Below are 1105042 nucleotides of genomic sequence, written 5' to 3'. Positions count from 1 at the left end.
CTACAATATTGCTTGCTACAGGGTAATGCTCAGCTGTCTTCCATCACCTGAACCTGACACTCTAGATGCATGCCAGCTATGACTGTAGCATAAGGTAATTAGTGACATCTAATGGCTGCACTGCCATTCAGGATTTTAGAAGAAAAAGTGATTTGCTCTGACGTTTGTGGCTCCTATACTTGCTGCTTTGTATAAACAGGTGAGCAGCGAGTGTTTGTACACCACAGAAATGGCCTGCTGGCTTTGGTCTTTCATGAAATCGCTTTCATACCTTGTGTTGGTGCTGTCAGATCTCAGCTTCTCAATCTTAAGTAACCTTAAAAGGAGATGCAAGGCAAGAAGTGGACAGCAAACTTAAGGAGTGTATGTGGATAGTGCCAATTTTATTGAAGACAGTTCCCTCTGAGACTATAGGCCTAGCTACTCAGAAGGCTGAGGCAGGAGGATGCATGAGCCCAGGAGTTTGAGGCTGCAGTGAGCTATGGTCACACCACTGCATTCCAGTCTGGCAACAGAGTAAGACTCTGTCTCTAAAAAACAAACACAAACACAAAAACAAAACAAAACAACCAAAAGCAGGCTAGAGGATGCTAAATGAGACTTTCCTAAATCTCCATTTTGGCTGAGACCCAAAGCTGTGGACAAAAATTGGCAAATATTTCCCTATGTTGCAGATTTGCTGCTGATCCATGAATGATTTGCTAAGGAGTAGCCCAAAGCTCCTCTACCACAGGAGGCAAGAGTGATGGAGAAAATATCAGAAAGTGCAAGCTTCTTGAAAGGGGCTGGAGTGCCTTGGGTCTGCAAGCTAAGTGAGGGGATACTTTAAAAGACTCAGGGTTTGACATGTGTCTGTCCCCTGGAGTTTGGAGAGCACAAGATTTGGGGTACCTGGTTCTCCCCTGAAACAGTCTAAAGGAAAGGGATTGAGCTGCCTAATTACACAGCCAAGAGAGCCATCTGGGTGAGAACATGGCGAGAGTGCACACCCTGGAAGGTGTGTCAGCCTGAAAGGGCCTCCTGGGAAGATCAGAAGGAGCCTTGGAGAGCATACCATTAGAGCCGGGGTGGTCAGGTACAGACTGGGTTCCCTCCATCTGAGAGTGGTGCACTGGGCAGTTTCCAGTTGGAAAGAGTTCTAAGAACTCACCAAAACAGGGGGCTCTGAGGCAAAGGACATGGAATCAACCTAGGTGCCAATCGATGGTGGATTAGATTTTTTAAATGTGGTACATCTACACCATGGAATACTATGCAGCCATAAAAAATGAAACCATGTATTCTGCAGCAACGTGGATGCAGCTGGAGGCCATTATCCTAAAGTGAATTGATGCAGGAATAGGAAACCAAATATTGCATGTTCTTACTTCTAAGTGGGAGCTAAACATTGAATACACATAGACATAACGATGGGAACAATAGACACTGGGGACTACCAGAGTGTGGAGGGAAGGAAGGGGTATGTGTGGAAAAACTACTTACTGGGCACTATGCTCACTACCTAGGTGCAATATGCTCATGTAACAAAACCTGCACATGTACCCCCTGAATCCAAAAAGAGAAAAAAGGTGCTCTGGGAGAAAGAGTCAGCCTTTCGGCACATGTCACTCAGACCTGGCCCCACATTATGACATTACTAGCCACAGAAATAAGACTTTGCCCTTTTTCTCTGGTTTCTACCCCCTTAACCTTTCCCAGAGCCTACATGGGCTATAAACAGCAGCATGGCTGAATAGGAACAAAGGGAGCAGAAGACAGAAAGAAGGGAGTAAGAAGAAACCACTATCATCACCCCAGTATACACACACTCTTTACCACAGGCTTCTAAGCCTGGGGAAGGACTGAGCTGGGCCAAGCAGGATAGAGCTTGGTAATTTTTAAGCTGAAAAAACTTCTAAAATAATACAGATCCCCAACTTTCAATGGTTCAACTTATTTTCCTACTTTACAATGGGCTTATCAGGGTTATTAAATGTGTTTTCAACTTGTGATATTTTTTACCTATGTGAGTTTATTGAGACATAACCCCATAAGTAGAGGAGCATCTGTACTTGGAAGTGAGATACTGTTTTAAATAGTTACGAGCGACTGAGGGTAAAACAAAACAAAACACGGGTTATTCCCAAGCTAATAACCTGAAACAGAGAAGGAATCAACATAATACATTCACAGCCCTTTCAATAAGCTGGTTACAACTGGCTGAGCTCGTTAGGGAAGGAAACACCAAGGGAAGTTCCCTAGAAGTTCTGAGAGGGCAAAGCAGTCTGAATTCTGTGTAACTCTATCCTCATTCATATCACATTTTGGGTGGCTTGGGGGAATTTGAGATAGGATATTTAAAGATGAGCTTAGTGGCTGACTTCAACCAAAGAGCAGCCCTGTTTGTAAAAAGCCAGTCAGAGCTCACTAGAGAATAGTAACTGCAACTAGTCTTTCCTTCCTCTCTCAAGGCCAGGCTCTCTAAAAGCAGTATTTTTCTAACGATTTTTTTTTTTTGGAGATGGAGTCTTGCTCTGTCACCCAGGCTGGATGGAGTGCAGTGGCATGGTCTCGGCTTACTGCAACCTCTGCCTCCAGGGTTCAAGTGATTCTCCCATTTAAGCCTCCCGAGTGGCTGGGACTACAGGCACATGCCACCACACCTGGCTAATTTTTGTATTTTTAGTAGAGATGGGGTTTCACCATGTTGGCCAGCCTGGTCTCGACCTCCTGACCTCCAGTGACCCACCCGGCTCCACCTTCCGAAGTGCTGGGATTACAGGTGTGAGCAAGTGTTCCCGGACAAATCTTTTTATTTTTTTTTACTACAACCCACATCAAGAAATACATTTTACATCATGATCCAGTAAATACACTCTCATTTGAAACAGAAACTTCAGCCCAGTATGGTGAAACCCTGTCTCTACTAAAAATACCAAAAAAAATATTAGCTGGGTGTAGTGGCGCACGCCTGTAGTCCCAGCTACTCAGGAGGCTGAGGCAGGTGAATCACTTGAACCCGGGAGGCAGAGGTTGCAGTGAGCTGAGTTCACGCCACTGCATTCCAGCCTGGGTGACAGAGCAAGCCTCTGTCTCACTCAAAACAAAAGAAAAAAAGAAAAAATACCCTGCTAGGTATACCAGCTATTTTCTATTACATTCCTTTTTTTTTTAATGCAGGTCTAATGGGCCTAGAATCACAGTTTGAAAAACAGGTGTATATTTCCCTCAGTATCAGTGTGGGCAGATGGGTAGTGGTGGGGCCATTGACTAGCAGCAACAGCGATACTGCATACTGATTCCAACATCCCAGATGATGCTTCTAGAGAATTCTAACATTCCTCCTGCTCTTGACCATTCTACATCTGAATTAGGGTTATCCAGAGAAAGAGAACCAATAGGATGTATGTATACACATATATATGTGTGCACATATATATGTATATACATACTATATATACACATATACTATATATACTATATACTATATATACATACTATATATACTATACATACTATATACTATATATACATACTATATATACTATACATTATATATACTATATATAAACACTATATATATACATATAATCGTGTGTGTGCATGAATGTGTATATATTATATATATATTATACATATATGTAGAGAGAGAGAGAGAAAGAGAGAGTTATAAGAAATTGCTCACACAATTATAAAGGCTTACAAGTCCCAAGATCTGCAGGGTAAATTGGCAAGCTGGAGACCCAGGAGAGCTAAAGGTATAATTCCAGTCTGAATCCAAAGGCCTAAGACTTAGGAGAGCTGATGGTTTAGGTCCAGTCTGAAGGCCAGCAGGCTCCAGACCAACAGCTGATGTTTCCATTTGTGTCTGAAGGCAAGAAAAGGCTGATGTTCCAATTTGAAGCCAGTCAGGCAGGAGGAATTCTCTTACCTGGGGAAAGGTCAGCCTTTTTATTCTACTCATGTCTTCAAATGATTGGAGGAGGCCCACCCACATTAGGGAGGACTATCTGTTTTACTTAGTCTTCTGATTCAAATGTTTATCTCATCCAAAAATACCTTCAGAGAAACCCCAGAATAATGAACTATCTGAGGCTGGGCACAGTGGCTCATGCCTATAATCCCAGCACTTTTGTAGGCTGAGGTGGTAGAATTTCTGGAGCTTATGAGTTTGAGACAAGTTCAGGCAACACAGTGAGACCTTGTCTCTACAAAATAATTTTAAAAATTAGCTGAGCTTGGTGGCTTGAGCCTGTTGTCCCAGCTACTGGGGAGGTTGAAGTGGGAGGATCACTTGAGCCCAGGAGTCTGAGGCTTCATAGAACTAGGATAGTGCCACCACACTCCAGCCTGTATGACAGAGTGAGATCCCATCTCTAAAAAAATTTAAAATATTTTTTAAAAAAGAAAGAAATACTTGGGCCCCCTGTGGCCTAGTCAATTTGACACACAAAATTAGACATTGCTATACCCCTATCACCCTAAATAAGGCACCAATCTTAGATCCTATTAGATCCAATTTAGTTTTGACTTCAGTAGCAGTGAAATAAGAACCAAAACAGAAATAAAACTTCAGGAACTCTGTAAATGCCTCTATGAAGAGTGTAAGGTGTATTTCAAAGCATAGTTCCAATATCAAAAATTGTCTTGCATGTTCTCATCAGCAGGTCAGTTTGAGAAAGCACGAACAAAGTTATAGTAGTTAATCTTGCCTTCTCCATGAGAGCACATCCTGATTAACTGTGGAGAGAGCAAAGAGAATAGGTGAGACAGATCTGCAGGGCTTCCGTCAGCTCAACTGCAGAGTGCATTTATACATAATGATCCCCAGCCTTTGTAAATCAGTTCAGAATTTTTGTATCCTCAAGTTGATTCTGAAATGATCCTGTGAACCTGGCAGGTAGGACAGACATTATCCCCATCTTACACTTAATGAAACCAAAACTGGATGGAGTAAATGACCTTCCCTGTTGAAGGCCGAAAGAATGAGGGTCATGATCAACTCAGTATACCACTGGAGGCTATATGAGTAAACAGTAAACTGTTTCTCATGAAAGCAGGATGTTGGCAAACTGACGAACTGCGTCTGCTGCCCAGAAGGAATGCTGAAGGCAGTCACGACCCAGGCACAAGTGTTTCTTGTGATTAGACACATCTGAAGCCTGTTAGCAATAATGTGAACCTGTGATCAATTAATCCCTGCTCTTTCTACCCAATAAATATGAAGGGCTGTAGAGGCTCGGGCGGTTGCCTTTGCTCACTAGAAGCAGGCAGCTCTCTTCTTTCCCTTCCTTTAAAATAGTTACTTTTGTTTTAAGTTTTCATTTCTGCTTCCATCCTCCTTCGTTAACTCTCGTAATGATGGTCTCAAGTAGTAACAGTAGTAATTGTCGTAGAGACGTCTCAAGTAACCGTGGCAGTCTGCCACACTTCCGAAGATTTCAGAACTAACATCCATATTTATAAAAGCACTTTTAGTTGTTTTTATATTCAAATAAAAGACTGTCCACTCAGCTCATGAGGAGTAAGACTTTTTAAATAGCAGGCTGTTGCTACCACAGCCTAACGGAAGGGTCTGGTTATGCCACTGCTCAACCTGTGTCCCTTGAAACTCAACTGTGACTGGTAACAGACTGATTTTCTGTGGTTATTTTTATAAGACATGTGCAAATATGTCCCACCCCCACTTCCCTGCTCCACTTGCCAATGACTGCCATCCCTCTCTCCCATGTCAGTTCCCACATCAGACAGTATGAAGAATTTGAATATCAAAAGTTGGGCATGCTGTCAACCTAAATTTGGGGAGCTAAGTGTGTGTTTGGTCCACATGAACAAATACTCTTCTATCTGCCCTCCTACTCACTCCCTGCTAATGTTTCTGTCTATGAAAAATCCTCATCTCCAACCTAGTCACTAGCCCTAAACCAAACCCTTTCCTAAATGACTCTTAAATTCTGAACACCTGTTTTGGCTAAAAGATCTTTAAAAAGGCCTACAGAACCTCAATATTTTTAATCAGTAAGAATGTCTCAACGATCATAAGCCACAGTCCTTGGCATTTCTCAGGGGGACTTTGTTCTGACTTGCAAGGGAACCCTGGCTTAAGGGTTTATAATGAAGAAAAGGCATGAAAGTCCCCCTTCAACTCACTTATGAAAATTCAAGGAAGAAAACTTCCATGCCCTTTCTCCATCAGCTGCTGGCCATGCTACCACTACTGACAGATGCCACAGCCCTCCCGCAGTGGTCACGCCTTCGTCCATGCTAACCCTACTGATGGGCCAGTGTAGGTATCAGCTGTGAAGGGTATCAAAGGCTGCCAACCAGTCTGCTCAATCAACTTATCTTTGAGTCTCCCCTTGCTAGCTGTCCCTCCTGGATCGTCTCTGTTGCCCTTCTTCAGCCCTGACATGTTGGTCTACTAACCACTCTGTGTTGTCCAGCCCCAGGCCCACTTAAAGAGATGCCCTGCAACAGCAATTAGAAAAGGATGCAAATGCTAGAATCAACAGGCAATACCTAATCAGGACAGAATAGTAGATCTGATCTGAACATCCTAAATCTGGCCCAGTTGTAGTGAAATACACATACAATTGCCTTTAGGAAAGAATGATCAGTGCTTAGCCTCTGCAATCGACTCATAAGAGTAATTCATACTGACCTCCTTAACCAAGGAGTCATCCACTGGGACGTTAAGCGATTCACAGATTTTAAAGAACATGTCTCTGTCCACATATCCTGAAGCTTCCTTGTCATAAATTTGAAATGCCTCATGAATGTTGTCTTTGCATGAGTGATCTTTCAGTTGCTTCTGAATTGTGTCTATTAATGCTTCCAATTCCTGCACGCCTGGATCCTTTTCAGTTTGCTTGCTGTAGAGAAAGGAAGGAAATGACTGCACATGGTATTTATTCTTGATCAATCTCATCTCAGTGACCAAAGTTCTTACTTGATGAAATCAGGGAAGCTTCTAATCACAGCTTTGAGATTGAGCTGACCAATAACTGAACACTTGCCCACAGGCCGATAGCTGACCTCCACATCAGGAAGGCCTGACTGGGGGCAGTTTTTGAATTTCCTCCCTTCTTGCTCAGCCTCCTTTCCTGCCATCTGTTAATCACTGCACCACAAGGAGGCAAATCTAATACCACCACCATGCCAAATTTGGTATCTGTGGGAATCACATCATTGTCTCTTACTACTGTTGCAGATTGTTTCCTCATCTACAACTAAATGCCTGAGTGATATATAGAGAGAGAGATGATATAGATATAAATAGATAGATAGAGATCTGTAGCCAAGAATCAACCTTTTATAGTTTTAATATTATTCCCTCTCCAATTCACACTGAATTTTGTGAAAGGTTATCTATGGAAGCTAAGAGATTGCTCTGTGAGGTAGAGTGAGAAGTTTGAGCTTAGCATTTACTGAAATTAAGAGAGAATAGTAACACAGGGTGTTGGGAAGAGAGAGGTCTAACCCTTCAAAAAACAACCACAATAAGTAGAGGCTCAATTTTTATTTCCTCTGAACATGAAGGTACAGTTATAAAATTAAAAATTTTAGAGCTGAAAGATTCCCTCATATTTCATCTTCATAAATCCTTTTAGAACAAAATGGGCCAAATAAACTCAGTAAGCATTCTTCCCTCTTTCAGTGATGAGAAAACACACTTGAAGACCTGAGTGACTGATCCCAGATCCCATGTCAGCGGCAAGACTAGCACTCACATCCCACTCCAGTTCCAACATATTCTCTCAATTATGCCCAGTCACCTCTCACTGAATTCTTCTCCTCCCATAACTTGAAAACTATCAATCTACCATTGCTTTTCTGTATTTATTTTTCTTGAGTATAATATTTTAAAAGTTCACTGTTGCAAATAGCCTCTTTTTAACTTATTTCCCTCTTTTACCTGCTGGCAAGTCTTGCTGGGGAAGGTATAAAGTGGAATAACCTTTCAGGAAAAATTTGGAAACATGAAGCAAAAGTCCAGCAAATAATCTCAAATAATTTATCCTAAGGAAATAATCATAGGTTGTATGCAAAGATACATCTATAAGATTGTTTTGAGATAGCCTAAATGTCCAAAAATAGGGAATTAAATAATTTACACTACAATAAAGCAACAGAATAATACTGTAGCCATTGATAATGCTGCAGAAAGAGTATAAAGATATTTTTAGTGAGAAACTCAAGACAAAAAGTATGTATACAGTGTTACCTTGTGTTATAAAAGTTGTGGGGGAATAAGAGCGCATACTTAAAGTTGCTTATATCATTTAAAGAAACTCTGAAAAGATATTCAAAAAAATCAACGAAAGAGGTAGTTACCTATGGGGAGTGGAGGGTAAGAAGTAGGGACATGAAAGATGGGGTAGGAGCAAAGCTTTTCCTTCGTCCCTTCATATCTGTGTCTTAAAATATTTCATTTCACAAGGGTTCATGATAGACTATCAAGTGAAAAAAACAAAATAGTATTACAGAATTTTCTACTTTATATGCATCTTTAAAAACAAAATATTAGAAGTAGTTATCTCTGAGTTATAAGATTTTCAAAAATTTTTGTTTATTTCCATTTGTATTACCTAGATTTTTATTCCCTAAATTTTCAAATTCTGGTCATGTGTTACTTTCGTAGTAAGCCAAGAACAATAAAAATCGTTGTAATAATCCCCAATATCTAAATGCTCTCTGGCATTATTAATTATAGAAGCAGAATATGTTTATCTGATGAATGTAATTCAAATCATATATACTAAATTATGAATGACCACCAGAGAGCTATTTTAGTCGCAGAAAGCAGTCAAACCTCAATCTTCCATGTGTTTCCAAGAACTAGAGCCACGAAACATATAAAGTTAAAATGTGATCATCCAATCATTTGGGGAAAGAGACATTAACTCTCCCTTTCCCAAAGAAGCCAGATTCCCATTCCCCTTTATACAGCAGGAAAAATACCCATGGCATCTGCTGCCTTTGAGCAAGATGGAGTAAATTCACAGATAGATGGCAACAGGTGGTACTGTTTAAGGAAGAGCTAGTTAAAGTTACAGCCCCTACTTTATTGCCAAAGCCCAAGTCAGGGCACATTCTGGAAAAGAGCTGCAAGTTACAGGCCAAGGTTTGCTCACATGGGTCAACAAGAAAACAGAGGGGCCAGCTGGTTATGCCCAACAGGGACTGCCAACTGAGAGGTGGCTAGAGGTCCTAACATGCTGGGTGAAGACTCCGTGCCAAGCCCTCCAATGACCTTCCTTAACTTCCATAAAAGTGAACGTGTTTTATAGAGTGGCTAATCTTCCAGAGGTAAGAGGGATGTCACAGTTTTCTGTGTGCTCTTAGAATATTTTGCTATGAGCATCCTGGCAAAGTCCTCCACTTAGAAAATGAGACAGATAAGCAAAAAGAAGGAATAAGGAAGAGCAGGTGTGCTAGAGAGATGAAAATGACAATGGCTTCATTTTTAGTTGTACAAAGTGGGAGATGCTGGTGGCTCAGATGGACAAAGACATGTTGAAAATAGATTCAGCAGAATGGAGAGCAATTCAGATACTGCAATGTCTAGAAAGTTTAGAGAAGACAAGTAAGAGGACCAAAAACAGGACCTTGAGAAATACCAACCTAGTAGACAGAAGTAGGAAAGACACACACAATAGGCTTTAAGAGAGGTAGGACTACCAGAAACTTTGAATTTCCAGAACTCAAGAGAGGATTTCAAAAGAGGGGTGATAAAGAGTAATCAATATTATATGTAGATCAGAAAAACTAAAGACTAGACCAAGGGGTCAGCAAACTATGACACCCAGGCCAAAGCCAACCTGTTGCCTATTTTTTATATATAAAATTTTACTGAAATACAGCCACTCCTATTCATTTATGTATTGTCTATGGCTGCTTTCACGCTGTAAGGGTAGAGTTGAGTAGTTATGCCAAAGAAGGTATGACCCACAAAGCCTAAACTATTTACTACCTGTCCCTTCACTAAAAAAAAAAAAAATTGCCGACCCTTGCTTTAGATTATGAGCTCCCTATTCTCTCATATAATTGCCTAAGCATTTAATATAAAATTTGGTATATGGTATAAACTCAAATATCTGTTGAATTAATGACTAAATGAGAAGAGTCCATTATACTTGGAAACAATCAATGACCTTCAAGAAAGCAATTTATGAAGCAGTCATTAAAAAAAGTCAAAAAGATTCTGGAGCAGTCAGGAGGGAAGTGGTTACAGACACAAAATAGAAGAATTAGATTTGAAGAAATAGGAGGAGTTACTTATCTCTGACAAAAGAAGGTAAAGAGAAGAAAAGTGATAGTAGAGAAACATTCTAAGATGAATGGTGAGAAAACTGATGAAGCCCACATTGGATCATTTGATCTCATCTTTGAAACCAATTACTTCCATTTCCTTAGAGAAAATGGAAAAGGAAATGAGAATATTTGGAAAATTCTCATGGGAAAAGTGGCTAGAAGTGAAAAAGAAAAGGATTAAAAAGATAATTGAGTAAGTGAGTAGGGTCCTCTTGAAGCTGAAGTGCACAAATGGGCATGTTAATGGAACAAGAATAATACATAGGAACAAGTGTGTGTATGTATCTATGCTATTCACACATGTGGATTTCCTGTGGAGGGTGGGTTAATAAGTGTGTGCATTTGCTGTCCTTAAGTCTGAGTTCAAAATACTGCAGTGGAGGACCCCAAACCCAAAGAGAATTTAAGAACTTGAAGATGAAGTTAATACTCAGTTACCTGTGCATTATTCTAATTTTCTGGCTCAGAGAAAGCAAATGGCCAACTCCAAATTTCATCATCTTAGAACTGACAATTGACATAAAAAGTACTGGTCTGACAAGTACTCATGATCCCCTTTCATGACTCTTCGCAATGAGTGGCAAAATATATTTGTAACTGCATTTCCTTAGAGCAGGATTCTTTATCAGATGGATGAGTCGGGAGCTAAATGCAGACTAGCTAAGAGGCACAGAAGATGCGACAGTGGATTTGTATCGTCTCCATGTGTTTTTCCTAACTCATCTCTCTGACCCATCACAAGAGAAGAAGGGCGGGGGTGAGGATCAAAATGAGGATGGCAATGGATCTCTTAACCCATGTCGTAGTCCATTTGTGTTGCTATGAAATAACTGAGGCTGGTAATTTATTAAAAAAAAAAAAAACCAGAGGCTTATTTGGCTCAGAGTTCTGCAGACTGTATAAGGAACATGGTACCAACATTTGCTTCTAGTGAAAATGTCAGGCTGCTTCCCTTCATGGTGGAAAGGGAAGGGGAGCAGACATGTGCAGAGAACACATGATAAGAGAAGAGGCAAGAGAGAGTAGGTGGTGCCAGGCTCTTTTCAACAACAGTTCTCATGGGAACTACAAGTGAGAACTCATTCCTATGAGAATGGCACCAAGCCATTTATGATGGATCTGCCCTCAGGATCCAGACACCTTCCATGAGGCCCATCTCCAACACTGGGGATCAGATTTCAACATAAGGCTTGGTGGGGCCAAACAACCATATCTAAAACCATAGCTTGGTGGGGCCAAACAAACCATATCCATATGGCAACCTAAAATTTGAATTTCTCCTTATTTTTATTGATATCATATTCTAAGAGTCACAGTGGTATCTTTTCCTCATTACTACATTTTTAAAAACTTAAATTGCTAAATTTAAAACAATTTTAAAGATGATTTAATTAGTGGTATGCTGAAGCAAGAAGCTTTCCAGTGTCTGCTGGTATTTGCATAAACAAGGGACAATTACAGAAAAAAACTTTCGGGAAGTACTTGAATTAAATATATGACTATGAATATGAAGTGGGCCTTTAATGCTGTCCAACCACCAAACTATGCTTCTCTAGTCCGTTCAGCCTCCCACTTTCCTGGACAGCTATCATATTTGTTTAAGTCCTGAGGCATTTTTTTTTAAAGATGTGTCCGTGAAATGAGACAATTTTTTTTTTTTTTACATTTTAACATCTCTGGAATTAACATGCATTTTCAATTAATGATATGGATTATATTTGGCAATTTTTTCTTTCTCAGTGGTAGCTAAAATACGCTGTTTTAAATTTTATTTTATATTCATTTTATTGATATTTATATATTCAATAAAATAGAGCATTTCATAACTTCTCCTCTCTCTTGAAACCTCCAACATCTCCCTCTATCCTCACTCTTTCTACTGCACTACTATCACGAAACAATCACAAGGGCCTCCCAATATCTACCCACCTACCAGAATCTGAACCCACATATGCTGCCTTTTGCCTGTTGCCCTAGATCAAGGTTTTAAAGAGTAATCCCAGGACCCGTGGAGGTTCCCAAGACCCTTCAGGGGTCTGTGAAGTCAAAATTATTCTTGTGATAATACTTAGTCATTATTTGTCTTTTTACTCTTTTTCCCACAAGTGCACAATGGAGTTTTCCAAAGGTCACACAACACAGGCTATCACAGCAGGCAGAATACAAAAGCACATGAAAATCCAGTCATCTTCTATTACTAAGTAAGTCAGACATTAAGAGGTTTGCAAAAATGTAAAGCAATATCACTCTTCTCACTAAATTTTTTTTGTTTGTAAAAATAGTTTTTTTCACAAAATTATGTTATTTGTGTTGACATGAAATGGGTTTATTGTTTTCAAAATAAATATTTGAAAATTTTTCAGATATAATTTCTAATATGCTAAATAGCAATAGATATAAACACATAAAAACTCTTTGGGGCCCTCAATAATTTTTAAGGGTATAAAGGTGTCTCGAGACCTGAAAGTTTGAGAAATACTGCCCTAGGTTAATGGTTGGTGCTTCTATCTGAAGCCAATTCCACCACTCATACTAAACCCCATCCTCTCACAAACTCCAGAAATTCTCCCCGCTCTCTCACACACTTATCAATGTTTTCCTCTCTATGGAATCATTCCCATTAACATACAAACATGCCATTTCTTCTATGTTAAAACAAAAGCGAAAACAAAATAAAACAAAACCTTCTCCTGACTTCACTTTCTCTGCTAGCTGCTGCCCCATTTCTCTGTTGTCCTTTGCACCAAACCTCCCCAAAAGAGTAGTCTCCACTCTGATCCAGAATTCCTCTCTCCCATTCTCTCTTAAATCTACTGCCATCAGGTTTTCCCCGTATTCCCATTCCACTGAAACTCCTCATTAAGGTCTCCAAGGTCCCCAATTCCCTTAATATTGCTAAATCCCTATTTGACATAATGAATCATTCTGAGGTAGGAAGTGGGACTCGACTCTGGAGGCTCGGCTCGGACACAGGACCAGATTGAGGACTAGCTAAAATAGGTCTGGGGCAGAGACGGCTTTTCATAAGACATGCCCACCAATGTGCCATATCAGTTTACCATTGCCATGACAACATCCGGAAGTAACCACCCCTTTCCACAGCAACGACGCAAACACCTGGAAGTTACCACCCTTTTCCTGGAAATTTCTGCATAATATGAGTACAGAACTGCCTTTGAGCTACAATTCTGGGCACAATGCCTATGGGGTATCCCTACTCTACAAGGAGCAGAACCTCAGCTGCTGCTGCACACTGTTGCTTAAAAACAGTTGCTGTTTAACAGCACCAGCTCTCCCTGGAATTCTTTCTTGGGAAAAGCCAATAATTCTCCCTGGTTGAGCCCTAATTTTGAAGCTCACCTGTCCTCCATCAAGTCTGTCTTCCTTGATATGAAGGCATTTCTCAGTTTGCACAGTTCCAAGACCCATGAATTTCGATTACCACCATTTAGTAAAATAACCCATTCCCCCAACAACATGGTTCAAATTTCAGTTAACACAGTTATTAACTATGAGTAATTGCATAAAGTACAAACTTATCTGTCAGGACTTTAGTCCACTAACTACAATGTAATTAAACAGATGCATATCACAATCAGTGACAATTACATCACTTCTTTCAAAGTCTGTTGGTGACTAGTCACTGTATATTTGTTTTATAGTTCACACAGACAGTAAAGTGTGTAGCTATGTTGTCTCCTTGTCTCTCAGTGATACACAAACTGTATTTTACAAAAACGGAAAATCAGAAGAAAGAATTGGTCAATAAGGATGAAAGTACAGCAAAGATGCAAGAAGTGAATTCAAGTCAAATATAAATGGAGTTATAGAAGAGAAAGCTGACTGTAGGAATGTCGACACAGCTGCCTTTCAAGAGACCCTGGATGTGCAGCCAGTGGAAACTGGTGAAGGCAAACCTATCAACATAAATGAGAAAAGTGGTTGTAATGAAAAGAATGAAGATATCCCAGATGCCTGTAAAATGCTTCACATTAAAAGAATGCTCAGAGATATTTCATTCTTATTAAAGGAAGTCTAAGACATATTTTATAACATTGAAAGCAAAAATCACAAAATGTTGGAAGTTGATCCAGTCTTAAACAGGAATATGACAATTCACCAAGGCATAGAACAGATGTTCAGTCTGCATCATAAGTTATACAATGAGAAGTAGGCAAGTGCTGCTCAAACCACTTTTGATAAAGTTTTTATAAAGAAATAAAACACTTTAATTCTTAATGTTATCAATGTTTTAAATTACAATGTGCTAAGTAAAAATTAGCTTTACTATTTTTTCATGTCCTTATACATTTATAACCATCAAAGTTTTTAATGTTGTGACAAATTTTTTTTTTTTTTTTTTTTTTTTTGAGACAGAGCCTTGCTCTGTCGCCCAGGCTGGAGTGTAGTGGCGCAATCTTGGCTCACTGCAACCTCTGCCTCCTGGGTTCAAGTGATTCTCCTGCCTCAGCCTCCTGAGTAGCTGGGATTACAGGTGTGCACCACCATGCCTAGCTAATTTTTTTGTATTTTTAGCAGAGACGGGGTTTCACCATGTTGGTCAGGCTGGTCTTGAACTCCTGACCTCAGGATCCACCCACCTCGGCCTCCCAAAGTGCTGGGATTACAGGCATGAGCCACTGCGCCTGGCAGTGACAAAAATTTTTAAAGGGCACAGAACAATTGTACATTTTCCCTTTGATTATTAAAATTGTTTTGCATGTTATTTTTTACAGTCCTATGCTACCCCTTCATTTGGCATCCAGGATACCGCATTTTCTTCCTGCTTTATTGGTTTTCCTTTTCAGTCTCCTTAACTGTAAGTGTTGGTGGACCCCAGAGCTTAGTTCTTAGAACCATTCTTTTCTTTAGCTACACTAACTCCTTTAGAGATTTCATCCAGGCCAGGAGCAATGGCTCATGCCTGTAATCCTAACAGTTTGGGAGGCCAAGGAGGTAGAATCACTTGAGCCCAGGAGTTCTGGGCAACAAACTGAGACCCCTGTCTCTACTGAAAATTTAAAAATTAGCTAGGAATAGTGGCGTGCACCTGTAGTTCCAGCTACTTGGGAAGCTGAAGTGGGAGGATCTCAGGAGTTTAAGGCTGCAGTGAGCTATTATTCCACTATTGGCACTGCATGCCAGCCTGGGTACAGAGCGAGATCCTGTCGAGACGGAGAGAGAGAGAGAGAGAGAGAGAGAGAGATCATGCAGTTTCACAGCCTAAAATATCACTATATGCCAACAACTCCCACATTTACATCGCCAGCCCAGACCTCTCACTCAAACTCCAGATTTACATATCCAACAGACTATATGCTCTCTACTTGGCTGTCTTAAACCTAATATATGATATATCCAGAACTGAAATCCCCACCCCAACCAACAAAGGATGCAACTGCTCTACCCACATCCCACATCTTCCCCATCTCAGGTGATCACAATTTCTTCCTCCAGTTGCTCACGCCAAACATCTTGGAGTCATCCTTAACTATTCTTTTCCCCTCACATCCCCTAGAAAATCTGTCTGAAGTCCAATTGGTGCTACCTTCAAAATATATCCAAATCAGACCACTTCTCCCCACCTCCACTGATACCACCATCCTGGGCCCAGACATCATCCTCTCTTGCCTGGAATACTGCAATAGTCTCTTAACTAATCTCTCTCCTAATCTATTTTCAACACAACAGCCAGGATAGTTCTTTTAAAATATATGTCAAATCTTGCAACTCCTCTATTCAGATGCCCCTGCTCCCAATGGCTCATTTCATTCGGAGAAAAAAGCCAGCACCTTTCCAAAGACCTATTAAGTCCTACACAATCTAGCCCATTGTTAATTTTCTAATTCCATCTCCTACTCCTCTTCCTCTCACTCACTCCATTTCAGCCACCCTCACTGGCCTACTTCTTCCCAATGTTCCTTGAGTACTTTAAGTAAAATATGCTAGTATTTAGGGCCTTTGCATGCACCATTTCCTCTTCCTGAAAAGCACTTCCTCCAGAAATCCACCCAGCTAACTCCCCTCAAGTGTTTGTTCAATGTCACCTCAAGGTATAACCACCTACCCTGACCTACCTTCACAACCTACTGCCACTCTCCAGAAACATTTATTACTCTTAATTTGCTCCAATTTTTACAGCATTCATCACCCAATATACTGTATAATTTATTTGTGTTATTGTCTATCTCCTGCTGCTTGGAAGATCAACTCAATGTGGGCAGCAACTTCTTGTCTATTTTGTTTACTGATAAAAGTCCAAGGGCCTGGTGATAGTCTCTGACACATAATAAGCATTTAATAATTATAGCTGACTCTTGAACAAGAATTTGCATTGCACAGGCCCACTGAAACCTGGATTTTCTTCTGCTTTGCCACCCTTGAGACAGCAAAACCAACACATCCTTCTTAGCCTACTCAACACGAAGATGAGGATGAAGACCTTTAAGATGATCCACTTACACTTAATGAATAGTAAATAATTTTCTCTTTCTTATGATTTTCTTAATTTTATTTTCTCTAGCTTACTGTATTGTAAGAATACAGGATGCAATACACACGACAGAAAATATGTGTTAATCAACTGTTTATGTTATCAGTAAGGCTTACAGTCAAAAGTAGGCTATTAGTAGTTAAGTTTTGGGGTGTCAAAAGTTATACATGAATTTTCAGCTGTGGAGGGAGGCTGGTAACCCTAACTCCCACACTGTTCAAGGGTCAACTGTATTTGCTAAATAAATGAAGTTGAAAAAGTTCTAAGTTACTAGTTATTACACTGACATAGGGAACCTTCTGTTTATATCTAATAATTCCCACCTGGTGAGAGAAATCGGAAAATCTAAAATGTGATTACTCATTTGTTTTCTCAAGAATTACTTCCTGAATATCTTGAGTGTGCCAAACCCTAGCAATCAAACACACACCTTTCTGATTCTGGAGCAGGTGCTTCTCGCTTTCGGACATGGTTCTGAATTGATGCGAGTGCTTCTGGTGAATACTGGGCAGCGTTGCTCTCCATGTATTTCAAAACATACTCGTCTGTATCAAGGATGATGAACCGGTGACCAAACACTGGAGAGAAGGTAGCAACACACTTAGCTTGGTGATGTTCTCTCATGCAATCAGGCGTAAAATAGTATTAACCCTCAATGATAAATTCACAGGTATGCATTTATGACAGAAACTAATGAGCTTTCTTTAAATGACATACTAATATGCAGTTGTTTGCTCAGTATTTACAAAACTTATTGTCGACATCTGTAGCCAACAAATGCAATCAACTTAGAGTTTAATTGATTAGGAAGGCGATTAACACATTATACCATATATACAAGGATAGTAGCTTTATCTCAGTTGCAATACAATCTAATTGCCTCTTATAAGGGTTAAATGAATTAAATTCCAATTAAGAACTCATTCAGGCAGCCAGTAGGAAATTCTGGACTGTGTTTAGACCTACCCTCAATCACAGCACCAATGAAGAAGTCACTGGGGCCATAGTAGATAGGGTTGTCCACTGTAGAGTATGGTTTAACAACTTTAGTCCTGCCAAGGTACTTGCCCCCAATGATACCAGAATTGCGAACAGGAGGCTCAAAGATACTGATCATGTCGGTAGCTAGAAAGTAAGAGAAGACAAATTTGCGGTCTTTGTCTTCTGGGATGGGGGATTCCTACAAAGGTGAAGAAAAGAGGATATTATGAAGGTTCATGGTCTATGCAGATGTGCAAACTTAAATGCCTATAGGGGCCAGGTATAGGATATAAATGAAGCAGTCTGGGTTCTTACAATATAAACAAACCATCTACGGGGAAACTCTGGTGCCTCTGGGAAGAACATGCCTCATCTAAGGGAGGCTTCCCAAGGGAGGCCGCACCAACTCAACTCAATTGTTGCCTTGTGAGAATGTAGGCCCAATGTTGCTAGATCTTTCAGTTTTTCAAAAGATAAAAATGTGGATTATTATTTTAAACCTCTGATTTTAAAGTACTGACTCCAACTCTTTTAAAGCACCATGAAGCCCAAACACAGTATACTAGAACATATATTTGGGCTACATTCTGACCACAGGCTGCTAGTTGAGACCTGTTGGCTGACATTATGTTCAACTTCATGAACACTAAGATGATTATGCAAGGTTTTATTTTTTAAGCAAATCAGTTTATATACATAATGTAAAAAATAAAATTCAAAAAGAAGGGATAAGAGTAATATAAAATCAAAGAATTGAAAGTGATTCTGAGAAACTACCTTGTAGACAAGACTTTTTATAAATCAAATTGCAGAGTGATCACACAACCCCTAAGGAAGAAATTCCAGTCCCAACAAACCTTAATACAGATTTGCTTATTCCTGACTAAAATCTGCTCATATTGTAACTGTAGCACATCTTCTCATTAAGACCATGGGATTGTTTGTGTAATAATTCCTCATCTATTAAAGAAGTCATTAGATTTTTCTCTTAGTGAAATAATTTTCTCATATCATTCCTTCATCTAATAGTCTCCAAATCATTTGGATTGTACACCCATGTAATAAAAATATAAATGTTAAATAAACCACCACAATATAGTTAATAAAAATCAAATCATATCACTCCTCTGCTCTCAAACCTTCAAAGAATTTCTATCACACTTAGAATAAAACACAAACTCCTAAGCAGGGGCATACCAGCGGGTTGGAGGGGACAATGGTAATGGTTTACTATGGCAGGAAAGAGTACTATAAAACTTAAAAAAAATTATTGTCTTTATTGGGAATGAGGTTTACATTTATAGAAAAGCATAAATATTACAGAGAATTCTCACTCCCCTCACCAAGGTTCTCCTAATGTTAACATCCTATATAGCCATTAGTACAATTATCTGAACCAGGAAAATAACAATAGTACAATATTAGTAAATAAACTATGGTCCTTATTCAAATTTCACCTGTTTCTCACAAATGCTCTTTTTGTTTCAGGATCCCATCCAGGATGCCACATTGCATTTAGTTATTTCTCTTTAGTCTCCTCCAATATGTGATAGATAGTTCCTCAATCTGCCCTTCTCTTTCATGACTTTGATGCTTTTGAAGACTACTCATCAATTATTTTCTTGAATGTTCCTCAGGCATCTCATTTTTGCATTTTTGGCAAAAGTATCCCAGAAAAGATATCATGTCTTTGGTGTATACCAGGGAGTTTATGATGTCAATATATCTTATTATGGATAACACTGACCTTGATCACTTGGTTAAGGTTTCTGCTGGATTTCTTCCCTTAAAGTTACCATATTTCCCTTTGCAATTACAAAACATCTTGGGGGAGATGTTTTGAGATTATGGGAATCCTGTTTCTCCTCAAAGGTTTTCCCACTAATTTTAGCAGCCATTGCTGGATCTTATCTGCAACCGTGATTACAGCAGTGTGTGCCTAATGATAATTTTTCTACTTCCCACTTTTCTTTTACATTAATTAACTGAAATTCTACTGTATGGAGGAGCCATCCCTTTGGGGATGAGTATCACTGATGTTGTTTAGAATTACAGGCACATGATAATAAGAAGAAACAGACCAATTTTTAGTTGATTTTATTTTTAAATTCTCTGCAGCTTGTTATCTATACTTTCTTGTTACCTGGACTGCTCCCATCAGCCTATTCCTCTGGCCTTGTTATACCACTGGTTGCAGAGCCCTGACTGGCCCCCGACCTGTCATTCCACCTTTTTGCCCTCCATTCACTGCACACTGTCTCGGTCTTACATGAAGCTCTCTCAGATATTCCCCTGGCTGGCTCCCTCAGCTATTCGTTTGGTTTCTGCTCTGCTACGACCTCCTCAGAGAGGCTTTCCCCATTCTGCTGATATAAATGAGCCCCTTCCCCATCATTCTCTGTCTCATTTTATTTTTTACAGCACATGTTACTACCTATCCTTATACGATGTATTTATTTGACTAGAATGTCAACTAGAATGTAAGCTCCATGAGAGCAAATATTTGTCTATCTTGTTCTCCACTGTACCTTTGGTATCTAGAACCATATCTAGCCCAGAGTAGTCCTTCAATATTTGTTGAATGAATTAATAATTAAACATATGTTCTTCTATATAAATATAGTTTGTGCATTAAAAGGCACATATAAAAATATCAGAGGCTATAAAATAAATGCACTCATAGTAAACAAAATAAACAGAGGCTGTAATATTTTCTTAACAAACACCACAGATGGTACTGTCTTGCGTATCTCTTAGAAGACATTCAGCTGCTTTGAAGATCACGGTTCAAATCATGTTTCTTATGTTCTTCCAAAGCTTTGCCAAGTTTCTCAGCCAGCACTCCACTCTCAGTCCCAGAGAGTTTACCAGCATATTTTTACTTAGGCACCAATAGTCTACTAGGATTTAGTATATGTTATTTTCCCAGAACACATCCAGTGTCTTTGTCTGACCTCCATGGGATTTAATTAATTTGTCTCTGATCATTTCTGTAGCATACTCCTTTCTTTTTGAATGTCCATATATTTTCTTTTGAAGTCCCCACCTCACTCGTAAACCTTTTCCCCTTATTGTCAAGCACCCTTTCTTCCTCAAGAACTTTTGTGATGAGTCTAATGAATACATTCTCTATTTCACCAAACAGGTCAGGGGAAAACATCTGAAAATTACCATGACCAGAATATCACTTCTTTTTTCCTGCCCACATAAAGATATCCACTATTTCTTTACTAATAGTTCTGTTGGCTTTCTTTTAAAATTTTTTACTGTGAGCAGTAACACAGAGAGAAAACTGCAAAAAAAAAAAACCCCAAAACAATAATAAAAATATCAAAATGCACAGCCGAAAGAATTTTAATAAAGTGAACACCCATATAACCACCATCCAGGTTGAGAAACAGAACGCTGACAGAACCTCCCAATCAATATTCTATCCTTCCCCCACCAAACAAGCCATTGCCTTGAATTGTATGGTTTTCTTTAGTTTTGCTACAAAGCAGACATCCATAAAGTTTTGTCTGCTTTTTAATCTTCATACAAATGAAATTACATAATATGTGTGCATTCTTTTGTGTCTGGATTTTTACATTCAAAATTATGTTTATGTGATTTAGCCATGTTGTTATTAGTAGCTGTAGTTCATTAATTTTCATTGAACAGAAATCAAATTATGACACAAATATACCATAACTTATCCAGTCTCTTGTAGGTAGACATTTAGGTCTATTTTTGCTATTATGAATTATGCTATTATAAACATTCTTATCTTTTGGTGTACATATATTGCACCCTTAGCACAATCTAGTAAATATATTATGCCAAACTGTTTTACAAAGTGGGTATACTCTCTTAGTAAAGAGTATGAGAGTTCCTATGGTTCCATATTCTCATCAACATATTAATGATTCTGATGGGTGGGTAGAGGCAACTCACTATGATTGTAATCTGCATTTCTTTAGTTACTAATGAAGCTAAGCAACTTCTCATATGTACATATTTTTAAAGACAGAGTCTCTGTTGCCCGGGCTGAAGTGCAGTGGCAGGATCATAGCTCACTGCAGCTTTGAACTCCTAGGTTCAAGTGATCCTCCCACTTTAGTGTCCCAGGTAGCTGGGACTATAGGCACATGCCACCAACCCCAATTAACTTATTTTTTTTATCTTTGTAGCGATAGGGTCCCATTATGTTACCCAGGCTGCCTTCAAGCGATCTTCCTGCCTCGGCCTCCCAAAGTGCTGGGAAAACAGGTGTGAGTCACTGCACCTGGCCCTTCTTATATGTTTAGTTGCCTCTTGGATATCCTCTTTTGTGAAATGCCTGTTCAAGTTTCTTGCTCATTTTTCTTAATGATTTCAGAGTGTTCTTTATATATTCTGAATATAAGATCTTGGTTGATTTCTGTATGAAACATCTGCTCCCACTTGAAGCTTGCCTTTTTTTACACTCTTAATGGTGTTTTTTGGAAGAACAGAAATTCTTCATCTTAATATAATCAAATTTATCCATTTTATTTAATTAATTAATTTATTTATTTATTTAGGAGACAGAGCCTCGCTCTGTCACCCAGGCTGAAGTGAAGTGGCTCAGTCTCAGCTCACTGCAACCTCCGCCCCCCAGACTCAAGTGATTCTCCTGCCTCAGCCTCCCAAGTAGCTGGGACTACAGGCATGCACTATCATGCCCAGCTAATTTTTTGTATTTTTAGTAGGGTCAGGGTTTCACCATGTTGGCCATCCTAGTCTCAAACTCCTGAGCTGGGGCAATCTGCCCACCTTGGTCTCCCAAAGTGCTGGGATTACAGGCATGAACCACTGCGCCCAGCCATTTATCCATTTTTAAAACATGACTGCTTTTTTGTATCCGACTAAATAAATCTTTCCCTACTATAATGTTAAGATTATTTATTGCTAAGAAGTTTTATTGTTTTACCTTTCACATTTAGATTTTCAATCTACCTAGACTTGATCTCCACTTTTGGAGTGAGATGGAGGTCAAATTTTCTTCTTTTTTGTTACATGAATATCTAATTGTTTGATATCACTGATTAGAAACATCTTCCTTTCCCAGCCCCTCTGCAGTGCTGTATTTGTCATATGTCTTTTCCTGGGCTGTCTTATCTGTTCCATTGGTTTGTCTATCCTTGCACCAATAACATGTTATTTTAATTACTGTGACTTTTAATACAGAGTGATATTTTTGTGAGCAAAATCCACTAATCTTGCTCTTCTCCAACAGTATCTTGGCTATTCCTGGTGCTTTGCCTCTCCACTTATAGAATCAATTTGTCTGTAAAAATAAAAACATTTTTGGATTTTTTGACTGTAATTACTTTTAAACCATAGATCAATTTGGGGAAAATATTTTTATAATACTGAATTTTCTAGCCAATGAACATGGTATATCCCTTCATTTATTTAGGTCTTCTTAATTTTCTCTCAATAATATTTTAGGTGTTACATATTTTTTGTATGTAACATATCTTTTGTATGTAACACCTAAAAGATATGTAACACCTAAAGTGTTTTTGTATGTAACACCTAAAAGATATGTAACACTTAGGTGTTACACATGTAACCTAGGTGTTACATATGTAACCTAGGTGTTACATATGTAACCTAGGTGTTACATATCTTTTGTATGTAAAAGATGTTACATATCTTTTGTATGTAAAAGATATTACATATCTCTTGTATGTAAAAGATATTACATATCTCTTGTACGATAAAGATACATCTTTTAGGTGTTACATATATTTTGTATGTAACACCTAAAATATTATACCAAGGAATTTAATTTATACCTAGGAATTTAATATTTTTGATGCTATAGTAAATGGTATTTTTTAACTTTATGTTTTCTTTGTTGCTATTTGTATATTGACTTCCCTAATGTAGAAGATAGATTCTTTATTTTCTATATATACAATTGTTCATTTTGGATAATGACAATTTTATTTTTTCCTCTTCAATCCATATACTTGTTTATTCGCTTCCTGTTTCACTGTTCCAGCTAGGACTTCCAGAACAGAACAATGTGGACCAGAAAGGGTGATAGCAGTCTTGCCTTGTTCCTAATCTCAGAAAGTACCCTTTCGACATTTCATCACTAAGTAAGTCGTTTGCAGTAGACTTTTCATACATAACCTTTAACAGATTAAGGAAACTCTCTTTTATTCTTTTTTTTTATTAAAAGTTTTGTTTTCTTTCATTTTTACTTTTTTAAACTATTATTTCAGGTTCAGGGGTATATGTGAGTTTTATTTTTAAATCATATTAGATTGATTTTAGCAAATGCTTTTCAAAATCTAACTTTTCTCTTTTATTCTGTTAATGTGATGATTTTTCAAAACTGAAATAAGACTTTTTTGGCTTATTTCTCATTCTTTGCTGAAATTCTCAATCTTATTCTTTATCTCCTTAAACATGGTAAACAAACGTTTAAAAAAATTTTTTTAAATTTTATTATTTATTTATTTATTTTATTTTATTTTTAGATGGAGTCTTGCTCTGTCGCCCAGGCTGGAGTACAGCGGTGCAATCTTGGCTCACTGCAACCTCCGCCTCCCGGGTTCAAGTGATTCTTGTATCTCAGCCTCCTGAGTACCTGGGATTACAGGTGCATGCCACCATGCCTGGCTAATTTTTGTATTTTTCTAGTAGACGCAGGGTTTCAGCATGTTGGCCAGGCTGGTCTCAAAATTCCTGACCTCAAGTGATCCGCCCTCCTTGGCCTCCCAAAGTGTTGGGATTACAGGTGTGAGCCACTGCTCCTGGCTTAAGTTTAAGTTTCATAGTGCCACTACCTGAAATCCCTATAAGTATATTCTATTGTCTCTTATTTCTGGTCACTTTTCTTTATGTTATCTTGTCTTGTTTCTGAACATTGTATTATTAATATTGTTTTTGTGAGTGCCACACATTGTATTTTTAAAATTGTAGAAATAAATTGAAGCTGAAAATGATGTCATCTGCAGAGAATTTGTTTGCTTCTGACAGTCACCTGGGGTTATTATAATCCAGGATCACCTTAATCTGATTTGTAAAACTGAGACAATCAGGGACTATGATAATTCAAAGCCAGACAATAGTCTCTTCAAAGATTAGCTACAGACAGACTTAAGCACAGAGGGTTTACCAGGAGCTTCTGCCTTTGACAGGCCCTAAATAGATTCCAATGTTTGTCCTCACAGGTGGGTCTTCTGGAATCAGCAAATACGCCTAGCGGAAAAATGAACCCAAATGTCAGGTTCACTTCTGTGGTTCTCAGTGTTCCCCTGGTTCTTGCTCTATGATTCTTCACATCTTGCTATTTGTTCCGCACCTTCAAGTGCTAACACACATACACATACACATACACATACGCATACACATACACACAAACACACACCTCAGCAAGAGTGCTGATCCAAATTATTTGGTCTATCATTGCTAGAAATAGAAGCCCTCTGTAAATGCTTTAACTTTTTGTGATATATCATGTTTGACCAGGTTACTTGTGAGTACAGAAGGCTGCAATCAAAAGAAATTTATCTTTTCTCCTCATTTAGCAATATCTAACACTATTCATAGCCATTTTTGTAATCAACTTTGTATTAATTTTTCCAGGTTTTTCATTATCAAAGGTAAGCTTACAATTTTGCAGTTTATAAACTCATAGGAGTTCCTTTCCCTTTTCTAATCCTAAGTATTATACTGGTTCTTCATCAAAAGAATACTGGGTTGAAAGCCAGAAGGCTGAGTTCTAGTCCTACCCCTGTCTAAGCAGCACTGGACCTGGGACAAGACAAATAGCCTTTCTGTTTCTTAAGTTTTGAAACATAAAATGGGTACAATATTGTATTGCCTTACTCATGGATAATGTATGCAGAAATAAATTCTTTTGCCTACTGAATGAAGGCAAAAGTTAATGAGTACCTACAAAGTCTAGAAAGACATGATTCCTGCCCTTAAGGAGTTATAGTTACCATATAATAATTCAACAAGCCGCTTGAATTTTAACAGTAACTGAAAGAATCTAGTACTACAAAACCTTTATTGGTCAGAATTCTTATGGAGAGTGTTCTAGTTGGCCTACATTTTGCTGTTTTGTTGTTTTCTTAAAAAAATTTTGTTTTTAGCCAGAACTCTCTTTTTATTTCAAGCTTTGTGCAATCGTTTTCTAAAATCTATTATTCAGCTGTCTTTAGCTTAGTTTTTATCTTTTCAAATACATGCATATAGTTTGAAAAGTCACCTGACACCTCCTACCGCCAGCTCCTAATTCCTATTCCCAGATATAACTTATTTCAACTTCCGCTATTTATGTCCATATTTCTAATAAAATGGTTAGGTTCCTATTCTACATTTTTTTTCCATTTTAAAGACCTTATACTTTGAATTTCTATCAGTAACTTCTCTCATACAATTCTGCTAATTAATGGGATATGCAGAATTTGAGTGTATGTCTATTTCTAACTCCATGCTCTTAACTATTAGTCACATAACCTCTCAAGATATCAGGCAAGATATCACAGATAAACGCAAAACTTACTAAGACATGGTCCCTAACCTCAAGGAAATCACAGTATACCAAAAAGCCACACAGATACACACATGGTTTGAATATTAAGCAATTTCATAGTTACTTAATAAAAGAGGCAAAAGGTCTGTCAACATTTGAGGTGTAAGAGTGAGAGATTAATGATCTTAAGAAAGATTCTTGGGAGAGATAGGATTTGATCTAGGTCTTAGTTCAGGGACACCATACTTAATACTATCCAACCTCCCTGAAGGCTGGGTACTAGATACAATGGTTGGTTGAGTCAACACATAACTCTGACAGCTGTTAATCTACAGCTTACAGACAAAATAAACAATTGTACACAGTACTGAGATAGAAGAGAATCTTTAGTACCTAAAAATTAGCCTCACCAGTACAGCCAAATAACGAAGCACCTTGTTATCATTCACCAGCATTTTAATAACATCTTTTTTTGGAGCTTTTGGAATGAGAGCAAAACAATTCTGAGCAGAATCTTCCACTAGTCCAAAACCGTTATAAGGAGGCAGCTCCTGGAGACATAGAGGAAGCAAGAAGTAAGGCAGATGCTACTTGTGTTAAGATTACATTAAAGGTAAATATAAGTTTAAAGAAAAAACTCTAGAAAATACTTATGCAAATATATTTTCTACATAAACAAATATAGTCAGAAAAAATAACATATCACTTATACCCTTCCTCTTTGTGGATTTTGCATCATGTTCACTGATCACAGAAGTAACTGATGATGCTCTAAAGTAACTCTCAGGGCTAGAGAGAAACTATTGCTGATGTCCACTGACCCCTTACTACAAAAGCAGGACCTAGTCCCACCCCAGTGAGGGTCCTGTGTAGCACACATTTTCTCTTGTATATACCTCCACAAAATCTTTTTATATATTATTTTCAGGCACTTTAACAAGTAAGTCCATATAGTCCCTAGTACCATCCATAACAGAGTATTTCTTTAACAACAAAGGACTATTAAATTTGTCCACGGCGTACTACTTGGAACACTGACCCCAAAATCACTTGCTGGGACTGTAGTTAATGTGATAATCATGGCTAGAATATGACTAGTGGATTTAGCAGATGGAAAATGACCTAATTTGCTTCAATTGCAAAACCACTACTCAGTGAATTTACAGGTTACTATGGACAGAGGAACCCTGAGCTGACGGCCTACATGCTAAGCATCTGAGTTTTCTCTGGAGGCTAGGCAGAAACTGCAAAGTGGTGGTATCTGAATTTGCTTTGCACTTGTACCAACAACACACAATGAGAGCATCCTGGCTGAGGGGCCAGTAGGGAGGTCACTGAGGGTTGAAGGATTTTGCAATAAGAAGGTAGCTATAAAGCCTCTGGGCCTTCTTCTCAAATTCCTATTGTATTTTAACAAACTTTACCTGTTTTTCCTGAATATACTCACTTCCCCTGCCTGGAATAAAGACCTTCCCTAAATATCAGTCCATATGCATGGTATCCTGGCATCTTGCTTCTCATACTTCAAGCTACTGCTTGGGTGGGTCCCGTTGTAAACTAGATGAACACTCATCTGACTATGGATATCATCACTCCTAGATACTCCTGCTCATATGATCCACTTACCAGAGTTTCTGTCTGGACATCTTCAACCAAGCTAGTAGTACATTTAGAACCCCAGAGTACCATAACCTTCAGATACTGCTTTCAGGGGCAGTCTCCATAGCAGATTAGCTCTCCTAGTTCTGGTTTCTTTCTTTTCCCTACCAGCAAGCCTCAAGATGGAGCCAGCCTGACAGAAAACACATCTGGCTAATGCATTTATGTTTACTTATTCCTGATCTAGCAGAGAAGCTTGACTTACAATCAAGCTTGGAATTGAATATATCCATTTCATATCCACTTCTATCCCTGCATTGGCTTGTCTCTAGCTTTATCCCTCTAGACTCTGCTACAAATTCCTATCCCTGGTTTCCATTTATGTTATTTAGGGTTAAAATGACTGAGGTATAATGACTAAAAAGCATTTGCTGATTGGTAATTGGCATTCTATTTATCTCTAACAAATTTCATGGACAGGTGGAATTTGTTTATTATAGAGCTATATATTATAGAGAAAGTATGGGAAAGAAACTGACCAAACACTATAATTAATGTGCCATACGTATAGATGTTTTATTATATAAAATTAGTTTTATTATACAAAGGGGCTGGGATAGAGCAAAATAACCAACCAAAATCTACAGTAGATCTTCAGTTCCCCTCTGCTCTTTATCCAGGGCTTCCCTCTCTTTTCTTTACTTCAAGATAGGTTAGGAGAAAAAAAAGATGATAGTAATAAGGATGGGGAACAGAGGTATTCTAAGACTCAAAAGCTTTCATTGGCTCAAAAGACAGATCAGGCCGGTGCGGTGGTTCATGCCTGTAATCCTAGCACTTTGGGAGGCCAAGGTGGGTGGATCACCTGAGGTAGGGAGTTCCAGACCAGCCTGGCCAACATGGTGAAACCCTGTCTGTACTGAAAATACAAAAATTAGCTGGGTGTGGTGGCACGACCTGTAGTCCCAGCTACTGGGGAGGCTGAGGCACAAGAATCGCTTGAACCTGGGAGGTGGACGTTGCAGTGAGCCAAGATTGCACCACTGCACTCCAGCCTAGGAGATAGAGCAAGACCCTGTCTAAAAAAAAAAAAAAAAAAAAAAAGGTCAAAGTCCCACCAAGAAAAAGGCATCACTATGTTGCAATCTCTCACTACTCTACCTCCTGGTTAGATAACCATCCTTATCTATAAACTGAAGTGGTAAAATAGTTTCCTTGATCAAAATCTAAATCTGTTCTCATGGTATTTTCCCCTGTGTACTGCATCAAATGCTGCCAAGAAACTTGGGGGCAGAGGGTTTATCATAATTCTTTTTCTTTTCACAATGCATATACACCAGGAGAGGGTTTATCATCATTCTTAATCAATGAACACATCACTGATAAAGAAATCTATCAGAAAAAACTGACAGCAAGAGGTACTATCACCCACACTTCCTTCCAGAAATTGTATTGCCTCTGGGAACTCACAGCATACTAAAATCCAAATCCTTCTTTGTAATCGTTTCTATAAAATATTATTTCTAAAAGTTTTGCCTAAGACATCACTTCCTTTTTGCAGAACACCTTCATAGCCAATTTTCTTCAGTCCAGTTCAAGAAACATATTATATACCTCCTATTTATTAGGCACTGTATTAGGTACTAGGAGAGAAAGATGAATAGGACATAGTCCTTGGCCTCAAGGGAGTTACAATCTAGTACAAAAGATTCACTAGCAGATAATTTAATATAATAGAGAAGTGCTAGTAGAGGGAGGCAGAGAATAGCCCAGGAATAGAGATGAAAGGCTTTTAGCCCTACATGGAGCTTTAGAAAAGACTTCTTGGGTAAGAAGCCTACGCTGGGTATTGGAGGATAAAAAAGAGCTGCGTGTAAGAACAACAGAAAAGTGGTTCAAGGAGGAAAAGCACAAGCAAAAGTTCCTGGGAGTAAAACAAGATGCTGTACTGGTAGAACCAGAGAACTCAGTACGACTGGAGGCCAACTGCAAGCAAGAGGAGCAGCCGCTGGAGGGGAAGGCAGGGCCCTGGCTGGAGGTACTCAATCATTCCATAATTTTATTCATGCCTTTCTTTTGAGGAGAAAGGGCCCAGTGATATTTTACACACATGTATGAATGGGTGTATTTTAATTGTCTTTTAATTGTATGAATGCATGTATTTTCATACATCCATTTCATGAATGGGTATCATTTATTTTGTCAATCTCCTCACACTTTATTTTTTTATAAATAATGCTACAATACACGTTCTTCCATATACATTTTTAGAGTTCCCAAAGTATATTTCCAGGTAAAAGATATGAGATATATCTATATCTATATGTCATAATATAAACTATATTATGTATGTGTCCTATCATATACATCCAATATCATATATTATAAACAATATGATTTATAATATATATAGATATAGATATATATTATATATTTTATATATATATATTTTGAGACAGACTCTCACTCATTCTGTTGCCCAGGCTGGAGTGCAATGGCATGATCTTGGCTCACTGCAACCTCCATCTCCCAGGTTCAAGTGATTCCCGTACCTCAGCCTCCCGAGTAGCTGGGATTACAGGTGTGCACCACCACACTCGGCTAATTTTTGTATTTTTAGTAGAGACAAGGTTTCACCACATTGGCCAGGCTGGTCTAGAACTCCTGATTTCAAGGGATCCGCCTGCCCTGGCCTCCCAAAGTGCTAGATTACAGGCATGAGCCACTGTGCCCGGCCAGAAAATATATATTTTATTTACTTATAAAAATAAAATGTCTATTTTATTTTTTTCAAAATAAAATAGACAACAAATTGCCTTTCAGAAAGTTTACCCTGATTGGCTTTCCTATAAACAGTATATGAAAATTCCCATTTCTTCATATAGGGCAAACACTGGATATTGTGAATCTTTTAAAATTGAACAGATCCAAAAACATCATTATTTTCATTCTATTTCATTGATTATCAGTTAGATTGAGGGTCTTTTCATAATTTGTTTGTCATTTGTATTTCTTCTTTTGTGAACTACTGTATTACATATACTTTGTCCATTATTTATCGAATATTTGCATAGAAGTCTTTTTTTCTTAAATTTCTACCTCAAAAAATTAGTTTTCTCACCACACTAAGAAGTACTATCTGATTACCTGTTTTACCGGAGGTAGTTCCTGCTTGCTCACATCAATACGTGGTAAATCAGTGATTCCAAACTTCTCTTTGTAATACCGTCGAGTAAATGGATCACAATCATAAATGAAGAAAGTTCTCCCAAGCATAGTGAGTGATTTCCCAACAATGAAGTCTTTAGCAGTATACCATTCCAACACTTCTTGGTCAGAGATTTCTAGCACACACTGAGGGAAGTTCTCTAATATAAGATGGTGTTAGAGAGAAAAGAAAAAGGAATGAGTGTGTCAAGAAAGACAACACACAACAGCCAGGCATTCTTGAGAACCTGAGGGAGTGCAGTCTTTTGCTCTGGTCAAGAGTCAGGGTCTCCCCTACATTCCCACTAGAACACTTGGCTGTGTATTTCCATCTGTTGATAGGACACATACATAATACAGTTTTTGAGAAGTCTCTCTCCCATATTCAACTCAAACTATCACTATAAATCACTAATTTTAGCAAATTAATGCTTAAAATAAATCACTACAGGAGGAAAGAACAAATGTCCTTCTATAAGTATAAAGTCTTAGGTCCAGGAAAGATCCAAGTCATTTAGCTCAAATTCCCACCCGTTTATCCATTCATCCAACAATTACTAGTGACCATCTATATCATGTACTAGGTGCACTGCTAAATACTGGGATTATGATAATTAACACTGTAGACACAATTCCTGACTTCATGGAGAAAATATTCTGTTTGGGGAGACAGACACTAAAAAATTATATAAATAATGGTTTCATTTCAGGTTGTAATCACTGCTATTAGGACAGGGGGCAGGGACAGTCAACGAGATGATGACAATAATCCATTCATGTGGGAATAAATAACTTCCAAATGTAGAATCAATCTTGCATTTGTGGAATAATTCCAGTCTTGTCTTACTGTTTCATGAGAACTAAGGATTAACTTGTTTAAGATTGATTACCTGCAGCCTGGCATCCAAGGAAATCTTAAGAGTCAATCAGTTCTAGCAGAGTGCCACATCTTATAGTTGTAACCACAAAGCTTTGGCACAGAACCCTGATGACAAGGGGGATGAAAAGTAGGCTGATGTTCTCCTAACTAGTAATTACTGGATTGAAAAACTGGAATAAGGCTAAGTTTCTGCTATAACAGGCATAAAAGTTTGAACTCCAGCCCTTGATCATGGCGAAGGAGGGCCTGGTATTTCCCTAATAATGCATCTTATTAATAACAGCTCTATACTCCAAAGGATCTGTCTCCCTATGTCTATTCCCAACCCTACTACCTCCCTTTGAGCTTCCCCAGGAAGTGATGGGCAATGGGGGACATAGCTTGTGATTATATGAACTTCCCTTAGTATACAATATTCCAGGAGATCTGGTATATATGTGTGTGCTGTCCAGCCATCTGCCTTTGTTTGCTCAACAGATTATTTTTTCATATAATGCTGGATCAGGTTTACTGATATCTTGTTTAGGATTTTTGCATATATCTTCTTAAGTGAGAATCACTGTAGTTTTTCTTTCTCATGGTGACTTTGGTTTCACTGGCCTTTTTAAATGAAAGAATTAAGAAGTTCTTCTCTCTAAAAGGGTTTGTGTTAAGCTTAGAATTACTTGTTCTTTAAATGTTTGTCAAAAATCATGTGTAAGATTATCTGGATCTGCTGGATTTTTTGTGGGAAATGTTTAAACTAAATCTATTTCTTTAATGGTTGAAGATATTTGGTTTTCTATTTCTTCATAAACAAGTTATAGTTTTTTAAAACTTTGCTCATTTTGGCCAGGCACAGTGGCTCACGCCTGTAATCTCAGCACTTTGGGAGGCCGAGGCGGGCAGATCAAAACCATGCTGGCTAACACGGTGAAACCCTGTCTCTACTAAAAATACAAAAAAAAAATTAGCTGGGCGTGGTGGCGGGCACCTGTAGTCCCAGCTACTCAGGAGGCTGAGGCGGGAGAATGGTGTGAACCCGGGAGGCGGAGCTTGCAGTGAGCAGAAATGAGGCCACTGCACTCCAGCCTGGGCAACAGAGTGAGACTCCGTCTCAAAGACAAAAACAAACAAAACAAAACAAACAAAAACAAAAAAACACAAACAAAACAAAAAAAAACTTTGCTCATTTTACCTAAGTTTTTAAATTTATTGGCATAAAGTTGTATTATTATTTTATTTTATGTTTAATGGCTATGGCACTTTAAAGAATGCTGTTTTTTTTTTTTTTTGAGACAGTCTTGCTCTGTTGCCCAACCTGGAGTGCATTGGCACGATCTCTGCTCACTGCAAACTCTACCTTCCGGGTTCAAGCAATTCTCCTGCCTCAGCCTCCCAAGTAGCTAGGACTACAGGCGTGTGTCACCATGCTGGGCTAATTTTTGCATTTTTAGTAGAAATGGAGTTTCACACCGCATTAGCCAGGCTGGTCTCGAACTCCTGAGCTCAAGTGATCTGCCTGCCTTGGCCTCCCAAAGTGCTGGGATTACAGGTGTGAGCCACCACGTCCAGCCACTTCTTTCATTTTTAATATTGTGTATATGTGCCTTCTTTTGTTTATCCCTTCATAAATCTTGTCTATAGTTTGTTACTTTATTAGTCCTTTCAAGGAGATGACTTTTGATTTGACAAATCTTCTCTGTTACCTTTGTTTTCAATTTCATTATTTTCAGGCTCTTATTTTATGATTTCCTTCTTTTAATTTCTTAATATTTTAATTTTTTAATTCTTTAGATTTCTAACTTTTTAAGAAATATGCCTAACTTGTCATCTTTCTTCTTTCTTAAGTAAGCATTTAAAGCGATATATTTATATTTTCCTCCAAGTACCTCTTTTTTTTTTTAGAGTTTTAAGAGTTTTTGCTACCATTCAGTTCTAGGTATTTTCTGACAATATATTTTTTGACTCATGGGTTATTTGAAAATACGTTTTTCAGTTTCCAAATACATGGTTGTTTTCATGTTATATTTCCAAAATTGACTTCTAACTTAATTTTGTTGAAAATTGGGTGTTGGGTAAGTATATATATATATTTATTAAATGAATAATAATATTATTCAAGTCTTATACATGTTTATTGGTTTGTCTTTTTGATCTAACAACTATTGAAAGAAATGTTTTAATGGCTCCCACTATTACAGTGTATTTTTCCAGTCTCATTGAATAATGGTGCTATAGATTTTTCTTATATTTTGAACCCATGTTATTACTGCATTCAAGTTTAGAATTATTATATTTTCCTAGTAAATAAAATATTCTTGCAATAGGTAATGATCCTCTTCATCTCAATCAAAGCTTTTTGCCCAAATGTCTATTTGTATTATACTAATATAGCTTCATCAGTTGTTTTATACCTCATCCGTTTCTTTTGCTATTTATTTGTCTTTTTAAAGATATTTGCCTATATCTTAAGTATGTTTTTAAAAACGCTTTTATATATTGTTCATGGGAGGGTAAATGAGTTCAACCACCATGGAAAGCAGTGTGGTGATTCCTCAAAGACCTAAAAACAGAACTACCCATTCGACCCAGCAATCACATTACTGGGTATATCCCCAAAGGAATATGAATCATTGTATCATAAAGAAATGCAAGTGTATGATCACTGCAGCACTATTCACAATAGCAAAGACACAGAATCAACCTAAATGCCCATCAATGACAGATTGAATAAAGAAAATGTGGTATATATACACCATGGAATACTATGCAGCCATAAAAAAGAATGAGATCATGTCCTGTGCAGGAACATGGTTCAGCTGAAAGCCATTATCTTTAGCAAACTAATGCAGGAACAGAAAATCAAGTACCACATTTCTCACTTATAAGTGGAAGCTAAATGATGAGAGCACATGGACACATGGGAGGGAACAATACACACTGGGGTCTATTGGAGGGTGAAGGGTGGCAAGAGGGAGAAGATCAGGAAAAATAACTGATGGGTGTTACGCTTAATACCTGGGAGACAAAATAATCTGTACAACAAACCTGCATGACACAAGTTCACTCATAAAACAAACCTGCACATGTACCCCTGAACTTAAAATAAAAGTTAAAAAAAAATTTTCAAAACTTGTTATATATTTAATCCTACCACCCTTTCCTATGCTATTACTGTAATACATTTCAGTTCTACTTTGATATTTTTAACTCCCACAAATTCAATATTGTTCTTTTAATTTGTAAGTTAATGATTATTTAGATTTATCCTACTTTGCTATTTTCTTTATTCACGACTTTTTGTATCTTAGACTTTACTTCTGCATTCATTTTCTTTCCACTTGAAGTATACTCTAGAATTTTCCCAGTAAGGGTCTGCTGTTAGTAAAATCTGTTTTGTTTGCCTGGAAATGTATTTCACCGTCTTCCTGAAAGACAGTTTCTCTAGACATTAAATTCTATTTTTTTCTCAGCACTCTGAAGATATTATTTTACTGTCTTCTGGTAATCACTGTTGCTACAGAAGTCAGTTGTCATTCTAACTTCCATCTGGTATGGGTTACCTTTTTCTTTGGAGCTGCTTTCATGATCTTTTTGAATCTAGTGTTCTTACATTTGTCTATGACATATCTAGATAGGAATGTATATTTTTACAACTTTACTGAGGTGTAATTGACTACAATAAGCTGCACATTTTTGGAGTATACAATTTTGATGTTGCTTGACATATGTATTTACCCATGAAACCATCATTACAATCAAAATAATAAACATCCAATCACATCCAAAAGTCTTCCCATGACCTTTTATAATCTAACTCTCCTCACCATCCTCATGCAATCACTGATCTATTTTGCTTATTTATATTGTATTTTCAATAATTTTACACCAATGGAATTATATGGCATGTATTTTTGTCTGAATTCATTCTCTTAGCATAGTTACTTTGAGATTCATTCATGTTGTTTCATACATCAATAATTGTTTTATTTTTTAGTAGTATTCCAAAGTACTGATATACAATAATTGTTTACTCACTAACTGTTGACAGACATTTGCATTCTTTCCAACTTTTGGCTATTATTAAAAAAGCTGTCATAAACATTCACATAAGTTTCTGTGTGGACATATGTTTTCCTTTCTCTTGGCAAATACCCAAGAAAAGAATGGCTGGTTTGTATGGTAGATATATGTGCAATTTTAACAAACAAACTGTCAGCTGGGCACGGTGGCTCATGCCTGTAATCTCAGCACTTTGGGAGGCCGAGGCGGGTGGATCACGAGGTCAGGAGATCGAGACCATCCTGGCTAACACGGTGAAACCCCGTCTCTACTAAAAATACAAAAAATTAGCCGGGTATAGTGGCGGGAGCCTGTAGTCCCAGCTACTTGGGAGGCTGAGGCAGGAGAATGGTGTGAACCCAGGAGGCAGAGCTTGCAGTGAGCCAAGACCACGCCACTGCACTCCAGCCTGGGCGACAAAGCGAGACTCCGTCTCAAACAAACAAACAAACAAACAAACAAAAAAACCTGTCACGCTATTTTTCAAAGTGGTTATTTCAGTTTACCTTCCACTAGCAGTGTGTGAAATTTTCAGCTGCTTCACATCCTTGTCAACACTTGGTATGGTATGGTCAGTTTTTTTAATTTTGGACGTGCTAGTGGGTATACAGTTGTATCTTACATGGTTTTAATTTGCATTTCTCTAATAAGTAACTATGGTAAATATCTTTTTGTGTGCTAACTTGTCATACATGCATGCTTTTGGTGAGGTATCTATTCTAATCCTTTACCTATTTTTTATTTGGGTTGTTTTACTAAGTTTTAAGAGCCACTTTATATATCCTATGACAAGTACCTTGTCAAATATGTTTTACAAATATTTTTCCCAATCTTTAGCTTTTCCTTTCACTTTCCTAACAGTGTCTTTTGAAAAGCAAAACTTTTATTATTTACGTATTTATTTTTAAATTTTAGACTCAGGGAGTACATGTACAGGTTGGTTGCACAGGTATATTGCATAATGCTGAAGTTTGAGCTATTGATTCTGTCACCCAAATAGTGAACACAGTACCTGATAGGTAGTTCTTCAACCCTTGTCCCTCTCCCTTACTTCTTCCTTTTGGAGTCCCCAGTGTCTATTGTTCCTGTCTTTGTGTCCATGTGTACCCAATGCTCTGTTTCTGTGTTAATTCACTTAGTATAATGGCCTCTACCTGCATCCATGTTGCTGCAAAGAATATGATTTTATTTTTTATGGCCATATAGTATTCCATGGTGTATATGTACCATTCACACATTTTCTTTATCCAATCCACCAGTGATGGGCACCTGGGTTGATTCCATGTCTTTGCTATTGTGAACAGTGCTGCAATAAACATGAATGCAAGTATCTTTTGTATAGAACAATTTATTTTCTTTCGGGTATATACCCAATAATGGGATTGGTGTAGTTCTATTTTTGGATAAATCTCCAAACTACTTTCCTCAGGGGCTGAACTAGTTCACGTTCCTGCCAACAGTGTATAAGCATTCCCTTTTCTCTGCAACCTTGCCAACATCTGTTATTTTTTGACTTATTAATAATAGCCATTCTGACTGGTATGATTGCATCCCTCTGATGATTAGTGATGTTGGGCATTTTTAAAATGTTTGTTGTCCATTTGTATGTTTTCTTTTGAGAAGTGTCTGTTCATGTCCTTTGCCTACTTTTCAATGGGGTTATTTGTTTTTTTCTTGTTGATTTAAGTTCCTTATAGATTCTGGATATTAGACATTTGTCAAATGCATTGTTTCAAATATTTTCTCCCATTCTGTAGGCCGTTTCCTCTGTTGATAGTTTCTTTTGCTATGCACAAGCTCTTTAGTTTAATTAGGTCCCAATTGTCAATTTTTGTTTTTATTACATTTGCTTTTTTTTTCCCCTGCTCTGAGACAGGGTCTCACTCTGTCGCCCAGGTCTATGATCCATTGGGGGTTAACTTTTATGTATGGTGAGGTAAGGGTTGAAGTTTATTTAATTATTTACTTTTGCATACGCTATTGAATTGTTCCAGCACCTTTTGTTAAAAAGACAATCATTTCTCCACCAAATTGCTTTTTTACCTTTGTCAAAAATCAAATGACCTCATATGTGTGCATCTATTTCTGGACAATTTGTTCTATTTCATTGATCTGTATGTTGATCTCATCAGATTGTAAAGTCTTAGAGATATGGGGCTTATAGTAGTTTCAGATCTCCATTGCCTAGCATAGTGTTTCCTTCATCTATAAGGATGTTCGATTAATATTATTTGAATGACTGAGTGAGCCAATAAAGATGCACAGAAAGTGAGGAAAAACATTCAACTTTCTGGAACACTAAAGGTCTAAGGGGTGTTTAAGATTCATCTAAACAGGCAAGGGCAAGATCAAACTATGAAAGCCAGTCTGAAGGATAACTAACATATTTAGACTTTCAGAACCTGGTTCCTTGGGTTCAAGAGCTGAGTAGAAAGCTTTTGTTAAGCCAAAAAATGTCCTGTTTTGACATTACCTGCCACCTATTGGTAATATGCAATTGCCCTTGACAAAGAAATAACTTTCAGAATTTCTGATATTTTAACTCCATCCATTATAAATGCATAATTTTGATTTATCTTAGCTACTTAAAAGGAGGCCCTGGTTGAGAGGACTTTTGAAAGTTACTCCCATAATTTCCTATTACTGTCTAATACAAACTCTCTGCCTAGCCACCATCTCTTGGGCGCCCCCAAACATGCATACTTGTTCCTAATTCCCAACCTTTGCTCTTGTTCTTCTTTCTAGTGTGCTTTTTGTTCTCTGCCATTCTAAATCTGAGTCTAATCCCAGCTCTTCCACAAAGACTTCTTTAGTTTTTCAGGCCCACACCTTTCTCCTTCTGACCTCGGTCTGCATGACTTAACTAATTACATAATCAGATAATCCGGTATACTCATGTTATTACTTAACAGCTTTGTGTATTTTATATGCCTTGTCTTCTCAATGACACTAGAAATGACTGAAAGATAGGATTCTAGGAATGGGAGTTACATTTTGTCCTCCATGGCATTTAGCATGTGAAATCGTTCCCATAGCAGATTATTTACCTCTTATTTAATTGAATTTAATAAAAATCACCCATTGGATAAATGCCTTTGAGAGTCAATTAGACATCATTCTTTTAACATTACCATTCTAGTTAAAGGAATTATGTAGCTGATGGGAACATAGCCTTTTCTGTACGTCATGACTGATACCTTTTTTTTCTTTTTTTGAGATGGAGTCTTGCTCTGTTGCCCAGGCTGGAGTGAAGTGGCGCAATCTCCGCTCACTGCAGCCTCTGTCTCCCGGCTTCAAGCAATTCTCCTGCCTCAGCCTCCTAAGTAGCTGGGACTACAGGCACCTGCCACCATGCCCAGGTAATTTTTGTATTTTTTAGTAGAGAGGGGGTTTCACCATGTTGGCCAGACTGGTCTCGAACTCCTGACTTCAGGTGATCCTCCCACCTTGGCCTCCCAAAGTGATGGGATTATAGGCTTTAGCCACAGCGACCAGCCTGTTTCCTACTTTTTAAAAGAACCCTATATATGTCACCAGGCTGCCTCTCCATGCAACTTTGATAAAAAATTTTTAATTGGGAAATTATAGAAGAGGATAATTATATATTAAGTTTTCAATATAGGTCACATTGATAAGGCAGAGACAAACCTGGAATCTGTCATTTAAAGGGATTTAGTTTCAGTGAGACTTTTCATGCCACCCTGAATATATTCCTATTCATTTTCTTTATCTATTGTAAATCTAATGTTTGTTAGCTCCTAACTGCATGGATTTCAGGCTTGTTTAAGCATTCTGAAAGGCCAAAATTAGTATATTAGTCCCATTGTCATTGAACTCTAAGACAGTTCTGTAGAGAACTGATTATAAGAATATGTATAGTAGGTAGAAGCCAAACTATGTTGAACTAGGGCACAGATCCAGTTGTTTCTACTTGAGAATACAAGCTGAATTAGCAGTTATTTTCATTTTTTAAAAAAAAATATATAATATAAACTTTCCTAATTCTAAAATGATGACAGTTTTCACTCCCTTTTATCCTTTTCCCCAATCTCATTCTCCTCTCCTCACATGCAATCATTCTAATGCAGCTATGTGACTGAATGTGTCCTATGTATACTATGTTTTGCATGTGTTATGGCATTATACATCTAATTTTATGTATTTTTTCCTACACAGCACTATGTTTTTAAGATCCATCCACTTGCTTTCTGTGTACATCTTGTTTACTGCTTCTAACTACTGTATATTAATCAAAATGTACCTTCACTACATTTTGCTTATCCATTCTCTCGATGGAAACCTCCAACTCCTTGCCCACAAATAATACTGCATTTTTCATAAAAAAGCACTGTGCAAGCGAAGCAATACGTACAGACACGTTGAATTTAGCCTCAGACTACACGTTTATTTATAACCTCTAATGTAGACAAACTTCTTGCTCAGTACCTTTTTCTTTTTTTTTTTTCTTTTTTTTTTTTTTTTTTTTTTTGAGATGGAATCTCACTCTGTCACCCAGGCTGGAGTGCAGTGGCGTGATCTTGGCTCACCGCAACCTCCACCTCCCGGGTTCAAACAATTCTCCTGCCTCAGCCTCCTGAGTAGCTGGGACTACAGGTGCACGCCACCAAGCCCAGCTAATTTTTTGTATTTTTAGTAGAGATGGGGTTTCACCATGTTAGCTAGAATGGTCTCGATCTCCTGACTTCATAATCCACCTGCCTTGGCCTCCCAAAGTGCTGGGATTACAGGCGTGAGCTACCGCGCCCGGCCCCAATACCTGAAATTTCTTATATCCTAATTCCCAAAAAATATAGTAAAAAGAAAAAAAAATCAATGAATACATTTACAGAATTCTATCAGCCACCCAAACATGAGAGCTGTCAGTCATTACATGTGACCAAGATGACATCATTCTAAGAGAAATGTAAAAACTACTAAGAAAATAGCTAAAGCAAGCCTACTCATCCCAGGAAACAGTGAACAGCAGGTATTTGCTGCCATTTTGTTGCACTGCCACTCTCAAACATGGTAGGTAACTTTTTTCTTTTTCTTGAGACAGGATCTCACTCTGTTGCCCAGGCTGGAGTGCAGCACCACAATCACAGCTCACCACAGCCTCGACCTCCCAGGCTCAGATGATCCTCCCACCTCAGCCTCCCAAGTAGCTGGGAATACAGGTATGCAGCACCAAGCACGGCTAATTTTTGTATTTTTTGCAAAGAGGGGGTTTCATCACGTTGCCCAGGCTGGTCTCAAACTCTTGGGCTCAAGCAGTCCACACGCCTCAGTCTCCCAAAGTGCTGGGATTACAGGAGTGAGCCATCATGCCCAGCCCATGCTAGGTAATTTTAAACTAGCAAAGAATGAGCTGGGTTTGACACAATGGACCTCACCTCTATGAGTCACAGACATGCCTTTTCCAATCTCAAGTTAAACCACATAGAAACTTCCTGTTTAGGAAGCAGTTGAAGTGAGAAGCAAAGTCAGGAAAGCATATAAAGAAAAGCTAAGCTTTCATTCATATCCTTGAATGAAAACAAGCCTGTTTGAAAAGTGCATTAAAAATCTAATATTAAATTGTTTCAGTTCAGAAACCTTGCTCTGCTGCACTTTAAATAAATCTCCCCCTGTTGTTTTGGTTTTGTTTCCTTGACCTGGATACCAGACTGTCTTGGGGGCATGCCTGGACCAAGGGGCAAGTAAAGGAGGAAAGCTGTGGGAAGCCATTTTCTGAGCATCTAGGCAAAAATAGCTAGAGGCTTCCAAGTATAAACAAATTTTGCATACTGATTAAGTAACTCCTTTAAGAACCTAAAAACATCCCAAGTAACAGAGAATAAACTGAATCAAACATACTTGCATTTTCCACCAAAACTTTGGGCATACGCTGGCGGTTCATTAGGAGTGGGAAAGGATCTCTCCCGTCATTCCGTTCGTGGACCTCTCGAATTTCCACTGTATCATCCATAAGATAGTAATGAATGATGTAGGTCCGACATTCACCATACATGCTGTCTGTATCATCCCAGATCGCATAGAATCGAAGGACCTTTGAAGAATCCAAAGTAGTGACTCAAGAATCTTAAAAGTAGGGAGTTCAGCTCGGTTACTTTGGCAATTATGTATCAATGATTGAAAGATTAGCTGGAAAGACTATGAAGTAATTTCAGATGGGGTAAATTGAAAAAAAAAGAAATATTCATCAAACATACTAAAACATCTGAAATTATGTACTATATGTCAGCAGCTGGAAAGAATTAAATAATAGGATTATAAGTTTGTGCCAAAAAAGAAGAGCTCACTTTGATCCAAAATATTAGTCAGTGAAAGAGAAGCTAAATTAAAAGAGCAATGAAGTTCTTTACATAGTGGTATATATATATTAATAAAGGTACATGTGAATATGGTTTATATATAATTAGTATAGAAAAAATTTTTACTTATTAACCAGTCTTTTTTTGGTCCCATCAACACATAACTTCTAGCAATAATATAAACAAAATCTTTTTTCTTTTTTTTTGGCTAGGCTTCTTCAAATCGTGGGAATAAACACAATCTTTAAATATAAAATAATAACAGATATATGACTGATATGAACAAAATCCTTAAAAGACCATGCCAGTGCTAGTTTACATTTTCTGAACTAAAAGGGGTTAAATGTCTAAAGAAAAGGAGCAGCAAAGAAGCACTGAGGGTGATCTCTTCCTTTTCTTTCTCCCTTTAGTACAGAAAGGGAAGGATTTAAATCTGCTTATACACATCAGCTCACAAGGGAGAGGATTAGAAAGGTTGGAACAGAGTTGGAAAAAGCTCAGAACATTCTGGACTCCAATATTAATGTAACATTTAACAAGGAAGCATCTGTAGTGGGGCTTCTGTAAAATTAAACATTTTAACATTAGAACCTACATATATGCATATTTTTGAAGTTTTCTAATAATTGATTTATGGTTTCGCAAAGGAGTCTATGAAATTAGCTCATTTTAAGGGAAAGAAATTGTCAATTGGAAACGTAAGGTGGGAAGCAGATGTAGCTCAGAAATTGTTTTGAGATTTAAATGTTTGGTGAGATTCACAAAACTACTCTGCAACTCCACAATCTTCTTTGGATCTCCATATGAAATGCAGGCATTCCTGTACCTGTAACCCTTGACAAAAGCAGAAAGACAGTACTGTGCCCAAACAGTTCAATTATAGCTGTAATGTTTCAAAACAGTTACCAATACAGCTACCCAAACCTTTTGCCAATAAACATAGGTCACATTTGGAAATAAGTAAGCCTACTGCGGTTCCTGTGTCACTTACCTGTTTGTCAAAGGTGAGAAATTGCTTGAGTTGATCAAAGTCTGATGGGGTGACATACTTACGAAGAGGCTGTTTTCGGAGTTCAGTGTAAGGATCAAGAGCCATCTTCTCTGGTGGATTTAATTCAATTCCTTGGCTTTCTAAAAATACCTAAATAATTGAAAGTTAACAATGTTCATCTTTCCTGGAGCTTTTTAGAGTAAGTTATAAACTGATGATATAAAAATAAGTGTATGGGCCAGGCACTGTGGCTCAGGCCTACAATCTCAGCATGGAAGGCTGAGGTAGGAGGACTCCTGAAATGCAGGAGTTCACAACCAGCCTGAGCAACATAGTGAGACCCTGTTTCTACAAAAACATTTAAAAGTTAGACTGGTTTGATGGCATTTGCCTGCAGTCCAGGCTACTCAGGAGGCTGAAGTGAGTGGCCTGCTTGAGCTCAGGAGGTCAAGGCTGCAGTGAGCCATGATCATGACACTGCACTCCAGCCTGCGTCACAGCAAGACCCTGCCTCAAATAAAGAAAAAAAGAAAGAAAAAGTATAATAATGATTTATATGCCATTGCTCAAGTTAAACATTAGTTTGCTGCTTGAGCACATGTAAGCTGTATTAAGTCTCCAACCGAGCCAACTCCATAATGCAGGTAATAATTGAGAGTTACCTGAAGTATTTTATATTGTTATATTGCTAGGTATTTGCTAAGCTAGTTGGGTGGCACGATGGCAAAATAACTGTTTTCAAATAATTTAAATCAATCAAATTTAGTTAGGTGCCTATAACAGAGTAAGTCTTAGGATTGCTTACTTTCATATATCTGGAACCTAACCATGGTTTCAAACAATATGTAATTCCTATGTGGAGGCAAGCTGCACAATGGCCAAGTTAGGCTGAAATCATATTCCCAATTTTCTAATTCACTTAAAACAAATACTGTATATGATTAAGTCCCTTCCCCTCACCAAAAAAGAAAAAAAAGAAAGCATACCCACTGGTTATATTAGACCAGAAAACATTTTAGCAAAATAGGAAAGACAAACCAAGTGCTCAAATTTCACCACACATTCCTGAAAGGGACAGTGAGAGAGCAAACAACTTGGAAAACATATTTCAGGATATTGTCCACAAAAACCTCCTCAACCTTGCTAGAGAGGCCAACAATCAAATTAAGGAAATACAAAGAATCCCTGCAAGATTCTATGCAAGGAGATCATCCCCAAGCCACATAATCATCAGATTTTCCAAGGTCAAAATGAAAGAAAGAATGTTAAAAGCAGCTACAGAGAAAGGGCAGGTCACGTACAAAGGGAACCCCATCAGGCTAACACTGGACTTCTCAGCTGAAACCCTATAAGCCAGAAGAGATTGGGGGCCTATATTCAACATTCTTAAAGAAGAAAAATCTTCAACCAAGAATTGCATATCTAGCCAAACTAAGCTTCTTAGCAAAGGAGAAATAAGATCCTTTTCAGATAAGCACATGCTGAGAGAGTTCACTACCACCAGACCTGCCTTACAAGAGATCTTAAAAGGAGCACTAAATATGGAAAGAAAAGGCCATTACCAGCCAATACAAAACACACTTAAGTACACAGACCAGTGACACTATAAAGCAACCACACAAACAAACCAGCATAATAACCAGCTAACAACACAATGACAGGATCAAATCTACACATATCAACACTAATCTTAAATATAAATGGGCTAAAGGCCCCATTTAAAAGGCACAGAGGCCAGGCATGGTGGCTCATGCCTGTAATCCCAGTACTTTGGGAGGCAGAGGTGGGTGGATCACTTGAGGTCAGGAGTTTAGGACCAGCCTGGCCAACATGGTGAAACCCCATCTCTGCTAAAAAATACAAAAATTAGCCAGGCATGGTGGTACACACCTGTAATCCCAGCTACTCGGGAGGCTGAGGCAGGAGAATCACTTGAGCCCGGGAGGCAGAGTTTGCAGTGAGCTGAGAGCACACCACTGCACGCCAACCTGGGTGACAAAGTGAGATTCTGTCTCAAAACAAACAAACAAACAAAAAAACCACAACGCAGAATAACAAGCTGGATAAAAAAGGAAGACCCAATGGTATGCTGTCTTCAAGAGACCTATCTCACATGCAGTGACACCCAAAGGCTCAAAATAAAGGGATAGAAGAAAATCTACCAAGCAGATGGAAAACAGAAAAAAGCAGGGGTTGCAGTCCTAATTTCAGACAAAACAGACTTTAAACCAACACAACAAAAAAACCTAACTATGCTAAATACATATGCACCCAATACAGGAACACCCAGATTCATAAAGCAAGTTCTTAGAGAACTACAATGAGACTTAGACTCCCACACAATAGCAGTGGGAGACTTTAACACTTCCCTGACAGTATTAAACAGATCATTGAGGCAGAAAATTAACAAAGATATTCAGTACCTAACTCAACATCGGACCAGATGGATCTGACCTACCTCTACAGAACTTTCCACCCAAAAACAACAGAGTATAAATTATTCTCATCACCACATGGCACATATTCTAAAATCAACCACATAATCAAACAGAAAACAATTATCAGGAAATGCAAAAGAACCAAAATCATAGCAAACACACTCCCAGACGACAGCATAATAAAAAGAGAAGTCAAAACTTAAAAAACCACTCAAAACCATGCAATTACATGGACATTAAACAACCTGCTCCTGCATGACTTTTGGGTAAATAATGAAATTAAGGCAGAAATCAAGAATTTCTTTGAAAGTAATGGAACAAAGATACAACATACCAGAATCTCTGGGACACAGCTAAGGCAGTATTAAGACAGAAATTTATAGCACTAAACGCCCATGTCAAAAAGTTACATCTCAAATTAACAACCTAATATCACAACTGAAAGAGCTAGAGAAGCAAGAGCAAATCAACCTCAAAGCTAGCAGAAGAAAAGGAATAACCAAAATCAGAGCTGAACTGAAGGAAATCAAGACACAAAAAACCATTCAAAAGATTAATGAATCCAGGAGTTGGTTTTTATTAAAAAGATAGGCCACTAGCTAGACTAATATAGAAGAGAGAAGATCTAAATAAACACAATTCGAAACAACAAAGGGGATGTTACCACTGACCCTACAGAATTATTAGCAACCATCAGAGAATATTATGAACACTTGTATGCATACACACTAGAAAACCTAGAAGAGATGGATAAATTCCTGGACACATACACTCTCCCAAGACTGAACTAGGAAGAAACTGATTCCCTGAACAGACCAATAACAAGCTCTGAGATTGAATTAGTAATCAATAGCCTATGAACCGAAAAAGGCCCAGGGCCAGAGGGATTCGCAGCTGAATTCTACCAGATACTCAAAGTTAAGAGCTGGTACTATTTTTTTTTTTTTTTTTTTTGAGATGGAGTCTTGCTTTGTCGCCCAGACTGGAATGCAGTGGCACAATCTCAGCTCATTGCAAGCTCTGCCTCCTGGGTTCACACCATTCTCCTGCCTCAGCCCCCCAAGTAGCTGGGACTACAGGCGCCTGCCACCATGCCTGGCTAATTTTTTGTATTTTTAGTAGAGACGGGGTTTCACTGTGTTAGCCAGGATGGTCTCAATCTCCTGACCTCATGATCCACCCGCCTCAGCCTCCCAAAGTGCTGGGATTACAGGCATGAGCCACCGTGCCTGGCCAAGAGCTGGTACTATTCTTACAGAAAATATTCCAAAAAGTTGAGGAGGAGGGATTCCTCCCTAACTCATTCTATGAGGCCAGCATCATTCTGATACCAAAACCTGGCAGAGACGCAACAGAAAAAGAAAACTTCAGGCCAATATATTTGATGAACATCAATGCAAATATCCCCAACAAAATATCTGCAAACTGAATCCAGAAGCACATCAAAAAGGTAATCCACCACAATCAAGTAGGCTTCATTTCCAGTATGCAAAGTTGGTTCAACATACACAAATCAATAAATGTGATTCATCACATAAACAAAACCAGAGAGAGAAACCACATAATTGTCTCAATAGCTATATAAAAGACTTTGGGTAAAATTCAATATCCCTTAATGAGAAAAACTCTCAATAAACTAGGTAGGAGAGGTTCCAAGATGGCCGAATAGGAACAGCTCCAGTCTGAAGCTCCTAGCGTGAGCGACGCAGAAGACGGGTGATTTCTGCATTTCCAACTGAGGTACTGGGTTCATCTCACTGGGGTTTGTCAGACAGTGGGTGCAGCCCATGGAGCAGGGCAGGGCATTGCCTCACCTGGGAAGCACAAGGGGTCGGGGAATTCCCTTTCCTAGCAAAGGGAAGCTGTGACAGACGGTATCTGGAAAATCAGCACACTCCCACCCTAATACTGCGCTTTATCAACGGCCTTAGGAAATGGCACACCAGGAGATTATATCCCGCACCTGGCTTGGAGGGTCCCATGCCCACAGAGCCTCTCTCACGGCTAACACAGCAGTCTGAGATTGAACTGCAAGGCGGCAGCAAGGCTGGGGGAGGGGCGTCCACCATTGCTGAGGCTTGAGTAGGTAAACAAAGTGGCTGGGAAGCTCGAACTGGGTGGAGCCCATGGCACCTCAAAGAGGCCTGCCTGCCTCTGTAGACTCCACCTCTGGGGGCAGGGCATAGCTGAACAAAAGGCAGCAGAAACTTCTGCAGACTTAAACGTCCCTGTCTGACAGCTTTGAAGAGAGTAGTGGTTCTCCCAGCACGGAGTTGGAGATCTGAGAACGGACAGACTGCCTCCTCAAGTGGGTCCCTGACCCCCGAGTAGCCTAACTGGGAGACATCTCCAAGTAGGGGCTGACTGACATCTCATACAGCCAGGTGCCCCTCTGAGCGAAGCTTCCAGAGGAAGGCTCAGGCAGCAACATCTGCTGTTCAGCAATATTCGCTGTTCTGCAGCCTCCGCTGGTGATACCCAGGCAAACAGGGTCTGAAGTGGACCTCCAGCAAACTCCAACAGATCTGCAGCTGAGGGTCCTGACTGTTAGAAGGAAAACTAACAAACAGAAAGGACATCCACACCAAAAACCCATCTGTACGTCACCATCATCAAAGACCAGAGGTAGATAAAACCACAAAGATGGGGAGAAACCAGAGCAGAAAAGCTGAAAATTCTAAAAATCAGAGTGCCTCTTCTCCTCCAAAGGAATGCAGCTCCTCGCCAGCAATGGAACAAAGCTGGATGGAGAATGACTTTGATGAGTTGACAGAAAAAGGCTTCAGACAATCAGTAATAACAAACTTCTCCAAGCTAAAGGAGGATGTTCGAATCCATCGCAAAGAAGCTAAAAACCTTGAAAAAAAGATTAGACGAATGGCTAACTAGAATAAACAGTGTAGAAAAGTCCTTACGTGACCTGATGGAGCTGAAAACCATGGCATGAGAACTACATGACGCATGCACAAGCTTCAGTAGCTGATTCGATCAAGTGGAAGAAAGAGTATCTATCAGTGATTGAAGATCAAATGAATGAAATGAAGTGAGAAGAGAAGTTTAGAGAAAAAAGAGTAAAAAGAAACCAACAAAGCCTCCAAGAAATATGCAACTATGTGAAAACACCAAATCTACGTCTGACTGGTGTACCTGAAAGTGATGGGGAGAATGGAACCAAGTTGGAAAACACTTTGCAGGATATTATCCAGGAGAACTCCCCCAACCTAGCGAGGCAGGCTAACATTCAAATTCAGGAAATACAGAGAACACCACAAAGATACTCCTCGAGAAGAGCAACTCCAAGGCACATAATTGTCAGATTCACCAAAGTTGAAATGAAGGAAAAAAATGTTAAGGGCAGCCAGAAAGAAAGGTCGAGTTACCCATAAAGGGAAGCCCATCAGACCAACAGCAGATCTCTTGGCAGAAACTCTACAAGCCAGAAGAGAGTGGGGGCCAATATTCAACATTCTTAAAGAAAAGAATTTTCAACCCAGAATTTCATATCCAGCCAAACTAAGCTTCATAAATGAAGGAGAAATAAAATCCATTATAGACAAACAAATGCTGAGAGATTTTGTCACCACCAGTCCTGCCCTACAAGAGCTCCTGAAGGAAACACTAAACATGGAAAGGAACAACCAGTACCAGCCACTGCAAAAACATGCCAAATTGTAAAACCCATCAATGCTAGGAAGAAACTGCATCAACTAATGAGCAAAATAACCATCTAACATCATAATGACAGGATCGAATTCACACATAACAATATTAACCTTAAATGTAAATGGGCTAAATGCTCCAAATAAAAGACACAGACTGGCAAATTGGATAAACACTCAAGACCCATCAGTGTGCTGTATTCAGGAGACCCATCTCACATGCAGAGACACACACAGGCTCAAAATAAAGGGATGGAAGAAAATCTACCAAGGAAATGGAAAACAAAAAAAAAGCAGGGGTTGCAATCCTAGTCTCTGATAAAACAGACTTTAAACCCACAAAGATCAAAAGAGACGAAGGCCGTTTCATAATGGTAAAGGGTTCAATTCAACAAGAAAAGCTAACTATCCTAAATATATATGCACCCAATACAGGAGCACCCAGATTCATAAAGCAAGTCCTTAGTGACCTACAGAGACTTAGACTCCCACACAATAATAATGGGAGACTTTAACACCCCACTGTCAACATTAGACAGATCAACGAGACAGAAAGTTAACAAGGATATCCAGGAATTTAACTCAACTCTGCACCAAGCGGACCTAATAGACATCTACAGACTCTCCATCCCAAATCAACAGAATATACATTCTTCTCAGCACCACATCACACTTATTCCAAAATTGACCACATAGTTGGAAGTAAAGCACTCCTCAGCAAATGTAAAAGAACAGAAATTATATAAAACTGTCTCTCAGACCACAGTGCAATCAAACTAGAACTCAGGATTAAGAAACTCACTCAAAACCGCTCAACTACATGGAAACTGAACAACCTGCTCCTGAATGACTACTGGGTACATAACGAAATGAAGGCAGAAATAAAGATGTTCTTTGAAACCAAGAAGAACAAAGACACAACATACCAGAATCTCTGGGACACATTTAAAGCAGTGTGTAGAAGGAAATTTATAGCACTAAATGCCCACAAAAGAAAGCAGGAAAGATCTAAAATTGACACCCTAACATCACAATTAAAAGAACCAGAGAAGCAAGAGCAAACACATTCAAAAGCTAGCAGAAGGCAAGAAATAACTAAGAACAGAGCAGAACTGAAGGAGATAGAGACACAAAACACCCTTCAAAAAATCAATGAATCCAGGAGCTGGTTTTTTGAAAAGATCAACAAAATTGACAGACCGCTAGCAAGACTAATAAAGAAGAAAAGAGAGAAGAATCAAATAGATGCAATAAAAAATGATATAGGGGATATCACCACCGATCCCACAGAAATACAGCCTACCATCAGAGAATAAAGACCTCTACACAAAAAAAAAAACAAAACTAGAAAATCTAGAGGAAATGGATAAATTCCTGGACACACACACCCTCCCAACACTAAACCAGGAAGAAGCTGAATCCCTGAATAGACCAATAACAGGTTCTGAAATTGAGGCAATAATTAATAGCCTACCAACCAAAAACAGTCCAGGACCAGACAGATTCACACCCAAATTCTACCAGAGGTAAAAAGAGGAGCTAGTACCATTCCATCTGAAACTATTCCAATCAACAGAAAAAGAGGGAATCCTCCCTAATTCATTTTATGAGGCCAACATCATCCTGATACCAAAGCCTGGCAGAGACACAACAAAAAAAGAGAATTTTAGACCAACATCCCTGATGAATATCGATGCAAAAATCCTCCATAAAATACTGGCAAACCGAATCCAGCAGCACATCAAAAAGCTTATCCACCACGATCAAGTGGGCTTCATCCCTGGGATGCAAGGCTGGTTCAACATACGCAAATCAATAAATGGAATCCGTCATATAAACAGAACCAAAGACAAAAACCATGTGATTATCTCAATAGATGCAGAAAAGGCCTTTGACAAAATCCAACAACACTTCATGCTAAAACCTCTCAATAAACTAGATATTGATGGGACATATCTCAAAATAATAAGAGCTATTTATGACAAACCCACAGCCAATATCATACTGAATACGCAAAAACTGGAAGAATTCCCTTTGAAAACTGGCACAAGACAGGGATGCCCTCTCTCACCACTCCTATTCAACAGAATGTTGGAAGTTCTGGCCAGGGCAATCAGGCAAGAGAAAGAAATAAAGGATTCAATTAGGAAAAGAAGAAGTCAAATTGTCCCTGTTTGCAGATGACATGATTGTATATTTAGAAAACCCTATCTTCTCAGCCCAAAATCTCCTTAAGCTGATAAGCAACTTCAGCAAAGTCTCAGGATACAAAATCAATGTGCAAAAATCACAAGCATTCCTATACACCAATAACAGACAAACAGAGAGCCAAATCATGAGTGAACTCCCATTCACAATTGCTTCAAAGAGAATAAAATACCTAGGAATGCAGCTTACAAGGGACGTGAAGGACCTCTTCAAGGAGAACTACAAACCACTGCTCAACGAAATAAAAGAGGACACAAACAAATGGAAGAACATTCCATGCTCATGGGTAGGAAGAATCAATATTGTGAAAATTGCCATACTGCCCAAGGTAATTTATAGATTCAATGCCATCCCCATCAAGCTACCAATGACTTTCTTCACAGAACTGGAAAAAACTACTTTAAAGTTCATATGGAACCAAAAAAGAGCCCACATTGCCAAGACAATCCTAAGCCAAATGAACAAAGCTGGAGACATCACGCTACCTGATTCAAACTATAGTACAAGGCTACAGTAACCAAAACAGCATGGTACTGGTACCAAAACAGAGATATAGACCAATGGAACAGAACAGAGCCCTCAGAAATAATACCACACATCTACAACCATCTGATCTTTGACAAACCTGACAAAAACAAGAAATAGGGAAAGGATTCCCTATTTAATAAATGGTGCTGGGAAAACTGGCTAGCCATATGTAGAAAGCTGAATCTGGATCACTTCCTTACACCTTATACAAAAATTAATTCAAGATGGATTAAAGACTTAAATGTTAGACCTAAAACCATAAAAACCCTAGAAGAAAACCTAGGCAATACCATTCAGGACATAGGCATGGGCAAGGACTTCATGACTAAAACACCAAAAGCAATGGCAACAAAAGCCAAAATTGACAAATGGGATCTAATTAAACTAAAGAGCTTCTGCATAGCAAAAGAAACTACCATCAAAGTGAACAGGCAACCTACAGGATGGGAGAAAATTTTTACAATCTACCCATCTGACAAAGGGCTAAGTTCCAGAATCTACAAAGAACTTAAACAAATTTACAAGAAAAAATCAAACAACCTCATCAAAAAGTGGGCGAAGGATATGAACAGACACTTCTCAAAAGAAGACATTTATGCAGCCAACAGACACATGAAAAAATGCTCATCATCACTGGCCATCAGAGAAATGCAAATCAAAACGACAATGATACCATCTCATGCCAGTTAGCATGGCGATCATTAAAAAGTCAGGAAACAACAGGTGCTGGAGAGATGTGGAGAAATAGGAATGCTTTTACACTGTTGGTGGGAGTGTAAACTAATTCAACCATTATGGAAGACAGTGTGGTGATTCCTCAAGGATCTAGAACTAGAAATACCATTTGACCCAGCCATCCCATTACTGGGCATATACCCAAAGGATTATAAATCATGCTGCTATAAAGTCACATGCACACGTATGTTTACTGCGACACTATTCACAACAGCAAAGACTTGGAACCAACGCAAATGTCCAACAATGATAGACTGGATTAAGAAAATGTGGCACATATACACCATGGAATACTATGCAGCCATAAAAAAGGATGAGTTCATGTCCTTTGTAGGGACATGGATGAAGCTGGAAACCATCATTCTGAGCAAACTATCACAAGGACAGAAAACCAAACACTGCATATTCTCACTCATAGGTGGGAATAGAACAATGAGAACACTTGGACACAGGGTGGGGAACATCACACACTGGGGCCTGTCGTAGGGTTGGGGGAGTGGGGAGGGATACCACTAGGAGATATACCTAATGTAAATGACGAGTTAACGGGTACAGCACACCAACATGGCATATGTATACATATGTAACAAACCTGCACGTCGTGCACATGTACCCCATAACTTAACGTATAATAATAAAATAAATAAATAAACTAGGTATTAAAGGAACACACCTCAAAATAACCAGAGCCAGCTATGAAAAACCCACAGCCAACATTATACTGAACAGGGAAAAGCTGGAAGCATTCCTCTTGAAAACTGACACAAGAAAAGGATGCCCTCTCTCACAACTTCTATCCAACACAATATTGGAAGTCTTGGCCAGAACAGTCAGTCAAGAGAAAGAAATGAAGGACATCCAAGTAGGAAGAGAGAAAGTCAAACTATCCCTGTTTGGAGACAACATGATTCTATATCTAGAAAACTCCAGAGCCTCGTCCCAAAAACTCCTTAAGTTAATAAACAACTTCAGCAAAATTTTAGGACACAAAATCAACATACAAAAATCACTAGCATTCCTATACACCAACAACAGCCAATCTGAGAGCAAAATCAGGAACACAATCCCATTTACAACTGTCACAAAAAGAATAAAATACCTAGGAATACAGCTAACCAGGGAGATGAAAGATCTCTACAATGAGAATTACAAAACACTGCTTAAGGAAATCAGAGATAACACAAGCAAATGAAAAAACATTACATGCTCATGGATACGAAAAATCAATATCTTTAAAGTCACCATACTGCCCAAAGCAATGTACAGATTCAATGCTATTCCTATCAAATTGCCAATGACACTCTTCACAGAACTAGAAAAAAATACTTTAAAATTCAGTGGTACCCAAAAAGAGCCTTAATAGTCAAGGCAATTCTAAGCAAAAGAACAAAGCTGGAGGCATCATGTTACCTGCCTTCAAACTATACTACAGGGCTACAGTAACCAAAACAGTATAGTACTGGTACAAAAACAGACACATAGACCAATGGAATAGAATAGGGAGCTCAGAAATAAGGCTGCACACCTATAATTATCTGATCTTCAACAAAGTTGACAAAAATAAGCAATGGGGAAAGGTGCTGGGATAACCTGCTAGCCATAAGCTAGCCATATATCTTACACCAGATATAAAAATCACCTCAAGATAGATAAAAGACTTAAATGTAAAACCCAAAACTATAAACACCCTGGAAGACAACCAAGGCAACACTATTCTAAATGTAGGAATGGGCAAAGATTTCATGACAAAGACACCAAAAGCAATCACAACAAAAGCAAAAATTGACAAATGGTATCTAATTAAACGTAAGAGCTTCCGCAGAGCAAAAGAAAGCATCAACAGAGTAAAAAGACAATGTAAAGAATGGGAAAGAAATATTTGCAAACTATGCATCTGACAAAGGTCCAATATGCACCATCTATAAGAAACTTTAATTTACAAGAAAAAAAGCAAAGAATCCCATTAAAAAGTGGGCAAAGGACATGAACAGACACTTCTCAAAAGAAGACATACACATGGCCAATAAGCATATGAAAAAAAAAGCTCAATATCACTATTATTAGAGAAATGCAAATCAAAACCACAATGAAATATCATCTCACACCAGTCAGAATGGCTATTATTAAAAAGTAAAAAATAACAGGTGCTGCCAAGGTTGTGGAGAAAAAGAAATGTTTATCCACTGTTGATGAGAGTATAAAGTAGTTCAACCATTGTAGAAAGCAGTGTGGTGATTCCTAAAAGACCTGAAAACAGAACTACCATTTGACCTAGGAATCTCATTATTGGGTATATCCCCAAATCATTCTGCCATAAAGACATATCCACAAGTATGTTCATCGCAGCACTATTCACAATAGCAAAGACATGGAATCAACCTGAATGCCCATCAATGGTAAACTGGAAAAAGAAAATGTGATACATATACACATACATATACATATACATGAAGGTGCCAGATTTTTTGCATTTTTGTGTTTCTTGTTGGTGATTTTGCTGTTTAAAGGGTCCCAATGCCTAGTGCTGAGATGCTATTTAGTGTTCCTAAGCACAAGAAGGCTGTAACACACCTCATGGAGAAATTGCATGTCTTAGATAAGCTTTGTTAAGACATGAGTTATAGTGCTGTTGGGTGTGAGTTTAATGTTAATGAATCAACCATATATATTAAATAAGGTGTCTTTAAACAGAAACATACATAAATCAAACTTATGTATTGATCAGTTGACAAAAATGTGGCCAGAGATTGGTGGGAACCTAACCCTGTATTTCCTCTAAGACCAGTGGTTCAGTATACACTAATTCAGTGTTTGTGGTGACTTTATAGTCCTAATTACTGTGAATAATGAGAACCGACTATAAATAGATTAGGTCAAATGCTCAGTGATTAACTTGCAAATGTTCAAATTGCCCATAAAAACACAACTGTAAAAATAATTGTTATGAAAACACAACTGTAAAAATAATTGTTAATACATTTATGTTTAGATAACATTTTATCATTTCTCACTGTTGGTACAATTGTGAAACTGCCTGTGATATATAAGACCTCAGATACCTAAAAAGCAAAGAGATAAAAATATGTTGGAACAGGAGAATATCTCAAAGATGGTCTAGCACCTCTACTTTTGAAGCTATTTTTCTCTATTGCTTTGGAATGGCACTGATGCCATGGCTCCTTTCTTTACTTCCTTCAGGCCTCTATTCATATGTCATCTTATCACTGAGGCATTCTCTGATCCGCCTCTATAAAGAGCCCCTCAACTTCCATTTCCTTTACTCAGCTTTATTTTCCTCCATTGCTGCTATCATCATCTGACATATAACCAATCTATTTATTTGCTATTGTTTATCTCCTCCAACAAGATTGGAACCTCTATAGGGGCAAGTCCTTACATCTGGCACCTAGAACAGTGCATGGAACAAAGCAGGCATGCAAATAAATATTTGTTAAACGAACTACTAAATGAAAACAATAATGGATTCATAGGAGCTCAGTGCATGGTAAAAATTAGTCACATATGGCACTAGGTATCCTGGAATAAGGACATAAAATACTTCAGAAACTATATCTTTGCTGCTAGAAATATTTTTTAACTAAGACAAATTTGGAATTGACTTCCTAATTCCTACACTTTGTAGTAAAGAAAGGCCATCTATATCCTCTATGCATGTAACTTTAAGAAAAGTTTCCTTTGTATTAAAAAATCCAAACTTACGAAATAAAGAAAGTAGAGGACTTTTTACATATAGAAGAGGTTTTTTCATTTAAAAATGGTTTTATTTCAGAAATTCTTTAGATGGTAAGCTTTCCTAGAATATAGCAAGTATCATTTACCAAAAATATATAAGCTACACAAAAAATTTTAGGCTCATATCTGCTAATAGAAGTAGTGCTATTTTCGTAAACTCACACTTAAGATAAAACGTTTAATCCCTCTTCCATAATTCTATCCCAGCAGGGGTGCTATTCCCCTACTCCCTGTTTGAACTGCCATTTTAACCTGGTTTCTTACCAAATTATTCAGCTATGATGAGAGTTTGATTTTGAGTGAATAAGTATTAATATCATTCTGAAAAAATTATGTTACTACTAGTGTTGGCACATATTAGCACATACGCACATGCAAATAACCTAGCCAACCATAATAATTCATGCAGGACCGATTACCAATGTCCTCCCCTTACCCTAATAAATGAAATGTATCCTTCTATAAATTATAATGATGCCTCAGACCCCACAACTCTCAAAAATATATGCTATACCTGTGTGAATTGGTCACAGTCAACAACGCGGAAAGTTTTGCCATAAATTGTGATGTTTATTCCTCGATTTAGGTCTTTCCAATGGTAATGGTCGCCCCGGTCATTCTTGGCTAGCCGCTGGCGTTTTATTAACTTGCCTTGAGGGATTCCAGAATTTTCTACAACAGGCTCTATGACAGACATGCTGTCATCTTCTAGATAATAGTAAATGTTCACTTGACGGATCCTATACTGTTCCTCAGTTGACATAGGAACATCTTCTTGGAAATAGGCATCAAATTTCAGTACCTGTAACATGCAAGGAAAGGAGAAATGGTGTACTATTAGCTTGTCATAGTCATCTGAAAAATATCAAGTACCTTCCTGAAAACAGAATCACACAGGGAGATTTTAACATTCATCACTCCTATCCTGTAAATCTTGATACTCTAAAACTACAGATACTGCAAACTATAGTCCATGGGACAAATCTAACCTGCCACCTGTTTTTTTTATTACCTGCAAGCTAAGAATGGGTTTTACATATTTAAATGGTTTAAAAAATTTTTAAAAATATTTCATAACACATGGAAATTATAAAAATTTAAATTTTCAATCCACAAATAATTATGTAAATAATTTACGCTTTTTTGTTAACAGCTGCTCTCCCATTACAAGGGAAGAGTTGAATAGTTGTGACAGAGACACACAGACTAAATTGTGTCCCCCTCATCCCCAAAATTCATATGTTGAACCCCTAACCCTCAATGTGACTATATTTGGAGACAGGATCCTTAGGAGGTAATTAAGGTTAAACGAGATCTTAAGGATAGAGGTATGCCACCTTTAAGTCTAATCCCATAGAACTGGTGGCCTTAGAAGAGAAGAAGAAGAGAAAGAGAGTTACTTCCCTCCCCTAACTCCTACATGTACACACCAAGGTAAGACCACATGAAGACATAGCAAGAAGACTGCTGTATGCAAGCCAGGAAGAGAGCCCTCACCAGAATTCAAACCAGCTGGCACCTTGATCTTGGACCTCCAACCTCCAGAACTGTGAGAAAATAAATTCTATTATTTAAGCAACTCAATCTGTGGTATTTTGTTGTGGCAGACTACACAGACTAAAACCACTGCAATGGCCAAAATATATGCTAACTGCCTCTTTACAGAAAAAGTTTGCTGATATATGCTTTAAATACTCACAATGTGTATAAACTATTTATTGCACATGTTCCTTGGTGAGAATACATCTTAAAGGACTTTACTAGCTTCACCTCCATGTCAAAAGTCCCTCCAAGAACTTCTGGGAAGAGTAAAAGTTCTTGGATAAGATTGCGATTTTTGGCTTCAAACTGAAAATGAAGGCTTAATTGCACTTCTTTAGAAGTGTAGTCCTTTGTAAATGTATATTAATTACATTCATTATTATAGACTTTATATGAATGACTTTCACATCATCAGTCCACTATAGAATCTTCGAAGGGTGTGTACATACCCTCATCATCAATCCGCTATAGAATCTCTAAAAGGTGGTAAATACCCTCATTGTGCTCAGGAACATATATATTACATTGAGCAAACCATTGGTCCTCTGGGGAGCATCATCATCAATGTGAAGTGAAAATGGTATCAATATATAGATTACACATTTAAAAAACATAAAACATGCCAGGTGCGGTGGCTTACGCCTGTAATCCCAGGACTCTGGGAGGCCGAGGCAGGCAGATCATCTGAGTTAAGGTGTTTGAGACCAGCCTGGCCAACATGGTGAAACCCCGTCTGTACTAAAAATACAAAAATTAGCCAGACTTGGTGGTGGGCAACTGTAATTCCACCTACTTGGGAGGCTGTGGTAGGAGAATCATTTGAACCCAGGAGGTGGAGGCTGCAGTGAGCTGAGTTAGCACCACTGCACTCCAGCGTGGGTGACAGAGTGAGACTCCATCTCACAAAAATAAAAAATAAAAAGCATAAAACAATATTATAAAAAGCATATGTTAACATGCTTTGGGATTTTTAAATTTCTGTTATTTTGTCTCTGTTTTTAATGTGTCTTTTCAAGGAGAGAAAGTATTAGAATGGGATTCTAAGCCGGCAAGATAGTCTACCCAAGCCTCTACTAGAATAAGAGGAACAAATCAAGAAGACCCTAAATGAAACACAAATGTGTCTTGATAAATGGAAAGATGAAATAATTCTATACACGGGCACTGTTGCTAAAAAAAAAAAAAAGGGTAGCGTAACTACTGTGGAAAAACAAGATAAAAACCAAGAGAACTGGCAAGTGCATACAAGTGCATAGGAGAAATGTGAATATAATGAAGGCCTTAAAACTCATAATAAAAAGATAAAATGGATAAGTGCAGTGGAATGTTTGAAGGAGAAAAATAACATGGTAAAAGCAAAGGACAGATAATGTTGAAGTAACATTTTAGATCAACTGCAAAGAACTGAAAGAGGGGACATGATCATAGTAATTCATATATAAAATGGACTGTATCTGAACCATATATTTATAAATACATAAAATGTTAAAGCTGAACTGATCAGCTAGCCCAACTCCACTTATTTTATAAAGGAGGAAACTGAGACCCAGGGTGGTAAGGTGGCTTGCCTGAGGCCACGTAAGGGGTTAGGGCCAGAACTGGAACTAAAATTCAGACTATTAACTCACAACCCAATATTCTCTCCACACATCTTGCTACTTCTCAGGTAACAAATGCTATCGTGGTTCCAAGAAGGAATCTGTGTGGGCTAAAGTGGTCAGAGAAAGCTTAACTAGGAGGAAACAAGAGACGTATTAGACTTGAAGAGTGAAAGATTTTAGATCAGCAGAGGATACAAGGGGGGCTTCTAAGCAGTGGTAATAACAGAAGCAGAGGAAGGAAACCCAGCAGCAGTATGCAGGCTATGATGGAGGAGGAAGTACTAGGCATGGCAATCAGACTGAAAGCCCCTTCAGTAGTCCAGGTCTGCAGTAATTAATTACCAGCAATGGAAAAGCAGAAGTCTGACTGGATTGACAGTAAGGAAGTGGGAAGGTGGAAGCAGATGAGGTGTTGAGGAAAACCCAGTTCTGGCGATACAGTAGTGATCCCATAGAAATGTAAACATAAGGAGAAGATAATTTGGGTATGGCAGATGGTGAGGTTGATTTTAGACACTGAATTTAAGTGACAGTACAAGTTGTATACTGCAGGGGGTAATTTATACTGCAGGACTGGGTTTAGGGGAAGAAGTAAATATTACAGAACATTCAAGGATAATGCAAACATTTTTGGCCAAGCAAATGAAAGAATAGAATTACTATCAAATTGATATGAAGAAGATTGCTGCAGAACAGATTTTGGAGGTAAGAAGACAAAATTGGGAGTTCAGTTTTAGATATGCTTAATTTGAGATATTTATTAGACATTCAAGAGGAGATGTCAAATAGGCATTTATGTGTACATATGTTTAGAGGACAACTTATCATCATAAAGAGGACATTTCAAGCCATGAACCTGGACAACTCACCAAAGGAGTGAGAAGAGAATCACAGAGAAGATAACCAAAGATCGAGTCTGTGGCCACAGCCACGTTCCCAAACCATCTGTTTTCTAAGATTGGTGGGCATGAAAATGCCTATGGCAACAGGAAGTTGGCCTCAGAATGGGAGGCAAGGAGATACATATATATATAACTATATATCTATAACTATATATATAACTATATATCTATAACTATATATAACTATATATCTATAACTATAACTATATATCTATAACTATATATAACTATATATATAACTCTATATATAACTCTATATATAACTATATATAACTATATATACAACTCTATATATAACTCTATATATAACTATATATAACTATAACTATATATAACTCTATATATAACTATATATATTACCATATATAACTATATATATCTATATATAACTATATATATAACTATATATATAACTATATATAACTATATATAACTATATATAACTATATATATAACTATATATATAACTATATATAACTAAATATAACTATATAAAACTATATATAAAACTATATATAACTATATATAACTATATATATAAAACTATATATATAAAACTGTATATAACTGTATATATAACTATATATGACTATATATAACTATATATAACTATATATGACTATATATAACTATATATGACTATATATATAACTATATATAACTATATATATGTAAGGTCTCAGGTAAAGAATATGCTAATCAAAAAGAATTACTTAATTGATTGTTAATTTTTAAAAGGCACTTATCTATTTATTAAGAACAGAATTAAGAGTTCTGTGCTCCTCCCACAAAGAATGAATGGAGTAGAAGAGTTAATGTAGAAAAGCTCTTTGGAAAGTTTCCCTGGAATCATGGCAGACGGAAGGCAGGACTAGATTGTAACTCCCACTCAGATGGGCAGAGCAGCGTGTGAAGGCTCGCACTGTGAACTTTTGCTCCAGGATGACTGCAGGAATAAATTAGGAAAGCAGAGAGAATCCACAGACCCTCTGAAGGAAGCAAATTGCTCCTGCAGGACCCGGGAGACATCCCAAATACTGTGAGTGCCCAAACTATGGAAGTGGGAAAGGTAGATCATCTGTCCCCGAACACACACCCCCACTGACGAACCTGAAAGTCTATATTACAGGAGAAGATTCTGACCTTACCTGGAGCTGGGTCAACTGAGAGAGCCGAGTGAAATACGGGGGTAGAGGAAGCAGCAGAAAAAGTCCTATGGTCTCGCTGGGGTCCCCTACCAAGCCATTTCTGCCTTGCTTCACAGGGGTACTTGGGGAGGGCAGCCAGAGGCACTGGGAAAAGGCCACAGGAAGAAGGGAACCTCTAGCTGAACTCTGTAACGATTTGAACCAATCGAGAAGTCTCCTGGCCAGAACTCGGGAGAGGGTGTGAATCCAGTGTACAGATTCCACAGGTTGGGGAAGAAGGAAAGCCCCACTTGCTTTCAAAGCTGGGAGGCAGGTAGCCTGGGGCAAGTTCTCAGCCCTGCTCACCCACTGCCTGGAAACAGACTTGGTGCTGTTGGAGAGGGGTGGGACAGTGGGAGTGAAATTGGACCTTTGGGTTGCATGGGAGCTGGGTGAGCTCTATGACTGCTGGCTTTCCCCCACTTCCCTGACAACCTGAAGTACACAGTAGAGGCAGCCATAATCTTCCTAGGAACACAACTCTGTTGACCTCAGACCCTCACCCCCATCCTCCACAGCAGCCACAGCAAGACCTGCCCAAGGACAGTCTGAGCTCAAACACACCTTGCCCTGCCTCAACCTAACGGTCCTTCCCTACCCACCCTGGTAACTGAAGACAAAGGGCATATACTCTTGGGAGTTCTAGGGGCCCACCCACTGCCTGTTCCCCCCCATACTACCACAGCTAATGCTATCTTGAAAACACAACCTCCTGGCAGGAGACCAACCAGCACAAAAATAGTACATTAAACAACCAAGGCTAAGGATCCTCACAGAGTCCGTTTCACCCCCCTGCCACCTCCACCGGAGCAGGTGCTGGTATCTATGGCTGAGAGACCCACAGACAGCTCACAGCACAGGACTCTGTGCAGACAACCCCCAGTACCAGCCTGGAGCCTGGTAGACTTGCTGGATGCCTAGATCCAGAAGAGAGATAACAATCACTACAGCTCGGCTCTCAGAAAGCCACATCCACAGGAAAAGGGAGAGAATGCTACATCAAAGGAACATCCCGTTGGACAAAAGAATCTGAACAACAGCCTTGAGCCCTAGACCTTCCCTCTGACAGAGTCTACCCAAATGAGAAGGAACCAGAAAACCAACTCTGGTAATATGACAAAACAAGGTTCTTTAATGCCCCCCAAAAATCACACTAGCTCACCAGCAATAGATTGAAACCAAGAAGAAATCCCTAATTTACCTAATAATTTAGAAGGTAAATTATTAGAAGCTAATCAGGGAGGCACCAGAGAAAGGCAAAGCCCAATTTAAGGAAATAAAAAAGATGATACAAGAAGTGAAGGGAATTTTTTTTCAATGAAATAGCATAAATAAAAAAACAATCAAAACTTAAGGAAACAATGGATGTGCTTATAGAAATGCAAACTGCTCTGGAAAGTCTCAGCAATAGAATCAAACAAGCAGAAGAAAGAAGTTCAGAGCTCAAAGACAAGGTTTTCTAATTAACCCAATCCAACAAAGACAAAGAAAAAAGAATAAGAAAATATGAACAAAGCCTCTAAAAAGTTTGGGATTATGTTAAATAACCAAACCTAAGAATAATCAGCATTCCTGAAGAAGAAAAATCTAAAAGTCTGGAAAACATATTTGGGGGAATAATCAAGGAAAACTTCTCTAGACATCCAAACACAAGAAGCTCAAAGAATACCTGGGAAATTCACTACAAAAAGATCATCACCTAGGCACACTTTCCTCAGGTTATTTAAAGTTAAGATGAAGGAAAGAATCTTAAGACCTGTGAGGCAAATGCACCAGGTAACCTATAAAGGAAAACCTATCAGATTAATAGCAGTTTCTCAGCAGAAACCCTACAAGCTAGAAGGGATTGGGGCACTATCTTCAGCCTCCTCAAACAAAAGAATTATCAGCCAAGAATTTTGTATTCAGTGAAACTAAGCTTCATAAATGAAGGAAAGATACAGTCTTTTTCAGAAAAACAAATTCTGAGAGAATTTGCCACTACCAAGCTAGCACTACAAGAACTGCTAAAAAGAGCTCTAAATCTTGAAACAAATCAAAACACATCAAAACAGAACCTCTTTAAGCATAAATCTCACAGGACCTATAAAACAAAAATACAATTAAAAACAAAAAACAAAAAATCCAGGTATACAGACAACAAATAGCACGATGAATGGAATGGTATCTCACATCTTAATACTAATGTTGAATGTAAATAGCCTAAATGCTCCAATTAAAAGATACAGAATCGCAGAATGGATAAGAATTCACCAACCATCTGCTGCCTTCAAGAGACTCACCTAATACATAAGGACTCATGTAAATTTAAGGTAAAGGAGTGGATAAAGAAATTCCATGCAAATGGACACCAAAAGCGAGCAGGAGTAGCTATTCTTGTATCAGACAAAACAAACTTTAAAGCAACAGCAATTAAAAAAGACAAAGGGACATTATATAATGATAAAAGGCCTGTCCAACAGGAAAACATCATAATCCTAAATATATATGCACCTAACACTTGAGCACGCAATTTATAAAACAATTACTAATAGACCTAAGAAGTGAGACAGACAGCAACATAATAATAGGGGGGGGACTTCAATACTCCACTGACAGCACTAGCCAGGCCAAGACAGAAAGTCAACAAAGAAACAATGGATTTAAACTATACCCTGGAACAAATGGACTTAATATATTTACAGAACATTCTACCCAACAACTGCAGAATATACATTCTATTCAACAGCACATGGAACTTTCTCCAAGACAGACAATATGATAGGCCACAAAATTAGCCTCAATAAATTTAAGAAAATTGAAATTATATCAAGCACTCTCTCAGACCATAGTGGAATAAAATTGGACGTCAACTCCAAAAGGAACCTTCAAAACCATGCCAATACATGGAAATTAAACAACCTGCTCCTAAATGAGCTTTGGGTCAAAAATAAAATCAAGATGGAAATTAAACAATTATTTGAACTGAATGACAATAATGACACAACCTATCAAAGCCTCTGGGATACAGCAAAGGCAGTGCTAAGAGAAAAGTTCAAACCCCAAAACGCCTACATCAAAAAGTCTGAAAGAGCACTAACAGACAATCTAAGGTCACACCTCAAGGAACTAGAAAAACAAGAACAAACCAAACCCAAACCCAGCAGAAGAAAGAAAATAACCAAGATCAAAGCAGAAACAAATGAAATTGAAACAAACAAACAAACAAACAAAAAAAGATAAATGAAACAAAAAGCTGGTTCTTTGAAAAGATAAATAAAATTGATAGACCATTAGCAAGATTAACCAAGAAAAGAAGAGAGAAAATCCAAATAAGCTCAATTAGAAACAAAATGGACGATATTACAACTGACACCACAGAAATACAAAAGGTCATTCAAGGCCACTACGAACACCTTTACGCACATAAACTAGAAAACCTAGAGTAGATAGATAAATTCCTGAAAGATAAAACCCTGCTAGCTTAATTCAGGTAGAATTAGATACCCTGAACAAACCAACAAGCAGCAAGACTGAAATAATTAAAAAATTACCAGCAGGAAAAAGTCCAGGACCAGACAGATTCACAGAAGAATTCTACCAGATATTCGAAGAAAAACTGGTACTACTGGCACTATTCTACAAGATAGAGAAAGAGGGAATCCTCCCTAAATCATTCTATGAAGGCAGTATCACCCTAATACCAAAACCAGGAAAGGACATAACCAAAAAATAAAACTATAGACCGACATCCCTGATGAACATAGATGCTAAAATCCTTAACAAAATACTAGCTAACCGAATTCAACAACATATGAAAAAGATAATCCACCACGATTAAGTGGGTTTCATACCAGGGATGCAGGGATGATTTAACATACGCAAGTCAATAAATGTGATACACCACATAAACAGAATTAAAAACAAAAATCACATGATCATCTCAATAGATGCAGAAAAAGCATTCAACAAAATCTAGCACCCCTTTCTGATTAAAATTCTCAGCAAAATTGATACAAGGGACATCCCTCAACGTAATAAAAGCCATCTATGACAGACCCACAGCCAACATAATGCTGAATGGGGAAAAGTTGAAAGCATTCCCTCTGAGAACTGGGACAAGATAAGGATGCCCACTCTCTCCACTCCTCTTCAGCACAGTACTAGAAGTCCTAGGCAGAGCAATCAGACAACAGAAAGAAATAAAGGTCATCCAAATAGGTAAAGAAGTCAAACTGTCACTGTTCACTGATGATATGATTGTTTACCTGGAAAATCCTAAAGACTCCTCCAGAAAGCTCCTAGAACTGATAAAAGAATTCAGCAAAGTTTCTGGATACAAAATTAATATACACATATCAGTAGCTCTTCTTTACACCAACAGCGACCAAGCTGAGAATCAAATCAAGAACTCAACCCCTTTTACAATAGCTGAAAAACAAACAAACAAACAAACAAAAACTTAGAAATATACCTAACCAAGGAGGTAAAAGACCTCTACAAGGAAAACTACAAAACACTGCTGAAAGAAATTCATAGATGACACAAATAATGGAACAAATAATGGAAACACATTCCATGCTGATGGGATGGGAATCAACATTGTCAAAATGACCATACTGCCAAAAGCAATCTACAAATTCAATGCAATTCCCATCAAAATACCACTATCATTCTTCACAGAATTAGAAAAAACAATTCTAAACTTCATATGGAACCAAAAAAGAGCCCGCATAGCCAAAGCAAGAATAAGCAAAAAGAATAAACCTGGAGGCATCACACTACCTGATTTCAAACTATACTATAAGGCCATAGTTACCAAAACAGCATGGTACTGGTATAAAAATAGGCACATAGACCAATGGAACAGAACAGAGGGCCCAGAAATAAAGCCAAATACTTACAGCCAACTGATCTTCGACAAAGCAAACAAAAACATAAAGTGAGGAAAGGACACCCTATTCAACAAATTGTGCTGGGATAATTGGCAAGTCACAAGTAGGAGAATAAAACTGGATCCTCATCTTTCACCTTATATAAAAATCAACTCAAGATGGATCAAGGACTTAAATCTAAGACCTGAAACTATAAAAATTCTAGAAAATAACATTGGAAAACCCCTTCTAGACATTGGCTTAGGCAAGGGTTTCATGACCAAGAACCCAAAAGCAAATGCAATAAAAACAAAGATAAATAGCTGGGACTTAATTAACCTAAAGAGCTTTTTCACGGCAAAAGGAACAGTCAGCAGAGTAAACAGACAACCCACAGAGTGGGAAAAAAATCTTCATAATCTATACATCTGACAAAAGATTAATATCCAGAATTCACAATGAACTCAAACAAATTAGCAAGGAAAAACAAAGAAGCCCATCAAAAAGTGGGCTAAGGACATGAATAGATAATTCTCAAAAGAAGATATACAAATGGCCAACAAACATATGAAAAAATGTTCAACATCACTAATGATCAGGGAAATGCAAATCAAAACCACAATGCGATATCATCTTACTCCTGCAAGAATGGGCATAATCAAAACATCATAAAATATTAGATGTTGGTGTGGATGCAATGAACTGGGAATTGCTGATGGGAATGTAAACTAGTACAACCTCTACGGAAAACAGTATGAAGATTCCTTAAAGAACTAAAAGTAGAACCACCATTTGATCCAGCAATCCCACTACTGGGTATCTACCCAGAGGAAAAGAAGTCATCATACAAAAAAGATACTTGCACATGCATGTTTATAGCAGCATAATTTGCAACTGCAAAAATGTGGAACCAACCCAAATACCCATCAATCAATAAGTGGATAAAGAAAATGTGATATATATGATGGAATACTATTCAGCCATAAAAAGGAATGAATTAATAGCATTCACAGTGACTTGGATGAGATTGGAGACTATTATTCTAAGTGAAGTAACTCAGGAATAGGAAACCAAATATTGTATGTTCTCACTCATAAGTGGTAGCTAAGGTATGAGGATGCAAAGGCATAAGAATGACACAATGGACTTTGGGGACTCAGGGGGAAAGGGTAGGAAGGGGGTGAGGGATAAAAGACTACAAATTGGGGGCACTGTATACTGCCTGGGTAATGGGTGCACCAAAATCTCACAAATCACCACTATAGAACTTACTCATGTAACCAAACACCACCTGTTCCCCAATAACCTACGGAAAAAAAAAATTGTTTTTAAAGTAGTGGGATAACATCAGCTTTCCCAGGTAGAATAAGAACTTGATCGTTACGTAGAAAAAAAAAGAAAAATTATATTTAAATACTGTGTTTAAAAATATACTTTTCATGGAATTTTATAGCAGGCTGGGCTCCTGGTTATCATGTATTCTAACCTTCTGAGTTTAAAGACGAGGAAATTAGAGATTGTGACTACAAGGTCACAATGTTAGCTGGTAGGAGACCCAGAATTAGAATCCAGGTCTCCTAACTCCCAGGAAGTGCTCAGAATGCCACAATAAACATAAAAATATTTGTATTTACTTCAAGATGAAGGGGGGAAATGCTGCATAAATATTTTCATATCACACACCATTATAAAAAGCCAAGTCACGTTTTTAATTTTACATTATTATAAGCGTATATGTTACATGTTTGGCTTGCCAATTTTCAGCAGTGACACAGACAAAAAATAAATTTTATTTGTTAATTATTCATGTCATTTTAGAACTAATATTTATTGAGCACTAAATATATAATAAACTATATAAGTCCTTACCTTCATAAAGTATACACTCAGGTGGGACAGATAAACACTAAACAAATCAGCAACACAAATTATAATATAGTGCTGCGAAGGGAAAAAAAAGAGAGGGAAGTGATATAGAAAAATGAGGAGGAACTGCCATAGTAGAGTGGCCAGGAAAAGCCTCACTGAAAGGAAAGATGGAGTCAGCCACTTAAGGATGGTGGGGAAGCTATTTCAGATAGGAGAAACGCCATGTACAAAAAGGCCCTGAATTGGAATTTTCAAATGCTGCCATTTCAAGGAAATCAGTAAAAATAAATCCAATGTATTGAAACATGATAGGTGAGAAAAAGGACCCAAGATGAGGCTGGGGAGAGAGCAGGGAGGGCCAGCTCCAGTAGGGCTGTGAGGAACCTGTAGAGTTGGATCTTTATAGATGATAGGGAAGCCATGGAAGTGTTTCAGTCAGTATGTGACATAATCTGATTTTCAAAAAATAAGCCTGGCTGCTCTGTGGAAAATAAATTTATGGTAATAGTGATGATGAAAATAAGTAAATGAATTAGTTACATATTTTAGAAGCAGAAACAATAGAACTTGCTAATAGATTAGATGTGGATTGTGAGGGGAAAGAAGAATGAAAGATGACTTTCAAGTCACAGTGAGGTGAATGGTGGTACATGTTTACTGTATTGGTGAAGAAAGCCTGATGGCATTTTCCCAGAAAAATGACATAATCAGAGCTGAACTCTAGAGAATAAACAAGGCAGCATACCTGTTATAAGGACTAGGAATGAGACTAAAACAACAGTTAGGTAGTCATTTGGCTTGTTTGAACTACGATAGTGGCAGAGGAAATGAAAGTGAGAGATATTTGACTTGGCAACTCATTAAGTGCGGAGGATAAAGGAGAGAAAAAGCCAAAGATGGCTCAGGTTTCAAGCTTGGATTACCTAGTGGAACCACACAGGGAAAGCAGATCTATGGGAAAAGGTGAGGGATAGAGATAGGTTAGAGACATACAGAACTTGAGGTACCAACAGTTCATCCAGGTGAAGATATCCCATGGGCCAGGGGGATACAGATCTGGCGTCTCAATGATGTCAGAGTTGGAACTAAATAGTGACATTGTCTGCAGTGAGGTGACAGTTGAAATCACGAAAGTGGGTGAGAGCTCAAGAAAATTATATAAAGAATGAGACAGAACCTTGAAAATACTTGTAAGTTAAGAATTGAAAAAAGGAAGGGAGGCTCAAGAATAAGCAACCACATAGAAAAAAGGAGGAAAATGAGAGTCATGGAGGCAAAAGAAGAGCGTGGTTTCAAGAAGGGAGGAATGGTCAACAGTGTCAGATGGCACAAACAGGCCAAAGACAATGCTGGCAAAGTAAACCTCTCTAGATCTGGTAAAAGGACAGCACTGGCTAACCTAGGAGAAAGTATTTTGGGGCTGTGGGTAGGGAGAAGTCAGATTGTAAGTGATTTGACAGTCAAGTGAGAAACAAAGTTCTCTTGCTTAAAGGAGTCACAAGGTATTATAGAAAGAGGACAGGATGATATGACTCTAGCTAGAGAAGCAGTCACTAGAGTGTCTGAAATAGAAATAATATGAAACTTGAAGATGAAAAAGATGAAAGAAGAACATCAGAAATAAAGAGCTGGACGTCAGTCTGGGAAACAGAATATAGTGGGTGATGCTGGAATTATATGGGAGCAAGGGGAAAAGATGAGGGCATTTGGAATAGATGTCCTTGTCTTTATTACCTAAGTGAGAAATGAAGTTATATTCTGTCTATGAGGAACAGTCCTAAGAATTTCCAAAATGTAGATAAATATGTTGGCTATTATGTGGACCTCCGGGTATTAGAGGTCCTTCATTTAAAATTAGAACCTTCATTTAATTCAGGGAAACCATAATTCCCTTATTATAAACAAACAAACTTAGTTTCAAAGTCATGCATTTAGCTTCTCTCTACCCCATTATCTATGCTAAGGCTCATTTATCTAGAAATTGTGATGATCCAAGTAAAATGAATTGGAAAATAAAAATAATATTTTTATGTGCACTATCCTTAAAGAAATGAATCATGATATTAAATAAGTACAAATTAAGTAACAACAATTAGTGTAAAATAACATAGAAGAACAAAAAATAGGAAGCCTATTTCCTACTCAAGCACAATTTCTCCTCTGAATTTTACTAATACTTTCTTACGACATATATCACTTTATCACCTTCTACTTTGTAACAGTTACTTACTATTCTTTTCAGTAAAAATTAAACATACCAGGATTCATATCTTGGTAATTATTTAGTGCCTATCCCACTTCTCTCTTGTATTTTCAGCCCTCTCCTTTCTCTGCTGATTTTGCAGTGCCTGTCAAAGCCACAAATAAACAAAAGAAACAGGCAAAAGGAAAAGATATATCCAATTATATAAATCATACTGTTTAGTGGATGTTTAGGTTCGGCCTATGAATGCATATGTGAATGTGTCCCTATAAATGAGTTAAGTGGGGAAGAGGAAATAATACGGATTCTAGTTGAGAGACTAAAATTGTTTAAAAATAAGTGATTATCAATGTAAATGGCATAGCTCCTCCCCAGCCTCTAGCTTACAACAGGTACTCAATAAAAGTTGGCTGGCTGGATGAAAATGTTATAGACATTTAACAGGAATAATAAAATAAAAATTAAGACAAGAAAAGAAACAGACTAAGAGTAAATTAAGAAAGCTAACTTATCAAAACTGATCAGTACTTCTCAGAACCAGTTACATATAAAGCTCATCTGGAAATTAGAATTGATGAGGGTTGGAATAACATAATTTTCTTAAAAATCTCGCCAGTGATTCTGCTACATGGTCAGGGCTAGGGCTACTTCACTTTAGTGAAAAGAGGAGGCTCATTGACAAGGAAAAACAAGAATGATGTGGTAATGTCAACAGATGGAAATGAGGAAACTCACATTGCAAAAACATAAAAATAAATGAGAAACAAACAAAAATGTTATACCACCCATTGGTTATGTAATATCAAACATTAAATGTTCCCTGAAAAACAAAAACTTATGGAGACTGCCTGCAGAAAACTGACAATAGATGGAGTCATTGTTTTCATAATGATATTCTGCATCTCATGAAGATTAGATATGTCACGATTACAGAATACAGTACCTTTAAAAAGTGGAAAACACATGGCCGATAAACATAGAATATAAATTCAAGAATTCAGAATTATAGCCAACTTTTCTTTAACTGCATTTGGAAAATAGTCTGGTGAAGTCTACAGGGAATTACTTTACTCCCTGTAATCAGCTTCCTGACTAAAGAAAGCCTCTTTTTAGCCTGAGTTCAGCTGTCCATGACTAAGGGTTAAGGCATCTGAACAATTTTCTCCTCAGAGCACTTTGGAAATTCTGTGGTTTACTGTTTTAAGTTTTCTGCAAGCAGTTGGCTCTCAGACCCTAATTCAAGGGGTACCCTAAAATTCCAGATGATACCTTTTTGTCAAAGGCCACATGCGCAGGAATAAAATCCGCAGGTGGGGCTTGTTTAGGTTGGCCATAAGTTAAGACTGGTGCCTTATTGGCCAACTCATCCAGCTCAGCCTGGGACAGCTGGTTGAACTGGAGCCGGTCTCCGCCTATCCCAACTGTTGGACGTCGAACAATTGCATAGCCATTCCTGTAGCCCAGCGTCTGGCTTCTATGGAAGGCTGTTTTCTGAAGAAGAAAAGAATGTGTCATTAATAACATTAGACAAATATTTGTTAGGTAAAAAAAAAACTAACTTTTAAAAATATAACTTAAATCTTTGCTTATAAGCATCACAAAACTTACATCAAGAAGCTTACCAACATTAAGGCTGGGCATGGTGGCTCATGCCTATAATCCCAGAACTCTGGGAGGCTGAAGAGGCAGAATCACTTCAGCTCAGGAGTTCGAGACCAGCCTGGGCAACAAGATCCTGTCTCTACAAAAACTAAAAAAAAAAAAAAAAAATTAGCTGGGTGTGGTGGCTTGTGCCTATTATAGTCCCAGCTACTTGGGAGGCTGAGGTGGAAGGATCACCTGAGCCTGGGAGGTCCAAGCTGCAATAAGCTATGATTGAACCACTGCACTCCAGCCTGGGCAACAGTGAGACTCTGTCTCAAAACAAAACAAAACAAAATAAAAGCTTACCTACATTAAAAGATTCTGTATTTTAAGTTAAAACACTTGAACAAGAACAAGGAGCGAAGTAGCCACCCGAGCTTAAAGTAAAATTTAAAGCTGTGCTCTGTAATGCCCAATTTAACTACCAATTCACCTTGCATGAGAGATTAAAAGAGTATCTCATCTATACTCTTAAGTTTTTCACTAGTCTTCTCATGTTTTTCATCTGATATCTGGTGGCCATAAAAACTGCAGAACCTAGAAGATATGGTTCTGTGAATTTTATTTTTACATGCAATGAATTTATTTTTACCTGTCCCTCTTGTCACAATGACAGTGATACATTCTTACAACTCTTTGGAAAGCAACTGGATGGTATATATTTAAAGTCTTGAACTCAATAATTCTACCCCGACCATTTATTTACGAATATGATCCAGAATTATGAAAAGTAACTATATGCCTGAAGCTGCCCATTACAATGGTAAATGTTGAAGACAATCTAAAAGACAATCACATGAAGACATGAGTAAATGATCGAAAACTCACTCAATGGATTATGGTGCTGTCATTAAAATATTGATTTTAAAGATCATGTGGCAACCTGGTGAAAATATTTATGATTTAATAAGCCTGAAAAAGCAACATATAAAATTATATGTGTACTGCAATTATAAGCATGGAAATATGTGCATGAAGAGACTGGTTTGGTCCTCTGTATTATACATTTCTAAATTATGTTGATTTTTTACAATGAACACATTTTTATTTAAAAGATTAAATAAAAAAGAGTAGAAAGGCAAATTAGAGGTTATGTTAATGGTTTCCTTTTTCTGTTGTGAGGATATTTTCAAAATTATATACATATAATATTCAAATATATAGATACAATTTAGGATTAATCATAAAAAATATTTTTATGAAAAAAACTTTCTACATCCTAATTGCTTTAGAGCCCAGCCTACCATCTTTCAAGATCTGTACTAACATGAAAGGTACAACAGAATAAACTTCTTTTGCTAAAAGGGTTACAAACTGTGGACATTTGTTTTTAAAGGTCATGTATTCAGAGTCACAAGTCAGTTGACAGGGACTGCTCCAGGTATATAGTAAACATGACATAGAACAAAATGCGCTGAGTTGAGATCCTCATTAGGTAATTTATGGAACTTCAAGCTCTTCTTCCACCACCAAAGACAGAAGCAACATCAGTGACTTCAGTTTATTTCTTTGTTTTAGACAAATGTCTCTACCATCATTCAGCCATAACTCACAGACACCCCAGGCAAGGCAATCTTGGCCCTTTCCACCCCTCTTGTCCATTATGGTTCACCTTCTGTGTGTCTTTTTTAAAAATCATTTTCCCACTCCCCTTTAAAAATTTTTTAACTTATCTGCATGTCTTTAGAATTACATTAATACATATTCAGTCCTTCACTGCTGAAGGTATACGGACGATGCTTTTCAAATTTCAAATAGGGAAAATTGGTTGACACTTGGCCAGTGTATTTAAAATCTGAAATATGTCCAATGCACAGTTCATTTTACTTGTAATACAGCAATATGTTTTTAGAGCTTTGCACTTCCATCCACACCTCTGTAATTCCCTGTATCAACTCAGCCCTGTCTACACTTACCAACACCAAAAGCTTAAGCTCATCCTGTATAGGGCAGGCAAATGCCTACAACATTTTCTAAATTACATAAAACTGAAAAGTCCACTGAAACTAAAAATCTATGATGTTGTGTCTTAATGCAGGGATAATTACAGAGATTGAGAATACAAATTCTCTCACCAAACTTTCAATTTCATTCTAAATTTATTCTTCCAAAGAAAATAAATTGACAAAATATTTTATCTTAACTTTGTGAAGCTGGAGAGGAAGGCAAGAGTTTAAAGTATTAAACTATATAAACATAAACTACTGTTAGCTCATCTGTGATGATCAGTCTACTGAATCTCATTATTGATTTTTCAGCACATACATTTCAGTAGCCCTGTTAGAATTAAAACAAATACAAATAATTTTAAGAGCTAAACTGTGGCAAGAGTTTAAAAAAAAAGAAGAATCCAAGCTGCTGCTGCTTTTTAAAAAATTTTGTCTAGAAAATGCAACTAAAAACACAAGGTTGGGGGAAGGAGCAAAACAAAATCTAAACAGGAATCTTTTTACAAAAACGTTAGAATAAAAAGAATAGGGCCGGGGAAGAATAAACAGCAACTAATCAATTCTTGAGGGAACTGGAAAGGAATATCTCTTACAAAGTAGGGAAAGATGGTTTGGGAGGAAGGTGAGCAAGTTTTGGGGAAAACCCGCAATGGAGAAAGAAAAGAATGGGGAGAGGATGGGACTAAATTGTGGAAAATGTAGAAGATGGAGAGAAAATAATGGGGTTGGATGCAAGCATAAAGAAGAAAGGAAAAAGACCTGGTGGAAAGAAGAGGAGCGGAATCGATATACATACAAAACAGGAAATGGAGCTGGGAGTGGGAGAAACTACCGGGTACAGGATTCAGAAGAGGAAGCAGGTGGGGCGGAATGACGGACCTGTGGGAATGAGGATGAAGGTGCATAGTGGTGGGGGGTTTTAAGGGTGGCGATGGACGGAGACAGGTTATGATGTGAGAGAATGGGCTAGGGAGAGGGCCCAGAGATGGGTTGGGAGTAGGGTGGGGGAAATAGTGATCTAAAGGGACAAGAGGCAGGGGCTTGGAGGAGCAGGGCCATAAGAAAGAACGCGGCTAACGGGATGAGAATGAAGGCGCCAACACACTGCCAAGATGGAGTGGGAAAAAACTAGAGAGGGATGAGGCGGAGGGCAAAGGATCGGAGAGAGAGGATGAGGCTGGTTAGGGAAGAACGGCAGAAGTTCGGCCCAGAATAAAGAACAGGGTCAGGACAGAAGACGTGTTTGGAGAGAAGACAGACTTGAGTGGAGGGGAATGGAGGTGCACTGAGCGGGGAAACCTCCTGAGCTGCTGGAAGGTGGGGACAGGTGGGAGTCTGGCAGATAACTTCTCACCGTAGAGTCCTTAAAGGACGTGCCCGGAAGAAAGGGCAGGCCATGAACGGGATTGGACACCATTGCAGCCGGTACCACCGCCGCCACCTAGGTCCTGCTTCGTCCTCTCCGGTTGCCCAGGCGACAAGCAGCGTTCGCTGGCACCTCCAGGCTCCATGGTAACGCTAAACATCCGGCACTCCCACGAGCGGAGGGCGGGGCCAGGAGGCGCAGGCGTCACAGGAGGTTTGTGCGTGCGCCGTCCGCGGGACTCCGCGTTCTCGCGGTAAGGGGGCCGCGGCCTTGGAGCGCGACTAGTGGGCGTGGTTGTGTCGGCCCCTCCCCTTCCGCTTCGCCCCGCCCAGCTCCCTGAGGATGAGACGTCGGAGCTGTTGGGTGGCGCGGGGAAAGGCGGGTGTAGTGAGGCGGTAGTTCTCGCTGTGAGATCCGGGGTCCGAGCAGGCCCTTAGATGAGTTGCAGAGAGGGACGTTCCTTCTCTCCTTCCTGGCGGACCTCACTGCGCCCCGCCAACGCTGTGAGCTCAGGCACTCTTCTCCCCGCTCTGCCCCATTTCACACAGAAGTGTAAATGGTCGGTCCGGTTGGCAGTGCTACTAAACTAGACCCATGCTTCTTGTAGGCAGGGGCCGAGGATTACCCATGATTGTGTTTCTGTTGCTCAGGGATGGTCAATGAACTAATGCAATCATCTCATCCTTAATTCTCCCACTGCCACATTGTATTTTTCCCCTTTTAACTCTTTTTTAAAATTAATCTTTCTTTCTTTCTCTCTTTTTTTCTTTCTTTTCTTTCTGTTTCCTTCCTTCCTTCCTTCTGTCCCTCCTTCCCTCTTTCCTTCCTTCCCCACTTCCCTCCTTCCGTAGAGATGGTGTCCCACTATATTGCCCAAGCTGGTCTCAAATTCCTGGGGTCAAACGATCCGCCCACCTCGCCTCCCAAAGTGCTGGGATTACAGGCGTGAGCCACCGCGCCCAGCTCTCTTTATTCTACCATCAGTTCCTTCGGTTAAACACCTTCGTTCTTGTAGGTAAAGCCTTGAATATGTGCTGCAGGGCAGGGTGCACTCTGACAGGTACTTCATTTTTGTTGACTGAACAGCTGGAGGTTGAAAGATGGTCACCTCAATCCCTCGTTTGTACCTGCAGCTGCAATGAAAAGATCAGTACCACTAGGAGAAACACAGCTCCTTCAAAGAGAAAGACTAAGTCTTGGGAAAGAAGCAGATAAGTCAGATGAAATATTGTCAGCATCATAGGTATAGCCTTTGATGCTTTTTACAAAACTTGCTTGAATTGTTTTTTCTTAAAAGAAACGTAATCCTATTCCTGAAACATTTTTGGGGGGGCGGGGAAGAAAGCTATCCATCATTGCTGAGGAGCTTAAAAATAAAAAGTAATCAAACCCCAGGTGCCGAGAGATTTGGATTCATTAGGTCTGACGTGGAGGCCAGGAATCTGATTTTTGTAACAGGCGTTTGTGACAAGCCAGTTTAGGAAGATGATAGAGTAATAAGCCAGACACAGAAAGTATATCTCAGTGTCACAGGTAGTTTACTGCCAATACAGACAGCAGCTTTACTTTTATTGCTGCTTGTCAAAGCAAATCCCCCTGTTGGGTTTCACTAATTTGTGTGATGCTCAGGAGGCCCAGGACATGAATGCATTAAATGGCACCTGAGGCAGTTATTGATGCCTGCTTACCATACCCTGCCCAGAGAGTTTCTTTTCTAACTCTTCTCCCCTTACTACGTCTGTTTCCTGTTCTTGTCCTTTTTTTAAACCTTTTTTTCTTTTTCTGCAAGTACATTACCTTAATGCAGCAGTTTAATACATTTTTTAAAAACTTCAATGAAGTTTTTTTGCCTTTGGTGCTTTTTACAAAACTTGCTTAAATTATCTTTTTAAAAAGAAATGTAATCATATTCCTAAAACATTGATTAGCATTGTAGAAGTTACTGAAAACTTTTAAAGTACCTGTCCATTGTATTATACCTTACACGCCAACCAAGAATGGATGCCAGTCACTGGAGGAATATGTCAAGATGGCAAGTTTGCTGTGTGCGGTGGCTCACGCCTGTAATCTCAGCATTTTGGGAGGCCGAGGCAGGTGGATCACCTGAGGTCAGAGGTTTGAGACCAGCCTGGACAACATAGTGAAACCCCACCTCTACTAAAAATACAAAATTAGCTGGGCGTGGGGGCACATGCCTGTAATCCCAGCTACTTGGGAGGCGGAGGCACGAGAATCGCTTGACCCCGGGAGGCAGAGGTTGCAGTGAGCCGAGATCGCGCCATTGCACTCCAGCCTGGGCAAAAGAGCAAAACTCTGTTTCAAAAAAAGAAAAAACAAAAAAGATGGCAAGTTTAACCTTTCAAAGATAAGGCACCTCTCCCACTTCTCTCCACCTCATTGACGCTGACTACCCAGAATCACTGGTTACTGTAATTTTTGCTGACTCTTCATGATAACCTTTAAACAGTTAGAAGTTCCATGATCCCTCCCTACCCACTCTCTTATTAAAATTAAATTTCATGGCATTAGGACACACTTTGAAGAGCCCTTCTTGACTAAGTGCATGGTTGCACTTGGATCTATATTCCTGGGTTGGGTAGGGAAGGAGCGTGTGGAGCTGGAAAGGCTGAGTCATGCCTAAGCCTATTGTCCATTATCGCATCTGTTTCTATTTGAGGAGTGCCCTCTGCTCACGCCTTTCTCTCCAGAAAAGCACACCAGTTAAATGGCTAAGGGGTGTGTTTTAACTACTTTCGGACCCCAGAAATGCATGAAGACAACTTCTGTTGGTCTGTGGCCTCCTAAAAATGCTATCATCTCTGAGGAGGGGAAGTCAGACGTACTGCCTCAGTGTTAAAAGGCACAGGGACAAATCTGTAAAGAAGTGGGGCGGGAGGAAAGGCAGGGCTTCAGAAAGGTACCTGGATCCTCAGAAGGTCTGCTATGATTAAGAGTTTGTATCCCAGTCGGGTGCAGTGGCTCATGCCTGTAACCCCAGCACTTTGGGAGGCCGAGGTGGGCAAATCACTTGAGGTCAGGATTTTGAGACCAGCCTGGTGAAACCTCGTCTCTACTAAAAATACAAAAATTAGCTGGACGTGGTGGCACATGCCTGTAGTCCCAGCTACTCAGGAGGCTGAGGCAGGAGAATCGCTTGAGCCGGGGAGGCAGAGGTTGCAGTGAACAGAGATCATGCCACTGCACTCCAGTCTACATGACCACTTAGCATGCATTGCACTTCAGTTTGTACCCACCATTTCCCACTTAGTGGAATATATAAAAGAGGGCAGGAAACTGACCATTCCTGGCAGCTAAAGTAGGAAATGCCGTGATTGAAAGGCCATTGCATAAAGCCTGACTCAGAAGACCACAGAAATATTGCATGATTTTAGCAGGTGTTCCAAAACTTGGGGAATGGAAAAAAATTGAAAGGTCAGACTGCCAGGAGCCAAGCCTGAAAGAGGGCCTTGTGGGCTGGGTAATGTTTTCCAGGCAATCCTGATGGGACAGGCCATAAGCAGTCAGCTAAAATAAACCTCTCCTCTTTCAGCATTTTGCCCAGAGCTGGCTTTACCCAGAATTTGTTTTCAAAACTGAGACATTCTCATTCTATAATACCTAAATTCACAGGACAAAAAATACCAGAGGGGTGTGTGTGCATGTGTCCTGGATTATTTCTGCAGTGATTTGGTGTTCTGCTTCCCTCTGCTGGATAAAAATGGTACAGCAAAATTTCTGGAAAAGAAAACAACCAATTACATACTGGCAGGTTTTGCAGGTACTTGGGGGTGTGGTGAGCATGTGAATATGGCCAGGGAGTGTCCCTCAGTCAGAGTGCTCTTTAGCATTCCTTTCCATCACTCCATGGCCTCTGAAATATTTTATATAAAAAGAGGGCCCAGTCATCCACTTCGATCTTTGCAAAGTATGGGAAAAGGAGAAACATCCAGTAATTAGATTTAGGATCCACAGGAGATCTTCATTTGACACAAAAATTACATCGTTTGGGTCTAGACTATTTTAGTCTTGGTGTGGGCTCCTGCCTGGGGTTTGGAAAAACCTGTATTTCTGCTGCTTTTTCCTCCAAAAAGTCAAACCTATTCAATAGCTTTAGCTGATTCCGTTGAAATTCTCTTTCCTTGTCAAAGCTGATCAAACATACTTCACAGGATATAAGCGTCATAAGAAGAGGATCTTCGTTTTTTCATTGCCATTTTCCTAACTCTCATCACAGTGCCTAGCACTACATAGATGCCCATTAAATAGTTGTAAAATGACTGACCTACTACAGTTAATGAATGAATGACTCAGAGGTCACCTGGGAAAGTATTTTTCAAACTGCTGCAGATTTCCTTTAGCAGTTCTTGAAATCAGCTTAATAGGTTGTGACCACAACGAGAATTATTTTTTAAAAAGAATAGAATAGAAATTATCTGGATGCATTCCATTTTGTTTGTAATAATAATTCAGTGAAAGTTTTTTCAAGATATATACATACATATACATTCATAGTGAGAGTATATCGTGATCACAGTCAAAATGTTTGAAAAGTAATTGACACAGTCCAGTTAGCTCATTTTACTAATGAGAAATCTCCAGACCAAAAGAGATCAAGGAACTATCAATTAATGACTGGTTCCCAATTGAGTATTTCTTACACTCCACCTCAATCCTCTGACATCTAGGAAAGACAGTCCTCATTTAGCTCAGGACAGATCACTGATCTTGGCATCCTGCTTGTAAGACATCTCTGGCATAATAAAGCTCTCAATAGTACGGAGAAAGAGAAGTGTGAGAATGTTGTGGTAGTAACATTGACTAGAGTTTTAGATTCCAAATGTAGACAAGAAGTGAATTCATTAATTCAGGTAAATGGCAACTTTGAAACAATGGGGAAATTGACAGCTTCTACTGAGCATCTCAAACCACTTTCCTTGTCCCCTTTCACATATGCAGCATGAAACAGAAAGTGGAACAGGTTAGGTCCTGAGAGCCACATTCCTGTCCTGTTAAGAATATTTGTGTGAGTTTGGACAATTTACCTACCCAAGTCTCCTGCTTTTCATCTCTAAAATGAAAAGCCAGGACCAGAGCTAATGATCATTAATTGTTTGAGGGTCATGGGATCATTTTTAAAATCTCGTAAAAGCTTTAGACTTTGGTTCCCTAAAATGCACACATGCACATGTACTTATAATTTCATGTAGTTCATGAAAGCTCCAGTGAGTCTAGAAATCACTTCATTGAGTTTTCCCCTCTCTAAAATCTATGGAATGAAAAGTCTACAATATAGTACCCCAAAGGCAGAATGATGTAGCGGTAAAGTGTGTGGACTGTAGGAAACTCTCCAGGACAAATGCTTGTTTGGCCAACAACTGAATTGGAAAGGAGTAAAAAGACTGAGGTAGAAAGGAAACCTATAAATCAAAAAGAGATTTAAGTAAAAAGTCAACCAATTGCAATGTGTGGGTCCTATTGGGATCCTGAGTTAAACTAAATACTCTGAAACAATTATGACATTTGTGAGACCATTGAGAATTCAAACACAGGATATTTGACGGTAAGGAATTGTTCTTCAGTTTTTTAGACATGATAATGATATTGTATTCTTGTGTAAAGAGTCTTCATCTTTTAAGGATACATAAAAAGCATGTATTGTAGAAAAAATTATATAACATCTATAAAATTCTAGATGTTATATAATATCTTATATAATATATAAGATAGTATATATTATATAATTATATAATGTCCAAAATAATATGGACAGAAGCAAGTGAGTAGGGATATAGATGAAACTAGATTCCCCATGATTTGATAATTGTGTATGTGATTACTTGAGAATTCATCATACAATTCTATCTACTTTTGTATAAGTTCAAGTTTTTTCATAATAAAAAAATAAAATATTATGGACTGCAGAGTCAGACTGCAGAGGTACAAATCCTACCACTTACCAGCTCTGTGACCCTGCAGAAGTTTCTTAACCTTTTAATAGCCATAAACAGGAATAATAATTGTTATTCCCAATTCACAAGTTGTTGTGAGCATTAAATGAGTTCATATATGTTAGCACTTACTGTAGTGCCTGGCACATAGTAAGCGCTCACTGACTATTTGCTATTACCATTGTCTGGGGGAGCATGGTGAAGGGACAGTTTGGTCAGTGACTGGGAATTGGAAAAACTATGGAAAATTAAAGACAGATTAAGGTAAAAAGAAAGGAGAAAAGAGGGGTGGGGAAATATGTTGGGCACTTTAGAGGATGCAACATGTAGAAGGGTTTGGTTTGTGTGACTTAAGTCTTTCTTTCGTTTTTACCCGTCCCCCACCTACCAACTCTGAATGAATATCACACACACACACACACACATACACACACACACACACACACACCCAGATCCTTTTAGAGGGTAGGAGGGCATCTAATCTCTTTTCAAGGTAGAGTTTATGAAAAGAGCACAACGGCTTTCTGGTGGGCCACAGAGGAGGCTAGATGGCTGGAGCTTTCAGCGGAGCCATGGTCTTTTCCCTATTTGTTTGGTTTACTATTTTTTTTTTATCACCACTAGAATGCGAGGCAGACAGTGAATATAAAACCTTTGCACCCAAAGATGAACATGCTTGCAGGTAGATGAGTTGGTTGTGAGTACCAAGAGTAGAGGCAAAGACCCAGGTGGGAAGTTGCCAAGGTGCAACCCTTGAGCACCTGCTTACACAGGGTAGACTCCGATGGGAAACACAGCCACACTGAAACTGGCTGTTCACAATGTTTTCTCTGTACTTAACTCCCTACCACAGAGGTTCTATTGTATTCACACACGTGATAAGCTTCCCATCTGTATCTCTGCTGAGATCTGCAAATCCCATTTCTCCCTTTAATAGGGTATACATGGGGGGGAAGGGAGGGGTCTTCGTGTCCCATTCTCTACCTGTGCTTGCTGAGTGGAGAGACCAAGAGCCACTGGTTAGGAAAAACTGTCAATTCCACAGGGAGGTAAAAACTTGAGGTTGGCCCTGGGAGGCTGTATTAAGTTTTCTAGGGTCATCATAACAAAGTACCACAAGCTGGGTGGCTTAAAACAGAATTTTTTTTCTGTCACAGTTCCAAAGGCTAGAAGTCTGAAATCAGGGTGCTGGCAAGGCTATTCTCTCTCTCTGCCTGCCCTGCCACCCTAACCCACACACCCCATCCCCCAGTTTCTGCTTATTACTAGCAATCCTTGGCACTCTTTAGCTTGCGATACATAACTCCCATCTCTGCCTACACTGTCACATGATGCTCTCCCGTGTGTGTCTCTGTGTCTTCACATGGCTGTCTTTCCTCTGTGTCTTCTCTTCTTCTTATACACACACCACTCATATTGAATTAAGAGATTGTCCAGTATGACCTCATCTTAACTGCCTACATGTACAACTACCCTGTCTCCAAATAAGGTCACTAATTGAGGTAGCAGGGTTTAGGACTTCAATATATCTAAGGGACACAAACACATAATAGATGGGAATCAAGAGGTAGAAAAAATGAGTAGGTAGACCAGTAGGGTTTCTTCTGTAGTCTGAGAACACTTGGGGACCATAGTGAGAAAGGGCAGTGCTGCCAGAATGTCTGGGTGGTGTGTGTGTGTACCAATGGAAGGTTCTTCCTGATGCCTGAGAGAGTCTGTGATCATGCAGACTGAATGTCAGGGAAGGAATGTGGAGGAAAGCAAGAAATCCCACATTTCCCAGGGAAGATGAACTACATCTTATTCTGTTGTGGGTGGAGAAAAATCCCTCCCAAAGACATAGAGCTCCTGTTCTGGTGAGAGACGTCTGGGAGCCCTTGGAGAGTGTGGATGAATTTGTGCAGAACTCACAACACCCTGCTCAGAGTGAAGTGATAGAAATAATGACTGTGGGCCAGGTATGGTGGCTCACGCCTGTAATCCCGGTACTTTGAGAGGCTGAGGGGGGCGAATCACCTAAGGGTGGGAGTTCAAGACCAGCCTGACCAACATGGAGAAACCTGGTCTCTACTAAAAATACAAAATTAGCTGGGTGTGGTGGCACATGCCTGAAATCCCAGCTACTAGGGAGGCTGAGGCAGGAGAATCGCTGAACCTGGGAGGTAGAGGTTGTGGTGAGCTGAAATTGCACCACTGGACTCCACTCTGGGCAACAAGAGCAAAACTCCATCTCAAAAAAAAAAAAAAGAAAAAGAAAAAGAAATAATGACTGTGTGATTACCACTAGCACTTTCGGAACACAAACTTTGTGCCGGGTACTGTGTGCAAAGGTATTTTTCCTGGAGTAAAATTAGTCAGATTCCAAGATAATTTGTTCTTGTTTAGAAAAGAAAAAACATTAGATGGAGATATTTTGCATGTTGCCATTGTTGTCTTTAAGAAATTGGTTTAGCCTGGAATCATGCTCAAATTTATTTTAATGAGGAATAAGATATATTAAAAGGTCCTAAAGATGAGAAAGTATTCACTAGAGTCATTTTATAAACATTAGAGAAGCATGCGAAAATAATTTGAAGTCAGTGGTTCCTAAAGTGAGTTTCTGTCCTTCAGATCCTTCAGGTCATTACAGAGGGCTTCTGAGATTGTAATGTGAGTAGCGCCATGTTGTATTCTAGCATAAAATACACTTAGGAATCTCAGCCTTGGTACCATTCGACAATAACAGTATAAGGACTTTTGCTTGGCTAAAGTGTCCAGAAATAAAATGAGAACTGCATCCTTAGGTTTACTTCATTTATCAGGGGTGGGGAGATGGAAATCTACATTACACTTCCCTCTTAATTTTAAACTTTTTAATGGTTCACACAAGTGACAATGTGAGAAGTTAGACAAAAGAATCTTCTACACTCTCTTAATTTTGGTGGCTAAGAATATAGACAATGGATTCAAAGGCCTGAGTGTCTGTGAGATTCCATTACTTAAGAGCCAGGTAGTTGTGGGCAAATTTAGTTTATGTCTCAGTTTCCTCATTTGCAAAATGGAGGCAGTATTAGTGCCTACCTCACAGGGCTACTATGAGGGTTAAATGAAAGAATCTAGGAAAACAGCTCAGCTCAGTTCTTGGCAAGTGGTGAGTACTAGATAATGTAAACTGTTATTATCCCCAATTTATAGGCTCTGCCCTAGACATGTCATTCCATTTCTGCCCAGAGGATTATCCAGAGTACAAACTAGTGTCCAAAGAATGAGAAAATATTCAAAGCCTATGTCGGAAGCAGAGGTCAACATTCTGGGCACTTTAAAAATGCTCTGGGAGGAATCTGGGAAGAATTCTGCAAGCATAAGAGTGTGGCCAGAGGAACACAGAGTTTGCTTGGCCCGACCTACACATGGAATAACTTGATGTCAATCTGGTTTTGTGCATATTGCAGGAAACAGAATTTGCTCTATTTTCTAAAGGCAAAGTAATGTGCAAGTAGTAATTAATCCATGTCAATAGACAGCTACCCTGAATTTCCTTGGACAGAATTCTTCCTCACATACCCCATTCCCAAAGTCACTGTAAAAGCAATTCTTCACAAGACCTATACAACCTGTCCTCATCTTCTGCTGTATTCTCCTTCTCTGTTCACACTGGCCTCCTAGCCATTCCTGGCATGCCCTGGGCTCAGAGCCCTTGCACTTCTTCCCTTTCCCTGGGTGATAAACAGAGCTGGCTCCATCACCTTTCTTGGTATTCTTCCCTGATCCTGTTTAAAATGGCACACTTACCCACTCCTCCAGTCTCTCTCTCTTCCTTGCTCTCTGTTTCTCCTTGGCACCATCACCTTCTAATATATAATTTATTGATTTGGTTCATTTTTTCTCCATAAGGGCAGGAATTTGTGTGTTTTATTCATTCCTGTATCCCAAGTGCCTAGAACAGAGCCTGGTACCTAGTAGTGGTCACCGTGGAAGGACTGGCAATGAATCCACATACTCACAGGTTCAACAGGCCAGTCCTTACCTCCAGTGAAGGTATTTCTAGCACAGTCCTCTCTGAGAGCTTGATTCAGGAGAAACATTCCATGCAATTCTTTCAACATGAGAGATAATGTATCATTGGCTTGGATTAATAAGCCAGTATCAGCCACAACAACATCAAATTACCTACATAATATATGTCAGAAGGGAGTGTAATGTCATTCTCAGTACTCCTGTAAACTGAGCCAGATGGTTGATTTTGTAACTTAGAGAATAAAATACTAAGCTGCTTAAAATTTCTAGTTTACAATATCTGTTTTTTCAGGAATCTTTACATGACACTGCTACACCTTTTATCATTGACAATATTTTGACATAAGCCTTATTTTTCTCTAACAGGGATTTTATTTTACTGATGGATCTAAGGATTATCTTTTCTTCCTACTTTTCTAGTTTCTTTAATAAGCATATATTGCTTTAAGAAATAATCAAAGACTTTTTTGTGCTTTCTAGTAAGTCTGCAAAACTCTTTCATATGGCAGAGAAACATTTTTAAAATCCCATGTTCAAGTTCATATCTCTTGTCAAAATCCCAGGGAAAGGTGATTGTTTAAAGAACTGACAATCCCATCAAAAGATAAAAGGGAGGATTTGAGATTTGGCAGGACTTTCTCATCCGAGGATCCAAACATATTCTCAGGAAACTGGAGAGTAGGACTTGACTTTATAATCCAGTCCCCAAGGGCCCATGGACAATGAACTTTGGGGTTCTGAGAAGCCTCTGTGATGCAATGAATGGTTTATTCTGCATCCAAGGATGTGGGTGGAGTGAAGTCACTTTAACTCAAAAAAGAAATGATGCAACCCTGGCTATGCATGAGATATTAGGATCAAAAGTTAAAAGATTATGTCAAAGTGTACATAATGCATAAAAGTGCTTCCTTTGCTGTAAAAAGCTCTGCAAGTATTTGGTGCTGATGTTTCTGATTAGCTGGACCGTGAATTTATCTGAAGGAAAAATGAGTTTAAACATTATAACTAGTTGTGTGGCTTCAAACCAGTCACTTGACCTTTCTAGTGTTTCCTAGTTCAATGGAGACCTGTTTGGCCTTACTTACCTCATACAGTTTAGAAGCTCATATTGATGTGGAAATGTTTTAGAAATCATAATGCACAATAAAATTTGAGCGTTATTCTGTAGCCTTCCATATGGTCCAGGCCTCCTGGAATCTAAAAATATAGTGAATACCTCTTCCAGTGAGAATCCTGTTATGTAAGAAAAGCCCTTACCATAGATAGATATGCTCCCAAAGTTAATATTTAAATGAATTATCTTTTTAATGCAATGATTTTCCTTCCATGTTAAATTACTTCTATAATAATTCCACAAAGGACATGGTTATTGTTTTAAGGAGGTAGCCAGAGTGCAGCATGCTGTTTTCAACTTACCAAGTTAGGAACCTGTACTCAGGTTGGAACCACACATCCTCTTCCTTGAAGGATGGGACTTTATGTACCTGGGAAGTCTCTACTGCTTGTGGAAATTTAGGGCTTCTCTCTGTGTCTGGATGGATCAAAGATCCCCAGGACTAAGTTAAAACAACTAGAGGGTAGTGAGAAGGTTTGGAGAAGTAGCAGGAGTAACGGGAAGTAGAGGCAGCTTTAAGGTGACTGCCTTGCTGCAGGGGAAGATGTTTCCAATCTCTGGAGGTAAAGGGGAGAGAAAGCTTAATTCTTATGAAGAAGTTCTGGCCCAAAGCAGGTCCCAGCCTCCTGGCCCTCAGGCTGTGATTGGAACCACGATCCAGGGAGAGGGACCCTCATGGCCCAAGGAAAAGATGCTGGTCCTCATTTAGCAGATGGTAGACTCTCTGCCCACAGAGTGTGTTTTTCCACACCATGGTGTCTCCAGAGCCAATGTGGTACCTTTCACCAATAGGTGCTCAATAAATTCTTGCTAAATTAGTAACTGAAGAGTGGTTAAACTAGTAACAGTAACGACAGAAGCATTTTCAAACTGCCTAGGGCCCCTGCTGGTGAAAAAAAGGGTTTGGGCAAGAGTGACAACCATAATTCGACCAGTGGAGCCTCTAGCCATAGAAATGCTGTTTTCTTAGTGATTGTGATAGTACTATAGCCTGAAGCTGCAGTTGCCTAGAGAATCACCTTTTACACAGCTCTTTCAATCTAACTTTGAAGGCTACATAATTAGTTGATAGACGCCACATTTCACAACATGTACACTGTAGTACCTGCTATAGTTAAATCATAGTATAATTCATAATTTTTACATTTATAAAATTGTAGCCAATGAATTAAAAATTTTGAAATCTTTTACACTATTATCTATGAAACTAGGATTTATTTAATTACATTGAAATCTTCAGAGAAATCAACTTCATAGCTTTTTGTGGGGAAGCAATTTGTTCTACTCACAAGTAGGTATTAGGGTGTGTGTATGGGGGATATATGTATGGGGGATAGGGTATGGAGATTTTTAAAAAGTTTTTATACTTTCCTGCTTCTTGGTAGAGGTAGTGTCCTGAGCTCCTTTTCCTAACAATGTTTGTATAAATAAAACCTTTTAGAGGGGGGTTCTTCAAGGTAGTCCTTGTAAGACCTTGTCAAAGAAACAAGGTAGCTGTTTCTTTAAACTGCTGACACTACAACAATGCATATACGAAATCACTTTAATGGTTATTCACATAAGTAGATTTATATAGATAGAAAATAGCTCCATTTTTTTTTTGCCAAGCAATCAAGCAAAACACAAGACCAATAGAATTAGTAGACAGAAGCCTTGGGGACAATGGCTGTGCCCTTTCTGAGTAAGACATAAATGCCATCTGGAGGATCCATTTGAAACTACAGTGCAGTAACCAAAGAACCTAATATTTTCAAGCATAAAGGTACTTTTTGTGAACAGGTGGGCAACACAGGTGGAATAACTACCTTCATTCTATGGACTTAAACTCCTATTTCTTTCTAGCTTCCAGTAGAAGACTCTTGAGAATATTGTTATTGAGTGAAGTACTTTCCGCTGAAATGGGAAATGAACCCCTAGAGTCTTACAAGTATTATTACTCATCAGTAAATACAGATCAGAAAGAATTAGGCAAGAGAGAAGCAGGCAAATGTGTCCCGTTTGCTGTGTCCTGCCATCTCCTCTCCCTACACTGCATTTCATTCATGAGAAGATGTAAATGACTGATAGTTTAGTTTTTTCAAAGGTATTTACATTTTCATAGGTTGAAAGTCTAAATTAAGAGACAGAGAGATAAAGTTAACTAGCAGAATTTCCAGTAGGTACGTTGGAGGGGCTATGGTGGAACGAGCCATCTCCTTTATAAAATTGTTGATTATTCCTTTTAAACTAGGTCTGTTTCTTACTGATACGCTAACTTTAACAAAAATGTTTTAAAAGGAGTAATTCCTCAAAAGTCTGAGTAGTTAAAAACATCTGCATTTCCTAGTTTCTAAGAAGATTCTGATATTCTGAGGGCATGTCATAGAGTCTCCTACCTCAATGCCTCTCAAATATCTCCTATTAAAAAACTGTTTCTAGGGCAGGCGTGGTGGCTAATGTCTGTAATCCCAACACTTTGGGAGGCTGAGGTGGGCAGATCACTTGAGTTCAGGAGTTCAAGACCAGCCTAAGCAACATGGCAAAACCCTGTCTCTACAAAAAAGGCAAAAATTAGCCAGGTGTGGTGGCATGCGCCTGTAGTACCAGGTACTTAGGAGGCTGAGGCGGGAGGATTGCTTGAGCTGGGGAGGTCGAGGCTTCAGTGAGCCGTGATCGCATCACTGCACTCCAGCCTGGGTGACAGAGTAAGACCCTGTCTCAGAAAAAGAGATTTAAAAAAAAAATTTCCAACCACTTCAGGGGCCAATACTTGTATAAATTAAAATTGTATGGCAATATCTTAATGCCTGTTCCTGTGCTCATCATGTTACAGGCCATTAACAATGTTCAGATTGGCACTGGTCTGTGCACCCATCTGATCACTGCTCTACCTCCGGTTCTCTCTTTTAAAAAATACGTGGATTTGAACTAAAGATCTCTGCCCACAATACCACCAATTATATTCAAGAGCTTGACTTACACCTTCTTCCCTTCTGCTCTCTTCCCTCCCTTCTCCTTCCAACTTTCAAAATAATACAGTCTTTGAATCCGTAATAAAGAAAACTTCAAACAATTTCTAGTCCCTATTTTAAATTGACCTTCTACTAACAACGTATTTGCACAATTCCCCCATCCTCCTGTTCAGTTCAACCCAGTTGAGTTTTGCTAATTTTATTTGCCATAAATTTGTCCTAGACACCAGAAGCTTGTATAAGACACTTGGGTAACACAGAAGTTCAGATATTTGAGGATTAACAGGAGAAATCCACCTAAGAAAACAATGTAGCTGACAAGACGCATGCTTTCTTGATATAAAGATTATTGGAAAACTTCAGTTGAATATGTTTGTTTGTGGCCCAAATACAGATTGAGAAAGTCTTTTGATTGATAAGCAATTCCAGCTTTCTGAAGTTTCTTTCATTCACTAGTTGAAGAGCAATATATATTTTTTCTTATCCCAATAACCCAGAATAGAAAATTCTACATGGGCATATATTAAGTAAAGTGTTCATACGTTTCCATTTATAAGGCACAAAACCCACAAATCTCACAGAAAGGAAGAAAACAAAAGATTTGAAGACAATAAAGTAAACTCAGAAAAGGTTCATCAAACTGGAGTTAAACCACGTCCCTTTTTAGTAACTAAGGGACCTCATACTGACAGGAATCATTGCCTCTGAAAAGAGGGCTTCTGAGCCCTTCTTTTGACACAGCCTCCTTCACTGGATTAGTGCAGAAGTCAATCCTCAGGGAGGGCTGCATGGCCAGAAAACATCAATCCCAAGCACCACCTATCCCATAGAAGCTTCTGGGCAGCAATGCTCCAAACAAACCAGGGTGCCTGGTTCACATGTTCTCACCCAAAGGAGCCTTCAGGGACCAATCCACAGTAAACACACATGCTTGCCTATCCCAGTACTTGAGTATTTTAAGGGTTCTGCTCTAAGCTGAGGCAGAACTGCCTGCCTGAGAACCCTGAACTGGGTTAGTTATGTGGGTCCTTTGTGGGGCAGCATCTATGTAGGAGGCTGGACTTTGGGTTCCTCTTGAAATAACGAGGTCCCTAGAAGGATCCTTAGAACCAACTAATCCTACCAAGAGCTTTTAAAACATGCTGGTCAAATATGGAGATTCCCTGTTGCAACCCCCAGATCTCCTGGTCTGTTAGGCAGCCCTGATAACTCTCAAGTAATCCTATAGTCCACCGATAAAAAATAGACGGGTCCCATGATACCATATTAGTATCTATGCTTATTGGCTGGGCCTCCTGATGGCTCTTGGCACTGTAATTTCTAGTACTGTTTAGATTAGTATTATATGAGAATAAGCTTCCTGAATGTCCACATGAATCCAAGCATTTCCTGGAAGTATGACTGCTTCCTAGTCCTTTATATTACCATGCAAGGTAGGGATGGGAGTGAACAGCACTTCAGAGAAAACTGCCAGGTAGACAGTTATCCTGAGAAAAGCGTTAGTATTATAGTTGTCGAGAAAGGAGGGACCAGAAATCAGATGAACTGAGTAATTCATTATGTCATCTTGAAGGCTTTTCCACTCTGGACAATTTGAAATCCAAATGAAATTGGGTCCTTGGGTCAATTTATTCCATTACCAAAGAACAGCATAGTAGGATAGCCATTCCAACAGGGTGAGGACCAGCCACCTACTTACTTTCCAGTCCAATTTTATTATCCATTCAGCTTTTAGGAATTGCCCCTGGAGGCCGTAGTCAGAATTTTGCTAAATTTTCAGGCATGAAGATGATTCTCCTTAATTCAATGTCTCATGAATCTTAGTCAAGATCCCTTCCCTTCCTGTGCCTTGTTAAGCTATGATCCAAAAGGAAAAGGAGTATTCCTTTTATTAACAACAAAACTCTTAAATCCTTTGGCTTTCAAACACTGCAGCTATAACATATCCTTGGATATATGTATTAATTTAAAAGCCAATCCCTTAAAAGTCAGCTTCTATTGTATCAAGTTTTCTCCAAATTATGAGGGGCTTCCTCCACACGTTGCCCCACTTGCCAGCCTCAGGAATCTTTCTTGGTCAGTCTGGCCTTGACTTTGTGCCTCAGAAGGGCTGCGGTGGCAGCACTGCAGGCAGCCAGGAAGAAGAAGGAGAGGCAGGCCATGTGGACAGACAGGGGTCCATGGCGCTGCAGGAAGATCTCCTGCCGCCCCTGGTAGTCCAGGAGGATGGCCTCCAGCTGGGAGAGCGTGCAGATGGACAGAAAGGCATGGAAGATCTGATGCCCATGGCCCACGATGTCACAGGAACCCGGGAAGTACTTCTCAGGCACCGGGCAGGAGAAGAAATAAGCGCTAACCAGGAAGAAGAGGATCTGGAGGGTGTGGTACCAGGCTGCTTGCTCCTGGCAGCCAGCCAGGTGACAGAGCGCCACACGGTGTGCCACAGGGCTGATGTCTAGGATAAAAGCCAGCCCTGCTGGCACCACTTGACAGATCTTCCTCATGACTGGATAAGGCCTCCGGTAACGATATTTGGCATAGCAACAGCCAGCACAAGATAACCAGCCACAGAAGGCAGCTGCTGGCAAGAAGAAAAGCCAGAACCGCTCATACCAGGCCTGGTCAGAGCTGTAGAAGAAATGAGCCAAAGCACTGCCATATTGGTAAACACTCACGCCAACATAGTCCACAAAGTAGAAGGTGTAGTGGGAGAGCTCTGACTTGGACTGCAGCAGGTGGGCCAGAAGGCTGCAGGTGAGGTAAGTGATTGACGACAGGATGAAGAGGAGCAGAGGCAGGGAGTGGGTAGACGCCCATGGCAAGGCCTCAGCCTCGGCAAAGGCCCAGAATCGCAAGAGGACGGCCAGGGCTGCCAGTAAATGGGTCCAGACGTTGACTACCTCGTTGTGTTTCTGAAAGAGGCTGAAGAAGTAGTAGCGCCACTCGTGCCCCGTGGGGCGGTAGCCGGTGCGGATGTAAGGCTCCCGGAAGAGCTGGGGCACATCCGTTTCCGGGACAGTGCAAGGCATCTTGGGAAGCCCATCCTCCAGGATCTTGGGCAGGCGGCGCAGCTGCTGCCCGCTGACCGACAGGGTGCTCAGGCGCTCCAAGATGGCGGTCGTCATGACCACGGCCCGCCTGCACTCCGTGCCGCGCCCTCAGGACAGGGGATGCAACCTGCAGAAAAGAAAGGAAAATTGACAAAGCCGCAGTGAGACACGAATGCAGCTAAGACGGACAAGGAACTATGGCTATTTTCTTTTGAGATGGGGTCTTATTCTGTCGCCCAGGCTAGAGTGCAGTGGCACGATCACAGCTCATTGCAACCTCTAATTCCTGGGCTCAAGTGATCCTCCAGAGTAGCTAGGACCATAGGTGCACACCAACTCGCCGAGATAATTTTTTGTTGCTGCTGTTGTTGTAGAGACAGGGGTGTCGCTATGTACAGCAGGCTGGGCCCAAACTCCTAGGCTCAAGCACTCCTCCCTCCTCAGCCTCCCCAGGTGTTGGGATTACAGGGGTGAGCCACCAGGCCGGCTAGGATCTGTGGTTATTTTAATGGAACGTGGCTTTCTGGTACAGTAGAGGAAGCCAGGAGCTGCAGACAGCTTCTTTGAGCCTCCTTTAATTCATCTGTAGAATAATGGAGTTGGACCAAGATCCCTTACTGTCCCAATATTCTTTTTTTTCTTTCTTTCTTTTTTTTTTTTGAGACAGAGTTTCACTCTTGTTGCCCAGGCTGGAATGCAATGGCACCATCTCTGCTCACCACAGCCTCCACCTCCCAGGTTCAAGCAATTCTCCTGCCTCAGCCTCCCAAGTAGCTGGGATTACAGGCATGTGCCACCATGCCTGGCTAATTTTGTATTTTTAGTAGAGATGGGGTTTCTCCATGTTGGTCAGGCTGGTCTGGAATGCCCGACCTCAGGTGATCCGCCCACCTCGGCCTCCCAAAGCTTTTTTTTTGAAACAGGGTCTTGCTCTGTTGCCCAGCTGGAATGCAATGGCGCAGTCTTGGTTCACTGCAACTTCCGTCTCCCGGGTTCAAGCAATTCTCCTGCCTCAGCCTCCCAAGTAGCTGGTATTACAGGCGTGCACCACCACGCCCAGCTAATTTTTGTAGTTTTAGTAGAGATGGGGTTTCACCATGTTGGCCAGGCTGGTCTCGAACTTCTAACCTCAAATGATCTTCCCGCCTCAGCCTCCAAAAGTGCTGGAATTACAGGCGTTAAGCCACCATGCCTAGCCTGTCCCAGTATTCTATGTTTACTACACTCAGTGTGAGGCAAAGTTACATCTTGTAAAATGGAAATGTTAGCTACCTTAACATAATTTAGTGATATCAATGACTTAATGATTATCAAGATTTAATTATATCTATAAGTAAGGTAACCTTTAAAGGATATGGGCTTTTCTCGATATTAAAATGTAATAATCAAACAGGCTTTAATAGCATGAAATATCATATTGAAGTATAAGAATTACAAATATTGATATAGCTAATTATAGACTGTATTTCTTTAGCACCTACCTAATCTTAAACTAACCACTAATTTCACTGGTACTTTGAAAATATGAGGTGAGCAACTGACTAAGCCTTATATTTAAGACAGGCAAATTGACTCATCAGTTAGGTTGGTAAAGAACAATGCACATTCTAGGATATCCTAACAGTTAAAATTAACATGTGACCTAAATTTAACATAAAATCTAATTGCAAAGACTGTTGTTCATTTTTTTAAAATTACGCTCTGAAAAGCAAGTAGTTTTAGATTTGCTTCTCTTGGGTAATTAAAACTGTACTCGGTGAATTTCAGGCTTCAGAAAGGCTTAACTTACACTTGTATTTCTCGGTGACAGAAGAATACAGCAATTATTTCATAAAATATTTCATAAATTTTTTTATGCTGCAAAATTTCATCTGAAGTTGCTAGGTAAAGAAACAGATTTTGATTATTTCTAGTTACCTTATGTAATTATGTTTCCCAAGCTTTTTTCTTCAGAAAAATTTAATATCTGATTTATCTAAATGGAGCACATATAGCAAGCGCATACAGCAAGTACTGGAGCAAGTACTGTTCAAGGTGCTTACTAATTTTAGCAAAGAAAATGTAATTCCTACTCATACGTCTCAATCAATATTGAAAGAGAAAAAATACCTAATCAGGTAAAAAAGTGTAGGGCATGAAAATTAATAAAATGTAAAGAAGTTCAGGGAGACCTGGAGTCAAGCTCCAGTTTTGCCACTTACTGGGGTGACCTTGGGCAAGTTATAGAATTCTCTCAGCCTCAGTTTCTTCATAATTCTATATATTATATGGGTTGTGTGATAGTTACATGAGAGGGTCTAAAAAATGAAGTGCTTAGCACTCTGCCCAGCCCAAGGTAAGTGCGTAGTAAATGTGAAGTATTGCTGTCATTTTTATTGCTATGAGCTGGGCTCTGTGCTAGGTACTAGGTACTAGGGATACAAAGACTGGTAAGATACACTTCCTGCCTTCAAAGAGATCAAAGTTTACTGGGGAGACAGACATGTAGGGGAATCAACACGAAAATGTGCAATAAGTGCTCCATTAGAGACAAACACTGGTTCACGGGGGTCTCAGCAAAAAACCAAAACAGGGAAAGGATGGGGGTATAGCCCTCTTGAAGTGACCCTGAACTGAATCTTGAAGGAAAAATCAGAATTCCTGAGAAAAGATAAAGGCGGAAGAGACTTCTAGGCAGAGAGCAAGGTCAAAGAACTTCTGCCAAGATATGGGCTTGGAAAGCCTGGAGTATCTGAGGTTATTGTAGTTTGCAGTTATGACGTTGGTGCCAGAGAGACCTGAGCTCACATCCTGAGCCCCACCATCAACAAGCTGCATGAATCCAGCCTGAGCTTTGTTATCTGTGGAGTAAATGACAGAGAAGCTGCCTTACAGGGCTGAAAATATGACATAATGCCTGTAAAGTGTTTAACAAAGTGCTTGGTTCCAAGTCTGCGTAACTACTTGCCATTAGTATGACCATCACTGATATGAGATGCAGGAATCATTCATGAGTTCGGGGCCTAATGTCCCCTCCATACCTTGAACTTATTTCTATGGCAGCCCCTGTAACCCTGTATTGAGGCATTCATTTAGCCAGCACCCATCAGACAGTGGTCTTCTACCAGGAATGGGCTATGAACTCAAGCTCAATGTAGGAATTAAAGACACCAAGAGAAGTGTATTAAGGATTACAGTCAGCCAGAAAGAGAAACACAGAAAGAGGGAGTGTGGGAGAGAGAAAGAAAATGCTAATTAGAATACCTGAATTCATTTGAAAACAAAAAGAAAAGAAAAAGCTAAGCGGTGCTTCTGCTATCAGCCAGCAGAGGGATCCGAGTGCCTGAGAGTTCAGTTCTGGATGGAAGTTTCTCCAACTGACCTTGGTGGACGAACTACAGGAATGGGCCTGGGATGTGGGATAACTTCTCAAGTTGTCCTGTTGCTGTTAGCAACATATAATCTGGGGGTGCTGGGCTTGTTGGAGTTCTGGGGAATTAAAGTGCTCTATTCTTTAGATATAGTCTTCTACCTCTTGTGAAGTAAAGAGCAAACCAGATGAAATTACCAGTCTGATTTTATGGCTGGGAGAAATCAAGGTGAGTCACTGGGTTTATAAAGCTATAGAAGAAGGAATCCTCAAAGATGCTCCCAGTATCTCTGTCTGCATGCTGTCTAAAATCAAGGCTATTTCTCTCATCTTTGGGAACCCAAACCAATCAGACGATTCCTGCATCCAGAGTTAAATAATATATAACCACACAATTCCTACTAATCTTCATATCCTTAAAATAGCATATCCATCACATCACAGGTTCTTATAAACTGACAACTCAACTGAATTTCTAAAGACTAAAACTTTGGGTTTTAGTAGTTTAGCGATTGGAAGAGAGCACAATTCAGACCTGGGAACTAACTGGCATCTGTCTGTTCTGAGGGAGAAAGGACGGAACATGATACTGCCTTATTATTGGTTTGCAGAAGACCATGACTGCAGAGCTCTGACAGTTCCTTCTAGTTCTCGTATCACCAGCCTCCCTCATGACTTTATGTTGACAAGTTATTTTCTGGAAATTATTTCTACTTCACTCTTAGAGAAAATAAACTAGAAAGAGATTTATAGAACTAAGAAGCAGAGAGGTACAAGTCCAAAAGGATATTAACTTTAACTTCAAAAGAAAAGGTGCACAAGGGGAAAGAAATTGGCAGAATCATCATTTCCCTTACAAATGAGATCTTTAAAATGCAGCCACAGAGATCTCAGGGTCTTCTTAATAACTCCACCCCCTGGAGTGTGTAACCCAATATCCACAAAGGAACCTGAGAGTCCAGGGATACAACCACCATGGCCTCTAACTCAGAATATGATTCCTTACCTCTCTCAGGAATGAGAGGGTTGCAAAGATCTGTCCTCTGAGGGTAAAAAGGGCTTAAATTTCCCAGCCAGGGGCAGTGGCTCATGCCTGTAATCCCAGCACTTTGGGAGGCTGAGGTGGGTGGACTGCTTGAGGTCAGGAGTTCGGGACCACCCTGACCAACATGTTGAAACACCATCTCTACTAAAAATACAAAAATTAGCTGGGCATGGTGGCCAGTGCCTGTAATCCTAGCTACTAGGGAGGCTGAGGCAGGATAATCACTTGAACCCAGGAGGAGGAGGTTGTAGTGAGCCGAGATCGTGCCACTGCACTCCAGCCTGGGTGACAAAGCGAGACTTCATCTCAAAAACAACAACAACAAAGGACTTACATTTCCCTTTGGTAGTGCAAGGTCATGAAGAATTCTAAGGTCAGGCGTGGTGGCTCACACCTGTAATCCCAGCACTTTGGGAGGCTGAGGTGGGCAGATCACCTGAGGTCAGGAGTTCGAGACTAGCCTGGCCAATATAGTGAAACCCCGTCTCTACTAAAAATACAAAAAATTAGCTGGGTGTGTTAGCAGGCTCCTGTAATCCCAACTACTCAGAAGGCTGAGGCAGGAGAATCACTTGAACCCGACAGGTGGAGGTTGCAGTGAGCCAAGATCACGCCATTGCACTCCAGCCTGGGCAACAAGAGCGAAACTCTGCCTCAAAAAAAAAAAAAAAAAAAAGAAAGAAAGAAAAGAAAAATTCTAAACTTGTGGTCAGAAAGAGGGTTTGGGTTGTTTTCTTTTTTTCCCCCTCTCTGTCATTTCCTTAGCAACCACCTCTTCTCCTGCCATGAAATTCTCCCTTTGAGAGCAGCTAACACAGCTACAAAAATGGTACCATGAGATATAATTCTTTTATCATCATTAACTTCAGAAACCACTGTCAAGTGGGGTCTGCCCCCCTCCCTCTTTGGCCTCACTTTCACCAAGCAGGTATGGGCAATGCTTCCATGATTCAAAGGACCAGCTGTAAAGTTTGAGCCCATTTTGGAGGAAACCACGTATTGTCATCATGATGTTGAAGCCTCCCAGCCTTCCCAGGTGGCTGCACTGAGTAAGAGCCCCTCCCTCACTTCTGGCCTCTGTTCCCACGCCCTCCTACCTAACCTGATGTGACTATCAGCCGACCAAGATTCTACCTTAGAACAATCTCCTTTGCACAGGGTTCACTCCAACTCCTGGACAGCTGAAATTTAAATCTTCCTCAAGAATTTTTATTAACTGGATAATCTCAAGTCTTGTAATTTTGATCAACCAGAAATCTTTTTCAGAGCAAGGATTATCTATTCAACACTATTCCAGGCTACAAAGGCCGCAGAGGAAGAATACAATAAGACCCGTTACCTCAAGAAGCTTAGAAGAGTCAAACTTCATGAATCAACAGCCAACACCACCAGATGACACACATAAACAAGTGTAAACTAGAGCGAAATACAAATAGATCTATAGAAGAGAACACACTCGGAGTATGCTGGGGCAGCGTTGGGGGAAAGTGGGCTTGTGTTAGCCCTAGAAGGCTGGATAGAGCTCAGACAAGTGAGAATTGGGGCATTCTAGCAAAGAGGCAAAATAAGAGCATAGGAATGGTATGACTTCCTGGTAGGTCTGTGAGCAAAGGGGCTACTGGGGAGTAATGAGGAAGGGAGTGGGCTAGGTGCAGTGGAATTAGTGAAAGTTTAGGTTTGATGTTACAGAGGAAATGGGAGTCATTTCTCTCCCCTGAAACTATTACCCTGTTTCAATGCTTATCTCCCCTGAGCTCTGCAAGGATTCCCAATGCTAACCAATGCCTCCTCTCTTGGCTTAAGTGACAATGACACTACCCTCTCTGGCCCCACCTTGGCTTTCTTCTCCCACCATCCCTGTCAATTGTGGTATCTGCCCCCTTTTCACCATCCACAGTGCCTATCAGACAGGTACTTCTCCCAGGCCCTTAGCTTCGGCCAGCACCTGTATCCGCTGATTTCCAAATTTGCCTCCAACCAGATCTTTCCTGAGGTTTGAATTCAAATATCCAACTGCTCTAGATGTGTCCAAAAGAATGTCCCCCATGGGCACTTCAAACTCATCTCCAGACATTTCCTTCAACCCAGACTTGACTCCTCCCCTACATCTAATCAGAATTGAGGTTTGCTGATTTTATCTCAACATTTCTGGAATCCATTTGCCCTTTCCATTTCTACTGCTCTCCCTTAATTTAGGCCTTCAAAATTAACTTATGTTAATGATGACAATAGCAGTCTCATAACTGACCTTTCGTCATCAATAATGGCTCTCCTAACTCACATCCCCAACCCTCACTTCATTCTCCTAATCACTTCAGGGCAACAGTTTAAAAATGGAAATCTGATTATCATTCCCTCAAAATTCTTCAACAGCTCACCATTGTTTGTTTACAATACAAATTCTAAGCCCTAATTATTCAAACAGATCCTTTCTCTGTTTTCCTTCTTATTCCAGCCTCCTCTCCCAGAGCCCATACCTCTAAGGCCACTTTGTTGGCCCAGATCTTAATACTCTTAATACTGAGAGTTCTTGACACTCTATCTCCCATGCATGCAAACTCAGTACCCTCAAGCCCAGCAACTCTGGCTCATTTTCAACACTCTTACCTAGAAGTTGGCTCCACTAGGAAGCTTTTCTTAACTCCCAGACTGGCTTAGGGCTCTCTCCAGCCTTCATTAGACTCTGGCCTTGCCTCTCCCGGTTTGCTTCGTTCATGGAGCTGGGTTTGTTTATTTACTCCACTTACTTTCCCATTAGCCACCAGCTCCTTTAAAGGCAGGGACTGTTAGGTGCAGAAGTCCCCATGTTGAAAATAATATCTGGCATATAGAAGACACCTTATAATTATTTACTGAATGAACAGTTCTTTAGGCCCAGGCTCATGGCACCAATTTCCTTCTCTTCTGCAAAGGTGAAGGAAAAAAGAAGTAATGGTTTGGGAGTCAGGAAGTCTGGCTATTAGTATTTGCTCTACTCAGGTGTGTGGCTATGCCTAAGACAATCAATTTACTCAGTGTCATTGTCCTCATAAAAAAGGGTGGGTGGGAGGAGGTGATTTCCTGTCTATCCACTTTTTAGGAAGAAAACAGAATGAATAATAACAAAATGGTCAGTAATGGAATAGTACTTTCAAGAGGCAAAACAGGCACATAAAGTCCTAGTAATATTTCAAATAAAGAGCCCACTGAAGCATATAACTTAGTAAAAATAAATCTATCCACACGTATTTTCTACCTTATAATTGATTTTAATGCAATTTTTTAAAATCAAAAAGGAATATTATTTGTTTTGTAACACTTCTGGGAATCGTCATAATACTGTCTCCCTGGGTCAAGTCTGGGCTGAAAGACATGTTTGAAAATGTTGAGTTTGAAGTGCCCATGGAGGACATTCATTTGGACACATCTAGAGCAGTGGGATATTTGAACTCCCCTATCTCCTTTAAGGATTTTTAATTAGAGTCAGATTATAATGGAATTGGAATTAAAAGTTCTATTTACTGAGTATATGTACCATGAATTCACTTAATGTTTATAAGAAAGTGTTAAAAAATGTTGAATAATGCGTTGCATTATATAGGGATCTAATCTTTTTTTTTTTTTTGAGACGAAGTCTCGCTGTGTCACCCAGGCTGGAGTGCAATAGCGTGATCTTGGCTCACTGCAACCTCCGCCTCCCAGGTTCAAGCAATTCTCCTGTCTCAGCCTCCCAAGTAGCTGGGACTAAACTACAGGTGCATGCCACTATGCCCAGCTAATTTTTTGAATTTTTAGTAGAGACAGGGTTTTACCATATTAGTCAGGCTGGTCTCAAACTCCTGACCTCAGGTGATCCACCCACCTCGGCCTCCCAAAGTGTTGGGATTACAGGCGTCAGTCACTGTGCCCGGCCAGGATCTAATCTTAAAGATTTATCCTAAAAGTGCCTTTCAAATTATTTTTTTTTAATGGAAAGAGAAAAATGGGGTAAAAATCCAAAGTTCATGGTTAAAAATTTGACATTTTAGCCAAAAATTGTGCATTTAGGTGTTCTTTTTAAAAGTAAATCACATAACTAAGCTAAATACAGATGTTTGTCAACATATGATGAGTTATAGCCCAGCAAACCCACTGTTAAGTTGAAAACGTCTTAAGTTGAAAATGCATTTAATGCACCTAATCTACTGAACCTAACCATTCTTAGCCTACCCTACCTTAAATGTGCTCAGAACACACACACATTAGCCTACAGGTGGGGAAGGTCATCTGGCAACAGAAGACACTGTAGGGTATTGGTTGTTTTGAGATCACATGGCTGACTGGGAGCTGCAGGTTACTGCTGCTGCCCAGAATTGCTAGAGTATTTCACCACGTATTACTAGCCTTGGAAAAAATCAAAACCCCAAATGCAAAGTATGGTTTCTATTGAATGTGTATCACTTTCACACCATCCTAAGTTGGGGATCATCTGTATTCTTAAGGTTTGGTTTTGTTTTCGTAGTTCTGACCGATGGAAACTACCTAAAATGCATTTCCTTTTCAGTAACTTTCAATAAAACAATGAAATGACACATTTTTGGTGATAGTTGTTATCCCCTGAAAACACAGTAAAAATACGTCAAGCACCCATAAGAGACCATTTAACTTTCAGAGAGGAACTGTATTGATAAGCAGAGCAGCACCTGGGCACGTCTCCTATCACCTGAGAAACAGGTGTAACCGTGTCTAACAAGTATGCCCACTGCACTCACTGCTCCTGGCCATCTCCTCCATCTGCTGGGTTCCCTCTCATTGGCCCCTGTCTGAATTTGAGTCCTTATTATCTCTCAGGAACCTCTAGGATACAGGAGGCCTTCCTGGTCCCTACCTGTGTGTCTCTTTAACTGTCCCCAAAGCATCTCCACTCTGCCACTTTGTGTTCCAGTTATTCTGCTATCCTCTCAGGACTTTGTGCTATGCATGCCTGGAATGCCCACACCACTGATGTCCACTGGCCAACTCCTACTCATGCTTCATGTCCCATCTCAGATGGCCCCTGTGAAGCCTTCCCCTCAGGTGCTCCTTCACCTAACTGCCACTGCACTTATAGTCCTTCATTATAGGACTTTCCTTACTGTATGCCTACATGGTTTGCATTATATGTCTCTCTGACCACTTAACTGCGAGATCCTTTGAGGGCTAAGAATATTTTTATCATTAGCACTGTGCCTATCACATCAATATTCCAAGAAATCACTGAATGAACGAATGAATGAATGAATGGAATGAAAGTATCCAAATCGACCAGGTACAGTGGCTCACACCTGTAATCCCAGCACTTTGGGAAGCTGAACGGGGAGGATAGCTTGAGCCCAGGAGTTCAAGACCAGCCTTGGCAACACAGCAAGGCTCTATCTCTAAAACAAATTTAAAAGTTAGCCAGGCGTGGTGGCGTACACCTGTAGTCCCAGTTACTCAGGATGCTGAGGTGGGAAGATCACTTGAGCCCAGGAGGTTGAGGCTACAGTGAGCCATGGTTATGCCACTGCACTCCAGCCTGGACAATAGAGCAAGACGCCGTCTCAAAAACAAAAAAAAAGAGAGAAAGTGTCAGAATAATAGTATCAAACACTTATATGATGTTTAGCACATACCAGACAGTGTTTTGGGTGCTTTGAAAATATTAACTTATTTAAACTTCCCAACAATACCTGACACCAGTACTATTATCATTCCCATTTCACAGATAAGGAAACAGAGTCACAGAGAGATTACATAACTTGTCCAAGGCTGCACAGTATGTGATAGATCCAGGAGGTAACTAAGCAGTTGACTCTGAAGTCTGCGTTCTTAACCACTATGCCTCAAAAAATGCCCTCTATGACTAAACCCCAATATTTTCTGATATACAGCTTCAAATATGCTGCTGCAATACTGCTTTGCTTCATTAACAAAGATAACTTGCAGTTGGCCTTACAAAAACAATCAATACTGCAAAGTTTCTCAGATCTTTGACACTGAGTTTACTTGTAAATCAGATTCCAATACTCCCTAAGAGAATAAAATGTGACTTCCACAAAATCTGAGTGGAATCTATCAAATAATCCAAATAGGTCTATTAGCCCAGATAAATATGATCATAAATCTGATAGGCCTCTTTCATATTAAAGAGACACATGGTTTGTTGTGGCTAGCTTTACAGAACTGGTGTAGTGAGACATTCCAATCATAAACCTGAGGTCATTTATCAGCCTACTGGTGGAAAGCACAATGACAATGAGATCACTAAATCTGCTATGCATATAGCAAGCTACCTAAAAAGCCTTTCCCAAATTAACAAAGTGGGGAATTAAAGAAAAGCTCCATATTTGGGAAACTGGCATTGTTTGGTACTGAAGACATTTTATCTGGATGACAAATAGAAGCACTCCAAAGCAATAGTGTTTCCTGACCTATTACAAGGATGCTATGTGAATCTACCACAAACTTGGAATAGCTGATTCCTTGCAAAGAACACTGGGCAAGAAATTAGAAGTCCCAATGTTTAGTTCTAGTTCTATCACTATGTGACACTTTTTTTTTTTTTTTTTTTGACATGGAGTCTCGCTCTGTCACCCAGGCTGGAATGCAGTGGCGTGATCTTGCCTCATTATAACCTCTGCCTCCTGGGTTCAAGCAATTCTCCCGCCTCAGCCTCCCGAGTAGTTGGGACTAAGGGCGCACACACTGCCACACCCAGCTAATTGTTTTTGTACTTTAGTAGAGACGGGGTTTCACCGTGTTGCCCAGGCTGGTCTTGAACTCCTGAGCTCAGGCAATCTGCCCGCCTAGGCCTCCCAAAGTGCTCTAGGTGATTTTTAAGCAAATTACTCAACCTCTCTATGCCTTGGTGCCCTTGTCCATAAGATGGACAAGCTATATAAGCTCTAACACTGTAAAATTCCGTAATTCATCTGGGCTATGTTTTGCTTTGTACTGAACGTCAAGCAGCATGCTGAAATCACCAACAAACAGATCCTGTGACATCACTTCATGTAACTGTGTGTGGGACTCACACAGATGGTAGGAAAGTGACCTGCTGTTTGTTGGATAGAGGACAAATGAGCAGCAATTCCTATCAAAGGCAAAAGAAATGCTTCCAGAATTCACAGAAGCCCAGCTTCACACATCACTGCGTAACTATAAATGGCTGCAAAGGAATAGCAGCCAAAATGACAACTTGGTGTCCATTTATAAGGACTGGAACTGTGCTTTAAGTAGCCTTTGAGCCAGAGGTGGAGTTGGAAACAGTCTCACATGCCTCAGTGTCTCCATAGTCATTAAGTGAGAGAACTCTGGGCTCACACTGATCTTTATAGCTACATCTTCCAAGGAGCATATCACTATTTGTAAAGTCATATTTGAAAGAATGGCACTACCAGTGCAATCCTGTTATTAGCAGAGATCATTTGAACATCGATTCAGATTCACCAATGGTCAGTGCATATTTCCCCCCTATATTTAACAAAACCTAACAAACAGAATCTCAACATCCAAAAATGGAGTATTTGATTGTGTAAATTAAGATAAATCTATACAATAGAATACTATGCACTTATTAAAATAACTAGCATATTTACATTTATTGTTATAAAAAGATACACATGATATGTGTGCTCCATTGGTTTTTCACTGTAGTCTCCACTGCACTTAGAAAAGTGACGGACTAGCACACTGTACATTCTCAAAAAAGATTTCTTGAATGAATAAACGAGTCAAAGACATGTAAAGGAAAAAACAAATTTAAAGTATGTGTTCCACCCAGCCCTATTTTTGTAATCATACAAACATGGTACAGATGAAGTATGGAAGTGCATATAATCAAAACAATACAGCTATTACCATGAAGGGATTGTGGGGAATTTTACTTTTCTTCTGGAAATACTATCATTATAGTACTTTTTAACAACAAACATTTACTACTTTTGTAATTGGAAAGCAAAAATTAGTACTACTCTGCAAATAGGAATATTTGACATAAATATGCAAAAATTGGTAAAACCTAAGTTGGTAAAATATTAAGACCCTCCCCAAGAAACACCCCAGCATTATAAAAGAATACATGCATACTTGCATTTTTCTGTGAGTTCAACTAGTTAGCATACCAAATTAATTATTACGAGTAACCTAACTATACTTGCCATAGGGTAAGCTATTGGTCATGGGGGGTTTAAAGGGAAAAAAATATGTAACATCTACTGTTATTGCAGCAAAGATGTTCTCTTAGATTGGAAAAGCCAGTATATACAATATTGTCAAAAGACTTTCCCCACAGCACACAAACTCAAACGGCATTAATAAGTGAGTCACTTCCTGACCATGTGGGTTTGTGGTATGGCTGAACCGTGCCTATAAAAAAAAAAAAGTAAGGTACACCTTCTTGCCACAGATGTGGCAGCAAGATGTGTCCTTCTGGGCTCGGTGACCTCTCCACTTATGAATCTTTTCCTCTGTGGTGCCCTATAATATTCCTAAGAGAAGAAAGAAAAGACAGCCTTAATTTGTTGCTGTGCCCTGGGAAAGATGAGCAGAGCATATTTCCTCTGAGTGCCTTTTTCTCTTTGTCTAACTAGAACCCTCTAGCTAGAATTTCTACCTGTTCTGTCACTTCCTATACTTTCCACATCTCAGCTAATCTCACTTGAGAAAGCACTGGTTTCAAAATGCATCATTACAGACACAGAGTGCACCTGCCACATGGAATAAATAGTATCTGTGTTTAATCTATCGAGTGGGAGAAGTCAGAGGAGCTGGGAACAATTTACTGGGAGAACACACTGAGCAGTCTCCAGGCAATCAACAGTTCAGGTGTGAGGATCATGTTCTTCTGAGGCTTCTTGTTTGAGTAAAGGTAAACTTTGCTGTCTGAAACTCCCACTAATTAAAGCCTAGGGACAGGTGTCTCCCTGGACTTTCTACATGAGTGTAACTATCGGCTTCGTTAGGGGTGGTTTGGCTTCAGTCAGGCAACCTCTCAACTAGATCTAGCTTCTCACCGGCAGGAAGCTTCATCACTGATCTGCAAACCAGCTGGGACCTGGGCCAGCTCGGGTGAACGTGAAGAGAGCTGCTCATTTCCACTGGCAGAAAATCAATCTTGGAAATGCCCTTTCCATAGCAGAAAATCAGATAACAAATCGAGCTAGGGTTTGGAGCACCATATAAAGAAAGCTGTGTTCCCCAGCAATTAAACATTAACTCTTCTGCAGTGACAACAGTACACTCTCCTGGTGGTTCTAAGACCCAGCATTTTTATTTGCTATAAAGAGTCAAGCAAGTCACTTTATTCTCCATTTCTCCTCAGATATCCCCAAGGCCTTAGTTCAATTCCAAATCACCACAAAGCCTTCTCCAGGCTGTCTTGATTCCTCCCCCACCCCCAACACTTATCTATCTATTCCACATATTTTGGTAAGTAGAACATCGGGCTTGCTCATTACTTCACTACTGTGTGTGTAGAGAGCCTTCTCTCTTCTGCTTATTGAATTGCAAGCCTCTGGAGACAGGAACACTGGCTTACCTATGCTTTATTTCTATCAGCAAACAGTCAGAGGAAAGATGCCCCCAGAATGTGTCAATAGATCATTGTTCAAAAACAAAGTGAAATGACTATCCTTTGCCTGCTTCTAAAGGTAAAAACCAGTGAGATCTAAGATTACGAAAATGTGGGTTTTCAAAAGAAAACACCATTTGAGTTGGATCTTATTTATTTTGTGTGGTTCATCCACTTGCTAGGTATCCGCACCACTATTTAAATTACTGGCTGAATTTCTAACCATCAGCTTGTTTTTGGTCTATCATCTCCAACCACTTGTCATTTTTATGACCAAGAATGCCTAAGCAAAGATTTAGGAAAAGGAGGGGCCAGGCAGAGAAACATAATGTAAAATAACACTGGAGCACTGTTAGAACTCATTTTTATTCTTGTTGCATACAAAAAGGCAGAACAGACTGTCCTGATTGCCTGAACAAGCCACACACTTGACATCGCCAATGTTATTGTAGCCTGCTGTGCCTGGCAAAACCCACTTCTCTCTCAAATTCAGGCTCAGATATAACCCCTCCCCTGTGAAGCTTAGCGACAGCCTGAAGTAGAACTCATCATGTCTTATTAAGCCCTCTTTGTCCATTCAGGGTGCTGTAAGGAAATATCATAGACTAGGTGGCTTATAAACAACAGAAATCTATTTTTCAGTTTCTAGAGGCTGCAAAAGTCCAAGATCAAGGCACCAGCAGATTTGGTGTCCAGTGAGGGCCCACTTCTGGTTCAAACATGACTGTCTTCTTGCTATGTCCTCACATAGCAGAAGAGGCAAGGGAGCTCTCCTGAGTTTCTTTTATAAAGGCAGTATTACCATTCATCTAGGCATTCATCTAGGTCAGTGGTCCCCAAACTTTTCAGCACCAGGGACCCATTTCATGGAAGACAATTTTTCCACGTACGGGGGCTGGGGGTTGAGGAGTATGGTTTCATGAAGATTCTAGCCCATTACATTTATTGCCTTTTTTTTTTTTTTTTTTCCTGACACAGGGTCTTGCTCTGTTGCCCAGGCTAGAATGCAGTGATGCCAACTCAGCTCACTGCAACCTCCACCTTCCAGGCTCAAGCCATTCTTGTGCCTCAGCCACCCAAGTAGCTGGGATTACCGGCATGCACCACCACGCCTGGCTGATTTTTATATTTTTAGTAGAGATGGGGTTTTGCCATGTTGGCCAGGCTGGTCTCAAACTCCTGACCTCAAGTGACCCGCCCACCTTGGCTTCCCAAAGTGCTGGGATTACAGGCATGAGCTACTGGATCCAGCCTATTTCTATTATTTTTACATTATAATATATAAGGAAATAATTATACAACTCACCATAATGTAGAATCAGTGGGAGCCCTCAGCTTGTTTTACTGCAACTAGACGGTCCCATCTGGGGTGATGGCAGACAGTAACAGATCATCAGGCATTAGATTTTCATAAAGAGAGTACAACCTAGATCCTTTGCATGTGCAGTTCACAATAGGGTTGGCACTCCTATGAAAATCTAATGCTGCTGCTGATCTGACAGGAGGAACTCAGGCAGTAAAGCCAGCAAAGCAGAGCGGCTGTAAATACTATGAAGCTTTGCTTACTCACCCACTGATCACCTCCTGCTGTGCAGCTCAATTCCTAACAGGTCACAGACGGGTACTGGAGGTTGGGGGATCCCTGATCTAGGTGATCACCTCCTAACAGCCCCACCTCCTAATATCCTTACATTAGGGGTTAGGATTTCAACATATTAATTTGGGGAGACACTTCAGTTTACAGCATCCTCTTAGCATTATGCTATAACTGGCTATACATGTGTCTTCCTTTATATTAAATTGTGAAATTCATTGGGTTGCATAAGGAAGTTATTCAAAATATTTTTTCAAAGATTTTAGCTTGTGTTACTTGATTGTGAGAATAACTGAGGTACAGTGAATTTAAGTGACCTATTCAAAGCCCTAAACCAAATCAGCAATAATGTATGGGCAGACCCCAATAATTCTGACCCCTGTGTCCCAAGAGTCCAGCCAACTGACTGTGTCTTTGTGAAAGAACGTCTATCAGCTGTGAATGAAAAGGAAGTATTAGATAAGAAGATAGTGCTTGTCCATCTCTGAGCTGCTGATGGACTAGGAATCCTGGCTCACTGTAGGGACCCAGGAGCACACTATCCAGAGCCTCCTCTCTCAAGACATCCCATCAGGGCTCTTTCCTAAGGGCACCCCTGAACACCCTGCTCCACTTCCCAGTGTGGCCTTTTCTGTAATTAGAAGTAGTAATTCATAATCAGTAGCAGAGAAGTGAGCCAAGATCATGCCACTGCACTGCAGCCTGGGTGACAGAGTGAGACTCCGTCTCAAAAAAAAAAAAAAAAGAAAGAAAAGAAAAGTCAATCTACTCAGTTCAGATCAGTAATTGTAAACTATCACACAACTACAGCTTTCATCTCCATGATATTACAATTACCTACCTACCTAACCTGTAGTATCTACAAAGGTTGTGATTATTTATCACTCAGAATTACTTCATTTTAAAAAATTTTCAACTTTTATTTTCTATTTAGGAGGTATATATGCAGGTTTGTTACAAGAGTATATTGCATGATGCTGAAGTTTGTGGTACGACTGAGTCCATCATCCAGGTAGTGAGCACAGTACCCAACAGGTAGTTTTTCAACCTTGCCCCGGTCCCTCCTTCTCCCTTGTAATCCCGTGTCTATTTTTCCCTTCTCTATGTCCATGTATACCCAATGTTTAGCTCTTACTTATAAGTAAAAACGTGGTATTTGGTTTTCTGTTTCTGCATTAATTCACTTAAGATAATGTTGCTGCAAATTGTGTTTTATAGCTCCATAGTATTCCATTATGTGTACATACCACAATTTCTTTATCCAATTCACTGCTGATGGGCACTGAGGTTGATTCCTAGGTTGATCTTTGCTATTTTTGAATAGTGCTGTGATGAACATATGAGTACGTGTGTCTTTTTGGTAGAACAATTTGTTTTCCTTTGAGTACATACCCAGTAATGTGGTTGCTAGGTCAAATGGTATTGTGTTTGGTTCTCTAAGAAACGTCCAAACTGCTTTCTACAGTGGCTGAAATTAATTTACATTCCCACCAACACTGTATAAACGTTCCCTTTCCTCTGCAGCCTCACCAACACCTGTTATTTTTTTACTTTAAATAATAGCCATTCTGACTGGTGTGAGATGGTATCTGATTGCAGTTTTGATTTGCATTTCTTTAATGATTAGTGATGTTGAGCATTTTTTCACGTTTTTGGCCACTTGTCTGTCTTCTTTTGAGAAGTGTCTGCTCATTTCCTTTGCCCACTTTTTAATTGAGTTGTTTTTTGCTTGGTGATTTAAAGTTCCTTATAGATGCTGGATATTAGACCTGTGCATAATGTGTGAATATTTTCTCCCATTCTGTAGGTTGTCTGTTTCCTCTGTTGAAAGTTTCTTTTTTGTTTTGAGACAGGGTCTCACTCTGTCACCTAGACTGGAGTGCAGTGGTGTGATCATGGCTCACTGTAGCCTCAACCTTTCCGGGCTCAGGTGATTCTCCCACTTCAGCCTCTCAAGTAGCTGGGACTACCAGCGCACACCACATGCCCAGCTAATTTTTTGTATTTTTTTGTAGAGAGGGGGTTTCACCATGTTGCCCAGGCTGGTCTCAAACTCCTGGGCTCAGGCAGTCTACCCACCTTGGCCCCCAAAGTGCTAGAATTCCAGACATACGCCATGGTGCATGGCCAATAGTTTTCCTTTTGCTTTGCAGAAGCTCTTTAGTTTAACTAGGTCTCACTTGTCAATTTTTTGTTTTTGTTGCAGATGCTTTTGAGGACTTAGTTATAAATCTTCCCCAAGGCCTATGTCGAGAAGGGTACTTCCTAGATTTTCTTGAAGGATGTTTATAGTTTGAGGTATTACATCGTATTAGTCTATTTTCATGCTGCTGACAAAGACATACCTGAGACTAGGTAATTTATAAAGTAAAGAGGTTTAACTGACTCACAGTTCCACATGGCTGGAGAGGCCTCACAATCATGGCAGAAGACGATGGAAGAGCAAAGGGATGTCTTATATGGCAGCCAGTAGAGAGAGAATGAGAACCAAGTGAAAGGGGTTTCTCCTAATAAAACCATGAGATCTTGTGAGACTTACTCACTACCATGAGAACAGCATGGGGGACACTGCCCCCATGATCCAATTATCTCCCACTGGGTCCCTCCCACAACACGTAGGCATTATAGGAGCTACAATTCAAGATGAGATTTGGGTGGGGACACAGCCAAACCATATCATACATTTAAGTCTTTAATCCATTGTGAGTTAATTTTTGTATATGGTGATAGGTAGGAGACCAGTTTCATTCTTCTGCATATGGTTGGCCAGTTTTCCCAGCACCATTTATTGAACAGGGTATCCTTTCCCCATTGTTTATTTTTGTCAACTTTATCAAAGATCAGTTGATTGTAGGTGTGCAGCTTTATTTCTGGGTTCTCTATTCCATTGGTCTGTGTGTCTTTTTTTGTACCAGTACCATGCTACTGTAGCCTTTTGGTTACTATAGCCTTGTAGTATTTTGAAGTTGGGTAATGTAATGCCTCTGGCTTTGTTCCTTTTGCTTAGGATTGCTTTCATTATTTAGGCTCTTTGTTTCCATATGAATTTCAGAATAGTATTTTTTTTCTAACAGAATTATTTTAGCTCCAAGATTTCAGGTTTGAAATTCTTCCTCCTTGATTACAACACTCCTAACTTCCACCTGTAATATTTCATCACACCTGCTAAAGATACTTTTTGGGTGTCTCATAACCTCTAGTCTCCCAACCCTTCTTCTCTCAGTGCACCCATTGCATTTGGACTCACTGCCATCCCAATACAAACCCAACCCAGTGCTAGCCATTTCACTCTGCCCTAACCGGCACTCCTCACCCTCCACCCGCCACATCTTTGCTAGGTCTGCCTGCCTGGCCCCACCTTGATTACACCTTTCATTTTTTCCCTCACCAGGTACTGTGTACTGCTATAGAAAGCCATAATACATTGTGAAACCATTATGCATTCCTTTTCACCTCAGCCATGACTTCACTACATATGTGTAGATGTCCCCATCAGCATCTTAAACATTGTGTTTAAAACCAAATTTCTCCTGATATGTATAGTTGTTATTGATGTAACCAATCTCCCAGGCATCAAGCCTTGAAATCAAGAGCGAAATTTGTCTCATTTCCCTCCTGCTTCCCTGAAACACCAGTCATCAAATCCACATTATCTGTATTATTTTTAATCACAGCAAATGCAAAACCTGTCCCTTTTTTTCACTTCCTCTGCAGACCCATATCCTGTTCCAGTTACACTAATGGTGATAACCTCCTGACTGATTTTGGATCATCCAATCTCTGGCCTCAGTTCCATCTTTTTTGATTTAGCTAAAGTTTAGCTCACATAACATGCCCCAAAGCCACCAGTGGGCCTTTCCTCTTTGCCAACTAAAGCTTACATTCCTGAGCCTGACCGTCAAAACCTTCCAGGACCTAGCCTTTATCTGCATCCGTAAGCATCAACCACTGCTTGATATCATGCAGAATAAAAGAGCAAATATAACATGTTACAGTACATCCAGTATATTAAGGATAAGTACTGTCATGGAATTCCTGGTTTCTAAAATAAAATGTATTTCTTGCCAAGGGTCATGTTAAAGTTTGAGAATCACTGTTCTATACCATTTGCTATTCCTAAACCTGAACTGTGACTTTCTCCTTCATTTTTATATTATGAAATATTTCAAGTACACAGAAGAGTGTAGAGAATAATGTAACATTTATCACATGTTAACATGATATTTACTTTAGATCTTAAAATAGATATGTACATAGTATATGTGTTTGTATGTGTATATAAATATATTAGTGTATCTATCTGTTTGTCCTCTTCTCTCTACAGCAGATACAATTACCTGGGCATAGTGGCTCACACCAATAATCCCAACACTTTGGGAGGCTGATCACTTGAACCCAGGAGTTTGAGACCAGCCTGGGCAACATAGGGAGATCCTGTTTCTACAAAAAAACTTTTAGAAAATTAGCTGAGCACGATAGTATGTGCCTGTGGCCCCAGCTAAGGGGGAGGACTGCTTGCTCCTGGGAGATTGAGGCTGCAGTGAGCCATGACAGTGACACCATATTCTAGCCTGGTGACAGAGTGAGGCCCTGTCTTTAAAAAAAAATGGATTCAACAGAAACGTAGCTTCCTATGTCTACCCATTCCCTTCGCACCCTCCCCACTGGCAGTCTCTATGCATTGTGGGTGGTTTTCATTCCCACTGTTTTCACATGAAAACATTATGAAATTATAGTTATATCTACATATAATGATATAATAAAACCACATGAAATTTATAAATAAGATTTTTTTGGATATTTTTAACCTTGATACAAATTTTGTACCTAACATTCTTCTTTCATTTAATCTATATTTGTGTTTTTCCACATTAGTTGCTATTCTCTAGTTGACTCATTTTCTTTGCTGACTACTTCCACTGTGTGAATATACCACAATTCTTTAGTTCATCCTCCTGTGGACGGACTTGGAGGTTGTTTCCAGTGATTTGCTCTGACACACTAGGCTGCAGTCTAGTCTTGCCCATGTCTTCCTGGATATGTATATGACTAGAAGGGGATTCCTTTATAGACTTTTGCCCAGGTTGTTCCCTTTACCTGGAATAGCTTCCTGTCAGAAAACCTTATCTGTCTCTGAAGGCACCTCTCACATGCCAATTCTTCCATGCCTTCCAACTCACCTGGTCAAAGCAATATCTTCTTCCATCCATTCTCCTGCATCCTCCAGTTTGTATCACTTAAATGATACTACCATATACAACGTTGTCCTGTAGTTATCTGAGTATTCCCAAGTAGGCCATAAGTTTCTTATGGGCAAGTATTGTGTCGTATGGTACCTCCCTGCTTAGACCCTAGCACAGATGTTTACCAGAGTGGCCCCTCAACAAACATCTGTTGAATCCACTAAACTCTCCTTTTGCTACCAGGTACTGCTATCATTATCTAATGATATATATCTTATGACAATAATATACACCTAATGGCTGCTACATTCTCATGTGTTATTATTTATGTATTTTCATGGGGCTCTCTAATGTATGTGGGAGAAACTAAATGTTTAGGGTATACCCTGAGCTCAACAACCAGCTGAGGCTAAATGCCCATAGAGAGCTGTGTATGCATAAAGGAAAATATTTCTCCTCCTTTCTTGTTAAATCACCCAAAATATTACATTTATGCCAGCAATTTTATAAGAATTGTGTTCAGAACTAAAAGAAATCAAACATTGGGTGGATAAGAATGTTAACAAAAATTGGAGTAGGGGGCAATTTCTGAGATTGGTGCTGTGCTTTTTTTCTTTTCTTTTGCGATAAGATCTCACCCAGGCTGGAGTGCAGTGGCACAATCATAGCTCACTGCAGCCTCAACCTCTGGGCTCAAGCTATTCTCCCACCTCAGCCTCCTGAGTAGTTGAGACTACAGGCACTTACCACCACACCTGACTAATTTTTGTACTTTTTGTAGAGCTGGGGTTTCACCATGTTGACCAGGCTGATCTTGAACTCCTGGGCTCAATCATTCCACCTACCTTGGCCTCCCAAAGTATAGGGCCTACAGGCCTGAGCCACCGCACCCAGCCATTGCTGTGCTTTTTAAATCCACCAATGCTTGTTGCCATTAGTGTAGAAAGGACTTAGAGAGAGAATCCATTTCCTCTTCCCCCACCTAGTTCCTGTCACCTTAGCAATTATTCTATAAATGTGGCCTGGCAAGAGAGTTACAAACAGCCATGTGTGTTCTGAGTGGCTGCTAGTGTGTAGCTTTGAATTCTTGACCAGAAGACAGGATTGGGGAAAAGCAAAGGTGCCTGTCCATCCATAGATATTAATTTCCCCACAAAGTTCAGTGGGAGGAGGAGGGTGGGGGAGATTTTTTCCTGTTCCAAAGTAGAGATTTATGCTCAGTATAATTCTTTTCATTAGACCTAGAAAAATGAGGTTAAGAAATTATATGTGAAAAAATCAGTTCAAGTATCCAAGGATGCAAACCTCTTTCAGTTTGTTCGTGAGTATAAAGTATTGGCTTAAATGATAGCAAGTTGATACCTGTTTATACCAGCCTCATAAATTTGTAATAAAACATGTCCAGGTCACAGGATTTTTATAAGCAGCTCACCATTCCATGCCATATGATCCATCAAATAAAGAATACATGAAATAAGGATTTTTAAGCCGCCCTCTTTAAGTTGACAGGAAGGTCAGTTGAAGCCTGGAAAATCCTAGTCTTAATGAAGGCGTTTAAAACTCATATTGAAAAATGTACGTTTTCTCAGCTCCCAAGGCACCACAACTTCTCAGGACAAACAACAACATGCAAATTTTGGAATAACTAAAGAAATCAAACCCTTGGTGTTTGTTTCTAGGTTATAGGTTGATTTTAGAAAAGGCCACATATAAGAATAACCATTTGTCCTTACTGTAACATAACCTCAAGTCTCAGATGACATCTGATTATAATCTGTGAAGTGCTACCTGACTGCCTGGATTGTTTTTCCAAATGAGCTGAAATATCCACGTCCACAGCTGCCCACCAATATGTACTTTAAAAGATATATACAGCTTGATTATTGACCGAGCATTGCCATACCACGAGTGGACCCTAGCAGATTTAGACACAGATTTTAATAGTAGCCAAGAGACAAACAACTCCTTCCAGTCTTTGCTCAAATCTCACCTCTTCAAGGAGGCTTCCCTACCACCCTATTGATTTAATATCGCATTTCTACTCTCCCTGGCATTCCACAACACCTAATTCTGCTCTACTTTTTGTTTGTTTTCCATAGTACTACTTATCACCTTGTGACTTAACATGTTATTTTCTTGCTCATACTTTAAAAAAAATCCAGGCCAGGTCGGGTGGCTCACGCCTGTAATCCCAGCACTTTGGGAGGCTAAGGCAGGTGGATCTCATGAGGTCAGGAGTTCAAGACCAGCCTGGCCAACATGGTGAAACCCCGTCTCTTAAAAATACAAAATAGCGGCCAGGCGCGGTGGCTCACGCCTGTAATCCCAGCACTTTGGGAGGCCGAGACGGGCGGATCACGAGGTCAGCAGATGGAGACCATCCTGGCTAACACGGTGAAACCCCATCTGTACTAAAAATACAAAAAAATTAGCCGGGTGCGGTGGCGGGCGCCTATAGTCCCAGCTACTTCGGAGGCTGAGGCAGGAGAACGGCGTGAACCCGGGAGGCGGAGCTTGCAGTGAGCCGAGATCGCGGCACTGCGCACCTGTAATCCCAGCTACCCGGGAGGCTGAGGCAGGAGAATCGCTTGAACCCAGGAGGCGGAGGTTGCAGTGAGTCGAGATAGCGCCACTGCACTCCAGCCTGGGCAACAAAGCGAGACTCTGTCTCAAAAAATAAAAGTAAAAATAAAGCAAAATACACATACCATAAAATTTACCATCTTACCATTTTAAGTGTACAGTTCAGTAGTGTTAAATCAATTCACAGTGTTGTGCAACCGATCTCCAGAACTCTTTTCATCTTGCAAAACTGAAACTCTGTACCCATTAAACAACTCCCCACTGCTCCCTCTTCCCAATCCCCTGGCAACCACCATTCTACTTTCTGTCTCTATGAATTCAGAGAACACTACTCTAGGTCTGTTATATAAGTGGAATCATACAGTGCTTTCCTTTTGTGACTGGCTTATTTTGCTTAGCATAATATCCCCAAGGGTCATCCATGTCATAGCATGTGCCAGAATTTCCTTTTTTTTTTTTTTTGATAAAGAGTCTTGCTTTGTCACTCAGGCTGGAGTGCAGTGGCACGATCTTGGCTCACTGCAATCTCTGCCTCCCGCGTGCAAGCAATTCTCCTGTCTCAGCTTCCCGAGTAGCTGGGACTACAGGCACCCACCACCATGCCTGGCTAATTTTTGTATTTTTAGTAGAGAGGGGGTTTTACCGTATCAGTTAGGCTGGTCTCGAACTCCTGACCTCAGGTGATCCACCCACCTCAGCCTCCCAAAGTGCTGGGATTACAGGTTTAAGCCACCATGCCTGGTCAATTTTCTTCCCTTTTTTTTTTAGACAGAGTCTTGCTCTGTCGCCCAGGCTGGAGTGCAGAGGCCCAATCTCAGCTCACTGCAACCTCCACCTCCCAGGTTCAAGTGATTCTCCTGCCTCAGCCTCCCCAGTAGCTGGGATTTCAGGCATGCACCACCATGCCCAGCTAATTTTTGTATTTTTAGTAGAGACGGGGTTTCATCATGTTGGTCAGGCTGGTCTTGAACTCCTGACCTCGACACCCACCTCGGCCTCCCAAAGTGCTGGGATTACAGGCCTGAGCCACCATGCCTGGCCAATTTTCTTCCTTTTTAAGGTTGAATAATATTCCACAAAATTTTGTAATATCTGGAATGGGGTATATTTGATGCCCACTTGATAGCTCTGCTTAGCTGTAACAAAGATACCTCAAATGAACACTACCAAAAAAGAATCAAGCTTCTTCCACTAACCCTACTTCTGTCCTGTGCTTCTTGTTCCTATCTCAGTAAATGGCTGCACCCAGGTGCTCAAGCCAGAAACCAGAGATACAGCATTTCTTCTTCACTGTTACTGTTCTTTATCCAGTTGCCAGTGATAATTACTAAAATGACTTACATATATTGAGCACTTACTCTCTACTACACATGGTTCTAAGGTCATTGCATGTGACTTAAATAAATAAAACATTTATTCCTCTCAACTCTATGAAATGGAATCTACTATTTTTAGCTATTGTACAGATGAGGAAACAGGTGAAGTCCCTTGCCCAAAATCCAGACAGGAAGTGGTGGAGCCAGAATCTGTGCCAGGTAGTCTGGCTCCAGAGCCCACGCCCTAAACTTTTATGCTATTCAGGAAATGCTTTCTGTTTCAACCTCGTTTATTGGAAATCATTCTACCAATGTATTAGTCCACTTTCCTAAATGTGTAAGTGAACATAATTTTGTCCAGGTCCTTTATCTCTTTCCATATGCAGTTTGGCTAATGGAGATACCAATGTGAAGAAGATAGGACTGTGTCTATGGTAAGCCTAGGAAGTTTTGGTTTCCCCTTTAAGTTTTGCTCTTAACCAAAACTAAGTTTTGTTAAGTTTCCCCTTTAAGTTTTGCTCTTAACCAAAACTAAGTTTCTCCTTTAAGTTTTGCTCTTAAACAAAACTTCCTAGGCTTTTGGGAAGTTGCTTCTTAAACAATTCCCAAGGATGTTCTCCCTGGGAAACTGCTCTTAAACAAAAGTCCTAATAGCATTTGATTTTCCTGTATTTTAATATTTTTTTCTCTGAAGTGGAATATGTCAGCAAGTCAGTTTACTTGAAGACTGTGATTAATCAAAGCTATAATGTAGCAGATACAGTTATTAATATCAACAAGGTACATCAATCATAAACACCATTAAAAAACTTAAAACTTTCCTTCTTTGAGGTTGCATTGATCTTGGAGGCAAAGTGGGCTGGAAAGCAGACAGCCCAAGCCTGAGTCCCATCAGATTAAATGAATCACATACTTACAATAAACCACAATCCTTCTGGTACCAGCAATGCCGTAAACTGAAAAGAATAACAAAGGCCAACTACTTAAGATTTCTGAATTAAGGTTGAAAAAAATGAATGCAATTACAAGCAGTAAGATGAATGCAGGTCGAGAAAGTGTCACTTTTGCATTTTAAGCTTATTCAGTGTCTAACAGCCAATATTGTATAAGTTTGCCATTGAGTTAACATTAAAATATGATGCATTTTAAAGCAAAAGTGTGCATTTTGAAGTCCCTAAGGTGCCTTTAGAAAACAGAGGATACAGTACCAGCAAGAAGCTATTTGGGCAAGTCCATAGATCACATGGGCTGGGAAGAGACAAGCACTCAATGTTACCAGAAATTCAAGGTCAGCACTTGTAGTTTCATTTCCATCACCCCAGCACTCCCTTTGACAAAGGATTATAGTATCTACTGAAAAGTTGCATTCATTCCCAACTTGCTATGTCAGCCTCACCCACCACTCATCCCTCCAGAGAATTCAATTACTTTCGCATTCCCAAATAACAAGCAAATGATGATTTGGGGGGCCTCTTTTTATATGACATCCAAAAAGATGCAGAAAATAAAGAACAGTAATCCAGAAGTGATTTCAGCTTAAGTATGATTTTTACATACGCATCACTAGATAAAAGTATACAATTAATGGGGTGGGGGTAAGTGCTAAATCTTATCTAATTTTTAGAAAATACTTTAAAAATACTTGGCTAATCTAATATTTTGTCTAACCTATATGGGTCTTCCTTCCTGCTTTTCCTCACCCCATACCCAATATTCAGTTGAGACTTCCAAAATGGAAAAGTATCTCTGCCTGTCCTTGCTCTGAAATCAGAGCATTCCAAAATGAGCCTCAGTTTGTCTTTTCCTTGCAAAAGAATGTACTGTTGATTAAAACAAGAGAAAACCACACCAGTGCATACACAGTCTGATCTTAACCACCCAGAAAGCAGCCTGGCATCCTCTGTCAAGCCTCTTAGAGACAAGCAGGCCTGGAGCAGCCCACACAGCTTCTGCCTGCATAGCCTACCAGCTCGCAATGATTTTGGTGACTACGGACTGGCCTAAGCCACTACTGTTGTCCAATACATTGTCTAAAATATGGTCATGAACACTTAAAACCTCGTCAAGGAAGTCTTGATGCTTCATAGGCATTATCTTAATACTCTCCAAATTTCTTCAAAAGTAAAGAGAATTACTACATGATAGCAAGTTAGTTATAACCAGGCACTAAGTTTTTTGCTTTCCCATCTCATTAAACTACACATAATCTAGATTCAGTTTAATACAACTGCTATACCAGAGTAGGAACTCCTGCAGGACAGCCTCTGGGTTTCAATTCCTTTTCTTTCCCTTCAGCACTGCATTAACATTTTTCTTCCTTAAGAATGATGTGATTTAGTCTTACTGACAAACCACTGAAGGATCTACTGTAAGTTGCAAAGGGAGAGTTGCAACTTCCAAATCTTCCATGAATCATCAGTGTTTAAAGCATCCCAGCCAGGCATGGTGGCTCATACCTGTAATCCTAGTGCTTTGGAAGGCCAAGGCAGTAGGATCACTTGAGCCCAGGAGCTCAAGACCAGCTTGGGCAACACAGACCCTGTCTCTATAAAAGAATACATAAATAAATAAATAAAAATTAGCCAGGAGTGGTGCCATGCACCTGTAGTCCCAAGTACTTGGGAGGCTGAGGAGGGAGGATCACTTGAGCCCAGGAGGGGAGGCTGTAGTAAGCTATGATCACACCATTGCACTCCAACCTAGGTGACAGAGTGAGACCCTGCATCTTTAAAAAAAAAAAAATTAATCAAAACAAATTTTCCTTTCTCATCTGTTTTCCAGAGAGGGTTTGGTATCTATGTGGTAATGTCAATGAATGAGGAGATCTGCTCCCTAGCTGTTAGGGACCTAATATGACCACAGGCTAAAAAGCTCACTGAATTTTAGTGCAGGAAGGGCTTTATAGACTACTTATTTAGGAGATGGCAAATAGATTTCACTTGTCATGCCAACCTCTATTGCTTGGTAATTGCTTCCTGAAATCATGTGTTGAGCGGCATTCCAGGCCTGGACTGGAGTTTAGAGGGCAAGGTGTTATGGATTTACAATGTCTGCCACAAGCTCTTGAGGGAGGTGGGGCTCAGGAGGGAACAGTGGCACAGAGCCATATATTTGCCACCCGAGCTGACTCTACTATAGACAACTAAGTGACTTGTCATCTACTGTTTTTCCCACTAAACGTTTTTAAAAAGTAGTGATCATATCAATAATAAAAAACTATTTCAAAATATTTGCAATAACATATCTTTAAATAAAATATATTTTCCCTGAAAATGTATTTCCCTCATTATCTCTAATAGAGATATTATATTAATATAATTATTATCTCTAATAATAATGAGGTCCTCCTTGGCATGTCCCATAGAGAGCCAAAGGTGGAATTTGTAGGCTTTTCTTCAATTGCATCCTGACAACTACCATCTTCTAGAACTCCATGAGTAAGATGGCTAAAAAAGAGCTAGCAAGTTCTCCAGTAGTTATATGGCTTCTGTGATGGGACAGGACAGGTAAGGGGGAAGAAAAGGAAACAGAGGTTTAAGAATCATGCAAATACCTACAGGCTCATACCTATAATCCCAGCACTTTATGAGGCCAAGGAACGAGAATCGCTTGAGCCCAGGAGTTCAAGACCAACCTGGGCACCAACATAGCAAGACCCTACAAAAAATTAGCTGGGCATGGTGGTATGTGACTGTAATCCTACCTAATAACAAGGCTGAGGCAAGAGGATCACTTGAGCCCAGGTGCTCAAGGTCACAGTGAGCTATGATTATACCACTGTACTACAGCCTGGGCAACAGAGTAAGACCCTGTCGAAAGAAGAAATGAAAGAAACGAAACGAAACGAAAAGAGGGAGGGAAGGAGGAGGAAAGGAGGAAAGAATCAAGTAAATATCAGTGCAGTGACCCCAATGACAAAGGAAACTATTAAGCAGGAAAGTCAATGTGATGTTTTGAAAGGAAAAATGGAGAACCAATTTCTTGAACTTGACTAGTGTATTAGCCCATTCTCGCACTACTATAAAGAAATACTGGACACTGGGTAATTTACAAAGCAAAGAGCTTTAATTGGCCACGGTTCTGCAGGCTGTACAGAAAGCATGATGCTGGCATCTGCCCACCTTCTGGGGAGGCCTCCAGAAGGTTACAATCATGGCAGAAGGCAAAGGGAGAGCAAGTACTTCACAATGCTGGAACAGGAGTAAGAGAGGGAGTGGGGAGGTGCCATATACTTTTAGACAACCAGATCCCATGAGAACCATCAGGATGACAACTTCAATGGGGATGATGTGAAGCCATGAGAAACTGCCCCCATGATGTAGTCACCAGGCCCCACCTCCAACACTGGGGATTACAACTGAACATGAGATTTGGGTGGAGACACAGATCTAAACCATATCAACTAGCAAAGCTATCTTGATCAATTAATCAAATTATTTATTTACTTGCTGTCTGCTCTGTTCTTAATGCTGTTATGGAACAAGTGGACACATCTGAGGCAAAAAAAAAAACCAAAAAAACAAAAAAAACAGATCCTTTTGTAGCCAGCTTATCCAATCTCTCCCTCTACCCTAAGGCAATCTTGGACACCCAGGCCAGGTCAGATCTCTGGAGAGGCAGAATCAGCCTCCCAGTACCTATTCAGTGTTGGCAGCCAACTGGCTCCCAGGTGAGGAGAACATTTCTGGCAGTAAAAGCAGTACACAGCAGGCAAGAGACCCTAAGAAAAGGCAAGGGAGAGGAGAGAGGCATGTGATTCCGGAGACAAATAAACACAATTAGCTGTGCTAGAAACAAACTGAAAAGACTCAGTGGGATGGCTGATTCCTTCCGCCAAGAGGAAACCAAAGGAGAATTCATTTAAAAGAAACCTTTTAGTTCCCTTGGCAGCTATGGCCCATTGACAGTCATCTTTTCTATTAAGTCCTTTTCATTGTGGATTTCTCCAAGATTTAAAACACTATCACAAGAAGGGTTTGACTGCTTTATCAGTTTTGCTGCCCTAATAGAATCCATTAATATTTCAGGCTGGTCCTTTCTTTCTTTCAGACAGGACTTTCACAGCTATTCTGTCCTTGTGCACCTAAATGAACCCAATTTGCAGCAATGGGAAAATGGTTGAATTTGTAGAAATCAACAGTCATGTCCACGGGAGTTTGTTAATCCCAGGATCCAATTCTGTAATGCAAGGATTAGCTACAACAGTGGGGTCTGGTAGCAACCATGTAGCATGGTGGTAAACAAGATGGGCTTTGGAGTTAGTCAACTTGGATTTGAATCCTGACTGTCAGTTACAAGTTGGGTGACCAGGGGCAAGTAATTTAAACTCCTTGTGTCTCAGAGCCTTCATCTGTCAAACAGGGATATAGTGATATCTAACGGTGTTATTGTGAAGTTTAAAGAATTATAATAAAAGGGTCCTTATCTTTTGGAAACACATTTTAGAATGTTCACAAATAATATGATGTCTGGGATTTGCTTCAAAATAATCTGAAGATATATATATATTTTATATATATATATATATATATATATAATATATATATATAAATATATATGGAGTTGGCCATGAGTTAATAATTACTGACATTGGTTGATGGGCACATGGGGATTTATTATACCATATTGTCTACCTCTGCCTGTTTGAAATTTCAATAATAGAAAGTTTAAGAGAGAGAGAGAAAGAAAGAGAGAGAGAAATACACGTAAAACTCTTAGCACACATGTGCTCATTAAATGTAATCTGTTGTAGATCAGAGGTTTTGAGGGCATTGTTTCCAGGTCATAGAGGCGCCAAGAGACCAGCCTGCCTCTCTAGAAACATGGGTGGGTTCTGGGGCCAACATGAGGGAGAACTCCAACACATGGAGAACTTCACTGTCACTCTAGATCATCCACTACTGCCCAACCTTTTCACTATCAGTAACAATAATAAGTTGATTATTATTGGTTCTCTATGCTTTGGAAGTTTACTAAATCTCACATCCTTCCAATATTCATTACCTAGATCGTTTACAGATAAACAGAATCACAGAGTTCTGAGTCAGCTTTAGTTGAGCTGGTGGTAGCTCCAAACTGAGCTACTGTCATTCCCAGCCAAAAGCTAAGCACTTCCAAGTTTTAATGGCTCGTGCAGCTGCTTGACAGACATGTTTATGTGGTTTCACAGGCATACAAAATAGTGAAAAAATGTTCAATGCACTCCATGCCTCCAATGGATTCAGGGAACTACTTACATCAATTCAGAGCCAGCCCCAGAAATTCCCAGCTTCTAGGATTTCTTAGATAGAGTGCTGAGCTGGACAGACAGGGAACTCCACCCTGGAGTAATGCCAAGCTAGATATGCACTCCAAGGAATCCCTTAATTAAACCAGCATTTCCAAACTTGATTCCATGCCCCCACACAAACAAGGAATCTGCCATCTTTGCTCTGACACTAACTTTAAGAGCCTTGCACTAGCCACTTCATCTCTGTTTCCTCATTTGTACTGGGACATCTCCCTCCTAAGGTTGTTGCAGGGACCAAAGGTAATGCAAGTAAAGTACATTGCACAATGCCTGGCACACAGTGATTGCTCAATACATGGTAGCTATTTTATGTCTTTGTATGCGTTTACGTATGCATGGATATATTATTACCTCCTTTGGAATTTGCTTAATATTTAGACCCAGTGGTTCTCCAGGCCATGAGATGTATCACAGCCACATAACTATAAAGAGTTTAATATTTTCTTTCTTTTTCATGTGACAAAATTTTGGTGCAGCTGTGTTCAATCTTCTTTTCCACAGAGATGGATGTATGGATCACTGTGTTATTGTCAACAGTACCTATGTGTCCTTTCCTATGCAATTCATGCTTCTTCTGTAAATGTCTTGTGACAATATATTTTAAACTTAAAAACATTTTATAGAAAGTAAAAAGGAGAAAAAAAGTGCTCCAATTCAAGTCTAGCAAGACCATTGTTATTACTATTATGAAATACTTGCTGAATGTCCACTGTATATATACTGTTGAGAGGGTCAATGGACAAGATGAGCATATAATAAAGCTGGAACTCCATTAGCAAAGACTTCGGTGGTCTTTGGCTTCTCTAGGGAAGCTAAGAGCGAGCTAATCTAAAATTTTACCCTTACCTTACCCTTACCTAAAACTGGCACTCTCTTTCCCCTTATCCTGATTTATTTTTCTTCATAGCATTTTTCACTACCTAAAATCATACATTTCCTGATTTACTTGTTTATTGTCTGTCTCCCCCAAGAGAATATATGTTGCATGAAGGCAGGGACCTTGTTCATCTCTGTATCTCCTGTACCTAGAACTCTGCCAACCAAGCATGTAGTAAAGTAAACCCTTGAAAAATATTTTTCAATGAATGATTTAATTTTTTTCCTTTCTGCAAACACCCAATTGCGAAAGGGAATCTAGATCTGAGGTCCTGCTCTATGTATTCCTTATGTAGCTGACCACTGCAATCCAATGCAGAAGATAGGGAGTAAACACACACACACACACATACATATGAAGTGGTGCTAAGTGATATGAAGAAAAATGAAGCCAAATAAAGTGATTTCCTCAGGGCCTTACATACCATATACTATTCTGATTTTTGCCTCTGTGCCATTGCAGAAGCTATGTTTCCCATCATAAATGTCCCCCTCTTTGGATATTATTCTTCTTTCAAGATCTCACTCAGGTTGTTTCCCCTGAATTATACTCAAACTATAAGAGCTCCCATTGACTTTACCCTGTCTTACACTGAGGGGTACTGCACCTACTACCAGTGCCTCAGAGTCCTACACACAATTATAAACATTCTAAAGTTTTCTCCTTCATGGAAAAAAAAAAGCAGACACTCCAAATGTATTAGGCTCCTTAAGCACAAAAAGACGTGCTTTACACTTCTCTTACATCTCTCAAGGAATCTAGCAGTGTTGGGTACTTATTAAGTGGCCAAAAATATCCCTATAAATGAACTGACAAATTTCCTATTTGAACCCCACCTCTGCGGCTCCGGCCTTATTTCATTTATGCCCCAACACCATCTATTGCCTTTTTCTCCCTCTCCCTCCCAAGTGTCCGAGTTAGACTGATTCTTGAGAGCTACAAAAATCTAAGATATTTACATCCCAGATGAGACAAAGACATTGTCTGAGACCCTCAGACCAGCAGCTTCTCAGAAGGTGGCAATAGTTCCAGAGATATAAGTCATAAACAAGTCATTATTCAGTATGTTTTAAAGAGGAAAAAAAAAAAAGCCATGCAATCCAAGAAATACCTTTAGCACTTCATGAATTAACACGAACCTCTTCATCAAACCAAGATTTGAGGAATCAGTTTCTACTTTCTTGAAATGCCACCTGGTTTTAATGACATTCTTGAACGTATCTGGGTAACATTTTAGCACTGCAGGCAATTGAGTATTAGCCCATGAAACTAATTCCACTTTCTAAAGTGCTCAGGGTCTCTGACAACTCAAGGGAATAATAGTAATGCCTTTATCTTGCTTAAGTGCAGGAATCAAAAAGCTAAGATGGGATTTCTGGAATGAATTCACCATGGAAAATATAAATTTTCTAATTTGAGAGCCATTAAACTCCATCACTGACTATATACTGTCTGCTCTTCCATATTTTATACAGATTTACCAAATTCTCTTTATAGGTTTCACCAACAAAACGTCATTTCTCCCAAAATTATGATCCATAGACATTATTCAACAGAGTATGTATATTTTATTTCCACCTTCGCCTGGTTTGGTAGCTCACCTCCAGTTTCCTGACTACGGATTTATTTTGAACCTTTTGGTATTCTCTTGGAGTCAAAAGAGCAGGTGTTAAGGACAGGGCAAATACAGAGCTTCACAATATTGTTGGAAAGTACCCAATTCTCTATTCTTTGAGAATAGAGATTTTTTTCTTCTTCTTTGCGCCTTTTAATCTTGGACCCAAAAAGGATAAATGTCACCACCTCTACTGTTAGCTGTGTCTCAAAATCAACAAAAAGCTCTTAAATCAATAACCCTTTCTCAAATTCTTACAGCCCTAGGAACTGAGGGTTGATTAAAGTCAGGAACCAGGTCACCCTGGAAAGAGAGGTGAACCAGCCTTGGGTCTTCCCTAGGTGTACTTGTCTTGAAATTTTGAAGTCACCTACCTCCATTGTATATTAACATTCATCATAATTATTATTTGCTCATTCAACAAATATTGCTCTGATATGGTATTGAATATTCTTCACATAGGAAAATATGAACAGTTTATTTGCCATCTAGATGGTTTGGAAGCCTATACCCTCCAAGACATTGAGAAAAGAAAAATCTTTCTCTCAGGAGAGAGAATGAGTGCCAAGCAATGAGAGAAGCCCCTTAAAAAACCATCAGATCTGGAGAGAATCCACTCACTATCACGAGAACAGCAGGGGGAAAACCGCCCCCATGATTCAATTATTTCCACCTGGTCCCGCCTTTGACACGTGGGGATTATTACAATTCAAGGTGAGATTTGGGTGGGGGACACAGAGCTAAGCCATATCACTCTTCATCTGTTTAAAAAAAAAAAAAAATCAGTCAGTATATTTGCTCTTTATGCCTTATGGGATGGTAGCAAAAGTCATATTTGAGAAGATATATAAAACCACTTTTAAAACTGTCCAGCAGATGTGCACATAGAAATAGTGAATGAGGTAAATTTATCAATATTAATTAAACACCTCTAAGGTTCTAAAACAATGTTTTTCAAACTTTGACCACAACCAATTAGAAGCCAGCATACACCCAAGACTAAACAAAAGTTTAATAACACGTTACTTAGATATTTTTAATTCCCTTTTCTTCTTTTTTCTTTTTTTAAATGCAAGTCATGCATTTCACAAGGCAGTGGTCCTTGACCCTCAACTCACACCCAAGAATTAAAAAAATTTGATACCCAGGTGCTACTCACCTTGACTCACAAACAATGGTCTGGGGTGGGGCCAGGGCATCAATATTCTTAGACAGCCCCAGGTGATTCTATCCTATAGCCAGGACTGAGAACCACAGTACCAATAGTTTCTAGATCACAGCTAAGAAAACACTGTTACTTATTTACATCCTTATCTGCTAAACATTCTCTGTGCCCAGAATTTGCTACACTTGCCCCTGTTTGCTGAAGATCTGCTTGTTACTGAGTTGATTACTCACTCATGTGGCTCGTGTGTGTGTGCGTGTGTGTGTGTGTGTGTGTGTGCACGTCCCAAGTAGTTGAGACTACAGGTACGTGCCACCACACCTGGCTAATTTTTGTATTTTTTGTAGGGATGGGGTCTTGCCATGTTGCCCAGGCTGGTCTTGAACTCCTGGGGCTCAAGCGATCTTCCCATCTCAGCTTCCCAAAGTGCTGGGATTACAGGCATGAACCACCATACCCGGCTAAAGAAAAGCAAAGGGAAGGGAAATGGCCAGACCACCTCACCTGCTCACACAGCAAACGAAACTCTCTGGTCATGTCTAGACAAGGGTCTGAGAAGAGCCTTCAGAAGCCTGGGAGATAAGTTCAATCAGAAGGCGCTTCCTGGCCTAGCTATCTCCCCCTTCCAAGTGTAGCCCACGTGGAACAGAAAGCTCCTCCATCCTCATCTTTCCTCTACACAAGTCTAGGGGACTGTCCTGTTTGCTTGGTTGATCTGCAGAGTACACTTAGCTGTCTGGCAGAACCTAGGCTAAAATGCAGAAGGTACCAGGGATGCTGGAGACCCTACATCTGTGCCCCTGCCCTATCCTTGGGCACACAAATGAAAACAGGAAACCTGAATTATTTCTGTACATAATAGGTTAAGAAACAAAAGCTGTGTCTGTTTAAAGCACAGTCTTTGGATTTTGACCTAGATCTACCAGTCATGATACTAAGAGTTGACACTTATTGCGATCCTTCTGTGTGCTAAGCATTTCATAAACACTCTAATTCACATCTCTTCAGATATGCATTAGGTGGATACTCAGATTAACTAACACACCCAAGGTGGCACAGTTAAGAAATGGTGGTGTCAGGGTGCTAATGCAGGTTTATTTTTACTCCAAATCCCATGCTCTAGCCAAGGGTTTCTCAGCACTACTGATGTTTTGAACCAGATAATTTGTTGTGCGGGGCTGTCCTGTGCATTATAGGATGGTTAGCAGCATCTCTGGAATCCACTCATTAGATGCCAGTAACATCCCTCCCCCTCCAGGTATGACAATCAAAAATGTCTCCAGACATCACCAAATTTCATCCTCTGGGGGAAAGAGGAGCAAATTCACCACCCCCTTCTCCCCATTAAGAATCACAGCTCCAGGATGGGCACAGTGGCTCACGCCTGTAATCCTAGCACTTTGGGAGGCCAAGACGGGCAGATCATGAGGTCAGGAGTTCAAGACCAGCCTGACCAACATGGTGGTCAAGAATTACAAAATTACAAAAATACAAAAATTAGCTGGGTGTGGTGGCACGTGCCTGCAATCCCAGCTACTCAGGAGGCTGAGGCAGGAGAATTGCTTGAACCCAGGAGATGGAGGTTGCAGTGAGCCGAGATCGCGCCATTGCACTCCAGCCTGAGTGACAGAGTGAGACTTCATCTCAAAAAAAAAAAAGAATCACGGCTCCAGTCTAAGCCACAATGTATATTGTTTCCTCGTCCTTTATAAGTACATAAACCGCTACTCAGAAGACAGAGCAAGAACCAAACACAACATTCCAGGAAAGTTTGGTATAGCAATAATACCACCCTATCCTGCAGATATACTTTGTAATTCACTAATTATAGCTATTTTCTCCTTTTATGGCCTCTGAGTGCATATTGGGATCTAATTTTGAAAGAGTTAATCCACCTCAAAAATATGAACACTATTGAGAGATTCACCTATTTACCCTTCTTTGAGAAATTGAAAGAAAAGATCATGTAGTAAAATGCATATTAATTCTTAGCTCCACAGGCCATTAGGAGAAGAAACTTTTGTTCCTGCATCATTGTAAGAGAGCACATGATGTGAACGAACTTCTGAAGGGCAGAGCCTGTGTCTCAAGCCTCTCCATCTCCAGCACTTGCTTGCCTAGAAGAGAGAATTCTCACTAAATGGTCAACATTTCATGAAACATTAACTATTTCATAGCAGCCCCTAATCATCTGATTAAAATTAAGATGAAACTTTCCCATCTTTCTAATATACGTACATATATATATTAAATAAAATTTATAAACTTGAAAAAAAACTAGTGTTGACATTTACAGAAGAGCTGAGATTTCAGTGCCAGGCTATTCTTCCCTATTGTTTAAAAAACACAGCAGAGCAAAACTCACATTTGGAATGAAGGGAATGTTTACCAGAATCGTCTCTTTCAATACGTGCCAAGAGAACTGTAGCTGTTTCGTTAGAATAATATTTTCATTGGATGAAGGGAAAAAAATTAGAGGAGAGGCTTTTAAACTTTTTTCTTTCAGATTTGCCTTACCACACCAAACGGTTATACCTAATATACAATCATAACAGAAATGCTCATTTAAAAAAAAAAAAATCTGAATTCAAAAGAAAGTAACTGAGAGCACTGACTCCACTTATTTGGAGTCTGTATTTCCTCGTTTCTGAATAAATAAAAAATAACTAATTGTGGTTGCTTTTCAGGTTACTCTTTAAAAACTCTTAAAAGACCAGGAGGGCAAAAACCAAAATGTTCTATTTGTAGTTAGTTGCAAAACCTAACTGAAGGGAATATCATTACCTGGGAAATGATAAATTTCCACATGGCTTCAAAGGAATTTTAACATAAGACTATCAATAAATAATATTCCTAACAAGTAGACTCTGTTGAGCACTCATGATGTGTCGGGCACCGAACTCAAGTGTTCTACAGGCATCAATGTTATTTCATCTTCATCACAGCCCCATGAGGTACATACTCATTAATATCTTCATTTTAAGAAAACTGAGGCCAAAAGAGATGAAACAACTTGCCCCAAACCACAGCTAGATCAAGATCCAAGCTGTGGCTGTATGAAGCTTTATGCTACACAACCTGAAAAAAAATGCGGATTTTAAAAAGAGATATGTTCAGTACATTTTTTACTGTGTGCCATGAAATCCCAAAGTTGAAATGAATTTTCAGAAATCATTCTCTTCCCTTTACTTCTGTGGATCCTTTCACATCAAAAACCAAGCACCAGGCATTACCTACAGCTGGGGCAAATGGCTTTCTGGGTACCTTTTTTTTTTTGGTGAGACAACAAGTCTTTTGTATTTTTGTTTTGCTTTCTGTAAAAATCCACAATGACAGAGACTGCCTAGTAACAAGTATCAGGAGGGGCAAAGAAAGGCTTACTTTTTCTAGCCCAATATGCCATAACAATAAAGTGACAGGACCAATTACTTTACATACATAACAGAGCATAAACACCAGAATGAAGGTTGTGCTTCAAAGTAGTTAAGTTTTTGAGGAGTTAAATGTTGTATTCAAAATTTCCACTGTGGAGATGATGGGAGCCCCTAACCCCAGTGTTGTTCAGGGACCAACTGTAATTCCTTCCAATCCTAAATACATACTCCATGCCATTACTAAATGCCCCTTTTAGAACTGCCGGTCCTTCAAGAGAATTTTCATTACTTTAACAAGCATACTTCTTATTGACAACCTCCATTCCCCACCTCGGAAGATCAAGTTGGCCCCGCACAGTGCCTGGCTGTTTCCCAGCTGAGGAAGGTTTGCCATCACTGAGGCAATCAGGAAATGTGTTGCAAACTCGGAAGGCAACTCCAAAGCAGGAGCTCCAAAATTATTCTCAGTAGTGACAGCATCACTAGAATTAGTACACAGCTTGCCAAGAGCAGGCTTTTGAAGGGGAGAAATACTGATTTGAATGTATAAATACTGGCATATTTATTTTAACATTTGGATAGAGAATTGGAAGCATCAGCAAGTGTTACGTCCAAGTGAATAAGTACACTGCTGCAGGAATGATAGTGCAGATTTTGATGCAAGGTCCTGACCACTCAATAAGGTATACACACACCCTTAATGGAAACATGCTTGTCCTGAAATGGTTCTTGTAAAATGAATAAATCGCTTTCTATCCTGTTAACTTGCATAATTATTAAAGATTTCCTTTTCATGAATTGAAAAACAGACCCAACAAATGCTAGTTGCCAAAATAATCCTTGTTTATCCAATGAAGCTCAAATCTCAGTGTGTGTCAGAAGATGGACCTATATGCACCAGAAGGAAATCTGGTGCACACACACACCCGCAAAAAAAAAACATATCTTTCAATGGATATATCCACTTAATAAGATTCCTCTACTCTGGGTCTTCCAGAATTGGTTGTTACGCCAAATAACTGAAATAATTACCATACATAATTAAAATACAAGATGGGTTAATGTAAGATAGTCAACATTTAACTAATAATTGAAGGACATGCACCCAAGGACAAAGAATAGAAATAAAAAACAAAAACAAAACCAAAGCCATACCTTGGTCCTTTGTTTTTAGATACACACTTGGATACTCATCCACTGAGGTCCTAAGCAGTCTGGCCCCCTTCCAGTTGACCTGGTCAAGGGTGCAGCAGCTCAGGGCTGGGTACACGCTGTGGATGACCTTAACAGGGCAGTCAAGGGCAGTCTACCTTCCATGCAGGCAACTCCTATTAACTTCAGTAATAGGAATCTTCACTGACAAGCAAATACTCCCAAACTGTACAATACTCTCATGTTTAACTCGACTGGAATGCAGTGCGTTTGTGGACATTGTTTGGTGTATGTACAGGTTGTGAATTTTCCTCGTTTTTACCCAGAAACAGCTTCTCAGAGTACTGGAACAAGTAGTACACATGGGTCTAAAAGTCACACATACAGTGTATTATATGAGTTATCCCTAAGGCGCACACACACAGGTAGGTATTACCTGTACATTTGAAATCTCACTCCATAACTAATTTTTTTAGCCCAGGCTCTTCTCATCGGGTTCCTGGACAAAATCATTTCTAACCCAGCTAAGAAATACGGAATGCAACTTAGGTCAAGAGTCAAGACAATGAGCCTGCCAAGGCCCCTGGACTTCCCGCTAGTCTGCCAGTGCCTGGAGCACCCACAGCTGCACAGGAAGCTGCGGGCCCCGGCTACCTCCAGGTCCCCGCACCGGGTCGGCGAGGTGCAGCAGCCCCCCAAACCCTGGCTCCGAATATTCCCCAAGCGCGCTGAGTGCGAGGTCCCCACCCGCCCCCGTCTGGGGATGCCCGGTCTTGCTCCCTAGACTAGATTCCCTCCCGAGTTGTATACGACCCTGTTCCACCGAGGGCGCTGCGTTCCCATAGCCTAGACAGACGTTCCCAACGTTCCAGCCCCACTAGCCACCTCCGACACCCCACCGCGGCGTTCCCATCCAGCCAAGCCCCAGCATCCGCCCATTAGCCAGCTGCCTGCGGTTCTCATCACAACTCGGCTCCTCGCGCCCACCCTTTCAGAGAAGCCCCCTCCATCTTTCCCGGGCGAAAGCACATGCCTAGACCCACCCTACTCTTTCCGGGGCTCCCCTACCTCGGGCTGCCCTTCCTCGGGCTCTCCCTACCGCCCCGGGCTTGCTCTCCTCCGCACTCCCCTCCCGGGTTCCGTTCCCCTCCGCCCTGCGGAGGGCGCCCCAAAAATGCGGACAGGGAGCCCCTCGTTCTGCCCTGAATCTCCCGCCCTCCGGGCTCAGCCTTCCCAACATCGCGGTCCCCACACCCCCGCCAGCTCTCCAGGCTCGGGCTCCATGACTCCCCAGCATCGTAGTCTTGGCCACCCCATTACAGCCGTTCAGAGCTCCAGGGCTCCCCAGCATCCCAACCCGTTGTCCCCCCTTCCGGGCTTGGATTCGGAGACTCAACATCGGGGCCCTAAACTCCGGCCCCTGGCCTCAGGTTCCCAACGCTGCGGCTCTGGACCTCCCCTCTGAGCTCGGGGTGCGAGGACTCCCCAACGCCGCGATCCTGACGTCCTCGCCTCCCAAGCTCGGGCCCCGGGGCTCCCCGACCTCGCGGTCCCGATACCCAACTCGACCCGTTCCGCGCCTCCCGCGGCGGGACTCACCGGCAGGGGCGGCGGCCGAGCCCGTGCGCGTAGCCCAGCCCGGCCCAGCCCGCGCTCCCGCCTCAGGGTCCCGGCCACGAGCTTCCCGCGGGCGGCTGTGACCGCGGCGGGCTCGGCTCGGGGGAGCGGCCGGGAGGAGGAGACCGCCGGGGGCGGGTGACGCCCGGCTCCGCCCCTTCCCGACCCAGGGGCGGGATGCGCAGACCCGCGCGCTCCGCTGCAGCCCGCGCCGCTGCCGCCGCTGCCGCCGCTGCGAGGAAGTTGACTGACGCCGCTTCCTTCCACCCAGGACGCAGACCCTCGCAGTCCCTGGTAGCTGCAAAAAAAACCGGAGAGTTTGAGACAGAGACGCCTAACCGCCCTCGTATTCTTTCCAAGAATTCACCTCCCAGGGGGCTATTTCCAAAGTCCCTCGGGAAGGGCGGAAAACAATAACAAACTTCATCTGCGCTGTCAAGACTGATATAAATCCTGGCCTTTCTCTCACCACTCTCGGGTGAACGTTCAGGGTCATGCCCATGATATAAATAATGTGATGACATACCACGGAGGCCCTTGCAGACACTTCCACACCCCTAAGATACACCCGCCCAAGACTCGCGCCTCTCCCATGACTGCATCACACAGACACATCTGACACTGCCCTGCAGAAGATCCCACTTCTACCCTGTGTCCTCAATCCACAGCCCTCGTAGGTCCCAGCAATAGCGACCCACACATACAATCTATTGGAGGCAGGGTGCGGGCGTGGGTTCCACCTCCCGACTTGCTCCTCACCCACAATGTTCTCGGTATTTTACCATGAGAAAAAGACAGTTAAGAAGTTGGATGATCAATTAAGAAATCAAGTTGGCTTTGCTTTTAAAAAGCCTTCTTCATTATCTGGAGAAAAGAGAAGGCCTGGGAAGATGGCCTGCTTACTGTAAGATTTTCTCAGACGGCCTAATTCTGGTCTGCTTACTGTAAGATTTTCTCAGGCCTAATTCTGGTCTGCTGGTTCCCAAAACTTCTCTTATACCACCGTGTTTCAGTGACATGTCACACAACATCTCACATTTGTACACTGTTTCTATTTTTCAAAACATTTAGCCGAGTGTGATGGTTCACACCTGTAATCCCACAGTTTGGGAAGCCAAAGTGGGCAGATTGCTTAAGCCCAGGAGTTCGATACCAGCCTGGGCAACAAGGTGAGACCCTGTCTCTGCAAAAAATACAAAAATTAGATGGGCGTGGTGGCACACGCCTGTAGTCCCAGCTACTTATTCTCAGGCAAACATCATGAAGCAAAGAAAGTAATCTTAGCAGGATTATTTCAGTTCCATAAATGAAGACATTTAGACTCTGAGCAGTTGCATGTCAGGTTTGAAGCTGAGTCAGAGCCAGGAAAGAGCCCAGGGGCCTGTCTTTAGAGCCACTGCTCTCCCCAGGGAATCACAGTCCAGCACTTACTTATAGGTGGATACTAGTGGAAATGTCACAGGAGGTCTTTGGCAGCTTTGCTCCCTCCATCTCTTCTTCACCCCAAAGATGTCAGGGAACTCTCCCTTATCCTCAAAAACCTGGGCTCTCCTTTATCCTCAAAAACCTATGATAGGCCAGAGGTCACAACTGTACAAGAGGGCTTATTGAGAGGGAGTGAAAACTCCTTCCACTTTGGGCCACTCTAGAAACAAAATTACAGGTTAGCACATCTAAAAGCCTATCCACAGCCTTCATCCAACTAACGTGAGCTGTCAGCCGGGAGCTGATGAGCCTCCGAAATGCATTGCTGATTATTTTTGCAGTGTTTTTCTCCCTAAGAGTTAGTCCATGTGGAATGTGAAGAAGCCTTAAAAGGAGACTAACAAGTCTTCTAATTCTTTCTCAATGGTAAATGTTCCTTTCTTCTTGCCCTTTATCCAAAAGGCAGATGTGAACGTGCATGTAAAGTGTAATGGGTGTCAGGCATCGTTATCTGTGCATGAGGCAGTTCTGTTTGCAAGTGACGCTGTCCAGAGCCACTAGATAAGAATGGTTGTTCTCATCCTTCATGCCTTTTAAAAAAACTACCCTGGTCTCACGCTAGCTTCTTTTATTTTCTACTGTGAGGTAATGGCCTACTTCCGTTTGGGCGTAAAAGTGATGTTTTGGTAACACTGAGAAAAGTCCTAGGGTGACCTGGCTATTTTTGAATTATAATAAAAGCCTGTTGGGTCCTTCATAAAAGACAGTTAGGATGGCCTTTGGTATATGGAAATTCACAGCCAACTTTCCTCTATGTAATAATCCCATCTGGCAACAAAATTTTGACCTGAGATTTTTCCAAAACCTGAAAACAGCCAAGATCTTGGATACTGCAGTATTTCCTCAATAAGGAGAATGCTAAACTGCGAATCCAATCAACACGTATCAGACCTAGTTCCCTTTCAGGTTGCCCTTGAAAGCCACAGACACAGGTAATATGCAAAATGATGAAAAAAATAGATAAGATTAAAGAGCTATTTTTGTCCAAATCTCTAATAAAATAATTTGATCTATTTTACGTTGGATACATACCACACTGACACTGTTTTTATAAACCCTCCACTTTGTGTTTACATAGTATCACTTTTCCAAGAAGCTCAAAGTATGTTTGATGACATCATATTACTCAACTTCATACACTTAAATGAAGTAGGAAAGGGGTAAAAACTGGTAGTCTTATTGTAACATGGAGAAATGGAAGTGTGAAATAGTTAAAACCACTTGCCTGGAACATTCTGGTATACATACTGGTTTATACTAAAAGTAGACCTATTTGTGAAAACTGCTACAGTGAAGAGTTATTTAAAAGCTCTACTATTTTTGTTTTCTTTTTACATCTTATGAAAGGACTGAGGACTATTAATTTCTTCACTATCTTGGCAGAGAAAAGGAGAGGCACTTTGCATAGTGGTTAAAAGTGTGGCCTTGGGAGTAAGAGCGTTCAGTAGGTAACTTAACTTTTCTTCTTCCTTCTTTTTTTTTTTTTTCTTTTTTGGAGACAGTCTCACTCTGTCGCCCAGGCTGGAGTGCAGTGGCATGATCTCGGCTCGCTGCAACCTTGGCCTCTCGGGTTTAAGTGATTCTCGTGCCTCAGCCTCTCAAGTGTCTGGAATTACAGGCACACACCGCCACACCCGGCTAATTTTTTGTATTTTTAGTAGAGATGCGGTTTTGCCATGTTGGTCCCAAAGTGCTGGGATTACAGGCATGAGGCACCATGCCTGGCCAGTAACTTAACTTTTCTATACTTCAGAATCCTTATCTCTAACACAAAAATAATTGTACCCACATATCATATAATGAAGGCCTGATTAAATGGGTGAAAAGACAATGACTTCATTTAAGTGGGTTTTTTTTTGAGACGGAGTTTCACTCTTGTTGCCCAGGTTGGAGTGTGATGGCGCAATCTCGGCTCACTACAACCTCCGCCTCCCGGGTTCAAGCAATTCTCCCTGCCTCAGCCTCCTGAGTAGCTGGGATTACAGGCGCCCACCACCACACCCTGCTATTTTTTTGTATTTTTAGTAGAGACGGGGTTTCGCCATGTTGGGCAGGCTGGTCTCGAACTCCTGACCTCAGGTGATCCGCCCTCTTCAGCCTCCCAGAGTGCTGGGATTACAGGTGTGAGCCACTGTGCCCAGCTTAGGTGGTTGTTTATGGGATCTTTGTTTCAATACTTTCTACTTGCAGCAAAGATATACTATCCCAGTGGACTACATAGGAAGAATTTGGGGAAACTTGAATGTCTGTATTTTTTTACCGTAAAGTCAAATCCATCATTCCTTGACATTCCATGATCAGATAGCCATCCATACTTAGTTTTTCTATTTAGATCCCCTGCCAAATGGCCAACTGGGAGAAGTAACCATGATACTAATTTCACATACAGGATGCTAAAGAACTGTGGTTGAGTCAGATTAAAAATAAAAATCATGATTTTCTTGTACTGTCTGTCTATTTTATCCATTTAATGGTGGAATGGTAGGGGCTCACTAAAGCTAATTTGATTTTCATTAGGAATTGCCCATGTCATTTTTTCCTTTTTGTTTACTTATAATAATAACAATTCAGGGAGCAAATAAATTAACCCATGTAGACAAAAAAGAGAAGATGTAGAAATTGCTCCTGGGCCCTCAGTAAGCCCTGGGCACATGTGAGGTTTTGAGGCCTTATATCTGATCTCTCATTCTCTAATGTAACTAGTTCCTAGTTGAAGAGTTTCAGATGGCAAGCTATAAGAATAAATGATAAAAGGACTGAGCATTATTTTAAAAGTCTTATCTAATTTATTTATTTTAAAAATTTTAATTGATACTAATAATGGTACATGTAAATTTATGACATATGCATACAATATGTAATGATCAAATCAGGGTATTTAGGGTACCCATCACCTCAAACATCTATCTTTTTAAAAACATTTTTAAATTAATTTTTTTATTTCAATGTACTTTTTATTTTTATTTTTTTGAGACAGGGTCTCACTCTGTCGCCCAGGCTGGAGTGCAGTGGCACGATCATAGCTCACTGCAGCCTCAACCTTCTGGGCTCAGGTGATCCCCCCACCTCAGCCTCTCAAGTAGCTGGGACTACAGGTGCACACCACCATGCCTGACTAATTTTTTGTATTTTTTTGTAGAGACCGGGTTTCACGATGTTGCCCAGGCTGGTCTCAAACTCCCAGGCTCAAGCGATCCTCCTGCTGTGGCCTCCCACAATGCTGGGATTATAGGCGTGAGCCACCATTATCACTTATTGGTGTTGGGAACACTTCAAATATTCTCTTCCAGCTGTTTTGAAATATATAATATATTGTTGTTCATTATAGTCACCCTTCTGTACTATTGAACACTGGAACTCACTCCTTCTACCTAACTGTATGTTTGTACTTATTAACCAACCTCTCTTCACTTCCCCCTCCCTTTCCAGACCCTGATAACCATCATTCTACTCCGTACCTCCATGAAATCAACTTTTTAAGTTCCCACACATGAATGAGATCATATGGTATTTGTCTCTCTGTGCCTGGTTTATTTTACTTAACATAATGACCTCCAGTTCCATCCCTGTTGGTGCAAAGGATTTCATTTTGTATGGCTGAATAGTATTAATAAAGTAATATGAATTCCTACAGTTCAACAACATTTGATGTGTGTAAGTGTTTGTTTTAACACCTGTTCCTAAACAAAACCCAGATTTAGGAAATACAGTGTGTAATTGGATCATGGTAATTTAACAGCAAATAAAAGTATAGATATCAAAACACAAGGCCTTTCCTTATTCTCCAGCAGAAATTTGCAACTAAAAAGCCTTAGGGTAAGTGGACTTGGTTTCCCTCCTCTTTAAAGGGTCTGACAATTTTGTTTTTTCTATCCACTTTGCTCCTGATTCTCAGTCATTTTATCCTGGGGGAGAGAGGGAGGTAGGCAATTCCTGAGCACTGGGAAAATCAGAAAGATTGAACTTCAGACTGATATCAGAAGTTTCGAGAAGTTAACATTTTTTTTTCTTTTCTTTTCTTTTTTTTTTTATTTTTTTGAGACAGGGTCTCACTCTGTCACCAGGCTGATGTGCAGTGGTGCGATCTCAGCTCACTACAACCTCCGCCTCCTAGGCTCAAACAATTCTCCTCCTTTGGCCTCCCAAGCAGCTGGGATTACAGACGCCCGTCACCACACCCAGCTAATTTTTGTATTTTTAGTAGAGATGGGGTTTCACCGTGTTGGCCAGGCTGGTCTTGAACTCCTGACCTCAAATGATCCACCCACCTCAGCCTCTCATAGTGCTGGGATTACAGGTGTGAGCCACTGTGCCCAACCAGAAGTAAACATTTTTTACTCTGCCCAACTTCAATTCAATCTGGACTGTGTTCTAAAAGAAGATTTTGGAGAGAAATTTCTCAGGCTTAGGACTAGAAAAGGAAAGCCATGTGAACTCACCCAGGATGAAAAACTGAGGCTTGAACCTCTGGACTTTGCCACACCCCAGCTGGTATACTGATAGCAGCCTGGAAGTGGACAACTCCCTATAGCTCATTTCAGTCTCTCACCTGTCATCTAAGTTAGGCTAATGAGCAAAGGCACAGACCCTCCTCTGTTGGACAGCTGGGGGTCAAAATCCCAGGAAGTGACAGAGTGTCCCTGTCCATAGCTCTTTAGTTGAAGCCTTTCTCAGGGATACTTAGCTCTCTCTTTCTTTAAATAGGATTTAAAATGGTGAAAACGGCAATCTTGGACAAGATGAGTAGCAATTGCATTATTCATGCTTGACTCTGCCTTGGTTTCAGGGTTTTAATGATCTAAAAAGAAAAAAAAATCAATGCAACAGTTGGTCAGTTTAATTCAGCTTGTGTTTACTGAGTCTGTTTTCACTACAGAGGAGTAAGTCAGGGGGCCAGAACTGGCTGCCCATGTGTCCATTTGGAAGGCTCCTCAGGATAGATGAGACCTGGGCTATATCCCAGCCCAGACCTCAGGGCAGGGCAGATAAATTGGGGTCCTTTCCAGTCCATATTTGCACCCCTGGGGACAAGGCACTGGATGTTGGGCCAAGTTTAAAGTTGTGGTTTTAGTCAAGGGTGACTTCTGGTCTGATGGGAAATAGCATCTTGAGTTGACCTCTCTTGTGATACTTTCATTTTGCAAATCTCTTTTTACTTCTTTGGCTCCTCCACTAGACTGTAAGCTCCTATGGAGAGAGGTTTGTATGCATGATAATCATTGTCCTACCCATATGACGTAGCAAATAGTATGTGTTCAAAATATATTTGTTAAATGTATGAACCAAATAATGTAAATTCTTGGCACATTGAGAATCCACTTAGTCCAGGAGTCCATCATCATTTACTATAGAACCCTTAGGGAAGGTTAGAATTACCTACAAATGTACCAGAAGAAGAAAACATGCCCCAGGGGTGGAAACAAGGAGGACAAGAAGAAGCAGTTAAGGAGAAGCATGTCTTCCAATCTGAGAGGAAGGGAGAGAGAAGGGAAAAGAATGAGCAGGGGTTAATTCTGGTCCCAGCAAGCAGTGCTACAGTAATGGACCGCTCAATTTTTTAAATTGTCAAATTGAATTAAACTGAAGTAAACTGGCCAGGCGTGGTGGCTCATGCCTGTAATCCCAGCACTTTGGGAGGCCGAGGCGGGTGGAGCACAAGGTCAGGAGTTCAAGACCAGCCTGACCAACATGGTGAAACCCCGTCTCTACTAAAAATACAAAAAATTAGCCTGGCGTGGTGGGGCATGCCTGTAATTCCAGCTCCTCAGGAGGCTGAGGCAGGAGAATCACTTGAACCCAGGAGGCAGATGTTGCAGCCAGCCGAGACTGCGCCACTGTACTCCAGCCTGAGCGACAGAGTAAGACTGTCTTAAAAAGCAAACAAAAAACTGAAGTAAACTGAGTTGCAAGAATTTGACATACTGAAGAAGTATCCTGAATAGTTCAAACTAAAGTAAAATTCTCCTTTGTTCTCCCTCTCAATTAAATTAAAATTCTCTGATTATCCTTCCCACTAGCCTGGGATCCTCCAGCCCTGAGGACATCCAGGAAGAACCCTGGAAGCTACTCTGAGTGTGAAAGCCAGCTTTATTGTGTCTTTCTCCCTGAACATTCCTGGTAGCCTCCAAAAATCATCTGACAGCCTGGGGGTTTTGACCAGAGCCTTCAAATCCTGGCAATGTCAAGGGGAAGTTCCAGCAGGAGGCTTACAAAGTAAGTATTCCCTGCAATAAGGTATGATGACTGAGGACTGACTAAATTAACTAGGGTCTATGCATGATGTGAAATACTGTGCAGTCTTCAAAAATCACATAGACTGTATGGTACAGAGAAATATGCAGTCTGTGGTTCTATGGTTTAGTAAAACAGAGCAGGTTATAGTGCAATGTGATCCAATTTTTTTTTTCTTTGAGACAGAGTCTCACTGTCGCACAGGCTGGAGTGCAGTGGCACGATCTCGGCTCACTGCAGTCTCCGCCTCTTGGGTTCAAGTGATTCTCCTGCCTCAGCCTCCTAAGCAGCTAGAATTACAAGAGTGTGCCACCATGCCCAGCTAACTTTTGTATTTTTAGTAGAAACAGGGTTTCACCATGTTAGCCAGGCTGTTCTTGAACTCCTGACCTCGGGTGATCTGCCTGCCTTGGCCTCCCATAGTGCTGGGATTGCAGGTGTGAGCCACCATGCCCAGCCAAGTGATCTTTTTTTTTTTTTATTTTTTATTTTTTCTTATTTTGCACTGCAGAAAAAGAAAAAAATAAAGAAAAGAGAAAGAAGCTGTACATTTATAATGACATTTCCAGGAGAACATTTAAAAAATAATTTCCAATATTTTCCAAATATTCTTTATAAAATAAATACATATGTAAATGGCTGTCGCTAATTGCTCAGTATGTACATACAATTCTAATGGGCTATAATTAGTTATAGATTATTATACAACAAAAATACAGTAAAGTTAATTAAAGCAATTGTGATGGTGATGTGTGGGGTGCTTTGTGAACACCCTGTGCTTCTGAGCTCATAACAACAACAAATATTTATTCTCTTTTAAATTAGATGTTAAAAGAGGTAACCTGCTACAGGCAACCAAAAACTGTCAGAGTCAGTTCATCATCTGTGGTACAGCAGGCGTGGGTGGCAGGGAGGTCAGTCTTGGCGTGCTCAGACTTCCAGGAACCTGAGATTCTTGGAGGGGACACTAAATGTAATAGGCAATGAGCCCCATTTTAACAGCCACTAATGGGTACATCTGGTCCTTTGACTAGCAGCGTTAGATCTGAGCAGTCTCCCTTCCACCTATGCTTCTCTTTAATGGTGCATTTGACATCTCTTGTCCCCTCTATTAAATCAGGACTGGAAAAGAATTGTGCCAGCGGATGCAATTCTATTGAGATTGAGTCCAGCAAACACTGCAGCAGGATGAGGCCTGACTGCTTTAAATCTCTCTCTCTTTCTCTTTGGACAAATCCAATTAGCCCTGATCCCTCCACATTTCTGACAAGGGGTCAGCAAATCGTTTAGGTCAGAAGGGAAGTACCTTATTACAATGCCATGAAGACACTAAATAAAATTTAGTCTGGGGACAAAGGGGACACATGGCTATTGCTCAGTACGCAATATTCTATTATTAATTATTTCATCCATTCAGAATATATTTATTGAAAGCCACCTAGGTGCTAAAAGCACTTTGCTAAGATCTCAGGACAAAGAAATGAACATGGTGCAACCTTCACTCTCTGATCTAGTGGTGAAGACATATTTAAAGAAATGATGACAATGCAGTGTTACAAGGGCTACAAGAAAGGTACACTACACACTATGAAAAAAACAGAAGAGGCGCACCTAGCTCTCTAGTTACCAAGCTTTTTAGTGTTGGGAGGGTCAGCAAAAGCTTAGGGTGAGTCATGAAGGCTGAGACTAATAAGCAGACAACAGGGGAGGAAAGCATTCAGGGCTGAGGAATAGCAGGTGCAAAAGCACAGAGGCACACAGCAGTATGACACTTACAGGAAAAAAATCATGGGTGCAACACCCACTTATACCCCTCAGCATGGAAGAGAGAGATATACAGTCCGTGACCAAATAGTTTGTTAGTCACTTCATCACACACATGGAGTATAAAAGAAAGTAAACACAGTCCTTTACTTTGAGTTCCCATGGCATGCTCTGACTCATATAAAATCCTCAGGGGAATAGATATTTAGGAGCAGCTCCCCTTCCTGTTTCACTCAACCTACCAGTTCCTCCAACTAGCACCAAGATTTAGTATCAACTTTCGCAGTGGCTGTGTGGTCAGCACCTTGTGTAAGCAAGGACAGGAGAGTCATCTCCCCTCTGGGCTCTCTGCTTCCTCTCTCCTTCCCCATTTCTTTGGCCCATTTAAATGTTTTCATTCCCTCCACTCCCAGCTCTGCCCAGTGTGTCGTTGTCCTCCTCCTCCTTCTCCTCCTCCTCCTTCTTCTTCTTTCTTCCTCTTCCTCCTCTTGCCATTCCCTTTCCCCTTCCTTCCCTTCTCTTCTCTCTCTCTCTCTCTTTTTTTTGTTTTGTTTAGAGATAGGATCTCTTTCTGTTGCCCAGGCTGGGGTGCAGTGGCACAATCACAGCTCACTACAGCCTTGAACTCCTGGGCTCAAGCAGTCCTCCTGCCTCAGCCTCCCGAGTAGCTAGGACTACAGGCACATACCAGCATATCTGGTTAACTTTTTGTACAAATGAGGTCACCATATGTTGCCCAGTCTGGGTTCAAACTCCTGGCCTCAAACAACCCTCTCACCTCAGCCTCCTAAAGTGCTGGAATTACAAGTGTGAACCACTGCTCCTGGCCTCTTCTTATGTTCAGTCTTAGGTACATTTTAAGTCACTCAATTTCATCCACTGCCACTACTGGACTGGGTCAGGAGATTCAAATCAAGTAGGTGCGGGGATAGAGCCCATGAACTGGCCTTAGGCTCAAATATCTGAAAAAGATCATCAGGCCTTTCATGTGGTCTAGTTTAGCCACCTGATAACTTATGATATTAAAAGAAAATCTGTCAACTTCTCTGCCTTAGAGAGCATTCTCAGCTTGGTGATGTGCAAACCATGGAGGCTGGGGAAGGTTAAAGAGAAAGAAAATCTATCCTACCAAATGGGAGGAACCATCGCAAGATATGAGACTGGAGAAGTAAGCAGGGCTCACATTTTGAAGGACTTTGCATATCCTGAGAAGGAACTTGAACTACACATTGATTTTCCACCAGAGCTGGGGAAGAAGGATAAACCCCCTTGATGTCCTCAAGCTCTATTGATGTGGACCTCTGCTCTGATGGGAGCAAGTTATAGCCCTCAGGTGCTGGGTTGCTTGCTATTGGAGATAAAAAATTATAAGCAGGGAATTCACATGAAGAGATATTTTGTTTTTGAAAAACCTTTCTGGCAGCAGTGTGGGAGGAGGATCTGAGACTTAGCAAGGCTCCAGGCATGAGAAACTGGGACAAGGACACTCGTTAGAAAGCAGTTGTAGGTGCGAGATGCTAAGAGCTTGAAGGAAGGCAAGGTTACTGTGGCTGAAGAGCAAACACCAGATCCAAGAGGTATTCATAATTAAAGGCAAAGTCAGTAGCATTTGGTGGCTAATTATAGGTAGGAAGCTGGATCCTATGCTGTGCATTCACATAGATTTCCGTATTTTCCATGTTGTAGTTTTTCATCTCACTATATTGGAATTTCTTATTAAAGCCTTCTCCATGACAGCTAAAACCATGTGAATCTTGTTCATGGCTATGCTCCCAGGACAAAGCACACTGCCTGGTAGATACAAGTCTTTTAAAAAGTTAGCTAAATGTATAAACAAACAAATGAATAAATGAGATGAAGAATTACCTGCACATAGAAGGACTAAGTGACTGGTGGTTAGGGAAATTACCAACTAACAGAGGAAGTAGAGGAGGAAAAGGAGATTTGATTCAAAAATTGCAGTTTCATTTTGGTCATGTTTTATTTGAGGTATCTATGGGGTCACCAGGGAAAACACTCAGCTGCAACTGAAGACTGGGGCGAGTTTTGGTCTGGTATGATAGATGAGGAGGTTGTTAGTGGACATTCATAGCATAGCGTAGGACAAGTACAGGTATAGAGGGTAAGAAAAGAGGACAAATGACAAAGAAGTTATTTCTTTTTTTTTTTTGAGACAGAGTCTCACTCTGTCGCCCAGGCTGGAGTGCAGTGGCGCGATCTCGGCTCACTGTAACCTCTGCCTCCCAGGTTCAAACGATTCTCCTGCCTCAGCCTCCCGAGTAGGTAGGACTACAGGCGTGTGCAGCCACGCCAGGCTAATTTTTTGTAGTTTTAGTAAAGATGGGGTTTCACCGTGTTAGCCAATATGGTCTCGATCTTCTGACCTTGTGATCCACCTACCTCAGCCTCCCAAAGTACTGGGATTACAGGTGTGAGCCACTGCGCCCAGCCCAAAGAAGTTATTTCTTTTTTTTTGAGATGGAGTTTTGCTCTTGTTGCCCAGGCTGGAGTGCAATGGCATGATCTTGGCTCACTGCAACCTCTGCCTCCTAGGTACAAGCGATTCTCCTGTCTCAGCCACCATGCCCAGCTATTATTATTTTTTTTTTTGGAAACAGAATTTCACTCTTGTTGCCCAGGTTGGAGTGCAATGGCACGATCTTGGCTCACTGCAACCTCTGCCTCTCAGGTTCAAGTGATTCTACCACCTCAGCCTCCCGAGTAGCTGTGATTACAGGCACGCGCCACCACACCCGGCTAATTTTGTATTTTCAGTAGAGACGGGGTTTCCCATGTTGGTTTCTATGGAGTTATAATTCACATACCATAAAATTCACCTGTCTTTTTTCTTTTTAGAGACAGAGTCTCACTTTGTCGCCCAGGCTGGAGTACAGTGGCACAATCATAGCTCACTGCAGCTTTGACATCTGGGGCTCAAGGGATCCTCCCATCTTAGCCTCATGAGTACCTAGAACTAGAGGTGCACACTACCACACCCAGCTAATTTGTTCACAGAGATGAAGTCTTGCTGTGTTAACCAGGCTGGTCTTAAACTCCTGTGTCAAGTGATCCTCCCACCTTGGCCTCCTAAAGTACTGGGATTACAGGCATGAGCCACCATGCCCAGCCAAAATTCACCATTTTTTAAGCGTCTAATCAAGTGGGTTTTGGTATAATTAGAAGGTTGTACAATGGTTATCATTATCTAATTCCAGAATGTTTTTGTCATCCTCAAAAGAAACCCCACATCCATTAGCAGTCACTCTGCATTCCCTGTTCCCCCTAGCTCCTGGGAACCACTATGTTTCTGTGTCTGTGAGTTTGCCTATTATGGATATTTCATACAAATGGAATCATATAATATGTGGCTTTTGTGTCTGTTTCCACTTAGCATAACGTTTTCAAGCTTCATCCGTTTTGTAGGATGCATCCGTACTTTATTCAGAAGACTGGTGTTTAACTTTTAGCAAAAGTTTTTGCATTCCCATCCTTGACTTAGAAGACTCTCCCAGACCTTTAGAGTACATCCTTCAAAATCCAAATGGAGGATTGTCTCTTTATTAATCCATAGAATTTGGAAAATCTTTATGCTGAAAGGAGCTGTAGAAAGCAACCTCAGCTGCTCCCTGAAGGCGTCCCTGACTAGCCACAGGAAACTTTTTTCTGACTCCTAGGACACTCGCTATGTAGGCTATACAATTAAATGCTTAGTTCTGTAAATGTTCACTGTGTCTGACTTCTCCAATCAGTGTGAAAACTGGGGGCAGAGTGTAAGAGTTATCTTATGCTGTATTTTTCCTTTATTATTTGCATAGCACACTATTGTATGGAACTCTTACCTATAATCAAATAAAAACCAAAATGGCACTTAATCCCTCTAATTGCTAAAAAGTTTCCAGGAACATTATTACTTCATTTTTTAAAAGGGTTGACTGTTTCTTTCTTATACTCTCTAATGTACTCTTGTATTCTTTCCTATACTCTTGGATTACTGCTCAATTCACAACAATTATTCTCCATTTTCTGAAAATTGGTCCTCTTTTTTCCTCATCCCAGGCTGATATTTAGCTAGAATGCCCTGGTCTGGCTCTGGAACCAGTGGATTGTTAATGGCTTGTGTCCATTCTCAATGGTTCTGCCCACACCATACCGATTGTTAAAACTGTCAATATCCCTCCTATGCCACCATCCACATAGTAATATCAATAGGATTCCAGCCTTGTCACAGTTAGACTGTCCAAGTAAGTGTACCTGACCCAAGCTTTGCCAATTAGATCCCCTTCAAGAGGAATTTGGATTAGGTTCATCCTTGCTATGTGATATTTTGAACAACAACAACAAAAAGTAAACTCAGGCGATGTTGGCAGCATGCTAACTGGAAGACCAAGTGAAACTTGTCTCAGCAGATGACAGAGATAAGAGAGTGAACTAGTTCTAAAGAGAAGAGCAGCTACAAGAGATGAATCTAAAGTCTTAGGGACATTCAAGCCCTGCTTCCATTCATTCTGGCAAGCTGGCTGTATCTCTGCCCTTGACTTCCATTACATGCCCACGTATCTTTATGTGTTGAGCTAATGTATTGAAGTACCCATATTCTTGTTTATTGGAGGCAAAGAACCAGAAAGGAGAAGAGCTATTTGTTTTATCCATTCTCCTTCACTGCCTCCTCTGACCATTTCACCAACTCCCAAACCCTTTCACCCAGACTAATGTTCCCCTGGTATGCATCTTTGTAGTTATAGCAGTTGTTAAATACTTTGAATAGTCTCCCTCCCCCTCCCCCTCCCCCTCCCCCTCTCCGTCTCCCTCCTTTCTTCGGTCTCTCTCTCCTTCTTTTTTTTTTTAAATTATACTTTAAGTTTTAGGGTACATGTGCACAATGTGCAGCTTAGTTACATACGTATACATGTGCCATGTTGGTGTGCTGCACCCATCAACTCATCATTTAACATTAGGTATATCTCCTAATGCAATCCCTTCCCCCTCCCCCCATCCCACAACAGGCCCGGGTGTGTGATATTCCCCTTCCTGCGTCCATATGTTCTCATTGTTCAATTCCCACCTATGAGTGAGAACATGCAGTGTTTGGGTTTTTGTCCTTGTGATAGTTTGCTGAGAATTATGGTTTCCAGCTTCATGCATGTCCCTAAAGAGGACATGAACTCATCATTTTTTATGGCTGCATAGTATTCCGTGGTGTATATGTGCCACATTTTCTTAATCCACTCTATCATTGTTGGACATTTGGGTTGGTTCCAAGTCTTTGCTATTGTGAATAGTGCCGCAATAAACATATGTGTGCGTGTGTCTTTATAGCAGCATGATTTATAATCCTTTGGGTATATACCCAGTAATGGGATGGGTGGGTCAAATGGTATTTCTAGTTCAAGATCCCTGAGGAATCACCACACTGACTTCCACAATGGTTGAACTAGTTTACAGTCCCACCAACAGTGTAAAAGTGTTCCTATTTCTCCACATCCTCTCCAGCACCTGTTGTTTCCTGACTTTTTAATGATTGCCATTGTAACTGGTGTGAGATGGTATCTCATTGTGGTTTTGATTTGCATTTCTCTGATGGCCAGTGATGATGAGGAAGACATTTATGCAGCCAACAGACACATGAAAAATCTCCTTCTTTTTTTGGTCTCCCTCTGTTGCCGAAGCTGGACTGTACTGCCGTGATCTGGGCTCGCTGCAACCTCCCTGCCTCAGGCTCCTGTGACTCTCCTGCCTCGGCCTGCCGAGTGCCTGGGATTGCAGGAGCGCCGCCACACCTGAATGGTTTTTGTATTTTTGGTGGAGACGGGGTTTCGCCGTGTTGACTGGGCTGGTCTCCAGCTCCTGGCCTCGAGTGATCTGCCTGCCTCGGCCTCCCGAGGTGCTGGGATTGCAGACGGAGTCTCGCTCACTCAATGCTCAATGGTGCTCAGGCTGGAGTGCAGTGGCGTGATCTTGGCTCGCTACAACCTCCACCTACCAGCCTCCTGCCTTGGCCTCTTAAAGTGCTAAGATTACAGCCTCTGCCCCGCCGCCACCCCGTCTAGGAAGTGAGGAGCGTCTCTGCCTGGCTGCCCATCGTCTGGGATGTGAGGAGCCCCGCTGCCCGGCCGCCCCATCTGGGAAGTGAGGAGCGCCTCTCTCCGGCTGCCATCCTGTATAGGAAGTGAGGAACGTCTCTGCCCGGCCGCCCATCGTCTGGGATGTGAGGAGCGCCTCTGCCCGGCTGCCCCGTCTGGGAATTGAGGAGCGCCTATGCCCAGTCGCCCAACGTCTGGGAAGTGAGGAGCGCCTCTGCCCGGCCGCCCCGTCTGGGAGGTGAGGAGTGCCTCTGCCCGGCCGCCACCCCTTCTGGGAGGAAGTGAGGAGCACCTATGCCCGGCTGCCCCGTCTGGGAGATGAGGAGCACCTCTCCCTGGCTGCCCTGTCTGGGAGGTGAGGAGCGCCTCTGCCTGGCCGCCACCCCATCTGGGAGGAAGTGAGGAGCGCCTCTGCCCGGCCGCCCCATCTGGGAGGTGAGGAGCGCCTCTGCCTGGCTGCCACCCCGTCCGGGAGGAAGTGAGGAGCGTCTCTGCCCGGCCGCCCCATCTGGGAAGTGAGGAGTGCCTCTGCCCGGCCACCCCCTCTGGGAAGTGAGGAGCGCCTCTGCCCGGCCGCCCCCTCTGGGAAGTGAGGAGCTCCTCTGCCCGGCCGCCCCGTCTGGGAGGTGAGGAGCGCCTCTGCCTGGCTGCCACCCCATCTGGGCGGTGAGGAGCGTCTCTGCCAGGCCGCCCCGTCTGGGAAGTGAGGAGCGCCTCTGCCCGGCCACCCTGTCTGGGAGGTGAGGAGCGCCTCTGCCCGGCCACCCTGTCTGGGAGGTGAGGAGCGCCTCTGCCCGGCCGCCCTGTCTGGGAGGTGTACCCAACAGCTCCAAAGAGACAGCGACCATAGGGAGCGGGCCATGATGACGATGGCGGTTTTGTTGAAAAGAAGGGGGGGAAGTGTGGGGAAAGGAAGGAGAGATCAGATTGTTGCTGTGTCTGTGTAGAAAGAGGTGGGCATAGGAGACTCCATTTTGTTCTGACTAGGAGAAATTCTTCTGCCTTGGGATGCTGTTGATCTATGGCCTTTCCCCCAGCCCTGTGCTCTCTGAAACATGTGCTGTGTCAACTCAGGGTTAAATGGATTAAGGGCGGTGCAAGATGTGCTTTGTTAAACAGATGCTTGAAGGCAGCATGCTCTTTAAGAGTCATCACCACTCCCTAATCTCAAGTACCCAGGGACACAAACACTGCGGAAGGCCGCAGGGACCTCTGCCTAGGAAAACCAGAGACCTTCGTTCATGTGTTTATCTCCTGACCTTCTCTCCACTATTATCCTATGACCCTGCCATATCCCCCTCTCCGAGAAACACCCAAGAATGATCAATAAATACTTCATAAATTAAAAAAAAAATACTTTGAATAGCATCCCTTCTCAACCCTTGACCCCTGCACCTGCACACACCCTACCCTACATGCTCCTCCCAGCACAATGAGATGGAAGAACAGAATTAGATCTTGTTTGAGCCAAAGAAAATTTACTAATGTCCCATTCCTTGCAAACTAGAGCTTCTAATAAACATCTCTTTTGATCTTTAGCTAGCTCGAGTTTCTGTTGCCAATAACCAAAAGAGTTAAAAGCATTCAGAATGCTTTTAATATAGGCATAAAGATTTTTAAAAATAGAGTCGGAAGAGATGTTAGAAGTCACTTTGTCATTTGACAGACGAGGAAACTGAGATCCAGAAAGCTAAAGAACCTGGTCTGATAGCACACAGATGTGCCTGAGTGAAGACTGAAGGGCTTCTTATATTCACTCTAGGGGCCTCTCCCTTCAATACTCCCTCCTTCTTAGTCTCATATCCCCAGCATCATGGAAATCTGGAAGATTCTTGCATTATTTAATGGCAAATATGAATTGGTGTTTGTGCTATTTACCCTGATTATTGTCTCTAGTAAGGAGGGTATAACCGCATTTTAGGGAGTGTGTGTGATTTTTTTGAATCAAATCTTGTTGAATTTTTAGGAGATTTTGACTGTGGCTGACAAGTGAGAATTTCTACATGCTGTGGCATAGTGGTTTAATTTGGTAATTGTTAAATAAAAACAACATTGAACTGGATAGGACACATTAGGAGGATTTTCTGCTGTTTGTTTTGTTATTACCAAGTCCTCTGACCATCTCTACTTAATAACCCCGCCTTAATGTGACATACCCAGCAACTATCTACTCTTTGTCTTATGGTTTCCACTGCCACTTACCCCATCCTCTGTCCTAGTCTAAACTTGGCAAAGGAAAAAGAAGAAACCTAGAATGTCTTGAGTCATCAAGGATGTATTGTATCACTGGTTGTGAAATGGTTCTTTCATGGCCGAGTCCCAAACAGGCTGCAGATAGCATGTGTCTTGCCCGGCACAGAAAATGTCTAATGTCTAGCCAGATGCTTTGAGCATGCCAAGGTGAAACATGATCACGGTCTGTAGGTACTCCCTATGTCTGCCAGGATAGAGTACCTCTCATCTAAAGGCCTATTCGAAAAACTCCAAACTGGATGAACTCAGGAAGTTTAATTGATCCTTCCCAGGTAAGAGCTCTGTATTTTGACCCAACCTGAATCACGACTTTCAGTGCACCTATAGATACATCATTTAAATCTTCTCTGTTTCAGTTTGTTTATGCAAAATATACTTTTGACTTCTGAGTTCCTGTTTTTCAGAATCTCATGGCTTTGTCTATGCTATATATTTTTCTTTTTCTTTTTTAAGACAGGGTCTTGCTTTGTTGCCCAGGCTGGAGTGCAGTGGCGCAATCATGGCTCATGGCACCCTCAACTTCCTGGGCTCGTGCTATCCCACCTCAGCCTCCTGAATAGCTGGGACTACAGGCACATGCCACCACACCCAACTAATTTTTGTTTTTTGTTTTTGTTTTTTTGTAGAGATGGGGTTTTGCCACATTTCCCAGGCTGGTCTCAAACTCCTGAGCTCAAGCAATCCACCTGCCTTGGCCTCCCAAAGTGCTGGGATTACAGGTATGAACCACTGTGCCCGGCCATATATTTTTCATTTGTCACCAAAATAATTATTTCTAGCTAAATAACCATTGTTTATTCCAGGCTGTGTACTTTTTTTTTTTTTTTTTTTTTTTTGAGATGGAGTCTCACCCTGTCGCCCAGGCTGGAGTGCAGTGGTGCAATCTCAGTTCACTGCAAGCTCTGCTTCCTTGATTCAAGTGATTCTCCTGCCTCAGCCTCCTAAGTAACTGGGACTACAGGTGCATGCCACCATGCCCGGCTAATTTGTTTTTTGTATTTTTAGTAGAGATGGCGTTTCACTGTGTTAGCCAAGATGGTCTCGATCTCCTGACCTCGTGATCCACCCACCTCAGCCACCCAAAGTGCTGGGATTACAGGTGTGAGCCACCGTGCCCAGCTGGCTGTATACTTCCTGAAGGCAAATACTATCAATTATTTTGTATACAGCCCAGAATGCTGCCAGGATAGCAGTATTTAAGAATCCATTAAGATCTTGCGTATAACTACTTCATTATCATACTTCAATTTAATTTGGCAAAACCATATTGACTGCCTTCTGGAGTACATATTTGTTTCTGCCTGGCACATTTTCCTTTAGAAACACACCCTCCCTCACACCACAGCACTGACAATCACATCCCCTGGCTTATGGGGAAGGAATAGACCCAGGCTGGCCAAGCACTGTTTCTTATCCCCTTGGCCACAGGGATGGGAATGTAACTCAAACTGGACCATTTGAACTGGACCACCAGGACTGGCAGGAATCATTAGTAAAGAGATAAACTTTTTTTCTGCTTTATCTGCTAAATGAGGAACACAGAAGCCCAATGCTGCCGTGGCATGCAGATCACCATTCTGAGAGACATTGAGAATTAAGCCATGGACCGAGTTCTGGCCCATGCGACATAAAGAGAATCTGCTGGTCATGGCTCTGGAAAAACATCTGTTAGTAAAGGAAACAGTCTATGGTCCCTTCTATTTTATCCTCCCTCCTGAATTGAATGCAAATGTTAAGGTTGGATTTGAAGCAGTTATCTTGAGACCATGAGGGAAAGACCAAGAGAATCACAGAATCACAGAGATGTTAGTCCTGATATCTTCAAGCTACCCAAACAATAACTAGCAATTACTTGCTGTAAACAAGGATTGGCAAACTGCAGCCCCCATGGCAAATCTGTTTATATGCCTCAGGGTGCACCTGAGCAGGCTAGCACTGGGAGCCAAGAGACTAAGCCAAGGCATCCTCTGCCCCTACTTTCCCTTCTGCTTCCAGCACTTGCCCCCAGGCCAGTAGGCAGGTATGCACTGCAGTGCCTAAGGGCCCAGCTGGTTGCCACCAACATATTGGGGACTCCATTGTTGACAGCTGTTGGGCACTGAGTGCTGGAATCTCACTCCAGGAGTTGGTGACCCTGCAAGCCACCTTGTCTCTGGTTAGCTGCCCAAATTGATGTGGCTGGGCTTGCCAGGAGTAGAGAAGGGTGCACAGGGCACTGGATGTTACCGGGGTGGAGAGTGAAACTAATCATGGGGGGTTGGCAATATTTATTACACACCTGGCTGGCCAGGCCCCTCCTTGGACTGATAAGCTGTTTCTTCCAAGACTGTCTGCAGCAGAAGGCAACTGGATGCAAAGCATGCCCACCTCAAGCAAATAGGACAGGGAGGATTTTATTTTCTGTTATATAAGTGCCTACACAACATCTTCAATTTTGCCGCTTAGTCTGCAAAGTATAAAATATTTACTCTCTGGATATAGAAAAGGTTGTCGACCCTTGCTCTAGGCAATACTTGTTATGGCAAAAGAAAAATCTCTTCTTTTCCCACCATCCCTCCCTCTTTCTCCTTCCTTCCTTCCTTCCTCTTTCTTTCTTCCTTTCTTCTTTTCTTCCTTTCTTCTGTCTTTCCTTTCTTTCTTCTTTTCTTTCTTTCCTGTATTAGGTTGTTCTTGCAATGCTATAAAAAAATACAGCCGGGCACAGTGGCTCACGTCTGTAATCCCAGCACTTTGGGAGGCCGAGGTGGGCGGATCACCTGAGGTCAGGAGTTCAAGACCAGCCTGGCTAACATGACGAAACCCTGTCTCTACTAAAAATTAAAAAATTAGCCGGGTGTGGTGGCGGGCACCTGTAATCCCAGTTACTCGGGAGGCTAAGGCAGGAGAATTGCTTGAACTCAGAAAGCGGAGGTTACAGTGAGCTGAGATTGCACCACTGCACTCCAGCCTGGGGAACAGAGCGAGGCTCTGTCTCAAAAAGAAGAAAAGAAAGAAATACTTGAGACTAGGTAATTTATAAAGAAAAGAGGTTTGATTGGCTCATGGTTTTGCAGGCTTTACTGGAAGCATGGTGCTAGCATCTGCTTGGCTTCCATGGAGGCCTCAGGAAGCTCACAATCATGGCAGAAAGGCAAAGGGGGAGCAAGCAGGTCACAGGACAGAGCAAGAGAGAGAGTGGTGGGGGGAAGGTACCACACACCTTTAAAAAACCAAATCTCACGAGAACTCACTGTCACAAAGAGAGCACCAAGCCATGAAGGATCCACCCCCATAATCAAAACACCTCCCACCAGGCCCCACCTCCAGCATTGGGGATTAAAACTCAACATGAGATTTGGTCAGGGACAAATATCCAAATGATATCAAATATTTTTGTCAACTTTTTCTGTGGTTTGTAGTCAAAAGCATTCCTAACTTATATTAATAAGTGAGACTTCAATAGCCAAAAATGCTTCAGGGAGAGAATTTTTGGCACAAAGCACAGCCTGAACAGGAGTACAGAAACAGGGAGCCTAAGGGCCATGTATGAGGAAAGCAAGACCTCTAGTGTGGCTTGAGAACAAGGTTACTAAGGCCAAGTAACTGAAAACATTTTTTAAAAATTGCGAGTCATAGGCCAGGTGTGGTGACTCATGCCTATAATCCCAGCACTTTGGAAGGCCGAGGCAGGCGGATCGCCTGAGGTCAGGAGTTTGAGACCAGCCTGGCCAACATGGCAAAACCCCATCTCTACTAAAAATACAAAAATTAGATGGGTGTGGTGGCAGGCACCTGTAATCCCAGCTACTTGGGAGACTGAGGCATGAGAATTGCTTGAACCTGGGAGGTGGAGGTTGCAGTGAGCTGAGATTGTCCCACTGCACTCCAGCCAGGGTGACAGAGTGAGACTTTGTCTCAAAAAACAACAACAAAAATGCAGGTCATGCCCATTCATTGGCCATAAAATCAATTTAGTGGGCTGTAACCAGCATTTGTTTAGTTTTGTTATCTACATGAATTTTTAATAGCTTTATTTATAATAGCACTGAGAGGTGACAGCGTGCTGGCAGTCCTCACAGCCCTCGCTCGCTCTCGGTGCCTCCTCTGCCTGGGCTACCATTTTGGCGGCACTTGAGGAGCCCTTTAGCCCACCACTGCACTGTGGAAGCCCCTTTCTGGGCTGGCCAAGGCTGGAGCCCACTCCCTCAACTTGCAGGGAGGTGTGGAGGGAGAGGTGGGAGCAGGAACCGGGGTTGCGGGCGGGGCTGGCGGGCCAGCTGGAGTTCCAGGTGGGCGTGAGCTCAGCAGCCCCGCACTTGGAGCAGCCGGCGGGCCCGGCGGGCCCTGCCGGCCCCGGGCAATGAGGGACTTAGCACCCGGGCCAGCGGCTGCGGAAGGTATACTGGGTCCCCCAGCAGTGCCAGCCCACCAGCGCTGCGCTCGATTTCTCGCCGGGCCTTAGCTGCCTTCCCGCGGGGCAGGCCTCGGGACTGCAGCCCACCATGCCTGAGCCTTCCCCCACCTCCGTGGGTTCCTGTGCAGCCCGAGCCTCCCCGACGAGCGCCGCCCCCTGCTCCACCGTGCCCAGTCCCATCGACCACCCAAGGGCTGAGGAGTGCGAGCCCACGGCGGGGGACTGGCAGGCAGCTCCACCTGCAGCCCTGGTGCGGGATCCACTAGGTGAAGCCAGCTGGGCCCCTGAGTCTGGTGAGGACGTGGAGAGTCTTTATATCTAGCCCAGGGGTTGTAAACGCACCAATCGGCACTCCGTATTTAGCTCAAGGTTTGTGAGTGCACCAATCGACACTCTGTATCTAGCTGCTCTGGTGGGGCCTTGGAGAACCTTTATGTCTAGCTCAGGGATTGTGAGTGCACCAATCGGCACTCTATATCTAGCTCAAGGTTTGTAAACACACCAATCAGTACCCTGTGTTTAGCTCAAGGTTTGTGAGTGCACCACTGGACACTCTGTATCTAGCTGCTCTGGTGGGGCCTTGGAGAACCTTTATGTCTAGCTCAGGGATTGTAAACACACCAGTCGGCACTCTGTATCTAGCTCAAGGTTTGTAAACACACCAATCAGCACCCTGTGTTTAGCTCAGGATTTGTGAATGCACCACTCGACACTCTGTATCTAGCTGCTCTGGTGGGGCCTTGGACAACCTGTGTCGAAGCTCTGTGTCTAATCTGATGACGATGTAGAGAACCTTTGTATCTAGCTCAAGGATTGTAAACGCACCAATCAGCGCCCTGTCAAAACAGGCCACTCGGCTCTACCAATCAGCAGGATGTGGGTGGGGCCAGATAAGAGAATAAAAGCAGGCTGCCTGAGCCAGAATTGGCAACCCGTTCGGGTCCCCTTCCACACTGTGGAAGCTTTGTTCTTTCACTCTTTGCAATAAATCTTGCTACTGCTTACTCTTTAGGTCCATGCTGCTCTTATGAGCTGTAACACTCACCGCGAAGATCTGCAGCTTCACTCCTGAGCCCAGCCAGACCACGAGCCCACCAGGAGGAACGAATAACTCCAGACGCACTGCCTTCAGAGCTGTAACACTCACCGCAAATGTCTGCAGCTTCACTCCTGAGCCAGCGAGACTACGAACCCACCAGAAGGAAGAAACTCCGAACACATCCGAACATCAGAAGGAACAAACTGCAGATGTGCCACCTTAAGAGGTGTAACACTCACCGCGAGGGTCCGCGGCTTCATTCTTGAAGTCAGTGAGACCAAGAACCCACCAATTCCGGACACAGCACCAAAGTGGAAACAACCCAAATGTCCTTCAACTGGGAAGCAGTTAAACTGTGTTACATCCATGTCATGGAGTACTACTCAGCAATAAAAAAGAATGAATCATTGATACAGGAAACAACTTGAATGGATCTCAAGGGAATCACGCTAAGCAATAACAACAACAAAAAAGACAATATTAAAAGGTTACTTACTAAATGGTCCATTTTCACAATATCATTGAAATAGCAAAATTATAAAAATGGAGAACAGATTAGTCCAATGGTCCCCAAACTTTTTTACACCAGAGACCGGTTTCATGGGAGACAATTTTTCCATGGATGGGGAGTAGGGGTATGGTTTCGAGATGAAACTGTTCCACCTCAGATCATCAGGCATTAGGTTCTCAGGAGGACCATGCAGCCTAGATCCCTAGCATGTGCAGTTCACAATAGGGTTCCACTCCTATGAGAATCATATGCAGTAGCTGATCTGACAGGAGGCGAAGCTCAGGCAGCAATGCTTGCTCACCTGCCACTCACCTCCTGCTGTGCAGCTTGGTATCAGAAAGTGGCCGGAGTTTGGGGACCCCCAGATTAGTAGATGCCAAAGGTTAGAGGAGGAGGAAGAGCAGGATGTGGCTGTGGTTTTAAAAGTGCAGCATGAGTAATCCCCAGGATGAAACTTTTCCATATCTGACTGTGGTGGTGGTCATACAATTCTACACCTGTGATAAACTATATAGAACTAAATGTGCATACACACACACACAACTGGGTGCATGTAAGACTGGTGAAATTTGAACAAGATGAGTGTATTGTATCAACTTCAACTTCCTGGTTGTAATATTGTACTATAGTTACGCAAGATGTTACATTGAGGGAAACTGGTGAAGGGTATGGGAGATTTCTCTGTAACATTTCTCACAATTGTGAGTCTACAAGTATCTCAAAATAAAAAGTTAAAAAATATATGAAACACAACATGGTGGCTGGAGGTTGGCAAGGTCTATGAGAAAAGGATACAAGATGTTACTGAAAGATAGAGGAATATGTTCATAACAGAGATTGGGAGTGCTGAGAATATCAATGTGCAGCAAGCCAACTCCTTTCAACTGAAACTTGTTATATCAACACTAATGCAAACTTCCTTTTTACTCACTTAATTCTATTTCAAGTGACTAAAGATCTGCTATATTTTAGGTAACTTGACAGAACATTTTCTACTGGCTTCCCTTGAATTAAATTTTAAAAAATGAGCTCTTCTTGGGGGAAACTTTGAATGTATAAACACTTTGATTTATATTGAAAATGCTACTTACTTCATTTCCTATTCGTATATGTAAACGACAAAAAAAGACTTTTCTTAAAATATTCAATATGTCACTAAACAACTGATTCTTAAAATTAAAGACAGAAATAGGCCAGGTGCGGTAATCCCAGCACTTTGGGAGGCCGAGGCAGGTGGATCACCTAAGGTCAGGAGTTGAAGACCAGCCTTGCCAACACAGTGAAACCCTTTCTCTACTAAAAATACAAAAATTAGCTGGGCATGGTGGTGCACACCTGTAATCTCAGCTACTCGGAAGGCTGAGGCAGGAGAATCGCTTGAACCCAGAAGGTGGAGGTTGCAGTGAGCCGAGATCACTGCACTCCAGCCTGGGCGAAAGAGCGAGACTCTTCTCAAAATAAATAAATAAATAAATAAAATTAAAGACAGAAAGAAAACCTTATTACTATCATGCATCTCAAGGTAAGGTAGGAGCTCTTAATATTTTTGTAACAATTGAATATAAAAGTTTAAAATGCATCGTGCCACTGCACTCCAGCCTGGGCGACAGAGCGAGACTCCATCACAAATAAAATAAAATAAAAGTTTAAAATGCTTGTATATACAATATTTCCTATTGTGAGTGATAGTCAAAAGTGAAACCTTTAAGAAACACTGTAATAGAAAATGTTGAAAAGGTAGGCTGGGGCTAGATTGTGAATGTCAGTCTGTGGAATTCTGGTTTCAAGCTGCCTTCCATGAGGAGCCCTGGGGGCTTTTCAGGAGGGAAATGGCTAACCATATACACAGAAACAATGGACTAAAGGGTGAGAGAGACAAACTAGTGGGCAGCAAATTATGTCAGTGGGCTGCAGGCTCTAGAGGGGCAGAAAAGAAAGTGTATTCTTGGGTTACTTTCAGTGCAACTGATAGAAATAGAGCGCAACCTCAGGTAAGCAAAAGAATGCATTTATTAGTTGACATAACTGGAAAGAATGTGAGGTAATTTAAAAGAACCAAACAAAATGAGCTTCAGGACACCGAAGCTTCAGTGACAGCATGGCAACTTATTACTGCTGTGTCTCTCCCTGTCTCCATGAGTTTGGCCTCATTAATTTCTGCACAGAGGCCCTGTGAATGTGGTAATAAAGACAGTGCCCATTAGTCTGAGATTCACTTCCTTCTCCAACTTAGCAAGCCTAAAGAACTTTGTCCAGAATCCAGATATCAATCAGCTCTGAGAGGCCCTGCTTTGGTGACATGCCCATTCCTTGCTCTGATTCTTTTACAAGGTTTCAGTTAGAGTGCTTTTGGCTGGGAGCTACTGATACCCATTTAAAAATGGCTTAAATAATGAGGATGATATAATATTTTACTTACAAGAAGTTATGAGGTTAATATAGTGACTCAGGCTAGGCGCAGTGGCTCATGCCTGCAATCCCAGCACTTTGGGAGGCCGAGGTGGGCAGATCACAAAGTCAGGAGATGGAAACCATCATGGTTAACATGGTGAAACCCCGTCTCTACTAAAAATACAAAAAATTAACCGGGTGTGGTGGCGGGTGCCTGTAGTCCCACATACTCAGGACACTGAGGCAGGAGAATGGCATGAACCCAGGAGGTAGAGCCTGCAGTGAGCCAAGATCGTGCCACTGCACTCCAGCCTGGGTACAGAGGGAGACTCCAACTCAAAAAAAAAAAAAAAAAAAACTAAAAAAGAGATCAAGACCATCCTGGCCAACATGGTCAAACCCCATCTTTACTAAAAATACAAAAATTAGCCAGGTGTGGTGGTGCGTGCCTATAATCCCAGCTACTCGTCAGGCTGAGGCAGGAGAATCGCTTGAACCCAGGAGGCAGAGGTTACAGCAAGCCAAGATTCCACCACTGCACTCCAGCCTGGCGACACAGCAAGACTCTGTCTATAAAAAAAAAATTATATATCTCTATATATGTATATATAGACTCAATAACTTCAGGGTCCCTGGTAGGCTTCTCTGCTGTTCTCTTAACTTTCCCTTCAAGGGCAAGATGGCTCCTGCATATCCCAGAATCATATCAAAGTCTAGGGCAGGAAGAAGCAAGTCCTTGACTTGCATCCATATTAAGGGTGAGGAAAGTGTCCCAGGAAATATCCTCGTAAATTTTATGGAATAGGATACACATGTTGGCATATCCTGTCGTTGGTGAGGCAAATTGGATAAAATATGGCTGGCTTGGACCAATTAATCCTATACCCCCTAGAGTTGGAGAGGTGCCCTCAAAGCACATGGGTTCCCAATATCTAAAACATAATTAGTATTTAACAGAAAGAACATAGAGTAAAATGGTCAGTATGTATGCAACTAACATATCTTCCAGGCAATGAGAATAGGACATTGTATTTATTTCCTATTGCTGCATAAAAATTTATCACTAACTTAGTGACTTAAAACAAGATGCGTTTCTTTTTTATTTTTTATTATCTTTATTTTTCTATATTTGGGGGCACAAGTGCAGGTTTCCTATATGCATATATTGAATAGTGGTGAAGTCTGGGCTTTTAGTGTACCCATCACCTGAATAATGCACATTGTAACCAATAGGTAATTTTTCTACCCAAGATGCATTTCTTATCTCACAGTTTCCATAAGTCAGGAGTACGGCTCCTGGCACAGCTTACCTGGATTTTCTGCAAGGCTGAAATCAAGGGGTTGGCCAATGCTGGGTTTTTACATGGAGGCTCAATTGCAAAAGATCTTATTCTAAGCTCACTGAGGTTGTTGACAGAATTTATTTCCTTGTAGCTGTAGAACTGAGGTCTGTGGATTCTTGCTGGCTATAGGCTTGAGGCTGTTTTCACCTCCTAGAAGCTGCCCACAGTTCCTTGTCAGGTGGGCTTTCCCCACATGGCTACGAATTTCATCAGAACAGCAATTAAAGTCTCCAGAGCAAGTCTCCTAGCAAGATGAATCTCATACAATGTAATGTAATTATGAACATGACATCGTCTCACCTTTGCCATAGTCTATTGCATAAAAAGAAGTTATAGTTTCTACCCACACTTAAGGAGAGAGGGTCACATGAAGGCATGAATGCCAGGAACTGGGGATCCTGTGGGGGTCACCGTAGCATCTATCTGCCGCATACACTATGAGTAGCCAGGCCTGGGTCATATACCCAGCTCAGTTACCAGAAGAAGAAAGATGAAAAAGCTTTCTGGGAAATTAAAAATATAATTCCTTCAGTTCACATAAAAATGGAAGAGACATTCTGAATATATAATTGCCGTGACTTGGCAGCCATTGAGTATGGTGTAGGGAAGGGAGGAAATAAAGATGACTCAGGGCCTCAAAGCCAGTCAGTGACTGGAAAGAGGACAATGCTATTATTGAATTTGAGGACTTAAACAGAACAAGAAGAGAAAGGAGAAAGATGGAGATTTATCTGAAGTTCTCATAGGAAATCCGCATGGAGTTGCCTACCTGGAGCTCAAGACAAGGCCTGAGACATAGATTGGGACCTAATCTACCTAGAAGTAGAGGAGATTTACAGCTATGGGAATGGATGACACATTTGTGTATGCAGCAATAGGTGACCATTTCCTCCTACGTGCCTGCTCAAAGCCTTTCAAATTGCCACTGAAACTCCTTAAGCTTACAAAGTCTTTCATGGTTTAGCTCTTGCTTACCTCTCTAGATTCTTGATTGACCTTCTCCCTAGAACACTATTACACTTCTTACAGGTCTCCAAAAATGACTTGTGCTATTTTCTCTAAGCCTTTGCTTACTATTTCTCACTGCATGAAACACTCTTCGCCCCTCCCCTTATCATTGCCTGGCCATGTATCTTTTGGGTCTCCATGTAGATTATATACTCTGGAAAGCCTTCCATGACACCAACTTAGATTGTCCCCTCTATGGGCTTTAAGAGCGTATGGTACAGCCCCTTTCTGTAGTTCCAATAGCACTGTATTGTCATTACCTACTTACTTTTCTCTTATGAAACTATAAGCTTCTTGAAGATAGGGATGGTGTCTAGCCACTTTCTTAGCACAGTCTTTAGTAAATGGAAGATGCTTAGTAAGCATTTGTTAAATGAATGAGGAGTGAGTGTTAACTTATTTCTCTCTCAGTTCAAACTCCTTTGCTTCTAAGTGTCAGAAAGCCCAATCCAAAGAGCTTAAGCAAAAAGAGGAATTCGCGGCTCATATAAGCAAAGAAGTCTAGAGGAGTCTCGTGCCCATCATTGAACCAATCGTTGTTCTTTCAGGAGAATGCAAGGCTCTGATTGGCCAAGCCTAGGTCACATGTCACCCCCATTTCAGCTGTCCCAAGACCACTCAGGCTGGGGGTGAGGGATGGTGCTGGAAGTGGGAAGGGGCGGGGTCTCCAAACTACAGTCCTGAACTTTCCCTGGAATTTTGGTGAGGGGATCCTGGGTAACCCTCAAAAACAAATTTCTATTAAGTAATGCCTACAATTCAGGGGGATAGGGATGACACAGATCCAGCAAAGAAATTCTAGGTTAAGCAGTCTGAGAAATGGGCAAAGAGCTAAGAATGTATAGTGTCATGCAAGGAAAGGTGACTAATCTTTGTTTAGCACTGACCATGTGACAGGAGCTTTTCACACGATATATCATTTAACCCTCACAATAGCTCTCAAATACATAGTTATTCCCAGTTAACAGAATCTTAGGGTAAACTGAGTCTCAGAGGGAATATGTAACTCACTTAGGCCACACAGTTCCTGGTGTCAAAAAAGGTTAGGGACTGCTTCATTAAAGGAACAAGGCTTTATTCATTTTTGTCTCCAGCCTAGGAAAGGGCCTTACTCATACTGTTCATCACTAAGTATTTGTTAAATTAATGAATGAATAATTAATTGTATGAGCAAAAGATGAAAAACTGTATCCCAGGAAGAAATGAAGGTAGAGAAAGAACAGTAGGGGTGGGTTAGATTCAAACATGTTTTTAGGGCAGGTGGAAAGAGGTTGAAAATGAAAGAAAATGTTGATGATGAAGCAATGTTCCCTGTGCGGTTCAAATTCTAGGAAAAAGTCTTAGATAAAATTTTCAATTTTTCTTCCCCTAGAGTGAGAGAGAGAGAGAAAAGTATGGCCTTGGGAGAGTCTGGGGTACAGGGAAGAAAACCAAAAGCATTCTTTTCAGCTTCCTCGGTCTTCACTGTGAAAAAGTAAAGGTTCTCATTTCTACAACTCTGTCGAGTATACGCAGACCTGATATTTTAATTCATGCCTCATCCTCACAGTGCCAAGCATAGAATAGATGCTAAAATAAATGTATAAACTCACTGGGTTGAATTGAATGAAATCAAATTATCTTTTAGAAAAATTTGAATGTAGCCTTCAGAAAGGGCAGCTACCTATAAGCCTAATTTGATGGCTTGCCAGGACTTTGGTAGGTGCTGTGGGAAGATGGAGGAAGGCAGTACAATGTGCCCATGTTATCTGTTCTACAGAATATCTTTGCTGGGCAAATACCTCCTTATCATTTTCCTTTTTCAATGCAAACTTCCACCCTACTTCTTCAGGACACCTGGGCTTGGGCAGTGATTACTAGGTTGACTGTTTGTAATAACAGGTCTGTCTTGAGAAATTATAGGCTGTGAGGTCTCAGAGGTTAGCAATCAGAAGAGATTTACTAAGCCTTCTCTGACCAGTTCCAGAGCTGTCCTTCTTAGCAGACTGACTCAGCCAGCAGTGCCACCTGTGAAACAGGTGGCAAGGCTGGTCACACTGCCTCTGTCCACATGCTCTTCTGTCCACTCCCTAAGGGTCCCTGACACCAGCTGAGAGAGTGAAGCCTTGGCCTGCTGGGGATGCCTCCAGCTGCAGAAGGCAGCCTGACCTTGAATTCAAGCAGGCTTTAAATTCTTTGCCTCACAGAATGAGGTAACAGAAAGATGGATGATTGCTGATTAGAACACTGTGACCTGAAAAAATTAAGTAATCCACAGTGAAAACTCATTCCCCTGTCTCTGTTTAGTCTCTGACAGGAATAAAGGATGGGATAAAGGGTGGGGTAGGGAATGGGGTGGTGGCATCAGGGGGCCCCCTTTGGCCACCAGCAGGTGCCTTTATTGATGTGTTCCCATGAGAAGGAACAAAGAAAAGGGGTTGGAATAAAAAAGAAGAAAATCCTGTCATTCATGGCATAGATGAGCCTGGAGGACATTATGTTAAGTGAAATACACCAAGCATCGAAAGACAAATGCCGCATGATCTCACTCATGTGGGAGATAAAATACATTTTTTGAGCCCATGGAAGTAGAGAGTAGAATTGTGAGTATCAGAGGCTAGGAAGGGTGGGTGAGGGAGGGGAGGAGGGTGAGAGTTCTGGTGCTTTGCAAATGTGGTTAACTATAATTTATTGTATATTCTCAAAAAGCTACAAGATGATTTTGAATGTTCACAACACAAAGAAATGGTAAGTGTTTGAAGTGATGATATGCTAATTACCCTGATTTGATCATTACTCATTGTATGCATGTATTAAAATAGTACTCCAGCCGGGGGCGGTGGCTCACGCCTGTAATCCCAGCACTTTGGGACGCTGAGGCAGGCTGATCGCAAGGTCAGGAGATTGAGACCATCCTGGCTAACATTGTGAAACCCGGTCTCTACTAAAAATGCAAAAAATTAGCTGGGCATGGTGATGTGTGCCTGTAGTCCCAGCTACTCAGGAGGCTGAGGCAGGAGAATCGCTTGAACCTGGGAAGCGGAGGTTGCAGTGAGCTGAGATGGCACCACTGCACTCCAGCCTGGGTGAAAGAGTGAGACTCCATCTCAAAAAAAAAAAAAAAAAAAAAAAGAAATAGCACTCCATATCCCATCAATTTGTACAATTATTACATGACAACTAAAAATAAAAGGAAAAAGCAAAGCAAAGAGGCTGGAGAGAAAGGAGTGTAATTCCACCCCTTTGTGGTAGTGGGGGTTCAGGAGGAGGCTGGGCTAGGCAGGGAAGCAAGGAACTCACTTGCCCAACTCCAGGGATTTCAGATCTTCCTGTTTGTACAAGCGGGTGGTTTATTTCTAAATAAGCTATTTTGGATTCTTTCTTTGCATAGAGTTTGTACATGTTTTCTGCAAAAGCCCAGGCAGAGGCCTCTGGGAGGGGAGTTTGGTGATGAAGTCAGCCAGAATGAGGCTTTTGATATATGGAACTTTTGCCTGATTTCAAGCAATGTATCTTCTGCTCCCTTTATACTTTCCACTTTCTCAGCTCCACCAGCCACATGGTTTTCTTTTTTATCCTACAAGTATACATGAATCAACTGCCTGTCTATGGCAGAGTGTCTATTATTCTAACAAGGGCCAGCCCCAGGAAAAACTGCAGCAGTTGAAGTTCAGCTTCTCCTCTTCCTCCCTACCCTACCAACTCTGTAGCACAATCTAGTTGTCAAGGAACCCAGAAAATTTGTGGTTTGAGGTGTGACCTTTCTCACAGTGTGTTTTCATCCTGATAGGCCTGTTACATTTTGCTTTCCTGTGCATTTTCTCATTTGGCCAGCAACCCTGTGAATAAAACACTAGTGAGCATTATCTCCCAAAAGGTATTTTGGACCACTTATGAAATTAACTGTCATCTTCTGAGAGCTTGCTACCTGCCAGTCGCTGTGCTGAATGCCTTACATACCTCAACTAATCATCATAATCACTGTGAAGCTGATACTCTTATCCCTAATTTCCAGAGGAGAAAGCTAGGTATACATAACTTGGCCAAGGTCACACAGCTAACTAGGGGCAAAATCAGAATTAAGGCCTGGGTCTGACCAAGTCCAAATCCTGTGCTCTTATCTCTTTCACCATTCTGCCTGTGCAGAAGGCAGGACAGGTAGTAGTATGCCTGTTTTCTTTGTCTTTTCTTTCTTTCTTTCTTTCTTTCTTTTTTTTTTTTTTTTGAAACAGGGTCTCACTCCATTGCCCTGGTTGGAGTGCAGTGGCTCAATCCTAGCTCACTGCAGCCTCGACCTCTTTAGCTCAAGCAATCCTCCCACCTCAGCCTTCTGAGTAGTGGGGACTACAGGTATACACCACCATACCCAGCTAATTTTTGTTTTTTTTTTTTTTAGAGATGGCGTCTTGCTATGTTGCCCAGGCTGGTCTCAAACTCCTGGGCTCAAGCAATTCCCCTACCTTGGCCTCCCAAAGTGCCGGAATTGCAGGTGTGAGCAGCTGCACCTAGCCATATGCCCATTTTCTAAATAACTTTTTCTCCTTTAAAATGGAAGTTCAGAGAACTATTTCACAGAACTCCCAGTGGCAGAGTTGGGGCTAGAGCCCCTTTAATGGATGATGACAGAAGAAAAATTCCTGCCTCCTGATTGGGCCACCATGTAGGCTTCTAGGCACAGTAATAGGAAATGTAAAAACCTTCCTGTACCTCTCACATCATATAGTCAGCATCTGACTCTTACTTCATAAATTGAGTCCAGGCGGGGCGTGGTGGCTCACTGCTGTAATCCCAGCACTTTGGGAGGCCAAGACGGGTGGATCACGAGGTCAGGAGATCAAGACCAGCCTGGCCAACATGGTGAAACACCATCTCTACTAAAAATACAAAAATTAGCCGGGCGTGGTGGCATGCACCTGTAATCCCAGCTACTCAGGAGGCTGAGGCACAGAATTGCTTGAACCCGGGAGGTGGAGGTTGCAGTGAGCCGCGATCACGCCACTGCACTCCAGCCTGGGCGACAGAGCGAGACCTGTCTCAAAAAAATTAAGTCCAAATAAAATGGAAGACTCTCCTCAACCACCTGCAATATGGCTTCCTCCCCTGCCACTCCATGAAATGGCTCCTCTCCACATCATCTGTGACCTCCTGGCTGAATCGTTTTTACTTCATATTTGTGTCTGTCTTGGCCTCTCTGCAGTGTTTCATTGCTTATTGAAACTCTCTCCTGCCTTGATTTTAGGGTAGCAGCCTGTCCTGGTTTTACTGCTACTTTTCTGGCTTCTTCTCAGCTTTTTCTCAAAGGCTCAGGTTTCGCTGACTACATTGGTCATGGTTCAGGTGCAGAAAGCATAGCCTGCCCTAGCTAGTTTAAGCCAAAAGGATTATTGCAAGGTATTAATTGGCTTACAGAATCAGTGGGAGAGCTGAAGAAGTGGATTTGAGGCTGAATTACTAGGAACAAAGTCACACTCAGAACTGAGTTGCCAGGGGAGTTGCTGCTTCTGCCACAGTTAGGGAGTGTCAGCTGAGCTAGCAAACTCACAACCTAGAGTTGCTGTGCTCCACACAAGCAGAATAGATGCTTCTTGCCCTGTCCGCCTTGTCCCCCAACAACTCATTCAGCTCTGAAATTGGAGTCTTATGTCAGTGTGTCTAATTGTCACAACCTAAGTCACATCCTTAGAAACCCTACCTGGGGAATTCGGAAAATGTAGTTTTTGGCTTTCCAATTCTGCAGTATGGGAAGGCATACTCAAAGGAGATTGAAATAGATATTGAGTCACTCGGTCAGTTAGGTTTTATTTTTTTTCCTGTTGCAATATACCAATAACAGATAATATTCACATGCATTACTCACTCCCTTGACTTAAATTCTGATGCAGTTTCCTAAAATTTAGCTGGAAAGTAAAGCATAGACCACAGACTACTCAGGGAAGGGGTATTATATTCATAAAAACATTTTATAAACAGGTAAGTAAAATATTCATTTAATGATATACCTGTCCTATGAATGTTTTCTTCCTTTCTACTTTTTCTCTTCTTTAAACTAAAAATGTAATTATTGGAAAAAATAAAGAGAAATTGGAAATAAATATAAAGTTATAAAGAAGCACTACAATACTTAAATCTCCATTGGTATTAGAGGTTATATAGCGTTCTTCTCTAAGAGCTAGGACAAAGACAAGCTGGAATGTGAGTTATATGTGCTATTTCCTCAGCTCTGGCATTAACACCATTCAAAATACTATTTAAAAGCAAGTAGCAGGCCTGGCATGGTGGCTCATGCCTGTAATCCCAGCATTTTAGGAGGCCGAGGCAGGTGGATCACCTGAGGTGGGGAGTTTGAGATCAGCCTGACCAACATGGAGAAACTTCGCCTCTACTAAAAATACAAAAAATTAGCCGGGCATGGTGGCACATGCCTGTAATCCCAGCTACTCAGGAGGCTGAGGCAGGAGAATCTCTTGAATCCGGGAGGCAGAGGTTGTGGTGAGCTGAGATCGCACCATTGCACTCCAGCCTGGGCAACAAGGGTGAAACTCCGTCTCAAAAAAAAAAAGCAAAAAACAGGTAGCTGAGAGTGCTGTTATTAAAGGCATAGCCTGGTACCTATTTTAATTTATGAAAAGGAAGTCATTCAAAATTTTAATTCTTTATAATTTTCCAATTTTAAATACAATGTATATAGAAACAATCCCCATGTATGGGTGTGATTACCACTGTACCTTGTCATTCTGCATGCAAATCTGATTACATCATGCCTTGCTAAATAGCTTTCAGAGGCTCCACACCCCATTGAGATAAAGAGTAAGTTCCTCCAACTAGCATTTCACACCCTGTGTGAAGTGGCCCTTGCTCCAGCTCCTGCCAAGTCTCCATATCCACACCATTCTAGCCGAAGCAAACCAATGACAAGCTTTCCAATGCACCGTGCTCTTTTCTGACTCTGGCTCTTTGAAAGTACTACTCCATCTAGAGAGATTATCTTTCTCCCACTCTTGCCTTCTGAGAACTCTAAGAATTCCCCCAAGATACAGTTTATGTGTCACTTTCTCCCAGAAGCTCTGCCTGCAATCACTCTCAGGCCATACCCAACTCCCAGGCTGAATTAGGTGCCCTCTCCACGCCACCCTCCTCCCCTCACCCTTAGCTTTCTCCAAGGCTCCCTCAGCACCTTCAGCCATAGCACACTATCGTTAACTGTCTATTTACATATTGGTTCTTCCCATTAACTGGTCTGATTTTTAAAGTTGGAGGTTGATTTTACATAAATGTATGACTCCAAAATAGTAGTGCCTAAACAAATATTTGTAAAATGAATGAGTAATCAGCAAATGAACAAATGATTGAACAAATGATTGAATGTTGGCTTCTCTAGTACACAATCTACATATGCTTTATGCAATTTATAAAGACTATTCACTTGCCAATACAGAAAAAAAAAATGATTTTGCATCCTATTGCAGGCATCTAAGTGTGTATTAGGTTAGCTAAAATTTTGGCCTCAAAGATCAGGTACAGTCGCTCAGGCCTGTAATCCTGGCACTTTGGGAGGCCAAAGTGGGCAGATCACTGAGGTCAGGAGTTTGAGACCAGCCTGGCCAACATGGTGAAATCCTGTCTCTACTAAAAAATACAAAAATTAGCCAGGAGTGGTGGTGCATGCTTGTAATCCCAGCTATTTGGGAGGCTGAGGCGGGAGGATCTCTTGAACCTGGGAGGCAGAGGTTGCAGTGAGCTTAGATCACGCCATTGCACTCCAGCCTGGGAGACAGAGCGAGATTCTGTCTCAAAAAATAAAAATAAATAAAATCTTGGCATCAGAATTTCAGGAACTGAGAGCTTGTTAGGCAAGAAGACTAAATAAGTAGTCTTTAACTGGAGCTTATCCAGTGGTCCATGAACTCCCTGAAATGATATGCAAAATTATATTTATGTGTTTGCATAAGCCTGCACCTCACATTCATGTGTTCTCCTTTATAGGGCAGGTCAACAAGGCTTCTTTGAAAGGAGGAGTGGGGCCTGGTGCGATGGCTCACGCCTGTAATGCCAGCACTATGGGAGGCCGAGGTGGGTGGATCACCTGAGGTCAGGAATTCAAGACCAGCCTGACCAACACAGAGAAACCCCATCTCTACTAAAAATACAAAATTAGCCAGGCGTGGTGGCACATGCCTGTATTCCCAGCTACTTGGGAGGCTGAGGCAGAAGAATCACTTGAACCCGGGAGGCAGAGGTTGCAGTGAGCCGAGATAGCGCCATTGGACTCTAGCCTGGGCAACAGAGCGAAACTCTGTCTCAAAAAAAAAAAAGAGAAAAGAAAAAAGAAAAGAAAGAAAGAGTGGAAGGCAGCCAGGTCTATTGCAGACAAAGCACCATGGAAACACTTTAATAGACAATGAGGAGACTGAGAATGGGGTGGGTGATCATAAGAATGAGATGGCAGCTGCAAAGAAGGGACAATTCAAACATTTTAATTTATTATTGGGTTCTCACCTGGTGAAGTGTGCCACAGTCAAATATAGCATTAAAAATATATTTACCAGTCCAAGTGTGACAGGATCAAACTTTACCCTCCCCCCACACTCCACTCTATTAAGGAGTCCGTGTTTGCCCTTTGTGTGATGTTTACTATAAGGGAAGGAGATTTGAAAAGTGCAGAGAAAGACAAATTTAACTTACAAAAATTTTCTGCATATATACTTGTAAAGGAAAGGAATACATTCAGAAGGTAGATGTAAGGGGCTTTTAGGGTTTGCCAGCAGTAGATAAGACAGATGTAGAGAGCAGCAGCTTGGATGGAGGGAACTCAGAAATGAGCTGTCCAAGTAGGACTTTTTAAAGTATATATTTTTTTTATTAAATGTGATAAAACTTCCTTTTCACCAGGCTTTCTAAAGACATAAATTATCTTTCAAGGTCTTGGGAGGCAGATTCGTGTGTCTGATTAGTGTGGGTTCCACATGGCAACAGGCCTCAAAGCAGATGCACACAGGCCTTGATTTATTTGTTGGGGTTACACAAGCTTCCCTGCCTGTTCTGCTGTGGGACAGCCTGGATAAAACTTCCTTTTCACCAGGCTTCATAAAGACATAAATTATCTTTCAAGGTCTTGGGAGGCAGATTCGTGTGTCTGATTGGTGTGGGTTCCACATGGCAACAGGCCTCAAAGCAGAAGCACACAGGCCTTGATTTATTTGTTGGGGTTACACAAGCTTCCCTGCCTGTTCTGCTATGGGACAGCCTGGAGTCCACACCCACACTAGCCTATTTTTGGTCTGGGTTGGGTAGCTTACGAGGAAGGTAAGAGGCCAATTGACCCCTTATCAGTAGTTTCATTAACCAAGCCACTCCCAGATTTTTATTTGTTTTGTGGGAGGTCTGGGTCATCAAGTGGGGAAACTTCCCCAGAACAAGCTACTAAGTCTCTGAACAAAGGAACACAAAAGGTGTTACCATTTTTTTCCTGAACAATTGGTGGGTTTTTTGTTTTTGTTTTTTTTTTTTGACAGAGTCTTGCTATTTTGCCCAGGCTGGAGTGCAGTGATGTGATTTCAGCCCACGGCACCCTCTGCCTCCTGGGTTCAAGTGATTCTTCTGCCTCAGCCTCCTGAGTAGCTGAGATTATAGCCATGTGCCACCATGCCTAAGGGAGGAGACCACCCCTCATATTGTCTTATGCCCAATTTCTGCCTCCCAAGAAAGAAGAAGTAAAAACTAAAAGGCAGAAATGAAATCCACAGGCCGACAGCCCGGTGCCGCACCCTGGGCCTGGTAGTTAAAGATAGACCCCTGACCTAATCGGTTATGTTATCTATAGATTACAGACATTGTATAGAAAAGCACTGAAATTCCTTGTCCTGTTCTATTCCGTTCTAATTACCAGAACATGCAGCCCCCAGTCAGGTACCCCCTGCTTGCTCAATCGATCACAACCCTCTCACGTGGATCCCCTTAGAGTTGTGAGCCCTTAAAAGGGACAGGAATTGCTCACTTGGGGAGCTCGGTTGTTGGAGACGTGAGTCTTGCCGAAGCTCCCAGCCTAATAAAGCCCTTCCTTCTTTAACTCGGTGTCTGAGGGGTTTTGTCTGTGGCTTGTCCTGCTACAGCCCGGCTAATTTTTGTATTTTTTTTTTTTAGTAGAAATGGGGTTTCACTATGTTGGCCAGGCTGGTCTTGAACTCCTGAACTCATGATCTGCCTGCTTCAGCCTCCCAAAGTGCTGGGATTACAGGCGTGAGCCACTGTGCCCGGCCACTAAGCCCTTTTTCTTGCAGTTATCCTCCTATGAAGATAGCAACTTTATCTAAGGTTCGTTCCCCCTCCCAGGGCAGGCTCCATTCAATGACTAGTCAATGTCCCCAACATGAGGACAACTCTTCAGGGTCATCCCATTTCCAGAGACCCATGTGGTGCAAGAAAGCAGGCACTGAAGCTGGTCATCCACCAACTGGCTGGAAAGAACGAAAAGAAAATCTAGGGACCCAATTCACTATGCCAAAAGAAAAAAACATTAAGCTGAAAGCTGAGTCATGGAAGAAACTGCCTTTCCTTTTGTTCCTAAGCAAATAACTACAAATACAAGGCTAAATATCGCCACAGGAGATATTTAAATAAAAGGCTAAATACCTCCACTCTATGTTCACCTTATATAAAGTGCCAATTTACTGAGCACAATATGAATACATCATTGACTATCCCCCTACCTACTCCTTTTCCCTTGCAACATGTGGATTACCATACCCTCCTTCTTTCCCCTCCAGCCCACTTTCCCTCTTTGAGTATTGAAGACCTCAAATTCATCTTTAGAGAAAGGCATTCTGTGTTCCTTTCTTCTGGGCATGTCCTTAACCTTGGCAAAATAAACTTCTAAATTGATGGAGCCATGCCTCAGATACTTTCTGGTTGACAGACCCATCACGGGTGGTTGGTAGAGCATGGATAAAGCCTTGCACACAGTAGCAGAATGATTGCTAACACTTTCTGGAAGGGCATACCTTTGGAAGGGAATGCACTGGCTGGGGCAATGGAACCAGTATTTGAGAGGCATGAGGAAATTCATAATTATAAGGACAGTAGGATCAGATGACTGTTGCTGAGGGCAAAGGATGTTCTGGAGAAAGACAAGAAAAGGCTGAGGGTGATTAACCCAGCAATTAAATCAGCTAAACATAAAAGTCAGAGGGCTTTCTTGTCAGTACAAGGAGACTCTCATCTCCTATAGCTGGAGAACAGACAAGGTTGAAGATCAGGCTAGGCACTGAAGCACAAAAGTAGCAAGCTTCCAAAAAAAAAGGTTAAATTCTCAGCAGCTAAAGGAGGAAAAGGACTATAGGAGCTGCAGGACCTGGTCAGTCTGCACCAGCAGAGCTGAAAGAGATTGAGGCAGGAGAATAGGGCCTAGAGACAGGGAACTTAAGGCCAATTTGTGCTGACTTCCTAAAACAGAAAATACCAAGGTCTGAGAGCAGGAAATCTAAGGCCAATTCATGCTGACTTCCCAAAGCTGGATCAAAAGGAAAACAACTGGGACTGAAGGCAGGCAACCTAAAGCCAATTAACACAAACTTCCTAAGGCTAAACCAAATGGGAAAAACTCCATAACCCCACTCCGAGTAACAAAGGATCAAAGGCTACTCTCCCTGCAACCCTCCCCCTTCCACCACATACCAGATGGAAAGGGACAGTGCCTTGGATTAGCTGCAGGCCCAGCACGGGCTGTCCCTTTTATCTTCATAGGGCCCCAATTCACCTCAGCCTTTCTTTCTTTTTGTTTTGTTTTTTGAGGCAGAGTCTCACTCTGTCTCCCAGGCTGGAGTACAGGGGTGCGATCTTGGCTCACTGCAACCTCCGCCTCCTGGGTTCAAGCGATTCTTCTGCCTCAGCCTCCTGAATAGCTGGGACTACAGGAGCACACCACCATGCCCGGCTAATTTTTGTATTTTTAGTAGAGACGGGGTTTTACCATGTCGGCCAGGCTGGTCTCGAACTCCTGACCTCGTGTTCCGTCCGCCTCAGCCTCCCAAAGTGCTGGGATTACAGGTGTGAGCCACCGTGCCTGGCCCACCTCAGCCTTTAATTAGCCACAGACCCAATCCTTCATCCAGGTAAGGGGTATCCGACAAGAACTTCAAATGGGGTACTTAAAGCCCAGAAAACTTTGTAACTGGGCCCTTGAGCTGCTTGCTTGAGCCCACTCCCACCCTGCGGAGTGTTTTCTTGCTTTAATAAATTCCAGCTGTCAGGGGCCAGGCACAGTGGCTCACACCTGTAATCCCAGCACTTTGAGGGGGTCAAGGCGGGAGGATCACCTGAGGTCAGGAGTTTGAGACCAGCTTGACCAACATGGTGAAACCCCATCTCTACTAAAGTTACAAACATTAGCTGGGGGTGGTGGCGGGCACCTGTAATCCCAGCTACTCAGAAGGCTGAGGCAGGAGAATCGCTTGAACTCGGAAGGTGGAGGTTGCAGTGAGCCAAGATTGTGCCATTGCACTCCAGCCTGGGTGATAGAGCAAGAAGGTCTCAAAAAAACAAACAAAAAACACACCAAGGACCTGGACAACTAGTAGTCAAGACCCTCCACTGTTAATAAGATGATTATGGGTTTAGATTCTGAGGTTATAAGATCAAGAGGAAGAGGCTGAGGGAGAGTTGATTGATATGGGACCATTTTTCTGGGATATAGGATTTAATATCCTGGCATGGACCCCAGTACACTGCTGGGATGGCTCTTTACATATTAGGAGAAAGTGATGCCCATGTTATAAGAAGTAAATATCAGAACATCTGTTGCAAACAGTGGAAAAAGGAATCAAATATCTCATAGAAAGGGGCATGTTTGAGTGGATTTGTTATGTAAGGCTGGAAAACCCACCAGATGATTATTTTCCATGGTGGGGTCCAGAGGACATTTCATTTACCAAAGCAATAAAGAAAGCTCTGATAAGAGGGACAATTCATCTTGACTGGAATCAACAAATATTATAGCTTTGCCTCTGTCTTTCCTGTTTACAAGGCCCCAGACAGCACCACTGTCCAAGGCTTACAGAGTGTTTGATCCACTGGGAGGAGATTCTACAAAAGATCAAACTGGAATAAAGGACACACTTTACAACCCATAAGATGTGACAGTGAGTACATGGGCATGGGACTCAATGGCTCTATCCATACTGTTACAGGTAGATAGGCATGAGCGGGGCAGGAGAGTGCTCTCCCCGCACCCACTAGAAATGTCGAGTGATGGCTCAGCAATTATCCCATTGCCTCTCTAAAAATGATAATTTGGAAGCACCAGGGAGAGGCCAATTCCTGAAGGTCCACACCTCTTAACATCAAAATGTTAATTGAATGCAGGCCCTAGGGAGAAGCAACTTCCTCGGCATGTGTTTTAAGAGACAAAAATGTTGACGTACGATCTTCCAGGTACACTCCACTGGAAAAGTGAAGAAAGCCTCAGATGGGCATGCATATAACTCCCTACACACACGGTGCCTGCTCAATTCCAAAGGGTAAGGAAAGTACCACACACGAGGAAAGCCCACCCTAAGGGAAGAGTTATGGGAAAGAGGTGAGCCTGTAAGTCCTGGGTTCAAGGTTAAAGACTCCCTTTTTTCTGTCTTCTTTTGCACCCTTTTCTTTCTTGGACATTCAGGTGTCCGGCTGAATCTCTTTCAAGAGAATTTTCCATTCTTTCCTGTTCCAAAGACTTTTACATAAACTTCCACTCCTGCTCTGAAACTTGCCTGGGTATTTTTTTCTGCTTTATGCCCCTCAGTCAAATTCTTTCTTCTGAAGAGGCACAGACTTAAGTTGCTGTGGACCGTATGGATTCACTGCCAGTAATTCATGGTAACTCAGATCTCTTCCATCGCTAACAACACTGCACCACATAGAGCAGTGGAATGGCTTGTAGAGGTGCAAATCAGAGGCCAGCTTGAAGGTGATACTTTACAATGTATATCCTTTTTTTTTTTTGAGACGGAGTTTCACTTTTTCACCCAGGCTGGAGTGAAGTGGCGTGATCTCTGCTCACTGCACCCTCCGCCCCCAGAGTTCAAGTGATTCTCTTGTCTCAGCCTCCCAAGTAGCTGGGATTGTATGTGCCCGCCATCACGCCCAGCTATTTTTTGTATTTTCAGTAGAGACGGGGTTTTGCCATGTTGGCCAGGCTGGTCTCAAACTCCCGACCTCAAGTGATCCACCTGCCTCAGCCTCTCAAAGTGCTGGGATTACAGGCGTGAGCCACCAGGCCCGACCCTTACAGTGTATATCCTAAAGCAACATCATCATATGGTGTGGTGTCCTAAATAGGTAGAACACACGGTTTTGAGAACCAAGCGGTAGGAGCAGGAGTGGCCCTGCTTACCCACACCGCCAGGGACCCACTTGGAGAATGTTTGCATCCTGTCCCTGCAAGTCTGGGCCCTGTGAGTTTAGAGATCTCCACTCCCGGGAAGAGGATGTTCCACCAGAGTACACAGTGAGAGTCCCATTCTATTTGAAGCATCGTCTGTTGCCGTGTTACTTTAGGTCCTTCCTGCCAAGAAATCAGCAGGTATGAAGAGGTAACTAGTTTTAATCTTCTGGAGGAGGTAGCCCTGTTGTTATAAAATGGGGAAAGGAAAGAATATTTCTGACCCCAGGTGATCTACTTGGTACTCCCTTGCAGCAGCCAGAGCCTGAGGAGGGCAAGGTGATCAGGAGCTTAGTCCCCTGAGGGACAAGTGTCTGGGTCATACCAGTCAGGAAAGCCACAGGGTGAGGGGACTCTATCATGGATAGAAGACGGAGATTGTGAATACAAGTATATCTTGTTTTATTGCACTTAGCAGATACTGTGTTTTTACAAATTGAGTGTTTGTGGCAACCCTGTGTCCAGCAAGTCTATCAGCTCCATTTTTCCAACAGCATGTACTCACTTCATGTCTGTGTCACATTTTGGTAATTCTTGCAATTTTTCAAACTTTTTCATTATCATTATATCTTTTGTGGTGATCTACGATCAGCAATCTTTGATGTTACTATTACAGTCATTTTGGGGTGCCATGAGCCATGTTCGTACAAGACGGTAAATTTAATTGGTAAATGCTGTATATGTTCTGACTGCTCTAATGACTGGCTGTTCCGCATCTCTCTTCCTCTGATTAGGCCTTCCTATTCTCTGAGACACAACAATATTGCAATTAGACCAATTAATAACCCTACAATGGCCTCTAAGTGTTCAAGTGAAAGGAAGATTTGCATGTCTCCCACTTTACAGCAAAAGCTAGAAATGATTAAGTTTAGTGAGTAAGACATATTTATAGCTGAGGTGGGCAGAAAGCTGGACCTTTTGCACTAAACAGCCAAGCTGGGAATGCAAAGGAAAAGTTGTTGAAGGAAATGAAAAGTTCTACTCTGGTGAACACATAAATAATAAGAAAGTGAAATAGCCTTATTGCTGGTATGGAAAAAGTTTGAGTGGTCTGGATAGAAGATCAAACCAACTACATTTCTTCAAGCCAAAGCCTCATCCAGAGGAAGACCCTAACTCTTTTTAATTCTGTGAAAACTGAGAGAGGTGAGGAAGCTTCAGGAGAAAAATTTTAAGCTAGCAGAGGTTGATGCATCAGGTTTAAGGAAAAAAAAGCCATCTCCGTAACTTCAAAGTGCAAGGTGAAGTAGCAAGTGCTAATATATTTAGAAGCTGCAGCAAATTATCCAGAAGATCTAGCTAAGATCATTGATGATGGTGGCTACTCTAAACAAGAGATTTTCAGTGTAGATAAAACAGTCTTCTGTTGGATGAAGATGACATCCAGGATTTTAATAGCTAGAGAGAAGTCAGTGCCTGGCTTCAAACTTCAAAGGACAGGCTAACTCTCTTATTAGGAGATAATACAGCCAGTGACTTGAAGTTGAAGCCCAGCACTCATTTACCATTTTGAAAATCCAAAGGCCCTTAAGAATTATGCAAAATCTACTCTGCATTTGTTCTATAAATGGAAAAACAGGGCTGAGATTACAGTACGTATGCTTATGGCATGGTTTACTGAATATTGTAAACCAACAGTTGAGATCTGCTCAGAAAAAAGAATTCCTAATGGAAAGCACACTTGACTTGGAGACTTGGAGTCAGTGGAAGTAGCCTCAAGTTGTGGCTGAGGTCAGTTACCATCTGTGTGGTTTTTTTTTTTTTTTTTTTTTTTTTTTTTGTGATGGAGTCTCATTCCATTGCCCAGACTGGAGTACAGTGGTGCAGTCTCAGCTCACTGCAATCTCCACCCTCCACCTACCGGGTTCAAGCAATTCTCCTGCCTCAGCCTCTCAAGTAGCTAGGATTACAGGTGCCTGCTACCACACTCGGCTGATTTTTGTATTTTTAGTAGAGACAGGGTTTCACCATGTTGGCTAGGCTGGTCTTGAACTCCTGACCTCAGGTGATCCACCTGCCTCGGCCTCACACAGTTCTGGGATTACAGACATGAGCCACTGCTCCCAGCCCCATCTGTGTTCTGGCATGGTGGCTCAGAACACCAGCTTTCGCATCATACAAACTGGATTCCAGTCCCAGTCTACCTCTCGCTATTTATGTGTTTGTCCTTGAAGAAGCTGCATAACCTTCAGAGCTTCAGTTTCCTCATTTGTAAAATGGAGACATAGCAGTGTCTTCTGCACAGAAATTCTTGTAGGGAGGAAAGGATATATGGTCAAAATGATTTCAGTCCCCTTTCATGCCCTGCAAAATGCTGTGTCAAGCTGTACTCAGAAAAATCCAATTGCTGGCTGGGCACGGTGGCTCACACCTGTAATCCCAGCACTTTGGGAGGCCGAGGCGGGCAGATCACGAGGTCAGGAGATCAAGACCATCCTGGCTAACATGGTGAAACCCCATCTCTACTAAAAATACAAAAAATTAGCTGGGCGTGGTGGCGGACACCTGTAGTCCCAGCTACTCGGGAGGCTGAGGCAGGAGAATGGCATGAACCCGGGAGGCGGAACTTGCAGTGAGCCGAGATGCCACCACTGCACGCCAGCCTGGGTGACAAAGCGAGACTCCATCTCAAAAAAAAAAAAAAAAAAAAATAGAAAGCAAAAAAGAAAAATCCACATTACTTCTGCTCTCTAGCTGAAGGTTGGAGTCTTCAACTCTCTGTGTTGTCCAGCGCACTGGAGCTGCCCAGCACAGCTCATGTGGTCTTGGGCAGACGGTGTTTGGTGATAGAGAAAAGTTGTTGGGTATCTAAAGCAGATACTTTGTTGGCAGAACTGAGATCTAGGCTGAAGTGAGAATGTGTTGTGACCTAAAAACCATATTATGTTCCATGGTCTCAAAAAATTTGAGAAATAAGGCTTGTTGACATTAATACCAGATGACATTAGCAGACACCGTATAAATGATAGTTATTTTAACCTATTTACAGTGGCATTATTGGTTTTTCTTTAATTTTTCAAAAAACCATTTGTCAAGATTACAAAGCTAAGTGCTGGGGACATGAAGGTGAATAACAGTTCCTGCCATCCAGGAAGATCATAATTTAATAATCGAGACAGCCACTTGAAAGATTATAACTACAGCATATAATTATAACTATAAAACAATGTAGTAACCTCTGCTGTAAAAATGGCTTTCTTGGCCGGGTGCGGTGACTCATGCCTGTAATCCCAGCACTTTGGGAGGCCAAGGCAGGCGGATCATGAGGTCAGGAGATCAAGACCATCCTGGCCAACATGGTGAAACCCTGTCTCTACTAAAATACAAAAAAAATTAGCCAGGCATGATGGTGCATGCCTGTAGTCTCAGCTACTTGGGGGGCTGAGCCGGGGGAATCCCTTGACCCCGGGAGGCGGAGATTGCAGTGAGCCGAGATTGTGCCACTGTACTCCAGCCTGGCTGGAGACAGAGCAAGACTCCGTCTCAAAAAAAAAAAAAAAAAGATTTTATTCTCTTGTTGTAAATTACATGTTTTAGATTTTTGGTGTTGTAAAGTATCTTGTACTCAATTTAAGCAAAATTTTAAAATTAGAGGCTTAAAAATTGGAAAAGAAGAGGCAAAAATTTTAGTAACTGCAAGTGATATAACTGCTATTTGACAACTGTAAGAGAATCAACTAAAAAACTATCAATGATTAGAGAATACAGCCTTAAGAAGGACTGGTGGATGCAGAAAAAGGAGAGAGGGTAGGCCTTTCAGGGAACCTGGAGTGTTGGAGACTCTCCCGCTCCGGAAGGAGACATTAGAAAGGGCAGAGTTAGTGCAGAATGGCCTGAGCCCAGGAGGGGAATCTCCTGGGCTTGAGAAGAAAGACCCTTCCTCTGCCAGGCCTAGGGATAGAAGCAGAGCATTCAGGGACTTAGGGCCCAGAGGGAAAGCATAAACCCAAGCTGAGTCAGAGGGAACTCTGTGGGGCTCCTTCTGTCAGATAAGCCAAGAAGTAAGTTCCAAATATATTTTGGAGTTAAGTTTCTATTCTTTATTGGTCTTCTTCCTGGAGGCCACGGAGTTGGCTGGAAGAAATGGCTCAAGTCCCGAGCAACCAGAGGTAAAGCCACACCAGACAGATCTACTAAGGCTACACTCCATTTATGAGGTACAAACTCAGAGCAGATGGAGCAGGAGGTTGCACAGCAACCTCTAAGAGAGTGCTTAGCTTAGGCCAGGCACGGTGTCTCACACTTGTAATCCCAGCACTTTGGGAGGCCGAGGCAGGCAGATCACCTGAGGTCAGGAGTTCGAGACCAGCCTGGCCAACATGGTGAAACCCCGCCTCTACTAAAAATACAAAAATTAGCTGGGTGTGGTGGCACACGCCTGTAATCCCAGCTACTCGGGAGGCTGAGGCATGAGTATCACTTGAACCCAGGAGGTGGAGATTGCATTGAGCCGAGATTGCGCCACTGCACTCCAGCCTGGGCAACACAGTGAGACTCTGTCTCAAAAAAAAAAAAAAAAAAAAAGAGAGAGAGAGTGTTTAGCATGATAATTTCATCATCCTGTGGCTGATTCTTTGAGAGTCTAGTAAGAGCATACTAATAATTAAAGTCCTGGGGTCTTGCCATGGACTGACAGGCAAGAGAGGTCTTGCCATGGACTGACAGGTAAGGAGTGGAGAATATTGAAAGTCTGCAGTCCTGATTAGAAAATGGGCAAAGAAGGAAAGAAAGCTAGAGCATCCTACAGGAAAGATGTGAGGTGTGGCATGGTGGCTCAGAACACCAGCTTTGGCATTATACAAACTGGATTCCAGTCCCAGGCTACCTCTCACTATTTGTGTGTTTGTCCTTGAAGAAGCTGTATAACCTTCAGAGCTTCAGTTTCCTCATTTGTAAAATGGAGACATAGCAGTATCTTCTGCACAGAAATTATTGCAGGGAGGAAAGTATATAAAGTATCTAAGTGCTTGGCACAATCCCAGGCACATAGTGTATGCACAATAAATGCTAGAAATTTTTATTATTATCAATCCTCTTTCTTCTTGTCTTGAAAGTAGTGAGATTGTGCAATAAAAGAACATCAGTGGGGCATTTCCTCTTTCACAAGCAGCAAATAACTATCAGACTACACTTCCAGGTGAAGTCTACATTCCTTGTGGACATCGTCCTGAAATGCTAGTCCCAAAGGGCATGGCCAAAATCGAGGTGCAGGTGTTGAAAGACGTTTTATTTCTCACTCTGTCTCTCTAACCTTGAAATCGGCCAGAGTTAAGGCATCTGGATGACTCATAACAAGCATCTGTAGAGAAAAGTACTTTCTGCTCTGGTCAGAGGAAGAATTAACAAGCCATTTGGTATTGCAACCTTCTCAGTCAGAATGCCAGGACTGGCTTCTTGCCCTGTGCCTGAACTGTCACCAATAATCCATTTTAACTCCTTTTAAATTCTGAATAGTGGCTTCAAAGACTGTGAGAGTTTGGGGTGGGGTTGAAGGAGGCAACTTTTTGAGGCTTGAATATGCACAAATAAATTAGGTGGCTATTTAATATTGGGTATGTTAATCTGTATTTGTAATACAACAGATAAGATATATGCATTATTTAAAATGTCCTGTGGTTTCAATTTTGTAAGATTGGTGAGACGGTGGATGTATTTGCACTTGAATTAAATTAGAAATATTGGTCATCATCTGTCATGTAAACTAAGCTTAAGCCTTAGGCCATGATTTCCTGATTTTATAATCAAGAATGCCTTCAGCCCTCATGGGCATGCCAAAGTCACCAAATTGTGCCTTCGCTCAACCAGAATGTTTAGTTTCCACTAGATATTTCCACTTTAAGACTACAGAACTTAAACTTCCTCAGGAATGTCAGTTTTGCAATGTGGCCTCTAAGTCATGGTGTTCACACCCTGGAAAATTCTATGATTTTCCCAATACTTTATTTATTTATTTATTTATTTATTTATTTATTTATTTATCTATTTGAGACAGAGTCTCACTCACTCTGTCACCCTGGCTGGAGTGCAGTAGCATGATTTTAGCTCACTGCAACCTTCGTCTCCTGGGTTCAAGTGATTCTCCTGCCTCAGCCTCCTGAGTAGCTGGGATTATAGGCACAGGCACGCACCACCACGCCCAGCTAATTTTTGTATTTTTAGTAGAGACGGGGTTTCACCATGTTGGCGAGGGTGATTTCTAATTCCTGGTCACAAGCAAGCTGCCCGCCTTGGCCTCCCAAAATGCTGGGATTACAGGTGTGAACTACTGTGCCTGGCCCCCAATACTTTTAAAATAAATCTTTTTTGTGCTAAATTAGCTGGAGTTGGCTTCCGTTGCTTACTGCAGAGAGCCCTGATTGACATACACTTTCTGTGCATCAGTTTTTCCATGTGACATGTTGGGATTATTAATTATATATTATAAAACTGGGCATTAAAATGTTAAATGAGTAGTCTAAATATTTTTTGTGCAAATAATTCCCAAGAAAATTATTTCACATTTAAAAATGCAATTATACCACTTGCTTTTTTCTTCATTATTCCATTTTCTTTCAAAGACATACACAGGTATTAAAATAAGTAAAAAAAAGTTCTTGAGTGTGTTGGAAAGTGTTTCTTTTTTTTTTTGAGACAGAGTCTTGCTCTGTCGTCCAGGCTGGAGTGCAGTGGCGCGATCTCAGCTCACTACAAGGTCCGCCTCCCAGGTTCACGCCATTCTCCTGCCTCAGCCTCCCGAGTAGCTGGGACTACAGGTGCCCGCCACCACGCCCAGCTAATTTGTTGTGTTTTTAGTAGAGACGGGGTTTCACCACGTTGGTCTGGCTGCTCTTGATCTCCTGACCTCATGATCCACCTACCTTGGCCTCCCAAAGTGCTGGGATTACAGGCATGAGCCACCACACCCGGCTGGAAAGTGGTTGGTTTTTAAAACAGCTGTAAAGTATCTTGGTGATAGAAATATTATAATACCTTGAACATTATGAATATTGAAATTTTGCTTAATGAAAAGTGTTATTTTTGAAAACAAAACATTTTGAGCTTCTAGGAAGAATGATGAGATGAAATATAAGATATTCGTATTTAAGCATGTTACTATAGACCTACAAAGGACTTAGACACATGTCCACATCCAGCTGCAAGAAATGGCAGGACCAGCTCATCATGGGGGTTCTACTATATGAACCAAAGAAAGAATGGACATGAGGGTCTTTGCCACATGGGTTTCCTCCACAGCAAAAAATACAAACAACATTATCATTTTTAACAAATGCATAGATATTTATATTTCACATTCTCCTTTAATTCAATGTTGTTTTAGTATCAGCTTTATATTTTACATGGAGTAAGCATTTTTCTCACTTGATAAGGTCTGTATTTCAAAGAGAAACTTGAAAATAACTAGATAAGATGAGGAAATATATGGAGACACCCGGTCACAGAGGCCAATAGTCAACCCAGTGGCAGTCACAGCCTCCGTAATTAGAGATTTGTGCTTAGTGGGCAGACGATGCTGTATTGGGCAGTGGGAGAAAAATGGCAGCAATATTAGGGCAACAAACACACAACATAGTCCTGATTTTCTCCGTCTGTGTCCCTATTATCCATCTATGCAATGAAGATTGAATAATTGTTTCTTTTTTTATTTAGAAAGAAAAAATGTAAACTCATGCTTTAATTATCTCAAATACTTGATGATAAAATATAAAACAAAATAAACCCATGGTTCAGATTGTTCTGAAGTTTCAAGTAAATTTACGCTTCTGTTTTCACATTTTTCCAACTAAGTATTATTTGGTGAATTAATATCAGATTTTGTTTTCTTGTCTATGTCACTTATGATTCAAACCATAGAGTACATAGAATTCAATATGGGATAGTGATGGATATAAAATAATACAAAAAATAGGATTCCTGCTTTCAAAGAGCCCTTAGACTCTCAACTATAGGGTCCGGCACGGTGGCTCATGCCTGTAATCCCAGCACTTTGGGAGGCCGAGGCGGGCAGATCACTTGAATCCAGGAGTTCAAGACCATCCTGGCCAACATGGCAAAACTCTGTCTGTACTAAAAATACAAAAATTAACTGGGCTGGTGGCACACACCTGTAATCCCAGCTACTCGGGAGCCTGAGGCACGAGAATCGCTTGAACTTGGGAGAGGGAGGTTGCAATAAGCTGAGGTCGTGCCACTGCATTCCATTCTTTATGACAGTGAGACTCTGTCTCAAATAAATAAATGAATGAATGAATAAATAATCTCAACTATGAGTAACTGCAAGGATCTGCTAGTTGATCTCCCTGAACACTGTCTCTGTTCTCTGTCCAGTTCACCATCCGCTCTGCAGTTAATCTCCCACTGCTTTTATGATGTCTCATCACTGTTGTCAATGGCTTCCCATTTCTATTAGGACAGCTTTCAAGGCCCTCCACAATATGGCCTGAACCTGCTTGTCTGATGTGGTCTTCTACCACCTGGGAAAGTGAATCAGGCAGCCAGGCCAGTGTTTCAACTGTTCCCACACCAGCAATCCAGGCTCTTCCTCACGCTGTTGCCCCCAACTCAGCATGCCCAGCCTCCTCCTTTCCATCTATCCAGGTCCCAGCCATCCTTCCTCTTCATTGAAACTCTCCCAACCCCTCCGTTATATATCCATATCTTGCTTCTGATTTCCTTTTCATTCTAGGCATTTTCACATTGCTATTTAACTGCTTTAAGAGTGTGTGCCCTTCCTTTTTTATTTATTAAACAAATGCTTAATGAACACTTACTGTCTGCCAGACGATGTGATCAGCACTTGATAGACAGCAGTGAACAAAATCAACCTTTTCTCTACCCTCTTTCTACCCTTAAGTGAGGCAGGATAAACTGTAAATAAATAAGCAAGTGTAAAGTAATTCCAAATGCTAAGGGCTACAAAGGCAAAACCAAAAACATTTGGAAGCTATGAAAGAATAGCAGATAGAACCTAAATTAGATGGGTTAGCGGGTGAAGGCAGGGTGTGGTCAGGGAAAGTCTCTATGGGAGTGGCATTTATTTTTATTTTATTTTATTTTATTTTTGAGACAGAACGTTGCTCTGTCACCCAGACTGGAGTGCAGTGGCAAGATTTTGGCTCACTGCAACCTCCACCTCCCAGGTTCAAGCGATTCTCCTGCCTTAGACTCCCACGTAGCTGGGACTACAGGCACCCGCCACCAGGCCTGGCTAATTTTTTTTTTTTGTATTTTTAGTAGAGATGGGGGTTTCACCATATTGGCCAGGTTCGTCTCGAACTCTTGACCTTGTGATCCGCCCGCCTCGGCCTCCCAAAGTGCTGGGATTACAGGCATGAGCCACCGTGCCCAGTGGGAGTGACATTTAAAATGAAGAATGGATAGGAGTTAGGAAGTTGAGCAAATGGTAGCAGGAAAAGTATTCCAAGGAACGGCATCTGCAAAGGTCCTGGGGTAGGAAGGAAGAAACTCAGTGAATTTGAGGAACTGAAAGAAGCGAGGGGAGGCAAAGAAAAGTGGGGAAAGATGAAGCCCCTTCTTACCAACTAGACCTTGAACTCCTTAAGCCCAGGGCCCCCATTTTATCTTTTGTGAATCACCCCTCACTCCCACCCTAAGTACTGAACACAGTACTTAACACATGGTATAGCAATATGTTAAAGGATTTGACTACCTATTTAGTAGCATGATGCTACTACATCATCAAGAATGATGTAAGAAATTAGAACAAAGTATAGAGTAAAACAGTCAAGCAGAGCAGTTTTAAGACTCCCGTAGGTCCCAGGCATTTCTAATCTCAGAGGCTCTACTACCCCAACATAGTACAAAATATATTGAACCCACATTTTACATCAAACACCATGTATATCACCACATAATTAGAGTAGAAGTGAGTTGCAGTTAATTAATTTTCATCATGTTAAATTTATGGACATTTAAAGATACATATATTAATTTTGATTTTGCAAACTTTTTTATTAATGTCATTCTCCCCTCATCCCTGAAAGTCTCAGACATTTTTGTGGACCCTAGAAAGAACTGTAGGTTCAGGAACACTCATCGTATTTTGTAGAATGAGATGTTGCCTGATTCCAGATTTGCCAATAAGAGCCAATTAAAAATAGAAGAAGAACTGTAGGTCCTGAGCGCTTTGCCTAATGGATACAAGGCCCAGCAATCAAGGGCTAAACTGGAAGGAATAAACTACAAATGCTAGAGTAATTCAGGGAAAGGAGGTATCAGTAAGGGCAGGAAAGCTTACGCGTCATATCTGTTAACCTGTTGATTTGCCTGGCCAAGAACTGCAGCTCCTAGGAAGCAGGGGAAGTAAGGGGACACTGTAGTCTGGGCATAACTTGGACCCCAAAGTTTCTCCAAGCAGAAACTAATGGGGTCAACTTGAAGGACTAGAAGCCTAGGTAAAAGTATCCATGCCTTCTTTCTTTTTTTCGCTATGCCCCAGAACTGAGCAGACCTGTATCTTTTCAAAGTTTGGAGTACACAAGAATGGACACTGTCAGATGTTATGAAGGCAAATGTCAAACCATTCAGGGAAAAATCACAGATCTGATTACATGGCCTGAGACGCTAAACAGGAGGATGTCTCCAGAGAATAAGAGAACTGTCAAGAACTGAACACTGAGGATACCATGAACAATGGGGAAGGCAGGAAATTGAGAGCTGGAGAGACCCGTCAAGCTGAAATGCAAACTCATTAGTCAGCTCAGATTTGAAAAATGCCACATTGAGAAAAGAGAATATAGATGCAATGAAGGTGGCTTAGTCTGCTCAGGCTGTCATAACAAAATGCCATAGACTTTTCGATGGCTTAAGGCACAGAAATTTATTTCTTACAGTTCAGTAGGCTGGGAAGTCCAAGATCAAGGTGCTGGCAAGGCAGGTCTCATCCTGAGGCCTCTTCTCTTGGCTCGTAGGAGGCTGCCATTACTGTTTACTCACATGACCTCCTGTTTGTGTGCTGGGGCTATGGCGGAGTGAGCTCTCTGGTGCCTCTTTTTATGAGGGCACTGACTTCAGTGTGACAGTCCTGCTGTCAGACCTCATCTAATCCTAAGTACCTCCCAAAGGCCCCATCTCCATAGACCATCACATTGGGGATTAAAGTTCACTTCAACATATGAATTTTCCGTGGACACTATTTAGTGCATAGCAGAAGGATACACCTAAAAGAGGGACACCTAAAAGAGGGACTTTCAGGACAGCTGTCAAAATGGATAAAGCCAAGAATGAGCTGTTTTAGAAAAAGAACTTTTTTTTTTTTTAAAGGCAACGTAATATTGCAGAAAAGAGTAGGAGCATTGGTTACAGACAGACCTGGGCTGAATCCTGTTTATTAACTGTGTAGCCTTAGATAAGTTACTTAATATCTCTGAGCCTCAGTTTCCATAGCTGTAAAAAGAACATTAAAAATGTATCACAGGGTTGCTGTAAGGATTAATGAGATAAAGGGTTTAAAGTACTGGCACAGAGAAAAGTCCTTCTAAAGGTTTTGATGGGGGATGGAAGGTACAGGCATGTTGTTGAGGAGCGAATGTGATGGTGATAGGTGACAGGGAGAAGCTGGTTCATGCTAAAATGTGCTGGCTCATGAGTACCGCTCTCACTGAGCAGGAGGTAGGACTGGGTGACTTCTCTAGTGCTCTCCAACTCTGAAATCCCATTAATCCCCATATCTATGAGGAAGCAGATCTGTTCATCTCATCTGCTTTGTTGTTACTATCCATTCGTGCTCTGCATTTTTACAAATATTATCTTATTCAATCTTCACTACAACCTGAAACCTAATAGTAAGAATAATAGCGATTATTATTCCCATCTTACAGATTAGCAAACTGAAGTTCAAAGAATTGGATAACCTAGCCCAAGATCAGATCTTTGGAGAATGAAAGAATCTGGATTTGCACCCGGAACTTAATGGCTTCCACCTCTAAACACCAGCTTCCCTGTTCCAACTTTTCTAAAGTTGAGTGTTCTTCATACAAATATCAGTAGGAAGACATTGAGGCACAAAATAAGTGGGGTATTATACGAGAATGCCTAGCTTTCAATGAGCTTATGTCTCTAAGCTTGGACAAATTCCGGCTGGGGTACCAACAGAATTTATATATGAGAAGACTGTTGGCAGCTTTTCAGGGACTGTGGGGCCGGGGAGAGACACCAGAAGACTGGCTGGGTACACACTGTTCCATTTTGTGAAAAGGAGAAGAAGGTTGATTCTGCAAACCATAGATGCCAGAGTCCTGGGCAAAGTTCTTGAAGGGCATCCTATAAACATAAAAAAAGGGAAGTCATTGCTAGGCATCAGCAAGTTTTCACTGAGAAGAGATTATTCCAGATGAACTTAACTTCCATTTCTCATAAGGTAAAAAATTGGTATAGCTTTATTTAGATAATACATTTTGCTCATTTTCATGAACCAGTTGAAAAATCTATTTTGTAAAAAAATTAATAAAAAATAAGACTGTTTCCATGAGAAATATAATTTTTTGGTTATTCATTTTAAAAATTTGATATAATTATAGATTTACACATGCTTATAAGAAATAGTACTCCCTCTCCCTCTCCCTCTCCCTCTCCCTCTCCCTCTCCCTCTCCCTCTCCCTTTCTTCGGTCTCCCTCTCCTTTTTTCGGTCTCCCACTGTTATCGAAGCTGGACTGTACTGCCATGATCTTGGCTCGCTGCAACCTCCCTGCCTCGGGCTCCTGTGACTCTCCTGCCTCGGCCTGCCGAGTGCCTGGGATTGCAGGCGCGCGCCACCACGCCTGAATGGTTGTTGTATTTTTGGTGGAGACGGGGTTTCGCCGTGTTGACCGGGCTGGTCTCCAGCTCCTGGCCTCGAGTGATCTGCCTGCCTCGGCCTCCCGAGGTGCTGGGATTGCAGACGGAGTCTCGCTAACTCAGTGCTCAATGGTGCTCAGGCTGGAGTGCAGTGGTGTGATCTCGGCTCGCTGCAACCTCCACCTACCAGCCTCCTGCCTTGGCCTCTTAAAGTGCTAATATTACAGCCTCTGCCCCGCCGCCACCCCGTCTAGGAAGTGAGGAGCATCTCTGCCTGGCCGCCCATCGTCTGGGATGTGAGGAGCCCCTCTGCCCGGCCGCCCTATCTGGGAAGTGAGGAGCGCCTCTGTCCGGCCACCGATTGTCTGGGATGTGAGGAGCGCCTCTGCCCGGCTGCCACCCCGTCTGGGAGGAAGTGAGGAGCGCCTCTGCCCGGCTGCCCCGTCTGGGAGATGAGGAGCACCTCTGCCCGGCCGCCCCGTCTGGGAGGTGAGGAGTGCCTCTGCCTGGCCGCCACCCCGTCTGGGAGGAAGTGAGGAGCACCTCTGCCCAGCTGCCCCATCTGGGAAGTGAGGAGCGCCTCTGCCCGGCTGCCACCCCCTATGGGAAGTGAGGAGCGCCTCTGCCCAGCCGCCCACTCTGGGAAGTGAGGAGCGCCTCTGCCCGGCCGCCCACTCTGGGAGGTGAGGAGTGCCTCTGCCCGGCCGCCCCGTCTGGGAGGTGAGGAGCGCCTCTGCCTGGCCGCCACCCCGTCTGGGAGGAAGTGAGGAGCACCTCTGCCCAGCTGCCCCATCTGGGAAGTGAGGAGCGCCTCTGCCCGGCTGCCACCCCCTATGGGAAGTGAGGAGCGCCTCTGCCCGGCTGCCCACTCTGGGAAGTGAGGAGCGCCTCTGCCCGGCCGCCCACTCTGGGAGGTGGGGAGCGCCTCTGCCTGGCCACTCCGTCTGGGAAGGGAGGAGCGCCTCTGCCCGGCCGCCCCGTCTGGGAGGTGAGGAGCGCCTCTGCCCGGCCGCCACCCCGTCTGGGAGGAAGTGAGGAGAACCTCTGCCCGGCCGCCCCGTCTGGGAAGTGAGGAGCGCCTCTGCCTGGCCGCCACCCCGTCTGGGAGGAAGTGAGGAGCGCCTCTGCCCGGCTGCCCCATCTGGGAAGTGAGGAGCGCCTCTGCCTGGCCGCCACCCCATATGGGAAGTGAGGAGCGCCTCTGCCTGACCACTCCGTCTGGGAGGTGAGGAGCGCCTCTGCCCGGCCGCCCCGTCTGGGAGGTGAGGAGTGCCTCTGCCCGGCCGTCACCCCGTCTGGAAGGAAGTGAGGAGCACCTCTGCCCGGCTGCCCCGTCTGGGAGATGAGGAGCACCTCTGCCCGGCCGCCCCATCTGGGAGATGAGGAGCACCTCTGCCCGGCCGCCCCGTCTGGGAGATGAGGAGCACCTCTGCCCGGCCGCCCCGTCTGGGAGGTGAGGAGCGCCTCTGCCTGGCCGCCACGCCGTCTGGGAGGAAGTGAGGAGCGCCTCTGCCTGGCTGCCCCATCTGGGAAGTGAGGAGCGCCTCTGCCCGGCCGCCACCCCATATGGGAAGTGAGGAGCGCCTCTGCCTGGCCACTCCGTCTGGGAGGTGAGGAGCACCTCTGCCCGGCCGCCCCGTCTGGGAGGTGAGGAGTGTCTCTGCCCGGCTGCCACCCCGTCTGGGAGGAAGTGAGGAGCACCTCTGCCCGGCCGCCCCCTCTGGGAAGTGAGGAGCGCCTCTGCCTGGCCGCCACCCCGCCTGGGAGGAAGACGTGAGGAGCGCCTCTGCCCGGCCGCCCAGTCTGGGAAGTGAGGAGCGCCTCTGCCCGGCCGCCCTGTCTGGGAGGTGAGGAGCGCCTCTGCCTGGCCGCCACCCCGTCTGGGAGGAAGTGAGGAGCGTCTCTGCCCGGCCGCCCGGTCTGGGAAGTGAGGAGTGCCTCTGCCCAGCCGCCCGGTCTGGGAAGTGAGGAGCGCCTCTGCTGGGCCGCCCCGTCTGGGAAGTGAGGAGCGCCTCTGCCCGGCCGCCCCGTCTGGGAGGTGAGGAGCGCCTCTGCCCGGCTGCCACCCGGTCTGGGAGGAAGTGAGGAGCGCCTCTGCCCGGGCGGCCCCGTCTGGGAAGCGAGGAGCGCCTCTGCCCGGGCGGCCCTGTCTGGGAAGCGAGGAGCGCCTCTGCCCGGGCGGCCCCGTCGGGGAAGTGAGGAGCGCCTCTGCCCGGCCGCCCCGTCTGGGAGGAGAGGAGCGCCTCTGCCCGGGCGGCCCCGTCTGGGAAGCGAGGAGCGCCTCTGCCCGGCCGCCCTGTCTGGGAGGTGAGGAGCGCCTCTGCCCGGCTGCCCTGTCTGGGAGGTGTACCCAACAGCTCCGAAGAGACAGCGACCATCGGGAGGGGGCCATGAGGACGATGGCGGTTTTGTTGAAAAGAAGGGGGGGAAGTGTGGGGAAAGGAAGGAGAGATCAGATTGTTGCTGTGTCTGTGTAGAAAGGGGTGGGCATAGGAGACTCCATTTTGTTCTGACTAGGAGAAATTCTTCTGCCTTGGGATGCTGTTGATCTATGGCCTTTCCCCCAGCCCCATGCTCTCTGAAACATATGCTGTGTCAACTCAGGGTTAAATGGATTAAGGGCGGTGCAAGATGTGCTTTGTTAAACAGGTGCTTGAAGGCAGCATGCTCTTTAAGAGTCATCACCACTCCCTAATCTCAAGTACCCAGGGGCACAAACACTGCAGAAGGCCGCAGGGACCTCTGCCTAGGAAAACCAGAGACCTTTGTTCATGTGTTTATCTCCTGACCTTCTCTCCACTATTATCCTATGACCCTGCCACATCCCCCTCTCCGAGAAACACCCAAGAATGATCAATAAATACTTCATAAATTAAAAAAAATAATAAAAAAAAGAAAAGTTAACGGCAAAAAAAATAAATAAATAAAAAATAAACAAGAAAACATTAGAAAATGATTTAAAAAAAAAAAAAAAAAAAGAAATAGTACAGAGGCCAGACACAGTGGCTCATGCCTGTAATCCCAGAACTTTGGGAGGCCGAGGTGGGCAGATTACAAGGTCAGGAGATCGAGACCATCCTGGCCAACATGGTGAAACCCTGTCTCCACTAAATATAGAAAAATTAGCTGAGTGTGGCAGCATGCACCTGTAATCCCGGCTACCCAGGAGGCTGAGGCAGGAGAATCGCTTGAACCCGGGAGGCAGAAATTACAGTGAGTCGAGATCATTGTGCCATTGCACTCTAGCCTGGCGACAGAGCAAGACTTCGTCTCAAAAAAAAAAAAAAGAAATAATACAGCGAGCTCCCCTGTACACTTAGCTTAGTGTCCCCAGTGGTTACATTTTGTAAAACTGTAGTATAATAGTACCATCAGGATATTGGTGTTGACACACTCATTGATGTTGTTCCAATTTCCCCAGTTTTACTTGTATTCATGTGTGTGTATATATATTAAGTTTTATACAATTTTATCACTTATGTAGTATTACCTATCCACTATTGCAGTCAAGGTACTAAACAGCTCCAACTAAAGAATCTTTCTTAATGGGGGAGATAGAACTTTAAACCTTGAAGGACAAAAGAGAGAAATAGTATTTTAGGTGAGAGAAGAGCAAAAAGAAAATCAGAGGCAGGGACGAATGTTGGATATTGGGGAGAGGGTCTTGGCTCTATTAAAGGAAAGGATTGCTACATTATAGACATGGTCATTGGGTCAGTTAGGTAAGATGCATAACCCCATTATAAATGGCCTTGACCATCATGGACCATGCTACTTAGATATAAAAACAGTAGGCTGGACGTGGTGGCTCATGCCTGTAATCCCAGCACTTTGGGAGGCTGAGGTGGATCATGAGGTCAGGAGATCAAGACCATCCTCACTAACATGGTGCAACCCCATCTCTACTAAAAATACAAAAAATTTGTTGGGCATGGTGGCACGCACTTGTAGTCCCAGCTACTCGGGAAGCTGAGGCAGGAGAATCGCTTGAACCCAGGAGCTGTAGGTTACAATGAGCTGAGACCATGCCATTGCACTCCAGCCTGAGCAACAAGAGCAAAACTCCGTCTCAAAAAAACTAAAAAACAAAAAACAGCATACCACCTAACTTTTAGAAGGTGTTCAGATACTCATCCCTAATGGTACAAAGAGTCATCAATATTAAGGCACTTGCTGTTCCTCCTGCATAGAGCACTCTTCTCCAGGTATACTTAGTCTAGGTCCATCTCACTATTCAGATCTCAGCTTAAAGGTCACCTCCAGGCTGGGCACGGTGGCTCACACCTGTAATCCCAACACTTTGGGAGGTGGTGGTAGGGGATTGCTTGAGGCCAGAAGTTTGAGACTAGCCTAGGCAACAAACAGATCAAGACCCCATCTCTACAAAAAAATATAAAATTAGCCATGTGCAATGGCATGCACCTGTAGTCCTAGCTACTTGGGAGGTTCAGGTGGGAGGATTGCTTGAACCCAGGAGTTCAAGGCTACAGTGAGCTATGACTGTACCACTACACTCCAGCCTGGGTGACAGAGCAAGACCCTGCCTAAAAAAAAAAAGTCACCTCCACAGGGAATCCTTCCCTGATCACCTATCCTACCTATCCTAGAGTGCTGCCTCTGCCTCAGTTCCCTGCTTTATTTCTTCCATAGAATTTATTATCATTTTTTTAAAAAATAATATGAATTTGTTTACTTGCACGGAGTTAGAGCTGAGGAGGAGCAGAACCCCTAACCCCCAAATGCCTAGAGGGATCTGGCAGGTAGCAACGTGTGAATCTGGCTTGGTAAGGACTGTGTCTATGTGTCTAATAACTGTCTTTTGCTGATATGTGGGAAATATCGGCCCAGTGTTGACAAAAAGCATATTTTTTCAAAAGGCTGGAAATCCAGATTTTTTTTTTGAGACGGAGTCTTGCTCTGTTGCCCAGGCTAGAGTGCAGTGGCGCGATCTTGACTCACTGTAACCTCTGCCTCCCGGGTTCAAGTGATTCTCCTGCCTCAGCCTCCTGAGTAGCTGGGATTACAGGCGCCCGCCACCGCGCCTGGCTGATTTTTGTATTTTTAGCAGAGACAAGATTTCACCATCTTGGCCAGGCTGGTCTCAAACTCCTGAGCTCGTTTTCCACCCGCCTCGGCCTCCCAAAGTGCTGGGATTACCTGCGTGAGCCACCGCACCTGGCCAGAAATCCAGATTTTTATAAGCAATCTCCTAAAATTTAATGTTAGCAACTAATTTTAAAAATTACAACAAAACAGTTACCCTGGCAGAATTGAGTCCACAAGCCATGAGCTTGCCCTGTGAGTATTCAGTGTTGCAGGTGCCAATACTCTTCCAGTCCACATCCTCCCTTACAGAGACGGAAGGGACTCTGGAGGCCACACAGCTGGTTGTAGAAGCAACAGGTCAAGAAGCCTGCTGACATAGCCAGGACAATCTTGTTGCAGGTCGGATTTAAGCATTTATTTCTCTACCAGTCAAAGTCTTCTAGGAGCCAACTTCCCACACCAAGGACTATCAGGTCTGTGAATTTTGTTTTGTATTCACTCAGGGAAATCTTTACTACAAAGAGAGGAAGTGGAAAGCCAGAACATGTGGTTTTAAGGGTTTGCTGTTGTTTTATTTTTGTTTTTTAGACTGGATACTTTTTTCTTTCTTTCTCTGGTCTCTTCCTTTCCCCTGACCTATCCCTACAGATCAACTCCTTTGCTGCAAGGATATGCTTTCAGCTAAGAGTCAGCTTGAAATAAGTTTGCTAAACTCATTCATTTTAGGTGTTAATAGCAACAAGGTAGCCCAGGTATCTAAGGTCCAAAAATGATACCCTGCAGTCATGTGTTACCTCCTCTGGGGGACATTTGCAGTTGACTATTCTTTTTACTTTCTTCTTCTTTTTAAAAAGTTCCCAAGAGCTGTAAATACAGTTTACCATTCTTTAACTCTCAAGTCAACTTTCTGTCTCTGGAAGTGCAGGCCCCTCAACAACGGATGATGCGGAGAGATCCTTCAGGTGTCCCGGGGAGTGAGACAGGGACCATCCCTGAGGTTATTAAAAGTGTCTGAATATGGAGAGAAAGGAAACAATTGGTGAATCTGGGAAAAGGGCAGATGGGAGTTCCTTGGACCGTTTTGGAAACTTTTCTAAGCTGGAAATCATAGAAAGAGGGGGAGGGGAGGGGCAGGGAGAGAAGCGGGGAGGAGGAGGAAGTTACTTAAAAAAGTGAAGGAGGCTTGGAGGAAGCTAGGGGAAGGTAGCTGAAGGAGTGAGAGTGGGGAGGCCGGGAGAGGGAGGGAGGTGAGCGGAGGCCCGGGGCCAGTGCGATGGCTGCTCTGCGACGCTCTGTGGCTGCAGTGCTGTCTGTCCATCCGTCCGTGGGGCGCCAAGCGGCCAGGGATGCAGGATGTCCGTGGGATGGGGGTGAACACCTGGCAGGCCCCCTGGCTGACAACGCCCTCATCGGGTTGGGGGCGGGACGGGGGACGGCCACCTCCTCGTCCCCGAAACTGAAGTTCAGGTTCCGCGAAAGGAAATGCTTCTCCCAGGTGAGCGAGGCATTTGAGGTCAGTCCTCCATTCATCTGGGCCCGGACCCATGAAGTGCAGGCCTTGACATACCAAGGTTTTCCAGTTTAAGAACACACTTTTTTTTTTTTTTTTTTTTAAGACGGAGTTTCGCTCTTGTTGCCTAGGCTGGAGTGCCATGGCCATCTCGGTTCACCTCAACCTCTGCCTCTCGGGTTCAAGCGATTCTTCTGCCTCAGCCTCCCAAGTAGCTGGGATTACAGGCACTCGCCACCACACCTGGCTCATTTTTTGTATTTTTAGTAGAGACAGGGTTTCTCCATGTTGGTCAGGCTGGTCTCGAACTCCCGACCTCAGGTGATCCGCCTGCCTCGGCCTCCCAAAGTGTTGGGATTACAGGCATGAGCCACCGCGCCCTGCCGGGAACACACTTTTTCCCATAGAAATTGCAGGGAGTAAGATAGCGGGCGAGGTGGGGGGTGCGGGTGGAGAACAAACCTGTGGGAGAATGGAGATGAGAGCAATTCATGAAGGCAGCCTGGGGACCGGTTCCCGTGAGAGAAGCTCCAAACCTCAGTGGGAAACCTAAAGCTCTCAAACTGTCTTCATGTACTTTATTATTTTTTTTTAAGGTGTTGGGGGTGGGGGGTGGCGATGTGAGAGGAGGGCAGGGGCCAAGATCCCTTGTTTTTCTTCCTCTTTTCTCCAACCAATTAACAGATGGAAAGGTCTCAGCCAATGAACAGATAGAAAGCAGCAGCAGGCCTTGCTCCTAGGTAGAAAATGGGGTGAGGAGGTATCAGCCTGAGGCTCCCCTCTACCACCACCTCTCCTGGTGGGGTCCAGTGAGAGCAGTCTAGCACTGCTTGGAGGGACTTTAAGTGGCTTTATGAAAAGGCCTGCCATCTAAGATGGTAACTTGAGTTAATAACTAAGGAGGAAGCAAAGGAATTCATGTAGCACAGAGTTGTGTGCCTGATGAGGAGGCGGTATTGCTAAAGTCGGATCATGAAGATGTCTTACATCAAAAGAAATCATAAGGCAAAGAAAGGAGAACAGAAACTCTCATTTCCTCTTGATCACTGGCTGTTGGCTAAGTTGTCATTTTCAAGTGGAAGATGCCAAAAAGTCCAATAATAGAGTAATTTTTCAGACAGGTAGACAGGAAGCATACTATTACAATGAGACTACAGTAAGTATCAAGGTGGTGTTAGTGACTCCCACATAGATAGAATTTTAGGAAATATGTTTAATTACTATATGAAAAGGTTCTCGGAAATCATTAAAGTCCTAAGTGCCAGAATATGCAGTCCTGCCCATGTCAAGAATTTGCCATCAACAACAAGCACAGACTTTCCAGTTACAAACAGCTACCTAGAAAGAAATGACAAAGTACTGATCCTTTCTCCAAGCTGCTGATCCGATAACCAACATGAGATTTATTATTTATAATGACTGTCTCACTTCATCTCCTGTGCCTACCATAATTCCTAGCACATTAAAAGGGCTCAATAAATATTTGTGGAATGCATTGCTGAGTTCATAATATTTACCACGTTGTATTTATTTTACTACCTTAGAAATAACCTCTAAGATAACAAGTTATAGCCATCTTAGCAGACATCCTGTGAGATCTGGTCTTTTGAATTAACTTTAAGATGTTACAGCAACTAAAGGCCTTAGTTAGGATTAGGTGAGTCCAACATGCTTGTTTTATAAGGAGAGCATTTGAGACACAGAAAGGGAAGGTAACTTTCCTAAGGTCACACACCCTTTGGAGCTAGAATATGCATGCATCTTCTGACTCCTAGGCCCGCCTAGGATGGACACCAGCTCTTAGAGAAGGAGCAGCTCAAAAAACACATCATGATATTATGGAAGTAGATTTTCATTAAGTAAGAAACAGCAGGAAAGCACTGTAGTATGAAAGAGAAAGCATTGCAGTGGTGTGTCAAGAATGCTTTGCAGTCTCGGTTCCTCCATCAGGCAGCTGATTAGACATTCCAAGTGACTTAGCAATGTGAGAGCTCTGAGATCTAGAAATATCCAATGCTAATGTTGAAGTCTATTCTTCCATGTGGTTTTTCTTTCTGAAAACTTTAAGGAATAATTGATTTTTTTTTCACTCCTGTCAAGCAGGTCCTTCCTCATAAAAGATTGAAATATAGAGTGAATTGTTTAACTAAAAGGCAGAAACCCGAGATTGAAAAAGGTCTTGCCTTTTTGTCTTAAAACAAAACAAAAAACTAACCATCTTCATGTGCCTGCTTGTGGGGGACACTAGATGATCAGGGCAAGTAAAACTGGTGAAGCAGTTTGGTTTGTCAGGGCACTCTTTGAATGTAGTGTGTGGGAGGGACTTCCTGTAGAATTTTGCCAATTTTTTTTTTTTAATTTTTTATTTTTGAGACGGAGCCTCACTCTGTTGCCCAGACTGGAGTGCAATGATGCAATCTTGGCTCACTGCAACCTCCGCCTCCCGGGTTCAAGGGATTCTCCTGCCTCAGCCCTCCCTAGTAGCTGGGATTATGGGCATGCGCCACCAGGTCTGGCTATTTTTTTTTTTTTTTGTATTTTTAGTAGAGACAGGGTTTCTTCATGTTGATCAGGCTGGTCTCCAACTTCTGACCTCAGGTGATGCGCCCGCCTCAGCCTCCCAAAGTGCTGGAATTACAGGCATGAGCCACTGGTGCCCGGCCCTTATTTTGGTTTTTCAGGGCACTCCTTGATTTGAGTGTGTGGGAGGGACTTCCTGTAGAATTTTGCCAATGTGTTTGCTTGGAGAAGAGAGTCAGAATATGGGAGGAGACCACCCCTCATATTGTCTTATGCCCAGTTTCTGCCTCCAAAGAAAGAAGAAGTAAAAACTAAAAGGCAGAAATGAAATCCACAGGCAGACAGCCCGGCGCCGCGCCCTGGCCCTGGTAGTTAAAGATGGACCCCTGACCTAACTGGTTATGTTATCTTTAGATTCCAGACATTGTATGGAAGAGCATTGTAAAAATCCCTGTCCTGTTCTGTCTTGTTCTGATTACCGGTGCATGCAGCCCCCAGTCACATACCCCCTGCTTGCTCAATCAATCAGAACCCTCTCACGTGGACCCCTTTAGAGTTGTGAGCCCTTAAAAGGGACAGGAATTGCTCACTTGGGGAGCTCGGCTCTTGAGACAGGAGTCTTGCCAATGCTCCCGGCCGAATAAATTCCTTCCTTCTTTAACTCTGTGTCTGAGGAGTTCTGTCTGCGACTCATCCTGCTACAAGAAGGCCAGGAAAAATAAAAAGTCCTTTAGAAGGGGTCATTAAGGAGAGGAAGTCTGTGTGAGGAAAAGAATGCAAACTGATATCCACACTAAGAATGAGTCTTATTTTCTCTGAGCTGTTTTACTTTGGCTCTTGTATTGCTGACTGATTCTGTAAGAACATGGATGGAATATACTGATGTGTGGTTACACAGATATTTCATTCATACCCACAGTCACTTCATAATGGAAGGCCTGATATTCATCAACTATCTCAACCCTGAGCTTCCACAGTTACCTGGGGGAAAATTTCATTGACTTTTATTAGGAAAGTCACACACACTCACACATCACTGTACCCAACTCAGCTCAAAGGCCCCCACCACCCTCAAAGCATGCTTTCAGCATCAAGCTCAGGGGGGACTGCAACATCTTGCACAAGCTGTCCTGCAAAGGAAAGCCATTGCTGCTGTGCTTGTGGCTGAGAGTGAACAGGCTGAGCAGGTGGCTTCCCTGGCCCAGACCATGCAGGTCAAACTGAATCAATATTGGAGAACAAAAGCAGGTCATCTATTCTCTGTTCATAGAGCCAGATGCCTGATCTCTTAGAGCCCACAGGACCAGAGCTCTCTCCACATTGCCCCATCTTCAGCAGGACCTCTGAGTGGGCAGACATCCCTGACAGTTGGAGGCAAACCTTCCTGATGTCTTAGGAGACATTTTACTTTATCTTTGAAAAGCTGGCCACACATCTTCAAAGGAAAACCATCCACATAAAACTGCCTCTGTCTGTGTCTCAGAAAGTAGCCACTGGGTTGCATTGCTGGCCTCCCTGGTGCCTCTGTGGCTTGCTGCTAAGTTCCTTGGGGTAGACAGATCTATTGCTGAGCATGCCTTCTATGAGGTTGTGGATGCCATCTGTGCTATCGCCTAGAAAACCAGCCTGACTTTGAGGAGGTGCTGAAAGATAGCACAGAAGAAGTTCTGGACCAAAGATGGCTTCCTAATGTGTGCTGGGGCTTCTGGAGGCACATATATTGAACTGTCTTGCCCCAAAGGCCAGGAAAGTAACTATTGGAACTGGCATCAATACTTTTTCTGTTAGAAGAAATTTAAAAATTTAATAAAGGAAATGGATAGATAACAAAGTGAACAAAAGGAAAAGAAATGTAGGATTTTAATTAAAAGATCCTTAAATGAATTGTGTTTCTTTTTTTTTTTTAAGACAAGTTCTTGCTTTGTTGCCCAGGCTGGGGTGCAGTGGTGCGATCATAGCTCGCTGTAAACTTGAATTCCTGGGCTCAAGTGACTCTCCTGCCTCAGCCTCCCAAGTAGCTGTAGCTGGGATCACTGGCACGTGCCACTACCCATGGCTAAGTTTTTTTTTTGTTTTTTTTTTTTTTTTGTAGAGACGGGGCATCTCGCTATGTTGCCCATGCTGGTCTCAAACTCCGGGCCTCAAGTGTTCCTTTTGTCTCAGCCTCCTAAAGTGCTGGAATTTACAGGCATGTGCCACTGCACTTGGCTCTTGTGTTTCATTCTGTCTCAGCTTTGAAGCATGGAATAGATAGGCCTCTGGATTAGGGCTTTTAATGATTATGGCTAGGCCTTAGCTAAAAAAGGTCATAGTGGAGAGGTCTAAGTCTGTGTTTTTATTACCCTTAGTCTCTTCTGTATTATTTATGTGTTCAAAAAGTGTTTGAAGGTCTCCTTTATGCCCAGGCATTATATTAAGTCCAGGGTATTCACCAATAATAAAAATGTCCATCATCTTTGGAAAACAGTATGGTGGGTCCTCAAAAAATTAAAAATAGAATGATCAGCAATCCACTTCTGGGTATATATCAAAAAGAACTGAAAACAGAATGTCAAGAGATACAGAATGTTCACAGTGGCATTATTCACAATAGCCAAGAGGTGGAAACAACCCAAATGTTCACTGATGGATGAATGGATAAACAAGATGTGGTATATACATACGATGGAATATTATGTGGCCTGTCTATTATGAAGGAAATCCTGTCACATGCTATAACATGGATGAACCTTGAGGACATTATGCTAAGTGAAATAAACAAATTGCAAAAGGAGAAATACTGCATGATTCCAATAATATGAGGTATCTAAAGTAATCAAATTCATATGTATGTATAGAAAGTAGAATGGTGATTACCAGGGGTTAGGGGCAGGGGGCAAAGTTGTTGTTTAATGGTGCTATGATCTGAATGTGTGGGTCCTCTCAAAATTCATGTGTTGAAACCTAACTCCCAAGGCGATGATATTAAGAGGTGGGGCTTTTGGGGAGGTGATTAGGTCAGGAGGGCAGTGTTGTGGTCAGCTATCTTCAGGGGCCTCTTGATGGTTGGCTTCTCCATGATAGTGAGCCTGTGTCATATCTCTGCTGGGGCTCAGCAGACCCCATATAGATCCCACTGTTGTGCCCGGGATGGTCCCACTATTTCTTGGCCTGGGAGCATGAGGGCTGAGGCCATTGGTGGAAATTCCAGATTGGTCTTGTTAAAGAGAAGCAGCATCAGTCACTTTTTAAAGAAAGATATTTTATTCGAACCACTGCAGTATTGAAGAGAGACTTTAGTATAAACTGAGCTCACCTCCAACTAAGACAATGGTAAATGGGATATTGAAAGGGAGATCATAGAGGTAATTAAAAGGGAGTATGGGGAAGTAAAAAAAAGAGAGGACAAAGAAAGTCTGGGAAAAATGGAAAATTACAGAAGGGGTAAGTGGAAAATTACTGAAAACTGTTTGGCAAAGTAGGTTGGGACACAGTACATTTTGCAGCTTAGCAGCATTGTGTTTTTCTGAGCAAAGACTTAGCACAGGGGTGGGGCCACCTTTAGGGACTGCTGTGGTCTGAATGTCTCCCCAAATTCACATGTTGCAACTTAATCACCAATGTGATAGCACTAACAAGTGGGGCCTTCAGGGGGTGATTAAGTCATGATGGTGGAGCTCTCATAAATGTGATTAGTGACCTTATAAAATGTGATTAGTGACCTTATTAGTGGCTGGAGGTAACTAGCCCCCTTTCACTGTTCTGCTCTTCTGCCATGTGAGGATACAGCATTCTAGGCCCCATCTTGGAAGCAAAGACAGAGGCCCTCACCAGACACTGAACCTGCTTAATGCCTTGATCTTGGACTTCTCAGCCCCCAGAACTATGTGGAAATAAATTTCTGTTCTTTTATAAATGACCTGGTTTCAGATATTTTGTCTTATCAGCACAAACAGACTAAGACAGGGACACAGTCTAGTATAGGCAGAAGCCAGGCTGAAGTCTGGTCAAGTCTCTTAGCACAGTGTTTGGGCAAGTCTTTTGTGCTATGTGAAAGTTCACAGTTCACAACTCCTTCCTGCTGCATAGCCTTCCTATTGGGGCAGTTTGGAGGCTGTGGGTCGGGAAGTTTGGCTGGTCATGCAATAGTGAGGGACAATGTTATTGAAAAAAGACTCCCAAGGATGCCCCCAACTGCTGCAGAATTTGCTGAGGCTATTGTTTTCATCCTCCTTTAACTGCTGGAGCTCATCAGGGATGCTCCTAGAACAACAGATGCTTCTGTGAAGGCTCCAAGATAGTTGAACTTGCTAATGTCCTAGACCCCTGTGCTCTGCCACCACTTTGCTCAAGCTAGAGCCTAAGGCAGGGAGGAATGGAACCAGAGAGTTGTTCTCCTAGCTGTCATTCACCCAGGCTGAACCATCCAGAGACCCAAGTCCTGTCCAGAGCCCAGTGAGACTGGCTGTCTCATGAGTCTATCTCATGGCTGTGTCCTTGGCCAGCCACAGCCACCCAAATCTGCTGACAGGGAGAGATAAGTATGGATCTGTTGGTTTTGTCCTCTCTTGAAGCAAATAGCAGGCTTCCTCTAAGTAAGCCACAGGTGGCTCTGCCCACACGTATCTGCCTCACTGTAGTGTACAAAGACTGTGCCAATATCTCACTGACATTCAGCTTTCCTCCTTACTTGCCTCCACCTCAATATGGCTGTCAACCAGCTCACTGCTGCCCGGTGAGCAGGTCTTGTATGCTGGTTGGCCAACGAGGAAATGGGCCCAAGGTGGGCCAGCTGGCCTCTAGGAGACATTGCACCCAATGTCTTCGTGAGAAAATCCCTTGAGCTACAACTTAACAGAACAGGTTGGTTTGCACAGTGCAGTTGACAGAAATATCTTGTCAGGCTAGACTTCTTGCTCTAGTAAGACAGCACCACCCCACCCACAGCTGTAAGCACAGCTGATTTCTTTTGAAAAGAGAGGATTGTGGCTGGGCGTGGTGACTCACACCTGTAATCCCAGCACTTTGGGAGGCCAAGGCAGGTGGATCATCTGAGGTCAGGAGTTTGAGACCAGCCTAACCAAGATGGTGAAACCCGGTCTCTACTTAAAAATATAAAATTAGCCAGGCGTGGTGGCATATGCCTGTAATCCCAGCCACTTGGGAGGCTGAGGGAGGAGAATCACTTGAACCTGGGAGGTGGAGGTTGCAGTGAGCCGAGTTTGCACCATTACACTCCAGCCTGGGCAACGAAAACAAAACTCCGTCTCAAAAAAAAAAAAAAAAAAAAAAGGAGAGAGGGAAAGAGAGAGAGGTTTGTTACCACAAAGACCAGGGCTGGCTCTGGCAAGCCAGGGCTGGATGTGAGGGAATGCTTGTGGGGCTCCATGCTTCAGCCTGGGACAAAGGGGTGGGAAGGATATGAAAACTTGGTATCAGGAACTGCCACATTCCTCTCCTCTATCGTCTCAACCATAGCTCCCTGTCAAACCCCTCACAAAGTAAAAAAAGTCAGGCTCAGGAATTGGTGATACTGATACTTCTGGGGCCCCAGAAAGTTCCTGTTCCCAGGCACTGTCTCCAGCCTGTTTCCTTTGTCTTCCTAAGAAGGCACTCTGTGGGCCACCTAGAACTAGTTTAAGTGTCCCAACTTAGAGCCAAAAATGGAAAAAGCGTAAAAGTGCCGGATGCGGTGGCTCACGCCTGTAATCCCAACAGTTTGGGAGGCCGAGGCTTGGGGATCACCTGAGGTCGGGAGTTCGCAAGCAGCCTGACCAACATGGAGAAACTCTGTCTCTACTAAAAATACAAAATTAGCCGGGTGTGGTGGTGCATGCCTGTAATTCCAGCTACTCGGGAGGCTGAGGCAGGAGAATCACTTGAACTCAGGAGGCGGAGTTTGCAATGAGCCAAGATGGTGCCATTGCACTCCAGCCTGGGCAACAAGAATGAAACTCAGTCTCAAAAAAAAAAAAAAAAAAAAGGAAAAAAAGAAAAAGCATAAAAGTTTCCAATTTTGAGGGCCTAAAAGGGGGACCATGAATTCAATGAAGCAAAAGAGAAAGGCTGGGAGGGCTCATGAAACAAAAGGAAGCTGTATGAATGGAAACAAGAGGGCAAGAAATCAATTAAGATTTGAAGCTGTGTATTCAGTGTTAATTCAACAGACATTATTAAGGCCTACTCTGTGTCAGGCACTAGGCTAAGCGCTCAGGGTAAGAAGCAGAACAAGACATGGTTCACTGGAGTAAACAGGCATGTAAACACTAATTGCAATATGATGAAAGAAGCGCCCAGTGAAAAATGTCAAAGCAAGAAGACTAGGTTGTTCCATACCACTGTCTTTTATAGGGATATGGTGCTGGCGGCTTCTGTGTGAGCAAAGGCAATTGGGAGCCCTCTACCACAACCCTTTCTCCTTCTTTCCCCTTCTCTCCTTTCTATCCTTATCCTTTTCTTCTGTCTCTTCTTTCTTCCTCCTCTACTGCCATAAAATGGCACCTAAGGGTACTCACTAATTCCATTAATAGAACAGAGTTGAATACAAGTGTCCCCACTCATCTGCAGTGTTGCTTTTCTTGGTTTCAGATATAGTCAACTATGGCCTGAGCATATTCAACGGAAAAGTCTAGAAATAATTCATAATAAATTGTCCTTCATTCCGAGCAGCATGATGAAGTTTCTTGCTGTTTCCTCTGTTCTGCCTGGGAGGTGAATCATCCCTTTGCCCAGTGTATCTACCCTCCCATTAGTCACTTAACAGGGTCTTGGTGATCACATCAACTGTTGAGGTATCGCAGTGTGTGTGTTCAAGTAATCCTGTCAGAACAGGCAGATAGTTGGACGTGAGAATGAGAGGGAGCCCCTGGAGGAGGAAGCGCTGGAAAATCTAGCACCTCAGAGACTGCCTGAAACATGCATGCTAAATATGAGCAGAGAGGAGGGGAAATACCGAAAGGAATGTCCCCTCAAGGAGGGGACACTGAGAAATGTTACTTCCTCAAAGTATGCAGAAAGGAATACCCTGAAATGCCCCTTAAGATGCCCAGTAATCGCCTGTAATCCCAGCACTTTGGGAGGCTGAGGCGGGTGGATCACTTGAGGTTGGGAGTTCAAGACCAGCCTGACCAACATGGTGAAACTCCGTCTCTACTAAAAATACAAAAAATTATGCCAGGCACAGTGGCTCACGCCTGTAATCTCAGCACTTTGGGAGGCCGAGGCGGGTGGATCACAAGGGCAAGAGATCGAGACCATCCTGGCCAACATGGTGAAACCCTGTCTCTACTAAAAATACAAAAATTAGCTGGGCATGGTGGTGTGTGCCTGTTGTCCCAGCTACTCGGGAGGGTGAGGCAGGAGAATCGCTTGAACCCAGGAGGTGGAGTTTGCAGTGAGCCGAGATCGCACTCCATCCTGGTGACACAGCCAAGACTCCGTCTCAAAAAAAAAAAAAAAAAAAAAAATTAGACTGGCATGGTGGCAGGCACCTATAATCCCAGCTACTCGGGAGAATCGCTTGAACCCAGGAGGCAGAGGTTGCAGTGAGCCGAGATTGTGCCACTGCACTCCAGCCTGGGCACAATAGAGAGAGACTCTGTCAAAAAAAAAAAAAAAAAAAGCCCAGTAATCGTTCGTTTTGTGGTTAAACTGTAAGAATGTAGCTAGCTACATGCTAATAGGAGGGGAAAAAGGGCAAAAGGGGAATTCCTAAGAGATGCACAGGAGCGATAAATACAGATTTGACCTTCCTGGGGTGGTGGTTATGAGACATACTGCCATTAGGTAGGATTCATATGGATCACTGGGCCCCAATCACGCACATTAACCAACAGTAAGGGAGGGTCCCACAAGCCTGGTTGGGAAACTAGATGGGGACAAAGGCAGAGACTTAAGACAGAAGCCAGGAAACTAGACAAAGACAAAGGGTTGAGACAGAGGCCAGAATTTAAACAAAAAGTCCAACATAATAAAAACTGCATTGCAGAACTCTCAGGGCTGTTCCCAGCCAGGTCAGCCCACTCCTCTCTTACAGTGTACTTTTATTTCCATAATAAACCATTTTTGCTTGCTTCACTAATTGGTCTCTTGGCTGAATTCTTTTTGTCAAGAAGACAAGAACCAAAGATCCCCACACTTCCCTACAGCAACCCTTATTAAATTTAATGCTGGCCCAAAATGTAAGAGTAGTGATGCTGGTATAACAAAATTTTCTATTTTATTATTGGTTATTGTTTTTAATCGCTTACTGAACCTAATCTCTAAATTAAACATTATCATATGTATAGCAAGAAATGTAGTATATATAGGATTTGTACTATCTGCCATTTCAGGTATCCACTGGGGGTGTGGCAAGGTTTTGCTAACCTCGTGTATTAGTCCATTTTTGAGTTGCTATCAAGGAGTACCTGAGACTGGGTAATTTATAAAGAAAAGAGGTTTAATTTGCTCATGCTTTTGCAGGTTGTACAAGCATGGCGCAAATATCCACTTGGCTTCTGGTGAGAGCCTCAGGAAGCTTACAATCATGGCAGAAGGTAAAGGGGGAGCAGGCACATCACATGATGAGAGTGGGAGCAAGAGAGAGAGATAGGAGGTGCCACACACTTTAAACAACCAGATCACAGCAAGAACTCACTTATCACCAGAAGTATGGTGCTAAGCCATTTGGTGAAGGATCTGCCCTCTTGATCCAAACACCTCCTACCAGGCCCCACCTCCAACCTCCAACACTGGGGATTACATTTCTTTTTTCTTTTCTTTTCTTTCTTTCTTTTTTTTTTTTGAGATGGAATCTTGCTCTGTCATCCAGGCTGGAGTGCAGTGGTACATTCTTGGCTCACCGCAACCTCTGCCTCCCGTGTTCAAGTGATTCTCCTGCCTCAGCCTCCCGAGTAGCTGGGATTACAGGCACGTGCCACCACGCCTGGCTAATTTTTGTATTTTTAGTAGAGACAGGGTTTCACCATGTTGCCCAGGCTGGTCTCAAGCTCCTGATCTCAAGTGATCCACTTGCCTTGGCCCTTCAAAGTGCTAGGATTACAGGCATGAGCACTGCACCCGGCCTGGGGATTACATTTCAATAGGAGATTTGGAGGGGACAAACATCTAAACCACATCACCCTATTCTAAGGAAACAGAACTTCCTTGTGGAAATGGGATATCCAGCTCCTTAGTCCTCTGCTGTGGGGAGGGTATTAATAATAATGTTAGATTATTATTTTGTGGACAGAACTTTCCTAATCAACAAGAAACCAAGTTTAATTCCTAAGACCTAAACCAGTCAGATAGAAATAACCCAACACAAAGAAAAGAGGAAAGTATTTGGATGGTTTGGCCTAATGTGTTCCTTTTGAATTTTAATTTTTATTTATAAAAGATAATCGCTTGAAACTACTATCAGTTTCAAGCAGAAACTAGTTTGAAACTCACACTCACTACCCAGGTTTTGTATATGTTAACATTTTGCTTCAAATATTTTTTTTAAATAAAATATTTATACTCAACCAAAGACCTGCCCTTCTTTTATCCCTCTTCTATGAGTGGGTTTGTGTCATTCATCCCAGGAATACTGTTATATTTTGCTATATTTTTGTGTTAGCAAAATAAATAGTAAGTTTGTATGTTTTGAAACTTTATATAAAAAGGCCTAATACTGTGTATATCTTTTGTTACCTGATATTTTCACCCAGTGTTCTCATATGGTAGCTCCATTAAACTTCTGTATTCTACCAAAAAATAAACTAGTTCATTGCTTATTTATTTCCATCGTATTTCTTGTGCTTTCTACTTACCATGCTTTTCTTTGATTTATTTTTTCCACCTCTCTTACTATCTTCTGTTTATTTATAGTGTTTTCTTTGTTTCCTTTTCCTCTATTACTTTAGAAATGATACGTTCTATTTTTATTTTTCTAGCCTTTATCCTTACATTTTTAACACAAACAACTGCCTTCAAAATCTGCATTCTCCTCCCAAATAATACAAAGACCTTAGATTTTTAACTTTGATCAGCTCTAGTCACATGCCATATTGTTATTGTCTAAAGCTGTGCTAATACAATAGCTACTAGCCATATGTGGCTATTTAAATTTAAATTAATCAGTGTTAGATAAAATTAAAAATTATTTTCCTTAGTTGCATAGCCACATTTCAAATGTACAATAGTTACATGTGGCTAATGGCTACCAGATTGGACAGAGCAGATACAGAACTTTTCCATCATTGAAAAAAAAAAAGTACTGCAGGACAATCCTAGTTATTTACATCTAGTTTTTAACTCTCCGTCTAGTCATTATTCATTTATTTATTTACTTACTTATTTATTTTTGAGATAGAGTCTCACTCTGTCGCCCAGGCTGGAGTGCAGTGGGGTGATCTGGGCTCACTGCAAACTCCGCCTGCTGGGTTCACGCCATTCTCCTGCCTCAGCCTTCCGAGTAGCTGGGACTACAGGCGCCTGCCACCACGACCGGCTAATTTTTTTTTGTTATTTTTAATAGAGACGGGGTTTCACCTTGTTAGCCAGGATGGTCTCGATCTCCTGACCTCGTGATCCACCCGCCTCGGCCTCCGAAAGTGCTGGGATTATAGGCATGAGCCACTGCACCTGGCCTTCTAGTCATTATTATTAGTATTGATTTTTAGAGTCAAGACTTTCTTAGATTTACCTTTGTGTTTATCAATTTATTTGCTTACCGTTGTTTTTTGCATTTATAGGGATATAAAATATAAATCCTCAGCAAAGAATATTAAATTATTTTTCATATTATATCTCCATTTCTCCCACTCTGCCATCTCATGAGCAATTTCCTCAGCTCAATCTCCTAGTTTATCTCTTTTCAAATAGGTATGCTCTGCTTTCAACCAGTCCATTAATTTAGTCTTTCAATAATGTATTTTTGAATCCTAAAAGTATGATTTGCTCAAATCTACTTTTCTTTGAGGGTCTTGTTCTGTCCTGAGTATTTCTCTACTTTTAAAAAACATTTCATTTTAAATATGTTAATTTTAGAGTGTAATCGATTTTTCTGGACCTCAGTTATCTAAACTATGAAATGGAGCTTTAGACTAAATGGCCTGTAAGGTGACTTCCAGCTCTGAAATTTTAGTATGTACTCCGACATTCATTTATTTTTTTAATAAATATTGTCGGAGTACTTTGCATTTCCAAGTAATGAAGGTGGTACTGAAGCATGCCAGTGAATAAAGAATGATTATTTTAAAAGCCACCTTCCCCAGACCTCTACAGGCTCTGAGCCAACACCTTCAGTTTTCTCATATCCCCTTCCTGTATTAACATAGAGAGAAACAGGTGGCTGACCAGATGGACAGAGGCCAGGAAAAATTTCCATCTGGGTTTGGTTTCAGATCAGAGATATTTTTTGGAGGCTCATCAAAGAATCCAGTGAAAGGCTGGGAAAAAGAGGTGAACATTAGATCTCTAAGCTTCTCAGATATTTTTGTTTTGATCCTTATAGTACATAAAACATAAAATTAGAGTTCCAACAGCTTTTCTACACTCTCTAAAACCAGCAGAATACAGGAGGGCTGGAAGAACAGTAACAAAGGACTGTGTTTCTTTTTATCTAAAGATTCCTGAAATTGACCTGGAAGAACGTAGTAAGACGCTGGAAGGGAACTGTGGGTATGACTTGAGGTGAGGGATAGGAGAGGTGATTTTATTATATTTCTCTGAAGGGCAAGTGATTGATCAATACAACCATTTCTGCAGCTTGTATCTCACAGTGCCTCACAAGCATCTTTCAGGTTTTGCTCCTGTGTTGTCAAATGTTCGGTGAGTAAAGGATACAATGAGATTCAGTTGTCCCAAGCCCTGGCTTCTATCAGCCTATCACACTGATGGTGTGAATGCTGTGGATAGGAGATATAGTTTCTCAGGAAAATAACATGGAACCAATTAAAAGAAATATTCAGCTCATTTCAAGGAGCATTGGCTCTCCAGCCCCCTTTCTAACCAGATGCAGTCATAAGGCTTTTATAATTTTATTTATTTCTTTTGCTAGGTTTTTAGAATAAACTTGATTAAGGCATACTTTATGTATACTTTCCCTTATTGAGACATAATTTTTATATGGTACTTTGTTTTAAAATTCAACAAAATATAACTTCCCTTCCTTTTCTATACTGTCCCAGACAAAGTTTTTTGTTTTTTGAGATGGAGTCTCACTCTGTTGCCCAGGCTGGAGTGCAGTGGTGCCATCTCGGCTCACTGCAAGCTCCACCTCCCGGGTTCACGCCATTCTCCTACCTCAGCCTCCCAAGTAGCTGGGACTACAGGCGCCCGCCACCACACCCGGCTAAGTTTTTGTATTTCTTAGTAGAGACGGGGTTTCACCGTGTTAACCAGACAAAGTTTTTTGTTTTGTTTTGTCTTGTTTTTGTTTTTTGAGACGGAGTCTCACTCTGTCTCCCAGGCTGGAGTGCAGTGGCGCGATCTCGGCTCACTGCAAGCTCCGCCTCCCAGGTTCACGCCATTCTCCTGCCTCAGCCTCCCGAGTAGCTGGGACTACAGGCGCCTGCCACCATGCCCGGCTCATTGTTTTTTGTATTTTTTAGTGGAGACGGAATTTCACTGTGTTAGCCAGGATGGTCTCGATCTCCTGACCTCGTGATCCGCCCGCCTCGGCCTCCCAAAGTGCTGGGATTACAGGTGTGAGCCACCGCGTCGGGCGCCAGACAAAGTTTTGAAACTAAATGTCAAGGTTGAATTCTTCTTTTGACTACCGACGTTTTGGGAGACTTGACTGTCTCGGAAAATTTCTTTTCCTTTGCGTTAACTATAAAACAACTGTTCATTCTAACTAAAGATCTAAATAAAGATCTTTAACATTTGTATGCTTTCTGTAAGCCCTTGAGGCACTGTGTCTAATTTACGCTACCTACGTATAATTTTTATCCCTCTGTATTAGCCTGTTTTCATACTGCTGATAAAGACATACCCAAGACTGGGTAATTTACAAAGAAAAAGAAGTGTAAAGGCTTCACAGGTCCACGTGGCTGGGAGGCCTCACAATCATGGTGGAAGGTGAAAGGCACATCTTACATGGTAGCAGACAAGGGAGAAATGAGAACCAAGCAAAAGCTGAAATCTCTTATAAAGCCATCAGATTTCGTGAGACTTATTCACTACCACCAGAACAGTATGGGGGAAACTGCCCCCATAATTCAGTTATCTCCCACCAGGTCCCTCCCACAACACGTGGGAATTATGGGAGTTACAATTCAAGATTTGATTCGGGGGTGGGGACACAGCCAAACCATGTCACCCTCCTTTACCCTCATTCCTGCTTCTATCCAAATAACTTTTCTGTCTGTCAGTTTTCCCTCTGAAATGTCTTGCCCTCATCGTTTCCTTTCTGATCCCTTTTTGAACATCTTTTCCTGGCCTCGTTTCTTTTTCGTTGTTGTTGTTTGCTTTATTTTGTTTTGTTTGTTTTTTTTTTGAGACAGAGTTTCGCTCTTGTTGCCCAGGCTGGAATGCAATGGCTCAATCTTGGCTCACTGCAACCTCCGCCTTCTGGATTCAAGCGATTCTCCTGTCTCAGCCTACTGAGTAGCTAGCATTCCAGGCGTGCGCCACTATACCCGGCTAATTTTTGATATTTTTAGTAGAGACAGGGTTTCACCATGTTGGCCAGGTTGGTCTCAAACTCCTGACCTCAGGTGATCCGCCCACCTCGGCCTCCCAAAGTGCTGGAATTACAGGCATGAGCCAGTGAGCCTGGCCCCAGCCTCATTTCCTTTTATTTGATTGAAATAATTAATTCTACACATGCTCTGGCCAGATTAATGTTCCTAAAGCACAACTTTGATAGTCTCTCCTTTGCTCAAAAGCCATCAATAGCTCCCTTTTTCCTACTAAATCAGGCAGTGTACTTATTCTGTTGGCTGTGACCTCTAGACTCAGGCCTAATGTACCCAGCTGCTTTCAGTCGTACCCTGTACTCACCTTTCCTGTGGACCCTTCATTCTAGTCACATTAGTATCTCCTAAAGGCTTGGCCATGTCTGCCTTTACTTAAGATGTCCTTGCTGCCACATCTCTCTAGAGGCAATATTGCCCACTTTTGATCCTCAAATCAAATACTCCCTCCTCTCATTAGCCTTCCCTCAATCAATGAAAATTTATATGTTATTTTTAATAAATATGATGCTTTATACTATGCCTATATCATGTATTTTTAACTCAATTAAAATATTTTAAAATAAGAAATACCTGTTCACTTAATATTGAAGTAAATTCTACTGAGTGTAAAGGATTAGATTCTACATTTGAACCTTAACCTATTCATTTGTTTTTTTGTTTTTCGAGACAGTCTCACTCTGTTGCCCAGTTTGGAGTGCAGTAGTGCAATCTTGGCTCACTGCAACTTCTGCCTCTCAGGTTCAAGCAATTTTCCTGTGTCAGCCTCCGGAGTAGCTGGGACTACCATGCCTGGCTAATTTTTTGTAGAGATGAGGTTTTGCTGTGTTAGCCAGGCTGGTCTTGAACTCTTGACCTCAGGTGATCCACCTGCCTTGGCCTCTCAAAGTGTTGGGATTATAGGCGTAGCCACCGTGCCCAGCCCTCATTTGTTCTTAAATGCTATTTGATATAGTAATAAAGATCTGGGTTCAAATCCTACCCCTGCCTCTTGCTAGTACAGAATTCTGAGATCTTTTAAACTTTAGTATTCTCACTTGTAAAATGAGGATTAAAAATGACCACTTCACAAGGTGAGGTAAAAATTAAATGAGATTTTATGGTTTATAAAGTGCTTAGCAAAGTGTCTGGCACATAGTACTTGCTCAATGAATGGTTACTATTATTTCAAGCTAAATCATAAACTATTTCAAGAGAGATTTTTATACTCTAAAGTTTTCTGTCTAATGTAGCAGTCAGTATCCACATGTAGTGATGAAACACTTGAAATATGGCTAGTCTGAATTGAGATGGGGGTAGTACACATGGGATTTTTAAGACAACAAAAAGGAAAAAAAAAGTAAAAGTAATCCCAGCACTTTGGGAGGCCTAAGTGGGGGAATTGCTTGAGGCCAGGAGTTCTAGACCAGCCTGAGCAACATAGCGAGACCCCCCAACTCTACAAAAAATTGAATTAGCTGGGCATGGTGGCACATGCCTGTGCTCCCAGCTACTTCGGAGCCTGAGGCATTGCTTGAGCCTGGGATGTTGAGGCTGCAGTGAGCTGTGATTGAGAAACTGCACTCCAACCTGGGTGATAGAGCAAGATCCTGTCAAAAAAAAAAAAAAAAAAAAGAAAGAAAAAAGAAAAAATTCTCAACACTTTTAAATATTGATTACATGTTGAAATGGTAATATTTTGGATATGTTAGGTTAAATATATTACTAAATTAATTTCAACTGTTTCTTTTTTACTTTTTAAAATGTGGCTACTATAAAATTTAGAATTATGTATGTGTCTTGCATTATATTTCTATCGAACAGTACTGATCTAAAAGTCTTTGTTACAGGACAGAATTAGGTATACAGATTACAGATGCTTTACTAATATTTGATTGTTTGGTATAGCTAAAGCTCTTCATCATTTTTAAAAACATTTATTTCTTTTTTCCCCTACCATGCCAATGTACATCATTTTATTACATTAAGGGACTGTATCTTTAAAAATGCATGCTTACAACAAATCTAGACAGATTTACAGAATGGAGTTATTATTAGAGCATTTCATATGCTATATTCATATTCACTCAATTTGTTTTTAGTCATTTCCTTCTGCAAATCTGTGGCTCTAAGCATTGAAGCAAAGCTCTTCAGAGCATCAGTAAAGACTTGTACAATTAAGAATGGGGGCTCAGCCAGGTGCAGTGGCTCACACCTGTAATTCCAGCACTTTGAGAGGCCGAGGTGGGTGGATCATGAGGTCAGGAGTTCAAGCCTGACCAACATGGTGAAACCCCGTCTCTACTAAAAATACAAAAATTAGCCAGGCATAGTGGCGCCTGCCTGTAATCCCAGCTACTCAGAAGGCTGAGGCAGGAGAATTGCTTGAACCTGAGAGGTAGAGGTGGCAGTGAGCCGAGATGGCACCACTGCACTCCAGTCTGGGTGACAGAGCGAGACTTCGTCAAAAAAAAAAAAAAAAAAAAAAGAATGGGGGCTGGGCATGGTGGCTCATGCCAAGGTGGTAAGATCATTTGAGGCCAGGAGTTTAAGACTACTCTGGGCAGCATAGTGAACCTATCGCTCAGAAAGAAAAAAAAAAAAAGAATGGAGATGACTTCTTATGGACTAAGAAATCAGATTATTGAAATTAACCTTGGCAAATACCAATGAATCACTAATTGTTGGCAAGCCAACTGTGTTGTTATATTTAATGGGAAAATCAGGATCACTGATGTTCTCTGTCTGGCTCCTGGATTTTCCGGCTCTTTTTAGCATATCTAACCGGAAGGACTCCAGGAAGCAACAAAAGAGTGCAAAAGGGAGACAAGAAAGATGATCAGACTCTTTTATTTATTTATTTATTTATTTTTTGAGACAGAGTTTCACTTTTGTCACCCAGGCTGGAGTGCAATGGCGTGATCTTGGCTTATTGCAACCTCCGCCTCCCGGGTTCAAGCGATTATCCTGCCTCTGTCTTCCAAGTAGCTGGGATTATAAGTGCCAGCCACCATGCCCAGCTAATTTTTTTGTATTTTTGGTAGAGACGGGGTTTCACTATGTTAGCCAGGCTGGTCTTGAACTCCTGACCTCAGGTGATCCACCTGCCTCGGCCTCCCAAATTGCTAGGATTACTGGTGTGAGCCACTGTGCTGGCTGACCAGACTCTTTTAAAAGAGTCTTCTAAAGGAGTCCATTTGGTATTCCATAATGTTCCTTGAGCATGGAGTAAACACATCTGATGGCTTCCAACACTGTCAGAATCCGAGCCAAACAATACCCTGCCTATGTTATTTTTTTTAGCCAATTGGACTTCCAGCAGAAAAAGGTCCCCACTCAAGGAAGTGTCTGGGTTGGTTGTATTGTAAGTTTTTTGGTGGAAGTGGGAAGGGGGCTTGAATTTGGTTGTCTGAATTGTTTCAGAATGCACTACAGTGCTTCCTCCCCTTCTCCTATCCCTTGACTCCTCTCCAACTACCATTCACCACTACTACCAATGGTTAACATTTATTTAATGCTTACTACATACCAGAAGCTTTTTTCAGTAGTTTACATCTGTTATGACTTCACTGGATACTTAAACCTTTATTTGAGTTAGATACTACTAACCTAATTTGAAAGGTGAAGAAACTGAGGCACAGAGTGGTTAAGTAAGTTGCCTAGTCGCACAGGTAATATACAGAGCAGCCAGAAAGAGTAACCACATCTGCCTGTCTTGGTGCTTGAAACTCTAGATGCTATAGCATCTGAAGATTCTGACATCACACTGCAGAACTGTGAGGTTAGGGCAAGCCTGCACCTGCAGATGATTCCTTGAGCTGCTGTGACACCTGGAGGCATAGATTTGCTCACCTCCAAGCTTTGGTGGCCTTTGAGTAAATGTCAAAGACTACTAATGAATTATGGCACTTTCCTGAGTGCCTAAACAAGTTATTAATTACAGGGTATTATTTGAAATGTTTTGCAACATATAATGTTCATTAGTTTGAACAAAGGTATATATAATTCCATGTAATAATATTTATTGTGGATTTGTACTGTGTCTTTGGGTATTTTTTGGACCCTGAGGACATAGAAAAATGGCAGTATTACATCTATTTTGCAATCTCTTTGCAATCTTGTTTTCTTTCCATTCTCTTCATGTATACTCTGCTCTCCAGGGAGCCCCCTAGCGTTTAGGCAGCCTTGGAGATGGGCTTGAGTCCATTAAAGTCTAGGGTGGAAAGAAAATTGAAATGGAGGAAAGCAGGAATGTGACCCAAGTATGGAAACTGTAGATACACTACTTTATTAGCTTATATGTGCTTTTTAATTTTGAATCAGGATAGAGGAGGACCATGGGCTAAGCTCAGCTGGACTTTTTATGAGATATGTACAAATGCCCCTAATTTTTCTGTAGCAACAACCTGATTGATTTTGGGCAGTTTGCAGGTGGGATAACAAAGGAAACACATTTTCTCTGCTTAAAGATTTCATGCCCTAATGAAAGAAGGGAGAAACACCAATTAAATAGCGGTGTGTCCTTCACAGCTGAAGATGATTATATTGGGACAAATCAAGTCTTTATCAAAGACCATGGCATGATTAATTCATTAAATAGAATTGTCTTTACACAGTTTCCAAATTTGCCATTAGCTCATGGAATGTTAGAGTAAGACAGATTATCAGAGATATTCTAACTCAGTTTCTTCATTTTATACTGTACATAAGGAAACAAGCCAAGAAAAAAGTGTGAGAATCAAAGATATGGTTTTCAGATTTCCACTCTTTTGGACTTTCTACTACAAATGACTCGACTTCTTTGCTAGTTTGAACTAAGCTTCCTGGTTCTTTTAGTGTTAATTTCAAATTGTTTCCAGAGCAGAGGATACCTCAGTACTCGGTCCAATAAATTCATAAAATAAGAGTTATGAGTAAAAAGTCTTAAGTAAATCAGTAATTACCTCTTGCTATATAACTGCAAACAGTATCTTTATTCTAGAATTTTCTTTCTTTCTTTTTTTTTTTTTTTGCCCGTTAATAAACACAAAAGCAAGCAGTCAAATGACAGCCTTTTTGCTTTGGCTAAGGATTGATTTATCTGCCCACTAGGATGGCACAAAACATATAGTAACTATAAACTGAATAATAACTAGAAATACATATACCCACACAAATAGATGGCATATATATTTTGTTTAGGCAGATTATTCTTAGAATATTTATCAGTACATAGTGAGTCCTGAAGACTTTAAAACATAAGCTAATAGTTGGCTGAAATTTCAGATAAAGAGTTATCAAATGTCTGATGTTGGGCAATCTAGTATTTCAGCTTCTTGTTCAGTAAAATTAAAAACACATGCTGGGGCAATGGGCTTGCTCTTTATTGTGCAAAGTGGTTACATGGGTGTAAGCACAGGTAAAAATTCACTGAGCTGTACACTTAAGATTTGTGCATTTTACTGTATATACATTATATCTCAAAATAAAACTAGAAATATAACAAAAAGCTAACCACGACGGACTGAAAACAAACATACAAATTTGGACGTGCAATGATCTTTTAATCATTTATAGTTTCAGATTTGCTCTTAGTTGCTGATTGATATTTAATCAAAGCGACATGAAACACTTTTTCTCCTCTTGTGTTGATCGTTCAGTAAGCTAAGTTACTTAAAAGGATCCTGTGATCTTTTTATAAGACCAGAAAGCCGTTAATTTACCACCTTTAATTTACCCGTTATTAAGTAAGATGGAGTAGCAACTGTTTCCAGAATTTGTATAACACACGATGAAGTCTCTAGGGGGCAGGGTAAACACAGATTTTTTTTTTTCACTTCATCCTTCTCTGCGGCGATGTCTTTATGGAGTTCGTCAGGCAACGGTATCAGATAGCAAATGGGTTTTTAACTAATCTTTCCCTAAGATACTATAGTTCTATATTCTATCCTATAGATTCTCAAAATCCACTTTTACACTAAGATGCCACTTGAGGGCAGTTCTGATTTGGATATATCTTAAAAATGATTTGCTTTTATGTTTTCATTTCCCTGCTTTATAAAGCATCATCCTCTGACGTTTAGTCTACTTTCAAGGAAAGTCCTACTGCCGGCCTGAATTTGGTCGTTGCATCGGGTCAAAAGTTCTGCAGCTTGAAAAACCCTGCAAAACATCCGGAAACGAGGGAGAACACTACAACTCCCAGAACGCAGCGCTTTCCCTCTCGCCAGCCTGTCCCCTCCAGCTGCCCAATGACCAGCCTCTGTGAGCCTCCTCTCAGTCCTATTGGTCAGTTTGCTCGTCAGTGAGGGAGGTGGAGGGAGGGGAGGAACAGAGAATCCCGGATGGTACATTTCCCGCCACCGTGGGGCGCGCAGCGGAAAACCCCGAAGAAGAAGAAGCTTTTGATTGGACAGTCGCTATTTCGGCCTCAGACAACTCAGCCAATCATAGTGCTTATACGCTCTCAAGGTCCCCGCCTCTTCCTCGAGGTAACCTTTGGTGGCGGGAAAAGTTCGGAAGTTTTCGCGCCGGGGTGGAGTCATCTTGGGAACCTCCGCGCTAATTTGGTGGAGGTAGTTCTTTGGCAGCGGGCATGGCGGGTACCGTGGTGCTGGACGATGTGGAGCTGCGGGAAGCTCAGAGAGATTACCTGGACTTCCTGGACGACGAGGTGAGGGAGGCGCCGGCGCGCGGGCTCTAGCGCTCGGAGCCCCTGCGGACGCGGCCCGGCCGGGAAGCCAGAGGCCCGCCAGACCTCCAGACCGTGTGCCGCAGCGGAGCCAGCCGGGCCCGAGCCTCCCGCCCCAATCTTGTAACTTCTCAACGCCGGACTCGCTAGTTTGTGTTCGATAAGTGAACTCTTAGGAAGCCAGCTTTCTCTTAAGTACAAGCCATGGTCCAGGCGCGCGAAAGGCGACAGGTTCCCATTAAGTGCAAGCAGATTGGCAAAGCCCACCTCGGCCTTTCGCATTTCACTGCTCTCTCTTGATTTGGGGAGACTGTGGGGCAGGGGCTACCCTAGGGCTAGAGTGACCAGCCGCGTTGCAGAGTGCTCAGATTTTAGGGACTGACTTTTTACCAGGAGGAAAAGACTCCCTAATTCGGCTGCATTCTTTTTCAATACCAACTAAGATGCAGATAAAAAGTGGTTTGTGTGCAGGCCAAGGGGATTTTATGTTCAACCCAAGACTTAAAGCCATAGAATGTTGAAAAACCATCTTGAAGGGTTGATGATGTGACCAAATAGCTGAGATTCTCTATTCCTTTAGGTCGGGGTATGAGAACCCTTTCCGTATTACAGAGATGATTGGGAAAAATATTACTTTTAACATAATTCTTAAAAGCCATTTTAATGTGACTTTAAGAGTCTGTTTAATTTACATTTTTATTGTATATATTTGAAGTGCACATCTTTTGATATACATGGTGAAATGATTACTACAGTGAAACAACATATCCATCTATTCACGTTGTTACCTTTAACATTCACATTGCTAGGTTTAACTTAACATTTTAACAAAGTTTGCACTTACTGTGCATTTAGACTTCTCATGAGCTCATTTTAATTTTCCACTAAAGACAAATTACAGCATGCAGAAAAGTTGTCCATGATGATGGGAATAACAGCATGGACCTTGAGGAAGTCATTATAATTCTTACAGTTCCCTCTTAGGGTGTTATTTCGAATCTAAAGATAGTGAATGAAAGGGAGAAATTGATGAGCACATACATACTGGGGATTCAGCTCTGCTGCAGAGATTGACTTAGCTATCTGGCTGTGAGAACTACTTCTGTTTAGAAACACAGTTTTTAAATTTGTGGCTATGGTGATATGTGGTGGCTGTTTTGCAGGAAGACCAGGGAATTTATCAGAGCAAAGTTCGGGAGCTGATCAGTGACAACCAATACCGGCTGATTGTCAATGTGAATGACCTGCGCAGGAAAAACGAGAAGAGGGCTAACCGGTGAGTGGCAAGGGGATATACTGGCTGTCAGTGAGAATGGCTCTCTTCCCTCTTGGCCAGATTGGAACAGCCTCTCAGGAGAGGACTTGTATGAAACAGGATTGATCTAGAAGCCCTCATAGCTCACCTGCACCTTTTTTTTTTTTTTTTTCCCAAAAAGCGGATGGTTGGCATTTTCCTCCCAAATGCTCCTCCTTCCAATGTTTAGCTGAATGTGATTTTTATAGCTTTGATAAGTTGAATTAAAGTTGGTCCTTAGTGCTGGTATTTTACTGAGTCTTATAGGATGGTGTTTTACTGAGACTTATAGGAGAAAGCAGAAGCTGGATTTTCTCATTGTTTTTAATGATCTAAGAATGTCTGCTGTTTTGAGGATCCATTTTTTTGAGTTCTGCCCTGTCTAATTTTTCTTTCTCTTGCTTATGTACAGGCTTCTGAACAATGCCTTTGAGGAGCTGGTTGCCTTCCAGCGGGCCTTAAAGGATTTTGTGGCCTCCATTGATGCTACCTATGCCAAGCAGTATGAGGAGTTCTACGTAGGACTGGAAGGCAGCTTTGGCTCCAAGCACGTCTCCCCACGGACTCTTACCTCCTGCTTCCTCAGCTGTGTGGTCTGTGTGGAGGGCATTGTCACTAAATGTAAGTGGGTTAAAGGGGGCCACTAAGGAAATGAATAGACAGGGAGATGGGGAAAGCAGGAGAGGCAAAGTAGATCTGGGTAGCTTGTGACTTCAAAGAGGTGGAGCATTGGAATTATGTGGTAAAACTTGGAGGGGCTCAGGGTGTACAATGATTGGGGGGACCTTGAGTAATCACATGTGTTAGTAGAATGATGAATTCTGCTGAGAGCTGGAGGAGTCTTGGTTCCTGGCAATCTCTCATTCCAACCCCTAACTCCATCTATTTATTAGTTGAAATCGGTGGTACTTAAAATTTTACACGGATATGGTGGTGGTCTATATATAAATAAAAAAACGAATAAAAGGTAATTTTGAAATATCGTAACCTAGTCAAAAAAACACAGAATTTGGAGTCATCATAGGCTTGCATAGGTTTGGGTTCCACCTGTATCGTCGTCTAGTTGGGTGAGTTTATATATGCACATTTTCCATTCCTAGGTTCTCTAGTTCGTCCCAAAGTTGTCCGCAGTGTCCACTACTGTCCTGCTACTAAGAAGACCATAGAGCGACGTTATTCTGATCTCACCACCCTGGTGGCCTTTCCCTCCAGCTCTGTCTATCCCACCAAGGTAAGGGGGATAAATCAATTGAGCTGTCTTGGAGGTTGGAATCAAAGATACCTGTTTTAAGACAAGGAATTGTGTAATATCTGAAGTCTTTTTTCTGTAAAGGGTGAAAAATAAGGATTAATCCAAAGGAAAGATTGATTGCAGGCCAGAGTTTAATATGAAAATCCCACAATTCTTATTTATTTATTTTTAAAGATGAGGTTCTCCTATGTTGCCGAAGTTGGAGTGCAGTGACTATTCGCAGGTGCAATCATGGTGCACTAAATTTGCAAACTCCTGGGCTCAAGTGATCCTCCCAAGTAGTTGGGATTGCAGGCATGTGCTACGCCACCTGGCTTCACAATTCTTATTTTTTTTTTTTAGAGACAGGATCTGTCTCTCACAGGCTGGAGTGCAGTGGTGCCATTATAGAACACTGCAGCCTGAAACTCCTGAACTCAAGGAATCTTCTCACCTTAGCCTCCTGAGTACCTGGGATTATAGGCATGCACCACCAGGTTCGCTAATTTTTTTTCACTTTTTTCTAGAGACAGGGTCTTGCAATGTTGCCCAGGCTGGACTTGAAGTCCTGGCCTCAAGTGATCCTCCTGTTTCCATCTTCCAAAGTATTGAGATTACAGACATGAACCACCATGCCCAGCCACAACTCTTATTTTTTTTTTTTAAGAAAACACTTGTTCATTTTAGAAAATTAAGGAATAGTCAAAAGAAGAAGTCATCTACATAGATGTTTTAACAACGTTATAATTTTATAATCTTCTTTTTAAAAAGTAGAAAAATAATGCTAGACTGTTATGTAATCTTTACAAATATTTCGTTGTGGGTTTGGGAGCAGGTTGACATAGGAAAATGCTTTCTTCTTGGTGTTCAGATCAGGATTGAGGACAATACAAGGCTTTCCTCTGGAGACAAAAGATCATTAATATTGATTACTTGATGTCTGAACTGATTCTATCAAAGAATTCCTCTCCTCACTTCATCAAATTTTAATTGACAACTACTGTATTCAAAGCACTATTAGGCGCTATGGAGGACAAGGATATAAATAAGACCCAGTCCTGGTCATTAGTCTTCACAGTGGTGGAGAAATGAAACATAAACAAAAACAAGAATGAGTATCTTAGAATTATAACTTAAACATACTTTAGCATCATTTAGTCTACCTCCAGATGAAATGCTGAGATCAGAGAAGTTAAACAATTTGCTTATGGTCCCAGTTAGTGACGGCCTTAAGGACTAGGACCTGTGTCTCTTTAGTTCATGCCAGTTGTATTTTCTAAGTCATTCTGTTGTCTTCTTCGGACCTTAAGGTCTCCACTTTTTTAGAATTTCCTCTTCAGGAAGTACTTGGGAAGTACTCTTCTGTTGATTACTGTGGCCAAGATTCTTTACTTGAAAAGTGAAATACATTGGACCAGATCTTCTGGAGGTTGTCTATGATGATGCTTAAGAGCGTGGGCTTTAGAGTTAACACCTGTATCAAGTCAAGACTCTGCTACTTAATTGTGTGACCTGGGGGAACTTACTTAATCTCTCCTAGTCTCCTGGTTTCCTTGTCCATGACGTGTGAAAATACCTTCTTTACAAAGTTGTTGTGATAATTACATGAGATAATTTTGTGAAGTAATAGCACAGTGCCTGGCACATAGCAAACACTCAATAAGTGACAACTGTGTTTCTAGAAAATTCAAATGTGAAGGAAGTAAAACTTTAATATACATACAGGAAAGCTCACATAAGTGTATAGCTTGATGAATTTTTACAAGCTGAGTACACCTGTGTAACCAGCTCCAAATGAGGAAATATTAGCACTCAGAAGTCCCTCTTGAGGGCCCATGTTACCTAGGGGTAACCACTATCCTGATGTCTAACAGTATGGATTACTTTCTGCTGTTTTTCTATTTTATTTAAATACTTTTGGGCTTCTTATGCTCAACATTGTGTTTATGAGATTTATCCATGTTGTGTATAGGTGTGTTTCATACATTTTTATTGCTGTATAGTATTCATTTATGTGAATATACTGTGTTTATTTAACCATTACATTATTGATGGCATTTTTATACTTTAAAATTTTTGACCATTAGGCATAATGCTGCTATGAGCATTACAATGCATGGCTTTGGGTGAATGTTTCTGTTGGGTATTACCTAGGAGTGGAAAAACTGCTTCAGAATGTAAGCATATATTCAGCTTTAGAAGAGAAGTAAGAATCTTAATTTAGATGTTAATATAACCATAGTCCATTCAGACTATAGGTTGCCCCTTCCATTCGATGGTTGTTACTAAAACAGACGGGAACACAAAAAGCTAGAGAAGGTACTTGGCTTTTTTTGTTCCTGAATAATAAAATTTTATGAAGTCATCTTATTTGCCATGACAGGTGAGTGTGGCATTTTTAAGACAGGACGGAGATCACTCTGTCCCTCTGTGTGCCTTTTTCTAGGATGAGGAGAACAATCCCCTTGAGACGGAATATGGCCTTTCTGTCTACAAGGATCACCAGACCATCACCATCCAGGAGATGCCAGAGAAGGCCCCAGCCGGCCAGCTCCCCCGCTCTGTGGATGTCATTCTGGATGATGACTTGGTGGATAAAGCGAAGCCTGGTGACCGGGTTCAGGTGGTGGGAACCTACCGTTGCCTTCCTGGAAAGAAGGGAGGCTACACCTCTGGGACCTTCAGGTAAAGGGTCTGCCTTAAAGTGTGTGGAATGCTGTTGACAGCTTCCATTTCTGGTAATATCCTTTCTCCAGTTTGCCATATTTCAAAGAGTTATATCTGATAGGTGGAGCACTCTACCTGCCTGGGAGACAGGATACCTTCAATACCTCTTTTCTATCAGATAAAGCTGGTGATACTTACCATCATATACCAAAAATGAGAGTTATTGGTGACAGTGATTACAGCCTCATGGCTTTCCTGGGAGTTTCTCATTTAATTATGCTTCGTCCCCATACACAGTTCTGTCTGAAGTTCTGTGGGTGAATTCCAGAGGTGGGGCATGATCAGCATATTTGGATCACAGACAGAACCAGTTGTTTAATTCACAACAGCTACTTGCCCCCTCCCCCCCAACTCTTATCGGCTGGTCTAGTTTGGTAGCCTAAAAAGGCTTACTCCTGCTAGGGGTACTAGCTACTGATACTAGGAATTGAATATAACGGGTTTCCTCTTTATTCTCTTTGTCCCAGGACTGTCCTGATTGCCTGTAATGTTAAGCAGATGAGCAAGGATGCTCAGCCCTCTTTCTCTGCTGAGGATATAGCCAAGATCAAGAAGTTCAGTAAAACCCGATCCAAGGTCTGGGCATCCTTTAGAAATTTGAGGGTGGGAATGGATTTCTAAGAGTTGTGTTTTGGTGCATGGCTATTTTTGTACTAGATAAGGAAGGGTTGAGGTTTCTTTCTCTAAAGTGTTTGGTGTTAGCTTTTTCTATTTTGGTCTCCATCAACAAGTGAAGGGTGTTTTTACTGTTTGTTCTTTAATAATTCTGTTGTTATTAAACAGAATTTTAATACCTGCTACCTGCTGGGCTGCTAAATGAGCCTAGTACAAATATTAGGATAGGTGTTAACTTATCAGTGTACCAATAAGTCTATTTATTACCGAAGACATTAGTGATGCATTACTACTTAAACATTTTTTCTTTGTTTTAGTTCTCCAACTTGTTTTTCTTATTTTTTTCTTTTTAAGAGAGGATGTATATCCACATTTAGAATTGAACTACGTATATGAATGTGTGATGATAAAGGTTACTGTTCAAGCACAGTACATGTTCTTATTAAACCTAAAATGTTTTGAACCTGGGGATACTTTTTTCCCTTTAAGATTAAACCTCTAAACAAGTTTTGGAATCCAGGCTGCTTCTGTGCCTACTCTGATAATGGCCTGATAGTGTGATTTGTCTTAGAAAAGAAGTTTTTGCAGTTAGGAACAATGTACCTGTTTGTATGTTTCTTCAAGTATTTTTTTTTTTTTTTTTTGAGATGGAATCTTGCTCTGTCACCCAGGCTGGAGTGCAATGGTGTGATCTCTGCTCACTGCAACCTCCGCCTCTTGGATTTAAGCGATTCTCCTGCCTCAGCCTCCCAAGTAGCTGGGATTACAGGTGCACACCACCACGCCTGGCTAATTTTTTGTATTTTTAGTAGAGATAGGGTTTCACCATGTTGGCCAGGCTGATCTCGAACTCCTGACCTTGTGATCTGCCCGCCTCGGCCTCCCAAAGTGCTAGGATTGCAGGCGTGAGCCACTGCTCCTGGCCCTCTTCAAGTATTTTCTATAGGCTAAAGTATATAAAGTGGAGCTCAACAAAGTCCCATTGAATCTCACTAGGCTTGCCATTGGTTATTTCTCCTGTAGGATATCTTTGACCAGCTGGCCAGGTCATTGGCCCCTAGTATCCATGGGCATGACTATGTCAAGAAAGCAATCCTCTGCTTGCTCTTGGGAGGGGTGGAACGAGACCTAGAAAATGGCAGCCATATCCGTGGAGACATCAATATTCTTCTAATAGGTATGATGTTGGGGATTTGCTTTACACTGTTGTTCTTATTGAGTGGTTGTGGAGACCTATAATATTGTATATTCTGTACTTAGCAGTATTTCAGTCCTATCAAAGGACAAAAGGCTAAAATGAATCTTTTTTTTAATCATGTCTGGAATTCCTGATTTATAGTATATAAAATATTCTTCCGTGAGTGGTGAAGGGAAAAGCGAAGGAAAAAATATTAAAATCCACTTACTGTATGACTGTTGTGTCGAGAGCTGTGCTAGAAAGGCAGAACTTGCTGGGGGTGCTGGGGAGTTTCCTAGAGAGTCATCACTGCCCCCACCCTACAGGAGACCCATCCGTTGCCAAGTCTCAGCTTCTGCGGTACGTGCTTTGCACTGCACCCCGAGCTATCCCCACCACTGGCCGGGGCTCCTCTGGAGTGGGTCTGACGGCTGCTGTCACCACAGACCAGGAAACAGGTAAGGGTGTAAGGGTCCTTGGCAAAGGCCCAGCAGAGAGACTGAGCATAGATCCTTTGTGTGCCCTGGCTTGTGTTCTGAAGATACAGTTGATAGGTTAGTTGGGGCCAGATTATAGAGGACTGAGTATTCAGCAATGGTGGGTGAATTATTTAAGTCTTTGGTGTTCATCTAGTTACAGGAATGTTTTCGATTTAAAAGATTAAGTCTTAGCACATTAGAAAGGGAATAAAAATGAAGATTGTACTATTTTATGAACTAGAGGAAGGGATTTGGAGACCAGTGAAGAGAAGGCAGAGGTCTAGTTGGGATATTACTTGAGGATGAGTCCGAAGAGAGAATCTATAAAGGAAATTTGTGAGAAGCTAGTTACTTAGGGGTCAAAGTGGGACAAAGAGATACTATTAATATTTAGATTGGAGCTGAAAAGGTGACCCACCAGGGTTTCCTCTAAGTGTCTCGGAGCCAACACACCATTGCTGCATTCTCACGTGCAAAGTGAGAGATTCCTAGGAAGGAGATGAAATCCTTCCCTTCTGGCCCCTATAACCTAGACTGTAGCACGTATTTTTACCTTCTCACTTCCCAGGAGAGCGCCGTCTGGAAGCAGGGGCCATGGTCCTGGCTGACCGAGGCGTGGTTTGCATTGATGAATTTGACAAAATGTCTGACATGGATCGCACAGCCATCCATGAAGTGATGGAGCAGGGTCGAGTGACGATTGCCAAGGCTGGCATCCATGCTCGGCTGAATGCCCGCTGCAGTGTTTTGGCAGCTGCCAACCCCGTCTACGGCAGGGTAAGTGGAATCAGGCCCCAACCATTGTCCTCACCTTCATTTGGTTTTGCTGACTGACTGGGCTGAGAAGTGTATTCTAGGTGACCCAGGGGAATAATAGGCCAAAGACTAAAAGTAAGGCCATTTTCTTGTTATTGTCCTTTGTTTAGAGCAGTGTTCCTCACCCATTCCTGCACAGCAGAATCCCCTGGAAAGTTCCTTATTTAAAAAGTAACTTTTTAACAGTACAGTTAAACAGTCCATTTAACATATTTAACAGTCCATTAAATAAAAGGACTACACTGCATGTGGCGGGAGAATTTCTAAACAGAACAGGGATGTAGAATGAAAACGAAAAGACTTGCTTCTCTTTACTGTCACTTTGCCAAGAAGTAACAGCTTTGAAGTGTTTCAGGCAACAAAAATTTAAGCATGTACCAGCAAATACACTATTTACTTGTTAAGAATTATCTCTTTGTTTTTATCATGACTGTGATGTGCTAGATATAATTTTTTATATTTGTCTGTGCCTGGGGTTTGTTGAGTTTTTCCTTTTAAAAAAATAGATTTCTAATATTCCATCATAGGGATGTATTTAACTAGTCTCCATCTGATGGGTATTTAGTGGTTTCCTTTTTTTCCTCTCTATTTTGAATGCAGCTGTAGTGGCCATCCCTTTATATGTGTGGATAGATTTGGGAATATATCTGTAGTATAAATACCTGGCAAAGAAATTACTGGATTAAGAGTTATGTGCGTTTTGCTTTTGGTAGAGATTGCAAAATTACCCTCTTTAAAGATTGTACCATATTAATACTTCTATTAATGAATGCTCATAAATGCTTTGTATTTACCAACTCCTTTTATCCTATCAGTAACTACCTCACAATGTGTAGTTATCTTTATTTTACAGATGAGAAAACGGAGGTACAAAAGATTATGTAACTTGCTCAAGAGCCACAAACTTGAAAATCGCAGAGCCAGGATTTGAGCCCAGAGCTCATGCTGTGTCCTGGCAGTTTATAATCAATCCCACAGTGTATGGGAACACCTTGTTGCGATGCGATGGTGTTTTTATACATACAGTTGCGTGGTCCCCAGCTCAGAGTTTCTGAATTGAAATCTCTTGAGTTGGAGCTCTTGGTAGCTATGGTTTAGAGAGGCTCCACAGGTTTGGTTTTGATGTGTAGCCAAGGTTGAAAACCATAGCTTTTAAAATAAATGATAGGGCTAGGTGCAGCGTCTCATGCCTGTAATTCTAGCACTTTGGGAGGCTGAGGTGGGAGGATCACTTGAGCCCAGGAGTTTGAGACCAACCTGGGCGATATAGTGAGACCTCATCTTTAAAAGTAAAATAAAATAAATGATAATGTATGTTTATGTCATTCTCAAGAGTGATTGGGAAATACAAGAAAAATGGCAGGACCTGAAACGTGAACATGGTCAAAATCATTATTACCTAAAGGTTGTTATGTTCTCTGACTGTGAAGTGTATGTGGATGGGTAGGTATCAGTCCAGTAGGCCCAGAATTGAAAGGAGAGTATTGGGGTTTTTGAATCCCAAGGAAAAACTCCCTTGATTCTTTTTTTTTTCTGAGACATAGTCTTACCCTGCCACCCAAGCTGGAGTACAGTGGAGTGATCCTGGCTCACTGCAGCCTCGACCTCCCTGGGCTCAGGTGATCCTCCCACCTCAGCCTCTTGAGTAGCTTGGACTACAGATGCGCACCACCATGCCTGGCAATTTTTTTTTTCTTTTTTAATTTTTATAGGGACAGGGTTTTGCATGTTGCCCAGGCTGGTCTTGAACTCTTGGGCTCAAGCAATCCACCTGCCTCAGACTCCCAAAGTGCTGGGATTACAGGTGTGAGTGGATGTGCCTGGCCAGTTTCTAAGACGTTATGATTTATAGATCATTGACCATTTTAGTTGAGGTTTTACTCGTATCTTCTGAGTAACGGACTCCAAAAAGTTTTGAGTGCTTGTAGCCTGATGAACTTGCCCTGTCTTTATGACAGGTAGGGGAAAGGGATCATCTTTCAGAGTCAGGTCCTGCCTTGGGAATGAGAAGAGCAGAATAAGGTTTGGGAAGCAGGGGCCTGGTTTTGAGACCTACACTCAGCCTGTTAGAGGTTCCTGTAGTAGGAAGTGGAGCTTCCTAGGAAGCTCAGTTAAAGAAGGGTTGCAGGTAGAAGAGATGATTTACATTTTTTAATGGCTTTAAAATACTTCACTTTTTCACTGCTTTTTGTCTGTTTTGCTCTTTGAGATCAAGCCTTCCATTCCCACTCCCAGAACTGCAACAGCCTTGTTCTTTCTTCCTATTGATGTCATGTCCACTTCTGTTGTCCTCGCATTCCCCAGTATGACCAGTATAAGACTCCAATGGAGAACATTGGACTACAGGACTCACTGCTGTCTCGATTTGACTTGCTCTTCATCATGCTGGATCAGATGGATCCTGAGCAGGATCGGGAGATCTCAGACCATGTCCTTCGGATGCACCGTTACAGAGCACCTGGGGAGCAGGATGGCGATGGTGAGGCCATGAGAATAGTAAGAGTAACTAATGGAAAGGCGCTAAACAGATGGTAGTTTTTCAGGCCCAACCCAGGTGGTGGTAGGTGTTTCAGTGTCTGGGTTGATGTTGAAGAGCCCTCAACTGTTTAGCCACCTCCCCTTCTTGCTTACTGGAGGTTATCCTAAGGTGTGTCTTTTGTCCATTTCTGGGTCTGGGAATAACTAAGCATCTTCTGTGGGCCAGGTAGTTCCACCATCTTTATTTGTGGGTTCCATGTGTCTGATTCTTTTTGGGCCCTTTCTTTATGAATCTTGGTGTCTCCCCTTCTTGTGCTGTAGAAGAAGCAATTTCCCCTGGGTTAAACTCTTTATGACTCTCCTTTCTCCTAACTTGGGTATACCAGCTATGCCCTTGGGTAGTGCTGTGGATATCCTGGCCACAGATGATCCCAACTTTAGCCAGGAAGACCAGCAGGACACCCAGATTTATGAGAAGCATGACAACCTTCTACATGGGACCAAGAAGAAAAAGTGAGCATTCTCATAACTCTTCCTCAAGGGAACCTGAAATTTGTGTTATATTAGAGCATGTGTATATCTAAGCTTAGCTAAGGCATTATGTGCCCAGATCAAAGCCATGCCTGGAGTCATAACCATGTGGACTAATTTTCTTCTTTTCTGGGTCCACAATATATTCTTTATCCTGGCCAGTTGCCTTGTAAATGTTTGGGTGATTCAGCCCAGGTTCAGGTCTTTTCTTAAAATAGAGTTTTGATGATATGCCTAACTGATGGTGGGTGTGCCTTATACATGAAAGATGGCAAGTGTCATGTAGCCATTTGTGATGAAGGGTCAGCAGATAGCATAACATTTGAGACTTTGTAGGTAGACTTGGGTGAAGGAGACGTGTGATCAGGTGCTCAAAGCATGAAATGTGGGATCTTACACCTCTCTTTTTGGCCATGATGCAGTAAGAAGCATAGCATAATCTTCAAAGCTGTTGGTTTAAGAATGTAGAATTTGGAGTCAGAAAACTTTTAGTCTACTTTAGCTTCTCTGAGCTGTAGTTTTCCCACCTACAAAATAGAGCAAATAATACCTAAATTTTCTACCTAAACTACCTAACTTACAAATAATACCTGTAATAATTAAATAAAAATATGTGAAAGAGTCTTGTATATGTTCCATATAAATGGGAGTTATGGTAATGGGTTCTAGGCTTTGTCTATTTTGACCCTGGCTTTTCTGAGAGGCAAAGCCACTAATCCAGGCAGGTGGTAAGGTGTGGCAGGGAGATGCAGTTCACTGTGTGTGGCTCCAGGGAGAAGATGGTGAGTGCAGCATTCATGAAGAAGTACATCCATGTGGCCAAAATCATCAAGCCTGTCCTGACACAGGAGTCGGCCACCTACATTGCAGAAGAGTATTCACGCCTGCGCAGCCAGGATAGCATGAGCTCAGACACCGCCAGGGTGAGTGCCTGGGGGAGCCTGGGCCTGGGGTCCCTTAGGTATATGGCTGGGCAGGAGTCCCTGCTATCTGGGAGCTTTGAAAGCATTTTAACTTAGTGACTTTTTTCCTGGTCTGAAGGGCTTCTTGTTGTACAATTTTAATCATTTCCTTTTATAAAGGAAAATGAAATAAGGACCCCAGAGATAACATGTCTCTCATTAGTTAAAATGACATTGGCCTCCAGAAGCTGTGATTCATTCAGCAAATATAGGAGTGACTTCTGGGAAGTGACCTAGTCTCTCCTCTTACAAGCAATGTAAAATTAATAAACACTGTTTTCAAAGAGCTCAGATCCAGGAGGGGGAAGCACAAAGGTAGATAGAAAGACATCCGTGCATATTTATAAATATTTACCCCAGTGTGGTACTTACAAAGGAATGAATGTGAAAGGCTGTTTGAGTATAGACGAAAACTGTTAATTTTCTTTTAGACTTCCCTGAAGGGGTATGAATGTCAAGGAAGGATTCCCAGAGAGTATGATATTTGGACTGGACTTTGAAAAAATGACTAACAGGCAACCATGATGGTTATTCAAAGCAATTTCTGATAACCTAATATAGGTGTCCATGAATTTGTTTAAGTCTTTTTTGTTTTGTTTTGTTTTGTTTTGGTGAGACGCAGTTTCACTCTTGTTGGCTAGGCTGGAGTGCAATGGCGCGATCTCAGCTCACTGCAATCTCCACCTCCCCGGTTCAAGCGATTTTCCTGCCTCAGCCTCCCAAATAGCTGGGATTACAGGCATGTGCCACTACGACTGGCTAATTTTGTGTTTTTAATAGAGACCAGGTTTCTCCATGTTGGTCAGGCTGCTCTGGAACTTCCTACCTCAGGTGATCCGCCCGGCTTGGCCTCCCAAAGTGCTGGGATTACAGGCGTGAGCCACCACGCCTGGCCCAAATTTGTCTGAATCTTTTAGAGGCAGTGTAGTTCACATAGGATTTTACAGCAGAAAGACCCAAGTCCAGAACTCTTATTATGTTACATAGACATAGATTCTTGGATTAGACATGATCCCAGATCATCTACTGCAGCCTCACCCACTCTGTCTTCTCAAATCCCTGCTGGGACTTTTTTTTTGAGATGGAGTCTTGCTCTGTTGCCCAAGCTGGAGTGCAGTGGCATGGTCTCGGCTCACTGCAACCTCCGCCTCCTGGGTTCCAGCTATTCTCCTGCCTCAGCCTCCCAGGTAGGTGGGACTACAGGTGTGTGCTACCATGCCCGGCTAATTTTGTATTTTTAGTAGAGACGGGGTTTCACTGTGTTGGCCAGGCTGGTCTCGATCTCCTGACCGTGTGATCCGCCCACCTCGGCCTCCCAAAGTGCTGGGATTATAGGCATGAGCCATAGCGCCCGGACGGGACTTTTTTAATACCCCCAGTGACAGCATGCTCAGAATTTTACTGTTTTGAAATTTTAGAGTATTTATTAAGCTTAAACCTATTTCCCCACAACTTTTACCTGTGGGTGTTAGTCTTGTTGTCTGGAGGTTGTGTATCACTTGTCTTCCTCATTAAACAGCTTACTTTCTTTTTAACTGTTCCTTTCCACATGCGGACTTCTGGTGTGTCCCAGGCCCTCTCATTGAACCTAGAATTGAGCATCATACACTATTTTAGTTGTCTTAGTGTGGGGTCTGTAAGTGAATTCCAAGAGAATTTGGATTCTCTAGGTCTGCTAGTGCAGGCCAGGATTTCACCAGCTTTTTAGGTGGTTCAAGAATTAGAACTTGTCATGGAGTGTATGACTTCCAAAATCCAGTAGCTTTCTAAATTATTACAATATTTGATGAATGAATTTAAATGTGAATGTATTTATTTTTGAATGTCATTGTGGATATACATAGTAATTTAGGAAACTTGAAACAAGAAGTGACCAGGATACATCAGTGATGGGTCATATAATGGGACACCCGGGAGGTGTGACAGAAGGAAGTAGTTTCCTTTTTGTTTTTGAGATGGGAGTCTCACTCTGTCGCCCAGGCTGGAGTGTAGTGGCGTGATCTTGGCTAACTGCAACCTCTGCCTCCCGTGTTCAAGCAATTCTCCTGCCTCAGCCTCCTGAGTAGCTGGGATTACAGGCATGCGCCACCATACCAGGCTAATTTTTTTTTGTATTTTTAATAGAGATGGGGTTTCACCATGTTGGTCAGGCTGGTCTCAAACTCCTGACCTTGTGATCCGCCTGCCTTGGCCTCCCAAAGTGCTAGGATTACAGATGTGAGCCACCATGTCCGGCCTGGAAGTAGTTTCATGTCTGATCCCAGCTCTGCAGCTAGCTTTTGGACTGTGGACAGATCCTTTCACCTGTCAGGTCAGCTTCCTTATCCATAAAATGAGAGGATTGGACACATCAGAATCACCTGAAACTTGTACACATATGTAGTCCTAAACACTGAGATTTCTGATTCATTCATTTCCAATTCATTCTGATTGATTAGGTCAAGACCATTCAGACAATAACATTTTAAAAGATAAAAGCACCCCAGTTTGGTATTCACTGGCCCCTGTGAGAAACATTTGTTAGGAATGTGTCAGAGTTCTCCTTCTCCAGACTGAGTTTACTCAAGTTACATATTTGTCCTCAGATTACTTCTTTCCTGTCCCTCCTTTAGTGTGACTTTGGGAAATCTCCTTGAAGGTCTTTGAGTCCCATTTCCTTCATGTATAAAACTTCTCCAAGTTATTAAGAGGGTGAAATGACAGAATGTATATAAAGGCAAACTTCCTGCTGCATTGCAGGCCTGCAATCACTGATGATTTTTCTCCCTACTCTTTTCTACGCTGTAGCCTTTTATCTTTCCAGTTGTTAGATGCCTAATTTTCTTCCCTGTAAACTTGCTCCTCCTTCCCGCAACACTCTTATGTATATTTCCTTGATCATTGCTATCATCTTTCTCATTTTTATATGGTATCTATAGAGAACACAGCTCTGAATTCTCTGCTTGGGGCCTCCTGGGGCTTTTCTGGTAGTGTCATTTCCCTTTCTGTGCAGTAGGATTGATGGGCATGCCTAAAAGACTTGGGATAAGCAATCCTCCCTTTTCTTCCCTAGACATCTCCAGTTACAGCCCGAACACTGGAAACTCTGATTCGACTGGCCACAGCCCATGCGAAGGCCCGCATGAGCAAGACTGTGGACCTACAGGATGCAGAGGAAGCTGTGGAGTTGGTCCAGTATGCTTACTTTAAGAAGGTGAGGATTCAGATGCCTGGGCATGAGAGGCTCTCCTGAATATATTACAGATGCATGGACTTCCCAGCCTTCCGTGGCTGACAGCTACATTTGGATTGTCAACAGAAAGCAGTATTTGTCTTCCAGTGATCAGTCTGCCTCACTCTTTCCTCTGAAACACTCAGTGATTCTCAACCCTGACTGTACCGGAGAATGAGATGGAAAGCTTTAAAATGCTGATTCCAGGGCTCCTAGAGATTCTGGTTTAGTTGATGTGCTGTACTTTCAGTTAGCTGCTTCTGTCTACCCCTACTTCCTTTGCATCTTAAAAAAAAAGTAGGTGTTTTCAAAAGGGCTACCTTGGTAATCTTCCTTGTCCCACTGTACCTTTCCTCTTGGTCTCTTCAAATGTCCCATTGGCATCTCAGAAGCTCATGTTTAAAGTTGAACTCTCAAACTTGCCACTCATCCTGTTTCCCTATTTCTGTTTGTGACGTTGCATCTCTGTCATTTTAGATATCAAGCCTCAAAGCCTAGACTCCCTTTTCCTAGTTGCCCACTCCCGCCCCAGTCTGGTGAATTTTAGCCTTTTGGGGTTGAGTTGTGAGTCTGATAAACTCTTCCTCACTTTCTGCTAGGTTAAGGGTTGAGTTGTAAGTCTGATAAACTCTTCCTCGCTTTTTGCTAGGTTAAGGGTTGAGTTGTGAGTCTGATAAACTCTTCCTTGCTTTTTGCTAGGTTAAGGGTTGTCTTGGATTTCAATTAGACACCTGATTTATAAGGAAATGGATTGTTTTCCACTTAACCATTATGGGCTAGACATTCGTTTCTTTATTCAGTAAACATTTAATTGAGTACCTACTATATAAATAGCATTTAACATACTTCCCAGCATTTTAAAAAGATGGGTAGCAGTCTCTACTTCTGCCCCTGGTCCTGGGACTTAGGGACAAGTGGAGCTAGGTAAACCATTGGAAACATGGAAGTCATTCCTGCTTATGATGCAGAAGGGACTGGGAGTTCTTGATGCAGTTCCCCTGCATCAGTGACCCCTCTAGCCCAGCCACGCTTGCCTTGGTCTTAGGTTCTGGAGAAGGAGAAGAAACGTAAGAAGCGAAGTGAGGATGAATCAGAGACAGAAGATGAAGAGGAGAAAAGCCAAGAGGACCAGGAGCAGAAGAGGAAGAGGTAAGGTGGGGCAAGCAAATGAGATTAAAAAGTTGGTGGCCAAAAAGTTGGTGGTGCACGCCTGTAATCCCAGCAATTTGGGAGACCGAGGCGGGTGGGTCACTTGAGTCCAGGAATTTGAGACCAGCCTGGGAAATATGGCAAAACTCTGTCTCTACAAAAAATAGAAAAATTAGCCGGGCGTGGTGGCAGACACCTGTGGTTCCAGCTGCTCGGTAGGCTGGGGTTGGAGGATTGCTTGAGCCTGGGAGGCAGAGGTTGCAGTGAACCAGGATAGTGGGCGACAGAGAGATCCCATCTCAAAAAAAAAAAAAAGTGGTAAGTTCCAGTGGGACTGGGGAGAGGAGTAGAGGGTAGAAGGTGGTACCAGTGCTACTTATTGATGTCAGGTGGTTCATGGAGGGTGTTCCTAGACCTGCGGGGTTTGAGGATGAAGATAACCTGGGTAGGCTGGGCGCGGTGGCTCACGCCTATAATCCCAGCACTTTGGGAGGCCGAGGCAGGCGGATCACGAGGTCAGGAGATCAAGACCATCCTGGCTGACAGTGAAACCCTGTCTCTACTAAAATCACAAAAAATTAGCCTGGCGTGGTGGCAGGCGCCTGTAGCCCCAGCTACTTGGGAGGCTGAGGCAGGAGAATGGCGTGAACCCAGGAGGCAGAGCTTGCAGTGAGCGGAGATCACACCACTGCACTCCAGCCTGGGTGACAGAGCGACACTCTGTCCATCTCAAAAAAAAAAAAAAAACCTGGGTAAAAGAGAAGGAGAGCGAGTCCTTCTTGTGTGCTTTTGACCCCTCTACTGAAGAAATGCTAAATAGTAGGAACAGCAACCCAACCACTGAGGGTTTTGAATATATACTTCAAAACTCTAAGGGAAAAACCTTCATGCTTATGGTTGAATTTATAAGGGTGAGTGATGTGGAAAAGAGCATTGGGAAGCAGCGCCTGTTTGTGTTCTAGTCTGGGGACTTGGTCTCGTTTAGAACAAGCAGCAGTTTGCAAAGGCCTAAGCCTAGTGCTTCACTTTGACTTAGTGGTTCTGTTTCCTTTTCTCTGTAGTTAGAGGCACAAGATGGGGCTCCCTTGCCTTTCTGTCTCCAAACTCTTTCTCTCTCTTAACTGCTGTGGGTATTTTAGAAGGAAGACTCGCCAGTCAGATGCCAAAGATGGGGATTCATACGACCCCTATGACTTCAGTGACACAGAGGAGGAAATGCCTCAAGGTGAGTGAGCGCCACTTACTGATGAAAGAGGTTGTTCCTGTGACTCTTGGACTTTTTCAGTTGCTCTGTGCACTTTATTTTCTTGTGGACTCTTGTTTGGCTCCCTGCTTGGGGCCTGTGTCCAAGAGGTTTGTCCCAAGAGAGCTTCAGGGGAAACTTTGGAAAAAGCTTTGCTATATTGTGTACACCTCCTTGATGAACTGTGCTGTGCTGTTTCACCTGGTGTAAGCATTTCAGATAATATATATGTTGAGGGTCTCCTGCCTGACTAAATTCCTTCACCATCCAGTGAAGATTTCCCTTTATCCTAATTGTTCTGCCTGGCCCCATAAGAACCCTAGGAAATAGGAGTGTTCAGCAGGCTGAGTGAGGGATTGGGAGTGGAGATGATTTCTCTAGTGTTTGTGGAAATGGCTTCACCTTGCCCTTCTTCCCCATCTCTACAACCATCAACTCTCTGAAGTACACACTCCAAAGACGGCAGACTCACAGGAGACCAAGGAATCCCAGAAAGTGGAGTTGAGTGAATCCAGGTGAGTACGGATGTTGCTCCTGCCCCTTCAAGAATCCTGTGTATCACTGAGGAAGGGACTTTGTTCCCTTGGAGAGGGTGGGAAACAAACTGCTGGTCATCAATAGAACTCAAAACTAGAGGCCCGCGGCTTTTAACATTTTATATTCTCATTTAATTTCAAACTTATTGAAAAGTTATGAGAAAAGCATGAAGAACTTCTGGATGTCCTTTACCCAGAATCTTCAGTTGTTTAAATTAATAATTCTCTCTTTCTGAGAGAGAAGAGTTTTATAATAAGGATAAAACTTAATGTCTTACTGTAACCTCAGATTCTTCTTGGTTGGGATAGAGACATTTTAGCCATTTGTTTTTGAAATGAAGAATTTTTACCACCAAGGTTTTAGGGAACATTTTTATCTATGAATTTTGTTTACTGGACACCAAAGAAACTCCATAGCCAAGTTTTACGTTTTTTCTTTTTATACTTTAAACACATAACACAATGTATTTACTGAAAAAAATTTGAAAAACATTGAAAAGTATTTAGAAAAAAAATTAAAATCAATTGTAACTCTGTCCTTCAAGGACAACCATTCAAATGTATCTTAAAATGCTTCTTGAATCAGCTCGTATAGATCTCACTTTTTTTTGGAGACCGGAGTGCAGTGTTTATTTTTTACTTTTTTACACTGTTTACTTTTTACTTTTTGTAGAGATGGGATCTCACCATGTTGCCCAGGCTGGTCTTGGACTCCTGGCCTCAAGCAGTCCTTCTACCTGGGCCTCCCAAAGGGCTGGGATTACAGGCATAAGCCACTGTGCTTGTTTGATCTCATTCTTTTTGATGACTGCAGGGTTTCCATGGTATGGATGGGTAAAAATTTAACGAAATTCTCTGATGGTAGACATTTGGGTTGTTCCCTGTTTACAGTAAAACAGTATTAAATTTATCAGTGTGCACTCATGCAAGTATAGCTATAAGGTGAGCTCCTAGAAATGGGCTCCCTGGGCCAAAGGATATACGCTTTTAAGGCTTTAGTAAGTGCTGCTAAATTGTCCCCCATTGACACTGACCGGGTTACTATTTTACAGTGAATGGGAATGCCAATTTCCCATACGCTAGTACAATAGTTTAGCTTTAAAGGGGGCTCCCCAAGGGTAATGCTGCCATGAGAGGCAGATGTGTGTGTGAGAAAGAATATCGAGGGGATGCCTCTACTGTATTAATACTATGGATTTTCCTAGTATAGCTCTCTCCTGAGAGCATTTGGGTTTGTTTACTCCTCTTCCCCCTTTCTCCTGTCTGGGGCAGGTTGAAGGCATTCAAGGTGGCCCTCTTGGATGTGTTCCGGGAAGCTCATGCGCAGTCAATCGGCATGAATCGCCTCACAGAATCCATCAACCGGGACAGCGAAGAGCCCTTCTCTTCAGTTGAGATCCAGGCTGCTCTGAGCAAGATGCAGGATGACAATCAGGTCATGGTGTCTGAGGGCATCATCTTCCTCATCTGAGGAGGCCTCGTCTCTGAACTTGGGTTGTGCTGAGAGAGTTTGTTCTGTGTTTCCCACCCTCTCCCTGACCCAAGTCTTTGCCTCTACTCCCATAACAGTGTTGAATTGAACTGAAGGCGAGGAATGTTGGTGATGAAGCTGAGTTCAGGACTCGGTGGACCCTTTGGGAATGGGTCATGAAAGCTGCCATGGGGTGAGGAAAGAGGAGACAGTGGGAGAGGACAATGACTATTGCATCTTCATTGCAAAAGCACTGGCTCATCCGCCCTACTTCCCATCCCACACAAACCCAACTGTAAATAACATATGACTGCTGAGTACTTTTGGGGGCACAGCTGTTTTCTGTTTGCTGCTGCTTTTTTTTTCTTTTTTTTTCCTCCAGAGCACTTTGGTCTAGAGTAGGCTTTGGGTGGTTCCAACTGGTGGAGAGAAGCTCTGAGGCACATCACGCAGGTCAAGAAAGCTTTCTTTGCAGTAGCACCAGTTAAGGTGAATATGTATTGTACCACAAAAAAAAACCCAGTATCCAGATGAATATCCGAGATGTTGAATAAACTTAGCCATTTTGTACACATGGTCTTAATAGTCATAGTGTGTTTTTTATACATAACATTGAATTGTTTTCCTTGAGAGCAATCGTGCAGGGTTTGCTGCTCCCGCATTTGCAGCAAACTACCACAAGGTGGCAGCAGCCTGCTGTGATCTCTGGGGGTCATGTTTTCTCTAGAGGCAGTTTTCTTCCTCAGCAGCACCACCATTTATCAGTCAAAATTGATAGTATAGACCAAACCCTGCCAGTTTAAAATAGCTAAATGGCCACGGGAGGCCAGTGAGTAAAAGTTCAGGAGAAGAATTGCCCCTCTGCCTGGTGCTTTTTGCCTGAATCTAAACTTACCCTTCATAAAGATAGAATACCTGATATGTCAGATACCTCAAAATCCTGGGAGTTCTTGCCCATAATGAGATCTTGTTACAGGATCTTTTTTTTTTTTTTTTTTTTTTTGAGACAGGGTCTCGCTTTGTGCCCAGACTAGAGTGCAGTGGTACAGTCACAGCTCACGACAGCCTTGACCTCCTGGGCTCAAGTGATCCCCGTGCCTCAGCCTCCCAAATAGCTGAGACCACAGACACGTGCCATCATGCCCAGCTAAGTTTTTATTTTTAATTTTTAGTAGAGATGAGGTCTCTCTGTTGCCCAGGCTGGCCTTGAACTCCTGGACTCAAGTGATTCTCCCATCTCGGCCTCCTAAACTGTGAGATTACAGGCGTGAGCCACTGTGCCTAGCCTACAGGGTGCTTTTGAAACTACCTGGGTGTCCACTCTTTGGGGTTGGTTAGCCTGTTTGCACAGAAGCTTGTGATGGGGCCAGGGCGGGACTTCTGTCCTACCGTTATATGGTTTGAATAGCTTCTGAAGAATTTTTCAAGTTACTTAAAAGAATCATGTGACTTTATGGGGGGCCTCGGTCACATGGACCGGAAGCTGCTTTCTGGTGGCAGATGTGGCTTTGAAGTTGTGCCAGTTCTTGGCTGTAAGATTGCTGAGGTACTTTCTTCTCCGTTTTTGCTGAGGGGTGATCCTTTACCACAAAGCAGGAGATATTCTTTGGTTCATTAGGATAAAGGGATTTTTTTCTTAAAGGGAGTAGTACAAAATTTTTTGGGAATTCTGTTTTATCTGGGATTTTTTTTTTTCCCCCTCACTGATGCGAGATCCAAGTCTTATTGGGAGTGGTCTAGAGAGCACAGTTTCAAAAGAGAGCAGTGGTACCAGAAGGAGGAATTTGCCATTTGTTGAGCATTGGCAATAAGTCAGAAGTTGTGCTAGATACAGCAGTGGGTGCAAAAGTGGTGCTTTCTGCTCTGAGGCCTCTAGGCTGGGGATATGTCAATATGTTGGTGAAAATTTCAAAATATAAAGTATACAGCTGGGCACGGTGGCTCATGCCTGTAATCTCAGCACTTTGGGAGGCCGAGGCAGGCAGATTGCTTGAGTCCAGGAGTTTAAGGCCAGCCTAGGCAACATGGCGAGACCCTGTCTTATTAAAAAAAAAAATTAAGTATGATTATATACCAAATGAGGGCACACACACAGATATAGGAATCCAGGGAGGACCATGAGGATGTCAGGTGCTACTGATGGGGTACAGCTATGAAGAACAGTTCTAGGAGTTCTCAGGGATCTCCTCAAGTGATTTGTTCTAGAAAGGCAAACATTCTGTCAATAGGACTCTTAGTCTGTCCTTCACCTCTGAGGAAACTGAGGCACAGAGTGGGGGGATATGTGCACCTACCATTGTGATAATAGCTGTAATATCAGGTTTATTTTGCTGACCATTTCATCACTCTTCAAGCTAGTCAAAAGAATAGTAGGTAGAAGACTATATAGCAGCCACAATAGATATTAATTATATTAAAATAGCATGATTCAACGTTTACATTGAGTTTTAAGAAACTTGTGTGTGTAATTCCCAGCTTACAAGAACAGAAAAGAACTGGTAAGCTTTTCCAGGATAGGTTCTTGCTTGTTGACAGGTGATCCACTGCAGGACCTACTGTGGGGACCTGAAAGAGGCTGCTCAGGTGGGCTGACATGTCTCAAGGCCAGTCACCCCCAAGGGTATCGCTGTTGCCACCCTGCAGAGATTGCAGTGGTGACCCAGATTCACCAGAGAAAACCACTAAATTATCTACGTGCCTCATTCCAAAAGAGAAGTCTGTTTACATTTAAGTTTGTGGTCTGAAACACTGTAGTTAAAATAATTTGGGGAGCTTAAAGAAGTAAGTTGTATCTTGAAAAATGGCACCTTATTCCTTAACTCCCCTGGATAAATGAAGTGGCAAAATGAAAGGGTGGTTTTCAAAAAGGACAATTTGGTAAGGATTGCTGAGATTGAATCTCTTCTCCGCCATTTACCAAATAACTTCAGGTAAGTTTTATGCTACTCTTTATTTCAGCTGTAAAATGGGGATGATTCCTGCCTTGTAGGATGCTTGTGAGACATAATTGGGAAAGCAGATGGCAGGTTCCTGCCTGGCGTATTACTACTACATGGCAGTGGTTTGATTACTGCAAGTTCGAGGGCCCATTAAAACAAAGTGATTCATTTTGACAAATGTTTATGAAACATGATCCTTTAATCAAAACCATTTACAATGATTTCACCCTGGCTGCATTCCTGAACTCTCATCCCTTCCCTGCCTTTCCACTCTGATGGTTCCTACATTCCGGTCAGTGTGGCTCTGAGGCAAGCACTTCCCCCAGAGGACCCTCTCGGCGCTAGCTCAGCAATGCGTTTTTCAGCTTTCTCCTGAGGACAGTGTTACCTCACAACAGGGCCGGATGGTAGGAAAACATCAAGGGGGATAAAGAGGAGAAAGGTTCACGGAAACCAGTGAATCTGCCAGCCCTCTCTTTCTCATGTCTCTTGAGGAGGTTTCAGACTACACCAGTTGTCCTAATGATTCTGAGCTTGTGAAGTGAGCTCTGCCTGGAGGGTTTGGTCAGTAGAATATGGCAAGCACAAGAGTCACCTGTGTGCTGGCTGCCTCAGGTGCTCAGCCCTAATGAGCTCTGTGCAAGCTCTTTCCCTTCCTTGCCATCCTTTCCTTTGCCCCCTCCTCAAGAGCCAGGTAACGCCACGTCTGCTGTACATGTAGGGAAGTGGGGAGGGTGGAGTGTTAAACTGTGGTTGCATAGGAAATCTCACCTGAGAATCAAAAGGTTGGCAGGGTGACATGAGCCCTGCACTGGTAAGCAAAGGCATGTGTATCTGAGTTCCTTTTCTGACACTAGGTACCAGAGTTAACATGCCAAGCTAGGCTGGCCACTTAGAGGAAAGTGCATGGTTTCTACATCTGGAAAAGGAGGTGGTTGAACTACGTGATTTCTGAGGTCCCTTCTGGTAATGCATGTGATTTTCTTTTCTTTCTTTCTTTTTGAAATTGAGATAGAGTCTTGCTCTGTAGCCCAAGCTGGAGTGCAGTGGTGCAAACATGGCTCACTGCAGCCTCCACCTCCTGGGCTCAAGTGATCTTCCCTCTTGAGCCTCCTGAGTGGCTGGGACCACAGGTGCACATCACTCTGCCTGGCTAATTTTTAAATTTTTTTAAGGATGGTGTTGATGTTGCCCAGGCTGGTCTTGAACTCCTGAGCTCAAGTGAGCTTCCCGCCTCAGCCTCCCAAAGTGTTGGGATTATAGGCATGAGCCACCATGCCTGGCCATGATTTTCTTTACATTCAGTGCCAGTTCCACCCACAAGACGTTAGCACTGGCACCACTTGATAAAACCTGGGTTGGACTGCTTGGAGAGGCAGGTCAGAATGGGTTGTTGGTCACCATGTTAAATATGCTTTTTAGGGACAGTGATTTCTATGCTTCCTTATTTTGTAGGTAGTGTCCCAGGATGTTGCCAATTATTTCAAGAGAGTTTATTGAATTTCTAGAAACACTTTTTTTTTTTGACACAGAGTCTCACTTTGTTGCCCAGGCTGGAGTGTAGTGGTGTGATCTTGGCTCTTGGGTTCAACTGATTCTCCTGCCTCAGCCTCCCAAGTAACTGGGATTACAGGTGCTTGCCACCATGTCTGGCTACTTTTTGTATTTTTAGTAGAGATGGGGGTTTCACCATGTTGGCCAGGCTGGTCCCGAGCTCCTGACCTCAGGTGATCCGCTTGCCTTGGCCTCCCAAAGTGCTGGGATTACAGGCATGAGCCGCCGCACCTGGCCATCCTAGAAACACTTTAGAACAAAATTAATTTTAACTCCATTTTAAATTCCTGAAAAGTAAACCTGGTTTACTTTCTTTTTCACGTCTGGCGCCTTAGTGATGTGTCTTGGATTCTGGCTGGTCCATTATTAACCAGCGTGTAATCCTAGCTCATTCTCTTCAGTCTTTTCGTGAATATTTTTACTATTAAGTTCTAAGTATTTTCCCACAGCCTGTAGGGGGATATTAGCCTCTGCTGAGATTTGCCATTCTGATAATAGCTCTCCCAGCAGGTACATTTTGTAGCAAGCTAAACCTTCCTAGCTTGAAGTACCACTATTTAACCTTGCAATAGAAAGGTCAGCTCCTGTAATCTTGCGTATGTGTGCTGCTTTTCTAGTAATTTCAGTGCATGTAGTCTTGAATAGGAACCACAATAAAACCTGATAAAAACCTCCAAAAACAAAAGTGTGTGGTTATTTTTTTTTCTCTTTGAGACAGTCTTGCTCTGTTGTCCAGGCTGGAGTGCAATGGTGCAAACACGGCTCACTGCAGCCTCAAACTCCTGGGCTTAAGCAGTCTTTCCACCTCAGCCTCCCAGACAGCTGGGACTACCATGCCTGCCTAATTTTTAAATCTTTTGTAGAGATGGGGTCTCTATGTTGCCCGGGCTGGTCTGGAATTCCTGGCCTCAAACAATCCTCCAATCTCAGCCTCCCAAAGTGCTGGCATTACAGGCATGAGTCACTGCACCTGGCCTATTTAAATAAAATATTACTATGAATATAACATGGAATATTCAGGAAGCTAGAGAACAAAAATTACCTTACTACCCTAATACAACGGCTGTAACTCATTTTTGGTGAATCTTAAAACCAGTTTTAAGAGTGACACTTCATAGTATATCCAGTTGTATAAGCAAGTTTCAGATTAGGCACTTGAGATTAACAAACTGGTTTAGGAATTTAGGGACAAAAAGTGTTTTTGAAACTGAATTTAAAGTCAGATGTTTGAAAATCTGATTGCAGGAGAAAGGCAAATGTTCACAGGTCACATTTAACCCTAATGGAGAATAAAAAGCCAAGAAAATGAGAGTTTAACATAGGGATGTTGTATATAGGTTCTAAACTCCCAACCAAACTTTGAGTCCCAGGCACAACTTTATGTACTCGTGACTGGGGCAGATGAGAAGCGATGGCCCTGCTGCTATATACTAGGCACCATATAAATTATAATAATTAAATCTTCTACCCTGTGACGTGGATTTTATTATCTCAATTTTATAGAGAAGGAAATAGGCCTAGAAAGATTAGATAATTTGCCCAGGGTCTCAGAGCTAGAATGTGGCGATCCTACTGGCACTCTTGATTCTTAACTATGGTTTTTTTTTGAGACAGAGTTTTGCTCTTGTTGCCCAGGCTGGAGTGCAATGGCACGATCTCTGCTCGCCACAACCTCTGCCTCCCGGGTTCAAGTGATTCTCCTGCCTCAGCCTCCTGACTGGCTGGAATTACAGGCATGCGCCACCACGCCTGGCTAATTTTGTATTTTTAATAGAGACAAGGTTTCTCTATGTTGGTCAGGCTGGTCGTGAACTCCCAACCTCAGGTGATCCACCCACCTTGGCCTCCCAAAGTGTTGGAATTACAGGCGTGAGCCACTGCGCCCAGCCAACTACTGTGTTCTAACCAGCATACTGTGTGCTCCCTTCAAAGGGCTGGGAGTGCTCTGGGGAGCTGGAGGTGGTCAGAGCTACATCTATGAGTGAATCTCGTGGATGGGATGACAGAATTCTAGTGTGACAAGGTGTATGGGTACTGGCATTCAGAGATGAAGTGGAAGACCATCCATAGCTGGTGATGCTGTCTGAGCCATCTCAGGGATTTGCCCTGAGAGCAAAGGAGCCTATTTGGCGTGACTGGTGTTTGCTATTTCATATTGTCTCACAAAGCTTGTGCTAGTGTAGTCACTCTAGTTACCAGGAAACTGCCCTGCTGGAGCCTGTTAACATTCTTAAACGAAGAACAACTCATATATATATTTTTTCCTGTTACAAGTGTTTCACTGGTGAAACACTATAAATAACCATAAGAAATAAATAAAAGATACTTATGATCTAGTCACCCACAGAAAACTTATCTGGTGTGTTTTTTCAGATACCTGTCGTTGGATATTTGTTATCAGTTTTTCAGATTACAAATTATGCTGTGATGAAAAACCATGTTGCCAAATTTTGGTGCACATGCTTATTTTACTTAGGACAATTTCCTAGAAGTATAATTGCTGGACCAAAAATAGGAACATTATTAAAGTTTTAGGTATGCCTCACTAACTTGCTGATTTATATATATCCCACATGTATGTATGAAGATGCTTTTATTGTCCTACGTCTTTGCTGACACTGGGTATAATCCTCAATCCCATCCCTACCTTTTAAAAATTGCCACATTTAGTCTGGTTGAGATTTCAAGTTTATTTTTAAGATCTCACACATAGACTTCTCATGACATAATACTTTCAGTAATATCTGCAATTCAGAGTTATGGAAGTGGTTTAAAAATTCTTCCTATTATTAACAGAGAAAGTGCAGAAAAGGCAACTTTTACCACTGTATAAGCTTTGAGAACCTGAGGTGAAAAGTTGGTGGAATATTGCATCTTAAGAACTATCATTGGCTGGGCACACTGGCTCATGCCTGTAATCCCAGCACTTTGAAAGGCTGGGGTGGGTGGATTGCCTGAGCTCAGGAGTTTGTGACCAGCCTGGGCAGCATGGTGAACCCCGTCTCTACTAAAAATACAAAAAATTAGCCAGTGTGGTGGCACGTGCCTGTAGTCCCCGCTTCTTGGGAGGCTGAGGCTGGAGGATTGCCTGAACTCAGGAGGCAGAGGTTGCAGTGAGCTGAGATCATGCCACTGCACTCCAGCCTGGGCAACAGAGCGAGATTTTGTCTCAAAAAAAAAAAACAAAAACAAAAACAAAAAAAACCACTATTACTGAAATCACCTGGTCTGATCTTTTTCCATTAATCTTCCTAATACAGGCTGGGTGTGGTGGCTCATGCCTATAATCCCAGCACTTTGGGAGGCTGAGGTGGGTGGATCACCTGAGGTCAGGCATTTGAGACCAGCCAGACCAACATGGTGAAACCCCATCTCTACTAAATACAAAACAAATTAGCTGGGTGTGGTGGCACATGCCTGTAATCCCAGCTACTTGGGGGGCTGAGTCAGGAGGATCGCTTGAACCAGGGAGGCAGAGGTTGCAGTGAGCTGAGATTGTGCCATTGCACTCCAGCCTGGGCAACAAGAGTGAAACTCCATCTCAAAAAAAAAAAAAAAAAAATCTTCCTCATACAAAGATAAATGTATAAAAGATAATGTGTAAAGGCTAAAAAGGGTTCAGAATAAAAAGTCCAAAGACTAATTTCATTTCTCATTTTTAGAGAACGGAATTGCTCAAGTATCTTGACCCCAAGTCCTAGGTATCACTTAGAAGGTGCTGCTTGCTTTATAAGTTTGGTCCTCTGACAACGCCCCAACTTTTTTGGTACCAGGGACTGGTTTCATGGAAGACAGTTTTTCCCAGTCCGAGGGTGAATGTGGGGCTGGAGAGCAGATGGTTTTGGGGTGAAACTATTCCACCTCAGATCATCAGGCATTAGATTCTCATAAGGAGCACACAACCTAGATCCCTCACACGTGCAGTTCACAATAGGATTCCCTCTCCTATGAGAGTCTAATGCCCCACTGATCTGACAGGAGGCAGAGCTCAGGGCTATTCCTATTATAATCATTTCCCTCCTTTGTCAGCACATTGTTAAAGAGCTGATAGTGTTAGACCAGGGAAAAATGGCCCTGAAAGAGCTGGAGAGAGGGATCTCTTTATTTGTAGACAGAGTCTAGAGGGAGTCAAGAGGCCTGGGTCCAGGCCAAGCTTCTCCACCACTGGCTATCTGTAGGAAAGCCATTCAACCCCCATCATCAGCTGAGCGGGTTGCACCAGATTGTTTCTAAAGACCTGTGTGGCTCCTGAATTCTATGATAGCTGCAGATATCAAAGATAAGGAGATGTCTTGCCTGACTTAATGGCTAAACTAATGGGTTTCCAGGTCTAGGGATGACCTGTAAGGTATCAGAGATGTCACAGGATAACAAAGTTGCTAGTGGTATTCTCCTGAGTTGTTTAATGCAAAATCTGCATAATCGACATAAATGTGCAATCTACAAGAAGCCTTCTCTCCAGCTTAAACAAGTGCTGGGCTCTGCGTAGCCAAGAACTTTTTCAGTCTTTATTTTTTCCTTGGTGTCCTTTCTCATCCACCTTCCTTTGACACTACCCTGCCCCCAGTGCTTCTCAGGGCCAGAAGCATTAGAGAGAGCAGTGGAATGAGCCCTGCTAACTTAGGAGCTCCTGCCTTCTGCTCTGGAGCCCGGAGGGCAGACACAGGAAGAGCAGGCAGGTTCCACTTTTCCTTCCCAGGTACCTCCTCATGTTCATTTTTTTTCTCCCTTGCCCTTCATACATCCTTCAAACCCTTACCTCTGCACAGATGAAGAACTGTCTCTCACAGGAAACCCATTTCATTGTGTCCTTCCACAGCATTTCAACTGAAATTAGGAGAACCTGAGAATCGTCATTCTGAGTCAGTTCCGTGCAGGAGTGAAAGTAACGCATTTCTCAGAAGTGTGGTTGTTTCAGTGCTCTCACTGGATCTCTGCTGCCTCTTATTCTCTTCTCAATCCGGATCTTCATGGGAAACATACAGTTATGACACTTGGAATTTTTAGCATTTGGAGTCATGTGATTGTTTTCCACAGAAGGAGGAAAAAACTGAAAAGGGTAGAAAATATATTACCCCACCCCATATACATGTGTGCATCCATACGCGTGCACGCGCACACACACACACAGACACACACACCCCTACTTCCAAGACTGAAATTGTATCTTTAAATGAAATGCCATTTTTTGTTGAATTTCCCTAGGATCACAAATTTGGAAGGGACCTTGGAGGTGGTCCAATCCAAACAGCCCCTCCATGCATAACTCCACTCTGGAACGTCACTAGCAGATGTTCATCAAGCTTTGGTGTTCTAGAGACAGTCCAATCTCTTTTCCTTGTGAAAAATTTCTAAAGTTTTGAAAATATGTGGTGTAAGTTTTCTCTTCTCTAGAACATTCCGACTTTAATCATTTTGTTGACAACTTTGTGAGTACTGATATATTAGAAATTAAAGGTAGCAAGAAATTAGGTAGAAGAAGAAATAAGCTAGTATTAACATCAAATTAAATCAAGTGAATAAATATCTACAGCTATGGGTAGAATAATTTGCTAGGGGTGTGAGAATGGTGGGAAGGGCAAAAGGCAGAAAGAAGTCACAGTTGTCTCCTTCAACAAGTTTAAGATCCAGAGAGCAGATTAGGAATAAACACTTTAAAATGTAAAAAGCCAAAGCACATACAAATAGCCAAAGCACATGCAAATAGCCATTCAAGTAGACAGTTAAAAAGTTGTCTCTCATTGTCTCTAGTTAATTGCTAAATGAAGTGTCATGAAAGTATGATGAGAGTTTGGAAGAAGGAAAGACATGAGTGGGTTTTGGGTTTGAGGACGTGGATATTGAGGTTGGATAGAACCCAGGTGAGCAGAACTGAAATGGTCATTCCAGGAACAAGACACTAGCCTGGAGAGGGTGAAGACTCAGAAATTCAAACTATTTTGTGGAGCAAAAGCAGAAAATTGAGTGTGTCGCATGTGGAGGGTTTGGGAAAGGAATTTGCTTTAATAAATGAGGTTGGGGGGCAGGCATGAGATTTGGGCCAATGCCTAAAGGCTTGGAAATTTAATCCTGGGCAAAAATGGAGTGAAAGGTCATCTTTCCGGGCCCAGGCTTGTCATCCCCACCCACCATCCCAAAACTCTGTTGGTTGTCAGTATGACGACTCGGGGAAAGGACAGGAACAAAAGTTGCTGATCCCAGGTTCATCGAACTGAGGAGAAATTTTGGTGGGAGGAAGCCAGGAAAATGTGACAGCGTTTGACAGATGCTCAGCTGGGCTTTCCCCAGGCATTGCATTCTGGCAGCATGTTGATTAATTCCATCCACCTCAACGCAGGAAATCAGCTTGCTTGCTGAGTAAGTGAAGTCTGCACGGAACCCTGGGGAGTTGCTGCCCGCCCGCGGTTGCAAGGACAGACCACGCCCACGGAGGCTGCGGCGGAACGTTGACAAAGAACAGCCTCAGTTTCCCATTATTCTCTTCATCCCCACGCTTGCCAAAGAACCTTCCAAAGTAGGAAGATAGGTATGGTTCTTAGCTATGAGGGAGTGAAGCTCTGAGATTTAAGACGTCTTTTTTTTTTTTCAAATCTCAATAGCCTTTCAAGGATACTTGAGTCTCAATTTCTGTTTCAGAAAATGTAATGTGTTCCATGAACCTCACTGCAACTTTATGGGAAGTTCAGCACCTTCCCTAATGTTCCCTAACGAGGTGCATCCCAGGCTTTCATGTGATATGAATCATTTAGGCATCTTGTGAAAATGCAGCCTGATTGAGTAGGTTTGGGATGGGGGCTGGAGAGTCTCCAATTTTAACAAGCCCCCAGGTGCGAACAAGCTAGATGCTGCTGTTCCCAGGACCAAACTTTGAGCAGTAAGATTCTCCTAGATTGCAGGATTGAGGGGTAAGAAAGAGCCAAATTTCTCATTCTAAATCTTGCTCTATCCATACGTGCTGCTTCTCCTCCTGAGGCTGTTGGCCTCTCTCTCTCTCTCTCTCTGTATATATACATGCTCCATGTAGACGTCATAAACCTGTTCTGTATATAAAGAGGTTTACCTTAGACATGGAAATAATGGAAGAGAACTAAAGAATTAATTAAATAATTAAAGCACAACATACGCATTGAAACAATTTGAATATAAGGCTCATGACTCTTAGTTCCCTGGTCATCTCAGATACTAGGAGTTTCTGGCTGGCAGCTCTCCTCATTTCTCTTCTCTCTAGGGTTAACTAAAATTCCTATTATTATAATCATTTTGAAGACAAGATCTTGCTCTGTCACCCAGGCTGGAGAGCAGTGGCAGGATCATGGCTCACTGAAGCCCTGACTGCCTAGGCTCAAGCAATTCTCCCACCTCAGCCCCTCAAGTAGCTGGGACTACAGGTGCACACCACCATGCCCAGCATTTTTTTTATTTTGTGTAGAGATGGAGGCCTCTCTGTGTTGCCCAGGCTGGTCTTGAACTGCTGGCCTCAAGTGATCCTCCCGCCTCAGCCTCCCAAAGTGCTGGGATTATAGGCATGAGCCACTGTGCCTGACCATATTATTTTTTATGTGTAGCAATTTCCCTGTCTTTACCCTGGAATAAGCTCTGTCTTTGCACTTCCAAAAAGGTAAGTTCTCTTCAAGACAGAAGTGCCATCTGGTCTGATATAAAATTCGCAGCTCTCTTGGAAGGAGAAAACTGTTATGGCATTTTTTTTTTTTTTGGTAGCACTTTTTTCTTCCTGTTACCCAGCACAGAGACTGGTACAGAGTGTTTAATAAATGATGTTTCTGCTAACAAGTATATAAAACTTGAATGCAAAAGCATTCACAGGTCCACAGAATAGATTCACAATTGAGAGGTCCCTCATGCGATCTGGAACTTTGTCCAGCCACTTAAACTGTATTCCGTCCGGGATCCTCACACAGCCCTCTGGGGAAACTCCTTTCCGAAGTCTTTTTTCTCCTTACTTTTCTTTTATCAGCTTTTGTCTCTGATCCCCTTCTCTCACTGCTGTCTCTCCCGGCTTTTTTTTCGTCAGAAGATCAGAAATTGCATGCTTTGAGAAAGAGAGAGAGAGAATGAATGAGAGACAACTACAGAGACAGAAGGGAAAGGAAGACTTCTGTGTTTTTTATGTTTTGTTTACCTATACCCCAAGTAATTTCTATTCTCACAAATATTGGCATATGAAGACCCTAGCACAGCGTTTTCATCTGACAAATAATCATTTCTTTTCTTTTTTTTTTTTTTGTTTTGAGATAAGATCTCGATCTGTTGTCCAGGCTGGAGTGCAGTGGCACGATCACAGCTCACTGGAGCCTTGACTTCCTAGCTAAAGTGATCCCCTCATCTCAACCTCCTGAGTAGCTGGGACTACAAGTGTGCACCACCATGCCTGGCTAATTTTTGTATTTTTTTTGTAGAGACGAAGTCTCACCATGTTGCCCAGGCTGGTCTCCAACTCCTGAGGTCAAGCTATCTACCCTCCTCGGCTTTCCAAAGTGCTGGGATTACAGGCGTGAGCCACCGCACTCATACCTAATCATTACATTGAAAAAGAAGGGTTAGTTTCTATGAATTGTGATTTTGTGGAGATTCTAGAAAGTGCATAATGGTTTTGAATATTTGACTCAAACAAATAGGAAACATTGAATTAGTAGGTTCAAAAAAGTCTGAAACTGGAAATCTTTTGCATTAAAAGGAAAAAAAAAAAAACCCCAAGAATGATGTAGAGTTTGTGGGGTCTGTAGTTTTCTGCTTTTTGGGAGAGGCTCACTTCCTTTTTACTCTGTGGTCCCTGGCTCCACTTCTTGGAAGGTTTAAAAAATTTATTTTTTCTCCCTGTAATCTCTTTGGTCACATCTGACATGGTGTTGGTGAATATACCTTTCTTAGAGCTTTAGTTCTTGTTCTTTGATGGTTGGGAGACTGAGGATTGGTTCCTGATTAATTTCTAGAGCTCTCTCAAAAACTTAGTGAACTTCTAATCTGAGTCAATTCTTTTTGAGGCATAACTCCTAGAACGTTTCTATTTCTTTGTTTCTTCATTCCTATAACTCTGTCTTGATTTGATGGCAGATTACTAGAACTATACTTTTACACTTTTAATTGAGTCCTTTTATCCAGTTAAACATTTTTTTTCCAGATGCTTCATTCTAATTCTTGCCCTTCGGTAATTTACTTGGTTGAAAGGTTTTATTGTGCATTTCTCTTTCAAAGGCTTTTTCAGTCTTCTATTGCAACCTTACATGGCTCTGAATTTCTTAATTTCTTTCCTTTTTTTTTTTTTCTTTGAGACAGAGTCAATTGCTCTGTTGCCCAGGCTGGAATGCAGTGCCGTAATCTCGGCTCACCTTTGCCTCCAGGCTCAAGTGATTCTCCTGCTTCAGCCTCCGCAGTAGCTGGGATTACAGACGCCCACAGCCATGCCTGGGTAATTAGGGTTCTGAATTTCTGAACTGTCTTCATTTCCTTTCATTTTTATTTATCAACCTGCCAACTCTTTCCTGAGCTCATCACTTTCATGTGTTACTTTGCCAGATGCAGACAACAGTATCCAAACACATGCAACTAACATTCTGTTTTCTAATCTCTTTCTCTAGAGCTTCAAGTTTATTAGGTACAAGATCTGCCTCTCAAGTTATTGCAGGCAATGGTTTAACTAAATGTTTTGCCATTGTAGAGCGTGGATTATCATCTATCCAGCTTATAATTTTATTGCCATTATGGCATGCTACCTGACCACTGTTTCATGCTTTCTGTTATGATAGCACTTTACTTCAAGGCATAAATTTCTGTAACTGCAGATATACTGTCATGTTGCAGTAGTATATCTTGATTAGATGCACTTTTTTTCTTTTTTCTTTTTGAGAGAGGGTCTCACTCTGTAACCCAGGCTGGAGTGCAGTGGCACAATCTCTGCTCACTTCAGCCTCAACCTCCCGAGTAGCTGGGCTCAAGTGATCCTCTGGCCCCAGCCTCCCAATTAGCTGGGACTACAGGTGTGCATCACTACACCCAGCTAAGTTTTGTATTTTTTGTAGTGGGTTTTGCCATGTTGCCCAGGCTGGTCTCAAACTCCTGGCCTCAAGTGATCTGCCGTCCTTGGCCTCCCAAAGTGTTGGGATTACAGGCGTGAGCCACCACACTTGGCTAGATACCCCTTTTTAAAATGAGAATAAAACCTTTTAAAAGTTGGATTTGTTAAACTAAATGTGTACATTTATTTTATCATTATTCCCAGCAATCTCATGTTATTATCTTACTGGTTTATATATGCGTGTTCACTTTTTTCCATGACTATTTTAAGCTCATTAAGGTAGAGACTGTAATAATATAGTCTATTGCCTGTGCTAGTAGCCCCAACAAAATGTATCATGGCTCCAAGCACATATGAGGGCATGAAAACATCTTGCTGATTTGGGTTTTTGAAGAACTATAATATTTTACCACATTTGAGCCTGTGTGTAACTCATTGCTAAGACAACAGAGTCTTTTGGTATCTCTTTTTGTGGGCTCTTGGAGTTGACTGTAGTCATCTCACTGTCAGTGTGTTGAATAATGGCTCCAATGCATTACTGAAACTCTTAAAGCTGGTGACAGCTTAGATCATGAGTGGTATAGAGCCAGTCAGTGAAGGGTTCCACCAGAGTCAGCCATGTGCCCATCATGTGTTCGTTGTGTCCCTGGTATTAGCACATGATTTACATTATAGGAAGTGCTCAATGAATGTTAGATGAGATAAGAATCTGGATCTGTTGATTTAGTTTGAACTCAGTGATAGCCAGTTACCAGTTTGGCATCCTGATAAGACAGTTGTTTTTACCCCAAGGGGAAAAACTGTGACCAAAGGTCAGTGTTGCCTCCTGCTTACATAAAGAACCATTTTGTTCTCACCTGCAATCTAGCAAATCCTCTTGTTTTGAATTAGATACTCTTGGTTCCAACTGATTTATTCGTTCTTTCTTTCAAGAGAGCTGGTATATTCTTCTATGCATTGAGGTGCAGCTCTGAATGGAAAAGAGATCACTGAAGAAAATGAGTGACTCAATCCACTCCATTTAGTACACATTTAAAGGTCTATTGCACATGTTGCTTTGGGAGCATGAGTGATACAAGCAAAGATGAAAACATGGCTCTTGATTTCATGGAGCTAGCTTCACTGTGCACACGGAAGGTCACTCCTGGGGAGGCCTTGAAAATTCTCCATAAGATGGGCTTAGGGGGTTCAGTCTGGCTAGAAGGGGTTGGCCAGGGGACTTGAGTCTGTCTTTGCATAGAATACACTGTTTAATCTAGATTGTGTATTTGAGGATGTATATTTGGAGAAGGAGGCTGGTAGAGATTATTGGGAAGAGGGGTAAAGTTACCCAAATATATGAAGACCCCAGGGAACTATCCTAAAACATGTATGTGAGGGCAAGATACACAAGTATTGGCACAAGAGGTTGAGGAAGGGAACAATGCCTGAAAGGGTGATTTGAGGAAATCTTTTTGTAGAAGTTACACTTCTAGTTGTTCCAGAGAGAGGTGCAGAGGACTGCACAGGCATGGAGGGGAGCAGGGTGGATGGAAGGCCTGTGATCACAGAATTTTGATCAGTCTTGGAGGGCCTTCCAATGAACCTAAGAACAACTTTCTCTTCATTTTCTTCATGTGAAGAAAATGGCAAAGAGTTGTTCGAACATGTTACGCTAGAGGAAAATAACTTTGCCTTGCTAGAATGTGTCCTGCCTTGTGAAAAGATGATGTGTAATTTAACCCGATCTTAATGGATGTAAAAAAAGATAAGTTACTGTTTTTTGGGGAATGTCTGTGTATCTCTAGGGCACAATGCCTGACATATAGAATGTGTTTAACAAATGTTTGACAACCTGAACTGAACTGAGACAAATTAACTTTTTGCAGGTCATTTAAATTTCATGTCAGAGCATTTAAAGCCTTCTTTTTTTCCTTCAAAAATTAGAAACAACATTTATTGTTTCTTGTTAAAATATGGCACTCTCATGAGAAAAGAGTGTGCAGAAAGAGCCTTCCTTCACCCTGGGTTTTCTCACTTATCCCAGCAGGCTGGGACTGTCCTCACTGTGTAGAAAGGAAAGTTTTTCACCTATTCTTGGGAAATTAGGCTACTCTACTCTAGTTTTACTTTTGATTACTTGTGTAAAAAAAAAAAAAAAAAGGCAAAATCCAATAGCTAATAGGTTATCTCTTCCTGGGCATATATGCCCAGTCCACTTGGACACAGAAGGGGGGCTCAAATCCAAATCCCCATGTGCAGCCCAGGATTAGGTGGTACCCTGGAAATCAAGTGGGTGTTCCTGGCTAGGGATTGAAGACGATCTCAGCCCCTGGTCAGCTGGTTGAAAACATCCAAAGTGCCTCCAGCGAGAAGCTGAGATTACCTCTTTAATGAGAAACACTTTGGGTATGGTAGGGCCAACCGTCAACTGGTAGGCAGTATTCTTGCCACAGGTAGTATCTGGTCTAGAAACTACTAGATTTCCAAATCCCCTTAAGGTCCCTTACATTGACAAGAATGAATTCAAGTTGTGAAATGACACACCAAGTTATACAAGGTAGAGGATGTCATTAAGGCAATAGTCTCACCAAGTCCATGTGCAGAGCTCTGATCCCACTGTCTCGTCCCTTCACTCTCCAAGTCTGCTTAGTTCTGCCCACTACTCTTCCTTCTCAGTGACAGTTCCAGCATCCAGAAGTCTTGAGCAGCCTTCTGCCTCACAAGTCGGGGGTGGCCCAATTAAGAAACTTCATGGCAACTTCAAGGCCAAGGAAACAGGCCGCATTGGCTGGGAGGGCTTGGGTCATCACTGCATCAGACCCTTTAGACAAGGATGTGATTCCTTCATCCCATATCAGCTCCCTCAGCACATCTCCAAAACCATTAGGATATTTCCCAGGAGGTGCAGTCTGGAAGGGAGACTTGAGCACATCTTGGGGGACTGCCATAGCCCACTTGAAGATCCCTGCAATGCACCCAGCCACCAGGATTCAAGGCACACTGAGCTCATGGACCCTCTTTCCTTCCAGAGTGAAGATATTTTTTAGCCATTCTTATGTCGTGAAATACGTTTCGCTAGCTGGAACATCTCACATAAGGGTAAGCACGGTCCCTTTGTAGATGCCTTGGATCTGAAACTCCTGGTACAACTTCTTTGCACAGTCCAAGGTTCCAGTGTACTTGGTTTCCCCTGAAGAAGGCTGAAAGTGTAACAAGCACTTGATGGGTTCTCCAGGTGTCATGATGCCTGTGGTGAATGTACCAGATAACATCCCAGCTGCAAACAGCTGGGGATAGCTGAGAACATCCTCTAGGTGTTTCTGTCATAGAAAACACAGCACACAGCAAACATGGGGGTGACACCGATGATAGGGGCAGCCATTCCCTGATATAGCCCTGTGATGCCCCTTCTAAGAGTCTTTGGGAGAGAGTCAAAGGTCCCAGAGTACATGGGAGGCTGTCTAGGCAAACTCGGTGGCTGTGTCTGCAGTCGGACCTTGACAGTGTCCAGAGGGTGCACCATGAACACCAGGCACATGCCACCAAAGCCGCTAGCCAGCAGGTTCTTGAGCGGGCTGATGGGCTTTGGCTGGTCGGCTATGGTCAGTCCGCCTATCCCTCAAGTCTGTCAGTTCCTGGGCCGTCCTGGCTCTGCTGCCCCAGCTGCAGCGCCAGGGCTGCCAATCTTGCATTTAAAGGCTTCTACTTGCTAATTAATTTTGGTTAAAAAAAATCATTCTTAGAGATAGCCAAGGTAATGGGCATTTAAGTGTTGTATAAATGTGATTTTATATATATATATATTTGTCCATGGCTCCTGGTTCATAACTCCCACAGCCCTCATTATATCCTAAGTGATAAAAATAATAAGCATATCTTTTGTTAGGGTATTTAGCTTTCTTGTCTTTGGTTCCTGAAGCAGCTTCAGACAGCTTCAGAGCAATAAAGGTGAAAAAGACAGTCTTTTATTGTAATGTTGGGGCACTTTAGGCTTAAGAAATAGGCCTCAGAAAAAAGAATCTCCCTCTCTGAACTTCTCCTGCCCACCTTTTCTCCCCAAGACCATAGAAACGGAAAATATCCTGTCATCTAATCACCCCCACAACTTTTGTCTTGGAGCTGGTCATAAAGAAATTCTTTGATTTACCTTGTTCTAATCATAGGCTGTAAGACCCTCAATTCAGGAAGGGTCCTCCCCTCTACCCAGGAGGAAGGAAGGCTGCTCAGAGAGGCCAAGAAGAATCTGAACAGACAGGCCTGGCTGAGTTTCCTCATTCAACCTGTTAATATCAGGTTATACCCTTTTTATCCAATCACATTTGTTTACAGTTTTCCATATTGTAATCATGTCTGCCCAATGAAGACTCCATAAAAGGCCCAAGAGGATGGGATACAAAGAGCCTTTGGACTGCTGAACTTGTGGAAGTTCTAAGAAAGGTAAACAGTAACTCATTCCTGTGCTGGGAGGGTGGTGCACCCCAGCTCCATGGGAAGGAACACTTCTGTGCTTGTGACCCTTTCAAACCTTGCCCTATGTACCTTTTCATCTGGCTGTTGACTTCTATCCTTAAAAATATCCTTTAGAATATACTGGTAAATATAAATTAGTGTTCCCTAAGTTTTGTGAGCTGTTCTAACAAATTAATCAAGCCTAATCAAACTCAAGGGGTTTGTGGGAACCTGAACTTGAGGCCAGTCGGTCAGAAGTCCCAGAGGCTTGGACCTGTGATTGGTGCTTAAAGTGGGAGCAGTTTTGTGGGACTGAGCCCTCAGCCTGTGGGATCTGACTCTACCTACCTGGAGATAGTGTCAGAATTGAATTGGATTAGAAGATGCCTAGCTGGCATTGGATGCAGAATTGATTGCTTGCTGGTTGATGGAGATAAATCCCCACATATATGGTCATGGAAATCTCTTGTGTTGCTGGTTGTGGTGTAACAGCAGAGGAAAACAGTTTGTTTTTTCAACAGAATGAATAATGATTATTTATTAAGCACCAGTAGGAGTCTAAACATCGGGTCAAAAAATAATTAGTTCAGGGAGATAAAAAAACTAAGAGGGTATATCATTTCTGAATTTTTCAGATGTCATTCTTTTCTTTAGTTTTGTTTTCCCATTCATAAAATGGAGGTAAAGATAGTTTAGTACCAAGGCTCCTCTAAGGATGAGTTTTCTCCCATTTAAATCACGATTCATATTGCATGACTAGAAAGTAGAACATACGGTCTGTGACAAGGGTGTTGGCAATTTGTGGAAGAACAAAAAAGATTTGACAACAATTTCTAACTTGGTTCATCTCCGTAGTAAATTAAAAATTTTGCTCTGATTTGTGGGCAATGGGGGTGGAAGTAGGGTAGAAGGAAAGAAAAATTTGGTCCTTTTCCTGTCATCCCTTTCTTTAGGGTCCCCCTTTTGTTCCCCTTCGGGAAATGGAATAAAAAAAAAAACCCCTGCATTCGTCAGTAACTCTGGGTCAACCACAACTTAAAGACAGTAAGCAGGTCAATCGAAACAGGGGCAATGATTGCTATAAAACTAACAGGTACTCTCATTGATAGAACACAGGCATACACAGGAAGATACATTCACAGAAAGAGCTTCCTGCACAAAGCAAGCCACCAGCGCAACATGACAGTGAGGACCCTGCATGGCCCAGCCATGGTGAGTAGCAGCAATCATTCTGGTTTAAGGACAGTCATGCCTAGGATTTCAGAAAACAGAATCCTAAGGAATTAGGTTTGATTGGGGTCTTTTTGGAATTACTTCTTTAAAAAACAGAGATGACTTTAATTTTGACTCCTGTCTGGTGGAGAAAAAGAAAAAAATAACTAGAAAAGTTATAATGGCATAAAAATGCAGTTCCTGGCCAGGCATGGTGGCTCATGCCTGTAATCCCAGCACTTTAGGAGGCCAAGGCAGGCGGATCACATGAGCTCAGGAGTTCGAGACCAGCCTGACCAACATAGCAAAACCCGGTCTCTACTAAAAATACAAAAATTAGGTTGAGCCTGGTGGCTCATGCCTGTAATCCCAGCACTTTGGGAGGCTGAGGTGGGTGGATCACTTGAGGTCAGGGGTTCGAGACCAGCCTGGCCAACATGCAGCATGGTCTCTACTAAAAATACAAAAATTAGCTGGGCATGGAGCAGTTGCCTGTAATCCCAGCTACTTGGGAGGCTGAGGCAGGAGAATGGCTTGAACCTGGGAGGCGGAGGTTGCAATGAGCCAAGATCACAGCACTGCACTCCAGCCTGGGTGACATAGCGAGACTCTGTCTCAAAGAAAAAAAAATGCAGCTCCTCACCCAATGGCTTTTGCCCAGGTGGTGTTAGTGTGTACAGTCCTTGGCATCACAGACAACTAGCATGTTCTCTCCTGTGGCCATCCATTATAGAGTCAGGTTGGCCTGAAATTCTTATCTCATGGTGGGAGCTTGGCCAGCCCTTTAGTGATTACGTACATATACATTTTAACCAAGGAAACGGGCCTCAAGAGGTTTAATGATTCCCCTGAGACTACAGGACTGCCCTGGATGGAAGAAAGGAAATCACCCAGTGTTGACTTTGGACAGCTCCTAGAGAAGGGAGATTTCCCATGTCTCTGATTGCTATTTATTTATTTTGCACCATCTCATTCTTCTTGGAGGAAAGAGAGATGTTAATGCAATGAAAATCTAGCCCCAGCAGGTCCGGAATCTTGCCTGGCATTAGTCAGATAAGGCCTGGGAAGAATTTACTATAGAGGTACATGAAAACAGGGGTTAGGAAATCCTGCATCATATTATTGGCTTAGATAATTTCCTTTTTTTCTCCTTTTACAAGCTGTACAACTTAAAAGAGCTTGAATATCATAAAAGGTTCATGGCATATAGCAATGGTATGTTTTATTTTATATTTATGTGTTATTTTAAAGATTACATGTAGCTCAGCAAAGTGCCATATTTAGGGGCATAGGCTTTGATGTCAGGCAGACCTGTCTCCACTGCTTGCTAAATGTAGGATTTTGGGTAAGTTATTTATCTTCTCTGTTCCTCCATTTCCTCAACAGTACGGTGTGGATAACAATGGCATCTTTCTCATGGAATTTATTGGGAGGATTAATTAATATCTTTGAGAATAAATGAGTCTGTACTGGCAGATTTGTGTATGCTTAATTTTCAGTTAATTTGGCCATTCTAATAAACAACGACTGATAATGATAGAGAAAGCATTCAGTAAGTGTTAACTGTTCATATTAATATTGTTATTATTATTCTGGAAATTCTGATCAATCCACTGAAGTAGATGTGAATGCTTTCCACTTTATATAGATGAACAAAAGCTCAATTGGGCTATTTATTTAACATTGCTGGATACTGTAAGCACAAGAACTGGCACACCAATCTAAGCTTTCTGTCTCCACATACAGTATGCTTCCCTTTGAATGGTTCAGAGGCAAGATTTCTGAATTTAAAGCCATTGCATCCAAGCAATTCTGTTGGGTAGCTTTTTTGTGCTCCATAGCTATTTCTATTTCTAGTTTCCTTAAAGAAATCTGTTGGGTTGTCAGCAAGAAACATAACAGTTCAAGCAGCATTGGAATAGGATTAGAAGTTGAGAGGTGCAGGCAGATAGGACATCCTCAATAAGTAGTTGAGGCAAATTCTCATGGACCTAGAGGTTGGCCAGGTGCATGCTTACATGTGTTCACACATTGCTGGTGAGTATAGAGGATGGATGTTCAGGTTGCTCAGGTGGGTTCACATTAGAGTGAGGTGCAAAGCTAGGCTGAGAAGGTTGGTGTCCTGTTACACCTCACCTTCACCTGGTGCTTTCCCTTGCCTCTGTCCCCTATTCTACAGATCGAGAGCGATATCTATCATCTGCTTTATAGGTGGCATATAAGAGTTCAAGTCATGCTCTGGATTTCTCTGAGAGGTGCTGTTTAAATCATTCTTAAGAACCAGCAACAGCCTGGTTCAGAGCCCCTGCTCTGTATTACATAACCACTAAAATCTACAGTTTCAGATCAAAGCTTTGTGGAGCAAATTGGAGTAATTTGCAGACATCATCTGATTTCCTGATAACAAGCTATGTGACCTACAACACTTAAGCACATCTAGTACAGCTGTCACATTACTTAAAATACTTGGCCCTTCTAATGAGACAAAACTAAGATTAATGTTGGTAATAATAAAAATGACCTTCAATGACAATAGCACTGACTACTGACACCTAGGTTTGAGTCCCCAGACTGGTACTCATAGGCTGGTGAACCCAATCAAGTTATTTATTCCCTCTGGGACAGAACTCTTTCATCTGTCTAATTGGGATAATCAATACTAGCTCTGATTACCTCACCAGGTAGTTGTGAAAATCCAGTGTTTAAAGAGATGTAAAAGAATTTTCTAATATACTCTAAGAATATATAAGCAAATGTAATAATGACTTGTTAGAAGCATGGTAATTATTGCTAAATCATATAACTCCAATGTATGTATTTAAAAGTTTTCATAATGAAGATTAACAGTGATTCAGTGAGTATGACACAGAGGAGGAAAGAGAAAACACAAAGGAGGAATTTACTTAAGAACCCTAAAGATGTGATTGGTAGGCTTGGGAAGTTACCTAAGGCCCTCTAATATAAGTTGGCATCTTTTAAAAAAAAAAAAAGTCATAGCAGGCCAGGCGCGGTAGCTCAGGCCTGTAATCCCAGCATTTTGGGAGGCTGAGGTGGGCAGATCACTTGAGGTCAGGAGTTCAAGACCAGCCTGACCACATGATGAAAGCCTGTCTCTACTAAAAATACAAAAAATTAGCAGGTGTGGTGGCGCACGTATGTAATCCCAGCTACTCGGAAGGCTGAGGCAGGAGGATCACTTGAACCTGGGAGGCGGAGATCGCAGTAAGCCGAGATTGTGCCACTGTACTCCAGCCTGGGCGACAGAGTGAGACTCCATCAAAACAAACAAACAAACAAACAAACAAACAAACAAACGCCATAGCAATTTGTCAAGACAGAAGGTATATGAGTGTAAATTCCACATCTATTTAGTCCACTGTGTAGCACAATATAGAGTTAGCAAGAGTCGCCAGTATTGGATACTTATCAAATATGCTGCCAGTGTTCTTCATGATTTATATGGATCATCTCATTTAATCTTCACTTTTTTTTTTTTTTTTTGAGGAAACAGAATCATAGCTTCTAAGAGTCCTGGAATTGAGTTACAGACCCTGGACTTCTGACTCTGACGCCCATGCCCTGAGCTACCACACTATAAAGTCAAGAACTAGTTGTTGAATGAACGAACGATTGTGGGGGATAAAAGTTGATGATTGCTGATTATCTAAAGGCAAATCAGCCTCATTCTGACTTTTCTGGGTCAACCTTGCTTTCAGCTTCTTTTAGTATCAGCTTCCTCAGTATGGCAAATGGACACTATGACCTTTTTGTTTACTCTTATTGTTTTTTGTCTCTAGTATCTGCAAAATATGAAAAGGAGGGCCTTTGAAACCAACAAGTCTAATCACCTGCCCTACCTTAACTCATGGAAGGTGTGAGCCTGAACAACGCTAAACCTAGAGAATAAAAGCAACTTATCTTCAGCTCTTCTTTTTTTTTTTTCCAAGAAGGAGTCTTGCACTGTCGCCCCGGCTGGAGTGCAGTGGTGATTTTGGCTCACTGCAACTTCTACCTCCTGGGTTCAAAGGATTCTCCTGCCTCAGCCTCCCGAGTAGCTGGGATTACAGGCGTGCACCACCACGCCTGGCTAATTTTTATATTTTTAGTAGAGATGAGGTTTCACCATGTTGGCTAGGCTGATCCTGAACTCCCAACTTCAGGTGATCCGCCCACCTCAGCCTCCCAAAATGCTGGGATTACAGGCGTGAGCCACCGCACTCAGCCTTCAGCTCTTCTTCTGTATTATGTGAGAGTTGGTGATGGGCCTTGCTCATCCCCAGTAAGGGTCAGTGGCAATGGTGGGTGAGCAAAGCATGGTTGTGACAAAGGGAATCTGGCAAGATTTTTAGCTTTTCTTTTCATTAGGTCTTCAGTGCACTTTCATTCTTTGCGCATTCCTATAACACCAGATAAACTGGCATTTCAATGTAAGTATAAAAAAAATGCTCCAGAGCTAAAGAGAAATAGTTTCCATATTCTCTGTTGTCGTGCATCATTAGTGCCCCGGTTTCTTTCAATTAGCATGGATAATTGGAACTTTGCTATTGTTGGTTTTGCATAATGTTTTTCTTAATGCAGTGAGCTTCACTATATAGTTCAATTTAGCTGTATCATTTTGTTCACTCATTCACTCACTCACTCTTTCATTCATTCCAAAAGTGTTTATGGAACATGTGTAATATGCAGGAACTTACAATCTAATGGGTGTAGATCTGACAGGAACACAAATACTACATTTCCAGACAATTAAAAAATGCCTCTTGAGTGCTAGATGACCAATGTTTTATAATTTAAGGATAATAAACATACTTCTGATTGAGCCATTTTAGGGACTGTTCTTAGAGGAGATCACATCTGAGCTGGGCCTTAATGGAAGGGTAGGATTTTGACAGACAGAGTATTCTAGGCAGTGTATTCTAGGTAGAGGGATGGCTCCGAAGAAGGATTTTGTGGGAGATTCATGGGATATCAAGTTGGAAATAAAAACAAGAGCTATCGTTTATTAAGCCTCTATTTTTCTTATACAGATTTATAGGTGTTTTATATAGAACATTCTATTTACTCTCATTAGTAGTCTCATAAAGTGAGCATTATTATCCAGCTGGAAGGAAGAGAAACTGGAGGCTCAGCAAGGAAGCCAGATGGGATTTTAACTCAATCTCAGACCCTAGTATCTTTCTGTCTCACTGTTTGGGAGCTTTTAGTCTATGGAGGGCTTCAGTTACTAGCTAGGCTAATGAGTTTAGTTCTCAGTTTGGCACCTTGATACCTTTAGGTGTGAGTGTTCCTATTTCCAGGTGAGGAACTGAGGTGCAATGAGAAGCCCTGATCCCATAAAAGGACAGGAATGCTGAATTCCGCCAGACCATGCATCTCTTGCTAGTAGGTGAGGCGAGTCTCTAACTGATTGCAGCGTCTTCTATTTTCCAGGTCAAGTACTTTCTGCTGTCAATATTGGGGCTTGCCTTTCTGAGTGAGGCAGCAGCTCGGAAAATCCCCAAAGTAGGACACACTTTTTTCCAAAAGCCTGAGAGTTGCCCGCCTGTGCCAGGAGGTAGTATGAAGCTTGACATTGGCATCATCAACGAAAACCAGCGTGTTTCCATGTCACGTAACATCGAGAGCCGCTCCACCTCCCCCTGGAATTACACGTAAGTGCAAACGAGACTGATCTTCACATTCTTTGGAAAAATATGTTAATTCATTCTAATCATAAAGTAGAAAATGTAGAATACATAGAAAAAATAAAAGGGAAAATCCTTTTAACAATGAAAATTTCACTATCTGGGAGCTCATATCTTTCTTGTTTTGAAATAGGTTCACCTTTGTGGTTGACGGTCCTAATATTTTGCTTCCACATTCTCATAGACTTTGTGCTTTTTTCTGCTTCATGTAGTTCTAGGATAGAATTCACAAATTTTCCTGTGTTGGAAGAGAGGGTTCTTTAAAGCAGATTGCATAATTATCTCCTCATGAGGATAAACGGGAAACAGAAAAGTCAGTTTAAGGAGATTCACTCAGATTAGACATTATCCTTTAAGGAGTGGGAATAAGTGGAGGAGAAAGGCCAGTCTGGGAAATGGGATGTTAGGTGGAGAGCTTCAGGGTACCGTCTTGTAATTTGGCATTAAGATACAGGTTCTTGGAACACCAAGCACTCCCTCATACTCTCCAAATGTAAATATAAAAGTAGATTCCAGGGACAATTGAAGTGCTTCTGGGGTTGTCACATATCTTCTCATGTGAGTGTGTTATGAGAAAACCTTGGGACTGTAGTGCCCCCTGCCTCGAACTGGGAAGATGTGGAGAGACCAAAGAATGACTTGGACAAGTCCAGCTTAGCGAGTGGATGAGTTTATTAAGACTTACATATGGGGCGCCCTAGGGCCACAGCAGGACAGATCTAGAGATCCGCTCTGCCTCCCATCTCTAAGCTGCTCTTTAGTGAATTTTCTGGCTCTTTGCCTACTGTGTGTGTCCAATGGGACTGTTTTCCTTGGTAGGTCCTCAGATACTCTCTGAGATGTTTGGGTTCTCAGTGGCCTGCTCCTCGGCTGTGCATGGTGGCCTTGGCTCACTGCCCATCCTTCAGGGTTCAGATAGTGGACACACACCCTCAAGTAACCTGGTGGGAGTCCTGTCACACTACAAGTGGAGTATGTACAATGTCAAGCTGGCAGGATAAATGTTGCGGTCTTTATGCCTCCAGGCAGAGGGGCCTATTAAAGGAGAAATGGAGAGAAGGTCTGAGATTCACAGACATCTGAGACTGTGGCTTTCCTTTCCAAGCAGCAGGCTCTGTAGACCAACTAGTGATGGAAGACTGACTAGTGACGTTCAATCTCCAGGCAGAGAATAAAGAAATAATAGTAATGCCAATGAAAGATCTAATGTTAATTGAATGCTAACATTTGTACAGTGGGGTATTTTATATGTACTTGTATCACTGAGTATTCTCAACAGTCACATGAGAAAATGGAATATGAAAATCCCCATCTTATAGTTAAGGAAACTGAGACTTAGAAAGGTAAGCCACTGCCAGAGGCTGGTGTATGCTTCCAGGCTGTGTGGCTCCGGACCCTGTGCCACAGCCCTGCAGAACTGCCTCCCTGCAGGTGAACACCAAGTGCTGTGGGGCTCTCATTCGCTGTCTTTCTCCCCCATGCCTCACCATTGTGCTTTGGCTTGCTCCTCCTGCAGTGTCACTTGGGACCCCAACCGGTACCCCTCAGAAGTTGTACAGGCCCAGTGTAGGAACTTGGGCTGCATCAATGCTCAAGGAAAGGAAGACATCTCCATGAATTCCGTTCCCATCCAGCAAGAGACCCTGGTCGTCCGGAGGAAGCACCAAGGCTGCTCTGTTTCTTTCCAGTTGGAGAAGGTGCTGGTGACTGTTGGCTGCACCTGCGTCACCCCTGTCATCCACCATGTGCAGTAAGAGGTGCATATCCACTCAGCTGAAGAAGCTGTAGAAATGCCACTCCTTACCCAGTGCTCTGCAACAAGTCTTGTCTGACCCCCAATTCCCTCCACTTCACAGGACTCTTAATAAGACCTGCATGGATAGAAACAGAAAATATTCACAATGTATGTGTGTATGTACTACACTTTATATTTGATATCTAAAATGTTAGGAGAAAAATTAATATATTCAGTGCTAATATAATAAAGTATTAATAATTTAAAAATACTTCAGGTGTTTGTTTGCAATCCCAGCTTGTACTCACAGACTGTGTAGCCCTACACATTTTGGAATTCTATATGCCTATCGTTTGTTTTTCATATTTCCTCATCAGAGCACCAGTGTTAGAGTTGTTTTGTTATTAATGGTGCTTGGAGGTTGGTTACATAGAAAGTTAAGGAAAATGGGGCAAACAGAACTCAGGTTCCCTAGTGACACTTTCCTGCTTCATTATCCCAACTACATTATTTTACAAAGCAAGTACTTCTTGGCCACTGTGCTAGCCAGTGGAGACACAAAGAAAAGTAAGAAATGCATATGGAAGGGCCACGTGTTGATAGAGGCCATCCAAAGAGCCCCTGGTCATAACGGCCATGGTGGCCACTTTGTTTCCTCCTCTGACTTCTGGGCCCTTTAGGGGTCACTGTTTGTCTTTTGTCCATCTCTTTCACATCTTAGGGGCACACAAGCTTCCAGATTCTGATCTCCATGCCACTCTGAGGAAACTCAGAGGTCTTCTGGAGCTTCTGTTGCACACCACATTTTCTCCTTTACTTCCACCATGCCACTAACTCAGAGCACATCTGCAATGCTGCTGCCTCCCAGGTACCAGAGAGAAAGTGGGCTCTAAGTTCTCACTCCCACCTAGGACTTGGCTTGAGGCTGGGCAGTCAGCAGGAGCCTGGCTCCCATTTTGAACTGTTTAGTCTGTTGGTGGGTGTGGAATTGGAGTGGTTGGGGAGGCTAACTCTTTCTCTATCTCTTTGCTCCAGAATCTTGTGCTTAGGATATAAATATTGACTTTTGTACTTAAAATGTTCAGGTTCTTAACATGTAAAATACCTTCCTCTCATAGCTATCAGCTTCACAGTTTTGCTGTGAATTTCACAAGTTCATTGTGATGCTCACATCTGTGGAAGAAAGTTTTCTGTTCGTTTGGGCAGTAATAGCTGTACCCTAGGGGTAGTGCATGTAAAAAGCCCTCTGTCTGAGTAGTGGGGGAAGTATAAAGGAAATTTCAGGGGGAAAAGAAATGCACCACTGAGTGTATCAAGATATTATCTCAGCCCAGTGGGGTGGCTAATGCCTGTAATCCCAACACTTTGGGAGGCCAAGGAGGGAGGATTGCTTGAGACCAGGAGTTCAAGACCAGTATAATCAACACAGAGAGACCCCATCTCTCTCTCTCTCTCTCTACACACACACACACACACACACACACACACACACACAATTAGCCAGGCATGGTGGCGCATACCTGTAGTCCTAGCTACTTAAGAGACTGAGATGGGAGGATTGCTTGAGCTAGAAGTTGGAGGCTGCAGTGAGCTATGATCTCATCATTGCACTCCAGCCTCAGTGATAGTAAGACTTTGCCTCAAAAAAAAAGACATTATTTCATATTTCATTACACATGTACACATGTACTTTCAAGGCAGTGTGCCAAATACTGTAATCAAGGTATGAAATGTTAGGAAAATATAGGAAATTCCTGGAAAGTTTCAGAAACAAGATAACTTTTACACTGAGATGAATATGAGTTGGTTTGGAGGAAGATGTGGGAAAGGCATTCCAAGCAAATGTAACAGCATGAGCAAAGGCAAGAGATACAAAAAAACCTGGTATGCTGGGGGACTGAAAGTAGTTCTATGTGCTCGGGATAGTGTGGACGTGGGGACACGGTGGGGAACACATAACAAATATTTCTTTAATGAATAAATGAATGAATTCACTTGGTAGTAGACAAAGAACAGTGGGCAAATGGGCCACTCATGGATGGTTTTGTAAGCTCTGTTACAGGAACGACAGGAGTATAGCTATATTTCACAAGATAACTTTGGTGATAGAGCGCAAAAGAGATCAGAAATCTGAAGGCCAGTGAGAAGATCAGAGAGAAAGCAATTTCACTCTGACAGTACACTCACATTTTTAGAGCTAGATGAGCCCCTATAGATCACCTGGTCAACCTTTCTCATTTGCAAACGTGGCCCACAGGAATTAGGCGACTTGCTCAAGGTCACTTGGTAGTTAATAGCAGAAACAGGTTCATTGACTCCAAGTTCATGACTTTGATAAGGGTTTTGCAGCAATGCTGTAGTGTGTGCAATAAAGACCGATTTCAGTCATTTCTCTATGTGGCCTCAGGCTGGCGCTGGGAGAGAGTGCAGAAATAACCCCGCACCGCACATCTCCAGATACATCGTATGTGGTGCTCTGGAGCCTGGGGCCCTGAGTCACAAAGCTTCCCTTTGTGGCTTCTGCACTGAGGGTTGGCTGTCCTTCAGGAAACTGCATGTCTTCTCCTGATCACAAGGTGGCGAACTGTGTCCAGTTGTTCCCAGATTCCTCAGTATACGTTGAAAGGAAAGAAATGACTACTTTATGGGTAATTTGTTTTATTTGGTGACTGGAAGCCACTGCTGAGGCAGAGTGTGTAGGCTGTGTTCTTCTGCTCTGCGCTCAGCTTTCTGGGAGCACCTTTGTTTTTCCTGTAGGAGAAGTGGCTGAAGTTGAGCAGTTTAGGTGTTCAAATACAACGTTGCTTCATAATGTGTGGAGAGAGAAACCTTTCTTTCCACATGGAAACTTGAAAGCATATAGTCTTTTCTTTCAACATCCAGTTCTTTTTGATGAATGCTTGGCTAAGGGGAAAAAAACCAACATATTCTTTCTCTGTCTCTGTTTCTCTCTTCCTTTCCCGTTCCCTACCTCCCCAAATTTGGATAAAAGTCACCTATATATATAAAGCTCTGTGTGAGAAATTTTACTTGTAAGTTGCAGTGAGAAAAATAGAAAGTTGGTTTTTCTTCCCCGACTCCCTTCCATAAAAGGAGAGATAGAAAATATGCATTTAATATGTAGACAGCTTTTGGCTTTGAATCCTGGTTCTACCATTTTCTGCTTGTATGAATTTAGTCAATTTTGTTCTTCTGAGATTCAGCTTCTTCATACGTTAAACGCAATATAATATCTATTTTAAAGAGCTCTGTGTAAAGCAATCGAAATTAAAAAAAGGTAAATTACTTAATACAGTAACCAGGTAATAGTAGGCTTGGTAACTGGTAGTCATTATTTCAAGAGGCACAGGAGGACTTAGGTTTCCCATTTTGCTTGGCCCAAAGAAACTCAGAACCCACTTTTATGTCTAAATACCACAGTTTGCTGACAGATTAGACATTCATAAAAGAAAAAAAAACCACAGTGATATTGTTCCTCATGGTTTTCAAATTTGCTTTATTTAATTTCTATACGTATATTCATATAGTATAGTATATATAGTGCAGGTATATAGAAGTATATAGATCCTGTGTATAAATCAATTTTCCATCTGTGAAAAGTTAAGAAAGCTATAGATTCAATTCATTAAAAAATTCCCCCGGACCCAAATGTCTATCGTATCCCACGCACTGGTATAAATTGGAAGAAAAATATTTTTAGCTCAATTAGTTTTAGGAGTGATACATGTTCAGCTAGATAACTGTGTGCTTTAAAAATTGTGACCTATGTCTGGCTCCCTGCCAGTTCAGTGGCTACTGATTTTGAGAATTTTGTTCAGTAGTGAAGAAGAATATATTTCAAAACTAAGATAAAAAATGATCACGATTTGAGCATCAAGATGTTCTTGCCGGAAAAATGTTGATTTCTTCTCTTAAATGGTACAGATGTCATGGCAATATCAGAGAGCACGGCATTAATGACTTAGTGTGTGGACATTGGAGCCAGATGCCGGGTTAAAATATCAGTTCTGGACCTTACTAGCTGTACTAGTTGCTAATGATTTGGGTCATGTTACCTAGCCTCTCTGTGTCTCTTTTTCCTCAAATGTAAAATAGAGATGATAATAGTGCCTACTTCATAAAGTTATTGAGAGAATAGAATAATAATCTATAAGGTACTTGGAATAGTTACTGGCATGGTAGGTGTATTGTTTAGTGTATTATTAAGAAAGAATTCGAGGGACCTGGAGGGAGGAGCCAAGATGGCCGAATAGGAACAGCTCCGGTCTACAGCTCCCAGCGCGAGCAACGCAGAAGACGGGTGATTTCTGCATTTCCATCTGAGGTACCATGTTCATCTCACTAGAGAGTGCCAGACAGTGGGCGCAGGTCAGTGGGTGAGTGCACCGTGCGCCAGCGGAAGCAGGGGCGAGGCATTGCCTCACTCGGGAAGCGCAAGGGGTCAGGGAGTTCCCTTTCCAGGGGTGACAGACGGCACCTGGAAAGTCGGGCCACTCCCACCCGAATACTATGTTTTTCCGACGGGCTTAGGAAACGATGCCCCAGGAGAGTATAGCCCGCACCTGGCTCAGAGGGTCCTACGCCCACGGAGTCTCGCTGATTGCTAGCACAGCAGTCAGAGACCAAACAGCAAGTCGGCAGCGAGGCTGGGGGAGGGGCGCCCGCCATTGCCCAGGCTCGCTTAGGTAAACAAAGCAGCCTGGAAGCTTGAACTGGGTGGAGCCCACCACAGCTCAAGGAGGCCTGCCTGCCTCTGTAGGCTCCACCTCTGGGGGCAGGGCACAGACAAACAAAAAGACAGCAGTAACCTCTGCAGACTTAAATGTTCCTGTCTGACAGCTTTGAGGAGAGCAGTGGTTCTCCCAGCACGCAGCTGGAGATCTGAGAACGGGCTGACTGCCTCCTCAAGTGGGTCCCTGACCCCTGACCCCCGAGCAGCCTAACTGGGAGGCACCCCCCAGCAGGGGCGGACTGACACCTCACACGGCCGGCCAGGTACTCCAACAGACCTGCAGCTGAGGGTCCTGTCTGTTAGAAGGAAAACTAGCAGAAAGGACATCCACACCAAAAACCCATCTGTACATCACCATCATCAAAGACCAAAAGTAGATAAAACCACAAAGATGGGGAAAAAACAGAGCAGAAAAACTGGAAACTCTAAAATGCAGAGCACCTCTCCTCCTCCAAAGGAACGCAGTTCCTCACCAGCAACGGAACAAAGCTGGACGGAGAATGACTTTGACGAGCTGAGAGAAGAAGGCTTCAGACGATCAAATTACTCCGAGCTACGGGAGGATATTCAAACCAAAGGCAAAGAAGTTGAAAACTTTGAAAAAAATTTAGAAGAATGTATAACTAGAATAACCAATACAGAGAAGTGCTTGAAGGAGCTGATGGAGCTGAAAACCAAGGCTCGAGAACTACGTGAAGAATGCAGAAGCCTCAGGAGCCGATGCGATCAAATGGAAGAAAGGGTATCAGCCCTGGAAGATGAAATGAATGAAATGAAGCGAGAAGGGAAGTTTAAAGAAAAAAGAATAAAAAGAAATGAGCAAAGCCTCCAAGAAATGTGGGACTATGTGAAAAGACCAAATCTACGTCTGATTGGTGTACCTGAAAGTGACGGGGAGAATGGAAACAAGTTGGAAAACACTCTGCAGGATATTATCCAGGAGAACTTCCCCAATCTAGCAAGACAGGCCAACATTCAGATTCAGGAAATACAGAGAACGCCACAGAGATACTCCTCGAGAAGAGCAACTCCAAGACACATAATTGTCAGATTCACCAAAGTTGAAATGAAGGAAAAAATGTTAAGGGCAGCCAGAGAGAAAGGTCGGGTTACCATCAAAGGGAAGCCCATCAGACTAACAGCGGATCTCTCGGCAGAAACCCTACAAGCCAGAAGAGAGTGGAGGCCAATATTCAACATTCTTAAAGAAAAGAATTTTCAACCCAGAATTTCATATCCTGCCAAACTAAGCTTCATAAGTGAAGGAGAAATAAAATACTTTACAGACAAGCAAATGCTAAGAGATTTTGTCACCACCAGGCCTGCCCTAAAAGAGCTCCTGAAGGAAGCGCTAAACATGGAAAGGCACAACCGGTACCAGCCACTGCAAAATCATACCGAATTGTAAAGACCATCGAGACTAGGAAGGGACTGCATCAACTAACGAGCAAAATAACCAGCTAACGTCATAATGACAGGATCAGATTCACACATAACAATATTAACTTTAAATGTAAATGGACTAATTAAAAGACACAGACTGGCAAATTGGATAAAGACTCAAGACCCATCAGTGTGCTGTATTCAGGAAACCCATCTCACGTGCAGAGACACACATAGGCTCAAAATAAAAGGATGGAGGAAGATCTACCAAGCAAATGGAAAACAAAAAAAGGCAGGGGTTGCAATCCTAGTCTCTGATAAAACAGACTTTAAACCAACAAAGATCAAAAGAGACAAAGAAGGCCATTACATAATGGTAAAGGGATTAATTCAACAAGAAGAGCTAACTATCCTAAATATATATGCACCCAATACAGGAGCACCCAGATTCATAAAGCAAGTCCTGAGTGACCTACAAAGAGACTTAGACTCCCAAACATTAATAATGGGAGACTTTAACACCCCACTGTCAACATTAGACAGATCAACGAGACAGAAAATCAACAAGGATACCCAGGAATTGAACTCAGCTCTGCACCAAGCAGACCTAATAGACATCTACAGAACTCTCCACCCCAAATCAACAGAATATACATTTTTTTCAGCACCACACCACACCTATTCCAAAATTGACCATATACTTGGAAGTAAAGCTCTCCTCAATAAATGTAAAAGAACAGAAATTATAACAAACTATCTCTCAGATCACAGTGCAATCAAGCTAGAACTCAGGATTAAGAATCTCACTCAAAACCGCTCAACTACGTGGAAACTGAACAACCTGCTCCTGAATGACTACTGGGTACATAACTAAATGAAGGCAGAAATAAAGATGTTCTTTGAAACCAACGAGAACCAAGACACAACATACCAGAATCTCTGGGATGCATTCAAAGCAGTGTGTAGAGGGAAATTTATAGCACTAAATGCCCACAAGAGAAAGCAGGAAAGATCCAAAATTGACACCCTAACATCACAATTAAAAGAACTAGAAAAGCAAGAGCAAACACATTCAAAAGCTAGCAGAAGGCAAGAAATAACTAAAATCAGAGCAGAACTGAAGGAAATAGAGACACAAAAAACCCTTCAAAAAATAAATGAATCCAGGAGCTGGTTTTTTGAGAGGATCAACAAAATTGATAGACCACTAGCAAGATTAATAAAGAAAAAAAGAGAGAAGAATCAAATAGATGCAATAAAAAATGATAAAGGGGATATCACCACTGATCCCACAGAAATACAAACTACCATCAGAGAATATTACAAACACCTCTACGCAAATAAACTAGAAAATCTAGAAGAAATGGATAAATTCCTCAACACATACACCCTCCCAAGACTAAACCAGGAAGAAGTTGAATCTCTGAATAGACCAATAACAGGATCTGAAATTGTGGCAATAATCAATAGCTTACCAACCAAAAAAAGTCCAGGACCAGATGGGTTCACAGCCGAATTCTACCAGAGGTACAAGGAGGAGCTGGTACCATTCCTTCTGAAACTATTCCAATCAATAGAAAAAGAGGGAATCCTCCCTAACTCATTTTATGAGGCCAGCATCATCCTGATACCAAAGCCTGGCAGAGACACAACAAAAAAAGAGAATTTTAGACCAATATCCTTGATGAACATTGATGCAAAAATCCTCAATAAAATACTGGCAAACAGAATCCAGCAGCACATCAAAAAGCTTATCCACCATGATCAAGTGGGCTTCATCCCTGGGATGCAAGGCTGGTTCAATATACGCAAATCAATAAATGTAATCCAGCATATAAACAGAACCAAAGTCAAAAACCACATGATTATCTCAATAGATGCAGAAAAGGCCTTTGACAAAATTCAACAACCCTTCATGCTAAAAACTCTCAATAAATTAGGTATTGATGGGACGTATCTCAAAATAATAAGAGCTATTTATGACAAACCCACAGCCAATATCATACTGAATGGGCAAAAACTGGAAGCATTCCCTTTGAAAACTGGCACAAGACAGGGATGCCCTCTCTCACCACTTCTATTCAACATAGTGTTGGAAGTTCTGGCCAGGGCAATTAGGCAAGAGAAGGAAATCAAGGGTATTCAATTAGGAAAAGAGGAAGTCAAATTGTCCCTGTTTGCAGATGACATGATAGTATATCTAGAAAACCCCATTGTCTCAGCCCAAAATCTCCTTAAGCTGATAAGCAACTTCAGCAAAGTCTCAGGATACAAAATCAATGTGCAAAAATCACAAGCATTCTTATACATCAATAACAGACAAACAGAGAGCCAAATCATGAGTGAACTCCCATTCACAATTGCTTCAAAGAGAATAAAATACCTAGGAATCCAACTTACAAGGGATGTGAAGGACCTCTTCAAGGAGAACTACAAACCACTGCTCAAGGAAATAAAAGAGGATACAAACAAATGGAAGAACATTCCATGCTCATGGGTAGGAAGAATCAATATCATGAAAATGGCCATCCTTCCCAAGGTAATTTACAGATTCAGTGCCATCCCCATCAAGTTACCAATGACTTTCTTCACAGAATTGGAAAAAACTACTTTAAAGTTCATATGGAACCAAAAAAGAGCCCGCATCGCCAAGTCAATCCTAAGCCAAAAGAACAAAGCTGGAGGCATCACGCTACCTGACTTCAAACTATACTACAAGGCTACAGTAACCAAAACAGCATGGTACTGGTACCAAAACAGAGATATAGATCAATGGAACAGAACAGAGCCCTCAGAAATAACGCCACATATCTACAACTATCTGATCTTTGACAAACCTGACAAAAACAAGCAATGGGGAAAGGATTCCCTATTTAATAAATGGTGCTGGGAAAACTGGCTAGCCATATGTAGAAAGCTGAAACTGGATCCCTTCCTTACACCTTATAGAAAAATTAATTCAAGATGGATTAAAGACTTAAATGTTAGACCTAAAACCATAAAAACCCTAGAAGAAAACCTAGGCAATACCATTCAGGACATAGGCATGGGCAAGGACTTCATGTCTAAAACTCCAAAAGCAATGGCAACAAAAGCCAAAATTGACAAATGGGATCTAATTAAACTAAAGAGCTTCTGCACGGCAAAGGAAACTACCATCAGAGTGAACAGGCAACCTACAAAATGGGAGAAAATTTTCGCAACCTACTCATCTGACAAAGGGCTAATATCCAGAATCTACAATGAACTCCAACAAATTTACAAGAAAAAAACAAACAACCCCATCAAAAAGTGGGCAAAGGACATGAACAGACACTTCTCAAAAGAAGACATTTATGCAGCCAAAAAACACATGAAAAAATGCTCACCATCACTGGCCATCAGAGAAATGCAAATCAAAACCACAATGAGATACCATCTCACACCAGTTAGAATGGCAATCATTAAAAAGTGAGGAAACAACAGGTGCTGGAGAGGATGTGGAGAAATAGGAACACTTTTACACTGTTGGTGGGACTGTAAACTAGTTCAACCCTTGTGGAAGTCAGTGTGGCGATTCCTCAGGGATCTAGAACTAGAAATTCCATTTGACCCAGCCATCCCATTACTGGGTATATACCCAAAGGACTATAAATCATGCTGCTATAAAGATACATGCACACGTATGTTTATTGCGGCATTATTCACAATAGCAAAGACTTGGAACCAACCCAAATGTCCAACAATGATAGACTGGATTAAGAAAATGTGGCACATATACACCATGGAATACTATGCAGCCATAAAAAAGGATGAGTTCACGTCCTTTGTAGGGACATGGATGAAATTGGAAATCATCATTCTCAGTAAACTATCGCAAGAACAAAAAACCAAACACCGCATATTCTCACTCATAGGTGAGAATTGAACAATGAGAACACATGGACACAGGAAGGGGAACATCACACTTCGGGGACTGTTGTGGGGTGGGGGGAGGGGGGAGGGATAGCACTGGGAGATATACCTAATGCTAGATGACGAGTTGGTGGGTGCAGCGCACCAGCATGGCACATGTATACATATGTAACTTACCTGCACGTTGCGCACATGTACCATAGAGCCTAAAGTATAATAATAATAATAATAATAATAATAATAATAATAATAATAATAATAAAAAAATAAAGGGACCTGGAATAAACCAGTCTAACCCATTCTAGAATCTAAAAAAAAAAAAAAAAAAAAGAAAGAATTCATCTATTATTCTACCACAATAATAGATCACGTTAATATTTTTCTTTCTCTTCTCATTTGCCTCACAGATATATATTTTACAACACTGTAACTGTAAGATACATGCAATTTGTATTTGGTAATTTTTAACTTCACATTATACTCTATGTATTTCCAATGTTTCCATAAAGTATTCACAATGATTTTTAGTAGCTGTGTAATTCTTTCAAGTTGATGAACCAGAATTTATTTAGTTATTCTTTTATTTTTGGACCTTTAGCTCCAAAAATAAAAGAATAACTATTAACTTTAAAAAGTTAAATAATGCTTGTAACTGTTTTAATTACTTTTTAAAATTACAAACTATGTAATACAAACAAAAGAGTTTATGTCTTTGCATATGGATAGTTGCCTTGAATATCAAAATTCTGTACGTGTGTGTGTGTGTTTTCATATCTATAGCCTACCTTGGGGCAAATTAGTTAATTTCTCTGAGTCTTAGTTTCCTCAACTATAAAGCGAGGTGATAATGTCTGTCTCATAGGATTGTAAAGTGGATTAAGAGAAACAATACACGTAAAGCTTTTAGAGCAGTTCCCAGTTCCAACGAGCTGTTTTAGTCTTAGTGGTTATGCAGAGCCTGTGAATGAATGTTTCTGCCTTTAAATTCTTGTTTTCAAAGCCAAAGAAATCAATGCATTAGACAAAAATGAGTTTATGAGTTGTTCTGGGGTTGTGGCTGTGAACATATTCAGAGCCTTCTGATTCCACTGGCTTACCTCTGTGGTTTTGTTACATGCTATCTATAGGTGACACACCGCAGCCCTTTGTATGGCCTGAGGTGAGGACCAGACTTTGTTTATAGTGGTGACAACACCAGAAGCCCTGTAACCATTTCCCACAACCACATTCTCATGGCTTTGACAGAAATAAGCTCTGGGAGGCACTGCTTGGATGGGGCGTGTAGGCTGAATGTTGGAGTGGGATCTAAGTGTGACTGTCCCCCTTGTAAAGGACACCATGCTCATGGAAAAGTGCTTAGTATTCTTAAGATACTAATCCATCAGGCAAGAGTTCCCCAGGGTCCCAGGCATCTGCTGATCTCACGTTCCTGGGCTTCTCAACCTCTAAGGGAAAAAACACTCAGACTTCCCACAGACCACTTGTCAAAAGCCTGTTTGTCTTCTGCGGTCACCTCAAACCCCAAGTGGGATCCATTAAGAAAGCAAGGTTTGCTTCTGCCTTTTGATATTGAGTGTGTCTACATATGGGATGCCAAACTTCTGGCTACTGTATTTGAGAGTACAGAAAAAATAGAATTAAATATAAAAGAAAACAGATCTTTCTGTTCGGATCTATGTTGCTGAGCTTTGTGAGATCTATTAAGAACTATGATTTCGGTTTAAGAATTGGAATGAATTGTGGTTCTTGCCATATGGAAATGAGTTTTGCTGGGTGAAGCAATGATATAATTACTCCTACTGTACAGTAGATGAGTACCAAGGGATTCTCCATGATTCTCATTAGTACTAGAATGCTTTGTGATAAAAGCTAACACTTGCTCACTGGTTACAATAGAAAACACACTTCTAACTTCACATGCATGCACTTAATTAATCATCATCATAACTCTGTGAGGTAGGAAATATTAAATAGGCCCATTGTACATATGAGAAAATTGCGGCACAGATTGAGATAGTATCTTTCTTAAGGTTATAATAGTGATATGGTGGTAGACTTCTGCATTTCATTACCAAGCTCCATTGCCTTTTGTGGGAGATCCGCCACAAATCACTTCCCTTTGTGAGAGGCTCTAAACCATGGCATCTTTTCTGAGGATCACTTTTTCTGTGAATGGTCAGGGAGAGCAAGCTACAATATTTGCTTAGTCATACAATTATGACATTTTAAGCTTTGTGGAAAGCTCATTAGAAAGCTAACCAATAGATCCTTGGGTTGGCCAGCTTCCATCAATATCTCAAATTATAATGGCCCTCATCTTGCTTGCCTATAGGAAGTCCGGTCCTTTGCCAAGCCCTTGTCCCCAGGGTTTTCTGGGAAGCTTTAAGTAACATCCTCATTTCCTCTAAACTTTTCCTGAAATTGTTCACCACTTTGACCAACTGTCTGGTTTTAGACATCAATTCAGCCACTCAGCCACCTGCAGATAAAAGCCTGGTAACCTCTGTCAGGCTCCATGATTTCCAAGCCTAGGTCATAAAAGTCTATGCAGCTTCCACCTTATTCCCTGCAAATGTTCACTCTTGGGGAGCCAACTGCCATGCAAGAAGTCCAACTACCTTTTCCCTCCAGGAATGGCCACTTGTAGGTGCTCTGGTTGGCAGTCTCACAGGAGCTCCCAGCCAACAGCCAGTATCCACTGCCAGCCATGTGAAGAGTCCATCTTGGACATCCAGCCTAGCTGAGACTTCAATCGATGAAACTCCAGCCAATATCTGAATGCAACATCATGAGTAGGCCAAGCTACAACATCTGTGGATTCCAGTGCAAAACTCAAAGTGTGGGGCCTATTGTTAAAAAAATTAAGACTGTCACGCAGAGCATTAAAACAACTGTGGGGCCCTTTTAAGTGCAGGGCCCTGTGCTACTACTACACAGCCTACATGCCTATGATGCTTGCCTGCTCATGAGATCTGAAGAGAATTGCCCAGCTGAACTCTTCCTGAATTTTTGTGATCAAAATAAAATGGCTTTGGTTTTACATAATATAATTTTGGGATGATTTATTACATGGCACTAGTAATCACATCAGGTTCCAAGAACAATTATTTTAGACTGCCATAGCCCAATATTATTACATTTTCTTTTCTTTCTTTTTGTTTTAGAGACAAAGTCTTGCCCTAGTGCCCAGGCTGGAATGCAGTGGCCCAATCACAGCTCACAGCAGCCTTGAGCTCCTGGGCTCTAGCAATCTTCCTGCTTCAGCCTGAGTAGATAGGACTACAGGTGTGCACCACCACAGTAGATTGATTATTTATTTTCGTAGAGATGAAATCTCACTATTTGGCTTAGGCTGGTCTTGAACTCCTGGCCTCGTACATTCTTCCTAGCTTGGCCTCCCAAATTGTTGGGATTACAGGCATGAGCCACCACACCTGGCCTACATTTTCTAAATGTTCACTTAGGTTGATATTTGTGTCTAAGGAAGCTGGATTATATCTAACGCAATTCTATTTTTTGTTTTATCATCCAGCAGGAGTTCAAAGTTGTGCCTTTATATCTTTGCTGCAATTTTGGCTATCTCAACAACTAAAATGAAAAGCATGAAAATACACACCTCTATATAATACCCAGCAACAGTACACAACAGCCCAGTATATATTATTAGTTAGAATTATTTATTAACAATTATTTTATTAACAATTGTTAACACTAGTTAACAATTATTTTATTAACAATTGTTAACATTAGTTAACAATTATTTTCTACAAAGGGCATAGTCTGAAGAAATGCAACTCTGCCTACAGTATATATGACCTTTTACATCACCTTTTACAAAGAGCAATTTAGTCCCTGGGAACCATGGCTTTTCAAGTGTCTGTTTACATCTGCATAATTAAAGGGCCCACATACATGCATTTTTCAGAAAAAAATAAAGAGCTTCAAGACATATTTTATGCAAGGCAGAAAAATGCTTGTCTCCTGGAAATGCAGATTTTCAGATTCTACTATTTTCCCCAAGATACTGAATGAAAAACAAGCCCACACTTCATAATCTATTCTGAAGTAAAATAGAGCTGAACCTCTGGTTTCAGTTATTTATCAGCACTCTGTATTAACAAGCATTGCTGTGTTAGAATAGAATATGAATAGAATATGGTGATAAACTTATGTTAGAATATGGTGATGAATTGATGTTCATAATAACAACCTTAGATACTGTACTCTACATAATCAAGAGAATGTTCTGTTGTGTTACAGCCCCATGTGTATCTGATCTTCTTATTTGAAAATTTTTTGTCTGGGCATGGTGGCTCAAGCCTGTAATCCCAGCACTTTGGGAGGATGAGGTGGGCGGATCATGAGGTCAGGAGATCGAGACCATCCTGGCTAACACGGTGAAACCCCGTCTCTACTAAAAATACAAAAAGTTAGCCAGGCGTGGTGGCAGGCGCCTGTAGTCCCAGCTACTTGGGAGGCTGAGGCAGGAGAATGGCGTGAACCTAGGAGGCAGAGCTTGCAGTGAGCTGAGATCATCGTGCCACTGCCCTCCAGCCTGGGCGACAGAGCGAGACTCCATCTCAAAAAAAAAAAAAAAAAAAAAAAAATTATTTCCTGCATGATATGCTAGGCTGAATAACATTCACCAAAGATATTTATGTCCTAGTCTTTGGAACCTGCGAATATTCCCTTATATGGCCAGAGAGACTTTGCAGATGTAATTAATCAAGGATTTTGAGATGGGGAGATTATTCTGAATTATGCGGGTGGGCCCTGAATGTAATCACTAGACTCTGCATGAGAGGGAGGCAGGGGAGATTTGACTGCAGAGACATAAGGCAATGTGAGGATGGAAACAGGGTGCTACAGAGGTGGCTTTGAAGATGGAGGAAGGGACCACAAGCCAAGGAATGCAAAGACTGCAGCTTTGGAAGCTGGAAAAGGCAAACCATGATTCTCTCCTAGAGCCTCCAGAGGATGAAAATTCTGGCTGACACTTTGATTTTGGCCCAGTGAACTGTAAGAGAAATGTGTGCTGTTTTAAGCCAAAAACTTTGTGGTAATTTGTTAAAGTAGCGATAGAAAACTAATAGTATGCTTACGTGTATCTGAGTGCTTTCTTCTTCTTTGAAAAATCTTTCTTGCATGGGTAACTCTTCATCAAGTTGGATATTTGATTAGCCTAAGCATTCTATTTCCAGGCTGGAAGAGCATTCACTCTAGCAATTATTAGGTATGATCTACCCATTTGTAATCTCTATGTCAATGTCTCCTTCTGCAAAGCCATAATTCAGGTTCATTGTGTCTAGGCCCCAATTCAATTCAATTAGTCTATTACAGACAATTTGCTTTCTCCAGTGGCCAGCCCAGCTAAACAATGTGTTTGGTGACAGCAGAAGATGCAGGGTGGGAAATGTCTCTGACTCACCCATGTGGTGGAGTCTGAAAGCAAGCAAGCAGCAAGGATGCTGTTTCGGTTTGACTGCTGCATGCCCTGTGTGGGAGACAACGAAGAGCACCATGGGGCCCAAAGTTGGCTTCTCACCATCTGACCCAAACAGACAACTTCTTACAGTAACCCCAAGAGAAGGAAGTCAGTGTTGGTGGAGTGCTTCTTCCACAAACTTAAACTGAGATGTCTGACCTACATTTCTAGCCTCCAAAATGACCCTCATTTTACTCGTAGCGGTTCAAGGTTAAATGCATAAAAGTTAACATTGCATGACAATCATATTTAATATAAAGATTATTTGAAATCCGTTGTCTTCACCAAACTTCTTGAATTTGATACATGAAAGGGCAGTAGGGTTGAGCAGGTAACAATTTGTCTTTGTGGGTGTGCTGTTTCATGTCTTTAGGAAAACTTGCCTCCTCCACTTCCAGTGCCTCTGCTCTTTGTTCCTATCCCTGTATGGCTCCAGGAATGTCAGCTATGGCTGCAACTCAAGCTTAGCAAAACAGACTGTTTTTCTACATGATGTAATTTATGAGGCACTGAGAGGAGACTCTGTCTCCAAAATACATTTTTGTGCACTGCTGAAATACTCTCTTTAAGACATCACTTTTGAGGGCTTTTTGAAAAATATGCACTTCTAGAAGGTTGACACATTAACCTGATAAGGTAGATTCCATTTTCTAGATATCCTCTGAAAACCTTCCTTTTAAACATGCAGCACCATGTTCCCCACTGGGGAGTCAAAGATCAATATGGCACCATTCTTTCTGTTATGATGCCCATGGTTGAGAAGGGAGACAGAAAAAAAGTTAGCAAATTCAACCCCTGTCAGCTGGGGTCATCATGTCTATTGAAATTTAGTCAATAATTGGTTCAAACCACCCAGTGGGCCCTCCCTCCATACCTGTGGGGATTCCTTAGGGAATCTTAGCCTTCCTTTAGTGCGCTGGCTTCCTAAGGTGCTGCAGTGTTGATCGTCTGCACTCACGGCCCACCTCCTGCAAATGGCACTGCTCTGAGCTGACCTAGACGCTTTGTCTTGTGGGAAAAGCACACTGGGCATTTGTGTGTGTGGTAGATGTCACCAGAGATGTAGAGTGACAGAGGGATCTACTCTGGTAGATGTCACCAGAGATGTAGAGTGACAGAAGGATCTACTCAGCAGCACTGTGGTGCAATTAACTCCACATTTAATAGCAGGTATTCCTGTTCTTAAACATTCTTCAGCCACCGCTGGCATTGAGGAATTGTCAGAGGCTAACACTTCTCCATGGGCTCCTTGCCTGTTTCCTGGTAGTTCTGCCCCTGACTCCATCTTTCCTCAGCTCTCACCTTGTCCCCCTTCCTGCTTACCACCTTCCATTTGCATTTGGTTTAGCTTTTTGTTTCTCTGTTGTCTGCTAATGCAGGTCCTGGAGACCTTATCCCTTGCACCAAATACTGCCTTTCCAAGTATTTTGCAAACATTTCTACTCAGGGGAAAAATAACGTCACTCCCTGAGGGCAAAAGCAATTAAGTTGGTTGTGGTTTTAAATAGAAATTTCTTTTTTTTTACATGTCTACAAAAATAATTCCAACACAGTGTGACAAATATAACAATATAAATAGATATGAAGTACAGAGTCAAGATGAAAGAAAGTGACACTGAGTTGTTTTTCGATAGAGGGTTGGTCCTATATGGGTTGCCAAAGAAGATGACATTGGTGTTCCAACTAAAGGATGATTGGGCTGGGCGTGGTGCCTCACACCTGTAATCCTAGCACTTTGGGAGGCCAAGGCGGGTGGATCACTTGAGGCTGGGAATTTGAGACCAGCCTGGCCAACACGGTGAAACACTATCTCTACTAAAAGTACAAAAATTAGCTGAGTGTGGTGGCTGGCACCTGTGATCCCAGCTACTCAGGAGGCCGAGGCATGAGAATCACTTGAAACTGGGAGGCGAAGATTGCAGTGAGCTGAGATCGTGCCACTGCCCTCCAGCCTGGGTGACAGAGCGAGACTCTGTTTCAAAATAAATAAATAAGTAAGTAAATAAATAATTACATTAAATAAAGGATGAATAGAAGTTTACTAGGAAGACTGGGAGGCAGAGGGGTTTTTGGTTGGAAAGCACAGTGTGTGCATGGGCACGGTGGCACAGAATGGCATCCCATGCTCAGAAAATATGAATGGTTGGCAAAGCAGAAACATGAAGTACAGTTTCTGGGGCAGAGGGGCAGAAGAACATGTGACCAAAGAGATAAATGGGGACCAAAATATGAAGGGACTTAAGGCCTTTAACAAATTCAGATTTTCTTCTCCAAATAATGGAGAGCTATTTCAAGGTTTTAGGCAAGGGAGTGAAATGATCAATTTTGTGTTTTAGGGAGCTCCCTCTGGTAACAGGGTGAGATTGGATCAGATTTGATCAGGTTGGTGTTGTGTGGAGATGCTATGGTTGAATGTTATTGATAAAACTCAAGTAAGAAATAATGAAGTCCTGAAATGTCAGTGGGGCTGGAGGATAGGGAAATATCGAATCAGTAGGATTTGGTAACTGTTCATCTCTGATTGGGGTTCGGGGTGGGGAGAGGCTAAGGAGGCAGAGGAGTTTGGGAAAACTTTCCAGGGTCTGATGGGGCCAATGGGTGGGGGCCTTGGCTGGAAACCAAAATGATGCTATTTAAAGACAAGCATTTTCCAGGTAGAGAAGACAATGAGTTTAGATGTCAAATATGATTCCTATGGGTAATTGGATATATTGATCCAGTTTCATAGGAAGAAGCTGAAGGTAGAGTCCCAAAATAGAAATTGTGGAGTCCTTGGGATAGTTGGTGACTCAGTCTATATAACCTGTGATTCAGAAACACAAACCAGGGAAAGATTGTATATTAGGCATGCACACCTTAATGTGAATTAGTTTTATGAGGTTCTTTTTTCCTACTGCCAACTGAGATTATTTCACCATAAAAGGGAATTTTCTTCTAGGAAAAAAATTAGAGAGACCTCGGATGTATAGTCCTTGATTTTGATGATGAAAGGTACCATGGAGTCACTGGATGTCTGGAGGATGAGGAAAAGAGAGACAGAAAGAAGAGGGTAGAACACCAAGTAACATCTTTCTCAACTTCACAACTTTACCTGTGGCTTCTCTTGGGCAAGAACCTCCCCCAAACAATCACTGGTATCTACAAGGAAGTCTTCATAAGTTATGATTCTTTTATTATTTATTCTCTCACTCATTCCTCTGGTTTTTCTGCAAGTTTCCAGGTGTACAGGCAATGCCAGTTTGGAAAACGACTGTTCTGGAAAGCCTGGGATAAGATTCTCATGGGAGTGTGAAGGATAAATTATTTATAAGATTCTCATGGGAGTGTGAAGGATAAATTATTTAGCAAGGGCTGAGCCCTCCCATCCATCAGGAGTTATTGCTGTTTCCAGTGTCTAGTGGGCACCTTGCAAGGTTTTGTCACCTATTCAGCTTTCCTAGGATTTTCTCAGAGATATGTCAGCATACAGAAACCATTTTTATTGGAGGAACTCTGTACTAAGGCCACCGGTTTCTGTGACAGCATCAAGACACTGGAACTACCTAGAGCCTCAGCCAACAAAGGAGAAGAAAGTGCTCTCTTTTCATTGGGAGTTCACAGCTGAGCTGCACCTGGGCACATTCCCCATAATATAAGCCAAGTTTCTTTGCAGTAGGAGGGGATGGGGCTAACACTCAGAGGCAGAGGCAAGCAGAGATGAGGGATGGATGTAGACGGTGAGAGTCCTGATAGTTGGAGAGTTCAGTTCTAGTTCCTGGGCCTTAGATCCTGTAGCCCCTTCCCCTTCCCAGTCACTTGGGCCAATATGTGTCATTTTGCTAAAGCTGATTTGAAGACAACTCCTTGGGGGATATTTTCTTGGGGGAAGGAAAAAGGGGTCTCAGAGGAGACCAAGATGGAAGTAAATGACCAGAAGAGTGAAATGTTGGGGAAACCAAGAGTGGAGATGTTTTTCAAAAAATGATTAGAAGATGATCTTGCAGAGATCAAGTTTGATTGCTTTATTGTCATAGAAGCCAAATACAAAGGTTTAGGAGGCAAGGAGAGGTGAGGAAGTAGAAGTGACAGGTTCTGACTGCTTGTTCATCACATCTGGCTGTGAGAGATGCAGTCGTGGCTGTAGCAGTTACCATAAGGATTGGGAATGGTGCTCTACGACAAAACACTGAGACTCAGCCATTGAAGGAAACAAGTATTTTCTTTGGTTTTGGTAAAGGACCCAGCTGTCCTCATCTGCACAATGAGGTGACCATGGCAATGTGAGCACTGAGGATGTAGCTCTCAAGAGTCTCTTGAGGCCTGAGAAGACAGCCTGCGCACCCTTTCACAGCAGCATAGCCTAAAAGAATTGGGGCAGACAGGTCACCCTTGGTCCTCACATCTTGAAGTGTGCTGCTGCTTGATGTTGTGGGAGAGGTTGCTAAACAAAGACAAGGAGCATTATTCCTCGAGTCACTTTTCTCAAAACATTGTTGTACACATTTGTGCTGGATAAAGAGTTCTTGGGGAGTTTAACTTCTAGGCATCTTAGATGGACAAATCTCTTTTACAGCAGTAGGGTCCCACAGAGAAGAGGAGATGAAAGACACCAAGAAGAAAATGAGATGAAAGATGCCAAGGCAAAAGGGAATCACGCATGGTTTCAAGGAGGAGGTGGCAGAGGGTGAAAGGGCAGACGTGGGGATGAGCGCCTGTGAGGCAGAAAGAAGGGTTATAACTGAGGAAAAGATGCATGTTGGAGGCCTTCAGCTCAGAAAGGTGCTCTGGGGAGCAAGAAGAGAATGATGTGGGGGTGGTGTGGGTGGGCCTTAAGGTCTGGAAGGGAATGAAAAAAATTGGCAGAGTAGACATAGGGATTACTGGGGCAGATGTTCCTAAACATACTCAAGCAACAGAGCACCCAGGAATCATAGCCTTTTTGTGAGTTGCTGAGAGATATTGATGAATTTAATACATATCTCCTTAACAGGATTTACCTCAACCTTATAATTTGTCTGTCTTATGTTTACATTGTTTAGACATGCTATGTTTACATGCAGTAAAAACAATATACAATCACATGCATTTGTCCATTAAAAATCACTCTGTAAGCTGAGACACAATACATGTCTCTAAAATTTGTCCTTTAATTGAAACTGATCTGAATAGAGATGAGAAAGTGGAAGAATAGTGTAGCTGAGTAATGATTATTCTTAAGATGGATCAACTTAATTTTCTTTTTCTTTCTTTTTTTTTGAGATAGGGTCTCATTTAGTCACCCAGGATGGAGTGCATTGGTGCCACATAGCTCACTGTAACTTTGAACTCCTGAGCTCAAGTGATTCTGCCACTTAAGCCTCCCAAGTAGTTGGGGTTACAGAAGTGTGTCACCACAACTGGCTAATTTTTTAAACAAATATTTTTTAGATACGGTGGGGGGATCTTGCTTTGTTGTTCACGTTGGTCTTGAACCCCTGGCCCTCAAGCAATTCTCCTGCCTCAGCCTCCCAAAGCACTGGGACCCATTTTCTAATATGTGCTGCTTACATAAACATGAGTGATTAAGATAATCGATTCTTTAAGTCACATCTGAGTACTTAGCACATGTATGGACTCCTGTCTTACCTTAGTTCTCTTAGTTGTAAAATACTCAAAGCCCGTTTCAAGGCATTTAAGGAGTAATCCAAAATGAACACTTAGAAATGTCATGTATGTGGAACAACAGTTTCCTTGTAGGGTCTCCCTCCCTCCCTTCCTCTGTCCCTCCCTCCCTCCCTCTGTCCCTTCTTCCTTCTTTCCCTTTTCCAATTATTCTTTCTTATTTTGTTTAGAACTTATTTAGACTTGTTGATCTAGCAATGTTTGAAGAGATTTAGAAAAATTGCAACTACGGTAACAATTCAGGAGTATTCCAGATCGAGTTGTGAATGACTGTGGAATATTTCGCTTTTTCCAGAAGTGGAGAAAAGTTTGTCCTGTTTAATTTTTCTTTAGCCCTCATCTTCAGGCTGATGCTGAGGGTAGACAAAGAGTCTTAGAAGGAAGGAGAAGAGTCACCAAAGAGAATGGCTTTGGAGTGGTTTTCTCTCTGATTGTTCACCCATATTATTCACCCATATTATTATTCAAGATGAGGATTTCTACTTGGCTGCAGTGAAGAAAGCAAATGCACCCTTTTTTCCTTTTTTCTGTCTGGAACTGAGAACAGGGTTATAAGATTATTGTGGTGAGCATCACTATGGTGAACCATCAGTTGATCAGGAGGGCTATAGACAGTTTGGTTAACCACAGAGCTTGCTGAGAGAGAAGGTGGACTGAGGCGAGAGAGGCAGGGGCTTGTGGGAAGCAACTGGATGTGATACAGAGATAAAGTCTAAGTTATGTGGGACAGTGAAGACATGTGAATAATTTACCCAACAACAACATCTATTCAAGGGCAAAATGTTGAAACCAGATACTATACTATGTATTCCGTGTGTCATTTAAGAAACTTTGGCAAATAATCTGAAATCCTCAGTTAAAGAAATGTTAAATGAATGCTTAAGGCCAGTTGCAGATATTAAACTTTCTGATAGAAAGAAAATATACAATTTATAAAATAAATGGTAGCCTACAAATATTTTTCTTGTTCTTTTTTGGAACTTGTGCTTGGGCAAAATTGTATGCTCGTCACTGATAAGCGAAATGGCAGACTGAATGTATGGTTCAAATATAAATACAATTTTTTTTTTACAACAGAGCTTTTGCTAAAATTTGGGCAGCAGGTAGTCTGAGATTGTATTCTCTAGTAATTAGCTCTTTCACTTTAGTATAATGCTTTTAAGATTCATTCATGTCATTGTGTGCCAGCGGTTTGTTCTTTTTCATTGTTGAATATACCCCATTGTATGGATATACTAAAATTGATTTATTCATACACTAGTTAATGGCATTTGGGTTGTCTTAGTCTGTTTTCTGTCGCCATCACAGAACATCACAGACTGGGTAATTTATGAAGAAAATAAATCTATTTCTTTCAGTTCTAGAGGCTGGGAAGTCTAAGGTTGAGAGGTTGTATCTAGTGAGGGCTTTGTCACATCATAACATGGTGGGGGCATCCCATGGGGAGAGGACGAGAGTGTGTATACCAGCTCAAGTTTCTCTTCTTCTTCTTCATTTTTTAAAACAACTTTTACTAGACAATTCAAACATTTCTCAGTTATGAAAACCATATTGGAAGCATTTTTTTTTTTTTTTTTTTTTTTTTTTTTCCATTTTAGAACAGTTTTATTACTCCAAAAATAAACCCTGCATTCCTTAGCCATCACCCCCCAACATCCTCCATCCTCCTTCCAAGCCCTGGGCAACCACCAATCTACTTTCTGTCTCTATAAATTTGCCAGTTCTGGACATTTCATATAAATGGAAGCAAACAACATGTGAGACTTTGTGACTGGCTGCTGGAAGCATATTTTTATGGCAGTATAATATTTCAGTTTAAAAAAATTAACACATAATTATATGTATTTATAGGGTACAATGTGCATTTCACACCTAGTCTCCAAAACTTATGTCCTTCTCACATGCAAAGTACATTCACTTTATCCCTATAGTTCCAAATTTCATAACTTGTTCCAGCACCAAGTCAAAAGTCCAAACCCAAAGTCCAAAGTCATCTCAAATTCAAGGCAAACTCCTTCCAGATGTGAGCCTGTGAAATCAAACACATTATCTACTTCCGAAATATAATGGTGGAAGAGGCATGAGTAAATATTTCCATTCCAAAAGGTAGAGACAGGCAGGAAAAAAGGGGTAATGGGCCCCAAGCAAGTCTGAAACCCCAAAAGGGCAGACATTAAATCTCAAGACTGTAGAATAATGTTATACTCTATGTGTTGCCTCCTGGACACACTGGGGTTGGGAATGAACCCCAAAAACCTCAAGAAGTCCTCTTCCCTTAGCTTTCTTGGGCTCAGCTCACACTTCAGCCTTTTCATGCTGGAGTCTCATAGCTGCAACTCTCCCAGACTGTTACTGCACACTGGTGGTCCTACATTTCTGGGGTCTCAGTGGCAGTCCCACACCCATGGCTTCACTAGGCATTATCCTAGAGGGGCCTCTTTGTGGCAGCCTCATCCCTGTGGCAGGTTTCTGCCTGGGACCCCAGGCTGTGTGTAAACTCTTTGAAATCCAGGTAGAGGCTGCCATACCTCCATAGCTCTTGCATTCTGGGTGTGTGCAGAATTAGCACCATGTTCATCCCACTAAGGCTTATCACTTGTGCCCTTCAGAGCTATGGCAGAAGCTGTACTTGGGCCTGCTTGAGACATGGCTAAGGAGGCTGTGGATTCCTGCACTGTAATGCCTGGAGCAAAGACCAAAGGGGGCTCTGGGCAGTAAGCCCATGTAGGGTGCCCTGGGCCTGTCCCTTGAAACCATTCTGCCTTCCTAGGCTCCTGGGCTTTTGATGGAAGGGGAAGCCTTGAAGATCTCTGAAATATCTTCAGGGCCTTTCTTCCATTGTCTTGGTGATTCCTTCTATCTGTGCTAATCTCCTTAGAAAATGATCTCTGGGTCATATCCTTGATTCCATCTCCTGAACTGCTTTTTTTTTTTTTTTTTTTAAACTCTTTACAGGGTCGGGGTAAGAGTTTTCCAACCTTTCTGCCTTGCTTCCCTTTTGAGGATAAATTCCATCTTTAAATTATTTTCCCCTCTTGTAGCTTAATGTGAGCTGTAAAAGTAGTCATGCAGCAGCATGAATGCTTTGCTGGTTAGATATTTCTTCCACTAGGTATCCTAATTCATTGCTCTTAGGTTCTGTATTCCAAAAATCCCTTGGGCATGGACACAATCCAACCAAATTCTTTTCCAGTTTATAATAAGAATGGCCTTTACTTTGGTTTCCAATATCTTGTTGCTCATTTTCATCTCAGACATCATCAGAAGAGTCTTTACTGTTTATATTTCTATCAGAATTCTAGTCATGATCACCTAAGTAATCTCTAAGAAGTTCCAGACTTCCCCTCATCTTCTTGTCCTCTGAGCCCCTACAGAATTGCCCTTAATGCTCTGTTCTTGGCCACTGAGGCTTTTTCTAGCCTGCTCCTCCAAATTCTTCCAGCCTTTGTCCAATACCTAGTTCTAAAGCCAAGTCTACATTTTCCAGGTATTGTTATAGCAACGACTCCACTCTTGGTATACATTTTCTTGTCTTAGTCTGCTTTCTGTTGCTACAGCAGAATATCACAGACCAGGTAATTTGTAAAGAAAAGAAATGTATTTCTTGAATTTCTGGAGGCTAGGAAGTCCTGGGTTGAGGGGCTGCATCTGGTGAGGGCCTTTTTGCTGCATCATAACAAGGAGGAGGAAACCTGACGAGAGGCCAAGAGCAGGCTTGTCAACTCAGGTCTCTCGTCCTCTTCTTATAAAGCCACCAGTACCATCAGGGGGTCCCCATCCTGACGATCTTATCTAATGCTAGTTACCTCTTTAAGGCTACCTCTTAAAGACTTGGAGGATTTGATGCCTCCAATCAACATATGAATTTGGCAATTAAGTTTTCAACAGATTAAATTTGGGGAACATATTCAAGCTACAGCAGATCGTTTACAAATTTTGGCTGTTATGGCTAACATTTTACATATAGGTCTTGTGTTAACTTACGTTTATTTTTTCTTGGATAAATACCTATAAGTAGGATCGCTGGGGCTTATGGTAAGGGTACATTTAATTGCCAAATTATTTTCCAAAGTGACTTGTCAAAAGACAAAATTACAACACATGTAATTTAAAAAATTTTATTGGCTTTTATTTGTGATTCTAGATTGAGGAACATCTCATTCTATGAAATAGAGTGAGTACTATGGTGAGCTGAGCAGAGGGGATTAGCTTTATAGGTAGAAAAGGGCTGAAGAGAATAGAAACAGAGAACAAAAAGTGGATTGGTCATTTCAAAGTTATTTTCCTGCTAGGGTTAAAACAGAGGGGACTTTCTTATTTTGTTGACTCAGGTTGATTGGAATCTCCTTTTTTCTTTCTTTCTTTTTTTTTTTTTAAGAAAAACTGGCCCATTTCAAAGTTCGGCTTAATTATGTGGAACTTAGCACATGTGACTCCATTCTGGTTTGGACTGGTCTGTTGGGGCCTACTGCAGGAGCCTAGTCTAAAACAATGACCTCCCATAAACTTTAACAGACTGTGTCACTTTGCATTTCTGCCAGAAATGTATGAGGGTTCTAGTTCCTCTCATATCCTTGCCAAAACTTGGTATTGTCAGTTTTTAAATTTTGGCCAATCTAGTGGATGTGTAAAGGTATCTCAATGTACTTTTAATTTGTGTGTTACAATAAAGCGATCTAAACATTCATTACACCAAAGAGATCTGTCCTTTAGTTTAGGCGTGACTGCTTGGGGCTTGCAGGTACGAGTGGCCAATCCCCATTGCAAGTCCATCTTTGATGATGCCTTTATCAGAAAAACTGATTTTCTACCTGTTTTTTTCTGTCACCTTGTCTTGATCTTGTACTGACGAGCCTCTCTTCACAGAACATACAGTATTGTGCACGTGTCCCTTATGAGTAATCTGGTTCCAGTTTTATCTTTCCTTAGTGCTGAGCCCACCATTTGACATTTTCTTATCTCCTAGTGGATTGGCATTCACCTTTGTTCTGAACCCACCCCAGGTGACACTGGGTTTTACTGCCTTTCATATTCATGCCACAGTCACTTGATCATAGTCAAATATCAGAAACTTTGTTCAGTCATCACTGATAACTCCCATTCTCCTACTGATTTGGTGCTGTTCACAATGCCCAGTGATTCTGATTGATCTACCCCATTTTTAACAAATGTCTTGAGTCAGAGATCTGAACCACAAAGTCCTGGACAGCAGAAGCCACATCAGAGAGACTGAAAGTAAATTTGAATGCTATGTTTATAAAGATAAGAGCTGAAACCACAGATCTTGGGAGCTCACCTACATTTAAGGTTCGAGACAAAGAAGTGAAACCAATGCAGAGACCGAATAAATTAATAGGGAGGTGAGAGAGAGTGTCACAGTATCACAGAAACTAAGGTAAGACAGAGTTTTAGGAAAGAGAGAGTGTTCAATTGGGTAAATGCTGCACAAAGGTTTAGAAGAGCTGGGAAGATGGCACTGAATTTGAAATTGGGAGGTTATTTGACACTTTGGGAAGTTCAGTTTCAGTGAAATAGTAGAGTTAGAAGCCAGAATGCAGGCCGGGCATGGTGGCTCACGCCTGTAATCCCAGCACTTTGGGAGGCCAAGGTGGGTGGATCACTTGAGGTCAGGAGATCGAGACCATCCTAGCCAACATGGTGAAACCCCTTCTCCACTAAAAATACAAAAATTAGCTGGGCGTGGTGGCGTGCACCTGTAGTCCCAGTTACTCGGGATGCTGAGGCAGGAGAATCTCTTGAACCCGGGAGGCAGAGATTGCAGCGAGTGGAGATCATGCCATTGCACTCTAGCCAGGCAACAGAGTGAGACTCCATCTCAAAAAAAAAAAAAAAAAAAAAAAAAAAGAAGCCAGAATGCATAGAAATAGTTAGTGAGAAAGTGGAGGGCATAAGTACAGTTGTATTTTTCAATAAGTGAGGCAGACATAAACATACCTCCCTCTAAACCATCCTTTGTGCCTTCCAACAGGGTAAGAAGTGGACATCTTTCTGTGCTTTTGATCCCCATATGCCTTTGCCCAAAGACTCTCACTGTCCTGGACTTTCTCCTACATCTTCAAACTTTGATCATTTCCTCCCTGTTTATCAACATGCTCAATAATTTTCAGTTTTCAAAACAACAAAATTAAAAATAACTATGAATAACTCATAGGTTCCCATGGCCATTACTCTATCTCCTTCCTTTTCTTAGCCAAGCTACTCAAAAAAGAGCCTTTTCTTGTGTCTCCCACTTCCTGCTTTTCTGTTAACTCCTCAATCTATTCTAATCTGATTTTGGTCTCTACCACTCCAAAGAAGGCTTCTACCTTCTTCTTGTAGAGCTCAATGCCTTGGTTCACCATAGCTAACAGATGCCTTTCAGGTCAAAACTTATTTGACATTTCTTGACATTTCATTCAGGTGACCACTTCCTTCTTGAAGTTCTCTATTCTGTTCACTTTTCTCTCCAATTTTTATTTGTGTACATCTTTGGTTGCTCTTTCTTTCGTGGGCTCTTCTCTTCTTTTTGATCCTCAGATACAAGAGTTGTGCAAGGTTCAATCTTTGGCTGTCAGATCCTTTCACTCTGTAATTTCCCTTAAGGTGACACCAAGGAACTCATGGTTTGTGGTACTTGCTAACAGGTCCATGCCATGCTTTGGATCCCACCTGCTTTTGCCTAACGGACATTGCTACCTTAAGATCCTCAGACCTCTGCTGAGTTCCAGGCTCATTTCTCCATTTTTCCACTGGACATCTCCATTTGGGTGTCCCACAGATATCTTACAACATGCTCAAAGCTAATCCACTACTCTCATTGGCCCCAAACCTATTATTCTTCTTTCTTCCACTCCTTATCTTATTGAAAGACATTGCCATCCACCCCCATTAGCCAAGTCAGAATCTAGGAGCCATCCTTGCCTCTTTGCACTCCTGCTTGCTTCTTCCCAACCACTCCATCAAGTCCTGTTGATTTTATCCTTAATATTTCTCAAATCCATCTCTTCTAGTCATTTTCACTGCCACTGCCATAGTCATTACTCTCTCCCTCAGGAAAATCATATCTTCTCAACTGGATTCATCCATCCAATTTCATTCCTCAAACATGTTCAGCAACTACTTATTATATGGAGGGTAGTATTAAAGGGGGAATATAAGCTTCTAGTTAAGTGTTTTATTCTACCATGGATACTTCCTCTTGACTGCTTCCTCACTAAACCTTAACTGATCTTACCTTATTCCCACCTTACCCCACACCCCACACTGGTTATTCCACACATTATAAAATTCATCATTCTCCAGCCTGGTTTGGAGTCAGACACATTGATTAGAGAAGATTAAACTAATGAGGTGCAAGTAGAATGGAAACATAAACAGTTATTGGTGACTAGATATCAGAGTCAAGTACCTCAACTCCTACAATCTTTTAAACACATCTTTATTAAACCCTATAATCAATTTACTGTCCTTTGTCCTCACGTTCTTATTTCCCTTCTAACCCAGCATACATCCCATGGCCAATCATTACAAACACTCTTTTTGCACATTTTCAGCTCTTTACCTCTTTCAAGCACTCTTTTTGCACATGCTTTCAGTCCTTTACTGCTTTCACTTGGTCCATAGTCAGCTGGTAAAATCCCAACTCCAGTTAGATTCCAGTCTTCACTTATTCAGTGCTTAAAGCTGCACTGCTGAATGTAACTGGAGAAAAACATGCAACCACACTGACTGGTCTCACTTTAAATGTGTGACCACTAACTTCAACTGGGTCCGTAATGTTACCCAAACATCCATTTGCTCTCCCACTCTCCTACCTATTTTATATTTTCTCTTATCTCTTTATGCCAGTTATCTATTTATTGCCTCTCATTTCCAGATGTACTTGATTAATATACTCCTCAAATCTCCAATATTAATATACTCCTCAAACTTCCACCATCTTTACACTCAGTAGATGGCCTTGCCTCTTATTTCATGCAGAAAATAAAAGCAACCCAGAAGAGAACATCTAGAAGTGCCATACATCTAACCACATTTCTGGGCCCATTTATTCTCCTCTAACTCTGGATGACCTGACTTTACTCCCAGCTAAGGATGACTTCTCCATTTGTTCATGGGCTCCCATCCCCTCATCCCTACTCAAGTTTCTTGCTTCAGAACTCTTCCCTACAAAGGTGTCTCTGTAGTTACTACTTAATTCACATTGTCACAGACTTTCCCAAAATGGTAGTGCCACTTTGCAATATGAAATTCACTGAATACAATTGGAACATAGTGTTACATCCTTACATGATGCCATTACGACCAATGCTGCTTTATTCCTGAATTCATGATGTGTGTTCATTTTTTTCTTGATTAAAAAGTAAGGTTATTATGGCTTCTTTGATATCCCATTGCATCTTCCCCAAACTAATAGTTGTAAAAATTTTTTGTGTAAAGCTACATGATCCAAATTTAAGACAGAAATATTTCAGCTGGATATTAAGAAGGACTTTTTGTTTTCTTTGGCGGGGGGGAGGTAATGAATCACACTGGATTGTATTATTTCTATATTTAAAGTGCTTAAAAAGTAGGTTTGATAATATTTTTGCATGTGCATAGTATTACTTTCTTGTATCTGGTATCTTTTGTTAAAGAAATGGACTGGAAGACCATTTAAACTCTTCCAAGATTGTGATTCCATAATTATCCAGGAAGCCGAGACCTACTCCTCCGGGAAGGCACTGGGCAGGCAAAAGTGAACGAGTCAGCCTTCCTACCTTTGTCTTCCCAATAATTGACACAGGACCAATGTCACAGGTGTCTTCAGTAAATGTTTATGATTGAATCTTCATTATCATAACAATCATTATCATCACCACCACTATTATCCATATTTGGCACACATCTGGGTGCGTGCAAACCACTGTGCATTGTTACTCCTTTCAGGAACTCATGAGAGTAACCTATGTTGGTGTTCCGGCATGAGGCATGTGAAGTATAGGTCACCTTTGATCTTGAGCCTTTTAAGCCTGCTTGCTTTTAACCACAGACATGTATTGATTTCTCTTAATCACCAAGAATGAGCTTCATGCTTTGAGAACCAGCCTTGTCAGCTCTGCCCTCACCTGGTGAGAGTTGGTGTCTGAGGACGTGGGGACATGTGAGGATAAACCACCACCTCTGAAGTTTCTAGGCATCTCTTATGGGTGCTTAATACTCTACTTTCTGACTTGGTCTTTTTGAGACAGGCTCTGAACTGCTGAACCTGGATTTTAAACATGCCTTTGTAGTTAAAGAAACAGAAAAATCACATATCATGTCCCTGTGTACTCTCTCTTTTTCTGTTTTTCCTAAGCCTTCAATTCTTTTTCTAACTTCTCTCTTCAGCTACTCTGAAATGTTTCCCAGGCACAGCTCAAATTCCCTTTTCTGGATGAAGCTCTTTCTGACCATTCCATCCAACAGTGAAATGCCTTTCTTCTGAACATCCTTGACACTTATAATCTGTCTCACTAATTTAGCCTACATATACCTGCTGTGAGACCACAATCCTTTCTTCGCACTTATCATCCATCCCTACTCCCGCTTTCCCCTCTGTAGTCTCTCTGAGGACAGGAATCACATCATTCATCCATAGCCCCTACTATGGTGGTCTACCCAAAATAAATGCTCAACATAATTAAAAAAATAAAGTGATTGATCCATATTGCATTTGATCCATGGCTCTGCAGATGACAGTTGTAACATCTGAGAAAAAAGTAAACTGCATTTTGTCATTTGTGTTTGCTTTGAACAACCAAGAAAAGCTGGTTCAGTTGGTGCAGCCAAGTGCTGTCTGCCTCTTTGCACGCCCTCCACCACCACTGGTGTTCCTAGATGCCTGCATTTGGTTTCAGTCCTTGCTGCCTGAGTCCACCTGTAAGCTTCTCTTATCACTTCCTGTTTCCTCATAGAACCCCCTACAAAGACACAAGAAAGTAAAATGCCTGAGGCTGGGATCTCAAGGATGGCTGCTCTCCATTAATGTTTGAGGATGTATTGCTCTCCAATAATGTTGGGCTGTTATTGTCACAGAATGCAAAGCCTGAGGCTTGAAGAGTGAGAGTAGGAATTTCTCAGAAAATCTGTCATTCCTGTAGAATTTTTCTTCCACACAGTCCTCTTGAGATCTTTAGTGATTAAGCCGTGGAACTTCAACCTCAATCTATTTAGCTCTGAGTAACTTGGTTGGGAACTCTACATTGTAGACTCTGAATAAGAAAATAAAAAGAAATATTTGTTGAGCTGTTTCTCTATGGAAAGTGTAACTGCCCCATGGGTTCACCTTACCCACTGCCTAGACAGAGCCAATTTATCAAGACAGGGGAATTGTAATGGGGAAGGAGTAATTCACATAGAACCAGCTGTGCAGGAGACTGGAGTTTTATTATTATTCAAATCAGTCTCCCCCAGCATGCTGGGGATCGGAGTTTTTAAAGATAATTTGGCGTGTAGCGGGTAGGGGCTTGGGAAATGGGGAGTGCTGATTGGTCAGGTTGGAGATGGAATCATAAGGGGTTGAAGTGAGGTTTTCTTGCTGTCCTCTGTTCCTGGGTGGGAACACATAACTATTTGAGCCAGATTACTGGTCTGGGTGGTGTCAGCTGATCCATCCAGTGAGGGTCTGCAAAATATCTCAAGCACTAATCTTAGGTTTTACAATAGTGATGTTATCCCCAGGAGCAATCTGGGGGAGGTTCAGACTCTTGAAGCCAGAGGCTGCATGACCCTTAAACCATAATTTCTAGTCTGGTAGCTAATTTGTTAGTCCTAGAAAGGCAGACTGGTCCCAACGCAAGAAGGGGGTCTTTTTTGGGAAAGGGCTATTATCAATTTTGTTTCAGAGTCAAACCCTAAACTAAATTCCTTCCCAAGGTTAGTCCAGCCTATGCCCAGGAATGAACAAGGACAGCTTAAAGGTTAGAAGCAAGATGGAGTTGGTTAGGTCTGATCTCTTTCACTGTCATAATTTCCTCAGTTATAATTTTTGCAAAGGTGGTTTCAAAAGCAATGGCCTTGGCATTTGCTAAGTGTGTCTGAATGGGTTCATTGATGGATTGGGTGATTGAGGCTGAGAGAGCTTAAGTAATTTATTCAAACTCACAGGGTTAAATAACAGAGCTAGGATTTAACCCAACTTTAGCCAGAACTGTTTTGTCCTTAAAGCCCTAGGGCACAGTGTTCAGGGTTTATAAGCTTTTCAGATCCCAAAACATGCTTGAGGATTGGAAAAAGAAACTAATGGGATTCAAAATGCCAAAGTAAGCCAACAATTATCAAAATGAAGTTAAACTACATGCTTTTACAGAATGAAATATCATGTTAGTCAACTGCAATTTTTTTCAATTCAAATAATTATTTATGAGTAATGCTAATTGTTGGATGTGAATGCATTTTTATGATTGGGTTGAATGTGCATGGGCCTTCAAAAGAGTGCCCAAGGCTTTGGAAAGCTGTAAAATGGACCTATTTATGCACCCCTACTTCTGGAGAAGTTGTATCTTTTGTCTTTTTTGATGAACTTTTATCTCAAACAAGCAAGCTGGAATAAGGAGGAGAAAGAGAAAAAGAAGGAGGAGAGAAGGGGGAAGAAGGGAAAGAAGAGGAGGAGAAGGAATGGTAGGTATTATCTACCCTAGAGAGATGGCCTTGTTTCTTTTTTACTGCCATAAGCGGCTAATATAAAACATGCACAGATTTAGCACCCAATGAATACTTGAAATAATGAGAAAACTCATCAAATCAGCAAAAACCATTATTACATTGAATTTTTCAGTTCCTTGTGCTGGTGTTTGATTAGGGCCAACTAGAAGGCAGCAACTATGGTGCAGGCAGACCTCCAAATGGGATGCAAATCCATGCAGAAGGGTAGAGGGGCCTTTACCCTTTACCCAGAAGAGGAACCCTACCCCGGCAGCAAATTCAAACGTGAGGCAACAGATGTCATCTTAGCTCTCTCTCAGATGGGTCACCTTCTCCCTGTTCATACTTCACCACCACACTAGTGGCAAGTCACAATTCCCTATTGGTCACTTTATGCATAGTATAGCCAGTTACCTAGCTGATACAATAAAAAAACACAGTAACAAGGCACATTTATTGAGCATTTTGTACACCCTGGCACTATCATGTTACCTCAATTAATTCTCAAAATAAACTTACTTTTTTTCCCTACTGCTATCTTTATTTTTATGATGTAAAATAGAGGTGCAGAGACATCATATAATTTGCCTAAAGTCACAAAATTACTAAAGCTAACACCAGATTCTGATCAGCTCTGAAACACTCGAAAATGAGTTTATGTACTCACCATATGCTCGGCTGCCTCAAGTTTTTAGTGATTTAGAAAAGGCTTCTTTGCTTTTCTAATTCACCTGCTGCTGACGCATGTCCCACCATGAGAGTAATTCTAATATTTCTTAGTAATTCTTTCATTTCACTCTGGAAATGAAAACGTGTGAACAGTGATGATACATTTAATGTACACCATTCATGTCATAGTACGATCAGAAACTCTCCTGCAAGGCAGCTGAGGAAAAGATACAGAGAGAATAGAAAGCTAGATTTGATGAGCAGAAGAAAATAAAGGGATGCTTTTGGAATGAAGGAAGAGCCTCTGTTTGTCTTATAATTGAATTTTAAATATTCTTTCCATCACTGAATCTATCCTGAAAGTTTCAAACTTTGAAGTTTATACATCTTCATCTCAAGTTCTCCTCTCCCAGTGTAGCCCACAGACCCCTTTTATTTTTTTTATGAGACAGGGTCACTCTGTCACCCAGCTGGAGTGCAGTGATGTGATCATAGCTCACTGTAGTCTCAAACTCCTGGGCTCAAGCTATACTCCTGCCTCAGTCTCCAGAGTAGCTGGGACTACAGTTGTGTGCCAGCTAATTTTTTATTTTTTGTAGAGATGGGGTCTCCCTATGTTGCCTAGGCTGGTCTCAAACTTCTGGCCTCAAGCTATACTCCTTCCTCAGCCTCCAGAGTAGCTGGGACTACAGTTGTGTGCTAACTAATTTTTTTTTTTTTTTGGTAGAGATGGGGTCTCCCTATATTGCCTAGGCTGGTCTCAAACTTCTGGCCTCAAGCGATCCTCCTGCCTTGGCCTCCCAAAGTGCTGGATTACAAGCATAAGCCACTGTACCCAAGCTCCATAGATCCCTCATGTCTTAATGTATTTTCCCTTTGGAAATATGGTCTCAGTTAGCGAGGTAAACTGCAGTCAACAGCCAGTTGACAAAATGCTGGGGAAAAGGATCACTGAATGGGCCAAAAGAAGCCAGATTTCATCTCATTCACAAGTTTATCCAGGGCAGGCCTGCAGTAGGTCTATAAGACAGGGCTTCTTGGTGGACATTTTGAGAATCTTTCAGAGCCCAAAACACTGATACTCAGGGAAAAAGGTCATCCTCCCACCGTGAAATTCAGCCAGGTGCACTGGGTTCACAGGTGGGGGTATGAGCCACACTTGGAGGTGGGGCGGCTGTAGAAATGCCGGAAGCAAGGATTTCCCTTGGTCTTGGGATTTGTTCAAGGTGGGGCCTTTGTTTTCCCTCCAGGAAATTAGTTCAGGCTTTCTTGCTGGTAGCCTGGAAGAAGCCTGCAGACATGGCCTTTCAACCATGCAGCCTGAAGAAGAAGGCGGAGAGGAAAGTTGGTGAGGTCCATAACTCAGGAATCCATCAAAGGTATGCATTTCTTTTTTCCATTTTTTTGTTTCAAAATCTATTTATTAAAAAATTTTATTAAAACTTTATTTTTAACTTTTGTGGATACATAGTAGGTACATATATTTATGGGGTATATGAGATGTTTTGATACAGGCATGCAATGTATAATAATCACATTATGGAGAATGGGGTATCCAACACTTCAAGCATTTATCCTTTGCGTTATAAACACTTGAATTATACTCTTATAGTTATTTGAAAATGTACAATTAAGTTATTATTGTCCGTTGTCTGTTATGCTATCAAATAGTAGGTCTTATTTGCTCTTTTTTGGATTTTCAGTACCCACTAACCATCGCCACCTCCCCCCATCCCACTCTACTTCCCTTCCCAGCCTCTGGTAAACATTTTACTCTTTATGTCCATAAGTTCCATTGTTTTAATTTTTAGGTCCCACAAATATGTGAGAACATTGTATGCATTTCTTGATGTTGAAGACAAAGGGAGGGAGGCCATGAGGGCTAAATATGATAACCTAAGGAACATGCCTGGCATATGGAAGGGCTTGTAAGTGTGGGGCTTCTGTATTTCATCTTTCCATTTGTCTTTTATGCTTCAATTATAGTGCTTTCAAACACAAGGAAAACTTGCTGGCAGAAAGGTCAGCCATAGAATAAGAGCTGGGGAAATAAGAGAAAGAAGGAAGGTGAGCTCATGGGTTTCAAACATTGCTGAGAGAAGAGTAAGGTGAGGACTGAGAAATGACCATAGAATTTGGCAATATGATAGTCATTAGTGATGATAGTGGGAGCTCTTTTGAGGTAATGACAGGGTGAAAGCTTGATTAGAGTGGGTGTAAGTAATGATATTTTAAAATCTTTCCCAATTTGAGAGGTAGAAAATTACTATTACTATCTGAGCATTTCAATTCATGATATTTTGATATTTAAAATCTTCTGAACCCAATTTCCTCCTTTGTCCCCACCTCTGCCATGCCACCATAGCTTTTTTTTGATCCTGTTGGATTTATTCGTCACTTGAGACACCTCAAGGCTCAGGAAATGATGGAGATGGGACAGTCGTGATTTCATTTGATCAATAATTCATTTGGAAAATTTATGTCTCAAAGTAGACTTGTTGAATCCTTCAACACGAATGGTTACTTAATAGTGACATAGAACACAGTATATGTGGCTCCAGGTCTTTAATCCTAGCGCGCTGATGTTGACAACATAAAAAGATGAAAGTATACGTTTTAGCATTGCTTTGTGTGTATGAGATCTTTTTCCTGATATCTGAAGATGAAGCTTTGTTTTTAAAGTATTTGCTAGATTTTATAGTTTTCTTCCAGTTTGACTAGGTTTTCACTTTACTGTTTCTCTATTTGAGTATGCTGCCACCAGGGGATGCAATAGCCTATAGACGTGGTGGCCTGTTTTTGTTTTCTCTTTGTTATTTGGACTGAGGTTTTAGGTTTCAAGTGTTGATTCTGCCTTGGAGCCATTTTTAAATAATCTCATTTTTTCCATTCATTGGAATGAAAATGAAAATAACTTATTTAAGAATGAAAATAACTTGGCCGGGAGCGGTGGCTTACACCTGTAATCCCAGCATTTTGGGAGGCCGAGGTGGGTGGATCACGAGGTCAGGAGATCGAGACCATCCTGGCTAACACGGTGAAACCCCGTCTCTACTAAAAAATACAAAAAATTAGCCGGGTGTGGTGGCAGGCGCCTGTAGTCCCAGTTACTCGGGAGGCTGAGGCAGGAGAATGCCATGAACCTGGGAGGTGGAGCTTGCAGTGAGCCGAGATGGTACCACCGCACTCCAGCCTGGGCACCAGAGTAAGACTCTGTCTCAAAAAAAAAAAAAAAAGAAAAAGAAAAAAAAGAAAATAACTGAAAATAACTTATTGAAATAACCAAAAACAATTATTATTTATTTATTTATTTCAGATGGAGTTATGCTTTTGTTGTCCAGGCTAGAGTGTAATGGCAGGATTTTGGCTCACTGCAACCTCCACCTCCCGAGTTCAAATAATTCTCCTGACTCAGCCTCCCCAGTAGCTGGAGTTACAGGTGCCCATCAACCATGCCTGGCTAATTTTTTGGATTTTTAGTAGAGATGGAGTTTCACTGTGTTGCCCAGGCTGGTCTCAAACCCTTGCCCTCAGGTGATCCACCCACCTTGTCCTCCCAACGTGCTGGGATTACAGGTGTGAGCCACCACACCAGCAATAATTTTTAAAGCTGCCAATTTTCGGATCACGAACAGCACTCCCCATTTTAAAGGAAATAGATGATCATATAAAATAAGAAATTATAAAGAAAAAGTAAAAATTGTCCATTCCTCTTGTTGGAATCTTACATATTTGTTTTCTGTTTTTTTCAATGTCTTATTTCAAATGCTATGGAAGTTTTATTCACAGTTTTGTCTCTCTGTCTGTTTTAAATTATTTTGTTATGATAACTTTCTAGAAGTGTAATCACTGGGCCAGAAAGCATGAACACTTTTAAGGCTCTTGAATTAAGTTATAAAATTGCTTTTCAGAATGTTGCACTCATTTATACTTATTAGCAGTGAGTAATTGCTCAGTTTGGCATATTCTTGCCAATGCCGTTTACTATAGTTAAAAAACAAGTTTTACTAATTTGATAGACAAAAGATTGTTACACTGAAGCTAAAAAAAAAAGATTGTTACATGTGAATTTGTTTATTAGTGATAATATTTATCCATGTGCTTCTAAGATATTTTGATGCCTTATGTTACGTAAACCGTTTATTTGTATCTTTTGTTCTTTTAGCAGGTGTTCTTAATGCTTGTGTTATCAAGTATCATGGACTTTTCGTATTCGTTTATTCATTCAACAAATATTCATGGAGCACCTACCATGTGCCAGATACTGTTCTGGGCACTAGGGACACAGCACTGAACAAAGCAGACAAAAATTTCTGCCCGCATGGAGCTTTCATTCTGGTGGAGAGAGACAAAAACAGAATAAATAAATTAAATAGATATGAGAAGGACATGAATGTCACAGAGAAAAATAAATTTGGGGATTTGGAAAGGGAGTGCCAGGGTGGCCAGTCAGAGGTAGCTCCCTGAGAAGGTGACATTTGCACAAATGAAGGGAGGGAGTTGTTCATCAGGCTGTCAGTGGAAGAGTGTACCTGGCAGAGGGAACAGCAAGGAGAAAACACAAAGGCTGCGAGATGGGATTGTGTTTAGCATTCACGTTCATAGTTCATACCCTGGATATTAATCACTTGTGGCAAATATTTTTTCAATTTGTTGTTAGCCTTCCTGTTTAACATACAGACGATTTACAGTTTTGTGTAGCTAAATCTATTGTTCTTTTTCTCTGTGGTTTCTTCCCTAGCTTTAAAAACTTCTAATTTTTAAGTATTTCATATATGCGAAAAATGACTGAAATATACAAGGGATTTAATAATGAGAAAAACAACAAACCCAAACACCAGACAGCACAGCATGCGGGTTAGGAAGTGAAACCTTGCCAGAACCTTGAAGCCCTGGTGCCCCTTTTTTCTCCCTCTTTTTCCTCTAGGAGGAACCACTATCCTGACTTTTGTGTCCAACTTTTCCTTGCTTTTCTTTATAGCTGTGTCACACCTGTGTTTGCATCCTTAAATGATATGTTGCTTAGTTTTGAAGAACCAAATGGGCAAGCACAAACCCAGCTGGTTAGGAGACGGCAACAGTTTTCCCACTGTTAGAGGAGGCTCCCAGGAGCCGAGCTGCTTCCTTTATCTTGCTCATAGTCTGGCTTCAGCTTTTCTGAGATTTTACAAGAGCACTTTCTGGGGAGATAATGAGGAAGACTTGGGGGAACCCTGAGGGCTATGGGGCAGGGCCAGTGAAGAAGACCTGGCCGGCTTCACCCAGAATCCAGTGTAAAGTTGTATTTGGGATGCATGTGCTCTTCCAGGGACCTCCTTTCCCAGCTCCCCTACATCTGTGAGATGAAAAGGAGACTGAGTTCTGGAATCCCCACATGGAGGAGACATGCCCACTAGGAACACCTCACTTGAACTATTATGTGAGTAAGAAACTTCTGTCTGGGTCTGTCCTTCAGCTCTTTAGCCTACCTTAACCGAAAATGCAGGTTCTTAATTTCCACCCGAAATGGGGTCAAAGTGAGCAGGGTGCTCTGCATTTTCCGTTTCTGAACGTACCTTAGCTAATCTCCGGTTTTCAAAGGTAAGTCTACACAGACATTTTGGTGGCTGAAGGGGAAATGAGTGCCTTTAATCCAGGCAGTGGGGCAAGGAGAAGATAAGAGGAAATTCATCAGCTTATAACCAAGGGAAACTAAGGACAGGTAAGAACCTTGGATAGGCTTACCTGGCCATTCTGTCCTCAGATTCACAAAACCATTCCATGGCTTCAGGGGTATTGCTCAAACGTCCTTTAACATGTCTGTCTCTTGAATCACACAGCTCCAATCTAGACTGGGTACTCTCAACTCCTGGTGCAGCTATCGCCCTGGGATCTCCTTTGCCATCCTGGAGGGAAATTCCTTATTCTCTTTCCTGTGTTGACTCTGTTTCCTGTACATCATATCTTCCTATGTCTTGGTTTACTATCTTGTTTTGATGGAGTACATCCTCAAGTTGTTTCGTGAGAAAGGTTGCATGGGAGGCAAATTATTTGAGATCTTGCTTATCTGAAAATGTCTTTTTTCTTCCTTAGTCATATAGTTTCATCATGTTTGGAGTTTTATGTTGGAAATAATTTTCCTCTGGAATTTTGAGTACATTTTTCCACTCTGTTCTAGGTTCTAGGGTCACTGTTGAGAATTCTGAAGGTATTCTGATTCCTGGCCCTTTGTACCTGCTCTGTTTTTCTCCCAAGAAGCCTGTAGAATTTTCTGTTTGCCTTCAGTATTCTGAAATTTCATTAAGATGTGGCTTGGTGTGAGTGCTTCATTTAGACAGTTGATGAGTCTTTCTCTGGCAACTCATATTCTTCAGTTCTGGGGATTTTCTTTCATGTGTTTAGTTACTGATTTCCTCTCCTCCACTACTCACTGTTTTACTTCATTACTCACTTTCTGTTTTGATATACAGTAGTTCTTCCTGGATAGGACCCCTGATCTTTTATCCCATATTTTAATCTTTCTGCTCTGCTTTTTGGAATATGTTTTGAACTTTCTCTTCCAGGATTCTATTGACTGTTTCATTTCAGGTATGACATTTTTAATTTCCAAGATAATCTTTTTTTATTTTTGATATTTCCCTTTTTAAAGTAGTATCCTATTTTGATTTCAAGGATCTTCTCTATCTGAGGATGTTAATTATACTTTTGAGGGCTTTTTTTCTTGCATATTTTCTATTTCCTCCTAATGCCCTTCCCTTTCCTTTTCTCTTCCCCTTCCTCTTCCCCTTCCCCTTCTCCTTTCCTTTTCCCTCCCCTCTCCCCTCCCCTTTCCTCCTTCCCCTCCCCTCCCCTCCTTTCCTTTCTGTTGTGGGAATTCAGGATGTTGTGGGAAGTCAGGGACCCCGAATGGAGGGAATGGCTGAAGCCGCGGCAGAAGAACATAAATTGTGAAGATTTTGTGGACATTTATTAGTTCCCCAAATTAATACTTTTATAATTTCCTATGCTTGTCTTTACTTTAATCTCTTAATCCTGTCATCTTCGTAAGCTGAGGATGTATGTTGCCTCAGGACCCTGTGATGACTGCGTTATCTGTACAAATTGTTTGTAAAACGTGGGTTTGCACAATATGAAATCTGGGCATCCTAAAAAAGAACAGGATAACAGCGATTTTCAGGGAACAAGGGAGATAACCATAAGGTCTGACTGCCTGTGGGGCTGGGCAGAATAGAGTCATATTTCTCTTCTTGCAGAAAGTGAATAGGAGAAATATCACTGAATTCTTTTCCCAGCAAAGAATAACCCTGGGAAAGGAATGCATTCCCAGGGGGAGGTCTATAAATGGCCACTCTGGGAGTGTATCTTATGAGGTTGAAGATAAGGGATGAAATATGCCCTGGTCTCCTGCAGTGCCCTCAGGCTTGCTAGGATTAGGAAATTCCAGCCTGGTGAATTCTAGTCAGAACGGTTGTCTGCTCTCAAACCCTGTTTCCTGTTAAGATGTTTATCAATGACAATGCGTGCCCAGTGGGACATGGAACCTCATCAGTAATTCTGATTTTGCCCTGGACTTGTGATCTTGCTCTGCTTCTCTGCCCTTGTGATCTTTTATCGCCCTTTCAAGCATGTGATCTTTGTGACTTACTCCCTGTTTGTACCCCTCTCCCCTTTTGAAATCCCTAATAAAAACTTGCTGGTTTTGCAGCTCAAGGGGCATTATGGAACTTACCAATAGGTGATGTCACCCCTGGAGGCCCAGCTGTAAAATTTCTCTCTTTTGTACTCTTTCTCTTTATTTCTCAGACCGGCCGACACATAGGGAAAATAGAAAAGAAGCTACGTTGAAATATTGGGGGCTGGTTCCCCTGATACCTTTCCTTTCCTTTTCTCTTCTTTTCTTTTTTCTTTTTTGAGACAGTGTCTCACTTTGTTGGCCAGGCTGGAGTGCAGTGGCACAATCTTGGCTCACTACACCTCTGCCTCCCGGGTTCAAGCAATTCTCTTGCCTCAGCCTCCCGAGTAGCTGGGATTACAGGTGCACACCACCACGCCCGGCTAATTTTTGTATTTTTAGTGGAGATGGGGTCTCACCATGTTGGCCAGGCTGGTCTTGAACTCCTGACCTCAGGTGGTCCACCTCCTCAGCCTCCCAAAGTACTGGGATTATAGGCATGAGCCACTGCACCTGGCCTCCTAATGCCCTTTTCTGTTTGTTTATTTTCGTATCTGTCTTCATGTTCGATTTTCTCAGGGGTCTGCTCAAGATTAAAATAAAAGCTGATTGGAAGCTCAGTGTGTGTGGGGAAATTTGGGGATTCTGACCTTCACTATGGGGTGATCTGGGTGGGCCATTTGTGGGAAGCCCCCTCTAAATATATTTAGGCTTTTCCTTCCTTTAGGGATGATCAGATTCTTCAACCTCTTGCCAGAAGGAAAAGGTCTTGTTAGAGTTCTGGAAACTGAAGAGTAAAGGGGCCTGAGGGTGGGATCATCCTTGGCATTCAGAATCTATATGACCACTTGATCCTTCTGTTTTTGGTGGTCCCACACCCTTACCCATGCTGGTAGACCCCAATCCAAAGGCCCTCTGTTTTACCCTCTTCAGAGATAAACTGCCAATTTTCTGTAGAATTGGGAGGAGCATTTGCCTAGCAGTGGAGTGCTGGGAAGAAAAGTTGGGGATTGAGTTGTTGCTCAAACAACTTTCACATTGGCCCTCTAAATCTCCCTCTTCCTGCTGTATTCCCAGCTCCTGCTCTGCAGGACCTGGTGCTGCTAGGGCCTTAGCCTTTGGAGAATTGGTGGCATGAAATGGGCTGGTTCTCAGCTTCCCCTCTGCCAGTTTGGGATTTTTCTCTCACTTCTGTAATGTAGCTGAAGTTCTTTTGGATGCATGATGTAATGGACAGTTATACTTTGATTTTATTTCTCTTCCATATAGTTAACCAATAAAGAAACCCAAATCTATTCACTAAATAATTCCCCATTATACCATTTTGTAATGACAGTTTACTTTTACTATATTTTAGATTCTTCATATATACCCATGATATATTCTGAGTTATTTAATTCTTTCATTGAGTTTTCTATTCTCACATCTCATTATTTTTTAAAAATGCCAACTTTAAACTGTTTCACTCCCTGAGGACAGGTCTCTGATGATTTAAATCTTCTCAGAAGAGTTTTAGAAATTTGCTACATTACCACATAAAGCCTTACCAATAAGAATTTGTTTGGTATTGCATTAGACATAGAAACAAATTAGAAGCTTGGCATGGTGGGGTGTGCCTGTAGTCCCAGCTACTCAGGAGGCTGAGGCAGGAGGATTGCTTGACACTAGAAGGTCTAGGCTGTAATGAGCTGTGATTGTGAAGTGAATAGCTACTGCACTCCAGCCTTGGCAACATAGCAAGAACTTGTCTCTAAAAAAGAAAAAAAAGAGAAAATTATTGTTTTCTTTCTTGTGCATGTAATCTTGCCTTCTGTGAACATTGTATTTCTGACTGTTCAAGTTATTTAAAGTAATTCATTATTTCATAGTTCTCTCTATATACAACTCTCTCATGTTTTAATAAGGCTATTTCCAGGTATTTCAGGCTTTTGTTTTTCCATAATGGATGATAATTTCTTCATTATGTTTTTAGACTTGTTATTACCACTATACAGGCGAATGATTTAAAAATATTTATTTTGTAGCTATCCAGTTTCTGAGCATTCCCTAATGGTTTTCGTCTTGATTTACTCATTTTTTTTCTCTAGGTATGTAATGATATTCTCTGCAAATAATCATAATTTTGTGTCTTCCTCTCCACTGTTTGTTTCATTGCTGGGCAGGACTTCCACACAATGTTAAACAATAATAATGTCCCTGTATTAAAATATTTTTTTGCTACATTTTGACTTAAACATTTAAAAGTTATCGTGTGCATAAATTTTATCAACTTTTTTTCATTACTAATCTAAATCTTACCAAAATGATGTAACGTTTCTGTCCCATTTAATGATTCTAAATTTATGTTTTCTGATATTGACGTTATCTTGATTTCTGCTAGTATGCATTTGCTTGATATATTTCTTTGTCTACCCCTTTATTTTTAAACTTTCTATGTTATTTTAAGGATAGTGTGGAGTTAAGAAATTGGGATATTTCTTAATTTTTAAAAATCTAAAAATACTGTGGAGTTAAGAAATTGGGATATTTCTTAGTACTGGGATTATAGGCATGAGCCACTGTGCCCGGCCTAAGCACTTAATTTTTTAAAAATCTAAAAATACCACAGTATTTTTAGGATACCACTCTGGGAGGCTGAGGTGGGCGGATCACAGGGTCAGGAGTTCGAGACCAGCCTGACCAACATGCTGAAACCCCGTCTCTACTAAAAGTACAAAAATTAGCTGAGCACGGTTGCTCAAGCTTGTAATCCCAGCACTTTGGGAGGCCGAGGCGGGCAGATCACGAGGTCAGGAGTTCAAGACCAGCCTGGCCAACATAGTGAAACCCCGTCTCTACTAAAAATACAAAAAATTAGCTGGGCGTAGTGGCGAGTGCCTGTAGTCCCAGCTATTCGGGAAGCTGAGGCGTGGTGACCAGCGCCTGTAATCCCAGCTACTCGGGAGGCTGAGGCAGGAGAATCGCTTGAACCCGGGAGGCAGAGATTGCAGTGAGCCGAGATTGTGCCATGCACACCAGCCCCTGTGACGGTGTGAGACTGTACCTCAAAAAAAAAAAAAAAAAAGATTAGCCAGGCGTGGTGGTGCATGCCTGTAATTCCAGCTACTTAAGAGGCTGAGGCAGGAGAATCACTTGAAACAGGAGGCAGAGGTTGGAGCGAGTCAAGATCACACCACTGCAATCCAGCCTGGGTGACAGAGCGAGACTCGATCTCAAAAAAAAAAAAAAAAGTACTTAAATTTCGGACTCTGTTTTTTTTTTTTTTTTTTTTTTTTTTTTTGGGACGGAGTCTCACTCACTCTGTTGCCCAGGCTAGAGTGTGGTGGTGCGATCTCGGCTCACTGCAAGCGCTGCCTCCTGGGTTCACACCATTCTCCTGCCTCAGCCTCCTGAGTAGCTGGGACTACAGGCGCCCACCACCACCTCTGGCTATTTTTTTGTATTTTTAGTAGAGGTGGGGTTTCACCATGTTAGCCAGGATGGTCTCTATCTCCTGGCCTGGTGGTCCGCCCACCTTGGCCTCCCAAAGTGTTGGGATTACAGGCATGAGCCACTGCGCCCAGCTGGACTCTGTTCTTTAAGAGGTGAATTACAAGTATTTACTCTTATTGTCTCTTGTTTATGTTTTCTGTGCTTTTTTTCAGATTTTTTTTTGTTTTGGTTTTTGAGAATTATTTGGTTTCTTTATATACTGTGTTGAGGTTTATAGGAATTCCAATTTTGTTATATATATATACTGATGGTTACCTTCAGATTTTTAGCCTTATTTATCACATTAGGTCACTTTTAAATTGTCTACTTATCAAAGCCAAGAATAGAGCAATAACTTGATTTTACTCCACTGAGGCAGAGGAATTTTGTGTTTTTCTACCCTGTCACTCCTTTCCACCCTTATTTTTTTTTTGCTTATTTTGCTGAATCTTGGATTATGGACTTAGATGATGGTTATTATCTAGAGTATGGGCTTAAATGATGGTAATATCTAAAGTATAAGTTATATAATATTATTGCATAGGTTAAATAATATCATTTAACCTATAATTTAGATATTCTTTTTTAGCAAAGAATTTATTTGACTTTAAGATTCATGTAAAAAAATTTATAACCATTATTTAGATATATTTCAATGTAGACCCAGTTTCAGTGCTCACAGAGGGCCCATGACTGATTCATCTTAAATTCTCAGCTTTGATTCATCTCTCAGTCAGAGGTGGGGAACTGGCTCACACAATTATGGAGGCTAAGAAGTTCCACAATAAGCTCTCAGAGATGCTGAAGATCCAGAGAATCCTGAAGCATGGCTCAGTCCAAGTCCCAAGGCCTGAGAACCATGAAAGCCAATGGTATAACTCTCAGTGTGAGGCTGAGACCTCAGAGTTCACTGGCACAAACCTTGGAGTCTGAAGGCCAGAGGACATGGGGTTCTGATGTCCAAGGGCAGGAGAAGATGGGTATCCCTGCTCCAGAAGAGAGGGAGAGAGGGAGGCAGAGAGAGAGAGTGAGAGAGAGAGAAAGAGAGCAAATTTGCCTTTCTTTTGCTTTTTTATTTTATCTGCACCCTCAGCCGATTGGATGGTCCCTATCCACATTGGATGATGGTGGATCTTTCTTACTCAGTCCAGTGATTTAAATGCCACTGTCTTCTGGAAACACATTCACAGACATACTCAGACGTAATGCTTTACCAGCTGTATTAGTCTTTTCTCATGCTGCTATAAAGAACTATGTGAAACTGGGTGGTTTTTATAGGAAAGATATTGAATTGACTCACAGTTCTGCATGACTGGGGAGGCCTCAGGAAACTTACAATCATGGTGGAAGGCTAAGGAGAAGCAAGCCACATCTCACATGGCAGCAGGAGAGAAAGAGAGTGAAGGGGAAACTGCCAGACACTTTTAAACCATCAGATCTCTTGAGAACTCACTATCATGAGAACAGCATGGGGAAAATCACCCCCATGATCCAATCACCCCTCACCAGGTCCCTCCCTCGACACGTGGGGCTTACAATTTGAGATGAGATTTGGGTGAGGACACAGAGCAAAACCATATCATCAGCTCTTTGGATATCCCTTAATCCAGTCAAGTTGACACCTGAAACTAGCAGTCAAACGTAAGCAGAATTTAAGCTATTACAAACCTACAGAAAAATGCACAATCCATAAGTATGCAACTCAACAAAATATTACAAATTTATCATTCATTGGGTTGTCAAGGAAGACTTGCCTGAGCAGATGCTGCCTGACCTTTACTTTCTCCCTTTTAGTGCTTTGAAAATTTTACTTTATTACCTCTCAGTGTTATGTAAAAAAGTCTTATGTCAATATAATTTTGGTTCCTGATGAGATATTTTATATATTCCTTCTGGATATGAGTCTTTTATGTTCTTTATTTTTAAAATTAAAAAAAATTGTTGAATGTGTTTTGGTTATAGCCTTTTAAAATTAATTTGTCTAAACCTAGTTTTCAGATGCACTTAAATTCCAACCCAGGAATTTTTTTTTCCCATTAAAACTTTCCTTATTGTCTCCTTAATTTGTTCAGGTTTCTTATTTGAAATTTCTTTTTTTCACATAATTTTATCTCTGTTCCCTATCTTTGTTATCTAAGATCAATTTATATATATAATTTAAATAATATATAATATAAAACATATAATTATATATGTAATATATAAAAATATATCATATAAATATATTATTTAAAAATATATATTATATAAAATATGTAATATGTATTACATATTACATATTATATAAAGTATGTTATATATTATATAAAATATATAATATATAAAATGTATAATATATATTTATAAAATATATAATATATTATATTTTATAAAATATATTGTATAATATGTAACATATATTATATATAAAAAATAGTATATATAATATATATATTTTTAGATGGAGTCTTGCTCTGTCACCCAGGCTAGAGTGCAGTGGCGCGATCTCAGCTCATTGCAACCTCCGCCTCCCAGGTTCAAGAGATTTTTGTGCCTCAGCCTCCTGAGTACCTGGAGTTACAGATGTGCATGGCCACGCCCAAATAATTTCTGTATTTTTAGTAGAGATGGTGTTACACCATGTTGGCCAGGCTGGTCTTGAACTCCTGGCCTCATGTGATCCTCCCATCCTGGCCTCCCAAAGAGTTGGGATTATAGGTGTGAGCCACCGTGCCCAGCCCCAATTCATATTTATTATCAATGTATTTCTTTGTTAATCTTCATCTGTATTCCGAGATAGCATCTCTAGCTGCTTCTCCATCAGTGGTTCCCAGAGGCTGGTCAATGGATGGCTGCTGGAGAGGGTGCATCAAAATCAACTGGGGAACATGTTAAGAATAGTTCCTCAAATTCCATCTCCAGAGATGTCTTTTTGCTTAATCTGATTTTTAAAAATGTGTTGATATTTTCATCAGTTTAATGGTGATGAGAAATGGGAAGACTAAGGCTATTCCAGGTAAGCAGGAAGCATAAGCAAAGTCCCAGATTGTGAGAACCAGTTAGGCATGACATTGATACTGGTAACAGGGAGGGAGGATGGTGGGTTGGAATACTGTGAGAGATGGACTGGGCCAGGTCATAGAGTACCTTCTATGTCATGCAAGAGAATTGGCAGTACTTTATCTTATAGGTATGGGGGAGGTACTGGGAGTAATTAGGGGATTAATGTGATCAGATTTACATTTTAGAGAGGACCTCTTGAAACATGGGGAGAGATGAAAGAGTGACAATTGCTGTGTAATTTCAAAACACAGGTGTGCATCAGTTAGTTGTGAGGCATGTCCCATGTGGATTGTTTTACAGTGTGTTAATTGCCAAAGTTTGTAAAGGTTCTTTTAAAAAAATTAGTGTAGATTCAAGGTTATTTTTACAATAATGTCACTGTTACTTGCACCCTAGACCTTCTTCCACCAGGAAGTGGCCATGTAACAGCTCAGCTGTTTAGAATTATGTGACTGTGGGAATATGTCATGCACGAGCCTTCATTCATCATACGTGTGATGGCAGAAGTGATGCTATGTGTCCACCAAATCTCATTTCATTTTCTTTTTCATGGACCCATAGAAATATTTCATTTCCCAGTCTCCACTGGTTTTAATTTGAGTCTGTGTGACTGAGTCCTGGTCAATAAGACTGGACCTTAAACACTGAACGTGTAGTTTTTAGCTTTCTCTTTTCTTTCATTGGTTATATGTCCAACAGAAATACAATGCTAGCCACATTTTAATTATATATTTATTGTAAGTACATTTAAAAAAGTAAAAAGAAATAGGTGAATTTTTAATAAATTTAATATGTTTAACCAAATACATTTTAACATTTATCAATATAAAAAGTAACAAAAGATATTTTACATTAAAAAAACTTAAGTATTTGAAATCTAGTATGCATTTTACACTTATAAGACAACTCAACTGGAACTAGCCACATTCCAAGCGCTCAATAGCTACAAATGCCTCGTGGCTACTGTGTTAGACATTGCAGTGCTAGATGGTGTTGTGGAGGTCAGAACCTCTGTGCCAGCCTGGGTCTCTCAGTGGCCAAGTAGAGCAAAGCTCCCTAATGATCCTGTTGGATTGTAACATGCACAAGAAACAAACCTTTGTTTATTTGGACTTTGTCTGTTGCAGAAGCTATTAATTACCTACTCTGACTAGACTCCCCTACAAGTTTGAGAGATACCGAATTATTAAATATAAGAAGCAAGGCAGAGAGGCCAGTTAGTGTCATAATATAATGCAACTATAATAGCAAACTTGGAGGTAGCAAGGAAGGGGAGGACATGTGAGACATTGATGAAGAGTTGGTCATTGATTGGATGAGGGGAATGTGGGATGGAGAGAAAGCTAGGTTTCTTGCTCAGATGAGTAGATGATGCCGTTCCAGTAGATAAAAAAGCAGTAGGAGGAGCCAGTATGGCAGTAAAGCTAGCGAGCTTAGTTTTGTCTCTGTTGATTTTGAGGTGTCTGTGGACTATTGGTTCAAAGTTCAGCTGAGTATTGACTGTCTACTACCTGCCATGTCAGGTGCTGATGTTTCTGCTCTAGAGGAACCACAAACTGGCTAAATAGGTAAAGCTGATATAGTATGTAAGGTCAGTGATAAAGGATCTGCACAGTGCTTTTGGAGCCCGTAAGAAAGAGAGGGACCTAATCTAGGATAACAGGCAATGATGGGTCCAGGAGTCTCCTTAGAGAAGATGAGACCTAAAGAAAGTTTTAATATGTGAGTAGAGCCATAGAGGTGGGGGAGAGTGGGGAGGGCAGCGTGTGACTGGAGGGACAGCAGGCAGAAGGTGGCAAGGGCATTCACACAGTAGGGACCACATAGCATAGGCATCAAGGCCAAGAATAGCATGGTGGTCTCTGCAACAACTTCACCATGACTCGAGAGTAAAACGTCAAGGAGGAAGCACCCTGGGATAGAACAGGAGAGGGAGCAAGGCCAAATTCCTGGGGGGCGCTTTCTGTTATATTTGAATTTGTGTCATAGGTACAGGTCGGAGGATGGATTGAGAGAAGGGAACAATGGCAGCAAGAACAGGTGGAAGGTTGTAGCAATCATGGGGGAGAGAAATGAGAATAGATGCAGTCCTGGACCTGGGTAGTATGGTATTGGTGGGGAGGTGGGGGTTCCTTGGAGAACTTTTGGAAGTGAGAATACAGTATTTGGTGATATGTGGATGTTAGGAATGAGGGAGACGAAGAAGGAAAAAGATTCAGGGAAGCCACACAGATTTCTAGCTTGGATGACTAGGTACATGGTAGTGCTAACTGGGGAAAATGAAGAGAGAATAAAAACAAAGTGTATCAGGGGAGGAGTACATGGAAAGCAACTGCCTCTTCCCATCCCCATACCCCCCACCCCAAATCTAGTGGGAAATAATGGTTCAGGACCATACACACACACACACACACACACACACAGACACACACACACACATATAGACATATACATCCTTTTACAACCCCCTCTCCCAACAAAACAAAAACAATTTTTTCTTTTCATCATCACCGTTCAGGGAAAGCTTGAAAATGAGCAGCAGGTTTTTAGTGAGAAGCTTGAAAGCGTAAAAGCTGTGAGGAACTGTCTCTGGAAGCTGCCTGGGGATTTCCTGTAGGAAAATGGTGACAGGGACGGTCACAGGAATCAAGATGTGAGCACAAAATGACTGAGAGGAGGTGGCTGGAGAGGCCTACCACTGGATTTGGAATAGGGAAAGAGGCCTAGAAAAGTCATGGTCCTCTGGGTGGGCTGGAGCACGCTGGATGGAGCAGGATGGAGTGAAGAGGAAGGTCTTTCAAGAAGCAGGGAACCTGCAGAGTGGCCTGAGAATTTCTAGAGGCCTTCAGAAGTAGGGCAAGACAGCACGCTGGGCCATGGGGGCGAAAATGGTTATGATGTGAAACTTGAAACTACTCTGGAATTGAATGTGATTGAGTTTTTATTTTACTTGGGCTGAACTTTTCTCATACTTAAAGTTTGTTCTGCCCCATCAGCTCCTTTCTGGGTTGTGGGGTGCCTTGATCAGACAGAAGCCAGGCCCTAGGAGTGTTGCTTGAGGAAGAGAAAAATGTTGGTCTGTTGATCTCTGAGAGGCCTTAATCTCCAAAGGAAGCCTGAGTCTAGGGGAGAAACTGGACATTGTAGTCTGAAGACAATGTCTCCTCCCAGAACTTCTTGTATTTTGGGGAGGGTTTCATTTTCCCCATATGATCTTTAATAATGACATGGCATTCCTCAGGGCCATTATTTTATTTGCTCTATTCCTGTCAAAATGCTTCTGTCTACAGCATTGGCTAATAGTATGAAAACCTTAGTCGGTCATCAGTCTTGAAGGCCTGTGAAATCGAGAACTTGGAATTTTTGGGTATTTCCAGGTCATTGTTACTCAAAGGTATGCTTTGTTTTGCTTATAGGAGAATTTGCATAACTCTTCCCAATAGGGAAGAGCTGAGTTTGCTAAAATACATTTAATGAGAACAAATAAACATTTTCTTTTGAAACTTTATTATTACAGAAGGATTTTATTATAAGGGTTTAATGGAACAGAGAGTTAGACTTGCTGTATATCTTGTAAAACCTCAACAAATTACAAAATTTAAATTAATACATATGAAAGTAAGTTTAGTTTTTCTTTTCAGCCACGTTATAACTTTTAAAAGACAAAGAGGAGGAAATACTATATCCGTCTATATCTGTATGTTGTAAAGACAGAAATTTTGCACTGCCATTTAATTCTATCTCACATTTACCTAGGCAGAACTGATAATCGTGCTTTTTCACCTTTTTCTAAATACTTAAACATAAATAGGTCCTTAAATAGCTCAAATAAATACAGGTTTTACCTTTTAAATAATAAAATTCCCAAGCCCAGAATCTTGTCTTCTTTAAAAAGACATACAAAATAAAGTAGGTAATTCATTAAAATGGAATCTTATACCCCAAAGTTATCTCAGGGTATATTAAATACATAAATAACTTAAAGCCCTTAAAAAAGTAAACAAGAAGCAAATTGGTACTCAGTCAAACCTTCCTTCTTGGAAAGAGGGAAAGGTAATTCAGATCTCATCTCTTGGCCAAGTGTTACCTCTGAAGCTTTAATTGGATGAACTGCCTTAAGAACTCTAATGAGTTTAGTCCGAAATGAGGCTGTCTTTGAAGGATGAGGGTTCCTGAGGGGCTGGGCCGGCTCTCCAGAAAGTCTAACTGCTTTGGGGAGTGTGGGCTCCCCAGAGCTCTTAGGCCACATGGTGGACAATCGGGGTGACACAGGTGCAGCCTACGGACACCAGTATCTTCTCCAGCCGGAAGGAGTTGGGGCAGTGCGGAGGTTCCCTGCGCAGGACCAGGATCTCTTGCTGGATGGGGACAGAGTTCATGTGGTAGTCCACGTTTCCATCAGCGTTGACGCAGCCCAAGTGGCGGCACTTTGCCTCCCAGATCACAGAGGGATATCTCTCAGGGTCCTCATTGCGGCTGCAGAGGGGAGAAAAATCAAGAGGAAAGTGAATTCCTGGTAAAGTGGGAAAGAAATAAAACAGGAATACATGAAGAGAGGCAAGTTCACAAGATGACAAATTATAGGCATTGCAAATTCTTTAAATGATGTTAGTTTGAAGAAGAACTTTGGGGACAAATTGGATTTTTTTTTCAAGCACATGAATTGTTATAGAAAAGAAGACAGTGATCAGTTTTTCTCCAATTTATTTGAAGAATGAATAAAATAAGATAGACTGAGGCCACAGAAAAAATTTAAGTTTGACACAAATGATAGCTTTTTTAGGGTATATTTGACAGACAGAAGAAGACCAAAGGAAGAGTAGACTTGGAACCATCTAGAAGAAGATAGCTGTTTATCTGACTTGACGAAGTCTGACTTTGAAGAGGGAATACATCAAAATTTTATCTGAGATCACATTCGTGGGACAGAGCCCAGAGCTGAGATAAAGGGCTGGAAGCAAAAGGTTAAGTGTCTCTATAACCTTCTCTTCTGTCTCTCTTTTAGCTCAGTGAATGATTTGCTTGCATTTTTGAATTGATTTATTTTGACTCTTCCTAGTAATGGGAAGAAGAGAAGAAATCCTACAATCAGACCAATCTGTAGGCTCCATAGAACAGAGACTTATTTGTATAAAGTCAAATGATCAAAATACATTTGGTATTTAACCCTTGATGGGGTCTAAATACTGGGTATACTAAGGACACAGCAAGCATAGGTATGTTAGGAAGTAGATCAAGACTATCTAACCCACAAAGGGGTAGAAATACCCCAGTGATACTTATTCCACTGGGATTCAAAAACAAAAATAAGCAAAAGAAAAAAAGTGAAAAACTCTAATTAGTAATTATTTGCAATAAATCTTCTCAATGGCAGCTCTGGTTAAGATAATAAAAGTATTAATCCCCTTTGATAAATGTCTATTCTTTGAATAAATAAAGAATAGACTTGGGGGTCTCATAAATATTAGAATAATGATTATAATTAATTTGGGTTGATCATTGGTGTCAGTGACAATTAGATCTAATAGGATAGGGATTATTGGAGGCTGTCCTGTGCTTTGTTAAAGAAATCTGTAGAAAGTTTGAGGATTGCTCTTCACAGTGGTCCTTCCAGGTTTGACTGGTAATTCTAAATGAATAAAATCACCCTCAGGGAGATTTAACTGGCAGTCTGATGCATAAGAGGGAAGAAGAATATAGTATTTTTATCTGGAAGCTTTACGTACTGGAGATTCCAAGGAGAGGTGGATCGGTTGTAGTAATCTGAGGACCTTTTGGGATTGGTATTGGTATTCCGGTTATGGATGTTCAGGTTGACCATCACAGTCCGGGGGAAGTTCTTGTCCTCAGAATTTGGGCATCCTGGATTTCGTGGGATTGCTATTCCTGCCTTCACTATGGCCTCCAGGCTCAGCAGCAGTAGCAGTGACTAGAATTGAATGGGAAAGGAGAGAGAGGTTGGAGATTAGATTACTATGTGGTTCTTTTTGACAAATTAATTGTGATGATGATGCATTGCTAATCATAGAGAACACACAATGTTCCAGGACAATCTATACTACATTTTTCAGATCAGCTAGAGAAAAATCTACATAGATGACCAACATAATGTTAACACCATGGCTTTAAAATTTTTTAAAAAAAACTAGTTTCAACATTCTCCTTTTGACTTAGGAAAGACATGTTATCCATTGGTTGGCAATAATTTTAGTAAAAATGTCAAGTCATGGCATGTCATTAGCCTATCAGCACATGCATCATTGTCAGGTCTGGGAAGGAATAATGACCTTGATTTTCTAGGTAGAAATATCCTCCTGCACCATTGTTCTCAGTCCCATATTCTGTGAAACTCATTGTGAAGTCAAACATTCACGTTGGAAGAAAGAGCTATAGAAAATCTATGTGGTATCAATATTCATGCTAGAAGTGCTGTTGGTGCTACTGGCAGGCATCCAACTAAAAACTCGATCTCCTTCATGTTTTCTTAGGTATATTTTCCAGTTGTTCTAAATTTAACATGTATTGATTCTGTAATAAAATCAGATTTCAAAAAAGATACTTGAAGTTAAATATTTAAAAAATATAAACCCTACTTATTCTAAAACACAGTTATACCTATATTTAGTTAGAATACATAGTTTCGATGTGCTGAGAATATGGTACGAGATAATGGAAACAAAGGTTGTTGCTGCTACGGCTTTCAAAATCTCAACGATAGTGACCCATTTTAAAGAAAAATGCCGTGGGAGAATTATATTAAATCCTTTGTACTCAGAAAAACAGACTTTCAATAAATTTTCTTTCTTACTGCACAGCATCATGTGACACTTCTTGTGTGGTTTAGCCCCAATATAGCTATCTTTCAGTTTTAATCTTATCTTTCAAACTGCTGTATATCAGTTCTTGAAAATGCTGCACAATGACTTAAATATCTACCAAAGCTTTCATTTCCTATCCTACATATACAGTATTCCTGGATCTCCATAGTCAGAACCCAGCATTTCATGCCCACGGTCCAGAAATACTATTTGGTCCAAATCAACAAGAGCATCGCACGTTAGTGCAGGACTCACCACCAATGAGGTCTTCCCAGGAGTCATCGTTGTTTCTTCCAATCAACTGGGGATGGATGAGTTTGTGCCTGCTATGAGATGGGCAAAATGTAGCGCTATCATCGCTCTTTTTATAGGGCTTTTCTCCTTCTGTGGTCACTTACGTGGCGTGTCGCAGTGGGTTCAGGGGTGACACCATTTTGGTTAAAATTTCCGCCCCCAATGAGGTCATAGAAGAATCTCTTCTTCTGAAGGAAAATGGGAAGGGCAGAAATTCATGTTCCTAAAGACCATGTCCTCTTTTCATTCTTACTTGTTAGAAGCTGAGCAGAGCTGCTATGCTATGGATCGATATCATGTATTTATGAACATATGCACAGCTGCCAGAAGAGTTATGCTCTATTTTAATGGTTTATGAGGAAGAAAAAGTTTGACATAACATGTAGGTCTTCTGGTGTCATGTACCTTGATTTTCCATTTGATCTTTCTTTTCCTCACAGATTCCTTGGCCAGGTGTTGTGGAGACAATTCTGGAAACTACTCAAGTTCCCATCACATAAGTAAACAAAAAATGAATAAATTATTTAATAATAAGATATATCCCATTTAATTGAATTCAGCAATTCTTTTGTTGAATATCTACTCTGCTCAAGGAATAAATAACTAGGTTCAAGAGACACGAGATTTTCTGTTAAAGGCATGTTCTAACCCTGCATGCTACCAAGCAACTTGGTGTTTTGAGGAAGGAATTGAAAATGGGGATGGAGACTGGACAAAGGTGATGAAGATGGAGAAAAGGAGGGCGGGGGGAGTAGAGAGTGATGAGAACTAGAAAGGAGAGGAGACATGATGGGGGATAACAAGGAAAGAGAGAAGGAGTTAGCTGTTCTTTTCTCTGTACTCTAAGTAAGATGAACTCGGACTCAGGTCCTTGAGAATAGTTCCTTCTCAGGAATACAGAGGACTAGGACAAGGAAGGGCCAGTGGATATAGATGTGGCTGGCTATATGTCACCCTTCTCTACCCCTACCCCCACTGAGGTGAATGATACCTCTCAGGCACTCAGCTGGTATCCCATATTCTACATGCTAACTCGGGGAAGGCTGGCCAGTAGTTCCAACTCAATGGCTGGAGTGTAAAATTAGTTTGCCGGATCCTGAACCTGTTTGTCTTGAGATCCATTCCTCCCTGTCCTGCTCTACCTGTAACTCAGAGGGCTGACCCTGGAGGCTGCTTGCTCAAACTCTCCTGTCAGCTGGGTTTCAGCTAGGCTCAGCCAAAAGGGAATTGGAGGACAGATGAGTAAAAGTGGGAAGTGGAAAATGGGGAGAAGCCAGGAGCTTCCTTCCTCAGTCTCCCAGAGGACTGCTCACTCTCTTTGTCCCTGCAGCCTTGGAATGGTAACAGCTTCTTGCTTATGGCAATCTCAACTACCAGGGTGACCAGTTCTCTGACTCAAACTCCCTCTGTTGCAAATGCCTGAAGGGGCTTCTGTTTCCTGGCCAGATAAACCCTGGCTGATGAATGAGGGAGGCCAGAAGCACTTGAATTTTAGTGGTAATGGTAGATATCCTTGATAGGTGAAGCAGATACAGATGGAGGAGGAGGTAGGATACAGCTTCAAGTGACTTCCCTAGTCCTGGTTTTGGCATCACTATCTATGTACTTTTCAAGACAAGATTCAGAATGAGCCCTACTGCCCCTCCTCTACACACGACCAGGCAGCAATCCCAGAAGCTGCAGCATCTCTCACATCATCTATTTCCAAGCTTCCTCTAACTCAGACTCTCACCCACTTGGATGAGCTATGCTTGCTTTTCCCAATTGCTTCCCTCAGACCATCTTCGACATGCTTTCAATAATGATTCTCAAAGCATGGCTCTAATTGTGCCTTTTCTTCTGCCATTAGCTTGCATACAGAATGAAGTGTAAGCCTCTTAGCATTTGAATTAATATTTGAGTTCGTACAACTTCCTTTTTAGCCTTACTCCCCACCATGCTCCAGGACCTGGGCTGATGGGGTCCTGATTTTTCTCCAGGACTTCTTTCAAAGCTTACCCACGCTTTATTAAGGTATTGTTTCTGAAATGCCCTTCCCCATCCTCAGGTTATCAAAATGCTACTTGTCCTTCAAAATCCTGTTTAAATGTATCTTCCAGGTCTGGCCTGATTACCTCAGTTGAAATGAATAGTTCCATACATCACATGTAGCTTACACCTACCTCTCTAGTAACTTTTCTTTCATTTTGTAATGTGTTTTATTTGGCTTTAAAAGCTATGGGTAAGACATGTGTTTATTTCCATGTTTAGATTTTACTGTCAGCCTTCAAGGCTAGTATGTTCTTCATCTTTGTGACTCCTGTGGTGCCTAATGTGGCCCTTTATACAACATGGGTCTTCACAGACTGCTTTTGTGTTGCTTTTTCTTCTCTGATACAGGGCTGTTCATGCATATTTCTAGTGTATTGCATGCCATTCATTTACATACCGACATTCTTGTTTTCTTTGTAGCTCATTTCTTGCTAGACTACAAGCTACCTGAAGACAAGTAGTCTTATTGGTCTTTGTAGCACTTAGCATAGTGTCTAGTAAATAGTAGCTGTTCAACATTTTGATTGACAGTATGAGTAATGTTATTTGAGAAGTTCAGAATTTTCTATATTCTTCTTAGAACCTACCTGCATCTCAATAACCCTACTGAGTTGTCTAGTGCCTTGGCTCTGCATTCTGATCCTTTTGAACGTAGTGTGATGAGGCTATAGCCTATTCTGGATCACCCTGGAGTGGAGGATTCCTTGTTGTTGCTTTCTGGCAAGGAAGAAGGAGGGGAGAATGTGCTTACTGTGAACTATTTTGATTGAAGTTGCAGGGGGAGAAGCTGACCCTAGCTGTTTTCCCTAGTCTTGCCTCCTGTGCCTATGTAATTCAGCCTGTGTGCTATGCTTTGAAATACTTTAAAATAAAATGGGGAAACAAAATGGGTTTTCACAGGAGTGTAAAAATGATCATTTTGACATGGTGGTTGGAGCTGGGTGTGTCCAGCCTTGAGTATGGCTGATTTCCCAGACGTTTGCCTGAGCTGGAAGCCTGTGGCTCCTGGAGGAGCAGCTGGAAGTGTAAGAGTGTGTTCACAGTGGAGAGGGTTCTTCCTCTGCATTTGTCTGCAGAGGCAGCTGGCTCAGGTTTCAATCCGAGACTGCTGAGGTGGAGTGCACGCTGGACTGGGCATTAGAGTGCCTAGAACACTGAATGAGAGGACACCTTTGTTTTCATTGTGAATCTGCCACTAACTACCCATACCCTTGGGTACATCACCTCTTTGAGGCTTAGTTTCCTGTCTTATAAAATGAGTTTTGCACCAAGTAATCTTTTAATCATCTGTGATTTTCTGGAGAATGAATATAGTAAAGAACAAATGGGAGTAGTAAATTAGGGATGATTATTTTGTTAGTGATTGTCTTCCAGGTTTATCAATCTTGCTTCTCTGAGGGCTTGAAACAGATCACCATAAGCAATGGGGAACTGCATGTTGTGAGTTCAGAGCTTCAATGGGTGGGGGCAAGTATGCAACTGAAGAAAGGGAAAGATTTCCAGGAGACAAACGTGCATTTGAAGGGATGATAGTGGTAAAATGTTTCTGTCCTTCTTGATTTAGAGAAATGATTTTCAAGGTTCCTTGAAATTATTAGGCCATTAAACAGTATTTCTTTCTACTTGCAACAGAGAATAATGTAAGGGATGGAAAGAAAAATTCTTCCTTTTGTGTCCTGGAGAGAGTATTTTTGAGTCTTTTGTCTCAGTGTGGTGGAAAATTAAGGTTGCTAAAAGATAAAATAAATAAATTTTAATTTTTGCTTAGGTAGTAAGTTTACCATTGAGAGATTAATATATTTTAAATTTATATTCTATAGCCATTTTATAAAAAGTAACAAAGGTCTCAGTATAGGAGGAGGCATCATGCCATTGTTTCTGCTTAAAGTTAATAAAAGACGGTGGCTGTTCAAAAAGATTGGAGCCATTTTGATTAATGCTGTGCACATTACCAGGCAAGACTACTCTCTTAATCTTCACTTAATATAGAGAGAATAAATGAGTCGCTGGAGAGAATTCTCTTGGATTTTAAATGTAGGGGCTGATACTTTGCAAATGGGCCAGCACACAAGGAGTAATGTCAAACAGACACTTAAAAGGAACACATGATGTTTAGAGAGGAGAAGATTTCCAATACAGAGCCATCTGGAAGGCCTTGGGGAGTTGATAAAGTCAGGATTTAATTGAGACTCAGATTTAGACCCGGTTTATCAAGCTCTAGATCATCTACCCTGAATTTGAAGATATCAATACTATTACATACTAGAAGTTCATCTCTGAGGTTACCGATGTTGTCTTGCAAAAACCAGAACTTAATACATATATAATTAACATCGTTTCTTAAACAGGAAGTATCAATCTTGGTATCAGCCTGATAGCGTCATTGTTCCTCTCCAGCATAATGCTTGTTTGTATTCACATGGCTGTGCTCCTGAGGGCGGTCCTGAACAGTGAGCTGATGGATGAGAACACTTTGGGGGTGAGCACAGGCTTCATCCTGTGCTGGATTCCCTGCTGGAGAAAATTCTTTTTTTATATGACATGATGAATTAAAGGCATGATTAACAATGAGGACATTTTTATAGAGTCATTGTTAATGGTGAGTGCTCAGAGATGGCAGGCAGAATCCTTTTTCAACATTTGGGTCCTGTTTCCTCACCATTGGTCATTCTAACTCTTGGTAGGCGTTTTTACCGGATGAAGACCATCTGTGCAGCTCCTCTGAGTGACTAATTTTCTTTTTTCTACTATTGGTTTTTGATGTTTCCTCTACCTAGTGCACACCAGGCTGTTTTTATCTGATGGAACCAGATCACAAAACTGTTTGGACATCTGTGAAAAACAAATCCAATCTGTATGGTCAAAAGAACATTGAACAGCCATTATTCATATGAAGTGTTTGATAGAAAGGCATTCTGTGTCTGGTGACTTCCAAATAACGTGTAATGCCTTTATTGCCTGAGTAAATGGGGCTTGCCTTTAACACATCCTCTTTGCTAGTCTCAAAGCACTGAGATAATGACTGAAAGCTGTGTTAGAGACCAAGCCATGCAAGAAAGAAAATGTGTCATATCACATCATCTTAAAACAACTGCAAACCATCAAGTGTTTCCCCAATCCCTACATTAAAATCCACAATCAAGCAGATAATATGAGCATGTCAATTTCTCCTTTGAGTAATAACCACTAACCTCATGGAAACCAAGCCTCTTCCTTAGGTGAGTTTATCATTAGTCTTTTACTGAAATACTAATTTAAAGTGGGTCAGAAAACTTTCCATTTTTTTTCAAACAATACATGTAGAATTATACACCTATACGTTAGCAGGCACATGCAAATTTGTTTTATGGTGGACTTCCCTTTGGTAATGCTGACTTCATCTGATACTCTAAGAATTAAGGTCAGCAAGTGACTGAAGTTTCAAGTCTGAACGGATGTCACTGAAAAGTAGGGTCTAAAATTAAACAAGAAAACCAAACCACACATTGTGGTTGGGCTATCAAGTTATCAGCTTTATTTTCTTTTCAGCAATTTTGAAGTTAGTATGATTTAGAGACAACCACAGAATATATTTAAAAGGAAGATACAGTATATGAACCTGGAACAAATTGCTAATTTTTTTTTTTTTAAGGCAATGTAGAGGTTGCTATGGTGAGGTGGTAGCTTCGTGAATTGGAAATACGAAAAAATCAACACATAATGATGTATTTCTCTATCCCAAATGAATGATTCTTTTATTCTGAAATCCTCCAGAGAATTTAAGGTAATTATAGCAAAAATTCAGCAAAGTAAAGTAGAAGTAGAAATATAAATCAAGCTCAGAGGACGTGGAAACAGAGACAAAAGTCAAGATCTAGGAAAAGAAAATCCAAAGTTATTGTCTGTAAGGGCCAACATATTTACATTTGTCTCCGAGCTTCCTGGCAGCCAGAGGAAAAAGGAGAAATGCTCAATTACATAAGTCTTATTTTCAGAAGGAAAAAGCTAGCTAATTCCTGAGGTAGTTTTTTTTCCTATCATTACATTTTGAGATAAAATCTTTGTCTGAGGCTTATAGATGGTCCTATATAGTATATTGGCTAAGGACAATTTTTTTGCTTCAGACATTCCCATGATCACATCCCAGTTCCACCTTAATAGCTGTGTGCCCTTGGGAAAATTACACCATCTACATTTCAGTTTCCGTACCTACAACACGAAAATAACAATAGAACATGCTTTATAGGTAGTAAATGAAATAATACATGTGGCCTGGCATGTATTAAATGCTCAATGAATATTGATTCAATGTTAATATTAACAGGAATGTGTGTGTGTGAGAATCTGTCAGAGGAAACTTTTTGAGGAAAGGGAGACATTGGGTCTGAGGGACACTAGTTATCTGCTCATTTGAATATCTACTCTGTGAGGAAGTAGGGAGATATCTTCAGGCTTCCACATGTCCTAGATGAAATAGACATTCATTAAACAAATGTTTCTTGAACCCCTATTATGTGCCAGGCACTGTGCTGGACTCAGGATAGAGCAGGGCAAACAGACAAAGCTCCGCTTTTAAGAACTGACATCCAGGGTAGTATAGTCCCTTTATTCATATTTTGAGTTTACCAGGCTATTTGCTTATAATGAATTAGGCTTCTCAGGTAGGAAACCTGGAAACCAGGGCCCTGGATAGCAGACGCAGGCTTTCTAGTTACTGGAAAGGAATAGTCCTTGCTACAAATTATGAAGTTGTCTTCCTGATTTATATATTACTGCATCAGCAATTAAGGAATTTCAAGGTTTACCACAGATTATATTAAATTTAACCAAGAACTGCCATTCTGTGTGTATTTTAGAACTCCTATCTTTTTTTCTACCTAGCTATTTGCACACATATGCACATATGCAAAAGAAAAAAAGCATAATTAATCCATAATCCTAGTTGCTAGAAATAAGATTTCAAGGTACACCTTCTGTTATCTTACAAAATTGGGATCATTTTAAGTGTATTGTTCTACTAAACATATTTTTTTTTTACAAAATTGGGCCACATTATAATGCTGTTTTGTAAACTTTTTTCTCGTCTTACAATATGTTCTAAACACTTCACCCTTTTTTTAAAGCTTGTGTATGTGTATGTGTGTGTTTGAAACAGATTGATTACCTAACATCCTGAAAAAGAGATGAGAAATAGGCCGTTTAACTGGTTGCCTACTGTTAAATATTTTGATTGCTCCCAAATTTCTATTTTAATGCTTAAGATAAATTGACAGAGATCTGTGAAGCTTGTTAAACCTTCTAAGTAATGCTATTACAGAGGCGATAGTCCTAAAAAAAGATATCAACGAAAATATTTACAAGACAAAGGCTAATGACTATGCAAAAAAGTGGTTTGCCATATGGTAGGCACCAAAGGTCAATGACATAAATACTATTACCGTATAGTATTTATGTCATTATATGGCAATCCGTATGGCATCAAAGAGCAAGACTTAAAAAAAATTATTCATTCTCTTATTTCATTTAATCTCTACAACAATTCCTTAGGATACTATTGTCCAAATATACAGGGAAGAAAACTAAGGTTTGGTAGGTTTCAGTGATTGGCCTGAAGTCATCCAGTAGGCAGGTGGTGGTCCTGTTTGGTCACAGATATTGCTGACTTTCAGGTCTATGGGTTTTTCCACTATGGCACACTAAAAACACTGACACTGAAAGCCAATTAAAAAATTATTTTGCATCTCACTTTCCGATATTTTGAAGTCTCAGAAATTATCAAATTATCTTTGGTTTATCCATTTGGTGGTATCACTTCTTTCATTTACCCTTGTCCATTATCTTTGCTTTAGTGACAACCCCTCTCTGTCTAGCACTAGATTAGGCTATTCCTGTGTCTAGACTATGAGAATCCCAACATTTATTTATTTTGTAATCCCATTGAAGTAGAGATTTCCATAAAAAAATAAGGGAGGTGAAAAGAGAGGTGCATATATGTCTATGTTTTACTGAAGATCGAGGTAACAGGATTTGTGCTTAGTTTCCTGGCTGGATTAGAAGATCATTAAACTTTTCCTTCTTTTCCTTTTTTTTCTTAAAAAGGGGGTTGAAGGAAGCATAATTTACATATGAGAATCACAGAGTAATCTTATGTGATGGCTGTGAGCAGATTGGTCTTCATTTTGTTCTGAATAACTAGGACATTATAGTCATAATGCATTTAGCTATGCATTCAGTTTTTGTTGAAAAACTTTGCAGTAGTCAGCATTTTAAATATTTGACCAGTATTAAGTTGCTTCATGAACCTGATGCCAAGCATAAGAAGATAATAGGGAAAAAATAACTAATTTTGAAAACTCTCTGATGTACATATCATTTAAAAATGTTTGACTAGAATTCAATTGTGTGTATGTACCATAATTTATTTCATCTATTAATGTATTTTAAATTCATTCTAAATTATTTACTATTAATACAGTGATAAAAATCATACTAGACAGATTTGTGCTCAAATATATGTTATACTACAGGATATATAAGGTTTTTATATTATAGCCTATGTTTTGCTAAAGAATCTTGAAGATTATATAGTTCCCTTCTTTGCCTGTAATAGAAAGTCAATAGAGCTAGTTTAAGCACAAATGAGAAATCAATTATAAGGATATAAAGATGCCTCAAAGACACAAAGGCAGGAATTAAAGCAGGGATTCAGGAAAGTGCTGGAACAAGAGCTAAAAACTAACAGGTGTCAAGGCAACTACTTTCTTAATCTCTCAAAATCCTTCTTTCCTGAACTGTATCATTCCTCCCTCTCTGCAGATTCCTACCATCTATGTCTTTATGCTTCTGGCTCTCCCAAGTTCACACATTCTCAGGTCCCCTTTGATAGGCATTTCTCAGTTGCAAGCCACATTTTCAGGAGAGTCTGATTGACTTGAGTCATGTGTCTAATCAGCAATGGTTGGACAGGATTGTGTAGTACACACAGGTATGCTGGGGGGCCTGTTCTCAAAGAAGAGGGGTGTGGGCTGGGCAGACATTCTAAAAGGTGTGCACTCTAAGTTAATTTTCTCCACAACAGAGGAAAAATGTATGTAGATGGTATAGTTTCTTTCCTTCGTACCATTGAGTCTTGGCAAAGAATGCCTCCAGCTCTGAGCTCTATTATTTCTTATCAGTCTGAGTGTTGTAATTGCTTCTATTTTATTTGGTGCATTACATTTCAATTATTTATACATACATATATAGCTTATATATAAGGTGCATGTATATGTGTGTTATATAATCCATACGTGTACTTTTGTGTGTATATCTGTATCTATAAATTTTTTGGTCCATCTCCACTTAAATTTATTAAGTTGTAGTTCTTAGTATTGTGCAAAACATAAATGATAGATGTATAGTACATGTCTATTTATTGTCTTTTAAAGATGCTCTCCCTGTCTGGAAATGTTGGATGTAGACATTTTGTCTGTCACCTTCAAAAACAATTATGTGCTTTATACACGTCTATGTGGATCCTATGTGGTTTTTAGATTTTTTTTTTTGTAAGATATACTATATAGAGCATTGCAACCACATGTAGTGAGGTTAACACTTGAAAGTGAGAGATGGGGAGCCAGGGCCCTATCTGGGCTAAACAAAACATCTGCTGGAGATGATGAGTTAATAGCCATCAGGGAAGTGGTTGACAGACCACTTGACACAGGTGAGAAACACACTTATCTCCTGCCTTTATGCTTGTTGCTATAAGAGGCACTTCAGCTGAGTACCTGGTACACAAAGAGGAAGGCTCTACAAATGCTTTTGTTTGGGATCCTGGTTCTTAGCAGATATGTATTGTCCATTGGTTGTCCTAATTCATCAAACATCCCCACCCATCCATTTATCTATCCATTCAACCATCCTATCTATCCATCTAATAAACATTTATTGAAGAATTACTTTTAAAAAAAGCAGCAGGGAATATAGAGTTTTACAAGGACCACTGGCTTAGACACACTCAAACTGTTCACAAACTAATAGAAAAGCTTTGGAGTTAAACACACCTGGATTTACTCTGTTGCCTAGTAGCTACATGACCTTGGTACTTAATGTTCTCTAAGCCTCAAACCCCTCATCTTTAAAATGGCAATAATAATAATAGCACTTACATCATAAAGTTACTATAAGGATTAGAGTAGATACTGTGTATAATGCTCTTTGGAGAGAATCATAAATATTATGTATTATTATTATTTTATTTAATTTTATTTAATTTTATTTTTTGAGGTGGGGTTTTGCTCTTGTTGCCCAGGCTGGAGTGCAGTGGTGCGATCTCGGCTCACTGCAACCTCCGCCTCCCGGGTTCAAGCGATTTTCCTGTCTCAGCCTCCCGAGTAGCTGGGATTACAGGGGTCTGCCACCAAGCCTGGCTAATTTTTTATACTTTTAGTAGAGATGGGGTTTCACTATGTTGGCCAGGCTGGTCTCGAACTCCTGACCTCAGGTGATCCACCTGCCTCAGCCTCCCAAAGTGCTGGGATTACAGGTGTGAGCCACCAGGCCCGGCCTGTATTATTATTTTTAAGCATCATCTACAATAATGAGTTCTGATGAAGCCCAAAATTTAATGCATTGCAGAATATATAGGAAATAAGTTCTACCTGCCCAGGCTGTCACTGTAAGTAGGAGATTGCTTCACATGGGGTGGATTCGTGAAATAACAAGACATCTGAAGAAAGAAAAATCCAGCTCATTGGAATGCCTTGCCTACTAGTTGACAAATATAACTTAGTTATGTACCATAATATCCAGATGGGCTGATTTTTCACTTTTCATCTGCAGCATTGGTCACCATGTCTATATGGCTTTAGACTCATGGACTTACAGAATGAAAAACAGAAATTGTTCTGAGAGCGTATCCAGTCAATTTGCTAGGTGTTAGAAACTTGCTAAGGATCTATGCTTTATCTAAACAATTCAGTGAAAGAGATGCTACAATTGCAGTGGAAATTTATCTTAATTTCTAACTGAACTAATTCCAGTTGCAAACCCAATTAATTTGTTTTGTTTTCTCCTTAAGCAGTATCTTCAAAATCAACTAGGCTCAAACTTTTTCATTATCTTTTCCTCTTCCCCTTCTACCTCCCTCTGAGTCTTGTCACCAATTTCAATTTGCTGCGGAGTCCTATTGATTCTCTATAGTTCTGCCATGTAGTTGGAGAAGTTCTTTCTATCCTTGTTCAGACCCCCACTCCCTCATGCTTTTACCTTAGTCACCACATCCTGCTATGGACTTTCTGGTTTCTAGACCCTCGTCCTTGCTGTCCATCTTGCTCCTCAAAACCACATCCATCTTTCTAAGCCATTGCTCTCCTCAAAGGTTTTCCTAAGTAAAATCATTGTAGGATAGCTTGGACTTTTCAGTTTTACATCAAGGCCTCCGCATGTGGGGCTGCCCTTCTTGCCCAGCCTCGTCCTTTATATCTCCAGCTCTGCTTCTGCTCAGCTAGTTTTCCGTCTTTCAAAGTGATCCCATTGTTTCTCCATGTCTTTTCTCCTGTAAATTATTTCTTCAGAGAGTAGACAGTCCCTCTCTTTTTGACAGTTGTATGGCTACATGATTTGAAAACTGCAATGATAAAGGCTTCAACTTTTGTTATTAGTCCATTGTAGGAGAGCAGAGTTGAGAGGATAGAGAGAGGATAGATTGATGTCATGAAATTTGCAGCTATGAGACATCTGTGCTTACACACAAGCTAGGTACTGTATGGTTTCCTTAGACCAGAAAATGGGAAAGATGGGAGGTTATGAGACAGGGGTTCTTAATGTAGAGTCCATAGACCTCTAGAAAATCCATGAATGAGATTCCAAATACCTGTGAACCTCCTAAAATCACATGCAAAGATTCATGTGTGTGTGCATTTGTTTTCAGGGGGTGAATCCACAGCTCTCATTAAAAGACATAGGACATTTGGCAAACAGCTTTAATTAGGGATTTGGCCAAAAGAGTGTGGGAAGTTGGGACTGAGCCAGACCAACATGAAACTTGCCATCTCATGCTATACCATAGTGATGGAGTCTTTGCTTAGATGCTGCGCTTGGGGAAATTCAAGGTGAAGAAGCCGTCTCACTAAATGCTAAGCCAAGCACTATCACAGGTCAGAAGAACACACACAAGATGATCCGAGAACCCCTAGAGGGTCAGAGTCCCCCAAGACTTCTTAGGCCCAGATTGGAAAAGGACTTTTCTCACCAAAAGAGGCCAGAGATCAGGGAAACCACAGATTTGGCTGATTCAGAGCACTGACTTTGGGGGTAGGATGCAACTGACTAGTTGGGGGGAAGGGAATGTGGGGCATCCTTGAGAGACTAAAAACTGAATTCTGGAAAAGACTAATCTCCTTTTTAACAAGGCCGCCCTAAAATAATTTCAGGCAGGGGTATCCTTGTAGATGAAAAGACGTGCAGGGACCTGTATGTCTTTAGAATATTTTCTTGGTTAAGAAATTTGTGACTAGAGTTTAGCTATCTAAGTTTCATATCTGCCATCTTGTATGTTCAGTTTTTTTGCTTTCATATTTATTTGTTGTGATTTTTCCTTTCAACTTGATAAAGATGTTTTGAAGATGTGACTCTGAAGAAGAGGCAACTTAGGAAAGTGGTAGGGTATGGGGGGAGGGTGATAGGGTCTGTCTTAGCTGAATGATGGAAAGCAAGATGGCGCAGCTGGTAGTGAGAACTCCCTTTCTGCAGCTCTGATTGATGTTTGCCAGAAGGGTCTTTCACTTACAGCACTCCCACACCCAATATCCATAGCCTACCTACCTGTCTTGTAATCACATTCAAATCCATGGGGCTATCTCTGCTGACCTTTGACTAATCTTTCACTCTTTCCTCCTGGAGCTGTCCTCTTAGCTAGGGATGAGGTTGAGCAGATTTCATTGAATAACCCCCTACCATACACTCCAGTTGAGGACACATATTGCATGTACCACTTGTTTAAAAAAAGGGGTTTTAACATTTGTTTCTGTCTCTCTCTCTTTGTGAGAGTGTTTATCTTTTCCAGTAATATTCTAAGCCTTTTTAGGGTGTTTGGAGTCAGATACATGGGTTGCAATCATGGCTCTTCTACAATCTAAGCTGTTTAAAATAAACTATACGAACTTCCTAAACCATGGTTCTTCATCTTTAGTCAATTAATTGCTAATTGATGAGGATGTGATCAATTCACTGCAGTCAGTTAAAAATGCTGGATACTGAGAATTGAGATTGATCATATTTAAGGGCAGAAAGATATATTTAAAAGCAAAGTAGCTAAAACAATGTATCTTAAATTCCATATGCTAAATATAATAAAAGTAGAGCTTTTTAATAAAAAGACACTTCAGAAATAAATGAATTCAAATTTAACTAAGTAGAATTCATGGTAAATTAGATCCGTATTACAACTATGAGGTATAAAAGGAGAATGTCTAATAGGTTTCAGGCAATCAAGTACAAATAAGTGCAAGAGGAGGAAGTTCATTGTATGTAGTTTCTTTATTAAGAGATATTATTAAGATTATTAAGGGAAGAAGAATCCATAGTTTATATCAACTGGCAGAATGATCTAATGTTGCTGAGTTAACAAAATAGGTTAATACTATAATTTAAACTGCTGGGTTGCAGCTTACTGATCATTGGATGTTAGTAAAAATAGATGGATTCTTAATAGTTAAGATTATTTTATGACCTATTTCCTTTTCTTCTTTCTTTTCCTTCCTTTCTTTCTTTCTCTTTCTTTCTTTCTTTCCTTCTTTCTTTCTTTCTTTCTTTCTTTCTTTCTTTCTTTCTTTCTTTCTTTCTTTCTTTCTTTCTTTCTTTCTTTCTTTCTTTCTTTTTTTCTTTCCTTCTCTCTCTCTTTCTTTCTTCTTTCTTTCTTTCTTTTTGACAGAGTCTAGCTCTGTCACCAAGGCTGGAGTGCAGTGGCACGATCTTGGCTCACTGCAACCTCCACCTCCTGGGTTCAAATGATTCTCATGCCTCAGCCTCCCTAGGAGCTGGGACTACAGGCATGCGCCACCATGCCCGACTAATTTATATGTATATATATATATTTTTAGTAGAGACAGGGTTTCACTGTGTTGGCCAGGCTGGTCTCAAACTCCTGTCTTCAAGTGATCCGCCCGCCTTGGCCTCCCAAAGTGCTAGGGTTGCATGGGTGAGCCACTGTGCCTGGCCCTTATGACCTATTTTCTAAGAAAATAAAGTTTCAAGTTTACTAACAGAAACTATGCAAATGAAAAGAGATCATACCTTACTGATGAGAAATCGACAAGATGAGAGAAGTAAAAGGGTTGTATTTTCCCTACAAAAAGATTTTCTGATTGAAGTTAATAATCTGACAATACAATCCCTAGAAGAAAAAAAATTGATGAAAATTTAGCAGATGGCATAGAAACGTGGTCTTAGAAGTATAAGTAAAATAGCATGTAATGAAAGATATATTGAATAAAAATATAATGACTTTGATTTGTTACCTCAAACAACATGGCAATTAAAAAGACAGCCCAAAAATGTATCAAAGCTAAATATTGGAAATATAAGAAGGAATGAAATTGTAACTGAAATGAAATCTGCACTGTTAGGGTAATAAATATTTTATAATTTTTTATCTTTCATAAAAAGCTATTTCTTTAAGGTGAATTAATACAAATGGAAAGGAAAAATGGTCAGAAAATACAAATTTTTTTTCAAAATTTTAAGGATCTTTTGAAAATGGATATAATTGTGACCTTTGTTCTTCAGATGTCTCTGATGTAGGAGTTTGCAGAATACCAGCATCTTGGCACAACTGAGGAGGAAATAATCCTCTTTCTTGCATGCGACACTTTAAGAGGCCCCAGATGCCCTTGGATACCTTTCAGGTATCTGAGCCACAGGCTAACAGGCCCCATAGGCTGTGGTTTACATGGCACATTCCTGGTCATTAGAAATAGTACATGCTTCCATAATAAAAACTATCTCCTGAGACTGTGGGAACCCCCTTAGAAAGCCACACTCCAGCATTGTTAATCTAATGTAGCTGCAGATGAGTGAAGAGTTTGTTGTGCACCTGCTTGATTAGGTAAGTGGATCTTAGATCTGATGCTGTGATATGGTTTGGCTGTGTCCCACTCAAATCTCAACTTGAATTGTATCTCCCAGAATTCCCATGTGTTGTGGGAGGGACCCAGGAGGAGGTAATTGAATCATGGGGGCCTGTTTTTCCCATGTTATTCTTGTGACAGTGAGTAAGTCTCATGAGATCTGATGGGTTTATCAGGGGTTTCTGCATCTGCCTCTTCCTCATTTTTCTCTTGCCGCCGCCATGTAAGAAGTGCATTTTTCCTCCTACCATGACTCTGAGGCCTCCCCAGCCGTGTGGAACTGTAAGGCCAATTAAACCTCTTTTTGTTCCCAGATTTGAGTATGTCTTTATCAGCAACATGAAAATGAACTAATACAGTAAATTGGTACCAGTAGTAGAGTGGGGTGTTGCCGAAAAGATACCCGAAAATGCGGAAGCAACTCTGGAACTGGGTAACAGGCAGAAGTTGAAACAGTTTGGAGAGCTCAGAAGAAGACAGAAAAATGTGGGAAAGTTTGGAACCTCCTAGAGACTTGTTGAATGGCTTTGACAAAAATGCTGACGGTGATATGAACAACAAGGTCCAGGCTGAGGTGGTCTCAGATGGAGGTGAGGAACTTGTTGGGAACTGGAGTAAAAGTGACTCTTGTTATGTTTTAGCAAAGAGACTGTTGGCATTTTGCCCCTGCCCTAGAGATTTGTGGAACTTTGAACTTGAGAGAGACGATTTAGAGTATCTGGTGGAAGAAATTTCTCAGCAGCAAAGCATTCAAGAGGTGACTTGGGTGCTGTTTAGAGCATTCTGTTTTAAAAGGAAAACAGAGCATAAAAGTTCAGAAAATTTGCAGCCTGACAATGCAGTAGAAAAGAAATACCCATTTTTTTTTAGGAGAAATTCAAGCCAGCTGCATAAATTTGCATAAGTAGCAAGTAGCCTAAAGTTAATCCCTAAGACCACAGGGAAAATGTCTCCAGGCCATGTCAGAGACCTTCATGGAAGCCTCTCCCATCACAGGCTTGGAACCCAGGAGAAAAAAGTGGTTTCATTGGCGGGGCCCAGGGTCCCCGTGCTGTGTGCAGCCTAGGGGCTTGGTGACCTGTGTCCCAGCTGCTCTAGCCTAGGTTGAAAGGGGCCAAGGTACTTCAAAGGGTAGAAGCCCCAAGACTTGAAGCTTCCACATGATGTTGAGCCTGTGGGTGCACAGAAGTCAAGAACAGAGGTTTGGGAACCTCCGCCTAGATATCAGAAAATGTATGGAAATGCCTGGATGCCCAGGCAAAAATTTGCTGCAGGGATGGGGCCCTCATGGAGAACCTCTGCTGGGGCAGTGCAGAAGGGAAACATGGGGTTGGAGCCCTCATGCAGAGTCTCTACTGGGGCACTGCCTAGTGCAGCTGTGAGAAGAGGGCCACCGTCCTCCAGACCCCAGAGTGGTAGACCCACTGGCAGCTTGCACCTTGCACTTGGAAAAGCCACAGTTACTCAACATTAGCCAGTGAAAGCAGCAAGGAGGGAGGCTGTACCCTGCAAAGCCACAGGGGTGGAGCTGCCCAAGACTATGGGAACCTACCTTTTGCATCAGTGTGACTTGGATGTGAGACCTGGAGTCAAAGGAGATCATTTTGGAGCTTTAAAATTTGACTGCACCACTGGATTTTGGACTTGCATGGGCCCTGTAACCCCTTTGCTTTGGCCAATTTCTCCCATTCGGAATGGCTGTATTTACCCAATACCTGTAACACCATTGTATCTAGGAAGTAACTAGCTTGCTTTTGATTTTACAGGCTCATAGGCAGAAGGGACTTGCCTTGTCTCAGATGAGACTTTGGACTGTGGACTTTGGGTTAATGCTGAAATGAGTTAAGACTGGGGGACTGTTGGGAAGGCATGATTGGTTTTGAAAGGTGAGGACGTGAGATTTGGAGTGGCCAGGGGTGAAATGATATGGTTTGGCTGTGTCCTCACCCAAATCTCAGCTTGAATTGTATCTCCCAGAATTCCCATGTGTTATAGGAGGGACCAACGGGGACGTAATGGAATCATGGGGGCTGATCTTGTGATAGTAAATAAGTCTCACAAGGTCTGATGGGTTTATCAGGGATTTATGCTTTTGCTTCTTCCTCATTTTTTTCTTGCTGCCACCATGTAAGAAGTGCCTTTCACCTCCCACCATGATTCTGAGGCTTCCCCAGCCATGTGGAACTGTAAATCCAATTAAACCTCTTTTTGTTCCCAGTTTCAGGTATGTCTTTATCAGCAGCATGAAAATGAACTAATGCATGCTGTAACAGAGACTGAAGTGAGGTGGGGTTTGAGGAAAACTGATGCAGTTCATTTTTCTTTAATGAGATTCACTCCATATTTGGGTGAGGTGAGACCCATCCAAGGGTCTCTGGGACTAGAGACTAGAGACTGATTAAGATGATGCAGGGGAGGGAAAACTTTTTGGTGCCCACAGGGAAAGGGAACAGAAGGTTTTTGCTTTTGTTTTTAATAATTTCAACTTTTATTTTAGATTCAGGGGATACACCTGCTGGTTTGTTACCTGGCTGTATTGTGTGATGCTGAGGTTTGGGGTGTGACTGATCTTTTCAACCAAGTACTGAGTATAGGACCCAATAGTTAGTTTTTCCACCCTTGCTCCACTCCCTTCCTCCTCCCTCTAGTAGTCTTCAGTGTCTATTGTTCCCATCTTTATGTCCATGTGTGTTCAATGTTTAGCTCCCACTTATAAGTGAGAAAATGCAGTATTTGATTTTTTATTCCTGTGTTAATTCACTTAGGATGATGGCCTCCAGCTGCATCCATGTTGCTGCAAATGACATAATTTTGTTCTTTTTCATGGCTGTGTAGTATTCCATAGTGTATATGTACCACATTTTCTTTATCCAATCCACTGTTGATGGGCATCTTGGTTGATTCTATGTCTTTGCTATTGTGCATAGTGCTGCAATAAACATATGAGTACATGTACCTTTTTGGTAGAATGATTTATTTTCTTTTGGGTATATACCTAGTAATGGGATTGCTGGGTTGAATGGTAGTTCTGCTTTAAGTTGTTTGAAAAATCTCCAAACTGTTTTCCACAGTGGCTGAACTAATTTACATTACCACCAACAATGTATAAGCATTTTCTTTTCTCTGAAGCCTTGCCAGCATCTGTTGTTTTTGACTTTTTAATATTAAGAATAGCCATTCTGACTGTTGTAAGGTGGTATCTCATTGTGGTTTTGATTTGCATTTCTCTGATGATTAGCGATGCTGAGATTTTTTTTCATATGTTTATTGGCCATTTGTATGTTTTATTTTGAGAAATGTCTGTTCATGTCTTTTGCCCACCTCTTAATGGGGTTATTTGCTTTTTGCTTATTGATTTAAGTTTCTTACAGAATCTGGATATTGGAACTTTGTCAGATGCATAGTTTACAATACTTTCTCCTGTTCTAAGTTGTCTCTTTCCTCTGTTGATAGTTTTCTTTTTGCTGTGCAGAAACCCTTCTGTTTGATTAGCTCCCACTTGTTAATCCTTGTTTTTGTTTCAACACTTTTGAGGACTTAGTCATAAGTTATTTCCCAAGGTTGATGTTTAGAATGGTATTTCCTAGGTTTTCTTCTAGGATTCTTATAGTTTAAGGTCTTAAATTTAAATCTTTAATCCATCTTGAGTTAATTTTTGTATATGGTGAAAGATAGGGGTTCAGTATTATTATTCTACATATGGCTAGCCAGTTACACCACCACCACTTATTGAATAGGAAGTCCTTTTCCCATTCTTATTTTTGTCAACTTTGTTGAAGATCAGATGGCTGTAGGTGTGCAGCTTTATTTCTGGGTTCTCTGTTCTGAAATAGAAGGTTTAAAACTTCAGCTGCCAAAGTCCAGGCTGTATTTGCACTTAGGCGGGGCTAGGTCCACAGTATCTTCAAAACATAGTCAGATTGTCATATTTTTCTCACCAGGAGGTCCTACAGTGCTAGAAAGGACATTGTCCAAGGTACATTTCTTTGCCTACAGACAAGCTTTGCCATTTCCTGAAACTGTCTTTTTATTAATATGAAAGTACAGCCTGGGCAACATGGTGAGACCCTGTCTCTACAAAGAAAAAACAAAACACAAAAAAACTCCCCAAATTAGCTGGACATGGTGGTGTGCACCTGTAGTCTCAACTACTCCGGAGGCTGAGGTGGGAGGATCACTTGAGCCTGGAAGACAAAGGTTGCAGTTAGCTGAGATAGTGTCACTGCACTCTGGCCTGGGCAACCGAGAGAGACGGTGTCTAAAAAAAAAAAGGAAAGAAAGAAAGAAAAATTAGAGTGATGTGAAATTGTGCACATGGTGGTGCGGGTTACTTGATAAGTCTTTCTTGTGACTCTACGAGCACCTAGAAATTGAGGAGAGAAAGCACTGCGGAAAAGGTAGAATGACAAAAGGGTGCAGAACGGAGCATCAAAAGGGCAAAGGAGAGAAATCTTCCTCCTTCATCGTGTGTTCAGAGAACAGTCTTTGCTATTCTTAAATCCTGGGCTTGTAGCCTTGACTAGAGACCCCAGGATCTGAAGCCACTCTTCCAAATTCAGCTCCAGTTGCAGTCCTGGACATCTGCAGTCACATGCCCATGCTTACTGCCATTGGCTCGGAGTAACATGAAAGCAAGCAACGCTTCTATGCACATTTTGAAAAAGTGGAACCTGTAGAAAAATATTCATATAATAGTAAAATCCACCTATAACTTATCACCTCAAGATAAATGCTGTTAATTTTCTGGTGTATTTCCCTCTTTTTATGTCTAATTGTCTTAAGTGGCTGAGATAGTCTGGATATGCAATTTTATTCCTGACATTTTTAAAATTTAAAATTATGGGATATATATTTCCACATGTTGTTAAAAATCTTTGTAAAAATCTTTAATGGATACCTAAAATACCTTTGTGTGTCTGCACCATAACTTGTTTAACATTTTCATATTATTGAGTAATTAGACTATTTCTAGTATTCTACTATGATACTGTAATAAATATCTCTGTGCATAAATCTTTGTCTCCACTTTGGATTATTTTCTTAGGACCCTAGTCTGGCCAATACGGTGAAACCTCGTCTCTACTAAAAATACAAAAATTAGCCAGGCGTGGTGGCGGGCGCCTGTAGTCCCAGCTACTCGGGAGGCTGAGGCAGGAGAATTGCTTGAACCCGGGAGGTGGAGGTTGCAGTGACCCAAGATCACGCCACTGCACTCCAGCCTGGGCAACAGTGAGATTTCTGTCTCAAAACAACAAACAAACAAACAAACAAAAATCCCTAAAAGTGAAATGTATAGGGTATGAACATTTTTGGGAGCTGTGTTACATATTGTCATATTGCTTTCTGAACACCTGGTTTCTAATTTATACTCCTACTAGCTGAGAAAGACAGTGCAGTTTCTAGTATACATATTATTTAATTATTGAATGAAAGGAATGATAACTGTCTGTTTCATTGAACCCTTCCTGGCATTGTTATTATTAAAATCAATCTAAACGAAGCTGGGCACAGTGGCTTATGCCTATAATCCCAGTGCTTTGGGAAGCTGAGCTGGGAGGTTTGCTTGAGGTCAGAAGTTCAAGACCAGGCTGGGCAACATAGAGAGACCCCCATTTCTACAAAAAAATAAAAAATTTAGCTGGGCGTGGTGGTGTGCACCACTGCTAGACTACTAGCTACTCAGGGGGCTGAGGCGGAAGAATCCTTTGAACCCAGGGGTGAGTTTTGATCACACCGCTGCACTCCAGCCTGGATGACAGAGCAAGACTTTGTCTCTAAAATATAAAAAATAAAAATAGAATTATAAAAGCCAATTGAAATGAGACAAAAACAACATTGACACCGATAAAGGCAAAAATCTCATTAATCGATACACAACGAATTGTGTTTAGCTGTTTAATTTGCATTTCTTTGGAGGCTGGTTAGTTGGGCAATTTTTCTTGTTTATTAGCTCTTGGTTATTCCTCTTCTGTGAATTATCAGCGATTTTTCTGGGTCTGGAAACTTATGGAGGGAATTGTTTCTATGCTGACACCTGGGACTATCTGGAGGGCGGCTAACATTTGTAAGGGGGGGGACCCTGTACTTGGGAGACTGGCTCAGGTCCCCAGTAGAATCTTCTATTAACTGTGACTAAAGAAAGTCTCTAAAAGGGGCTCAACTACGAATGGATATCTGAGAATCTGCAAACTCCATTGGAATCTCCAGTGATAATTAACAAACCTTTGGGAAGTAGTGTTACTACTTGCCAGGCATTTTCTAACTGACCCATTGGTGTTCTGTACTGACCCACTAACTTTTTCCAACTACCTTGGAGGTAGATACTGTTAGTATCATCCTCATATTTCAGGTGAGAAGAATAAAGAGTAGAGTGCCTAAAACAGTATGGCCAAAATCTCATCACTAGTGGGCTGCACATTTGGACTTTGAACCCAACCATCTGCACGTGGAATCCAATTTCTTCACTACTCAACTACATTGGCTTACCATGCATGTCAGAAACACTGTCCAGACAGCATGGGTGACCCTATTCTAAGCTCTCTTCACACTCAGTGTTTCTTCTTCCTATTTTGTATCACACTAAGTAATTATCTGTCTAGCCCTTTCTTACATGTCTCTTCTCCTGCTGGGATTTAGGCTCCCTAAAGGTAGGCAATATTTCAGACTTGCTCCCATGCTCTTCCTAGCATTGATCTTGTGCCTTGTGAAAAGTGTATGCACACTATTTGCTCAGTGGATGAATAAGTGCTCTTGAGATTAGTGTTATCTTTTCAGTAGGTGTTGGCTGGGGGCCAGGTCCATATCTGGGCTTGGTCAGATAATGGGATGTGGGTGGGGAGGGGGTGTGTAAACAACCAAGTGGATCGGCTGTAGATGATGAATGAGTGTGCAGAACTTGTCTTTCCCAGAGAGTGAAGGCCCTGTGCTGGTCCTCCCACAGTCTGTCCACCCTCTTCCTCCTTGTCACAAAGCGCAAAGCCTTGATGTTTTCTTGCTGAATCTGTAAGCATGGACTGACTTTTCAATAACCTGGAAGAGAATGGACCCTGGTAGCTTGGTTTAATCATGAAACTTACAATATCAATGCATCTTAGGAAGTATCTTAGCCCACCCTGGGCGAGGAAGCAGGTGTGAGGAAATTTAACAACTTGGTCAAGGCTAAGGTTAGTTTATGACCGTATGAGCTTCCTGCTATCTTACTCCCTAGCCAGTTATCTTTTATCTGCTACACATGGATTTCACCTTTGAGCTAAGAAATGTTGAGCCAATTTTTGTGTCTTGCTCTAGTTCAAGCTCAAGCAACTTACATATTCAAAGCACAAAGGCATAGCACCAAGGCGTGTATGTGAGGGGCCAAATCCTCTGTTTCAGGCTCTTTCCTGATAAGGTGACTCTCTGAATGTAGTTCTTTTAGAACAGCACTGTGTAATAGAGATATAATGAGAGACATATACATTATTTCAGATTTTTAAAAAGGTGAAAAGAAACAGGTGAAATTAATTTTAACAATATATCTTATTTAACCAAATGTATCTAAAATGCTATCATTTCAACATACAGTAACATAAAAATCATTCATAAGATAGTAGAAAAGACAACATATGCCAACACATGAATTACAACATGAATTATGTGATGCAATGGTGATGCAATCCCTGGATCATTCTCAGACCTGGGGACTTCAGAGAGAGAACACTGGTTCTTGGGTGCTGTTTGATAGAATTAAAGATCTGTTTATTAGTTGGTCCTTATGTGACAGGTGTCCTGCCCTGTATCTGCAGGGAATGAATGTCCTACAGAGACACAGAAAAGAATATGAACAAACAGGCCTTGTTGAGCTCCCCCTGTTTATTACCATTACATCATACTCCTTTTTGTCCAATCATACTTCTCCACAACCATCCAGTTCTTTCATCAGACTTAACATAAACATCCACAATTTTCCCTGGGTCTTTGGATCTTCATTTCTTAAGACTCATGTAAAACTTTGTTAAATTTGTTATACATTTCTTTTTTTAATGTGTCTTTTGTTATAGGGATGTCAGCCATGACCCTTGTGGGAGTGAGAAAAAAATATTACTTTTTCTCCCCTACGGAGTTACAGTGAGGAAAGGAAATTGACTCTTTAACAGGGCTTTACAAAGGTTGTAAAGGATGCTTTTATTTTAAAGGAGGAAGCATTAGTCAAGTCACACCTGAGCTGTCTTTCCTATTATCAACTGCTGTCATCTGGTGGCAAATTTGAGGAATGGCAGAAATCTTCTACATTGAACAGTAACGTTCTCTTGATATTTGGCAAAATGGATTCCGACTGTGTTTGCCTCTAGCATATGATCAAATTAAGATTCATATGATTAAGGTTCTTGACAGAACTAGGATTTATAATAAAATAATGCCTTAGGTCATCTTTCTTCAGGTAATAATAACAATAACCAATATTTATTGAAACTGTACTAAAGACCAGGATCTGTTTTAAGTGCTTCACATGGATTATCTTATTTAGTATTTATGAAACTTCTATGATGTGGATATCATTATTATATTCCTTTTATACCATTGAGGCATTGACAAGTTGAGTAACTTGCACAGATCACACCACTGATAAACGGTAGAGTCAGAATTGTAACTCCAAGAGATCTGATTCCTGTGCCTGTGCTCTTAACCACTGCTTTACAATGAACAACTAAGCTAAGATGGCCAACAAGGAGAATAAACTAGAAGTAGGAGATTTGGTTTTGAGTTTTAGCTCTAATGCTACTTAGTTAATAATACTTTCTTGTTTCAAAAGAGACTTACATTAGTCTGGCCTTGGTCATATTCCCCTTCTCTGGGTCCCATTTTCTCTGATATAAAATCATGGGATTGGACAGGATCATTGTTCTTCAAGCCTGGCCTTATGATGAGCTAGAGGTTCAACCTACATGTGACAGGGATGAGAAGGAAGTAGGTGTTTGGCTGGTGGGGTTGAGAATCCTATCAATACCACCTCCTTCACTTCTTTTGCATGACAGTCTTCTAACTAAGGTTTTGGTTCTACAAACATTGTAATGGCTAAAAGAGAATCTAGAAACAGTAGGGCCAAACTCTTTGAGGGACTGTCAGAAACACTTGGTGGAGAGAATATGCTTAAGCAACAGTAGGTGGGGAGAGTCACTAGGACAGTGTTCCACTGATATTCAGGAGAGAAGCAGTAGAAACTCCATTTTATTTAAATGCCTCCAGCCTTACAGTTTGAAATACAGTTGTTTCTATGGCATATTCGTAATATGCATTTATAATTTGCTTAAAATATTGCAAAGACCTTTGTCTATGGAAAGTACCTAAAAGGAAAGTGTATTAGTCCATTTTCACACTGCTATGAAGAACTACCTGAGACTGAGTAATTTATAAAGAAAAGAGGTGTAATTGACTCACAGTTCCTCAAGGTTGGGGAGACCTCAGGAAACTCAGTCACAGTAGAAGGGTAAGGGGGAAGTAAGGCAGCAGAAGAGAAAAGGAGAGTGAAGGGGGAAGTGCTACACTTTTAAACCATCAGATCTCGTGAGAACTCACTATCACAAGAACAGCACAGGGGAAACTGCCCCCATAATCCAATCACCTCCCACCAGATCCCTCCCTCAACATGCAGAGATTACAATTCGAGATCAGATTTGTGTGGGGACACAGAGCTAAACCATATCATTCTGCCCCAGCCCCTCTCAAATCTCATGTCTTTCTCACATTTCAAAATCAATCTTGCCTTCCCAATAGTTACCCAAAATCTTAACTAATTCCAGCATTAACCCAAAAGTCCAAGTCCAAAGTCTCATTTGAGACAAGGGAAGTCCCTTCCACCTATGAGTCTGTAAAATCAAAAGCAAGTTAGTTATTTCCAAGGTGTTATAAAATGGGGGTACAGGCATTGGTTAAATGCTCCCATACCAAATGGGAAAAATTGGCCAAAACAAAGGGGCTACAGGCCCCATGCAAGTCCAAAAGCCATCAGTGCAGTCATTAAATCTTAAAGCTCCAAAATAATCTCCTTTGACTCCATGTCTCACATCCAGTTCACACTGATCCAAGGGGTGGGCTCCCAAGGCCTTGGGCAGTTTCACCCCTATGGCTCTGCAGGGTACAGCCCCTGTGGCTACTTTCACAGGCTGGCATTGGGTGTCTGCAGCTTTTCCAGGTGCATGGTGCAAGCTGTCAGTGTATCTACCATTCTGGCATCTAGAGGACAGTTACCCTCTTCTCACAGCTCCACTAGGCAGTGCCCCAGTGGGGACTCTGTGTGGGGGATCCAATTCCACATTTCCCCTCTTCATTGCCCTATAGAGGCTCTCCTTGAGGGCTTTACCCCTGCAGCAGACTTCTGCCTGGACATCCAGGCATTTCCATACATCCTCTGAAACCTAGGTGGAGGTTCCCAAACCTCAACTCTTGGCTTCTGTGTACCTGCAGGCCCAACACCACATGGAAGCCACCAAGGCTTGGGAGTTGCTGCCCAAGCTTTACTTTTGCTCCTTTTAGCCATGGCTAAGGCTGGAGCAGCTGGGATTCAGGATGCCATGTCCCAAGGCTGCACAGGGCAGCAGGGCCCTGGGCCTGGCCCACAAAACCATTTTTCCTCCTAGGTCTCTGGGCCTGTGATGGGAGGGGCTGCAGTGAAGATCTCTGAAATGCCCTGGAGACATTTTCCCCATTATCTTGACTACTAACATTTGGCTCCTCATTACTTAGCAAATGTCTGCTGTCAGCTGGAATTTCTCCCCAGAAAACGGGTTTTTCTTTTCTACCACATGGTCAGGCTGCAAATTTTCCACTTTTATACCCTGCTTCCCTTTTAAACATAAGTTGCAATTTCAGATTATCTCTTTGTGAATGCACATGACTATATACTTTCAGAAACAGCCAGGTTACCACTTGAATGCATTGTTGTTTAGAAATTTCTTCCACCACATATCCTAAATCATCTCTCTCAGTTCAAAGTTTCACAGATCTCTAGGGCAGGGGCAAAATGCCACCAGCCTCTTTGCTGAAGCATAGCAAGAGCAACCTTTACTCCAGTTCCCAATAAGTTTCTCATCTCCATCTGAAACCACCTCAGCTTGAACTTCATTGTCAATATCACTATCAGCATTTTGCTCACAACCATTCAACAAGTCTCCAGGAAGTTCCAGACTTTCCCTCATCTGCCTACCTTCTTCTGACCCCTCCAAACTGTTCCAACTTCTGCCCATTACCCAGTTCCAAAGTCGCTTCCACATTTTCAAGTATCTTTATAGAAATGCCCCACTTCTCCCAGTAACACTTTTCTGTATCAGTCTGTTTCATACTGCTATAAAGAACTATCTGAGACTGGGTAATGTATAAGGAAAAGAGTTTTAATTGTCTCACAGCTCCACATGGCTGGTGAGGCCTCAGGAAACTGACAATCATGGTGGAAGGTGAAAGGGAAGCAAGGCACATCTTACATGGTGGCAGGAGAGAGAGAGAGTGAGGGGGCAAGTGCCACACTTTTAAATAATCATATCTAATGAGAACTCACTCACTATCATGAGAACAGCATGAGAGAAAGAGCCCCCATGATCCAATCACCTCTCACCAGGTCCTTCCCTCAATACATGGGAATTACAATTTGAGATGAGATTTGTGTGGGGACACAGAGCCAAACCATCTCTGAAGGCTATTTGTTTTATATTTGAAATAGGATGCACATTTAAAGGCAAAACCTTTGCTTTATGATCTTTTAAAGCTTTTATTTTAGTGGGCAGGATAGAGTGGTGGTTAATTCAATAGAAGCAGTTAATTCAATAGAAGCAAAACAAATGATTCAGTATTAGTCTTAATGTTCCCAGCCATTTTTTTGCCTATCAAAATGCATTAATAATTATAGATATATTTACATTTAATTTTATATTACTTCACTTATGCTATACTTTTGATAATTACTGGGCATATAGTCTTTGAAGGTTTTGGTCCTGGGTAGTAGGTTTTATCTCAAATGTTGAAATTTGTACCCATTCCTACCACAGTACATAGTGCATAGTAGATGTCCTGTAACTATTGAAGGAATATTACTGTCCTTGAGTGAGGAAACATTCTTTATGGAAACTATTTAATTCCATTCTTTGGATTTTGAGCCTGATGAATATTTATTTGCTTATAAAGTTAATTATTTTTCATTTACTGTTTTCCCCCATTTTATAAACGTAGAAATTGAGGCTAGGAAAATTACATTGTTTCAAAGTATAAGTCAGACAGAGAGAATCAGAACCTAGGTTTCTTGACGACTCTGTGTTAGATTTCCAAAATCAATTTCCCAAAAGCTAATTTGTAATTGATCAATACACCACATTTATTTATTTGTAACTATTCAGCTTTGGTGACCTATTTTCATTATGGTTTCATAACAGCATTTTAAGGGATGTTAACTTTCCTCTTGCCTAGTGCCTGCTGCTGCAGTTGGATATTGAAGGATAGAGAGATGTGGATGCCAACGAGGGCACATGGGTGGTAATGGGCACCCATAGACAAAAGACTACCATATATGAAAACTTCATTTTTAAGAGTACATTCAAGTTCTTCATGAATATATTATTTTACCCTCCTTTGTATCACAGGGTTGAGCTACTAATTCTCAATTTCTTAAACATTAATATTGGTTGGGTCAAGGCCTCTTTTTCTTTCCTTCTCCCTCTCACTCTTTCATCTCATTCCCATATCCTCTTCTCCTCTTCAGCCACCACATCCCAGGCAAGAATTAAAATGAGCTTAATATGTATGCTTTTGCTTGTATGCCTTTTTGCAAAACGCATATTGTTTTGTGCACATGTATTTTTTTAAACTTACCCAAATGATATTGTTATAAGGGCCATCCAAGTTGCTCCATGAACACCTTGACCATTGTTTCTGACCCCATGGTGTGTATGCTGTGCATTTCAGCCAGCCCTTCTTTCAGGGATGGATTTCAGGTTGCTGCCAACTCCCCCTCTGCTTTTACTACAAATAAATATCCTTGTACATGCCACTTACGGACTTGATAGGCACTTATTTAAGCTATATACATGGGAGTGGAAATTCTGAGTCACAAAGTCAGGTCATATCTACTCTAGGGAGATGTGTCAGAGCTCTCTTTGGTCTTTCTTCCCTCCAGAAGTACGTGATGGTTCTTATAGCCAGCTCTAGATGTTATGCAAATCTACTAGTCAAGTTATATCTCACTGTTGTTTTCATCAGTATTTCTCTGATTATAACTAACTTTGAACATCTCTTTTTAGGCATGTTAGCTTTTTGGATTTCTTCATTTTATTGCTGAATGGTGGGATTTACTTGTATGTTATAAATATTAGTTGTTTAGACTTACAGTACCTGTTTTATACTTTGAAAAGATCTCTGAATCAATCGTCTATTTGTTGGTGTTTGCATGGGTGTTCCTTATTGAACGGAAATTCATAATTTTGATATAATAAAACTCATCCATACTTTTGTTTCATGGTTGGAGATTTTAAAAAGTGTTTCTCCACTAGGCATCAAGGGTGTCCTTTTACATTTTCTTCTATTAACTTTAAAGCTTTACTTTTCACATTTAACTCTACTCCACCTGGAGTTTACCTTTGTACATGATATTAGATGGAAATCTGGTTTCATTGCTTTCCATAAAATGAGCCAATTTTTTCTACACCATCTTCATAATACTGCGTTTTTCCATGCATTGATTTATGGGACTATTAAAAACTCTTAAGTTTTTCTATGTATACAGAACTGTCCCTAATCTTTCTAATATTTTTCATTATTGTTCTGTTTTATATTAATACTGCACTAAACTATGGTTTCATTGTAGGTTTTTTAATATCCATTAGGGCAAGATACCTATCTTGTTTTATAGGTTGACTTAACCAGCTGTTGAAATTTATTCTTTCATTAATTTCTGACTAAATGTAATTGGTCTGTTAAAAAAAGTAACTCAAATATAATTTCATTTGGGATTACATTAAATGTATAGGATAATGGGAAGAATTGTCTGCCATATGATATCAACCATCCAGTCCAAAGAATGCCTCTCCATGTATTCAGATCATTCTCTGTGTCCCTTATTGGGTTTACAAGTTTTCTTTAAAGAGAATGTCTCAATTAAAACACTGCATAGTTTTGGTACAACTCCAAATGGTATCTAATTTTCAAAACATATTTTGCAGTTGGTTATTGCTGATGTTAAAGAAATGCTATTGCTTTTTTTTTGAATGCCCAATCTTGTATCCATCCACTCTGCTGAATTCTCTTTTTAATTATTTTTTGTTTTCTAATAGATTATCTGTTGATTCTGTTGGTATTTATTTGTGGGATAATCATACCATCTGCAAACAATGATAGTTTTATGTCTTCCTTTCCAATGTTTAAACCTCTTTTCTCCTTTTCTCCCCTACCCAATGTTGTTTGAGACTTCTAATTCCATGTTTGAAATAGTAGTGGGTGGGTGCATGTGTTGGGAGGGGATTATTTACCTTATTCCTGATCTTAAAGAAAATGTATCGAAGTTTCTCTATGAAGTGTTGTTTGCTGCTAATTTCTGGTGTATAACTTTTACCAACTTGAAATATCAACTTAGTTTGTTAAGAGTTGTTTTAAAAGTTATAAATAGTTGATGAAATTTATCAGATGCCATTTCTGCACCTATTGAAATAGTCAAATGATTTTGCTCTTTTAATCAATTAGTGTGGTAGATTACATTAACAGATTTTAAAAATGAACTACCATATTTCTTGAGGGAGGAAGTCTTCTTTTTTTTTATTTTCAAGAATATAATTTATTGTTAGCTATGGTCACCATGTTGTACAATAGATCTCTTGAATTAAACCGTTTTTCCTAGCTGAAATTTTATATCCTTTGACCATCATCTCTCCCTTGCCCCCCAGCCAACCACCCCAACTCCTGGTAACTATCATTGTACTCTCCAATCTATACTAATGTCCTAATAGATAGGATATCTCCAAATGACATATGATGGCGACAGTGATTGATACATGGAGCCATGCAGGGCACTCTACCTTGAAAATGATACTGCAATGCTGTAGATGTAGAGTTAGTTAACAATTGTAACCTAAACAAATATATATCCTTAACACCAATAATTTCACTTCTACACATAAGCCATTTGAGAAGAGATTTTGTCTCCATGTCTCCCAAAATGCCTAGCACAGTGGTAAAAAAGATAAATATATAATAACTGGTTATCTGTTAAATTGTGTAAAATTTTTGAGGAGGCACAGACAAGAATCTACTTCTTTCTTGGGTATTGCAATTTTCTCTTCCCACCATTTTCTATTACTGTAATCATAGTCATCTTTATTACTCACTTAGAATATGCGACTGTTATGTTATCATTGCAGAGACCTTTTCCTTATTACCAATCTTCTTTTATTTTTATTTATTTATTTATTATTATTATTATACTTTAAGTTTTAGGGTACATGTGCACAATGTGCAGGTTAGTTACATATGTATACATGTGCCGTGCTGGTGTGCTGCACCCATTAACTTGCCATTTAGCATTAGGTGTATCTCCTAATGCTCTTCCTCCCCCCTTCCCCCACCCCACAACAGGCCCCAGTGTGTGATGTTCCCCTTCCTGTGTCCATGTGTTCTCATTGTTCAGTTCCCACCTATGAGTGAGAACATGCGGTGTTTGGTTTTTTGTCCTTTGATAGTTTACTGAGAATGATGATTTCCAATTTCATCGATGTCCCTACAAAGGACATGAACTCATCATTTTTTATGGCTGCATAGTATTCCATGGTGTATATGAGCCACATTTTCTTAATCCACTCTATCATTGTTGGACATTTGGGTTGGTTCCAAGTCTTTGCTATTGTGAATAGTGCCGCAATAAACATGCGTGTGCATGTGTCTTTATAACAGCATGATTTATAGTCCTTTGGGTGTATACCCAGTAATGGGATGGCTGGGTCAAATGGTATTTCTAGTTCTAGACCCCTGAGGAATCGCCATACTGACTTCCACAAGGGTTGAACTAGTTTACAGTCCGACCAACAGTGTAAAAGTGTTCCTATTTCTCCACATCCTCTCCAGCACCTGTTGTTTCCTGACTTTTTAATGATTGCCATTCTAACTGGTGTGAGATGGTGTCTCATTGTGGTTTTGATTTGCATTTCTCTGATGGCCAGTGATGATGAGCATTTTTTCATGTGTCTTTTGGCTGCATAAATGTCTTCTTTTGAGAAGTGTCTGTTCATATCCTTCACCCACTTTTTGATGGAGTTGTTTTTTTTTTTCTTGTAAATTTGTTTGAGGTCATTGTAGATTCTGGATATTAGCCCTTTGTCAGATGAATAGGTTGCGAAAATTTTCTCCCAATTTGTAGGTTGCCTATTCACTCTGATGGTAGTTTCTTTTGCTGTGCAGAAGCTCTTTAGTTTGATTACATCCCATTTGTCAATTTTGGCTTTTGTTGCCATTGCTTTTGGTGTTTTAGACATGAAGTCCTTGCCCATGCCTATGTCCTGAACGGTAATGCCTAGGTTTTCTTCTAGGGTTTTTATTGTTTGAGGTCTAACGTTTAAAGTCTTTAATCCATCTTGAATTAATTTTTGTATAAGGTGTAAGGAAGGGATCCAGTTTCAGCTTTCTACATATGGCTAGCCAGTTTTCCCAGCACCATTTATTAAATAGGGAATCCTTTCCCCATTGCTTGTTTTTCTCAGGTTTGTCAAAGATCAGATAGTTGTAGATATGTGGCGTTATTTCTGAGGGCTCTGTTCTGTTCCATTGATCTATATCTCTGTTTTGGTACTAGTACCATGTTGTTTTGGTTACTGTAGCCTTGTAGTATAGTTTGAAGTCAGGTAGCGTGATGCCTCCAGCTTTGTTCTTTTGGCTTAGGATTGACTTGGTGATGCGGGCTCTTTTTTGGTTCCATATGAACTTTAAGGTAGTTTTTTCCAATTCTGTGAAGAAAGTCATTGGTAGCTTGATGGGGATGGCATTGAATCTATAAATTACCTTGGGCAGTATGGCCATTTTCATGATATTGATTCTTCCTACCCATGAGCATGGAATGTTCTTCCATTTGTTTGTATCCTCTTTTATTTCATTGAGCAGTGGTTTGTCGTTCTCCTTGAAGAGGTCCTTCACATCCCTTGTAAGTTGGATTCCTAAGTATTTTATTCTCTTTGAAGCAATTGTGAATGGAAGTTCACTCATGATTTGGCTCTCTGTCTGTCTGTTTTTGATGTATAAGAATGCTTGTGATTTTTGTACATTGATTTTGTATCCTGAGACTTTGCTGAAGTTGCTTATCAGCTTAAGGAGATTTTGGGCTGAGACAATGGGGTTTTCTAGATATACAATCATGTCATCTGCAAACAGGGACAATTTGACTTCCTCTTTTCCTAATTGAATACCCTTTATTTCCTTCTCCTGCCTAATTGCCCTGGCCAGAACTTCCAACACTATGTTGAATAGGAGTGGTGAGAGAGGGCATCCCTGTCTTGTGCCAGTTTTCAAGGGAAGGCTTCCAGTTTTTTCCCATTCAGTATGATATTGGCTGTGGGTTTGTCATAGATAGCTCTTATTATTTTGAGATACGTCCCATCAATACCTAATTTATTGAGAGTTTTTAGCATGAAGCATTGTTGAATTTTGTCAAAGGCCTTTTCTGCATCTATTGAGATAATCATGTGGTTTTTGTCTTTGGTTCTGTTTATATGCTGGATTGCATTTATTGATTTGCGTATATTGAACCAGCCTTGCATCCCAGGGATGAAGCCCACTTGATCATGGTGGATAAGCTTTTTGATGTGCTGCTGGATTCAGTTTGCCAGTATTTTATTGAGGATTTTTGCATCAATGTTCATCAAGGATATTGGTCTAAAATTCTCTTTTTTTGTTGTGTCTCTGCCAGGCTTTGGTATCAGGATGATGCTGGCCTCATAAGATGAGTTAGGGAGGATTCCCTCTTTTTCTATTGATTGGAATAGTTTCAGAAGGAATGGTACCAGTTCCTCCTTGTACCTCTGGTAGAATTTGACTGTGAATCCATCTGGTCCTGGACTCTTTTTGGTTGGTAAGCTATTGATTATTGCCACAATTTCAGATCCTGTTATTGGTCTATTCAGTGATTCAACTTCTTCCTGGTTTAGTCTTGGGAGAGTGTATGTGTCCAGGAATTTATCCATTTCCTCTAGATTTTCTAGTTTATTTGCCTAGAGGTGTTTGTAGTATTCTCTGATGGTAGTTTGTATTTCTGTGAGATCAGTGGTGATATCTCCTTTATCATTTTTTATTGCATCTATTTGATTCTTCTCTGTTTTCTTCTTTATTAGTCTTGCTAGCAGTCTATCAATTTTGTTGATCCTTTCAAAAAACCAGCTCCTGGATTCATTAATTTTTTGAAGGGTTTTTTGTGTCTCTATTTCCTTCAGTTCTGCTCTGGTTTTAGTTATTTCTTGCCTTCTGCTAGTTTTTGAATGTGTTTGCTCTTGCTTTTCTAGCTCTTTTAATTGTGATGTTAGGGTGTCAATTTTGGATCTTTCCTGCTTTCTCTTGTGGGCATTTAGTGCTATAAATTTCCCTCTACACACTGCTTCGAATGTGTCCCAGAGATTCTGGTACATTGTGTCTTTGTTCTCGTTGGTTTCAAAGAACATCTTTATTTCTGCCTTCATTTTGTTATGTACTCAGTAGTCATTCAGGAGCAGGTTGTTCAGTTTCCATGTAGTTGAGCAGTTTTGAGTGAGTTTCTTAATCCTGAGTTCTAGTTTGATTGCACTGTGGTCTGAGAGACAGTTTGCTATAATTTCTGTTGTTTTACATTTGCTGGGGAGAGCTTTACTTCCAACTATGTGGTGAATTTTGGAGTAGGTGTGGTGTGGTGCTGAAAAAAATGTATATTCTGTTGATTTGGGGTGGAGAGTTCTGTAGATGTCTATTAGGTCCGCTTGGTGCAGAGCTGAGTTTAATTCCTGGGTATCCTTGTTAACTTTCTGTCTCGTTGATCTGTCTAATGTTGACAGTGGGGTGTTAAATTCTCCCATTATTATTGTGTAGGAGTCTAAGTCTCTTTGTAGGTCAGTCAGGACTTGCTTTAGGAATCTGGGTGCTCTTGTATTGGGTGCATATATGTTTAGGATAGTTAGCTCTTCTTGTTGAATTGATCCCTTTACCATTATGTAATGGCCTTCTTTGTCTCTTTTGATCTTTGTTGGTTTAAAGGCTGTTTTATCAGAGACTAGGATTGCAACCCCTGCCTTTTTTTGTTTTCCATTTGCTTGGTAGATCTTCCTCCATCCTTTTATTTTGAGCCTATGTGTGTCTCTGCACGTGAGATGGATTTCCTGAATACAGCACACTGATGGGTCTTGACTCTTTATCCAATTTGCCAGTCTGTGTCTTTTAATTGGAGCATTTAGTCCATTTACATTTAAAGTTAATATTGTTATGTGTGAATTTGATCCTGTCATTATGATGTTAGCTGGTTATTTTGCTCATTAGTTGATGCAGTCTCTTCCTAGTCTCCATGGTCTTTACATTTTGGCATGATTTTGCAGTGGCTGGTACCGGTTGTGCCTTTCCATGTTTAGTGCTTCCTTCAGGAGCTCTTTTAGGGCAGGCCTTGTGGTGACAAAATCTCTCAGTATTTGCTTGTCTGTAAAGTATTTTATTTCTCCTTCACTTATGAAGCTTAGTTTGGCTGGATATGAAATTCTGGGTTGAAAATTCTTTTCTTTAAGAATGTTAAATATTGGCCCCCACTCTCTTCTGGCTTGTAGAGTTTCTGCTGAGAGATCTGCTGTTAGTCTGATGGGCTTCCCTTTGTGGGTAACTCGACCTTTCTCTCTGGCTGCCCTTAATATTTTTTCCTTCATTTCAACTTTGGTGAATCTGACAATTATGTGTCTTGGAGTTGCTCTTCTCGAGGAGTATCTTTGTGGTGTTCTCTGTATTTCCTGAATCTGAGTGTTGGCCTGCCTTGCTAGATTGGGGAAGTTTTCCTGGATAATATCCTGCAGAGTGTTTTCCAACTTGGTTCCATTCTCCCTGTCACTTTCAGGTACACCAATCAGACGTAGATTTGGTCTTTTCACATAGTCCCACATTTCTTGGAGGCTTTGTTCACTTCTTTTTATTCTTTTTTCTCTAAACTTTCCTTCTCGCTTCATTTCATTCATTTCATCTTCCATCACTGATACCCTTTCTTCCAGTTGGTCACATCGGCTCCTGAGGCTTCTGCATTCTTCATGTAGTTCTCGAGCCTTGGCTTTCAGCTCCATCAGCTCCTTTAAGCACTTCTCTGTATTGGTTATTCTAGTTATACATTTGTCTAAAGTTTTTTCAAAGTTTTCAACTTCTTTGCCTTTGGTTTGAATTTCCTCCGGTAGCTCAGAGTAGTTTGATCATCTGAAGCCTTCTTCTCTCAACTCATCAAAGTCATTCTCCATCCAGCTTTGTTCCATTGCTGGTGAGGAACTGCATTCCTTTGGAGGAGGAGAGGTGCTCTGCTTTTTAGAGTTTCCAGATTTTCTGCTCTGTTTTTTCCCCATCTTTGTGGTTTTATCTACTTTTGGTCTTTGATGATGGTGTTGTACAGATGGGTTTTTGGTGTGGATGTCCTTTCTGTTTGTTAGTTTTCCTTCTAACAGACAAGACCCTCAGCTGCAGGTCTGTTGGAGTTTGCTAGAGGTCCACTCCAGACCGTGTTTGCCTGAGTATCAGCAGGGGTGTCTGCAGAACCACGGATTTTCATGATCTGCAAATGCTGCTGTCTGATCTTTCCTCTGAAAGTTTTGTCTCAGAAGAGTACCCGGCTGTGTGAGGTGTCAGTCTGCCCCTACTGGGGGGTGCCTCCCAGTTAGGCTGCTCGGGGGTCAGGGGTCAGGGACCCACTTGGGGAGGCAGTCTGCCCATTCTCAGATCTCCAGCTGCCTGCTGGGAGAACCACTGCTCTCCTCAAAGCTGTCAGACAGGGACATTTAAGTCTGCAGAGGTTACTGCTGTCTTTTTGTTTGTCTGTGCCCTGCCCCCAGAGGTGGAGCCTAAAGAGGCAGGCAGTCCTCCTTGAGCTGTGGTGGGCTCCACCCAGTTCGAGCTTCCTGGCTGCTTTGTTTACCTAAGCGAGCCTGGGCAATGGCGGGCGCCCCTCCCCCAGCCTTGCTGCTGCCTTGCAGTTTGATCTCAGACTGCTGTGCTAGCAACCAGTGAGACTCCGTGGGCGTGGGACCCTCCGAGCCAGGTGCAGGATATAATCTCCTGGTGTGCCGTTTCCTAAGCCCATCAGAAAAGCGCAGTATTGGGGTGGGAGTGGCCCGATTTTCCAGGTGCCGTCTGTCACCCCTTTCCTTGACCAGGAAAGGGAACTCCCTGACCCCTTGCGCTTCCCGAGTGAGGCAATGCCTCGCCCTGCTTCTGCTGGCGCATGGTGCGCTGTCCCCACTGTCCTGCTCCCACTGTCTGGCACTCCCTAGTGAGATGAACCCAGTACCTCAAATGGAAATGCAGAAATCACCCATCTTCTGCGTCGCTCATGCTGGGAGCTGTAGACCGGCCAATCTTCTTGAAAATCTTCAGTAAAATATGGTTGACATTGACGAATAGTTCATTCTCCCTATGGAGCTGTCCACAGAGGCTAAAAATAGGTGGAATTCCTGTCAGCCAATGCAGCAGACTGGAGACTGCCTAAGAAGACTGGATTCGGGGACAAGGATGGGTGGCTGCCATCACTGCGGCTCCAGTCAGTCATATGGAAGTCTTCTTGATCATGATATATTATTACTGTTCTATTACTCTTTGGATTTGATTAGCAAGTATTTTACCCAGGATGATCACATTCATATTCAAAACTAAAAATGAGAGAAAAATCTTCTTGTTTGTATAGTTTGTAAATGGTTTCAGAATGAAGATTACACTAGTCTCATAAAATGGATTGGGTAGCATTTTCTCTTTTTCTATTTTCTGGACAATCTTTAAAGTGAGTATTAACTTTGTTTTGGTAGCTTTCACCTGTAGAGGGTTCTTGGTGGTTTTAGATTACCATTTATGTTCATCGAATATTCTTGTTTTATTATTATATTTACCACAGATACGTTTATAAGAAAAACATATTAATAAGAAGAATATGGTCCTTGGAAATTTTTATGATCATTTGGCCTGCTGGCTAGTAGTGAATTGTCTTGTTTCTTTTCTTGGCCATCCATTGAGGCATTTTTTTGGGGTACATTTAGCACCATTTTGTAATTTTTTAAAAAATAAAAACAACCCTAAGAAGTAGTCCTTTTTGATAAACCTTTGAAGTAAATAATTTCACTGATGACAACACATGTTTTAGTAGCACTGATATGTTAGTATGAGGTGAATGGTGAGATTTGTCACTTGGATTCCAGTGAGGGAACTGACCCATGAGACAAAAGCTCAAACTCTGATGGGCCCTGACTCTTTGAAGAAGTGTCTTTCAGTGTGTCTTTATCTAACAACCAAATATAGACGATTCAGTAAGCAATAACATAAAGACTGAAATGCTAAGCTACTTAGTTGGTTGAACGTTTTTGTATTTCCTCCTTGCCTTGGCTGCCAGGAAGCTCATGGCTAGGTGTAATGCCTGACAGCAGTGACCATGCTTTCCCAAGTTCTGGGTTCTTCTCTCATGTACCTACTTCAGATCATACTCTGACTCTCTGTTGTTAAGAGCTCTAAAATCGCTGAGACTATCTAAATCTCACGTACCTGATTGTAGCATTTGATTTTGCCAGCTCATCATCTTCAACATGGAGATAAAGACAGCCATCTGCTAGGTTGTTATCAGGTTTAAATGAGATTATGAATGAAATGAGAACCCTTAAAGCTGAGAGGCAGATGCGGGGCAGCCTGCTGGGACTCACTCACTTCCTAAATGACTCACTTCTACACAACAACCCCAGAGGGAGCACAGATTTCTGTTTCAGTTAAATTATAAATGACTGTGTCATGGGCTTTTGTAGTCACTGATGAAGAGTCAAAACTGTAATACCAAGTGTCTACAGTCTGTGTTCTTTGGGGGAAGTAGGAGTGGCATAAATGATGACCAATACATGCTGGGTGAGTTCCGTGGAAATAGGGTGCTCTACACAGGCTCCAGCTCATGGTCATGTCAGCTCTCCCGGATGCTCTCGGCTTTTTCCTAGTCTGATTTTATTTACCTCCCCCTACTCCCACCTAAAGCTGATGCAGAGGGAAGTTTGTTGGCTCAGTTCCTCCACTATTTGAGCAGTTTGAAGCTTGGCAGCTCTGGCTGGAAGGACTCAGTGACATTCTTGCAAATGATTGAAGGACTGGGCTAGGTGGGTTCCCTGGGACTGAGGGAACCAAGGCTCCCTCCTGGGGGGTGATGCTCAGAGATTCGGCCCAGTCTGATGATATTGTGACTCATCATGATGTACACAATGAAGGCAGGGCCTCCCAGGGAGACCCAGTGAGATGGAGGCAGGGAGGGACAAAGAGAAGTGAGAGAGGAAAATAAGATAACAAAGAGACATACCTGAAACTAGTAACACACAGAGAATTTTTTTAGTGTTTACACTCTCCATTGGGTTTTGTTTTCTAAATGTTTGCTTCTTGATAATTGTTCAAGCCAATTCCCCTTGGGACTCTTTTGGAGTCCTTTTTCTTCATTGAAAAGCATTCTGTTGATTAAATAAAAAGATGCTACTTGCCAACATGCAACTAGTTTTTTGGAAAATATGCAGTTCAGGAATGCAGTATTTGCTTTCGGTATTTTTAATAAAACCTTTCTTTTTCCACCATACTCTCCTCCATCCTTCTTTCTCCACTCTTTTGCAACCCCTCTCATACCCTCATGTCCCAGCACACCCACTCCTTGCACATGTATGTGTGGTGATGAATAAAACACATTTATGAGCTTCAGTAGAGAGTGCCGAGAAGTGCCATTTGCCACTTGGAAATGCCGGGAGCCAGAGGAATGTCTGTAATATAAGAAGCTTAGTTTTAAAAGAACTCCTTTTCTCTTTCCTTCTCTGGATTTTCTTTCTTTACCCTACATGTGTGTGTGTGTGTGTGCGTGTGTGTTTGCAGGCAGGATGAGTGCCGTCCACTGCCACAGGCAGGGAAGAGAGCTTTTCTTCATTGTAAATGAAAGTGCTTTATTCTTGTGAGTGCCCCTTGCTGCTGTGGGACATTCCAGTTTGGGTAAGTCAAGCAGAACAGTGGGTCACTCTGGCCAACACGTTTTACTGAGTGCCCTTGGTTAGGGAGGTTGAAGCCCAGGAAAAGCTGGTCAACAGGTGGTTGTTTTATTGGGGTGGCATTTTTCCATTTCTCCAAGGTGCCCACAGTTGCTGGTTCTGGAAGACAATGTGGAATGATGGGGGCTGGGGGAAGTGGGAAGAGGAGACAGAGGCCATGAGGGCTTTCACATATGCGAAACAGCTGAGGCAAGCAGGGTCAAGCAGTTACAAGGGCATTGTTGTGAGCTTAGGCCACTGGGTGGAATCTCTCTGACCAATGGCCCTTCACCACAAAGCCCACAAAGGCAGGAAACGTGCACATTACTTAGAGGATGCCACTGGTCGGAATTTGATCGCCCTCTAAGGGCTGTCAACCACCACTGAAACCTGTTCCTTTAGGCACTTCCTGAGTACCTGCGGTTTTGTGTGTGATGACTGAAGGGATATTTTTAAAAGCCATTGTAATGTTGCTACTGGTCTATATCAACGAGAACTGAAAAAGGAGGCATGGGTCTTTACCTTTTTTAATAAAAAGCAAGCTCAGGTAATCTGCCGACACTACCTTCACTGCATGCCTCCTCCGCAACCAAGAGAGGCAGGTAAAAATTTGAGATTGGAGGAAGTCTGGGGATGGAGTGAGATCTGCGGTGCATTGAGGCTCAGAGAGAGGTAATGTGGCCATGTATGTAACTTGATAATAAGGAAAAGTTGAAAAGTTAGTGGTTTGTTTTTAAAAAGACATGAGATGGGTATAAATGTCCAAATCACTGGGGTCAGAACAGCTGTGTCAAAATGGCCACAATAAAATTTTAGATACTCGGGCTAATAGGAGCAAAGAGTGGTAAAGAAATTTTAAATAGCAACATTAAAGATACATGAAGTTTTTTATTCTCTCACATAGACTTTTTCCCCCTCTTGGAGTTACAAGAAAACAGAAACAATTCTGTCTTTTGGACTAACTGGAAGAAAAGCCTGTTGTGATGATTAATGTGTTAACGTGACTGGCTACAGAGTACACCGATGTTTGGTCAAGTGTTAATCTGGGTGTTTCTGAGAGAGATGAGATGAATGTTTAAATTGGTGAACTGAGTAATGCGGATTGCCCTCATAATGCGTGTGGGCCTCATCCAGTAAGCTTAAGGCCCAAACAGGTAAAAAATGTTGACGCTCTCCTGAGTAAGAGAAAATTCGTCCTGCTTGACTAACGTTGGGCTGGAATTACATCATTGGATCTCCTGGGTCTTCAGCTTCCTGCAGATTTTGGGACTTGTCAGCGTCCATAGTCACATGAGCCAATTCCCTGCAATAAATCTGTTTCTGTTTCTCTCTCTCTCTCTCTCTGTGTGTGTGTGTGTGTGTGTGTATACACAAATATGTGAATATGTACTTATATATTCATATATATTGGTTCTGTTTCTATCCATGAAATAATTTAATTTTTTTGTGAAGAGACTATTAGGTTGGTACAAAAGTAATTGTAACTGCAGCAACGCAATTACTTTTGCACCAACCTAATACCTAGGTGTGGTCCGGTGAGTCAAGGTGTGGAATGTCAGGAAATTTGGATGTGAGTACATTGGCTTCTGTATCTTGGAAGTGTGGTTTCATAAGTGTAATTCCTATTTATAATACTTTTTTCTATTAAGAGAACAATAATTCCTGATATTTCAGTTGAAAACTCTAAGTACCTGAGACCCACTTATTGGCCTTCTATGAAGAAAGGACTGAAAATTAGTTTGGGGTGGATGAAAATGCAGCTATTCTTAGTTTCCCTAGAGGAAAATTCAAGAGGAAATGGGTTTACACAGCAGTAGGGGGGATTTATGTGGGGCGTAAAGGAACGTGTTCGGACCAGAATTCTGTCAAGAATGTGCATGGAACATGTTTCCTTGGCATAGAGGATGGTCAGAGCAGGGACCACACGGGGTCTTGGATGACATAGTGTCTAAGGTGACCCCACCGACCCTTCCCCCAACTCTCCCTGTCTGTAGGGATTTAGGGGGACACTGAATGGGGATTTAGTGAATGGTGAGTTAGGGTAAAACTCAGCCTTGTTTTTGAAAGCGCCATCAGGTGAAGGAATGGCCAGATGTACAGCAAGGATGGTGAGATCTGATTCACAGCAGGCTGCCAAACTTCATCTCCCATAGTGACCTGTGTTCTATCCTTACATATTTTCATTGTTTTAAATTTGGATAGCACTGAGAGTTGGAAATTGGGGGTGGGGCAGGGGATTACTATTTTACATTATAGGCTTTAAAAATTTAAACCTTGTACATGTATAGCTTTGGGAAAAATAAAAAAACATAAAAAAAATCTCTGGCTTAATTTTTGTTACAAGTAATAGATGCTAGTTGGGAAAAATTTAGAAAATTCACAGACGCCTTCCTCCAAAAATCCATTGTTTAGAAATATTTACTGTTGGACCTTTGGTTTAGATTCTTCCATATTTTTCTTAACATATACATACATGTATTTTCCTTAAAAACAGAAATGGATTGTGTTAGTTTCCCTTTGTGAGTTAACAATATGTCTCCAGAGTGTCAAAGGGTATATACTTGATGCTATATGAGTTAGGGCACTTTTGTGTGCAAATGATGTAATTTCAGTGTTTAGTGCCTTAGGTAAAAAGGAATACAGAATATAGGAACTGGGCCTTGGGAACAACCACGTCCAGGACTGAAATACCTCCGGGGCTCTGTATCTATTCTCTCTTTGGTTTCTTTTTATGTAATTGGTTCATTATCTCTTACTGAGCACTATTGAGAAATACTAGGAATAGTTTTGAAGCTTCACATCTTTCTATTTTAACTTTCCAAGGAAATACAGCTTTAATTTTTATAGACCAATAATCCAAACTCCCACGAAAGGGCTCTCTAGAATGGCTTAAGTTAGAGAAAGGTGCATGGTTGTAAAGGTTCTCGGGGAAACATGGTGAATGGAGGGAGGGAGAGGTAATTTTAAGAATAGCCAAGGGGGCTGGGCGCGGTGGCTCATGCCTGTAATCCCCGGACTTTGGGAGGGTGAGGTGGGTGGATCATGAGGTCAAGAGATTGAGACGATCCTGGCCAACATAGTGAAACCCCGTCTCTACTAAAAATACAAAAATTAGCTGGGCATGGTGGTGGGTGCCTGTAGTCCTAGCTACTTGGGAGGCTGAGGCAGGAGAATCACTTGAACCCGGGAGGCAGAGGTTGCAGTGAACTGAGATTGCACCACTGCACTCCAGCCTGGAAACAGAGCAAGACTCCATCTCAAAAAAAAAAAAAAAAAAAAAAAAAAAAAGGGAATAGCCAAGGGAGGGAGACTGAGCTGTTAACAGAGAAAGAGAAGATTCTGGGCAGAGAAGATAATAGCCTCCTTGATGCATATGTATTGATAAATGATGCTTTGAAGAGTATAGACCTATATTCACTCCCAGCTATGTATGAGCTGCCTGTTGTCTAGCAGCCTTGCCAGCCCCAGGAATTACCATCAGAAATTCTTTGATGGACTGCACTAATGGGATTTTCTTGTTTGTCTGGATTCCTGCCAGTTAGATAGCCCCACACTATTTTCCGTCAACTCCTTCTGGGGAAGAGCTCCTTCAGCATGCCTGTGCTATCATTTTCTTCCTCATAACACTCACCAGATGTGGGGGTGGGGTCCATTCTGAGGGTGACCAAGAGTCGTCATGTTTGACCGGTGTGACGTCATGGGCCGCCACTTACTGGCACAGGACTGATGATGATACAGGAACACACATAAAGGGACACAGCAGCTATCACAAAACCACACGCCCCACTGGGTGGCCTAACCTAGATTTCTGCCCTGAAGAGGGGCTGTGTCAGGATGAGCAACCGCAGCCCGTGGGCAGCAGTCCCCATTCTCTGATTCCTCTTGATTTCTTACTGAAATGGAGAGTTTGGGCTTGTGAGACCTTTGAACATGGATATCAAGGTCATTCAAACTTACCAGAAAACGTGTTTTCTTAAAGGGTCTGTCTTTTTATAGTGGTGAGTGGGAGCAGGAATACATTTGCTCCCCTCCTGGTTTAAGGAAAATCAAACAGAAGCGTGAATGGAAGTTGAATTCTCCAGGAGTGAATAAGAGGGGACAGTACGATATTTGACTTTGGAGGCAGGCTATGACTAGAACTCCTTCCATCCTGTGGCCCTCAAAGATGTGTTCTGCAAAGACCCTTGAGGGCAAGCGGATGGGTAGAAAGTTGGATCACAGTGTTCACTCGTGTTCTCCAACCCTTGCCAGAAGTGTGCTAGATTGCTCCCCTCCTCTCCCCTCCTCTCCTTTTTTTTCTTTATTCCTTTCTCTCTCCTTCCTTCCTTTCCTTTACCTTCTTTCTCTCCCTCCCTCCCTTCTTAACTTCCTTCCTTCCTTTCCTCCTTCCTTCCTTCCTTCCCTCCCTCTCTCACTTCTTCCCTCCCTCCGTCTTCCTTCCTTCTTTGTTTTTTCTTTTGTTTTTGAGACAGGGTCTCACTCTGTCATCCAGGCTGGAGTGCAGTTGTGCCATCGCAGCTCACTGCAGCCTCAATCAAACTCCTGGGCTCAAGCGATCCTCCCATCTCGGCATCCCCATCCCTGTGCCCGGCTAATTTTTGGTATTTTTTGTAGAGATGGGGTTTTGCTCAGGCTGGTCTTGAACTCCTGAGCTCAAGTGATCCGCCAGCCTTGGCCTCCCAAAGTGCTGGGATTTATAGACATGAACCCTCATACCTGGCCTGGCTGGCTTCTTTCTAACAGAGAGAAGACATTATTTAGTCTTAGCCTTATATGTCTTGTCCAGTTTTATCAGGCATTTTAGCCATAAAATCCCAAATATGAAAGTGACTCTTTCTTTACACTCCTTTTGTCTATACCTGGCATTGTTTATCTAATCTTTACCTACATGACCTCTGCCCTTCCAGATGGAAAAGATCCCTCCTGTTAAGGACAGCTGGTATTTGGCCACATCATGTTTGTTTTCTGTTCTGCCAGGTGACTTCTGGGTGACAGCTCTGTGACTGCGCTTCAAGATCACCCTGCTTCTACTCCCAGAGGCATACACCTAGTTCGCAGGGAAGTTCCATTTCATCACAGACCTGGGAAGCAGAGAGAAGCTTGTTGCCATCCTACCCCCCACACCTTACTACTGCTTTGAACCAGTGTGCTGCATTGAAAGAGATAAGTAGAAATAGCTGAACCAAAAATTACATGATCCCATAGTTTGTGCTTAAAATAAACAAAGAAGCTGATCTTCCAATGAACAAGTTTTTATTGAACACCAACTTAATTTCAGGAACATTTCAGGTACATTGTCAAAAATAAAGACTCTTAAGAATGTATTATTATGTACCCAATACTGGTTTCAGGCCTTTACATGTATTCTCATTTTATTCTTATAAAACTCTATGAAGTAGATATTATTATCAATATTCCTACTCTACAGATGAGGAAACCCAGGCCCGGAGAGGTCAAGCAACTTGCTCAAGTGGCACAGCTGGAGAGTGGGGAGCTGGGAGTTGAGCCCAGTTAGTGTGTCCCCAGCACCTACAGCTAAACTCCATTCTGTGCTGCCCTTTGGAACACCCACTCCATGGCTTTCACACTCCATGTCCTACTTGGGAGGACATGTGATCTCAACAGCACTCACAAATGAAGGCTTTCCAGACAGGATATTGAAGATGGTAAGATCGTCTCATGTATAAAGCATTTTTAAAAAGTAAAGCATATTATATACTAGTCATATGTACTAGGGTGAATGCATGTATGCTACATGCTAGTAGAATTAATAGTTGGAATATAAAAATACCCTATAGGCTGGGCATGGTGGCTCACACTTATAATCCCAGCACTTTGGGAGACCAAGGCGGGTGGATCACTTGAGGTCAGGAGTTCAAGACCAGCCTGGCCAACATGGTGAAACCCTGTCTCTACTAAAAATATAAAACTTAGTCGGGTGGTAGTGGTGCGTGCCTGTAATCCCAGCTACTTGGGAGGCTGAGGCAGGAGAATCGCTTGAGCCTGGGAGGCGGAGGTTGCAGTGAGCCGAAATCATGCCACTGCACTCCTATCTGGGCAACAGAGTGAGACCCTGTCTCAAAAAATAAACAAAAACAAAAACAAAACAACAACAACAACAACAAAAACCCTACAGTGAGCCTTTATGTATTTTTTGAGTTCTTCTCCTATTTTTTTTTTTTTTTTAATTTGGCTCTTTCCTTCCACATACAAGTGCCTGTGGACACAGCATTGTTCTCGTGCTGTCACCATTTACAACAGTAAAACAACAGCTACCATTTCTTAAGGGCTTATATTTGGCTCTTTATTAACACTGTTTTAAACCTTACGGTAACTGAGGCTGGTATCATTGTCCCCATTTTACAGATGAGTGAACTAAGACTTGTGCAATGTTAACTGAGCTGCAGAGAGGATATATCACAGCTAATAAATTAGAGGGGCAGCATTCAACCCCAGGTCTTCCTGAATGCAAAGATTTGTGCAAATAAGCTCTGTGTTCTCCTCTGAGGTCACTGTGGTAGGCTCTAGGCCCTTATACTACCCCATTTGTGTCAGAATATAGCATGTGAACACACATGTCTATAGAATTTAAAACCCAAATGTTTACTTATTACTTTCTAAGTTCCAGACACACACCATAAAAGATACAAATCTTAAAAGATAAATTGGAAGGACAGGTCAGAATTCTCCCTTAGTAAAAGGTAGCAATTATGAGAACTTAGCTCATTGCAGCCTCCATCTCCTGGACTTAAGTGATCTTCCTGCCTCAGCCTCCCAAGTAGCTAGGACTATAGGTGTGCACTACCACATCCAGCTAATTAAAACAAAAAAAAATTTTTTGGTAGAAACAGCATCTTGCTATGTTGACCAGGCTGATCTGGAACTCCTGGCCTCAAGTGATCCCCTGTCTTAGCCACCCCAAATGCTGGGATTTTAGGCATAAGCCACTGTGCCTGGTGTGACAGGTACTATTATCCCCATTCTACAGATCAGGGAACTGATAAACGATTTTTTAGCGAATAGATATCTTGGGCTGAATAGATCAATAGAGACTTGATGATACATAATGTGCTAGGCATATTTGGTGGGATAGGTAAGAAGAATTATGCCTTGGAACTAGCCATGCTATAACTTGCAATTCAATTGGATCACGCCATATATACATGTCTAATTTCTTTCCTTAGACTGTTAGCCCCTAGTGAGCAGGAGCCCTGTCTTCTATGTCTCATGCTCTTCCCCTGGCTGGCTTAGGGTTGGCACAAACTCCATCCTCAAACTCTTTCTTGACTGTGTGTCTGTCAAAAGCATGTGAGTGGCTGTAGCTGCGAGTGCAAAGGCACAGAATGGTGTGTGTTGAGCATTAAAATCTTGCTCACTTTTGACTCCAGGACTCCTCTTCTCTTCCTTCCTGGGAGCATAAGAGTATGGTGGAAAAAACAGAATTGTTTTCTCAAGGAAAGTTTTAGTAGGTAGTTTCAGTCGCAGTTGAATCTCTTCTGTTTCTCCAAGTACTTGGCATTGCCAGCCCTGCTGTAGCTGGTTGAAGGGGACCAAACCTCTCAGGAAGACGGACTTGGTTCCGTTTGACCAGCCAGAGCAGGGGGCATCTTTCTTCTGAGGTGACTGCAGCCTCTAGTGTGCAGGTACCTTGGTGTGTCTCAAGCATCAGTTGTCTAAGCCTGTAATGCAAAAAGAAGCAGCATTAGCATCTATCAAATGCCAGGAGCTTGCCTTGTCCAGAATGTCCTCTCACATGATTTGTACATACATCTCATACAATTTGTACATACAAATCATACATAATTTGTATTTCGCATTGCATGACTTCAATTTATTTTTTCTTTAATCTTTAATCTTTTTTCAAATAGAAACATCATGAAGATCAAATATGATACAGAATTATAGAATATGGAAAATGACAGTATGCCATAATGCTTCCTCTTCCCATTTTCCAAAAGAAATGTAACATTTTGGCATATATTCTTTGAATACTTGACATTTTAATTTCTTTAAATTATGTTTTTAATTCAAATATGATATATTTATAAAAGAATATTTATAATATGTAAGTGATGGTGCATAATGGTAAAACCAATACCCAGGAACAACGATCTACTTTTTTTTGTTGTTACTTTTTTGAGATGGAGTCTCGCTCTGTCACCCAGGCTGGAGTGCAGTGGCGCTATCTCAGCTCACTGCAACCTCTGCCTCCTGTTTCAAGTGATTCTCCTGCCTCAGCCTCCTAAGTAGCTGGAATTACAGACACCTGCCACCACGCCCCGCTATTTTTGCATTTTGAGTAGAAATGGGGTTTTGCCATGTTGGCCAGGCTGGTCTCAAACCCCTGACCTCAGGTGATCCACCCATCTCGGCCTCTCAAAGTGCTGGGATTTTAGCTGTGAGCCATCATGCCTGGCCCAATGATCTACCTTTTAAAAAGAACTATTTTTTACTGTTTTGTACTATTGCTTTCTTTGTACTGAATGCTTTTTCCAATTTATTTCTTTATGTTTCCCCCCAGAGGTAACAATCACACTGAATTTATTTTTTCTTATGATTTTAATATTTTTCTTTATAGTTTTTACCATTTATGCATCTATTTCTAAACAATATATATGCATATTTTAGTATATAATGGCATCATATCATAGGTACTGTTTTGTGACTTGATATTTTCATTTAAAATGATATTTGCAAGATTCATCCATATTGATGTGGTAGCAGCAGTTTATTAATTTTCATTGCTTTACGGTTTTCTACTGTGTGAATATGCTATAATTTATTTATTCTCCCAGCCATAGACATTGAGGTTGTTTGGTTTAACAAGGGGGTAGCATTGACTAAACTGTTTCTCAAAGGAGGTGGAGAAATCTTTGATTCTTGCAGATTTTAAAGGAGAACTCTGGATTTGTATGTTGGCCTTGTAAAAGAATGACAACACTTACCAGCCCAAAACATCTGGAAGTAGGACCCAGAAATTAGTGCTATAACCTGCCCCTTGGGTGATTCCAATGCAGCTCAAGTTTGAGAACCACTGAACTAATAGGAGTACCCACTGGTTTCTCTCTGTTTCTAGGGAGGTATGAGCTGTGGGAGAGAGCTGACTAAGAAGAAGAAACTCCCCAGAAAGGTGGCCTGCCAGTCTTCACAATGTATGGGAGCAGGTGGGAAAAGAGGTAGGCAGAAAGGATAGTTTGAATGATGCTAGAAAATTGTCCTTCTCCCTTGGGGCTAGGCATTGCAGCCCTTTTATTTTCTCTTCCTGATGAAGACAAGTAAAACTAAGTGGAATGCATGTGACCTTGGAGTCACACTTATCTAGGTTCAAATCCTACCAGTGCTTTCCTGGCTCTTTTGCTTCTAGGAAGTTACAGAACATCTTTTAACCTGAGTTTCTACATCTGCACAGCAGGAGAAGGTTGTATCTACTCTGCCTGCTTGTCGCGAGGCTTAATGACAAGGAAGGAAAGGTGCACTGTGTCCCTAGTGGGAACCATGGACAGTGTCAGGGGTGTGGGAAAGTCCTAGAGACAATCCTGACTGTTTTGGAGGCCAAGAATTTCACTCTCAACTCCGGCCTGTCCTTTACATGTTTCCCTTCCTCAGCTGCAAGTGTTTGCATTTCATCATTGAAGTTGTTGAAACTGCTGATCAGGAAACACAGAATGAGTTTAACCAGCCAAGCCAACTTCTGCAAGATGGACTCCAGCTTGGGTGCTCTGTATGGAATAAATAAGATATCCCAGACATCAAAGCACTCAATAAGGCACTGTAGAAATGGCAACAAGGTGAAAGCCTACAATGATGGTGGTGGTGAGAAAGCAGGGCACCACAGAACGTGGCTTGGTTCTAGAGTGGTCTGTGCAGGGTTACGTTGAAGCTTCTGTCTTGGCTTGTCCTCTCCTCCTTGGAGTGCATCCTCCTGGCCCTGTAGTCCTGGCATCTTACCTTCTCCCTCCCCCTGCCAGTGACATAGCTGTCTTGAAGCTGCTGCCTGCCAGCTCTTCCTCTGGCTAACCTCTGCTCCTTCTCTAGCTCCTCCTGGGGAGCAAGGGAGCAGGCAGTTGTGGGGGCAGAGGGCAGCCCGATGGTCTGAAATCAGGACTGAAAAGCACATGTGTCCAGCTTGCCAGCCAGAATAACAAACCTCTTTTTGTGCAGTTTCTTCAATTCTGGACACTTTCCTCCACCATCTCTCTCTTCTCTTCTTTACTCACGTCCTGCCCCACCCCCAGCAGCACAGCCACCCATACAACATACCCCCAGTTTCTGAGCAGAGGACATGAAATTAATCTCCAGGGTAGGAAAAGGAAGTGTATCATTAGAACAGGTATGATTTAGGAAAGGGAAAACATCATTGGAAAGAAGCACAATCTTGAGCTATCTGCCTATTTTACAGACATGAAGACCAAAGTTTTTAGAATGAAGGACAGTAATTTTCATTGCAAAATATAATGTGCCATAATATGCTGATGTCAGAGACTTCATTTTTTCGAAGCACCACTATCAAAAAAACCAGGTTTCTCAACCTTAGCATGTTGATATTTTGGGCTGGATATTTCTTTGCTGCGTGTTGGAGGGTGGGGAGTGGCTGTTCTGTGCATCGTAGGATGTTCAGCAGCATCCCTGGTCCCCAACCCCTAGATGCCAGGAACTCTCAAGTTGTGACAATTGAGAATGTCTCTAGACATTGCCAAATGCCCCTGGGGAATGACATCATCTCCAATTGAAGGACCACTAATCTAAAGTGAGAAGTCTCTGTGCTCAGTTCTGTAGCTGTCCCATCGCTAGTAATTTACCATGTTCTTCCAAGTTCCTTCCACCCCCCAAAAAGTACAGGTTTTATGCCCCTAAAGGCCATTAGATAACTGTCTGGTTTCTGGAAGAGGTGGGAGGCTTATGTCACAGGTGTTACTGAGCCCAGTTGGGGCAGAGGGGAGCCTTGGCCCAGTGCTCTGGGTGCTGTCGCCTCCTTGGGCAGGGGGCCCCTCATCGCCAGCTGCTCTGCACTCCTCTGCCATCTCCTGTGCAAACATGGTGCATCCTCCCTTCTTCCCTCCCTTTTCTGCTCTCCCATGTCCTTGTTCTGCTGCTGCTCAGTTTCATTTGACAGTCCTGTCTTGTGCATCTTGGCACACTTCGGTCAAATCTTCTCGGGTTTTCTTTTGTGGTTTTGTTTAAGAACTCAAGGTATAAATGTAGTGTGGTCCCAGCTGTAATTTCTTACATGCACTCACCCTAAAAACAAGGAGTCAGAGCTGTGGGATGCAGGAGCCATCCTGGAATGGGGGTTTAAGTGAGGGAAGGAGGCCCCTTCATCTTCCTCCCTTGTTCTGAAACTCTTCGTGGGGTGATGGCATGAGCCTTGGGTGACTGCAGCCTCCCCTCCTGCTCAAGGCTTCCCTCTGTAGATTCAGCACTTTCTTGGTGTGGGTTCAAGCCCTTTGGAGTCAGAGCTGGGAACACAGGGGTTTAGGAAACAGAGGAGAAAGGAACTTGCCTGTTAGTTGAGTTAATCGCTATTTTAGCATCTCAAGGTGTTTTCTCAAACAGCCTTGCAGAGTCCATTTGTGACAGGGTTCTGGTGCGAAGTGGAAAGGACAGCAGAGCAGAGTCAGGGGACTGTGACCCAGGATGAACTACTTATTATGGTTTCCTGAACCTCACTCACAGCACCTGCCTCAGTACAATGCAAGCCCTGAGAAACACATGCAATACACATGGCTTGAAAGAGATTATGATTCAGTTTGGTTCATAGAAATCTCTCATTTCAGGAGCAATATGACCAGAGGAAGGAGCTAGGAGGGTGAGGGCTGATTCTGTGAAAAACCTTTGGGGGAAAGGCCTTTCCTCACCAGGCTGGCCAGAGGAGCCAGGTCTAGGAGGCTGGCCACAGTGGGACTGTGGGACAGCAGTCAGTGTGCCTGAAACCTTGGGCTGAGCGAGGACGCCTCAAGAAGGGGAGATAGAGGTGTTCAGGGGGAGCCCAGATGGGATTCAGAGGCTCTTGCTTCCTTGGTGAGGGAGACATTTGCTGGCAGAAAGCCCTGATGAGGAAGAAGGTCACCGAGCCTGTGCTCTGGGTGGTACCCTGGGGCCAGCGAGGAGGCACTTGCCGAAACCACACACTTCCTTACATTCCATAGCAAAGTAATCCATATGGGGATATAAAGAAGCATGTGGCCTCGGGAAGCAGTGTCATCCAGAAGCAGCCCGCATCTCAGACGTGGGCCACTTGTAGCATCTTTCCTCCTTGCCCAGGCAGGAAACGCTTAGCGAGAAGGATCACTGGGATCTCAACTCATCCTAAATCCCCCCCGACCAAATCATCCTGAAATAAATCTGTTGTGAGGAATGGCAGTGCTGCTTGGGACCAAATCCTTCCTACTGTTTGTTCACAGGTAAACAGCACCACGTTTCCCTGGCTTATTCTCATGCAGCTACAGTCTATCCAGTCCTTTGTTATTACTACTAAGTAATTCACTGCTGCTGTTTTTGTGCATTTTGATGTGATTCTTTTTTAATGTTTGGGATCCAGTGAAGGGAAAATTAAAAAGAAGAGAGAATCCAACAGAGAAATTTTCCACATTCACGCAGAGAGCCACTCATGCTTAGAAACACACCAACCTTCCTGTACTTCCTACTGTATGTCTATCTGTCTTGGGTGCTTGTTGATGGGCAGCAGCTGCCCATGCAGCATTCCAAGCACACATTGTTCACTGTGGGAAGGATCCTTTTGTCGGGCTTCTGCTCCCCCTAGCCCATCACCTGCCCGACAGTCTGTGAGGCCTGAGCCTCAGAAGGATGAGGGACATTGGCAGCTGTTGAGCCACTCAGGGTCTGAATGGCCACCCTGGCTGGAGGGAGATGGGGTTTTGAACTTTGTGGTATCTGATTCTCTGCCAGAAAATGGGGAAACATATGCCAAAGGAAGAGTTGGCCCCCAAAAAAGGTTTGAGGCTCACAGCACTGGCTGGGGTGGTTAAAAACATTTAATCACAGTAATAAAAAATAAGAGGTAACTTTTTATAAGTATGCTTTCTATAACAGAATCATTACAGTGTTTTGCGTATGGGAGCTCCTTGAATCCTACCTACTCTACGACATGTAGCGATTTTACCTGATTTTACAGATGAGGAAAATGGGGATTGTAGAAATGTATTAATTATCATATTTGTAAATGGTAATTCTTTTAAAAAAGCTAATCAGATTGGAGGCACAGTTTTGGATTAACCCATGGAGAGAGGCTTAGAAGGTAAAAAAAAAATGTTGAGAAGGAAGAAAGGGAAACACTATAGGTTTTTGACTTGGTGTACCTTTATCCTTTCTGTAACTCTGCGCTTGGGGTGTTGTTGATGGAGGTGGCTTAGAAACCATACTGTTTCTGAGGAAGATAGGAAAATGTCTCTGGCATCCCAGTCAAAATCTTTCGGGCTGACCTTGGGAATCATCCAATGGCTCATCCAATTCCATCCAATGGCTATGTAAGCTTCTGCTCTGAAAACACTGTTTTCTCCCATAGTCAAGTATGAGCTTCATAGAAGTGAGAGTTTGGGGCTACCCTTCCTTCTCTAAGTTTGGGGGCAGTGGGCAACCAAAAACACACTATCAGGGGCTGATGGCAGGGAGGCAGCTTGGTCAAAGGAGGAAGGAGATGTGGCTGTGCCTCTAAGAAAATAAAAATGTCTCATTTCTTTCATAGAACCAGGGAACTTAAGAGCTGAATAAATGTCCATTTTAACTAGTTACATCTGTCAGATGGAGATCCTCCAAAGTGTTTGGCATTTGAGTTGTGAGGAGTGAGGGTTTGCACCGATGAGAGGAACCGTCGAGTTTTATGTTCAAAGAACTAGAAAGAGCCAGCTTTAAGAGACTTGCTATTCATGAGCCAGGCTGAGCTTCATACATTTATGTAGGAATACAAAAGAAAAAGATTTCCAGGGAAAAGATTTCAGATAGCCAAGAGAGTGTAAACTATCCCATTAGACTGTCCCCATCATTTGGGTGTGTATTGTTTTGTCTTTGCCAAGCCCAACCTTGTAGGGTGAAAAGATTACTTAAAAGTTCACTGAAAAATCTGCAGGAGAAAAACAAATTGTTAATAACCAATTACTTGACAATTCATGAGTCCAGGTAACTAAATTCTTATCACTTTAGAATGAATAGAGAATTTTGAAAGTCGAGAGAGAGTTTGAAATGGGAATATCTATGATGAAAACCTTGTTTAAACCTTCTTCCCATTTTCCTGGACATCTAGCTTAAGATACAAGAAAGAAAAGTCATAGAACAGGTTAGAAAATGGAGAGAAAGGTAGACTGGAAAAACAACTACGACAAAACCAACATATTTCAGACAAGACAAAAATAGTAGGTAAAAAAATCTGGGATGGAGAACATAAAGACACGTTTCTCTGTGCTTTGCATAGGGCAAAGGGCATCTATATGACAATTGGATATGAGTTTTCTTCCAGATTATTTATCTAGTTTCCTATCTACCAAAATCTTTTGACTTTAGTAGGCACTGTTAATGGAAAGAATTAGGAGATGTGGTGTGTCACTTGGCCAATTGTGATATTGGCCAAATTACCAGCTTTCTGTTCTCATTCCTATACCAAATCCCATGCTACCTATCTGTAAATAGCAGTTGTGTGACTCCAGCTGCCAACCAAAGAATGGGTTGAAGATTAATGAGATAACACATGTGAATATCTTGAGTTTCTTAGGAGAATGGGCCAATGGCAATATAAAATGTCACTCAACAGGTTATTGAAAACAAGATTTATTCCACACCCCAGCCCTGCCTCATGATCAGACAACTGTTCAAAACCCTTAAATTACTAACATGTCCTTTCCCTTGTCCTGAGAAGCAAGTACCATTTAAAAGCATTCCAGACTTAAGTAACAGTAAAAAAGTAGCCTCAAAAGCATAAACAGCAATCACAGTTCTTTTTCACTTTCTTTTGCTGAGCAGGATAGTATTTGAACATAAATGACTCAACACATTAAAGAGATAGAAGAATGCTTATTTCTCATTAATGGTCCTTAGGAAGCCTATTGGATTTGGGTAAAATCAAGGACAGGTTGAGACTGAGAGAAGTCTGAGTAAGACAAATGTTGTGATCTTCAAGGTTATTGGCTCTGAGGGATGAGGGAGAAACAGCATGGCTTGGACATCTGTGACTTGAGCAAGCTATTTAACCTCTTTCAGCCTCAGCTTCCTCATCTGTAAAGTGAGACTAACAGTGCTTCCTCAATGGGAAGAATTAGATTTATGTAGTGTGCCATGAGCATAATATTTGAAGTTTAATAAATAATCTCTATTACTATTATTAACATTATCTGTTAATAATATACAATCAACATAATATTGATCTTAATAATTATATGTATTATATTATTAATTAATGTGTAATTGATAAATTAATTAGTGAATCTACTTACTACATAGAAATCCTTATATTTGATCTACTTTAAAGGGTTTCATTAACATGACAATTGTTTTTATGTAAGGGGTTATTCAAAGATACTTGAGAAAGCATAAATATTATCAAAATATTCCTTCTACAATTTTAGTAGATTTGTTAAAAAAAGGTATTAATCAGTATCATTTCTGACAAGAATCATTACAGGTTCCGAATGTCTGGGATGCCAGCCTCATTTTTAGGAGTTTTATGAAAGGATATATGTGATGAGATGCTCAGACTGTCCCCTTACTGACCACAGGGGATTTTCCCTCTGGTGATAGATCTGATCTTAGTTTGTCTGCCCTTTGCTGGATGAGGGTAGAAAACCAGGATTCTCTGCAGAAAAATCATCTGTAGGTGACTCTGAATTTCTAACATAGGTATTTTAGCTCTCCCTATTCCTTCTCTGCCCCTGGTAAAGCTTGGAAGTTTTAAACAACTGATACTAGCTTGCTAAAATGTAATCAGAATTGAATGCTTTTATGGGAATTAGAGCCCTACTAGTGTCTGCAGAAGGCGTGGCCTGCACTGATGCACCCACTTCAAAGTCTGAGGACTTGTGACCTTAAACACTGGTATCTCTTCCTGGTGTTCTTGGTGGCTGTCCGTGAAGCAGAAGTGATTCTGCTGCTCACTAAGTAAAAGCCAGATTATTTGGGGCTTACCATCATCTGGCTGAGGAGGTCGGAAATAAAGTAGACGTCCCTCTTTTTAAGGCAAGCATGGGGTAGTAAGTCGGGATAAGACCTTCTTTTTTCTGGGGCTCAGCCAGAATGTCTTGCTATTTTTAGAGAACTGGCTAGTTCTGAATGTTGATTTGATCACAGGCAGGAGTCCCATTTAACTTCCCAGGGGCAGCCAAGAGCAATGCCAGCTCCAAGAGCCCACCTTCTCTTCCTGCTGGCATTCTGCCACCTTCCCCAGAAGAGGTGAGTATCAGTGGCATTTCACCATCACTGTTGTCCTTGCCCTGCTTCTCATCCAGGAGAATTGGAGCTGGAACTTCAGGGGAGGGTAGGGTAAGGGGAGGAGAGGGAACCAATATTATACTAAGCCGTTTGTTTAGAGGATTCATGCTTACAACAATCTTGTGAAAGGCATTTGATGAAACTGTCGCAAGCAGGCTAAGTAATTTGGAGACAGAGTGGCTAAGAAACTTGCCAAAATCATTCAGCAAGTAAATGGTAGACTTATGACTTGATGTTACTCTCTAACCCAAAGCACGCATTTGTTCTAATATGCTGTAATTCCAAACCTTGCCTGATTCTTGGTGTCTCTGAGGCACTTATTAATATCCCCGCTCCCTGGTAGGGGAGCACTCCACTCCAGAGCCACGGGATCAGAATCTCCAAGCTAATAGCTGGGGATCCACTTTTAAAGCAATCACTCCTAGGTGACTTCTATGCTCAGCAAATTTAGGAAATAACAGCTCTAGGACAGTTGCTTTCATGCTTGAAGAAACATTAGAATCCCACGTTTCTATGCAGATTCTTCTGACTTGATCTGACAGACACTGAGATAAGTGATCTGGGTCAGGGCCCAGGAACCTGCATTTTTGCACATCATCATCCTCCCCACCCCCACCATTTTATTCTGTTACAAGTGGCCAGAAGACTTTGAAAAACATTGATCTAAAAATAAACAAGAAAGAGGGATATGGATTCTATAGTAATAAAATCATTAATCCTGGAAAGGACTCAGTTCACAGCAGTCCAAAGAAAATTACTTAGTTTGGATTAAAAGATGAATTTCTGCAAACATGGTGATAAATGGTTAGATCCAGAAACAGGGTGATCCCTCTGTACAATATGAGTAGTCAACATCTTAGTGACAGGAATGCTAGAGTTGACCACTAATATCTAACCTTCCCAATATTCCCTAGGCTCAGTTTCCACCAGGAATATTCCTTTTCCTTTGCCCATCTTCACTAGTTAAAATTCCTTTCTTTAAGGCTTAGTTCAAAAACCACTTTCTTCCCAAAATTATCTCTCAATTCTCTTTCTCTTCTTAGTTCCTATGTCTGTAATTGGGCATAAATCACATGTTATCTTGCAGTCTAATTCCTCGTGTACCTGTAATGCATCTACATCTCTTCTCCTAGAGGGCCAGCACTCTAACTGCTTCATGTTTGATTTCTCAGCCATCTGCCAAAGGCCTTTTGCACAGTAAGGGTCAAGCGGATAAAGCCACCACCGCTACCACCACCCTTACAGAGCACAGTGTGCAGGTCCTTTTTTAAGCATTGTAACAAGTATATTAGAAATATTTCTATTTTACAGGTGGAGGGAACAAGGAATTGAGAGGTTGTTTTTTTGTGGATGGGTCTCTTTTACAAATTCTAGCTCTGCAGATGATCAGCATGTAAGGAGATCTGAATACTGAGGTTTCTGGGAAGAGGTCCTTAAAAACTCTTAACCTTTTGATTTAGTGCATCAGAATCACGTGAATGGCTTGCTGAAACACAGGTTGCTGGGTCTCACCCCCAGAGTTTCTGATTCAGGAAGCCGGGGTAGGAACTGAGAATGTTCATTTCTAGCACGTTCCCAGGTGATGCTGATGCTACTGGTCTGGGGCCCACACTCTGAGAACCACTGCTCTGGGTCAATGTTTCTGATACTCCATCGTTTGAGGGCAAAAAATTGGCCCTTATATTCTGAGCTTCCTAAAAGCAAAGAGATGAGGGAGAGGAATAGAAACCACACAGAAGTTAGGAAGGTGTGAGCCCTTTCCAAGGGCATGGTTGTAGGTGCTTTCACTGATGAGGGTGCGGACAGGCAGTCAGCACTCAAAAGAGAGGGAAACACTGCTGGAAGTCACTTAGTGCTTTTGGCTTGAGCAGTTGCTTGCCACCAGCAATGATTTCATTGGTTTCCAAATTTTACCAATAAGTTTTCTGTGTGTTTTGGTGAAGAATGTGTATAAAATGAGATGAGTATTTTTCTTGAGAAGATAGCCCAGCAGAGAGTCCACTGACTCACTTGACTTTATATCACGTTTGCAGAGGGATCATAAAGATAATATAATACAATGTAATAATACAGAATAATGATGAAGCTTTTTATTACAGCTCCCAAAGCTCTTACTTTTAAAAAAAAATTTGTACCTGCACCTATTAAATTGAGTGAGGATTAAGAATTGCTCAAGGTCCAGGGACCAAGTCAGGAGTATGGGGTTCTTGTCCTAGTTTTCCAAATAAATACATTGCTCAGGGACTTAATTTCTTAGTGGAATAGTTAAATTGTCTTAGTGGGGACATCTATGGGTCATCCAAAAACCCATCCTCATGCAGCAATTGAATATTTGAGATAAATTAAATATTAAAAATAAATTCCTTTGAGTTGCTTGAGAGCAAAATTTAATAGATATTCAAAATACTTTGCCAAGGCATTCAAAGGGCAAGCCACAAGTCCAAGGCCACATGCCGTCAGGTTCTCATCCATCTCTCCTAACACCGGTAGCTCTTCTTTAAGTAACTGACCAGCTCTTTCTGGGATTACTTTGAAATCTCTCCCCTCATTGTCCCTCTGTCTTCCAGGCCCACCATTCTCCCCCTCTGCCTTTGCTTCAAGCTCCAGCACCCAGAAGCAAGTCCACTGTCAGTACTGGCGGACAAGTCATTCCCATGCACTCAGCCTGGGGGTTGGGGGCTTTTCTCCTATTTATTTCCCCATGCCTGGCTCTGCCTGTCAGATCTGGACTCCAGCTGTCCTCCCCTGCCTGTCTGAGATGCAGAACTTGGAGCTTCACCTGCTTCTACAGACGCTGCCTTGCTGGCTTCAGATGACAGAAGCAGATCACCTGCAGGGCTTCCCAAAAATTCACAAAGAAAGAAAGACAGATGGGCAAGGCAGGAACGGCCAGAGGACGATTAGAGGAGAAAGCAGCGCGCGGGGAAAGCTCAGCACATACCTGGGGAAAAGTTTCAGGCGGGTCCCTCCTCCTCGCTGGGCTTTCTTCCCCAGCAGGCTTCGGCCCCCACTGAGGTGTTTAGGATGTGGGTAGTTATTTACTTATTTATTTATTTTCCAGAGCTGGCAGTGTTGGCTCGCATTTCTATGCCTTCCTGTCAGAATTCTCTCAAGGAAACGGCAGCTGGTGAGCTCAGAAATGTCAGTCAGAATCTTGGCCTAGTTTGGGGCCTTGAAGATTCTTACAGAAAGTTAAAAAGGTTTCTGGGCCAGTGTCTCCTTTGGGTTTTCCCTCTTTTGCTTCTCACCTTTTCCATCTTCTATTTTTTCTTTTTTTTCATTTTACCCCAGTAGCTAGCTACTTAAATTGCCTGCTTCTGTCTTTCCGATGGTCCCCTCTTGGGTACGGCTGTGGCTCTTCTTTTGGCTCAGCCTAACAGCCTGGTGATTTTCTAAGTATTCAGATCGGTACTTAGACACTCATTGCTTATTTCGTCTTCTTACTTATTCCCCTTTCCCCTTTCCTCCCTCTCCTTTCACTCTTATCTTTGTAATTGCTATCCTTTTAATCACACACAGAGAAATCATCTTCATCTGTCCTTTATGTGCATTTCCTATCCTCACTGAATAGGCTGTCATTCCTCGCTGTTGTTCCCCAATTTGTGCCCTGTCCACCCATTTCTCCTTCATTCTTTAGTTCCGTCACTTGTTCTCACTTTACCTTGGACTTGGGTCCTGTCCAGATGTGACCTAGCTACAGATCTGATCTCTCCTCTCCTCTCCTCTCCTCTCCTCTCCTCCCCTCTCCTCTCTGTTCCTCGGGCAGTTTCACTCCCTGCCTCCTCTTATCTCTGCTCTCCGAAGGGGAGCCTCCTCCTTTTGTACTCTCCAGTCCTCTGCCCACCCCCAGCACACTCTCCCACCTGTTTGTGTCTTTTAAGGGACTTGGTCCTGTCCATGCCTTCTGTCCACCTCAATCACCCCAGTGACGGGCCTCTGAAAGCTGTTAAATTACACCTCTTCAGCTGTCCCATTGCAAGGAGAAAGGATCTCTGCTAAATCCTTTTTCAGATAGGCAAATCTATATTAATGCCTCTGTTGATGGAATATACTGAAATGATGCATGTGTTATTTTAAAGAGTAAGAACATTAATTTTTTCAAATGAATGAATCCCTATCTCTTGATACTGGGTTTCTTTTAGGTTGTATCAGTATGTATGACCTCAGATACAGCTCTTTAAGCTTGTTAATAAGTTATTTGGGCCATTTTTCAAGTGGGATGTAGTTATAGTGGAGTTATGGGAAACATGGGTGGTATGGGGCTTGACTGGATGCTCGATAACATGTGTCTAGTGACTGCCTGTCAAGTCACAGTGCACCATATTAAGCACTAGAAATAAGTTGTTTATGTTCCCTGCTCTTGAGAGACTTACAGGCTTTTTTGGGTATAGGACTTGAATCTGGGGGAAATACACGCACAGACATATACACATATATAAAATATAATAATTACAGACTGATAGAATGGCAAATAAGCACTATTGGTTTTCAGAAGCAGAGATTAACAAGTGGTGGGCCAGGTAGTAAACGCTTCATGGAGGAGACGAGTTTCAGCTAGGTCCTGAATGATAGGGACAGCTTATATACATGGAGAGGGAGGGAAGGGCTCTCTCAGATGTGGGAACAGCTTGAGCAAAGACATAGAGACAGGAATGTGCAGAGTGTGTTCAGGAAATACTGATTAACCTGTGGCTGGATCCAATGCTTTGTGAAGGGGTCAGCCTGGGGAAGGCCTCGGGCACAAAGAGCCCTTCTGGGAAACTATACTCATGGTAGGAGATGGCAATGTTTTAAAGAGTTCCTTTAGACCACACAGTTACAGATAGCTATATTTAAAAAGAGTAGTGCTATTCTGTTTTGATATGGTTTCTATAAATGCATATGAATTTGGATAGTTTGATAATTATTATCTGAATAATCATGGTCTGAAATTTGTTGCTATTGAATATTCAGAGAGAAACAGACATTTCTCTCCAATCCTCAGAATATTAAGTCTTTTTATTATTATTTTTTTCTGGCATTTGTTACTGAAGGTCTACTGTTATAAATGTAGAAAACTGCTAGCCCCACTCATTCACAGTCTATCACCGGTTCTGTCTCCCTCACACAGTTGGCCCTAAAGTCTACTCAACATCACTTTTTCCACTTACTGAAAGCTTGATTCCACCTTGGCTGGATTATGCATTTGTTATGGGTCTAGATACACTTTAACATGTCTTTTTCTTGTTTAATTTTTTTTTTTACAATTTCTTTTTATGTAAGTCTAGAATTCACAGCACTGTAAACTTCTGGAGGTCAAGTTTATACTTATTTTGATTTCTTCTCTTGTTTGCAGCACAATATAAGGACACAGTGGCCTCCCAATGAACGGTTGCTAAAGTCAAATTGGATCAAAAGGTTCACTAAAACACTAAAACTCTCCAAGAGAGTACAAAATACAAACCCAACGGCCACATTACTAAACATCTTCTGAATACTGTGTCAAGCCTTTAGTTCTTCTGAGATTTTTCTAGGGTCAAAAGAGGGAACTGATGTTAATTTAATAATTCATCTATATATAGGATTATACTTTAGGTTTTCAAGTCACAAATCCTTATGAGTCTCATGCACTATTTTGGTTAGGTAAGCCAAAGGTATTGATAGTGAAATTTGGAAGATGAAAAATCAGCAGACTTGCTGAGGGCCACATGGAAAAAGATGAGATCATTTATTGAAAAACATGGGATCAAATTCAAGCCTTAGGATTCCTAATTAAATCTTTTTTTACCTCAGCACCTTTTAGGTCAGAAATTTTGACTTCCTGATAAAGAACTACTTTTGTTTTCTCTAAATTCTTATGTAAATCGGGTTGGTTTTAAAATGATGCAACTTGATGAGTGAAGTATTAGAAGTGAACGTGAGGAGTGGGGACTCTTCCTGAGATCTTTCCCAGTGAGATGATCTTTCCTGTGGAAATCTCCAGAAGCGAGGAAAAAGGTTAAATTAGAGCTGGTCCTGAGCAAAAAGTATTCTTCAGGAAAATCTTACTTAGTTACTTACTTAGTGTGTTAGGGAACCAAGGCCCAGTTTAGCAATGAGTCTTGCCCCTGTCACAAAACCCGCATCTCCTGACTCCTTGGTAAGTGTGCTTTGTATCACACACAGGCATCATGATTGCCTCCTGTTTGGTCATGAGCCTCTTGAAGAGCCTTCTCTTCCCCAAGGCCACCACTGGGACAGGGTGATAATAGTAAAGGGAATACTCAGGTTGCCTTATTCGTGGCTGGAGGCGCATCTCTTAGAGCCCTACAATAGTGAGCAGAAACTAGGTGAAAAAACTCCATAACTGTGGGAGCGCGGGGGAATGCAGAAAACAGACTGTTCCATGTTAAAAACTGTTTTAATGCTTTATAGTGGGCTCAGCCACTGACTTTCATAAGGGGGATAGTAATAATAGTGAAATCATGGGATGGTAATAATAAATCCTTTCAGATGCTGCCAGAACTACATATCGCAGGCTTTAGATGCCAGTGGGCAGCTGCTTGGCTAAATGTGGCCCCCAGTTGTCAAGGAGAGACCCACCCCAATACAGGAGAAACAAATCAACAAGTGTTTGCAGGGCACACACAGGGCAGAGCCCCTTGGAGGTGAAGGCTTCAATTTAGACACCATCTCTGCTTTTAAGGAATTAGCAATTTGAAAATGTGCTCAGAATGTCAAGTTTGATGTAGAGACATGTATGGCTCCACGAACTGGCTTGTGTAGAGCAGAGATAAACTAAAGTATCATGTGCCCTAGTTGATTATCCTGCCTCTAACCAAATGGTTGACAGTTGTCAGTGTTGTGGAGCTGGATATCCATGAAGATAGTGTCAGCAATAATCTTCTGTTAACTTTTTTTGTTTCCAAGATGATTTAGTTTCCTTGAACTAGAAGGCAGGATTTTGCTACTATGTAATTGCCGAAGTCATTGATTCTCACCTTAATGTCCTCTTCTAAAATCCACAGGTAATAATAACCCAGCCACCTCTCTTACTAGCTTGTTTGGAGGATTTAAGTGAAGTAACTTCTTTGGTTTGTGTGTTGATTGTTTTAGTTGTCCTTTGAGTGGGTAAACAGTAAGCAGTGTGATGAAGGCACAGAGATCAGTTTGGGTTTCATGAAGGTGGATTCAACAGTAGATGGAGTATGAGGCATTTGCCCACAATTATACATTTCAAGGGGACATCTAGTCTGGGCTTCTCATTATGTAGTAAGGAAATGGGGTCTTGAGAGTTAAAGTGATTTTTCTCCCCATTGTCAGTCTTGGAATAAGCTACGATGTTACAGAGTCTGCCAGGTTTTTCTCATGACCAAGTGAGAACAAATGAGATAATAATTGTGAAAGTTATCCATCAGCAGTAGAATGCTACACAAATGTGAAGTGTTATTTTATTGAAATGTGTCCCCCAAAGCCCATTATTGCAGAAAACTGATAATCACCCTGGGTGATGGCAGAGCTTTGGGGCCTTGGACATCAGCTGTTCCCCAGGAGGTTTTCCCAGCTGCTACTAAGGGCAACCCTGCAGTGGAGGAGTCCAGAAGTGGATATTCCGAGAGCACAGACTTCATATAGGATTGGGCCAAAGCAGGTCAAAGGCAAAACAGTTGAAACTATTTGGGAAACAGGTGGGGACAATGGAAAATTCATTTGGCTAAATGTGTGCTTAAATCAACACAAAAGTTATCTCAGTTGCTTGGTTTTGGAAAGCAGTGCTGTAGTGTTTAAAAGCTCCCTCCTTTCCTCTCTCCCTTTCTTCTTTTCTCCTTTCCCTTGTCCTTTCTTTCTTCTTCTTTTAAAAATATTAACATTTAAAACTTATTTAAGAGAAACTGGAAAGGTGATTTAACTCTCTTTAGGTTATGAAGAGATATTAGTGAAGGTTGATTACCAGTCGTGTGATTGTTTCCTCTGTATATAAGAGAAGAACATGCGATTTCAATGCAACAAAGGGATTTTAGTTCAATATAAGGGAAACTATGTTGCATCAGATCCCTGGTATGAGACAGCTCCAAGCTGGGTGTTTTCATACACTTTTTTCATTTAATCTTTACAAAGCTTCTCTTTGCCCCCAATGTATGCTAAGCTTCAAGAATAGGGGTGGTTTTCCCTGTCTCTCATATTCTACTGCCTTCAGATTATTATTTTTAAAAATATAGCCTATGTCCTGTTTGTATACTACTTAAAATAATTTTTAAAAATGACATATCCTCTAACACATTTGAAAATTTTTATCTGAATTTTAAAATTCTAATTATGTAAGGGACTTAATTTCTGGTGTCTTGTAAATATTGACATTTCAGTTCAAATGTTCTTTCATTCTTCCAAGTATATGCAATGAAATCTAATCCATAGCAATTTGACACCCACGCTCTTTCATTAAAGAAAGATAAATGCAAGCTCTTTTAAACAGTTGGAAATTTGCAGCATTCCTTTTCCTTCTGGAACCTGTGTTATCCCATTTTATTTCCCATGACAAATTTTATCCTAATGTAGTGCATTATATTTGCAAGTATGTTATTTATTACTCTATTAGAGACTTCACTTCAACAGATAAATGTATATACAAACTTGAAATTAAACTTCAAAATTAAACTTTGTAATTAAAAATAAAAGTAAGCCTGGGCAACATGGCGAAACCCAATTTTACAAAAATTAGCTGGGCATGGTGGTGTGCACTTGTGGTCTCAGCTACTCAGCAGGCTGAGATGAGAGGATCACTTGAACCTTGGAGGCAGAGGTTAAGTGAGCTGCGATCATGCCACTGCACTCCAGCCTGGTGACAGAGGGAGACCCTATCTCAATCAATCAATCAATCAATAAAATAGTTTTAATTTCTAGCAACTGTAGAGCTAAGTATTAACATTTTTCATTTGGACTGAATTATCATTATCATTATTACTAGTACGTGGTTACTCAAAATAGCATAAATATGTTACAAATAATAATTACTAAATATTAAAATTAACATTTATTGGAAATATATCTTAAAAATTGATAGGGCTTTTAATCTTTCCATGAGTTCATATATCCAGAATGGATATTACTAATTGCGTGAAGGTTTGGCATTGACTCTATTCTTTTTTTCCATTTACAGATGTGAGCACTGAGAGCGTTTGCTCTCACATAAATAGGAAGGTGGGAATGGAAGGAATTTTATTATGGCAATTTCACAAAATTCTCTTAACTATATCTGAGTTTTCTGCCAGAAACCATGTAGTATTCTATTATGAAGATTATTATTAATGGTCCATCACTGACAACTTGATGAGTTTCTCCTTCAGTTTTGTTCAAGGTTAAGAAATGGAAATGATGCAACTTGTAGAGAAATTTGTTACCCAATCATGAGAGTATTTTCTTGGGAGAGGCATTCTGCCATGGGCCCTGAGTGTTCCTGCACATTCTTGTTGAGTATGCCAAGAATGCAAGGCTCTTGTTGCTTTTTACCAGGGACATTTCTCAGAGTAATGAGCAACATTGAGATGAGTTTACATCTCTCACCACACCAAAAACAAACAAACAAACAAACAAACAGACACATACACCAGAGTTGCCTCTACTTGCTATGAAAGTGGTGAATCTCCCAAGCTCAGTATGATACAAACCCACAGTGTACACAGTATCCATTTAGACATGGGGGACATAGGAAACCAACATGGGGAACATGGGAAACTGACATGAGCCAACATCATGCTCATGCTTCTTGCTGTATTGAGAATAACAGAGGTTGTAGTCTCTGAGCCAGGAGTTCCATGTCCTATCCATGAAATTGTATCAGACTAGCTTATTAGCTTGCAAGTAGAAAAAAATCCCAGATCCTTCACAGACCCTGACTTATTTATATTTTTAATTTCTGGGAAGAATGCCAAGAAGTCATTACCCCAACTCACTGAATGATGGCTAATTGTACCAGTTACTCTTTCACATGGAGATGCCCTGTTTACTATAATAAAATCAAAGTGTTGGCAAAATTTAAATTTGTTAGCTTTGATATACCTTTGTCAATATGATATTTTTGAAAATCACTTTAAAATATTGTCATGTTCTTTAAAAGTAAATTCATCTAAACTTGGAGCCACAGACTTAGTTCATTCGATATTTGGGAATGTCTGATTGGCAAAGCTGATCCCTATTGGTCAGACAATCAGCCAAAATAAACTTATTCGATGTCACTTGTCTGCCTTTATCTTTTTCAATCCAAATAAATGTGTTAGATGTCTTTTTGGGACATCCATTTTATTTCTGAAGAAAACAATGAATGGGTATGAGTTTCCTCACGTATCTCCTCAAAAACATGGAATTCAGTCCTCTTAGCTTTACACCATTTTGCCATCTTAAAGGCAATATCTAATGTTCTGGGCAAATTCAGACTCAACCTTTTGGCAACTCAAGTTTATTCATGAATAAAGTAGCATTTCATTAAGATGAAAAGAATGGATCTGAAAAATGAAGCCTCTCCCATGCCTGGGCATTGAAGCAGCTCCACAGATGATAGATGTTCTTATTCACTCTTTCCAAAGAAAGCCCAAATCAACATAAATAAAAGTAGGAAAATTTGAAAATAATTTCTCCAATGCAAGACTAGAAAAGTCTTTGCATGCTATAGTTTTTTTTAAAACAGTAATGCTATTTCCTTTGCTGTAATAGTGGATATAGATTATTAATTGAGAGAGATTAAAAATATCCCTGGATTCATTAATAGGTAAGGGAGATGTTTTGTCTACTGCAATTTTTGCGACAATCTGCCAACTGTCTTTTCAATGAGGTACCAAGGTATCTGATTAGAGAATCCCTTTAATTACAGAAATGCTGTTTCCCGAATTCCTGAATGTCATGTTCACCTACCTGCTGAGTATCTCCCCCATCATTTTCAACAGATTTCTCAAACTCAGCATCTCTAGAACTGAACTCCTAATCTTTAATTCTAAAATAATTTCATCTTCAGCCTTCCCAATCTCTGTTGATGGCAACTTCATCCTTCCTGTTGTTCAGGTCAGTCATCCCTGACTCCTGTCTTCATCTTCACCTCAAACCCAATTGATCACATAATCCTGTAGGCTCCTTTCAAAATATATCCAGAATCTGATCATTCCCTACCACCTCCACCATACCTACCTTACCCTGAGGCACTGTCTTCTTCTGTCTGAATTACTGCAATAGCCTCCTAACTCATAAGAAGGCAGAGCCTTGCTTCTGCCTGTCCCTCTTACAGTTTATTTTCAACAGATCAGCTGAAGCAATCATTTAAAAGCATAAGTCAGATGATGCCCATTCTCTGCAGGTTGTCCTGCAGCATGCCCTTTTTACTCAGAATACAAGCATTGTCTTTACAATGGGCCATGTAATTCCCCACCCCATTCCCTGAGCTCATGCCCTATTACTCTTCCCCTTTGCCCACTCGCCTCACAACATTGACTGGCCTCCTTGATGTTTCTTCTGCATGCCAAAGGTATTTCCACTCTGGGGTTTTCACAGTCACTATTTCCTCTGCCTGAAATGTTTTCCACAAATATTCTTATGGCTGACAACTTTACCTCCTTTAAGTTTTTGTTCAGTTGTCTTTTTAATGAGATCTACTCTGGGAATGCTATTAATGTTAAAAATTTCTACCCATATTCCTTGGCTTACACTCCTAATTCCCCTTTACCGTCTGCGGTAAGCAGCCTCTATGATGGCCCCCAGTTCACCTTCAGGTATTCACAGCCTTGTGTAATCCTTTCTCTTTGAGTAACTCATTTCAAACTAACAGAATATGACAAAGTTGAGGGATGTCACTTCCATGATTAGATTACATGAGACTTTGACTTCTATTTTGCTAGCAGATTCTGTCTGTTGCCTTCTCAACTTGCACTCTTTGATGAAGCAAGTTGCCATGTGGGAGAAGCTCATGTCTCAAGGACCTGAGAGGCCCTCTGGCCAGAAGCCTGATAATCATAGGCTCTCAGTCCAACAACCCACAAGGAACTGTTGACTCGGTGTCAACAATCACTGAATGAAATTAGTAGTGGATCCTTCCATACTGGAGCTTTCAGATGAGACCACAAATCCTGGGCTGACACTCCAATTGCAATCTTGTGAAAGACTGTGAAGCAGAGGATCTTGTCAAGTTGTGCCTGGATTTCTGACCCACAGAAACTGTGTACAAAAAAAGTATGTGCTTTTAAGCCATTAAGTTTTGGGGCAATTTGATATCCATAATAGATAGCTAATACTTCTCTATGCTTTTACCTGCTAGTTTATAAACATCGTGAGGGCAGAAATGTCTATTTTGTTACTAATGTATCCTGATTACCCTGAAGAGTGCTTGGAATTTAGTAGTTACTTATATTTGTTGGATGAATGAATTAATGAATCACTGAGTTAATGAGTGATGCCCTTGGATTAATGAATTAATGAATGAATTAATTGTTGGATGAATGAATTCATCCAACAACAGTTGGTGGATGAGTGAATTAATGAATCACTGAGTTAATGAGTGCTGCTCTTGGCATCTAGCATAATTGTAGCTATCAACAGTGCATAAAGAATTATAACTTTTTCTACAATCATACAATACTTTCCATTTTTTGCAATGAATGTTGCTAATTTGTAATAGATTTTCCAAAGTCAACTTTGATAACTACATGAAAACATTAAAATTATTTACATTTTTGCCAATCTCCTCAGTTTTCATTAACAAAAATTTAATAGTTTTATTTTTCAAATCTAGATGTTTGAAAATAAAAGATACTGCGAGATCTATAGAATTGTTTATATCTAATCTTATGCGACTTCTCTCTGGAGCCAAGTCTATTCTAATAATATGGAATTAAAGAGATAAAGTCATTAATTTAAAATTGTCATCACTCCTGCCACCCTATTCTTCTACATATCTAAATTTAGAACATCCTAATATTGGCTCAAATTCCCATTTCTAATGCCAGACTTTGTAGTAACAGAAATACATCAAAGAAAGAAAAGACAGGCAGCTCTATTGTAGCTGCATTGTCTTGATTGAAGCAGGTTTTACAGACACCAACATTTCAAATTGCCCATTTTTGGCACCCCAGAATTTTTATTACACCTTGGGAAAATGCACCACAGGAAGAATCAGGAGAAATTAAAGGTGTATATTTCTTTCTGTACAGTGGAAAAAGTAAGGCTGTGAGAGGAGAAATAGAAATGGACAACCTGGTTGAAGTAGTGAGAAATGAATTTCAGCAGAGAGTATATGTGGGAGCCAAGGATTTGGGAAGCGGTTCCCCTAGAACTGTCTGTGTCCTTGTACCTGTTAGAAGGTCTCTGTTTACTCCAGTTTTCAGATGTCTAGCCTAACCAGCTGAAAAATGTTTGCTTGAGGTTGGAGTGAGAGCAGAGAAGAGCTGAGGAAAAAAGCGACTGTTTTTGTGGCACTCTGGGCTGACTTCTTTCAAGTTAAGGATTTTACATTATTATGGCATGGAGCTGAGTGAAGAAGGTGTTTGTCATCCTCAGGGGCTATGATATTTGACAGTCATGGATTCTATAGATTTAAATATACTTGCATATAAAATGGTGAAATAAGCTTACTCCATTGGAAAATGCCTAAGGGTACAAAAGCAGGCAAACTGGAGAGACAGCCAAGTGACTGCCTTTTACATTTTTCAACCACAATGAAAAATCAACTTTCTTCAGAGTACCAGGTTGAATTCCACCATTTTGAATTATGCTTTTTCCTTTTGTAATGGAGCAATAGTTTCACATATCACTAATTCCATCTAGGAGGAGATTATCATACAAGAATAAACGGACCACATTGCTCTCTTGCTCTTTATTTTTATTTTTTATTTTTTGAGACAGAGTCTTGCTATATTGCTTAGGCTGGATTGCAACTCCTGGGCTCAAGGGATCCCAAGTCGCTGGGACTATGGGTGCATGCCACCTTGCCTGGCTTACGTGTGAGTCTTATTATATCAATATTTGGTGTATGTAAAATGTATATAAATTAAATTTGTAGAATGATTGAGTCAGAGGGGGTGTTTAACTATATTGCACAAAAAATAGTGTGGCATCCATTTTTCAATCTTCGGTTCCCAAGGAACTGCCAGTAGCATCTAGCAGAGGCCATTGGTAGCTGATGCACTTACTTGTGAGCATGTAAAACTTCTCAGAGGAGAGTCAGAAATTTTAACATGTTGGGTGGAATTGTAGGAAGCTAAGGTTCTGCCGAACATGTAGAAAAGAGCAAGTTCCTGTGACATTCCGGTTGATGACGACACCCCATCTGCCACTACATTCCAATGTATGTGGGGGACAGGGGCCAGTGGAAACTCAGGTTACATAAAAAACCCTTAGTTCTTGGTGAGCAGCAACTGGTGAAACCCCTTCCTTTTTCCCTACTAGTTGCCTCTTGAGTTACCATCCCCAGTGCCTTCCCACTTTCAGAAAAGGCTAGGGCTGGGAATTACTCATTTGCAATAATTCTGGGTGAAGCGAGCCTTTCTCTCCTTTTTTTTCCCAAAGCAAGAGTGAATTTTCTGTCTAAACCCTCTGATGGACACATCAATACAGATCACCAGTCTTCCTGAAAATCATTTGAAGGAGAAATGGGAGGGTGGTCCTCACATGACGTCAGGAGAATGGTGAATGCAGGCTGCCTGGTGCCTGGCCTCCCTCCTGGGACAGAAAGTGGCACTCCCTCCCACCTGTTTCCCCAGCTTCACCCTGCCCTCCAAACCCAAGGCTGGCAGGTCACCTAGTTAATGTTTACAACAAAAATCTGTTGAACAGTAGGAATTTCCCACCCCTCCCCCCTCAACACAAGAGCCTTTCATGCTGAAACCCCCCTCCTGAATTTCTGTTGGGCAGAGAACACTAGATGTATTATCTCAAATAATCCCTGCTGAGATGGCAGTTCAGCTTCTCAGGGAAAATATTATTAGCGTTTATGTCAGGAAAAATAAAGTTCTGAGGAAGACCCTAGAATTTTAGGGCAAGCATGTAGCACTAAGAAGGTCAGTGGATCCCAGATGCCAGTATGGATCTTGGACTTTTTGAACACAAAACAGCTACAAGGTTGGCCATGAGTTGGGTCCACAGAACAGCTAAATATTCAGTGGAGGACTCAGTTCAAGCAGCTTCTGAGAAGGATCATCCTGTCAGCTCTTTTGTGACAGGCAATCAATCATTAACCTCTCCTAACCACCCTGGAAGAATATTTTGGAATTTTGATTAAATGTGGTTTATGTTGGCAACAAGAGAAAGAACTAAGTAAATATTTGACATTCAGCCTCTGCTCTTGAGAATAAGAGGTGATGGAAGACTGTATTGAATAAGCTGTATTTTATTTTGATTTGTTTGATAAGAATGAAAGAACATGTCCCGGGGGACCCACATCCCTTCTTTCCTGTGGGGAGTGTCCTAGCAGACCCCACATGGGCATCCTTGCTTCTCCACTCTGCTAGGGCTCTAGAGGTGATTTTTGGCCTCAGGGATTATAAGTGTCTGGGGCATTAGTGGACAAATGAATATCTATTAGAGAACTTTTACTTGTAGGTCATGCTTCCATACAGGCAATATCTGGAGAGTGAATAGGTAAGGTTTCAGTGCACGGAAAAGATGATGGCTAAAATATAAATTTGATATTTTGTTCACTGATGTATCCTAAGTAATTAGAAGAGTATTTGTAGAATGAAAGGCTCTACTCACATCAGGAACAGCCTGCTAAGACTTGCCCAGCTTCCGGACACCTGGGTGATTCACATAGTGGTTGCTTTCCGGATGCACTGCTTTTGCATCTTCTGGGCCATGGTTCAACTTTATCATGACTCAGGGATATGGTCCAGGTATCCAATCTCCAGTGCAATTCCAATGCCCAATCTCCATAACTCCCCCCAGTATGTCTCTCTTGCCCCTCATCTTAGCCTTCTCACAAAAAAAATGAACGAAATGTTGATTCTACTCTTTTATCCAAATGATAGCATTCCTTCTTCTAGTCTTAGGATAGCTGTCCTGATCCATACATATATCCCCTCCAAAGGGGAGCTACCTTTACAGTTCTAAGATGAAGAAAAGGAAACAAAAACACAACTTTATAGTCTGTCAAGATTTTTGCTACAGGGCAAATACATTATCTGCATGTGAAATCTGACTGCTCACCTCTGGGCTCACACTTTTCATTGACTTTATAAAAGTTCTTAGGAAGCATAGATGCTATTTATGGTTATCTAATGGGATAGAAGAAGCAACAAAACTGCATTTCATAAGGGATAATAACTGGCCCAACATCAGCGAGGTTGTGTCATGGTGATACAGAATTGAGGAGCAGGAAGGTAGAGAGGAAATGCTATTCCTTCTCCTCTGTCATTCATTCATTCATTCATTCACTCATTCATTCAACATTTATTACACACTGATTCCATGCTAGGCACTGTTGCTAGAAGCCGGGGATGCAGTGGTGACATAGAAACAAGATCCCCGTCTTCTTGGAGCTTAGTATATTAGAGAAGTTAGATCTTTCCTACTTATACCATTGGACAACTGAAGAGAGAGGAAGCTTAGACAGCTATGAGGCCTATAGCAATCTGAATTCTTCCACAGGAATCTCTAAGTAGAAGGCTGGGAGCACTTGGATGCTAAATTAGCCTGATGTAATCCAGGTTGTATTAACTCCAGGAAAGACCTAACCTGACTCCAGGAAATGAATTAAGAATGATATATAAATAAGTTTCTAATAAAATCTGGGAGTAAGCCAGAGTGTGTTCCCTGCCCACCACCCCCTTCAGATTTAGTGTTGCAACTGTTAAGTTGAACCAAGGGGGGAAAAAAAAGGAAAAAAAAAATACAAAGACTACCTCAAAAACCAAACTACAAATTGGGAGAAAATATTTGCAATGTATATATTAGCAAAGAGAAATATATCTACAATATATAAAGAGCTCCTACAAATCATTACATATAAAATGAAATTACAATATCAAAACAGGCAAAAGTTATTGTATCTTCTGGGTCATGTTTCAACTTTATCATGACTTAGAGATGTGGCTTGAGTCTCTAAACTCCAGTCCGATTGCATTGCTCTATCCTCATGCCTCCCCCAAGTCTGTGTCTCTTGTCTGTCTTTCCCAGCAGGAAACAACGGCTTACTCAAAGAATTTCAGTGAAGAGTTTAACAAAGGAACAGTCTTTAGAGTTGTGGCCAGGTTGTGAGAATAAACAACAAAAATACTAGCAAAATCCAGAAACCATTACCATGTCTAGATCTGTAGGCATCAGGGGAAGGAGTTGCTTATTGGAGCTTGGAGAGAGCTAGAGTTCTGGATGAGGGGACTTGCTTCCTGGGTCTGAGCCTGAGTGGTGCAGTTCTTACAAGTCAGCCCCCATGATATAGAACAGAGCATAGGAGAGTAAATAATGGATGTGGTGGGGTTGGGAGCAAACAGAGGATAAGCAGAACAGTGATAAATAGAAATCCACAGTTTAAAACTTAGTATCTAATAAACATTAGATTCATTTAAAATCTCCTCAACCTCACAAATAAGTACTAAATTGTAATTTTTAGAAAGATTTTCTCACATTAGGTTGGCAACACTGAAAAAACAGGCATAATATTTAGTGTTGCTGAGGATGAGTAGAAATGAGAACTCTTATACATTATTGATAGCTTTCTGGAGAATAATTTGCCATTAGTTATTTATGTTTAAAATACTATTTAAACCAGCAATTCGGCTTCTAGAAGCAGCTTACTCAGCTTACGCTGGGCAATAGTGGAATTTAATTAGTGGAATTGACTGCTGTTTTCAGGAGACAACATCCCTGCCTTCCTGGCATTTATAGTCTATAAGGGAAGAAAGGCATCTCTTAATGATTGTCCATAATTTGTATTTCAAAGATGTGGGTCAACTAATATTTACGGAGTGCATACTATGTGCCAAAGCCTTCACAATACATTAAGGTTAGAAAGAATGCTTGGCATGATGGCTCACGCCTGTAATCTCAGCACTTTGGGAGGCTGAGACAAGGAGGATTGCTTGAGCCCAGGAGTTCAAGACCAGCCTGGGCAGCATGGCGAGACTGTGTCTCTACCAAAACAAAAATACAAAAAACAAAACTATCCTGGCATGGTGGTGTGTGCCTGTGTTCCCAGCTACTTGGGAGGCTGAGATGGGAGGATCACGTGAACCCAGGACTTTGAGGCTAGAGTGAGTGACCATTGTGCCACTGCACTCCAGCCTGAGTGACAGAATCTCTTACTCTGTTCCCCCCAACCCCCCAAAAAAAGAAAGTTAGAAAAAACATAAGCCTTGACCCTTCTCTTTGAGGGCTTCTAATCAAGTGTATAGATGGTTATATAAACAGGTAATTTGAAAATTAAAGTGGTAAAGATGAGAGTAGCAGATACATCCATGGAATAATATGGGGATAAAGAGGAGGGGGAGCATCACTTAGCCTTGGGATACAGGGGAGATGTTCTTAGAGAAGTTAATGTTTGATTTGAGTTTTGTTTTGAGAGATAAGCAAGAGTTACCCAGGTTAAAAGGGGGAAAAGGCACTCGATATAGAAGAAAAAACATGAGCAAAGCATGGGAGAAGGAAGCAGAACGGCATGCTGGGGAGAAAGACAATCAGCTTACAGAGACTATTGCTTCTGCTAAGAGGAGTAACAGGCAGGCTTAGCTTCCTGCCTGGAATAACCAAAAAACTCAGAGAAATAATGTAAAACACAGTTTTAAAGAAACTGGACATCAGGGAATGGACAGTGGTCCTTTAGAATGACCTCTAAGATATCCCCATATTGCTGCGTTGAGATAGATTCCAGGTTATGGTACAGGGAGGGAAACCAAGTAGAAGTAGACTTCCTGAATTAAGGTCACAAAGCTAAGGTTCCGAGGAGACCAAGGTGGCTGTATTTCACTGAAAATTGTAAGACACGGCCTGATTCAGTGGCTCACGCCTGTAATCCCAGCACTTTGGGAGGCCAAGATGGGTGGATCACCTGATGTTGGGAGTTCAAGACCAGCTTGGCCAACATGATGAGACACTGTCTCTACTAAATATACAAAAATTAGCTGGGTGTGGTGGCGTATGCCTGTAGTCCTAGCTACTTGGGAGTCTGAGGCATGAGAATTACTTGAACCTGGGAGGTGGAGGTTGTAGTGAGCCGAGATTACACCACTGCACTCCATCCTGGGCAACAGAGTGAGACTCTATCTCAAAAAAAAAAAAAATTATAAAACACTTTTGAGAAAAACTAAAGGAGATGAAATAATGGAGAAATATACCTTGTTCATGAGTTGGAAGACTCAGTGATGTTAAGATATCAGTTGATCTACAGATTCAATGCAATTTCAAACAGAATCGCTGCAAATGGGTATTCCCAGTAGAAAACGACAAGTTGATTCCAAAATTCACAAGGACAAAATCATAACAACTTTAAAATAGAATAAATTTGGAAGTCTAATACTATCTAATTTTAAGACTTATTATAAAGCCACAATAATTAACACAGCCTGGTATTGGCATTAACATAGACAATGGAACAGAATAGAGGTGCAGAAATAATCTCACATGTATATGAACAACTAATTTTTAACAAAGATTGAAAGGAAATTTAGTAGAGAAAGAAGAATCTTTCAACAAGTGTTGCTGGAACAATTGGATATGCACATGCTAAAAAAAACAAAAAACAAAAAACAAAAACAACAACTTTGGCTGGGCACAGTGGCTCATGTCTGTAATCCCAGCACTTTGGGAGGCCGAGGCAGGCAGATTACAAGGTCAAAAGATTGAGATCATCCTGGCTAACATGGTGAATCCCTGTCTCTACTAAAAGTAAAAAACAATTAGCTGGGCATGGTAGTATGTGCCTGTAGTCCCAGCTACTCAGGAGGCTGAGGCAGGAGAATTGCTTGAACCCGGGAGGTGGAGGTTGCAGTGAGCCGAGATCACGCCACTGCACTCCAGCCTGGTGACAGAGCGAGACTCCATCTCAAAAACAAAAACAAAAACTTTGATTCATGGTCTAATCAATAAAATCAACTTAAAATTAATCATAGTCCTAAATGCAATACCTAAAACTATAAAATGTCTAGAAATAGACATAGAAAGAAATCTCTGTGGCCTAGGGTTATACAAAGATTTCTTAAGCCTAATACCTTTTATGGGTCAAGCCTAAATTTTCTTAAGCTTAATCCACAAAAAAAAAGACAAATTAGGCTTCATCAAAATTAAAATCTTTTGTTGAGAGCTTAAAAAAAGACAGACTAGGGAGAAATAGTTGCAGAATTTTATATCTCATAAAGAACTTCTATCCAGAATATATAAAGGACTCTCAAAATTCAATAATAAATAGTAAACAATGTCTACCCCGACAAAAAAAGTGACCAAAAGATTTGAACAGACACTTTACCAAGGAAAATATATAGATGGCAAATAAGCACATGAAAACATGTTAAACTTATTAGTTGTTAAGGATATGAGAATTAAAGCCATAATGGGATACCACTAGAATAATTAAAAGAAAAAGAAGTGATCATACCAAGTGTTGGTGAGCATGTGGAGGAACTAGAACTCTCATATACTGCTGGTAGGAATGTAAATTGGTACAACCACTTTGGAAAACAGTTTGGTAGTTTCTTAAAAAGTTAAACATATACTTACTATATGATCCAGCCATCCTACTTCTGGTCGTTTACCCCCACAAAAGAAAGCATATATTCATACAAAGACTTGCATACACAAATATTCACAGTGCATTTATTTGTAAAAACCAAAAAGCTGGAAACCACCAATTATCTATCTACAGGTGAATGGATAAGCATATTATGACATAGACACATGATAGACTACTAAGTAACAAAAGGAATTAACTATTAACTGATACATGCAACAATATGGATGCATATCAAAATAGCTATGCAGAGTGAAATAATCCAGACAGAAATAAGAAATACTAGATAAATTATTTATTTTAAAACTAGAGCATGCAAATAAATGTATAGTGACAGGCAGCAGATGGGTGGTTGCTTGGGAAGATGAGTTGGGGAAGGTGGGAGGGAGATATTGCAAAGGGGCATGAGTAAGCCTTTGGGAATGATAGATATTTTCACTATCTTGACAGTGGTGATAGTTTCATGGATGTATACATATGCCCAAACTTATCAAATGATACATTTTAAATAAGTATAGCTTATTATATGCTAGTTATATTTCAGTAAAGCTATTAAAGTTGGCTTTGTAAAGTGATGGAAGTTCAGATTGGGGAGATGGGCAAAGGCCAGGTTGTGGAGGATCTTGCATATCTTTGACATGATGCTATACTGAATAGTTTGAATTGTGGTCAGATTATGTTTTGTATAGCCCCCCTGGCAGTTATGCAGGGGGTGAATTTTAGGGTGGCAAGACTTGAAGTAGACTGACCTATTATGAGATCCTTGTGATATACACCATGAGAGAGGATGAAGACCTGACTCAGGGCAAAGGTGATACGTATGGAGAGAATGGGATGCAGTAGACATAGAGAAATAGAAGGCAAACAATTGAGTCTTGGTGGTTGACAAGGCATCAGTGTGAAGGGGAGAAAGGGTCTAGGGTGAGTCTAGGTTCTGGCCATAAAATAAGGAGAGAAGAGGAGTAAGAACAAGTTTAACAGAAAGGATGATAGCTTTACTTTTGGACAGGTTGAATTTTGGGGGCCTGTGAGTCCTCTAGCTGGATCTGTCCCCTGTGCAGTTCAGGAGATAGGTCTGAATTGGAGACTTATCAGTGCAGAGGCAGAGGGAGTAGATGACACTGACTAAGGAGACTACAAAGAGCTAGTGGGGAAGTGGTCAACAGTGGAGCCCTGGGAAGTGCCAGGGTATAAGGGACGTGCACTGCAGAAGGAACACTCACTGATTTAGAAAGAATGGAGTGGACATGGGAGTCAAGGGAGTAGGGGTTTGAAGAAGTAAATAATCAAACTGCTTTTTCTTGAGTTTAAACATGAATAAAGTATTAGTGCTTTTATTGGTTGTCATTGCTAAGTAACAATTTATCACAAACTTACTGGCATAAAACAACACACATATCACAGACTGGCATAAAACAACACACAATGATCATCTCAGTTTTTTACCTGACTGATCAAACACAATGTAACTGGGCCCTCTGCGCAGTCTCACAGGGTTTCAATCAAGGGTCTCCTGGTCTGCATTCTCATCCAGAGACTTGAGACTTGAGACTTGAGACTTGACTAGGGGAAAAATCTGCTTCCAAATTCAAGTTCAATGAGTGTTTTTTTTTTTTTAAAGAATTCATTTCCCTGCAGCTGTATAGATGGGAGTCCTGACTTCTTAGTGGCTGTCGGCTGTCAGCCCCCTTCATTTCCTACAGGCTGCTCACAGCTCTGTTCCACATGGCCCTCACCATAGGCAGTTCCCAAGATAGCTGTTTGCTTTCTCAAAGTCAGAAGGAGAATCTCTCACTTCTTTTGGCTAAGATGGATTGTTACATAATGCAACGTAATCAAGGGAGTGACAGCCCACCATCTTTGCCATATTCTATTTAAGCTAAAACAAGTCACAGGTCCCACACGTACTCAAGGGGAGGGTGTTATACAAGTGCATGGTGCAGTGGGGTCACCTTAGGGTGTGTTGTCACATACTGTTAGATGCAGAGATTTCCAAGATTTGAGGAAGTGAGGCCAGTTAGGAGACAGCAATGGTAATTCAGGCAAAAGGTATCGGGTGCTAGAGTGAGGGTAATGGCTGTGGGGAAGGTGAGAGGTAACTGAGTTTGAGAGATAAGATGAGGACTTCATAGACTTGGCTATTGTAGGGGGCTTGGAGGGGAGGAACAAGTTTAGGAAGATGTCCATTTGGCAGAAATGTTATGAAGGTAGATTATGAATTCAATTTAAGCATGTTGTGATGATATCTAGTAGGATACATGATAAATGGTTTGAATCATGAGGTGGGAGAGAACTTGGTTGAAGATGAAATTTTGAACATCATCAGTGACAGCTTTGCTTTACTTTATAAGGCAAGGAAGTTGGCTGGTCCTCTCTTCCCCTCCCATATATTTGTGTCACTGAATAAACAAATGTGTGGAGAACACTGTGCCATGCTACTGAGTCGTATACGTCCATCTTCCCAGCTTATTTCTGACCTTACCTGTAGAAAGTCAGAGTTGACACTCTACGCTGTTTGGATGGTAAGGGTGGAGGGGGAAAGACACATTCACTTTCCCCCTCCCCTCACTCAGAACATCTGCTGCCCCTGTGATGGGGGTGGCTGGTAGCACACCTCCTAAGCCCTGGCAGATATAGGAGGGCTGCATGGAGCTGAGCTGTTGGCTGAAACCAAAGAAGCCCCAAACCTGTTGTCAAAGCAGCTGCATAAACCATAAATTGCTTGTAGAAGCAGACCCAGTGGCTGTCAAAGGGGAGGAAGTGAAATGGGAGCAGCTATAGTTGATATAGATTTCCCTTTGGTTTCTTCATCCAGCTCAGAGCTCATAAGTGTAGGGATCCAGGTTCTTTCTTGAAGACAAAAATGCATGGCCATATTTTCCTTTGGATTCCCTTAATCAGGGTGAGGCAGGCATGCTTTACTGCACTGATGGGTGGTTCTACCACGAGGCTGACTCCCATTCCCACAGAAGCACTGAAATAAGCCTCTGCTTTGCAAAGTAAATAACAAGGCAGCCCTCCTCTGGGTCTTCCCGGGCCTCTTATCATTTTGATCTTTATGGCATCATAAATGTCTTTTTACAGGTGCGGGAAAGGGATCCTGGTGAATTTGTCTATGCTTCTTTTTTTTTTTTACCCTTACTGATTAATTGCAAGTTAAAAACTTGGCTGATCAAGTGGGGTCCTTTGCCTATCTCCAAGAGAGGGTAATATACCATACATAAATTGTGTGATTTTGTGTGGATAGTGTGCATGTGTATTGAGAAGTGGCTTACTAACAAATTCAAATTTTAACAGGTGCTTTAGTTTACTTGGTGTTGGTGAAGAGTGTTAAGTAAAAAAGGCAAACAGAAACTCTCATGGGTCGTTAGAGCCATGATAGGGGCAGTAATCTTTTTTTGAAATAAATTTTATTGTGTGTATTTGAGGTTTACAACATACTATTATAGAATACATATAGATAGTAAGATTACAATAGTGAAGTAGATTAACATATTATCATCTCACATAGTTACCTTTTTTGTAAAACTTATTAATTTAACGAAAGTCCGTAATACAATTTTATTAACTGCCATCTTCATGTTATATTTTAGATCTCTAGACTTATGCATCTGGACAGTAATCTTACATCTTACAAAATTCCCTCCTTCCCTCCCATCATCCTCCCTTCACCCTCCCCTACCCTTCCTCCTTTTCCTCTCTCCCTTCCTTCCTTCCCTCCCGCCTGCCTTCCTTCCTTCCTTCCTTCTTTCCTATCATTCATCCAACAAACTTTTATTGCAAAGCTCCTGTGCCCATTATTATACTAGGTGCTGTGGATATTGGAATGATTTAGAGACATTCTCTGTCCTGAGGTGCTGTCTATCCTTGCTGGGTATTGAGAACATCCCCAAATTTAAAAGCAGGCTTGTTCTGTATGTCAGTCAACGACAATCAGCTGCATGTAACTTTGGTGCCATTGCTGATGCACTCTTTTTATGGCCTGCATTTGGAGTTCTTTCCCAGCTGTGTAAATGGATTTGAGTTGATTCATTCACGCTGTATCATCCAGCCTCCTGATGACTAAGGACAATCTTTTCCCCAATGACTGGCCACAGCTGGAGGCACAATATATGGTTCTGGAAGGTTAGAAACATCAACTGGAATGCACCTTTGGGAACTTGGAATTAATTAGGACAAAGTCTGAACAGTGCAGTAGGATTACACCCCTTACTGAGAATCATTTCCTCTCTCTCCTGGAACTTTTCCATTGTCATACAAGCATGCTTCAAGATCATCACTAAAAACAACCCCCAGCACCACAAAAGTCTGTCGTAGTAAAACTTCTCGAAAAAGTTGTTCATCGTCTCTGTATCCATGCTTTCATCTTATTTGCACCTCTTAACAGATGGGCTTCTGTTCCTCCCTGCTGTGAAATTACTCTTGCAAGGTCACCAATGACTCTCAGATTGCCAGGCTCAACCATTGTTTTTCTGGTCCTGTATTGGCATTTCAGCCGCAGCATTCAACTCACTTGCTGCATCTTCTCAGTTACTTTTTCTTGGCCCTTTGCTTGGCCTGTAAATGTTAGAGTGCCCTGGTGACTTCTCACACCTTTCTAGTTAGAATCTCTCCCTAGGTGATTCTACACAGCCCCAAAGCTTCACATAGTATCCACATGCAGATGACTCCAGAGTTATTTATCCTCAATCTTTCTCCTCATATATCCAACTTCCCACCTGAATTCTCCATTTGGGAGTCTAAGAAGTATCTCTAATTTAATGTGGCTAAATCATTACTTTGTATTCTCACCCCTATTTTATGTTCTTCCGTATCTCAGAAAATGACACTCAATAGCTCAGGCTCCATATTCATGGTGGTGGCATCTTTGATTGCTCTTTTTCTTCACACTCTATACCCAGTCTTTCATCAAGTCCTCCAAAATAGCATGCATATCTATCTCCTCCCATCTGTCACCACCTTATTCCATGCCATTGGCATTTTTTGCCAGATTTTACTTCCCTTTAATTAATGTACCAAATTAGCTATAATATTTTAAAACCAGGTTATTTTATTATAAATAATGTGATTATTTATATGTTTTATTATAAGTAATTTGATTACACAAATCAGATTTTTTATTATAAAGTTTTCTAATGGGTACCATTTTATTTATTTTCTTGTTTTAAATTTTATTATTATTATACTTTAAGTTTTAGGGTACATGTGCACAACGTGCAGGTTTGTTACATATGTATACATGTGCCATGTTGTTGTGTTGCACCCATTAACTCGCCATTTAGCATTAGGTATATCTCCTAATGCTATCCCTCCCCCCTCTCCCCACCCCACAACAGTCTCCAGTGTGTGATGTTCCCCTTCCTGTGTCCATGTGTTCTCACTGTTCAATTCCCACCTATGAGTGAGAACATGCGGTGTTTGGTTTTTTGTCCTTGTGATAGTTTGCTGAGAATGATGGTTTCCAGTTTCATCCGTGTCCCTATAAAGGACATGAACTCATCATTTTTTATGGCTGCATAGTATTCCATGGTGTATATGTGCCACATTTTCTAAATCCAGTCTATCATTGTTGGACATTTAGGTTGGTTCCAAGTCTTTGCTATTGTGAATAGTGCCTCTATAAACATACATGTGCATGTGTCGTTATAGCAGCATGATTTATAATCCTTGGAGTATATACCCAGTAATGGGATGGCTGGGTCAAATGGTATTTCTAGTTCTACATCCCTAAGGAATCGCCACACTGACTTCCACAATGGTTGAACTAGTTTACAGTCCCACCAACAGTGTAAAAGTGTTCCTATTTCTCCACATCCTCTCCAGCACCTGTTGTTTCCTCACTTTTTAATGATTGCCTTTCTAACTGGTGTGAGATGGTATCTCATTGTGGTTTTGATTTGCATTTCTCTAATGGCCAGTGACGATGAGCATTTTTTCATGTGTTTTTTGGCTGCATAAATGTCTTCTTTTGAGAAGTGTCTGTTGGTATCCTTCACCCACTTTTTGATGGGATTGTTTGTTTTTTTCTTGTAAATTTGTTGGAGTTCATTGTAGATTCTGGATATTAGCCCTTTGTCAGATGAGTAGGTTGCAAAAATTTTCTTCCATTCTGTAGTTTGCCTGTTCATTCTGATGTTAGTTTCTTTTGCTGTGCAGAAGCTCTTGAGTTTAATTAGATCCCATTTGTCAATTTTGGCTTTTGTTGCCATTGCTTTTGGTGTTTTAGACATGAAGTCGTTGCCCATGCCTATTTCCTGAATGGTATTGCCTAGGTTTCCTTCTAGGGTTTTTATGGTTTTAGGTCTAACATTTAAGTCTTTAATCCATCTTGAATTAATTTTTGCATTTTTTTTTTTTGAGACAGTTTCACTCTGTTACCCAGGCTGGAGTGTAGTGGTACGAACATGGCTCACTGCACCCTCAACCTCCTGGGCCCAAGTGATCATCTTGCCTCAGCCTTCCATGTAGCTGGGTCCACAGGCCACCATCATGCCTGGCTAATTAAAATTTTTTTTTTTTTGTAGAGATGAGGGTCTTACTTTGGCCCAGGCTGGTCTCAAACTCCTGGTCTAAAGCTTTCTAGTTAGAATCTCTTCCACCTCGGCCACCCAAAGTGCTGGGATTACAGATGTGAGCCACTGTGTCTGGCTAGCGTTCCCTTTTATTTAAAATAAAATATGACAGCTACTTGGGAGGCTGAGGCAGGAGAATGGCAAGAACCCGGGAGGCGGAGCTTGCAGTGAGCTGAGATAGTGCCACTGCACTCCAGCCTGGGTGACAGAGCAAAACTCTGTCTCAAAAAATAAAAAATAAAAAAATAAAAATAAATAAATAATAAAATAAAATAAAATGTGAAAAAAGCTTTGCCATGACCTCCTCCATAAACTGCATACACCCTGCTGGTTTCTCTCATGTCAGCCCCTGCCAGCACCCACAAACTCTTCTCCAGCCACACAGGCCTCCCTTCCATTCCTTAGATACTCCTGCCCATGCCCACTTAACTCCCTTTGCTCTTGTTCTTTTGTGTGGAATCTCTGCCCCCAGATCTTCACAAGGCTACTTCCTTCTTTACATTTCAGTCTCAGCAAACACTACCTTGAAATGGCTTTCCCTGAACGTCTGAAAATGCTGGGCAACCTTGTTACCCCCATCTCATCATTATAGATTTTACTCTTTTATTGATAGTGTTTCTCAAGATCTGCGATTATCTTGTTCACTTTTTATTTACTGCATATTGTCTGTCTTCCCCCAGTAGGATGAGACCTGGGTGGGAACACAGACCTTGACTATCTCATTTAATACTCAATCCCCAGTGCCTGCGACAAATCCCCAGAATGCACGGTGGGTAATCATAAGTCACTCCCTTGCTCACGACCCTTCACTTCTTCCCATCTTATGCTGAGTAAAGGCCTTGTACTTTTGATGACTTAAAAGGTCCTGTATGAAACATCTCCTGTACTATACCAGCCACTGTCCCTGAGCTCGTTTCCTTTCTTTCTTACTCTGGTCACCCTGGCCTACTCACTAAATGTTGAACATGCCAAACACGTTCCTTTCTCAGGGTCTTTGCACTTGCTGTCTGTTTGCTGGTAGTAACTCGCTCACCCAAGACATCTATGGGCTTGCTATTTCATTCTTTCTTGGCTTTCTTTACTTCCTTATCATAAATTCTAGTTCCCATCATGAGATCTCCTCTCTTCTTTTCTATATTTTTCTCCTTGGCACTTCATACAGTCTAACCTGTTATTTATTTTACTTGCTATTCTTGTTTACTATCTCTCTCTCCCACTAAACTGTAAGCTTCCTGAGGGCAGGACTTCTTGTCAGTTCTATTCACTGCAGAATTTCAGTGACTGTGCACTCCCTGTACATGGTAGTTCTCAGTAAACATTTACTGAGTGAATGAAAAATTAGACGGATTCCAGGCCAGGTGCAGCAGCTCATGACTGTAATCCTAGCCCTTTAGGAGGCTGAGGTGGCGGATCCAGTTAAGTCCAGGAGTTTGAGATCAGCCTGGGCAACATAGTGAAACCCTGTCTTTGCCAAAAATAAAAAAAATTAGCTGGGTGTGGTGGCATGCACCTGTGGTTCCAGCTACTCAGGAGGCTGAGGTGGGAGGATGGTTTGAGCCCAGGAGGTAGAGGTTGCAGTGATCCAAGATCGCATCATCACACTGCAGCCTGGGTAACAGAGCCAGATCCCGTCTCAAAAAAAAAAAAAAAAAAAAATTAGGTAGATTCTGGCAGGCAGCTCCATTACAAATTCTAGACTTTATTGGAAAGCCATTGAACAATTTTGAGGAGAAAAGTGCCAATTAGTTTTCCATTGAAAAATGATGGCTTTGGTGACTTGGATTGGCAGAATGAGTGTAGATATTGAGTGACAAGTTAGGGGGATCTTCCTTCCTTACACCTTATACAAAAATTAATTTAAGATGGATTAAAGACTTAAATGTTAGACCTAAAACCATAAAAACCCTAGAAGAAAACCTAGGCAATACCATTCAGGACATAGGCATGGGCAAAGACTTCATGTCTAAGACACCAAAAGCAATGGCAACAAAAGCCAAAATTGACAAATGGGATCTAATTAAACTCAAGAGCTTCTGCACAACAAAAGAAACTACCATCAGAGTGAAGACGCAACCTACAGAATGGGAGGAAATTTTTGCAACCTACTCATCTGACAAAGGGCTAATATCCAGAATCTACAATGAATTCAAACAAATTTACAAGAAAAAAACAACCCCATCAAAAAGTAGGCGAAGGATATGAACAGACACTTCTCAAAAGAAGACATTTATGCAGCCAACAGACACATGAAAAAATGCTCATCATCACTGGCCATCAGAGAAACGCAAATAAAAACCACAATGAGATATAATCTCACACCAGTTAGAATGGTGATCGTTAAAAAGTGAGGAAACAACAGGTGCTGGAGAGGATGTGGAGAAATAGGAACACTTTTACACTGTTGGTGGGACTGTAAACTAGTTCAACCATTGTGGAAGTCAGTATGACAATTCCTCGGGGATCTAGAACTAGAAATATCATTTGACCCAGCCATCCCATTACCAGGTATATACCCAAAATAATATAAATCATGCTGCTATAAAGACACATGCACACGTATGTTTATTGTGGCACTACTCACAATAGCAAAGACTTGAAACCAACCCAAATGTCCAACAATGATAGACTGGATTAAGAAAACGTAGCACATATACACCATGGAATACTATGCAGCCATAAAAAACGATGAGTTTGTGTCCTTTGTAGGGACGTGGATGAAGCTAGAAACCATCATTCTCAGCAAACTATCGCAAGGACTAAAAACCAAACATCGCATGTTCTCACTCATAGGTGGGAATTGAACAATGAGAACACTTGGACACAAGAAGGGGAACATCACACACTGGGGCCTGTTGTGGGGTGGGGGGAGGGGGGAGGGATAGCATTAGGAGATATACCTAATGTAAATGACGAGTTAATGGGTACAGCACACCAACATGGCACATGTATACATACGTAACAAACCTGCACGTTGTGCACATGTACCCTAGAACTTAAAGTATAATAAAAAAAAGTCTATATAAAAGAATTATAGAAACAAAAAAAAAGTTAGGGGGATCTTGCAGAAGTTCAGGGGAGAAAGAGTAATAACCTAACTAGGGGTATGGCAGTGGGGATGGGGAAGAGGGTTTATTTGAAACAGTTAAGAGGCTGAATCTGTAACACATGGTGATTGATAAGAAGTGGGAAGCTACGCTGTGTTAATAACAAATCTCAAGTTTCTAGTACAAATACCTATGTGAACAGTTGTTCTATTCCTGGAGACAGAAAACACTGGAGGAGGAAGAGATTTCAGGCAGAAGATCAAGGGCTCAAAGTCTTTGGACTTGCTGAGTTTTGGCTGTCTAAGAGATAGCCGAGTAGAAATACTGTGTTGGCAGTTGGATATTCAGGTCAGGAGCTCAGAAGATTTGAGTCATCGGCATACAGATAGTATGTGAAGCCATGGAAGTGAATGATAAACAAAAACTGGTATCAGATTGCACCTGTGAGACCAAAAGTCACTGAATATTTTTACAGTTCCAACATGGCTATTTCTCTCTAGGGAGATTCATTTGCTATATTGAGTGTCATATTATAGTACTCAGTCTTCAATTGGAACCTTCAAAGGTCATCCTCTTCCTTCCACTGAGTCCTATCTGTCACCCTCCCATCAGGATTACTGTAGACACAATTGCAACCCTGTCATTAGACTCAGTTCTTTTTTCAGGTCTTCCTTCTGCATCACCCGAGAGCCTGACCCATCTACCAACTGGCTATAAAGAAGGAGTGAGGGATGGTGACAGTCACCCAGTCCTGCTGCGGATTGGAGCACTTTTCTCCCTTTGGGGCTTTTGTGTGTGCCTATGATCAGACCCCTGTTATTCATTGTTATGAGGGAACAAGAGAATAGATGGCTCAAGAATGAAGGAGTGCAGGACTAATGGAAGTGTCCTAAATGGAAAGAAGATTTTGATATAGTTCTGTGAATATTTAGTATCTTTGTTTTATCCTAAGTCAGTTGTAGAAAATCATGCATTTATTTTTGGCTTTTTTCCTTTTTCTATTTAAAATACTTTAAAAAATTCATTACATATTTACTGGAAATGTTCAGTGTGAAAGGGTATAAGTGAAAAATATGAGTCCCTTTTCCTCCTCTTTACATTTCTGATTTCTCTTTTTAAACTGGTTCAATTGGTTGTCCTGTTAAATTTTATATTAAATTCAAATTTGGTTGGGTTCAGCAACTTGACATGATTCACTCTACTTCTGCTCAGGTTTCTTAGGAGCAGCTGTTAGAATGAATATCTTGCTGTGCTGGGGTCTTCTCGTGGCTTCTCCAGGCAGCTTTTGACTCCAAAGCACCTGGGAGTGCAGTCAGATCTTTTAATTCTTGGGCAAGAGATGGCATGCTCTGAGGACAGGCAGCTGCTGCCCTTCAGGAGGCGAGGGAGCAGGTGGGGCAAGCTAGCAATGTGCCACCAAATCCCTTGCAAATTTTCCCCCTTCCTCAGCAGAGACTGCCAACCAGGCTGAATACCACAGGGAGATTTTTTTCCACTGTGAACAACTGTCCCCAGGACAGTGAGCTGGGGATCACGTTTCAGGAATCTCGTATTGCCCTTGAAAAGCCTTGAGGATGGCTGTGAAGTGCGTGCTGGGGATCAGAAGGCTCCAAAGGGGGGTGATGAGTCACAGGGCCCTGGGCTGGGAAGGGCCTTCTGGAGAGCGGTGGGCAGAGTGGACGAGAAACTTCCTGTGTTCCCTTCAACTGTGCATGGAAGTGAATGATGAGCATCATAACAACCCACACTTCTAAAAATTATTTGTTTCATAATCCAGTCTATCATTGTTGGACATTTGGGTTGGTTCCAAGTCTTTGCTATTGTGAATAATGCCGCAATAAACATACGTGTGCATGTGTCTTTATAGCAGCATGATTTATAGTCCTTTGGGTATATACCCAGTAATGGGATGGCTGGGTCGAATGGAATTTCTAGTCATAAAAAATGATGAGTTCACGTCCTTTGTAGGGACATGGATGAAATTGGAAATCATCATTCTCAGTAAACTATCGCAAGAACAAAAAACCAAACACTGCATATTCTCACTCATAGGTGGGAATTGAACAATGAGAACACATGGACACAGGAAGGGGAACATCACACTCTGGGGACTGTTGTGGGGTGGGGGGAGGGGGGAGGGATAGCATTGGGAGATATACCTAATGCTAGATGACGAGTTGGTGGGTGCAGCGCACCAGCATGGCACATGTATACATATGTAACTTACCTGCAAATTGCGCACATGTACCATAAAACTTAAAGTATAATAATAATAATAATAATAATAATAAAAGAAAAAAAAAAAAGAAATGCACATATAAAAAATTATTTGTTTCATTTAATCTTACCTTTCCTTTTAAACTTTTCTATTTCATTTCAATTTAGTTTCCCATCCAATTTGAAGTATAGTATTATGAAATCTAATTTAAATTCAGTAATTTATTTAAATTAATTGAGCACATAATAATATTATTGTATTTATGTTCTTTCTTATCCTCATTTGGCTCTGAAACATATTGTTAGTGTCATTCATTACCTTCATTCATTTCATTACCTTCATTCTCAGTACCATTCATCTCTATTTTTTGAATCACACCCGTTATGTAGAAATACATCCTCTTAGTAAAATTTTCAAATAACACTAATGTCTTGCATTTGAGGGCACTTTGTGTCTACAAAATATATTTATAATTGTTCTCTCATCTAATCTCCAGAAGAAGCAGATCAATTACCTCCTTCATCTGACTAAGGAAGAATGTGCAAGACAGAGATTGAGGGATTGCAGCAGTCAAACCAGGCTCTTTCTACCTCTCCACAGTGGCTTTCCCTTCACTATGTGTACAGAGTGGAGGAGAATCTTAGCCCCAAGAGGGGCCCGTTGACAGTGGGATAGAGCAAAAGGAGGTCATTTACTAGAAAGTGTTCTCAGCTAATGGTGCATATCTGTAAATCTTTTGAAAGACCCTGGGAAAACAGCTCCAGCTGGAAGACTTTTCCAGAGCAAATATGGGACAAGGGGGTGGAGGAAGAGGGAGAAGCTGGCTTCCTGGAGGTGAAAGGACAGAAGGCAAACCTGGTCTCATTTCTAGTTTAGTTCAGTAACCTTCAATTCCTGCCAGAGGCTTGGTATGTCTCCTGAGCCTGGCCCAGCCTCTTTGTAACAGCACTCCACCCAAATCAGGTGACTTTCTCGGATCCCATACCTGGTGGTGGGGAGTGATGGTGCATTGATTTAGTGAACAAGGAATGGACTGGGATTCAAGAAGATAGCCAGCTGGTGCTAAACAACCCAGCACACAAAAAGGCAAACCTGGGGGGAATGGTATACATATCCCACACCACAACTCTTCCTCCCTCACTCCCTCGTGCATTACCATCAAGGCAAAACAACCCGGTGGGACAGCTCCTCTCCATTTCCTCCCATTCCCTTCAAGTGTTATGTTACATGTCTTGAGTTATGTAAGTCAGCACTTGGAACTCATTTTATCCATATTTCACCTGCATAGGCATGCTGCTGGGGAAATTCTGGTGTAATGAGGGTGAAACTCAGAGAATGATCTGTTTCTGAGCTTTATATTTATTAAAGGGGGCCAGCCTATCTGGACCCCATCCTTTGAGGTTTGGCTGGGTATTCGTCATATTCTGCTCCCTGTCTTTATATGTAAATTACTAGAATTAACTCTCTTTGCCCCGAGATAGACAAATGGAGAAAACAGCTTATTCTAAAAGCATGGTGTAAACTGAGGCCAGATTTGTAAAAGGAGCCAATGCTAAGGCCACAAGAAAAATCACATACAACATGCCTTAGGGTTTCCATTCATTCAGTGCCTCTGATAGGGAAAGAGGCCCATTTGAGGCAGTTCATGTACAATGGGCAAGCCATTGAGCTAGGTGCTGGGTCTGGCTCTGCTCCCAGCCAGCTGTGGAATCTTGGGCAAGCCATTTTCTGCCTCTGGGCCTCAGTTTCCTCATCATTAAAATGAGGGAGTTAGATGAGGTGATTGATATGATAATATTGACATTTATAATCAATAGATTGATAATTCTAATATCCCTTGATGCAAATGTCAAGCCTTCCAGCCCACGAGATCAGCAAGACCATGGATCAGTGGGATGTCTCTGCTTTTAAACACCTTTGACCATGTTTTGCTTTGCAACTCCCTTCAGATTCCTTTTCCCTCCCGGCCCCTGCTGGTGTTAATCTATGCAGCTACACCCTGTTGCTCTTCCAGACCTAACCCCCTTCATTCTGATGCCCCACTATCTCCTGGAATGATTCTTTCTCAGGGGCTACCCGGTGATGATGACTTTGCTAAGGTGCCTCAGTTTCCTCCACATAGCTGAGAAGGACCATCTGAAGAGAAACACTGGATTCTGCACACTTTTATTCTATCAGCCTTTCTGTAGAAAGGCTTAAATACCAGGGGTTTCCCCAGCTCAAATTTCCATGAGAAGCAACGATGCTATTGCGTAGTTCCCAGGATGTCTCTAAGGTCTTTCATTGGTTCTACATGCCAGAACTTTAGAGATAAAATCTCTTTGCTCCTAGCTCATAAGTTCTTTCGTGAATAAGGGGTGTGCTGGCATTAAAAGAATAAACAGCATGGACCAGGTAGCTAGTTCTTCTGGAAATGGTCGAACTCGACCAGTCTACAGAAAAATCAATTTCCGAAATCCCATTTGGTGTTTGTAGAATATATTGCTTCTCCCAGAAAACATATTGGGGCTTTTTGCATCCAAGTCTGTAAATCAGAATTTCTTAAAGAATATTAAAAACACTAGATCCGAGTAAAACAATGGCTCTGTGATGAAATAAGTATTTGGGAAATACTTGAACAAACTTAAATAGGATTCCATTATGCAGTATTTCTCAGAGGTTTTAATAAGTCAGTACACTCTGCAAATCTTTAGGGAAGAGTATAACTTTTATCATTTTCTAAACTTATGTGACCACAGACTTATTTTTTTGTGGACTGCCCTTCTAAATTACTGAGTTGCACAGAATATACTTTTGAAGACTACCTCAAATGAAATAACTTGCTCTAATGCTCTCTGTGAAGTTGATTTGGTGGGAAAATATTTTTGGCGATCATCTTTTCCTACTTAGTATTTACTTATGGCAATCTGGTTCTGTGTTCGTCTTCAAGGGCTCAATATTGTCTACCAGTGGGTCCAGTCAGATCCTGAGTTTTCTATGCAATTATACTAAACTTGGGAAGTCACTGTGGCAGTGTCTGCAAAATAAAATATTTTAAATCACAAAAGATAATACTGTTATTGTACATGATGTCACTTAAAATCCCTTATGACACAGAATATATACATTTATCTTAAAATGAGAGAATATGAAAATGAAGAAATTAAAAACTCATCATTGTATTAGTGAATGATTAACTAACCCCATTTTGATGTGTGTGTCCTTTCAGTTTCTTTCATCTACACAAGTACATACAAGTTTATATCCCCCAAACTAAAAAAGATTTTTTTTTGCCTTTTGTGGGAGGACATTTTACTCGAACCTCGGTTAAGAACCTGCTCCTTGGATATTTTTGGTCATTTGGAGAGGGTAGGAGGAGAGAGAGGGTGAAATATTACAAGGATAATGCAGGAGCTAAGTAACCCACTATGTTTTATGGATAATTGCACCCATGTCTTCTAAAAGGAACATATGCACTTCTAATGGTACCAAATGACAATCTTTCTTGGATGTGGTGGACTCCTGTAGTGGCTGTAACGAAGTACCAGGAACTTAGTGGATTAGAACAAAGTTGATTTATTCCGTTACGGTTCTGGAGGATGGAAGACCAAAATCAGTCTTACTGGGCTAGTGTCAAGGTATTGGCAGGACTTGTTTCTTCTCAAGACTCTGAGGTGCAAATCTGTTTTCTTGTCTTTTTTTTTTTTTGTAGCTTCTAGAGGCACCTGCATTCTTGTGGCCCCTTTCCCATTCATATCAACCTCTTGCTTCTATCATCACAGTTTCTATGACTGACTCAAATCCTCCTGCCCTCCTCTTCTGAGGACCCTGCGATTACATGGGGCCCACCGGATAACCTAGGATTATCTCCCTGTCCCAACTTTGTCACATCAGCAAGGCCGCTTTTACCATGTAAGGTAACCTATTCACAGATTCTGGGGATTAGGACATAAACATATTTGGGAGAGCCATTATTCAGTCCTCTACACTGGCTTTTATTTATTTTTAAAGATTTTAAGATGAAAAGTAATTGTTCATTTTCTGGGAGTAATTGTCTCTAATGGACATGGGCTAATTTGGTAAACATGACAGTTTGTCAGATGGTGGCAGAAAGGCAAATAAAGCCCACTTGGATTGCCTGCCTTGGCCGAAAGCTAGACTTCTGGGATGGATATAAAGAGCTTTGGCTGTCTACTACACTGGGGGACAATTGGGCATTCTTGGCATGGTTCAGAGCCAGGTCTCAGAAGTTGTTGTGGAGCGTTTTTTCCATTCTAAATTTGAGAACTTAGCACTTCAGAGTGTTCCCTCCACATCTCTGGCTTGGATATGTGCCCCCTTTGAAGTTCTGTACCAGTTGTTGTCTATAAATAAGGCATGCCTAGTGCCATCAAAGCCCCAAGATGAAGGGCACAGCTCACTTACAAGAACACTGAAAGTGTAGGATGGTGTTAGAGAGGAATCCTGGCTTCATTCTTCTTCCTCAACCTCTCCTCAATCCTCCCACCTCCAACTTAGTGTAAAAAATACATGAAGGCCCCAGAGAGAATAATCAAAGCTCTGTCACACTCAGCAGTCTCTTTTTTGCTTCCCTTTAACAAGAAGGAAGGAAAAAGAAATGAGCATTTGGATGAAAGCCCAGTAGCCCACATCAGTTCAGACTTTGCCTGCACAGTGATGCCTCCTGGGTATCTCCCTGGGAGGTAGCACTAATGATAACTCCATTGATTGGGGTTTACTTTTGTCTTATCCTTGACTCTACTATGCTAGGCTATCTCATCTCATCCTCATGACCACATCCTGGATTTGGGGCATAAGAGTTTCTACTTCATAGATGGGGAACTGGGGTTACAGAGAGGTTAATCAATGCTTCTCATTTCTCACTTCTAGGCACACATGAATGATGGTCATATTTAAACTTCACCCTGAGGTTAACTGAGAGAGACACTCAAGGCAGGTAACTGGCCTTGATCTCCAACTGCCCAAGGTGCCACCTAGCAGTGGTGCTGAAGATGGCAAGACCTCAGTACACCTGTGACCCATTCGTGGTTAAGTAACTTGTCCAAGACTACAAGACTAATTGTAGATTTGAGGCCATGTTTTTCTGATTCTTGATTTCAGATTCTGTTCCCTGTCCCTAACACTTTTTAAAATACTAGTTTCTCTGGAAGCATTTCAAACTAAAGTTATCATCTTGCCTCTAAACCATCTGCTCTTCTTAGTTGTCTTGCTGTCTCTATTAGGCTAGGTTCCGTAGATCAGAGCCTGTGACAGGCATTGTTGGTCAAGGTGTTTATTAAGGAAGTAGCCTCAGGAGATAATTTGTAAAGAGACTGAGCAGGGGAGGAAGCCAAGCAAGATATGTTTTAGCTCAAGTATAGCCTGAGCCTGATCCCCCTGGGAGCTCCAGAGAGTGAATGCACCACAGAGTTGTTCCTCTTTGAGGCAAGGAGGCTGTCCTTTTGCCCTCCGCAGCAGTCAGTCCATGCCTTTGTGCTGCTCTGGGGGAAGGATGTAATCCTTCTAGGCATTCCTGGGCAAGGTGGCTCCCAGGGCTGAGGGTAATTCTCGGGAGGAGGGTGTGGCTGCAAGGGAACCCACACTCATAGCAGCCAGGGGGTGGGGACACCAGCCTGGTAAAGGGATCTGACCTGGGCATCCACAGCTGCTGCCACATGATCTTAATCATCACACTGCCATTTATCCTGCTGCCCAAACTAGAAACCTCACTCATCTTCAGTGTCTCTTTCTGTTACATTACACCATGGGGCAACTTCTCTTGATCTGTGCTAGAAATTCCTTTCAGAATTCTAGAAACTTGCTCTCCTCCATGCCTCTGGCTACTGCTGGAATTGAGGGAATCATCATTACTTTATTCATGCATATCTATCAAATCATTATCATTATATCAGTCCATTTTCCTTGGACCATTCCCAAAGCCCTGCCATTTTCTGCCTCTGTTTTCCCCTCCACCAATCCACATAGTCCCCAGAGTCATCCTTTTGTGACTGTTTATATCAGTTGATGACCTAAAAACACTGACAGCTTTCCAAAGCCAATAGGATAAAATAATGCCTTCCATGGCATGGTCAGAAACACTCTTCATAAGTTGGTCCATCCCACCTGCCTGTCAGTATTTCTCTCATTCTCCTAGTGCTTCTCAGAGCCACATGTTCATGCATTCTCAGATACCCACTGAGTTTTTGTTGATGAGTTAATGAATGAAGAGTGGTGGTTTTGTGCTGAGGTTTACATTTCAGATTAATATGGAGAAATTGTCTATTTCTGAAGTACTGTCTAAAAACTCAGATACTGGGAGTGGGAGCTCTGGTTCTAATTTTAGATCTGAATCATACTACCAGGTGTGGACTGCAGTTTCTCTTATGTTCCACTTGTTTTAACTTAAAATAATCTAGTTAGTGTCTTATCCGATTAAGGTTTATTTGTTTGTTTGCCTTTGAAACCTGAGAAGGTCAGAGATTATTCTATAATGATCAGTCTTGCCACTTCTGAATCTGTCCAGGCTCTGCTCCCTACCCCACACTGAACTCATTTGGTTTGGCTTATTTTGGGGATGCAATTATTTCAATTATTTCTTAAGGTGATGCTACTCATCTTTACAGGAAATAACAAAATAAACAGCCAATCATAACTATTTTTCTGCAGTCCTGGCCAGGAGTGGGTGGGGCTGGTTGAGAGACACGGGGAGTGAAGCTCAGAAGGGAGTGCAAGATGCTGCCCCAGGGCTACAGGAGCAGTGGAAAGGCAGTTTACTCAGGAGTGGAAAACTGGGCTGAGGGAAACCAGCTCTGAATGGGCGAATCTGCCACCAGAGGCAGATAGATGAAGAGAACAGGTTTGGAAGACTGAGGAGGGCAGATTCTGGGAAGCTTCAGCCGAGGGGGCCAGGAGCCTCAGTCTTAGGTTTGGAGGGCACCAAAGGAGGACTGGATCAAATTCCACCTCTTTAAAACAAACTTTGTGTTTTATCCATAGATATCAACCTACTCTTTAGTTAGACAAGCTAACTCCACGCTAGTTAGCTGTGACTTTAGAAGAGTTGTCTGATATTTTCTGGGTGCCACTGTTTTTCCATCCGTGAAATACTATGACAACACACAGGGCTGGGATAAGGATTACATGAGCTGCTGTGTAAAAAAAGTCAAACCGAGAAAGCAAAACAAACACCCCCACTGCAAGAAAAACCCAACTATATTATTATAGGATGTGAATATCTCGAGCATAATGTCTCATACGTAATGAATACAGCAGATGTGTTGCTCTAATCTTGCTCATGATTTGTATCTTTATCATCTATTCATCTGTCCATCCATCTACCATTATTGGCACCTGTAGTGTACCAATTATTATATACCAACATTAAAAGGCTTATACAGCATATGGTGAAGCTGCATTTACCACCTGGGGAAAGCTGACTGGCAGTCACACAAGTCCTTGCAGGTGGCAGTCATCTCTTGGGCAAACTACCCAAGTCTGTGATGAAGCCCCCTTCAGAAAACTGATTCACCAGCAGAACAAGGATATCTATTGCTTAGATGAGTTTCTCATTAAATTCTAAGAGTCTACAGTGTTATTCTCCAATGTTCATTAGTTTGTGATCTGGGGATCCTTTCCCTTTACACATACATCTGAGAGCCAGACTGTAATCAGAGTCTTGTTTGGCAGCATGGAATCAAAAGTCGGGGCTGGTGACAGGATTTGAATGTTTAACGGCATCCAGCTTACATACCTAATGCCACGTTCTCCACAAATGGGTGGCAACTGGAGCATAATCAGCAGGTCTACCCCTCACTAGCGAGTGGGGTCACCTTGGACACTTTTCATAACTTCTCTGTGCCTCATTTTCCCTTTGTGTAAAATGAGGATAAAGGTAGAGCCTACCTAATAGGGCAGTTGTAAGGAATAAATGAAGTAGTAAAACAGTTAACAGAGAGCTCAATAAAGGCTAATAATTACTAATTATTAGTATTAAATGTCTGTCTTGAGTGTACACTGGTCCTATTCATTCACTTACTCATTCAAAAGATGTTTGCTGAGTACCTATTATGTGCTAGCCTATGAACAATATGGGTGCTCCCCCTACTGCTGGAGCCTATTCAGCCATGTTTAATTCAGTCTGAGGAGGGGCTTGATGCAGTTTGGCAGTGGTGGTGAGTATATGACACTTTTTTTGTCCTTAGGTTTCAGTCTCAGTAGCCAAATGTGGGGCTGCTGCTTTCTATTAATTTTTTTTTTTTTTAAGGCAGGGTCTCACTCTGTTGCCCAGGCTGGAGTGCAATGGAACAATCTTAGCTCACTGCAACCTCCATCTCCCAGGCTCATGGGATCCTCCCTCCTCAGCCTCCTTAGTAGCTGGGACTACAGGTGTGCACCACCAGGTGCAGCTAATTGTATTTTTGGTAGATAAGGGGTTTCATTATGTTGCCCAGGCTGGTCTCAAACTCCTGGCTCAAGCAATCTGGCTGCCTCAGCCTCCCAAAGTGTTGGGATTACAGGCGTGAGCCACTGCATCTGGCCTCTGTTGGCTTTCAGTGAGTCTCGAGTCCATCCAGGTTCAGGAGGAGGGAGATACAGATCCCACCTTTCAATGAGATAATTGACAAATAATTTGTGACCATTTAATTAAAACCACTATACTCCTCATCTTCACAAATAGTCTATTTAATGGTTTTCTACACTATAGGGACAGCTTTAAGTCTTACTAAGCAATTTGATGCATTACTTGTTGTTTTCATCATTTAGGTGTGAAGGCAGTCTTACCTCCAGATTTTTGGAGTCCACTGGATTTCATTGTTTGTATGTCCCTCATATCAGGTATTGGACTCGATGCTGTTTTGTCAGCTGTGCAACATTTGCCAGAGAAGGGGCAAATGTTTCTTCCATTTTTTAAACAGTCTTCTTTAAGATAAAAAAAATGTGACAGGATCATAAAATTCTGCTCCTAAAGCAAGCATTCCACTGAGCTGCAGAAATGTATGACTTCAATGTCACTCATAATTTTAAAACTAAGTGTGAGATGCACTTCAGAAATCTCAGTGGGGCTCCTGGACCTCAGATAGTAAGATGGTATCAAACTAGAAAAAAATTAATTGCTTTTGTGCTGCTGCTCCCTGCTGGTATGATTTATTTTAAATTCTGCTGAACCCTGGGAGAAGGAGTTGTACTGCAATTCAGAAACTGACATATGTTGTTTTGCCCACATCTCTCACAGAGGCAACGATTTCAAAGAAAATGTTTCTGTGGTTTGGAAAACATTGGATATTGCAACATCTATTTTATCTGACATGGCAGAGATTAAGTTACTCCACTTCAATGAATTTTGTGAGCAACTGAAGTCTACCAGCTTCGAGTGCCAAGTGTTTTAGAAAATATTTAATTTTTCTGGAATAAGATCTGTCTAAAGTGTATTGAACTTATTTCCCTGCTTTCTCAGATGCAGGGTGATTAACCATCTGAGACTTTCCCTCTTTTAGCACTAAAACTTCTGGGTCTTGGGAAAGCTCCCAGGCTCAGGCAGACTGGGACAGCTGGTCACCTTATAGTTAAATGTGAACTTGATTTCATAGCTTTCTTTTTATTTTATTTTATTATTATTTTTTTGAGACAGGGTCTCACTCTGTCTCCCAGGCTGGAGTGCAGTGGTGCAATCTCGGCTCACTGCAGCCTCCCTCTCCCGGGTTCAAGTGATTCTCCCGCCTCAGTTCCTGAGTTGCTGGGATTATACGTGCACAGCACCATGCCTGGCTAATTTTTTGTATTTTTAGTAGATACAGGGTTTTGCCATGTTGGCTAGGCTGGTCTCGAATGCCTGAGCTCAAGCAATCCACCTGCCTCAGCCTCCCAAAGTGCTGGGATTACAGGTGTAAGCCACTGCACCTGGCCTTAATTTTGCAGTTTTCTGAGTGTTGTAATCCAATGATGCCCTCAGGATGGTTGCAGTGTATGGCACTGGCACCCCAGACCACGGCATATTAGAGTAGCCAGTTGCTCTACTTGTCCCAGTGAGGAACTACCTGTATTTCAATGCCACCCACTAGGGCTTTGTGAGCTATTTGCACCTGTGCTGCCCAGTGGCCTTGATTTTCAGGACTTTTCATCAGGTTTTCAGGACTTTTCAGGATGGAGGTCACCACTGTTTGGCTTCTGGATAAGAGGAATCATTGTTCTCAAAATAAGATAATGAGCAAAAAGGACTTAGGACAGAGGCAATAATGATAAATTACTTTTGAGTAGTTTTACTTAGTGGGAAAGAAAACTTGTCTAAAGAAACTTAAATAATAAACCTTGTCTAAAGTAAATATTTTACACATAGCTTAGACCTTCTGGTGGAACCGATGCATTTTCCCTACAAATTTGAGTCTATGTACTCATTATCTTAGGATCTCAATTTAATCAGAAATATGATATTAAACCACAGGGAATGTAATTTCCTGAGTTTTGTGTCTCCATTAAGAAAGAAGACAGAGAAAATTTGAGAAAAAGGAAGGAGGAGGAGTTGGGTCAATCCCAGACAGGTAAAAGGGGAATTTCCTGGTGAGGATTCTGATGCTGCAGAGAATATGAGGGTATAGCTGGGCCACAGCACCATGGGATGAGCCTGCAGAAGAATAGGAAATTCAGGGCCCCTCCTGCCCAGTGAAGCTCTCACCTAGATAAAGGGGCCATCCTGGTGTTCTGCTCTCTGGATGACCCACCCGCCTTCTGTCAGAAATGCCTATAAGTTGAAGAGAACATAATAAAACAAGTTTGATGAAGAGAAAGATAAAAGAGCAAAAATGCATTGAACATTCTTTGTTTCCACTTAAAACCTATATTTGACTTTTGTTGCCTTCATCCACTCCAGAGTGCTTTTCCTCAAATTGGTTCCTAAGACATTCCTATCCATGTTACTGTGTATCTACTCTATATAAGGTACAGGGAAAAATGTTTTGGGATATGAAGGGATACAAATAATTTTTTTTCCTTAAGAACCATACCATCCTGTTTGCGAATGATGTGTATAACTTCAGTGTTGGCTGGCGTCATCAGCCTATGCATACACATGGGGGCATATTTATAGTTGCACCCACATTTTGATGGCTTTGAACTCTACATTGGCCCATGTGTGAACTTAGCTATCTCTTAGAGCTTATCTATTCTAGTTAGGATCCCACTAGGACCTAGAAAGATGGCATGTGTAGACTGAAAAATTAATAAAGAAATTATTTCTAAGAGGTGTGGCCAAGGTTCAGGAAGAGCAAGAAGGGATGGTGCAGTGTATGCAAGCTAGGAACAGTAGGACCTGTTACCACCCTTAGGTCTGAAGAAATAAAGAGAGGAGGGGCACTAGAACCTGCAGAGAGAGTGAGAGAATGAGAGTGAGGGTGCTATATGGAAAGGCCCCTCTGTCAGAAGCTGAGATCTAGTAGGGATGGAAGTGGGGGAAAATACTCTTATCACATCTTGTCTCTCTGCCCCTTCCTCTGGGCTCCTGGTTGTGGCCTCCATTTGTGAAACCAACCAGATACCAATGGGCAAGGAAGTGCATTGGTGCAGCCCACACAGGTCACCTTCCAAGGGCACACAGTAGGGTGGAGAAGGGTAGAGAGTAGGTCTGGAGGGTTAAATGAAAGGTATCCAGCATGCTAATTTCAGAGTTTCTTAGATGATGCTCATTTTGTCCTTCCTCTTCTATTCTGGCTTCCTTTGTTTCATATCCATAGCCTGTGAACCCTTCTAAAGACTCTTCACAATTGACACCATTCCTGGGGCCACTAATGCAAAGTCCAAAGTGCCTATCAATAGTGTTCTCCTACCACAGGGTTCCTGTGTTAGTCTGGGTCCTCTGAGAAGCAGATGCTAAAACAGGATGAAATGTGCAAGGATTTTATTAAGGTGGTGCCTGTGAGAAAAGATGGGGTTGGAACTGGAGAACACTGGGCAAGCTGCCAGTCTGACCACAGCATCCTAGGTTGCCACATACTCTAGATAGGTTCAGCAAGGTCATCAGGCAGGCTTTAAGGCAAAGTCGCTGTTGGAGGAGTCCTGTGTCTCCTCTGGATGGACCTGTCTTACTATCCTTGCCACACTCAGTCCTTGGCTGGGAGCAGCCTATAGAAGCGTGGCCTTGGTCCAAATGCAGTGATGAATTTTACGGCAAAGAAACTAGGCCCTTGATCATTTATGCTTCTTGTAATTGGAGATCTGCAAGGTGCATTCTCATGGGCCCCCACGGTTTTCCAGGAATTCAGAGCAGTGTTAGAGTCCAAGAGAAAGGGGTCAGAGATTAGCCCTCTATCCTGACCTCCCTGAGTTTGCATCATAGGCCTGAGTAACAATTTTTGTGCTGAGAATTTCATAAGCACTCATAGAAATTACTTCTTGTAGAGTATTGTCAATGTCGGTGGTGGGCATGGCTACCCTCCTTGGAATAGCAGAGGAACGGCAGTCAGGCTGCCTCCTGAGAAGCATTTTCAGAGACTTGAGCTCAAGGCTTTAGAATTTCTACGTGAAAAAGGCTTTGGAGTATAAGGGGCTTATATTCCATGGACATATCCCAATGACAGGAATACTGGAGGCTCCCCAAAGCTTCATGTGGTATAGCCACTTTCTCTAGAGTTCGACAACATTTTCTTTTAGGCCTCAAGGCAAGAAATGACTCATTGTCCTTTATTTCTTTTACAATAGAGCTTGATTGTCTATCACGAAATACCTAGAATACAGAGCACAGAAACCAAAGTCCTGGGTGTCATTAGGATTCTTTTAGTCCACAGTAGAGAGGTGGCTATCTCCTCATAAGAAAATTGGGGTGATTTTAGGATGAGGCCTTGATAGCTAGGCTGCCAAAAATACTTATAAATATTTATTATAGGCTATTTAGCCAAGGATAGATGTGGGGCTAATTTATGGAAACCTCTTGTTGAAATAACAAGAAATACAACATAAGTCTTAGGAAACTTATCAGGAGACTCTACAACAATATAATAAAATAATCTGATTATATTTCTGTCTCCTCTGCCAGATGGTAAGCAGTTTGAAGGCAGAAACTTGGTCATACTCTTTAAAAATATAACTTTGAATTATCTAAGTGTCATATCATTTTTATAAAAATAAATTTACTAATAATGTTGAAATCTCCTTTGACTATCACCCCCAAACTAGTCTGCCCCCTCCTTCCCATTACCCACATGCCAGGCACACAAATGTGGTTAAAATGATGCTTGTTGACCTGCATGGAAGAGATCCAGAGTGGAAACTGAGAGAGGTTCAGCAGGCAGGCAGGTGGTAGGGTGGTGGGGTGACTGACCCCCTACCTGCCCCAATCTGGCCAAGCACCCTCTCTCTACACCACTAGCTTCAGGGCTACAAAAATTTTTTAGCTTGTCACAGGTTGCCAAACTGTGATATACAGCAGAGTTGATGTAAACTTCCACACTTTCTAGAGGATAGTTTTACTACTGTCATCAGAGTTGTGGTCGTATTTCCATGGCTTTAATCTGGTTTTGCTGGAGATGCTTCTCCAGGTCTACTGCTGGTCCTTGAAGGTGGAGACTCAGGGCTATCAAATTTTACCAAAATGACTTCTCCCTCAAAGGAAAGGGAGAGGATAGAAGATGAGGATGTCTTCTGGTCAGGTATCGCCAGACGTAGACAAACATGATCAGGAATCGGGGGATGTGACTCAGAATGGGCAGTGGGACAGGAACAGAGAAGTCAGACATGGACCAAGTAAGAAGGTGTTGTTGACCTTCCTAGGCCCACCAGTTCAACTGATGACTGAGGCCCATGGTCTGGGTACGACTGGAGGGTGATGAGCACACGTTAAGGACTTCCTCTTGGTTAAAAGAGCAAGGTCAAGAGGGAGGATGAGGAGTAGAAAAATGAAGAGAATCAATCAACACTTTCTCAGCAAGACTTTGACCAAGTCACTTCCCTTCTGTACTTCTTTAGACCCATACCTCTACAGTGGGTATATGAATAACAGCCCATAACCTGGTATTTACGAGTCACTCTTCGGGATGAAGAGTGAGAGACTGTTCATGAATGGGGATCAGCCCTCTAGTGGTCCTTTCTCTTGAGCTCTCTGTTCAATCACTGATTTACTGGCAAATTCTTTCAATGTTGAATGCCTGTTTGTCTCACTGGGTGGACTTTTACTTAAAATTCTTATCTGGGGCACATGCAGTAAGTGGAGAAAAATGTAAGACACTTTTCCTTTGGTCATTACTAACGAGCCCTGAGGAAAAAGCCTGAGTGGCTTATGTTAATCATTAAACTTGCCCATGGTCAGGTCTGAACTTTTACTCTGGTACATATTTGGCTGGGACAGAAACGAGTTAGGTGAGTTATAGTCCAACGTGAGTGAGTTACCTGCGTGGTGGCTGCAGGATGAGCTCTAACCAGATAACGTGGCCACGGATTCTTGACAGAGAGAAATAAGATCACTTAGAAAGAAAGGATCATTTCTCCCTTGAGTCACAAGGAGACAGAAACAGAAAAAAAAGGTACTGTTTGATCCAGAAAAGTCTCTGCTCTCTGTTTTCTAGGTGTTGTATCTCTTGTTAACGTTCTGGTGAACAAAAGGAAGAAATGGGAGATCTATAGTAGTGCCTTGCAGCTTTGTCCCTCGATGTCCCAAAGGAGAAGCTGAGAGGGAAGGGAGGAAGAAGGGAAGAGGGAGTGAGAGCAGAGAGAGGAGAGAGAGAGGAGGAGAACAAAAACGTGACTAAATAAATGCACACAGCTCTCCTGTGTGGTTGAAAAATTTTAGTTATGAGAAATAAAGAGAGTCTATTTTTAGGAAGAATTAGTGGATAGACTAATAAAAAATTACATTTGTAATTGACATGAAAAAGATGCAGTTCCAAATGTAGGGTTTTAAGAAAACCAATGTGCGAATGTTTATTTCTATTGTTCTGAGCTTGGGAGTAGGCATTAAGAAGAAATGTTAAAATCACGTAGCCAGATTGAAAATAGACTCTCCTGTGCTGAGTATATTTTGTCTGTGTAACAAGCAAGTCAGATCTCGTGCTTTTGGACTAAGCAGAAAATACGCTTGGGTACTTTTCCCTATGTGGTAGATGTATTCTGAAAGTTGTATATTTATAAGTTGAATTCTATTTCAAGTAGACGTAAAAGTTTGGGAATTTTGCAACGAAAAGGAACACTTGCTGAATCCACTTGAAAATACTAGAATTCCTTTCTTAAATCCAAGTAGCCTCCACACTTACCCTATCTGGTAATGACTCGGGGGCAGGTACATAGATTATTTGTTTGTTTTCCTAACTTTTAGTATAGTGCTTAGCATGTAGTGGGCATAAAATAAATGTTTGCAGTGTTGAATTAAATAGAAATGATTATAGATTTCCAGCTGTCTCAATCAGAACATGCCCGTAAGGTGAGTTTATTGCAAGGTTTTTGCAGATTTTTTTTTTTGAGGGGGGGAGTATATTGTAGCTTTTATATTTTCAGAAATGATGTAACTGCTTCTGCTAATCTCAGTGTTTTCTTAAAAATATAAATTAAATGGCCAGGTGTGGTGGCTCATGCCTGTAATTCCAGCACTTTGGGAGGCTGAGGCAGGGAGATCACTTGAGGCCAGGCGTTCAAGACCAGCCTGGCTATCATGGTGAAAACCTGTCTCTACAAAAAATACAAAAATTAGCCGGGTGTGGTGGCGCACACCTGTAATCCCAGCTACTCGGGAGGCTGAGGCATAAGAATCACTTGAACCTGAGAGATGGAGGTTGCAGTGAACTGACATCATGCCACTGCACTCCAGCCCAAATGACAGAATGAGACCCTGCCACACACACACACATACACACACACAAAGTGTGTGTGTGTGTATGTAGGTATGTGTATATATATTAAATATATTTATATATTTATATGTAATAAACATAAACATAATTAAATATATATATATTAAACGTGTATTTAGTAGTACGTGTGGGTGTTTACTTCTGTAATTTTCAAACTTTCAGAAAATTTCAGAGGCACTATTTTTAAGAGGATTTTGTTGATGCCCTCTGCCATGAGGTGTTGGAGAGCAGCTCAGCACTTTCCCTAGAGCAGGCGTCAGGGTGCGAAGGCGTTGAGTTTTCCGCCAGGCTTCCATGGACTCTGCTGTCCCACATGAGAGTGAAAGCTGTTCACCTCAGATTAGGTAAACCCAGATTTAGGATATTTAAATATGTCTTCATCCACTCCAATGTACTGAGCCCTGTGTGGGACCTTCACACTTTCACACTAGGAAGGCTGTGGAAATAGAAGACTGGTTCCTGGGTCTCTTCAAGAAACGTGCCGTCTGGAAGAAGAGGACTCTGTGTGCCACATTATCTAGTCTAGGCTCTACAGCACGGAAGCTAGAGGTTCAGGGGGAAGGTGGTGAGCACTGGAATGGCGGAGGAAAGAATCAGCGGAGGAGGGGCTCCTGAGCAGCACCACGAAGGTGCGCCAGGATCTCCTGAGGCCACGGAGAGAGTTGAGGGGATCCAGGAAGGGACCAGCAGGGGCCAAGGCAGAGTCTGATGTGTGGAAGGCTTGTGTGAGTGACGGTGAGAACGGCGTGTGGCTGCAGTGCAGGGTTCAAACCGGAGAGCAGCAGGAGGGAAAGCTGGAACGCCAGCACAGGGCAAAGCAAAACAGACTTCACCCTATCACGAACTAGAATTTTAATTTCTAGAATTCTTTTTAAAACTCAGCTTCTGTTCAATAACGAGTTAATGAAAGAGGTTATTATTATTTATCCAGCTTAAAATAAGTTGGTGGGACAAGGAGGGCAGAGTGGGGATGATTTTATGCAAGGTTCTCAGATGATCCTTTTCTCCTGAGCTTGGAAAAATGGTGGGTCCATTTGAAGACACTAAGGCCATGTTTATCTCATCTCCTTAATTTCCCAGGTTTCAGTACAGTGAAATAATAGTATGTAAACAAAATGATATTTTTTTTACTTTTTTTTTTATAAAGCACAAAATCTATGCTGCTCCAATCAAAACTGAAAATGCTTTTAATGTCTGAGCAATCTTAAGAGTATTGATTTAAGTGGACAAGATGACTGCCTGGCTGATCTCTCTGATGAGTATTGAAGTACTACTTTTGGCAGGTCAGTAGAATGTGTTTTGAAGGAGTTATAGGTAAGAACACAATAGGTTACCTTGAGAACTATTATTGGAACTTAAAGTAATATTTTGGTTGTATACCATAAATATATGCATGTTTAACTTGCTAATCAAAAAATTGAGTTAAACATACTGTTTTCAGAGGAGGTGTTAAGGTATTTGCTTTTGGATTTAAATTATCTGTTGAATAATTTTTTTTTTCTGTTTAACAGCTGAGGTTATATACTGAAATGTTATGACTATATACTTCAATTTTTAATGGTCAGTGAAGATTATTGGTATAGTGCAGAGCTTTTAATAATAACTTATAACCTTTCTTTTATAATTCCTTTTGGGCTATGTGATGTAATTCTTTTTAGATTTTGCTGTCCGACCTTCCCAAATAGATTAACTTGTCATAATCATTAGACTGCTTGTATTATCTCAAATCATCTGTTCAATTTTCTCTGTGAGTTTGGTTATCCTCTGTATCTTTTTATGGCATTTGTTTTGGGGCTTCTTTAGATAGAAGTATCTAATCATCTTTGGAAGATGGTCTAGTCTGGCTGGGGCTGCCATAAATGGTTGTGCTAATGTGACATGGTTCCCCACCACCCTCAGATGTGAAGTGCATCATGAGAATAACTGTACATGGAAGTCCTGGGCTAGACACAGTTCCTGCTAGAGAAACTATAAATAATTCTGTCGGTAACACTTTCCTTGTTTATTACCTCACTGAGCAGCTGAATGATTTTTGCTGGCTTCCTTAACTTGGCCTTTCCTTCATCAAGGCATGTCCAGGAACATCTTCAAAGATGGAGGGATTGATTAAGGCCCATGCTTAGCTGGTGATCTATACAGGAGAATCCAATCTAGCCTAGTAAATAAATTCTATATTGCTTTTTTTTTTAAACAAAAGGAAATTCCAGCAATGATCCATGCTTCACCCCCTCTCTAAGCAGGCAAGGCAAAAATCTAGGGAATTTTGTATTCATTTGGGAAGTCATTCTGATCACGAGGGGAAACTAGTATATTAAGCAGTATATTAAGCAGGAGAATTGAAATACGAACAGCTTCTATTAGGTTGGTGCAAAAGTAATCGCGGTTTTGCCATTAAAAGGAATGCAAAACAACAATTGCTTTTGCACCAACCTAATGGAAGTCCTTTTTTCTCTCCAGAACTGGAAATAACTGATGATCTTTACAGGGAAATATGGCCACCTGATTAAAGAGTAGGAAAGAGAGCAGAGAGAGATAGTATGGGTTTGATTAGGATCCAGATATGTCCTTGAGGCTCTTTCCAAAGGAAGTAGAAATTCAGAATTGTCCTGATGATTGCAGGGTTTTTGAATGTCTAAGATGAGAAGAATTGGTCAAAATTTTCCTTAAAATGGGGCTTCTGATGATGTGTTTCCCACACCAGCAGCACCTGGTTGGAAATGTAGATTCTTGGGCCTGCCCCAGACCTACGGAACCAGAAACTCTGGGGATGTGACACAACCAACTGTGCTTAATCAAGCCTTTCTGGTGATTCTGATGCAGGTTAAATATTGCTTAAAATATTGGGGAAGGTAGTGGTTTGAATGTGACCTTCAAAACCAATGTTTTTTTTCACTTACTTACAGTACCTCATCTGAGTTTACATATTGAACCTGAGGAAGGTAGCCTTGCAGGGGGAACGTGGATCACAGTCATTTTTGATGGTAGGTTGGGGTTTTACCAAGTGCACATTTCTTATGTATTGACCCACAATCCTAAAGACTATGAGTCTTTGGTTTTCTTCCTTGTCTAAGGACAGGTGTAAAAGTGGGCCTGAAGGGAGATGAACAGACTGACCAACTTCTGTCTTTCTAGATACTGGCTTGCTAATGTCACAGAAGCAAAGCACAACATACCATGACAACTCTGTGTCCACTTTCCCATTCCAGGCTGTGGGATGGGACTCTGGGATTTCTACATGAGATGATATGGAAGTGTGTAGCATAGTGCTCAGCAATGCATCTCCCAGAATCTTGGCTATCTTCCTTAAAGACAGTCCTCTACTTGGGAGCTTCTGCACCATTGCTTAGCATATCTATCCCCAGCAGAGTAAAGAGTAAATCTGAGGGCTGAAAAATTCTTTTCTGGATTTAGGTGAACCTGAAGAGAGAAAACTCTTTCATAAAATCATAAATGAGAAAACTCCTTTATAGAGCAGCTATGAGGAAATGAGGAGTATTAATTTAATCCTTGGTCAAATTTAATGTCTTACATTACCCCCAGGATCTTAGCACAGTTTCACACTGTCCTGTGTCGATGACAATTCTATGCAGCCTGAGATTTCTTTCCCTTGTGTTAGGTTTGGAGTTGGGTGTTCTTTACCCCAACAATGGCTCTCAATTGGAGATACACCTGGTGAACGTGAACATGGTGGTGCCCGCACTGCGGAGTATCCCCTGTGATGTCTTTCCTGTTTTCTTGGATTTGCCTGTGGTGACGTGCCGGACCAGGTATACCTGTCTGGGACTAGGAAGACCAGACAGGATGAGGGATTTTTGCTTATCTCAGTATCTTTTGGTGACATATTAGAGCAATTTTTGCTGTGATTCAATTGCCAGCCATAGTTGTTAAAAAAAGTTTCACGTGAATATGCTTTCTAAAAGGTCCCTATCTGGGATCTAGAGCTTAAGGGAGGATGAGAGTATGGGGAAGAACTTTGAGATATTTGTAAGGAGGGGCTGGATTGTGTTTCCATTTGTTTTTTTTTGCAAGGAGTTCTATGGCTATTAAGATTTTAATACATGGTGCCATTTTGCCATTGCAAATACTCATCTTTTGGAATAGGCATAATTGCAATGATTGCACATAAACCCCAAACTGGTTAGAAAGGAAATTTGCTTTAGGCTCTGTTTGCTGAGTTTGACATTACCTCTATTTAGAAAATACTTTTATAAGATTCCAGGGAATCTGTTTTTCTACTCAACTTCTTGTTGCCCTGTGAAATTTAGACTAGTTCATGTTCATTTTTATTTACTCATGTCTTAGGCATGAGTAAATAAAGTGCATGTAAGTAGATGATTGGTTAAGAGAAAAAAAACACTGTTATTTCCTTTTCTTTTCTGTTCTCTCTTTGAGGAAGTCTCCCCCTCTTCCGTGTTTGGCTATGGAAATCACCAACCATACCACAAATGCCACCTCTTCCCTGAACATTCGACTAAGTTATCTTTCCCTTTTTTGAAAGGAGAAGGAACAACTTGTAGTAATTCATCCACAGGGTGTATGTGTGTGCACCCACACTTTTTTGTGCAATTCATCACTCCTGAAGGGATTTTTTTTTTGTAATTTACACAAAGGTACAGCACATGTAGCCTTAGTGACCCTGTGCCTCAACTTTGAGTTTCTCATAACACTTATATGTCAGTTACCCACTTGTCAGACTCATCCTTATAGAATTAAGTGCTTTGAGGGCAGGGGATGTGTTTAATCTCACCATTGTAGTCCTCATGATGCATTGCACAATACGTTATGAGCAGAAGATGTTCAATAAATGTCTGTTGAATTTAACATTTTTATACCACTACTATTGGTTTTAAAACTGGGTTATATATTTCCCTTAGGTTTTATGGCACATTTGGGCATAGACATTCTGCAAAGACTTGCCATGAAATAAGTCAAAGCTCTGGAGATTTACATGTCCTATCTCCTTTATCCCAACACACTAATGATTTTTGGATGCACCATTGATTTTATGTCATCTTTTTAAAGAAAAGAAATATGATCCTATTAAATATACTAATTGATTGGAAGACAAATATCAGATTCAATTAAGTGTGAAAAATGTACAGTTTATCATTAACAAAATACTGTCTTATTCGTCATTATCATAAAAACATGTACATAATTGTTTTCTCTAAAACAGCCATTGCAGCATCAAAAGCAGCACTTCACAATCAAAATATAATGTGAACACAAATGTAATTTAAAATTTTCTATTTAGCCACTTGAAAAAGTCAAAAGAAGCAAGTGAAATTAATTTAATAATGTATTTTATTTAACTCAACATATCCAAAATATTATTTCAATATGTAATCTATATAAATTAATAATGAGATACTTTATATCTTTTTTGCATACAAAGTCTTCAAAATTTAGTGTGCATGTTATAAGCATGGCATATCTTAATTGGGACTACCCACATATCAAGTGCTTGATAAGCACATAAGACTAGTGGCTAACACGATGGACAATTCAGATCTAAATATTTAAGGTCATACTAAAGATTTTGTTGGGAAGGTTTGGAGAGGAGGCACGTCTTAAATATGGCTTCTTTCTTATTCGTCATATTCTTCCTCTTACAAAAATCAACATGGATGTCAGCATCAGGTGGCAATGAAGCCACTGCAATACTTGTATAAAGAGGAGAGAAGATCCAAGACTCTGTTTTGATGGCTACATGAAGTGTTTATGGGCTGCTTGGACAATTATCAGAAAGAGCCTAAATTCAAGCCCCACTTTGCCCTTAACCTTTGAAGCTCATACACATAAATCTCTTAGTTTTTCTGACATTTTTTGAAACATGGAAATGGGGAATAGATTATCAAAGTCTCTTCTAATTCTTAAAGTCCGATGAACCTATGATTTTGAGAAACATGACATATTAAAAACACTTCAGGGAGTTTCAACACAAAAAAATCATAACTTTTTTTTGCTGAAGGACCCAGTTCTTAAAGTCTAATAATTATGAGTGGATCAAAGAGGTGAAAGGTGACTGATAGGAATCCTTGGTTAGCTCTGTTTTACAAGTGCAGGGAGGAAATTTGAAGTGGCAAGTGGGCTGCTAGCTTTGGGAATTCATGGTTTTTGATTCATAAGGATTTCCACTTTCTGTCCTCAGATCTGTGCTGTCTGAAGCACATGAGGGTCTGTACTTCCTGGAAGCATACTTCGGGGGACAGTTGGTAAGCAGCCCAAATCCAGGACCACGAGACAGCTGTACTTTCAAGGTGGGTTCTAAGGCTGGAGGAAGGTATGTTTACATAGTCTGAGGGTGTGCTTGTGTTATTGAAAGGCAAATTGTAAATGAGCCAGAGTGTCTGCTTGACCGGGTTAAAAGAAAATGGTGGATGCTAATGACAGAGTTTCTTAGATTATACTAATGAAAGATGAATTTTGAACGTTTGTATGTCAGCCTTTAGCTAAATGCTTTATGTACATCATTTAATTCAATGCTCACAATTTTATGGGGTAGCTATTTACTGTCCTGTTTTTACAAATAAACGATCTGAGGCTCAGGGTGATTAAATAATTTGCCCATGTCATCAGGCAGTAAATGGCAGAACCAAGACTTCAACTTGCATCTGACTCTAAATTCTCGTCTAAATAGAAGCCCATAGAGGGGCCACCAAGATTACCTTTGTGGATCAGTGTTTCATTTTACAGCTCAGATCATGCTGAGCCTCAGCATGTTGAAGAGACTCAAGGCTGGCCCACGTTCCTTGGTGAGGAGACCCAATTTCTACCTCTCTCCCTGCTTCCTGGTATATTTCTGCTAAGTCCTTCCAACACTGAACCAAAAGGGCATTTATTTACTGCTGGAATTCTCCTTCATGCTCAGGGAGATCAAAAAGGAAGTAGAGAGGGAGAGAGTGTTTAGGAAGCCATGCCTGACTTATTTTACAGCCTTGATACCTATACTGGGAGTTCATTTATATTTGGTTCAGTCTGTTGTTCATTTCAGATTAGTTTTAAACAATCTCTGAAAAGGTAGGTCCTAGATGGTTTATGAAAGGCAGAGATTTGGCAGTACTCCTGTCGATGTGGTTGCCCTTCACATGGGGTACCTCTTTTTAAGAGCTGTTTCAAAACATACAATGCAGTCACTAATGAATGCTCTTTCAGAATAAGGCTTCACCTTGTAAATTCGTCTCTCCTACGATCCGTGTTTCATATAGGCTATTTGGTTTTGAAATTTGGAATTTGCTGTTGTTTCAGGTTTAATAACTTGTTTCTTAATCCAAGAGAATCTTGTTTTCTGGAATTTTGCTTTTGCACATATGCAGCAGAAAGAAAAAACATTGTATCATTCTTTTTTACTAAGAGCCGCACCACCACCTCTATCCTGTCTCAGGGAACATAACAGAAGAGAGAAGTCTAAGCATGCTTCTTAATCACCATGATCCTTTTCACCCCAGATGGTAGTTTTCCTGCTTATTAAAAGATTGGTTAGGAGCGAGAGGGGGAAATAAGGGAAACGTTTCATAAAATTGCACATGAAAGAAAACAAGTCCGTCAGTGGTTCAACTATCTTGGCAAGTTGATGAAAAATCACCAGGGGATGCAGTTAATGAGAGGCATTCCAAGCTAAATAAAACACGGCGTGTCTCTTTGTTTTGGGACTGGGACTGGGGAACCATGAGTATTAAAAATTAATCCCATCTTGCCAGTCCACTGCAAAGAGCCTGCTGTGGGCGCTGACAAGTTTGAATAACTCACAGAAGGTTGATCACACAGCTGGTGGCTGCAGCTTTCTCATCCTAATCTGCTGCATTTCCTCTCCCCTCTCTTGCTTCTACTGACCACACTGGGGCCCGAGGATCAGCATGTGGGAAGCTTGATTTGGAAGCTCATTAATTTTTCACTTTGTCATGTCTCTAGCCTGGTGGGTGACCAGGGGCCTGTTTTCTCTTAGAAACGTACCATGTTATGTTGTGTCAGCTCAGAGAGAATCACAAGTGAAGCCCTTTTTGAGGTTTAACCCCAAGCCTGCCCCACCACAATCTCAGGAGCTGGGAGGGAGTAATAAAGGAGTTGCTCTGTTTCCCATGGAAGTCTGGTAGAAGGATTACAGACTGAGTGGTGGCTCTTAGATTTCAGGTTGAAATAGAGAGGTATGCTTCCTTATTTGGTTTGGACTCAGTTGTTCCAGCTGCCTCAGGTTCTAAACATCTGTGAAATAGGTCAATAACCACTACTGTACTTCACTAGGCTCCTATGATATAGTCCAGTTGAAACAATGTTGATATGAAGGCCTAGGGGCCGTGGTTGGCTGGGAGGGTGCAGTGGGGACTGAATGTTTGGCAGGTGTGTGTGTAACTGTATTAATCTTTATCTTTTGGTGAGATCAGAGCCAGTTCCCAAGCCGTGAAGTAACAACATTGTTATTTTGACCCCCTGACACCACATATTTTCTGTGAACTATTTTCTAACCCTTTCATTTAGACAGTGAGGAAACTAGCCTTCATGGCAGACTGTACAGCATATGGATCAATACTTAAAACCTACTCCTGGCAAGCCACCATCAGCTTTGTTGAAATGTCTGTTGATTCTCAATGTCCGATTAAGGCTGTTGATTAACAACCGAGTTATTCTTTGGTGATGTTCTCTCTGGGAAGGTAGACTCCTGAGGTGCTGGAAGCAGACCAAACAAAACAATTTGCTGCTGTAATTTGTTTTGCAAATGGGAAGCACTGTAGGTTGTGTGGAATGGTGGTAGTCTAGGCATCTAGAAGGGATTGGGGGAGGGGAGGGAGGGGGAGACTAGGTCTCTTCCTAGGTAAGTAATTGGTTCACAGGTCAAGCCTTGGTCTGGCGAGTTCATCCTTAAGCTTTCCCGTTTCTTCACACTGGCCCTGCTGTGATTTCCTGATGGAGTAATGCACTAATCTTAGATGTGCCCTAACACAAATGCCTACAGGTGAGATGGAGTTCCTGGGATTGCTTCATTCTCACCTCTCCTTCCAGGCAGTATATCAGTCATTCCAGATTGGGCGACTCTTTTCATTCACAAAAATTCGAAAGAGCCCGCATCGCCAAGTCAATCCTAAGCCAAAAGAACAAAGCTGGAGGCATCACACTACCTGACTTCAAACTATACTACAAGGCTACAGTAACCAAAACAGCATGGTACTGGTACCAAAACAGAGATATAGATCAATGGAACAGAACAGAGCCATCAGAAATAATGCCACATATCTACAAGTATCTGATCTTTGACAAACCTGACAAAAACAAGAAATGGGGAAAGGATTCCCTATTTAATAAATGGTGCTGGGAAAACTGGCTAGCCATATGTAGAAAGCTGAAACTGGATCCCTTCCTTACACCTTATACAAAAATCAATTCAAGATGGATTAAAGACTTAAATGTTAGACCTAAAACCATAAAAACCCTAGAAGAAAACCTAGGCATTACCATTCAGGACATAGGCATGGGCAAGGACTTCATGTCTAAAACACCAAAAGCAATGGCAACAAAAGCCAAAATTGACAAATGGGATCTAATTAAACTCAAGAGCTTCTGCACAGCAAAGGAAACTACCATCAGAGTGAACAGGCAACCTACAAAATGGGAGAAAATTTTTGCAACCTACTCATCTGGCAAAGGGCTAATATCCAGAATCTACAATGAACTCCAACAAATTTACAAGAAAAAAACAAACAACCCCATCAAAAAGTGGGTGAAGGATACCAACAGACACTTCTCAAAAGAAGACATTTATGCAGCCAAAAAACACATGAAAAAATGCTCACCATCACTGGCCATCAGAGAAATGCAAATCAAAACCACAATGAGATACCATCTCACACAAGTTAGGATGGCAATCATTAAAAAGTCAGGAAACAACAGGTGCTGGAGAGGATGTGGAGAAATAGGAACACTTTTACACTGTTGGTGGGACTGTAAACTAGTTCAACCCTTGTGGAAGTCAGTGTGGCGATTCCTCAGGGATCTAGAACTGGAAATTCCATTCGACCCAGCCATCCCATTACTGGGTATATACCCAAAGGACTATAAATCATGCTGCTATAAAGACACATGCACACGTATGTTTATTGCTGCATTATTCACAATAGCAAAGACTTGGAACCAACCCAAATGTCCAACAATGATAGACTGGATTAAGAAAATGTGGCACATATACACCATGGAATACTATGCAGCCATAAAAAATGATGAGTTCATGTCCTTTGTAGGGACATGGATGAAATTGGAAATCATCATTCTCAGTAAACTATCGCAAGAACAAAAAACCAAACACCGCATATTCTCACTCATAGGTGGGAATTGAACAATGAGATTACATGGACACAGGAAGGGGAACATCACACTTCGGGGACTGTTGTGGGGTGGGGGGAGGGGGGGAGGGATAGCATTGGGAGATATACCTAATGCTAGATGACGAGTTGGTGGGTGCAGCGCACCAGCATGGCACATGTATACATATGTAACTTACCTGCACATTGCGCACATGTACCATAAAACCTAAAGTATAATAATAATAATAATAATAAAAAAAAAAAATTCAAATGTCGTCTGCATACCAGTCTATGCACAGAGACACAGCAGCGACTCAGTCAAGCATTGTCCCTGCCTTTATGGAGCTTATGGTTAACAGAGGGTGTGCTTTGGGGACAGGCGGCATTGTAAGATGATTTGGAGTGCTACCGCCAGGCTTTCTCAGGTTCTCACTGCTCCCATTGAGGCTGCTTTCCTCCTCCTTGAAGAACAATGTTGCTTCCCATTTCTTGAATCTTTTGAATCATTTCCCTCACAGCAGGTATCTTCAATTTCCCTAGTAAGCACCTCAGTTGTGTGCCTATCCAGGTTCTCATTTTTTGTAGCTTACTGATACCTACCAAGGTGCTGGCTGATAATGATTTGAAGTTTTGATTCAATTAAATAAGTGCATTCCTTTCTAGAAAAATCAAAATCTTCAAGGCCCCAAAACATCAAATTACAACAATGGAATTAAAAGACTGACATTCTGCACAAAGACCTGTCTACCTTTCCTTCTAGTAAAATGTGTTCTTGGGAATGGAAAGTGGGCAGGTAGAAACAGGCTTGTCAAGGTTTGGACAATATGGTACAGAATAGAGGGCTATGTGACCTTAATCAAATTACCTCTACCTCATCTATAGGAGAAATATGATAATATCCATCATTTCTGTTTCATAGAAATATTACAAGGATAAAAAGAACTAGATAGATGTGAGGGTGACATGAGTAAATGTAACCATTTATTACCTTCAAGTAATGCTGTCTGAGGAAAGGCTTGTGCCTCCTGTGTTTGTGAATATTTTAATGACATGCTCACTTGTGGTACTGTTTTCTAAACAGTTTTCCAAGGCGCAGACACCCATCGTTCACCATGTTTATCCACCAAGTGGTGTTCCAGGTAAGAAATCTTCTATTAAAATAGGAATAATTGTGAATCTCTTTGCCAAAGCTTGTTGCAAACCTAGGTGAGTGGTTTTTATGAGTGGGAAAATTTAGCTTCTTCTTTGATGCTGTTTTGAAAATAAGAGTCAACCTCTGGTTCATTTTTAAAGTGCTTTGGTTTTACCTCTGGGCACTTTTGCTCTATTACTTCACTGATAACAAAAGGAATCCAAACATGAAAAGAAAAAGAGGACAGCAAAATCAAATGAGTTGATGTTGGAGACTGGAGGAAAGAGGAGTCATCCTTGCTTTTAACTTTATAATCATTCCCATAATAATAAACCTTTATTAAACTGTGTGCCAGGCTCCAGTCTAAGCTCTTCAGATATCTTACTAGATCCTCGCCAAAACCTGATAATAGAAGAGCTATTTTAATTCCCATTTTGCAGATGAAGAAATGAGGTAGCAAAAGGTTAAGAAATTTGCCGAAAGTCATATAGATAATGAATACCACAGCTGAGATTTGAACCAGACAGCAGAATCCAGAGTGGCCCATATATCCACCATTCTGTCATGTTTTGAGTAGCATTGGATGCCACTTGGAAGGTCATTAACTCTAGTCTTCATCTAGGGGTTTTGTTTATAAAGTTAGAGAGCACACAAATATATAAAAGCCAGGAGGATAGAAAAGAAGATTATATAAAGCTGGGGGATTTACATAAAAGAAGGGATTGCAACTGAGAAGTGGATTCAGGAATTGCTAAATCTGCATTAAAACTAAGTAGTAAACACAACTAGGATTATATATAATTTGCTGTCTGATTCCTGCCAAATTCCTACCTTTATTTAAGGTTTTCCATTTGTTAGGGTTTCCAAAATAGTAAGAGTGTGCTAAAAAGTTGCTAAATTTTTATTATAGTTGTGTCTAAATGCATAGACAGATCTTGTTGTTTTGATTGGCTCAACTCCTCAAGCATGTCAAAATGAAGATCTAAGTTATTGAAAAGCGTTTTATATTTTCTGTGTTTGTGTGTATAGACACAGATTATGTATGAGTGAATTTAAATTATATTTCAGAGAATATGAATTTGGCATGCTCTTACTCATGTGGGTTTTTCACAGATCTGCCCCTATCCATTTGTCTGAATCATTGGGACCTGATATTTTATGAAAGAGGGATGTGGTCTATGAAAATCACACGCAGACATGTGGGTCCCTGCTGCTCTGATGTTAGAAACTCCTGTGTAGATGGCAGAAGCCTTGTTAGGGTGAGGGATGAGGAAGCAGACGGCCATTAGAGGTGTGAAATGGAATGTCAGCTGGCACCCAGATCTGCCAAGCTCGTTTCTCCCACCAAGCTGGAGTTCTGCTCGGTGTCTCTTCCACCTTCTGGGGAAAGGATTGGTGGCTGGCCTGGTTGGAGTGGTCCCCCCTGGGCAGGATCCATATGACTGCATCTTTGTAATCACTTTTCAGATGAATACTCTCATTTCATTTGGGAAGCCTGCCCAGTGTAGCAGCCAGGGAGATGGGGGAGGTGGTAGGGACAAGAGAGACGATGCTTTCTGAGCCGTTGGGTTTCTATACGTGGTTAGCAATCCTTCACTACGACATGGAATCCCCCAGCACCGTGCTCTGGTGTGGCCATTTGTCAGCCTCTGCTGGCCATCTTCGTTTAGAAACAAAACAAAAACCCACAGAAATTCCTAATTTCTACAATCTTGGTTAGTTTTAAAATTGTGCCTGTCAAAGCTATAAGTCATACTCACCAAGGCTAGGGAATCGATCATTTAGCCCTATTAAAATTAGAATTATTCTGCCAGATTTTTTTAGCAGTAACAGGAAACTTGAGACTCCGAATTTCTGCCAACTCTGTGACCTTTGCCTGTCATTAGGTCATTCTACCCATGCACCTATAAAATTGTGGCTGTAATACCTTCCGAAAGGTTTCTCTTGTTTTGGTGAGAGTCATCCAATGACTGCAGATGAAAGTCACTTCTTACTAATAACACACAAGTGCAGTAGGAAGGGAACATCTTTTTTGTCACATTCTTTGGTGGCATTCAGTGTCTATAAAGAGGCTCAGTCTTCTGGATTTCATGACCTCATGAGTCCCTCAGTATGCTTTTGTCTTCTATTCCTTGAGGTTTATCTCACTAACCAACATTCTTTTATCTCTAAACATTGTCTGTGATGGTTTAAGTATACACAGTTAAGTATTCTAATTATTTGGAAGGCACATACTTGGGATCCCTGAAGATCCATCAGATTGTGTGATATGAGCCTCTTCATATCACATGTTCATTTTAGCAAATGCCCAGGGGAAAGTCTCATGAAGCCTGGAGCACCCAAGGCACATTGTTCTTAAATCTCATGTTGGGTGGATGGTCTCCACAGAGCCAAGAGAATGGAACAGGGCAGTGTGTGGAGATGAGCCCCTCCTTTCTGAAATGTTCACACTTTCTGGGACTGTGAAGAAGACCCTTTATTCCTTCTATGCTCCATGCATAGAAGATTAAGTCTGTGATTGAAACAATTGCTTATTTTAGCTTTTATATTGTGTAATATTGATCACTAAATCATACCCTTGACCTTACCGTTGTACAATTTATTAAAAGTATTAATTTTCTGGGTCATGACCTGCTTTGCCATATTGAGTATATGTAACCAAAAAGAAACAGTTTTTTATTATACATTGAGTTTGAGCTAAGTCCATTACACTAAAAAAATTCTTCTTCAAACAGGAAAACTAATACATGTATATGGCTGGATTATCACTGGAAGATTGGAAACTTTTGATTTTGATGCTGAGTACATTGATAGGTAAGTGTGTGTTTGTTTTTGTGTTTAACTAGTTACATACATGCTGCATGGCTTCCTGGGACCAGCTTCCCTGATGGCAATAAATTGTAAGCAGTTGGCACAGAATTGCTATTTTCCTCTTTGCAGTTTATGGTCCCTCATGAGCTGGGCTTCAGCAAACTTTGTTAATGTAATTGCAACTGGTCGATTAAGTTGGTCCATTTATTTACTGACAACTAGTCACTCTGGGCTCAGTGTGAAATGAACTGTAATTGCATCTGTGGATTTTCTTTTTGAATTCTCACCCTTCCTTCCTTTGTTTCTCAGCCTGAAATAGATTCTTTATAAAATGATGTGTAAACCCAAAAGCCCATTATAACTTTCTTATTTGGTTGTTATCCATTTGTGCTTTAAAAATTGTATTAGTGGGATCAGAGGAAAACATGGACACAGGTATTAAAAGCCATAGAGCTTTTAATGTTTTCTGGGAATGATTAGGATGTCAGCATGGCTTTCTTCACTGGAGACGTGGTGGAAAGTGTTGCTATTAAATCATCTACACTAGAAAGAGAGGAGAACAAGACAAAAAGTGTTGAAATTGTAGAGGCTGTAGGAAGCTCTAAGCAACTGTAGTCTTTCAACAAATGAAGCAATTGTACTGAGCATTTATAAGGTAGAAGGAAAATAATCTTACTATATGCTCAGCTGCATAGATTCTATACATGGTGTCTAATTTTTCCTTCACTCTGGGTGGGTTGGGGGCATCCTCTTCTGTTTTACTCCATCTGTCTGATTTTGCCCTTGTTGAAGAGAACATGATCTGATTACTCTCAGGATTGACATTTCTGGCATTAAGCAAGGGTCAACTTACCTTACGAGAAAACTACTCTTCTGGTGGGGGGTAGAAACTCCTACTACCCCCTTGGGAATGTGCCATATTTTGCTAGGTGGTCCCATCTCTGCCTTGGTCTGGGATACAGCCTTTGAAAGGGGGAATAAAGGCATAAATGCAATATTATCTCTGTGTAGAACCAATATAGCCAGCGTGGAGATGATGAAGGTTTTCTGGGAAGGGAGAAATATTTTCTGTTTAGTGTGAAAGCATGAGCCATGAGTGCATCCCTACTCTCTGCTGAGAATTTGACTTGACATCCGCCCTCAGCCACCGGCAATAGTGCAGAAAAATCCAGAGGAGAGTGTTCATAGCCATGTTTCCTCTGAGTTTTGTGAGGAATGTTTATTGGGAGTATTGCACAATTATCTCTTGTCTTTTGTTTTCATTTTTTTAAAATCCAGCCCAGTGATCTTGGAAGCTCAAGGAGACAAATGGGTTACTCCTTGCTCTCTTATAAATAGGCAGACGGGAAGATGGTGAGTGTCTTATTATCTTGCCAATGCATATGCTTGTAAGTTCGTCCACATGGATACAACACACACACATTCTCTCTCTGTCTTTCTCTCCCCACTCCCCATATATCTTTTTTTTTAATATAAATCACACATAGCTATTTACTACCTTATCTTTAGACTACTGAAAAAGACACAGGGATTGATTCAAAGTGCATATTGAAGTGGATGCCAAAACCTTCCTTGAAAACACATAGTTAATACTTGTTAGGGGCTTACTATAGGCCAAGCTCTGCTCGAATGCTTTACATTGAAGTCACCCAATAATCTTGGAAGTATGTATGGTTATTAGTCTCACATTATAGATGAGGAATTTGAGACACAGAAAAGTTAAGTAACTTGCACAAGGTCTCACAGAGAGCAAGTGGCACACCTGGGATTTGAACCCTGTCTAACTAATCAGCCCCCAGAGTTCATGATCTTAACCACTATACTTCAGTGACTAGCCAAAGGTAAAAATAACTAAAAAATTTAGAAATAAGTTTCTACACTCTCCAGTTTAAATACCCAATGTTTTGCTGGATTTTTACTTCACTCTGTACAGGGAGTGTTGCCCCTCCTTTGAGGTCATTACAAGGATGACACTCTATGGTTTCACTTTTTCAGACTGGTGTATAGTAGAGCCAAATCTACACTTGTGTGTAGTCTTCCTTGTGTCTGCATTTTGTTTGCTCAGAATTGTCCTTTATGGGGTTCATACTTGATAACAGATTTTTTAAAAATAAAGGTTTTGTTATACTTGTCATATGACAAGTTATACTTGTCATATGACACATTTGAAAAGAAAGGACCAAATGCTTAGGGTAATACTAGTTAGCACTAGGGCAAATGCTTAGGGTATTACTAACTAGTATATATATAGGGTAATACTAACTAGTATTTGCCCTAATGAACTCATTATACCCCCTGTATCTACCATTTTCTCTAGCAAATTTGGTTTTCTTTTGCTTTCTACTTTCCTGGTTAAAGAGTCAGATCTTCTGGTAGTGAGTTGTCTGGTCATTCTTACCTCAGTTTGTCTTTTCCTTAGTTATCCTATTCAGGAGGACCATGGTCTTGGGACTCTGCAGTGCCGTGTGGAAGGCGATTACATCGGTCTGTTAGAGAAGTAACATAATTTTAAAGTCTTATCCATTTTTTTCTCTGTATCCAGACAAAAGCAATTGCAAGATTGGCTCTCATGAGGGTAATAATAATAACAATAATTACTATTTGTTAAGAATTCCCTGGAAAACACTACTATATGAAACAGCTCATATAGAAACTAATTTAATGCTCACATACACCTGTGAAGTTGGTGAGATTATTTTGGCTTTGCAGGTGAGAAAAATTGAAGTTAGTTACCAGTAAATCAATATTTAAATGATGCTCCATCTAACTCCAAGCCTGGGCTCTTCCCTGCTATGCAATACTACATTTGCCCTTTTATTGCTAGAAGTCCACATTGCTAATGATGCTAAACTTATGAGGTGTTTTTTTGTTTGTTTGTTTTTTGTTTTTTTGCGGGGGGGAACCACTAAAGAAATTACAGGTTTGGGTGGTAATTTGATGATATTGGAGTCTTTGGGCTTATGAAAGCAATGGCCTGGCCCAGAAGATTTGTGCAGATTCCTGAGTTAATGTGTGTTTCTTTGTGTTACAGGCTCCCAGAATGTTAGCTTCTCAGTATTTAACAAAGGAAAGTAAGTAACTGGGTATAGAAATAGGCAAATTTGTCTTCATTTTATATTATCTATCTCTCTCATCTTGCTTACTTTCTTTATCGTTTTATGATGGAAAATTTTAAACATATGCAAACAGAATAATATAATGAGACCACATGTACCTCCTTGACTTTTTTACTTGGGTGAATAAAATTGTGTCCTCTTCACTAATTTGTAGGCAATGTGTGTTTCAATATGGTGGTGGTGCAGAATTTTGGGAATTAAATCTTAAGTAATTTCAAAGTACTGTAGGTTGAAAACTGTCACAAGTATCTTATAAGGAACATGGTTTCATGAAATACATTGTATCATCTAGGAAGTGCCTTCTTGAAAATGGAAGGGGTCCATATTTTATCACACTTGAAGTGATAAATTAGCATTCTGGAATTCTGAATCCTTACCTTATATTTTGCCCCTACATAATTTGACAGGTGTTTCTGTTAAAAGCGTAGGGTCTAACTGATAATAATTGCATTGTAATGACAGTGACAATTATAGCTATACAGCCCAAAGTATGGAGATTTTCTCTCTTTCTCATTTTGGAAGAAATAAAATTAATGTCTATTGAGTATTGACTATAGGCCAACTAAGGACTAGGCCCTTTCACACTCATCATTTCATTGAACATTTGGGACACCCTATGAAGCAGGCATTATTCCCATATGATAATTTTATATATCAGAAAACAACTTTGTCCTGTTGGTATTGTTCTTTAGTCATCCAAGGGAACTGCTATTTCAACTGTTCTAAAGATCAGTAGAGGTTAGTTCCCAATCTTCCTTTCAGGCAGCCGACTAAAAAAAATGCAATCCCAGTTGATATTTTCATTCAAAACAGAACTTTGTCTTTTTTGAAGGTCAATGGTCCACAAGAAGGCATGGCTGATCAGTGCTAAACAGGACCTTTTCCTATACCAGACACACTCAGGTACTATTCCCCTTCACCAAGTACCCCTTCCCTTGTGCCTCACTCAATGTTGGCCCCTCCTTCCCTATCTTTTGGCCATTTCTTGATGACCATTAACACCCAAAGCTGTCCCTACAATCATAGACAGCCTGGTGTTTTTGGTTGAGATTAAATTGCTTGTATCCATGTCAAGTTTAGTTAATATATTAAAAGAGACTTGATAATCAACTTCTATACAAATTCTATGGATATAAACTGAATAAAAGAAAGGAGAGTCTTGCCTTATTCTGTCTTCTGAAAGTAAAAGAAAAAAGGTGGCACTTAAAAAGTCTTAAAGTACATCTTTCCAGTTACTTTAACATCCATCTCTGAGCATTCATTCAATAATTTATGACTAATATTGATATTAAGCTGTTCTCTTGCCATCTGATGAGTAAACCCTCATACTAAAAAAATGAATGTGAAAATTGGAAGCTTTCTTGGAACTGTGAACTCGATTTGGTAGTAGAAAGCTGGCTACTAAAGAATACTTAGATTCCAGAATGGAATACCGTCACACAGTCACTGAAGAAATGTCTGTGGGGTAGGTTCAGATTCCAGAAGCAATCAAAATCTACCTTTGTCAAAAGTGCAAGATAATTCACAGGTCATGGAGAAAATGTCATTTACTCTCTAGATAGCCTAATCCTGCAACAGCTGCATTTTGACCCTGATTTTTCCTTTCTTTAAACAGTATTACTAGTCTGTTTGGGGTAAGTTTGAAGAAGCGCCCAAGGTGATGGTGATAACGATAGCTGCTACAGGAAGAATGTCAGACCTTGTTAAGTGTCTTACGTACAATCTCAATATTTATTTCACTTAACTGTGAGATGGATTAACATTAGCCCCATTTTAAGATAAGGAAACAGACTCGGATAAACAAAGTATCTTGTCCAAAGCCAAAGGTCTTAGTGCTAGAATGTGTAGTTCTAATTCCAAATCTTATGTCCATAGTCAATATATGGTGGGAAGCACACTCTTCTTGCCACTCCACTCCAAGGTTTTTGTGAGCCTGTCCATCGCTATCAAACCCTAGAATGATTGATAGGCTGACAGGTATCTCTGATGACACAGCTCTTTTACATTTCCAGGGCCAATGTCTTCTTGGGATCAGGACTCACAGGCCAGAACTTCTTCACAGCAGAGCAGGCTGTAGGAAGAGAGGGTGTAGACAGCCATGAAGAGCCCTGGGCTGAGCTCCTCAGGGGCTGACATTCAATCACTAGTTGAGTGTGGTTAAGCCTTTTAAGCTTTTTGAGCCTTAATTAAGCATCTCTAAAATTGAGAAAGTGGTGCTTATCCTTCTTATTCCAAAAGTCGTCTAAAGAGGTAGAGGAGCAAGAATCTTGGAATTCATCCAAAATTTCTCTTTCCTCCTCCTTTCCATATCCATTCAATCACCAATTTCTGCCAGTTTTATCTCTTATTTATGATGTATCTGTACAGCAACTGTCCATTTCTGGACCCCATCACCTCTTGTGTTACATGCTGCAGTGGTTTCTAGAGGCCCCGACTTGCCCTCTGCCCCTTCAAGCCCCTCCCCTGCTTTCTCTACATCAAGCATATATCTGATGCATGGTTCCCTCCTATTCACCATCCTCTTATGGCTTGCTATCCCCTATTGGAAATGGGCCAAACTTCTGACATCCTCCTTGTCTGTTTCTCCAGCTCTCTCTGTCTCTCATACTCCAGCCACACTTAACATGCACTGTGTAATTTCTTCTGTCCACACTCAGGCTATCTTTTGCTTTAAATGCCCTCTCCTTCTCCTCTTTGCTAGGCCACTTGTAATTCATCCTTTAAGACTCAGATTAGTGTCATCTCTAAACATTTTCTTCTGCACCTCAATACTCCCATCCTACTCCCAAACTTCTCTGTTCTTTCATATACTCTCTAATTTCTCCGTCCCAAGGTATTAAATGATAGTTTTGCATACCTGCCTTACCATGCTGATCTTCTCAAGGACAGGAACTGTTTTGTATTCATCTTTATATCCCTAGTACCATATAACAGGTGCTCTGTGAATGTTGAAAAAAATTATCAAATATCTACAACTATGTTAAAAGTTTAAGAACTTCATAAATTGTTTTGTTTTTGATCTGTGTAATTTTGAATGCATAACAAAAGAATGTGTTAATCTCTATGTAAAGCTGATACAAAATTCCAGTGCTAGTGTAAAAAAAAAAGAAATTATAAAATAGTGGGTTAAAAGCAGGGGGTTATTATGGTTTAGTGGTGAATTTTGGCATCTGAGTGTAAGGGATCAAACTTTGCCTCCATATGTCTCCTTTGCTTTGTCTCACGGGCAAAAAGCATTATAAAATAACCTCCTAAAATGTCTATTCTTCAGGGGTAACCATTCATCATTAGCTTTTGTACCTTCAGTTTACACAAAATGCAACTCCTCTTTTCTCTGGAGGGAATGAATCTTAGAAATGTCAAAGCTTGATCATAGGAGAGGAAAGAATGAGATAAAGCTAAATTCTTGGGACTATGTGTCATATTACTGTAGGTAATTTCTTTTTTTAAATTTTTTATTTTATTTTTTCTTGAGACAGGGTCTTGCTCTGTCACTCAGGCTGGAGTGCAGTGGCACCATCTCGGCTCAGTGCAACCTCCGCCTCCTGGGTTCAAGCAATTCTCCTGTCTCAGCCTCCCAAGCAGCTGGGATTACAGGTGCACACCACGGAACCCGGCTAATTTTTGTATTTTTAATAGAGACAGGGTTTCACCATATTGGTCAGGTTGGTCTCAAACTCCTGACCTCAAGTGATCCACCTGCCACTTGCTTCGGCCTCCCAAAGTTCTGGGATTACAGGCCTGAGCCACTGTAGGCGATTTTAAACAATCAGGAGCAGCATGGAAGAACTGGGTATGAGGTGTGAGGTGCATGTGGGGAAAGGAGCATTCAGTGTGGGGAAGAGTGGGAGGGTCCTAAAGACAGCGAAATTCATTCTTCTGCTTAGAGCAAATTACAGATTCATATGGGTGAACTGAAGCCTTTCCCAGTGTACCCAAAGTTGATTCCTCCTTGTGTTGTAACTTACTGTTCCCTGACTTGTCAATACTGTCCTTGAGGTCAGGAGACAGATTTTCTGAGAAAATGTCATGGTACCTAGGGGCTTTTGCTGATACCATGAACGACTCCACATTTCCCCTTCCTTTCAAATATTGATCCTCGATAATATATACTTCTGGTCTTTTTCTTATTATGTGCATTTTTAAACAGTTATTACTAGAAAAAAATTCAACTGTTGCTGGACTTAGAAAGTTAAAGTAAGAAATTATTAATATCTCCTATTATTATATTATTATCTAGGTCATATTCTGGTCTATATTTGGAAGCTTACTTTTTTTTTTTTTTAACTCTTGCAGAAATATTATCTGTGTTTCCAGAAACTGGGAGCCTTGGAGGAAGAACAGACATCACAATTACAGGAGACTTTTTTGACAGTTCTGCCCAGGTTACCATTGCAGGTAACTATGTTGAAATGGCTGAAAATAGTTCATAGTTTTAGATGCTCTAGGAGATTATGTGTCTGTATGGCATGAGGGATGCAGGAGGAAGCAAGCTTTGCCCGTTTTGACTTATCATGTTTGATAAGTCATGTGTTTGGTTGAGACCAGGTGGGATTTCGGTCCTACAGTACATGGGTCACAGGAACAGAATGTCCTGCAGACACACTCACAATGCATAGGCAATTCCCTCAGGTGCTCCTATCTTGTGAGTGAAGAGAAAGAAAGAAATACAGCTCCTTCTTGACAAAGGTTTACTTCTACTAAAAACAGCCGCCCTCTTCACTCCCCCTTGTTAGCTATCTTGATATAGACAAGCAGGAGTGGGTGGGCATTTGCTATGCAGATTATTCTGGAAGTCTCCCACACCCCAACCTTGTCAAACCCTTTTGTGGACCTGTCTAGAGCCTTTTGTTTTGCCAGGTCCTGTAGTAGGTGGGATGCTTCTGTAGTTGGTGACACCAAGGGTGTACTCACACTGTCATGTCACACTTATCTCCCATGCTCAGCTAAGTGGTTCAGTATGTCCCCAATGAAGAACACTCCATTGCATGGCTTTCCTTCTGAATACGCCAGGCTGCCCTGTGCTCTGCTGCTTTGCGCTCTCTCTTTGCTCCTTCAATTGGGGTGACAACTTTTGCTATTCCATCCACACTCAGCCCTTTGCCTTAGAATAGGAGCCTGTCTACTTCAGTCTGGTCTTGCCAGCACATCTCCCCACTGCCTCTCTCTTTTTCTCTCTCTCTCTCTGTCTATATATATATATAATTATACATATACCCACACACTTATACATGTATATGTATACCTACACACACACACACACACACACACATAAATTTCTTTAATTCCTTTTAGGCATTCCATGTGATATTAGACACGTGTCTCCCAGGAAGATTGAGTGCACCACTCGGGCTCCAGGAAAAGATGTGAGGCTCACCACCCCTCAGCCAGGTAAGGAAGCCACCAGGGCTGTTCAATAAACTCTGAATATCTTTAATCATGATGGGCTGGTGAGTAGAAATAAAAGTGTTTGAATTCTTTCTTATCTATTTGACTGGCTTACTCAGTGAGCCCTGGGTCCACGATACCATTGTCAAGGCTCTCCTTTCAGGAAGGCTCTTAGCTTTATTCAGGTGCTTAGTGACATTGCACTTCTAGCCCCAGCCAGCTGTATGGCCAGTGGAGTCCAGAAGAGACCATGGTCTAGAAAGCAGAACTGCCCTCAAGATATTGTTATAGCTACTGGAGGAAACCCCCAAACTGCCCGCCTTCATTCAATGGGTCAGTTGCACGTCCACTGGCTGAGAAGACAGGAGCATTAGAGTGTGCTCTGCTATGCTCAAAACAACAGCATTAGACAAGGCCGGAGAGTAGGGCACAATGCGATGCATTTAAATATGAATTTTTCTCCCTTGTGGACATCTGTCTGCTGCTTTGAGAAACAGGGATATATTGTGATGTTGCCACCAGGTTATGCCTGAAGTGGGCAGAAATGGAGGAGGCAAGGGAGCTTCCAGCTGTCCTTCTCTGTTTAAAGCATCCACCCTACAGCAGCAAATTAAGAGCACAACACTGGAGCACTTTTCTGCTGAGCATTAGAACTGAAGGCTCAAGTGTAGTCAGGGATGAAGGGCAGTTGGTATGTTACCCAGCCAAGAACCACAGGCTGCACATCTGTGCCCAAGGGGCTGACTTAATGGTTAAACTACAGGCAGTGAGAGTCAACTCTAGAGGCACAGCACCTACAAGGAAAGTTGCCCAGCAGGGGAAGAAACCTTTCTAAAGAAAGGGCATTCAGGTGTGAAAATGCATGCAAAGTTTTGGCTTGAGAATTCTCCAGCTCCCAGATTTGCAGTTTTTACTCAGAGAAAGCTTCCATCCAAGGAAACAAAACTGCTGAAACAAGTAATCGAGATAATGTGTGTTTCCTGTCAGGAAATAGAGAGTCTGCTCCCTTTTTGAGTATTTCCTGCGTTAGCTACTTGGGTAGTGGTAGGATAATTTCCTGAATGCAGCTGGTTTGACAGTTAGTGATGTCCTTTATGAAGGGCTTTTGAAGTTTCTTCCACAGAAGCTGGGCGAATTACTACGGAAACCAATTGTTCTCAACTAGGGGCAATGTTGCTCCTCGGGGGACACGTAGCAATGTGTAGAAACATGTTTGGCTGTTAGACCGGAAGTGGTGGTGATGGTGATGATACTGACATCTAGTGGGCAGAGGCCGGGAAGGCTGCTAGACATTCTGCAATGCGTAGGACACCCCCTCACAACAGCTACCCAGCCTAAAATATCAATAGTGCTGGAGTGGAGAAACCCTGGTTTAAAGTAATATTTTCAAAATATGCTCTTACTTTTCTGTTTATTCCTTATCCACCTCTCCCTTTTAGGAGTTGTTGAGGAAGAACAGTATTAGTTTAAAATAATAATTACCATAATTACCTTTATTGAGCACTTACTGTATTCCAGGCTCTTTGAGCATGTATTTCCCCTTGGTCCTAGTGTATTATTGCTATTTTATTATTGGTCCCATTTGGATGCATGAGAAAATGAAGACACAAGGACATCAAGGAATTTGCTCAAAGCTACACGTCTAGCTGTGATTCCAGAGTTTTACCCTCAGCCCAAGTTAGCATTCAATATTGATTGTACCTGTGCCTTTGGCCTCGGGGTTTGCTTAATACAAAATATAAATTAATACAATATCATTTAAAATGTCACATAATAGCAGCATGCCACATATTTGGCTCTGTGTGCAGGTCCACAAATTGCCAATGTTATGGGAAAAAAAAGACTTTAGAGAATTGAATTTCAGAGCAGAACTGGGCCTTAAAAGATACGGAAGCCCACTTCCGGCTTTGGGAAGCACAAAGCCAAGCCACGTCACCAGCACACAGTCACATTTTCCTCCTTTTACTCAGCCTCAGCTTCTGTTTGCTCATTCACATTTTCTCCAGGACTTGATTCTCTTCTCTAGGCGCTCTTGCTAAAAAGGCTAACTCCTAACCCATGGAATGTTTATTACTTTCCAGAACATTTGTATTTCATATTGACTACAGAACCTTTCATATAACTACTCTATCTGGCTCTAGGTTGACTCACCTTTACAGGTAGCACCTGGGTCATCTTTCACCTTGTAATTTGAAATAAAGTAGTTCCCCAATTTGGGAAGGTGTGCCCTGTAATGTTTATGCGATCTACATGTCTTACAGGCAATCGAGGGCTTCTTTTTGAAGTTGGAGATGCTGTTGAGGGATTGGAACTGACTGAAGCCACCCCAGGGTACAGGTGGCAGATTGTCCCTAATGCCAGTTCTCCATTTGGGTTTTGGTCACAGGAAGGACAACCTTTCAGGTATGTTGTAGGAAAAGTGGGAGCCCACATCAAAAGCACCTTTACTAACCTAGGTGAGGCTAGGAGACAAATAAGGAAGGTATCGAGATTTCCAGGAATTTATAACACTAGCCAATTCAACAACAACAGAGTTTGACAGTATTCTCAATCAGTGTTGGTCGTGCTAGTGCAGGGACAAATTTTGATCAATATGTAAAATTTATATTTTCCACAACTTAGTTTACAATCTGTTTTGGAGATGATTATCAACTAGAACGTTGAGCTGAGCAGGCCAGGAGACTTGAAAGACAGCAGAGTAAAACATGCTTTAGGTACATGGTTAAGAGGTAAAACTAACATCTGGTTGATGCCAAAGAAAGACCCAAGAATTTGCCCTTTGGGTACATGAGGGAGCAAAGTCTAGGCAGCATACTGTAGGAACAACCTTCCAGTGCTGAAGGTCAACCCGATGGCCCTTGTATAGCAGGGGAAGCTCTTGCGGGTTCTGTGAGACATTGTTTTCAGTAGTAGTGATGGCATCATGATTCTAATTTTCCTGTTTAATGGTGTGTAATTCCTTTAGTCTTTTTAGTCCCTTCAAGGATGTAGCCAAAATTTCTAGTATTCTAAAGTAAGCTTAAAAATGTAAAAGCTTGAAAATTGCTTAGACACACTGTTTCCTTAGTGTGTTCTCAGTGTATATGTTGAAGGATGGATCCTGGATCCTTTACTGAATGACAGATCTCTTTTCCCTTTGAAATCCTTCTTAGAGAGGATGGCTGTGACTCATGAGTGTGAATTTCAGACAGTTTGTGACCTCCTCCAAATATTTTACCATTTTATTAGGTTGGTGCAAAAGTAATTGTGGTTTTTACCATTGAAAGTAATGGCAAAAACTGCAATTACTTTTGCGCCAATCTAATAGATTTCAACTCAATTGTGTAATGAAAAGCTTAGAGAATTTTTAGTCATTTAATGAGCCAGGTAGGGTTGGTAATCTTTGAGCAGGAAAATGTCTCCTGAAGCCTTACTTACTAGGTACTTAACCATGAGTTTATGGTTTTAAAGTGGCAGTTAAGGCTGGATGCTATGGCTTGAGCCTGTAATCCCATCTACCTGGGAGGCTGAGGCAGGAGGATTGCCTGAGTCTAGGAGTTTGGGACTAGGCCCTGTCTCTAAAAAGTAAAAACTAAAAAATTAGCCGGGTGTGGTGGTGTGCACCTGTAGCTACTTGAGAGGCTGAAGTGGAGAATTGTTTGAGCTCAGGAGTTAGGGGCTGCAGTGAGCCATGATCACACCACTGCACTCCAGCCTGGGCAACAGAGTGAGACTCTGTCTTTAAACAAAGAAACAAATAAACAAAAATGTGGCAATTAATTTGTGGTCCATTGTAGCACCTAATAATTCATCTTTATCATAGTTGTTAATGACCATTTAGTAATGTTCAAAGGAAAATCTTTCAGCTACATTTGGTGTATTTGGGAATGTTGAGGAATGAGTCAGCCTACCCCAAAAGGCAAAAGAACATTTTGACTTCTATAGTAGGTCTTGCAAGGTATGTCCCTTTAACTGCCATTTTGAGGAACCACAAGCCAGGTAGTGACTAATTTTCCATTCCTTCTCTCATTAATCTCTTTAAAATCTAAAAATTTTAAATTAAAAAATTAAAATATGTATTTAATGGTAAGTTAATGTAATTATATTGTGGACCTTTAAAATAGTTATTTTTGAAGCTATTTTTAGGTATAAAATTATCTCAAAAATAAAGATAATGTATGTACATTAAAGCAAAATTTAAAAACATCTTTATATTGATCATCTGAAGATTTAAGAAAATAGCATTATCAGAAAATATTCTTGGTATTTATTTACACTGTCTAATCAGTTCTTTAACTATATCTGCCTATAATATTAGGTTGCTGGAATTTAAATACTAAAAATATTATCTTTTAAAAAATGTTTTATGAAATTGCCTGTAATCTTCTTCAAAGTTGCATTTGATGGGTTTTAATTTGAAATTGTTGACATTTTGAATTGACGCTTATCTGTGGATCATAATATTTTTAATTAGAAAAATGCTGTCTGCAGTTGTTGAGGTAGCTGGTAAGCTCAGAGCAAATTCTGATAAGCAATCTGTCTTTATTTCTAATAATAAGAATAGTATTTACTATAGATTGAGCTTCTACCATGATCCAGGGCCTGCAATAGCTGTGTTAGGTGATTTTATCAGCTAAGCCTCCGTATAGCTGTGCGCTGTGGCTACAACTTTCCCAAACATGACACAACAGCAAGGAGATTTGTGTCCAGTGTAGCGATGTATTGGGCTACTGAGACTAGTCAGGTGCTATATCTCTTTCTAGAATATTCTGGACAATTGTGTGGCATAAGAATCAGGTTGTTCTTCTTCATTACCATAAAAGAAGACAAAGTACAAGGGCAGTCATTTGTTGGTTCAGTGATTCAGGCCTTGGTTACTCTTGCTTGACTCTATATTCTTCCGCTTTACAGAGCACGGCTTAGTGGGTTCTTTGTGGCTCCAGAGACAAATAATTACACTTTCTGGATTCAGGCAGACAGCCAAGCTTCCTTGCATTTCAGTTGGTCAGAGGAACCAAGGACTAAGGTATTCACTGTCTTCTCATTTTCCTTTTCTCTGTTGCCAGTCCTATACCCATGAAGAAAGAAAGAATCAAAGTTAAGGCTCTCATGTTTTACAGATAGTTTAACATGCCATTAGATGATCAGGAACTTTAATTGTTGAAAAAGAACTTGTTTGAATGTGAACCTACTATTTATTGAGCATTTACTGTAAGCCAAATATTATGCTACATCTTTTATAGACCTTGTCTCTAGTTTTCACTGCATCTCTGCAAAATGTATGTATGTATGTATATATGCATATATATTATGTATGTATTTGTGTGTATATACACATATATACATAAAGATATATGTATGTATCTTTTCCACATGAAGAAATTGAGGCTTAGAAAGATTGTGTGGGCCAGGTGTGGTGGCTCATGCCTGTAATCCTAGTGCTTTGGGAGGCTGAGGTAGGCAGATCACTTGAGCCCAGGAGTTTGAGACCAGCCTGGGCAACATGATAAAACCCTGTCTCTATTAAAAATACAAAAATTAGCCAGGCATGGTGGCGCATGCCTGTAGTCCCAGCTACTTGAGGGGCTGAGGCAGGAGGATCATCTGAGCCTTGGGCAGTCGTGGCTGCCACTGCACTCCAGTCTGGGCAACAGAGTGAGAACTTGTCTCAAAAAAAAAAAAAAAAAAAAAAAAGAAAAGAAAAAGAAAAAAAGAAAGATTGTGTTCCCAATCCACTTGGATAGCAAAAGGCACATTCAGGATTCAACCCCAAATTTACCTGACTCCAAAAATTTGTGCCTTTTCTACTAATTTTGGGTGGAGATGTAGGCAGCTATATGTAGGAATTCCTCATCAACATTGAAGGATAAGAAGAGATGCCTTTAACAGCAGCCAAAATGCACTTATGCTATTGACAAAGAATCACAATATTTTCTTCAAATTATTACTATGTTTGTCTGAAATTGATTTGCTAGTTTATTGGAGAAATGTCATAGATTATGATGTGATCAAGTCATTCCAGGTCTCTGAAGGGCTTAATACTACCTTCTCCATAGTGTCATGTAATCCTAGGGTTTAGGTTGGTTGTTTCTTCTCTGAACATGGCCCATCTATTCTCATTTGAGTACTACTCGATTGAAAGAGATAGATAGATAGATAGATAGATAGATAGATAGATAGATAGATAGATAGAGAGCTGGAGAAGCATAAATAACCACAGGGCCGAGGTAACTGGGTTAATATGTTAAAAGGCAGACCAGTTCAAAACTCTCTTGATAGTAGCAGTTCAGACACTTAGTGTTTGAGAAAGAGATGCCTGGAAGCTTCGTAGTATTGATCATGATATGCTTATTTGGGCATAGGTGAAAGTGGCCTCCATCAGTGTTGGCACTGCTGACTGGTTTGACTCCTGGGAGCAGAATAGGGATGAAGGGACCTGGCAGCAGAAGACTCCCAAGTTGGAGCTGTTGGGTGGAGCCAAGTACTACCTGGAAGCAGAGCATCATGGGATAGCCCCAAGCAGGGGGATGAGGATTGGTGTCCAGATTCACAACACCTGGCTGAATCCTGATGTGGTCACCACTTACCTACGGGAGAAGCACCAGATCCGAGTCCAAGCCCAGAGGCTTCCAGAAGTACAGGTCTGTGTCTCTTCCCAGTCCCACGGAGCTGAATTCTGGAAGGAATAAAGTCCCATGTAGCAGGAGCACTGACTGGGAGCCTGGCGACCTGAGGGGTCATTGCTGTCAAAGAAATAGGATATCTCTTTAACAGCATTGTGAAGATGTTTACAAAAATGTGATGTCTTATTCCTGAGATTATCTTACTCATTGAGTTAGTTTTAGGAATTTAAGTTCCAAGTAAGTCTTCTTTCAGAAACTTATTTCCCAGAAAAGAGACAAGGTCCTCTAAACACACGCCTGACATGTGTGCATGCATGCATGTGAGCATATACACATTAAATTCCATAATTTTTGACTGATTGAGGTCCTATTTCCCTATAGGCTGTGTTTTCTAAGTCTACTTTGAAAAGGTCATGTCCTTTGGGTCTCTCAGCTGGGCCCCATATTTTCATTGAAGAGTTTTTATGTATTATAGTTTTTGTTGTTCACTTTTTGGTGTACAAAGACAAATCAATATGAACTCTGCCCTCTAAAGCTTATAGTCTAATAGTAAAACATGTGCACAAATAACCACAGAACAAAGTAGAAAGTAACAAGTGATTTAAGAGATTAAAAGCTGGCCGGGTATGGTGGCTCACGCATGTAATCCCAGCACTTTGGGAGGCCAAGGCGGGCTGATCACAAGGTCAAGTGATCGAGACCATCCTGGCCAACATGATGAAACCCCGTCTCTACTAAAAATACAAAAATTAGCTGGGCATGGTGGCATGTGCCTGTAATCACAGCTAATTGGGAGGCTGAGGCAGGAGAATTGCTTGAATCAGGGAGTCGGAGGTTGCAGTGAGCCGACATCATGCCACAGCATTCCAGCCTGGTGACAGAGTGAGACTCCATCTAAAAAAAAAAAAAAGGCTGCATAGAACTTACTCAGTAGCAAAAGTATAATGTGCCCTACAGGGAATGTGTTGATGTGTTGGAAGCAAAGCAGAGACTGCATAAGCCTCCAAGAGAGGGTGCATGCCATGGAGCTGCTTCTGCCTGCCGAGCTACCCTTGGGAGAAAGCAATTGGTGAATTGCTTCAAAGAGAATAAAATACCTAGGAATCCAACTTACAAGGGATGTGAAGGACCTCTTCAAGGAGAACTACAAACCACTGCTCAAGGAAATAAAAGAGGATACAAACAAATGGAAGAACATTCCATGCTCATGGGTAGGAAGAATCAATATCATGAAAATGGCCATCCTTCCCAAGGTAATTTACAGATTCAATGCCATCCCCATCAAGCTACCAATGACTTTCTTCACAGAATTGGAAAAAACTACTTTAAAGTTCATATGGAACCAAAAAAGAGCCCGCATCGCCAAGTCAATCCTAAGCCAAAAGAACAAAGCTGGAGGCATCACGCTACCTGACTTCAAACTATACTACAAGGCTACAGTAACCAAAACAGCATGGTACTGGTACCAAAACAGAGATATAGATCGATGGAACAGAACAGAGCCCTCAGAAATAACGCCACATATCTACAACTATCTGATCTTTGACAAACCTGACAAAAACAAGAAATGGGGAAAGGATTCCCTATTTAATAAATGGTGCTGGGAAAACTGGCTAGCCATATGGAGAAAGCTGAAACTGGATCCCTTCCTTACACCTTATACAAAAATTAATTCAAGATGGATTAAAGACTTGCATGTTAGACCTAAAACCATAAAAACCCTAGAAGAAAACCTAGGCAATACTATTCAGGACATAGGCATGGGCAAGGACTTCATGTCTAAAACTCCAAAAGCAATGGCAACAAAAGCCAAAATTGACAAATGGGATCTAATTAAACTCAAGAGCTTCTGCACAGCAAAGGAAACTACCATCAGAGTGAACAGGCAACCTACAAAATGGGAGAACATTTTCGCAACCTACTCATCTGACAAAGGGCTAATATCCAGAATCTACAATGAACTCCAACAAATTTACAAGAAAAAAACAAACAACCCCATCAAAAAGTGGGCGAAGGACATGAACAGACACTTCTCAAAAGAAGACATTTATGCAGCCAAAAAACACATGAAAAAATGCTCACCATCACTGGCCATCAGAGAAATGCAAATCAAAACCACAATGAGATACCATCTCACACCAGTTAGAATGGCAATCATTAAAAAGTCAGGAAACAACAGGTGCTGGAGAGGATGTGGAGAAATAGGAACACTTTTACACTGTTGGTGGGACTGTAAACTAGTTCAACCCTTGTGGAAGTCAGTGTGGCGATTCCTCAGGGATCTAGAACTAGAAATTCCATTTGACCCAGCCATCCCATTACTGGGTATATACCCAAAGGACTATAAATCATGCTGCTATAAAGACACATGCACACGTATGTTTATTGCGGCATTATTCACAATAGCAAAGACTTGGAACCAACCCAAATGTCCAACAATGATAGACTGGATTAAGAAAATGTGGCACATATACACCATGGAATACTATGCAGCCATAAAAAATGATGAGTTCACGTCCTTTGTAGGGACATGGATGAAATTGGAAATCATCATTCTCAGTAAACTATCGCAAGAACAAAAAACCAAACACCGCATATTCTCACTCATAGGTGGGAATTGAACAATGAGAACATATGGACACAGGAAGGGGAACATCACACTTTGGGGACTGTTGTGGGGTGGGGGGAGGGGGGAGGGATAGCATTGGGAGATATACCTAATGCTAGATGACGAGTTGGTGGGTGCAGCGCACCAGCATGGCACATGTATACATATGTAACTTACCTGCACGTTGCGCACATGTACCATAGAGCCTAAAGTATAATAATAATAATAATAATAATAAAAATAATAATAAAAAATAAAATAAAATAAAATAAAAAAAAAAAAAGAAAGCAATTGGTGAGAGGGGCTGGAAGTGCAGCATTCAATGGCAACTGTTACATCTCATACCCTCAATCAAGGGTCACAGATAAATAGGGAGACTGACATCTCTGTTATTCCAACAAAAGTTCTCATTAGGCAATGACGCTGTGTTCCTCAGAGATTTCTGAATTTTAAAGCATTGAAAAGTTAAAATTATAATAAAAAGGAAATAGCAAGCTGAGGAGGAATGTCCTATGTTCTTAGATTGTCTCTCTGCTTAATTAGCACCATCATTTAGTCTTGTCTCTCTTGACTTTTTTAGGTGCTGAATGTGTCAGGCAGAGGAAACTTCTTTCTTACTTGGGACAATGTCTCTAGTCAGCCAATCCCTGCAAATGCCACAGCCCATCTGGTGGGAGACTTCTTCAAAAAATGAGGGATGGGGGTGGGAGAACTGGGGGTGGTCTTTATGCTCTTGATATAAATTCCTGGCATTTTTTTCCTTTGCAATAGATTCAAACAAACATTGAGGAGTTACTTGCAGTAAAATGCAAACTGGAACCCCTTTGGGCTAACATCCTTCTGCGGCTTGGATTTGAACAAGGTGCTGTCCCTGGCTTCATTCTGATTGTCTTTTTCATCATGTTCTTCTTTCTTTCTGTAAAACGAGAACAATCCCCATTTCCTCTCCAAGGTGATAACAGAGTAAAAAAAATATGAAACCTGGATTTGGACACTGAGTGGCTGAGGGACTGGCACTGCACGGTGCTTGGGAGGGTGATGCTCGGTGGGTGTCAATAGAAAGGAAAGGCATTCCTCCAGGGCTGTTAGGTAGAGTGCAGCACCCTCCTATACTCCCCATGCCACATGGTGGGAAAAGGTCAAAGACATAGATGAGAAACATGCAAACATAGCCAAAACCATACTAATCTTCTTCAAATTACATCTAAAGGAATTACTACTTACGAAAGTAGTCTTAAGAAATTCTTGAAATGTGAGGGTCTGTTTTTAAAACTACTACTAAGGTGAACTAAATTCTTGTTATTTTTGAACACCTCTTCCATCTTGATATTCCTTGTCTTTTTGCTTCTCAATAGTTTTTCGTATCCTGCTACACAGAGAAAATGCTAAAGGATTTTCAAGGCTCCAGGGAACACAGAATGAGTTTCTTATAGGTGGAGCCTTCAAGCCAGGGGTGCTGACCACTCATGCTGTGGCCATCTCTCCCAGGGCTGAGGGGCCCATATCATGGTGAACAGGACAGCCCCTACAACAAAGAATTATCCAGCCCCTAAAATATTAATAGTGCTGAGGTTGAAAACTCCTGCTCTAAAGTCTTCTTGTGCCAACAACTTAGTCCCTGAGTTAGAAACCAAGGATGCTGGGGAGTTAGAGTTGAGGAACTGAGGCTCAGAGAGGTTGAGTTACTTTCTCAAGGTTGCATGGGTAATTGGGTTAGAACAGGCGTTTTCTTAAGTGAGATACTCTAAAATCCTCATGCACACATGTCGAGAAGCTCTGTCTTGTTTAACATCTATGCCTACGTTTCTATTTTATCTAACTGCATCCAGGCCCAGAAGTTTCCAACTCTGATGGGGACCTCACCAGTGGGACGGAGCCCTTCTGTGGCAGGTTCAGCCTCTGTCAGCCTCGACACCTTGTCCTAACTCCCCCGGCTGCCCAGAAGGGCTATCGGCTAGATCAGTATACACACGTGAGTAGCAGTCTTTGTGCTTCCGGGTCAGGTGGGTAGGTATTGGTATTGCTCTCTGGATTTGAGACTGAAAACTCAGAAGCACAAAGGAGTGATTGCTGTGATCTGCCCAAGGTGTTTCAGGCTGAGGTTTTAGGTCTCTCGACTGCTGTTTCAGGTATGAATGGACACCACTGGCCCCCACTTGTGTGTTGTTACCTGGAAATGCCTTTGTATTAGCTGTGAGACTTGTGAAAGTTTTTATTTGCTACAATATTTTCTTTGATGTCTAAGAGTACAGACTGTGTCATTGGACTATCTGGTTTTAAATCCTGATTCCTCACCCAATGTGCCTTCCATGTCTGTCTTAAGTACAGTATGCCTTCATTTACTTATCTGTAAAATGGACAGTAATGTGGTCTATCTCTCAGGACTGTGGTATAGATTAAATGAGATAATCTAGTAAAGTGCCTGCACAGTTAGGATCCAATGAAGGCTAATTATTGTTACTCTAGTTGTTGTCATTATTGATGGATTGAATTGTCTGATGCATTTCGCAAACATCTCTAACATCCTTTGCTTCGATAGCTCCCCCACCCTTGTAAAAGAAGTGCAGCTGATTTGCCCTTTGGGAACCAGAGTGAGTTTTGCTGGAGTGGTGGAGCTCATGGCAGTAGTTTCTAGTCTTTTCCTAGTTGGGCTGCTGTGGGAGCTGGGGCTAAATGGTTCAGGCTTGAGCTCCTCCCTTCTTCAGCCTCATCTCTTCTGCAGGGGCGCCCAATGGAGGTGATTTTGCCCCCCAGGGAAGAGTTGGCAATGTATGGAGACAGTTTTCGTTGTCGCAACTGGGGAAGTGCTATTGGCATCTGGTGGGTGGAGGCAAGGGAAGCTGCTGAACATCCTATAATGCACAGAACAGCCCCTATGACAAAGAATTGTCCAGCCCCTAAAATATTGATAGTGCTGAGGCTGAAAACTCCTGCTCTAAAGTCTTCTTGTGGCAACAGCTTTGCCTCTAACTGAGTTAGAAACCAAGGATGCTGGGGAGTTAGAGTTTAGGAACTGAGGCTCAGAGAGGTTGAGTTACTTGCTTGAGGTTGCACGGGTAATTGGGTTAGAACAGGGGTTTTCTTAAGTGAGATACTCTAAAATCCTCACTGCCAAGTACAGTGCTAAGCATTTAAAAACTCTGTTTAATGACTTTTTTTTGGTCTCAGAAAAAGTATTTATTGTATTTTTCCTCAGCTTTATTTAGGTAGGGAAATAACAATTTAAGTTATTTGTCTCTCTGGCTACACTGGTAAGCTCTGGAAGGGCAGGAACTGTGCTGACTCTCTCAGAGCCTGTGGCAGGGTTCCAGGGATGTGGGCTCCTCACTACATATTGTTTGAATGACTGCTTCTTGCACTAATAAAACTGAAGGACTTATTTGGTGTCCATAGCTGTGTCTTGCATACAAAGGCCACATGAACAAGATCCTGAAGATGACTGTGTCCTTCACAATCGGCTTTCAAAACATGGTAAAGAATACCACCTGTGACTGGAGTCTCACGAGGACCAGCCCCGAGAGGTAGCTAATCGGTGGGGAGGCACGGTGGGAATTCAGTCAGCTGGGAGGATTTGCTCTCTTCAGGACAGTGACCCACCTGAGGCACCAATGGTCTTATATTTGGGCCTCGTATACTAATTTGGGGATTTGAATATATTTTATTTAACAAAAAATTTGACGCCAGAGCAGTTAGTTGTTAAGAATATAGTACTCCCTAGGGGGAGTCTGACATTTCTCATAGGAATAGAATCGTAGAACAACATAGTTGGGGGAAACCTTAGAGAACATTCTTTGACATGACAGAAAGAGGAAATTTGGGGCCCCAAGAATTTGTGATTCATCAAAATTCATTCAGCTAGTGACCCTGGAATAAAATTCAGCTGTCTTGATCCCTTGATTCAGTGTTTTCCACATAATTCTCATGGGTCTTGTAAATGGTCTTAAACCTAAATGAAACTGGTAATGTCCAGAAGTATCAATCTTCTCTGTGGTTACAGCCTAACATTATAATTTGCTTAAGACACACAGTTAAACTGTAATTTGAAAATGCTGCTGACATTGCATGTCATGGGTGAATGATTGACTTAAAAGGTGACTGCTAGCGTTATATCCAAGGCTGAGCAGATCCCATCTTGGGTGGGATGTTTGTACCCATGGCACCCAGTACTGCTTGGGTGCAGGGGTTCATGGGGTCTTTCTCCTGGCTGCATAGCTCACAGGCACCCCAGGTTGGGAACAAGGGCTCTAACCAGAGACGACTGCAAGTGCTCCCTGAGAGCCCAGTTCTGCTCCATGCTGTTTTTCAGCTGGCAGTTCCATTGCACTGACCTCTGGGAGACTTGTGTGCGTTGCTCCGGGGATCTCCAGCCCCCTCCGACAAACTCCCCAGTGCTGGTTCATCAGATCGACCTTCTCCCTCTGGCCCAGGAGACGGGCCTGTTCTATGTGGATGAAATTATTATTGCAGACACAAATGTAACAGGTAATCATCAAATTCTCTCTCCTTCACAAGCCTGTCAAATGCCTACCTCAAACTTTCCTGCTAGGGGTTACTTTTTTTTTAATGAGGAGAGAACAGGTGATCCTCCTTTTTGCCTGCCTTGGCTCTAGAAAACAGATGGGGCTGGGATTATGTGCCTTTGGTATTATGTCTCTCTAGTCCCTTTTCTTTCCTATTTTCCCCACTATTTTCTCTTGCTTCTGGTGTCTGTACTCTTACTCCAGTTTTCCCACTTTCTTGCTGGGAAGTCTTGGTTTCTTCATCTGTAAAATGGGTATAATAAGGATCCTACTTCATTAGATTACTGTGAAGATTAACTAAAGTTTAATGTAAAGCACTCCTTACTGGTCTTGTCCATAGAAGGTGCCTAATAAATATAAGCAATTATTGTTATTATTATTATTATCATTAGACTAGCAGGATTTCTCCGCCTTTCCATGAGTTATTATGTCATACCAGGTGCTGGAAGGAACACAGCAGTGTCTGTCTCGTAAATGGGCCAAGAGTCTGATTTACAACCTTCAAGACAGTTGCAGTGAGAGTTAGAAGGTAATCATCTTCTTCAGAGAGAAGGCCCTTGTCCTTTCTGTCTCTCCAGACTCTTCCTACTCATTATTTAGAGATCAGGCCTGGCTTTTCCTTCCCAAAGTCTCCCTTGACCACTCTTGGGCACAGTGGTCTCACCTGGCTCTTGCCCGCTAGTCTTAGGGACAAAGTCCTCCTCCGGGGCCCTGCTGAGGTGTCCGTGTGTGATGTGCTCCCACAGCCAAGGCAGAATGGTGCAGTTTGCCCTCAGTGTCTTCAGGCTTCCAACTTTTGCTCATGTTTCCTCCTCTGTCAAATCCCTTGTGGCTTTGGGGCTCAGCTAGCCTAGTTTTTATAGTTTATTTCCCTCTCCAAGAAGAAAAAGATGATACCTTCATTTACATTTTGATTTAGAAAATGTACAACTTTTCAGTCTTTTGCCTAAACATTGCAGTACTGAAGGCAGGGGAACTTGGGGCTGGGTGGCAAGAGGACTCTTTATCAGCCTTGAAATTACATCATCTTCGATTCTCATCAAAATCCCATCTCTCCTCTGTTTCCATAGTTTAAGTGTTTTGGGGACATCTGGGTCATTGCTTATTGTTCCAAACCTGTTTGTGCTCTGGCACACTTAGAAAATGACACTACTCAAACGATGTGCTGGGTGACTGCCTGAATTTTTTGGTGCCCAAGACAACTGGCTGGGGGTCTTTGGTGACCTCAAGTGCTGCCTCAATTTCCAGAAGGCTGAGGGAATCAATATTTCATACACTGGAGTCCACTAGTTGGAAAACTCAGGACTGGATAATAGGTGCTGTTCAGTTTTCTTTTCTCTCCCTTTAATGCCATTCTGCCTCTCCAAACACTTGAAGCCAAAGATTCAGAACTTTTTCTTACTGCCCTCACCTCTTTGCCACCAAATTCTCTGTGTATCTGGAATCATCCAGGGGTGAGGTGAGGTGGGAGCAGGAAGGGAGAGGGCGGAGACAAGAGGGAAGATGGGGGTAGCATACATGAAATGGTCTGCCTCCCACTTTATCACATTAACCCTGCTGGCAATGGCTTTGTTTTCAGAATTATTTAATGGCAACATAAACTACACAATTGGGCTCAATATTCATAATTAATTGTATATCATTTATCTGATCTCAATTTTATATTTGATGATATTACCCCGACTAATGTCCTCTATGAAACTTCTTTGTATCTCCCACTACCACTGGATAGTGGTAGCTTCCATTTATTTCTCATTTAGTTATCAGAAGCCCATGAGTTGGTCCTATTATCCCCACCTATGGATGGGGAAACCAAGGCTAAAAGGAGTTGAGTATTTTGCCCCAATTCACACAGCGGGGCTGTGGAGATCGGAATCTAGTGATCACTGACCCGCGAACTGATCTACCCAGCTGAGCAAGTAATCATTTAATGACCACCTACTCTATGCCTAGCATGTGCTAAGCATCAAGCATGAGAAGATGAATTAGACAAAGGTGTTGCCCTTAAACTCTTTAAAGTCTCCATTGTAACCAATCTTGGGGAAGAAGCTAAAAGGATATTGATATTGTGCTGATCATTTTAAATCTTAAATCTTACTAAACTCTCCTTGTCAGGTTGATTGCTATCAATCATGCATGTCATAATCCCCACTTTACACATAAGAAAACTGAGTCTTATGGAGTGTGTGTGGATTAGCTGAGATGGAATCCAATAGAAGTGAAAAAAATCAGGATTTGACCAGTGGTCTCTCTTAAAGCTTGCACTCTTTCTGCACACGTGCTGGCTCCACACTGTGGATAAACACCCAAGTGCCCCTGTGTGTGCCTCTGAGTTTAGTGCTCCTAAGAGGATCAGCTAAACATCCCCAGAGTTGCCAGGGGCTGTGGGAAGGAAAGGAGGAAAGGGTGGCAGGCTACACTGCAATAGCTTAACTGTGTAGGAGTGCCTCCAAGAGCATAGGGAGTGACATTTTACTGGCTGCGGGGTTATTGAACTTTTCTATGGAATCAATCTTCATCTCCTTAAATCAGGACCTTGCACTTTCCTTTTTGTACTAAACTGAATGGCTTATCCTCCTGCCTCCTCTCCATGTGTTCTTTATGGCAGCAGATAAGTAGGAATCTATGCTTTAGGTGTGTGCTGAGATCTGAGTAACTCACATTTCCAATTGGAATTTTCCACACAGCAAGTCTCCCATCTTGAGTCACTTGATAGTAATTAGATCACTGGTCTCTAGTTTCTCAAGCTGATTCTGGAACGGCTCGCCCAGGGGGGAATCTGGTGGAATCAGTCTCTGTGGTGGGATCCCCTCCAGTCTACAGTGTCACCTCCTGGCTGGCGGGGTGTGGCACGGAGCTCCCGCTTATCACTGCACGGTAAGGAGTGGCTTTTGTACACCTGTCCCTTCTTCTAAGAATGCTTGTTGGCCTTGGGGGACACAGGTGAGACTTTTTTCAGGAAAAGCTACCTGTCTTGTTGCTTAAAGCAATGTTCTCAATCTTGAGAATGCAGCACCAGATTCACCTGGAAGTAGTGTTAAAATTACTGGGCCTACTGTCAGAGTTTCTAATTCAGTAGGTTTGGGGAAAAACCTGACAATTTGCATTTTTAATAAGTTCCTTGGTGATGCTGGTTCTGCTGGTCTGGGGACTATGTTTTGAGAACTAATTCCAAGTCAGTTAGTTTAAAAATAGTGGCATTTTGTGCTGTTCAGAGGTTCACATCACCACTGTTTTGTTTTGTTGTTGTTCCTTTCATTGCATTCCTCATGTATTAATCTTGTTGAAATCCTTTGAAGTGAAATGTCTAGAGAAGAAAACTAGCTATTTCTAAGAACTCACCAACAGATGGCACTAGAGCCCCATAAGCATTGCTTCATAATAACCATTTCTAGCCACAGTTTACAAAGCAGTAACTAAGGATCAGACTTCTTCTAAGCTTCTGGAACACATGTATATTCTAATTTGTTCTTTTAATTTTTCACCTAAACCCCAGTAGAATGGGAAGAATTGAGTGCTCTGCCTTTGATGTATGTATATGTATACGGGTGTGTAGGGATATGTGTGTGTATATATATATATATAGTCACACTGTATATGTATACACATATATATCTAAATACATAGTCATGCGCCACATAACAATGTATCTATGAGTGATGGACCAAATATATGATGGTGGTCCTATAAGATTATACTACCATATTTTTACCGTACCTTTTCTCTGTTTAGATATGTTTGGATACACAAATACGTAGCATTGTGTTACAATTGCCTACAGTATTCAGTGCAGCAGCAGGCTTTTAGCCTAGGAGCAACAGGCTATACTATATAGCCTAGGTGTGTGGTAGGCTGTACCATCTAGGTTTGTGTAAGTAAACTGTATGATGGTTGCACAATGATGAGACTGTCTAAGGATGCATTTCTTAAAATGTATCCTCACTGTCAAGTGATGCGTAACTGTATAGGTTTCTTTCTGTCATCTTTTTCTACTATGTTCCAAAATGAGTTCTCGTACTTACAGCATGCTGCAATGGCGTATTAAAGGCAGGTGCAGAAAGTTTGAACCCGTGCTTTACTTTCCTTGACTAAATGTTTGTTCCATGGTCCTCTGGGCAGGAAAAGCAATAAAACCATCAACTGAAAATGAAGGGTTGAGACATCTTCAGTGGCAAAGAGGAAGCCCACCATATCGGTAGGCTCTAAATGCCAACATTTTTCACTCTGAAATGATAGAGGCGAATTAAGTTACTCTAAAATGATTCTCACGTCAAGTGGTCCTGAAAACTCCCTTTCTGAGTTTCCTCAGGTCCCTTAGCTCTTTCTGGAAGGCTACAGCTTAAGCAAGACAGGACACCCTTCAGACAAGGTCCTCCTAGGTGCACACCCCAACCCAGACGTTAATGCTTTGTTTCTGATGTGCCACAGCTCTGTGCCCACTGAAGGAACAGAAGAGGGATCTGGACTGGTCCTGGTGACAACACAGAGACGACAGTGGACAAGTCCACCTCTAGGAGGACACTTTCGCATCCAGCTTCCTAATACAGTGATTTCTGGTAAAGGGGCGATTGGGGGTGCAACAAGTCTCACATATTCTCATTCACATTCCCAAGGGAACAACGTCCTGGGAGGTTGTCAGACAGGTGATAATATTAAAGCTATTTTGTTTATTTTCCAGTGTCTGAAAGTGACATTCTTAAAATGAAAGATTTGGAAAGGGACTTATTGTTAATGCTACCCAACCTTTACATTTTGTAGATGTGGAAGATGTATAGATGTGGAAACTGAGTGGATCAGCTTCCTGGGACTGTTGTAAGAAGTTAACCACAAACTTGGTGGCTTCAAACAGCAAAAAATGATTCTCTCCCAGCTCTGGGGCCAGAAGTCCAAAATCAAGTTGTCGGCAGGGCCACACTCCTGTGAAGTATTTGCTCCTACCTCTTCTGGCTTCTGGTCATGGCTAGCATGTCTTGGCTGTGGCCATATCACGCCAACCACCTCCTCTGTGGTCACGTTGCTTCTTCCTCTTCTGTCTCAAAATTTTCTCTGACTCTCTCTTATAAGGGTACCTATTATATAATTGTATTTAGGGTCCACCTGGGATAATCTCGGACAGATTTTTCCTCTCAAGACCCTTAGCCACATCTTTTGCCATATGCAGTTTATTATTTTGCTTTATAAGTTAACATTCATATTTTCTGGGGATTAGACCATTAGGCCATCTTTTAGGGGGTTCACCATTCAGCCACCTGCACTGAGGCTTGCCAAAAGGTCATACAAATAGCTGATGACAGGGTCCAGTTGTGAACCCAGGTATTTGATTCCTGGGTCAGTCGTCTTCTTTCTAGAGTTTTATAGACCAAGATACATGGTTGCCGTGGTCCGTCAGAGTTAGACTTAATGGTGACACCATATACTGTGGAGGATTTTAGTGGTCCCAACAAATGTAGAAAGAACTTTCAGATGCAATTAGAGTAGTGTTTGTAAATCTTCAAGAATACATACAATGCACAAAGAAGAAGGATTAGAAGTGATAATGATACGTTACTTATTTGGTAGAAACATGGGGAATCAGAAGCAAGGCTCAGTAGAACTTGAGAGGGGCTGTATAAAAGTTGGAACATGGTCCAAAAGTCTTTTGCCCTCCCAAGCAGAAAGTCCCTAGGCCTGCACAGGACCTTCTTGGGTGGGAGGAACAGAGTGATGTTTTTATTATAATAGGGTGACTCAGGAGAAGTCGAAGATCCCTAGGTGTTGATTCTGGTAAATGGGGGAATAAACATCAATCGTGCCCTGCCTTTATGAGGCCCATTACTGTGCTATTTATATTTGATTTTACTTCTCATGGACGACAGCTCATCTGTAGAGACTTCCTGCTACTGATTTCTATCACTGATGATCCTCAGATCACCACCTGCAAAACAACTGGGAAAGTCAGCCTTGGCCTGGCCTTTTGAATGATGATGGATCTGAAACTCTGTATAAATGTAGAAACATGTTTTGTAAAAGCATAACAATTTCGTTCACAATTTAGAAATGCAGTGATATTTTATTAACCCTTTAGGGCAGTGTGGAATTCAAGAGAAATGCTTTTGGGTAGGTAGAAGGCAACCTGGGTTTTCATGTAAACCTGTCTTTCGGCATTGGCAAACTTCTGCGTATGGTTGGGTTTCATTTTCTTCATCCCTAAAGTAGGCATTAGGATACCCAATGACCCACCTCACAGGGCTGCTGGGAGCAGCTAATGAAATGGGAACTTCTGGTAGAGCACAAAGCAGGGTTCAAACACAGAGAGCTGTTATTCCTCTGTGGGGAGATGGAATGGGGAAGCAGGTGGTTGGGCTTAAAGAAAATTCTAATGGAGAAACTGAAGTTAAATGCCAACATTCCTCAGCTGGGCTGGCCAAGTTTTTATGGGTGTCAGCTGCTGTACGCCTCCCTCACTCCCTGTGAAAAGTGGCCAACTTTTCTCTGTTCACAGGGCCAGCTAAATTTTTCTGGGGAAGATCTAATATTTAATTAGGCTTTCAGGCATTACAAGGGTGTGTGGAGTTTACATTTTGAGTTGACAGTTGAGGTGGTTTTATCTGACATGGCTGTGCTCTCTGATTGCTATGTGATATGGTATGAGTGAAAGATAGTGTAATATAAAAAGTGGGCATCTACTTGTCTTTACCTTAGGAAAAAATGGTTTAATTAGGGCTGGGGATTCTACTGAAGTTCTATTTTGACAGAAGGGTCTCCTGAAAATTTGACAGGCATCCTGGTATGTATCGTGTTATCCTTGAGGATGAAACTCTGTAAGGTGGATTAATTGGTGTCTGTGTTTTCTGTATCAAAACCTTCTCTCACAGATGTCCCTGTACAAATTTCTGCTCATCACCTTCAGCAGCTCTTACAGAATAATGCCAATGACTTCACATCCAGGTACCTCAATGCCAGTGACTTCACTGTGAAGGAGGATCTATACACTTGCTACGAACATGTGTGGACCTTGTCCTGGTCCACTCAGATTGGGGATTTGCCCAATTTTATCAGGGTATGTATAGTATCCCTTCTAGTGGTATGGATTTGCTGCCCTGGAGAAATTCTGCAAAAAAAAAATCAGAATTATATGAATGGAAACTGTCACGAATTATTAATTTTGTTGGAATATTCGAGTAAAGGGATTCTATGAACTTTCTTTCTGGAAGTTTTCAACACATATTTTATATCTCATATCCCTGAAAAAGCAATTTAAACCCAACATCTCCCTTCTTAACTCAGTGTAGGTAGTGAAGTTGTTGGTCAGTGTCCACCATGCAATAATTCTACATCTGTTATTGGATAATTTAAGCAGATGTGATTGACTTAGATGATCGTGGAAGCAGATGGCATAGCAGAAGGAAGTTTAGAAAAGAATTTGCTGTCTTTGGGTAATGACAAAACCAGATGCTCTTGCATATTTAGGGTTTTAAAAAATAATCTAATGATCATCTAGCATTTGGTTATTATAAAATGAAGCCCAAGATGAAAATTTTTCCTAGTTGTATGGTGTTGTGGGTTATCTGGTTTTCAATCGAAATTCTAGAAAGGAGATGGAGGAAGAATGGGAGACCTTGCTCTTATCTCATGGCACTGTTTCTTTCCACTTTATTTTAATAGTTTGGATTGCAAACATATAAAAGGGAAAAGCATGGAGAAGCAAAGTGTCTCAAGACTTAGAGAGAAGATTGATTTATTGTACCTTTTTTGGCGATCCACTTGCAAATGAATATTTCTCTAATCTACTGGGACTCTCCTTAGCCATTATTTACTGTTACATTTCTATATTTCAATTCTATGTCACTCTGCTTTCACTTTCTAGCTGTCTGATTATCTGAAACACAATGTGAAAAGACTCTTTATTATTTGATTAGACAAGATTAGATTTTGGTTCCATGACAGAATTTACCAGAAATGTAACCATCTCAGGTCTCTGATGGAAACCTTACTGGAGTGAATCCTGCTGCAGCCATGCGTGTGGTATATGATGGTGGAGTTTTTCTTGGACCCATATTTGGAGACATGTTGGCTACTGCCAACCAGCATAGTCAGGTGAGACTGAATGGGCCACCCTAAGTGAAAGCTCCAGTTTCAAGTCTAACTCACTCCTCACTGATTTGTAACATGGACCCATTGATTTAGCTCTTAAGGGTCATTTTGCCGATGTGTAAAACAGGGGTACTTATGGCTGTCCTTTTTCTACCCCCACAGGGTATGTACAGTTCCCTGAAAATATAAATGCCTTGTAACCACAATATTCTATTATAATTATTGATACTATTGTTATGGTGCAAAAAATTGAGAATCTCTATAGCTAAATATGATTTATGCTTCTACCTGGTGGTATCAAAAAGTAAATGAGCTAAGTCATTCTTTTTGTCTTTAAAATGTCCTTTTATTTTTTTCTGTCTTCCCATATTTCTGTTATAGGTCACCTGCTTTCAATTTGATAAAGTTTTAAAATACAAAAGCAATAAAGAATAATATTATCAACACCTGGGTACCCAAACTGAAAATTGACATTGTCAACATTTTGATATATTTATATTTTTTGTCATTATGGAAAAAATGAAACAGTACAGATAAAATTGAAGTGTTCTTTATTGTCCATGCCATTCCAATACCTCTTCCCTTAATAAGGAAACACTGTCATAAATATGATTTGTATGCTATTAATGCATTTTTTATACATAGAGAATCAGTGGGGTCACATCTTTTTTACCTTTCTCATTTCCAAGTAGTTTTTGAGTTCTATTAGATTAACATTAGTTTCAGTGAAAGGGAAAGATATATAGTCTCTCTTTAGGAATCTACCATTCTGTGACAAAAGAGACCGCAAATAAAGTGTCCAAATACACTCTAGTCTTTAGTTATGTATTCACAGAGTGGTGGAAGGAATGCACCAAATTTGTTGGTCTTTACTAGCAAATAAAGGGGTTGTCACATAAAGTAGGTACCTGGTTGGAAATACAGAGTGATAAGAAGTCCTTATGCAGTTTAAGTTTATGAAATTTACTTCTATATGACAGAGATAAATTTACTCAATATTTATCATGTTTAATTACAGAAATGAGTTTCAGCATGTCCACCATCATTTTAAGAAAGCTTCATGTGTTTTGAGCCATTCATTGCAATTTAAGATTAATTACTGGGAAAATAGAAAAAAGGAATAAGAATTAGCGAATCATGAACACGTTTCAGCTTGGGAGCACTTCACAAATATTTTATGAATACCCTGGTAGATATGAAATGCATAAAATGGAAAAGAAATTTTGCCTCATTTCAGGTGGTTGTGCGAGTGAATGATGTACCAGCTCATTGCCCAGGTTCCTGCTCTTTCCAGTACCTCCAAGGGTCAACTCCCTGTGTCCATTCTGTGTGGTACTCCATTGGTATGATTTGTGACTTGGCTCTGAGATGGGCATAAGCCTGAGACTTGCAGTGATTTTGTTAGAGGCCATGTAGCTGGTGACGGGTGGGTAGAAGATACATTAGTTCACTAGGCGGAGGTTGAGTAACGCAGCAGAAAGTGTATCTTTTGGTCCATCTAAGGGATATGGTCATGATTTGAAATGGGGAGAGGTGGACTTTTGATGACTAAAAATGTTTTATTGTCTTTGTCCTTTATTTTGAAATATTATGTTCTTTTAAAAAATTGAGCAGTGATCACTTCTCACTAGTTAGAGAAAATTTAAGATGGGGCTGTATACTACAATAACAAATACACATGGCCAATATTTAATTCAGCATTCAGTTCCTTGAATTTTGGGAGGGGATGGGGGCAGAGAAGGAACATTTGATGATAGTGAGAGGTCTCTCAAATGAAGTAATATCACTGAGAGATTATTTTATTTTTTATTTTTATTTTTATTTATTTATTTATTTATTTATTTTTTAAAATTTCTTTCCTCCTTTAAGATGGCGACATCAACCTAATGATATACATTACCGGAACTGGTTTCTCTGGTGACTCCCAGTTCTTGCAGGTTACAGTGAACAAAACGAATTGCAAAGTTATTTTCTCAAACCAGACCAATGTAGTCTGTCAGACAGATTTGCTACCTGTTGGAATGCATCGGATCTTGATGTTGGTGAGACCCTCTGGTCTTGCCATCAGTGCCACTGGAGAAGACCTCTTCCTAAATGTGGAACCTAGACTGGATATGGTGGAGCCTTCCAGAGCTGCGGATATTGGTAATCTGGGGAGGGTCTCACAGTATGTCTGACCCTCTGAAGCTAGTGTTCTTGCCGATAGGAATCTAGTCCTTCTGTGTAATGAATTCCATATTCACTGTGACTCACTGTCTTTTGTTTACTGACATAAATATTTAAATGAGCAACAAACATTTGAGCCCTTAAATGAACTCACTTGCCACATAAAGGATTATAGTTTGGCTGGTGGTATCAGGCATAATTGGGTCCTACATAACTTTCATACATGTTTGATATTTCATAAGTTTGTGAACTGATGCATACTGGGATACTTGGCTAGCATGCAAAACCGATTGCCATTTGAATAGTGGGCAATACAGAGGGTGGTGGGTCTTGTCAACATAGCCTTATGAATTGGGTTAGTTCTCTGGAAAATCAAATATTTCTCCATGACTTTCTGCTTTCTGAGGGACACAGCCAGTTAAAAACAACCCAGCCAGATTGCAAGAATCTCAGGAATACTGATGGTTATGTTTGTTAACGAATAAACATTAGAGCATAAAACCCTTTTCTTTAATACTTTGGATTTTTGTCATGGTTTATTCTGGAGTCCAGAGGACTGCAGCTTAGAACATATTTAAAAGCAGTGTGGTTTGGCCACAAACTCATTGTTCAAAAGAACAGATTTTTTTCTGACCCTATTTTGCCTAGAAGAGTGAATTATGAGGCCCACCCCACCTTGTTTCTGCACATAAAACAAAGCAAGCATAACTTGCATTTATTTCTCCATGATTTAAGGAAAGTCAGATGATATATGGAGCTCAGAGTGAACGATCACATTCTGTATTAACCCAGTAATTATTGGTTTGAGTGTAGGGCATAGTGTAGTTTTCTCTATAGATTTATAAGGGGCTTTGATCTTCTTTCAAAGTTACCTTTGCTGTTCAGGCCACACATACCTTCTTTAGCTCCCTCCACCTTAAGGCAAACAGGTGACTCAGTCATCTTTGTTTCCCCTAGACAAAGTGCTTTGCACAGGTAGGGTGGCCAACTTTCCCAGTTTGCTTGGGACTGAGGGGGTTCCCAGGACACAAAACTCAGTTTTAAAACTGGAATGCAGAACTCTTAGTGCTAAAACTTGGTCCTAGGAAAATTGGAGTGAGTTGGTTACCCTATCAGAACATGCTGTTTAGTGAAGGGATTTCTAGGAGGATTGTACATTATTTTAGCAAAAGATGGAAAACTCTGAGAAGTGATATGCCAAGTGGGTAGGAATTATCTTTTATTAAGACTGTGGGGAAAGGAAGAGGGAGAGAGAGAGGCTCTAGCTGCTGATTTCCTTATTACTGGATTTAAACTTTTTCTATTAATTCCTCCTTTGCCCCGCCACCTATGAGTTAATCAGTACTCACTCACTCAGCACTTATTGGGCCATCCCATATAGCCCTGTGTGAGGTGCTGAAGACCTTGGTCCTTAAAGTGTGGTCCTGGATGAGCAGTATCTGTAATACCCAATAGCTTGTTAGAGATGCAGAGTCTCAGGCTCCACCCCAGACCTTCTGAATTAATCTGCATTTTAACATGTCCTCAGGCGATCTCTATGAAGAGTACAGTTTGAGAAATGATGCTGTAGGGGATTTAAAGAGAACCAGGCTGGGGCCTGTCAGCAAGAAATTTACAGAATATTTGCTTATGTAATGAATGGATACAATAATGTGATAAATCACCACCTACCCATTTGCAGAAGCAAAACCCTTGAAAGGATTTTTTTGAGGAAAATCTTGGCTTTGCTTTACATACTTTCTTCATTCATTTTTGCGCTAAGATAGCATTGTCTTCTTTAAGGTACGGACCCTTGTGTGGCCATAGTCTCAACTTTCAAATGAGAATGGCAAGATGTCATCACCTCTTCAACCTTTAATTGTTACTATCAACAATAATCATAATGACAATTTATTTAGCTTTTATTACCAGGCATTATTAATTCTGGGGATACAGTAAATAAAAACAAATGCTCTGTTCTTGGGGCAGTGATAGTAAGTGTATAGGATAAAAATCAAGAATGGAAGGGGATGAAGAGGGATGGAGTAGATGGTTGTGATGGGAGGGTCATTGGCATTGGAGGAATGACATGAGTGGCCTTAGAGAAGGGAGATATGGGTGAAGTGAAGGAATGAATTCTGGGGAAATCTTAGGGAAGACAGTTCAAGTCAGAAGGAACATCAAGGAACATCAAGGAACAAAAAGTCTTGAGTTGAAGTGAGACTGGCTTGTTCCAGAATGCCATGGAGGTTGCCATGGCTGGAGTAGATTGAGTGAGGGGAGAGTAGTAGAAGATGACCCAAAGCAAGTTATATGGCCTTGGGGGATATGAATGGCCCTCAGCTCACTCAGCTTTTATTCTGAGTGAGATGGTGGCCATTGGAGGATTTCAAGCGAAGTGACATGATCTGACTTAGGCTGCTGTGTGAGAACTCACAGTAGGGAGGCAAAGATGGAACCAGGAAGACTGGTTAGGAGGATATGACAGACATCCAGGGGAGAGATAATGTTGGCTTGGCCTAGAGTAGTATACCTTAGAAATAGGTAGGATATTTTATTCTTTTCTTTACCACAAGGATCTCTTTTTTAACTTAAAAAATTTAGATATAATTCCCATATCATAAAACTCATTTTTAAAAAGTATAAACTTAGCAGTCTTCAGTATATTCACAAAGTTGTATACCTCATCACCACCTGATTCAACAACATTTTCATCATCTTGGAAAGGAACCTGTATACATTAGTAGTAACTCACTGTTTCTCCCTCTTCCCAATCCCTGGTAACCCCACAGGTCTATTTTCTGTCTAAGTGAATTTGCCTATTTTAGACATTTAATATAAATAAAATAATGCAACATGTGACCTTTTACATCTGGCTTCTCTACTTGGCATGATATTTTTAAGGTTCATGTATGTTGTAACATATATCAGTACTTTATTCAATTTTATGACTAAACAATATTATATGGTATGGGTATACTATATTTTGTTTTCCATTCATCTCATCATGTGCACTTGGATTGTTTCCATTTTTTGATTATTATGAATAAGGCTGCTATGAATATTTGTGTACAATGATTTGCAGGAATATATGCTTTCAGTTCTTTTGGGTATATACCTAAAAATGGAATAACTCCATGTTTAACTTCTTGAAGAATTGCCAAACTGTTTCCAAAATGGCTGCATAATTTTACATTCCTACTAGCAATATAAGAGGGTTCCAATGTGTATTAGTACATTCTTACACTGCTATAAAGAACTACCTGAGACTGGAAAGTTTATAAAGAAAAGAGGTGTAATTGACTCACAGTTCAGCAGGCTGTACAGGAGGCTTGACTGGAGAGGCCTCAGGAAACTTACAATCATGGCAGAAGGTGAAGGGGAAGCAAGCACGTCTTCACATAGTGACAGGAGAGAGAGAGCAAAGGGAGGTACACGATGCACTTTTAAACAGCCAGGTTTTCTGAGAATTCACTCACTATCACAAGAACAGCAAGGGGGAAATCTGCCCCCATGATGCAATCATCTCCCACCAGGACCCTTCCCCAACACTGGGAATTACAATTTGATATGATATTTGGGTGAGGACGCAGAGCCAAACCATATCACAATATCTCCACACCCTCAACAGTGCTTGTTATTATTATTACTATTTTTCACAGTAGCCATCTTAATGAGCATGAGATGATACCTCATTGTGGTTTTGATTTTCCTAATGACTAAAGATGTTGAATATCTTTTCATGTGACTATTGGCCATTTATACATCTTTGTAGAAATGCTTATTCAAATCTTGCCAATTTTTAAATTGAGTTATTTGTCATTTTATTGTTGAGGTGTAAGTTCTTAAAGTATTTTGGGTACTAATCACTTATCAAGTAAATAATTTGCAAACATTTTCTCCCATTGTATGAGTTGCCTTTTCACTTTTTTTTAAATAGTGTTATTTGAAGCACACAAATTTTTAATTTTGTTGAAGTCCAGTTTATATTTATTGTTATTGCTTGTGCTTTTAGTGTCATATCTAAGAAACTATTGCCTAATCCAATGTTACAAACATTTATGCCCATGTTTTCCTCTGAGGGTTTTATAGTTTTGGCTCTTATATGTAGGTACCTGATTCATTTTGAGTTAATTTTTGTACATGGTATGAGGTAAGGGTCTGTATTAGTTTGTTAGGGCTGCTGCAATCAGGTACCACAAACTGAGTGTTTTAAACAACAAAAATTTATTGTCTCATAATTCTGGGGGCCAGAAGTCTAAGATGAAGGTGTCAGGAGTGTTGGTTCCTTCTGAACCAAACTTTGAGGAAGACTCTGTTCCATGTCTCTCTCTTAAGTTCTGGTGTCTTATAGGCAATCTTTGATGTTCCTTGGCTGATAGAACACCGCCCCAATCTCTGCCTTCACCTTCACATGGTATTCTCCCTGTGTCTTGCTTGTGTCCAGATTTCCCCCTTGCACCCCACTGCCAACTTTTTTTTTTTTTTTTGAGACTGAGTCTCATTCTGTTGCCCAGGCTGGAGTGCAGTGGTGCGATCTCAGCTCACTGCAACTTTTGCCTGCCAGATTCAAGCAATTCTCCTGCCTCAGCCTCCTGAGTAGCTGGGACTACAGGTGTACGCCACCATGCCCAACTAATTTTTTGTAATTTTAGTAGAGATGGGGTTTCACTATGCTGGCCAGGCTGGTCTCGAACTCCTGACCTTGTGATCTGCCTGCCTCGGCCTCCCAAAGTGCTAGGATTACAGGTGTGAGCCACTGCACCCGGCCCAAATGCCCCTTTTTATAAAGATACCAGTCATATTGGATTAGGGGCTTGTCTTTTTTTAGTGTGACCTCATCTTAGTTTAATTACATCTGCTAAGATCCCACTTCTGAATAAGGTCACATTTGGAGTTATTGGGAGCTAGGGTAATAAGATAAATTTTGGTGGGGATGCGGGAGACATAATTCAGCCCTAAACAGGGTCCAACTTTATTATTTTATATATGGAGTTGTCCCATTTTGTACATGTGCAAAAATATTAGTAGCATAATTTCCTAGAAGTTGAATTGCTGGGTCAAGAGGTTATTTGCATTAAAAATTTTGATAAATATCAAAAGATTCTCTTTAGAGGTTGCATAATTTATTGCCTATGCAGCAATGCATATGAGTGTTTATTTACCACTCATATGGTACCACTCATTTATCTAACACGGTGAGTTCCCAACCCTTTTGACACTTACCTATTTTACAGGAGAAAAAGAATATTTCATTGTAGTTTTAATTTGCATTTATTTTATTGAGAGAGAAATTGAATATCTTTTCATGTGTTTAGGGGCATTGTGTTTCCTTTTCAGTGAAGTGTCTGTTTATCTCCTTAGCCCATTTTTTCTAATAGGGTTACTGTTCTTTCTTACTGATTTTAAAGAGCATTTTATGTATTAAGGATATTTGCCCTTTATTGTCATTTGTCTCCTTGTTTTTTATTTTGGAAATTCATAAATATTTTTAATTTTCACGTAATAAAAGATATCTTCCTTTTATGGCTTCAGGATTTGTAAAATACTTAGGATAGATTTTGCAGCTCTGAAATTATATGAAAATAAAAATTCTGCCATGTTTCCTTCTAGTCAAAAAACTTTCTTTTTAATATTTAAATATTTGATAAATTGGAATTTATTTTGGTGAAGCATGTAAGGTAGAAATTCAGATTTAGTTTTTTTTCAGTGATATTTACTCATTTTATTTACTGAATAAATAATTTATTTTGCACTTATGTGAAATGTCACTTATATCCTACCCTATAGCCTCATAAAAGAAGAAATCTGCATTTCTTCTGGACTATATTTTATTTTACCACATAGTTGATACCATAGTTACCGTATAAGATTGGCAGAAGACCTCTTTACACTTCTTTTTGAAATTTTGTTTTCTGGCTATTCTTGTTTAGTTTTCATTAAACTTAAGAATCAGCTTGTCTAATTTAAGTACAAATTCTGTTTATATGTCTGTTGAAATTGCATTTATGCTTTAATTTATTAAGATATGTCACCTTTATGGCGTTCACTCTTTCGATCCATTTATTTTAGTTTTCTTATGTAAGTTTTAATCCATCCATTAAGTTCTTCGACAGTATTTCAAATTTTTTTTCAATTTTTTCATCTTCTTAATTTGTGTTTTGAAGTTTGTTTCCAGATATTGTATATTTTATATCACGATTATATATTGCTGTTAGTTATGCACTTAACTTCAGGGTATTAGTCCACCAAGTCACACTGTCCTCAAAGGTTTTCATCAGATTTTGTAGATTCCCCTTTCTGTCCCCAACATGCCTGAAAGTAGTCTTGCTTCTGCATCCCCCCCACCCTCAAGGCGGGTAAGGCTGTTTGGTGGCCTCACTGCCTCTCTTGTATCTGGCAGATGGCAGACCAGAATCATCATTATACATCATCTAGATCAAAGGCTGCTCCTCCACATGGAAACGTGTGCCATGATAGCAGAACTGGAGCCAACTCTCTTCTTGCTAACATCTGCAGGAAAGAAATGGGGGTTTCTGTGGTTGCTCTTTAGTGATCAGTAGAGAAATTCTGATGGCGGTGGGCAGTGATGCCACTCATTTCTATATTTTCACAGTTACCTGAACCTAGTATGTGTAGTGTCAAATCACAAAGCTGGAAGGGCTAACATTATTATTTAAAGATGAGGAAAATGTTGACCCTTCAGCTCAGGGACCATAATACAATGACCTGCTTAAAGTAGCTGAGCAATCTGTGGCCCTGACCCTGACTCTCAGCCACTGTTCCTTCCACCATGATGCTCTGTTGCACTTGGTTTCTTAGGAAAAGAATATGTTTTATAGGATTGCAGGAATGATATTCAAAATCTAGGCCAGAAAGAGTTTTCAGAGACTACTTGTTCTGACTTGTGGCACGATTGTGTCCCTAGGTTTTACTCTTAAAGGTCTTCAGGATGCAGTGCTACCTCTCTCTGCCCTCCTGTCACTATTTCTCCCTTTCTATATGATAGTTTATATATTTAACTCCAGTTTTTTTCCTGCAGTTTGAGCATTGCCTTTGTTTTGACTAAGGAGTTTCATATTTTTATTTCATTTTATCCATCTTGTGCGTAATTAATTTTTGTCTGCCTGTATGGTTGGTGATCCTATTTCAATATGCTGTTTTTGTTACAGGAGGGCTCTGGGCCACCATCCGAGGCTCTAGTTTGGAAGGTGTTAGCCTGATATTATTTGGATCTTATTCTTGTGCCATCAATGTCGCTACAAGCAATTCAAGCAGAATTCAGTGCAAAGTTCCACCCAGGGTAAGTGGATTCCTTTCATATCTCTTTCTCTCTGGGTGAGTGACCACTATTAATATAACATTTTCAGTGAATCACTTCTTAGAACTAAATGAACTGATGTAAACTTTTCATTATGATAATATGCTTGTAGTAGTTATATTGTCTGTTTTGCTATGAAGTGGGAAACTGACCCCACCAATGGAGCTTGTAATTAACATCAATTAATTTGTTAAAAAGAAGACAACCAGGCAGTTCTGGTCTGTACTGTCAGTAAGTATTAGTGACACATAACAAATAAATTCAGCTAGTGCACATTCTGGGTGTTGGCTTGCAAGGCTTATATATTTTGAAGTCTCCCTTCTCTATTAAGCAAACAATAAATAACTTAGTTTTCATCAGCAATTTTGTTTTCTGTATGGGTATGAATTGTAGAACTTAGAAACTTCTAGAATGTGTGATTTCTAAGAAATATCTTCTTAGTTATTCTCCATTGCTTCCTTTTCCCCTTAAAAACAAGTCCCTGACCTCTTCCTTTCCTTTCAATTAGTGCTATATCATGGCCTATTAGGGGATTTGAGTCTGGGCCCTTCCCTGGTACTGTTGGGGAGAGTCACACGCACAGCTGCCGCTGAACTTTCTATTCAGAGTTGACTTAAGCAGCATCAACATTCCTAGCACACCCTTGGCCCCAAAATAAAGATCCCCTGGGAGATAAGTTTCAAAATATTCTTTGATCACTAGTCCTACATTTTAATCTCATCTAGTTCCTTAAATATTATGAAAAGCTAGCTTTTATATGTAAACTACATTCAATTCCAATATGTGGTTGTACTCTAATTTGTTTAACTATTCCTTATTACCAGACACTTAGATAATTTCTAAATTTTTCTTATTGTAAACAACAGGGCTTTAATCATCCTAATAACTATGTTTTGGGGGTACATTTCTTTTCTCAGGATAAATTAATATAAATTCTAAAGCTTTTGATATGTAGTATCCAGTTGTCTGAAATTCCCTTTCAAATTATACTCCCACCATCATTGTGCAAGTGTCTGATTTTTGGCACTTTGGCCAGTACTGGGTTATCACTTTATTATTGTAATATATATTTGCCATTTTAATGGGTAAGACATGTACCTCTTAATTTCTTTTACCAGAGAACATAAACATTAATAAAAAGTAAATTTTACTTTTGATCCAAGTGATAGATGCATAGGTTACAAGGAAAATAGTACATTATGTTCTCCTGCCCCTCCCCTCCCTTCTTCAAGCCCCCCTCCTGAAACAACTTTTAATTCTTTCAAATATAGTTACAATACCATTTTTATTTTAAATTAATAAAACCTGTTTATATTATTCTAACTATTTAGATGATGCTGGCAGAACCAGGTAGTATATTTTTTTCTTTTATAGTTCTTTTTTTTTTCCCCTAGAGTTCCTATTTTATTTTCTAAACATGTCTTTTGTTTGTTTGTTTGTTTGTTTGTTTGAGACAGAGTTTTGCTTTTGTTGCCCAGGCTGGAGTGGTGCGATCACGGCTCACTTCAACCTCCACCTCCCAGGTTCAAGTGATTCTCCTGCCTCAGCTTCCTGAGTAGCTTGGATTACAGGCATGCACCACCAAGCCCAGCTAATTTTTTGTATTTTAGTAGAGATGGGGTTTCCGCATGTTGATCATGTTGGTCTCGAACTCCCGATCTCAGGTGATCCACCCGCCTCGGCCTCCCAAAATGCTGGGATTACAGGTGTGAGCCACTGTGCCTGGCTAACATGTCTTTCTTATAAGTTAAATCCAACATCTTTTAAAAAAAAGTTCCATCATATCAGTCATTCATTTTCCTTGAAGCTATCTCTGTTCTCCTGTTTCAATCTAGCCTGCTTATTTTCTAGGTTTATTCTACAGATTTTATCCTAGTACTTACTTTGATTGCTTTCTTGGGTAGTCACTGTTTCTTGGGTTTCAGACATATATATATATATTTAAATTATTATTTATTTTATGAGATAATAACCATAAGTACATCCTATGAAAGAGTGTGTCATAGAGAAATTTTCTGAGTTCTCACATGTCTGAAAGTACTCTCATACTTGATGGATAGTTTAGCTAGGTATAGACATTTATTTGAAATTGCCATATTTTTGCAGAAACATTTGGTGTGTTAATTGCAAATAATTCTTATTTACCCCTTAGAGCATGTCGTTATGCATCTAACACTGCATTTGCCTACCAGTCCAAGCACTTATCACTCTGTGTTGTGGGGGTGGGGGCAGGATGGGGAGAGTATGTAGGATTGTAGAGAAGAGAGAGACTTGGAAGTAGCAAATATACCCTTTAAAAACAACTTTCTTAAAATTAACTTTTAAAACTAATTCTATATGGAGTTATCTTCCCTTAGTCAGTCCTACTTTAAAATAAAACTGAGGTTTAATTTTTAAAATTGATTTTTCAGGGGAAAGATGGACACATTGTGAATGTGACTGTGATCAGAGGGGACCATTTTGCAGTTCTTCCCAGAGCATTTACATATGTCTCTTCCTTAAATCCAGTTATTGTGACTCTGAGCAGAAACACAAGCAATATAGCAGGTAAAATATGTGATACTGCAAGATCTTTTTCTTCTTAGAGCATTGATCCTATAAAAAGGGCAATCAGTGTCCTCTGAAATTTATTGTATTTTGGATTTAAGTTTTTTCTTGAAAGCTAGGAGATTGCTTTTTACATCTTAGCCATCATCAAATCAATCTCCTGATATCTGCTTTTCCATCTGTAAAATGGAACCATTGTACAGATGGGACCATTTCTATCATGAAAAGGATGTGGGAATTCAAAAGTTACAATTCAAAATATATTTCTTGAGCATTTAGTAAGTGTCAATAATGATAGCATAAACATATAATAGATGTAATTTAATCCTTGCCCCGAATTTATAGGATTATTAGCTTCAATTTACAGATCAGGAAATTAAGGAATGGAGAGAATAAGTAATTTATCTAAGATTTGAACACAGGTCATCTATTTGTATATACCAAGTACTTATCTACTTGTAGGTAACTGTAAAATACTGCTTTTTGACAGCAGGTTCTATTGTAGCAGTTATTTAATATGATTAGAGAATAGGATGTTCTGATTAACTTAGAATTCTTGTTTCTTGAGACATTCTATGTATAAAAATAATGGATTCATTAGCACCAACTACGTGAAAGAATTTTTCTTTGATGATTCAGAGGATATGGCAAGGTAGAATTATAATAATTTATTATCATGTAATTCCATATAGATTTGGAAGAGTAGCAGGTAACTTCCCTTTCTGGTGAACTGAATGCCAGATAACAGGGTTTGTGGTAGCCATATCTAAGGGTTTATTGTAAAAAGACCATCATATTTCCCAAAGAAAAAGCCTGAACTCAATTTTTCTGGTACTACTTTCATTTTCCATAGCTCAAGAGTACATAAATAAAGAGAAGTGTCCTTTAGCTTCCAATATTATTCAGCTCAGATAGTGCAGAAGAAGAATTTGCTGCCTCAGGCGACTGAAGTGTGTAAAATTCCTTAGTGGTATAGATTCTTCCCAGTGAGGTAGAAAAGGGAGGGGGAGCTCCATGTTATATTCAGATTTCAGTGATTTTGGCTTTTAATAAAATTTCTTACCTGCAATGAAAAGAATAAATACATTATATCAGTGCCAAGGAGGCATCTAGGATTAGCTTGACAATTGACCAAGAGCTCCAAAAGTTATGTTGTTGACACATACAATTCAATGCATTCTTTTCAGAATTTGTACTTCCATTTAAGTCTTTCTACAAGCAGAATAAAAAGGAACATGTTATAAAATCCACAAAGTGTGGTAGCCTTTTGGGAATGCCTCTTTTAAGTTGGAGTGTGGCACATCTCCATCCAAGAGATGATGTTGATGATGACTGTGAGGCTGAGATGAAATGAAAATAAAAGCATAAGAGGGACCAAGGATGGGGAGTGCTGGTGAATTTGATGTGCAGGACCATTAGTGTTGGTTTCCGCAGTCAGGAAAAATGGAATCTGCATGAATCCCAGCTCAACCACTTGTTAAAAAGAATAACTTTCAAGAAATTAAATTTAACAGAGTTTGTTTGAACGAAGAATCATAGTAACTTATAGAACCAGAAAAGGTTCAGAGAGCTGCACTATGCCACATGGGCAGGCAGCATTTATAGACAGAAAATGGAAGTGAGGCCAGAAACAGCTCCCTGTTTGCCTTATTGGAGCATGGTCTGATCAGTTGGCAGCCTGTGATTAACTGAGGCTTAGGTAGTTGAGGCTTTCAGTTTATCACAAAGTTGGGTTGCAGTTCTTTATGTAGAGACTCAAGGTACAGAGACAGCCTTAGGCCAAACTTAATTGAACTTACCATACTCCTTGGGTAAGATATTTAACTTCTTTTATCTTCAGTTCCTTCGTTTGATAGGTGGGAATAATTCTTTAAAGGTAATCATGAAAATAGGAGATAAAGCAGATAAAAGTACCTGGTCCAGGAATTGACACAGAGTAAGCACCAATAAATCTTTGTTGAAGTGAATGCCATCATTCTGCCAGATATTGAATGCTTTATAAACAAGCCAAAGAAAGGCCCTGCCTATTGGTCCTATTTTTTTTTTACTTCTTCATAGCACCCCAGGATCCATTAGCTCAAAAGCCCACTAATGCTAAATTCAAACTTTTACACATCCACTTGTTTTCAGTGTAGCCAAAATAAGCATATTTTTAGCCATTTAAAGTCCTCTTGCTTTGCATGCCCCATGAAACTGCACCCATCAGTCAGCTATAGGTAAGAAAACCCTGGGGCTATAAAATACCCTAAGCCGCTGATGCCTTTGGAGCTCTCTGTCCCAGAGGCTACTCACCAGGCTGCTGAGTGACATCATCTGGACACAGAACCCCCATCTCTCATCTTCCCACCCCCTCCCAGTTCCCTTGCCTTCTTCCCTTTCTGGATGGTGTCCCTATACTGTTGCCTCTGGAAGGTCTCATGCTGGGAGACTTCCTCCTCCTCTGTGAATCTGTCAAAATACCACCCAAATAATGCTTGTTTTTTGCTACTGCTGCCTCGTAGTCATGTCCTTTTCTTTGATCAGCACTGAAATCCCTTGAACTCACTACACTGAAGCTTCAGACTTCCCAGTAGAGATTGGGAAGACATGCAGTCAAGAGAATGGGGAGCGAGGAAGAAAATGAAGTTAATTAAGGCCTTTTTGTGTGCTATATCATGCCAGATACTTTCCCAGGATATCTAACAAACCACATGGGATGGGCTTTATTAACCATGTTATTGATGAAAAATCCGAGGCTTTGGGAGCCGTAAGTAAATCACCCAAAGTCAGAGAGGTAGTAAAATGGTAGATCAAGGATTTTACTTCAAATGTAGTAAAATGGCAGATCAAGGATTTGAATGCAGGTGTCTTCCCACCACACCACATCCCTCTTCTTTGACTTTTCTCTTTCAAGCAACCTCTTTCTCCTCCTCATCTAATTGGCCATGGCATCCCATAGATACCAGCTCTGCAGTAGTCCTCAAATGTTACAGGCTAAAGGAGCTAGAGATGCTTTAGCCCAAGCCATGTCTCAGTGGCCACACTGGGACACAGGAAAGGTAAGGACATTTATTTCCACTCCTGCTGTTGCCCACTTGATTTGGTCCACTTGATTAAGACTACAATTGTCTGCAGATTGGATTTCTCCTCCCCTATCTTTTCAATTTATCTTAAAGACTGGAAGAACAGTTTTAATCATGTCTTTTCCTTGCTTAAAAGTCTTTGGTGGTCACTGCCGTCCACTGAGTTAAGCAGACATCCCTCTGGCTTGGCTTTCTTGGTCTTTGGCCCTAGGACCACCATCAACTTGGCCTATCCCCAAAACAGAACCCTACCTGTGCCTTCCAGAACGTCACCCAATTCTCTTTTTTCTCTCCAAGCCACTGGGTGATTAAGTGAGAAATTGCTATGAAAGGCTTTGGATAAAAACCGTAAAATTTCTAGAAGTAAATGATAAGCCCCCTCTTCTCTATGACTTTCTTTTTGGATTTATCTTTCAAGCTCCAATTCAATTCTCATCTTGCCCATTCCATCTTTCCTGATATTCATAATGTTGCTCTGATTTGAGCAATCCCAGTGCTTAATTTTCACCTCTCTTATAGTATATCTTTCACTGAAGCAATTTTGTCACCTATTTTGCTACCGTTGAGGCTTCTTTGAGGGCAGGGTCTGTGTTTAACTTATTTTGTGCCCCTTGCAGCATCTTCCTCATGGTACTCAATAAATATTTGAGTTAAAAGAAATTTCATGAAAGTGTTCATAGTGTACACATTTTAATAGAGTTGCTAATTAAACTAAAAAGGCATTGAAATGCAAGACAGAAGACTGGGCTCAGGTCTTGACCTTTTTTTTTTTTTTTTTTTTTTTTTTTTTTTTTTTTTTAGTAATTATTAATAGCTATGAGGCTGTGGCTGCTGAGCTTAGTTTCCTCAAATGCAAAATGCCAGTCATATTAGTTGCCCCATATAAATCATCAGGATAGTGTGTGGACCAAGTGGGATAACATACGTGAAAGTACTCTGTCAGTTATGAGCTACTAAACTCACATACAGCATTACTGTAAGTTTCAGTGCACACTCAAATATAGCTTCAGACTTCTGCCAGTAGAAAAGTGGAGGTTAAGCAACCAATATGTGGTGCTCTTTTCTGGTTATAAAGACCGTTAGCTCTGCAAACTTCTTGATTTGCGTTTGCGTGGAAATAAGTTAGTGTCTCTTGAATACAATTGTCCTGCCAATTTTTCTTTTTATACCATTGAGGTTACAGACCATATCTCTGTTAAAAGAGTTATTAGGCCAGGCAAGGTGGCTTACCCCTGTAATCCCAGACCTGTGGGAGGCCAAGGCAGGCAGATTGGTTGAGCCCAAGAGGTTGAGACCAGCTTGGGCAACATGTCAAAACCCTGTCTCTGAAAAAAATACAAAAATTAGCTGGGTGTGGTGGCACATGCCTATAATCCCAGCTGCTTGGGAGGCTGAGGTGGGAGGATTGCTTGAGCCCTGGAGGTTGAGGCTGCAGTGAGACAAGATAGCACCACGGCACTCCTGGGTGACAGAATGAGACCTGTCTCAAAAAAAAAAAAAAAAAAAAAAACAAAGTTGTTAGAAGTTTCTTGAAAAATTTAGGTTGGTATCGAAACTCTTAGAGTATTATGCATAGGGGTGACTGTGAATTTAATCCAAAAAGACAGTTTTAGAATTGAATAGATGGTTGAGCCCACAAACCCCACATCTCAGAGGCTATTGGATTCTTCTCAACACAGGCGGTGAGACCCTGGTCATTGGAGTGGCGAGGCTGGTGAACTATACGGATATGGATGTGGAAGTCCACGTCCAGGATGCCTTGGCTCCGGTTCACACACAGTCGGCTTGGGGCCTGGAGGTGGCACTGCCCCCACTGCCAGCTGGCCTCCACAGAATTTCCGTCTCTATCAATGGGGTCAGCATTCGCTCACAAGGGTGAGGTGGCCACTTGCATTAATTTGGGATTTGTTTGATGGTCTAGCATTCAGCTAGGTAATTCTAGTTTTGAGTTAGGTATTTTCTTTTTCCCTTCGAAGTTAGAGGTTAAAGACGTGAACATCAGAACACTGGAACAAATCTTAGAGACTTTACAGACAGTTTGCTCTTCTCCTCAAAATACATATGGCTCTTCTGGCTTACTCTTTCTTATCTCTCTCTGTCAGTTATTTCCTAAACATCTCCCTGTCTTCTGTAGGGTTGATCTCCACATCCAGTACCTCACAGAAGTTTTCAGCATCGAGCCTTGCTGTGGGTCCTTGCTGGGTGAGTGGCTCTTATGTGACTGTTATCAATTATCCAGCAATTCTATTTGCTGGATATTCAGATTTTGTTTCTGGATTAATTTGCCATTGAGGTCAGAGAGAGGGGAAACAGGAGAGAAACTTTCCTCAGGCTCCAGGCACTGAGGGGTGTTTTTAAAAGGGTGTTAAAACTTGGTGATTCATTTGCTCAGGAAATTAAGGAATTTTTATGACAAGGAGATGTGCCTACTTTTCTTTTTTTTTTTTTTTTCTTTTTCTTCTTCTTCTCCTCCTCCTCCTTCTTCTTTTTTTTTTTTTTTTGAGACGGAGTTTCACTCTTGTTGCCCAGTCTGGAGTGCAATGGTGCCGACTCGGCTCACTGCAATGTCCGCCTCCCGGGTTCAAGTAATTATCCAGCCTCAGCCTCCTAAGTAGCTGAGATTATAGGCACCCACCATCATGCCCGGCTAATTTTTGTATTTTTAGTAGAGATGGGGTTTCACCATGTTGGCTAGGCTGGTCTCGAACTCCTGACCTCAGGTGATCTGCCCACCTCGGCCTCCCAAAGTGCTGGGATTACAGGCATGAGCCACCATGCCCGGCCGAGATGTGCCTGCTTTTCTAATGAAAAGAGGATGAAACATCTGATGGGTGATACTCTAGAGTGGATATGAGAAAAACAAGGGCAGCATGTCCTGCATTCGCCATTTAGATGCTGTGCATGCAAGGAGGGGAGGATTGAATCTGTGGGTCTTCACTTTGCATGAGAGAGACAGATGAAAGACTCAGAAATAGAAACACACATGCTGATATGGGAGATGGAAGAACAAGACAAATAGACCAATCTCTAAAACTATTTTCAGAAGGAATGGAAAGCGATCTAGTGGCATGTCAATAATAGTTGTGATCATGTGTAAGATAGCACATTATCCTTTTTGGGTATAGTAAAATCCTCTTAAAAGCCACGTTGTACAGTTTGGTTATGCTGTGGGTCATGTTGCTCCAATCCTGTCCTGAAGATGGGGTTTGATCTTTGGTGGCCTCTCTACTGGAGAGTAAGGCAAAGATTCTATGAAGGTAGCAGCAAATTCACCAGCACGATTCAATGACTTTTAATGTCTCTCATGTATATGGAATATACAATATATGGTACAATAAATAGAATATATTAGAATGTATAATATATGGAATATTGGAATATTATATAGAACAATATAAATGACAGAATACTTCAATGAATTTGATTTTTCATTAGCATATAAGTTGAATGTATACAGGACAATGTACAAATAGTCTATATATAGCATATAGGATAATATTTCTAATAATATAACACATGATAAGAAGACTAAGAAATTTGATTTTTCATTAGTGTCTAAGTTGATCAAAGTGGTGGCTTCTAGGATATACAAAGGTACTTGAAAAGTTTGTGTTGAAGACATCCTTCCTATATAACAATTTATATTATTTTACTGTTATGTGAATTTACCACATCTGACTCCTGTCTAAATAATCACAAATTTAGCTTTGGTGGGGGTGAGAAAAAATAATTGAGATTGCACTAACACATGCCCTACCTTCCACTTAATTGACCTAGGACTTCCACAGGTGCTATGAGTTCTTAGTTCAGAATATCAGCTGTAATATTTTGTTTTCCATATTCATACTTTAGGAGGGACCATCCTCAGCATCTCAGGAATAGGCTTCAGCAGGGACCCAGCTTTGGTTTGGGTACTTGTGGGCAATCGGTCCTGTGACATTGTGAACTTAACGGAGGCGAGCATCTGGTGTGAAACCCTGCCGGCCCCCCAGATACCCCATGCGGACGCTCCCACTGTTCCAGCTGCCGTGGAGGTCTGGGCTGGCAACAGGTCCTTCGCCCATGGTCCTTCACCAAGCTTGGTGGGGAAAGGCTTCACCTTCATGTATGAAGCGGCAGCAACACCAGTAGTCACAGCCATGCAAGGAGAAATCACAAATAGCAGCCTGAGCCTGCATGTGGGAGGAAGTAACCTCTCCAACTCAGTCATCCTTCTGGGGAACCTGAACTGTGATGTTGAGACACAGTCCTTCCAGGGCAACGCGAGCCTGTCTGGATGCTCCGTCCCTCTTCACAGTCTGGAGGCCGGCATCTATCCTCTCCAAGTATGTCAGAAGCAGATGGGATTTGCTAATATGTCTGTGGTGCCCCAGCAATTTGCAGTGATGCCTCGGATAATGGCCATCGTCCCATCGCAGGGCTCGGCATGTGGTGGGACCATACTTACTGTGAGGGGGTTGCTTCTTAACTCTAGAAGGAGGTCAGTTCGGGTTGACCTCTCGGGTCCTTTTACTTGTGTGATTTTGAGTTTGGGAGACCACACCATTCTCTGCCAGGTTAGCCTGGAGGGTGACCCCTTGCCTGGAGCTTCCTTCTCCCTGAACGTCACAGTCCTGGTCAATGGGCTAACCAGTGAGTGTCAGGGGAATTGCGCTCTCTTCATACGGGAAGAGGCAAGTCCTGTCATGGATGCCTTGTCCACAAACACCAGTGGGTCTCTGACCACAGTGCTGATTAGGGGTCAGAGGTTAGCCACCACAGCTGATGAGCCGATGGTGTTTGTGGATGATCAACTTCCTTGCAATGTAACTTTTTTTAATGCAAGCCACGTTGTGTGCCAGACAAGAGACTTGGCCCCAGGACCCCACTACCTGTCAGTTTTTTATACAAGAAATGGGTATGCTTGTTCTGGTAATGTTTCCAGACACTTCTACATTATGCCCCAAGTGTTTCATTATTTTCCTAAGAATTTCAGCATGCATGGTGGAAGCCTCTTGACCATAGAGGGCACAGGCCTGAGAGGACAGAACACCACGTCAGTCTATATTGACCAGCAGGCCTGCCTGACAGTGAGCATCGGTGCTGAGCTCATCCGGTGCATTGTTCCCACAGGGAATGGCTCTGTTGCCCTGGAAATAGAGGTAGATGGACTCTGGCGTCACATAGGAGTCATTGGTTACAACAATGCCTTTACCCCAGAATTGATCTCTATTTCTCAGAGCGATGACATCTTAACCTTTGCAGTGGCCCAGATCTCAGGAGCTGCAAACATTGACATTTTTATAGGAACGTCACCCTGCATGGGTGTCTCTGGTAACCACACAGTTCTTCAGTGCGTGGTCCCTTCCCTTCCGGCCGGGGAGTACCATGTCAGAGGCTATGACTGCATCAGAGGGTGGGCCTCATCTGCCCTGGTGTTTACCTCAAGAGTTATTATTACAGCAGTGACGGAGAACTTCGGTAAGTCAAGCAAATAAGACAGCACACTTTCTTTATGTAAATGAATTGGTAGCTCCTTTCACTTCTGGAAAGTAGAAAATTAACGCGATCTGCCTGATGGAAGGAAAGAGAAGCCCACTGGCTTCTTATAATCCCAGTTCTTTCCTGAGGCTTGTCTTTGTTATGCTCTGTTTATGAAGATTTTTAAAATTTTTATCAAGGAAACCGTGCATATTCTCTAAATGTTTGATTGTATTTTAATTTGATGCATTAACTGAATTTGTATTTTAAATTAAATAACACCATTTGTAAGAGCTCATAATTTGATCATTTAAGAACATAAATGACTTCACCTAGTTTTAGACCCTATCTGCCAATTTGCATTGTTTAAAATTTATTAAGTATGATTAGTTTTTTATCATTTTATAATATTTCACAGGCGGACTCATCTTTCAACAATAATAAGCCAAATGCACAGAACAATTAAATCGGTTGAACTGTTTTCTCCGTTTAGATATACCAAAAATTGCCTAGCCTTTCCTAGAATAATATGGATAGAATAATCCTTTGAATCAGAAACATAGATGCTTAAAAATTCTGGAAGGAGCCATAAGAAACTCTATACCTGGATACCTCCGGGGAGGGAGTCCGGTGGTTGGGGGAATTTTTATTTTCATTTTATGGCTCTTTGAATAAAAAGTTTAAAAACTATAAATAAGCATTAATTTTCTATATAAAAATTGTTACATTAAAAAAAAAAACCTCTTTAACACAACAGGGTATTGAATGTGATTGGAGTCAGACAAGGCCAGAGCCTAAGTGGAGAGGAAACTGAGGCCAGGAGGCACCTCAAGCCAGTTGTGTGGATTCTGAGGATGTGAAAAGAAGGATGGGTAGTGAGGAAGCAAAGATTTGAATTTTGAGTTGAGTAAAGAAGGGAGATTTGCCTGTATGATCATGAACTTGTACCTTTGTCTTTAAAGGCTGCCTGGGTGGAAGGCTGGTGCATGTGTTTGGAGCGGGATTTTCTCCAGGGAATGTCTCAGCTGCTGTGTGTGGTGCTCCCTGCCGAGTCCTGGCTAATGCTACAGTGTCTGCCTTCAGCTGCTTGGTTCTGCCCCTGGATGGTGAGTAAAGATGCCACACACATATATTTTAAAGCATATATATGGAAATGATATTCTTTGGTTAATTCTATTTTTGTGATTAAAGCTGTACTGACTACTAATTTCTCTATGTGTGCCTAGGAAAAGAATTTCTGTACTCCTCATCTAAAATGATAGTTAGAATCTGAGGCCACCTGTTACAATGATTCATCATAACTTTTGTCATATTAATATGTCAATGTTAGATGAATATTGAAACACTTATCACCTGTGTTCTTAACTGCAGTCTTAGGATGACGGAGGAAGTAATTCTGAATTCTGAATATTAGTTTCAATGACAGCTATAGGAGTCATGGAGGAAACAAGCTCTTGGCTTTGTTCTGAGGTGAGGTTGCTGAAGACATCTGCTTATTGGAGGTATCAGTAAAGGGATGGAGATTGTCAAGCTGGATATCACTTGAAAATTAGCTTTGTGTGTTCAGTTTTCGGTTTCTTATTGTAGGCAAAAGAGCCAACACTCATGTTGTCTTCTTTTTCTGCAATATTCACATAATTACTTATTTCTTATTCAGTAAAACACAATTGCTCACTACTTTAAGCTGCGTAGCGATCATATAAATTGTGGTAAGAGAAGCCATGTCTTTGTGGGGAAAGAAATGAGAGGGGAAGTTGCAAAGCTTGGGGATTCACAACACATGGTATTACCCCACTGAACTTCAGGAAAAAAAGTCAAAAGGAAGAAATTACTGTTATTACTACAGGACCTTACTGCATCTGAGATAGCTCACATTTAGCCAGGTGATTACCTTATTTGCCTAATCCTAAATCTCGTACCTGTGCACTTAACCGTTTACATACCTCCTTTCTGTGTAGTGTTGTAAGTTTTATTCCTAATTTATTTGTCTGCAACTTGAATGTGGGCTAAAGATTTACAAAATGATAAAAGCACTACATCATCTGAGCTTGGATGAGAATTTAATGATGGATAATGCTACTGTGATGGAAATTTGTGCTGTGTTGTCTTATACAAAGAGGAGAAGGAGGGGAGGGAGGAGGGGGAAGAGGGAAGAGGAAGAAGAAGACGAGGAGAAAAAAAATTTTGTTTAAAATGCTAGAAATTGAGTTTCCTATTATCATGTATATGAGCACATTATGGAAGAGAGATAGATTCCACAATGGGAAATTTAAGATACAATAGAAGACTGAAGTTCAAAACATTGTCTGATTCACTGCTCTACCTCCTCTGCTTGGAACAGTGTTGCAGAGGGTATGTGCAAAATTAGTGCTTGATGAGGAATAAATGAGAGATTGGGAGACAGCGTAAACAGAAAGCTAAGACTGCACATTTATAGGCTCTAATTTTTAACTAATACTGCTACATTTTTTTAAAAAGCTTTCACATATACACTGCTCAAATTAATATACTTTTAAAAGCCCCATGTTATTATTTCAAAACACTTAATTTCAACTAGTATAAGATAAAAATCAATGATGTTTCAGGGTCAGGTAGGTTGTGATATTTTAAGTTTTGTAACTTCTAGGGGAAGAATAATAAAATAATTATTCTGTTTAGAAAGATTTAGAAAAGAACTCAACATTCCTTGATTTTTTAAAGAGGAAAATTAGTTGGAAACTGTAACTATTTATATGGCCACTAGGTGTCACCAAACACTCATTGATTGTGCAAGGCACACCTTTACTCTAGAGGAATGCATAATTTAACTAATTTTCCTTTCATAAAAAAATCTTTTAAAAGACTTTCAATCACAATGTCTAAAGATTGAGAGGAAATTGTGAGAGCCAACTCCAGAGGTTTCTTACTTAAGATCCAAGATGGGATTTGGGGATTCTGTTAACCCGCTGAAACTGGAAGAAGCATTTTGAGTATATGATTGTGTATTTTTTTTTCCCCAAGGAAGTAGGTCTATAATGGACATCAAATTGTCAAAGGGGATATGTCTTAGACATTACTAGAAACTACTACTAATTTCTCCATTTTCAGACAGGATTGAGTACAACCAAGTTAGCTAAGAAGCACTTGTATTTTTAAAGATTTTTCAGGGGAGAATTTCCCAGCAGCAACCCTTATAAGTGTTTCACAGTTGCTCTTCTCTGAGAAATCCATTCTCTGCCTAATGGATGCTCCCCTACTCTAATTTTTTCAACCTTAATCAGCGGATGGTTCTTTGGAAAGTGGAGTAATCTCAGTTCCTCTATGGCAGCGGTTCTGGAAGTGTGGTTCCCAGAGCAGTAGCTGCAAAGGGCCTCACCTGGGAGCTTGTTAGAAATGTGAATTCTTGGGCCCTACTGAATCAGAAACTTTCCAAGTAAACATTTTAGTATCTCACTTTTCAGCCCTCTCTGAAATCCTACATTCTTTCCTAATTTGAAGCCCCAAACAAGGAAGCTGTTCTATACAAGCAAGTTCTGGCCAAATTGGGTAGCATCGTAAGATGCCTGTGTATCGTCTGATCCCATATTTGTTTGTACGATTATACTGCAGTCTTGCTGGTTAATAAGTTCTCTGTTACCTACTATTATCCCACGGGGTGTGTGTGTGCACGCATGCGTTTCTACCATGGCTGTGCACAGCTGGACTTTCCTCATATTTATATGATTTCTTTTTTTCTTTTGTAGTTTACTATCTTACTCTTTTCATTTGTTCTTTTGTTTATTTCTGTTAACTTCTCTCATTTACCAAGGTCGCTTTGAATTCTGACCCGTGCTTTGAGTTTTTTTCTTCAGTTTGACTTTGTACAATAGAGTGATGTTTCACATTCCAGGTTACAGATAATGACCCTGAACTCAAACATTCCTAATTATTGTTTTGTTTATGCCTGTGCCACAGGACTAATATGTTTTCTTTACATGTGTGGGGCAGGGGGAGTTAAAGCAGGGGGCTCTACAAATGTGCTTTTGCTATTTTGGGGGTCACCCATTTTTACCATCCCCACAAACTGTACTTCTAACCATAGGAGAAATTTACTTTTTCTTGTAATGGGTTGCCAAAACATCCTGTTAGGTGAAACTAATACTTTGTGTTTGTTTAAAATGAGCAAAATCTTTGATCTTTGGCTTTCTTGCATTTATACCTTGAATTATACCACATGACATTTTCATGGAAACTTTAACTTTTCCATAAGGCATGGAAAGCTAAAGTGATTAAGGTCACACAGCTATTTAGTGGCAGAACTTTGAGTAAAACCCATAGATTTTGATCCCCAGCCCTGAGTGATTTTCATAATCCTGCTTGTCAATTTGCATCTACTTAATCACCTTTAATGAATTCATTATTTTATAGGTGTGGAGCTTGTTTTTATTTGCCTTAGGGCTTACTAACCGGAAAGTTCTTATGTTTTGTCTGTTCATACAAGAGTCCTACTGTCAGTCATTTTTATTGCTCTAATTCATTCAAAACACATTCACAGCCAACCTCCTAGGTACCAGGTGCTTTAGAATATAACAGCAACAATAGTACTATTTGGGCATGATTGCATAACTACAAACCCTCTCCCATGTACTTATCTCATGTAACCCTTGCTGCAGCACTGTAATGAGGTGGGGAAGCACAGGTCTAAGCCCACGGCCCTTGATAACCTTTGTTGCATTACCCACATGGTCAGGCTTGCTGCAGAGGAAGCAGGCTACAGAGATTTTTTTTCTTTTTCCCTCTTTATTAAGGTTTTCAGACAGAGCTGCTCCTAAACCATCTCTTGTGGAGCTTTGTTCAACTTGTAGTTAAAGATCATTCCCATTCTGCCTCATGATGCTTTTTATATGTGTGTCATGACTCAGAAAAAAATGGCCTGAGAGTCAGAGTGCTTCAAATACTTGCTTTTTATCTCTATAATACACTAATGTTTATAATTGTGTGAAAATCAAGAAATTCATAAACTTATCCAAGTCAATAAGACAAACAACCCAAGAAGAATGGGCAAATGAGAGAAACAGGAATTTCACAGAAGAGAAAACATGAGTTGTTACCAAACATAAAAAAGTTGGTCAACTTGGCCAGGCACGGTGACTCACGCCTGTAATCCTAGCACTTTGTGAGGCTGAGGCAGGTGGATTGCCTGAGCTCAGGAGTTCAAGATCAGCCTGGGCAACATGGTGAAACCCTGTCTCTGCTAAAATACAAAAAATCATCCAGGGTAGGGTGGTGTGCACCTGTAGTCCCAGCTACTCAGGAGGCTGAGGCAGGGGAATTGCTTGAACCCGGGAGACGGAAGTTGCAGTGAGGTGAAATTGTGCCACAAGCCTGGGCAACATAGTGAAACTCTGTCTCAAAAAAAAAAAATAATAATAATAATTGGTCAACCTAAAAGTAATGATTGAAATGCAGATTAAGACCACAATGAAATGCCATTTTACACACCTGACTGGCAAAAATTAAGAGTCTGATAATTTCAAGTGCTTGTAATTATATGGAGTAATGGGAACTTACAAATATGGCTGGTAGGAATACAAAATGGCACAACTACTTTGGAAAACAATATGGCACTGTCTTGTAAAGCTGAACTTGTACCTACTCTTTGAATAAGAAATTTTCTTGATAGGCATGCACCCTAGATGAAATTTTGTACATATTTTTAGTAGCAAAAACTGGGAAATACCAAAAAGTTCATTGATAAGAGAATAGATAAACATATTGTGGTAGTTTCATGCAATACAATATTGAACAGCAGTGAAAATGTATTAACAATAATTATATATAGTAATGTGGATAAATCTTGAAAATATAATATGGAACAAAAAAATCAGACCCAAGAATGTTTAACCATGTATCATATTTTATAAAGTTCAAAAACAAGTAAAACTCAATCTGTTGTTTAGGAATACAAATGTTTGTGATAAAACTATTTAAAAAATGCCGAGTGGTTATTTCTGAGAATGAGGAGGAAAGGGACGAACTTGGGGAGAAACACACAGATTTAAGTGTATTACAAGTGTTTTATATCTTATGTTGGCTGGGAAATTCACCTGAGTTTTTTTTATGATGATTATTCATATTTTACAAAAATGATACTTGTATTTTTCTGTGTACATTACACATATACAATACATTTTTAAAAAAGTAAACTGCTAACTTCATATTCCTATTGGTCAAAGGAGGACACAGGAACTTCATTTGTGAAACCGACTAGAGGCCTTCGGTTCTCTCCGTGGTTCTTTCCTAACGGTGACTGTTTCCTGCAGTGTCCTTGGCTTTCCTGTGTGGCCTGAAGCATGAGGAGGACAGCTGTGAGGCTGCCAGACACACCTATGTGCAGTGTGATTTGACAGTTGCCGTGGGGACAGAGCAACTGCTTGAATCGTGGCCTTACCTCTACATTTGCGAGGAGAGTTCCCAATGCCTCTTTGTGCCAGATCATTGGGCAGAGTCAATGTCTCCATCATTCTCGGGCCTCTTTATCAGGTAACCTTACCTTCTCCCTCCCCGAACTTTCCCACAAATGCTTGGCCAATGGACCGATGGAGCCTTCAGAGAGCGTAGGCTGGGTGGATGTGGCCTGGCAGCCGTGGTAGAGGCAACGACTCTCTTGGAGGGCCCATTCCGTTGTGGATTCCAGCCAGCCTGCATATCAAAGCATCTCCTGTCTTTTTCAACTGTTCAAGAGAACATCTGAAAAATCTGCCCAGTAAACAGCTCGCTTTGTTCTTGCTTAGATTTTAATATTTATCTTCCGATCCGAAGCAACATCTGGTGAATGCCAATGGGGAAAAAGATTAGACGTTATGAAAAACAGAAGGCTTTTTCCCCGCTTTCCTTTTTCTTTTCTTTCCAAACAGATTCACAAGTATGAAAAAAAGTCATAGAGAAATCCAGCAGATTGTACAATGTTTATTCAAAAGAAGGGGGGTTGCATAGGCAGAATTACTGTAGATCTAGGATTTAGAAGCCATAAGCGTATAAGCATTTTTTTAACTTAAAAAAGAGCCTGACAAATAAACACCACAACTTTCCAAGTTAACCCCCCTTTTCTAAACAAATAAAAAAGAAGTGTGACCATGTTAGTAATTCTGGATTGCTTTCATTTCAGCAAGTAGCTCCTTTCCTGTACAGGGCGGTGTCTCATGACTGATCATTGTCATGTAAACTTCCTTGTCTTAGTAGATAGAGTGGCTACCTTTGATTACCTAATGAAGGCCTCTTTTTCTTTTCTTTTTTTTTTTTTTTGAGACAGAGTCTTGTTCTGTCGCCAAGGCTGGAGTGCAATGGCACAACCTCTGCCTCCCAGGTGCAAGGTACTCTCATGCCTCAGCCTCTCCAGTAGCTGGGATTGCAGGTATATACCACCACGCCCAGCTAATTTTTGTATTTTTAGTAAAGGGTTTCATCATGTTGGCCAAGCTGGTCTCAAACTTCTGAGCTCAAGCAATCCACCCGCCTTGGTCTCCCAAAGTGCTGGGATTATAGGCATGAGCCACGGTGCCCCGCCTCTTTTCTTATAAAATATGAAACTAAACAAGACCACTTCCCCACAGTGAAAGAGATAACCAGCTCTTTTCATGGCAGTCTGACTTTGTGATGTCCTGAGACAGTTTGTGTTTTAGTGTGAATTTGGCACCAGAGGTTTAGGTTTAGCTGGAGGAAAAGAGGAACCTCCTTGGCTGGTTGCTTTCTAAAAGGGCAAGAAGAACTCTGTTTAGCTCACACAGGAAATGGAGCGCTGGGTATTGTACTCAGATGAGACTGGATTTCAGAACTTACTGATGCTGAACACCAGGAAGTACATGTCAGTAGTTCCTGGCTCCATTGAATTCAGGGACTTCATCTGAATCCCCAAAACTCTTCTTTGGAGTTCTTCCATGTTCTTCCTCTTCATTGTATGGGATGGCTGAAGCAACTGAGCCTCAGACCCCATTGACAGTATAGCTTTACCTATGAATATCATTTCAATAGTGCTGCTCAATGTTCTGGCTATTGCAGTAGGCAAAAGTGGGTATGTTTTCTTTTTTCTTTTTTTTTTTTGAGACTAAGTCTTGCTCTGTCACCCAGGCTGGAGTGCAGTGACAAGATCTCGGTTCACTGCAAGCTCTGCCTCCCGGGTTCAAGCCATTCTCCTGCCTCAGCTTCCCGAGTAGCTGGACTACAGGTGCCCACCATCACGCCAGCTATTTTTTTGTATTTTTAGTAGAGATGGGATTTCACTGTGTTAGCCAGGATGGTCTTGATCTCCTGACCTCATGATCCGCCCACCTCAGCCTCCCAAAGTGCTGGGATTACAGGCGTGTGAGCCACCGCGCCTGGCCAAAAGTGGATATGTTTTCTTGAGTAAGAATTACAATAAGTGCCCTATGATTTAAACAAACAAAGTTTAGTGGGGATGAGAGTGGGGCAAACTGGCAGCGGTCTTTGTTGCCAGTGGGAAGGTAAGGTAGTGCAATCGTCAGAGACAATTTGCCGATTCACGAATAACCTTAAATTCTTTATACTCTGTGACCCAGCAATTTCTCTTCTAGGATTTTAAGAAAGTAGATAGAAATGTGTAATATTTATAACAATCATGTTCTTTGAAGTTTCAGGTATCAAAAAAAATTTGCAATGAAACAAGTTTTAGTAATAAAGAATGTATCCAAATGATATGATACTAAGTCACCTTTAAAAATTAGGATGTAGAATATTTAACCAGACAGGGAAATATTTATAATATATTGAGAAGTGGAAATCACAGGTCTCAAAAGAGTATATCAATTTGATCCTACTGTTGTACATAGTGTATATGTTTGTACACACATAGGTTACTAGAGAAAAGGCTGGAAAGATGTATCCAAGAATGCTGATGGTGCCTATCTCTAGGTGGCTGGAGTACTGATCATATTTATTTTCTTCATTGAGTTTTTATGTGTTTTTCCAGGGAACACAATGGTGTATCTCCCTGCCATCCACAACAACTACGGGGTTTGATGTCATTTGACAAAGGGAGAAGCGCATCTGTGGAAAAAATTATACCCTGTCTATTCGTTCATCCATCCATCCTTCCATCCGTCCATCCATCCATCCATCCACCCATCCATCCATGATCCATCCATCTATCCAGTATATTCATCCATCCATCCATCCATCCATCCATCCATCCATCCATCCATCCATCCATCCATCCGTCCATCCATCCATTTATCCGGTATATTCATCCATCCATCCATCCATCCATCCATCCATCCATCCATCCATCCATCCATTCATTCATCCATCCATGATCCATCCATTTATCCGGTATATTCATCTATCCATCCATCCATCCATTCATCCATCCATCCATGATCCATCTGTTTATCCAGTATATTCATCCATCCATCCATCTCTCCATCCATCCATCCATCAATGATCCATCCATCTATCCAGTATTGATCACATCCCTACTCTGTTCTAGGTGTTGTGACAGGTACTGATGGCTCAATCGTGGATGTCATGAAAGTCCCTGCCCCTTAAGGGTAGAGAAGAAAGTCAGATAATAAACAGGATGATCACGTGTTGTGATAAGTGCTATAAAGTGATAGAAAAATAAAGGGGGGCTACTTTAGAGTGTGTACTCAGAGGAGGCTTCTCTGAAGAAGTCTTTTATGTTAGGAAGAGAAGCAGGTGTCTTTATGGAGGGTCAGGCAGTGGCAGCAGCAAATGCAAAAGAACTGTCGAGTTTTATGACTGTTCAGAGGCTAGGAGGGTGGGAGTAGACTGAGAAGGAGCAAAAGTGGCCCCAGATGAGCTCGGAGAGATATGTGAGGCATTGAAGGCCAAAGTAAAGAGTTTGGATTCTCTTCTAAGTGAAGATTAAGTAACTTCCCAAAGTCACACAGTCAAGCCATGGCAGTGTTGAGACTGGAACTCAAGGCTTCTGATGCAGTGTGCTTAGTGCAATGCTGTGCTGGCAGCCTCAGTGTGAGAGCCCTGGCTGAGCTTTGTGGGTTCAGTGAGGTTTCAGAGCCACAGGAAGCAATTTCAGGGGAAGTGAGGGAGAGAAAACACCTGCAAAGTGTTTTCCCTCCCTATCCTAAGGAGCACAGCCAAGGTTACTTGCTTACTTTAGGATCTAATCAGATCAACTAAAGAACAATAGTTTGGGAGTCAGGAGTCTTAGGTTCTAGAACAATCTTTGCCACCATTTTTACCCAATATTTTTAACCACATCCCCCAAAATAAATATCTGTGTGTGTGTGCAGTGTGTATGCATGTATATCTGTATCTATATCTGTACATATATTGATCTCTCTGTCTCTCTCTCTATATATGCTTATGTTGCATATATATATGCTTATATTTATATTTAAATATGGCCAACTGTGCTTCTTAATTCATAGGATCATTGTGGAAGAAACCATGGAAGAGTAGTTAGCTATTTAGAAGCTTTGAAATTTTGTAAATGTTAACCTATTTTGGATATCCTGGTGTCTCAGCTAATTTTGGTGATGGCTTTTTAATGAAAAAAATTTCTAGCAAGGTAGTTACAAATATGGAAAGAAGTGTGAGCTAAAGCTGGTAAACAAAAAGTCCAAGCTATCAGAAAGGTGTTTAATTCTCTTCAGAGCAAGAATAACATGCTTAGTGAAAACAGTGTGTTTCTAACAGGCAAACAGAGGGCAGAGTGACTCAGCCCATTTTACTTGTACCTCTGCCAGCGAAGAGTCAGGAAAGGGCATAAGAAGGTTTATGAGGCAAGTGGAAGCCCAAGGCCAAGAAAGGCTGTAAAAGGAAGTTGGTCACTACTTTCCTTGAGTTCAAGTCTGTAGTCTCAGATCATTCATAAACTGGGTACAAAAAACTCACTCTTATGATTGAGGACTTATTGCTGGCAATGAACCATGAGAAGGGGTCACATAACAGAGGTGATGGGCAGATATTCTATGAACCTAAAAAAAGGAGGAGGAATTCTGGAAATTTAGACAACTAAGCTTGGTGTTATCCCTGACAAAATTCTAGAATGAACTATTCATCAGATAGTTTGTGAGCCTTCAGAAATGAAAGTAGCCATCTGGAAACCGATTTACGAAGAATGTGATGGTGTGGGAAACCAACTTCATTTCCTTTCTGATAGGTTTATAAGTGACTTATGATATGAACATAGAGGGAGACCTTCACAAACTATTCCAACCACTTCTCCACCCCCAGTAACAAAAAAAGATTCTAAGTGCAAAGCCCAAAGTGGCCTGACGCAAGCATCAAGTTGCTCTGAAGTGAGGTGTTTTAAAAGTCTGCGTGAATTTTGCATTTGATTCCATCACGTTTCTATATTGATCTAAATGTTACATTACATTTTAATTTAAAAGTTAAATTACTTTGCTTTCCCTTTCTGAATCTTGGAATATGACTGATGCTCCAGGAGCAAAGGATGGATTCATCCTGTGACTTTGTCTGCCCTGTGGACGAAGGATCAGCAAATGGATTTACAGCTAGATCGCAGGCTACATATTCAAAACAAATTTGAGCAATGGGTCTAAACCAGTGAGAGAAATGTAACAATAATAAATGTAAATTTCCACATTTACATTTTTAACAATAATGCTACTAAAACTACTACCTCCAATAGCTATAACGTGAGCTGCCTTTATTGGATTCGTATTGTGTGCCAGGTTCCATGCTAATCGATTTATATGCTTCATTTTGTTCAGTTTCTTCAACACCTCCACAAAATAGGTACTTGATTATTGGCAACTCCATTTTATAAATGTGGAAACCAAAGCTTAGTGAAGTAATGTCTTCAATGTCATGTAGATGGTAACCATCTGCCCTGGGATTCAGATCCAGCTGATCTGCTTCTGAGCCTAAGCTTTACATGCCAGTGCTCCTCAGAAAATCATTTGAACAAACACAGCATGGTGAACTCCTCAGAAAGCTGCAGCTCTGAGACTTTGAATTGACCACTATCTAAGTATAAGCACGGTGGCCTTCAAAATGAGCACAGTGTCAGGTACCGTGAGAAGGAGGCTCAGATAAAGGTGGACCAGAGTCCCAGTGGTTAGCCCAATCTGCCTTCAGATATGGGTGGCATGATGTTAACATATTGACAATCTACATTATTAGGTCTAGAGGACTGTGGGTTTGGAAGTCATGTCTTAGGTAGATACAGAGTGGAGAACATTTCAGCATGAAGAAGAGAAGATTAAGTGGTGAGAAGTACTAGTTATCCTGCTCATTATTTCTAGCAAATTGTGGAAGAAAACATTTTAACATTGATTTGAAAGAAGATGGTAGGGTTTGACGTGGTGTACAGTTTCTCAAGTGGTGACCTTTTTGCCCTTCTGTCCGCCCTTCCTGGTTTTCCCATGGGATCTGCCATCTTCCTGGCTGATGTTCAATCAGCATTTCAAAACTTGAGAGCACTGCTCTGGGGAACAGGACCATCTGGTTTTGACCTCAGAGCTACCGTAGTTCTGTGTTTGACTTTCTGAGAATCTCTTGATCTCTTTGGGTTACACTTTTTACACCTCTTCCTAATTTATAGGCTGAAATGAGATCATACATATGAAATTGTTGACAAATATGAAACATCATGCATTATTATTTATGATAATTTTTGAGTTAGTTGCAAAAATGCCTACAGCCGGATGATTCTTGAATAAATATCACACCTGTTGAGGACGACACCCTTCACTATCCATGTCCTCACCTTCTCTAGATGGCATATTTTTAGACTTTCTGTAATGCTACACTGCTGTTTTTTATTTTAAATCCAGTCTGGCTTCTCCCCTTAAAGCAAGAGGACTTTTAAAGCAAGTGGCTGGTAGTATAACTGGCACATATATCGAATCTCCTTAGTCTGGGCTGTTAAGTAAGTTTAATTAATTTACTAAGTTAATGTTCCACTGCTAGCAACAGAGCCTCATTGCCATCAGCTGGGGAGAGGGAATTGCAAGCCTAAATGAGCTCATTTTTTCACAGTTGGAATTAGGGACCAGTTAGCCAGTTGTGTGGGTTTTCCAATTTCTCCATCTGCCCTAGGGGGATTCAGGCAATTACTCCCCCAACACTAAGTATGAGTGAGAGCAGGAAGAGGGAAGGGGAAAAGAAAAAAAATAAAAACAAAAACTCTCCCCAACATTTGTTACCCTTTTTGGAACTGGAAGTATTGTCCCTGCATTTCTTGTTAAGCTGGGCTAGGAGTAGCTTTTGCTAATGTTTTTAATAGATTCAAAAAAGAGAAAGGCCTCAGTGAAAGATATTTACCATGTGCATTTTCATTGCAGGGTGTGCAGATAAAAGGAAAAACAAATAAACAATAAAAGAATGGAAACAAAATTACAGAAATTTGCAAAATTTGACAAATGGTGGCCTGTAGTTGCCACAAGCTAATGGCTTGCAATGATTAATAAGAGTAAAAATAATTGCATTTCATTAAGATTGATGACACCCCATTTAACCTCCCCTCTCGTTTCAGCCCTAAAGTGGAAAGAGATGAAGTTCTCATCTATAATAGCTCCTGTAACATTACCATGGAAACTGAGGCAGAGATGGAGTGTGAGACGCCCAATCAGCCAATTACCGTCAAGATTACTGAGATACGGAAACGCTGGGGCCAGAACACTCAGGTATAATCAAATCTTTTTTACAGACTGATTCAAACAGCTCAAATTAAATTTGTAATATTGTGTACATTAAAAAAACAATTTAGTCCAAATGGCAGCAATATATAATATTAAATGCGCTCAAACTTTGAGAAGCTGGTCTAATGCACAATATCTGAATTCATAGTTAACTCTGGTTAATCATATATTTTCTCAAAAATAAATGAGTGTTGCCCAGGCTCTTTCAAAGCAAATTCTGAACAGATAATCTCCTTGGCATTTTGTCCTGATTTCTGCATGCATGTTTGAAAGGGGCTCTCTGTGGTTTATTTCTTCACAAAATAAATGGCCTACGATTTAACCAGGTCCTACTAGAAGGCTTCCAAATCACTCAGCCATCCTCAGCTTGGTGGGACAGCAATGTCTGCAGGTCCATTCGGTTCATCTCTGTGCCATGGGGGAGCAGAGTGGAAACTTCAGCTTCTGAGGGGATTACGTGGACATCAGAAACGAAAAGGACCTCAGGGTCATTCGGTCTAGCCTCTCTGCCTCATTTCATCCATTTTGAAATTGTCTAAACCACTCCTTCCAAGTGGCTCTTCTAAAAGCATGTTTGTAAGTCTCCAGAGAGGAATTCCACAGCCTTCCCCGGGAATTTGCGAGAATTGCAATCAGAGGCTCAGGGCTCTTTGGAAATGGATCAGATAATCTTGTACAGCTCCCCAGGCTTCTCACGGCACAAAGATAAAAAATAATATTTATTGAGCACCTACTCCCTTAGGTGCCTTTCTCTTTATGAAAGCAGTTCTCAGATTTTTCTCTTTTTGTCTCTTTTATTTGGAACAAACATTTATTGAGTGCCTATTATGTGGCACTCGCCATACCAGATTCTCTTGTGAATGCTGCTTCAGTCAAACTGTCCTAATCCAAAAGTCAGCTTCCTGGCTTCAAAATGTGTGTTTTTCTATAACTTTCATACTGGTGCTGAAAATGTATGCGATGGCAAACAACATTTTTTTTCTGTCCTTCCTAAACTGTTCTGTGCCTACCTTGCCATGCTCCTGGGTCCTCACCATTCACTCTGTGGACTCTGCAGGCTTCTCCCTCGCCTTGGCCTTCCCTTCAGGTGATAGCCCAGGGCTGTCACTTCTCGCTTCATCGTGTCCCCAACAAACACCTCTTCCTTTCAATTTACTGCCAATTTTAATTCTCTCCAGAGCCGCTGACCCCCAATGGCACTTCCACTTTATTCTGTGCCTGTTTCTCAGCAGTCAGCTGTCAGTGACATTTCAAAAGTGTATTGTAGTGCGCTGAGACGGCTGTGGGACACTGGGTGATCTTTAAGCCTCTCTGGGCCTCAGTTGCTGCTGGGTGCGTAATAACCTGGTGTTGTTGGGATGCTTAGATGAGCAAATGCTTGTGAAAGAGAGGGAGAGGCAGGCTGACCTAGTGTTTAAATGCATGGACTTTGGAGCTAGACTGCCCGGGTTTGAATACATCACTTGCTTCCTGGGGGACTTTAGGCAGGTTCTTTAACCCCTCTGTACTTCAGTTTTCTCATCTGTAAAGTAGGGACAGTAATAGTTCCCACTTCATAGGGTTGGTGTGAGTCACTGAAAGCTGCATCTCACACATGGTAAATGTCCAGTGTTAGCCATTATTGGCAGTGCTAGTTCACTAGTCATAGTGCTAGAAAATGATATGAATTTATTTTTCTATAGTGCTTGCTGCTTTGACCAGATCATTTCACTTCTTAGATTTATTTAATTTCCCATCATCTCAAAGTCTAATTTTGATTTTTTTTAGGTTTAAATGCCTCACTCATTTAAAAATCCTTATGTGACATACATTTGAGTTCCAACCATGTTCAAGGTTTTCTACCTTGTTCTGAAGGAGATTTAAAAAATATATGGAAAGAGACCCCACTTTTAAGAGATATTTGGGAAGTGAGACCTTATGTGGAAGTAGTTAAGTTTCGAAAAAGGGTACATAGAGTCAATTCATCACAGCTGGGTAGAATGTTGGATGCCATACAGACCAGCCAGCTCATTTCAGAGATGAGTTAACTGAGATTCATAATGAGGGGTGGTTGATAAAGGTCACACAGGTAGTTATCTGGCCTCATAACCCATGTGGTTATAGTCATTGTGGGGGAAGTAAGCCATTTAATCTTCAGGAACTAGGAATGTGTCTAGTGCCAGTGTGTAGGGGACTCCAGTCCTGAGGGGGTAAAGAGGAGATGGGTACCATCATTGTAGGTTTCAGATGTGATGTGTTACACTCAAGTGTTAGTGATAATGTCATAGTTTTGAACGGTCTATTGGGAGCAGGGCCCTATCAAGTAGCCAGAAGTACATGGGGGAACAATGGCAGGGATTTATGGCAAACTCAATCTGAACTTATGGCTGCATTTAGCTCCAATGGGACCCTAAAGAATAGAACAAGAGTCTCAGGCACACGTCCTGTCACATCGACTGGATCAATATGGTGGAAGTTAGGAAATAACGATGGCTGGCACACAGTGGCCTGGAGTCCAGAAAAACAACGTTCTGTGTAATGGGAAAATTGTTAATTCTAGGTTCTGCTCTCGTTAGGGTGGTTTGATTTGATTTAGGAACTGGATATAATGAAGTCTATATGTGGAGGGCTTATAACTAAGTGACTATATAATTTATCACCCAAATCAGGAAGCTTGTGAGAGTGCAAGGTTCACAATGAATGATTATGCTGGGATAGTGTGTCACCCTTGTTGGGGTGTGTGATTACCCTACCTGGGCTTGGGAACAGAACAACTTGTCATACATATGTGACGCATGGTTACCCTACCCATGTTGGGATGTACAATTTCCCTACCTTGGCCTGGGAAAAACATGCCACCAGTATTATGATGCATGGTTATCTGGGCGTGGGGAAGACCAGCACCGACAAGTGCTTAATCAGGACTACAATCCAGGTCCCCGTTCCAAATTCAAGAATTCCTTGTGTGAAAACCTTGGAACACTAGAAAAGGAACCATTTCTACACTGCTGGTGGGAATGTAAACTAGTACAACCACTATGGATAACAGTGTGGGGATTCCTTAAAGAACTAAAAGTAGACTATCATTTGATCCAGCAATCCCATTACTGGGTATCTATCCAGAGAAAAAGAAGTTATTAGACGAAAAAGATACTTGCACACGCATGTTTATAGCAGCAGAATTCGCAATTGTAAAAACATGAAACCAGCCCAAATGCCCATCAGGAAACGAGTTGATAAAGAAATTGTGGTGTGTATATACAATGGAATACTACTCAGCTATAAAAAGGAACAAATTAATGGCATTTGTAGCAACCTGGATGGAACTGGAGACGATTATTCTAAGTGAAGTAACTCAGGAATGGAAAACCAAATATCATATGTCCTTACTCATAAGGGGGAGCTAAGCTATGAAGATGCAAAGGCATAAGAATGATACAATGGACTTTGGGGACTCAGGGGAAAGGGTGGGAGGTGGGTGAGGGATAAAAGACTACAAATTGGGTTTAGTGTATACTGCTCTGGTGATGGATGCACCAAAATCTCACAAATCACCACTAAAGAACTTACTCATGTAACCAAATGCCATCTGTTCCCCCAAAACCTATGGAAATAAAAAATAAAAAATATATATTTTTTGGCCGGTGCGGTGGCTCATGCCTGTAATCCCAGCACTTTGGGAGGCCAAGGTGGGTAGATCACCTGAGGTCAGGAGTTCGAGACCAGCCTGGCCAACATGGTGAAACCCCATCTCTACTAAAAATACAAAAATGAGCCGAGCATGGTGGCAGGTACCTGTAGTCCCAGCTACTTGGGAGGCTGAGACAGGGGAATCGCTTGAACCCTGGAGGTGGATGTTGCAGCAAGCCAGGATTTTGCCAATGTGCTCCAGCCTGGGTGACACAGCAAGACTCCGTCTCAAAAAAAAAACAAAAACAAAAAACAAAAACAAAAAAACCAAAAACAAACAAACAACAACAACAACAACAAAAAGCAAACCAAAAAATTAGCCGGGCGTGGTGGTGCCTGTAATCCCAGCAGCTTGGGAGGCTGAGGCAGGAGAATTGCTTGAACCCAGGAGGTGGAGGTTGCAGTAAGCTAAGATTGCACCATTGCACTCCAGCCTGGGTGACAAGAGCAAAACTTCGTCTAAAATATATATATATATATATATAATTTTTTAGTGACCTAGGTGGGAGGGCATGAGGCAGTGTGGGAAGACTGATAAGATCAGTACTTACTTTGTTAAAGAATATCAAAGTGGCTTAACAACTTAATTTGAGGTCCTGATGTGTTTGTAAGCTAAACGTTTCTTTCCATTGCTTCCTCCCATTGAGGGGTACAGCCAAGCGAGCAAAAAGCCACTCCCACATGCTTTAGGGCCGCAGGACTGCCTACTAGATTCTAAGAAAAACGGCAAGTTGTCCTCTTATCACAAGATAACTGGTTAATATGTTCCTTTTCAAGGTTGGCAATAAAAGTTTAAACCAAAACAAATTAAAAAAAAAGTTACGTAGGTTTTCCTACCAAAGGACTTTTGCGATCCTTCAATACATGAATATGTAATGTGGATTTCTAGGGAGTACTGTGGTGTGGACTGTTACCTAAACTTTGCCTGTGGAACTCTTTATTCCCAGAATTTCTCTTGGGGCTGGCATCTGTCCTGCTGCCTTCACTCTGGGAAGTGTCGTGTGTGCCATGCTCTTCCCCTCTCACAGAATAAGGGCTCTGAGGTGGGAAAGGTCATCTTCAGGTGGGGCAGCCAACTAAGCTCTATTAACGCCAGTGGCATTTGTGCTATGCTTTGAAGGACAGGGTTTAGGTATTCAGCATGCAGAGGAAAGGCATTTCTGGTGGGGGAACCAGCATGCACAAGGCAGCAAGGCTAGAACCCACAGGAATAGCAAGGAGCATGGTGTGTGTGAAGGGGAATGGTGAGTTGTAGGTTTGGAAAGGTGGGCTGGGATTGGATTGTGATCTAGAGTTAAGCATTTGGTCCTTTGATTCAGCAGGTGACAAGTAATCCCCAAGGAGTCAGTGCTTGATCAAAGGTGAGCTATAGTCACATTAATCTGGCAGTGAGGTATGGATGAACTGATTGGTAAACCGACGAGAGGTAGAAGCATCTCAGCTAGGTGAGAGATATCTGGGGCAGGGAAATGGCAGAGGGAATGGAGAGGCAACACACTCAATAGTCAATACTTGATAACTTGTGTTGGACAAAGCGTTCAAATTTGTGGGAGACTAAATGTGGTAGGTAAGAAAAATTGTGTGCTGGCTTTTCAAAAAGACCTTTTTAAAAATTTCAATGCTATATATCTGTGCTCATGACTTCCAGGTTGGAATCGCTGATCCAGAATTCTCTCCTGAACTTTGTTTTTTATTGTATTTACTTATTTTTTTGAGACAGGATCTTGCTCTTGTCACCCAGGCTCGAGTGCAATGGCATGATCATGGCTCACTGCAGCCTCGAAATCCTGGGCTCAAATAATTCCCCTGCCTCGTCCTCTGCAGTAACTGGGACCACAGGTGTGTGTCACCACACCCAACTAATTTTAAATTTTTTTGTGGAGGCGAGGGTCTTGCTATGTTCCACAGGTTGATCTTGAATTCCTGGCCTCAAGCAATCCTCTCACCTTGGCCTACCAAAGCGCTGGGATTATAGACGTGAGCCACCGTGCCCGACCTCTTCTGAATGTTAGATTCCTGTACCTCACTGTCTACTGCTATTGTCACTTTGATATCAAAACAACACCTCGAGTTTAGCAGGTTCTAAATTGAACAACTTATCTCCACTACTTCCTCCCCCATAGTCCTGAACTGAGTTGGTGGCAGCTCTGTCCTTTTACTGCTCAGGACATGGAGGCCTCCTTGACCTTCCAAAACTCACATCAGATTCATTAGGAAATTCTGTTGGCTCTGTCTTTCATTTGACCACCTTGCAGCAATTCTACTGCTACTGTCATCATCGGCATCATCTCTTACTGTTTATTGCAAGGCCTCTCAGCCCTCCTCTCTGCTTCTACCCCTGCCTCTGTTTGGTCTATTATATTTAATAATAGAGCCATAATGATCCTTTCAAAATATGTCAGCTAATTTCCCTCTTCTCCTCAAAGAGGGGCTCCCAGACTCTCTCACAGTAACTGTATAAGAATCCAGTCCTTATACTGACCTCAAGGGCCATTCCCTGCACCCCTCACCTCCCACCCCAATGCTCTCTCCAGCTTCATCTCTCACTTCTCTCACCTTCACCTGCTCTGTTCTGGGCACTTTGGCTTCTTGCTATTCCTGCAACACACCAGGCATGCTCCTACACTGAAGCCTTTGCATTTGCTGTTTCCTCTGCTTAGAATTCTTTCCCCCCTTCTTTTTCAAGTACAATCTCCCACTTGAACTTTTTGCTGAAATGTTACTTCTTCTATGAAGTCTTGCCGCCCTATTGAAAATGGCAACCCTTTGCCACTGACCCCGTATATCATGCTTTAACAGAGTTCTTATCACCTGCTAACATACTACTTAAGATACTAATTTATTATGTTTGTTGTTTGGTGTCTGACTTTTCTTGCTAGAGTATGATCTCCAAGAAGGCAGAAAGATTTGCCCACTGTGTTCCCTGGTATGTCCCAAGAGCCTGAACCAACTATACTAACAAACAGAAATACATGCAGAAATACAAATACAGAAAGTTTAAAAAGTCTTCCCATATGCCACTTCTTCAATATTAGCTCCTGAAAGTTTCATCTGAAAGGAAATACACATGTACACATACATGTACATGGACCCATTTGTACACAAAGATGTTATTGTGTTATTTATATTGTTTTTCAACTTGTATGTTTAAAAAATATAGTAGCACACTATAACATGAGCTCCTTGAAAAGAGGGGCTTTCTTTTGTCACTGCTATTTTCCCAAGACTTAGAACTAGGCCTAGTACATAGCATAATACAGTAAAGTTTTTATAGGTTTCAATTAAAATTATTGAATGCATAAATGGATTTATAAAAATACAACATGGTTATCATTTTAGTTTAGCACATGTAACATTTTCTTTTCCTTCAGAAGACATTGATTATACCTACTAGGTATCACACACTGTGATTCAGTGAAACAAGAGAAAAGGTATTAGAAAACGAAGAAGAAAATCCTAAAGAGTGCTGGAAAACACAATAGGGTGCCCCAAAACAATAAGAGGTTTTGAGGGATTTCTGAAGCACAAATAGCAGTTTGGGTTAGATGGATAGAGAACCCACAGTAGAATAAACGCAACCCAAAGCAAGTTTAGAGGAAATTAGAATATAGCTACACTTTTCAGTGGAGCTCTGGGAGAAATTCCACAAGTAGGAGGGGACAGACATCAGGGAAATTAATAAGAACTGCTATGTAGACATTTCCCTTCCATCTCTCTTTCCATTTCTTTTTCTCTGTCCCTGTGTATATGCTTGGATCTGTGGCTCTCAAGAGGAAGTGTTAAGAATGGCTTATAAAACAAAGAGGGAATATCTGGGGACAGGAGATTGATTCAGTCCATTGTGGATGTTAGGACTGATGTTAATCAAAGAGAAACCTGGACCTCCATGACAGACTAGGAGAAAGGAATAAAGGAAGAAGAAAGAAGCTTCTCTTCATTTCTGCCTCCAAAAAAAAAAAAAAAAATTCCTCTACTTTTATTTTGCTCATCCAGATATCTTACCCAGAAATTTCAGCTGTGGTGAGTTGAAGAGGTTTCTCTGAACATCTAATCTGCCTTGTCAGTGGAAAAGAAAGTCTGAAATAATGCTACTAAAGTTCTCTGGGAAATGATTTTGAACCTAGAATTCTATACCCAGTAAAATACTATTTGGAATAAGAACTAAATAAAGAAATATAAGCTATACAATATTTAGGAAGTTTCTCTCCTTTGTGCACTCTCTAAAAAGTAATGCACTCTGGTAAACTGTAAATGAATCCAAGAAAAAAGATGATATGGGATTCAAGAAAGGGATGAATAAAGTACTTGGAAAACAGCAACAGCAAAGTAAACATTGTTGATAATGTCGTTGTGAAGCTTAATATAGTTGTTAAGAATAGATCCTTAACCAGACAGAAACAGGAGCCTCCTGTTTCAAGTAGGTATAATGAAAGATCAAGAAACAGAGGCATAATCTCCTTCTTTGATAAAATGAAAAGTCATTTGTAACACAAACCTCATTATATGAAGATGAAACATAAATGGGAGAATGGCAAATGACTTAACAGAGTGAAGGAAAGTCAAAATTAATTGCCTGAAAAGGGAAATTTAGATAAAAAGAAGACAACTTGCCCCATAGTACTCCAGAAAACTTTGGATTTAGAGAAGTTTAGGTACCAGAAAATGAGCATGAGGCAGGATGCTAAAATGAGGGGTGGTTTAATGTCTATATAAAGTAGCTGTATCCCCAGGATACTATTCCTCACTGACCAAGTCAGAAATCTATTTCTACCTCACATTCCAGGAAGCAGATGCATAATTTCTGGGCAAAATAAAGTGAGGAATTAATGAAGTTCTTGATTAGGCACGGGGGAGAGTAGGGATGGGAAATGCAGCTGAAATCTGGAGGATGAATTAAATGTCTGCTTTCTCTTTAAAGAGAAGTCAGCCCATCCATTCCCCACTAAATTCTTTCTTCTGCTGAACTCCAGAATCCTGACAAACCAAATTTTACTCCTCACAGGAAGAGGACTACATGATACTTCTCTGGAGAGATGAAACCAAAGTAAAGGCCCATAGCTTCTGGCATTTGGAAGCCTCATGAAGTCCCACTTACACTGATTACCTACTTAGATTTTATTGCATTGCTATTAAACATAAATGGAAAGACTTCTGGTTTTGGCCATGAGAGGGCAGTGAGTCTCAGCCTTGTCCTTCTGTCATATACCACCGTATAAAGATAAAAACTAGTCAAAATACATTTCAGGCATTGGATAATATACAGTACAAGGCTGTGATCCTTGAGCGAATGGAAACACACAAGGAATGTGGCTTTCTGTCTGAGATTGAGTTCAGGCAAACCCAAAAAACTATTTTTGGGTTCCATCTCTCTGTGCTCTCAGTTTCCAATCAGAGATTAGAGTTTAGGGCTGCTAATATTGGTGGAATTTGCAGGGAAGGATACCAGAGAGGAGGGAGCTGTGCAGAAAAGGAACTCTAGATGTCTGCAGGGGTCCCTTGAGTCTTTTGCCAAATAGTTAACCAATCATGTAGTGAGTATATTTCTGTGAGGTCTAGCAGACTATAGCTACTGGGAGGCTTGAAGTGAACATAGCCTCTAAGGTACTGGGAGTACTTTGGAACAGCTCAGTACTAGAAGATTTCAAATGCTGACTGATTAGAGTGGAGAAACCCCACTCAACACCAGGGCATTGAGTTGAGACCTCAGAAAGGCCACACTTTAGGAATAAAATATTCTAGCTCTGGAGTAAAGCTACTCTAGACCCACTGAATGGATCCTGAAAACAGGGCTTAACAAAATTAAACTATTATTTCAGTAAATTAATTGCCTGCTAGAACAAAGCTCAACACCCTTTAAAGGAAGGAAGATAAAAAATCTACACCTTCAAGAACATGGCATCCACAATGTCCAGCATACAATCAAGAACCTGAGCAAAAAAGCGAAATATGCAATCAACTGAAACAGTTCTATGGATGATAGAGATGTTGAAACTTACTAGATAGGGACTTTAAAACAGCTGTTATAAGCATATTAAAGGTTTTAAAGGAAAACAAAGATGCAACAAGAGAAGTTATAGGAAATTCCAGCAGGAAAATGAAAACTATTTCAAAAATTAATAAAAATTATAGACTTGAAAGAAATAATATCTGTACTGAAAATTTCACTAGATAATATTAGATTGGGCCTTGCAGAAGACAAGATCAGTGAACTTGTAGACGAAACAATCAAAGCTATCCAAACTGAAGAACAGAAAGAAAAGGGAAAAAATGGATAGATAGTAATCTCTGAGTCAATATAAAGTAGTCTAATATTTGTGTCATTGGAGTAGCAGAAGGAAAAGAGAGGTAGAAGAGATAGAAAATAAAATAAATCTAAATAAATAAATAATGGCGAAGATTTTCTACATTTGGTGAAAACTGCAAATTCACTGATCTAAGAAGCTTAATGAATCCAAAGCAGAAGAAACATAAAGAGAACCATTATTGGAGTTCTCAATAATGTTAATATGTCAATTATTCCAAATTAACATTTAAGTCAATCCAATTTCAATAGAACATCTCAATAGGTTTTTTTGGTAGAAATTTCCAGTCTGATTAAAAAATTATGGAAATGCAATAATCTAAAATAGCCAAAACTATCTTGAAAAGGAAGAAAATTGGAGGACTTACACTGTCTGATTTTAAATCTTACTATAAAGCTATGGTAATCAGTTGAAGTTCTAGGCAAGATCTTTTATGAAAGAAAGGTTCTCATGATAACAGTATGTTTGAAAATTCTTGTGGTAGTGTCATAGAATCCAGGCGAAGGAAGAGTTTGAAGGAATGTGTGTTGAGAGTTATCAAAACGTACTGCAATAAAGAGGTCCTTAGTGACATTTGAGGCCACAGGACAATATTGGTGGGGAGAAAAACCAGATTTTGGGGGGTTAAGGAGTATATGAGTATCAAGGAAATGCAGGCAACTGGTATAGATCACAAGTAGGAAGGGAAAGGGGAGATGCAGATAAATATTGTGGTTGAGTAGCACCTTCCTCATGTTCACAGCTCACTATCATTAGTACTAATTTTCTTAAGTTAAAGGTACTTTAACTTAAGAAAGGTACTTTAACTTAAGATCATTTTCTTAAGTTAAAGGTACTTTGATTAAAGCTGTGGTCTTTAAGTGTGTTACTTGATTTGACAAGACCAAGACTCCACAGGTTTCTCATCTCGTCCGTTTTTCTAGTGACTACAAAATAGCTCTCAGACAACCGTAATGTTTAAGTCATCATATTTTTTTCCAAAATATTTATATTTTAAAATTCATTTAGACTCTTCAATGCATATCTCCCTTAGGAAGATTCTCCTTTTCTTAAAGTTGAAGAATTTTTTTTCTCTTGGGAAATTCCATAGTTCTTAATTATATTTGTTTTAAGAAATTTATCTCTTTTACATTTAAATTACATGTATTTATTTAAATATTTAAACTCCCAAATAGACATTACACTCTCTGAGAGTGAGCTTCATATTGGATTCCTCTTTGATGAGTGGATGGATGAAGGCATATATGTCTGTACTGGATTACTGTTTAAAAGGCAAACCACACTGCTTATTTTTATCCCCACTTTTTGTTTAAGGAGATTCTTCTAGGAAATTCATGCAATCCAGCTATGTGACAAATTTTATATTTTCTTTATAATATACATAGCTATTTAGAGGCTAATTTGAAAATACTTTTTATTCCCTAATTAATTTTGTTTCTCCTATTACAGAAATCAAAAAACAATTTTGTCCCTTTTGTTTTCCCTCCCCTTCCCTCCTCGCCTTCTCCTTCTCTCCCTTCTTTCTTTTTTAACTTTTAGACCCACTTAGTGTGCATCTTCAGGGTTGTGTGCCTGCAGAGAGAGGTGCTGCAGAAAGCAAGGTTGAGTTAGTTATTAGATTAGGGAAAAGGGGTATAGAAACTCAACCATTGACCCCTGACCTGGCTGTCCTGGAGGAAACTTACTGAGTCCGTTGTGCCTGTATTTTCTCTGTGAAATGAGGCTCCAAATGTATGAGAATTACCTACTTCAGGGGGAGGAGAAGCTGGAAAGGCAGACAGTTTCACATCGGAAAGGGCTTTGACTTCTTAGGATAATTAGTCAGAATAGGATGCACAGTGAACAGGACTCCTGGGGCCTCTCTTCTAATTCTAGCAATGTCCCTGTCTGACTACAACTGTTTAACAACTCACTTAACCTTTCAATTGATCTTCCAGCTTTTGGAGGGAGGAAAACAGTACCTATAAACGCATAATAGTAGGAGAAACCTAAAAGTTCAACAAAGGCATTATGATATAGTAGTTGTGAGCTTGGACTCTAAAATAAAACTGGATTTGAGGCTGATCCTTCTACTTACTTGTTATATAACTGTGGGCAAATTTTCTTAACTTCACTGAGTCTGTTAATTCCTACCTTGTAGGGTTGTAAGAATTAAATAATGCATGTAGTGCACTTAACGCAGTGTCTCATTCATAGAAAGCCCTCGAAACGTGCCAGGGATTATCATTTTTGGTTAAATACATAATGAGACTATGCAATTATGAAAGATAATCAGTCTGTGAGTACTCTGTAAATTATTATGCCAAGTTAAGGTGTCACAATTTATATAATTGTTTATGGTGGTGTTGTCATAATCAGAACTTGCTGTGTGAAAGAGGCTTTGTCAATTATTTGAACTTAAGACTTTGTATACCTCTGTTTCTTGCTGTTTTTTTCTTTTTTTAAAAAAGAAGGAGGCCCGGCGTGGTGGCTCACACCTGTAATCCCAGCACTTTGGGAGGCCAAGGTGGGCGGATCACGAGGTCAGGAGATCAAGACCATCCTGGCTAACACAGTGAAACCCCGTCTCTGCTAAAAATACAAAAAAAATTAGCTGGGCGTGGTGGTGGGCACCTGTAGTCCCAGCTACCCAGGAGGCTGAGGCAGGAGAATGGCTTGAACCCGGGAGGCGGAGCTTGCAGTGAGCTGAGATTGTGCCACTGCACTCCAGCCTGGGTGACAAAGCGAGACTCCATCTCAAAAAAAAAAAAAAAAAAAAGAAGGAATTCCTGCCTTTTCCCCTGTCTTTCTCTCAAGAGTATGATGAAGATTTGAAAGAAAATCTAGTTCTTAAGTTTGTACAATCTTCTTGCCCTAGGACATTATTACCAATGATTTTAGGTAATATGTTGTTACTGCTATTAATGTGTTGTTATTATTATTAATCAATGTAAGCATTACAATGCATTTTTATTTTATAGAAATGGAATGGCAGGTCTGCTATATCTAATAATATGAAATAAACTGTTACCTTTAACTATTCAGCAATGACACAGTTATATTTCATGCCAAAAAGTATTTAGAATCATATGAATGGGTTTCTGTATTCAATGTTAAAATAATTCAACTTTGAATTTCCCATTAAATATGATATTACAAAAATGATTTAGGTACAGTCCGCTGGTGTGTTTGAAACTGTACACTCTTCAAACACATAAATAAAAATATATCTAATTGGAAAAAAAGAGGGAATTCAGGAAATTAGCCTGAATGCAGCTTAAACTCATCTGAACAAGTTAATTGTGCCTCTCTTGTTTCTCAGGGACTCTTTGTATCAAATGAGTTTATGATATTAGCCTGCTCCTCTCATATCAAGGTATGTTATCAGTAAATGAGGCTGTGGTTTTGATGAGCGTTTGTCATATTTTGGCTCCCAAAAGTCCTTATTTTTCTTTATAATGTGTTTAATTTATTATACTATCAGTGAGTAATTATTACATCACCATATAGGAGTTTGAATTATCTCAGCTACACTACTCTTAACTTTTATCTTAAAATAACAGTTTCCGTGCTCAGTGGAAAACCGTGAGCTTTATTAGCCCTGTGAAAATGTCCCTATTAATGACAGGCAGAAGGTAGTCCCATTGGAACATGACATGATTATTTATTTCCTTCTAAAGTACAACTTCATAAATTGAAATTATTTTTTTCTAAATAAATACTGTGTGGAATTTTCTTAGTGAAACCATATGTCATGGGATTATTTTGTTTTTGACTATAGGAGAATAATGCTTACATTTTTTTTTCTGAGCCTTTCCAAATATGAAACTTTAGCTATCCTGCAGAGAGGCCTGCTTGCTATGAAATTGCTATAGATGGTACAATGGCCTCACATGGAGATTCTTTGGATTCTACGGGGGAGGTGAGTCTTGGTAATTGAAGAACCAGAAGTGTTCAAATTAGTTTGCTTGCTGACTCATTGGGTGACATTGGATAACTCAGTTTTGTAATCTCAAGTCTCTATTTCTCGACCTGCAACATGGAAAGATTTTATGGAAGTCCTTAGTAACAGAATGTGAAAACTGTGATATGTGAATATGTTATTTTATCAGTATATTTAATTCTTCATGTGCGAGAAAAGCTTGCTTTTCCACAGGTCCATTTCTTGAATGCGTAGTAGTAAACCACCATCTCCCTGAAGTCTGATGAAGAATTAAGGGCACTCAACTATGAGTAGGTTCCTTTCCCAGGTATGAAGGGTCTCAGATAGTAGTTGAATGGGTTTCAGTGGTATATGCAGTGTGGTGTGGTAGTGGTGGTGGTTGTGGTATGTATTGTGTATTTGTGTTGAGTAAGGAGTAATATGAGTTTCATCAGTGTTTGGATATGTGGTTCTATACTAGACATATTAAACATTTTTTATTTTGCTGAAAGCTCTAAGATGTTATCAGTTTTGAGTCTAATATACATAGCATTTCTATTTGCAAAAACAAATAATCATCTCAGCCTTGAGATACAAAAGGCAATTCAGTCAATTTGGAGAACTTGGGTTTTCTCCTCAGTGTTGTCCTCTTTTCAAATCTCGTTGATTCAGCAATAAATCTTCCCCTCCAAAGACCTTGCTTTTATTCCCACAGCACTGAAGTCTGCTTTTAAAGAGCCACAGTAACTGCTCCTAACATGCACATCTTTATTAGGAAATGTAGGCAACCTTGACCAGATAGTTGCAGAGCAGCTGGAGCCTGGAAGGTGAAGAAATTTGGGTAAAGATGAATGGGTTATTCAGATATTAAAAGTGTGATGGAAACTGACTTCATCAAATTGAAAGTCAGCTCAGAAAACAAAGCAAAACAAAACAAAAAAAACCTCCTGTGTCTCAGGGAGTTAGAGGAGAAGAGAAGGGGAACCAGAAGGGAGAGGCAGGACCATTGGGAGGAATGAAGAATATTGAACTGGTTTTAGATAAAGGCTGTTACTTGGAGATAGAAATGACCTTTATGGTATTACTGTATGTATGAGTGGATGTTAACTTGCATTAACTCTATAAAATGGTAGTTTCAGGCATAGGCTTTTTCCACTTTCTGTTCTTTTTCCACTGGTGCATTCCAGCTTTGAGCTAATCTCCTCGGGCAGGTCAAATAAGGGTGTGTAGGCACAACTCCTCTAAGAGCTTATTTTAGTTACTGTCTTCTTGAATTGCTTTGCTGGTAGTAGGGTTAGGCAAGACCTCTTCTAGTCCCCTGGCTGTCCTTGGCTGAAGTTAGCTGATGGTAGGCTAGTGGCAGGGTTGTGGATGCCCCAACAATGCCACAAAGTCCCTTTCTGGTTGTATCTCTCCATGGAGCCAACATAAATGTAAATCAGCAGAAGAGTGCAGATAGAAGATATTGTCCATAAAATATACACCAATGGATCATTTCAGCTACACCAGAAGAAAGGAAATGTGTTTTTTCTAGAGGAGAAAAGAGAAAAATAGCCATTTAATGAGGGAATAAACTGCCCTGAGGAGTATATACGTTAAAAAAAGGAAAAAAACAAACAAACAAAATAAACAATAAAACAAATAAACAACAGGAAAGGCGTGCCTTGATTCTATAGGTTTTACAAAGAAACCTCTAGCTCCTTTCTAGAATATGATAATCACTAAACTAGTTTTCTCAGGTTCTCCCTTTGATGGGAGATGCAGAATAACTTGGAATATTTTGAAGAGTTTCCTTACTTCCAGTTAAGTGCTAGTAACCTCCTCAAATTAATGGATACTTAGTTGATTTTTTAGACTCCTTTTCTCCTTTACCTAAGAGAATTTACAGCAGCTTTGCAGTTATTCCCTCTGCGACAGTGATCTCCAATATCCAGTTCTTTATTTTGAGATCAAGGAAGCACTTCCCTTCCCCAGCCTTTTGAAGTTTGATAGGGCCATAGGACTTGTGTAGAATGTGGGTAGAAGCACTGAATTTCTGGAGCTCAAATCTCTAGCCCCCCCCCTTTTTTTTTTTTTTTTCTGTGTTGACTAAATAGCCCAGAGTGTGGGCTGAACATACGTCCTCAACATATGGGGGACAGTTGTTCTGTCCAAGAGATTTGCCAACATCTGTAGAGGATGTTGTGTGAACAAGACATAAGCTTTTGTTGTATTGCTCCGCTGAAAACTTGGGATTATTTATTGCCACATGCAATCCAGCCAGACTTAACTGATGACACCATTTTTAACAAGTGGCTCTGCAGCCTTGTGGCAGACCCACTCTATTGCACATGGTGTCTTTAATTAGTTTTTCTGTGAGTCTGCAGGGAATCAGAACCGGGTTTACATTCTTGATGGCAAATATGACAAGTTAAGCTATGAGATGGAACTATTAGGCAGAAACGACTGACAGGACTTAGTGAGGAAAGGTGGCTGGACATTTGATATCATTCAGCCTCTTTCCATCCTCTGGACTCCCACTCTCCTCCCATGTCATCGGTGATGTGTTTCCACCCTCATCTGCAGTCATGATGCCCTGAAGATCCTCTGTGGGATTTTCTAGTAGTGAGAAATTAATCACTTTCTTTGCAATGTTGTTGCAAACAGTGGAAGTTTCTGGGGAGACATGACTATTCTTGGCATTTCTGCCTGTGCTAAGTCTCTATTTATTTCCTTCTAAGAAACACACTGGAACATTATGCATCAAGAAACTTTCCTCAAATAAAGAATATATTTTACATCCATTTCCATAGCTCTCTATAATCTGTTTATAGATAGCTTCCAAACTTACGCTCTCTCATTTTTTTCTCTTTAAATTTTACTTAAAAAAATTTGTTATGAAGACTTAAATCACAAGGGAAAAATGACTCAAATCATTCGATAAAGAGACTATATTGGCTCACAGAACCAATGATAAAGATGTTATACTGGCTCACAGCACAGGAAAACTAAGGAGTCATAGGAATGGCTTGATCCAGCAGCTCAGGGCTCACTAATGAGATGGCTCTTTCCACGTCTCTTCCCTGCCTTGCAGAGTGTCAGATTCAACCTAAGGTTGCTTTCTCTGTGGCCACAATATGGTTGTCAGTTGCTTCTAGTCCTACTTGCTTTCCTATTCCTATCACATGGGAATGAAAGGGTCTTTCATGAGCACAGTTCAGAAGAAGGAAGTTTCTTCCCCAGAACCCCCCAACAAATATGTCTTCATGACTCATTGATCCAACTTAAGTTAATTGGGCAAACTTCCCTCTGCTCAGGGTAATGGGCTTTGTTGATTGGTTTTGGCCAACAAGTGATCACTGTGCACTTATAGAATAGAGCTAATCCCATCCCAAATACCTGGGTAAAAATATGGTAGCAGTGATGCCTGGAAGGTAAGTCTTGAAGCTGTTGATAAGTGGAAAGCTGGAGAATGGACATTGGGTAGTCAGCAAACACTTGACCCCAGTGACCTTGCTTTTCTCTTTATAGCTACACTAAGGCCACTTCCTCTGATGCTCCTCACTTCTCCTTTTGTTAACTTAAGGCCTTGCTGTTGCATGAGATTTTGAGGGGGTGAAAACAAGTCACCTTTTCTGTATAAGTCAGGTAAATGAAAAGGAAACAGTTTGGTAAGTCTCCCTTAGAATTCAGTAGGAATGTCTGCTTTTAACAAACAAACAACCAAATGAGAAAGCATAATGACTACATGAAACACACATATCTTCAGTGGCCCGAAGGACTTCAGTCAGTTAGGTGTTTCTTTTGTGATGTGTGTCTTCCTGTTTCAAAATGACAGCAGCTGTTTTTATGATGTACCAGCTCCCAACGGGGATGGCTGATCACTCAGTTCTATGCAAGAGAACCCTCCTCTAATAATAAAGAAAAGAGCAATCCAGGGAAAGAAATAGTCTGTTATAGTGTCGGTTTCTCATAATTCATCTTCCCAAATACTATACAAACATTAATTAAACTTCCTGACTGGGAGTGGTGGCTCACACCTGTAATCCCAGCACTTTGGGAGGCCGAGGTGGGAGGATCATGAGGTCAGGAGATCGAGACTATCCTGGCCAATGCAGTGAAACCCCATCTCTACTGAAAAAAAAAAAAAGCCAGGTGTCGTGGCAGTCGCCTGTTGGAGGCTGAGGCAGGAGAATGGCATGAACCCAGGAGGCGGAGCTTGCAGTGAGCCAGGATTGCACCACTGCACTCCAGTCTGGGCGACGGAGCGAGACTCCATTTCAAAAAAAAAAAAAAAAAAAAAATTACCATTCTTTAATCCTTCTGAAACATGATTTACGATCACTCAGAGGGTCCTAGGCATTGTCTGAGTCCCTCCCAGGGATTTTCAGATGATTGTTTTGAGAGACAACCAAAAACTATGAAGTTATGAAGGGCCTAGATAAAATTATGCATTCAATATCTAGAATGTTAGAACTAGTCCATCCCTTTGGACTTTGAAAAGGTTGCTTTAAGTCTACAGAGAAATAAAATACGACTCCTACCTTGTAGAATGTACTATTTAATAGGGGAGATATAAAAACCCACTAACTGTGCTATAAGCAAAATATAATCATGTGATAATAAAGATATGTGTATTTTGTTATGGAAAATCAGTGAAGCCAAAGAAATCTTCTGGGTGGAAAAATTACCTGGAAACTCCCTGGAGAGTGTGGCATTTTATTAGGGCCTAAAAGGATGACCAGGATGTGGATAAGGGAAGATAAGGAACAAAGGTCTACTAGCTAAGAGACTAGTCTTACAGAGTCCCAGAGATGGGAGAACATGGTTTATGTTTAAGTGATTTTATTTGGCTGGAGTGTAAAGTTTGAAAGAAAGTAACCAGGAAGGCAGTAACTAGAAACAAAGGTTGGAAAATGTCATGTACAATCTTGAGTGCCAAACTAAGGAGTGTAGATTTAATTCAGGAGGAAAATAAAACTGTTAGAGGCTTTATAAATTTTATTGCCACCACTGTGTCTCATAAAGGGCCCCTTAGATCCCATATCAGAGTCAGAACTCTAGTCTTGCTGAGCTGTGGCCTGATGGCAGGTAAGGTGAGTTCTGAAACATGTAGCTGCTGTTCTCTTGGAGCTCAGATGCCATTACATGATGGGCAGTGCTTCCACGGGGGGTGAGAACATAAGGAAATGAGGTGTCTTAAGACTGCAGGTGAAAGAGGATGAAGGATAAGTATTCTGAAAGTAATACAAAGAAACGCAGGGTGACCAGAGAGCATACCTGATTCTTGTAGGGTGTTTTAGATTCCTGGTAAGTTACAGAGGGAGGCGGTATGATGTAGTGGTCTGAGATTGGGTGATCTAAGTCCTAATTCAAGGCTTGGGTGTTACCTACCTGTGTGCTTGGAGGCACGTCTGGGGAAAACCTCATGGCTGGGCAAGGTGGCTCACGCCTGTAATTCCAGTACTTTGGGAAGCTGAGGCAGTTGGATCACTTGTGCCCAGGAGTCTGAGACCAGCCTGGGAAACATAGGGAGACCTCATTTCTACAAATAATGCAAAAAATTAGCTGGGCATAGTGGTGTGTGCCTGTGGTCCTAGCTACTCGGGAGTCTGAGGTGGGAGGATCGCCTCAGCCTAGGAGATAGAGACTGCAGTGAGTCATGATTACGCCACTGCACTGCATTCCAGCCTGGGCAACAGAGTAATACTCTGTCTCAAGGCAAAAAACAAACAACAACAACAACAACAAACCCAAAAAAACAAAACCAAAGAACCTCTTAGTTTCCCCATCTGTAACTGGACAAAATCAGCATGTTCCAATGTGAATTCTGTAAGCAATTAGTAAAGAAACATGTCTCATTAGAAAAAAAAGTGTTCTGGGCTGGGTGCGGTGGCTCATGCCTGTAACCCCAGCACTTGGGGAGGCCGAGGCGGGCGGATCATGAGGTCAGGAGATCGAGACCATCCTGGCTAACACGGTGAAACCCCGTCTCTGTTAAAAACACAAAAAATTAGCCGGGCACGGTGGCGGACGCCTGTAGTTCCAGCTATCCGGGAGGCTGAGGCAGGAGAATGGCGTGAACCCGGGAGGCGGAGCTTGCAGTGAGCCGAGATAGTGCCACTGCACTCCAGCCTGGGCAAAAGAGCGAGACTCTGTCTCAAAAAAAAAAAAAGGAAAAAAAAAAAAAAAGAAGAAAAAAAGTGTTCTGTAGTCAAGTAAGTTTGGGGAATGCTGCAGACTCGATTCTATCAATGTCCAGTCAGGCATTAAAAGCTTGGAGAGTCCTGCAGGAAGGAAGGCAGTTTTACTCTGTTGAAACCAGTCTTTCCTAAGCTTATTTGGTCATAAGAATCTTACTTTTTTTTCTTCCATACAACACCTATTGGCTCTCTGTGGAACACTTTGGGAAATTTTGGGCTAGGTCATTTTTAGCTCCCTTTCCACTTTGACACTCTCTGATTCTGTCTTACCTCTGAAGGTTTCTTTTCAGTCTGACATCTTATACATCCAAGGAAGTTTTCTTCTCCAGTCTGGCTGAGTACAATTTCTTCCCTAAACTGTCGGATTGACTATCATCCCCCAATTAACTTTCTGTCAGAGTTGAGTCAGGAAGTTCTTTAAAAGTGTTTGTAAAAGTGCTTTGAGATCCTTTAAGGAAGGAGATCCCTGGTGGATTTGTCATATGACTTCATTAGACACCTCGTATGCTAAGGAGCTATCAACTTCAGCTTCCAGTTTGGCATCATCATATTTCTAACTTACTCTATTAACTAGGAAACAGCTGAGGGATTATTTTTTTCTCCTCTTTTTTGCATCTGTGTATAATGTAATTTAACTTAGCAAAAAAGACACTGATTGCCTGTCCCACAGGACTTAATTAACTCCCAGCTTCATGGTGCTCCATGGAAATGATAAGAAAAGTAAAAGTTCAAGTGTTCGGTACCTGTCCACTTCCACCTCTGGTGCATAATGAGACGTCAAGAATGGTGACACCGATGAGATGTGTAAAAGATGCTGATTATAGAAGGCAGCAAGCTGCCTGCTCGGCTCCTGGGAGCTCTGGCCAGGCTGGAAGAATCACCAACCCAGCAGGAAGCCTTTGCCTTCAGATTACAATTTCCAACATTCTCCCCACTCACCTCCCTGCCACCTGAGCAGTGGTTTTGTTAACCTTTAGCTCTGCCTTCTGCACCCTGGTCAGATGTTATGACAATTGTCACGGGGAAGATACCATGTTTATTAAGCTGCCTGTAGCAAATCTGGACTGGTAGTGCAGGATTCTACCAGCCAGCCCTCAGGGGAGCCCATTAAGAAATTGCAAGGCTAATAAAAATCATGCTGGATGAAATTGCAATCCTCTGGTGCCACTCCATGATGGGTTGAATCTAGTTTTACATTTTAATGGGGGCAGGGACTGAAGGTTTGAACCAGGACCCTTGTACCAGCAATACTGAAGGTTGTACCTTCTTAACCCAGAGCTGGAACGGGGCAGAAAGAGGACAAGCTTGCTTTTCTTTTTGTGTGAGTTTTCTGCACATTTGAGATAGGAATTTATTAATGTGTCTGATAAGTTAACAATGCACTGCTCCTGGAAAAAAGCCTCGCTCTGCCATGTGGCATGAAATTTGGGCCACAGTTAGAGTCTTCCAGCCTCTCATTGAAGCCTTCAGTGCCCACGCCTGAGGGGAGACTAAGAAAGCAGGGGTCTGGGTTCTTTTCTCTTGGTAAAATTGTTCTAAAATTTCCCTGTACTGGTGGCTTCTCCACAAGGAAATTGTGTGGAAATTGGGAGAGCCATGCCAGCATTTAAACTCGTCTTCATATTGCACCCTTTCAAATCCAGGCACCACTGAATCAGGGAGTGATTCTTGATTTCTTTGCCTCATCTCTTCTGCTCACAGAATTCATAACTTCACTTGGATAAATTGATACTTTTCAAACATTAAAATGAAACAACCAAGTGTGTAATCGCTGTTTTGGGAAGATAGAGAAAAACGGAAAGAAAAACATATTAGGGTATTCAATACTTGCTATGATGCCACCTAGAGAAGCATATTTCTGTATTTTATTGTAAAGAACTACTACTACTAATAATAATAATGGGAAGGGGTAACATTAATTGAATGCTTACTTCTTGTCAGGAACTGTGTGAAACCCTTTACTTGAACTGCCCATTTAATCCTCAGAATGAAACTTTAAAGTGATGACTATTATCATCTCCATTTTACAGGTTGATAACCATTCAGAAATGCTTAGAAGCTTGTCTCAGGACCCACAGCTGGAAAGTGGCAGAGCAGGGACTCAAATTGAGACATAATGATTCCAGAGCCTGTGCTCTTTGGCACTCTTGCCCCATAATCTTCAAGCTGGAGAGTTTAGAGATAGTAACTCCTGATTTCAGTATCTACAGGCATTGGGTATAGAAGTATAGGAATATGATGAAATAATTTAAAAATACTGTCTGTATGTTGAGTGAATAAATCTGGAATGGTCATAAGATTAACGTTGGCAATGCTTGGAGTGATATATTTATTTCTATGACTATATATTTATCCATAAGGTCCATCATTAAAGTACAATTTAAGATTTCTCTGTGAAGTCTTAAGAAACAATCCCTTTCAGCATCAGGGGATATTGACCCTATTCTTTACTGGGCTTTGGCACAACTGGAAATACATCACAATTAGCATATTTAAGGCAATGTATTTATTGGGACCTATTTTATTTAACTTTTAAAATAATCAATTTTAAATATGTGACAATAGAGAGAATAGCATAATGAGCCCTGTGTACCCATTGTCTACCTTCAACAGCTATCAACTTATTTACTTTTATTTTTTTAAGTGAGGACTATGTTAGGTAGGTTATCCTTTGAAAAGAAGAATCTGCTAATGGGAATTTTAAGGGTGAAGGTGAGTTTTAACTTGGGTATCTCTCATAGTTTAGTGTAAAAAGGGTGGCTATATTTTATATTTCTTTGAGTTTCTAGAAGGCATGAGGCATCTAGGGTTTGTATTAAAAATTAGAACACAATACACATAAACCAAGTTTTCCTTTGAGTCTCTTTTATTTTCTCTTTCTTTTGTTTCTATCTTCCATTCCAGTCTTATTTAAAATTTATGTTTATAAGGTCTAAAACTTCCCAAGTGTATTTCCATTTTTAAACAGATTTCTTGGAGACCCAAATAAGTGAAGTTACAGTGGTAGAAAAAGTGGCAGTAAAGATGAGTTTTGTATATAGGGTTGTCCATGCTTGGCACCAAATTCCATTGTCTGAGCAACTAACTCTTCATTAACTTTAAGACAGTAAGTGGCAACTCAAATACATTGGACATTTATATGTGACAGACACATGGCATTTAAGTATTTTTTCTACCTTATTTTCATAGCACTCTGAGTAGATAGCATTAGCTCCATTTTGCAGATAAGGAAACGAATGCTTCAAAATGTTAGGAGACTTGCCCTAGGCCCCATGGCTAATAATGTTGGAGCTATGAGTTTGAAATGTAGTCTGCCTAACTTTAAACTTTCTCTTAATCATGATGCTGCCTGCTGAATAAGTTACAAAAAAAAAAAAAAAGCTAGTGAATGGTATGTTGGGGGTGGAGAGAGAGAGAGAGATGGGAAAAGAGTGGGATAGAATGGAAAATAAATGAGTTCATAAAAAACTTTTGATAAAATCTCATATCCAGTGAAATAAGGGCAATGCTACATGAGTTCACTTTAACTTCAAGGATATGACTATTTACTAAGGAACAAAAGTATTTTGATTTTAGTTTGAAAATATTGGTACAAAGAGCAAGATTCTTTGTATAGTCTATAATTATTTCCCTTGCCCTGAAATATGGAAGGGCTCTGAAACATGGGAGGGGCTTCACTTATTCTTGCCCTGATTTATTATGAAAAGATGTCCACCAGAATAAAACAAAGAAATATGCCAAACAAGGAAAGCAAAAGGACTGGGGGAGCAGATATTATCAGTGTTGGGAGAGGCAACATCTGCACAAGGTTGTTAAGATGTAGCAAGTCAAGATGGCCACTGCAGTAACCACAGGCTATGTAAAGAGATAAATTGTTGACCCCAGCTCGTGTCAGGCTACGATTGATGCCACTATCAGCCCTAGTGCCTTCCCAATGATTTTTTTAAAAAATCTTTGATAGAGTATGTTATCTAGTTACTGGCATGAGGGCAATAGCCCGGAGGGGTGAAGGAAAAGGGAAGAATAAAAGGTCACACCAGGAGGACAATCTCTGTTGGACTAAATGAGAAAAAAAGGATCTAGCTCAAAGGGGAGGAAATAAATAAATAACAATAAAAGCAGCTGCTAGGTGCATGGGTGGAATAGTGAAATTGCTGTCTCTCTCCCTTCCTTCCTTCCTTCCTTCATCCTTCCTTCCTTCCTTCCTTCCTTCCTTCCTTCCTTCCTTCCTTCTTCCTTCCTTCCTTCCCTCCTTCCTTCCTTCCTTTTCTCCCTTGTTTCCTCCCTCCCCCTCTCCCTTCATTTCCTCTGGCTTAAACAAATTAAGATAGACCTTGAGTTATTACTGGGAGTTCAGCAGATATAGCTGTATATTCTTTGTTTTTCTCTTGAGGTATTTTAATGGTCTAATTGGGATTGTTAAGTCTTTTGTTTAAATCTCTAGAAGTGGTGAAATCAAAGGCCTTAGTTAGCCTTCCTCTCTGTAGGATAATGATGACTCAAGTGAAAAATAATAAAAAAAACAGGCAAAACAAAGTTCCTCTAGATAATGGGAAAATATATCTTCATAATATGCCATTATTAATTTATTTGTGGTGAATTGTGCAGGTTCAATTCTGTGATAACTCTCTGGTCTTCCTTTCTACACACATACATGTGCACATAGAGACACCCCTGCAGGTGTGCCTGCATGCATAGTTGTTTTCACATGTACCTATAGATATTTTTGGAAAGGCAGGAATAAAATTGCTTTTGCTCAGTATCACTGCACCAACAGAATTGTATTTCATGATAATAGAAACTTTAATTGGCTCCTTTTTAGCCTTGAAACATGTTTTGCAGCAGAAAAAGCAAAGAAGGGAGAACTGAAATAGTGTTTTTGTCTAAAAGAGTGTGGCTTTAATTAGGATACGTTTTTTCTTTTTATTTGACCTGGAAAAATGTAGTTTTTGTTTTTTTTCCTTTGTCTCATGAAGTTTTTGTAGAAGGTAAAATGTCGGTACCAGGGCAAAGGCCCTGGAGACTGGAGTGGATTCGCAGCATGAATACTCTCCTTTGAGAAGGATCATATTGGATATAAAAATATTGCTCCCAAAAGCAACTCTGGGAAGAGTAGAGAAATATTTTTTAGGCAGATTTCATCCTTTTCTAAAGCCACAGACTTTAACAATGTGAGCCCCTGGCCTTACGTTGATTTTCTCTAGCTAGTGCTGTGCAGGGTCATCGTTAGTTGGCACAGGTTGGAGGACTTGTCTTGTCATCTCTTCCTCTGTCAAAGGTATAAGAGTAATGGAAAAGCTGTGAGTCTTGATGCTGGAAGTCCTTGTCCCCAACAACACCAAGGTCCTGGGTCCTTGACTTCATTTCTCAGAGCCATCATTTCCCCTCAATGATGGTGATAGTGCTTAACCATATCTTCCTGCAAGGTTTTTGAGTTTTAAATGGATCTACAGCTGTAAAGCCCTCTCTAAGCATGAAAGTGCCATTCAACTCTTAGATCTTTTATCAGTGTGGACTCCAGTGGCATATGGTGGTGGTAGTTGGCTGTAATATGGCCAAAATGCTTGCATAGAAAACTGGAATGTGCTACTTGCAGAGTACAGCAATAAAACAGTGGCTCTTGGAAATTTCCTTAGGATTGTTTAAAGTGGGAGCAAGGTGGGGGAATGAAATATTAGAGCTAGATGAAAAATATGTAGCATGTGTTTTTTGTACTTTTAACAGTTTCTAATTGGCAACATAAAATATATGCTGGATAATTTGGCTTGCCAATAGAATTAATTACTGTGTTTGAGATATTATATTTAAAATAAAAAATTTTTTCGTCAAGAATTTGTCTTATATATTGAGGCATAAATTACCTATAATGAAATGTACAGATCTTAAGTGTATAGCTTATTAATATATGTATATACTGTGAAGCCCAGAATCAAATTGAAGACATAGGGCGTTTTCATCACCAAAGAAAATTGATTTTGTTTTCATTTCTCTTTGTTTTTCCATAAATGGTGATGCAACAAGTAGATCTTAAGAAATCTATCTTTTCCTTGTTTTAGTTTAAGGAAAAGTTGAGAAAGGCAAGAAGTGAACAATGATACTTACCAAACACCTGTTATATGTCAGGCACTGAGTTAGCCTTTATGTATACTAATTAACTCATTAAGAGCCCTCAAAAAATCTCCATTTTAAGATAAGAGATTGAGCTTCAGGGAAATTAGGTACTACCAAAGGTCACACAGAGACTATGTGGTAGAGTTAGGATTTGAATTTGTGTTACTGCCTCCAGAGCCCATTTTATTCAACTAGTAAAATAAAACAATTGCTAGGGCTTAGGAACTTGAGGGTCTTCTGGAGAATCAGAGAATACCAAAAGTTCACAGTTTCAGTTTCAGAAAAAAAAAAAAAAAGGTCTTAGAAAAAGAACTTCTTCCCTGTGAGAGGAGAAAACTGATTGGGCTCACCTTTTGACTGGAGATTCAGTCTGATTTAACCTTTCTGTTTCTGAGGCTATATTTTCCTCATCATTTCAGATTTATGAAACTTTTATTATTTTTGAGACAAGTTTTTAATATTGCTTAAGGGCATGGGCTGCTAAAGTCTGAAAACAGATTCTCAAAGCCTTGGTTCCACCACTTTCCAGCGTTTTGTTTTTGGTCATGTTACTTTCCCTCTGCATTTCTCAGTTTTCTCATCTGTAAATAGGGCTAATAAGGTAGACTCTTGGGAGGTCATTGTGAAGTTCAAACAGGGTATAGAAGTAAAGGTTTTTATGCAGTGTCCAACATCTAATAAATGCTCATTCAGTGTTTATCATTATTATTCTTGTTATTATTATCATTTCTCCCAGCCTCATACCTTCAGCTTTGAATATTTTAATTGTTGTTCTGGTTTTCAGTTTGCTATTTTCCAAATCCAGATCAATTTATTTAATGTGCTACCAAAATGGGGGTATTGAAGTGAGTGAGAAAACAACTGTACTCTGAGACTCTGCTGTGCCCTCAACCCTGGAGGGCTCTCTCAGCCTTGCTGGTTGGTGTTCTATCTTGATGTCCTCATATCCTGTGTACCTAATAGTAGTCACAATCGGCATTAATCAACCACACCTAGCATTTCTACACGTCTGTACCCACGCCTTCTTTAAAGCCATGCTATTTATATGCTCTACCTAGTATCGGCTATTATACTTGTTTCCTGCTAGATTATGTATGTGCCAGAGGTATTCTGAGCACCTACTGCTGTGTCTGGGGTTTGGCAAATGCTGCCACACTATTTGTTGGATGAAGGCCATTTCCAAATTTCATTTCTGGACAAAACTCCCGGTGGTGTCATATATTTTTCCAGTTTTAAAGTTTCCTAACATCTCACTTTTCTATTTTGCTTGGGGAATGAGAAATACCACAGGAGTTAATTTGCTAGGCAACTGAAACATTTCCATCAAAATACCAAGCCATGTTTATTTTTGATATTATCTTCTAAAACATTGCGAAGGCTTTTCTGTCCTTTTACTTGAACATAGGTGGTAGTGTCAAATATTTTGTTGATACCTGTGGATCATCAGCACAAACTTCAGTTGTTTCACTTTTTAAAAAAATAATAACTCTATCCCAGGTGGTGCTATTGAAATTGCTAAATGGCCCATGACTGTATTGATGTATTTTGTCCCTTCCTTTGCTGTCAGACTGCAAGTCTCACATCTGGATGCTGTCAGCAACCCCTACTTCCTTCTAATTGATCCTTTTGTTTTCTTCACCAACTGACAAGATAACAAAATTTTAATAGATATATACGATTCTGAGTGCAGTCTTGAAAGACACCTCTCGAAGAAGTACATGAGGTTTGGTGTGTGGACATTGTGATATATTCCCCACCTCTCCCCTTCATTTCTCATTAGTCATATTCATGACTGAGATTGTGAGAGATCAGCTATGTCCCTCGCCACGACAGGTCTGAATATGGCGTTTCTATAATATTAGAGACAAATGCTATATATTACTTACATTTCTGTTTTTTTAACTTGAAATCATTATAACTACACAGATCCCCATAGCAAAATTATTCCTATTAGTCCCATTACGTTTTTACCTTACATTCTCACTTTGCTAACTGGAAATATGCTGATTATAAATAAATTGTTAATATGACTGGTACCACTTGTGAATTAATAACTATCACAAATATATTCTTATTCACAAATGGTTACATAAATTATTTTAAAAATTATTTTCCATTGTATAACTTCTAGAACTCATATAGCATGTGAGAATATAATATCAAAATATCACATGTATCCCTTAAATATGTATAATTATTATGTATCAGTAAAAAAGAAACCTTTCTATTTTAAAAGATATCCCTGTGTCTTATCATTTAGGGTAGCATATGCTTTATTATTATTATTATTTTGAGATGGAGTCTCACTCTGTTGCCCAGGCTGGAGTGCAGTGCCATGATCTCGGCTCACTGCAACCTCCACCTCCTGGGTTCAAGTGATTCTCCTGCCTCAGCCTCCCGAGTAGCTGGGATTACCGGCACCTGCCACCATGCCTGGCTAATTTTTGCATTTTTAGTAGAGACAGGGTTTTGCCACGTTGGCCAGGTGGGTCTCAAACTCCTGGCCTCAAGTGATCCACCCGCCTCAGCCTTCTAAAGTGCTGGGACTACAGGCATGAGCCACCGCGCTCGGCCTGCTTTCTTTTTTATAACATTCATTCCTCTTAATTTTTTGATTGTTATATATTTCTTAAACAATGTTCCATAAACCCAGAAACTATTGTTTATTCACTATTGGATTTTTCATACAAAATAGGCCAAAATAAAGATTCAATAAACATGTGTTAATTGTTTTGCAATAAATATTTCAAGAAGTTGATTTCTACAAACAATACTGCAACAGACATCTTCCACATTTATCTTTCCACATATTTTGAGAAAGTATATGAAACTCAGAGATAGCCTTCAATTGCATGTAGTTTTTTTTCTAATTTTTTTTCACAGATCATGCATATTGCAAAATAATATAGTTGTACCAGTTTATACATTTCCATTAAGAAAGGAACATATGAAGATTTCATTTTAATTTTAAAATAATTGATAATCTAATAATTTTTGTTTTTTCTATGGAAAAATATCTAGTAATGACAAAAATATCTTTGGACAAAGAATCCAACTTTCTTGCTTTCTCCTTATTCTCCTCATTCTCTAGTTGTAACCTCTGAATTGTCTTCATTGATTTAGCACCATCCTTGGGCATTTTCTCCTTGGTATTGTAGGGGTAACCCAGCCTTAATTTGGTGAATAAAAACCTTGAAATTGTATGTTATTTCTAGTTCGCAGATTCTGAACTTCCTTTTCTTTGTAACTGAGATTTCCTCTCCATTCCTTAGAGGCATTCCAGATTAGGTTATAATTTCTGCTTTTACTTTTACTTGGTCCAGGAATGCCTCAGGCAAAGGATACTCCTACATTCTCCAGCGTAACACTGGCTTCAGGGAAAGGGGAGCAGTTCTGAATTTCATACTGATATTGGCATCCAGGCGTGTTCAAGGTCAAGAATCTGTACAGGATCACTGAACACAGACCATTGTTCTTAGGACTGTGGCATGAGATTCAAAATAATGCTCCCTGTTTGTTTTAATAAATTATAGAGGTAGAAACTGACAACATGTAAATTTTGTGCAAGAGCAGGGTATGTGTGAGTATGCTTTTCTTTCAGACTCAATCCCTCTTTTTCATTTTGCTTCTTAAACAAGTCAGAATGCCTAAAGCCTTCTTTGTTGAGGAGTAAAGTGAATAGCTTCCTTCCAGGCCTTTCTCTTGGGGAAACTACTTGGTTAATAATGAATTCACTTTCATTCAATGAACCAGGATTTTAGCTAAGAAGAATCCATGCAATCTTTCAGGTTTATTGATCTAGTCACTGTGTTCTCTTTTGGGAAAGGATAATTTTAATGGCATTACCCATAAAGAATACGTGTTTTTATCTTGTCTTTCTAATGAGCAAATGCTAGAGCTGAAGCCTCTCTATGGGCTTGTTTCTTTTTGCCTTGTGGCCTGCCCCTTTGTCATAACTCAGAGTTTTCAAATCTGTCCTTATAATCCAGGTTGCTGTCGAGCAAAGAACTTCATTAACATTCTCCTGCTAGACTTGAAAACAATTAGAACAGTGTGACTAGAAAGAGTTAAAGAGGACCCCCAAACCCTAAAACCAAACAGACATCACAGAGCAGGGATAGCAGGTAAAGTGGTTGCTATAAACACTTTCTCTTGAAAGCTGTGCCTTTTCAATAAACACACCGTTAGGCCCTAGCAAAATATTTCCAGTTGCCTTCATGGGTGGTGCAGTGCTGGAAGCTGTTAGCTTGTGCTCAGTTAAATTTCAAACGTCAAAGCTCATTAATAGTGATTTTAGCCAAAGACAGCTTGTAAGGAGCTGTGCAAACTTAACTTCCTCAAATAAAATGAGAAGAAAGATGACCATTTAACATTGCTTTTCCTCGCCCTGCTTTCTTCACCTCCGCTTCGAGTTTGTTTTGGGTTTTATTGACAGTAGGTTTCAAGTTTATATTCTGCATTTCCCTTAATTTGCTTTGTCCTTTTATCTGCCCCCCCCTTGGGAAATAGGCCTATTACAAAGGTGTTGCGATGTTTCTTTGAGTTTTAGGAGGAGTGTTTTGTCTGTTTGAAGCAGGCTTGGAGGAGTCTGTGAAAGTGTTAAGGCAGAAGGTTCGGCTTTTGAGAGAGAAACACACTGTGATATGATTATGTGCTCAGATGCTGTTTCCAGTCTTGTCTCTGAATACAAATGTAAAAGGAGATTCCGTTTACACAATAACGATGTTTCAAATGAAAATATCAATACAAGCAAGCCCCCTTATTTTTTGTAGTCTAGGCAGTTCTCACCTCTGTAGATACGTAGAAAATTAAATTTTAAAAAATTTTGTTTAACCTAGTCTCAATTTACTTCTGCAGTTATGACTGTGGATTGGCCTGCTGTGTTAAATTCTCTGACAAATTAATTAATAATGGAGCTACCAATTACAAATTTGACAATGACTTGGCCTTCCTGTTGATTTTGGGTTTTGTTAATGGTACACTTTACTGTGTTTCCTTCCTTTGTCTTGCAAAGGCTTCCTGGGCTCTGCGTAAGCAATGTCTGAGATTTCAGAATGTGTTGTGGGAGCCTCAGGGAGGCTGGGCAAAGGCGTCCGATGTGGTTAAGATGTGGATACTTTGGAGCCTCTCTAAAAGGGCTCTGTACCACAGTGCCTTTGAAGAATTTGAGCTTGGTTTGCACAGAGGTTTTTGCAAGACTCAAATCGGAGCAGAGGTAGAGCGTAGTGGGAAGAGCATGCAGGTTGAGTGTTTATCAGGGGATCTTGTGTCAGAGGTTTCTTGTGAGGGTTTATAATGATTCCTTTTTAGAGGCAGGCATGGGTTCCAAATAGGTTATAAACACTGTAGCTTTTTCCCATTTTTGACCAAAATATAGGAACTTAACTTTTAATTTTTTCCTCCAACAGTTTATTTAGACATTTTAAGAAGCTGACTGATTTGGACAAATATTGCTATGCTACTAAAGGCTGTTAATTGTAAACATTCTACCATCTTGATATTTAAAGGAATCTGGTTACTTTCTTCAAGTGGACTGTACTCAGTTATTGTTCATAGATTGCAGTGATATTTGGCTCACAGATAAAGGATTATAATAGGGATCATGTTGAGTAGTCTGTACTGTTCAGAGTATCAAAAGTTTGCATGATTTCTTTTAAAAGCCAAGTAATGAGATATTTCTGCAAGTAAGATCATAGTCTGATAAGTATTCCTACAACTGCTAACTTTTAGCTTTCATTTTCTCTACCTTCTCTTGTAAACATCCAGATTTTGCCCTTGTAAGAAAAGAAACAAGCCTGTCTCATTGTAATGCTTGGCTTGTGTGTTGGTTTCTTTTCAACAGTGAGCTTCTTGAGAGCAGGGAATTATGTTATTTGTCATTTTGTCCTCAGGGTCTAGCACAGTACCTGGCTCAATAAATGTTTATGGGTTGAATATAGTAAAACTTCATTAATTGATACATGAACAACATTGTAGGTAGAATATTTAACTTAAGAGAAAAATCAATTTTATGAACTCTAGCACATTATTTGCATGCAAATGGGGGCTGCAAATTATAAATAAGTGCTATCAATTTATTGAAGCAGGTCTACTGACATTCTGCTGGCAGACATGGTGCTAGGAGTTTGAGTTATACCTTGATGAATATTTTCTATAATATTTGAAAAAAAACCACGAAATAGTTTTAACAGAGTGCAAAGAAATTATAAACTTTCAGGCAAGAGAAAGCATTTTGGTGTCACTGACATCCCCCATTTGTTGGTTGCTTGTTACATACGGGTAATAAATGGGTCTAATTCATGAATTTGGTCTAATTAATTTGGCAAGTGCCCATTATGTACCAGGAGAGGTGCTAGTGACTTGTAATACACATGTGACTACCATATAGTCCTTGTCCTTAAAACTCACACTCTAGCAAGGTGAAACATTGATGTAAATATGGAGCACAAAAGCAGTGGGCCCTGAGCGCAGGGCAGCACTGAGAGAAGATAGCTTCTCCAGGGTCCAAGAAGATCATTCTGGGGAGATTTTAAATGGAGACAGGCCTTGGAAAACAACTGGACTGCTCAGGAGAGAAAAAACACGTGCATACAAGTCATCGTATGTTAGGGGACACTGTGGCTTTTGGTATAGCTTGAGGATGGCACATGATCCAGCAGAATTATGAGGAGAAGCGAGGGATGAGGCTGGAGACCACTTGTAGTGTAGAGGATTAGATACTTATTTGAATTTGGACTTTGTTCTCTAGGCACTGGAGTCAGCTCTTTTTTAAGCTCTACCCTCTGTGTATTCTAAGTGTGTGGGAGGCAGGTCAGGTGGGTGACTGTATGTGTGGGTGACTGTATGTGTGGGTGACTATGTGTCAGGGGGAGAGGAGGAGGAGAAAGAGAGGGAGAAAGACAGAGAGAGAATGAATGAGTGAGGTTAATTTTCCTAGGAAGAGAATATTAGCAATGCAGAGGAGAATGAAAGGATGTGGGGAGATTGGAAGCAGATCAGAATGGCTGTTGCAATCAATCAATGGTCATCCATTTAACATTTATTCATTCATTTAATAAATATTTATTAAAAACCTACTATGTACCAAGTGCTGCAATAAACCCTAGATGCATAAACAGACATGCTCTCTGGAGCCTACAGTCAAGAAGATCCTGGTGAGAGATGAGCAGCTCTTAAACTAAGGCCTACATGAGGATGTACAGAAATCACCTGTAGTCTTCAGACACACTCTGTATGTTCTGTATGGTCTTTTCTTCTCTATGTAACTGCATCCATAGAGAAGAAAAAAATGAATGAAGATGCATTTATGAGGTCATGGATACAACTTGGTTACCTATTGGACGCTGGGGATTAAGGATGGGACAAGTCAGATGATTACATTTTTGGTGTTTGGTAACTCTGTAAACTTGATATTGATGGCTAAGTAAATAAGTTTGTGGGAAGGGGAAAATAATGAATGTCATTATACACATATTATGGCTGAGTGCTCCAGGTAACGTACAAATGGAGATATCCATCCATTTAGAGTTTAGGAGAGAGTTGAGACACTTTCTCCTTCAGTTCAAACCTTTCAGTTCAGAGTTTGAGATACAGATTTGAAAGTTGTTATGAGGTAGGTGATAATAGAAGCCACAGGAGGTGACAGGATCCAGGAAGAATGTGCAGATGAGGAAAAAGAGGATGTATGCCTGGGACTTACAGTGTTTGTGAGATGAGCAGAGAAGGGGGCTGATCCCTACTCGTATTCTAGATTACCTCCTCTCCTTCTCGGTAGCACCTGATGTCAAAACGGCCTCATCTGTTTTCTGCATTTCTCTCAGTGCATAAACTGTTTAACCTTAAATAAAGAACCCCAAACTTCCCCTAACCCTCTGTTGACTTTATGGCCCCTTTTAGCATGTGACTGAGTCTCTTCTTCCCTCACAGCCCGTGTTTGTTGAAAGCCTAGTGACATTGGGCATTTTCTGTTCCTCACCTCTAGTCCATCCCCTGCAAGTTCCTTGGCTTTGACAGCCCCTGAACACTGAAATGCCCCTGGCTGAGGTAGTCTTCAAAGACTACTTTGAAGTCCTTATCTTACGACATGTTTTGAACACATTAATCTTGATGGGCTCTAATAATTCTTAACTCCAATTCAGTCCAATATAATTTTGAAACCCCCAAATTTATCTAATTTTAAGAGGCTCCTTCACCCCTAGATGGCTTGGAAAACTTGGTGTGGGGTGGGGTGGGGAATGGCTGTTTCTCTCTTCTCTCCATCTCCTTCCTTCCTTCCTCTAGGAGTTGGCCTGAGAGGAGAGATGAGTAGGGCCAAAGGAGACATCATGTGTGGCAGGTGCAGCTCTCTCTTAGGGGATTTTCTGTGGCTTCATTAGAGATCCTCCTGCTGGGATCTTAGGTCTGCAACTCTCTCTGAATGGCTGGCCCATTTTTTTGCAGGGAGGATGGTGGTGAGGAGCTTTGCTTCTCCCTCACCAATCCAGTCTGCCTCTTGGGAAAGATGTCTTTAAGTCATATCAGCTTGTTCCCTTTGGTGGGATCTACATTTGCCTGTCTCTCCAGAGGTGACATGTAGCTTGCCCCCAAACCAGTGCCCCCTCTTCCCTCTGCCACTGGGCAAGGGCAGCTCCAGCCAGTCTCTTGTCTTTAGACTTTCCAGGTGGGAATCAAATACCAGTGCCTTTTCCATTAAGCTCTCCCATAGGTTCTCTTGCAGCTCCACTCATCTGGCTTAGGTAGTGGAGCTGGCTTAGAGAGTGGAAATAGAAAATACTACAATATACTAAACTTCGTAAGGCAGTGTGGGGTAAGGACTACAGCAGTATGTGCAAAGCCTGGTGGAAGCAGTAAGAAGGATGGGGGTAGCTCTGCTTTGGGGTGAGGGGACACTATCGAAAGCTTCTGGAAGAAAGAGGAATGACCTGGCTTTGAAAGAATGAGTTTGTCTGGTAGAACAGGGGTGAAAGGCTGTTCTCGATGAAGCTAATGGAGGCAAGCTCTGTAAATGAAGGCATGGGACATGAAATAGCAGAGTGTATCTGAAGACTACAGGTGATTTCTGTAAGTTTTCAGGTTGGGAGTAGGGGAGTAGGGTGGACAGGTAAACAGGGCTTGTGAATACACACATGCACACACACAGAAACAAGGTGTGCAGACCCACACTTCACAGAGCAATGAGGGAAGCATATATACTGAGGGTTGCCTTCTTTTCTGTTTTCTCGTTCTTTCACCTGGGTTTAGGGCCTTGAGAAAGACACTTTACCTCTCTGGGCTTCAGTGTTCTCATCTGAAAAAAGAGGGTGTTAGATGTTCTAAAATTCCCCAATTCCAAATAGGCTTTACAGAGAAGCACTGAACAAACAAAGTAAGTTTAATTTTTTAATCTGAGGGTTTGATCTGTAGAATTACAGAATCCAAGAATATTGATTTTATTAAATATGGAGAAACATCTTTTTTCAGGTTTTTTTTTTTTTTTTTTTTAATGGAGTCTCACTCTATCACCCAGGCTGGAGTGCAGTGGTGCAATCTCGGCTCACTGCAACCTCCGCCTCCTGGGTTCAAGTGATTCCCCTGCGTCAGTCTCCCGAGTAGCTGGGACTACAGGCATGCACCACCACACTCAGCTAATTTTTGTATTTTTAGTAGAAACGGGATTTCACCATGTTGTCCAGGATGGTCTCGATCCCTTGACCTTGTGATCCACCCGCCTTGGCTTCCCAAAGTGCTAGGATTACAGGCGTGAGCCACCGTGCCTGGCCTTTCAGTTTTCAAAATTGTGATAAAATATGCACAACATAAAATTTACCATTTTAACTAATTTTAAGTGTACATTTAGTACATCTAGATTGTTGCATAACCGTCATGAACATCCATCTCCAGGATGTTTTCGTCTTCCCAAACTGGAATCTGTTAAACAATGACTCCCTATTCCTCCTTCCCCCAGCACCTGGCAACTACCACTCTAATTTCTGTTCCTATGTATTTGACTAATATGCACTTTATACAAGTGGAATTATACAATATCTGTTCTTTTGTGTTTGGTTTATTTCTTTTAGCATAATATTGTCCTTAAGATTTATCCATGCTGTGTCATGTGTCAGAATTTCCTTTCTTTTTAAGGCTGAATAAAATTTCATTGAATGTATATATCACATTTTGTTTGTCCACTCCTCTGTCAATGCACATGAGTTGCTTCCACCTTTTGGCTATTGTAAATAATGCTGCTATGAACATAGCTGTGCACATATCTCTTTGAGACCCTGCTTTCAATTCTTTTGGGCATATACTCAGAATTGCTGAATTATAATCTATGTAATTTTTTGAGGAATTGTCCTACTGTTTTCCACTGTGATTGCACCATTTTGCATTTCTACCAGCAATTCACAAGAGTTCTAATTTCTAATTTCTCAACAGTCTTGCCAACAGTTGTCTGTTTTTTTTTTTTTTTTCATTTAGAGAAAGTGTCTCATTATGTTGTCCCAGCTGGAGTGCGTGGCTATTCACAGGCAGGCTCCAGCTACTCTCGTCATCAGCGCAGGAGTTGTGACCGGCTCTTTCCAACCTGGGTCGATTCATCCCTCCTTAGGCAATGGGGTGGTCTCCTGCTCCGGAGAGGTCCCATATAGATGCTGAACTTAGTGCAGACATGCTTAGTGCATAGCACAGTACTACAGCTCAGAACTCCTAGATTCAAGCAATCCTCCTGCCCCAGCCTCCTGAGTAGCTGGGACTACAGGCAACACGGCACTTTGCTTTCTCTTTCCTTTTTTTTTTTTTTTTTTTTTTTTTTTTTATGGCTGATAGCTGTCCTAATGGATGCAAAGTATTATCTTGTGGTTTTGAGGTACGCTTTCCTCATAATTAGTGATGTTGAACATCTTCATGTGCTTATTGGCCATCCATATATCTTCTTTGAAGAAATGTCCATTCAAGTCCTTTGCCCATTTTAAAAATCAGGTTTTGTTGTTATGGTTGTTGTTGAGCTATGGAAGTTCTTTGTATATTCTGGATATTAATCTCTTATCAGTTGTATAATTTGCAAATATTTTCTCCAGTTCCCTGGGTTGCCTTTTCCCTCTATTGATGATTTCCTTTGATACACAAAATATTTTAATTTTGATGAAGTCCAATTTATTTATTTATTTATTTTTTTTTGTACTGCTTTTGGTGTCATATCCAAGAAATCATTGTCAAATACAATATCATTAATATTTCTCCTAAGTAAAAACAAAGAAACGTCTTTTATGTGAATTATAAATTAGCCTAAGTTCTATCTTTAAAATTCAATTTTCTTGGTTAATATGCAAAATGTAATGAAGCTTCATTAATTTTATTTTTTATGTTTTATTTTAAAATTTTATTTCTTTAGTTTTCTGTTGTTTAAACAATAAAAATTTATTTTCTCACAATTCTGGAGGCTAGAAATCTAACATCAAGGTGTTGGTAAGGTTGGTTTCTTCTGAACCTCTCTCCTTGGCTTGCCAATGACTGCCTCTCTTTGTATCTTCACATGGTCTTTCTTCTGTATCTGTGTCCTAATCTCTTTTTCTTTCTTTTATTTTACTTTTTTATTTCAATAGATTTTTGGGAAACAGGTGGTGTTTGGTTACATGAATAAATTCTTTAGTGGTGATTTCTGAGATTTTGGTGCACCCATCACTCAAACAGTGTGCACTGTACCCAATGTGTATAGTCTTTTATCCCTCACCCCCTCCCACCCTTTTCCCCAAGTCCTCAAAGTCCATTGTGTCATTCTTATGCCTTTGAGTCCTCATAGCTTAGCTCCCACGTATGAGTGAGAACATACAATGTTTGGTTTTCCATTCCTGAGTTACTTCACTTAGAATAATGGTCTCCAACTCCATCCAGGCTAAGCTTCATTTATTTTCTACATTGACCTCCTATCTTCTAAACATACTTTGGGTGTCTTCTTATCATCTTGGTTACTTAGGGAACAGGACAAGCTTTCAACAGTCTTTGCCTATTACATTGTCATTAAATATTCTCAAACTGTTCAAAAAGTTTAAAATAATTCTTTAAACTAAGCATGGTTTAAGTTTGCTTTGGTTTGCCCAGATGAGAAGCTTAAAGACTTGCAGAGAGGCTAAGAAGGGAGTAAGAAGGTAAGTTAATTCTTTCTGGTTCATGGTGATTGATTAAAAAAGTGTGTTTTTTTCTTGCTTTCTCAATTTTCTAAAACAAACAAACAAACAAACACCACTTTAGGTACATCCCAGGTAAGGGAAACTTCTTCTGGAGGGGGGCTATCAGAAGGTTATCAATGAGTGGGAAATGGTAGAATAATAGAAAGCTGTGCTTCTTGCTTGCCCCCTTTTTCATGGGGTCTGTGATGTGATTCACCCGTACTGGGATGAATAGTGATTGCTCTATCAAGAAAATTTTAAAAGACCAAAAATCACTTCGATTTGGTGTTTGTCCTGACCTACCCCTATTCAATTCGTTGGGTAATCTTGTATTAGTCACTGAGTTTCACATTTATAAAATGAGATATTGGAACCAATAACTAAGCTTTCATTAACCCTGAACTATAACACAGAGGCTTCTTTGGAGCTATATTTCTTCTAGTTGGGAAAACGGGGAAAAAAGAAATCTTTATTTTCTTAAAGCAAAACAGAGCCACATAAATAGTTAATACTCAGCAAGTTGAACAATTCATTTTTGGCAAGGGTATAATTCCCCAAAGTTGGGAGAATTCTGGAAAATGTATTTTGCACATGTTTCTGAGAGGTGTTGTGGCCTTTGATAAACCTTTAGTATGGTTTATTGAGTAAATTCAGCCTTGAATCCCAAGGTAGTTAACTATTGCGCTTGAAGTCTTGTTTCATGAGGGTCTTTGTGGCTTTTGGATTTCCAAACTATGAGGGGCTTCCTGGGAAAAAACTATGCCTGTGGATTGCTTAGTATTCACCAAAGATTCTGAGTTTTCTGCCTTTGAGGACACATAAAAAGGAAATTTGGAATAAATGTATGTGTATATGTTATATGCCCAAGTTTAGACATTATGTGAATTGTATACAATGAATTCCAGGTGACTGTAAAGTAAATGATTAAAGTAAATTTTGCTATGTGGAAGTTATATTGAGCTTTATGATTTTTTGGAAGGGCTTTGGACAATGTTTGCTTTCTGGAGTTTTCTCCAAAGAAAAGTGTACTGCAAAAGAAATGCATATATTTTATTTATCTTCTTCATCAACAGTGAAAGCAATAAATTAGACACATATTTTTTAAAAAACCCAGCTTTACACCACTGTTTTGGTATACTAAATACATGATCGTTGATTTTTGGATGTTTTATTTTTAATCATTGGGGTATTTAAGTTATGTTACCACCTGCTTGCTTTCTGCTTCTTCCCATATTAATAACTGGCACATACAATTTTGAAAAAAATAAAATGCAGATGTTTTTTCTATCATGTCAAAGTGACATGCGGTTTTGATCCTGACATGGAGGGTTCCTATCAGATTGCCCTTTCTGAAATCTCTGGATCTATTTCCTCTTTTGCCTGGACTGCTGTTACTGGTAGTTGGTGTGTTATTCAATTATCTCTATGTTTTAACCTTGGTGTTTACCTCTAATGTTGCTCAAGTCAGTAAATGATTCATTGCATTTGGAACCAATAAACAGGGTTTGGCAGAAAAGGGACAATGTGTGACGGATGTGTTTGGGCTAAAGGGAACAATGCATTTGAAACTGGGCTCTAAGAGCTTAGAAATTCAATTATGCCTTCATGCAGACAAGGCTAGGTCCCACAGTTCCTGGCTCAGAGTGAGCACCCAGTAAATGTTCACAAAGATGCGGGTGATGGTTTTATTCTACAAAATCTGCATGTACAAGGAAAGCATCTGCATCAGATGGCACAGGCAAGTTTCTCAAATTCTAGGTTATTGAGATTTCATCCCCACCTCTGAAACATCTTTCTGGGTTTCCTCATTCTTCAGGTACAATTGATAATTTTGTGGTATTAGCATTAACAAAAATAACCTTGCACATTATCAAATACCAGGCAATACATGCAGAAAGCTTAAGAACACATGATGCTGCTTTGAGGATAAACAAATGAATTTCTTTTTCTTTCTAAAAAGTACCTCAAACCTGAAGCTTAAAGAACTAGGAAAAAGTTATTTAGTCAAGGCTAGTGAAGATGTTAGGTACAGAATGAGTTTCTCTTTTTCCTGAGCTTGGTTTTTCCCTGAAATACGTTGCCTTATCTTTCTTTTTTTAAAGTGAGAAATAAAAAAAGAAAATCCTCTTTTCTCAGGAAGCAATGCTAGTGGAAGAGTAGTGTTTTTAATATCAATTATAGTCAAATATCATTCTCAGACATAGAGCCAGAATACGGGCCTTTAAAAATTCTTCATGTTGGCCTGGGTGTGGTTGGCTCACACCTGTAATCCCAGCACTTTGGGAGGCCGAGCTGGATGGATTGCTTGAGCTCAGGAGCTTGGGACCAGCCAGGGAAACATGGCAAAACCTTGTCTCTACAGAAATATACAAAAATTAGCTGGGTGTGGTGGTGCGTGCCTTAGTCCCAGCTACTCAGGAGGCTGGGGTGGGAGGATTGCTTGAGCCCAAGAGGTCGAGTCTGCAGTGATTTGAGACTGCACCACTTCATTCCAGCCTGGGTGCAGAGTAAAACCCTGTCTGAAAAAACAAAACAAAACAAAAAAACAAAACAAAACAAAAAAACCCCAAAAACAAACAAAAAACTTCATTATCCCCCTAGGCACACATATCCTGGCTGTGTTCAGGATCAGAAAGTTTTCATTTCTTCAGCCTAGATAGTGAGTATTGGTGACTACATAGAAGTCCTTGTGGTATTTACTGTGTATCTTTGGTAGTCATAATTCTTCCTGAGCAAAAGAAAGGTCTGCATCAGGTCTTACTTTACATTTTTTGGTATCATAAATTGAAAAATTCCATGTTGCATGTCCTGTGTGAGGAGAGTTTATGCAGTGAGAGAATGACCTGTCCTTCTGCCTAGCACTGGCATCCCGCCTTTCTTGCTGTTATTTATGCTTTTGGGCAGTAACTTTAATAAAGAGGGAAAAATCTAAACATGTTCTCTGTCAAAATTGTTCTCTCAAGAAGGTCCTTATGGTGGCATATTAATTTTCTGTTGCTGCACCACCATCTTAGTGGCCTAAAACAATGCCGATTTATTATCTATGGTCCCGTAGATCAGAAGTCTGGGCACAGGCAAAACCAAATAAAATACTTACGAATATATTTAACCAAGGAGGTGAAAGATCTCTACAAGGAAAACTACAAAACATTGATGAAAGAAATTGTGGATGACACAAACAAATGGAAAAACATCTCATGCTTATGGATTGAAAGCAATCTATGGATTCTATGGAATTCCTATCAAAATATCAACATCATTTTTTGCAGAGTTAGAAGAACCATCCTAAAATTCATATGGGACCAAAAAACTGCCCAACTAGCCAAAGCAATCCTAAGCAAAAAGAACAAAGCTGGAGGTATCATAATACCTGACTTTGAATTATACTACAAGGCTATGGTCACCAAAACAGCATGGTACTGGTATTAAAATAGACACATAGATCAATGGAATATAATAGACAACCCAGAAATAAAGTCACATGTCTACAACCAACTAATCTTAGACAAAGCCAAGTCACCCTACTCGTTAAGTGGTGCTGGGGAAATTGGACTGCCATATGCAGGTGCATGAAACTGGACCTCTATCTTTAATCTTATACAAAAATTAACTCAAGATGGATTGAAGACTTAAATGTAATACCCGAAAGTATAAAAATCCTAGAAGAAAACCTAGGAAAAACTTTTTTGGATATTGGCCTAGGCCTAGATATTTATGACCAAGACTTCAAAAACAAATGCAACAAAACCAAAAATAGACAAATGGGACCTAGTAAAACTAAAAACCTTCTGCACAGCAAAATAAGTAATCAACATAATGAACAGACAACCTGCAGAACAGTAGAAAATATTTTCAAACCACAGATACAACAAAGGACTAATATCCAGTATCTGCAAGGAGCTCAAACAACTCAATAAAAACGAACAAACAAACAAACAAAACACCAGAATAACCCTATTAAAAAGTAGGCAAAGGACACGAGCGGACATTTTTAGAGGAAGACACAGAAATGGCAGATAAGCATGTGAAAAAATGCTCAACATTAGTAATCATCAGAGAAATGAAAATTAAAACCACAGTGGGATACTGTCTTATACCAGTCAGAATGGCTCTTATTAAAAAGTCAGACTACAACAGATATTGGTAAGGATGCTGAGAAAGGGGAGCATTTATACACTGTTGGTGGGAATATAAATTAGTAGAACCATTATGGAAAACAGTATGATGATTTCTCAAAGAACTAAAAATAGAAGTACCATTTGATCTAGCAATCCCATTACTGGGTATCCACCCAAAAGAAAAGAAATTATTATATCAAAAAGATACCTTCATTCAGGTGATTATCTCAGCCCTGTTCACAATAGCAAAGGTATGGAATCAACCTAAGTTTCCATTGACAAATGATTGGATAAAGAAAATGTGGTGTGTATGTATTTTTATATATGTGTGTGTGTGTGTGTGTACTCATATATATACACACATACATTGGAATTCTACACAGCAATAAAAAAAAGTGAATCATGGCTTTTGCAGTAACCTGGATGGAACCATTATCTTAAGTGAAGTAACTCAGAAAGACAAATTCCATATGTTCTCACTTATAAGTGGGAGCTAAATAATGTCTACACGTGGATATAGTGGAATAATAGACACTGGAGGCTTAGAAGGGTGGGAGGGTGGGAAGAAGTTGGGACAAGAAATTACTTAATGGGCACAATGTACACTCTTCAGGTGTTGGTTACACTAAAAGCCCGGACTTTACCACTGTGCAATCTATCCATGTAACAAAACTGCACTTGTACCCTCTAAATCTATTTAAAAATTAAAAAAAAATCTGGGCACAGAGTAGATGGGTTCTCTGCTCAAGGTCTCTCAAGGCTGAAATCAAAGTGTCAACATGGCTATGTTCTCATCTGGAATTCAAAGTCTTCCTCCAAGTTCATTCAGGTTGTCAGTGAAAGTCAATTCCTTGTGAATATAGGATTTAGGTCCTCATTTTCTTGCTGGCTGTTGGCTGTGACCACTTTCAGCAATTAAAGGCTGTTCTTGGGTTCTAGCCACGTGGTCTCCTCCAAGCCACATGGCAGGTTGCTCCTTCAATGCCAGTGGGAGAATCTCTCTCTTAAGGACTCACCTGATTAGGTAGAGGCCATCTCCCTTTTGAATAACTCAAAATCAGCTGATCTCTCACTTTAATTATATCTGCATAATTCTATCATCATTACCATATAACATAACCTAATCATGGGAGTGATAGCCCATCATATTCACAGGCTCTGCTTCTGCTGAAGGGGAGAGGACTACACAGGGTGTGTACACCAGGGGGTCAGAATCCTAGGGCATCTCAGAATTCTGCTTCATACAAGTAGTATGTTTGAATTTGAGGATTTGAGAAGGTCACTAGACTCAGCCTTTGTGAAAGCAACGTTTCTCCTGCTGGCATTGTAGAAGTCTGTTCCATGTCTTTCTGGGCTCCATGTATTTCACTTAAGTCTAAGGAATGGACCTGGCCTGGATCATTTCTGTTACTGGAGGCTTTACTGAGGCTAAGTGGGCTTTAGCTTCCTTAGAGGAGTTCAAGTCTGGGGTGGCCCCTAAGCAGTTCACTCCATGAAGTAATCCGAAGTCTTGGTAGAATACCCAGCCCGATATTCAGTATTAAAGCTGGGACATGTCTGATGTCAACAAGAAGACAGGGAGAAGACTTGGCCTTATCTGGTTCTGATCAAAATGTAAGGAATTTGTGTGGAATAACCCTAGATCCAGAAATATGCCTAGTCAGCTCTTTGCCCTCTGTGAGCTGTGAGCACAGCTCCTCTAAAGAGGCAGGAAAAGAAGAAAAGGGAGGGAACCACCAAAAGGACCTAATTTGTTAGTGTTAATCGGAGGCCTACCCATTCTCCTAATTGATTGTTCACTACAAAGTAGCTTGATGCTTCTTTAGCCTGGGAGCTAAATGTAATCAACTTTTGTTTGTTTCCGTAAAAATATTTTTTTTTGCCCTTAAGGAGATCATTATTTCTATTGTATGAAGATGGTAGCCCAAACATTAGAAGTAATTAGAGCAGATGGCAGTGAATACTTTTATTTTAAAATACACTGAAGCTTATAAGCTGGTTTTCGTTCTCTGGGCTTCTTCCTTTTTCCTCTGCCACCACATATTCATTTTGCTTCCCTTCAGGTGTAAAGAGAGGAAAAAAAGCAAACGAGGGAAAAAAAGGTTTCCTGGTGTATGAAACTGCGGAGCTGTCAAACGTTCATAGCAGGGAAAGTACGCTCCTGTGTATTCAATCACTGAAATTAAGTGTTTTCAAAGGCAGTGCAGTCATGGGTCCATTGCATGGGGAAATAACATGTTGTAGTCCATCACTTAAAATGTTAACCTTGTCTCTTAATAGTGACTAGGAACACAAACACGTGCTCCATGCTCGCTGGTTAAATGGCAGTGTGTCAGCTCTGTGAAAAAGGCTAGCATGTATCTGTCAATCTTCTGATCTGGCTCTGTGTGTGTGTGTGTGTATTCATGTGCATGCATGTGAGTGCGTGAGTGGCATACACACACACACACACACACACGCACACACAACTTCCCACACTTCCACTTGCCTTTCTGTGGCTTTCTGAGATCTGGCTTATTGTGTACTGAAAAATGGGAAGAATTGAATCAGTTTCCAGTACTTTAATGTATATCCTTTACTAAGATGTTTTTGCTTGCAGTCCCTCAACTCTCAGGTAGCTGTATTATAATTACCTATTTTCAATTACAGAAAGTTCCATTTTGCACATGTTTTAATACTGATGTACTATAGATACACTATACTGAGCATATTATAGGTACTATACTGATAGTATAGTATGAAACAGAATTTACCAGGGTCCCCAAACTTTTCCTATAAAGAGCCAGATAGTAAATATTTTAGGCTTTGTGGGCCATGTTGCCTCTGTCACAAACTGAAAGCAGCCACAAACAATATGTGAATGAATTGTCATGCCATGTGCCAATACCAAATTGTGGGTTGTGGACTGTAGTTTGCTGACCTCATTATATGTTACTGAGTGTTTTACTTGATTTTTTTTTTCTATGACATATGAAGAACTTGATGTCTACCCAGGTCTTTGTGCAGTGTTTCTCATTGCATCACTAGAAAGGCCATCTGGCCGTACAGCGTTCCTTCCTCCGGGGCCAGCCGCCTGATCCTTCTGGCTGCAGCTGCAGTGCTCCAAGCACACCCTTTTTTCAAGGTCCTCCTTTGATAGCCTCTGGCTCACACTCTACTTCTCCACTCCTTTCCCAATCCAATCCAATGAGGGCAGTCCCTGATCACTCCATATCAAATAGCTCTTCCCACCCTGGCACTTCTGATCCACTTCACCCTGTTTCTTTTTTACTTCAGAGGACACTATTAGTTTTATATATTTAACCTGTTATCTCCCTAAAATATAAGCTCTATGAGGTCAGGAATTTGTTTTGTGCCTGGTGTGTAGTGGGTGCTCAATAAACATTTGTTGAAGGCAGGGATCCATCTACTCTGTAGTTCCTGGAAAGTAGTCTGAAAAGAGTCTGTAACAAAATGAGATAATACCTGTTAAGTGCACCCAGTAAGTGTTGGCCATTATTATTAATTAAACTTTAAGTGGAAAGAGTAATAACTACATTTTTTAGTTGTGAGTATGAAAGGAAAATAAATCTTGGGGCATCCCAAATCACTAAGCTCAGGGGAAAAGTCAAGCTGGGAACTGCTTAGGGCAAACCTGCCTTCCGTTCTAGTCAAAGTTATCCCTCTGCTCACAGAGGTAAATGCAGATCTGATTGCCTCCTTTGTAAAAGCTAATCAGAAACTTAAAAGAATTTAATCGTTTCTCTCTCATCTACCTGTGACCTGGAAGTCCCCCTCCCTGCTTCAAGTTGTCCCAGATGGAACCAAGGTACATCTTACATATATTGATTGATGTCTCATGTCTCCCTAAAATGTATAAAACCAAGCTGTGTCCCAACCACCTTGGGCACATGTCATCAGGACCTGCTGAGGCTGTGTCATGGGCATGCATCCTCAACCTTGGCAAAATAAACTTTCTAAATTAACTGAGACCTGTCTCAGATATTCAGGGTTTACATAAAGATTAGTGATACTGTAAGTAAAATGTATAGCATTGTGCTTGGGACATTAGAAACATTCAGTAATCAGTAGCTATCATTATCACTTTTTTCTCCCACAAGTGGAAAGGTCTTTGGACTTAAAATTCAGAAGAGATGCTGTTAGAGGAGATTTGAAGATTCAAATAGAGGAAACGATAAAAGAAGACTGTAAATTTGTCCTGTCTGCAGACTTTGAAAATCCTCTGAAGCTTAAGAGTGCTAATAACTTAGATATATGAAGCACTGAGGTAGTGTCAGCAATCTTTGAGAAATCGCAGAGGATAGGAAGTGTGTAGAACCAAGAGATAAGACAATGAATTGCCTGGTTTTCTAATGATGAGAAAGGGTCAATTTGAACTGGACAGGAATCTCTGACAAAAAGTACTGTTGACATTTCTTTGAGTAGTCAGTGTGCTACACACTGCAGTGTGGAAGGACATTCTCATGTTATCTTGTAATCATGAGGGGTTTATAACCACTGAGAAAAGAAAGTGATCACTTAGAGCCTGCATGAGGTCAGTAAGAATAAATTATACCAAACTAATTCAATTTCCTTTTTGTTCCCTAAAGAGTTATTAGATTATAGGTTAGGGGCTCTATTCATAATCCTGGATTTGTAGATAGTTGACTTTTCTACACTATCTTTTGTTTTATAATCAGCTGAAATAATCTCAGCCTGTGTCATCTGTTGTGTCCAGATTAAAAAGAGAAAACGATGTTTAATGCACTTGATTTCCCCTGCAAGGCCATCTCCACTGTGGTCAGCCATCTAATCCTCTGAACTCCCATAGCATCTTGGTTATGCCTTTAATTATTGAATCAATCACACTTTAATTATCTGGCTATTTGTATTTTTTCTAAATGATAATATAAGTACCTTAAGAACAAGGATGAGGTCACATTTATTTGGGAGAAACGCCTTTATGTTAGCTCATACAAAAGGATTTGGGATTTTAATTGGCCAATAGGTTTAATGTCATTGAACATTATAATTCAACTGTTAAAATAGCCAAGAGTATTAATTGGGAGAATAAATGTTATTTAATGAATGGTATGAAGACAATCAGTTAGCTATTTGGGGGAAAAAAAGCAAGGAATAAAAACAAGAAAAAAGTATAAAACTTCCCATCAACATAAATTGTAAGTTAGTTGAGGAGTAACATGCAAATATAAAACCCACCAATCAAGAAGGACATATAAGTGATATTTATGTCAGGATGAAAGAGGATGTTTTATCTATAACATAATGAAGAATGTCACAAAAAAAGTAAATAAAGTTGGTTTCGTAAAAATGAAAACATTTCAATGTAAAGAAGAACTGAATAAAATTAAATTATAGCTTCATATCATACTATTTCAGTTATTAAAGGTTTTTCATTATGGCATCATAAGTCCAAATAAGAGTTGACCATTTATTCATTCAAACATATTTTTGGGGTAGCCAATAGATGCCAGGCGTTGTTGTAGGTTCTAGGGATACAGCAGAAAACCAAGACACTCTTGTGAAGCTTATATTCTATTAGGGGTTGACTGATTATAAACCAGTATACATTGTATTAGGTAGAGATGAGTGCTTTGGAGAAAATAAAAAAGGATACGGAGTGGAGAAAATGGTTACAGGGACTTGTCTTTTCCTATTTCCAGGATTTGGATGCTGAGGAGGACGACATTTTGGTGAGGTATCAGAACAGTTATTTCTTGTTCTTGTCAGCCAGGAGACACTGTGATTAGAGAGATTCCCATATGCTGTGATTAGAAGATTCCCTCCTCTGCCACCCCAGCTCAATGCATACACTCACAAATAAGTCTTTGCTTTGCCGGGTGTTCCAACTTGCTGATCAATGACTTCTTTCAAGATAACTCTGGTGGTGTTGCAAGTACATTTAAGGTGACATGTAAGATTTGCAGACACTGCACATTCCCTGAAGTTCAGAGAAGTGCTGACATGCTGTAAGAAGAAAACAAATTGCATAAGCTTCTTAGCTGAGGCAGGAAAGTTTTTTCTTGCTGCTTTTGGGGTTTATTTGGGGCTAGATACAAAGATGAGGTCATGTTCTGGACAATTCTTGTATCTCTATTTTCACACCTGCCCCCATATGCCTATGAGGAATTGATTTTCTTCATCTGCAGAATAAGAATGAGTGATGTGTTTATCTCCAGGAAGAACACTAAAGCTAAAGGCTGAGCATCATGGGAACTATAGAGAAAAGAGCTTATATTAGGTGAAAGTAAGCTGGGTTATTGACACGGAACATGGCATTCACCAAAAATATGTTGGTATCAACAGAGACATTCTCAAATATATTCACAAAATCTTTAATCAATGCTGTTGGCATTTTTTTTTTCTTGATTGGATCAAAGTGACACAGATTGGAGGATGAAGGTGTTGGAAGGTGAGCCATCCTCACTGTTTCATGGAGCATTTCCCTGGGAGGGAATGATACCACCAGCTCTGTTAACTGAAAATGTAGGAGAGCTAAAATTCTTATGGCAACTTGCATGTATTCATGGATTACACTGATAACTTGCAATCATAGAGATATGCTGCTCTTCTATTTCCCCAGGTAGCTGGTAAGCAGTGGATGCTGCACTAATTTTTAGATTTTTTAGTATTTAGTCATTATTTTGTGTAAAAGCATGAGTACATCAATAAACATTTATACATCTCAAGATATCTTTGTTATGCTAAGGGGAATTCAGGGCACAAAGAAGCTTAGGTCTCTTGAAACTGAATGCTTAAACATCTGTATTCATTTGACATTGGCCGCATTGACTAGAGAAACTTAAGGCAAAAGAAAAAATTGGTGGAAGATTTTATGAGATCGAATCTGAGTCTCAGGTTCCAATTAAGTAGCACTATTCATCATTTGGTTTATGTTTAAATGGAGCTTGAAAACACGAAAAGGGATGTAAATGTTTCAGAAGACCTAGGGGATATAGCATTTTTAAGGTCTTAGCACCTGTATCTTCACCTACTGCATTAGGAAGGGATGTGTGTGTGTTCGTGTGTGATATCTGTAAAAGCATGTATGGCATCAGCAGGTATAAGATTCATTTAATAAATTATTTGAAAACATTTATTGAGCAACTACTATGTGCTAGACATCTTTCAGGGAGGTGGGAATATAGCAATGACCCAAACCAAGTCCCTGCTTCATTTGAGTAAGCTTAGTAAGTGATAACCAAATATGCAAGGAATTGTATTATTTAATACCAGAATGAAGCATTATTAGGGGAGAAGGAATGAAGGAATGATTGGGGGTACTTTTTAAAAATAATAATACAGGTAAAAGGGTGATACTTGAGCAGAGGCATGAATTAAGTAAGGGAGTGAGCCATGCAGATCTTTTGGGAAAGAGCATCCCAGGAGAGGCCATGGTAAGGGAAAAACTTCAGATGGGAGCTTCCTTTTTGTGACTCCAGTTTGCCTCCATCACTATGAACTTTGACACATCATTACTTTGAGCCTTTGCTTTCTCCACTGGAAAGTAGAGAGAACAGTATTTGACCTTTCCACCTACTGGGTTGGGACCAAGTATAGCAATCTTTGAAGGCTGACAGGCTAGGCCAAGAGGTTATAGCACATGGAAGGCAGCAAATGGCATAAGCAAGTGCTTCAGAGCAAGAAAGTCTCTAAAACTTATTGAGAGCTAGATAACAGATATCTGTGCTAATCATAAAAATTTAAAAATGTTCTCAAATTAATTAATGGATAACACCATGAAATAGTCTACCTTTGACCCATTTAAATATCTAATGTCTAGTTGTTCCAGATCATTTTACTGTGTGTGTAATGAGCCCTGGTTTTCTTCATAGTTTTGTGGCTGGGTTATGGATCTGACCACCAGGTTAATGTCTCAGAAATCGTTATGCTGCTGAATTCTTCATATTTCTTGTAGTTCATCAACACATCATCCTTCCTAGCTTGCTAGTCTTTGGGTGATCCTGGCCAAAGACCCTAAGCTTTGGATGTTGGTTTGGAGAAAACTTCTTGGTTCCTTTTAAGGATATATCTCCTTCCCCTCCAGCCTTTGCCCTGAATTGATCCTTAAATTTTGATGCAGAAGTGTCATCTGAGGGGATCATTAAAATTGTAGATCTCTTGGTCCCACTTCTTGAGCTTTTGATTTCATAGGTATATGATGACACTAGAGAAATCTACGTTTTATTAAGCTCTAAGGAACACTGCCTAAAATAGCATCTGTAAAATTATGGGATAAGATTTTGCTAGAGTCCTTTCCATCTCTGGCCTTCTGGAAATCCAAGATTTTTCAAATGTCCTTTTATCATGGACTCTCAGCTGGCACTACAGATAACCTGGTTCACCCGGTTCTGCAGTTTACTTTACCATCTCTGTTTTTCCCACCTTCTTTCATTCCATTTTCCTTTGATTTGCCTCCCTTTCCTCTTTCCATATTGTATGGGAGTAAATTAAAAGGTTATAAGAATGTATAATATATGTAGCCTTATAAGAAGTACTGCTTATTATTTTACTAACCTAAAGCTAGTCCTATAGTGAAATCATCTAGAGTTAAAATTCTCTCCTACGTTTGTGGCCTACAGATAGTCACCATGGGGGCATGGTTCCTGCAGTTCACAATGATGCTCCTGTATCACCTATTCTTTTTTCTGTGATACTGGAACTGGTTATCACTGTGCCTTATTTCTTTCCATCTCTTAAATCGTGATGAGTCATAGAGTTTTATTTCTTTGCAGATGTAGAAAACAAATAAATTGCAAAGCCTTCTCAGTGATTGTGTTGGGTCTGCAACTCAGCACTGTTGACCTTGGGGTTTGTATCCTCTTCTGGAAAATGTAATGGCTCTTCTGGCAACACAATTTTCCATTTTCTGTCTCAGAAATACTATAGAGCACTATCCTCTGTGTAGGTGTAGGTGTAGTTGTCTGTCGATATTACAAACATGCCTTCCCTTCTAATGATCTTCTCCCATTTGCCTCTAACACATCACGAGAGGACCTTATAGGTGGTTTATTTTTATAGGAACTCGGGCTTCACATTTGTTGGAATCTGAATGGGAAGAAGACTGGAGAGAGTGGCTTACACGTGTCATATGTATTACCTTGAAGGAATCACCTTCTCTATTGTGATTTTGCTATGTTTATCGTAATTATACTTCCACAACTTCACAAGGCATTTAGACATGTTCCCAGCCTCTTGCATGAGCTGAATATTGCGTTCTGTGATTTTTATGTCCCTGTTTTAAAAAACGTATGACATCAGAGTGACAATTAACAGGAAAGCCAAAAGTTCTGAGAGAGGGACTGAAGGCTGGGGTGGAGAGGGAGTGCTTCCTTTTCTGGCTTCTTCTGCCAGTACAGCTCCCTACCCCTCACTCAAATGTTCCAGGCTATTTACTTGTCATCTGAAGTCAGTCGGCATTCTGCCTATGCCTGCATGGGCTTTGTTCAGCCCTGATGCACCAGGCACAGGGGGAAAGGCAACAATAATATCAAAAAAGGCCAAGTGGGAGGATAGATCTGAGCACTTGGGAAGAGGAATGTTCCTATAAAACAGGGACTCTTGGCAGTAGAGCCAGTGAAAAATGATACCAATTACATAAAGCAAAATGCCACCCATCAAGCAGAACATTTTAATTCTCCCTATTCCAGGCTATTTATGACTTTTTGTCCAAGATTCAATACATGTCTGTAAAAATAAATGGAACCAACCTCATCTGTTAGGTAGAATGGAGCCTGTGCTAGAGGGAAAAAAAAAGGTAAGAAAACATTACCAGCATGTTATTGGAGAATTCCAGGGGCTGGGCACAGAAGAACTGCAAATATAATTTTGCCTCTCATATTTTTTTCTGCTTAGGTTAGTTGTATGAAAAAGAGAGAGGTAACCAATTTTATGGAGACATTTAAAGTATTTAAATTAATTTTACTTTCTTTGAGAAGTTTCTGTTTTGATTCAATACTTATACTATCCCGCCCAAAAACAATGAATGAAACAACAAACCAACAAACCAGCGAACCAACCAACGAAGCAACGGACCAGCCAACCAACCAACCAACCCACCAACCCAGCTCTCTGTTTTCCAGGGCAACTTTTCTTTACAGTTCTGCCGGAGATGGTCCAGGACTCACAGCTGGTTTCCTGAAAGGCTGCCACAAGATGGCGACAACGTCACAGTGGAGAATGGCCAATTGCTTCTGCTGGACACTAACACAAGCATCCTCAACTTACTGCACATTAAAGGTCTGTGGAGTTTGTAGGTTGGTGATATTATTCTATATAATTATATCACTTGTAGGGGGGATGGAGGAGGGAAACTTTTTGGATAAGTTCCAGAACTTAGTTGACAATTTATCCTCAGACCAAACTGAAATTTTACTATGTAAAGGAAGAAGTGGTCAGAGGGCTCAAAGTGAAAGGCCTTTCTTTGGACTCATAATAAGCACAGAGCTTGATTATTTTAATTTTTCAAAAACAAGAAGGTTAACAGTGTTCTCAAAGAATATGCTTCTTTATTCAAGCACTTTTTAGTCATGCTCATCCAGGACAGCCCCCACAATATAGCAAAATGCCCTGAAATTGGTTAACGTTGCTGCCTTTGAAATACCCTGCCAAGAAAGCAATGTCTTCCTGCTTTTACCCTGTTGTGGTTTTGCCTTCTTGGTCCCATGGAAAGTCATATAAATAGGCTTTCTTATTGCAAAACCGGCTATATAGCTCTAGGGTTTATGAAGTTGGAAGAGGCTGAGATTTCGAATTTCAGCTCTACTACCACATCTTCAAATGGCTAAGTCAGTTATTTCACCTCTTTGTGCATTTCTTTCCTTATCTGCTAAATGAGAATAAAAATCATGGCCTACTTTAGTGGCTGAAAATAAGGAATAGTTATCAAAGTGCCTCTGTTCATTGGCAAACGAAAATTACTTGGGAGATATGATTAGTTATGGATATCTATGAAACTCTGCACTAAAACACTGTTCTTTACTATAAATATATTTAACACACAAACATTCATTCTTATTAAAATAAGAATATAGCTACATGAGGGGAAAAATAAGATATTTTAAAGGGGATAAACTAATGGAATTTTAATACCTGTCTCTTTTAGACTGAATCAAGATTTAGGCATTTTGTCATTATTCTGGAAGCTGTTTTTTTTCTCTTCTATAGCAAGAAGAAGTTTTCAGTCAAATCAGTTAATTAGTGCCCTTTAGGGGATAAAATGGTCTGTCAGCTTGGGCTCTTGCCGTGTCTTTGTGTGTGTGTGTTTGTATGTGTGTGTGTTTGTGTGTAGCTAGTGGCTATGGGAATGCCACTATAGACAGTCATCAACTACCTAAGGGCCAGCAATGACAAAGGAAAATTACAGACCTAAAGCCTCATTTCAGAGAAAAGATACTCTTGGCAGGCCTTTAACCAGGGCTTTCTCCATATGAATCAAATTCCGCAGGAGGATGGGCTCCCCTTCAGGCATTCAAAGGTCTTGGCCTTATATTGCTACTACCATTTGGGAGAAGTTTCCCAGCTGAAAGTCTTGGATTACTAAATCTCTGGATGTACTGTTACTTCCAGGTAAACCATGAATAGTGTTGACAGGACCAGAGGCTGAAAATAGAGAGGAGGCATCAGAAGGAGAGAAAAGTGTAGGAGAAAGGCAGGATAAGTACCCACTCTTAAGGATTTAAATATCTGAGCAATCCCAATACTTGCCCCAACCTCCAATAGTGGTTTTTCTTAGTATTTCTGGTTTAGGTAATATTTCACTCTCATATTTAGATAAGTGAGTTAGGTTTGGAAGGGCAAACCTTCATCCTGTGGACAGGGAGAGTAAGTCATCTGAAGGATCTCCTCTTTCTCTTGAGGAGGAGGAGTAGGTAGGATGTAAGGCTAAGTAGTAGATTCCAGTTTCTGCATGAATAAGATACAGGAGTTGTTGGCAAAAGACAGAGCTGCCTAGAGTGAAACGCTGAGGTTTTTATCGTAGAGATATAGGTTATAACTTCTAGAAAGAATGAGAACAGGGCAAGGACACAGATCAAATTTTGTTCGAGATAATTTGTGAATGCTTATTGAGTGGCCTAGGATTCCTGTGTGAAATACAAGAAAAAAATGAAGAATAATACTTACTGGCAGTAATATGTAATATTACCAAAGAAAAATAATTAGAAAGTAAATATAAAAGACTAAAACTTCTGGTTCTAAAATAAGTGATGCTGGCAGTGAGGCCGAATGTATACTGGGTAATCTTGGTGTCAATTATGTAAGATTAGAGTTGGAGAGCGGAGAGGAGGTGAAGGGCAGATCATTTGTGTCTGAGACATATTGCAATCACATAGATATTAACATATACACAAATTAAAGTTTGAGGAAATTCTCCATCTCACTTACTGGAATTGTATACATCCAGTGGCTCAGACCAAAAACCATGGAGGCATCCATGACTTTTCTTTCTTTCGCCTCCTATGACCACCCCATCAGTGAACCCTGTCGGCTGGATCTTCAACATGCGTCCCATGTAGCAACACTTCATTGGTACTAACCTAGTCTTAACCACCACATTTTTGGCCTAGACCATCTTAAATTGCCTCTTATTTTGTTCCCATGTTTCAGATTCCTTGTTTTCATTAGTAGTAAAACCCTAATTTCATTGGTGGCAACAATGTACTCAGCTGAAATGCTCTGTTTCCTGAACACTTTTGTAGCTACACATAGCCATGTGGCTAAGGGCTTACCATGAGATAGAAGAAGTACCCTGCAGAACATCTGAGAAATTTCCAAAAGTAGAGATGACCCCGTAGGAAGTACACCCTATTTTCCCTTCCTTCTTTCTCTTTCCTACTTGCTGGTATGTAAATGTGATAGCAACATTTTCAGCCACTATTTTGGACCATGATGCTACTTGTTAGTTAGAATGGAAAAGCGGAAGAATAGGAGAAACCCAGGACCCTGATGACTCTGGAGTTGCCATGATAAGGCATTCAACCACCCACCTCTGAAATAACTTTTTGTGATAGGAAAATAAGGCTTCATGGGTTTAAGTAATTGATATTTGGCTTTTATGCTATATGATAAAGTAAACCCCCAGCAGTTTATAGTCCATTTCCTTTTAAAATTTAAGTCAAATTTCTCCTCAAAACCTCCAGTGGAATCTCAAGTCACTGGGAATCAAATCACTGGTCCTTACCGTTATTTAACCTCTGATCCCCTTGTTGACCTTGTCTTCCTCATTCACTCTGCTCTAGCTCTTCTATGAATATACCTGCCTCAGGACCTTTGCCCGTAATGTCTGTGGCCTGGAATGCTCTTCTTCCACATTCATGTGGCTGGCTCACCTATTTCATTTGCTCTTTGAGAAAATATCAACTAATGTGGGAGGACTTGCTGGCCATCATTTCTAAAATTACAGCCACCTCCCAGGACTCTTTATCCTTTGATGTTGCTTTACTTTTCTTCATAGTACTTATCATCACATGGTATATTATCAATTTACTTGCTTGTTTATAGTCTGTCTCCTCTACTAGAATAAACTCAAAAAAGACAAAGGATTTCATCAATTTATTTACTCTTGTCTCTTCAGGGTCTAGAACAGTGCCTGATGCATGACAAAGGCTCAAAAATTATATGTTTATTGTAGAAAGAATGGACAAGTAAGTGGTCCTGGGTGAAATTTAAGAAGTATATATTTTAAACCCTTGTTCTCTTAAATACCACTTTTCCCAACTAATTTACTTTCACTGTCCTTAGTTCTCACTGATTACACACACACACACATATGTATGTATAAGTACACACATATACACTTACATATTCACATATACATATATACACATGCACAATATGTACATACACACACCTGTCTATATATATATGCATATTATGATGAATTGTTAGGAATATAAAATCTGTTGGTAAGTTATATTTATGTTTCTAAAAGGCATTTGACCAAAGTCTTCACTGGTGAAGAACTACAACTTTCAAATATCTGGTCAATGTAACATAGCTGTAAACCTCTTTTAATGTATATCACACAAGTAATGTGTGAAAGTACTTGAGAGATAATAAAGAGCTCTTCAAATATAAGATTGAATAATCATAATCATCATCAACAACAACAACAGTAACTCACTCTCCAAATATCAGTTACTGACTATCTTTTTCATATACATTCACAGTGTCATAAAAATAGAAAAATAGCTGGGTGAAATTTTCTTTACTTTTTCTGATACCATCTGCAGGCTTAGATAAAGCCTGAGAAATTTCAAGCCAAAAAATAATTTCTTCAAAAGATTTTAACCAACAAAATATGAAGTATTATAGTGGAAGTACTTTCTCAGCCTTTTCTATATTACAAAGAATACATTCTATATGAAGTAGATATATTTTGAAAGGATTACTGCTAAGTAACAGTGAAACTAGATCACCTAAGAACTACATTTGGAACTACTTTATGAAGGTATTACATCCTTTATATTATTTTTCCATTCATGGAAACCAACATCCTGTTATGTAGAAAACTAAGCTCGTACGCCAGGAAAACCAACAGTTTATGGACCCTCAAGAGTCTTGAACTCTCTGTGCCTTACTCATATTTTCATCTATAAAATAGAATTGACATTTTTTTCTTACACATATGACTTACATAGTAGAAGGGAAGGTCATAAATTTTTGGGGGGCAATTGAGAAGTGGCCCCAATGTTTTGTGTCATTATTTATGATGCTATATGTACAGACTCCCAAACTTAAAAAAATAGCAGATTCTTTTGTGACCATGATAAGAGCTTCAGCTGCATTTATTATTTCATTTTAATTAGGAAAAGATCCAGAACTTTTGTCTACTTCCTATCTCTACTTCTTCCCTCCTTCCTGCCCTCCCTCCCTTTTTTTTAAAAAAAATATTTTTTAGGGGTACCGTTAAACACAAAAGAGAATTAACCCAATCAATTAATACTAATGAGCTGGGATGGAAATAGGCATATTGCCTTGATTTAGTTAATTATATTTTCATTCTTTTATGTTAAGATGCCCAACGGCCATAGGCATTGCTGAATTAAAATTTATTATTTTTATTCCAAGTAATTATGGATGAGCCATAATCACAAAGAAGGAACGTTACCCTCTTGTCAGAGCATTCTGCATCCCAGGCAAGGATCTTGGGTTGTGGTCTGTAGTTGGGGAAACATTCATATTTCCTGAATGAAGCAATGAATCTCTTTCTGATCTGGTCATCAAGCAGCTTGATGTGAAGTAGTGTAATGATAATGATTAATGAAAGGGTTAATTAGGGGAGAATGAACTCTCTCCTTGGTGTTGGGCTGTTAGGTTTAGGTACTCTTATCACACACACAACACAAAAGAAGGTAACTTTGTGAAGTGATTGATATGCTAATTTGTTGGATTGTAGTAATTACTTCATTATATATAATACATATTTATCCACACACATACACACATGAAAACATCCTGTTGTTTGCCTTAAATATACACAATAAAAAAGGAAGACAGTTTGTAGTTTCTTACTACTCACAATGCCAGTGCTTGTGTCTGAGCAGAAACTTGTTTCCAGTCTCTGTTGCTGCTTAATAGTGCACTGGTTTCCTTTAATGTAATTTTCTATTTTTTGGTCTACTGGCGTATACTAAAGCAGTTAAATGCTTGGAAGTATTTCTAGCCACAAAGAACTGAGCCTGAATCTGGGCTCCACTACTTCCCAGCTCTGTGACCTTGGGCAAGTTGCAGACCTTCTGTAAGTCGCAGGTTTTTCCTCGCTAAGGTGACGCCTGGTTATAATGACAATAATAGTAACAATGAGAGCTAGCATTTATCATTGTTGCATGGCAATATCACAATGTATTGCCTGTCTCATACGGATGTTTTGAGTATTAAATGAGGGAATATTTTTAAAGCCATTAGCACACAGCCTGGTCCAGAGTAAGAACTCAATAAATGCTAGTTTTTGTTACTTTTGGACTGTCAGAGAAAACAGGAGATATGGCTGAGTATCAGGCTTAAGTTACAATTTTATTTACAGATAGTGGCTGCTTCTATATACAAAGCAAACTGGATTACTGAGAGAATTAGCTGGGTAATAAAGACCTTGGATTGCTTTTGCTTCTGTTATCTTCAGAATGCATATTGAAGTGTTTTTCCTTCTATTGCGAGGGAGGGACGAATGGAGAAGTGGATCCATTTGCTTGCCTGCATTCTCCTTGTTACTTTGACTTCACAGAAACATGTTTTTCTGGTGTAGCTTGGAACATGATCTCATTTTCTCTCAACTGTTTTTTAGTCCACAGTTTTGAGAACATTCAGATCATTTTAAGTCTGTTACATCTGGGGTTTCTATGGCATGGAAATGCATATTCTTGGTTTATTGAGGTGAAGCATCTTCTTCTGACTCACTGTCAGGTCCATTGTAGAATTCCTTCATCCTTGACAAGCATTTGAGGATTTCAGAGTGAGGTATTAAATAATGAACCTAGCACAGCCTTTTTTTTTTTTTTTTTTTAATCCCAGGGATTGTGTACTTGGTTGCTTCTAGTTAGCACTAAGCCAGCCTCATATTCAGTAGATGCATGCTTCAGATAATGCTTTCCAATGCAGTTATCTAGAAATGCTACAATGCAGAACTTTCCTGAGATGTTGCTTGTGATCTCTTTGTGCATCAGGCCTGTGTGAGTCACTTGGCATTTTACCCTGTGCCTATAGTTTCAAGACTTCATAGCTACCAGTTAGGATAAAAAAAATCTGAAGGAAGGCAGTAATTTTGATAAAAATATGATATTCAACAATAATTTATTTTTTTCTCTAACTGTAGACTATCTTGGTCAACAGGAGAGGGTTTTGTGGGCTGGAAACATTGTTGCAAATTGGTAAATTCAAAATAGTTTATCTGCAAGTTGGCTGTAAAAGAAGATGGACTGAATTGCCCTCTTTTGTAGTCAAAACATAGCTACCCTTCAAGCCAGAAGATAGGATGCTTATGTGCAGACAATACAACAAGGTTGATTCATTCCAGTTTGGTCAGCAAACTGGAGCCTGACTTCAAATTTGAGTCAGTCACAGACTCTTTTATGGTTTTGGGTAAGGCTCTGATCCTCAAATCAATGCACCAAAATGGAAATAATGGTGATTCCCTTCCCTGTGTAGGGAGAAAATGTCTTGTATAAACCTCTACTGGATGTTAATGTTGTTTGTGTGTGTGCAACTCTGTGGAGGAAGAGCAGTATAGGAATGAGTAAATTTTCTTCCTATATTTGGCAGGCATGGTACCCTAAGGGGCTGGTCTGTGCCATTATCCAGAAGGGAAGCCTGATGAAGAAGTTAGCATCAGAACTAGCCCGAGGTTTTTTGAAGTTCACTCTTAACTCTTGGGTGTCTTCATGTGCTGGGCTTTTCTTGGTGACAAGTAGGTGTTACTTATTTTATGGGAGGGGGACTTTGCTGATATTCAAAGCTAAGTGTATTACAGATAGAATTTTTAATTGGTTAAAAACTTGAATTATTTTTATATTAATTCTTCACAAATAGAATATCAAGGTGTATTTTTTCTTCCCTCTACCTTTTTGGAGGCTTATAAAGGTCTAGGCTGTAAGCTGAAGAAAGGAGGAGCCAGATCTGTTTTTGCTCACCTTTGTATTGCCAGCACCATTTTATCTCCAGGCATGAAACAGGTACTCAAATAATTGCTGAATGAATAAGCTAATAAATGACTTTCAGACCTGAAGAGTCAGATTCATGTTTGTTGAGAATTTCTCTATAATCAGAGTCCTTCCTGGTACCCTCAAATGTTAGTGGATTAGTCCAGACAGTGACCAATTTTATTTACTATTTGTGTATCAGGAGATCAGAGACAAAGGCTTTTTAATGTGGGGGACACTTGGCTCTGAGACCCCTTATTTTTTCAATCAGACAATGACTTACATTATTTACCTCCAGAGAACAGTCCCAGACACACTTGATTAGCCTTAAATGAAAGATAAGCCATTGCTATGAGAAAGGACATGCTTTCCATAGATGGGCAGACAGACAGATAGATAGATATTAAACAATTTACAGTTTTATGTCTTGACAACTTGGATATTGTAATATGAAAAATGCTACTGAAAGGGACCAGTCCCTTCCTAGCAGAGAAGCTATAATATTTTCAGTAATGAAAGATAAATGTTTCAAGCTTCCTTACTTAAAACCTTTCATTGGCTTTCCATTAGCCTGTAAGTTCAAGTCCAAACTTAATATGGCTTACAGGATCATGCAGTACTTGGTCTGTCTTTACCTCTCCATCTCATTTGTTCATTAATGATCCCTATATCCTATTCATCCTGGACTGGAAGTGGAGCTAGAAATCTGGAGTACTTTTGTATTTGGGATTCTTGTGTAGATAAAAATATGCTGGAGACTGAGCATTTCATTATTATAGTTTCTATACAATATTCCTGGGGTCAGGTATAGGTAGGAAGTAGTGTATTCTCATTTTTTAAATTAATAAATACTATAAGAAAAGTATTATTAGCTTTTATTTCCAATACTATTATGCTGTAGCCAAATCGTTTTTATAATATTCAGAGAATAATTATATTTGGAACCTTTAAAAAAAAAAGGTTGCTTAGAGAAGTGTATCAAATTGCAGGCTGGTCAAAAATGAGATTGGGTCAGTGCTAATTGAACTTTGATAAAGAGAAAGAGGAAGATTATCTGAATGAACTTAGTAGCTAGGGGGATTTTTACATGCTTGGTACAGACCTTGGGAAAAAGACGATTTTTTTTTTTTGTCTTTTCTATTTCTCCTTAGAAATAGCTTTCTTCTTGAGATTTTAAGTGACTTTTCAGAAAGCCATGGAACAGCTGAAGGCCTTGAGCACTTAAATGCTAGAAGCTTTGTTGATAAAATAAGTCATGGTTTTCTGGATGTAGAAAGGAAATCAAAGTTTAGTTAGGTAGTAATTGATAACAGTAGCTATAATAACAAAGGCATTTACTTATATCTTAGTGTTTGAGTTCCTTTAAATATTTCTGTATAGTTTGTCTTCTACAGATATGTTTACACTCTGTAATTAGTACAGAGTTAATACAGTTATAAGGTTACCTTAATGAGTTTCATATTTTATAGAAAAAGTAAAGAGCTGAGTCATAGTCTTTATATTCTCTTATAGTCATCTCTAAAGTGGGACAATTCACTAAAACCAGTACATTTCCATTCACCCGGAGGAGCAATTGAAGTTCACTGTGACCTTCAGGAACTGGAGACTCTATTTTACATTTTTATTTCGGTACCTAGCAGAGGAGCTGGAAACTAATGGTAAATGTTGGTTGAGTGACTAAGGGAATGATTCTATAATTCCAGGCTTGTATTTTCTCAGCCTGTTTCAGATGATGTCAAACATCACCAGCCTATGGACACCTAGAACAATCACTTAATTTACTGATAGTAGTGATTCTCAAAGTGTAGCACCCAGTCAGCAGCACAGGCATCACCTGGTAACTTATACAAACTGTAAATTTGGGAGCTCTACAGTAAACCTACTCTGGGAATAAGGCCCAGTAGTCTGTGTTTTAAGACATCCAAGTGATTCTGACGCAGGTTCAAGTTTGAGAACTACTAGCCTAAAACAATAAAAGAAACCCTATAGAATTGTGAGGACTAGAAGCCAATTAGCCTGGCCCAACTACTCATTTCCCAAAGGCTGTGAGACCTTTAGCAAAGAACAGTGGAAACTTGGCTGGCCACATTGAATGGGTTTATCTTGAGCATTGCATTTTTAGTTGGATGCACAGGTCCCTACCCTGCCAGGGAAATCTGAGTTGATGAAAACGGTTTCTCCTAAATGCTATTGTTTGCGGCTCTGAGTCAGTGATTTTATTTCATATATATATATATATATATATATACATATATATATATATATATACGTATATATATATATATATATATACATATTTTTTTTTTCTGTATATTGCCCATTTGACTGCAGTACCAGGCTAATTAAGGAATTAGTATGTGGCATCCATTCTGGGGAGGTGTCTGATTCTTTTCCTGCATCCCGTGAACATTTTTGCAAACACTTTCTAGTTCATATTTTCTTTTTTTAATCAGGCAGAGACATTACAATTAAAATACCGTTAAAGTGATTCTGGCAAGTATTGCAATAAGCATGTTTTTTAATTAAAGGAAGAACAGGGGGATGCATAAGCAGTATCAGCTAAAGGGGAAAATTTCTTCTGATATCTATTTTAATTGAAATTTTGAAAAATGGGAAAAACAGCAGCAGCAGCAGCCTCTGCTTCTGTGTGTGTGTGGCTCCATCCCAGGTTGCTAGGTTTAGGTATTCTGTGCTTGATTAATTAGTAGCCAGCCAGAGAGTCCATTCCCTTTGCCCCCAATCCTTAAAGCCTGATTTATGCCTCACATCCCCCATGAATATGTGAGGGCTCACGCATCTATTTCCTGAGCTGCTAGTGGATAGGATTATGGAGCGTGGACTAAGCTCTTGGGGGCTCTCGTTTGCCAGCCAAATTGATTTTCCGCCTCTCTGGCCGGGGACAAGCCCACCTCGAAGGCTTCCCAGGCTCTGCTCCAGTGGATCAGGCACAAGTCTAATCCGGATCTGGCCAACAAAGGAAGCTGTGTGCATCCGTGTCACAATGCAGGTTTCTTTGGGCTGTGGGTGCCTTCTCTAAATGCTCCTCTTTCCTCCTCTTCCTCACCTTCTCCCGGCTCCTGCTCCCAGAACAGCACAGTGCAATAAGGTACAGGGATATACTCCAACTCTGCCCAGATCACTCAGCCAGCTCTCCTTACCTAGGCAGAGCAGGATCTGTCCATCTTGAATGGATGATTCCTTTTCTCCAGGGAAAGGGAATTCCACAGGCTTCCTCGACTATCCATTTGACTATTTAATAATTGAAAGGTAAGAATATATAGGCTGCTAAACTTTTTAAGAAAAAATGGTGAATTGGGGGTTAATCAATGTAGGCAAATAAATTAGTTTACATCTAAAAATTTAGATAGTTCAAGCTTTGAGTAAATGAATTATCTAGCTTGGTGATACAGATTAATCTAATGAATTGGGGTTCTCAGATCCCTCCCTGGTCTTGCCTCCATTTACCTCTCATTTGTCCTCGTTTAAAAATAGAATCACTCTACCTGGGTTTATTTTATCACCTGACATTCACATCCTAACTCTGTACACGCTGGCTGTGCACCCTTTCTCTCTTGATCTTCCTAAAAATGGCATTAAGGGTTTGGCACACTCATCTACCTCTTTAACAGTTCTTAAGGCTCTTCCTTGAGCCTATGTCTCTACAACCTTACGATCCTTCTAACTCACCTAATTCTTTGATCCGCTCTCAAGAATCTTGCTACTTCCTTTTCTTATTCTAGCCTTTAAATGTTTATGGTTGACAGTTGTTTCCCTACCTTTACCCACCTTATCTTTCTTCTGTTCTTACTCTACATGTCCTCCCTGGGAGACCTCATTTACTTTGATAATTTCAACTCCTCGTTATTCGACAAGTATTGAGTGATCACTTAACACATTCCCCATGTTCCAGGCACAGGGACTATGGCTGTGAACAAAACAGGCCAAAATCTTGCTCTCACGGTGTTTACTTCTAGAAGGAAAACAGTCAATAAACAAAATAAGCAAATTATAGTTTTTGTTAAATTTGCTTAGTACCATGGAGACAAATGCAGCAGGAGAGGTGAATAGGGAATACACATTGGAGGTGGTAGTTGGGGATATTGGCACACAGCGAGAGCAAAGGTTGTGAGGCAAGGGAGCAAAAAGGAGTATTGGAACAAGGGGGAGAGCAGAGGCAGATGGGGCCAGAGAGAACCAACGCTGTAGGGTTTGATAGGCTTTGACTCTAAATATGATGGGAGCCATCGAAGAATTTTGGCAGAGAGGTAACATGATACGGTTCACATGAAAAGAAGGAATGACAACTCTGAGAGTTGTTTTGAGAATTAACCCTGAGGTAGAGGATAAGGGCAGAAACAGAGAACTGAGTTAAGATGCTGTTACAATAATCTATGAGTGAGGTGAGAGTGACTTTGACCCCAGAAGTAGATGTGGAGGTAGTAAGTGGTTGGGTTATAGGGGACGTTTTGAAGGTGGAATGCATACAATTTCCTGAAGTATTGATTATGGAGTGAGAGACAGTGAAAGTTAACTCTATGGTTTTCAGACTTAGCAGTTGCAAGGATGAAGTTACCATTCATGGAATGGGAAGGACTGAGGGAAGATCTGTGGGGCAAGACAAGGAAAGGAGTTCATGGATACTCATAGTTGAGAAACTATGAGACACCCAAGTAGAGATGTTGAGTAGGCAGTTGGGTATGTGAATCTTGAGCTGAGGGCACAAGCTTGGAGATATAAATTTGGGAGTCATTGACAATTAGTGTGCGATGGTGTTTAAAACCTTAAGACAAGATGGGACAACTGGCATGGTCTACAGAGACTGATAAGAAACGTGTTTAGAGGGCTGAGGCTTGGGACCCACCAAGTGTCAGTGGTTGGGATGATCAGGAGGAATCAGGCAGAAGAGGCTGAGAAGGGGATGCCTAAGAAGTAAGAGGAAAACCAGCTGGGTTTGTACCCAACCTACTTAATTAGAAAAGTCCCATGTGCTCACTGTCATTGAGTCAATAGGGAGCTTTCTTAGGATTTGCTAAAAATGAAGACATGAAATTAGATACCAGGTGAACGAAAGACAAAGGTTCTAAATCAAGAGTTTATTCTTCTGTTCTTTTATGAGTTACTGGCACTTTTGCATTTTGTGAGGTTTTCTTTAGCGATTCAATACAATGTATAGAATATAGCACATGATGAAAATTTGATAGAAGTATAGAAACATTGGATTTTTTAAATAGAGATGAGAAAATGAAAGAAAGAAAAACAAAGAGGCTGGGCAAGTGAGGAGAGGGAGTTTTAGAAAAGAAGTGACCAAGTGTGTCAAATGCTGCTGGTCACTCGGGAAGGGTAAGGACTGAGCATTGAGCCTTAGATTCACCAATGTGGTAGCCATCTGTGGCCTTGACAGGAGCAGTTTTGCAGGTTGGTCAGGTAAAGGCCTAACCAGGGAGGGTTCAAAAGACAGTCATGAAAAAGAGTTGAAGATAGTAGGTATAGCCACTCTTTTGAAGACTAGTATTGTATGGCAAAATATTTATACTTTAATTTTTTCTGTAAGGGGGAAAATAGAATTGTGTATTTGTTTTCTTAAAAAAAAAAACAACAAATTATTTTGTGGTTATTATAGAGGATGACTAATTGTTGGGTTAGCCAAAAGCAGATTTTGATGTACTTTGCAAACATTAGCTAGCTGCTAAAAGTCTCTTTTACTTCCCTTTAAAAGAAACAAAAGAGATGTTTAATGGAAAGAGGTGATTACATACAAAAAGTTGTGTTCATTTATTTATTTTAGAGGGAAGTAACAATAATGATGGTTGATTGATTTTTATAAAATTACCCAAGGTTACTTGTGGGACATAGTCAGCTTTCATGAAAGTCATAACAAGCAATTTAAGGGTCACAGCCAAAGGCTGATTTCAGCCCTGCTCTTTATTTCAGCATTTAGAAATGGGGTCAAGCTGTATAAAGTATAGAATAAAGTCCTCCCACAGCCCTCCCATACTCAAGTAACTATCCTTTAAAGCAGCCCACTGTATATTTATTTTAAACTAATAAAGTGTGAGAATGAAAATCTTGGTGCCTTGGCACAGAGATAGATTAAGTATAAACTTTATCTTCTTTCACATAAAGAAGGTTTCATTTGTTTATCTAATTATTTCAGGCAAAAATAGCTGAATTCCTCATCAAACTTTCTTCTAAATGTACCTAGATTTTCTTATATTTGCCACTAATAAAGTGGGGTGGGGATGCTTTTTAGCAGGAGTTAATGATGTTCATATTAGTTAATTAGTCCTGTTTATAACACTCCTGACAACACAGATAATTCATTTTCTTTGGGATGAGTTTTTCTCCCTTCATTAGCATCATTATTAGTTCTTGTCAGTAAATGATGTTTCAAAATTTCTACCAAATTGTTTCAGTGTATTTAACATTTTGCTTCATGGTAAAAGGGACAAAGCCCATGTTTATATATTTACCCACTAATCCTTGTAATCTGTTTCAAATCCTTTTTGGAATAAGACAAGGTATATCTTCATTAACAAAATTAAAATAAATCATGTATAAACAAGCCATAGGCAAACTTTCTTAGGTTCACACATGTTTTTCCTTAAATTTAACTATGAGAACAACCCTAGTGAATTGAGAGCTACTGGGGAAGGTTTGTGGAAATGGATAGGATCTGAGCCTTTTGGTTGGGTAGTCCTGGGTTCTAGCTTGGTTCTGTCTATTCTGGGCTGGAATAGGTATGAATGCCTCTTAGCCACATTCTGCTCTGTGAAATAAAGAATGTGATCTTGATCTCACAGACTGGTTTTGAAGGTCATTTCAGACAATGTATCTACAGATTTGGGTACATGGTAGGTGCTGAATAAATGTTAGCTTTCTTGTTTTCCCTGTAGTCTTACGTGAATTCCTGACTGTGCATCTCATATCTTGCTCAAGAGAAAATTCATTGATTACTGCAGCACAGGCAGTGTCAGGAAAACATGAGCCTTGTGCCTCCATTAGTGTCCCATGCACATCTGACTGCATTCGTAAAGATGTAGACGTCAAGTGTTCTAGAGTTGAAAGGAACCCATAATTCTACCTTCCACTTTGTGGACGAAACCATAGACCATTGATAGGCACTGAGTAGGAGAGATTTGGGACCTGAGTAATCTGAGGCCCAGCAATTGTATGGGACTTACTGAGGCTCATTCAGAGGTCAATAGCAGACTCAGGACAGGAACCTTGATTTTGTTCCCTGCCTTTACCACTTGCTCATCAAGGCCAGTTTGGATTTCCTGACTATTTACAATGTGGCAGTCCTGTCATACAAATCCATGTTCTACCAGTTGAATATAATTATTTAGGATGTTAATGACATGTGGCTGTGAGGGAAAAATTTTAGTTAACATAAAATTTGACCTGTAGCACAGGTCATGTTTGTTCCTTGTTGCTCACACTGGGATTCGTGATTATTGCTGCATTTCTATGTAATGACAATGAAAGGAAAAAAGTCAAAATTGTTAGGGAATCCTTTGGAAGTCTGGTAAGCAGTGTGGTACTGCTCTGGCCTGGAGCCTGTAGACTGACCTTGCTGCTTTACCTTAGAGTATGAAATATTATATATGACAAAATATTTCAAAAGGACCAGTAACAGAGAGATGTTGGATGCAGATGGTCTAGCAGTGCTCAAGTGGTAGGGCACTTGTAGAAATTGAGCAGGTTGTAGATCTAATCACCCGGTAGGTTCTTCCTGCCAGTTGCACAGACAAAATCAATTCGTCAAGACCATGGCATTGCAGTAAAGAAAGCATGTAACTGATGCAAGGCCATCCACACCATTTGGGGGATGGGGTTATTACCCAAATCAATCTCCCTGGAGGCTCAGAGGTTAGGGGTTTTCAAGGATAGTTTGTTGGGCAGGGGACTAGGGTATGGGGAATATTGATTTGTTGGGGATGAAATCATAGGGGTATGGAAAACAGTCCTTGTGTACTGAGTCTGTCTTTAGGTAAGGGCCACAGCACTGATTGAGTCTTGGGTCATGAATCTGAGTGAAGTCAGCTGGTGGTCAGAAAGACAAAAGCCTAAAAAAAAAATCTCAAAAGACCAATCTTAGTTTTTTTTCACTTGCATCCATGTGAAGAGACCACCAAACAGGCTTTGTGTGAGCAACAAGGCTGTTTATTTCACCTGGGTGCAGGCGGGTTGAGTCCGAAAAGAGAGTCAGTGAAGGGAGATAGGGGTGGGGCCGTTTTATAAGATTTGGGTAGGTAAAGGAAAAAGGGGGGTTGTTCTCTGGTGGGCAGGAGTGGGGGTCACAAGGTGCTCAGTGGGGGAGCTTTTTGAGCCAGGATGAGCCAGGAGAAGGAATTTCACAAGGTAATGTCGTCAGTTAGGCAAGGACTGGCCACTTCACTTCTTTTGTGGTGGAATGTCATCAGTTAAGGCAGGAACAGGCCATTTAAATATCACTTATTTTGTGATTCTTCAGTTACTTCAGGCCATCTGGATGTCTACGTGCAGGTCACAGGGGATATGTTGGCTTAGCTTGGGCTCAGAGGCCTGACATTCCTGTCTTCTTATATTAATAAGAAAAATAAAACATAACAGTGTTGAAGTGTTGGGATGGTGAAAATTTTTGGGGGTGGTATGGAGAGATAATGGGCGATGTTTCTCAGTGCTGCTTCGAGCGGGATTAGTGGCGGCATGGAAACCTACAGTGGGAGAGATTAAGCTGAAGGAAGATTTTGTGGTAAGGGGTGATATTGTGGGGTTGTTAGAAGAAACATTTGTCATATAGAATGATTGGTGATGGCCTGGATACGGTTTTGTATGAATTGAAAAAAGAATGGAATAAGACAAGGAGAAAAGCAGGTATTGAAGGATTAAGAATTGGGAGGATCCAGGACATCTAACTAGAGAGTGCTTAAGGAGGTTCAGCATAGCCCTGCCAGCAAAGATTATTTATTTACTTTAAGAGGGAGTTAAGAGTGGTGATTTGGGGATAGCACCAGGAGATATCAGCTGTGATGGCTTGGAGAAACAGTGTAAACCGGTAGTGTAAACAAGAGCAGGGCATTTATGAGTAGTTGAGAACAGTGAATATGAGTATGACTAGACAGAAAATAGTAGGAATGATGAGTTGTTTTTTTTTTTTTTTTTTTTTGGCGGGAGGGATGCAGTCCAAGTTGGTCTGGTGTCTGGAATGAGACTGGGGCCTAATAAAAAGGAGCGTCTATACAGGAACTCAGATGGGCTGTACCTTGTAGCATTCCGAGGACAGGCCTGAATTCTGAGAAGGACAAGTGGTAAAAGTATTGTCCAGTCCTTTTTAAGTTGGTGGCTGAGCTTGGTGAGGTGTGTTTTTAAAAGACTATTAGTTCACTGAATACTAAGAGCCTGAGAAACTGCTTGGGTGATTTGACTAATAAAGGCTGGTCCGTTATTGGACTGTATAGAGGTGGGAAGGCCAAACCGAGGAATTATGTCTGACAGAAGGGAAGAAATGACCATGGTGGCCTTCTTAGACCCTGTGGGAAAGGCCTCTACCTATCCAGTGAAAGTGTCTACCTAGACCAAGAGGTATTTTAGTTTCCTGACTTGGGGCATGTTGAGTAAAGCCAATTTGCCAGTCCTGGGCAGGGGCAAATCCCCCAGCTTGATGTGTAGGGAGGGGAGGGGGGCCTGAATAATCCCTGAGGAGTAGTAGAATAGCAGATGGAACACTGAGAAGTTATTTCCTTGAGGATGGATTTCCACGATGGAAAGTAAATGAGAGGTTCTAAGAGGCAGGCTAGTGGCTTGTACTATAGCATAGCCTGCCTTTGCTGGTGTGTGGCGATTAGGCTTGGTGGAACTGCCATCAATAAACCAAGTGTGATCAGGATGAGGAACAGGAAAGAAGGAAATACGGGGAAATGGGGTGAGTGTCAGGTGGATCAGAGAGATACAGTCATGGGGGTCAGGTGTGGTATCAGGAATAATGTGGGAGACCGGATTGAAATCCGGGCCAGGAATAGTGGTAATTGTGGGAGACTCAACAAAGAGTGAGTACAGCTGAAGGAGCCAGGGAACAGAAAGTATATGTGTCAGGTGTGAGGAAGGAAATAGATTTTGGAAGTTATGAGAACTATAGAGAGTGAGTTGAGCATAGTTTATGGTTTTAAGGGCCTCTAAAAGTATTAGGGCGGCAGCGGCCACCACACACAGACTTGAGGGCCAGGCAAAACAGTAAGGTCAAGTTGTTTGGATAAAAAGGCTACAGGGCACGGTCCCGGTTCTTGTGTAAGAATTCTGACTGCACAGCCCTGCACTTCGGCTGTGGGTAATATAAAGGGTTGAGATGAGTCAGGGAGAGCTAGGGTTGGGGCAGTCTCTAAAGCTGTCTTCAAGGATTGGAAAGAGGAGTGGGGAAAGGATTTAGGATCTATGGGGTCAGCTAGGTTTCCTTTTGTGAACTTATGTAATGGCTTTGTTAGGATGGCAAAACTAGGTATCTAAAGTCAAAAGTATCCAACCATGCCTAGGAAGGAAAGGAGTTGTTTTGTAGAAGGTGTTGGGGTTTGAGAGATCAGTGGGACATGATTGGCAGGGAAAGCACGTGTGTTTTTATGAGAATTACGCCGTGATAGGTAACAGATGAGGAAGAAATTTGGGCTTGACTGAAGTAATGGGGGCTGTCTGTGAAGCCTTGCAGCAGTACAGCCCAGGTAATCGCTGAGCCTGATGGGTGTCAGGGTCAGTCCAAGTGAAAGCAAAGAGAGGCTGGGATGAAGGGTGCAAAGGAACAGTAAAGAAAGCATGTTTGAGATCCAGAACAGAATAATGGGTTGTGGAGGGAGGTAGTAAGGATAGGAGAGTATATGGGTTTGGCGCCACGGGGTGGATAGGCAAAACAATCTGGTTGATAAGGCACAGATCCTGAACTAACCGGTAAGCTTTGTCTGGTTTAGGACAGGTAAAATGGGGGAATTGTAAAGAGAGTTTATAGGCTTTAAAAGACCATGCTGTTAACAGGCGAGTGATAACAGGCTTTAATCCTTTTAAAGAGTGCTGTGGGATGGGATATTGGCATTGAGTGGGGTAAGGGTGATTAGGTTTTAATGGGATGGTAAGGGGTGCATGATCAGTCGCCAAGGAGGGAGTAGAGGTGTCTTATACTTGTGGGTTAAGGTGGGGGGGATACAAGAGGAGGATGTGAAGGAGGCTTTGAACTGGGGAAAAGGGCAGCAGTGAGGTGTGGCTGTTGTCTAGGAACAGTGAGGGAAGCAGATAATTTAGTTAAAATGTCTCGGCCTAATAAGGGAACTGGGCAGGTGGGGATAACTAAAAAGGAGTGCATAAAAGAATGTTGTCTAAGTTGGCGCCAGAGTTGGGGAGTTTTAAGAGGTTTAGAAGCCTGGCCATCAATACCCACAACAGTTATGGAGGCAAGGGAAACAGGCCCTTGAAAAGAAGGTAATGTGGAGTGGGTAGCCTCTGTATTGATTAAGAAGGGTACGGACTTACCTTCCACTGTGAGAGTTACCCAGAGCGTCTGTGATGGTCCTGTAGGCTTCCAAGGCGATCGGGCAGTATTAGTCTTCAGTTGCTTAGCCAAGATCTGGGAAGGAGTCAGTCAGAGAGCCTTGGGCCAGAGTTCCAGGGGCTCTGGAAGTGGCTTCCAGGTGAGTTGAACAGTCAGATTTTCAGTGGGGTCCCACACAGATGGGGCATGGCTTAAGAGGAATCCCGGGCTGTGGGCATTCCTTGGCCCAGTGGCCAGATTTCCAGCACTTGTAGTAAGCTCCTGGGGGAGGAGGTTCTGGAGGAACACCTGGCAGCTGCGGTTCAGGCGTTTGGAGTTCTTGTGTGCTGGAGATATGGCTGGGGTTTGTCTCACAGTGGAGGCAAGGAATTGCAACTCAGAAATACATTGCTACTTGGCTGCCTCTACTCTATTATAGTACACCTTGAAGGCAAGGTTAATTAAGTCCTGTTGTGGGGTTTGAGGGCCGGAATTTAATTTTTGGAGTTTTATTTAATGCCAGGAGCGGATTGGGTAATAAAATGTATATTGAGAATAAGACAGCCTTTTGACCTTTTAGGGTCTAGGGCTGTAAAGCATCTCAGAGTTGCTGCTGAACGAACCATGAACTGGGCTGGGTTTTTCATATTTGATAAAAAAGAGCCTAAATGCTAACTGATTTTGGGAGAGGTCGGATAAAGAAAAAGGAGCGTTAACCTTGACTATGCCTTTAGCTCCAGCCACCTTTTTAAGAGGAAATTGCTGGGCAGGTGGGGGAGGGCTAGTCGTGGAATGAAACTGTAAGCTGGCCCGGTGTGATGAGGGAGGTGATAAAAGGATTATAGGGTGGGGGAGCAGAGGCTGAGGAAGAATTGGGACCTGGGGAGGAGGGGAGAAGTCAGATGGGTCTGTAGAAAAGGAAGATTAGAAAGACTCAGCGATGCTTGGGGTTGGGACTGAGAGAACAGGAGGGAGGGAAAGAAGGAGGATTTGGGACGAGTCACATTGGGAACAGAGACTAGGGAGTGAACAATGTGTAAAAGAATGTCTGGACGTCAGGCACCTCAGACGGTTTGTCTATTTTATGATAAGAATTATCTAGATCTTGTAGGATGGAAAAATCGAAAATGCTGTTTTCTGGCTATTTGGAACCACTGTCAAGTTTGTAATGGGGTCAAGTGGCATTGTAGAAGAAAATAAGGCGTTTAGGTTTAGGTCAGATGTGAGTTGAAGAGGTTTTAAGTTCTTGAGAACACAGGATAAGGGAGAAGGAGGAATGGAGGGTGGAAGGCTGCCCATAGTGAAGGAGGCAAGCCTAGAGAAAAGAGAGAGTAGAGACACAGAGAGAAGGGGTCGGGGGGTTCTTGCCCCCTAGAAAAGCGGAGAAGGGGTAGAGACACGGAGAGAAGGGGTCTGGGCATTCTTGCCCCCCAGAAAAGTGGAGAAGGGGTAGAGACATGGAGAGAAGGGGTTGGGGGGTCCTTGCCCCCCAGAAAAGCAGTACTTGCTGCTAAGGGTGAAGGACCAAGGCAGGCATCCCCACGTGGTCAGACACCTCTGAAATGTGGGTGAATAATCAGGCAGGCGTCCCCGCATGATTAAACACCAAGGGAAGACTGTCTTCCCGAGTCCATGACTGGCCCCGGAGTTTTGGGTCCACGGATAAAATGCATCTCCTTTGTCTCTACCAGAAAAGGAAAGGAACTGAAATTAAGAGAAGGGAGAGATTGAAGTGTGGCACCAAGATTGAAAGGAGAAAGAGGTTGAGGGATAGTGAGAGAGGTTGGAGAAGAGAGTAAAAAGAGGCTGCTTACTGGATTTAAAATTGGTGAGATGTTTCTTGGTCTGAGGACCAGAGGTCATAGGTGGATCTTTCTCACGGAACAAAGAGCAGGAGGACAGGGGATTGATCTCCCAAGGGAGGTCCCCTGATCCGAGTCATGGCACCAAAATTTCACTTGCCTCCATGTGAAAAGACCACCAAACAGGTTTTGTGTGAGCAACAAGGCTGTTTATTTCACCTGGGTGCAGGTGGGCTGAGTCCAAAAAGAGAGTCAGTGAAGGGAGATGAGGGTGGGGCCATCTTATAAGATTTGGATAGGTAAAGGAAAAAGAGGGGTTGTGCTCTGGCAGGCAGGAGTGGGGGTCACAGTGTGCTCAGTGGGGGAGCTTTTTGAGCCAGGATGAGCCAGGAGAAGGAATTTCACAAGGTAACGTCATCAGTTAGGCAAGGACCAGCCATTTTCACTTCTTTTGTGGTAGAATGTCATTAGTTAAGACAGGAACAGGCCATTTAAATATCACTTCTTTTGTGATTCTTCAGTTACTTCAGGCCATCTGGATGTATATGTGCAGGTCACAGGGGATATGATGGCTTAGCTTGGGCTCAGAGGCCTGACAGTTTCTAAAATAGTGATGTTATCTATTGGAGTATTTGGAAGAGTTGCAAATCTTGTGACCTATTGAACAATGGCTAGTAATCATTTAAATATGCTAAGCATCTTAGCAGAATTTTGGCATCTCTTATAATCCTAGCCTTGTGGCCTTTCATTAGTTTTACAAAGGTAGTTTAATTTTGGGAAGGGCTATTATCATCCTTGTTTAAGGTTAGACTATAAACTAAATTCCTCCCATAGTTAGCTTGGCTTACACCTAGGAATGAGCGAAGCCAGCCAGCCTGTGAGGCTAGGAGCAAGATGGAGTAAGCCATGTTAGATTTTTCTCACTGTCAGAATCTTTGCAAGGATGGTTTCATAGCAATAATGGAGGAAGCGAAGATGGTGAGTGTGATGATAGCCACAGAGACCATTGCATTAAGGGTTGAATAGGTGTCAGATTCCAGACCAGGGATCTATAAGAATTATTTCAATAAATCTCACCTTAATCTTCTGAGGGTGAAATTCTTACCGTGCCCATTTTACAGATGGAGAAACTGGATACCTACACGGGGTGTGTTGTTCTAAATTGTGACTGAAAGAAAAGGCCCTTGAAGGGGTCTGGTCCAAGTATACATTCCGTGACTATTACTGATGGCATATGGCTTGGGCTTTAGAATTGAAGAAAAGAGGCTTGAGGAAAGGAGCTGAGGAAAGCTGAAGAGAAGTTAGGGAAGAAGTGGCCTCCATGTTTGACTATTGAGTCAGACATTTATTGATCACTGTCTCTGCACTAAGATGGAGGTAAACAATTCAATGAAAAGAGTCAAACTCTGTAAAATATTTGAAGAGATTAATTCTGAGCCAAATTTCAGTGACCATGGCCTGGGGCACAGTCTTAAGAGGTCGTAAGTACATGTGCCCAAGATGGTCAGGCTACAGCTTGGTTTTATATGTTTTAGGGAGAGGTAAGACATCAATCAATACATATAAGATGTACATTGGTTTGGTCTGGAAAGGTTAGACAAGTAGGAGTGGGGGCTTCCAGGTCGTAGATGGATTCAAAGATTTTCTGATTGGCAGTTGGTTGAAAGAGTTAACTTATTAACTTATCTAAAGACCTGGAATCAACAGAAGGGAGTGTCTGGGTTAAGATAAGTGGTTGTGGAGTCCAAGGTTCTTATTATGCAGATGAAGCCTCCAGGTAGCAGGCTTCAGAGAGAATAGACTGTAGATGTTTCTTAGCAGATCTAAAAAGGTTCCAGACTCCAGAAAGTTAGCACTCTCCTGGCTCAGGGTAAAGATCCAGAAAAGGAAGGGAATTTTCTACAGAATGTAGATTTTCCCCACAAGAGACAGCTTTGCAGGGCCGTTTAATATATTTTGGGGTAAAATACTTCAGTTTCTTTCAGGGCCGGCTATCTGTCATGTGGTGCTATACTGGAGTCAGGTTGGAATTTGGTGTCTTATTGCTACAGAGTCTATTTTGTCAGTCTTAATGTCTCTGTTTTAATGTTAATGCTGGTTACTTATGTCTGAATTTCAAAGGGAGGAGGGTATAATGAGGCATCTCTGACACTCTCCGTCATGGCCTGAACTAGTTTTACAGTTTAACTTTGGAATGCCCTTGCCTAAGAGGAGGGGTCAATTCAGTTGGTTTGGGGGACTTAAAATTTTATTTTTGGTTTACATGATAATGACTAAAGTCATTTTTGCCTTTTTCCTGTCTTCCTCTCATTTCTCCAGTGCATGTTTAACTACTTCCAGCTGTGATTTCTGGAAAGCAACAAAAACTCAACTCAATAACTTGGCACTCTGGATTTATGACTGCATTAGCAGATGAAGAGTCTTTGCCCTCCACTACCTCTCACCAAGACTCTTCTTATTATAGTAGAATCTGCCTTTTGAGGCATTTCTGATACTTTGCTCTCTCTACATCCTTTGCCCCCCTTTGCTCATTGAGACACTATGTGGGCTTATAGATTAAGTGTAAGAACAACATCCTTTCTGAGAAAATGGGAGAGTGTGTGTGTGTTTGTATATAAGGAAATAGAGGCACTTAAATCAGAATCTCCAAAAAAGATATGTCCATTCATTCATTCACTCAACTATTAGTTGTGTATTGAGTGCCAACTACCTACCAGCCACTTTTCTAGACACCAATAATTTAGAAGTGAACAAAACAGATAATTCCCCTCAGGAAGCATGTATTCTGGTAGGGAGAGGGCAGAAAATAAACCTGTAAATATATAATATGCCTGGTATCAAGTATTACAAAGCAAAAGACATTTAGGCAAGGGGCTAGGGTGTGCTATTTTATATAGACTGGAGAGGGAAGGCCTTGGTGAGAAGTTAACATTTGAATAGTAACAAGGGAGAGTGAGCCATGGGACTATCAGAACATTCCGATAATTCCAATAACATTCTAGATATTTCCGATATTTCTGATAATTCTTATTCATGATATTCATGGGAATATCAGAAGAAGCTTCCAGAGGGAAGAACTTATGCCCTGAGGCCTGTTTGAGAACTAACAGGCAGGCCAATATGTTTGGAGCATATGTGTGAACAGGTGAGCTTTAGAAAATGATATTAGAGAGGTATTGGAGGTTGGGTAGCAAATCATGAGGGACCTTTTGTAGCCCAATGTAAGGACTTTGACTTCTATTCTGAGTGAAATGGGAAACCATTGTTGGATTTAGAAAAGAGGACCTCTGGTGTGTCTGATATAAAGATACAACTCTGACTACTTTGTTACAGGATGGAAGGGTCTAGTCTGGTGTTTTTGTAAACCACTTGCAGGAGAAAGATGGACTAAATAGCTTATTGAGGTTAAAGTGTTTATTCATATGGGATGCTTTAATTATTTTGACATTATTGAGAAAATTCTATGTAAAATGTAAACATTCTAAAGCCTTTTAAAGAAAGATATAAAAATGAAAATATCTTTTTAATTTTTAAATTATTTAATCTCACAATGCAAAAGAATTATATTATAAACTAATATTCTTGTGTTACTGAAAATTTGGACATCAGAGCAAAATGATATATGTATCAGTTAAGGTTATCTGGTTGCCAATAAGAGAACCCAACTTTTCTTTTAAAAATGGAATGTATTGGGAAGGTATTGGGTAACCTACTAATTAGTGGAAAACAGTCTGAAAAATCAGGGACAGAAATACATAGGAATCAAAGCATTTGATGCAAGTGGCAGGCAGTGGGGCAGGTAGGGAGATGGGCAGGTGGGCCTCTCAGAAGCAGGTGTTCTTCCCAGGCTCCTTAGAATGCCACCACTGGAACTGAGATCTAAACATTTCCTACCTCTTTTCCCTTTTGCTCCATATTTCTCTTAAAGCCCGAGTACGTGACTCTGGCCATGGTAGGATAAGATGTCTTGCTTGACAGTTCCACTCAGCTCTAGTCAATGGGGCAGAACAATACCTCAAGGAAATTAGGGTCTGTTAACAAAAGAAGGTATAATGGATGCTGGTCAGCTAAAATGCTACAAATGCCACAGTGTTAGCCCTAGTTACATTTCCTTTTACTATAATTCTTACAATTTTGGCACATCTTCTTCTAGCCTTATTTCTTGTATATGTCCCAGTTTTTTTTTCTTAATTTTATCTATTGTTAAATGGTAAAGTTAGTGGTCTTCTCATACATTATTTAACCATTCCTAAATTGCTGGACATTTAGATTATTGTCATGAAAATGTAATAAAGCAGCAGAGAATAGTAATAGCTAACCTAAACTGGCTAAATAATAATGCTTTCACTCCTGAATGTCTGGTCTATCCTACTGTGTTTCTACAAGAGAGAGCATGATAAAATAAGTCTGCATTCCAGCAGAAGTATTTAAATGGAGGGGATTTCATCAGGCATTGAAACTGACAAAACGGTAAGCCTTATCCTCCCAGGGACTGACAATTTTCCCTTTGTCCATTAGGGGGCAAGCTGATTTTCATGGCCCCAGGACCCATCGAGCTCAGGGCACACGCCATCCTTGTTTCTGACGGTGGAGAGCTCCGGATTGGATCTGAAGACAAGCCCTTCCAAGGCAGAGCTCAGATCACACTCTACGGGAGTTCCTACTCAACTCCCTTCTTTCCCTATGGAGTCAAGTTCCTGGCTGTGAGGAATGGAACTCTTTCTCTGCGCGGTGAGTGAGGCAATTGATCAGAGGAAATGAAGTAGAGCTGTGTCTAGCAGTGGAAACTGATAAAACTGTTTAAAAGTCCTTGACTATAGTTGCTGAGCCAACCAGGTCAGTTAGAGCATGGCATTATTTCCTTAAATAACAAGTAAAACTGTTATGATTCCTGTGGCAGAGTACACTACCGTTCCCTATTGTTTGCTCCCCTTTCTGTAAGAGGATTGTGTATACTTCCACCTACTGTTAGGTGACTTTCAGTGCCTCCTTGTGGGTGGACCATACTTCCCGGCCCCTTTGCAAGAGGAGACTTAGCCTCATACTCGCTTTGGTCAGTGGAATGTGAGCAGAAATGGGGGACTGCTTGGCCAAGTGAAGGTTTTAAGACCTGTTACGATGCTTTAGCCATTTCGTTTTCTTCCCGCCACTTGAGAATAGCCTGTCCCAGATAGGGGCAGTTCCTTCTGCTTAGAACCTGAACGAAGATGACATGGGGCAGTGCTGCAGCTGACCTACTGCTCTCGTGTATGTGAGTGAGAAATAAGCCTTTGTCATAAGCCACTGAAATTTGCATTTGTAATTGCAGCATAGCCTAGTGAAAACTGACTGATACAATTACTTAGCATGTACTGATGTCTCTCAACATGCAGTAGCCTGGTATCCCAAATCAAATGCAGACAACCTCATTTAGTTGTTGAACCTCTTCCTGTCTCCCCAAACCCCCTACCCCATGAGCAGGGTTTAATTACAGTTCTACTTAGAATCCTCTTACAGATAGGTGGGGTGTTTAAGGATTCCTAGGAGAAAATAGATTAGGCTACAGTGTGTTTCCACTCCAACTTTATTTGCTTTCTGATCATCTAATTCCACTTTGCAAAATGGACATTTTTTTTCCCTCTTGAGAGTCAGGAAATTACCAGGTATGCCAGGATAATCCTTAGTATCAACTGTAAAATATCAGTATAAAATAATGAGTAAGCATATTTCTGTGGGTATTTATATGCTTTTGGTTGCATAGCATGAGCCAAAGGCAGATCAAAAATGTGGGCTCCAGATAGTGACTCAATCTCCAGAAAACGTAATGTCATTTACACATTGATATTTCTATATTGGCATCACAAAATAATCCACTTGTCATAGGATAATTGCTCTAGATGAGGGCATGGAGCTGTGCTGAGGAATCTGCCATTTTTCTCTGTCCAGACTGTCTCATACCGACCACAGGCCCCAATCATTGTCTATCAAAAAGCACGCTTGTGTCTCTTTTGGCTTACTATGAAAGGAAGCAAGATCTTTTCCTCAAGCATTTAAGTGTTGACTGTGGGCTACCCAGTGTGCTAGACACTGGGGATCAAATTTTGTGAGGTTAAAAATGCCCCATAACTCACTGGATAGAAATTCAAAATGCTTGCTATGTTGATTCCATGATCAACTTCCAAGGGGACCCTTTTACCTCCTATCTTCATCAGCAAGCAACTACATTGATTTTGTAGCCCAGGATCTATTCCCACGTCAGCCATGGTTTTCAGATGTTTGCACTAGCTCAATGGCCTCTTAAGCCACCAGCCCAATATGCTGCTTTTTACCAGTAAAAAAATGCATCTGGGGAATAAGTTGGTGTATATTTGTGGTTCAGCCAGCCCATAGATCATCCAGAGGACCCCAGGCTTAGGAGGAATCCTCAGATTTGAGAGCCACTATCCTGTATGATGCAGATAGCATAGCTCTTCCTGAAAATAGGAATTCAAATGAGGAAAAATGAAAACTCTAATTATTTTATTCTGCCTCTTTCATTCCAAGCTCATCTAATTCTCATGCTCTATTGTGAAGAATCAAAGAAAGAACTCATAAATATACCTTTTGTGCCTGTATTTTAAATGTACGTTGTGCATGTAAGCCTTTGTGGTTAAGCAAATGTCAAGAAAATCCCTAGTCCCGTTGCTTACAGTCAATGGGGCAATTCAAGCAAAGTAGATGCTTCTAATATGTTTTGAAAATTCTGAAAGTTCAGAAAAAATGTTGCTACTCCAGCCATCTGATGTTACTGGATATTGAGAATGAGACCTCCTCTCCCTCTGCTTTCCTCATTTCCATCTCCTCCTTCCTCTTTCTCCTCTCTCCCTCTCCTTCTCCCTCCTCTCTCTCCATGCTTCCTCCCTTCCTCTTCTCCCTCTTTCTTCTTTATTCTCCTTCTCCCTCCTCTCTCTCCCCCTTTTCCTCCCTTCATCTCCTCCCTCCCTCTCCTTTATTCTCCTTCTCCTTTCTCTCTCTCTCTCTCCCCCTTTTCCTATATTCCCAGATTAGGCCGTTTTCAAAACTGGTTAATCATTCCCCAAAGCATTTAGGACAGAGAATTGACTAGGATCTCACCTGAATCACAGAGCTTTCCCTTTGAACACGGGCAAAGATCAAGCCATTTCCTCTCTGATGTGATGCTGCAGCATCTCATGCATTTGAAAGAAATATTATGTAGAAAAGAGCTCAGCCATTTGGGTGACAGGGATTCCTTTCCTGATGTATCTGTCAGAGAATCGCAGCCCCACGTGCAGCTCATCAATTCTCTCCTGTCACTTCTCCCTCACCACCTGAGGTCTCAGACAGATTTCCCCTCCAGCATGGTGGTATATCATGGCTAAAGTCATTACGTAATTTCACTGGCCTTTTGCCAGGGTCAGAGGTTGGTCTGGTGACACTGGGGCTTTAGGAAAAAGCTAATTTTCTTTCACTGTCAAGCATGCAAAATAGTGAGCAACTTGATTCACTGCTTTGCCAGGAAGTCCCTAATGACCCAGCATTCACTCAGTTTCCCAGGATAACATAATGAGGAGATTCACCAACTTTGGTGCACAGAAGAACCTTTTGGGGAGGTTTTTGTAAATCTAGATTTCTGGGCCTGGAAATGTACGTGATGTGACTCAGGTGGCCCATTGACTACACTCAGAGAAACACTGGTTCTAGTGGTTAATCGAATTGGAATCAGAAATGGGCCCAGTTCTGCCACAGATCAGCTATGACATTCAACAGATCTCTAAAAAATCAGAAAATCACAGTTCCCACTTCATAAACTTATTGCTCATGAAGTGTTCCAGAGTGTTGGGCACACAAAACACATATTAATTTTCTTGTCTATCTCTTTTCATCAGAGTAACAGAAGGGTTTTAACCTTGGAGATCATGCGGTAACAACATTCCCAGGCATCTTCTGTTCTCTTCCCACCACCCAGTCAACACCTTTAGATTTTAATCTCTCTTGGTGCAGCTGCTTCCCAGCTGTGGATAACCACCATTCCCGGGTGTGGTTACAAAAGGCTTCTTAGAAACTATTTGCATGGGTCCCAGTATAGTCTGAAGCAGGGCACTGCCCAGCGAATGAGGCCCTTGGCAGACATTTGGTTCCTAATATTCGGCAGCAATGCTGAATGGATTCTAATTTAACCCCAGCTCAGGTCATGTAGAATCACACAAATGGTCTGCATATCAGTCCGATCACTTTCCCACGTTCTCCCTCCATCTCATTCTTCATTATTGCGCTTTGAAACCCTTCTGCTCCAGCTGATTTTTATCTTAGATGAAAATCGCTAAGCAAACAGGCTTTGGTGTTCAGCTGTCACAAGGCAAGATGGAGTTGAAAGCATGCTTCATGTATTTCTTTGAATGTAGGAAAAGTCCCATACCCTTATACACTCACATATACACACACCTGCACGTAGACACCCACACACAGCACCATCTTTTCTGTTTCTGTTTCTGTTTGTTTGGGAGTAGATGAGGACAGGTTCTGAATTGCTGGTGGAGTTCAGATTGTTTAGTAACTTCTGTCAGCTGCTCACTTTGATGCGTTAATATGACTAAAGGGTCTCAGGATTCCTCCTGAGTGGCAGTCTGGGATTTGGATAGCTGTAGTCAATAAGGAAATTTCACTCTTGCCTTTTGCCTTCATCACTCTGTCTGCCAATCCAGGTTCACAACTCCAAACTGAGTGCCAATCACTTGTCACTTTTCAAGTGGGTTGCTGTCAGCCTGGGCAACTTAAATTTTTGACAATGTAATTACGGCTCTTGCTTCCACAGTGGGAATCTGAGCAGAATGGTGGAGTTTTTATTGATTGTTCAGCAGGGAAATTTATCAATGTCTCTCACTTCATTTCCAGTTCCTCCCTGAGAAATTTGGCTGACAGTTTCTTAGGAGAAAAACAGTCTCATGGCCTTGGCTGGACTTCTGTCTTTGTCCTTTTCAAGAAATTACAAGATATAGGCATTAAATATACATGGAAATTCCTGAGAAAAAGCAGTATGGGGGGCATGATTGAAGAAAGCACAAGTGCAATTGCAAGGAACATAAGAATTTGGTAGGAATAAATAAAAGCAGTGGTCTAAATAAACAAGCTTAGATATGGTTTGTTTTCCTTCTAAAAGTACCAAGTATCTACGTGTAAATTCCATGGTTTCTATGAGTACTGTGTGGTGTGCACTATTTTCATAGTTGCTAGAGTATCAGGCTGTCTTTAAGCATGGTATAAAGTGCGTGGAACAGGCACGTGTGTGGGAGTGTGTTTCCGGTCAGTGGTTTTCACATTATGCTCCACAAAATCCAAATGTTTCCTGGAGGGGATTTAGGGGTTCCCTAAACAATGAGTATTGGAGGTCAAGTAATAAAGGTTTAAGTTGCTCAAGTAATTGATTTATTGCTTTTATCGGTTATATATTTGTGTTGTAAGTAACAGTTTGTTAGAAGAAAGAGTTCCACTGTTAAAATTGTGATTAAAAAACTCTACTAGGTCATTCTTTTAGCTGTGGCATATGGATCCTTTTGAGGTGTCCAGGGCCTTTCTGCATGATTCCTGTTTCCCCAAGGCTGATTTAGCTCTGGGACATTTTCTGTAAAGTCTGTTCTTTGATGTAGGGTGAAACTTACTAGAGCCCATTTTCATGTCATAACAGTTCCACTTATCCAACAATATATTTTTAAATCTCCACTCTCTCGTCACCTGATTAATAGTCTCCAATGCTGTCTCCTCTTGTCCCTTTCCTTACCTATTTCTTCTAGACCAAGACTCCTCCCTTTTCTTCTGTCTCTCATTCCCTTGAGCTAGATACAAACCAGAGCTATGACATGGCATTTTTATATGTAGCTTTATTACTCTGAAATTGTTTGGTTTTAGGGGACAGAAGCCCACTGGAAACAAACTTAGAACCAAGGATTTATGAATTCTTGTAATCAAAATGCAGGATGGAGAGAAAGACAACGGCCTTAGACGTGACTGTCTTCAGGGGTCCAAATGTCCACAGGACTCACCCCTCAGTCCCTTACCCTGGCTGTCTCTGCATGTATTGACTTCACTCTCTCCTACTCGTTATTGCCTTCTTCTCTATGGTTATTGGGACTTCCTGATTTCATGTGGACTTTGATTTTCTTCTACCAAAGAAAGGAACTCTGTATATATATAATACAATATATAATATATAATATAATAATATATATTATGTAATATATTATATAATATATATAATATGTAATATATAATATATAATATAATATAATATAATATATAATATAATATAATAATATATAATATATTATATAATAATATATATTATATAATATATATTATATATTATATAATATATTATATAATATATATTATATAATATATAATATATATTATATAATATATAATATATATTATATAATATATAATATAATAATATGTAATATATTATATATTAATTATGTAATATAATATAATATATGTAATATAATATGTAATATAATAATATTATATAATAATATATAATATACATTATATAATATAATATATAATAGATATAATATAATATAATATCTATTATATTATATAATATAATAGATATAATATAATATAATCTATTATATATTATATAATATAATAGATATTATATTATATAATATAATATCTATTATATTATATAATATAATAATATATATTTATATATATTATTGAAAACTTTTGCTGTGACTGAACCCCAAATTTTAAATCTCAATGTTGCTCCCAATTTTAAAAGCTTTATCCCAAGGTCTTAGGAAATCTCATTTTCTAGTATATGCTATGGATTTTCTTCTTTCTTCCCATGAACTGTGGATTTCCTCAATATTGAAGAGGTTCTCTGCTGAAGAGGTTCTCTGCTTTCCCCTTGCATTTATCACCACAAAATATTACCTGTGATTTCATGGGAAACTTGAGCTGATGTGGTGTGTAAGTTTGCCACAGGGCTGAGCAAATGCAAGAGACACATTTTTAGGGATGTTTGGTATATGCAAACCTTCCAGGCAGAAGTCTGACTCAGAATAGATTTTATTTTTCTTTAGTCACTACCTTCATCTGTATTCTGATGGATCCTTTTTCTTGTCCTTTAACAACACCTTGGTTACCAACAGCTTTCCAGTTGATTTCAGATCTTGAAAATGCCAGTCCTGATTAATCTAGTTTAAAAGCTCAGTCTCCTGTTCATTTAATGTTACCTTCCTCACCCACAAAGCTTCAACTTGAGGCGCTTGGGATGGTAGGGTCTGCTCCCTCACTCTTCTTCTAATCCTTCTTATTTCATGTTCTGAGTATTGGGGCAGGTGGAAGAGGTAAGGTGAGAGGTTTAACAAGCTTAATACTTAACTGTGCACCTATATCCTCTATTGGGTGTTGCTCTCTCTCTGAATAATAATTGCTGACTGTTGAGTCTCCCTCCTAAGATGCCTGCATGAAATCACTGGAGTCTTGTAGGAGGCCTTTCCACTGCACAGTTTCTCAATGTGGAAGCCCCACCTGGGTTTTCAATTCCTTGGCATCCACCTTGGGGGTTGGTCTTGGTGGAGTACTAGAAAGTTGGTTCAAACCAAGCTATTTTCCCTACAATTCAGCTATCCAGAGGAAAGTTACAAATCCACATGAAAGATGTTCCACTTATCACCCCTTTCTCTGCTCTGCTCTTTCTCTAATTGTTTCCCCTGCTTAGATAAGCATGAGCAGCTGAGCAAATAGGCTGCATATGCAGACATTCCACCTGGGAAAAGAAGCCAGTCTCCCCTTCTTACAGGTCACTCTATGATACTTATGCAGCCCTCTTTCTTTGCTTAATAAGAGAGAAGTAGTTTCACACCTCGCTCTACAGGAAGGGGAGGAAAGGCCAGGGTTAGCTCACCCAGGCTGATGGCTCATCCCCATCTCTCAGGATTTCTTTGAATCTCCTTGTTTTTGGTCATTCATAAACTATGGAGTGGACTCTGCTCCAGGAATGGCAAAAGTCGCAGAGTTAGACTAGCTTTCTTTAGTAAGCCCCAAGAAGATGTTTTCTCCCTGTCTGTGGCTTCCCTATAATGTGAGGTGCTTATCATCTCCTGATCCCATGCATGTGTCCTCCTGGTAGGTTCTAGAGGAGCAGAAGTCCCACCCAACAACCTGCTATGTATGTTAAAAAGGGTGCCCTAGAGGGATGTGGGGTTGAAGGGGAGAGCCACTGTCATTTTGCGGTTGTTATTTGGCTTTGTTTTGTTGGTTTTTATTTAGGACTGGGAAGGAAGGAAGATTAAATAGAGGGGAAGAATGGAGAAAGGAGGATGAGGAAAATTAAAAACATATTTATTGCTTTTTCTACTCTTAAATTTAAATGAGCTTTAATTCAGTGTTGGGGTTCTGGTCAGCTGGCGTGTTGTGGCCGATCATAATTACACAGTTGAGTTAACATCAGCGAGCATGGTCCTGGCGTACTTGAAACCCTAGCGTTGTAGGACAGCCAGTGACTGATGAGTGGTCCTCTCTTTTGAGCAGATGAAGATTGACCCTTGGCTCTGTGTCCTCTAAAATATAGCCAACACCACCAACAAAAAAAATAAGGTATTTTTTTTTCTGTTCTGTCTAATAATACTTCAAAAAAGTCTGAACACTGTATAACCATTCTATTTATAGTGGCAGATATGTGTCTGCTAAAATCTCATTGATCTGGACAAGAGTAACCTTGGAACAATCTTTAAGAAAGGTTCCTTAAATTAATAGTATAAACCACACTTTAGGGAACTTGTTTAAACACATTTAAGTGAACATGCTGTTTTTAAGGTCTTTTAATTTTAGGTGTTTGCATGCAAATGTATACTGCTAATTAGAAATGAGTTCTAGCTATTCAATAATCCAAGTACAGCAGGAACCCCACTTAGAAACACATTGTAAGGTACTTCAAGTTTCTATATATACTTAAAAGTGTCAGCATTAGTCAGGTCTTTTTTTGGTTTCAAGTGACAGAAAACCCAATTCAAACAAAAAATAAGAGCACTTATTGCTTCATATAACTGAAAAGAAAAAACTTGAGGCAAAAAGAAAAAACTTGAGGCACAGCTGAGTCCAGGTGCTCCAATGAAGTCATTAAGATTTTGTTTCTCTGCGACTCTTGGTTCTGCTTTCCCCTCAGTTGGCTTCATTTTCAGTCAAACTCTGCCCTCATGGAGGCAGAAATGGCAGTCCTGTGGCTCCAGATGAAAGAGAATGCCTTTCATCTACATTAAGGAAGGCAATCTTCTTTACTTAGTCTACTGATTCAAATGTTAATCACATTAGAAATACCTACACACACACACACACACACACACACGCACACACACACAAAGAACAATTTACATTTAGCTAAAGTTCTGGGTACCCCATAGCCCAGTCAAGTTGATGCACAAAATTAACCATCACAGTCACCAAAGCAAACCTCATAACTGACTCTGTATCATATTTTAGACACACAAGGATTTCAAGCCTCTCATCTTGACACAAAGCTTCTCAAGGGAAAGTAACTAGCTCCAAAGTTCATCTCTTCCTTTCAAAATTTCTATAGTTTCCATTTTCCTGCTAGGTTGTGAGGATCTTTGCTGGCATTCTGCATCTTATCTAGATGAGCTTGACTTTGCTCCGTCATAGAGTACTCACTCACTCATCTTCCTCTGAGTAAGTGTGAGGAGCCTGGGCTCTTGAAGTGGACTGCGTGGTCCAAATCCCATCTCTACCATGAACTGGCTAGTGGACCTTGAAAAAACTCAGTGTTTCAGTTCCCACATCTATAAAATGGACATTATTTTAAGACATTTCTCATGATATTTGTTATGTGGTTTAAATGAAATAAAACATGCAATGTACTTATCACAATGGCAGGTGTTGAGCAAGTACTCAATAAATGTCAGTTATTATCATTGTTATTATTTATTTACACTTTTGATTTGGTGAAGTTGTCCCATTATTAGTCTAAGGATGGGATGGTGTTTACTGTTTTCCATTAATCTCTCAGCTAGAATCCTGGTTGTCATTCTTGATACCTCCTTTATCATTCCTCTTATCATGTCCATCACTAAGTCTTGTTGATTTTAATTCTTGGATAACTTGTGAGCCCGTATCCTTCTCTCTATCTCCATTACTGTCACCTTAGTTTATGGTACCTTCAACTTATGCCTGGATTATTGTGTAAGCTTTTAAACTTATTTTCTAGTTGCCAGTTTTGTTCTTTCCAATTCATTCTTTGCCCTGGAGCCAAGTTGATCTTTTAAAAATACAAATCTGTTTATGTTGTGCTGCTGCTCAAAACTCTTCAGTGGCTTTCCATTGTTTCTAAGGTAAAGTCCGAAATTTCTAGCATGGCTATTAGGCGCTATTTAGGTTCCTGCTAACACCTTCTGTCCTGTTTTTCAACTCTCTCCCTTGGCCACCCTCATGCTTCAGTAGTAATCTTCTTTTAGGTTACTAAATGGTTAATGTGGTCTAGATTTTCATTTTTTACCTTTTTGAGTACCACAAGAAACTCAACTTTGTTAAGTAAGTGGAAAGCTACATAGGCAGAAGCTTGTGATTTTTCCTTCAAAGAGAATTCTTCCATATGTATCATCAAAGCAATACTATTAATAGCATTGCTTTCAGCCTGGTCATGGAAAAAGAGTATCATTGAATTGTGTATTATATTTAGTATTTGTCCAAATTGGATTTTACCTAGATCCTGGCACTTTATAATTTTCAAAGCTGCTTCCCATTCTTTACTCTCATTTAACTCTCACAACCACCCTGTGAAGCATGAAAGACTGGGATTGTTACTTTCATTTTAGAGATGATGAAACTGGGGCCTGGAAGGGGATGTAACTAAAACTCATTCCATTTTCTTCATGGACTTAAGATGCACATGGGCTCGCTTCTATTTTGTGTACACATAGCTGGTATTTACTTGTGGCAGAAAGGCAGAATATACCTCTTTCTGAAACAGTCTCCTCAATTTTAACTTTTTCAGCTTATTTTGAGATCCCAATTGGGGCTTTCTGGCTTATAGCTCTCTTTGTAAAATTCTTGATAGAGGTACAAAGAACCGGTTTCTTTTACACCTTGTTATTTATCTTTTAGTACTTCTATGGGGTTTTCCAATCTTTGTGATGGCAAATCTACAAATATTTTCTCTTATGGTTTCTGCCTTTGCTTTTATGTTTATCAACTCTTTTCTGTACAAAGACTATATAAAAATTTACCTATTTGTTTTTTGGTAGTTTTATTTATTTTTTTATTTTTTCTTTTTTTTCACATTTGTGTCTGTCTTTAACTAGGGTCAGCAAACTATGAGCCATGGACCAAATCTGGTCCATTCCTTGCTTTTATACACAAAATTTTATTGAGGCACAGCCACACCCATTTGTGTAGGTATTATCTATGGCTGCTTTGCACTATAATGGCAAAGTTCAGTCATTATGCCAGAGACCACATGGTCTGCAAACCCCAAACTCTTTATTATCTCCCTGTTCTTTTTACAGAAAAAGTTATCAGACCCTTATTTTAATCAATCTAGAATTTATTCTGATATAGTTTGTCAGTTATCTATGTTTTTTTCAAATGAATAGCCAATTTTCACAGCACTATTTATTCAACCATAGGCTAAAAAATGACACCCATGTATATCCATGTCCTAATCCTTGGAACCCATGAATGTTATCTTAAAAATTTGGCAAAACGGGGTTGGGTTCCAAGATGGCTGAATAGCAACAACTCCAGTCTACAGCTCCTAGTGTGGGTGACACAGAAGATGGGTAATTTCTGCATTTCCAACTGAGGTACTGGCTTCATCTCAATGGGACTTGTTGGACAGTGGGTGCAGCCTATGGAGTGTGAGCCGAAGCAGGGCGGGGCATCACCTCACCAGGGAAGTGCAAGGGGTTGTGGAATTCCCTTTTCTAGCCAAGGGAAGCCATGACAGACGGTACCTGGAAAATTGGGACACTCCCACCCTAATGCTGCGCTTTTCCAGTGGTCTTAGAAAATGGCACACCAGGAGATTATATCCCGTGCCTGGCTCAGAGGGTCCCATGCCCATGGAGCCTTGCTCACTGCTAGCACAGCAGTCCAAGATCGAACTGCAAGGAGGCAGCGAGGCTGGGGGAGGGGCATCCGCCATTGCTGAGGCTTGAGTAGGTAAACAAAGTGGCCAGGAAACTCGAACTGAGTGGAGCCCACCGCAGCTCAACTAGGCCTGCCTGCCTCTGTAGACTCCACCTCTGGGGGCAGGGCATAGCTGAATAAAAGGCAGCAGAAACTTCTGCAGACTTAAATGTCCCTGTCTGACAGCTTTGAAGAGAATAGTGGTTCTCCCAGCACAGAGTTTGAAATCTGAGAATGGACAGACTCCAGTGGGTCCCTGAGCCTCAGTAGCCTAACTGGGAGACACCTCCCAATAGGGGCTGGCTGACACTTCATACAGCTGGGTGCCCCTCTGAGATGAATCTTCCAGAAGAAGGATCAGGCAGCAACATTTGCTGTTCTGCAATATTTGCTGTTCTTCAGCCTCTGCTGGTGATGCCTAGGCAAACAGGGTCTAGAGTGGACCTCCAGCAAACTCCAATAGACCTGCAGCTGAGGGTCCTGACTGATAGAAGGAAAACTAACAAACAAAAAGGAACAGCATCAACATCAACAAAAAGGACATCCACACCAAAACCCCATCTGTAGGTCACCATCATCAAAGACCAAAGGTAGATAAAACCACAAAGATGGGGAGAAACCAGAGCAGAAAAGCTGAAAATTCTAAAAATCAGAGCTCCTCTTCTTCTCCAAAGGATCGCAGCTCCTTGCCAGCAATAGAACAAAGCTGGATGGAGAATGACTTTGACGAGTTGACAGAAGGAGGCTTCAGAAGATCGGTAATAACAAACTTCTCCAGGCTAAAGGAGGATGTTTGAACCCCTCACGAAGAAGCTAAAAACCTTGAAAAAAGATTAGATGAATGGTTAACTATAATAAACAGCATAGAGAAGATCTTAGATGACCTGATGGAGCTGAAAACCATGGCATGAGAACTACGTGATGCATGCACAAGCTTCAGTAGCTGATTCGATCAAGTGGAAGAGAGGGTATCAGTGATTGAAGATCAAATGAATGATATGAAGCAAGAAGAGAAGTTTAGAGAAAAAAGAGTTAAAAGAAACGAACAAAGCCTCCAAGAAATATGGGACTATGTGAAAAGACCAAATCTACGTCTGATTGGTGTACCTGAAAGTGACGGGGAGAAGGGAACCAAGTTGGAAAACACTCTTCAGGATATTATCCAGGAGAATTTCCCCAACCTAGCAAGGCAGGCCAACATTCAAATTCAGGAAATACAGAGAATGCCACAAAGATACTCCTTGAGAAGAGCAACCCCAAGACACATAATTGTCAGATTCACCAAAGTTGAAATGAAGGAAAAAATGTTAAGGGCAGCCAGAGAGAAAGGTCTGGTTACCCATAAAGGGAAGCCCATCAGACTAAGAACGGATCTTTATAGCACTAAATTATAATTTATCACACTAAATGCCCACAAGAGAAAGCAGGAAAGACCTAAAATCAATACCCTAACATCACAATTAAAAGAACTAGAGAAGCAAGAGCAAACACATTCAAAAGCTAGCAGAAGGCAAGAAATAACTAAGATCAGAGCAGAACTGAAGGAGATAGAGACACAAAAACCCTTCAAAAAATCAATGAATCCAGGAGCTGGTTTTTTGAAAAGACTAACAAAATTGATAGACTAGCAAGACTAATAAAGAAGAAAAGAGAGAAGAATCAAATAGACACAATAAAAAATGATAAAGGGGATACCACCACCGATCCCACAGAAATATAAACAGCCATCAGAGAATACTATAAATACCCCTATGCAAATAAACTAGAAAATATAGAAGAAATGGATAAATTCCTGGACACATACACCCTCCCAAGACTAAACCAGGAAGAAGTTGAATCCCTGAATAGACCAATAACAGGCTCTGAAATCGAGGCAATAATTAATAGCCTACCAAGCAAAAGAAGTCCAGGACCAGATGGATTCACAGCCAAATTCTACCAGAGGTACAAAGAGGAGCTGGTACCATTCCTTCTGAAACTATTCCAATCAATAGAAAAAGAGGGAATCCTCCCTAACTCATTTTATGAGGCCAGCATCATCCTGATACCAAAGCCTGGCAGAGACACAACCAAAAAAGAGAATTTTAGACCAATATCCCTGATGAACATCAATGCAAAAATCCTCAATAAAATACTGGCAAACCGAATCCAGCAGCACATCAAAAAGCTTATCCACCATGATCAAGTGGGCTTCATCCCTGGGATGCAAGGCTGGTTTAACATATGCAAATCAATAAATGTAATCCAGCATATAAAGAGAACCAAAGACAAAAAGCACATGATTATCTCAATAGATGCAGAAAAGGCCTTTGACAAAATTCAACAGCCTTCATGCTAAAAACTCTGAATAAACTAGGTATTGATGGGATGTATCTCAAAATAATAAGAGCTATCTATGACAAACCCACAGCCAATATCATACTGAATGGGCAGAAACCAGAAGCATTCCCTTTGAAAACTGGCAAAAGACAGGAATGCCTTCTCTCACCACTCCTATTCAACATAGTGTTGGAAGTTCTGGCCAGGGCAATCAGGCAGGAGAAGGAAATAAAGGGTATTCAATTAGGAAAAGAGGAAGTCAAATTGTCCCTGTTTGCAGATGACATGATTGTATATCTAGAAAACCCAATCCTCTCAGCCCAGAATCTCCTTAAGCTGATAAGCAACTTCAGCAAAGTCTCAGGATACAAAATCAGTGTGCAAAATCACAAGCATTCTTATACACCAATAAGAGACAAACAGAGAATCAAATCATGAGTGAACTCCCATTCACAATTGCTTCAAAGAGAATAAAATACCTAGGAATCCAACTTACAAGGGATGTGAAGGACCTCTTTAAGGAGAACTACAAACCACTGCTCAACGAAATAAAAGAGGACACAAACAAATGGAAGAACATTCCATGCTCATGGATACGAAGAATGAATATCGTGAAAATGGCCATACTGCCCAAGGTAATTTATAGATTCAATGCCATCCCCATCAAGCTACCAATGACTTTCTTCACAGAATTGGAAAAAAACTACTTTAAAGTTCACATGGAACCAAAAAAGAGCCCACATTGCCAAGACAATCCTAAGCCGAAAGAACAAAGCTGGAGGCATCATGCTACCTGACTTCAAACTATATTACAAGGCTACAGTAACCAAAACAGCATGGTACTGGTACCAAAACAGGCATATAGACCAATGGAACAGAACAGAGCCCTCAGAAGTAATACCACACATCTGCAACCATCTGATCTTTGACAAACCTGACAGAAACAAGCAATGGGGAAAGGATTCCCTCTTTAATAAATGGTGCCGGGAAAACTGGCTAGCCATATGTAGAAAGCTGAAATTGGATCCTTTCCTTACACCTTATACAAAAATTAATTCAAGTTGGATTAAAGTCTCAAATGTTAGACCTAAAACCATAAAAACCCTAGAAAAAAACCTAGGCAATACCATTCAGGACATAGGCATGGGTAAGGACTTCATGACTAAAACATCAAAAGCAATGGCAACAAAAGCCAAAATTGACAAATGGGATCTAATTAAACTAAAGAGCTTCTGCATAGCAAAAGAAACTATCGTTAGAGTGAACAGGCAACCTACAGAATGGGAGAAAATTTTTGCAATCTATCCATCTGACAAAGGGCTAATTTCCAGAATCTATAAAGAACTTAAACAAATTTACAAGAAAAAACAACCCCATCAAAAAGTGGGTGAAGGATATGAATAGACACATCTCAAAGGAAGATATTTATGTGATCAACAAACATATGAATAAAAGCTCATCATTACTGGTCAATATACCATCTCACACCAGGAGAATGGTGATCATTAAAAAGTCAGGAAATAACAGATGCTGGAGAGGATGTGTAGAAATAGTAACACTTTTACACTGGAAGACAGTGTGGTGATTCCTCAAGGATCAGGAACCAGAAATACCATTTGACCCAGCAATCCCATTACTGGGTATATACCCAAAGGATTATAAATCATTCTACCATAAAGACACATGCACACGTATGTTTATTGAATCACTGTTCACAATAGCAAAGACTTGGAACCAACCCAAATGCCCATCAATGATAGACTGGATAAAGAAAATGTGGCACATCTGTACTGTGGAATACTATGCAGCCATAAAAAAGGATGAGTTCATGTCCTTTGCAGGGACATGGATGAAGCTGGAAACCATCATTCTCAGCAAACTAAGACAAGAACAGAAAACCAAACACATGTTCTCACTCATAAGCAGGAGTTGAACGATGAGAACACATGGACACAGGGAGGGCAACATCACACACCAGGGCCTGTTAGTGGGTGGGGAGCAAGGGGAAGGAGAACACGAGGAGAAATACCTAATGTAGATGATGGGTTGATGGGTGCAGCAAACCACCATGGCACGTGTATACCTATGTAACAAACCTGGACGTTCTGTGCATGTATCCCAGAACTTAAAAATAAATATATAAAAATAAATTTTTTATATATATATATTTATATTTGTTTTTATAACTATTTCAAATACAACTTGAGGTCTTTAAAACAGGTCAACAAAGTCCTGCATTATTTTGCCCAGTCCTCTTCATTTGCTCCAAAGGTCTGATATCTAGTTCCTAGAGTAACACATCAGGCTCTCTGTTTCCCTACTGGCTGGCTCTTGTTTGTCTTAGGATTTGACTCATTTTCCCCAACATACAGTAAGTCCATTTTCTCACTAAGGATTTTCTTCTCTTAGTTTGATATGTGTACTATGGGCTTAAAACAGTTTCACAACAGTATGATTTCTTAGATTTCATCCCAAATATTCATTTAGTCATTTCCAAATAATTTTTAGGATAAATTCTAAGTGCAATGGGAGAGCCTGTGAGTCATTTTTGGATGGGTCCTGCTCACCTCTTCAGAATGAAGGGACAGTCACTAGGTGCCTATACCTTCTGTATACCTGTACTCTGGCCATGCCACATATGTAGCGGTTATTCGAATGTCCCCCACCATCGTATACATCATTGTTGTTGCCTAGGGTATGCTTCCCATTTTGTCATCTGGCCCACTTTGGCTTGTTCTTCAAGACCCAGCTCAGGTATCACCTCTTCTGGGAAGCATTCCTGGAAAGGACGACTCCCTTGGTGTGATTGCAGTGCTCCCTGTCTGTACACCCCTGAGTGTCACTCTGCACCTTGCATAGTGCACTTCTGATTTTCTGCACCTTGCACAGTGCACTTCTGATTTTTGTCTATCTATTTCTTGTACTGATCATGGGCCCTGGAGGAAAGGCACTCTGTTCTTTGTGTTTGTCTTCCTAGTGCTTGACAAATGTTCATCCACATACAAGAAAGCATTCAATGTTTTGCTATGGATAATGGTGATGTTGCATCCAGAAATAAGGGGGAAACAATTTGTATATATTTGAGGACAATATTTCTAGTTTTTTTTATGAGTTCCTTTATTTCTATTCTGATGCAAACATTATTTTAATAAATTATCCTTTTCTTTCTCCTTTCTCCCTCTCCCTCTCTCCCTCTCCCTCTCCCTCTCTCCCTCTCCCTCTCCCTCTCTCCCTCTCCCTCTCCCCCTCTCCCTCTCCCTCCTCTCCCTTTCCTTCTCTCCCTCTCTCCCTCTCCCTCTCCCTCCTCTCCCTCTCCCTCTCTCCCTCTCCCTCTCTCCCTCTCCCTCTCTCCCTCTCTCCCTCTCTCCCTCTCTCCCTCCCCTACCCTAAATGATTTTGAAAGGCCTTGGCAGTTATTCTTAGAATAAAGATTTAAGTCCTACAAAATAAACAAACAGAGGACAATTAGTGATTTTAGTGTGTTAACCCACAAAGATTATTTTCTTTTTCTCCATTCCCATTTAGTAAGAATGGTTCTCTGAGACTGTGTAATTATGGATGAATGACATTGAAATGCTTGAACAATAATTTGTAGGAAATACAATTATGAGTAGAAGTCATTAGTGGGAGTAAATGAGTAGTTTGTTGGTTAACAGGTCAACATCGAAAGCCCAAAGTGATTAAACATAGTATTAAATTACAAGTTAAAAGCATAGTCCTTTTTCATTTAGCATATTCATAAATTATTGAGCTTTTTATACTGTAGTTTTATGTGTTTTTTGATTTGTGGTACAGAAAGGAAGGGAGCTACCCAACCTGGGTTTCAATAGTTCTATGAACAGAAATGACTCAGATGTAAAATGTGTGCAATGCCTTCTTCATCAGAGAAGTCAGTTGGTCCACCTTGTATGACATTTAAATAACATTTATGAAGTAATGAGTATAATTTTTTGAACATCAAAGCTAATTGGGTACAGTTAATTTACAGCTATTTCCAGAGGCTACAAATTCCATTTACTTGTCTAGTTCTTTGGTCTTAGATTCAGAAGAACTAGTTTCAGAACTTTGTGCTGATATCTATTACCATATAATCTTGTCCTTTAAGAATCATAGTTTCCTATCTGTACAATCTGTTAAAATAAATAACAAAAATAAAAAACCAAAGATTTCTTACTTGACAATGAAACTACTTTGCATAGGTTGCAGTTATTCTAAGTTTTCAATAAATGTTTGTATTTTTTTCTGCTTTTTGCATATTGAATATTATATACTCACTTGGGTATATATCTGATGGGAGTTTACAAGTGATTGCCCAGAAGGCAATACTTAAAATAGCTCATTTAAACCACTATGAATTGAATGTTAATTAGGTGTCCAGTGCTGTGTTAGGAATTGTGCCATATATAAAGGAGACATGAGGCAGTGGCACAGCAGTCATGGTGCCCCCTGTAAGGTGGAGAGAAAAGACACATGCACTTTAGTAATTTCAGGATGATTTAGTGCTGAGATACATGGAACTGACTATTGTTTATATAATTGAAGTCTCCCCAGGCTTCCCTGAGCCTGCTCAGCCTGTGGATATTTCAATAGTGATAAAAATTTTACTGTCTGCGGCCCCCAACTCTCACAAAACCTTCTCCCCTTTTTAGCATTTCTGCTTGCTTGTTCTAGGTGTTCTCACAATGTGTTTTCTGTGAGTTCATCTGTCTGCCTTAGTCACCATGAGGCATCTTTCATGTTCTTTTCCTCCTACTTTGGCTTCTTGGTCATTGTTCTCCATTTAGGAAGGTAGTAGGGGCTGCCTCATCCCTGCATCTACTGCTGGTACCTGCCATGAGAGTACTGAACACATGGATTTGAGGGTGTGGGCTTTCATTTAAAACCCCAAGGTGTATGAGTGTACTGTGTCCCGTGATGAAATGTGGCAACTGTCTCTGCATGCCGCTCAGAGTCCCACCTGATCAACTGGACACCAAGACATTGGGGTGCTTGTTTCTCTGTCTCATTTGTGATTTTGTGCATTCAGGATGTATTTATGGAACACTTATTTTATGCTAGACACTGTGAAAGGCATTGATGTTGTGACAGTGAACAAACATAGGTATGGTTTTTGCTGTTGTGTTTAGTGGGGGAGACAAATTCTAAGTACAGAAATAGAGGCCAAATTGCAGTTGTGTTAAGTGTGAGAAAGGAGACAGCCATGGTGATATGACAGATTATATACAGGGTTTGCCTACTCAGCAAGTCTTGGAGGCTTCTCTCAGGATTAAGTTCTAAAGAATGCAGCAGAGTGAGTTGGTGAGAGAATCTCAGGTGGAGCAGCATCAGGTGACAAAGCCACCTGGAGGGTTCCTCCAAATTATTCCCTCAGGTTCAGTCATAGGTCCTTGTGGTCAAGAGAGAGAGCCTATATCTGAGATTGACCCCATATCTTCTCTGTCATCTTCTTTTCTCCCATCTGTTTCTTTGTGCAAACTTCCTCCCCCACACAAAGCAGCTCAAATAAATGGCCCACAAGCTACCCAGACATGCTTGGGAATTCCTAAATCCCAGATGTACACACAGATTTTGCTGAAGGAACGATGTTACTGATCACTACGAGGTCTGTAGGAGGAAGTGAAGATGAAGTATGTTCTGAAATTCATTGAAAAGATCGGGCTTGAGTTGTGCTTTAAAAGGATAGATGAAGAGAAAGAAGCAAGGACACGAGTGGAAAGGACAAAATTGACAAAAGATTAGAGGCAGGATGATCCTGTTAAATGAGAAGAAGTAAAGAGACTGGGCTTCTTGGAACAGAATTTATTAAGAAATCAGAGACCATAAAGTAGGGTCACATTATGGAAAGTAAAGTCAAGCAGGAAATTTGAGACTTTGTTACTGAGTATTGCAGGAAAATACTGCAGGTTAATGGACAAAGAAGAGATGTAATTAAAATAACTTAGCACAAAATTTGTTTAAAAAAAGAACATAAGGAGGAATAGTTAAAGGAATAAAAGCTGTTTGCAAGAGGGTCTAGCTTAGATAATTATTACGATAATTTTAAGATGGTAGTAGCTCATCTAAATGTCAATATCTACTGTGTAGCTAGAAATATGAGGCCAACACTCATTAAACATCCAGGCTTGATGTTTTAACCATACACATAGAGATGTTATTTTTGCAATGAGAGTGCATAAGTTGTAAGATAGTTTTACTGCTTTCTAGAGGCTCTGTCAATATTTAAAAAGATGTAACTTTTTTGTTAATAGTTTAAAAATGTACTTCAAAGATTATCTGTGAATTTTTTCATCCATTCAGAGTTGACCATTATTTATAGGAGTAATTAGTTGAGCTAGACCTTTGTGGTCTCTACTCTTGGTTCTGCCATGTGTAGCTTGCATGTTGACAGTCACATAGCAGGTGTTTGTTGCATGTTAATTGAGAATTGTGAATATTGATCACAGAGTCTGACGGCATTTTGTCTTGGATAAACATTTTTCTATGCTTGGTAGAGATTTTTCTATGTAGACATTCAAGAACGGGTTATAAAAATTCACATATATATGCATATACATATAAATAAATTTTATTTCATTTTATTGTTTCCAAGGGTTAAGATATACAAACAAGAAATAAAATTAAAATTATTTTCTTTTGGGATGATTTATGTCTTAATTTTCACCTGCCCTATAATTAGAAATTTTGAACTCTGTACATTTTTTTAAGACAAAATTATTGCCCAAGTAAACTTCAGAAATTACAATATTAACCCAGAGACCTTTCTGAACCTAGAACATTATTGGTACAAGTGCTTATGCACAGAGAGACAAATAAATAAAGAGGAAAGTTTAAAATAATTTGAAAATGATTTATTGTCAGCCACCTCTGTAGTTAGAGATTCAGGTATTATTACTTTACTTTAGTACAACAAGGGAGGACAGTAACTTGCTGTGGGCTAAAGGTAAATTATCATCCATTGCAAAAGAGGAAGGAAATGTACTACAGAAAGAGGAAGGAGTAGGGAGTAAGCCATGTGTTTTCTGAAGTATTCAGATAATGCCTTGAAAAGATCTGTGCCTTGACCCTTGCTGGAAAAGACTAGAATAAACTGTGAGACAGATGACTTTCTTGAATCTTTGATAATTAGATATTAGCATGCTGGTATGGGGATGGTCAGGTGGGTAGGCTGGAGTGTACTACAAACGAAGTTATCTTGAACCACAAGTTCCCCTTCTTCAATTGCATTTAGCAGTCCTATGTTAGATAGGTCTAGTTTTTAGAGTTTGAAGGGATCATTTAATACACCAAGACTTATGACAACTCTAAGAGATAATTTTTGGTTTCCCCTCTATTTTTGTTATTTGTGAAGTCTTCATATTGGAAATTAGTTATGGCGGTCTATGTCAGAAAGTCTAATAACCACTTGTTTTTACTTGGAATAAAAAAGAGGTGGTAAAATTTCATCCTCAAACAGTGTGACACAGAAAAGGAAGAGAAAGGACTAACACATACTTGGGGTCTATTATGTGGTAAGATCCAAGCTAGATGTTTCATAGGTATTATTTCATTGAATCTTTCCAAAATCCTATGATGGAAGACCCTGCTACTTCTGTTTTTAACTGAGGAAACTGAAGCCCACTTATCAAGTTTATTACCCTAAAGAACAGGGTTAGAATATGACAAGACCATGATTCAAATATAAGTGTAATCTGACCACAATTCTTGTGCTTTTTACACATTACTATTCTCTATTCTGGCTTACTTTTATTGACTTCTTTTTACAGATAAAAAGAAAACTAATGTCAAACAAAATAAAACAAAACTAATATAAAAAAATTGGTGCTTACCTATCCTGAAGCTTGCTTTTCCAGGTCTTATTTTATGGGATTCTTTGGCTAAATAACATCACGTTTATTAATGATTAAATTAATCATGTTTTGATTAATGATTAAATTATCTGGACAACTTTTCCTCGGGCTGCTTTAGGTTCACTACCAGAAGTAATTGTCACCAGTCTTCGAGCAACTGCCCATGCCCAAGACACAGTGTTGGCTTTAGAAGATGCTGTGGACTGGCACCCTGGGGATGAAGTTGTCATCATCAGTGGAACAGGTGTTGAAGGTGCCAAACCGATGGAAGAGATTGTCACTGTGGAAACTGTGCAGGATACAGACCTCTATCTTAAGTCACCTTTGAGGTACTGAGTGTCAGCTTGGCTAAGTTGACATGGAAGAAGATGAGATCTTAACTGTGTTGGGGTCTGGACATTTGTATTGGGGTCTTTCAATGATATATTTCTTCTGCTTAAATAATGGTAGACATTTTAACAAGAAAATTAAAAAGCATGAAATGTTTTGAAGATTTAGACTTTGTAAGTTAGTTTGTCTTGTGAGTCTCTAGAACTTCTGTCTTCCACAAATGATTAGGGCAATGATCAGCATAGTTTCTAATTTTCATGTACTTGTGTCTATAGTTCACTATTTGGTATTGAGTTTCTAAAGAAACATGAATAAATCCCCAAAGGAAGAATTATGTTAATCTAGTGGCTTATTATTCTTAGTAAGATTTGGAGTGATGTCCTCAGTTCTATCATCCTCTTTTTTTCCCCCAGATATTCTCACAACTTTACAGAGAATTGGGTGGCTGGAGAGCAGCATATTTTAAAGGCCACTGTAGCTGTGCTCAGCAGGAGTATTACCATACAAGGAAATCTCACTAATGAGAGGGAGAAGCTGCTTGTTTCATGCCAGGAGGCCAATGCTCCAGAAGGTAGAAGAGTGTTTTGTTGGAAAGTCCAATGAGCAAAAAAGAATATTCTTACTGTCTGATGATAGATGGCATTGCTGTCGTTGACCTCTTTTAAAATAGAATAAGCCCTTAACCTTTGGATGCCCATACTTTTCTGTAGTTTTCAGAATGCTCTTGATTGTCATTTCATCCTCCTCCCTGCCCCACTGCCCAATAGCCTTGTGAAAAAGATAAACAAAAGACAAAAGAAATAAAATATTATTTCTCTGGGGAAAATATTTCTATTAAAGAACTAAATCTGAAGAGTTGAATTACATTTCTGGGTTCAATGTTAAAATTCCAGGCCACTTCTAAGATTCTCAGGAAAGCCATATGCCAGAGTTCTGGGCTCAGGCAGCACATTCTTACTGATTAGACTCGTAGGGCTCCCCCATCCCCTTTTTGGGATTTGTTTTCTGAGTGAACTACCACATACTTTAGGTAAGTGGTGGAAAAATTCAATTTATCTTCTAGTAGAATAGCAGGCACTGAATCACATTGATGTGCCTATTAAGCATCTATTTCAGGGATGGTTAGTTTAGTAGGTCATGTTTTGGTTTCCCAGGCTGTAGATTATGAGGCTTTCACATGTTGTGAAGACATCATTTGTCAACTTTGGTCCAGGATGGTGTGGGTGTCAAGGATGACTTCCAGGCATGAGCTCTGGATGGATGATGAGGCTATTTGCTGGGATGGGAAGGGGAGCAGGTTTTGGGGTGGGAGAGTGGCAATCGTGAGTTTAATTTTGTATATGTCGTAACTGAGATGCCAGGCCAGCGACTGTGTAGAGATGTCTGGTAATGTGTGGAGCCTGGAAAAAAGGTCAAAGGGAGCTGGAGTTAAAGATTTGAGTTGTGTCTAAATATAGGTGCATGTGAGTAAAATGTTGCCATGTGGTTGGGTGTGGGGAGTTGTTAGAAGTAGAGAGGCAGTTTGGCCTCACCTCCCTCCCTACAAATCATCTACTCACAAATGTGTCATTCTAAAAAGAATGTTTGGTTAACAGTGGGTTCACTTCCATCAACTGCCCAACTTTATCAATTCTGCAGAATTGGGATCTACATTCTATTCAAACTTTCTTGGGATTCTGAGATCATATTTTGCCAAATGTTGCATTTGATCATGCTGCAAGTGAGACCATGCTTCTAGGTTTAAGCCATTATAAATCTGTTAGCCCCAAATGGAAAAAATCCTTGATTTCATCACAAATCTTAAATATAACTACAATATTCTCAAAGTAAGTCATTCCTTTTCTGTGTGGGGCTGGAGTGTGGAGCAAGGTAGCTGAATTTAATAACACAAGGCCTGTCCATTTGAAAATCTTATGGATCACTGGCAAAATAATCAAATTGTGATAAGGCATACAAATATAAATATCTCTTCATTCACCTCTTCTCTGGGTGAATCCAGCAAATGACTGGATTCTGAAATTTACTGTGATATGATACAGTGTTTTATATTATTGGTGCTTCTTTGGATCATTAACATGAAAAATCTTTATTATCCATTGGAGAGATGATTTATTCTCCAGATTAGTTTGTACCACCAAATGCCATGTATCAACAGAAGGTGCCCTGGATCTTGAGGTCACAACATTTTGGTAGCAATAGTAGTTGTGTGTGTTAGGTCCAGGTGGTTTGCTGCCCTCCCTGGCATTCATAGTTGTGTGTGTTAGTTCAGGTGGTTGCTGTCCTCACTGGCATTTGTAGTTGTGTGTGTTAGGCTCAGGTTGCTGCTGTCCTCGTTAGTGGCACAGCTGAGGAAGTAGGTGTTGGTGCAGGAGCTGCTCAGTTGCTTCTCTGGAGTCCTTTGACATTTCTGTGGTAGCGTTATTGCTAAGTCCCCAAACCATAAAACAGCACAGTAATGGGGAAACCTCACTGGACAGCTTACGATTAAAAAGTGCTGTTATTATATTCAGTGCTAACATGTCTTTCCTACAATTATCAACCACAAGAAGGTCATTTTATTGCACATTTCCTCCAGAGGATCTTTTAGATTGAAATAAGCATCTATTTAGGTTGGATTTGTGGGTTATAGTCTGACTCTTTGTGACAGTAATTAAGGTGATTGATTTGGGAGTTTCTTGAAAAAATAGAATGAAGGCAACATCATGTCCTGTTTATCAGATCTTTTAATTAATAATCTACAGAGGAGAATCAAAGAAAAGGGGAAATAAGATTATTAAATGAAATAAACAGTAATGGTTTTTCCTTGGTACTGACAGTACCTTTCAAACTGGGAGATTTGTCTGAAAGCATGTTCTACATGCTTTAGGTTCTCTGGACTTTATTTTGCATTTCAGGTAATCTGCAGCACTGTTTGTATTCCATGAGTGAGAAGATCCTGGGATCCAGGGATATGGGAGCCAGAGTGATCGTTCAGTCCTTCCCAGAAGAGCCCAGCCAGGTCCAGTTGAAGGGAGTGCAGTTTCGAGTCTTGGGGCAAGCCTTCCATAAGCATCTGAGCTCACTCACTCTGGTGGGAGCTATGAGAGGTAAGGGGGTCCGAATCTAGGACCTTCTCATGTTTCTTTCTCCCATGTTTAAGGCACTACATGCATGGGGGAATGATAGATGATATGTAGGATTTGAGGGATTTAGAGATGGATAATTGTTATATTCTAGGTCTATGGTTCCCAAACTTTAGTATGCCTAAACAAATCACTTGTGGAGCTTATTAAAATTCAGAGTTACAGACCTTACCCCAACAAATTCTGGTCTAAGGTAGGCTTAGAAATGTGTATTTTAAATATACAAACCTTTTGATTCTGGAACAAGCAGTCCAGGGAGTCCACTTTGAGAAGTATCACTATAATACAGCACACGAGAGTGAACCACACAATCCTGTGTTTTGAATTCTGTCTCTACCACTTACTAGCTTTGTGACCACAGGTGAATTGGCATTACATTATCAACACTGTGGGAGTCCAGGCACTTCTATGTAAAGTTGTCCTAAATCAGAGGAATCTTTTGCCTGGGGAAATGAGGGGGAATGGGCTGAAACCCAGGTGCTTTTTCTGGGAATGAGGAGCAGTTACATGTGCAGATCTTGGCCAGACATGAAGATATAAGAAGGGAGCAGGAAACATCAAATTCAGGTGAGAACAACTAGGTGAAAAACAAGATCAGAATCAGAAAAAGAGAATATGACCCAATGCACTGATAAAAGTTCTAAAATCAAAGTTGAATGTAGGAACATCCAGGGAACAACTCATTACCAAAAGCTGATATGCAGAGAATCACAGAATGGGGGTGCAGATGCCAAGTCAGGAGGACAGCGGCTCCATTTCTGAGTGATCCTCCCCATTCATCAGCACTTTCAACACCCACACATTCAAGCTTTGCCTTCTTTAAAGAGGCTGTGCCCCAGGGGTTCAGAGGTTGATGCCTGACAAAGGACATCAGGGCATACTTTGTGGTTCAGGTGGCTCTTGAGAGATGCTAGGATTCTAACAGGTAATTGCAGAGTAATCCTTGAGGTCATTGAGGGCAGGATTCTGAACTGCCAGAAGCAACATTTTCCTTCATTTTCAATTATCTGCATGCTAAGGAAGTCTATTTATTCTCATTTTTCCAATCTTTTTAAATTTATTTGAGTCATTTCAGAGGATGGCTCCTCATATGGCCTCTCCCCTAGTGCTTTGGATTGATTAGTATCTTTATTTCCTTCTCTCTGGTTCTTTGGTCAGCTGTGTATAGTACTGCAGGATATTTGACATGTGGCCAATTCAGTAAAAAAGAGGGTAGCTGTCACAAATAAGTTATCAATTGAGCATAATCAAAGCCCTTCCTTGATCAAATTTTACCTAACCTATCTCTCCCACCTCCGTTTCAATCAGAGTAGCTGCACATTCATCTATTTTTATAGATATTTTATATTTTAGGTTTTATTTGAAAAAGAGTTCAGTGCTTAAAAAATAAAAGTTTGAAAATACTGCATTAACACATTTATTACCTTTAAATCCCTGTTAAAATGCAGAGGCTAGAAACTTGTGGAATGCTCATCAAGGAATCTTTTATTGTTTAACACCCAGAAGCCCCTCATGTCCTATGCAGCTAATTACTCCCAGCTACCAGAGTTAGAAAGCATTGGGATCTTTGAACAGTACTTTTTAAAAAATTTAATTTAATTTTAAGTTCTAGGATACATGTGCAGGATGTGCAGGTTTGTTACACAGGTAAATGTTGCACAGTACTTTTTAAAGGTTGACCAATCCCAGTATTCCGCCCATAAGAGCTGCACAAACACATAAGTACTTACTGGTTGTTCACATGGTCAGGCCTATTCTGTTTGGGTGATATGGTGAAGATTCTGTGCACCATGGGCAGTGTTTTCTAGAAGTAGATATGGATGGGTTAATTTATTGGGGTGGATCCTTGATGAGCAATGTGAGGACACCTAGTAGTAGGAGAGCTGAGATTGAGGGGAATGTGGAGATCCAGTGTCGATAGTGATGTTAAAGTTGAGAATTTTTTGGATAGTCCCAATTTTAAAAGTCAAATTATTCTGTAAACTAAAGTAACTTTTCTAATATCCCAACACTTGGCATCTGTATCTTTCTCACTACCTAGTAATAATACAAAGCTCCCTTCTTAGGATTTATAGTTTAATTATTCAAATAATGGATTTGTATTATTTTAATGTCAGTTTCCTCCATCAGAATGCAAATACATGAATTCAGAGGTTACTTAGTTTCATTCTTCTTTATGTTTCCAGCACAATGCAATGCACAATTCCTGAAACATATAGTTAATACTCAGAATTGTGTATTCGTTGACTCATCTAGGCCTCATAAGCAGATCTGGGGATCATAGAATATGCCTGTGGAACCAGTGTAATGATTTTCCTAATTGTCAATTTTTTAGCATAGTAGAGGATAGCTTCCTCTTTAGTTTTATAAACCTATCCAGTTCAAATGTGACAGTCATGATCCTCAGGCCAACCTTTGACCTTGCTTACAGTTAGGAATGAGTCTCTGTCTATTTTGGGCCAAGAATATTATTGCCTGATAAATTATAAATATTAATTCACAGCTCCGGGTTTCAAAGATCAAGGCTGGCCCATAAGCAGTGCTCTTCACGTTATCCTTAACTTCTCATCTGCTGTATTGTGATGAAAGCTGATACTAAAGATGATAGCCAGTTGGAAATCTTGACAGCCATGAGTTCTTTTATTGTTTAGACATACTTTGTCTTTCTCAGATTGTTTTTTTTTCCTAACACTTGATTGTTGAATTTCACCCTTTTTATTATTGAGGCCCATTGGTTTGAGTTACCCATTCTCTTAATTTGATTGCTGCTTCTAACTTCTTATCTCCTGAGTTTCATTATTGTGTGGGAGAATGTCTTTAGCTACAGTGTAGCTTGCTCTAAATATGGTCAACAGAATCTCAGCAGCCATATCTAATTTTTACTTTACTCTTTCCTATTCAGAGTCTTTCATACAGGGCTGCACAGTGAGGAACTCCTTCAGTAGAGGCCTCAGCATGTGTGGGACCTTGGGCCTGAAGGTGGACAGTAATGTATTCTACAATATTTTAGGTCATGCACTGCTAGTTGGTAAGTAAAACAAGCTTGTTTAGTTTCTGCATTCTTGAGTAGGACACAGTTTTTCACAATGAATTCTCCCCAAATTTCTAATTCCTAATTTATAAAAATAATTGGCCTTAATGATCACTAGAAATGGGCTACAGTAAAACATTCTAAATTTAAATGTAGTCATCACTGATTGGCTTACTAAACTTTACCTATAGGATACTGATCTTTTAAAGGTTAGTTCAGGTTAATAAGTGTATAATGGGAAGTTTTAAAGTTTACTACCAGTAATTTTCACAATAATTCTAAGTCACATACATATGTCTTTGTATAGTCTTACAGACTGTCAAACTTGGATGGATGTTGGCCAAGGATTTAAAAATCTGGAATTCTCTTCTTAATAGAATTCAAGCTCCTGTGGCTTGCTGAAGAAGCCCGTGTTTCAGAATCTTCAACTGATCAACTGTATCTACTTCTGTTTCCTAAAGTTCATTCCCCTTGCAAAACTCAGAATTATCTTTAAAAATCTCAGATTGCATCATGTCACTTCTCTCCTTTGAGATTCTTATTGCTTTTAAAATAGAATCCCAAACTTTTCACCAGACTTAAAAGATCCCTTCAATGATTTTGTCTCTGTTAACTTCTGTAAACTTGTCTTGTTCTTTTTCTCTTCCTCCATACTCTAGTGACACTAAAATATTTTATTTTAGTTCCTTCAAAAGACCACACTTTTTCCTTCCTCAGGGTCTTTGCACAAGCTGTCTGGCTCTGTTCATGCCACTTACTCTTCTCTTGCAAGATTCTTTCTCCCAGACAAGTCCTTCTGTTTAAGCTCTTTAAGCGCCAATCAGTACTTCTTGATTTAAAATTATATACCACATTTCTGGTCATCTGATTAATGTCTCTATACCATCGGATTTCTTGAGGACATTGTCTCCTGAACACTTAGCATATTAACTAGTGCACTGTAGATCTACTAGTTGAAAGAAATGAATGAATTAAGGAACAAAGGGTCTCTAGTTTTATCAGAATAAAAAAGTAAATCAGAGGTTTTCACTGAAAGTAAGAATATAACTGTATTTGTTAAATACTGTTTGATATTTAATTCTATAGTATCATCAGTGGGAAAATACATGTTTCATTTAAGAACAATCTGTTGAGATAAAAGCTATAAAAGTTCTATCCTGAGATGGAAACTGTCTAGTGAGAAAATATGAATCAGATACATTTGCTTTAAAACATACTCTAGCTCTAAAAGACAAAAAACTAAGGGTAACTGAGGTGATCAGGTGCAGAAAAATCTTTTGGTTAGAAAAGGACAGCCACAGGGAAGTCAACTAACAGATGTAGGATTGACTTTATTTGTTCCTATGTTTGTCCGTGCAAGGGAAAAGGTGAAACATCAAGGAGAAATTGAGAAAGGTATCCTAACAGTATTACCTTAGCAGAAAACAATTATGTGGAATAGATATTAACTACGCAAGGAAGAAAACCTGTAGGAGGAATTTAGCCTTTAGTGCTTGAATGTTGTGAATTATAAGCTTTTGACATCTATTGTATTACAAGTGAGGGAATTAAAATTTTTGTTTATTGATGTGTGGTAGGTAAAGCACTCAATCTCACACATAACAAGTATGCAAACCCAGACCCATGAAATGGCATGAGGAAGCCCAGATACTTAAAGACTTTGTAATGAAGGGTTCTTTGGGGCTGCTCTTTATTGATAGCCCTTAAGTGACAAATTTCTCTATTAGCATGGCCCATGCTTGCTCTTCTATTCCAACCTCAGTGGTTTGGGTGAGAAGGTCCTAGATGTTGTCCATCCTGTTCCTACAGGACATTTCAGATTTTCCAAGGGAAGGTGAGAGCATGCAGATAGCAGGTGGCCAGTTTGAACAGCTAGGAATGGGGTTGGTGTTGACACAGGATATGTGGCACTTAACAGTGGAGATAGTCACTTAGACTCCTCCTCAAAAGTAAAACAGATCTATTTTTCTGTTCTTGTTATTTAAAATGAACTTCTGATTCCTGATACTCTAGAACTGAAGAGTACATAAGATCTGTATCTCTTTCCCTGATTTACGGATAAAAACACAAAAACAAAATCAAAACAACCCACACCCAAAGAAGTAGTGTTGCAGCATCTCTTGTTTTCCTAAGTGACATAAAATATGCTCAAGTAATGGGGTCTTTTGTTCTCAGGGACATGCATGGAGATGAGATATATCTCATGGGAGGCAATTCATGGAAGGAAAGATGGTAAATATGTAAATTGATTTTAAATCTATTACAGTGTATTTAAAATTGTCATATATTTTATAGACAAGCCTGATGGCAAAATGTTAGGTCTCTTAAGTGTATTGTGCATACTAAATATTTTCTAAATATATATATATATGAAATGCATTATGTGAACTCTGATGTGTATTAGTAGAATCAAGGGTGTTGAGTTGAGTACATTTTAATTATGTTTGTGGATCCCCTGGGTTTGTTGAAACATTAGACTGGTCAGGACATGGAAATATAATAAGAAACAACGTGATCATCCGGGTTTCTGGTGCCGAGGGACTCTCCAATCCTGAGATGTTGACACCATCTGGCATCTATATCCGCAGTCCCACCAATGTTATAGAGGTAAGATCTTCAGCTCTACCAGGAAGACCAGAACCGAGAGGGCATAAAGTTCTTTCTCCATCAGGGGTGTCCAACCTTTTGGCTTCCCTGGGCCACACTGGAAGAATAATTGCCATTGGAAGAATTGGGTCACACATAAAATGCACTAACGCTAATGACAGCTGATGAGCTGAAAAAAATTGTAAAACAAATCTCATAATGTGTTAAGAAAGTTGATGAATTTGTGTTTGGCCACATTCAAAGCCATCTTGGGCTGCATGAGACCTGTGGGCTGCCAGTTGGACAAGCTTGCTCCAAAAGTTCTTTAAGGTGGCAGCGTTAGTGGTGGTGTGGTATGAAATGTTTACTTGCTGCATATTAGTATCAAGAAAATAATTATAATTTTGCATTAAAGAAGTGCTTTAGGATAAATGTAAGCATTCCTCTCAGGATTTCTGGAAACACTTTTTTGAAGCAATAGGTAATGGAGCAAAACAAAGTAGATATTGATCATTTCCTGGTCATTTAGGTAATGCAAACTAAAATATCTCCCTGAACTATCCACTCTGGATGCTGATTTTTGTCTCTCTTGATTCCAATACCAATTTCTTATTAAACCTTCACTATCTTACTATGTTAATGTGGCCATATTTTGTCCTTTAAGACTGTTCAAAACTGAGACATGAGGTGTATAAGGTCATGTCAGATTCCAGGAGGATGAAGTCCACTTCAATGACCTTGATTTTTAAAATCCCATTATTTAGTACAACTTAACATTGGTTTCTCTTGGCACATTTCTGTTTAAACATTTAAGAAATTAATTTTTGAGGGGACAACGTAGCTGTAGACCTGAGTGAACAAGTGCATCAGAGTAGTGGCAAGCCATTTCGTTTCCCCTTTTCTAATTATTTTATCCCATGGCTCATCTATCAAAGGAGTTAAGGGCCTCACTCTTCCAGGGAACTCCTCTGAGCATCCACTATGTCATTATGCTGAGTTTCTAAGGTACTCAGAGGATGAGCTTCTTTCTCACTGATCATCTGTTTTTAATTACCTTCAGCTGAATAACCCCTAGTAAAAGTAGTGGTTATTTCTTCAACCTTCCTTAGATTCTTTATTATGTTTGTTCCAAGCACAGCACTTACACACCATTTTAGGTGCCTAATGGGAGTGGCTAATATGCCAGTAAGCAAAGGAAGCAGAACTACATGGACTGTAGGAACCCAGACCCAGGACAGCTGGAGCTGCATTTAACTTGTTGGCCACTACAGGCCAAAAATCCTAATGATAATTAGGATTTTTTTGTTGTTATTTTAAACTTTTAATTTTGAAATAATTTCAGACTTACAAGAAGCTGCATAAATAAAAGAGTTCCTATGTGCCCTTTCTATGTCTGCAAGCTTTTGGGCTTAAGAAACCATGTTTTTGTGTACTTTTCTGGGTAGCATAATGTTGACTACATCAAATGCTTAGAGGAAAGTAAACCCTCAGGGTTGCCCAGCTCACCCTGCTGTGTGAAGCTGGAATGTCCTTGTCTCACTGGGTAGTATGTGGTCTGCTGGACAGGAGTGCTGGCCACTGGCTGACAAGAAGAAGGGTTGAGCTGGCTGCAGGTGCAGAGAACCAGAGGGTAATCTGCAAAGCTGTGGGTTGTGTGAGCCTTTGCAAAATGACCTGTAGAATAATACCCAGTCAGCAATGGAAAAATTGAGTCTACAACTAGCTGCTTGCTCTCCCTCCATGCTTTCCATTTCCCTTCATTTACTTTCTTACTCTTGTATCTGCTTTACAAAATTAGAAAAAAAATATACAATGTATATGTTTTGAGAATGGAGTTTTAGGTTAAACTGGTAATGTAGATTCATTAGGTATATTCCTGACATATTCATCCTTGGTGACCTTAAAGTTCTAACTCTATTTTCGTTAGCTTTTAGACGCTAGCACAATGTCTAAAACATGGTAGTTGCTCAAAAAAATGTATTTAATATAACAAATGAAGGTATAAATCTATAACCAAATTATATGGGGGAAGAAAAAGGAAAGTAAAGAACAAGTTTCAAAGTCCTAAAATCATTTTGATGACTGAAAAATAAGTTTAGTCAGTGGAAGCATTTAGATTCTGTTGGGCTATCAGCATTAAATCTTGCAAAGTCAAGTCCAGTTTTTCAGTTGTGCCATTGGCTTTCTGTTATTTAGTCTTTTTTTGCATTTTATTGTCTGTGATGTGCCATTACTTAAAGACATAGGTGATAACTGGGTATATGTGAAAAAAACCTACGTTCCCTAGGTGAGTCTCAAACTCTTGGTCTCAAGTGATCTCCCCACTTTGGCTTCCCAAAGTATTGGGATTACAGGTGTGAGCCACCATCCTTGGCCGAGTTAGTGTTAATTGTGTCCTGTATGGATGATATACAGAGTACTTTGAAGAACATGTTTTAGAAATATACCTTTATTCCAGAGGGATAATAAGGAGGCTTCCACAATAACAAGGTGTGTGTGTATGTGTGTACATGTATTTGTGTGTATGTGTATAATATGTGGAACAGAAAGAGATGTGATAGAAAATTGTGATTAATTAGGATTTTTCTTTGTTGTTATTTTAAACTTTTAATTTTAAAATAATTTCAGACTTACGAGAAGCTGCATAAATAAGAGAATTCCTATGTGCTCTTCATCTAGCTCCCTCCAATGATAACATAACCATAACCATAGTCATGGAGCTGTACCAAGGCCAGGACATTGACATTGGTATGATAGTATTAATTAAACAAATGCATTTATTTAGACTTGAAGAAGATGGCCTAATCTTCCTGTTTGGGCAACCAACTCTGAAAGCCTAAACTCTCTCTCCTCACATACCTGAGTCTGACCTTGAAATCTCTGACCTGGCAGGTAGGTAGGCAGGGGAAGTGATTCTTAAGTCTGTGCAATGGTTTGTGGTTTTATATTATTCCCAAATTGCCCTGATGCAGAGCTGGGACCAAACTCTCAGCCACAACATAAGGAATTCAGCTGGGCTTGCAGTCAGTCACCTTTGCAGTTCACTTACCTTCAACCCGGCATGATGCAAATAAATTTCAAATATGATATTCCTTTTTAGTTTTGATAGCCACAGGTGGTCTGCTTGTCTCCCTGCCCAGCCTGCAGCTGAGGTGAGTCCAGGGCAGTTTCATTGAGAAGCAAAACCTGAGCTTTGTACCTTCTTGCCAGTGATGACCCATGAGTGGTATGTGCTTGAGTCTCCAGGGGCCTGTGGCATTCCCTGGTACATTTCTTAAATAGGCATTTGCTATGCTTTCCAAAAGCAAGTTGGTGGTGGTTCTTTCGTGTATCACCTGTAGCTTCTTAGAGCTCTTCACCCTCAGGCTGTCTTCCCTCAGCAGCTCCAGCTCTGGAGTCTAGGACTTCTTTGACAGGAGCTCCTTGTTATCTGTCAAGAGGCTGCATCTTTCCAGAAGACATAACCTATGTGAACCTGTTCTCATTCTCTCTGGTTGGGAAGTCTTTGCTCTCAAACAGCAAAGGACTGTTCACTTCCAGAGCTCAGAGTCTCCCATGTTTATGTAGGTGTTGGAAATTTCCTATGACCAGACCCCTGTTTAGGATAGTCCGTGGAAAAACTCTGAAGAAGAGCCCTTTGGAGACATGCATTTAATTTGAGGAGAATTTGTTCTGGTTTGTGAATCAATTTTGTAAGGAATTCTGTGTTTAAAGGCCCAACCTCAGTTCTCAAGCTTTCCCCACTCAATAGATAATGCATATTTAAGAGCTGCCTGAAGGGTTAACTCACTTTTTTTCTAGTGACTATAGATGTACACCTCAAGGAGCTGGCTTACTTGGACAGTTAATTTCTCTCTGGAATTTCTCTTGCTTGAATGTCCATAATACATTGACTTCCGCAAAGAATTGATTTCCACACAAAATTCCCTGCTTGCCTTAAACCCTTCCCTGCAAGCTGCCAGCTGCCTGCATAAATATGTGGTTTTTCCTCATGAATCATTTGTATCATACACAATTGGAGTTGAGAGTAAGAAGGATCAGGAAGGAATGTGATCTGACTGTTCAAGTGCTTCTTTTGTAAGAAAAGTGAGTCTTATCAGCTAACAGAGGACCAAAGTTACAGTCTCCTGCCCACCTATAAATGCACTTGGAAAGTGTTTATATGTGATCACTCAGATGTGCCATAAATGCTAATGGCACTAGGGCAGATGATTCAACAAACCCATTTATTCAGGGAAACATGTGCTTTCTGAGCATCTGTGCTGGCAAAGGTGATGAATAAGGATGCAGTCCTTGGAATATATTTTTGAAATTTAAGAATCTTTTCTTTCCTCATAAAATCTTGGCAATGAAATAGCATTTCCTTGGTAATGAAATAGAGCTGTGTGGACAAGTGAGATGATCACTTTTAGCCTCCAGTCCACATTTCTCATTGTATACTTGCAGACAAGGTGGGTGTTTAAGAGACCCCCTTCTCTGGCCCTCAGTTCTTATGTACCTCTGACCTTTCCCAAGGCTCATGGATATAGGGAGACACACCTAGAGAAGGTGGAGTTTGAATTCCCTGGGGAAAGTTTGTGTTGTGTAATCATGACTGAGAACAACAGCTGTGGTATTTCTTTGTGTATCTACAAGGGCTGAAGAGATACACTGGGCACTTGTATTTGCCAACTAATAGACAGTGATTCTTCTTGAGGCCAAGAAGCAGGAGTGCATACTCTGTTTTCTAGCACAAGAGAAAAATTGAGATAGCTTATTTAATGCTAATAAATGTTTTTTTAATGGGAATGCCTGATGCCTCATCTAATGGTTTCAAATGATATGAATAGTTTCTTAGTAAAGACTATTAAAGCATTCTTATTGTAATTAACCATGTTTTCATATTTAGGCTTGTCTTTCCATCAAAATTTGGAGATGGGATACTGGAAAATGAGTGTGGGTTATTTTGCTAATATGTGACTCTAGTGTAGACTATAGACCAAGGTTTCTCTACTACGTTAATATTGACATTTTGGGCTGGGTAATTCCTTGTTGTCGAGCCTATCCTCTGTATAACAGCATTCCTGGTATCTATGCACTGAATACCAGTAGCCCTCTTCTCTCTTCTTCATCCTCCAAGTTGTTACAATAAAAAATGTATCCAGAGGTTGTTAAATGTTCCCTAGGGAACAAAGTCATCCCTGGTTGACAACCACCACTCTAGACTAGGCCACCCTAAGACCATTGAAGTCTTAGAAATGGACCTGATTCTTTGAAGTCATGTTAGCATCTTTGATAGTGATTCATCTTGATATTCAGTGATATCCAAAAGTCACTTTTGGTGAGCACCCTGTGGTAGGTGAGACACGTGATTAGAATTCTAAGTGCTTTTAGGAAATCGGAGAATTGCTCAGACTCCAAAATAATGAAGTGCAGGAGAGACTTCGTCAGTTAGTCCACAAAGGAACAAAACATCCTGTAACTGAATGAAAAATGAGGAAGAAATGGCTGTCTATTTACAAATACCCAGGGTAAGAACCTTTGGGACCCACAGTGAATTGAAGCTAAAGTTAAATAAACAGCCCGGGGCAATTGTGTCAGTATGTGCTGGCCTCGCTGACCAGGTCCTGGCTGCTGCCTGCTGGTCAGGCTTCTAGTATCGGGGAACTCTGGCCCTGACTCACACTTCCCCCAAAACTGAAGGCCTCCCGGGGTTGAGGCATTGGTTCTTTCTGTCACACAAGGCAGGGAATTGGGCGTTATTGGGTTAAGAGCAATCTGTTTCAGTTTTCTCCCCCATACTGTCTTTGCTTGGCTGAATATGTGTGTGTGTGTGTGTGTGTGTGTGTGTTCCTTATGGAACGTGGTACATTCAGGAAGGAATAGGGTCTTTAAGTTCTCCTCCTGTTGGGGTGCTGCTATATTATCACTGCCAGTGGATCACCCAGGTTCAGAGAGTTACCCTTAATAATACCTAAAGTTGGCCAGGCATGGTGGCTCATGCCTATAATCCCAGCACTTTGGGAGGCCAAGGTGGGCGGATCACCTGAGGTTGGGAGTTTGAGACCAGCTTGACCAACATGGAGAAACCCCATCTCTACTAAAAATACAAAATTAGCCAGTCATGGTGGTGCATGCCTGTAATCCCAGCTACTCAGGAGGCTAAGGCAGGAGAATCGCTTGAATCTGGGAGGTGGAGGTTGTGGTGAGCCGAGATCGGGCCATTGCACAGCCTGGGCAACAAGAGTGAAACTCCATCTCAAAACAAAACAAAACAAAACAAAACAAAAACAAAAACCAAAAACCTAGTTTTCCTTTCATTTGGAAATTAAAGTCAATAAAAATATTAGTCTAGAATGACTGAAGCCATAGGATGAAATGAGTTTACTTAGTCTAAGGATAAAGAAATGGAGAATAGCTACAAGTAAAAGGGTATGGAGTCCTCACTCTCAATCCATCCTTACTGAGAATGTAGTAAAACTCCCTGAGCTGTGTGAAAGGCTAGTGCAAGACCCTGTCCTTGGATAGGTCAGAACTTCCTCATTAAATTCTAACCCTTGTCTGCATCCAGTCAATAGCCCTACTGTCTGCACTGATAGTAGATGACAACTGCAGATAATCTCAGTCTTTTCATCTGTCATTGCTCAAAATTCCTGTGTCAGAAGCCAGTCCTCATCAACATGTCTGAGCCTTACTAACACTTGATCTCCATAATGCTGAAATTCCAGAACCCTCATCCTCCTTAAATGTACTCTTCAAAATGTTATGTCTTCTTCCTCCTCTTGGGAAATGTCCCACACCCCTACCCATGTATCTCTCTGTGCACACTAAGCTGTGCATGCTTTTTTCCCCATGTGGTGAGAATGAGAAGGATTTTACATTCTCTGGATTTGGGGTGTGAAAAGAGCAACTCCTTAGTTAAATCTGGCCTGCAAAATGCTCTCCAGATTTGGAGAAATCAAACACTACCCCTGGTGCCTTATATATTTATATATAGCAATATCAAACACTACCACCGGTGCCTTAAGGATTAATTCACTTTTTTTTTTCTGGTGACTATAGATGCACACCTCTAGGAGCTGGCTTACTTGGACAGTTAATTTCTCTCTGGAATTTCCCTTGCGTGAATGTCCATGATACATTGACTTCTGCAAAGATGTTGTTCAATATATTGTCTCCACTATTGGGGAGGCCACAGCAAATGCGTGTTCTGTCCGTGACCGGGTGACAAGACTTTGCTTTGTACTCTCTTGTTTATGTTTCTTCACTTGCACCCTATTATTGGGCACCCTGTCTTTGAGTCCTACCTTCATTTCTCTACTCTAGTCTCTAACTTTTCCAGACTTGGACTTGGATGGAGCTGGCTCTGACAACTCTTTGCTCTGTGACTTTGGGAAAGTTACTCAACACCTCTGAGCTTCAGTTTCTTTGCTATGAAACTGTAATAATAATACACAACTCATAAAACTATTGTAAAAATAAATGAGACTCTAAAATCCAGTACCTGGACTGTAGTGCCTTCTCTGTAGATTTTCACTATGAGTGTTATTATTCTACTCATCATTACTTAGAAAAATAAATACTTCTAAGGAAAAAAAAATCCAACATAAATATAACTTGCACTGAGCTGGGCAGTGTTTTTGCTGGGTACCTAGCAATGGATTCTCCCCCTGATTTCTAGGTCTCTATCCTCCTTCAGTTTTCAGCAGTGGCTTCCATTTGCAGTGGGTTCCCAAAGCAACTCATGGCAAAAAACTTCACCAGGAACTGGTTTTTCTAGTGTCTCTCTCCTCTTTGAGTGTCTCCTAGGAACGTTAGTAACCCTTAGCGTTACTCTTTCAATCACCTGTAGAGAAGTAGTTCTCAAAATGGGGTCAAAATATCACCTGCAGCAGACCTATCAGAGCACCTTGTGATGGCCAACAGTACAGAATACTGTCCCTCATCCCTTCCTCATCACCCCCCTACTAAATCAAAATATCTAAAAATCTTTGGCTAATATACCCCCAGGTAAAGCCTGCCAGATAAAATACAGCATATCTGGTCAAATTTAAATTTCAGATAGTGTTTGGGACACACTTATACTAAAATATTTTATTTTTTATCTGAAATTTAAATTTCACTGGGCATTCTGTGTTTTTATTTGCTAAATATGACAACTCTACCAGGTTGCACACTAAAGTTTAAGAAACTGTTCCAAGGGGATGCTCACAGCATAGTCCCCACTGAGCCCTGCATAGAGGGCTGCACTGAAGTATTGTTTTTTAAAGAAAGGCATTTAATGTCTTGTTGAGTGGCACAGTGTCATGGTCCTCATGACTCCCCATTCTCTTTACTGTTACCCTGCTGCCAGTATTCAGGATGAGCTCTCCAAGCCACATAGTTTGTTTTCCCGGGATTGAGTGACTTCCAAGGAGGATACTCCAGGCATTCCTTGTCTCACACCAGCCAGGCCATGGAAAACCCCCAGGTGATCAGGATGGAATCATGTTGGAGCCTTGAAGACTCCCTTCATCCATGTAGCACAGGGCTTACGCCTGAGTAGCCTATTCCTTAACTTCTGTTCTCCAGGTAGACATGGGCATCTTGGCTTTGGACAGCCACTCAGGCTGAGAGAGGTCAGATGCACGTGGGCACATAGGAAGTAGTCTCATAGCTTGATCGATTGGCCCTTCGTTCCTCCCACTAGTAGCATCACTGTAGTGCAGCAGCCTGATAGGGCCCCTGATTTTTCTCAGAGTTCTTTCTCCCTGATGGTAAAGAGAGGGCTTGGGATCCTTAAGATGTGAGAGTGTGACACTGAGAGAACTCAGATGTGATTCAGGAAAGCAGAAATAGAAACTTTCATAGACTAGCCAACGTGTTATTTACTTTGTGGCCTGTAGTTGAGGTTGCAAATTCAAATACTGCAGAGACTAGGCAGGCATCATACATGAGTGAGACAGGAAGGGTGAGGACTGTGGAAAAATGATCCACAGTCCAAGAAGGAAGGCCCTTCTTATCTTCACCTGACCCGTGGCTACCTCACAGGAATTTGGGCTCAGAAAAGCTGAAGTCTGAATTTTTTATTAAGTCTGTTGGTTTGAACATGTTGGAAACAAAAAAATGTGAACACTGGGTAGTCCAAAAAAAAAAAAAAAAATCTGTGTACAGTCTTAAACCTTTAGGAAGTCAGTTTTTTACTTTGTCTTAAGACTATATTACATAGGGATGAACATATTGTAGGTACTTCCTTGAATTTATAAAGATAACCTCATTGTGTTCAGTTTGATCAGAATTAGATCCCCAAACTCATATGGTCCAAGAGATAGAAGTCAGATTTTATATGAACACATAAAATTCATGAAATTATTTAGATAGTAAGACCTATAAAGAAATATCAAGGTGACCTAATAGTCTATTCAGGACAAGAGCACTTTGAAGAGATTTGAGCTGTAGTTGAACTCAGTCACCTTGTCTTGGAACTAAGTCATGACTGGTCCAATCATGTGGCCTTCAGCCAATAGACAAATCACTGAGTTGTTCAAAGAGCCAGAGAGAACACAATTGTGTAGGCTTGACTTCAAGGTACACTTTTGCCTAGGGGAGCCACCATATACTCTTGCATTCAGCAAAAAGTAGAATTTTAGATGTCATAAGTAAACTCACTGTGGGAGCTTAGAAAGAGGCTTGAACATGAGATACCAGTTATTAAGATGGGCAAATTGCAGTCTAGTTGAGCTGGCTGGAGGAAGAAGAATGACAATATTTTTATTAGTTCATTCTCGCATTGCTATAAAGAAATACCTGAGGCTGGGTAACTTATAAAGAAAAGAGGTTTAATTGGCTCACGGTTCTGCAGGCTATACAGGAAACATGGAAGCATCAATTTCTGGGGAGGTCTCAGGTTTCAGGGAGCCTTTACTCACAGCAGAAGGCAAAGCAGGAGCAGGCACCTTACATGGCAGGAACAGAGGCAAGACAAGGTGGGGGCCACAAGGTGCTGTACACTTTTAAACTACCAGATCTCATGAGAACTCACTCACTATGGTGAGAACAGTACCAAGGGGGACAGTGCTAAACCATTCATGAGAAACTGATTCCGTGATCCAATCACCTCCCACCAGGCCCTACCTCCAATACTGGGGATTACAATTCAACCTGAGATATGGGCAGGGGGACAAATCCAAACCATATCACTATTTTTGTTCCCAAAAGGAAAAAAAAGAATAAATGAGTCTATAATAGAGTTTTAATGTACTTTGGCAGAAAGTGAATATAAAATTGAGATGAGTACAAACGAGAGTCTTTCTTTCCAGCAACCTTATCATACAGGGGGTAACTATTTTTTAACTCTCCTTAATTTCTGTAGGGGAACAGAGTGTGTGGTGCTGGCTATGGCTACTTTTTCCATCTCATGACCAACAAAACATCACAAGCTCCACTTCTTTCCTTCACTCAGAACATTGCACATTCTTGTACCAGGTAACTTTGGGGAAATTCATCTACGTTTTGGCTGTAAGTCTTATGATTTCACATTTTTCTGTAGAATGCTCACAATGAGAGCACTTTTGGCATTTGTTGGAGATTGGGTGATGTTCCTGTGCATTTTCTGAAACTGCTTTTTTGAGGTATAATTGACATACAAAAAGCTGTCCATATTTAATGTATGCAGCTTGATGAGTTTGGAGATAAGTATACACCCCTGCAACCATCATCACCATCTATGTCACAAACATATCTATCACCTCTAAAAGCTTTCCTCCAGCCCTCTTTATTTGAATTATTATTATTACTGTAAGAACATTTGACGCAAAATCTGACCTCTTAGCAAATTTTTAAGTATAGAATATAGTATTGTTAATTTTGCTGTATTCTATACTTTGGTATTTTGCCATACAGTATATCTCTAGGACTTATTCATTTTGCATGGCTGAAACTTTGTACCCTTTGTCTAATACTTTCCATTTTCCCCTCCTCCCAGCCCCTGCCAACCACCATTCTACTCTCTGCTTCTGTAAGTTTGAATATTTTAGATTTCTCATTTAAGTGATATGATGTACTATGGCCCTTCTGTGTCTGGCTTACCTCACCGAGCACAGTGTCCCCAAGGTTTATCTGTATTGTCACAAATGGCAGGATTTCCTTCTCTTTAAAGGCTGAATAATATTCCATTGCAGGTATATACCACATTTTCCCCAGCCATTAACCTATTGATGGACATCTTGGCTGCCTCCATGTCTTGGCTTTTGTATATAATTGTGTTAGCATTATTTTCTAGATCATAACAGTTTGATGGTAAAGAGAAGAGAGTCACATGAAAAGGCAGAAGGACAGAATGTACCTTTTGTGGCCAGAGATAATTCAATAGAGAGAGCAATTAAACTTCCAAATATGCAGAGCCCCTGGGAGGCTGGTGGGCTTGGGCTCTGGAGTAATCTGCATTTTGTTGTGATTTGGGAGCAGGTCACAGAGGGTAAAAGTGGGAGGGCTGAGGGGTAAGCAAGAACAGTTAGGGGGAGGGTCACAGATTCTATCTACTTTCACTCTCCCTAATACATTACTTTTACTTCATGTTTTTCAACAAGAAAAAGTAGGAAGTTAGAAACATAAAAATTGGCTTAATTTCATTCTTTGTTTCACTTTTTAGGTATGGTCTCTTTGTATACCCTAAATTTCAGCCACCTTGGGATAATGTCACTGGCACCACTCTGTTCCAGAGCTTCACAGTTTGGGAAAGTGCAGGTGGTGCCCAGGTAAGTTTTTTGTTGTTGTTGTTATTGTTGTTGTTTTTAAAGTTAAAACTGTCACTTGTTTCCTCACAGCAATTCATTATGCATATCTACTTACATGGGAATGACTTGCCCTTGAGAGGAGCATTGCTGTGCTATCACAATTTTAAAGCACCAATGGATCATAGGTGCTTGTAGAATAGTTGTTAAAGAAATTCCTAGTCACTAATCCAGAGTTAGGTCATTTTCTCCATTGGGTGTTTTTGGCAACCCTAGAAGAGAACAACAGAATCATAAAGATTTATAATCAGGGGAGATCATAGAGGTTCCCTATTCCTTCTTTCCATCCCTACTTAGAGATAGAAATTAAGGCTAAGAAAGGGAAGGGACTTGTCAAAGATCACACAATTGGTTAGTAGTACAACCAAGTGCAGAATTTAGACTCCAAATGTTGTGCATTTGATGTCCCGATATCCTGAACAATACATGCCCCAGTCTTAAGAAAAAGCACTGTTCGTCATTGGAACACAAACATTCTAGCTCAAGATACGACTCTTACTTTAGTCAATAAGCTAAATTTTCTTCTATTTTTTTCTTAAAGGAAAAGAAAAGGTTCATGTTCAATCATTTACTCTTCATTATCCCGGTGATTTTCTTATAAGGAAGCTTTGCATGCTCACTGCTAACAGCAACATATAAAAATTATTCAGGGCCACTATTTGATGCAATACAGACAAAATTACATACACTTTGTCTCTACCTAGAAATCTGGAGCATAAGATATATAGGTGAAGAAATATGTTTGTAGAGGCTTCAGGAAATAGAATACAAACATATAATAATGTCACAATAAGAAAGTAAAACATTTGTTTCATATATCCCATAAAAGAAAGATAATTGTAGATGAAGAAAGCCCAAAAATGTACAATTAGGATAGCTAACAGGTGGAGTCCGAAATGTATTTAGTATTTTGTTCTCATTTAATTTTATAAAATGCTTCCCACGAGCACTATAAATATTACAGGGGTAACAAATCTAGTGGAAACATTTGTTGAGTGCTCTCTTATGCAGAGAAGTGATTTATACCTGCAGGGGCTTAAACTCTGTCTCCCTGCTCTTGAATAGCCTTGTTCTAGAATAAATAATCTAGTAAAATGAAAATATTAAAAGATGCTATTAAAGCCATTTTTTGAAATTCTGCAATCAGAAATGCTAAACCTGTAAAGGAAAAAAATACAGAACTACAACTTGAACTCTTGTGCACTCAAATTTGATCAATCAAGAAGTTTAAATAATAAAAATATTCTTTGAATTGCACTTTTATAGTGAAGAATAAGGGGGAAACTAAGTAACATAATAGCAGCAAATTTAAAACTCAAACTTCCCTCGAACTATACCAAAAAAGAAGACTGAAGTAAAAGGGTTTATCCTTCCCTATTTTAAAACTTGCTACAAAGCAACAATAATCAAGACAGTGTGGTATATGGGCACAAAGATAGACATATATGTCAATGAAATAGAAGTGAGAGTCCGGAGATAAACCCATACATCTATAAACAAATGATTTTTGACAAAGGATGCCAAGACCATTCAATGTGAGAAATATAGTCTTTTCAACAAATGGTGCTTGTACAACTAGATAGTCACACACAAAAGAATTAAGTTGTATCCTACCTTAATTTATACTACTTACAAAAATTAACTTAAAATGAGTTATTATGTATTAATAATAAATAAAATTAGCAAAAAATTGGTCAAAGATGTAAACATAAGCACAACTCTGTCTCCCAGACCAGTGGTGTCTTAGCCCTTTTGTGCTGCTATAACAGAATAATAAAATTTGGGTAAATTATAATAAACAGAAATTTATTAGCTCATGATTCTGGAGGCTTGGAAGTCCAAGATTGAGAGGCCAGCATCTGCTGAGGACCTTCTTGCTGCATCAGTCTATAGCAGAAGGGCAAAGAAGTCAAAGAAGGAGCAAGAGATAGAACTCACAGCCCCAAGTGTTTTTGTAATCAGCACTAATCCATTCATAACCTACACACCTCCTAACACTGTTATATCAGGGATTAAGTTTCCAAAACATGCTTTTTGGGGGACAGGCTTAAACCATAGCAAGTAGGAGGCTTACAACTCTACCAAGTAATTTTGTTATTATATGACCCCTGTTTGGGTTATCATAAACATATATGTAAATAGCTTATGTTGAAATTACAAACAGTGACTCTGTAGTCATGCTGAGCTACTTATTTCATATTTGCAATCTTCTGACAATATGAGTTAATACATAATACATTGAAGAAAATGTTAAACACTAGAGTTCTTGGATGCTATGTTTTTCTCTGTTACCTTTGTGTGATTTGGCCACTCCAAGTTTATTTTAGATATGTGGAGAATTCACATTGATCTTTTTAATGTATTGGTTATCATGAGGAGAAATGAAAAGTACAAAGGGGTGTTAACAAAGGAGACTCATAGTGCTGACCTCACAGCAACTTTAGGATACCTGTACTGACACTGATGGACAAAAGGTGCTTTAATACAATATAGCATGCTTCTTTATACTTAATCAATAATTTTAAAAGCTACGGGAAGTCTGCAAGAAAAACCAAGCCTCAGACTTTTGCTGTAACATGCTGTATTTTATAGATTTTTAGAAGTAGCAATCTTCGCCTGAAAAACTTCCAAGTTTATTCATGCAGAGATTTTGGAATTGACATCTTGGAAAGTGATGCAAATACTTCAGTTACTGACAGCTTATTACTTGGTCATTTTGCCCACAAGGTAAGTGCCTTAGTGTGGTTGTTTTAGGCTGTCAATCACAACAAAATTACATGTGCTGGGCCCCATGATGATTCAGGATATGCAATTTTAATAGCATTCTTTAGTGAATCTCATATTTAATTAGTAAAAGTTAAAAGACCTTTTTATTTGTAATAGTGGTGATATTGATAATAGAACTCATATATACACAGGGCTTTAGTGTTATGAGTACACATAAATCACAGAAGTCATAAGTAGCTTACAGAATTTTATTTGGTTGCAATTTAGAATTATTACTCATAGAAAGAGGTCAAATCATGAAATAGAAATTTGCCTAGTTCATTATTTTGTATGTGATTCACTAATATGTGCCTAAGTATGGATTGCCACATGATAAAAATCAGACTCTAGATGACTTCTCAGGGTACAAGGATGCAGATGGGGCAAAGAGTACTTCCGGGTGGGAAGCACTAGTTCGTAAGGGGGCGTTCCTGGCTGCCATTGGTCTCTTAGGCTTCAGGTCTATAATGGATCCCCTATGTTCTTGTTTTTATTAGAGCTACATTCATACTAGTCATCACATCGTTATGGAAATCATAGATTTCTTGGGAGCCAAGGAAGAATATTCTCTTCAGTTTGTTCCTGAGTGCTTAGTTCAATTGAAATTTAAATGATAAGTTTTGATTCTTATACTTCCATTGAAGATTATTTATTTCATAGCTATAGATAAAAATGTGAAGATTTTAAAAGTCATTTTCTTACTGAGCTACATTTTCCTGGATTTAACTCTCAACTTTTCTTAGTAAAATCTCCTTTGAACTATACTTTTCAGGAGATAAATAAGTGACAGTTTTTTTTTTTTTCCCTCTAAAAGGATTACCACCTTGAGAGATGATTCTTCCTTTCAGACTGTGTAGTTTTCAAGAGAGGATGGTACCCAGATTTAGATTCTGTGATGCTGTGGTACCTCAGAGGTCCTTAACTTTTCCAGGAATAACCTTAGAGTAGATGTTAAAAACAAAATTCCCAGCAAACTGAGTAACTGTCTTGGTAAATTAATGTTGCAATATCTTAATTGATGTTAGACATCATAATTAATGGGAAAGTGACAAAAATTAAGATATAAATTATGACAAAAGGGCGCCTATCATGAGATGATGAAAAATAATCACACCCTTGAGGTGTAATTCACTAGGAATATAGTACAGCTGAGGGCCTTTCAGTCTCTTAAGTAAGTGCAGGACAAGAGTTCCCTGGTGTAAAATGTTGAACAGTTTTGTTCTAGGGGATGTCTAGATGCTGGTTAGTTATCCAAATCATAAAACCACATAATTAAAGAGCCAACTATTACCTAAGAGATGATCTGGTTAACTTCTTGAATTTAGGGGAAAATGGAGGCTTGGAAACCTGAATGGCAGTTTAAGGTTCATGCCTAGTATTGTGGAGCTAGGACCACCCTGATATCCTCCCACTCCTGGTCAAATATTCTTCAATTGCACAAGGAAAATGGCTTTGGCAAAGGACATTTATTAGTGCTCATACCAATGTTCCCTGAAGTGTTTTTCATGAAAAGCTAGCCCTCAGATAGTGTCTGGAAAAAGAAGATTATTTGGTTATAATTATATTTATGCTGTGCTGTTTACCATACCCTCTATTTCCCAAAATCTCCAACAAATCCAGAGATGTAATAATGTACAACATAAGCATTAGAGATAATAAAATTGTATTGTGTCAGGGAATTTTGTTAAATAAGTGGATTTTGGCTGCTCTTGTCACAGAAAAGTAACTATGTGAGATGATAGATATGTTAATTTGCTTTACTATAACCTATGTGTACCCTGTAATATGTTCTAAACCTCAAATATACAGAATAAAATTCATTGAAAAAATATACTAAAGGCTCTGAGAAATTCTAGCATTAAAGTGAACAAGCAAAAAAACATCTATTAATCTTAGCACAGTATTTTTCAGATTTATTTGGGAACCGCTATGTTGCCAGGTGACAGTTATTCCAAAAAAAAAAAAAAAAAGAAAAAGAGGGTACCTGACCTCTGTGGTTATGGGACTCTGATTTTAGCCTCTGTCTTTTGTGCCTGCCATTCCTTTAGGGATTAACACTTTCTTTTTTTTTTTTTTTTTTTTTTTTTTTGAGACGGAGTCTCGCTCTGTCGCCCAGGCTGGAGTGCAGTGGCGCGATCTCGGCTCACTGCAAGCTCCGCCTCCCGGGTTCACGCCATTCTTCTGCCTCAGCCTCCTGAGTAGCTGGGACCACAGGTGCCTGCCATCACGCCTGGCTAATTTTTTGTATTTTTAGTACAGACGGAGTTTCAACATGTTAGCCAGGATGGTCTCAATCTCCTGACCTCGTGATCTGCCCGCCTCAGCCTCCCAAAGTGCTGGGATTACAGGCGTCAGCCACTGCGCCTGGCCAGGAATTAAGACTTTTAAAGAATTTGGCCTGTCCATTGTTAGACTTTCCACTCACATATAATTGGTGGCATACAATTATCTGTGAGTCACATCCTAAAATAAACATTACTTTCTGGAAGAACTTTTTATCATCAGAAGGAATTTTTTTGCTTTAAGCATACCTGTACATGTGTTGGTACTCTCACAGCCAATGTTACCTTTGTATTGAGATGAATAGAATAATTTTCAGTAAGAATGACTTAAATATACAAGAAAGCCATGTGCTATAGCATGACGATATATCCTAGTTTGAGTGCGTAGTTTGTTTATACCTATTGTCCCAGCATTCTGTCTAATTAACATACCCTTTCACACTAAAAAAATGTCTAATTTTAATTTAAATTACAGTCACCCTACTTATCGAAGTATCTGTAGGATGGCTGTCTTTGTTGTTATTGTAATTAATTTTAGCAGATGATGCTACTTTAAAAAATACCATATTCAGACGGATGCTGATGGAGTTGCTTCATTCTTCCTCCTATTTCTCTAGGGGTGATTTCCCATTTTCACTTGTGGATTTGTCTTCTTCAATTTAGACCTTTCATCTTTTTGTTTCCCTAAATTCTGTTGTAGGGCTCCTTTTCTTCTCAATATACTAGCTCTCCCTGGGAGAAATCTCATTTTCTCTAGTGGTTTCAATTACCTTCCACATACTGATGTCTCCCATATATTTGCATTTATTTTACCATCTTATTTTGCACTTTCAATTTGCAATCCGTTTTTGGTTTCTGTTTTTTTCTTCTTTTCTATTTTGATTTGTCTTGTGTTGCATAGTATCTTTTTATATTTACTGATTTGAAAGTTATCCATTCTGTTATGATTATTTTAGCTGTTGGCCTTAAGTTTTTAATGTGCCTGCTTGTCTTAACAAAGTCTAAATTACATCAGCACTGTTAAACTTTACATAAGTAATGCAAGGACATTAAACTCCTTTAGCTTCTTTCCTTACCCTCTCATCTTCTATGTTACCTTTCTCTAGTATTTGTCCTACTTTTTAAGGTAAATATTTCATGGAAATATAACATTTATGGAAAAATGTGCACAAATCACAGGGGAATAGCTCAGTGGATTTTTACAAAGCAAACCAACCATGTATATGTATACAACTGAGAAAAAGAAATAGAACATTGCCAGAGCAAGATCCTGTCTCTAAAAAATAAAAACTAATAATAAATAAATGAACATTATCAACTCCTCTAAAGCCTCTTCTTGTCCCCCCATTCAACCCCACTCCGCACGCCCTAGCCAAAGGGCAAGCATTATTCAGCCTTCTATTGATATAGATTAATTTCTCCTGTTTTTTAACTTTGTGTAAATGGAATCATAAAGCATGTAACTTATTGTACCTGGTTGTTTTCATCATTTGTAAGTTTGGTTATTTACAAATAATAATGCTATAAGCATTATTCTATATGCCTTCTGGTCTTCATGTGCATGCATTTCGGTTGAATATAAGCCAAGTTGTAAAATTGCTGAATCATTGTGTAGCTTTAGTGGATAATGCCAAGCAACAATCCAGAGTTTATGGTTACACCAGCAATGTATAATAAGGGTTTCAAAGCTCCATCTTAGAATCTCGCTTGAACATTATCCTGGAGATTTCCTTCATGTCTGTCTAGTATTGGAACTCTTGTTTCTGATTTGTACATCTTCTTCCTTTCTGGCTTAATTCCTCATTTTGTTTGAACATACCGTAAGGTAACTTTCTGGGGAAAAAAAAAAAAAAAAGGAAATGATGGAAGGTAAAAGTTCTGAGCTATATATGGAGACCCGTTTATTAGTAGATTGTTGGTTATAGGATACCAGGTTGAAGTTCATTTTGCATTGAAATTTTGAAGGCAATATTCCATCATCTTGTAGCTCCTTCTGGTCTTGAGGCTGAATAGTTTTAAGATACTCAGATTCAGGGCCAGATGCGGTGGCTCACACCTGTAATCCCAGCAGTTTGGGAGGCCAAGGTGTGCAGATCATCTGAGGTCAGGGGTTCGAGACCTGCCTGGCCAACATGGCAAAACCCTGTCTATACTAAAAGTACAAAAATTAGCCAGATGTGGTGGCGTGCGCCTGTAGTCCCAGCTACTTGGGAGGCTGAAGTAGGAGAATCAATTCAACTCAGGAAGTGGAGGTTGCAGTGGGCCGAGATCATGCCACTGCACTGCAGACTGTGCAACAGAGAGAGACTCTGTCTCAAAAAAAAAAAAAAAAATACTCAGATTCCAGGATTTTTGTACGTAACTTATTTTTTTTCTCTCTGAAAGCTCTTAGGAACTTGTCCTTGTCCCTGGTATTTTGCAATTTCAATATGATGCACTTTGCTGTGGCTCTTTTTCTAAACATTGTGCTAGATACTGAGTGGGACTTTTCAGTCTGGAAAATTATATCCTTTCCTTCTGTACAGTTTTCTTCAATTATTTCTTTGATAATCTTTCCCCTATATTTTCCTCTTTTCCTTAAACTATGATTATTTAAATATTGGGCCTCCTGGAATGTTTTTCTCATCTTAATGTTCTTACTCACTTTCCATCTCTTTGTCTTTTTGTTCTACTTTCTATGGTATTGAATTTCTTTTTTCTACTCTATTTCCTTTTTTTCTAAAAATAATATTTTAGGCTTCTCTTTGTTTCATGGATATAATATACTTATTTCTCCAAGGCCATTAATTATAGTTTCTGTGTTCTTCTGATTTCTAGACTAGCTTTGTGTCCACTGGGTTTCTTTTCTGCTATTTGTTTATTGTTTCATCATTTTTCATGTTCAGAGCGATTGAAAAAATTCTGGTAATCCTCAAATGTAAGACTATTTTTAACAATGGAACAGTGAGGCACTAGCAACTTGATTGGATAGTGTTTGTCAAAGAGATTTTGTGGAAAATCATGAAAGCACTTATTGTTTCTTTCTTTTCAGACTTTTTGTTAAAGTTTTCAAAATAAATTAATATACAGCAAAACTGACTTTTTGATGTACAGTTCTATGAGCTTTAACACATGTACACATTTGTGTAACAACCACCACGACAATCAAGACACAGAACAGTTGCATCCACCCCAGTTCCTTGCTCCATCTTTGTGGCCACAGCCTCCTCTTGCTTTAAACCACTGGCAATCACTAATATATTCTCTGTCACTATAGTTTTGCCTTTTCAACAGTCATATAAGTGGAGTCATATAGTATGTAACCTTTTGAGACTGGCTTCCTTCACTCCTGAATGCCATTGGGATTCATATAACTTGTTGCACGTATCAATATTACATTCCTTATTATCGACAAATAGTATTCCATTAGATAGATGTAATACGGTTTGTTTATCCATTCATTTATTGAGGTGCACTTGACTTGTTTCCAGATTTGGTGATTATAAATGGAACTGTTGTGAACATTTGTGTCAGGTTTTTATATAAATGTAAGTTTTCATTTCTCCAAGGTAAATACCTAGGAGTTGAATTGCTAGGTCATATGATAAGGGCATATTTAACTTTATAAGAAACTGCCAAAGTTTTCCACAGTGGCTGTCTCATTTTGCATTCCACTAGAAACATAGGAGAGTTTTAATTCTTTCTCATCCTCATCAGCACTTACTATTGTCACTGTATTTTTATTTATCCATTCAATAGGTGCATAGTATATTTTAGTGTGATCTTAATTTGCATTTCCCTGGTGAATAATGATGTTGAACTTTTTTTATTCCTGTGCTTATTTGCTATCTGTATATTTTCTCTTCTGGGTTACCTTTTGAAGGTTTTTTTTTCCTGATTTTTGAATTGCGTTGTCTGTTTTCTTACTGTTGAAACCTGAGAGTTCTTTCTATATTCTGGATATAGGTCCTTTGTCATATGTGTGATTGGCAAATATTTTCTCTTAGTCAATAGCTCGCTTTTTTATCTTTGTTTTTATTCATGCATTATGAATTGTATTTCATGTGTCCAGTTTTATTTTGCTTTCATCTTTTTTTCTTTTAAATCACAGGGAAGTCTGTGTATGTCATCTGGGATTAAAACTCCTAAAAGATGGGAACTGATGGTGTCTAACACAACCTTTGTTAATTTTGATCTCATCAACTGTGTGGCCATTAGAACCTGTTCAGACTGTTCCCAAGGACAAGGTAATTATTTGAATAGACAGGACAGATGATAAATAAGGCCAATATTCAAGTCAGTATTATAAATAGTGGCAAATACTTTGTGAATCATTATCTCTTTCAGTTATAAGATTGCATCAGTAGAAACTGTTGCTTAAATCTCCTAAAAGACATCCTGGAAGTTCTCCCAGTGCAGCTTCTGCAGCTCCCTGTCCTCCTTCTATTACGGTGCCTATCACATTCTGTCATTAGGGTCCTATGTCTCTGCTGGACTCTGACCTTCATAAAGGCAGAAATCATGTATTTCTTGCTCAGAGTTTTAATTATTAGTAGCTAGCACAGAGCCAGATGCCTAGTAGGCAGTTTATTGAATAAATGAAAGAATGGAGTTAGATGGGTAGATACCTGGTATAAACTAACATGCACACAACCTTTCCTGAAAGAACCGAAGTTCAGGTACTTAATGTTTTCAACAGTCCAGGGCTTGATGTACGCACAAAGGGAATCATAGGAGTTCTTGCTCACTTTTTAACCACATCTCAGAGGTGGTAAGAAATAACTTGGAGGACTCATGGGCCAAGGTGAAAGAGGTAGAGAGTAATCTAGTTGATTTGATCATCGTAAACAGCCAAACCAAGTAATTTAAGTAAATATGCTCTTGTGGTTTGAATCACCAATTTAGATAATTGTTTGTTTTTTTAATTAAATGAATAATCAACAAGTCTCCACTTTACTTTTTTTTTTTTTTCCCTATGTAGGTAACATGAAAGATTGTTTTTATTTGGGTGGCATCTGAGTTTAGGATTGTAGAAATAATAGTAGAAATAAAAATGCCTCATAACAAGTGCTTGCAATCGCAATTCCTCAATTCTTTAATATCTTGACTATTTCATATCATTCATGAGACAGTGAAAAAAAAATCACACTACTCCTATGAACTCTAATCCCTTTTCACTGAATAATATTGGCTAACCCCTCTCTTCATTTGCTTAAATACCATCTATTTCAGGCTCTGCTTAAGGACCTAGGGGGTACAAATATAAAAAACACATAGTTTCTGTCCTCCAGGAACTCTTGATCTAGGCACTAAAATAAATGTCCAAGCCCATTCTTGTAAGAGAGCATGATGAACGCAGTAATAGAGGACTCAAGAAAGTCAGTGAAGGGGCTGAGGAAGGGGGTCAGGCAAGAGCTCATAGAGGTTATTCTTGAGTAGGGTTTAGGAAGGTGAATAGAAGTTTGCAAGAAGGTATATGCAAGGAAGAATTTCTAGGAACAGTATACACACAAAAAATAGAATCCAAGAAGTAAGTTGTGCTTGGGAAATCACAAAGAAGTCCAGTATGACTGAAATGTAGAGCTGCAGGTGGTTTGTGGTATTAAATGAAATACAGAAGTTGCAAGAGGTGCAATTGTGTAGCCTTTCATGTATGAATTAATTCACTGCCTGTACTCTATTTGGCTGCAGAATGAAAACATTAGTGCCTCTATTTGTGTCTTTTTCATTTTATTTTCTTTTTTGTATATTTTATAATGTACATAATATATTATGGTATGGTAGTATATGTACTGGGAGATGTGTACTCAGTTTTCTTCCTTTAATGACATGGATGTGTGAATTAGAAGACCACTGCCATACTTTCCTTTTAGGCAATTGGACTGATAGTACCAATGAGTCACATGGCAGTGGTGTTGGGGAAAGACTGCCAAGAAGTGTGGCCCTACAGCTAATACTTAGAAAGTGTATTACTAATACTATTTGCCCAAGTGATTAATTGAGTTTGCTTTTGAAAGTAAATGTTTAAATAAACCTTATAGTAAGAGGTATTGGAGGGGTTAGACTCACCATAGAGGAATGAAAGCTGAAAGATTGGAAGACTAAACCATAGCATCTTTGGTGCTTAGTAATTAATAAATTAATGTTTTCTGCTTCTATTTCCCACTAGATGAGAGTTTCTTACCCTTGGCACTATTGGCATTTTGGGTGAGATAATTCTTTGTTGTGGGGATTGTCCTGTGCATTGTAGGATATTTAGCAGCATCTCTGGTTTCTACCTACTAGCTGCCAGTAGCACTGCCAGCTCCCCAATTGTGACAGCCAAAAGTGATTGAAAATAGTGCCATGTCTCTTGGAAGGTAAAATCAACCCTGATAGAAAAATCCTTGCCCTACAATGTGGACTACAGACTGCATGAAGGTAGGGCCAATGCTGCAGTTATACCTCTTAGTATCTCTAGCACACCAGAGCTTAGTAGACAGTAAACACTCACTGTGAAACAATCACAGAAAACACTTTTTTTTCTTGCATGAATAGGTTAATTGTAAAACTAGATAAATATGCAATTTAAATCCTAAGACCATCACTCCAGTGAATTTAGTTGCTATTCGTGCTATTGTGTAATAATCTTTCTGTCTTCCAATTTATAGGTGGATTTACTGTGAAGACCAGCCAGTTGAAGTTTACAAACTCTTCAAACTTAGTGGCATTTCCATTTCCTCATGCAGCAATTTTGGAAGACTTGGATGGGTCTCTGTCTGGGAAAAACAGAAGTCACATTCTTGCTTCTATGGAAACCCTTTCACCTTCTTGTTTGGTCAATGCAAGCTTTGGTCGGGTTGTCCATGGCAGTGCCTGTGGAAGAGGTGTTCTTTTTCATCGTATGTCTATTGGTTTGTAAGTGAAATTAACTATACTTTTTAGCTTGCCGATGGACATGCATCTGTTATTCTGGCTGTTGAGGCTTATAGAAGGGAAATTGTTTTCTAGATTATTTGAAGTATTTAGCTCTAAAGAAGTGAAATGGGAATAATTTTGACAGCTGCTGAACTGTGAGTGTATGGTAGTTTTAAGCTGACTCAAATGGCAGCTAACTTGCAATATATTTGGACCAGATCTCATAGTCTGTGACCTCTCATTGACATTTTGGGCTAATAACTTCTTCTTAAAAAGACTTACAACCAACAGAGAGTTTGAGATATATTTAAATTAGAAGTATTATTAAAAAATTCTAATAATGTCCATTCTCATCTATATATATGTACTCTTCCCAAGCTCTTTTTAAGTGTTCAGTATCCTCCAGGGAAGCAATTGCTGATGCCTCCTATTACTTGCAAGGTTGCTTCACTCCAGTTCATTTTCCTTGTTAATTTCATGAACTATTGGATTCCTACAATACATTTCCTATTAATATTGGAGCAAGGACTCCTTGGTTATGCCACTCAAACTACCATTAAGTCAGCAGCGGGGCTGTTTATAATGCATAATAGGATTGCTCCTGCCCTCTTTAATTTCCAGGTAATGATTGCTGAATGTCTAGGGTTCTGTCTTTTACTTATTCCAAATGGATTGTATATATTTAGCCACATTTATTTTCTTCCTTTGTCTTAAGTGTCCTAACTCCATGAATATTAAGTCAAGTAATTCAGTCAGACCTCATTGGCCTCTTACTTGAACAAGTAAACTCCAGGGAGTGAGAATCATTGTGGTTAGGATTGCACTAACTCTGTATTTTGAATGCATAGGGAATCAGTACTTTGGCATTCTGTTTTGAAAGCCTTAGCAATGCACTGGTAGCACTGAATAGTCTGGAAATTTTTCATTTTTGCTTTCTAGACATTCATTATCCTACCTAACGTTAATGAGCCCAATTCCAGTGAGTAAAATAATAATATGTAGGGATATATTTTTATTTCTAATCATTTTGATTGTGCAGAGCATGACTTTTTCTTCATTCTCAGGGATGCAGCCTGATTTTTATTATTTTAGTGTTTTTACCAAGGATGTTTTAAATGAGTGTTTTGAGAGTTATAAAAATTAGTGATTTATTTCTTATATGCATTTTATCAAATGAGGAAAATAGATGTGTGTACTTAAAAAGAACATTATATGCTTCTATAATATTTATTTCTGCGTGTTCTTGATAGTCCTTTATCATGCTTTACTTTGAGATCTACTGGTAGGCTGTCTCTTGGAGAGGCACTTGTCAATGTGATGTTAGAAGGCTCTGTAGTGCCTGAAACTTGTTTGAGCATTTGCTCTTTGAGATCTTTGGGACAGGATATTAAGGTGCTTGCCTTGGCAGCAGGTCATGATCCCACCACTTGGGGACTGACAAGGTCAAGAAAAATGTAATACTGATGCTGTATTCTAAGTAGATTCAAAAGGGTCTAGCAGGATGAAAAACTTATCCTGGTTTTCCTGGATTTTTTCTTGTTTTAAAAAGGCAAATTCCATGTTCTGGAAACTTCCTCAGTCATCTAGGCTGATTGGTCACTCTACTCCTTAGATTCTATTTAAAATTTTCAGGTTGACTCTCAGGTCTATGGACAAATACTCAACTGACCCTAATTAGTCACCTGGAAGTCTCAGCATGCTTCCAGTTATAAGTCTCTTGGCCCTGATGCGCTCACCTCTAGGAGAGGCAACTGAATTAGATGATCTCTAAGGCCTTGCTGCTCAAAGTGTTGTCCATGGACCAGCAGCAGCAGTAGCACCAGGGATTTATTTTTAGAAATGTGGAAGCTCAGAATGGGCCCCAGGTGTCCTGAATTACAATGCCCAGGTGATTGGTATTAAAGTCTGAGAGGCACTCCTCTAAGGTCCTTCTAATTTTATCTTTCTATGATTCTATCCCTAGCTATTTGTGCTCAGTGGCTTGATCTTTGTCCCAAAGCATTATAACCTCATTAGGAACATGTCAGAGCTAATGAGCAATTTGAATTCAGCATAGATACAAACTTTGCTGCATTTCATGGAGAATGGATTAATTTGTTGTGCTATTTGCCCTGGGGCAAGCACCCTAAGAGTTGATTTACAAAGCTCTCACAGTCATGATCTTTTGGGGTTGCATGTTGATGGAGATCTAATACGGCATAAGCACCCTGCTGTCTTCACTTTCAACCCTTAACTCCCTCCCTCAGTAAGAGGTCCAGAGAGGGCAGGGAGTGAGGCTTTACATAGCTGCATAAACAAGACATCCTCTTCCTGTTCTGCTAAGAACCAAGCTCTTGGAGTGTGAGTTCTTCCTTGGTAGGCCCCCTCTCTGGTCCATTTTCACTATAAGTTATTTGTTTGACATTGGCAACCTTCTATTCCTGTCCCTCACTGCCTTAAATCTGACGGTGCTTACCTCTGTGGTACTTCCTGCTTTATTGGTTCCTATGACTCAAAGCCAACAGTTGGGATGACAGAAGTATTTAAATATTTGAAGTTGGCCACACTATTTAATATTTGGGTGAAGAAAAAACTGCCACTCTTTTTGGCAGAGTGTAGTTTATGTTTTGTTAAAATGACAGCATGCTTGATCTGCGTGAGTGCTGCTTATATTGTTTTCTCTCTCATCAGCTCTAAAAATATGCTTTCTGTAGAAGCTGCAGGTATTCTGGATAGCATTCCTTTCCCAGCTTCTGTTTCTACCAGCTTCCCCCAATGAACCTCAGTGTTCCTGGTGAGACAGGGGTAGTGTTAGTTCTGCCAATGTAAGTCAGCCTTATATCAGAAATACATGCTGGTGACAGTTTTTCTCCAGGGTCCCATAATTATAAAATGTCCCACATAGTTCTTGGATTTATCTATCCCAAACTTTAGGTAAACAATTTTTTTTTTCTGTATAGAAATAATTACACGAAACAAGTACAATATTATCAGTAGGATTTTGTGTGCTCTTTTTAGATCTCCCTAGTCCAAATTGTGATGTGCCGTAAGAGTGAATTACCCACCATATAGCTAAGACTTAATATGAAAAAAAGAATGTAAAATATCTCAATAATTTGTGTATATTGATCATGTTGAAATAATATTTTGGATAGATTGGGCTAAATATATTACTAAAATTAATTTAACTTGTTTATTTTGAGCTTTTTAGTATGGCTGCTCTAAAACTCAACTTGCCAAAATGGGATTTATGATTTTTTTCTATAGACCTGTTTCTCTCTGGGTGCTCAGAATCCCACTGAGGCAAATGCTAGTCTAAACCTGAAACATGGAGTCATCCTTGACTCATCTTTGTACCTTATTTCCCACACTAATCACCTATCAGCTCAATTTTCTCTCCTTAAGAAATCCCTCTTGAGTCTTTCTACTTCTCTCCTTCCCCAAATCCTTCTCCAGTCTGGGCTACCATTACTTTTCACCTGTAGAACCACAACAGCTGCTTAGCTTGCCATTTTTTGGTATTTCAATCTCTGAACTTTCTAAATGCAGTTCTGATCTTGTCATCCATTCCCTTGCTTGAAACTTTTAAAGAATTCTCAGTGCTTTCCAAGGAAAGTCTGACATTCCTAATGTGTCATGGAGCTTCCGTGTCCTGCTGTCTGCTTTGGGTTCCAGCATTATCTCTCGGCACTCTGCTCTACCTTTCCTGCACTCTGTCCCTTAGCCACATTCAACTTATTTGTGCTCTTCCATTCATAAGGTTCAGCTTCCATGAACTCAGCATAGAGGTCGTTTTCTCTGCTAGGCTTCCCTGAGCATACTGCGCAGGTTTTGATATCTCTGTTGTGGGCTAGCTCTTTATACTTGCTCTAATCAGTACTTATAGCACCTGCATAGCTTTCTAAATTGTCCATCTCTCCTCATAGATGGCAAGGAGGGCAAATAGGGATTTTCTTTGTATTTTGATGCCCCAAACTCTGTTTAACACATAGCAACTCAACAAAATTGGTGTTGAGTAAAAAAATATAAATAAAAAATAGTGGACTGCCCCCAAATCTTCCTTTCGTGTCGTTATTGTCTATTTCTCTCCTAGGGCATGTTCATGAGGAGTCCACAGCATTCGGCTTTTCTTCAGAAGACCCGGGAGTAAAATGCTATCTCCAGTCTTCTAAAATTCTTAGGAATATCTAGTATTTAAGAATGTTCTTTCATAATCTTCTCTGGGCTTTTACTTTCCTGGGGCAATCATTTGACTGGAGGATTTATTCTAATTGCTGATTCCTTCTCTTTCCAACCCCACTCTATCCACATTCAGTCATCAGTTTGCCTTTATTTGTAATTGTTTTCTTGTCCTGGTGGAATAGATACATAAAACTGATAGAGAGGATGCAAGCTCAACCCTTATAATTATTTTCTCGAAAATTTTTGTCATTGTTGTTTACAGCAATCTATAACTTCTTCACTTGTCGTAGACTCATTGAGATATCAACAGATCAGACCTTGATTCTGTCTTTGAATTTTTGACTGTGTTGAGTATGAGGGAGACTAGAAGAGCTTGCAAGATTTTGTAGGTTGGCTGACCAATCCTTCTGAGTTTTTATAGGATGTACATAAAATAGTCAGGACATATATACAGTACATGTTTGAAATTATTTTTCAGACTGAAGAATAGAGAAATAATTAACAATCCTTTGTGGGTACAAGTCATATCCCCTCTACTTCCTAGGTATATTTCTTTGCACAAGTTACTTTACCTCTTTTTGTTTCAGTTCTTTCATCACTAAAATGGGTATAATGGTATTTATCCCTCAGGGTCATTGCTTGACATGTAGTAGGTACTCTTTAAAGAATATCTATTTTACATTTGTGATTTACAAAACAATGCATAGGCATAATACTAATTGAATAGGTTACTGCAGAATTTTTTGTTTCTGAGAAACAAATGCCAGGGGGAGGAGCCAAGATGGCCGAATAGGAACAGCTCCGGTCTACAGCTCCCAGCGCGAGCGACGCAGAAGACGGGTGATTTCTGCATTTCCATCTGAGGTACCGTGTTCATCTCACTAGGGAGTGCCAGACAGTGGGCGCAGGTCAGTGGGTGAGCGCACCGTGCGCCAGCCGAAGCAGGGGCGAGGCATTGCCTCACTCGGGAAGCGCAAGGGGTCAGGGAGTTCCCCTTCCAGGGGTGACAGACGGCACCTGGAAAATCGGGCCACTCCCACCCGAATACTGTGCTTTTCCGACGGGCTTAGGAAACGGTGCCCCAGGAGAGTATAGCCCGCACCTGGCTCAGAGGGTCCTACGCCCACAGTCTCACTGATTGCTAGCACAGCAGTCTGAGATCAAACAGCAAGTCGGCAGCGAGGCTGGGGGAGGGGCGCCCGCCATTGCCCAGGCTCGCTTAGGTAAACAAAGCAGCCTGGAAGCTTGAACTGGGTGGAGCCCACCACAGCTCAAGGAGGCCTGCCTGCCTCTGTAGGCTCCACCTCTGGGGGCAGGACACAGACAAACAAAAAGACAGCAGTAACCTCTGCAGACTTAAATGTCCCTGTCTGACAGCTGTGAGGAGAGCAGTGGTTCTCCCAGCATGCAGCTGGAGATCTGAGAACGGGCTGACTGCCTCCTCAAGTGGGTCCCTGACCCCTGACCCCCGAGCAGCCTAACTGGGAGGCACCCCCCAGCAGGGGCAGACTGACACCTCACACGGCCGGACAGGTACTCCAACAGACCTGCAGCTGAGGGTTCTGTCTGTTAGAAGGAAAACTAACAGAAAGGACATCCACAACAAAAACCCATCTGTACATCACCATCATCAAAGACAAAAAGTAGATAAAACCACAAAGATGGGGAAAAAACAGAGCAGAAAAACTGGAAACTCTAAAAACCAGAGTACCTCTCCTCCTCCAAAGGAACGCAGTTCCTCACCAGCAACGGAACAAAGCTGGACGGAGAATGACTTTGACGAGCTGAGAGAAGAAGGCTTCAGACGATCAAATTACTCCGAGCTACGGGAGGATATTCAAACCAAAGGCAAAGAAGTTGAAAACTTTGAAAAAAATTTAGAAGAATGTATAACTAGAATAACCAATACAGAGAAGTGCTTAAAGGAGCTGATGGAGCTGAAAACCAAGGCTCGAGAACTACGTGAAGAATGCAGAAGCCTCAGGAGCCGATGCGATCAAATGGAAGAAAGGGTATCAGCCCTGGAAGATGAAATGAATGAAATGAAGCGAGAAGGGAAGTTTAGAGAAAAAAGAATAAAAAGAAACGAGCAAAGCCTCCAAGAAATGTGGGACTATGTGAAAAGACCAAATCTACGTCTGATTGGTGTACCTGAAAGTGACGGGGAGAATGGAACCAAGTTGGAAAACACTCTGCAGGATATTATCCAGGAGAACTTCCCCAATCTAGCAAGGCAGGCCAACATTCAGATTCAGGAAATACAGAGAACGCCACAAAGATACTCCTCGAGAAGAGCAACTCCAAGACACATAATTGTCAGATTCACCAAAGTTGAAATGAAGGAAAAAATGTTAAGGGCAGCCAGAGAGAAAGGTCGGGTTACCATCAAAGGGAAGCCCATCAGACTAACAGCGGATCTCTCGGCAGAAACCCTACAAGCCAGAAGAGAGTGGGGGCCAATATTCAACATTCTTAAAGAAAAGAATTTTCAACCCAGAATTTCATATCCTGCCAAACTAAGCTTCATAAGTGAAGGAGAAATAAAATACTTTACAGACAAGCAAATGCTGAGAGATTTTGTCACCACCAGGCCTGCCCTAAAAGAGCTCCTGAAGGAAGCGCTAAACATGGAAAGGCACAACCTGTACCAGCCACTGCAAAATCATACCGAAATGTAAAGAACATCGAGACTAGGAAGAGACTGCATCAACTAACGAGAAAAATATCCAGCTAACATCATAATGACAGGATCAAATTCACACATAACAATATTAACTTTAAATGTAAATGGACTAAATGCTCCAATTAAAAGACACAGACTGGCAAACTGGATAAAGACTCAAGACCCATCAGTGTGCTGTATTCAGGAAACCCATCTCACGTGCAGAGACACACATAGGCTCAAAATAAAAGGATGGAGGAAGATCTACCAAGCAAATGGAAAACAAAAAAAGGCAGGGGTTGCAATCCTAGTCTCTGATAAAACAGACTTTAAACCAACAAAGATCAAAAGAGACAAAGAAGGCCATTACATAATGGTAAAGGGATTAATTCAACAAGAAGAGCTAACTATCCTAAATATATATGCACCCAATACAGGAGCACCCAGATTCATAAAGCAAGTCCTGAGTGACCTACAAAGAGACTTAGACTCCCACACATTAATAATGGGAGACTTTAACACCCCACTATCAACATTAGACAGATCAACGAGACAGAAAGTCAACAAGGATACCCAGGAATTGAACTCAGCTCTGCACCAAGCAGACCTAATAGACATCTACAGAACTCTCCACCCCAAATCAACAGAATATACATTTTTTTCAGCACCACACCACACCTATTCCAAAATTGACCATATACTTGGAAGTAAAGCTCTCCTCAATAAATGTAAAAGAACAGAAATTGTAACAAACTGTCTCTCAGATCACAGTGCAATCAAGCTAGAACTCAGGATTAAGAATCTCACTCAAAACCGCTCAACTACGTGGAAACTGAACAACCTGCTCCTGAATGACTACTGGGTACATAACGAAATGAAGGCAGAAATAAAGATGTTCTTTGAAACCAACGAGAACCAAGACACAACATACCAGAATCTCTGGGATGCATTCAAAGCAGTGTGTAGAGGGAAATTTATAGCACTAAATGCCCACAAGAGAAAGCAGGAAAGATCCAAAATTGACACCCTAACATCACAATTAAAAGAACTAGAAAAGCAAGAGCAAACACATTCAAAAGCTAGCAGAAGGCAAGAAATAACTAAAATCAGAGCAGAACTGAAGGAAATAGAGACACAAAAAACCCTTCAAAAAATAAATGAATCCAGGAGCTGGTTTTTTGAAAGGATCAACAAAATTGATAGACCGCTAGCAAGATTAATAAAGAAAAAAAGAGAGAAGAATCAAATAGATGCAATAAAAAATGATAAAGGGGATATCACCACCGATCCCACAGAAATACAAACTACCATCAGAGAATATTACAAACACCTCTATGCAAATAAACTAGAAAATCTAGAAGAAATGGATAAATTCCTCAACACATACACCCTCCCAAGACTAAACCGGGAAGAAGTTGAATCTCTGAATAGACCAATAACAGGAGCTGAAATTGGGGCAATAATCAATAGCTTACCAACCAAAAAAAGTCCAGGTCCAGATGGATTCACAGCCGAATTCTACCAGAGGTACAAGGAGGAGCTGGTACCATTCCTTCTGAAACTATTCCAATCAATAGAAAAAGAGGGAATCCTCCCTAACTCATTTTATGAGGCCAGCATCATCCTGATACCAAAGCCTGGCAGAGACACAACAAAAAAAGAGAATTTTAGACCAATATCCTTGATGAACATTGATGCAAAAATCCTCAATAAAATACTGGCAAATCGAATCCAGCAGCACATCAAAAAGCTTATCCACCATGATCAAGTGGGCTTCATCCCTGGGATGCAAGGCTGGTTCAATATACGCAAATCAATAAATGTAATCCAGCATATAAACAGAACGAAAGACAAAAACCACATGATTATCTCAATAGATGCAGAAAAGGCCTTTGACAAAATTCAACAACCCTTCATGCTAAAAACTCTCAATAAATTAGGAATTGATGGGACGTATCTCAAAATAATAAGAGCTATTTATGACAAACCCACAGCCAATATCATACTGAATGGGCAAAAACTGGAAGCATTCCCTTTGAAAACTGGCACAAGACAGGGATGCCCTCTCTCACCACTTCTATTCAACATAGTGTTGGAAGTTCTGGCCAGGGCAATTAGGCAGGAGAAGGAAATCAAGGGTATTCAATTAGGAAAAGAGGAAGTCAAATTGTCCCTGTTTGCAGATGACATGATAGTATATCTAGAAAACCCCATTGTCTCAGCCCAAAATCTCCTTAAGCTGATAAGCAACTTTAGCAAAGTCTCAGGATACAAAATCAATGTGCAAAAATCACAAGCGTTCTTATACATCAATAACAGACAAACAGAGAGCCAAATCATGAGTGAACTCCCATTCACAATTGCTTCAAAGAGAATAAAATACCTAGGAATCCAACTTACAAGGGATGTGAAAGACCTCTTCAAGGAGAACTACAAACCACTGCTCAAGGAAATAAAAGAGGATACAAACAAATGGAAGAACATTCCATGCTCATGGGTAGGAAGAATCAATATCATGAAAATGGCCATCCTTCCCAAGGTAATTTACAGATTCAATGCCATCCCCATCAAACTACCAATGACTTTCTTCACAGAATTGGAAAAAACTACTTTAAAGTTCATATGGAACCAAAAAAGAGCCCGCATCGCCAAGTCAATCCTAAGCCAAAAGAACAAAGCTGGAGGCATCACACTACCTGACTTCAAACTATACTACAAGGCTACAGTAACCAAAACAGCATGGTACTGGTACCAAAACAGAGATATAGATCAATGGAACAGAACAGAGCCGTCAGAAATAATGCCACATATCTACAAGTATCTGATCTTTGACAAACCTGACAAAAACAAGAAATGGGGAAAGGATTCCCTATTTAATAAATGGTGCTGGGAAAACTGGCTAGCCATATGTAGAAAGCTGAAACTGGATCCCTTCCTTACACCTTATACAAAAATCAATTCAAGATGGATTAAAGACTTAAATGTTAGACCTAAAACCATAAAAACCCTAGAAGAAAACCTAGGCATTACCATTCAGGACATAGGCATGGGCAAGGACTTCATGTCTAAAACACCAAAAGCAATGGCAACAAAAGCCAAAATTGACAAATGGGATCTAATTAAACTCAAGAGCTTCTGCACAGCAAAAGAAACTACCATCAGAGTGAACAGGCAACCTACAAAATGGGAGAAAATTTTCGCAACCTACTCATCTGACAAAGGGCTAATATCCAGAATCTACAATGAACTCCAACAAATTTACAAGAAAAAAACAAACAACTCCATCAAAAAGTGGGCAAAGGACATGAACAGACACTTCTCAAAAGAAGACATTGATGCAGCCAAAAAACACATGAAAAAATGCTCACCATCACTGGCTATCAGAGAAATGCAAATCAAAACCACAATGAGATACCATCTCACACCAGTTAGAATGGCAATCATTAAAAAGTCAGGAAACAACAGGTGCTGGAGAGGATGTGGAGAAATAGGAACACTTTTACACTGTTGGTGGGACTGTAAACTAGTTCAACCCTTGTGGAAGTCAGTGTGGCGATGCCTCAGGGATCTAGAACTAGAAATTCCATTCGACCCAGCCATCCCATTACTGGGTATATACCCAAAGGACTATAAATCATGCTGCTATAAAGACACATGCACACGTATGTTTATTGCCGCATTATTCACAATAGCAAAGACTTGGAACCAACCCAAATGTCCAACAATGATAGACTGGATTAAGAAAATGTGGCACATATACACCATGGAATACTATGCAGCCATAAAAAATGATGAGTTCACGTCCTTTGTAGGGACATGGATGAAATTGGAAATCATCATTCTCAGTAAACTATCACAAGAACAAAAAACCAAACACCGCATATTCTCACTCATAGGTGGGAATTGAACAATGAGAACACATGGACACAGGAAGGGGAACATCACACTCTGGGGACTGTTGTGGGGTGGGGGGAGGGGGGAGGGATAGCATTGGGAGATATACCTAATGCTAGATGACGAGTTGGTGGTTGCAGCGCACCAGCATGGCACATGTATACATATGTAACTTACCTGCACATTGTGCACATGTACCATAAAACCTAAAGTATAATAATAATAATAATAAAAGAAAAAAAAAAAAACAAAAAAAAACAAATGCCTGGCAAGGGAATTAGGTAATGTAACTTAATCCAATTCCTGAAAAACAGGGAATAATTTGTAATAATCACATGACGTTGTACTGATCCAGCAAAACCTCCCAGGTGGTTGTAGAACCTGAGGTCATTCAGGGCATAGACTTTGATTCATTGTGCCCCAGTACCTTCTATTTCTTCCTTCCCACCTCTCCTGGAAAATGAAAGGTTAATGTTCTTGTTGATCACCTTGATTCTTAGATCTTGCTTAATATCCTCTCCTGTAGTGCTTGCGTTCAGTTTTTACCTATGTAACAACTCTTAAGGTGTCAGTGTTCAAAGTACGAGTCACCCCCTGCCTCTGTGAATGCAAAAGTAAAGAAGAGTTCAAATGAAAATTTTGGCCTAGCTTTTCCTCTAATAATCGCTTGACTTTCCTTCCTAGGGATAAATAGGCATGGCATCACTAATGGTATCTTTTCAGTCCTTAAAAAACAACCCTGTGAGACAAGAAAATTCAAAGATGTATTATCTTTTCTTGGCAGCAAAGGTTACAGAATTAAAGTAGAAAAAGATCTAAAAATCACAATGGACCCCAAACTGAGGAATATCATCAACAATATTACATGGTTATTAAGTTTTATGAATAATGAAAGGTTGCAGTGGTATGCTGGTAAATGTTTAACAACTAGCTCTCCAGAATAAAAAGCTCTGGTTTATTTCATTTGCCTAATTCTATGGTGAAAATACTCTCACATGCCTTATTTTAAGCTTCCAGCCTAAAAGCACTGAACATGAAGCTGGGAAGAAGGGTCAATGATGGGCTTCTGACAGCCAGTGTCAGTCATCCCAATCACAGCTCTGGTATGCATATAAATATGGGAGGACAAGCTTCTTAGTCTAACTTCCTACCTGCTGGATAAAATATTTTTCAATATCCTTGACAAGCAGTTGTCCACCTATCTACCTTCTGGTTGCATAGCTTCAATGACAGTGTTCTCATGTTCTCAAACAGCCATTCCAATTGGACTCAGCAGATCAAAAGTAGAGATGCAATGGTATATGGTCACCTAAAGTAGGATAATGGGCATCTATTGCTTTTCTTCATATATTAAGATAAAATGGGCAAAAAGTATTGTCCTAATATAACAGCAGATAACTATGTTGCAAAAACTGTAGATACTTCCTTAGAGGAGAAATATTTAAGTGTTTCTGAATCCACAAGGCTGTGGATGGAAAAACTTAATGATACAATGATAATGAAATATTACTGAATGGTGGCAGGTTAGCGGATAGAATAGTGGTGCTGTGACAAGGACTGTTATGAGCATGGTATATTTTTAAAGGATGCTCATGCAAAGCCATGCCACAGAAATTTGTTGGCTGTGCTCACAGTTTTGATTTTTCTTCCCCTTTGTGCAGTAAAAGATGAGAGTGACAGCAACAAGCACAAATACTCAGAAGATGTTTGCAACACCATTTGAGGTTAGGTATTGTGGTGTGTCTGGCTTAGGAGATGGATAATTATAGAGGATTTATTTCACAACTGTTCCAAATCAAGAGCATTTAGAGCTCAGTGCAATGCTTGTCTTTAATACACAGATATGGACCCTCAGGAAAAGTAAGCTAATGGTAAACAAAAACCAGGGAGTTAATATCTGCTCTCATTGGTATTATTGATTGCCTAACAAATCCTTTGTGGGATTCAACAGCTCTGCACAGTACATGGGCACTAAGTCACATAACTCTTTAAGTGACTAGTATGGTAAATTGGTACTTTGACCAGGGAGTTTTACCAAGTGATAGTGTTATATTTCTAATGGAACATTTCCCTGAATTAAAAACAGGTTTGGGCCAGGCATGGTGGCTCACGCCTGTAATCTCAGCACTTTGGGAAGCTGAGGCGGGTGGATCACCTGAGGTCAGGAGTTCGAGACCAGCCTGGCCAACATGGTGAAACCCCATCTGTACTAAAAATATAAAAAATCAGCTGAGTGTGGTGGTGGGTGCCTGTAATCCCAGCTACTCAGGAGTCTGAGGCAGGAGAATTGCTTGAACCCGAGAGGCAGAGGTTGCAGTGAGCCAAGATCATGCCACTGCACTCCAGCCTGGGCAACAAGAGTGAAACTCCATCTCAAATAATAATAATAATAAAATAAAAAATAAAATAAATTAAAAAAGAACAAACATTAAGGCAGCCCACAGAAAAGAAAAACAACATGTAAGGCTTATAGCCCTTTTGTCTTTTTGATCATAGACAGGAGGAGCTGTTGCTGATGCAGAGGTAAGGGTTAACATTTAAAATGGACTGGTTGCCTCCTGATTTCTTGCACATAAAGCCATGAGAAGTTCAGGGAGAGACTTCTTCCCCTAGTAATGAAGCTCTCTGCTGCTAATGGCCCATGCAGACTCCCTTGGCTCCTCCAAATTAGAAATACTTTTGTGCTCCTTTGCTTCATTAACAGTAAAGAGTGGGAGATTGGTGGCTATTTAGGGCATGGGGAAATTGGTGACTATTTAGGGCAAGTGAAAATTGTAGTAATTATGGTTGGTAAGTTCTCTTCATGGTGTTTTTTTGACTCTTGATGTTTTTTTGGTGCTTTTCAGAAGACCCCTCCATGGTTAATTCTGGCATTTGGCCTCAGAGGACAGGAGATGATCTGACTGAATTTTTGGCCCCTGGTGATGGTCAGTACAAGCCATCTTGCCTGATGGGAGATGGGTCTTTTGCTTTTTGAGTTGCTTTTCAGAGTGGAAAGCATATCTGAATGCTTACCATATGACCCTCTCTACTACCAGCTGTGATAAAAGTGTAGTGTATATGATAACCTCCTTCTCTACCTATATTGCACTACAGAAAGCTGAGGCTGTACATGAGTGCCTGTGAAATTGCATCCCTAATAAACCTTGGTTGAGATGGGTGAGGGGAGCTTGATAGACTCAAGGCTCTGAGAGAATGAGCAGTGCATGAAGGAGAAATAAGAAAGAGTAATTTAGGATCACAGCGTGCTATGGTATGTCTCTGGTTGGCCAAGGAGTTTGCATCAGATTATTGGATTCTGACTAGAAGGAAAAGAACCTCAAAAGGAAAGTGCAATGTTTCCAAAGACAAATAGAAGCAAATTATTGCTAGCATTTAGCAGTTTGACACTATTTGAAGAGGGACCACATTTGTATGGGCCTTCAGAAACTGGGGAGATTATCTGAAAAATGCTCCCTTCAATAATTGAAATTGTAATCTATAGAAACTGAGTCAGGGGAAATAACATCCTAAAAATTGGTCTGTAAATGTGGTGTTAATTGAAATTTGACGAGTAATTAAGTCCAGTCAAGGTGACCAGGGGAATTCTTGGGACCACATTGCTGGAATTAAAAAATATTTCTAGAAATATCTACCCAATTGATTATACTATCACATATTGAGGTTTTTTTTTTTTTTTTTTTTTTTTTTTTTTTGAGACGGAGTCTCACTCTGTTACCCAGGCTAGAGTGCAGTGGCGCGATCTCCGCTCACTACAAGCTCCGCCTCCCAGGTTGACGCCGTTCTTCTGCCTCAGCCTCCCGAGTAGCTGGGACTACAGGCGCATGCTGCCACACCCACCTAATTTTTTGTATTTTTAGTACAGACAGGGTTTCACCATGTTAGCCAGGATGGTCTCGATCTCCTGATCTCATGATCCACCCGCCTTGGCGTCCCAAAGTGCTGGGATTACAGGCATGAGCCACCGCTCCCAGCCGAGGTAATTTTTTTAAATGATCAACGTGGTATGCATGAGAAGATAGGTGAGGCAGGAGGAATTAAATGTGAACAGATGGATGCTTTTGAACAGAGATCTTTTTTTGGTTTGTAGTTAAAACTATTTTTAAAAAGTGGTTTAATTGACAGCACTTGACTAGGGTTGCAGAAATATGAGTTTTCAAGGAAATCATAGCATTTTCTTAGACCAGAGACCATTATTAGTGCACATTGCTTGTATGTGCCCAGGAGAGGTTTTCTGACCACTAACTATGTTTGTCCTTTTGGCAAATATCCTACTGATATGGGGTTGATTGTATCAAGCTCTAATAACTTAGGATCCCCCAACTGCTGATTTCTTTTGAAAATAAGTTTGCAGGAAATCTCTTGACCCTCATGTGGTTTTCTAGGTAGACTTCCAAGTTGGGGAGAAATGTTACTGCATAACCAGCTGGAGTATTGTGGTGCATATAACACTTGTTTATTCAGTCAGAAAATATTTGTTAAACTCCCACTATATGAAAAGTACTTTTATTTCTTATGGTCAATCATTAACTAAAAATTCTGATTTATCAATTAGTCTCTCTTGGATTTAGGTCTTGTGATTTAAATAAATCACAAGACTTATTTAAATAAATCCAAGCCCATATATCTCAGTAAAAATGGGAAGGATATACTTTTGGAACCTGAAACACTTATAATCATTCTCGTACTTGAGGAAATTTAGATATTTAGATATTTCTAGTGTGTTTTATTTACTGACCACAGTACCTACTGTAGCCAATTTTGATATTTCTTAGTTTGAACTTACCTCTTCTTATCATATTTGTTTTTACACTTATGTACCCAAAGCTTATTTTTATTTGCTAAATATAGTTGGGCCAAATTGTTCCTGGACAATATCCTGGGATTATGAGACTCATGGTTTCCATCAGGGGAAGAGAGAGTCATGATGACTGAGGGCAAATGGCTAGAAATTCTAAGAAGGGAAATTTAACATTCTAAAGCTTTTCTAAAGATTACAATTTAAAACTAAATTCCATATATGGAATGTTTTCTATTCGAAGATGTAAACACCCCATAACTGAAAGAAGGGGAGGGATGAAATATGGTGGGAATTTCTGCACTGGATTGGAAATTAGAACAGATGATCTTTGTGTTCATTGTGATTCTAAGAATATAGGTTGAGAATTGTCCATTAGTTCCAATTTAAATCCTGAAGGGGTGGGTGGGGAAGAGTGGACAACAAACCTAAGTACCTAAAACCCAAAGAAAGGAAGACATTTTCCCCTCCTCCAAGATTTCTAAAGGTTCAGTTAATGCTGCATAGGGAAATCTGAAAAAAGAGTAGTTCTTTCATTCCCAAATGCCCTGAGCATTTTTCATCCCTTTCATTTCATTAGTTAATGGATGAAACAAATACATTTGATCTTGCAAGAAATATGTGTCAAGTGCTACATTGCCAGGGTCAATGATCTGTACCATGGAAGAGTTTTTGGTACGTTTTTAAATGACCAAATATCCTGAATAAACCTCTAGGCATTCAAATAAGTAGTGCAGAATGGTAAATCTGGCATATTTGAGGTTCTTAAATGAGACCTAAGTAGATGTTATTGGCCTTGGTGAGTGCTTTATGTAGATTATCTTTATGTTTCATAGTACCTATATGAGATCTATTCTGTTGTTGCCTCCATTTTAAAAAGAAATGATCTAAAGGTTAAATAGGTGCTGAAATTTGCCCAGGTTTACACACCTACTGAGTGCCAATCTAGATTTCAGTTGATACCCATTTGTTCCAGTGCCCAAGTGTGCAACACTTAAAAAAGTTCCTTTTTGAATTATTCCACGGGCTTATAAATTGGCCTTAGATTTACTCATGCCCCATCTCACTGTGAAAACCCAATGTCCTCTTTTGACTCATTTCCCTTACTTTGAGAATTTAATTATCTGCCTGCGGCAAAATGCCACAGTTAGATTCTCATGAAAACTAAACCAAAGGAGGAAGAACAGTCATAATGTGTATTGATTTTTTTTTTTTGGCTTTTGCTTTATTTCTTTAGGTCCACTTTGACTCTCTTTTAGGGGTCTAATCATTGGCTAAATCTACTTATGTTTTAATGAAGTCTTAAAAATCATTTTCTGGGATGGCTGTATAGAATAAGTTGGGTAACTTGATTCACAAATTTCTAGTTCTACTTTGTGATACTCACATATTGCTTTTGCTCTACCCTGCCTCAGTCTCCTCATTTGGTAAAATGCAGTTCTTCTAGAACACTTTATATACACTAGAAAATGTCACTGGCTGCTTTTGGAAGATCTCATCTATGCATTCTTCATTCATATAACAAACATGATTTGGGTGCCATTGTGTGCTGGGCCCTGTGCCAGGGCAGAGGATACCAATAAGAAAGGGGAAAAGACCTCTAACTTATGGATCTTATAATCTATGCTTTTAAAAAGGCAAAGCCAAGAACACATAGGTACTGTAATAGCAGTGAGTACTAGGCATTACACAAGGCTGCAGGAGAGGAGCAATTTACCTCATCATTCTAGAGAAGGATGCCGAAGCCACTCCTGCTGAGCATTTTGAGCAGGACTTCTGAGAGTCTCAGCACCTAGGCGTGTCAGGTCCCAGGCCTCTGTCAATTGTTCCTCATGTGAATATCCAATTACCAATAATAATGTTTTTTGCTGTTGATAAATCTGGTCCAAGGCAAAATTCTGGCCATAGACATTTCTTTATTGAAATCGTAGTATATAGTCTTGGTTCATACAAAATCATTAATGTGTCGTTTATTAGTGGTGGAGGTTGCAGTGAGCCGAGACTGCGCATTGCACTCCAGCATGGGCAACAAGAGCGAAACTCCATCTCAAGGAAAAAAACAAAAAACAAAAAACAAACAAAAAACCTGAGAGTCACCACCTCCAGTTCACCAGGACATTGTAATTTGCAAATGATCCAATGGCAACTTCCCACTGGGTTGTTTTCACTCACACAGTGACTGCTAAAACGTCCCTAGACATATAACTAAAGAGGGCCTAAGACATATGTGGAGAGAAAGGAAAGATGATTGCAATTGATGAAAGAGGAATGTATTGGATTCAGAATGAGCAAATAATCTTGCAACCCATTTTTTTTTTCCTTTTAAAATCACCCTAGAGCTCATACTCCTGAAGTTTATTATGATTTAACCATGACTGACAGCAGAAATAAAACAACCACTGTCAATTATGTATGTGATACATTGTCTAACCCTCATGGCTGGATGGCTCTGCTCGTGGACCAAGAGACCTACTCATTGCAATCTGAGAACCTTTGGATCAACAGATCTCTGCAGGTAACCCAAGGAATCCATTAGTTGGTATGCCCCATTCTCATTTGTTCTTATCTTTCTTTGTTTGAGATAATGGGTTGAAAGAGGAGCAGGTTATCTCGTTATTGAAAGTCTTGGCATATTCTGATGCAGATAAAGAAAACTTCAGTAGTATTTTGGCCAGATGAATATAAGCTAAATATGAGATTTGGTTGCTTTTTAAACTTGAAAATTTTAGTATCTATTTATGTGTTATTGTGAATGCAGAATGGTTCCGCCTGAAAATTTAAATTTATTAATACAATGAGAAACAACCTCTACACATCTTATAGAATTGCATTTCTTTAAAACTTATTGGTTAATAGCCAATTTACCCTAGAGAGAAGTGTTTGTAGCCGGAGAAAAATGCCTTACCAAAGCATTTATACGTTGCATACTGCCACCTTGTGGTCAAAGATTAACTTGCAAATCGAAGTCTGTATGAGTCCCCAGGCTGGATTGGGTTAAGGGAGACAAATAACAGCAGTGAAGATAGAAATGGCCATGTGGCAAGATGGCCTACTAGAAGCAGAGACGTTCGGAGGTTACCATCGAAAAAACAAAACAAAAACATAATAAGCATGTGAAGCCTTCATCGGCAACCAAGGTATCCAGGTTCTCTTATCAAAATTGACTAGAAGGCTGGCGTGACCCACGGAGAGAAGGAAGAGCAGTGTGGTGCGGTGGCCCACCTAAGAGCCACACGGGGAAAAGGAACTCCGTCCCCCACAGCCAAGGGAGGCGGTGAGTGAGCCGCTACCCAGCCGGGGAAATTGCTTTTTCCACGGAATTGTGTAACCCATGGGTCGGAAGATCCCATTCGCGAACCCACACCACCACCGGGGCCTAGCGCCCTAAGCAGATTCTTACAGCCTCTCAGCTGGAATCTGCTTAAGCCTACCAAACTCTCGGGGGGGGAGGGGCGACCAGCACTGGCTGCAGCTGCCTGCTGTCTAAGCCATTTTAGCTCCCAGTTTGGAGCTCAGGAGAGGCAGCAGCCAGCACTGGGACTTGCAACTGCCTAACACGCTAAGCTCTGTGGATGGGGGAAAGGCAGCACCCATTTCTATAGCTCTAGGCTGCACTTTTTCCCTGTTGGAGCCAGGGAGGCTGGATGGCTTTGTCCCAAGACTTGTCCCCACAGCCCAACATACCAGCTGTGGCTGTCTGCAGCCAGAGTGCCTCTTCGGGCCTAACTCTGACCCATCCTCCCTCAGTGGGCAGGGCTTCCCCGCAGGATCTCCAATAACTCCAGCCAGAGGCTCAGGGACAGAATTCATATCTCCGTGGGCCTGAGCCCTGGGGGGAGGGGGTAGCTGCAGTCTCCGTGGACCAGCAGACTTGGCCTGTCCTCCTGATAGTTCTGAGGAATCCCGGCAGCCCAGATGAGTGGATTTCCCCTTAGTGAAACACACCCTCTCCACCAAGGGACAAAGTGCTTTGTTGAACGGGTCCTGCTCCTCGTGCCACCAAACTGGGTGAGACCCTCCAACAGAGGTTGTCAGACACCCTATGCAGGAGCGATCCTACTGGCATCAGGTTGGTGCCCCTTGAGGTCAGAGGTCCCAGAAGGAACAGACACCCATCTTTGCTGCACTCCAGCCTCCTTGAGTGACATCTCCAGGCACGGGAGCAAATCAGATGAATAGGGCCTGAAGTGAACCCCCAGCAAACTGCAGCAGCCCTACAGAAGAGGGACCTGAAAGAAAAACAAACAAGCAGAAAGCAACAACAACAGCATCAACAACAACAACAACAACAACAAAAAGGCTCCCACAAAAATCCTATCCAAGGGTTAACAGCCTCAAAGACCAAAACTAGACAAGCTCAAAAGGATGAAAAAGAATCAACGAAAAAATGCTGAAAACCAAAAAGGCCAGAGTGCCTCTTCTCCTCCAAATGATCGCAACGTTTCTCCATCAAGGGCACAGAACTGGATGGAGGATCAAATGGATAAATTGAGAGAAGTAGGCTTCAGAAGATGGGTAATAAAAAACTATAATGCGTGAAAGGAGCATGCTCTAACCTAATGCAAAGAAGCTAAGAACCTTGATAAAAGGTTAGAGGAATTGCTAACTAGAATATCCAGTTTAGAGAGGGATATAAACGACCTGATGGAGCCAAAAAACACTGCACAAGAATTTTGTGAAGCACACACAAGTATCAACAGCCGAATTGACCAAGTAAAAGAAAGGATATCAGAGTTTGAAGAGCACCTCACTGAAATAAGACATGCAGACAAGAAAAAAGAATGTAAAGGAATGAACAAGGTCTCCAAGAAATATGGGATTTCATAAAAAGACTGAACCTATGATTAATTGGAGTACCAGAAGGAGACAGGGAGAATGGAAAAAAGCTGGAAAACACACTTCAGGATATTATCCAGGAGAACTTCCCCAACCTAGCAAGACAGGCCAACATGCAAATTCAGGAAATACAGAGAACACCATTAAGATACTCCATGAGAAGACCAACCCCAACTCCATGAGAAGACCAACACATAATTATCAGATTGTCCAAGGTCAAAATGAAGGAAAAACTGTTAAAGGCAGCCAGAGATAAAGGCCAGGTCACCTACAAAGGGAAGCCCATCAGACTAACAGCAGACTTCTCAGGAGAAACCCTATAAGCCAGTGGAGATTGGGGGCCAATATTCAACATTCTTAAAGAAAAGAATTTTCAACCCAGAATTTCATATCCAGCTAAACTAAGTTTCATAAGCAAAAGAAAAATAAAATCTTTTCCAGATAAGCAAATCCTGAGGGATTTCGTTACCACCAGAACTGCCCTGCAAGAGCTCCTGAAAGAAGCACTAAATATGGAAAGGAAAAACTGGTACCAGCCACTATAAAAACACACCAAAATATAAAAACCAATGACACTACAAAGAAACTGCATTGACTAAGTGTGCAAAATAACCAAATTACATCAAGATGACAGGATCAAATTCACACATAACAATACTAACCTTAAATGTAAATGGGCTAAATGCCATGATTAAAAGACACAGATTGGCAAATTGGATAAGGAGTCAGGCACCCATCAGTGTGCTGTATTCAGGAGACCCATCTTATGTGCAAAGACACACACAGGCTCAAAATAAAGGGATGGAGGAAAACTTACCAAGCAAATGGAAAGAAAAAAATAACAGAGTTTGCAATCCTAGTCTCTGATAAAACAGACTTTAAACCAACAATGATCAAAAAAGACAAAGAAGGGTATTACATAATGGTAAAGGGAACAGTGCAAAAAGAAAAGAAACGCTAACTATCTAAATATACATGCCCCCAATACAGGAGCACCCAGATTCATAAAACAAGTTCTTAGAGACCTACAAAGAGACTTAGACTCCCGCACAATAATAGTGGGAGACTTTAATACCCCATTGTCAGTATTAGATCAATGAGACAGAAAATTAACAAGGATATTCAGGACTTGAACTCAGCTCTGGATCGAGTGGACCTAGTAGACGTCTACAGAACTCTCTATCCCAAATCAACAGAATATACATTCTTCTCAGAGCCACATGGCACTTATTATAAAATCGACCACATAATTGGAAGTAAAACATTCCTCAGCAAATGCAAAATAACTGAAATAGTAACAAACAGTCTCTCAGACCACAGTATAATCAAATTATAACTCAGGATTAAGAAACTCACTCAAAACCACAAAATTTCATGGAAATTGAACAATCTGCTCCTGAATGACTCCTGGGTAAATAATGAAATTAAGACAGAAAGAAGTTCTTTGAAACCAATGAGAACAAAGAGAAAATGCATCAGAATCTCTGGGACACAGCTAAAGTAGTGTTAAGAGGGAAATTTATAGCACTAAATGCCCACATCAGAAAGCTAGAAAGATCTCAAATCGATACCTTAACATCACAATTAAAAGAGCTAGAGAGTCAAGAGCAAACTAATCCAAAAGCTAGCAGAAGACAAGAAATAACTAAGATCAGAGAAGAATTGAAGGAGATAGAGACACAAAAAACCCTCCAAAAAAAATCAACGAATCCAGGAGCTGGTTTTTTGAAAAAATTAACAAAATAGATAGACCGCTAGCTAGATTAACAAAGAAGAAGAGAAAAGGGTCAAATAGAAACAATAAAAACGATAAAGGGGATATCACCACTGACCCCACAGAAATACAAGCTACCATCAGAGAATACTATAAACATGTCTATGCAAATAAACTAGAAAATCTAGGAGAAATGGATAAATTCCTGGTTGCATACACACTACCAAGACTAATCCAGGAAGAAGCTGAATCCCTGAATAGACCAATAACAAGCCTTGAAATTGAGGCAGTAATTAATAGCCTAATTAATAGCCTACAACCAAAAAAAGCCCAGGACTAGATGGATTCACAGCTGAATTCTACCAGAGGTACAAAGAAGAACTGGTACCATTCCTTCTGAAACTATTCCAAACAATTGAAAAGGAGGGACTCCTCCTTAACTCATTTTATGAAGCCAGCATCATTCTGATACCAAAACTGGGAAGAGACACAATTAAAAGAAGAAAATTTCAGGCCAATATCCCTGATGAACATCAATGTGAAAATCCTCAATAAAATACTGGCAAACTAAATCCAGCAACACATCAAAAAACTTATCCACCATTATCAAGTCGGCTTCATCCCTGGGATGCAAGGCTGGTTCAACATACACAAATCAATAAACGTAATCCGTCACATAAACAGAACCAAAGACAAAAACCACTTGATTTTTTTTCAACAGATGCAGAAAAGACCTTTGATAAAATTCAACATCCCTTCATGTTAAAAACTCTCAATAAGCTAGGTATTGATGGAACATATCTCAAAATAATAAGAGCTATTTATGACCAACCCACAACAAATGTCATATTGAATGGGCAAAAGCTAGAAGCATTCCCTTTGAAAACCAGTACAAGACAAGGATGCCCTGTCTCACCAGTGTTATTCAACATAGTATTGGAAGTTCTGGTTGGGTAATCAGGCAAGAGAAAGAAATAAAGAGCATTGAAATAGGAAGAGAGGAAGTCAAGTTGTCTCTCTTTGCAGACGACACGATTTTATACTTAGAAAACCACATCATCTCAGTAGAAAAACTTCTTGAACTGATAAGCAACTTCAGCTTCAAAGTCTCGGGATACAAAATGAACGTTCAAAAATCACAAGCATTCCTTTACACCAACAATAGACAAGCCAAATCATGAATGAACTCCTATTCACAATCGCTACAAAGAGAATAAAATACCTACGTATACAGCTAACAAGCAGTGCGAAGGACCTCTTCAAGAAGAACTATAAACCGCTGCTCAAGGAAATAAGAGAGGACACAAACAAATGGAAAAACATTCCATGCTCATGGATGGGAAGAATCAATGTCGTGAAAATGGCTATCCTGCCCAAAGTAATTTATAGATTGAATGCTATTCCCATCAAACTACCACTGACATTCTTCACAGAATTAGAAAAAACTTTTAAATTTCACATGGAATCAAAGAAGACCCTGTATAGCCAAGACAATCCTAAGCAAAAGAACAAAGCTGGAGGCATCACACTACCTGACTTCAAAGTATACTGGAAGTCTACAGTAACCAAAACAGCATGGTACCAGTACCAAAACAGACATATAGACCAATGGAGCAGAACAGAGACTTCAGAAATAACACCACACATCTACAACCATCAGATCTTTGACAAACCTCACAAAAACAAGCAATGGGGAAAGGATCTCTTATTCAGTAAATGGTGCTGGGAAAACTGGCTAGCCATATGCAGAAAACTGAAACTGAACCTCTTTCTTACACGTTATACAAAAATTAACTCAAGATGGATTAAAGACTTACATGAAAAACTCAAAACCATAAAAACCCTAGAAGAAAACCTAGGCAATACCATCCAGGACATAGGCATGGGCAAAGGCTTCATGATGAAAATGCCAAAAGCATTTGCAACAAAAGCAAAAATTGACAAACGGGATCTAATTAAACTAAAGAGCTTCTGCACAGCAAAAGAAACTATCATCAGAGTGAACAAGCAACCTACAGAATGGGAGAACATTTCTGCAATCTACCCATCTGACAGAAGTCTAATATCCAGAATTTACAAGGAACTTAAACATATTTACAAGAAAAAGACAAACAACCCCATCAAAAAGTGGGCAAAGGATATGAACAGACATTTCTCAAAAGAAGACATTTACGCGGCCAACAAACATGAAAAAAAGCTCAGCATCACTGATCATCAGAGAAATGCAAATCAAAACCACTATGAGATACCATCTCATGCCAGTCAGAATGGCAATTATTAAAAAGTCAGGAAACAATGGAAGCTGGTGAGGCTGTGGAGAAATAGGAACGCTTTTACACTGTTGGTGGGAATGTAAATTAGTTCAACCATTGTGGAAGACAGTATGGCAATTCCTCAAGGACCTAGAACCAGAAATACCATTTGACCCAGCAATCCCATTACAGGGTATGTACCCAAAGGATTATAAATTATTCTACTGTAAAGACACATGCACATGTATGTTTATTGCAGCACTATTTACAATAGCAAAGACATGGAAAATGCCCATCAATTATAGACTGGATAAAGAAAATGTGGTACATACACATCATGGAATACTATGCAGCCATAAAAAGGAATGAGATCATGTCCTTTTCAGGGACATGGATGAAGCTAGAAGCCATCATTCTTAGCAAACTAACACAGAAACAGAAAACCAAACACCACATGTTCTCACTCATAAGTGGGAATTGAACATTGGGAACACATGGACACAGAGAAGGGAACAACACTCACCAGGGCCTGTTGGGGGGTAGGAGGTGAGGGGAGGGAACTTAGAGGATGGGTCAATAGGTGCAGCAAACCACCATGGCACATGTATACCTGTGTAACAAACCTGCGCGTTCTGCAGCTGTATCCTTTTTTTTTTTTAGAAGAAATAAAGAAAAAAAAATTAAAAAAAAAAAAAAAGAAATGGCCGTGAGGAAAGTGGGTACATTTTTCCATATTTTTAAACAGCAATCCAGTGGAATTCCCTAAGCTTATTTTCATACTTTCAACACATATATTTCTTCCTATCTTATCATACACATTCTTACTAACAGTCCTGAGAGCCTATCTTAGGGAGACAGAAGCCCTGCCATGGTTATGAGGAATTCAGAACAGAATCACTTTTGATCTTCTCTCCATGGCTTTCAGAAAGGATGCACGCCTCTTTTCTTGCCTTGAGATTGCTATGAGAGCGTTCTGGAGAATTTTCATGCAGTGAAAACGGTAGGGTGTGCCTCTGGAGGTGGATACCCTAGGTTTACATCCTGACACTGCACTCTTCTGCTTTGTGATATGGGGCAAGCTACTGAACCTCTGCCTGCCTCAGTTTCCTCAACTGTAAAAATGGGACAGTAAGAGTAACAATGATGGGGGTGCCTTTCGAGGACTGAATAGTGCTGATTGCATAGTAAATGCTCCCGCAATGTTAGTTGTTACTGTGATAAATGGATGACATGCCTATCATTGCCTGTCGCTTCAAGTCGTGGGAAAAGCTGGAAAGGAATTCTAGACCTGGCCTTGTCTCTTCTAGCTGTTTGACCTGAGATGTGTCAATTCACATGTCTGGGCCTTGGCTTTCTCCTCTGTTAATTGAGATTGTTAAACGAGATGAACCTTATGGCATCTTTCAGTCTTCATAGTCTGATTTTGTAGCTCTAGTTATGAATTTTTTGTGAAGTAGATTTAAGTATTCCCATTTCCCACAAGAAAAGTACAATCTGGGTCTAAACTGTACGATTTCTAAACTACTCCATCTGCATTCTCTGTAGTTGTTTTGGCAGGGTGGTGTGGTGGAGTAGGTGGAATGATGGGGTTCCTTACTAAATGAGCACTATTGTGTTTTTCTTTCACTTCAAGTACTCAGCAACCTTTGACAACTTTGCTCCTGGTAATTACCTACTGCTGGTGCACACAGATTTGCCACCTTACCCTGACATCCTCCTAAGATGTGGGAGTCGAGTGGGTCTGTCTTTTCCATTTCTTCCATCACCAGGTCAGAACCAAGGCTGTGACTGGTTCTTCAATAGCCAGCTGAGGCAACTCACCTATCTGGGTAAGTATCCAATTGGATGAATGTTTTGAGAGCACATAGTCAGAAATCGCCAATCATCCTTCAATTCCAGACATTTGCGCTGTGAAGTGCCGAGGAACTGAAAGGGACAGCTGTGTGTTATGGTTGAGTGAATGTGCCCTGAAGTCCGATTGCCTGGGTTTAAGTCCCAGCTCCAACACTCACCAGCTAGCATACATAGAGCCTCTTTAAGCCTCAGCCTCCTCCTCTATAGAGAAGTCTGACCATAGGGCCTACCTCAAAGGATAGGAAATTAAATAAAGAATAACATGTAAAACTCTTGAGCAGAAGGCCTAGCCCACAAAAAATGCTTACTAGAGGTTGGTAGTTAGTACTAATAATATCTTTAATTCATCTTAGGGCAGTGTCATATTTGTTTGTAGTGGAACAACTGCACATGTAAAGATGGATGGCTGTACTTTAGTCCAGGAGTTTGAGACCAGCCAGGGCAGCAAAGTGAGACCCCATCTCTCCAAAAAAAAAAAAAAAAAAAAACGCTGGGCATGGTGGCATGTGCCTCTGGTCCCAGCTACTTGGGAGGCTAAGGTGGGAGGATCAGTTGAGGCCAGGAGTTTGAGATCAGCCTAGACAACAGAGTGAGACCTAATCTCTACAAAAAATTAAATAAATTAGCTGGGTGTGGTGGCACATGCCTGTAGTCTCAGTTACTTGGGAGGCTGAGGTGGGAGGATAGCTTGAGCCCAGGAAGTCGAGCCTGCAGTGAGCCATGAGCATGCCACTGCACTTCAACCTGGACAACAGATTGAGACCCCATCTCAAAAATAAAAAAAAAAAAAGGAGAAAAAAATGGATGGCTGATTATGACCATTGGTATGAGGAACAGTAGAGAGTCCAAGGTAGAGAGTACCAATGCAGAGAGAGACTGAATTAAGATGGAAGTTTATGTAGAAGGTGAGAAGGAAAACTTTCGATGAGAATCTGAGGTCAGGAAGATGAGTAGCATGGAGGGCTGATATGAGCACTAGGGGTGGGCTGTGTCTGTTTTATGTCAAGATTAACATGAGGTTGAGGGAATCAGGAATCCTACTGTGACTGCAGAGTCACAGAGGCCAAAGGTTTTTCCTTATCTTCTTACTGTGCATGTTTCACAGGATCCCAGTGTGTCAGGACCATCCACTTCTTTTGATTTCCTGGAGTTTCTTTCATATTCCTTTTCTATACCATGTCAGCATTGGTCACTCTGAGCACCATGGTACCTGCTTGTTCCAATCGCAGCTCACTGTGAGGCCACTTCTTACAGTAAAAAGGAGAATCTGGCTAAATAGGTCTCAAGAGTGACAATTTTGTTCTAAATTGCTCTTAGTAGATCCTGGTCAAATCCAGGGGATCTTATTAGCATAACAAGTTCTAGCCCCTGCCACAAGCCCAAGGTGGCCATGGATTTAGAGGGCGAGGCAATGGTCCTGAGTCCATCCTTTGCCTCTTTCACTTGTGCCTAAGCATAAGTCCAGTGAGTCTGACCTATAGGTGAGCCCCAGAACTGTTAAATTTTAATAGCATCAGAGAGGAGAGTCTGTGCTCCCTTGGTATTTTTTTTATGTCTTTGCCAAAAGGATTGTTGTATATTTTATTTGCACTGAATTATACCATTCAAATTTTATTTCTGATTTGATCCATTCATAAATGTAACCTAAAACTATAAAAACTTGAGATGGACAGAGATTCCTGAGATTGTTTTACCGCTTCAGCCGAATACAGCCATAAATAAGAGTAAATAGTTACCATTAACTTTATGGCTATTCACTTGATATGTATTCTGGAACAAAATTTTAATCTGAATTGCTCTCTTTCCATTACTTAGCCTGCTTCTGAAGAGGCTGTCTTGTCCATAGGTCATATTCTGTTCATGAACTGCAAAATAATTTGAATACTCAAATAAGCTAAACATAATAAAAACCATTTATGATACAAAGAAAAAAAATCAAATCATGCAGCTATAGATTTTCTTCCCTTATGATAGCATTATTAATTGAATTAGTAGCAAGTTATACTATTTTATATACACATATGGTATAAATGCACATCTGTGTAAGTAGCTGTGTGAATGTGCATGTGTGCTTATATGTAGATGTACATCTGTATCTGTGCATATGTATGATGTAAATGAATGTCTTAGTATAAAACATTTCTATTAGGTAGATAGCCTTTATTAATTTTTCAGAATTATTTGTATTGGAATATCCTAGTATCTCCTCCATCGAATATGAGTTGGAAAAGGAATAAGAAGTCACAGAGGATTTGTTGAATGTTTAATAAACTTGGAGACCCTTGCTTCTTGAAGGGATTCCCCATAGGATCTTTTATGGTCGTTGGTGCCTCCTTTATCCTCTGAGTGTATGGAGTAGACAGCTGGCTAGAGCCACTTCTGTTCTCATTTCTGGGCTGTCACAGTGATGGTATGAGGACTTAGGAGGAACTGAGGCTCACCCTGCTCCTCCATGGCAGTGCGCCATGTAGCTATACTGGGTTGTGTAGATTTAGCTGTAATTTTGGATATCATCTGTGTAAAGTTTATAAGATCTTTAGCAAGGTGGTGATTAGGCTTCCACGTTTTCTGTATACCTGACTGCATTTCCCAATGCCATAATGGTAGTTGCTGTTGTTGGTACCCGAGCAAGAGCCCAAGAAGTAGAGTTCCAGTTCTGTGCCATGCATTTTATATACTGATTAGATTGTAACTTTCACTTAACTGTTTTTTTCAGACCACTTGACTTTATAGGACCATGACTGGGATAATTTACATAAAATACATTTAATCTAAGCAGATGGTGTAAGTCAAGACCACATAGTCTATGTGGACATATTCCTGGGATGAAAAACATGGGAAATGTGTGTATACAGAAGTTTATTTTATTGTAGGGAAGCTGCTTGATCTCTATCATGGCCACGGAATTCCATATTAGATTTTTTTGGGGGTGTGGCTCCTTTTGTTGGCTGGCATTTCATCCAGAGTGCTGCTTCACTGACAACTGGCTGAATTTTCATTCACTGGTTGACCACTTCTAAGTGGGCCATCTTTTGTATTGTTTTACCACTTCCCCCAGGATAGGAAGTTTTAGAAAAATCACAATTATCTTCATTTCCTCTGTTTGGCTGCTGCATGTGTGATTTAAGAGACCTGACTCATCTTCGACCCAGCTGAGAGTGGAAAAAACCTGAACCCAGGCATTCTAGCTCCTGGCTGTGGCTCTCTCCACTAGAGTGTGCTGCCCACTAAATAATCGTGGATCACTGACCAGAAAGGATGGCGGGGGTGCTAGGCAGGGTTGTGGGAGAACCCTTCTCAAGGATTCCCAGTGACAAAGAAAAAAATCATACACATACAATATGTTTTGACCCTTGCATTTTTCTTTTCTACCAAGGCAAGTTTTGCCTTTGTTCAGCAAACATCTTCAAGGAGTGCAGTTTTTTTGGAAAGCTCATGGCCAGCGCCTGGGGCTTAGGGTTTTAATCAGTGGCTGGCTGGTTATTTTACCTGGGGCATGGCGTTATAATTGCTCCATGCCTCAGTGGCTTTATTTACACAGAAAGGTTAAGAAAATACTTGTCTCTTGGAATTGTGATACAAAACATCCAAATATATTCAGGTGTGGTTAGTGTGCCATGTTATTTCACCAATGTTTTCCTGAGAGTCTATTTCTCTAGAAGTTTTCGTTCTTTTTAGAAGATTAACAATATCATGTGTCATGAGCTCAGTGTATATGTTATAACCTTTCTGGAAGGGTCTCCCTCTATTTTCTTTTACTAGATTTTTGTGAGATAAATGGGATTCACCATAATATGACATATGTGATATATTGTTCCCGTGATTGAAATGTGATGCTACTTAAGCAATTGTTAGCCACAGAATAAGATAACCTCACTCATTTAAAAAGATCTGTTAGGGAGATTGGTTCATGTTGCCTTTCTAGAAGCTGCTGAGAATTTTGCCCAAGGAGCTACTTACGAAACAGACCACAAGTGAAGTACCTTGTGTGCACTATTGTTTGTGTTAGGATGCTGCAGGAGCAATATTTGATGTGATAAACTATTATTAATACGATGAACTATTATTGCGTATTCCAACTGTAGCTTCTATGCCATGCTTGGGAATGGGTATGACTATAGAACAAGTGTTCTTTTATATTTGCAAAGTTGGGAGAAAAATCCAGCAAGCCCATTTTTCCCTTCATGCGATTTGATGCCCTGACTGCTCATGTCTTTGCCTTACAGAGCCAGTTTCCCACTGCCTCTTTCCCTGCTGTTTTTTTCCAAGGATATTTCAGTTCATGGTGAACTATTTTTATTTTTTAGTTACATTAACGCTATGAAATAATTAGTCAGCTAATTAATCTGGTTTACAAGCTTTGTAGGATTCTTCAGCTGTCAGTCAGGCCCAGGCCTGAGGCCTACATCGAGTCTCAGCTCTCTTGCCCATGTGATTCCTGTTGCCATGGCTACTGGCTACATCTGCTGACACCCCACTCTCTATTTATTGCTTAATTAAGAATTTCACGCTCAGCCTTTATCTGCCTCTAAGAACAAGCGCACTCTGTTAAGAAATTCCAAATTTAGGCCCAGGCACAAGGAAAGCCTTTCTTATGGGCTTGGCTGTATGGAGCCTCTCTAACGATCCTCTCGGCATCCCAGCCGCCACCCTTCAATCAAAAATCATTAAATGGGGCAGAGATAATGAGCATGTAGCATATCAAAAGAAGGATGTTTGCTTGGTCCAAAGGAGGAAAAGCTGCTCGGCCCCACGCTCAGCTCCACTTCAAAGGGAGATGAGACCTCTCAACACTGGGGCCTGATAATGCCTCATTTGTTCTTGGCTTGACTTATGCAAAAGGTCTGGTATGTCAGAGTCCAATCTCACAGGCGCGGGTTTCCCCCACCTCTTGCCTGCACCTCCACCAGCCCCCTCCTTGGCCTTCTGCACACTCCTGTGTCAGCACTTAGGCAGCTGGGTCCCCCAAAGCATCAGAGGGAGCGTATAATCACTGACTCTCCACTCACAATGGCCACTTGTAGGGGGGTGGCCAGGAGGAGGTCTTCATCACAATAGGAACACAATTATTGCAGCTGCTAGGGAGGGCTATGCTTCTTCCTGTAGAAATAGAATAGGACTTGCCCAAAACAGGAGGAGAAGATTGGAGGGAGGCGGGGGGAGGTTGAGAAGGGTGGAGAAAACAATCTTGAGTTGATTATTCATAATCTGACTCTTGGAAGCCCGACGCAGAGTCAGTGGGGTTCCAGCAGCTGCTCGCACACAGCCTTCTTCTAATAATTGTACATTCTGTCAGGGGTCAACTTACTTTTGACCCTGTCCTTTTATATTGGTAAAAGGCTCTTTAGGGCAAACTGTTGGGTTGTGGCAGGGTGCATTAAACACTCACAGCCCCTTCCCCTAGCTTGATCCCCCTCCCGACCAGCAGCCGGTGATAAATTCATATCAGATGCTGCGCGATTCACAGTTGCCCTCCCGAGTTCACACAGCCCCCACTCCTGCAGCAGAGATGCAGCCGAGCTGGGACATTGTGTGAGGCGGCAGCTGAGAAGGTCTGCCTGTAAGGCTGAGGCTCCTACTGCACCACCACCTTCTGATCTGACTGAGAAAAAAAGGACATGTCTAGCCAGGCTGGCCAACACTTGTGTCCAAATGTTCGCCTCACCACGAATAAAGGGCAAGAAGGCTGTGCATGGAAAGGCAGATGGACTTTATTGTGTGTGCCAAGTTGCCTAGAAGAACTGAGGTCTGTCTCATCACAAAGATGGATCAGAAAAGATGCTGTTAATTTGGGAGAGCCTAAAAAATCAGGAGTGCTTTCCTGGGTTGGAGCCTAGGCTCCTGATCCTGTCTACCACTGCCCAGGTTTCCTTTCCTCAATGCAACAAGGGCCCTGGAGCCAAGCAGGCTGCTTGCATAGATCTTCTCTTCTTCAGCTGGTCTAGAAGACACCCTGCAAATCCTGGAAAATAATTCCTTTAGGATCTAAGGAGGAGAATGGTGTCAGCTGGCTCCCGTGACCTCTTGGGGAAGATTTTGTAGGCGGAGAGAAATCAGAATCTTTTTGCAACTCTGCAGTCATTCCCATGCTGAGCCCCTCTAAGGCAATCCACAGCATTCTAGTTAATAAATTAATTTACATTCTTATGAAAAACTCATTCCCAAAGATCCCCAAGGATTTTTACTAGTAGTGTAGAGAATTGACTTCAGGGAACTGCACTAACCTTTATGGCAAAAATATAGATAACAGAACAGAGGCTGGGGATGTGAAAAGGGATTTTGCCTCTTGGTTGGAAACAACTCCAAAAGGAAAAGGCAGGAAGAGAAGGAGAAAAGGATGGAAAGGAAAGGAAAGGAGAGGAGAGAGAGGAAAGGAGAGGAGAGAGAGGAAAGGAGAGGAGAGGAGAGAAGACGAGAGGAGGAGAAAGAAAAGGAAAGGAAAGGAAACTTAGAATCAAATACATGCTCTGCAATGCTGAGTTGCTAGCCTTAATTCACACAGGTCATAGGTGGTGCAACCAGTATTCAAATAGCTTTTCTGACTCTAGGTTCAGTGCTTTTTCTAGTATACCATCTTTTCTTTTTTTAAATCTGAGCTTATGTACCTAACCTTATAAACCAACTCTTCTTCTTTCAATTTATAAGAAAAAACAATACTTAGTTAACACTGTGCTTCCTGAACTTTAGATATTTTAGTACCATTTTCATAATTGTATCATATCCTTATATCTCTTGTCTGATTATTTACTTAATATTTTCTTAAATAAATTTCTACACTACCTTATTTTTAAAACCTAACTTTTCTTAATAATATCCATGAAATCATGGGTTTAATGGGTTAGTTGTTTTTTCTAAAATACGTTACAATGTATAGATACTAAAATGAAACTTTTTATGCCTCTAAAGTAACCACTGTGCATTTTACATCTTGGGAATATGATTTTGTCTGTAAGTGTTTGGTATAATTGATAAAAAGTACGAATTGTGAAGTAAGGATCTTTTCCATCTGGATCTCACTCTTCACTTGGTAAGAACACCTGCTCCTGAGAACAAACAATATTTTAAGAGTGTAGTATGAGAAAATTTGTTTAGTTCCTTACATTTGTGTTTTTTTGCGTCCTGTGTAAACAGCTGAAGTGCTTATTCCCAGGACCCTCCTGAGAGGTTTGGGCTGTGTAGGTCTGTGTCAGGGTCCGGGAAATCACAAATACCTCCACAGAAGTATGAAAAACATTGCTCTGAGTCAGAATAATAATTGTTATTCTTCTCTGAGTTAATTAAGAAGATTTAATTGAGCTAACTTTCAGGATTGTGGCTAATGCAGACATATGTGTTGGTGTCTTGATCAAGTTCTTTTCCTTTTATCCCCCCCAAAATTCACTGTTTCATAAGTGAATGATACAGGGATAATAGAAGACTCAAAGGTAATCACAGGATTTTCATGTACTATTTCTGTGAACGCCTTTAAAGGATCACGTTTTTTGAGGGCCAAGATGCCTTCCGTGGCTGCCTCTGAGGCTGGAATCAGACAGGATTGTGGTCCTGTAAATCAAGCTTTAGCTGCCAGGGACTAACTGACAAGCAAGCCTTCTCTGTGGCTAAGCCAAAGAGGTCAGCTTCTGGGGAATGAGGTCAAGTTCGCTGAGCAGGACAGGAGGAACAGAAGGAGTGTACAGATTTGTGAGTCAGGACAGGGAAAAGATGTGGAGGCAACAGAGGAGGTAACAGAGAGGATGTGGAGGTAAGAGGTAAAAATGCAGAGAGAGCCAACAGCCGGCTCAGGAAGACAGAGCTGGGGCTTGGGTCCAGGGCAGGCAGAGACAGAAAGAGAAGTCATGAGTCAGGGTGGGACTGCATGACATTTGCAGATACCGATTGCAGTTGCTATTTTATGTTCTTTCACTGTGTAGTCAGTGGCTGACGCACTAGATAAATGTGGCCTGAGTGAGAGGTCCTAATATGTGCATAAACTAAAATGACAAAGTGAGAATGAGAATATGAATGAAAGAGTGAAATAGGGAAGGAGTCTATAACCTACTAAGATTCCATGTGTTTTTTATTTTTAAATAAATGGGTGCTTATTTCTCCCTCTAAAATTTCAAGAGAGAATTAGACCTGCTTAGGGAGAGAATTAATTAATTTTTCTCTTTCATAGAGCCTTAAGTGAGGACAGAATTCATCAGACACAACACATTAACCTGGTAGGACCTCGTATCACATCTGCTTAAGTAACTCTCTTTTCTCTTACCAGGAGCCATTTTCTTAGCACATTTTCCTCTTCACCCTAGATGTCTATGTTTATAGCAAGTTTAGATCATATAGCACTCGCGAGAAAAAGTTGGCAATAATTGGCCCAAAGACTCTTTTTTCGTCTTTCTGAGCATCAGATCTTCTTACAATCTGGGAAGGATCAACTACAATGGGGCTCCATTTATAAACACGGAAGATTAACCATTCTCATATTACAAATATAAAATCAGAAATCATAAGCACTGAGAAAACATATGTACAATATCACAGCTTGTGTAAGGTTTTTAAACTCTTCCCAAGTCAATACCTTCGTTCTCAAATGATTTTCATCCCTCTTTGTATTTATTCAAATTGGAAATGACACTTCACATTTACAGTTCTTTATAGAGTCAACACACTTAACAAACTTTAGCAGATCTGGTTAAGTTGCTTACAACTCTGTAATACTACAGCTCGTCATGATTAGATACAGCTGTAAAAAGAGTAGAAAGTAAAAGCATATTTCTTGAACCTTGTTGACTGGCACCTGGAATCATGAACATGCCATAATGACAGTATTGATAATAGTTAACATTTATTGTTCATGATGTGCCAGGCACTGTTCTAAGCATGTTCCATGGACTATTCTATCTTTTCTTTCTAATAGCCCTATGAGATAGATAGTATGATTATTCCCACTTTTAGATGAAATGAATGAGGTTTAGAAATGGCAAATAACTTGTCAGTGGCCCATGTCTAGGAACCAGAAGAGCCAGGATTCAGATCCAGGCTGTTGGGCTCCAGCACCCACATTCTTCCCACCATTCACTATTGTCATGACCATGACCAGGAAATGGTGTTTGGGAAGAGATAGCCCTCTGACTAGTACTCAACTGCCCCCAGAGTCATGTAGATGGTGGTATAGGAAATCAGACTTCTAATTTTTCCTGCTTTTGTTAACTTTTCTCTATCTGTTCTGACCCTGAAACTACTTCTTTTCACTGACTGGCATTCACACACTCAACGTTAATGAAGTGAGCAATAGATTTTCAATATATTTTTTAGTTTTGCAATGTCTGTTTTGGTAGGGAGTTCTCCTGGAGGTAGGGACCATTTGTGCGTGTGTAGAGGTTTAAGAAAATCAGTCACCACTCAGTCCGGGAGCCATTGGTGCAGTGTAGTGGAAAGAGCTACAGATACAAGATTAAACCTAGGATTTCTAAATTGGCCCACGAAAATGAAGTATCTACATTTCTAGCAATATCTGGTCTCATAAGGTGCATGAGAAAAGTCTCTCTCTCAAAAATTCGAAGACAAAGCTAATTATTGATGTAATCTAAAATTATCAGTTGATGCTCAATAAATATTTATTAAATTGAGAACAAGTTTGGGATGAATATCACAGGATGGATTTAGAAGTACTTTTGAACTTTACAGAATGCACAAATCAATGTGAACAGAAGTGGATGAGTTAGACCTTATTTTAAAAAAAGGAAATGACACCTTGACTGGTGGCTTTATTATTAGTATTAAGTTAAAAAGATGCGTGAAATAAGCAACAGGGTGAAGGAACAATTTAAGCAAAGTCTTGGAAGTGATGATAAAGGTAGAACATGTCAAGAGCATGTTGTCATTGCACCCGGTCTCATCATGTGGCAGTGTAAGGAGAAAGACACAAACTCGTGCTTTACATCCTTAGAAAAATTTTAAAAAGAGAAAATGACCAAAATAAGATTAGAGGAATTGAAGAGGTCTCATCATGGATCTCTTTGGGGATCATTTTCTTTGTAATATTCTGAAGCTTATGTTTTATTTTTATTTTTCATTTTTTAGTATTTTTAAAGACAGAGTCTTGCTCTGTCACCCAGGCTGGAGTGCAGTGGCGTGATCTCGGCTCACTGCAACCTCCACATGGCAGGGTTCAAGCAATTCTCCTGCCTCAGCTTCCCTAGTAGCTGGGATTACAGGAGTGCACCACTACGCATGGCTAGTTTTTGTGTTTTTAGTAGAGATGGGTTTTACCATGTTGGCCAGGCTGGTCTCAAACTCCTGACCTCAAGTGATCCACCCACCTCAGCCTCCCAAAGTGCTGGGATTATAGGCATGAGCCACAGCGCCTGGCTGCTTATGTTTTATATTTAGAAAGAATGATCCTCTGTTGATTTCATCTGATGGAGGAAAGGGTTTAGGGATCCAGGAAAACAAAAGTGGAGAGTGTGAGTTTGGTCAAGTCCCCAAGGCTGCAGCCTTCAGCACCATGGGGCCCTCCCGTGGTGGGAGGTGTGGCTCATGTGACAAACGATAAGGCAGAAAGGTAATTAACCAATAAGAGACAAGGTGTGACCGAAAAATGGAGTTTGTGCACCTGATTACTAATTAATCAGGCGTGAGAGCACCTTGTAGATGCATTCACTATTTAATTATAGCAGCCTCTCTTGGCAAAGGAGCATATGTTCCCAGCTTAATCTACTGGTTTATACTGACATCAAATTGTCATTATCAGAAAGAATCAGGCCTTTTGATTATTTCCACTAATTTATTGAACACTTAAAATTAATGAACCCCAGGCCTTTTAAATGTGCTCAGTTGGCTTGGATGATAGGAGGAGGATGGGGATGGGGAAAAGGCTTCATTAAAAGGACAATTTGTTTGGATAAAGGTAACCAAATACATTTCATGGATGATCTGAACTCTACTGGTGAAAAACACATGAATTCTAAAAGCTGAGCCTACAAAATGATGAAGAGAATATAGGATATGAGGTATATGCCCTGCTGGACACCATTGGCTTCCTTAGAACATATGGCTAAAGGTTTCGTTTCTGTTTTTGTTTTTCCTAATTATGTATGTGCCAGTTCTCTTGGAGACCTCATTGCAATTACATTTAATCAAATGAAAGCAATCAAAATCAAATGTTGGAAATCAATTGTTAGATTAACTAACAGGGATTTCATTTTTTTTTGTTTTGAAAATTTAGGCAACTAGAATTTAGCATAAATTCTTCTTTTCTCACATGTGACTGTCTTTAATATTAAGATGATCTTTGTATCACATGCAAGTTGTGGCTTTTGGTATTTAGTTTCAGGTGAAGGCCAAGTTCAAGTCATTCTCCGGGTGAAGGAAGGTATGCCCCCAACTATTTCAGGTGAGTATTAACACATGAAATAGAAGTGTCTAGTATAGCAGAATGTCCTCCAGTAGTTCTACAAATTCCACCTTGTCATACTGTTAATAAACAGGTAGATATCAGTCCTAAAGCTTATGTGTCTGATAACTCTCTATTGTGTTGCCCTGTAACTAAAATATGTATCTGCATGTCAAAAAAGGATATAAAGGTGCATTTATTTTTCAGAGCAATGAAAGTAAGAATTGAAACATGTAAATAAGCACATTTCATAAATTATGGACCATATGTGCACATAGGACTCCAGATCTGCAGATGGGCTATTAGGCCCCCTCCAAATGGAAAGAAAAATTCAGGGTATCTCTAAACTTTAATTGTTCCTGGTAATTTCAGGAAATCAGGGTAAACAAACCCTCCTCAAAAGTCAGATGGTTCTATGAAATCTTTCTAACTCTAAAAGCCAAATTCTCAAACACTAAATGTCTCCTAAGCACCTTCTGATGTATTTCATTGTTTGTTTTTGTTTATTCTGAGTCAACTTAACTATACATTTGCAGGAGGAATAAATCTTTTCAAAGGCAGAGATTTCTTTTAATTTTCAGTGGCATTTTTGTGCTATGTCAGAGCAGAGCCCATGCTAATCAGAAAATGATCTAATTCCTCTATTTAAATTAATAGATAAATGAGGTAAGAGGACTGGACTAAAACTATAAATGATAATCCTGAAGGTTACTACTCCATGCTTTTTGGACTATGAAGAATGTGATTCAAGATTTTTTCAGAATGTTTTCTGAGCTGCCACCACACTTTGTTTTCAATGTTCCTTGTCCTTCATCTCTCTTTGCCTTTAGATGGTTCAAAATGCCTTGTTTATTGAATGCCTTTTACGCAAGGTGTGGGGGGATACCATGATGAGCAAGATGGAATGAACTTTGACTTTATGGGTCTTATGATCTCTTGGGGATGTCAGTCAAACTACTAAGTAATCAATCAATACAGTTGTTTAAAAATTACTGTTATAAGGAAAAGGATAGTTCTCTCTTCTCTGAAAGTTTCTATGTTCAAATTCTCTAAGAAGAGATTTGATTTGTTGTGTCAGTGCCTATTCTGTAGAGGACATACCTGTTGGGGAAGCTCTCATGCCAGGCCCCCTTCTGTGGATACTGGACCATCGATGAATGGCCATTCTTGGTTCAACCATCTGTAGTCAGGGTGGCATGTCACTCAGCACGTAGTATGATGATTTCTGTACTAAGGATTCTTTGGAAGGATGGCGTGGTGTCTAGCATTCAAAGCTTTTTAGAAGGGGTCAGTTTAACTGGAGATGCTTCAATTACAACTGTCAGTTACAACTGCTGATAAATAGAAAGCCCGTACTTCATAGAGTTGTGGGTTTTAACAAAGGGGGAGACCTTACAGGCTATCCTATCCAGTTGCCTCATTTTGCAAATGGGGATGTGAAGCCCAGATATTAAACTTAGTCATATCAGTAGTCAGTCACATGAGCCTAGATAAGAACTCAGGTGTCTCAACTCAGCCCAGTGTTCCTTGTGCTATACAATGCAGCCTCTAATGTGTTTAAATTGCCTTATTGAGCATAGATTAACTTATGAGTTATATTACAATCTAGCCAATTTTCCTACCTCATATAGTTTGGGACAGAAAACCATTTCAAAACACAAACAGTTACAGATTTAGTACAATACCATTCATCAGGAAGAAATTTTAAATAACATACTTCCAAGACATTGCCTGATTCTTATGTATGTAGTATCTGTGTTAGTGCCAAAATTTAAATATGGCAATGTATTTTGTTTAATGAGTAGCTCTATGTAAAACAGTAAAATTATTGCAATATCATTTTTGCCAAAACTAAGAATGAATGAATAAATGAGTTAACACATCTATCTGTGTTAACTCATTCATTCTATTGTTTGAATGGGTCAATCCAATGTTTGAATGAGTTAACCATCTATCTACGTGTTAACCCGTATGAGTATGTAATATGTACCCATACCAAGTGCACATATTGTCCATGGTCATATAAGAACATCCAGATCATTGGGTATTCTTTTCCTAAGTTTTCCCACAGACCTAAGTTTTTGTCCCTTTCTTTGATCTCTGAGAATCCGGCAGCCCTAGTCTTGTTCAAAGTGAACTCATCCCTTCCTGCATCTTCCACACTTTCCCCCATCAGCAAACAACTCGTTGTCTTGTGTAGTTAACCTTTCTTTCCTTACTGGCTTCTTCTGTTCAGTGCCTCCCATTTAAACACAAAACAAATTTGTGGATACTGAATTTTCCTTTAGCAGACAGCTGTCCTGCAAACTTCTCAAAAGCCTAGCCTCCTCTTCATGCAGAGCCATGAAGACCTGGGTTGATGAAGAGCGAAGGTGTGGAGGGCAACATTTGGCTCATATATTAGACTCGAGACTACCTAAAGTCTTAGTTGCTTGTTGAGTGACAAATTTGTACAGGGAAACAAGGAGAGGCCTCATCAGGAATGTTGGTCCAGACCAAAATTCATGGGTTCCAGTTTTGAAACTAGTCTAATTTATCTAAAGATTCAGAAGACAGATCAAAGGCTGTGGTTCTCAACTCTTAAGACTGTCCATTCCTCAATGAGCTTTTTGGATGGTCTGACCCAACATCTTTCCTTCCTTACCTCCAGTGCATTCCTCAATCCACTGTAATATGGTTTCTATCTCAGCCACTCAACTGGGACCACTGTCATCTGGATCACCCATGCCTTGATTGCTAAGTTTAACAGTCACTTCTAATTCTCTCTCTTACCAGAGCTCTACTATTAACAAGGTCACTTGTGCTCTCTAGAGATGCTGTATTACTTAGGATTCCAAGACCTTCCTCTCTTCTGATTCTCCCAGTAGATCTCTGACTGCTGCTTCTTTAACTGTTATAGGCTTCTTTTTCTCTCTACAAATTTGATTGTCAATAATAGTCATATAGAATCCTGGTATTAGTTGTATAGAAATCTGATAACTCTGACAGGAGACTGAAACATGTTTTCTTATCCCTTAGTGTTCTTATCTGAAGCAGGATGGTATAGAATAATTAAGTTTGTGCATAATAACATTCCTTCATTAGAATAGCTACCTTAAGGCCTAATTTGTCCAACTAAAGACTGTGTCAGCCCTCTTATAAGCAAGAGTAAAGGTGAAAAAAGTACAGAATATTTGTTTCCATCATCCGTGATATAAAATTGGAATAACTAAAGATCCCTGAAGCTTGGCATGAGGTTTTAGAGAACAATCATTGCTTGTTTGAAATATCACTGGAAATGAGGCATCAGAGACATTTTATCTGGACTTTGTGGGGCAAGCTAGGGGTCACCCTGACAAATACCCCTTACTCTACCCCCAACTGAGTATTTTGGGTCTAATATTGGGAAGAAGGCAACATTGGGAGAAAACTTAGAAAGGTATTACAGTATTGGAGTTTATGAAATATTTATAAAGCCTCTTACTGAGTGACCCTTATTCCAAGACATTGCCTTATTCCCAAGGTGTGTGATATATTTTGTACTAATTACATTGCCTATGGTTTCTGCTTGACCACAATCTATATACTTTTAGGTTATCCTGGGGCTCTGATTAAACCATGACTACTGAGGAACTGGGTCTGGTAGAAAAAATAACTTAAGTGTTCCTCGTGTTTCTGACATCAGGTATTTTCCCTTGTCACTTTGAAATCCTCTGGAGCTATTACAACCACCCTCAGAGTTTCAAATACAGCTTCTAGGCCGATGATGCCAAATTCATCTTTGGGCTCAGAGCTCTTCCCATCTTTCCAATTCATATTTTTCCACTGCTTGCTATATAGCTCCATCTGGAGACCACAGAGATACCCTGAATGCCCTATGGCACAAACTGTATTCATCCACTTCTATCTTAATGTGCTGGAAGTCTCTGGCCCCTCCACCTTTGTTATCCTTCATACTCTGGCCTCTGTTTATTTTACCAACCTTGTCACTTATCTCTTCTATCTCTGTGGTTCAGCAACACCAAATTTCTTATCATTCCTCCGCTTCACTTCCCATTTTTTGCCTCGGCTCATGCTCATCCTTCTGTCTGCAGTGCAACCCTCTTGTCATACACTCATCACAACCTCCCCTTCACCTGAATAACTTCTAAGCCTTTAAAATGCAGCTGAGTTACTACTTCCCTTGGGAAGCTTCTCCTGGCAAAATCTTGCTTCCTTTCGTGATCAGGTACCATTTAAAAGAACTCCCCTCAGTGCCTGTGTAGAGTTTTTATCCTCCTAATACTGATATAACACTATCAGCTCCTTGGAGGCAAGGGTGACATGTTATTTCTTTTTGTATCCCTGCTTTTTAAGGGCAGTTCTAATAGAGAAGGTGCTCACTATTTATGTTGTAAAATTAGCAAATCATGGACATGATTCCCTCCCTCCCCTCAAAAGAGGAGGCCTTTTCATTCTACCCTTTTGAGACAATCTCTCTGCCCTTCTGACTCTGTACCAGTAATCACATCCCAGGAAAGAACAAGTAGATATGGTTCAGCATGGTGTTGTGCGTGATGTGATGTTGGGCAGTCCCCATTGGAAATTATTAGATTTACATTTCAATTATGCGATGAGATACTAGCAGAATGGTTGAAAATAAAATGCCATTTGATGATCAAAGGCAGAATCAATAGAAACTGGTTGGAAGGTATGATCTGTCTGTAAGTTACCACCCTGAGAAGTTTTTAGATTATTACCCCGCCTTTAATGTTAGGGAGAGCTGTGGGAAGAACATAACCTTTGACTCAGTCATTCCATTGAGGAATGTATTTGAAGAAGATAATCAGGATTATTGAGAGATTTGCATAGAGACAGTTTACACTGCATTGTTTACAATTAAACAGAGAATAGAAAGAGTCTAAATGTCAGACATTAGGAATTAAGTAAATTATGGATTTTTAAAATATAATATGTAGCCACTAAAATTATGTTTACAAGGCATTTAAATAATATTATAAAATGCATAGGAAAATAGGCTAAGCTAAGCAAAAGTAGAACTGGGTGTAAAAAATAAGAACAGGATTTGATATAATCTCAATTATGTAAAAATTCTGAGAAATTCTGGAAGGAAACAGAAATAAAAGGTAGTTATTGCAAGGTAGTGAGATTATAGGCAATTATTACCTTTCTTTATTTGCATTTTCTAAATATTTCATGATAAGCATGCCATATTTATTATAAGGCAAAACAGATGTATAATAACAAAAGTGGGATTTTTTTCAGAAGTGAAGGTAATCTAAGGATTGAATAATTACTTGCTTTTTAGCCGATAAATATTTGTACAGAAACTTATAAAATATTAATAGGCAGCTTCTTTGGGAGGTGAAAATACCACTAGCACCCTAAAATAAGGATAGAATTTGGAAGTTATCACAATGGATTATATTTTAAAAATTTTTTGTTATTTTCTAGCTTCTACCTCTGCACCTGAATCAGCTTTAAAATGGTCCCTCCCTGAAACATGGCAAGGTGTTGAAGAAGGCTGGGGAGGATACAACAATACCATTCCAGGCCCTGGGGATGACGTTCTCATTTTACCCAGTGAGTAAAACAACCCAAGAGATGAATCACAGACAGGCTGAACCTGGCCAGATCTGATTATGTTTCATTTATATAGTACAACACAGTAAAGAGTTTGGAAATAAGTAGGCACTTAATGTTGTTTCATTCTTCCTCTTTTTGGAGGGGGTTAATGTAGGAGAACAATTTCATAGACCAGTGAAATCCCCCCAAAATTAACCTAGTGTATCTTCATTAAAAGTGGAATAAGTAATTGTCATGCTGAAAGGAGTTAAAATAATCCACTAACTGGTTGATTTTCTTCATGTGTCAGAGAATGGATTTACAGGTTCTAGTATCCTTAAGTTTGAAAGACACAGAAGGTGTGGAAGACAACAATTTATTAATGCATTCTGATGGTTTGCCTTTGGGAATTTTGAAATACAGGACTGAGGAAAAATGACAAGCTCTTCGGTTGCTATGAGTTTTCAAAATTGCCTAGAAGTAGGTTAATAAAATAGAAAAATACCTATCTGTGTATCTATTCATCTGTTTGTCTAGACCTATCTTCCAGTATACACATGTTATAAAAAAGATGATTCCTTAGATATACAGAAACACACAGCCATACTTACAAAATTCTTCTTATTTAAAAGAGAGTTTTCAAAAGTTCCAGAATATCTCCCTAGCCCGAGAAGAAAATGTTTTTCACAGGACAATTATATTTTTCCCCAAAGACCTAGTTACATTTATGGTTTAATTCGAACCTCTTAAGATAATAGTGAATAAAAGAAGATCCGTAATGGAAGAACATTTAACCATCTGTGAAGTAATAATAATGATAATGTCAAACATTTACTGAGAACTAACAATGTGCCAGGAACTGTTTTCCATGTACCAACTAATTTAATCCTCACAATAACCTTATGAAATAAGTAATATTATTATCCCCACTTTTACAGACAGAGAAGCAGAGGCCCAGGACAATTAAGTCACTTGTTCAGGGTCCCATGGTTTGCAATTTGCAGAGTCAAAATTTGAACCCAAGCAGTCTTTCTTCCAGTCCTCATCTTGAACCCATAACGCACATTCCCTTTCTAAAATGACTACGAGTAAAATAAAGAGGGTCATTGTATCGTTTGCTTTATTTGTGTGGCAGAACGAAGGAAGAATGAAAGAAGATATACTGGCTACCTTCTTATCATTGGTGGTGTGTTTGTGTGACTGTGCCCAGAGACACGAGGGACAGGTGTGAGTGGGCTGACCAGTACAAAAGTCGATTATTATTATCATCCCGCTTCCCAATAAACCACCTCTCTTCGATGGAGGATGTAACTTTTTGAATAAACAAGCTCGTGAGTCATTCCTATATGAAAAGGAAAAATCTGTTCTGTTTCAGCCATCTCTTTGATGAATCTAGCCAGCGGATTCGCCCTGGGCTATGGTTTTTCCCACTAAGCAAGCTGCTTCCCCCACCCCATGCAGGAAGCAAGAGAAGCTTTTGAAGGTTGCCAAGCTTTTAGTATCCTTTGGGGTTTTTATGCAGAGCAAGGAGTGATCTTGGCCATCTTGCTTGGCACTGCAGTTGACTGTGTCCACTGTGTGCCCTGGGTCCCGGGATCCCTGGCTTTCTCCACTATTCTTCATTCCTTTGTCTATGGTCAGCTCATAAGATCATAGGATGGGCCTGAATTCTCCATGAAGCTGCTCTTAAATAGCACAAATCAGTGCTGGGTGGGGAAAAGGAGGTGGGGCACGGGCACAGGCATTGGATGTAGAAAAGACTTTCCAGTTGGCCTTTCAGTGTTATTGTGATAATCAGAAAAGTTAAGATTTTTAAAACATACACAGTTATTTTTCATTATTTCTGGCTTTCACATGAAAAGACAGGTGAGTGAAAAACAGATGTGTAATATATAAAAAATAAAATCCTTGCTCATTGTCCCTCTCCTGTTGTCTAATAACCCCTCTTCTATGTCCGACAAATGATCTGTGATTGATGAGCAATTGAATTCATTGTGCCATTTGGATTGGGGCCTTACACAGGAGCTGCTCGGCCTTACTCTTCCCTTGTGATTTTTGACAGGCTGATATTTTGACCTCTGATGGGTCTCTGGATTGAACCTACCTTTGTTTTCTGCTTGTGGTTTTGTCTCTCTCTGAACTCTTCACCTTTTCCTGGCTCCCCTTGTTTCTTTCATTCCTAGCCTTCTTTAAATCAAATAAATTTGTCCACCTGACTGGCGCAAAGTAGACGTTCAGTAAGCATCATTTGGATGAAGTGCGTGAACTCATTGCTCCCATCCATAATTCAATAGCAGAAATAAATCTTTGGGTCTGACAGCATTGACACATACCACTATAGGATTTTATAGTCTGTGGAAAAAAATGTCTTCTCCTTTGAATAGATTCCTAAGAATTATGAAATGATTTTTATGATGATAGTAATGATGGTGATAGTAGCAACTATAACTTGAGTGCTTGGTGTGTGACATGCACTATATTAAGTATTTTACAAGGATTTTTTTTCATATAATTCTCACAACCACTCTATAAGTGGATTCTGTTATTATCCCTGTTTTTACAGATGAAAAATCTGGGTTGCAGAGAGGGTAACTTGCTCAAGTTTTACCCAGCCAGTAAGTAAAGAAGCTTGGCAGGAAATCAGAGAATTTAAATCAAGAGTTCTAACTCTTCATTGTATCTTTCTTTTTTCAAAAAAACTTACCATCCATACCTGCTCTGATATCTCCAAATTAGACTATATATTATACTGAATTCATGCCCCTCCACGTTCTTTTCTTACCATCCTCATTCTTTCCTTAACTTGAAAAAACAAAAATAAAATAAAAAAGTACTATTTGTTGAGTATCTCCTGTATGTCAGATACAATGCTTGAGGTATTTAATCTTATCACACATGCTTGGAAAAACTGGAGATACTTCCCAAAGAGGTATGCAATGCAATGAACCATTGCATTAGAACCATTCTAATGCAATGAACCATTAGTAAAAGCATTTGCTTTGCATCTGGTAGCAAATGTAGTTGTAATTCAAATGAACACCCCTTTCTAGTTCAGTTTAGCAAATATTTACCAAACATACACTGTGTTCAAGGCACAGTTCCAGGTGCTCATGATCTGGGAACCCAAAGTCAAGTTCCATACAACTGTGACCTCAAACAGCCAGGGGATTTTGCTGGGTTAATAAAACACATCATGCACAATAATACAACAAATAGCCATAATAAATACTGAATGTGTTTAGAATCATAGTAACTCTGGGGTAAAGGTGGCTTCATGGAAGAAGAGGCATTTGAAGTGAATTTTGAAAGATGAGATAAGAATTAGAGGGGCAGTTATGAGACACAAGGGTATATTGGGGATCCTTCAGGATATAGGATGAGCTATCGACTAGGATAAACCTGGGGTTCATATTTGGCTTCTGACATTTACAACGGTGTGACATTGGACAAGCTGTAAACCTTTCTGACCCTTATTTATAACATTAGGGCTATAATTAATATATCATCATGTTAAGAAAGATGAAATGAGATAACATCAGTGCACATGACCAACGCATAGAGTTTTGGCGGTAATGGAATTACAGATGAAAGCTGTGATTTGTAATGTATCAGGTGCTCTTTTCCTTCATTTTTCCATCTGGCTGCCCCTCTTGGCCTCTGGTATTAGCAACGCTTTGTATTTGCTTTCCAATGGCTTATTATTTAATTTTCACAACATCCTTGGGAGCTAAATAGGTAATAACTATTATTACAGTAAAAACCCATTTTTACATAATACGATTTTAATGGAACTGCTGATTTTACAAAATGAAAGTGACTGGTAAAAAAGATTTAAGTGATACTTTTGAACCTCTAATATAATTTTATGGTGTTTTGTGTATTTTAATTCATTAATAAAGGAAACGTGTAGAACATTCCCATCATTATTCAAATAGAATAGCATAATTTTTCAATAAAATTCTTAGGGTAAATTGCCTATTTCCATTTTCTGGGAAATCAATTTTATGGAATGACCTCAGACCCATCCTATTCCATAAAAATAGGACTTTACTGTACTAATAAAAGATATCACTATCTTAAATATGGTACCATTTTCCTTCAAGGCATTCTATCTTTATGGACATTGGATTTTGAAAGAGCTGTAAATTCTTCTCTGTGGTGTTATATGGAGTAAGCTGAGGTAATCATTAAGAATTTGCTCTCGCAGTTTAAGTTCATGATAACTTTGCTTCAACAAGTAAGTGTATCTGACTGTCTTTGCTTTCTAAATATTGGAAAAATTGGCCTGAATGCATTCTTGACTTCTTAAGTAGTAGGAACAAGTTCTGCCTTACTGTGCAAATCTCAAACCTTCATAAAGAATAGCTGGTCAAATGGCAAAAGATCCCTCTAGTTTCTTCTCTATGCCTTGTTCTAAACTGACCCGAGTGGATTTGTGTAAGATGCCTCCAGTGCTTTCTCAGGATTCTGTTTTGAAGGGTGCAAATATGATATCATGTAGCCTCCAGCATCTTTGTGTGTTTATGTGTGTGGTAGAATTCACTGTTACATTTTGTATATTACTTTGAACTGTCCTTATTTGAAGACATGAATGGAAGAGTACTGTTTTTCTTTTATAATAGCTCTTCTGTTTGTTCTGATTTTTAGTATTCAGTACCTTAAATGCCAGAGAAGCTTATCGAAGTCATGTGATGTTCAAAGATGGCAATATGTAATGCACCTCCTTGTTAAATTGCAAAACATCATAATAGGTTGGTGATATGAAGCAAGATGATCATAAATCAGAAAGTAATTTTTGAGGGGAGGAACTTCTATAAAATCTTGTGATTATAAAACTATTGACTTCATTCACCTTTTTCTTATCTGAGATTACATGTAATTCAGTATTTCATACTGAATTATAGCAGAGATGTAGGTCTACAACACCAATTAGAAACCAAACAAATACTGGTGATGTTTCTATAGCTTGTGTAGTTCTCAAATTTTGGTCTTGTACCTTTTGGATGGGACATAAAAGTACTAAAGCCCACCTCCCCACTTATTCTGGATTAGCAAGTGGGAGGGGAAGAAATTTGGGCTTCAGCTACTGGGGTCCTTTTTGTAATGTGTGGCATCAGAATGGTGACAAGTGGAGTGGGTGTTCTGAAACTGTATCATTACCTGGCAAACCACCCAGAAACCTAACAGCATAAAACACACATTTTATTTTGCTTACAATTTTATGGGGAAAGACGAGGCCGAGGTGTTCTAATTTGGGTTCTTCCATGCATTATAGTTAGATAGTGGCTGGACTGTTGTCATTGAAAGGCTCACCTTGGCTGCCTTTAGATGCCTTTAAGGTGGGTCATTGATATGGCTGGGCCTTGATGCTGGTTATTGGCTGGGAGCTTAGGATAATCAACTAAGAGGCCTCAGTTCCTCTCCTCATGGGTTTGTTATGGGGCTGCTTGTGCTTCCTCACAGCATGATGGCTGGATTCCAAGAAAGAATAGCCTAAGAAAAGATGTTCCAAAAGTAAGTGGTCCAAGAGACCTGTGTGGAAGCCACCTGCCTTCTGAGCTGGCTCTGGCAAGCTCAGAATATCATGGCCATAAACTTCTTGGTCAAGCAAGGTCCTGAGGTCAACCTAGATTTAGGAGAGGAGAATTAGGTTCCACCTCTCAATGGGAGGAATAGCTAAGAATTTGCAGCTGTCTTTAATCTACCTCTGTGTATGTGTTTATGTGTGTAAGTATATATGCATGTATGTAATTAAAAGCAGATGTACCTGACTTAATTCAAAAAGTGCTTTAGAGCCTGCTAAATTTGTGCTGTCTTCCCTGTCTGGACAGACTTTATTTAGACTCTGTTGGCTTGCATGAGTAAGAAATTACAGAACACCAGGAGACAGACGATTCAAAGGGTTTTAGTTTCTTTATTTTATTTTATTTTTACCTATAATGCTTAGTGTTAATTACACCACCTCTTCTCTGTCTGAAAGTGTTATTTGTCAATTCTCCAAACATAATTGGGCCCCCAATTTGGAATTGCTCACTTTGCAGTGGGAATGGACGATAGTTGTTGAACTGCAACTTGTGGTCAAATCTTTACATGTGTGACCAGAGCCTCTTCTTAGAAGAGAGGGATATGGTGGGATGAGGAAAGACATGAAGGAAACATATTTTGAGCATTTTCTTTCAGGGCAGACATTAAAGATCCAGGGAGACAACAGTTGGACTTTACTTTGACCTTGTTTAGAAAGTGAATGGAAAAGCTGTTCTTTAAGCTACTTTTGACCTAAAAACTTTAATCAATGTTATTTTCAAATAAAAATAAATAAAAAGAAAACCTGAAGTCAAAGATGAAAGGATCTTTGGAAACTGTCTATTTCTCCTTCCTTTTAGGCAATTTCTTAGAGAGAATCATAGACCTTAGTGAACCTTGCTTTAAGGATGTCAAAGTCATGTCCTCACCACTAGAAGGAAGAACCAGGATTTCAGACTCCACAGAGCAGGTGTTCTCACCAACATCCCCAAGCAGTTTATCTTTGAAATGATGAATGTAAATAAACTTTTCATATATCAGATCATTTAAAAATATACTATAGAAACTTACAATTTAAAGCAGTCTAAGTATAAAGTGCTTTGCTATATGGAGTCCCTTGATGAACTGATTACCAGTAATTTATTTGTTTTCTTTTGAGGTGGATTTACTTATAAATATTAATATATATGTAAATTATAGACACGTAGAATTGTTGAATTGGTAGGAAATGTAGTGGCTTTCTAATCCAACTAATAATAATCTAAATAATAATGTAAGTGTTTTATAAATTGTAAAATGCTATGACATATGTTAAGATTATTGCCCAAACTTATATGATGTTTTGTACCAAAGCTGAGTGAAATTTTAGTCCCCATGCTTCAACCCAGTGTTTTAAGTTGACCTCTAAAATTTATTAGAGGGACTACTATTGCTTTATTTGTTTTGTTCCTAAAATAGGATTGAATTTTGCGAAAAAACACTTGGAGGCTAGGGAGTTCCTTCTAGTTGCAATGACCGCGATTCAAATGGATGCTCCCAAATGAGTAGCAGCAGTCCCCTAAACTTTCTGACCAAGACCTGTGACACAGTGCTTTTGCCAGGGTGGACAATTAGGAGTTGGAATTAAAAAGAATTTTTCCCCCAACTGCATATGCTTTTCTTCATAAAAATGAAATTTCGATTAAAATAACAGTGCATTTTCCCTGTGACAAAATAAACATAAAAATATAAATATATTGAAATAGGTTGAGATTCTTTTTCTAATCTTAATTTGTCCATCTCTGCTTGAATCAATCATGGCATTTGTTTCTGGGCTAATTAGGACTCACTTAGGATCTACTCTTGGGATCCAAAGTCGTGTAGGCCTTGACACTCTTTATGGCTTGCTAACTTGCTGGAACTAATTCGAGTTTTACTCTAATAGAGGGTTTTTACAAACCTTTTCTTGTTTTCATTCACCTGAGAAACACACTCATTGTCATGGTCCATTAGCATTAGCATCATGGATCATAGTAATTTTCTAGGAGGGGCACACGTCCCCAGAATGTAAAGATCATGGGGTGGGGGTAATTGGCAAGCATGAAGTATATAAGAGACTCGGATTTTATTTTGGTACGTGCTCCCACCTAGAGAATAACTACTTTTATGATTTCAGATACTCCAACTCAGTCTCCCAGAGGTGTGACCGTATTGGGCACCTTCTGTTGTAGCCTGAGATGATTCTAGCAGGTATTCCTGTAAAACACCTATGATGCTTTCCTTTAGTTGCAATAGGTGTAATTTTTTTTGTTTTGCTACTATAGCAACTTCTTTCTCTTACTTAACCTGTACAAACTTTCAGCAGCAGTTTACAACTATTTCTTAAAGAAGCTATGCATTACTTTCCCCAGGATTTCAAGCATACTTTGGCCTTAACAATACAAATTACAAGCTACATAGTAGCAGTAAATGCAATTATGGCTGCTATGGAAAAATATAATAAGTATCATAAACTTGATGGGAAAGCAGAATTGATAGGGCTTAGCAATTTATCGATTGTAAAAAAATAAAGAAAAATGGAGCTGAGAAGATGACCAGAACTTTTGCACACAGGTGAATGCCTGGGGTACCATCAATAGAAATAGAGGATGCATGTAAAGGAGTAGGTTTAGCAGGGAGGATAATAAATTCCATTATAGACATATGCTCAGGTTCATGTGCAGATGCTTAGATGGTAACAGGAAATGTGGACCAGAAGATTGAAAGGAAGGCCAATTGAGAATCTGGATTGCAATTTGGTCATTCTCAGAAGAATTGACTAAGGAAGCCTTGAGTATTGAATGGGGGTTAGGACTCATATGAGAGCTATTGCAGAGAGATATAAGGATTGGGTAGAAGTCAGCATCTTAGGGCAATGCTAATTTAAGTTGCAGGAAGAGATATCATAGAATGAGTAGTCATGAAATCAGAACCAGGACAGCAGAAGGCAAGGCAAGAAAGGAGCAATACCAAGATGATGGAGGTGGTTAACAGTAAATTTTCCAAGGAGGACAAGGAAGATGGTAATTTGGAAATTGCTTGAGAATAAACTATATCCTCTGTGCAGGCTCCCACTAATTAAATGCAAAATCTAATGTAACATCTCTTGCTTGTTTTATAGTTTCACACATCTGGGTTGTATCAGTGTCTTCAAGGATACCCATATCTTTGTTAAAATTAAAAGCCATTACTGCCCATGAGCAGACTTTTAAGGTGGCAGCCAGGTTGTCGCTGGTCACTTTCTGGTTACAATACTGCCAAGTGTTCTAAATTAATAGGCTCAGGTAATAGGTTCAGTCCCACCAAACTGGTTAATGGGTATAGCTCAATCAGCTTGATTTGGAAAATAGAATAGGTTATGTCATTTAAGAAATTACTGTCAGACAGGTGGAGTGGCTCATGCCTGTAATCCCAGCACTTTGGGAGTCCGAGGCAGGCGGACCACTTGAGGTCTGGAGTTTGAGACCAGCCTGGCCAACATGGTGAAACCCTGTCTCTACTAAAAATACAAAAGTTAGCCTGGTGTGGTGGTGTGTGCCTGTAATCCCAGCTACTTGGGAGGCTGAGGCATGAGAATCACTTGAACCCAGGAGGTGGAGCACTCCAGCCTGGGTGACAGAGCGAGACTCCGTCTCAAAAAAAACAAAAAAACAAAAACAAACAAAAAATGAAATCACTGAATCCCTGTCATTTCCTAAAAGTAGAGTATTACAAAAACACAACACAATACAAAATATATTTTGTTTTAAAATTTAGGAGATTATGTATAACTCTTAGAATGAGTTCAATTTGGAGGTAAGAATTGAAGTCCATGTTATTTAAAACAGTCAACATTACTCTATCAGAGCTAATTGGTTAATTCCTTTCAGTTCTGGAATACTGACAGTGGCATCCATAGGTTTTAATATTTATTTGGGGACATTGATATCAGGAACTAATGTCTTTAAAATGATTGGTAAAGAGAGTGACCTGCTACCCTGGTTTATCCAGGACTGAGGGTTTCCTGGGACATAGGACTTTCAGTGATAAAACCTGGAAAGTCTGAGGCAAACCAGAATGAGTGGGTCACCCTACTAAGAAATCACCATTACAGTTTGTACCAACCCCATATTCTATGATTTGCACTGCAACAAGTTTGCTGAGGGTTAATAAAAATTTCCCCTGATTAAAATGCATAAACATATTTTACCTAGTTTTATTGCCCCAAGAACTTTGTCTCATGGAATTAATATTCTTTGAGGAGTGTTACCAAGGCCTTTCTTACAAAAGAAGGGAAACTGAGTGATTGCATATGTATTTTACCCCCCTGGTTGGGGTTGGGAAGTACAAGCCAAGCAAGGAGCAGCTGCCCATGGGAGTTTTTAATGCAGAGCAGGGATTTTTTCACATGTTCTCATTGAATTACTTTTTTTCTCTTTATGGTCTGTTTTCCATGCAGATATTTTTGGAATGTAAAATTAAATAATTCATGATTTCCCAATCATTGGTTTAGGTACAGTTGCCATTTCTTGAGTTGATTATACTCCCTTGAGGGAGCTTTTGGAGTATCCTCATGTGCAGAGGTTTAGAGATAAGAACTTTGCTGAAGTGACAAGGTCTTTCTAGGTACAGGCAGGCCAGCAGGGGCAGGAATGGCATAGCTGGCTCATTGCTGACCCTTAGGTTACCACACTATTAAGCAGCTCAAGGGTTCTTAACATTTTATATGTCCTAGATCCCTTTGGCAGTCTGGTAAAGCCTAGACCCGTTCTGTAAATAATTTTTTTGATACATAAAGTAGGATTATAAAAGAAATCAGTTATATTGATATAGTTATCAAAATATTAAAATAAAATGTGATATAATAATATGCTCCTCTGTTAGAAGGTTGAGTAACAGTACCTAGCACTGGTTCTAATAGGTATCATAATTTCAATGTCATTATTGCAGAAATTCTCCAGAAAGGGCTACCATAAATTTTGTTCTTTCCTATGAATGCTTGCTGCTCTTTCTATGGAGACATGGAGCTTCCTGCCCTCCCCTGGAATCTGCGCTGGCCTTTGTGACTAGATGGACTGACAGACTGTATTAATAGAATAATGTTCTGGGATTTTGAAGGCTAGGTCACAAGAACCCTTGCGTTAGAAGATCCTTTTGCCTAGAAGTCTCATTTGCCATTGGGGTATTTCCTTTTGGAACACATCCCTTAGGCTATGGGAATCCAAATCATATGGAAAGGTCATTTGTGTAGCACTGCTTGGCAGCCCCAGATGGAGATAAGCTGTAGCCAAGAGCCAATCTTAGCTTCCAGCTATGTAAGTTATCTATCTTGGATATCCATACCAGTTGAGCCCAATAATGGGTCTTGGTGAGAATTCTGATATTTTCTTTATCTGCAAGTAAATTAAAAATCTCCTATTTTATTTTTAGGTCAATGTTACTCAGGATTTCTTATGTTTACTAAATAATGATACTTAGAAGGGACATTCTAATGTTCAGTTCATTAAGAATATATACATAGGCACTGGTGGAGCTAATGGTCCAAATGCCATCCAAGAGAGCTAAAAGAAATTAAAACCCCTCGCAAAGCCAAAATTGATTTACATTTATTCCATCACTGCTGTTTGCATAATGTGTGATATGAAAACAGAGTTCAGAAATCATGCATTTTATTCAGCAACTATTTACTGGGTGCATAACTTATTATGTGCCAGTTTGACTCATGTTGGAGATAAAATGATGAGCAAAATAGTTCTGAGACCCACCTGGAACATACTGCCTAGCTGGTGAGATAGAAATGTAACTGCATGTAGTTAAAAATGAATACAACTAACAAATGTGCTATAGGAAACATTCAGAGAGTAATGAAAGCATATACTGTAGGACCTGGACCTGGACTGGCATAGAAGTAAATTCAATTACAATTCATATTTGAAGGCTAAAAGCAACAATTTAGATATTAACTATTACTAGTAAGAAATTTACCCAGGATTTCTCAAAGTGTCTCCTCCGAAACTAGCTCCTTATAAGCATCACATGGAAAAAAAAGTAAGTCAAACAAATTTGAAAAATTTTGGACTAAGCACAGATAAATACTTTTTTTTTGTTTCTGGTCTTTCCAAATCCTTTTATATGACAATATGGGTTGTATAACTTTCGGAGGGGGATATAGTATGAGCTGTTCTCCAGCATGTTTGATCATATAACACTTTTATTCACAGAGCAGCTTATCATGCTGAGGATTCAGGGAAACATTTTGAGTACAAAGAGTTCTCACACCTAATTTAACACTCACAACCATTCTGGGAGTTTTGGTGTCCAGGTATTAAGAATTAGGGGTTTGGGTATCTAGGTATTAGGAAGATTAAGTCTTCTGTGAATTAAAAAAACCTGAATATTATTATTTTTATTAAAAATTGTTATTATAGTACGAGGTTGATAGATATGTCAGTTTATATCTCTCTTACGTAAAAATCTGTTCCATGGTGTCAGGGACTTGGACCCTTTCTACATTTTTGTCCTCCAGTGTTTTTTCTGTTTCCAAAGTCACTCTATGGTCCATCAATGTGCTGGAGCACCAGCCATTGCAGCCACATTCCAGGCAGCGGAAAGGAGAAAGGATTCTTCTTTTACTTCTCACGTGACACTTCTGTTTACATCTTAATGGTGTAAACTTAGCCACATGGCCACTTCTACCTAGAAAGGAAGCTGGGAAATGTAGTCTTTTGGCTAGGTGACAATCTATTCAGCTAAAAATTGGAGTTCTTATTACTAAGGGAGGATAGAATAAATATTGGGAAGCAGCTAATGGCCTCTGCCATATTTTTTGTTTTCACATTTTACAGTTGAGGGAAATGATCGCAAGAGGGCATGCCCAAGAAAGAGCTCAGAGATAACAGAGACAGTAGAGTAAAATCTAGGCCTCTGGATTCCTTGAGTCTGTCTAGTTCATTACACTGTTCCTATTTAAACATGTGGGAGGAAATAAAACAGAGCCTTTCAAAAGCTGTGTTGGTAAGGGTCATGGTGATATACACAGATGACACAGTTGCAAAATGTATTTTACCGAAAAAGTATGAATATATGTTTCTCAGAGCATTTCCCCAGATTTGGAAATTAGTGGTATTTGATTAACAAACAATTGCAAGCAGTAAGTGGCTGCCTTTTGTTTTGGCTGCATTATCCAGGCCAGGATTCTGTTTGTTGGGCTGCTGTGCACTCCAGGGCCCGCTCTGTCTAATGGCTTGTCCTTGCTTTTCTTCATTTGTAACATAGGCAATGCTCTGAAAGCCCTGGATCTCATTTGAAACCATCTGTTTGCCTGTTTATTTACATGATAATGTCACCTGATTGCAATTTAGTGTCTGGATAAAAAACATTGCTCTTACCTAGATGGTGCTGGGTTTTTGTCAGGCTTAATGACAATCCATCTGACTGCATTTTTCAGGCAGCACTAGTGTGTGGAGAGATGGTGTCTGTAAAGCCCACGCACGGAGGTGGTGAATGTTCTGCACTGTGCCCAGGCTGGCTGGGCTGTGGTCAGCAGTGCAAATGGCAGGCACTTCTCTGCTGTCTTCCAGAGTATTATTGGCACCAATGGGGCCTTCTCATCTTTGTGCTTCCTGTGTCCAGGGAAGCTCCAGAAGAGTAGAAGTTCTTTGTTTATTTGTTAGAGGAGTGAGCGAGTGAGTGAATGAATGGATGGAGGCATGGTAGATTGAATAGAATGCTGATTAAATCCCAGCTGCTCTCATTCATTCATAATCGGTGAATGTGTGTTGGATCAGCAGGAATGATTGCTGTTGGCATAGTGAGGCTGAATGCCTTGGGGTGTTTGCTCTGGGGACACGGCTGTAGTACTGAATCAAAACTCTGAAACTGACACACCAGTCCCCTTCCCTCTTCCCTCAGTATATCATAGGGCAGGAAGTAGTGTGTGGCAGCTCCTTCTTCTTGAGAAATCTAGGGGGATGGGTGTCTAGAGCAGAGTTTCCTCCCATAGGTTGAGGTATTGATAATTCCAATCTCCAACACAATAGCATTTTTTTTCCCCTTACTAAATCCTGTGGAAAAGAGAAGTGGGCAAGATCCTATGATGACACACATTTTGTGAATAGGGTTTACATTTAGCAAGATCACCTGTAGTAAGGAAATAGAGGCACATACCTTATGTAGAGTGGTTCCCAAATTGCTGACTTCTAAATGCTCCTAGAGAAAAATGAGAAAATCAGCCCCTCAAAAAACAAATCTGTCCCTAAGATCCCAGAGTTCTGGTAATATGGGAAAGAACTTCTGGGGCCAAGGCTATCCTGGAAGCCCCATGACTCTCTCTTGCTCCTCAGATAAAATGTCCTGTATCTATCCCTGCCTTCACCCAAGGTTGCTTTTCATGTACTACAAAGAGGATCAAGAGCTTGGTTCATAATTTGTGTTTTCCTTCACCCTCACATTGACCCCAGGGAGTGGAGGGAAGGGTATTTTCAAAGAAAAGCCTTAGACAAATTAAATTTAACAGAGTTTAATTGAGCAAAGAACCATTTGCAAATTGGGCAGCCTCCTGAGCCACAGTAGGCTCAAAGAGGCGCTCGTGCAGCCATGTGGCAGAGGATTTATGGACAAAAAAAGGAAAGTGATATACAGAAAATAGGAATGAGGTACAGAGATGGCCAGATTGGTTACAGCTTAGCATTTGCCTTATTTGCACACAGTTTGATCAGTTGGTCACCTTTGACTGGCTGAAACTCTGTGATTGGCACAAGAGTAGGTTACAGTCTGTTTACATATTTTTGTGATGTAATGACTTTTATGTCACCTTGAGAACAGAGGGTTGTGTCTTATTTGACTTTTTATATCTCTAATGCAAAGCAGAGGATTTGGCTTATAGCCACAACAAGTGCTAGAGTAAATAAATGAAAGAGTGAGATGCAGTCACTGACTAGTCAGCCCCTACTAAAGTATTTCCAGGACTTTTGGAAACTAAAGGGGGAGATGTCACTGTGTTACTGTCATACTGAGAATCCTGGCAAACAAAGGATGGATGGAGGGTGGCCATTCCCTAAGAACCTTAGCAACTGACAAGGAGGTGCTGATTTTCTCTGGAAGACCTGGTGGTCTGCTGCAGAACATAGGTTACAATTCACTACATACAGAGAAGCCTTTAAGCCAGACTTAAAATATGTAAGCAGGCAGCTTCAGGCTAAACTTGATTTAACAGGTGTATTCTCCCATCCAGCTCTACTGCCTCAGCTTCTTATTGGCTACAAAGTTGATTTGGTTTAATGAAAGGTGTACTGACATCTACATGCAATTGCACAGAGCACAGAAGCAAGGGGGTGTAGATCTGTCTTAGCTGTCTAAGTAAGTAGGGGGCTTCCAACATAGGTTTGAATGATGACTTACTGAAGAACAAATAGAAAACATCAAAACCTTTATTTTTCCTTATTTTTATTCTATTCTTTGAAAATTTTCTTTTTGTATGTTGTATTATGTAGATAATATTTATTACATTAGTATTGCAGTACATGTATGTAATTAGCAATTTATTAATGCATTTATGAGAAAGTAAATCATATTGGGAATATATGGTTAAAATTTTACCCTTCCAGAAAAGGAATATTTGGCATTTACTTGAGTTTTAATATCATATTAGTGTTTATTTACTATGGCAAGCATCCTTTTTTAAAGACATGTTAGTAAAATATGTGCTATGTCTGCTATACATGATCATATATGTATATGGTTTTACAAAAGATTTAAAAACCAAGTGGCAAAATATGAAGTGAGAAATTTTACTTCAGGAACCAGAGCTAAGGCTAGACTATGAATTTGAAATAATCTTATTTTTTTCTTATTTTGTTGGAAATAGGTTAACCTTTACAGAAACCTGAGAAACCCAATTTTCAAGATCAGCAGGCTTTAATTTTCCTGAAGCCTTGGTCTTGGATATCGATGTTGCACGATACTTGGGGACTTCCTGAAGCTTTCAGAGTTGATTTCAAACGTATTTGTTTGGACTGCAGAGCCCTTTGTGATCTGGCCTCATCATCTGCTGTTCTCCTGCGTGCGTTGTTGTCCAGTTCCACTTATCTACTCACTCTTCTTGGATGGAATCGACTATTTGTTTTGCAGTTATTTTTCCTTGCTCTTCTTACTACCTGTAACTTTTTCCACTTCTTTCTTTTCCTTTCTCTCCCTCCCCACCCTAAACCTCTCTTTCAGCTTATTTCTTTTTGTCCTTTAACACTCAACTTGGTGGCACCTCTTCTAGAAAGTGTCCCTGAATCCTCATTTGATTTGATTCTCCTTCCGCTGGGTTCCTACAACAACTTGGATATATTTCTGTCATATACTCTTATTCTGTAAATATTACTTACTTTTATGTCACCTTGAGAACAGAGGTTATGTCTTATTTGACTTTTTATATCTCTAATGCAAAGCAGAGGATTTGGCTTATAGCCACAACAAACGCCAGAGTAAATAAATGAAAGAGTGAGATGCAGTCACTGACTAGTCAGTCCCTACTAAAGTATTTCCAGGACTTTTGGAAACTAAAGGGGGAGATGTCACTGTGTCACTGTCATACTGAGAATCTTGGCAAACAAAGGATGGATGGAGGGTGGCCATTCCCTAAGAATCTTAGCAACTGACAAGGAGGTGCTGATTTTCTCTGGAAGACCTGGTGGTCTGCTGCAGAACTCAATCTGGGAATCATTCTACATTAGCATTTATTTATTTAGAATCCCTGGGCCAGAAATGTACTCTCTGTGAGATGTGCTTCCCTGCAGGTAAGAAGATGCACTATGCAAGGAGGGGGTGGGTTCGTTCCTTTTCTTGATGAAGTTCTCTGAACTCTAGTATTCCCAGTAGGCACCTCTCATTTCCTATCTCCCTTGGTGAGCTGGTGGCCTTTCATTCAAGCTCCTTCACACAGCTTGCTTCCTCCCTCCTCCCGCACCTTCCACCTGAGCAGTTGACGGGCCTCCTGTGGCTCAGCACCTGAGGAGCTGATGGGCCTGGTGTGGCTTGCCAATCAGGAGTTTAGAGCTCTCTGGGGATTTACTGCCTTCCCAGCCTGCAGGCCTCCTGTGGCTCAGCATCAAGGTGCCTGACACACCTCCTGTGGTTTTAGCTAGTGAGCAGCTTGTGGATCTTCTGTTTGCTGTGAAATGGTTTCAGAGGTTACCTTTTCTCATTTGTATAGTGTGGATGCACCTGTTTTTGTTTGTTTTCTTTTTTGATGAAACTATAAAAGAAAGAGTGTAAATGAGTAAACATTGGTGCAGGCTTAGAGCTATGACATTGGCTACTGTGAGGAAGCCCAAGTTTTGCTGTTTGCAGTGCTAGGCCTAAATCCCAGTATGGTAAGGAAATTATTTGTGACTGAGAGAATTGTAGAGTAACTCTTCTTGGCTCCTAGTGTATGTACCTGATATTTAATGATATCTTACAAGTCTGAATGAATTAAAAATGTTTCTAACACTTCTAAAATTAACTTATTCAACTGAAAGCCACTGAGGGAAGGCTTTAAGGCAGAGCAAGCTGGCCCCTCGTTCAAGTGGAACAGGAAGGAAATGGTTAAAGGATTTTTAAATTGCTAAAGGGGGCTTTTACGTTTTTCTGGGAAAGCAGCAGTTTGCATGGAAATCACAGCTTTTATACATTAAGTATGGTTATGAGTCTTTCCCCCAAAGCTGTGTGAGAAATGTGGACTTTTTTTTCCCCCCAAAGGAAATGGAGAATCAGGACCAAAGATTCATGTAGCTTTATGCCTAGGTTTTTCAGGTAACAAAGAGAAGGGAAAGGCTGGTTTGTTCTTAGAAAATATAGTATTTTATTAATAACATAGTTTTTGCCGCCCCATGCTTAGTACAAGCCTCACCCAGAGAGGAAAACTTTAACCACAATTGTTATAAGCTCTACTATTCCGATATCTTTTCTTTTCCTATCCTATTTCTACAATCTCCCATCACAGTCAAGCCCAAATCATATTGCGTTAATAAGGACCATACCAGAATTTTAGTTCCAAGCACTGCACTTATTTTTTCAAGTTCCCAGGTTACTTGAATAATAGTGGTCAGAAGTTAAAATCAGAAGGCCATAAAATATTACGAGTAAAAAAATAATGTAGGAAATAATAGAGATATTCACATTTATTTTTTGAGCCAGAAAAAGTAATAAGTTATATAAATATAAGGCCATAGAAGGCTATGGCATGTTGAGGAAATATCAGATCCTTCATTTAAAAATAGGAACAGTTATTATAGAGTATGGTGATAACAGTGGTAGTACTAGCAACAATGTACCCATTATTATAATAACATGAGTTCAGTTTTTTAATGTTCCAGGCACAGTATTAAATATTTCTTTTACCTCACTAAAGCTTTGTAAATATGGTGTGACATTGGCACCATGTTTGACACACTAAGAAATCAAGATTGAGAGTAGTTCTGTTGATAAAAATGTTAAACCCTGCAAAATATTTGAAGAGTTTTATTTTGAGCTGAATATGAGGACCATGTCCTGTGACACAGCCTCAGGAGGTCCTGAGAACTTGTGCTCAAGGTGGTTGGGTTATAGCTTGTTTTTTTATGTTTTAGGGAGACATGAGACATCAATGAATGCATGTCAGGTATACATTGGTTTGCTCTGGAAAGGTGGGACAACTTGAAGTGGGAAGCAGGCTTACAGGTCATAGGTGGATTCAAAGATTTTCTGATTGGCAATTGGTTGAAAGAGTTAAGTTATCTAAAAACCTGGAATCAATAGAAAGGAGTGTCTGGGTTAAGGGGTTGTGGATACCAAGGTTCTTATTATGAAGATGAAGTCTTTAGGTGACTATCCTTAGAGGTAATAGATGGCAAACATTTCCTATTCAGACATTTAAAAGGTGCTAGACTCTCAGCTAATCTCTTCAGGATCTAAAAAAGACCTGGAGATGGAATGCGATTCTCTAAAGAATGTAAATTTCCCCCATAAGAGACAGCTTTGCATAGCCATTTCAAAATATGACAGACAAATATATTTTGGGGTAAAATACTTTGATACTTTTAGGACCTGCTATCTGTCATGTGATGCTCTACTAGAGTCAGGTTGGAATTCAGTAACTTATTGCTCCAAAATAGTCTGTCAGTTTTAATATCTCTGTTTTAATGTTAATGCTGGTCAGTTGTACCTAAATTCCAAAGGCAGGAATGTATAATGAGGTATGTCTGATGACCACGCCTTCCCATCATGGCCTGAGCTAGTTTTTCAGGTTTCTTTGGAATCCCCTTGGCTGAGAGGAGGATCCATTCAGTTGGTTGGGAGGCTTAGAATTTTTATTGTATTTTATTTTGGTTTCTTAACTTTATTTTGTTTCTTAAACTTTAGCATGCATAAAAATCAATGGAAATGTTTCTAAATTGCTAGTGATCTATATTTTGAACCAAGTCTGCAAATGGTACTGAAACTGTAATAGGGTGTCTGTGGACCTACTAGCTAGGTTTTTGAAAAACCCTAGCTTAGAGGATAAGTAATATTTCCTGGGTCCCACAGCTAGAAAGGGACTGAGCGGGATGTAAATCCAGGTGTGTCTCATTTCTGCTGCTCTCTCCATGCTGGCCTCCATGTTGCTTTGTACCTGAATGAAGGTTCAATACCTTTCTTGTCTTAGACATCTAATTCTATATGACTATCTGACATCTTTACAATTAGTATTAGGCTTCTGTAACTTTGTTCTTTAAAAAATTTTAAACATAATACATAATTTTTTTCTGTTCAAAATAATGTAAAAATATACAAAGCAAAATATCAAGAACCATTTAGCCCTTTCTTTTTGCCCTCCCCTGGATAACTGCTATTCTCATTTGGGATTGCATTTTTTTAAATATGTGTATTTATTTATATAATGAATAACTTTAAAAATATTAATTAATTGAGTATTTTACTACATATCAGTTTCTATCCTTAGCATTTTGGATGAATTCACTTTGGAATCCTCACAACACCCTGTGAAGCACTATTACCATCTCTCTTTATCAGGTAGCCGGGAAGCTGAGAAATACAGATCATAAAACCGATTGGTAGAGGGACAATATTTGGACCCAATAGTTTGACTCTAGAACTCTTATATGCCATGCTAAGATGTTCGTTAACTCAGCAATGAAAAACATATGTTCTAAGTATTCATATGTGACTTTCAAAAAAGTTAAGTCTATATTCAAAATATTATCATATCAGTAATGACAAATCTCCTGCATCCTTTTAAATGACAGTGTAGTTACCTAGAGTAGGAATGTGGTATAATTTATTGAATTAACATCTTACTGATGAACATAAATTTTCACCCCAATTTTTTCACTTTTATAAACAATACAACAACAAAAATATTTATGCCTCATTGTACAAGTGGGAGAATTTTTTCAGGTCAGTTGATCTTAAAGTGAATTCCTAGCCTACCTACAGCTGAGATCACCCAGGTTACTTCTTTAAAAATGCAAAACATACCTTCAAGGAACACATAATCACCATATTATAAACTCTTTCAGAACCTGGAGAAAAATAAAAATCTTCCTAATTCATTCTTAAGGCTATAGGATTGATTATATAATTAGATAAAGGTCGCACAAAGAAGAAAATTAAAGGCTAATCTCATTGATATTGAGGAGAAGTCTTACCAAATCCAATGTACCTGTGCTTCCAAAGAATCACAAATTATAGTTAAATAGGGTTTAATCCCAGGAATGCAAGGATAGTTCTAGAACATCAGGAAAAATAATCTAACATAATTCAGTAAGACATAATTAGAAGTCTCTCTCTTTCCCCAAGATTGTACTTTCTTTTTATAATAATGAGGCACGATATTCCATATATAAAGAGCCAAGAATGACTAAATAAGTTTTATTGTCTTTCTTCCCCTTGTCACGTGCAGTGCTAGCCTCTGCCTATACTACTCTGTCTCTTTATCTGAGTAAGGGCTTCTTAAATATTCAGACTGTCCAAGGTTCCAGGGCACATCAGGGCCATGGGGAAGTGTCACATATTTTAGGCGGCTAAGGGTGAGTGAGCAGAGAAAACTATTTCTAGGGCAGTGGGGCAGAGTGAAGGATGGTATCAGTGGGTTGAAGAAGGAGAAGATGAACCAAAACAGAAATTAATAGGCTTATTATGGTTCCCAATCACAAGTCTTGGAAAACTTGGGATACTGAGGGTGAAATTTCTCTGTTATTTTATAGAAGCATCTAAAGTAAAGAAATCTGAAATCTAAGCAGACATTTAAAACAAGATTTTTGAAGGCATTTCATGTTTTTTGTTGTTGTTTTCTTTTGGTGTAGAAAATATGCTGTCTTCCTCTTGAATGTGGCATAGAGTAGTTGTATCCCTTGGTTAAGGGCAAGAGTTAATAATTACAGTATGTTAAACTCATCTGCTTCCCATTAGAAGAAAAAGTGTTTACATGGTAGTATCAAGTGAATTTTGTGGGGTGTTTTCCAAGACCCCAAATCAATTTTTTTAAAAGCATTTGATAAATTTCTATCTGTTAATACTCAACAACAATTTATTATTATGGAAATAGGGGAATTTCTCTTAACTGGATATAAGGTGTTTACAAGAAGTCCATAAGAAATATTATAATTAAGTGTGAAAGGTTAATTTCATTCTTGTTAGTGTCGAGAATAAAACATGAATGCCTACTCTTATTTCTATTACTGGAGATACCAAGCAATGCAATAGTACATGAAAAAAATAGGATAGAAAGCACAGCCACTTGAAAGAAGCAGGAAAACAATTACTGGTAAGCCTACTTTTTTCTTTTCTAGAAAAAAATACAAGATATTTAAGTAAAATGGCTGGCAACAACAGTAGCATGCAAGGAACAATAGCAATCACCTGTATAATAGCAATCACCAATTAGAAAATGCAATAGACAAAAGATTCCCCTTTTGATGGAAAAAGGTAAAATACCTAGATATAAACAAAAAATTCATATGTCATGTGAAGAAAAACCCCCTGAAAACCTTGCTAAATAGGTGGAATGCCATACAAATACAGGAAGACACAATGATGAAAAGATTCTCCCCCACATGGATTCATAAATTCAAGTAAGCCTAGTTAAAATTGCATTTAGATTTAAAAAAATTAGAATGCGAGAAGCTGATTCTAATATTTTTAGGAAAAGCAAATATACAACTGGCAAGGATTTTAAAAACATTATTTTGGGGAGGGTTGGTCTAGATAAAGCTGGTATAATATTGTCATAGGAAGAGGCAGGAGAGGAAAGTGAATGAGACAAAATAGAGTCCAGAAACAGACCCATGGATATAAGAGAATGTACTTAGTAATTAAGATGGCATTTCAAAACAGTGGGAAAATACTACATTTCAGTAAATTATGTTGGAATAGTTGTCTTCCCACATGCTAAAAAAAATTCTATTGTGTTCCCAAGTCATGCCATGCCAGATGAACTAGAGTCTTATATTAAATATAAAGGAATCAAAATGAAATACAAGAAACTGGGAGGAGCCAAGATGGCCGAATAGGAACAGCTCCGGTCTATAGCTCCCAGCGCGAGCGACGCAGAAGACGGGTGATTTCTGCATTTCCATCTGAGGTACCGTGTTCATCTCACTAGGGAGTGCCAGACAGTGGGCGCAGGTCAGTGGGTGAGTGCACCGTGCGCCAGCTGAAGCAGGGGCCAGGCATTGCCTCACTCGGGAAGCGCAAGGGGTCAGGGAGTTCCCTTTCCAGGGGTGACAGACGGCACCTGGAAAATTGGGCCACTCCCACCCGAATACTGTGCTTTTCCGACGGGCTTAGGAAACGGTGCCCCAGGAGAGTATAGCCTGCACCTGGCTCAGAGGGTCCTACACCCACAGAGTCTCGCTGATTGCTAGCACAGCAGTCTGAGATCAAACAGCAAGTCGGCAGCGAGGCTGGGGGAGGGGCGCCCGCCATTGCCCAGGCTCCCTTAGGTAAACAAAGCAGCCAGGAAGCTTGAACTGGGTGGAGCCCACCACAGCTCAAGGAGGCCTGCCTGCCTCTTGTAGGCTCCACCTCTGGGGGCAGGGCACAGACAAACAAAAAGAAAGCAGTAACCTCTGCAGACTTAAATGTCTCTGTCTGACAGCTTTGAGGAGAGCAGTGGTTCTCCCAGCACGCAACTGGAGATCTGAGAACGGGCTGACTGCCTCCTCAAGTGGGTCCCTGACCCCTGACCCCCGAGCAGCCTAACTGGGAGGCACCCCCCAGCAGGGGCAGACTGACACCTCACATGGCCGGCCAGGTACTCCAACAGACCTGCAGCTGAGGGTCCTGTCTGTTAGAAGGAAAACTAACAGAAAGGACATCCACACCAAAAACCCATCTGTACATCACCATCATCAAAGACCAAAAGTAGATAAAACCACAAAGATGGGGAAAAAACAGAGCAGAAAAACTGGAAACTCTAAAAAGCAGAGTACCTCTCCTCCTCCAAAGGAACGCAGTTCCTCACCAGCAACGGAACAAAGCTGGACGGAGAATGACTTTGACGAGCTGAGAGAAGAAGGCTTCAGACGATCACATTACTCCAAGCTACAGGAGGATATTCAAACCAAAGGCAAAGAAGTTGAAAACTTTGAAAAAAATTTAGAAGAATGTATAACTAGAATGACCAATACAGAGAAGTGCTTAAAGGAGCTGATGGAGCTGAAAACCAAGGCTCGAGAACTACGTGAAGAATGCAGAAGCCTCAGGAACCGATGCGATCAAATGGAAGAAAGGGTATCAGCCCTGGAAGATGAAATGAATGAAATGAAGCAAGGAGGGAAGTTTAGAGAAAAAAGAATAAAAAGAAACGAGCAAAGCCTCCAAGAAATGTGGGACTATGTGAAAAGACCAAATCTACGTCTGATTGGTGTACCTGAAAGTGACAGGGAGAATGGAACCAAGTTGGAAAACACTCTGCAGGATATTATCCAGGAGAACTTCCCCAATCTAGCAAGGCAGGCCAACATTCAGATTCAGGAAATACAGAGAACGCCACAAAGATACTCCTCGAGAAGAGCAACTCCAAGACACATAATTGTCAGATTCACCAAAGTTGAAATGAAGGAAAAAATGTTAAGGGCAGCCAGAAAGAAAGGTCGGGTTACCATCAAAGGGAAGCCCATCAGATTAACAGCGGATCTCTCGGCAGAAACCCTACAAGCCAGAAGAGAGTGGGGGCCAATATTCAACATTCTTAAAGAAAAGAATTTTCAACCCAGAATTTCATATCCAGCCAAACTAAGCTTCATAAGTGAAGGAGAAATAAAATACTTTACAGACAAGCAAATGCTGAGAGATTTTGTCACCACCAGGCCTGCCCTAAAAGAGCTCCTGAAGGAAGCGCTAAACATGGAAAGGCACAACGGGTACCAGCCACTGCAAAATCATACCGAAATGTAAAGACCATTGAGACTAGGAAGAGACTGCATCAACTAACGAGCAAAATAACCAGCTAACATCATAATGACAGGATCAGATGCACACATAACAATATTAACTTTAAATGTAAATGGACTAAATGCTCCAATTAAAAGACACAGACTGGCAAATTGGATAAAGACTCAAGACCCATCAGTGTGCTGTATTCAGGAAACCCATCTCATGTGCAGAGACACACATAGGCTCAAAATAAAAGGATGGAGGAAGATCTACCAAGCAAATGGAAAACAAAAAAAGGCAGGGGTTGCAATCCTAGTCTCTGATAAAACAGACTTTAAACCAACAAAGATCAAAAGAGACAAAGAAGGCCATTACATAATGGTAAAGGGATTAATTCAACAAGAAGAGCTAACTATCCTAAATATATATGCACCCAATACAGGAGCACCCAGATTCATAAAGCAAGTCCTGAGTGACCTACAAAGAGACTTAGACTCCCATACATTAATAATGGGAGACTTTAACACCCCACTGTCAACATTAGACAGATCAATGAGACAGAAAGTCAACAAGGATACCCAGGAATTGAACTCAGCTCTGCACCAAGCAGACCTAATAGACATCTACAGAACTCTCCACCCCAAATCAACAGAATATACATTTTTTTCAGCACCACACCACACCTATTCCAAAATTGACCATATACTTGGAAGTAAAGCTCTCCTCAATAAATGTAAAAGAACAGAAATTATAACAAACTATCTCTCAGATCACAGTGCAATCAAGCTAGAACTCAGGATTAAGAATCTCACTCAAAACCGCTCAACTACGTGGAAACTGAACAACCTGCTCCTGAATGACTACTGGGTACATAACGAAATGAAGGCAGAAATAAAGATGTTCTTTGAAACCAACGAGAACCAAGACACAACATACCAGAATCTCTGGGATGCATTCAAAGCAGTGTGTAGAGGGAAATTTATAGCACTAAATGCCCACAAGAGAAAGCCGGAAAGATCCAAAATTGACACCCTAACATCACAATTAAAAGAACTAGAAAAGCAAGAGCAAACACATTCAAAAGCTAGCAGAAGGCAAGAAATAACTAAAATCAGAGCAGAACTGAAGGAAATAGAGATACAAAAAACCCATCAAAAAATTAATGAATCCAGGAGCTGGTTTTTTGAAAGGATCAACAAAATTGATAGACCGCTAGCAAGATTAATAAAGAAAAAAAGAGAGAAGAATCAAATAGATGCAATAAAAAATGATAAAGGGGATATCACCACCAATCCCACAGAAATACAAACTACCATCAGAGAATATTACAAACACCTGTACGCAAATAAACTAGAAAATCTAGAAGAAATGGATAAATTCCTCAACACATACACCTTCCCAAGACTAAACCAGGAAGAAGTTGAATCTCTGAATAGACCAATAACAGGAGCTGAAATTGTGGCAATAATCAATAGCTTACCAACCAAAAAAGTCCAGGACCAGATGGGTTCACAGCCAAATTCTACCAGAGGTACAAGGAGGAGCTGGTACCATTCCTTCTGAAACTATTCCAATCAATAGAAAAAGAGGGAATCCTCCCTAACTCATTTTATGAGGCCAGCATCATCCTGATACCAAAGCCTGGCAGAGACACAACAAAAAAAGAGAATTTTAGACCAATATCCTTGATGAACATTGATGCAAAAATCCTCAATAAAATACTGGGAAACAGAATCCAGCAGCACATCAAAAAGCTTATCCACCATGATCAAGTGGGCTTCATCCCTGGGATGCAAGGCTGGTTCAATATACGCAAATCAATAAATGTAATCCAGCATATAAACAGAACCAAAGACAAAAACCACATGATTATCTCAATAGATGCAGAAAAAGCCTTTGACAAAATTCAACAACCCTTCATGCTAAAAACTCTCAATAAATTAGGTATTGATGGGACGTATCTCAAAATAATAAGAGCTATCTATGACAAACCCACAGCCAATATCATACTGAATGGGCAAAAACTGGAAGCATTCCCTTTGAAAACTGGCACAAGACAGGGATGCCCTCTCTCACCACTTCTATTCAACATAGTGTTGGAAGTTCTGGCCAGGGCAATTAGGCAAGAGAAGGAAATCAAGGGTATTCAATTAGGAAAAGAGGAAGTCAAATTGTCCCTGTTTGCAGATGACATGATAGTATATCTAGAAAACCCCATTGTCTCAGCCCAAAATCTCCTTCAGCTGATAAGCAACTTCAGCAAAGTCTCAGGATACAAAATCAATGTACAAAAATCACAAGCATTCTTATACATCAATAACAGACAAACAGAGAGCCAAATCATGAGTGAACTCCCATTCACAATTGCTTCAAAGAGAATAAAATACCTAGGAATCCAACTTACAAGGGATGTGAAGGACCTCTTCAAGGAGAACTACAAACCACTGCTCAAGGAAATAAAAGAAGATACAAACAAATGGAAGAACATTCCATGCTCATGGGTAGGAAGAATCAATATCATGAAAATGGCCATCCTTCCCAAGGTAATTTACAGATTCAATGCCATCTCCATCAAGTTACCAATGACTTTCTTCACAGAATTGGAAAAAACTACTTTAAAGTTCATATGGAACCAAAAAAGAGCCCGCATCGCCAAGTCAATCCTAAGCCAAAAGAACAAGCTGGAGGCATCACGCTACCTGACTTCAAACTGTACTACAAGGCTACAGTAACCAAAACAGCATGGTACTGGTACCAAAACAGAGATATAGATCAATGGAACAGAACAGAGCCGTCAGAAATAATGCCACATATCTACAACTGTCTGATCTTTGACAAACCTGAGAAAAGCAAGCAATGGGGAAAGGATTCCCTATTTAATAAATGGTGCTGGGAAAACTGGCTAGCCATATGGAGAAAGCTGAAACTGGATCCCTTCCTTACACCTTATACAAAAATCAATTCAAGATGGATTAAAGACTTAAATGTTAGACCTAAAACCATAAAAATCCTAGAAGAAAACCTAGGCAATACTATTCAGGACATAGGCATGGGCAAGGACTTCATGTCTAAAACACCAAAAGCAATGGTAACAAAAGCCAAAATTGACAAATGGGATCTAATTAAACTCAAGAGCTTCTGCACAGCAAAGGAAACTACCATCAGAGTGAACAGGCAACCTACAAAATGGGAGAAAATTTTCGCAACCTACTCATCTGACAAAGGGCTAATATCCAGAATCTACAATGAACTCCAACAAATTTACAAGAAAAAAACAACCCCATCAAAAAGTGGGCGAAGGACATGAACAGACACTTCTCAAAAGAAGACATTTATGCAGCCAAAAAACACATGAAAAAATGCTCACCATCACTGGCCATCAGAGAAATGCAAATCAAAACCACAATGAGATACCATCTCACACCAGTTAGAATGGCAATCATTAAAAAGTGAGGAAACAACAGGTGCTGGAGAGGATGTGGAGAAATAGGAACACTTTTACACTGTTGGTGGGACTATAAACTAGTTCAACCATTGTGAAAGTCAGTGTGGCGATTCCTCAGGGATCTAGAACTAGAAATTCCATTCGACCCAGCCATCCCATTACTGGGTATATACCCAAAGGACTATAAATCATGTTGCTATAAAGACACATGCACACGTATGTTTATTGCAGCATTATTCACAATAGCAATGACTTGGAACCAACCCACATGTCCAACAATGATAGACTGGATTAAGAAAATATGGCACATATACACCATGGAATACTATGCAGCCATAAAAAATGATGAGTTCATGTCCTTTGTAGGGACATGGATGAAATTGGAAATCATCATTCTCAGTAAACTATCGCAAGAACAAAAAACCAAACACCGCATATTCTCACTCATAGGTGGGAATTGAACAATGAGAACACATGGACACGGGAAGGGGAACATCACACTTCGGGGACTGTTGTGGGGTGGGGGGAGGGGGGAGGGATAGCACTGGGAGATATACCTAATGCTAGATGATGAGTTAGTGGGTGCAGCGCACCAGCATGGCACATGTATACATATGTAACTTACCTGCACGTTGCGCACATGTACCATAGAGCCTAAAATATAATAATAATAATAATAATAATAGTAATAATAATAATAAAAAGAAAAAAAATACAAGAAACTATTTTTGTATGCTTCTGAAATATTCTGTGTTTCTAAAGTGTGTTTGGGAATATGCTTAAGCTAAATTTTCCATTTGCTTTATTTTGTATCTTTGAGTATTAGTTTTTGGGATATTGAATTGATTATTGATTATTCAGTATATCTCTTTCATAGTTTTCTGATTTTCTTTGTGTTTATAATTCTTTGTTCGCCTTCCCATAAATCCATATTTCAGGAAGTTGTCTCCAGTGATTATGGACCAGCAAAGTGACAATAGGGAAAACTTTCTAGAGAGTAATCTATGCAAGATAATGGAGTTTGATCTTGTCTTAATATTAACTTAGGAAGCAAAAACTGAAGTCAGAGTAAATTGAAACATCATACTGAACTCCAATTCCAATGGCAGAGTCAAATTTTGCCTAGATCCACAGACATTCAACAGTGTGAAGCATTCCATAAATATCCAAATGTAAAAATTGCAAATATGAAGATAAAATGAGAAGGGAACATTACATATCAAAATGTAAATTAAGGGACATTAGAAACAGGAAGTCAAAGCCAGGTCAAATAAGAAGTCTGCACAGCTTATTCTCTTTCTCATATTTCTTATATTCCTGTCAGCAGAAAAAAATTACATGTCTGACAAAGACTAAAAGACACACACACATACACACACACACATGCAAATGTGTATGTGTGTGTGAGAGATTCTTTTTTAATTTGTATTTCAAATAAAATTATGACTAGTCTCTACTTTTAATTTTAATTTCAATTTTTAAAAAGCTTTTAAAGTAGTGTATTTACTTTGTTCAAAATTCAAAGAGAAAAAGATTGCTCATTGAAAATTTTCCCTTCACCCATGTCTTCCAGCCAGCCAGTTTCATTTCCTGAAGATGGCAGTGTTACTGGTTCCTTCCTTTGGTATCTTTCCAAAGATATTCTATGCTGCATATGCAAAAATTAAAAAAAAACACATTACATTTATTTTTATTCACTCCCTTTGTATAAATATTAGAAATTGTACACTATGTGTGCCTTGCTTTAAAAGCTATAATTATTCCATGTAATTATTCCATATTAGTACAGAAAGATATCATTCTACCATATTAGTACAAAAAGTACTTTAATTTTTAAGAGATTTATTGAGATATAATTCACATACCATAAAATTCGTCCATTTAAAGTGTACAATTCCTGGTTTTTACAGAGACATGCAATTACTGTAATTAATTTTGGAACATTTTATTACCCCCCAAAGAAACCCCATACCCCTTAGGCTATAACTCCCTAGTCCGCAATCTTTCCCAGCCACAGGCAACCATTAATCTACTTTCCATCTCTACAGATTTTCCTACTCTAGACATTTCATGTAAAAGGAATCATACAGTGAAGTTTCTCACCCTGCATAATGTTCTCAAGTTTCATCCATGTTGTAATATAGAACTAGTCTCTATTTGGGAATGAATGGATGGCTACAAAGACCCCATATGTAAAATACATGCTTAGCTTGATATATGGATGTCTAGATGCACGTGCATTAATTTCATTAACTATTTTATGTATTTATACAGCAGTCACTCATTCTTACCTATTAATTCTCATTAGTTACTTTTAAAAGAATCCTGTTCAGATGGTGTTAAGGTAATAAAGTTTTTTAAGTAGACATTAAGCCAAATGCTCATATAGATGGATATATATATACACACACATACACATATATATACACACACATATATATACACACACATACATATATATACACACACACACATATATGTATATATATATTTTTTGAGACAGAGTCTCGCTCTGTTGCTCAGGCTGGAGTGTAGTGGCATGATTTTGGCTCACTGCAACCTCTGCCTCCCGGGTTCAAGTAATTCTGCCTCAGCCTCCCAAGTAGCTGGGATTACAGGCATGTGCCACCATGCCTGGCTAATATTTTTCATTTTTTTAGTACAGAAGTAGAGATGGGGTTTCACCATGTTTGCCAGACTAGTCTCGAACTCCTGACCTCAGGTGATCAACCTGCCTCGGCTTCCCAAAGTGCTTGGATTACAGGCATGAGTCACCATGCCTGGCTAGATAGATATATTTTTACACACAGAGTTTTATAGTAGAGATCATTCCTGATCTCTATTGGTTATTAGCAGATGGAGTCTAATGTTTACATGATATGATTTAGAGGTGAACTGAAAGTGTGTCCCAAGTTCATAGTCTTTTGCAGGGTATTTTAGGTATCCTCAGGCTCCTCTTTAAAGGAGACAAGTATATATAAATTGCAGCACCCCTTTCTTCTCTTTCTTTCCTCCTGTTGTAACAAAATGTTTTACCTTCTCCCAAAGATAATCCCACCTGATGTTCTCTGCATCTTAATGCTGTTATTCCTTTTCAGATATCTCAGTCCATACTTGTCTCCTTCCTTTCTCTTTCTTGTCTGCAGTCTTTCCCTCTCTAGATGACATCTCCTATTACCAAACACATTTTTTGAGTGCTCCATATGATTTTAAAAACTCCCTTGAATTTAAAAAAAAACCCTCATCTATTTTTAGATAATGATTCTTCTCATTCTGTCTTGGTGATTTTTGGAGAACATACATTTTCTGGTTGTGAAGCTATTGATGGTGCTTGAACTCATAAAAATGTTTTTTCTTTTCCCAAGGATCAGACCTATATGTCTAATTGTCCACTTGAAATCTGCACTGGGATGATGTACAGTTATCTTAAACTAAAATAACTCAGAGAGAATCCTCTATTCCTGCTCTCTCCCTGCCAAGCCTGCCATTGCCAGTGGCCAACTTACTCTTCTTCCAGCTTTCCCATTCCAGTACCTGGCACCATCTTCCACTCCCAATTGCTCAGGGTTGTTCTTGACACTTTGTCCAATCCTGGCTATTCTGCTTCTTGAATGTTACTCAGATGTGTGTTTTTTAATCTCCTCTCTCACCACCCTGATATATGCATTATGGCCTCTTGGGTGAACCACTAGAATGCCTCTTTTTTTTTTTTATTATACTTTAAGTTTTAGGGTACATGTGCACAACGTGCAGGTTAGTTACATATGTATACATGTGCCATGTTGGTATGCTGCACCCATTAACTCGTCATTTAACATTAGGTATATCTCCTAATCCTATCCCTCCCCCCTCCCGTCAGTGTGGTGATTCCTCAGGGATCTAGAACTAGAAATACCATTTGACCCAGCAATCCCATTACTGGGTATATATACCCAAAAGATTATAAATCATGCTTCTATAAAGACACATGCACACATATGTTTATTGTGGCACTATTCACAATAGTAAAGACTTGGAACCAAGCCAAATGTCCAACAATGATAGACTGGATTAAGAAAATGTGGCACATATACACCATGGAATACCATGCAGCCATAGAATGCCTCTTAATTATTCTTCTCCTGCTATGCTTACCCTCATCTACTCCATTCGCCCCCGCTGCAGCCAGAGCACTCTTAAAAATATGAGTTGGCTGTGTAATTTCCCTCTTTAATTTCCCCTTAGTGGCTTACTTTCATTATCAAGACAAAAATCTCATGGTTTTTACATAGCCTTCCTGATCTGTTCTCTTGCCCACCTTTCTAGCCCTGCCTCTTACCTCTCTCCTCCAGATTCAGCAATGTGGGCATTCCTGTTGCTTTTCAGTCTTTTTAAAAAAATATAATTTCAACTTTTCATTTAGATTCAGATGGTATATGTGCAGGTTGGTTACATGTAAGTATTACATAACGCTGAGGTTTGGGATATGAGTGAATCCTTTCACTCAGGTAGTGAGCATAGCACCCAACAGATAGCTTTTCAGCCCTTGCCTTCGTCCCTTCTTTCCCTCTCTAGCAGTCTCCAGTGTCTGTTGTTTTCATCTCTATGTCCATGTGTACCCAATGCTTACCTCCACTTATAAGTGAGAACATGTAGTATTTAGTTTTCTGTTCCTGTGTTAATTTGTTTAAGATAATGGCCTCCAGCAGCACCCATGTTGCTGCAAAGAACATGATTTTATTATTTTTTATGGCTGTGTAGTGTTCCATGGCGTATATGTACCACAGTTTCTTTATCCAATCCACCATTGATGGGCAGGTAGGTTGATTCCATGTCTTTGCTACTGAGAGCAGTGCTGTGATAAACCTACAAGTGCATGTGTCTTTTGGTAGAATGATTTATTTTCCTTTGGATATATACCCAGTAATGTGATTGCTGGTTTCAATGGTAGTTCTATTTTTAGTTCTTTGAGAAATCACCAAACTTTTTTTCCACAGTGGCTGAACTAATTTGGATTCCCACTAACAGTGTATAAGCATTCCTTTTCTTCACAGCCTCACCAGCATCTATTATTTTTTGACTTTTTAATAATAGCCATTCTGACTGGTGTGAGATGGTGTCTCATTGTGATTTTGATTTGCATTTCTCATCTTTCATTCTTTTGGAGGTATGGAGCTCTTTCCTGCTTCTGACTTTTCATCTGTCCTGCCTCCTTTCTCTGGAGCAACTCTACACCTAGTTAACTGCTGCTCACTCTTTAGGTCTCAGCTGTTTTACCCTTGATCCGTCGCTGTTACTCTCACAGTATTATGTATTTTTCTTTTTACCAATTTGCAGAGTTTGTGCTTATGAAGTAAATTTTGCAATTGTGTATTAATGTCTTATTTCCTCCACAAAACTTTAGATTTCATGAGGCCAGGAATTGTATTTCTTTGGTTCACACAATAGTGAAGTGACAGGTATAGAGCAAGTACTCCAAGCTACATGTTGGGCATATGAAAACAATAGCTGATAATTGAATGCCTTTTATGTGCCAGCCACTGTAATAATTTTTTATGTGGCATTTCGCTTAATTTCTCCTGTTACCCCCATGAAGTAGTATTTCTCTACTTAGTCATGTATAAGTGAGTTGAGCCTGGAGGGACTTGGGACATAGCTGAGAAATTACTGGAACTATAGAACTACTGAGACCCTTCATATGTGTGGGCTGTTGGTGGGTGGGCATCAGTGGGATTCTGGCCATTTGGTAGTTATGAGCAAATGAGGTCAGTAGTTTCTCAGAGATGGATGGGCACTCGAAAGAAAGAAGAAACAGACATAGTCTTTTTTACTTTGAAATGTTGCCTGGGCTTTGCCATGATCATTTTGGTGGGTATCAGAAGCAAATACTAAAAGGACTTCAGATATACTTCTTTATTCTTCCAAAACTCATCCCATCAATTTAATTACCTGGTGGCTCACACCTGTAATCCCAGCACTTTGGGAGGCTGAGGTGGGCGGATCACCTGAGGTCAGGAGTTTGAGACCAGCCTGACCAACATGGTGAAACCCCGTCTCTACTAATAATACCAAAATTTAGCCAGGCGTGGTGGTGGGCACCTGTAATCCCAGCTACTAGGGAAGCTGAGGCAAGAGAATTGCTTGAACCCAGGTGGCAGAGATTACAGTGAGCCAAGATCGCGCCATTGCACTCCAGCCTGGGTGACAAGAGTGAAACTCTGTCTCAAAAAAAAAAAAAAAAAAAAAAAATTTTCTTCTCTATGTGAAGGAGGAGCCTTGTTTTATTTATGTTTGTTTCTTTGGCATATATCACAGTGTCTGACAAAGCACTTGGTAGTATTTGCTAAGTGAATGAATGGATGAATGAACAAATGTATTGGTCAGTGATAATACCTTTTCTTTATATATCATTTTTCTCCTGGGGTCTTCTAGTCCCCTTGGATTAAAAAGAGGAATTAACTCTAAGGACAAGGATTTCAGTCTGTTTACCATGCAAAGATATTTTAGAGTATTGGGACTTTTGATAGAGGTTGTAGAATCCAGATATTATTGTTAGAATACTTAGAATTGTGAATAAACATTCTAGGAACCTTCATGATCTCTGGGACAATATTTGAATTCAAGTGGAAAATAACATATTTTGGAAACCCCAAGCAAGAACTCCTTGCTTTGAATACATGTAATTTACTGGAATTTACAAGAAGACTTTTAAGGGACTTAATTTTTTGGGGCTTTCCAAAAAATATGGAAAATATAAAAATATTGAGAACAATGACAACTTCTACAGAAGTTATTTTGTACTTTATAAAATATAAGCACTTTATTAATTTAGGAGCACAACACATAGATTGGTTTGCTCAGAAAATATAAATTTTGGTACAACATATTAAAATAGAAAGTAGAGATTATTTACTAAATATTTGTTACTCAGATACTACATTTTAAACTCTCTCTTAAACATCAATTATAATTGATATAATATATGTATATTTAACAAACAAATAGGATACAAGCATCTTATTTTTAAAATTTTAATAATCTTTTGGGTTTCTTTTCCTGCAGAAGAAACAATTGAGAACTTAAGAAAAAAAGTCAATAACATTGAGGAAAATTAAAGAATCTCATAGTTTTTTGGATATATTGCCCTGTCTAGTGTCAAGCAGAGACAAAAAGAGAAGATATATTTTCAAAAAAGACCTGATGGGGAGAAATAAACTTATTTGATACAATATTTGATATCTGGACCTTTGCCTAAACAGCACCATTCAGGAGTGAATCACTTATTTCATAGATATTCATATTTTTCTATTCAGGGTAAAAGTACAAAATATATTTATTTACTAAAAGTTGATCATATTGTTATTCTTAAGGAAACAAATCAAAACAAAAATCCACATAGGAAAATAAGTTTGGTGCCTAGTTTGGCTTTAACACCAACTGTAACATGTAAAAATTTAATAATTGGATCACCCGAGAGTTGCCAGTTTATGCCTTTTCACATATTAAGCATTATTCGCTACTGGATTGGAGAGGGATTTTATCCCCAAACCTCATGTTAGTTAGAATTCATTAACAACATATAGAGGTAATAGAATTATGTGGATAAAGCCAAACTGTAGTTTAACATCAGACCTAAAATTTATCAAAATGCATATTGTTCCTTTTTAGGTCTTCTGGGGATTGCAAGGTCTAGGTTTTTTGTTTGTTTGATTGTTGTTGTTGTTTTTGCCTTGAGCCATCTGAGCAAGGTGACAACTATAGACCTTGGTTTAAATAGCAATGCCATGTCGACCACTCTGATTTCTTTGAAGTCTAATGAAGAGAACAGTAGCATAGCACCGTCTCTAGATTTAAAACAATAATAATAAAGCCTGGGATGAGAGAAGGCACAGATTCTTTTCTATTTTTATGAAAACAGCAGCACCTTCTGGTATTTTCCTTTCAGAATTTGGGATGCAGAGGACTGATCTGATACAGTTGGTAATTTTACTTAAAAACCTTCCTATTAAATAGATTCAAAATATTTCTGAAGAACAGATGGTATAGACTAGAGGAAGAAATAAACATTGTGTGTTAAACATTTTATTGATCAATTAAAATATCATAATTTAAAATGTTTATTCTACTGTGGGAATTATGCATGTCTGTGTGTGATTGAAAAAGACACAGAAAGAATGTGGGGAGTGGGATGGGGATTTATTGTCCAAAGTTTAAATGGGACTCTTCTCATGAGGTGAGAGTGAGAAGAGCTATTTTTCTCTCCTCCCCTTCCATCCTGTCTCTCTCTCATGCACACACACACACACACACACACACACACACACACACACACACACACACACACACACACACAAAATCAGGCCAGCAGATGGTTTTTCTTCAAGGAGTCAGGAAACTGGCTTTTAGTCTTGAATCGTGTGCCTCTGGGCACTTTGAAACTACCTCTTCTGCCTATTTTTAAGACCTGTTTGAAAAAAAATGATAGGCAGAGTAGAACAAAGAAACCACCTGTGTGGATTTGATGAAAAAGGCAGACTATAAAGCTAGCAACTCTTTGAAAAGAGTTTAGTTATAGAAAGACTGCATCCTTATCTTCTAGCACGTCTCTGTTCAGCTTTTTCTACAAAAGAATGAACTCTAGAGAACTGAATACCATCATCTCAGTAAATTAGTCTACTTGACACTAATTTTCAATCATGTTCGTCTTTCATCTCTGTGAACTATTTATGTATAAGAGTTTCCATTCTATTTTAGGAATACTTTTCTTGGATGTATCATTCATCTTTATAAGTTATGACAGACTATTTAGATAAATTGTTAGATGCCTCCAGAGTTAAACAAGACCACAAAAGAAAGAAAATATCACCAATCATTGTGTAAAATGTATATTTAAAGTAGTCACTTTGGAGCTAAAAATATTTTCTTTCTACAAAGAAAGATTAGATCATTTAATAGTGATTCAAATGGCTTTAAAATTTACTTTTCCTTTGGCTCACATATTTAATAGAAAATATAGGGGCCAAGGCTGAATGTAGAAAAAAAACCATTAATTATGGAAGGTACAGGAAAATAACAAGCCCACAAATAGTCCTTGTATGTCCTGCTCTGCCTGGCATGCCATTGCTCTCCCTCAGAAGTCTGAGCTGTGTCCAAAGTCAGTATAGGCTGCTTTCCTGACAATAGCAGGGTTGTAGTGGAAACTGTCTTACCACCTAAGTTATGGGGCCTGATACAGTGCATACCATACAAGCAGTGGGTCTGCCTGCCCTAAATTATGCCTGTTCATGTGACCCCATCATTATTCCCAGGATCTGTGCCCTTTGCCCTTGATCTCATTTCTACAGGATTTAGACAAGTGTCAGACCCTTGGAATGCTACACAATAGTGACCTTGATTCCCTACTTTGCTGGGAAAAAAAGTGAGTTTAAATCTAGTGTTGAACTTATATGGAATGCTTTGTAACTGTGGTAGTCAAATTGTTCTTGATACAAAAGAAGCCCCAGCCCTCTTTCAGAGACATCTGTCTTTCAGTCTGGCTCAGGTTTTCTGGTCTTGAGGCTAGTTAATGCATTTCTAATAAAACACTGAGTCTTTTTTGTTGTTGTTGTTGTTGCATTTGGTGCAGGGAAAAATTCAGGGGTTTCTCCTTATTGTTAACTTTCCAGATATTATTTTTAAAGCTTTAGTGTTCTAATTGTAAAAGTAGAACACTTTCAGGAAAAAAAGACCAAAAAGCCAAAACACTGCTTGGCAAAACACACTAGGATAAAGATGGTGGTGTTTAGTGCTTGACAGATGAACAAGTGGTTAAAGGGTGTAATTCGGAACCAAGAAGCACCACCCCATGGCTAGTCCTGAGCCCCTTTGGGGGGAAAAGCAGTCTTTAATTACATCTGGAACTCATTAATTCTTTTTGGAGCCTCTTTCCAGATCAGCTCCCCCATCAGCCACCCATTGAGCAACAGAAATTCCAGATGGTTCCCTCCATATGCCAGTGCTCATTCTCTCAAGTAGGATAGATTGGTCACTGACAGAATAGGGTGGAATATCTGTAGCCAAGGCAGGACACGGTGGAAAGCACTGGAACACACTTAAATTAGAGGTGGTCCATCACTTATATTATTAAGTAAGTTGTATAAATAACTATTTCTGAGTGATTGCTCTGAAATATCTTGAGTAATTTTATGGAAAGGATGTTAATTCTAGAGAATGTGGCACATAGATGCCAGCTTTCCACTCCTGGAAAAGAGAGAAATCCTCTGCAAGTGTCATTGTAGCTGAGGATTGGTCAGTTTAGACCTGCAGATGATCTGCTCTGGAGGGTACATTAGGGTGAATTCTTTTGCTCATATAACTAGCTGAAATCTTTATTATTGTGATACAAGGAGAATGCCTTTATAAAAATCTCTATATGGCATGTGCTTATTTTATTTTAGCAAAATTTTCTTATAATAGACACATTGATAGACTCCAGTTTGAAGCAGCTGGGAATAAAAACAGAGTCAACCTCCATGTAATTAAAAAGTATGTCATCATTTCAAGTATATCACATTATTTATTTGTATATATACCTGTCTTCATCTGATGGTGGGAAACATGACTCACTCATGTTTAAATTCCTACCACCCATCAAGATTTGTCACATTATGGGAAAGGAAAGAAAGAAAGAAAAAAAAATGGAGAGATGAATCCAGGGAATTTCAAAGTGAAAAGTGTGGCACCAGGAGAAATAAGACTAATGTTTCTATTATTGTCTTCATTCTATACTTTTCCTTCGATAACTATTGGAATTTATGTGTGTGCACACACGTGTGCTTATGTGTGTGTGTGTGTGTGTGGTGTTATTTTTTACCATCTATTATGGGTTAAATATTATTCTTCTAGGTCCTGAGAAAATAAAAGTGAGAACATCAGCTGTGTTCCTGTTTTCAAGTGGTTATAATAGTCTGTCTGTGATTCATGGGAAATTTGTTGTTACATTTGGGGTTGGTAGGGCAATTAAAAGGGAAAATTTCTTCTAAAAGGGGTATAATTTAAAGTTCATGTACTTGTCATATTTTAGCTGAGAAATACGTCTAAAAGCACCTACTATCATACTTTTATGTGTATGTGTGAGTACTCTGTGGATGAGAGAAAGCATTAGTTCAACCAATTTTATTGTTTTGTACAATCAAGTTTAATAGCTGAATATTGGTTGAGTGTGCTGTAGGTTGGAACAGATATAATCCAATTTGTATAAAACTCTTGCTTTGAGACAGGGAGAATGAAACCAATTTGGAAAACATATTTTAGGATATCATCCAGGAAAACTTCCCCAATCTAGCTATGCAAGCCAACATTCAAATTCAGGAAATGCAGAGAACCCCAGTAAGATACTCCATGAGAAGATCATTCCCTAGACACATAATCATCAAATTCTCCAAGGTCAAAATGAAGGCAAAAATGTTAAAGGCAGCCAGAGAAAGGCCAGGTGACCTACAAAAGGAAGCCCATCAGACAAACAGCAGACCTCTTAATGGAAACACTGTAAACCAAAAGAGATTGGGGGTAAATATTCAACATTCTTAAAGAAAAGACATTCCAACACAGAATTTCTTTTTCTTTCTGTCTTATTTTTTTTTGAGATGGAGTCTTGCTCTGTCACTCAGGCTGGAGTACAGTGGTGTGATCTTGGTTCACTGCAACTCTGTCTCCTGGGTTCAAGCAATTCTTGTGCCTCAGCCTCCCAAATAGCCAGGACTGCGGGTATGCAACACCATGCCTGGCTAATTTTTGTATTTTTAGTAGAGATGGGGTTTTGCCATGTTGGCCAGGCTGGTCTTGAACTTCTAGCCTCAAGTGATCCACTTGCCTTGGCCTCCCAAAGTGCTGAAATTACAGGCATGAGCCACTGCACCTGGCCCCCAACCTAGAATTTCTTATCTGGACAAACTAAGCTTCATAATTTAAAGTGAAATAAGATCCATTTCAGATAAGCAAATGCTGAGGGAATTTGGTACCACCAGATCTGCCTTACAAGAACTGAAGGAAGCCCTAAATATGAAAACAAAAAGCTGTTACCAGTCAGTACAAAAACACACTGAAATACACAGACCAGTGACACTATGGAGCAACCACATAAACAGGTCTGCAAAATAACTAGCTAGCATCATGATGACAGGATCAAATACACACAATATCAATACTAACATTAAATATAAATGGGCTAAATGCCCCAATTAAAAGACACAGAGTCTTTTAAAGCTGGATAAAGAACCAAGACCCACCAGTGTGCTGTCTTCAAGAGTCCTATCTCACATGCAAAGACACACATAGGTTAAAAATAAAGGAATGAAGAAAAATTTACCAAGCAAATGGAAAACAGAAAAAAAGCAGGGGTTACAGTCCTAGTTTCTGACAAAATGGACTTTAAACCAACAAAAATCAAATAAGACAGAGAAGGGCATTACATAATGGTAAAGGGTTCAATTCAACAGGAAGAGCTAACTATCCTAAATATATATGCACCCAATGCTGTAGCACCCAGATTCATAAAGCAAGTTCTTAGAGACCTTCTAAGAGACTTAGACTCCCACACAATAATAGTGTGAGACTTTAACACCCCACTGACAATATTAGACAGATAATTTAGACAGAAAATTAACACAAATATTCAGGACCAGAACTCAACTCTGGATAAAGTGGGCCTGATAGGTATCTACAGACCACTCCACCCAAAAACAAAGGAATATACATTCTTCTTATCACCACACAGCACTTAAAGATTGATCATATAATTGGAAGTAAATCACTCTCAGCAAATGCAGAAGAACTGAAATAATAACAGTCTCTCATACCACAGAACAATCAAATTAGAACTTAAGATTAATAAATCTATTCAAGGCCAGGCACAGTGACTCACAGCTGTCATCCCAGCACTTTGGGAGGCTGAAGTGGGTGGATTGCCTGAGGTCAGGAGTTCAAGACCATCCTGGGCAACATGGTGAAACCCTGTCTTTACTAAAAATACAAATGTTATCCAGGTATGGTGGAAGACACCTGTAATCCCAGCTACTCAGGAGTCTGAGGCAAGGGAATCTATTTGAATCCAGGAGGCTGCAGTGAGCTGATATCGCACCCCTGCACTCCAGCCTGGGCGACAGAGTGATGAGACTCTGTCCCCCCCCCCCCAAAAAAAGAAATCTATTCAAAACCACACAACACCATGGAAATGAATAACCTTCTCCTCCTAAATGACTCTTGAGTAAATAATGAAATTAAGGCAGAAATCAAAGAGTTATTTGAAACTCATGAGAACAAAGATAAACCATACCAGAATATCTGGGACACAGCTAAAGCAGCATTAAGACAGAAATTTATAGCACTAAAAATGCCCACATCTAAAAGCTAGAAAGATCTCAAGTTAACAATCTAACATTACAACTAAAAGAACTAGAGAAGCTAGAGCAAACAAACCTCAAAGCTAGCAGAAGACAAGAAATAACCAAGGTCTGAGCTGAACTGAAGGACATAGAGACATGGAAAGCCTTCAAAAAATCAACAAATCTAGAATTTTTTTGAAAAACAAACAAACAAACAACTAACTAAATAGACTGCTAGCTAGATTAATAAAGAAGAAAAGAAGGAAGATTGAAATAAACACAATCAGAAACAAAAAGGGGGATATTACCACTGACCCCAGAGAAACACAAACAACCCTCAGGGAATATTATAAACACCTCTTGCACATAAAGTAGAAAATTTAGGAGAAATGGATAAATTCCTGGACACATGCACCCTCCCAAGACTGAACCAGGAAGAAATTGAATCCCTGAATAGATTAATAATGAGTTCTGAAAATGGGGCAGTAATAAATAGCCTACCAACCAAAGAAAGCCCAGGACCAGGTGGATTCACAGCTGAATTCTACGAGTTACAAGGAAGAGCTGGTACTATTCCTACTGAAACTATTCCAAGAATTAAAAAGGAAGGACTCCTCCCTATCTCATTTTATGAGGTCAGCATCATCCTGACACCAAAACCTGACAAAAAGAAAAATTCGGGCCAATATTATTGATGAATACAAATGCAAAAATTCTCAACAAAATACTGGCAAACTGAATCCAGCAGCACATCAAAAAGCTTATCCAGCATGATCAAGTAGGCTTCGTCCCTGGAATGCAAGATTGGTTTAATATATGCAAATCAGTAAATGTGATTCACTACACAAACAGAACTAAAGACCAAAACCACATGATTATCTCAATAGATGCAGAAAAGCCCTTTGATAAATTCAACATACATGCAAATTAAAAACTCTCAATAAATTAAGTATTGAAGAAATATACCTCAAAATAATAAAAGCCATATATGACAAACTCATAGCCAATATTCTATTGAATGGGCAAAAGCCAGAAGCACTCCTCTTGAAAACTGTCACAAGACAAGGATGCCCTTTGTCACCACTCCCATTCAACATAGTATTGGAAGTTCTGGCCAGGGCAATTAGGCAAGAGATGGAAATAAAGCATATTTAAATAGGAGGAGAGGAAGTCAAACTATCTTTGTTTGCAGACGACATGATCCTACAGCTTGAAAACCCTATTGTTTCAGCCCAAAAGCTTCTTAAGCTGATAAGCAACTTCAGCAAAGTCTCAGGATACAAAATCAATGTGCAAAAATCTCTAGCATTTCTATACACTAACAATAGACAAGCCAAGAGCCAACTCGCAAATGAACTCCCATTCACAATTGCCACAAGAAGAATAAAATACCTGTGAATACAGCTAACAAGGGAAGTGAAAGACCTCCTCAAGGAGAACTACAAACCACTGCTCAAAGAAATCAGAGATGACACAAACAAATGGAAAAATATTCCATGCTCATGGATAGGAAGAATCAATATCATGAAAATGGCCATACTATCTAAAGCAATTTATAGATTCATTGCTATTCCCCTTAAACTATCATTAAGATTCTTCACAGAATTAGTAAAAACTATTTCAAAATTCATATAAAACCAAACAAGAGCCCGAATAGCCAAGGCAATCCTAAGCAAAAAGAGAAAAGCTAAAGGCATCATGTGACCCAACTTTATACTGCAGGGCTACAGTAACCAAACAGCATAACCAAACAGCATGGTACTGGTACAAGAACAGACACATAGACCAATGGAACAGAAAGAGAAGGCATAAATAAGACTGCACGACTACAACCATCTCATCTTTGACAAACCTCAAAAAACAAGCAGTGGGGAAAGAATTTTCTGTTTAATAAATGATGCTGGGAGAATTGGCTAGCCATATGCCAAAAAACTGAAACTAGACCCCTTCCTTAAGCCATATACAAAAATCAACTCAAGATGGAATAAAGACTTAAATGTAAAGCCCACAACCATAAAAACCCTGGAAGAAAACCTAGGCAATACCATTCAGGACATAGGCACAGGTGAAGATTTCGTGATGAAGATGCCAAAAGCTGTTGCAACAAAAGCAAAAATTGACAAATGGGATATAATTAAACTAAAAAGCTTCTGCACAGCAAAAGAAACTATCATTAGGGTAATCCAGCTACAGAATGAGAGAAAAATTTTGCAATCTATGCATCTGACAAACGTCTAATATCCAGCATCTATAAGGATCTTAAATTTACAGGAAAAAAACAACCCCATTAAAAAGTGGGCAAAGAACACGAACAGATACCTCTCAAAAGAAGACATACATGCAGCCAACAGACATATGAAAAAAAGCTTAACATCACTGATCATTAGAGAAATGCAAATCAAAACCATAATGAGGTATCATCTCATACCAGTCAGAATGGCTATTATTAAAAAGTCAAAAAAGGCACGGTGGCGGACGCCTGTAGTCCCAGCTACTTGGGAGGCTGGAGGCAGGAGAATGGCGTGAACCCAGGAGGCAGAGCTTGCAGTGAGCCGAGATCGTGCCACTGCACTCCAGCCTGCGCGACGGAGCGAGACTCTGTCTCAAAAAAAAAAAAAAAAAAAAAAAAAGTCGAAAAGCAACAGATGCTGGTAAGGTTGTGGAGCAAAAGGAATGCTTTTACACTATTGGTAAGAGTGTAAATTAGTTCAATCATTGTGGAAGACAGTGTGGCGATTCCTCAAAGACCTAGAGGCAGAAATACCATTCGACCTAGCAATCCCATTACTGGGTATATAACCAAAGGAATAGAAACCATTCTGTTTTAAAGACACATGCACACATATGTTCATTGCAGCACTATTCACAATAGCAAAGACATGGAATCAACTTAAATGTCCATCAGTGATAGACTGGATACAGAAAATGTGGTACATAGATGCAATGGAATACTATGCAGCCATAAAAAGGAATGAGATAATGTCCTTTGCAGGGATATGGATGGAGCTGGAGGCCATTATCCTTAGCAACCTAACACAGGAACAGAAAACGAAATACCACATGTTCTTGCTTGTAAGTGGGAGCTAAGTGATGAGAACACATGGACACAAGGCAGGGAACAACACACACTGGGGCCTGTCAGAGGGCAGGGGGTGGGAGGAGGAAGAGGATCAGGAAGAATAGCCAATTGATGCTGGGTTTAATACCTTAGTGATGGGATGATCTGTGCAGCAGGCCACCATGGCACAAGTTTACCTGTGTTAACAAACCTGCATATCCTGCTCATGTATCCCTGAATTTAAAATAAAAGAGGAAAATAAAATAAATAAGTAAATAAATTAGAGGCAAAACCCTCTTGTTTTTACAGATTTTGCTTCAAATAATTCTTAAAGTCATGAACCCATAAAATGTATGCTAAACCTAGAACATTCTCTAGGTACTTCACTCTTATTTGAATATTTTGAAAAGTGCTAGAGATGAGATTAAGATATATATTTATTTTTGTCCGTTTAGCTTGATCATTCATTTTGTACCAGTCATCAATGAGCTCTTGAATTTAAGGTATGTAGGGGATTAAACTCAACAGATCTGGACGACATTTATTTAGTGTCTTTATCTTCAGTATTGCAAAAACACTAGGGATTTAAAAAGAAAAAGAATGATCTCTTCACTTAAGGAAGTCAGAGTGGGAGAGGATGTCATAATCACACTGAGGACCAGCCCAGTGACAGTTACTTCCTCATGTACAATAGTGTATGTATATAATTTGGATAATGTGTCTCAGTACTCTGATAGATGTATGTACAGGGTGTCACTGAAGTGTAAAAGAGAGAGGTTGTTTCCCTAGGGAGAGTGGTGGAGCCAGTGAGGAGAGAGAATAGCTTGCTAGCAGAACTAATGCTTGCTTTGCATCCCCATGGGATAGGACCATACTTTGAGAACCACTGCTCTATGTCTAACTGAGAGAAAAGGGGAGGGAAAAGGCATACAGAATTTATGGACGAGGCCTAGAGATGTCATACTTTAATTCTTCCCACATTTTATTGGCTACAACTCAGTCACATGGCTTCATCAACCTGCAAAGAGGGTAGAAACTGTAGTCTAACTGTGAACTTAGGAAAACAAGAGAAATGGTTGATTTACAACCCTATAGTCTCTGCCACAGGAGGGCATGGCCATTCTTATAATGCAGGAAGCAGGGAGGGGCTAGGAAAGACAACTCATGACAAGTTAATTTGCTTGGGCATGTCCTTAAGAAGAGCAAGCGCATTGTTTCCTAGAATGAGAGATGAGATTATACTAACAAAAAAATTCCTTATAAATCTTTACATGTGTTGGTGATTATGGTACTAGAAATTTAAGCAAAAATCTTTATTTGATGTCATTAATTAGTGTTGAATTACTGCTAAATTTCAGAAAGTAACACTTAATGCTTTGGCATACATGAAATACTTATTGTTTTAAATGAAAGTGTTGTGTTTATATATTACTCTATAGTAAATCTCAGGCAAAAGCTATGATTATTTCTTCTGAAGTTATATGAAGACTGCTTTTATGAAAGGGGAAATAAAATATAATGATTTTAAATTGTCCAGTAAGTGCTATAAGCATGGGAAGCTAAGGGACAACAGTAAAAATAATAACATCAAGCGTTTATTAAGCATGCACCATGTACTTTACCTTACACAATGGGACTTAGGGAATTAGAGATAGCTTACTAATATTGTATAACCATTTTCAATCTATTAACTCATTTAAATGAGTTAACCCTCACAAAAAGTCCTGTGAACAAAACAGTTGTTTTTAGTATTATTCCCATTCCACAGATGAGATAACCGAGGCACAGAGAGATCAAGTTATCTGCCTAGACAGCTAGTAAGTAGCAGAATTGGTATTCACATCCAAATAGTCTGCCTTCAGAGGCCAATGTTCTGTACATCCTGTTCTGTACATCCCTGAAATTAGAGCCAAAGGTGAAGAGACAGGACAAAGGGTAGGGAGCTCATTTGATCTGTGTGTTTCCACTGCAGTAGACTTGGGGCAGCTATTTGGTGCATAAGCAGTGCATTTTGTCCATGAACGTGGTGTGTCAAGCAATGGCAGCATTTATCAATCAGAACTTATTTTCCTGTTCAGTAAGTCCTAGCTTTTGGCAGACTATTTGTTCTTCCAGTTGCTATACCTGTCCTGGTTTAGATAACACTGTACACAGCTCCCAAACTGCTGGGAGAACCCCAGAATAAACACGTAATTCTTGTTTTTGTGACACATCTGAGCAATTTCTTTTTCTTCCACAGACAGAACTGTCCTTGTGGATGCAGACCTTCCATTCTTCAAAGGGCTGTATGTGATGGGGACCTTAGACTTCCCTGTGGACAGAAGCAATGTTCTGAGTGTGGCATGCATGGTCATTGCAGGCGGGGAGCTGAAAGTTGGTGAGTAAAGGCACAAGGATTGCGAGCATGTTGGGAATTATTCTCTGTGAGAAGGGGCTCTGGGAAACAGATGGTATCATCAAGCAGGTTGCTTAACAGAGTTTAGGGAGGGTTGAGGTAGTAGTGAGTGCACTAGTAAAGTTACTCTTCGGCAAGCTTTACACGTGGTCAGAGGTGGCTTGTATTGGTCATTCTTTCATGCCCATGTACTATCAGGCTGTTTCTGGTCCGCCTGCTGCTGCTCATTCCGGGGTGATTTTTTTACCTCCTCCAGGCTACAGATCAATTCTTCCTTTAGGTTTTCTTTGTATCAGAATATGCCTTTAACTCACTCTTTCAGAAGATATCATAGGATGGATTTGATATCATCTGATCAACTAACTCACAATAAAATTTCAATTGTTGTCTTAACATAATTTCCTGGGAAAATAGACTTGAAAGCAAAGCTATGTGCTAGCACTTTACTGGGACAAATAATCCCAAAGACGTGAGAGTGAAGGGAAAAGAAAAGTGAGGAGGGAAGGGAGGGAAAGCAAATACAAGGTAGCCACAGCTTCTCAAAGAAGCATGCTTGGTTTGCTTGGTTATGTGGCATATCTTGAGAGAAGCCTTATTAGAACCACCATATCTTGGGACAATATGGGGGAGGTAGTGAGGAGAAGGCAAGCATCTCACCTGGCCCATTCCACGCCATTAACTCCTCTGACGTTGTTATTTTTGTGGCTCCCTGGGTAGCTAGTGGAAGGACCAGAGAATCAGTAGGTGCTAGGAGATGAGGCTCCTCTTGCTGGGAAGTGCATCATGTTGTTGAGGCCACAGGACAGGCAGAGTGGAATGGATCTAGGGTAGTGTATTAACCAGATTTGGCTTACTTAAATAAAAAGACCTGAAATGTTATGGGTAGACTATATACTTAGAACTGTTGTAAGTAATAGGTATAAATGCTGAAAAGACATGTACCCTGTCTCCAAAGGAACTACTTTAGAACTTTAGTAAGGCGTTTTACTTTGCCCTATGAAGAAGATTGGAAGAGAATGCCCAGAAAAAAATCATATCGTATTCCAAAGAAATATATCTCTGGTGGTAAGGAAATATTTAGATATCCTTGTTAGGTAGCATGAAAGTTGTAGAATCTCTGTTGGGAGAAAATTCTAGGTCTAATTACCTGAACAAAGGTTAAGTTACTGTAAAAAGATTTCTGAAAAAATATGGTCAATCCTTTTCTTGAATACTTCCAGTGACAAAAAAATCAAAACCTTTCAAGGCAAACTGTTCCCATTGTTTAAAATCCTATTAGAATTCTTCTTGTTCTATTAAGCTAAAATCTATCTTCCTCCAATTTCTATAGGTTCAGGCTCTTCCCCTTGAGCCATTCAGGACAAGTATCTTACTCCTTTTAATTCTATAGCCCTTCATTCACATCTTCTTGAGTCTTTTCTGTTTTAGGTCATACAGTTTATAACCATGGTTCATAGTTATTGCTGTTTTAACTACTTCTTTTTAGTCTATGGTACAAAACTGCAAATACAGAAAAACAAAGAGAATTATGTGATGGAAATGAAGTGATCACTCAAAGTTTCCAAGTGCAAATATTTCCAAGTGCAAATATAACCACAATTAATATTTTGGTGTTTTATCTCAAAGTCATTTTTTTCTTACACATACACACACATGCACACATGTATTTCAAAATGTAGGGTACATACTTTGATTTTTTTGATCCTATATAAACAATGTAAGAATTTCCACAGCTCATTATATTTCAAAGGCCCAACTTCAATAATTTCAACATTATATAATATATGGGAATATATAGATATACATGTATATATAATAATTTAGCCATGTTTCTATTGTTAAGCATCTAAGTTATTTCAGATTTTTGTCCTTGTAACTCACTCTGCAATGAACATTCAATAATGAAATCATTATTCATGTCTTCATTTCCTTAGGATGGGCTTTTAAACATGAAATTAATGGGCCTAAGGATAAGAACATTTTTTAAGATTTTTAATACATGCTGCCAAATTGCTTTTCAGAAAAATTTTACAAATTTGTACACCCCATTTCCCATAGTTATGAGATTCCCTCTTTCTTGCTGGCATTGCCTCTAAATACAACTTTGTTTTGTTTAATTCCTCTGAAAGCCAGGGAGAAAGAACTATTCCCGGGTGGGATCTGACTATTCTGAACAGAGTGAGATGAGTATAGCAGTTAACAGAATGGGCTCTAAGTCAGATGGTGGGGGGACCACATCCACCTTGGCCACCTGTTGGCTGTTTGACCTTAAGCAAGTCAACCTCTGGGCACCTTCATTTCTTCATCTGCAACATATGTGGGATAACAGTAGACCCTTCTTCAGAGGGATATTAAACATAACAACTCATAGGAAGTGCTTGGTATGTAGTAGGTGTTCAATAAATGTTTATCAGCCAGGGTGCCCACAGAAAATATATGTCATATGCATTAGACAGTTTGAAGGGATTTAAATAAAGGAATGATTTACAAAGATCCAAATGGGATGAGGTATACCCTAGGGCTAATAAAGCCAGTTATCCTTACTACCTCTTGCCATAAAGGATTGAGAAAAGAATGTTACAGGAACCCAGAGATAAAGAGGGAGGTTTAGAGATGGTTGTCAGACCATCCCAGAGGCATGGCCTTTGTATGGCTGGGATTCAACCAGTACATGGAAGGAACTATAGAAATAAACACTCTTACCTCATTCTTTTGTTTCCCTGCGGTCTTCTGCTTGTGCTACCATTTGGCCACATCCGACTGGAAGTCAGAGTAAAGGAGAACTCCCTGATGCAGTACACATAGGTCAGCCACATCCTGGGGCACTGGGTAGGGTGGAGAAGCACAGAGTTTGGAAATGGAGGTGTCAACAGAAGCTCTCCAGCACAGTCAGCCTCCAGCTATCAGAACAGATATGATTCTTCTGTTAATACAGTCAAATATTAAACTGACTTCTTTTTCCAGCCAAGTCATGCCATTACTCCTGCCAACTACACTATCAGCTCTAATTCCTGCTCTTTATATTTGTGCTGCCACAAATACATATCCCTACATTGTACAGTTGTATTGGGCTGATTTTGCTTTCCCTTGGGTTTTGAGGGAATCTAAGGGCAATACTTTTTACCTATCTCTTCATTTAATTATTTCAGCTCATCTTTCTACACTGCAGATATTCTCTTGAAGTCTGGTCTTTTCCTCACAGATTACTACCATTTGCCCATTTGTTTAATATTCTGTAAAATCCTCACCCAATTAATTGAGAGATATTAAATACAATTGAGCCCTGTTCTTGTTACTACAAAACTTATTTCCAGTTGATATCTTGTATTGCTAAGATTGATCTCTTTTTTCGGTAAGTTATATTTAGATTTCTAGGGTCACTCATTACTATAATATATAGCTTGCTGCCTAAAAAAATTGTACCTTTGAAGGTAAGTGACACTGTGCCACTTTCCAGTTTTACTTTATATATTTCAGGTCTCATTTAAAAATTTCTCCATTCCCAATTCTATTTTCTACCCATCACTGGATAGTGGTGTATTCTTTTTCTCTTTGCTTCATCCATGTGTTCCAGGCCTAAAGGTTGGTTATTGGAACCCATCTGCCCAATCCTATGTGTATTATGCCTGAAGGAAGACTTTCAACCCATCTGTCCAATTTTACCACACCCTAAAGAAATCCCAACATGAAACAGATAATAAGACTAGTTAGTAAACAAACTTAATAGATTTGGACATTGGCACAGAGTGCTGCCAGAGTATGCCTGCTATCTGATGCCATTTGATCCAAGTCCCAACATTGTGGAATTATATTTTTTGGTGATCCTGCTTTTTTTTTTTTTTTTTTTCTTGAGATGGAGTTTTGCTCTTATTGCCCAGGCTGGAGTGCAGTGGTGCCATCTCAGCTGATTGCAACCTCTGCCTTCCAGTTTTAAGTAATTCTCCTGCCTCAGCCTCCCAAGTAGCTGGGATTACAGCTGCTCACCACCATGCCTGGCTAATTTTTGTATTTTTATTAGAAACAGGGTTTCACCATGTTGGCCAGGCTGGTCTTGAACTCCTGACCTCATGATCCGCCCACCTTGGCCTCCCAAAGTGCTGGGATTATAGGCATGAGCCACCATGCCCAGCTGGTGGTCCTGCTTATAAGGCAACTGGTGCTGGCAAAGGTATCAATGGACTTTTAATAGAGTTGAATCATAGAATGCTAGAATTAGAAAGGAAGCTCAAGATCAAAGCTTTGCTTAGAGGGCCATAGCTGCATCACAAATGCCAAACTCAATTTCATTCTTCGTTCAGTGCTTGTCTCATTAGTCTGATAAAACACTTAAGATAAGCTTAAAGAATTTAACATGTGTGTCCATTCTTTCATTTATCATGGGTTTACTCAGTGTCTGCCATGTACCAAGTACCATGGGGGATACTGGGCATATAGAAACAGAAATCATGAACCTGAACTTCCAAGAGGTGTCTCAATAAAATAGTGTGACAAATGAGTAAAAACATGATTGGAAGTATCATGTCTTCCAACCTAGAGGGAGCTTAAAGATAAAGGAAGAGATGTGAACAGGTACATATTTTAGATGAGCATTATACTTTTAGGAAACTGTAGGGGATGGGTATGTCTGGATTGTAGGCTTTGTATGAAATGGTGGTAGTAAATGAAGCACCTTGACCTGATATACTATGCCAAGGAGTTTGGATTTTCCTATGAAGGCAGTGGGTAGTCACTGGATAGTTTTAAGCAACGAAGTGACATGATTATATTTATTCTTAGAAAAATTAGTGCTGGAAGTGTGGAGAATGCACTTAAAAGGGACACAGTGAAAAGTGAGAAGCCTACTGAGATGTTTCAGGAAAGAAATTGTAATGGAGTGAAGTAAGGTACGGGAGTTAAAGAGTAAATAATTAATTAGAGAAGCATTGAGGAGCTAAAAATCGCTAGAACCTAGTGAGAATTTTGATCTGAGGCAAGGAAGAGTTATTTGGGATACATCCAAGGTTTCGGGTTGGGAGATCTGGGCCAATGGGGATGCCGGGAATGAGTGCCCTTTCCATCACTCATTAGTTGAATGGCCCTCGGCAAGTTATATGAACTAGCTGTGTCTCAGTACTCTTATCTCCAAAGTAGAAATAATAATAGTACGTATTTAATAGAGTTTTTAAAAAAGTAAATGAGTTAATGTTTATTAAAATGCTTGAACAATGTTGAGTATACAGTAAACTTTATACAGTGGTTTGTTAAGTACCCAGACTCATGAATTTCAAAGTTAGATTTCAATGAAAGATGTAAGTGATAATATCTAGAGGGCAAGTAGATTTATGAATAAAGAAACTAATGAGAGAGGTCTGCGCTAAATGTACATATTTGAGGATCATCAGCTCAAATGTGAAATTAAAGGTGCGATAAAATTGGCCAAACAGATTTTGTGGATAGAAATTTTGAGGAGCGCAAGTCTTTGAAGGGTGGTAGGGGTAGCTGAGTTCAGGAATAAGAATGAAAAAGAAACAGTTATATAGGTGGAAAGAAAATGAAATGACACGAAAATAATATCTTGAAACAAAAGAGGCAATTTACAAGAGGAAGTGGTCAGTAATATGAGATACAGTGGAAATGGCAAAGAAAATAGAAAAGAAAATTGACCATCTTATTCCAGCTTTTTGTTTTTTATAATGGCTGATACAGTTTTGACACAAATTATTACTTTTCATGTAAAACAAATAAAAATGCAACACTTACTGCTTCAGGAGCAATAACTTTTCATAAGCTCAATACCATTTATCTATTCTTTAACAACTTCATTTTTTGGTTTTAGTATATAGCCTGAGGTGTCATTGAACATATTGAATTTCATGGTTGAAAATGAATAGTTGTTCATATTGAGTCATGGCATCAAACCTTTATAGGATTGCTTTCATGAATAACTGATTTTCTTTTGGATGGTGAAATGAAATGAATAAACCGATACTAAAGAGAAAATAATTCCTCTGATATGGTGATTTTCCAAAGTTTCCTTTGTAGATTTGTCCCTTCCTCCTTTACCTCCTCCCACCTCCCTCTTTCGTTGAATGCCAACTCAGTGCTAGGCATTCTTTCTGGCATTTGAATATTCCACAGTGAACAAGACATTCAGTAGTGAACAATTCCTGCTTGCATTATTTTATTGGGGGAAACAGACAATTAAATAGTAAAATAAATGAGGAAGATAAGTTTAGATGGTAGTACATTCTCTGAAAGAAATTAAATAGGAAAAGTAATTAATGAGAGGTCCAGGTTGGATGCTGGCAACCATATATTAGATAGTTAGTAAAGACCTTTCTAACAAGTCAATGTGACATCAGACTATAGAGACAAGAAAAAGCTAGACCTGCGAAGATTTGAACAAGAGCATTTCAGGCTGAGGGAGAGCTAGTGCAAAGGTCCCGAGGGAGAAATGTGCTTTGTGTGGTAGTCGTGAGGCAGAAAGGCAGCCCCTGTAGCTAAAGAATAGTGAATAGTAGTGAGTTTATAGTGAACATCATGAGTTTCATGGGCTAGATTTTGAGATATACAGTGTTGCTTTCTAAATGAGTCCAAATTATGCTGAGAATTGCTACTTATTGATAGTCTCTTGAGTATTGCTTTAACAAGACAGAAATTAGCTTCATAAATATGGAAATTCCAGAGACATGAATTGTGATTTTAGTTTAGTAACTCATTGTACAGTTTCTGGAAAATTCCCCAATAGAAGATTCATAACTGTGATGTTGCAAGTCTCTGTGATTGTTTGAAACGTCTGTCTCGTTTTATTGGTAAGGAAACTGAAATCCAGAGAGATAACTGATTTGTTTCAAGGTCTCAGAGCTGACAAAAAACAGGACTATTTAATGGCAAAAACCACAATTACTTTTGCACCAACCTAATATGATGCTCTCCTGTCTCCATGCAGTAGATTTCAGTGTACCTTTCCTTCTGGTCCGTGCTACTCATTCATGTTGCCATTACTGCATTCGGTAATGATATGAATAGCATGTTTAATTAGTGTCCTATCTCCATTATATGATAGACTTAATCAGAACATTTTATAACCCTAGTACCTACTGCATTGTAGAATTCTGATAATATGCTGTTATGACTAATAATGTATACATAAATGAATGGGCATATTTAGGTTTGTCTTTCAGCTCACTGCCTTTTTCTTGGAAAACATTCAATCTCCTTACACTTAAATGTCTACATCTGTGAGGAAGAAATTATGGTGTTAATGTTTAAATGACTACAATGTATTTATCCCCTATGTGAAAGGAAAAAAGGAGTTACAAAAACAAATTGAAAAAGTTGGTGTGTTGTAGGATTCAAGGTATTTTCATTTTTACAATCTGTTAGAACAGGAAAACTGACTTAAAGATGTCCCCAACTCAAAGCTTGTTCAATAAACATTTGTTTGTTGTTTGATTGAAATGTTTTTTTAAACATATAAAAGCTTTGCCCATGAATAGCTGTCTGAGCCCATCCCTTTCATCAATGTCTCCTCTTATGTGAGACATTGTTCTCATGCTTTAACAAATATGTTCCTTGTTGTTCTAGATATCAGTGCTGTTAACTTGTTATTGACCCAAACATTCAACTCAATAAAGACTGTTTTAATCTTGTACTTTTAAAACTGCAAATGAAAAATCTTCTTTTAATATTTTTAGGAGGACTTCAGATAGGAGTTACCAATAATAATACATTTGTATTAATTATTAAAATAATATAAAATAAATATATTATTTAAATAATATAAAATAATAAATTTATATAATTTTATAAAATTTATTTGTATTGTAAAAATACATTTTTGAAACACATATCCTAATGGATATTTAAAGTTTAATAGAACCCTCCTCGATCCCTAGTCAACAAGATATGCCCCAACCATTGGTATCCCTGGGGGCACAGCAGTTCATTGTTTCTTTGGCCTGTCACAACCAGGTCACGTGATGCACTGTCTAGTTGCTCAGTAATTATCCTAGGCACTCGGGCTTTTATCCTAAAACTTGTCACATATTGTTTTTCAGGGTCAGTGATGGGTATTTGTCAGCTCTGTCTCACATTTGTAGCCAGGAGCCTAAGGTCATCATTAGCACATGCCTTTGATTGTCAGGAAATGAAGTACTAGGTGTATGGAAGTTTCTTTCGTTGTTTCCATGATTGGGACTTTCTCAATCCTAAAGAAGAAGAAAAATCCATACACAGTTTATTGCCTTTCAAACTGACAGTTCTGTAACGCTCATTGGATGATTAAGTAATAAGAAGGAGACAAACCTGAGAAAAGCGTAGATTAAAAAATATCCTTCAGCTTAAAGCCACAATACCCAGTAGTCAGACCCATTGAGCAGCCAGAAAGAATCTTGTATGTGATGTTCATTTAAAAAAATATATAAAGTTAAAAAAGTATGTCCTCCTTCAAATTTAACTATGATTAGAAAATGACACAAATACCCACATATGCAATGTGTATAATATAAGTGTACATAGATACTTGCAAAATAGATGGTTTGTTCAGTTTATTTAGATGCACAGTTCCCTAATCAAATTAACAGTTGTTTGATAAAATAAAAAGGTGACATAAAAGGGATGTGACTTTTGAAGCTGTTACTTATTTAACCATAGGAGCAAAAGTGTAAAAGCTTTGCCCCCTAGAGGTACAGGAAACACTAAAACTCATTTCTGTGCTTGGAGAGTCCCTAATAAAGCTGGGAGCCAACAGTTAAATAACACTTATTTCAAAATGATATTAAGAATAGAAAGATCTGTTTATTTTCTGATGGATATTAGTTCTCTCACAACATCACATTATCCTTAAATCTATATGTGTGTGTGTAGTTTTAATATATTTTTTAAGCCAAACACTAATACAAATAAAGATTCTTCTGTCCTATTGGGACATCAGTTAGTCTCTACTAAAGGCATTTGCAGTAATCATCTTTCCTATTTTAATAATTTTTAAATCAGTCTTTCTTAAACTGTACTTTTGATTCATGAATCCATATAACAGTAATATAATATTTCTTAGGGATTTATTTAGTTATTAAAATAATCATATAATAAACTTACTATAAACTATTTAATTTTGCATACAAACAAAATAATTTTAGGAAAACTAGTGAATAAATGAATGAATGAATGATTTTTTTTTTAGTCAGAAAACTTACAGGAATGTTTCAGTTTAAGGTAAACTTTGTGTTTTCTGAAGTTCCTTGGGCTGGACATTGAAATAAGTAGTCACTTAATATTTTTGCTTTGAAATGTCTAGTGTCTAGCTAGTACTTTAGGAATTAGACATTACTTGCTAGGAAGAGCTTGCCTTATTTTTTTAAGTTTTCAAATTTAAAGGTTAATTTTAAATAAGTGTGATACCTCCATGGTTACTATTACTGTTTTTTTACTACTATTATTAATATTGCTAAGAGCCAACATTTTTTAAAAACATGTATCATATACAGACACTGTGCCATGTACTATTAGCATGGACTAAATCATTTAACCTCACAAAAAATGGATGCTATTATTGTGCCTTTTTATCATTGAGGAAACTAAGGCTTAAAGAAATGAGGTAATTTGCTCGACCTTATGGAGGAAGTTTTAAGAATTTTTGTACATTTTGCAAGTAGTGAATGAATAACATATTTTCATGTTTATTTTAATATTCCATTAATTGATAAATTGAGAGGCCTCATTAAAAATAAAAATTTGTTAGCCTGAATAAAATCACTGTATGAGGGGTTGGACATTATAATTTGATAATGCCTACTGATTTTTATAACCAATTTTTATCTTACTGGACCGCAAGCCCCATTCTACCCTACATTTATTTTCAGATGGAATCGATTCTACTGGGGAGGAATGTTTTAGGAATAAGCGAGTCAAATATACACTGGGAATTAAAAGCTAATTCAGAAAAAAATATGTGCTGCAATTTACTTGGTTCAGTGCTATTTACCAGGTTGGGTTTATATGATAGTAAGAAGGTTCTAGAGGCTCTGGTCTGGAGAAAAATCGCTATTGCAGGGCATGAGAAAAATAGTTGTGCTTTGGGTGGAAGCTCAACTTCCAAAGTCATCACCATTTAACCCACTTCTGAGGACAAGGGAAAAATGTACAAAATTTATTTTGGGGATAATTTCTTTATCTTTCATGTGCAGTCATGATATTTATAGAGTTTTAAGATTAACTCAGATAAAAATACAAATTATATAAAAATACAATTTGTTGCTTTGGATTCAGTGAATAGCACCTGGAAAATAGTATATTCAGAAGATGTGACTAAAATTTTGGCCAGTTTCTCCTCTTTTGATCAACAAAACTCATTGAAGAGTATTCTTGGAACATAGTCATTTAATATATTTTTATTAATTGTGGAAAATGACACACATATACAACAAATTTTATAAAATGAAAAATATATGCTTAATTAAACATTATAAATCCAGTCTACTGGATATGTAGTGAGATCTCATTCTTGTTTTAATTTTTATTTCTTTTTTATGATATGATTGAGCATAGTAGAATGTATTTATTATTTATTTGAGAGTATCTTGTTTTGTGAAATAGCTGTTCTCTTACACTTTTTTAATGACGAATGTACCTGTTTTATATTGATTTATCAAAGTCATTTATATATTTTGGAATGTATCTTGTGTTGGTTATATGTAGTACAAATGTCTTTTCCCATTCTGTGGCTTGCTTTTTTACTTTCTTTTTTCTTTTTTTTCTTTGAGATGGAGTCTCGCTCTGTCACCAGGCTGGAGTGCAGTGTGGCGCGATCTCAGCTCACTGCAACCTCCGCGACTGGGATTCAAGCTATTCTCCTGCCTCAGCCTCTTGAGTAGCTGGTACTACAGGTGTGTGGCACCATGCCCAGCTAATTTTTGTGTTTTTAGTAGAGACAAGGTTTCACCATGTTGGCCAGAATGGTCTAGATCTCTTGACTTTGTGATCCGCCTGCCTTGGCCTCCCAAAGTGCTGGGATTACAGGCATGAGCCACCACGTCTGGCTGCTTTTTTACTTTCTTAATGGTATTCTTTGATAATTGGAAAGATCTTTAATATAGCTCACTTTTGAAATTTTTTTTATTATGAATTGTAAATTTTGATGGAACTATGGTCAGAAAACAAATGCTGTATAATTCCAATTTTTTAAAATTTGTTAAACTGCTTTATCATCATCATATGATCAATTTTTTAAAATGTCTTGTGCAAGCTTTAAAAGAATGTGCATTCTTTGTGGGTCTAGTTTTCCATCTATGCCTGTTATGTCAAATATGCAAATTGCATTATTCAAAACTGCTGTATCATTATTGTATTTTTTTTTAGCAACAGTTGTGTTGGCTTTACTACAAGTATTATAGGTATATCCATTTGTCCTTGTAGTTCTGTTGATTTTTGCAGTATATATTTTTAAGCTAATGGTAGGTACATGAATGCTTAAAAGTTGTAATTTACTGGTGAAATTAATCTTTTATTACTATGGGGTATTTCTCTTTATTCCAATTGTTTTCTCCAGGAGGGTTGGTAAAAATTACCAAATTAAACATTTATGGAATAAAATATCTTCAAATAAACTCTGCTGGCAGTACATAGTTTCTTCTTGTGCTCACTGAGAGAAGGAGGCAATCAGGTAAATGGCCCTTACAGTATAGTTTTAGAAGTATTGTGGCAAAACATGGCATTCTGTGATAGCCCTTAGAAGGTCACTTAACCCAGACTTAGTTGACAAGGGCATTTCCAGAAGAGGTGGCATCTGAACTGGGTTTGAAAGTATGTAAGAGTTGGCCGTGACAAAAACAGGAATGAAGGCAGAGGGGGGCAGAGTCAAGGGAGTATATGGTTGCTTGGGGACTTGTACGTTTCAGCTATTAAGTATGTCAGAAAGTCTGGGAAGAAAGGAAGGAGTTTAAAATGGGAAAAAATATTTCTAATTGTTTGCTATTTCAAGGTGTTTTTAAATGTTGCCAATTATAAATAAATAACACTGCAGTGGAGAACTTTGAGCATTATTCTTTGTCCTTGTCCCCTACTAGTTCTTTAGGACAAGTTTCTTGAAGTAGAATTACTTTAGCAAGGGGTACAGAAGATTTTACACACAAAAGGGGGCATCTAATTCAAGATCATAGAAGGCTTTTAGGAATAAATTACGGTGGAGCCAAGTTTTGAGGGATGAATCAGAGTTAGTTAAGATGAGGGTAAAACATAAACGCTGGGAAATCTCATGAGCACAGAGGAGAGTGAGTTGAAGGAAGGGTAAATAATTTCTTATGGGTTGGCTTGGTACAAGGTCTGGTGAGTCATGTTGATAGAGTGGGCTTAAGTGCAAACTAGGATTATACTTGATTCCATCAAAGAGCTTTAGTTAATACAATAATGAAATGTCTTTTTTTCTTATTCTTACCTTTTGAAGTTCCTGGAACCCATTTGTACCATATTCCCCAAATAATTATAATGATTATCTTTCATATGCCAGAACTCATTTTCTTCCATCTCTCCAGGTGATTTTAGTATCTGGAACACATTGTTTCCCCTTCACTGCCCACCATCATACTAAGTAATGTCTGCTTCCCTTTACTTCTTTTCTATTCCTCCATACCCACATGTCCTAGGATGGTACTTATTAAGTCTAAGGCCCAACTTCACCATTTAACAGCTGTGTGATTCCTGACAAGCTACTTAACCTCTCTTTGCCTCAGTTTCCTCATCAGAACCTCAACTGTATTCATCATAAAATTGTGAGAATTAAATTGTGCATGTGAAAATATCTGGAATGTCTTTGCAGCACAGTGACAATTATTTTCCCTCCCGTTGTGAATACATAAATTTGCCCAGGTTTAATATGCCTCTTACTATAGTTTAGAGAAGCTTTACAAAGGTAAACCAAGGGTGAGCTGCATATCCTGAGCATCTTCTGTCTCAGAGGTGGCTACCCTCATTTAGGGGCAAAGTCCATGCTGGAGAGAGCACCTCACCTTTCTTTGATTGCTAGATTTGAGAAGAAAATGAGGATCTCAGCCTTTAAAGCTTTCCATTTATCAGCTTTTACACATTCAAGAAGCATTTCATTTTAATGTTACAATAGCATGTACTTCCTTCTCTTAGGTCACCTTTGCCTTCTTTCTACTTAGTCCCTATTCTTCATCTTTCGTTTTCTCTCAGTTACAAAAAGGAAGCCAAATTCTGGCCATCGGCAGATAGCAAAAGATCACGGCAGGCTAACTAATTTTGCCCAGACTTTCTGCGAAAGCTCCACATGTGCTGCAGTGTTGGGTTGCATAATTGATTTAATCTCTAATTTTAGAGGAACGCTGAACTCTTTTTGTGGGATTCCGCATATATTTCTCTAGGGCAAAAACTATCCTACTTTTTTCTGTCTGGTATCTCTTTAGTGCTAGGCTATTTTTTTTTTTTTTTTCCCAAAGACTCTAAACTACCCTCCGTGAAATAAATGAAATCACAGTTGGAAAACAGCTTACTGGACAGACTTGTAATGGCAAGATAACAGCTATGCCATACACATTTACTAAACATTTTCATCCTCCCCTGCTTCCCTTCTTTCTGCTCTAGCACATCTTTATTTTCACTAAGATGATGCATCAGGCTCTCAGCTGAGGAGTGGCATTACCTACACAGAGGAGCAACACACCTTTGCATATGATTGGAAATACGTAGGCTTGCTCACCCATTGACCTACTATATGCCTCTAGGCAGATTTACTTACCTGTCTGAATCTTGCTTGCTTTCAGCAGAATACTAGAGTAATGGCTGTGAAGGCTGAACTATAAAAATAGGTACATAGCAAGCTTTAGACTTACCTTGTGCCTTTTGGCTATCCAGGTATATAGGAAGTGTCAGCTAGGGGGGATGATTTTATGTTGCTCAAAAGACCAGCAACCAAGATGAAAACCAGGCAATTGTAAGTTTACTAGTTATTTCACATTGCATTTAGCAATGTCATTTTTGGTTATCTTTTCGGGAATGTATAAACTGGGAAGTCGCATTTGATAGCCGGTGGTTTTTATTAACCTGTCTGATTTGGAATATAATTTTGGGATTACCTTCCCACCAGTTATTTCTCAAACAACTGACTTTAATAACTTTAATATTTTTGTACTCTAAGACATATTTTCCATTGAAACTAACCTTCCTTAGATCCATACTCACTAACACTAATTTGACAAATTCCCTGAACAATTCTCATACCATAGAAGTATGAATTTTCATACCAAACTCCACTGTTAACATCAATAAAATTAGGTCAGAAACAATTCCAACTGCTGTCTGAGTATCATAGCCTTATGTCTTTATGAGTCTTTATGCTGCTAAAAGAATTTAGTTTTAGAAAATAACCTCTTATTTGTTAAATAAACACTTAGCATAAACAGATCTTTGTTCAAATAGATTCTGTTACTTAATAGTTGGATCAATTTAGACAAGTCCCTTAACCTGTAAGCCTCTTTATGTGCAAATATTTAAAACTGGGGTAATAATTATACTGACTTCTCAGGTTTGTTTTGAGGAGTAAATGCTAAAATGCATATAAAGAGATTTGAAGGTTATCTAGCCATAGACAGTGTATCAGGCAGATTTTGCCGTAATAATGGTGTGTAACAAATAATCCCCAAATCTCAGTGGTTTACATCAAGAAATATTTGTGTTAGACTTGGTTGAACTTGGCTCCAGCGTGTGTGTTCTATTCAGGTTTGCTCTGTATATCTCTTCATTCAGATACCACAGGCTATTTAAGGAATTCTCTGTTCATGGTAGAGAACAACATTGAAAGAGATCTGGTAAAAAGTGAAATAAAACAAAACAAAACAACTTGCCAAGTCCCTTAAAGCATCAACTGAAAACTAATATTCCTACCACTTTCACACAAATTTCAGTGGCCAAAGCAAGTCATACGACCAGGATAAATATTAGTAGGTCAGGAAAGTTTACACTGCCCTAATAAAGAAAGAAGAGTGAATATCTGGTGAATAATACATGAGCCTCCTTCAAAGAAGTTTACTGAATCTTTTTTTTCCTACTCTTATTTCATCTGCATAACCATTGACTCCTCCATATAGTCTACTTCACAGTATCTACATTGCATTATTGAAATTATACCACAATTTCTCCCTCTCTTTCTTTTAATTTCAAATTGATTTGAATGATATACTTTTCTTTGTAAACAGGTACTTTAGAAAATCCCTTAGAAAAGGAACAAAAGCTTCTGATTCTCCTTAGAGCCTCAGAGGGAGTCTTTTGTGACCGTATGAATGGAATTCATATTGACCCAGGAACAATTGGTAAGAGTATAATATAGTTTTTGTTAAAAATAAAATGCATGTGTGTGTATTGTGTGCTTGTGTCTGATAGAGAAATACTATTCATAGAACATATGTTAAATTCCAAACACCCTTTTAGGCAATTTATATTTATTATTTCACTTACCAGCTCTCTTGTGAGCAGTGTCCATTTTAGAGATGTCAAAACTAAGACTCAGAGATGATGAATGACATGCAGAAAACCACACAGCTTTATAGTGTCAGCATTTGGATTAAGATCCAGATTAGTCAGACACTAAAGTTTCGACTGAGTCAATATTATCAACTATAAATACTACTTAATTATTGATACATTTATACAACTGATAGATCTATATATTAATAAGAAACGTTCACTGTTGACAATTTCTTTATTTGCTATTGCCACAATACCAAATCCTGTTTTAAATTGGTGTATGTAAAAGTACAGAAACGGGGACTGGCCTTGTATAACCATATGTATGTATCCCCAACTAACTCAGTTTTGAGGGATAGGAGAATGTTCATCAGATTTAAAGTATTTTCTCACTTTTTCTATATGGGCATTATTAATTTTATAAGTAAGGAGGGATAACTCTTGGCATGAAGCAATTTTCTTCAAGAATGTTCATTTTTTTAGTTATTTTTCCCTCACTTATATAATAGTTAAAATAAGTTCACTATACTTTATTACTCTTTTAGATATTGTATTGTCACACAGCTTAAATATGTTATTATATTTAAAAATATGTTATTATATTTAAGCTGTATGACAATACAATAGCTAAAAGAATATGTTATATTTAAGCTATGTGACAATACAATATCTAAAAGAATAATAAAATATAGTGAACTTATTTCAACTATTATATAAGTGAGAAAAAATTAGCTAAAAGAAAAAATATGAACATTTTTAAAGAAAATTGGTTGTTAATTTTCTTGGATTCTCCCTTAGATGCATTGCTATGTTGGAGGTTTTCAAGTAAGCCATTTTTCCTTGTGGAAAAAGAGCAAGGACCATCATTTCTGAGGTTTCTGAACACTATGAGATATAAATTTAATATTCATTAGCAGTCAATGGCTCCCTCTCTGGATCTCAGTACTCAATAGAGTGGAGACAATAATGTTAAGATAGTATGAAGTTTCTTAACTTAGTTCCATAATATATAACTATTGTCATATAATACTTTGATAGCACTTTATAGTTTCCAAAGACTTTTTCCATGCATGCTATTTATTTTATCTTTCTAATAACAAGAGGTTCAAGAATGTTTTAATTTTTCCAAGTTGACAAACTAGATGGATTATTATAAGAATGTTTGATCTCCTTTTGCCTGTGGTATCCACTCTTTTCTGTAGCGTGATAACACTGGAACAAACTTTCTGTTAGGACTATCCACAGATACCTGCTCTGATCCCCGATCCTGGCTGTACGGTCGAACTAGTGTCTTTGAAATTTTCTTTGATACTAAATTGAAATAAAGAATGAAGTATTTCTTTTACTGCATGCTCAAATTTTTGTAGTATCATAAGTAGATGACAAATTTTAATCGTATTAAATCATTTGTAATCTTCTTGAAACAACTAAGAAATGGTGTCATTTTACAGTAAACCTTTGATGATTGGAAATGACCAAGAAATCTGCTTTTCTGGTCAATTGAATTTTCTGGATAATTCAAATTTAAGGACATGAACTGCTTTTTGTTATAAATGCTTTGGTTGGAAATCTCTTTAAATTACTTCAGGATCCTTCTCAGCCTAGCTTACTTAGCCCATAGTGAAAAAAGATGGATTTGGTTTTAGATGATGATGTCTTATGAAATATATAAATGCTATTATGAAAGATCGGTTTCAGGACACGTCCTGAAAATGGGGTTCTTTTTATATCCATTTATCCTGATTTAGTTTTCTTATCTTCTGACATTTTCATAGTTGATATATGGAAAAAATGTGGATGTTGATATAAACAGTTGGTTAAGTTCTAATTAACTGGGATTTTTTCTTGGTCCTTATCAGATGAACACCAAAGGCATATTATATGTACCTTAGTGGTTTCCTGCTTCTTTTATTTCTATGTTTTCTGAAGAAAATTGTAAAATTTTTAAATTTTTAGATTAGTGACTTGCAATAAAATACAGTGCATCAATCCAGGGATATGCAGACAATACATTTGGGTGCAGGAATAAAATATTAGAACTTCTATTCCAATATATATTAGTATATTCATGTATGTGTATATTTTTTATCTAAATATAAATATCTGAGTTATCTAAATAAAATAAATATATATGTGCTTAGAGTACACAATCACATGTTTTTTCTTTTACTGGTGAGGTTCGTGGTCAAAACACTTTAAACCACTAGAATATGAGGAATTATGATTGAAAATGGCAATAAAATATATAGGAAGAAAGACATGAAAAAATAAAACTGGGCTGTATCAAGCACATTTCTGCTAAGACTTTAATTTGTTAGTCTGAAATAAATTGCATTTTGAAACAAAGGACTTAGAAATCTCTCCCTTGGTATTTATAAGACAAAATATTAAGTCCAGCCACTAAACATAAAGCTAATAGCTCCAAAACTCTATCCTAAGGAAATAGAATTAACCATGCTTTTGGAGAACCTAGTGTATAACAAAAAATATCAAAACTGGTTAACTTACAAAAGAATTGCAAATGGTTTGGAGTCACATAAAAGTGGAAAGGAGTACCTCTTCAACTTTAGTCATTAGAGTGGTCTATTTTCCCACCTTTTAGATTATTGTGATGTGGTGTAGCATTCTTTTTTCTATAGCATTTGAGAGAATAAGTTTCATAGCCATGTGAGATATATCTTAGTATTGTAAAATAGAGCATTTAAATAATGCTTTTGATAATATGGAACCTTCATATAGAGATTCTATATCACATGTTTTGCACAACAGCCTCTGGAATGACTTTTACTTACCTGGCTTTCATTCCTCTGAAGGATTTTTCTGTCCAACTGTTACTCCTTTTATTTTCAGGGGTTTATGGGAAAGTTCAGCTTTACAGTGCTTATCCTAAGAACTCCTGGACACATCTTGGAGCTGATATTGCCTCAGGAAATGAGAGGTAAGGAATGAGAGTAACTTAGAGCTTTTTCTTGGTGGTTGTTTAGGTTGCTTCTGCTTGAGATTTTGTTACAATATGAAACTGATTTTTAGGTTAAACATTATAATTAAAGGATGAGCAAGTAGAAAAATAAGCGATTATAGGGAATTTAAAAAATATCTCTATAACATAATAGAAGGAGAACAAAACATGCAAAAGGTAGTAGAGGAACATAGTTTATTTCAGGAGAAAATTTTAGATAATATGTAATTATTGCTGTCCATAAAATCTTAAAATATATGAATTCCATGAGATAAGAGATGAAGTATGAGGTAAGAATACTATGTCTAAGCTGAAAAGGTACCTCATTAAGATATAGACAGAAATAAAATAAGAGGGAGATGAAACATATGAAGTATATTGTGAAATTTAATAATGCATTGGAGGCAGTGAAGAACAGAATCATTGCTTCCTCAAACTGAATAGGTAAAATGAAGAACAAACTGATGGAGACCTATCCGAACACAGAGGATAAGACTACGAAATAAAAATAACAAAAGATAAAGTACTAGAAATAGAGATCAGAAAATTAAAAGCTATCTATGGGTCATATGTCTTTTTAGTAAGAACTCAGAATAACTACAACAGAAAGAATAATAAAAACTATAACTGAAATACACATAGAAAATATGGGAATAGTTACATTTTATTAGAAAAGATTAATATCAAGGATGGTGATTGCTTTATTACATTATCTTCATAGTATAAGAAAAATAGAGTGAACAAAAGGTAAAGGACAGGAACATCAAGCTTTCTAGCCTTAGCATTCACCTCTACACCATCACATGTGGGAAGATCGTGATGCCACATCTATAAATGTTTAAGGAAAAAAATATTGTGACCAAAGAATTGGACACACTGCTAAGACGCTCATGTGGAAAATGGAAGAAAATTCAGTGTTCAAATAAAGAGATTAAACTAAATTTAAAAATTGGGAACGGAAATAAAATTTGAGAATAATATAAATAACTAAGAAGCACTGAAATAATTTAAATATTATAGTGTAACTATGGTTATTAAAACAAAACAAATTCCTTTTTTTTTTTTTTTTTTGACACGGTCTCAGTCTATTGGCCAGGATGGATTGCAATGGCACAGTCTTGGCTCATTGCAATCTTTACCTCTTGGGTTCAAGTGATTTTCCTGCCTCAGTCTCCCAAGTAGCTGGGATTACAGGCACACACCACCACGCCCAGCTAATTTTTGTATTTTTAGTAGAGATGTTTCACCATGTCAGTCAGGCTGGTATTGAACTCCTGACCTCAGGTGATCCACACGTCTTGGCCTCCGAAAGGCCTGGGATTACAGGCATGAGCCACTGTGCCCGACCTAAAACAAATTCGAATAATTGTTCTTGTAAAAGAAATGACATAACATTTGAAAAGTTAATGTATTAGTTAGAGTTCTCTTTATACAAAAAATACATAATCAGTAGGTTATGTGCGTGTGTGTGTGTGTATGTGTGTATCCTACCTATGTATATAAATTATACAATAGCTATAGTAAATATTGATATACATACATTTATATATAAAGAGATGTATTTCAAGGAATAGATTTACACAATTATGGGAGCTGGAGAGTTTGAAATCTGTAAGCAGGCCAGCACGTTGTAAAGTACAGAAGAACTGGTTTGCAGTCTTAAGGCAGAATTTCTTCTTCCCCAGAGAAATCTCAGTTTTGCTTTTAAGGTCTTCCAGCTGATCGATGAGGCCCACCCACATTATTGGGTGGCCTAATCTCCTTAAACTCAACTGTGTTAACCACATTGACAAAATACCTTCACAGTAACATCTAGATTAGTGTTTGATTGAGTAACTGTGTATAATAGCTTAGCAAATATGACACATAAACGAATCTTCACCATTCAAAATTATCAGATAAAAATCTGGAACTATAGCCATAGGAGGTAAATATGAGTTAATTTGTTTTATTAGAATTTTGAATGGTATATATACTTTCCAAATCACCAGTGGGGAAAAAATGAAAGAAACCATAAAATAAATAGTAAAATAGAAAAAAAAAAAGAAGAAAATGAAATGGTGAAAGAATAAAAGCAACAAAAAAGGTATATTTAAAAAAAACAGAAATAAGAAAGTAAGTATAAATTTGCCAATTACAAAACCAAAATATTTGTTAAAAATAATGCTATATACAAAAATTGGGTTAAAAGTCAAAATGTAATTATAACTTTTTTACCAGAGGAAAACTTAAAACCAACTAGGAGAAATTTAAAGTTAAATATTGGATAAGAATAAATCATTGACATCTGAAACAAAATAACGGAGCCTCAAAATTATTAACAAAACAGGTAAAAATCAAAATAAATGTTTCAAATTGGTTAAATAATTATACTTTACATTAGTAAAGCCTTCAATCATAGCGAGACACTAACAGTCAGAAAAGTTTTACAGCAGATAATACAATATAGAAATATAAAGCAAATCTCTAGGAAACGTAAGGTGAAATTGACAGAAACAAAAATCACAATCTAAGACATGTGTTTATCTCTTTCAGTTCCAAATCTTTTAATTAGGTTAAAAAAGGTAAAGAAAACATGAAGAACATGAATAATATAATAAAAGCAATTTAATTTATATATCAAACTACTCCTTTACCCTAAAAAATATATATCCATAATTACAACCTTAATAAATTTTAATAATAATATGTGATCACAATATAATAAACATGGAGATTAAAATAAAGTATAAACCAACAGTCTTAATTTCTTACAAGAAAAAAGTATAATAAATTATTTTCTAAATAACTTTTATATCCAAGAAAATATCAAAACTTTACCAACAGAATAGCTGGGAAATAACAATAATGAGAGTATAGCGTACGAGATATTATAAAACATGTCATCACATTAAATACTTTCATGATTGAATAAGCAAACAAACTTTTCTTATTGACAGTTATTCTAAACAAAGAATTCTTCTAAACAAAGAAGAATAACTGTCAATATGAGAAATTAGAAACAAAATAACCCATAAGTCTAATGAACTCAATCAATGCAAGAAAAAGGCAGAAATTGGTGAAATAGAAAGTAGAAAATTAGTAAGATTAAATTTTTAAAAAGAGGTAGTGGTTTAATCTCTAATAACTTTAATCATACCAAGAAAACCCCCATATATAAAATGAGAAATGACAGTTCAAATATAAGTACAGAATAGGTTAGAGTTATGATGTAAAAAATATTAATCTATGTAGTGCAACTTTAACATTTTTGAGAAAAATACTTTATAAAAAGGAATTTTTAATGGTAATTTAGAATTATCATAATTGGCTAGAGAAGAATAAAACATAAAGAACAAGGAATAGTGAAATATATAAATTTATCAAAGATTTATCTCCAAAAATACATTTGGCTCACATAAATTTATACCATGTTCTTCCAATCAGTTGAATATCAAATAATTCCTATGTTATATAATCTGTTCTCAGTTAATTTAAGGGAACAGGCATAAAATAATCTTTACACTTGTTTATAGCTACTAAAAATAACTCAAAAAAGAAAACTGAGAAAACATCCAAATAGAATGTAAAAATCATAAATAAAAAAGCAACAAACAAAGCAAGCTATGTTTGAATGTGTTTCATTCAAGTGAACAAAGATAATTTGAAATGAAATAATCCATTCATATAATTTACCTTAATACCAGATGTGAAGATTAAGAACATGACCAATTTGGCAAAAAAAGGAAATACGTTTAATAAAATTCAGCAAACATTCTTGGAATAAACAGTAAATGAAGACTACAAGGATACTTCTTTTAAATTAATGCTATTTATTTGGATGGTATAACCATTAGTTGAGAAGAACTGGTTTAAATAATAATACAAAATAAACACTAAAGGATTCCTCTCAAACAGTTTTGTATTTTAGGAGAAAAACTGACGTTAAATATTATTGTTTGTTACAACAATCATTAAATATTATTATTAAAGTTTTAGCCAATATATTCAGGCAAGAAAAATACATTAGATCCAATTATTGAAAATAATCCAAACTATCTTTTTATGTGGTTTATAAAATGTATAGTTCATCCTATAAAACTAGAGAATTATCTGAAAAACTCTCAGTTGCCTTCAATAAATGCACATCAACATCTTTTTAATATACAAGTAGTAAACTTTTAAATTATAATGTACAAGCTTATTTAAAATTTCAACTGCAAATATCTAGAAGTAAATTTAGGAAAAATTACAGAACCTATAAAAACAAAACTATAAAACACTATTCAATGGCATAAAAAGAGTTTAGAATAAATGGTGATGCATAACAAAAATTTGATGGTTCACTATTTTAAAGATGTCAAATCAAATACAACTTGAATCACAGGTCTAATATATGCATCAGAATCGGACTCATTAAATTCTTTGGAACAATAAACACTTGAAAATAGCCAAACATTACTCATCTGAAAAAGGGCTAATATCCAGAATCTACAATGAACTCAAACAAATTTACAAGAAAAAAACAAACAACCCCATCAAAAAGTGGGTGAAGGATATCAACAGACGCTTCTCAAAAGAAGACATTTATGCAGCCAAAAGACACATGAAAAAATGCTCACCATCACTGGCCATCAGAGAAACGCAAATCAAAACCACAATGAGATACCGTCTCACACCAGTTAGAATGGCAATCATTAAAAAGTGAGGAAACAACAGGTGCTGGAGAGGATGTGGAGAAATAGGAACACTTTTACACTGTTGGTGGGACTGTAAACTAGTTCAACCATTGTGGAAGTCAGTGTGGTGATTCCTCAGGGATCTAGAACTAGAAATACCATTTGACCCAGCCATCCAATTACTGGGTATATAACCAAAGGATTATAAATCATGCTGCTATAAAGACACATGCACACGTATTTTTATTGTGGCACTATTCACAATAGCAAAGACTTGGAACCAACCTAAATGTCCAACAACGATAGTCTGGATTAAGAAAATGTGGCACATATACACCATGGAATACTATGCAGCCATAAAAATGATGAGTTCATGTCCTTTGTAGGGACATGGATGAAACTGGAAACCATCATTCTCAGCAAACTATCGCAAGGACAAAAAACCGAACACCGCATGTTCTCACTCGTAGGTGGGAACTGAACAATGAGAACACATGGACACGGGAAGGGGAACAGCACACACTGGGGACTGTTGTGGGTTCGGGGGAGAGGGGAGAGATAGCATTAGGAGATATACCTAATGCTAAATGACGAGTTAATGGGTGCAGCACACCAACATGGCACATGTATACATATGTAACAAACCTGCATGTTGTGCACATGTACCCTAAAACTTAAAGTGTAATAAAATAAAATAAAAAGAATAAGAGGAACATATTGAGGGACACCAAAATATGATAAATCAAATATAACTAAATATAATAAAAGGCCAAAAAAAAAGAAAATAGCCAAACATTAGCAGTTATTTTTTTAAATGTATGCCTCTAATATGAGTAATCTGTTATTGGCACCAAAACTAAAAAGAATACCAAGAAATAAACACAGTCATGCATTATTTTTAGAATTTGAATAAATTAGCATTTGAATTTAGTTGAAGACAGGCTGGAATAATTAGTAAATCCTTTGGAAAAATATAAAATTAGATTCCCACTTTATGTTTTACTCTAAATTATATGTGGATTAGAAGGCAAAATGTAAAAAAATTAAAACCATAAAATTATTTGAAGAAAATTTAAGTAAACATGTAATTTAAACTAGTAAAGACTGCTCTGATCATAACAAGCAAAACAATAGCCATAGCAATAAATAATAGATTTGACAATATAACAAGGTCAATATTTCTGCATGTCAGTTACAAAATGTGATGACAAATGATCAACTAGAAAATGTTTGCACCCATTAACTCGTCATTTAGCATTAGGTATATCTCCTAATGCTATCCCTCCCTGTGCACATGTACCCTAAAACTTAAAGTATAATAATAATAAAATTGAAAAAGGAAAATATTTGCAGCATACAATAGTACAGATGAAGGACTAATATTTTTCTATGTCAAGAATGAAAATAAAAATATGAATACACCAGGAACATATTTGTGAAAGGGTTTGAATATGTAAGCCACAAAAAAAATACATCTTGCTAATAAACGTATAGAAAAAATGGTCTTCTTTACTAGAATTGAATATTAATTAAAACAGTAATGGAATACTATTTTTAAATTTTAATTTGGCAAAGATGGAAAATAGTGAATTCCAAGTTGACAAAATAGAGCAGAGGTTCACATTCACATGGGAATTAATATTACATACTAGCCTAGTTTTGTAGATAAAGAAATAAAAATATATATGCATATACATAATAGGGAAATGCCTGGAAGGACATACAGCACAGCAGGGATCCCTGCTGGTGAAATGATAGGTAGCTATCTTATATCTTGATAGGTATGCTTTGGTGTGCTTTTCTCTGTACAGAATTTCTTTGTAGAGTAGGTATTATGTTCATAGTTATTTAAAATTATTTATTTGACATGATTTTCACAAATGCTTATGTTTGTCAAACATTGAGCTATGATCTGGAGATATAATATGAAGTAAAAACTCAAACGTTAATTAAATAGTAAATGTAAAATTACATATATGATAGATTCTGTGAAGGGGCGGGTTATATAGGATTCTGAAAACACCAATATGTCAACTTGAGGCATTTATGGGAAGTTGGAGAAGGCTTCCCTGAAGCATAATTTCAGAGGTGGGATCTGAAAGAAGCATGGACATTCATTAAGCAAAGTGGGTTATATGTGGAAACGGTGTTCTAGCCAGAGCAAACAGCATTCAGTTATTAAGCAAATATCTGAGGAATATTCACTATGTGCCAGGTCAGACTGTAAGCACTAGACATATAGAAGAGATTGCAAATTAGAAGAGATTGCTGCCTTCTGGGAGCTCAGATCTTAGTTGAGAGAAAGACCATACTCAAACAAATACAGAAATATAAATGAAGTGGTTGAGATTATAAAATATGCTGGTAAGGAAGTCAATATGGTGGTATGATCAAAAATAGCTGGGGCAGAAAATGTGAAGGGTACCATTTTAGATTGAATGGACAGGGAAAGTCTCTTTGAGGAAGAGAAATTTGAGCTGATACCTGAAGGATGGGAGGGAACCAGCTGGCCTAGGCTGGGGGGTAGGGGGGAAACAGGAAGAAGGTCACTATAGCTAGGGCAGAGTGAGCAGAGGGCAGCATTGTCTGATATGGCAAGTGCAAAGTCATACAGGACCTTGTTCAGGTATGAGAGGTCAAAGGGGAAATCACTGAAGGGTTTTATGCAGGAGGATGGCGGAATCTGATTTTTGTTTAAAAAACTTCTCTGGCTGTGTGGACGATGGATTGTGGAGATAAGAGTAGAGCTGGGATATCAGTTAGGAGGCCAGTTGAGGCCAGAAATCATGTATTTGGGACTCTGGAAGAGGCAGTGGAGATGGAGAGAACAACTGGTCCTGCTGATGACTGCATGTGGAGGCAAGGAAAGAGTGCTGCGGGTGTTTTGATGGAGCACACTGATGAATGGTGGAAGCATGCACTGAGATGGGAAGACTGAGAGGGGAATAGGTTTGTCAGGATGGAAGGCAGCAGGGGCATGCGAAGTTGGAGACACCAAGAGTAGATGCCAAGAAGAAAATCAGATGCATAATTTAGGGCTTGGAAGCAGCCATCTTGGAAGTAGGTGATGTCATTATTGAAGAAGACATGGGTAGAAGAGAGATTTGGAGCATGGGATTGAGATTGGGGGCATTCTGACGTTTAGATATTGAGGAGTCAACACAGGTGATTGAGAAGCAGGGGGTGGAGAGGTGATTCTGTGGTGGGAGGGAGAATGGAGAACATGAGGGTCTGAAAGAATACCATGATGGTTGATGTGGAGAGTAGGGGCTGATCATGACAGGGTTCCAAGGAGTTGATTAAGTGTCAGGCCACATACATTGGCAATATCAAGAATTTTAGTTTTTACCCTAAGAGCATTGTAAAGCTGTTGTAGGTTTTTAAGGGGGTAGTATGGATAGGAGGTAGCACTTATTATCATACTTGTACATCTAAAATATTGCAGGCAGAATGTAGACAGCAGGAGATGTCGAAAGTAGATCCAGAGACACCCAGCAAGAGACAGTGTAATTGTAGTCAGGGGCTGCAGGAGCAATGAAGTGGGCAGATTTAGAGGCAGGAGATAAACTCTATAAGACACATTGAATATGAAGTGCATTCTTGGTTTCTGGTTTGTGTAGCTGGATAGTGGTGTCATTCACTTGAGGAGGACTAAGTTTAGAGAAAAGATTATGAATTCAGATTAGGTCATGTTGAATTTAAAGTGCTTTTCTGATATTCAAAAGGATTTGTGAAGTAAGCATTTCTAACAAGGATCAATAAGAAACTTTAATTATAATTAAAAGGTTAGCAAGCTGGAATTTGTCAGGAACCATATGAATGGATTTTTCTTATAAGAATGTGTTAAAAACCTCATTCAGAGTCTGAGCTACAGGCTATTTTGAAAGGAACTCAATTTTATTAATTAAAACCATCCATAGTCATTAACTAGCTACCATTTATTTGGTTCTTATCATGTAAGCTTGTTATATGTCAGGCCTCTACTAAGCATTTTACATACATTATCTCATTTAAATCTTTCAATGCTACAAGTTAGGTATTATTATCTGCATTTTATGGATATGAAAACTGAGGCTGGAGAAGTTAAGTAAATGTTCCAAGTTCATAAAGCTAGAAATTCCTGAGGCTGGATTTTTTACCCTGATTTGTCTGATTCCATTGCATGTGTTCTACATATTACAAATATTAAAAACAAAATTTCTTAATATCAGTCCTGAGGAGGAATAATTTAATGAGTTTATACAAATGATGTGCAATTAATGTAGTATATTCATTTTATGGAATTCTTTCTTTTTAAAACCTTTTTAAAAATGTTAAAAATAACTTCAGACTCAAAATAAGTTGCAAAAATAGTAGTTTACATATACCCTTCGTTCAGTGTTCCCTGATGATAGCATATTACCTAACTATAGAACATTAGCAAATCTGGCAAGTTGATATTGGTACGGTATTAACTGAGCTACAGACCTTATTTAGGCCATCTTTTTAAACATGGCTCTACAATCTTAAAAGTCAATTCAATAAGTCTTTCTAATATATTGTGATATAAGCATATTTCAGATGAACTGTTTCATGAATTTTCACCAACAGAATTTGATGCCTGAATATATATATATATATATGAATAATGGTAGTGTGAAAACTTCAGAGGAAAAGTTTCATGTTAACTTTATAAGCTTGTATCTTACACAATCAATCAAAGTAAGCTTAGCAAGATATTTTGAAGAAAAATTACTTTCTTTTGTTCTGTGTTTTATCAATTTATCTCTAAATTACTCTCTGTTGTTGCTTGCTTGAGTTGACTTGTGAAGACTGATGAACAAAACTGTTGAGGTTTTATTTGGATTGTAAATAAATCAAGACAAGTTAGATTTAGACACAAAAAATTGCTTTTACCCATTACAAGTGTTATGCATATCTTTTACTGTGAGTCTTTGAAGGGTAGCCATGTGATCTTTGAAATTAAATGGTTACTTTGTCAACCAATCTTATGATAAAGGTTAGGTTTTATCTTGGCCATTGGAAGATTTTAAACAAGGCATGGACAGAGCCTGACTTACACTTTAATCTGATTTATGATGTGTGGAGAATTGACTATTGGTGGTGGTGATGAGGAAGAGATAAGAGTGGAAATAGAGACACTAACTGTTAAGACATTGCTATGGCAACTTTTTGGGTAACACATGGTGATGACTTAGATTAGGATGGCAGTGATGGAGGAGTAAAGATGTGGCTAAATATATGTTGAAGACAGAAGTGACATGACTCCTGATGGACTGAATATTGAGGAAAAGAGAAAGAGAAGAGTCAAAGATCACTCTAAAATTTTTGACGTAAGCAACTAGGTAAGGAGTTCTGCCATTTACTGAGAAGGGGAAAACAGGGAGAAGAGCTAGATTGTGAGGAAACTTCCCCCAAATTCTTATTTTTTCTTATTTCTTATCTCATTAAATTTTCAAGAAAATATATAAGACATCCAGTCTCTTTGTCCTGTTATCCTTTCTTTCTCAAGTGATTGACTTATTTCGTTTTATTTTTTAACTGACAAGTAAAAATTTTATGTATTTATGGTGTGCAACATGATGTTTTGATACATGTATTGCATTGTGGATTGGCTAAATCTATGTAATTAACATATGTATTATCTCATATAGTTATCTTTTTTGTGGTAAGGATACTTCGCATCCACACTCAGCATTTTTAAAGAATACAATATATTAATATCTGTAGTCACTATGTTGCACAATAGATCTCTTGAACTTAGTCTTCCTGTTTGAGATTTTGTATTCTTTTATCAACATTTCTTCAACCTTTGCTTCCCCCCACCACCAGCCAAACCAGCAGCCTCTGGTAACCTGCGTTCTACTCTCTGGTCAATGAGTTCCACTCTTTTCGATTCTGCATGCAAGTGAGATCATGTGGTATTTGTCTTCTTGGGCCTGGATCATTTCACTTAACATAATGTCTTCCAGGTTCATCTATGTTGATGCTAATGACCAGATTTTCTTCTTTTTAAAGGCTGAATAGTATTCCAGAGTGTATGTGTATACTGCATTTTCTTTATCCATTCATTTGTTGATGGGTACCTAGATTGACTCTATATTTTGGCTCTTGCAAATAGTGTTGCTGTGAACACGGGAGTGCAAATATCTCAGACATACTGATTTCATATCCTTGGAATATATATCTAGAAGATGGATTGCTGGATCATATTCTATTTTTAATTATTGAGGACTCTCCAAACTGTTTTCTATAACGGTTGTACTAATTTACATTTCTACTAACAGTATGCAAGGGTTCTCTTCTCTTTCCGTCCTCACTAACCTTTGTTATCTTTCACTGTTTTGGTAATTTTGACAGGTATGAGGTGTCTGAAGTGATTTATTAACATAGTCTGTTATTTACAAGGAAGAAACTGTGAACTGAAGAAGAAATCAAGTCATTTGTTACCTCATCCTTTTCTCCAGGCCCTAAACCTTTAAATTTGAATGTCATAATTGATTATATCTATTCCTTTATCTCCTATGTTAAATTAACGATGTGTTCTTTGTATATATTTTATTTGGAATATTTCTTTTTTCTTTCCCATCTGCTACATTCTCATTTCAGCACTTCAGCCATGGCTCTCTACAATAACTTTTGTATTGGCTCCTTAAGTACCTAATAAATGAAATAAGAGTATCAGATGCAGTATTCTTGCATCTCCACCTTGACTCTGTAACTTCCTACTTATCCTTAAAGATTCCATTACATCAGACACAGGACTTTAGGTATCCCCGGCTCTACAAATTTTCACATCATCTGAACGTAAGATATGATTTTATGATTTGTAATTTTAAGAAAAACATAGCACTAAGATGTTTAACATTTGTGTGTCCTGTTCCTCCAAGTGGCTTCTATAGGGGAGAGATATATTTTTGTTATTGTTGATTTGGTATATTAGTGTCTAGTGCACAGCAGAACATAAAGAAGGGCTCCAATAAATGCATGCTACATTGACTTGATGTGTATTTTCTAGAAATCAGAACTTATTGAGCTTCTTGGTTCAATGGCATATTATCTAACAAATGAGAGAATCTTGAATTTAATTTCAAATACTACTATAATTTATTTTGCTCATTCCTCAAACTATTATTATAACAACTTAGTTCAAGTGTTAGAATATAGAGTTGGTGGCCTTATGCATTCATTGGCAAGAGTTCAGGATCACATATGTAACCTCTAAAAGATGGTGATTTTTTTTCATATGTTAGAGGTCCAATAAACTACTGGGTCCTATTCCCAAATTCACTACTATTATGATGCTGGTGAAAGGCATATGTTTGGAAGGTATGTTGGAAATATATTCTGCAATGAAAAGGAGTTTGAACTTTGAGGGCAGGCAGACTAATTCTAGTTAGGTAGTTAGCTAAAGTTGTAACTTTGAGTAAATTACTCTCTCTGAGCCTCAGTTTTATTTTCTTTAATTACGTGAGTAACAATACCTAGCTAATAGAATAGTTATAAGGATTGAGGGAGTTAATGCATATAAAGTGTTAAGCCCAGTTTCTGGCACAGTGTAAGCCTTAAGACAGGGTAGCTATTGTGGCAATCGGGACTCTTTAAGTGGAAAGTACAAGTAAAAGTAACCCTTCTTAAGCCATTTTGAAGACTGTATCAAGCCCTTCCTCTCCTCCTCTACTTTTTTACTTCTTTATTTCAACCTCTTTTTTTTTTTTTTCTACTGGAGAATAGTTTTCTTCATTCTATATGGTGCAAGTGAACTCAGATCTGTTTGGCTTTTCCTAGTTTTACCACCAGTGAGGAGGTTACTACTAATTCCTCTCAGTTTCATTCAAAATTCCAGGGGAAGGATTTTGGTGAATGAATGCAGGTTGGATCCTATGCCCAGCCTTTGTTGAAGGGTTTGTGGGACTTTAACCTGCAGCTCTCACAGATTTCAGTATAGTGGATGGGAGCAGTTCTCAGATGAGGTGTGAGGGATTTCCTGGAATGAAGCAGAGAGGAAGTCAGGTAGACAAATAATTGCTATTGACTATAGCTATAATTGTTGTCACTCACCATCTTTACCAGCATCATTATAGAATTCGATTTCTTCACTATCAAGCTTAGACTAATACAGTCTGAGAATCCTCATTACATTTTAATGGCACTGATAGAAAAATTTTAAACTGAAGTTACAAAATGAAAAAGACTAAATGTTAGTAGAGTTCAGAAATCTGTGGCCATCCCTATTCCTGGGGGTGCAGGTGAGACGGGGCATGTTTTGTGATCTGTACACTCTGAGCCTGTGGTCAAATGCAGTTATTATCATTAAGATCTTACAAGTGTTAACAAATTCATTTAAGTCGTAGGTGTTTACACGTGAATGTCTTACACATTTTTGTAAAAACTTTTAAATCAAATTTTGAAGCATTTTAAAATTCTCTGTAAATAAAGTATTATATTTTTGACTAGTAAATATTATTTTTCTCTGAACTAGGTCAAAAGTTATGCCAAAATAAAGAAACTGTACTGATATTTTGTTTATATTTTCTTAGAGTTATCTTTAAAAAGACTTTCACAGTGATTATTCATAATTTCTTCTCTCTTCTCATATGGTTTCCATTTAGGTACAATTATGTTGAAAAAAAGTCTTTTAATTTTTTGTTTATTTATTATTTGAGGTATGTTTTGCTCATAACAACAAGCAAGTCTCCCCTCTTCCCTGAAGCTCTAGGAGTCATACTAATCAGAGGCATAGAATACAGCTGGGATTTTGAGCCAGTCATTAAGCTAAGATTTCTTCGTATGATTGAAGGGTAACCATAATGTTTGAAGACTGGAACTAGGAAAAGTGGATGTTGGAATTTAAGGGAAACTGACATTTGACTAGCAGAACCAACTAGGCTATTGATACTGAGACCCCAATTTCCTCTGAAGTTACCACTGTTGCTGTATGGACATAGAAGTGGAAGGGGCAATGCTCCTTTGACATCTGTGTATGGTTCTCATGATGTATAGAACCTGAAAGACTTCAGGAGTATAGAGGAAAGATACATTTTAATGAACTCATAAGGTTTGGGAAGCCAAAACAGAAAAGGTCAGACTAAGTTCATTCATGTTTTTAATGTAAAGTTTGAACTAATAATTTTAATAATTCCTAGAACATTGTTAGGTGCTATGGGGTTTAGATAGTGGGTTTTTTTTGGTTTGCTTTGTTTTCTCTTCCTTCCTTCCTTCCTTCCTTCCTTCCTTCCTTCCTTCCTTCCTTCCTTCTTTCCTTCCTTCTTCCTTTCTCTCTCTCTCTCTTTCTTTTTAGGCAGGGTCTCATTCTGTTGCCTAGGCTGCTGGAGTACAGTGGCATGATCATAGCTCACTCCAATTTCAACCTCAGGGGCCGAAGCCATCCTCCCACCTCAGCCTCCCAAGTAGCTGGGACCACAGGTGCGTGACATCATGCTAGGCTAATTTTTTTTTTTCTTTTCACTTTTGTAGAGATGGGATCACTCTAGTTGCCCAGGCTGGTCTCGAACTCCTGGGTTCAAGTGATCTTCCTGCCTCAGCCTCCCAAAGTACTGGAATTATAAGGCAAGAGGCACTCTACCTGGCCTTATATAGTCTTATTTTTATTAAATATCAATGAACAATATAAAAGTTGAATGATCACAGAAGACAAGAGTACAAAATCAGTCACAAGGCAATAAACAGCATGTGTTATGTCAAATTGATGGTGGTACAGAAAGTGGGGAGGCTTTGGGCATTCAGTGGAAAGAGACTCCCATTGAAGACTTCTTGAAGGCATAGTGACCACAGTGACTTGTGTCAATTTTCAAGAATGAGAGACCTGAAGAGCAAAGTAGGGGACAGTGAACGGATTCATCTGGCTGGAGCAGATGGCTTATATAAGGAAGTTAGAAAATGAGGCTTTATGAGTTTCAAATTTGCATTAGTGTTCAATGTTAAACAATTCTATGGATTTTTACAAATGTGTGATCATGTGTATGTACTCCCATAGTATTACACAGAATACTGCCCTAAAAAATCTCATGTGGATGAATTTTAATCTCACTTTCACATGAAGCTTTTCAGAATATTATAGTGACCTATTATTTGAAGAGCTTTATTCAACAATATACATAATAATAATAAGATTATCTAGGTCAGGGGTCCCCAACCCCCAGGGCCACAGACCAGTACAGGTCCTTAGCCTATCGGGAACCAGGACGCACAGCAGGAAGGGCCGCAGACCAGTACAGGTCCTTAGCCTATCGGGAACCAGGACACACAGCAGGAAGGGCCACAGACCAGTACAGGTCCTTAGCCTATCGGGAACCAGGACGCACAGCAGGAAGGGCCACAGACCAGTACAGGTCCTTAGCCTATCGGGAACCAGGACGCACAGCAGGAAGTGAGTGGTGGGCAAGGGAGCGTTACTGCCTGGGCTCCACCTCCTGCCTGATCAGGGGTCATTAGATTCTCATAAAAATGCAAACCCTATTGTGAACTGTGTATGTGAGGGATCTAGGTTGCGTGCTCCTTATGAGAATCTAATGCTTGATCTGAGGTAGAACAGTTTCATCCCGAATCCATCTCCCTTGTGGAAAAATTGTCTTCACAAAACTGGTCCCTGGTGCCAAAAAGCTTGGGGACTACTGAGAAATACTAACTATGAAGTAAAGGATTAATTTCAATTATACAGCAGATTGACTTTTTTTTCCCCTAACTACAATATACTACCTGATAAGTTAGAAAATTGAGATTTAAGTGAAAATCACTAATAATCCTACCATCCATAGGTAGGCTAACATTTTAACATGCATCTTTCCTATTTTCTGTGCATGTATTATTTTTATTAAAAAATGGAGCATATTATTTTATGTCCCGCTTTTTGAAATCAATACATCATGAACAAAATTTCTTGTAATTCAGTGCTTTTCAACAAGATACTTTCAAAATGGCTATACAGTATTCCATTGTATGGATCATAGACTTCTTGTAATTTCATAGATCATGAAATGTGGGAATACTCTTTTTCTAATACCATTTAGCACCTGAAGAACTAAAAATGAGACAGGCAAAATGAGATTATTTAGTGGAAAAAATGCTGGACTTCATCGGTAGTCTTCCTTTGTCCTAATTCAATCACTGGCTCCATATATTTATCTAGTCTTACATTTAGTTATTTAAATCTATTTGGAACTTAGTTTCCTTGCCTTTCAAAGCTTGTGTTGCTTGAATATTCTGTAACTGGGAGTTTTCTAGGAGGTCATAGCAAATCAGGGAACAGAGCTAAGACTCTAAATTCCTTCATTAAAGTTGCATCAATTGATAGTAGTTTTTTGTCCTCTATAACTCTTTCTCCAACCTTAGGTACGTAGATATGAATTAATTATAATATTTCATTTATTAGACTCATGCCATTGGCTTACAAATGATTAGGTTTAATTTATGTTTCCTTTTGGGGGCTTAATACTATATATTAAACATCTGTATTATTAATATGTACTCCCATAGTATTACACGGAATACTGTGTAATACACACCCATACAGTAGACTCTTTAAATATATGTGCTAGGCAGAATTTAAGTTATGTATTTTAATACAAATAACATACGTCTTATTTATCGTATGTCTCTAGCATCTACTATATTGTCTGGTGCATAAGATTTGCTCAGTCAATAAAGGTTGCATGATTGAATGCCCTGCACATGGACACTGTTGTCTGAATGAACATTCACTATAGAGGAGACTCTTTATCAAAGCTTGCTAAACTTTGGGCATTAGCTAATGAAGCAGGCAATTAAATTCATGGTGTTGAAGTTGGTAATGACTATGAAGAAAATAAAACAGTCATATTCAGAGGGAATGCTAGGTGGCATTGAAAGACTGAACAGAAACTGTATTCAATGCGTGTCTTGAAAAACACCAAAAATGAACACAATCCTCATTGTTTCATAATGTGATGAAAGAGAAGACAGAAAGAACAAATATAGCACTTTTCAGATGAGGATATGAAGCTGAGGAGTGAAGTGACTTCTCAAGGTCACACAGCTAGTAAGTGACACCTCCACGATTCACACTTGCATCTGTCTCATCATGAAGGTAGGATTTGTAACACATGATGAAAAGTTGTCCAAAATGTTCAAAGTTGTCGAAAAATGGCATTATATTTCTTTAGAAAATTAGAGAAAAGTTCTCTTCTGAAATGCTGTTATTATTGAATCCGTTCCCTAATCCAGAAGGAAGGTTGCTGATGTAGACATGTGTACTAACCTCTGGAACTTTTATTGTTCCTTATTCCTTTGTTGTATTTCAGGGGTCATGGAATATCTTCACTGTCTCCGTAACATATACATTTTCAAGCCAGAAAACTGACTCCATTAGCTAAATTAAACTTTGCAAAAGCCTTTTTCCACTGTCATGTCTTATTTCTATTTCAGTTTCTCTGGTGGGATATGTTGGTCGCAGTGGATTTCCTTTTCTTGCTCTGGAGTTAATAGATGATTTGTGCTGCACTGTTAGTATATCCAATGCCATTTTTATGCTGTTACAGAATTATAGTAGAAGATGCAGTGGATTGGCGCCCCCATGACAAAATTGTCCTTAGCTCCTCTTCTTATGAGCCTCATGAAGCAGAGGTCCTCACTGTGAAAGAAGTCAAGGGCCACCATGTGAGGATCTATGAACAGCTCAAACACCGGCACATTGGTAAGGCTTTGGTTTGTTGGTTAAGGTAAGTGAATGAGCCAGGAAGACCATGTTTGGTAACCTAGCTGGGGACCTTAGATCTGATTGCCATTCAGAGGGGAAGAACAATGCCTTCCTGTTGCCCTAGACTCATGCTACATGGTCTTATCTCTATTCCTTCATTAATTTTGTTGCTTTATTTTTAAAGAATACTTGGATGTTATACACATACACACATACACATGCACACACATTTTGCTCTTTATTTATAATGGCAAGTCTAAGAGCAGAAGGGTTGAGTCTTGTTCAAGGTCACTGGGTGGTTTTCTGGCTAAGCCAGAATGAAACTCATGGGCACTGAGTTTCCAGTTTATTTCCTGACACATTGAATTATAATCCCTTAGAATATTGTAGTTACTGTAAATAATGATTTCATTTTCCATACTTAGAAATGTGTCCTTCCTGACATGAAGTACATTTTATGGATTAACTACTACTATTACTATTACTGCAAAAAATGAAAGAAAAAAGCCCAGACCTTTTTTAAAATAAAAAAGGTACCAAATATTTTTATACACAATACACAGTTAGAATGTACTACACATAAATAATAAATCACAATAACCTTCCTGATTCAGTCTAATAAATAAATCTAATCCAGGAGATATAGCTAATCAGTAATAAACTGTGGAAATAAAGGGGATGGAGAATGTCTTTTTGTCTCTGATACGTGAGAGGCAAATCCACAGTTTCACCAGGAATGTCTAAAGCTCTGTCTAAATCAATGTTCCCAGGAGGATTTCTTTTTTGATAAGTGGCAAAGAGAAAAGAAATCTTCAGCAATGATTTCAGTAAAATGCAAGGTGAAATGCAAATGGTAGACAGTGAAACAAACTAGCAAGATGTTTAGTTCCCACTGCTATGGAAGCTGTTCAGGCCGTGATGAGAGGAAGATCCACCATGAGAGGGCGCTGCTGCTGCCTGGTGCTGCTTCTCGCTTTCCTTTTACACACAGCTGCTTTTGCTCTGTCACTGCCTCAGTTGATCTGGGACTCCTCACTCTCATGAAAGAGGTCCACGGACAATGTACAACCCAACATTGAAGTCTCACGCTGACCGATTTAAGGCAGGAGGTTGGGGACCCCACTAATTGGACAGATCTGCCCTGACTTCCCTGAACCAGTGACCTGTCCCAGTACCCACAGTTATTAAGAAGAAATGAATTCTTGCTCAAACACTCTGACTCTGATCCCAAAGAGAGACAAGTGAATGGGTTATTTTATTTCTCAGCTGACCTTTGTGGAGAATGCCCGAGGAAAAGCAGACCTTAATGTTGGTAGAACTTCCGAGGGGAAAGGATGTTTTCATTTCTCAGGTTTGCTGGGTCCCCAGCTAGTGATTTTTGAAATAGGTTTTTAAAGTTTTTTTTTTCCCCAACTCCTATTGCCCCAGGAAGTGTACATGTCACAGAGGATGGCCGACACATTCGTTTGGCTGCTGAGGTTGGACTGTTGACCCGAAATATACAAATTCAGCCTGACGTATCATGTAGGGGGAGACTGTTTGTGGGGTCCTTCAGGAAGTCCAGCGGAGAAGAATTTTCAGGTAAATGAAATTTTAAGTAACTAGGCATTACCAGTTGGAGCCTGTTCATCTGGGACACCCAGAAATCCCAACTGTGAGAATTTTCATTTATAAAACAAAATGTTCAAATGAGATAGTTCCTTTGTGCTTGGAGAAGCTATGAATTTTCAGTCCTAATCTGTGCTTAATTATCAGTGTGATGTTAAAATAATATACTAGCGATCAGCACATATGCACATTTTACCTCAAAGAAAACATCTTCAGCAGATGTGAAATTTCCTTTGCTTTGAAATTATAGATGATTTAATGACCACTTCAATTTTATCTCTTTCCTGAATTTCTATTACTCTTTCCCAGTAGCATGCTATATCTGATGGCAGGCATCAGTTCATGCTATAAATTAATAGCATAAATTTAAATAAAAATGATTTCCATATTCTAGACTGCTTTAAGGATCAGTTCAATCTTTCTTGTTTCTTTCAAGTTTTAGCCCTTTTGGAATGCTGCAAAATTATTTGATTAGGACCTCATTTCTTAAACTTGTGTTCCTTATACATTATTCCAAAGTTCTTTCCTGATCAAATAGTTTGGTTGTCACTGTAGCTCCAACTTAGAAAATCGTTGTGTACATGAATATATAAAGGCCTGGGGAAGGCCGAGAATAAAGGATCTAAACACTTCCCAAATATATTCAGTATGGGACACTGTTTGTTGGCACAACTATTTTACCAGTTTTGTAAAGGGCAGTGTTTGGACCTTAAATCAAACATTTAAGATTTCTAGTTAATAGAACAAGCTCTGTCTCCATAAGCCCTTATCAGTGGTGATTTCTGCCCGCTACCCCAGGTGATATTTGGCAATATCTGGAGACATTTTTACTTGTCACAACTTGAGGGAGCTTCTGGCATGTATGGGTAGTACCAAACATCTAGCATGCACAGGACGGCCACCCACAAGAAAGGAGTATCTGCCTCCAAATGTCAATAGTGTTGAGGTTGAGAACCCTGCTCTAGATGATGGAGACAAAGGCTGGTTCAAATCTTTTAAGAATAGACCATTCGAAGGTTGAGGAAGATGGGGAATCAGGAAGGAGAGAGTAAGATAAGGCCCCAGTTAACTGAAACCACAGGCCAAGCTGGAGCATGGTCACAGGAACAGGACAGAAGGCCAGTTCTTACAGCTGAGCACCAAGCCAGAGCAGAACCAGCAGCAAGACTGACCTGATCCTAAACTTCTAACAGTGCTGATCCTTAAATCATCCCCTGGGGAAGGGAAACAGAAACTCTATTTTGTGCTTCTTATGGACCAGAAACTGTGCTGGTTTTCACACAGTGAAAATTTTATCTTATTTAATCCTAAAATCCTCATAGGAGAATTTTATATTCCTATTACAGGAAATAGAGTCTATAGTACAATTGCCTATTTATTTATGTAGCTCCTTCATTAGCTTATAAACTCCTTGAGGTGAGAAATAGGTCTTTCATCTGTTTTCCTAGTGTGGTAACTGCTGTACATTAGGTACTTAATAAATATGAATGAAAAATATTAATGAAGAGTAAGGAAAGTCATTCAACTAGTAAGTGGTAGATTCAAGCCTGGTTCTTGTTAATTAAACTTTTAATTTTCTAATAATTTTGGATTTATAGAAAAGCTGCAAAGGTAGTATAGAGAGATCCTGTATACCTTTCACTCAATTTTCTTCCATTAATAGCTGATATAATACTAGTATATTTGTCAAAACAAAGACATTAACATTGGTACATGACCATGAGCTAAACTCAAGACTTTCTTCAAATTTTATCAGTTTTTTCTGTTCCAGAATTCAATTCAGGTTTATACCCTGCATTAAGAATGCTTACATTTTTCTATAACATAGTCCAGCGCCTGAATAAGAAGGGATCTGCAGGTGTAGGTCAGGGATGCCAGATATGGGTACTGATTTGTTATAGACCAGAAAAGCAGGCTAAGACTTTTGAGTCCTACTTTTATATTGGAGGGCTCCATCGTTCTTCTCTTCCTGAATAATACCCAGCAAGTTGTACTTAACTTGCTGGAATATTTTTCAGTAGTGATTTTCAAAAGGAAAAATAGGAAAATAGTTGTGAATAAAATAATTGCTTCATTCAGGCTGGGCACGGTGGCTCATGCCTATAATCCTAGCACTTTGGGAGGCTGAAGTGGGCAGATCACTTGAGGTCAGGAGTTCGATACCAGCTTGGCCAACATGGTGAAACCCTGTCTCTACTAAAAATATAAAAATTAGCCAAGCATGGTGGCGTGCACCTGTAGTCCCAGCTACTTGGGAGGCTGAGGTGGTAGGATCACTTGCACCCTGGAGATGGAGGTTGCAGGGAGCTGAGATCATGCCACTGCATTCCAGCCTGGGTGACAGAGTGAAACTCTGTCTCAAAAAAAATTGCATAATTCTTTATTTAATGCTCAAGACATTTTAAGTCTTTACTAATTGATTAATTTTCAGTCATTGGTTAACGTGCACAGAAGTAAAAAGACCTTGTACGGTTTAAAACTATGAATCAAATCCATGGACGTATAAGACATGAAAAAACCTGTTAATTAAAATAATCCTGAGAGCTTCTGGATAGCTGAACTTGTGGAGCTTCCTAGACTAAGGTGGCATGTCCAGGGAGGGTATGGGAGCTGCATGCCCCTCCCTCATTCTGTGCCCTACCCATCTCTTTATTTATCTCCACTGTAATATCCTTTATAAGAAACCTAGGAAATAACAATAATACTGACATGTTGCCTTGACAGAGATCCTAAAATCACATTAAATGCTAAAAATAAGCTATTTATGTATGGACTTATGCTTGCATTTGGTGTTCTTTGTGCCAAAGTTCTACAAAGCAGGTTTGCCAGCCCTTTCAGCTGTGTATTATTGGTGAGGGATATTGCCCAAGAAATAGCTTTTGGATGTTTTATTGTTCTGTGAATATGTCCACACCATCTACGAATGCCTCCTCAATAGCACCCATTGAGAAATTTAGATACGTCGGAATCCTGTTGCCTGGCCCCAAGTAGACGTATAGGTCCTCTACTTAGCCTGTCTTTCTCAAAAGGACTCGCTTCTTCATGGCAGCCGATTTGCAAGGGTTCTAGTTTCTCATTTCTGAAAAGGTAGTGGAGAAATGAGGGGTTTAGGCTCTACTGTCTTTGAACCTTAAATACTATTAATACTATTATTAAAACAGTGAAACAGAAACTTCAAATGTATTGCTTCCTTTATTTTTAATGAGATAAATAACTTTGTAGTTTACTTTAGTCAGTACCTTAAAAAATGAAATAAAAGGAGCCAAAGTTGTGACCTACCTAGCAAAGGACACACAACTAATTATGGGCTCATAGCTATAGGGCAGTTATCTGAATCATAATGCAGAGATGCTACCTTTGTACCACCAAGTCTTCCTGTCTTTCCAGGATGCCTGCTTAGGGTTGATAGTGCGGCTTCCCATCCATATGCCTAAGTTTAAGTCCTAGCTTGTTAGTTCACTCTTCTCTGCCTCAGTTTCCTTATCTGTAAAATGGGGATAATAATTCTATCTACCTCATAGGATTTTTTTGAAAATTAGGAGTATGAATAAATAAATGAATAAGAATTAGAACAGTGTCTGCAAATAATGAGTGTTCTATGAGAGTTAAAGTTTTTAATTCACCTCATTATTATTTCATATTAATTCATCTAGAATCATGTTATTATTAATTTTACCAAGAGTATGTATGCTGAATCATTGTATTTTTAAATCAACCTACTGGCTGTATTTTATAGTGTGTTTTAATAATATCTATTTAAAACAGTACAAATAAAACTACAAATGAGAGTAAATAATTCACTATTTTCTCCTCACATAAAAGATATAGAAAATCTTATTATAAAAATGAAACAGTGAATAAAGTGTAGTCAGGATAAAAATATTGAAAAGGTTTTACAGAATCTTTAAAGTGATTTTAAAAGCATGTTATTGCTCCTACCATGTTTTAATCAGAAGCATGTATTGAATATCATCCTTCTGGACATCAACTGAGCAGAAGGAAATTTTGCACTCATACTCTCCTTCAGAAATGCTTAATATGCATTTGTACAGTGTCTTCATGGGAATGGCTGTGGCCTTTCACGTGGTGTCACTGAGACACTGAGAGGGAGACTTGACTTTGAGGTGAAGGGCCAGAAACCCAGAATCTATTCTTACCCAGTTCTTTGACCCGGCCCCCAACAAATACACAGAATCGTTAAACTTAGCCATGCCCATCCCCAAAGTTTGCCTCTTTCCTATTTCTCCTCTCATTTTTCCCTGTCCTATCACCAGACTCTTCAGACTGCACATGCAATTCAGGCATTAATGTGATACTTGTAATGATTCCTACATTTTTAGTTGAGAATCTATGGTGTGAAATATAATGTTGGTGTTGAGAATAAACTTACATTTTCATTAAAAATCTTCATATCTTAATGCCCTAAAATGGGCCATTCTTCAGCCTTTTGTGGGGAAGAGGAAAGTACCTGATGACATGCATTTGTTTATAGGTGTCCTTCAACTTCTTAATGTGGAAATTCAGAACTTTGGGTCACCATTGTACTCATCTGTTGAATTCAGTAATGTATCAGCAGGATCCTGGATCATATCATCTACTCTGCACCAGAGCTGTGGCGGGGGCATTCATGCAGCTGCCAGTCATGGGGTACTTTTAAATGACAATATTGTGTTTGGCACAACTGGCCATGGCATAGATTTAGAGGGTCAGGCCTATACTGTCACTAATAACCTTGTGGTTCTGATGACACAGCCAGCGTGGTCCACCATTTGGGTGGCAGGAATCAAAGTGAACCAGGTAAAGGACATCAACCTCCATGGCAACGTTGTGGCAGGATCAGAGAGACTTGGCTTTCACATCCGAGGCCACAAGTGCTCCTCTTGTGAACTGCTTTGGTCTGACAATGTGGCGCATTCAAATCTTCATGGCCTTCATCTCTATAAGGAAAGTGGACTTGACAACTGTACCAGAATCTCTGGCTTCTTGGCTTTCAAGAACTTTGACTATGGTGCCATGTTACATGTAGAGAACAGCGTGGAGATAGAGAACATTACCCTGGTAGACAATACTATTGGTCTTTTGGCAGTAGTGTATGTATTTTCTGCTCCACAAAATTCCATCAAAAAAGTGCAGATTGTGCTTAGGAATTCTGTCATTGTGGCCACCAGCTCTTCTTTTGATTGCATTCAGGACAAAGTGAAGCCTCACTCAGCCAACTTGACATCAACAGATAGAGCTCCTTCCAATCCAAGGGGAGGTCGAGTTGGTATTCTGTGGCCTGTATTCACCTCAGAACCAAATCAGTGGCCTCAGGAGCCATGGCACAAAGTGAGGAATGACCGTTCAATTTCAGGAATCACGAAACTTCAAGGTAAGATGTTTTATTTTATCTAGGCAGTGCCATTTCATACATCCATTAATAAAATTTTTAATAGCATTCTGAAACTTTATCAACAAAAAGGTACGTTGTGGTCTAGTGCTTGCTGTCCAACCTGCTGAGTATTGATAGCCACAATGGTAGTTTATAATTTCTTACAAAAGTCACTGCTTTATACATATTGAAGAGCTTTCTACAACAACTATTATTTTTTAATAAAAATTTTTAAAATTTGAATATAATGAGATGGGATCTTGCTATCTTGACCAGGCTGGTCTCAAACTCCTGGCCTCAAGCAGTCATCCCATCTCAGCCTCCCAAAGTGTTGGGATTACAGGCATAAGCCACCACTCCCGGCTAACACAGCAGTTATTTAACTTGATTACATAAGAACTGTCTTGGTTAGGTGTTATTTTTCCTATTATACAAGTGAGGAAATTGAAATGTAGAAGTTGTGTCTCATCCGAAGTTGCTTAGTAGATGGTTGAGCAGTGAGGGTTAAAATCAAAGTTGTGACATGACTGGTGCAGTTCATCTTCTATTACATCTCTTGTACCATTGTACTCTCTCCCCTGTTACTTAGTTTATCTGGCAGTGGGTTTGTCTTTCTGTAAAATGAATGGATTTTGATTAAGCCTCAAATGAAAAGCCTTATTGCTCTTAAAGCTTTAATGTATTGAAATACTCTTCTCTGTCGCACGCAATGTCCATGTATTGAAGAACTACAGATATTTTATATCAAGATGTATGTAAACTCCTAAGGCTATCCTGGATAGCTTTAGCTAACTTAGGGTATACATTATTATAACAATATTTAGTTGTATATTCGATGTTTATGGCTGGTGGTTTATATGATATAATGTTATGATATATATTTTTAAAATTTCAGATGTTACCTTTTCTAGTTTTGTGAAGAGTTGCTATAGCAATGACCTGGATGTCTGCATTCTACCAAATGCAGAGAACAGTGGAATTATGCACCCAATAACAGCAGAGAGGACCAGGATGCTAAAGATAAAAGATAAAAACAAGTTCTACTTTCCTTCATTACAACCCAGGTATAATTTCTAGTATTTATAATAAGCCATATTTATGAAGTACTTGGCAATTCTTCAAACCCTAAACATGTTTTTTAAAAGGAATAAAATCATCAAAGAAATAGAAATGAATCTTAGAATGGTAAGGGACATTAACTTAATGACCGATTGTTTACCCCTCCTATATTCATGCCTTGTGATATATGATTTTTAACATATCTCTCACTAAAGAGGCAGGGGCTATTTCCCTCCCCCTTGAATCTGGACTCAGCCATGTGATTTTCTTTAGCTAATGAAAGAGGCAGAAGTAATGAAGTGCAAGTTTTATTGATATTGTTTTATTGTTTTGTCTCAATTAGAGAGACTTCTTTGGGATGTTTTCAAACTTGCTGGTAATAAATTGACTCTAATTCTTCATTCTTCATTGGAGTAAAGTGTCAGTGGTCTTCAGAAGGAGACCTTGGGAGCCTTTTGTGCAGGAACTAGTAGATAGAAGGAGATTGTGTCTGCTGACAGGAATCTCTGAACTGAACTATGAGGTCTAGCAGATATTGGTATTTCAGACCAGGTGTAAATACTGTTTTCTGGCATATGATCTAAGAGTTTCATTCAAATATGTGAAAATTAGATAGGATTTTTTTATGCCATGAAAGAGAGTAGAAAGTTAGAAACAGGAAGAATGAATTACTTTTTCTTTCCCACAACACTGGGGCAAGCTCCTTTATTGGAAGAAAAAACAAAACAACAACAAAAAAAACTAAAGAAGCCACCCTAATTAGAACATTCATGTGTTTGGCTTAACATGAATCTCTTTTTGATGCCTGTCCCTGAATCATGATTAGGTACCTAAAGATGATTAGATAGGCAATTTGTGTTATTTTGTCACTTTTTAAAATTTACTATCCGATTTTCCTTATGTTCATGTCTTACCCCGGGTTGATATAGCTGTAAAGCTACATGTCTTAGTCTGTTTGTGCTGCTATAACAAAGTACCACAGACTGGATAATTTATGAAGAACAGAAATTTATTTATTTTATTTTTGGAGATGGGGTCTCACTCTGTCACCCAGGTTGAAGTGCAACGGCACAATGGCTAACTGCAGCCTTGACCTCCTGGGCTCAAGTGATCCTCCCGCCTCAGCCTCCCAAAGTTTTGGGATTGCAGGCTGAACCACTGCACCTGGACATAAATTTATTTCTTATAGTTCTGGAGGCTGGGGAGTCCGAGATCAAACACTGGCATAATTGGTATCTGGTGAAGGTTTCTCCCTCCTTCCAAGATGGTGCCTTGTTTGTGCATCCTCCAGAGGGGAGAAATGCTGTGTTCTCATATAGGAGAAGAAATGGAAGGGCAAGAGAGTACTCTCTTCATCCTCAAGCCCTTTTATAAGGGTACTGTCTTATTCATGAGAGTTGAGTCCTCACAGCTTTATCACTTCCCAAAGGCCACACTTCTAAATACTGTTCCATTAAAGATTAACTTTCAACATGAAATTTGAAAGAACCATCATTCAAATCATAGTACTATGTGATATTAACAACTGAATCTTTGTGCCGATAATACTCAATACATTGTTGGTATACAATAAATATTTAATATTATTACTAATGGTATTTCAAAGCATTAGATTAGGGGAAATAAAATAAGTTCTCTGTAAGTCAACATTATAATTATCTATTAATTGTTTATATAGCCCACTTGACTCTAAATTCTGAAAGTGCAGATGCCACGTTTGTCTTTATTACCGTCATGTTACCCAGCCTGTCATTTGTAGGTTTTCAATAGATATTTGTTGAATGAGAATATCTATTTTTCTTTGTATATAGCATAAATAAAATTGACATTTATAATAATAATTCTGAAATGCTGCAAACCCCTGAAATTCCTAAAAATAATTATATTATGTTCAGTTGTTATGAGAGGAACATTTTGTTGTATCTTGCTTCTTAAAAAATCAGCAATCTATATAAAGATTACATAGTAAGATATCCAAAATATTTGGTTAGTAAGAATGTCTTTCTTCTTGACCATATAATTGGGAAATAAATTATTTCATAAAGAGTTTTATTTTATATCTATGTAACACATTATCAATAATAAAAATCTGTTGAATTTATTTTATACAACATTAGCACTACCAATGTATATTTTCTTCTTGCTGCTTATCACGAAATGAAAGAGTTGCTTTTTGACTGTCTTCACAGGAAAGATTTAGGAAAAGTAGTCTGTCCTGAATTAGACTGTGTAAGTCCAAGAAAATATCTCTTCAAGGATCTGGATGGGAGAGCCCTGGGTCTGCCTCCACCAGTTTCTGTATTTCCTAAAACAGAGGCAGAATGGACTGCATCCTTCTTCAACGCAGGTAAGCTATATCTGAATGCAGTGCCTGTGGTAGAGGCAACGGTGCTTGTGAAGGAGCTGGTTTTGCTGTGCTCATTGAGAATGAAATGTACTGGTGAAGACCTAAATTCTAGAGTTGGAGTCTGTGCTAATCTGCTGCCAATTCACCTGTATTAAAGGAATGCTGAGTCATTATGTGATCTCACAGCTTTACTACTGTGCCCTCTATGAGATTGCCTGTGTCCATGTCAAAAGTGCAGATTCTCAATGCCCAACTTAGTGCACAGCTGGGAGGACAATCCTCGCCCAGCTTGGGCACTTGGGCCTGAAGCAGCCGTCAGGCTCAGTGTTTCATACTGGTCTGCCATGGAACCAGCTCCTTTTTCTTTAAGCTTACCTTTCTTTTCTGTCAGGACTTAAAGTGCTCTCTCAATGGTAGGGTAGATGTCATGTGTTTTGTCTCCGTTTTCTCCATTCTCCAACTCTCCCCCAAACAAGCCTGTGCTCCAAACTTCTTCCTCTTCTTGCTTATGCAAACAAAGCCCCCTTTTATATCAATTTTTATGGCTGGACCCCTGGAGAGATCGTTGTCTTTTTATTTCCACTAACAAGCTGACTCTGAATTCCCATTTGTGTTCAGCTGGAACCTGCTGCGGTCAAACGTAAAGAAGTTTTTCTGTTTTCTCCCTATCTCATTAGTTGATTCTTTTTAGATTTCTTTTCTGGTCTCCCTTGTCCTTTTTAATTTTTGAATGTGTGACTGTCACAGGACTATGTCCTGAGACCTTTTTCCTTCTTTCTCTAATTTTGCTCCCCAGGACCAAGACTGAAATACCATCAAATGCTGATGACTTCCAATTTATATCCTCAGCCTAGACTCGACCCTGAAATTTGGTCTAGTATAGCCAACTGACTTTACTTGGAAAGATAGTAGACATCTCAGACTCAATATGCCTCAAAAAGATTCTTGATCTCTTCCCCCATCTACAACCTGCTTCTTGCCTAGCTGTCCGTACCTCAGTAATTGGTGCCTCCATTCATGGGGCTATTTAAGTAAAAAACCTGGGAGTCATCTTTTATTTTTCTTTCTCCTAACCCAAATACTCAAACTTCTCATTTCCTCCACTACTACTACTTTCACCATTCCCTTTACTACTAGCCACCATTGTCTCTCACTAGATGAGGGAATAGCCTCCTTGCTGGTCTTCTTTCTTCTACTTTTGTAGTCTCTAGTCTATTCTTCACACAGTCGCCAGAGGGATATTTTCAGCTTCCCACCCATTCAGAATGAAGTCCCAGCTACAAGCCCGTAAGTCTTGTAGCCCCTGGTTCCTGCACACTCTCTCACCTCCTCTCTTGTGACATGCCTTTTACTTACTTATCCTGGTCTCTTATTTTTTGTTTAACATGGTAAGCATATCCCTACATCAGGGCCTTTGTGCTGGCTTTTTCCCCTTCCTGGAATATTTTATTCTCACTTCTTTGGGAGCTAGTTCCTGCTGTTCAAATAAGGTACCCTCAGAGAAGCCATCCTTGACCACCCTATCTAAAATAATCATGAGATCATTTTTCTGTAGCTCTACTATGCTTGCTTTATTGTTCGTTAGAGTCGTGGTACTTAACATTATATTATAAATGTAATTGCTTGTGTTAATGTACTGTTTATCCTTTTTAGAACACAAACTTCATGAGGGCAGGAATTTTTTTTTTTTTTTTTTTTTTTTTGCTCACTGATGTGTATTTGGGAGGATACTCAATACATTTTGCTTGACTGATCAAATGAACGGATTATAAGTAACCAGCCAGAATAGTTTGCTGTTTCACATCATCCAAGAGCATGCAGAATGAACTGGGGCCTTCAGGTCACTGGTTTAAGAATTTATCTGTAATATGAAAGCCTAAAATGCAGATAGTTCTAGGTATCTTTTTACTTGTTTTCACCTGAACTACTGCTACAGTACAGTATTTGACATTTGGAGCTGTTTCTACATATAATTCTTTTAATTACCATAAAATTTCATGCTTGAATATTTATACTTTTTAACATTTATTTTATGTTTTTCCATATGTTGAAGGCTTATCTCTGGAATACATTGAAAAGCTGTAAGGCCTACAGTATTGGTTTTAAAGTCAGTGCCAAGTGCATGGAAATGCTGAATAAGTGTTCATTTTAATGTGTTGGTTGCATTTGTTGAATAGAACCAGCAAATACATTTTTTTTTGCACAGAAGAATGAAATTCAGGGACACATTTATACTGAGAAAATATGTGAGTAGCACTAAAAAGACAGTAGCAAAAGAAAAAAAGATAAAGGGCTACCCTCCTATTTACCCCTAGATCTATTCAAATGGCATTCTATAGTAAGTTTTCTATTGGTTTTAAGAATTACTCCACCATTACAGGTATTTATGCTATGGGGGAAGCATTCTGATATGTTAAAATAAGCACATGCCTAATTGTGGAACTTTTCTGGACTTGAGCTTTTGGTGAGGATCCCATTTCTTTGGAATCCATAAGGGATGTATGTTCCAGAGTATTTGATGAAAATTATATTTTATCCTAACAGAAGGGAATAAAGACTGAAGACAGTGTCTTAGTTTGGGTTGTCCCAGAAGCAGACCCTGATACAAGGCTTAGAATCCAAGTAGTTTAATGGGGGGGGGATCCCATAAAACACCAGTAGGAAAGTGAAGAAATATCCTAGGAAAAGAAATAAGGCCAATAAGGGAAGTGTTATCAAACTGGTTACCACTGTGGAACCTGGCGCTCAAGTCTAATAGGGAACTGCGGGAGACCATGGGAACAGCACCCCAAATTATCCCAGCCAAGCCACAGGGAAGCTCATGTGTTAATATTTCAAATCCTGGCTCCCCTGTCTTGGAGCTTACCTTTCTTTTCCGTCAGGACTTTGGGGGATGCTTTGGGGACATTAACTCTCCAGCCCTTTGGCTTTCTCTGAACATAGGCTAACTGTGCTCTTCCTTGAGGCCACCAAAAACTCTCAGAAGGAAAAAAAAAGAGAGAGAAAAACATTGATACCAAGTTATCAAAAGAAAAAAAAGCTTTTTCAGAAGGAAGTCATAGGTTTTGTGGTAGCAGCCTTTGGTGTATGAAAGTGAGTGCCAAAAATACATGGGTGTGGCATCAAAAGCATCCCTTACAAATAGAAACTCTAAAATGTCAGTCAAATTCTCCATGTTTAAATCATAAGAATGTTCTTTTTAGGTGGTTGCTTACCAGGTGGTGTAATACGCTATTTAGGCACAAATATGTTCTTGCTGCTGGTTGCAACGGTAGAATATTTGCTTTTTCTCAGCTCTTTACCATGGCTGTCAAACATGATTCAATGGTAAAACTCCATGAGTAATATCATATTACACATGATTTACTTATCAGTGTGTGGACAAGCATGTATGTGTGTGAGTGGCTGAATATCTGTATGGAGGCATATATGACTGATTGCCTATACTTCTGATGTTTTAGAGCTTTATAACATTTTAAATGAGGTTGCTATAGGTACCAACTGCAAGGATTCCCACAGTGGAATCTGCTGTTTACTGCACTAAAAATGCAATCTGTGTCCTTTTGCAATGAAAGAGGCAGCACATAGTAAATGGTGCCTTCCGGGTGCTGACAGGATTGCAGTATTTTTCTTTGACTTCCAAAGTATGAGTAAATCCGTTCTTCCTTAATGCAAATTTCTTTTCATTTTTAAACCATTTTCTCTTAGCTACTTTCCAGTTACTGTCCACAGTCTGTTGGATGAAAAAAGCACAGATTTAATCTTAGGATAGTTAATGACCATTTTGTATTTTTTCACTTCAAGACAAGAATCTGTGATCATCTTCAGTAAACCAGAGAAAGCAATGCAGCTAAGGTGAAGATGGAGACCACTGGAATTTTATATTTATTCCAAATGTCATTGAGTTTAACAGACCCTTATATCCTTTCCATATTTTTTAAAACATATCTCTCCAAGTCATTTGGAGTCCATTGCCTTTGAGGTTTACTTTTAATTTGGAAAATAACAGATTTTATTTGCACATATAAGTTCACACAAAAACTACTCACCCAGACAGATATCCACAGGTTCCAGCATATTGTCATATATTCTGGCATTAGGAGCAAAAACCATCCGTGTGAATCAGCTCTGAGGAACACTCTGCCAGTGGGTTTTGCTATCTGTGTAATGCAGGGTGTGTAGCCAGGGGAGACGAGAGCTGCTAATTTTGTTTTATACTTATCTGTAAGTTTGCATGTGCAGCCAACTTGCAAAAATGTATAACAGTAGAGAGCAAGACAGCTCATGCCAAGCAGGTGATCTTCTGAGAACCATTTACATTTTATTCTCGAAAGGATTTCTTTTGATTATGGAGGCATCTGATGATCTGAACATTCAAAATCATTTAGAAGAACGAAGCATTGAAATTAATGTCCTATTCAGGTAGAATTAGGCAGATACCAGAGCTTTCCATTCTGGCTCCAAACTCAAGTTTCTGTCTGTCCCAGACTACAGATGGATGGCATCACCTCACAACCCGGTTCACACATGTGGGGCACCAGCAGTGTCGGGAGGCAGCAGAAAGAAATCAGAACTTTAGTTTCAACAGCATTTAACAATTTCTCAGCCATGACAAAAAAAGCGGAAGGGAGGTAAAATGAAAACTAGCATTGCATGAGCACCTTTTATATGCTACACGCTGAAATTGGCATTTTCATTCATTTGGCAAGTGTATTTTGCCTACTTTCTGTCTACCAGAGCCTCTCTAAGCATGGAAGCTATAGGAATGAACAAAGCAACATTTCTGCTGCGTCAAGCTTATGTTCCAGTAGGGTTAGGTACATAAACAAATAAAAATTCCAGAGGTACATAAACAAAATTCCAAATAAAAAATATTCTGGGATCGGTGGTTCATGCCTATAATCCCAGCACTTTGGGAGGCTGAGGCAGGCAGATCACCCAAAGTTTGGAGTTGGAGACCAGCATGGCCAATGTGATGAAAATCTGTCTCTACTAAAAATAGAAAAATTAGCCAGGTGTGATGGCACATGCCTGTGATCCCAGCTACTCAGGAGGCTGAGGGATGAAAATCGCTTGAACCCGGGAGGCGGGGGTTACAGTGAGCCAAGATGACAACACTGCACTCCAGCCTGGTTGACAGAGTGAGACCTGTCTCTAAAACAATTATATATATTATATATATAATACATATACATACACGTGCACACATATATATGTGTATGTGTATGTATATAACATGAGTATATTTTATATATATGTGTGTGTATGTATTTTATATATATATAAAAAATATATAAAATATATACATGAAATACATATAAAATATATATAAAATACATATATATAAAAATAAAAAAATATATATATATAAAATACATACACACACACATACACACACACGCACACACATTCCAGGAGAGATGAGAAGGATGGAAAAAATACAATACTGTTTTGGGCTAGAAAGGTAGTTTGAGTTGTCTGTGTGTGTGTGTGTCTTGTGTGCAGGCGAATTGCTATTTGAAATAGTTGCATTTCAAATGAGACCTGAATGAGGAGCGAGGAGTGCCTGCCCTGAGCAGAGGGAGGAGACTTCCAGGCAGAGGGAGCAGCCAGGGCAGGGACTCTGAGACCTGAAAGGGCCTCAGCGTGTGTGAGAGGTGGGTGGAAAGGAGACCACTATGTGCAGTTTTTGAGAGAAGAAGCAGTTGCAGATAGACAGGAGCCAGCCTCTTTCTTGGCCAGAGTAAAAGGTTTGGATTTTATTTCAATTTATTTATTTATTTAGTGTACATTTCAGATGTACAGTATGATGTTTTGATACTCTTACACATAGTAAAATGACTACTATACTGAAGCAAATGAACATATCCATCATCTCACATGGTTAACAACCTCTACTTTTTGTGGCAAGAGCACCTATAATTCATAATATTAGCAAAAATCTTGACTAAACACAATATTATTAACCTAGAGTCCTTACGTTGTGAATTACACCTCTGGACTTATTCGCCTTACATATCCTTACATATCTGCAACTCTGTGTCCTTTGACCAACATCCCGTCATTTCCTCTCACACCCAAACCCCTGTCTCTGTTAACCACAGTTTTATTTTCTATTTCTATATATTTTGGGAGATTTTAAGAAAGGTAGCAGTAGGATTTTCCTCACTCCCTGAAAAGATTGTGCTAGCTGTGTTGGAGTGCGCTAGCTGTCTGGAGGCGGGCAGTGCAGCCAGGAAGCTGTGCAGGTGGAAGGGGAGCAGGTGGGGCTTGGAGGTAGCTGCTCCGCGCGTGCTGGCCCACAAACTATTGGCTACCTGTCTACAGTGAGGTATTCACAGAAATTTACCACTTAGAAACACAGCAATTTGGCAGAGTAATTTTATGTCTGTTGAGTCTAATAAGTAAACGTGGGGCTTATAGTTTGTATATCTAATTTGTCTGATAATTTGTATTTTTTTAAATTATTACTCTTCAATAGGCTGAAAATTTTAAAATAAAACAACCCCCCTCATTCTCCTGCCAATATTTTTTCATAATGTGGTCAGGACACTAGCTACTAAAACTGGCTTATCATTAGGATCATCTAGGACATTAAACATTCATTGGCATGTAGGGAGATTTTGAATCAATAGATGTGTGTAAAGTCCAGACTTTGGAGTTAAACACACACACACACATACACAAACAATAAGTGATTCCGCTGTGTTAGGCTTGAGAATCATCACTATAGAGTTATATGTTCCTTTTGAAGTAAATAAACAAGATATTAAGAAGACAATATTTTTAATTTAATAAGTGGATAGTTTCAAATTTTCATGAAGAATCAAGAATTAGCTCTCTGTGCCAAATACCAACAGATATAAACATTCTTGCTTATGAACACACTGAATATATTTCCACAAGGGAAAAGAACATTAGCTAAAAAGATTCAGGAATATTTACAATCTTAACTAAGTATTTGAATAAAAACAACACATTAAACCTCTTTTTAAATAGATCATTTTTCCTAGAAGTGAGGTAACTGACCTCAAAATGTCACTTTCATAATATATCAGTGGATAAAAATGGGTTTGATACTAAGTTTATGTTTTAAATGCCACATTGAATAGTTATATTAAAAATATAAACTCACGATAAGCTTTTCCCACACTTTCCTTGACATTATTTCCAGCAAAGTACTGTGGTCTGACCAAGATTTCTGACCACATACACCTTCAGGGCAGGTGAGTTTCCCATTCTTTACCATGAGACAGTAGGGAACATTTTTCAATTGCGTTACTTCTTGGACACTTCTCAAGAAAGAAAGTTATAAACCACTGTGGAGACCTTAAAAGTGACTGGGCTCAAATCAAAAATAAAAGATTAGGTTGATAAAAAAAAGAAAATAAAGCTGGCATTTGACTGTCAGCCCATTGAGTGATGAAGTGGTTTCTAACTGAATAATGGGGAAAGCTCAGGTATTGTGGCGACGTCTGCTCAGCTGCTTAACAGAGAGTGGCTTGCAGTTTCTCAACTTTTTGTTGCTAGACCTTGAAATGTGTCTTTTCTTTAAGCTTTCTAGGCTTCTCTTTTTTCCCATTTGTCCTGAGAATGACAGCAAGATGATATTATAAAATGGGAGATTGGAGAGGGAGGGAGAAAATGAGAGGACAGAATGGAGAGAGGAAACGGTTGTTAGAAAATTTGTCTGCCAATATCTGTGCTTGCAGAGGTCTTTTTCTTCTAGCTAGAGGGGAAAATACCATTCTCTTTTCCCAAGCAATTATAGTCCCCAAAGATTGAAGCTTGGTATATAGCTCTTTAATCTCAGCAGATATTTATGGTTAAACATTAGACTTTTAGGATTCCAGATGTCAGGGTATTAAAATATAAAGGCACAGCAGAGTCTCAGAAAATATTAGACTCTTTAGGGTACGTGGCTGCAAGGGATTTTAATCCCAAGCAGAGGGGGATACGGCTTCTAGTGGTACATCGTTCAGACCCAAAGAGTACCTTTCCTTCACCTTATTTTCTCATTCCCTCATGACTTGCCTGGTCTCCAGGCAGTGAATGGCATAACAATATTTGATTACATTTTGAAGTAGTCCATGCTGTGAGTTGGAATGATTTTCATGTGTGATCTATAAAGGATGAGATGAACAGGCATGTGATCTATGGGGACAATTTCCTTTTGCTTTCCTCAATCTAGACATGTTATTATTGTGATTGTCTTGCTCCTCAAATCTTCCATTAATAGCAGCATCTAACACTTGCTGAGTGTCCACCATATTTCTGGCTCTGTGCTGTGACCTTTCAATGAGTTACCTTATTTAATGCTATCAACGGGATCTACTCTAAGAGATAGTCCTGTTGCCTCCATTTTATAGGTGTGGGAACTGATGTAGACATTAGGTAAATTGTCCAAGTCATAAAGCTAATTAACAAGGTTCAGATTGAACTGTGTTTTTATTTTTATTTTTAGAAACAAGGTCTCACTCTGTCACCCAGGCCAGAGTGCAGTGGTACAATCATAGCTCACTACAACCTCCAACTCCCGGGCTCAAGTGATCCTCCCACCTCAGCCTTCCGAGTAGATGTGACTACAGGCACATGTCACCACACCTGGCTAGTTTTTTAAAAAAAATTTTTTAGTGGAGATGAGGTCTCACTATATTGTCCAGGCTGGTCTTGAACTCCTGGGCTCAAGCGATCCTCCTACCTTGGCCTCCCAAAGTGCTGCAATTATGCACATGAGTCACTGCGCCCAGCCCCGAACTGTGTTTTTAAGACTATGCTATACTACCCAGTACCCTCTATCCAAGTTTTCTTCCTTCTTTCTTTATATTCTTCAGTGTTAACTGTTTTAGATCTATCAGCTTTCATCGCATACAAAGCTCTGTCCACACAGAACAAAGAAAACTGAGATTGTACAATTATTCTAGCAATTATCCAAACAAACTAGCAATAATAATAATTGCCATTATCTAGTGCATTCCATGTGCCAGGCATTATGCTAAGTAGTTTATAAATACTCTCATTTATCCTTACAACAACCTTAACATGAAGGGATCGTTATCCCCCTTCAGCATTTGGGAAAATAGAGGTTTGGAGAAGTTAACTAATTTTTCACAGTCCCACAGTTAGAATGTGCAGAACCAAGATTTAAATCTATATTTGTCTGACTCCAAAGCCAGAGTTCATAACCACTTCTGGATAATTATCATTGTGTGGTCTGAATCATCTGGTAGGACTCTATACAGAGATATATTTAACTGGATCATTCACATATTTTTACTTTACTTGGTAGCAAATAGATTTTTAGAGTTTAACAAGTAACTGTCGACTACTTTAACATTTTTGAAGGGCGATGTTATAACAACCACAAAAAAACTCATTTAGTTCCTCTTCTTCATACATAATATATATACGGCTATTCCTAAATATCCATGTGGCATTGGTTCCAGGACCCCTACAGATACCAAAATCCACAGATGCTCAGGTCTTATATTAAAAAGGTGTAGTATTTGCATCTAATCTACATTCATTCTCCCATACACTTTAAATCATGTGTAGATTACTTATAATACCTAATAAGATGGCTAACGCATCACTTCGTTTGTGTGGATTCAACATAGTACTCGTCATGTGGCAAAATCAAAATCAAGTGAAACTTCTGTTTGGAACTTTGTAGAGTTTTTTTTTTTTTTCCTCCACATATTTTTGATCTGCAGTTGGTCAGATCCACTGATGCAGAACTCAGGAATATGGAGGACCTTTGTGACTCTCCACCTGTTGTTCAGCTCCATTACAGCCCCTCTCGCGGGCTACCGTCATCGTTTTACAAGTCTGCTTTCTTACCAGACTGTGAGTGACTTCAAGGTAAACGTCTTTGAATTTCTAGTACAATTTGTGGAACATAGTATATGCTTTGTTAATGTTTGCTGAATGAGGGAACAATGTGAATAAGAAAGTCAAGAATTTAAGTTTAGTTTGCCAGTCAACTCTTCCACAAAGTAAATTTAATAGATTTAATTAATGCATAATTTGTTTTAGCATTTTCAAAGAATATTCCCCCATTTTCTAATTTCAGGAGATTGTAAAAAATGTAGTACATGGCCAAATAAATTTTGAAAACGCTGACTATTCCTATTTTGGAGACCACCATGTGTATTAAAATACTAAAGATTCTGATAAGTTCTGCAATTAAATTTTTAAAAACACTGTTTAATTTTGTGTTACCCGGTATTTCCCAAGATTTTTGACTAGAGAATACCTGTTCATACTACACATTAGGGTCCCTTGGAATTAGTGTACTTCAGAACACATTTTGGGAAATATTGCCTCATGTTAATCTACTAGTCTACAGGAATACATGCTAGCTGGAAAGAAATGACAAGATTGTAGTGCCTTTGATTTGGATGGTCCCTTGAAGATCAGTCAGCTTCACTTCACATGCATACGTGCCCTTTACCTTTCATTTTCCCAGGAAGTGGGAGTTCACACCCTTTTAAGGCTGCCTATATTGTATTTTGAATAACTGTTATTGTTAGGCTCTTCCTTCTATGACTTCTACCCAGTGACCTAGTTTGCCTTTTGGCATGACAGAGTATAAGTATTTCCATGTTTCATATAAGTCTTTCTGTATTACAGCCTTTTACATATTAAAAGACAGTAAGACAATGATTTTATAATAAGCCAAATAAGACTTTTTCAAGCATAGGAATTCTAAATTCCTTCTATCAGCCAACATATGACATTTTTTTAGTTCTTCACTTTTTAGACTGGCTTATGTTTTTATTGTGGTAAAATACATATAATATAAAATTTACCATTTAACCATTTTTTTTTTTTTTTGAGAGGGAGTCTCCCTCTGTCACCCAGGCTGGAGTGCAGTGGTGTGATCTCAGCTCACTGCAAGCTCTGCCTCCTGGATTCACACCATTCTCCTGCCTCAGCCTCAGTAGCTGGGACTACAGGTGCCCACCACCATGCCCGGCTAATTTTTTGTATTTTTAGTAGAGACAGGGTTTCATTGTGTTAGCCAGGATGATCTAGGTCTCCTGACCTTGTGATCCGCCTACCTCGTTCTCCCAAAATGCTGAGATTACAGGTGTGAGTCACTGTGTCCGGCCCATCTTAACCATTTTTAAGTGTACAGTTCAGTGGTATTAAATACATTCATAGTATTGTGCAACCATCACTACCATACTTCTCCATAAGTCTTTTCAACTCTTAAAACTGAAACTCTAATGTCATTAAACAGTAACTTCCCATTCTTCCCTACCCCATGTTCCTGAAAACCAACATTCCACTATGATTTTGACTACCCTTAAGTACCTCATATAAGTAGAATCATACAATACCTTTTGGGACTGACTTATTTCTTTTAGCGTAATGTTCTCAGGGTTCATCCATGTTGTAGCATATTATGGAATTTCATTCCATTGCATGAACTTACCACATTTTGCTTATCCATTCATCCACCCATGGACACCTGGAATGCTTTCATGTCTTAGCTATTGTAAATAATGCTACTATGAATATGGTATACAAATATCTCTTAGAGACTCTACTTTCAATTCTATTGGGTGTAGATCCAGAAGTGAAATAGCAAGGTCATATGGTAGTTCTATTTTTAACCTTTTGTGGAACCATAATATTGTTTCCCACAATAACTGTACCATTTTACATTCCCACCAACAGTACACAATGGTTTCTCCACATCCTTGTTGACACTTGAAATTTTCTACTTTGATAGTAACTATTTTAATGGGTGTGAGGTGATATGTCATTGTAATTTTGATTTGCATTTCCCAAATGATTAGTAGTGTTGAACATCTTTTCATGGAGTCATTGTTAATTTGAATATCTTTTTTTGGAGAAAGGTCTATTCAAGTCCCATAATAATTTTTGAATTGGGCTGTTTGGGTTTTTTTGTTGTTGTTGAATCTTAGGAGTTCTCTATATGTTGTGGATATTAATCCCTTACTAGACATATGATTTGCAAATATTTCCCCCCATACTTCAGGTTTCCTTTTCACTCTGTTGATAGAGTTTTTTGATCCACAAATTTTTGATATTTTTATGAAGGACTGGCATATTTTTGGTGATCTTTAGTTTTCAATGATTTTTTCTAAATCTAGAAATAAGAACTGAGCATTACCCATCCAGAACAGTATTGTTCAATAGAAATATAATGCACAAGTGTGACTTAATATCTTAGCATCCAGGCTAAAAGCAGTAAAAAGAAACAGATGAAGTTAAATTCAGTAATACATTTAATTTTGCTCAATATATTTAAAAATCATCATTTTAATATGTAATTAATGTAAAAGTTGAGATATTTTGCATTCTGTTTCTTATACTATGTGTTTAAAATCTGTTGTGCTTTTTACTGTTACATGTCAATTTATAAAGTGTTGTGGGGTGGGAGGAGGGGGGAGGGATAACATTAGGAGATATACCTAATGCTAAATGGCGAGTTAATGGGTGCAGCACACCAGCATGGCACATGTATACATACGTAACTAACCTGCACATTGTGCACATGTACCCTAAAACTTAAAGTATAATAATAATAATACTAATAAAAGAGTAAAAACATTAAAAAAAAGTGTTTTTATCAAAAGTATTTGATCTTTGCCTATATTTTATAAACTTTGCAATTGAAAAAGTAGAATCACATATAAACATTGTTTAAAATATACCTAAACATTTTCCAATAATTGTTATCAGTTTTACATTTTAAATTATAATTAATTAAAATTACACATAATTTAAAGCTTAGCTCCTTGGTTGCACTAGTCACATTTCAAAGACTAAATAGCTACATGTAGCTGCATTCATCATATGGATATTTTTCTTCCTTTGTTCTGAGGGATACACATTAAAGAGAATTGATTTTTTAAGACATATACTAGACTCTATTTATCCCTGGTAAATTACATTTTTATAAGTCAATGGTCATCAGATGTAGCCTGGGTTCCTAGGATTAGAAATGAATCACAGAATTAGAAACCAATCTAGAGAGCACCTAATTGATTCTGGGCATATAATTCAGTCAATTAAAAAACAAAGCTTGTCTAGACGTGGATTACCTGCCATTTGCAGGAGGTATTATTTAAATACTCAAGCCTCCAACCAAAGCATCAAGATTTTCTGAGACTGAGAATTTTACTACTCAAGTTAACAATCCTTTATGAGAAATCTATTCACATTTCTCTGTTTTATTGTATGTTTGAAAAGCAGTAATATCAGTGTTCCACAAGAGGAGCTATTTTTGAATACCTATCTCTAAATGAAATTACTTGATTTTCTGCCATAATAATAAACTGGCTCTGTATTTTCTATTTCTTTTTATTTTAGTTTATTTCTTTTTTCTCTTTTTTTCCCATATTATTTCAAGGACTTCATTGACTAGTAAGCTGTGTTCCTAGTCTTCAAATTTTAATAATGGAGTAACCCTGCATTGCTGCTTTAATCCTTTCAGTACAATAGTATTGAAAAATTTAACAAAAAGTATTAGCCAGGTGTGGTGGTGCACACCTATAGTACCAGCTACTTGGGAGGCTGAGGTAAGAGGATCACCTGAGCCTGAGAGGTCAAGGCTGAAGTGAGCCATGATTGTGCCACTGCCCTCCAGCCTGGGTGACAGAGTGAGACCCTCTTCCCTACCTTCAACCTCTCAAAAATTTAGAAGGTAGAAGCTCAAACTTAAGCTTATTTTATGCCTAAGACGAATGGATGAATGTTTGTCTATTTTCAGTTTCATTATTTTTATATTTTCATGTGTATGCATATATGCACATTTTAATGGAAGGGAATACTTGAGCAGTCCCTCCAATAAATAAAATGCTTGTGCCTTGCCAATAGATACCAAACCACCTCATAAATAAGTACTAAGCAAATTCTCATCTCAATATTATGGGTCTGAAAAATTCATTTGTCTGGTTTACAGTTTTTTCTTTGTGTATTTACATTTTCATGAGATGTAAAAGCTAATCTTAGTTTCTGACAATTGGAAGCATTCATTAAAAATATTCTAGAAATAAATGTTTTGATGGAATAAACTTCTTAAAGTCAGAAATAGATTCAGATGCATTTGACAATTTAGTTTATAACAAAAATAGTATTTTAAATTATGGGAAAATAGAAATTATTCAAATAGAAATGTTGAGCCATTTGACTCATTACACAGGGAGAAAAAACAATTCAGAAATTTTTATCTTTTTCTTTACAAAAATAAATTTTAAATGGATTAAAGATGGAAAACCCCATAGAATTACTAGAAAATATTGATGAGGTTATTTAGAGTTACACGGATACTTCTTTGCATGAATCAAAATCTAGAAAATACATGGGTAGATTTAAAAATTTGAATATAAAAGAATTAAAACTTCTTAAAGAATATTAGAAGCAAAACTAAAAAACTAGAAATAAATTTGGAACTCATCTAGCAAAGGGCTAATTTCATCAATGTAAAAACAACTTACTGATATTTAAGAACAAAAAGGAACAAACCAACTGAAAAAATATGCAAAGAATTCCAAGAAACGTTTTACAGAGAAATGAAACAAATATCAATAAACATACAAAAAGCCAAAGTTTTCTCACAGTCAAAGCACAGGTTAAGAGTTCTTGCACTGAGTCCAACTGCTTGGATTGTGTCCACTAACCAGATGTGCAACTGTAAGCAAGTTGCTCATCTCCTTTATTTCTCAGTTTTTAAATTTAGGACCTGGAGATATTAATATTATGTACTCAAATGATTATTATAAGGATTAAAAAGATAAACCTAATAAAGATGTCCACCACTACTGAGGCAATAATGACTACTGCTACTATAATTATTATTAATTATTTTCCCAGTCATATTTGCAATAATTAAAAAGTGTGATAATTTGCAGTGTTGGGGAAAATGTGGAGAAAGAGTTCTCAAACTTCGCTCTCAAATATCACTTTTCTTAGCTTTTTGTCATCTGGCTACCACCTAAAGCCCTGTACTTCTGACTTAGCAACTTCACTTTTAAGACATTATCCTAGAGATTTTTCTTGAATGAATAAATAAAACAATAAAACAGAAAATGAAAAAGAAAAGATATCATGCCTCTTACCCCTCTGCTATCTTGATCTTCAGCACTACTACTCAGAGGGAAAAACTAAAAGGTTGCCATTAAAAAAACATGTATATATAACTTAGTTTTTATAGTAAGAATAATGATAGTATAACTCATTTATATGGAAAACTAGAATCTTGAAAAATGAGTTGGTTATTATGTAAAGCGTGTCAAGGAAAAGAACACCAAAGAAAAGAAATTTTTCTAGACCTAGAAGCCAATCTTTCTACTACAGGATTAAGGACTTCCAGTATGACTCAATTTCAATTTGATTAGCTTCCTCACAGGAGAAATATTAATAAAAACTGAATGTAAGTTCTTGAAAGTCATTGCCATGAAGGAAGGGAGTTGAAGCCATTTTTAAATATGGCTATGAATAATAATCTCTTCCCTTTTGGGTTATATTGGTAAGATGCAACTTTTCTTGGGCACTGCCCATGTGGAAACCAGCCTATCCATATCTGTAGGCTATATACTGTCTTTCTGTTTGAACACCTTACAGACAAAGGAAATCTTAGAGCTTTGTAACTTTGTAGACAAAATGCATATAAAAAACTTGGCCCCAGGCCTGTCATAGGATAAGCACTAAATAATTTGACTATTCCATTCCATGGCCACCACTGCCACCACTTATCATGATCCTGGTTGGAATGATGATGAACATTTGAGCATGACATCCTGGTTTTTGTACAAGTTTTCTGTTGCTGCTATAACAAATTATTAACAACGTAGTGGCTTCAAACAACACCTAAGTATTATCTCACAGTTTTGTAGTCAGAAGTCTGGTGAACTTGGCTGGTTTCTCTGCTTCAGATCTCTGATGGCCAAAATTCAAGTAATGGCAGGATTGTGTTTCTTTCTGGAGTTTCTGGAGATGATTTCACCTTCAGTCTCACTCAGGTTCTTGGCCAGATTCAGTTCCATGTAGTTCCATGTAGTTCCATGTAGGCCTGTGGTCGTGTAACTGGCAAGATTCCGGCTGCTCACTGCTTATGAAAAGAAGTCAAAATAATAAGTTGTGATAAAAGAAGCAAAATTTGTTTATTATCCATGCTAGCGGGGGAAGAGTAGAAAGCAATTCCACTCTTCAGTTCCCCTCTTCAATTCCACAGAAGTTTTTAAAGTAAGGATTTGGAATGCAGAAGAAGTGTGGGGGCTGAGTGGTGCGAGGTAGCGTGACTTGCTCCAGTGGCCCCTCTTGAACAGTTGTCCCATTTGGCAAAGGGGATGCTGCCATCGTAGACCCTGCCAGGTTATAAATTACTTTCAGTCAATTTTGTAGTCACTCATCATCTGGGAGTGGGTTCCATCTTTAAGCAATCATTTGTTGGAGAGAGAATTCCGGAGGTGCCTTGTCACTATCAGGATCTGACTCCTAAAGTATATAAGGAAATATATGACCAGATAAGAAAGCATGTTATGTGCTAAACAAGCATTTAGGTAAATAAATGTGCATAAGGCATGGGAGTATCGTATGGGAAAGGAAAAGGAATTGAGATTCACAGCACATACTGAGGCTGTATTTTAATATGAGAGGTTACATAGATGTGTTATAGGTTGTTAGACAGGCATAGAGTAGGGCAGGAGAGGGCTCTCTACCCACTAGGAATGTTGAGTGATGGTTTGGCAGTTGTCACATTGCCTCTCTAAAAGTGACAAATTGGCAGATGGTGCCAGGAAGAGGCCATTTCCTGATGGGTCACACCTGTTGCACTAAAGTGCTAATTGAATGGAGATGCCAAGGAGAAGCAACTTCCTGGGCATATGCATTAAGAGACAAAAATGGCAGTTTGACTTTCCAGGGGCACACCAGCAGCAAAGGGAAGAAAGCCTCAGATGGGCATGCATACAATTTCCCAAACACACTGTGCATGCTCACCTCTCAAGGGTAAGGAGGGCACTGCATATGTGGGCAGACCACCCTAAGGGAAGAATCATGAGAAGGGGTTTAAAGACTCCAGAAGGGGGCCACCCTATAAAGTCCTAATATCACAGTTAACAGTTAAACACCGCACTTGTTCTTCAAGTCACCCACTTGGATCTCTGTCAAGTGTACTTTGCTTTCTCTCCTGTTCCAAAGGCTTTTAAAATATACTTCCTCACCTGCTCTGAAACTTGTCTCGGTCTCTTTTTCTGCCTTATACCCCTCTGTCAAATTCTTTCATCTGAGGAGGCAGAAATTGAGATTGCTGCGGACCCACACAGATTTACTGCTGGTAACTCGGATACCTGCCATCAGTAACATATGCAGTTTGTCTCAGAGTTGTATCTTGAGACTGGAAGGGAAAAGAGGAAAAGGAAAATAAGAAAAAAAAAGTTTAAAATGCAGTTTGAGGCTCAGCTGCTAAGCTGCTCAGTTATGGTTGCTGTGTCCTTGTTCACTGTAGGCCAGGCTTCATGCTCAACTTCTAGGGCTGCCTGCATTCCCTGACTTGTGGCTGTCTTCATCTTCAAAATCAGCAATAGCTAATTGTGTGCCTCTCATGCTTTGAATCTCTCCCACCTTCTCCTTTACTAAAACTCTCTAATTCTAGCCAGAGGAGAAAGTTCTCTGCTTCTAAGTTTTATAGTCCAGGATAGTCTTCCTACTTTAAGATCTATACACTTAATAATATCTTCAAAGTCCTTTGCCATATGCACATAATCAGGATTAGGGCATAAGCATCCTAGGGAGGCTGTTATTCAGCACACCGTAGTTATCTGTAAGACCTTAGTGTTAGCTGAAATAATAAAAGTAAGACATTGGAATACTGATGCCATCTCTGCAAGATTTTTTCTCTTTCAAGAAAGAAATTAGACCTTACTTACCATGTTTTAGAGGTACTGTGGAAGTGTGGAGAATTCCATATCCACTCTTTAGGATAAACATCAGTTTTTGATTGAAAAATTATGAGGAAATGTTGACAGTTCATATGGGGCTGGCCCAGGAAGCTGGAGGGGGATGAAGCGGTAATGGGAACTTAGAGGGAGCAGAGGTCAGTTCATGTGGGGTATATCAAGAGATGTAAAAGGCTGGATAGGATGGCAGGAAAGAGGCAATTGAGGCCAGTTCCTGCGGGGCCAGTATAGCCTGGTTTGTCTTTGACATGATTATATAATATTATAAATCTTAACCTGGCTTTTGTCTCATTTTGTCACAAGTTGAAGCAAGAAAATTTTATTTTAATATGCACTTTATTTTACCATATGTATTTTAAGTATGATTGTTTACAATAAACTCTCTTTGATGTGTTTATTTACTACACAATTGCTTCAAAATACGGCCAGGATTAGCCTCATCCACCAATTGCCCCTGAGTTAATGGAACCAGAATTTAAGCAGTAGAAACTCCTGTATGTCCAGTGCCTGATGATGTTTGGTGACATGAACGTGAACTTCTATAATAAAGAAAAGCAGCTCATTTTCCCTGGATCTCTCAGACACATCTATGACCTACCCAAATAGCTGAGTTTGAGCTTGCAAAAGCTTAGATGAGGGAGCACTGCATTTTGCAGCAATTAATTTTGCAGAGGAAGCAGTGTGTTTAAAGATGCCTGCAGCACTCACTAAAATGGGGGTTGTTTTTCAAGGCCACCAGAGCTGCATTTGGCTAAGGCTGGCTCATCAACAAAACAACAATGCTAAAATATGGCCTCCTGGATTTTGCAAAAGAAGGGACTAGAAGGGCAATGAATTATGCTCACCTTCTAGAACTGGGTGAAGACTGTAATTGTTTAGCCCCCTAGCACAACCCTGCAAGGGTTAAAATGACAGAGATATTAGTTTGTGATGGCTAAAATTGTTGGTTTGAAGCTCTCGGCAATACACAGACTGTTATTTACCGGACTTGGTCGATTTACTTCTTAATGCAATAATGACCTGTGAAATGAAACGTGAGCTAGACAATTGTTCCTCATTGTTTCCAGTAAAACATCCTTTCATACCCCATTAAACCACCATTAATTCCATATGAAAGAGAGTCTTGCACAAGCACCCGATGGTCTCTTTCTTTCTTGGACTTTCTTGCTCCCATACTTCTGTTTCCTTTCCTTCTTCTTTGCATTTCCTCTTCTCTTTCTCTCCATTTTTCCAAATAAAATATGAACATAATAGATTGCATGGTGAGAAATCCCTTTGAAGGACAGGCTGAAACACATCTCTTCCAAAACAGGGGCAAGGTTTCAATTGCTGAGCATCCACATGACTCTCTGTTTGTCTTGGACATGAAAATACCAACAGCAACAGAAAAGGTTTTCAAAACAAGGAGCAATTGTTTAGCCCTGTTTAAAAAAGATCCAGATGCCTATTCCAGATACGTAGGTTTTACATGGTCCCACATTGGGGATGCCAATCATGTCACACAGCTAGGCACCTTCACTAGCCTGGGGCGAGGGTCCTTCCCACTGCAGGGACACACAGGGATCACAGGAAACCCCCTCTGTTTTCCAGCAGCCTGACTCATTTTGAACAGCTTCTCCTTATTTCTGGACCTACTTTAACTTTTTTATTACTAAAGGCTCCATCCAAGAAGATCCGAGCCACATGGCATAAAGGTGCATTTGTAGTAGTTCCTCTCTTTGACCCTTTTCTTCCTACAATCTCACAGCTAGGGGTTGTCCTAACTTCCTTCACTGCATGATTAAAATTTTTTGCTATCTAGTTCACCCCTTGCTGTTAGCATGGTCACTGCATCACTTTAATTTCTGTCTCTGTGGTTGTATTGCCTTCTCGTTTACTGTAGTCAAATATCCCCAGGCCTCCTTCTTATAAGGACACTTGTGATTACATTTACCAACTAGATAATCCATGATACATTCCTCACTCAAGATCCTTAACTTAATTATGTCTGCAAAGTCCCCTTTTCCATATAAGATAACATTCATAGATACTGATGTTTAGGACATGGCCATCTTAGGGTCATTATTCAGACTAACATACACAGTGATACCAAGATTTCAAGATATAGATAGATTAGATAGATGGATAGATAGATAGATATAAATAGTAGAGTGCAGAGATTTTTTTCTTCCTCCTCTGAAGGCTCCAGTCTACTGAGGTGAGCTGACAATAAATAGATCAACAGGACAAATGGCATGCAAATTTATTAATGTGTGTAAGTGTGGGAGCCATAGAGAATATCAGATTCAAAGAAGGGCCAGATGATTATGGCTGAAATACCTTCTTTATAGGAGAGAGTGGTATGAGGGGCTGTAGGCAGTTTAGAGGAGTAGTAAATGATTTCAAGGGGGAGTAAATGGTCTCAAAGACTAGATAATTGTTTGCAAATTATTCCCTTTGAACACTGAATGGGACCTAAGGACAAACAATAGTCTTTGGACAAGTTATGAGAAGGTGAGGGGAGAAAGTACACTGTGAACATAGGTTGTCTTATTATGTAGATACCGTCTCTCAGGTAATCTTTTGCAGCTGCCCTCAGAAGAATAGGTGAAAAGTTTTTGTGGGCATATGACAATTTTTAGTCTCTTCTCTGGTGGTTAATTTTTCCTGATTAGTTGATAAGATTCTTAGAAAGGGGATCTTAAGACAATTGCATTTCTTTTGGAAGAAGTTTTCTTCACTCAGATACCAGAGAGAATACCTTTCTACACTTGTTGGGGAGGTGGTAGAAATAAGAGAAGCTTAGAAAGTCCCTGGATCTGAGGCAGTTTCTAAGGCTTTTCAGTTTATTTTAATTCAAAAGTGCTCAGTATGCCAAAGCATCATACCATACTTTGGGGTACCATTCTATGTCCCCAAACTCTCTCTCTCTCTTTCTCTCTCTCTGGAATTATATCTGGAAAGCCCAGACCTGGTGATTTAAGATGTTTTCTTTCTCCTTTCTCCTTTTGAGAGAGATGGAGAAAGAGGAAAGAAAATATCTTAAATCACTCTTGGTCACCCACACATAACTGGTCCAAAATAACGTTTCACCATCAATTTTTATTTTAATCTTGTTTTCACTTCCTGTTTTGGAGTTAGTTATGTTATCACACTTTGAAATTTTCAACAATTCGTTTTCCCAGCTTTCTTAAAATTACTTTACTTACCATGAATTGTTCTTCAATAGTCAATAGTTTTATGGTATATACTCTGACATTGATCTATGTGACAGTACCCAGGTAATTAGAAAGGCCAGATTCCCTACATTCCCCACTCCAAACAGGATCACACATGTTGGGGAATGAATAGTGCAGGAGGTTGAGCACTAACAAAGGTTTTCTCTGTTTGTGTCAAGGAGAAAGCTATTTAGACTGACCATATGTGTGCATTTGGAATCTGTTGAAAATGGGGCTCATCACCGCAGTCTTTCCAAGCTGTTTCCTGTATTTTCCATTTTGGAGCTGACATCACAGAGGTCCCAAGAGCAAAAGGACTCCTTTAAGATCATATAGACTATCACATCAGATTCTGACACTTGGTCTTAGAGAAAAAACTGAGATGTGGTTCTGAGCAGACTTTTATTCTCTTTTTCAAGACAATATCTTTTCTCCCTGTTTTAGGATGCCTTTCAATAAAAAATTAGCTACAAAAGAAATGAGTAATTAGTGAAGTAAGTACATGATTAATGACTCATTTAAAACATGCCTAATTTGATAACAAAAATGAAAACAAATGAGAATGACCCTTTATTGTTCAGAGCAGGCCTATTTCTGTGGTGGTTCCCTGTTGCAGGAGACTTTGCAGAGGTCCTGTGTATTTTTCAGGGGATGTCTTCTCCACCTTGGGAGGAAGTCAGTCTTTCTCTTCACATAACCTTGGAACTTACAGCTGATTCCATTCATTCATGTTACATTTTACTTGGAATGGTTAATTACATTAGCATGTGGCTTTCCTCAATTAGATTATATCCTCCTGGAGGGCAGGAAAGATTTATTATGTTAATTTTAGTTTAATTTAACCAATATATATTGACTATATTTTACAATGTGGTAATAGTTACTACTATTCCAATAGCTCCCATTTACTGGGTGCCTCCTACATGCCTGCATTGTGTTATATGCTTTATGGATCAGATCTTTACAATGACTTGGAAAATAAGCCTCTGGTTAATTAATTCTAAATATGATGAAACCAATGCTCACAGAGTTTAGGGACTTTGCTTTTTTATATCAAGTGATAAAGCCAGGCTTTGCATTCAAGTCTATCTGAATTCAGGGCCCTTTTCCTTAATGTGCAGACTTTCCTTAATGTGCTTTTCCTTAATGTGCAGACTTTCATGTATATAAGCTTTCTGGGGAGTTTAGACATAAGTGAGACGCAACCTTGAACCTCAAAGAAATAACAATTCAGTAAGAGGGAAAATCCAAGTAACCAACTGTAATATAAAGCAATGTAAGATAAGCACCTAGAAATGCATACACTGTACTCTGAGAGTTCCAAGTTAGTGGGATTTTGGCAGAAGGAGAAAAGGACCCTTCACACTGAGGGCAGGCATGAATAAAGAGCTCAGATATTACAAGGTGTGGGGTATTTTCATTTGGATGCAGTGTGGAAAGCATGCCGAGAAGAAAAGAAGGGTGGAGACATATTTTTGGAGAGCCTTCAATGTCTGACTAAAGTACTTCTATTTACTTCAGTAACCACTGAGCAGGCTTTGAAGATTTCAGAATAGAGGAGGAGCCTGTAGGAAGCTGAACTTTAGAAAGATTAATGAGGCAGCAGGAAGCAGGGTGAAGAATGGGTTGGAGCATGGACCAAATGGAAAGACTTGTTAAGACACTGTTTCAATTGTTCAAATTGAGAAGAAATTGACTGAAAACTGGGAGGAGATTGATGGCAGCCAGAATGGAGAGGATGGTACAGATCAAAGAAATACAAAAGAGAGGAAATAGAGTTTGCTTACTCCTGACTTTGGGGACTGTGGAGAGGGTGTCAACAGGGACACCATTGTCCGTAGTCAGGATATCTTTGGGAATGGAAGTTCCAATAGCAGATATGGGAGAATAGGAAAAAAGAGGATGGTTGCTTAAGCCTTACCTTTAGTGAGTTTGGGGTATCCACTATATGGGAGAGGAGCCATTCAGATATTAAGTTGGTGGTTGAAATCTTTGGAATTAGAGCTTTGGAGATAAATTGCAGCTAGACATAAATTGTCTGGAATAAAGTGATAGGTGAAATAATATGGTAGAGAAGCCTTATTTTATTTCTCTCTTCTTTACCAATTATATTGATATATTATTATTATTGGTATATTATTATTAATATAATATTATTTGTATATTAATATAATAATATCGGTATATTATCAATAATATACTAATACTAATATACCAATAGTAGTGGGTTATTGTTAATAATATTGGTAAAGAAGAAAGAACATAAATGTAAGTTTATTACCAATAATATTGGTGTGGTAAAGATAACCCATTTATGCCGGAGGTTGCAATTTTTTGAATTGCAAAATCAGACCTTGGCCATGATCTTGAGCAGTAGGATATACATAACTCCCATGTGCCCAGTGTTCCATTATTGGAATAGTGTGCCATTCTTGTGCACTGATGGAGGAAATAGGTACAGATACAATGTGATTTGAGGAATTGGTTCCCCCAGAGCCTTACTGACCCTCAAATACTTCCCTTACCCATGTTATCATTTCCTTTCTATCCTAAAATTGCTACCTTTGCTGCCAGATCTTTTCCTTCATAAAGTCAGTGTGTACATTTACTCATTTATTAACTCATTTCTTCAACAGATATTTATCGGGCATTTACTGTATGCCAAGTATTGTAATAAATGCTGTATGTACAAAATGACATAATCTCTGCCCTCATTTCTTATTAGGGAGAGTCAACAAAAAGATAAATTGTATATATATGTATGTATATATGCACACACACACACACATACACACACACATATACATACACACACAAATGTATAATTATAAATAGGTAAATAGATATATATGAATAATATCCTAAATATGATAAATGCTATATAATGAAGAAAAATAGGAGTGCTATAAGTGCATCAAAATTTAGAATAGTGGTGGTGGGGGCAATGTGAGTTGTCAAGGCAGGTGGCTCTTGGAAGTGCATTTGAACTGAAACCAAAATTGAGTAAGAGTTGGCCAGAAAAAGTATGGAGGGAAACGCTTTCCACTTCCACTCACAGCCGAGTGAGCAGTTTGTGTGGAAACCCCAAATAAGAAAGAGCCTGGGCACTGGAGGAAAGCAGGCTGTAGGGACTGAACAAGGGTGCCGTGCAAAAGAGCAGCCTGAGATGAGGCTGGATATGTGGGTGAGAGTTGGTTCCTGAGGAGCCCTGTGGGACATTTGAAGAAAACGAGATTTTCCTTTTTTCTTTGCAGAGGAGACTGATGTAATTTACTTCTCATTTTTAAAACTCTGGAAGGTTTGCAAGAGTGGGTAAGAGAGAGATGAATTAGCAGTTCTATCTCAGTGATCCATGGTGGTGATGTTGATTACTCTGGTGGCAGTGAAGATTTTGTTAATTTTCTGAAATTTTGAAAATATTTCACACAAGATAGAAAAGTATAATGGATAATAGAATTGATTAAGGATATTTTTGCCATTTTGCAATGTGCCTCCCTTACCCTGCCTCCATGCACACACATCTGAAAGCTTTTTTAGTGGTTAGAATGCCAACTATGTGTAATTCATTGGTACCTATTAAAGTTAAAGCATTCTTTAAAATATGCATAGTAAAATCTCTTTTAAGACTTTCTTTTTCATTCACAAAAGATTTATGGAGACATGCCATATATGTCAGGAAATGTATTAGGTGCTGGGGCTAAAAAAATGTGAATAAAGAATGATCCTGTTTTTGAAGAGCTGCCAGGCCTTTCTTTGTTTATAAATTTTGCCAACAGCATAATAAAGTTTTTGCTATTAGAAAGCAATGCCATTTATTGTACAATATATAATATAATTTGTCCAATTATAGCTTGGAAAATTAGTTATTGTGTAAAGAGATAGCGTATTTGTAAGATAATTTACAACTTATAAAAATAGTAACACATTTGGGGTCTCATAAAACCTCTCCAAGTCAGTGTTTCTCAATGTGGGGAGAGGGTGTCAATGATTAATTTTGCTGCCAGGGGAAGTTTGGCAATATTTGATGACATTTTTGTTTGTCCCAACTGGAGGGGTGCTACTGGCATGTAGTGGGTAGAGACCAGGGAGGCTGTAAAACATCCTACAATGCACAGTATAGCACCTTTCAACCGGTAATCATCCAGTACAAAACGTCAATAGTCAAGAGTGAGAAACCCTGTACTAAGTGATTTCCTTTTTGACCATAAGAAAGATTGCCTACCTGAGGTGAGAGGATTGCTGGAGCCCAGGAGGTCAAGGCTGCAGTGAGCCATGATCGTGCCACTGCACTCTAGCCTGGGCAACAGAGTGAGACCCTGTCTCAAGAAAAAAAAAATTGTCTAAAACATGATCTAACTCTTAATTTGGCACACTCTTTATTATACTACACTACTTGTTTTAGAAGTTTTAATAGTTGATATTCAAACTAAATAGATTTATATTATATATGCACTTAAATTGGCTGTTTCTTGTATATTTTCATGAAGCTGTCATGTTAATATATTAGTATCCGGACATCCTAGCCAGCTCCCAAAGTGCTGGGATTACAGGCGTGAGCCACTGTTCCTGGCCATTTTTTTTCTCAATGTGTTACGAATTCTTCACCTCTTCTCTGATGAGGAAGAGCATAGTGCTTGCCCTCATATCTCACACCAATGAATTTTTCTTTAAAGCACCACTAAAGAGTTTAAAGCACCACTAAGGAGTTTACAGATAGACAAGAATTGTCTGATACAATTCCTGAAGAAAAAGAGTCTACAGGTGAGAGACTAGTTGAAGCAATTTGTGCTAAAGAGGGTTCCACTTTGCTCAGCTTTCTGAGCAAAGACACCTGGCCAACTGTAGGCCAGATATGTGTCTGTTAGGGGAGTGTATCATGGCTCATTTTAACAGAGACCCATACAAGAGGAGTGAGGTGACCTCAAGTGCCAGCTAGGATGTTGTTCCCAAGCCTGTGTGGACTATATTCTGAATTAAATAAAGTCATGAAATATCAAAACAGTTTAAGTACAAAAATGTATCACCCCTGTGCCATATTATAGGTACTTAAATGATAATTTCTTACAACATAAATGTGAAATAAACTCTGAACGCATGATGATTGCTCTTGTATTTCCCTTTGTCTTGATGCAGTATACTTGCACATATGATCACATCAAATTGCATTATCAAATTTAAATGTCATTTCCATGCTTTTTTATTTGATTATATCTCCATTTATAGTTGTTCCATTTTATGTGAAAGAAACTGGAAATATCATAAATCACTTTCATTGAGACCATCTCTATTTATCTATAGATCAGATAACAAATAGTACAAGTTATTTAATGAATGTGACATAGTATAGCGGTATAATCTCTCTGTGCTCAGCTTCAGATCTTATCAGTAATATCCTGATTGCTTAAACTTGAAGTAGATACAATGAAAAGGAGTTCTAAATATTTCTATGTACCCTTTAGAAATTATACCTCCTAAGCAACAGTGACTTAACTCACATTTATAGGCTGTGACAATATTTTGTGATTTAGTTGAAACGTAAGACACATTTTCCACATTTTCTTTTCCCAGGAGAAATAATCATGATAGAATAAGTGTGCTTATGGTTTCTAGGACACAGGAGAATGCCACCGCTCATTGGGATAATGTGGCAAATTGCACATGGTGAAAGAGCAGTCAGAGAGAGAAAGTGAGACTGGCTTGTAGGCCTAGTAAACCGTGGTCCACAGGGCATGATTTGAAGGGATTAGGGAAGTGCTTTTTCCCCTGCAATGTCTAATCAGCTCACCTGCCCTCAGTCCTTAAGTTCCAACAGAAAAGATTGATCCGTTACGTATATTAAAAAATTGTTTTGTCTTGACCAGACCATTATGAAAATGTCAGTGATCTGAGATGAAGCAAAAGTTGTCAACCATTAGAATAAAACCATTTAGCAAGGCTTCCTTAGCCAAAGGTGTCTATGCTGGAATACTTTGTTGAGAGAAAGGCCTTTTGGAAATGAGGCTCACGTGGCAGATACTTGTGATGAGGGTCAAGGCAAAACAAAGTCTTCTTGGCTTGGCCTTTGCCTACGTCGCTGGCTTTATTTTTTAAGAGACCCATCTTTTTGAACTCAGGCTACCTTCTTCTCTAACACTGTTTCATACCTTCATGCCTGTGTCCCTTCCACTCTTCCCAGTCTCCTTCCTTGCCCTGCCTATTGAGGGATTGCTTACTCAAAATACAGTCATATATTGCTTAACAATGGTGATATGTTCTGAGGAGTGTGTCATTAGATTATTTAGTCATTGTGTTAACATCATACAGTGTACTTAGGCAAACCTAGATGGTGCAGCTTGCTCCAAACCTGGGCTATATGGCATAGCTATTGCTCCTGGGTTACAAACCTGTACCACAGCATATTACTGTACTGAATACTCTAGGCAACTATAACACAATGATATTTGTTTATCTAAACATAGAACACAGTAAATATAGTATTATAAAATTACAGTATTTTAATCTTTTGGGACCATCGTCATATATGCAGTCCATTTTTTTTTTTTTTTGAGGCAGAGTTTTGCTCTCGTCCCCCAGACTGGAATGCAGTGGTGCGATCTCAGCTCACTGCAACCTCTGCCTCCTGGGTTCAAGAAATCCTTCTCCCTCAGCCTCCTGAGTAGCTGGGATTACAGGCACACGCCACCATGCCCAGCTAATTTTTGTATTTTTAGTAAAGATGGGGTTTTGCCATGTTGGCCAGGCTGTTCTCGAGCTCTTGACCTCAAGTGATCTGCCTGCCTCGGCCTCCCAAAATATTGGGATTACAGGTGTGAGCCATTGGAGTCCATTGTTGACTGGAATGTCGTAATGTAGTTAGTGACTGTATTAATCAGGACAAGGAAGAGATTCACGACTCTAAGAACCTTAAGCAACACATAAGTATTTGGCTTCTGCCTCTGGGAAGGATACTGCAATACCTAACACAGTTGAAGAAGGAGCTAGAAGAACCATGGCCTTGGACTACCAGGATTAGTGTCAAGGATTCAATGCTATTGGCCCTCTCTCTTTCTCTTTTCTGCTTGCCTCTGCTCCTTATGACTCTTGGCCTTATTTCCTTCTGCTGCCAAAGGGTTTTTCCTACATGTGGTTGGAGGGGGGTGATGGTACTGCCTCAGTAACCCCAGTTTAGTCATCTCAGGTGGCAAAGAATTTTTTTCTCCTGATGTCTATATATCAGGCCCAGGGAAATACTGATAATTTCTCTTTGGCTTTTACACCCACTTCAGGACCAATCCCTGAGTCCAATGGAATAAGGGAATATGACTGGCTGGAACTCAGTTATAGATCTACTCTTGTGGCCAGAGGTCAGGATCCATAACCAGAAGGAAGGGGAGCAAAGACATGTGGGGCAGCCAAGCAGTGGCTACACAACACGTAGGACTCTAATCAGCACTTAAGGCCCACTAAGGGAGGGACTCTATGAAGCCTTTTGTGACACTGAAGTGAGAATGGGCACCCCTTCTTTGTGCCTCTGCCTATTAATGAACATAAACCATTGTATTACATTTGTGTATTTACAATTTTGAAAGCTTTTTAAAGTTGATGATGCTTTTGTAATACTTTCAGATAACTGATTTATCTCCCCTTAGCTCCTCCGCCTAGATCAAGAGTGTGCTAATGACTCATATGAAGGCTGGGGTTAAGCTAAATGAATATTATTTTGATTTCACATCTCTCTTTTATTAGCACATCTAGGCAAAGCCAGCCTTATTCACAGAACATTCTAGCTTTTGGTCTTCTGTTGGCCTTATTATACAAAAATACTTCCAACATTACAAGTACAATTTTCTTTCAACAAATGAGACCAAAAGAACTGTAGAAATAATCTGTTTTAGCAAATGTGCCTTTAGTAACTTTTTAAAAACTTTTTATTTTTTTATTTTATTTTTTTTTTAAGGTAAACAATGTAATGTTTTTTTTTTCTTTTTTTAATTATTATACTTTAAGTTTTAGGGTACATGTGCACAATGTGCAGGTTAGTTACATATGTATACATGTGCCATGCTGGTGTGCTGCACCCATTAACTCGTCATTTAGCATTAGGTATATCTCCTAATGCTATCCCTCCCCCCTCCCCCAACCCCACAACAATCCCCAGAGTGTGATGTTCCCCTTCCTGTGTCCATGTGTTCTCATTGTTCAATTCCCATCTATGAGTGAGAACATGCGGTGTTTGGTTTTTTGTCCTTGCAATAGTTTACTGAGAATGATGATTTCCAATTTCATCCATGTCTCTACAAAGGACATGAACTCATCCTTTTTTATGGCTGCATAGTATTTCATGGTGTATATGTGCCATATTTTCTTAATCCAATCTATCATCGTTGGACATTTAGGTTGGTTCCAAGTCTTTGCTATTGTGAATAGTGCCACAATAAACATACGTGTGCATATGTCTTTATAGCAGCATGATTTATAGTCCTTTGGATATATATCCAGTAATGGGATGGCTGGGTCAAATGGTATTTCTAGTTCTAGATCCCTGAGGAATCGCCACACTGACTTCCACAATGGTTGAACTAGTTTACAGTCCCACCAACAGTGTAAAAGTGTTCCTATTTCTCCACATCCTCTCCAGCACCTGTTATTTCCTCACTTTTTAATGGATTGCCATTCTAACTGGTGTGAGATGGTATCTCATTGTGGTTTTGATTTGCATTTCTCTGATGGCCAGTGATGGTGAGCATTTTTTCATGTGTTTTTTGGCTGCATAAATGTCTTCTTTTGAGAAGTGTCTGTTGATATCCTTCACCCACTTTTTGATGGGGTTGTTTGTTTTTTTCTTGTAAATTTGTTTGAGTTCATTGTAGATTCTAGATATTAGCCCTTTGTCAGATGAGTAGGTTGTGAAAATTTTCTCCCATTTTGTAGGTTGCCTGTTCACTCTGATGGTAGTTTCTTTTGCTGTGCAGAAGCTCTTTAGTTTAATTAGATCCCATTTGTCAATTTTGGCTTTTGTTGCCATTGCTTTTGGTGTTTTAGACATGAAGTCCTTGCCCATGCCTATGTCCTGAATGGTAATGCCTAGGTTTTCTTCTAGGGTTTTTATGGTTTTAGGTCTAACATTTAAGTCTTTAATCCATCTTGAATTAATTTTTGTATAAGGTGTAAGGAAGGGATCCAGTTTCAGCTTTCTCCATATGGCTAGCCAGTTTTCCCAGCACCATTGATTAAATAGGGAATCCTTTCCCCATTGCTTGTTTTTCTCAGGTTTGTCAAAGATCAGATAGTTGTAGATATGTGGCGTTATTTCTGAGGGCTCTGTTCTGTTCCATTGATCTATATCTCTGTTTTGATACCAGTACCATGCTGTTTTGGTTACTGTAGTCTTGTAGTATAGTTTGAAGTCAGGTAGCGTGATGCCTCCAGCTTTGTTCTTTTGGCTTAGGATTGACTTGGCGATGCGGGCTCTTTTTTGGTTCCATATGAACTTTAAAGTAGGTTTTTTCAATTCTGTGAAGAAAGTCATTGGTAGCTTGATGGGGATGGCATTGAATCTATAAATTACCTTGGGCAGTATGGCCATTTTCATGATATTGATTCTTCCTACCCATGAGCATGGAATGTTCTTCCATTTGTTTGTATCCTCTTTTATTTCACTGAGCAGTGGTTTGTAATTCTCCTTGAAGAGGTCCTTCACGTCCCTTGTAAGTTGGATTCCTAAGTATTTTATTCTCTTTGAAGCAATTGTGAATGGGAGTTCACTCATGATTTGGCTCTCTGTTGGTCTGTGTAAGAATGCTTGTGATTTTTGTACATTGATTTTGTATCCTGAGACTTTGCTGAAGTTGCTTATCAGCTTAAGGAGACTTTGAGCTGAGACAATGGGGTTTTCTAGATATACAATCATGTCATCTGCAAACAGGGACAATTTGACTTCCTCTTTTCCTAACTGAATACCCTTTATTTCCTTCTGCTGCCTGATTGCCCTGGCCAGAACTTCCAACACTATGTTGAATAGGAGTGGTGAGAGAGGGCATCCCTGTCTTGTGCCAGTTTTCAAAGGGAATGCTTCCAGTTTTTGCCCATTCAGTATGATATTGGCTGTGGGTTTGTCATAGATAGCTCTTATTATTTTGAGATATGTCCCATCAATACCTAATTTATTGAGAGTTTTTAGCATGAAGTGTTGTTGAATTTTGTCAAAGGCCTTTTCTGCATCTATTGAGATAATGATGTGGTTTTTATCTCTGGTTCTGTTTATATGCTGGATTACATTTATTGATTTGCATATATTGAACCAGCCTTGCATCCCAGGGATGAAGCCCAGCTGATCATGGTGGATAAGCTTTTTGATGTGCTGCTGGATTCAGTTTGCCAGTATTTTATTGAGGATTTTTGCATCAATGTTCATCAAGGATATTGGTCTAAAATTCTCTTTTTTGGTTGTGTCTCTGCCTGGCTTTGGTATCAGGATGATGCTGGCCTCATAAAATGAGTTAGGGAGGATTCCCTCTTTTTCTATTGATTGGAATAGTTTCAGAAGGTATGGTACCAGTTCCTCCTTGTACCTCTGGTAGAATTCGGCTATGAATCCATCTGGTCCTGGACTCTTTTTGGTTGGTAAGCTATTGATTATTGCCACAATTTCAGATCCTGTTATTGGTGTATTCAGAGATTCAACTTCTTCCTGGTTTAGTCTTGGGAGGGTGTATGTGTCGAGGAATTTATCCATTTCTTCTAGATTTTCTAGTTTATTTGCATAGAGGTGTTTGTGGTATTCTCTGATGGTAGTTTGTATTTCTGTGGGATCGTTGGTGATATCCCCTTTATCATTTTTTATTGCGTCTATTTGATTCTTCTGTCTTTTTTTCTTTATTAGTCTTGCTAGTGGTCTATCAATTTTGTTGATCCTTTCAAAAAACCAGCCCTGGATTCGTTAATTTTTGAAGGGTTTTTTTTGTGTCTCTATTTCCTTCAGTTCTGCTCTGATTTTAGTTATTTCTTGCCTTCAGCTAGCTTTTGAATGTGTTTGCTCTTTCTTTTCTAGTTCTTTTAATTGTGATGTTAGAGTTTCAATTTTGGATCTTTCCTGCTTTCTCTTGTGGGCATTTAGTGCTATCAGTTTCCCTCTACACACTGCTTTGAATGTGTCCCAGAGATTCTGGTATGTTGTGTCTTTGTTCTTGTTGGTTCCAAAGAACATCTTTATTTCTGCCTTCATTTCGTTACGTATGAATGAAATGAAGCGAGAAGGGAAGTGTAGAGAAAAAAGAATAAAAAGAAATGAAGAAAGCCTCCAAGAAATTTGGGACTATGTGAAAAGACCAAATCTATCTGATTGGTGTACCTGAAAGTGACGGGGAGAATGGAATCAAGTTGGAAAACACTCTGCAGGATATTATCCAGGAGAACTTCCCCAATCTAGCAAGGCAGGCCACCACTCAGATTCAGGAAATACAGAGAACACCACAAAGATACTCCTCGAGAAGAGCAACTCCAAGACACATTATTGTCAGATTCACCAAAGTTGAAATGAAGGAAAAAATGTTAAGGGCATCGAAAGAGAAAGGTCGGGTTACCCACAAAGGGGAGCCCATCAGACTAACAGCGGATATCTCAGCAGAAACTCTACAAGCCAGAAGAGAGTGGGGGCCAATATTCAACATTCTTAAAGAAAAGAATTTTCAACCCAGAATTTCATATCCAGCCAAACTAAGCTTCGTAAGTGAAGGAGAAATAAAATACTTTATAGATAAGCAAATGCTGAGAGATTTTGCACCACCAGGCCTGCCCTAAAAGAGCTCCTGAAGGAAGCACTAAACATGGAAAGGAACAACCGGTACCAGCCGCTGCAAAATCATGCCAAAATGTAAAGACCATCGAGACTAGGAAGAAACTGCATCAACTAACGAGCAAAATAACCAGCTAACATCATAATGACAGGATCAAATTCACACGTAACAATATTAACTTTAAATGTAAATGGACTAAATGCTCCAATTAAAAGACACAGGCAAATTGGATAAAGAGTCAAGACCCATCAGTGTGCTGTATTCAGGAAACCCATCTCAGGTGCAGAGACACACATAGGCTCAAAATAAAAGGATGGAGGAAGATCTACCAAGCAAATGGAAAACAAAAAAAGGCAGGGGTTGCAATCCTAGTCTCTGATGAAACAGACTTTAAACCAACAAAAATCAAAAGAGACAAAGAAGGCCATTACATAATGGTAAAGGAATCAATTCAACAAGAAGAGCTAACTATCCTAAATATGTATGCACCCAATACAGGAGCACCCAGATTCATAAAGCAAGTCCTGAGTGACCTACAGAGAGACTTAGACTCCCACACAATAACAATGGGAGACTTTAACACCCCACTGTCAACATTAGACAGATCAATGAGACAGAAAGTCAACAAGGATACCCAGGAATTGAACTCAGCTCTGCACCAAGCAGACCTAATAGACATCTACAGAACTCTCCACCCCAAATCAACAGAATATACATTTTTTTCAGCACCACACCACACCTATTCCAAAATTGACCACATAGTTGGAAGTAAAGCTCTCCTCAGCAAATGTAAAAGATCAGAAATTATAACAAACTGTCTCTCAGACCACAGTGCAATCAAACTAGAACTCAGGATGAAGAAACTCACTCAAAACCGCTCAACTATTGGAAACTGAACAACCTGCTCCTGAATGACTACTGGGTACAAAATTTTTTTAAATTGATTTTGAAGAATTCCACTTTTTAATAGTATAATGAACACCCACATAGCCAGTATCCATCTCTAGAAGTAAAACTTTCCCAAATTCTGAAGACAGTTTGGACTTCTGGACTCTGGACTTCTGGACTCCATTTGAATTTCCTTCCCTGCCCTTTCTCAGATATACCTGTCTTGAATTTGCTGTTTCTCATTCCTATGCATTTCTTCTTTTCTTCTTTGTTAAGCCTGGTTACAAAACATGAACAAACAGCTCCTCTGTGTAGATGAGTATCAGTGTCAGTGACATTCATCACCCTAATCTGTGTTTAAATGTCTCTTTCTAGTAGGTGCTACATTTCTTCCCATGTCCTCCAAAGTGGTTGGCACTGACTCTGTTAATTTTGTTCAGTAAATGACATGAAGATACAAAAAGGCAAAGCAGAAATGTTCTCAAAAAGACTAAAACCCAGTTCCCAATTTTGTTAAGAGACATGGAAAGGCTCTAGTGTGTGTTTCATGGTCTTCATCAGACCAGGTTGTTCTCAATATCTTGCTAATAAAATAGCCTTTAATTTTAATTCTAGGCATACTAGGTATCTGGAAGAATATACATGAGTGATAAATCAAAATTGCAGTGGCCTTTGACAGTGATTCAATTTTGAATTCCTGCTTTCTCTGCGTGTTAGAAGGAATTTATATTTTGAATTTTTCCTGCTTTTCAGCAAGAAGCATAATGAAGGAGGCGAGTTGGGAATACCTGACTTTCCCAGTTACTGGCTCTGTAAACTTGGGCAAGTTCATTTATGCTCCCTGAGTCCATTTCCTCATTGGAAAAATGGGCATGATAATAACTGTTCTGCCTACTTTTGGAAGTTGCTTTTAGAAAAAAAAAAGAGAGACAATTCCTAAACTAGGAAAGACCATAAGTATAAAGGAGACTAGCTTTGGCAGGGGCTCTTCTGTGTTCCATCATGGGGTTAGGAAGGATGGAGATGGTTACTGTGCCGGAGTGGACTTTTTTTAGACTCCAGGCTCAATCTTAATAATTCTAATTAATTATTTCCAATATTTTATTGGAATTTTCACAAATTCCAATAAAATATTGGAAATAATTGTGAAAGTGGTCTTGTATTCATGTGTTCAGACATATTCCTAGCCAGAACTCAGATGCTAAAACTTTACTTACTGTGTAACAGATTGGTAAATGTGATTTTTTTCCTTTTGTATTGTAACTTCAACAGAGGGCTCAAGATCTGAGAACAAAAAAATAGATAACAAAACATTCACCTTCTGAAGTGAGGTTCCAGAGTTCTGGCTCTGCCTATATATCTTTTTACAGTGATGGAATGTTCTATATTGGTTCTATCCAATATGGTAGCCTGCTAGCCACAGGTAGGTATTGAGCATGTGAAATAGGACCAATGAGATCGAGGAACTGAATCATTTATTTTATTTTTATTAAAATTTAAATTTACATAGCCATATATGGTAAGTGGCTACTGTGTTGGACAGTGTAAACTAAGACCACTTATAATGATCTTGCAAAGGAAGTGGTTAAAACTTAGTGTGGCTTCTGCTCATCTGGCCCGTCATGCATTTCCGTGGTATATAAGAAAGGTGAGTGTTCATTGGAAGGTAGAAGAGGACTGTTATGAGAATCATCTGTAGACAATTTTTTTTTTTTTGAGATGGAGTCTCACTCTGTCACCCAGGCTGGAGTGCAATGGCACAATCTCAGCTCACTGCAACCTTCGCCTCCTGGGTTCAAGCAACTCTCCTGCCTCAGCCTCCTGAGTAGGTGGAACTACTGGCGTGTGCCACCACACCTGGCTAATTTTTGTATTTTTCATAGATACGGGGTTTCACTATATTGGCCAGGCTGGTCTCGAACTCCTGATCTCGTGATTCGTCCACCTTGGCCTCCCAAAGTGCTGGGATTACAGGTGTGAGCCACTGTTCCTGGCCAATTTTTTTTTCTCAATGTGTTATGAATTCTTCATCTCTTCTCTGATGAGGAAGAGCATAGTGCTTGCCCTCATATCTTACACCAATGAATTTTTCTTTAAAGCACCACTAAGGAGTTTACAGATAGACAGGAATTGTCTGATACAATTCCTGAAGAAGAAGAGTCTACAGGTGAGAGACTAGTTGAAGCAACTTGTGCTAAAGAGGGTTCCACTTTGCTCAGCTTTCTGAGCAAAGATACCTGGCCAACTGTAGACCAGATATGTGTCCGGTAGGGGAGTGTATCATGGCTCATTTTAACAGAGACCCATACAAGAGGAGTGAGGTGACCTCAAGTGCAGGGTTGAACTTGGACACTAGAGTCTACCAGAGAAATCTTAAATAGCCAGAAGGAACAGGTATTGTCCATGCCAGGCAAGCAACTGCATATCTTAAGTGTAAATCTCTGCAGAACCTGCGGAAAGAAGGGCCTAACTCCAAAAGGAGTCAGTTTCAGATATCTGCAAAACTCACAAAAAATCAAAGCTAGATATAAATCTGCAAAAATCAAAGCCAGATTATCAATGTTCTTACTCATGGCAGATCTTTTCTGTCTTACATTGCCCTTCTCTCTCTCTCAACTCCAGGCCCTATGCTCAACCCTGGAGAACCAGAGGCTTCATAGTGAGTGGAGGAGTAGGAGTCAAGGAAAATGATCCAAAGCCAACCAAACTTTTTTCCCTCATCACAGATTTTCCAGCCTGAGGCAGGCTCGGGCTGAGGGAAGGAAGAAATTTTCAAAAGGATTTGAGATTGCATTAGATTGCACTGGAATTTTTCATATTTGAAAGTATTCAAAAAAGTTATGTCATCTGCTTAGAGTTTTATCCAGGATCTAAGAAAAATCATTTGACAGTATGAGTTAAATACGAATTGATTAGAAAGACTAAATTTCCTCTCTTGCACCTGCTGAGCCCAGGTCATTCAGTAAACTGATTACAATAATATGAATAATTATACATTATTAATGATATATTAATAATGATAGTGATGAATAGCTAACATTTATCAAGTGTTTACAACGTACTAGACACTCTTCTAATCATTTTATCTGTTTTAACCTCTCAGTTGGAGATACATATGAAACTGATTTCTGTCTATATCTGATTGAGTTAGGTAACTGGATCATAAAGCTTTGCCAGTCACATTGGAAGATCCAATTATGCCTTTGGAAAGTCATTATCTATTATTTATTAAACACATATCAAACATTTCACATGCATTGTTGCATCTACTACTTTAACAGTACTATGAAAATATTACTGATTTCATCCACGTTTTAGAGGAGTAAGTTGAATTTCAGAGATGTGAAGTCAATTTGCTTGATCGCAGGGCTAGGCTGGTAATACAGCGCTGTCAGGCTTCAGTGCTTTGCCCTTTATCAATACCCTACATCAGAGGAAAGATAAGAATCACCTGTTTTCTCTTTTTGAAAAAAGTGCATTAATTACAAATGTTTTGTTCAAGCAAGATTAAAAAAAATGGTATATCTGAACCTTGTAAACCACTTTGAGTACTGAATAAAAATAATCAATATTAAAATTAGTTCCTTCTTTTGACTTATCTTGATGATGAACTCCTCACTTTAGTGTGGATAGAAGGGTATACAAGAAATGGTTTAAATTCATGGTCAACCTGTATTATTACAAAAATACTAAAAACAAAAACAAAGGGAAGTCTTCATTTCTGACCCCCTTGAGTACTTCTGACCCTCCAAATCTTCTTCCTCTCCACTTTATTTCATTGTTGTTTTTAAAATGAATTCCAAAACCCAAGAGAGGGATAAGGCTCTTACCAAGAAGAAAAGGAAGAAGCTATGCGGTTACGGTTCAGTGTGTTCTGAACTTTCGAAATTTGGGGCCTATTTATACTTCAAGACAAACAGAGATCATGTTAACGACAGCAGATGTTGCAAGGAAAGGATAGAGTTTATTATAGACTGGTCTATGTGGAGTCAGAAGCAATAGGCCCTTTCTGTGGAGGAAGTCAGGTGGCAGCTACAACTCAACTAGAGAAAGCTTATTATTTTATTGTGATCTAGGCTGAGAGCATAATGTGGTGCAATCTCTGTTGGTTAGATTCACATGCTACTCCTAGTACAATATTTTTGGCTAGTTCCAGGCATTACTTCCAAAACCATGTAGGTTGCTCAAATGCAAGGAAAATACCTAACCATTGTGAAAGGGGTAGGAGATGCCTCATATTTGCAAATATGATTGGAAGCATTTATCTTTCTTTTTTCCCTCACATCTTCTAAATATTAGCATTTAATAAAATACACATTTCTTTCATTTATTTTGAACTCCCTCCAAAGCCAGCAAATACCAGAACCTCAAATGTTATGATAGGATAGGTTCTTTATTGGTTTGTTTTCTTTTCATTCTTTCTGTTTTTACTGTGTGACTCTTTTTCATTATAAATCCTTATGTTTCCAACTCAAGGAGCCTGACTAATCAGAAGGGCTTCCAGCAGAGGTAGACAAATATTCTCAACATGGTCCTGAGACCCTACAGATGCAGATAGCTCTGCTATTCACAGGAAATGAAGAAGTCAGGTCCATCGGAGACAGGGGATTTCCTCTTCAGATAAAATATATTAGCTGTTGCATATTAGTTCCATAAAGCTCAGGGATAGAGACAAGATGATTTCAGCTGGTGAGAGAAATGGCTTCTTCTTATCCTGAATGCCACTGAAAACAGAGCCTGGGACAAAGGCTTGCGTATAGGTTATTTATTTGGGTGATAGTTCCAGGGAACAGGAGTGGGGGACTGCATTAGTGAAACAAAGAAGGAGGGAAGGCAACTCAGGATGCCTACAGGAAATGCTGATCTTGTGAGGCTTTCTCAGGATCCTTATGAAATATATCCCACCACTGCCCATGGGAAAAAGGGGAAGGGACAGGTTCATGTCTCCGATTGGTTAAAGTATCCCCAACATCAACACTTCTTGGTTGCACACATATGAATGCCAAGTGGTTCATCTCATGCAGTAGCATCAAAGAGGCCTGAGGCAGAAGGCAGGACACTGTTAGCTTCCTCCTGCATGGAACTGGGAGCCTTATCAGTGGCTGAAGTAAAAGATGAGACCAAGAAGATTTGAAGTAGCACACAAGAGGTACCTAATACAGCCTCCTAAGGAAATAGTTATGATAGTTGTTCATAGTCAACTCAGAAAGATCTGAATTGAGGTCCCATCTGTTGCACATACTAGCTGTGTGTCTCTAGGCAAGTTATCTGCTCCTAGCCTCAGTCTTCTCATTTTTATAAATAGATGGTGCTTACCTCATTTGGTTTTTGTGATGAGTAAAAACATTACACAAGATTACTGCCTAATATGTTGCATATATTCAATAAGTATTCAAATTTTGTATTGAATATCGGGTATATATTCAACATATATTCAAATAATATAATTATTATTAGTAATGTATATATATATATATTTAATGAGTTTGGCCTGGGTCTCAGAACAGTGGTGGCAAAACACTATTTAGAGAAGTGAAAAGGAAATTAAAAGATGTAGAACTCATATCTTCCATTGGATAGGTAAGATTCATGTATAAATAAGTACAATATAGATTTCTGTTAGGTGAACCTGAGACGTGAAGATTCCAAAGTGATTTCGAAGTCATTAAAAAAAGGAACGCCGCATATCTACAACTATCTGATCTTTGACAAACCTGAGAAAAACAAGCAATGGGGAAAGGATTCCCTATTTAATCAATGGTGCTGGGAAAACTGGCTAGCCATATGGAGAAAGCTGAAACTGGATCCCTTCCTTATACCTTATACAAAAATTAATTCAAGATGGATTAAAGACTTAAATGTTAGACCTAAAACCATAAAAACCCTAGAAGAAAACCTAGGCATTACCATTCAGGACATAGGCATGGGCAAGGACTTCATGTTTAAAACACCAAAAGCAATGGCAACAAAAGCCAAAACTGACAAATGGGATCTAATTAAACTAAAGAGCTTCTACACAGCAAAAGAAGCTACCATCAGAGTGAACAGGCAACCTACAAAATGGGAGAAAATTTTCACAACCTACTCATCTGACAAAGGGCTAATATCCAGAATCTACAATGAACTCAAACAAATTTACAAGAAAAAAACAAACAACCCCATCAAAAAGTGGGTGAAGGATATCAACAGACACTTCTCAAAAGAAGACATTTATGCAGCCAAAAAACACATGAAAAAATGCTCACCATCACTGGCCATCAGAGAAATGCAAATCAAAACCACAATGAGATACCATCTCACACCAGTTAGAATGGCAATCCATTAAAAAGTGAGGAAATAACAGGTGCTGGAGAGGATGTGGAGAAATAGGAACACTTTTACACTGTTGGTGGGACTGTAAACTAGTTCAACCATTGTGGAAGTCAGTGTGGTGATTCCTCAGGGATCTAGAACTAGAAATACCATTTGACCCAGCCATCCCATTACTGGATATATACCCAAAGGACTTATAAATCATGCTGCTATAAAGACACATGCACACATAGGTTGATTGCGGCACTATTCACAATAGCAAAGACTTGGAACCAACCCAAATGTCCAACAATGATAGACTGGATTAAGAAAATATGGCACATATACACCATGGAATACTATGCAGCCATAAAAAAGGATGAGTTCATGTCCTTTGTAGGGACATGGATGAAATTGGAAATCATCATTCTCAGTAAACTATCACAAGAACAAAAAACCAAACACCGTATGTTCTCACTCATAGGTGGGAATTGAACAATGAGAACACATGGACACAGGAAGGGGAACATCACACTCTGGGGATTGTTGTGGGGTGGGGGGAGGAGGGAGGGATAGCTTTAGGAGTTATACCTAATGCTAAATGACAAGTGAATGGGTGCAGCACACCAGCATGGCACATGTATACGTATGTAACTAATCTGCACATTGTGCTCATGTACCCTAAAACTTAAAGTATAACAACAATAATAAATAAAAGACATAGCACTCAATCACAATATGTGGACTTTGATCAAATAAACACATTGTAAAATAAAAAAAGGAATGTAATATAAATATGATATTATGTTTAATTTTATTTACATTTATGGAAAAATGTTCAACCAGGACTATTGATGATTTCAAAGGAGACTTATCCACTGCAGGAATATTTGCCTCTCTTTTCATCCACATTTATATCCATAAAATAGGAATGTTGAGCCAGAAGATTCTCAAACTTAACTTTAATTCAATTCTATATCTGAAAATATTTTTTTTTTTTGAGATGGAGTCTTGCTCTGTCGCTCAGGCTGGAGTGCAGTGGTGCCATCTTGGTTCATGGCAACCTCTGCCTCCCAGGGTCAAGCAATTCTCCCGCCTCAGCCTCCCGAGTAGCTGGGATTACAGACATCCGCCACCATGCCCGGCTAATTTTTTGTATTTTTGGTAGAGATGTGGTTTCACCATGTTGGCCAGGATGGTCTTGATCTCCTGACTTCAGGTGATCCGCCCTCCTCAGCCTCCCAAAGTGCTGGGATTACAGGCATGAGCCACCGTGCCCAGCCAATTCTTTTTAAATCAATCCTGCACATTGACTAGCTAGAACATCTGTTTTGCCAGTTATGTAAAAAGAAAAAAAAAAAAGTGACCAAAGCATAGATGTCAGGTACACACAAAAAAACTTACTGTGTATTTATTCATTAAATGTAATTATATTGACTGTTCCAAACTCAAGATGGACTGATTTATAAAAGTTGGTTATTTGCAACATATTTCACACAATGACTATGTTAAAAATCATAGGAAAACCTTTAGGTCAGTGAACAAAAGTTTATTTCAATCATAATATTCCATAAACAGATTTTACTCATATTTTTTCTGGATTCTGAACATTATGTATTACAATGATTCTTTTTCCCATAGAAAGAGTGCTGTCTTTTGATACAAAGGTCACTATCATTTCTGCAACAATGGTCTCTAGAAAGTCTTCCCAGGGGTTGGACGTAAGAACTTTTTCTGAGTATCCTAACTTCCTCCAAAGTGAGATACTCTTGAGAGGGAAAGGGAAAACAGTTAATAATTTTGCTGGGACAACAAGAATAAATCATCACTGCCATGAAAAACATGGGGATGTGTGGTTGCCCTAGTCATACACCCCTGGAAGTGTTTCCATGGCTTTTTTGTGGACACCAGCAATATGGAAGCTGTCATTTGTTTTCATTTTCATTTTGATTCATTCAACAAGTGTTTACTGAGACTCTACCAGGTACAACATACTTGGAATGTAGTGTGATAAAGGTGAACATGGTGCCTGACTTTGAAGAGCTCATAGTCTAGTGTGAAAATGAGACATTAAAAAACTGATTGTAATACAAAGCACAAATGTGATAACCAGGAAAGTTCAGGGCATCAAGGGAGCACGTAGTAGGGGGACCTATGCTTATGATCTAAGGCAGGAGTTAGCAAACTTTTCTGTAAAGGGTCAGATAGTAAATATTTTAGTTTTCAAAGGCAGCTGTTTTAGGCTAGAAGGGCCATAAATGGTCTTCATTTCTCCTTCTCCTGCTCTTTCTTCCCTTTCTCCTCCTGTTCTTTTTCTCTTTCTTCTTTTTCTTTTAATATCCTTTTAGAAGTTTAAAACCATCCTTAGCCTGAGGGCTGTTTCATAACAGGCCATGGGCAAATTGGCCCTATGGGCTGTAGTTTGTCAGTATTTGATTTAGGAGAGAAGGGAAAGCTTCTTGGAGCAAGTGATATGGAAGTTGAGATTTGAAAGACAAGTTATCATTGTATAGAAAGAGTTGCTGGAAAAAGTACATGAGATGGAGGGAGAATCTGTGCAAAAGCCCATAGATTAGACACTGTGTTGTATTTTTAACAAATGAAAAGAAGTCCAACCTGGCTGGAGAATGCACCAAGATGATATTGGAACATGAAATCTCAGTTCCCAGAATATATAATAACCCATGTTAAGGAGTTAGGACTTGATTCTAAGGGCAGTGACACATTCATAAAGGATTTTAAATGAGGAAATATCATGATCAGACCTGCATGTTTAAAAGAGTATTCTGACTGTGTTGCAGAGAATAGACTGGATAGGGGCAAGAGAGAAAGCAGCAAGTTCAGTACAGAATAATGACATAGGAGATAATGAGGCAGCAAATGATGAGGATGATGACATGAGAAATACATGGATTCCAGTGAGATTTGTGAAGTGAAATTAGCTGGACTTCTTGATTGATTAGAGGTAGAAGATGAGGAAAAGAGAGGAGGAGGGAGGGATGACTTTTAGGTTGCTCCTTAAACAACTGAGTGGCTGGTGGTGCCATGTACTGGGAGAATCCTGCAGGAGAAGCAGATTTGAAGAATTCAGTTTTAGACATACTGAATATGAGGTATATGCTAGTCATCCAAGTGGTGATGCCCTGTAAGGAATTAAATATGCAGTTCTGAAGTTTACATGACAGGTCAAAGATTTGAGGATCACCCTATAGATGGAACCAAGGCTCAGGGACAGAATAAAATTATGTTTGCAGAATAAGAGCCCCCAGTGTTGAAGGAATGACTAGACAAGGACGATCTCACAAAGCATATTGAGAAGGAGTAGAGAAGACATATAGGAGGAATACAGGGTAATTTTAGAGTCACCAAATTCACAGAATAAAAGCATTCCAAGGTGGGTGGGATGACACAGTATCAAATCCTTCAACTAGGGAAAAAATGAGTCCTGAGAAGAAATTATTGGATGTGATAATACAGACTTTATTGATAATCTTGATATAAGCAGTTTCAGAGAAGTGGCATGGCTGGAAGTCAGACAGGAATGGGTTGGGGGTAAGTGGGAGTACGTAGGAATGGTGAGAGTAAAACATTTTACCAAGAAGTCTAGAGAGTATGAAAGGTTGGAGGAAAAAGGACAGGGTGGTAGCTGGAGTTGGGGAAAGGATCTGTTAAGATCCAGGAGGTCTTAGACATGTTTTAATGCTCATGAGGATAAGTCAATAGACTTAGAGTAAAAGTACGGGAGCAAGATTACTTGATAAATTGGGAGGATGTGGGTTTCAGAGCACAGGTGGAAGAAATTGAGTTTGCCAATAAGGCCAGCCTGTACTCTGTTCACCTGGTATGGGATGCATCATACTGGAGGTGCCTCGTTCTCAGTTGCAAAAAGTCACCCTGTAGGCTAGAGGGCCTTTTACAGGAATAGGAACATCAAATGAGGCAAAAGAAAGCAGAAAGCATGAGTGAAGATGCTGATGGATTTATTTTCAGATACCATTTTTAGTTCAACATTCTTTCTTGGGAGAGTGTCACATTTTTAATTTGGAAATCACTCCCCAGCATACTTAATGTCAACAAACTTATCAGGCTGTCATAGTAAAAATGATTTCTTATTTATTGATTATTATAAATATATACATTTATATAAAGCAATTCTTATGTATTCAGCAATTCTTTTAAGTGAACATGTTTTAGTAATCGCCACACAGATAATCAAATTTGAAAGAAAAAGGGTAGAAATCTATGCATCAAATTGATATTTTTCCAGTTTACACAATGCTTGGCTAGCATATGAATCCTCAAATCCTTTGCAATAATTTTGAGAGTTCAACTTATAGCAACACTGCCACATCTCAGATCCTCAGAGCCAGGGTCTGAGCTCAACTTTAGAGAAAGGCAACCTCACATATAAAAGCTAATGGTACTTCATCGGCTTTCCAAAGAATTAAAGTAAAATTCAAAATATTTCAGAGGAGAATCAGATTCACACTTTTCTAGGCATTTCATTACAAGAATTTGGCTTGGGATGGGACTGTAGGGAAAAGGCATTAATGGACAGATGACAAAATGGGACAGAGTTTAGGGATGGAAGTGGAGTATCAGTGATTCAATGGATAGAAAATGGTTTTGGCATTTACTGACCCCTCTTCCACTTGCTCCTTCTCCTTCTGCTGCTCCTCCTTTTCCTCTTTCACCTCCCTCTTTCATTAGTCATGTTACCCATTTTTTTTTTTTACCATGGGAGGATTAGAGATGATATATATATATATAAAGTTATCCTTGACAGGGTGGGGAAAGGATGTTCAATTTGAAGCAGAAAGGAAGGGCCTACTTGGGCTGCAGTATCTCTTAGATAGGTTGGAAGCATTATTTTCAGTTTCTTACATGCATAAAGGGCCATGTGTAGATTGCAGATACATAAATTGTGAATGTCTGCATTCAATATATAAGCCAACAACACTGTTCCTGTGGACCAATGATCAGAAGAAAGAAATTGGGATGGAGACAGCAGCAGACATAACAGGCAATGGTATCAATGAGCTGTTTCAATTGTGAAAAAAATTTCGAGAGAGGAAAGTCACCTAGTAATCATTATCAGGCTTTGATTTTCCCAAGTCCTTCCTTTACTTCTATGGTTATACATTTAGGGAAAATTACAAATTATCTCCATAAGTTTTACCCTGGGGCATTTAAATATCTGTAAATGCTATCTGTATCACCTAATAGACTTAATTTTGATCCAAATTAGTATTGTTTATTAAATTGAATTTTTATTCTAAAAATTGATACTCTGTGTATGATGCCTGTCTGTATATAAGACATAAAGAATAACTTCAGCTAACCAGCACCTGTGATTAATCACAATTGCTCTTCTCTGCCCATGACCATGAAGCAGGCAAAGATTTTTTTTAATTTTTATTTTTTGGCTTTTGCTTTATCATTTCCCCTTTCTACTTCAAGCATCTATCCTAGCCTCATTTCCAGTTGTTACTGGATATTTGCACTTTAATAGAAAATTGCTGCCAGTAAGAAGCCTTTAAGGTCCAACTAAATGAATCTTTCTTAGTGGACTTTTAGATGGAAATGGGGCCCTATGGGAGAGACATTTTCCAGAGAAGAACAGTCATCAATCTGTGCTGCTGGCATTGCAGGTGTGTCATGGAGTTCTGAGGAGTAGCTCTAATACAGGGTCTCTACTTGTGCAGTCAAACTGTTTTTGAGGCTCTTTGACCCAGAATCTCCCTGGAGCTACCGTCATATGCTTCTTCATCGCTTCATAGTCAAATTTCTTAAAGAGGTCTGCCCACATCGACTCTTACTCACCCTCTCCTCACTGCCATGGGCTTTTCCCCTCATCAACTGAAATTGCACTGGCAAACATTAGTCATTGCTAAATTGACTGGTATTTTGTCCTTACTTTATGATCTCTGGGGAATTTGACACCAAGTCCACTCCCTGGTTCTTAAAATCCCATCCTCCTTTGATTTTTCAAGGCAATGCACTCTCCTGGTTCTTCTACTTCTCAGTACTGTAGTAACTGAAAGGTGGAGCTGGGTTGGGAACATAATGTCCACAACAGCCCTCATTCTTTGATATGGACAACTGAGTTTTCTCAATTATTTGATTAAATACTGTACTATGCAAACAAATCTTCAAGCCCTCTTCTGACCTCATTGCTGATCTCAGTCCTTTCGAAATAGGAGTTTGGGAGCCACCACTACCTCAGACATTGTCTCCTCTTCATATTCTCCCTCTGAATCCTCTTCTACCTGTACCTCCAATGTTAGTATTCTCTAAAGTTTGTCTTTAACTGCCTTCTCCTTTTCCTCTTAATTTTTCTCCTCCTGATCTTATCAAAGCCCAGGCCTTCAACTATCAGGTCTGTGATGAAGATCCCAAATCCCCATCTCTAACCTAGTCTTACCCTTTATCCACTACCCCCAGATCTGAATATCCAACTATTGTACCTAGCCAACATCTCTGTTCCGCCTGTTTTAGAATGCCTTATTTTCAACAGTCCACTCTCCACCCAGTCTCCCAAATTAGTAGTCACCCTTGACTGCACCTCCCTCAGTTCCATCCTTCACAGAGTCACAAAGACTTGCAAAGTTCTTCTTCTTAATAGCTGCTAAATCCATCCTTTCTTCTTAGTTTTCTTGCTACTGCTTTGGTGTGAGCTTTTACCTGAGCTATAGCAGTAAATACTGTTCTTCTTTTACTAGTCTAAATGTCTATAATTCCACAGTCTACAGAAAGAAGTGCTCTTTTCTAAAATGTTAATCTGATTATGTAAGTGTCTGTTAAAACTTGTACTGGCTTCCCTTTATCTTATAGAAGAAAATCTCAGTTCACTGGTATAACATTTGATGTGCTTTGTAATCTGATCTCCATCACAAGACTCTGGTCTCCTTTTCAGGCACCACTCTCCTTTGCAGTATGATAAACACTGCTTGTTGTTTGAGGCCTCTGTACCTCTGGGCAATATGTTATTCTGGTTCTGTCTTTAGTTTGATGGGTGTCTATGCTTTATTTACCAATCTAGAAAATAGATTGCATGCCAGAAGAGATTGCAGAGTAAACTCCCTTTCTACAGGTGTTGATTGACTAAAATTGTCAGAGGGAGGATAAAGAAAGGTAGAAGATGTAACTATTCTGATCTCATTAGTGCCTCCTGTCAGTATTGGCATGGCTGATGTGACTCTGAGGTAGAAACAGACTTTTGGAAATAAACTAGGTACCCTTCAAATGAGGATCACTGGAGCAGAAATGTGAATGGTCTGTGTTCCCTCCAAAACAGTAGGGCATCTTGACTTGTATTTATGTTTATTTCCAGATGAGCTTTCCAGGAATTAAAACACAAAATGTGGACCATCTGCATCCTTTTGGTGTAGTACAGGGAGATGCTGAAGTCATCATCTAGTTGATATTTGAAGAGAAAAGGTTGCAAGATTCTTTAATATGTCATCAATCAGGCATGTTGCTACATTTTAGGTCGTAGTTCACAACAGACCTTCTTGGGAGAGAAGAGACTTGAGACTTTGGTTTCCTTCTGAATTTAGATAATAAGTATGTGGCTTTGGTAGTTCATTGCCTACTGTATGGCACACTGGTTTTAAAAAAGATAATAAAATTATAGTTATTCCCCTCCTTCTTCCGGCTTGGAATTATATTGAATAATCTGGATTTTGCTTGTTTGTTTTTTGTCAATCCTCATTTTAGTGCTTGAGACTGCTAGGGGGAAGTTCTCCATTAACTAGAGCCCTCAAATAACCAGAATCATATTGCCAGGAGAAAGGAAAATGCACTGTGATAGACTTAGTAAAAACATAGAAATAAAGTACTTCTTGACTGTATACTCACAGTCCCTTCTGATTCAAGCAAATTACTGGAACATCCACCACTATAAAGCTATTAATATATAATGAAAACAGATCAGAACCATCATTCAGAAGCAACAAAAGAATCCTCAATCAGACACTCTGAAGGCCCAGCGTTTTTATTACTAAGACCACAAGGGGAGAAATGTACCTTTTTAGATAAACCTTCAACAATATTTTCATAAGTCCTTCATCTTCGTTTATGTAGCACTTTCTATAAATGTTTATGGAGCACTCTGTATACAGACATTTATTGCAGCACACATTACATGCCATCATTGTGCTTTGTCTATTTGTCTTTTCCTCTTACATTTTAGTGCTTTGATGGCAGGGTGCCATTTATCTTTGTTTCCTTGTTATCTAGAACAAACTATAGGAAAATTTGACACCTATTTAATTGAAGGTAACCACAAGCAAAAAAAAAAAATTGATTTCTGATAATTCTGAATTCCAGAAAAAATTTGGTACATTTGAATTATCTATTCCTTTTTCTTTCTCTTTTAACAGTGCATTTATTAGTTTATTATTTAATTTCTTATTTGATGACATTCAAATACTCTCTCCATTTATCAAAAGAATTTTGATATTTTAAAGTACCTTTCATAGTTCTCATTCTGTCTGCATTCTAAATTTGCTTTTTCTAGATCTTGGAATCAAAGTTTCTTGTTCAGTTATTAAAATTTGTATTATATTTTAATTAGTTTCTAATTTGTACCAATTTCTCAGAAACACTTGGTAGTTTCATTATTTGGAGGAACGGTTGGTATTTGGTTACATGAGTAAGTCTTTTAGAGGTGATTTGTGAGATTTTGGTGCACCCATCACCCGAGCAGTGTACACTGAACCCAATTTGTAGTCTTTTATCTTTCACCTGCCTCCTATCTTTTCCCCTGAGTCGCCAAAGTACATTGTTTAATTCTTACGCCTTTGCATCCTCATAGCTTAGCTCCCACTTATGAGTGAGATCATACAATGTTTGGCTTTCCATTCCTGAGTTACTTCACTTAAAATAATAGTCTCCAATTCCATCCAGGTTACTGCAAATGCCATTAATTTATTCCTTTGTATGGTTGAGTAGTATTCCATGACATATATATATATATATTTTTATCCATTCAATTGATGGGCATTTGGGCCGATTCCATATTTTTGCAATTGTGAATTGTGCTGCTATAAACATGCGTTTGCAAGTAGTTTTCTTGTATAATGACTTCTCTATTCTGTATTGAGGTCTTATAAAATAAAACATAGTAATTACTTCCACAAATTTTATTGTTTGAGATATGATTAATCTGATATAATTTTTGAATTTTATCAATAAAAATGTGGAAATTAATTTTCTCTTTTATAATAAGTGTGTACATAATGTCCTTGATTTTTCCTCTTGGCCACAAAGCCTGAAATTCTTACTTTTTGGTCTCTTAGGGAAATTTTGCTGACTTCTGCACTATAAAATACTAATATAAACTTGTATAAAGTTGGAGAAAAAATTAGTTTCTGAAAATTTTTCCAATGCAATATTTAACACTAGCCTGGACATTGAAATCATGAATTCTGTGTCTCATCTATATCTATTTCTAATCCTTCTTTTGTATCTTGTTTTACTTTGCATAGGGCTCAATGAATAACAGGTGCTTAATGAAAACTGGTTAATTGATTTATTTCTCTAGCTGCCCAGTTTTAGGAAAAGATTTTGCTTTATCATACTAGAATTTAATTAATGGCATACTAAAAATGCAATGTAAACGAGCATTTATAATGAGGATTATTTTAAATGACTTGGCTCTACTATGAGGAATATGCTCAGAAATAAATGTCAGAATCTTTGGACAGACTTAACTCTTTAGCAAACATTAGAAGTTGGTGACATCTGTGAATGATTGACTGGCAATAATGGCTAAAGCAGCCTAAGAGATTCTTTGGAATCAATGTCAGGCCAAATAGGCTAATTTTTTGCTTAATTCTAGTTTAATAATTTCAAATATGGCATTACCAGTGATATCAAAATTTTTTTAAAAAGATCTCAAAATTAGGAAACTATATGGCAAAGGAAATTGCATTAGATAAAATACAACCCAGATTTAATGTTTTAGTTATTCAAAATTTGTATCTTAATGAAACTTTTCTCTTTTTCTGTTTTTAGTTATAGGAAAGTCCTATAATAATTTTAGTTGTTAAAGAGTACATTTTCAGCTGCCAGGATAAGGTGGGTTCTATTGTGAATCCTGCCTAAATTTAACTTGAATAAACCAGTCAAGAATTTAATCTTTGTTTGACAAACTAATTGGCTGGGGTTTAGAACCATCAGTTATGTAATAAAACTGTATGCAATCAATTAGGGTGAACTGATTATGTTCAGGCGGCTTCATTTCTGAAGAATCTTGTTAGCAGTTGAACTCTTTGAGTTGCTTGCCTAACTCTTAGAAAATGACTCAGCCTTTTATATAAGCATGAGGTTTTTTAATTCTCTGCAAATTTCAGAGGCTTTTCAGGTAATGGGCTGCATTTTACCAAAGAAAGCAATGTTAAGTGCACACAGATAGAATGGTTTTGGCTGATTTTCCCTTCCTTGGTGAATCACAAGTTAGATATTAATCTCAGATTCCTCTTCTGGATGACCCAAATGAAGGGCTGGGGTGCAGTAAACTAGTATTCTGAGCTGGGGAGAGATTCAATCCTTGCAGGGGCTATTGTCTTCCGTTTGGAAGCTGCAGGTATGATCTCGAGGCAGTGACCCATCAATCCAGAGGAATTAGAGAATGAAAATCCTAGAATGAGCCTTAATAAGGAGATGGAATACTGGGAATCTGGACAAGACGGTGAACTTTCAGAGAAAGAAGGTGGGGAGGAGATTGAGTTTGGTGAGGTTGTGCAGCCAGAGAGGGGAATTGAGTGTTAGCCATTGATGACATTCAAATACTCTCTCCATTTATCAAAAGAATTTTGATATTTTAAAGTACCTTTCATAGTTCTCATTCTGTCTGCATTATAAATTTGCTTTTTCTAGATCTTGGAATCAAAGTTTCTTGTTCAGTTATTAAAATTTGCATTATATTTTAATTAGTTTCTAATTTGTACCAATTTCTCAGGAACACTTGGTAATTTCATTATTTGTTATCAAATCAGAATTATAGTATAGTTAATGTTTTTTGTTTATGCTTCCTATGAGATGTACCTGGAATTGATCAAAACAAGGCCAAGTTCTCCTAAAATATCTTTAGCTAATATACTCTATACACATCCTTAGAATGAAATATTACTCAGGTAATTTATTATTACTGTTTTTACACACACACACACACACACACACACACTCTCCATATATGTATTCCAGAGGCCAAATTTGTTCTATTTAATCCTATTCCCAGCATAATAGTTCTCGCCAACTATTTGTTGAATTAATGAGTGTGATTCTGGTCTTTGTAATAGCCCAAAAAGCATGGAGCACATTTTATAGTTAGCACAGATACAAAAAGAAATAAACAAATCATTTATGACCATTACAGCTTCCTCTGTCACATTATATAACCCAATTTTAGAGAATTTTACTGGTAGGAGTGCAAAAGTATACATACACTATGGAAAACAGTTTGGCAGTTACTTATAAAGTTATATATATACTTAACACACACCCTGGCAACCCTGGTCCAGGTTGTTTACCTTAGAGAAATAAAAAGTTATATTCAACAAAAATTTTTAGAAGAATGAACATTCATAGTAGCTTCATTTGTGACAGTCAAAAACTGGAAACAACCCAGATATCCTTCATCAAGAGTGTGAATAAGTACACTGTGGACCAGTGTTGAGAAGTAAAAAGGGACAAACTATTGATACATGCAACAACTTGGATGATTCTCAGACATGCAGAGTGAGAGAAGCCGGTATGAAAGGCTACATCCTGTATGACTGCAACTGTGTAGTGTTCTGGAAAAGCAAAAACTATAGAGACAGTAAAAAGATCAGTGGTGGCCAGAGATATGGGTGTGGTGAGGGTATTACTGTAAGGGGTATCCCAAGGGACTTTTGAGAGATGAGAGAATTGTTTTTTGTCCTGATTGTGGTGGTAGTTATATGAATCTATATACATTTGTTGAACTTCATAGAACTTTACACCAAAAGAAAAAAAATTACCATATGAGAATTTAAAAATGAAATTAAAAATCTCTCAGATTTGGATAATTGTTTAACCAACTGAGGCTTACTTAGAGTCAAGTGGAATCTTCTTAGGTGTTTCATAACTGGAGACCATGGGTTTTGAAAGCCATGATATAGTTATCTGAGAGGTGGAAAGGTAGAAAAGTCAGCTACAGTATAATTTTTTAAAAAGAAATAAAGTAGTTACGATCAAAAAGGATATTTGCCTATAATTATTCAAAACGCAGAGTTGTGAGATCTTGTTAAAACCCATCACTTTATTGTCCAGTTATGTGGACTTCCCCCTCTGGCACTGATTCTTGCATTAATTAATATAATAGCATATGAAAGAAAGATTAGAAATGTGTTATGTTAGAAATAGACTTGCTTTAAGGGACATACATATTGATACACCAGGAAAATTCGGACGATTTTCTTACTGCTGAGATTTTTTTTCACCCACTCTGGAGTCCACTGGAAACCACGTATTTATTAAATGATTGATGCTTGTGCTCCTTAGGAACCATGGGAATTACCATCCTAGATCAGATCATTAGTCTGCCTAGTCTAACATCTTGCTTCTGGCTTAGGTAATTATCTGATGCTTTTGAGGGATGTTTAACTCTTTCTTGTAAAGCATTAGACCACTGTTTCATGTAGTGTTAATCTCATTGTTGAAGTGTAGATGAGAAACCCATGCTGATGATAATCATAACTAAGTTCTTTTGTACTTTTAAAATATAATTTTGTTTTTACCATTTTAATGATTCTGGTTAGATCCCAAATAATTAAGGATGCTATGATATACTTCATCTAATTCCCAAGGATTTGATTTTCTACTCTGCAATGAGTCTGTACGAATGGGAACACAATTATTCTGTCTAGTCTAAGGGGTTTTATACCTCTAGAACCTCAACATTTTATAAGAAAAGCAAATCAGCCTCTTCCTGTTTGTAATATGGCTGTTCAGAGCTGTTTAGTGGTCTCTGAGTGAATTATTTCTAAATAATTGATAATTGATAACTCTTAACACAGTTACTTTGTACCATTTACTTTCTAACAGATGACTTGATTCCTTAAGAAAGGGATGATTTAATTGGCTAATATAATGTGATCCTTTCCTTACTTCCTATCTCCTAGGTATTTGTTGAATGTATAAGCATTGTTTTAGTGCCAACAGCAACGTATTTAGTGTTTACAACTTCTTAATGAGGATTTAAAAAAAGTAAATGCCAGGTAGGAGACAAACCATATTGCAAATGCCTGGGAGTTGAAATTTGGGCATCCTACTCAATAAGAATGTTTGCTGTTGTTGTTTATAGTCAGAGTTCTGGCTGAGGTGTTAAAATGATAAGGAGACAGCCATGCTACAAGAGCAGTAGGAAACCTAAGAACAGGGTATGTGAAGAACCTCTCTATAGCACTGACTTCTCAACCAGGATGATTTTGCCCTTCAGGCACATTTGGCAATGTCTGCAGATATTTTCAGTTGCCACAACTGGGGACACGGGGGTGTACTTATGGGCGTTTAGTGGATGGAGGCCAGGGAGGCTGCTAAATATCCTATGATGTACAGAACAGCCTCCTACAATTTTCCAGTTCAATATCTCAAAAGTGCCAAGGTTGAGAACCCCCATTCTGAAGTGAGGAGAATGTGTTTTCAGCATTGAGCATAATGCTTTGAACACGGTAGGTGCAGAATATGTGTTGATGGAATTTTCACAAGAGACCTCTCAAATCAGATTTGGTTGCAATTATTGTAATCAAAGTAATTGCAAATAAATGCTAATCTAACACAAATTTCATGACATGCGCTACAATTACCTCACAGCTTGTTTGGTTAGGCACACGTCCAAAGCAGCTCATTAAGAGAACAATTACTAATATCCTTTATATTTATTTATTTATTTGAGATGGAGTCTCACTCTGTTGCCCAGGCTGGAGTGCAGTGGTACGATCTCACGTCACTGCAACCTCTGCCTCAGTGACTCTCCTGCCTCAGCCTCCTGAGTAGCTGGGACAACAGGTGCGTGTCACCATGCCTGGGTAATTTTTCTATTTTTAGTAGAGATGGGGTTTCACCATGCTGACCAGGCTGGTTTCAAACTCTTGCCCTCAAGTGATCTGCTCACCTCAACCTCCCAAAGTGCCGGGATTGCAGGCGTGAGCCACCACACCAGGCCCAATTACGAGTATCCTTTTAAACCTGTGAGACTAAATACTGTTTTCCTCTCTTCTCTTTTGCAGTTAATTTTCAAGGATTGGTCATCAGTTTGGGTTTTTTTTTTTCCATCTCCCACTATCAATGACACACGTAGTGTCTGGACCTCATATCCCATCAGCTGGGGCTCTAGTCCCACACACAGTTCTCCAGGGCCATAGTCCCCTGTGCTCCACCTCTAACCTGGCTTGCTCATCCCCTCCTTAGCTGTTGATCCTATTAAATAAACTTCATGGATTTTAGAGCAAGATATCCATTTGCTTTGTCTCTTTCTGAATTCTGAAAATAAACTCTTTATAATGAGATAGAAAACAGTAGGGTAAGAGTTCTGGAGCAGGAGATGATTACATAATGGATCAGGGGAGGGTGCACAGAAGGGGTTGAGTTTCTCAGTCCTTGGTTTGGGACTTAAGATAGCCACTTTCTAGACATTTGGACAGATTTTTGCTTAGTTGGGTGATATTCATGATGGCTCTCGTGAACCTTGCTCTGCTGCTTCTGAGAACTAACCTTCTGGAAGCTTCAGCCCCATTTTCTTCTTTCCAGTGATCATTGATGTATCTACGATTAAAGATCAGCTGCCATTCTCTGCTGGCTTTGTGTCTGCCCATCACTTCCAAATTTTTTTTTATTATTATTATACTCTAAGTTTTAGGGTACATGTGCACAATGTGCAGGTCCAAGTCTTTAAAGCAGAACTGGCTGCAGAGTAGCCTTCCAAGTGCTACAGGTTTGCAAACACTGAGAAGAGACTTTTCTAAAAACCACAGCACTGCTTGAAACTTGGTGCTTTAATTCCTTTCAGTCCACAACTAGAGATTTTTTAAATGTTCGTACTTGTAAATGCAAACTGAGTGCTAGCTTCTTAGAACAAGTTTTTATTACAATTCAAATAAAGATGACAGATTCTTTCTTCTGAAAAAATAGATATAGTTTTTGGACCCCCATTGTGGAACAGGTTATTTTTCAAGAAGCAAAAGGACCATCAAGGCAAACTTTTCTTACCTCAAAATTTCACTCCGGGCTTGTGCCATTTTTCTTCTGCTCTTCGTATTCAAATGTACAACAGATACAAGATAGTAAAGAGCGGAAGAAAAGGAATTAAAAATTTCATTTAGAATCCACTGTTACATAAAGAATTTTTTCCACCTTTTAGCCTCTACAAAACCTAGAAATTTATTGTTAATATATTTTTCAGAGATATTCACATATATCCATGTTGTTACTATTTTAAACCAAGGATATAAGGCAGCCATCAGTCATCATTTTCACAACCTATAAAATAACTTTCTCAGAGTGTCAGGAGTATCAGTTTTTGAGAGTCAGGTAAACACAACACTGCTTCAAGCTGAATAGCTATAGAAATGAATCCTAGGAATATGTTACACAGATACAAATTATGTCCTGATTCCTACCAATTTAATAAACTATGGACTTAAAGATTTCTTCTTCTTCCTCCTCTCCTTCCTCTTCTTCTTCCTCCTCTTCTTCCTCTTCTCCTCCTACTCCTCTTCATTTTTCTTCTTCTTCTTCTCTGGCAAAGCGGTATTTATGTTTCAGAAATAACAGTATTAAGTGCTATGGAGAAGGGTTAGAGGGTTGAGATTGAGGTTGCATTATAAAGACAAGTTAAAAGCTTCAATTTATACTTGAGAATAACAAGATATGAAAAGATTTTGAGAAAATCCTTTGTTCATTAGATAATGTTTATTTAACAAGATGAGTGTTTTCAATGAGATTATACTGTGGATTTTATTGAAAAGACTTTAAGAAGTAAGGTCTCTGTTCTTTAAATCCTGCTGATTTAAAGAAATATTATTAAATACTTTTAAGTCCATTTTTATTCAGCTTTGTCTACTTGCCATTGGTTATAATAGACTTAAAACCTTAAATCTTATTCTTTTATTCCTCATTTTTTGTTTTAAAATTTTGGCAAGATTGTTTTCTTTGTGCTTGTTGTTATTCATAGATCCCAGCAGAATTTCCAATTTTTTTGTAGTCAGTGCCATTGGAAGAAACCATAATATCATTGTCAGTGGGAAATCTGTTAGCAAGGAAATCTCTGCAGTGACAATGTGGCAGTGCAGCTGTGTTGTCTTCTGTGGGTCAGAAGTGATGTGACTGTACCACTCAGTTTACTCAGCACAGTCTGTTTATACACACTGTCCCAGCATAATTGTAATAGCACTAACTCTTGATTTAAACAGTAAAATTTTGTGGTTACTCACGACTTACAAATCTATATGGAAGGCTGGGCGCAGTGGCTCATGCCTGTAATTCTAGCACTTTGGGAGGCTGAGGCAGATGGATTGCTTGACGTCAGGAGTTCAAAACCAGCCTGGCCAACATGGTAAAACCTGGTCTCAACCAAAACAAAAAAAAGGCTGGGTGTGGTGGCAGGCACCTGTAATCTGAGCTACTTGGGAGGCTAAGGCAGGAGAATTGCTTGAACCAGGGAGGGAGAGGTTGCAGTGAGCCGAGATCACGCCACTGCATTCCAGCCTAGGCAACAGAGCAAGACTCCATCTCAAAATAAGTAAATAAATAAATAAATAAATAAATAAATTTAATGAATTAATTGAAAAAAGAAATCCATATGGAAGAGTGGTAGTGGTTTTAAGTGGTTCATTTTTTGCTGGTGTGGTGGGGGTGTGGCTTGTGAAAAAGATCAGTAAAATTAGATTATCCAGGATGAGACCAGAATGTAGTAGAATTTTTTTGGAACTGAGAAAGAAAACATTTGCAGGCATTGTTAACAACTAACAAGCCGAAAGCAGGTAGGAGGGAGAAAATTGTTTAAAAAAAGCATCATAACAGCAAGAATATTAATTATTAAGATGAAGCCACGTGGCATGGTGGTGGTGGTGAGGTGGTGAGAGAGGGGGGAATGGGGTACCTAGGACTCAGCACTCAATGCTACTTTAAGAAACTTAACTAATTGTTTATATAGTAAAATAATACAATGTAGAGGTCAAGGACAGGGGGTTTGAATCAGATTGCCTGGGTTGACTTTCTGCAAGCTACTTAAAAGAAACTACCATCAGAGTGAACAGGCAACCTACAAAATGGGAGAAAATTTTCGCAACCTGCTCATCTGACAAAACTCTAATATCCAGAATCTAAAATGAACTCAAACAAATTTTCAAGAAAAAAAACAAACAACCCCATCAAAAAGTGAGTGAAGGATATGAACAGACACTTCTCAAAAGAAGACATTTATGCAGCCAAAAAACACATGAAAAAATGCTCATCATCACTGGCCATCAGAGAAATGCAAATCAAAACCACAATGAGATACCATCTCACACCAGTTAGAATGGCAATCATTAAAAAGTGAGGAAACAACAGGTGCTGGAGAGGATGTGGAGAAATAGGAACACTTTTACACTGTTGGTGGGACTGTAAACTAGTTCAACCCTTGTGAAAGTCAGTGTGGCGATTCCTCAGGGATCTAGAACTAGAAATTCCATTTGACCCAGCCATCCCATTACTGGGTATATACCCAAAGGACTATAAATCATGCTGCTATAAAGACACATGCACACGTATGTTTATTGTGGCACTATTCACAATAGCAAAGACTTGGAACAAAGCCAAATGTCCAACAATGATAGAGTGGATTAAGAAAATGTGGCACATATACACCATGGAATACTATGCAGCCATAAAAAAGGATGAGTTCATGTCCTTTGTAGGGACATGGATGAAATTGGAAATCATCATTCTCAGTAAACTATCGCAAGGACAAAAAACCAAACACTGCATGTTCTCACTCATAGATGGGAATTGAACAATGAGAACACATGTACACAGGAAGGGGAACATCACACTCTGGGGACTGTTGTGGGGTGGGGGGAGGGGGGAGGGATAGCATTAAGAGATATACCTAATGCTAAATGGCGAGTTAATGGGTGCAGCACACCAGCATGGCACATGTATACATATGTAACTAACCTGCACATTGTGCACATGTACCCTAAAACTTAAAGTATAATAATAATAAAAAAAGTGAAAAAGATGCTTAAGCTCTATATGCCTCATTTCCCTCATCTGTAAAATGGGAATAATAGTAATACCTTTTTATTGTGGAGATTAAATGAATTAATGCTTATAAAGCACTTAAAACAGTGGTTGTCTCATTGTAAGCACTCAGTACATGTCATCTGGTATTATTATTGTTGTTGTTATTGTTTTCAATGAGCAAAGGAGGTAATGGCTATACCACTGCCGTCCCATGTTTTTAATGAAGCTGCCCATATTGTCTTCTGGAGGCAATCTCATCCGCTGAACCAGCTGGGCTGGATGGATTTTCTGTCTCCATCACTTATTTGTTCAGCAAATTTCCGAACTTCTCTTTTGTCTATCTCTACATCTTGATAGAGATAAAAATAACATGGACTATTTAGGTTTATTGTAATGTTTAGATTTGCTACAATCTTTGTAAACCACTTCACAAGGTCCCAGGCACATGGTCAGTTCTAGGTAAATGTTAGAAGTTGTTCTAAAGAAATCTTTTTGTATAAACATGCATGTATAATAAGGAATGCATAAGCCATTTATTTTCTGGGTCTCTTAAGTCAAATCATTGTTAAGTAGTAGATGGTAAGTATATGGTTCACACGGAGGCATGGAGGGCCAATGGAAAAGTGTTATGTTTGAGCCATGTGTGAAATGCCTTCATAGAGAAAAGTGGCTGAGAATACAGTTCTGTTACTCAGGACAGATGATGATTTTGGGGCCTATTAGTACATGAATCTCTCTCTCTCTCTCCCTTTCTATGTGTGTGTATGAATGTGCACTTGTGCAGGGGGCATATGTGTTGACAAATAACTGAACCTTGAAGAATACCACTTCATAAATTATCAGGTGAAGGAAAGCCACCAAAAGAGCAAAAAACAACAATAAATACCACAGTTGAGGAGAAAAAAAGATAAGAGAGAAATAAGGAGATAATGATGCCCTAGGAGTTAAAGCCAAAGAACGTTTCAAGAACAGCAAAAAATGTTATAATTAAGTAAAAATGATTAAATCAGCAAATAAAGGCCTCTAATAACATTACTGAGAATAGTGTTGACAGAGTGATTGGGGCAAAATCTAGATTTCAGTGGATTGAGATTTATCAAAAACATGAGAAAAATTAAACAATAAATACTAATATAAAACAAAATCATAAGAAAACTTAGCTTTTCAAAGATTTTGACAGTAAGTGGAAAAAAGATAGGTGATGTTTATTATATAGAAAACTTATGCATCTGTCAGTTGATGGGAAGAATTTTGAACATCTAAGAAATGGGAAAAATATGGACGAGACTAACTTTTGATGTTCAAGGAGGAGTGGACTGGGACAAGGTCACTTGTGTAGAAACTATACCTACGGAAAAGGAAGAATAACCATGTCGGAGGGAGGTAAGGAAGAGTGAATATTTTTAAAAGTTTTTGGTAAAAGAGTCCCGAGATTTGTTTGAGAAGTCAGTGACTAAGTCATGGAGGTAGAAGAATAGCAAGAAGTCAAACTGAACAGAAAAGAATTTTAACTAGAGATGAATGGAAGATGAGTTGATTAGTACTGAAGGCTCAATTAAGGTTGGAAATAAAGCATTTGTGATAGCACCAAATGACACAGAACTCAGTGGTGTGTGTGTGTGTGTGTGTATGTGTGAATTATGTGATTTTCTACAGAATTCTTAAACTTTCCAGAAGCAAAAGTGATGGCAGTGGATACATAGCTTTGCCAAGAACTGGGGATTTTCAATGTGAACATGGGAGAAGAATGAAGGTTGAGAGATTGGGAGGAGTGAGAATACCTATTTGAGCATTAAGTGAATGATGAAGAAAGAAGTCGCTGTTAGGTATGAAATGGGAGGAAGCCCAGAGAGGGCTGAACAACCGAAGACTAGAGTGAATGTGAAGAAGAAGGAGGTTTGGTTGGAGAGACAAGTTTCCTTGTTTAGTATGTTGGAGATGGAGGTTTCTTAAGAAATGAAAAGAGGCAGCGTTTGCCATTAGATTGGGTAGTAGCTTGGTGATCTCTAGGTGATAAAATACTTTTGGTGGTGAATGCTGAAAGGCACATCAATGATAATTTACTTAATCTAATCCCACTTTTTTAAAACTTTTAAGCTCAAGGGTACAAGTGCAGGTTTGTTACACAGGTAAACTTATGTCATGGGGGTTCGTTGTACAGATTATTTTGTCACCCAGGTATTAAGCCTAGTACTCATTAGTTATTTTTCCTGATCCTCTTAATTCTTCCACCCTCTACCCATCAAAAGGCCCCAATGCCTGTTGTTCCCCTCTACGTGTCCGTGTGTTCCCCTCATTTAGCTTCCACTTATAAGTGAGAACATGCAGTATTTGGTTTCCTTTTCTCATGTTAGTCTGCTAAGGATAATGGCCTTCTGCTTCATCAATGTCCCTGCAAAGCACATGATCTCATTCTTTTTTGTGGCTACATAGTATTCCATGGTATATATGTACCACATTTTCTTTAACCAAGCTATAATTAATGGGCATTTAGGTTGATTCTATGTCTTTGCTACTGTGAATAGTGCTGCAACAAATATATTCATGCATGTGTCTCTATAATAGAATGATTTATATTCCTTTGGGTATATACCCAGTAATGAGATTGCTGGGTCAAATGGTATTTCTGTCTTTAGGTCTTTGAGGAATCACCACACTGTCTTCCACAATGGCTGGATTAATTTACACTCCCCCCAACAATATATAACCATTCCTTTTTCTCCACAACTTTGCCAGCTTCTGTTATTTTTTGACTTTTTAATAATAGCCATTCTGACTGGTGTTAGATGGTATCTCATTGTGGTTTTGATTTGCATTTCTCTAATGATCAGTGATGGTGATCTTTTTTTCATATGGTTGTTGGCTGCATGTATGTCTTCTTTTGAAAAGTGTCTGTTCATGTCCTTTGTCCACTTTTTAATGGGATTTTTTTTTCTTGTAAATGTAAGTTTCTTATAGATGCTGGATATTAGACCTTTGTCAGAAGTATAGTTTGCAAAAACTTTCTCCCATTCTATAGGTTGACTGTTTACTCTGTTGGTATTTTCTGTTTCTGTGCAGAAGCTATTTATTTAATTATACCCCATTTGTCAATTTTTGCTTTTGTTGCAATTGCTTTTGGTGTCTTTGTCATGAAATCTTTGCTCATGCCTATGTCCTGAATGGTATTGCCTAGGTTTTCTTCTAGGGTTTTTACAGTTGTGGGTTTCACGTTAAAGTCTTTAGTCCATCTTGAGTTAATTTTTGTATATGGTGAAGGAAGGGGTCCAGTTTCAATCTTCTGCCTATCGCTAGCCAGTTCTCCCAGAACCATTTATTGAATAGGGAATCCCTTCTGCATTGTTTGTTTTTGTCAGGTTTGTCAAATATCAGATAGTTGTAGGTGTGTGGTCTTATTTCTGGGTTCTCTCTTCTGTTTCATTGGTCTATGTATCTTGTTCTCGTACCAGTACTATGCTGTTTTGATTACTATAGGCCTGTAGTATAGTTTGAAGTTGGATAGCATGATGCCTCCAGCTTTATTCTTTTTGCTTAGGATTGTCTTGGCTATTCGATCTCTTTTTTGGTTCCATGTACATTTAGTATATTTAAAAATAGTTTTCCCTAGTTCTTTTTTTTTTTTTTTTTTTTCGAGATGGAGTCTCACTCTGTCACCCAGGCTGGAGTGCAGTGGTACGATCTCGGCTCACTGCAACTTCCGCCTCCTGAGTTCAAGTGATTCTTCTGCCTCAGCCTCCCAAGTAGCTGGGTCTACAGGTGCATGCCACCATGCCTGGCTAATTTTTGTATTTTTAGTAGAGACGGGGTTTCATCATATTGACCAAGCTGGTCTCGAGCTCATGACCCCGTGATCCGCCCGCCTCTGCCTCCCAAAGTGTTGGGATTACAGGCGTGAGCCACCGTGCGTGGCCTAGTTTTCCCTAGTTCTGTGAAGAATTTCAATGTTAGTTTATAGGAATAGCATTAAATCTATAAATTGCTTTGGGCAGTATGGCCATATTAACAATATTGATTCTTTCTTCCATAAGCGTGGAATGTTTTTCCATTTGTTTGGTCATCTCTGATTTCTTTGAGCAGTTGTTTTAGTTTTTGATAAAAAATCTTTCACCTCCATAATTAGCTGTATTCCTAGGTATTTTATTATTTTTGTGGCAATTATGAATGGGAGTTCATTTGTGATTTGGCTTTCAGCTTCTCTATTGTTGGTGTATAGGAATGCTAGTGATTTTTGCACATTGATTTTGTATCCCAAGACTTTGCTGAAGTTGTTTATCAGCTTAAGAAGCTTTTGGGCTGAGACTATGGGGTTTTCAAGACATAGGATCATGTCCTCTACAAACAAGATAGTTTGCTTTCTTCTCTTCCTATTTGGATGCTCTTTATTTCTTTCTCTTGCCTAATTGCCCTGGCTAGAACTTCCAGTACGATTTTGAATAGGAGTGGTGAGAGAGGACATCCTTGTCTTGTGCCAGTTTTCAAGGGGAATGCTTCCAGCTTTTGCTCATTCAGTATGATGTTTGCTGTGAGTTTATCATATATGACTTTTATTATTTTGAGGTATGTTCCTTCAATAATTAGTTTATTGAGAGCTTTTAACATGAATGGATGTTGAATTTTATTGAAAGCCTTTTCTGCATCGATTGAGATAATCATGTGGTTTTTCTCTTTGGTTCTGTTTATGTGATGAATCAAATTTATTAATCTGCATATGTTGAACCAATCTTGCATCCTGAGGATGAAGCCTACTTGATCTTGATGGGTAAGCTTTTTGATGTGCTGCTGGTTTTGGTTTACCTGTATTTTATTGAGGATTTTTGCATCGATGTTCATCAGGGATATTGGCCTGAAGTTTTCTTTTTTGTGTATCTCTGCCAGGTTTTGGTATCAGAATGATGCTGGCCTTATAGAATGTGTTACTGCGGAGTCCCTTCTCAAGTTTTTGGAATTGTTTCAGTAGAAATTGTGCTAGCTTTTCTTTGTACATCTGGTGAATTCGGCTGTGAATTTGACTGGTCCTGGGCTTTTTTTGGTTAGTAGGCTATTTATTACTGACTCAATTTCAAGGTAGTTACTGATCTGTTCAGGGATTCAATTTCCTCCTGGTTTAGTCTTGGGAGGGTGTATGTGTCCAGGAATTTATCCATTTCTTCTAGATTTTCTAGTTTGTATGCATAAACTAGAAAACACTGGAGGTGTTTATAATATTCTCTGATGGTTGTTTGTATATCTGTGGGGTCTGTGGTGATATCCCCCTTGTTGTTTCTGATTGTGTTTATTTGAATCTTCTCTTTCTTCCTTGTTAGTTTAGCTAGTGGTCTATCTATATTATTGATTTTTATTAAAAAAAGAATAGCTCCTGGATGTGTTGATTTTTTGAATTTTTTTTTGTGTGTGTGTTTCTATCTCTTTCAGTTCAGCTCTGATCTTGGTTATTTCTTGTCTTCTGCTAGCTTTGAGATTTGTTTGCTCTTGGTTCTCTAGTAGTTTTAGTTGTGACATTAGGTTGTTAACTTGAGATGTTTCTAAGTTTTTGATGGTGACTTTGAAATCCTGAGAGGGAAGACAACTTGTTTAAGAATAGCAAATTTTGGGACAACTGCTAGTAGAACCCAAGTCCTCTTCTCCCCAATATGGGGTTGTGTTTAACAAACCAAGGCATTTTATACTTAAATCAGTCAAGTACTGAATCATTCTGTGAAGGGGGAAATACTATATTATAAAATGGCTCTAGATTGTGCTTACGAATTAATAAACTGATCTCTTTCTGTGCACTTCATCAGATAAATTCATGGTGTCAAATTCTAGCAGACTACTGCCATCAATGACATGTACATCAGAGTGAAAATGTAATCCAGGTGACATATGACATAAAAAAGTCACATTGCCTAGTACCAGCCATTTCTTAAGTCTAGTTAATTAGTAGTATTTTTTTGGTTAATTCAAGTGGATGGATCTCAAGGCAATACTATTTGTAGAATGCAATCTGTTACTGAGTATTAATCCACGTGGTATGAAAATATGAAAATAATTTTAGGATCTCTTTGGAGATTGCAGTGTCAAAACTGAACTGATTTACTAACTCACGAATTCATCCTCTATTTGAGAAACATTAGTTTTATTACCAACACCAAGAGCATCATGTTATGACAAGAACATTAGACACAGATGTCAAGAGACCATTATTTAATTAATTCACTTTGTCTTTGGGCAAGTACTACATTTTAAGAAACTCAGTTTTTTCATCAGGCAAATGGAAATGCCACCTCTTATTTCTGCCTTTTAAAGTTGTTGTGAAGGGCAAATGATAACAGGTGACATGGTGGCAAAATGTGTGGAATGGTGGCTATCATATGGCTTCAGGCCCTGCTGGCCACTGAATAGATGGGTGTCTATGGATATTTAACACCATGAGCTTAGGTTTAGTCATCTGTAGAATAGAAATACAGGAATTATCTTTCATGTTGTCAACACTTATACATAATGTATACAATATAGCTGATACAGAAAAGGATCTATTATTAACACATAATGGCAAGAGTTATTATTAGTACTTAACATATTAAAATGTGCCATACAAATGCAACTATTTTTTCATTTTTTATCATCTGATTTTTGTTGTATTCTTTCTCTGTGCCCTATCTTCATAGAGTACTTTCTTCAGACAATCTGATTTAATTCATATGCCTAACTAACTTGGTGACCTTCTTGCCTCATGTTTAATTCATTCTTCTCTGGAAGGAAGGATACTAGAAATAGTATTATCCATTTCTTCCCTGCTCCTCTTTTCCCCTTTCCTTCTCATTCACTCTCGACAATGAAAGAACTTACATCCCCGTTTTTGGTGCCATGATTTCAGAAGGGCAAGAACATCAACTTTTCTGAAAACCAAGACAAAGTGGAGTACCTGAGAAAATGTAACTGCATATCTGGCCTCTGAAAGACATATGAAATATACAGTCCTTGCAAAATATTGTTAGAAAGTTGTCCTTGTAGATTTCAAACATACAAGTGAGTAGATCATAGTTTCAACTTGAATGTTCAATTTCAATCTGAGTGAATCAGGAAAATTCTAGAGTTAATTATTGAAAACGAATGGATGCATTAAGTTTATTCAATTTAACACATATTACTGAGTCTACTATGTGCCTGGTACTTTTCTGGCTAGTTGTAAAGTGTTAAAACTAGACAAATAACTCTGCTCTCATAGAGCTTACTTTCTTAGCTTACTTAGAGGAGAGACTAAGTAATATACACAATAAATAAGTAAATTCTCTAGTAGATTATAAAGTTATAAGTGCTATAGACAAAAGAAAAAGTGTAGAGCATCATAGGAGGCAATAAGAATGCTTGTACATAGGCTGACCAAAGTAGCCCTCACTGAGAAGGAGACAGAGAAGAGGGCGTGGGATTGAGCCACAGGAACACCTGGGAGAAAAGTAGAGCGATCTGCCTTGGCAGAGGCCCCAGGTGGGGAGAGTGCCTGCACTGTGTGAGGATTAGCAAGGAAGTCAGAGTGGCCTGAGCAGAATGACCAGGAGGGGAGTTAGCAGAAGACAAGGTCAGAGGTAAAGCGTTCTGGTTCTTTAGAAAGCAGTCCAGCTTTTGTTGTGGTTTTAAAGATTACCAAGTCTAATCATTTTAATATAAACAGAAGGATGATCATCCTTCTTTACAAGGCGAACATAAATTAGGGGTTCAAAAAGCTTCTCACCTTGAATCTCTAGGTAAGATTTAGCTGCTTTCATCCAAACATGCCATCCATCTAGGACAACGCTGTCAATTTTAGAGTGAATTATAGAATGAATTTTGTCAGCCAGTGATCAGCAGAGAGTGTTAGAAAAATCTTTATAGAAACTTAAGAAGTGTCAGACGTGGATGAGTGGAATGGAATTTGGATGGAGTTCTGGGTTAGACAGCAGCTAAGTTGTGCGTAAGCGCTGTTGAGCAAAGTGTTTGCATAGGAGGTATAGCTGTGTTTTCCTGACAGTGAGTTTTGCCAAGGCTTCACCATATCTTCCATCCCTTACACCAGCAGACTGCTAACCTATAAAACCATTTTTTCTACCAAGTCCTTACATGGCCTGGTAATGGTTCTTAAAACAATACTTTGGCAACCACTGCCACAGGAAGGTAGCAACCCTCCTCAACTAAAACAAAGAAGTTGCTTCGGGAAATAGTAAAGTGTAGTGCAAGGGAGAAACTGGCAAGGGGCCTTAGGTTATAAGTTGAATCATGTACCTATAGGCCAATGTAAATGTAGGCTAGGACCTCTGGATGGTGAGATAAAAAAAGGGACCAATCTCAGAAGCACTGGGTTACAAGAGCAAAAATTTTCAGATTTTATAGAAGTAGTAAAAAATTCTTTAAAAAAATTTTTTTAATGCTGTTTTATAATATGAGAACAAGTATGCTCTCAACGAAATTAACAGTGGGAAAATTTAAAGCAAGTAAGAGGAAATACTTCTATTCTTAGCATATAATCAGCCCATAGACTTTTCTGTTGAAGAAGGTCAGGGAGTCAAATGCTGAAGAGGAAAAGAAAAGAGAGGAAAATCTGGTTAATTTTGTGACCAATAATAACATTGTAATTAGCCCTAAGATAAGAATAATGAGGTTGAAGTTTTGGGGTACAAAATGATCATCTCAGAGGACAGGAAGGAATTCTCCCACTCTTACTCCTAACAGTTTGAATGGCCTCAAAGAATTGGCCAGATGCGTAATGGGGTGTAATATTTTCCCAGGAGGCAGCTTCTATTGACCCAGAAAACTATTCTTGAAAGATCAGTGGCTAGTTTCATCAGGAAAATCGTGTATTTCAGAGAAAACCAGCCTTAAATTCAAGCAAAAAGAATTTTATAGTTGGTGAAATGATACACTCCCCAATGATGGAAATGCTCTAATTTTGCTTTTGACCCAGTGTGTGATTTTCTCTAAACATAATATTCATAAAACTAACTTAGTGAATCATAATGGATGGAAATTGGCCTTTGACACAGAGCAAGTCCAATGGAAAGCACATGAACTGTCCCATAGGAGTTATAAATATGCTCTTGCCCTTTTGCCAAACTTTTCTCAAAGGTCAAACCAGCTGCTTGTAGCTTCTGATTTTGTTTCTTGGCATGCAGTATGCTGCTTAAGTGCTTGCTTTTCAGACCTTAGTAAAGCCGTGAATCCCTAGCAGTCTCTAAAAGCTTCTAAATCAGTTTTAAGCTGGCCATCAAGTGGGGGAATATCTAGCAGGGCAAAGCTTATCCACAGTCATTTCTTAGTGAACTTCCAAGAACACAGAATGAAGGCAACAATGTCCTGTAGATCCCCTTGGAGCCTCTTTAAATGGTAGCTGTAGTGTAGGTCACAATGTCAGATTGCTTGTATTTTTCTCTTCCTTTTGCTTCTAAGCTAACTGGGACCTCAGCATTATTTGTTCATTGCCTCTCTGTGCGTACTTACTTTTAAAATTTTCTTTATTTACATAAAACATGGATATTGTACAAGACAGAGTTACTCCAATTAACAAATAATCTCCAAATCTCAGTTGTTTAAGAATAGAAAAACTTTGTTTTACTCACATCTCAGCCTGAAGAAGTTTGGGTGACTCTCCTGGCAGCTGCCCTCCTGATGGTGACTCAGGGAACCAGGCTGCTTCTACCATTTAGTTCTGTTATCTCACAGTCCTTCAAGTACAGCTACAAGTTCAACTTTCTTATTTGGAAAATGGAAGCAATAAAAACACACCTCTCAGTTTGCTGTGATAATTAAATAAAATAAGAACTGTTGGTTGAAAGACTTTCAGAATAGCTGGAACATGGTACATACTCAGGAAATGTTGATATTTCTTCTCTCTTGGTTTGTATATCGGGCACTGGTTGAGTATATGGAAGTGGAAGGACATATGCAAAGGTGAATAAGGCTGATATCTGTACTCAAGTTGCTCATGAGCTCATTGTCTCTAAAAGAGAGGGAAAATTTGTTTCTAAAAACATGACTGAGTAAGCTCCATGAAGGCAAGCACTGTCTCTCATTTAATTTTTAACCATTATAATCTCAAAGTTGAATTCATTATCAGGATAATGGCAAATGGTCAATAAATAGTATAAAATCAATGATTACAATATCACAACTATACAGTGGAAGAGCTAGAAAATTACATTCTTTTCTGTTTTTCCTCTGTATTACTCACACTGCCCCCGGAGTTTACCAAAATCTGATGTAATGGAATAAAACCTAGGATTACTATGATTTCCTGAGTCTATGCTATACATCATCCAAATTGAAGAGATGATCCTGAAGTATTTCTATATGCAGACCATAGTACACAGCTGCTTATAGTTCTTTAACCTTATATATGGTTGAAAATAAGGTAAAATTTTGTTTAATCAGGAATACTTTCACCTCCTGAGCCTATATATTGTGTTTGTTGTCTGATTGGCATCTGTAAATATATTTTTTGGTATTTGTTCTTACAGTTCCAGCCACTACTTTGCCTCAAAGTTTGAATAACGCCTTTGGTATAAGTAAGCCATTCTGTCTCCCAGTGTTTAGTGTCCATTGTGTATCTCCGTAATCTAATTATGTTTTCTGACTCAAAATTGGATCCCGAATTGTCTTTAAAATTTGCTCACCTTGCTGAATTATGATACACCAGTTTTCAGGAGGAGTCACTGAACTTAAAGGATGACTTAGAAGTAATCTATCTGAAATCCTCCAACCCAGAATCTTATTTGTAAGAACTCTAGCAAATTTGTTTGTAAAAAATCTTCATAGTTGATTTGTTCAACTGACTAAATGGTATCTGATTGATCTCACCGTGTTTCTTATTCACTCTTTCTTCTGGATCCTATTTATTACTGCTAGTTAGCTGATTGTTTGGGTAAAAGCCTCCTTTTTCAATATATTTTCCCCTTCCATGTCTCCCAGACATTAGTACAAATAACTTCTATGTATTCTCCCTGTATTAGATAAGTATCCAGGTATATTGCTTTGTATGCATAATAAGGAAACTGAGGTGCATGGTAGCCTGTCTGTTTTCAAAGTCACCAGGATTAGGAAGAAAATCAACTGCAATTGACACTTCAATCTAGTGTTTCTATTCTTCAGGTCACAGAGCTTCTATTGGTAAGACTCCCATAGGCTTTCTCTTCTATAGCTGATACAAGGAACATTACACTCTCATTTTGGTCTCCATCACTTTCTGCCTCCAAAAAAGCAAAAGCAGAGGCAAGCTGTTCACTCAACTTGCCCTGTTTCTTTTTCCTCCAAAGGAGAAGAACTGGACATAGCAAAATGAGCAAGCAGAGCCAGCTGTGTGCATTCTTCACCCATATTAAAGCAAAGCCCAAATAAAATAACTCATTCTCAGAGACTAGAACATCCCAACTCTGGGCTTATGAAAATATTTTTACCTAATTACTTCAGTAATCTTCTGTGTGCAGTATGTCAAGTAAATTTCATCTTTATATCACACTGGAAAAGAAGGCAAATCTGAAGAGATTCATAGAACTAGTTTTGCAGAGAGCTTTAACAGAGAATACTGATGCTCAGGTATTAGAAAAAGTGACTAGTATGAAAAATTATGTAAAGAAAACTTGTGTTTAGAGAGAAAATTGTGTTATGTTTCTGTTTTCATCCTAGGTCTCCTGGGGACAAAAGAAGAGTTCTCTTATGTTCTTTATCCTCTTCCCCGAAGCAGGAGATAGTATATATGTTCTGAGGAAAAGATACATCTAAGAATATTATAGATGCTGCATCCATCAGGGTACTGACATCCTAATCTAGTCTACCCTGATGCTGTATCTATCTCAACATCTTAAAACAACAAAAGCTTATTTCTCGTTTGTACTTCTTGTCCATCTCTGGTTGGCAGGAACTCAAGCTGAAAGATCAGCTTCCGTCTTATACTTTTCTGGTCACTGTCTCAAGAGACAAACTCAGAACTCTTAGAACAGAGACTGGCAAACATGTTCTGTAAAGGGCCAGGTGGCAAATATTTTTAACTTTGTAGGCCATACAGTTTCTGTCACAATTTCTCAACCCTGCTGTTGTAGTGCAAAGTAGCCATAGGCAATACATAAACAAATGCGTATGGCTGTGTTCCAATAAAATTTTATTTATAACAATAGCCAGTGGGCCTGATTTAGCCAGTGGCTTGTAGTTCACCACCTCTTTCAATTAAATAGTATGGCCCAAAAGGGACACTAGTTACCTCTGCTCAATGGTTAATGACTAGTTAATGATCCTATTAACTAGTCATTAAGATACCAATAAGATAATGGGGAAGCGCAAGGCTGGGCTTATATGTATTCATACACATACAAGGAAAACAATGAAGAAATAGCTGAGCAGTTATTTTCACAGATCTACAATGCTTGATTAAGGCTACTGGTCTTTTAAAGTTCATCTGTTCCCTTCAGTGTTCTCTTTAACTCAGAAAAACAGACTTTACAAGGTGGCAGTTAGTTAAGGGGCAATAGCTAGTTAAGGGGCAATAGCAGTGGTTGGTTAAGGGGCACTAGCAGTTAAGGGGCAATAGCAGTGGTTGGTCAACCAAACATGACATTGCTAAGGCCTGTGTTTATTCAGCTGTTGGTGGCAATGTCTCATCTGAAGAGCTGGAGTTATTCACAGCATTAAATCTTCACCTTTGGAAATCCTAAGGTGAGTTAGGAAATACATCCTAGAAGCTGATCTCGGGAAAGGATTTGGAAGTAGCAATGGAGCCATTTTATCAGATGACATTCCACAGCAGTGAAATTGCCTTGGGGAAAAAGTCATTTTCTCATAGATCAATTTCTGGGAGGTTTCCTAGATGTAGCAATGCAGTCTATATATGGGCAGCAGTGACAAAATGGGGTTTTCCATTGATTTTACTAGAAATGGAATTGTACTTAAACTTGCTTTACAATAGAAGGATGCCACTTATGTATTTGGTTTTCTGTCAATCCCTAACCCCAATTCACAACCAACCCATTTTTTAACTGTATATTTACTCTGTCCCCCTACTGATTCTTCATTGTCTTATAAAGGCATGTGGTTTTTTTTACCCTCACTTAACACCCTTTCAAGTTTTATTGGGATTGCTCTCAGAGCAAAACGTTTACCATTCATTTGTCTTTACAATAGTTTAATTCGTTTATATTTGTGACTTTTCACTATAGTCTGGAAGTTTAAATATGGAGAAATGTATATTCAAGTGGATTTTTTATTTAATTAAAATAAAGACACTGGGAATCTATAGTGTAGGTAGCAGGCTCTCTGTAATAGGAAATTATTGTTCATGTTGATTACTGTCCATACCTTCTAAAATTTTATGGCACTTTCTTGTAATTGTCACACAAGCAAAATACTGCAATGAACACATTTTAATAATTAAATTAAAACCAAAACCAAAACCAAAATAGAACATATACCTGGACTAAGATTTATTAGTTTGTGATAACTCTTGAGTTTTGCTCTCCTAATCAGTGATACTTCTGTGCAATATGAGAAGATTCTAGGGACAATAGTTACTTGGCCACTTATGATAAAGTATAACCACCTTTGAAAGTGTGAAAATAACCTTCATATAAGAAAAAATTTCAGGGTCCAGGTGATATTTTTATTTCAAGTAGTGTTGTACTGTACCTTGAAATTAATTGTAATGGTTTACATGAAGCTCCGATTATGATTTTCCCCAAAAAGTTTTAAATTTCATTTCTGAGATTAGCTGCCAATATCAAGCCATCATGGAAAAAAATTTCTAGTACTGCTAGAGAGACTATTTTCCAAATCTCTCTGTTTGGCAGAATAATAATAATAATAATAATAATAATACATATTATGTTTCAGATACTGTTCTGAGCCTTTTAAAATACATTTAATTGGCACAGACACCTTAGGAGCTTGATACCATAGCGTTATTATTGCTGCTTTGCAAAGGAGAAAACTGAGATGCAATGAGGCCAAGTTATTTGCCTAGAGTTACACAGAGAGAAAGAAACAGAGCCAGGATTTGAACCTAGGCAGTTTGCACCAGAGTCCTGAGAATAATCACTGTAGTATAACATCCTTCACAGCAGAGACAACAGGATTGGCATTAAGATGCCAGAGGAAGAGTGGAGAAATGAGATACAGAGAAAATGCTAATTTCCTTTCCTTCAGCAACTTGTGTAGAGATTTTTTGTTCCTGAATAAAGGCAGTGTGAAAAGAAAAGAAGCACTTGTAAGCTTCAGTTTGCTTTCAATGGGAATCAGTGAGTTGGTTCATTATTACCACCTTTCCTTTCCTCCCGAAACATCCTGCTTGGCATTTCTACCACAGGCTTCCTTGGAAATTCTTGACTACCTGAGTTCCCATACATGACACTCTTGCCTTGAAAAGATTAATATAAAATATCAGTCGAAGGTTTTGTATTCCCAGTGCAGATCTTTATCTCAGAATAAAAAGGGAGAAATTTACCTTCTGTGAGTCATGGGCACTCAGGAGCTGGGAACATTCCCCTGGCAGGGAGAGTTGGAAAAAAAAATAAGTCCTAGTGGATTTCAAGTTTATTTGACTAATTCTTTCACCACTTGTCAAACGAAACTACTTTTGTTTAGGTAACAAAACAAGCTGTTTCCTGTGCCATTTCTCCAGTGAGTAGTATAGGCACTTGTGCCGAACACACATTACTGCTAACTGTTATGATGTTTGCTGTCAAATTCATTTATTTATACAACTGCTGCAAAAAGCCTGAGGCCCATAAGCAGCCATGAAAGATTTCAGAGTCATGGTGTGGGGTCATGAGAGGGAAAAAAAGTCTCCACTGGTTATGAGAAAGGAACTGACGCAGGAAATGGTCACATATGGCGCAGATTTATTGTGTCCGGGGCTTCCCATTCAAATCTCATTATAGCCACAGCTCAGAGCAGGGCATGGCACAGTCACATTCATTTTAGTTTTGGCACCCAGCAGAAATTACTGCTGCAGCTTCAAACTGAGGGCTGGAGAGGTGATAAGTTTATCATTCTGGGGAAAGAGTTTGGCAGAAATTGTATCTGCAAAGAATGCTGTTGGCTGCTTCTGTGTTTAACCCATGAATATCAGTTTGTTTAAAGCTGGCAGGCAAGGTTTGCTAGCTAGCTAAATAAATAAATAAATAAATAAATAAATAAAATTAATATTAAAAAGTAAGAAGGTAGAGAGAAGGTGTAGGGTGATGATGGCGAATATTATATTATAAAAGAAATGAAGAGAAAGTTAAGAATAGATGACCAGGAAAATAATCTTAGATTTTCAGGTTGGGTTTTTTTCTTGATTGGTGGAAAATATAGGCACTCTATTCATGGACACATGTGCACAGGCACACACAGATGTATATGTACTTATGTATGTGCATTTCTTTCTTGCTGATATTTTCTTGAAAACATAGATTGTCATTTCTACCTTCTAGCATTTTCTTCACCTGTAACTTGTCTCTTTCAACAGTGTTTATTATAAATGTTTGCAACACTTCAGGTGGTTTTCCAGAATACTAGACCAACACCAGTTTGAGATAAGGATAGAGCCATAAAAGGCAAAAGGAGAGTGGAAGGTAGCTTTAAAAATTCTCTTTTTAAAATTATAAGAATTTAACAGCTTGTATTTATTAACATGTGTTTTTCTCTCACTCTGTGCATACATCATCTAACTTAGCTGTCTCCATCAGCTTATGAATTAAGCACCATTTCCAATCCCTTTGACAATGAAGAAAATGAGTCAGAGAGAGGATAAGTAACTTGTCTGTGTTTTGCAGCTAGAAAGTGGCAGAGCCAGCTTGCAATGCAAATCTCTCTGACTTTAAAATCTGATCTCCCACTCGCTAAGCTGTACTTCCTGAGTTTGGATTTGCCTGGGCTGTTTTCAATGTAATATTCAAATAATAAAATCATAATTGGGACCATATTCTTTGATGTTTTCAGGTGAAATCATATTACAACAAAATAACAAAAATACAAAAACACTTTCTAAACCACTTTTTCAAGCAGTGTATAGATAATGACATTTTACCATAGTAAAAGAATTATGAAATAGTCTATTGAATTTGTTTGAACAGATTTCTACTAACAAAAGTAAGGAGTTTCTTTAATTTAAAAAAGTAAAAAGGAAAAATGGTTGAATCAGAAGAAGGGTCTATTGGGTATAGATCTGACCTTCTCTCTCATATTTATTGTCATGCCATCACTTAACCTTCATCTCTTGATCTTTTTTATCAATGCAACACTTTTATTAAAAGAGAACAAATATTTTGAGATATTCCCTGAAAGAACTGATTGTAGAGACAGAAAGGCCTTTAACAGAAAGTCTTACAGACATTTTTTGCTTCATGCAATAGCTGGTTTTATGTAGTTTTCCATTTTTCTTGTATTAATTTGAAGTGCGTCCTTATGGAAAATAGGCCCAACTACAAAACTTTGGTGAGATTGCTCATAAAATTGTGACAGATCCTATGATCTTTGGTTTCTGAAGTCTACCAGCCCATTTTACACCTGCAGATGCATATATTCCTCATACAGCAGCTTCCTGTTCTTAGGCAGTATCTTCAGTCCTTTCAAACTGTCTTCACTCTTGGGCGTTTTGTGGCTCCCAAGCATTGAAAGCCACTTCACTACACCAGTAACTAGCTGTTACAGTGCTGTCCTCCTCATTGAAAATGGTGCCAGAGGTGATTGTACTCTGAAGTGCCACTGTCTAACAAACTGTGAAAGCCAATCTGAAAATGAATTAATTTTGAAGCTCTAGGACCTAAGCAGTGAGTGAATACATGTTGTACTTCTTCAATCTAATGAACTTTAAGTTTCTCATATTACTTGTAATAATAACTATTATAATTGTGCTTAGTTTGGTTATAATAATTCCTATCAGTGTGTATATGTGCAAGTATATATATCTTTTTCATAATAATTAGAACTACCATATTATGGTCCCTCGATAGACTTTAACTAACTCTAATTCTAGACTCCAGATTAGCAAGGATGTGTTTCCTATCACCTATACTGAATCTATTCTGCTTAAGAACATCACTCTCAATATGCCTTCACCTTATAAATATAACATACACCCATTTTTTGAAGTTTAAACAAATGATTTTTTGCTCAGAATTGCCCATTCTAAAAAAGCAGACTGTTTTTCTCTATTATTTCTATTATGACCAAAACATATTATCTTTAATAATTCTTTGGAAGATCACAGTTACTTCTTTTGTGTATTGAGGAGCACAGCTTTGAGATTTTGGACTTTCACTCCTCATAGCCTGAGGGCCTGTGACAACATATATAAATGGGGATAAATTCCACCTGTCCTCACTTTATTTGATCTGGGACCATTTATATTTGTTAAATTAGAAATAAAATGAGGTATAAATGTTGTTTGACAGAAAAGAATTGTAAATGATTTCATTTCTTGAAAATAAGAGAATGAGTATATATTTTGTTTTTGTCAAATCTCCTACACTTTACCATGAGTTGTGAAATATATTACAAAATGGCTAAAAAAATTATTGAAGGAAATGGTGGTGTTAACCTCGAGGAAAAAATCATTAATGTTGATGTATTTCATTCAATTTTAAATATATAAATTTTTCTTTTTTGTTGAAAACAGAAATATGGAAGGATACTATGTGCCTTTGAGTCAGAACATTTATTTAAATTTTTTTTCTTTCCTTCAGATCCATTTTTCTAAATAAAGAATAGAAGTCTTTTTTTATCTTTTCTTTTAATTTTTTTTTTCCCCTAGCAAAGACGACCCCTTTGGCATATTTTCTTTTCAAACGTGAAATGAGGTGGAAAATCCTCATTTCACGACAGGAAGGACAAATATTGACACAAAGTTAATATATGTTAGAACCCTGGAAGCAACCTGAATCTACACACGCACTCACATACATACACACCCGCTTCCTTCCTCCTCCTCTGCCACCAGACAGATTTCACTCACTGCCTTGGTTTCTAAGTCTGTAGCTTCCTGTCTAGGGAAAGGTGGACAGAGCATACTGAATGACCAGGGTATTTTAGGAAGTTAAAGTATACGCAAAGCAAGTGCTCATAGGCACACATGCACACACAAATACAACCTGCTTAATCTAATTTTCCCCACTTAAGAGCTTCTGGACTTTATCATGTTCTTGTCCATCGTGAATGCAATAGCACATGCCAAGCCAATACTCACTGGTCACTCAGCATTTATTAAGCCCTGTCCACCCTAGCCTTTTGGAAAGGAATGCCCTGGGGTGGCTGGGCGGCTGCCCCTGACAGGCTGTGTCACTTATCTATTCACATTGATTATGAAAGTCAGCTGTGGCCAGATCTCGCTTTTTTTCCTTCTTCTCTCAGCCCCTCTTACAAGCACCCCTGCCTGGATTTTCATGAGGAAATAATCAGATTAGGCCTTTCACGGTGAGTTCATATGGAGTTCTCTTTCTCCAGTGTGCTACTAACTGAATAAACGTGTTTAGTGGTAAATTGTAAATGACATTATGATTACCAAAGCCAGCATGGGTTTCATTTAAAAGTGATCAGAATTGCAGACCACAAAAATTGTGACTGGCAGATAGGCCATTTGGAGAAGTGGGAGAAAAGAAAAGACAAAAACAAGGGAGAAAGATAATCATTACTCAAAACTAAACCTTCCCCAAGTGACAGAAGCAGGAAGAAAACAAATCCAGAGGAAGGAAAAACGGAACGCTCTATAGAAGTGATGCTGAACTGTCACTGCAGGCGCCTGCCAGTAGCGGCTGGGGATTGAGCTCTGAGGTCTGTCAGCCTCTTAAGTAGTTAATGTGTATTCTCTGCCATAATTAAGAACTACACCCATTTAGTGGCTCTGGAACCCTGCTTACGTGTGCTTTATTTTTGCCTCACGCCAAAATTAAAATATGAAGGTTGATTAAAGGTGACCTAGGAAAATGAATAAGATACTGACAAACTACCCCATCTGTACCTTACCCCCACTGTACCTTACTACTCACTGACACAGTGATAACATTGAAATTGTCATGATGACTGAACTTCAAAATCATGAACTTAAGTACCATACTTTCAAGGAATAATTCAGGTCTTTCCAACTCAAATTGTTCAAGAGCCCCTTCCCTGGGGCATTAAACTCATTGCCATGTGCATTTTTCTAATATGCATGAGTGCCTTCCCTTCATTTCCCTTCTTATGCAGCTGAAATGAGCTATGCTTTCTTATCATCAGTTCTTTGTATATACCTTTAATACCTATGACTCTTTGTCCTTGGCATAGCCAAGCATGAACCCAACCTTGAATAAACTCAGCCATTCTGTTTGTCCATTCCATCTTACTGGATATAGCCAAAGCATGTACTCATACATTCTCCACAACACAGGCAGACTAAATTTTCTGTGAAGATGATAAAGACTAGATTTCAGGCTCTTCACTTACATGGGCCCCTTCCAAGGCTCCAAAACACATTTCAGCTTTGTGTTTGCATAGATCTATGCTTTTGTAAAATTTTCAAAATTAAGATATTTTAACCAGAATTAGAATAATTCTCTCTTTCCACTCTAAATGTTCCTTCATCATAAGTGGTGTGGGGTTGAGTGACAGCGGACTAGCTACAGCGTTTTTGAAATCTAGCTAAGGGGAGATTGAGTTGGACATGCATTTGATTTGGGCTTAGTAGGGTGTGGTTCCTAATCACTTCTATATAAAATTATTACTAGACATCTATGTCTTCCTAATCACTTCTATATAAAATTATTACTAGACATCTATATCGACTTACCCAGTGTTGCAACACACAGAAGCCAGACCCTAGGTTACACTGTGTTATGAACATATCCTAAAACATGAGGAGAAAGTGAAAAGTATAAGAGATGTAGGATTGGGGTAAAAGTCCAATAAAAGCTACTCTGTGAACATTTATTCAAGTATTATAGCTCATACATGAGAAAACCTTTCTAAGAGACTTCCCACATTTGACAAAAATTCTAAACATTTACACATACCAACAATGAGTTGCGAAGCTGAAAGAAATTCTTCTAAACTACCAATGAAATTATGGAAAACAAACGTCAATCATCCAAGCTATAGAAAAAACTAAATTATCTTTCTATCTTCTCTATAAAAAATATTACAACATTGTTGTTATATGAAGAAGCAATACAACAGTTACAATAAAATATAGGAAGGATGATACAGAGGTAAGCTGGGTAGTATACGTATTACCTTTCCCTAGATTTTATCATGTTTGTGGTACTTACGAGGTTTTTAAAACATAATTTTGTTGTGATTTTTTTTCTCATTTTAAATAATTCATTCCCACTCCAAATTTTGAATTCATAACTTTGTACCTACTTTTATAGAATGATTCCCTCACATTGTATAAGCACTAAATTAACAGAAAGGCTGAGTTTGCACCTCTTTCACAATGACTGTTTTATACCATCTTCTCAGTCCACAAACATTTGACCCATCTTTCCTGCACCTCATCTTAGCCCCCAATACTCACCGTCATACTTGACTTCCTGTTGATAACTGTGCTTGCCTCACACCTCCCAGCAGATGGAGTGCCTTCAATCTCCCACCCACCTCCACCTGCACTTACACTCTCTGCCCTCCTTCCTGCTTCACGGGAGATGAAGTCTTTCAACCTATCCAATCCCATCTTTTAAGAAGGCTGTGGACCCTGTTCTTCCTTAGCCTCTCAGAGAGCTTACTGTTCAGTCATCCACTCCCTCCAACATTAGTCTCTCACTTTTTATGAGTTCTGTCTTATCTACAGCACCTCAGCTTGCATCTAAACACAACAATCTACCTTTTTGAAATGTACATTTTAAGAGACTCTGAATCATTACATCTATGCATTAGCTGCTTCTCACAATTTCATTGTTAAGTGTTAGACTGGTTTATTCCAATAACATTAAAGGTAAAAGAACCTACTTTTCAGCTCATGTAAGGGATTTCATTTGTACAGAATCCTTATTGTCCAAACTCTAACGTAAAAATTCTTGCTGAAATAGGCTTGTACTATCAGAGATGACTAATTGTTTGGTGGGATTATTTAATTTGTGGGTTTTTTTGGGGTCTGTTTTAACTTTCTTTATAAAAGGAAAATTTTCTACTTATCCACAATAATATATCTGATATACAAATCATTTTTCCTCTCAGTGGGTAAAGCTACTTCTATATAGCTTTATCTCTATAAAGAGTTTGGGCAGTCACATCCCAATCATCATTCTCATATTACTAACAAAGAAACCTCAGCTCTGACTTCTAAGAAACATTGGGCTAGAAAAAGTATATCTGTCACAAGACTATATAGCCTAAAAATAAAACTAATTTGTTATTTATTACAGATTTTTTTGTACAGTATTTTTCCTAGGGTAGAAAAAATTGTAAAGAGTATATTCTGGAGAAAAGATATCTTGTTTGTTGTATGTTTTGTCAAGAAGATCTGAACCAAAGAAGTAATTTAAACATTCTTTATTCTTATCTTGAATCAAAATGAGTATATTTTTCATTTTTGGGGAGTGTAGAAAGGAAAGAATGAGGAGAATATTTTATAATAACTAATGTTTGATGAAACTGTTTATTTAAATAAGAAGATACTAATTATTAACTTTGTGAAGGTCATAGGGGTAAATCTCCAACCAGATATGAGAAATCAAAATCCATGCGGTCCTTTCATAGCAAGGTATTCATACACAGAGGTTTAAAACATAAAAATAGGAGAAAATAGGAATAAAAATAATGCATGTAATTGGCACTGCACTAGTTCCTTTGCAATCAGGAAGGTAATTGGCTAAGTTTAAACAAGCAAATAACTAACACATAGTTGAGAAGCCTGGCATTTGATCTCTAGTTTTAGCACAGTGCTTAATAATAACAATATGGCAACTAGAGGGAGGAGCCGTAGTAACAAAATCTTACTGCATGCACAAGGAATCCAAATAAATGTTTATTCAATTCCTTACCACAATCTAGTGTTTGTAATTAAATTCATACAAAATTCCAATGGGTCATAAAGATTTGTGACTTTTCATTCTCTATCATCTTATTTCTGAGTTTCCTCATGGACTGGGCCTGAGCTAAACTCTCCAGGGTGTGCAAGGGCTCTGCATCACACACTTTCAGCAGAGATTGTGCTCTCTCGGGCTTCAACCCTGCACAATTCAAACCCTTCTCTTCTTCTGTCTCCTTCTCGCCCTCTCAAGCTCCTGCCTTCTACCTAGGTAGTTTGTCATATTCTTTTTCATCCAGTGTCATGACTGAATAGTGGAACGGGGAACTTTGGATCCTTGGGGCAGAAATGGCTTGGGTGACCAGCCTTTATGACAGATTGGCTTCTGGGTGGAATATGTAAAAATAAATAAATAAGTAATAATGGGCCTCTTTGAAGGTATGCATCCTACTAGTATAACTCCTGTACCTTATTACTCCCAAAAAATGTAAATTACATTTTAAAAGGCCATTTTTTATTATTTTGGCTTTGGAAGTTACCTGTCATAAGGAATGGAGGTATGAAAGAAAAACTTATTTTCCCCCATGTGTATTTACTTAATGAATAAATGAATTGTTCCCAAAATGCTTTATTACAACAGAACCTGTTGTAGACAAATCAACTATGTGATACAATAGCAGAAGAAAATTTATGAAAGTATAGTCAGCCATAATTTCAATCGTATGGATACATGTGAAATAGATGTATTACAATATTGCCTAACATATATTAAGAATCAATTTAGAGGATTATACAATAAATTTTTGTGATATACTCAATTATTGTTATGCTGAGTTGACTTAAAATATATTTGTACTGTAGAGTAAGAGTCTTATAATTAGACACCTGACAAGAACACATAAAGTGATTTGAAGAATAGGAATTTTGAAAAGAACATTACATATCAATCAGCTAATATATGTTAAAAGCATCTACTGTGCTTGAGGTAGAATGTTGACCCTTGTGGTGATTTAGAGATAAGATATTGTCCCTGGCCTGAAGGATAACCCTTAAGAACACTGATGCCTACTAATGTCATGTGATTTATCAAATTACATACAGTTAGATGGTAGCAGAGAATGATTGAGAATCATCAACAAAGGAAGTGATTGTTTTAGTTTAGTTATTTATTTATAATTCTGACAGAACCGTACATCTCTAGAGGTCACTTTAAGACATTATATCTCTTAGATGAGAAGTACCATAGGACATTGCTTTTAGATAATTCTTCTTTGCTTATATGAGCATTTAACACTATAAATTTTCCCATAAAAGTACTGTTTTAACTTCATTCCCCAAATTTTAATATAGTAAAAGTATAATTATTATTGTTTTAAATATTTTATAATTTTCCTTGTTACTTTTAATCATCCCTGTTTTTGCTGTTATTGTTGAATAAAAAGTAAACCATGTGCCCTACTTCTGAACCAACATTTTGGTAGTTAAATTTATTAACACCATGGACAGGTTTAGCACAGATTTATAATTCTATCATATGGATGGAAGAATATAGGAAAGACTATATTATATGCAAATCTAGTATTTCTTACATTAAAAATAATTTGATTTTTTGTTCCATTTCTTAGGCTACTTTTATGAACTTACACTAAGGCAAATTTTAAAAATCTAGAAGACAGTACAGAATGATTTTGTGAATATAAATTTTAAATCAAAGAAATTCTTTATTGAAAGATAAAATATCCCTGTGGATTCAAAACAAGAACTATTCTAGGTTCATATAGGAGGTATTAAGAATGGTGGGAATAATGAATAACGCTGTTCCTTTAAATGTTTTATTAACCCTCACCATCCTCAACTTGAACTCTTTAATATCAACAACTTCCCAAGTTACTACTTTCTTCTTTCCCTCTTCTTGTATTTCTTTACTTTTTATGTTTAGGGAAAAATAGAGTATGAGAAAATTATATAGTTTGACATCCAAACTCTTTCACAATCTGGTCAGACACACCTCTTCAATTTTAATATGCCTTCATAATTTCTCTGTTCCACCATTCCCCTCCATCTGCCTTTTCTCCCATTCGCTTGGACGTTACTACCCCTTCTCTTGTACCCTATTTCTATTATGGAGCTATGATATTGTGAGATTCTTTCTATATCTATCTAAATCTGTATCTGTATCTATATATCTATATCTATATCTATATCTATATTTCTGGTTCCTGAGGCAGAGCTACTAAAATCAGTAGTGCTAGGAGACTCTTTTGTTCGAATATTTGATCTTTGACTCTGGTTGCTGACACAGAAACCCTAAGACATTTGTAATTCCCTAAGTGATAGAAACATCGGATACACAGTTCTTAAATCCCTCGGAATTTCCTGGGTGATAGGAATGTCTTTTTTTTCTAATGAGCTGATGCCTCAACTACTGGATAGCCTCAGGATGGGGGCTGATTGCCAGGGGAACCAACCATGTGACTAGAGGGTTGGAACATCAAGCCTCATCTCCTCACCATCCCCATCTCAGGGGAAGGGAGAGGGTCTGAAGGTTGAGTCGATCACCAACAACCAATAACTTAGTCAATCACACCTACATAATGGAGCCTCCATGAAAGCCTGAAAGGACAGGACTGGGAGAGCTTTCAGGTGACTGAACACATGGAAGTGTCTTGAGGGTGGCACGTGCAGAGGGCATGGAAGCTCCATGCCCCTTCTCACATGCCTTGTCCTATGCGTCTCTTCCATCTGACTGTTCATCTGCATCTTTTGTAATATCCTTTATAATAAATGAAAAAACATAAGTAAATGTTTCCCTGAGTTTTGTAAGCCTCTCTAGCAAGTTAATTGAATTCAAGGATGGAGCCGTGAGAGCCCTGATTTATAGCCAGTTGTTCAGAAGCACAGGTCACAGCCTAGGACTTGCAATTGGCATCTGAAATAGGGGCATGCTTGTAAGACTGAGCCCTTACCTTGTGGAGTCTGCACTAACTTTGTTTAGTATCAGAATTTGGTTAAATTATGTGACACCCAGTTTGTATCCACTGGAGAACTGGTTGTTGGTGTGGAGAAATGCCTACACATTTTGGTGACCAGAGGTGAGGTATTATGTGTTTTATGGAGTGTGTGAGAGTAGTAAAAAACAGTTTATCTTGTTTTTCTCTCAAGGGCCCTTAATGATTATTTCATTGTCTTGATTCTTTTACTTCTTCAACTCCTTTTCTCAGTTATTATCTCCATTATTAACTTTAAATAACATATTATGTAACATATACTTTTAAAATATATTAAAGAACTATTATTTAATTTTTTAAAAATATTTTGCCCCAATCTTCCTTACACTCTCAGTGTCTGGCACAATTAGATGTTTAATAAATATTTTATCCAGTTATAGATGATAGCAAGACTGATGGATTACAAATAATCATTGACAGATTGTAATTCATATATCGCTTGTTTTGCTTTTTTCTTTTGTAGGTACATTTAGAGAAGAACAGAAATGTACATACCGATTTCTGATGCAAGGATTCATCTGCAAACAGACTGACCAAGTGGTCCTAATTCTTGATAGCACTGATGCCATTTGGGCAATCCAGAAGTTATATCCAGTTGTATCTGTGACTAGTGGTTTTGTTGATGTCTTTAGCAGTGTGAATGCCAATATTCCCTGTTCTACTTCTGGGTCGGTGTCTACTTTCTATTCTATCTTACCCACCAGGCAAATTAACAAGGTCTGCTTCATGGATCAAACTCCTCAAGTTTTGCGCTTTTTTCTATTGGGGAACAAAAGTACCTCCAAGCTTCTCTTGGCTGTATTCTACCATGAGCTCCAGAGCCCCCACGTTTTCTTAGGGGAAAGTTTTATTCCACCCACTCTGGTTCAGTCGGCTTCCTTATTGCTGAATGAATCTATTGGTGCCAACTATTTCAACATCATGGATAACCTCTTGTATGTTGTCCTACAAGGAGAGGAGCCCATTGAAATACGCTCAGGTGTTTCCATTCACTTGGCCCTCACTGTGATGGTTTCAGTCTTAGAAAAAGGCTGGGAAATAGTAATACTCGAAAGACTAACTAACTTCTTACAGATTGGCCGAAACCAAATCAGGTTTATTCATGAGATGCCTGGCCATGAAGAGACCTTAAAGGCCATTGCTGACAATAGAGCAAAAAGAAAGCGCAATTGCCCTACTGTGACTTGCACTAGTCATTATAGAAGAGTTGGTCAACGTAGGCCTCTCATGATGGAAATGAACTCATATAGGGCTTCACCCCCAACGACTGTGGAAACTATCTCAAAAGTGATTGTCATTGAAATTGGTGATTCGCCAACAGTAAGGAGCACTGGAACGATTTCATCCTTATCAAGTAACAAATTACAGAATTTGGCTCATCAAGTCATCACTGCTCAACAGACTGGGGTACTAGAGAATGTTCTGAATATGACTATTGGGGCCTTACTAGTTACTCAGTCAAAGGGAGTCATTGGCTATGGGTAAGTACCAATTATATTCACATCCAAATGAGGGCTGATTTTTTAGGTCCATATTGACATATGTTGCAAATGTCAATCTACTTACACTGAATCATATAACTCGTCTGCTTTTTTAAGATAAGAATAAAAATTCAAAGAGTCATTTAAAGACTTAAATTCTTAGTTTTTAGATTCTGTATTAAATTCATGTTTTTCATGATTATTCTATTTCCAAGGTGGTAGAAAATATTATATTTTGATTCCTAAGGTGAAAAGCATGTAGGAAGAGATTTTTTTTGAAGCAACTTTAGTTCATTTGATCGTTTGTTTATTTACTTAGTGAATTTAAGCAATGGGCTAGGTTCTAAGGTTGGTAAAGTGAAATAGATGTTATTCTGTTGCTACTACTGTATCATTTTATTTGTGATAGTGCTAATAAGCTATTAGTATTTAATGGGTAGTGATTACTTCTATACAACCATCTCCAATGGATGTGGAATTCGGTAGAACTTAAGTAAAAAGCAAAACTAAAAAGAAAACCACGTCCTCACACTGGAGAAATATTCAGCTAATACATTGATTGTCTTTTTGTACACAGAGCAACATATCCAAGTGAAAGTTTAGCTAGTATTTTTGTGTTTATAATAGAGATAGATGTTCCTCTTTCCTGCTATACATTGATGTATAGAGAAGATGAGAAAAAATGCAAGCAAATTTTTATGGATCTGGTTGATTTAAGGCCTTTGGGAATTGTTAACTTAAAATTAAAAGGTACTCATAGCTTATTATTATTCAAAATTTATTCAGTTTTGGATATTTTTGTCAACTACCAAACCTTCACTATGTTAGTACATTATTATAATATTATGTATGGTGGTATGAGAATTAGAATGCTTAAAGAAATGATGCTGATGCATCTTAGCTTACATTTAAATATCTTTTCTTTAGCCCAATTTTATTTAGATCCCACTGAGTTCTTGTAAGTATATTATAAGTATACATACATGAATAATTTTTGTCTAGCGAGAAAGTCAGTTTATTGCTTAATTTTATTTAGATTTTACAGTTCTGAGCTTTCTAATAGGTCATAATTCCAAAATGACTGATTTTATATTATATATAAAAGAAGACTCAGTTAATATTTTGCATTTAACTAGAAACAGAGAAAAGTCAATGAGTAGAAGCAATAGAGGTACATCAGAGGAAAACCAGCAGAGAGTGGATCCAGCACAAGTTTAGGTATATACACACATATATGTGGGGCATGCCATTCTATCATGAGGAAGTGAAACAGCTTCAGAGAAAAGATCACTTTTATTTATCACTCAGCATTTGTCATAGCCATCATGTTTTTTTACTTTTGACTCAGTTATTTCTGATTTAATAAGAAACAGTTGAAAGTGTATAATATAGCATTGATTTTGTGTTGGAATGTGTTCTATCCCCCTAGCTCTCTCTTTTTCTTTAGTATTTTAAAAGACACTTTCTAGACATAAGGCAAAGAGTAAATCTTCTGAAGATAAGGAAGGGCTGCTTCTTAAGTATATCTGAACAAATCTCTCCCGAATGAGAAATGCCATATCCTATGGCATTCAATGAGAATTAGCAAGGTTTCTCATGTTTCTCAGTGTTGCATAGTATGGTAAAAAGCCAAACCAAAACAAAACAAAACCCTAAAGCCTGACACAGTCTCCAGAGCCAGCCTTGTTTCTTTCAGCGTTGATCACAGTCAGTTGGGTCTTCCATTGAACTCACTGGAGAGCTATTGACGAGCCAATGAACTGACCTTAAGCCAGCAGAAATGAGTCTAAGAATGCAGTTCTTTCATGGAAAAGTACCAAGGATGTTCTCCAGTGGTTTGCTCTTGTTAATTTAATGCATTTCAACAAATTCAGGCCATATTGGACACATTTTTCTAAGAGAGTACTAGCTACTTTCAAAAGCTACCAACTTTGGGCCAGGTGTGATGGCTCACACCTGTAATCTCAGCACTTTGGGAGGTGGAGGTAGGTGGATAGCTTGAGCCCAGGAGTTTGAGACCGGCCTGGGCAACATGGTGAAACCCCATCTGTACAAAAACACAACAATTAGCGGGATGTGATGGTGCATGCCTGTAGTCCCAGCTACTTGGAAGGCTGAGGTGGGAGGATTGTTTTAGCCTGGGAGAGGGAGGTTGCAATGAGCTGAGATTGTGCCACTACACACCAGCGTGGGTGACAGAGTCAGATACTGTCTCAAAAAAAAAAAAAAAAAAAGAAAGAAAAGCTACAAGCTACCAACTCTGTTTTGTGGGAAGAAACGGAGTAGCCATCTACTTTTAAAGTAAATAATACACAGTGAACTCGCCTCTTCTGGTCTTTCTTCTCCTCTAGAGGCATCTGGATTCAAGCATCCTCTGCTTAGCTAAGTTTCCATCACCATGTTTTCCAACTTCCAAAACTTTGTTGACCTCTGTTGTCATTTGTTGTCTTCTTGCATGTGGCATGGTGGTTTGCTGCACCTATCAACCCGCCATCTACGTTTTCAGCCCCACATGCGTTAGGTATTTGTCTCAATGCTCTCCATTCCCTTGCTCCCCACCCCTCAACAGGCCCAGGTGTGTGATGTTCCCCTCACTGTGGCCATGTATTGTCATTATTCAACTCCCACTTATGAGTGAGAACATGCGGTGTTTGGTTTTCTGTTCCTGTGTTAGTTTGCTGAGAATGATGGTTTCCAGCTTTGTCCATGTCCCTGCAAAGGACATGAACTGATTCTTTTTTATGACTGCATAGTATTCCATGGTATATATGTGCCACATTTTCTTTATCCAGTCTATCATTGATGGGCATTTGGGTTGGTTCCAAGTCTTTGCTATTGTGAATAGTGCTGCAATAAACGTATGTGTGCGTGTGTCTTTGTAGTAGAATGATTTATAATCCTTTGGGTATATCCCCAGTAGTGGGATTGCTGAGTCAAATGGTATTTCTTGTTCTAGATTCTTGAGGAATCGCCACACTGTCTTCCACAATGGTTGAACTAATTTACACTCCCACCAACAGTGTAAAAGCGTTCGTATTTCTCCACAGGCTCACCAGCATCTGTTGTTTCCTGACTTTTTAATAATTGCCTTTCTGACTGGCATGAGATAGTATCTCATTGTGGTTTTGCAGGGACCTCAGTTCTGTAGTCATAGGAAATGCATTCTTCCAACAATCTGTTTGGAAGTGAACTCTTCAGTAAACCCAGCCAAGCCTGTCTGGACTCCTGGCCCACTCCCTGGAGATAACACATTTGTGTTACTGTAAGCCACTGACTGTGGTAATTTGTTATACAGCCATAGAAAGTAATATGCCATATCACATAAAGCTCTTTGTTTGTGACATTGCCATGAATTTTGGGCTATGAAAACAGTTACCATGAGTGTGAGCATGACACTGTGGGAGTGTGTGTCTGGGTGTGTGCAATGTGTATATACTTATCATATTAGTAGCTTTTTAAGTCCCCCTATTCTGCTTAAGGAGCACCCTATGAGGTTGCTTTGGAATAGAGAAGAAAACCAGGAAAGCCAATAAATTATACAAGTCTTTTGGCATTCAGTCACCTTTAACATTTTCTTTTCTGCATCTTCTCCTCTTTATGTATCCTGGGCACCTGCTTTCTATTTTTTTTTTTTTTTTTTTTTTGTGTATGTGTGTCTGGAGGTTACCACCCCCATTCTTTGTTTTTAAATTTTATTATTATTGTACTTTAAGTTTTGGGGTACATGTGCACAATGTGAGGGTTAGTTGCATATGTATACATGTGTCATGCTGGTGTGCTGCACCCATTAACTCATCATTTAGCATTAGGTATATCTCCTAATGCTATCCCTCCCCTCTCCCCCAACCCCACAACAGTCCCCAGAGTGTGATGTTCCCCTTCCTGTGTCCATGTGTTCTCATTGTTCAGTTCCCACCTATGAGTGAGAACATGCGGTGTTTGGTTTTTTGTCCTTGCAGTAGTTTACTGAGAATGATGATTTCCAATTTCATCCATGTCCCTACAAAGGACATGAACTCATCCATTTTATGGCTGCATAGTATTCCATGGTGTATATGAGCCACATTTTCTTAATCCAGTCTATCATTGTTGGACATTTGGCTTGGTTCCAAGTCTTTGCTATTGTGAATAGTGCCACAATCAACATACGTGTGCATGTGTCTTTATAGCAGCATGATTTATAGTCCTTTGGGTATATACCCAGTAATGGGATGGCTGGGTCAAATGGTATTTCTAGTTCTAGATCCCTGAGGAATCGCCACACTGACTTCCACAATGGTTGAACTAGTTTACAGTCCCACCAACAGTGTAAAAGCGTTCCTTTTTCTCCACATCCTCTCCAGCACCTGTTATTTCCTGACTTTTTAATGATTGCCATTCTAACTGGTGTGAGATGGTATCTCACTGTGGTTTTGATTTGCATTTCTCTGATGGCCAGTGATGGTGAGCATTTTTTCATGTGTCTTTTGGCTGCATAAATGTCTTCTTTTGAGAAGTGTCTGTTCATGTCCTTCGCCCACTTTTTGATGGGGTTGTTTATTTTTTTCTTGTAAATTTGTTTGAGTTCATTGTAGATTCTGGATGTTAGCCCTTTCTCGGATGAATAGGTTGCAAAAATGTTCTCCCATTTTGTAGGTTGCCTGTTCACTCTGATGGTAGTTTCTTTTGCTGTGCAGAAGCTCTTTAGTTTAATTAGATCCCATTTGTCAATTTTGGCTTTTGTTGCCATTGCTTTTGGTGTTTTAGACATGAAGTCCTTGCCGATGCCTATGTCCTGAATGGTAATACCTAGGTTTTCTTTTAGGGTTTTTATGGTTTTAGGTCTAATGTTTAAGTCTTTAATCCATCTTGAATTAATTTTTGTATAAGGTGTAAGGAAGGAATCCAGTTTCAGCTTTCTCCATATGGCTAGCCAGTTTTCCCAGCACCATTGATTAAATAGGGAATCCTTTCCCCATTGCTTGTTTTTCTCAGGTTTGTCAAAGATCAGATGGTTGTAGATATGCGGCGTTATTTCTGAGGGCTCTGTTCTGTTCCATTGATCTATATCTCTGTTTTGATACCAGTACCATGCTGTTTTAGTTACTGTAGCCTTGTAGTATAGTTTGAAGTCAGGTAGCGTGATGCCTCCAGCTTTGTTCTTTTGGCTTAGGATTGACTTGGCGATGCGGGCTATTTTTTGGTTCCGTATGAACTTTGAAGTAGTTTTTTCCAATTCTGTGAAGAAAGTCATTGGTAGCTTGATGGGGATGGCATTGAATCTATAAATTACCTTGGGCAGTATGGCCATTTTCACGATATTGATTCTTCCTACCCATGAGCATGGAATGTTCTTCCATTTGTTTGTATCCTCTTTTATTTCATTGAGCAGTGGTTTGTAATTCTCCTTGAAGAGGTCCTTCACGTCCCTTGTAAGTTGGATTCCTAGGTATTTTATTCTCTTTGAAGCAATTGTGAATGGGAGTTCACTCATGATTTGGCTCTCTGTTGGTCTGTTGTTGGTGTGTAAGAATGCTTGTGATTTTTGTACGTTGATTTTGTATCCTGAGACTTTGCTGAAGTTGCTTATCAGCTTAAGGAGATTTTGGGCTGAGACAATGGGGTTTTCTAGATATACAATCATGTCATCTGCAAACAGGGACAATTTGACTTCCTTTTTTCCTAATTGACTACCCTTTATTTTCTTCTCCTGCCTAATTGCCCTGGCCAGCACTTCCAACACTATGTTGAATAGGAGTGGTGAGAGAGGGTATCCCTGTCTTGCCTGTGCACCTGCTTTCTAGAAGACAGCTGTTTGGAGCATGAAAGAGTAGAATCTTTCTATCAGCAAGGAAGTATGTTCTTTTCCAGACTGGCGGAATGTTCATCCTAGAAGAGATTCCTATATTACCAGCTTGTCTCTTTTCTTCCCCATGACAAAACCCACAACTTTGCCATTAAAGAGTGTTTTTACATCATTTCTTCTTTTCACTACAGCACAAATGCACTACTTTGTTTAATTGGTTCAATGGCAAAATTATTGTAATCTTATTTCATATGTGTGGCTTTGTGGGAAAGTGAGATGTTCTACATAAGCCAGTTTTCCGTACAATTAAAAATTGTTCCGTTAATAACAAGCATTTTTAAAAGTCTTCAACTCTTAAATGTTAAAAAAAAGACAAAGATTGCATAATACTCAGGCTTATTAAGTGGGAAATAATGTAGACTGTTCACATTTGTTATGACAATTCATGGTCATCATTAAATCTATCATTTACTTCACAATCCTGTTTTTGCTGTGATGCCCTTGGGTACTATTTTTTTTATACTGAATGGTGCCAGACCACTAAATCTTTAATTCTTGTCCTGCAGTTCGTATTTTTTCTGCTATTTTTCTGTGAAAAGGATGCTAATTGTGATCTATTGTTGCTGTTGACATATCCACATCCAGAAAAGTTCTAATTCCAAAATCAGATGACAGTAACTTAAAATCAATTAATTTAAGAATTATTTGTACACATGGTGAACTCATAGGTAAATATAATTGACTCTTGAAAGCTTACATGTCAATGTTTTTTATTTCCCAGTGTTAACCGAACAGCTATTATGTTCAAAATATCATATGGTCCCTATAAGAATCTAGAGATTTGAAAATTAATGGATGTGGAAAACAACATTTATTGAACTATTTAATGAGAAGATGTTATACTAAAACTCATTCCGTATCTATTACAAATAAATCATTATCTATGAAGCTGCTTTGCCATTAATCCAGTTTTTCGTAACATTAACATGAGTATAAAATTTTAATCTTTATAAAATTTATTAGGTGGTCAAGGTTTCAACTTATGATTATATTCTCTAGTGTGCCTAAGCACATTGTAAATCACAATAAATTATCATTCAATATATCACATACAGTGAAAGGTAGCCTGTTTTACTTTTCTACTATTCTAAAACTCCTGTGTAACCAATATCTTGAATTAAATCTCTTCCATTAGAAAGACCTTGAGTGATTTCTGTTTTACTGGACAGATTTATGACTGCTACAGCTCCCCAGGCTAAACAGGAAAATTTGATTATTTTGTGTATGGTCTTTAAAAATGCAGAGTTTTCATTCTCCTAGATAAAATACTCATGCTAGATTTATTATAAAATATTGTTTTAAATGATTTACCAATTAAAATACTTAGGTTTTTGTCCCCTGATTTTTGCTTCTAATTGATTTTACTTATCTTTCATTGTCCTTATGCCGTGTTAAACCCATCTAGGCTTACTTAACAGCTAGTCAACTCCTAAGAGGTGTATTTGTTCCCTGAATTGTTGGAAGATGTACCGTGTTTATTCTGTGTCTTTATATACTTCTGATCCACTGCAAGTTATACCTAAGGTTACTGGAATCTCATTTTTAAATGAATAATTCCATGGAATCACAAGAGTTTAATCAGAAGTATCACAGAATAGAAGTAAGCACAGTGCTTGAGGAGTGCCCCAGAATGTGAAGTTGAAGGCAAAGATGAGTGGTAGTTTTTCAGAGGCAATTAGTGACCTAAGAACAGAGGGGATGCATAATGGGTACTGATATGGCAAGTGTTACTGTAGCAACATGTACTGGGTGCTTACAACATGCCAGGCTTGGAACTACTAGACCACAGTGCCAGAAAAAAACCATCAGATCATAAGACATTTCTTCCCTCTTAGGAATTGGCTATTTGCTAAGGAAGCCTAGATAGGCTTAACAGGGAGCATCAGGACCATGAAAGGTAAGAAAATTGTACCTATCAACTCAGAAGGATAACCAGAAAAGTCATTCTTGTCATGCAGAGTATATAGAAGGTTATTCTTGAGGGGAAGAGATCACAGTGTTCTATATCTTTGCATATCTCACAGTGCCTTGAACAATGTTTGTACATAGTAGAAGGGTTAACATATATTTGTTAACTATATAGAAATATGTTGATATTATATTTGTATTTTCCCTATATATATTAACATAATATATATATTTTAGAATTCTTTAGAATTGACTAAAGAATTTACTTTTGGTACAAAATTGTCCAAAATCATTTTATATTTCAAGTCCCCTTGTGGCACATATAGAATATTTGGCCTTATCTAGCCTATTTAAAACAAGAGAGATAAAAAATGCTCAGGACATCATGAAGCATTCAATCAAAACATGAGGCTTTTTATAGGAACTCGGCTTAGTAGCTTTGAGAAGAAGGTTGAAGAGAGAGTATCTCTGATTTCCACCCCAACTTCACCTCACCCCACCACAGCAGGTCTTGTTGAGAGCAAGTTTTCACTAATAAAACTTACTTGCTTTCTGAGTTTTCCAGGCAAATAGAAATAATTCCGTCTTCTACAGGGTAAACATTTCATATCTGGTGAAATCGAAAAGCAAGAATAATGACAGGAATAGGAGTGATCTCTTAATTGGGAAATTTCTGTATTTTCTTGACTTTTCTCCTTTAGCCTGCATTTAAGCATTGCAGGAAAAAAAATCTTTCACATACCTAACTGGGTATTGGAAGCTATTAAATAATGGTAAAAACTGGGATGAATGGAGGGAACTTTTCTCCCCCATTTTTTAAAGTTTGGCTGTAGGTCCTTCTGCCTGCAGGCTATAGTCACATTAGCAGTTGGAAATTGGATAACGACAGCACAATGACAAATCCAGGTTGCTTGCAATAAGTTGCTAATCCCTTTGCTTTAATATTGGAGCAGCATGTAATGATGTTTGGACATCACTCCAGTTTACTGACGACCCCACTGGGGCCAGCAATAGAACCTTACAACTGTCTAACAAGGCATCAGGTGACTCCCGTCGTCACAGCAACGGACACTGGAATCTAATCTTCCCTCCATCCCTTCTAGCACCCAATAACGCCTAGATTATATAAGTGGCCCATCATTGCTTGGTAACTTGAATCAATTAACGTTAATTCGCACAATGCTATGATGTATTGTGATCACTTTCATTTCAGGGAAGGGGGAGAAATTGCTATAAGTCACCTAAAATGAGGTTGTCTGTGATGCTGAGGTATTAATTGGGTGTCCATATTAAATGCAAAAGGAGCCCCATCATGAAAGGAAAGTGGATGAGTGACTCTCTTGGCTGCTATTGACCTATCAGAAGAAGACAGTGCCCTTTTCCTTTGCTTTTATCTATTACAGTTTTCCCTATTGCGTGTCAAGTTGATGTATTATAAAAAATTCATTTGGTGACCTTTCACCCCCTTAGCAGATTAAACAATTTCACTTCGATGGCATCATTAACAGGACCCTGCATTTAATGATGATTTCTCTAAAAGGCCACGGAGATTCGATTTTAAGCTAACAGATTTATTGCACTATTATAACATATCGTAAAAAACTGTACCACCTACAGTCAGGTTTTAGGATAGAAACTGCTTAAGAGTTTATGTGGAGCTTAAAGTGGTATTACCTTGGGATATGCTGCAGCAGCAAGTCTGTGACCTCCAGTGAGATGCTATTTACATTTAACAAGACATGTTTGCTCACAATAAACTTTAAAGTGTGTCAGGAATGGGCCTTTTAGCGGGTGTTCAGGCAGTTGGTTTCCCTCCCTTCGTCTCAAGACGTCAATGTACTTATGTGAGAATCTTTGATGGGGTCTTTCAGTCTCTTTAACCCAGACTGCTTGCCTGCATCCTAGCCCCTATCAGAAAGAATTTAAGGAAAAGGTTAGGGGAGAAATAGGATCTGATAACAACATTAGCATTTTCTAATAACCTGGAACCCACAGAAGGATAGAATTAATAGCATGGATTTAAAAAATCTGGTTTAAATTGTTCCCTTTAAAAAAGGAAAAGAGCCCTAGCCACTCAGGCTAAACAAACTAAGAAATGATCATGGGGCTAGTGTGTGCTGAATTCCCAGGGAGTGATTCCAGCCAAAAAGCCAGAGTCTTAGCTGGTAGATGACTAAAGAGCTTCTTAGGACCACATATTTGCACTCTGCCCGCATTTCCTAGGATTCCCAGGGGAGAAGAAAATTGCTTCCTATGGAAACTTCATATTTAGTGATCCATTGTATTTGCTCTTCCACTATTTCCTCTTTCAGAACAAATCTTCACTTTTTCCTGACATGCACCCTCCATGTTAAATAAATACTTTATCCTTTCCTTCTCATGTGGGGAAGGGGAGGTAGTTAGGAAATAGAATAGTTGACTTACAAACATTTAATGGGAGAAAGCGAAGTAGGCTACTTTAAAAATAAATAAATAAATAAATGCCTCATGAGACCTGGCCTAGGCTATTGAGGATAACTCACCAAGGGATGCTCTATGTCAGGGTCCCATATATGATATGTGATGTCCAGATGTCTCCATTTAGTTGCCAAACATCTGTTGCATGCCTATGATACGTAATACACAATAGGCTTAATGGGACAATAGGTGTATAATTTTATTTTAATGAAGCAGGCTCTGTCATCAAAAATACCAAAACTCTGAGTGAAATATGTTTTACACTGTCATGAATTATATGACTATTTTCTATGTGTTTCGTTTTGTTGCTAAGTCATGTCAGCACTTAATATGTTCAAAGGAACTAAGAAGCAATATAGGTCATTGGTTAACCACTGTAGATCTTGGTCAACACTTACTATTTGTAGGACCTTTGGCAAGTTATTTAAGCCTTTTTGGACCTCAATTTCTTCATATATAAGTAAGAGTACCTATCACATAGTGTCATTTTAAAGATGCAATGAATTTATACATGAACACTTTATCATGGAACTTGGTATAGAGTACGTGCTCAGTAAATATCAATTCTAAGTATTATTCTCCTCAGATGCTTCATGCAACTGAAGTACATTAATTCATTAATGCTATTAATAGTTATTGAATCCATTTAGTACAAGCACACTCGGAAAATATAAATATGGCTTGTTGTGACGACTAAATGAGCTATTCTGTGTAAAACAGTGGTGTAATGGAGTTTGCTGTGGGCATCTCTTCCCAGCTCTGCTCAGTGATATTATCTTGTCATCTCAGAATTAGCTATGGTGGTAGTATTTATATCACAGAATTGGAACACACCCACAAATCAGGGCATTATTTGGAAAGCTGATTTAATAGCTTACTATTGGACGTGTCCATGTCCTCTCACTTTAGTCTGAGGCTTTTATTATTATTATCTATATTAGTCAGAGGCTAATTTTCACTGAGGCTTTTATTTTTTGGCTGATTTTAATAAATGATGATAAAAATATACACTCATAATTTGTGATTTTCCCTACCCCCAGTCCATTTTTATTATAGCTAAGAAAACATATCAAATACATACATAATTAACCTTTGCTATAAAGCCGTGTTCACTACACAATGTATTATTTTCTAGAAACACAGGAAAATGCAAATATTTTCACTGGTAATAATGGATTGTGGAAAATTGCTTCCATAGGGATATGTGTAATCCTAAGGATGTATTTTGTTTGTTTTTATATCTGCCAGAAATACAAGCAGTTTTAAAACTGGGAACTTGATATATATTCGGCCCTATGCACTTTCCATCCTAGTCCAGCCTTCAGATGGAGAAGTGGGAAATGAGCTTCCAGTGCAGCCACAGTTGGTATTTTTGGATGGGCAGGTAACTTTTCACAGGTAACAATCTGTCTTTAGAGCTAAGTAGCATGTAGCATTCAGCCTGTCTTTTAGAGTGTGTCATCATTGATACACATTTACAGAGTGCCCACTGTGTGCAATTTGTTGCACTTAGAGCTTCTCATTACTTTCACATTTTCCTTCCACTTCACAGCCTGCCTTCCTTCTATTTTCTCTGAACATTCAGAATTTGATGAAGGGTAAAAATAAAATTCTGATACTTTTCCTCCCCAACCAAATTCTTGAAGTAGGTCTGTCACATCTTCTCTGAAATCTAGCCTTCATAAAGAAGTAGATCTATATATGAAGAAGTTTTTCACATGCTAATGAAGGAACTTATGACATTATAGATACATTACAGTTTTATGTTTTTTAAAATAATCTCTCTTATATGTGATTAAGTAAAACAAGAAGTTTCTGTGCTTAATTCTAATTTCAGGCTTTGTGTCCTGATTCTATTTTATCTTTTCAGTATTTTACAAAATTCATAGTGACCATGATTGTTGAACTGGCTTTCTCCTGTTTATAAATGCATCCCCTGGCATGTTTGCAGAGAGAAATCTGTGGCACTGAGGTCCACACTTGGAAACCTGTCAACTTTGATGTGGTCAGGCACTCATCCAGCTCTCTCCTGTTTTCTTCTCTTTACTTTTCCTTTCTTACGAACCTTCAGCACATAGTACCATTCTTTTCTATAAACATAGTTTTCCTTTCCTCTCCTCACTATCCTGCCCCAACTTGTCTTCCAATAATTTCCTCACTCTTCTTACAATAAGTTAATTCTGATGTATTCTTAACATGAGAAAAACAACATTTATTTATCACTTTCTTTCCTTTATTTCTACTGAATATGTGCTTTATAAAAGCATATATCTGAACCATCTTTTCTAACTTCACAAAATTCTCTTCTGAATCCAACTTTTTCTTCCTCCCTCCTCCTATTCCCATTTCTAGAATCGAAGAGTGGAGTCTCTGGGACCTCCTTCAGAGCCATGGACAATTTCAGCTTCCCTGGAAGGAGCATCAGACTCAGTGCTAAAAGGTAGGTAAAGTATCTGTAAATTTCAGATATCTGTTACCACTTTATCTGCACAGAAAATGTTTGCACCCATTAGGAATTCATAGCAAAACTGGTAATACAGAATTTCTTCAGTAATTTGGAGGGAAACTCCTTCATCCCTAATCTACAGTGTCAGTGTCTGAAAAAGATTAGGCTGGCAGCAAACCTAAAGTCACCACTTTTTCTCTCCCTTCCCTTTCACAATAAAGCAACATTTTCAACATGTCCATATCCTTAAGGTAGTGTAAGGAAAAGTGCATGGCATCTTTGGGTGAGTGTCAAATCCTAGGTTTTCTACAGTCCACTCAGTGCCCCAATGACATACCCTTGTTTGGTATAGTATCATGGACTGGGCCAGGGAGCAATTTACCAAGTACAATATGATTTCTATGGGGAAATAGAAAGACTTGCTCTCAGTGGTATGAAGAATAAATGTGATGATAAATGCAAAAGCACCTGACCCACAGCAGCCCTCAGCTAGTTTTTCTCCTTTTTATCTTCGTCTACCCTCTTTTGCCTTCCTGTTCTATCCCAGCACCACTGCCAGCTCCACTTACTTTCCTTGAAGCTTGTTTATACGAAAATCTATTTAAAATGCAGATTTCTACTAGGCCCAAGATAGTTTGGCAACATATTCTGCAGAAGGACCCAAGAATGTGCATTTTAGAGCCTGATCTAGAGAGAAGCAAGCAGGTATAACATGATTTTTATGGGAAAAATAGTTTCTGAGTTCTAAGTTCCTGTTTAACCCTCTCACACACAAAACCATTGAAATACAACCTACTCAAAGAGGCACATATTAATTTATTATGAAATAGTTCAATCATTGTGTTTTTATGTTGTAAAACGGTACAATATGTTATCCACAGAAAATATGTTAAGGAGAATATGTTTGAGAAACAGAATTAAAGCAAAGGAGCCTCATGACTAAGGGAGATCAAGGGAAGAGGAAAAGTGAGAGAGGTGCTGGAGCCAGACAGTCAACAGAGGACTTTGGGGACCATGGTGGGGAGTTTGGGCTGCATTCTCGGTGAGATGCAGAGCCATTGGAGGGCTTTAAGCAGGCCAGTTCCAAGGTCTGACTCACATGTTTAGAGGACCACTCTGCTCTGTGGAGGGTGGATTGGAGAATGGCAAGAGTGAACCTCCTGAGCCAGTTGGAAAGTGATTGCAAAAGGCCAGGCAAGAGATGGTGGAGATCACAACTGGATTGATTCAGAATGTCTTTTGGAAGTTGAATCAGCAGAATCTACTGGGAGTAAAGAAAGCAAGAACTTAAGGACAACTTTTAGGTTTTGATCTTGTTATATTGGGTGGATATCGGTGTTATTTACTGAAATGGGGAAGACTGGATTGGGAGCAAAAAGCAAGAGCTTTTATGATGAGAAACACGAAAAGGTAAGTACAACCTGGCTGCTGGGCCAAATTAAGACGCAGGCCCTTTTGATTTCAGTTTTAAGGCAGTAAGAGCAAGAGGTTGTGTTTTACAATTAATATAGTTTGTGTTCTGGGTGTCACAAGAGTTTTTTTCTTCTTACCTGCCTCCCTCCAACATAACCCATAAATTATTAATCACGCTTCCTACCCGGAGCCTTCTCCCTATTGTGTGCAGTCAGTCTCCCAACACACAGATCTTGCCTGACAGCCTCAAACTCTTCATGCATAGGGGTTTCTTCTCTGCACAAGGGGCCTCACAATTACCACAGCACCTTGAAATTCTTCCTCTGCTTATGGGTAGGATTGTGTATTTCCTTCTCATCGGAGGGAGTCCCAATCATGCACAATATCACAGTCCAATTCTGGGCTTCACCTTGAGGTGAAGAGAAATTCATTTTATGTCAACCTAATATAACCTAGAATAGAAGGGTTCAGTGGAACATTTAAAAATCATCTCATATATTTGGATAGGGAGCTGGAGATTATAATAGTCTGAAAAAGTGAATCTGTTAAATTTCTTTAATCACTCCCACTAGTTTCAATGAGAAAATTTAAAAAGTGTCCCAAGAATTCAAGTGGATTAAAAATGATTTTTGAGGTAGATGCAAAATATCATCAGAAAGGAAAGCATTCACTCCCTTCCCCACAACTTCTATGTCAGACAGTTTTCAAAAATCCTTACAGGGTCCCAATAAAAGAATAGAGACAATGGGTTTATCTTGACTCCTTGAATTCAGAATTGTTGAATAATTCTGACCAAGAGCTAGGACTCAAGCAAATCTCTGCACTAAATATTGTGTTACTATTTTAGATGAGAAATAATTTATAAATTCTTTGTGATTTCACATGTGATTTGAAAATAGTGTTTTCAGGCTGGGAACGGTGGCTCGTGCCTGTAATCCAGCACTTTGGGAGGCTAAGGCGGCTGTATCACTTGAGGTCAGACATTTGAGACCAGCCTGGCCAACATGGTGAAACCCCGTCTCTACTAAAAATACAAAAATTAGCCGGGCATGGTGGGCACGCGCCTGTAATCCCAGCTACTTGGGAAGCTGAGGCACGAGTATCACTTGAACCCGGGAGGCAGAGGTTGCAGTGAGCCAAGATGGTGCCACTGCCCTCTACCCTGGGTGACAGAGCAAGACTGTCTCAAGAAAAAAAGAAAAAAGAAAATAATGTTTTCAAAATATGCATACTATACAAAGAGATATATATCAATACTGGTAAAATTTTTTTTAAAAAATAACGGTTGTTTTAAGCACAATTATCTATTATTATCATGATATTTGCATATTATTATAGGGGAATAAGTAGGAAATCTTATTAACTTTTGCAAATCCTTCTTTCTAGAAGTGTGATTTCAAGCACTGGCTTTTAATGCAGTTAGTATCGTAATGATAATGAAGCATCCTTTGAGATTTGCCAGTAACATATTGAAAGGAAGTTTCATACCAATAAATCACTGAAAATTATGAATTGATATGGTGTGTATGTATCTTTTTATAATTGGCCAAATATCCCCATTCTTATGCAAATTTGAGGATGTGTTTACCACTCTTTAAAAATTCAGTTTATTGGCCAGGCTCGGTGGCTCACGCGTGTAATCCCAGCACTTTGAGAGGCTAAGGTGGGCAGATCACAAGGTCAAGAGATCAAGACCATCTTGGCCAACATGGTGAAACCCTGTCTGTACTAAAAATATGAAAATTAGCTGGGTATGATGGTATATGCCTGTAGTCCCAGCTACTCAGGAGGCTGAGGCAGGATAATTGCTTGAACCCGGGTGGTGGAGGTTGCAGTGAGCCAAGATCGCCCACTGCATTCCAGCCTGGTGACAGAGTGAGACTCCATCTCAAAACAAAACAAAGCAAAACAAAACAAAGTCATCTTATCCACTTTCCTGTGCACCTCATGAATCAGGTAAGGCATTTCTGTTGGTTTTGTGTTGTCCAAAATGTTTTTTTCAGGCTTGGAAACGACTCATGTGCCAGCTCAAACATCAGCCTACCTGCAAAATCACTGAGTTCCAAGAATAGGCCATGATTTTACAGTTATTTCTTGCTCTACTCTGGCTATGAGTCTAAGCTCATTCAGATGTTTTCCATAAAATATACAGAATGCTCAAATGGATAGGCATAAGTCAGTCATAGATGTGCCTCGTCTTCTAATTGCATTTATTATTGGCCCACCGTTCCTATCATATGGTGCACATTGCCTACCTTTTCTGATGACATTGTTCCTTAATTTTTTGTTATTTGTCTCTTAAGAAACATATAAAATTGTTGTAATAAAGTCTCCAAGTTAATGAATAATCATTTGATGTTGTTTTCAATGAATTAATCTCAGATCTCAGTTTTTTTTTAATGTAACCATTTAATTTAGCTTATACCTTTTGTTTCTGGCAAAGCTACACCTCATCGATTCCAGAAAATGAAATTATCCCCTTCTAAAAATTCTCTTAAGGAGGCGATTGACATCTCCTGATTAAAGCTTCACAGCTTCAAAACGCTTACTTTTTAAAGCTTGCTTCATCTTATTATTTTATTAGAACAATGAATTTTCCCACTCTCTTTTCAGTTTGACTTTTTACTATTTTGACCTGTAATTTTTTTACCCTATCTACTTACTTATTAAGATGCCAAATGTTTTCCAGTGAGAACACATGGACACAGGGAACAACACAGGGATTGTGGGGAGGGGTAGGGGGAAGGAGAGCAACAGGATGAATAGCTAATGCATGTGGGGCTTAATACCTAGGTGATGAGTTGATAGGTGCAGCAAACCACCACGGCACACGTTTACCTATGTAACAAACCTGCATGTTCTGTACATATATCCCGGAATTTAACATAAAGTAAAATAATTGAAACAAACAAAAAGCAAAACAAAACAAGACTCTAAATGTTTTCAGCCTCCACAAAAATAATTTTCTACCAAACTTCGAGGTCTTGCTCTCCTCAGTACCCTCTCCACGTTCTCTTTATACAATCCAAATTTAAAGGCCCAGGTAATGTTGCATATTTTGTCAGAATCTCCCCATAGACTCTCCAGACTTTCCCTTCCACTTACACAATCTATCTTTTGTTCACTTTGTTGAAAGTAACACCTGTGTGGCTAACTCATATTCTTGCTCCTGGTCATTTTTTTTTTTTTTTTTATGTGGGCAGTTCAGTTAGAAACTTCTTGGATTTAAAATCCCAAGGAATGAGGACAGACCGGAATGGTCCTTGTACAAATTTGTAGACACAAGACATGTCATTAAGAAAGTAAGAAAATTAAGTGAATTTATCCAACATTGCCCACTGTGAAGATGAAACATTCAGAATTGCATTTTGAACTGCCTGTTTTAATTCTGTCATTCTGTTCATTTTTCAGTGCCATTTTGCTACTGTTGGCGTTTTGGTATAGAAAGTGCTTAGGATACGTAACAGTCACTCACCTTCTGATCTTGAAATAATACAGCCGCATAAAAATATTAATTTTTAGCTTTTTTTCATGTTCTAGTAATATTTACAACAGATACTCTCACATGACTACTGGAACTCACCTCCCCATTGTCTACTCCATACGTTACCCATATTCTATTCCTTACCCATACTCCAAACCATACCCACATTCATGCCTTACATTGCTCCTTACATTGCTCCTCAATATGCTTATCCATACCTAGGACCCTACTTATACTCCATACCCTATGTATAGTCCATACCTTACTTTTATTTTGAGGGAGAGTCTGGCTCTATTACCCAGGCTGGAGTGCAGTGGTGTGATCTCAGCTCACTGCAACCTCCGCCTCCCGGGTTCAAGCGATTCTCCTGTCTTAGCCTACTCAGTAGCTGAGATTACAGGTGCCCACCACCATGCCTGGCTAATTTTTCTGTTTTTTAGTAGAGACGGGGTTTTGCCATGTTGGCCAAGCTGGTCTCAAACTCCTGACCTCAGGTGGTCCGCCCGTATTGGCCTCCCAAAGTGTTGGGATTACAGACGTGAGCCACCGTGCCTGGCCCATCCCTTACTTATATCCCATACCTTGCCATACTTCATATATTACCGTGCCCAGTACCTTACTCATATGCTATGCCTTACCCATATTCCATAACTTACACATACTCCTGCCTTATTCACACTCCATACCTTACCCATCATCTGTACCTTACTGAGTACACATACTTTACACATTCTCCAGACCCTTACTCACACTTCATTTCTAACCCATAGTCCATATCTTACTTACTCGTATTCTGTACCTTGCCACACTTTGCACATTATTTATACCTAGTACCTTACTCATGCTGCATGCCTTACCTATTCTTCATACCTTCTCCTATATCATACCTTACTGAGACTTTATATTTTACTTTGTCCTGACACTTATTGCACGTCATATTTCATTATTTTTCTTTCAGTAACCTTAAGGATGTCATGCCCGACCAGCTTAGAATCATGTTGTGGCCATGCAAAATGAATGAGGCATTTACTCTTTATCTATCTATCTATCTATCTATCATTTATTTATTTTTTATTATACTTTAAGTTTTGGGATACATGTGCAGAACATGCAGGTTTGTTACACAGGTATGTATGTGCCATGGTGGTTTGCTGCACCCATCAGCCCGTCATCTACATTAGGTATTTCTCTTAATGCTATCCCTCCCCTTGCTCCCCACCCCCTGACAGGCCCTGGTGTGTGATGTTCCCCTCCCTGTGCCCATATGTTCTCATTGTTGAACTCCCACTTCTCCCATGTGAGAACATGCTGTTTGGTTTTCTGTTCCAGTGCTAGTTTGCTGAAAATGATGGTTTCCAGCTTCATCCATGTCTCTGCAAAGGACATTAATTCTTTTTATGGCTGCATAGTATTCCATAGTGTATAAGTGCCACATTTTCTTTATCCAGTCTATCGTTGATGGGTATTTGTGTTGATTCCAAGTCCTTTCTATTGTGAATGTGCTGCAATAAACATACATGTACATGTGTCTTTATAGTAGCATGATTTATAATCCTTTGGATATATACATAGTAATGGGATTGTGGCGTCAAATGGTATTTCTGGTTCTAGATCCTTGAGGAATCACCACACTGTCTTCCACAATGGTTGAACTAATTTACACTCCCACCAACAGTGTAAAAGCATTACTATTTCTCCACATCCTCTCTAGCATCTGTTGTTTCCTGGCTTTTTAATGATTGCCATTCTAACTGGTGTGAGATGAGATACCATTTACTCTTTTATTCTATGGACACCAAGCCACACTGAAGCCAACTAGCTCATTTGGATCAGTATTGTCACTATTATCTTTTTTTAAGAGATCCAATGGGAATGTGTGAGGACTAGTTTGAGTGTGTCTTATATACACACATTTTTTGTGTGAGTGAGTCATGAAGTAGGGAAGAAATCACATGTAATTTTCTGTTTTTAGCACACCCATGTCACCAAAATACCCTCTTTTATATGATTGAAAGTTTCTCTTGAAGCCATCGTGAAATACTACTTTTTCACTTCAGAAAGAATGCACCAAAAGCATTTGGGATGGATTATCTAACTTACTATAAGTATTTCCTGGAGAAAAACAAAATAACAACAACAAAACCATATCTATATATCTCCTCTAAATCTTTTGTTCTGCAATTTAACTTCATATTCTTTTTTCTTTAGTAGACCCTTCTCAGTGAAAAGGCAGTTACAACCTATTATCATAAAAAGTGAATTTATATACTCAAGGACAATTATTTACAGGTCTTCAATATCCTTTGGCATTTATGGATCATAGTTGCACAAAAAAGTCCTTAATACTTTTAAAGATAACATCTCAACATTAACGATATAACAGTTTGATAGTATGCATACCTAGGAGTGAATGGGATAGCTGTGGGGATAATTTGGGCTGCAAAGGTATTTTAGAAAGTATCTATCCTGCAGAAACCCATTCAGGTATCATTCCCTGGTAGTTGTGTAATCAATTCCAAAGTTGCTCGAGCCCAGCACCCAACCCCATCCCAAGTCCCCCAGCCAGTATACTGTTTTTACCAGCTTGATCAGGGAGCCTGTCAATTGCATTTGTATATGTCATCATAGCTATTCTGAAGATATGATGAACCCTGGAGTAATGTGCTGTACTTGGCAGCAACTGCCTCAGCTTTTGGGCACATATGCTTCAAATCTGAGAATATCATAGATATATATGGGAATCTTTGTAGAGATCTCTAAGGCAAGCTGGTATTTAACGCAAAAGCAAACCCATTTAGAACTAAAGCACTTTCCATTAGGCAATTTGGCGGCTGTTCTATGAGGCCAACTCACTGTGCTCTACGGACACATTTCGATTAAATGCTGCTTTGTATTCTTCCAAAGATGGGAACAATAAGGACGTTTGTCAAAGGAAAAACTGCAGCAAATGATTTCATGTTGAACATCTGTACTCTGCAGTTCATTGTTTGCAACAGTTTATTGACCATAATTTTGATGCATATAGGTTTTAAAGAGTACAAACTGCATTTATCTTGGGCGCCTATCATTTATTTGAGTCTTGGCTTATTTATTTTCATTTTACTGGGCATTTTATTTATTTTGGAACTCAGAAGAGATGAAGCAAAAGATCTTTCTCAAAAAAGAAGTTTTAGTTAGCTCTGCAAAATTGATGAAGAAAGACAATGTTTTCACAAAAAGATTAAGCAATTGAAATGAAAAATGTAACACTAAGCATATTATATCTTTATGACACATTTCAGCCTTAGAGATCTCAAACCAACTTGTAAACTTTCAGACCACTTTCATAACCCTTTTTCCACCATGCCAATCATATTGACATTTCCAGAGTAAAGTCTAGCAGCTGTTAATTAGGAAAATAATTTAGGGATGGTGGAGTCAAAAGATGATTAATGGTATTGTGAATGCGATACTGAGTTAAGCTGCCTTTTTTCACTTTATAAGTGGATGATCTACTGTTAGAAGATGCAAGGTTTTTTTTTCCTTTTTTTTTTTTTAATTTTAGTTAGGGAAGCCAAGGCTCAGGCAATTCAAGTTGCTAAATCAGAGTAGCTTTATCAGTCATTATTTGATAGATTGCCATGGTCCTGATCTCTTGGCCTAACTCTGGTACCACATAAACTATAGATAACTTGAATAGAAGAAAGACAGACTGTAGAAACTGACCACCTAGAAAGATAATAGAATTTCTTTCTTTATATATTATACATTTAATAATAATATAGCCAATATATTGTAGTGGTTAAGAATGCAAACTTTGAAATCAGGTAGATTTGGGCTGTAACCCCAGTACCACATAATTTAGTCTTTCATGATCCTATTTCCTAATTGCTAGAATATAGATAATAGTGTGTTTTATAGGGTTGTTGTGTAGTTTGTAGGCAATCGTGTATATAAAGAACAGTGTCTGGCATAGTGGAGCTTTCAATATATGTTAACTGTTATTATTCTGTCTTGGATCATTTGGTTCTAAGTCTTGACTAAGAAGAACCTGATGGATTAGGTAACCTCTTTGAGTTTAAAAAATTGTCCTTTATTGTCCAAATGTCTGCCTTCACAGAAGACATGAAGACTTTGTTCGAGATTAGATAATAAACAGCTAATTTTTGTTTTGTGCTTTTTTGTAGGGTGCACCCAGGCAGAAACTCAAGATGGTTATGTTAGCTTCTACAACTTGGCAGTCTTGATCTCTGGGTCAAACTGGCACTTTATTTTTACTGTCACTTCTCCTCCAGGTAATTTTATACAGTGTGCTTTTATTCTCTGTTTTTTGTTTTTTTTTTTGAGAAGATAATCCTTTCTCCCTTACAATGGAAATAGCTACTATCATGAATAAGAAGTCTTTGTAGTTTAGAAAATAAATTCACTTGACTGTATCGTTAAGCTTGAGAAGAAAGAGCACATGTAGAAATGGAAACCTCAGGTTACTCCTGGTGAGCAAGAAACCAAATGTACATTTCCTTCTCAACATTGAAGTTTACTTTCAGTGTTCTACTTGTCTTTTTCCTTTACTTGCTTACATGACATTTGGTTAGATATTAATAGGAGAAAGTTAATTTATAAGAAAGAGAGTCATGGGATGTTGAAATTCTAACTTTGGGTCCTGTCCTCCTTAACCCCCTGCCAAATGGGGACAGTACCCATCAACATCCTGGCACTTCAGAATAAGGGGTGTGTAAATTGCATATTTGATCCAGTTCTTTTTGACAAAACATGTAAAAAAATGCCCTCCAGCATATTAAATGTGACACTCATTAAAATATATACTGATCATTTGTCAACATGTTATTTAACTCACTAATGAGGAAATCAGAAGATAAGAAAACTAATTAAAATAGCATTTGGGAGACAGTGATCATATAGCCAGGGAAGAAATGTTGAAATAAGTTTGCAATGGACACAGGGCAATAAAAGCAAAATTTTGATAGTCCAATGTTTACAGATATCATTTGCATCCTTAACTGTATAAAAATTGTTTCAGCATGTCAATCTTCTACAAATAAACATGTCTGGGTCCTAATAAATAAATAATAAATAGTAAGTGAAACAAATGTATGTTTGAGAGAACTTAATAAACTTTCAACGGGCCTTTTGAAAATGTTCCGGTATGACACTGATAAGATCTGTAATCATAATCATTTTTCCTTTAATTCCAAGTTTTGGATTTTTTTTTTTGAGATGGAATCTCACTCTGTCACCCAGGCTGGAGTGCAGTGGCACAGTCTTGGCTCACTGCAACCTCCACCTCCCAGGTTCAAGCAATTCTTCTGCCTCAGCCTCCTGAGTCGCTGGGATTACAGGCATGCGCCACCACGCCTGGCTAATTTTTGTGTTTTTAGTAGAAATGAGGTTTCACCATGTTGGCCATGCTGGTCTCGAATTCGTGACCTCGTGATTCGCCTGCCTTGGCCTCCCTAAATGCTGGGATTACAGGCATCAGTCACCATGCCCAGCCTGGATTTTTTTTTTTTTTTTTTTTTTTTAACAAAAAGACTATCTTCTGAGATCAGATAATATTATTGCTCCCTGGCTATGTGATCATTATCTCTTAAATGCTATTTAAACCAGTTTCGTGTTTTTCCTGGTTTTTTCCTTAATGAGATAAATAACCTGTTGACAAGTGCTCATTATATGTTTTCATGAGAGTCACATTTATACTTCAGAGGATGATTGCTTAAATACTTGTTAAAAGAGCAATTTACACACACTTTATGTGTCAAAGTGTCCTAATATAAGTACAGGTTCATATCAAACGTACAGTGTCCTTGACTGTAGGATTCCCAATTCCCAGGGACTGTGCCGTAAGCTTGAGTTTTTGAATGGATATGTTTTAAAGGGTAAGACAGGCAGGAATGCATATTTTGTTCCAGATTTGTGTGACATTTAAAAGACCTTTGTCCTTTAATTACCTCAGTAATTAATTAAGACTAACCAAATATGTTATCAAGTTTATTTTAAGGAATAGGTTGTAAAACCAAATGCGAAATGTATTGTAGACAGAAACTTCTTGGTAACTCCTGTGATTTTGAACTGGCCTTGGTGTTCACACTTAGTATACTACTGCTTTATTGTAGTTTCTACTTACAGCCTGTAAAAAGAACTAACTGAAGAATCATCTGGAAAGTTTTCCCTTAGTGTTTTTCACCAAATTATTCTTCATAATTTTCAAGATCAAGTCTATTAGGTGAGACTCTTTCAGAATGAGATTTATAAAAGTTTAAATTTGGAGAGAATAGATGGAGGATAAAAAGAAAGGAAAAATATTAAAGATCTGCGCTTCTTTGACCCCTTGTTGACATCACGCTGAGTAATGGTACACGTCCAGACACGCTGAGTTATGGTACACGTCCAGAGAGTAACTCCTTGTTTCCAAGTATATCCATTTCAAGTGCTAGAATGTTTGGGAAAGCAGCATATATTCACACATTTTCACCAATCAATGAAATTTCTTATTTCTAATAGGCTTCAAAATAATAGGTCTGATAAGCATTGTTTTATGTTATTGTTGGTTCTGTTGTTGTTGTTGTTGTGTGTGTGTGTGTGTGTGTGTTTGTTGTTGTTGTTATTTTTAGAGAGGGTCTCAATCTGTCACCCAACACCCAGGCTGGAGTGCAGTGGTTCAATCATGGCTCACTGAAGTCTCGACCTCCCAGGCTCAAGCAATCCTCCTACCTCAGCCTCCAAAGTAACTGGGACTACAGATGTGTGTGCCACCACACCCAGTTAGTTTATTTTATTTTATTTTTTGGTAGAGATGGGATCTTACTATGCTGCCCAGGCTGGTCTTAAACCCCTGGGCTCATGCTGGCATTACAGGCATGAGTCACTGTGCCTGGTCTGTTGTTTCATTCATTCATGAATCAAGCAGAGAATTTGCAATCATTTCCACTATTTTCCCTCATCTCTCCAATATCTTAGAGAGAAAAACAAATTATTTTTCCTATTTCAGAAATACAGAAAATAGATCTGCCCAAGTATTTATGGAATCCTCTTAAGTTTGACATATTATCAAATCCAGCTCATTTATCACTTCTAAACTTCCTGAGACACTGTCAAGAGATAAGGGTTTCTGTAAGTTTGTAGTATTGACTTCGTAGCCAGCCTTTCCACATTCACTATCATTACCATGGTGTAGGCAGGCTGTGGCTTTTATGACCATTTCTTGGTGCCATGGGGTTCTTGGGAGGCCCTCAGGGGTTGCTGCTGAGAAGAGATTAATGTAACCAGGTATCACCCACAAATCCACACACCCCCCAACCTTCACCACACATACACTTAGCCAGAGAAACTCTACCTGTGGTTGCCAATTCCTTGGTTGGAATATTCTCCCTTCAGAAAGTCACGTGGCTCACTCAGCTCATTCAGATTTCTTCTCAAATATCTCCTCCTCAAAGAGGCCTCTTTTGGATCACTCAGTCTATACCATCCCCAATCCTCCCCACACCTCCAGCCATTCTGTATTATAAACTCACTTAGTTTTCTTTATGCACTTATCACTCCCTGGCTTTATAGTATCTACGTATTTATTTGTTTGTCTACTGTCTGTGTGCTGGGTCCTCCATTGAGACCAAAGTTCCAAAGGGACAAAGATTCTGCTTAGTTTGACATTATATCCCAAGGGTGTAGAAAAGCCTGGTGCATCATAGCCACAAATAAATATTTGTTTATGAATAAGTGAATATATTGAGATTATTTTTAAGACTGCAGTTTTAAAAAATCTTCTGCTGCTAAAATAATTGAGAGCCAGTGGTCTCCACCCTTGGATTTAATTTCGCCTGGTCACCCTGACTTTAGCTTCTCTGTCATTTTTGTGTTCTATACAAAAACTGACTGACTATATTTTATGTGGCTCATGTCACTTTTCAGTTTAGACTCTCCCCCTAGGCTGGGCGGGGTGGCTCATGCCTGTAATTCTGGCATTCTGGGAGGCTGAGGCTGAAGGATCACTTGAGACCAGGAGTTCAAGACTAGCCTGGACAACATAGCAATACCCCATCTCTACAATAAATTAACAAAAAATTAGCCAGGCATGGTGGCACATGGTTGTAGTCCCAACCACCTGGCAGGCTGAAGCAGGAGGATCATATGAGCCCAGGTGTTCAGGGCTACAGTGAGCTATAATTGTGCCACTCATTGTACTCAAGTTTGGGTGATAGAGCTAGACCCTGTCTCTATTAACAAAATAAAAATAAAAAAGAATCTTTTCTTCTGTGATACTTCATGCCTTCAGAATGTTCTCAAGGGCCTTTTGCCTGATATTTAATGCCTATCCAGATTTGTCTCAAATTCTTCTAGCATTAAGTTCCAGTATTTTCCTGCATAAGTCTCCCAAGTATCAATAGCTATTTTCTCCTCTCTGTCTTTGTTCATGTATTTGCACAGCCTTCAAAGTCCCCTCAGATACTTCCTCCTCCAGGATGCTTTCCCTAATCATATCAATGAAAAATAAACATCCAAAGCAATTGATTTGCATTATTCTAGTGGCATGTGTCACATCCCAATTTGTTTAACAAATGTTTGTTATGTGTATCTTATTTCATTTACTAGCTTGTAAATATCTTAAGAATGGGAACTGGTAACTTATCAACTTGACCCAGTAAACAATTACTGAGCAATCATTGAAAAATGGATAAAAGTATAAAGAATTTAGTTTTTACTTCTGTAAATCCCAAGTAAAATCTATTCCCCCATCTCTGGGCCTGATTGAGCTTATTCAGATGCCCATAAAAAGCAATTAATTGATAACAAACAAGCCAAATATAGCTCAGATACATGATGTATACAGAGGAGATTTTGTTGTAGTAGCTTTGGGACCAAGTCAGCCAGAAGTCAAGAGATTGAAGATCTGACCGTGACTGCCAGTAAAATTGTCAGGTTCAGCCCAGTGAAAGCACAGCAAAGAAAAACATGGTGTTTCCTTGAGTACCTAAAATAAAAACTCTTTTTGCCTTAGTTATGTGGATGAAAGCAGAAGTTTGAAGTTTGCTTGTTTGTTTTGAATGAGCTGCTTTAAAAATGCTGGCTGTAACTGTTCATAAACAAGGTTTTTTTTTTTTTTTTAAAATAAACCTGTTTGTATTGAGATATGATTGACACATGATAAACATATTTAAAGCATACCATTTGATACATTTTGATGAATGCCTACTCCCATGAAAGCATCCTCATTATTAGAATAATGAATATATTCATCACCCCCCAAATTAAAGGCAAGTTTTCAAACAATTTATTTTTAAAATGAATGTACTATAAAATTGACATTTTTGTATGTGGTTTTATTACTTCAAATACATGTATAGATCCATCTAACCATCCCCACAGTCAGGATAAGGACCATTTCAACACCCCAAAAATCTGTTCTCACATACATGTAGCTCTTCTCCAGCATTCATCCTTGGCAACCACTGATCTGTTCTTTAACTCTATAGTTTTGTCTTTTCTACAATGTTATATAAATGGAATCCTACAAGTATGTACCATTCAGAGATGGGCTTCCCTTACTCAGCATAATGCCTTTTGTGCTCATTCTAGTTGTTACAGGTTATCAGCTGTGTTTGTTTCTTTTCCTTTTTCTTTCCTTTCTTTCTTTTTTGGTTGAGTAGTTTTCCATTATCTAGATAAACCATAGTTTGTTTATCCATTCCCCTGCTAAAGGACATTTGGGTTGTTCCTGGGTTTTGCAATGTACAGAGCTGCTAAAAACATTTATGTATGGGTTTTTATGCAGATAGGTAACTTTCTTTTTTAGATTATTTTATGCCTCATTTCATAAATAATAATGGGGTGAGAAATTTTTCTGTCTCCAAAAATGGGAGGAGTTTCCGATGAATTCTTACAGAGTTGAACTGTCTCAACAGGAGGATGCCATCTTGCCCCATCATTCATGGCCAGCGGTTCTATCTGCCATTGTTCTAGTCCTAGTTTTCCAGATAACGTAACTCTCTAAGACAATATGGTGCTGCAGCAGGAGTCCCTATGACCCTGTTTTGATGTGTTATATGGCCCGTATTGAGTAGATACATACATCAGAGCAAGTAATTTCATACATTCTGGAGCTGAGAATATTTTTATTCTAATTAGTGAAACATGAGTGAAAGAAGCTGAAATTTTGCATTGGTATGGAAGGTAGGTATGAAAATTAAAAGAGAGAATTGGAAGAATTCTCAGTCAATAATTGACAGAATTGGAAATAACTATTATGTGTTATTGTTGGAATCTTGTGATTCTCTAGAAATATAAATCTTGGATTTATAATTTATTTATTTATTAAATTTAATGAATATATATTGAACATGTACTATGTCCCAGATACTATTATGAATATATTTATTTTTACCATATTTTAATTATATTAGCATCTTATTAACATATCATTGAAACGTCTTCTTTTCCCCGCCATAGGAGTCAATTTTACAGCTCGATCCAAGCCATTTGCTGTCTTGCCTGTGACTAGGAAGGAGAAGTCGACCATCATCCTGGCTGCTTCCCTGTCCTCTGTGGCCTCATGGCTGGCTCTGAGCTGTCTGGTGTGCTGTTGGCTTAAAAGAAGCAAAAGTAGAAGTATGTAGTTTTTTTTTTTTTTATTTTGGAATGAAAATTTCTGAAAAAAAAGTCATCATACATAACATGTTAACGATTCTTTTTCTTTCCCCAAAGACAAATTTTTGTGAGCTCCTCTAAAATATAAACTTACACAAGCCAAATTGTTCAATTAATACATTAGAGACAAGGATTGCCTAATTTTAAGTAATAATAGCAATAATAATAAAAACTTATGTTTACTAAATACTCACTATGGAACACATTCTGAGCACTTCAGATAAAGGAATTTATTTAATCCGCACAACAACCCAATGAGGTGGGTGAAAAATATTGTGCCTATATTATGTATGTAGAGAAAGAGGGACAAAAAGAGTAAGTCACCTGCCCAAGGTCTCAAAATCATGAAGAAGCCAGGCAGTTTGGCTCTAGATTGCATTCTCTGAAACACTATATTCCATTTCCAGCTGAGCCTTCAAAAAGTGAGTTAAAGAATCAGGGGAAACCAGCACTTTGGGAGGCCAAGGCGGGTGGATCACCAGAGGTTAGGATTTCGAGACCAGCCTGGCCAACATGGTGAAACCCTGTCTCTACTAAAAATGTAAAAATTATCTGGGCATGGTGGCAGGTGCCTGTAATCCCAGCTACTCGGGAGGCTGAGGCAGGAGAATTGCTTGAATCTAGGAGGTGGTGGAGGTTGCAGTGAGCCGAGATTGCGCCATTGCACTCTGGCCTGGGTGACAGGAGTGAAATTCTGTCTCAAAAAAAAAAAAAAAAAAAAAAAGAATCAGCGGAAATGTCATCCTCTCCTCTTCTCCTTTAAAAGGGGAGAGGGCTTAGTGGTCTGTTTGTTTGTTTGTTTATTTTTTAGCATAGGAATTAAGTAGGTTCCTAAATATTTCCCAGAAGTGGATGCTATTTTTTAATTTTTTAAAGCTGGAGACTTGTAGTCACTGAGGGAAAGAGGCTTTGTAAATGAAGCTTCTTTCTATCTTAGAGTGGAGTAGATAGGTGAGCAGATCAGGCATTGGCAAATTCCTTATTCCACCCATTCCGCCAACCCTAGACCATCCAATGAGTGAAAGAAATACTTGTGTTACTGGGAGGCCCTACAAAACCAAAGTAAAAGCAAGAGTGAAGTTTAAAAGAGGAGAAATAAAGAAAGGCAAAGAGAAAAAGTCAAAATAAAGGTGAGAGGAAGTAGCATAGTCCCACTACTACAACATTCACTGGGTTTGGAGCTCTGAGAGATGCTTGGGAAAGGAGGCTCCACTGGATACATTTTCTGTATTTGAACTGAGCTACAGCCTGGTATCCCTGTTTCTCTCTTCATCCTGTTGATCAGGACTGGACTAACTATAAGGCAGCTCCTTGTCTTTCTGAAGAAGAAGGGGATCTTGACCTCGTTCTTCCTTATGTTGCTGTGATTTGCAGCTTTTTGTTTTTCCTTCTTAAAGTTCTATTTACATTCGGTGTGTGTAGTGCTGTCTGCTTGTAAGTAGAATTTTCATTAATTTTTATCTTATGTAATCCCGTGAAGTAGGTGATTTGATTCTCATCTTCCATTTTGTATCTAAACCTAGTAGCCATGCAGGGGTCTCTCCCTAAGGTCTAACCTCACTTTTAATCCTAAGGTCTAGAGAAGGCTCTTTTTAACTCCTAAGCTCTGCTAACTCCACTTTTGATCCCCCAGCTCTAGACGTGACTTCTTCCTGCGTTTACAAATATATCTATTACTTCAGTGTCTTCCTTTTGCTCTTTCAACCTTTCAATATCTGTGGACACATTACCTTGTACGATATCCCCATATTTTCTTGACTGGGCACAGACTCCTAACTATGTTAAACAAACAAAAAAGATGTAAAGAAATTGCAAGGAACTTTATGAAAGTTTTTCAGTAGTCAGATCTGTATAAGTGATTTGTATTTTCTTCCTTATACCTTCTGTATTTTATATTTATTAAGTTTCTAAAATTAACATTCATTTCTTCAGAATCAGAAAAATATATTGTTCCACAACTGACTCATAAAAAAAGATTCTCTGGTTAAGCTGTATGCTCTTTGTGTCTGTCATTTTCAATTTGGGTCTAAGGACCTTGTTATGCTTTCAATAATTGTTGAGAATCTAAACAACTTTTGTCTATGTGGGTTCTATATCCATTAGTATTTCCAAGTTAGAAGTTTAAACAGAAAATTTTAAATTTATTCATTAACTTATTTTAAAATAATACATGCATTGCATGTAAACATAACATTTTAAATTAAAAAATTGTATTTTCAAAAAAAATATAGTGAAAAGAGTGTGGCATTCTTACAAACCTCTTTAATATCTTCCTTAATAGGCAGCTGGAATCTCTTGGCAGCTTCTGCATTCGACCTATTGCAATGTATTGTTTTTGCTGAAGTATATGAAGAAAACCAGCCTCAGTCAGATACATTGTAGAAAAGGGATGAGCATTTTAGTAGCCTTTACAGATAATAGTGGACATTCTTCTTTCCTATTGCACCCAGACTTGACAAGAAGTAGTTACTTAAAGTGCCATCTCAATGTCCTTTTTGTACTTTGTTACATGAACATCCACCAGTCTCATCACATACTTTGAATGGAGCTTTTATCCATGCATTATGCTTTGATCATTTTGAAAATATTGTTTCATGGAGTCGTGAAGATCTTCTCAACGTTGACATATTTCATTCTACTATTCAAAAAGATCACATTTGTTAATAACATGAATCATTAAGAATTAGAAACCTGTGAAGCTCATGTAGTTGATACAAGTTTTCCCAAATTCCAAGTTTCCCATGAAAGCTTGAATTTTATCACGAGGAACAAACACTGTAAGTTGTTTCTGTTTTACAAGCTCACTTCATTCATTTGAGAAAAAATAAAATCTGACAAATATACAAGTATGAATAACCATAATTTCTCAATCATTATTTCAAGCTCTTTCAAGTAAAAATGGTGTTCCATGAAAAAATAGCTAGTTCAGCTCAAAATTCAATTGCAAAATTGCTTTTTCTTGGGAAAATCACATACGAATTTTAAATAAAATTTAATTTTCTTTACTGCTTTATCAAAGATATTCTTAAGTACAATTAGCTTTTGTTTTTTCTCTTCTTGTTGGTTTTTTGTTTTGTTTTGTTTTACTGTGATTTTATTTCAGGGTATATCCTTCGTGATCATGCCTATCCAAAAAATGTATACCTTGTGGTTTTTACTAGCATTTCTCTAATGATTAGTGATGATGAGTATTTCTTTTCATATACTTTTGGCCACATGTATGTCTTCTTTTAAGAAGTATCTGTTCATGTCCTTTGCCCATTTTTTTTAAATGGGATTGTTTGCTTTTTTGATTTTTGATTTAAGTTCTTATAGATTCTGGATATTAGAACTTTGTCAGATGCGTAGTTTGTGAATGTTTTCTCTCATTCTGTAGGTTGTTTGTTTACTCTGTTGATAGTTTCTTTTGCTGTGAAGAAGCTCTTTAGTTTAATTGGATCCTGCTTTTTTTATTTATGTTTTTGTTGCATTTGCTTTTGGAGACTTCGTCATGAAAACTTTGCCAAGGCCTATGTCCAGAATGGTATTTCTTAGGTTTTTTTCTAGAGTTTTTATGGTTTTGGGTCTTACATTTAATCTTTCATCTAACTTAAGTTGAATTTTGCATATAGTGAAGGGAAAAGGTCGAGTTTCATTCTTCTGCATATGGCTGGCCAGCTATCCCAGCACCATTTTTTGAAAAGGAGTCCTTTCCCAATTGCTTGTTATTGTTGGCTTTGTTGAAGATGAGATGGTTGTATGTGTGCAGCTTCATTATTGAGTTCTCTCACCTGTTCCATTGGTCTATGTGTCTATTATTTTGCCAGTAGCATTCTGTTTTGGTTACTATACCTTTGTAGTATAGTTTGAAATCTAGTATACAATAAGATACCATCTCATACCAGTCAGAATGGCAATTATTAAAAAGTTAAAACAGTAACAGATGTTGGCGAGGTTGTGGAGAAAAGGGAATGCTGATACACTGTTGGTGGGAATGTAAATTAGTTCAGCCACTATGCAAAACAGTTTGGAGATTTCTCAAAGAACTTAAAACAGAAGTTTTCAACTCAGTAATCCCATTACTGAGTATATACCCAAAAGAATATAAATCAGTCTACCAAAAGGACACATGCATTTGAATGTTTATTGCAGCACTATTCACAATAGCAAAGACATGGAATCAACCTAGATGCCCATCAACAGCTCACTGGATAAAGAAAATGTGATACATATATACCATGGAATAGAATGCAGCCCTAAAAAGAATGAAATCACATCCTTTGCAGCAACATTGATGCAGCTGGAGGCCACTAAACTAAGTGAATTAATGCAGGAACAGAAAACCAAATACTGCATGTTGTCACTTATAAATGGGAGCTAAACACTGGGTTCACATGGACACAAAGAGAGGAACAATAGAGACTAGGACCTACTTGAGTGGGGAAGGTGGGAGGGGGGTAAGGGCTGAAAAACTGCCTATTTGGTACTGTGTTCACTACTTGGGTGATCATTTGTACACCAAACCTCAGTGACATGCAATTTACCTGTAACTGTACATGTACCCCCTGAACCTAAAATAAAAGTTGAAAAAGAAAAAAAAAGGTCTACTTCCCACCCATAACTATCTCCTTTTCATGCCATGTTATGGCATTACTTTGCCATATTACAAATTTATTTGTTTGTCCTCTGCCATCCAAACTAGAATAAAAGCTCAGTGAGGGCAGGGATCAGATCTTTTTTACTCACCGTGGTATTCCCAGAGCCTTAAACAGTGCCTGACATGAGGAATGTAAATATATTTTAAATGAATGAATTTATTAAATAAATGAATAGAAGATGAAGTGTCTCTTCAGCCAAGGATAGACTGAAGATATACAATCTTCTATTAAAAGCCCTCCTCATCTTGCATTTGGTGGCTTGTACCGGTCTCAATTCTTTGGTATTGATATCATACTGTAGTTACACAGGTTGTTGACAATGGAGAAGGCTGGGTGAAGATGCTTGAATCCTCCCTGTATATTTCTTGACAACTGCCTGTGAATCAATACTCATTTCAAAATTAAAGGTTAAAAAAAGTATTAGTAATATTCTGTCACTAGCTAATCAGTTCTGTCCAGCAGAAGTATAACATGAGCCACATATGCAAGGCACATATGTAATCCTCTAGTAGCCATTTAACATAATATATCAAGAATATTATTTCAACATGTAATGAATATAAAAACATTAGGTAGTTTACACTTTTTTTCAAAATTGAGTGTGTACATTATACTTACAATACATCTCAATTTAACTAGTAACATTTTAAGTGATCAGTAGCCACATGTGTCTGCTATTTGTATCAGACAGTATAGTTTTATACCATAAAGTTGGTGGTCAGTATATAGGATTTTATGCCATTATTTCTTGAACTCTGAGCATGTTATATGCTTTCTATTGCATGTATGTGATAATTTTGGGACAAGGGTACATACAAGGGAAACACCTAAATGCTGATGGTCCCACTTACAAATAAAAATGTTCTTTTTATCTGAACAAAAAATTCCTTCTTCTTCTCCATTAATACAGAAACAAAACCTGAAGAGATTCCTGAATCCCAGACTAATAATCAAAATAATCATATCCACATCTCATCCAAACGCCGAGAATCACAAGGGCCCAAAAAAGAAGACACTGTGGTGGGAGAAGGTAAGCTTGGAGGGTGGAGATGATCCCCACAGAAGAGACCCATTGTGTATGGTCTGAGCCTCCCTGAGCAATTTGGGAGCATTGTGTATGGTCTGAGCAATTTGGTTTATAGCCCCTTCTTAGTCTTTGTTACTTTCCTTCAAAGAAATTATACCCCAGCACAAAAATACACAGGTCTGGCTGGTTCACTCAGCTATTCACCAATTATTTGAATTGATATTTATATATTGTTTTTAGTAGAAGATTACTGGTTTAACATTTGAGTTCGTTACACAGAGGAAAGGGGAAACCAGAGTATAGGCATATAATCTTTCCTTTAGCTATTGCAAAGCTGCCAATTTGGCAACATTATTGAACTTGGGAAAGAAGAGTACAGTTGCCAAATACCGACTATGCAAATTAGATTGAGTACAGAACCCTCGACAAATGAGTCAGCCTTGTTAAGCTGTGCTTTGTTGTTTAGTTGTACTTTTAGCAAAATGTAGTATTTGCCTCCATGGTGTGTTATGCCAGCTGATATTACTTGTTATATTGTTAAATTGCCATTAGAATTAGTGACAAACAGAGAAAAGATAAGCATTTGCCGGGATGAATGCTTTGCCCTTGTCCTACTAAGAATGCTGCAAACAGGAAGACTGGGCAGAGCACAAGATGGCTTTGCCAAGTATGGGTATGATACATGAAAAAATTCATATAATTTCCATGGGCCTGAAACATTTTAAAACATGTACTCCAAAAGAGTCAATTATCACATTTTCTGCTTGAAAAGACTTACCAATCTTAGTGGTTCTGAATGTGTGTTTAAGCAAAAAATAGCAGTCCAATGTTATTCTGACTCTAAGTAGCTGAGTGAGATCTTTCGTGTGTGTTTATGTGTGTGTGTGTGTGTGTGCACGCACGCATAAGCATGAGTGTGTATCAGTTTGTTTGATTGTTTATATATTTTTCCATGAAGGAAATAAAGGTTGGTTTGTTTTTTTCAATTTTCCCATCGTATTAGTTAGCCATACTCCAGTTCCTGGACCTGCACCAGAAGGTGGTAGAGGGTATGGGGGTGTGGATGGGAGTGCTATTGAAAAAAATAGAGAAAGAGAGAAGGGGATGGGAATTATTCAAGATTCCATCTAAGATTATTCTAATTTTGGTTTTTAGAAGGCTCTTGACCATATTATTGCATGTAAACTCAGGACAGGTGTTTGAACACTGCCATCTGAATAGCTCTTCATATTCAGCTGCCATCTGCAGAGAATGGCAGGAGTAGTACTAATCTCTCTCTTAATCTCATATGGCCATCTATGTGAACTTCAGTGGCCCGCTTAAATTAACTACATTATGCAGTCCACAGTGCCTAACTGTTTTATTAAGGAACATTTTTTATGTGATGGCTTATTAATAAATTATTAGGAATGAGACAGGGACAGGGCTCTGTGGAAGAGTTTAGATTGAAGAGAGGGGAGCATCAAAGAGGCCATTTTATTAGGACATACAAGTTAAAAATAGAAAGATGTGTTATCTGAATCCTCCTCTGGGGATCACAGCAGATTTGTTTCCTTATCTTCTAAGCTTTGTACAAATCTGAAGAGTATCGTTTTGAAGACAAATAATGAGGCATCTCCTGCTTTTCTTTGGAAATTATTACCAGCTATGAAACACCTAATTATTGGTAGCTTTACATAAATTTTGTTTTATTCCATTATTGCCATGGCACTTTAGTTTCCCTTTTCCCTCTGTGTTTTTAAACTTTTAACATTTGCTGATAAAGTGACTGGCTGTCTCTCTCTCCAGCACTTTGCCTTCACTAAGCACTTAGGATTATTGAACTGTTGGAACTGAGCATGACTACTAGATTCAGATTATAAATTTACCACATTACAGCTTTTACCAAAAATTGCATGGTACAGTCGGGTGCTAGAAAGTTGTGATGGGGGAAGAAGAGAATAAAGTATACATCCCTCCTATTTTACTGTTGCCAGGGTTTTTGATATCAAGAGCCATCTAAGCCCTCTTTTAAAATCCATGTCTGCTCATGTCACTCTTCTACTCATAAGATTTAATGAATTCTCATTGTCAGTTGGAGAATCAGGATAGTGTGACAGTTAAGAGCATAGAACCCAGAAGTCCAACAGACTGGGTTTAAATCTGACTCCCTGTTGACAGACTTCGTGGCCTCAAGTAAGAGAACTAACTTCTCTGTGTGTTTCAGTGTCCTCATCAGTAACATGGCCCTAGTGATACTGGCCATAGTTATGGTTATTATACAGAATAAGTGAATTACTGTCAGTAAAGAGCACAGAACAATTTCAGGCATACTATGTGTGCTATATATGTGTTCACATCCAAGGGTCTCTTGGATTCCAGTAGTTACTACAACTGCTGGGAAAAAAAAGACCCGCCCCGCCTCCTTCTAAAAGAAATGTATTAATAGAAATTTTATCCAGGTTCACCAACTATACAAAAGGATGATGAATGTACATTTTTTTGGGGTCCTAACAGTTTTCTGCTGGCTGCTTTAGCTTCATAAGAATGACAGGGATAGGGAAGGACAGAGATAGCTTCATCTGGAAGCAAAGGAGCTGAGAACTAGAAATTGTCTCAAGTTCTCAGGAAAGCAAAACTATGTTTGGAAATTATTAATAAATAACGTGTCCATGTCATATAATAAAAAATGAACATTTTCTATTTTAAAACATGGATAAAATATAGTAGTTGTCCCACAAGACAACTTTAAAAAATAATCAGGAATAACAGCATGCCCACTGAATAAGATGAAGAGCCTGGTATGGTGGTATGCACCTGTATTTCCAACTATTCAGGAGGCTGAGGTGGAAGGATTGCATGAGCCTAAGAGTTTGAGGCTGCAGTGAGCTATGAAAATATCCACTGCACTCCAACCTGGGCAACATAATAAAACCCTAGTCTCTTAAAAAAAAATTAAAAAAGAATGAAGAGTTCCAATTCTATTTTCAATCAAGATCCAATATCATAATTAACAATGGAATATTAGAGGAATTCATATTCAAATGAGGAAAGCACATAAGTCATTCTTACCATAATTTTATAACATATATTTTGGAATCCTAAGAAACACAGCATATATAAAACAAATTGGCCAGGTGTGGTGGCTCACACCTGTAATCCCAGCACTTTGGGAGGCCGAAGTGGGCAGATCACCTGAAGTCAGGAGTTTGATACCAGCCTAGCCAATGTGGTGAAACCCCGTCTCTACTAAAAATACAAAAAAAATTAGCTGGGTGTGGTGGCACATGCCTGTAGTCACAGCTACTTGGGAGGCTGAGACTGGAGAATTGCTTGAACCCAGGAGGTGGAGGGGGCAGTGAGCCAAGATCATGCCACTGCATTCCAGCCTGGGTGACAGAGCGAGACTCCATCTCAAAAAAAAAAAAAAAAAAAAGATAAATAAAAATACAACAAATTAAGAGGACAATGATGGAAGTTGTTTGCAGATGATATACTTTTTTAAGAATAACTTAAAAGATTCAACCATTAACTACCACGATTTATAAATATTTTGAATAACTCACTCAAATATAATGTCAGTCCAAAAAATTGTATAGGTCAATGGTATATATTTAGAAAAAAAATAAAGAAATGTGCAATAGAGACCAAAGGATATACTGCCCTGAAAAAAGTCTTAACCAGTGTTATGTTGAACTATATAAAAATAAACTGTAATTTATTAAATAGTATAAAGAGAAGACTTGAATACATAGGGAATTATAGTATGTTTCTAATTAGATTGACTATTATCGCAAATGCCTCAGTTTTTCTCAAATAAATGAGATTAATGCAATTCCAATCATTCTTTGCAATGTTGAATAGCATAAGATGGATTCCAAAGTTCATCAGAAAATATAGGCTAATGATACAGAGCCAATTTTCTAAAATAAATAGATTTTATGATAGTGGAAATGGGTAGCCCTATCAGGGAAATAATATTTATGTCACTATTCTTAAGATAATGTGATTCTGTTACAAGAATATATGGGCACATTAGTGGAAATAGACCCAATTAGGTATATATAGATATCATATATAGGTAATAGATACAGAAATGAAATATATAATAAACGAGAAAATAAAAGTAAATATAAAGGAAAACAGTTTATAAAAGGTTTAGCAAATTTGATTATTTAGAACATTTATCAGTCTAGATTCACATTTTATAAAATGTTACAAAGGAAATTCCAGATGGATTAATGAGTTAAATTAGGTTTACTAAAACACATCCATTTCTAGAGTATCACAAAAACAATAAAATGCAGATCACTTATGATATAATGTGCAACTACAGACATTTTCCTTTTTATTTTTCTCTAATTTTTATGCCTCCTCATTTGTCATGCATTGCTTATTAAAAAGAAATAATTTTTTTTCACATAAAGGAACAAATTCTCTAGAGAAGACAGAAGCATTAGTATTTAATTATGGCATATACATTCCCTGATATGTGGGCAGGACTATTGCCCATTATTGACAAATGAGAAACCAAGATGGTTGATTCTTGTTGTTGGTTGATCTGTTGTTCATCCCTCTGCTTCAGATCCTGTTTAGGCTCAAAGGTCCAGGCAATTATATTTGGCTTTCTGTACTGAATCCAGATCATCCAACACTGAATTTTGCACATGGAACTAGGCTCAAAAAATATGAACAGGGTAGGGGGAGGTAGAGAGAGAGAGGGGAGATTCATTGTTAATATTCTTATTGCAAAAGAAGCCAGTGACTAGTACCCACACAAATTTTAAAAGTCACAGGCACAGTGCAAGAAAGTTTTGGAAGTCGGAAGAGGCTAAGGATAGCTGGAAAAGCTGTAGCTGACTGCGGGTGGACCCGAAAGAACCCAAAACCAGTGAGTCTTCCTTTCCATAGAGAAGAGATATAGGTTCCCCATATTGTATCCTGTTTTCCCTAAAACTTGATCAAATCCACCATTGGGATTCTAAGAGGCATGGAGGAACAGTTTAAAATCCCATCTTTTCATTTTAATGGGGACTCATCAACAAGGCAGAGGTGGAAAGGAGGCATGCCAATTCATATGTTTTGATACTCACTATCCTTCCTTCCCTAAAACCCAAACATTCAGCTGAATGCCTTAGGACATGTATCTGCTATAAATTCATTTTTTATCTAATTTGTCTGAGATCTAAGCTTCCTGTGGAGGTCCGAGATCAAAGGATTTGATTCCTTCTGATGTTGGCGCTGACACATAATGTGTGCTGACTTAGTTCTGTCTATAACCTCACAGTAGGAGGCGGCCAGCCTCTCTGGGCACCTTTACACAGTGAACTTTCATTTCGGCTGGGGAGTCTGTCAGGTATGTTGCTGATTGGAGCTGCCATGTAAATAATTCATGGGAGATTTTTAAATGTTTTGGGGTCTGCAAAGGAAAGCTATGCTTGTGTTAGTCTTTCATGAATAGATGCGGACTTAAAGAACAAGGGGGAAAAGATTTCCAATGAAGGTCTCTCAAAAACAAGATAACAGTATCTTCAATGGATTGAAAATAGGCGACTTGCAGTGTTTGATTCCTCTTATATGAAGCACTATTGGTTTTACCAAGGGATTAAAATTCAAAGCCTTTTTTGTCTTTTTAAAGTTTGCTTCTACCTGATAATTTATTATTCTTGTTCTTTGGTTATTTGCTGATCCTGATAAACTATGTCTTTTCCACCTGGTGGGAGCAGTAATTATGGAGATGATGCCCAGCTCAGTGCTTGGCAGAGGACTGGGCATAATGAGGGAGCAAGGCTGACGGCACACAAACATTTCTTCCTTGAAGGAACTCAGATTCCTAAGAGGAAGATGAGACTGTCACATAAGGAAAGGTGACCAATAATAGAAGCAACTGTGCAGGTCAAATGAGAAACTCCAGACAAGTATTGAGGCATAAATCAATGTAGTTTGAGCTGTGAAGAAACACTTCTGGAAGGAGCTGCAGGTCCCATAGGAAAACTAGGGTAACCTGAAAGTTCTTATAGCTCTAAGCAAGAGAATCATCCCACAGTTTGATGGCTGTAGAAGATACATGCTGGACAAGTGGACTGTGGAACAGGAGACAGAAAATATGAATAACATGGGCTTATCATAATATTAATAGATGTGTCATGGAAATAATAGGAACAACATGATTTTCTTATTTTACTGCTCTAAATCTAAAGCATTATATACATAGATTTATATATATATGTATATAATCTTATTACTTTCTCTCATCCTTACTTCATTTTCCAGATTAAATTGAAGTGGGAAATTGGTATTCTTTATCCCGATACTGTCTCTTATAGTATGAATCAGACAGGATTACTATCTCCTAACACAAACCAAGACAGCTCTCAATGAACTCAGGAAAAAAATAACAAAAAGCTTAATAAGTTAAGCATCTTCAATACATACAAATGCGTGGTTAATGTATTTGGTGGTGAGACGTGAGAAAAGCAGGGACAGTAAATGTAGTAAAAGTAGATGACAGTATTACCACCTACCCCCCCAGGGTTTAGGACAAGTTCAACCTTTTTCTCACTGTAAGGCATATGAATAGTGACCTTTGCATGCCTGGTGTACTCCCATGCATGTATCCCACTGAACATTCTTAACTTTCCATTGCAGTCTTTATCTTTACACAGTATTATATGGTGCCTAGATCATCTGTTTATGTATATTGTACTCTTCTGAGTTGATGTTTAGGTCTGTTTAACAGAAAAATAAAAGACAAAGAAAACGTCAAAGAGGAAATCAATTAAAACAACATTGCTAAAATAAATATATTTTAGTAAATTTTGAAGTAGCACCTGAGAATAAATTAAAATTATGCAACTAAAGCCCAGAGAGGCTGAAAGGATAAAAGTCATGAAGCCAGATAGCAGGAGAAGGGGAACTTGGGCCTAATTTTGTGACTTGAGCGTAATGTGCCATCTCTCCTTCTACTGTTATGCAACCATACATGTACACACTCATATACATAGATGTTTACGTGATTATTTCTACAAATATTTATATTCATGTTTTTATAAAACCAAAGATATTTAAATTGTGAACTTGGCATAAAAGCCTAAGTATTAGATAGGACTGGTTTTTATAGTTCATATCTCTTAACACAGGTGTGAGTTGGCCCCTGGTAAGGCCTGACCATGGTCTGGCTTTTGCATTGAAGCCTAGCGCTTACAATGAAAAATCCTCATTCAATTATCAACATCATGTAAGTGTTTTTTGAGGAAGAAGTATTACCAATTTTTTATTACATATTTAGAGTGTCTGATAAAAGATATTTGGAAATCAAAGAGCTGATGAAATTCAATCTTTGATTTGATAATATCTTATCAGAAATGCTAACTATGCAAAATGTGTAATTAACTGGTTGAAAACTAAATCCATTTCTTCTATTTCTTTTCTCCCCAGATATGAGAATGAGGGTCATGCTGGGCAAGGTGAACCAGTGCCCCCACCAGTTGATGAATGGAGTGTCCAGAAGGAAAGTTAGCCGCCACATTGTCCGAGAGGAAGAGGCTGCTGTCCCTGCTCCTGGTACTACCGGCATCACATCCCATGGGCACATCTGTGCTCCAGGTGCTCCTGCTCAGCAGATGTACCTGCAAGAGACTGGGAACTGGAAGGAGGGCCAAGAGCAGTTGCTCAGATACCAGCTGGCAGGCCAAGATCAGCTGCTGCTGCTATGCCCAGACTTCAGACAAGAGAGGCAGCAGTTGCCGGGGCAAAGTCGGCTGAGTAAGCAAAGTGGCAGCTTGGGGCTTTCCCAAGAGAAGAAAGCCTCCTGCGGGGCCACTGAGGCATTCTGCCTTCATTCAGTACACCCAGAAACTATTCAGGAGCAACTGTAATCAGGGAAGTTGCGGGCATTTGGCCTGAAAGGCAGACTGTTCCAAATATTTCTGGATAATAAGCAGGGGAAGTGAGGACTGTCCTGCTGGGACAACTAAGAAGAGAGAATGTGGACTCTGAATCCCTTTTTCAACTTTAAAATGGAAAACAGTCATATAAATGCTTACAGACTGAAAAATGTCTGATGCATATTTTGCAGCTATCACGATCCTAGTTCAATGCTAGGCAAATGATGGCACTTGTTAATTATTTACCAGTTTTTAACTTAAGCCTGATTTCAACAACTTGGTAATGGTGTAATACTGACTTATACCAGCAGGGGTTATTATTAAGCATTCTCTGGATTGACCACCCACAGTGCTTTGAGCTTGTCTTATAGAAGGGATCATGAAAAGGTCTGGTCAGTTACAGTTTAATTCCACACTGTTACAGAAAAGCATTTCTTTATCCTGTAGTAACATTTGAAGGGACAGTTCAACACCCTGCTCCCTGATCTGTCAGAGCTTACCTTCCAACCACAAGGCAACTTCCTGGCTTTTTACAAGTGGATTTTATTTCATGGTTTAAATTCAATCATTATTGAGAGCCTACAGTAGTGTGAGCATATCAAATTTGCACTTCATGAGGATTTACACATGAAAATTGATATTCTCATGGGCTTTGCTGAGAGTTTAGTTAAGGAAAAAGATGTAAAAATGCCAAATTTGGGAAAGGAAATTTTGTATGACCACTGCTGTATTTTTCAGTGATTCTTTCTGTTAGTAGCTGGGTCACATTTACAACTGGAAAAGAACTACATTGGGAGATCAGAGAAAGCCAAGTGGCCAAGTCCTTTATCAAAAAGCTGCTTTTTGGAGAAGATGGTGCATAAAGCTGTGATACGAAGGAGAGGAGATATTGTCATGTGCAACTGCTCTAGGCTGTGCAGGGGGTTTAAATGGAGATCAGAACAAAGGCTCACCTGGTATTGATACATTTGGTAAGGTTGTTAAAGGCAATTTCACCAAATTCACACATTTGTACGGGGCCCATTTCTTTTCAAACTGAAGAATACTTTAAACAGCCTGACTGTGTCCTTGGCTCTGGATCCAGAAGGCCTTATGCTCCAAGCATGTAAAGAAAAGATCGCAGGAATGTGGAGAGCTTCCAAAAAGAGATTGCTCTCAGATTTTCCTGAAAATCCTGAAAACCAGGATTTTCCAATCTCTACAACGTTAAGGGGTTGTTGTGTGGTTGAGTTGGAACAGAGAAAGGAAACACACTCTTTCATTGCTGAATCCTGAATAATGATGCCCTGAATTTGTTCTGTGAGAAGTACTGGCAGAAAGCTGTTATGTCTGCAGGGCATCAAGGGGGAGGTGTGTCTCACCCTACTATGAATTGGCAGAAATGTTTTAACCTCTGCTTTAGGCATCTGGTGAGTATTGCAGATCTTCAGGCTGTCCCTAAAAGGAGGTAGTTAGCCTTCTCTGTGGTCACTGTGTTGGATTTGGAAGAAAATATAAGTAGATGTTAAGGTCAGTGCTCCCCAAGAGATTTCAATCCAGGCTATCTGTGTTCAGGGAATGATTTGCAAAAAGTTGGTTTATAGACATTTACTCTGGAGGCACAAGCTGGCTGCCTGCTGAGTAAGTCCTCTTCGTAGATGATGTATTTTGCTTGGGCACCAACAGAATTAAAAACAAAGAACAAAGAAAATAACTCGAATGACTTAGGCAGAACATGCCTTCCCTAGTTTAATTAGTCCCTGTTATAACCAGTTATTTATCTTTTTTTGTAGATTCTCGGTCTTGAAGTCATTTGCCTTTGCAATCTCTACTTTAGTACACTCATTGGATCCTCAAAGAGCTGTAAGCTTTTTGGAAAAAAACATTTCAGAAGTGAAGGCTTTTGAGGTTTATAAAATGGTAGCAGTCTTAGTCCTTGCCCTGCCTCAGTTTACCTGCACATTCTTTCTTTCATTTCCGCGGATTCTTTCACCACTTTTTAAGTTTTTTTCCACAGGTATTTTTCCTGAGCTCTACACCATGCATTTAGCTGCCAGTGAGAATATCCAGTAGGTTATCCTATAGCTACTATGAAGTTAACACAGCCCAAAAACCTACTTCTCCTTGTGTTTTTTTCCAACTCAATGAATGACATCACTGCACTCAGACCAGAAATCTAGAAGTCAGTCATGACTCTTCATTCTATTTCACCCTTCGCAAAGAGTTAGCTGCCAGCTCTGTTATTTCTGCCCCTTCTTTACCCTTCTCCCAATTTTTATTATCTTCTTATTTATCCTCTATGTGTCACAAGACGAATCTTTCTGGGAGGCATGTTTTATCCTATCCCTCTGTGTAGGAATAACCATAATTATCTTACTAATTCCATCCCAGAAAAGCCTGTGATCCCTGAGGCCAGAATTGACTCTTTGGGCCTAAATAGCAGCTATAAACATCTTCAGTAACTTGCCAGGCTCTAGCATGTGGCATGGAATTTTGGCATCTAGCTAAAATCCCTCAACCCATAGTTAAGTTACTCCTCTTTCTCCTAAAAAAAAAAAAAAAAAATGAGAGAATTGGGGAAACACCGAAAGCAAAGAGAGCAGCTCTATATTCATTCATGTCTGGAGATGAGCCAATTTGAGCACCATTGTAGGCCAACTCTAAATTTATGCAGATCGTTAACATGGGTAACCCAGCAAATATTTCCCAGCAGTGACAATCTACACCCTTTATCTAAATAAATATTGAGATGTGCTTTATTCCTGTGTTAGTTCAAAGAATCTCTTCTTGCCTCCCATTGGTGATTTTCTGTATTGATAGACTCATTTCTCTCAAGAGATTGGACAAGCTAAAATTCTAGAGAGTTCAAAAGTGTTTGAAAGTACATTTTAAGTGTTCTCACCACAAAAAATGCTAGTATGTGAGGTGATACCTATGTTAATTAGTTCAAGTGATCCATTCCACAATGTATACATATTTCAAACTATCAAGTTGTACATGACAAATATATACAATTTTTATTTGTCAAATAAAGAACGTCTATAAATATTTATAGATGTCAAAATTGAGAAAGAAGTATATATGGAGCTACAGTTGTTTTGACCATCTCTCCATGCTTTTTGTTTGGGGAGGGGGACATTTTTGGGGGGCAGGGACTGTGTTCAGGGAAAGTACCTGACCAACAGAACTTCAAGTCTCTTCCAGAGTGAGAGACTCAGCTTATCTGATCAAGGTGGACTTGCCCTTCAATAGACTTGCCCTTGTTACTGCCCAATGAGGCCACCAAGGACCAAGAACAGTTGAGCTCTCTCAGGGCCCACCCCTTTCAACAATTTAGTTGAATGACTCCCTTCCATCTATCAGTCTTACTCCAAATATATGAAATTACTATACATTGAAATGCATGCAAACTATATGCAAAAATGAGTATGAGGAAATCAAATGTAAATCGTATGCAAATATTATTCAACCAAGCTTCTATAAAATTGTACGTGTCAATAACAGTAAAGAATTTTAATTAATTCTGTCATTTCAAATTCATGCATTCCATATTTTGCTCTCAGAACTTATAGTCTATGTCAATTTTGAAAAAACTATAAGCACAAGGAATTAAATACTATTGAGTATAGAACTGTTGATTTCAACATACACTATAGCACTTTGACTAATTACAGATATATTTGAGAGAAAAGTCACATTTCTACAAGGTAATTTTTAAAAAGAAATAAAACATTTCTGCAAACTTAAATGTGGATTAAGTGGCAGAATACAGAGATTTGAATGTTTACAAATATTCTTCTAGCATTTGTTTTTTTTTATTTTGTGATTTCTTTGCTCGGAACAATTTAGAAAATTTATTTAATGCATTTTTAAGACTTTCTAGATTTTAAGGGATTCAAATAATTAATTGTCCATACATTATCTCTTATCAGTCTCAAGATAATCTTATTTATTATCACTTTACATTTTATTTCAAAATTAGTAGCTATAACAGGGCGAAGGAAATACCCACTCTTCTCTCCATTTTATAAATAAAAAAGTCAGTTGCCATAACTTTGTTAGGGTCCAAGGCAAATTACAAAAATTGTTTGGACTATATTTTTTTCTTTTAACATTTCCTCAAGTTAATGGTATGTCATTTAGTAGAATGACTCATGTAGAAAATTATTCAAGTTATGCTGTTAATTAAAAAAAAAAGCAAATAGCAAAACCATCTGTATAGTATGCTTTTACTATAGTTTGCTTATACATAGAACAATTATGAAAAGATAGTCAAGATAATTTTGTAAGTAATAGGTACCTCTGGGGAATGGAGTAGAAATTATGGGTTGATTTGCACTTCGAATCTTATATCCTTTTGTATTTCAATACTTTTATAAATACATTTACTATTAAAATAAATTTAAAAATATCTTCTCCAAGTTATGATTGACCAGAGATTGGCAGTCTCTTTAGATCTCAGCCAGGGGTAGGACATGCTTACAGAAAATGCTCTTAGTCCTTGCAGAAATGCTTATAGAAAATGCTGTTAGTCCTTGAAAAACTAAAATAGATGCAAAGGAGAAGAAAAAGAGTCTGAGTGGAAGATGAACGGACTGAGAAAAGAGGCCAGGGAGGAATGAAAGGAAAAGTAAGGGAAGTCTATAGGTGAGGAAGAGAAGGTGCTATGGACAATAGTGGTTAGATTGTTACTGGATCTGCTTTACTACCACAGTGTCCCTGGGTTATTATACAAGGCATGCCACCAAGGGTTCCATTTGGGTGAAGGGCCTATAAGGATAAATCATGTATGGTTATGGCCTCAGTATCACTGCTAAAATCCAGATATAAAACAGTCTCCTTCTCATCACACTCTTATGGAGGAGACCCTGTGGAAGCAGATGTGTACCCCAAGTCAACATAATACCCACAGCACTGAGACGTGCCCACCGAATAGCATGCCTCCCTCCCCCATGTTAGCGCCACCTTGTGTATTTCTTCCAGTTCAGCTCCATGAGCTTATTCTAAGCCTATACTATGTGATATTGATATTCAGTGCTGCATAACATTTTGGTCAACAATGGACCACAATACAATGGTGGTCACATAAGATTATACCATATTTTTCCTGTATATTTTCTATGATTAGATATGTTTAGATATATGAATACATACCATTGTGTTACAATTGACTATAGTATTTGGTTCAGTAACATGCTGTACAGGTTTGTAGACTAGGAGCAATAGGCTATATCATGTAGCCTCAGTGTACAGTAGGCTACACCGTTTAGGTTTGTTTAAGTATGCTCTATGATGTTTGCACAATGATGAAATCACCTAATGATGTACTTCTCAGAGTGTATCCCTGTCGTTAAACAATTCATGTGTGTATAACCCTGAACACAAAGGTCTGACTCTTGGTAGCAGCTGTCACAGTATACTTATCAGGGAGGTTCCAGAGATTCAGACTCCTGTAATAGAAGCTGAAGTCAAGAGGCTGTGGGCTTTAATTTGCAAACAATGAATGTGGCCTGAGAAATAAGATTCTCCAAATTTTTAAAAAATTGTTGCATGAATAAGTAATCCTAGGTGCTTATCTGTAGTTTGGAGAACTCTAGAAGTGCTATAAATTTGGGCTATAAGTCTGATAATACCAAATATCAAGAGTTTCTCCCACCCATATATTTTTCTTGTATTTTCAAGGATGTCACTGCTTCGATTATCCTCTCCTTCCAGGATCATTAATCTCTCCCAATCTATTGGTTTACTCCTGTGAGTATCCAACATGGTTAAAAAGCTCCCACTATTAAAAAAAAAAAAGAAAGGAAGAAAGAAAAAGAAAACATTCCTTGATTCAATAGGCTTCTTCGAATCTCTTTACAATTTTTCTACCTCCACTCCAGCAAATTTGTTTGAAAGACTTTCGTTCACACATTTTATTACTTCCTTGGTTTTCATTCACTCTACCAACTACTTCAATGCATCATCTGTCTCCTTCATCTCTCTCTTTCTTTCTCTCTTTGCTATATGAGGACACAGTGAGAAGCTGGCTGTTTGTGAATAAGGAAGAGGGCCCTCACCAGGACACAAATCTGCTGGCACCTCGATCTTGGGCTTTCCGGCCTCGAGAGCTGTGAGAAATAAATGTCTGTTATTTAAGCCACTCAGTCTATGGTAGATTGTTACAGTGGCCCAAAATGACTAAGACATTTTTTCATATCATCAATATTGCATATGCTTTCCCCTATATTCTTGAAAGTGTATATTTTAAAGGTTTGCAAGCTTGAAATGGTATCTTATTTTTTTAATGCATTAAATTTAATATAATTTTACACTCCTGCCTCAATGCAGTCTCACCTGTCCAATTTCTTTTATTGGATAGTGAGATTGGTAATATCAACCACAAATTATATTAACAGCCATTTCAAGTTATTCTTTTAATATTTGTATTTTTTCTTTTAAAAATGATTTTAGTGTTTGCGTTTTGTTTTATAACCAAATGTATGACAACTATTTGGATGTATCTTTATATTGAATTTACTCTTGTGTTACTAGATAATCTTTTATTATCATGGCTTACCAATTTATGACCCATTAATCACAGTTATATCTTAATATGTTGAAGTACATCTTCTAGTAATTTTTTTCAAGTGAGTTACATGGGATATATTATTCCTTAGCCCCTTTGTCATAAAAATGGCTTCATACATGGAATCTTTACTCTGTAAAATTCTGAAAACATCATTCGAGTATTTTCTAACTTTAGTGTTTTAGAAAAGGTGTCAGAAACCAGTGTGAGTTGTTTCTGTGTAGGAATAATTAGAAAATCATACTATCTTTTTTATGTTATTTTATTTAAACATTTGGGCAATTCTTTCTACAGATTCAGTTCTCTCCAAGTAATTCTATTGCCCATCCTTCTTGTATACTAGGCAATAATAATTGCAAAAAGAGGGAAATAATATTTGTAATAAGAAAAGAAGTATTCATAGGGAAGGAAAACTTAAATATGACTTAAAATAATAGGTAAGGTATAAGTAGATAGAGAAGAGAACCTTTCAGATAGGAGGAAATATATAAGTGTGACTAGAGGAGTTACTGATTCCCAGATCATGGATTCATCAGTGATGAATTGCTATAGAGTACAGGAAATAAACGGCTGAATGAATAATTAATAACCATTTTAAACATGTGAAATTATATTAAAAAGATGGTAGGCATGGTTTCAATTCAGATTGGGCCAGACGGAAGAATATCCACTGTAACTGAAGAGATTAGGTATTAGGAAAGAATTCTACTTACTTGGAAAGAAGTGCAAGTATTATGAATATTTCAGCATCCTACTCTGTTGATATTTTTAAGGCATGGTTAAATGCTTCTTCCCTAGTCCAATTTATACACTGGGAGATCACGGAGTAAATGGTCTCTAAATTTCCTCTTTTCTTGATATGCTGAATGAAACTTGCATCAGACATATATGACACCGCAGCTGATACTGTACCTTTAGACCTAGTGAATAGAAGTTTCTGTCCTAAATTCTGTGCTCTAGAGGGCTCCACTTTGATATCACCCCACCCCTAGCTACATTTCTCACACACAGAGGGAATCCATGAAGTCAAGTGGATGTGCCCACTTACACACCATGCCCACTCCTTTTAGACCATCCATTGCATGCTCAAGGCTGAACTGCCTGCCCAAACAGCCCTGAGCCCTCTGGACCTTGCAGAGGCTTTTTTTTTTTTTTTTTTTTTTTTTGACCAAGTCTTGCTCTGTTGCCAGGCTGGAGTGCAGTGGTCTGATCTCGGATCACTGCAACCTCCACCTCCCGTGTTTAAGTGATTCTCCTGCCTCAGCCTCCCAAGTAGCTGGGACTACAGGTGCATGCCAACACGCCCAGATAATTTTCATATTTTTAGTACACACAGGGTTTCATCGTGTTGATCAGGATGGTCTCAATCTCTTGACTTCATGATCTGCCCACCTCGGCCTCCCAAAGGGCTGTTTTTTTTTTTGTTGTTGTTGTTAGATTCCTCCTTTGTTTATTATACCAAGTCAAGTGAAGGAAAAAACACTTTGAATTAGAATGTAGAAACATGTCACACCATTGTTGGCATCAATAGAAAGTAATTATAACTAACTTTCTTGTCAATAGAAAGTAATTTTAACTTTTGAGTCTCATTTTGTTCTTATGAAAGACACGGGTTAAGACATTTACAAATATGTAACTCAAATATCTTCTGATTCTGTAGGCCCTTCCTTGCTTAATAATATCTTAGTTCCCTTTGACAAATAATCCTTATTATTTCTAAGGTTCAACAAAAAAAAACAGGCCCCAAATGGGATTCTATCTGGAACTCATAGTGACCACACATCCCTTTTTGGTTCACAGATTCCACCGTTAGGGGAACCGCATTAAACGCCTCGCTTTCTAGCCTTCTGGATCTCGGGCTTCTCAGAAGTCACCAGCTATGCTAGCTACAGCAACATGCTCTTCTACCTCCCCTGGGCTGGCACTCATGGATCACACATAGGAAGGACAATGTGATACGCAGAATTTTAAGGTGATCCCGTGGTCTCAGCCACCTGATGTCCCACCCATGATTAAACAGCAAAGGGATACTGTAGATGAAATTAGGCTTACTAATTAGTTGACCTTAAGGTGGGAAAATTATTTTGGTGGACCTTACCTCATCTCAGGAATGTCTTAAAAGAAGAGAGTTTTTGTTTACTGGCTGATGGCAGAAGAGGAAGTCAGAGGTATGTCAAACTTAGGAATGATTTCATGTGTCCTTGCTCCTTTGAAGACGGAGCAGGCCACGTGGCAAGAGATGCAGGTGGCCTCTCAGAACTAAGAGTGGCCCACAGAAGACAGCCAGTGTGGAAAGGGAACTATAGTCCTATCTCCACTGGGAAATGAATTACGCCAACCACCTTTATAAGCATGGAAGCTGATTCTTCCTGAGACTCCCAATAAAAGCCCAGACCAGCTAACATCTAGATAACAGCCTTATGAGACCCTAAGAACAAAATCCAGGTGAGCCTGCCCAGTCTTCTGACCTACAGGACCAAGATCTAATAAATGGGTGTTGTTTTAAGTCACTATGTTTGTGGTAATTTGTGACACAGAAGTGGAAAACAGACATTTCTGGTTTAGAATGAAGCGTAAAATTACAGACACTATGGTTTCACTGAAAAAAGAAGAGTTTAATCCTCTCCTCTTGCCTTTGCTTGTATGTCTTCTGATCTCTTTTTCAGCTGACACAAACAACTTCTAGTCGTCCATAAGCTTAAACCCCTCCTTCAATCCATAGATTCCCCTCCAAGCACGACTGCCCTTGTGCATAGCTGGATCATGTCCACTCCTAGGTGCCTTCCCTGGGTTTTTCACTGGTGCATCTGGTCCTTCCAGTGTGGAGGTGACCAACTGTCATGTCCCCCAGATTCAGTGGGTCTATTTCCATCACTGAAGCCACAAGACAAAAACAAGCTAGACGGTTCTCTCTTCCCTTTCCCCCTTTCTGTCTTCTCATTTCTCAGTCTGTTTCCCCAACTAGATTCTGACAAAAGTTATTTGCAGCATTCCCATCAGTTCCATGAGTGACAGGAGACTGGTGTCAAGTGAGAAAATGAAATGTAAATTTTATTAAACACCCCCTCTCATCTCTGCGTATCAATCCAGATTCTAGCCGAACATAGCAAATCAAATTCTCTCTATGGTAGGCCTCGGGGCACACGGAAAATCATTTCCCCTTAATACCATTCCCTTCTAGTAAAATATTTTTCTGTTTGGTAAATGAAAATTTTAAATGCAAACCCTGTTTTAATCCCGGTGAAAAGCATATCTTCAAAATGAACATTCGAATGAGGGAGCAGAAAAGAGAAGAAGGAGGAATTGGGGGCAAAGGGGAAAGAGAAGGGACTGGGAAGATGGAATTGTATTTAGCTGTGTCATGCTCAGTCCTGTCTGGTCGCTGTGCAGAGATGCAGATCCATAGAATAAATGCCAACATTCTTTGAAAGCTTAGACCATTAGGACATTTGTCTGCATGCTGTCCTGTCTCAGAGATAATAAAGATCTTAAATCTGATACATGGCCTTGAAATAGCATTAGAAATATAAATGCTTTATTCTGGGTGTGAATATATGCACAATTGCTGACTTGTCTGGGGTTTTGATAAGTGGTGTCTGTGCATAGAGAAAATCCTAATTTGGAGCTTTAAAAATATGATTAACTTAAAAAGAAAAAAGTACATTTTAATTTCACATTGCAATAAAAATAAATTAAAATTTTAGCCAATAATTAGATTGACATTTACAATACCACTATGACTTAAAATATATACTCTATCTATATTCTACCTCATTTAAATAAAAATCATAAATACTGCCTTTGTTTAACAAGGAGATAATTTATCTAGTCTATTTTTTAATTTGCTCATTTTAAGTGGGTAAAATCATTTTTGAAATGATATGTTATCAGGAGAAATATATTTATATTTGGACTACTTGTCTTGATTTGCCTGAGACTGGGGGTTTTCTGAGGACATGGGACTTTCCTTGGTAAACTAAAAAGCTCCAAAAATCCCATGTAAATGAGGGTGAGTCACACTAAAATAGTAATTCCTTATATATTAATACATTATTAATATCACAGACTATATATTTTTATAAAATGGTCTTAAGTTAAATGAAGTTTTAGCTGTGTCTGAAAGGACTCTCCTTGATTTTTCCAAACTTGGCAGACACAATTCAGACCTCCAATGGGATGGGAGGAAGGACTCAAACATTACTATTGTTATTTCAGAAATGGTATTCTTATTCTCCCTTTTTCTTGACTTGTGGTTAAGTTTTTTTTTTTTAATCAAGTTTTAAAGAGCTTTGAATACTGGCTTTAGAATTATGTTTCACTGCATAAGAAAATAAGTGTTTTTTTTCTTTCTCTTCTAGCATCAGACTTCTATACCTGCATAGTCTACTTTTAAAAAATAATTAAAATTGCTTTGTAACTACTGTTCTATTCTTTGTTCCTTTTATAAACTAGCAAATATCAAATGTAGTTCCCATGTGATTAGGTAAGACTCTTCTTATAAATATATTTGCTACGTCACCAAAAAACAAAAACAAAAACATTCTTCATGATGTGGTTGTAAGTAGTCAGTATATAAGAACCTGAGTTTTGCTTTTCAGATACTTAGGGATGTGCTGAAAGAACATGACTGATATTTCATAAACAAATGTCTGGTTAAAAGACATAACCCAGTTTAGATGCATGTCTACAATTAAGATCCAAAAATGTAAAACAAGTGTTGGACCAAACAGTGCATTCACTTTCCAAAAGAGCTATATCATTTCTCACCTAGCAGAAGTCGTCCCTGAGATAGAAAGCATCATGTTTGGAATTTAGAAATAAAGTCATGATTCTGTACAAGGAGAGAGTTTATATGGTTATAATGTAGACATTTTAACTTGAATGATTGTATTTGGAATCCATAATCCTTGATTGCTCAACTAGATATATTTTTCTTTTTTTAACATTTTTCTGTATTAGCTTTATTTCACACCTATCCATTCACCCATCCCTCTATCCATTTATCAGTCCAGCTTATTGTTTTATCCATTTTAAAGTAAATTACAGACACTGGTACAGGTCACTTCTAAACATTTCAGCACACATTTTATTATTTAGAGCTCAATATACATTCATGGTTTTTGTTTTTCTTTTTTTAAATTGACACATAACAATTGTATATATTTATGGAGTATATAGTGAGGTTCGGATATGTACAATGTATAGTGAATAGATCAGGTTAATTAGCAATTACCATCGTCTCAGAGATTTCTCAATTCTTTGTGTTGGGAAGATTCACCGTCCTACTTCTAGCTATTTGAAACTATATATTATTGTTAGCTGTACTCCTTCTACAGTGCTGAGAACACTGGAACTTATTCCTCCTATCTGGCTATAATTTTATATCCTTTGACAAATCTTTCTCTATCCCTTTCTTCCCCCTTCCAAGACTCTATTATCCTCTCTTCTACTTTTATGAGATCAACATTTTTTTAAGCTTCCAAATATGAGTGAGAACCTGCAGTGTTCAGATTTCTGTTCCTGGCTTATTTCACTTAACATAATGTCCTCCAGTTCCACTTATGTTGCCACAAATGACATGATTTCCTTCTTTTTTTGGCTGAATAGTATTCCATGGTATATACGCCACATTTGTTTATCCATTCATCTATTGTTAGGCACCTCGATTGATTCCATAACTTGGCTATTGTGAATTGTGCTGCAATAAATATGGAGGTCCAGATGTCTCTTCCTGATTTCCTTTCCTTTTTGCAGTAGTGGGATTGCTGGCTCATATGGAGTTCTATTTGTGTTTTTTTGAGGAACCTCAATGCGGTTCTCCATAGTGGCTGCATTCATTTACATAATTATTCTTTCTTCTTAGTATTTTTATGTATTAATTAAAACTAGAGTACTTGGCTTGAGAACGTGTAAAAATTCTATGCGTAAAGAGTATAAAAGCAAGGCTGCTGGGCACGGTGGCTCATGTCTGTAATCCCAGCACTTTGGGAGGCTGAGGTGGGCAGATCACTTGAGGTTCAAGACCAGCCTGACCAACATGGAGAAACCCTGTCTCTACTAAAAATACAAAATTAACTGAGTGTGGTGGCGGGTGCCTATAATCCCAGCTACTTGGGAGGCTGAGGCAGGAAAATAGTTTGAACCTGGGAGGTGGAGGTTGCAGTGAGCCAAGATCACACCATTGCCCTCCAGCCTGGGCAACAAGAGCGAAACTCCGTCTCAAAAAAAAAAAAAAGAAAAGCAAGGCTATCTCAAGGCAAAATTATAGAATTATTATTAACGTGTGCATTTTGGGTTTCTTTTACCTTTGGCCTATCTTATTCTTCTAACCTTACTGACCAAATCTCATGAGCTCTGACCAGCTCATTCCAGATATATCTCAAGCACTGGGCCTACCCTTTCTCTCTCCTTCCCTTCAAACTTACCTATCCAGTGACCTATTTCTTCTAGAATTTATGGATAGTTTTACAGAATAATCCACACCAATGTTGTAATGTTAAATATATCATACCTTTTAGGAGTATTTTCATTTTAACGTATTTCTCAATCCATAGCCCAAAAGGATTTATATCTAAAGATGGAGGTTATTTTATAGAGGTACCTCAAATAATGCACTAGTGTCCTATTGCTGCTGTTGCCACAAACTTCATGGATTAAAACAATACAAATTTATTATCTTAAAATGTTCGAGGTCAGAAGTCTAAAATCAGTTTCACTGGTCTAAAATAAAGGTGGAGTCAAGGCCAGTTCCTTTCCCTTTTCAGCTTCTAGTGGCTGCCTGTGTTCATTGTCTTGTGACTCCTTCCTCTATCTTCAAAGTCATTATTCCAACATCTACTTCACTCCAACTTCTTACTTCACGTCTCCTACTGTTTTCCTGAATCTTTTTCTCTCTTATAAATACCCCTGTGAATACATTTAGAGTCCACTTGGATGATCCTGGATAATATCCCTGTTCCAACAACCCTTACTTAATCACATCTGCAAGTTGCCTTTACTATGTGAGGTGATATTCACAGGTTCCAAGGGTTTGGATGAGGATATATTAGGAGTGGCCATTTTTCAACCTACCAGAAATAATATCTTCTCTGGCAATTTATGTCTATGGGTAAGATTGGAAAGGAAGTCTATATTAATGACAAACCCTACCCATGAATGCAGTTGAGCATATAATATAGGAATTAAGAATGGAGTCCTCTATTATAGTATTCCACTACTGTCATATACCTGGTCCATGGTGTGGTGAGAATGGAGAGATCCTAGAATAAATCTCTTCTGTCAGCTCTTCTCCAAAGTCTCCTTTCAGTCCTGCTGAGAATTTAAGTGATAGAACAGGGATTTAAGTGATAGAACCACAGACACAAAGGTAAAAGTCCCTGGCCTGTTGGTTCTCAAGGCAAATGTGGTATGTTCTGTCTTAAAAATATAAGAAGGAACATTTGTTTTTCTCTTCATAAGTTACAATTTTCCCTCTTGTCCTTCCACTATTCGTGTCCTACATATGCTCTGAGCCTGGGACCAGGTCTACCTCTGGTCTCTCATGCCCAGGTGAGCTTTCCCTTGCTTGAGATTGTCTATGCTGCCTTTGCAATTATACAAGGTGATGAGTAGCTGTTAACACTTTACAGAATATGGCAGTTTCCTCAAGTAGATTATAAACATATTGACAGCAAGGACCATGTCCCCCATATCACTGGGTTCTCTACTTAATTTCTAATACAGTGATGTAGTAACAGAGTGGATGTGAATGTTAAATGAGTGAGTATAAGAAAACATTGTTTTCCTGACTCAGACTTAAGGCAAGAATTGTGCTTTTAACATATTTGTAAATAAATATTTCTAAATATGTATGATTCACCTAGGCAATGAGAAGAGAGTAAGTGCTCAGTAAATATTCGTTGATTGATTGCTACCTTAAGTCCTATGGAAGGAAAATAATACTGGGTTTCACTTTTTGCTGGCGTTAGCCAGTTTATGTTTATTTTTCCAGAATATTCTATGCCAAATTGTGTGTGTTTTAAGTGTCAAACAAGTTTAGACACTCACATGACAAAGCAACAACAACAACAAAAGCATTATTGACAAAAGAGAAGTAATTAAGATTGCTACATCCATATAACTAAAAGATTTTGATTGACTAAAAATTCTGCTTTCAAATAATAATTTCATGAAAACTTACTTTTTAATGTTAAGTGAAACATATAGAATCCATACAGTGTGATCTTATCTAAATTTGTGTGTGTATTTATGTTCATATTTATATTGATATGTATAGTAATTAGCAGGAGTTATCTCTGAAATATTTGATTTTTATTTTTTATTTTCTTCTTTGTTTTTATATTACTCAGAATTTCGACAATTTAACATGCTGTCTTTTAATGAGAAAACAAAATTCAGTATGTTATTTTTAAATGAGAACTGGAAACTCCACACTTTTCACTGACAAATAAACATCCTCAGTGCTAACCCTGGAAATGCTCACCTGTGCAAATTCACTTCAAACTGGTATGCTTTCCTTCCACCTACTGTGGGCAAATCAGCTGCAGGGCATTCAGCTCAATCTGCAACCTGGAAAAGACTTGGGGAACCTACCAATCTTGATGAGGTCATGACACCCGTGCCCCTTGGCAAGTTTCTCTTATTTCCTGCTTTTACTGCCCTACATCATTGTCCTGCTTGTCCAAAGTTTGGATGAACGTGGTCTGCTCATTGAAGTACAATGAAGGAATTTTTCCACCCAATCGAGTTGGGTAAACATTATTCTTATTACTGCTTTCCCGACAGTTGTCTGGCTAGGAAGGGACAGAAGTATGTGTTAGTGTGCAGCCGACAGAGGATGGAAGTGGTAATAAACACGAGCATTGACTAGACCCAATATTAGTGAGGTGCTGGGAAGCCATCCTAGCTTTGGGCTGCCTGAAGGCAGTGGTGATCCCCTGCTTGTCCTATCTGTCAGTCTATTTGATCTCCAAATGAATTGCTTTTGATAACAGCTATATAAATGCAGAACTGATCCGCTGGGCCTTCTTAAATGAGACTCCTCGCTTTCATCTCCCAGTCATTTCAAAAAGCAGATAGACTTGTTAGAGGTTTTAATGCAATGATTTATGTTTTATCTTGCCTGGTTTGAGGCAGCATTTATTTAGCACTAAATTCTTCCCAAGTCTCTATGTGAGGGGAGAAATGTTTGAACACACACATTTGGGGTTTCTTTTTTAAAAAGTAAATTCAATAATATATGTTTTTCTGCTTTATTTTGTTTAGGAAAGGCAATAAACTTTATTTTAAGGAAGGAAGAAGGGAAAAGAAAAAGTCACTAAACAAAACACTATCATTCCACACCCTTGGCAAAGTTGCAGAGAACCAGAAAGGAACAATATAAATTATCAAATTTCATAACACAAATAATTAAGGTACCCCCACCCAATGACTACTAGAAAAAGAAATTACCATTAATTTAGTTAAAGAAAGATTTCTTATGGTTTTCACATGTTTGCCTTGCCTATTAGAGAATAATCTGTGGAAGTTCTAATCATTTCTGTCTCTTATACCTTTCTTTATAGCTAATTTCCTAATCTCTCTCCACTTCACCCCTTTCCCATTGTATGAATGAAGAAAACTCCTTTATTAAAGAGAGTGTAGCATCATTGACAATGTACAAGATTTTTTTGTAAGAAGCTTTGATTATTTGCCTCTCATATACTATAAAGTAAGTTTAAGAGGACGTACTGAAGAGGGAAAGATACAACCTATTTCAACTGGAGATGAAACAGAACTTAATTTCCCCTTCGTTAGAGAAATTGCTTCAGAAAATAATTGTTATAAGAAATGTAATGCAAGTTTTATATAAAACCAAACCATCTAAGTAAATTGGGACAACTTGGTATTTTAAATTCTGATTTTCAAATAAAACAAATAATCAGCCCAAATCTGAATTTTTAAAATAATTATGTTTGGTTAAAATGAGATCGTTTTCTCATGAAACACCATACCAATTTATTCCAATCAATAAGACAAACTGCAATGATACCTCTTTAAAGCAATATGTAATGGAGCAGAGAAAACAACATCACATTGTATTAAATTCTTGACATCTCTATCTCTAGGAAAGGAAATTTATTTTTTAAGAGGTAAGAGGTCTCATAGTTCTTAAGTGTCAAGGCTAACTGAAGACAGGTTAATATTTTTTCTATGTGGTAGAAAAACATTTGTATCTTATGTAGGCATTTTACTCAAATCTCCTTTTAAGTCAGAAGATAAAAGAAGCTTTTAAAATGCTTGAACATTTGGTTAAAGCAGCATACTTGTAGTTTCAGCATTGAATGCAACAGGTTACAGCTGTTGGTGATAATTAGATTGCCCCATGAAGTTTTTTTCCTTGTTACTCCTTCAAAATGCTTATATAAACACTGAGAAACTTGTTTCTTGAAATAACATACAAGTTAAAGGAAAACTGACATGTATATAGTTTTCTTAAAAAGGCATGGCATTAGAAATTGTAAAAATAATAACAATCATAGCTTGTAGTGAGGAAAATACAGTAAAAAATAGTTTTCCGTGTCTCAGATAAGCAAGCTAATAGAGTCAACTAAAGGTCATACCTCTTAAAAACAAAATTAAGATGACTACGTCACTTAATATTCACTTTGTTGCCTTTCCAGTGGGGCATCAGAATGTTTACACTTTCTTGTTAGAATGTTATATAGTCTTAAGAAAGTACATTATTTAAAAGTATAGCATCGTTTTATACTCTATAAAGAGAAGTCATCATAAAATGATTTTTAAAGCTTTGTAAATCACAATACCTGAACTGATCCACTATGAAATCAAACCCACTTAACAGATAAAGTGCCTATTATCAGTCTTATACTATACAATGTGAGGTATTTTATAGCTATAATTACTGTCAGCATTGTTATTCCTTTTTTGCTCTTGAGACTATTGAAGCTCAGAAATGCAAAGTGATTTGCCTGACATCGTAAGACATATTAGAGCTAGCTCTGAGTTTTGAATAAACTTAGATCTCTTGGCTTTAAGGTCATGAACCTCCAGATACAAAGAGAACTCAAATCATTTTCAAGACTAGCTCCTCTGAAGTGGATGGTGTAATGATGATCCATTTTGTTCCACTGTAGAAAGTCAGGCCAGGGGTGTTCTTGTAGCCTGCTTGAAGCTGTAGAACCTGGGGCCTCTTAAACTCTCATTCTCATCTTTTTGATTTGTGTGCTCAACTCCCACGTGATCCAAAATTTATTCTGGAGGAAAATTTCATGAATTTTATTATCCAAATATATTACCAAAACGATATCCATTTGGGACAAGATCATGTCTCAACTAAAAAATATTTTACTCTTGCTTGAAACTACCAACCTCCTCGCTCTACAATATAATACATACATACTGTCCATTTATGTAGCCGCATATGTTTTCTATTTTATCTAAGCATACTGTTTTCCTTTCATTGGAAGTTTTGAGATTATCATTGTCTTGATTTGCCTTCATAGAGTCACACATAAGACTAGTGGACTTATACAATTGCAGGGAACTTAAGAATTTCTTTCCATTTAATGTCCTCGTTTTAGAGAGAAGGAATAAAATCTAAATAGATTAAATTATCAAATTCCACAAAGAAGCAAAGAGACAATGTAAAAATTCCTTATCAAGCCTTTTTACTTACCCACTCACATAGCCTATTGGTGGCTTTCAAAAATCACTAGACTGCTCCCAAATTTTATATGGATTTTGGACATAAAGCTAATTATCTCCCTCCTCATCTCCATAAATTTGCCCTTTACACATATGCTTAGCTTTATGTAGTTGGGTCAAGTCAGCTTTTGTGGTTAGATGAGGGGGCTCTACCGTCAGCTTTTGGGGTTTGAATCTTCACCACTTACCTACTCTGCAACCTTGAGTAAGTTGGCATAACTTCTTTTTTCCCTTCATTATTTATTTATTTATTTATTTATTTACATTTATTTATTTATTTCAATAAGTTTTGGGGGAACAGGTGGTGTTTGGTTCCATGAATAAATTATTTAGGAGTAATTTTTGAGATTTTTGTGCACCCATACCCCAAGCAATGTACATTGCACCCAATGTATGTTCTTTTATTCCTCACTTACTTTTGCATCCTTTCCCCAGAGTCCCCAAAGTTCATTGAATCGTTCTTACGCCTTTGCATCCTCATTCCTTAGCTCCACCTATAAGCGAGAACGTATGTTTGGTTTTCCATTCCTGAGTTACTTCACTTAGAATAATGGTTTCCAATTTCATTCAGGTTGCTGCGAATGCCATTATTTCATTTCTTTTTATGGGTGAGTAGTGTTCCATGGTGTATATATACCACAATTTCTTTATTTACTTGTTGATTGATGGGTATTTGGGCTGGTTCTATATTTTTGCAACTGCAAATTGTGCTGCTACAAACATGTGTGTCCAAGTATCCTTTTCATATAATAACTTTTTTCCTTTGGGTAGATATCCAGTTATGGGATTGCTGGATCAAATGATAGTTCTACTTTTAGTCCTTTAAGGAATCCCCACACTGTTATCCATAGGGGTTGTACCACTTTACATTCCCACCAGCAGTGTGAAATGTTCCTTTCCACCACATCCACGTCAACATCAATTATTTTTTGATTTTTGATTATGGCCGTTCTTGCAGGAGTGAGGTGGTATTGCATTGTGGTTTTGTTTTGCATTTTTTCTTATGTCTGTTGGCCATTTGTATATCTTTGTTTGAGAATTCTTTATTCATGCTCTTAGCCCACTTTTTGATGGGATTTCTTGTTTTTTTTCTTGCTGATTTGTTTGAGCTCTTTGTAAATTCTGGATATTAGTCCTTTATTGGATGTATAGATTGTCAAGATTTTCTCCCACTCTGTGGGTTGTCTGTTAATTCTGATGATTATTTCTTTTGCTGTGCAGAAGCTTTTAGTTTAACTAAGTCTCATCTATTTATCTTTGTTTTCGTTGTATTTGCTTTTGGGTTCTTGGTCATGAAGTCTTTGCCTAAGCCAATGTCTAGAAGAGTTTTTCTGACGATAAGTCTAGAATTTTTATAGTTTCAGGTCTCAGATTTAAGTCTTTGATCCATCTTGAGTAACTTTTGTATAAGGTGATGTGTCCAGAATTGGTGGATTCTTGGTCTCACTGACTTCAAGAATGAAGCCGCGAACCCTCGCGGTGAGTGTTACAGTTCTTAAAGATGGTGTGTCCAGAGTTTGTTCCTTCAGATGTTCAGATGTGTCGGAGTTTATTCGTTGTGGTGGGTTCTTGGTCTCGCTGACTTCAGGAGGGAAGCTGCAGACCTTCGTGGTGAGTGTTAGGCTCTTAAAGGCAGTGCGTCTGGAGTTGTTCGTTCCTTTTGGTGGGTTCTTGGTCTCGCTGGCCTCGGGAGTGAAGCTGCAGACCTTCGCGGTGAGTATTAACAGTTCATAAAGGTGGTGCGCCCGGAGTTGTTCGTCCCTCCTGGTGGGTTCGTGGTTTGTCTGGCTTCAGGAGTGAAGCTGCAGACCTTTGCGGTGAGTGTTAACAGTTCATAAAGGTGGCGGCCGGAGTTGTTGGTCCCTACTGGTGGGTTCGTGGTCTTGCTGGCTTCAGGAGTGAAGCTGCAGACCTTCGCGTTGAGTGTTACAGTTCATAAAGGTGGTCCATACGCAAAGAGTGAGCCGCAGCAAGATTTATTGTGAAGAACAAAAGAAAAAACCTTCCACAGCATTTCGGAAGGGGACCTGAGTGGCTCGGGTGGCCTGATTTTATTCCCTTACCTGGCCCTACCCACATCCTACTGATTGGTCATTTTACAGAGAGCTGATTGGTCTGTTTTACAGAGAGCGGATTGTTCTGTTTTGACAGAGTGCTGATTGGTGCATTTACAAACCTTTAGCTAGACACAGAGCGCTGATTGGTCCATTTTACAGAGAGCTGATTGATGCGTTTACAAACCTTTAGATAGACACTGTGCTGATTGGTGCATTTACAAACCTTTGGCTAGACACAGAGTGCTGATTGGTGCGTTTACAAACCTTTAGCTAGACAGAAAATTTCTCCAGATCCCCACCTGACCCAGAAGCCCAGCCAGCTTCACCTCTCAATGGCACTGGCCGCCAGACTTTGTGGCACCTAGCCCGGGCACTCCAGCAGCCTAGAGGGAGCTCGTACCCTGATCAAGCCCAACAAGAGCCAGAAGGCAGCACTGAGTGCAGGGCCTGCCAAGCCGGTGCCCACCCAGAACCCGCGCCAGCCCGTGAGCCCCATGTGCAGCCCTGGCTCCTACCCGTGCCTCCCCCTCCACACCTCCCCACAAGCAGAGGGAGCTGGCTCCGGCCTCAGCCAGCCCCAGACAGGGGCCCCCACAGTGCAGTGGCCGGCTGAAGGGCTCTTTGAGCCCAGCCAGAGCAGACGCCCCGGCCAAGGCAGCTCCAAGAGCGAGCGAGGGCTACTAGCACGTTGTCACCTCTCAGTGAGTGATATGGTTTGGCTCTGTGCCCCCATCCAAATCTCATCTTGTAGCTCCCATAATTCCCATGTGTTGTGGGAGGGACTCTGTGGGAGATAATTGAATCATGGGGTCGAGTCTTTCCCATGCTGTTCCTGTGATAGTGAATACGTTTCATGAGATCTGATAGTTTTGAAAATGGGAGTTTACCTGCACAACCTCTCTCTCTTTGCCTGCTGCCACCCATGTAAGATGTGACTAGCTTCTCCTTGCCTTCTGCCATGATTGTGAGCCCTCCCCAGCCATGTGGAACTGTAAGTCCATTAAAGCTCTTTTTCTCCCGAGTCTCAGGTATGTCTTTATCAGCAGTGTGAAAATGGACTAATACAGTGAGAGGTGAGGATCCAGTTTCATTCTTCTACATGTGGCTTGCCAACTATCCCAGTACAATTTTTTGAATAGGGTGTCCTTTCCCTACTTTATGTTTTTGTTTGTTTTGTCATAGATCAGTTGGCTATATGTATTTGGCTTTATTTCTGGGTTCTCCATTCTGTTCCATTGGTTTATGTGCCTATTTTTATACCAGTACCATGCTATTTTTGGTGACTATGACCTTTTAGTTTAGTTTGAAGTTGGGTAATGTGATATCTCTGGATTTGTTCTTTTTGTTTAGTCTTGCTTTGGCTATGCAGGCCCTTTTTTGGTTCCATGTAAATTTTAGGATTTTTTTTTATAGCTCTGTGAAGGATGATGGTAGTATTTTCTTGGGAATTTTGGCAGTATGGTCATTTTCATAACATTGATTCCACCCAATCATGAGCATGGTATGTGTTTCCATTTGTTTGTGTTTTCTATGATTTCTTTCAGCTGTCTTTTGTAGTTTTCCATGTAGAGGTCTTTCACCTCCTTGGTTAGGTATATTTCTAAGTATTTTATTATTTTGCAGCTGTTATGAAGGGGTCGAGCTCTTGATTTGTGTCTCAGCTTGGTCACTGTTGGTGTATAGCAGATCAACATACTCACCATATTAACAGTATAAAATATATGATTATATTAACTGATGCAGAAAAAGCGTTTTGTAACATACAACATTCATCTATTATATAAAGCTTGTATTAAACTAGAAATAAAAGGAAACTTTCTCAACTTGATAAAGGATATCTACAAAAAAACTATAGGAAACATATTTATTGGTGAAAGACTAAGTGATTTACCTGTGAATAGCGGGAACAAGGCAAACATCTCCACTCTTAAAACTTCTACTCAAAATAATATTGGAATCTGAGCCATTGTATAAGGCAAGAAAAAAAAATGAATGACATACAACTTGGAAAGAAAGGAATAAGCAAATTGTTCCTATATACAGGAACATGATTTCCTGTGTAATAAAACCCATGGTAGCTTTACAAAATTCCTAGAGGTTGTTGGATACAAGGTTAGCACACAAAAATATTATATTTCTATATACCAGCAATGCACAGTCTGAAAGCAAAATTGAACAAAAACAATGTTATATGTAATAGATTCCATAAAAATAAATATTTAGGTATAATTTTAACATTGCATGTACAAAAGCTTTATGCTAAAACCTACATAATGCTGATGAAAGTAATAAAAAAGACATAAATCAATGGAGGTAGATAGGATGTTCTTGGTTTGAAACACTCATTATAATAAAGTGTCAATTCTCCACAAATTAATCCATAGATTTATCACAATATCAGTCAAAATTCTCAGAAGGATTTTGCATTGGTATAGGCAAGATGATTTTTAAATGTTTATGGAAGAGCAAAATAAACAGAATAGCTAGAACAATTTTTAAAAAGAATAAAGTTGAAGAAATCACCCTACTGTACTATAAAGCTACAGTAGTCAGGACAGTGTGCATTGTGAAAAGTAATGCTATATAAATCAATGGAATAAATTAGAGAGTCCAGAAAGAAATCTACAGAATATAGCCATTTGTCCTTGAAAACATACAAAAGAAAATCAATTAAGAAATAATGGTTTTTAATGTTAGCAAGGTAGCAGAATAAGAGGAGCCTGAATTTTCTCCTCCCACAGATGCAACAATTAAATGGCTACACATGGAATAATTCCCTCTGAGAGAAATTCAGGTGCTAGTTGAGAGACTCCATACTACAAATGAAAAATAATCCACATTGAAACAGGTAGAAAAACAAAACAGAAAACAAACCAACCCCCCTTGAGACACACTTCAGCCACAAATACCACCCCAGTCACCGTGCGTTACAATCTGTAGGGAACCCTTCATTTCCAGCTCCTCCCTAAGGAATGAAGGGCTTGAGACACACATGTATCACCCCAACTTTTATAGCTCCCACTGGAGGGACTCTGAAGCTCCCACCTAGCTCTGAGAGTAAATGGGGCTTGGCATTTGTCAGTCCCCCAAGACTAAAAAGAACAAATAGTCAGTCTGCATTATCCCAGGGCTCAGCACAGATGAACAGGCAGTAAGTTTGAGCCCCCAGTTCCTCCTTGGAAGAGGTTTGACTGCACACATTTTCAGTTGCTATTTAAGGATTGGACTTTTAAGTAGCTTGCATTTGGGAGTTGATGGAGTAGAGAATTAGTGAGAGCTCCAAGAGCCTGAACAGGTGTTTGGGTGTTTCCTGTGTCTCCTCCCCCCATGGCTTGCTCCAATAATAAAAGTAAATTTAATTTCCAGCCACTTTTTGGACAGTTTATCCACACAACAAACACTCCAACTTTTACAGCTCACATACAAAAGATTGGCTGTTAAATCACTTAGGAGTTAACAGGGCTCAGCATTTTTGAGTCTTCAGGAACATAAAGAGCGAAAGTGGCTTTAAATGGGCACAGAAATGGTATCAGTGGCTATTTCCCCTAGTTCAGTGCAGAGGAAGCAGGCAAAAACATCGAGCTCTCAGTTTCTCGCTAGAAGAGGTTTGACTGCCCACTAATGCCTTAACTTTCCTAGCTTCTGACCATGAGTCAGGCTTTTAATTAGCCTACATTTGGGAACTGAAAGGGCAAGCAATTATTAGTACTCTGGAAGCCTGAATGGGCACGTAGGCACTTCTTGTCGCTTCTCTCCCTGGCTTACCCTAGAGGCAGAATCAAACTTCAAGCTAACCTTCTTGTCTTTGAGAGTTAAGAACCTGACATTCACTAGATGCCTGGCAACAAAGAGCAAAGCAATGGGCTGAAAGTGTATGGTCTGAACATGAATATAAGTGTTTGCCACAGATCGTCTACCTGACTTAGTGTGGAGTGATTGGGAGATAAACACCAGTTCCCCACTTTGCCCTGAGGAGAAAGGAAACCAGGTCATACTTCTAACACCTCAACTTCTGCAGCTGCTTCCTGAGGGACTGGCTTCTATCTCAGCTGCCTTGGGGCACTGATGGGACTTGGTAGAACCTAATCTTCTGGGGGCCCAGTAAGAACACAGATTGCAGTTTGGACAAACACAAAGGTTGGAGAGGCACTTGTAACCTCTGGCTGGGCTGATTGGGGAAGGTTATCTCTTACATAAGGCTATTCTGTCAAGATACAGAGATGTGGTTGTTTAATGTGCAGAAACCAACACAGATAGTCAAGGAAAATGCAGAAATAAAAAAAAAAGAGAAACATGTTTCAAACAGAACACCAAAATAAATCTCCAGAGACTGTTTCTACTGAACTGAACATAATTGGTCAACATGTGTTGCCTAACAGAAAATTCACAACAATAATCACAGAGATACTTACCAAGGTCAGGAGAGCAATGCATATACAAAGTGAGAATTTTAACAAGGAGACAGAAAATATAAAAAGGTACCATATAGGTATCATAGAGTTGAAAAATACAATAACATAACTGAAAATTTAATAGAGGAATTCAGCAGCAGACTAAAGCAAATGAAAGAATCAGCAAACTCAATGACAGGTCACTGGAAATAATCTAATCAGAGGAGCAAAAAGAAAAATGAAAAAAGTAAAGATAGCTTGAGTAACTTATGGAACACCATCAAGCAGGCAAATACACACATAATGAGAGTCCCAAAAGGAAATAAAATAGTGAAAGGAAAAGAAAGTACTCAAAAAATAATGGCTAAAAACTTCCCAAACCAGGGAGAAAAAAACATCCAGATCTAGGCAGCCCAAAAAACATAAAATAAGATGAATCTAAACAGACTTACATGAAGATATATTATAATCAAATTTTTAAAAATTAGAGACAAAAGGAGAATTTTGAAAGCAACAATAAAAAAGAGACTTGTTACATAGAAGGGAACTCGTCTATCAGTGGATTTTTCAGCAGAAACCTTGCAGACCTGAAAGGAGTGAGATTATATATTTAAAGTGCTGAAGCAAAAACAAACACAACACTATAAACCAAGAATATTATAACTGCCAAAACTGTCCTTTAAAATGAAGGGAAGAAAAAGACGTTCTCAGACAAACACAAATTGAACGAATTTATCACTGCTAGACTTGTCTGACAAGAAATGTAACTAACAGAAACTCTTTAAAGTGAAACAAAAGGATGCTAAACAGCAAAAAGAGGGCATAAGAAAGTATGAAATTGCCTGTAAAGGCAAATATATAGACAAAAAATACTCCATTAATATAAAGGTGGTGGATAAATGCCTTTTAATTCTACTATAAAAGGGAAAAGACAATATTATTTTTAAAACTATAATTTAGATTATGCTAATGGATACATAAGATAAATAAATGTAAATTTAGACATCTAAAGCATATAATGTGAGCGGAAGAGAGGTAAACATGCAGAGTTCTTGTATGTGGATAAAGTTGTGTAAAACAGTCAGTTTAAAACAGATTGTTATCAGAAATTTTATGTAAGCCCCTTAGTAATCACAAAGAAAACACCTATCAAAATTACACAAAAGAAAAAAAGAAAGGAATCAAAACCCATCCAAACAGACAAACAAAACAAACAATTAAACACAAAATAAGACAGCAAGGGAGAATAAAGGGACATAGGAATCACAAGATAAACACAAAGCAGTTGACAAAATGCCAATAGTAAATCCTTCTCTATCAATAATTACATAAAATGTAAATGGACTGAACTCTCCAATAAAAAGATACAGAGGTACTGAATAGATAAATAAGTAAACTGAGATCCAACTACATCCAGCACTTCAGAGCCAAGGACACATAAGCTAAAAGTGAAGGGATGAAAAAATGTATTGTATGCAGTGGCAACCAAACGAAAGCAAGAGTGGCTATGTTTATATCAGATAAAGGAAACCTTGAGTCAAAAACTGCCTCTAGAGACAAAGATCATCACTGAATAATAATAAAAGGGTCAATTCAAGACTAAGATATAATGATTATAAATATACAGGCACCCAACATCAGAGCATCTAAGTATACAAAATAAATATTGACAGATCTGAAAGATGACACTGACAGTAATACAGTGATTGCATGAGACTTTAATACCCCACTTACAATAATGAATAGAACATCTACATAGAAAATCAATAAAGTAACAGTAGACTTGAATAATGCTGTAAATCAAATGGACCTAACAAGCATGTATAGAACTTTCTCTTCAACAGCAGACTACTATACATTTTTCTCAAGTGCACACAGAACATTCTCGAGTATAGAATTACATGTTAGGTCACAAAACAAATATTAACAAATTTAGAAAGATCCAAATCATACCAAGTAACTTTTCCTGTCACAATGGAATAGAACTAGAAACCAATAATAGTTAAGAAAATGAGAAAATTTATGAATATATGGAAACAAAATAACACACTATTGAACCATCACTGGGTCAAAAAGAAAAGCAAAAGAAAAATTTAAAAATATATTGAGACGAAATGAAAACACAATGTACTAAAACTTATGGAATGCAGCAAAGACAGTACTAAGAGGAAGTTTATAATGATAAATGTCAACATTATAAAAGAAGATCTCAAGTTAACATCCTAGCTTTATACCTTAAAGAAGTATAAAAAAGATATTAAGCCTAAAGTAATAGCATAGGAATAAGGTAATAAGATACAGAGCAAAAATATATCTAATAGAGAATTTTAAAACTATAGAAAAAAATTTAAAAATTTCTTTGAAAAATACTCAAAATTGACAAACTCTTACCTAGATTTAAGGAAAAAAAGAGAGAAGACTCAAATAAATAAAAAAGGGGGGACACTAATAAATAAAATCAGAAATGAAACAGGAGATAATCTCCTTTTTCAGGATGATAAGACTATTTGAATTTTTATATGCCTACAAATTGGATAACCTAGAAAAAATAAATAAATTTCTAAAAACATACAATCTACTAAGACTGAATCAAGAAGAAATAGAAAGTTCACATAGACTAATAATAAATAAGTAGACTAAAATTGCAATAAAAAGCCTCCTAGAAAGCCAGGTGCAGTGGCTCACATGTGTAATCCCAGCACTTTGAGAAGCCAAGGCAGGAGGATCTCTTCAGCCCAAGAGTTTGAGGCTGCAGTAAGCCATGATCGTGCCACTGCACTTCAGCCTGGGCAATAGAGTTAGACTCCATCTCTAAAAAGAAAAAGAAAAAAGAAAGAAAAGAGAAAAAGAGAAAAGCTCAGGACCGGATGGCTTTATGACTGAATTCTACCAAACATTCAAAGAATAAGTAATACCAATACTTCTTAAACTTTTCCAAAAAAATTGAAGTAGAGGTAATACTTCCAACTTATTATATGAGACAAACATCACTCTCATACTACAGCCAGACAAATATATCATGGGGGAAAAAAACAAAAAAACAAACTACAGGTCAATATCTCTGGTGAACATAGATGTAAAAATCCTCAATAGAATAATAGCAAACCGAATTCAGTCACACATCAAAAGGCTGTACGACGTGACCAGGTGAGATTTATCTCTGGGATGCAAGGGTAGTTTAACATACACAAATCAATCAATGTGGCACAACATATTAATAGAATGAATAATAAAAACCACATGATTGTCTTAATATATGCAGAAAAAGCATTTGATAAAGTTCAACGTCCATTCGTGATAAAAACTTTCAGTCAAATATGTATAGAAGTAAATGTCTGCAGCACAATAAAGGCCGGTTATGAAAAGCCCACAGCTAACATTGTACTCAATGGGGAAAGACTACAATCATTTCCTCTAAGATCTGGTCCAAGGTAAGGCTGCCCACTCTCACTACTTCTACTCAGCATAGTAAAGAAGTACTAGCAAGATCAAACAGACAAGAAAAAGAAATAACAATAATCTAAATTGGAAAGGAAGAAATTAAATTGTCTCTGTTTGCAGATGACATAATCTCATATGTAGAAAACCCTAAATCCTCCAAAAAATAACTGTTAGAACTAATGAAGACATTCAATAAAGTTTCAGTATTCAAAAATCAACCTAAAAATATCAGTTGCAGGACGGGCACGTGGCTCACACCTATAATCCAAGCACTTTGGGAGACAGAAGCAGGTGGATCACCTAAGGTTGGGAGTTTGAGATCAGCCTGTCCAATATGGTGAAACAGTGTCTCTACTAAAAATACAAAAATTAGCCAGGTATGGTGGCATGCGCCTATAGTCCCAGCAACTTGGGAGGCTAAGGCAGGATAATTGTTTGAACTCGGGATGTGGAGGTTGCAGTGAGCCAAGATCGTGGCACTGCACTCCAGCCTGGGTGACAGAGCGAGACTCCATCTCAAAATAAATAAATAAATAAATAAATAAAAAGTAAAAAATATCAGTTGTATTTACTTACATTAGTTATAATCTATACAGAAAGGAAGTCAAGAAAACAATCCCATTTACATTAGTATGAAAAGAATACAATACTTTAGAATAAATTTAACCAAGGGGGTGAAAAATCTGTATGCTGAAAATTATAAAACATTAATTAAATAAATTGAAAAAGACATAAATAAATAGATATGCCATATTTATGGAGTAGAATAATTATTATAAAAATGTTCATTCAACTAAGTCATATATAGATTCAACACCTTCTCCATCAAAATTCCAATGGCATTTTTCACAGAAATAGTAAAGAATTTTTAAATTTATATGGAACAACAAAAGACCCCAGACCCCAAATAGCCAAAGCAGTCTTGAGAAAGAAAAGCAAAGTTGGAGACATCACATTTCCTGCTTTCAAATTGTATTACACGGCAATAATAATCAAAACAATATGATACTGGTATAAATAGACCAATGGAATATAATAGAATATATATTATATAGATATATATAATAGAGCAAATATCTATATCTATATATATACAAAGAGAGAGAGAGTGAGAGAGAGAGAGCAGGTAAATAGACAAATGGAATATAATAGAAAGACCATAAGTCAGCCAGACATATACAGTTAACTAATCTTCAACAAGGACACCAAGAATAAACAATGGGAAAAGGATAGTCTCTTCAATATATGGTGTTGGAAAAACTGAACATCCACAAGAAAAAGAATGAAATTGAACCCTTATCTTATAAAATGCACAAAAATAAACTCGAAATGGATTAAAGACTTAAATGCAAGATCTGAAACTGTAAAACTGCTAAAAGAAAACACAAGGGAAAGAACCCTGGCTTCGGCTTTGGTAATGATTTTTTGGATACTGCACCAAAAGCTCAGGCCACAATAGTAAGCATAAACAAATGGGACTACCTCAACCTAAAAAGCTTTTGCACAGCAAAGGAAACATTCCACAAAATGAAAAGGCAGTTTATGTATTGGGAGAAAATATTCACAGTCTGTATATTTGACAAGGGCCTTATATCCAAAATATATAAGGAACTCACATAACTCAATAGCAAAAAAAGAAAAAAAAACCCACAAATAAACTGAATTAAAAATAAAAAAATAAAATCTGATAGACATATTGGCAAAGAAGACATAAAAATTACCAAAAGGTTTATAAAGGGGTGCCAACAGGTATATAAGAAAGTACTCAACATTAGTAATCATCAAGGAAATACAAGATAAAACCACAATGAGATATCATCTCATCCCTGTGAGGATGATTATTATCAAAGAGAAATAAGATAAATTTTAGTAAGAGCGTAGAAAATAAAACCTTTGTACACTGTTCTTGGGAACGTAAATTTATAAATTCCTTATGGAAAATAGTATGGAGTTCTCTTGAAAAAATAAAAATAAACCTACCATATAATTTAGCAATCTTTTTTCTGGTTACATATCCAAAGGAAATGAAACCAGTACCTCACAGAGATATCTGCATTCCCATGATCATTGAAGCATAATTCACAATAGCCAAGATACATAGACAATTTATGTGTCTGTCAATGGATGAATGGATAAAGAAATTGTGATATACATACAACAGAATATTATTCAGCCCTAAAAAAGAGGAGATTCTGCCATTTGTGACAATATAGATAAACCTAGAAGACATTATGCTGAGGCAAGCCAGAGATTAAAAAAAAAAAAACCAACAAAAAAGAAACAAACAAAAAATACACTGCATGATCTCCTTTATATGTGGAATCCATAAAAGTTGAACACATAGAAATAGGGAATCGAATGGTAGTCACCAATGGAGAGAGGAGACATGTGGGAGATATTGGTCAAAGGGTATAAAGTTATAGTTATATGAAATGAATAAATCTAGAGATCTAATGTACAACATGGCAACCATAGTTAATAATATTGTATTTTGTACTGGAAATTTGCCAAGAGAGTAAATTTCTGGTGCTTTTTACCAAACACCCACAAAAAGGTGACTGTGTGATAAAATGGATATATTAATTTGCTTGACTGTAGTAACCATTTCACTATGTGTATGTATTTCAAAACATTGTGTTGTACACCTTAAATATATACAATAAAAATAAATTAAAAAGAAAAAATGCGGAGTTTTCAAAAAATAATGTTGACATAATCTGGCATCTATAAGTTAAGATAAGGCAAACTTTGACATGAAATTCATGCCACTTAAAAAATGTAACACCAAATGGACCACAGAGCCAAATGCGAAATGTAAAACTGTGTATAATGCTTTTAGAAGAAAACTTGAAAAAATCTTCATGACCTCGATTAGAGGAAAATTGCTTAGCTATGACACCAAAAGCATAATTCATAAAAGAATATATTTATAAATTGGACTTGATCAAAAGTTTACAAATTTGCTCTGTGAAAGACTCTATTAATGGAATCAAAAGACAAACTACAGCTTGAGAAAAGATATTTTCAAGTCATATATATTGAACAGACTTTCTTGTATTCAGCGTGTAATAGAGAACTCTCAAAACTCCATAATATTAAAGCAAAATAAAACCCTCTAATTTTAAAATGGGCAAAGAGTTTGATTGAACTTCAATAAAAAGGACAAAGAGGTAGTAGTAAAAAAGCACATAAAAGATGTTTAGCATCATTGACTATTAGGAAAATACAAATTAAAATCACTATGAGAAACAACTATTCATTTCTTTGGATGGCTAGAATAAAAAATGCTTGCATAATACCAAGTGCCAGTAAATATGTGGAGGAAATGAAAACCTCATACATTCCTGGAGGAATTAAAAAATGGTTCCTCCATTATAAAAATGGTTTGGCAGTGATATGGTTTGGTTCTGTGTCCTCACCCAAATCTCATCTCAAATTGGAATCCCTGTATGTCAGAGAATAGGCCTGGTGGGAGGTGACTGAATCATGGGGGACGGATTTCCCCCATGCTGTTCTCATGATAGTGAGTTCTCATGAGATCTGAAGGTTTAAAAGTGTGTGGCACTTCCTCCCTTGCTCTCTGTCTCCCTCCTGCTCCGCATGGTAAGAAGCATTTACTTCCCCGTTGCTTTCTGCCACAATTGTAAGTTTTCTGAGGCTCCCCAGTCATGCTTCCTGTTAAGCCTGTGGAACTGTGAGTCAATTAAACCTCCTTTCTTCATAAATTACCCAGTCTCAGGTAGCTCTTATTGCAGTATGAGAACAAACTAATACAGAAATTTGGTATCAGGAGTGGGGCACTGCTTTAAAGATACCTGACAATGTGGAAGCAACTTTGGAACTGGGTAATGTGCAGAGGACAGAATAGTTTGGAGGTCTCAGAAGAAGACAGAAAGATGTGGGAAAGTTTGCAACTTCCTAGAGACTTGCTGAATGGTTTTGACCGAAATGTTGATAGTGAATATGGACAATGAAGTCCAGGCTGAAGTGATCTCAGAAGGAGATGAGAAACTTAGTGGGAACTGGAGTAAAGTTCACTCATGCTGTGCATTAGCAAAGAGACTGGTGGCATTTTGCCCTTGCCCTAGAGATCTGTGAAACTTTGAACTTGAGAGAGATGATTTAGGGTATCTGGTGGAAGAAATTTGTAGGGAGCAAAGTGTTCAAGATGTGTTTGGACTTTGGATTTGGACTTTTGAGTTAATGTTGGAATGAGTTAAGACTTTGGGAGACTGTTGAGAAGGCAAGATTGGTTTTAAAATATGAAAATGACATGAGATTTGGAGAGGGCCAGGGGTGGAAGAGAATAGAATGGTTTGGCTTTGTGTCCGCCCCCAAATCTCATCTTGAATTGTAATCCCCATATGTCAGAGGAGGGCTGGTGGGAGGTGATTGGATCATAGGGGTGGACTTCCATCATGCTGTTCTCATGATAGTGAGTGAGTTCTCATGAGATCTGGCTGTTTAAAAGTGTGTGGCACGTCCCCCCTTGCACTCTCTCTCTTTCTCTTACTCTGCTATGGCAAGACATGCTTGCTTTCCCTTCACCTTCCACAATGATTGTAAGTTACCTGAGGCCTCCCAGTCAGCTTCCTGTTAAGCCTGCGGAACTGTGAGCCAACTGAACCTTTTTTCTTCATAAATTACCCAGTCTCAGGTAGTTCCTTATAGCAGTATGAGAATGGACAAACACAGGTAGTGTCTTATTAAATTAAATGCACATTTACCATACAATTCAGTGATTTCTCTGCTGGGTATTTATCCCCAAAATATGAAAGCTTATGTATACCCAAAAATCTGTTCATGAATGTTAATAGCAGCTCTACTCATAATTGCTCCAAACTGGAAAAAGTTAAATGTCCTTTAATGGATGAACAAACAAACTGTGGTACATCTAAAGAACAAAACATTACTCAGGAATAAAAAGGAACCAACTATTAATGCATGCAGTGTGGAAGGATCTCAAAGGCATTACACTAAATAAGAGAAGCCAGTCTTAAAAGCTATGATACTATATGATTTAATACATAACATTCTCAAAAGGCAGAACAATAGTGATAGAGAACAGATCAATAATTGCCAGAGGTTGGAGGTAGTGGGAGATATGACTATAAAGGTAGAACAAGAGGGAGGTTTTTGGGATGATGGAACCATTTTGTATCCTGATTGCGATGGGTGGTTACACAGATACATAGATGTCTTAAAAGTCATAGAATTGCTCAAAAATATTAACTTTATAATAATTTAAAAAATAAATTTTAAAAGGCAATGAAGTGAATTGCCTTTAAAAGCAGCATTTAATGTATAAGCTATTTTAAAATGTCTTATAACATTAGCACACAAGCCTGTGATTATTTTCAGAGTTCAGTTCTGTTACTTCTACTTCAAAAATGAGGACTTATTGATGGGCAACAACTTTTATTCAAAGTTTACCATTCACACATAAACTCCTTTATGAGAACTAATTCAATAGTACTAACCTTCAAACAAATAACTCATACTTTTTTTGTTACTTTGTGGTCTACCACTCACTAAGGTAATGAAAGTAACATATTTGGCAGTAATGAGCATTACTGAGCATTCAGTAAAAAACTATGTTTATCATTTAGCTTTGCTTGGGTGGTGGGAGCTAGATTTGAGTATTTAGCACCATATGTCTTCAAGTCTAGCTGATGTCTATTTTTAAGACCCTGTTAGGTTTAAATGACTAATATTACCAAGGATCTGAAACAGAAGTACAGAAGTAAACTTGATTTGGGACTAAATTAACAATGCAGTTATTACTTTATGAAGATATTCTATCTTATAGATCACAAAATATAATTGTGATAGTTTAAACAATGAATGAATGACTTATGTTTGATTGCAAATTTTGATAAAATTATTTAGTAGTATGATTCAAAATCCTTCACATATAGATTTTGTTTTATGGTGACAAGGATAAAAATTTTTGCAAAAAAAAGTATCAAATGTCTTGTAAATTTTTCCAAACAACCCTCCTAATACTTTGGAATGCACATTGTTCATCTTTGAATAGTCTCTGATGGTATCATCATTGCAGAATTTATCTTATTTTATCTGGTCCGTCTATGCCATATCCTAGTTAGTAAAGGCAATTTGATTTGAGCAGTCCTCTACATCAGTCTGATTAACTTCATATAATTTTGCATTGATCATGAGTCCAGCTCAACACCAGCAAATACTCTTTATTCTCAAAGATTCTCTAGGGTTTTGGTTGTCTCGACACCCAGGGGCTACTTTCTGTTTCCTAACACTACTCTAGGCTAGACTCTGGGCTTTCTTCTCTAGTACATGAGGAGTTTTCTCCACAATTTTAGTTTTTCTAAGCACCATCTAAAAAATTTCAAAGCAAAATCCCTTCCTCTACACATCTCTGCTTCTTCCAAATCTCCCTGAATATTTCACTCTTGACAAGATGTAGGAGCTCAACCTTACAGACCCACAGAAAAAGAGGGCACTTCAGAGCTTAGTGGCTACAAACCTTAAATACTAAAATCAAGATTCTGACAAAAGTGACCAATCATTTTGTTTTACTGGAACTCTCCAAATTTTAACACAGGAAGTCCTGCATCCCAGGAAACTCAACAGTTTTGGGCAAATTAGGACAGTTAGTCACCCTAGAAGGATCCCTAAATTTTCCAAAACTGAGCATGCATGCACACACACACACACACGTATATCACACACGTATATATTTGTAGAGGTAGGGTTTTGCTATTTTGCCTAGGCTGGTTTTGTATTCCTGGGCTCAAGCAATAGGCACACCTCAGCTTCCCAAAGTGCTGGGACTACAGGCACGAGCCACTATACTCGGCCTAAACTTTCCTATGTATTTGTTCAAGTTTTACTTTCAAATCTTCTTGTCCATTGTCATAAAGCTGTTCATGGAGAAAAATACAAATAACCAAATGAGTTGACTTATGTATTTATACTAAATTATGCAGTGAAAAAATCTGTTCTGTAACTGTAAATATATGTAAGAGAATGAAAGGAAATGAAGAAAACAAATATCTAATAGATCAATCTACCTTCCTCTTTAGATGTAAGGAGAAATATGAACTGTACTAACTCTGCTCATTAGAGTAGTTCAAGGTGCTTAATCCACTGGAGTCCAATTCAGACACAAATCTAGTATTCAAGAGAGCCACGTGATAGGTGGGGAGCATGGAAACCAGAGACTCTGGGCAGCCTAAGAACAAGCATGTTATCAAATATGTGGGATATGAAGATATTGGAAATAGGGTCCAGTTCTCATCTCATCTGCAGAAATGGGTAGGCAGTAAAAGGGGATGGGAAGGACTACAATTATGTGGTCAGGAGCAAAATCTTTTACCCTGGACATTGTCAGATTTAAATCTCAGCTTTTATGTACACTAGCATTGTGATTCAGAGAAAGCGTTTTACCTTACTTGTCTTACCTGTAAAATGAGGACAGTAGTAGCAGTACTCATTTTATAGAATTACTGTGAGGATTAAATAAAGTAATTCAAATGAAGTATGTAACAGAGTGCCTGGCACATAATAAGCACTTGAATGGAACTTAAGTGTTAGCTATTATTATATTACTTCCTTTCGTCATACCAACACTCTGACATCTTTATTATTCTAATTTGTAGTAAATATTTGTTGTATTACTATTACTTATCTAAAAGTTAACAGTTGTCTTTATTTGCTCAGTTTTTTATCTTTTGATCACTACCCAGCCTGAAACTCTCCAATAAAACTATAAAATACCTTTACTATTGTCAAACATTGAGATATATTTTATTTCCACATTATTTTGGAATCATACTTTGTAACACTCTTTGTCTTCTTCCAGTTTGAATTAGTTATTCTATAGACCTGCACGCTATGGTTCTCAGAATGTGTCTACATTATTATCTTGGAATGATGATATCCTCTTCTTTCCTGTGTTTGACCTCTGTTTCTTGGATCCCACCTCTTCTACTTTCTTGGTTCAATTCTTTGTTTTGCATATTTTCTCATCACTTTCTGAGAGTGTATGGGAAAGTCAGTTTTCTAAGAGTTCACATATCAGAAAATATATTTATTTTACACTCACACTTAGTGTATAATTTTAGTGGGTATAGAGTGTATTGGAAATCATGTTTACTCAGAACTTTCTATTTTTTTTTAGACAAAGTCTCACTCTGTCGCCCAGGCTGGAGTGCAGTGGCACGATCTTGGCTCACTGCAATTCCTGCCTCCTAGGTTCAAGCAATTCTCATGCCTCAGCCTCCCAGGTAGCTAGGATCGCAGGCGCTCACCACCACACCCAGCTTATTTTTGTGTTTTCAGTAGAGACGAGGTTTCACCATGTTAGTCAGGCTGGTTGCAAACTCCTGACTTCAGGTGATCCACCTGCCTTGGCCTCCCAAAATGCTGGGATTACAGGCGTGAGCCACGGTGCCCGGTCACTCAGGGTTTTAAAGTTGTTTAACTCTTGCCTTCTAACTTTCATTGTTAAAGATTAGAAATTGATGCTATTCCGATTCTCACTTGTTTCTTTTCAGAAGGTTTTAAAAATCACTTCATTAATGTTACTCTGATATTTATTAGTGCACTTTTTTTTCATTTATTATGCTGGAGACTCAATAGACTCTTTAAACCATGACATTCTTGAATTTCAGGTTTTACAAATTTTCTTGAATTATTTCTTTTGTGATTTCTTTCCCTCTGTTTTCACTGTCCTCTCTTACTGGTAGTTCCATTTGTTAGATATTGAATATTCAATATAAATTCTCTAATTTTATTGGCTCTTCTTTTTTAAAGCCCATATCTTTGTTTTCTTTCTTTGCCTTTTCCGATAATTCTTTCATTCTACCATTAAACTTTTCTATTTTTTGTTTTACTTTTTTTAAAATATATTTTTAGTTATGAGAACACTTTTGTATTCTTAGAATGTTCCTTACTGGCTAGGCATTGTGGCTCACACCTGTAATCTCAGCACTTTGGGAGGCCGAGGCAGGAAGATCACCTGAGGTCAGGAGTTCGAGATCAGCCTGGCCAACATGGGGAAACCCCTTCTCTATAAAAATACAAAAATTGGCCAGGCATGGTGGCAGCCGTCTGTAGTCCCAGCTGCTCGAGAGGCTGAGGCAGGGAGAATTGCTTGAACCTGGGTGGTGGGGGGGTTGCAGAGAGCCAAGATCGCTCCACTGCACTCCAGCCTGGGTGACAGAGCAGGACTCTGCCTCAAAAAAAAAAAAGAAAAAGAAAAAAGAATAAAAAAGAAAAGAAAAGAAAAAGAAATGTTTCTTACTTATCCTGTCCTTGTTTTATGAAAGCAGTATCTTCTTCTCTTAGTTCTTCTAGGATACTAAGATACACACACACACACGCACACACACACACATGCAGAGACACACATGCAGACACACATGCATATTACACACGTTTTGGTTTGATTCTCTTTTTTCATGTTCCATTTGTTTATTTTTGGTTTGTTTTGATATGTTGAAGATCTGTCTTAAAATGCTGGTAATCTCTGGCTGTATATTTAGATTTTGAGTAAGGCATGAAAAAGGTGATTGGAAGCCCTGTGTGCATGGGTGAGTTTAGTGTGGCTTACTGTACGTTGATTGGTCTAGGATTTGACTATTACATTAGAGGTCCTACTATATTAGTGTCTGTCAGTTTTCTCTTTTGAATGGGGTCTGTTTCTCTAAAAAAGTACTACTGATCTTTGCCTGGGATTTGTAAGCATATCTGCTATTGTTCTGAAAGCTGAACAGGGAAAGAATACTAAGAAATTCTCAGCATCTGGGATACAGCTTTTAATTTTACCCACTTGTATGCCTAAATCCAAACTTTTGTAATTTAACCTCAGTGGAGGAATAAACTTTCTTTCTTCTGTTGAGATTGGGAAATGGGTCTAAGGTTCTAAATACTTCCTTACAAACTAACAACCTATCCTCTTTATTTTCAACTAAGTATTACACTTAACCTTTCAGAGATACTGATGCCTCCAACTCCTAGATCTTTCTGGGGTTCTGCAATAGACATTGAATTAGGTGGCTTCCCCAGAGAAGTTAGATTTTAACTTTCTTTTCTTTGTTAATTCAGTTACATACATGCATCTGCTTTCCATTTAAACATTTTCTTGATACTTTTCATCGTTGTATTCTCCTTTTCTGTTCTTTTTATTTATGTGGGGGCCTTAATTATCCTCTTCCTTTACTGTCATCTTACTATTTTTTTCTGGAATAAGCAGAGATAAAATTATGTGCTCAATGTGCCATGTTGAGGTAGACATCTTCACCGTAAATGTCTCATCTCTTTTGCCTCTTTCCTCAGATTCTACTGTAAGTCTTATCCTTCCCTTTTTCTTCACCACTAGCCTCTCTATTTCTAGCAAAAGCCTCTATTTTCTATCTTCCACACTGATTGAAAAAATGGTCCTTATAAAATCAGATTCTGAACACGTTAGTGCCCTGTGTAAAACCCTTGAGTGCACTACTAGTGGGAACATATGAAATCTTTTATGACTCTGAGTTCCTAGACTTTTTCCTCGCCACTTCTTCAAATCCTGTCCCATTCATACTGATCTTCTTAATACTCTACAAATGCACTCTCTCAGTCCTCTACCTAGTAAATGCTTTCCTGACTTGTACATTTCTATTCTTTTTTACAAAATTCAACTCAGAAGTCACCTTCTCAAAAAGCCTATCTCTAACCATCAGTGGGTCTCTGTGTCTCTACAGTGTCTTCTACCCCCCTTACTCATAGCAGTTGGATGAATAAATATGGTTCTAATACTATGTAATTCTGTCCCTGCTGGAATCTGAGTCTATATTTCCTGCTCTGACTACAGTGCCTGGCATAAAATAGATAGTAAAGTATGCTGAATGAATGAGCATTCTGTTGAATGAATGAGTCCTGCTGCTGGGAAGGACTGGGGCAAGGTGCTACAGATTAAAGAGAACAAATATAAGTTTATCAACATAGCAGTGGATCCAAATTTATGAAAGATATTCGCCATTGGTTGCTAGAAAAACTCTGTCATGCTGCTAACTGAGATTTAGACACTTCTCATTTTACTGTTTATTTTTGGTCAGACATTAAAATTGGTTCCAACCAATGAATGATAGAGTGGAGGGGGATGGAGTGCAGAGCAGCTTAGAATAATTGGGATTAAGAACACATTGGAAAACAAGGGGCACTTGCCAGAAATGAATGATCCCATAAGTCCATGATTCTCTGATTTGGCAAAGAGAACTTGGTCACTGCTTTTGCTGCATCAAAATCCCCGTTACCCCATGTTATAGTAGGAAAAATGTCTCTACATCAGGAAACGAAACTGGTTAGCTTTGTATCCATTTGCTTGAGATTTCTAAGTGGGCATTTTTTTTTGTCATAAGAAGAATGGATGAGTCAATTTGTCTTCGTGAATCTTTTGTTTTATATTACATCCCTAGATGCTCTTCAAAGGCGAGTAATAGAATTTTCAGTATTGTTGCTTGATCTTAGATAAGAGAAAGTTAACATCTACTTTGCTGCTTGTTTTACTTGACGTCTCCCCCTCTTTTTTGCTGTTGGGTTAAAACAACTTCCTTTTTCAGAGCTGGGAGGTTGGGGAGGCTTCGCTTTGAAATACAGAGAGTAGAGGAGCAAGCCATGGTGCTTTTGTATTTCCCCCTATGTATCACTTATTAAACTCCTGTTGCCCTGACCATTGTTGCTTCCCACTGAAGTCTGGTTTATTTACTTGAAAATCTGATTTGTTTCATTTTATTACTGTGTTTGCGAAGTAACTGATATCAGATTCGGAGGGAAAGAACTGCCATTTACCAGCAGGCTGTGATGGCTTTGCCTCGGTCTGCAGGCCTGATTTTGAGGCCTCATCTGCCCTGGGGCTCCCACAGAAATAAGATTACTGGCAATAACTGCTTCAACTGCTTTGAATAACAGACACAACTCAGAGAGCATAAAATTAGCATAAACACAGCACTAGTGTGTTCCCTCAGCGGATATGAGACAGGCAGGCTATGGAAAATTGACTGAAATGGGGTCAGACAATGTAGAAATCTGAAACATAGAAAATACCGCCTAAGAGATATGAGGTATTACCACCTCTTTCGTTTTCTTTTATCTCTCTCTCTATATATATATACATATAGTCATGCAGTTTTAATGATAAAATGTTAGAACTGATGAAAATTAAAGATGCAAAATCATTACCTCCTTAAAATGCCTGCATTATCTTTCTAGATAAATTATTATTAATCATTTCTCAGCTTTTTAATCCTGAGGGTAGAAAAATAAACATATTTTCACAGTTATTTTAAATTGATTTTTCTTTTTAGGGAGATATTAGTTTGAGAATAGAGAGTTTGCTTCAGAAAGAACGTGAACAGCTGAAACAGTACAGGATTGTAGCTTGAAACAATTCCTTCCATATCTATTTATCAAATATTAAAATGGAATATGCTGCCGACAAATGCAATAAAGTCTAACATTACAGGGAAAAGAGTGGCGCTGTGCAACTCAAAAGGCAGATGGAAGCTAAGATTTTGCTGTTTTAATAATATGTTGTCACATATGGAATACAATTTTCAATACAGCTGCATATAGATGGGTCCCGTTGCTTATTTATTTATTTTTGGTGTGATGTTGGCAAACATCCAACCATTCCACAAAATGAAATTGATTTTGGAATTTAGCATTTTCTGGTCTTATCCTGGTCTGAGATAGTGTTCAAAGGTTGATAACTCAGTACTTCAAATTTAGATTATGGAGAAAGAGTGTAGATGTTTAGTAACATTTCTCTCTCATGAATAGCAGTAGGTCCATTTATCATAGTCTGTGTGCATTCTCTCACACATTTTCACATTTATAAGTATTTAGTTAATGCTAGTCTTCCCCATTAATCTTTTAACTCCATAAAGCCAGGACCCCCTGTTTGTATAGTATTTGCTACTGCCTCCTTAGTGCCCAGCACTGCGTCTGCTGTTTGCTAGCGCTCAACAAATATTTACTGAATGTGTGACTAAAGTATGACTGAGTAGCAAGGGGATGCAATACTGTGAGGGCTATTAAATTTTAAGCAATGATTGCTATAGTATTTCTATCAAAATTTTTATTTTAAAAGAATCTAGCAGGCTCATTGTCTTTGGATTCTACAAAAAAAAAGGATGTCTTTAAAATTTATGGAAATAAGGTACAGATTAACTGCCACTATGTTTCTGTAAACACCAGTGATAAAAATATATCTCACAGAGTGAATCCAAGAGACTCCAATATGAAGAGAAACTGACATGTAGCATTATTTCGTTTAACATATTCATTGACAGGTAGCAAGTTTAGATTGTCAGGTATATGCTTACATATTATAGTGACATCAAATACTTGCAGAGTACCAGACCTCATTTCCCTCTGTGTTGTAAAGATTTTAGGGGGTTACTTCTTTTTACATCTGTAAATGTTCAGACACTCACTCTGCAGTTGAATGGACAACATGTAGCTTTGTGTTTTCTTTGTCTAATTGTAGTATTTGCTTAACCTTGAGGAAGAACTCATTTTGTCATTTTCCAAATATTTTTTAATGACAAGGGGCCATCTTCTCTTCTTCCTCTGATCTAATAACAATTATAATGTAAATTACATATTTGCAGCAGAAAAACTGGAAACTTGCATTATGAATTACTTATGTTCACAGCTTTCCCCCTAGGTCAATTTTTAAGTCTCGAAGCGCAGGTACTAAGGTACTAAGTTTCCTGTCACTATATTTTCAAATCCTTGCACAGGGTGGAACATATCTGAAGAGTATGCAGAATAGGCAGTATCCTAGCTGAATTCGCCTTCCACTTGTGTATATATTAAAGCAATTGCAATGAAAACAAAAATTGACAAGTGGGACCTAATTAAACTAAAAATCTTCAGCACAGCAAAAGAAAATATAAGAGTAAACAAAAAACCTATCAAATGGGAGAAAATATTCTTGACCTATGCACCTGGCAAATGTCTAATATCCAGAATTTATAAGGAACTTAAACAAATCAACAAGCAAAAAACAAACCCATTAAAAAGTGGACAAAAGAAATGAACAGACGCTTCTCGAAAGAAGGCATACAAGTGGCCAACAAACATATGAAAAATGCTCATCATCACCAATCATAAGAGAAATGCAAATAAAAACTACAATGAGATACCATCTCACACCAGTCAGAATGGCTATTATTACAAAGTCAAAAAACAACAAATGTTGGTGAAGCTGCAAAAAAAGGGAAAGCTTATATACTGTTAGTGGAAATGTAAATTAATTCAGCCACTGTGGAGAGCAGTTTAGAGATTTCTCAGAGAACTTAAAACAGAACTACCATTCAACCAAGCAATCCCATTCCTGGGTATATACCCGTAGGAAAATAGATTATTCTACCAAAAAGACACATGCACCAGTGTGTTCATCACAGCACTATTCACAATAGCAAAGACATGGAATCAGTGTAGGTGCCAATTAGTGGCGGACTGGATAAAGAAAATGTGGTGCATATACACCATGGAATACTATACAGCCATAGAAAATGAACTTATGTTTTTTACAGCAACATGGAGGCAGATGGAGGCCATTACCCTCAGTGAATTAATGCAGGAATAGAAAACCACATACCATATATTCTCGCTTATAACTGAGAACTAAACATTGGTCACATATAAACATAAATATGGGTACAATAGACACTTCAGAGTACTGGTAGGGGAGAGGAGTGCGGGTTGAGAAACTACCTATTGGCTACTATGCTTACCACCTGGGTGTCAGAATCCATTCTTCAAACCTCAGCATCACACAATATACCCATGTGACAAACCTACATATGTACCACTTGTATCTAAAATAAAAGATGAAATTTACATAAGCAAATAAGTAAATAAATAAATAAAACACTTGCACACAGAAATTCTGAAAATTGGATGCCACACCAAGGACCTTCCTATGCACATATTTAATTTCAAATTGTTTTCCTAAAGAATTCTTTTCATCCAGGAGTGTTTCCAGCTAAGAAGAACTTAAACCATTGGGCAGAGTCACATCTGCATATGTACAGTAAAAGTGATTGGGAGAGTCAGATTCTGTGGCTGAATTAGTTGTGTTTTAATAAAGTAAGAGTGGTTCATATCATCGGGCTGCCTTCTTTGTTCTTCATTCATCATGAACAATTTTCCCTAAAATCCTTCCAATATGGACCCATCAGCCATATTTGTGTAAGTTATCCTGACCCTGCACATAATTGATTAGCTGGGTTAATCAGATTCTTCCTCTAGTAAAGTTCATCTTGGATCTAAGAAATTCTAGTTTAATCTGTACTGTTAGCATAAACTGAGGTAATATAAATTGAAAATATGTGAGCAGCTGTCTTTCTCTAGAGACTACAGCACAGAGAGTGTCCATCTGCCAAGAAAGACAGATCGAGTGGATGTTGTATTAGTTAAGAATTGGATAGGCTGCATGAAACAGAAACCCAACTACTGTGGCTTATTTTTTAAAATGTTTCCATATGATAAGAAATGCAGAGATGAATAGTCCTGGGCTGATAAAACACGAACACCACTTTTAGTTTTCTGTTCCACTAGTCTTGCCATGTAGCTCTCAACCTCATGGTTACAAAATACTTAACTTGTCTCCCAGCATGGTACCTATATTCTGGGCAGACAGGGAGAAAGGCTACGCCTCCATTAACAGCTTCCTGAAGTAACCACCTACAACTTCTACTGCTTACATCTCATTGGCCTAGACAATGTCACTGTGTCAATATTTAGTTGCAAAGGTATCTGGGCAACTAAAACTTTAAGCTAAACATATCTCTCTGAACAAATTGAAGTTCTCTTAGTAATGAAGAAAAGGAGAGTATACTGAGAATAGACATTGTATGAGAAACCACTAGTGTAGGGTGGATACTAGTTAGAAAAATAGACTTGGCATCGGGTAATCTAAAGGGAAGGGGAATAGGAGAGTGCCTGCCTGCTTCCACAAAGTTTTGTGTTTTCTTGTTTTCTGCTCCAGTCCCTTATCAAGCCTGGCTACCACTGTGCTCATAAACCATGAGTGTCCCTATAGAAAATCACCTTTTTTTTCTTGCTTACTCTAGATCAAGTTGCTTTATACTATTTGGGAGAAGAAAAGGTCTTATTAAGAAAATGGTCCTATAAGCAGATAAGAAAGAAAGATTGGTCTACCAGTGAAGTTTTTTTTTTTTAATAGTTTTTTAACGTTCTTTTAGAGCAGTTTTAGGTTCATAACAAAATTGTGCAGAAAGTACATAGATTTCCCATATACTACCTGCACTCACACATGCACAGCCTCCTCCACTATCAACTTACTGCACCAGAGTAGTAGTAGGTTGGTGCAAAAGTAATTGCGTTTTTTTTGCCATTGCTTTAATTTGTTACAGCTGACGAACTTACATTGACACATAATAAACACTCAAAGTCCATAGTTTATGTTAAGTTTCACTCTTAAAATTGTATATTCTATAGTTTTGGACAAATTTATAATGACATGCATCTACCATTATAGCACGATACAGAGTAGTTTCATTGCCCTAAAAATCCTGTGTTCCACCAATTTATCTCTCTCTCCTCACAAACTCTGACAAATACTGATCTTTTGTACTGTCTCCACAGTTTTGCCTTTTCCAGAATGTCAAATAGTTGGAATTATATTGTATGCAGACTTTACAGACTGGCCTCTTTCACTTAGTAATATGGATTTAAGTTTCCTTCATGTCCTGATAGCTTTTTTCTATTTAGGGTTGAATAGTACTCCATGGACTGGATGTACCACAGTTTATTTAACCACTTACCTACTGAAGGATATCTTGATTTCTTTGAAGTTTGGGAAATCATGAATAAAGCTGCTATAAATATTTGTGTGCAGGTTTTTGTGTGGACATACATTTTTAACTCATTTGGGTAATTTCTAAGGAGTGCAATTTCTAGATTATAGTCTCATTTCTACATGTCAAATTTTAAACAGAAGTTTTGTAAGGGCCAGGACTGCACCTATGTGTGTACACTTATACATTTTATAATCTACTGCACCTATGTTTGTACACTTATCCATTTTATAATCTATCGGCAGTGTATGAACTATTGTACACAATTACCATAAATAAACCAATCTAATTGATTTAGATTTTACCATTACACAGACTATTACCTGATTTAAGCTACATGTTTCATTACCTTTTCTGTATATTCATCGAACTAAACAATTGATTTCAGCGCACATCTATAATTGCTTGGGTCATACAAGAAGTTGTAATGGAATAATGACTAAAAATAATAATTTTCTTTCTGAAATAAGTAGGAGGCCAATATGTCCATCTGGCTCAAAATAAATAAAACAGTTTTTAACTTTTAGAATTATGGAAATGTAAGTGGAAAATAGTGTCTCCTTTTCCCTGTTTCTGTCTCTGGATATCTTAATTGTGATTCTTCCCCAATTTCAGTTATTCATTCATGAACTGTCTCTCTAGGAAAAGACTAAGATCTACCCATTACTTTTTTTGTTGTTTAACGGATTCTGCACATTTTCTAGTTTCTGTCTTGGCAACCTGTTGTTCCAGGTATAAAATCACCGAGAGTCTTAATCAGTAAGCCGTCAAATATTTATTACGTACCTTGGTTAGAGTATGTGCTTAAAGAATATTTGTTGAGCCTGTAATTCCAACACTTTGGGAGACCAAGGTGGATGGATCACTTGAGGTCAGGAGTTCAAGACCAGCCTGGCCAACATGGTGAAACTCTGTCTCTACTAAAAATACAAAAATTAGCCTGGCGTGGTGGCATGTGCCTGTAATCCCAGGTACTCGGGAGGCTGAGAAGGAGAATCGATGGAACCTGGGAGGGGGAGGTTGCAGTGGGCTGAGATCATACCACTGTACTCCAGCCTGGGCAACAGAACAAGACTCTATCTCAAAAACCAACCAAACAAACAAACAAAAACAAAAACAAACAAAAAATAAAGAATATTTGTTGAATTGACTCATTCATTTGACAAATGTTTGTGGAGTACCTCTTTTCTGCCTGTTACCTTCTATGTACTCAGGAATTCAGAGACGAAGGAGGCAGACAGGGTCTCTGCTTCCTTAGGGTCCACACAAAGTAGATGGCTAGATGCACCATCCATCAGAAGGATTTCTCTCCACCACCTTCAGTTAAGGCCATGATATGGGTGGCTACAGTACAATGCAGTCCATTTTCATTTGGTACCCATAAACCAAGCCAAACCATCCATGAGCCAATATTGGCTTTTTCTCTCCTGTTGGCTTGTCATACTGGAACATGCCCCATTTGGGAGTGAGCTGAGGGGAAAGGTATGACGTAATGGTGATAGATAATAGGAGAGTCAGGGCTGTCTCCCTGTGTGGCTCACCTGTGCCCTTTGGTTCTACTAGATATTTGATCCTAGATGTACCATTCACATTAGTGTAGATTGCCACTGGTCCTAAGCAACTATATGACTTTTTGGTTCTGATGGACTCTGGCACATAGTGGGCAATTCTGGATGCATGGTCACTTGGTATTGCTTAAGTCATGTGCTCTTCCTTAATCAGGGCCCAGCAGCACACCAGGAGCTAATTTTTGATAGGTGTATAATTTTCTAATGTAGATTGCATTATCTTGTTGTGGAATCCTAGAGACCTATATTGTGATTCCATTAAGGCTTGTTATAAACTTTACATGTCACCTTTCCCACCATATGTGTTTCCAAGATTATAGGGACTGCTGGGTCATGTGATCCATGCAACAACGATTTTTGCTCAGTGTCCCACTAAACCCACTCAAACTGTGTCCCCAGTATATACGCTGAGAAGCGGAGAAGGATTTCCAGGTGGGGAGCATGCTGCCTCCAAAACCCTGCCAGGCATTCCGCTTAGTTTTCATGGTGAGAGATGTGAAATACAATAATTTGTGCTTCATTTTAGATAAGATGTGTCTGTGTGTTCCAGACCACTGCATCCCTAAACATTTTGCTGATATGATGGGCTTCCGAATCCTCAGGCTTTATCCCCTACTCTCTAGAGTACATATGTAGTGCTTCATATGACACTTCCTGCTCAGATAGTCCAATAAGCATGATGTCACTAATGAGTGGACCAGTGTGATGTGCTGTATGACGTCCAGGCAATCTAAGTCTGATTGTGATAACTGTGTTACCATGTAGCCTCTATCATTTATGGGCCAATCATCCCCATTGTTATACTGAGCCCACTTCTAACTTGACATATCTCATCTCCTACTGTAAGCCTCGCAGTAATCTTGGTGCCCCTCTCATCAGCAAATTCTCTAACATTTTGTAATTGAAGGATCTCCCAGACCCTCCTTTGTGGTAATAGTCATCTAATGAGTTACTTGGCCTTGCATAGTATATGTACTCTAGCATGCTTACTTTTCTATGCCTTTTAATTCATTCTTCGACCATCAGCCATGGAAATTATGGCATTTATGCTTCACTATGTGTTTACCACAGCTTTAGTCTTCTCCAAGCTTTTACAAGCCATCCTAGGAATGTGTTGGCACCATTTCCCAGGGTCCTTGCCAGAATGTTGAGTCCTATGTCATGGGAGAATGTTCTCATATTGAAAAACTCCCCCTTTCCCAACTTCATGTTCTGCCAGCTTCAATCCAGTGTTCTTAGGGTCCAGTCTCATATGAACTCTCCAAGGTCCTGCTGAAGTTGATTGCTAAGTACTAAAGTTTCTTTACAGTATGATTCTTTAATTCCCTCAGCAGGCCCAATATTGCCCCAGCTGGGTTAGAATGTAACTTAAACTTAATCATTGGCTTATAAGCCATGAGATTACATCACAAGTGGGGCCCTTTTTGTTTCAAAAGATATAGTTCTCTGTGCTATCTTCAAGTAAGAGTGGAGTACTAGATTCTAACAGGGAGGATTAGGCCAATCTCACCAATACAGAGGGTTTTTAGGGCACTGATTCCCAATTGGGGCAGTTTTGGTCCCAAGGGCGTATTTGACAATGTCTGCAGACACTTACACTTTTGATCTTCATAAATGGAGCAGATGGGCTACCTACTGCTGGCATCTAGTAGAGACCAGGGATGCTGCTGAATAGTCATTCTACAATGCACAGGACAGCCCCCAACAACAAAGAACTATCCAGCTTCAAGTAGCAATAGTGCAGAGGTTGAGAAATTCTGGTTTAGGGGACTTGGGGATTTGTAATTTTCAAGCACATCATGCCAGATGTCCCTATCAATTATCTCAGTATTCCACTTCTTCCTAATCAAGTGTCTGACCTTGGCATAGCAGACATGCTCAGGTTCTCTGGAGTTCTGCTATTCTTATGATTAAACCCTTGTCTGGTCCTCAGCTCATTCCATCTTTCACCTGTAAGAGATGGATATCTCTTTATATGTTGCCAAGGGGGTCTTCTGGCTTTCACATTTAGCTTTTAATTTCCAATTAATCACTCTCAGCTTTCCATTATTTGTTTTCTAAGGAATCAAATATCCACAGTAAAACATATTCAAGTTCATTGTTCCCCTAATTACTATTTTCTCTATATTTCTCAAACACCTGATGCATTACACCCACAAGTGCATTTCCTTCTACCAGCATGCCATCACAATTCCCCGCAGGTGAAAGCTTTAACAATAGCCCTGCTGCCTTTTGCCAGGTTATTCATTCTCCACCTTCCACCAGTGATGAGTCACTTGATGCTTGTTGAGTGACAGGTGAGGCAGCTTCAGAATCTCATGTTAGCATCTGCTTTCTCAGACTCCTGGTACCAACTGTTACCATCAGCTTCCCCCATCAGAGAAAGAAAATAACTCTGATGGAGATTTGTATACAGGAGGGTTATTAGGAAGTGCCTGGGTGTATGATAAACACCTATAAAAGAAGGGAAAACAACACAGGCAGCAGAGGAAAAGTCAAAGTATAATACAGGCATAATCATTCAGTCTTGGAAAATGTATGGGAGCTCTGAAGCTCAGGTGGCCCTGCAGAGTTGGTCAAATTTAGATAAGGAGAGACTGGTCCTTTGTTCTGCATTAGCCCATCATTGATCCAGGCTGCATCCTAACTTTGAGTCAGGCAGCTCTCTTCAGCAGAAGGCAATTCCTGGAAAGTGCAGAAAACAGAGGATGGAATGTGAGTAGTATTTTCTACAGGTAAGAAACAGGCCCTTCAATTTAGAAAGGAGATCTGGGCAGCAAAGCACAGTGTCTAATACAGCAGATAACTCCCTCTAGCTGCATTCAGTGTAGTTACTGGATATCCATGCTCTGCAGCTGCCAGTGGTAAGACCAGCGAATGGGAGACTGGGGCATTTTAAGAAAATTTCCTCCTTCACAGCTGGAGCAAGTAGAGCACCTCTTCTATCTTGTAGCAGAATAATGTGGCAGGCTGTGGGGTGGTGGTAATTTCACCTGGACAGGAAGACAAGAACTGACTCAGCACTGTAGCAGAGCTGAGAAGAAATAATAGTTAAAGGATATGAAATGAGGAAATCGTAATTTTCTTAAGAGCTCTTGCCAGCATTTTTCTTATAATGGGAACTGTCTTTGTTTAGAAACCTATTTTGATAATCTACTTAGGGCAGAGTGTGGGACTCCAAGCTTGGGGAAATTCGCAGGAGATTAAACAACAAAGAAGGGTCACTAGTCTCTAAAGGACTAACATGTTCTATATGAGCTTAAAATAAAAGAAATAAATAACAATGTTTTGTTCCTGAGAAGAAGAAAAGAGAACTATAGTTAATTAGGATACTTCTACTTCTTAGTAACAAGAACCTGATTCAGATAGGTTTAAATAGCAAAACATTTAACAAATTAAATAGTAAAACATTGTGTTCTCAGAAATGCAGAGGTAGTATGGCTGCCAGTGACGGTGAAGGCAGAGGCTCGCATCATGAAGAATCCAGGTTCTTTACATCTTTTCACCCTGCTACTTGCATCTGTGGCTTGTTCATGGTGGCAAGCCAGCTGCGGGTGATGGCTGGGTCTTGTCTTGGACAAGTAAGAGAAGGAACAGTCCTCCTTCAAGCATCTTTCCTTCTAGCTTGATTGGGTCATCCGAGGCCGTATGACTCACTGTGCACTTACAACTGTGATCAGGGCAACCTCCGTGCTGGGTGTGGTCTGCTTTCCTTAAGGAAGGGAAGATACCTAATCCAAATGAGACTGTTAGTAGGAGAAAAAGGGAAATGAATATTGGGTAGGCAATCAATCGGGTCCTCTATAAAAGCAGAGAAAAAGGGAGGAAGAGAATAATTAACAAATTGAAAAAAGCTGGAAGATAGGGGCTGCAAGTCCTGCAATAATTCCCAAATAGTAAGGTGGCCAAAGGACAGTATAAGAACAATGATGCCATCATCATTGTTTTGGTAATTTATAGTTATTTTTTGTGTGTAATATGACCCCTACTCTATTTTTTTCTATACTCATACCTCTTGCAAAAGCCTGTTATGTTTATTAGTATGTTGTATGAATAAATTATTTTATTATTTAATTCTGAATTGACAACTAATGATTGTATATATTAATGAAGTACAATGTGATGCTTTGATGTATGTGTATATTATATAAAGGTTAATCAAGCTAACACATCCACCTTACCCACTTATCATTTTTTTGTGTGGTGAGAACATTTAAAATCTACTCTTTTAGCAATTTTGAGATATGAAATACATTATTACATTATTATTAACTATGATCAGCTACTGTGCAGTAGATCACTAAAATTATTCCTTTTATCTAACTGAAACTTTCTATCCTCTGACCAACATCTCCCTTTTATCTGTCCCTCCCTGCCACTCCCATCCCCGGCACACCCAGTCTCTGGTAACCAGTATTCTACATTCTCATTTTAAGAGTTTGACTTTTTAAAATTCCGCATATATGTAGAATGAAACGTAAGTGTTGGAGAGGATGTGGAGAAAAAGGAACTCTCGTACACTGTTGGTGGGAATGTAAATTAGTACAGCCATTTTGGAAAACAGTGTGGAAATTCCTCTAAAAACTAAAAGTAGGGCTCCTACATAATCCAGCAATCCCACTACTGGGTAAATATCCAAAGGAAGTGAAATCAGTATGTTGAAGAGATATCTTCATTCCTGTTTATTGTGGTATGATTCACAATAGCCACGATATGAAAGCAGTCTAAATGTCCATTAGTGAATGAATAGGTAAAGAAAATGTGGTATATATACATAATGGAATACCATGCGGCCTTTGGAAGGAAATCTTATCATCTATAACAACATAGATAAACCTGGAGGACATTGTGTTAAGGCACAGAAAGACCAGCGCTGAATTTTCATGTAAAAACCAAGTGGCGGTAGTGCAGAACAGCAAGTACACATGCACTCATATACGTGCACGCACAGAAACCAAACCAAACAAACAATCAAACAAAAATAATTAAGATCCCTAATAAGTCACAGAACCCTTTATGAGGTTTTATGGCTTCTATAAGGCAAAAGAATAAAGTTTGAGCCAAATTTACCTGGATCTCAAAGGGCAAAAAACAAACAAACCAACAAAACAAAACAAAAAACCCTCTGGCTGACATCTAAATTACAAATAGTATGTGCTAGGAGGATTCTGCAGGAGAAGGCTGTGTGAGGATACTGAAAAGTCTTCCAGAAATTTTTAATCTGATTTGGAGAGAAAAGTCTTGCACTTCTAAAAACCCACTGCACTTTATACAAATTTCTGTCAAATGAGTGACACAGGCTAAAATAATTCAGAAGAATAAGACTTCCTATATCACTCAATGACTCTTTTTTCAGTTTTAAAATCTGTTACTTTATAGCTATTTAATATCTGCTTTATCAAACATTTGTTTTGCTGAAGAGAATTATTGTCCCCAGATTATACACAAGGAAATTGATGTCTGAAAGTTTCTAAGGACCCTGCAGGTTTTGTTTCTAGTTGGCTTTGTCTTTCCCAAGATCCTGGGAAAAAATATTCTTTATTCTTGCATCTCCTCTGTTTCTTTCAATATTTTCCATTTTATATTTACGATATCTGAGCAACTGCAGAGTGTTTGAGAAGCTCTTTTGCTTGCCAAGCATTTTCTATTAGCTAAATAATATGTTTCACATTAGTTTTAAATATTATTGATGTCGTGATAAATAAAATGTAAATTCAGTTAAATCACTACTTCATTAATAAAACTTTAGTTTTCAAGATTGTTTTCTCAATTAATGTGCACTTATCAATTCAAAATAAGTTTTGACAATTAAGCTAGGTCTTCAATCTTTAGAAGACTGGAAAAATAGAGAACCTATCTTATGTTACAAGTGCTAAAATTTTTAAAGGGGAAGACATGTATTCTGCTTGTAATAATAAGGTTATATTTAAAAAATCCCACCAATTTGTTAAACAAATAGCACCTCTGTCTTAACAAACACATTAATCCACACAGTCGCACATTCATGAATGAGATGGCTACATTATCTCAATTTTATGCTCGAAATAAAGGTAATTAATTACTATGATTATCTTTAAGACCTCAGATAAGGCACTGAGCTTATGTTTCTGAATCCTGCAGAAAACTCTATATGTGTGTGTATCCATGTGTGTATATACTAATAAAGTGGAAATGCCAATAAAGCATATTGAAGATATGTCAGATGAAGAGAAGTCACTGACATAAAAGTATTGTCACTATGCTTGATATCTCTCTCAGTTTTCTGCTCCTTTTGATGGGATGAAAATTGGTCTGGGATGTAGATGAAAGAGTATTAATAATATTTTCTCTGTTTTTAATGACAATGCTGAAGTTTTAATTAAGAACAGTGTGTAAGGAGATCATGAAGAGATTTCAAAGTCTCTTTTCCTCTAGACTTCAAAACACATGTACGTTATTGTAATTCCTCAAGAAGGCATCATTTTTCCATAACAAAATCAGCCATATAATGCCATTTTTCCTACTCATGATAGATTAGTATTTCATAAGCAGCACTGAAATTCATCTTAAAAATTTCTTCATCACGTTTCTACCCAGTATAGTTTCAGGTATTAAATAGGCCCTAATATTTTTTAATAAATTAAAGACTCATTTTTTAAATTTACAGATATACAGATAAATTTTCAATTTCCAAATACCCCTGTAACATAATGAAAGCACATTTTCCAATTTTCAATTTAACAAATTATAAGAAACCTTCAACCAATTAATGGGGATATATATATATATATATATGGGAAAGCCTCCAGATTGGTATGAAAATGATTGAGCTATTAAATTTATGTATCAGTCACCATTTTTATTTCTTTAGATTTGCCTTCATATTGTCTGGAGTTATTTCAGCTGATTGAATTTATTGACTTGAAATTTTTGAGGTGGAAATTAAAAGAAAGCAAATAAAAGGACTCTCTACCTCAGCACCTAAAAATGATGCAATCTTGTATTTTCTTTCCTTCCATGTATATAACCATACCTCTCTCTATCTAGATATGTTTCTGGGAATCTTTACTTAGATTCTGAACATTAATAAGCACCTGCTACAGGTAATTTTGGTGTGGATTTCAGAGTTGGAGAGCTAAGTAAGACAAGCTGCTTTCAGAATCTCACTTTTATATGAATGCATAAGGGCATAAGCATACATATTTAAAATCATGGTCTCATTTGTCATTATGGTGTAGGCCAATGGTTTCCAAAAGGGACTTTTGCCATGCAGGGACATCTGGCAGTGTCTGGGGATATTTTAGCTGTCACAACTTGGGGATAGGGGTATGGTGTGCTACTGGTATCTATTAGATAGAAGCCAGAGAGGCAGCTAAACATCCTACAGTGCACAGGAAAGATCTAACAAAGAAATATCCAGCCCTAAATGTCAACAGTAAAGAAGGTCAGAAATTCCAGGGAAGGGGAAAGAATATGGGCTGTACTTGAAGCCCTGGATTAGAATTCAGACTTCAGATCTGTTCACCATAGAATAAATGGCATCATTGAGCCCATCTTCTTGTGGAACCCATGAAAAGCCCATTCCCAAATGGAGAAAATTATGCCTAATTTAAAGGGTTCTTAGATAAGGACTATAGGATAAACATGTGGATATCCTAAAATTTCCTGGCTGTTAACCCCCTACTCTAACAGGAGCTCCAACCCTATGTAAAATTAAGGACATACTTTCTGTATTTTCTAATTTTTCTCAGTAATAAAGGTGACATACCCAACCACTTTGCTTCAAGACTACATTATTTCCAAAGGAATTCCCTGGTGTTCCCTATAAATCAGTTTACCAGAAATCCACAAATTTACCTTAGCCCCAGTAATGGATGTATCTTAGACTCAATTTGAAATTTCACTATATGTGAACAATTTTTAAAAGTGTAAAATATATTATACATAAGTTATCAATAACTTTTATATATCACTTAAGAAATAATAATGTAGACATATACATCCGCAGCTCAGCTTAAGGAATAATAGTCATCTGTCACCTTGTGTGTCCCACCACAACTGCATTGTCCTCCCTAATCACCCATGATTCTTTGCCTTCTGCTGGTAATGACAATCCTGACTCATGCTAATCTTTTACATGGCTTTAAGTTGTATTTTTACTATAATTGCATGTATTCTCTGATAATATATTGTTTAGTTCTGCCTGTTTTTTGTTTGTTTGTTTGTTTGTTTGTTTTTTGCCATAATAAAACAATTTATTAGGAGTTCAAGTTATTGCCCAAATCTTACAACAAATATGGCAGGATTGAATTCCAGACTCAGGCATTTTATCTTAGGTCAAGCTAAAGATTGTTTTGATTGAATAGATTGTAGTTTTTTTATTTTGATCATGGGCAATAATAGTTTATTGTTAATCTAAAACTAAACCACATATATATAAAGTAGCTTGGTTTTTAGTTTGAACTGATATTTTATTTTAGTTTGAATAAGATTTTTTTTTTTTAAAGTTGACACTAAAATTTTTCATTATAAGCTTAAATAGTTGCACAGAACATAACTCCTGGAGTATTACAAATGTTGCATCACTCCAAAACATATTCAGTGAAAAAAAAATCATCATAATTTAATTTCCACCATCATCCATTTAAACATACATAAAGAAGCTCTTCTTTAATAATCAGGCATCTTATATCATTCCTTTTACTTCTTTTTTTTTTTTAGTGTATAATTATTTTCTTTTTTTTTATATTATTATCATTATTATACTTTAGGTTTTATGGTACATGTGCGCAATGTGCAGGTAAGTTACATATGTATACATGTGCCATGCTGGTGTGCTGCACCCACTAACTCGTCATCTAGCATTAGGTATATCTCCCAATGCTATCCCTCCCCCTCCCCCCACCCCACAAGAGTCCCCGAAGTGTGATGTTCCCCTTCCTGTGTCCATGTGTTCTCATTGTTCAATTCCCACCTATGAGTGAGAATATGTGGTGTTTGGGTTTTTGTTCTTGCGATAGTTTACTGAGAATGATGATTTCCAATTTCATCCATGTCCCTACAAAGGATGTGAACTCATCATTTTTTATGGCTACATAGTATTCCATGGTGTATATGTGCCACATTTTCTTAATCCAGTCTATCATTGTTGGACATTTGGGTTGGTTCCAAGTCTTTGCTATTGTGAATAATGCCGCAATAAACATACGTGTGCATGTGTCTTTATAGCAGCATGATTTATAGTCCTTTGGGTATATACCCAGTAATGGGATGGCTGGGTCAAATGGAATTTCTAGTTCTAGATCCCTGAGGAATCGCCACACTGACTTCCACAATGGTTGAACTAGTTTACAGTCCCACCAACAGTGTAAAAGTGTTCCTATTTCTCCACATCCTCTCCAGCACCTGTTATTTCCTGACTTTTTAATGATTGCCATTCTAACTGGTGTGAGATGGTATCTCATTGTTGTTTTGATTTGCATTTCTCTGATGGCCAGTGATGGTGAGCATTTTTTCATGTGTTTTTTGGCTGCATAAATGTCTTCTTTTGAGAAGTGTCTGTTGATATCCTTCATCCACTTTTTGATGGGGTTGTTTGTTTTTTTCTTGTAAATTTGTTTGAGTTCATTGTAGATTCTGGATATTAGCCCTTTGTCAGATGAGTAGGTTGTGAAAATTTTCTCCCATTTTGTAGGTTGTCTGTTCACTCTCATGGTAGTTTCTTTTGCTGTGCAGAAGCTCTTTAGTTTAATTAGATCCCATTTGTCAATTTTGGCTTTTGTTGCCATTGCTTTTGGTGTTTTAGACATGAAGTCCTTGCCCATGCCTATGTCCTGAATGGTAATGCCTAGGTTTTCTTCTAGGGTTTTTATGGTTTTAGGTCTAACATTTAAGTCTTTAATCCATCTTGAATTGATTTTTGTATAAGATGTAAGGAAGGGATCCAGTTTCAGCTTACTACATATGGCTAGCCAGTTTTCCCAGCACCATTTATTAAATAGGGAATCCTTTCCCCATTTCTTGCTTTTCTCAGGTTTGTCAAAGATCAGATAGTTATAGATATGTGGTATTATTTCTGATGGCTCTGTTCTGTTCCATTGATCTATATCTCTGTTTTGGTACCAGTACCATGCTGTTTTGGTTACTGTAGCCTTGTAGTATAGTTTGAAGTCAGGTAGTGTGATGCCTCCAGCTTTGTTCTTTTGGCTTAGGATTGACTTGGCAATGTGGGCTCTTTTTTGGTTCCATATGAACTTTAAAGCAGGTTTTTCCAATTCTGTGAAGAAAGTCATTGGTAGCTTGATGGGGATGGCATTGAATCTGTAAATTACCTTGGGAAGGATGGCCATTTTCATGATAGTGATTCTTCCTACCCATGAGCATGGAATGTTCTTCCATTTGTTTGTATCCTCTTTCATTTCCTTGAGCAGTGGTTTGTAGTTCTCCTTGAAGAGGTCCTTCACATCCCTTGTAAGTTGGATTCCTAGGTATTTTATTCTCTTTGAAGCAATTGTGAATGGCAGTTCACTCATGATTTGGCTCTCTGTTTGTCTGTTATTGGTGTATAAGAATGCTTGTGATTTTTGTACATTGATTTTGTATCCTGAGACTTTGCTGAAGTTGCTTATCAGCTTAAGGAGATTTTGGGCTGAGACAATGGGGTTTTCTAGATATATAATCATGTCATCTGCAAACAGGGACAATTTGACTTCCTCTTTTCCTAATTGAATACCCTTTATTTCCTTCTCCTGCCTAATTGCCCTGGCCAGAACTTCCAACACTATGTTGAATAGAAGTGGTGAGAGAGGGCATCCCTGTCTTGTGCCAGTTTTCAAAGGGAATGCTTCCAGTTTTTGCCCATTCAGTATGATATTGGCTGTGGGTTTGTCATAGATAGCTCTTATTATTTTGAGATACGTCCCATCAATACCTAATTTATTGAGAGTTTTTAGCAAGAAGTGTTGTTGAATTTTGTCAAAGGCCTTTTCTGCATCTATTGAGATAATCATGTGGTTTTTGTCTTTGGTTCTGTTTATATGCTGGATTACATTTATTGATTTGCGTATATTGAACCAGCCTTGCATCCCAGGGATGAAGCCCACTTGATCATGGTGGATAAGCTTTTTGATGTGCTGCTGGATTCTGTCTGCCAGTATTTTATTGAGGATTTTTGCATCAATGTTCATCAAGGATATTGGTCTAAAATTCTCTTTTTTTGTTGTGTCTCTGCCCGGCTTTGGTATCAGGATGATGCTGGCCTCATAAAATGAGTTAGGGAGGATTCCCTCTTTTTCTATTGATTGGAATAGTTTCAGAAGGAATGGTACCAGTTCCTCCTTGTACCTCTGGTAGAATTCGGCTGTGAACCCGTCTGGTCCTGGACTTTTTTTGGTTGGTAAGCTATTGATTATTGCCACAATTTCAGATCCTGTTATTGGTCTATTCAGAGATTCAACTTCTTCCTGGTTTAGTCTTGGGAGGGTGTATGTGTTGAGGAATTTATCCATTTCTTCTAGATTTTCTAGTTTATTTGCGTAGAGGTGTTTGTAGTATTCTCTGATGGTAGTTTGTATTTCTGTGGGATCGGTGGTGATATTCCCTTTATCATTTTTTATTGCATCTATTTGATTCTTCTTTTTTTCTTTATTAATCTTGCTAGCAGTCTATCAATTTTGTTGATCCTTTCAAAAAACCAGCTCCTGGATTCATTAATTTTTTGAAGGGTTTTTTGTGTCTCTATTTCCTTCAGTTCTGCTCTGATTTTAGTTATTTCTTGCCTTCTGCTAGCTTTTGAATGTGTTTGCTCTTGCTTTTCTAGTTCTTTTAATTGTGATGTTAGGGTGTCAATTTTGGATCTTTCCTGCTTTCTCTTGTGGGCATTTAGTGCTATAAATTTCCCTCTACACACTGCTTTGAATGCATCCCAGAGATTCTGGTATGTTATGTCTTGGTTCTCATTGGTTTCAAAGAACATCTTTATTTCTGCCTTCATTTCATTATGTACCCAGTAGTCATTCAGGAGCAGGTTGTTCAGTTTCCATGTAGTTGAGCAGTTTTGAGTGAGATTCTTAATCCTGAGTTCTAGCTTGATTGCACTGTGATCTGAGAGATAGTTTGTTATAATTTCTGTTCTTTTACATTTATTGATGAGAGCTTTACTTCCAAGTATGTGGTCAATTTTGGAATAGGTGTGGTGTGGTGCTGAAAAAAATGTATATTCTGTTGATTTGGGGTGGAGAGTTCTGTAGATGTCTATTAGGTCCGCTTGGTGCAGAGCTGAGTTCAATTCCTGGGTATCCTTGTTAACTTTCTGTTTCGTTGATCTGTCTAATGTTGACAGTGGGGTGTTAAAGTCTCCCATTATTAATGTGTGGGAGTCTAAGTCTCTTTGTAGGTCACTCAGTACTTGCTTTATGAATCTGGGTGCTCCTGTATTGGGTGCATATATATTTAGGATAGTTAGCTCTTCTTGTTGAATTAATCCCTTTACCATTATGTAATGACCTTCTTTGTCTCTTTTGATCTTTGTTGGTTTAAAGTCTGTTTTATCAGAGACTAGGATTGCAACCCCTGCCTTTTTTTGTTTTCCATTTGCTTGGTAGATCTTCCTCCATCCTTTTATTTTGAGCCTATGTGTGTCTCTGCACATGAGATGGGTTTCCTGAATACAGCACACTGATGGGTCTTGACTCCTTATCCAATTTGCCAGTCTGTGTCTTTTAATCGGAGCATTTAGTCCATTTACATTTAAAGTTAATATTGTTATGTGTGAATTTGATCCTGTCATTATGATGTTAGCTGGTTATTTTGCTCGTTAGTTGATGCAGTCTCTTCCTAGTCTCGACGGTCTTTACATTTTTGCATGATTTTGCAGTGGCTGGTACCAGTTGTGCCTTTCCATGTTTAGCGCTTCCTTCAGGAGCTCTTTTAGGGCAGGCCGGGTGGTGACAAAATCTCTCAGCATTTGCTTGTCTGTAAAGTATTTTATTTCTCCTTCACTTATGAAGCTTAGTTTGGCTGGATATGAAATTCTGGGTTGAAAATTCTTTTCTTTAAGAATGTTGAATATTGGCCCCCACGCTCTTCCGGCTTGTAGGGTTTCTGCCGAGAGATCTGCTGTTAGTCTAATGGGCTTCCGTTTGATGGTAACCCGACCTTTCTCTCTGGCTGCCCTTAACATTTTTTCCTTCATTTCAACTTTGGTGAATCTGACAATTATGTGTCTTGGAGTTGCTCTTCTTGAGGAGTATCTTTGTGGCGTTGTCTGTATTTCCTGAATCTGAATGTTGGCCTGTCTTGCTAGATTGAGGAAGTTCTCCTTGATAATATCCTGCAGAGTGTTTTCCAACTTGGTTCCATTCTCCCCGTCACTTTCAGGTACACCAATCAGACGTAGATTTGGTCTTTTCACATAGTCCCATATTTCTTGGAGGCTTTGCTCGTTTCTTTTTATTCTTTTTTCTCTAAACTTCCCTTCTCGCTTCATTTCATTCATTTCATCTTCCAGGGCTGATACCCTTTCTTCCATTTGATCGCATCGGCTCCTGAGGCTTCTGCATTCTTCACGTAGTTCTCGAGCCTTGGTTTTCGGCTCCATCAGCTCCTTTAAGCACTTCTCTGTATTGGTTATTCTAGTTATACATTCTTCTAAATTTTTTTCAAAGTTTTCAACTTCTTTGCCTTTGGTTTGAATATCCTCCCGTAGCTCGGAGTAATTTGATCATCTGAAGCCTTCTTCTCTCAGCTCGTCAAAGTCATTCTCCGTCCAGCTTTGTTCCGTTTCTGGTGAGGAACTGCGTTCCTTTGGAGGAGGAGAGGTACGCTGCTTTTTAGAGTTTCCAGTTTTTCTGCTCTGTTTTTTCCCCATCTTTGTGGTTTTATCTACTTTTGGTCTTTGATGATGGTGATGTGCAGATGGGTTTTTGGTGTGGATGTCCTTTCTGTTAGTTTTCCTTCTAACAGACAGGACCCTCAGCTGCAGGTCTGTTGGAGTACCTGGCCGGCCATGTGAGGTGTCAGTCTGCCCCTGCTGGGGGGTGCCTCCCAGTTAGGCTGCTCGGGGGTCAGGTATCAGGGACCCACTTGAGGAGGCAGTCTGCCCGTTCTCAGATCTCCAGCTGCGTGCTGGGAGAACCACTGCTCTCCTCAAAGCTGTCAGAGAGGGACATTTAAGTCTGCAGAGGTTACTGCTGTCTTTTTGTTTGCCTGTGCCCTGCCCCCAGAGGTGGAGCCTACAGAGGCAGGCAGGCCTCCTTGAGCTGTGGTGGGCTCCACCCAGTTCAAGCTTCCAGGCTGCTTTGTTTACCTAAGCGAGCCTGGGCAATGGCGGGCGCCCCTCCCCCAGACTCGCTGCGGACTTGCTGTATGATCTCAGACTGCTGTGCTAGCAATCAGCGAGACTCCATGGGCGTAGGACCCTCTGAGCCAGGTGCGGGCTATAATCTCCTGGGGCACCGTTTCCTAAGCCCATCGGAAAAGCACAGTATTTGAGTGGGAGTGGCCCGATTTTCCAGGTGCCGTCTGTCACCCCTGGAAAGGGAACTCCCTGACCCCTTGCACTTCCTGAGTGAGGGAATGCCTCGCCCCTGCTTTGGCTGGCGCACGGTGCACTCGCCCACTGACCTGCGCCCACTGTCTGGCACTCCCTAGTGAGATGAACAGGGTACCTCAGATGGAAATGCAGAAATCACCCGTCTTCCGCGTCGCTCACGCTGGGAGCTGCAGACTGGAGCTGTTCCTATTCGGCCATCTTGGCTCCTCAGTTCTGCCTGTTTTTGGTCTTTATATCAACATTATACAGACTACATTTTTGTGTGAGTTGCATTTTTCTCATGGAAATTATATTTTTGTGATTTTTCCGTGTAGAAATGTGTAGTTGACTTTATTCATTTTCACTAATTATTCATTTTATGAATAGGCATTCATCTTTATTGAAATAACATTTGTGAATAAATGTACCACAAGCAATTTACTCATTCTACATTGACAATCCTTTTTAAGGCATTGACATGTTTTTATTTGTTTTCTAATTTAAAATATATTTTACTTTGATTTTAATTCATACTTCCTTTGTAACTAATGAAATTGAATATCTTTTCACATGTTTATTGTTCAATTGTGTTTTCTTTTTGGTGAAACGCGTGTTCTTGGCTATTATGCATTTTTCTCTTACTGATATGAAGGAATTCTTTATGTAGTCTGGATACTAATCCTTTTGTTCTGCATATTTCAAGTATTTTATTGTCTTTTCAGTCTCTTCATGGAATCTTTTGTTAAATTGTAGATCTCAAATTTAATGAAATAATTTATCAATCTTTTTTTAAAAGTAGCTTGTTTATGAACCCCTTTACTATCCTAGTTCTTAAAAGTATTTCTTATGTAATTTTGAAAACACTTTTAAGTCTTGTCTTTTACATTTTAGTCTTTAAATTGATTTAAATTTGAAATTGATTTTTGTGAAAATTCCAGGAATTTTATTCTTTTCCAATAAGAATAATTGTTTTTTCCTCCCCTACACCTTGTGTTAAGTTGTGTATCCTTTACCCACTGATGTGTTATAGCAGCTTTGTCATATGACAAGATCGCATATATGCATCAACCTGTTTTGTGAACCAACTCCTGGTCTCTTCATTCCTTTGTTATGGGCCTATGCGTAGCTTTCTCATTTGTTATCTCTCATTTTTAGTGTATGGTATACACCCCTCATGCCACACATTTGTTTCTTTTGTTCTTTTTCAGAAGTATTTAGTTATTCTTAATGCTTTTCTTTTCCCTTTAAATTTTAGAAGCATTGAGTCAATTCTCAGTTTTAAGAACTCTGGAATTTTGACTGAAATTGCAATAAATTTATATATCAATTTGGGAAAATTTGACCTTATGATACTGAGACTTTACAAACAGAGTATGTGTATCCATTTATTTAGATCTCAAAAATGTTTTACAATAAAATTTATAATATTCTCCATATAAGTCTTACATATATTTCATAGACTTATTCCTAGACATGTTATTTTTAGAATACTGTTATAAGTGATTCAATTTAAATTTTCCAACTGTTACTGATCTAGGGAAATGTAATTATGATGCAACATTTTAAATTTTGTATATATGGAAAATCAATGGATATTGTGTAATCTCTTGATTATACTGAAAATAATCAGCTCTTGCCTTGTTATAATTTTATTTATTATCTACCTTAAAATAATGTTGAGTCAATGTGTTCTGTCATATTACACAGGTGGTATTTCTTAGGCTGAACATACTTCAAATAATAGGTACTCTAACTTTTATGTTATCCAGAATATGTTTCACCAGTGCGACCCTGCACAGAAAACTTTCTTTTCATTTTGTGGGGGCGACATCCCTACTTGGAACACAGTTCTCATATAAATGTCTTATATGCAGTGATATATAGGAACTAGTATTGATATATTTAAACAACTATGGTTAATTGACTCGTTGGGGTCATGTTTATAGCTTTGTTATAAACTAGGTAACAATTTGTTTGCTATGTCTCATCTAATAACAATTAAAGCCTCTTCTTAAGAAGGAGTGTACTTGAATTTCACAAGAAATTGTGACTTTTCTGGTTTGGCATTTTATTATAGGGAATGAGTCCAGATCGAGAAAGAACATGGTATTTCTTTGAAATGTTAAGCTCTTCCTTAACCTAAAATTTTACTTCCTCAAGAGATACTTTTTAAAAAGATTCTATTAGTAATTTTTCTTAAAAATGCCAGGTGTTCTGTCTTAATTTACCATTTCCACTTTCACTTTTCATCTCTCTAGCTAAGGGAAACATCCTAGGAACCTGTTTGTTGTCTCAACAAGTACAGTTTGAGAAACAATATTTGGGGGAAAGCTTTGATAGTTTAAAGTCACAGGATGTGGCCAACTATCTTCTGTTACTTATGCACAGACAACAACAACTACAAAAATCAAATAACCAATAACGAATTATCTTCCTGGAGTTGCAGGCATTTAACTTGCATTTGGGTCCCAAAGCCTTCCTTTAGTTAATTCTGTTTTTATTGGCCAGGTCTTCTTTCATTATTTTTATAAAAACTAATCAATGTAAGCCCTAGTCTAGACAGCAAAATCAGCAAGATTCCCTCCTATGCACCTCTGTCTCACATCCATGGGGCTGCTGCTGTGTATTTCTAAAGGATACATATTACAACTTCCCATTAAGTTTATTAGAAACGGGAGTAAGGATTAATGAAAGATCCTATAGTTATTGCCTTTTTACACCGTATTTACTTGCATCTATTATTATTTCTAGTTACTATTTTTACTTCTTGTTTCAAGTCTTATCCATGCAGCCTTTTTAGTCCAGTTGTAAAGGAGGGGACTGATGATAGTTACATAATGACACATAACCCATATTCTGTAACCCGTCAAAGAAAAGAAAAGTGCATCAATATTCTTTTCTCTATCACCTAATTAAGGCTCTGTTAATACTCTCTTTGATCTCTGAATACTTAATCCAGCAAAGGTAAAGGAACTTCAATATGTTTTCCTCCTTGCCACCATTCTGTGTTTCATATCCCATTTCATCAGGCAGAGCAGGGGAGAGGGGAAGTGTTACTTACGTTATTTCTCCCAGGCCAGATGAAATAAACCTGGTGGGAGCAGATGTTAAATTGTAGCCTTTGAAAAGTTAACACTATCTTTTGTAATTGAAACCTTAGGGAGGAAGACTTGAGACAATTGCCAATGGACACAGAATACCAATACAAGAGTTTATCCTCAGAGTCAATTTTGTCACCCTCTGATACATGAATGCAAAGTAACAAATAGATGGGCCATAGAGATGGGCAAGAAGTGATTGGCTCTACTGAACAGAAGACCTCAAAAGATACTTCAGTCTCAGCTCTAGTGTCCTAGAAACCCATTACCAGCCTTTCCAATGAAGCTGCCCTAGGCATTTCAGGTAGGGAGGTCCCCTGTCAACTCATACCTCCTGTATCAGTGGACTTCCTTCCCCCATATTCATGAAGTTTCTTGAGTGTTTTCTTCTTTCCAGTGTTTACTTACATGATAAACACTCAGGGCACCCATTCAGACCAAAGCTGCTGAAAATACTGTGGTCCTTAACCCTTTTTGGTGACTGTTTTTAGTCCTATTGTTACTCCATTAGCATTCAGTCCTTCCAGACTATTATTAAATCTCTCATGGTGATGTGTATTGGATTTGTTGTCTATAACCTTTTTACTTGGCTGAACGAAGGATGCTCATTGTACGTAAATCAAAGTTCTATGTGTGTGTTGCTTATGTGTTTTGGTTGTGTAAGTGTGTGTGTGTATATATGTATATACACACACACACACATATATATGTACATATATATATATCCCACTTATTTTGTAAAAGTAAAAAAGTTATTAGGATTCAGGGCTGTAAAACTTGGGTTAGAATTATTGCTCCACCTCTTCCTAGCTAAGTAATCTTGGGAAAACTTCTTAATTTCTTTATGAATCAGTTTTTGCATCTGTAAAACAAAGCTCATTATCACCCCTACCTCCTAGTTTTATTTTAACTAAATGTACTAATACATGAAAAACTCCTAGAATAGTGCCTGGCTCACAGTAAGACTTAAAAACAATTAGTTACTTCTAATAATCAGTTTAATTGACTTGCATAATAATATAGGCATAATATAATAATGATCCAGTATCATTATAATAATGATGCAGGATATAGTGATTACTATCACCTCAGCATCTCTCATTTAACTCTGTCACAGAGAGAAATTGGGAGCAAGCTCAAGAGGTTTTTGTTTGGTTTTTATCCCATTGTGTTGAGAAAGGCAGTCTCTCTTAAGTGGAAAGGCAGACTCGAGTTTACTTTGAATATGTACATGAACAAAATAGCAGAAAGAAGTATAGGACAAAATCTAGGCACAGGATTATTCTGAACATGCCTCCTATGTATGGGCAACATGTTTCAATAAAAAGTATGATGGTGAACACTCTCTAGAGCTGATATGTCTGAAAAACAACAACTATGCAGAACTTTTCCTGGAAAAGTAGTTTCTCCCAGCAATTCTGGTATTGTGAATGACAATTATGTTCAGAAGTTTTGCAAAATATATCTCAAGTCCTAAAAGGAAGCAGAACAAAGATTAGCAGGAGGTGAAACTGGATGTACCCTGGGAGCTGCAGAAGGAGAAGAGCTTGCTATGATGATGTTCACCCATTCTGGTGCAGCAAAAATGGCATAATCATCATAGGAGAGAGAGGAAAATCTCAAAAGCTGCTTCTCTATTTGTGGGTTTTTAAATTTTCTTCAGGTGTGTTTTGCCATTAACTAAAATCTCTTGACTCCTCTGCCACCCTACTCCTTTCCACCACATTCTCATTCTTACCAACTCCATTTTCTTTGGTACTCTTCAGTTCCTAACCATATTTATTCTTTACTTATTTTACCACTTTCTTTAAACTTCAATTTTTGGTCTCTTGTTTTGTACCATGTCCCTTTGAGTTCTTCTAGGCTTTTATGCTTCCTGTGGATATAAGAAAAAAGTTGCATAAAAACATTCTCAAAAGTGTAAGTTAAACCCCCATATAAATTTTTTTCTCTTGGATCCTTGATCTTACTAGAACTTTACTATGCAAGATCTATTTTTAATTATGGTCCTATTAATTTAGAACTTACAGCATTCTCGAGATTCAAATATTGCATTCTGTTCTGTTCTTTTGGTTTCTTGCAGTCTCCTTCTTTTTCCTTTCCTCTTTTATTTACTTAGATCTTGGCTTTCACCTTGAGGAGGAAGTCTTCAAAGAAACAGTGAGGCATTCCCAACCAGGGACCAGATCTTTCAAACAGCATGGTGTGCTTTTACCTGGATCTGACAGCCTTGTTCTGTCCAACACCTAATTGTGAATTACCTGTACTCGCTCTCCTGCTGCCACCAGCAGGGCACTAGAAGGAATGGAGATGTGGCTCACATCAGGTTTCACCTTCACAGAAAAAGGCAGTGGTAGGAACTCACCTATTAATACAAATACAAAGTAGGAAGTAGATACACTGTGCTAGATTTTCCAACAGTTAAATTTTCAGCTTGTTTCCCTTACTCAGCAACCAGTGGGATGGGAGTTTTGACTTTCAGGATCAGAATAGACTTGCAGGACACAAAGAAACGATAAATGTTTGAGGTGATGGATTTTCTAATTATCCTGATATGGTCATCACACATTGTATAAATGCGTGAAAATATCACATGTGCCCCACAAATATGTACAATTACTATGTGTCAATTTGAAAGAGAAGAAACAAAGAATAGACTTGCAGTGCTCCCTTTCCCCTCTCATGAAAGAGAATAAATGCATTTGAGGGAGGACTCAGAACACACATCAGCTTCTTTGAATTACAAATAGAAAGCAGAGTATCTACTGGCCACCGTGGGAGCAGGAACATTTATTTTTGTAATTCTCACAAAACTCCTGGTTTCTTTGGGGCTGGCACAGTACTTAGGAAAGGCGATTTAGAGAGATTTCAACATTACTTTTTTTTTTTTTTTTTTTAGGATTGTGGGTGCTCTGTTAAGGCCATCTGTATCCCAGCAACTCAGAAACATTTGCAATCTTAAAACAAGCCATACTTTATTAGTGTAATTGTATTACTTATAAATAAATATTTACCTACCTAATGTTTTGAAAATTAGAGAGATTCCAGGAATGGTGGCTAGCATTCAAGAATCTTTTAAAATGATCTTTCTAGTTTCTTCTACAAGAACTTCTCAATGTTAGCAAAAGTCATTGGCTTTCTTTTCTCATCGACATATTTTTAATGTTTTACTTTCTGAAATTTTGTAATGTGTTCTTACCACTGCCAAAATATGGATTGTTATTCAAAAACCAAGTTCAAATCTCACATATTCAGTCACCTTTCCTGATTGCCTCAACGAGCGGTAATCTCCTGCCACTAATTCCTTAGAGAACTTCTAGTCCTTAATATTTTCTGGTAGGTTTATATCATGCAAAATTTTCCAAGCTTTGGAGTGGCTCTAAAATCCAACTTCCTAGGCCCCATTCTCCTGAATGTTTTATTTAATCAGTCTGAGAGGGGACCTAGGCACATGCATTTTAACAAGGCTACTAAATGTATTTGATATGAATTGCAGGTAGAAGACTAGCTTTTGACAAGCATCAATATAATCATATATATATATATATATATATATATATGATTGTTGCACCTACCTCCTAGTTTTATGCTGAAAATACTGTGGTCCTTAACCCTTTTTGATCACTGTTTTTAGTCCTATTGTTACTCCATTAGCATTCAGTCCTTCATTTTATATATATATATATATATATATATATATATATATATTTGTTAGTTTTATAAGTGTATATGTTTTAGTTCCCTTGTTCAGTTATATGCTATTAAAGGGCAGGGATTGTATCTTACCCTATTTGGTTCATACAATGCCTTAAATGTATATAATATCAATAACATTAATTTATGTTGTTCTCAGACATGTTAAAATCAATTTTATTATACTAAATACAATATTAGGAAGAGGATTCACCTATAAAGTTACTTAGAAGAGAAAAATAAAATACAACAGCAATGTTTGTTGTTTTTTATAATCAAAAAAAGGCAAGAAGAAGTAGCAAACCAATGGTTATCATTAAATATTAATTTACTTGGGGTCAGATACTCTCCTAATATTTTGGTACACTTCCCTTGAGGGGACACCAAGAATTCTTTATTTTGTAACTGTCATCCCTTGTGGTAAAAGGGACTACTGAGAACTGAAACCTAAAAATTATAAGGATGCCGTAGGATATCTTGTTGAATGGAAACCAATTTTCCTGGTGAGAAACTTGGTTTCATTTTTTATTTTATAAATGTTGGCTTAATACTGATTATGTGTCATGGAAAAGCCCCACAACATTCAGTACATCAAATGCTGTGAAAATTATCCAGCTCATATTATACCTCTAAGCGTTTCACCAAAATGTAATAATTTCCTGAAACATAAAAGAAACTTCTCCCATCTTTATTTTTTTGTCAAGTGAGAGCACTGAGTTTGTACTTTAATTTTTACATTCAAGACTGGCGGCAGTGAAACCACTTTATTTCCTATCATCACTGTAAGTAAAGTTGGGCGGCAGGTGGGTGAACTGAATTCTCTCCCTAGGATCCCCTGGTCACAGCTTCCTGGGTATCAATGGAGGGAAACCATCTCTGTGATGCCCAGACAAAGTGATAATTCACGTCATTGACTTAAAGAACCAGGAAATCCAATTTCTGGAAGATTTAATGGATATATTTCCTTGTTCTGAAAGGAATTTGTGTAGATACTCAATAAAAGTAACTATCAACTCTCTTCCAGGAAAAATGGCTGCACAGCCTCAGTGGAGTCAACGGGGAAGTATGCCTGTTCCCAGACCTAGACTCTTTCTTCCAGTGATTACAACACATCTGTTGCTTTCCTACCTAAAACTCATCACAAAGCACTCCAGAAATGTGGGCTAGTGGAGGAATATAAAAATGTATATTATCATCTCCCTTGCAAATGAACTGCCAACAAGAGGCATTTTCCAAACAACGTCTACCCGCGTCTCTGATGTTCCATCGTTAGAGAGGTTGGCTGCTGTGAATTGATCTTCCCTGAGCTTTTTTTTTTTTTTTTTTTTCCTTTTAAGTTCAACTCTCTTGAGGAAAGGTGCTCTTTGTTGAGACTTCTGGTTGACTGCTACACCTTCCCAGTTTTTTGTGTCTTATCATGGCTTAGTTTGCACACTGCACCTTAAAAGAGTAGAGGTCTACCTACTGTACTTTGGATCAGATTGGATCTTGTATTGCCTTCTTTGGAGAGTGCCTCACTTTTTTTATTGTTGTTGTTTGTTTTTTCTTTCTTGCTTTTTAAGCTTCACAAGAAAGTTCTAAGCCTTTCAGCTGCCTTCCCAGCAGATTGTCTGAGGCCTTATATTCCTGATACTATCTTTAAGTTGAAAACATGATGATAAAAGTCTTTGTTTTATATAGAGGGGGGTTAGATACCCCCTTTTCTAAGATTGATAATCTATGGAAGTAATGTTTTATCTTTCTTTGTTCTCACTCCTTCCTTTCTTCATCTCATGTTTTTGTTTTTGTTTTCCTTCCTTCCCCTTTCCTTCCTTCCTTCCTGTCTTTCTTCTTTCCTTCCTCCTTCCCTTTCTGTTCCTTAGGGATTGGAGAGAAAGATTTTTTATATCTTACTTAAGTAACCAATCATTCCTCTAATTCCCTAATTTTCTAAATACACATAATTTCTATTTATTGTCTTATATACAACATCCATCTCTCCCTACTCTCACATGTCTAGTGCTTATTCTCTCGCTAAGAACATCATTTGATGGTCCTCATTCCTTTATGCTTTTCAGTATCACCCATTATTTTTTCCCCAAAATGATTGTTCAAAGTCCATCATAGTTATCCCATTGTTCTTCCTCATGATGGTGTTAGAGATAAACATGTGACCCAATACTGGCACATGAGATTTAAAAACCCAATGAAGGCTTCCAGGAAAGCACAATTTTTTCTTGCTTAGTAGCCTACCAAATACTTTCCACGTTGTTAGTCTTTATAATTTTTATTTACAAATCTTATTTATGCAGGAAGAGTATTTGCTTAATTACTTAAATGTTGAGCAATACCTGCAGTTTTTTTTTCTTTTTCATTCTTTTTTTTTTTTTTTTTTGAGACAAAGTTTCACTCTGTCACCCAGACTGGAGTACAGTGGCGAGATCTCAGCTCACTGCAACCTCTGCCTCCCGGTTCAAGGGATTCTCCTGCCTCAGCCTCCCGAGTAGCTGGGATTACAGGCGTGTGCTACCATGCCTGGCTAATTTCTGTATTTGTAGTAGAGGCGGAGTTTCACCATGTTGGCCATGCTGGTCTTGAACTCTGACCTCAGGTGATCCACCCAGCTTAGCCTCCTAAAGTGCTGGGATTACAGGTGTGAGCCACCACGCTCGGCCTTGCAGTTTATTCCTAATATTTCACTACTACATATACTTTTAGAAATACAATCCTTTCATTCTTTTAAAATAGTCTTTAAATTATATTTCCAGAAGTAGAATTACTAGGTCAAAACTAGACAACTTTTATGTCTATTGGTTTCCAAAAAGTTTACACTGACCTTCAATTGCAATTAGAAGTTTAGAAATGTCTAGTCTGTCCACAGCTTTGAAAATATTAGGCATTATCTATTTTTGCTAATTTGTTCAAATTTGCTTTTCTTTGATTCTTATCAAGTTTGAACATTTTTCATGAATTTACTAGTGGTATTTCTCTTTGGACACTTATTCATCTGTTTTATTTCTATCAGTTATTAATGGGGTCATTTTAAAAAATAAGTATTTGTGAGCATTTTATTTAATATAGTTATTGGCCTTTTCCTTATTTGCTGAAAATACTATTTGCTTTCCCATTTGGGCTACCTTATTTTGACTGCAGAAGCTTCTAACTTAATGTCATCAAGCTTGTTTATTCTTTTTTCATAACTTTTTTTCTTTTCTTTTCTTTCTTTCTTTTTTTTTTTTTACTATTTTTCAGTGTAGGGAGCCCTCTCTCAAATCCCCCAAATCTAGTGCATATTAAATTCCTCATCTGGTTTTCCTAACATTTTATTTTCATATTTAATGATTTTATCCATCTGGAATTCCTTTTGATCAATATTCTAAGTTACAGGTCTTGATTTATTTTTCTTTCTAAAATACTAACCAGTCATTCAATTGCCATTTATTGAATAATCCTTTGCTTCCCTGCTGCTTTGTTAAAATAAATCTTAAATATAATAAACTCTATTTTGGAGGACTCTCTTCTGCTCCATTTAGCTTTGCTTTGTAGTTTGCAAGACACTTTAACATACATTATCTCATTTCATCCTTCCTACCCTGCACTGATTTCCTGGTTCACCCCCTGCTGCTACTTCTGCAATGCAAACATCAAACAATCTGATTTGTCCCATCCCTGTCTTATAGATGGCAAACCAAACCCTGAAAGGTGAAGTCACTCATTAACCAGTCCTCCCAGCCATTTTCTATTGGGGAGAAATGGAAAATTTCAGTCTCCACTTTCCTATGCCCTGGGACACCTCATTCCTGCACTGGGGAAAACATTGGTTGCCTTTTCTTTTCTTTTGTTTTCTTTTTTCTTTTCTTTTCTTTTCGAGATAGAGTTTCGCTCTTGTCACCTGGGCTGGAGTGCAGTGGCGGCTATCTCAGCTCACTGCAACCTCCGCCTCCTGGGTTCAAGCGATTCTCCTGCCTCAGCCTCCCTAGTTGCTGGGATTATAGGCATGCGCCACCACGCCCGGCTAATTTTGTATTTTTAGTAGAGACGGGATTTCTCTATGTTGGTCGGCTGGTCTCGAACTCCCGACCACAGGTGATCTGCCGGCCTCGGCCTCCTAAAGTGCTGGGATTACAGGCGTGAGCCACCATGCCCGGCCCATTCGTTGCCATTTCTGTTGGATTCGGGGTCATCTGCGAGCCTTCTTTGGGTTCCCCCAAACTATGAACCATTTCATACACACACATTCACCTTCCAGGATACTCTGGTGGCTTCTGCTCCTGTAGCAGAGGAGAGACAAGCTGTTGGTGCAGAAGTTGCCGTCTGTGTCTGTGCTTCCCAGCCTGTGTATATTTGGCACTGACTGAAAACTCTGCTTTCTGTCAGTGCATTTGTGCGGTGACACGTATTCTCCGGTGATTAGATTAACGCTGGCAAAGCCAATATGAAAAACCCACACAGATTACCACTGTCACCCGCAGTAATTACATTTATTCATTTCCATTTAGCCAAGTTTTTACAAGCCGAGCAAGGGGCCAAATAAGCAATAAACACAGAGGCAAGAAATTAAAATGCTGATCTGTTTGCTGTGAAAACAATCAAACTATCATCTTTCTTTAGGCGCCTCATTCATCATCGGAGAGGGCCACACTGGTGAAATGGAGGTTGGGAGCCTAATGTTATTACATGTAAATTCACTAACATGAAATTACTGCCCCTGATGTGATTTTACTAATAAATTAGTTCATTTCTACCTTTTCGCTAGAGACTTTAGGGACCGTGGAGAATTGTACATGTGTCTCCTAATCTTGCCTGCTTTATTTCAGGCTGTCTAGCTGTTAAATTTCTATTTCTTTTCACTCCCTCCCATCTGATTCTTTAGTTTCCTTGCTATGCCTTATTGGATAAACATGCCAAACAATTTGTTGTCTTCACATGTAGTTTGAAAATAAGCAGCTTAAGGACAAATTCCCTTTCGCAGGCAATGCGAACAGCATCGGGAAGCATTATAAATATAATGGTTTTTGCAGCTAGTTGGCAGCTATTATTAATTCATTGCTGGGTGTGGTGGTTTTTCTCATTTCTGTATAAATTTTCAATTTGAAAACAGAATGGAGCCAAACTTTGCAATGTCAAGTAGCTATCGAAGCAAGGAAATCAATCTGCAAGTAGCTCCTTCGACGCGCTAGCCTGTCTGCTGTGTTTTCAAAGTAGCAAAGAGTGCACAGTGGAAGAGCAGCCAATGGCTCACAGAAGACAGATGCATAGTCTCCTCGGATTTGCTCCCTCTGTGGGACTTGCATGGTGCGTCCCTTGCTTATTGTTAATGGTCCATGCCTACACATTTATTTTTTAAAGATCTTATCCGTTCTACTGTTTATCCTCAACTCAACATCATGATCCATTTTGGCAAGATTACCAATGGTTTCTATGAACATGATTTCAATGCTACCAATGAGGGAGTGGAGACGATGAGAAGAGAACTTGAGACAAAGGAGAGACAAATCTTTCAGGGGAAACGTGCTGCTCCTCTCAATACTCCTCCTTCTGCCCCCAAATGGAGGTTCTGTGAAATGTGGCCCAATTTTAAGTCCTGAGGGAAATGCGAAGTATGCACAGTAGTATGTTCATGCTTTGTACAGCAAAAACGTGTTTAAAAAGTTTCTTTGATGCCGTAGTTCAGTGAAAATCAAAGGCATAGAAATGGTAGGCATGACACATTACACACACTTCACACATGATCATTGAATAGAGTTGCCTCTTCTCCATAGCATTAACTAAATTGGTATGTTAAGGAAATAAACTAACATGAACAGGAAATAATTAATTTCCATATGCCTTGATTTGAACTTAATTTTACACCATGCAAAGTCATAAAATGAAGAGAAGGGTGCATCTTTTGTTTTTTTTTTTTTTGGAAAAAAGTCAGAGTAAGTACTGTTTATCTATAATTACTAGACAGGTAATAGAATATTCTAATGAATTGACATTTATTAATGAATAAAAATATATGGATGATCAGTTTTAAAATAACTCTATTTAATAAAAATCTATTAATAAGCTACTATGTTTAAAACCTTAAGCTAAATGCTGTATTAAAAGACAAAAAATAGTCTTGCTTTTCAGGGTTTATGATAAATTCAGATTTGTTTAATCCCTGGGGTCATCCTTGTGACTCACATCATACTGTATACTCATAGAACCTTGTACTTTTCTTTCACAGTTCTTACCATACAGTTTGTCATTATATTTTATTTACTTGATTATTTCCTTGATATTTGTCTTTCCAATTAGACTGTATTCTTCATTAGAGCAGGCACTCTTTTAGGCTTTCTCACCATTATATTCTCATTGACTGTATAGCAATTGTTCAATAAATATTGAATAAATAGATGAAAAATTGAATTGTATAGTCCTGTAAAATCAGAGATTGTGTAGAAGTTGCTTTAAATACATACATTTCCAGGATAAACCATTTAACAAAGATGGTCAAAAACTACTGAGCATCTGTTATGTGTTAAGTACTCTAAGTGAAAAGACAGACAAAAATAGGTGCCCTCACAGAGCTTACATTTCTAGGGAGAGTGGATAAAACAAGGAATATGTTTCCCATCATGAGCAATAATGTTTGTTAAGTTGTTTATGTAGTCCCCTATATCAGATATTGATCTTATCTTTGGGAACCAATAACTTTGTCCTAATTTTGTCCATTTTTGCTTTCTTAGCCCAACACTAAGTATAAGAAATTTTATATGCATCTATCTGTCTATTATAATTATAAGTTATAAGAAGAAAGGGCAGAAACTGGCAGCCACAGAGAACCTATGCATCTAGGTTTTATATATTCTTGGGAAGTAAAGACTTACAAAGTATGATACCCCTAAGTTGTGGTATATCTGAGGATAGGTTCCTTCAATAGGATCAGATTCAAGACATGAGATGATGGAGATCTCTGTACATGTTTGTGGTGGTGTGTTGGTCCCCCAGATTCCTTTTATTATCAAAGAATGTAATGTAATTCCTCTATCCTTCTGAAATGTTCTTTTAAGTATGAGTATCTTCTTTCCCACAATTTGCTTCCTGATCCATGGGTTTATTGGTTAATCGTGGATATTATTAAATGGATTTAGAAATCCTCCAAAAGTATAGTAAGCAAAGGTAGGACTTAGTGTTGGTTTAATAATATAGTATTATCTTGCTCAACAACTGTAATTTCCATGTTCTTATTGATTGTAATTTATAACATCATTAGCTTTCTAAACTGCCATTAACTAATGATGGACTCTGTGGGCTTAACAGCTCTTTGAAATCAGTTACTGACAAGTTGGCCCCAGAAGCATTTATCAAAAGGGTAATGGATCTCTACTGGAGTGACAATAAATTAGGTTATGCTCTTATTGAATTAAACAATGGATGAAGGAAAATTAGCTATCAATAAACATCTATAAAGCCTTCCTGATTATTCCCAGTCAATTATATCAATTAGAGATCAAAAAGGGAACCCCTGCAGTACGTTAAATAGGACTAACCAGAGCCAAAGAGGCCAAATTGTGTTACAAAAATGCAACACCAGGGGCAGCTGCAAAAGAGGTAATCATTATCACCATTGACAAAAGGGCTGCTTTATTAGAACATGGGGTATCGCCTGGAGGCTTGCTTCTGGCTAGGGGACAAAGACTCCCTAATAAAGGCAAAAAGAAGGAAAGGAAGGAGACATGGGAGAGGAAGAACAGGAGAAAGAAAAGGGAGAGTTGTGTAAGGCAGAGCACATAGTGGGATAAAAAAAGATACTGAAGAATTACTTGTATATGTGTATTTCTCCCTCTTTAAGTACAACAAGGTTAAACTTCTTGGCTTGTAAGAGTATTTGACTAGGTCTCTACTAAGCAATGACTTTTGTGGGGCCCTTATCATCTTTAGTAAGTTTTAATTATACATACATATGTGTGTATGTATATGTGTGAATATATACATATACATACAACATATATATTTGTGTCTATACACATAAAATATATTAAAACATTTAATATACAAATATTAAATCTATTTTGTATCATACATGTAAAACATATATGTAATATTTAATGTATAATATATTGAATATATCTAATATATAGGCAGATACATAGATACAGAGGTAGATAGATAAATATCAACACTATTGCATTTTATGGGAGAAGTGTCTTGACAAGCTTGTGTGGATTTTTATCAAGTTTCTTCACTAAAACATTAGAAAGCTTTAAAAAGGGAAACAAAACATGTTCTCAAGTGACTTGAGATCATTGATGAGATATAAGGGAAGCTGAAAGACATGGCAGGTTTTCCTAATGCTCACACCTTAATTTCCATATACCTTATACACAGTAGACTCTCAATAAACACTTGTTTGGATTTGACAAAAGGCTTACATTTTACATGAGGGTAAGAGGAAATCACAAGCACAAAATAGTGTATTGGTCATCTGAGGCTAGGAGTCCACAGCTCTTCTGACATATGTGCCTTCTTGATCTTGCTGACGTGTTTTATAAGAGAAGTGTATCATTTTGTACTATGCCTTTGAATTTTATGGACATTTATTACGTGTTTCAGACAGATTCCACTTTATTGTTCTCCATGAAAAATTGCTCACCAGGAGTGGCTGCTGATTCTTTGTGTCTGCACTTTTTTTTTTATTTTTGCAAAAGTAATTGCAGTTTTTGCCATTAAAGTATGGCATTCAAGTATGCCATTAAAGTATGGCAAAAACCGCAATTATGCCATTAAAGTATGGCAAAAACCACAATTAACTTTTGCAAAAATAAAAAAAGCAAGTGCAGACACAAAGAATCGGTAGCCACTCCTGGTGAGTAATTTTGCCATACTTTAATGGCAAAAGCCGCAATTACTTTTGCACCAACCTAAGAGGACCCCAACTTGATGTGCATCTAAGTACTTTACATTACCTGTTTCCATGTATGAGCCTTACAGAGGCCTGCTTGGGGTTGGCATATGAGCCACAGAAGCTAAGTAGACCAGAGAGAGGGAAAGGAAAGGCCTAGGGAAGGCATTGTCACTATGCAATAGCCTTGGAGCCAGACAGAGTAGTGCTAAGATTCCACATCTGCCACTCATCAACTTCGTTTCCAGTCAGTTCACTTAACTTCTCTGCCTCCTCCTCAAGAAAGCAGACACCACCATGAATCTGAGCTTGCAAAAGTATGATGGTTGGAGATGATGTTTGCATAATGCCTGCCAGTAGCACCAACCTTCTCATGGATTCCCTTAACTTTGAGCTTTCATTCTCATCTGTAAAGTGGAGATGATTCCTGCTCTCGTGATTCCTGCTATCTCACAGGGCATTTGCAAGTTGCTAAAGTGATAATTAATTTGAAAAATATTAGTCAACTATAACGTACTAAACATTTGTTAGCTGCTGTAAAAATCGTAACCATTCTTGCTAGGTCCCTTTTGTTCCAAAGAGAAACATATTAATTCTCATGTGATACCTTGTAGAAACAAGCTTTTCATGGGTAACTAAGATAGAATTTGTCCCTCTCCTCTTTCCATGCTCACCACTGTTCCTTAGTCACTTACAATGCTGTTTATTTCAATTTCTTCAGTCTTCCACTGGTAAACATCAGTGGTATTACCCTGACTTTGTGCTGAGCTTGGAGGCATGTGGGGCTGTTTCCATCCTCACAAAATTGTAGGGCTTCCAATTCATAAGTCTGCATGATCTGTTAATGTCTACTTCTCAATGCCCAGTCCTGACCAGGAAGAGATCATGAATTCCTCCAGCAGCATTTGTCATTTGTTCCAACCCTATTTACAACATTATGATTGAGGATATTTGAATATCAGAATTGCTACAAAGCATTGAGACAGGATTTTATCTGGAAAGGGGCACTGAGGATGCTTCCTGAGAGGACATGGGGGTCTTCTAGACAGTCTTACATAGGTAGCATAGGAAGGTACCTAAATGGGTCACTTCTATAAGGCCAAAGATCTTATTTCTTTGCCATTTGAGGAAAGACAAAATTCAGGAAAAAATGTCCTTGGCTGTGGAAAGTGAACTTACAAATGAAGGCAAATACCAATGATTCAGATTCTCCAAAACAAAATGTGCCTCACTTAATTTTGAAAGCTTAGGAAAAGTGGGCTTATTTTGAAATATCTAAAAAGATGACTCAATACACAATTGCCCTTTGAAGTGGAAAGGGAATTTAAGGATTTAGGTTTGTACTGGGATTAATGAATCAAGAAAACTGAATCCCAAAGTTGGCGCTGCAATGAAGCCCTTGGCAAATGCTCAGCTACTGTGGTCTTTCCCAGGGAAAAGCATAGTGGTTAGGAGTGAGTGTTAGCTTTCTAAGCCTTAGTTTCCCCCCTTGCAAAAAGGAGTTAACGTTTAAATCACAGGATTATTGTAACGATTAAGTGAGATAACACAGATAAAGCACTCTACACAGTGTGGGAACATGGCTAAGGTTTCATAAGTATGGGTAACATTTTTGTTTTTGTTGTTATTTTGAGAGACTTAACATTTATCAAGCTTCTACTGTGTGTTACACACTTTATTTATATATTTTTCTTTTGTAAACCCTGAGTATTTTTTTCTTCATCTGTAAAATAGGTATGCTAGAACTTAGTTCAAAAAGTGGTCTTAAGTGTTAACTTTGCAAAGGTGACACAGTTTGTCAATAGCAGATGTAAGATTTAAGTCCACGCTTATCTGACCAAAATTCATGCTCTTTGCAATACTCCTGTCTTCCAGCAAAGTCTATTGTGAACCATATCTTTTATTTATTATTATTTTTTCCTTTATGGCGTCATTACTTTACTAAAACTTGGAGCAGTCCCTCCAAGATTCTTTATGGATATTAACTCAAAGGAAATGTTACGTATGCTTAAGAGAAGTGGAGGGAGGAATGTTACTCTTTGTCCTTCTTGTGTTTTAAAAATGGAGAACTATGGTTCCCTGCAAATAACAGAGCTACTCTTTTCCAAAACTTAGTCTAAGAGTCTTTTGTGACTATGGATAATACAGTACAAGTCCTTATTACTAATAAGCATCAAATGCATACATGCAGTCTCACAGCTGGGGGAAATAAATTGTGAAAAGATATTGCCCTTCCATGAAGAAGTAGGTAGTTTAAGAGTTGTTGAAACAGCTTGAAACATAGCAGTCTGCTGTGGGGATATAGTAGTCTTGTAGTGATGTGAGTATATCTGTGTCTCTCTATATAATGTGTATATATATAAATATATCATATAGATTTATTGGGATTATATATATATATATGGATTATATGTGTATATAAAATCCCAATATTTTGTATATATAATTCCAACAAATCTACAAAATACATAAAAATATATACATATGTAAAACACTGAGAAATATAGACAAATTTCTGACCTGAATTTGAGAAGCTTGCAAGGGAGAAAGAATGAATATACATTGAACACAGAAGAAAAATGTAAAGCATGTTCTCAACATAGATAGGGTTATAGGTAGTAAAAAAATTTAAATTGTCTTAGAAATAAGAATTATAAAACATAGCCAACTCTTCAAAAATGCTTACAGACAGCTAAGTTTGCCAATGACACCTTTTAAAAATTTGTATTTGGTAACACAGCCCCTTTAGTGCTCTCTTCTCATTAGTCTGAGGGTCACGTGTAGATGTCAATTGACTATACCAGCATACTTCCCCAAACCACATTTTTTTTTTTTTTTTTTGCCATCCCAATGAGGGGAGAGAAATGAAAGAAAGAGTTTACTGAATTCTTTTTAGGCCTTCAGTCTAGTATCCTTCCTGACTTTCAGAAGTGGAAGGTACTTTCAAAGTCAAGAAGGATACTAGACTTAAGTAGTCTAGTCTAGTATCTACATGCAGGCCTTAAGCATGTAAAACTTTGTCTAATGACGTGTGATCAGACAGGACATCCACTAAAATGCATGAAAGAAAAAAAATCTAGTTAACACAAATGCTTCCAAAAGCCTTAACATATATTTAAAACATTAGTAGTTCCACATTACAAAATGCATATTAATGTTAGCGGTAGACAAAATGATGCACAATAAAATGCAGATTTTAATTCAACACAATGTCTAAAATTAGTGAGTTAAATTAGCTACAGTAGTTAAGGTTTATAAATTAGCTGTGCTGAAGCTACACAAGATTTCTGAAAGAAACATTAGCAGTTGAACATACATTTATCACTCTGAAATAGACACACTCTGCCACATTGCTTTTGAAATCATCTGGGCGGCCTTAAATGAACTGGTGGCAGTTTCGTTAAAGGCTTAATGGCATAATTTCATCTGTGATTTCAATTTGTTCAACTGGCCACTTTAAAGAAAGTTAATTTCTCCCTATGCTTAAACTTACTGCCCAGTGCTCCCTCATTAATGCATCAGATCTCTATGAACAATTTCTACATTTGATCCCCAGGCCTTTCCCCAAGATTCATTCAACACATATTTATTAAGCACCTACTAAGCACTAGATGCTGTTCTAGATCCTGGAGATACAGCAGTGAACAATGCAACAGTTCCTGACCTTATAAACTTTTATTCTACTTTGGGGGATACCAATGATCAATCAAGATAATGGGGTAAAATATAAACACTATTAGGTTTGTAAGAGTGTCAAGAAGAAAAATAAAGCAAGTCTGGGTGATAGAAAGCATGCTGGCTTTGGGAATGAAAAGGAATATTGGACAATTAGATGAAGGCAAGGGAAGACCTCCCAGAGAAGGTGACACTTAGGTCAAGACCTGAAGTAACTGAGGGGGTGAGCCCTGTAGCTATTCAGGGAATCAGAGGAGAGAAGTCACAGCAAGTGCAAAGGCACTGGAGGAGTGCTTCTCAAGTGAATGATGGAGAGTGTAGGAGCTGAGGTCAGAGGGTGAGAGGGACAGACCAGGTAGGACCATGGCAACCACGATGAGGACTTTGGCTTTTCTCTGTTGAGATGTGAAATAATTAAAGGGTTTTGGGTAAAGGAGAGACACTTAAATTAAGAAGGTCTCCTAATCGTTTGAACCAGAGACTAGTACTTACTCAGGGACAGGTAAGTGAACCAACTGGGTGTAGCTGTGATCACAAAAACAAAGTGGGGGTCCCACATTTAGCAAGAGGCAGCAGTGATGAGAAAGAAATCTTGCTGATGTCTGCATTCAACACTGATGCACATGTGGAATCAACAACACATCGCCACACTGTGTCTCCTCTTTCCCTATGTAACCCTTGAACTGCAGATGAAGCCAAGCAGCAAAAAGTCTTTTTAAACCTCTATTTAGATCCCACTAAATCCAAATGTTTTATTAAATAAACTTTCATAAAATAACACAGAACTGAAAATGACCCTCCAAGGCTGAAAGTCCTAAAAGTAAAAGTCTTTTTGCAAATCTCTTAATGTTTAGAACCCACACATGTTCTTTCCTACCACTAGCTTCTTTGCAAATGGGAATATATTACTAGTGCATGACAATGTTTTAACTCTCCAGCTTGCTCTTCACCCAGGAGGCACATAACTATAAAGCGTGAAATACATATTTGTTAACATTCACCTGGTATATACTGTTGTCATCTTAGGTAAGTGGTGGCATATCTGTTTGTAGTAAAAGAGTACATAGGAAACCTGAAGGTAAAGTGTCTTAAATTATAGAATGTATAAATTGCAACACTCATGAACTGAGCCAAGGTACTGAGACAAAAAGAAACCTACTGCCATATGGATTGGTATATGATTCCTTGGCTGTTTTGCCACTACCTGTTTGAGGATGAAGCAGTCTCCAATTTTTGAAGTGGGAAGTTTTCAAAATTGTCTTTTTATACCATGATTTGGAACTTTAAAACATTTTCCCTGAGAAACAAGATTATTAACAGTGCTTGGGTTCCTGGGTGAGATCCTGAAGAATCCTCAATCCAAAGCATAGTTGAGTTGTGGCAAAGATGTGGTGTCTGGGTTCAGCAGGACAAGCCAAGGGCAGAAGCGAGAGCAGGAGGAAAAGAAGGAGGAAGAGAAAGAGGGAGGAGTTTCTTCTCTGCTTCAGAGTCCCTGAGACACACCCAGGCAACATTTCAAAATTGATTGTTGGATCTGGTACCTTCTCCATCACTTTCTGTGCACATCTTTTTCCATCTAATCAGTAGCCCTCCTTCCTAGCCCCAAAGGCCTTAAGCCTAGTGTTATGTAACACTGGGTCCTTGCCTCTCCCAAGAGTGACCCATGATTCAAAATGACTTACCTCTATCTCAAACAAAATTTTCTCTGTCTCAGGACATCTGGTCCAAGCTACAAGTTTGGGGGAAAATTGATCCAAGTCCTTTGTTTTGAGGAGTGAATGACTAATAGAACGGACATATATGAAATAGAGAAAAAAAGAATAGCTTTTACACAAATAAATCTAGATCAGCAGACTTTCTGTCAGTATGGTGGTATGAAGTGAAACACACAAACAGAAGCATCATTAGTAGAGTGTAGGAGAAGGGACCCTACCCAGAAAAACACCCCAGGGGTTGGCTCTCATAACTGGCTCCAATTTTATCAGCACAGCTTTTTCTCTAATTTTGAGCCTCAGTTGCACGTTTAATTTTCAATGAAGACACAATGAAGGTGTAAGTGTTTATGGTGATAAACTTATATTTTGATGGGCCTGAAAATGTGCAGGAGGAGTAATAGTGAATGGGAAGTTGAGGACAAAGTTGTAATTTTATTTTTTTGGTGCCAACTTTAGAAGATAAGCCACTTCCAAATCTCTGGGAGCCATGTATGCCCATCTATGTTCACTTTACTTTCTTGTCACATTTTTTCAAACCCAATGAATACAAAAGTTTTGAGCAAAATAAGTTGTTTGAAAGGCAACTTATTGTTATCCTCATAAAAACTCAGCATTACAATAACTTATAGAAAGAATATAATGCGTTTCTTGAGTTTTTAATCATGTCTTGGTGTCTGCAAGCTAGTGATTTTATGACACTCTTCTTTTTAAGTAGAATATTACCTTTCAGTTTAGAAATAAATAGTAAGCCCCAGAAGTGTTAGTTCCATGAAAATAAATAAGAACTATGCCTAAAATAAGAACTTAGCATAGTTACTACTTTAAAAAAGAGCAGCTGAGCCACTACCATAAAACAAGACTAGAAGAATTCAAAATGATAGTCAGTTTATATTGCTGTACTCAGTGACATACGTTAAATTCCACAGCCTCCAAACATATTTTTGCATAGAAACTTGGCTGTAGTTCTCCCCCTCCTTTACTACACACCCCACCCGCATCTCATCCCCATCCCCACCTCTGCCATAAACATGTAATATGCCTCCATCATAAATTTAAGGGCCATCCTGATGTCACAGCTCCTCAGTGACTACTGAGATTTCCTAGGATGCAGGGAGCTGGGAGCACTGTCAATAGGATTGCAAAGGAAGACTTGGAAATTTTATCGATGACTCTCTCCCTCCAATTTCCTATGTGCCTTTGCATAAGTTGCTAACAACCAAATTAATGTTCAGGCCCTCAGAACTTGTGAAGTAATCATTCCTTTCTAAAGAGCACAGTGGGGGTAATTTTTACTTCTATTTGTTTTCTTTTACATTCGTTGTATGTCTTTTTTTTTCCTTCCTTAATTCATGCTCCTATGGTTTTCCCCTCTGTGCCTCAGCTATATATTGCTTTGAAAAATCAATAAATCCTTTGCACATAATAATGCTTACCTACTCTACCTCACAGGGGTGCTGTGATGCGTAATTAATTAATGTGTGTAAAGAGCTGAGGGATCACGCGACGCAAGACGCCCTATTAGTGGGAAGAATCATTATTAATAAGTGTTATTACCCAAATGCCTCTAGATGTCAGCAAAACATCTTTTTAAAAATATAATTGGGCAGCCCGTTTTGAAAAGCCTAGGTTCATTCTTTCCTGTACGGCAGACACAGGGAGAATGGCATCAGCAGCAATGCCAGTGAAGCCTTTTCTTTTGGCTCAGGGAGGCTTATTTAATCTTGGAGTATGAACTTTGAATAGATGTAAGCATTGGAACAAAGCAGCACTTGGATGCCTTGAGGTCTGAATGGGTGGCAGGCTGGGTCATTTTCTGGACAATCTGTATGAAAGATCAGTCTTTTCTCCAAAAATAGCACTTCATTTCCTCATCTCTGAAGCAATCTGTGTTGCTAGTGGATGGATGAGGTGAGAATATGTATGGTGTGTGTGTGTGTGTATGTATAGATATATGCATGTGTGTATATATATGCATATGTATATATATGTCTGAAAATATATATTTAAATGTATATGTATTTTTTCTCTCCATGTTTGAATATGTATATGAGGAATTCATAACAGAAAAATAGGCGTGAGATGTTTTAAATGTGCTGAGCCCAGTGATGCCTGCTGTACTGACTTCCTTCCATGGTGAAAATGTGAAAATGAGAATTATGGCAATTTCCCACAAAGTGCAGGTGATGACATCCCAGGCTTATGTCTGACACAGATTATGCAGTAATCTGAATGATCATTTGTTGATGCTTATCTCAATAACCAGTTATTCCTCTCTCTGCTCTCCTCTTGTACATCATTGTGTCCACAGAGGTGTAAGTGTGAGGTGTGAATACAGGAGAAGAGAACCACAACCAGGGAAACAAGTTACGAGACTTCTCAAAAGTGTGAGTGCTAGGAGGTGGTAAAGTGCCAGGGAAGAAAACTAAGTTGGGAAAGAACACTTCATCAAACTTATTTTAATTCAATTCAACACACCTTGATTTTGTGGTTGTATGCTAAGTTAGACAATTTAGTTTACCAAGTACTTCTCAGGAAGGTAATAGTTGTATTTCAAAAGTCCCCATGATGGAAAAAAATAGTCTCCATATGTTATATTTAAGTCAACTATAATAAGATACAAATTATTATTTTTTGTCATTATCCAATATTACACACACTTTGTTTCTCAAGGAAGTTTCACAAAAAGGTTGGACTGTTTATTCTGGTTTTATCTTAGATGTTTAGGGGAGTCCTTTAAATAATCTGGTTTTCTAAGGCAGACCAGCCTGTGTCCATGCAGTATACCAGGTGTCACATGTCCTTCTGGGGCAAGAATGGAATGGCCCTTGATGACACTGAAATAGCTTTCTCCAGGCCAGATCTTGAGGTTCCAGACCACAGGGATGTGATGGAATATGGTTTGGGTTTGTCATGGACAATGAATGTGGTCATTTGCTTTACTTGCTTGTACTTCAGTCAGTCTTGTGGCTGACAAATTTCAGCCCCAGAGAGGTGGCCACAGAGAGGGAGGGAGGAGAGTAAAGAGAGAGAAAATGCAAACATTGTTTAACAAGCATTTGCTTTAGTGAATTTAAAATCACTGAATTACATAGAATATTGCTATTATTTTGGAGTGACATACATGAAACTCCACAGGAGCACCTCAGAAGGATTCAGATGTAGGTATTTCCTCCAGGTGCATAGCTGGTTAGAAAGGTTTAAATGCACATCTGCTATCAATCCCCATTCTCTGCTTAACCTCCCAGCCTGTCTCTTCCTACATGTTTGCCCTGCTCCTTCTGACAGGTCTCCTTACCTAGGCAGAGATTAAGCCAATCTCTCAGTTTCCCAGTTCCCCTCACGGGACTGTCATAAGACTTAATTAAATAATGTTCATAAAGCATTCTGCTGTTCAGGTGTCCCTGGATAAAATGCAGAGCACAATATTATTGTGATTATTATTAATTAGGATGATCTTGTCTGAGGCAAGGGATGTTTCCTGTCAGCTTTAGAGAGTTCTACCCTGACCTTTATTTCTGCAGAAGGGATTTGCAATTGAAATGGCTGAACTGTAATCCTTGATCTTGGAGAAATCTTGAGAAAGCAAGAGAGACGACAGAAAACCTGAGAATTTGGAGTTGTCAGGCTGATTTCTAAGAGGAATAAAGGAGATGTTCCAAACACGTTACCAAGGCTCTTAATTCTAGTACTCTTCCCTCCACCCAAAAATAATCAGATTTTTTTTAAGTGAAAGGCTGGTTTAACAATCCCTGGAGAATGTAGTAGCAACCATTAAGAACCAACATAGGGGTCATCAAAAACAAGCAATTCCTTCCATCTTCCGTTTTTCCTTTGAGAGGATCCTTAGACCAATAATTAGGGAAATGTAATTGACATAGAAGTGAGACTTTGGGGAAACATTTGAAAAAGCTCCTTGTGAGAGCCTTGTGGACAGATTTGAGGACCACTGATTGTATGTGAGTAAATATGGCAGGGCTCCATCGTAGACTCTCTCTTGCTCAACATTTTTATTTGATAACTACATGCCATATCATTTGGAATAAAAGCAAACATATTAAATGTATAAAAATTGTTGATAGCTGGGGCTTGGTAGTCTAAATTGTTGAAAATAAAATGCAGCAGGAAAAATTGTAAAGCTTTGCAAACCAAACTGCAAAAGCCTAGGCACGGAAAGATATGGCTAAGCATAGGCTATGTGAGTTTTGGCACTGAGAAAGCTTGGCAGTATGCTGTGGCAATCGAGAAAAGTAGATGCAATTCTGACTTCATCAACCAAACATGTTGTTTTATCCTAGGCAAATAAAGGGGATATCACCAGGCTAGGGCATGGACTGTACGGACTTTGAGGGCAGAGGTGGTGCTTTATTCATCTGGGTATCACCACCTGACACAGTGTAGGGACGCAGTAAATGTTTGTTGAATGAACAAATTTAGGATTTGGGAAACATGCCATATGAAGCAGGACTGATGAAAGTTATGATGTTTAACTTGGAAAAGAGAAGACTTGGAATAATATGATCGCTATCTCCAAGTATTGGAAGGAGGATTGGCATGTGACAGAAGGACAAGGTGGGTCCTAATGGCCTAGGGGATCCTTTGGGGACTGCTGTGTTCAGGCTGCTCAGTTGCACAATTCTGGTGGCAGCATTCACTTAGAAAACATGAGGAGCCCTAGAGATGTGCAGTATCTAGCCTGTACACCTGTATAGGGAAGCCTCAGAGTATATAGACTCACAAGGAATGGAAAATGTTTCTCTATATTGAGCCAAAATCATATCAGGCTTTCCAAAATTCTATGAGCTGCCTTCAAACCTAGAGATGCTGTTGGTCACTTTTCCAAATTATGGAATTTGTAAAGATGTTCCAGAAAGGTTCTGTTTTATAAGGTGGTAATGATGTCAGTTTTAATTTTAACTAAAAAATAATTATCTAAATAGTTTCCCTTGAAGTAGAAGGAATCTGAACATATGTAAATAAGGACAGAATTTGCATGCTGGCTGATAGATTCTATAATCATGCATGTGATTCAGCCACTCAGGGTTTGGACATCTAGCAGAAAAAACAAAAATGAAAACATTGTAATTGTAATCATTACACATTTTAGAATCATTTTACCCTTGGAAATCAGGGCATCATTTATACAAGTAATGGACATAAAAGCACTGATGTTTTAACTTTAATTGGCGTTAGTAAGGAGAATATAAATGATTATTTAATAAAGCTATAGAAGGTGTTATGTGCTAGGTGCTGTTCTAATTGCCTTAAAATACTATTTCATTCAATCCCCCTAACAATTTTATGGGATGGACACTGTTGTTATCCCCATTTTACAGATGAGGAACCTGAGGCGCAGAAAGGTCACAGAACTAGAAATTTGAGTGGTAGGAAGGCAAGGAAACAGGGAAGTTGGGTTTAAATTAAGGTACCTGGCTCCAGGGTCCCTCTCCTAAGGATCACACTGTGCTGGCGCTCTTCAAAGGTGCCTCAGAACCTGTCTGGTGCACTCCTGTGATCAGGGTTCTTAAAATAGATTGCTGTGTCTTCAGTCCTTCCAAATGAATATGGGAAATATAGCAATGATTATGGCCAATTTGGCTGTTCATTTGTTGCAAATAAAGACTGCCCGTGCCCAAATGCATTATTTGTAGAGACATAATGTAAATAGCAGCCCCCAGATTTCTCTAATCTTGTCCTTAGAAGCAGAATGAAAGTTTAAAAAATAATAATTAGTGCGAAGTTCAATAATTCCAAATAATACGTGATTATAGTATTTTTAAGATTCTGATGCTGCAAAACATAGTTAATTCTCAATCCATATTTTAATACAAATAATACCTCTCAAATTCAACACATTAAAAATTTATTTGTGTGTAAATAATGCTTTTTCTTACATAATTAAAATAGTAAGTTAAGCTGTATATGTTTGTTAAATGGGAAAAAGTAAAAATTTACTTCTGTATGCAATCAATATTATTATCATATTAGAAGTACTTCATTATATAATTTTGAATCCTGTTTTGTCTTAGAATAAAATAGATTTTATTTTTTAAATGTCCCTGTATTCTCTTTCCGTCATCTTTCTGCACTGCCACAATGGTGTGCATGGACATCCTGGCTGTTGCTCTCCAGAGCACCAACAATGCTGAAAAGAGAGGTAAACGCTAGGTTCTTATTGGGCCATGCTCCAAAGTCATCATCTGGTTTCTAACTGTGATGACGAAGCATGATAACACTGGCGAATTTGAAATCATTGATGATAACAGAGCTGAGAAAATTGTTGTGAACCTCACAGGCAGGCTACACAAGTGTGGAGTGATCAGCCCCAGATTTGATGTCCAACTTAAAAATCTAGAAAAATGGCAGAATAATCTGCTTCCATCCCACCAGTTTGGTTTCATTGTACTGACAACTGCAGCTAGCATCATGGACCATGAAGAAGCGAATCAAAAACACAGGAGGGAAAATCCTGGGATTCTTTTTCTAGAGATGTAATACATATTTACAAATACAATGCCTCATGGGGAAAAAAAGCCCCTATTCCATACCATGCAAAATCAATGCAGTGGTTTATAAATTACTCATGGTTATATTTTTCTCAAGACTGTATGTTTCCGTAAACGTGTTTCACAGTTTTAAAATACTACAACATCCATTACAGACTAATTGAGAAATGAGACTGAAGTCACAGAATGTCGAAGGCCTTTTTCCTGCTAATGTTCTATGTTATGACATCATCATGTATTCACTATTTTTGCTCATAGGATAAGTTCAATGTATTTATTGAAGTTCATCTGGTTTATTCAAATGAGGAAAAAGCTAGAACTTAGGGCATTTTCTGAAAGATAAAGCCAACGTTAACTCCTAAGTGTGGTTATGAAAGGAGGGGAAAATTTTAAAATGCCTGGTATCTATAGTAATTATCTAAATCCTACTCATTTTTCAATTCCCAGTTATAAGATCACCACAAGCAGGCCATCTCTCACTACCCCAGCCTTTTTGATCTTATTTAGGAATTAATGTGGGCTCTTAGGCACCTGGAGTCTTGCATTATTATTATAAGAGAAAGTCTCCAATTTTTCTGTTGTAATCTCCTTTAGTAGGTCTTCTCAGTTATGGTTTTAAATTCAGGTACCTGGCTCTAGGGTCACCTTCCTTTTAAAAAACACATTCATAAAATTCTTTATTTTTCTTTTGGCATGTGGTAGCATAGACCTCAGTGTATGCACATAGAAAGTGCTCAAGGAGGTCTTGGTCTTAAAGTTCCTCTGAAGATTAGATGATGTCCTTAACCTTACATTTCCTTACCTGGTGTTTTATGCCCTTAATGAAAAATAAACAGACCAAATAATTTAACAGTGAATACCTGGAGGGTCCTTCCCCTGGCTTTCTGCTCTATGAACTAAAAGGAAATAAAAAGGCAGCTGAGATGCCTGAAGGAGACAAGATAAGAGGGCAGAAACCCTCTCCTAATGACCAAGATTCTTTAGGATCTCTTCTCAATTCGCAGTGCTAATTTATTGCCTTAAGTATTACCAGAGCCATCTAATCTGTTTAATTTCACAAAGTTGCACTTCCTTTTCCTCCATAAATCTCCCCATTCCCAGTTTTATGCCAAGGATGATGCTCTGTGGCCACATTAGCTGAAAGAGTAATGGAAAGTTAGAAAGTAACTAATGACCTAAAGTTTCCTGGGAGAACTTTAAAAAATAGCCCCAAGTGCTGAATTACTGATCCTTATACTCTCAGTCTATTGTGAAAACCCTGTTCCCTAAAAATTGTCTTCTCCACTTTAACGTACTTCTATTACCATTTGATTTAAGAAATTATTTCTGACTACTGAAAAATAGGAAAAAACAGAGCATTTTTAAAGGAGAGGGTGGAAGCTGGTGGTGGGAAGGCAGGAATAAAGAAAAGTGCAGTATCACATCTGCAAAAGTAGTTCATAAAGAATCTGGAAGATGAAACTTGTTCAATGTTCTCTCTCTCTCAACCTTTCTAAGTCTCTTTCTCTCAATTTTTTCTCCTTCCCTGTGTCTCTCAACAAAGGCCTAAACAGTTAAAAATGGAGACACTCTATGTCACTTAATAGCATCTCTGTTGATCTTTCTCCGGTAGGTGTAAGTACTGAGAGCAACAGCACCTCTTGTCACCAGCTGCGGATGGGGAGTGGCTGCCTTAGGGGGATCTGAGCCTAAAAAATCCACCACTGAGAAAAGGCAATAACAGAAGTCTGTTGCTGTCTAACCTGCCATATAAATGAAACAATCAAACAAGACAACAAAGGAAACTCCAGTAACCACCAGAGGCAAAAGCAGTTGGTGTAATATATCCTGGCTTCAGTGACTATTTTTAGTTTCCTCCCATCCCCCTTTAAAAAAGAACCAACTCTAATTTAGATTAACTGGGAAAAAACATTAAATAATTCAAGAGACAGAGACAGAGAAGTGAATAGCAGAGAGACAGTGAGGGTACACCCCTGAATGAAATAAAAAACACATTGATACTTTGAAATGTGTGTGTGAATGTACTTGTAATCAATAGCTATTGGAGATTATTTTAAAACCAAAGAATCACCTTTTTCCCACAGGAAAGTGTCTGCAAATGTTACTAAATTACTCTTTATCAAAGCATGTATTTTTTAATATCACTCGACCCAGCATCCTGCTATCAGTGGGCAAGGCTGGTAACTGGATTCTCAATGGAACTGTAGAATCTTTTGGATTCGAGAAACATTTAATGGCTTCCAACACCAATCTATGAAGTTTCATATGTATAATTATTTTAGAGAACTTTGAAAATGATCTTGCTGGTTCAATTAACATCTCAGAATAACGAACACAGGATGGAGCATTCTTGGAATTTCTTCTCATTTTGCCTCATTGATTGCAAAATGCAGCCTCCTAAGGATCCAGTAGTGACTAGCTAGCCCATTTATTCTCTCACTACTAGATGGAATTTGTTCTAATAGGCACTTCATCACATTGTAGAATTTTGTTTCATCCAATCAAATCTTAAGCACTTGAAGGTGTTGGACCCTTTTTTCCTAACCTCCCTCAGTTGTTTACTAATAACTTCATTCCTGAGACTCCTTTGAGAGGTACTTATGTTAAGAAATGGATACATAACAGTGGAATTTCTGGATGCTGAGACAGACCAATGGTGAGTTGAGTGGCATGGTGAGGTTTTGTGCTCAACATAAAACAGAATGAGAACATTGAGAGAAAGCAAGAGAACCTTGGAAGAGAAGAAGGTTCTGTAAAGGAGAGAAGAACAAAGTTTAAAATTCATTTGGTTGATAGTTCTCCTTAAGATTAACTTTGATTGTCATCATCATTTTCACTTTCCTATTGATCCTGTTCTATTAATCTTGGCGCATTTGTGAAGTAGCAGGATCCTACCTGATACTGTACAAGAGACCATCTTTCAAGACAACAATCTTTAATCTGATGGCAGGAGTACAGGCAAGTGCACAAGGAACTTGGAAGAGGTGACCTAAACTCCAAAAAGCAGAAGTCCTGGAGCTGTACTAGGCTTCAGAGACAGAGTCAGCTATCTGAGAAGTTATGATTCAGGCAAACATCAAACACTTCCCCCAAAAAAGACTAGATGACTAGACAGAAGAAGATCCTACCAAAGACGACTACCAAAGACGACCATGGCTAAACAGGGATGTGAGACATTAATCAATGGCTGAATGGGAGATGGGCCTGGAGCAATGGCTGGAATGGGGATTTCCAGGGCTTCAGAAAAGGGGAATAGCTATATTTCACAGAGTGCTCATGGTCTTCTATGTGGCCAGCAGAGGAACGATTAAGGTCAGGGCTCTGACTTGGTAACTAAAAACTTCCATAAAGAGAAGAATAATGACCTATGCAGGCATATAGAGATCTTTCTGGAGACCAAGGGTAAATGCATTTCAGGGCATCTTCAAACTTTTATTGTGTTGCAAAAAATCATGTTCTTATTAATATGAGCTGGTTTATTTAAGGGCATGGTGCAATGACTTATTCATCTAATATGTAGAAATAGCCTTCATGTGCAATAATGACAGTTACATCTGGGCAGGAGATCAAGCACCTGTCTTAGGACTTTAGTCCACTTTGGCTCTTTTCTGTGACAAATAGTGATTTTCTTGCAGAGATAACCCCCCCCCCACAAAAGCTTATGTTTCTTGAATAATATAAAGTCTACCCCTTTGTCTTTCTAGCTCTGCTTGCTGCTTAGCCTGACATAAATTCTATGTCTTTGTATCTCTGGATCTCTCTCTTTCCCTCTTATCCTCACCCTCAAATGCCCCCTGAGTGTGTTCCCTGTTCATTTATTCCATGTCTCTGTGTTTTGCTTAGAGATAATGTACATACAGTTCTCAGATGTAAAGTTACCTGCACTTTGTAGTAATTAGTCATAGTTGAAATTTATGGATATTACAGACATTTATGGACAAGAAGTAATCACAGTTCACATTATAGGACAAGGAATGTTTGGGTATGGCATATGCATAAAGTTTTAGTCCTTATGACAGCCCTATCATGGTAACAGGTGGGTCCTATTACAAATGGGGAAGTTGAGTCAAACACGATCGCCAGAAAATGGCTAAGTGGGATCTGAACCCCAGCAATCTGCTCTGAGCCCATGTTCTTAAAATTTACACAGTACTGACCCCTTTATGAATAGCATGTGTTCAGAAACAGCCCCATGGGGAACAAGATCTTAGACATATCTTTAATGTTTTATAGCTCATAAAGTTATTTTACATACACTATTACATTTCATATCTGTATTCAGGAAAATGGGTGTTAGCAGGAAAATGAAAAGACTTATGTTCAGGACTCTGCAGAATTGAGGCTTGAGTTTGGTTTTTGTGCTCAAAGTTGAGTGCTTTTTCCACTTTAACTGCTTTAACTTCAAAATAGGCCTTCTCTTGGCAGGATCCAGATGGCCACAAGAGCAGAATCTACGTGCTGGAAGTATGGAAGAAGGGAGGTACATACAGAGAAAAAAAAGGAGGTGAAAGGGAGTACAAGTGAAAGGGAATGTGAGAAAAATTTGGTGGACGTTTGGTCCAGAATCCAGAAAAAGAGCTTTGAGAGTAGGGAGTGTAAATTTCTTTAAAAAAAAAAAAAAAGGGAGGAAGAAGAAGGGACGGGGAAAAAAGAAGATAATTGTCTTCTCTTGAAAAGCATTCTTGCAGTTAGGGGTATAGACTAGACCAGTGCTTTTTAAGTGTTAATGTGCTCAGGAATTACGTGGGGATTGTATGATAATCTAGATTCTGATTCAGAAAAGCTGGGGCGGGCCTGAGAGTTTGCATTCCCGAAAGTACTCCTTTCACCCACCCAACTGTGACCCTTCTACTTGTGCATAGATCACACTTAGAGTGGCAAGAGGCTAGATAACTTCTAGAGAGATCCTCCTGCCTTAGTGCTCTGAATTCCATGACTGTTCCCTGAATTTCCCACCAGTCTAACATCTCAGTTCACTGGGTCATCTTGCCCACTTCCCTCTGCTAGAGGCTTGCTGAGGCTCAAAAGTCTCATTTTGAAACCCCAATTATAGAAACTGACTCCCACTTTTACCTCAGAAATGTCTGGACCATGAGACCACTAGTCACAGATCCTGAGGAAAAACTTAGATCTTTCTGTGAGTGAGTGAGGCAAGGGCATTTCCTGATTAGATTCTTTTTCCTGTCAAAAAAACAAAAGTTTCCCAAAGTTTCTTAGATGCCTGAGGACACAACCTGCTCCAAGTGACCTACATTTAGGGAGGTGGTAGATGCCCAACCCCTGCCCAAGCCCTCCTCCTTTGGGAGCCTGGAGTTTCACTCATAGATCACACAGGGCTGAGCGAAGTGCTCCCAGGGTGCCCTACCCGTCCTGACACCAGCCCTTTGAAATGATATTAGCTCTGGCTAATGGTCTGTAAATGTGTCAGAATGATGCCACCTAGTGCCACAAATGCCATTTCCCCTTGTGAAGTCACACTGTCTGCACCACAGCAAGCCAGAATATAATTAGTGTTAATTTGGTTTTTCACTGAATGACTACTGCACAGCATTCAAGGTCTCCACTCTGTGCTTATCTGGGAAACATTTTTTTTTAAACATGCTGAGGGGTGGGGGCAGGAATATTAGTGTTCCTGTTCATGTTAGGGTGGGAGGACAGCACATTTGGCTCCTTTTTTGGCTGATGACTTGGTGGCACTAAATCAATATATGTCAATGAACTAATAATGTACAGTCTGGAAAGAATCCCAGGAGGACAGATATTCTAAGCCCCTTTCATTGTCCCCTCAGGCCAAATGCCACCCAAAACTTTCCATCTAGATCAGTAAATATGCTTACCAATACACAGAATCTAGTGCATCGAACAGTATTATCATCTTGAAATACGATTTTAGTGCACCAAGGCCCATGTGACAGCTTTTAAAAATTATGTTTATATTGTTCTGTTGCCTGGTTTCTTTGAGGGCTGGACTGGTTTCTATCAGCTTTAGGTGCTCTGGCTTCAAAATCATTTTGTGAATATTCTAACTTCGGTTAAGAAGTTCTTACATAGCTCTGTGAGGTACCTGACCTCAAAGAGGAAGCTGATCTGTAATTTCAGCTACAGCCTGGTTAGTGAATTTGTTCTTGTTTAGGTCTCAGGAGAAATACAGAATAGCCAGGCCTATCACTCTGATTTCTCCTACCTGATGATGGGCTCTTGCTGGGCCCTCCACAGGTTAGCATGTGAACTTTGTGAAAAGATGCCGGTAATATAGGCCTACATATTTAAAGATCTGCAAAGGGCAACTCTCCAGACACCTTGCCATATCTGGTGGGATGCCAGTCTCTACAGATCATTGATCCTCCTAGATAGCAGAAGGCAGAAGTACCCCTGGAATATGATCCTTCACAGTCAGTGGTGGGGACTGTGAAATAGGGCATTGAGATTCCCAGATATTTTGCCTATGACTCTCAATGATTAATTGAAGAAACTACTTGGGAACAACTCTTTTGACTTTTAAAGAATATAGTTTAGTATGGAAGGGATATTTTATTCCACTATGGGGAATATTTGAACAATGTTAGCACTAGATTGGTTTACGCATGGTTTATTCTTTCTGAGAAAGGTGAGTATAACAACACTTTAACTTTTAAAGTAGTGGGTTAAACTCCAGGCTGGTGGTGGCATATGTGAAGACAAATCACTTTCTTTTGGTGCTAGGTCACTGCACCATGAAAACACAGAATTTATTCACAAGGAGTGATGCTAACAGTATTGTAGCTGCTGTATCCTTACCAGTGGACTATTCCATTGTCAGTAAGGTAGGCATGTCCCAGGCACTGTGATTTATCTTGGTGATTTATCTTTGTTACTAATGGCATCGTGGCCCCGAAATTCATAGCTTCAATGACCAGGAGAGCGGCAGCAGAAAATCCAAATGGCAAAGAAACCTTTGGATCTGAGATACCAGCAGAAGTTTAATGAGGAGAATGTTTGGTATCCTAAGTTCTGGAAGAGAAATTACCATACCAAGATCACCAAATTAATGTGAGTCCCCAAGCACTGTGGAGAAGCAGAAAACCCACTGTGAGATGTAGAAGAAAACCCACCGTGCTTTCCCTATCCTCTAATATTACATCATAGAGTCTCACTGTTTAAATTTGTATAAAAGGCCAATTTATCCCAGTTTCCATGAATCTAAATCTTGGACCTCCACTGTGGCATTCTCTATAACTAGTGATCCAGCCTCCAGATGCATTCTCTGAGGGATAGAGATTTTATCTCAAGGTAGTCCAATTCTTTCCTACTTCCTAGGTCAGTTGTGAAGATAAAATTAGGTGACCAACATAGTGAAATTGTGTTTTTCAAAACTTACAACAGTGAAAGAGATCTAACCTAACTGACTCCATTTTGCTTCTAACCTCCAACCTGCCCTTGCTCATTCCTGGGAATAGGCCAAGCTAACTATCAGAGGAATTTAGTTTATAGTGTAACTTTGAAACAAAGATGATAACAGCCCCTTCCTCAAAACAAATCTCCTCATTGCTTGGGGACCAGATTTCCTTTGTAAAACTAATGAATCAGCCACAAGATTAGAAATTATGGCTCAGGAGTCATGCAGCCAGAGGCCATAAGATTCCTAACCTCCCCAATTGCTTCTATAGAAAACATTACTATTATAAAACCTAAGATCGGTTTTCAAGGAGTTTTTCAGATCCTGCATTTGGATGGACCAGCTGGTGCCACTCAGATCAGTAAACTGGCTTATCCGGTTTTGTGACCTCTACCCAGGAACTGACTCAGCAAAAGAGGACAGCTTCCACTCCTTCTGATTTCATCTTCAATCTGACTGACTAGTATTCCCCATTCACTAGCCCCCTACCTGGCAAACTATCCTTAAAAAATCCTACCCTTTAAAATTTTGGGGAGGCTGATTTGAGTAATAATAAAACTCTGGTCTCCCATTTGGCCAGTTCTATGTTTATTAAAGTTTTTCTCTATTGCCATAATGCTGTCTCATTAAACTGGCTTTTCTGGGCCACAGGCAAGATGAACCCATCAGATGATTACAATAGTGGAAAAGTTTAAGCTTGGACTCAGCAATGACCAGCTCTGTAATCTTGGGTAAGTTACTTAGTTCCTCTTGTCCCTGCATATTTTTGGCTAAAGTGAATATATTAAAAAAATATTTATGTTAGTTAGACTCTCGTAAAGTGGGAGGAACAGAGAGGCATACTCAGGCTAAGTAGGTTAATAAGGAAGTAAGGAAGAATGGAAAACAGTCTCAGAAGCTGCAGAGTGAGGCTTCCCAGCAAATCAAATGAGACACCAGGCTCTGCAGCATTTTGGCAATCTGGTTATTTTGCTATCTCCTCAGCAATCCATTGCCGTTCATCTCCAGTCACAGGCCAGCGGTGTTGTGACTCATCACTTCTGTCTCTGCTTCTATTGCCCCTGCTGCTACTGACTGCCTCACTCTGTGTCTCTAGTTCACAATGCTTGAGAGAGCTGATGTGATGCATCTAGCCTTTCACAATCTAATGACAACAATCTTGGCTGGGCAGAGCTCTCACTTGGAGTCCCTCACAGCTAACTGCTCTTGGTTCAGACATTCATATGGTCACCTGCAAATATGTATTGGGCCCTTGCTATGTGTCATGCTCTACTCTAGGCATTAGGGATCCAGAGGTGAGCCCAGCAAAGTCCCTACCTTCCAGTCAGTTGGGAAGAGACAATAGTCAGTAGACAAATAAATCACCAAGATAATTTCAGATAGCAATACAATATATGAAGATATATGAAGAAAGTAAAAAAGAGTCATACATAAAGAGGAGAGTGGGGGTGATTGTGACCCCTGCACCTCAAATTTTCAGAGAATGGCACTCTGAGAGGGAAGCATTTGAGCTGAAACATGAAGGAGGGAGACAGAATTGCTGGTTCTTAAACGGCATTCTAAGCAGAGGGAACAGTTGAATGTGAGGCCCTGACTTGCTATGACTAAAGAAGAGAAGAAATATCAGAGGCTCTGGGATATTAAGAATATTGAAAGGAAGGTGAATGGGATGAGGCAGAGAAGGGGATGGCATGCGAAGGGGTTTGCAGGCTGTGAAAAAGAACTTAGGTTTTATTTTCACTGCAATGTGAAGCCATTGAGTAGTTTAAGAAAGGAAAATTTTATTTGACTTTGCTTTGTAAAAATGAATAAAACATGAGAAAAGACTTGAAGGATCAAGAATGAAAATGTGTTAGGAAGAGATAGCAGTGGTTCAAATAAGAAATGATGGGTCTTCAACTAGGGTTTTAGAAGTTGAGGGGGTAATGGGAGGCGAGGTTGCAGTGAGCCGAGATCACACCACTGAACTCCACCTTGGGCAACAGAGCAAGACTCCATCTCAAAAAAAAAAAAAAAAAAAAAAAGAAAAAAAAAGTGAAAGGGTAAACAATAATTAAAATGAGGATTTACTTTGAAAGTTAGCCAACTGCAATTGTTTTTGGCTTGGAAGTAGAATATGAAGGAAAGATAGAAATTGAGGGTGGCTCCTAGTTTTTTATGTAAGCAACTAAGTGATCAGTAGTGCTATTTATTGAAATGGGGGAGACTATGGGAGGCACAAATTGAAGAGTGGAAGGCAATAAATAATTCTGTTTTGGCATGTGAGGCTTGAGGTCTAAGTAGAGATGTGTAATCCGCAGCAAGATATACAGCATGGAATTCTGGAAGTGGTCAGGCTAGAAGCAGACTCAGAATTCATCAATCAGAAGATAATACTAAAAGATATAATCCATGTTCTATAAAATAAAGTCTATTAAAAAATGTAGCTCTGGATGAGACCACCTAGGGACAAGTCGCAGATAAAGAAAAAGTTCTGAACAGATCTGTAGGGACACTAACCCCTAGAGAGGCATAAAGCTTGAGTAGCCCACAAGGGAGACAAGATGGCAAATCTGAAAGAGGGAGGAAACCTGGAAAGAGGGGTGCCGCAGTGTCCAAGAGAGAAGAGAGTTTCAGGAAGAGTAGTGACAGGCCATTCTAAATACTACAGAGAGTCTGAGTAGGTGAAGACAGAGAGAGTCAACCAGTTTCATCTCTGTTCAAAAAGGAAGTGGCTACAGCTGACCCAGAGAGCATCCTGTCCACTACACAGCCACACCAGTTTGCGAGAAAGTCAAATAAAATACTTCAGTGAAGGCCCTTTGCAACCTGCATGGTGCCATGCATATATAAGCTAGCCAGTGTGGAGCCATTCTCACCCTTCTGGCCTTCCCGTGGGCTCACCCCTACATCCCCCTCGACTTGGCCCCACCCACCATCTTCAACAGAATCCTTTCTATTCCTTCTTCAAATCTCAGTTCAGGAAACGTTCCCTGATGCCAAACTCCTCCAGGTATTTGGTGACTCTCCAAGGCATTTCCCTTTATGTAACCTCTCAAATAGCACTTATCACATAGTACTATAATTATTTATCTATTACCCCATTGGACTGGGAGGTTCTGAACAGGAAGAGTGCTTTTTGTCTTCACATTTCCATTGTACAGTTAGCCACAAAGTTGCTGGATAAGTGTTTATTGAGCTGGAGTGCTTGCCTTTGTACTGAACTGAATTTGTCCTCCCCTGACTCCACAGGTGGCTCCTGAGTACTTCCTCTGGGTTCACACTATTCACATGTCCTCAAGAGGTCTAGTTGCACCTTCTAAGGGCCTCAGACTCAGGGTTACCCAGAAAGAAGAGGGGGTTAGGTATTGGTGGGGGTTCAAACATTAGATGTTATCTTTTCTATGCAAAACAATTGTTTTAGTTTAGTTTAATTTTGCTTATTTCTGAGTGATACAGGCTGAATCTTCCACCCAAAGCAATATATCATCAGAGCAGCCAGGGAGGCTGTGGCCAATTAGGAATCTGGAACTTGTTTATCAGTCAGTCAACAACAGTTAGCAGAACCCACTGAGTTGCATGGTGCTGTGCGCGGCATGCAGCAGCACTTATATTGGAGTTAGGCTGAATTAGTTTCATTTTCACAAACATATAAAGTCCCTAAGAATCCTCACAAACTGTTAATTCTATTCTTGTTTTATGAGTGGACTCATGGGGCAAACAGATGTAAACTACACTGGACTCTAAACAAAAAAAAAAAGCGATTGTGAATTTAGCACAAATACTTCTGTAGAGTATGCCTGGGGTGCTCTTGGAAACTCACTCTCAGAAGGCAGCATCCAAACACTGCCACCTGCCAAGTATTAACCAGGCTAGTTTAAAACAGAGATCTCAGTTAGAATTTTAACTCATGTAATATTGGGGATTCCCACTTTCCTAGGGCTCTGAAAAGAATCTGGTATCTCAGAGAAACAATAGCAAACATTAGAATAAAATGGCACCTTCCATAGTTGTCCCAGGCATAACTTGTGGGGCTATTTGTGGCCACCTTGTATAATCTGTAGACAATTGCAGCTGACCTGCCCCAGTGAGTCAAGCCCTAAGTTCAGATGTCAGAACTTGTAGTTTTCTGTTATAACCAATTATTGTTTACAGAAAAGGAAGAGTTGAAATGTTATCCTATGGAAGGTATTTTGTCCAGGAGTCTAATAAGTCTTTCCCCAGAGTTACTGACTGTTGGTTTCTCTATTAGACAGTCTTTTCTCTTAGAGCTTTGACAAAACCATTATGTGTAATATATCATGTCCCCTCTCCACTTTTGTCTTCACCTGACTTGGCTGGCCTTGGGATGAAGAATTTTGGGAATATGGACTCTGCATACACATACAGCTCCCCTTCTCTTTCTCATTCTGAATTGCATTAGCCCCTCATGGTGCCATGAGTGAAATGTTCCCAGAGCATACTCTGAGTTCCAAATGCTACCCTTACTAGAGTGGGCCTTTGGAAAGTCAGCTACCAAATGATGAAAAGAAGATCCTACTCATGACTAGGAAAATCAACAAGAGGAATATTATTGTAAGTAGAGGTGTACAGTGTTGACTACTGACAACAAGGCAGGCTTCAGAGAAAGTGTCTTGGGAAACACTCTTGCACTTAATTTCTGCTCAACATTAATTGGGCACATATTGTGATCAGGTGCTGGGTCATGGGCAGACAAAGACAGAGAAGACATGGGCCCTGTCTTTGAGGAGTTAATGTCTACCATTATAGAGACAAACACCACATGCCTAGTTACTGTTGGCTTTCAGGGTTCTGAAATCCGCTTTGATATTGGTGTTCAACATGACCCTTAGGGTCCCCCAAAACACGAGTAATTGTTTGTCAAAGACAAACTAAAGAAGTTCAGGGTACAATCTTGGGCATAGCTGGATACATTTCTTAGAAGTCTCTCAGCCCCTGGACACTGTGGCTTCAGGAATCAAAGGCCAGACTCACTCCCCTATTGCTGGGTTGAGTTGCAAGTTATTCTCGAGACTCTGCCTGAGAAAGAGTCTCAGAAAGCAGCCTGGCTATGAGGGAATGCACAAGGAGTTGACGGGAGGCAACTTGATGAGGCTTCAGGGAGGGTGGATCCCTTGGAATCAATGGAGACTGAAAGTCCTTAAAGAGGGCTTCTGATAATAAGGGTAAGATATCTCAATGCACCTTCCAGAAACAGTGGAGCTGTTTTTCCCTTGTATCAAATGCATATGATCACTAAAGAGATAAAATTACTATGGCTTCATCTTTGTTCCTGGCTGGAATGTTCTAGAGAGTATGTGCTATGTTCGATAATGTTCTGTGGATAAACCCCCAAGTCTTCCTAAGTCTAAACATCCAACTGTTTTCCTAAACTTAATCACAATTTTCTCATCTCATCGCTTTCCATTCCTCTCTAATATGATTATCTATCTTTCAGGCAATCCCCAACACCTTCCTTTGAATTTGGACTGGGAAGATAATTCAGATACAATGCTCCATTCTAATACATGCATTCTGTATTTTCCTATAGGTTATCTCTAACAATCACAGGTTTTGTGGATTAGGGTTCAAAGTCATTACTTCCTCATTGGCTCTTCCCAACAATTATTATTATCTATCCTCTGATATACTGTAATGAAGAAGAGACTAGGTTAGTGAAAGGAAAATGGGCTTTTGGAGCCAGGCTGCTCACCTCCCTAGCTGTGTGAACGTGGAACTGCCATCTTAATTTCTTGAGCTTTCGTTTTATTTGTACATAATACATGAAAATGGAAAAATAATATGAATTTCAAAAGATTGAAGTGAGGATCATATGTATATAAAGGACCTACCATCATGGCTCATGGTAGTTTTTCGATAACTGTAAGTACCCTTCCCTCCCTTTAAAAATAAGATATACACTGGATATCTAATAACTTCTGCAAAAGAAGAAATTATGCTTTCTCTCTCTAACAAATTCCAACAAATCAGTGGTTTTAGTATCTCACATTAACTATCACAGTTCCATGCACATGGTATATTCTCAGCACATATTTTATGAATGAGTGGATGAGTAAAGTATAAAATGTGTTGCAGTATTAAAAACTATGAGTTAAAGACACAGTAAATCCAGCAGATCATAACATGAACTTGATTTTCTGTTAGACCATTTTAACTTTTAAGAAGTTACCAGAAAAAGAAAAAAAAACTTATTAAGAGTGAGCTTTCTTGCTGAGGAATTGGTATCTCACTACATAAACCATGGGAAGCCAGGAGGGAAGGGATCTTTAAGTGCTACCTGAAATGGGCAGGTTTTGGGGCTTCTGGCCCACAAGTTGAACATTTAGGGCATAGGAGCCATAATGCCCCCAGTTGTTTTAACTGATTGAAAGAACCATTCAGCTTCCACAAGCATCTGGTGTATTCCTAGAGAGAAGCTTATGAGGCCAAATAACCTAATTCACTGTCATTATCCTCCCTGTGAGACACTGCTTCTTTCTGTGGCCATTTTACAGAACATGATACTGAGACCCTGGTGACCAAATGATATTTAAAGTCACACTGTAAGTTAGCAATGGCCTGGCAGTCAGGCTCTGCAGAAGCTCTGTACAAATTTCCAAAACTGTAAAGTGATTTACATTCAAGCAATTACATATGGTCATCATGGTGAGTATACAATGCACAATCAGCAGTCAGGAAATATTAAATAGAAGCCATATGGTATAGTAATTAAGAATGTGATCCATAGAGTTGGACTTCTGGGTCTGCAGCCAAGCATGTCCAAGCACAACTAAGCTGTGTGGCTTTGCACAATATTAAAACTCCCTATGACTCAGTTTCTTCAGCTGTAAAATTTACATAATGAAAGTATCAACCTCATAGTTTGCTGTGAGAATTAAATAGGATGAAGCATCGGGGCAGGTGGCTCATAGAAAACATCTATTACTCCATTTATCTGAGCATGGTTTTTTCCACTTTCCACTAGTTCCAAAGAATAGTAATCGATGTTAGAGAAAAAATCATTCAGGACTCAAAATAAATTTGATAAATAATATATTCAATAAATATTACTTAACCGTACATGAGATAATGTTAGTAGTTCTACAATCACAAATTTCACGTAGTTTCTAAACTCTTTGTTTTTAATTACACTTGTCAGAAAAGATTTTCTGTAGGCATTTAGAACATGGAGTTAGCATAGTTAAAACCCCAGAGCTTCAAGGGGAGGCTCCCCTTTATTGGACCTAGGGGAAGTGGCTCCAGGGAATAGCAGCATCCTTATGAAGAACTCTCAGATTGTCTCATGCCAGATGGAAACAGTTTTTACTGAACGGCTGGGTCAGAAAGCAGGAGAAAGAGATGGGCCAGTCAAACTATTTGGTATCCTCAACTATCGCTTGAAAAAGTGGGCTCTTTAGCTCAAGTCAATGTCCTAACATACAAGGATTATTGTGAATGTCCCTGGGACTCCCCTTGTTGGTAAAATGGGATTTTATTATTTACATGAGAAAAATATACAGCCCACAATCTCAGATAGTGACTATCAACTTTATTAATAGCACATGTGTAATATTTTTTATTTTTTTCTACAGTTAACCATACATTATAGATTTAATAAAGGTATTCCTAATTTGAAAGCATTTCCCTAAAGAGATAAAAAATCAGCTAAACATTTGCTTAAAAATTATGTAAGAAATATTAGATTGGTTTAGAAAATTATTGTACCTGAACAATTCAGCAAAATTGATTAGTGGAAAACTTGAATCTGCAAGTAGCTTTTCATTCAAAAGGAACGTAGTGATTGTAAGCTCATAATTTCCTACAATCCTCACATCTTCATGGTTTAATCTGTGCTAGTATGTCATAGTTCTGTGACTTAATGAAATAAAATGCAAGTCAACTTTGTCACTTTGTTGGGTGTCTGTACACTCACCTTATAAATGCCTAATTTTATGCAATAATTCTCTTTTGAATCACATATTAAAACCTGTCTACTTCAAAGGGCTTTTATGAAAATCAAAATAACCAATAGGCAGATGTTTTCTAAAAATAAAATGACAGATCCTAGTCTCCTTTCTCTTGTGATTTTAGGCACACTAGGAAAAGCTTCTACCACTCCACCCAAAGTCTTCCCACTCCAAAAGCATAATTAAGTCTATATTCCTCTAGGTTTTGAAGCTGATATTTAACATAATAAGTAGATAAATGGCTTAGCCTGAACTCGTTGGAGGCAGAGTTACAGTGAGTCTTTGAATAGTTGAACACAGGTCTAGTGTTTGGAATGAATCGGGAGGCTGGTGTGTTAGTGATATTTAGGTGTGAGGTTGGGGTAGAAGTGTGAAGGGGATGTTGATAGTTGAAATGACTACTGAAATAGAAAAGTATGAGTCAGGATAGTTAGCTTTAAGTGACAGACACTCACCCCCCTCTCCCTAAACAAGATGAAAGGAGATTATGGTTGGTATAACTGAAAAGTTCAGGGGCCGTTCAACCTGAGCTTTAGCTCTCCCTCTGTCAGTCAGCTTGCCTTCTCACCGTGTGGGCTTTGTTCTTAGGCAGGCTTTCTGCACTGGCAGGGAAGATGGCAGATGGCTCTGGCAACACCAGGACCTCATGACCTAGAAGGAAGAGCTAAGTACTACTCTCATCAATACTAATTTTTAACATCCTTAGCAAACACTCCCATTTGCTAAACTTTGACTCCATTTCCATCTTTCAGACCAGGCTGAAGGATGAGAATGGAAAATAAAGTACCCTAATTGGCTCAGTACTGGCCACTTGCTGGGATAGGGGTTAGAGAGAGAGGAAGATGATGGTGATTATAAATTCACCAGGTTCACATGGAGAGGAAAGTGTGCTAGATGGGGAGTCTGGCTTCTGACCACAAACCTCTGAAGGAATTTTCAGGCCCAACTGTTGGTAATAATAAAGGCTTTACCTGACAGGGCTCAGGGAGAAAGCTGCTATCCTCACGTCAGGCTTGGTGGGCTGCAGCCTCCGAGGGCAGCTACAGTCAAGGACTCAGGTCCTCCTGACTAGCCATGCTCTTGGGCATAGCTGCATTCCTAGCTCAGGTGCCTTCATTCAGAGGCCTTTAATGGGGCTTTTGGCCAAGGCCTTTCTCAGGCCTCTCTGCCAAGACCTCCTTATGGGATTGTGGGGGCAGGTTTGAGGCTACTTTTCTCCACTTCAATGCAGTGCTCTATACTTTCCCACTCCTAGTCTTTTCGCTTTTGTCATCTCTGCCTTCCACCCACCCTGACCCAGGTTCATAAAACTGCAGGATCTTTTTATTTGGAACTTCCTTGGCTCTGCTGATTCACCTCACCTTTGACTGGTACCATTCTGTGGGGGAGAAAATAGAATAAAACAGAGTGGACATTTCCTCTTGTTTAGCCTCTTTTTCATACTTTTGCAGAAGGTGATTAAAGGCTTCCCTGTTAATTCCATTTTGGCTTTTTGTTTTAATCAGCTACTCAAACACCTGGCAGCTCAGCTCTCTTCAGCTCAGCTGAGCTCCTGACAAATTGATGCAGTGGGCAGGGTAGTCGATTAAGCACAGTGCGATTCTGGAAAAATGAAAAGACAGAAAAGCCCACAGGGCACTTTTAGAAGGTGCTAGTAAAGTCTGTGGACATTCTAGAGGGGTGAAGATGATTGTTTCCCAGAGCCTGAGAGTCCCTTGGGGGTGCTTCACCAGTGGGTATCTGGAAATGCTAGTGGGTCCTGTGGGGCATTTCACTAGCCATAGCACTTCTCAAGAAGTGCCAGCAGAAGCTGCAGGGTATTCTTGGAGGGCGTATGGATTGTTTATAGAAACTTTTTAGTTCTGAAGAAGATCAATGGTCCTTTTAGCCGCTAACCCCTGCCTGAGCTCCCCTGGTGTGTTAGATTGGATATCCCACAGAGAGGTTTGGAGAAAGTTAAGGAAACAGTTTTCTTGCCATAGGCAACGGAGCCAGAGATGGTCCGCAGGGCTCCTGCAAGCTGAGCAACCCCAAGCAGGTCCAAGACATCAGAGAAGAAGAAAAGAGAAAGAAAGAAAGAAAGAAAGTAAGAAGGAAAGAAAAAAAGCAGGAAGGAAGGAAGGAAAGAAAGAAAGAAAGAAGGAAGGAAGGAAGGAAGGAAGGAAGGAAAGAAAGAAAGAAAGAAAGAAAGAAAGAAAGAAAGAAAGAAAGAAAGAAAGAAAGAAAGAAAGAAAGAAAGACCGACCCTTTGGGATCACTATGCCCAGCAGGTCCCAAAGAGAACTTAGAGACCTTATGATTAGATCCCCTCTAGAGGTAATCTTGCTAAAGTTAGTAAAGGAGAGAGGAACCTTGGGATTTGGACTAAGTCATTGAGAGAAGATTATCTTGACCTCAAACTCAACAGTAATATTGTAGGACTGACTAAATGTTTGAAGACAGCTTATATATCTGGTGGAATGTAGAGTGAGAAATAAGAGCCTATTAGCTTAGAACAATTCTCAAAATATTTTCTAAGAGATTCAACTGAGAGAAATGCCTATCCTCTTTTTAAAGGGGGGATTTTCTACACAGGCTCGTTTCTGGGATCTTCAAATTTAGGTTCATATCAGGTTAGTGGAAGCTGTTCAGATGTGAGAGAATGTGCAAGAACGAGACATGTTACTTCTTAAACAATTTCTACTATATATTTTTATAGCTCATAGAGACATTTATCAGTGGAAGTAGATACTTTACTCCCAAAGAGTTAAGAATAGTGACATGAGCCCAACAACAGTGTTTCCAAGGTTTCTACTATTTAAGTAATTAAATGATTTAAGCTTCTTGAAAAATATATAAAGTCTATGAAAATACAAATAACTTAAAAATATTGCTTCCTTATTTGAGATACCTAACATATAGATAATCATGTATTAATAATTCCTATCAAATGGATTACAACCTCATAATGGATCAATCATTCAATTATAATAATTTACTTTTTAAATTTTCTGAACTGTGCTAGACACTTGAAGGGGATAAAGGAGCTAAAAAATGCAATTTTTTTATCTCAAGGAGCTCATTTTACTTGGGGGCAACAGGATGATAATATGTATGGAATACAAACAAAAGAATTTCAGTCTATAATTACCTGCTAATGTGTGTGATTAAGATTCTAAAGAGTGTAAGAAATCAGAGGGTGGAGGTATTATCTATTAATAAGAAGGCTTCCCAGGCCTTGGGTCTGGGGTTGTTTTGCTGCCACTGAAACCTTGTTTATCCACATTCTCCCCTCCACTTCTACCATTCCCCCTCATAGAACTCAACCCCTCGGCATATAAATATTGAAGTCAATTTTTCTCTCTGTATCTAACTACTGCTCTGTATAGCAAGAACTGTTCTGAATCAGCCTTCACTTCTATGCCTTTTATTGGAGGACTTCTATTAACAGTTTTATAAATAATAAAAAATAGTTATTTTTACACCTAATAATTACATTAGCAATGTTTCATCAAGTTCTTTGTTCGTCTTTGTTTTTTCTATTGGGGTAGAATGTGTAGTGATAAAACATGTGTGTCCTAGAGTCAGTCTGCTGAAGTTTAGTCCTCAGACCTACCAGTTTTCAGCTGTGAGGAAGTTCTTTGTCTTTCTCATGATATACATCTTCTCAGTTGTAAAATGAACCTCACAGTGGTCTCTATTTTATTGGGTTGTTATTGGGACCAAAGGACCTAATGATGTAGTCACTTAGAACTGTGCCCAGCAGAAAGTAAATACTCTAATTATTAGCTGTTATTGTTATTACCTTTTTCCTTCCTCCAGAATTCACTATTCTTCTTGCTTAAAAACATCATCTAATGGAGTTTAGTGAGTTTTGTGTAAACTCTTCTGGTTCTGTATGTTTTTAAATGTTTTATTTTGTCCTTGAGCTTACGTGGAAATATACCTGGATATAGAATACTTGGTTGGCAATTAGTTTCCCTTAGTGCTTTGAAGGTGGTGTTCCATTGGCTTTGGCATTTATTGTTGCTTATAGGAAGTGTACAGTTAATCTATTTTTTTTCTGTTAATTTATCTTTCCTCCTGATGGCTTTTGAGTGTTTTTGCTTGTTTTTGATGGACTATGCTTTCACTATGAAGTTTCTAGATGCAGCTTTATTGTTATTTTTACTACTTGGTGATTTGGCATACACTTTTGATTTTTCTCTAATTTTGGAAAATTTTGTGATACTTAATACTTCTCTGCCATTCCTTGCATTTTCTTCTATGGGAAGTCTTATTACATACTTGTGGATCCATTCAGTCTTTCCTCAGTAAACATTAATCTACTTTTTCATATTTTTATCTCTTTATCCCTTGATGCTGGGTTCTGGGTTAATAATTCAATACATTTATGCCTTCGTCAATGATTCTAATCCAGAGTATATTTTTATCTATTGAATTTTATTTTTTATTTGTAAGTTTTCCAACTGGTCCTTTTTTATATCTGTTTTAATTTTACTTTTATCTATTTCTGGTTCATTTTATTATTTTTAAATGGGTGTTATACTTTAATTTATCCCTTTAAAAATCTTAGACAGACATATTTATAGTCTTTGTGAGAATTCGCTATTAAATGAATTAATCTGATTTTAATTTTGTTTTTAGTGCTTGATTTTTCATATGTCTTGAAAGTTTGGTTTGCATGCTTATTTTGAGTGCTCAGTTCTCTACTAATTTCTCTCTTCTACTTCTAAATCTATTTCTTCTGCTAGCATTTTTTTCAGGCTCTTCCTCTCAGTCCCCTATATAGAATTAAATCTTATAAATATGTTTCAGAGCACCCTTGCTCTCATTTCTTTCATGATCAATTATTACCTGGATCGTTACCCAAGTTGGTGTAATATCCCAATTGTTTCCTCACATTCACTGTTGTTCTTTTCCCACAGCTTCTTCCCCAAGTCTAGCCCTTTCTGACATTCCTCATACTTCTATCAAAGCGAACTTTCCTCCTTATTGCTTTCATATTTTGAGGATAATATTTTTGTGTGACTTATCATGTACTTTATGGTGGATTTCCTGCTGCCTTCACCAGAATCATCACTCACTATCTTCCTCCTTAATCCAATAACTGCCATATGGAACTTCTTGCAATACCTTGAATGTGCTGTGGTCTCTCAGCATCTCTAGACCCTTTTCACACTGTAATTTTTCCTATTACAGTACTATTTCCATATCTCCCCTTGCTCCACTCTTATTCTCTCTAGTTGATGCCTACTCATGAGTGAAAGTACTATTCAGATATGACCCCCTCCTGGAAACTTTGTAGGCTTATCCCTCCACCTACATCCTGTCTCTTAGAATTACCTTTCATAGAAAACCATGAACAGTCATAGGACCCAGCTTACCCCAATCATTATGTTTATTTGCTTGCCATCTTTCCCATCTTCCTTTGAGTTTCTTGGAATCAAAAGCTGTCTCTTTCTTTTATCTTTTAAACATCTATATTCCTAGGACCTAGCATTGTGCCTACCCTGGAGCAAGTAATCAATATCTGTTTAATGAATTTATGTATGAATGAATAAGTGTGTGAATGAATGAATGAATGAATGTGTGAATGAATGAATGTGTGGATGAATGACTAGAAGCCAACGGCATCCTGTGTAATAGGTGTCTGCTACAGAGAAGATAGAAAAACAAGGAGAACCAGGAAGGGTCTAAGAATCCTTCTTGGAGCTTTTCCACAGAAAGGCCCTTTTAGAGTTGCCAGATGTCAGCATTACTGACAAGAGGCTTAGTGAGGGTAACTCAGCTTATCACATGGAGCCCCAACTTACACATATGGATCCCCAAACATCTCCCAATAGCTGGCATTGCCAGGTCCATAGTAAATGTTGGGATATAGGCATGAATAAGACAAGATTTCTCCCTGACAAAACTCAGTCTAGAGGGAGATATAAATGAATAAAATGATCATGCCGGTGCAACATGGTAACTGCCAAAATAGGTGAATGAACAGAGGGCAGAGGAAATATAGAAGGGAAAAATGAATCATTGCTTATGGAAATCACAAAAGGCTTCATTGAGGAAACAACATTTTATCTGAGTTTTCAAAGATGAACAGGAGTTTAGGCAGAGAAGTGAATGAAGACATTGGAGATGAGGCCAGTGTGGAGGACCATGTATGAGAGATTAATGTGCAAAATTGTGCAGTTAATTCTATACAGGCATGGGTGGTATAAAACAAAGTCCTAGCCTTAGTTTTTGAAAACCGGGGTTCAGGTCTTGCTTCCCCCTTGACCAGCTGTGTTCCCCTGGGATGCTTCTGTTAACCATGTTGCCAACTTAGGCAAGACCCTTAACATTTCTGAGCTCCGATGTTCTCATTTTCAAAATGAGAATAGCCACAGACTATTCCCTAGAGTGATTGAGAGCATCAAATTAGTTGTAATAACTTTTTATAAATGATGAAGTTTTTATTTATTTTGATTAGGATAACATAAATATTTAAGAATAGCTAAATAAATAATGGGGCCTTATCTTTAGCCAGGCTGCCTGATGATTAAATAGGTGACATATATTTTAATGAACTGTAATCTACAATAAAAATAGAAACTAAAATATTTCAAGAGAAAAATACCTCAGATCTTTTTTCTTCTCTCTAGAGCTGAGAAATTGTCTACCTTTCTATGTTTTGATCTTCAACAGGACAGTGCTTCAAGGGGTTTAATTCAGGTGTTTCTGAGTTCAAAAGTCTCAACAGCTCTAAAAAAGATGATGAAATTTCCATTTTACAAGTGCCATTGTGCCACAAGGGGGTAGGGGTGCTCTGTGTAAGTCTTTGCCATGCGCTCTTCCTAACCAAATCTCTTAACTAAAAAATAAAAAGTAAAAAATATTTAATTTTAATAGATATTTAATAGATATTTTCTATACTATCTACATTTCCACTATCATTTTTCTTATAATTAACATCTGTCCAGAAATGTCAGGAAAGATACCAAAGACCAGCATATTTAAGCTCTGGCTTGCTGTCTAATAGTTCTAGAGGGCCAGAGAGAGTGACCCTAGGGTTGGCAGATTTGGTTACAAAGGCCACCTTTCATTAATCTGAACAGATAGCCACAGGGCAATGTGAATCTTCCACAACTGGATTTTATCACAACAAGTTTCCTTCGATGTACACCCATTAAAAAGAATTCAATACAAAAAAACTTGGTTGTTTTTAATCTTCTGTTCATTACTCACTTCTTGAATGAAGAAGAAAACAAAATGACTAGATGAAAGAGAAACCGACTAATCCCTTAAAGTATGCAACTTAAAAAAAAATGTTCACAATGTTTGTGCCTGTTAAGCAACATGCTTTAAAAAATAACTAGTTGAAGCATGCAGTAGCAGAACTATGACATCATTTCTGGATAAGGTGTCCCTCCTCAGTGCTGAGGTTGTCCAGGGCATAAATCCAGGGAGGTACTCTGTGGGGTACAAAAAAACACAGCTGGGACACCGGGAATTCCTTCCAGGATCCACAGAGCAAGTCCGATTATTTACCTCCGGTGTTACGGAGCTAATAGATTCCACCTGCGGCATGCTGGCCACTGACACTCTCTTTTCCTCTGTGCTCCTGAAACTCTGAGCACCCAGTGTCCATCCTTTCTTTGTATTTTCTTACTCTTCAGCTTGGAATATTAACCTATCTGTACCCTGGGTTCAGATGGTTTAATCTTTTGGTAGACTTCAACATGATGTCATTAGGGTTTCACGACATTATTTTTTAAGTGCTTAGAGAAGAAAAATAAAGCTGTGTGTACATGATGGCTTGGGCAGTGATTCACGCGGTCACAATATTTTCCCCCATCCCTTCAGTGGCGCACAGCCATTCTGGGCCCATGAGCAATCTGTCTGTAATAAGTGACAGATTCTGCCTCATATAAAGGAAAGGGCTGGAGGACAGCAGCCCAGACCCAGTACAATAGCAAGGCAGGTGCTCTGGTCAGACTCCGCTCTACCAGGAAACGCTTCTGGAATGCATGACCAATTTGGTTTCAGAACAGAATACTCCCTTTAATGGACAGAAAACACTAACCTTTTCTTTCTCCTTTTTCCTTCCCTCATACCCCCACCCTACTGACTCCCCAGTTTCAAAAAGCCCCCTTTTCACTTTAACCCTTTCAAAGGATAAAGGACCAGGCTTCAATCTGCACACACCCATCCATCTATATGTTGCTCTGCTAACAAACTAGAAAGGGGAGTAAAAATTCATCAGCCAGGAGAACAAATTCAATCTCTGGGCAGGAACACAGTGGAATGATGGGTCAATATTTCTCTTACATTTTCATCTCTAAACAACTTCAGAAAGCATACTTTTAGGGAAATGGCTAGAGCACAACATTTCTGGAGATAAGGTGGGCTCTGGAAAGAAAAAATATACTATTAAATCTGAAATAGTCAAAATCACACTAAAATCACATATATTGTTTTAGAGATCGTGTATCATTTGAGTGAAATCTCACTTTAAGAAATCTCTGAGTTTTATCAAGTTGCATGATATTTATTGAATAAGATAGTAAATAATACTGTTATCGCCATTACTACAAGTGTTGCTTGTATGTATAGGAGGCAACACTGGATTGTATATTATCCAATTTACTGGTTTTGCTACACACACAGCACAAGTAACTATAGCTTGGGAGAAATAATTATCCTATATTTCAATTAAAGTCTACATATGCATACCCTAACTCTATTGACAAAGCAAGACTTAAGCAATTTTGTATGGTTCCTTTTCCATGCAACAGTATTTGAAATGCAACGATAGAGAGTAACGTATATTAACAGTAATAAGGGTTTCCCCTCTGAGAGTTGTTGTAACTTATCTTTGAAGTTAAGCTCATTTATCATGGGGAGAATAGACCCCAAAAAGTACAGCAGCCGCAGCATCCTGCCTGAGGCAGAGTTAGAGATTTCCAATAGCTGCTGTAAAGAAACATTTTGAAAATGCGTTCACTACTGCACCGATAAATCTTAAGACAGAAGAGTTTTAATTACAGAGGATGGCAAAGCGAAGATTTTTCAAATGAACCCAAAAGTATGACATGAGAGAGCTTTCCCCTCACTCCCATGCTACCCAACCCTTGATAAATTTATATGTCTTCTTTGCCTGGGAACAATAGTCTGCTTTGTAAGCAGGACTCCTGGAGGATATCTTCATTTGTAACATAGTATCGGGAGAAATGATGGAAGTGAAATATAGTAAGCCAGTCTATATGCATGTATGAGGAGGAAAGAATATGGTAGGTGCACCGTGAATCCTTTGGGGGCATATCGCAGATTGTATATACGGGAGAACGTGTTATGCATGTGTATGCAGCTTTCTTGCATGTATATGTGGACATGTGCTTCTGTATGGCTTGATCCTCAATAGCCTGCTTCTTTAAAGGAAAGAAAAAATATTAGTGTCATTTTCATCCTAGGACTAAAAATAAACTCTTGTATTTTTTGAAGAAAAAAATAAGACTTAATGAAATTAGAGGTTGTTTAAATCAGCGGCAATTAAAATGCACACGTTTCTTTTCCTAGAATCTGCAATTGTATTCAACGTTTGCAGTACAACGCCTGCCTGTAGGATAAATAATTTAATGGGTTTTGTGATTTGGTACTAAAAGCATAACAAAATCCTACAGATGTAGCCTCATTTTTCTCCACACTGAAACTGTTTCCTTTTAAATTGCATATTTTGTACAGTTTTTTTTTTAAAGAACACAAAGTAGGTTCTACATCTTTGAGAACCAATTTCCGACATAATAGGTAATTGCACATAATTACAGGAGTTTCAGAAACTGAAACAAGAAAACAAAACAAAACAAAATCTCTTTCTACTGTAGTCCCCCTTCCTTCTTAAAGACTGAGATTAAATCACTATATGATTCCATTCGATTTTGCCCTTTGTTACAACAAATGATATATGCTGAGAATAGCAAAAAGTGAAAACTGCCCTAAATGCTTCTGTTTTCTAGTCATTCAGTTTTAATCTAACATTTTCATTAAACAAACATGAGGATAAGTTTTTACATATTGCCTTCATTTTTTACGTTTTTATCACATGTGCCACACTACAAGAGACTGTGGTCAGCTTAAGGCTTTGCAATCAATGTGGGCTGCACTTTGAATTACTTTAGTATTTTCTGCATCCACACTCTTCAAAGGGCATCCCAGTATTCATTAACTCTCCTACACTTAGAATAAGACTACAGACCAAAAGAACGTCCAGCTTCCACGGCCCGAGAAAGAGAACATCAAATTTCCAAAACAGGCAATGAGAGAAAACTGTTAATAGTGAATGAATGGATACCGTCTCCTCTCATCTTTTTCTATTTCTTTGAGGGTCTTGGGACTGAAATGGCCTTGGGACTTCTGGCAGAGGTAAGGTCTTGCTCCAAGGCCTTTATGGGAGTGAGTTTCACAGCTGGAAATCAGAGCTTCTGGGTTTCCTGACTGTTTATGGTAGGCTGGGGGCTTCTTTTTCTTTCTGTAGATTGTAGGTCAGAGGTTGAAAGAGAGTTTTTAGAACTTCCCACCATCCTTTCCTACCTCTCCAACTAAAAAATAAATACTGCCTTTTCAATAGGTAGGTAAAATGAGCTGGACTGTCTTTTAGCTAATGTGGTAGCCGTGAAGGCCAACAGGTGGCTTACAAACTGGCCATTTCTCAGATTCCAGGAGGAGGAAGTGGGGAGGGGATTTAGCCTTACAACCCACAGAATAAGCTGATTGTTATTTATAGGGCACATTTTTTGCACCTAACTCCAAGTTATTTCTTTTTCTCTTACAACACTAAAGTATCACTCAATGACATTAAAATGAATAAAGTACAAAAAATGTGCTGATAAATTTTACCTAAACCACAGGCTTAAAAATTAAAGTAAGTGTCTAAATCAAATATATATGAAGGAAAATGCATTAGGGAGTTCCGGTTACTCTTTTTTCCGGCAAAGTCAGAGAGCATTGTTGATACTGGCATCGCCTTATGTCTTTATGTGGGATTAGAAGTGAATAAACAGGTCTGAAGGCTTGATCCTGAAGACAAAGGCTAGAGATTATTGTCCCCAACAGTATGTAAATAATTTCACAATAAAAATAACAACAATAATAAAAACAAAAACCATGAATAGTAAAGGGGTAAGCATTTCCAGAACAAACAGCTTTCAATTTCAAAATGCAAGTAGAAAGATATTAAATATCATTATTCTCATTTTGCAGATCTGAATGATAGCACAGATTGGAGCAGGTCAGAGCTGAGTTAGGAAGATAATTCTGGAAAGAGGTAGTATGGGGCAGTAAGAAAACTGCCTTACACGGCCGGGCGCAGTGGCTCATGCCTGTAATCCCAGCACTTTGGGAGGCCGAGGTGGGCGGATCACGAGGTCAGGACATCGAGATAATCCTGGCTAACACGATGAAACCCCGTCTCTACTAAAAACACACACACACAAAATTAGCGGGCGTGATGGCGGGCGCCTGTAGTCCCAACTACTCGGGAGACTGAGGCAGGAGAATGGCGTGAACCTGGGAGGTGGAGCTTGCAGTGAGCCGACATCGTGCCACTGCGCTCCAGCCTGGGCGACAGAGCGAGACTCTGTCTCAAAAAAAAAAAAAAAAAAAAAAAAAAAAAAGAAAAGAAAACTGCCTTACACTTGAATAATCTAGAATAACTTCCTTAAATAGGTGACACTGGAAATGTCGCTGAACCTCATTCTCTTCTGCAAAATGGGAAGAGTAAGTCTATAAGAAAGCGGGGGCACATAGTATCTTTAGAATTTGTCACATCGTGTTGTGGCATTGGTACATCTGTATTCTGCAATGCCATGAGGTTTAATTCATATCTCCCTCACTCTTCTAAAGTGCCTGACACATAAGCATTCCCCAATATCTAATAAATAGCTAAATGGAGGATTAACTCTCTTCAGGTTGCCAACCATTTTTTAGATCTAAGGTCTTCTGACACTCTAAGAAATACATAAATAAGCTAAACTATTTTGTTTTGTATATGATCTTACAATTGCTTTTTGCCTAATTATCCTCCCAAAGTATCACAGCTTACAGCCCACCACAAATGATTAAATTATTGAGTGGGGTGTAGTTGTCTACAACTACATTTTTCCTTATATTCCATACATGTGTTACATAATTTACGAACTTACTAAATGCATGTTAAAATGAAATTAATAGTGAACCTTAACCCAAGGTCAGCAAACTAGCCTAAGATGGCCTACCACCTATTTTTGCAAATAAAGTTTTATGGGAAAATGACCACACCCATTATTAACATATTGTCTATGACTGTTTTTGTGCTATAGTAGCAGAGCTGAGTTATTGCAACAGAGATGTGATGGCCTGCAAATATTAAAATATTTAGTATCTGGCCCATTAGAGAAAACACGTGTCAACTCCTAACTTACTGGATGACCTCTTTTCTCTACTCACACATTATTAACTCACAAACTGTTGAGTTCTGATCTTACACCTCTGATCAAAGAATTAAGATTAATTGTAGTAGTAGTAATGTGATTAACAGGAGTTACTCATAGCATCCTTGCATAGATCCTTACCTAAAAGTGGTGTAGTGATATGATATGTCCCTCTGGCCTCTCAAGTAATATACACTTTCTTTTTGCATCTCCTTCCTTAGACAGCTTTCAGGAAAAATCTAATTGCCTCATATTTAATTCTCTGACATAGCAAGTTTTGTAGTGAGATACCAGTATATAAACTGTTATGAGATCTAATAACAAATGTTTATCTTTATGACATCTTAGCCTAGATATGGATAACTCCGGAACCTGTGAAGAAAGGTTAGTTTGGGGAACACAAATAAAGGAATTAATGATACGTGCATATATAGTGTATGTTGCTAGAATCACGTTTCCTTTCATCATAATGAAATAATCGTTTTTTCCCCAAATGATGTTTATTGTTCTCAGACTTTTGAAAGTGATAAATGGAAATTTAAAATGGAGTGTTAAACTGTATATGATTGTGTTTCTTACTCTACAAAGGCATTTACGGTACAATTTTAGATTTTGCAGGTTGTGCTTTATATATCACAGGTAAAGCACGTATACATCTTTGGTGAAAACACATAAGCTATGTTTATACTACATGGAATGCAGTTAAGTATTAAGATTGACATTTTAGTTGGTATTCTACAAAAGCTCTTATCTGTAATATACAGTTGTGAACCCATCAAATGAACTTGTTGAGTTAGAAAAGAAGTAGGTGGCCAATATTCCAGAATCCTCCTCAAGATTCAATAAACACAATCAATACCTGGGACTAAAGATTACAGACCTGTCTGAATTTACATAAAGGAAGTTGATATAGTAAAAAACAAACAAAAAACCAAAACAAAACAAAAAAAGCAAAGCAAAACAAAACAAAACAAAAAACCCAAACCATTTTAGCATGGTTTTATCAGCATAGTTTCTGAATGGAGAGGTTATACACATGAGATTAGAAATCATGTATTCAGACGCTAACCTTCCATCCTGGCTTCATCTCTCAGACCATGCGTGACTTTTTACAAACTAATTAATACTTTTGTTCCTTAGTTTCCTCATATTTAAGGAAGGTTTCTTCCATGTTATTGGAGAAAAAAAAGGCAATATTATTAGTTTCATTAGTAAACTAATGAAGATACTAATAGTGCCTCCTGATAATACTGTCCTTTTTTTCTTCTTCAGACCAAACTATTTTAGTGGTGGGTTTAAATTTTTATGTAATACAATGTATATGTATGAACATGTGGCTAACTTCAGTTTTCTTTTCGTAATTATTATTTTTATTTTTGATTAAAGGGGTACATGTGTTTGTTTGTTACATGGGTATATTGCGTAATGGTGGGGGTTGGGCTTTTGGGGTACCCATCACCCGAATGTTGAATATTGTACTCCATGAGTAATTTTCCATCCCTCATCCCTCTTCCTCCCTCCCTGCCTTTGAAGTCCCTAGAGTCTGTTATCCCCAACTGTATGTCCGTGTGTACCTATTGTTTAGCTCCCACTTATAAGTTAAAACACGTGATACTTGATTTTCTGCTTCTGAGTTCATTTGGTTAGGATAATGGCCTTCCATGTTGCTGCAAAAGACATAATGTTTTATGACTGCATAGTATTCCATGGTGTATATATACCCCATTTCTTTATCCAATTAACTGTTGTTTGGCACTTAGGTTGGTTCCATGACTTTTCTATTGTGAATATTGCTGCAGGCTGGTAGCAGTAGCTTAGGCCTATAAACCCAACACTTTGGAAGGCCAAGGCAAGTGGATTGTTTGTGTTCAGAAATTTAAGACCAGCTTGGGCAACATGGTGAAACCCTATCTCTACAAAAAATACAAAAATTAGCTGGGCATGGTGGTTCACGTGTGGTCCCAGCTACTCAGGAGGCTGAGGTGGGAGGATCACCTGAGCCCTGGAGGCAGAACTTGCAGTGAGCCGAGACTGTGCCACTGCACTCCAGCCTGGGTGACAGAGCAAGACCCTGTCTCAGAAAAAAAAAAAAATAGTGCTGCAATGAACATACAAGTACAGGTGTGTTTTTATATAATGATTTCTTTTCCTTTGGGTAGATACTCAATAGTGGGATGGCTGGGCCAAATGGTAATTCTATTTTTAGTTCTTTGAGGTATCTCCATACTGTTTTCCATAGGGGTTAAACTCATTTACATTCCCACCAACAGTGTATAAGCGTTCCCTTTTCTCCACATCCATGCCAACATCTGTTGTTTTTTGACTTCTTAGTAATAGCCATTGTGACTGGTGTGAGATGATCTCAGTGTGGTTTTAATTTGCATTTCTTTGATGATTAGTGATGTTCAGCATTTTTTAAAGAAGCTTCTCATCTCCATGTATATCTTCTTTTGAGAAATGTCTGTTCATGTCCTTTGCCCAGTTTTTAATGGGGTTGTTTGTCTCTTTCTTGATGAGTTGTGTGAGTTCCTTACAGATTCTGGATATTAGTCCTTTGTCAGAGGGATAATCTGCAAATATTTCCTCCAATTCCATAGGTTGATTGTTCATTCTGTTGGCTATTTCTTTTATGCAGAATATTTTTAGTTTAATTAAATCACATTTGTCTTTTCTGTTTTTTGTTGTTGTTGTTGCTGTTGTTGCATTTCCTTTTAGGGTCTTTGTTATAAATTCTTTGCCTAGGCCAATGTCCAGAAGAGTTTATTCTAGATTTTCTTCTATGATTTTCATAGTTTTTCATCTTATGTTTAGATCTTTAATTTATTGTGGTTAATTTCTGTATATAGTGAGAGATAGGGGTCCAGTTTTATTTTTCTGCATTTGGCTAGCCAATTTTTTCTGTACCAGTTATTTAATATGGTGTCATTTCCCCATTTTTTTGTTGTTGACTTTATCAAATATCAGTTGGCATAGATATACGGCTTTATTTCTGAGTTCTCTATTCTATTTTACTGATTTATGTGTCTATTTTTGTACCAGTACTATGCTGTTTTAATTACTGCAGCTTTGTAGTATAATTTGAAGGGTGGCAATGTAATGCCTCCGTATTTGTTCTTTTTACTTAAGGATGCTTTGGCTATTTCGGCTTTTTCTTGGTTCCATATGAACTTTAGGATCGTCTTTTCCAATTCTGTGAAAAATGACATTGGTAATTTGATAGAAATTGTGTTCAATATGTAGATGTTGATTTTAAGGATACTAACAAATGAATCTTTTTCCATTTGTTTGTGTTGTCTATGATTTCTTTCATCAGTGTTTTGTTGTGTAGTTCTCCTTGTAGAAATTTGTCACATCCTTGGTTAAATGTATTCCTAGGTATTTTTTTTTGTATGTGGCTATTGTAAATGGGAGTGAGTTATTCATTTGGTTCTCAGCTTGAATGTTATTGGTGTATACAAATGCTACTGATTTTTGTATGTTACTTTTGTATCCTAAGACGTTACTGAAGTTGTCTATCTAATCTAGGAGCCCTCTGGAGGAGTATTTGAGGTTTTCTAGGTATACATTCATGTCATCAGCAAACAGAGATAATTTGACTTTTTTTCCCCTAATTTGGATTCTTTTTATGTATTTCTCTCATCTGATTGCACTGGCTAGAGCTTCCACTAGTATCACGAGCATGTTGAATGGGACTAGTAATGTGGAAATCTTTGTCTTGTTCCAGTTCTTGGGGGAAATGATTTCAACTTTTCTCTGTTCAGTATGATGTTGGCTGTGGGTTTGTCATATATGGCTCTTATTATTTTGAGGTATGTTCCTTCTTTGCCCCATTTGTTAAGGGTTTCTATCATAAAGGAATGTTGGATTTTCTTGAATGCTTTTCTTGGATCTATTGAGAAGATCATATGGATTTTGTTCTTAGTTCTGTTTAGGTGGTGAGTCACATTTATTGATTTGTGTATTGTCTTGAAGAGTACATAAGTTCATTCAAATTAAGCTCTCAGAACAGTGCCTGGCTTAATGAATCACAATGGATATTTCTGGTCCTCTACCCTAGTCTATTCTTTCTGAGCCTCATTTATTTTTTGTAAAATGGCATTTGAGAGAAAATAGTCTATCTAAGATCCCTTACAGCATTAATTTTTAAAATAATTTTATGGGTGATATGGGAGGAGCTGTAAAGAATAAGAGAGGGTGATAGGGAAACTGATTTGTCAAGACTGGAGATTACAAAAATAGCAAATATGGTGAGCACAGGCACATAAGTGTTAATACGCACACATTCATACACACCCACACTCACACACCACAACCACACATATACACATATGCATTTGCATATGCCCTCCATGTTGGTATCAACATTTATCATCTACAGAGGAAACCTTAGTGTGATGGTCATCAGACACCAGCATCCAAGGAACTGCTGTTCATAGCAAATAGAGGTTTATTTTCTTATGTTTCTTAAATAAAAATCCTTTCTGTAAATATAACAACCACAATTTTCTATGTAAATAGCTTTTTGGAAAATACTTCAGTACAGTGGTTAGAAGAAAAAGTGGATTCTAGAACATTTAACCTTGGCTGCACACACAGATAATTCAGATCTCTTTTTCTTGGGTATTTCTGAAATTAGGCCATAGAGAAGAGTCTCAAGAGTTACCAGAAAAAAGAGCCAAGATTTTAGGTGTTTTTGAGGTTAAAAATTTTCACTATAGGACAAGACTTTAGAAAACATTTTACAGTGAGCTGCATTTGTCATCAATTAGATTCATCCACCAGAGGTCATTCAACGATCAGGTGACATATTTTCCACCACCTTTTGAAATGAAAGATTACCATATCCTCTGGTCTTTTAAAAGAAATAGCAGTTTAGGCCCCAAAATAGGTTTAATGAAGATGAAGACTTTTGAGGACCATAAAATTTGGCACTATGAGTTTGTCTTAAGATGAATTACTTCAATCCTGTTGGGGCACTGGCGTCATAACTGGCTACATAATAACAATAACATAAAATCAGAATAAAATTGCTACAAATGTTCATTTTATAAGCCATCTACCTATTTTTCATTATGTTGTGCAGTCCTGTGTTAAAGAGGAAAGTTCCACTTTTGGGTTAATATTCCAGGTCTACTACTTTGTTTCTTCACTAAAGTAGATATAATGACCCTTACCACACAGGGTTATTGGGAACATAAACTAAAATACTCCATGTGTATTCATTATCTCCTGCTATATAACGAATTACCTCCACCTCCAAAATTAGTGATTTAAAAACAGTTTCTGTAGGTCAGGTATCCACGTATGTTTTAGCTGTGTTCCCTCACTCAGAATCTCCTGAGCACTGCAATTGAGCTGTGGGCTGGGGCAATGGCTGTCTTAAGACTCGACTGAAGAAGGATCTACTTCTAAGTTCACTCACATGGCTAGGAGATTTGTTGGACTGGGTGCCTCCACTACTCAGGGCTGTTGATCAGAAGCCACCCTCAGTTCCTTGCTACGTGGGCTTCTCCATAGGGCTATTTACAACATGGAAGCTCAGTTTATCTGAGTGAGCAAGTGAGAATCAAGACCGAGAGTGGGCAACTAATACAGATGTCACAGTCTTTTGTAACCTAACCTCAGAAATGCTATTCCACACTTTTGTCACATTTGTATTTGTTAGAGTAGGTCACTAGGTCTATCCCACTCTCAAAGGGGAAAGAATGAAACATGGACATTAATATTAGGAGGTGAAGATCGCTGGAAGCCATTTTAGAAACTGTCTATCATACCATGTCAAGTAGTGAGCTCAGCAGTTAGTAGACTAAGTGCTCAATATTTTCTTCTGTGCGTTAGTATATAATTTTAAGAACTTTGCCCTAATGGTAGGTTCAGAAACAAAGATAGAGGCAGCTTCTCTGTCTCTGTGCCTGAATTACTCTATATATTCCTGGAAAATATAAGATAATCATGTGAGCTAATATGGTGTAATACGTCACTCAGAATTTAGTGGTGAAGAACAATATATATATGGGTGCTAATAGTTTTCCTCATTCTCACAATCCAGTCATAGGTACATGATCTAACCAGAGAAAGGAGAAATATGTGTGCAATTTGCTTCAAAAACTACCCTAATGGCTGCTTTCAAGCAAAATAAGAGACTTCCTAGCTAATTGATAAGAGAGTAATGGCTAACCTACATCTCTAAATGGCTCCTGAAGATTTCCATTACATCACTTCTGTTGTCCAGACTTCAGTTCCCTCAACTCAGTAACCTCACCCCTACTGTTTCAGCAGTTGCCTGCCTGAATATCTACGTGTCACACACCACCACTCTGCATCTGCTCCACTTCTGTGATCTTAAACTCTGAAATTGTTTTCTGAATAAACCTCTTCCACTCTCTCTCTCCTACTAAGCTTGTTCTTCACCCTTCATGGAAAATTTCAACCACAGGACACATTCACTTAATGTTGTCATCACACCTTTTCTAGTTGTTCATTTTGCAACCCAGGATCAGCCGTTTAAACCAATTCCACCACTAGATTTTTCAATCTCTGGATTTGTGCTGTTTCTCAATCCTGTGTAAATTCCCTAATTACTTTCTCTGCTTTATCCATGAAGCTATTAAAAAGTATTTCATCCTCTGCAGTTTTTACTGGTTAACCTCAGCTTATTCTCAATGTTACTTAAAGGTACAAGACACTATAGGTAAATTCATGTTTAAATGACTGGCAAAATGAACCTAAGCAAGTTTTAAAAATTATTTAAGTCCTATGCATATTTCCTCATGCATAAAAGGGAGATGAAATTCAACAAAAACAAAAACGTAAAACACAAAACCACTGTTTCCTTTATTTTTCTCTAGTTGAAGCTTTTTGAAGCATTTAATTATTTTGGTCACAGCCTCTTCTGTTGAAATCTTCTTTTACTTTTTGTAACTCTGCACTATCCTTGTTCTTTGACCTATGCTCTGGGCCTGTTCCATTTGTTCCTCTTCTTTTCCCCACCTGTCAAAGATGGACATTCCACAACATCCTCTCTTAGTCTTTTCTTTCTCTGTACCACTTCTTCGGACACTTCATGCATTCCCATGACTTTTGTTCTCATATCTACATGTGTATCTATGACACCTTAAACCAGAATATCATAACCCTACATGACACAGTCAATCACATGGGATGAAGCAAACAAAAAGGTGGGGCATGCAATTTGTGCCAATTTTTTTCTAAAGAAAACTATTGCAGATGCTGAGAGGAAATTCAGCCCAAAACGTATACCATGGTCTTGTGTCCAAACATCTGTCAATAGATACTAAATCAGTAGTAGGAACTTGTGTGTATCTTGGTCGTGGCAGTGGTGGTGGTGTGTGTGTGCATGTCCGTGTGTGTGTGTGTTCATGTATGTGTATGTGTGTATGTGTCTTGAGGGAAAGGAAAATCTAACGAGAAATAACCAGGCTGTCTCGACAGCTGGGTAGAGCATGATGATGTGAAATCATATGACAGTTGATCTCTGGGAATCTAGTCCTTAAGGATCCCAGCCACCTGGAGGGATTTTGAGAGACCTCAATGCTAGAGAAAAATGGGCACAAGACTGGACACTCAGATAAAAACAGAATAAAAGAAAGCATAATAGATGCAAAAGTTAGTAGCTTAGTATTTAGCATATTGCTAAGACTGTGTTACTAGAACCAAGTTCCCAAGGGCAGCAACAATGGATTTGGAGTAATACTTATTTGATGCTGAGTCTCAGAGTTTGGATCAGGAGCTCTCAAAATCCTTTATGTCCCAATTCAGAACTGACCCTCTAGGGGAAATAGGGGGTGGTATTAGGCCTGGCCATTGCATCTTATTGAACGTCTCCATCTAAATGTTTTGGCAAAACTGCCAACTTCCCACACTATGTGTTTAAACTGGGCTCACTCTTGGTTCACCCCTTACCTCAGTTTCTCCCCCTAAAACTCATGTTTCTGGTAGTGGCAACACCATGCTCTAATCTACCTTGAGGTAAGTCATTTTAAAATTTTGATTTTCTTTTTTACTTAAGTTTTCATATACTTAAGATTCTGCCTCCCTTTCTCCAATTCTAACCTCTTCTGTATTTTTACTTCCACTGTTTTAGTTTAGGCTCTGTCCCCTGAACCACTCCAATACCATACTGTCCCTGACTTCCATCAGTTCATCCTAAAAATTTCCATCAAATGATCATCGAAGACACGCCTATCAACCCAAGTGTAGCATCTCTATGCTAGTTCAGGTCTTTTCCCCATATGATTCCAAACTATACTGACTGCATCCTATTCCTCAACATCTCCTGCACACTCCAGTCCACCTACCCATGTTACTGCTTGACCCCCTAAACTTAGTTTTCTCATGTATCTGCTGATGCTCTTCCCTCAGAAAGAAGTATACTTCTGTATACTTCTGCTTATTAACTCTTACCCACTCTTGTGCCCTATTTTAAATTACCCATCATCCTTGGTCTTCCTTGATTCCTTGAATAGGATATAAATTTTACACACACACACACACACACACTCACTCACAAACACCTCTCTACCACCAATACTCTTCCCCCATCAAGCCCTTGTAAATTTTTTGCATCATCTCTTATACTTTTTCTTTTAATAGTGGTTGGTATATTTTACTTAGTCTCTGCTGACCACATGTTCCTAAGAACTCACCTATACTGACACAGCTTTGCCTGTATTACAGTCAACATAGTACCTTGTATATGGTAGGCTCTTCAATAAATGGTGTGGAACAGAGGTGGACTTGATATTTCAAATGCTTACCCACCTACATTCTTGGATGCATTAATCGTATATGTAATAAACCTAAAGAGCCATTCTCAAGTTTATTGAATGCCATTGTCTTTCCTGACAATTTTGAAAACCATACTTATTTTGATGTACATCTCTATTTGATAGCTGCTGGTCTACATGTGAAAAAAGAATGTATCAAAAACCATAGTGTAACACCAGAGAATGAGCTTAATATCAAAGTACCACTTCTTCAAACTGCCAAACTGATAATTTCAGAGTGTAAGATCATGAAATAGAAAAAGATGTAAAAAAAAACAAAAAATAGCATTTGTGCCCCCCCATGAGATTAAAGTAGTCCTCACTTAAAATTAAGAAATTATGCAAAAGTAAAACTAGAAAAAAAGACTAAAAATATTATCTAATATTAAGATATCATCTCATTTGTAGATAAACAGAAAACACTCCAGCAAGCAAACTAGATAATGCATTTTGATATCTTACATTGCTGAAATAGCTTGCAGCAAGTTTAAAAACTATTATTTGGTTATTTTAATTTTCAAATGCTCTGATACCTCTCCACAACTTTGGAATCAGTTGTAAACTAATGAATCTGGAAATGATCAATTCTTATTTCTTTCCTTAGTAACTTCTTATCAGAGCTTGCCTGAAGCAGTGTATCTACCTTAGTGCATGTCCAGGAAGTCTGAAGCATTTTCTCCTTTGTGACCCAGATTCTCTGATCTGTGTGTCTGTATCCAGCTTCCGATTATGTAGAGCATCTCCTTGTACATGCCGTGTAGTCCTTATTAATAACTTAGAAAAAGAAGTAGCTAAAGTTTCACAGGTTGAATTCTCCAAAGGATACTTAAAGGAAACATTTGATTTATGGTATTTTTTTTGACATTTAATACTGCTAGGGTCTGAATGTTTGTGTCCCCTCAAAATTCATATGTTGAAATCCTCATGCCCAAGGTGATGTTATGAGAAAGGTGATTAGTTCGTGGAGACAGAGGCCTCGTGAATGGGATTATATACCCTTCTAAAAGAGGCCCTAGAGAGACCCGTCAATTCTTCCACCATGTGAGAACACAGCAAGAAGGTGCTAACTATGAACTAATATAGAAAGCAAGCCCTCACCAAATACAGAATTTGCCTGAGCCTTGATCTTGAACTTAACAGCCTCCAGAACTGTGAGAAAGAAATTTCTGTTGTTTAGAACCCACCCAGAATACAGTATTTTGTTGTAGCAGCCTAAGAGAGTAGGGCAAATATCTCTATAAAAATTATGAGTAGCCAATATTGCTTTGGCTAGTTCTCTCATCATTCTATATAGAACACCAAATTACTCCAAAGTCCTAGCTTTAAAGAAAACATGGGAATTTCCACAGAGTGTTTCACATGTGCTGGAATGTTCAATCAGTGATCACCCCCAGCTAATGCCAGGGGGTTGTTGAGGTACTGCCTTGCTTAGGTACTGCCTTGTCCACTAGGCAGTGTTGTCTTCTGCTGGGCTCCACAGAGTCCTACTTTGGCATTGCTGTTGAAGGACAGGAAATCTGGTCACAGTCACACGAGTACACAAGGGGAAGTGGGGAAAACTCTTCTTATACTATCAATGACCTACTTTGCTTAAAGGAGTCCAGGGGTACTGCCACTTTGTACAGAATTTTAGTTAAACTAACTCTTAGTCGTTATTTTTCCTTCGTTCTCCCACACTACTCTGGCTTCACAGGATTTAAGCATGACTCAGTTGACATTTTGGCCAAAAGGCAAGGCTTAAGGACAATAAGGTTGTACTCAGATAACTAAAACTTTGTTCCTCAGTCAAGTTTGTCTTGACAAACTCCCTTTTTACTCGAGTTGTGTTCTTTCCCAGAGATTTTCTCAGCCCCTTATGCAAATAAATGTCTGGTGGGTTACCCTGCTACCTCTCCAAGAGTGTCTGGGCAGCTTATAGCATATGCGGGCAGGCTCATGCTGCAACCCCTGAAATGAAATGAAGTGACCTGGCACATATGAAGATGCTTAGCCCAGAGCGGGTGCTTAGGCAATGCTCCAGCCTGATGCAAATACTTTAATCACAAGGGATATCAAGGCAACTTATTCAATGTGGATTGTTTTGTTCCCATTTTTGGAATCTGAGTAGAAGTGAGAATACTTGATTTTGGCATGGGTCAGGGTGGATAAAATACATGTGATTAAATAGTTCAGTCATTGGGGTACCATTTGTTGAATAAATGTAGGGTACAAAATTGTACCCTGAGGCCCAACAAGAGTATGTCACAGAGCTGGGGGCTGGGAACATTTTGTTCACCCTACAGCAGTGTCTTCAAAAATTTTTGAGTGAGACTTTCTTTATTAAGTAGATCTTTATAGAATGACCCAGTATTCACATACACACATGTCCTCACATATGTGTGTCTTTTCAAGTCCATATAATTAAAACAAATTTTAAAAGACAATACCCACCCTCTTTACATATAATACACTCTGACATTTTTTCTGTACTTTATTTTTTTTCTTCTGCCTTTTTTTTTTCCATTTCTTATCAGGACCCTTTGATGGGTTGCCACCGTCATTTCAAAAGCGCTGCCCAAGAAGAAGTCATGATATTTCAAAATACTTCAGAACAGTTTAAGCCTATTTGGAAATTCTGGGCAACTAATAGTGACCTCCACAAGTTTTTCTTCAAAAAGCCACATAAGGTAACCACAGAAAAGATGCCTTCAATCTAACTGCAGCCCAATTGCAGAAGCTCGAGTGTCAGGCCAGGTGGTGCTATGTCTTTTTAGAAGAGTCTAAAAAGATGTGGCAAAACCTTGTGGAGGAAAAGCATAGGGATTTGACAGTGGAAACTGAGATTGACGATGAATGCAAATCTAACCTCTTAATCTTGTGTATTATTTGTGGTAATTCTCACCTCTAAACCATCAATGGTATCAATAATGAGGCCTTCTTTCTGTCTGAAAAAAATGAGCAAAAGGAATACTTCTCTCTCTAGTCTTGTGGGTTGGTGAAGAAGGGGGATGGGAGAAGAAAGAAGGTCAGTAAAGTTCCCTAAATAACTGTTCTATCTATAAATTTCTGGGACTGTATAGTTTTTGTTAGCCCAGATGTGAGAAGGGAGGCAGTTAAGGAAAGACGTCATTTCAAAGTTTGTATAACATAATTTTCACTAGCCTCATCTTTCATCCTCTCCCCAGCATCCTAAACCGAGATTTACTCATCCTAAAATCAGTGAGTGCTGGATTAAGGTTTCTCATCATCAGGCCACTGAATTTCTTGGGGCTCCTGGGATGAGCCCTGTGGTCTGGAATCCAGGAAGCAGGGAAGATGAAGTGGTTCTTCCGCTTGGAAGGACAGAGGGTTCTGTACCTGCCATTCTTGGACCATTGGTCAAGGAAGTTGGGATCATCATCTGAAAGTTGCCTGATGCCTTCATTTGAAATGCTCTCTGCAGCTCTCTATTTATTCTTTCAGTTGTTCCTACAGAGAACTCCCCCTGTAAACTTATATTTCCTGGATCTGAAAGTTTAAAAAGAGAGACTGTTACTCTTCTTACATACACTGACACATAGACTTACAGGAAAGCTTTTTAAAACAGTACACCTATGTTCTTAAAATAGGAATGAAAATTGTTCCCCAGGTGCACTAACAAGTGAAATTTTATTCCCATTAACACCATGAAACTGTGATGGTTCTTGGGATAGAATGGGACAATAATATTGAAGAGGTGACCTCATAAAACACATTTTAAGATGTATTTCTTTTTAAAAGATAAAAGCTAGCAAGGTGGATATAGTATGTATATACATGCATCTCAATACATAACATCTGCTTTGCTTTTCTCACCACCAAGTGGGCTTCACTAGGTGGTATGAGGCTTCACAATGGTGATGTGGCACAAGGAGGAGTCCAAATTGAGATCCACATTTGGCTCTTGAAGTCATGACAGTGAGTATGTGGTGCGTGGACTCCATCCACTTCAGAAGGCATTCCCTGTGCCAGAGGAAGTGCGTGCAGAGATAGCCTGATTTCCAGCAATGTGTCCCTAATCACAGTTACTCTTGATTCCAATAAATCGAATAAGGTTGAGTTGTGCTCTGTTCAGCAGCTCACACGTTGTGCATGCTTCATGATAACAGTTGACTCAGCCTCTTCCCTGGGAGTCAAATGAACACCTTGCAGAGAACTGGAGAAGGAGATCCTGGAGGATGCTACGGGACCATCCAGAAGTCACTGCTTGAGTGCTAAATGATAGCCTAGGGCCCAGCAGAGATTTCACACTGCTTCCTAAACTGCCTGGTGAACACCCAGGGAGCAGCTTAGGTGAGAAGCTGCTTCATTGAACAGAGAAGGCTCGGTTTGAAATAATATGGCTATATCTTTTTTGTTTTGAATGGGCTGCCTGTTTCTAAGTGCTTTACAAACAGCTTCTCAGTCACCCACACCACATTACCATGAGGCACTAGAGGTATTCCTATGTTATCTTTTTTTTTTTGTATGTTATCTTAAAAATAGCAGAGAGCTGGCAAATGACTCTATTCAACAACAGTCATAGAAGAAAATAAAGGTCTTTTGAATACCCCCTCTGCTCAGCTTCCCAGATTTGCCACCAATCATTCATGTCACCAACTCTCTGCCCTAGTCACCCCAGGGTAGTTCCTGTCCAGTGCACCACACACTATGCTTTCATACTTCCCTGCCTTGTTATTGAAATCATTATCCCTCCTTCCAATCTCTCTGTGCAAATCTTGCCAATCTTTTAAGGCCCAAATCAAATCCCACTTCCTCATTCAAGATTTTCATGAGCCTTCCAGCTTGGAAATTCACCTTCTCTCTGACACTGTTAAATTCATAATTTACTTCCTCTTCATGTGGTTATGTTTTATCTTCCCAACTAGAAAGGCAGCTTCTTAAAGGCAAAGACTGACTGAGATAGCTCTTTAAAGGCAGCTCCTTAAAGACAAGGATGAACAATAAAATGCCTCCTCTTTATCATCCATCACCAGGCACCTAGCAGAGCTTTACTCATGGTAGCCTCCCAATGGTTATATGCCCACACTTTCCAGAGTTAATATTTTATGGCAGTTCACATACTCCAGATCCAGATGGGCGTTTAGGGAGCTCAGCTCTATTTTAGGCTCAGATGCTATTAGATGGCCCTGCCTTCCTGAACTGTACTTATTGTTCACAAGAAGTCGTCCCACTCTAAGTATTATCATTTTGGGCAGTTGGCCAGGCCAGCAAAAAGGCAGAGGAATGTTTGAACGAGCAGATTAATGCACAGCCAGAGGAGAGGCTGTGGATCCCCATTCAAGTTCTTGGAAAGTATCTGTCTATGATGTGATGAAAAGGACTGGATTCAAGGCCAGAGGGTGAGAGTGGCTCCACATGTCCCCTACCTCCTGCTGCTGGAGGCCTGAAAAACAATGAGAAGCCAGAGAGGCAGTGGCACGTGGGAGGCAGCTGACTCCAGCTGATTGAAAATAGGCCATTTGTCCTGTTCAATGCTAATGTGTCCAGGGGCCTGCACAGTTGGGCTGCAAAGCGAGGCAGGGAGGCAGTTGCATTTATGTATGCATATGTGTGTGAGATGAAGGCTTTTTTCTTTGCTTTTTAATCAGCTTTCTCTACTCAATAAATTACCAATAAGAATAGCCAGTTTTTCTAGCTGGCAGATACATAAGTGTTCTGGTTTTGCCAGCTTGCCTGTGGAAAAAAAAAAAAACAACACTTGGATTCAAATTCTAGAGCTAGGTAGGGCCTCTCTGGATGTTTTTCAACCCAAGGAAAAAGGTTGATCCGAAGAGTTCATGGCTCAAATGTCAATATAATAAATTATAAGAGCACAGCGAAATATTCTAATTACCTGGATTTTTTTTTTTCTCAAAATTATTGCTTTACCAAGTATGCATTCACAGGCCTTAGAAATCTCTGGGCTATACCAAGATTTCTACTCAGGTGATATTTACAGCCGTGATAACCTGTTCAGTAGTATCAACTTTTGGGGATCACTGATTCAAAGTTAGCTGGTCACTGCCTGCATCACCAAGCACCTAGGGAGATGCAGTATGCAGTTAGGCCACTAGAGGAAAATTCAGTAAACTGTTTTTAGTTTCCCTGTATGAATAATACCAGAGCAAGTGTATGCGTAGGTGGTTGCAAGCGTGTCTATGTGTGTGTGTGCATGCTTGTATTGGAGAAGGTAGCCAATGAGGAAGTAATAACACCTTACGTCTTGTCTTTCATATTATGATATTATGAAAGGGCATACACTTTCATTCTGTCACCCTCAAACGCCAACCTGCTGAAAACAAATGTGGTCCAACTCCTTCATTTCTCATTGTAGAGAACTGAGGCCCAGATAACTTAGATGGCTTGTCCAGAGCCAGTCAGTGACATTTGCCTCTTCAATGTGTGCCAGTCCCTCTGCTAGGTCAAGGACAGAGCTCAGATTTCGACTTCCAGATTTGGATTTTGTGACACAGCTCCATGGTCAGTATTGATGTAACCCATCCGAGCTAGACAGGCGAGAATCTGCTAAAGAGAATCAGATCTCCTATCTCAGGCAGGTGTTTCTATCACTGAAACAAGGCTGGTGATTCTGACCCAACTGGCCAATTATCTGCTGGCTGCATTTATATGAATCATTGATCTCTGGCATTGGTCTGGAAGTTGAGAGTCGGCTTATGTGTAAAGTGTGGAAGTGTGATGCAGAGTTAGAAAGGGATGACTTTAAGTTGCTTCCCAGGGCTTTGAGCCAGCAAGTGCTACTCCCAGAGTCCCTAAAGCAATGGCTATTCAGCTTTTTCTTGGTTTTGCCTTTTTTTCAACCTTTAGAGGGCTATGAAAATACTCCCATGTTCTATTTTAAAATCAAATCACCTTCAATAATTTTCTTAAAGACAGAATTTTTTCTTAGAGATTTGCCTCTTCCACCAGATACTGGGTGCCATTTTTCCCTGATGTTACTTCAGGAAAGCCTAAAAATTAAAGGACAGTAGAATTGTCCAGTTTGTTCCATTTTCCATTGTTCTTCATGTTTCGGATGCAAAAATGAGTACAATGATGTGGACTTAGACACTAGAAGCTTATATTTAGTGTGAGAGAAAACAAAAACATATATATATATATCTACAATTCAAGGTAGAAAAAGGTGAACAATTTAAAATGCACTGAGAAGGAACTCATAATTGCTTCATGGAGCCCTCAGCTAAGGCTTTGCGGAAGAGGTAACATTTGAGCTTAGCTTTCGAGAATTAACATGACTCTCTCACCATCCCAGGGCAATTATTTCAGGCAAAGACATTTTTGCAGCTTCTTGTTAGCTTTCACCATTTAAAAACTTATTTTTAGAAGTTTGAAGCTCCCTGTTATTCATAATTTTCCCACCAAATATTCTTACATCTAAACCTTGATTTCAGAAACCCAGCATAATCATTCTCAGTAAAGCACACTCTCATATAGGATTCCAATAAATCACCACAAAATACAGGTGTGGGCTCTATGAAGAACATATGCTTGGCCTGTGATAGAATAATGGTACTAGAACATCATCTGTCACAAAGAAATACTAAATACAGGTTGATATTACTGAAATCTTTACTATGGCCATGCCCTGCTCTAAGGGTTTGAAATCTACTAGCTCCTTAACCCCCATAATAATAATGGGGATAACTTCAAAGTAGGTTTCCATTTTTATCCACATTTTACAAATAAGAGAACTAAGACACAGAGAGGTTAATTAACTTGGTCACAGTCAGTCATTAAGTGTTTGAGCCAAGATTTGAACCCAGGAAGTTTGACTGGAAAGTTTATGCACATAAACAACATTTCAGACAGATTCTTCTCAGTATAAAAACAATGGCTTATTGAATGAAATTGTTTTATTTATCAAATTTTTATTGAGCCACTATTATTTTCTAGGTATTATATTGTGAGTTGAGAATGTAAAGAAAACTAAGAAGTAACATCTCTTCCATCTCTTCTTAAACAGTCTATCTAAAACCTTGGAAAGGGAAACCATTATTTAAAATGAAACCAATTGCTAGTAAAGAGAGGTCTAGAACTAAAGTCTCTATCTTGATCTTTTAAGTCATGTATTGGAAAGGAATAATGCTGGATACTGCAAAAGAAGCACTTCCAAATCTAAGTGGCTTAGCATAATAGAAGTTATTTCTCACTCGACAATACAAATAATCCAAAAGGATATTCCTGTTTCAGTAGCTCTCCAAACAGGGATTCAGGGACTCAGGTGCTTTCCATCCTGTGTTTCTGCCATCTCTCCAAGGAAACTAGGGAGTGCATGCTTTCCAATTAGCTTGAGAGTGTAAAGATATGAAGAATCATATGTAGGATAATTTTACGGGTCGGCTTAGAAAGTGGCATATGTCACATGCACTTACGTTCCATTAACTAGAAACCAATCATGTGGGACCACACCTGGATGCAAGAGAGGCCTGGAAATGTAGACTCCCTGTGGGCTCAGGAAGAAAAGGAGATGACCCAGAGGTCTCTATGACATATTCCTAGACCATCCAGTTTGCAAGTAATTGAATTTCCAAATGATACAAACATGTTGTTTAAAAATAGATGTAATGCTGGGCACAGTGGCTCACGTCTCTAATCCCAGTACTTTGGGAGGCTGAGGAGGGCGGATCACAAGGTCAGGAGATCGAGACCATCCTGGCTAACACGGTGAAACCCTGTCTCTACTAAAAATACAAAAATTAGCTGGGTGTGGTGGCAAGCACCTGTAGTCCCAGCTACTCGGGAAGCTGAGGCAGGAGAATTGCTTGAACCCGGGAGGTGGAAGTTGCAGTGAGCCAAGATCACACCACTGCACTCCAGCCTGGGCAACAGAGCGAGACTCTGGGAAAAAAAGAAAAGGTAACTTTAAAAATCCAGAAACACAATATAAATCATTTATTTCATGTAGAGAAAAAATAAGGTAAGTGGATGGCGGATCTTGCTTCTGCCTGCCTTTCTCCCATGTTGTTTCAATAGCCAACTGGATGTATATAAAATACAGAAAAGGGCATTTACTTAAAGAGTTCAAATTTTTTATTCTTTTCAGCCTAGTATCCGGATAGTAACTACTATGCAAAAATATGAATAGAAATTCAATTACTTGTGCATAATTTCATTTACTTTCAGATATTCCAAAATATTATGCTAAATATATATTATCAAAGATTTAGAGGAGGATGCAAAGAGGATTAACATTTATTGAGTGTTTACTGTGTAGTAGTCACTGTTTCAGTTCCTTTGCATGTTATTACTTTTAATTCTTTCAACGTATCCTGATTATGCCCGTTTAAAAGCTAGGGCTTAGAGAGCTTAATTAATGAACCTAAAGTCAATGGCAGAGCCAGGATTCAAACCTGTTATATCTAAAGGATAAAGTTTCATTTATCCTTCAGGTGCTTGAATTTACTCAGTCTGAGCAGGCAATAAAGATCATTCAATGGGTAAAATAACTCAAAAGCTTTTAGTTTATAAAACTGAAATATCCAGGTGTTAATAGTTTCTACCACTCTGATTAATTCTATCTAGAGAGACATTAAATGTTTATGATGCAAAGTGACCTGGAAGTAAACAGAACATAGTCACTGTCTCAGGAGTCATTTCACCACAGATCATTCTCATTAGTTCTACCAACATTTATTGAGTATGTATTACATATCATGTGCTCATCATTCCCAGCCAATACAATGATGGACAAGCCATGATTTCACACGCAAACAGATTCCCTCCACAAAGGCTGTCTTAGGTGTTTCTCCCAACAACGTATCTACACTTATCTAATTGTTGTACTTATTTCATGTGCTTTTGTAATTGCCATTTCATTTATATCCTACCTGCTATGAGTTCATGGACTGTGTACTTTGCTGATGACCACACCAGCACCTAGCCTTATTCCTAACACAAGTGTTTAGAAAAGGCATTCTATAATAAATGTATAATCAAATAGGATGATGGATATATTTTAGGAGAAAATAATCAGTAAGAACAAAAGCATTAAGGGATGAAGTACTACAGAGAGGTTAAAGAACTAGAAAAAATTCAGTAAGTAAGGTCTGAAGTGGGGCTTGGGGGAAGCTGGATAAGAGAAGATAATTGTGGGACTTAGATAAAGAAGAATTATTTGAAAAATTAGAATTCTTCCAGTAAATAATTTCAGTGAATTTGCTAACCATTTGGGAGAGGATTAGGACTCTGTCACAAAGTAAATATTCACAGACAATAATATGTGATTGTTTAGCTCTTCATTATTGGTATTGCCTGGGGCACCATTGGGTAAACACTTGAGAAATATATTTTGAGTGTGTTTCCTGGTCAGATATAAATCAGAGTTTATATATGATGGGGAGCAAGGAAAAGGAAAGGAAGAAAATCAAGTTAATGGTGACAGGTTTGGAAAATAAGTACTGAGCTGGAATTTCAGGATTAAGGAAATAAAGCTAGCCGCAGAATTCTGTGGGAAACAAACATTTGTCCCAGCAGGTCTTCTAAGACTTCCTCTGTAAGAATCAAACTCAGGTTGAGTGAAGGTCAGGAAAGTGCATTGCACTCAGAATCAGGAAAAATTCTAGATTTGTCTCTGCCTCTAACTAGAGGTGAAATCTTTCTCAAGTCATTTAACCTCTTGATTCTCAGTTTCTTGGTTTCCGCATCTGAAAGATAAGAATTTGAAATGACACTGTTACATCAGATAGTCTAAAAAAATCCTTTCCAGTCTTAAGACTATGATATATTAAAAGCATATAACTTTTATTTCATTTGACTCACAATACGTTCATTAGAATGACATAGCATTACATGCTAATGAGTCCTACTATTAGTGTTCACTTGTCCAACATTGGAGCTAGGATTACTAGGTTAGGGTCCTCAGTGTTGTTCATTGGAGTCATTTAAAACAGATGGTCTTCAATGTTCTACCAACTTCAAGGCCCAGGGTCTGAGGTTAGTAGCAAGCCAGATTAGAAGATGAAGCTGTGGGTTAGGTACAAAGCCAGCAGAGATGAATGAAGAAGGGGGTACATAGTATATACTAGCGGTATTAATTTTCCATGGCTGCTGTAAAAAATTATCACAAACTTAGTGGTTTAAAAAGTGCAAATTCATTATCTTACAATTCTGGAGATCAGAAATCCAAAATGGGTCTCACTGAGCTAAAATCAAGATGCTGGCAGGGTACACTCCTTTTCTGGAGCTCTTAGAGAAAATTCATTTCCTTGCCTTTTTCAGCTTCTAAAGGCCACCCACATTTCTTGGCTCATTGCCCACTTCCTATGTCTTCACAGCCAGCCACATTGCATCTCTCTAAACATTCGTCTATAGTCATATCTCTCTCTTCTACTCAAAAAAAAAAAAACCTTGTGATTACAGCAAACCCAATCAGGTAATCCAGACAAATATTTAATATCTCTTTTAAAGTCAGCTGATGAGCAACCTTAATTCTGTCAGCAAACTAATTCACCATAGCAACATTAACTAACATATTCACAGGTTCCAGGGATTAGAAATGGATGTCTCTGGGGGTCTTTATTGCCCACCATTAATGGTTCAAGATGAATATAGGAAAACATAAATATCTGATTGCCACGTCCCTGTCGGGTCAGGGGGTAGGTAGGACCAGGATAAATCTCTTCTACCATGCTTCTATGGTAATAAAACAAAAACCACTAAATAAAAACTAGACTTTGGGGCCAGAAATAACTAGTTTGAATTCTTGGAAAAATTGTTTAACATTTTATATCTGAAAATGGGAATAATAGTACACATGTTGCAAGGTTATTATAAGGATTAAAATGTTTGATAAATAAAATCTGGTTTCCTCCTATTTTTCTCTCTATAATACTCAAATATAAACAATGACTATTGATTTTTTGGTTTTGTTTTTTATTGTGTGTTTTTTTTTAAATTTTATTTTATTATTATTATACTTTAAGTTTCAGGGTACATGTGCACAATGTGCAGGTTAGTTACATATGTATACATGTGCCATGCTGGTGTGCTACACCCATTAACTCGTCATTTAGCATTAGGTATATCTCCTAAAGCTATCCCTCCCCCCTCCCCCCACCCCACAACAGTCCCCAGAGTGTGATATTCCCCTTCCTGTATCCGTGTGTTCTCACTGTTCAATTCCCACCTATGAGTGAGAACATGCGGTGTTTGGTTTTTTGTTCTTGCGATAGTTTACTGAGAATGATGATTTCCAGTTTCATCCATGTCCCTACAAAGGACATGAACTCATCATTTTTTATAGCTGCATAGTATTCCATGGTGTATATGTGCCACATTTTCTTAATCCAGTCTATCATTGTTGGACATTTGGGTTGGTTCCAAGTCTTTGCTATTGTGAATAGTGCCACAATCAACATACGTGTGCATGTGTCTTTATAGCAGCATGATTTATAGTCCTTTGGGTATATACCCAGTAATGGGATGGTTGGGTCAAATGGTATTTCTAGTTCTAGATCCCTGAGGAATCACAACACTGACTTCCACAAGGGTTGAACTAGTTTACGGTCCCACCAACAGTGTAAAAGTGTTCCTATTTCTCCACATCCTCTCCAGCACCTGTTGTTTCCTGACTTTTTAATGATTGCCATTCTAACTGGTGTGAGATGGTATCTCATTGTGGTTTTGATTTGCATTTCTCTGATGGCCAGTGATGGTGAACGTTTTTTCATGTGTCTTTTGGCTGCATAAATGTCTTCTTTTGAGAAGTGTCTGTTCATGTCCTTCACCCACTTTTTGATGAGGTTGTTTGTTTTTTTCTTGTAAATTTGTTTGAGTTCATTGTAGATTCTGGATATTAGCCCTTTGTCAGATGAGTAGGTTGTGAAAATTTTCTCCCATTTTGTAGGTTGCCTGTTCATTCTGATGGTAGTTTCTTTTGCTGTGCAGAAGCTCTTTAGTTTAATTAGATCCCAGGTTTTTGTTTTGTTATTCAATACTAACACGCATAAAATATGGTTCAAGTCTTAACAATTTATATATTGATTGATAGGAAGCCACATCTAGATTTGTGCTTTGATATACATGGGGGAAAAAAAAGCAAGCTTTTAATTATCTTTCTCAGGAAGAGCCCACACTCCAACCATGCAATCTATCATAGTTTTCAAAGAATCTAAAGGTTTATTTGTTCAAGCAAGACTTAAAAGAAAGTTTATTTATGAAGCTTGATTAAGACTAAAATAAATGACACTCCTGGCAAGAAACAATTATGTTGTACTAAAAGTCAAATTCTGACCCAAAATCTGAGCTGACTTCCATGACTGGCACTAATGACAGACCTGGAAGAGGGAAAGTGACTAGCTCAGCAGCTTTTGACTCTTCAGAATGCCTATTGAGGAGAGCCAAGGACTTCTGTGATCCTGTTCATCCCTACAATAAAGGGAATTATTATTTACAGAACTTAACAAAATGAGCAAATAAACATTGAGAACTTTTCCAATCCCCACTTTGATCCTTTTTGACACTATGGCAACATGAACTGCTCTTGTTTGCTGAGTCAGCCAATTAGTTTTGCTTTTATAATTTATAAAAAAGCAGCCAATTTTCTTCATGCCTTTACTTAAATGACCAAACTGGTTGTTATTACATCGTATCTACTAGCGCAGTGTCTCAGGTTGGCAGTGGAAAAACGTTCTTCTGTGACCGCCAGGTCAGAACTACAGAATCAAAAGAAAACAGGGCAGCATTGGGTCAAGGTCTAAAATGGGTTGTATGATTAATGGGAATATGAAGTTGTACAGCTATGGAAGATATTTTGGCTGTGACTGCTTGTGTTGAATATTCAATGCCTCACTCCTTTGGCATCTTGAAGCTTCCTTGCTTGCAAGTTTCTATTAGTTGTGGAATTATGTTGATACATCCCTTTGCATCTTCAAAAGGTAATGAAAACTAATTAATCATTTTCCTGCTAATGCTTGGCTTACCTCTCTTCATTGGTTTCACTAGAAGGCATTAACTAACCCAAAGAATAATGAGATTGCTTTAGTCAGAGCCACGAAGAAGACTTTCTACCTAAATACTGTAATATTATTATTGTTGTTATTATGCTATCTACTGATATTAAATCCACAAATCAACAAATATATTTAAAACCTACTATGTGCAATGCATGATAAAAGGGGCCATGTAAAGTTATAAGGAGATAGAGCTTTAGTTTTAGGGAAATTAAAAAATCTATTTTATCATTTCATTAACATGAAAGACATTTTTAGAAACTAGTGATGGCTCTGGAAAGGTACATGGTTAGGGACTTAAGATTTGAGAGTAAGATCAAACTGAGCCAAAGTCAATGTTATTCTAGTTTGAAGAAAAACAAATGCATCGTTTAAAAATTCAATTCTAAAGCTAGCAGAAGGCAAGAAATAACTAAAATCAGAGCAGAACTGAAGGAAATAGAGACACAAAAAACCCTTCAAAAAATAAATGAATCCAGGAGCTGGTTTTTTGAAAGGATCAACAAAATTGATAGACCGCTAGCAAGATTAATAAAGAAAAAAAGAGAGAAGAATCAAATAGATGCAATAAAAAATGATAAAGGGGATATCACCACCGATCCCACAGAAATACAAACTACCATCAGAGAATATTACAAACACCTCTATGCAAATAAACTAGAAAATCTAGAAGAAATGGATAAATTCCTCAACACATACACCCTCCCAAGACTAAACCAAGAAGAAGTTCAATCTCTGAATAGACCAATAACAGGAGCTGAAATTATGGCAATAATCAATAGCTTACCAACCAAAAAAAGTCCAGGACCAGATGGGTTCACAGCCGAATTCTACCAGAGGTACAAGGAGGAGCTGGTACCATTCCTTCTGAAACTATTCCAATCAATAGAAAAAGAGGGAATCCTCCCTAACTCATTTTATGAGGCCAGCATCATCCTGATACCAAAGCCTGGCAGAGACACAACCAAAAAAGAGAATTTTAGACCAATATCCTTGATGAACATTGATGCAAAAATCCTCAATAAAATACTGGCAAACAGAATCCAGCAGCACATCAAAAAGCTTATCCACCATGATCAAGTGGGCTTCATCCCTGGGATGCAAGGCTGGTTCAATATACGCAAATCAATAAATGTAATCCAGCATATAAACAGAACCAAAGACAAAAACCACATGATTATCTCAATAGATGCAGAAAAGGCCTTTGACAAAATTCAACAACCCTTCATGCTAAAAACTCTCAATAAATTAGGAATTGATGGGACGTATCTCAAAATAATAAGAGCTATTTATGACAAACCCACAGCCAATATCATACTGAATGGGCAAAAACTGAAAGCATTCCCTTTGAAAACTGGCACAAGACAGGGATGCCCTCTCTCGCCACTTCTATTCAACATAGTGTTGGAAGTTCTGGCCAGGGCAATTAGGCAGGAGAAGGAAATCAAGGGTATTCAATTAGGAAAAGAGGAAGTCAAATTGTCCCTGTTTGCAGATGACATGATAGTATATATAAATGTCTATAAAGCTCAGAGTTGCTGGAAATTGTATCACATAGTGTGTATAGAGCATATTTGGGTGGAGCACTGTCAGCATGCACAGGGAAATGAATGCTGAAGGATATTGTTTTAAATAACTCATTTGCATATGTTTAAGAATTCATTTATGGCATTTCTAAAAGGAAAAACAAAGGTGACTTTGGCCTGCTTGTCAAAGTGATCTGGACAGTTGAAGGGTTGCCATGAAGGAAATCTTTTATTCACTGCCCATCAAAAATGGGTTACACATATGAAAGTATTTTTGGGTAAATTAAATATCAGAACTGTCCTTTGGGAAGACACTACCCAAATTTTTGTTGACAACCAAAAGACCTGGCCAGAACTCTAAGGCAAAGATAGTGAAGTGGAGGAAATTTTGCACTCTATATTGTTAGACCTTTCTTGTCCCTACTCCTCTCCTTTGTCTCTTGAGCTCTACTAATTTTAGAATGAATCTCTACAAGACCAGTTATTTCATCCTAATTTTTTCTAACTTGGAAAAAAAGATAAAAAAGCTTTCATACAGTGCTAGAGAAAGAAGAGCAATGATTCTCAGGAGTATTTTCATCTTAAAGAATTATCGAGGTCAGTTCCAAGATGGCTGAATAGGAACAGCTCCAGTCTGCAGCTCCCAAAGTGATTGACACAGAAGATGGGTAATTTCTGCATTTCCAACTGAGGTACCCGGTTCATCTCACTGGGAATGGTCAGAAAGTGGGTACAGCCCACAGAGGGCAAGCCGAAGCACGGTGGGGCATCACCTCATCTGGGAAGCACAAGGGGTCAGGGGATTTCCCTTTCCTAGCCAAGGGGAGCCGTGACAGACTGTACTGGGAAAATAGGCTAAATCGGGACACTGCCACCTAAACACTGTGCTTTTCCAACGGTTTTAGCAAATGGCACACCAGGAGATTATATCCTGTGCCTGGCCCAGCAGGTCCGACGCCCAGGGAGCCTTGCTCACTGCTAATGCGAGATCCAACTGTGAGGTGGCAAGCTTGGCTGGGGGAGGGGCGTCCACCGTTTCTGACGCTTGAGTAGGTAAACAAAGTGGCCAAGAAGCCCGAACTTGGTGGCGCCCACTGCAGCTCAACTAGGCCAACCTGCCTCTGTAGACTCCACCTCTGGGGGCAGGGCATAACTGCACAAAAGGCAGCAGAAACTTCTGCAGACTTAAACGTCCCTGTCTGAGAGCTCTGAAGAGAGCAGTGGTTCTCCCAGCATGGTGTTTGAGCTCTGAGAATGGACAGACTGCCTCCTCAAGTGGGTCCCTGACCCCCGTGTAGCACAACTTGGAGACACCTCCCAGTAGGGACCAACTGACACCTCATACAACTGGGTGCCCCTCTGAGACAAAGCTTACAGAGGAAGCATCAGGCAGCAATATTTACTGTTCTGCAATATTTGTTGTTCTGCAGCCTCCGCTGGTGATACCCAGGCAAACAGGGTCTGGAGTGAACCTCCAGCAAACTCCAACAGACCTGCAGGTGAGGGACCTAAATGTTAGAAGGAAAACTAACAAACAGATAGGAAAAGCATCAACATCAACAAAAAAGACATCCACACCAAAACCCCATCTGTAGGTCACCATCATCAAAGACCAGAGTTAGATAAAACCACAAAGATGGGGAGAAACCAGAGCAGAAAAGCGAAAAATTCTAAAAACCAGAGTGCCCCTTCTCCTCCAAAGGATTGCAGCTTCCCACCAGCAATGGAACAAAGCAGGACAGAGAATGACTTTGATGAGTTGACAGAAGTAGGCTTCAGAAAGTCGGTAATAACAAACTTCTCCGAGCTAAAGGAGGATGTTTGAACCCATTGCAAGGAACCTAAAAACCTTGTAAAAAGATTAGATGAATGGCTAATTAGAGTAACCAATGCAGAGAAGACCTTAAACGACCTGATGGAGCAGAAAACCACGGCACGAGAACTACGTGACACATGCACAAGCTTCAGTAGCTGATTCCATCAAGCAGAAGAAAGAGTATCAGTGATTGAAGATCAGATTAATGAAATGAAGCAAGAAGAGAAGTTTAGAGAAAAAAGAGTAAAAAGAAATGAACAAGGCCTCCAAGAAATATGAGACTATGTGAAAAGACCAAATCTACATTTGATTGGTGTACCTGAAAGTGACAATGAGAATGGAACCAAGTTGGAAAACACTCTTCAGGATATTATCCAGGGGAACTTCCCCCAACCTAGCAAGGCAGGCCAACATTCAAATCCAGGAAATACAGAGAACACCACAAAGATACTCTTCGAGAAAAGCAACCCCAAGACACATAACTGTCAGATTCAACAAGGCCGAAACAAAGGAAAAAATGCTAAGGGCAGCCAGAGAGAAAGGTCACGTTACCCACAATGGGAAGCCCATGAGACTAACAGTGGATCTCTCAACAGAAATCCTATAAGCCAGAAGAGAATGGGAGCCAATATTCAATATTCTTAAAGAAAAGAATTTTCAACCCAGAATTTCATATCCAGCCAAACTAAGCTTCACAAGTAAAGGAGAAATAAAATCCTTTACAGACAAGCAAATGCTGAGAGATTTTGTCACCACCAGGCCTGCCTTACAGGAGCTCCTGAAGGAAACACTAAACATGGAAAGGAACAACTGGTATCAGCCACTGCAAAAACATGCCAAATTGTGAAGACCATCAATTCTAGGAAGAAACTGCATCAACTACGGGCAAAATAACCAGCTAACATCATAATGACAGACTCAAATTCACACATAACAATATTAACCTTAAATATAAATAGGCTAAATGCCCCAATTTAAAGACACAGACTGGCAAATTGGATAAAGGATCAAGACCTATCAGTGTGCTGTATTCAGGAGACCCATCTCACGTGCAGAGACACACATAGGCTCAAAATAAAGAGATGGAGGAAGATCTACCAAGCAAAGGGGAAGCAAAAAAAAGCAGGGGCTGCAATCCTAGTCTCTGATAAAACAGACTTCAAAACAACAAAGAACAGACTTCAAACCAACAAAAGAGACAAAGAAGGCCATTACATAATGGTAAAGGGATCAATTAAACAAGAAGAGCTAACTATCCTAAATGTATATGCATCCAATACAGGAGGACCCAGATTCATAAAGCAAGTCCTGAGAGGGCTACAAAGAGACTTAGACTCCCACACAATAATAATGGGAGACTTTAACACGCCACTGTCAATATTAGACAGATCAATGAGACAAAAGGATATCCAGGACTTGAATTCAGCTCTCCACCAATCAGACCTAACAGACATCTAAAGAACTCTCCACAACAAATCAACAGAATATACCTTCTTCTCAGCACCACGTCGCACTTATTCCAAAATTGACCACATAGTTGGCAGTAAAGCACTCCTCAGCAAATGTAAAAGAACAGAAATCACAACAAACTGTCTGTCAGACCACAGTGCCATCAAACTAGAACTCAGGATTAAGAAACTCACTCAAAACCACATAACTACATGTGAACTAAACAACTGCTCTTGAATGACTACTGGGTAAATAACAAAATGAAGGCAGAAATAAAGATGTTCTTTGAAACCAGTGAGAACAAAGACACAATGTACCAGAATCTCTGGGATATATTTAAAACAGTGTGTAGAGGAAAATTTATAGCACTAAATGCCCACAAGAGAAAGCAGGAAACATCTAAAATTGACACCCTAACATCACAAATTAAAAGACGTAGAGAAGCAAGAGCAAACACATTCAAAAGCTAGCAAAAGGAACAAAATCACTAAGATCAGAGCAGAACTGAAGGAGAGAGAGAGAGACAGAAAAAACCCTTCAAAAAATAAATGAACCCAGGAGTTCGTTTTTTGAAAAGATCAACAAAATTGCTAGAATCCTAGCAAGACTAACAAAGAAGAAAAGAGAGAAGAATCAAATAGATACAATAAAAAGTGATAAAGGGGATATCACCACCGACCCTACAGAAATACAGACTACCATCAGAGGATACTATAAACACCTCTACGCAAATAAACTAGAAAATCTAGAAGAAATGGATAAATTTCTGGACACATACACCCTCCCAAGACTAAAACAGGAAGAAGTTGAATCACTGAATAGACCAATAACAGGCTCTGAAATTGAGGCAATAACTAATAGCCTACCAACCAAAAAAGTACAGGAACAGACAGATTTACAGCCGAATTCTACCAGAGGTGCAAAGAAGAGCTGGTACCATTCCTTCTGAAACTATTCCAATCAATAGAAAAAGAGGGAGTCCTCCCTAACTCATTTTATGAGGCCAGCATCATTCTGATAACAAAGCCTGGCAGAGACACACAAAAAAAGAGAATTTTAGACCAATATCCCTGATAAACACTGATGCAAAAATCCACACTAAAATACTGGCAAACCGAATCCAGCAGCACATCAAAAAGCTTATCCACCAAGATCAAGTTGGTTTCATCCCTGGGATGCAAGTCTGGTTCAACATATGCAAATTAATACACATAATCCATCACATAAACAGAACCAAAGACAAAAACCACATGATTATCTCAACAGATGCAGAAAAGGCCTTCGAAAAAATTCAACAGCCCTTCATGCTAAAAACTCTCAATAAACTGGGTATTGATGGAACGTATCTCAAAATAATAAGAGCTATCTATGATAAACCCACAGCCAGTATCATACTGAATGGGCAAAAACTGGAAGCATTCCCTTTGAAAACTGGCACAAGACAGGGATGCCCTCTCTCTCCACTCCTATTCAACATAGTGTTGGAAGTGCTGGCCAGGGCAATCAGGCAAGAGAAAGAAATAAAGAGTATTCAGTTAGAAAAGGAGGAAGCCAAATTGTCCCTGTTTGCAGATGACATGATTGTATATTTAGAAAACCCCATCGTCTCAGCCCCAAATCTCCTTAAGCTGATAAGCAACTTCAGCAAAGTCTCAGGATACAAAATCAATGTGCAAAAATCACAAACATTCTTATACACCAATAACAGACAAATAGAGAGACAAATCATGAGTGAACTCCCATTCACAATTACTACAAAGAGAATAAAATACCTAGGAATCCAACTTACAAGGGATGTGAAGGACCTCTTCAAGGAGAACTTCAAACCACTGCTCAACAAAAGAAAACAGGACACAAACAAATGGAAGAACATTCCATGCTCATGGTTAGGAAGAATCAATATTGTGAAAATGGCCATACTGCCCAAGGTAATTTGTAGATTCAATGCCATTCCCATCAAGCTACCAATGACTTTCTTCACAGAATTGGGAAAAACTACTTTAAAGCTGATATGGAACCAAAAAAGAGCCTGCATTGCCAAGACAATCCTAAGCAAAAAGAACAAAGCCGGAGGCATCACACTACCTGACTTCAAACTACACTACAAGGCTACAGTAACCAAAACAGCATGGTACTGGTACAAAAACAGAGATATAGACCAATGGAACAGAACAGAGCCCTCAGAAATAACACCACACACCTACAACCATCTGATCTTTGACAAACCTGACAAAAGAAATGGGGAAAGGATTCCCATTTAATACATGATGCTGGGAAAACTGGCTAGCCATATGTAGGAAGCTGAAACTGGATCCCTTCTTTCCACCTTATACAAAAATTAATTCAAGATGGATTAAAGACTTAAATGATAGACCCAAAACCATGAAAACCCTAGAAGAAAACCTAGGCAATACCATTCAGGACATAGGCATGGGCAAGGACTTCATGACTAAAACACCAAAAGCAATGGCAACAAAAGCCAAAATTGACAAATGGCATCTAATTAAACTAAAAAGCTTCTGCACAGCAAAAGAAACTGCCATCAGAGTGAACAGGCAACCTACAGAATGGAAGAAAATTTTGCAATCCAACCATCTGACAAAGGGCTAATATCCAGAATCTACAAAGAATTTAAACGAATTTACAAGAAAAAAATCAAACAACCCCATCAAAAAGTGGGCAAAGAACATGAACAGACACTTCTCAAAAGAAGACATTTATGCAGCCAAAAGACACATGAAAAAATGCTCATCATCACTTGTCATCAGAGCAATGCAAATCAAACCACAATGAGATACCATCTCACACCAGTTAGAATGGCGATCATTAAAAAGTCAGGAAACAACAGGTGCTGGAGAGGATGTGGAGAAATAGGAACTCTTTTACCCTGTTGGTGGGAGTGTAAACTAGTTCAGCCATTGTGGAAGACAGTGTGGCGATTCCTCAAGGATCTAGAACTAGAAATACCATTTGACCCAGCCATGCCATTACTGGGTATATACCCCAAGGATTATAAATCATCCTACTATAAAGACACAGGCACACGTATTTTTATTGCAGCACTATTCACAATAGCAAAGACTTGGAACCAACCCAAATGTCCTTCAATGATAGACTGGATTAAGAAAATGTGGCACATATACACCATGGAATGATAGACTGGATTAAGAAAATGTGGCACATATACACCATGGAATACTATGCAGCCATAAAAAATGATGAGTTCATGTCCTTTGTAGTGACATGGATGAAGCTGGAAACCCTCATTCTGAGCAAACTACCGCAAAGACAGAAAACCAAACACCGCATGTTCTCACTTATAGGTAGCAATTGAACAATGAGAACACTTGGACACAGGGCGGGGGACATCACACACCAGGGCTTGTCGTGGGGTGGGGGGATGGTGGAGGGATAGCATTAGGAGAAATACCTAATGTAAATGATGAGATAATGGGTGCAGCAAACCAACACGCCACATGTATACATATGTAACAAACCTGCTCATTGTGCACATGTACCCTAGAACTTAAAGTATAATAAAAAAAAATTATCCCAGAGAGGGGCCATAAGCTTGGGGTACCCAACACATTGAAGAAGATGCTTTACTACAAAGAGTCTCCTTTAGGCACCCCAGAATAAAAGCTGTCCTCTTACTACACTCTTGCCTGGCTGGCCTTGGACCCTGGAACACTAACTGAGGTGACTCATGAGATAAGATAGGCAAGATACCATATATGAATTACTTTCTCTCTACATTATACTCTATGATAATAGCCCTTACTACTAGAGAAAGATACACTGTTGATTTTTGTAGTATTGGTTAAATTACCAAATCTTACTGTGGGAAAGAATGAAGTGGCCATTTAGTTGTTCACTAAAGGCTATGAAGAGCTTGTAGTTCTCTGTTTTTGTTTTTGGCTAAATATTTAGTTATGCAGTAAAGCTGGAGACTCCTATGGTGGGTTACAGCTCAGCATGGGCTCCTTTCTAAACTGTCTCTCCAGAAATTACTTCAATAATAACTTAGAATTTCTTCACCTGATGATTTATTTTCAAGTCATTTCATTTAGTCTTAAGGGCCATATTCATATGTAAATATTTTCTTCCTAGATGGCCAATTTCCTTTGAAATTTCATCTTTCAATACTAAATCCAAATCCTTTGATTCTTGCAAAAATATAAAAAAGGAAAAGATGGGGAAAAAAAGAGAAAAAATTCCAGATCAGGATTTAAGTAGATACTAGATGTTATTTCTTGTTCTTTTAGTGATTCTGGTGTTGCTCATGTGTATATGCTTTGGACTATGACCCTTGTCTTATTGGACCTTGTGTTATTTTAACAAAATATACCCCTTCTGTTTGCTTTGTTTCATATATTTACTTTCCTGGACTGCTCTGCATCAGGATGTTTTCATATGCACATATCTGGAATCATGATCCAACATGGCAAGAAAAATCCATATCCCAGCCAAACTGGGTTTCTCAATGTGAGTTTCACATTGCACTAAAATTTGAGGTCACATTAATATGAGTAGGTAAACCACTCACCACTCCAGAGGAAATTAGGAAACCTATCTATTAGCATACTTTTATTCAGCCCCTACATTTAACCATCCATGAAACTTTGGGGAACTTTGTTTAGCTTGTTCTCTCTAGTTTACCAAATGATGTAAACAACAACATGACCTGGCAAGGACAGATGGAGATATGCAAGTATTGTTTGTAGAGACATAATAATCTTTTTTTTTTTTTCTTTTAAGATGAAGTCTCCCTCTATCACCCAGGCAGGAGTGCAGTGGTGCGATCTCAGCTCACTGCAAGCTCTGCATCTCAGGTTCAGGGGATTCTCCTGCTTCAGCCTCCCAAGTAGCTGGGATTACAGGCACACATCACCACGTCCAGCTAACTTTTGTATTTTTAGTAGAGACAGGGTTTCACCATGTCGGCCAGGCTTGTCTCGAACTCCTGACCTCAGGTGATCTGCCTGCCTCAGCCTCCCAAAGTGCTGGGATTATAGACGTGAGCCATTGCACCCTGCCAATCATTTTGTTTCTTACAGTTACTAGCCTGCCTAATCCCTTTACCTCCTGCTCCTCCAATTTTGTAATAAAATATTCTCAGTTTAATTCACTGCTGAAGATGTGGTGGAACATGTAAATTGAGAGAAAACCCTTATCTGTGTCTCCCCACCCCCCAATCTTTAATTATGGAAATGCCAAGCTGTCCACTATTTTTGCTATAAATACCTAGACCAACGCAATCTCATACCTGTTCCAAAACTCATTTGTGTCTATGCAAGGCAGTATGGCTGGACCAGATCCAGTTGGGGTAAAGTCAGATGCTCTTTTCATTTGCATCAGTTTACTCAAAGTAGATGCTTTCCTTTGCCTAGTTACATTGTTCCCCACACATTTCCCCACAAGAAAGCAGTTATCATGCCGGAGGCTCTGTTCTCTAACGACTCAAGAAATATTCCAAACCAAACTTTTACCTCCTTCAAGACTTTAGTAGATTTCATTTTTAAGTGTTGTGTCCTTGCTTTGTGAATTGCTAATACCAATTTGTCTTTCTTTTTCTTTCTTTCTTTCTTTTTTTTCCCCCTTTACTGAACAATAAAGGGAACAGTTAAAGCTTTAACAACCAAGACATAAATAAGAAAAACAGCTCGAAAGCAGAACACTGTGTGGCTGTTAAACGATCAGCTTCTTTCAGATCCTCCATAAGGATTAAGAACTAAATGAATCTTTTCACATATTGTTACTCGGACACAAGGCACAGAATCAACTTCATTCTTCTCCTTTGAACCAAAACGACAATCATACTGGGACACCCCCCACCATCCCCTGAGTCAATTAAAGATCCTGTTACTGGAGTTATTTTAAATGGGTGTGTATAAAGTGCTAGGGGACAGATTGTAGGATATAATCCTCAACTGACAGAGGGGAATGTACCAAAAGTCCCCCAGGAGATCACCCATCTTGATTTTTGTGAGACACATGGTAGCAGAGATGGACAAACCAATTTGAATGAGATAAGAAAAGCCAAGCTTTTTCTACCCTTCCCCCAAATCCTCAGCCACCTCACAAGCTGAACCTTTCAAACACACTTAGTGCTGAGGCAATTTGACATGGGTGGTAGATTAACACACCCACACAATACAAATAGGGAGAGCGCCTCCCTTACTGATGCAGAGTTCGCAGAGTCAGCTGCTGCACAGTAGGCCAAAAGCCAGCTCGGAAAGTCTAGAATTGTATCCTTGACTCTGTCCGTCTTTATTTTAGGGATCAACTTGGACTGTAAGAGAAGGAAGTTCCATAACTTTGCAAATATTCTTGAAAAGACATGAGATTGATGGTGTGTGTGTGTGTGTTTGTTGTTGTTGTGGAAGAAGGAGTAAACAATCATCTTCAAAGTATGAATTTTTTTTTATTTGCTAAATCATGGAGGTTATTCAGGAGTCATTGGTGGGAAGGAGAAAAAAAAATGGAAAGGGATCAAAATGATCTGTACAACAAACCCACATGTATAGGTAAACACACAGTTTACCTATACAACAAACTTGTACATGTACCCCTGAACCTAAAATAAAAGTTTAAAAAAAAAGAAAGGGATCAGGGTTAACCCAAATATAACTCCAGATATAAAAGCAAAACCTTGCAGATTTTTCAAATTTATATATATCCTCTTTATATTATAATTTATAACCCTCATTATGCTATACCTTTACTCTCCTGGTTGTATCATGAAACTTACAGGAAGAAACAGAGAAACCAGTCTCCGTGAGCACACGATCATGTTTTTTAGTCTCAGTGTGTGCTGCAGTAAGGGATGATTCCCCATAGTTTCTGCTGATAGGAAGACCACATAGATAAGGGCAGAGGAGTATGAAGCATCCATATGATCTAGCAAGGCTTTCTTGCTGTTATTTTTACCACCCCACCACCCGCCATAAGAACAATAGCTTTAGAAAATGATATGAAAATAAGTTGCTTAGAGACTATTTCCCTTAGGCTAATAGATGAATATGTGCATTTGTTCCGAAAGGTTCGTGTACTCTCTAAGTCTAAACACTAAAGCCCAACGGCCCACTCTGAAACTCACCCACCTTACTAGGCTTTATCTTCTTTATCTGACATCTCTTATTTCTTGCATATCCTCTGCACAGTCTCATACCAAAATGGATCAATGGGAAAAATCTCAATAGCATCCATTTGGGTCATTATTGTAGGATGTGAAAATGGAAAGTGAAAAGTAAAGTTATTTTGTCTTTTTTCCTCTACCCAGATTTTATTGCTTAGTTTCATTAATTTTAGTTTTATACATTTTTGTGAAACTGTGGTGTTAAATTTTGTGTTGAATGACATTTAATTTGCTCAGATTTGCTTCAGAATATGTTGTTGTTTTTTCTTGGTAACATCAAGCTTTTCATTAAAATAGAGGATACTTGTGACCCATTGAGACAAAAGATATAATGTAGTTAAGAGAAGTAAAACCAAATGAAGTTGTCAAATTAGTAATTGTTGAATGTGAATACTGAGTGTCTCAGATTTGATCATTTCAAGTGCCATTTTAAAAAAAGGTTAAAAATAGCCTTATTCAGTGTCCTCTGAAGACACAGAGATTAAGTTTTGGTCATGGTATTGGTATATCTACTTCACGGAAAACCCAGATTTCCTGAGAGCAGACATTTTCCCAGGAATTCATGAACATTTCTTTCAGATGAAAAAACTCAAAGCCAGAAACAGAGCTGATGATCTGGAACCAGTATACATACTAAAGACACATAAGCCTTTTCCAAACTCGGTGCATAGCCACCATAAAAATTTTTCAGTCTTTAGTGTGTTGGGAAGGGCTAGCTTAAGCAATTCCCTTATGGAACCATTGTATTCTGACCATCTGCATTAACTCACGCTATTGGATTATACTTCTCAAAGTTCCCAAGTATTGCCTGATTATCTCCTCCTACTATTTATTGATTTCTTTGAAGAACCTTTAATTTTTCAGAATACTACTGTTTTCAGCACATTTTCTACCTTTCCCTCTCTTTTTTTCCAGTATTGCTTATAACATAGATATACAAGGTCATCTTGGCAATAACCATGTATTTTTCCATGGCTTCCAGCCAAATATAAGTAACTTTTGAGGTACGGAAAAGAGGGAAAAGGAGATTATTATTTTGAAACCTACTCATAAACTGGATATTAGCTTTTAAATTGTTTAATAGCACTAACATTAGAATTCTCAGTGTAAAATATGCTCAGAGATGCTTTTAACCGTCTTTGTCTCTTTGAATAAATGAGCAAAAAGGAACTTACAACTCATGCATACCCGTGCACTTATTTGCCAAAGTGATAGCTTTAAATATGTTTTCCAACTATTTCTATATACATTTATATAATTCTGTAGAATAATATTCTGCTACCTTTAAGGTAATCATTCTGATAGTCTTATATGTTGAAAATAAACATGGCTCAAAAAAGGTAAAATTTTATGTAAACTACTCATTTCTTTCTTATCCTTTTATATATTTGTTAACTAATGATTATAATCCCTCTTGTAGATTTATAAGATATTGAGCCATTTTTATACCTTATGCCATTAAATTACCTGGTTTACATGATGTGCCAATGTGCCTAGCACAGGACCTCAAGCAAAATTGATGCTAAATCAAGTTTGTTTAATTATATCTCATTTTCTCCCCTTATTTGTTTACCCTTAAAATCTGAAGGAGAGTTCGGGGAACTGAAAGATTCATCTTCCATCTGCATTGAAGTGGCCTCCTTTCCAAGTTTGACAGCTCTAGGTAAAGGAATCTCTGATATCCCGTAGTACCAAGTATCCTAGTTGGTTGTGGTTGTGGTCTTCATCTTGTGCCTATTATCAAAAGAGATTCTGGAGAATGCTTTTCTCTACAACAGCTGTCAAATTTTTGAAAAGGTTTCCTGCGTGGTAAATGGAGTAATACATAAACAGTTTTTTTTAACTACAAAAAAGCCAAAAAAAAAAAAAAGTAAAAAGACCACAAAAGTGCTACAGCTTTGCTTGTTTTATGTTTTCCTCACTTTCTAATTCAATTGACTTAACTTCAGTGCACAGAACTATCCTCCCACCTTGGCAGTCAATCATGCCACATGGAGCAGGAGCCCTCAAGCTGGGGATATTGGATACAGTGACGAAAATACTATAAACTGTAAATCAAAGATGATGTCTAGTTTATGAGAATTTTGCCTGAAGACACATTTTTATTCCCAAAAGCCTCTTTGCTAAAGCATTTATTACAGATCCTAATTCCTCTTGCAAACTTAGTTAATACTCATGGATATCTTTTGCATACAGAGCAGGGCACCTGCTGTCAAAATTGACATGTCTGTCTGGCAAGTGCAGAGTGGAGTGGAGTCGATTACAGAGAGGAAGGCGGACAGCTGAACGGTATGTGCTGCCTAAACTAAGTGCAACAAAAATGCCCATTCTGTGAGCCTCTCTTGATATCCCATGTCTTAAGACCATCTCCTTATGACTACCAGCTGGAAAGCTTTTACCTCAAGATAAGGTATTCCTCTACATTCTCTAAAAAGCAACTTCATGACCATTTTGTAATAATTAGAAAACATTTGCTTTCATCCATATCAAGTTCCTTCAAGGCAGTGTTTATTTTATTTATATTTCTGAAGCTTTCTGGCTTGGTTTCACTTGAAAGTCAACATTCTTGGCCTCCTCCTCTTGTCTCAGCATGTTTAAATTGAGACAGCACTCGTTCTTGCTTTCTTTAGAGCTCTCGCCAAGTCACTGGGCATGTCTTTTGTTCATCTTCTTTCTGGGAGTCCCCAATAAATACATGTCCTGATCCTCCCAATTATAAATAAGAAGCTCACTTTCTTTACATATGAAATGCATCATTTTCATTTACAAAGCTATCTAATATACATGCCTTCGCAATGGCTGGAAAAATCAGGTTACTTGGACTACTAAAAGTGTCATTAATCCTTCTGTATTCCAAGCTTCAAATCGAAATATGGTTCATTAACCCTTAAGTCCACTGGCCAGGCTCTCCCACCTCCGTATGATTGCCTGTCACATCCTGTTATAACAGAATTCTGTATACAGATGGTTCTACATGCTAGTTTTCGGCCCACTGATTTTAAGCAAAATTTTATATGACCAAATTCTAAACTGATGGAGGCATATGAGAGTTTCTTGACATAAATTTTGATTTGGATGGGGAAAAAAAGTGTTCCCCTGTGGAATATTCAACAATTTTCCAGCTCTCAGAATGGTATATACATTTAAATGCACCCATTAAAAAAAAAAAAAAAAAGAGTTCTGGAACCAAAACTACCAAGACTCATCTCCACTCACCACCTCTTACTGTCATAATGTTTGCTTTGCTCATTTTGTATTCACCATATGCTGCCACTTTATTGTTAATTTGTTTCCTTTTCTCTATTGGATCATATCCCTGTTAAATCCAAGACCTTTGAGAGTGCCAGGAATTACCTCTTTTATATTAGCTCTTTGAATTCCCAGTGCAGGTTTGATTACCCTAAGCCTGCTTGGCACTCAGCATTACCTATGTGCATGTGATTATGCTGCTGATACACAGACTTGACGTGAAACTCTGGCCTAAGGTGATGGAAGTCAGTGAAAGGAAAAACTTGTTCACTGACTTGTTGTAAACAACCCCTTAGGAATTTTATCCTGGAGGTGACTCATCCCAGAGGGAAAACCACTCCCAGCTTTAGGTAAAGCCTTACCCTACCTTTTTCCACAGCCTGGACTCCTTGAGCTGAGGTATTAGAAAGGGCCCAGGACTCTGTGTACAGAGAGACATTCTGAAATTTTCAGCAGAAGTCCCTAGAGAAGTGATGAAATATTTGCTTGGACTATCTTAAAGAGTTAAAATGGAAAAAACAAAGTCATAGGCAGAGGGTTGTCTAGTGTTTGAAGAGTCAGTTTAATTACTTGGGGATACCAAAGTATCATTCACCTTTATTCTACTGCAGGGGAAATGTCAGGTTTCAGAGTTCAGTCTTTTCACTCCCCCATACTGCACTTTTCCTGTTTTCAATGGCACTTCTCTCAGATTCTGTTTCTACATTCTTTCTCTCTCCCTTTCATCTTTTCTCCCCATTCCATATCCCAAAACCTTCATTTAAATATTAGCTATTAATTTATGCTAAGGAACACATAATAACAGCTGTGTGTGGTGAATATGAATTACATATATAATATTTAAACATATGAGAAAAGATTGAAACTGTTACTGTGAACTCCATGAATTAACATAGAAGAATACTGTTAGGGAGAGAGTTTTAACCAAGACCCCTAACATGGTACAAGGTAGGCAATAGCCTCTCTCCCTAACTCTAACCTTTAAGGAGATGATAAATATGGAAAAATATATAATGAACTATCTGAGAATCAGAGCATTCTAACAGAATGGTGTAATGCAAACAGCCACTTTAGATTTCAATAATTCCATATCAAATTAGAGAGGTCATCCTCCAGATTCCCTTATTTTAACACAAAATTCAGATTTAGTGACTCACTAACCACATAAGATCCTATATCTTGCCTATAACAAACACTCATTTGACTTTGAACAGCTTGACATTGAGGGATCTGTATGATGTTCTCATACAGAATTTTGTGTTAAAATATTTCTAAACTGATCCTTAAAGGATAAAGAGGATCCAGCCAGCTTAAGAAGTGGGGAAGGACATTTATTGCAGAAAAAGGAGCAGGTAAAAATTAAAAAATGTGAGAGATTAATGAACAAATGATTAAAAATGATTGGAAAGGAATTTGTGGATGATGGGACTAGACAGGTAAGCAGAGGCCTTATTTTAACACAACATTCAGATTTAGTGACTCAATAACCACATAAGTTCGAATATCTTGCCTATAGAAAACACTCATTCATTCATTTTGTGAAGAAATGGAAGGTTTTTACTGACTACGCACTCTAATAAGTCATGGGGCAGTGTCTATCAACCATGGTCTCCAAGTACACTGCAGTATTTCTTAAGATAGTCATTAAATATCTGTTGAGCAGTCCCTTTATGCTAAGCACTGTTCTAACCACTGTGAAAACAGTGGTCAGGATGGCAAAGTCCCTGCTTACATGTAGCAGGGCTTAAACATTTTTTTTACAAAGAATTCCCAAAACTATTTTGCCATGAAGAATTAAAAAAAAAACCTGCAAAAGAAAGCATTCTCACTTATTTGCATTCCAATATACTTAGAAGAAAAGATTTATTGCCCTATGTTCTCCCATTCGAGTATGTTACATGGGAGAGTTATTACCTGTCATTAGCTGGTGGTGGAAAACAGGCTGAGGATCCCTGTAAGAGCAACACTAAGGTGGAAATATGTCATCACCCTCAGGAAGCTTACTCTTTAGGAGTACAGGCATCAAACAAGCAATTTTAAATATAGGATGTCAGTCATAAGCTGAGATATGATCAAGGTTTAATGAGACTTCAGAAATGTCAGCTTTACTCACATCTTGCTTGCCAGATCAACATATCTACATACTACCCACTGGCCATTTTCATGAGGACATCATACAGATCCCTCAATGTCAAGCTGTTCAAAGTCAACGTTTTTAGTTCCCTCAAACCTGATTCTTCTCTGTTTTGGTGATTTTTTTCAGTTTGGCTAATACAGGAATCTATGTTCAATCTTGACTCCTCCCTTTCTCTCAAAAACATCCTAACATTCTATCTGTTAGATATGTCTTATAGTCATAATCTTCATAATTTTTACTTCACTTGTTATTTTTACTACTACTGTCATTCATAGGACCTTACTTCAAACCCATATAATTTCTTTCCTAAATTAAATGAGCCATTAACCTGTTCCCACATCTCTGTAGTAGCACTCCCACTTTTAATACTGCATCTCAGAGCAGTCGTTCTAGGATGTAGAGCCAACCATATCACTGAACTGGTGAATTTATAAATAATATCTTCCTTTCAAGATAACACAGCCAGGCCCTTTCTGCACTGTCCTCTGCCTACCTGTCCAATCCCACTGTCCATAAATTCCTTTCCAATCATTTTTAATCATTGTTCATTAATTGATCTCTCACTTTTTTGAATTTTTACCTGCTCCTTCTTCTGTAAGAAACGTCCTTCCCCACTTCTTAAACTGGCTAGATCCTCTTCATCTTTTAAGGATTAGTTTAGGAATATTCTCTTGATAAAATTACCTGTCTGCAGACTGGGTAGAGATTCCCATCTATATGTTCCTATGGTGCTCTGACCTTACCTGGGTTTCATATTTTACTACCCTGTACCACACATGACAAATTACTTGTTTGTGCCCTAAATTGAACTGTAGTGACTCTTTGAGGACAAGGACCAAGTATCGTTTATCTTGTGTATTTAGGTTTATGAAGAGTGACTGTTACCTAGTAGACTCTCAATGCATACTTGTTGAATAATCATATAGATATATGAATTACTGACATAGGGCACAGTGGTTGCTATCTAGCACTATATTCTGGGAGAACAGATTCTTTCTGAAGGAAAAGTCATAGTGGTAAAAATGATCCAAAAGACATTGAGAAAGAATTTAATTTAAACTAGCACTGAGTGCATGAAACATTTTTGGCAACTACTTTTAGTGAAACTGAGTAGGCTTTAGAATTAGCAATCCCAAATCCTATTCCATTCATCTTGCTAAATTCAGAAAACAATATTTTTTTGGAATGTGACATGACTGTTGCCTACCCAAATCTCATCTTGAATTGTAGCTCCCATAATTCCCATGTGTTGTAGGAGGGACCTTTTGGAAGATAATTCAGTCATGGGGGCAGTTTCCCCCATACTGTTCTTGTGGTAGTGAATAAGTCTCACAAGATCTGATGATTTTGTAAGGGGTTTACTCTTTTGCTTGATTCATTCTCTCTTGCCTGCTGCCATGTAAGAAGTGCCTTTCACCTTCTGCCATGATTGTGAGGCCTCCCCAGCCATGTGGAAATGTGAGTCCATTAAACCTCTTTAAAAAAAAAATTACCCAGTCTCTGGTATGTCTTTATCAGCAGCATGAAAATGGACTAATAGAGATGATAGCAAACCCTATTTGCACGAGAGTCAAAACAATGATTCTCAGTACTTGGTTGGATCTACAACATGCCCTCATCATTGGCTTCCACTTTGTCATCAGAAGCAGCTTACCGTTTTGAATATTTATGACTTTATGTGTCTAACTTTGGGAAAAGCATTATCACTATCTTCCACCTTATACTACACCCTCAAGGAATATATTGCTGTCCGCTCTACCTGGAATGCCTTTCCTACAGATGCCCACCTAGCTCATTCCCTCATTTGCTTCAGGTCTTTCCTGAAATGTCATCTTCTCAGTGAGAAGGCCTCTTCTGACTCTTGCTAACATACTTCCCTAACACATTCATCCCAGTGATCACCTTTTCTAACATAATACATATTTACTTATATTTCTGCTTTACTACTCATATCCTTCATTAGAATACAAACTTCATGAGGACAAGATTCTTTGCTTTGTTATGTGTTTTGTCTCCAGTTCTTGGGATAACTTCAGCATTTAGTAGCTGTTCAATAATGATTTCTTGAATGAATGAGTGAACGATCCAGCATCTGAACTGAGATCTGTTTACATAATGTATGCCAGGTTTTTTTTGACCTTGGTAGTGATGAAAAAGGTGGATGACTGTATTAATAAAATTGCCTCTTTCATTTCCTAATGCTTGCTAATTTTTCACCACATCCTGGGTACATTCCTTCCATCCCATGTCTGTAATTATTTGATCCCTCTTTGATGGAAGTTGGTCACCAAGTGCTTGAAGTTTGGTAAATTTCCTAGCCTACTCAGACAGGTGGGATTACAGTATTTGAATAAAATATAGAACTAATAGCCTTATCAGCCTTTGCTTGATCTTGTTTTCCTAACTGTCAAGATCTTCCTTTCCAAAATCAATGTGTTCTATTACCCCTAATTTACCTAACGGAGGACATGCCAGGTGCTAAATGACAAGGCTGAACAGTGATATCATCTCCTCAAGTACCTTTCATCCAACATCCTGCCTCCACCCTGCAGAGCTTTCTCCTCTCCCCTCTTACGTTTCTGTTTCTATTGCCTACATGCAGCCTCTATCTAAAGTGTGTCAACACAACTATTTGATTCCATTAGTAGATATTTCAGAAACATATTAGTTAAATGTGTTTGTTACACATGGATAAAACAGCCAACCAACGTAATTTTAAAAATTTTAACTAATAGTGTAGGTTTCCACATTAACATAGAAGTAAAAGCTGTAAGTTGAGAATTTCATGCCCAGGAGTAGTAGGCAAGAGGATCTCACCCCAGAGCACCTATTTTTAATTTTCAGAACCTCACAAAATTGCAAATGTTGTACTTTAGGGAAAATCTATCATCAGTCTAAATTATAGGAAGAGAATGAAAGAGAATGGAAAATGTTGAACAAACTAACACAACCTACTTGGGAAGTTAGTCAACACTTTGCTAATTAGGGCCATATTTTATTAGAAACAAAAGTGGAAATCACAGAGCACAGGCATTTTAAAATCAGTATCTTTCTACTGGGAAGTTCATTGCTCAGTTAATACCTACCACACTGCACTAATAACTTTCTGCAAGTATCAAGGAGGGAAAAGTGAGAGCTGAAACAATGCCAGAGTGTTAATATAATATCCGTGGGTGCCCTGTGAATCCCAGATTTTTTTAAAAAAAGTTTCTCAGTATTTCCAGGAATTAAATACCATCTTAAGTATAAATTGTGAGAACTTAGTGTAGTGGCAACAAAGGAAATTTAATTCATTTTAAAAGAGCATGCATCCACTGTCTGAAATTACCAGGTTTAAAAGGGGGTGAACTGGAGAGTTCTGAACATATAGAGACTGATTTCCCTTTCCAAGAAACATACCCCAGCTTAACCACGTCTTATAATTTTTAACTTGCTATATTCCCCATTTTAGTACATAGAATCCCATATGATTCTTCCCTTGCTTGTAAATTGCATGTCAGTTGTTCACTGTGTTTATGTCTCATTTCCTTTATTGTGTTAGGAACTAAGCAGCAGCATGTTCTCTCTTCACCCTGTGCCTCTCAACCCATCCAGGGCTGTGCTGTGCATGGTGTGCAGTCAGAAATGCCTATTGAATGAACTTCTTGTCTATGTTGATCCTATTAACCAGATAATTGCCTAATCTCCACTTGGCTTTGTGCTCTATAGGCACAACATAACAGGTGAAGTGAATAAAAGCTCTCTTCAAGCAAATACTCTCATGAATGGGGTCTTTTTTTCAGAGGGCATGGTCGCCTGTACCTCTGGAAGACAATGTTCATCTCACACCAATGAGCAGATTAGACTCAGAGAAAAGTTGACCCAAAAGATCAGATTTAGTATCAACACAAACAAACCTTTATGAGAACCTTTAGGGGAAGCGGGGCAGGGGAGTCTGTGTACCCAACAGGACTTTCCCCTTCCATCACCACTTTTCTCCTAGCAAACATCCGAACCACAGACATTCCAATCACCTTCTACACTGTTTATTTGGGCTGAGGCAAAACTCGATAAGATCGATTCCAAGTTACAGAGCCTGATATACGGAGAACAACTGTGGTATGAATGCAAAAAAAAAAAAAAAAAACAAAGAAAAAGGACCAATGCTAGCACTTATGCAGAAAATATTCAAGTAGATAAACAATTGGACCAAGTCATAAATTTATGGGGAATATTCCACCTCTCAACAGATCTTTTGCATTTGAGGCTCTGAGTTAATCAGTTAACCAGCATTTCACGGGACATTCTGCTATTACTGAGGGTCAAGAGTATTCACTTGAAGAAAGTTACTTCAAACAGCTACATGTGTGTCTTATATCCCAACCCTTGATACATAAAAATATAAATATGTGACATGTCATAATATTTTCATATTGGGTAACTACAGAGAATATTTTGGCAAGGGTGCTTAATCTAAAATGTTCAATTTTAATCAGTTTGAACTATGGTCTGTCTTTCTGTGAGCTGAAAGCCACCAATCAATTTTCCTTTATCTTTTTTTCTGTTTTTCTTACCCAAGGCAATGCCTTTTGTAAAAGGGTATTTATTTTTAATGGATTTTTTAATGAATTTTTCAGTCAAGCTATTAATAATGCCATTAATTATAGGCAGCTTGTATTAAAGTGCACGCTGGCCTCTTAATCCTGACCCCCAGCTATTGGCTTGCAGCTAATCCAGCCTGGTGCTTGGCAGAGAAGGGCAGGCCTCAGCCAGCGGCTGCTAGGAAACAGGATGGGAAAGGCAGAACGGAGGGATAAGCGGGAGGAGGGAACGAATAGATGTTTCGTCTCTTCTTTGCCAGAGGGCCTAAAGTTTAAAGCCAGATGATGTGTGAGTGGGGTGGGATAATCCCGCGGATGCCATGCAAGCACTTAGGAAGAACTTCCCACTGGAAGGGCTTTGCTCTGCCTTCAAGGCCTGGCCGGTTTGATAACCCCACAGGAACACTGCGCTCCCTTACCTGAGGCGGTTATGTGCGACTGCCTCGGCTCCAATCTGCTTAAATCGACCAGACAGAAGCCTCAGCCACATAATGGATTCCAATCCCTAGCTTTCTTTCCTTCACCACCCCAGCTTCCCAGTGTTAGGAAAAGTGTTTAATTACCATTTGCTTTCAAGATAATTAAATGTTCCAGAATTTCATCCTTTAGTGAAAATGCTGCTGTGAGCTTATAGAGATGAGTATGTTGTGTATTTTTAAGAATATTGGCGGGTAGTATAAGTAAATTATTAGGTTTTGGTGAGTAAGGCGCAAGCTTTGGGTGTATGGGTGTCTTTTGTTGATTGTTATCGTTGACATGGTGAATGCCATCTGAAAGAAGGAAGCCAGTTCAATCTGAAGTTGATAGAAAACAACAACAAACAAAAAAACAAAAACAAGCCTTCAAAGGACTATAGCAGCCCAAACTAGAGAAAGGACATATGAACAGTAACACTAGAAAATAGCAAAAGTAGCCATACAAGGCTGAATACGTTTTTTAACATGACCTGAGACAAAAAGGAAAATAGGAAATTGTGGGTCATTCTGGCGGCAACTTACTTTGTCTTTCAAAAGCTAGTGGTTGCATGTAATTGGTATGAGAGAAAATATTGCTTCTAATAACAAATCCTTCTAATCAAAATAAATAATAATACTGTAGCATGATTCTATAAAGGACAATGTTTTTAGCTATTTTCTGGTGTAATGATTTGACATAAACCAAGGTGAAACCTTGCTTTTAATTATTCTCAAAATAAGTCTAGTTCCAATTCTTCAAAGAAATGGCAAAATTTTAAGAAGGAGTTTATTTCATATTGGATTATAATAAATATTTACATTATGTATAGCAATAGAAGTATTTCAGGGGGAATTGATTTCAGAACCAATTGATTTATTAATGACTTTTTTTTCAACCATAAACATTATCAGATTCTCACCTGCCTAAAAATATTTCTATCATTAAAATAGAACGGAATATTAATTTGTTGTTTTTAATAGCACAAATTGGGAAAGAATCATTGCATTTGGTTAAATTACTTCTTCGTTAACCAATGTACATGTTGTTTCTGTCATGGGTCTGGGACTGTGACAAATTTTGATAATAGAGTGATAACAAAAAACAGCCTGGTCCTACTCTTACAGACCTTAAAGTTAACCAGGTACCCTTGGAAATGCCAGCCTCTCTAAAATAGTTCCCCTCATCCATATAGGGAATGACAATGAATGAAGGGCTTGATGCTATGCAGATCCAAGCCCACCACCAAGGCAACTATCAAAGTGTTCTTAAAAAAGAATACTTGAGAGTTCTTTATCAACGACATGAAAAATGACTTGTTTCCTCCATAATGTCTACCTTTGATTAGCCTGAAGTATTTTTGGTATGGTTAAGAGTATGCATCTTTGTTAATAGAAGACACTCCTCTCTGATAATATCAATAGAGAGTTATCATATGGATGAGTTTTATGGGAAGATAATTTACTCCCACTGGGAGCTGGGGTCTAAGATCTGTCTACGATATCAGTTTCAGAGCTCACCTTTGCCAGGAAATATAAAGAAATTCCCTCTCCAGTTCATCATTATTTTGCCCCTGTCCATGATCCTTTTTTTTTTTTTAATCTTTTTTTTCTCCCTTCCTCAGATTCTCAGTTCCATCATGGGTTCTCAGTGGCCCAGACAGGTGGCACTAACATGAAGTCATTAGAGGACCATGATCCTTCAAGCTCTTAATGATCAAGCCACAGCCTGAAGAGAGTAAGGAGAAATGTTCTTTATATGCCCTAATAGTATCCCCATTTTTCTTATTTTCTTGGTATATGGAAGAATTTGACTTATGATTTCAGAGGATAAGCAGTGTTCCTCTGTTTATTACCAATAGTTCCTATGCTTGATTCCCCACCAAACTCTAAGTTCTTGGGGGCAAAAACTGTGCCTTTCTGTCTTCTGGGTGTTTTCAGTCAAGTGCAAGTGAAAGGCACAGTTGGCACTCAGGGCATCTGTTGGATGAATAAGAGAATGAATGGTAAAAATAAATAAATAAATGAAATGAATGTAATTAAGACATGAAATAATTTTAAATTTATTCTCAACAAAGCTGATTCTCATTGAAGTGTCACTGTACATTTGATCCCTTTGTTCCTTATTTTGACCCCAATTTAGCAATCCACAAGCTGGACGAACTTGAGCATGTTATTTAACTTCACTAATATTTTTTGTTTCCTCATTCTTAAAATGGGAATAAAAATCCTTATTTCTCAGGGTAATGCAACTCAGTGAATGAGAAGTCCTCATAAAAGAGCATGCATGGGATCTCAGTATATGGCAATAAGCTTATTATTGTACTTGTTGCTTCCTGACACTGCATGATTGAAACGACATCACAATGGCATTCTTTTTTTTTAAGGTGTTCTTTCCAGAAAAATAGCTGTGACCATTCCTTGATTTAGCTCCTATGCTTATTATTGTGTATGCTGGATTTTGCTGGAGATTAGATCTCATTGTATATTATATTACTATAATAAATCTTAAAGCCAGTGTCATACAATGAAGAAATGCAACAGCAAGCAGGGTTCTTCCCTAAACATTACTTGAAGGCTTCTGAGTTCCTTTGTCAATTTCCACCTGCTTAAAAATATTTGAACTCATTTTTAAATTTCAGGGGCTTAATGTTACATATAGCGAGGGTTCAGATTCAAAATCAGCCTCAGCTGGGACAAACCTGAACATTCTAATCAGGTTACTGTCATTCTGCTACTTGACTGGAGATTACACAGAGAATCCATGTAATTTTAATTTTGTGAGCACCTGACCTGAAACTCACTAAAGGAATACTCTGTACTCACATTCACTATAGATAGGCATTCTTTCCACTAAATTTATGGACTTGTAAATTGTGTCATAAAAACAAGTGGAAGAGTGGGAGAGTAGAGTGTAATTAGATAGGCGGTCTCAGGCTCAAGATAATATAGGGACCCAGATTATGTGGCTGTGGCAATGGTTCTCTCATTAGAAGATGTTACAGTTGAAGTATCTGTTAGTTTAGGTGTCCTGAGGTATTTGTTTTCTTTGTTCTTGTGATCTGTACTAACTAAAAATTTACAAAATTTCCAGAACAAATAAAACCACAAATTCTGTTACATCATTTTCTAGCTGGTTTGGAGTTTTTTGGTGGTTTTATCATATCACCAAAAATTCTACCTATTTTTCCCAGATTTGCCCTGGGAAGCTGAGCTTCCTGTTGCAATTAGGGGAGCAATTGCATAATTGCCTCAAAGTTCAAAATCTGATGTAGCTTTATCATCAAGCCAGACCTATTTAGAGCCCTGGAAAGTTATTATTTCATTTAAATGTTCATAGCCCAGATCAGGCCTGTGAAACAAAGAGAGTAGGTGGGTCTCTTATCTAGCATCCATTTGGGGATAAATAGGGGACTTAGAAGCGCAATCTTTTTTTTTTTTTTTTATCACAAAAGCTATATTTCTCACATATTTGAGCAATGTGTCTCAAGGAATATACAGCCAGCTCTACCTATCCACGGGGTTTCTATCCATAGATTCAACCAACTGTAGATTCAAAAAAGTTGAAAAAGAGGATTAAAAAAATACAATAAAAATATTCAAATAAAATCAGTATAACAACAATTTACATAGCATTTACATTGTATTAGGTATTATAAGCAATTTAGAGATGATTTAAAGTACATGGGGAGATGTGCAGACGTTATATGTGAATACTGTCGGAATTGAGCATCTGCTAATTTTGGTATCTGTGGATGTTGTGGAGCCAATCCCCCACAGATACCAAAGGACTACTCTATATTTTATGTCTCCATTCATCCCAGCTCTTCAATGTTCTTCTTTTATCTCCAGCCTTCCTAATTTTTATGTGTTGATGGGTTACATATAAAGTCAATTGCAATTTCCAGAATTTTTTTCTAAAGAAAAGTTTTGTGAGAAAGAGTGGCATAACCTCCTAATTCAGCTTAGTTTTATATGACTGCATCACTTACTGTATTCATAATCCTTCTTCTATGTGGGAGATATTGTAATTTTATACACTGTAGAGCTATTGCAGAATACACATTCTACACTTAATTTCAAGTAAGTCAGGCATGAGATACATTCTTCTAAGGTAAGATTGATAAGAATCTAATAATTTCAGAGATGGGTACAAAATAAAACACAAAATTTTTTGATACATTAAGTTTGGAATTATCAGAAAAGGCTTTAAGGAGCTTAATTTTAGAACACTTCTGATCCTCTCCTCACCCCCCACACACATACCCATCTCCAAGTAAATAGCACAAAAAATGTATTTTCTATCTGAAGAAGAAAGTTGCCTACATTTAGAGATGGTATCCTATATGAAAGTCATGGCATCACTTGTAGCCATGACTCATTGTCCCCACTTCCTTGTTTAATACATCATGCTCCTTTATAAGATGGAATAGAATAATCCCTTGATTTCATGTGGTACCTCACCTACAGTTTACAAAGTGCCTTTACATTCATTTCTTCATATTATTAAAGTGATAACCTTATGTGGTAGAGACAAAAGAGATTGTTATTATCTTTGTTAGATTAGGAAATTGAGGTTCTGGAAATTCAAATGATGCCCACCATCCTACAGCTCTGCAAGTGGCAGAGTTAGGATTTGATCTCAGATCATCTGAGTCTATAACTGGTTCCACTTTCCATCACGCTAAGCCATGCCAAGGTACTTGATGTTGGTGGAAGTTAACTTTACTTCCTACAGTGTGTGAACAAAGCTATGACAGAAACTGAGTTAATAAGTTGAATTATATGGTGTCAAAGTTTTCTTTCAACCTACAGCATGCTGTGTTTCTGGAGCACTTTGGGATGTTTAATCTGTGCTGTAAGGAATACCAAGATCCCAGCAAAATCCATCTTTCTTCTCCCTTAAAAATGCTAGAGGTATTTTTCACAGGGGCTCTGGTTCCCAATCAGCTAGGAGAGGAAGGAGACATACAAATCTGCCATGGAAGAATGTAAACATGAAAACTAAATTTGTGAACCCATATAGCTCATTAGCATTATAAATTAGTCAATTAAGGAAGGATAAGAAATTTCCCCAAGATGTCTTAGAAAATCAAATAGTTACCTAAGAATTTTGAAGGAAAATTGATGGACTAAAATGAGTTCTTTTTTTTTTTTTTTCTTTTATTATTATTATTATTATTATTATTATTATTATACTTTAGGTTTTATGGTACATGTGCGCAATGTGCAGGTAAGTTACATATGTATACATGTGCCATGCTGGTGCGCTGCACCCACCAACTCGTCATCTAGCATTAGGTATATCTCCCAATGCTATCCCTCCCCCCTCCCCCCACCCCACAACAGTCCCCGAAGTGTGATGTTCCCCTTCCTGTGTCCATGTGTTCTCATTGTTCAATTCCCACCTATGAGTGAGAATATGCGGTGTTTGGTTTTTTGTTCTTGCGATAGTTTACTGAGAATGATGATTTCCAATTTCATCCATGTCCCTACAAAGGACGTGAACTCATCATTTTTTATGGCTGCATAGTATTCCATGGTGTATATGTGCCACATTTTCTTAATCCAGTCTATCATTGTTGGACATTTGGGTTGGTTCCAAGTCTTTGCTATTGTGAATAATACCGCAGTAAACATATGTGTGCATGTGTCTTTATAGCAGCATGATTTATAGTCCTTTGGGTATATACCCAGTAATGGGATGGCTGGGTCGAATGGAATTTCTAGTTCTAGATCCCTGAGGAATCGCCACACTGACTTCCACAATGGTTGAACTAGTTTACAGTCCCACCAACAGTGTAAAAGTGTTCCTATTTCTCCACATCCTCTCCAGCACCTGTTGTTTCCTGACTTTTTAATGATTGCCATTCTAACTGGTGTGAGATGGTATCTCATTGTGGTTTTGATTTGCATTTCTCTGATGGCCAGTGATGGTGAGCATTTTTTCATATGTTTTTTGGCTGCATAAATGTCTTCTTTTGAGAAGTGTCTGTTCATGTCCTTCGCCCACTTTTTGATGGGGTTGTTTGTTTTTTTCTTGTAAATTTGTTGGAGTTCATTGTAGATTCTGGATATTAGCCCTTTGTCAGATGAGTAGGTTGCGAAAATTTTCTCCCATTTTGTAGGTTGCCTGTTCACTCTGATGGTAGTTTCTTTTGCTGTGCAGAAGCTCTTGAGTTTAATTAGATCCCATTTGTCAATTTTGGCTTTTGTTGCCATTAAAATGAGTTCTTAAAATAGCTATAAGATTGTTGCATTCTCTAAATTCTTGAATTCAATCTTGTTCAACTTAATTCCTCACCTAACTGGTGATGGGTGGTGAAGGAGTGAAGAGGGATAGAGGAAGATGCAAGCTGTCTCAGTCTCCAATTCTGGGTGAAAGCAAATGACTTGATAAAACATAATCACAAAAAGAAAATTAGACTTTTTGGACTCTCATCCTTCTAACTTTCAATTAATTTGTTGGCAGGGCAAAGTATTGTGTTGCCAAAGTCTTTGTACATTGGTCAGTAACGTCTCTCTCTTTCTCACTCTCTCTCTCTTTGTTTCTCTCCTTTCTCTCCCTCTCTTATTCTTAAAAGAAAATGTACATGGTTGCAGGGCACTGTTGCCGAAATTCATATTCAGTTGGTAAATCTATAACTATTTAAGATTCCTAATCTGTTTTCTTGTTTTTATGTTCATTCTTGCTCTATCTTTCTTTTACATCCCAATGATATGCCTTTAAAAAATACCTTTCAAGTGTCTCTGAAAGTAATTTGACATGGTTCTGAATCCCACTACTTTTCTTTTCCTAGAGAAGTTGCACATGGCTGATGCTTTATTGTTTCACGTTACTTGCCAGTTATTTGACTTTGACAGAACTGGGTTATGGATTCAAGGGAAGGAAAGAGTAAAAGAACAAAAGGAGTCTAATTCATGCTTGATATTCTGTCTTCCCAGTGGGACTATGTTTTTGTTTGTTCTTCACAGGAATGATGAATACTGATCAGACTAAATTTAAGACCCACAGGGAAGTTGTATGTACTATAAAATTCTCTGGGTCCTGAACAGGGTAACACAGTTTATGATTTCAAAAAGTACTGATGAATCTCAGTAAAGACTAGGGGAATTTTTTTAAAAGTAAAGTAAATAGGAAGCCCCAGGGACTGGAGTTCCCTCTCATTTCTAACTTTCTGTTTTCTCTTAACTCTTTATAGCCCCTACTCACGCAACATTTCTCTAGGGAGATACACAATCCCCAAGGTGATAGCAAAAACAAAAATGACACTCAGTCAGCTTTCAGAGTAAACAAAAGCTGTGCTTGTGTACAAAATTTGTTTTATTGGACCAATTTAACAATCTTCTTTCACATAGCCTTGTGAATAGCAGAAATCAGGACATGGCTCCTGGAATCCAAGATTGTCTTGTGAAATCCTGCAAGGAAAGCAATTAGAACTTTCAATTCTATCTGGTTTCACCACATGCATATAGACGTGGCAGTATCATAAAATTGTAAACTAGTTGATGTAAGGCTACACAGATGTAAATACATACTTAGGGTGAACTGTGGATTACAAGGAATTATGTTATGCTTGTTTTTTGTTAAAAAAACTGGAATGTTGAATAATAAATTGTAATATATGCCTGTATATATTGATATTATTTTTATAGCCACTTTCAGAGGACAAATTGATAAACATTAATCTTAATTAATTTGAATGGGCCACAAGAGATTAAAAAGCTAAAGCATGACTTCTTCACTTTAGTTTTATTTTTTTCTTCTTTGGCAGCAAGGAACTCAATATAGTAATAGTATAGTATAGTATAGTATAGTATAGTATAGTATAGTATAGTATAGTATGGTATAGTATGGTATAGTATAGTATAGTATTTTATATATATATAATACTACTACTATATATATATTATAGTATTATAGCCTTATATATATAGTATAGCCTTACATATATATATATAGTATTATAGCCTTACATCAACTAGTTTAAAATTTTATGATACTGCCATGTCTATATGCATGTGGTGAAACCAGATAGAATTGAAAGTTCTAATTGCTTTCCTTGTCAGGATTTCACAAGACAGTCTTGGATTCCAGGAGCCATGTCCTGATTCCTGCTATGTGAAAGAAGATTGTTAAATTGGGCCAATAAAACAAATTTTGTACACAAGCACAGCTTTTGTTTACTCTGAAAGCTCACTGAGTATACTATAGTATAGTATAGTATAGAATAGTATAGTATAGTATAGTATAGTATAGTATAGTATAGTATAGTATAGTATAGTATAGTATATACTATAGTGTGAGTTTATACCAGAGTCAGCAAAGTTTTTCAGTAAAGGGCCAAATAATAAACCTTATAGGCTTTGCAGGTCATATGGTCTCTATCTGAACTACTCAACTCTGCCATTGTAGTGCAGAAGATACCATAGACAATACATAAATAAATGAATGTAACTGTGTTTCAGTAAAACTTTATTTATAAAAAAAAAGATGGCTACACATCCTTGGGCCATAATTTGTCAACCCTATCTACCCGTGGTCTACAGGGCATAGCATGGAGGAAAATGTCTCATCAGTTTTTGGTACTAATACAAAAGGAAAGTCTCCATAGTGTTGTAGTTTATATAATCTGAAGTAGAACCATTTAGTTAATTCTTCATCTGTAACATTACTACCTAGAAGGACTAGTAGCCTGAATATCTTCCCATTTACCAGTAAGTAAAGTAAGACTATTTTGAACATGTATAGAGTAAGGCATTGTGCTTCTTCCTATGAGGAAACAAATGCATATGAGATAAATTCTAGGTCACCCCAAAATGTGCGGACTGGTTAGAATTTTAAGGGACTAATCCCTAACTGCAAGACAAGATAGAGTATGAAAAAGTCACCTGTAAAAGTATTGATAATGAATTATATATAAATCCAGAGAAAGTAGAAGTGATTGCTAAGGCAGAAAGGAAATTAAAGTATTCCTAGGTGCCAGTTAGTATGCTAGGTACTTTTGTTTTATACATTTCTCATTTAATCTTCAAAATTAATCTGAGACAAGGGTCTTGATATTTTCATTTTTTTTCCTATTAGGAAATTGAGACTCAGAATGGATGGATTGATCCAAAAATATTGTTTATCCTTTTAAATCTTTTTATTTAGAGTTATAGTAGCTAATACAGAAGGAGTGTTGGTACCTCTGAACAACTTGGAGAAGTAAATGAGAAATTCTTCTCTCTTTCAATAAGAAGGAGAGGGAGAGGGAGATTCAGTGAGTTACCTCAGGTCTCACAGTAACTTTAAAAAGCCAGATTTGAGTTTGCAGCTCACATTTTTAAGGCATGTCTGAACACCCCACAATGTGAAATATCAAGATTCAAACCATATTACACTGATGTAAAAAAGTAGATGGATGGGAATGGGATATGAATTTAAGTAGAATTGAAAGAATGACATTGGATGATTTTGAATGAAAACCGCAAATATACCTGTAAGTGTAGGAAGAGATTATAGGCTGATGAAAATTATCACAAGATGATACTTCTAGAAACCCTCTCCAAGGCTACACTAAGGCAGAATGAATCCTTGTGATGCCATGGGAATAATTATAACAATTATTTGCTAATCTTTAGATCTTAAAGCAATTATAAATATCATTAGCTCATTAGGTGATAAGTCATTTCAACTCCTGGCCCCCAGTTTTCTCATCTGGGAAAACAAAAAGTTGTACAATACTGATTATTAAAGTTACTTTCAGCTTGGAAAAACCAAATGTATCTGTGATTCTCTAACTTCTTGTGATCTAAATTTCTGAGTTACATGCACCTGCCCATCTGAGTTTGGAATTGAGCCTTAAGCCAGAAAACACGTGACCTACCATGTAGTAATGACTGCTAATGTATCTCTTAGAGTAAACCACTGCCCCCTCATTTTTAAAAACAGTAAATTAGGGACACAATAATTTGGGGTCACCTAGAATTTATCTCATATGCATTTGTTTCCTCATAGGAACAAACATGAAATTTTTAGTATTACATGGCTTTGATATTTTTATAAATACTCCAAAGTCACAGTTATCCGAGTGTTGGCTCTTATTATAAGGCTTTGAGAAGAGAAAGTTTGGGTGTGTGCCTTCCTTCTGAGTACTGCTGAGTAAATCTGAGGCCCAAGAGCTATCACTCTGGACCAGGTAATCAAGGGCTAGTGGTTTCTCATCTTTCCCATTTAGAAGATGGGATTAAGGAAATGTTGAATTGGCCCCCATTCCTTTTTGTTGTTGTTGTTGTTACTGATATTATGTGTGACAGGAAAACCCTGCCTCCACAGACCAGACACGTTACTGGGCATCTCTGTACTTAGCACAGGGAGTCTGATCAATTAGTCCATTTAACAGGAGCTCCCCAGCCAGCCTCCCTCTGGAAAGCAGCTAAGAAATTTTTATATTCCTCTCAATATGTTAATCAGACAACTGGTATCACAGGTCTCTAACTGTGTAATACCAGTCCCCCTTGGCAGATATATTTTATTTGGATAATGATGTGAAATTTAAGATCTACGTTTCAATTGTGCAGAGCCATAGGCAGTTGTCAATTTTAGTGACAGACATAGACCTCGAGCTAAATTCCTGTGCACAAGCAAAAATTCCAACAAGCGTAGCACAATTCTGGTCCCTTAATAGAAATACATTTTCTCCCATCGAGGGGCAGTATTTTTAAACTGTTCATCACATCTGTTGGTACCAGCAAATCATTAATGCTCTCGAATATTTCCTTTAACATGGGCATTGGTGACTTGAGCCATCAACCAGGCTGACAGGAAATCAGATGTTTATAACCTGATATCCTGCTTCTTTTCTAGGAGAACAATGCTGAAAACACACCATCTTTTATCCCTCTGCAGTTTCTCCAGCAATGTTGTTAGTTAATAGGTCCAAAATCCAAGGCAAAAAGAAGAGTCTCAACTGCTGAATTTCTAAGACCTTAGGATCCACGTAATGGGGAGAATTCCCACTGCTGATCTTGCTGTTGGCAATTACATTAAAGAAACAGCCAGCAAGTGAACCCTGTGGCCTGGGGCATCGGTAATGTGATGTGTGGCCTCTCACCTTGAGGTCACTGGTTCAAATCCACCCGTGGCTAATGGGGGCTGAAGAGTGTCTGGTATTCTAGGCAAAATTATTTGTTAGATTTGTGAAAACACACATCAGATCCTGAGGCAAATGTACCAAAATAAACATCACAATTAATCCTAACCCATTGGTATTATGATTTAACACTTAGTGAGTTTTAACCAGCCAAGTTGAAAAGAAAGAATTTTTTTTTTTAAGTCTGCAAAGTGTGTGCTCCTAATACTAAACTGGCTGCTTTGTACTGTGGCCTAAAGGTAAAATAAACTGGGGCTTTGTCTCAGCAGAGAGCAAGGGAATTCCAGAGAAAATACTCCACTTCCCTGAAATGCAAATCAGGAATATTAGCAAAAGGAGCTGGCTGATTTTTCCTGCTCCGGTGGTGGACAGGGAAAAACGCTTTCTTGGCATTGACTTGTTTACATGCTTCCAGGCACTAATAGATGGTGCAATAATCAGTGGTACAAATAGAAAGACAAAGGATCTGGGAGTGGAGAATAATACCCATCACACCTCATCTCTGGACCTTATTTCCTCATCAGTAATATAAAGGGTTTAGGGCAAAACAATCTCTAAGGCTCCATGAGTCTAATTCTCAGACTAAGAGCTCTAATTTCTAGTATCCAAATAGCTTTTCACTCCCCTGATTGGACAAGCATTACCACTCTCCATACCCCCAGTATATTTGAGTTCTCTGACATGAGACACATACACAGGCTTGAGGGTAATCAGGACCAGATCAGAAGTTTTAACTCTGCTACTCCCAGCTGTGTGCCTTTCTGCAGGGAACTTCCCCTTCCTGAACTCCAGGTTCCTCACCCATAATAGGAGGAAATAATATCTACCTCAAAGTTAGTATACATTAAAGAAGATAAATAAAGAACCTAGTACAGTGCCTGGAACATAGTACACATGCAATAAATGGTAAACATTTCTTAAGCAATTACCTCTTTCACCTCTATCCCTAGGAACTGTAATAAGATTGCTTATTGCTTATTCAATCGCTCAAGAGATTCTGAAATGTGAACTTATCTTTTTTCAGCTTCATTTAATCAGTGTGAGCTGTTTATTGTCACAACCATACTTCTTCTGAATAAAATGAGGATGTACATCCTCCTTAATTTGAAGGTCTGCAGACTGACATTGCAAAAAAAAAAGTACTTTGAATATGCAAACATGCTTGGGCAGGCCTTTAGTTAAAACAAAGAAAGAGATTTAATATATTTCCAAAACTTGATTTTTTTCATTTTCAATGAGAAATTACTGGGGAACGTAGGGGAAACTTTGGGTGATTGGAGATGGCTTTGCAATTCATGTTCAGTTCATTTCTGGACTCAGTCTCAGTTTATCTAGCTCTATCTCCTCTTCTCGCCTTTTCTGCCACTATATTAACCTAAACTGCTAACTGCAATGGCTCATCAATTGACAATTCATGGGTAAAAGAGAAAATCCCATGAAAGATAAATGAAACTTTCTAGTGACTTACTAAATTATTTTCCTACCTATATTTCTAGAGCAGAGTTTCTTTTTTTTTTTTTCTTTTGAGACGGAGTCTCGCTCTGTCGCCCAGGCTGGAGTGCAGTGGCGCGATCTCGGCTCACTGCAAGCTCCGCCTCCCGGGTTCACGCCATTCTCCTGCCTCAGCCTCCCGAGTAGCTGGGACTACAGGTGCCCGCCACTACGCCCGGCTAACTTTTTGTATTTTTAGTAGAGACGGGGTTTCACCGTGGTCTGGATCTACTGACCTCGTGATCCGCCTGCCTCGGCCTCCCAAAGTGCTGGGATTACAGGCCTGAGCCACCGCGCCCGGCCAGAGTTTTTTAACTTTGGCACTGTCGACATTTTAGGATGAATAATATTTGTTGGGGGGTCTTTTCTGTGCATTTCAGGATGTTTAGCGGCATCTCTGGTCTCTACACACCAAATGCTAATATCACACTCCCAGTTGTGACAACCAAAATGTCACTGGACTTTGTCAAATGTCCCCTGGGGTGGCAAAATTGCACCAGTAAAGAACTAGTGATCTAGAGGCTCCAATCCCCTCCCCAAGCCATCTGGGAAAATAACAGCCACCGAAGATATATAATTGGCATTTTTCCAGAGAATAAAGAAGCTGCAGTTTGTGTTCTTTACTCCACTTTCAAGTTACCTGCAGCCCTTGCTTGCCTCCTGGTCTCTTCAAGTCCTGTGTAGGGCTATAGGTATGTCTATTGGCAGTTAGCACTATCTTGGGATTTGGAAACAGGAACTGGAGGAATGGTGTTTGTTTTTATTTGACAGTTTTTGAGGATCTGTGTCTATTGATCTTTGTTGTCTTCCAGATGGAACACACAATGACATACAATCCAGTTGTTGATTTTTTTAAAAAGGATCGTACAGCAGTTACTCCCCCAAAAAAATTCCAGGAAAAAAAAAGGGTGTTGCAGAAATCCATCCACAAAGGATAACCACTGCAATGGGAAGTAGTAACTTCAGAGATGTAGCATAACAGAGCTATAGCCGTTGAGGAGGAAATCAGAAAAATAAAGAATGTCTGCCTGACAACCAAGGCTGTGTACTTTTCAGTACTCTGGGACAATAAATAGATTCAGTGTTCTCATAAGATTGGCACTTAAACTGCATTATAAGTGAGTATGTCAAGATAATAACAGAAAAGTACTATGAATATGCAAAGAAAATTATTGCACAACAGCCTCCATAACTCAGGGGGGCGGGGGGAAAAAAGATGACAAGTGGCCTAGCCACACGATGTGCGCACGAGTGTGAAACTGGTTTAACTGGCCTCAAGAGCCGCCTGGCACGTGGCACTCCTCAAATGCCGGCACTGTCTTGAACCATATGTAAGGATATAAATGTAACTGTTGTCTTGTAAAGAGCCTTGATTGCCAGGTAACTTTGTGGGACACTGTGGTAGCTTGCCCAAGCCCCGCAGAGGTGTGTGCTGTTACATGTCAGCTACGAAAATATGCTACTGACTTTTTTTTTTTTTTTGCTTGTGTGCTATGCACTGAAATAGTACATTTATAGTTATCCTTACCATGTCACATTTTTCTTAAGAACTGAACTCAGAAGAGACTAAGGAATAATATATTTGGGAACGTATGCCTTTAGATTCCCCCACTTTGCCTGTGCTAACAGTCTGGGAAAAAGCAAGCGAAATTAGGATGAAGATGAGAAAGATGGGCTAGATTCAAATATTTTCTACCCATTTGTTGAAAGCTCTTTCTAAGCTTCCATCTCTCCTCCTCACTTGTCAGTAACTTACTTCTTGCAAGGAAATAAAAATGTTCATTATTTTAGCATTAACTTAAGAGCAACCTGCTGGTTCCCAGGGTAAGTCTCTCCTTGTGTAAACATTTCTCAGATTTACAGCTAACTGGTCAGCTGTTCCTCTCCAATGCCTTTTCCTTGCTCCCTATAAAGCATCTAGAAATACCCATTTTTCCAACCTCTCCCATACTTCAAACACCACCAGCATTAGCATACCCACTCTGTGGCTCACTAATAAGGAATAGCACAAGCTCATTTTTTTGAAGCAAAGACAGTCATGTTGAGCCTATGAAGGCATCCCCAAAGGATAGTTGGAGTTCTGCCTTTGCAGAGAGGAGAAGAACCTTGGTACTTTAAGCCATGTACAGGTTATAGTCATAGCTGGACTCATCTCCTTCAAAAATTAAAGAGCAGCAAATATTATATTGTAAACACATCAAAAATTCACGAACTACATTTCACCTCTAACAATAGTTTTGACAACAACCACAAGACAAAGTTGTACTTTGGGATTTAAACAAAGCAAGATGTTTAATCCAAAACTTTCTTTCAATAGATATCTTGTTTATTTATTAAGATGTCTAATTATGGTAATATAATTGTTATTTATTTAAATAGCAGCTCAGTGTCTAGTACATTATTTTGGCAAATCATAGATGTGAAATAAAGGCAAGTCGGGTGAAGGTTTGTCCACTGTTGCCTGTTCACTTTGTTAAAGTCTGTGATGATTGCATTCTGCATTTAAGGAGCCTTCACCACCATTGTCACCACAAATGCTTGAGGTTACTGTGGCCCAGGGCTTTTTTTTCTTTGTCACATGAGCAAAGGAAGGCACTCAAGAGAGTTCATAGTGTGTGGAATGATCACAAAACACTGCCCACATTCACATCTTAGTTATAACTTTTGCTTGCTTTGTGACATTTTCCAATTGCCATTTTTATGTACATCATCCCAGTCCCTAAGGAACTTAATATTGAAGATAGATAAAATTACATGAATAGTCCAAGTGCAAGTATTAAAGAAACAAATACATAGTCAATTTTGTGACAGGTCACATGCTTAAAACATCTTGGGAACTGGAGCAAGACTAGCATGCGGAATGAATGGGAAGATTGCTCTTCCCAGCGATTTCTTTTTGGAAGCATTCTCAATCTAAAATGTTTCTTTCTTTCGTAGTAAGGGCAGTTGCTACATTTCTTTGACAATAGCTCTTCTCCAAGGGAAAACTTTCAACTTTCAGATAAAAAATGCTTAACTTCCATATTTTGCTTGTTAAGAGAGGGAGAAAATAAGTTAGTTATTTCTGATTATACTACTTTATGCTATTACTCTAGGCAAGAAGACCTTTGTAGAGAATAAATAGCTGAACTACTTAATTAAATTAACTAATTAGTATATTTGAGGTATAATAATACTTGTCCTAGGCATAATTATCAATGTGGTTTAATTATTTCCTTTTTAATTGTGGTTTGTATATAAAAAGTTACTAAAATAGAGATTTTAGTATAGATCCTTAAAAGAGAGGAGAAACTATTTTTATATGAAGTCTATATTACCTGACACCTGAGGGGATCCCCATATTTTTCACATATTTTAATAATTTTGCAGATTGAAAAGCTAAAAAGAATGACTTTTTTGAATACTGTTTTTTTTATTATTTTAATAACAGGGTGGTGTTTTCCCAAGTCTCCATGACTAATACAAAGAAACACAAGTTCTATATAATTGCAGAAAGGAAATTTGCTAATTTATAGCCAATGTATTAAAATACTAAATATTAATACATTTCAGTTCTGCCTTCACTTAGAACTAGTTGAATCATGAGACTCGTCAAGGAACCACTAAGTGCCTGAGTTAGGCCCCATGGGAAGAGAGCAACCCTCACCTGTTTGCTACTCCCTTGAGGCTCAGAAAATCAATTTAAAAAATAATAATGTGAGCAAAAACTTTACAGAAAACAGGAAAAAATACAATAAAATCATCATAGTTCCCATGCATAAAGACTTTTAAAGAGAGGGAAGTACTCTACACATAGTAGGCATTCAGTGAAGTTTTCCTGATCATAATTATGAATTGTTTATTATTTTATGGCCACAAGCTACAACCCTGCAGCTCTGAAATACACCCAATACTTAGTAGAAAACCTACAAGGAATCTGTAAGTAGTCAAAAGCCAAAGAACCCACAGTCAGTCTTCCATGCCTCCTTGAAAATACTTCACACACTGACAGGGAGAGTTGTATGCCTATAATTGCTCCCCTCATAGAAATGCAGAGAACAGCACCACTCTTCTATAAGAAAAAGGGAAATGACAATAAGATTAAAAGCAGGGGGTGTTGATCATTACAGCCCAGAAAAAAAAAAGCTTAGTTCTCCCCTAACAACTACCCTCCCTCCAAATCTAACAAATATCAGAAACCGATGGTACCTCTCTTGTTATTTGTTCTTGGATGCAGAATTCTTCATTAAAGTTGAGGGATTAAATATAGCACTTTAGCTAATTAATTATAGTTTGATCGTTTTGACACCTCCAAATGACTCAGCCACATACCTTGAAGCTTTGTCAACTCAATTGCATCTTTATTTTTGTTGCCTTTAACCAACAATGAAGACTAATGCCACTCTTTCTAGTTTTCAATCACCTCTACAGAAGTGCTCCCCTGGCAATGTGCAAGGACAGACCTAATTAATCCCTCATCTGCCCTCTGTGGTGTCTATACATCACACTGGCAGTTGGAACTGCTGCTTGTTTTAAGGCTATTGCTGGAATGAAAAGCTCATCTGTTTTTCAATAATTTTACCACAGGTGGTGATTTGTAATTAGAAAGGGCAGAATCCAAATTTTGGTGTGTGTATGTGTGTGTGTGTGCATGTGTATGCTTGCGTGTGCTTTGTAATTTACAATAGGCACTTATTGTAAAAGAGAGAAAAGGAAAATAAGCAATAGCATAGCAGGAGAAAAGCATTTTTTGGCATTAAGCCAAACAACAAGATTTTTAAAAAACTAATAATTTTCATTTTGACTTGTATTTTCTCTCTCTTTTTATTTTAAGTGATAGAGTCACATACAAATTAGAGATCGAACACCTGGTGAAACCCAAAAGACTCTGTAAAGTCCAGGAAACTTTAGGACTCATTGCTGTTCCCTGGAGGAGGTGTATGTTGGTGGTGAGTATGTGGAGGCAGATCAAGGAGAGTCAAGGTAAAAACCTCCTCTTTTGACTTTAGTCTCTTTTAGTTATGTGTTCTTTCCCTGAAGAGAGGCATTGTGTTCTCATTGCCATCCTAGGTGGACCTTGCTGTGACTGGAAAGATAATTTACCTTAAAGGAAGCAGTGTGGTGAGCTTTAACAAAACAGCAGAAGAGGAGATTTTTCTTTCAGGTGAGTGGAAAAGTTCGGATAAAGGAAACTTAATACCTTAATACCAGGACTTGGTCTATTAGCCGTTGCTAAATTGCCATCCCCTGACTCTCACCTTGATCACTATCTTTGCTCTTCTTGGTCTATTCAGATTCTACTCTGTACTCTTTGAGGTATTGCTCTTCCATGAAGCCTTCCGCACCCAGCTCACCCTGCCATTCATCTTCTACAGACTATGTGGCTTACGGTCCTCTCTCTGGCCTAGGAAGGCATCAGGTAGATATACCGTTACCATCAATTAACAGTCTGGGCATCAATGTCTTGCGTTTCCAACTAGACAGCAAATCTCTAGAGGAAAATGGTACTTTTGGGGTTTTCTCTTGCTTCCAGAACCATGTTGTAGAGTTGGTTTATTGATACATATTTGTTGAATTGAATGGGTCATTAGGATTGCCAGTGTGAGTTGTAAAATGGATACTGAAACTTTACTCACATGCTAGAGGAAAGAAGGTTATATGTAACTGTGAGAAAACAGTCAGGAGAAAAATTCCTTAGAAGAATTTTAGTCTAAGCACTAACAGAATTTCATAGGCTGCAAACATTATGAATCATTGGAAACAAATTTTCATATAGTCATACGCAATGTTTTTTTGTTTTGTTTTTGAAGAACAGTTACTTTACTTTCCAATTATAGTTTGCTTTGGGAAAGGTGAATAAACGTAACTTCAGTATAGGTTTCTTTAAAGTCATAGGCTTGTATAATTGTGGAGGCAGGTGTTGATAGAGGATGGTGGGGTAGATATGGAGAAATAGAACACTAATCAGAAATGGTTTCTGCCAATTTGTATTCATTTGAATGGAAAGAGGATATCTTATCTTCCCTGGCATCATGAAAAGAAAATGGCACATTGTGCTTCAGAAATATGAGATCCATGTCGGAGATCAGGATACTCTTTCACATCAAGAGATTTCTCCTTTAAAAGGAAATCTTTGTCTTGTTTTCTAGGGCGGTCTCTCTATAAGAGCAGCCTACAGAACCATATTCCGTTATGTTTCTATCCTCTTATACCTGCTGATTGTGGGAAAGAGTTAATACAAACAACTGGAGGGCATCTGGATCCTATATATGTTGTTCTCCCATTTAAATAGTCATTGGGATTTTGAGTGTAGCAATATCCTCACATTCTTAATTTAATATACATGAAGAATATTATCTGCTATGTTTATCCAAGAGAAAAAAGTGAATGCAGGTCCTGTAAATACAAAAAAAAAATAGCTTGGATCAAAATTTTTAAAGGCTACACTTTTTACATTTTTTGTTTGAATTTTATAGTTTAGACATTGGGGTTTTTGGTTGTTGTTGTTCTCCAAAACACCTTATATCTCTCAGTTCAAACTGGCTTGCCCAAATATTAATGCCTCACCATATTCTCTATGCAATATTTATTTTCAGCCTGATTTTTGACTATTTCCCTACATGGATCTTCTTTCCTAATTAGATTTCTGTTCTTACATCCTACTGACATGTATTATAGATCCTCATTTCTGGGCCTTTGCAGACACACCATTCTCTTCACCAGGGATACCCTCCTCAGATCTTATTATTGTGTGAAAATATTATTTTTGTTTAATGAACTGTTCCAGTTGACCATGGTGCCTCCTTTTTATGACTTCCCTCCTCCTAGCATTTATACCATGCTAAAAATCTCTACTCCCAATACCAGGACAATATATCATATTTTTCTGCAAGACATCTCTGTATTTCTATAATTATTGTATTTATTGTTATTTTATTCTGCTAGCATTATTTTACACACTAATGCTTTATTTCTCTAAATCATATGCTTTCCTTTTCTTTTGCCTTTCACAGTACGTAGCATGAAGCAAACACTAAATAAAGGTTTGATAATTTGCTTTAAAATAACACATTCAGTATCGTCATTTCATTTTATGAATGTGTACTGCTATTAGAGAAGGGAAAACATATGATATTGAACATCTCTGCAAGAGGATCATAAGCCTAATCCATATACCATAGAACCAAGGTTGATGGAAAGAATAGTACTTTTGCAAAATTGAGAAAATATTTCAGACTTAGACCTACACTGAGCTGCAAGAGATCTCAGAGCTAATCTCCTATAACTCCCTTTTTAACAAGTGAGAAACTGAGACTCTGTAATAAGTGATTTAATTTTATATCTTTTCATTGTGTAGCTGGATAAAGTATCAATATCAGCACAATTTAATATGCTTCCTGTTTTCAAAAGAATTTTCATATACATTGATTTTTCTATGATTGTAGCAATGTAAGACATTTATTATTATTATTTATTTTTTTTAGATTAGTAAACATTTAGAAGTTCACTTGCTCAGTTCACAGTGGAGCCAGAACCAAGACTCGTATTCTAGGCCATCTCTCCCTGGATAATCTCTTTCATACTCCCAAAAGTCAAATTTATATTGCCAACTCAGAACTGATTTCTGATTACGTGTGTGTGTGTGTGTGCGTGTGTGTGTGTGTGTATCTAGACAATTCTCTGCCTTTCTCTCTCTTCTTCTTCCCATTTCCACTTGGGTGTCTCAAAAGCACATCAAACTCGTTGCATTCAAAGATGAACTCATTATGTTTTCCAAAAAGCCTCACACCTGGTGCTGCTCCAGTCTTTTCTAACTTGGTAAAGAATGTCCCCATTCATCAAAATGTGAAACTTGGAAGTCTGACATTTACCCTGGGCAACTCTCTCACTCATCAGATCAATTTAGCACTACGGAAGTTTAGAGATTTTACCATCTAAATATCTCTCCATTCCACTCTTTCTATGTAGAACGACTCTACCCTCGTCCATTCTACTTTTGTCTCTTGCCTCACTATACAGTTTCCTACCTGTTCTCTGTAGTTCTACTCTGTCTACCCACTTTATTCTGTTCTTCCACACTTCACCAGGATAATCTTTTTAAAATATATATATTTGATTATTTCACCAACCTGCAAAAACCCTGCAATGACTTTCTATTACTCTAAGTATTACAACTAAAAATCTTTAATCAACTTTAGATCAATGCCTATCAAATTTTAATGTGTACACAAATCAGCTGGAGATATTTCTAAAATGCAGATTTTGACTTGGTGGGTCAGGCTAGGGCCTGAGATTCTACATTTATGACAAGTTCCCTGTTGATGCCAATGCTGGTGGTCTGAAGATGATACTATAAATATTCAGGTCCTGGAAGATCCTTACCAGTCTGGCCCACCACCTTCAGGTGTCCTTCTGCTGTTGTCCTCTGTACTCCAGTCACAGTGGCCTTCATTATTTGATGTTGTCATGCTCCATCTCAACTCAAGCCTCTGGATATGTAATTTCCTTTCTCTAGGATGTTTTTTAACTGTCCCCACTTTTTTCCAACCCCAATTCTCATGTACCTGGTTTATTCACATTCATCCCTTACAGTTTATCTTCAGACCAGATCTGATGCCTGATTATATTTTCCTTCATGGCAGTTAACACTTTGAGTTCACATTTTTATATTGTGTGATTATCTGGTTAATGTGACTCCTGACTTTGTGAAGATTGACTTAGAAGTAGAAGCCAAGAACTGTGCACTCAAGGTTTCAGTACCTTTGTTACAGGTTCCTCTCTTGAGCCCCTCAACAAAGAGCTGGATGCTAAAAGATGATATTATTTAATTACTGGCTCAAATGAAAGATGAGCACCAGACACCTGAATGCAGGCCAACGATGCCAAGAGAATAGAATTTTCTGCAGTAGCAGCTAAGAGAGAGCAAAACCCTCACCCAGGTGGCAGGCTCGTTGACTACTGGTTCAGGCTCCAAACCTGGAAACAGTCCCAGCCCCCTAAAGACTTTCTTTAGCCCTGTTCGGCATTGATTCTGCTACCAAAACCATCCACCAAGCGGCCCAGGAGGAGTAACACACGCTAGTGCTTTAGAACACAGGTCTGGGCTGGGCGTGGTGGCTCACTCCTATAATCCCAGCATTTTGGGAGGCCGAGGCTGACGGATCACGAGGTCAGGAGATTGAGACCATCCTGGCTAACACGGTGAAACTCCGTCTCTACTAAAAATACAAAAAATTAGCCGGGCATGGTGGCGGGCGCCTGTAGTCCCAGCTACTCAGGAGGCTGAGGCAAGAGAATGGCGTGAACCCGGGAGGCAGAGCTTGCAGTGAGCCGAGATTGTACCACTGCACTCCAGCCTGGGCAACAGAGAGAGACTCCGTCGAAAACAACAACAACAACAACAACAACAACAACAACAACAAAAACACAGGTCTGCTGATACTGGTCCCAGCTGTCAACCCAAAACTATCCTCTAACTGGGCTCTAGCATCCTTTAGCTGTGGTTTAACATCAGTCCTACTCATACAAGGATGCAGAGGTTGATACATCCTCCTGAGTCCTGGGGCAGGCATGCCAAAATCAGTTCCTGAAATGGCCTTAAATCTTGGCTCCAGCCCATCTTGGCTATGATCAGGCAGTAGTTCTACCCAGTCAGGCACCTTCCAGGACATGCTCATCTGGGTCCCTGGGACAGGCTTGCCAAGCTTGGTCCCTTAGAAATTCCTGCAACAGCCATTGGCCCCAACCCCTCTCAGTTGTAATCTGAGAGCAGTTCTGCCTGTCCTGGGACCCAGAGGGAAGCATGTATGTCAGTGTCCCTGTAGACTGACCTGATGACCTCGGTCTCAATGTGGATCTTAAAATGGCACTATAAATCAATTACATCCCCTCTTAACTGCAGACTGAGAATGGGTCTGCCCACCCAGGAGCTCAAGAAAACACGCACACACACACACACACACACACACACACACACACACACACACACCCCCATAACCCCAGAGATAGATCTGAAGACCGCATCCTTGTTTGTGAGCCTTGAAGCAGCCCTGTGACTTGGCTCCAGCCCCTCTAAGCCATAGGCTGGAACAGTACTTTTCTATGTGTGAACCCAAATGAGTGGTCTGGCAGGTGCCTTCCCAGGGAACTTGAGAAAGCCACATCTGTCCACATACCTTATAATACATTCACTGTCTGTAGATACTTATCTTAGTGCCAGTTCAATGGACCAATCTAGTCCACCCAGGGACAGACAGGTTCCACGCTCACTAGAAACACTAGATAAAAGATCCACCAACTTCTTGGGCCCCACTGTGGACCTAGAAACAGCCATGTGACTTGGCTGCAACCCCACTCAACCATGATCCCATCAACCAGAGGCAATCCCATCAACCAGAGAACTATTATAGCAGAAGACCTGCCAGAACCAGTCTATAAAGACTGGAGGAGGTATGTGTTCCTTCTATTGTACAGATCAATATAAGACTACACAGATAACAAATAATCAAGCAAACATAGCACTAGCAAAAATAACCAATGGAGCTGCAGTAAGCAACCCCAAGGAAACAGAGATCTATGAATTGCCTGATAAATAATTCAGAATAATAATCTTAAAGAAGCTCAATGAGATGCAAAAATAACCCAGCAAAAGTTAGAAAAACAGTGCAAGAAAATGTTAGAATTTTAATGAAGAAATTAAAAACATAGAAACCAAATAGAAATTTTGAAACTCAGGAATACAGTGATGGAGTGGAAAAACTCCATAAAGAGCTTCAATAGAAGACTCAATCCTGCAGAAAAAAAGAATTAGCAAGCTTGAAGATGGGTTATTTGAAATTAGCAAAACAGAGAAATAAAAGAAATAAGATTGAAAAGAGGGTAAAGAAAAAGTAAGGAACCCATGTAGCAACATCAAACATGCAAATATTTTGATTATGAAAGTCCCAGAAGGAGAAGTGAGGGAGAAAGAGGCAGAAAACATATTTAAATAACTGCTGGCTGAATACTGCATATATCTTGGAAAGGATTTGAACGTCTAGTTTCATGAAGCACAAAGGATCTCTAGAAAGATCAATCCAAAGAAGAATGCTCCAAGACACATTTTAATCAAATTGTCAAAAGTCAAGGACAAAAACAGAATATTGAAAATATCAAGAGATAAGAGATCTATCACACATAGAGGAACCTCTTTTATAAGGCTTTCAGTGGACTTCTTAATAATAAGCAAGCCCGGAGGGATTGAGATAAAATAATCAAAATGCTGAAAGAAAAAAAATCTGCCAACCAAGAGCCTAATACCCATAAAAGCTATTCTTCCAACATGAAGGAGAGATAAAGACATTGCAAGACAAAAGCTAAAGGAGTTTATCATCATGAGACCTGCCTTCTTACCTTACAAGAAATGCTAAGGGAAGTTTTCCAAGTTAAAACAAAATAATGCTAAGTAACAACGTGAAAACACATGAAAGTATAAAATTCACTAGCAAAGGTAAATATATAGTCAAATTCAGAATGCTCTATACTGTAATGGTAGTGTGTAAATTAATTTAACTCTAGTATAAAAGTTAAAAAACAAAAATATTTAAAAATAACTAAAGTAAGTTTTTAATGTCTGCACAGTACAAAAAGATGTAAAGTGTGGCATCAATAGCATAAAATGTGTGTGTATGGAATAAAAGTATAGTCTTGCTAGTAGTTGAAGTTGACTTGTAATCAGCTTAAATTAGAATATTATAAGAAATTTTACATAAGTCCCATGACAATCACACTCACACAAAAAACCCTCTAGTCAATACACAAAAGATAAAAAGAAAGGAATCCAAGCATACCACTACAAACACTCAACAAATCAAACAGGAAGACAGCAGAATTGGAAGAAAGGAACAAGGCAACTACAAAATAGTCAGTAAATAATTAATGAAATATCAATAGCAAGTCATTTCCTATAAATAATCATGTTAAATGTAAATGGAGTAACTTCTCTAATTAAAAGATATAGAATAAGTGAACAAAAAAACAAGACCCAGCAATATGCTGCCTACAAAAGACTCACTTTAGCCTTAATCACACAAAAACTGAAGTGAAGAGGTGGAAAAGGATATTCCATGCAAATGGAATTGAAAGAGAACAGGGGCGGTCATATTTATATCAGATACAATAGAAAGTCAAAAACTCTCCTTTAGGCAAAGAAAGTCATTATATAATCATAAAGGGGGTCAATTCATCAATAAGATATAACAATTGTAAGTATATAGGCACCCAAGATTATAGCACCTAAATAGAGAAAGCAAATATTAATAGATCTGAAGGGAGAGATACAGGGCAATATGACAGTAGTAGCAGACTTTATTACTCCACTACTGACAATGGATAGATTATTCAGACTTAAAATCCATAAAGAAACATTAGATTTGAACTACACTTTAGACCAAATGGACCTAACAGACATATGCAGAACATTCCATCCAACAGCAGCAGAATACACATCTTCTTAAGCGCATATGGAACATTTTCCAAGATAGATCATATATTAGACAATAAAAAAGGTAAACAAATTTAAAAAGATTGAAATCATACCAAGTATATTTTCCAACCAGAATGACATGAAACTACAAATTGATAAATAACAGGAGGAGTTTTAGAAAAATCACAAACATGTGGAATTCAAACGACATGCTCCTGAAAAATCAGAGAGTCAAAGAAGAAATCAAAAGGGAAATTTAAAAATATTTTTAAACAAAAAAAGGGAGATGCAGCATATTCAAACTTATGGAGTACTACAGCAAAAGCAATTCTAAGAGGGAAGTTTATAGTGATAAACATCTATATCAAAAAAGAAGAAAGATTTTGAGCAAACAACATAACATTACACCTCAAGGAAGTAGAAAAAGAAGAACAAATTAAGCCCAAAGTTAGTAGAAGGAAGAAAATAATAAAGATCAGAGCACAAGAGAGAAGGCTCAAATTAGTAGAATTGAAAAAGGGAGCATTATAAATGATATCACAGAAATATAGAGGCCAGGGACATGGTGGACCACGTCTGTAATCTCAGCACTTTGGGAGGCAGAAGCAGTGCATCACCTGAGGTCAGGAGTTTGAGACCAGCGTGGCCAACATGGTGAAACCTTGTCTCTACTTAAAATACAAAAAAATTAGCCGGGCATGGTGGTGCATGTCTGTAATTCCAGCTACTTGGAAGGCTGAGGCAGGAGAATTACTTGAACCCGGTAGGCGGAGGTTGCAGTGAGCCAAGATTGTATCATTGCACTCCAGCCTGGACAACAGAGTGAGACTCCATCTCCAAAAACAAAAAAAAAAAAAAAAAAGAAAAAGAAATATGAAGGATTATAAGACTCTACTCTGAACACTTATTTGCCACCATATTGAATAAGCTAAAAGAAATGGATAAATTCCTAGAAACATAAAACCTATCAAGACTGAATCATGAAGAAATAGAAAATCTGAACAGACCATAACAAGGAGATTGGATCAGTAATAAAAAGTCTCCCATTAAACAAAAGCCCAGGACCTCATGGCTTTACTGCTGAATTCTTCTAAACATTAAGAAAAATTAGTATCAATTTTTCTCAAACTTGTCTAAAAAACTGAAGAAGCGGGAATACTTTCAAACTTATTTTATGAAGCCAGCGTTACCCAGATACCAAACCCAGACTATACGACAAGAAAGGAAAATTACAGACCCATATCCTTGATAAACATAGGTGAAAAATCCTTAACAAAATACTATAGAAATGAATTTAATAGCACCTTAAAATGCCCATTCACCATGATCCAGTGGGATCTGTTGCTGGAATACAAGGATTTTTCAAAATATGGACAAAAACCATATGATCTTATCACTAGGTGCAGAAAAAGCATTTGACAAAATTGAACATCTTATGATTAAAAACTCTCAACAAATTAGGTATACCAGGAACATCCCTCAACACAATGAAGGCCATACATGACAAGGCCACAGCTAATAGCATACTCAATGGTAAAAAGTTGAAGACTTTCCCTCTAAGATCAGGAACAATAAGGAACGTCCACTCTCACGGACTTCTATTCGACACAGTACTGAAATTCCTAACCAGAGCAGTTAGGCAAGAAAAAGAAATAAAAGACATCCAAATTGGTAAGGAAAAAGTTAAATTATCTGTTGGCAGATATGTGATCTTTATGTGTAATACAAACCCTAAAGACTCCACACACACACACACACACACACACACACACACACACACACACACACACACACAATAACTAGAACTAATAAACCAATTTAGTTTAGTTTAGTAAAGTTGCAAGATACTACATTAACATACAAAAGTCACTATCAAGCATATCTATACCCTAAACAATAAACTACCCAGAAAACAAATCAAGAAAACAATTCCACTTATAATAACATAAAAAATTAAAATACTTTGGAACAAATTTTATCAAGGAGGTGAAAGATTTTTATATTAAAAACTATAAAATATTGATGAAAGAAATTGAAATCACAAATAAATGGAACATATTCACTGTTCATGAATTGGAAGAATATTGCAGTTCATGCAATATTCATGAGTGTGCATACTATCTAAAGCAATCTACAGATTCAATGCAATCCTGATCAAAATTCCAATGGCATTTTTCAGAGAAACAGAAAAAACAATCCCGAAATTTATACAGAACCACAAAATACAATGAGTAACCAAAGCAATCTTGGAACAAAAGAGCAAAGCTGGAGGCATCACATGGCTTGATCTCACAATCTACTATGAAGCTATAATAATGAAAACAGCATTGTGCTCTTATAAAAATAGACAAATAGACCAATGGAACAGAAAATAGCCCAGAAATAAATCCACACATTTATGATCAACTGATCTTTGACAGAGTTACCAAGATCACACAATGAGAAAGGATAGTCTCTTCAATAAATGATTTTGGAAAAACTGGATATTCACATGTGGAAAAATTAAATGGACCCTTATCTCCCATGATATACGAAAATCAACTCAAAATGGATTATAGACCTGAAACAGCTAAACTACTCAAAGAAAATATAGGGAAAAAAAGCTTCCTGACATTGGTCTGGGCAAAGATTTTTTGGCTGTGATGCCAAAAGCACAGACAACAAAAGCAAAACTGGACAAATGGGAGTACATCAACCTAAAAAACATTTGCACTGCCAAGGAAACAATCAACAGAATAAAGACACAACCTACAGAATGGGAGAAAATATTTGCAACCATAAATCTGATAAAGGGCTAAGATGCAAAATATATATAGAGCTCAACTCAAGAGCAAGAAAACCAATAACCCAATTTAAAAATGGGCAAAGGACCTGAACAGACACTTCTCAAGATAAGACATACAGGCAAACAAGTTCATAAAAACGTGCTCAACATTACTAATCCTCAAGGAAATGCAAATTGAAACCACAATGAGGTATATCCTCATATCTATAAAAATGGCTTTATCAAAAAGTCAAAAGATTAGTTTTGGTAAAGATGTGGACAAAAGGGAACCCTTGTACACTGTTGGTGGAAATAAAAATTAATTTAGCCATTGTGGAAAACAGCATGAAATTTCTTTAAAAAATTAAAAATAAACTACTATAGGACCCAGCAATTCCACTTCTAGGTATTTATCCAAAGCAAAGGAGATCAGTATGTCAAAGAGATATTTGAACTTTCATGTTCACTGCAGCATTATTTACAATATTCAAGATATGGCATCAACTTGTGTCTGTCAACAGATGAATGGATAAATAATATGTGGCACGTATCTATAATAGAATACTATTCAGCTTTTAAAAAGAAGGAAATTCTGTCGCTTGTGAAAAACTGGACAAATCTGAAGAACATTATGCTTAGAAAAATAAGCCAGTAACTGAAAGACAAATAATACCTGATTTCATTTACATAGAGAATCTAAAAAAGTTTAACTCAAAATGCAAAGAATAGAATAGTTGTTAACTGGGGCTGGGAGTGGGGAAGGAGAGGCAGAGAATGGGAAGATATTTGTGAAAGTGTACAAAGTTTCAGTTAGACATGAGGAAAAACTGCCACAGATCTATTTTACAGCATGGTTACTCTAGTAAATAATAATATACTGTATACTTGAAAATTATTAATGGAGTAGACTTTATATTTTTATAATAAAAATAAATATGTGAGGTGATAGATATGTTAATTATCTTGATTAAACAATTCAACAAAGTATACATGTATCAAAACATCATATTGTATACCTTAAATACATACGATTTTACATTAGTCAATTAAAAATAATTTTAAAAGTTAAAAAATGTAAACTTACTTTTAATAATATATTTTATCTAAACCAAAATATCATTTTAGCACATTTTTTGCATACTTTTTGCTTTTCAAACTCTTCAAAATCCAGCATACACTTTATGCCTAGAGCATATATTAGTTCAGATTAACCACATTTTAAGTACTCAATAATCACGTGTGGTTAGTGGCTACCATATTGGACAACACAGCTTTAAACCATTTGGCCTCTTTCTACATTTCTCAAATGAATATATGACTGAGAACATAGGCAAAATGAACACCTAGAAGATGGTACAGCCAACAACTGCAAATCTGCTTCATCTCTCATTCTAGGTTCCTATAAAAATGTCATCTTTTATCTGCTGATATTTAGTATATGCACAGGCTCCTCCTAGTTGAGAGCCTGTGTTGTAAGCAATTTTCACTATTGAGAATATTAAAATGAAACTGGAAATAGAGACTAAATGCTTTTATTTCTGTACCAATATGCCTGAAGGGTAGAAATAGTTTTCAAACATATTGTACTTGAGTTTGAATCTCGACAAAGGTGACTGAAGGATTCCTGGTTTTACATCATTTGCACATTCCTAATGAGCCACTGACAATTCCGGGTAACATACACAGCCTGCGTATATTAACATGCATTAGCTCTGGCTGAGTAGAAACAGCTTATCAATAAAGCATTTAAGACAAATTCTTTATAATTACTGAAAAAGCCATTCATAAGCAAGTGTGTAATTTTGAAATTAATCAAATGCACTCCTTAATCTGTGCTGCAAACAGTGCATAATATCATATACATTTGCTAAGTATTGTATATTTTCATTCATTAGCTCTAGAGATCTTAATTTTACATACAAGATGGTAGATGCATCCATTCTATTAATTTATTCATTCTTTCGACAAACATTTATTGAGTACTCATGTGCATGGTGTCATGCCTGTGACTGAGAACACAGTGACCAATAAAGCAGGGTACCAACAGTTCATAGTTTAGAAAGTCTAATCTGGAGATATAATTCTTGCATATTATTTAGTCAAAGAATTTTTACATATATTTTAGAGACACTGAAAAATAAGCTGCTAAACAAACATAAAAAGTGTTATTGTTAGGCCTGTAGAAGTTTCCCATGCCAACAATCTAAGAAAAGTGTTCCCTAAACCTCACCCTCTAAATTCCAAGAGAAGGTCACTTTCAGGGTTTGCCCACAGGTGTACTTATCAACATATCCATTAACCACATAGTAAAATCTTAGCCGTTTTGCCCAACATCATTTGTCCTCTATCTCTAGGCTATTAAAGGGAGAGAAATGGGAAAGAAAAGCTGTTTCAAATATCATTAGAGCTCCACCGCAGTTCAATTTCAGGCCTTTGTGTAGGCCATCTTGCTATGGATTTCTGAGGCTTAAATGCCCACTTTTCCTGCTCACACAATGGGGTTGGCCCAAACTAGAACTCCAATGCTGCATAATCTGCTTGCCAGCAGCATTGTTCCTTTCTCTCATTTGTTCTTTCTCACCCTCTCTGCTGGCTGTCACTATAGGGAGTTTCTTGTCATCTTTAGTGTGCCTCCGGGTCTCCAAAGCTCACCTTTTCTTTGGCCAAAAGGAAAACAATACCCTTTTATAGCACGTAGCTCTTTCAGACGGGAGAACAATGGTAGAAGTTCTAGGGCCTCTATCAAATCAGAAGACTGTTCAATATAGTCTTCTCCTTAGCAGGGTGCATATTTCCTAGCAAAGGGGCTGGATATGGGAGGGTCAGAAGTAGTCTCTCCCCATATTCTGAATCTCTTCTATGCCCCCACTCTCTGGCTCTGCTACTGGGTCTAGCCCTACTTGCTAGACACTGCAAAAGAGTTAATATTTTTCTCCTAATTTATCTACTACCCAACTGTACTCTGGATTCAGTCAAGCTCCCTCTTCTCCCCTAGATAGGCTGGCATATATGCATAGTGGACAAGACTCAAGTATTTACTTATGGCGCTCCTTGGCCTTTGGTTAGACACTTATTTGTTTTATTTTTATTTATTATTATTATTATTTGAGACAGAGTCTCACCCTGTCACCCAGGCTGGAGTGCAGTGGCATGATCTCGGCTCACTGCAATCTCCACCTCCCAGATTCAAGGGATTCTCATTCCTTGGCCTCCCTAGCAGCTGGGATTACAGGTGCACACCACCACACCCAGCTATTTTTTGTATTTTTAGTAGAGACAGGGTTACGCCATGTTGGCCAGGCTGGTCTGGAAGTCCTGACCTCAGGTGATCTGCCTGCCTTGGCCTCCCAAAGTGTTGGGATTACAGGTATGAGCCACCACGCCCGGCCTAGACACTTGTTTAATTGTCTCTGAACATTGTGTGACAGCTGAGGGGGTTGTGATCACCAAGAGAACATGAAGAACTGCCAGCAGGTGTCAGCTCTCTCTATGCTGAGAAACCCTGTTGTGCTAGACATTCACACTCTACATATGTTGGGCATTGGTGTTTATAAAGTTTAAATAATAAACCTCTAAATTTCCAGTTTTTATTAATTTGGCTATACTAAAGAAAAAGGAAATGGAATTTGTGCATGTGTCACAATAAGAGTAGCAATTTAAGTAAATCTTTGTGTGCACTGTGCATGGGAATGTGCAGATTCTCTGTGCCCTCCCAAGGGGTGGCCTCGCTGAAAAAGAAGTGAGGGTTAGGGAAATGGGAATTTCAATGTAAGTAATCATTAAGCTAAATAATAATACATCAATCCAGCCTTTGAAAACTGAATTTCTTCTTTAGCAACTAATTAGTGTTTGTTGTGTACCTGCTCTTTGAATCCAGGCCTCACTTAGGTTAACCTCTTTGTGATAGGGAATAAATTCTTATAGAGAACATCACACTCAGGGTGTGTTTTTTTCTGAAAAAATAAATGAAGAGAATATGTTATATATAAGATCACAAGTTTTTATTGACTTTCATGGTCATTTTAGAGAAACTATCAAAAATGAAAATTAATAAAAAATATTATGTTTTCAACTTTCCATTCCAAATACATTTTGATTTATTAATACATTACATTTATGGTTTTCTTTTCTAATAACTTTGCCAAGAATTAGATGGGTGAATAGATAATCCACATAAACTCAAAATCCTCTCGCAGGAGCATTACTATATATTAGGCATTCTTAACGTGCTTTCTGGGATTTGTCTGTTGAATCAGCAGCTTTGACAATATTGAAATGAAAAAGTCAATTGAAAATGTTTATTTTGTAATATCTTATATATTATAAACTGTTATAGTTCCTCCCAATGTGGCTCTCTGCTTTCTGTAAACATTGGCAGGTATCAATACTCATTTCATTGATAACAGAATATTGCTAAACTGTTGGGTTTGATGTAAAGGATGAACTTAGTAGGGGACAATCCAGTGAATCACTGCTGGCACCCTTCTCCAAGCTTCTGGGATGGATGACTTAGGGTGATGTGCTCTAAAAGATAGCACTGGACATCTTTCTTAAAGTGAGGCCCAATATTCCCCAAGTAATTTCATGTAAGATGAGATTACCCACAAACACTTCAAGGCATTAAATCATACTCTTCTTACCTATGTATATCAATACTATATTCCTAATTTCCATTCCATATCACTACCCATAGGCATTGTGAAAATATAAATTATTAAGTAGAAAAATAACGAATGGTCCATTGCTTACCTTCTTCCTCACCTTCCACTCCTCTGCCCTTGATGAAGGGAAAAAAATGGAGAACAGGATGCCAGTGTACCTGCCTCTAGACACAACTTCACTTCCAACCCTTGGACTCATTCCTAACTTCTAGTTTTACTACCAACCTGGGAGAATAAACAGCCAAGTTTTCTGAACATTTCTGCAGACTGCCTTAAAGATTCCCTATCAGCCCTTATGTTTGTATACTTTATGCCTTGGAGGGGATTTGGAAGAACTAAGACTTTTACATCACCTCAGAGAGACATAGCCAAAAATCCAATAGTGTCCCTCAAGTAATTTCCTTTGCTATTGACTTTCAGTTCTAGTGTCAGATGGTGTAGTTGGTAAGTCGAACTCCTAACAATCAACCAACTGTGGTTTGAAGTGGCAGCTGACTGAAGCCAATGTGCACTGGGCCTGGTGACAGCAGCTATATGACAGACCTTGTCAGAAGCACAAGCAGGACCTCAGGTTGTAAGTGTGGGCCTGACCCTTCCAGATGAATGGGAACTGACAAGAGTGATCTCTGCAACATGGAATGGAACGATGACATGAAAACAGTGACATGTTTGGGATTGAAACACTGGGTGCAGATATGTCACTTATAATGGACAGAGAAATGACAGGCGACTGGCATTAACTTTACTTGACTTCAGTTTAAAGATGTCCTTTGTACTAAGAGCCAGAGACAGCTAGCAGAGTTAATCATGTAGTAGGAAAACCACTCCATCTCCAGCCATTGCCACCCCAAGTTAATCTGTGCCACACAAAAACTGGCTTCATGTGCCATTAGAACAGTGCTTCTGATCCCTGACTTCACATTAGAATCACCTAAGCATTGATGACATGGCCCCAGGGGGCTCTGATTTCATTGCCCTGGGATGAGACTCAGGCATTGGCATGCCTTCCGAGCTCCTCCAAGTGATCACGATATGCAGCAATGGTTGAGAACCAATGTGTCAGATGATTAAAAATGAAAAATAAATGTCCTGGAAAATGGGCATAATTTTCTTTTCTTCTTCATAGATTTTCATATTTTATTTTATTTCATATTTAATGGGCGTAATTCTCCAATCATAATAATGTAATGAACCTCTATTGCCCAAGGAGCTCAAGCCTCTTCTTATTTTATTACCTCATTACTATATTTTTAAACTTTGTTGGCACATGAATCTAAGCAAAGTTAAAAGAATTAGCTTGGCTCACCCAACCCAGCAAGTCACTTGGTTCTGGGGACATGTTTCATCCCCTTCCTTACCCTCCTCACTTCTGTGAACTAGAAGTTAATGCTCATTGTTAACCCCAGACAAACAAGTATTATTAATAGCTTGACCCTAGCCCTAACTGAACTTTGAGTCTTAAAGGATTGAGAGGAAAAGTGCACCAAAACCATTTATTCAGTAATACAAATGTGCTGCCCTTTTTATGTGGCAGCGATGCAGACCCACAGGTGGTAGAAAAGGTAGGTACTTCCTTATTTTCATTTTAGCCGAGGCAGTAATTTCCACACTCTTTTGCATTCTAACTCAGGCATGGGAATGTGTCGGGGAGGGTGCATGGAGATTATGACAGAAACCAAAGTGAGCTGATCCTCTGCTCTCCTACTCCTCTGTTTCCCATCCGCACATCAAAACCTGTATCCTCAAAAGGATCCAAGAGATATCATTTTCTGAGCCTAACTTTGTCAACTTGTATCTGTTCTTAGGGTTATTTACATTTGAAACATTATCTCTAATGTAGACTAAAAATAATGCAGAGAAAAGGTTATAAATACAGATAGGTAGATGAGACAGACATGATAGATGGTAGATTAATACCTTGCTAGATGATGAAAGATTATAGATGGATCGATAAGAGTTTTCATTGTTTGAAGATGACCCATGGAATTCCACAATGTAGATATCTACCCTTGAGTAGCTGTGAACATATTAGGATACGAATATGAAAACTAATCTTTACATTTTCTTTCTATGCAGCCCAACAAGATAGGAGAGAAAATTTACGTACACAAGGTATGGTTGGGTTAAGAAACTTCAAATTATATCACTGTAACTGTTGCCTTAAGTAACTTGCCACATTAAGTAACTTGCCTGGTAGTAATTGCTACTAGGACATGAAGGTAAAATTAGGTATTAATGTGTTAGAAATTGAGAGAAAAATTATAACTCAAAAATTATTTTTTACCAATCCATTAAATAACAACTCAACGAGTGATAATTTCTGGTTATATTTTTTAATTAAAAAAAGAAAAAAGCAAATTTTGAAAAAGCCTGTTTGTCCTAGGAAGAACGGTCATATCATTTCTTGGTTGTGAGGACCAATGACTAGGGTTGAGAATTATAACTGTCATTGAGATGTTATTTGCCAGTCATGTAAGTGTCTCTAAAATACACCCAGAGCATGATGTGCAATTAGAAATATGTGCTTGATTAATTTTCATCTAGTCAGGAGAACAGAAAAACATGCAATGTTTCAACAGACCTGAAAACTAAGGTCTGTTAGTTGAAAACTTTGTCAATTTCATGGAAGAATTGCCCTCAGCTGTAGGATAGCATGGGTGGATGAATCAGGAAATCTTAGTCACCAACTCGTGTCAAAACCCACGAAACAAAGCAACTAAGAAAAACTAGTAAAAAATTGTTAAAAAAAAAAAAAAAGAGAGAGGGACTAAACAAATTCAGTCACTCCCCTCTGTAATGCCTCCATCCCCAAATTCTCTTATATCAAAAAATTGGGCTGTATCATGAATTATTTACTCTAGGTTTGACCCCAGTGATTCAGGTGCTCAGATGTGTCTACTCCCTCCATAAGATCCCTGTTTTCAATTCCATCAGGACCTCTGTTGTGGTGTCCCTCTGACAGACGATGACATCAAATATGCAGTGGCCAGGAGTGACAAGTAGTGAATACTCATATCCAGCATCCTGGAATGTTCATCCTGAATTAGATGGGTAGAGGCAGGAAGAACAACCTGCCTCTCTAGCAAAAGGACTGCAGGCTATTTTTTGAAACATCAGTGGATATATTAACCTCCCCAGAATTATAATCTGCACAGTGAAATCACTGAACATGTTCAAGAAAAGCAACAAGAAGTAAAAGAGACCAATATCTAGGTATATTTTATGCAAACTTTCAATTTTCTGGAATAAATTTCTTAAAAGTCAAGTACCAGATAAGGGGGAAAAAAAGCTAATTTTAAAGAAATAAGATTGATCTCAGATTTCTTTTCCAGAATGGAAAAGTTTACAATTTGAAAATATTTTGTATTTGTAGTAAACATAGATATGAACATTTGTACTGAGTTATGTGCCAAAAGTGTTTTTAAAAAGTAAGGCCATGTGATATTTTGAGAGGCAGTGAGAGAGATACTCAATATCGTTTGGCGAAGGGTGTAAGTGAATAGAATTGTTTTGGAAAATGATTTAGTTATACGTGTTTAAAAATTTATATTTTTTGATGACAATGATGCAACTTAAAGAATATATATTCTGAGAGTAGAACCAGATATGAAATGAAGATTTGGGAATAAAAGCAATTTCTTTCATCAGTATTGGTTAGAGGAATAAGAGTACAATAACATACATTACCAACAATAAATGGATGTGATAAATTAACTGTAGTACTCTTTCATAGGAGCATTATTAACATGTTATTAAAAATGTTTCCAAATAATGTTTCATAAAATTGTGAAAACACCTATAAAATATTACTGAAAATGCATAATATAAAATATATATGCCTAACAGAATTCTAAATTTTCAAAAATGGACATGGAATATGTGTATAAATAATCTGATATGGTTTTTTTTAAAACATGAAAAAATCTTCTAAGAAACTCAACTAATATCTTTTTATGATGTTAGAAGTTTTATCTTTTTGTAACAGGATCAAAGGTAATTTTTTCCTAGTGTGTTATGTATTAAAATTTTTCTAACTTAAACCTGTAATATTATATGCTAAAAAATTATATATTTTTAAGTAATAGAAAGTGTTCATCAGTTAAATTCAAAACCTAGTTTCTTTGTTCTGGGAATTGAGGAATCAAGAGGCTTTTAAATAGAGCCATAAATGTCAAATGATTGATACAAAGAATAAGTCTGCTGGAAATTCAAAAGAGAGAGAGCTAGTTGCTCAGGGAAGATGAAATATCTGGTGAAACATAGTTGAAGTCAGATTCAGAAGGCCTTGAATGCCAGATTAAGAAAGATAGACTTTATTCTGATGCAAATGGAAGTCCTTGAAGAGATTTTTGTAGCTCCAATTAATGAATATCCTTTGTTCTTCTCCATTAAAGCTGGTACATTGAAAATGTATATGCGTATGTATATTCATATCTGAACGTATGTACACCAAATGTATTCACCCCTAGGCAGGAAACAATGTGTCTATAAAGAAGAAACAGGAAGAACGATTAAGGCATTCATTAATTAGGGTACATTTACATTTCCAGAGTCAGCTAAAATCATCCACTTATTTAAACGGAAATCTCCTCAGTTTATTACAGCCATTATTATTCAGCAGTAAGAGATAACTAGTTTGAATTTCACAAGTAGAGAAAATTGTATTGTCTGTTGCTTCTCTCAGGGGTCACTATTACTCAACTTTTGAGTAAAATTACAGTTCTTAGGCAAGAAAATTATTTATTGAGTGCCTACTACGTGCAGAACTGTTGGATAAATTCCATATAAATCCCACTTACTCCTCACAGCAACTTCATGTGATTGATATTTATAATCCAAATTTTATGGGAAGAAAATCTGCTAGAGTTTAAGTAAGATAAGCAACTGGCCAATGTGAACCTACTTTTAAACCCAGAATTGTTTTACTCTCCACATTCTGTATAAGCCAATAGATGAAAACATCACATTAGAGCACACCCATTAGCTCATGCATTTTCTAACATTATTGCTAAAGTATATATCTTTTGAGAATGTGTTTATAGATATGCAATATGTAAATATGTGTCTATGTGGGTATAGTATGCATTTACACATATCATATACTGATGAGTTTATGTGTAATATAAATATATAAACATTCATTATAATAAATTTACACATATAGGAACTTATATTTATTGTGCTATGCTTTTCATATGCAGGTATTGCTATATATACATATATAAATAGATATTCAATAAAATATGAATATAAATTATATGTAAATGCATATGCATATAAAATTATACATAAAATTATATATGAAACATATTTAAACATAGTAATTTTATACATATACACATAAAAAATTATGTTCCCACTTTCTTTACCTAGAAAAATAAAACTGCTGTGCAATCGGAAAACTTATTTCATAGTTGAGGAAATATTACCCTCACAATGAGTAGAGGGTAATGAGTTCTAACTCCACCTCCAGGATTGCAGCCCCCAAAAAGAGTTGATGCCTCTCTCTACTGTTTAGAGGTCGTGCACCCCTAAGAATGATCTAAGAATCTTCGGATGTCAGTATGAAGGACCTCCTTTCCTCATTCTCCCATCCCTTGTGTCTTTCTCCTCCAACATCCACCTCCCCTAATACGCACACAAGAGTCCACAGGTGGAGGAGGGGTGACAGGAACCCTTCAGCCCTGACTCTAATCCTATTCTATATACGCAAAAGATCAACTCTAAATCTGGTCCCTGCAGTGAAAGGACAATCACCTACTATTTAAATTCATTCAGCTCTTTATTCAACAAAACGATGTAGCATTTTCATCAGTGGACCAACTGAACAATCAACCCTACAAAAAATAAAGCATCGGCTGGAGCAGAAAAGAGGCCTTCATGGGAGTTTGCAGTTCCACATAATGGCTGGGGAGGCTGAGCTGTCACTGCTTTTCTTCATCCCAGTACCCCATGCATAGCACCAGCTCTAGCGTGAAGGGAGATTTAAAAGCAACTAAGTACATATAAACATTTCTCATTCATTATCTGGGGTTTCTGCTACTCGGTGACATATCATTAGTCCTAGTGTAAGGCAAGCTTTAAAAACGTAATTACTTAATCATGCAGTTAGCTTCCCATCAATCCTAGCAGCATTTGTTCTTAACTAGCTTTTAAGAACAAAATTAGGAGTAATTTGTAAACAAAAGTAATTGAAGAAAGGCAGATATTGCCAAGGTGTTGACAGCATTAACAGACATTATTGTTTCCCTTAATACCACCACAGCACTGCAGTTAACAATAGGTAGCTGGCAAAAAGCAGAGCTGGGGAATTAGTAGGAGGCCACCTGAGGAAGTGTAGCAGTAGGCAAAGTGGTCCTTCCATTGGCCCTACAGACATCCATCTCTAAGAGGTAGGTTGACTCTCTGCCCCTAAACTGATTTGCATTTTATGCAACTTACAAATTTGATTATTTGTAGGTTAGTATAATTTAACACTTTTAACATGACCATGAAAATTATCTCATCTAATTTTTTATGCCTTCTTATTAGAACCCACAAATTTTTCCCAGGATGGCATCATCATATTTACAAGAGCCATAGATGTGCAACTTCCATCTGGCAAGAACCACTCAGGTAGGTAAGTAGAGACAAAAGAGCTTTGCCTGCCCTTATATCTCATTACTTGTTACAGGTTCAGTGAACTTATAATGACCATCACTTCTGGGCCAGATATTTTCCTAGTCACTTGATAAATGGAAGTGAGCAAGAAATCGACTCAGTTTTCATGGAGCTCCTGATTTTGTTGAGAGAGAAAAATGGAAACAACACATGATCAAAAGACTTAAACCAAGTGTGTAATCGCCTCAATATTTATTTTATAACTGCCTGCTGACTAGAGTCTTAACAGGGTCTTTAGCAGAAATCATGAAGAAATGAAAGACTTAGAGTACAAACAAGAATGTGTCAGGTCCAGGAATGAGAATATCACTATTCTCGTTTTATAGAGGAAGTAACTGAATCTGAAATGAACAAAATAACTTACCAAAAATCACATCCATAAAGAAGAGCAAAGTTGAGATTCAGACTCATGTATTATTATCACTGTTCTGTTATGATAATGAGTCCAAATACCTTTCCAGCATCCAGTAGAATTCAACAGGAGTGCTGAACCTGGAATCAGAACACCCAAGTTTGATTCTGCCTCTGAAGTCTTCTACTATGACTTTAAGCAAGTCATGAAAACTCAATGAGTTTCAGCGGCTCCATCTGTAAAAATTAGTATCTTGGTACCTTTAGCACTATCTGTTGACATAAGAATCTAATAATGTATAGGAATGCTATCAGTTTTTGCACATTGATTTTGTATCCTGAGACTTTGATGAAATTGCTTATCAACTTAAGAAGCTTTTGGACTGAGACGATGGGGTTTTGTAGATACAGGATCATGCTATCTGCAAAGAAGATAGTTTGATTTCCTCTCTTGCTATTGGAATACCATTTCTTTCTGTTGCCTAATTGCCCTGGCCAGAACTTCCAATACTATGTTGAATAGGGGTGGTGAGAGAGGGCCACCTTGTCTTGTTCCGGTTTTCAAGGGGAATGCTTTCAGCTTTTGCCCATTCAGTATGCTATTGGCTGTGGGTTGGTCATATATGGCTCTTATTATCTTGAGGTATGTTCCTTTAATATATAGTCTATTGAGAGTTTTTAAATAAAGAGATGATGAATTTTATCAAAGGCCTTTTCTGCATCTATTGAGATAATCATGTGGTCTTTAGTTCTGTGTATGTGATGAATCACATTTATTGATTTGCGTATGTTGAACCAGGCTTGCATCTCGGGGATGAAGCCTACTTGATCATGGTGGATAAGTTTTTTGATGTGCTGCTTGATTTAGTTTGCCACTATTTTGTTGAGGATTTTTGCTCTGGGTATAGACACAAAGGAATATAAATATTTCTATTATAAAGACACATGTGTGCATGTGTTCACTGCAGCATTATTCACAATAGCAAATACGTGGAGTCAATCTAAATGCCCATCAGTGATAGACTAGATAAAGAAAATGTGGTACATATACACCATGAAATACTATTCAGTCATAAAAAGGAATGAGATCATGTCCTTTGCAGGGACATGGATGGAGCTGGAGGCCATTATCCTTAGCAAACTAATGCAGGAACAGAAAACCAAATACATGTTCTCACTCACAAGTTGGAGCTAAATGATGAGAAAACATGAACACATGGGGGAAAACAACACACACTGGGCCCTGTCAGAGGGCAGGGGTGGGAGGAAGAGGGGGAGAGTCAGGAAGAATAGCTGATGGATACTGGGCTTAATGCCTGGTTAATGGGATGAAATGTGCAGCAAACTACCATGGCACATGTTTACCTGTGTAACAAACCTGCACATACTGCACATGTACCCCTGAACTTAAAATAAAAATTGGAAATTAAAAAAAAAACTAATGAAATAATAAAATTAAAAGTGCTTTGTAATTTTATGGCCAGAAGTAAGGTATTAATGCTGTACAATTCTATTTACATGAAGTTGAAGAACAGGCAAAATAACCTGTGGTAATAGAAACTAAAATATGGTTGCCTCCAAATGGTTAAGAATTGACTGGAAAGGGGCATAAAGAACTTTCTAGGCTAATGGAAATGCTATATATTAAATGTCAATACTCATCAAGTTGAGCACTTAAAATCTGTGCACTTTATTTTATGTAAATGATACCTTAAAATTGCACTAAAAACAAGATATGATTATTTCTATTAAACTTTTTTCAGAAACTGAATATAAGTCTTCATATCCATTTATACTATCTTAGGAGTGAGTTGAAGTCCAGTGTCCAAAATGAATGCTCCAAGGGAATCACTTCATGCACCACTAGACCTCTGCAGAGAGAGTACAGATCCTTACACGTATCCTTTAATTTAATTCAAGATAGATATCACCTTTTCTTTACATCTTTAAAAACCAAAGCATAAAGAATCATCCTGAATTTCAATGTTGCTGAATCTAGCATACAGACAAAAATATGAACACTCACTGCTTTCTATCTTTTCAATGGAGAAAAAATTGTTAAAACTTAAATTTACCAATCAGAGAATGATAATATTACCTTTGGTTTGGGTTAAGATGTAAGAGATAACTTTTGATTCATTGACTTGTAGGACAACATAAATTGTTACTAAAGAAACTATCATGTATTTTCCCATCATTTTGTGTTACCTTATTTTATTTTTCTAATGACTATAGAAATTTTTACTCTCTATGGGGTTTTATGACTCTAACATGAGCAGCAGTAAACAAACATTTTTCCTGAGTGCCCAGGGCATTTGGCCTTCAGAATTATTGGGTCAAGTCTTCATAGTCAAAGGCAGATCAATCAACAAGTTTCCATTGAGCATCTACTATGAGCCCAGAACAGCAGAGTTAAAAGGGTTGAGATAATTATCCAGGCCCCAAAGTGACTTTTATTGGTTTCCACAGATCATTTAGGCAGAAGGAGGCTTTTCTCTTTTAATTATCTGTAAAACTAAATCACTATATTACCAGATTGGCCCACTTCTTAAAAATATTAAATAAAAATTACTTGCAATAAATGTAAATACTTTGGTTGGGAAATTCTTTTTACAAACACTCAGAACTTAAAAAAAATGCATGAATTTAGGTTTTAATGTCAGCCAGATAGGTGATGCTTGAACTACTCAATAAAGAGGAGTGCTCAACATTAACAATAAGAAAAAATATAGTTTATTGCCTTAGCTTCAAGAGGAAAAAAATTAGCTGATCTGCAGTGGCCAAAGTATAACTTTGTGTACCTGTGGACCAAGTTGAGCTTTGGAGTGAGCCAAATATATATGGGTCACCTATATGCTTTCCCATGTGTTATGAGAATCTCAGGGCAACCACTTGTCAAAAAGCCCTTCTCCAACTAGTTACTGCAGCAAACACCTCCTCCTTCTCCATCATCATCATTTTCATCATCATCATCATCATCATCCCCTTTAAAACAATTTTTAAAATTATTTTATTTCCTATTTTGGTTTTGGTGGAACAGGTGGTGTTTGGTTACATAAATAAGTTCTTTAGTGGTGATTTCTGAGATTTTGGTGCACTCATCACCCAAGCAATGTATACTCTACCCAACGTGCAGCCTTTTATTCCTCACCATCCCTCACCCTTTTCCCCAAGTCCCAAAAGTCCAATGTATCATTCTTATGCCTTTGTGTCCTCAGAGCTTAGCTCCCACACATGACTGAGAACATATAGTGTTTGGTTTTTCATTCCTGAGTTACTTCACTTAGAATAATAGTCTCCAATTCCATCCAGGTTGCTACAAATGTCATTATTTCATTTCTTTTTATGGCTGAGTAGTATTCCGTGGTATATACAGCACATTTTCTTTATCCACTAGTTGAATGATGGGCATTTGGGCTGATTTCATATTTTTGCAATTGCAAATTGTACTGCTCTAAAGGTGCGTGCAAGTATCTTTTTTATATAGCACCTTCTTTCCCTCTGGGTAGATGCCTAGTAGTGTTATTTCTGGGCCAAACTGTAGGTCTACTTTTAGTTCTTTAAGGAATCTTCACACTGTTTTCCATAGTGGTTGTACTAGTTTACATTCCCATCAGCAGTGAAAAAGTGTTCCCTTTTCACCACATCCATGCTATTATTTTTTGATATTTTGATTATATCTATTATTTTTTGATATTTTGATTATGGCCATTCTTGCAGGAGTGAGGTGGTGTTGCATTGTGGTTTTGATTTATATGTCCCTGATAATTAGTGATGTTTAGCATTTTTCCATATGTCTTTGGCCATTTGTATATCTTGTTTTGAGAATTGTCTATTCATGTCTTTAGCCCACTTTTTGAGAGGATTGTTTGTTTTTTTCTTCCTGATTTGTTTGAGTTCCTTGTAGATTCTGGATATTAGTCCTTTGTCAGACATATAGATTGTGAAGATTTTCTCCCACACTCTGGGTTGTCTGTTTACTCTCCTGCTTGTTTTTTTGCTGTGCAGAAGCTTTTTAGTTTAATTAGGTCTCATCTATTTATCTTTGTTTTGCTGCATTTGCTTTTGGGTTCTTGGTCATAAAGTCTTTGCCTAAGTCAACATCTACAAGGGTTTTTCCGCTGTTATCTTCTAGATCTTTATGGTTTCGGGTCTTAGATTTAAGTCCTTGAACCATCTTGAGTTGATTTTTTAATAAGGTGAGAGATGAGGATCCAATTTCATTCTTCCACATGTGGCTTGCCAATTATCCCAGCATCTTTTGTTAAATAAGGTGTCCTTTCCTCACCTGATGTTTTTGTTTGCTTTCTCAAAGATCAGTTGACTGTAAGTATTTGGCTTTATTTCTGGGTTCTCTATTCTTTTCCATTGGTCTATGTGCCTTTTGTTATGCCAGTACCATTCTGTTTTGGTAACTATGGCCTTATAGTTTAGTTTGAAGTCAGGTCATGTGATGCCTCCAGATTTGTTCTTTTTGCTTAGACTTGCTTTGACTATGAGGGCTCTTTTTTAGTCCATATGAATTTTAGGATTGTTTTTTCTTAGTCTGGGAAGAATGATAGTGGTAGTTTGGTAAGAATTGCACAGAATTTGTAGATTGCTTTTAGCAGCATGGTCATTTTCACAATATTGATCCTACCTATCCATAAGCATGAGATATGTTTCTATTTTGTTGTCTATAATTTATCTCAACAGTGTTTTACAGTTTTCCTTGTAGAGGTCTTTCACATCCTTGATTAGGTGTATTCCTAAGTGTTTTTTTTTTTTTTTCAGCTATTGTGAAAGGGGTTGAGTTCTTGAATTGATTCTCAGCTTGGTCACTGTTGGAGTATACCAGAGCTACGGATTTGTGTACATTAATTTTGTATCCCAAAACGTTGCTGAATTCATTTATCAGTTCTAGGAGCTTTTTTGGGTGAGTCTTTGGGTTTTTCTAGGTGTACGATCATAGCATCAGCAAAAAGCGACAGTTTGATTTTATCTTTACTGGTTTGGATGTCCTTTATTTCTTTCTTCCCCTTGTCTGATTGCTCTGACTAGAACTCCCAGTACTATGATGAATAGAAGTAGTGAACATGTGCATCCTTGTCTGTTTAATAATGTTGGCTGTGTGTATGTCATAGATAGCTGTTATTACCTTAAGGTATGTCCCTTGTGTGCTGATTTTGCCTAGGGTTTTAATCACAAAGCGATGCTGGATTTCGTCAAATGCTTTTTCTGCATCTATTGAGATGATCATATGATTTTTGATTTTAATTCTGTTTATGTGGTGTATCGCATTTATTGACTTATAAGTTGACTTCGTTTTGGAGTTGATTTCTAATTCTATTTTACTGTGGTCCGAGAGAGTATTTGATATAATTCTGATTTTCTTAATTTACTGATATTTGTTTTGTGGCCTATCATATGGTCTATCTTGGAGAATGTTCCATGCGCTGATGAAGAGAATGTATATCCTGCAGTTGTTGGGTAGAATGTTCTGTAAATATCTGTTAATGTAAATGTGTCTTAAACCATCCCCACATCCTTGGTATGACACCCACTTGATCACGGTGGATTATCTTCTTGATATGCTGTTGGATTCAATTCCCTAGTATTTTGTTCAAGATTTTTGCATCTATGTTCATCAGGGAGATTAGTCTGTAGTTTTCTCTTTTTGTTATGTCCTTCCCTAGTTTTGGTATTAGAGTGATAATGGCGTCAAAGAATAATGTAGGGAGGATTCCCCCTTTTTCTTTCTTTTGAAATAGTGTCAATAGGATTAGTACCAATTCATTGAATGTCTGATAGAATTCAGCTGTGAATCTTTCTGGTCCTGGACTTTTTTGTTGTTATTGGCAATTTTTAAATTACCATTTCAATCTCGTTGTTTGTTATTGGTCTGTTCCGAGTTTCTATATCTTCCTGGTTTAATTTAGGAGGGTTGTATATTTCCAGGAATTTATTCATCTCCTCTAGGTTTTTTAGCTTCTACACATAAAGGTGTTCATATAATATCTCCTGTTTCATTTCTAATTGAGCTTATTTGCATCTTTTCTCTTCTTTTCTTGGTTAATCTTGCTAATGTTCTATCAATTTTATTTATCTTTACAAAGAACCACCTTTTTGTTTCATTTATCTTTTGTATTTTTTTGTTTCAATTTCATTTAGTTCTCTGATCTTTGTCATTTGTTTCTTCTGCTGGGTTTAAGTTTGGTTTGTTCTTGTTTCTCCAGTTCTGTGAGGTGTGACCTTAGATTGTTCATTTGTGCTCTTTCAGACTTTTTGATGAAGGCACTTAAGTCTATGAACTTTCCTCTTAGCACTGCTTTTGCTGTATC

General features: G+C 39.3%; 7 protein-coding genes, 1 long non-coding RNA gene, 1 other non-coding gene and 2 pseudogenes across 12 annotated transcripts; 5 read left to right on the top strand and 6 right to left on the bottom strand.

Annotated features, from left to right (window-relative positions):
* Positions 1–4567: 4567 nt before the first annotated feature.
* EFHC1 (EF-hand domain containing 1) lies at positions 4568–78053 on the bottom strand. 2 transcript variants are annotated; one of them, XM_054490757.2, is made up of 11 exons: positions 75728–78053; positions 72050–72271; positions 57138–57425; positions 43303–43452; positions 41854–42046; positions 31014–31234; positions 26678–26818; positions 17753–17966; positions 17217–17364; positions 6641–6851; positions 4568–4719 (listed from the first exon to the last, which is right to left on the bottom strand). In XM_054490757.2, exons 1-11 carry the CDS (start codon positions 75788–75790, stop codon positions 4648–4650), a joined length of 1923 nt encoding a protein of 640 aa, XP_054346732.2. In that variant the 5' UTR covers positions 75791–78053; the 3' UTR covers positions 4568–4647. The 2 variants fall into 2 exon arrangements, with proteins under 2 accessions (XP_054346732.2, XP_054346734.1); XM_054490759.2 differs by lacking the exons at positions 72050–72271; positions 75728–78053 and adding an exon at positions 70836–70917.
* A 10269-nt stretch (positions 78054–88322) lies between these two features.
* PAQR8 (progestin and adipoQ receptor family member 8) lies at positions 88323–133745 on the bottom strand. The gene is made up of 2 exons (XM_054490756.2): positions 133490–133745; positions 88323–92925 (listed from the first exon to the last, which is right to left on the bottom strand). Exon 2 carries the CDS (start codon positions 92871–92873, stop codon positions 91809–91811), a length of 1065 nt encoding a protein of 354 aa, XP_054346731.1. The 5' UTR covers positions 92874–92925; positions 133490–133745; the 3' UTR covers positions 88323–91808.
* Positions 133746–218222: 84477 nt separating this feature from the next.
* Positions 218223–239058, top strand: MCM3 (minichromosome maintenance complex component 3). Of its 3 annotated transcripts, XM_054492243.2 has the most exons (18): positions 218369–218543; positions 219725–219837; positions 220268–220476; positions 220956–221086; positions 223533–223771; positions 224281–224389; positions 225452–225605; positions 225932–226063; positions 226653–226861; positions 229205–229379; positions 229765–229891; positions 230682–230832; positions 233924–234064; positions 235128–235231; positions 236371–236456; positions 236920–236989; positions 237684–237834; positions 238283–238405. In XM_054492243.2, exons 1-18 carry the CDS (start codon positions 218466–218468, stop codon positions 238403–238405), a joined length of 2502 nt encoding a protein of 833 aa, XP_054348218.1. In that variant the 5' UTR covers positions 218369–218465. The 3 variants fall into 3 exon arrangements, with proteins under 3 accessions (XP_054348217.1, XP_054348218.1, XP_054348219.1); XM_054492242.2 differs by lacking the exon at positions 237684–237834 and having other exon boundaries at positions 218223–218543; positions 238283–239058; XM_054492244.2 differs by lacking the exons at positions 219725–219837; positions 237684–237834 and having other exon boundaries at positions 218491–218543; positions 238283–239058.
* A 16648-nt stretch (positions 239059–255706) lies between these two features.
* LOC129039399 (mitochondrial carnitine/acylcarnitine carrier protein-like) lies at positions 255707–256584 on the bottom strand (annotated as a pseudogene).
* A 1962-nt stretch (positions 256585–258546) lies between these two features.
* Positions 258547–266338, top strand: IL17F (interleukin 17F). The gene is made up of 3 exons (XM_054492987.1): positions 258547–258650; positions 264081–264301; positions 265851–266338. The coding sequence occupies exons 1-3, from the start codon at positions 258618–258620 to the stop codon at positions 266086–266088; spliced, it is 492 nt and encodes a 163-aa protein (XP_054348962.1). The 5' UTR covers positions 258547–258617; the 3' UTR covers positions 266089–266338.
* A 50242-nt stretch (positions 266339–316580) lies between these two features.
* On the bottom strand, positions 316581–320855 carry IL17A (interleukin 17A). The gene is made up of 3 exons (XM_054493087.2): positions 320774–320855; positions 319427–319629; positions 316581–318176 (listed from the first exon to the last, which is right to left on the bottom strand). The coding sequence occupies exons 1-3, from the start codon at positions 320798–320800 to the stop codon at positions 317939–317941; spliced, it is 468 nt and encodes a 155-aa protein (XP_054349062.1). The 5' UTR covers positions 320801–320855; the 3' UTR covers positions 316581–317938.
* A 44806-nt stretch (positions 320856–365661) lies between these two features.
* LOC129039048 (uncharacterized) lies at positions 365662–370279 on the top strand. The gene is made up of 4 exons (XM_054492594.1): positions 365662–365803; positions 369214–369313; positions 369744–369950; positions 370173–370279. Exons 1-4 carry the CDS (start codon positions 365729–365731, stop codon positions 370277–370279), a joined length of 489 nt encoding a protein of 162 aa, XP_054348569.1. The 5' UTR covers positions 365662–365728.
* A 55801-nt stretch (positions 370280–426080) lies between these two features.
* PKHD1 (PKHD1 ciliary IPT domain containing fibrocystin/polyductin) lies at positions 426081–903653 on the top strand. The gene is made up of 66 exons (XM_054492265.2): positions 426081–426132; positions 427753–427830; positions 428466–428616; positions 431001–431109; positions 436223–436280; positions 439009–439087; positions 440363–440437; positions 441504–441568; positions 442116–442155; positions 443033–443103; positions 446497–446598; positions 447496–447591; positions 449850–449991; positions 452479–452593; positions 453930–454208; positions 457379–457468; positions 457570–457660; positions 458628–458770; positions 460192–460319; positions 461105–461280; positions 464057–464195; positions 465747–465874; positions 468173–468357; positions 469272–469394; positions 470629–470734; positions 471261–471536; positions 478709–478839; positions 481269–481404; positions 486146–486341; positions 486601–486668; positions 488319–489926; positions 490889–491032; positions 496208–496427; positions 503386–503536; positions 556060–556216; positions 581419–581631; positions 603313–603523; positions 603938–604095; positions 606419–606610; positions 609549–609674; positions 611853–611909; positions 612154–612284; positions 622594–622706; positions 623872–623977; positions 626606–626740; positions 633152–633287; positions 635691–635937; positions 653790–653967; positions 661888–662083; positions 673417–673482; positions 678916–679044; positions 725013–725150; positions 740357–740470; positions 743475–743562; positions 760778–760932; positions 762364–762516; positions 767036–767914; positions 768810–768978; positions 771163–771320; positions 855049–856066; positions 867525–867660; positions 868629–868716; positions 877786–877893; positions 884060–884218; positions 889805–889924; positions 897338–903653. The coding sequence occupies exons 1-66, from the start codon at positions 426081–426083 to the stop codon at positions 897775–897777; spliced, it is 12225 nt and encodes a 4074-aa protein (XP_054348240.2). The 3' UTR covers positions 897778–903653.
* LOC129038825 (uncharacterized) lies at positions 894343–895050 on the bottom strand. The gene is made up of 2 exons (XR_008503235.2): positions 894994–895050; positions 894343–894573 (listed from the first exon to the last, which is right to left on the bottom strand). It is a non-coding gene; the product is annotated as an uncharacterized LOC129038825 (long non-coding RNA).
* Positions 903654–985983: 82330 nt separating the features above from the next.
* LOC129038797 (small ribosomal subunit protein uS8-like) lies at positions 985984–986374 on the top strand (annotated as a pseudogene).
* A 74461-nt stretch (positions 986375–1060835) lies between these two features.
* LOC129039783 (small nucleolar RNA SNORD66) lies at positions 1060836–1060911 on the bottom strand. Its single transcript, XR_008503481.1, has one exon. It is a non-coding gene; the product is annotated as a small nucleolar RNA SNORD66 (small nucleolar RNA).
* Positions 1060912–1105042: the final 44131 nt, after the last annotated feature.

This window comes from Pongo pygmaeus, chromosome 5, assembly GCF_028885625.2.
Source record: "Pongo pygmaeus isolate AG05252 chromosome 5, NHGRI_mPonPyg2-v2.0_pri, whole genome shotgun sequence".
NCBI classification, from domain to species: Eukaryota; Metazoa; Chordata; class Mammalia; order Primates; family Hominidae; genus Pongo; species Pongo pygmaeus.
The sequence above is the reverse complement of the archived record's forward strand: the minus strand, read 5'-3'. Positions and strand labels throughout refer to the sequence as shown.

What these genes read in the sequence shown, in the direction of transcription:
- EFHC1 (XM_054490757.2), bottom strand. Translation starts at nt 75,790, where the DNA reads ATGGTGTCCAATCCCGTTCATGGCCTGCCCTTTCTTCCGGGCACGTCC. An exon ending in CATTGGTGCTGTGATTGAGG is followed by an intron (nt 17,365 to 17,752) that starts GTAGGTCTAAAC and finishes CCTTCTCTCCAG; the next exon opens with TGTTTGGTCACCGGTTCATC. An exon ending in CCTGCTCCAGAATCAGAAAG is followed by an intron (nt 6,852 to 17,216) that starts GTGTGTGTTTGA and finishes CTTTCTCTACAG; the next exon opens with CAAGCAAACTGAAAAGGATC.
- PAQR8 (XM_054490756.2), bottom strand. Translation starts at nt 92,873, where the DNA reads ATGACGACCGCCATCTTGGAGCGCCTGAGCACCCTGTCGGTCAGCGGG.
- MCM3 (XM_054492243.2), top strand. Translation starts at nt 218,466, where the DNA reads ATGGCGGGTACCGTGGTGCTGGACGATGTGGAGCTGCGGGAAGCTCAG. An exon ending in GCTCTGTCTATCCCACCAAG is followed by an intron (nt 221,087 to 223,532) that starts GTAAGGGGGATA and finishes GCCTTTTTCTAG; the next exon opens with GATGAGGAGAACAATCCCCT. An exon ending in CATCAATATTCTTCTAATAG is followed by an intron (nt 225,606 to 225,931) that starts GTATGATGTTGG and finishes CCCACCCTACAG; the next exon opens with GAGACCCATCCGTTGCCAAG.
- IL17F (XM_054492987.1), top strand. Translation starts at nt 258,618, where the DNA reads ATGACAGTGAGGACCCTGCATGGCCCAGCCATG. An exon ending in CCCTGCATGGCCCAGCCATG is followed by an intron (nt 258,651 to 264,080) that starts GTGAGTAGCAGC and finishes TCTATTTTCCAG; the next exon opens with GTCAAGTACTTTCTGCTGTC. An exon ending in ACCTCCCCCTGGAATTACAC is followed by an intron (nt 264,302 to 265,850) that starts GTAAGTGCAAAC and finishes CTCCTCCTGCAG; the next exon opens with TGTCACTTGGGACCCCAACC.
- IL17A (XM_054493087.2), bottom strand. Translation starts at nt 320,800, where the DNA reads ATGACTCCTGGGAAGACCTCATTGGTG. An exon ending in CTGGGAAGACCTCATTGGTG is followed by an intron (nt 319,630 to 320,773) that starts GTGAGTCCTGCA and finishes ATTCAATTCTAG; the next exon opens with TCACTGCTACTGCTGCTGAG. An exon ending in ACCTCTCCTTGGAATCTCCA is followed by an intron (nt 318,177 to 319,426) that starts GTACGTAAAGCT and finishes TCCCCTCTGCAG; the next exon opens with CCGCAATGAGGACCCTGAGA.
- LOC129039048 (XM_054492594.1), top strand. Translation starts at nt 365,729, where the DNA reads ATGTCCTACTTGGGAGGACATGTGATCTCAACAGCACTCACAAATGAA. An exon ending in CAGACAGGATATTGAAGATG is followed by an intron (nt 365,804 to 369,213) that starts GTAAGATCGTCT and finishes CTCTGTTTCTAG; the next exon opens with GGAGGTATGAGCTGTGGGAG. An exon ending in GGGAGCAGGTGGGAAAAGAG is followed by an intron (nt 369,314 to 369,743) that starts GTAGGCAGAAAG and finishes TCCCTTCCTCAG; the next exon opens with CTGCAAGTGTTTGCATTTCA.
- PKHD1 (XM_054492265.2), top strand. Translation starts at nt 426,081, where the DNA reads ATGACTGCCTGGCTGATCTCTCTGATGAGTATTGAAGTACTACTTTTG. An exon ending in CAGAGGAACCAAGGACTAAG is followed by an intron (nt 452,594 to 453,929) that starts GTATTCACTGTC and finishes ATTTGGGCATAG; the next exon opens with GTGAAAGTGGCCTCCATCAG. An exon ending in TTTCCTTCATTACAACCCAG is followed by an intron (nt 768,979 to 771,162) that starts GTATAATTTCTA and finishes CTGTCTTCACAG; the next exon opens with GAAAGATTTAGGAAAAGTAG.